Source organism: Phaethon aethereus, assembly GCF_964289735.1.
Source record: "Phaethon aethereus genome assembly, chromosome: 25".
Lineage (NCBI taxonomy): Eukaryota > Metazoa > Chordata > Aves > Phaethontiformes > Phaethontidae > Phaethon > Phaethon aethereus.
The window spans coordinates 2,542,721-3,503,620 of NC_138601.1; the positions used below are offsets into that span (position 1 = coordinate 2,542,721).

The 960,900-nt window shown below is 49.2% G+C and overlaps 15 protein-coding genes across 19 annotated transcripts in view; 10 read left to right on the forward strand and 5 right to left on the reverse strand.

Annotated features, from left to right (window-relative positions):
- Positions 1–10,628: 10,628 nt before the first annotated feature.
- Positions 10,629–21,697, reverse strand: LOC309413328 (vasoactive intestinal polypeptide receptor 1-like; the record flags this gene model as incomplete). The annotated part of the gene is given in 14 exon segments (XM_082010442.1): positions 10,629–10,721; positions 10,956–10,997; positions 11,301–11,430; positions 11,670–11,761; positions 11,871–11,937; positions 12,220–12,280; positions 12,967–13,120; positions 13,702–13,834; positions 14,338–14,435; positions 14,710–14,819; positions 15,763–15,870; positions 18,796–18,919; positions 21,627–21,658; positions 21,661–21,697. Coding segments are annotated over 14 exon segments (1,281 nt in total).
- A 7,112-nt stretch (positions 21,698–28,809) lies between these two features.
- On the forward strand, positions 28,810–32,893 carry PRR29 (proline rich 29; the record flags this gene model as incomplete). Its single annotated transcript, XM_082010529.1, has 6 exons — positions 28,810–28,887; positions 29,361–29,487; positions 31,286–31,401; positions 32,321–32,496; positions 32,637–32,707; positions 32,865–32,893. 6 exons carry the CDS (start codon positions 28,810–28,812, stop codon positions 32,891–32,893), a joined length of 597 nt encoding a protein of 198 aa, XP_081866655.1.
- A 2,917-nt stretch (positions 32,894–35,810) lies between these two features.
- On the forward strand, positions 35,811–40,663 carry LOC309413410 (1-acyl-sn-glycerol-3-phosphate acyltransferase alpha-like; the record flags this gene model as incomplete). Its single annotated transcript, XM_082010530.1, has 6 exons — positions 35,811–35,995; positions 39,097–39,230; positions 39,528–39,703; positions 39,840–39,935; positions 40,176–40,248; positions 40,422–40,663. The coding sequence occupies 6 exons, from the start codon at positions 35,811–35,813 to the stop codon at positions 40,661–40,663; spliced, it is 906 nt and encodes a 301-aa protein (XP_081866656.1).
- A 728-nt stretch (positions 40,664–41,391) lies between these two features.
- Positions 41,392–53,287, forward strand: LOC309413411 (alpha-2-macroglobulin-like protein 1; the record flags this gene model as incomplete). Its single annotated transcript, XM_082010531.1, has 23 exons — positions 41,392–41,432; positions 42,842–42,997; positions 43,474–43,663; positions 43,975–44,137; positions 44,240–44,292; positions 44,869–44,889; positions 45,430–45,583; positions 45,703–45,787; positions 45,889–46,003; positions 46,415–46,529; positions 47,341–47,450; positions 47,572–47,736; positions 48,393–48,626; positions 48,950–49,007; positions 49,091–49,236; positions 49,538–49,687; positions 50,219–50,437; positions 51,027–51,117; positions 51,233–51,332; positions 51,697–51,922; positions 51,999–52,125; positions 52,393–52,514; positions 53,087–53,287. 23 exons carry the CDS (start codon positions 41,392–41,394, stop codon positions 53,285–53,287), a joined length of 3,042 nt encoding a protein of 1,013 aa, XP_081866657.1.
- Positions 53,288–55,005: 1,718 nt separating this feature from the next.
- On the forward strand, positions 55,006–67,200 carry LOC309413341 (alpha-2-macroglobulin-like protein 1; the record flags this gene model as incomplete). Its single annotated transcript, XM_082010462.1, has 36 exons — positions 55,006–55,079; positions 55,525–55,714; positions 56,150–56,312; positions 56,621–56,673; positions 57,352–57,372; positions 57,525–57,678; positions 57,826–57,910; positions 58,009–58,141; positions 58,226–58,340; positions 59,055–59,164; positions 59,305–59,469; positions 59,636–59,863; positions 60,194–60,251; positions 60,335–60,480; positions 60,733–60,882; positions 61,075–61,272; positions 61,531–61,627; positions 61,875–62,028; positions 62,207–62,432; positions 62,509–62,635; positions 62,924–63,045; positions 63,223–63,274; positions 63,523–63,597; positions 63,736–63,912; positions 64,102–64,183; positions 64,304–64,460; positions 64,607–64,681; positions 64,868–65,024; positions 65,145–65,362; positions 65,461–65,676; positions 65,750–65,874; positions 65,968–66,058; positions 66,235–66,303; positions 66,401–66,503; positions 66,676–66,717; positions 67,169–67,200. 36 exons carry the CDS (start codon positions 55,006–55,008, stop codon positions 67,198–67,200), a joined length of 4,440 nt encoding a protein of 1,479 aa, XP_081866588.1.
- A 1,512-nt stretch (positions 67,201–68,712) lies between these two features.
- FTSJ3 (FtsJ RNA 2'-O-methyltransferase 3) lies at positions 68,713–74,702 on the reverse strand (the record flags this gene model as incomplete). Its single annotated transcript, XM_082010580.1, has 21 exons — positions 68,713–68,902; positions 69,201–69,295; positions 69,397–69,580; positions 69,715–69,817; positions 69,956–70,032; positions 70,142–70,289; positions 70,547–70,640; positions 70,729–70,849; positions 70,969–71,174; positions 71,280–71,415; positions 71,769–71,936; positions 72,026–72,106; positions 72,181–72,281; positions 72,460–72,564; positions 73,056–73,171; positions 73,251–73,445; positions 73,614–73,713; positions 73,930–74,009; positions 74,186–74,232; positions 74,431–74,536; positions 74,636–74,702. 21 exons carry the CDS (start codon positions 74,700–74,702, stop codon positions 68,713–68,715), a joined length of 2,520 nt encoding a protein of 839 aa, XP_081866706.1.
- A 783-nt stretch (positions 74,703–75,485) lies between these two features.
- Positions 75,486–79,517, forward strand: PSMC5 (proteasome 26S subunit, ATPase 5; the record flags this gene model as incomplete). Of its 2 annotated transcripts, XM_082010596.1 has the most annotated exons (12): positions 75,486–75,524; positions 76,017–76,088; positions 76,543–76,612; positions 76,788–76,885; positions 77,280–77,336; positions 77,451–77,681; positions 77,854–77,980; positions 78,153–78,343; positions 78,420–78,518; positions 78,665–78,775; positions 78,850–78,936; positions 79,273–79,517. In XM_082010596.1, the coding sequence occupies 12 exons, from the start codon at positions 75,486–75,488 to the stop codon at positions 79,324–79,326; spliced, it is 1,236 nt and encodes a 411-aa protein (XP_081866722.1). In that variant the 3' UTR covers positions 79,327–79,517. The 2 variants fall into 2 exon arrangements, with proteins under 2 accessions (XP_081866722.1, XP_081866723.1); XM_082010597.1 differs by lacking the exon at positions 75,486–75,524 and having other exon boundaries at positions 75,942–76,088; positions 77,854–78,009; positions 78,224–78,343.
- Positions 79,518–80,564: 1,047 nt separating this feature from the next.
- SMARCD2 (SWI/SNF related BAF chromatin remodeling complex subunit D2) lies at positions 80,565–94,813 on the reverse strand (the record flags this gene model as incomplete). Its single annotated transcript, XM_082010691.1, has 13 exons — positions 80,565–80,618; positions 80,718–80,819; positions 80,910–81,032; positions 81,167–81,302; positions 81,580–81,677; positions 81,933–82,094; positions 82,382–82,483; positions 83,476–83,571; positions 83,745–83,864; positions 83,971–84,093; positions 84,688–84,730; positions 86,943–87,127; positions 94,646–94,813. The coding sequence occupies 13 exons, from the start codon at positions 94,811–94,813 to the stop codon at positions 80,565–80,567; spliced, it is 1,512 nt and encodes a 503-aa protein (XP_081866817.1).
- Positions 94,814–172,773: 77,960 nt separating this feature from the next.
- LOC309413518 (acid-sensing ion channel 2) lies at positions 172,774–680,665 on the reverse strand. The gene is made up of 10 exons (XM_082010670.1): positions 680,087–680,665; positions 221,230–221,380; positions 194,343–194,470; positions 181,421–181,571; positions 180,952–181,008; positions 180,188–180,341; positions 179,359–179,450; positions 177,474–177,553; positions 174,340–174,408; positions 172,774–174,124 (listed from the first exon to the last, which is right to left on the reverse strand). The coding sequence occupies exons 1-10, from the start codon at positions 680,648–680,650 to the stop codon at positions 174,023–174,025; spliced, it is 1,548 nt and encodes a 515-aa protein (XP_081866796.1). The 5' UTR covers positions 680,651–680,665; the 3' UTR covers positions 172,774–174,022.
- A 54,288-nt stretch (positions 680,666–734,953) lies between these two features.
- Positions 734,954–762,415, forward strand: CRHR1 (corticotropin releasing hormone receptor 1; the record flags this gene model as incomplete). Its single annotated transcript, XM_082010767.1, has 13 exons — positions 734,954–735,915; positions 743,845–743,929; positions 752,877–752,996; positions 754,197–754,282; positions 755,346–755,452; positions 755,855–755,975; positions 756,245–756,398; positions 756,652–756,712; positions 757,597–757,669; positions 758,811–758,896; positions 760,702–760,837; positions 761,034–761,075; positions 762,275–762,415. Exons 1-13 carry the CDS (start codon positions 735,874–735,876, stop codon positions 762,413–762,415), a joined length of 1,254 nt encoding a protein of 417 aa, XP_081866893.1. The 5' UTR covers positions 734,954–735,873.
- A 66,092-nt stretch (positions 762,416–828,507) lies between these two features.
- LOC309413527 (reprimo-like protein) lies at positions 828,508–829,527 on the reverse strand (the record flags this gene model as incomplete). The annotated part of the gene is made up of 1 exon (XM_082010692.1): positions 828,508–829,527. The coding sequence occupies one exon, from the start codon at positions 829,525–829,527 to the stop codon at positions 829,192–829,194; it is 336 nt and encodes a 111-aa protein (XP_081866818.1). The 3' UTR covers positions 828,508–829,191.
- A 4,250-nt stretch (positions 829,528–833,777) lies between these two features.
- ITGB3 (integrin subunit beta 3) lies at positions 833,778–854,628 on the forward strand (the record flags this gene model as incomplete). Its single annotated transcript, XM_082010757.1, has 15 exons — positions 833,778–833,835; positions 839,137–839,219; positions 843,522–843,714; positions 845,952–846,204; positions 846,705–846,867; positions 847,473–847,634; positions 847,793–847,888; positions 848,100–848,189; positions 848,574–848,708; positions 849,137–849,566; positions 851,855–852,077; positions 852,303–852,403; positions 852,525–852,644; positions 853,725–853,891; positions 854,560–854,628. 15 exons carry the CDS (start codon positions 833,778–833,780, stop codon positions 854,626–854,628), a joined length of 2,343 nt encoding a protein of 780 aa, XP_081866883.1.
- Positions 854,629–869,228: 14,600 nt separating this feature from the next.
- Positions 869,229–881,394, forward strand: METTL2A (methyltransferase 2A, tRNA N3-cytidine; the record flags this gene model as incomplete). The annotated part of the gene is made up of 9 exons (XM_082010408.1): positions 869,229–869,317; positions 871,180–871,271; positions 875,282–875,643; positions 876,991–877,040; positions 877,361–877,421; positions 878,581–878,720; positions 879,519–879,625; positions 879,824–879,889; positions 881,243–881,394. 9 exons carry the CDS (start codon positions 869,229–869,231, stop codon positions 881,392–881,394), a joined length of 1,119 nt encoding a protein of 372 aa, XP_081866534.1.
- A 14,185-nt stretch (positions 881,395–895,579) lies between these two features.
- Positions 895,580–934,719, forward strand: TLK2 (tousled like kinase 2; the record flags this gene model as incomplete). Of its 4 annotated transcripts, XM_082010654.1 has the most annotated exons (22): positions 895,580–895,660; positions 897,496–897,561; positions 904,361–904,432; positions 906,909–906,978; positions 908,039–908,082; positions 909,201–909,296; positions 912,040–912,207; positions 912,786–912,881; positions 915,816–915,908; positions 917,326–917,436; positions 918,800–918,936; positions 920,321–920,473; positions 924,232–924,298; positions 926,197–926,294; positions 926,633–926,714; positions 928,446–928,537; positions 929,474–929,563; positions 930,056–930,225; positions 931,729–931,867; positions 932,976–933,087; positions 934,058–934,165; positions 934,546–934,719. In XM_082010654.1, 22 exons carry the CDS (start codon positions 895,580–895,582, stop codon positions 934,717–934,719), a joined length of 2,319 nt encoding a protein of 772 aa, XP_081866780.1. The 4 variants fall into 4 exon arrangements, with proteins under 4 accessions (XP_081866780.1, XP_081866781.1, XP_081866782.1 ...); XM_082010655.1 differs by lacking the exon at positions 897,496–897,561; XM_082010656.1 differs by lacking the exons at positions 897,496–897,561; positions 909,201–909,296.
- Positions 934,720–946,373: 11,654 nt separating this feature from the next.
- The window catches only part of MRC2 (mannose receptor C-type 2), a 29,164-nt gene continuing 14,637 nt past the window's right edge, over positions 946,374–960,900 (forward strand). The window contains exons 1-6 of the mRNA XM_082010729.1: positions 946,374–947,163; positions 958,090–958,488; positions 958,731–958,904; positions 959,123–959,287; positions 959,459–959,572; positions 960,327–960,471. Of these exons, the coding sequence (XP_081866855.1) occupies positions 947,073–947,163; positions 958,090–958,488; positions 958,731–958,904; positions 959,123–959,287; positions 959,459–959,572; positions 960,327–960,471 (1,088 nt within the window). The 5' untranslated portion in view covers positions 946,374–947,072. The remainder of the gene's footprint in view (positions 947,164–958,089; positions 958,489–958,730; positions 958,905–959,122; positions 959,288–959,458; positions 959,573–960,326; positions 960,472–960,900) is intronic.

The following is a 960,900-nucleotide window of genomic DNA, read 5'->3' on the forward strand; positions in this document are numbered from 1 at the left end:
CCCAGGAGGACCCCCGGGGCCGCGCCACGGGTCTCGCTCTCCCAACCCTGCTGCGTGCCCCACGAAGCCCCCCACGCGCGTGTTAAATAAGCTTTAAAAAACCCAAAGCCACGTGGGCTAGGAGACCTGCCGCCAGGAGAACGTGTATTTGGTTAAACCCAGCCCAAGGGCGCGGGCGCTCGCCGCGGTCAGGACAGCGTTTATATGTCCAGGGCGGTCAGGGAGCCTTATGGCGGTGATTAAATACCAGAGTCCTTATCCCCTCTGCACCTCCCACCTCTGTATACCCGACCGCTCAGCCGCGCTGGTGGGACCACGGGGGAAAGGAGAAGGAGTAGGACCAAATCCTGCCGCAGCACCTCGGCGGCGTGGAGGGACCCCAGATAGCCCCAAACCCCAGCGACGGGTGCAGGCTGCGATGCCGGAGGCAATGACAGCCCTGAGCCGCGGCGGCGGTGCCATCCGCCACGGCGCGTTTTGTTTGAGCGTCAGGATGTTGGCACTTGCCCGTGACGCTTGGGTGCAGGAGACGACACGGTGCTTTGTGGTAAAGCCTGACGGTTGTAAGAAAAAGCGTTCTGGCACGGTCCTAGGGATGTCACGGCTTGAAAAGGTCCTACGGGCTGTTTATTTCCCACTGTATATTCCCCAGGTTTTGAAAAAAAAAAAAGTTTTGGGAAAAAAAAAAGAAATGGAAAAAAACTAACGTGAAATGTTTTGGGTGTTTTTTTCCGCCCACAGATAGCGCAGGGGGTGGAGAGGCTGGCTTTAGGTCAGCACATGGGTGATTTAACGGCATGCTGAGCAGGGCCTGGAGCTGCATTAGCGTTTTCAGGATTGTATGAGTTTCTAGCAGCAACTAGGAAGAACGCCCTTCAGTTGCACCAAAATTAGCCATTTTATAAACAAATTTATGTCCCTTTCTGTAACATGGTAATGTACTATTTAGAAGTCTGGTGTTTACTATCCACAGACACATTGTCATCCCTTAATGCTTTGCTGTACCTACATTACCAAGACTATCTGGAAAGATACGTGAAGTCTCCAAAAATATTCTTCTGCAAACAAATGCCTCTTCCAAAGCTGCCGTGGGATGCTGTGTCTCCACCACTGTGGTAAACCACCATAAACTCACTCTGCTTTGAGGCTGCCCTTTTTAAATGGGAGCTGGTGCTAAGTTTTCAGGAAGAGAAAATAACACCAGTAAAAAAATTAAGTCAGCCCAATCCTTTTCCCACTCTATCTTCAAATAGTGGTGGGATTGGAAGACTTAGAGAGTGAGAAAATAATTAATTCTTTATTTTTTAGCTTTATCCTTTGAATTCCTGAGTTTTTTAAGCACTCAGCTGGGAAATCCGATGGGCTGTGTGGCTCAGACCCCAGCCTCTCCCCCACGAGCACCGCTGGCTGCCGTTAGTGACACGTCCCCCCGTGCCGACTCCTGTCACCACCGTGTTTTTTTCACAGAATCACAGCATCACTAAGGTTGGAAAAGACCTTCAAGATCATCAAGTCCAACCACCAACCCAGCACCACCATGCCCACTAAACCATGTCCCAAAGCGCCACGTCCACACGTTTTTTGAACGCTTCCAGAGATGGTGACTCCACCACCTCCCTGGGCAGCCTGTGCCAATGCTTGACCACCCTCTCGGTGAAGAAATTTTTCCTAATCTCCAATCTAAACCTCCCCTGGCGCAACCTGAGGCCATTTCCTCTCGTCCTGTCACTGGTTACTTGGGAGAAGAGACCAACCCCCACCTCACCACAACCCCCTTTCAGGGAGTTGCAGAGAGCGATGAGGGCTCCCCTCAGCCTCCTCTTCTCCAGACTGAACACCCCCAGTTCCCTCAGCCGCTCCTCACCAGACTTGTGCTCCAGACCCCTCCCCAGCTCTGTTGCCCTTCTCTGGACACGCTCCAGCACCTCAACGTCCTTCTTGTAGTGAGGGGCCCAGCACTGAACACAGGATTCGAGGTGCGGCCTCACCAGTGCCGGGTGCTCTGGGTGTACTTTGGTCCCTTGCCTGAAGCGTGGCCCAAGCCAGCTGCACCGGCAGGAATGCGGGATGCTTCCAAGCAGCATCCATCACCCCCGGGATCCGGGTGAAGCTATGCTGCCCGCAATTTGCCCGACGCCAAGCAAACGGGACGGTCTGTTGAAAGCGCTTGGAAAACAATGCCTGAGCAAGCCCAGTGCTGGGCGATGCCTTTCCCCAGCTGGACCAGGGGGACCGAGATGCTGCAGCAAGTTCATGTTCCGCAGGTGCCATCACGGTCCCCCAGGTTGGTCCAGCCGGTGTATCTGCATGGGCCGAACGTAAAAGCGTATTCTTGCATTTTAGCACCAGTTAAGGTCTTTGCTGAATGAGTTCACCGCCGTGGGAATGATGCTGCTCTGCTGCTTTCCGCCTGTTGGACGCTGCCTTTCTCGGGCAGACCAAGAGGAGGTCTCCAAATGCTCTCCAGCCCCTCTCCTGGCAGCAGCCAGCCCACCTCCTGCCTTGGGAGGCACTTTGGGACAAGGACACGCGCGAGCCGAGGGCTGTGCCAGCGCCCGGAGGGTTTACGCGGAGGAGGAGAAGGTCGTGATGCGCAATCCCGCGTTCCACAGCGCGTGGCAGCCGCCGTGGGTGCTCTGCACCCGCCAAGCAAGATGCTGCTGCTCTGCCCGGCTCCTTGCAAAGGTGCAGCCGAGCCTGTGCCGCCGCTGGCTTCCTGCGGGGAGCCGAGTCCGTAACGCCCAACGGGCACCAGCCTCCCCCCGGGACATAAAACCGCTGACCCCCCGCCCAAAATGCACCCCCCGCAGAGGTGCCGCCGCTCCTGCCACCCGCATCGTGAGCCGCGTGGAGATTAATTTCATCCAATTCACCGACCGTGGCTGTTGGGAACGGAGGCGAACGCTGGCACTGCCGCGCCGGCTCGCCCGCAGCCCCACCAGCGGTACCCGGGGTGTTGAGGGCGGGGGCGGCCGCACCGGCTGGAAGCTGTGAAGTCCTCGGATACTCTCCTGGGCCACAGATGGAAATAGGAGGTTGCAACACCCCGCAGCAACGCGCTAACCCCCTCCTGCCCGGGGCCGGGGGATGCAGCGGGGGCACCGCCCCGTCCCCACCTCCTTTCCGCCCCCCCCCCGGAGGGGACTGCTGGAAAGGGGACACCAGGGCGGGTGGCTGCTTGGGTTTATTTTAGGGGGTTTTGGCTGCGGTGGAGGCTCGGGCAGGCGGGGAAGGGTTAAAGCGGGGACCCTGCGCTTGCCCACTGCCCACTGCCTGCACTCGGGTGTCATCCAACGCTCTGCCTCTCCCTGCCAGCGGCTCTCATGTCAGGCTTGGAAAAGATCTGAGCTGTGCTCTGAAGGCAGCGAGGGGATGGCGTGGGGGAAGGGAGGATGGCATGGGGCCATAAGGACCTGCTACCCCCCACGGGATGCCCCGGTCTCGGGGGGCATGGGGGGCAGTGACGCAGCCTCCTCCGAGGGATGCCAGGAGAGATACAGCCCCTCCGGCTCCCATAGGGACCACCGGCGAGCAGCGCCGGGAGCAGGTCCCAGACCTGACGCTCCCTCGGGATTTGCGGTGTCGGGGGGGCTGCAGGATGCCCGTTCTCCCAGGCTCTGTACCCCAATACCCTGTACCAGACACCGTGCAAACCGGGACCGAGACGGGGCACCTGCAGCCGCCACAGCCCTCCCCACGCCCAGCCCCAGGTGCTGAGCCCCACTCCCCCACTCTTGCCTCCCAGCTCCTGAGGGATCTCACCCAGATCCACCTGGGTCTGGATCAGAGGGACTCGGAGATGAGATGTTCCCAAGGGCTGTATAAATAACCAGGGAGCGAGGCGCAGAGGCTGAGCACCCTTCCTGGCATCTCCGGAGCTATAGCTGGGATCTTTGCCCTCATAACTCCCCAAAAGATCCACCACCTTCTCCCCCTTCCTCCCTTCCATGTAAATGACCTCATTAGTCCAACCTGCTGAGCACAGGAACTGCTCGTCGTTACCTGCTGCCGCTCGCTCTCCTACCCCCAAATCCAGCAAGTTTCCCCGAGTGAAGATGGAGCTGCCCGAGCGGCTCCGTGGGACCCTTATGCACACACCAGCAAATAGAAAATGCTATTTAAATATTAGCACAACCAAGTCAAGGCAGGACTCTGTGTTCTTTAACCAATTCCCATAAATATGCCCTTTTACCCCCAAACCATTATAACGTCAGGCATTTTCCGAGCAAGGACTAGAGGAGGCAGCTCCGGTGCTCAACAGCATCAGCAACACGTGCAAGATCTCCCCGGTGTAACCGGACCAACTGGGGTGTCCCGCTGTCCCCAGGTTTTATGGAATTGCTGCCTGTCAGCAATATCGGCTGTTAAATCTTTTGCAGCGCGTTTTGCTCGCTGCGTGCCCAGGCTGGTCCCTCGCGTCTCTGTCGGCAGCGGCGTGGGCAGGGGGGGAAACGCTTGAGCCTTTCTGCAAACTTCATTCTGCGACTCAGCACTGACTCCGGGGAGCGAGAGAGCGGCGATGCAGGATCTGGCCGAGAGGGATGGTTGCTCTCGCAAGGGATAGGGGGACCAGGGTGGCTGATTGTCTCTGGATACACCCCAAAACAGCACTGGGGGTGCACAGCAGTCCCTGCACGGGCAGCGAGTGATGGGAGCTTTGTACAGCACCGTGCACCCGCCGCAGGCAGGGTCCCGCGGCCAGGTCAGAGCTGCGTGGGGGATTCAGCACCCAAAAAAAGACCTGACCCTCACCCTGGCGCTACCTGTGGGGAGATCTGAGCCCCACATTGGGCTCACCCTGACCCCTGGCACCCCAAAGCCCTCGGCTGCATGTGTGCACCCCGCAGCCCCCGCCTGCGGGTGGGGGACTGACGGCTTCCCACCACCGCGTCCCCCTGCCGCCGCCGTTTCGGCATGGCAGCGGGGTCCCACCCCCTCCCCCCTCCCCATGGGGGTCCCTCCCCATGGGGGTCCCTCCCCGCTCCCCCGCGGGGGCAGGGGCTCTGTGGGGACGGGCGCCTTCCCGAAAGGAGACACTGCGAAGCACCCCGCAGACCTTTCCTGCAACCTTGGCTTGGCCAAGCCGAGGTTTATATTTAGATCTCCGGGAGAAGCCAGGAGAAAGGCGACTTGTGACTTCTAAGCCCTGCCTGTAGCTCCCTTCCTCTGGGTGGGAAGGTGGCTCAGAAACCGGTTGCCCGTCACATCCCCCGCTGTCCCCTCTCATCCCGGCAGCAGGTCCGTGGCCACTGAGGGTCCGGTGGCTGCTGGCACCCACGTCCCTGTGCCCCGCCTGCGCCTTTGTGGGGACTTTCTCCCCCCGTCCTGAGCTGTTTTCCACGCAGGGGGGTCCGGCGGGTGCCTACAGCCCTACACACCACCCCAGCAGCCGCGGGGGCTGTCCTGACCCCATCCACCTCCGGCGCTTGGACGGCAAAACCCCCGTTGTTGCTTGCACCGCTCCGGGCACCACAAGAAAGAGAAACCCGGTGTCATCCCAGGTCCCATAGACCCTGCCTGGTGGCCTGGCGTCAGCCCAGGGCTGAACCCGGTACTTACTGTTGGGTGGGGAGAGCGAAATCCCAAGGAGAGACCTTTTAGAGCCAGAATTTCCTTCTCCTTCTACTCCTGGAGGCTTTGGCTCAGCGAGTGCCTGTTGGCAGAGCAGCTGCTGCTGCTGTCAGATGGTCATGAGTGAAACCTGAGGACATGCGGGGTCCTTCAGGTAGCCTCGGCCCGTCTCAGCTGTGGCATTTGTCCCCCACCGCGCCGGTCATGGGGCTGGCGGCGCCTGCAAACCCCGCGGCCGCATCGCCCAGCGCGCCGGGGTCCCGTGTGCCCGGACCCCCCCGCCCCGCGGCCACCCCGGCCATGCCCCGAGCCGGGGACGCAGCCACCCGGGGCAGTCGCGGTGGCGGAGCGGCGTGTCCCAGATGTTGAGGTGGCTTCGGGCTGGCTTTGGCACCAAATGGGACGTGGGCAGGTGGAGGGGAGGTGGGAAGGGACCCCGGCCAGCACCTCCCCATCTCTCTCTCCCAGAAGTGACAAGCAATTGGAAAGAGCAGTGGGACAACTGCGAGGACGGAGAGGTGAGTTGGTGCCAACCGCGCCGCCAACGTCGTCTCCAAGCCGGTGGCTCTTTGGGACCGTTATTCCCATCGTGCAGCACCCAGCGCCGGCCACGGCTCCTCCTCTTGCTTGCAAACGAGGGGCGTCCGTCATTCCTGCGTCGCTCCCCCCACGCCCGCCCTCCGCTGCCGCCTCGCTCTGCGCCAGCACCGCGCTGCTTTCACGCCAGGAGCATCCGGCGGCTGGGACGGCCAGCAGCCTTGCAGGGCCACCCCGCTGCGGTGGCACGGGACGGTGCAAGAGGGAGGCTTGCCCTGTGGTTGTCTCCCCTCTTGTCCTTCCTGACGGTGCCTTTGGGTGCCCTTCGCACGCCCAGGTCGTTGCACGGGGCTGTAGGGCGCGCAGAGGGCACCCAGGCTTGGGAGGAGGGTGCGGAGGGGTGCCCAGCTTGCAGGGTCACCCCGTCTGGGTGCACGGGGCTGCGCTGGGGGTGGCCTGACCACCCCAGCACCCAGCCTGGCCACAGGGGACTCGTCATCTCTCCAATGCCGCCAGCTCTGTGCAGCTCTTCCGCTGCTCGTCTGGTCCCAAAATACCCTGTAGCGACATTCCCATGCTGGTGTGGGCTTTACCGGAGCTGAAGCGCTTGCCCTCCCCGGGCTGACATCCCTGGCTGGCGCCTTCCCATGGCAATTCGCCTTTCCCTGCCTCCAGCCTCTCCCCCACGGGGCTCCTTGTGCTCGCCAGCATCCCGTGCAATCAACAAAAACAGGGCCAAGACTGCACACCTGAGCACCCAGGGAGCTGGGAAGTGAAGTTCCTTGTCTCGAGTCTGCTTTTTGCTCAATAATTTTGCTTTTCTGTTCAAGGCTGTGTAAATACGGCAGCGCAGGAAACCGGGTTTCGCCCTCGGGGGAGAAGTCGTGCAGCATGGGACAGAGGATTAGCTCCGCACGGGAGATGCCAAAGGTGACCTTTGGGAAGCATAACTTTGATTTCTTCAATTAAAAAACGGCCCCAGGGCTCTTTTTGCTGACCTGGAGCCCAGGCTGGGCTTAGAGCGGCTAAAGCCAAGGGAGGGAGGGAGTGAAGAGCCCACGCTGGCTCCCCGGGGGATTGCTACGACCCGCACGGGGCAGAGAGTGCCGGGAACCCCTCGGGAATCAACAGCAGAACAGGAGCACGGACCCGTGGGCAAAGAGCGTTCCCCGCGCGTCCGGCGGCCGGTGGTTTTGGCCGGTGAAGAGGACAGGGACGTCCTCCCGCTGTGGCCATGGGGACTTTCCACTTGCTCCGTTGGCCACAGCAGGAAGCTCAGGGGATGCTTGGTGGGTCCCATCAGCCGCCAGCTACCCCGAACCCAGCCTTGTCACCGCCAGGAATAGCCTGTGCACGCTGCACTGGTCTTTTTTTTGCTTTGCATATAGCCTAGAGCAAACCTGGGGTGAGGCACGCGAGGGTGGAAACCCCAGGATGTGGCTCCTGCCCTTCTGGAAGCCAGGAGCACCCTGGGGTGGCCAGCCGGGCACTGGACAGGCATGAGGGCACAGCTCTGCCTGCAAAACCAGCAAAATCCCAACCGGAATGGGAGCTTGGGGTACCCAGGGGTATTCGCAAGACTAATTTGGGTGCAAGAACCATGGCCTTGGGGTGACGGTGGGATAAGGGCAATGCTCAGCACAGCCTGTGGGACCCTGGGCTGTTTGAGGTGCCTTGGCTTGCACCTTCCCCTGAAGCTGCTGGTGCTGAGCGCATCCAGACCCTGTCTCGCTGCACGGCTGGCTGCATCCATGGGGCTTCCGTGGGGCCAGGCTCCGGCTGATCCCCGCGCAGGCAGGAGCTGGGCAGAGGCAGAGCTGCCTGCGCGGGGCAGGGCAGAACCAAGCTGCGGCAGCGAGCCGGAGCACCGGGAAGGGGCATTGGCAGAGCGAACTCCCCGAGCCGCAGAGCTGGGCACGTCCAGGGGCAGGGATGGAGGAGCGGGTGCAAGCACAGGCATCGGGGCACCCTCTGCACCCAAGCTGGCCCGGCAGCCCCCGGAGGAGCAGGGGATACAGGCAGGGAAAGAAGCAACAGGCAAAGGCACAGCTCTCCCAGCCCTCATCCTTTTTCCCATCCCCATCGCTGATTAACCCTCGCCGGGCCAGAGCTGCAGAGGGGGACCCTGAGGGGTCCCAGCTCTTGCTGAAGCCCTGGGACACGTGCGGGGCTGGGTGCACGCTCCCCCAAAGCGACGTAGCCCCTTACCTTAGTCCCTGGGTGCTCTCAGGGCCCTGGGCAGAGTCACTGGGTGCTGGCACCCAGGGCCAGTAGCCGGCAGCCCCCCGGGACGTGCCGGGGTCCCTCCGCGCCGGCCGAGCCTGTGTCCAGGGCGGTCCATGCGGGGACACTGTGCGCTCCAGGGCTGACACCCCGGATCCGATGTCAGTGCCCGGGGCGGCGTTGCGGGGCCGCAGTGCCACCCACCGGCTCCAGGCAAAACACCCCCCTTCTCCTGGACACCCCTCTGCCCTCGGGGAGGACACGGGACCCCTGGGGCGGGCGATGGGGGTGCCACGCTACTGCGGTACCCTGGGCCGTGCTGGAGGGGGAGATGGGGATGAGACCTCGTCCTGCCGAGCCTGGGCTCAGCTACCCCAAAAACGCGGCTGTCGGGCACGGTCCACGCTGGAGGTGGAGCAAACCCTTTTGAAAAGCTTTTCTGCAGACTGAAGGTGACGCAAAGCCCCCGTGGTGGTGGCACATCAGCCCTCCCGCGCCCTTTGCGGGCTCTGCCGCGCACCGTGGAGTACATGGCGTCGGTGCTCAGCAAATCCCAGTGGGTCATTTGGGGTGCAGGTTTAGCACCCAGGAAGACCCATTTGCAGCCGAAAATGCATTCAAAACCCGGTAATTATCAGAGCTTTATGGCAACTGTGACGTTCCCACCGAGCATCCCCAGCCCCGGACCAGTCTGCTGCTGCTGTCTGCATCACATCCTTGTCGAAAGAGCGTCTTCCTCACTAATGATGGAGAGAGTTGTTTATTCACCTGTGGTCTCTTCGTGGCTGCAGGCAGGCATTTATTTGAAGCTGCCATGCTCCTCTGGAGGTTTCCTGGCCGGCGATGCAGGATGTCGCCGGCCCGGGGGGGTTGTTTAACGAAGCATCTTCCACCTCCCCTCAAATCAAGTCTGGGGCTCTGTGTCCCTCTCAACACCTCTTTGTGAGACCAGACGGGATCTCTGGAGATCCTGCAGTCTGGAAAAGGGCCAACGAGTGGGTTTTATTTAAGGAAGAACATGCGACTACATGGAGCAATTACGACCCAGGCAGTGTGAGCAGCTCCGCTGGGATCGGGTGGCTGGGGTCTGGGGAACACGGGAGGGGACAGGAGGTTTGGGGAAAGGGCGTTCGAGGCTTTTCTCACTCCTGGAGACGACAGCGTTTGCCAAGGCAGGAGCTCAGCCCAGGGAGGGCGAAGGATGCTCGTGGGGTGAACGGGGCTGGGCTGCAGCGTGGGGGTGGCAGCTCCGTCCCGGAGGGGACACGGCACCCCAGCACCTCTGGGACAACCCGTGATGCACCCGCCTTGTGCTCTTCCTCACCTTCCTCCTCCACCTCCTCTCCATGGCCGTGCCCAGAGTGTGGCTGCTTCACCAGGCAGAGAAAAAGCAGGTATTTCTCCCCTGGGGAATATTTCCAGGCATTACAGACATTGGCAGGGTTTCCACCCTCTAGCAAGCCTGGTACCAAGTTACTTGGGTTTGTAAAGCAAACCAAACCTCCAAAAAAGCAACGCTGGATTTCACGACAAGATTTTATTTGCGAAAACCTCGCTGGTCCCAGGAAAACAAGTCCCCAGTGAAGACGGGTGAGCCCCACTGCTTGCAAACCGTCCCATCCCCCCGGTGCAAAGCCCCTGGGAGAGCTTCAGAGCCCCTCCGAGCTGGCATGGCAAGGGTGATGGACCCTCTTCCCTGGCAGCACGAGCAGCTGAAGCAAGAGGCATGGGAGAAAGGGAAGTGTTTTGGAAATCGGGGGAGGATCTGGGTCATGAGATTATCGGGAGTCTCACGTAGAGAGCTACTGGTTTTTGTCTGCCTCTGTCTTTGCTTCTCCCACCCCCGGAATGGCTCCTGGAGACTGTGTCTAGGCATCTTCCTGTATGGGAAATGGTTTTGTAAACCAAGGAAGGAGGGGGAAAAACCCTCAGCGCTGGGGCTGCTTCTGTCCTCATTCCAGTGCCAAATGAAAAATGCCAGAAGTCCCTCGTGAAATGGTATTTTTGTTTCCTACCCTGTCCCGGGGCAGAAAAGGTGGAGAAGCTCTCTTCCCTTTGCCTAAAACACCGACCAAACTGCAAAGAGAGCTTTGGGCGGGTGAGAAGCCATCACGGATCCATGAGAGCCACCAGCACCCGAGCAGGCCAAGCCTTTCCACGGCCCTTCACACCACCCTCTGAGGACGCCAGACCCAGAACCTCCAAAATCCTTCTTATTGTGTTTCCGGGACCGCAGCCATGGAGTCGCAACATCACCGCCATCCTCGAGGAGGTATTTCCCCCGAACGCCGACCTCGTCACGCCGTGAAGTCTTGGGTCGCCAGGTTGAAGACGTTGCTCTCCATGGACGACTGCCACTTGCCCCAGTTCCTCTTGATCTCAGCCTGGACCTGAACCAAGACGGCGGACCAGCGCTGGCACCCAGGGGCACCTGCCAGCACCCCGCGGAGGGGCGGGAGCTGCACCCCAGGCTCGGCAGGGGATGCGGGGTGCGAGAGCGTGGGGCCCCCCTCGCACGCCCGTGTGCCCACATGTGCCCACGGCCGTGGTTGTGTTCGTGCCGTGCTCCTCGGGGTGCCCGGGGGCTGTCTGCGTGCCCACGTGTGGCTGTGGGGCCCACTCACCTCCCCGTTCAGGAAGCAGTAGAGCAGAGACACCAGGAGACCCTGAAAAGGACAGAAAGAGCAAGTTTCTCCCAGGAAAAGGGGCTGGGCCCCTCCGTGCTCATCTGCTGCCTGCATTTAGCATCCTCCCACATCTCACACTCCACCCCACGGGCAGCAGAGGTTGCCCACTGGACCACAACCCTTGTGCTTCGTCCCTGGTGTTTGGGGGGTGCTTGGGACACAGTTCTCTCCCAAAAGAGTGCAAAGCCCCAGCAGCACATCCCAGGGGCTTCTGGTGTGATCTTGGGGTGGGACAGGACAGGTCCGTGGGGACGTTGCCTACCCATCTCCCCCAGTCTGTACCTGGTAAGAGCCGAGGACCAGCTCGAAGTACAGCCGGGCATCCACACCGATGTGCTCGGGGAAGAGCGCGAACACCACGTAGTGCACCCCGAAGAGAGGGATGAGGAGCAGCGTGGACTTCGTCAGCCTCCTGCGGAGAGTGGTGGCATGAGTGGGGGCCTGGGTCTACGCGATGGTTCTGCTGCCCCACAAGACAAGCCCCTCCCCAGAGCTTGGTCTTAACCCAAAGCAGGTTTTCCGTGAAAGGCGGGTCTTGGAGGCTGCAAGGATGGTCCTTCTCTGTGCTCCTCCAGGGAAGGGTTCCTGCTGCCCCAGGTCCCTTAGAAACTGGGGTGAGGGGAGCTCCCCCGTGCGCGAGCTAGCCCTTACATGTACTGCTGCTTGTAGTTTTTGCTGATGTCCGGAGATCGGATCTTCTGCGCTAACATCCTGGTGACATTGAGGAAGATGAGGAAGTTCACCTGCCATGAGAAGCCATGTCTCAGGCTCTGCACAGACTCCTGGTTGGGTTCCCCTTGTCCATATGGGACCCCTGGCTCTAGGGCTGGGATGCTCGGGGAACATACTCACAAATATGGCCAGGAGGATGGGAGCCTTGATCACCCACCAATACAGGCTGGCGTAGTCGTCCCAGCACCTATGGGAGAGAAGAAATGGCTCTGCCACCCACTTGCACTCTTTTAGCCCAGGTCTCCCCCCGCCACCCCCCACCCCAGCCCCCTGCCCCATTTGCACAGCACCTCTTGCAATGGGGCACCACCGTAGCATGGGACCCACCAGAAAATAGAAATGTAAAATAAAGTGCTGCCCTAGTTGTCCCTGCCGGAGACTCCCACGCAAGAGGTTTGTCCCTTGGGACTTGCACAGGGGACACGTGGCCAAGCTGGCCTGGAGAAAGAAGAAGGGTGGCTGCTCTTACCCGTGGTTGTCATACTGTAGCCGGGTGACCACCCACACGCAGACTGTCAGCATGGGGACGCCTGCAAGGACAGGACCCAGGCAGGGATGCAGAGTCACCCCGGGGCTCTGGGGAGCCCCCCTACCTCCTCACCATCCCTTGTCCCCCAAAACACGCGCCTGGGTCAGGTCTGGGGCTCTGGAGTTGGTGGGAAGGTGACAGCATTTTCCCCTTCTCCAGGTTTTAAAAGGGGATGGTGCCCACTGAAGGTGATGTGCGTGTCTGTGTGTCCCCTCCCGGCCCTCCCCTGCCCCCCTGTGTGCTCTTACATCCAACCTGGGCCCCCAGGATGGGCACTTCCAGCCCCAGGTGGATGTGGGCAGAAGGCAAGACCTGTCTCTACCCCATCCCGACCATGTTCAGGACGGGGCGGCAGCAGATGCTGCTGCAAAGGCTCTTTGGTCCGCGCTAGCAAACGTTTTCCCCGTTGCGTGATTTTGCACGCGAGGGCAAGGATCAGGCCCGGTCAGCGCCGGGGGCTGGCAGGAGCTGGTGAGGGCCCCACCGAGCACCAGGCCAGGCAGAGAGGTGCTGGGGCGCGGGGACATGCCGAGAGGAGCCATGGGGAGTATCGTGCCTGTGGACCCTTGGCCAGGCAGATTTCAGAGCAGCAAGTCCAGGCGATCCCCAAAAGCGGTGCCTACCCCTGGTCTGTGCCAAGGGGACCTCACCGGAGGGGGGTTGATGTGCTGGGGGCCCCGCACTCACCCCAGCCGATGAGGACGTACCACCAGATGTACCTCTTGTCGGAGGTGAAGGTGAGCAGCAGCAGGGTCTGCAGGTACATGCCCTCCACCAGCAGCCAGTAGAAGTTGGCCAGGACCGAGTACTGGAAGAAGGCGATGGCTGCTTTGCAGTTCACCTGTGAGGATGAGGAGGGGAACGGCTCAGGAGCAGCCTCACCGTCCCTCCGCTCCAGGAGACCTGGGATGGACTTTCAGCGCAGCCCCCGGGACGCTGCAGCGGTCCCGCACGTCACCCGCAGCACTTTCTGCTCTGCCTGTGCGCCACGGGCAGACACCCGCAGGCTGTCATTGTAGGACCTCTAGAGACCCGTGCCTGTTGTGTCCACAGTGGTGTACCTGGGCCGCGCGCAGGCGTTCCTCTTTCTACTGGCAAGCCCAAATCTGCGCAGCCGGAGGGGCAAGGCCTGTTTGCACGTACGTGGTGCTGCTGGGGTTGTGCAGAGCTTTAGCCCTGCTGGGAGGCTCTCTCTGAGACCAGGGAGAACTTTGAGGGCAGAACATGGCTGCTGCAGACGGGGCACACGCAGAGATGCTGTCGTGAACCTCCTGAAGTCCGCCCAAGCCAGCCTTTCCTCCCCAGGTTCACGGCCGCTCTCTCTCCGCTTTGCAGTGCTAAATCCACTGCGAAGGCAGCTAGACCCGTCCGGATCAGCACATGGTGCCCGCTCCTGCGCCGTCCTGCGGCTCAGCACCTTACCGTTGACATCGTGCAGTGGTCGACGGACTCGTCCGAGAAGAGGACGGCGTCCTTGATGAACACGGCAGCCCCGCGCAGTATGAAGGAGGTGAAGAAGTGGATGTGGATGGAGTTCCTGGTGCAATGAAGCTTCCTACGGGAGGAAGAGATGTGCTGTGCCCAGGGAGAAGCAGAGAGGGCAGATGGGCAGAGAAGTTTCTCCTTCAGGAGCCACTTCCCTGGCTGGACCCCCGCCCAAGGGACCACGTGTTAGCAGTGGTCAAGCACAAAGCCCTGAAGAAGGTTTTCCTGCTCTGAAATCACGAACAACAGGGTTGTGCTGTGCCCAAAGCCACCGCCCGGGGCCGAGGTGTGCTGGGGAACGTCCTCCGGCCACCTCTGGAGAGCATCCTTCTGCAGCACAGCGAGGTCTGCAGAAACAAAGCTCGAAAGGGCAACCTGAGGGTTTCAAGCCTGTGTGTCAGCCGGAAAGGACCACGCTGCAGTTCGTCTCATGCCTCCCTGGTTATCTGTGTTGGCAGGGCTGGAGCCTGGCTGCTCTGGGAGGGCAGAGGCTGAGAGCTGCCATTCCCTGCTCACGATTTCCCCCGCTTTCCTCCAGCTGCAGCCCACGGAGCAGCCAGCGCCGAGCCCTACCTGAAGCAGGAGAAGATGCCGATGGCCAAGAGCAGGGCTGCCAGGGACGTGGAGTAGCCACAGGTGTAAAGCACCTTCATGGTGACAAAATAGCCTTTCTGAAAGGGAAAGCACCAGTGGAGTGAGGCAGCGTGGGCTGGGAGGTGCTGGTCTGCGATGGGCAGGGAGGTGGCAGGGTGATGTCCCAGCCCTTGCCCAGGCTGGGCTTGTGCCCAGCCAAGCTCAGACCCCTCCAGGCAGCCCAGCCACAAGGGCAAAGCCAACGAGAGGTCCCCGAGAGCATCCTCACGTTTCATTGCCCAACGGCATGGGTCAACATGGGGTAGGGTGACGCTAGGGAGGGTGCCCCACAGCCCCCGGGGACCCACTTGCCTTGGCCTCTGTGTCGTTACTGCTGCCCATGGCCTCCAGCTCGCAGGCGTTGTGGTAGGGGGGGCTGGGGAAGCTCCATCCCGACGCGGTGCAGTTCCTCCAGATCAGCGCTGCAGCGACAAGAAGGGACCTCGCGAGAGCCACGGGCATCGCCTCTGCATCAGCACCCCCGAAACGTCCAGCCTGGGGACGGCACCGGGCTCTCCAGGACGGAGCCTAAACCCCAGCACCGGCACCCTGGCTGTGACAGCAGCATTACTGCGTGGCCCGGCTGCCCCGTCCCTCCCATCCGGACCACCCCTCTGCGCTCCGGTGCTGTGCCTGGAGGTGCCAGGACCTCGCAGGGCAGGATGTGAAAGCAAGCATGAATCCCCATGGTGGGAGGGAATTAAGGCTAAAAAGAGACTTTTTCATCCTGTGAGGGCCTCATCAAGCCTCTCCAGAGCTGCTTCTGCCCTAAAGCAAGCATTCACCCACCCTCCATCGCCCTTTCAATTCGACCCAGCTGAGGAAGCGCTCGCATGCCGTGGGGGCCGGTGGGGTGCTCTCCTTCACGCTCCGCTGCCTCCGCGATGGAGGGAGGCAGCGGCTTCTCCAGCAGCGGTGCCGATCCTGGGAGAGCACCCAGCCTTGAAATAACGGTGATCTTACACTGCATTTTTCATCTGTGTGGCTTGGAGTGGTACCATGGAGGTCAGCAGCATAAGGCTGGTGTGTGGACGGGGAAAGGAGGGCACCAAGCAGCTAAGGGACTGTCCTGGCATCACCCGTTGGAGGATGAGGTCCCCACGTGCTCTACCCACCAGGGACGACATCCTCCTCCTTGGTACTGGGTGAGGAAGGACCTTGGGGACTTTCCTGCTGTGGCAGCACCCTGCATCTCTGCTTTTGCCCCTTCCCTGCTTGGATTGCAATATATGCCAAGCTTTTGGGTGGGGCGGGAGCTGTGGGACCAGAGGGAAAGGGCAAGGGTCCCAGGCAGGCAGGGGTGAGTGCAGCTCGGCGCTCGGTCCCAGGGGATGAGAGGCACGGGCTGGATTCAGAGCACTGCACCTTTGGACTTCTTGAAGACGTGGAGGATGTCGGGGCAGGCGACGGCTCGGGACTGGCCGACGGGCACGGCCGACCAGCAGCTCACTCCATCCCACTCGGTCAGGCAGCCTGGGGGGGACGGGACAGTTAGTGCCGCCGGGACGGGACGTGCCGGGGGGACGCACAACAGCCCCCCGGCCCCCAGGCACAGCCCGCAGCAGGCATGGCTGCGTGGCTGTAACAGGAGAGCGGCCGGCCGTCACCCGATCTGCGGGGCCGTGCCGTACCCCCTCAGGAATTAGGAGCATCCCGGCTCCCGCTCTGGGAATGACCTCCCCTGGCGCTGAGATCTCCTTTTAGCCCCGCGGCGAGACGGGACCTGGTATTTCTTGGGGCTACATCAGACCGCTGCGGGGGAGCGGGGGGACGAGGGTGCGGGAAGGGCTGGGGCTTTCCTGGTGGCATCTAAAATAATGCAGGTTTATCTGCACCCAGCAGCTGCGGTGGCTCAGCTCAGGACATCTCTCCAGCCCGAAGGAGGACAGGAGAAAACACCGCAAGACTTGCTGGAGGGCAATTAGCTTAAACATGTTTTGCTTCTCTCTCTCGCACTAAGTTCGTCTTTAAATGACTTTGCAACGGCCTCGGAAACGAGCAGACGCGGGGCCTCGAAGAATTAGTGCTGCAGCACAGCGGGATGAGACACGGACATCACCCTCGCAGGGCGGCTCTCCTCCTTGCACATGTGCATGATTAACCTTGTAGAGATACATCATTAACCTGGAGCCACATCTATTCCCAGCCAGGGAATGTGGACGCAGAGAAGTCTCATTAGTTTTCTCTGATTTCAGCAAAGCGGTCTGTAGGTATCTGGCCGGGCTGGGAGGGCTTTGCAGGGCTGTCGTTACGTCGCCAAGGTACGTCTTAATTTTTGCTCTGGGGGACAGGTGAACTGAGCACAGCTTTTGGGACCGGTGCTGAGAGCAGTTGCTTCATTCTTGGAGTCTGAGCAAAGTAGCGGGGTGCGTCTGTATGGCAGAGCCAGCCCGCTGTGTAAACGCATCTCTTGCTGTATGGACGAGCCCTCCCGGCACGGTGAGTGCTGTGGGAGCACCCGGCCGGGGGCCAGAGGGGCAGCCTGTGGCACAGGGATTGGGCTGGGATTCACGCAGCTCTGCAGTGCATTCCCGGGGAATAAAGTCACCCCTCCATTTGGATGGGGAGAGAAGGTTTAAGTCTCCCTTCCCACTCTGTTTCCCTCTCCTGGGCCACTGCAGCATCTAAAAAACCCACATTTCTTAGAGCCGTGCAAAATCAGAACAACTCCCATGGAGAAGAGGTGATGGAGGGGGGGACAGGGCAAAAAACCGTGAGCAAAGGAACAGGCAACGTGTCTCATTGCCCACCTCGCAGGCAGGAGCTGTGCCTCCAGAGACCCCGCACTGTCAGTCCCCAGGGACCCCCACGCCCCCTCCCTGTCCCCCATCCCCGGGCTCCCAGCCAGCGGAGCCCGGCAGCCTGAGGTGTTCGCTTTGCATTGACCCAAAGTAACCTGCTTTATCCCGGTTTTCCCAGCGGAGGGTTGAAACATCCCCAAGACCAACATTTTGTCCTCGTGACGTTCTCCTTGATGGGGCTGCAAAGAGCATTTTTCCCATCAAAATGCGGTTTGACGGGAAGTTCCTGCTCAGCATTTCTACTGGTTAGTTGTACACAGCCCTGCCAGGGATGCCTCCCTGGTTCTTGCTGCTCTAACTGGTACCTGGAGACCCCCAAAAGAGATATCTGAGCCTCACCAGCAGGTTATTTCTTCCCAGCTATTTCAGAGCAGTAAATGCTGCCGGCACGGGAGCAGACTTTGACGTGAAAGCATTGCAATCGTGATTTCTAACCGGTTTTAGGGCCCCATGGTGGGTTCCCCAGCAGGATGCTGAAGCCTGAGGTCCCTGTCCATGCTCTATTGCCACCACGTCCGGGGCAGCTGAGCCTTCCCCTCCCTCGTCACTCCGTGCCACGCTCTCAGCAAGACCCTCCCCACGCTGGCACAAGCAAGCAAGGCGGAAGGGATAAATTCCGTTCGGGTGGGCAGCGGAGGTGGCAGGCAAGCAGGAAACCTGGGATTAAATACTGCTTTTAATTATGCATTCATGTTTCTTGGTTATTTTCCTACAATGAGATTCCTTCCCCCGGCTGGCATGATCGAGGCTGCAAAATGGACCTTTTCCAATCAACTTGGCTTTTCTCTGCTAAGCTGGATGGTACGTTATATCTCTGCACAGTTTCTTAAGCAATTATGCACCTTAACATGCATTTACTGTGATGCTTCATTTTTACATTTGTATTAGATGAAACCCGTTGAATGACGCATTTCTTGTTCACTAGGTCATAATTTTTACCCAGAATTTGAGCCAAGCTGCTTTTGGATGAAAATTGAAATGCAATTAAAAAAAAAAAGAAAAAGTACAAAAGCAGCACTTCAAAACTGTTTTTCAAGTAGTTAATTGGTTTAAAAGTCCTGGATATGTACGAATTAGGTTGCTCAAAACATGTTTAGCATTAAAACTAACTGAATTAGAAAGGCAAGAAGGCGTGACGCGGTGACACGCACGGTGCGACGCCCGTGCTGATGGCCGGGGCTCTGCATCGCCCGTGCCCGCAGCCCGGCTCGGCCCCGGAGCACCGGCGCAGGGGGGACGGGAGCGGGGTGCGAGGCTCTGCCTGGGGCACGGACCACGCCGTTGTTTCGGTGCCCTGTGCCATAAATCCGGAGGGGCTCAGCCCCTGCGGTTGTTTGCGTCTCTCAGCCCCCCCGCACCCCCCGGCTGAGATCTCAGCCCCGCTCTCTCCCTGCAGCAGCAATTTCGGGGCTCTCCAGGGATGCTGCTTAGCCTTCACTTCGGTGCTGCTCTCTGTTTTCCTGAAAATACCCGCTCTTCTGCGTCCATGTGCGCTCTGCAACCGCCCCCCCCGATCATCCACCCAAGACCCCCTTAGCAAGTCCTCCCCCTCCTCCCGAGGAGATGAGCCCCGTGCACGGCGGCAGCTCGCACTCGCCTTGCTGCCCGGCGGGCCCGGGGGGGGCTGGAGTTTGGCTTTCACTTCGGATAATCTCCAGACAGTCAGCTTCTTGCTCTTGGAAATAGAGGACGACGGAGCAGTCAGGCTGTGTCGCTCGCACCTTGGGAGGGGACAAAGGGCAGACAGCAGGATGCCAGGCATTAAAAGACCTGAGCAGGCAGGGAACCAGCCAATATTCACTATTTCTGCTGCAGCCAGCCCCAGGAGAGCCCATCTCCGTAACCGTGCTTTTGGGCCCTGACATTTCCTCAGCTTTCCAGTCTTTGCCTGGTAAACACCATAAAGAACGACCACAATTATTTCTAATTCCCTCCGAAAGCGTGTGACGCTTAAGGGCACCGCTCCGCCAAGACGCAAGCTCCACGCAGAGTTGCTGAGCTTAAAAACAGAGAGGCCGACCCCATCGGCAGGGCAGGGGCGAGCACGTTCAAAGCCTGAGCAAGGAAACCACGTAATTAGAGATTTAAAAAAACACCTATTCGGGCCTGTCTAATCCTTCCCTTGCTGACTGGGTTTTGCTCACGCAGGTTCTGCTCGCGCCCAGGGTGGTGTATTTTGATCGGAGGCATCGGCAACAACTGCCGGAGTTCACCCTTCTCCTGTTCCCCGGCTTCCTGGGGAGATGCTGCAAAACGGGCACGCTGGCCTCCTTAAAGCTTTTGGGTTTACTGGCAGAAATGCTGAGACGCCAAGGAGCACACCCCGACCCTGCAGCCCCCAAAAACTCAAGCGATGTGGTAGCTCGGTGCCCTGGGAGAGAATCTGCCCAGGAGACCCCACTTTTGGGGTTTGCCCCCTTGGCTTTCAGCTGGAGAACAGGGATATTGAGGCTGAACTGAGAACAGCCCATACATTTTTCATGCCCATTCCCAAGGATCCATGCCTGTTCCCATGCATCCGTGCCCATGGGATGCGGTGGGGACTGCAAGCGTCCGGAGATGGGGTGTGTCTGGGGCAGGGTTTTTGGGCCAGGATGGAATTGGGTTGCTGATGGTTTTAGATGTGTGGACAGAGACATAAAAGCTGGAGAAATTGAGGGGTGAGGGTGGGCAAGTGGACCCAAGGACTGGAGGAAAGTCTGGGGCGTTAAAGCATCGCTCGGCTGAGTCCTGTCCTTCCCTGCCCTGTCCTGGCCACCACCAGTCACTCCTCTGGGGTCCCTTCACCTCCCCCAGGAGGTTTCATTTCCTTTTCCTGCTGAACACAAGATTTATGAGGAAATTCTCAGCCCGCAAAATGCATTTTGGTGACGGCTACTGGGCACAGCACCGAGACAGCACGCTACTTCACCCTAGTGATGAAGGACCTGGACTGGGCGGAGGTGCCGCAGCCCCTTTTAGCTGCGAAGCTGCTGGTTTGTGTTATTTATGGCAACGCAGCCCGGCTGCTGGAGCACCCGAGCAGGTAGCGTGTGGTGCTCCCTTCGGAGCTTGCCTCAGGGCAAGAAACTCCTTGCTGTGCCTCAGTTTCTCCATCTGCATGGGGGAGGCTGGTGGTATTGCTCTCCTTATAAAGCCCCCAAAGCCTCTGGCACTCCCCTGGCCCCACTTGCTTTCCCTGCTTTTTCCTTTCCTCCCCTTTTTCCCTTTCCCCTTCTTCCCTTTCCCCTTTCCCCTTCTTCCCTTCCCCTTTCTTCCCTTTCCCCTTCCTTTCCTTTTCCTTTCCTTTCCTTTCCTTTCCTTTCCTTTCCTTTCCTTTCCTTTCCTTTCCTTTCCTTTCCTTTCCTTTCCTTTCCTTTCCTTTCCTTTCCTTTCCTTTCCTTTCCTTTCCTTTCCTTTCCTTTCCTTTCCTTTCCTTTCCTTTCCTTTCCTTTCCTTTCCTTTCCTTTCCTTTCCTTTCCTTTCTTTCCTTTCCTTCCTTCCTTTCCTTTCCTTTCCTTTCCTTCCTTTCCTTTTTTTCTTTTTTCCCTTCCTTTTTTTCCTCCTCCCTTTCTCTCATTTTCTTTTCCTCGCCATTATTCAAAGCCCCCATGTTAGCTAACGAGCTTGCAGATCAAAGCAGTGCCGGGAGAAATCCCGAAGGCTTTGCAGAGAAATGCCGAGCCGAAACCCACTCTTGCCGGAGCCTCCACCCCCAGCATTTGCTGCCGAAGCAATTTGACAAGTTCGGGATGGGTTTGCCGGCACGCCGCCAGACCCGCCGCGCGTTGCTCCGGCAGCACACCCGCGCCCTGTCCCCCCATTTCGGCGGGGCTGGATGCCAGCTGTCCCCGTGGGTCTGCCCAGGGATGGGGAGCACCCCACGCCTGGCCCTTGCCCCGTCCCAACCTCCACGCCTGTGGGTGCTCCCCCGGGCTCTTGGGGTTTGGGGCTCCGTCGAGGCGCGTAGGACAGGGCGAGCAAAGCCCCCACCGGCGCCCGCGTGAGGATGGAGGGGACCGTCCCCAGGGCAGAGCGGGGTCACCCTCCCTGGGGATGCCCTGGAGCAGCGCCGGGAGCTGAGCCCTGCCAGAGCTCGGCCGGCTGCCCCGGCTGCCCCCGAGCGCTGCCCCAGCCCCGGGGAGTGCGACGGGGTCCCGGCATCGCCCACCGCCCTCCCTGCCTGTCCCCGGGCTGCATTTCAGCAAATGCTCCCCCAGAAGCTGCTGCGAAAGCAGCTGAGTGGGTGCAGCGGTGCTGGCAGCTCGCCGGGCTGCGGCGTGGTGTCACCCCAGGGATGAGGGCAGGGACGGGGACGTGCGGGGGACACCTGACCCCGCCCAGGACCGCAGGCACGCTGCTCCCCAGGTGGCTGTCGCAGGCAGGAGACCGCCGCGCTCGCTGCCCACCTCTCCCCTCCGCGGTCCCGTCATCCCCAGGGACACTTACCCGAAGCATTGGGAGTGCAAGGAGCAGGACAGCAGCGTGCAGGTGCCGGGGGGCTGCCATGGGCCCCCCATAGCTGGAGCCAACCCTGTGCTGCCCTGTCCCAGCTCAGTCCCCGAGGGGCTGGGGACAGCCCAGCTCCTCCTGCGTGGCCCTGCGGGCGGGGGGCTGCATCAGGACCCCGGCCTCCAGGGCCAAGCCAGCACCCTGCTGCCCCTAACCCTCCTTTTGCTGCTCCTTCCCAGCCCTGTGCTGCTCCCAGCCCCCCTGCAGCGGGTGCTCAGGCCCACTCGGGTGGCCCTGACCCACTCCCCGTGCCCACCCGGCTCTGGCCGTCCCTGCCCAGTGCCGACGGGCTCTGCTTCTCTGTGAGACTGAATGCCACAGCTCCTGGATCTGGCAATATGGCAGGCTCCACCCTCCGCTCCCCCTCCCCACGCAGAGCGCTGGATGCGAGGAGCAGCACGGGGGGGACACCCCAGCCTGGCCCTGCCCAGCCTGGCCACCGCCGGGCTCCCGGCACCCCCTTACCTGCTCCTGTGGCGGACCTGGGACCCCCCAGCTGGGCCCGGGGGGATGCACAGGGTGGGCACAGAGCCCCCTCACCTGCTCCCTGGGTGCTGCTGAGCTGGCGAAACCAGTGGTCAAAGGCTGTGGGAAGTGGGGTGCAGCCGGCGTGGGGTGCAGGGGGCATGCCAAGGGTCACGCTGCTCCCCGGCTGGCTCCACACAGGACCTGGGACTAGAGGAAGGTAGGGAGCCCAAAGGAGATACCGGGATGCTGGGATAGTGCGCACACGCGTGTGCAGACACGTGCCCCGGCACATGTGTGCGTGCCTGGACACGCGCATGCGCGTGGGGTGGGGGCAGTGATGCTCCTTCAAGCCGTCCCCGGCTGCATCCTGCCTGCTCAGCTCCTGCCGCTCCCACCTGGGACACCCCAGACCCCCTTTCCAAAACACACCCCCTGCCCAGAAAGGCCCAGGATAGGCACTGGGTGTCTGGCAGGCAGCACCCAGCTCCGTAAAATAACCTTGACTCTGCCCCAACTGAGATTTTTGGTCTCGGCCAAGCTCGTGACTTTGGCAGTTTGCTGCTACCGGGGCGCTGGGTGCTGTAACCTCGGTACCAAACCAGAGCAGGGCAGAGTGGGTGCTGGTGGACCCCAGGAGCAACCCGTGATGGGCACACACCTCCCCAAGCACAAAACCCCCAGCACAGCCATGCCCAGGGATGGGCAGACCCCCAGGCACTCACCTGGGGTCTTCACCTTATATATACATAATATATATACACACACAGAGATATATAATTCTCCATGCTAGAAAGCCCCAGCCACTTTAGCAAGGGGAATTTTGACCCAAACTTCACCATTTTAATGCTCTGAGTGATGAAGCAGAGAGGGCAGGAGGGGCTGAAGGAAGGAGGAGAAAACTCAGGAGCTGCAGGGAAGGCGGCCGTGATAGTCTCTTGGGATTAAAGATCCAGCCTTGCACCCCTGGACCACCCCAAATCCTCCTCACTGAAACAACTCAGGTGTGGGTGACGGGGAAAAGAGGGACTGAAAACAGCCCCGAAGGCCCTTGCTGAAGGGTGGGGGGCTGGGGGGGCTGCACTGCCCTTTGTACTGGGGTGGGAGGAGGGTGAACCGTTTCTGTTGCTAATTTTAGTAATGCTACATCATTACCATTTCTTAATGAGGCAGCAGATCACATTAGCTGCTCCTTCCATAACTTCTCGTAATGAGACGAAGCCAATGAATGAACTGCTGCTGTTGCTCTGCCATTCAAAGACCTCCGTAAGAATTGCTATGTAAATAAACACCCCTAAAAAAAAAAAGCAAATAAATGAACTAGGTCCTTCATATTTAAAAGCACTTGTCTGACTTATTGGAAGTGACTGACGCTGCCCTCGGAGGCGCAGACCGGCAAAGGCTGAGCCCACGGTTATGTTGTCTGCCGAGACCCGGCCGGGCTCATTACCGTCTAATACACAAACGCTGAAATGCAAACACCCGATCTTAATCATTTACTTTTCCGACAGCGTATAAACGCGCAGCAGGAGGGTTCCTTACCAGCTGCCGCTGAAACAAAGAGCACAAAACCCGAAGCACGTAACCCTGTGCCCGAGCCGGCTGCGTCGCCCCACGGGCAGCTCCGGCTGCTGCTGGCCGAGCTGGGGGGCAGAGGAAGGGGGTGATGGGGGACACGGTCTGGTTTGGGGGTTCCGGTGGCCCCGAGCCACCCAGCGTGTCCCTGCAAGGCTGGTTTCTTTGGTGCCATCTGGTGGCAAACGGACTGGAGGGTCCCGTCCCCACCGGTCGCCGGAGTGGAGCAGCCCAGTTTCGGAGGTGGCCGGGTCTGGTCCCCGTGCCGGGAACGGCCGGGGGGGCCGGCAGAGCTTTGCATCGCCAGAGGACGCGCGTGGCTCTTCCCTGCCCCGGCACCCCGTCCGACCGGGGGTGCGATGGGGAGCGGTGGGGACACCGCAGGTGACGCCCGACCACCTCCCCCTTCCCGAGCTGGTCCTGGCCTTCCTCCACCGAGGAGGAGCTGGGACAGACGGCGGTGGCTTGACCTTCTGCCCGGTGCTGGCTGACCTGCCCAGCCCTGCCGGCGTTAGGGCTGTTGCCCTCTTTTGCAGCAGCAAGTGGAAAATCACAGAATCACAGAATCTTTGGGTGGGAAGGGACCCTTCCAGGCCATCTAGTCCAACCCCTGCAGCGAGCAGGGACACCTTCAGCTACAGCAGGGTGCTCAGGGCCCCGACCAGCCTGGCCGGGGATGTTCCCAGGGATCTCATCGGGGTCAAACCGACTGCATTGCAAATCCTGGCCAGCCCGGGACCCTCCAGCCCCCGCTGGGCTCCCCACCCGGACCAGCAGATGGGCGTGCACTGGTGAAAGGGATGGGGACAGTGGTGGCTGGCTGGAGGGGACAAAACGGGAGGATTTGCCTTGGGCATATCGCTTCAGTGCGGCAGCACAGGCACGCATGGCCGTGGGTGGTGGGGAATGGCGACCGTGGAGCTGCGTGTCTGTGCCGGAGCCCCGGGGAAGCTCCCCGGAGGCTGCCCTCCAGCCACGGGCGCTCCCGTTAATCCTACGCCCGCGCTGGGATCGCTGCTGCCGCGTGTCGGTAATTACAAGTGACTCAGCCGTTTCCAAAGCAAATGAAGTCACTCGCAGTAATCGTTTTGCAACTGGCAAATGCTCGTTTACCAAGTGCTGGAAATTACAAATTGCCTCCATTCCACCTTACAGCAAAGAAGTGGGGTGTCCCCAGCCCTTGAGAACAGCCTCTTCTTAATTTTAGGCTCTGTGGAAGGAAACAGTCTGCGAAGGGCGATTCAGAGTGCAAGGAGGCTGCGGCAGCTGGATGACGGCTCAGGGAAGATGGGGCTCAAAGCACCAGCAGCGTGAGACCTCCTGGGAGGGGCAAGTGTTGGGGTTTTTTTTGTAACCAGCTTTCAAAGTGAAACGCTTCCTCCCCTTCGTGCTGCCGGACCCACAGAGCATCCCCGAGAGGTGCGTGCCCGAGCGGCTGCGTGCAAGAGCACGAGGCAGAGCACAGGGGACGGCGGCAGAGCTGCCGCCCCGGATCCGGGGTTTGTCTTCACGTGCAGTGACAAACCGGGCTTTGGACTGGCTTTTTATACCCCGTAAGAGCCAGCAGTGATCAAGGGGAGATGTATTGCCGGAGTTGTGCTTACTTCATCTTCCACAAGTCTTGGGCAAGGCTGCTGCCTCCTGCCCGCGCTTCCTCATTTTGGGAAGCTCTCCAGCCCCAGTTTTTCTCCGGGGAAGGAGGATGGCACAAGGGATGTGCTGTCACCTCGCTGACCTCCCCCAGTTACCAGCGGGCAGCTCAGTGAGTCGTTGCTGCCGGGTCGTGTCAGAGCACTGCTCCTGCGGGCTTGATGCATCACCGTCCCGGCGTTCCTGGTCTGACGGCTGGTGGTCGCACCCCGGGGTGCCCCTGCTCTGCTCCTCGGCTAATGTCCCAAAGCTTGTTGATGCTAAGCTTTCTTTGCTTGCATTGCAAGCAGAGACCCGTGCAGAAAGAGTCTCATGTGCCTCCGAGGGGCTGGATCACGTTGTTGCTGCTGCAGGTGCCCAGCGCCACATCACCCCATGCTCCCCGCTTGTGCTGCGGCGTCTGCTTGCACCTACGTGGTGGATTCATGGCCAAGGTGGTGGCAGAGGGTGCCTGTCCCTCCTGGTCCCCAGAGGATTGACCCTGTTTCGGGACCACCACCTTAATCCTGACAGTGGTCCAAAGCAGAGCTGCTGGTGGAGCCCAGCCTCTGCCTGACCAGGGGGTGGGGACGAGTTCCTGGCCTTGGGCTTGAGGTAGGGTGAAGATTCAGGTGAGAGTTTCCAGAACAAGAAATCCCAGACTTACAGGAAGAGAGGGGCTCAAGAGCTTCTAAAGTGAGGGCTGCTAGTAAAATTATCTGCTGAGCATCCCCAGGATGTCTCTTGGCACACATCTTGGGCTGGGCCTTGGGTTCGGCAAAGTGACTCTTACTGGGGACAGTGGGGTCCATCCCCACCAGAACTTTATAATCCTCTGATTCCTCCTGAGCCCTGGTTCTCCATGATGCACATGTAGATGGCTTATGTGCCACCACCAAAGCACACCAAGACGGGGAGCATAAACTGATGCTGGGCTGTCGCTTCTCCCCAGTGTAGGTGAGTTGGCTGACGGGTCCTCACCCCACCTCCTTGGTGAGATGAGGTGGTATGTCATTTCTACCTGCGAAAGGTGTCTCTGGTCCTGGGGACAGCACAGCCTTTCTCTGTCCCCATCCCACGTGCCTCGACACCTGCATTTCTCTCTGCCCAGACCGCGTTTTCCCAGCCGGTGCTCACGATGCCGCTCCGCACCCACCCATCATCTGGCACTTGATCCTCACTCACATGGCCACGAGCGCTCCCGCACGAGGGGCCTGGGCAGGGATTGCCCCCACTTTGATATCTGCAGCCCGAATTCAATGCTGCTGTGCTTCAAAGAAGACCGAGAGCCGGGCTGGCATGCGCGGCGTGCTGCCCGCGTCTCCCACTCCCTCTCTCCCGCTGATGCTCAGACCTTCTGTCCGCACAACAGATGTGCTGAGGGACGCGGGAAGGGACACGCCACGGTGACAGGCTGCAGCCCAGCACAGCCCTGCCCCCAGCTGAGCCCCCAGCCCGCGCCCTGTCCTGCAACGCCGCAGAGATGCGTCGGGGCTGTGGGTCACGCTGGACCCACACTTGATGTGCGCTGGGTTTGGCTCAAGAAAACCTCCCTGGTTTTATGTGAACTCATGCTAAACACCCCCAAATTCCTTCCCTCTCCCTCTCCCTCTCCCCCTCCCTCTCCCTTTCCCTCTCCCTTTCCCTCTCCCTTTCCCTCTCCCTTTCCCTCTTCCTCTCCCTCTCCTCCTCCATGCTGGGGGGCAGATAACAGCACCCCAAAGGGGTCTCGGGCTGCCATGGAGGGCTTGAGGACGTTCCGAGCAGGTCCCCTGCCTCCCCTTGTTGTCCCACCACTGGCAGAAGGTTTCCTTACGCTGCTCAGCCCTTCGCCCCAGCGCCTAAATCCTTCCTACAGACGAGAACAATACCAGCACCAGCAAGACTGATACCCGGGCTCTGTTCAGAGCAAGGCGGGTTCTGTTCAGAGCAAGGCAGGCTCTGCCAGAAGCAGGGGGTAATCAGCACAGTAATTAAATGTGCAAATAATGGGAATTTGGGAGTTATAACAAAAGGCAGAGAAATAATCCGCAGGGGCTTGGAGAAATTAGGAACACTAATCTAATCAAGCAGAAAATAGCCCGGCTGGAGCCAACGGCTGGGGGCTAAGGCAGCCGGCCTTGGAGCCCTCCTCCCCTGGCATCTGGGGGTGTCTCTGGTGCTGTTCTGGGGCAGAATAAGAGTATTTGGAGAGATCTGTTCCTGCTTGGTAAGCAGGGCTGGCTGCTGGCTGGGTTCCTGGGAAAAGTTCCCAGATCTGTGCTGCTGGTGGATGGCAGATATTGGATGTAATATTGATGGAAATAATCCCCCAGAAGAGCAGCCTGGGGAAATGCAGCTGATGGAGGTGGAGGAAAGATACCTGAGGAAGTTGGGCTGTTTTGGGGGAGAAAGTAGTTTTTCATTGCAATGGGTTTTCTGGGGTTTAAATATCTTGCGCAGCCACACCGCTCCCAGCTGCAGCGTTTCCCCGAGACGAGCTCAGACACGCAGAGCTCTCTGGCCAGGGGCAGATAAACAGAAAAACGTGAGCTGGTTTTGGTCTGCGGGACACAAATTCCCTCGTGAGCATCCCGGGAGGGACTCGTGGCAGGGGAGAGCAGCAGGCTGGGGCCAGGCTCTGGTGCAAGTGATCCACGCTCAGGCTAAGCCTTGCCTGGGTTTCCCCGGGGGGATGCGGCGGCTGGTCACTGCATCCCTGGGGAAGTGGTCCATGGGGCTGGGAGCCAGACCCAGGGGACCCGGCGCTGCGCCGCGGATCATCCCGGGGACCACACCTGGGGTGGCACTGGCAGGGCTGAGCGAGCCCCGGCCACGGTGCCCTGGTCACGCACGGGGGGTGATGGGTCTGAGGACGGGCATGGGGACATCCCATGGGGTGGAAGGACCTTCTCCCTCTACCGACCGAGACCCCACACCTGTGGGGCGCAGGCAGGGATGCCTCCATCGGAGGGCAGGCACTTCAGAGCTTTCTAGATCCCATCCAAAGCTACCCCAGACTCTCCCCCAGACCCGTCTCCCACTGCTCCCTGCAAAAGCTCCTTGCCAGGTTTGCTCTCTGGTCCCCTCTTCTCCCCCGCTGCCGCACTAACAGGGCACTAAATTAACCACGAGTGGGAGATCCCTGGGGTTTTCCTTCCCCTCCTGCCTTTCAGATAGCAACTGGGACCAGTAGCGGGGCTCGGATAAAGCAGCCCCTTGCTCCCACATCGCTTCCCTGCGGGAAGCTTGTCCTGCAGGCTCAGAAATACCATCAGGGAGGCACAAGCCATCCCTGCTCCACAGCTTTTTGCAGTGGGGGGGTTATCCTGGCGATACATTGCAGGGAAAACCAGCCCAGGGATGCTCCTCCGCCGGCCAAACCTCCGCGGAGGGTTTGTTTAGCCACAGCAGCTATAGCAACGAGCCCTGCAGCTCTGCTCGCCCCGTCGCCCGCCTGCCTGCCCGAGCCATGGAGGTGGGGGCAGCGGGGGACCCCCATGGGCTCTGGGGGGCCACCCCAGCAGGGACCTACGTCATCCCGCGTGGGGTAAGCCCTGGAGGGCAGTTCTGCCTCTGGATTTATGGGATAGCCAGGGCTTACGAGGGCAGGGCGGGGAAAATGTGATGGGGTGGGAGGAGAGAGGGGCTGGGGTCGGGGTTTTGGGTGGGCACTGGGGTCTGAGGCAGCAAAGCTGCTCTTTTCAAAGTGCCTCCCTGCTCCCTGCAGACCCCGGGGTCCCGGGAAGGCCCCTACAGTACAGGGACACGTCCCCGGGGATGGGGACTTGCCGGCCGTGCAGTTCATTCAGGCTTGCAGGGCTGCCCCCCTGGAAAGACAGGGCTCAGTGCGGGGCACCCCGCTCCGAGGGTCTCCTCCCTGCTCCCCCCGGGGCCAGCATTGCTCTCCTCCCCGCCACCAGCTCCCGTCCCCTCTGCTCGCCGGCTGCCGCGCTAACGGGGCACTAAATTCAGCCACGAGTGGGAGATCCCTGGGGTTTTCCTTCCCCTCCTGCCTTTCAGCTCCGACCCGAGCGATCTCCCCACGGAGCCGTGCCGGTGTCCCACCAGCCGGTGATGATCCTCCAGCAGCTTCCCGGGACCGTGGCTGCGCTGGCCCCCGCCGCCGGACCCCCGCACGTCCGGGGAGGTGCGTGACGGTAGACGTCGTAGAGGTCAGCATTAAAACAAGCGTAACTTCATCCTCTTCTTTCTTCCTTGCCTTTTCAGCATGAGGGGCAGGCGGGGCTGTGCCCACCCTCCGCAGCCTCGCAGGGCTGGCCACACCGTGCTTTGGTGGCTGCTTTGCCCCACGGGATACAATTTTTGTTAACAACCTCGAAGTCTGGGCTGGCTTTGGCCACACCAGGATGCTCCCAGGAAATGGTTTTGGGCTGTTTCATGGAATCCACTTCTCTTCATTCCCCAAAACCCCAATTCACAGGGGCGTAGGGAGCATCACCAGGAAAAGCCAGGGTGATACGGGCTTCTTGGCCACGCTAGATGGGACCGGAGTGGGACACATGCCAACCCCAGAGCCCGTGGAACATGCAAGCAGGAGCAAAGACCAGCTGTCTGTAGGGGCTTCACCCAACCTTGTGCAACTCAGGATCCAGCAATCTGGACTGGGGGAGCAGGGCGCAGAGACAGAGGGGCTTGAGATCCCTGGGACATGCCATGGGCGAAGCCGTGCAGCATTGCGGGGAGAGGGGAAGGTTGAGCTGTCTTTAAAAATACGTGGACGAAAGGGCACACTGAAAATTCGCGTGGAAAGAAAACGGAGACCCCAGCCCGGCCCCTCGCAGCCCTGCGGCGGGGGCTGGCTGCCGTTCCAGAGGGACGGGTGGGATCCATTAAGAGCTGCCAGCCCTTCGCATGCTTTCTCCTCCCGGTTCAATGCCTGGCTGCCGGCCCGGTCCCTCCTCGCGGCTCCGGTCACCTCCCGGGTTGTGCTGCAATGCTCCTCGCTGGAGGGTCGGCTGCCTCATGGGTGCCCTTGGGAGCCCATCCCTGCAGCTGTGAAAGCCTTTCGGGATCTGGCGCATGGGGCACGGGGTAGTCCAAACCCTTTTTCACCCAGACTCCAGCTAACAGGGGCTCAGAGGTCTCGTGCAGGAAGCCAGCGTGATCTCAGAGGCAGCCCCTGAGGCAGGTTTACGGGCATTTTGCAGGGGAACTTCACGCTTGACGTGAATTGGGATGTTTTAACGGGGATGCAGAGCCAGATGCTGTGCGGAAGCCGTCCCACAGCTCGGGCATCCAGCCAAGGGGACCGGGACGCTAAGCTGTACGTGCACGGCCGCTCTGGGTCCCAGCTCCTCGTGCGGAGCCAGGCAGGGGCTGGGGAGGCACCGAGCATCCCCAGCCTGCTCCTCTCCTGGGCCCAGCTCCGCAGGTGCTTCCTCCCGGGAATGGAGATGGGGTCAGCCCCCGCGGTCCAGCCTCGGCTCCTGCCTCCTTCGGGAGTTTCTGAGCTCCCCGCTGCGTGACGTGGTGCAAAGCAGAGCCGACCCTGGCGTGCTCCCCAGGCGGTGCCACCCCGAGGACACCGGCTCTGCGCTGGTGCCAAGGTAGAGGCTTGCCAAGCCGCTGAGCGCTGCCAGGACCAGAGCAATTGTCCTCCAAATGGGTGGAAAGTCTGATGCCTCCAGCACCACTAATCACCTTTTGTGAGCAGCCTGCAGCGAGCCAGACCAGATGTTTAATCACATTTGCAAAGAAGAAAAGGCTGAAAAATGGCTATTTTAAAGCTTTATCCAAGCAAAATAATTTTTAAATGCCCCATGGGCCTTCCAAGTTGGGGTGGGGAGAGTCTGGCTTAGCTCCCACTGCTTGGGCACAGGGACAAGCCTTGGTGCCGCCCCAGCCCCGGCACTCATCCCACAGCCGCATTTGTCGTGCCCTTGCTCTGATCTCTCTCTGACGCGGAGCCCCTTACTCTCCGGCAGATTTAATCGAGTTGATGATGATTCAGAACTCCCAAATGCACCAGGTGGTGATGAACAGCTTGGCTGTATCGGCACTGACGTCCCTCGGGTTCGGGCCATCCCCAGCCACTGCCCAGGTAAGGATCAGGGATGCTGGCACCATAGGACCAGAGAGAACCGAAAACGACAAAAGAGGTGGGCAAAGGGACCTTTCCAGAGCTGCTCAGGAGGGTGGGATGCCCATGTCCTGCTTCGGCGCAGCGTGGGACCCCTCAGGGCGCAGAAGCTGGGTGGTCTCAAGCCATCTCACTCCAGGCTCCTCAGCCCCTTGGGGTTTTGAGGCCCTTTGTGCTGGTTTGACCCCCAGCTCTGCCAGCAGAGATCACACCCAGGCTGCTCGGAGGCGATTTCGCCCAGCTGGGAAGAGCCAGGACCCTCCCCGCGTGCTGCGGCGTGGGCAGGGCGCGGTGCGGGGCCGCAGCGGCTGAGCACTGTTCATCAGGCGGGATGGCTCTGCAAGGGCTGTCACTTAAAAATCCATCTCAAACCAAAAATCATATTTAATATTTCACCTCCGTGGGGGGGAAACAATTGCTGCTTTCTCGGCGGGGGCGAGAACTGGGCTGCGGGCAGCTGCCTTGCTCGCTGCCAGCTGGCACCTCTGGGCACGCACCCTCCCGCGCTGCCTGCCCAGCACCCACCAGTTCACCATGCTGGCCAAGACCGGATCCTGCCTGTCGCATCTCAGTGGCCGGATCAAGCGGGCTCTTCCCAGCATCATTCCGAGGTCCTGGCTGCGGGGCCGCCCCCTCCCCGCGTTCCCAGCAGCCGGGTTCCCACGCTGGCTGAGCGCGGGGCTTTGTGTGGGATCGGGCCCACCCAGCTGGACCCTGGGAGAGCTGTGCCGTGCTGTGCCGTGCCGTGCCGTGCCAGCGGCATCGCAGCCAAGCGTGGCTCCGTGGGAACCCTCTCACTGGTGCTTTGGGGAGCGGTACCCCAGGGAGACAGATGCCGAAAGGGGCCCGGCACAGCCTTGCCTTTTGTTCCTCCCTGCAGGCAATGCCGGTGCCTTTGCAGACCAGAGAGGAAGAGGAGGCTGTGATTTTCCACCATCACTACATCCCCTACCCTGGACCTGCTCCCATCCTGGCGTGGCCAGACCCAGCACGGGATGAGGGGCCGGCGGCCGTGCGGTACCTGGGCACAGGCTCATTAGCCGAGGACGGGGAGGTGTGAGTAACGAGGGTGCTGCTTTCTGCCACCCGGCGTGGGGCTGCATGCGTGTCCCTGGTGTAACACGACTTCCAGCCCAAGCTGGGACACGAGGGGCAACAGCAGGCCAGCGCTTACTCCTGTCCTTGCTCCCCTCCAGCAGCGCGGTGCCCCCCCCTCCACCCCCCAGCACCACGGGGACCGTGGGAGCCGACGTCCCACCAGCATCGGGTAAGGACACATTCTCCCTATGTCCCTCAACGAGGGGGCCTCATGCATCCATCAACTGGGCAGCCCTGGTCGAGGGCTGAGCCCCCCTTGTCGCTCTGTCCATTGGATCCCAGGAGTGGCCCTTGCAGACCCTCCAGCTCCCCTCTTCTCTCCGCAGAGTACTACGACGTGGTGAAGAGGCTGTGAGCTCCATGCTTCCCAAGGTGGCTTCTCCTGCATGTCCAAGCCCTCGACCCCAGAAGATCCTGCAGGTGCTAAGCAGGGGTGTTCCGTGGTACCCATAGTTTTGGGTTGGCTTCCTGCTGGCAAGCCACCCCAGGGCAGGGGGGTGTCACGAAGCCTGTCACCAAGCCCCACATGGCAGCGTGACCCCAAACAGGGACAGGCTTTATCTCCGTGCTCTGCAGAGGGCTCATCCCCAGCAGATTAGTGGTGACATCCCAGTCCCAGCTGGACAGCATGTCCGTGCCAAGCCGTGAGGACTCTGTGCTGTGCTGTGTCCCTGTGGTGGGGAGGGGTGGGTGATGCCAGCCCAGGTGGTTCTGTTCTTCATTAGTCCCTTCAGATCTCAATGCAGCATATTATCTGTAATTAATTTGCTTTGTTAAGAAAGCAGCCTGCTGTCACTAATTAAGCATCTGTAATTACCCAGACTGCTGGCTTGGTGCCTGAATGCAGGGCTCCCTCCAAGCTGTGGGGGTGAGGGGGGGTGTGAGCCTCCTGCACCCAGGGGTGGGGTATATCAGTGCCTGATGTGGGTGCTGGGGCAATACGGGGAGCTGCTGATGTTGGTGCTGGGAAGCAGAGCAGGATGGTCCTGGCCGAGCGCAGCACTGGGAGAGCTGGATCTGGCCTGCAGCTTGCTCCTGGTGGGGGTGCGGTTGGGGCAGCAGGCTGAGGAGGGGTCGTCATGGAGTTTCCCAGGATTCAGTCTCCCCTCTGCTCACCAAGAAGAAGGGGGAAGTGGGGGCTGATGCATTTTGGATGCTGGAAGCTGTCCCCTGCCTCTGCTATCTATCTCGTGGGTCACAGGCCAGTCGTCAGGAGGCTTTGCCTTAAGACCTGAGCTCCTAGCAGGAGACTTCAGGGCTGGTGGTCACCTGGAGCTCTGAGCATGCAGAAAGATGGTGCCCAGGCAGTTGCACCTTAAATTCCCTCCTCCTGCCCCCACTGAGCACGAGGACTCTCTTTCTCTTCTGGGGTGAAAGGAGGGTTTATCCTCCCTGAGCCCAGGACTGAGCTGTGCTCTGGCCCAGGCAGATCTTCCCCTGCAGCAAAACTCTGCCTGGCTCCTGCTGAAGCTGGAGTCATGTTGGGTTGCAGCATGAAGACATGTCTCCTACAGCTGGGAGCTCCCCGGCAGGCTGTGAGACTGGCTGGGCAGAGCAGCAAGAGCAGAAGGGAAGGAGACCATCCAAAAGCAAAGCTGAGTTTGATGGGAAACGAGGTTGTGCACAAAGGTTTCCACATCCATATAGACAGAAAGGGAAGAAAGAGGAGAGGAGTCACCTGGGGATGGGGTGGATAGGAAGGGTGGGCTCAAGATATGGCCCAATCTTAACTTGAATATGAGAATAATGAGAGGAATGGGAGGATGAAGCAATGGGGATTGCAACACCCATGGTGGAAGTAACCCCTGGAGCTCTCTCTGGGTCACACTGGTTGAACCAGGGCACTCTTCAGCTGGCAGCATGGAGAGCATCACACAGCCAGGAGCCCAAAGGTGTCTGCTTGCACCCACATCTGCAGGGACAGGGAGAAGGTGTGGGTGGCCAGAGCAGCCATGGGCACGGAGGGGAATGGAGCAGGGGGGATGCAGCGTGGTTTTGCTGAAGGTAGGTTGTGTTGGATGAGGGGCAGGGCTGCTGGGTTTGACCCAGGTGATGTGATGCCTCTCGCCAGTGTGGTATGATGGGACTATTTGCCCTACAGCCCTGGTGGGGTTGTTATGGGAAGGCATGAGTGGAGCTCTCTGCTCACAGGCTCCTGCCCCAAGGGTCAGAAACGAACTTATGGGTCTGGGCAGCAGCATGTGGGTGTCCTCGGCAGGGCTTGGGACATAGGCGTCATGGGAGATGGTTCATGGACATCATGGGACACGGGCTGGGAGATACTGCTGGTGGCTGAGACCAGGCCAGAGTTATCTCTGCAATGACAAGCACTTGCTTTTTAAAAGCAAGACCAGAGTTTCCGCAGGGCAACCCAGAGTTGGCCTGGATCCTGCATGCCCAGTATGAAAGCAACAGAGCAGGAGGAGAGGCTAATTACAGCCCTGTGCATGCTAATTGCACCTATGTAAACACCTAGCGCAATGCAGCCTCTGGCTGCCAACTGGGGCGAGGGCTGCCATCTCCTTCAGCCCAGGGTGGGAGCGGGCGGTGGCAGGGCTCAGACCCCCGTGGCGTCGCTTGGACCTTTGTGACAGATGCTTGGCCTTGGGAGGGGAAGGGCAGAGGGGCTCCTGCAGCCCAAACTGGAGGGGAGCAGAGAGATGGGGAGCACTGGCACCATGTGCCTGCTATAGACCCAGGCAGGGTCTGTATGGTCTGTATTTTCCAATCATCTGATATTCTGCAGGGTGAGGTCTGGGGATTAGCCATGATGCCAACATGGATCTGCAACAAGCCTTGCCAGCGTGATGGGCAGGGACCAGAACCAGCTCCCGCTGTCCCTACCAGCTGAGATCCCCCTTTCCCAGGGCTGGGGTCCCTGTGGCCAGGAGAGGAGCCCAGAGCAGGGACACTCCTGTGGACACCAGGTCTGATCGCATCAAGTTGGAGGCACTGCAATGGCTTTTAACAGCCCAGGAGGGAACCTAACAGCAGTGACACCTTGGGTGACCCAGGGTCCCCGGCATTGACTCACCACCACTCCCCACCCTTGGTGGGGTAGCCTGCTCCCGTCTGAGCCAGTCCACCCCCAGACCTCCGTACAGGGTGATACACACACAGCACCTTCCCCTGGACCAGCCCCAAACACCCACGCGCTGCTGTGCTGATAAATCTGATTCACCTGCCACGCTCCTCGGCATCCCTTGCTCCACTCGCCCTGCTCCCGGGGACGTGGGCTGAGCTCCCCAGCATCCTCCCGCAGGGGCAGCACGATGGAGGTGGTCCTGCTCCATGGGCTGCTGCTCCTCCTCCCCTTGGCAGCCCTGCTGCTTTACCGGTACAATGCCACCTTCCAGTACTTCTGCAAGATGGCCTTCTTCAACTGCTGGATCGTGGCCATGGCCACCCTCCTGTCCCCCTTTGCGGCTCTTCGGGGACGCTCTGTGGAGAACATGAAGTGAGTACAGCCTGGGGATGTGCTTCTGGTGTGGAGATGGCTGGGGCTTGGATGCGAAGGAGGAGCTTGTGTGGTCTTGTGGGCACATGCTCTCTCCTGCCCTGGGCGTACTCACAGCCTTGTTACAGCTGGTGGTTGAAGCCCTGAGGCCACAGTGAGGGCTGTGGTCATGTCCATGTGGCAATGAGGGGTGCATCTGCATCTTGCGGTGTGGTGAAGAGGTGCTGGCCGTGCCCAGGGCGCATTACGCCACGATGGAGGTTGCCAGCTGGGTGGGGACTAGTGGTCCCTGGAGGATGAAGTAGCACAAAAGGGGTTATTCTTGGTCATCGCAATGTTGGGATCGTCAGTCGGGTGGGTGATACAGGAGGTTTGGCAAAGGTTGGCAATCCAGCCATTAGCAGGGTGCAAATGCACACCCACTGCTGTCGCCCTGGCCGGGCAGCCAGGTCCTGCTCAGCAGGAGCCCTGGGGACCAACCACGCTTTGGCAGAGGGATTTTGGGATGTCTCGTGTCCCGGCGAGTCGTGTGCTGGTGCTGTCAGCTGTGCTCAGGGGTGGTGGCAGCCGAGACAACACTGCTGTGCGACACGAGAAGAAGGTCTCGTCGCTCTCAAGGGTGTTGTAATCCTGTTACTGGATTCCTGGGCATGAAAGCATACCAGAAGGGATATAATTATGTCAGAGTGAAAAATGTCTGAGCCTGTGGTATTTGCTGAGCTCGAGCCATCACGCATTTGTTCTGACGGATTTCGGGCCCTCGGCAGAAGTGTGGTCAGAGGTTTGATGTGATCAGGCTGCTGCGTGGCCCCTCTCCCTCGTCCTTCCCGTGCAGAAATGCTGTGCGCACACGCCCGGCGGTGCTCCGAGCCCTGGCGCAAGCGCTTCCGGCTTAGTGGAAATACCTGGCATGACGCAGCGGTGACTCACGCTGTCTTATCTTGTCCCACCGACACCTCGCAGCCATCCTCCGCCAGAGCAGCATGCCCAGCTCCGTCTCCTCCTCAGCCTCCAAATCCCAAAGCCTCCGGCTTGGAACACGTTCCTGTCATTAGTCCTGGCTTTGGGGCATTGCCACAAACGTTTTGCTTCTCTGCAGACACAGGGAACGCCGAGCCTGTGTCTCCCAACGGATGGGTGGTCTCCTGATACGACGGACCCTCTAAGCATCATGCCTCCTCGCTCTGTGCCTGCCTCTACTCTCTTCTCCCAAACTTCTCATCCCTGCCTGCTGCTGAGCTCTCGCTGACAGTCCCGTCCCCTGCCCTGTCCCCGGTGGGCTCCCTGGGACCAATCGCTGCCAGAAGTGTGGACCCTGGCGCGGGTGTTCTTCATGCTGTGGGTTGGAGAGTGACCCATTTCAACACCAAAAGCGTACCAGCTTTTTATCTCCACTGAGGGTGCTGCAATATCCATTGCTCCATCCTCCCTCCATTCCTTTCATTATTCTCATACTGAGTGTCATCCTTCATCAACAGTACCATCCTGATGTCACCCTTCCTGTCCAACCCTCCCCGGATGGTGACACCACTCTTCCTCGTTCCCCCTTCCATCTGCACAGATGGAACCTCCACCTCTTCCCAACACTGCGGGCCCAGCGAAGATATTCTTTGAGATTTCCTCTAAGGAATGACGCTGCTCTCATTCCTCTAATGAACGAGGCTTTCCCTTCGCTGCTCTCTTCCCCCTCCACCCGCAGCACAAACGTGGTGCCTGCAGCGCTGCCCTTTGGCTGCTCTGCAGGGACAGACCCCGGAGACACCCACATCCCGGTAGACCTGTCTGTCCCAAGACTGTTCTTCCGCGTGTCCGTCTCCAGTGCTCATCCACCTACAGCTCAGCACCTCTCGGCTGCGACGCAGCAGCTCCTCTGGCTTTAGGTTTCTGCAGGACAGGCTGCGAGTGGGGCGTCGGGGTTTCCAGCCCGCAGGTGCAGATCCAGCTGTGCGGGGGGGGGCACACGCGCAGATCCAGCTGTGCGGGGGGGGCACACGCGCAGATCCAGCTGTGCGCGGGGGGCGCAGGCATAGATCCAGCTGTGCACATGGGGGGGGCGTGCGCGCAGATCCAGCTGTGCGCAGGGGGGCCGCAGATCCAGCTGTGCATGGGGGGGCCGCAGGCGCAGATCCAGCTGTGCGGGGGGGGGCGCAGGCGCAGATCCAGCTGTGCGCGCGGGGGCAGACGCAGATCCAGCTGTGCGTGCAGGGCTGCAGGGGGAGGCACAGATCCAGCTGTGCACGGGGGGGCGCAGGCGCAGATCCAGCTGTGCGTGCAGGGGCGCGGGGGGGGCGCAGTTCCAGCTGTGCACGGGGGGGCCGCAGGCGCGGATCCAGCTGTGCACGGGGGGGCAGACGCGGATCCAGCTGTGCACGGAGGGGCTGCAGGCGCAGATCCAGCTGTGCGCGCAGGGGCAGACGCAGATCCAGCTGTGCGTGCAGGGGCGCGGGGGGGCGCAGATCCAGCTGTGTGCGTGGGGCAGGCGCAGATCCAGCTGTGCGCGCAGGGGCAGACGCAGATCCAGCTGTGCGCGCAGGGGCAGACGCAGATCCAGCTGTGCGTGCAGGGGCGCGGGGGGGCGCAGATCCAGCTGTGTGCGCGGGGCAGGCACGGATCCAGCTGTGCGCGGGGGGGCAGGCGCAGATCCAGCTGTGCGCGGGGGGCGCAGGGCGAGGCTCACCTGGCCCGAGGCCGTTCTCCTCAGTGGCAGGTGGTGGTTTGCGCCTTGGCCGCCGGCAGACACCCCATCCCTTCTCTCGCTTTCCTATCATCCCCAGACACCAAAAAGCCCATTTTTTTCCTCCCACCAGCTTGTGCTGGCCGCGATTCTTCACCAGCAGCTCCAGTCCAGAGTTCCTACTACCGAGGCAGCAGCTGGTCCCACCTGGGGGAGGGTTACAAGGTCAGCTCTGAGCTACGCAGGCTACGAACGCACAAAGCATCACTGAGACTGACACGCATCCACCTCGGCACACGCCACGTGCTCACGTAGACCAGATCTAGCCCGGCCCATCTTGCTCTCTGAGTGACTGTGAGGGGCTGGAGAAGATCACGCAGCCCTGCTGCGTGTCGATGTGCTCCCCACGTGTGTTCCTCTGCCCTAGGCTCCTGCGTGCTGCGATCCTGCCCCTCAAACACTTCTACGGCATCAAGATGCAGGTGTGGGGCTCTGAGCAACTGAACATCAAGGAGCCCTATGTGATCGTTTGCAACCACCAAGCTTCCCTTGACCTCATGGGTACGTGCAAGGGAGGTGTGGGGCTCATCGTGCGTGGGCAGCCTTTGGGGTGCGGCGGGGGTGGAGCAGGCTCGCCCTGGGGGGTCCCAGCGAGGCCAGCAGCAGGATTTGCACAGGGCAGTGTGGTAGGCAAAGGCCAGAAGAGCTGCTGGGGCAGGAGCTCAGGGCTGTGGGCGTGCTGCAGCGGGAGGGTTGGGACCATGGAAGAGGATGCCAGGTCACTACAGCCACAGGGCTGGGTGGTTCTGGGAGCCACCGGGCAGGGATGGATCCTTTCCTCTCCCATCCATCCTCCAGGCATGGTGGAGGTCATTCCTGACCGCTGCGTGCCCATCGCCAAGAAGGAGCTCATGTACATGGGCACCGTGGGGTGGGCCTGTTGGCTCAGTGGCATCATCTTCATCGACCGCCACAGAAGAGAAGATGCGATCAACGTCATCTCCCAGACGGCCAAGACCATGCGGCGTGAAAATGTGAGGGGGCCTGGCAGCAGGGGGGAGCTGGGGAGCAAACACCGATGGGGCAAGAGGGGTGCGGGGGGACTGACATAGCAGGTCCCTGGGTGCTCTGGTCGGGGTCCGTGCTCACATCTCTCCCTGGTCTGCACAGCTCCGAGTGTTGATTTTCCCTGAAGGCACCAGGAACCAGGACAAATCCATGCTGCCCTTCAAGCGTGGAGCTTTCCACTTGGCCGTGCAGGCTCAGGTAAGGCCGTCCTCCCCCTCCACTTGCCCTTGACGGAGTGGGGTGGGCATGCACCCTGGGGCAGCAGGATGGGGGACGTTAGGGTCTTTAGGGCTCCACAGTCCCCAGGCACCCTGCCGTGCAGGACCCAGCAAGGGGATGGGACGGGGACCTGCTGAAGCCTGGGAATGGCAGGAGGTGGAGTCCCACCTGGGGAGGGGTTCTGTATGGAGGACACCCCTGACCCTCCATCTCCTACAGGTTCCCATTTTCCCCGTTGTGATCTCCCCGTACTGGTACTTCTTCAGCTCCAAGGACAAGAAATTCACGTCTGGTAGGTGATGGACAAGCGGCCCCATTGCCGGAAGGCAGGGCCGGCGATGGGGATGAGGCACGTGGGGCTTGGAGGTGCGGGGAGGCAGCTGGTGGTGGAGGATGCCGGTGGGAAGACCCGGTTCCTGGTGTGTTTGCCTAACGGCACCCCTGGCCTTTCCCTTCCCTCTCCAGGCACGTGCACCATCCGAATCCTCCCCAAGGTAGAAACCCAGGGCCTGAGCCCAAAGGATGTCCCCGAACTGACAGAGACTGTCCGCCAGGCCATGGCTGACGCCCTCGCCGAGATGTCTGCAAATCACTGCGGGGACCGGCGTGCCGCGCAGCCTCCGCTCCTGCGCCGCGCCGGGGCCGGTGCCGGCAGGCGGACGGGCAGCCCGCGGTGCGAGGAGGACACAATCGGCACCAGCAATTAGGCAGAGGGACCGAGCCCTTCAGGGGCACGAGGGAGGTGGTGCAGCCGGCGGCCGTGCCGTGCCGTCCCCTCGTCCCCTGCCATGCGTCGGCCGGACCTGCGAGAGCAGGACAGAGCCCTGCTGCAAGGGCAAGCAGAGCGGTGCAGGGCGGGACCAGGCAGCACCCCAAAAACAGTGCAGGGTGCCCCCAGAAACCCCTTGCTATGACTCTGCACCCTCTCCTCAGGGCGTTGCCTGTCTCCCCCAAACCTGGCTGTGTCTGGCCCCGGGTAGCAAGCCCCGTCCGCCTGGATGGCTGCTGCTTGCGCCCGGGTGGCGGGGGGAGATGTGCCAGGCGGGGCTGGGGGTTCACTGCACCATTTTCCACCCCTGACGGGGTGACTCGCAGTGGGGTTCACCCGTGGGCTTGCTGTGGGGTGCTTCTTCCAGAGGCTCCTGCAAGCTGGCGATGCTGTTCAGATGCGGCCAGCTCTGGAGAGGGGTCCAGAACGCAGCGTGTGCTTGGCGGGGGGGACAGGAGGTCCAGAGGGTATTGCCACGTGGGAAGAGCATCCTTGATGCTGAACTATAGGATAAGGGTGCAAGATTAAACAGTCTATACCTGGTGGTGTGTGCGCACAGTGTCCTGCCCGTGCCTCGGGTGGGGAGGGGGATACGTGCCCTCACGGCCACGCAGGGTGCCTGCACCACTGCGCGCAGAGCATTCTTATGGACACCCCAGCTTCTCCATGGCGTGCAGCGCTGGACGGCATGAGGAGCATGTGGCAGGGTGAGAGTTCCACTGGGATGGACTAGGTCTGTCCCCGAGGTAGACCTCTCCCTGCCTTGGGGACAAGCAGTAAGTGCACAGGAAGAGCATCCATCAAAGCCCAAAACCCTCAGAGGGCAGAGGTGCCTGGATTACACCCACCTGGAGCAGGAGGGACCTCCCCATGGCCTCTGGACCATGGACAACCAGACCCATCCACCAGCTACCATCTCCCCTGGCCTCTTCCCTGCAGCCAGGCAGGGCTTTGGGCATCTGCTGGCTCTTTCCCGGCTGAGCAGCTCCTGTCCCAGCCACCCCTGGGCGACGGCAGGGCAGGGAGAAACGCCAGTGCGTGGCTGTCCCTAGTGCTGGGAGCAGGGTGGGCAGGCTTCACCGACCATCTTCGAATAAGGTGCGCAAACGGTGGCCAAGCAAGGGTGCAGCGCTCCGGTTTGGCACCGTTCCTGCTCTCGGCAGCCGCGGGCTTGTTGTGGAGGAAATTCTGCAAAACTGTAGCAATCACCTGCTGTCGTGGTTTAGCCCCAGCCGGCAACTAAGCACCACGCAGCCGCTCGCTCACTCCCCCTCCCGCAGTGGGACGGGGGAGAGAATTAGGAAAAACCTCGTGGGTTGAGATAAACACAGTTTAATAGGACAGAAAGAAAGAAGGGAACAATAATGATAATACCAACAAAGGAATGTACAAGAACAAGTGAGGCCCAATACAGCAAGTGCTCACCACCCCGTGATCGACAGCCCGTCCCCGAGCAGCGATTTCCGCCCCCCGGCCAACTCCAGTTTATGTACTGGGCATGACGTCGGATGGTAGGGAATATCTCTTTGGCCAGTCTGGGTCAGCTGTCCCGGCTGTGTCCCCTCCCAGCTCCCCGTGCACCCCCAGCCTGCTCGCTGGCAGGCCAGCACGAGAAGCTGGACTGTCCTTGACTGCTCAGCAGCAACCCAAAACATCAGCACATTATCAACAGTTCCTCATCCCAAATCCAAAACTCAGTCTCACACTGGCTTCTGTGAAGAAAACCAGCTCTATCCTGGCTGAAACCAGGACACCTGCCCAGACAGATGCCACTAGGCAAAAATATTAGCCACAGAAAAGAGGCTTCCCACAAGTAACAACTCACCGGATCAGAAACTGTCACGTGGAGACCGTCAAGGGCACGTGAAGGATCTCAGTTCCCAGAAAGCCCCTTTATTCCCTCCCTCCCTCCCTTCCTGCCAGGGCTCCCTGCATGCAGCTTAGTCTGTCAGCTCTGAGCTGGCTTGGCGGTCCCACCACGTGCCCACCACCATGGGTATAGTTTAGCTACCCAGAGCCTTGAACCCAGCGAAGCTTGGGTCTGGTGGTTAAACATTGTCCTAGTTGGATGGCTGGGTTCCAGCCAGAGACCTTGCTGACTTTTGCTTGCTGCCAGAGGGGAGGTGGAAGCTTCAGGAGAGGACGAAAGCTCAGCACAGGGGCTCTGGGACCACCTTGCTTCCGCTGGTCCTCCAAGCATGGGGTCTGCAGCCACCCTGCCCTGCCTGCTGCTTTGCATCCTATACCTCACAGCTGGAGCATCTGCAAAGCCGTAAGCCCGCTCCATGTCTGCTGGTCCATGCCTGGTGGGATGGTGGTTGGTCTCAGTGGTGTGACAATCCTCACTGCAGCTGTGGTTGCTGGTTGGGGTGGAAGTGCTTGGGGCGATGGGTTGTCCCCCACAGAGGACTCTGCACCTGAGGCTGGTGTCTCTGGGCTGTTTCGGTGTAGGTGCAACCTCACACAGAAGCCAGTGGGTGAGCAAAGCCTTTCCTCCGCCCGCAGACCGACCCCTCAGCGCCTTCCCGAGGTGTTTCGGCAAAGGGGGCTCTGCTCTGGTCCGTGCGCTGGCCGGCCTCCCTGGGTAGATGGAGGGAGGCAAGGCTGGGTGGCATAGCCCTGCAGAGAGCACCCGGGGCTGGAGAAAACCCAAGTGCCCTCTGCCTTGAGAGTCTGGAGTGGAGGGGAGCACCGGGATTTGGTGGGGGGTCCCTGCTCTCCTCCACTATCGAGGTGTCCCCTCCCCAGGCACTACATGGTGCTCTTCCCCTCCGTGCTCTACTACCCGTACCCGGGCAAAGTGCACATCCACCTCATGGACCTGGAGGAGCCCGTGCGGGTGACCCTCCACCTGGCGAGCAGCCAGCGTGTCCCCAACGCCACCCTGGAGGAGCAGGGCAGCGATATCCTCCAGCTGAACTGGCCCCGCTTCCCCAACGTGAGTCACGGCCCCGCGGCAGGGCTGAGGACCTGGGGAACGGGTATGACCCACTACCAGAGCTGGGCTGGGGGAACTGGGAGGGGATGTGGGGCCCATCCTGGATGGGCAACGAGTGAGGAGAAGAGTGGAGGGACACAGGGCATGTACAGAGACCTTGTGGGCTGTATCTGTGTCATCTTGCCATGCACACCAGTTCCCTGGTGCCCTCCTGGGGCAACGGGGCGGTGACGATGGGGGACAGGTATGATGAGTCACTGGTGTCCAACATAAAGGCTTTGCCACCATTTCTGCTGTTTCCCCGGGGGCAGATTTCTACCCCTCCTGCAAGGATCTACGAGGTTGCGCATCTTCACATCTCCATCCAGGGAGGTTCCCTGCAGGTCTCTGAGCAGAAGAAAGTACTGGTGAAAGCCCTGGAGCTGGGGACCTTGGTGCAGACAGACAAGGATGTCTACATGCCCGGACAAACTGGTGAGGAGCTGCTGGAAGAGCTCGCAGGCTCTTGGAATGGGATCCCCACGTCTGGGTCCCAGGCCCTGGCACTCACTCTGCTCCTGTCTTTGCTCTCTCCAGTGAAGTTTCGAATTGTCCGTTTGGATCAAAACTTCATTCCCAGCAACAGGGAGGTGAGACGGGGACGGGGCACAGGGTGGGTGCGGAGGCAATAGGATCCCCACGCGCCCAAGACAATCGGTCTTGGCCGCAGTGGCACAACCTTCAGTGTCACCAAGAGCATGGAGGAGATGGGTGCGGGGAGGGAATCCCCCGAACACCGAAGGGACGTGGGGCAGGGGGGACACACATAGCTCTTCCCAGCACTCCCAGCCCGAATGCCCAGGGTACAGTCCTTACTCCTGCACGCCGCAGGAGATGAGTTATTCCTTTTGCACCATCCCTTTGCCTGTCCTCTCTCACGTGTAGCTTTTACGCACCGTGATAACGCCCGCCGGTTTTAGACTAGTGTTAGAGGGCCTTTTGCACAACGCAGCCTCGCTGCTCGCTTCCTGCTGCTCGGAAAAGGCAGCGCGACGGCTGCGCACGTGGCAGCAGGAGTCGGGCGATGCAGCGGCTCTGAGTCCCCAGGCAGCGACCAGCTCTGTCGGGGCCAAGCCAGGTCCCACAGGCTCAGCCTCCGGCTCAGCTACAAACTCAGAGCTCTGTGCTTTGATCAGGCTAAACGCTTCCTCGCCCTTTCTTTGCAGATTCCCTTGGTGGCCATGCAGGTGAGTCGTCACCCTTGTGCCAGCCTGCCAGCTCCCTCAGGCGGGGCAAAGGGCCCCAGCATGTGGAGTGCTTGGGGACATGGAGTGGGGACAGGCACGTTCCCGCTGCGGGTGCTGAGCGAAGTTACAAGGAGGGGGGAGAAGGGCTTGGGTTCCTCGTCCACGTTTCCAGCCCCCAGGGGTCAGCTTGTTGCTGTCTGCCTGCAAGACGTGGGGTCCTCTGGGGGGATGCTCCTAAGGGACAGGTTACGTGGATGAAGACAGCAGTGGCTATTGCTGCAGAGGCTTTGACCCAAACTGGAGAACCTCCTAAGCTCCCAGTCCAGGCTGGAGCTCAGCTCCCCCCGGGGAGTAATTTTCCTTCCGGAGAGGTGATGCCCTCAGGGCTGCTCTGAGCATGGTGGCAGGGCAAAACCTCTGATCCTTGCTGGGATACGCAGGGTGACTTGAGTCCTTCAGGTTGTCAACCCACCACCACCACCATGCACCCCATCTTCAGCCCCGCGAGCGAGGGGTGACGTCGTGTGTCCCTGCATGCAGGACCCCAGCAGGAACCGCGTGGCGGAGTGGCGGGAGGTGAGCCCGCGGCAGGGCATTGTGGACCTGTCCTTCCCGCTGGCTGCAGAGCCGGCCCTGGGCACGTACCTCATCGAGGTGGAGGGGAAGAGCCACTCGTTCAGCGTGAAGGACTATGGTGCGTGGGGATGAAGGCTGGGCTCCATGTGGGGTGTTTGGGAGCCATCGCATGGGATGGCAAGAAACTCCCAAAGGAAGAAATGGGCACAATCCCATTCCTCATCGGTCTCCCCCCAGGACTGCCCCACTTCGAAGTGCTGATCCGGCTGCCCCGCATCGTGATGGTGAAGGATGAGAAGATTCTGCTGGACGTTTGCGGGTGGTGAGTCGGAGAGCAGCCCCAGCGGCAAGGCTGGCTGCTCCCGGGGTGATGCTCCCCCGGCAGTCTTGCCGTTCGCTCCCCTTCCTGCTCCCTCCTGACAGGTACCCATCCGGGAAGACTTTCCGGGGAAGGGCTGAGGCCAGCCTGTGCCGGTCCCACAAATACATTATTTACCCGGAGGGATCCACAAGGGTCTGTGCTGAGTTTAGGGGCCAGGTGAGGGCAGCAGGAGGAGAAGGTGGCACATGGGTGGTAGCCCTGGAAACGTTTCCCCATCTTGGGGTGCTTGGGTTGATGATGGCCGGGTGCATCATTCGGGCATCGCCAGGCGATCCAGCTCCCGTGTGAAAGTGCTGCAAACCCAGAGTCACCCTAAAGAGGGCAGAGGAGCTGAGCAGGGACTCTTGGGGTGGTCGCCGGGCCAGGACGGGCAGGAACGGGACAGCCAGCTGCACGGCAGAGCGCAGTGCCAGCCCCGGGGGGGACAAGTTTGCAGGATCCAAGGGTTGCAGGGCAGGATGGAGGGAGGCAGCAGCAGCGGGGTGCGGGAGCCCAGGGGTGACAGCAGATGACACTGGAGGACCTGGCCCCGGGGCTGCTGCTAACGCAGGTGACTCTCTGCTTCAGACGGGGAGCAATGGCTGCTTCTCTACCGAGGTGCCAGTGGCTTCCTTCAACCTGAGCGACTTCCACTACGAGAGTCGGCTCTATGCCCACGCATCGCTCCTGGAGGAGGGGACCGGTGAGCGCAGCCACGCCGACAGCCCGCGGTGATGTCCTGGGATAGTGTCGCCTGGAGGACGTTGGCACAACTGCTTTGCTGGGGTGTCCTCGGGGCTCTGTCCTTCCCATCCGCAAGCATCAGCCGCTCTGTGCCCTTACTTGCTTTGGTGTCATTTTTCCTCTACTTGCTGGAGCAATCCTTTACGTCCTGAAGGCTGATCAGGAGTTTCTTCCCCTTCCAACATTCCACCCCCAGATATCCCTCCATCATCCACCTCTTCTTCCCCACTCTCTGCCACTCTGAGACTAGTTAGTGTGCTTGATGGATGCCTGGAGAGCTGCCCGGGTGACTGTGTTTTTCTTATTGGGTCTTTCTGACTTTGAATCTAGTTATAAATAGTCACTATCTACCCGGAAGGCCTTGTTAGATGCATCCTTAAGGTCACGTAAAAAGCCCAATTTCAGCACAACGCAGCTGTGAGTGGCAGACCCTTGACCTCCCCTGCTGGCTTGCAGCCATTAAGAGGGTCATTTTGCAGTAAAGCTGGGTATTTCAGTAGCACATAGATCTTGGCTGAGCATGGTCCTGCTCACACTACAGCTCCTGTCACACCTGAGGACCATTTTTTGGTGTTTGTTGCCCAACAAGTGTGGTTTTGCGCTGTGGAAACTTGCCTCATTACCTCCAGACTGGGTCTATGCACCAGCATGGTCTGGTAGCACTGGGCAGGGAGGGGATGGGAGAGCCAGCACCGGAGCCAGCCGCCCTGGGGGGGCATCACCAGGACAAATTGCCGACTGCCTCTCTCATCTCCCCCTCCTCTCCGCAGGGATGTGGCGTACAGCCACCAGAAGCTGTATGCTTGTGTACAAAACGGCCATAATCACCTTTGAAAACACCGATAAATTCTACAAGCCTGGGATTCCCTACACTGGGATGGTAAGAGGGGGGTCCCTGCACCCCACAGGGGACCCCTCGCACCCTGCTGTGCTCAGTCCTGCTCCTGCTGACCTCCCGCCGCTGCCCAACCTGGGGCATCTCCCCTTCCCTCCCGCTGCAGATGCTGCTGAAGGGAACCGATGGCTCTGCCTTGAAGGAGAAGGAGGTCCTGCTTGTGGTTAATGCCGGAGGAGAAACGCAAAGAAAAACCCTGCTCACGGACAGATCGGGGAGAGCTGCCTTCGAGCTGGAGACCTCTGACTGGAGTGGCACGGTCTCCCTGCGTGTAAGTGACCCGTGTCCTACACCTCTCGGGCACCCTGGGTTTAGTAAAGGTCACGGAGGTTTTCTTACACAAAATCTTCCAGCCTCCCCTTGGCCCCATTTGGTCTTTTTGCACCCACAGCATCTTATGGTAAAGAGCTCCACGTGTTTATTAGCCCTTTCAGTACCTTGATTGCCTGTCAGACCCTACAGACCCCAGCACCCTTCCTGCTCCTCCTGCTCCGGGAAAAAGGGGCTACTCTCACTTTTGATGCATTCTGCAAGTTCCTCCTCTAATTCCATGTCTGCCTTACTGTCTTCATACTTCAATGCCGAATTTCAGGATCCTTTCTACCTTCACCATCTGGGCACAAGATCAGGCAGTTGTGGGATGCTTTTTCAGTACCAACTGCCCAACACGTGCTGCTTAGTCATGCCTGCCTCCTCTTGCCATCCGCTGCCTTCCCCTTTGAGTGTCCTTTGGACAAGCTCCGTGATGGCACGCAGCTCTATTTTTTGGGCGTTGAGTGTAGCTGGATTGCGTTTCTTGGCACGCTCCTGCAGCAACGTCACAGCAAAGCGCGTGGCGGTCGCGGCTGCGGAGTGGCTTTCCACTGCTGCTGTGCTCTGCTGCTGAGATGATCTTTGCCATTGAGTGCCTCGATTTCCACCCCTCAGGGTGAGCTCAAGGATGACTCTCCAGCCTCGGAGCATGAAGGCAAGGAGTATGTCAGCTACCAAAGTGTCTCTCGCTACCTGTATCCCTTGTCTTCGGATAGAAAAAGTTTCCTGAAGATCCGCAGGGTGGAAAAGAAGCTGCCCTGTGGCCAGCCCCAGAAGTTCTGGGTGCATTACTTCTTTGATGAGAAGGCCATGGAGATCAAGCTGCAGAGCCTGGACGTGGTCTTCCTGGTGAGCCTTCACTTGGGGAGAGATGGGAGACTCTGCATGAAGGGCAGAGCTCAGGGGAGGAGAATGAGGCTGTCCGGGGCATGGGATTAAGCCTTCCCCCCCAGCAGAAGCCATCTCCAGCCAGCCCAGGGCAGGTACTCTTGGGTTCAGGACTCAGGGATGGACCCTGGAGCTGGTCAGGTCTTGGGGCACCATTTCCATCCCTCCTGCAGGATGCAGCTGTAATAGTCTCTCCCTGGGCATCCTCCACAGCCTCTCCTCATCTGCTTGTGCTGGTTCCCCGCTCAGCATTGGTTTAGTTGTTCCCATCTCCTCCTCTGCAGGTCCTGGCCAAGGGGACCATTGCCACCGTCCTCAGGAAAGAGCTGCCTGCAGAGGCTGGTAGGTCCCGAGGCACGGATGGGCTGTGCAGGGCTCTGCTCTCCGTGCCTGGTCCTCACCTCCCTTCCTTTCCCACGGCCCAGGGCTGAGAGGCTTCTTCTCCCTGGAGCTGCCCATCGGCCCCGAGCTGGCACCCACGGCCAAGGTGCTGGGCTACGCAGTGCTGCCCGATGGCGAGATGGTGGCTGACAGCACTGAGCTCAGGGTGGCCAAGTGCTTCCCCAACAAGGTGAGCGGAGACTGCCGGGTCAGGGGAGCTGCTGCCAGGCTCGGTGGGGAGATGTGGGCTCTGAGCCTCACTCTTCAGCAGAGCCTTTCCTCACCCCCTGCTACTGATTGGTCCCAGATTCTCCTTCCAGGGACGGTTTTCCTTCTTCTCCCATTCCTGTTGCTTCTGCAAACCAGCTCCTGGCTTTGATTGCCATCCTCACTCTCCATCCTCCGCTGGCGTCTGGGGTCAGTCTGCAGCACGGAGGTCCCTCCTGGGACCAGCTCATCTCTCCCCTAACCCAAAGGCTTCCCCTCTCCAGGTGAATCTGTCCTTCTCGGAGCAGAGGGCTCTGGTGGGCTCACAGCTCCGCCTGAAGCTGCAGGCTGCCCCGGGGTCACTGTGCGCCATCCACGCCGTGGATCAACGCACGCGGTCCCCCGGTCGCAAGGGCAAGCTCAGCGCCAGCATGGTGAGTCCGGGGCAGCCTCGATGCCCATGTCCACGATGAGCCCTTCACAGGGGACTCGCTGCTGGGGCGTGGGGACAGCAGTTTCTTTCCACTGTCGCCCACTTCAGGGGAGGAAGGTAGGGACCCTGGGGGAGCGCCTCTGCAGGATGAATGCCGGGTGTCCGGCAGCCCCCCGTGAGCCCCTGCCACCCACAGACTTTGCGGCTTTGCCGGGGAGATCGTGCTTCGCTGACCGGGGGGGCTGAGCTGCAGAATTGCTCTGCCGTGCCTTCAGGGCTGGAAATCTTCAAAACAGGGTGCGGGCGGTGAGAAGCGTCCCCCGCTCTTGGGGAGAAGAGAGGTGCAGCGGCGATGGGTCCCAGCGGAGGAGCTGGGGCTGGCGGCAGGGCAGCATCTCTGCGGGGCCCGGGGAGGTGCAGAAGCTGTGGGGCGATGCCGAAGCTGCGGGGCGATGCCAGGGGCAAAAGGGGTTGGAGCCAGGCCAGGAGCGTTTCACGCCTTTCTCACCCAAAGTTCACCTCTTCGGTTTAGGTCTACAACTTACTCCCGACATTTTCTGAAGACAGCTATTCTTTTGAAGTCGAAGAACCTGATTTTCCTCGCTGTTGGGGAAACAGGTTCAGCCAGGCAATTCCACCCATTAACTGTTTCGATGTGCCATGGAGTAGCTGGAGACCTTGCCACCACATTCTGGGGCGCAGGGAGGTACCGGTGCCTGACATCCAGCCAGGCTCCTACAGCCTGGTTAAGGTATGAGCCCTCCAGCCCCACCTCATGCTCCTCTTGCTCCTAGGAAGGATTACTCGGGGTGCTGGGGGCACCCAGTCCCTCACCCAGCCCACGACTGTGCTCATGAACCATTCCCCAAATAACATGCCTTGCCCCTCGCTTCGCCAGCCCAGGACAGACATGTGAAATGCATCCTTCAGTCCAGGCACAGCGGCATTTCACAGGGACAGGGCTGAGCTCTGCTCTTCCCCTCTCAAATCTGGGCTGAGAGTAAACATCATAGATTGGCCTGGCGTTCCTCAGCTTTTTTGGGGTGCTGTCTCCCACTGGCAGCAAACCCAGGGGTCAGGGCTGTTGGGGAATGGAGTGGGCAGAGCAGATCCACCAGATCTTTCCCAACTGTCGCTGGTGCAGTAGCTTCCCCCGGCACAAGTATTCCTCTCCTGCACTCCCGGTGCGGCATGGCAGGGAGTCCTGATCTTCAGGAGCTCTGTTTGGGCACGGGGCTTTAAGTGCACGTCCATTCCTCGCTTCAGAGAGGGATGGAGAGGCGTTTTGGTATCTCTGGACTTCAGCGTGGTGCTATTCTCTCTCGTGTCTTATGTTTCAGGATGCAGGTTTGAAAACTGTCACCAATGCTAAGCTGGGCTGTGCAGCAAACACGCCGTTCCAAAGGCACAAAAGCCCAATATACCCCCAAGGTGAGCGGAGAGAGCCTGTAACAGCCTTCATGGCAGCTGCAGAAGGACGGGTGGGGACATCTTACCTCTTTCCATCCTTTCTGGCAGCACGTTCAAGCCGTGCCCCTCTTTGCAGGAGCAGGATGGGAGGAGGATGAGCAGGCGGGTGTCATGCAGGACACCTGGATGCAGATGGATTTCTTGGGGACATGGCTGTGGGAGCTGGTCCCTGTGGGGTGAGTTAGGAGCCCCAGCAGACCTCAAGCCAGGGGACTGCCCTTATTGCATCAGCTTCGCCTCTGGGTGCAGCGTCTGGACCTCAGTTTGGTGTCCATGTATCCAGGAGTGAGACCGAGACACCTCCAACCCCTTCCCTCAGCCCTCAGCACTGACCCCGGGAGGGACTGGGGCAGATGGAATCCTGCAGGAGATGCCATAAGAAATAAGAGCACTGATGGTACATCACAGGCCCATCCCCAAGCATGTGATGGCCACTGATGGTCCCCAGGACCTAGAGGAAGGGGGTTGGCACAATCCTTCTGGTAGCTCTGCCCATCAGACCCAGCCTGCAAGGTCTGTCCATCTTCTACTGCCCCGCAGGGAGGGGGGGTCCGCGGAGGTGACGGTGACAGTGCCCGATGCCATCACCACGTGGGAAGCTGGGATGTTCTGCACAGCACCGCAGGGCTTGGGGCTGGCCCCTGCCACCACCCTCACAGCCTTCAAGCCCTTCTTCGTGGAGCTGGCACTGCCCTACACCGTGGTTCGCCATGAAGCCTTCACCCTGGTGGCCACCGTCTTCAACCACCTGCAGCAGTGCCTGCGGGTGAGCGGGGCTGGGGAGGGGGCTCTGGGTCTGGGGTCCAGCGGGGGCTGATGGAGCCGTGGCCGTGGGCCGGCAGGTTCGGGTGATGCTGGCGGAGTCAGCGGAGCTGGAGGTGTCGGCGAGCGCGGATGAGGCGTACGGTGGCTGTATCTGTGCAGATGAAGCGAGGACCTTCCGGTGGGGCGTGCGAGCCACCAGCCTGGGTACAGAGGGGACAGCGAAGGGCTGGGGAGGGGGGAGACTCCTTGCAAAACTCCTCTTTGTCACGGCTTTTTTTATCCTTTCCTCCCCCTCCCAGCTCTCTCTCCCCTCTCCCCTTTCCCTCCTCCACTCTCCAGCCTCTTCCCCCCATTTTCCAGTCCCATTGCACCCGTCGCACCCTCCTCCTTCCCCGGCTCCCCGAGGCGGCTCTGAGCGGGAGCCAGCCCCCGAGGCTGCGGCACAGCGACATCCCCCATCTGCCCCCACAGGGGAGGCCAACGTCACCGTCATCGCCAAGGCCCTGCGCTCCGAGACGCTTTGTGGCACCGAGGTGCCCGTGGTGCCAGCCCGGGGGCACGTGGACACCGAGACGAAACTGCTGACAGTGCAGGTGAGCAGGGCGAGGTGGGGGCTGCACCGTCCTCTCGCCGGGAGCAGAGCTGCACCCACAGCCGTTCCCCGCGGCGCAGAGCAGAGCATCTCCCACCCCTCGGCCAGGCTGGAGGGTGCCTGTGGGTGTTGGAAGGTGCGGGAGAGCATCAGCACCCAGAGCAAGGGGAGAATGTGTCCGTGCTTAGGTACCATCGGTGGGACGGTGCGTTCCCTTTTGGGGTGAGATTGGTAGATTTTGAGGCTGCTGACCTCAAATACCATGTGATGTTCAGTTTGCTCCCCTCATCACGCCCCGCACGGGGCTGCTCTGAGGACAGTCTGGCTTGGCCCCGGTGGTCCTGCGCTCTCCTGGCCTCTCAGAGCCGATGGGCTGCTGGTGGGGACGGGGTCCAGGCGGGGCGTTTGTCGGAGCGGGGGGGCATTTCTGGGACAGAAAGGGCAGGCTGACTGTCATCCCGGTCTCATACGTGCTGTATTCCTGGTTTTAAAGCCTCCAAGACCGATGTGAAGGAAAATCGCAGCTGCCTGGCTGTCCCTCTGCTCCTGACCCCCTCGTACCCCACCAGACAGCCGCGGTCTCGAGGGCCGGCTGCCTCTGCCCGTCCCTGCCGCTTCGTCCCCTCCGTCTGGCCCGGCGGCAGCATGGATGAGACGAGGACTCCCAAACCCAGCACCGCTCCCCAGCAGCCCTGCCATCCGTCCCGCACGGGTCGGGGGCTGCCCGGGGAGCAGCCGCTGTGCTGCCCACCGCAGGGTCGTGGTTTCCCTTGAATGAATGCCGGTTTGATCCCTCGGAGAGGGGAGCAGGGCAGGCAAGCTGAGCCTGGGCTGACGAAAAACCTTTGGAGATCAGCGCAAGCCTGATGGCTGGGCATGGAGAGGATGCTCAGAGCTGTCCCGAGTGCAGCCCTGCCCCTGCGCCTGCTCAGCCAGGCTGAAAAATAAAGAAAAATGCAAGTGGGATAAGGGAAGTGGAAGTGGCAAAATGTTTTTCTTGCAGGAAAGCTTCCTTCCTTCAGGCTCCTTCCCACCACCCCTGGCCAAGGCCAGCCCTGTGTCCCAAAACAGACTTTGTGCTAGTGGCTCAGCATCCCCGTCCGCCCGGGCGATGTATCGGGCGGGCCGCACCTTCACTTCGCTCTGCTGGATGGAGAGCTGAGACCAAGCCAGAGAAAGCGTTCATTGCACAGGCAGCAAGGCAGCAGAAGAAACAGCACAACGTGGGGCCAGTGGTGCCCGGTCAGGAAGGGCTGGGCGACGACGCACTCCGGCTCCTGCTCCGCAGCTGCCGGCAGCACCTCAGGACAAATCCTCCGCGCGGTGTTTCCCCTTGGCGTCCCCGCAGGCACCGGCCGCAGAGGCAGAGGCCGCGCCTGCTCCCAAATCGATCTCCCCTTGGCCACGCTGCTCACGGCCCCCGCTGCATTCTGCCCCGTGCTCCGCAGGGCTCGGCGTGCGATGGCCCCGAGCTCTTTGTCACGGTGGATTGTCCCCGGGATGCCCGGTGGGGCAATGACCCATGTCCCATCCTGGGGCAGCAGGACGGGCGTGGGGCCACGCTCTCCCCTTGTGTCTGCAGGGGTGGCGGGGACCATCCTGTAGACACCAATACCATGTGGGGCAGGGAACGGGGAGCTGAGCAAAGGGCCACATCCAGCCACCCCCGAGTGGAGCAGGTGTGGGGACAGCAGCCATGGCCACCCGAGAGCTCCCCGGAGAGGGGTCATCCCCGTCCCCGGCTTCCCACAACGCCGCCTCCGCTCCCCCCTTGTCCCTGGAGGGAAGGGCCCTACAAAACCCCGGAGCAGAGGATGCATTCAGGATGCTGTGTCGCTGTCATGGAGCTGCCTCGTCTTTCCCAAATTCCCACCAGGACAGAAAGAGGCAGCTCAGCCCATGCCCTGGCTGGTGTCCGGCTCCCAGGCTTGGTGCGCAAAGACACGACAGCCCAACGCTGTCCTGCTTCTGTGCCTGTAACTGATTTGATGATATTGGAGGAAACGGGGCAAAAAGGCAGCCTGAGACCCGTAATCAGCCCAAATAGCTACTGTTTGACTAAATTCAAAATACCTGGAAACAAGCCCTTCCGAGAAACCGCCACCAACTCACAGGCTGTTCTCATGATGCGCTGCCTACTTTCATTTGGGAAACCCATTCCTGCTCCCTCCTGCCATCATTTCCCAGCAAAGAGTGTGTAGGTGGGTCCTGCCCCCTGATTTTGAACTTCCGTAGCCTATGAGAACCTTTCCTCAAATTGCAAAAATCCATCTGAGCCTTGAACCCAGGAGGCTGTGGGCAGATGGTAAACATTGCCTTGGCCGTATCTGCAGGTCCACACTGGACCCCTCTGCCCACCCCTGTTTGCTCGCTGGGTGGAAGGCAAAGATCTCACTCCGGGGCCTGGTGCAGAGCAGCCGCAGGCCTACAGCAATCCAGCACCTGGAGAAGGAAGCCGTGGCTGTCCCCGACGTCTACTTGCAGCTGGAGACATGAAGTCCCCAGCTGCCCTGCCCATCCCGCTGCTCCTCATCCTGCACCTCGCCGCTGGGGTGTCCGCAGCGCTGTAAGCCCTCTCTGTCTGTCTGTCCGTCCGTGCCTGGTGGGAGGGCATTTAGGTCTTGGCTCCTTGGCAGCATGTAGTGGGTGACAATCCTTCCCGTGCATGTGGCTCTTGGCCAGGGTGGAAATGCTCAATGCTCGGGGTGGTGGCTTGTCCCTGCCCACGAGCACTGAGGACTCGGTGCGCCCAGGGGCTGGGGGGTCTGGTGGCTCTGGGCTGGTTTATTGGAGGTGCTGCTTCACTTGCAGCCACGCGTGAGCAAAGCCTTCGCCCTGCTGAGCCGGGAAGTCAAGGGGAACCCAAAAGCAGGGTGGGCAGGCTGGGGGAGGCGGCCCTGCACCCCAGCACAGGATTCTGTGTGCCCAGGAGCTCTTCAGGCCCTCCGTGGGGACTGTCCCGGGATATGCCTCGTCCCCACGCCTCTCATCTCAGCACTTCTCCTTGCCAGGCACTACGTGGTCACATCCCCACCTGTGATCTACTACCCCCACACAGCGATGCTGTGGGTCCATCTCAGTGGCCTCCACGAGCCCGCGCAGGTGACCGTCCAGCTGCAGAGAGCAGACAGGACCCACAACATCACCCTGCTGGAGAGGAAGGTCCAGGAGCCTCATCTGTACCTGAACACCACCTTCCCCGTGAGTGTCACCCCATGCACAGCCGCAGGCGTGGAGGGGAATGCCCTGGGCATGCCGCTGCCTCCAGGCAGAGCAGTTTCCACCAGCTCCCCTGGGCATGGGGTGGTGGTCTCCACGCTGCTGCGCAGCCCTAAGCCTCTGCAGCCGGAGGAGGATGGGAACGGGCGTGACTTCCCCATCTTTTCGTAGGGTCTCATCCCCCACGCAGGCAAAATGACTCTAGGCTCAGCCCAGTTGTTCAGTGGCTGAAATAATCCCCTGGCAGCAGACCTGCGGGCTAGGACGGGATGTTGGGGGGACATTTCTTCCCAGATCCTGGCTTGGGGAAGATGTCCCTGTGGGCAGGGAGTGCTCTGGGTCACTTGGAGTGAGCAGAGCATCCTGGCCATAGCATGTCCCTTGTCCTCACCTGGTGCCTGGTGTTTCCCCTGGCAGGCGCCAGCCCCCTCCAAAGGGCAGGAGGAAATCGTAGACCTGCACATCTCAATCCAGGGAGATTCCCTGGATGTCTCCGATAAGAAGAAGGTGATGCTGAGAGCCCTGGAGCCTGGGATCTTCATACAGACAGATAAAGCTGTCTACAAGCCTGGACAGCAAGGTGAGGGGGGCAGGAGGGACCACTCTGCTCTGGGCTGAAGAACTTGGTGGGAGAGGGGTACAGGAGGCTCCGACTTGTTCCTACGCTGCCTGGAAATAGGAGGGCTCATCCTGAGATGCACTGGGACCCCCAGCGCTGGCCCAGGGCAATGCCAGGAAATGCTGGCAGTGCTGGAGGCTGTGTCGCTTGGGGGGCAGTGCCCCACTGCAGGGCTCGGCGTGGATTTCCATCCATCTTCCCCATGGGGAACCCCTCTCCCTGTGGATGAACCCACCACTCACTCTTGCATCCCCATTTTCTTTTTCCAGTGAAGTTTCGAATTGTCTCTTTGGATAAAGACTTCACTCCCAGCAATAAGAAGGTGAGAGCAGCACTGGGGGAGCTGGGGAGGCAACCGAGAGCTCCTCGGCACTGCTTTCGTCCAGTCTCGGCAAGCTGTGAGAGAACTCTGGGAGTCAGCCAGCACCTTTCCCCTCGGGAATTCTGCCCCAGCCAGCTCTGCCTGGGTGCCTGCGCTCCCCAGGGGCAGGGATGCCCTGTGCTGTTCACACAGGCTTCAGCAGGCTAAGGAAAGAGAAAACAGAATTGCAGGTGTGAGATGGGAACGAACCCGCTTAAACTTTTGGTTAGGGACATAGCAATGGTGAGTGGGAAGCGGGGAAAGTGCTTTGATATTGATAGCCATCAAGTCATCAGACTCCGGGATTACAGGCGAATTCAGTCTCTGGCACTCCTGAGCAATCACCTGGGTCTCTGGAAATGCAGGAGGTTCCCAGATGAAATGGTTGCTGGCCGCTTGTGAAGGCACTAGGAGATGCCACCTCTCCATGCCATGCTGGCAGTGCCCTTGGCTCATCCCAGCTAGAGCCACCCAGAGCCTCAAAATCTGAACAGAAGTGAACAGAAAGGTTGGAAGTTCACAGCATCCCACAAATAACTCACTCTACTCCATCCACGGCTCCAAAGATGTCCCCACCCTGGTAAGACCCCAAGGAAGGCTTTGAATTTCTCCTCTAACCATCTTCTCTTTGCCTTGCAGCTGCCCCTTGTGCTCCTGAAGGTCAGTCTGAGAGACGGAAGGAGGCTCTTGGGTGGTGTGGGCTTGGGAAGGCAGCGTGGCTGGGAGAGGAAAAGCACAACACAGCCATGGGCTGTTTTCTCGTGGGGTGCTGGGCTCCCCGGGGTGCTAACAGCGCGTGTCCCTATGTGCAGGATCCCAGCGGGAACCGCATCGCGCAGTGGCAGGAGGTGAGCCCACGGCAGGGCATCGTGGACCTGTCCCTCCCGCTGGCTGCAGAGCCGGCCCTGGGCACGTACCTCATCAAGGTGGAGGGGAAGAGCCACTCCTTCAGCGTTGAGGAATATGGTACGTGGGGACCGGGAGGTGCAGGCAGGTGGGAGCCCCACCTTGGCACGTCCCTGTGGGCAGCATGTTTTGGCCCCCCTGGCCACCCAGGCACCATTGTCCTTGTCCTAGGAGTGACAACCCTCTCTCCCTTTGCTTCTCCATCAGTGCTGCCCAAGTTTGAGATGACCATTCATCTCCCCGCTGTGGTGCTGGAGGAGGAAGAGAAGTTCCAGATGCAGATTTGTGGACGGTGAGCCAGAAACAGGCTGCGCTGGGAATAGGGAGGGGATGGGGGATCCGACATGCGGTGATCCGTCAGGCACACCCTCACCACCCTCCACCCAACAGCTACACCTACGGGAAGCCCATCCAGGGGAGGGTCCAGGCCAGCTTGTGCCGGCCCTTCAGGCACATGAGGATCCTGTATGGACTTCACGATGCCAACCAGAAAAAGATGAACTGCATCGAGGCTGGTGGGCAGGTGAGCACTGCCGGGGAGCGTGGGTGCCGCTGGGACAGCTCCTTCCTGGGACTGCTGCTAACGGGGTTGGCTCTGTCCCTCCAGACCGAGAAGAACGGCTGCTTTTCAACAGAGGTTTTGTTGGCTGCCTTCAACCTGACCAGCTCCATGTATCGGAAGCAAATCCAAGTCCGGGCATCACTGGTGGAGGATGGGACAGGTAGGGACAGCAGTGCTCTGCTTGGGCAGGGGCATTGCCGCTGGTGCACGGTTTTGCATTCGTCCCCGCATGCGCCCACGTGCACGTGGCACGGGGTATTGGTCTTCTCTGGGGAAGCCCAAAAGCAACGTTGTGATTTAGAGGGGCACATGTGCAGGGACTGGGTCCAGGCGGGGATGTGAGCTGGGTCAGCCAGGCAATACTTCGAATTCTCACCAGAGAAATGGTTGGGAGGCAAAAACGCCTTTCCAAGATCCAACAACTCTCCTGACGCTATGGCTAGCAATGAGTCGAGTCCTTGTGACGCGAAGCAGTGGTTTCGCCCGCTTCAGTGGCGTGGCTCCGTTCTTTGAGACAATCCACCTCCCCCACCACCTCAGTCCCGTCAGAAAGGGCTGTAAGCTTCAGAAAAGGAGAAGATCAGGGATTGTCCCAGGCCCACCAGCACCGAGGTGGCCCTGCCTCATGGTGCTCTGGTGAAGCACCTTTTGTGAAGTCTCTGCAGCAAGCTGTGCCTGGCTTTAGGTCTAAAACATGCTGTAGAGGTTTTGCTCTTCTTGTAGGAGGTGTGAACTGTGCTCGAAGCTGCTGGCTGCAGAGGGAAAGCCTAAAATGTCCAGGGACCTTTCCTGCAGCACGATGGGAGAGCTGGCAGCAGCTAAGCTGTGCCCTGTGTCCCCACAACACCCTCAGCTCCTCACTCCCTCTCCACAGGGCTGGAGCTGAAAGGCACTAAGAGCTGCAAGATTTTACCCGAAATCCTCACCGTCACCTTCGAAAACACCAATGATTTCTACAAGCCTGGCATCCCCTACACTGGGACGGTAACGGGGGGGGGGTCCCTGCTCCCCACAGGGCTCCCCTGCACCCTGCTGCACCCAATCCCAGTCCCACTGACCCCCAACCCTGCTCTCCCCATGCCTGAAGCCCAACCCGGGGCATCTCCCCTTCCCTCCCAATGCAGATGCTGCTGAAGGGAGCCGACGGCGCCGTGCTGCCGCAGAAGCAGCTCTTGCTTGTCGTTAGCCAGCAAGGAGAAGATACGAGACAGACCTTCCTGACAGACAGATCAGGGAGAGCCTCCTTCGAGCTGGAGACCTCTGGTTGGAGTGGCACGGTCTCCCTGCGTGTAAGTGACCCATCTCCCACCCCTCAGGGGTCCCTGTGCTGCTTTCTCCAGTAGTACAGGGCTGGGCACCTCTCCAAGCCTGCATCAGTGATGCCTGACACTGGGACCAGCACCTTGTGGGCTGTTGGATGGCTTCACCACCCTGATTTCTACCTCCATCGCTCAGGGTCAAGTCAACAAGACAGCTCACACCCAGAACGATGGCTCAACGCTCACTTACCAAAATGCCTATGCGTACCTCAGCCCTTTCTTTTCGGAGAGCAAAAGCTTCCTGTGGATCCGCAGGCTGGAGAGCGAGCTGCCCTGCGGCCAGCCCCAGCAGCTCTGGGTGGACTACATCTTCAGCAAGGAGGCCTTAGGGACTGAGCTGGAGAGCCTGGATGTGGTCTTCCTGGTGAGCCCCAGCTCAGGGAGGTTGGGCAGTGAATGTTAGGGCTTGTTGTGTGCGAAGGTCCACGTCTACCCACGTGTTTGTGGTTGTGTCCCTGAGGACAAGAAAATGAGCAATCTGTGCTGGCTAGACCAACAGACATACGCCTGTTAGTAGGGTGTCTGCTGGCACTGTTGGACCTGCATGCCGATGTGAGATGTTTTGAGGGGGGGCTGGAGAATGGTCAAGGTCAAAAACCATCCCGGCACTCTTGCCCCTGGGTCCATACTCTGTCAGGGCATTTCAGTTCCACACAAAACATGAGTTTAGTTGTTCCCATCTCCTCCTCTGCAGGTCCTGGCCAAGGGGACCATTGCCACCGTCCTCAGGAAAGAGCTGCCTGCAGAGGCTGGTAGGTCCCGCGGCATGGATGGGCTGTGCAGGGCTCTGCTCTCCATGCCTGGTCCTCACCTCCCCTCCTTTCCCACGGCCCAGGGCTGAGAGGCTTCTTCTCCCTGGAGCTGCCCATCGGCCCCGAGCTGGCACCCACGGCCAAGGTGCTGGGCTACGCAGTGCTGCCCGATGGCGAGATGGTGGCTGACAGCACTGAGCTCAGGGTGGCCAAGTGCTTCCCCAACAAGGTGAGAGGAGGCTGCTGGAGATGGGGGAATCATTCCATGGCTTGTCCACAGCTTCATGCCCTGAGGTCCATCCTGCTCCAAATGTATCGCGGCGTCACAGTCTCTTTAATCCATGCCCTGATCCCCAAACCCTCAAGCCTGATTTTATCCTTGTCTAGAAGAGACCTCCATGTCTGTGTCTTGGTCCTGCTCCTCCATGGGAGGTGGCTCCCCCTCCTGCCCTTGCCCCCTGATGCCTCTGTCCCTCCCCAGGTGAAGATGGCTTTTTCAGAGGACACGGCTCTGCCCGGCTCGGCACTGCGGCTGGAGCTGGAGGCTGCCCCAGGGTCCCTGTGTGCTATCCGTGCCGTGGACCGCAGCATGCTGCTCTTGAAGCCTGAGGCTGAGCTCAACACAGAGGCGGTGAGTGGTGGCACTGCCCGGGGCCACTTCTGCAGCCCCAGGGTCCAGCCAGGGATGGGAGGTGGAAGAGATGACATTGGCTTGGACCTCCCTTACAGGGACCTGGTGCCATGGTGGCTCCTGGGCAGTCCTAGTCCTGGGCAGGTGGTAGATGCCTGCCTGGCTTTGCACCTAGAACGTGTTCATTCCCAGGTCTACAAAGTACTCCCTGAATTCAACTACCCTGGAAGCATTCAAGACCCACCACCCTGTTCAGCATTTTCCTGGGATTATCCCCCTGACTTTGACATTCCCATCACCCCACTTGTACCAAAACAGCCACAGTTCTTTCACCATCCGTGGAGGCGGAGGAGGAGGAATTCCCAGATGTACACCTACAAGTTATTTCAGGTAAAGACCCTGCCTGCCTGTGCCTCCTGGTTCCTCTTCATCCAAGAGCCAGCTATGGTTTGCTCAGGGTGCTGGGAAGGCACAGCAACGTCCCGTGAAAGCCAAAGGGGCATGGAAAAGGTCTTCCCTTTTCCCTTGGACCCCAGGCTCCAGTCCTTCACTTGTCAACTTCTGCAGCTCTGTGACTGTTTACTGCTGGGATGGGGATATTCTTCCCGCTGGGTTTCAGAGATGGACAACCTCTTTTCTTTTTCACAGAATGCAGCACTGAAACTTTTCACCAATGCCAAGACCAGTGAAGTTTGCAAAAAGAGTTTCGGCTTGCCTGGGATGGCGGGTTCCCAACGTCTCAGAGGTCAGCACAGCCCTCAGCTTTCTTGCTCCGCTGAGCCTTCTCAGGAGAAAAGGGTGAAGAGCTGGTGCCTGGTCCTCGCTCCTGTGTCCTCAGGGGCACTCAGAGCCATCATCCTGGCAATACACTTGGCATTGAAGGGATTGAAGAGGACTGAAAAGGATTTTGGCCACCTTCAAGCTGCATGCAGGCAAGGTCCAGTGGAGATGCAGAGACCTGTGGATCCTAATTTCTGCTCTGCCTCTTCCAGGTGGCTTTGATTACCCTGTCACCTATTTACGGATATTAACTGATGTCCCAGAAGTAATGAACCATGGTACCCCAGTTGTTGCTGACCAGGAAGAGCCACCAGCACCCCGGACGTATTTCCCAGAGACATGGCTGTGGGACCTGGTCCCCATGGGGTGAGTGAGGACAGTTCCCATGGGGCTGGTTCTCTCCCTATATCCCCTCCTGCATGGACGGAGTTTGGGGACATCAGGACACTCCTTCTCCCCTAGGGAGAGAGCCAGCCCATCTGGGGATGACACCAGATGTGGGTGAACATGGTGGGATGGCCTCATGATGTTCTCCTTCCTGCAGGGAGGGGGGGTCCGTGGAGGTGACGGTGACAGTGCCTGATGCCATCACCACGTGGGAAGCCGGGATGTTCTGCACAGCACCGCAGGGCTTGGGGCTGGCCCCTGCCACCACCCTCACAGCCTTCAAGCCCTTCTTCGTGGAGCTGGCACTGCCCTATGCTGTGGTTCGCCACGAAGCCTTCACCCTTGTGGCCACCGTCTTCAACCACCTGCAGCAGTGCCTGCGGGTGAGCAGGGCTGGGGAGGGGGCTCTGGGTCTGGGGTCCAGCAGGGGCTGATGGAGCCATGGCCGTGGGCCGGCAGGTTCGGGTGATGCTGGCGGAGTCAGCGGAGCTGGAGGTGTCGGCGAGCGCAGATGAGGCGTACGGTGGCTGTATCTGTGCAGATGAAGCGAGGACCTTCCGGTGGGGCGTGCGAGCCACCAGCCTGGGTACAGAGTACTGGGGCTGCGGTGGGACCCCCTGCCCTGCTGCTTGGAGACCCCCTCAGAGGATGGGGTGGGCAAGGAGGATGCGAGCAGAGGCAGTGCCACTTGAGAAGTTCTCCTCTGCTCCACTCCCACCCTCCCCATTGCCTCCCAGGACTGCTCCTCAACCTGGTGACCCCCATTCCAATCCAGCCAGCCCCACACAAAGCCCTAAGGCTGGTGCAAGCCCGTGGGGCTGTGGTGTGAGCTGGGGGGCTCCGTGGTGACTAAGTGCCCTGCTTGCATCCCCAGGGAAGGTGAACATCACCATCAGCACTGAGGCCCTCAGCTCCAAGGAGCTCTGTGGCAACGAGATGCCTGTGGTGCCGGCCCAGGGGCGTGTGGACACCATTATAAAGCCCTTGTTGGTGCAGGTCAGATGGGTTATGGAGGAAGAAAGTCGGATGGATTTGGGGACAGGGTCCAAGCAGCCCTTGGGGTGCAGTGGGAGGACTGAGAGCAGGACAGCACTCAGCAGGCATAACCCTGAGGGACAGGGGGGACACAGCTGGTCCCTTCCCCTGACCGACTCTGATGCTGCTTCCTCACAGCCTGGGGGGATCCTGGTGGAGAAGGCACACAACTCCCTGCTCTGCCAGGAAGGTAGGACTGGCCGGGGGTGTCTGGCAGTGCCGTGGGGACACGGGGCAGGGATTCTTGGCCACTGGTCATGAGAGCCAGAGGAGCCGAGGAGCCAAGGACCAGGATCCGTAGAGGCTCCCAGCTGAGATGCCCCTACTCAGCCTTGAGCCCATGGAGGGTCAGAGCAGAAAGGGGATGGGTGAAGGTGCCATGGGGCCCGGCCAGGAGGAGCTGGGCAACCCCACTGTCATTGCCGTCCATCCCCACAGTCACTGAAGAAGTCTCCCTGGAGGTTCCTGCAAACATCTTGGAGGGCTCCCAGCGAGCCCACGTCACCGTGATGGGTAAGGGACAGGCAGGGGATGGAGGGTGCAGAGCTCCATGGCTCAAGCTCAGCAAGAGGTGGGACCACACGGAGCTGAGATGTGAGGGGATATGGGGGACACAGCTGATGATGGTACTTCTCATACCCCCTGGGACAGGTGACATCATGGGCAACGCTCTGCAGAACCTGGACCTCCTCCTGGCCATGCCCTACGGCTGCGGGGAGCAGAACATGGTCCGCTTCGCCCCCAACATCTACATCCAGCAGTACCTGGAGAAGAGCGGGCAGCTGCACCCCGACATCCGTGCCAAGGCGCAGGGCTTCCTGCAAAGTGGTGAGCGTCCCCGGTCCCCTCCTCTCCCTGTCCCACCCCGTCGGCTGCTGAGGGACACCACTGCCCTATGCCCCACTCCCCATTTTCTACCTGCATCCTGGGGTGGGTCTGGGCTCCAGGCTGCCTCTGGGGTCCCCCAGGGGTTTAAAGACCACCACGGAAAGACTTGCCTCCATCTCCTGCCCGCAGGGTACCAGCGAGAGCTGCTCTACAAACATGATGACGGATCTTACAGCGCCTTCGGGAAGAGCGATCCCAGGGGCAATACGTGGTGAGGCACTGCGCAGGGCTGGGGCAGGCTGTGCAGCTGCATCCCTCTGGGCACCGGCCATCCCGGGGCTCCTCCTCCAGCCCCGCTCACCCCTCCCTCCGCTGTCTCTCTGGCTTGTAGGCTGACAGCGTTTGTTCTCAAGTCCTTCGGGCAAGCCAGAACCTATGTGACCGTCGAGGAGCGGCACATTACGGACGCGCTGCGCTGGCTGCAGAAGCAGCAGCAGGAGACGGGCTGCTTCCGCAGCGTGGGGAAGCTCTTCAACAACGCCCTGCAGGTGGGTCGGTGGGGTGGGACATGGGGATGTGCATCCAGAGCTAGGTTGGCCCCAGCACATCCCCGGTGTGTGGTCTAGGCAGGGGGGGAGTCCCTGTGCCAGCAGCACAGCACAGCCGGACCCGACTCCCGCTGTCCCCTTTGCAGGGTGGTGTCTCAGATGAGCTCTCGCTGTCAGCTTATGTCACGGCTGCGATGCTGGAGCTGGGGCTGTCCCCCACGGTGAGGATGACCCCATTTTCCCTGGAGAGGCTGGTGGGCCGAGGACGGGTGCTGGGACAGGGGGTCTGTCTGTTCCAGGCCACCTCCTAGACAGACCTGGGTGTAACTGGTCTCACTGGGCAGAACTGGGGTCTGTGAGTGATGCCCACACCCATGGGCCGGTTCCTGACTCCAGTCCCATTCCAGGACCCGAAGGTCAGCTCAGCCCTGCAGTGCCTGGAGGCTTCGGCCACGGATGACCCCTACACACAGGCGCTGCTCGCCTACGTCTTCGGGCTGGCAGGGCGTGAGGAGCGGCAGCAAAGCCAGCTGCAGAGCCTGGCGCAGCACAGCGCCAGCGCAGGTACCCCCCAGCACGGGCAGGGGCACCTCCGGGCACTGCCAACCTCTGCCTGGGTCACCCCATCCAGCCCCCCGGGACCCTCGGAGCAGGGGACTGAGCTCCCACCCCCTTCTCTCCCAGAGGGGCAGCTCTACTGGCGGAGGAAGGGGAAGGCTCTGCCCCCCTCGCAGCCCTCTTGGGCTGCCGCCACGCCGGCGGAGGTGGAGATGACCGCCTACATCCTCCTGGCCTACCTCACCCAGCCACAAATGTCCTCTGCTGACCTGGGGATGGCTTCCCAAATCGTCCGCTGGCTCATCAAGCAGCAAAACCCCTATGGGGGCTTCGCCTCCACACAGGTACCAGCACTGGGGGCCATGGGACTGCTCCAAGCATCCCACCTCTGTACCCCCTGTAATTAGGGGTGACTCCAGCTTGGTGCTCTCTCCATGCCCAGGACACTGTGGTGGCCCTGCAAGCCCTGGCCAAGTATGCCACCCTGACGTACGGCAGCAACGGGGACTTCACGGTGACAGTGACGTCCCCAGCAGGCACCGTGCAGGACTTTGAGCTGCACAACAGCAACCGGCTGGTGCTGCAGCGGGCAGCTCTGCACGAGCTGCCAGGGACGTACAGGGTGCGAGCCCGTGGGCAGGGCTGTGCCCTGGTGCAGGTGGGTACGGCCTGGGGTCCCCGTCCCTGTGTGGTGCCCGCTCGGTGGCTCTAACCCTCCTGCATCACCCCAGGTGACCCTGCACTATAACATGCCACCCCCTCCAAGCGTGGGGACGTTTGACCTCCACGTGGAGACGGAGCCCAGGGAGTGCAGGGGGGACGCCAGCACCCGCTTCCGCCTCCTCCTCCGGGCACGGTAGGGGCTGGGGCTGCCCCCCTGGTTTGGGGGGACCACGAGCAGCCAAGGAGGGACAGCAGACCCCAACCCCACCCCGGGGTGCCCTTGCAGGTACACCGGGGAGCGTCCCACCACCAACATGGCTGTCATCGAGGCCAAGCTGCCGTCTGGCTACATCCCGGACAAGAGCTCCATGGTGGAGGTAAGAAGCCTCTGCTGCCTCCCGGAGCCCCTCTGCCCCACTGGGGCACCCACCTTCCCACTGAATCCCTGCCCCTTCGGGACAGTGGGACATGGAGGGGCACCCACTCGGGGTGCTGGCCCTGGCTGGGGCACCCACCAAGTAGCTGTTGCCCATCCTGAGCCGTGTCCCTCCAGCTGAAGAGGCAGAATCTGGTGAAGAAGGTGGAGGTGCAGCCCAACCAGCTGACGATTTATCTAGACCAGGTGAGATAGGGCACAGGGACAGGAGCAGAACCCCATGTCCTGGGGCATGGGGCTGCTTCCCCATCGTGGATGGTTGCATCTCATGCCATCTCCACAGCTGACAAAGGAGGAGGAGACCTTTGCCTTCACCGCCACGCAGGACTTCCCAGTGAGGAACCTCCAGCCAGCCACCGTGACGCTGTATGACTACTACGAGACGGGTAAGCCCCACCAGGGATGTGGCTCTGGGGTGCGTGGCCCTCCTGCCACCCCTTGCCACCCCAGTGGCTCAGAGGTGGTCTGTCTGAGCTGTCAGTTCATGTTGACGAGCTTTGGTTCATTAACGGGAGCAGCTCACCCTGAGCCCATTGGTCACCAACCTTCCCATTGCAGGTGACCGCACGGATGCTGCCTATAGCGCACCTTGCAGCTCAGGTAGGGGCCAAGCTCGACGGGACAGAGGGATCACCCCACCCTCAGCACCCTGATGGGGACCCACCAGCCAAGCTGGGCTGTGCTGAGCCCCTGGACCCAGGGGAAGGAGGGCAGTGAGTGGGGATGGAGGAGGTCAGCCAGGAGCCTGGAGCCCCTGCATTGATCAATGGGGACATGCTGGCCAGAGCTTGTAGGACTAGAGGTCAGGGAGGACCCAGATGTCCAGGTTGTGGGGTGCAGAGAGGAGCTGTGCCTCTTTGAGGGGGCTCAGACCCCCATCAGCCCTGGCCTTCCTCCTGTTCACCTTATGGAGCAACCCATCCATAGGTTTGGGGTCACAGAGGGGATGAGACACTAGGCTGCTGGGGATGGAGCCAGCCAGGGGCAGACAAGGGTAGCTGGGGGGCAGAGGGGCTCTCCTCTCACAGCACACCCGGATTTGATTTTGAAGAGGCTGATGGTCAGGAGCAGGAAAACTTCTAGCACAGCCTGAAGCCTGGCAGCTGGTCCCCTCTGCCCAGCCCAACTTCCTCAGCCATCAAGGCCTGCGACAGCCAATGGTCTCTGCTCCCACCCTGGCCACAGCCCTGACCCTCCATGGGGGCACAATGTGGCCCAGAGATGCTTACAGCAGCACCCGCACCCAGCACGGCATGGCTCGCTCTGGCCTCAGCCGCTTCTCCTTGTAGCACAGCTCCCACCCCACCAGCACCCAATGGAGCCACAGCCACACCCCATGGGCAGAGACGTCTTGCTGCTCTGCCAGCTCCTGCCATGGGTATTTGACTTTGGCTGAGCAGCCAAGCAGTGGCTTTACAGAGAGACCCCGGTGCATCTTCCCTCTACCACCCCCCGGGAGCTCCGGGGCACCCCACAGCACCTGAATGGGACCAAGACCTTCTCTCTCCTGTCAGACTGACTGTCCCTTCCCCAGCAGATCTTGACTGCCCCTCACCCAGTCTTGCTCTCCCTGTGTCATGGTGCTACTCCAGCCCCCACCCTGGCACTAACACGGTGCCACTGTCCTCACGAGGGACCTGGGAACACCTCTGCAATCCCACCAAAACAGATCTGGGCACTTGTTGACAGAAAAGCCGTGGTCCCCCCAGCCCCTGTCCCGGGTTTAAATAAATACATTTCCGCATTGCATCTTTTCTCTCAGTCTTTCTTTTCCTAAACTTGCACGGTCCCACACCTGGAAGGGGTACGGATGGAGGGGCAGTGGGGATGGGGTGGCTGCTGTGGACTGTGTTGGTTGGGTGGATGTCAAGCTGGCTGGCTGCCGGGCGGGGTAATCGCTGTTCAGCTTCTTTGCCAGTGATTAAATGAGGTGGGCCTGAGGCTGGTGGGCTCCCTGAGGCATTAGCAGAGATACACAGAACCCACCTACCTGACCGTCCTCTCTCTGCCTGCCAAACGGTGCATGAACGGACATGGCAGCTCGCAGCGTAAGCCCCTCACCTCGCCAAGGCGCAGGACACATCCCGGTGTGGTCTCAGACCAAGTTTTAATTCTGCTGTAACCGAGGAGCTGCTCTGTGCAGACCACCAACACCTGCCTGCCTCAGGGCTCAGCACCCATCGCCCCTCGGTGACAAATATGGCTCAGGGAGCCGCCCCCGTTAGGCGCAACCTCTCTGGGCACAGCGAGGGCCGGTGTGGATGCTCGTGTCATCTCTGCAAGGCGAGTGTCCCAGCACAGCCAGCACTGGTCAGAGACCTGGAGATGTGGCCACACAGCAAGCACAGGAAGGGGATCGATGCTACAGCACCAAGGCCAAATAAAACCCTCCCTGCCCCACCGGAGGACAGGAGGCAATGTCACATCAAGGCACGGACTAACAGCAACATGTGGCTAGGTCACAGCCCTGTCCCCACGACGGGGGAGAGGGGCAGGGTGAGCCAGCTGCTCCCGAGGCCACAGTGGGAGGACAGGAGCCAGCCCTGACCCATGCCCCAAGCTGAGTCTGTTGCTGAGGATGGAGCTGGTCCCACATCACTTACGGTGTTTTTTCTTCTGTTCTTTGCGCTTCTGAGCTCTCACATCCTTCTTCAGGCGGCTGTCGACGACCTTGAACTGGCCTTTGACACCAGGAGGACGGCGTACCCGGCGTCCTACACCTTTCTTAGCCACCAAATAGGTGACCTGCCGCTTCTCCTTGGCCAGTCCAGCCTTCTTGTAGATGCTGCAAGAGAACGGCAAAAGGTGAGAATGAGAACCCAGCACGGTGGCCCAGCTCCAGCAGTTTGGCTTTGGGACCAAAGACCAATATGGGCTCCCACCACGCCTCTGGGCCTGTGCGCCCCAAAATGGGGCTCCCTTGCTTGCTCTGCCATGCCTCAGCCTACACCCAGATCCAGCCCAGCCTTTGCCAGCCCAGCCACATTATGCAGGGCTGTCCCTGTGCTGTGGCTGCAGGGATAAGGCATGGCAAACCAGCCCAGCACAACACGAAGGATCTGGACCTCAGCTTTGCCACTCACCGCCGCAGCTGGGCCACTTTCTCCCGCTCCGAGATATCCACCGTGCTCACCACGGCCTCTGCTTTCTTCTTCATCTGCTCCATCTTCTTCAGCATCTGTGGGGACAGCGAGGGTGAGGGACAAAGGAGGTTGGAGGAGGGATGGAGCACCAGGGAGGGGGAACGAAGCACCCATTCAGGTCCACAGCCGCACTCACCCGTCGCTTCTTGCGGGCTTTGGCCTCTGCCACCTTCTTGATGGGACGGGCGTTGATTTCACGCCAGCGCTGCCGATACGCCTCAACCGTCTGCCGGTCCACAGGTATCTGCTTGCGCCGGTGCTGCTTCTCCTCCTCTGTGAACCACTCCGGCAGCTCTCCCTCATCCTCATTGAAGGAATACCTGGGCGGGGGGACTCAGGTGAGTTGTGAGCAGGACATGAGGTCCCCACACCAATACATCTGCCACCCCCATGGCCTGTCTCTTGTTGGGAGACCAAATGCTGCTCCCCCTCCAGCACCCACAGCTCTAAGTACCTGTTGAAGGAGTCATCAATCAGGTCCCGCCTGGCCTTTTTGGAGGTGGCGATGACGGAGCCGAGTGCCAGGCCCTCTGCGTCCAGGACACGGGCTTTTTTCACTGCAACATATGGACAGATTAAAGCTTGGCCTATCTGCAAGCAGCCTTGCCAGCCCAGATAAGCATAGTCTGACCCTAAAGAGGGACTCGCATGGTATCACTGGGCACACATGGGTCCAGACAGCACCCCCCACTCACCTGGGTTCTCAATGGGCACCACCTCGAAGCCACATGGCTCAACACGGCCCCGCTTTCTCCCCACCGGTGTCAGTGGCCTATGTAATGGAGAATGTTCAGGGCTAGGGTCCTCACCTCCCACCTCCCAGCCCTCCAGGACCGTGGAACTGTGGGAGAACATCCAGGGCACCGCCTCTCAGCCCTCACCTCTCTTCATCGCTGCTGCTGTCATCATCGCTGCTCTGCTCATCCTGCGCATTACCAGTGTCGGGTCCTGTGTCTGCGGCAGGTGAGGGCTCAGCTGGAGCTTCCTCCTGGGGTACCTTCTTCTTCTGCCCTTTCTTTGTCACTTTGTCTGCGGAACAGGAACAACTGAGTGAGAAAGGGTTGAGGCAGATCCCACTGCAGATCATTCCTCTGGAGTCTCAGCTCATTAACACTACACTAATGCCAGCTCGTTAACTGTGTAACGATCCAGGCTGGAAATAACCTCTGGAGTTCTCTGGTGCTGCTCAGAGCAGTATCCCCATCATGGTTTGATCCAGTGCCCCAGACTAGGCCATGGGGCTGTCTCTCTGTGCCCCCCAGAGTGATGCAGCCCTCCGCACTGACCTCTCTGAGACTCGTGCTGTCTCTCAGCCAACATCTGCGACTGCCCCAGCTCCAGGTCCTCATCTGCATCGTCCTCGATGCCAGCAAAGGCATCCTGGGGATGGGGAGCAGGGGGTCAGGGCAGATCTGAGGAGCTGCTGCGGCCAAGGCTGCTCTGTCATTTCTGGCCCAGTGGGACTCACCTTCCCAAACCACAGGCTGGTCTGTCGTTCCTCCAGCACCGACTTCTCCTCCAGAGGCACCAGCAGGGGATTCTCCACTTCCTCCCCTTCCTCCTCCTCTTCCTTCTGCTTAAACTTCACCCTGTGACAAACAGCAGCAGGATCAGTGCCTCCCAGCCAGGATGGGGTGTGCCCACTGCCGGATTCTGGAGCTGCTCCAAAGGAAGCCTCTGCTCCAGGGAGGTCTCTCTCAGCTCTCACCTCTTTGCACCCTGCTCTCGCCTTTCCCGCTCCAGCCGGCGCTGACGGGCCTCGATCTCAACAAGTTCTTCCGGGTCCAGATCGCTGGCCAGGGACACATCGTCCTCCTCTTCGTGATCCGAGACATAAATGTCATCGTCCCCAGGTCCTATCTCCAGGAGGGCATCTGCTGATGCCATGTCCCCCCGGGTCATCTCGTTCAGTAGCTGCAACACAAGTAAGATGAATCACAAGCTACAGTCCAGTCACGTGCCCACCACTGCCCTGGCCCTGATGGCTCTTGGAGCCTGGCCTCCCCCTGCCCCACGCACCGGGGTCCTGTGGATAGTTCGGAGAGAGAACATGCTGGTGTCACCATCATCAGCGATGGAGACACCAGGGAGGTCCATCTTCAGCTCCACACGCTCACGCTGCTTCCGCTGTTCCTTCAGGATCTTCTTCTTCTTTCTGGAGTAGGAGGCAAAGAAATGAGGCTACACCACCCCCATCCCCCCCCCCGCCCCGCCATCCCAGCGGCTCATCCACTGCCACATGGGTGCCAGATCTCCCTCAGCAGCACTGTCTGCCCTATGTAAGGGCTCCCCAACTCTGGCACAAAGGGGGCCCATGCCAGCTTGGAACAGCCGCTCCAGCTGCTTGGAAGAGCAGATGGTCCCGAGGACCCCAGACCCACAGACCCCACCCACTGTCAACAGAGAGACAGGCTCTGACACTACCACCCTCTGTCCCCATGACTGGAGCCCCTCTGTGCTCTGCTGGTGCAGTGCTCCTCCATCTCTCCTCATGTGAGAGCTTTTTACCTCTTTAACTCTGCCAGCTCCTTGGCCTTCATCTCTGCCAATGCCAGCTCTACTTCCTCCTCTTCCTCTTTCACCACCTCATCATCTGCGGCTTTTAGCAATGTTTTCTTCTCTTTCTTCTCCTTCTTCTCCTCCTCTTTACCTTCTTCCTCTTCACCGGAGCTCAGGCTGCCAAAAGGAAGAAGCTCAGACCGTCCTTCCTAATGGCAGGCCCATCCCGCCGCATAGGCGCTCTGGGGCAGCCCCATTGTTCCTACTTGATATCCAGCTCCTTTGCCTGCTCTTTCAGCTTTTTGGCCAAAAAGCGCCGCAACTTCGTCCTCCAGTTCAGCAGGGCTCTGTGCAGGGAGGCAGATTGTTAGAGACACCCACTGGGACCAGCATACTGCCCTGCCCCAGTCCCTCCCAGCACCTAAGCTCTTTGCGTCCCAGCACGCGGATGTCCTTGCAGCACTGACGCAGCTCCTCCGTGGTGGAACTGTGATTCTCCAGCTCACCGTCCCCGAGTGTGATCTGGACAGGACAGAGGGAAAGGGCTGTTAATGCCTGAGCTCCAGCTCCTGCGCTGCCTCCCCTCCACAAGAACAGGAACTGGACCATTGCTGGGGCACCTGGCTCCCTCTTTTCATCGCTCTGTGCTCCTGGGGATGTCTCAGGGGCCACCAAGGTCCCCCTCATCTCAGGCACTCACCTCGTTGGCCTTGGAGAGGAAGTCCACGGGGTTGGGAGCCTTGAGGAAGTCCATCAGGGTGAAGCGGTGGTAGAGGATCGTGTCACCATCTGCGTAGCCTTCTGCCTACAGGAGGAAGGAGCTGTATGAGCCGTAGTAGGGCACATGCAAGCAGCTTCAACCACCCCTAAAGAATGAATGATGTCACATAAGTCATGTGGACACTGCAGCAAGACACGAGTTAGGGACAAGGGCAAGTTACCAGCCCCAACCTGCCAGCTCCACGGCACCTCCCAGTCCCACCACAGACTCAGAGAGGTGACAGCGATAAAAGTTAGAGGCCACTTGACATGACCTTTAATGTCCTGTATCCTAAAGACATCTGACACAGACACAAACCCTGTGGCCAACTGTTGTAGAGTTTTACCAATCCATCAACTTGTATTAACATTTCCCCACCACTGCACCGCCTTCTAAGACTGTAAACATTCCCAAAACTGTCACTTCCACCACTTCGCATCCCCAGACCTTTCAATTTTCCTGAGCAACTTTCGTTATTACAATCTCTTTAGCCCCAATTCCCAGTCGCATTTGCGCGTGTTTGGCCTTGCTCATACCTTTGGCTTCTTTTTGCTGACCAGTTCGCTAACAGATTTAGTCTGAACCTCCACCTCCTTGAAAGCATATTTTGGGTCAAAGAACTTGCTGTCGATTTTGTCTGGAGCCTGATAACCTGGGATGGAAGAATCAGGGCCATCAGCAGGTTTTTCCCAGCCCCATTCCAGCAGCTGCAGGTCCTCCCAGCTGCTCACCCTGGCACACAACAAAGATCTCAGCAGACTCATTGCGAGAGGCTTGGGGCTTCGTGGCCTGGACCTTGTGGAAGAACTGCTGGAAGATCCAGAGGAGTGGCTGGTAGTCCCGGGAACGAAAAACCTTGGTGATGAACCAGCCGCCCTTGCAGAGGAATTCGCAGGCCAGTTTCAGGGCCATGAGGGTCAGGTTGGCTGGAGCAGAGGAGAAGAGCAGTTAGCAGTCATCACTGTCCCCTCTGCCCAGCTCCTTGTCCCACAGTACACATCGCTGCCTCCCTGCCCTGCTGGGGTATGAGATGTGCCTGCCCTCGTACCCCCCCGACCATGCCAGGCCACAGGCCAGCTCTGGGCAGGCCCCACCTTGAGAGTAGGCATCATGCACCCAGCTGGCTCCCACGTTGGGTGCTCCGTCATTCAGTACCACATCCACCTTCCACGTCTGTAGCTCCTTGCGCAGGGCCTGAGGGATGGGGACGCGTGTTTGTCTAACTCCTCTGCAAGAACTGACAAGCAGCACCCCCGATCTGTGTCAGCTCAGCTCAGCGCCTCCATCCTACCCCTGAGCGAACCCCAGCTGAGCAGGCAGGGTGATGCCCACTCCCATCACAGATGGACCTTCTCTGACCCAGACATCATCCCCCATGTGATGCTCAAGGCAGGGGAGACGGGTTCGTACCTGGCGGCATTTTTCAGTGGTGATGTCCTCCTGCAGTGTCACCACGTTGGGAATAGGCTTGATAGGGACCAAATCCACCCCTGTTAGAAGGAACAGATATGAATACCGCAATCCCTCAAAACTGGGCTCCAGCTCATCCCATGTGGCTTGCCCACCTGCCCTCTCCTCCTACCAGGATCCCCTTTCTTTGGCCACATCCAGGGACTGTGGTGGAGGTCCCTGCCCCTAGTCTGCTCCTGCTGGTCCCATCACTCACCAATGATCAAGCTGGAAACTGGCATGAATTTGGAAGCCACCTGCAGCCTGGAAAGAACAGAGAGAATCAAAGCTACAGCAGGATCCCAGCAGATCCCCCAGCCTTGAACTGTGCTGCCAAGGGTTTGGGATCAGCTTTGGCATCGAGGACAGAGACACAACAGAAAACACACAAGCTGCTTCATTACAATGTCCCAGGGTGGCTGGTGGCACTGGGCTGTGACTTGGGGCGCTGACAGCACTCACCATCCGCCGGGGGCTGCACACAGATCCAGCAGCGCCCGGGCTTTCTGCAGGAACTGGAACTTCCTATTGAGCTGGAGAAGCTTGAAGGAGGAGCGGGAGCGAAAGCCTGTGGGAGGGAGAGCCACAGGTTAGGGATTACTGAGGTTACGGGTTGCCGGGGCAGCAGCCCTCCCCCAGCCCTGCAGTGAGCAGGCAGGCCCCTCACCCGTCTCCTTGGCCAGATGGTAGAACTTGTCCCTCCGGCTCTTGCCCAATTTGCTTTTCTTGCCCATGGTGGCACCGGTTGGGGCCCTCCGTAGGGTCGGGCCCTGCTGTCAGCCGCCGGCACGGACCTGAGGGAAAACAGTCGGTGTGAGCTCGGGGCGGAGAGGACCGTGCCTCCCAGTGACCTCCCCAGGAGAACCCCAGTGTCCCCTCAGCGTTCCCCCGCTGCTGCCGGCCTACCCGGGCCTCGTGTCCACCCAAGGCCTACCCGCAGCCCGGTGCACCCCTTCCCCGTTCCAGGCGCTACCGCTGCCCCGGCACACACCCACACACAGAGACAGACACACACACCCACAGACAAACATACACACACGACCCCGATCCCGATGCCGCCGCGTGCCCGCACCGTGTTCCCGACGTGCCCCACGCCAACTGCTCAACTTCCGCTTCCTCTCGCCCTCGCCGCCATCTGCGGAGTGGCGCGTCCCCGCCGCTGCGGCCATGCGGGCTGCCGCGGACGGAAGAAAGGGAACCGATAACGCGTCACTTCGGAAGCGTGTCCGTGGTCTGCACTTGCACCTCTGGTACTTAATGATATGGAAAAATCACCTTTGACCGTACCAAGATGGCGACAAGGCCCCAACTGGGGAGAGCGTCCATCGCGCATGCGCACTCCATCCCGCCGGCGCTACAATGCGCATGCGTCTCCTTGGGACTGGGCGACGGTTTGGTCGGCGCGTGTCGCGGCGTCGAGAGGAAGTGACGCTATCACGTCCGGCGCGCAGGGGGCGAGGTGCGGAAGGAGGGCGGCGGCCATCTTTAGTGCCGGCAGGAGCGGTGCCGGGGTCCAGATGCCGGCGGAGAAGATGGCGGTGGACGGGCCTGAGCAGGTGCGGCTGGACCGGACCGAGCCGGAGCGGGGTGCGGCCGCCGGCCGGGGGGTGCTCGGGTCACGTCGTGCTGCCGCGGGGCTCTGCTGGGACCGGATCTGATCGGGGCCTGGCGGGCGCCGTGACTCGGCGGGTCTTGCCTCAGCCTCCCCGAGCGGGTGGGGGCCGACCGGGGCCAGGGGCAGGCCTTGGGGGATGCAGGACCAGGCTCCGGGAGAGGGTAGGAAGAAGGGGTGTGTGTGGGAATGGTGAGACTCGCAGGGGAACGGGAACTTGGGGACTGCTGTTGAACACCGGCCCGGGGAGACAGAAGGTGGGTGGGAGGGAAAGCGGGGACCCAGGACCTGACCCGGGGAGGTCGGAAGGGGAAATGAGGATTAGAGAGTCAACACAGAGACTGACCGAGAGTAGATATTGTTTTCGAGGCTCTGGGTGGGGAGTGGGAGGCCCTTGGGGCTAAGGCCGGTGTTGCTGAGCTCTGCTCTCTCACAGATGGAGATGGATGATGGGAAAGGCGGCACGGGTCTCCGGCAGTACTACCTGTCCAAGATCGAGGAGCTGCAGGTGAGCCAGTCCTGGCTGCACAGGAGATGGGCAGCTGGCCTGCCCCGGGAATGGCATCGCTGTGGTTCCAGCTGGAACTGCGTGGCCATGTCCCTACGCTTGTGCTTGCTTCGAAAGCACCCTCAGCCTTTTCTGTACTGTGGGTGCCCTGTTCTGGGGTGCGAGGAAGAAGCAGTGCCCCAATACCTACAAGCGGGACTCAACTTTTGAGTGGTGCAGATGTACAAGATGAGTCTCAGTTCTACAAACTGACAGCACTGCTTTGTGTGTGTGCGCACGTGAGGTGTTGTCTAGCCCTTGGCAGTGGGGATTGGCTGGCCATGTCCTGCTGGGAAGGGCTGTATCTCTCCCTGTGCCTGTCCTGAGACAGAGGCCATTGTGTGGGTGCCCATGCTCAGTTGATGTGAGCTTTGCATGGGGCATGGAGGACTCAGCAAAGCTTTTCTCCCAACAGCTCATTGTGAATGAGAAGAGCCAGAATCTGCGGCGCCTGCAAGCGCAGAGAAATGAGCTGAACGCTAAAGGTATGGCTTGGCTCCTCTCATCTTTCTCACTCAGGGCTCTGTGGCTGGCCCTACCTGCTGGGCTAGTAGCTCCTGGCCTGGCTGCTGGCCACCGTGGCGAGTGCTGCCCCTCTGTTGTGGGCGGGGGTCTGGGCTTGGGTGCCTGTGGCTGGTGCTGATGTCCCCCTTTACACAGTGCGTCTGCTGCGGGAGGAGCTGCAGCTGCTGCAGGAGCAGGGCTCCTATGTGGGAGAGGTGGTGAGAGCCATGGACAAGAAGAAAGTGCTTGTCAAGGTACGAGGCTGAACTGTCCCGAGGGTGACCACGCCTGGGGCAGAGCAGGGGTGAGGAAGCTGGGGTCAGACAGACCCTCGCTTTGACCCCACGGGGGTTAGGGCAAGTGTGAGCATGAGCTCTGGAGGGATGTAGCAACTGAAAGATGTGAAGCGAGAGCTTTTTCTCCAGAGAGGCATGTTGAGGCAGCTCTTCTGTGCCCAAACCTTCCCCAAGTAGGTGGGAGGCACCTGGCTTAGAGCTTCCTGGGGGCAGGAGGGGCTGCAGCGTGTTTGATGGTGGCTGAGCTCTCTGGCTCCTTCCTCCTGCTCCGAGCAGCTGGTGTGGATATCGGGCACACAACAGGGGACTTCTCAGAGAAATAACTCTCATGGTGGCAACTGCTGCCTTCCAGGTGCACCCAGAGGGGAAGTTTGTGGTGGACGTGGACAAGAACATCGACATTAATGATGTGAGTGTCCTGGGGCCAAGGGAGGGGACATGACTGCTCCCTCTGGGCAGCCTGGCGCTGCCTGACCCCTTTGCAGTCACGGGGATACTGAACTCCCCTCTGCTCTCGCTGCAGGTGACCCCGAACTGCCGTGTGGCCCTGCGCAATGACAGCTACACACTGCACAAGATCCTGCCAAACAAAGTGGACCCTCTTGTGTCCCTGATGATGGTGGAGAAGGTTCCGGATTCCACATATGAGATGATTGGAGGGTTGGACAAGCAGATAAAGGAGATCAAGGAAGTGATCGAGCTGCCGGTCAAGCATCCTGAGCTTTTTGAGGCGCTGGGGATTGCTCAGCCCAAGGCAAGTACTGGTGCTGTGGGCCTGCAGTGGGGGTCAGCTTTCTGGGGTGCTACAGTGCCATTGTGATGCTTCCTCTGTCACCCCTGAGGGGGGTCCCTGTGTCTCCTGTCGGGGTGTGTCTTCCTGTGCGGGTACGGACAGGGGTGCTGAGGTCTCCGTGTGACCGTTGCAGGGTGTGCTGCTCTATGGACCCCCCGGCACAGGCAAGACCTTGCTGGCCAGGGCTGTGGCCCACCACACTGACTGCACCTTCATCCGTGTCTCAGGCTCCGAGCTGGTGCAGAAGTTCATCGGTGAAGGTAAAAGGGTGCGAGGGAGGCAGCTGCTTGTGCCGGAGCCCCAGCGAGGGCTCTTGTGGTGCTGGGTGGCCTTGAGACAGGCCTCTCGTGTGGTGCCCTGGGCAGATGGAAGCGCTGTGGATGTGCTGAGCTGTGCACAGTGCCAGGGCTCAGCCCTCTCTGGTCTCCGCAGGTGCCCGCATGGTGCGGGAGCTGTTTGTGATGGCCCGGGAGCATGCTCCCTCCATCATCTTCATGGACGAGATTGACTCCATTGGCTCCTCCCGCCTGGAGGGGGGCTCTGGTGGGGACAGCGAGGTGCAGCGCACGATGCTGGAGCTCCTCAACCAGCTCGATGGCTTTGAGGCCACCAAGAACATCAAGGTAGAAGGGTGTCATCCCTGCCTGGGGACAGGGCAGTGTCCTGCCAGGAGTGGTGACAGTTGTTCTCCCCGTGCAGGTGATCATGGCCACAAACCGAATCGACATCCTGGACTCGGCTCTGCTGCGCCCTGGCCGCATTGACAGGAAGATTGAGTTCCCCCCTCCCAACGAGGAGGTAGGTGGGGTGCCCCATGGCAGGCCCTGGCTCTCCCTTGGTCACCTGCTGTCCTTGTCCTGGAGGGGGACAGCATGTTGTCCCCAGCCCTCTCTGGGAGCGATTGCTGTGGCTCCAACCCTCACTTTGCTGCTGTTTTCCTCCAGGCCCGTCTGGACATCCTCAAGATCCACTCCCGGAAAATGAACCTGACGCGGGGCATCAACCTGCGGAAGATCGCGGAGCTGATGCCAGGGGCGTCGGGCGCAGAAGTGAAGGTGATCCAGGGGCACTGCAGGGTCATGGGGGCTGGCAGAGGGAGAGCGGTGGGTGATGTCCCTGTCCCTTGCAGGGGGTGTGCACAGAAGCCGGCATGTATGCGCTGAGGGAGAGGCGAGTGCATGTCACACAAGAAGACTTTGAAATGGCTGTTGCCAAGGTAAGCTCCATGGGGCAGGCAAATTCTTCCACCACCAGCTCCTTCTTGTAGGGGCACAAACTGTCCTGGGCAGCATCTGCTGGCAGCTGCAGAGCTTGAGGGGTGTTGGCTATGGGGACAAGCCACAGCGTTAAGGGGGTTGTCCCTATGTGAGTGACATAGCAGAGGCTGAGGCGGTAATGGAGATCTTTCCTGGGGCTGTGGTGCACAGCCAGAGCCTGCAGTGCCTTCCCTGTCCAGGGCTGAAGCTTAGTATTGGGGTTGGGTTTTGGGGTTATTAGGACCCCCATGGGGGGCTGTGTGCTGGGAACCAACTGTCATCTCCTCCCTGCCCAGGTGATGCAGAAGGATAGTGAGAAGAACATGTCCATCAAGAAGCTGTGGAAGTAACGGTGAGGCTGCGTTGTCTCTAATAAAGTGCTGCTATGGCCATGCCCGTGCACTGAGTTGGGGGAAAGGGCTGCAGGACTCCAGCACGCACACACAGAGCTGCTGCTAACTGGTTTTATTAGAAAATATCCAAAATAGACAAAAAAAATGGTTACACAAGAGGCAGAGCAGGCACCCCTGAGCCATACACCCTGGGAATATGTAAACACCCCCCTCCCCTCTGCCTGCGACCACCCCGGGGAGGCAGAGCTGCTTGGCCAGGCAGGAGGAGCGTGCGGGCAAGGGGCCAGCAGGGTTAAGGCACTTCAGCGGGTCTAGCAGGTGGTGGCACTATCCCCTCAGCCCCAGAGCTGTGGTCCCCAGCTCCCCAGTATCTCCAGTTCTCTTGGTGCCCCCAGATTGGTGTTGTGCGCACAGAGCCCCAGTGACCCCGCTGCCCACAGGCTCCTGGGGACAGAGCTACCCCCTCTGCCTCCCTGAGACCTGGTATCGCTCACAAGATGAGTTGCTAATTATGTAAAATAGCATGGGTGGAGTAATCAACTGATTGTCAAAACTTACACTAAAAAACTTGGTTACGTATAAAAAGAACAGCTTGGGCCAAGCCAGCCCTCTGAGAATACCACGAACCACTGCATAGATTGAGGCAAATGAGTGCAGTAAGAGGAACTCTAATATATTAATCAAATACAAACCCACTGTACAAAACGCTTCCTTTTTTTTATAAAACCTGTTCACAAAAATAGTGCAAAACATTGGGCACCAGCTGGGGGCGGTGGGCTGGCATTTGGAATGACAAAACTTTGGTTGAAGAGGGGCAGGGCCACACCTGCCTCCATGGCAGCTGGGCTCAGGGAGGGCTGGCAGGGCAGGCAGTGCCTCCCTGTCAGCATGGGCAGCTTTTCCCTGCTGGGCAGCAACTCCAGGAGGGCTTTTGGCCAGAGGGGAGCGAGCAGGAGGGCTGCGGTCAGTGCTACGGGGAAGATGCAAACGGCACGATGCAAAAAGCAGGATGCATTAATGCAGCAGAAGGGCTGCAGTGGGACTTTGGGGGAACCCTCCACTACTCTCTGCCTGTGGCTAGAGCTTCCCGGCTGAGGGGAGCCCAGGGGTGCTAGTGGCTCCGAATCCCTCCAGGCACGTAGGGTTTGTGCAAGTGCTGTATTTGATTCCAGTAAGAAGTACCATCAGGCTCAGGCAGCAGGGAGAGAAGGAGCTCCCGAGCCCCCACCGGCCCCTTAAGTGAGGCGGATCCCGAGCACTTGTTCCAGTTCCTGCCGACGCTGCTGGACCTGGAGGAGACAAGGGCAGTCAGGCAGGGAGAGGGTGCTGCCCCAAGGACTCCCATCCCACTGGCATCCCAAGCTGCTGCAGCGCGGCACGGAGCCCACCTTGGCGAAGATGTGTCTGCCCACAGCCTCCTGCGCCCAGGGCTGCTGGTAGAACTCTGCTCGCCGCTCCTCCTCAGGGTTCCCAATCACATCCGTTATGATCTGAGCAAACCACAAGGTGGGGGGAACATGAGGTGAGTGCCACAGCTGGACCCCACCCCTCACTCACCCTGCCCAGCCCCGGGGTTGTACCTTGAGGTCCCTCCTCTGTGATTTGATCCATTCCTGGATGAAATCCTGCGGGTTGTTGCTGAAGCTCAGCATGAAATCGCGTTGCGTCTTCAGCTGGTTGATGGATTCGATGGTCTCATGAATCTAGGGAGATGACAAGGGGTGAGAGGCAGCTGCCTCCACCAGGATGGGACACAGCTGTCCCCAAGCTCCCCCCAGGTCTGCAGTGCAGCCTTGACCAGCCACCCTGGCTGAGCCCCTCGCAGGGGTCCCCGCACCTTGGCATCCAGGGAGGCAATCTCCTGCTGGTTGGTGGTGGAAGCCAGGAAGTTGCTCATCTGAGCTTTCAGGGGATCGTCCACCTCCACATCGATGTCATAGCAGGCCGTCTTCTTCTGGTCATTGGGGTCCACACTGCAAGGAAATGGTGTTGGGGGGACGTCCTCAGCCTCCATCCTGCTGCAGGAGTGGATTGGGTCCCCTGACAGCAACACAAGTACCCCACTGACTTCCCCAAGAAGCCCCCAAATTTGGCTGATTCTTCCCCTCTCGTGACTTGTGCTGACTGCTGCTTTGGGCTGGAGGCCTCATAGACCCTGCAGGTACTGCCCTTCCCTCCTGCACCGCGCTGGGGAGGTACCCTGCCCCTCCACCCCCCGGGACGCTGCCCAGCACCTTCTCTTCCCCCTACCTGATGGTGTGGTTGATGATGATGGGATCTGGGTGCTGCAGGAGCCCTGCCAACTTCATGGGGATCTCAGAGAAGCGCATGCGGACACAGTTAAAGATCTGGAGGGGCAAAGCAGAGCATTGGTGTCCATGGCAGGGCCTCCTTCCACCCGTCACAGAAAGGGCCAGGCAGGAGGGGGAGGAATATCACCCAGCCCTGGTTTCTGCATGGCAAGCTGACGGATGCAAGCCAGAGCCTGGGCAGTCTGAAGTGTCCACTTCAAGCTAGAAAAGCTGCTTTTTTCTGGCCTTACTGGAAGTGGGAAGTGTGCTTTCCTCCCAGCAGTGTGCTGGTGCCATGGGGGGAGGGCTGACCTGGCGGAAGTAGCGGTTGCAGTTGATGTACTCCTTCTCGTGACTGTCCTGCAGCTTGTTGTGCTTGATGTAGAGCCAGAGCGCCTGCATGATGCTGGCACGGGTCTGGGTGTGCACCCCGAGCAGGCGAGCCAGGCGAGGGTCCAGTTTGTACTGTGGTGGCTGCAGGGACAGGCAGGATTGAAGGGGTCCTGGCACTTGCGAGGGCCCCTCCTGTGGGCATGCTGCCCCACGCAGCCCTTGTGTCACACACTTGTGTTACCGCAGGGTCCACACCTGGAGCACTCTGTGCTCCCTTCTATCCCCACAGACCCTGCAGCAGCCTCATATTAAGGCTCTGTCCCAGCCCAGGCCTGTTTTCCCCCACCGGACCTCCCTGCACAGACGAGCCGGGCTGGAGGAAGGGCAGCAGGGCACAGCCAGCACCCGCGCAGCCCCAGGGCCTCTACCTGGTGATCCAGCATGAGCAGCAGCGTGCATTTCACATTGACGTCGCCGGGGCGCTTCACTTGGAAGCCATCAGTCTCCTGGGTCGTGGGCAGCCGGTGCCACTACGAGAGACCAAGGAGACACTGGTCAACTCCAGGACCATGACAAGCCACCCGCTAACATCTGCAGCCAGGAGCAGAGAAAGCCAGCGCGCGGGCTCTGCACACGGGCACGCAGCCTGCATCCCAGCCCTGGCAGATCTGGGAGTCTGACCCCATCAGACTTCAGCACAGAGCACATACGCTCCAACAGATACAGCTTGATGTGCTCCAGCCCAGAGGCAGATGGGAGTTTGGATGGGCTGGGGGAGTTACAGCCCTGAGCACTTGATGTCAAGGGCTCAAACAGCTCCTGCAGTCAACGCGGGATCGATCCCACCTCAGCCACCGCAGGGGATGTGCATCAGAGCTGCTCACAATCCACCCCGCACGTGAAGGGGATTTCACCCCCACCACAGAAATAAGCATTTCCTGGGGCGAAAAGCATGAGCTGGGTGCAGGGAAACCCTGCTCCAGGCAGGAGCACCCAAAAAAGGTCTGATCCCACTCAGGCATCAGGCTGGGAGGCAACAGGGGAGACATTTCTCCCCGCTTGGCGCTGGGACACACAGATGAGCCTTTGTGTGGCACCATCACCCATGCTGGGCCTCACTTCTGTAAATCTGTGGGGCCTGGGGCTGCCCAAGCTGCCTCTCAGAGCCACATCCTTGCTGCAGCCCCACACCTCTCAGCTCTAGCTGCATAATTGCAGGCAGGAGGGGGTTAAGAGCCGAGCGGGCAGCAGTTGCTGCTGGGAGCCATCAGGCTGGCCACCAGCCAGCACCAGGGCCAGGGAGGAAAACTCAGCGGAGCCTGGAAAGCACAGCAATGTGATCCCTGGGGAGGGCTCAGCACCCAAACACCACTCAGCACCTTGCTCAACCCCGCTCTCGCAGCAGGACAGGTGCTGGGCTGGGGAGCGGCAGTGCCATCACCCGCCGAGGACAGCGGCCCTCCCCACCCTGCTGGGGGTGCGGAGCCAGCCCTGCTGCGCGGCCGGGAGCCTCCCAGCTCACCTCCACCAGATGGTTGTCTGGCCCGTACAGCTCTTTGTCCAGCTCGATGACAAGGCTCTTGAAAAAGGAGGAGAACTTCCTCTTCTGCTTGCTCGGCTGCAAAACAGAGCGGGAGAGACTTGGCCTGACACCACCAGCCACGGAGGGCCCAGCCCAAACAACGCCTCCAGCACCCAGCAAGCAGAGGGACGTATCCTCCCCAGCCAAGCTCTTGCCACACAGCACCAGTTCTTCTCCCACAACCAGTTCATCTCTGCCCGTATCCTTACGTCCTCCAGCAGTTTGCCCTCCACGCGTAGCTCCCAGGAGGCCACACGCTCACCACCCTCCCCTTCTTCTTTGGCTGGGGTGAAAGTGTTGGAGATGTAAATCCTCAGTTTCCGCTTTTGCTGTGGAATAGGAAAATAGAGAGGGGGGATGCTTGGAATGAGAGGGTGGCTGGCAGCACCCACCCTGTAACCCCCAGCCCTGCAGCTAGCCAGGGCTGCCACGCACCGTCAGCGGTTTCTTAATGGCCTCCTGAATCTCCATTCTCTTCCGAGCAATGGTTTGGTCCAGCTTGCGCTCAAAGGCGAGGAGGTCCATGTAGGCCTGGGATTCTGGGACCAGTTCCCGGATCTGCCAAACAGAAGCAATCAGTCTCTTGCGTGCTGGGATGGGGCTGCGTCCCCCACACCAGCCCCAGCACTGCTACCAGTGCTGGGCTGACACTCCAAGGAGTCACAAGTGACTAGTCTGGCACGACAGCACCAATTTCTCATTTTAGATGAGGACTACAGTCCTGCAAAGCTCTCCCCAAATCACAGTGCTGTACTGCAGACCTCAGCTTGGAGCCTGTTACTGTGCCCAGCAGCCTGCCCAATGTCACAGGCAGGTAATGCAACCCTGGATCGTCAAGAGGGACCTCCGGGAGAGGGTCAGGGTCCTCCTAGGGTTTCTACTCCAAGCCACTGCTGCTCCTCGCTTGCCCAAAGTCCTGCCTGTCCAACTTGTGCACACCCCAAACCTCTCCCACCACCCCAGAGGATAAGACAGAAATCTTCCAGGGTGGTTTGGGACCAAGTAGAAGTGACCAGCAGGCAGGATGAGGCCCAGCGAGATCCTCCTCCCCACGGGGACCTCATCGCCTCAGCTGCCCTGGGAAGGCAGCATGGATGCATCACCCCCCTCCAGCAGCTCAGCTCCTTCCCCACGCACTGAAGCAGCACTCACCCTCTGTGGCAGGACCTTGTCAGCCATCTTCCTCCTTTTCACCCTGCAAAAAGCACAGAGGCAGGCAAAAAGAAAAAAATTACACTGCAGCTCTCACAGGACATCTTTCTGCCTGCCGAGTGGGAGGCTGCTGCATGCTCGGGCAGCAGCAGGTCTTGGGGGAAACTGCTGAACCCTGCTTGTATGCCGGGAGCTGGATGACTCTTTTGGCCCCATCCAGGCCACAACCGGGGCCAGGCTCCGGGGAGGGGAGTCACAGCGGCAGTGCCAGCCGCCTGCCACGTGGATGGCGCAGATCGAGCCAGGTCCCGCTGCTGCAAACCAGTCTGGGGAAGCAGCTCCCCTTTTGGGGCTTCTCTGTGTAACAGGGACTTTGGACTTACAGGAGGGGAACAAAGAAAGGCTGTAAGAGCATCTAGAGCACAAGACCTTGGATCAGTGCCGAAAAGCAAATGAGTAAGAGATTACAACCCTGCGGGCAAGCCAAGATGACTCCAGAGGAGGTGGTGTTAGACATCCACAGCATATCTCCAGGGAAGGAAATCCTGTCCCTGGGTTCAGTTTGTTTCGCTGCTGCTGCTTGATGAAGGTGCTGCAAGGCCAGAGCAAGGAGAAGGTGGTACAAGGCAAAGCTGTGGCTGCAGGCATGCTCCCATCTGCAGGACAGTGTTCCTGAGTTTCCTCTCTGGAAGCAGCTGTTGCATTCTCTTAGTGCTACAAACCAAAGCCCAGCTCCAGGCCCTCACTTAAAATCAGCTTAAACCAAATCAACCTTGCCACAGTGGGGCTGAAATCATTGTGGGTAGAGGATGCAGCAGGGCCTCTAGAGCCACAGCACGGCTGCAGCCTTGCTCAGAGCCATTTTAGCGCTCTCCAAGCTTGTAGTACCCTGCCAGGCCACAGGGCCCTGGGCTCTCCTCCCCTCCAGCATGCTGCAGGCTCCTGGCCCCCGCATCAGCCTGAGCCCCCCCCCATGCCCCGTTACATTCACGCTCAATGCCTGGATACACAGGAAATGCTCTCCTCCCATTCTGCTGCACACGTGAGTGATGGGGCAGAGTCCAGCAGGCAAAGGGGAGTCCCGGTCCCTTGGCAGCATGTGAAGCAGCAGGGCAGCAAACATGGGCATTCGTGCTGCCATCACGAGGTGTCCAAAGTATGCTGGCTGCCCCATGGCTGCTAGTGCAGGAGGACATGGCAGGAGGGCAGCCCTAGATAAGAGGAGGGTCAGAGCACTTCTCTGAGCTCTTCTTGCTGCATTAAATGCTTCCTGCCCTACAGGGTTTGGCTATCCCATTAACAGCTGGCAGTTCCTGAGCCTCTGATCAGCAGCCAGCCAGGAGCAAGGATGCTCGACCAGCTGGGCATGGCTGATCCCATGCAACCAGCACCTGGGAATGGAGCCATGGCCTTATCTGGCTGCTGACGTCCTTACTCAGTGGTGAGCTGCCCCTTGTCCTTAATCCCCAGCTTGCTCTGGAGCACCAAAGGGATGCGCAGCCACTGTGCAGAGGCTGTGACACCCTGCGGAGGGATCAGAGAGCCAACCGAGCTGTCGGCCACTGGCCCCGCCACACATCCAGGGCAGGGAGCAGGACCTGAGGATCCATCAGAACCAAGGGACCCTAAGAAACAGCCTCCAGTAACGAAGAAGCCCCCATGGAAAACAGAAACAGAGCAAAGAGATTAGCAGCATTATGAACAAGCTAGGAGCTGCTGGCAGAGTCCTGCCTGCAGCTTGCTGTGACCAGCCCTAACAAGCAGTCCTACTGAGACTGCAGCTCCGGGGAGCATCTCTGCAGCCTCCCACCCCCGACCCCCGTTTCCAGCCATGTCTGTGCCTGCCAGAGCCAGCAGAAACCCCCACGAGAAGGGGAAAGGCTCCGAGGAGCCGGTGCTGCAGCCTCAGGCAAGCACAAACACATGCAGCAAGGCTTTTCGGTGACTGGTGGGGAGATCAGAGGATGAGGAAGCTGTGAGCAGAGTGATCTCTGCCCTCATCCCCACCCCCCATCAGCGCAAAACGTCCCAGCCGCGAGCTCTGGCAGGCTTCCCACCGCCAGCGGTGCCAGCCAGGAGGGGTCCGCAGGCAAGCCGTGCTGGCTCCCACCCCGCTGCAGGCAGCTCCCTCCTCTGCGGCAGGGCAGGAAGCTGGTTTCTGCGGTGAAGTGCAACCGGGACCCGGTGGGTCAAACCGGCCCGCTCCAGCAGGCTGTGGGTGTCCGTCCCGGAGCAGGAGGGTGCCGGCCCCTTACCCTCTCCTCTGGGTGGCCAGCGGAGGCTGTGCCTGGGGGGTCAGCAGACGCTTCCTGAAGGGGTCCATCATTGACTGCGGCAGGCCGGGTCTCATCGGGGAGGCTGCTCCGTAGGGGGGAGCTCCCGGTGGTCCCACCTGCAGCCCCGCCATGGGCATCCGGCTGCCGGGCGGCATCCCAGGGCGCTGGCGGGGAAGAGAAGAGAGGACGAGTATGTTAAATTACCACCCTGTGAGGGGGCCTGACCTTTGCTGGGGACCAGCGGATACCATCCGCCCTCTCGCTTTTTCCCTGGGAGAGTTTTCCAAGGCCATACCCTGCTCCGAGGTGCGGACGAGGGACAGGGCAGGGAGAAAGGACAGACATCAGGAGCTGTGGCCTTCCTTGCTGCAGAAGAGTGACAGCAAAGCAGAACCAGGACGAACAGAAGCCACCGACCGCAGGGGAAGCCCAGCCTGCCAGCCGGCACGAAGCCGAAGCCGTGCATGGCCCCAGGCCACCACCACGCAGCAGGAGACATCGGACCTGGAGTGTCACGCGGCCCCGTCACGAGGGTCATTGCCTGCAAAGCCTTCACCCTGGGGACATCAGGGGCTGCAGCGTGGGTTGTGCTGAGGGTTCCTCTCTGGAAGGCGCCAGTGCTGGCAGCCGCAACGCTCGGGAGGGGAACGGGGCAATCCTACTTCCTAACGGCACTAGTCACAAGGCCGGCAGGCAAGAAGGAAGCAGAACTCCTGGGTGCAGGACCAGGGACCCAGAAAGGGCAGTTACGAGCCACGACCCAGTACCTAACCCCTCCTGCAAGGGGTCCTGACCCTGGGAAGCACTCACAGCTCCTCCGCATCCCCTGGAGCGGAATGGTTTGGCACGCAAGCACCCACATTGCTGGCTCACAGGTGCCACCAGGTCTAAACCCCACACATCCCACCGGGGCCCTCGACAATGGGTCACAGCACCCAGGACCCACCAGCCGTGCTGCAGCCTGCTTCATCGGCGGTCTGAGCCAACGGCCTCCCAGGACCCTTTGATCCTCAAGCTCCACGCTGCCAAGATGCGAGGCTGGGAGAGCCACCAAGCCAGCAGAGCAACATTTCTCCCCTGCCGCAGGCTCCTCGACGTGCCAGGACATCCCCCATGGCTCCTCTCCTGCTGCCCTGAGAAGGGAGCCGGGACATGTGGTCGTGCTGTGGAAGAGAGCTAACGAAGCTGCCTCGTTATCCCAAAGGACCCTGGCAAGGCAACCGTATGAGCTGACAAGCTTATCTGCACGCAGGCATTAATTTCAGTGCCAACCCCGGGCACAGAAGGGCTGGGGGTACAAGACCACCACCGGCAGCCTGCCTGTCCTATACAGCTTTTACAGGCAGGCTTGGAGCTGCAGCGGCGGAGCTGGTCTGACGGTGGCTGGAGCCAAAATCTTCTCACCTCCTACCTGAAAAGCTGGTAAATGCAAACCCAAGAGCTCAAGTTGCTCCTGCTTTGGAGCCCAAGGTCACAGGCATCTCTGCAAGCAGGAGATCCTGAACAAATACCAACCGCTGCATCAGGAAGCACACTGCAACTGGGAAATCAAGCAGCAGCAGGCCACAGGATTGGTGCCACACATGGAAGTTCAAAAACACACACAAAGAGTGGGCTGAGCCTGTTACACAACCAAATACTGCCTCCACCTTCGCTTAGCCTTCCTGTGAAGCAGCACCTCCAAAGCCTGGCTTGCTAACCTGCCCTTGCTACAAGGCAGGAGCCTGTTTCTTCCTCCTAACGGCCCCCAGATGTTTCTCTCCTTTTGATCAGCCACATTTGTGCAACTCTTCGTGACAAGCGCGACTGCGCCAGCATCGCCAAGAGCCGACCGCAGCCAGCAGCGCCTCCGCTTTTGCCAAAAATCACAAGGCAGGAACCCAGTTTCTCTGGGTTCATCAAGAAATCCTCTGTGGCAGGACCAAGAGGAGAGGCAGCACCACGATCCACACCCTTTGCAAAATTAAAACACACAGATACTGGGTAAATACTGTTTGCCAGTACAGCGTGGCTACAGGAGGACCATGCTCCCGTAACTCTGCTGATTCTCCTGCAAGGGCTTCTGGAGAACAAATAAGCCAAGCGAAGAGGCTGTGAAACTTTCATCTGAAATTTGAGAGCTCCAGGAAAAGCTGCATCGTGCTGAGGCTGCAAGCAGTCACCTACCTGCAGCTCCCTAGAGACATTAGGAGATGACTTCTGGGGAAACCCCTGCCCCCAGGCATTTCTCAAGCCCACACGGGAGACAGCGATCAATGCCACAGGGAAACTGGTCTGAAGGTCAGGGAGGTTCCCTACATGACAACGTATGACAACACAACGCCTTCCCTGCACGCGCCGACGGGGGAATGCTGTCAGCAGCTTGCTTGGACTGAGGCGATGTGGCCAGGACCAGCTCCCACCACCATGCTCCAGGGTCTCTCCTACCTCCCTCCCTCTGCCACCCCGTGGGTTGCATTTCTGATCTATCCCTGAAACGAGAGATTTGGAGGCTGGCTGAGTTTGTTGAGAAGGTCTCTGACAGCTCTACATGAGCGATGGCAATTTGTGCAAGGTCTCCTACGTGTCCATTGCTCTTTAGAGGGCCAGAGAGTGCTCGGTTACAAGAAGAGACGACACCTCTGTCAGCAGGGAGGGATTCAGCGCAAGGATGAATGGATCTGTCATACTTAAGACTTTAACAACACCTCCACAAACATCTGAGAACCATCAGCCACAGCTAAGCTGCCGGGGAAGTGAGTTCCAGCCCATCAGGGACCTGCCTTTGATCACTTGGACAAGCAAAAAAAAAAAAAGGGAAGGCAGAATCCTCCACATGGATGTTTTTTCCCCTTCAACATTTGCAAATTGCTGATGGAGAAGCCTCTTGGCAAAGCAGGGCCAGCCTCTCCGTGGTGTTCAACCAGCAACTGCATCCCTATCCAGGGCAGCCCCAGCCCTTTCGCCTCCTGCCCGAAGACTGCGTGGTCCTAAGACCCAACTCACGCAAGCATGGCGCAGCCTGAAATCTCCAGCTAAGCCACGAAGCAGCATTACAGCCCCGGCGGGGGTGAAGCCTGCCTCCATCCCCTTTCAGAAGCCCTGAAAATTAGCAGTATGCAAGAGGGCTTAAATTCAGGAAATTTTATTAGACCAGCTCAAACTAAGGAGATCTTCCTTAGCTCATTCCTGTCTAACACCCCTTGTCCCTCTGTGCACCCCTTTTCACCCAGGGCAGCACTGCTGCCCCATCCCCTCCGGGTACTGCCTCGTGCTCCCCTCCCTGCCCCACCGCCCCTGCTAGTGGGGTGGACAAAGGGCAAACCTTGCAAGCTCAGCTCCGAGGAACAAGCTGGACGTTGTCCAGCCTTCCCCACGGAGAGCGAGCGGAGCTGTTTGGAAACGGGACAGCAAACAGCTTGTTTCTGTTCCCTGCCAAAGCCAAAGGAACGAATGGGGCTGGCTGTGGTTTAGCGGTTCATCCCAGGTCAACGCACAGGCCGCTTGCGTTTGGGGAGCTCTGTTGAGAGTCAGCTTCAGCTGAATCCAACGGGAGGCTGGAAGGCTTCCAGATGGACGTTTGTTGGCATGACAGGAGCCTCCGCGCCTGCCAAAGGCCCCTTCTTGAGGAAGGGCAGGCCAGAAATCAGAGGCTGGTAGTGGAAAGGAGAAAGAAGTGGAGCAGTAAATCGCAGGATGGATCTGCAAGAAGAAGCTGGGCTGGAAACCGAGCTTGAAAAAAAGCAGCACTTCAGAAAACAGCCCGAGAGTCTCTTCATCTTCCTTCTGAGACCACAGCTCTTCCCTGCATCTCCCCAACGAGGGGGAAAGGCTCTTCCCGACACACATCCCGTTTTGCTCTGTCCAGAAAGGCGTGATCCAACTTTGTACATACTAACAGTCAGGGAGCGAGAGCCCACATGCATCCTCGCCCGGGGCTTTGGGAGCAGAGCCCTGGACAGATGCCAGGCAACGATAGCTCTTCCTGCAAGTTCCTCCCTGCATGCCCGGACAGCAGTGCTTCCCATTAGGACAGATGCAGAAGCAAACCCTGTACAGATGGGATTTTTGCTCCATGCCAGGCTGGTCTCAAAGAGAACTTGCCTGCCTAGAGCCACCGCTCAACCCGAGGCTTCACATGGATTGGGACCAGCCGAGTCACCCCCAGCACACCCCAAACAGTCCTTTTTCCCTCTTTGTTTCTTCTTATCTGTGAGCAAATCCCTCTTAGGAGCGCGCCAGGAAGAGCCTGGTTTGTGCTGGCAGAGATCTTCATCCAGGAGGTGGTGGTGTACGCTGCAAGCTCTCATGCAGCACCTTGCTCCCAGACTGCCCCAACGCAGGTCCACACGCTTGGAAGACCTGCTGTATTTTGATACAGGAGGAGCTCCAGCAGTCAGATCGCTTCTCAGCTAAAAACCGTAGACAAGGAAGTAGTAAATCAAACGGAGAAAGGCAAAGTAACAGGCAAAGACAGCGAGCAGATTTAGGACACGCGGTGGCAACGCTTCAAGCACCAGTGGAGATGTCTGGGTCCAGACAGACCTGCCCGTCTGCAGCCTCACATCTGAAACCGCAGATGTTAACGGTCAGAGAAAGGAAAGGTCACAGGGATTCAAATCATAACATAGGCATTAACGCAAGCAGGAACAAGGAACAAAGGTGTTGGGTCCCAGCTTGAAAGAGGAGCTCCAGCAGCCACTAACGCAGAGTGGAGGCACACGCAGGAAGAGCAGAGAGCTGCCTTTGGCGCTGCTGCAGTGGTAAGCTCCCCAGGGAGCGGCTCTGAGAGGTCCTGAGAAGGTCCTGTGGAGGAAGATGGAGTGAGGGCCTTCAACAGCACGATCTGGAGATGTTGTCCACCTACAACTTCACTGTCACATTTCCCCAGCAGAAACAAAGGGTCTCGTAGTCTCTGTTGTTGCCTTTCTCCTTCTTGCTCCAAGACGGCAGCGTTCATCTGCTTTGTATCATCACTTAAATTAATTCGAGGCTCAGTCTATGATGAAACCTGCCTTGGAAACCATCTCCCTTGGGAAGGGTGGGATCACCGAGCCCAAGCAGCATCATAGCTTTCTGTGCAGCTTCAGCCCTGGCTGTTATCCCCAGGTCTCCTTCAAGAATGCCAATCCCAATCACCCGCGGAGCAGGAACACTGGTCTCCCAAGACGACCAGGTGGATCTCTCCTGTGCTGCACTAAACCCTCTCCAACATGTCCAGGCCACCCCATCTTTCACTCAGCTCTATACCAGCAACCCACACTTCTCCAGCTCCTTCGTCCTGGTTGCCTGCACGGGTTTCTCCATGAAGCACAACTCCACTTTCCTTCACAGTGCCGCCTGCCCAGGGACGGGACCGCTGGGCCACCGCTGCTTGGACTGCAGCAGCCCTCCTGTCCCACAGAAACCGGGCTCTTTCTCGTCAGCAAGTGCCAGTGAAACCCATTTAATGGGGCACCTAACAAATGCTGCTTTTTGCCACCTCTGTGCACCCACAAAGCATCAGCACGGGGTAACTCTGAGGCCAGAACACCGTTTTGCACTGTGTGCACCACACAGAGCCAATCCTGCTCCCTGCCACAGCATCAAGCTGATAACTTGGGAAAAAAACTCTTCCTAAGCCTGAAACTGGCACCTGAATAAACAGAAGAAAGGCCCCTTCTCGCTAAATTTACACCAGCCAGAACAACCTGGATGCTGGGGGCTGGGACTCGGCATCTGTGCTGCTACTAGCAGAGACAGAGACTGGGACAGAGACTGGGACGGGGGGTCTGCCCGCAGGCCCACCACCAAGCAGCCTGAAAGCTCAGCTGATCATCCGCCTCCTGGGAGAAAATCTCTCCTTCCTGCTCCGGGCACAGCACCGGCTGCTCTGGACACATCAGCTCCCAAAAGGCTCCCAAAAGGAATTCCCAAAGGGAGTCATCCTCTTGAATTCCCTGCTTGAGCCACCAGTAAATAACCAGCAGGCATGCAGGGATGTGAAAAGGATGAGCATATGTTTAATAATCCAGTGATTAAGGAGCCCCTAAGCACTCGCTGGCGTGGATGAGGCCTGTTGTGTCTCTGAGTGCCCAAATAATGAGGTTCTTCATTAAGCCAGGGCATAACAGAGCAGAGAAGTCTTCCGGCTACGGCAGGGATGGCCACTGGGAGGGGAGAGGCTGCTTTCCCCAGCCTGGGAATTGCAAAACAAAGGGCAGACCCTCCGGATCACACCCGCTCTCCCCTCCCACGCGCAGGCAGCCCTGCCAGCAAGCTGCCGGCCAGCCGCGAGGCACGGCACTCGCCACCAGCCTGGGGGCTTGACCGGCCCCGCCGACCCAGCCTACTCCCACGCTATCTTGCTGCTGCCCGATACCGTGGTGCCGTACACTCAGTACACATCACCCTGCGCCGGCCGGGCGCTCCCAACACCTGCTGCCATCTCAGCCTTATGGCCACCAACGGAGGGAAAAGGCAAGCAAACTTTGCCTGTTTATCCGCAGCAGTGAGCGGCTCCCGGCTGCTCCCGTCAGGCTCCAGCTTCCCAGCTAGATTTTGCAACCTGCCACACGGAAGGTCAGGGCAAACGATCGAGCGCCCGCGCAGCCCGAAGTGCCTCTGAGTTGAGTTACCGTCGATCCACGCTCAGCCCAGCCTTGCTGCGCCATCTCAGTTTTCAGTGCCAGGCTTTCTGGCGTTTTTAAGGCTACAGGGGGAAGTTGTTTCCTCATCTTGCATTACTGAAGCTTACAAGCTGGAAATTCCCTCGGCTTGATTTATTTCTCAAGTTTTAATTCATGCAAACAAGGCAGCAGCTCTGGAGGAGGTGATCAGCGGCGGATGGGAACATGTTGCACAACCGGACTCCTCCATTTCAAGCCTGCCTGGAAGACTGTGCTTTACACCAGAAACCTAATGACCAAAATAATCACCCCGCACATAAGCGCAAACCGACAGGCTGCGTGTGCAAGAAGGCGGCGGAAACTTGAGTGTATGTCAGAATATACTTCTTCTAAGAAACGTTCAGGCTGGAAAATGAGTGATTTCTTCGGCTTTTTGAGGGCTGCTCCCTGTTCGGATTTACTTTCCCCCAATATTAGCGAGCGCCTGCTCCCCTCGTCCACCACTTAACCATCTCCTCAGCTGCTGCTTGAAGACACGCACCCACAGCGCCCAATGGTTACCTCCACCTTCGCCAAAGCTGCAGATAAACAGGTTTCAAGGCAGCTCCGTGCAATGGGAAATGGCTGCGGAGCCGGGTGCGCGGCCTCACACTTCCTCCGCTCCACTCCCCGGCGGGGTCCCACCGGATAACGGGCTCAGGCACCGGCCACGGTGGTCACCGACCATCGCTGTGGCGGCGGCGGGGTCGCGTTCGGCGACGCTGCCCGAACTTTTACCGGGGGTTTTTGAGGGGGCGGAAAGCGAGAGCACGGACGGAGCGCGTGGAGGCATCATAACCAAAAACGGCAGGAAAAAAACGTCACCCGGGATTTACGCCGGGGGTACCGGTGGAGGCTGGGCTCCTGCTGAGGGTCATCCCGGGGCGAGGTGGGGGTAGCGGAGGCCCGGCGGCCGCTGCCCCGGCCCGCCACGGGCCCCGAGACGCAGGGAAGGCCCCAACGGCGGGCGCAGCGCCCGGAGGTTCCCGGCCGGGCCCCGAGGGAGCCCCCACCCCCCTCTCCTCGCACCGCCCCCCCATCCCGAGGCCGCCTCACCTGGTACTGCGCGGCGGCCGGGCCCATGGGGCGGTAGCCCGGGGCGGCGGCGGTGGCGGCGGCGGGAGCCGGGCTAGGGCCCCGCAGAATGGCAGGGCCGGGCCCCGGGGGCGGCGGGGCGGCGGCGGGGGGCAGCGGGCTGAGCGGGAAGGCGCCGCGGCCGGCCATGGCGGGGGGCGGCCCCCGCCCGCGCTGTTTACTCGGAAGCAGCGGCGGCGGCGGCGCCCGGAGACGCGGTCAGCGCGCGGCGCCCGCTGGCCCCACCCCCGGAACGCCACGCCCCCTGCGCGCGGCCCCCGCCCCCCTGTAACGCTCCGCCCCACAAAGGCTCCGCCCCCGTCATGGCCCCGCCTCCGCGAGGCAGTGCCCACGTGTGCGTGTGTGTGCGCGCGCGCTTAGGCATGTGCAGGCAGGTGGATGTGCAAGCGCGTGCTTGCGTGGGCAACGGGCCCGCGGGTCGCGGAGGCGTGTGCGTACTGCGTGTGGGTGTGCGGACGTGGGCATGAGAAACCGCTTATGGAGGCGTGCGGGGATGCACGCGCATGGGTTAGAGTGTGCGTGCATTTGCACGCGGGGGCGTACAGGCACGAGGGTGGGACTGTCCGTGTGTCTGTGCAGGCGTTGCATGCACACAGGCCTGAAGGCACGTGTGCGTGGGTGTGCGGTGCGTGGGTGGGAAGGTGTGCTTGTGTGTGCAGACGTGTGTGTGAGGGCACGAGGGTTTACAGACATGGGTGTGCAAGCATGTGCGTGTGCACGTGTGCTGTGTGCATTTGCCGGCTCGGAGGCCTGCACGTTTGCACGAGCAGCACACGCGTGTGCAGGCGTGGGTGTGAAGGCACACATGTGCACAGGCACGCAGGTGTTAGGGCATGCACGTTCACACGTGAAGCTTGTGCATGTACACGCGTGTGCGAGCGGTGGGTGTGAGGGCCTGGGCGGGTCCGTGTTCGCGCAGGAAGGCGGAGGGGTGTGTAGGCGTGAGGGCCGCTGGCACACGCGTGTGCAGGCGAGCGCATGCGGGCGGTGGGTGGGAGGCAGGACCCGGGGGAACCCCACGGGGGCAGCGCCGGCTCCGCGGGCGGCCGCCAGGGGGCGCTACAGGGCCGGGCCCGACCGCTCGTCCGCCCGGCGCCGGCGGCGCTTCCCGGTGTGGCGGCGCCGGAGGGCCCGGCCTGGCCCGGTTCGGCCCGGCCCGCTCCGCTCCGGTTCCACCCACTCCGGTTCGGCCCGCTCCGCTCCACCGGGCCCGCCAGGTGTGGCAGCGGCGGGGGCGATCGGGGCCGGCGCGGGAGCGCAGAGCGGTGGGCCCGGGCCCCGCTCCGGCCCCGCCGTGATGCGCCGGGCTTGGGGCGGGGGGGCCCCGGCGGTGGTGCCGGGACTGCCTGGACCCAACCCGCCGCTCAGCCCGAGGCGGGGCCGGGCTGGAGCAGGACCCGGCATGAGGCATGGGAGGAGCAGGGTCCTGTGTGCGTCAGGGCCCCATGTGGGGCCTGGTGTGGGGCAGGGCCCAGCGTGGGGCAGGGTGGAGCAGCCCGCTGTGGGGTGTAGAGGTGTGAACCACAATCCCTTCTCTTGCAGGCACGGGGAGACTCGGAGTGAGGCCCCACAAGCCCTACAGTGCAATGAAGGATGGCTACACATCAGTCACCTCCCTGGGTACGGACCCCGCAGCCGCGGCACCGGCCGGGCTTTGGCCCTGCAGCCCTGCCCGTCCGGCTGGAGCTCCTTGAGCAAAGGGCCCTGTTGTGCCTCTGCACTTTTGGATCGTGGCAGTGACTGTCACACATCCCTTCTTGGGACTTTGGGCAGGGCTGGGGTGTAAAACCCTCTCCTTGTCACCGCGACCCCCAGTTCTGCAGGGCCAGATCAGCCCGGTGACCACAACCACGTCCCAGCTCCCTCCTACCAAGGAGAGCTGCCGGTGCCGGCCTCAGCATGTATCATTTGTCCCTTCGGCAGTGTCACAGGTGGGCGCCACCTCCAGGGATCCAAGGATGAGATGCTCAGAGGAATGTACCTGTAGCTGGGCATCACCTCGGGCTTTTGTGGGCACTGCTGGTGGCTCGAGGTGAGGGCTGGTCTTGCGCTGAAGCAGAAGAGGAGGCTCCCGTGGAGGTTTTACCTTTGGTATCCCATTTCCTTTCATGGAGGTATAGCTGGGGAGGAGAAACATTTTCTGTGCATGTTTCTATTCCCCACCCCGTTTTCTGCTGGCCTCAGATAGCTGCGCTGCCCACGTCCCCTGGGCACCAAAGCTTGGTGCATGGCGAGTTGGCCAGTAGAAGGGATGCGATGGCTGTTATTATCCCTGTTTTGTGCCTGTTCTCAGCCTCTGGTGGGCATTTCAGAGGACAGCACTGCCATTTTCACAGCTGAAAGCAGACCTAGGTGTCTTACAGGACCTCTGGCTCCCACACAGAGCTGGGGCAAGTTAATAAATCTCTGTCAGAACTCATCTCTGTTGTGCCCAGTAGAGACATGTTACACCATGCTCGGGGAATGACAACCTCTGGTCTGTCCTGAGCTTCCCCTGCAGCTCCTGGGGCTCATGGAGGGATGAGCAAGGAAAAATCTTTTACTGGTTGCTGTCACGTGGGGTCTTGTTCCCAATCCATGATCCTGTTGTCACTGGCATGCTCTCAGCCTGTTTCAGCAGTTTCAGAGCTGCTGGTATCTGGGGACAGGGAGGTGACAACGCCATTGAGGGGTGACCCACCTGGGGAGCAGCAGGAGCTCTGTGTTAGCATCCCTTTCCCAACATCATTGCTTCTGTTGCTTTGGAGATGCAGACCCAGAGCCGCCCCAGGGGAAGCTGGAGCTGCTGCAGGGTCAACCTCCTCATGCCTGGGGCCATCTCTGTGCGATTTCCAGAAGCAGCTGAAGGCCATCCTGCAAACTGTCGGCTGGAGCCAGGTGGAGAAGATGCTGTGGTAGCTGGTGAAGGAGCAGAAGCAGGAAGGGAGAGTCTGACGGTGCCGGGGGGCTGTGAAGGGCCCCAGAGGCAGAGGTAAGAGCTGGTGGAGCAGGAACGCCCTGGAGCAGCCGGCATGGGAGCGGGCTGCTGCAGGTTTCCTCTTGGCCCTCATTCCCCCTGAGCACTGTGTTTCTCTCTCTTCCAGTGGGAAGTAGGACTGGGATGGTGATGGAAGAGATGCCTCCTCGGGACAGCAGCACAGTGACAGCGGGTGCATGCGGCATCTTCTCAGGGGTGCCTGGGGGGAGCGTCCCTCAGAGCTCGGAGCAGGACCCAGCCTGGGCATGCCAGCAGGGACCTGATGGGGCACAGAGAGCCCCTCAACAGGACCCCCCCGTGCACTGGCTCGTGGGGAAGCTGTCGGGACAGCCAGAGATACCCCAGCCCCTCTGAAACTTAATTTGGAGGAACCAGGCAGAGGCCTCCAGTCTGGGTGCAAGGAGGGCTGCAGTGGGCAGGGCAGTGCCCCTCCAAAAGCCATCAGGGTCATGGAGGAGACACCCCACGGCTGCCCGGATGGTGAAGAGCTCTCTGCCTCACCACAGAGCCCCCCTGCTTGGCATGGAGGCTGCCAGATGCCTCCTGCCATGGGTAGAGCTGGCCCTCCAGCCCTGGCCTGCAGGGAGCTTGTGCGAGTGCCCAGCTTGCAGGAGGCGTGCAGGGCTGGCGTCCCCCATCCTGCCCCAGCTCAGACCCCCCTGTCAGTGCCCACCCTGCAGACACTGCGTCCACCTTGACATTGGCCTGGCCAGGCACCAGGGTGACCTGGTGAGCACCAAAGGTGCCCAGGGCTCCTTTGCAGTTTGTGGCTAGCATCGCAGCCACTGAGGTCGCCCAGCTGAAGTGCCAGTGAGCTGGGCAAGCAGCCCTGTGGCTGCATTTTCCCCTCCGTGGGACAGCAGCCGCTGGTGCTACCTGTGTGCCAAGAACAGCAAAGGCTTCACGCAGCGCTCGGCCCTGAGCAAGCACCAGCGCATCCACTTGGGCAAGCGGCCGCACCAGTGCGGGGACTGCGGCAAGTGGTTCCTGCAGTGCTCTGACCTCACCATCCACCGGCGCTGGCATGCGGGCGAGCGGCCCTACTGCTGCCCGCTCTGCGCCAAGGGCTTCGGCTGCCACTCACACCTCACCCACCACCGGCACACCCATGGACCTCGGCCCCCCCACCACCCCCCACCCTGACCAAGGGCATGGCGCGGAGCTGGGTGGCACAGCCCTGGATCTGTCGCAGTCCCTGTCCCTCCTGGCCCTTGCAGCCTTGAGTGCCACCACTCAGCCCCAGGGGCTTTCTCTGCTCCTACCTGGTCAGGTAGAGCCCACCGAGGGTGGGACAAGGTTTGCTGCCCCTCTGGGGCTCAGCTCGGCCCCTCTCTTTTCCCCCCAGCTCTGGCTCCGAGAGCCTCAGCTGCAGCTGATCTACTCCCTTTTCTTGGTCTTTGCATCCTTTTTCTCCTCTTTTTCCCTTCTCACTGATCCATCACCAGGATAGTGAGCCCCTAGCCACCGACCCTCCTGACCAGGCAGGCACGTCCCCCTTCCCACTTTGCCACCACCACTTTTTGACCAGGCGGGACACAAGCGCTCAGCCCCGTCCACCAGTGACCCGCCCCAGCCAGCCCTGGCGTGGCAGGATGCCTGCCTGCCTGTGCCCAGTTCAACCAGTCTGGCTGCCCATGCAGGGACCAGGACGAGAGCAGAGCTCTCCCAGCTTTCTCTCTCCTTTCTCCCAGCGAACTGCTTGCAGAAAATAGATGGTGCTGTGGGGTGCTTCTGTACCCGCAAAATGCGTTGGGTGCTGGACCGGAGCCAGACTGTGGAGCACCCCTGTATCTTGCTGTTTTGAGTTCATTTTTTGGGAGCAAGAAGCAGTGGAGGATGTGCTGTGGCGGGGAAGGTGATGCCCATGCCATCCCGCAGACGGGATGCAAAAGACATGTTTTCTGGCGTTTAATTGGGAGTAATAAAGTAGAAGTTTGTTTTGCAGATCTTCAGCTGAAGTCACAAGTAAAAATGGGCACCCCAAGGGGGACAGGGTCTTCTCACAGCTCCCAGCCCTGCTGCAATGTCGGGAACTCCATGGCTGATCACGAGGTGGGCTAAAAATGCCACAGCCCCTTTGTGGAGGGGGGCTGCATTCATGGACATCAGACCCAGTGAGCAGAGGCAGGGCTACCCAGGGTGTCCCTCAGCGTGGGGATGTGGGGGTGCTGTCTCTGAACTGGGGTGCTCGGGGCTCTCCAGAGGAGCCCGCTGCATCCCCAAAACACCCCGTGTCTTGCCAGCTTGCCCTCTGCGGCTGCTGATCCCCCGTGCTGGGGTTGCCGAGCTGGACTGGTGTGTCTGGGCTTATTTTTGCTTTATTCTTCATCCCGTGGGGCTGGGAGTGGGGTCATTCCTCCCCAGAGGCTGGGACAAGCCAAGTCTGCTCGTCACAGAGAGCAGGGCACCAGGGGAGAAGGTCTGTGGGACAGGTTCCCAAAAGGGCTCCCGGAACTACCACAAACACCCGTGTCCCCTTTGAGCCTTGCTCTGTGGGCACTAGATGGAGCAAAGCGCCAAAAAAAGTGAATTTTCCTGTTAAATTACATCTCCTGCATCCCTGTTGTTTGACTTAGACCCGGTAGTGGACCCCTGTGCCTGGATGAAATGGGGATGAAATGAGGTTTTGGGGCAGCTGGTGCTTGGGGCTGCTCCTCGCCTGGGTTTCCAAACGGTTCGTCTCTCCCTCCCTGCTTCCACGCTTCCACCGGAGCCTTAAGCCATCATTAAAGCATGTATCTTCCCTTCAGAAGCACTGACACTTCATTAAGCAGAACATGAAGCCCTGCTCTGGTGGCGATTACAGAGCTGCTAATAACCCTTAATGAAATCCCATGGAAGGCTGAAATACTGCTCCAGCATGGGAGTTTCTTGGTGGTGGCACAGGACAGTGAGTGATGCTCGGGGACCCGGCTCCGTGCCCAGGAGTTATTCACCTGATGAGTCCATCTCTGGGCTGGCATCATAACCTTGCTGCAGATTTAGTTGCTGTCTGCCATCCCAGCAAGTCTGCCAGTGGTTTTGGGGAGGTTTCTAGGATTTGGGGGAAAATCTGGGTACTGTGTAGTCCCTCTCTGTTCACTGAGGGCACCAGGATGGGCACTAAAAGTGAAGATGTCTTGCCCATCCAGCGGCTTCACCGGAGTGTTCCGGGCGCTTGGCACAGGCAAAACTCATCTGAAGGTGATGGTGAAGCCTCTTTGTGTCACAGTTGTCACTGACGACCTTCCTCCAAGCAGACATCCTATATAAAAATGGGTCAGAAGAGGCTTCTTTCCCTCTTACAGGGCTTGAGTCCTCCGTGAGACTTTGTCCCAGTCTCATTCCTTGTGGCTTCTCAGCTCAATGGGATGGCAGCGATGATGGGTGTTCGTTCCCATGGAGGAATCCAAATTCAAATTCAAAACACAGCACTATACCAGCTATCGGGAAGAAAATTAACTCTATTCCAGCCGAAACCAGGACAAGGTTGCAGAGCTGCTTTTCCTACTCATAGATAGGAAAGAAATCTAAAACAGAAAACCTCATCTCTTTTTTTTTTTTTTTCTTTTGCAGAAATGTAAGAGATGCTCCTAAACCCAAATAAATTTCTGGAAATAAGGTAGATAAACAAAAGGTTTAAGATGAAGAAATGCCAGCACAACGGCAATTTAATTTGCCTGCCTTTGTGCTCTGCAATGCAGTCAGTAGGTACAAGGCATCCTGCTGCGGTGCCACAGGCCCCTTGCAAAAGCGATGGGCTTTCGGGGAAAGAAGGCAAGGATTGTGAGGATTAGGGCTTTATTGCTTTTCCAGCTCTGTTTTTGTTCCTGTTGTCTTGCCGTGAGCGCACGGAAATCCCCAGGGCTTGGGGACAACCGTGGGCCAGCAGCCAGGACGCCGGGTCCTCCTCCTGCCCCTGGTTTGCTGAATGACCATCAGCAAGTTGCTGCTTTTCCCTTCTCCCCAGTTTCCCCACCCCTGTTGCAGTGGGAAGTGCTCCATCCCAACTGCCTGGTCCTGCTGCTGCTGGCAGGAAATTTCCCTGCATGGGGTAGGGGTGGCCAATAAATCCCGGCGCCGGTTTCCCAGCAGGAAAGCGGAGCCAGGCAGTGCGGGAACATCTCCCCGGGGGTTTCCAGTCCCTAGTGGGTGTATCTTTGCAATCGTTTTGTTGCCCGAGAGCTTTGGCAGCTTTAGCAGTACCTCTCTGTTTCAGGCTGTCTCTGGGGATCAGCAGGCGCTTGGGAAAAATCCTACTTTCCTTTTTCCCTTAATGCAGAAAGCCTGGAGCTCTCAGGAACGCTAGGCACCATAGCATCTTCTCCACTTACTTAGATGCTGTTTTTAATCTCCTCCTGTGACATTTTTAGAGGTGTGGAGACCCCAACGATTACTTTGCTGGACTTCCTCTTAAAATTTTGAACTTTTCCAGCATCCCTCCAGATGCCAGATCATTAGCACTGGGGTCAAAGCCCAGAGGATGCTGATTAAAGGACCTTCTCTTTGTCAGCTAGGAGCAAATGTGATTACTCTGGCTTCTTTTCCTATTATGTGGCACAGGCTGATGCCTAATTAGTGAAACCCTGTTCGTCAGCATCAGTGAGGCTCGGTGCCTCTCTGGAAAGGCTGCCTGTTCTCAGCTGCTTGCACAGACCAGGGGGAACTTCCTCTCTGGATGAAAAGTCAGGAGCATCCTTTGCATATTTTTCAATTAAACCTCCCTCTCTGGAGGTCAGCACAGTCCCTGGAGGCAGATACAATTAACATACAAATTGCAAATCCATGCTGGAGGCCAATTCCTTCTTTGGGGATGGAAGGGAGATATTTAGCTTATCACAGTAACACTCCTGGGAGATGGAAAAGTCTCCCAGATGGACAGTCACGGATGGCGGAGGAAGGCAGCAGGGACCAATATTGTTTGATGAGTAGCCTTGACCATGTCAAGGAAAGGCACAGAGCCCCTGGGCCAAGACAACTGCAGAGATCACCAAAAAAAGCTGTGCTCCTAAGAAAGGACTGAGAGGAACCATTAGAGAACCACAAACCAAAATCTGTATGTTGCAGATTCCACCATTGTTAGGTTTTATTTCTTGGGGAACTGAAGTAGTTGGTCTGGTGGAGGCCGTGGACATGCTTTCCATGTGTTAAAACTCCTTCCCAGGCACCAGTGCCTACCAAGAGCCCAGGAGAGTGTTAAAGCAACAAGTTATTGGAAATACTGGGGTGGAGATAGCTTTGATTCATGACTGATGCAGAAGCTTTGGTGATAGAGACATTTCACAGCAGAGAGCTCGATATATCAAGCTCACTACCACCACGTGTGGGACTGCACCACCACCAGATATGACCCCTCAGTGCTTCATCCCACCAACAGCCTCTGGCTGTGGCCATGTTGTGTCTTGCAGATGCATTGGATGTGAGCCCACCTTGCCTCTTGGCCATCCATCACCCTGTTGCTTCCAGGCTAGCGGTGGCCTCAGCCCACGAATCCATGGACAGGCCCTAGTTTTCCCTTGCTGGCAGGGTGCCGTCACTAGGGATGATTTCCCCTTCCACCTGTAGGACCACTGGTTTCATGGTGTCCCTCAACATCTCAGGGCTTCACAGCTTGAGCTGATTGCTGGTGGAAAGTCTCCCAGTGGTGTGGATGCTGGTCCTGGGGTGAGAAGATGCCGATCTCCGAGGACATCGCTCCCTTCACCTGAGCAGATGTGTTTCTTATTTTGGAAGGAAAGCCTCTGCTTTTCATGTCATCCTCAGGCTGGCTGCTGCTGCAAATTCTCCATCCAACCACAAGTCTCTGCAAGCCCACACCTACCCCAGTCTATCCCAGCTCCATCTGGGTCCAGCCTGTGGGGCAGCTCTGCCTGACACCTCACATAAGGCACATGATTAAGCTTTGAGTTATCAGCCAGATAACTCAGGTTTTAAATTATTTACCTGTGCAGGGAAGGTTTCCCTGTCAGGAGGAGTTAAAGCAATGCTGGGAAGACAGCTCCTGTTTAACCTTCTCCGAGCCATAATGAGATTGAGTTTGTCATCTCACCGTACCATTGTCGTTCGGCAGCTGTAAGCTTTCAGGCTGACTCTGGAGCCTGTCAACCTCCATCCACCGCTCAAAGGTTGTGTGATGGGCTCAGGATGGGTTGTGTTGCCTGGAGGCTGGGGATGGCCCCTCTTGTTCACCTTCGTGCCCATGGGTCAGGTGGCAAAGGCTGGGCTTGGAGGGCGGATGACTTGTGTGGCATTTGGTACCATGGGACAGAGCTGAGACAAATCCTGTGTTTTCCAGCTGCACCGAGATGCTTGAGGGGGAAGGGAGCAGCAGAAGAATCAGCTTAAGACAGCCTGCTAATGCCAAAAATCCTGGATAGACCGCGCCGGGAAGCTGCACCCACACTGGCAGGTGAGTGCTGGGTCTCCTGGCAGATCACCAGCATCATTTCCAGCCCCATCACTTCCTCCCACACCTCTCCGGCAGCGATGGGCTGCTCCGCTGTGCCACCTTCGCAGGGAGTCCCCCCGAGACCCCCCTGCCTTCCCAGCTATGGGCAATCTCCCTCACGATCCAAGGCACCTGGCATTTTAAAAGCATTAAGCTTAATTTTTATGTGGTTTTATCTCTTCATGGGTTTCAGGCGTTAGGTCAGGATCATGCTAAGGGGGTTGATCCCGGTGGAAGACCTTCTCCCCTCTTCCCCAAGCCGACGAGGAGACCCTTCGCAACAGCATCTCTCTGGGCTGAGCCCCTCCATAAACCCTCTGTGCTTGGGCACAAGAGGGCACTGAAACACCACCGCGATCGAGCCGTCGGGGAGCGCAGACGGAGCCGCTGGAGCCGCCAGGTCCCTTCTGCACCTTCCCCCGGCTTGGCGGGGCCGCGGCACACGGAGGGGCCGCGGCACAACCGGAGGCTGCTGCTGCGGGGCGCACGTCCACGCGCTGCCCTTGCCGCTGCAGGACATCGCCGCGAATGAGGGGGGCGAGGGCCCTGCGGAGCCAGTGTCGCCGCCTGCGTGAGCAGACCTGTTATTTCTGGGGTTGGGACCAGCAAAAGCAACAAAATCCCTTCAGGTTTTTGCTCGTTGGGGTCAAACACCCACTTTCTGCCTGCAGAAAAACCAGCCCCTCCGCCTGCTCGGGTTAGAGCCCGTGGAAATCACCGGTCGGCTGCGCTCTGCAAACCTGGGAGTGCTTAATTGATATTAATCTCATCAATGCAAATCATATTAGCTCTCCTAGAAACACTGGGCCTTTACCAATAGCAACACTGACTATTCCATATAAATCAAATTTACCAGCCTATAAACATTAGTACATCCCACAGACATATTCACCCTCATAAAAAACATCAATTGCTGCCTGACTATATTAGTGGAAATAAATTACAGAACTTTATCTCTCTGCCATGATTATGGGCAAAACCACATAAAAGAGACACTTGGAAGACGCTTTTGTGTCGATTGTTACAGAAGTTGCTGATGCTGTTCGGCTTCTTCAAACCGCTATGAATTGCATATAATTAAGGGATTTGAAAACCTTCAATGAATAAATGATAAAAAATGCCCCTTTTGCAAGCCCTGTAACACCTGTGTGAGCATTTTTTGTGCAGGTGAGGTGAACAAAATCAAGTTATTAAGCATTGCACTTTGGGAGGGGATGCAGGTCCTTTTACACTGTTTTTTTCACTGATGGGTGACCAGGAGAAAGTGTCTCATAGGGGGAAAAAAGAGTTTGTGCTATTATTCGGCTCTTCCAAAAGAAGACTGTGAGGTCGCTTTATTCCAGTGTGAGCATCTCTGGAGGTGCAAAACATCCAGTGGAATAAAGGGACCAGAGGGAAGCGATGGCTGCGAGGGAATTGGATGAGAAATGAGGCTTGTGCATCAAGTAGTCAGGGTGATTAACCATATGAGCAAACCTCTGAGGGCAGAGGTGGGTTTTCCTGCGGAGACTGGATGGTCTGAGAGATGCTTCATTCCCACATAAGTTATTGGGGAACTGGGGGAGATTAAGTGGCCTGTGGTGCCGAGAAGGTTGGTCTCGACTGAACGTTGGATGTGCCTGCGAATCTGTGGCAGGAGCAATGAGGACTGAGGTGGGGAGTAGGAGACTTCAAAGCCAGGGGATGTGTCTGAAGGTGTCTCCATGCCAGGGACAAGCCTTATCTTCCCCAGATGCTCCAGGGTACTCATGGGTCTCAAACCATCCTTCCCTCACCACACCGTTGCCTCATCCTTCTTCCCTGCCCTGGACATGGCACCCAGGCTAGTGTAATGTGCTCTGCAGTACATGAGCTTGGGGACATCATCTCCTTAAGTGTTGGCCAGCCTGTTGGCTTTCCTGCCCTTTTCCCACCCAGCCAAGTGTGTGCTGCAGGTGGTCCTGTATCCATCTGTCCATCCTGAAGCAGGCAGAAGCCTCCCAGCAGAGCTGATCTGCTTCTGCCATCTCATCTACTTTATCTCTTCTTGAGTGTCCTCGCTCATCAGCCTGGGTGATGGCACAGTGCCTGTTCCCAGCTGGCAAGGGTTAGAATAAATCTCCCCTTCTTCTGCACCTCTCTGCTCTTTTTATCAAGGCCTTCTCCTCCAGGTCTGCCTCAGGTACCTGGTACTCCTGTTACCATAGCAATGTGTCTCACCATCTCTCAGTCTTCAGTTCCTTGTAACATCCCTGTGCAGGAGAGGAACATAATCGTCCCCATGATACCTGTGGTGGAGGGAGGCACTAGGATGAAAAGCTCAAGTGAGGTGGGGACCAAAAAGCCCCTGTGAGACTCACAGGACAGGCTTGGTGTGGTCACCCAGGTGGTGGACAAGTGTCCAGGGTGGAGGTGACCATCGCTGGGTGCTCCTCTTCACCCTTGCTCAGCCCCATAGCAGGGTTTCTTGGCTGGCTCCACCACTGATGAGGCTTACAGCCTTGTCCCTTCTCTCTGCGCGTGGCGACAAGAAGTGATTAAGGGGTCTAATAATTTGGATTTATTCTTTGCTTCTGTCCAAGGCTACTCAAAGAACAATAAAGCGACTCCAGCGTGATTATGGCTTACAAGCGTCCAGTGATGCTTCCCTCGGCAGCGCGTCCGTCGGTGTGTTAATACCTGCAGTGACGCCTCCCCAGGGGCACCTCTTTAGGTACCCAGGACAGGCTCATCTTGGGCACGTGTAAAACCTTCACGGTGGTTTGCAGTGAATTTTGGATTTCCCTTCGGGCGAAGTCAAATGCAAGAGAGATGCATGTCCCTGACAGCTGGGCTGTGGAGCCCGTCGTCCCTCGCAGGTTGTTCATTGACGGGTTTTTGTTTAATGCATGAGCCTGGCTCCAGCTCTGCGCCCTCCTGTGATGTCTTACTGCCGTGGCTGCCTTCGGCAAGGAAAGCGTGAACGAAAAGCGTGGAAACCTGCGCTGCCGCAGAGCATATGAAGGGGCAGGGAGGCTGGGGGGGGCTGGGGTCAGCAGCCTTCCCTCTGAGGTGTTGGGGAGCTCAGATTTCCAGAAAAAATGAGACTCCAGCACTCATAACCAGGGGAAAAACCCCTCTGTGGCAATGGGATACAAAGGCAGCTGCGTGACACTGCAGAGGGGCCGAGATCACAGCTCGGGGACAGGTCTCGAAGGGGTGTGAGCACCGTGTTACGGTTCCACATAGCACCTTCCATCAGCCCCGATTTGCCTAGATCCGCACCCAAATGTGTTGTCAGCCTGCAAAAGCTGGCTTCTCTCTCAGCTAGACCTGGCTTTTTCCGGGATGAGATAAATCCTCCCCTGAAGTGTAGCTGGGGCAAACGCTGGTGTAGATGTCCTCTGGCAACGTGCCCTGGGCTCCTGCCTGCACGTGGTCCTCCAGATCTCCCCAGCCAAGACCCTCGCAGTAAGCTGGTGGAAATGGGATGCTGCTGGGTCCTTTATCCCTATGCCAGTGCTCCCTGGAGCACCCAGGGCCCCGCCACATGCTTTAGTCTAGCACTGACTCACTGCCGGGAGCAGCTGCCAGCTTGGGTAGCTGGACGCAACATAAACCCTTCTGTGGAATCTGGACTTTATGGATTGGAAAAAGCAGGAGGTAGCTACCATCGGGGGGTCTGACCTGCCTGTCAGCTTCCCTGTGTGGACGGGCACTGGTTTTAATATCGCATCAACTCTAATTGACTTATTGCTGGTTTTTGTAAATAGCCCTCTTAATGATAGTTACAACTACAGTGTGTGCAAATGACCCTGCTAATGACACTTACAGATGTACTAAATGCCTTTGCTTATTCGTATAGCCAGGCGGGGAACCATTTAAATCCGAAAGGTCAGGAGCGAGAGCGGGATGGGAGAGCGTCATCTCCTTGGCAGCTGCTTGGCTGGGCCCCTTCTCCGAGGGGATGTCCCCCACATCCCACCAGCTGCTGCTCCGTCCTGCTGCACCTCCTCGGGTGCAGGGGAGGGAGCAAAGCGTGGACTTTCCTCCCGGAGAGTCCTGGCACAAGGATGCTCCTCGGAGCAACGTGCGGAGGGGATGAGCCCATTTTCTGTGATGTGATAGTTGCAAAGCTGAAATAGAAACCAAGGAGAGGGAATTTCATCTCTACCGATTTAATATTTTTGCCAGGAAGGGGCAGTGGCACGGGAGGATGCTTTCTGGTTTCTGGTGGAGTCGAGACCCTTTGCATCTTCTCACAGCCCCGCCGCAGCAGCAGGCGCCCCACGCCACGTCCTGCCCACCAGGAACGCAGCGGCTGCGTGTGGAGCTCCTGGGCTGGGGGATGTAAATGCCTCAGGAAAGGCTAATGTGTGTTGAACTGTACCCCTCCACGTTACCTGCATGTTAGCGGCTGGTTTGGCTCGTGACCAGAAGCAAGGCCAACCGGGGCTCATCAAAGCTGCTCCAAGTGATGCTAGGTCTGAGTGAAAGCAGTTTTCTGGCTGCCTCTGGTGCTTTGATGACTTGGGTTTATCACCTACCAAAACGAATCACCTCTGAGAGCTGCAGTGGGTGATGCGATAAGCAAATAATAACTTGGCTACGGCAGCTTAAAAAAGCATCATCTTTGCTGGCACGCTAGCATTTTGGCAACCCTTGGGACATGGGGGCACAAGGACAGCAGCATCTTGTCTTCGTCCACAGAGTGGTCTGAGGGCTGATGGAGATCCTACAGCTTTCGTGGAGATGGCTGAATGGAGAAGAGGGACCCAAATTAATTAGTGCCTTGTCCAAGAGGAAGGTGGGCAGCACTTGGTCGTTAGACGGTGAGTTTGGAGGTAGCTCATTGGCAAGCCAGCAAGGTGGTGGTCTCCTCTTCCTCTGGAGGACATGGGGAGGAGCTGATATTACTGCGGGATGCACTTTTAAGGGACTGAGCACACTAATGCATGAGAAATCAGACTCTCTTATTTCCACTCTTCACAGAATATCTTTGTTCTCTTTTTTTCTTTGATATAACTCTGGATTTTATTATTATCTGCATAAAACGGTGATCCCTTTTTAAACGCTGCCAGATGATATATGATGGCAATGAGTTCCAGAGGCCAAGTGTGTCATGCCGTTATGAGTTTCTCTAGTGAATTTTATTTAGCCATTTCAATCCCTCACTCCCGCTATGGAGCTTCAGAAGAGCACGATCCTTCCTATGGTGTAGGAAGAAATGCAGTGATGGGGCTACCCAGCAGGAAGTCATGGTCAAGGTGGTCTGGAGCACTTCTTCATCCATTGACATGTCTTCAGCTACATTCAGCCTCAGCTTTAAAACATCCATAATTAATGCCTCTGCTAAAGACAAACAGTGTTTCAGGAAGATTTATCATTTCTTGTCTTGTAATTACCTGTCAAAATTAAAATAATGGCCTTTTAGAAGGAACAGAGGGTTTTTTTCTTTAATTAATTAAGTATGCAGCTTGTCATGCAAAATCAAGGTCATCAAGATTGAGATGAAGATGGCTGCCCCACTAGCACTGTTCTTCTCACATCCCAGCATGCACTCTTGGGGGGAGATATTTGAGGAGAGTGGAGAGGGTTTATTCAAGCATCTAGCTCCTAGTGGACCTTAATGAGCTGAAACTATACTTGATATATACATTATTCCCTGTGCCGGAGGCCCATCGGCCTGTGCCCCCTGGACAAGGATACTTAGAGGAATCTGTCACCGACTGGTCTGTGCAGACACAGACCAAGACAAGGTTTGCTACCACTGAAACGTGGCTGAGACCTGCTGGCCTTGGAGCTCCTCTGCTGCCAGTCTGCCAGAAGTGTTGTGAGACCTGGTGTCACCATCCACCAGGCAAGTTCTCCCTTATACGTGAGGAGCGTTGACCTTCTGCCAGGAAGGGGCAACCAGGTGGTGTTTTGCATTTCAGGTGTCCTAAGTGTCCCAGGAACCACCTGGCACTGTGTTCAACTGGTCTGGACACCCCTTGTCCCTGCTGCATGAGGCCTGGCTCCCCTTGGAGAAACAGGTAGCAAGCTCTGCATAAAACTGGGATGGATGTCACAGAGGTGTGAAACAACCTCCAAATGCAGATAGTCCCAGCTGAGCCCCATGGGGCACAAGGGAAGAGGCAGGATACTGTTAGCATGGGAAGGATGGGGATCTTGCCCCGTTTTCCTCCATCTCCATCCCTACACCCGGCGGGAGATGGACATTCCCGCTCCTCCTCCCAGTCCCTTTGTCTTTGCTTTTGGTTGTATCCCAAAAGCACGTCTCTATTTTCAGCAGCCTGTTGCTTTTCGATCAAGACCTCTGGATCCCTGTGCTTTAAGGTTGCTCTTCGGTGAGCTGGCGAGCTGGCTGTGCAGGCTTATTTCCCTCTGATAACAGACTCTATTAGCATGAAGTATTGCTTTCAGCGCTCCGGTGAAAAATGTTAGCTTTCTCCGTGAGAGGTATCTATTGGGTTAGGATTAGACTGCCCATAAATAACGGAGACAGGCTCAATTCCAGGCGCTTTCCCAGCCCATAATTGGAACACCATTATAAATTGTAAACATCTACTTTGTGCTATAAATGCACCTTTAAACGCATCAGAGTGGGGAATGGCATGAAGTGGCTGCCAGGAGAGCAGGGAGCGGAGAGTCCTCTGTCAGCGGCTCCAGGTGATGGGGAAGGGGGCTGTGGACCGGCTCTATGGGGGTTTTGGGGCAGATCATCAAAATGCGTGAATGTCGCTCTGTTCACGGGGAAGCTCACAGGGATGGATGTGCTTGGTTTTTCAGTGCAGAGGAGTAATCCTGCTCCTGCATCTTGTCCCTGAAGCCTGGCTCTGGGCTTGGTCCCTTGCTCAGCTGCAACCAGCCACCCACTGCCTCTAGGCTTGGTCTCAGCATCCCCTTCCCCATCCCAGGCTGGGCAAGTCCGAAGCCTCTAGCAAGCACCAGGCTGGACGTGGAGGGTGTCTGCAGAAAATGTGGACTTGGAAAACAAAAGAACGTCTGCAAAACCTACACTTTCTCCTGTAATTTGTTGTTACATTTTTTTTTGCTTTCTGTTTTCTACGTGCGCTTTCATCTTGCTGAAATGCCAACTTTCCATCAAAGAAAGTAATTTAATTTAAATTTTCATCCATCCCTGCCTTTCTTTTAAACTCTTCTCTGGAGATATTTAAAGGGTGTATAAGAGTCATGTAGAGGTGATGGGGGCAAACAGTTTGTTTCATCTCCCCTCACAATGTGCAGTGACCTAAGACTGACATTTATTTTAATGTATTATTGAGCTAATGATTTGTATAGACAAGAGCCTTTTAGCCATCAATGTGTTTGATTTCTCCAGAAATAAATCTCTAGAAGAGCCAGTGACCTTCTGCTGCCTGCTGCAGCTCCAAAGATGCTCAAGGAGACTTTTTTTGCATGGCAGCAGATGGAGGGACCCTGTATTACAGGCATGCAATGGTGCAGAAGACCCCGGAACCCAGGGTATGGGATCACGTCCCCATGTGGGATATGGGACAGAAAATAGACATACATCCATAGGAAACTAGCTTCCGTGGTGCACTTCCTAAAAGTGCTTGGAGCAAAGGATGTTTGGCATCTCAAAAACAAAAAAAGAGGATCTGAAAGTATTTCATTGCGGTGCTTAATTGTCTTCACAGGGGAGCAGGAGCATCGCAGGGTGCTGTAAACTAGCAGAGAGGAGAGCAGGGCAGGCAGTGCCGATGGTGCCAAGAAGAGGTGCTATCTCGGAGCAGGAGACGGGGAGGGCAAGGCTGTCAGACGCAACGGTGCGGTGGCTTGGGAAGTCCCCAAAGCACTGACAGCCGCAGCGTGACAGCCGGGGCCAGGAGGAGGGCTGCTGGGGCCATCTTCCCCCTCCTCCTCTTCCTGGGCAACATCTGCTGCCGTGGACCAAGGGGACACGGGGGTTTTAGTCCGAGGTGCAAAAGCAGCTCTGACGTCCTCGCGGTTTTCATCCCTTCTTGGCTTGAGGACCACGCGGGAGCCTCCCTGCCAGCACCCGCGCGGCTGTGCTGGGGAGCTGATGCCCGCTCCGGCAGAATTAATTAGCTAGCAAAGTGCGAGCGCTGGGCACTGCTCATTTGCTTCTACTTGTGTATTAGCACTGTTTATTAATTAGATAATATATACAAGTTTATATGAATCTCATTTCAAATCCCAGCAAATTTGCTGGGCAAATATTAATAGCTATAAACACCAAGAGGATAGCAGACCCGCGAGCAGCTCAGGTTTATTAAGAACAAATCATGCTAGACAACCTTAATTACATTTTTGATAGAATTGCTAAATTAGGGGATGAAGCGAAGGCGGTAGATGTTCATATTTCTTGATTTTTAGTAAAGTGTTCAACTTGGCCAAGCGCAAATTGCTGGAAAATGTCATGTAAACTGGCAGGGACTTGACTACTGTCATGGAAGGAGTGGGATCGTCGCAGGGCCATGCTGATGAAAGGGGATGGGAGCATCGCAGCCCTCTGGCAGCGGCCCGTTTGTCCTGGTGCTGAGAAGCCTCGGTGAGCTGGGCTGTCCCATGCAGTGGTGGCTTCTCCTTTGACCCACAAGTGGGTCACGAGCACCCACATGTGGTGTGCCAGTGGGTGCAGGGATGGTTGCATGGAGGAGGGGGTGCTGGGCATGGTGATGCTGGAGCGGGGCAGAGCTGGAGGACGGCAGAGCCATCCCAGCAGCTCCATCGTCTGCCACCCTAATTTACCCTAAAACTGCAGAGCCTGAACGTGGGTCCTGTCCCTAAGAGAGCCACAAGCTGACTAAAAACGCAAGGGCTGTATTGCAGCTTGGCGGAGTTTTGCACCGATGGCTGCGGTGCTTGGCACCTGCAGGACTTGCTGCAGCTCCCTGGAGTTTCTCTTCCTCAAGCACCATCAGTTGCAAGCAGGGGAAGATCCTGGTGGATGTTAATAAGGATGCAGTACCTCGTTGGCAGCAGACTTGTTTTTCTCCTCCCCCCCTGCATGGGCAGCTTGCTGCATTTGGAGATCAACATGTGGTCGAGCCCCACCATCAGCAAGAGAGATTTTCACTTAATACAGCCACTGGGACTGCTAATGCGGCTGTGGGGGATAATGCTGTAATGCTAATATCAGTGTAACTCCGTAAGAGCTCCACCAGCACGACTGTTACAAAGAGAATAAGAGATACCGCAATAAGCGCTCGCCCTTGTTAAGACCGTAATCCCAGCTCTGGGTTTTTTTTTTTTTCTTTCTCCCCAGTAATCAGTTTGAACGTTGACAGGAAAAATCATCAGCTTTTCCACTGTGCCAAGCTCATCTCAGGTCACTTATGTTGGAGCAAAGCAGAAAACAGGGCGCTGGGAGGGCTCATGGCAGCAAGGTTGCACGGGCAGGTTGGGATGAGGTTAGAGGTATACCAGTCTCAATTAGAAGGCATAATTTGGGCTCTCCCATCTCCTGTTCACCTCCCTCACCTCTTCCTTCCTACATTGAAGCATGCCTGCCCTTGCTTCCATGTTGTACGCCTGGGTGAGACCGCCAACAGAGCAGCAGACGGGGACAAACCACCAAACCTGCACCATGGGGGCAAGAGCAGCATCCTCCCACAGCACCATGCTTTTAGGGTATTTCCATGCCAGCAAAAGTCTTGTGAAAGATACCATCGCTTTGCATGGCCTGGATCAGATAATGATGGAAAAAGCTGTTTCCCTGTGGTCAGACCATGCTTTGGGAAGAAGAACGTTGCCACCAGCTTCACCAGGAGCATGGTGACAGCAACACCCCTTCCGTAGTTCAGCAGCTACCCCAAGATGCTGCAAGCTTGGGAACCAACCTTGGGGCTTGTTGAATGCTCCTTGACGTGCCCTCGCTGTTTTATTGTCGACACGTCAGCTTCATTAGAAAGCTGCCATCTGCGCTTGCCGGGGTGAGTGCGATTTGCTTTGCTGCCGGCCGGGAAGACCCATTTGATCACCTGAAGTGGCGGTTCCCTGGGTTCAACAGAGGCGTGTGCTTTGGCAGCACTTTTCTTAAAAAGGCAGATGGGTTTGCGAGGGAATGAAAGCTTTGCGTGCTGCGTGGGGAGGCTTTTCCTGGGATTTGTGTGTTTACATTCTATTACCGAGGCCATGAGCTAAGCGCCTTTGAAAAACTCTTTAATTCCCAGGAATGGAAATGCAGTCATTGATTTTTTTTTTCCCCCTCCTATGCTGAGAGAGGGGAATAGCGTCGGTGCTTGGGAACAAGTGTAGCCCCCATCCAGTGTGGGTCACAGGACCCGCTCCATCCCATCTCTCTCGGGGTTGCTCCACTCCCACGGTCCCTGACTCCACGGCCGCGCACAGATCGGGAGCTCAGACTCTCCGGATCGGGACACGTACTTGAAAAGCATGAGATTTTCAAAAGGGAATGTCAGGTCCCTTTTATTCCTTCATTAGATCTAAGCCTTTGAGTGCTATTTCAAGGTGGGGTTTTTTTCCTGACTCCGGGAAAACTGGGAACCTGCTTAAAGTAAAAACGAGTGCTGATGTTCCCATGAAATGATAAGATCTGGGAACTGGGGTTTCAAGAACCAGCCTTGTTCCCCGAGACTGGTGTCAAAGCAGTGAACCAGCAGCCCCGTGGGAGGGATGGGTTCAGCCCCAGTGCCAGGCCAGACGTTCGGTGGGGTTTCCTCTCCTTAGTGGCACAGTTAAATAGAATTACTACCATGGGACTTTCTGAAACAGGTCACTGCTTTCCTCCCATTATCACCAGGAACTCGAGAAAGTAGTGGGTGCCCTGGAAATGCGGCAAAATCACAAGCTTTTGGTGCAACCTCGTATAGGTTTTTCCCTCCTTTCCTTCTCCAGAATACCTTGGGTTTGTCCATCATTATGATGATTTTGCCCATCCTCAAACAAGGTCATGCCCGAACGTCTTTAACTCACCTCTGCTCTTGCCTTTTATGTCTTAGGATACATGAATTGGTTTATTTCTGATTTATTAGCCCTAACTGCCTCTGCTGTTCACAAGGTTGAACTCTGGGCCGTGGGACAGGTCAAACAGATAGAAAAGGCACAGGCTCTTCCCAGCTCAGCGTGCTCCAGCCAAAGCCACCAGCACCTCTTGTGCTGTCCTGGCAGAAGCGCTCTCACCTTGCATGGCTGGGTTTACACCAGCAACCAGTGCTGTACCAAAGAGAGAAGAACTCTTTGCAAAACAGGGGTTTAAGCCTTTAAACAGCCGCGAGCAGCTGCTTGCAGAATAAATGGGTATAAAGCAGGTGATGAGATACCTGCCCCTTTGAGGGGAGAAAAGCATTTATGGCGAGGGGCTTTGCGGTGTGGTGGCGGAGAGCTGGGTAGAGCTGTGCCACCTGCCCGTGCAGCGGTTGGATTTCACTCCGCTGCTCCTATTCTGTAGCTGAACGTAACCCAGGTAAAATTGATTCACTGCCTGGAGCTTTATAACGAAAATTAATGTCTTTGGTGCATAGCTGTTGTCTTCAGGGTGCGTGCAACCAACCAACCAAAAAAATGTAGCGTGGTGTAAAATCAGGGTTATATATGCTTTGAATGCTAATGTTTTTTAAATTGTCGTGATTTATGAAGTGTTTCTTTACTGAATTTCCCTGATATTCATCATGATTACTGCAACTTTGCTGGAAATCTGGAGGAAGCTAATCCAAAAAAATGAGACATGTAGCTGGACAGCTGGACATCGCTTTTACACACGCAGAGACATCGTGGATCCGCAGAGGTGGGATCGCAGAGGTGGGATCACAGCTCTGCCTTCTTATGGTTTCACACACAACCTTCAGGGATGGACATTTCTGCTACCAACAATATAAGAAGGAAATTTTATTACATTATCGAACAGCTTTTGGATCTACCATTTGATCAGGGGGGCATGTGAGGACCATAACCTCTGTATCTCAAGTAGCATCAGCCAGAGCAGCACATCTGGCCACAGCTGGAACCAACACATCACAGTTCAGATATTTCCATGGGGGAAACACCATCCACACAGCGGTGGCAGGAAGGAAAGCTGTAGGCACCGTCGGAGAAGCCTCTGTGCCTGCAGGAGCATCCTCTGGATGTCGGGTGCCTTCCGAGTAGCTCAGTAGGCCACCAATTCATCCTGTGTTGGGCCACCAACTAAAGAAAGGAGTTTGCAAAGTATTTTTGGACCATTTGGGCTCGAAAGGCATTATATAAATGAAAATGAATTGCTAATCCCTGGAAGGCCTCCAAAGGGCTCTCATAAGTACTGGTGGATTTGTATAGATCCAGCTAGAGAAGTTTAATCTCAGGAGTCAGTTTATGTAGCAAAACTGATTAATTTCTCAGCAAAACCAGTTAATTGCATGAAAACTCCCCAGTGACTGTTTGAGTTTCCATCCACAATAAACCCTCTTTTATAAAATGTATAATAATGAAACTAATCTGTGACCCGAGTCAGCTCTTCTGAGGAATTTGTGCCTCACATGAGGATGTGAAGATATTCACTGGGATCAGAAAACAAAAAATGAACCAACCCTTAGTACAGAGGGCTGGTAGGTAGGTCATAACAGAAAAGCAATAATTTATTTTGGAGGACAACAGAAAACAATTAAACTTTGGATTTACTAGAACACCAAGCTGTTCCTATTACGCCGGCGCTACATTGCTATAGGAGCAGGGTTTGTCCTCAAGCCACACACCTTCAGGACCATTGCTGCCCTTCAAAGGTTTCTCTGGGGAAATGGCCCCTGTCGCAGCAGATTAGGAGCCCGGGGCTGGTTTCCTCTTCCTTTTCCTCTCGCCTCTGTGCCGAGGTGCAACCCAGGCTAAAGCCTGTCCATGAGCACGGGCCGTCTCTGACGGGGACCAGACCCTGGCTGTTAGCTGGCTCTTCAAGAGGGGACACAACAAGTAATAACAGCCATGACTTTGATATTGCTCCGGGTTTCCCAAGAGCCGTGTTGATTGGGCTCTCCAGGGGTTCACCGCGGTGAATTTATCACGACAGGGCTGGAGAGGTGCCTAATTCCCCGCGGGGTAGCAAACAGCGTGCTGGGGGGGCTGCTTCTGCCCCCGCGTTCCCTGCCGACGCTGCTGCCGGCGCTGCCTCTGAAACACTTGCGGGGTAAGAGTGTTCGGGTGTTCTGGGGCTGGCTGGGGCAGCGGAGCAGGAGGAGAGCAGGAAAAGCTGGTCCTGCCCCCGGGACAGCCGGGCCGGGAGAATCCCATGGGGAGTACCAGGACTCAGCAGGCTTCACTCTAGAGGTAGTTATCATTAGCTCCAGCAATTATTTGTTAACTGGTAGGGGATTAAGGGGAGAAAGCCTATGAAACAGCCCTTCACCCACCCGTGCCGAATCAGGCACGTACCGGCTCAGCCTTCAAAGCCAGAAGGGAGCCAGTCCACAAGCTGGGGAGACTGGGTGGGGGGGTGTTCAAGCATCTATTTCTCTACGTTTATTATAATCAGTTGGGAAAACATTTCGCAGGCTCTCTCCTGTCCTTCACACTTGCTCAGCTAAGTCCCTTTAGAGCCAGCAAGCTCCTCGCCCCGGCAGCAAGGTGAAAATAGCAGGAGAGCTTGGGCACATCAATATTATCCCTCCATCCCTGCCCCGGAGGTCGGAATGGGAGCGACTGGGGTGGGTTTGTCAGTACGCGGGAACTCGCCTCTTCTTGCTCACGAGTGTCCTAACCTCAGCGGCGGGGACCAGCAGCCTGCAGGAAACGGCCGAAACCTCAGCCACAGCCTGCTGGGAGCAGGGCAGGACTGTGGGCTCTGCTGTCTCTGCTGCTGGACATAAAGAGGCAGCAGAGATCTGCCGCGAGCATCCTTACGGCAGGGAGGGAAGGCTGCGTCGATGGTGTGAGGGCGTCAGGCTGCTGAGAGGCTGCATGGCCGTGGTCAGCTGGGCTGCAATTTAGAGATGTTTGCACTGACTAAAGTGCTCCAGAGAAACATTCCTCCTTTATCACGTGCAAGCAGGCACGGGCACACGTTTTTCTCTACTTTCCCTACGTTGGCCAGCCCTGCACGCTGTAGGTCCGGTTCATCTTGGGATCCTGGGAACTACAGGCCTGTCAGCCTGACCTCGGCACCGGGGAAGATGATGGAGTGATTCGTCTTGAGAGTGCTCACAGGGCACCTGCAGGACAACCAAGGGATCAAGGCCCAGCCAGCATGGGTTCATGAAAGGCAGGTCCTGCTTGACCAACCTGATCTCCTTCTATGACCAGGTGACCCACCTAGTGGATGAGGGAAAGGCTGTGGGTGTTGTCTACCTGGACTTTAGTAAAGCCTTTGACAGCATCTCCCACAGCATTCTCCTGGAGAAACTGGCAGCTCGGGGCTTAGACAGGTTTACTCCTCGCTGGGTGAGGAACTGGCTGGATGGCCGAGCCCAGAGAGTTGTGGTGAACGGCGTTAAATCCGGCTGGCGGCCGGTCACAAGCGGTGTTCCCCAGGGCTCGGTTCTGGGGCCGGTCTTGTTCAATATCTTTATAGATGATCTGGATGAGGGGATCGAGTGCTCCCTCAGTAAGTTTGCAGAAGACACCAAGTTGGGTGGGAGTGTTGATCTGCTGGAGGGTAGGAGGGCTCTGCAGAGGGATCTGGACAGGCTGGATCGATGGGCAGAGGTCAACTGTATGAGGTTTAATAAGGCCAAGTGCTGGGTCCTGCACTTGGGTCACAACAACCCCATGCAACACTACAGGCTTGGGGAGGAGTGGCTGGAGAGCAGCCCGGCGGAAAGGGACCTGGGGGTGCTGGTTGACAGCCAGCTGAACATGAGCTGGCAGTGTGCCCAGGTGGCCAAGAAGGCCAACAGCGTCCTGGCCTGTATCAGCACTAGTGTGGCCAGCAGGAGCCGGGCAGGGATCGTGCCCCTGTACCCGGGGCTGGTGAGGCTGCACCTTGAATCCTGTGTTCAGTGTTGGGCCCCTCACTCCAAGAGGCATGTTGAGGTGCTGGAGCGTGTCCAGAGAAGGGCAACGGAGCTGGTGAGGGATCTGGAGCACAAGTCTGATGAGTAGCGGCTGAGGGAACTGGGGGTGTTCAGTCTGGAGAAGAGGAGGCTGAGAGGAGCCCTCATCGCTCTCTGCAACTGCCTGAAAGGGGGTTGTGGTGAGGTGGGGGTTGGTCTCTTCTCTCAAGTAACCAGCGACAGGACGAGAGGAAATGGCCTCAAGTTGCACCAGGGGAGGTTTATATTGGATATTAGGAAAAATTTCTTCACCGAGAGGGTGGTCAAGCATTGGCACAGGCTGCCCAGGGAGGTGGTGGAGTCACCATCTCTGGAAGTGTTCAAAAAACGTGTGGACGCGGTGCTTCAGGACATGGTTTAGGGAACAGGGTGGCGCTGGATTAATGGTTGGACTTGATGATCTTGAAGGTCCTTTCCAACCTAGTGATTCTGTGATTCTGTGATCTAACCTGTGTCGTGGTCCCGATGATTTGAGGGCTGAGCTCATGCCAAGTTAAGTTGGCCAAGCAAAACTTTAGGACCCTTGGTGGCCCCTTGGAGATGTGTCTGTGGCCAGACAGGCCGAGTGCCAGGACAGACTGAGTGTGGGGGCATGCAGAGACAGGGAACAAAGTATAGTCCAGCCTTTCTTTTCCTCGTTCTGCCTTTTGGAATCCCATCACACTGATCTATTAAGGCATCTCTGGCTGCCACCCATCTCCTCATTGCTTGGAAAGTTTTGGCTCCTGGCTGCTCTCACTTTACCACTGACATTATTAACTTTCCAATGATTTTTTCCCTGTTCCTGACCACAAAAGTGCTGTCACTCCTGCTGCTGAGGTATCACTTAAATTGCACTGGGAATAGTCTTTCACATTTCCCTTGGTTATGTGAATCTTGCAGATGATCCTTTTTAAATACAATAGAAGTTTTTTGGACACCCTTTTCTTGAGTTTTTGCAATTAAAAATAGTTTCAGGTGTCTGGGTGGTTGTTCTCAGAGGTTTGAGGGAGGTAGGCTGAGCAAAGGCAATGCCTCGTGGAGGCTCAGTGCAGTGGGAGAAGGACACAGCTTGCTCTGCCTGGACACTGCAGGGGCAGAAGGACCCCACAGAGCCCTTTGGATCCAAGCTGCCCTTTCCCCCTGCAATACCCAGCTGCTCGCTCAGCCCAGTTTGCTTCTTTTTAAAGACATTTCTTAAATAACTAAGAAACTTGTTGAGATGCCCCCGTGCAATTCATCAGCGCAGAGCCATGAGTGTGGCATTTTCTGCAGGAGGGCTTGAGGAAGCAGGAAGTTCCCTGCCAAGTTCCCATTTCCCTTCTCCCTGGGGAACCTGATGGGATGGATCCACCTACACTTACACTACGCATCCGAGTAACTGCTTGAAGATTTAATTATTACAGTGGTTTTAGGAGCGTGGGCTTTGCCAGTCCGTTAACATCTCTGTACCACCAAGTCCCATCTTCCCAGCTTGGTCACGCCTAGCCCTTTTGGATGAACTTTGTGAAGGTCCATCTACCAGTGAAGAAGATCACTGAGGCTTTCAGCTTACCATGTCAACAGCAAAATACAGCCAAAGAGATCTCTAGGAAATGTTGGTCCACCTCCCTGTGGACCATGCTGCCATGCAGCCCAGCTCTGGTAATTGCCACCTCTTTCAGGGAAGGATGGTGGTGGTCACCCCGGCTGGCTTGCAGTGTTCTTCTTGGTATCAGGCTGCATCTGTTGCCTCCTCCTGGCTCTGCCCTTCATGAATATGAAGCCATAGGTGGGATTATCCCAGGGCCCATCAGGGGCATCACTTCCTATTTAAGTTCCAGTATCTCTGCTGGGCCATTCCCAAAGCTTTTGGACAACTCCAGAAGTAAAGATGTCTTCTCTTTATTACATCCCTTAGGGTCTCCTGAGAACCATAAACTCTTACAAACAAGGGAATTAACTAAACTTTCAAGTCTTTTCACATGTTAACGGCTCTCTTAAAAAGGAGAGCCTTGAGATACAGACTTCCATAGCAGCATCCGACGCTGGTCTGTGTCAGCCCCATGGGCTGGCGGGACTCAGCTTCATGGGGAGCCGCTTGTGTTTTCCTATACTCCTTTCTTTCTATTAAGGTGCTGAATCATTAGCGCCACGCTAATGAAATCCATTCGCTTCGTCTGAACCGTCCCCTAGTTTCTTGATAAATCACTTGATAGAGGAGTGAACAAACCTGGCTGGCGATCAACTGATATCCAGCATCAGTGCAGGTGGTCAGCGGCACGTCTCTGCCCTGGGGTTACCGGCGGAGATGAACAGAGCTGCCTCCACTTCTGCTCGCTCCTAAAATCTCCCAAAAAGCAGGAAGCAAAGGAGCCGGTGAGGCTGAGCACCCTCCCGTGGGGCGAGGGTCTTGTGCTCAGCCTCAGGACGCGAGCGCGTGGTGCCTGCAGGGATATACGCGCTGCTTTCCACCCGGGAGCACGCTTTGAGAGCGAAACCGCCGGCTGGCAACGTGCAGAGCCGGCCCGGGAGGGGGACAGCCAGCTGCTGAGGGGGTCCGATGGGAGCTTTATGCACAGCAGAGTAGCAGGACCCTCCCCACCCCACGGGGAGGAAGGTATGAGTTGTTACTCTCAAAGAAGGGTCCAACAGTTTTGCTGTCGTAATGGAGCAACAAAGGGTTGGACAGACTTGAAAAATGCCTGAATCGAGCTTAACTATTACAGCCTGAGTCTGAAGCAGCCCCCGATATCTCTGCTGGAGCTTCCATCAGGTGACTTCCCCCTATTTAGCTGTGAAAGCCTTTGCCTTCTACTGTGCACTTGGCTTCCTGGTGATGGAGATCAGTATCGAGGTCGATGCTTTAGTAAAAACTGAACATAACTGAAAATAAGGCAGCACATTTTATACCCTTCCTCTAGCAATGGTGGCTTGCTCTGCCCCATGCTCTGTGCTCCTGTATCCAGCAGTGCTGATCCCCTGGGAAACCCAACCAATACAGTACCCTGTGCAGGGAGCTGCGCTACTTCTGCACTTCCCAGAGGACTTCAGAGCACACGTAAAGCACTGATAATTAAAAAGAAAACTGTAACAAACCCAATCCTTACCTTATTCTGGAGATTGCTTTAATACAGCATAATATATCTACATTGCTCCTCCAGTTTTTGGGGCCAAACAGCAATCCCTGTGTTGCCACATCAGTGCCAATGAGTCTCCATATCAATAATGGGATAAATCTGTGAATTGTTTTTATCCTGTTTGTCTGTTCTCCCTTTGTTCATCTCTCCAGGCTCTCAGGTACCTTGAAGTGTGTCTTGCACTCTGTTCACCCATCCATGCCCTGAAATGTGTTTGTGCATCCCAATCCTTGGCAGAGCTGACTTGTGTCATTGATAATGAAACCAAAATCTTGGACTTTCTAGTCCCTCAGACCTTCTAGTCCCTTGAAGGGAGAGCTGGTCTCCCTTTCTATTGCTCCTCAGTGGGCAAAGTCATGTTCTCCCAGAAGGTGCCCATCTCTCTCCTGTGAATTCAGAGAGGGTTTAAGCTTCTTGCGCACACCGAGGTGCCCAGCTCCTCTGCCTGCTGCCCGGGGATCACATCCCATCCAGCCGTGGCTCTGTGGTTGACAAGGCTAAATGGCTCCAGGAGGAAACCTGGCTTGGGGGTATGGCTAAAAGTGACATTTCACTTCTTTGTGTGGCCACAAACTCTTGTGTTCCCACTTCCCTTGCTCCTTGGTGTCCATGCCCATCCTCCTCCCACTTTTCCGCATGCTCTTCATCACTCCCTGGCAGTTTGTGCCCCTACTTGAGGCTCAGTGGTACCAGACAGACCACGTCTAAGCCATCAGGGAGCATTTTGGTTACACAATCTCTCCAGCTTCCATAAAGCCGTTCCTGAATTGAGAAACAGCTCTTTCACACCACCCAAAGAAACTTTCCTGCTCTTAATGTAAGCACTGTCGGCTTTTCCTCTTAATGCTTGGTGTTATGAGAGCTCCTGAATATTTGCCTGAAAGCTGGGCACCTGCTGACTTGATGCTGTCTGCTGCCATCCTGCAACACTTTTATTTCTGTCACCTCCCTTCCGCTGCTCCTTTAGCTCTGCTGTTCCCCCTTGCCGGCTCAGCAGGGCTGGAAGCCATAAACAATTACATTGTTCTGCAAGAACAATTGCTTTCCTAACTGAAATATCTGGGAAAAATCTCTGGTTGAATCCGAATAAGGATGCATTTGTTTATTTTTCCCTCGCTGAAAGGAATTAAGTATTTTGGGCAGAAGAGAAACTTTTCAGTTTCCATTTGGGAGTCAGGAGGTACAAGGTCCCGCAGAAGGTCCGAGCTCAACCACAGTCGTGGCACGGCCAGAGCAAAGGATTTGCATGAAGTTCTCCTGCTGCTTTTGGCTTATGTGGCCTCAGGTGGGGAGATGCTCTCAGGTTGCGTAAGGACCAGCCCTGATCAATCCCATGTGTCTCCAACGAGCCCAGTCCTTCTTGGTCACTCCCCAGAGCGTGTATCAGCCTCAGGCTGGCTGGTCTCTGCTTGGTGAGGTGGGTCTTTGGGCTTTTGCTGGGTGGAGGTTTTTTTTAAGTGTCTCTCCTTGGTTCAACGTGGTTAAGAGGGGTAAGAAAGCTCCTTGGGGAGTGAAGGCAAGGCTTGTTGTCTGTTCAAGTGACTGTGTAAACGCTTTTTACAAAGTGGAGCAGCAAGGGAGGAAAGGGAGCACATCTCCTGCCACCCCTGAAATACCCTCTCCAGAGAGGAGCCCCATGGGCTCAGGCCCAAGGAGGGTGTCCCACGCCACTGCGGGAGGTGGGTGCCTGGCTGATGAAGCTGGCGGGGGGGTGCCCCAAACTCTGCCCTGGGTTTCCTCTCTGGGGTACAGGCAGCTGCGACTGCCCAGTGCCTGAATTCACAGCTGGGCAGGGATGAACCCAAACTGATTCTTTTCAGCTCATAAACTATCCCTGGGTCTTTCTCTGAGGCTTTGATTTGTCTTTCTGGGATTTTTAGCCCTTGGCACATACATCTTACTTTTCCTGGCACCATAATCATCTCCCCAGGACACTGCTGGAAGGTTATGTGTTTGGGTTTTTTTTTTTTTGCTGTTGCCTCTCAAGGCGTTCTGGTCTTTAATAAAGAGTCTTGTAAAGTCTGTATTCACAGCTCTGGCTCTCTTAAATCTTTTACAAACTCCTTTTCTGTTTCTCCCTCGCTCTCTTCTCCTCCATCACGAGTAAAACTTACGGAACCATCCTCAAGTACTTCCATTATTTCTCCAGATCTCGCTTCCCCTCCCCAGAAGCTCTGGATGTACCCAGGGCACTTGCGCCTGCCCCAGCAGGAGAGCAGAGCAATCGCCGCGCCGTCCCGTTCCTGCGCCCCGGGGTCCCTCCGTCGCGGACTGCGGCGCAGACCCTTCCCCGGGGCCGCTGGGGGATTGCCCTGCGGCTGCACCCATTTCTCCCGTAGCCGTTTAACGTCACGGCTCCCAGTAAGTTCTCCCAGTTCTCCCGTGCTCCGTACCTCTGACTTCAGCAGCTCCGTTAAGCAAGATCGATGGCGGGAGAAGTCTGGTATTACGAGCTGAACCGGTGGGTGAAAGCAAGGTAAAGCGCTCCACGAGCTGCATCCCAGGAATGTCGCCTGCCCTTTGGTCCCTCCTTCTATCCTTCTGCACCAAAACCACCCGGTGGCCTCAGGCAGAGCGTGCCCTGAGGGGTCAGTAGGGAGCTGCCGAATTTCCTGGAATAATTTGCTGAGTAGCACGTGTCGGAGGCATAACTTTGGGTCCTGAAGCACTTCGACAGTCTGGGCATGGGTTGCATGGGAGGTGCAAATGTTGCTTGCACTGTGTTGTAGGATCTTGGAATGAAGCAGATGCTTTTTTCTTCTTTCTCATAAAAAAAAAAAAGACAAATTGGAGCAGATTGCTGAGAACAGCCCTGGTTGGTTTGAATTGCTCTGTTTGGGGACTCGTGCATCGCTCCAATCTCTGCACTTCGTGCTCAACCTATGATTTTCAAAGAAATATACCTACTTTTGTCATGTTAATCTTCCTTTTGTCTTGGACAAATTTATCCTGACTGAACCCAAGACAGGCTGCTGGCAGATTTTCTAGCTCTTGGGGTTAGCTTGATTAAAAAAAGTAGTGATACAAGTGCATAGAGTGAACGTCCTGGTTGGTAATAACAAATAATACAACTCAGCTATGTGTCTTTTCCTACCATGGATATAAAAAGAAGGAAAATAAAGGGATAGAGATATTATGAAAGGAGCCTTTTCTGAGTTCCTGGAGGTAAGTGAAAATTCATCAGGTGTTTCCAGTGCTTTCACCTAACGGTTGAAATAACCTTTGTGGAGGAGGCAGTAATGAAATGTGTGTTGGTATGGTATTACACATACAAGACTCCCAGTGAATCTTCAAAAGGAAGAATTTGCCTGGGCATGGGGTTTCAGCTGAAACTCGTGTTAACCGACTACCAGTTAAAGCAGGCAGAGCTTCCACTGAACATTTCTTAATGAAAAGCACCATTTTTCTGTTAAATATTCCCCCCGCTTCCTTTAGAAAGTATCTGTTTGAGATTTTGCTGGAATATTGAAAAGCCCCAGACTACTAAAACATCAGAAGCTGGTTTGTTTAGATGACTTGTCATAACTGGAAATGTAAATCCAGGTGCTTCGCTTTATATAGAGACTGAGGGGCAGTAAATCCACCTGGTATTGTGGATTCAGCTGTAGCACCTCAGTAAGTTTGGGTTTTTTTCAAGGTTTTCTGAATAATGTGGATGTTTCCAGCGAGGCCAGCTCACTGATGCGTTGTTTCCAGGCCTTTGAGGATAAACCTTGGACTTCAGGACATTCATTTGTTGCAGGATGCTGACTTTATGAAAATCTAATATTTATTTGTGCAGTAGATGATGAAAGATGGACCAGAAAATTCAGGGTTTTCTAGCACAAGGAGATGTTAAGACCTTCCTGACAAAGGTAGATGTTTTATGGAGCTATTGATTGGTCATGGCAATGATAGATTAGGCAAGATGATATGTCATCTGGCTCAGACTGGGTTTATTTGGCACTTGGAGCAGAGAAAACCAAGATGATATGTCATCTGGCTCAGACTGGGTTTATTTGGCACTTGGAGCAGAGAAAACCAAGATGATATGTCATCTGGCTCAGACTGGGTTTATTTGGCACTTAGAGCAGAGAAAACCAAAAGCTTGGGGTCAGGGCTGTGTGGAGCTCCTGATGATCTCTCTTCCTGGAAAAACTGGCTTTCTGCAGAAAATCTTTATTTCTTGAGGAAAAAAAAAAAAGTGTGTGTAGAACCTTCTACCTGAATTTTCCTGATTGTCTTTAAACTTACTGAAAAGGTGCAAAACATGACAGCATCCCAGGAATAGGCACCATCCAGGGCTGGTGGGCTTTCACGGGCAGAAACGCTCCCCGGGGGGTTTCGGTGCTGCTCCAAGCTCTTAGCAAGGAAATATTTAATGCCGATTTGTAGCTCAGACCACCGTGGCGGGGGACAGCGAGTCACGATGCTCTCCCAGAGCAACTCACGGGCTGGAGGAGGGTCTCTGAGCACCACTGCGGGGGACGTGGACCTCGGGGTACTCGCGGAGTGTCCTGCCGGTTCTTGCTTGCGTGGAGGTGCCTCTGTTCGCGCCTGCGAGCACAGAGCTCCGCGCGCTCAACCGGCCGGTTCCCGTCAGACGGCGGGTGGGGGAGTGACACAGAGCGACTGAAATACGTATATTTATCAATAAACAGATGAAGATTAATCCAGGGCGGGGGGTGCGTGCGCCGGGCTCTGCATCAGGGTACCAGCGTAGCTGCGGATGGGATGAGAGGCTTTATTTGTGTGGCCAAAAAGCAAAGAAAGGCCGCAGGGGACGGCGGTGAGACGCGGCACCGCTGCCTTGTGCTCGGGCTCCGCTGGGCTTAAGGGTTGGGCTGAAGCTCGCGAGCAGGAGGTGGAAAAGGCAATAAATCCATAAATCCAGGCGTGGGGCAGGTGAGGCTTGGGGAGAAGTGGGGTGTCCGGGGGGATTACGCAGGGACGGGGCGATGAGGTGACGGTCGCTGCTGGGGTGGAGGATGGAGGGGGCCTGGATGAAGGGGCCTGGGTTCCCAAAGGGGAACTGGACGTGCACTGGGGCAGCGCCGGCGGGAAGGGTGGGATTATTGATGGGGAAAGGATTTTTGGTGATGGGAGTAGGGAAGGAGCAGCTGCTTCTACCATTCACGCAAGCAAAGGAAGGTGGTCCCAGATAAGCCTTCGAGCCCCCGGAGAGCCGCTCCTCCGCAGCGGCAATTCTTTTTTTTTGTTTTTTCCCTCCCTTCCCTGGCAAAGAGCAGTTTTCCCCAGGGTACTGCATGCTGCTGGCCCAATTTTGGGGAACAAACACAATCCTGGTTGTAGCCTCCTGCTTGCAAAAGCTTGCCTGCCTCTGGAGTGTGCCCTGCCTGCCTTGCTTTGGCTGCTGCCGGCTTTTTTTTTTTTCAGTAGCTAGCCCCAAGTGGCACGTGGCATCTGTGCAGCAATTAGGGCTGTTTGCTAATGGCTCTCTGCAGGCAGCAGTACACCTGTAAGATCATTAGCAGAGATGTGGTGTGAGAAAGATGATCCCCCCTGAAGGATGAGGCTGAGCCAACCCGTAGTGGTGTAAGTGGCCTTAAAGGCAGAGAGAGGGAGCTCAAGCGAAGAGTTTTGGGGTCTTGGTCAGTCAGAAGTGGATTTGCCTGGTGCCTGTTGCAACCTGGGAACCAGGTCATGGCCACGGGGAGCAAAACTCCTTTTCAGCTGGATGTTTCTGGCAAGAAATGCTGGGCTTATGGCTCCTGGGACACAGGGTTTGTTTCCTGCCCATCCTCTGCTTGGTGCAACCCAGCCCTGCTCATGACCACCCACCCGTCAAACTGGAGTGTTTTTTCGAGTGAGTTTCTGATTAAACCTTCCCCTGATGGGACTCCAGCAGACGTGGGGTATAGGTCAGCTCCTGCAGAAATGCCTGCAGCTTCTGCTTGATTCTTATCAACCTGTTTCAGTGGAGAAAAGTTTTCCTTGAAGATGCTTCTCAAGCATTTTTACTGGCATCACATAAGCGAAGGTGAGAGAAATGTTTAACGTAGTAAAAAATAAGTGGGGAAAAAGGGTTGTTCGGCATATCGGAGCTGAAGATGAGGCTTCATTTAGGCAAGAACGCAGGTGGAATGAAATTTAAGCTGTTTTATAGGAAAAACAGTAGCAAATAAATTCTGCAGATCAGCTTATTTCATTTACTGCTTCCCCTGTAAATTGTGCTGACTGTCAGGCAGAAGTGGGAAACCTGCAGGGGTTTAACTTCAGCAGAACCTGTGGATTTTTAGTGGGTTTTACCCTGGGAAGAGCATCTCCTCTCCCCTTTGGGGCACGGGGAAAACCCTTGGTGTTCGCTAGCTCTTTGCAGCATAACCTCCTTTGGCTGGGAGTCCGTGGCAAAGACTTCCCAGGCTAGTAGAGAGGACTTGTTGTGGTTTAGCCCCAGCCGGCAACTAAGCACCACGCAGCCGCTCGCTCACTCTCCCTCCCGCAGTGGGACGGGGGAGAGAATTAGGAAAAACCTCGTGGGTTGAGATAAACACGGTTTAATAGGACAGAAAGAAAGAAGGGAACAACAATGATAATACCAACAAAGGAATGTACAAGAACAAGTGATGCCCAATACAGCAAGTGCTCACCACCCCGTGATCGACAGCCCGTCCCCGAGCAGCGATTTCCGCCCCCCGGCCAACTCCAGTTTATGTACTGGGCATGACGTCGGATGGTGGGGAATATCTCTTTGGCCAGTCTGGGTCAGCTGTCCCGGCTGTGTCCCCTCCCAGCTCCCCGTGCACCCCCAGCCTGCTCGCTGGCAGGCCAGCACGAGAAGCTGGACTGTCCTTGACGGCTCAGCAACAACCCAAAACATCAGCACATTATCAACATTTCCTCATCCCAAATCCAAGTCTCACACTGGCTTCTGTGAAGAAAACCAGCTCTATCCTGGCTGAAACCAGGACAGGACTTCATTAACATATTGAGCTAATTATATTTATAAACAAGAGCCATTGATTCCCTGTGGGAGCGCTGGTTTTTGAACCCGGCGCAACCCGTGGAGTCGGCGTGACGCAAGGGGACCCTGCGGAGGAAGGTGACGTGGCCGGGGGGCAGATGCCGCTCGCCCAACGCTTCCCGCCGCGTCGCCAGCGATGGAGGCGGGTTGCGTTTCAGGCGCGGCGTACGGTAGTGCTGCTGGCAGAGTTACACTGATCCATTAGCTCCTGCGCCTGCTTTGAGCTTCCTCTGTCGCATGTGGGTCGCAGCGAGCGCGTGCTGCCACGCGCTAATGCAACCTGACATCATCGCTAGGTGATGAAGTTTGTCCGTTATTGGCTTGTTCTGCGTTGGCAGCTTCGAACACGCAGTTATTTCGCAGCTCGCGTTGTTGGACCACTGGGGGACAGGAGATTCGTGTCTGTTTGTGTGGGGAAACAAAGCGCTCTGTCCTTAATCAGATGAAAACAGAAGCAAGTAGCGGCTTTTTCCATTATTTGAGAAGCGTGTGTATGGGGTCCCCCCCCATTATTTGTTTTTTTGGCTGTGTTTCAGAGTTGTATGTGGGATGGAGTACAGACCTGTAAAGTGCCGCTGGACCCGCTTGGATGTGACACGGCACAGAAATGTGAGATCGTTATAACAACTGATTGCTCGGAGGTAGAGGGGAATAAACAAACGTCCAACATGTTTCTCGGAGAAATGAGTTCAGTAAAAATTCTAGGTAATAAGTTAGGCTACGGAAAAAACAATCCAAACCTATACAACATTTAGAGCATCGTACTGCAGTCACTTGCAGAGAAGCGATGGCTCTGGTTTTTAATTGTGCTCAGTCATTAGTTTTGGGGGAGGAGGAGGTCCGCAGCTTCGTACGGGCTGCCGTGCGCATGGAGTGCGTTTCGCCCCAGGCTCGGCAGCCCCTCGCCGGCTTTTAACGAACGGGCCCGTCGGGACAGCCGTGCCCCGTCCGCGCTGGGTCCGTCGTGGACCGCAGCAGCCGTCTGTGCTCTCGAGCTGGTGTGGGCGTCCCCAGGCGTTTGGGGATGGGAGCTCGTGGGTCCACGTGGGCAGGCTCAGCACCCTGCTGTGGCCGTGCTTGGGCCAGATTCAGGTCTCGAGGGGCCGAGTTCAGGGGGTTTGGGTGCTTTTGTATCACGCTGCATGCAAGCCCTGGTCTGGGTTCTGGGAGCCGAGCAGCACAACGGGCTCCCTGACATCACCTGATGCAAACGTCAGTCGTCTTATTCCCTCTGCTTTTATTTTCTCTTCCTCCCCAGCTGCCCACACTGACCCTCCTTGGGATCACAACTGCGTCTGAGATGCCTTTTAGCAGAGCAGCCTCCTTTGAGCTGCTTGTCGTGACAGCCCCAATCCCCTCGGCGTTAGATCTCCTGTTCAAATGGCACTTCCGAATGTTGATATTCTTTTACTTTTAGCAAATTACTGTATAGCCACTGGTATGATAGGAAGCAGCATAAACATTTTATGGCCAGCAATAGTAATGGATAACAACTTCATATTTAAACTTCCCAGCCCATTAGACCTTCTTAAATAATTCATGTTATATCATCATTTAAGCCTGTGTGGCATGGCTTTGAGGTGATTATGGTCTGTAACAAACCTCCACGGGGAGTGGTAATGTTAACAGAAGTTACTGGTTTAATACAGGTGATTGCAAGTGCTGTGATGCTGCCTTGAGGCTAGGAGGGGGGATGTTTAAGACCCGCGGCTGGGCTCTACAGGAGTCTGATCAGGCCAAGACGCTGTGCTGGGATGGCCGAGGAGGTGACGTGGGGCTGGAGCCGGGCTTGGCAGAGCTGTGCCCGCGCTGTCAGTGCCACTGGTGCAGGGGCTGGGGGCGGAGATGCTCTTTGCTATTAGATGTTTGTGGAGGGACTTTTTCTTGCCCCGTTGCGGATCCGCGATGCGTGCAGCCAGCACAGATCAGCCTCCCTGGCCCCGGGAGCCGGGCTGGGATCCCAAACCGGCACCGCCTGGCAGAGGGGATGATGGCGGCGTACCCTCACGGTGCATCCGCTCTGGGGCCCGCGGGGCTCCTAAGCAAAGCTCAGGAGGGTTTCCTGGTCCCAGATGGTCCCACAAATCAACTCCACCAAGTGATGCGTGGTGCCTGCCTCTCCTCCCTGACGCTCTTGGTTGGCACCAGCGTTAGTTTTGCTTTGCAGCCCTCTCCCAATCCACCCTCATGTTTAATGGATGAAAGCCTCTCCCTCCCCCCCTGCTGCAGATGGCAAATGGAGAGCTCTTCTCCGACAGCAAATTCCTCCCAAGGCAGATGGAAATCTTGTTGGTGTCGTAAAGTTGTCTTGCTGGTGTCAAGCTGGCTGTAAAAAACCCTAAAATATTGATCTGTTCTTCCCCACAAAACTCGACTAATTAGCTACAGCGAGTTTGATGATAGAGGGTGGCTGACGTTTCCATGAGGCCTGATCTAGCTGCTGGAAAGGCATTTGCCTTGCTAGGGAGAATTTCTTTGGGTTGTCCCAGAGAAAGATAACAGAAGACAGTTTTTAGGAACCAGTAGCTAGCAAAGCTGCTCAGGGCTAGACGTCCCCATCTTGAGTCCTCAACTCATTCAGCTTGCAGCTGAGCCCTTGATAACATGATGTTTGTGCTCTTTGGAAACCCCATACTTGAGTGCCCTGTTTCAACATGGTTTTGCCCCCTTTTTCTAAATCTCTCATCTCTGTAGAGAGCTGCAGGACGGCTTTGCCCATGGCTTATGAGGTAGATGAAGTTGGGACTCAAGCCATGTGGAAATCTCCTTGCTTGTCCCTAACATATGCAGTAATAAAACCAGTGCCCCATGCTCAAGAGGGACCTTGGCTCTTTCTGTCCTGGGATTACCCGTGGGAGGAGTCCACAGCCACTCGTCCCCTCGCCAGGGAGGCACAGCAGGATTCAGAGCCCCATCTTGAGCCCGATCCTCCTCCACCAGCTGCAGCATTGCAGAAGAATACCCAAGACTGTCCACCCCTTCGCGCAGGCGGCGGGAGCCTTGCCTCCCCGGAGCAGTACGCGTTGGAGCAGGATACGCACAGTTTACACCCACACACCTCCGACAGCAGTTCAAGTGGGAGTTACAGCTCCATTTCATTCATCTCAGGTAGAGGCACCCACAGAAAGCTCCTGTGACAGTCCCCGTCTGCACTCAGATTTCCTTGGGAGCTGTTGATTTTGCTTCCCCTTCTGTAGTTTCCTGAGTTTGGTCAATGAACAGCAATGGGAAAAATAGCTGATTTTTAAATGAACTTTGGGATTTATTTTTTCTACTTTAAGTTTCAGGTAAAACAAGAAACTGCCGTGCCTGGAGTCAGGGAGCAGGTTCCCCAGACTGCTGCTGCTGTGGCCAAGCTGTTCCTCTGCCTGTGCTGCACCTCCCAGGGTACCATTAGCATCCATTACCCTGCGACAGATACAGCCTCATCTGACCCAAAGGAGGACTTCAGCTTGCACAAGACCTGCTGCCGACACTTCCTACACAAAGCTTTGTGCTGAGGGCTCACCACGTGGTTATATCTCTTACAGTTAAAATCAATACCTCCCACGGGGAGCAGAAGCCTCGGTGAGTGAAAGATGTCTCTGGATCAAAACACGTTTTTTTTTTTTTCTTCTGGGTAAAGTTTTCAGCAAGTGACTTTGGTTCGGAGTTTTTGTGAAATTTGGGCTGTGAAGCATTTCATTAGGGATTTCCCAAAGGGACCAGAGCTGATCTCAGCAAGCAGCTTTGCTGCACAGGGAGACCAAGCTCTTAGGTGCTTTAATCTGGGTGATTGGCTCCAGAGACCTTGGACGCATCTGGGTTGATGACAAGTCCCCCCATCTCCCAGGAATTTGGGCAAGTCACCCCAAACCCCTTCCAGTCCTTGGAGCAGCATGTGTGAGTGGCATCGCCAGTGTCCATAGGAAGGATGTTGAGCAAAGTTTTCAGGCAGCAGTCTGCTCCAGGGACTGAGCTCCTGAGTTGCCCTGAGAGCTTTGCAGTTCAGTTTTGCTTTGTTGCAGGGCTGGGAGCCCCTTACCCACAGAAAGGAGGGGAAGAGCTAAGCTTATTAAAAGATTTAGCAAGATGCTCTCTCCAGGACCAAACCTCTGTTATAGCAAACAAGGGTGTGTGGTCCATCCTCACCCTTCCTGAGCTTTCCTTTTCCCCTCTCCCTGACTCATCAGTGACCTGGAATATTAGTCCAAAGCTTGAGATGGGAAATTAGATTTAATTCTAGAGTTTCCCCTCAGCCATGAAGAGCTGTTTTGCTTTATACCATCCCTCGTGTTTTTGTGAGCTTTGACAAGGGTGGCTTTTGAGGTGCTCCACCCACCCCTTGCTTTATAATAAGCTGCATATCAACATTCAGTTCAGCGTTTGCCTTGAGCCCTGTGGCAGCGCCGAGTGGCTCTGTGCTGGGAGATGGATGCCTACAGAGATCCAGCTGGCGGCCGGTCACAAGCGGTGTTCCCCAGGGCTCGGTTCTGGGGCTGGTCTTGTTCAATATCGATGATCTGGATGAGGGGATCGAGTGCTCCCTCAGTAAGTTTGCAGATGACACCAAGTTGGGTGGGAGTGTTGATCTGCTGGAGGGTAGGAGGGCTCTGCAGAGGGATCTGGACAGGCTGGATCGATGGGCAGAGGTCAACTGTATGAGGTTTAATAAGGCCAAGTGCTGGGTCCTGCACTTGGGTCACAACAACCCCATGCAACGCTACAGGCTTGGGGAGGAGTGGCTGGAGAGCAGCCCGGCGGAAAGGGACCTGGGGGTGCTGGTCGACAGCCGGCTGGACATGAGCCAGCAGCGTGCCCAGGTGGCCAAGAAGGCCAAAGCGTCCTGGCCTGTATCAGCACTAGTGTGGCCAGCAGGAGCTGGGCAGGGATCGTGCCCCTGTACTCGGCGCTGGTGAGGCTGCACCTTGAATCCTGTGTTGAGTGTTGGGCCCCTCACTCCAAGAAGGACGTTGAGGTGCTGGAGCATGTCCAGAGAAGGGCAACAGAGCTGGTGAGGGGTCTGGAGCACAAGTCTGGTGAGGAGCGGCTGAGGGAACTGGGGGTGTTCAGTCTGGAGAAGAGGAGGCTGAGGGGAGCCCTCATCGCTCTCTACAACTGCCTGAAAGGGGGTTGTGGTGAGGTGGGGTTTGGTCTCTTCTCTCAAGTAACCAGCGACAGGACGAGAGGAAATGGCCTCAAGTTGCACCCAGGGAAGGTTTAGATTGGAGATTAGGAAAAATTTCTTCACCGAGAGGGTGGTCAAGCATTGGCACAGGCTGCCCAGGGAGGTGGTGGAGTCACCATCTCTGGAAGTGTTCAAAAAATGTGTGGACGTGGCACTTTGGGACATGGTTTAGTGGGCATGGTGGTGTTGGGTTGGTGGTTGGACTTGATGATCTTACAGGTCTTTTCCAACCTTAATGATTCTGTGAGATGGGGTGTAATGTGTTAAACCTGTTTATTTTTATTGCACAGGAGCGCTGCCTGAGGAAGCCTGGGTCTGCAGCTGGGCTTGTGTCTGATGAATAATGAAGGCAGAGTTTTGCCAAGACCAGGCTGGCAATTCTCAAAGGCCAATGTGTGACGGCAACAAGGTTTGTGCTGCTGACAACGGTTGCATCAGTGCTTTCCTCCCTGACCCCTCCCTCGGAAGCTTGTAGTGCAGATGGAGCAGCCTGGCTCTGGATGCTCAGGGCTGTTTGCAGAGGGAAGTGGTAGGATTTGGTTTTCCACCCAATCTCTAGCCCTGCTTGGGCTCCAGGAGGGGCATGGAGTTGTGGGCAGACAAACATTAAGTGTTGGCTGCAGCTTCTTGTCCTGGATGTCTTTGCTGTACAACTGAAGTTATTGAAAGGGAGGATTTAGGGTGAAGGTATGTATTTTGGTTTCCAGGTGAGGATGGCGCTGGGGACCAGTGCTCTGGGTCTGGAGGCTCAATCTGAAGACTGGGACCAAGAGCCCACAACCCCTCTCCAAGTACCCATCCACCATGTCGCTTCAGCTGGTCCCCACCAGCCAGGACACGCTCCTGTCCCATCACAGCCCTGGCTATCGGTTGCAAATATCTAGGGTACCTCTGCGGTCCTCCTCTTTTTTTTTTTAAAGAGCTTCATCTGGGGGTAGAAGTAAGGTGGTACATAAGCAATATCAGCACAGAGGAGCCCTCGTGGCACGCTTCTGCAGCATCCCCACCTCTTCACCCCATCTGCATTCGTCCCCTGTGCCCTGACTCCTTGGGCAGGGTGGGGATGTCAGATCTTTAATTTCAGCTTTGGGACGAGAATGTCTCTAACCCAAAGGAGGGGACTGTACATCCAGGGTTTAGTCACTAGAGGGAGGGATGCCCGCATGCACTGGTGGATTTCCAGGCAGAGCCGGCAGCATTTTGAGGGTACTTTTTCTTTTTGCTCACTAATAATATGCCTTACACCTTTTTGTAGCAAAGCTTAAACCCTTTTTTCCTCCCCCCCTCCCAAGTGACAGGTCGTATGTGTATGGTTGGTCTCTGGGAGAATAGTGGTGAAGCTGAAAACGCACAAATAGCTTCTTAATTTGGGTCTCAACAAGGTATCGCCGAGTGGGAAAGCAAAGGTGGCCAGCATTTCTTGCCTCATTGAAAAATAAAGGATTGGTGGCACTCCCATGCCAAAATTCCCACGAAACATTCTCCATCCCCAAACTAGACATGGACACGGGCTTGTCGGGGAGCAGATCTTTGTAATATTTAGGGGTTAAACAGTTGAATCTGTTGTGCTGGGTACCTACATAATAATGATTGTATCTTGGGTCTTGTAAGGATTTGAGTCCAGACCAGTTACAGGTTTTATGCTCCACCTTTGCCCAGCCTAACCAGTAAGACAGGGAAGAAAGCTGCACTTGGTGCCTCACACAAGCACTGTGACCTGCAAGAACAGGATTGCACAGAAACAGCCGATTTCTGTTTGCAAGGAGTTGTATTGAATCGGAAAACTTTGCAGCATGTTCTTGATCCCTCTCTGCTGCCGTTGTGTCAACCGACGACCTGTTCACGTCCCAGCGCTTACGCGCACCGCTGACACCGTCCAGCGAGGACAGGGAGAGGACTGAAAGCCTGAAGTGAAAAGTAACAAGCTCCCAGGCACCAAGAAGGTTTGCAAATCACAAAAACTTCTGATCTGGCAGATTTAGCAAAAGCACATAAGTTCTTCCAAATAATTCTGTTTTTATTCTCATGCAACTGGAAAACAGCAAGATGAAGGGGAAAGTAGCTTTGCTGCTTGGAAGATTCTGCTTCTCCGAGGCTTGGCTGTATTGGCAAGAAAAGATGTTGAGTTGAGGCAGAAAAAGAATAAGTGAAGATGAGAAACAGGAAAGCGCTTCAAGTTTTCTCTGAGGTTAAGTCCCAGGAGCTGTGAAATAGCCAGTGTAGCGCACAGTCCTTGCTATTACAGACAAATGGGGAGAATTTTCCCCCAATTTTCCTCTAGAAATGGAGCACAATTTTGGCAATTTGTCCAACTTTTCCCCAATTTTCCATTGACCTGGGATACTGCCTTGTGGTCCTCCATCAGCTCAATAGCAGTGTGTACCTCTGCAGTTAATGATCTCAAATTGCACGGTGAGAAGCAGCCGCCATCCATTTACTCGGCTAAAAATGCCTTCAGAAAGCAAACAGCCCTGTCCACGCCGTGATGCTGATGGCCAAGCCCGAGCGTGTCCAAACAAGCCGTGTGGCTCTTGACAGGTAAATCGCTCAGGATTACTCCAAATGTCATCGCTAACAGCTCCTGGGCCTGGGGTATTTATTTACTAATCAAACTAGGAGAAGAGAAAATGCACTTTTGGCTGGTTTTAAAAGCAAGCCAAACTTTTATTTAAAGCTGTAATGGTGTAATTTCTAATTGATGATGGGCGTGGAGGAGGGCTAGAAAAGCCAGACTTCTACCCACTGATAAAATGCGCTGCTCCACATTGGAGAAAATGGGGGTTCTTTTTTTCCCAAGATTTTATTTATTTTATACTTTTATCCCTAATGAGAGAAATAACGTGGGGATGTGGAGATTGTTGGCACCCTCAGGGTGAAATCTCACCTCTGGATGTGGGTGACTGGTCCGTGCTTACTCAGTTGACAGTGTCTCCTCATGCTTGATCCTTAAAAAAAGATTCTTACGAAAAGATCACTGGAAGAGGATTTGGACCCTTCTTTTCTAGCTGTGTGCTGTAACCACAGGGCTGGCAGTTCTCGGAGAGCCTTCTCTCCAGCTCTGACTTGCAGTTCAACATCAGCTCCCAGGGCTTTTTCCTGAACTGAGATTTCTGTGCTGCTGCAAAAAGTTTGATTTCAAGGAAGTGACCTTTTCTATAAAACTTTCAGCCAAAAAAGCCTTTCCCTTGAGGAAGTCTCTAGATGTTCAGCAGATGTTGCTGGGGGAACTGATGGGTGCCCAAAGCCAGGGGACCACAGGGCCATGCTATGCCCACCATGCTGCCTCCATCTCCTCCACCCAGCTGGGATAGCTACGTGATGCAGGGGCTCTGGGTGCCTCTGCCATGCGTGGGGACCTCAGTGCAGCCCCGTGGTCCACCAGAAGGACATCAGAAGGACTCAGTGTGAGTGAGTTGCTGGCATGAGGTTGCTGGCACCTTGGTGGCCCCCAGACAGAGCGGTCTGTTCTCAGCGCTGGGAGCGAGTCCCTGTGCCTCAGGGAGTCTATAGCTGGTCTTGGCATGGCAGAGATGGATTAATGTACTTGTCTGTCTTCAACTCCAGGGAAGCAGAGATATGTGCCGATTAAACCCTGGACTAAACGAAGGCGTGTAACGATGGTGGTTAACTGAGGAGCCAAGCTGCCCCGGGTCCCCTTGGATGGATGGAGGGAGGGATGCAGGCACTTCCCAAGGGCGAGACGGGTGCTTGCAGGGACTGTGCTGCGCTCTCTGGCTGGAGCAAATGCTGGCTGAGAAGTGAAGGAGTGTGTGGCTTGTCTGCTGATGGCTGTGAGTATTTTCAGGTTCTGGGAGAGCTGCAGCTTGGGGCGATGTGGTGCTGGAAGTGCAGACCTCCTGGTGCTACGGGTGCCTTGCATGAGCCAGTGCAAAGCTGTGATCGAGCAGCCGGGATGCTCCCGTCGCTTTAGCACAGCAGAGGCTTACTGCGGCACTTGCGCCGGCAAAGCTGGTCACCCAGGGACCAGGAGCCGCAAAGTGTGATGGTAAAGGGGGAAAAAAATCCTCCTCTAGCTAACGTGGAGAGCTGGGTGGTGGGTCGGCTTGCTTGGAAGTCATCGCTGCTGGGAGGAGAGGCAAAGGGCCGAGCTGGGCTTGCCACATGCTCTCTTTACAAGAAGGTTTCTTTTGCTGGTGCTGTTGGGTGCCCAGGAATCAATCCAAGAAGTTAATTAATTTTCTCTCAGCAGAAGCCACAGCGCCAGCAAACAGTCTGGAGGAGAGAGGAGAGCATTGCCATTTTGCAGCGGCAGCTCCCCCCCCCCGAAGTTATGGTGATAGTTACTTTGTCTTAGCAAAAATGAAATGTCAAGTGGTGACAGAGAAAAATATTCTTTTAATGCTGAGCAGTAACTGGGTTTCCAAAGTGCTGGGCTCTGGGGGTAATGGGGAAAGCTGGGGCTGAGGCAGCTGGGACCACACAAGATTAATTCGGACTCCAAATGAGGCTTCATACATGATGTGTTGCACCATACATCACTGTCATGTAGACAGCAGTGGATTCAGCTCAGAGCCCACTTGTCTGCTCCTCGACCTGCTTCAGCCCAGCACGTGCTGCCAGGCACAGCGGTGGGGTGTCACGGGTGCCTGCTGCCCACCCTCGCTGTATTTTGGGTAGGAAACTCGGCAGGTGAAGGATGCAAAGAGCAACATGCAGAGGTGAAGCAAAACCCCACCCAAAGGGACCCAGGACACCGTCCCGTAGTAGGAGATAACCCTGAGGGGGACCACAGCCACCGTGCGTTGCCCCATATTGCTCTGAGGCCATCGCATCGCGACACGCAAAGCCTGGTGCAGTAAATACTCGGCAAATACTCGTAGATAACCTGCTTCTTCCCAGAGACTGGGGCTGGGCTTGTGAGTCATTTTCAAATGACTCTGCTTCCTAGATGACTTATTTGCAAGGGATAATTCAGACAGCCATGGTCTTGCTGGTTTTTTTCCCTTTTGAATAGTCAGACTGGCATTGTAAGTACCATATTTTCATTAAAGTTTAATTTCCCTGAAGAGTGAAATATTAATGAGGATAGGCCTAATACTGTCAATAGGAAACAGATTCAAACAGATAATTTGCTAATATAATGACTTGGGATTTTATCTATTTCAGGCTTCACGATTGCTCTTCTGCTATGATCTGGTGCAGGTAATAACGATTGTTGCCTCTGTTCAATGAGCAAACTTAATGAGTTTAGAGCTAAATCACCATTTTGCACGTTCGCATCCCTGGTGTACCCATGGTAATTCCACAGCCCCTGCTCCCCTGCTCTTGGTGTGCTTCATATTGCACCCTTGGGTGGTGGTGGGACACCAGCCCTGCTCTTACTCAGGTTTGAGAGAAGCCGCAACAAAACTGGGGCTGAGATCCAGGACTTTGGGTCCACTTGAGCATCCACTCTCGTGACTTACCTGGGACCAGGATCCCTTGAGGCTCTGCACCCTGAAGATTCCCACCTTTGTGCTCATGGTTGTGTAGACCTCTGGGACCCCCAAATCTTCTCCTGTTCCCCAGCACCAAGGAGCATCTGCTCTATTATGCTCCATTGTTTGCTTTTAACCCAAATGCCACATTTAAAGAGCTGCTTCTCTTTAATCTCTGCTGGTTAAGGGAACAAAAGGCAAAGAATTGCGTGGAGTCGTTCCGTGGCAGATAGGATGTGCTGTTAACTGAGAGGTGCTGCAAAACAGGTACACGAGAAAGCAGATGGGGCGAGGGGCTGGGACGTGACCTAGCCACAGCCTGACCTGCTCAGTCCAAACAGACATCTGGACCAGCATGAGCATCTTCCTAGAGTTATTAGAGCAAGCTGTGATGCTCTCCCAACATGCTTTCTGAGCCCCACCAGGTTGTAGTGCGGGTGCTTTCTGGGAGAGACCTGTTTGCTTTACATTTGCTTTTTTAAAATGTTATTTTCTCGTTAATTTTTCCATCACTTTTGAAGTTACACATGTTGCAGCCAGGGGCACCACAGGCATGGTATGAGAACCACCTTGTCTGCAGCAAGGCTGGCTTTTGCTAGTTCCCTTGTTTGCCACATTTTTGCCTCGGAACAGACAGTGAACAGTTATTCTCTGTTCTCTTTGCTATGCTATTTGGGGTTTGATGTACTGTATCCCCTTTTTTGGTGGTAATTCTTTCATTTTGGACTGGCTTTGTCTACTTGACAGCTCCTTGCCTAGAAGTTGTGCCAAGCCTTTGCTCACCCCCATTCCCATGCGCTGAACCTTTTCCAGTCCTGCTGTACTCTGGGATGGGAGACCCAGGCCACACTTGGCATTCAAAATATGCACATGGATTTATACAGTGACTGGAGCTGTTTTGGAGACAGATTTTATTCCCATGGAGGTAAGTCCCTTCATTTCTCAGTGCAATCTTGCAGGAAGGGCATCGTGAATGGACTCTGTGCCCAAGAGCTGCCCATTTTCTCAAGCTCCATCAGCAGGTCTCATCGAGGATCTCTCCCTCCCTGAGAACCATGATGTCTCCATCTCTCCATTTCTCTTATCCGCTAAAAGGAAGACTGGTGCATCGGCTTCTGTTACTGATGTGTTTGCCAGCACCTGGCGCATCCAGCCACCCCAATAATAATACTAATAGTAGCATAACAGTAACCTCTGGACCACATTTCCCCTCGGAGGCCAGGACAAGTATTTACACCCATCTGCAACAGGTCCATGTGTTCAAAGCATTGAAATTTCCCTGTTACAGAGCTTTTTAGAGTAGCTTCACCCAGCTGGCCCTAGTAAATAAAACCCTGTGGTTTTGGTCTTTGGAAATGAATGCAGATCTAGCTGGTTTTGGAGCTGAGCATATGGGCTGTGTTTGAGTGCCGGGAATGTGTTTGCTTGTGATTTAATAAGACTGTGAGCCATGACTGTACCTTCCTCCCAATTACTACCCTTGTATCTCTGTGAGTGGATGTTCTGGAAACTGTTTTCGTTGTAAAATCAATTACGTTCCACCCTTTATTATCTGCCAGGTCTCATGCCGTCCCTGTTTGCCAAGGAAACCTCCACAACAGCTCCGGTGTGAACTGCGGCAGCGATGCTGCGGGCAGCCCAGCCGGGAGCTGGGTGCTTGGGCTGGGAGCTCCAGGGTCTTGCAAAGCTCTTTCCCTCCCCCGTGTTGCTCAGCTTTTATTTTGCTTGTATTTGCATCCAGACAGCTCCTGATTAAAATTAACATAGCCCTTTACTGCTGGTTTTGGAGGCCACAAGAGGTGTGGGGCTGTCAGCAAGCTGCCAGCTGGCTTCCCCCCAGCAATGGGGCCATAGTGGTGTATCTGCGTGGAGAACTTGGAAAACTGGAGGTTGTGTGTGAGAAAGGGCTCCTCTTGCTTTGGGAAAAACAACTGAGCGCAGGAAGCATAAAATTAAAGTTTTGAGACAGGGAAGTTTCATTTCTGAATCAAAAGTTTGATGCAAGAAATACAAAGCAAAATAGTTCAAAACCTTACTGCTATGGGATGGAGAAGGGCTGGAGAAAGGAGATAGCTGCTGTCATCAAACATCTCTGCAAATAGCCGTGACGGCTTTCTTGGAGGAACGTATTTTAAAAGACAAGAAAGTGGAGAAGAAACGGTTCCTTTTATTTCACTCCAAGCCCATCCCTTTGGTCTTGGGTTAGGAGAAAACGTATTTTTCTGTCCAGGAAGATGTGAGAAACATCTGTGGATGTGTATGTCAGCAGAAAATTCCTTCATCCCCTGCAGCAGGGAGGAAAAGGAAACTGGTACTGTGTTGAGCGTTGGGCCCCTCACTGCAAGAAGGACGTTGAGGTGCTGGAGCGTGTCCAGAGAAGGGCAGCGGAGCTGGGGAGGGGGCTGGAGCACAAGTCTGGTGAGGAGCGGCTGAGGGAACTGGGGGTGTTCAGTCTGGAGAAGAGGAGGCTGAGGGGAGCCCTCATCGCTCTCTGCAACTCCCTGAAAGGGGGTTGTGGTGTGGTGGGGGTTGGTCTCTTCTCCCAAGTAACCGGCGACAGGGCGAGAGGAAATGGCCTCAAGTTGCACCAGGGGAGGTTTAGATTGGAGATTAGGAAAAGTGTCTTTATGGAGAGAATGGTCAAGCATTGGCACAGGCTGCCCAGGGAGGTGGTGGAGTCACTGTCTCTGGAAGTGTTCAAAAAACGTGTGGACATGGCATTTCAGGACATGGTTTAGTGGGCATGGGGGTGTTGGGCTGGTGGTTGGCCTTGATGATCTGAAAGGTCCTTTCCAACCTTAGTGATTCTGTGATTCCGTGCTACTAAACTGGACCTTGAAGAGACAGAGGGAGATGTGGGCGAGGGCAGAACTGCCACTTTAGACTGAACCTTTCAGCAAAATGGAAGGGAAGGACATTTTCTACCCAGAGCAGCAGAATAGGAAATGGGAATGTTTTTCTCAAGGGTGATCAAAAGTGTCAGAGAAAAGCAGATGTTCTGGGCAGACATTTGCATGTAATCAAACCCTCCGTTTTTTGATTGAAAAAATTGGCAGTGGCAAATTTCCAGCCAACACCCTGTAATCAAAGACGACAAAAGCTTGTCAAAAAGGGAAGTGGATAAGAGAGAGATTGGGAGACACCTGGCTGTGTCTCCCTCTCCTGACTTCCATCAGGCTCGTTAGCCTGGGCCTTCCCAAGCTGGCCTTTCGGGGGCATTTGCACACCAGGCACGTCCCCTCCTCTGGACACCCCGTATTTGTGGTCGTGGTCCCTCGAGACTGCAGTGATGGCATTTCCCATCCCTCCAGCGGCTATTGGAGGTCGTGCTGCCCGTGGCAAGGCTCATGCAACGTGCCCTTAGGGCGTGAGAATGGGTGTGTAACCCATAACCACCCAGAAAATGTATTTTTAAAGATGCACTTAGCAGATTGCATCTGTTAAGTGCTGAGGAGAGCTGTCTCTGCCTGGCCGAGCTTTCACCCTGCTCGCTGTTGGGGACTGGCATCGCTCTGGGACTGGTGGGTCCCCAGAGAGACGGGTGCTGGGGCCGAGCTGGGGCAGAGGACATTTTGCACAGCTCCGCGTCTCTCTCGGGGAGCTCGCTTTGCACCACGGGGACGTTTTGCTCTGCAGCCCAGGGCTTGCGCTGCTTTCAGCTGACTTACGCTCTGCTTTATTGGACTTGCAGCAGCCTCTGAGCCAGAGATAAAACACGTCCTTCCTGGCTGTAAGAGGGTAAATTATTGACATACTTAATAAGCATAACTTATCATTAGCCATAATTCATGCTGGTGACAGAGACACAGCTGTTCCTGGAAAGCAGAGTGGCTCTGAATTTCAGATTTCCGCAGGCCAGGCTCCTGCTGCTGCTCCGGAGCAGCAGCACAGATGTGACCGCACGCCGTCCCTTGCCCTGGCGATCGTCCTCCCAGGGCTTTGCGCAACTCTCAAGCTCTGTATGTGCTGGGAGGAAGGGGAGTTTGGGCACTGCGTACCTCTCCCCAAGTCCAGGGGTTGGTAATGCAATTAAAGGAGTAGCTCTTGCAGAGCTGGCAGGGAACAGGATGTCCCCAGAGACATCCAGCTTGCAGCCACTGGGGCCAAAAAGCCCTGGTCGAGGACAAGGTCTCCTGCTTCTCCCTGCAGTGCCCAGCTGCAGCCCATGCTGCTCCTGCTGACAATGCCCAAATCCTGGCAGGGCAGCTGCAGCCAGTACAAATTTCTTCTCTTTTAACTTCTCTTCTATGTTCACCCTGGTCCCTAATGTGTTAGGAGTAAGGAGAGGGTGTTCTCATGCTATAGATTGCTTGCAAACGAAGAGCAGCTAATCATTTGTAGGGATGGAGAAAGTCCTGGGCCACTTCCCAGAAATGATCGGGGCACTCGTGGAGGAAGAGGAGAGACCGTGGAGCGTCCCACACTTGGGTCAGTCCACAGGGCCTGGGGCTTTTACAACTAGAGGGTGAAGTTTGATCACTAGAGGTGGGAAACCATGCAGGGTGTTGGGTCACTGATGGGGCAGGCATGCAGGATGGGATCTGGCGGTCTGGTGTTCACTGCTGTCTGGTTGATGGGTCCAAGCTGATCTCCCCTTCCCTGGCCAGACAGGGTGCTCCCAGCTGCCTTCCTGTCCCTGGCAGAAAGAAGGGAGGTTCCCCGCCCTTGTCTCCCAGGTGGCACCTAAGGAGGCCACTGAGGGTGGGTGCACACCAGGGAGGAGCAGGGGCTTATTTCCCACACTCATTCAACCCCTCTTCCAAGCTGCTTGCAAAAGTTTGAGCTCTGGTCTGGGCCCTAGAGATCGATGTACCCCCACGTGTTCACCCCTCATCAAACTGGTGCACCAGGACAAACGGGTGATGGAGATGTGCAAGGGTGGGCAGCAGGAGAGACTATGTGTGAACCTGGGTGCGCCATGGAGCGACAACACGGCCTCCCAATAACCAGCACATTCCCAAAGCTTCAAGGTGCCTTTCAATAAAAGTATCCTCTGCTCTCTGCACCCGTGAACTCAGCCCTGGGTGTCAGCCTGGCTTTTGGAAACCTCTCGTGGGCATCTTGGCACGTTGGAGTCTGCAGCGAAGCGCTTGTGAACGCCTGAGCATCAGCACCGGCTGATTCCAGACAATCAGTTGGGGAAATAGCAGGGTTTTTTTCCAGACAATTTGCAAGAAGTGAGGGCAGCGGAAATGCATCAAGCGATGCCTGCCACGTTGTACGTTCGGTTTGCTCGACGGCTTGAAGACTCAGCATGTTTTACAGTGACACTGATTTTCAAACCGTCCCTCTGGCCCGGCGGCTGCGGGAGCCGGTGAGGCAGACGCGGGGCTGTCCGAGCACGCCGAGCGTGCCTCGCAGCACGTATGTCCCCGCTGCTCCAGGGAGACACGGATTCACCCTCCCGTGACCAAGGGTGCTTGCTCAAGGCCCGCGGTGCTTTAACAGAGACAGCAGCCAGCACAGGGCATTGCTCCTTCTCCTCTCATCTCCCTTTCTCGCTGGTGCAAGCGGTGCTTGCTGTCGGCTCTCTCAGCGAGGAGGGACTCTTGCTGCATCTCAGAGGATCTTTGATATTTTAAACCATTTATAAAACAGCTTCTTCGCAAAGGACTTTGTCCTGCAGCAGCGGGGGGAGGCAGGTACCTACGGCTGCGGTCTTACAGAGGGACAGGGAGACGGGAGAAAGGGCTTGGGCAGCCCGTGCTCTGCCCGTGCAGGTCCTTGGCCAGGCAGGGACCCGTGTGCTTGAGCACAGCCTGGACCGTGTCCTGATGGGCGGGCAGGCCATGTGTGACTCTGCTTTTACAGACAGCTCCCCTGAGCAGAGGACGGGCTGGTAGCCCCTGTTCTCCATCATCCCCTGGTCCTGCCATACCGAAACCTGCCTCCAGGATGCTCTAAGGTGGCCACATCTGGATGGACTGCACGAGCCCCAGGGGCTCCTCCTGAGGGTTCCTGTGGAGGATGTCCTGCAGCAAGTTCGCACGTGCTCTGCAGCAACCAGCCCTCGAGCAGTCTTGTGCTTCCAGGGGGAAATGGAGATGGGCCAACACAAGCTGGAAAGCTCTGGAGGTGTTGAGCTGATTGCATGGGTGTGAGGGAGCAGGAAGGTGGGGGCCTGTCTTGGTCCATGGCTCGGGAGCAACACACCTCACCATTCTGGTCCATGCCTCACCAGCAACATGAGGCTGGGAGCATCTCCTCTCCATGTGCGTGACACATCACTTTGGGAGGAAAAAAATTAGAGAGCATCTCTAAAAAATGACAGCATCTCCAATCTGCATGGCTGGTGAAGTGCTGTCACTTGAGCTCAGCGAGGGGGTATTAGTCAAGCCTTATTGCCTTAAATCCTACAGTAGCAGAAGTGCCTTCCATTTGCTATTTTAAATAAGAATCAGCCTGATGGAGTGTTCCCAGCACAGTCTATTGGCTTCCCTGTTACCCAGCCAGCCTTTAAAGGATTAAGCTTTCATCTTGCCTCTTTCCCTGCGGTTTGTAAAGTGCAGCTCTGCCTCCCGTATCCCCGGGTTATAAAGTGCTGTTTGCACGAAGGATCCCCTGCAGAAAGGTGAACAGACGGGAGCAAGGCCAGGCTTCCCCCTCCCCGCGTCCCCTCTTCCTCCTGCACGTGCAAGGAAGGCTCTGAGGATGGTGCAGCCTTGGTGCTGTGCCTGGAGGTCTTGAGTCAGGGTTTGCTCTGCAGTCCCTCCTCCATCGTCTTGGTTGCGCGTGGGCTGGGTGATGCACAGGCAAGGGATGGGGCTGGTGGGAGGAAGATCTCTGACCCCTGGCTCGCGAAGGAAAGGAGGAAAAGAAAATAGGAAATGATGGCAGAGCAGGACGACCAGATACCGCCAGGAGGGTTTCAGCTGCCTCTTGTGCAGAAAATGCCTCTGGCCTCTGGGCCTGCCCCATCCTCTTAACTGGGAGTGGGATGTGGTGGCATCCAGTGCTGTGACCCCCGAGCATCTTCCCAGCTTGTAGGCTCCCCAGCACCAAGGAAACCTTCACTTTGGTCTTTCTGTGTTTTTCAGCCTTGTCTCAGCATTGAGGCTGGCGGGGCTTTTGCATGCTGAAATGCAGCGTGCTCATTCCTGTCTCCCTACTTAAATTATTGATGGAGATCTACAAGCTCCGTTCCAGCTTAACAACTCCTTTTTGCTGGGGTTTATTACCAGGATCAATCAAATCAAACCCCGATGGCTTAAAAATGTGCTTCCTTCTCCCTCTCATTGTTATTTGCTTGTTTATTATTAGGAAAGACAAGTTTTGGCTCCGGGAGATTTTGCTAGCAGTAAACAATGTCGTTAAAAACAAATCAGAAGTCCCCGCTTTGCGCAGAGCCGACCTCCATGGAGCACCCTGCGCTCGGGTCCCCGCCGGCCACCGATGGGGTGGCCAAGGCATGGGGAGGGGTTCATGGCCAGGCACAGCCCGTTGTTGTCTTAGTTTCTTCCCGGTGGGTTCACAGATCCATGTCTCTGACTCCTGTCCTTGCTGCTGTAGCAGAGGCTCCTCCACCCTGGGTGTGGGGTGCTGTGGGGTCAGGAGGTGGCTCATGATCTGGGGAGGTCGCTGCCACCCAGGTCTTGGGATGCCTTTGGACCTGTCCTTCTCCTGCTTGCAGAGGGACTCGGCTCTCTGCATTTTGGGGATCTGGGCTCTCACCTTGGGGTTCATTCCTCTTTTCCCGCAAGAAGCAGTAGCGGGGCTGACCTCGGGAGGTGGTGGGATGTCACTCACTCGTGTTTATAAGGGGTTTTCATGGTGATTTCAGGGCTAACGGGCCTGAGGGTGTGTGTGAAGTCCTGCACGTTTGGACAACACCATCTCTTCACCCCCAGGGTCCTTCCCAGACAGCCGGTCCACCCTGTGCCATGTGCTCCTCGTCCCACTGTCACCACGCTGCTCCCAGCCCTTTCCCCGGGCCCAGTCCCATGGGGGAGCAGAGCTGGCCATTTCCTCTGTGAGCATCATCTGCGGGAGCTTCGTCTCTAGATCAGTCTTGGGCTTTGCGGCGCTCTGGTTGCCTGAGCACGCATCCCCCCAGAAACCCACCAAAGCCCACGTGGAACGGGCAGGAGGAGGTCTGCCTGCCGGGGGGTGCGGCTGCCTGTTCCTGAACCTGGGCCACTGCTGTGGAAGGGGTTTTGCGTGGCCAAGGCGCTGGGAGAACTGTGGTGCTCCTCATAACTGCCAGCCCAGCTCACAATAAACAAATTGAAGAGTGATGGGCAAGATAAATAGCTTGTTGTTTTTTTAATGCATGCAGTGCAGGAATTTATTTTTAAATCCATCTGTGAGTGATGCCTAGTTTGATCTTCTAAATGAAACTGATTTATTCTATTTGCACTGGGGCTTGGGAGAAGAGGGACTGAGCTTAGTTTAGTCTGGAGAAGAGGCAGCTGAGGGGAGACCTTATCGCTCTCTACAACTACCTGAAAGGGGGTTGTGGCGACGAGGGTGTTGGTCTCTTCTCCCAAGTAACTAGTGATAGGACAAGAGGAAATGGCCTCAAGTTGCACCAGGGGAGGTTTAGATTGGATATTAGGAAAAACTTCTTCACCGAGAGGGTGGTCAGGCATTGGAACAGGCTGCCCAGGGAGGTGGTGGAGTCGCCATCTCTGGAAGTGTTCAAAAAACGTGTGGATGTGGCGCTTCAGGACATGGTTTAGGGGACATGGTGGCGCTGGATTAATGGTTGGACTTGATGATCTTGAAGGTCCTTTCCAACCTAGTGATTCTGTGATTCTGTGATTCTGAGCTGGATTTAATTTATGCATTTAACTTTGCCTTGGCAGGATCGTGACAGCAGCAGACAAATCGAAGCCGAGAAGCTCCCTCCGGTGATCCCAACGATGCAAATGATTTCCCTTGTCATACCAAACGACCTTGAGTTGCCGATCCCAGGTTGCCATTTGGGGCAGATGGGAATTGCGTGGCCCTTGGGGCAGCTAGCAGAACGAGGGCTGGGCCACCTCACGGAGGGCTTGAGGACTCCTGCGCATTTCCACATCTGACCTAGAAATCTGGTCTCTTCTTCACAGGCCTGATTTCCCAGCTGACTGGTCTTGCTTTCCCCACCTCTGCCTTGCAGAGTGTCCCTCTAGATGGGTCAGGATTGGACACAAGGACTGGGTCTACTGTTTCTTTGGGAATTCAATGCACAGAGGGATTTACAGCCTTATGAGCCTTTGCCATGTTCCTCTCCCCTGTGGACATTAGGGGGAACTTCTGAGCTCGGCCCTGGGGCAGATGAAAGGTGACAAATTACTTTTGCAGTCGATCAATGACCTTCATTCCTCTGTGGGCTTCTCAGCTCTTTGTGGGATCGTTAGGGAAGCCCTGCCAAGCAGAGCTGAGCCGGCATGAGGCTGGGGTAGAGCACTGCTGAATGGAGGCCGTAAAGGTCTGAATTACCCTCCTCAAAGTCTCCCTTAAAAAGGACAGGGGCATAAAAACAAGTCTTAAACCAGGCGAAATGATGAAGTCACTGGCGTGGAGGGAGACAATCATTCAACACCACTAAGCCATGCATCACTTGGGATAATTATCAATTATTATAAGCGGAGCGACTCCCCTCTGGAAGCTAATGAAATTTCACATGGAGCACGCTCTGGGAGATGGATTGTATCAGCCTGGACAAGATTCATCTTCTCTAATGTGCTGCTTATTCCTGTTTATGCATCTTAAATTTCCATGTGCAAAGCATCTTCCTGCAGGGAGGGATGAGGAGCCTGGGATGCTCTTGCCTGCAGGCAGCTGCACCGACCGCACCGCTCGGTTTCTGATGCATCAGACCCCCGGTGGGTATTGGTAGCACTGGGAAAAGGATTCCTTCTTCCTCATCCCTGCCTTTTGTAGCTCTCTGCATCTCCAGCCTTTGGGGATCCATTAGGCAGAGCTGATGGTGGGCTCTGGGCCATCTTCCATGGTTCCTGGTCCCCCTCCCTTTCCCCTCTGGGTCCCTGCAAACACCTTCCCCCTGCTGAGCACCGCCAGCCCTATAACCATTTTTCAGTCCCATTTTTCATGTGGGAATGCTCTACTACAAGCCGCACAGTTTAGCTACCAGGTGGGAGCCCATTCTGGGTTATTAATGTTTTTACCAGGTCCTGGCACAGCGTTTGCAAACCTGCATGTGAGGGGAGAGGCCAGGAACCCTATCCAAGCAAAAAGGCACTTACTTTGCTTCTAAATATTTCACCTGCAACCCATATGACAAACTGCTGCTTGTAAATACAACTATTATACCTTATTTTATCATACATAATTGAAACGCTGGATCCTGTACTCAGCAAACACACCCTTGTTGTTTACAAGGACGCTTTCCTCTAGATCCTTCCAGTCCCTGTAGCAGCTTCTCTCCCTCTCAGGGCTGGTGGTGGATAGCGGTGGGGACCCCTTTGGGGAAGACCTTTCCATCTCTGCAGCTGGAGAAGTCGCTGTTGGAGATGGCTGGAGATGTCCCCCAGGCTCTGCCCTTCTCCCAAGGTCCTGCTCCCACCCCTCCTGGTTTCTTCCTCCAGCACCTACTCACTAGGGCCTGGGGCTGCTCTTGTACTTTTATTTTTGCAAATGAGCACAACTGCACCGAGAATAGACCCGGTTTGCAGCTCTACCGCTGAGTTTGCAACCAAGGCAACCCCACTGCCATGGCACGTTGAGCATCCAGCTGCTGCCCCATCCCCTACCTGCTGCTTTACCATGGAAATGGGCTCCAGCGCTCCTCCCACCCAGTCTGAAAATGAGACCTTGGCACTCACCGAGGTCGGTGATCACCTTTGATCCCACTTTGCCTGCCGGCAGCATGGTGTCTTTTTTATTAATGAGCTGGAGGTGGGTGAGCAGGAAGGTGGCAAACTCCAGAGCTCCTATCACTTATTTAGATGAGTCATGGCCAAAAAAGGCTCCAGGGAGCTTAGGAAGCACCTTGCTAAGAGGGTGGATGGGAAAGGTGGTGGAAAGTGAAATTCATGCTTGTCAAGTGAAAATAATGTATGTATGTTGGAAGGAACACTTCAGATTATACGTATGGGTTATCAGGGTGTAAATTAAAAGTAGCTTCTCAGTAGCTTCCTGGGAAATATGGTTAGCTGAGGACATCCAACTATGACTGCAGTCCCACTGGCCTGGGGGACCTCAGAGGCAGGTCCTGGGGGGATACAGGCGTTTGGGAGAGGGTACCAAACATAGCTGTGCAGTTAGAGGAGAGCTTAAGAAAAGGGATCAGAGCAGGGTGCTGCAATCAAGTAAGTGGTCCTTTGGGGCAAACTGGGCACCTCTCCCTAGTCTGTCTTCTTGCCCAGGGACACCTGAGAGCATTACATCCCTGCTCCAACCTGTGAACGAGCAGAAGATGCTGTCATGGGGGTCACAGATCAGCTATAACCAAGTAGGATGAAAAAGAAATGTCCTATGCAGATAATTTCAATAGGGATTTTATTGCAACATTTTGTGAAGTTGCCAGCAGTGCACACTGCGGGAGGCACAGCAATAAGCTGAAAGGGCTACGGTGTCTCCCAGTGACCTGCGCTTAGCCAGGAACCCAGGGTGCATCATGCCTTTGCTCCATTCACTTTTGTCTGGAAAGTTGTGGAAACTTATGGGGCAACTCTGAGACTGGCTCAGGTCTCTGGGAGAATCAAAGTCCCTTGCGTGGACCACACCATCCCATCTCTCACTGCAGGCCAAATTGCTGTCGTCTTCCTCTGTAGCTGCTAGGACGAGAGGATGAGAGGAAATGGCCTCAAGTTGTGCCAGGGGAGGTTTAGGTGGATATTAGGAAAAATTTCTTCACCGAGAGAGTGGTCAAGTATTGGAACAGGCTGCCCAGGGAGGTGATGGAGTCACCATCTCTGGAAGCGTTCAAAAAATGTGTGGATGTGGTGCTTCGGGACATGGTTTAGTGGGCATGGGGGTGTTGGGTTGGTGGTTGGACTTGATGATCTTGAAGGTCCTTTCCAACCTTAGTGATTCTGTGATTCTGTGCTGCCCTGTCTTCCGGGCATGCCCATGACAACTCCCAAGCTATGACTGTACATGTGCTTGACGGGGGTATTCTTGCAGGACAGCAGACCCTGCTGATGGACACAGCCCAAGATGCTCCAGGGTCTGAGAGCAATGATTTAGGGTTGGGCAATGAAACTCCCAGCTGGGCGTTCAGGCATTGCAGTACTGCCATTCATAACCCTAATGAATAAAATCCACCCAGGGACCAACAAGGGAGACTCAACAAAACCCAGAGGAGCCTTTGGGTGACCAGTGTCCTCCGCAGACTGTGGCAGCACCAGGGCATCTGACAAGTCACAGCCCTGAAAATGGTCTAGAGACAGTGTCCGAGGAGAGCCAAAGGTGAGATCTCCCCAACTTGGTGCTTATCCAAACCTTCCTTGTGGCCAGCTCAGCTTTTCTCTGCTGCACAGCCCGTGTCTCATGAAGCCGTTTTGTTCTCGCAGCCCGGGCCCTGCCTCCACCCGTCTCTCAGGGTTGGCTTATTCGTTTGGTCAGCTCAGGTCTTGCAGCGAATCAATCCCTGGCACAATATGCTCCGTGTCCCTCGCGTTAATTGGCGTGGGTCGGCGCCTTGCATCGGGCTCTCTGCCGGCCGCCCCTTGTGAGCCCATCACCTCCGAGCACATCAAACCTCACGCTTGATAGATGGACTGACAGCTTCCAGCCAGGGAGGCTGCTGCAACAGTCTGACCGGCTCTGCCAAGGGCTGGGAACTGGGTCCCATGCTGTGGTGGGCTGCTGGGTGCGGGGGCTGCAAATGCCAGCTGGGGCTGGTAGACACCCACGTGCCTTTGCACACTTCTTTGTGTTCCACTTTGCTCTTCTCTTGCCATGTTTTTCTGGGGGAGCTAGGTAGGAAAAGGCAATTTCTGCTCTTGCAAACCTTTGCTTTGGCTGTGTTTTCCCTGCTCTTTGCTGAGGCCCTGGGGTGACCGTAGCCACCAGCACTGGGAGTCTCCGAGGAAGAACGTGGACCCTGGAGAGGAGCCAGTGGGCGTTGCAACCAGACTGAGAAAAAGAGAAGATACAGAACACAATGGAAAAAGACATGAGCTGCTGCACATCCGTCTCGGACATCTACCAAACTTCTTAACCCTCAGTGGAACCATCCCTGCCCTGCCCTTGGGGAAGCCACCACAATCGCACGCAGGAGCACAAGCTGAGCAGTCCTCATCAGTGTTTGCAGTGGGAAAATGGAGGAGCAGCCTAGACTGCACGAAAATGGGGGAGCAGCCTGTCCCCCTGGGCACGTGGCATGAGATGGCCATAGCTGGGTGTCCCTTTGCTAGGACATGTGGCATCGTCAGGGCTTGGGGAAGCCCCTGACCCAGCTGCCCTGGATGTATCGCAGAGAGCCCAGCAGGCACCAAGCAACTTCAGCACGTCAGGTGAAACAGTGTGAAGCCATCGCTGCTGAGGTCTCTGGAAGACCGGAAGGAGAGATGGAGAAAATTATTTAAGGTGACTGAAGTGGGAAAGTGGTTTTGCAGCAGGCAGGGAGTGAGCCTGGGGACCCGCTGCCCCGGGGAAGCCAAAACCAGGGCCTGGCTGCAGAAGAATTAAGAAAAATTAAGAAAACAAAAGTGCTTGGAGGGCTATAGAGGGCAAAACCACAACTTATGATGAGGATGTCTTCAAACCGGTGTCTTGAGAGAGGTCACCTTCCCTGTCCTATACCACCAACTGCAGGACCCACCACCACCTCTCACCCCAGAGCTCTGCGAAAGCAAAGACAGAGACATGGCTGAGGGCTTCAATGCTACGGTCCTTTAGGGGCTGCAGGTGGGGTTAGCCTGATCCTTTCTATGCCAAAACCACTCCGCAGTGTTTCCCAGATGAAATGCAGTGGTGCTGGCTTGTTCTGGTCCACAGCCAATGCGGCATGTGTGCTCCGAGCGTGCCAGTGGCAACTTGCTGCTTCTTGGCTTGGGGAAGAGCAGGAACCTTGCAGAGTGTCAATATTATTTTTTTAAGGAGGCTGAGGAATATTTCTATATCTGGAATAACAGTGCAGAGGCAGGGAAACACACTGAGGAGGCGAGGAAAAATAGCAGCTTCTGATAGTGTAAACCCCAAGTCAAACATGAAACACATTAATATTCATGCACTTAGGTACAGCCAAAAAACAACGACTGCAGCTCTCCAGAAATGGTCTGAGCTCTTGGACTGCCACCAACAACTGTGGGGTGGAGGAGGCAACGAAACCTTGAGAAACTACGAAGCTCTGGGAGAAGCATTGTAACAAGCAATTCCCATAGCGCTAGGATTAGGCTTTGGCTCTTCCTGTCCAACGTAACACATAACAAGGACAATATTTCTGCTAAAAACATCAGTCTAATTGCTTCTAATTGATCTCCTTTCTCGCAGTCTCTGCAGGGAGGCGCATGTTGAATGGACCATGGAAATGTACCTTACGGTTCGTGATTATCAGGAGTGATAAAGCATTGGTTCTCAGAGCATCTGGTGGGGTAGAGGAGCTTTGTGCATTCTGGAAATGAAGCTGGTACAGGGGAGAGGTGGGTTTCTCTCCACGCTGGTCTACGCGGTTGGGCGACCTTGAGCAAGTGGCCATGAAATGGAGGTGGCAGTGATCCTTCTCCCAGTAGGGATGCTGGCCTTGCACTAACATGTACAATACTGCTGGAAGATAGAAAGGGTCTCCAAGAATATTTGCTGGATATTTTTCTAGTCCTTGTGGAAACTGCTCAGGAGGCAAAACAGCTGCAATGGCTGGTCAGGGCTATGTTGGCTGAGCTATAAATAACAGGGGGTGTGCTATGGCCTAGAGACCAAGCGTCTCAATGCAAAGCTGAGCAGTCTTATTCTCCAAAAATGCAGCTGCAATTTAGAAGCTGTCTATTGGGGCTGGTTCTGCTCCTTCTTATTCTCCTTTGGCATTTCTAGTCTTCCCGTGGGATATTGCTCATTGTCCCAGGCCTGAGACCTTGCTGTGCAGCACAGATGGTCCAGTGCCCCGTGCCTTTGCCCTGTATAGCTACAAGGGGGCCTGTCCCCTTGGATGCCAGCTCTGGCTTTGCTTTATGAGCCTGTGTGTTGAGGTTGACTTTACCAAGCTCCTGCTAGGCCAACCCCCTTGTCAGTCCCACTGAACTTCAAATTTCCCCAGCTCTTGAATGGGAGTTGAGTCTCCCACGACGGCTTTTGACGCAAGGAGCCTGCCATTTTTGACAGCAAGATCTCAGGTGTGTCCGAAGCTGCTGGTTTGCAGAGCTGCTTGGCAGGGCATGGCTGGTGTCTCTCCACTTTGCTGTCCCCAGGGCATCTCGGATGTACCCTTGCAAACTAGAAAAAACCCAATAAAATTTGCAGATGCAAGCTTAGTGTTGAGTTTATGAGCAAAACCTGTCACCTTCTGAAAGCTTCTTTTTGAGTGGGAATCGGAGAAGCAGCTCCTCATGTGAAAAGCAGAGTATGGAGTCTGGGTAATTTATCAACAGCAGTGATAGACCTGGGACAGCCCTGGAGCGAAAGTGCTTGTTGCTATTTTTCCTCCTCTCCCACAACTTCTCCTGTCCCCTCAGCCATACAGTTTGGAGGGAAACCAAAAAGTCCTAATGCTGACTGACCTGATCTGTTGAAAAAGACCTTTGTCAGGGCTGGGCTGGGCTGTGCAAGCCTGTGCTGAAGGGGCTGCAGAAACCTGTGATCAATGCTGTGTTGAAAGATGAGAGTCCATGCTCCATCCTTTATTTTGATTGATGGACTCTCATTTCAGATGGAGTGGCTTGCTGCTCCTCACTGTGAGCATTGTCTTCATCACCAGCAATGTCCTCATCACCAGTGTCCCAGCCTTGAGGAGTCCCTCTTTCGTTGGGATGAAAACAGGCTCAGGGCCCGGAGAGGCAGCGACACTGGCCACCATGCAGATGTGGGGCTCACAGGATGGGGTTTTCAGCCCCTACTCACGCTGTCCCTAGCCCTGCTGGAGGCATCAGCCTTTGGGCCACCCCTCAACTTCCTTGGCCCCCAGTGATGGAGCTACCAGAGCTGAGGTCCCACCAGAGCTACTCCCAGCTCACCGTCAGAGGCCAGAAGAGGACACAGCAGTCAACCAGCAGTGTTTGGTTTCTAAGTCTGCTTTCATTTAGCATCAACAAACGCTTACAAACATCTTTGAAAATTCAAAGGGCACTGGACCATCTGAATGTGGTTGAGCAGGAACGCAACCTCGGCTTTGAGAGGGACCGTCCTTCTCCACCAAGACTGGTAGGGCACAGCCTTAGTCTCCTCCTGCAACACTATGCCATTATAGTCAGGCTCTGTTTGGCTCTCCACCACAGTCCATAAAGACCATTTCTGGAGCTTCAGCTTCAAACCTGCTGCACTGACAAAACAGCTTGTTTTACCAAAAGTTCACCTATGCAAAAAGTGTCTGAGCAGTTCTCCTGGCAGTGCCTCTGCACATTTCCCGCTGTCTTCTACTGCTGGAAGAGTGGAAACTCTGACCTGTCCTCTTCACTGAGGCCTCCCAGAGACCTGGATCCCTCTGCAATAGATCTAATCCAGGCATTACAACTTTACGATGAGCTCAGCTGGGGTGAGGATTAAAGGTCTCGTTGAAGAGGCGCATTTGCAACGCTCAGCACTGTTGCCACTTGGATGCAATGCTCACACACAACTCTCCTGCTGGTTTGACTGGCATCGCTGCATGTTGGCTCTGACGGGCACTCATGTTGGGGTGAACTGCCAGGACCTCTTCTTTGGCAAGACGGTTTCTCCTCAACATTGTTGCTACAGAAGGTGGAACACCTCTGTGTTTTGTGAGCTTTGGCAGAAATGGTTGCATCAGCCACAGCTGAGCCCCAAGCAGATGTGGAGCTGGCTAAATGCCACGTGCTGAGCTCTATGCAGGCCAGAGCAGGTCAGGTGTGAGATGGTGGATCTCCCTGTGGCGCTCTCTCTGTCTTCCATTTGGTTCTGGCTGTTGGCTCAGAAATAGAGTTAAAAATTTTTATCTTCAGGCCAAGACAAGAAATTTCCAGCAGTAATTATACCTGGTACAAGCCAATAATTTAATTTTCAGTTCAGGTCTTCCAGAGCTGCCATCCCATCTGGCTTGTGAAAGGAAGTGGTGGAGAATGCAGCACTTCCAGTAGTCAGTTGGCCAGGTAGCTAATTAAACGCCTTGTTAGAAAAATGTTAGAAAATATTATCACTCTGACTTTATCTGGCTACCGCTTGATCTTGTTTCACCTTTATTGGCTATAGACTATTGGCTACAATCTCTTCTTGTGTAATGTGCAGGTCTTCCTTGGACTCCCTCTGAAAAGTTCAGTACTGTCAATTGGTTACTCATTAGCTGTTAGCAACAATGATATGCATGTGGCCATGAAACGGGCCAATTTGAACCCAGCAAAGACTTAATATTCACAGAGATGTTTCTAGATCTTGTAAAAGATTAAAAACTTCCATGGTGAAATACTTCCCATTGCAGACAGGGCAGAGGATGAACTTTGTTTTAGAGGTGCCCTTCCTGCCTCTGGTGGGAAATGCCTCGATGACTGTCGGACTGGAGGCTACACTTCCAGACAACAGGAATTAGGTGCAGTGAAGGTCCCATCTCCGCTCAGAGTGCTGAGACCTTGGGTGAAAATCATCAGCTTCAGCCAGCTGCAACCACCACCCCCTCAAAGTGAAATGAGCCTAGGAAAGGCTTCGCTGGGATACCAGGAGATCTGAACACTGAGCGAACACGAGCATGCTCTTTTCACCTCTGTAATTAATTGCCTCCATGAGCCTGGGAGGCAAAGCTGTAAAGAGGAGAACTGTGATCGTTCAGGAATCAATTAGAGACTGTCCTCGGGGAAGAATGATACGGAAATTGATATGCGTTGATGGGACAAGTGGCCGTTTCTAATTCCCAGTATCCATCTATTTATTTAATATGTGAGTAAACACCGTGGTTATGGGGTATAGTGTGTGTTGGAGCTGCTGCCTGCAACATTAACATGCCGATAATGGTGCTTTACGGTAGGAACGTGGCTGCATGTCATGAGAAAATTAATCCCGGAGGGAGCTGGGTGGTGAAAACTGCTCATGTGCAGTGACGCATGTGCCAGCAAAGTGTCAGTAGCTGGCAGAACTTGGTCTGAACGTGGGTGAGGTGACCCGGACGGATCTGGGCACGTGCCACCCTCCTGCCTGCAACCTGCCATCTGTGCAGGCACCAACCACCAGACGTTGCTCTGAGCCCAGGCGCTGCCCGCCCCCGCTTCGCTGGCGTGACTTCACCACCAAATGGCGTCTGCGTGGGGTCCTCCCCACCGGACGCGCAGACCAACGCTGCCCAGGTGAGGATCTGCACCAGGAAACACGTATTTGCTGAGCAGGATGCTCGGGCATGGACCGGAGCTGTGCGTGCCCGCTCGGCTCGCAGCTGGTGCGTGCGTGGCCACGGCGGTGTGCGCAGACGTGCGTCGAATCGCAGAATGGTTTGGGTTGGAAGGGACCTTCAAAGGTCATTGTCATGCAACTAAGCCCCAAACAGCTGCTCGCTCACTCCCCCCTGGTGGGATGGGGGAGAGAATCGGAAGAGTGAAAGTGAGAAAACTCGTGGGTTGAGATAAAACCAGTTTAACAGGTAAAGCAAAAGCCGCTCGCGTGAGCAAAGCAAACCAAGGAATTCATTCACCACTCCCCATGGGCAGGCAGGGGCTCAGCCATCTCCGGGAAAGCCGGGCTCCATCACGCGTAATGGGTCTTTGGGAAGACGAAATGCCATCGCTCCGAACATTCCCTCCTTCCCCCAGGTTTATATGCCGAGCACGACATCATATGGTACGGAATATCCCTTTGGTCAGTCAGGGTCAGCTGTCCCGGCTGTGTCCCCTCCCAGCTTCTTGTCTCCCTCAGCCCCCTTGCCGGTGGGGTGGGGTGAGAAGTAGAAAAGGCCTTGACTTCGTGTAAGCACTGCTCAGCAATAACACAAACAACCCTACGTTATCAACACTGTTTTCATCACAAATCCAAAACACAGCCCCATGCTGGCTACTATGAAGAAAATTAACTCTATCCCAGCCAAAACCAGCACAGGCATCTAGTCCAAATCCCTGCAATGAGCAGGAACATCTTAACTAGATCAAGCTGCTCACAGCCCCATCCAACCTGACCTTGAAGGTTTGCAGGGATGGGGCATCGACCACCTCCCTGGGCAACTGGGCCAATGTTTCACTAAAGGGGCATCGTGCCCCTTTGCCTGTGCCTTTACTCATGAGCCTGTCCACATGCTGGAAAACCAGCTGGATCTCCATTCCTCTGGGCATTGGGGTTTAGATGCTGTGAGCACTCACATCAGCTCCTCTCCCTTGCTCAACCAGTTGCCCCACTGGTCTATTTGGCTCTCAAATATACAGAGGACACAATTTCAGAGTGCCACGTGCCTCAGGAAGCAAATACATCACATAAAAAACCCTTGCCAGGGAAAACATAAGATGCACTTTTAGCATCACGGGCTCCTGAGGAGATGGCAGTCGCCTGTCAGCCCCCACCCCGAGCAGCTTGCTTGCTGTGTTTGAAGTTAATACCTCCCGACGCAGAGACGAGGAGACGAGGAGACCTCTGAAAGAACAAATTAATAAAAATGACATGCCAAGAGGAAGCGTGAGCATGGCGGTGACAAGGAAGAGGCTCTTTGATGTTATCAGAGCAGGAGAGAAGGCAACAGAGGAGGATATTAAAAAGATGAGAGAAGAGCTGAATTTGACTGGATAGGTATGATCAAGATCAAAAGGAATTAAGATTTTTTACATGGAAAACCATACGAGAAATAAGTTTCAGCAACTAAAATTAACAGGAGGAAAACTTCAGCTTCCTGTAGACGAGCTGGCTGTATGATGTACACAGAGAATTTATGCCTCCTGGACAATCTCTAACAGTTTTGGCGGGTGTTTAAAAAGCAATGCTGACAGAGGGAAGAAATTGGAACATCCAGAAAGCTGGCTGTTGGCACGAGCTAGATAAAACTGTCTCCCAAGGTTTTGTTGTAGCTGCTGGAAAAAGCTTCTCTGATAAAAAGAAAACGCTGTTTGAAGGGGTTCCTCCTGAGAAAGGTTGGCTTAGAAACTGCAAAAAAAAAAAGAAGGGCAGGGGGGAGTTGGGGTGGCTGGTCTTACCAAACTGTAAGGGAAGTGTTTCATCTCAAAGAGGTATTTTATCTGGAGCTGAGGTTGTATTATTGGGTGTATAAAACAGGCTAAAATCAAACAGGATGGTTTAGTTTTCCTGAACTCTACTCTTCCAAATGGCCCCAACAGCAGATAGCAGGAGGGAAAAGCTGTGGTTTATGCTCCTTCCCTCCATTGCAGAATGACAAACACCACAAATTTTATGGCTTTGGGAAGGAGTCTCCAAGACTGAACCCGTTTTGCTTGGATGCACCCAGAAAATGCAGCAGAGCCTACTGGTGCTGCCGTGAGTCGGAGAAGGGAAACTCAGCCGGGAGTCACCAGCCTGAGCACGCCGTCAGCGTCGTCCTCCCGTCCTCGTACGTGTTTTGAGTCAGACGTGGCGTGATAGCAGCGCTGGCACTTAGCGCTGGCATTTGGGCATCCTGCAAAATGGTCCAGACCAAGGTGTCATCACTTTAACTATTTTGAGCTCTCGCTTGCACACAAACACCAGAGGGAAAGACGTGACAGACACATGTGTGCGCATGTGCTTTTTAATTTTTCAAGACTTGTCAGCTTGAAAGGCAAGGTTGGGAGATGTAACAGCTTTGTCATGTTCCCTTATCAAAGCCACAAGAGTGACCTTCTCCGCTTTTGTATCAATTACATCAGCCGAGCAGCACATCTCCATCATGTCCGGCATCCCAAGAGGGGCTTATTTTGCCTTAATGCTGCAGAGGGCACCGGGAAGGCTGAGTCAGCAGATGAGCTGGCTGGAGGAGGAGGGATGGTCCCCCGGGGAGAGGCACCGGCGATGAGAACAGGAGCCTGTCTACAAGAGACAGCGCAAAAGGCAGTGCTGGGGGAGGCAGGAAGATGGCAAAGCCGCGACTCGAAGCTGAGACCTGTCAGAGAAGCAGGACCGTGCCAGCGAAGCGCTTCAGAGACTTTCTGGTGGGTTACGAGTGCAGTGCAGGGATGTTGCATGTTTGGAGGAGTGTTAATGAAATCCAGAAGCCACGTGCAGTAATTAGGCCACTTGACAGCCATGCACAACCACCTTTGGCAGCCACAGGCTGCATTAAGTGCTTTCGGGAGAGTGGCACTGTTCTCTTGGGGTGGAGGGAAGTATCCCGGTGATATTTTATTCATGCTGCTTTGCAAGTCGGACGTGGCTCATCTCCAGCAGTCTTATCTCTTTCTCTGTTTGTTTATGTCTGAATTTGCAAGAGAATGCCTATGTGGCAGTGCCCAGCCTGCACCCTTGGTAGCCCAGGGAGTTGAACCCAACGCCAAGGCAAGAGAGTCCCATGGGCTAATACGCTACGGCGGTGCTGAACCCACCGATCTGCGCGTTCAAGATCGTGATGGATCCGGGCACGTTGTCTCAGCTGGGTATCTGTGCCCTGCCTTTGTGGCGGCAAATGGGCCATACGCTTCCCAAAATATTGGCTCTTTTATCCACCTCTTCCACAGGCTGGAGGGGAATCCATGCAGGGAAGGGATGTCAGGGAAGGGATGTCCAGGTTTTTCACAGGAGAGCTGCAGCACCGGGATTGAATCATCTTCTCCCACACTGATAAATGGGGATGGGAAACCTCCCCATGCCCCAGTATTTTCTGCATATTTGCTGATCTTGTCTGGGTGCCAAGGGGGGAAGGTGGCCATGAGCAGCCACTTCGCCACACCATTTCCCAGGTAATTTTCTGTCCTAATCTCTGTTTTTTCAGTATTTCTATATCTGCTATTCCCACTCCTCCCAGAACCACAGGGAGCTGCAGCAGCATCCCTGCTACCAGCAAACAGCAGGAATGCCAGCTCCCAAGGTGCTGCAGGCGTCAGAGGCGGGACACAGCATCATGGGGTGCAGGTCTTAGATAGGAGGATGGAGCATGTGGAGAGCTGCAGGTATTTCTCCTGATCCTAGCGGGAAAAGACAGATGTTGGGAGGCAGAGGTGGCCACATACTCAAAAGCTGCTGGAGACAACCTGGGTAGATGGCCAGGTGCTTCCAGACATCTCGAAGGACTCTCCCAGGCACGGTTTGGAGGCATCTTCATCTGCATAAGATTATATACATGTGGCTGAAAGGCAGAGAAGGGAGGAGGAAGCCTTCTGGCTGCAGGATGAACTGAATGGACAGCATTGGCCAAGAAAAGGGAAGCATTTGGTAAAGCACAAACAAAGGATTATAACTTATTCTGACATTTTCAGAGTCAGTAGTGTTTTTCCTTCAGTTTGCAGCTGGCTGATTTTAAAAAGAGGAGGGAGAGGGTTAAAAAACCCATCACGAAGAAAATGTGTTTTGGGCCACCTGAACTGAGCGTTTTTTTAAAGTTCTTTGCATTCATGCAGGAATTGTGCAAAAAGTAATAAATCCTCTGATATGAGGCAAATCACCCCCCGTCCCACACCTCCTGCCTTCCTCTAAAGCCCCGCGAAATGTTGTCAGAGCAATAGTTCAGGATTCATATTTTTTTATAACCGCTTTCCCCGGGAGCCCTTGTTGCAGCTCCAAAATTTCTTGTCGAGCCTCTCTGCTGGCTCAAGCCTTGTTTATTGCTGCCTGTGCTCTTCAAACCCCTTTTTATCTCCCCCAGGCCAACCCTGGTGGGCTGAGCTCTGCCCAACTCGCGGGCATGCGGGACCCCGGTGCCCCCGTGCCGCCTCCAGCACCAGCGCTCGTCAAACATTTATAACCCCGGCCAAGCCAGCCACAGGATGCGACCGAGTAGAAAGCTGTTTTTGCTTTTGAATTCATACCCACTGAGCGCTTCTTCCATCGATACCAGTCCCTGGGCATCTCTCACTAACGAACTCCTCCCAGCAAGCACGGGGGCCAGCCGCAGGCTCCACTTCATACCTTTGTTTCTGCCCTTGTAAACCAAGAAGAACAGTCTTGGTTTGCTTTGTGGAAACCAGCCCTCGTACGAGCAGCTGGACGAGCGAAGCTTGGCTCTTCTGGGCTGGGTCCTCCGGTGCCTGCGCAGGCTGTGAGCTCTGATTGCTCCAGTTGGGGCATTTGGGACATCTCTGTCTTATTTTGTGCTTTTTGACCTCTCTCTGCATCCTTTCTCTCAACGTGGGAATAATAAGGGTTTCTCATTCCTATGTTGTCCCTAATTTCATAATCCTGTGGCCAGGGCACCCATAAAGGATTGCACGTGGACCACGCTCACATCAACTCCCTTGGGACCCATGGACACGTACCAAACCCTCACCCATGGGGCTGTGACAAGTTTCCCAAAAGCCCTAAATTATCTTTTTACTGGTGAGCTCTGTCCAGAAGGTGCTGGACAAACACTTTTGGGGACCAGCTCCCTTTTCCCTGGCTCTGGACACCACCAGGAGTTAAACTCTCTCAGGCTTGGTAGGAAATGTGCCACTTCCAAGCATGTGCTGCTCTGAAAATCAAGCTGAGTATCCATAAGATGTAGACAGGGCTTGTCCGCACTGCAGAGAGAACTGGGACTGGGCTTTTGGCAGAAGTCTCTCCCTGCAGGAACAAAAAAACCTGCCAGAACATTTTTTTTTTTAAGTTTTATACCTACTGGGCTTTGCTTGCTCACTGAAAAAGCTGGAAAAACACCTCTCACCAAAATAATTTTTTCTTTAAAGTGTTGTTTATTTGTTTTTTTAACTCAGGCTGTGGAACTTCATTCTCCTTCAAACTTCATTCTCCTTCTCCTTTCATATCCAGAATTTTGGGCTGGAAAACAGTTTTGCTGTTTCCAGATTTCACAGCAAGAGTGTCCATTTTCGGCTGCTGAGAACAGCAAACCAGTACCTCTTTTCCTTTCATTTGCTTTCTCCCCAAAACACTTCCATTTTCAAGCAAAAGCCTTTGCAGAGGCTGAACCTGGAGCTGCAACAACCTTTTCCCCAAAGCCAAAGGGATTTGCCCTCAGCCCGTGGCCAGGCTGCTGCTCTCACGCCCTGGGCATTTCTGGCATCTGGGCTCCAGCTGGAACCAAGCAACTTCCAGCCACTTCTGTCTTGTAAATACAGGAGCCTTTGACTTCCTCGGCATTTACAGTGATTTATTGGTCAAATGACTCCAACCATGTGGGCTGGAGCGTCTATCCATCTTCCACGAGTTTGCCGACGGAGCCTCGTGAGCTTTTAATGCTTCTCTTGGCAAAGTGGCCTCTTCTCCTGCAGCTTCAGCTCCCGGACTTCTGGCCTGGCCACCCGCATCCCTCCCACGTGCTTTGACTGAAGTTCATTCATGATTTCTATTTTTAGCCATTCTCTTGTGTTCATGTCCTCTGACTGCTCAGACATTTCAGCCTTTGCATGTTTTACCCCACGGCAACTTCAGCCAGTGATATTTCATTTTGGTGGCCTCGGGAGTGTGCTATTTCTTAGTGTTGACTGTCTTGATCCGTGCATCAAAAATCCTGCTCTTTACCTGTCCTCCAAGAGACACCAGAAGATCCTTCTGAGCTGAAATCCACCTGAAGGGTGGTCAAACAAACACCAAACCAGCCGCATCTCATGCTGCAGGATCTGGTTGGCAGGACCAGACTTGGTCCAGAAGATGGAACCCATACAAAACTTTAAGGAGCAGCAGCCACAGCAACCAGCACCTCCCCCCACGGCAGAGACGGGAGCTTTGTGAGCTGTTGTAAGTCCCTCAGATGCCTTCAGGTGGCTTTCAGAGCATCTTTGGCAAGAGCTGCTGGAGCATCTTGAGAAATCTACACCCAAGCCTTCGAGGCCGTCTGAGCCCTCACTCAAAGCAATCCCGACTCCTCCTGCCTTGCCTGCTCACAGCCTCTGTGCCTGGATCTGCCCGTGGCTAAGAGCGAAGAGGGTGATGTCTCCAGAAGGGAGGCAAGAGACATCAAAGCCCAGCTTGCTCTTCAGCGGCTGCTGGCGGTGCAGCATGGGGCCTTCTCATCTTGTCAGCATCTAGCAGGCTGAGAGGATCCAGGCGGCTTGAGTTTGAACAACACACAGAACTCCATCTTCCTTTTGGCCTATTCTTTTTCTAACGCATAAGGAAAAAAACAAACCACCTTGCTGCATTGTAAAGCGGTCCCTTCAGAGGTTGGGTATGATCTAAATTTCCACATCCCTGTGTCCTCCAGAGATGTGGGACTGCCCAGCCTTCACCCAACTGCAGTCTTTGCTCTTCTACAAAACATCCAACAGATGAGATGCTTCAATAAAATACCGTGCTGATGGAATCAGCTCGGGAAGTAGTGGAGCCAGAAAATGCTTCTAAATCCTAATGTTCTTAAAACCAAAACCTTACTCAGGAAAAGTTTACTGGGTCCAGGCAGCAGGAGGCTGATGCCCACGGACTTTCCTGGTAGAGGCTTTCTATGCTGTAGCAAATATGAATAAATAATCAGGAAGGTTGTTTTTCAGGGAAAAGGGTGTGATTGCCAAAAGAGGCGCAGCCACCTGAGTTACAAACCTGCGGAAGGATCGTACGCCGGCAGCGCAGACCTGAATGACCTTTTCCAGCCAGGAAAAGGAGCCGCTGCAGTACGGGCACCACCTCGGGTCCCCTCCTTCAGGCGGCTCAGCAGACCGAATGCAAAGCTGTACAGATATATCACAACAATAAGTGGACAGAAATAGGGTGGCGTGAATGTACCGTGCCATGTCTTTTCCTTTCTCCTTTTGTTGAAATGTGCTTTAAGCCAGCATGGGGCTAATGTACAGCAAATAATTTATCAAGTGCTTAGAGCTGCCCTTTTTGCTTGGCAGCTCTTCTCGCACTTCAGCAGAGCTGTTTTCTCTGCTTGCTCAGCAGGTTGGGTTTCAGTGTTTCTTTTTTTTCCCTTCTGAAACCACCAATAATCCTCACTGCTTTTCTTGATCTTTAATCACCACCCTTTTTTTTCCTGAAAAAAGGACAACTAGTCCCAACAGGCCACGGGGTTTTGCATTGGCAGTGCCGTCTCCTTCCATCCCACTCCTTCTCCACTGGGGCTGCAGGTCCCTTTTCTAGGGACATCCTCAAACCCTCAGCTGGCTCATTGAGTTGGTTTCATGAAAGCTTTAAGGTCTCTCCCACTGCTGAAGAAGGGGCAGAGCTGCCACTTGGTCTCTGGACCCAGGACATACTTGTAGAGGGGAGGGCTTGATGCACTGGCATGGCACTTTATTTTCTCATTACTCTTTTGAGCCAGTTAAAGATGGTCAGTAAAGGAAAGGGTGTAATCTGCTGCCAGCGTAGCAATGCTCCAAAGCTCCCAGCCCCAGCTGTGTGGAGTTTCCCGGAGCTGCTCTCCCTGGCTGTTGAAATCTATGGCTTGGTGGGAAGTAATCGCTCCTTGAGCAGCGGCATGAAAGCAGCTGATTCCTCACGGCTTCATGCGCTTTAGCCCCCGCCCCAGTCCCCTTCACCTCCAGCAACGCCTGTGCGTCCCCCACCTCCCAGGACAAGGCTTCCAGGAGAAGGCAGCACATGCTGGGAGCAGCTCAGAGCCACGTGCATGGTCCGTCACAGAATCATTAAGGTTGGAAAAGACCTTTAAGATCATCAAGTCCAACCGTCAGCCTGACACCACCATGCCCCCTAAACCACGTCCCGACGTGCCACGTCTACATATTGTGTTTTTTTTACACAATCGCTGCTTGGGCTGTGCCTGTCTTCATCCCAGCGGAGCCACCAACTTGGTTTCCCCTCTTCCACTCCACTGGAAGTACTCATGTAACGTGCAGGACCCGAATTATTTCTGAGAACCCACTGCCAAATTTTCTTAGAACTGGCTTGTGGATTTGAAAGCTGCCGGGGGTGGTGAATGAGCCGACAAACGGGCTGACAACGAGCTCTCATCGGGTGTTTCCTCTGGCTCAAAGTAATGATTTTCTATTGCAACCTTGAAAAAGAAAAAGCACAGCTACAATTCCTGGCGTCTTCGTGACTCCATCCAGGTGCAGCACATCTGCGCCTGCCGAATCTGCTTGCAGACCTTGGGGAGGACAAGAGCTAGAGGAGAGCCAGGAGGCTGGTTATTAGGTTGAGGAGAATCCTCCAGCAAGCCGTGCCATGGACTTTTAAAATGGTGGGACCGTGCTGCCAACTCTTGTGAGCGTACCCTGAGTCTCACCAGCTCCTCGCCGTGCAGGTGGGTGGAAGCAGAGGATTTGCGTGAGAATCACAGTTTTCTTTGCACGTTTCCAGGCTTCCTGCTGAGCGTTCAAAACTGTGAAGCGAATGTCACCTTTCTCACTCGGGAGGTGGGAGGAACAAGAAGAGAAAACACCACCCAATTCTGATTTTTTTTTTTTGAGAAAATTCTCGTGATTGCTCAAGGCAATCTCGTGATTTTGGGGAGGTTTGCTGCTGGGTGTTGCTCTGGGGATACAGAGCAGGGGTGAGCATGGAAAAATGCCGAGCTGTGGAATAATTTCCAGAAGGTGTTGAAGAGCTCCTGTCTGACCACGGCACCAAAATGTCAAAGTCCTCGTGGGATGGTGCACCTTCTCATCAAGTTTCTCCCACCTCACTTGATTCAGAGCTCCAAGATCTGAATACTGGATCACCGGGATGCCAGAAGAGGGGATTGTGAGAGCATCGGGAGGCAGGTGAGAGGATCAGGATGCAGGTGTGAGGATCAGGAGGTAGGAAAGAGCATCAGGGTGAGGGTGAGAGCACCACGGTGCGGGTGAGAGCATCAGGAGGTGGGTGAGAATATCAGGAGAGGATCAGGAGATTGAAGGTGTGGGCTTTTTCGGTTGTTCCCCTCCCTCCCCCCCGCAACAGTGAAACAAAACACATTTCACAGCCTGCAGAATTGGAGCCTCACATTTTTTGACATCTTGAAGGGAGAAACACCATGAGGTTTCTGTGCAAGGGGGTTGTGTGACTATGGACGGCTGTAAAACGCGGCCCAGTGCTGAACGAGAGCAGAGGAGGACTGCAAAGAGCTTTTTAAGCCCGAGGATGCGACTCCTCTCCCAGACCTGGGCTCTGCAGCTCCCGTGATTGTGGTGGCACTGGGAGAGGTGATGGAAGATTTGTCACCCAGGGGCACAGGCAGGGAAGCAGCAGGACGTGAATCTCTGCTCCTGCTAAGGAAAAACCAGAGAAATGAACTGATCCTTCACTTCCCAGCACCCATGGGCGCATGGTGGACTGGTCATTCAAGCAGGAGAAAAGCAGGTAAAAATGGGAAAAACTGATCTGGACAGACAGGAGGAGGATGGGGAGAGCAAAGTGAGGGCACAGAGTATTTCCAGCATGACACCAGTGCTCAGGCTGAGATTTTAAGGCAGGTGGTTAAGATAATTTTTCCTTTGGCCAGCTCAGGAGTTTACACTTCAAGGGCCATACCTAAGCCCTGAGGGTCCTGTGTCACCATCTGAAGGCCGCTCTCCTTCTTCAGGCTTCATGGCGGCTTCAAACCCCGTTTTACAGCCGGGATGAGAGCCATGGGTTGATGTGTGTGGCTTATCCCACTGGTGCTCTTGCAGCAGCACCAGCCTTTGGGCTCAGCCCAGAATCGCCCCGTGATGCCCTCCTGCCTGCTGCCACTGAGATGCCCCTGAGCACAACAGCCCCTAAAAGCTGAGCTGTTTATTAGTGTAGAGAGCGGGCAGGCATGTCCTCGGCCACCCCAGGACATGGCATCATGTTCGCTTTCTTCCAGTACGAATTTGGCTTTGCAGCTGATAGATAAGACAGAGTCAACACAATGTGCTTCTCCTCTAATCAATTGACACGCTAGATCCTTGACAGAAAAACACTTTGTACCCAGTGGTAATTATTTGTTCCCTGCCAGTCTTGGGAGATCAAACTGCTTTCAGTGTGATAAATGATTAAAATACGGAGTTTTTTTATACCACCCCTCTGAGCCTGAAAGTCAAAGACGTCAAACAGCGAAATAGCAGGAGTGGAGGAGCGACTCCGGTGTGAAGACCTGTCCAAGCTCTTGTTGTGAATTCCTTGGGAAGAGAAAGGCTTGTGGATACCTAATGGTGGGAGAATTTGTGGCAAGTCCAGCTCGGTGAGTTCATCTGGGTGAACTCAGACATCAACAGGCTCCAATGCAGAGCGGGGGGACCTCCACTTCTAAAACCTCTACTACCATCTGCAAGGTCTTCTCCATAAGCCAGCCCAGAGAGCGCTGCAGGGGACCTGCTCTGGGGGCACATCTATTGGAAAAGGACGTCCCATCTTGATTTAAAGATTTCAGGGGCCACCCATGGTCCCAGGCAGGCTCTTTCATTTGAATGCATCTAGCTTCCCCATCATGACCCCCTCTTCCCGTTCTCCCTTTGTCTGCCAGATTAAAGAACCCTTTATTAGAAATCTCTCCGCAGAGGAATTTATAGTCTGATGGAGCCACCTCTTCACCTTCCCTTTGTTAAACTAAATGACTTGAACTTCTGCCTCACCGGCAGGCAGCTTGCCAAGCCTCGTGCCCGCCCTTGCAGCTCTCGGTTGAAGCCTTCGTGGCCCACCAGCATCCCTTCCCAAGAGCTGCCGCCCGCGCGGGGCTCCGCGTCGTGCGGGGAGGGGGTGGCAGCGGGACACCTGCAGTCCGCAGGGACGTGCCCTGTGCCGGCGCAGCTCGAGGCTGTTAAATGTGGGATATGTTTATCCACTGGCAGGACATGCCGTGTTTTTACCCCTCCAGCCCCACTTCCTCCACCACCCATCCCCTCTGCCCCCCAGGTACAGGCTCTCCAGGCAGGAGAGGGCAGGCACAGCTAAAGGGAAGAGGGCTCGTGAATCGGCAGCCATGCCGAGAGCCCACCTGAGAGCCGGGGTGGCCCCAGCCAGCATCCCCTCTCCGGGCTCAACGGGCACATCCGGAGCCTTGGAGCTGTGGGCTTGCAGAGAGCCGGGCAGCACGGGCCACCCGCACCGCTGCCGGAGAAACCTCAGGGGCAGACCCCGTGGTGGGAGGTGGGAACAGGGGTTGGCTTCTGGGCAAGCGTAAATCCCCCAGCGTGAGAGCCGCCAAACACGCTGTGAGGGCCCCAGCGTGACCCGCCTGACACGGAGGGATGGAAGACGTTCACCGTTTCCCCCCCTCGGCTGCCCTCCTGCTCCAACAGCCGGTGCTCTGCAGCTACAGCAGCCTCCTGAAGCATGGTGTGGGACGGCTCCGTCACAGCTCTTGATACGTATTGAGTTCACAGGGCAAAAGGACAGGAGGCTTTGCAAGCCTCCAGCGTGGCTGGTTTCTGGGCCAGCTTACTTTCAGCGTGGGGCAGTGTCTGTCCTTCAATCTACTCACTATGCTGCTGCATGTTGGTGTAATGCGGTTTGGTGGTGATGCCTCAGGTGCTCACGGGGCTTTTTTGGGGTTGAGATACATGCTCGGTATTCCAATACCTCTTTTAGGAAAGGGCTGCCCCAGGAATTTAGCACAGTAGCCCAGGAGCTGAGATTTCTAAATTTGCCCTGTCTGGTGGCATCTCTTCCAGGCTTAGATGCCAAATGGTACCAGCTTATCTGCTAGGGATGGGTGTTGTCGGCCATGTCTCACCGCTCACCCCCATCCCCTCTCAATACCCACATCCTGTCGGTGAATTGCTTTTGCATTTGAGGGGCTGGATCCTGTAAAGTCCCAAGTTCACCCTTGGACTCCAACACAAAGATGTAGACGCTCCCGTTCCTTCAAGCACAAAGAAATACAGTACAAAGGTCCACCGTGGATATAGGGACAACTCCCTTCGCAGCCATTAATGAGCATAAGGGATAGAAAGATCAGTTTGTACGAGGAGCCCAGACCAGGCTGAGCTTTGACAGCTGGCTCAGCCCAACAGACATGGCTAAGAGCCTGGAGATGTTGCAGTGCGTCACCTTGAGCCAGGCCTGGCATGAAGTCCCTCCACTGGTCCAGAAGGGACTACAGGGACCAGGCTGGCACAGGGGTTTGGCAACGGGAGACACAGCTTGGCAGCTCTGCAGCCTTGCGGCCAGGCTGTTGATGAGCACTTGCTACCAATGGCTGTTGGGCAACCCATGGATAATGAATGTCTGGACAGCGTCCAGGTCTCAAGAGATAATGAAAACTGGTAAAACAAAATGAGCTCTTCAGCAAGTCCCTTGGAGAGCGTGCTCTTCAGGAGCAATCAGAGATGCCATGCCTGTGCCAACCTCCCCATTCAAGTGGCTTTCCTCTATAAGTGGTATTAGCAAAACTCTTCACAGCACCTCTGGGCATCCCCATGGTGTCCCACCTCACCAAACTTCACCATAAGACTTCCAATGACTCTACCAAAATCTCTTAGTGGAGATTTAATAAATTGCCAAGTGGGGAAATATATGCATGGAAATGACTCTTGGAGTTACTGTCACCCTCAACCCGTCGGAGAACACACATCAGAGCACACGCCTGCTAAGCACTTCTCTGCCAGCCTGGAGAGGATCGTATTGAAACCCATCTGCTGCTCCTCAGTGTCTGAACGGACTCCGCCTGCCTCCTTGCTCACTGAAGGTTTTTTTGGGTGTGTTCAAGCCCACAAGACAGATATTTTGTTTGGAGCCTTACTGGTTTTATTTTTGTCTAAGGGAGAAAAACGTCGAGGGGCTGTAGACTACCTTCTGCTGTAGAGCAAGGCAAGGAGAATGAGATTGCAGCTAAATAGCCTGTCCTCCCTGTGTTTATGTGGCTCCTTGCTGCCACAGCTCCTGCTTACTTGAAGGAGGATCCTGGTGAGTGGGGAACAGCTTTGCAGCAGCCACTGAAGACCCCCAACCCAGCTGCTGGAGGAAAAGCCACGAAGAACCATGTCCTGCGGGCTTGGGGAGGCCATGAGCACTGCTTGGGAGGCCTCGCTTGGGATGGGCTCCAGCCTTCGGTGCTGGGACAGCTCTGCAGGGCTGTGTTACCCCACACTGCATTGCTGCTCATGGCTCGAGCTGCTGTGATGGCCGCACGGGCACTTCTGGATGGCTCATGCCACGTCTGTACAGGTGGGTCACCCTCCAAGCAGCTGCTCAGGCTCGGTGAGCAAGTGCAGAAGGGCAGAGAAGGGCTTCAGCCGGCCCTGGGCAGACAGGGAGCACGGCGGGAGGCTGGGCTGCAATCCTGCCCCTTGTTCCTGCCTCAGCAAGGCTCCCTGCCAACCAACGCCAAGCTGAAAGCACGAGAGGAGCCGGAACAGTTCCGACCAGGGCAGGACGCGTGGCAGCTCCAAGGCACAGGGCTTACTGCGCCGCAAGAGCCGCTGCTGTGGCTGCTTCGCAGAGGGTATTTTGGGCAGCGGCAGGCGTGGGAGCATTGCTCCAAGGCTCTGCTGCTGGCATGGTGGGGAGGGCAGTGGGGCTCAGGCTGGTGGCATGGGATGGGAGGGATGCGATTTGGGCTCTGCAGGGACAGGACTTGCCTCTCCCGAGTCACCACAGTGCACTGAGGTTGTCTCTGCATCTGCCCAGCTGGGACTTCTGTCCAAGCACAGAGAAGCTCTTGTTGACTTAGGTGGCCCAGGACAGACCCATCCTGAGCATCCTTGGCTGGTTGCTTGCTTGGCATTGCCCTTGGGGGATGAGCTAACGGTCTCATCCAGAACAAGCAACAGACTGGACACCCTTTGCACCATGCTCTGGCCAGCAGCAGGATTTGTCCCAAAGGAAAGCATTTCTGTGCATGAACATGGGCACTTGAGGATGGATTCGCACCTTCTCCACGGCAAAGGGATGTCCTCAATCCCTCAGCCAGCTGCAGACCCCAACACCTCCGGTCTGCAGCACTCCCCCCAGGTAAATCTGGGCTGACCTCCACTCCCTGTGGTTGGTTTAATGCCCTCCCAGGATCTGGGAGTCCATCAGCTCTCCCAAAACAACTTTTCAAAGTCCAGCTGTGATTCTCCCTGATGTAGCCACCATGCTGGTGAAGGTCACTGGCCATGCAGCAGCACCCAGCCATGAACTGGCAAAGGTGCAAACACACACACATCACATGCTCCTCCCATTCCTCCAGGCTACAAAACCAGCAGGGTTTGGAGCACCGGGAAACTCATCTCCTCTCTTGATTGGAGTAAAGCATCATCATTTTGACTCAGTCCTATTTAAACTCCTGGCTGCTAATAAATGAGACTCCAAGAGACAACCACAATCCACAAAATCAGAGCTGGCCCCACCATCACGGAGCAGATGGGCATGTAGCTGAGCACAACAGGCTGAGCATGGCCAGGACATCATGCCCACCTGGCCAGGAGGTGTGTCAGGAAGTGGTGGAAGAGGTAAAAGGGGGGCGAGGGGTGAGGAACAGCCCTGGGCAGCCCGTGGGATGGGCTCGTCCTGGTGCCTGCCCCTCATCCTGCCTGGAGGCTGCGCTGGGGGCTCCAGCTTGGGGTGGTGGCAAGGCAGAAATGACACAGCCCGGCCATTTCCACAAGACCAGCTTTAATATCAGTCATGAGAACGAGGAGAAAGCACAGAATCCATTAATGGGAAAAAAGAAAGAATTAAAAAATTAAAAAAAAAGAAAACAGAAAAGAATCCCACCGCCCCGTGCCCACCTGCCGCAGATGGACTATCCAGGCACTGCCGACGGAGGAGCCGGACACAGCAGCCGGGGGCGACGATCCGAGAGCCACCCGGAACGGCCCCTCTCCAGGAATGCTCACCTTGGGGTGACTGGTAGCGCTGAGGAGCCCCGGTGGTGGCCCGGCCTCGGGGGACCCGGCTTAGCTTAAGATTCATCACAGACTGACACGAAGGACAAGAACGTAAGAAGAATCCAAGAGCTGCGACTTTTTGTTTCTTTATTCTAATTCAGCCTACGACGTTAGTAATGGTGATTTCAGGGGATGGCTGGGCCCGCGAGTTCCTTCTTGTAGTGAAAATCAGAGACTGTAAAGAGGAACAGAGCTTATAAAGACAGATAGGAATATATTGCCATAAAAAGAACTGGCATGCAACTGCTTTATACATTTGGCAGCATGTGAAATGGCGGGGCTGCGGTTTTGTTTTTGGTGGTGGTGGTCTCTTTGTTTTGTACAGTTCAAAAATGAGCTGCTGCCTTCATATCTTGAAGACAACCCCCCCACAGGAAAGGACAACACAAGTCAAGTCCAAGGCGCCTCTCGCTTGGTTTTGGCAGAGTATATATATAATATATATATTTATTTTTTTAAATGCATAGCGATTTTCTTCCTTTTTTAAAATATTTTTAAATTTATTTATTTTTGCCCCCGTTGCAAACCTGAGCTCGGTCCCTGCTTTCCCGTGCAGTTTTCCTTCCTTAGGTGTTGGCACTGTGGAGCGGTCAGACGGCGTCAGCAGGCGATCTCCTCCAGCGTTCCCAGGGTGGCCTGCAGGGGCACGTTCACAGTGTGGCTGATGGTTTCCGAATGATTTGGCATGGGGTCGCAAGTGCTCTGCGGACGGAGAGCGGGGGACGGTTACCCCGGGGCCGCCGGATGCTCCCTGTCCCACCCAGCTGCCATCGCCTTTCTTTGGCCGAGCCACAGCATCAATCCTTTGGAAATAACTCAAGCCGGGGCCGAACGCTGCACCCGTATCGAGTGACTTCGCCTGCCTACAGAGCCGACCGCAGGGAAATCTCCTCCTCTCTCCCACTGGGGCTCCTTACCACATTTTCATCATGGCTCCCTTCCTCTTCCTCCTTTCCGAGTAGGTCTAATAACTTCTCCTTGATCAGCTGCAAAAGAGGGAGGCTGGGTTAAGGTGGGCAGGAACAGGCAAGACATCTGCCCTGCCCGCACGGGGCAGCCTCCCCCAACGGCGCTGGGTCCACAGCCCCAGGGGATGCGCGGGGCTTGGAGGACACCCTCCAAAGGATATGCAGGAGGACACAATCTTTCAGAGAAAACCACCCTGTATGTCAAAACTGAATTCTTCACATGGAAAAAAAACCCCAAACTCAAAATTTTAAAGTGTATTTGGGAGTTTATTGAAAAATGTCAGCTAGGTGAGCGCCGTTCCCCTTTGCTGCCACATTATTTCCTTGACAGCCGCTGCTGCTTGAAGAACGTATTTTCAAGGGAAATCCCAGAAAGGTTGAAAGTGAGAGTGTTTTTCTGAAAAACTTCCACTGGAGGAAAAGAAAAAAAACAGAAGCAAGCTAAAAACTTGAAAAATTGGGTCAGTTCCTAAGGAAGTGAGGTGGATGCTGGCTGGCAGGCAGTGACGTGTGGTGGGGATTCGGGACCCCGACGATCCCAGGAACGTAACTCTGCCCTGAGGCAGGACCAAGAGAAGGATTGCGCTGAGCAAATGATGCAGAAAAAACGTCTCTAGGGTCAATATTTCATCCCATTTTGGCTAAGCTGCCGGGAAAGAGTAGTTGTAGCTGTTTGCTGGCAATCTCAAGAGTTGACAAATGCTTTGGTTGAAAACGCAATTGAGTTTTAGGTGTGTTGAACCCCACCTCAATGAAACTCTGAGCAGACTGAATCAACCATGTCCATTAGGCACTAAGACATTTTGCTCCTTATCTCCTTGGTTGGTGTGGGTTAAGTATCTCTCATGGGTGACCAGGAAGATGACCCCTGCATGGGGCATGGCTGGGTGAACCTGCTCGTTCAGCCCCAGGTATGCATGGGGAGCCTCTCCAAGGAAATAAGCTGCTCTCTTAAAGCATGCTTGCCCAAAAAGAAGGAAAAAAAAAAACCCCAGCAAAAGGAAACTATTTGTCAAGTTTTATAAGCAGATATCAAAGAAAGTAGTAAACACAGAGAAGAAAACCTCAAACTTTCTGAGGTTTCTTAGTACCTTCTTATGAAAGAACCCCAAGAAAGCTGGAAACAGGTGATTTTAATGAAGTCTTGTGTGCATTCAACCTGAGATACAAACTGAGGTGCAGGTTTTGTTTGCACTCTGAAGCCATTATGAGCTTTATACTTGTGATTTTCAATATATTTTATTGCAGAATAATGCCACCAAGTGCTAACAGCTGCCCAGAAGGGACTGTGATGGGGAGTGATTATCTTAAAACATAAAGCCAGCATCCCAACTTTAATAACATTATGAGGGTTTTCAAGATGCCCCAGTGAGCTCGGAGGAGAGATCGTGGTTGCCCGACATCCCTGTGCACCCACCTGGCTTGGCACACATTAATGCAACAGCCTCTAACAACCCCTGCCTGCAATATCCCATGGGATTAAAAATCCCTGGTCCCATCATGATACGGGCTGCGACAGGGCTATGAAAGTGCTGGACTATGCAGGTCTGAGATGTTGCATATTTGGGTGCAGGGCACCCAAAGCCATTGCATCAAAACCACCAGGCAATGAGTAGATGAGCTGAATTAGCAGGAGGCACCTTCCCAGGGACAAGGGCAAAGGATCTTGGGCTGGGATGTGCCAAATTTGCTGGGAACTGCCTGTCTCCATAGGTGTGTGCATCCTCCTTGAAACTATCCCAAGCCATAAATTCATTCTTTCCTGCTATAAAACGGGACATGCGCTTGCATGTTCAGATCCCTGGGGTCATCTTGTTGCAAACTGGGTGTTCCTTAGCAGCTCGCATCCAGCTGCAGCCCCTCTCCCTGCCTCAATTTCCCTTTTTATAAACAAAAATCATGAGCTTGACTCCCACCATGAAGCCTTCTGCAATGTGGTGATGAAGACTGGGAAGAAAAATCAACAGCTGGCAGGGAGAATGCTCCAGGGAGGGTTGTTTTGGACTGTGGCCCATTTAGGTGAGAAAATGAAGTGGAATAGGTCCAAAAGGCAGCTGGAATCTGCCTCTGTGCTCGCAGGGGCAGCGACAGAGGATGCTGGCGGGATGATGCCTGCAGGCAGGCTGTGACAGCATGGGACCACCGAGGCTTGTGTCGGCACGGCGGCACAGAAAAGCCAAAATCCCCTGGGAGATGCTGAGCTGTGCTGCTGGGCTGAGACATCAGCCTTCACTGGGGGAACGCGCTTAGGCAAAAAGCGATTAAAAATATACTGGGGTTGTAACTCTGCTGCTGGAGGGCAGGAGGAGGGAGGGCTGCCAGAAAGCAACGTCCCCTCCGGACTGCTTATCGCAGTAATTCCCATTAAAGAGGGCTTGCACTTTTTTCTGGAGCAGCTGCTCTTGGCCACGGCAGAGCCACGGGACCACGCTCGAGCTCGTCTTGGTGGCTTCCTAGAGAGCTCCTTGCTCCAGGGCTGCTGGCAGAGCTGCAGAGAGCAGCTACCAGGGACTGAGGCTTTTCCACCCCCCGGCAGTGGTACAAGGTCTGGCCTTGCTGCTTCTCCTGCCTGATGGCTGGACTGGGACTTAGGCATTAATTAAAGGTGTGTTTAAGAGAAGATGGTAACGGAATGCTGCTGGGAGAAGCCCAGCTGGGGACAGGGCAAGGAGGGTGCCGCAGGAGGTCCCCAGCCAGCACCCTGGAGCCATGGCACCCTGAGCAGTGCGAGCTCCGGGGTGGGAAGCAGCACAGCCACATGAAGGTGGTGCTTAATTAGCCCGAGCGAGAAGCAAACCTCGTTAGCAGAGGCAGGGTGCCAAGTAAACCCGGCTATGCCATGCCATGGCTGCACGCCAGCCTCCCATGGAGAGCCCCTACTCATTTGGCACCGATGCAGGGACCCCCGACTATATAGCACTATCAAAGAGCATCAATTATCCAGTACCATTAATTATAACATTAATTATCCATGTGTGCACACTGGGCATGGAGGGTCCTGGTCCATGACCACCCCAGCCTGGCATCAAGGCTGGCAAACCCACACCCCACGAGAGGAATACGGTGAAGGGTGAGGGTCTTACCTCGTATATATAATCGAAGAGCTCCAGTATAGTGAGGATGCTAGCACCGATAAATAGCCCCATCTGGCCTCCAATGTCACCTAGGAGAGAGAACAACACATGGATGCTTTTTGCCCCTGGGGTAAATGCTCTTAGAGGCACCCGTGCAACCGTGGTGCAACTGCCCTGGGTGCTGCCGTCCCCAAAGAGCAAGGAAATGCAAGGGACGACCCCCAGAAACACCAACAGCTCTAATGGCATGAAAAGCATTCCAGGAAGGACGTTGCTGGCCACCAAAGCATTTCTCCTGCTAATGAGGCCATCAGCTGGAAGCCTAATGAGGATGCGATACCTCACGCTGGCATCCAAGGAAACCATCTGTCAGACAGCAAGCTTCATCCCAGGAATCCCAAAGCCCAATTCCCAAACTGGCTGGGGGAAGGAGAAAGATGCTGGAGAAGAACTGGGTAATGTCTCCTGGAGCTGAGAAAAAAACTCGAACCTTCCAAAGGGAGGAAAGGGAGAGGGAAGATGGCCCGATTTTTTTGGGGAGCATCTCAAGTCTGTCCTCTGCTCGAGTCCTACAATCCCCCAGGGCCGGGGAAGGGCTGCGGAGGAGGCACCATAGGGAGAGGAGACTTCCAGGGATCTGCCAGGAAGATGACTCCTGACGTGAGATGCTGTGCTGTACCAAACTGTGTACTTCAGGGAAGACAAACCTCATGGATTTTGCTGCAAAACACCAACGGTTCAACTGTGTTGCTCCCCAGAGCAAAGGTACCTGTGGGTGGAGGGGCCACCAGGACCTTTGCTGTGGGTGTCCATGAGAGACAGACAGGAAAGAGGAAAAAAGGTGCTTGGGGGCAAACTGCTGGTTCAAAAGGTCCTGAGTACTGGGGGAAGGTGAGACTTTTCCCAAAGCCCACAGTGCCCTGGGAATGAGGGTCATGCAAGGCTGTGCAAATAAGGAGGCTTATGTCAAAGTGGCTTCATCACCAGCCTCCTCTTCCTTCTTGTAGAACTCTTGGGGAACCCACAGGAGGTGCAGAAGGCTCATGGCATGTATGTTCTGCAGAGCTACCACTGCGGGGTGATGTGGGGACACCCAACGGGATGTGGGGTGCCCTGCTTCCTGCAGCATCCCCCATCCTGGGGCAGGCTTGCAGCGTCTGGCCCCGCGGGATGGCCCAGCTCCAGCTTTCAAACGACGGTGCTGATCGCTCCCTGCACCCCAGCTGGGATTTGGGCCTTGGGGTAGCACATGGGGGAGCTGAATGGCTGAGCGTGGGCACAGAGCGTGCTTGCTTCTCCTGACCAAACACCTCCACCCCCAAGGCCAGCAGGTCCCAAGCACCCAAATCTGTAGGTGGTACCCGCAAAGCCCGACCCAGGTTAAGACTGAGCAACCCAACAACTCTTCCACCTTCCCCATCAAGCTGTGGGGCACCACCCAAAGGCAAAGAGCTCAGGGTCCTGGCTGGAAAAGGGAATGGATTTGGAGCACGTAAGAGGTGATGGGTAGATGGTTTTAAGAGCTGTCCTCCACACGCTGCCCTTCCAGCATGGGGAGCACCACAGAGAGCATCCATCACCCACTCAGCCCTGGAATTTCCAAATAATAGGGCCCTGGTAGCAAGCAGAGCTGGAGCAGCTCACGTTAACCTTTCACAGGTGGCACGTGGACTACCTGTAGTCCCTGGGACATTCCTGAGACAGCTTGGTGTTGGCAGGAAAATAAGAGATGGGACTGAAAGCGTGCTGGCCAGGAATGTGTCTGGACCTTGCTGGGATTTTCAGGGCACATAAGCTGTGCATCCACTCGTAGCAGCTGCCCCATAAACATGCAAGGACTCCAGCACAGGCTCACACAGACTCCAAAACACTACCACCCCTGATCTCTCCTTACCAAGTAAGGCTGCCACTTCATAGGCTTTCTTCTGCTCAATTGTCTCATAGTTGAGTGCTTCAAAAAATATGTCCAGCACAAGAATATTCTCTCTGTAGAAAGAGGACAATAGCATCAGCCCATCAGCCAGCAGCAGCCTCATGTGCTTTGGGAGAAGAAAAGAAAATGGGACTTTGGGACTCTATTCCCCTCTCTATCCTGACTGTTCTCTTTCTGGGGTCCTCAGCAACCCACAGACACTTGGACCTCCTGGAGACCAAGGCCATAGGGCACTGTTTAGGACTTTGGCAGCCTTAGTAGAAGCTGGAAAATGTTTCCCCAAGATCTCTCAGAATCTGAGCTCTGGATCTCACTTTGATAACAGCAAGAGTCCGAAAGATGCTTAATATGGAGTAACTCTTGCTGCCTCCGCAAGGCAATAATGTGCCCAGGGCTGGGAAAGGTCAAAGACAGTGGCTGCCTGAGGTCCACAGCCCAGACGTAAGTAGAGAGCAGCCACATCTCAGACAGGGCCTGCAAGACTGGGCTTCCCTGTCAAAATAAGAAGAGAATTATTTTTTTGGTGGATACGGGGTATGCTCATGGAGACAAGGCCAGGGAAGGACTATACAGTTATCCTGAAACATGTCTACAGAGATGAAAGCAACCTACACCTCATCTCTTCAAGGTGGAGATAAAACCTCCCTGGAGGACATACCTCTGTTCAGTGATGGATGCACTGGCAAGGTCTGGTCTTAGCATGGGCTAAAGCATGGTCTAAATTACCAACAGGGTTTTACAGACACTTTCCCACAAAAGGCAAAGGAGATCTGTTTTCTGCAACACTCACGAGATATATTTTTCCGACTTGTTGAACTTCTTCTCCAGGTACTTGGCTGAAGTCTTGCTGGGGATTTTGACCATGGAGAGCTCTTTGTTGTACCTGGTCAGGTTACAGGGTGTCCTGCAGATGCAGTAATTGCTGTCCTTTTCAGCAAGCAAACCTGGAAAAGGTCACAGAGTTAGATCTCACGGAGTCAGGGACACACAGCAGATGTGGGAGAAAGGCCAAGCAGTCACATCTCAGAAGAGCTGCAGGAAACCCAGTCCTGGCCATTTCTCTCCTAATTCATTGCGTGGCCATCCCCACCGTCTTGGAAAGAGGCCCTTTGCTGGAGGCTACACTCTGTTACCAGCATCTGCTTTGGGGTACACGTGGTGCTCATCCCATGCTGGTAACACACCACCCCTTCCTCTCACGTGTCTGACCCTGCGAACAGCACTCAGCCCTGGGAGTCTCCTAAATCCAGACCCAAAATGGGTCCCTCCTTCCCAAACCCAGAGCTAGAGGTTCTCCCCTCCTACATATCCTGGGGCGCCCGTTATCCTGAGAGTTTCTGCACTGATGGAGCCCCATGCACCATGTAGAACCAGAAAAACATTATCCCAGGGTGCACCCAGCCCTTCCCAGCAAGTTGGGTCCCACCAAAACCCACTGCTGGGTTGCAGCTGCCCTCCGTCACCCCAGTCCTGCCAGCCAGGAGGACGTAGGCTGCTGGAACTCCCCACAGCTTGGGACACCCGTGGTACCCAGGGATACCTCTTGGTACTCACCGAGCGCAGGCTCTGCGCATTCTTTGTACTGCTCCGGGGTACAGAAGGGAGCATCCCCTGCAGGGAAAGGACACATCCATCAGTGGGGATCAGCCACCGTCCTGCAAGGGAGCTGGGGACCACGGGGCTCTCCACGGGGAGCACAAGGACCTCTCTTTAGCAAAGTGAACCACCATCTGCCCCACCTCTGCCTGCCCTGGGGGCCTCCTATTGCAAACTGAGGAGGGGGCTGCTGGAAATACCACTCAGGGCTATTAACTGGGGTTAAACAAGGGCAAATCAGACCCGTGTCCCTCTGCCCCTTCCTGCCCCTTGAAATAGGGCATTTTGCAAAGGCTATCAGCACCCTTCTCTCCTTAGGGAGAGGTACTCCCAGCCTCTTTACTCCCTGGTCCCTTTCCAGCTCATTAACCCCTAGTGGCCCAGGCTGGGTGGAGGGAGCAGGTCCCCGCGCCGCCGGCGCACTGACCTGGCATGTGAACCATTTTGCAGTTGCAGTTTTCCACAATATACCGGGTCTCGCAGTCGATCCTGCAAGCCGTGATGCTGTAAACGGGAAAGAAGTCTAAGCCCATATCCGACGAGCGACATTCACCCCACGGCGGAGGCAGGTACGTCAACTGCAAGAGAGGGAGGAGCGGGGTGTCAGGGGACGTGGGGGACCGGCAGCGAGGAGTGGGGTGCAGCATCGCCCTCCTCTTGCTACAGAGGACCCCCCAGAGCGCAATTTTAATGATGTTTCTAAGGAGGGGACTAAGCAGTCCTGTTGCAAGGGAAGGCCACAGCATGACTCTTGCCAAGTGAGGGCCTTTAGCAAGCTCTTCTGCTCCAGAGCTGCTCCCCGCCATCCCTCCAGCCCAGCCTCTCCAGGAGCAGAGCCACAGCAGGATGGTACGTTGCAGGTGTGCAGCACCAGAGGTTCTCCAATACCAGCTCCGTGGTCTTTCTTACACCGTTGGGAAAATCCTGCCCATGCAGGGGCTGAAGGGGAGGCTCCCACCTGCAAATCGTCTCTGACTTTGGCGAGAGCAAACGTGGGGTTCTTGGCACCGGTGTGTCGGCAGGTCCCGTCTCCGACTTACTCTAACCCCCGAGCTGCACCACTATGTGCCACTCACGGGGACAATGCAGACAGCGCTGGTCACGTCGAGGAGCAGAAAGCGGTGGCAGTGAGGTCCTGGCAATGGCTGTGATTGCTCCAGCGTGAGCAAAGCTGCCACGTTTGCACCATGCCTTTCTCCAGGCACTTTTCTTGTTTATAAAAAATGCAGCAGATCACAACCCTCAGAGAGGGCCAGGGACATTGGAAGCACATGGAAAGGACCAAGAACAGTTCAGCAACCAAAGACTGCTGCAGAAGGTGAAAAATGGCAAGGAAAGGGTGTATCAGTGCCATAAAGAGCCTCCAAACCTTCATGCTCCCCATGGAGGGGTGACTCTACTCAGAGCAGTGCTACCATGGGAGATGGTGCTGGGCTGCAGCCTTGGAGAAGGCAGGCAAGTCAAATCATGTCCTTTTCTGGACATCCAAGCTCAGGGAGAGCCCCGTGGAGCTAGACACATGTCATCCACTCTCCTGGCACGCCACGATGATGAGGAACCTGTCATCTTCGCCCCCGTTTGCACATCACCTTGCATGAGGCTCCTAAGTTGCTCTGCTCAGTGCTGGTGCAATGCAAACCCTTCTGCTGTTACTGCTTTATTTAATACAAATGCAAAGATAAAATAAGCAGGTCTCCACAGTCCAGCACAGAAACGTTAACTCAGAGCCCAGAACATGCTGGAGGACAAAACAGGCACTCTCTGGCCCTCATGGCCAAATCTACCTTGTTCCTCTTCTGTCTGCAGCTTGGCAGCCTTTCCTGTTTCTCTTATCTTTGCTAAATGCTCTGCACTACTCTTTGGTAGAGAGCAGAAAATAGCATTCCCCTAACCCCTCCTTCTTAGTGTTTTAAAGCAGAATCCAGTTTGCTGTGCTTTGCTCCAAACACAGAACGTTTTGTGCTGCAAAGCATGTTGGCTGAACAAAAACATTCCTTTAAAAACTGCAGTAATATTAATCACATCCTAAAATAAATATGTAAACATATGTTGATGGACTATGAGCCTCGGACCTAGTGGCAAGACTCTGCGGTGCTTGTTTTGGGTCTCTTCTGGAGATGTTTGGGAAAAGGAGAAGAAAAGAAGATGACCCACAAAGTGGATGCACATTGCAGATGCTGTTGGATGAAAAACCACCCCATGAATCCTTCAGGCATGGACCTGGGGTATCTACGACAAAAATTCCACAGCGTGAGGCGTTTGGAGCCCACACTCTGCTCTAGGTCTTCCCCAGGAGATCTCCTGCAAGAGCAGAGCTCCAGCTCTCCAGCGCATCCTGTAAGAAGATATCTTGTGCACCAGCTTGCAGTACTGGGATGTTGATAAATCTCCCCATGGCTTTGACTTACGAACCACTCAGTAGTTAAAAACCCATGAGCTTAAATTACAGCCAGGAAGAGAAAGGAGAGATGTTGGGATGAACATGTCTTGCGCTGAGGACAGCTGGGTATGGGAACAGCCTGCCTTGGAGGGGCATGAAACCTGGAAGCTGAAGGAGAGTTTGGGGAAGGTGCCAGGCTTCAGAGAGGGTGATCCTGCCCTCTGGGCTGGACACGCTCTCAACTCAGCCAAGCCAAAGTAATTCCTTCTCTAGGAACAATTTTGCCAGAAACAGTTGCCATCCAGGAATCCAGAGATGCTTTGGTTATTCCAGCACTTTGCTTGCTGCATTTATGGGCACTATACCGGTTCCCAGTAACTTCTGTCTCTAACAGGCTGGTGCAGATTTTATGGGACCAGCCGGACCCATGGACACGGCAGCCCTGTAGCACATCCATCTTCCAGATGAGCCACAGGTTCTCCCCACGATGAGGTTGTTGTTCAAGGTCTTCCCTTGCATGACCCCAAGGACAGACCCAAGAAAAGCTCAGATTCTGCCCGCACAAGCGTGAAGGGTGTCTCCACGTGATGGTGACGGTGAACCCCTCTTTGGCTCTGCCTCCCCCACCAGCCAGGGAAGGAGGGAATTGCCAACCCACTTCCCCTGCTCCTGTGAGCATCATCCCTGGTCTCAGGTGCCGATGAGATACAAAGCTTTGCAGCGACGTTCAGCTGCGCGGTCTGCTCCGCACCTCTGCATCCTGGCGCGCACGCGCCAAGGAACAGGATGCTACGCGTGCCGGAGCCGGCATCGCCCGCGGGTGCCCAGGCTGCTCGCGGTGGGACGGGAGCTCTGGCGTTCCCCGAATCTGCCTCAATCCACGCTGCTGCTCAGGCTGCTTCGAAAAGCAACAGCGGCGAGAGCTGTTCGGCGGCCCGGAGCGACACGCGCCCATCTCTGTGCTCCGCAGACATGACCTAAGAGCGGACAAGATCCACATCAGGTGTGAAGATGCAGCAGGTGACGGAGGGATCCCACCAGCTGAGGCGCTAAGGGAAAAACCCCGGTTCCCAGCAATCTCCGCATCCTCCAGGAAGGAGGCCCGGCTCTGAACGGGAGGGGTTTGGAAGTCAGCAAAGCAGCACCTTGGAATGAAAGTATCAAGAGCGTCTTTGTGACAATAGCGAAGTGCTGCTTGAAGGGGATCTTTTCTCATTTGCTTTACACTTGCACTATAATAGAGCACCAGATGCCATCATTTAGTCATCCGTGGTGGAGAAAGGGGCCCATATGTTGCACGTTGTACGATAAAAGAGAATAAATAATTGCGGCCTCAGATGGAATCGGCTCTCTTCCGAGCACAGCTACACGCAAATCTTTTAAGCCCTTTAAATTTTATTCGGAAAGTATGTGACAGGATCAGAAAATGATGGGAGTCATGATCAGATATTTAGCTTACACGCTTTTTTGCGCAGCCAGCGTTGGATTTGAGCCACGGTGCTCGTGAACCGGCACGGTACACGGGGAGATACATGGGCTGAATGGTTAACGAACCCCTGATCGACACACCTTCATTAACAGAGTCATGGCCTGTTCTGTAGCTGGGACCAGGAGCACCCACTACCCCTCCACCGCGAAGCCAACCCTGTGCACACTCACGCAGACAATTCACCTTTTTTTGGCTTCCTAAAAATGCAGGAAGAGCTGCAGCAAATCCCCGCTGCCGCACGCCCAGACTTTTGCTCTCCCCACCACCCTCCGAATTGCTGATACTTAAGAGCAGAAAAAGCCTCTCGGTGCGTTTAACACCAGTGGAAGTTTTTTTGCTCTGCAGCATTTCCCTGTTTTGGAGAAAAGCCCGTTGTGTCTGGGACCCACAGGAGACTCCAGGAAAGCTCCAGTTTTTCCTTTTTAAAGGAAATTTCCCCAGTGAAACCCCTGCCCACGGAGCAGAGCCCTGTGGGGGTGCGACACAGACACCTCGGTGCTGCCTTGTTTTATATTAATCCCTACCTCTTACGTCCTACAACACAGCGCAGGATTTCTCGCTGCTGGCCATGCCCCCGCGCAGAGCCCCGCGACGCGGCGGCTGTGACCAGAGCAGCCCCCGCAGCCCGGGCGCCGGCACCGGGAACCCCTGCGCCTTCCCCTCCATCGCCGGCCGGGCGGGAAGCAGCGCCGGAGCCAGGGTTCATCTGAAGTCCCACAGGCAAATCTGCGCTTCTTCCTTAGGGGCAAGGTTTTAGAGAGAAACCTCCTTGGGCTGGCAGGTTGGAGCCTCCCTCCCTCGAGCAAGTCGATGAGCTCTCCTCTCGCCAAGAGGCTCAGCAAGGGCTGTTACCTGGAGCCTCCATGGCAATTACAGCTCAAAAGACTCGTTGCTTCCCTCGCGCTCTGTAATTTGCAATCAGAAGCAAACTCTCAACTGATCAGCAGCCAGATACAGATGCGGGACCTCTCCGGAGGGAGAAGGCACGTTATTAGGGACCGGGCTCTGCAGAGAATAGGGGCCCCACATTTCCCAGATCCCACCTCAACATCCAAAGGGAATTTGGTCCCAGGAAAGCTCCCTTCACATTTCCCAGGTGGATTTGGTTAGCAGGCACCAATGTACCAAGTCTTTGGTGTAGTCAACTCTTGTCCGGACCTTTTATTTCCAATTATCTCTGAAGGCAGCTCTGTTACCATCTGTGTTTGGAGCCACAGCAGCATCGCTCGCGGGTACGAGGCGACCGCCAGGACCGCTGGGTCGCGTCCTCTGAAACGCTCCCCGTTATCCTTCAAAGAGGAGACTATCCAGCCCCAGAGCTGGGTGTGGTTTTACCCATCAAATAGTGCACCTTGCAGTGAAAGACTTAATCCAAGGGGACAAACTCTTTGCAGCCCACGGCAGGTTTCCTGCCCTGAAGCGCAATGGAGAAGGACCCCGAGGTTCTTCCCTCCAGCGCCCATGGCTTCATCCCCCACAGACCAGCCCCATCCCTGCTCCCACTGCCTCTCCCACCTCGGCACAGGAGTCCTGACACCCTGCAAGCCGTGGGGTTAACGCAACGGTGAATCCACCCTAAGAGCATCCTCCTTAACCCCCTCCTTGCCAAACCAGGTGCCTTCTTGGGGCAAAGCCTTTACATCCAAAGTGCTCAGGCCCAGAGAGCTGCCCAAACAACTCATTTTAGACATCTGACATTTGAATTCCCTGCCCAGGATGCTGACGAGGCCGCTGCATCGCCTGGAAGAGCGCATCAGGAAGCCAAGCCCGCCTCGCCAGCCAGCAAACAGGAGCGCGTGTGACAGAGCAATCCCGCAGACCGTGGCCATGTAAACAACGTAAATGGGAGAGACACTAATTGGATCAGATTCCTCTCCCCGGCAGCCACGCAGATGTCTCCCCCTCTTGAGAGAATCGCTTTCCCCTCTTCCAGACAATGCTAATTTGGGGTTGGTGGGAGGACTCCGGCGCTGGACCAGCGGAGGCTGCCCAAGGATGCTGAGCTGCTCCCCTCCAACCTGCTCTGCTACCACCAAAGATGAGCTACTTTGCTTTGAAGCTGAAGGGAAAAAAACCATAAAAGCGAAAGGAAAAGCAGGGGTAAAAGCAGCAGGGACAGTTTCTGCCCTTGGTTTCTGCAGGAGAGTAGCACTGAGCTCTGACTTTTCTCCGCTGCCATGGCAGTTTTCCAACGGCTGCTTGCACACACCCCTCCCCGGCACTGCGCGGTCTCACACTTACACAAATTCAGCTTCAGCCTCTAATTGAGGTTGACAAACTCGCATCCTGGCGCTCTTGCAATCGTTAATACCTAATTAATTAATGAAATGCTTTTTAAATTCTCGTGATCCCTGCTATTGGGGATTACGACAATCGGTTACGAACTGGCAGGCGCCGAAAAAGAAAGGAACAAATTGACCTGTCTCCTTAAAAGCAGGACGGACCTTGCTTGCCCGAAACGCAAGGAAAGGAAGGGTTGCTCTCGGGCAAGTGGGTCGCAGCGGCGGGGGCTGTTCAGCACAGCCTCCTCCCTGCCACAGCCCTTCTTCCTGGCCACGCCGCCGACCTTTGCGTGCTGCTCTTGGCACTGAGCCTCCCGTAACTGCAACATCTGCCTGCAGCTGGAGAGGTCTTTTGTTAAAATTTATTTTAAGTGGTATATCTGTTTTTAATGCGTGTTTAATTTTATGCACTAGGGAAGATGTGGAAATGCGGCGGCGATGTTTCCAGCACGAGGTTGGGGCAGTTTCAGCCCAGTTTGCAGCTGGGGTCCACGATGAACCCGGCTTTGGGGATGCATCATGCGTCGACTCAGCTCTGGGTTACAGCTCAGCCCCTCTCCTGCCTCCTCCGCACGTGGGTCCCCACCTGATGCCACCAAACTTCAGGCAGCGATCAGCAAGGAGGGATACAAACCTCTCCCTGAGCATCGCAAAATCTAGATGGGATGTGTTTGCATTTGCTCCAAATGAAATAATAACCAGAAACCTCTGTTCTTTAATGAGACATCAAATAGCATCAACTGAATAGAATTTCAATCCCAGGCAAGTTTAGCACTTGTAAAATGCTTAAAAAGCTCGGCGTGCACACAGCTCGCTGGCACCCAGCTAATGATGCTGGAAGTTGTCTATTTGCCATCTATCTTCACCGGGTGCGGTATGGTTGTTCCTTCTCATTTGCTCCCTTCACGCAAGCACCAAAAAAGTTGTCTTTAAGGACAAGAGCTTAACCCTTCCAGCAACTAAAAGGTTCCCCTGAGCAGAGCTTAGGGAAGGTATACAGCCCACGAGTCCCCAAGTGCTGGAGGCGAGTGGGCACCAGAAGAAAAACGTGATTTTGGAGTTCCAGGCTCCTCCAGGTCCCCATTTCCTTAGAAATAATTCTGCAAATCAGATGCAATACTGAAACCTGCTGTGGCTCCCCAAAAGGTTGAGGGCAGCCCCTTCTGAGCCTCATCCTGGGTTTGCTCCCAGGACCTGTTGGATGGCTGCTCCTGGCGTTTGCTGCGCTGACCATCTACAACTCGCTTCTAGCACCCCACTCATGGGCCAACTCCGTCTTAAATTGCAATAAACTCTACTCTCTCCGTCCTGGTCACCTCCTTGGCGTACCTATGGCCAGCAAAAGTATCCCCCCTCATTCTGTCCGATGCCATTGGCTTTATTTGTTGGACTACACTGGCCAAACTCTTCCATAGGTGCCCAAATTGCCTCAATGGTGGCAGCTGGACTCACTGAAGTTCTCCTGTCCTCAGCGAGCAGCTTTCCATCTTTTTTAAAAATTCCTCTTATCCATAGAATATGGTAGAAGGGTTAGCAGGAGCACCCAGACCATTACTTCATCTACATCCTTGATGTTTTCTTTTACTGACCTCTGCCCTAAGCGAGCCCTTTCCCATCTCTCCCCTTTCGGACACCCCACTCCCGGCCCTGACTCATTTCCACCACTTGCCTCCAAACCCATCCTTTTACAAACAGGCTGATTCACTCCTAATGCTGTTTTCCAAGCAAAACCATTCTGCTGCCCTACAAAAACAGCCATGCAATCTTTTTCTTACATCTCCTGCCCTGAACTGCTCCTGAGCAATGAAGTCTTCTACACGGCTGGCCACCACTGCCTGCCAGTTTGCTTCTCGTTGTTGAATTACTTCAGAGTCTGATGATACGCTGGAGGAGATCAATTGGGAGAGTGTGTGGGATTGAGGGAAACGGAAAGAAATCAGAGAGTGAATGTTTTCCAGGAGGAGGTGTAAGACTGTAGGTAGGAGAAGATGCTCTGAGCAAGGGTTAGGAAACATGGGAAACGCTATTTAATTGCTCCTCATTTTCAAATGTCGCTGCCTATGCCCGATTTGGAAGCAGGGGCTTCAGAGCAATCACTGCCAGACCCCAAGTCCCATTTTCCTGCCTCCGTAATTACACTTTTTGATACTGCAGTTGTTGGTAGCTGGTGCTCTCTGTCCCATGCAAGCGTTACAAGGGGATGAGTCTCCAAGGCACACTAGAGCCCTATTAAACAATACTGCTCCATCTTCAAACCTGTTGCTTAATTGAAGCCTCTTAAATTTTTATTGCCAAGTTGGCAGAAATTGCCATTTTTAGTGTGCTTTTCATCTTCTCTAATGTGCCGTGCCGATGGAGTAGCGGGGAGCCGCCAAGCTGGGGAAGTGACATTACCTGACCCCATCCGTTATGGGACAGGCTCGGGTGATGCTGCCCAGATGCGGCGACGACGCTCTGAAACCCAGCTGGAAAAAGGGGATTAAAAGGAGCAAAATCCAGGAGGAACTTGTCGTTCTTCAGGGCATCAGCCCTTCAAAATATAATTTCCAGTGTACCCACCCATGGCTTGGTGCCACGGTGGGGTGCAGGGGCATGGGGGATACTGCAGCCTCCCAAGGCCGTGCACAACGCGAGGTCTGGAGCGGCTTGTTATAGCACCAGGCTCACCCAAAACAACCAGGAAAAGGGAAAAATTGAGGTGGATCCCTCCAAAGGCAGGAGCAGCGGGACCTGAAGGGCACTGCCCTACTCGGGTGGTCCTGCCCTCCCTTGCGACCCGTCTGGAGGGTGACGGCACGGCGTGCCCCGAGCCAGCTCCTGCACAGCTCCGGGTTTGCCCATTCGTGAGAAAACAAACCTTATTCATTAGACTCAGCAATTGCCATGGAAACCACTCCCCTGCGAGGCTGGAGCATCCCTCGCTGCAAGGCACAACGGGGACCGCGACCAGCTCTCCCCGTGTAAAACAGTGCGAAAACCCCAGGAAACAGAAGCAACGGCCTCGCGCGCTCGTGTAAACCACTCCAGCCCCTTTCGCGTTGCACTCGGACACAGCCACCGCCGTGGCGTGCCGGAAGGGACCCGGAGAGGATGTTTTCCACCATTCCTCCATCAAGACTCTCTCGTTTTAATTGCCACCGTCCACCGCGCGTTGCCTTCTGCTGTGCCACCTCCTCAGTCGCTTTAGGGGGCTCAGTCTTGGCTCCCCTTAAACTTCAGGGGATCGACTCAGGCTGTGATTTGAGACAGAAAGCATCTCCCTTTAGGCACGAGACTGTAGCAAAGGCCCAGTTTGCCCTATATAACCCAACAACCACGTTTTATGGAAGAAACCTCCTGCTGGCATTGCCTTTGTAGGATTGCTTTTGCTGACTCAGCACACACAACCGCTACGCGTGCTAAGTCCCTCTTACGAGGCTACCAGTGCAAACCAGCATGACATCGTTACTGCTTTAACATTCCCAAACCGGTAAATATATCTTACAAGTGTCACTCTGCAGGAATCAGAGGGCTCAGCCACTGCAGAAGGAGCAGAAAAGCAGCTTGTATTCCTTTTTTTAAGACTGACAGCTAATTTTAAAGGGAGATTTAATGATATCACACGCCATCATGGAGCCAGAGTTTGCTTTTGACAAGGGGCTTTTGGAAAGTTCTCGGTAAAAAGATACAGGATTTATTGTCCCGGCACCAAGACGCAAGTCCCTGCTCACGCGAAGCGGCTCCGTTCCTGGAAAGGCAGGAGATCAGTAAGTAAAGCCCAGTTAACTACTCTTATTTCCAGAGTGGGATGGGGGGACGAAGGGATGGTTTTAAGTACGGCCATAGGGGGTAGTAATAGAGTCAGAAATAAAGCCACGAGCCTCTAACCCAGCCACAAATAAATCCCCTCCACCGCAAAGCCCATCTCAAAGATGATGCACGGCTCCCACTGTCGTGCCAAGGCAAGCCTGCCCAATTCCACACCTAGGTTTTTTATCGCTGGGAAAAATACTTATAACTTAACAGCTCTGAGCTGGGAGATGTTCTATTCCTCTCCAGCTGGAGGATCGTTTCATTTATGTTTCATGGTGTAAAACGCATGGTTTAGGACCCCAATAACTGTCTGGACTCAGTCCTCTGGGTGATGTTCATGGGCTTTTTCACCTTTTGCTGACTTACTGAAGGAGCAGCACGTGCCTGCCCCAGAGGTAGAGATTTAGTAGGGAAAAAAAAAAAAAAGACTCAATCTGTGGTCTGAATAAAAGGTGTTCATTCAGGGCTCGAGGAGGTGGGTGATGCCCATCCGGGGCAATTACAGGAGGCAATAGCACGTGTATGCTGTAATGGTTGTAATTAGGTTAAAAAATAACTTTACGGAGAAGAGGCATCAGGGTGGGCAGCATCGCCCGGGGAGCTGAATGCTGCTACGGGCAGGTGGCTTAAAGACTCTTCATGTCTCCTGGGTAAAGGCTTTCGCAGGCCACAGTATAATTTTAAACCAGTTATAGAACCTTTGGCCCCAAGCAGAAACGTGCCCTTCCCTCTCCCAGCACCAAAACTCTGGCAAAACCTGCAGAAGAGAGAGTGTGCTCGAGCTCAGAATCCCCCTCAGATCCGTTTTCCTTGTCATCTTCTACATCTTCCCTGCCTGGAAGGGATTTGGGGAGGGATGGGCTTTTTCCCTCTCTCTCAGCTTGGTGGTCTTCCTGATAGAAAATCTGTTTTTTTAATAGAAATAACGAAATAGTTAATGCTGGCAATGGGATGTGAAAGATTCACAGCACTGTCTTAAAAGTCTCCATCATTTACGCTACTTCTATCTTAAAACAAAGTCCTCGAGATCCTCACTGCAGGCTCCAGCTCCCAGCCACGCTCCCAAATGTCGCTGAAGCTGGGATGTTTGAGGAAGACAAATCTTTCCAATTACCGCTCGTGCTGCCAGGCGAGCTCGATTCGAGGCGGTGTTGCCAAACTCTTCCCGCATCAGGTGGCTGCTCCGCACAACACGATACCCTGCTGACGGGGCGTGCAAAGTGCCGTGCCGTGGTGCTGCCCTTCTCCGTCGGCAGCCTCGGCATCTCCGCAGTTAGCTTTTCCCCGGAGCTAACATGGTCTCACTGAGGGGGTGCCGATTCTGCTGGCGGAATTTTTCACAGCTGACAATTTGCTAAACGAAAATCCTGCTCTTTGCTGCTGAGAGAAGAGGGGAGGGCTTGACTCGAAGGCACGTGCGTGCTGGGGATGGAAACGCAAGGCCCTAAGACGGAACCCTCTGCTCTGACACAGAATCACGGAATCACAGAGTGGTTTGGGTGGGAAGGGACCTTTCAAGGCCATCTAGCCCAAGCCCCTGCAGTGAGCAGGGACATCTGCAACCAGAGCAGGTTGCTCAGAGCCCCGTCCAACCTGACCTTGAATGTTTCCAGGGATGGGGCATCTGTCACCTCTCTGGGCAACCTGGGCCAGGGTTTCACCACCCTCAATGTAAAAAATTTCTTCCGTATAGCTAATCTGACACGGCACCTTCTGCTCCGATACTGACTTCCTCCATGACCTTTGGCAAGTCACTTGTCCTCCCTGGGGTAACCCAGCATCTGTGAGCTGCCTGCCAGGTGCTGGCATGGGAAGGGCTCCCGTATGCAGCCGTTGTGGGGGATAACCAGCCACTAGCCTTAACCCCAGGGCCGCATCCAGACCCCACTGCTGTGTGCTGCATCTGCCACTGGCAGCTACGGCCATGGGGCTGAGCCCAGCGCCGCTGCCTCGGTGTGTGGAGATCCCCAGGCTGCTTCAGGAGATGCCCCCGGAAGAGAAGATAGAGAAGGCATTCAATACCCAGTAATTACTGCCAACAGTAATTAATCAGTTTTCCATCCTCCCAGATCCTTTATCTCGCAGCGTGCCCCATGTAAGCAGTGCCGAATGCTGCTGGGTCCCCTGGGACGGCGGAAAGCAGCTCTGGAGCAAGGTGAAGACACTGGGGACGCATGGAAGGGCTTGTGTCAAGGGAACAGGCATGAAAAATGCCCATTATGGGTTTCCAAGCCTGTGTCTACTTTCAACTTCAGCAGTTGCTGCCTCAGCCCCCGAAAAGCCCTTTGCCTTCGCTGTTAGTAAGGTGTCACGCTCCAAACGGGAGCCCTGCGTGTTGATAAAGCTGCTCATTTTCTCCAGCCCACCGGACTTCCCACGAGACACGAACCAACAGCAGCGAAACATTTCTCTGCTTTAATTGAGAAGTTTCCACCTGGCGCTCGCCCACCGGGAACCCACACCGTTCGTTATCTCCTGGATGATTACACACAAGCGCGTCGTAATGAAGAAGAAAAGATCTGCATCCAGGCTCGCTGAAATGCAGCATCTTCAGGTGTACTTTGGTACCTGGTGGTCATGGAGAGATGACTTAAGGATATATTTGGTGGCGAGTTCCTCTCATTGCTCTGAGCCGAAGTGTAACGACTGTAGCTCTGATCTCCACGGAGGTTTAATCAGAGCAAAGCCTCCAACAGCTCATGTTCGCTTTCCTCAACTTGATTTATGTCTCATTTGAGGGTGGATGCAAGAGCAGGGAGGAAAATGAGAGAGGCAATGAGGCAGGAGGGCTAGGAATGAAAGCACCGCGGCCAAACTGGCGGAAAAAATTAATCTGCTGACTGGCTTTCCTAACCAGGATTTGGGTCTAATGACACTTCGTCACATCGCATCCATCCACACTGTGATGATGTGTCACCATCGGGGCTCAGGGAGGGCGATGCATCCCGAGCCATGAGCATCCCACCACAGTTTATAATAGATAATGTGACTATTTCTGTGTTACCTGAAAGGATTCATGCTGATCTACATAATGAAACACTCTCGTCTCTTTTTATATCCTTGAAGTGTGAGAGCCTTTTGGCAAAAAGCATCCTTGCTCGGAGGGTTGGAAGGTACCCAACACATTGAGCGACTGCCACAGCGGAACCGTAACCACGGAAGAGCAAGGCAGGGCAATTTCCAGGGACGAAGTCCCTTCTGTGGCCAAAATTACAAGGATTGTGGGCAATGCATGGGAAGCAACGCTGAAAAACCTGCCCTCAACCCAATCAATTCGAAGCAAGGCATAAATATAGCTGTTAATGATGAAGATGCCTCTCAAAGGGCATCGGTACGTAGAAGCAACCTCTCATATGGACCCACTGGAGGGGTCTTGGTGTGTAAATGAAATTTAGGACTGACTTACCCTTTGCTCTTGGGTGGCCACAAAGGTCTGGAATCCAGGAGCCACCCCAAACCCCAGCTCCTGGACGAAAGGCGGCTCAGACTGGCTGTGGATCTGGACTTTGACTCCAGCCTCGAACGTTGTCTCCTCTGAAAGAAGGAGGGGGAAGGTTAGCGGGCTGTAGCGGGTGGGATGGTGTCCACTGGTGTGGGTTTGTTTGCCCCTCTGTGGAAAATTGTATCTGGTCAATCTCTGCTGCTCAAAAGCAGGAGCTGAGCAGTTGGGAGTGCTCCGCCTGGATAATCGGACTTCTGGGCATCAAGGAAGGAAACCCAGCAGCAGCGTTTGCGGTGAGCAGAGCACAGCTGGGACCCAGCCCAAATCACCACTGCTGTCCAGTGGGGCCAAGAGCATCTCCAGGCTCCCGGTCCTTACACTGCTACCCAGCCCAAGGGCTCACCCTCCCCGTAACGCAGAGATGCATGATTTCTCCAGCTTGGCCCCTACTTCCAAGCTATGGAAAACATCTACTTTCTAGCTGGTACTTAGTTACAGAATTTTAAATGCATTCCCTTATTACTAAAACAAATAAACACCTCCTTCCCCCAAACAGAGACGTTCCTACTATCCATAACGTCTCCAATGCCGAAAGCATCGTGCACCCCATGTCCGCTGCCCCATCTCTGACACAGCCTGAGGCCACTTGGGAGACAACACAGGTAATTAAATAGTGAAAAAAGTGTGTTAAATTCAAAGCAGCTCATGTTTTCGGCAGCTGAAGTTGCTCCAAGCCGGACAAAAGTATTTTTCAGTGCATGAGCTCAGACACATCACCGAGTTAAGGGTGATGCAAGGTTTCCACACCCCAAATCTGTGCTGAATACCAAGTAACTTGAGGTCAGTCCCTCTCTTCCACTAGAAGCTAAAACCAACTTGAAAAAGACTTTCTGAAGCAGATAATGGGATGCAAATCAGACATGAGCACTCTGGGCTCCGCTACCACACAGGCATCTCACGCAGCTGGGGCGCGTAACCTTCCTCTCTTTAGCGTTGCTGCTACAGTCTCACATCCCAACAAACCAGAGGGAGCATATGGGCCGAAGGGTTGGGGGGCTGATTTGCAAAGAAAGTTGCCAACTATGCATAACCTGGCCTAAAAACTGAGTTACCCACTAATATAAATCCATGCCCGTGGCCAGCAATGCCACCTCTGCATCTAGAGAGCTTCTGTTTAAAGATGAGCCACTCTCTATTTTCTTGCTTACCTATTCCTTGGTATTCTTCTACTATTTTACGATGCATTTTAATCTTTAATCCGAAGCATTGGAAACTCAGCCCCAAGGAATCACAGCCGCGGAGCTGTTAGGCCAGGGGCTGCACGGAGACTCGCAGCGGGTGACAACGGCAGGAGACACCAGACGATGGGGTGACGTGGGCAGAGAAGGACAAGGGAAGAATAAGGCAATACTGGATGACGTGAGGTTTACAGATCTCAGGAACCCGTCGCTTAAGAGGATGCAACCCCGCTGACTCCACCGGGCAGCGAAGGGCTCAGCCGTCCCCCCAGGAGGACCTTCCTGAACCCTGCCCACTCGGTAGCTCCCGAGGCAGACGAAGGCAGAGACTGCGCGGGTGGGAATGGGCTTACGCGTGGATTTGTCAGGCTAAACGAGAGCACCCGGAGTGCTCGGATCGACCTGCTAACCATCCTCCAGGGCTTCAACACTCAGTCACGGCCAGAGCGATGAAGTGATGGTCCAAGAAGGTTGGAGCAGAGACGTCCAGAAACCCCCGGCCAGACATGCTGCTGTCACCTTCATCCCCCGCTGAGCAAACAAGCCCTCGCCGCCAACCACAAACCAAACCACACGTTTCGTTCAGCTTTTGGGCATAAAGAACCTTTAAAAAGCCTCGCTCTGACAGCAAGGCTGCTTTACATGTCGGCTACGTGAAACTTCATGCTCCGCACCTGCAGCGACGCGTCCACCAGCAGCATCTCCACATCTCGAGCACTTCACCTCAGCAGCCTTTGCAGCCCGAGCAGCTGGCGCAGGCTGTTAATTTTTAACCTTTTAAAGCCCAGCTTTTCTATCTAAGGCACGGGAAAACAATTTGGAGATAAGCAGGATTTTTTAAAAGACCTACCTCCCCAGGCCTTGCACACTTCTGTGAAATTCGGGGCCGGGGGAGCTCTCTGCGCGCTTGGTCGGGGCTCAGCGCCAACCAGTCGGAGTTGGACTTTTTAACCAGTCGGAGCCGTATTGATCTGCAAGGCTCGCTGCCGAACAACCACCCCCATCGATGATGCCTCCGGTGCCCACGCTCATCTGCCTGCCTGGGCATCGGCTCTGTGACGCTTCACGCAAGCTAATGATGTGGTTTTGCCTCCTTGTGACAAAAGTGCTTCTGGTATCTAAATACTGTAATGAGTTAGGGCATGCAGCACTGCTAATTGCACGGGGTGGCACGTGGCTCATCTCCTCTGTGATCTGCATCTTCTCTACGGGACACGGGCATAGAAAGTGTGAGTTTATTTTGGCTTTTCCCCATGCTGAAGCCTCCTGGAGCCAGACTGGCATTGACCATCCTTGCTCTTGGCCTCCACTTCTGCTCAAGATCCAAGAACCGTGATGTCGATCACTCCCCACCACCTTCCCGTGATAGGGCCATCGTGAGGAACGCAACCCTATTATTGTGACCCACCATGACAAAAACCTGCCTTGCCTTTGCCCTGCTCGGCTGTAACTGGGCTCCTCTCCTTCCGAGAGATGTCAGATGGATGTCGACATGTCCAAGCTCTCTCGCTGTCTGCTCAAGCCCTGCACCTGCCCACCCACAGGGGTCCCACCTGAGGGTCTCCTCCCTGCCAACACCTCCCCAGCGCTCACCCTCCAAAACACCCCAGCGCTGAGGGTGAATCTGGCTTTTCCTACGACCTTTGGCAATGCAGAGTGTCCCCACCCAACCTCATCGCTGCTCAACCGCACCGCAGCAGCCCCGGGCCCCGCAGCTGATTCAGCACCCCAGTGCCCAAACCCCATGGGCGAACGCACCCCAGAACGGGTTCAAACCCTCTCCCGAGCAGCCACCAACTCCTCCAATTTCGATTCCGATCCTGTTATCCCCCTGTGACGCCCACTCCTACCGATCCCACCCGGCTCCATCGCTTTGCCTGGCGTTGATCCCCTTCCAACCCTTCGGAGGAGATACCATATGCTTCCTTCAGTAATTACCTGACAAGCTGGAGGAGAAAGCTTCTATTTAGTCTAACTTTTTGGGCAACGGGAACTGTTTTATCGAAACATTTTCCATCCGAAATTATTCTGCTTATTTCTGCACCTGCCCCGCGTCTGTTCAGCTCTGACTTAATTCCATGTATTTCCCACGACCGGGTGCTGTGCCCGGGTCCGTCTGTGGGTAAACCCCTGTACATCCGTACCAAGCAAACAAGATATAGCCTGCAAGTATCCATACGAGACTTAAAAGCAAGAGGGTTTGTAATTTTAAACAGAAAATCCTGGCATGTAGTCAGCTGTAACCACGGATGGGGAGGGGAAGGCCTTTTCCATGCCATAGAAGAAACTTTGGTTTTAAAACACACAGTTATTAATTTTCATCATCAATAATAACACGAGCAAAATAAACAGGATTTTATAGAAAAGCTGCCAAAAGGCAGGCAGCATTCATTGTTTTTCCTGCAAGAAACACACGCGAGGATGAAAGTATAAACATGAAACTGGCTTTGAAAAACTGTCACTTCTCCTAAAAATTCATTTTCTACAAAATAGCTGTTTTCCACTAAGAGAGAAAAATTAAAAGCCCAGCTACAAAACCCTCTGATGGAATATGCACGGACCAGTCCTCGTTAGCTGCATCTCCATGCTGGGGCTGGGAAGCATTAGCGCAGGTTAAATACTTGCTGCAAGCGTTAAGCAAAAGGAAGGTCTCCTAGAACCCAGACACTAAAGACCACCTGGTTTTGGGTGCATTTGCGTTTGCTAAAATGAACGTCCCTGGGCACAGCAAACCCAAAAAGGCTCTGCGGCAAACGCTGTCTGTCACCCCAAGACTGGAGAGGCGCAACCAGGGGCATGAGCATCCACGGAGACACGTCCCAGCCATGGTTTTGCCAGTTTTTGCATCATTTTGAATGGCTTCTTCTAGTGGTACCTCCTGGAGGCACAAGGCTGGGTGCCGTTCCAGGCTGTCGCTGCTATTTTTTAAAGCCCGTTTCTCATAATCACCCATCAATGGGGCAAAAAATAACCCTAAAAGCCCTTTGATCGGCTCAGATGCCAGAAAAACATTAAAAATAAATTCCAGTGAGTTGGGGTTTGGTTTGTACCTGACAGTTTTTAAACTGCTTTTGTGACGTTGGGAAGCCCAACCACAGACCTTCACTCAATCTCCAGTCCCACTCTTCAGAGGACAGTGCCTGTAATTCATGTTTTAATTCATTTCTTAGTGCATCCCGGGTTGGGAATAGAGCAAAAACTCCTTGATGACTGCACTTTTAAATACATTAATATACACTACTGTACGCAGGACAGTGTTTCCAAACAAATCCTGAGCTGCTCTTTTCACTGAAGGATTAGAGTAGCGTTAATTAAATTGGGGATTAATTCAGCATGTGCTTCAAACTGGCTGCAGAGTATTATATGTTGCAGACTGCACAGCTTTCTATTTCTGGTCTTGGCTTTCCGTGACTTCGCTGGGACTTTCTGCTTAGAGCATCACTCGAAAAATCTTAATAAAGCTCCAGCTGACTGTACGCTCGGGTGCGGACTACAAAGTTCATCCCTGTGAATACGCAAGAAGCGGCAATTAAAATAAGAAATGCTGCCAAAGGCACGGAGCTACCCTTCTCCCTCTGCCTTATTACGACCAAACTGATCCACTTCTCTCTGGCAATTAACATCTGAAGCTGTGCTCGGAACTAATTTATTGGGAATTGAAGATACAGCCCGAGTCACGGGTTGTTTCTCGCTGTAGCCGTCATCTGCCGGCTCTGCCAGCGGCACCAACAGCTCCATGGAAGATACTCCTGCTTGGAGGAAACCAAAGCAGATCCTACACGGCTCTGAGAAAAGCAGATGGTATTTTTCAGCTGGTTCACATTATGACTGTATTAGAAGGTGGCCTGAAGGTTTATTTTGGGTAATAAGCCTTCTCCTGTGCTGTGCAGAAGTAAGCACAGAGCTCGGAGGTTTGGGTTCTCCCCAGACTCTTGTTGTCCTTTGCCTCAGTCTCCCCAACTGTAAAATGGGAGCAATGTTGCTACTTAACTCCTCGGGTTGCAGAGTCACCAGCCTCTTCTATGCTCTGCAAAGCGCAATTCAACCCCGCAGGGGTTATTACTGAGGTGCAAAGGGAGGGACTATCTCATGGGGTCAGCATCCTCAAGGGGTAAGGGCAGCACCAGGCGCAACATCTGGGAGGAAGTACAGATGTTCACCCCTGTGCTGGCTGCACTGCATCCGTGGCTTCTTGTCTCCCTCGGGGAGGAAGGCTCCCCAGGAGCAGGGGGGCTGCTGCAGCAGCACAGACGTAGCCAGAAGATGCTGTGAGATGTCGAGGTTCATCTCCAGTTTTTACTGAGATGCTCAGTATCACCATGGAAACAACGCGCATCAGAGCAAGTGCTCCTCCACCTCCAGCGTCGGTCCCCAGGGCGGGCTGGCACCCCCAGCACCAGGGCCGCGCACCCCGAGTTGCTCTGGGTGTGCAAACAGTATGGCCATGTCCCCATTCCCACCAACCCAGTGACTCCCTAAATCACTCCTGCATCCCTCCCGCGCGCCTCCCATTTAGCTCAGCAGCACGTGGGACCTGGCTGCATGTCCTCAGATTACCCACCGGGGTCTGTGCCCACAGCTCAGCACCTCCTGAGCACGTTGGGCTCATCACACCAGTGGGGCAACTGGCACCCGCAGTGACCCAGAGGATGTGCCTTGTGGTCCCACACTGGGGGAAGTCAACTGCTGCTTCAGTCAGACTATATCTGTGCAGAAATCTTAAACAAATGCCTAACATTCATATTTTTCCTAGACGAGAATTTATACGTGCAAAAAACCCACCCAAATCACCATGGAAATGTAATACTAAGAAAGCAGGACCTGCAAGCCTACCATGAGAAAATGTGGACTTATAAAGAAACCAGTTTAACATCAGCAAAACCAGTTTTGCTCCCCTGTGCGTGCTCTCATTTCTGTGGAAGCCTCGTGTTTTGCTTCACTTAAAGTTGCTTGGTAACGGGAGTAAGTGATGCTGAAATAAGAGTATTCACAACAGGGCTTGGGGAGGTTTGATAGCATCCGTCTGACAGGCGACCGAGTCAACGCAACTTTCCCCACTGAAAACCAGTCGCTCGAAATTTATCCTGTGTATTTTGCTATCACGGGCTATGCTTTGGCTGCTGTTTTGGGAGCAATCAGGGACTACGAATTTCCCCACGGATGAAAATGAGATGTCTACTACCGGCTCTGGCAGCCGCTGGGAAAAATACCATGCGTCCTGCTCGGATGCGGCAGGAGCAAGAGTCCCAGCGGGGCTGTGCAGAGCGAGCGTGAACCCAGCCTGGCTGCTCACCTGCACTTAAGAGGGTTTAATCTAATTAAAATAAATGTACAGAAGCCACCGTGTGAGGGTGGCCAAGGGAGTGGGGAGCCCGTCGTGGTCTCGTCCATCTGGCCAAATTTCGGAGGGGTCCAGCTGCTCCTAGGTGCCAGCGCTGGCCCAAAGGAATGGGGATAAGTTGCTGCTGGAGAAGACAAAAATGTTGTAGGACGAGGGGTATATTGCATTTAGGGTGGGGGTGATAGGATGGAAAGTCCTATAATCTCCAGGTTATAGTCCTACATAGAGGACTGATGGAGACCACCCAGCCCTTTACTCTTAAGGACAGGGCCCTCAACCTTGTCCCCTTTATGCTGGGACATAAAAGGCAGGCCATCACCTCCAAGGCCATTCCCCTTTGCAACCTTTTGAGCGCACGAAAAACGCCATCTTTTCTCTCCAATGTGATCTCCTTGCCAGGGTCTACGCCGGGGTCTCATGGATGCTGCAGTGACACCCCTGGGGTCCCTGCTGCTGCTGGAGGACTCCCTGCTGCTGACAGCACCAATACAAGCTCCGGACGAGCCCTGTGCCCAGCTCTGGACACTTAAATCTATCTTCAGGCTTCTCCTGTCACCCAAGGAGTGAGGCAGAGTGATTCACCCCACCCCAGGGAGAGGTCTACAGCAGGAAGAGTCACCTCCAAGGTGTTGCGACTTCCCTCCACCGAGCCAAGGCAACTCCTTAATCTCCATAAGCAGCTACAAGAGGATCAGGTAAGCACAACCGAGCCCCAATGGGAAATTCAGGCGTCCCCTTTTCAGAGCTAAGGAAGTCAACAGAGGTAACCAGCTTCTCTCTCTACAAACTCTTCCCCGTAGCTATGAAATCAAACCTTGCTGCTTCAAAGCGCTGCTGACAACCTGCAACAGGGACTTCATGTTCCCCTGGTCCTCTGGAATAATCAGTGTCAGGATGAAATGGGGGGAAAAGGATCATGGTGGACCTGGTGGACCAACTCCTTCTCTCTCATGGAGGTGGGAAGTGATCTAAGACCCCCTTAAACATCACCCATAGGCGGACAACCCAGGTAGACGTGGCTCCAGCACATCAGTGATGATCTCAAGGCTGCTGGAGGCTTTGATGGTGACAGAGAGCAGATGAAGAACACCACGGAAGCACCGTGTGACAAGCTCCACTATACCAAGTCATTAAGTACGTCATGTACAAGGTTAAAGATTTATTCTGGGAAAACAAACCCAAAAGCCTTGCACCTGAAAGAGTTACGAGCATGAAAGGCCACCAGCTTTTGTTAAAGGCAAGCGAGGTCTACAGAGGTAAAGCAATTCTTCCTCTTTATCTCTTGGGATACAGTCAGAGTATTTCAGAGGGTTTTTTGGTTTTTTTACTCTTTTTCTTCTTTTTCAATGGAAGATTACTTTGAAAAACCTCATCCTGTATCTGAAAGGTGCTGACAACTCAGCTCTCAGGGCTGCGTCCCAGCCTCAGCTGCTCCGCCAAGGGGATGGGACCCTGTCACCCCGATGTCCCCACGAAATGACACCTCGTTTGTTGTTTCTCTGCAAGAAACAATGGCAGGAAGGGATTTGTACAAAAAGAAGAGAAGAAGAACAGAAGAGGAGAGAGGAGAACTTTCTGCCTGCAGAAGAGAGGCTGAAAAGGAGAGATTTGGGAAGGGCAGGAGATGGGCTGTGCACCCCTCTCTCTCCCCACAGCCCAAAGGCTGGAAAAGGAGCAACAAAGCCTCTGCCGTCTAATCCCAAGGGATGAGGGCACAGAGCTGACGCTTTCACCGGGCACCGCTGGGATTTAACCAGTGTGCGATTCCCACAGTGTAAGCTGGGATCATTGATACGGGATATAAACCCCGAAACACGAGCTAACGCTCCGGGATACACGGCAACAACTACACCTAGCTGGGACCCAAAGCCTTCCTACCAGCAATTCATTACTTAATCCCCCACTAAGCATTTATTTGGGTATCTTCTACTTAATTTCCCAGTCACGGTGCTGGAAGAGGCAGGAGATGGGCCACGATCGAGCTCCTTCACTGCAAAAGGCAAGCCCGGAGTAGAGGTTTTTCCCTGCTCGCTCCATTCCAAACTCTTTGTAAAGCGCAGCCGCAATTCATTACTCACCAAGTAACAGAAGGTGTTATAACAAACTACATTAAGCATATCTGCTATTTTTAGTTAAGCATATTGCATTTGCATACTAAATCTGAGAGGCCATATGTCTCAACGTATATTATTAAAAAGCTCCTTACATAATATACGGGGCAGGAGAAACCGGCAGGTCTCCAGCAAGCCGAGCCCAGAGCTGTTAAAGCGGTTTTGCTGGACGGCAAGGAGCCAGCAAATGAATAATTCAGTTCTTTGCTTCTCTCCTATTAAGCTTAAGCTTTAATCATTAAAGTGGGGAAACAAGTGTCTTGTAACCTGCTTTACTGGCGGGGTCATGCCAGGGCAGGGAGGGTCGCTCCTGCCAGGTTATGCTGCTTATACGATCACTTCTTGGTGAGGAAGGACAATAAATTCTCTTCCCACCTCGGCATCCTTTGGGAATCACGTGCAGCAGGGAAGGGCGGCTGCGGGAGGGAGGATAGCCAAAAAATCAGGGGGGTGGTTGGGGCCACCCTGACATCTCCTCCGTCCCTGGGAGCTGCTGCCAGAAATACGGAGTGAGGAAGAGAGAGATACTCCCTCCAGAGGGGAGAAATCTTCCCCCCACCCAGAGCCGGGGGTGCTGGCCCCCCGGGCCACCCGTCTGCCAGCTTTCACTCCGGCAAGCTGCTGCCACCGCAGGGACAAAAATGATTCAAAATAAATAAAAAAAACTAAGAAAGGATACGTTTTAAAGGTGTGGAAGCAGTTCTTGCCCATCCCTCCCCTCCTCCAGGAGCCTCACCGCTTCCCGCAAAACAACTTGAAATATTAAACGGTGGAAGAGCTGCTGCTAATCTTGGCTGGTAGCGGAGCCAGATGGAAGCAGATTTCCCAGTGCCAAGGCTGGGTCCTGGCTCTGCTGCTGCACCTCTCGGGGCGGAGGGATGGATGGATGGATGGATGGATGGACGGACGGAGGGGACCGGGACGCCTTGGAGGCTGAGCCCGGGACCCCATCCAGCTTTTGGTATTGACGAAAGGGAGATGTCATCTCCATGTACTTGGTAGAGGAGTCAGCAGGACGTAGTTTCTCACACTGGAGGTCCAAAGAGGTGCCAGGGAGATCTTCCAGCTCGGAGCACCGCGAGCCCCTAGGAAGCCCCTCTGCATCCCAGCACCCCTCCGGGAATGTGGGTCCCATAGGAAGGCACGACAGTCCCGAAGTGGGACAGAAAAAGATTGGGGTGGGTCACCACCCCAAGGTGGTGAGTCACCATCCCAAGGGATGAGCCCATCACCATCACCGCCCTGACTATGGTGAGAGCCTCCATGGGACTGCAAGGTCCACGGAGGTCATCAGACCAAGCTGTGCCAGGTCCAGCTCCTCCGCGGGATCTGTGCTTAATCGTCCAGCTTGGAGGATGCTGCGGAGCTCGCACCGGTCCAGCACCACCGGCAGATAACCAGGCTTCGCTCCCGCTGGGCCTTTATCCTGCAAGGACAAGACTCCTTTTTGCTTCTGCACCCTTTCGGAGAGAAGCAATTTCTCCCTGAAAGCAAAGCCGGGTTGGATAGCAAAACGTGGAGTTCGCGTGCAATTAAATAAAATAATTGTGGGTACAAGGACGTCTGAAGACGGGCGGCGGGCAGAGAGGTTTTCACCATTTTGAGAAACCTTGACTCCGTGCCCTGCCTGAATTGCACTGACAGCTGTGGTTATGTCTATTTAATTTGCATTGCCTATAAATGTCACTGTTTTGAGTGATGTAATTTCAAAGCGCTTTGGTGAACTCGGCAACTAAGTAAACACGTATTTTAATGGAAAAGGATGCGCCTCAGAAGCGGTTTATGATTACAAAATGCCAGGAAAGAGCTAATTATCAGAGTGGGGAAAAAACCCCAAGTATTTTAGTTACCTTGGTGAGAGAAATGCTTCTCCCACTCATGCATTTGAGATTGCAAAGCCTTGTCCAGTAAGGACTGAGACAGACCTGTAACCAACAGCTGACTTTTCTGGAGGTGGGGGAAAAAAAGGAAAAAAGGATAAAAAGAAACCCCAACCCCCTGCTATAACTCAGGGATACAAGGGTGTAAGTCTTGGTCTCGCATCCAAAGCGATGCTTCAGCAACTGGGATACAGGGTATTTTAGAGAGATTTAGGTTTCTTCCACCCGCTTCTACAAGAAGTTTCAGTTCCTCCATGTTTCTTTAAAAAAGTCCCCACCTAGTAATTTTTAACAGCCAAATGGATTTTAGACCTGAACGAAAGAAAAACTAAAGTCTGTGGGCCTGGGGAGTGGAGAATTTCACATTGCCTATTTCTTACCAATTTTTCAGGATTAGGGTTACCGAAGTGGGAAGAGCGGGTGGCTGCAGGAGGTGACGCTCCCCCAGGGTCCCTTCTGCTCCTCCAATCTCAGCTTCCCACCCACAGACCTTCTAAGGTGCCTTCACCGCTCCCGTCATCCGCACACCGAAACCGAACCCTTTTTGCACCAGGAAAGGATCTTCCCTCTCCCTACATGTTCCATCTCCAGCCCAAAGCATCGCTGCTTCCTCTCAGCATCCCCAGCTCCCTCCCTCTGCCCCCCGCAAAGCCCCTGGTGTTACCCCCACCCCAGCCCTCCCTCCTCCCGCCGTCCCCCAACGCCGCATATGGAGGACGCTATATATAAAATATTTGCATTGTGTTGTAGTGCGCTGCCCACGGTAAGGCCGGCGGGGCACAGACAGATCTCACATGGCAGCAGGCAGCCTAATATTTTCCTCTGATAAAAATAACCTGTGAAAATTACATCGCGCGCGGCCTGCAGTGCCGCAATGAATTTTGCTGGAGGGGGGGGAAAAGAAAAAAAAAATAAAAATCAATCAGCGCTGACCTGGAGATTTAAGTGGAAAACGGTGTTGCCGATACCGGAGGTTGCTTCTGAGATGTTGCAAGGCATGGGGAGAAAATGGCAGCACGAGAGAGCAGGCAGGAGGTGAAACACAGCGACGGGATGGAGCATGAGGCATAGCTGGACCCCGCTGCGATCCTGGGGAGATGAGGTGGATTTTGCAAGAGAGACAAAGCAAGGGAAAGGTTCGGCTCCTTGTGTTTTGGCCATCTCAAGAGTTGACCGTCAAGTCTCAGGTGGTCACTATGGTCCCTCCACAGCCCGTGGGCAGGGATGGGTGATTATCTACCTCATCCTTTCAGGGCTGCTTGACTGACTTAGATGAGAAATCTCTTTTTAGTGGGTCATGGAAGGTGGGATGGCTCCACTCCAGCTTTCAGAGCTCAGTCACCCTGTTCATCGCCCAAACCCACCCTCCTGGGTACCAACACACGCAAGCCTGGCGACTCCAAGAGGGTCTTGGTAGTGGAACCTCATCTGAAATATCGTCATCGGTTCTGGTCACCGGAGCCTGATCAATGGAGATGGGGAAAGGAGTGCATCAAAGCTGCTGGGATGAGAAGAGGAGCGGGGAACCCGGCATTTGGGAGGAGTCCAACACAGCTTGGGTTGTGTATCGTCTGGCGAGACGAAGGCTACGAATCTTCTCTATAAATACATCAAAGGCAAACACCAGACGGGAGCAGAGTGTTTCCACCGACAGGAAAATATTTGTTAAAAAAAAAAAAAAATCCAAACTAGGATAAGCTGATGGTGAATATATTTAATCTGGAAATCAAAAGGCCTGGAGCCAACAATACAAGGACTGGAGAAAGTGTATTGCTAGCATGGACAGCTTAAATACCACACTGTGGTCCTGGAGCCAGGGTAAGAACATCTGTTCTTCAAGGACGAGTGTTGCCCTTTCAAAGCCCAAAGGGATTTCGGCTGCAAAGGCCCACGGACAGCCCCACAGCTCACTTCCAGGCTGTACAGTTCATGGTGAAAGGCTGAGGTCCTCCACCGTCCTGGTGGGCACCGTGCTTGACTGCGCCTGCTCTGAACCCACTTTTGCCCCCAGAAAGTGAAACCACTGGGGAGCCGGGCAGGGGACCAGAGCATGGGGTTATGAAGATGCAAAGCTGCCTCCCACATCTCCCCACTCTCACCTGGCCCCAAGATGTCCATCGTTATGTTTTACAGACCCCCAACTCCAAACCCAAGGAAAGATTTTGCCTCTGGAAACTTCAACTCTTGTCCTGGCACGGCGAGAAGGTCCCTGTTCCCATGGGACCCACTCAGCATCCTTACAGCAACAGCCCTGGGCTTGCACAAAATGACCAAATCCAGCCCCCAAAGCTGTCGTCCACTCCTGTCCAAATCCCAGCCCTGCTCCCTTGGCCGCAGCGGCGTAGGATGGAGCCAGAGATGCAAGTGTTCTTGCTTTATGAGTTTGCAGCTTTCATGAGTTCAATACTACCTTGTATCACAGTAATAATGCTTAATTATTGCTTTTATAATTGAAATATTTATGGTAGCCCGTGCCACATTATACAAACAACCCCGTGAGGCCAATACTACCGTTATAGAAATAAATATCTGCACTGAAGGGCATTACGATGAGACACTAAAGATAAATTGTTCCTGGCTCCCAGGATGGAGTATAACGAACTGCTGTGTAACGTTAAAATATGTCGATTTTTCTCTTGGGAACACACTCGGATAAGAGCTTGGAGCGTGCGAAATGCATCTCAATCAGGACATCACTAAAACAGGATTTTTTGCCATTCCCCCCCAGAACCGGATCTGACATCCCTTGTGATGTGGCTACACCACAGAGCTGCTTCAGCCCTAGCCTGGAATGAGATGGGAGTCACATCTCCACGACCGCACGCCTTGGGCGAAGCCACCAGTGAAACAGCCTGGATCACGGAGCAAGCTGGGGGGCCCTTCTGCTCCCCCACTGGCACCAGCAGCCTGGACCAGATTCAGACTCTGTGGCAGGTACTGAAGTGTCACAAAATTAATTAGCTTGGGGAGGACACTGGATGGCTGAAACGCCGGCGTCGGGGGCACAGCGCCGTGGTGCTCAGAACCGCTGGAAAACGGGATTCCTGCCTGAAAGTAAGACTTCCAAAACAACGTCCCTGCGAGCTGAAGGTCTCTTCACACGGAGAAGCAGAGCTGGCTCAGAGCCCCTTTTCTCCAGGCCACTGCATGAATCCTTTGCTCGCTTTGGCTTTTCCCCATAAAGGGAAGGACTTCTGCCTCCAGCTGCCCGGCACATTTCGGGATGTATACAGGGCTCTTTAATAGCAGAAACCTCTTTCACATCCCCGTTTCCAAAGACACCTACTTTGCTTTTCTCAGGCTGACCTTCCACTGGAAGAAAAGAGATTTTTCCTTCTGTACATGTGTATTTGAGAGAAGGCAATGGCAATCACTTCCCTTCTCCGCTGTTCACACTCTACAAAATATCTGAGTAACGACATCATGCAGTATAATTTGTCACTTGGCCAAACTCCGCAGATGGCATTTCCCCCTCTTAATCTTTATAAGCTTCTCCTTAAATAGCAGTAGTGAAGGTAATAACCACAACAAAAATATTAAAATTGATAAACAAAACACAGGCGCCGTCCTCTTTCCTAAAGCTCCCCCGTTTCGCAGGGTGTTTGGTAGCGAAGCACAGATCAGTGGTGGCAACGTGCCAAAGCCAGCCCTCCATAGCCCCGACACGCTTGGGTTTCTTCCCGGGCAGCGGTGCCTCTGCGTACCACGCAGCTCTACAGCAGCTCGTTCTTTATTGCTACGTGGCTTTGCGATCTCACTCCGCTGCCACTGAGCAGGAAAGTCGTCCAGCCCCTTCAGCAGTCACGACCTGGCACGCCTCACTTTGCCAGAAAACGAGACGGCATTAGAAATCTGTCCCGAAGAAGCAGAAGAAAGATGCCAACGTGCCAGCAGCACAGGTGACCTGTAACATCACCCACACATCGCCCTGCAAGGCAGGCAGGGCCAGCTCCTGCCAGGGTCCCCACGGGCGCCACGTGACCTGTTTCAACAGCCGGGGCTGGAAGAGCCCTGGCGGGACCACCAGACCCAGCCTCCTGCCCCAGGGCTGCATCATGGCCACCCCAGCCTCCTCCAACAGACCGTCATCTAGCCTGTCCCTAACGCCTCCAGCGAAGAGCGGTTTCCCTCACTTCATTAGGGGCACGAGGGACAACAGGAGGAGAAGACATCTTTCCAGGGCTTCATGCAGTGTCCTCCTCACCACCCAAGTCCTTCATCTACCCACCACAGCTTGTCCCTCCCTTTCTCCTTAGTCTCTCCCATACCTGAAGACTTACCAGGGTTTCCCCTTCATCCTCTCTAAACCAGACAGTGTCGACTCCCTCCCCACTTCAACCATTCCAAGTGAAGGCCAGCGCTGCTGCAGGTAACGCTGTGCAGCAGAAGACCTCACGTGGTAGCAGGTGCCACCACCGTATCATTGCGATGGCTGAAGCTCTGGCAGCACAGACACAGCAGAGCTGACAAAGACCTTGCAACACTCAAGCTTTTTTCTCCCTTTTCATCTTTCTTCCACATATCTGACCATCATGGATCTAGTAATGACAGCAGCGGCAATGCACTGCTCACACGCTGATGAGAGAAGTGCTTTGACTCTCTCCTCCATAAAAGCCAAATAATTAATCACAACTCTTCTTTTTTTTCCCCTCTGCTCTTCTGTTCTGCTGAGATAGTCTTTACCTGCTCTCCAGCCATAGAAGCATGCTCTAGATGCTCTCTGCCATCTGTGATTCCTTCGAGTCCTTTGTATTACTGCAGCGCGACACAGTATGGCCAGAAACAGCGCGACACAGTACGACACAATCTCTGTGCTCTTCGACAGAGATGCTCAACATGGACCGTTGGCTATTTTGTCTTGTAAACAAGCAAGGAGAGAGATGTAACTGAAAGGACAATGAAAATTTGGTGATGCTGCCCGATGATGAAATGAGATGAGGTAAGGAGCAGCCACCAAGAGTTGCAGGAAACCCTCACGGAGCTGTCCTACACGGTGCGTGGGCACTGGGGCTCCTCAATTTCTTTCATGAAGTCCTGCATTATCTCAGGAAACACAGATTTTATTTGCTCCATATCTCAGGAAAGACAGATTATTTGCTCCTTCAGAGCTGGCCGAAGCAATGACATTTTTAAGAGAAGACTGTTGAGTTCTACTCATGTTGCTCAGCGCAAGTGAAATGCTTCCAGAGCATCCACAGGAGGGGAAAACCTGTCCGCTGTCATCCTCAGCACAGCTTTACACCACGCCAGCACTACAGCAATTTGCCTTAGGAAGCATCTGGGAGGTCTCAAACGTCAACTGCAGCCCGTGTCGCTACGCGCTGGACAAAATCGGAGCAGAACAATGATCCCTGCACCAAAGAGATTAATACAATTAGATTTAATTAGCAATTGCAAAAGACTTTTATCTTCAAAATGCTTTCTAGCCACAAAATCTCCTGGTACCTCCGTGAGATTGATTAGCATGCTCTGAGCTTTTCATCTTCCTGCAGGGAAATTAAGACATTCAAGGAAGGGTCAAGACCAGAGAGGAGGATAATGATCTGGATTATCCTCATGTAGAACCGGTGCATCCAGAGAGCATCCCAAAACCTCACCAGAGTCATCAATACCTCACTCCCAGTGCTCAGAAAAAATAGCAGTAAAAATGTCTGCAGGCATCTTTGCAGGTCCTGGGACAGCAAAGGCAGCAGCCCCCAAACCTTGTCACCTTGGTGCAAGCCACCCGGGCACAGGCTGATGGCCGCAACACAGGCCATGACAGGCTTCTTCTCGTGTCTCCTTACTACCTGACAAATTTGCGCTATTTTGAGCGCTTGTATTTCGTCTACAGACATTTAACTACACACCAGCCACAAAGACTCGACGGAAAGCTGCAGCGTGAAACGCATATTTAATTTTAATTCTGCATGGCATTGCTTTGTAACACGTATCTGTTGATTTTAGGTGCCTTATCTCTGCTTTACCAGATTTCCCAAAGCCAGCTTCTGGTTTTTATTCCTTTAGTTTTGCCTTAAATGAACATTTCCTGACTTTGGGGTTTTTTTTTTTTTGAAAGCTTTTGAAGCATCTACATCCCTTAAAGGATTTTCTCATTAAGTCATTGATACGTACTTAGAGCCTTCAGTTTAACAACAATATGTGACTGGGGACGTCTGACTGTGCTTGCTAATACCAGTCCTACAGAGGATAAAGCCTGGCTGTCGCAGTAGTTCACACACCTTCTCAAGCAGGAGCACAGGCACAGGAGCCGCCTTCCCAGCCACGTCTTAACTGCTCTGCACATACGTGCCTGTATAGGGGACTGGGTGCTGGGAAAGGAGGAGATGAGATACCTGCACCAGACAAGCACTGTGATTTTATTTTAGTTTTGTTTTTTTTTTTTAATTCTGGGTGTTAAACCAGCACAAACTGGACTTGGAGGACGTTGCATGATGTGCTGAATGCACTAGCATGGGTTGAAACGCACTCCTTAGGCGAGCTCATGGACCAGGACCATCAAAAGCTCCCTTGGGTGAGGGCTTGAGGGTGAAGGCTCTGAGACGAAAAGTGCTGGAGAAGGCAAGTTACTCTTACACCCAAGGACCATCAACCCTCCCAAAACCAGAGGGTTGATTGACAGAACAGGGATGCTACTGACCCACCTGCACTGTCTGCTGAGGAAATCCCTTGCAAAAAGCCCACAGGTTTCAGGCTTGTATTCACTTACCAGCTGCCAAAGCTCTTGAGATGTTCTTGATGGCTAAAAAAAGCACCTGTTTGGGGCTCAGAAATCTAAAAGCTTAAAGACTGGCTACAAATGAATGCTTCCCCCTATTTGTTAAGAAGAACCAACCATTTGAGTTTAATAACACATTGAAATCTCTCCCCTGCTCAAGTCTTTTTATCCCACAAGCCGTGTGGGATAGTCAACATCAATCCTTGGGGCAATCCGAGCCTGGATCAGCCCCTGACAATTTCCTGAGCACATGGAAACAACAGTCCCTGCTACGTCGCAAAAGGGAAAAAATAGATTTTTTTAACAACTGCATTGGCTCTCTCCAGCTCCACGATAACATCAAGAGACCCCAGAGAGCAATTCAGCATGAACGGGAGTATATCGGCTATATGACAAGCTTAATGACACAGCCCAGACACAAAAACCTGAGTAACCTTTGAGCTGCCTCTCTTCACTCCAGTGCTATTGATGAGTGTGCTCAGGCAAATATAATTAATTTTTAGTGGCAACCTAATTTTGTGGATGCTCTGGTTGTCAGGGATCTGGTGGAAGGTGGAAATAACATTGACCTTTTCTCCCCAGGAAACCTGGCTAATTGAATGAATTCTTGCTCTCATTAGGAAAAGGTCCAAGATGCAGCACATTTTACACCTCCCTTTAGATGACACCAACCAGCCTCCTAAAGGTCAAGCTGCCTTTGATGAGTTGATCCGAGATCAGAGTTTCCTACTGCAAAAAAGCAATGAGTTCTGGCCTGAACATCTCGGTGTTATTTATGCTCAAGGTCACTGCTGTTTTATAGGTACCGTTTACCTCTTTGGACGTTCAAGTCTTCGGAAGGATGAATCAACCCCGTGTCACTGGGGTTTGGGGTGTTTTTCTATTGCCTCAGCTAATTATTGCTGCCTGGTAATGCCAAGCCTTTGCATCAAGCAGCGTTCTCCCTTTGCAGCGCCAACTGCGGTTCAGCAGAAGTTGTTTCGTGGTAGCATTTAACAGCTTATATTTAAGCGAGAGGAGATTTATGCATGGGAAGCTCTCCTTCATTTTGCAGAAAGGGATATAAGCAGTGAGGATAATTTGACTCTCTAAGGATAAGTTTGATGTCACGCAACAAATTACCATCCTAGTTCAATCTTCTTCATTGCTTTTATGGGCTCTCACTGCAGACTGTAATCTAAAACATTTCTGGCACAGAGGTGTCTGTGCAGACCTCTGAAGACACCGATTACCACCAGGCAAGCTCGTGGTTTCATATACAGCTGATACGCGCGGCTTGCCCCTGCTGATGGGGGACATCAGGTTTACGGCTGTCTTGACTTACCCAGATTTGGATTTTGTGCCTTTCTGGGGCTTGCAAAAGTTGAAATGCAATGCCAGCCGAGATTCACTTCTCTGTTCTGGCTTGTTGGGAGACAAGGTGTTGGGTGCGAGAGGAGCCGGGGAGGGACGTCGACCACCGCTGCCGCAGCACGGCATCACCCCCTCTGTGCGTCGCCGGCAGGCGCTCGGGAGCCGCAGCTAGCGAAGCCCCAGGCACGACAGAGCAAGGCAGCGTGCTGCCACGTCCCCTAAAGACCACGAATAAAGCTGCAGTGAAGATGCCGGTGTGTCTTATCTGGCACTCCTTAATAAAAGATTAGCTGAAGCTAATTGGGAGGGAAAGTTGTTAATTCAGGATCCCGAGATGCTTCTTTTGCAGTAACAGAGGGCATTAACCCAAGCGCCCCGGTTAAACGCCAAGCAAAGCCGACCCCTCCCAGCTCCCCAAGTCCCCGCTGCAGTTTCCAGAGTTCAGTGTCATTTTCTCCATCTTGAGCCATCATGTACACTTATTGCGAATAATAAAAGCCTTTCTGGTCTTTCCTCCTTCCAGAGGGAGCAACATTTCATCTGCCCGTGCTGTTACACGTACACACACGGTTTGTTAATCAGCTGGCGGAAAGGCTCTGAGCCGAAAAGTGCTGGAGAAGGCAAGTTACTCTTACACCCACCTTCTCTTACACACACCTTGCCTTTTTCTTTTGTATTTTAATTGAGAAATGAAGTAGAGGACCAACCCTTCCAAGCCAAACAAGAGTTTCAGCTGCAAAAAAGCTGCCCGAAGGCAGCCGCGGCTGCACGCAGGAGGCAACTGCTCGTAGCATCCCTGTAATGGAAAAGAAACTGCAAAAGCTCTGCGAAGCCCTGGAGTCAGCACTAACACACGGACTCTCAGGAAGCCGTTTCCCGCTTTAGAACGTGCTCAGGGTTTTGCACGAACACGTGTACGGGATATTCCCGTGCAAGCCGTTACCAGTCCTTGCCGTAGCCCACCACCCCACCACGGCGCATACCCACCGCTACCCTTCTTCCATTCCCAAGTCATTTCCTACTGATTTTATATTACAGGTGAGTTTTATGTTCATTATAATTATTCCACTTCGAACTCCACGAGCTGTGAAGGAAGCAGATGCACAAACCAGTATCTTCTTCCTTTTTTTCCCCAAACCCTGCGGTTAAAACCAGCACCTCAAAGCCTGCAGACGATTCCCCGCGGTGTAAATCTGGCACAGCCCCTCAGACCGCACCGGGAGCCGGGCAGGTTTGCAGCCGTGAGCTGGGGGAGCCCAGGCCACCCCCACCATCACTTACATTCAGTTCTTTTGCAAGCAAAAGGCCTGGATTTATGAAGAACCGCCATGAATCATATTAATATGCAGAAGCAAATGACAGCGAGTGCTTTGTGCCTCTCCACAGCTGGCAAATCAAATGCTCCAGGGCTTGGGCTTATTAATGTGCCGTGCACAGAGGCTGCGCAGCTGGAGACCAAGTGCTGGGGCGGCTGTGGGGGAAGTGGAGTGACATCTGACCCCTGAGCTAAATCAACTGCCCCTCCTTGCTGTAAAAATCCTTGCCATAAGATGCTGTAGTACAGCAGGACCAACGCTCCACAGACCCGTCTCAGCAGCATGGAGATGCTGCTTAAATCTGTTTTGCCTGGCATGAAATCCTAGAGGGCAGGAGGAAAAAAAATAACATTAAAAAAAAAAAAAAATCAAAGAAACCATGGAAACGCTCTCAATTTGTGCCTGCATCAGTAAACTTTTGCGAGATGGAATTTTTGGGGTTGGCAGCACTGGTCTCCAGTCACCCACACCTGCCCGGGGTCACCCTCGGCCCCTCCAAGTCCTCTCTGCAGCGACTTGGCTGCAGCATCCCCAAAGTTATCAGGGCTTTTGTGAGCAATGAGGAGGAACAGCCCCGTCTCGAGCCAAAAGCATCGCTGCGGCGCTGGTTGCAGACAGTGAACGTGGACGAGTTGTGCTCCAGAGCCCTTTGAACTGATGCCTGGAGCATCCCAAACTTTGGGCAGGTCCTGGAGATGCCCCACTACAGATCGCAAAACCCAAAGCAGGCAGCAGATCCCTCAACACAGCCCCGATAATCTATTCCTCGCCAGAAAAAAGCCACCAGAGAGATACCTTCTGTAGAGTATGACCTACCCAAGCTGTGCACAAAGCAAGGCAGCGAGGCTCGAGCCGGTTTTGGCACGATGTCCCAAGGGCCCGTCTCTGCTCTGCAAGCATCCCACCGCGAGCTGGTTCCCAGGGAGGTGCAGCTGGAGGAAGGTCAGGGCTGGCTGGGAAATGCTGCTCCTCACAGCATGGATGGTGCCACCATCACTTTTCCCCCTTTAGAGACTCAAAGAGGACCCAAACAGCCCTTCCCAGAACAGCCAGCAGCCACAAACAAGTCCAAACTAACTTCTACAGCATCAGGGCTCGCGTGAAGACCCCAAAATTAAATTAAAAATTAAAGTCACGCTAATTCCATTTACCTAAATTCAATTTGGAAATGGAAAGAGACCAGTGGAATTAAGGTGGCTTTAATGAGGAACAAAAGCAGTGGCATGGAAATTTGATGCCACTGAAAGCACCTGCACCTCTGGCTAATTTGGATGAATGCTACAGACATGCCTCAGTTTCCCCCACAGCGATGCCCAGAGGAGGGCGAGCACCCAGCACCTCGGGCACAGCAGAGGTTGGTCCCCGAGCTCCCACCACACGCCACTGGCTTTTCCTCTTCCCAACCCGCAACCCCCTGGAGAGGGGCTTTCTCCGGCCACCGACAGATGTTTTTCCACTCCGTCCACCGTTTGATTGCAGGGGTTGGTACCCACCGCTCCGTAACAGCATGAAAACACCCCTGGGAAGCCAAAAATAAACCGCAATCCAGATGGGTTGAGTATGCAAGGGAACAGGCTTGAGATCTTCCTCAGCGTGACCTAGATCAAAAGTCTTGCTTGTAGCCCGTGCTTTTCATCAAGCTAAATAATAGCAGCCCATAATACTACGTGATAGTCTCTTAAGTGGATTGAAGCCTCAAGCTTTATAGATTTCATGCTTTTTCTTAGTCCAATTTTATAGCGTGTTTCGCAGCCCCTATTTTTTTATTCAGCATGTTACTTGACTAATTGCTATGAAGTGCTCATCTTTACCCAACAATTCCTGAAATACAAGCAGTGAACTCCCCGACTGTATTTCTTATTTACGGCCCTGTAGCCTGAGTGATTTCCAATTTACTGTGCTGCTATATTAGGCCAAATATAATACTTTGGGTCACTCCAGAAAGATTAACGAGAAGTGGATTCCCTTTCCAATCAAATAATCACCGCTATAAATTAGAGTTTCTTTTACCGTATTTGATTGCATTTCTGCCACTTTCCCTATCAAGTGCAATAAAACAAACACCATCCGCAGCCCCGCCGCTCCCCGGCGCCTAATCTTGTGAGACAAAGATGTGTGACCACAGAATTTGGGAGACTCCCTGCCATATGTACGACCGGCTGCAGCTTCTGCCTATGCTACGTCTGTGGTTTGCCGTTTCCCCCTCGGTTACTGGAAAGTTTTCCCTGGTATAAATTATTTCCATCTTGCATTTTACCCCCATGCAGGATTGCTAGGGGATTTTTTTTGTTTTGCATCACGATTCCTGGCTGGTGTATGTAAAGCTTTCTTTAAAGCACGTGGGTGATGTCAAGAATTGAGCTACAAATTATTTTCCTACTCTTTTCATGTCTAGTACCTTCATGGTTAAAGTAAAATGCTAGAAAGTATAAATTCTAGAAGTGCAAAATTCAAAAGACAGAGATTTCCATCTCTTTTTCTTTTTATCATCATTTTTTGACAAGCGCCTCATGATTTTGACAGTCCTGACACAATATTTTTGCACACCCTGAGACGGCAAGGCTGCCTGATGCCATGACATCCAGACACAGTCCAAATACCCTTTTCTTTGCACTTGAAAATCAAGACTGAAGCAGTCTGTGTACGCTCGCTATTCCAAAATTAGACTGCACATAAATTTAACATGTTCAAATAATGGGCTTGCATATGCAGACAGTCAAGCAAAAGGTATATTTTTCTATTACAAGCAACTTGTTAGACAAGATATTTCAGCTTCTCAAGATATTAATGGATACTCAGTAAAGGTCTTTTTAGAATGACAATACACTTCATTTTGTTTGCCGAGTCAGTAACAATTAAATCACTTTTTGTATTACAAAGCATATGCCAATGTGACACGGTGACGGCAGCTCCCGGAGCAGCCCTATCCCAAGCTATGAACCAATATTTTCCTTCTTTGCTTCTTATTTGAATTGCAAAGAACAGTTTAAAAAAGAAAGCAGAGATCCTGAGGCATGCAGCCAGCAGCAAAATGAGGATTTTTGAGTCCACGTGCCAACTATTTTCATGAGGGGTTCTGAAGGAGAACACGGTTTTATGGCATCTCCAAATTTGCAGCAAAAAGCAAAGCAGTTATGGGACTAAATACAGAATGAGATGCCACCGTTTGAACTCGGCATTGATAAAAATCATCCCTGCATACAACAGAACCACAACTGCTCGGTGCCAACGGGGGTCTGAGGGACCTGGGTTGCAGGAGGAAAGGTCCCACGGGGTGTCGCAGCCACGGTTGGGATGGAGAGGCAGTGAACTGAGGGCTGGAGGGCTCTCTGGGTGGCTGTTTTCCATGGGACAGATCCTTGCAGGAAGCACGAGCCAAGGCCACCACGATGGGCCACAAAAATGCATATTTTTCCACGTGAAGACCTCTCTGTGGTGATGAAGATTGGTCCACCTTCAGCATCTCTGAAGCCTTTCATGGGGTGTAACACCATGTCTGAGACAGCAGCTCCGTGGGGACAACTCCAGAGAGTTCTGGGAAAACTTGGATTACCATGGGACAACCAAATGGGAAAGGAAATGGTTTGAGCAGCCATGTCTGAGGGATGCTGTGGAAGTTGAAAACTGGAGAGAAAAAAGATCAAAAAACTCCACCACACAAAAAACATTGCCTAAGAGGCAACTAAAAGAGCAGCTGCTGGGCACAGGATGGCTACTGAGAAAATGGAAGAGGAAAACCAGCCTGTAGAAATATCTGAAGAGTTAAAGATAAGGAGTGAACAGAACAGTTCAGGCTATCATGGAGATATTCACTCACTGGGAATTAAAAACTCAACTCCTTCCATCCTGGAGGTATCCCCATGGCTGGGCCTCCCCATGCCTACACGCGGCTTTGGCACTGCAATGCCAGGATCTCACCCCATGGCCACCCCATCCCTCTCCACAGCAAGGGCTGAAGTTCACTGCTAAGAGCTGCGTGCCCTTGACAAAGCTTTTCATTGGAGAGCCACGACTGTGCAGTCCCAGTGGTAGCAGCTGAGGAGATTTAATTCCAAACACATTTACATTATTATGCAAATATTTGGAAATCATCAACTCCTTCACTTACCTACTAAAAGCTGAGTTAAGTGTTTCCATGGGAACAGCAACTATTAACCATAGTTAATATTTTTATTCTGGTAGTGTCCAGAGAGCTCAATAAAGATTGAAGGCAGCTTGTACAAGGCGCTGTACGAATGTGGAGGATAAAAAAGTCCCTTCTTGAAAGGCAAAGATGAATGTTTTATGAGCTTCAAAGTCAAGTAACCAGTTCTACCTGGACCTGTAAGAACGTGGCTTGCAACAACTCCAGGAGCTTCTCCTACACCATTTAACCAAATCAAGGGCCCTATTTACATAGTTTTGCCTTCGATGTTATAGCATTTCATGGTCAGGTAGAGACCTTTACAACTATCCCAGCTCAATCCAGCTCCATAACACCAATTCGGCTGTAGGGACATGAGAATCCCTCCATATGCCCCTAATCTTTAGCTGAGTACAAATTTAAGTTAAATACACATGAGATTGGCAGTGGTGAGGTCATGGCGGGGGGCAGGACATCATCAGGGGCATCTTGAAAATCAAAAAGGTACATTGCTCCTTTCCACATGTGGGCAAAAGTGAAGTCTGGACTCAAATGACCCTAAACGCCACCAGATTCTTGAAAAAAAAAAAGAATGCACTTGGGGTTGTTTTTCTTCCCCCTCAGGTTTCATGGCCATGGCCAGGTTTCAAGCACCTCTGCCACATGCAGGGCTTGAAAGTTGTGTCTGAAGAGAGCGACCAGAGCAGAAGCTGCTACCCCACCTAACCTCTGGCCGACAGCAATGCTCCCAGACACGGAGGTACCAGACTGGAAACCTCCTCCCCACCGCCACGGGCTCTCCTGTCTGGACTCCCTGCAAGATGGCAAGAGCAAGACCTGGCTGACCCTCCTCCCTCGTTTTTTGTCCTCCCAGCTTACTTCTCCACTTGCCTCTTTCTTTTTTTTTTTTTTTGTCTCCTGTGTAACGAGAGTCTGGTTTACGCAGCCGACCCTGATCCGCCTTTCCCGGCGTCACAGCGATAGAAAAGCACCGCTCTAAAGGAAGAGCATTTCTGGACGGGTCTCCAAAAGGCAGCTCCAAAAAGCAAGCCTAAAGCAAGGAGGGTGTGACACGAGGTCAGTCTCTCCATGGGGGGAACTTCAGATGGGTCCAAAACCCAATGAGGTTGAACACAGAGAGCTTGCCGTGTGGTGTCCAAGCCTGCTACATCCCCAAAATGTCAGTGTGGAGGTTTCCTGCCCCCACGGCTCCCTCAAGGGCAGCCTGTAAGCGATAAAGCATCAGAGGGGGAAAACGCACGTCATCTTCCCCCTCTGTGCTGTGAACCTGTTTTGGCTTTTAAAGGACAAGACTTTGAACAAATTCAACAAGTCAGAAATGATTATTTCAAATCACCATCTCCTCCCCCTCACCCAGGCCAGATCAGGCCGCCTTCGAGTACGAGCTAAAAACTATAGCGAGAGCCTTCCAAAAAGCCCGTGCAATTTTAAATGATTGACGGGACTGTGGGAATCTGTCTAAATCATAAGAATCAAACACCACACAAATAAATTTTAAGTTCTGAATGAATGCAACCAACTCTCCTCTTTGCTATTGAGCGGAAGTTTCAAAGGGGCTCAAAGGGGCTCATCTGTACAGGACGACGGAGCGACGGCGTCACGAAACTCTTTAAGTGATATTTGCTCCTCTCCCTTCCCTGTTAGCCAAAAATAAACACAGACAATCTTACGCTGAAAAACTCCCACCACAATGCTCTGCCTTGCAACTGCCAGAGAAACAGTGGCTGGCAACTCTTCCAACATTTTTTTGGATGTTTTGTTTAAAATGTCAACATGGGCTCATGAAAACTGCAGCTGCCACTGCTGAAGAACTGATATGGCTTGCTCTAAATGGGTGGCTTTGGTGGCACTTGTCACCATGCCGTGCCCTGCCCATGCCACCCCTCCTCCAGAGCCCAGCCTCCTACCCGCTCTTTTTGCAGCAGAGGTCATTAAAGAAATTGGCTCCGCTGTTGCCGGCAACTCCCGCCGTGGCAGCTCGGCGGGGCCGCCGGGAGCTGCCGAGCCACGCTTGCAGAAGGCAGCGTTTCCACGTCCCCTCCAGCCCGCGAGCCCCGCGAGGCAGCGCGCGGCCCCGGCGTTTCTGGCCAGCACCTGCCGCCCTGCTCTGTGCCAGGGCGAGAGGGCCGCAGTGCAGCACGTCAGCTCTTCAGAAGGTGCCCGACCCGGCTGGGTTTGTCAGGGGAGACACTACCCATCCCAAACACTCCGAGTGCAGCGAGCCCAGCCCTTGGGCCACCCAGCCAGCACTAGCCCATGCAAAGACAGAGATTAGGGCAATGAACGGCCCTGAATTTCAAGGAGAAGGAAAACACGGAGGTTCACCTCAAACGTAGCCTCCCAAAAATGCCTTTCTAGGGAAGAGGGACGTGCTGGAGCATCTGAAGGTGACACCACACCTCTTGTCACCCAGAAGTGCCCACTCCCACCCCAGGACAGGCGATGACACTCCTGTTTGGTGTCCCAACTGCTGGTGCCGAGACACCCAAGTCCAGCCCTCTCCGCACTACAGACATGCTGGTCCCAAGCGGCAGCCGCAGACACCGACAAGAAAAGCAACTCGTTTCCATACAGACTGGGCTCCTCTTGCTTTCAGGAGCTATTAGGTTTAGACATTGGCTGGGGAGGATGGGATGGGATGGGATGGGATGGGATGGGATGGGATGGGACGGGACGGGACGGGACGGGACGGGACGGGACGGTCTTTCAAAAAAACGACCATGTTTGCCAGAGGAAAAAGAAGGTCTTACCTGTCTCTCCCCATATTGGCAAGTACTCATCCTGCTGTATGTCTAGCATGATTTCCAGTCCGTTGCCTGTCCCACCCTTAACCGTGGTAAGAAGAGGCCGTCCTTCTTCTCCTGAGTTAAACATGTAGCATTTCCCATATTTTGTAAACACCTGCGAGGAGAGAAGAGAGAAATAATATAATATTTCCCATATGATAAACGCCTCTTCCCACCCAAAGGCGGGCAGAGGGATGAGAAACAGCCACGCGCTGCAGCTCGAAGGGAAATGTCTGCATATAAATCTAGTCTGGTTTAATCATTTAGCATATTGTGTTCTTCTTACAGAAAATAAAAGACGGAAAAGAGGAAGGGAAAGCCATTTTAGAGCAGCGAACAAATGTCTCCAGCAGTTTGCCCAAGTCACATCGTGTTAACTCTTCAAAAAACACACATACACACTGTGTTTCAGCTTGTACGAAAGCGTGATGCAATTCCCCAGTTTTGCGCGAGGTGCCTCAGCCCATCGCCACTGCGTGCTCATGGCTGCAGACCAAGAGGGGGGCTCGTCCCCGAAGGATGGAAATGCCAGCACTGAAGCCCACGCTTACTCCATGCTCAACCAGCTGCCAAATACCAAAGCCTGTAGGCACGGCTCCTGCCTCCTGATTTCCACCCAAAGGGAGCAATGTGAATGATGCCTGTGCTCCCCCGACACTAAAAAATTGCAATATCCCATTAATTCCTTGCTCTACCACTCCCCTGGCAAATACATGAGAGTAAAAACACTTGGGCAAATGAGGAAAGATTTCCTCCATCACTTTTGCTCTTCTTTAGACTCCTTTGGGCTGGGCTCTTGAAAGAAACTGTGGGCAAATCCCAGGTGGGGGCTGCCAGGCCACCGGCAGCTCTGCAAAGCAGCGTGGACATGGCTTTCCAAGTGGGGCAGACATGGCTTTCCAAGTGGGGTGGCTCTTGGTGGGGCAGCAGAGATGAGACATCTTTGACTGTGGTGGCACTGACGGTCTTGGGCGTCGACTGGTCCTGCGCTCAGCCTTCCCCCAAAGTGGGAGAACGTAAGGAAAACCAAAGTTTAAGACACAACAAGTCCCTCCTATGCCTTGCACTGACAGACCGGGGGACATGCAGATGGGCAGAACTTCTTCCTTCACTAGAAGAGGATAAAATGGCTCACAACCATTTAGAAATCCCTCAGCCATCGCGGGTGGTGACTTCTGACAAACACCAGCATGAAACGGGGAGCACGAGTCGTCTCTGAGTCGCTCTTCTGCTTCACAGCTCCAGAAAGTTGGGGTTTTACAATCAGTAAGTGACCGGCAAACACCGGCAATGAATATTCAGAGCGAAGGGAGCCCAACACCAAGCGGCATGCTGGCTGCAGTCCCATCAGAAATCACAAGTCGCTAACGCAGTTCCTGAGGTGATTCGACCCCAAGATGATTCATAAAACTAAACAGAAGCTGGAGTCATCAGCAATTTATTCCCCTCAAATATTGACATATGCCTTATAATCACAACATCAGGGAAGCAGGTTAAATAAGAGAAATACGAAATCATATTTGAGTTTAAAACCTCCAATCGGAGCAAAAAGGATGGAGAGAATATGAAGCATTTGCAGGGAAAAAAATATGCACTTTAAAAAAGACTTTATCTACACGTGAAAATCCCATTTTAATACTCAACTGACCTATTAAACCATTCAAGCTGGAAAGATAAGCTGAACAACCTGTGTTAGCAGCCAGTGCCCCGTAGATGGGTTTTCCCAGATAGGTTTTGAAGGCAGAACTCAGAAACTTCTAATTAGGATAGTTTAAAATATAGCAAGAAGAAAACCTGCATTAGTGAAAATCACAGGAACACAAGCAAGCTTAGATCAAGAGCAACAGCACAATGTAAACGCTGAATAAGGATTTAGATGCTGATGTTCCCGGTGCAGTTTTTAGCCAAATAAATCCAGGCAATGTTACGGGGTTTTTTATACGGCCCTTTGCAGCTGTAAAAATTTAAGTGTAAAACCTCCAGTTAGGGCATGTTTATCCAACAAACAAGATCTATAGTGCCAGGGGCCTGAGGCTCGCTTCAGCCGCATGGCTGGGACCCCAATCCCAGAAAGAAATCAAATGGTGACGTGAGGATGTTCCTCCATCCCCTCCACTCCACCCTCAGCAAGTGACAGTCATGGCCATGGCCAAGAGCTCATCTGCCATGGCCTTGGCAGATGTTTCTCTTGCACAGCAGGAGAAGACGGGAAACCTGCCCAGCCAGCCACACACAACCCGGGATGTGTTGACATGGGTGTGGAAGAAATGCAACTGCTTCCCAGCCTCACATCTGCTCCTGAGCAGCAGCAAGCCCTGGGGACCATCTGAGACACAGCTTAAACCCATCTGCTACATCGATCCCCTCGTCCAGATCATTGACAGGGCCACCAGCAAGCACAGATCCTCGTCAAGGCTCCTGGTGCGTATCCACCCTTTCATGTCTGCAAAGCCGGCAGAGATTTATGGCGTTGTACAGCCAAATACCACACCAGAGCCATGGCTGTGATACGATGGAGAACACGAACGCTTGTCCTAACGAGGAATCGGGCATCTTTACTGAAGCACCCAGAGCTAGCAACTAGCATGAAAACTTTGGGGTAGGGTCACCACCAGGCTCAGTGGTTAAGCAAAGAACCAGTGCTCAAGAGGAGACCAACAAGGGATCCATCGGCAAACAGCATGGACCTGGAGAAGACCTACAGAGCAAAAGAGCCGGGGAGGAGAACCAGCTAGACCTGACTCAGGGCTTTTTATTCTTTCGGACCAGCTTGACCCCAGTTTCATGACTGGGTGTCCGTAGGGGCTGGAGCACATCTTCCCACTAAGCTTCATCCACAAGGACTTGTGCCCAAGTGGTCCAAGACAGCTCCTCAATGCAAACTCAAGCACAGTAAGTGGGGACAGTTGGGAGATTCGCTCCCAAAGCACACTCCTGATCCAGCTAAACCCCATGTAGATGCCTCCACTCGGGGTTTGAGCCAGCTGCACGCTGCTCCCACTGCTCACCTGCAGCAGCCTTCACTGGCAGAGCACCACCAGGGCTACGAGGACCCAGGCCTGAAAGCACAGAGAACTGAAAATCCAAGAGAATAAACTGAGGAGGAAGAAATTAAAGCATTTCTCTGCAAGACAAGGTTGCTCGCAGGGACCCTATGGGAAAGGCAGCCGTGAGTCATGAGCGGTGTTAATGCTCAAGCAGTGGCCGGGGATGCCTTCAGGCAATCTTCTGCTATAGGCTTAGTCCTGCTCCCCAGCAGAAAGGAGTCACAAATACATCAAACAAACAAAGAAGGACAAAAAAAAATGGGAAAGGAAGAAGGAAAGGAAGGGAAGAAAGTCACCCTGCTCACTGCAGCTAGAGACCTCCCCAGAAGCCCCTGAAGAAGCTCCCTAGAAGACCTCGTAGTAGCTCCTGCACTGCAGCCCCAGCAGTCACCACCCTACTATGTGCAACGTGCCACACGTAACAGCCGCATCACCCCTACGCACCGCCTCTATCCCAGAGAACACATCCCATCCATCCTGCTCTCCACCGACGCTGCATGGAGCAAGCACCTTTCTGAGCACGGACGTGGTGTTTAAGCTCAGCTCGGTTTCGCAGCCATGAAGGCTTTGAGGCCAACAGCCGTGCTTAGGAGGGAACGGGGGAGAGCCAGTGGGCACTAACGAGAGCCCCACGGGGTTCATTCTTCCTCCATAGCACAGCTCCCGTGGGATGCCTGTGCCTTGCTGCTGGCTACCTTCTCCCTCAAACCCAGGGCGGGTTCCTTCCACCTCCTCTGCTGGGAGAAACCCTGCGCAGTACATGCCTATATGGACCAAACCATATATAAATGCCATATATATATGGCATCCCTGTACATAAAGCTTCCCTGCACATAGCTGAGCCGTGCACAGCGGGGCTTAGCCACAGTGGTCAATGCCCAACCGTGGCGGCAGAGCACAGGGCAACCACAGGTACCTCTCTTGAGGCCCTCAACCACAAGGTTTTCCATCTTTCCCTAAGAAGCTATAAAAGGCTCTTTATAACAGCATTTAAAAAGACATTGCCAAGTTCAAAAATCCGTATGCATTCATTTCAACTCACATCAAACAGGGCTGCGGTGTTCCTCACCTTCTCACCTTTGCTACGGATGATTATTTGGGAAGATGTAACTTTTTTTCAGGGGATTCTCTTGGTTTCAGGCTCTTTTGGGCTCCCTGATAACAGGGAAGGATTCAGAGCGTTTTCAGATCATCAGGATAAAAAGATCGAGCTATTTGGAACAGGCAACATCAGTATATACTAACTGCCGTGATACACCCAAGACAGTAAATACAAAGCAAAGCAGAATGATTTAACCTTAGTTTATTTGTCTTAGGGGAAAACAGCACTCCTTGCTGTTAGCAATGTTTTAACTTGCGATAAAAAGAAGGTCCAGCACAAGCCCGAAACAAAAATACAAACATATACCTTGAGAATAGTCTATAAAAATACCTTTTTTTTTTTCTTTCATGGATCACTTTTTGCTTTTGACAGCTCCTCTGAAAATCCCCATTTAAGTACGAAGGTAAACACGTTCAAAAATCTGTGAAACAGTATTTGAGTGACACAACGAGCCCTTCTTTAGCATGTAAAGGGAAAAATGTGTCTCCTGTGAAATTAAAAAGCAGAGCATGGATGTCTCAAACAGACTCCATGTACAAAACAGAAGTCACCACCGTCAAAAGCTCCGAGACACCAGTGTATATCCTGCTGTGTGTCAAACCAATAGGGCAAAAAAGACTGATATTCAAAATGCAAACAAGCCTGACCAGAGTAACAGAGAAAAAGGCATTTCACAGTTCATAACCAGCATACGCAAGACAAGCATATCTGCTGATAAATTATCCTTTCAATACGGCGCAAAATGATGGTAAAAGCAAGTAATTTGACGTCTGTAAATTACTTTTCTAAATCCAAAGACGCAGGCTAGGGCTCACTGACAAGGCAAGACATGAGTTGTCAGATTAAGGTACTAACCATCGAAAAGAGAGCAAATTGGCACCCTTCACGATCGTTTTCGCCACAATTGCGGTACACAGAGGTTCAGAGACACATATCCTACCAAGTCCAACGGCACCACAGACAACAGAGCAATGAGGGAAACGAAGGGACTTTCCAGACAGGTCCGGGAGAAGGGGACCATGAAGCTGAAAGGGCCTGGGGAGAACGGAGATGGGTTTGGGCAGGAACGCACATGAGATGATGGGAAAAAATCCCGTTTAGGAAGAAAGACGACCTTATTTCTGAGTTTTTGGCACAGTGATACATTCCCACAGCTACCAGCTCTCCCGCGGTACCTGCTGAGCTGACGGTGGCATCGAGCCATGTCATTATTTCACGAGGTCCGGCTGGCTCCATGCAAGCGCGTCACGATGGCCCATTTGTCGACACCCTGGCAGGAGGTAGCAGTACATTATTTAAAATGAAATGATGGCTGCGAAGAGCAAATCGCAACAGATGCCTACAATAAACCGGTCTCCGAGGCATCAAATCCCAAGGGGATCTCTTCCCAAAGGAGATCTCTTCCCGAAGGAGAACAAGCCTGCAATGACAGCTTGGTAAGGAGGGAACTCACACTAATGGGCAAAAAGGACATCACCCCCCGTCCAAACAGAAGAGCAGAGGAAGGAGGGAATTGCGTCCCTGTCCCACGCAGAGCGGGACGCAAGCCCAACCAGCCTTTAGGGCATCGTCTTCATCGGAGGGGATTATGTACCTTAGTCCTACAAAAACACTGGGGAAACACAAAACACTCACAGTCGCGCGTATTCAAAAGGCGATTTGGTCGGTCAGCCTCAAGAGACTGTAAGGCAAGGCACGGCTCTTTCAAACATTAACATAAACCGGGAGGGGAAACACATATAGATGACATAATTTGGTATCTTCTCCCCCTCACAGGGTAGCCATGGATTTCCCCTTAAATCCGTGTTTGTTTTGTGTTATCGGAAACCTGGCACAGAAGCACGTCAGACAAGCAAAATGTTATCCCTCCTTCACGGTGTCGGGTTTAATCTCGCAACAGAGAAGAGTAATAGGGATGGAGCTCCGGAAAGCAGAGCCATGACGGTTGTCAGAGACGTGTTTACGAGGAGAGGTTTTCCCTTTCGGCCTCTGAGGCCGAGGTATCCCAGCGGGGCTCGTGGAGCGACTCGAAGGAGGCGAAGCCTCCTCGGGACTAGTGCGACGGTTGCCCACACGCCCCCAGGCACTGCCATCGCACGGCTGGATGGGAACAGTGGGAATGGCAGCTCTGGTTTTACACAAGACTGCTGGTTTTAAATAAGAAGTTATCGAGGTCCCAGGTGCCGCCTGAGGCTAAGATAGTCTTGTGCTGGCATTCATGTCATTTCTTTTGCAAACTAGCAGTGGTCAACATCCCAAATGTAATAGTCTACTGCTGTGACAACCTGCTACATAACGCTTAATGCTCCTAGCACATCGACCTCCTCCTTAAAAACCAGTTTTTGCCACTGGACAGGACCAACTCTTTTTCTAATTTGGTTATTTGATAGGATGGCATTAAACATCGCCAAGCAGATCACAATTCATACCTCTACACCCTACCCTTCGAGAACAGTTGAACTCCAGCAGCACTAACACAGAGGCACGCCAGGCCAGTACATTTAATTCACCAAGAGATACTGCCCTTTTCTTCTTATTTGTGCCATCAGCCACTCCCCGTAATGGCATATTGGTGCAAGCATTTGTTTGAATGGTGAGTGCTTATGGAGGGTCCTTATAGCCGGCATAAATCATCTCCACAGCGATCACTGCAATTTAGCACTGGTTGAGTGGATATTTAAAAAGAAATATAGCACTAATATTCTGGCAGCAAATGAATAAACTATAATGGTGAAGCTCCAAATATTTGAGAATTATGTTGGTCCATATACTAGGAAAACTGCTACCCTCTCTCTGGTCCCCGTCAAGCCCTAATTACTTCCACACATAGCAAAGCGATGCGGAACGATGCGACAGGAGCTCTGTCCCACCGGACTGTAATTTGCTAGTCGTAGGAAACAGTACCTGCACGCTCCCACAAAGGTTCATCTCCCACACCAACACAAATTAACCCATGAACATCTTAATTTCCAAGACTCGGTTTGCAGAACACCATCCACCGGTCCTTCAGCAACCCGATGCAGAACACCATCCTCTGCTCTTTACTGGTTTTGTTTATTTTGGGGGGAGAGGGTGAGGTTTTTTATCAAAAAGTTTCTCATCTTATGAAAATCAACGCCTCAGACCAAGTATGAGGCCACTTTGCGTGTACGAACATGCACCGTAAGCAGGTGAAATGAGGGCAACGGCCCGAGACACGTCAGGCTGGGACCATGATATCATCAGACTCGGGTTGAACGAGGTCAGACAAGACAAAAACCTGGACAATGCCCTCAGGAAGCAGCAGATGGTGTGGAAAGAGGAAGAAGGCGGGTGACGCTGTATTGCATTCCTCCTTCGTGACCACCAAGGCTGTCCCTCCACCAGCAGCAACCCGTGGATGAGCTCTGCACGTCTCGGCAGCAGGAGCCCCGGAGCCTTTTAACAGGTGCCAGCATACGGCTTGAAGGCCAGGATTCATTTGGATAATAATTACAATCTGTCTTCCTAACCTCTCCCCACTGATCCACTTAATGAATTGTTCTTCATTACCCTTGCCGAACTCCCTACGCGTGGCAGCACAGCTCTGTCTCCAGCCCAGCGGCGGCTCTGGGACCGACAACGGCAATACCGCGGGATGGCCCTGCCAAGAGCACCTCGCGAGCGTGGTGCTATGGAGTCTTAGCAAAGCGGGTGAACAGAACATTTGGACTTGAAATGTCAGTGTCAAACCCAAATCCCTCCAGGGGGAAGGAAGGACAGGAAGGAAGGACAGCACATACCAAATGACTTCTCCAGAAAATGCTGACTGACCTCCTTCAGAACTCCGGTGCACCTTAAAAGCATCAAGCAGCACCTGAAAGCCAAAGGAGGGATGGGGAAATGCTCGTGAGCTGGTCTGTCCAGTCATCCAGGGTGAGACTGGCTGGAAACTCCTCAGCCCTGGCCTTCAGCCCCGCCACAACCCTCCCGAGATACTGAGAACCTGCACAACGGTTCCTCCCCAGCCAACACCAGAAGCGTTTGCTCCTCGCTGTCAAATTCTTCTCATGTCTGGAATGTTTTTAGCCCATTCCCTGACTAGAAAGCCTAGCTTTTCCATAGAGCCGGTGCAGGAGGGAGGCGTCAGCCTTACAACAAGGACAAACAGCTCCAAATACTCCCAGCGGGACAACTTCATCTCATGCCTCTTCCGAAGGAAAAGCAGCAACCGTTCTCTCGTCCTTACGCAGAGGAGACAAGTACTAAACGTCGTACAGAAAACAGCATTTCTCTGTAGTCAGCAAAGCTTAAAACCCTGGGAGGATTTTACTGCTGCCAGCCCTGAGTGTTACAACTCCTGCCTGAAGTGAAATATCTGGGGCACAAGAAAAAGCAAAGCCTGTCCCCACCCAGCACAGGACCAGCCTGGCCACCGTGGCCAGTGGGAACGGCCACGGCCATATGGTTGGGTGATGGTTTTATGCCTCTTGCACACCAAGGGATTTGCACTGCAGGTTTTTGCTGGCATATAATCAAGCCATAATTCAGAGCACCACCATTTAGGCTCTTAAATTCTCTCTACAGTCAACTGAGAAAGATATTTCCATAATGCACTCCCAGGCACTTCAGTTAAAGACGCACAAAAGTTAGCACGAAGTGCTCTTTTTGACTTTCTGGTGATGGCTACACGGTTCGGAAGAGCCAGCGCTGGGCTGGCTGTACGCATGATGTGTTTCTTCTTGCACCCGCTGGCTGCACACCGGCCTCCAGCAACGCCCCGCTGCTCCCCGCTGCAGAAGACCCCAGCAAGCAAAGCTGCTCCCCGCTGCTCGTGCACGCCAAGCAATTCCCCAGCACTCGTGCAGGCACAACCGTGCCCCGCCATTCACGCACGTGCCGTCAGCGTGGCCGCGAGTCTCATCTCGAGGTCTCCCTTTGGGCGTGTGGAGCAGGCAGGACAGGCAGCCCGCGTCTTTCTCACCTCCTGCGGGAAAACGCAGCCTGCGGGTAGGTAAAACAGGGGCATCGGCCATGTTTGACCGCACAGGAGTGTGTGAGGACACCCGCATTCACGCCTGCGAGGCGCTCGGAAATTACGGTAACATGAGGAGCGCAGACATCGTAGCCATACTCGTACCACCCCGCGCCGAACGCAGACAGCGGGGTTCGGCTCCAGATGGGAGGGGGCTGAATCAGGCCTGTAACCGGCTAAAGCGCTGTCGCTTTGGAGATGCCACCCACGCAACCGCTGCCTCGCAGAGCGAGATGATCTCCAAGCGTCGGCTCGCAGGAGGTGGCTGCTGCGCTCACGGGGCAAGCGGGGCCCGGAGCCACCGCTGCGCTCGCTGCTGGACTGAGCGCACCCGGCGCCGGCGCGCTTTGCCGCTGTGCCCCCCCCACGCAGACACGTTACGGCAACGCCGTATTTCGTCCTCCGGAGGGGCAGCGAACGAAGCAGCGTTACCTACAGCAAGATGCCGGCAGGTCTGTCCCCGGCTGGAGCTATATTATACTCGATGACAGCTGCAAAGCAAGTGGTCCCCCTCCTGCAGGGAAAATCTGAGAATAATAGCTAAAGCAGATTTTTATCCCACCGAAATCCAGGCCCCTACAGTAAAACGTGGACCCAAACCCTGCCACCAAGACTCCTGCAATCAGTGGAGAAGGGCAAAGCGGAGAAGAAGGTACCTATGGAGGTACATATATAGGTACAGATAGATGTGACCTGAGATAAAGTTTGTTTTAAGCTTAAGGCTGATGATGGGCAGGACTCATCACACCCAAGCATCTACTTCGCAGGGATGGATCCATCCACACAAGACGATGCAGGGGAGCAGAGCGTCACAGCTCTGCACAGCCACTTGCTTATAGCAAGGTATAAAAAAATCCCGTGCTTGAAATTTAGAGTGTAATATATTGCAAAAAGAGAATTAGTAACCATAGTGGCTTCTCACGCAGTTGACTATTTCTAGGAAGTGAAATCTTTTTGCTTTTTCCCCTCCTTTAGCTGGAGCCAGTGCCAGCCCTTTTTTCTGGCTTGTGTTTCAGCCACAAACACCCAGGGATGCGGCTGCAGTTTTGCATCATCATCACTGCTGAGCACACGACAAACTGAACTTTCTGATTACAGGGTAAATTGGTACCAGCAAGCAGGGGAAAAAAAAAAAATCATGCGTGTACCCAGGGCACACTGGATCTCAAAATAACCGAGTGGCAGTAAACCAGCCGTGGTATGTTGGTAATTTTACAGTCACTTTTGACTCACGGTGGAGGAGAACATGGGCTGTGGCATCGCAGCCCAGCGTGGGCTGCACCCCAGCATCGCGGTCCCCGCCAAAGGTCGTGTGCGGCGAGGTCTCCAGCCACGACAGCAGCGGGGCAAAGATGACGCTCTTGGCAAATCCACTTGACTCCCGCTGGGTTAATATAAATCATTCCTGATAACTTTCTATGTGGGATTGCATCAGATTTGGGCGACGGAGTATATGTACTGATATAATCAGGCAAATAGCAACGGCCAGGCTCTGCTCTTCACAGCAAACATACAGGTAGCACGTTTGATGCACAACAGCCTTTTGGAGACAATCCTATAAAGCCTGTATGAAAAGGACTGGAATATATTCCAGGGGAGATTAAAAGAAAAAAAAATGCAACAACTAAATTATTTCACATTCTGTATTCCCAAACCTCACACAAGTACCCGATCCACAGCCTCTGCAGCCAGACCAGCGCAGGCACTCTGTAAGCAATCCTTTGGCTAAAGGATTAACCTCAGTTGGCCTTTTAATTTAAATTACTGCTGAAGTAGTCGATTTGGCAAGAGATTTTAGAGCCACTATTTATTACCTGTGCAGCCACAGCACCAAACGGCCCCTCGCCGTTCTGGAAAGGCGGTGGGACCCCCAACCCCGCGGCGCAGGGCCGGTGCTTTGAGTTACACGGGGGGTTTTAGGAGCCATCTCCTAATGACTCCATGGAAGCCCCAGGACCAGATGCAGCCGGCGAAACCCCAGCTCCTGCCGTGAGCCGGGAGTGTTAAAGGCTCTGCCGCACACATCGGCATTTCCGCTCGGTATTTAGTACAAGCCATGAAGCTCCAGCCAGCCACGAGCATCCCCTCTGCAGTTACGTTCCTCCTCTGGGGCTGGGGCAATCCTGCTCCGTCACTGATGATGGATGAAAGCCCAATGAGTCCAAAGGCAAGATTTTTTTTTCAACCCTTAACTCTTTATTCGACTCAAAACCTTTCGGAGAGATCTTGGTAATTTCAGGTTAATTATAAACACACAAGGGAGCTGGGCAGCTCGTCTCCATCCCTCCTTAAAACCAACACTCAGATATTTTTGGTAGAGATCTCCAAAGAGCCTGTTTATGGTCTACTGCCGTCTAAAGTCTATTTACTTGCTACCAAAGGGCTCAGGTATCCGCCACCTCCTTTTTTACATTTTTACAGCATGTTTCACACTCGAGGGGGACTCAAGGCTCTTTACGGGCAAAGGTAGTTTCCCAGATTAGCCTAGATGTAGGTTTTATTCATTAAACAAATATATAGATATAGATATATTGCAACTCTCTCTCTCTCTCTCTCTATATTCCAGGTAGCTGCCTGCTCCTTGGTGCTGATGAGACACAGACCTGACAGCCTGAGCTGGAGACAGACCCCTCCAAGCTGTGGGAGGTAAGAAAAAGTGCAATTAAACTTCTGCTTGACACACACCACCCCTCAGCTCTCTGGAGCACCCTCAAGCCGGAGATCTGGTACCTGGAGCTGAGCACACGTGAAAACGGAGCCAACGTGGCCCATTTCAGTGCTTTTAGTTCCTTCTGGCTCGTAACAAGCTCAGAAGATATTCATAACCCAGGCAAGGAAATGAGTTTGTTCAGCGCACACAGCATGGTTTTAAAGTAGAAAAATATCCTTTTAATTAGCTTGCCAAGTATGTGTGTATGTATCTCTCTCTCTATCTCCGCCAGAACCTGCCAGCCCCTGAAACGTGCTGCCTCTTCCAGCTCCGAGGCCAAGATGAGGGTCTCGCCCACACTGCGAACACCCTTCCAGCACCAAATGCCAAATCCGTGGTCCAACTACACGTCCCCCGTCCGAACGACACGGTTTGGTATCCGAGCACCTATAGAGAGACTTCTTCTAATATAAGGGCAGAAGCACGTTGGCCCTGGCCAACCCTGTGCTGGGAGGGAACGGCATTTGTCGGACAAACCCCCCACCGGCTGTGGCTGCAGCGGCAGGAAACTGCAATAATGCAAGATGTTGAGAACCTGCACTCAAAACAAATCTGTACTTTTATTTTCAGGCGCGCCCTGGGATGCTGCTTGACAGCCCCGTTTTGGCCTCGCTCCCATTTACTGCAGCATTAAGTTCATAGTTCAGCCATCAAAGTTGCTCTGAAAGAAGCCCAGATGCCACCAGTGGCGGGAGCATCCTCTCATCCAAATGTAAACGACCCGAAAAGCACGGTGCATAGGCTTCCAAAAGCAACTACATAAAATGCCTTTAGACATGTTCTCTTTTTGCCTTTTATTTTAAATCTTATGCAAGCAGCATGCGTCGGTTCCTGCCCCCCTAACTAATAAAAGCACCAGAAAAAACTTTCTCAAGGAGAAAATACCCACTATCAAAAAACCCAGGACCAAAATCCCTGAGCCCTCAGCGTGTTCACTCCAGACAGGCCCTGAACTTACAGGTATCATGACTCCCTTAACAACTTTCCCCTGGTCTTATTTTACGATCCGCTTCGCAGGAGTAAGCCTACAATAATCATGAACAAAATTCAACTCTAAAAATGTAAAAACTAGCTGTTCAGAAATGTAAAGGCTTTATTTTGTAATTAATTTTACACTAGCTCCTAAAAGGCTCAGGTCTTTAGCACTCCGTTCGAGCGGCTCACTGAATAAAGATTTTCCGTCTCTCCATTTCAAGGAATTTGATGCAGTTTCTATTCCCGACGATATGCACATCCAGCACCTAAACGCACGCAGCTCTATTTGCTTCGCGGCACCAATAAGAAAGACTTACTTCATAAATTCCTTCAAGCGGACTTCAGCGAGATTTTGACACCAAACCTACCTATAAAAGGGGATTTTAGGTTGAGCCGTGCAATCCCTGTGCAGGAAAAGGACGAGCCGGTGCACGGCAGCATCCCGCAGGCAGCGCGCCGGGGCGAGGGGCCGGGAGCTGCCGGGGCTGCGCTGGGCAAACGCCGTGCAGGCTCGGCGACGCCACGGAGGGTCCGGATGCCGCGGGGATCGCGGTGGCCGGGGAGCCGGGGGTGCAAAGCTGCCGCAGCGAGGGACCTGCCTGCAGGAGCGGCGCGTGCCAACGGGGAGCGATGCTCGGCTGCAGCAGAAACTCTTTTTGCAGCCAAAATGGGCTGTGTTTGAAAGGAGGGCTCCAAGGGACGTGGCACGTGGAAGTGAAGAGCTGCTGCCTGACCCAAAAGCCAGAGTGATTCATTAAACAACATCGATGGAGAATTATCCCTGGGGAAACAATAGGAAACTATTAAAGTGCAACTTCAAGAGAAAAGCTTTTATGAACATCCCGCTATTGGCAAAGTAAATCCAAGTAAGTCTCTGGGGGCACGCAGTCTGTCGCGACAGGCCGGAGAAACAAGAGGAAATTAAAAAAATGAGCATCAGCGAAGCGGCTAAACCCAGGAGCCCCCGGCCCCAAAACCTCCCCTCGGGTGCTCTGGCAGAGGGGGATGGAGCATTCCTCACTGGAGCAGCTTCTACCACAAATGACTTTTCTTTTTTCCTTCCAAGACCATTCTTTGTTTTAACTCCACATATCCATAGTAATCTGCTGAGCCTTCTTACACCCCATCGAAGTTTTAGCCTCGCCAGGGAAGTACATGACAGCTTCATCAGGGCCCTGTGTTTTTCATACAGTCAGTTTTCCTTTTTTTCCCCCCAATTTGCTACCCTGCAGCTGCCCCGAGCAGTCCCTCGGCCATGGGCGAGCGGACACGGTCTCGCCACCGCCATCCTTCGCAATGAAGTCAGAAATACAGAAGAATTTCTGGAAGCTCTCTGCGCTTTCATGTCTCCCTGGTGACTTCTTAAAAGCATCGCCAGATCCTGGAAAGCCTCACACGCTCTGTCGAAGGCTTTTGCAGCTACTTGTTCCCAGCCAAGTCAGCTAGACAGAGTCAGCCTTGGAGGTAATATTGCTCTGAACTAACTGAGCCTGAGCTGGCACATTTTGGATTACGGCAACTTTCACAGCTGACCTGTCCGAGATGCCAAGTCAATATAGGAAGTAGTGAAGAGAGTCAGTGGATGAAAAAAATTAAGAGGGAAGAGCAAGAAGGATTTCATTGCACAGAGATGGTCCTGCATCGATGAAAAAGGCTCTTTCGCCTTTCTCAGCTTTGGCTGTCAAAAGGCAAAGTAGCAGCTCAACCTGGAAGACCATTTTGTGACATTTTCCCCATGATTGCTTGCCCTACTTGGTTTTGGCCTTCACCCTTATTGAGGCTTAGATCTACACCAGCAAGAAATAAAGGCTCAAATTGACTCTGCTATGAGATTGATGTGCCAACGTGAGCTAGATGCAAACTCCTGGGGCAGGGACCATCCCCATGCACCCACCGCTCCACCACCATGGTCCCAGGCTGGGCTTGGAGCCACGGTTTCATGAAGCAAAATCATCAAGTCTTGTAGCCCCAAGCCTGGCCACCACTGTGGTTTCCATCACGGACAAACCCCACGTCCCAGCATTTTGGGTTTCAACAAAAGGGGACATACCCAAGCATCCTCCGTGCTGCGTGACGCAGTACGGCATTGCAAACAGCCGAGTATCTCGGGGGAATACGTGCTTCTCACTCCCCTTGGTTTTTCTGGATCCCGACGTCTTAGTGGGTCTTGGCCAAACTGTCTCATACCCTCCGGGAAGGGGCTTAGTTCCTACACCAGTTAGGTGCCTTTAGGAGACAGGCTGCTCCACATCCAACAGAGGCGTACAGATATATACCTCAAACACAAGGCAGCTGTGGGAACTATTCACCAAGAAGGTCTGAAATAACGACGAGGAGGGAAAGGACCAGTTCCAGGGAGAGGAGAACAAGTGTTTCCTTCATCTACAGCAATATGAGCCAAAAGCAGCTGAACAGAGATGGATTATCAGAAACGAAACCAAAATGGGACCTGCCCTGACTATTCAATGAGTGAGGAAATGCCCCGTGTCCCTACCAACAGCCATCTTCAGGGACTAGCAATTATTAGTCAATTAAAAGCAAAGCAGTGTAAGGTTAGAGCAACCGTAGCTATCTCAAATGCTAAAAGCTTCTGTAAAGCAACGTAATAACTCAGGTCATCATTCTCTCCACACCTTTTAATTTTGTTAGTCATCGCATTGGGTTATTTCCCTTTGCTCCTGGGCTACTGGGCTGCCCTGCAACGATGTGTTATTCGCAACGTATTTTATTATCAGTAAAGCAGGAGCTGACAGCTTTAAAGTTTATTGTTGTTAATGGAATAACAGACTTGGCATAGAAGCAAATTACAAATTGCAGAGGCAACCGGCCGACCCCACTCAAGCAAATCTGAACTGGAAAATGAGCAGAACTAAACAAATCCCTCCAACCTTCTCCTCCTGACATGCGCTGGGATGAGCTGTGGCCAAATCCACAAAGAGCTGAAATTGCAACGGAAGCAGGGAAGTGAAGCATGGATTTCTATCCTGAACTTGTAGGCTTGATGTTGGGGTTACTCCATTATTATTTGCCGATCTGCAGGACGTGGCAGCGTGGAGATGGATTTTGTTACGGCCAAAGAGAGAAGTTAAGGCTGAGCCTAGAGACGGTCCTGACGTGAGGTGCAGTGGCCGGCTGTGCCATCGTGGGATGCTGTTGGGTTTTGTCCCAGAAAGCCAGACAAGAAAAGACAAGACGTTTGGGCACCTCAGGAGATAGGTGTGTTAAGGTGACCACCCAGGGAAGAAAAAAAATTGAGGACAGCGGGGACGTCTCAGATTTTACTAGAAACCATCGAGGAAGGAAGGCTCAAGAAGCAAATGCAACCCTGTTTTCAATTTCTACATCACCAAAACCAACGGGGTCAGCAATACCACCGTAGGCAAGTCCGTGCTTTAGGGACACAACACACATCAACTTCAAACCCATCTCAACTGAGCAGCTGAACTGACCCACGCCTGGAAATTACATATGCAATTTAATTTAACACGGGACACAACACAGACCTGGCTCAAACAACGTTTGCTTCGCCATAATTTCTTTTGCTTTTTTTTTAAAAATGAAACACCCGTTTTTGACTAAAAAAAGGGAAAATAAAATGAAGGAGAACTCCAGTCTACAGCATAGAGATCTTAGCTCCAAAGGATCCAGGCTGCCAGTTTCTGCCACAATGCAATAAAGTAAAAGCAAAGCACAAGCAGAGAACAACCGCCTAGGGTTGAACTTGGAGTGAATACATCAGACGACAACCATGAGCATTAGCGGAGCAGAAGGTGACGTCGGAAGGGACACCAGATGCCGGCCTCTGCGGTGCAGACACGGAGAGGGTGGCAGTTTGCAGAGCAGCGAGCTGTCACCATGAGACAGGACATGCAGAAAACTGCAATATGCCATAAAAGCAGTATGTTTTGTGAAGCCTTTTATTTCAGTAGCCTGGAGGATTATGTCTTTTGGTCCCCAGGAACGGTTCTGAGCTGTATTTGACACTCTGCCTTGTCAGCTGTGGGAGCGGGGATGGTTTAGGGGCTCTATAAAATGCTCTCGTCCTGTTGGCTGGACTTATTGCTGGACCATGAGGGTTCCCTGGTGGTCCATGACCATCTGCTTCGGAAGGAGATCCCAGGGTGAAGCGTGGCACTGGCTGAGATGCACCACGCAAGACCGGCATGTCCCTGCCCAGCCTCCCAGCGATGCCGGGGACAGAGCTCCTTTGCAAAGCTCCTTTGCCCAGGAACGTGGCAAGCCACAGACAACCCCCCAGCACAAATCCACTCCATACTTGGAGAATTTAAAAAAAGGTTATTACTTTAAGGGCTTTCTGTCCAGGAAGTTTCATTTAAGATTTCATTTTAGTAGCTCGAGCTCCCAAAGCCAGCCCGCGCTCGCTGCCCGAGGGCTGCGGCGGCGGCCCCTCCGCCTCCCCGACGGGATGCCTTCGCTGTGCCGCTCTTTTATGTCGCTATTACATTACCCATCACTTCATGACATTTATGAGCTCGGATGGATCCCATTAGCTAATCAGTGTTAACGGCTACCTGGTCTATCTTATCCAGGTCAATGGATTTTGAGGAAGGCAGATTGATGTTTAAAGACCTCCAGGTCTAATAAGTCTTTTAATAAACCTCAGATGCATGTAGTGGATATGCGTGTGCTGGATCAAACAGTTCATTTTGTTATGACCAAGCACTGCAACCAGCTGCCTTTGGGGTCCATCCAAAGTCTCTGTGTGGCCCCACGGCGTGCAGGTCCCTCATGGCCATCGCTCCTCCCTGCAGCTGGTGGCCGTATGAAATGACTCTTTATCCAGAACTGAGGACTCGAAGCAAGAAAAACATGGTAAGCCTCCGTGGGTAAGGTTTCTAGGTGCCTTATATATTCTGAAGAGTGATGGGGGTTAGATAGCAAGAACACAATTAATCTCACTTAATGTTACCTATCAGCAACGTGCCAGGTACAACAACAGATGCCGCAAGGCGCCCGTTCCCTTCCACGTGCAGGATAAGCTGAATTACGCCCGCGAGGGACTGACTCTTTCCGCTAACTACGAGGGAAACCTGTGGCTTAAATATCCTTTCCCTGCGCGCCGCTAACACCCTGGAGCATCGCTTTGCTTTTATCAGATTTTACACAATAAAAATAAAAAAAAAATCCCTTGCAGACATGAAAATCTTCCCCAAGGAAGCAGCAGGCATTTGGGGCTCCTGCTGTGATGACACCTTTGGGGCACAGCAATGCCCCACACCCCTCTCCACTGCCCTGCACCTAAATCAACCCCCAGCACGGCGGGTACAACGGAGCCAGATCCTCTGCCCATCTTTTCTCTGCCAGATGGTTTTCGGTGAGCGCCAGGAGTGAGGCACCTGCTTCGTAACTTCTTGCTCAAATTTCAACTCCTGCGCTAACCCCGACCACCCGCTGCCCACGCATGAAACACGACCAAGTTAATTCAGACAGATAATGGCCCCGGCTCCCCGGTCTCCCAGATGCATCGATCATTATTTACTTCCGAAGTGATTTTTGCAAATCATGACCACGCAAGGACCCCAGCAGCAATACCGAGACATGGAAAAAATGACCAGGTTGCTTTTGCTTCAGCGCCCAGGGAATTAATTTATCCTCCGTGCAAGGAAACGCTATAGCTGGGGTGCAACTGTGCTCCTAAAGGGGGTATCTGAGATGCAGAACAGCCTTGCTTGCACCCTAACAAACCACATATTATAGCTCATAAAAATATATATATGAAGCAGTATCTTAAACAGCAATGGCTTCTGTGCCGTACCCACCCCCTTGCGCCCCACAAGCTCCTGGTGGGGCGGCTCCATGCCCTGTGTCACATCACTGCTGCTCTGCCGGGAGCCGCAGGGTTCCCCAAAGGGCTCCGAGCCCGTTTCCCCGCAGATCTCGGGAGCGACTCCGAGTTAAAGCTCCCATATTCTCCATGGCAAGCTGCTGTCCTGCCGGTGAGCACACGAGCCCTCTCGCTCTGCGCTGCCGCTTAGCCGAGGGATAAATGGATCCTTCTGCTACAGCTGTGGTCAATGCCCAAGATGACCAGTTTTCTTGCTTTTCCCCATGTCTCATCTGAGATTTTTCTAACCAAGGAGACAGGCAACACTGCTGACTTTTAATACACCTGCTTGCTGTAGAACACTTCCAAAATGAAGTCTTAAACTCAGGAAGAGAGCAGTGTCCTTGCTGCCTCCACCATCCCCACACAAGCAGGCACTTTGCAAGGGCTCTCCAGTCCAAACCTTTGAAGGCAGGTCTGCTTGGGGATATTCCTTTGACAAATTTTGGGGCACTTGTTTAAGCACTTCAAAACCAGACTCCAGCCCTGTGTGTCTTTCCTACTAGGTAAAAAGAGACTTTTTGTTTCTTTTTCATGTTTTCCTCTCCTTCAACCAAATGAATGAGACAGCCCATTGCCAGCTTCCACTTGGGGCAGCGGCCAAGAAGAGTTTCAGCACATGAAAAGCTTGGAAGTTGAATGTGACTGACACAAAGTCCCTTTAAGCTGCCCTGATACATCAGAACATGAGCCTAAAAGCCATGAAACTGCCATCCATCTCCATGCTCTGCTACAGACTCACTGCAGGACCTCGGTCATGTCACTTGTCTTACACAGTCCCCACCACATCAGTGAACCCCCGAGAGCACCCACGTGCCAGCTGCTCTCACTGTCACTCAGCACATCCTATGCGCATCTGCTATCACCTGGACGCCTGCAGAACAAAGCTTTAATTCCAATTCCCTTTTCAATATATATCAACTATAAGCACTGAGCAAATCTGTTTCTACACATCAGTTACGTTTGCGGCGGCACGAGTGATGCGCTCTGCGGTAACAGCTGCTATTTAGCCCTTTGCATCGCACCCCACCAGAAGCTGGGGAGGTATGATTCCACAACAGCCAGGCAAGCTTCGTAGATAACAAATCCGTCCCTCTCCGCCTTGAGGGAAAGGGAGTGCGTGGCAGTGCGTGAAAAAAAAAATTGGATGGGACCAAAGGCAGCTTGCAAGGATGCAGGGTTCCGTGGCTGCGCTCCAGCAAGGTCCTTCTGCAGGTGTTTAGAAGGAAACAGGTCCTTGGCTCACGACTGGGGCTGGTAGGTGCTACAGGAACAATAGGGAAAAGCTCCAACTCCCTAGTGCCAAAATTGAGCTGGAATAACCGGAAACTTAGAAGTGACAGAGGTCATGACGTTACCTGGGGTCGGGGCAGTTCTCTTTAGAGAGACTGTAGGATGGACTCGGGCACAGGGTGGCTAAGCCCCCCCCAACCAACTTCTAATCCTGTCTCAGGATTAGCAGCCAGTGACAGCATCAGATCTGGGAAAAAACACTTTTTATGTTCGACCCCTTGCCAAAACCTACCAAAATCTGCATTAGCCACCCCAGCCCACGGCAGCGTTCAGAAGGAGCACCCTTGCTCGATCCCCAGACTCAGCACAGACTTGCCTGGGTGAGCGTGCTGCACCAGCCGGCGAAACGGCAAAGGGAATTCAAAGTGGATTGATAAAGTGCATTAACCTCAGAGTGAACCATCCCTTCCAGTCCTGCCATGGCCAGACTTAGCTTTGAATTTTAACTAAACAAGGTTAAAGCCTCTAATTCTGGAGAACCATCTCACAGACGGCTTTAATGTGCTCTAACGAGCTTCTCTGAATCCTAACATAATTTTCCACTTGTGGCATAAACTAAAACATTGAAATCATAATAAAGCATGAAATTGGCCTGTGGATGGGGAGAGAATATGGTGCAAAAAATGAAGCTTATTATTATTATTATCTTGAGCTGTCAACAGCCCCTGCAAAATACCCACTGCAAGCGGCCGACGCACGCGCCCAGCTCTGGGCATCCATCCAGCTCTCCTCCTCTAACCAGGTCAGCGCAACGTACGGGGTCTGTGACATCTCTGTATTCGATCTCCAGTTTAAAAACAGTAACAGGGAAAGCGCAGAGCAATGTAGTTATTCAGCCAAGAGACGCGAACCCGCGAAACGGCGGGGAGAAACGTCCTGGGCCAGCATCGCCCAGCCTCTCCGCGGAGCTGCTCCACCCTGCTTGGGGGACGGATGGGGAAAGCGCTGCTGGGGAAAGCAGATGCTCTAATAGCTTTTCCAGCAGGAAAACAAGCTGGCCAAGCATCCAGGGCTGTAAAGGCAGATGTCACGTTCAATCAAGCCAACCACTACATCGGTTTCAGTACGAGGCTTTCTACCCACCCTTCTTCACGCGCTGTTTGGACAGAGTCGCGTTGCAAGCCGACCCGCAGGTAAACCCAGCCAAATGGGATCCCATTTAAACCACAGCTCAAAAAGAGCTCGCACAAAGGAACTGCAGGCAGAGGGCTGTTCACGGGGGCAGCACGCTTTTCGTCACCCGCTCGCAGCAGGAAAGCCTGTAACCGGGGCTGGAAGGAGCCGTATTAAACGAGGAGGATGATGGTACGACAGGCACATGCGCTTCGCTCTTAGTCACCCCGAACCAAGGACATAGGCTATAAATTGGGTAACAAATTGGCTAACGGGACGGAGGTGGGAGGTCACCCTGAGCAGACACGGGTCAGCGAGGCCCCGTTAGCTGTTGGCTTTGCTTATTAATGACCAGGCAAAGTTTGTCGAGTGGAAATATTAATACAGCCGGTGCCACAGATTGTCTCTGAGATGATTGAAAGCCACACGGCGAGCAAGCGTGGGGAAAAAAAGGCGACAGATTTTTGTATGAGTTAAGTTAAGAAAGATGCATTTGAAGGCGGGGAGGGGAATAAAACCACCACCAAAACACACCAAGCAAGGAACAGCCTCCCCCGCGAGCGGGTAGAGAGTGGAGGAGAGGGGACTGGGAGCGCCTGGGGATACGTGATTTTTGTCCTTGGGACTGCAGCTGTAAAGTGAGCTGGAGAAGAAAACCACCAGACACACATCAGGTCACCTCTGGCTAAAGGAAAGGACTAGTTTTCCTCCTATTTTCTCATTCTACAAAAAACCATGGACCCTCTAGCCCTTACAGGACACAGGGGTTGCCCAGGTCCCTGTTTCAAGCTGTCTCTGGCTTGTGATTTTCCACGGTGCTTTGCCCTCCTCTGAGGCCAGCATGGAGGAACGAGGAGGCACCTTCAGAGTGGTCCCTGCTACCCATCACCGTAAGACATCCATCATCCCGCAGCAGCTGGCACCGCTGCTGGCATCGGGCCACGGAGGTCGCTCCTCGCTCAGTCGCCAGGATGCAAAGAGCTCCCGAATTCCTCCTTGAATGCAAACCCCCCTCCCAAGGCAAGGACAGGCCAAGGAACGCCCCATCAACCCAAAGCCTCCCGCTCCCATCCACGGATGGACACGAACCGCCTGCGCCCGGCTGGCGGAGGATGCGGCTTGATTTAAAGGACCAGCACCAGGGACGGCTCGTCGCTCCCGAATTCACACCGTTTCCGCCGACACTGATAAAATCAGCCAAGACTGACTACGGGCAGGCGCAGCATCACTCCAGCTGCAACGCGCTGTCTAGACCGAGCCTAGAGCAGTGGCCGTCCCCTTCTCATCACCAAAACAAGCACACACTGCACTTGACCTTGGCCTTGGACTCCAGCACCCTTTCCTAATTCTTTTGCAATTTAGTCTACTTTCTGGAAGCTTGCTTTTAAAGAGCAGTGCCAAGGAGATACCTAAAAACATTAATTTAGAGGCAGCACATTCCCAGTTGCTTTGAACAGGAGAACTAAAGCAAGCAGAAGCCAGGGAGAAGCTGGTCCCATCCAGAAGCAAAGATCTGGGGGCCTTGAAAGAAAAGCAACTCGAAGACTCCAATAAAGATTCTGCATGAGAAAAGAAAAAAAGAAAAAAAAAATATGTAGAAGACTTATTTTGCTTTGCTCCATGATTGTTATAAAGTGCTGAGAACCTTGCAACTTGCCACTGAAATAATGTTTTGTAAAGAGGCAAAGAAAACCCAAATGAAGGTGAACTTCTCCCTCGCCCGCCCTGGAGTTGTGTTTATTGGATCCACACTCCGGCTCCAACCCCGCACAAGCCTCAGGAGAGCCCTCCCGCCCGGCCACGCGCTTCGGCAACAACGGAAAAGAAGAAGGGAAACCATTTCTGACCTCGGTCTGCCCCTGCAGAACAGCATCTCCAGCTCCACAGCGGAGAGCGCATCGTACGCACAACCTGGGAGCGTCCTATGCATCCCCGAGTTGAAACTGAAGTCCCCAAATAGAGGTTTTCTCAAATGTCACACTTTTTTCCAGTTGTTTGGACAAAATTCAAAGAGGCGGTGACTCAAGAAGCAGGGAGCGAGTGTTTTTCACGGTGCCACTCCACGCAAGCGAGAACTCCCTCGGGCAACGGCACTGGCCTGGGTGAAAGCCCGACCAGACCAACTGGGTGGGCGAAGCGCTCGGCAAGCGCCGCTCGGGTGGGGACCGTCACCGCGCAGCGGGGCCGAGCACGGGCAAGCGCGACGCGCCGACTGGACGCAATGACGGGGGAGACCTTTGTTCTGCAGTGGTGTCGTGCAAGGTGGAGCAACCCCTGGGGGATAAGAGGCTGGAAACTGGGAGCACTGGGGGCAGAATGGCCACCCATCACGAATTATCTAGCCTCACAGCGAGAGACACCGGATGCTGAGCGCGTATTTCGGAGCAGCACATCCCGGGCTGCGCTGGATTCAGTCGGGGTGAGTGTAAACCCAGACGTCTCCAGGACCGACGCTCTCCAGGGGCAGCATTAAACCACCTGGAGGTGCTTTGGGGCTGCAGGAGGGTCTGAAACAGCTGGACTACAAAATTCGAGGCCAAAGAAAGAGCAAACCGTCATATCACGTTTGAAATTAAGACCGAGCCCCAACAGGGCTTGCACCTTGCCCCTGCACAGGCACGCGGCGCAGAGGCACCCACCTCTCCGAGGCTTTCTCTGCCTTTGTCACGACCCAGCAGCTTCTCAAATAATGAGGTGCAAATATGAAAATCTTGTTGGCATTACCACGTCTAAGGAGCTGCTGGGCCACACCGCTATGCAAACTGAGACCAGCAGAACAGATCCCCCCTCCGGGGCTTCCTGGCAGTGTAATTTGCCATCTGAAACAGCTTATTCAGTGTCTCTTTTAATGAATATACGCTGGTCCTTTGTGCTGGCAGGCTGTTCACATGGCTCTGCAAGGGTCTTTCTCATTTCAGAGACCGTATCTGCCTTGTACATCGCGCACTTTGTTCAAAATACATATATCCTGCCAGTGACATTTATGGATAAACTACAGCTCCCGTAACACGAGAGCACAGTAAAATCCTTGAGACCGATGCACTTCTCTCTGCCTTCCAAGCTAAGCTGGAAATCCTGGTACAGCTAAAGGTAAATAACACGCTTTGACAGGTTTTGTGGGCCAACAAACAAATCGTCTGATGAAACATCGCTTCTATTTCTGGCTCCGGTCCTGGGGAACCGTTTTGCTCCTTGTGGGCTCTGAGAGAGCATCCCCAGCGCCCTCAGCAATCAGCTTTTAATTGAAAGCAGACAAAAAAAAAAAACCCTCACACCTCACGAGGAGGTGAGGGAGCCTGGCAGAGATGATCCTGATGATCCCCCGGAACCAGGAAGGACGGATTTCATTTTGAGAAGTAACCAGAATGCCCCATCAGCTCAATATCATGGATATACTTGCTGCTGCCATCGGTGCAGTTAGGCGTGGATGCCCTCAGGGCTGGCATCGCACAGGAGTCGCCTTTACGGCATTAATCTCAGGCGCTGGCGGCCAGCCCCACTCACGGACGGCATCGTGCACGTCATGGAGCGACCGAAGGCAGCGCGCCAGGCAGCCAGCCATATATACATGCAATCTTTTCAGGCCACACAACAAAAGGCGTATAGAGAAAAAGTTTTCCTGCATGCCCCATACAGCCTTATATTTACTGCCTTGGGCTGAATATATACGTGCCAACATATAGCCCCTCTGAGTCCCTGGTGCTGCCAATGCCGCAGAGGACTTGTTTCACAGACCCTTTAGATACCTGCAAAGCCACTCCAGGCAGGCAGACGACTTCACGTGGGCTAGCTGCAAATGCTGGCGGTTTCAGAGGCAGCCAGGTCTGCCCCTATGCCATACAGGACAGCATCTCCTTACTGTGGAGCATTATGGTAATTTCTGCAGCAAAACCTCATATAACTCAACGCAAGCACAAGCAACACCTCTGCCCAAGCAGCTCAAATTCTTGCGTTTTCATTGTAATAACATCTGTGCTTTTGACAAGTCTCCCATACTCGAAGCAGAGTCCCTTTTTCTGCCACAAACCCCTTTTTTTTCCTGAAAAATGGGGGGTGTGGGGCGGAATCAAAGTAAGCTGCAGAAGAAGGACAAAGAGCAAAGCATGGACTTCCGCTTCCTTCCCAAAACTTGCTGCTGTAGACATTTAAAAACAGCCCAGACACACAGACATATACAGATGTATCATCAAAGTTAATTAATTAAAAAGCATAAAGAATTTTGGGTAAGAGTCCAAGCAGCAGCATGAAACACTTGTGCAGTCTTTGGGGTGTATCAGAGCCTGCATTTTCCAGGAAAGTGTAGGGGAAGGGGAGGGAAAGGGAAGAAAATTACAATTTGCACATCACTTGTCTTTAATAGCAGCATTTTTAATTAAAACATCCTCGGAGCCAGCAACATTGACTGTAGCGCTCAAAGTTTTAAATGCTATTACAAGCACAAAGCCCGCTAAGATGCTGACAGCTTTCAGCAAAATGCTTAATATTCTCAATTTCACCTCTGGTCCATGCGGATGCCGAGTATTTAATCTGATTGGTCTCACCATCAAATAAGAAAATAAAATAATAAAACCTGGCAGTGAGGAGAAGCTCCTTCTCTTTGGCTTGGAGAACAAAACCAAAATGTTCTGGCACCACGAGGGTGTTTTGGGGGGAAGGCTGGGATTCTTCTTTCTCTCTTCTCTTTCCCTTCACAAAAGAATTTTAAAAGACATCATCACGATGCCAATATCCTGATTCTCTGCTCCCAAAGTCATCCAGCTCAAGTGCCAAGAGCTGCCGCAGGCGGGAGGAAACGCACAGAACTCACCGTACAGCAGGAGCGGTTTCAGGGCAGGTATTTTAGCAGTGGCCCGTCCCCAGAAAAGAAGCAAACTGCAGCTTTCCAAAGGATAGCAAATCGTCCTGCAAGTTTAAGTCCAACATTCAGCAAGTGTAAAACACCAAGCCCTTACATTCAGCATCAGCCACTGGAATCAGTTCAAATGACAGCGTGCGGCTGTGAAGGGAGAGGAGACAGAGCCTGCGGCGCAGAACCGCGTCGGGGGGTCACCCAGAGACGTCCCCACACTGTTCAAAATATAACATCGCATAAAAACCTGAAAGTGCTCAAAAAAACAGCAACTCTTTAGAAAAGAGGTATTTATTTTAACTCCTGGTTGTGCATGCACAGCATCTCCCCTGGGCCGGGGAAGGAAGACGGTGCTTCCTTTCCTTCAATGAGAAAATACTTTGGTTAATCCCAAACCACTCAGTGACCCCAAAATGCAGCACTGCAGTTTGCCATGAGGGTTTGCACACTGAAGGAAGTTCTGCTTTTTGTTTTCGTTTAACCCAAATGCAAAGGATAAACAAACGTGAACAGCTCTTGCCGTGCAAACAGCTAATTTTGACGTCTGCAGCTCAGAACGCGAGCAGCCTTCTCCATCCCCAAATGGGTTGATTTTTAACTCAGAACAGGCACCCACTCCACACTGCTCTGAAAAACTCAATAAAAGGAGAATATCCTTTTTTTTTTAGCTCTGAGATGGGAAGAAAACACATCTCTCCTGAGCACTGCAGGTTTCCCATGCTGGTTGGGACCTCACGGAGATGTCCAGCAAAGGACGAGCCTCACGGTGCCGTTCCCAACACGCTTAAGCGTGTCTCACCTCCGAGTCAGTAGGTGACACCAGCTTAGGACACGTACAGAGAAAAGAGTCCCAGAGGTTCAAAACCTGACTCAGTGCGACAGCACCCAAGTGAGGCACGGACCCACGGCACCCTTCCCTCTCTCCTGAGCCACGAGCATCCCTGGATCTGAGCGACAGAAGGTACCAGTCACCTCCTCACCCAAGAGGAGTCCGGTGAAATGCATCAAGATCAGAGGCTGGACTAGATCTGTGCTGCAAATCAACTCTCCGTAAAAACTCACAACCCACCAAGTACCAAAAAACTAAGGTGTGAAGGTATCTTAACGCCAGCTCTTGCTCCGCACCGTAAAGCTGTCTTCTCTGGCAAAGCGTCCAGTATTTCTAAGGTGGAGCGATGCTAAATGACACGTACGAGGCAGAACGAAGGCTGGTGCCGGGATGGTTAACGAAGCTTTGGTTGGGATCTCCATCGCTGAAGGTGCTTCAGAGTCTTATTTGTGCTTAGGGAGCGCTTTAATGCTACATCTTCTGAACAGCACTTAGCAGCTTTAACTGTAACGTAATTATCATCGGTAGTAATACGAAACAGATATTATGAAGGCTAACAAGTCATATTAGTGTAGTTATTATGCGATCCAGCCCAATCATCTTATTCAAAAAGCCTCCACCTGGAAATTGCCTCTAAATATATATATTATTTAACGTAGGACGATGAAGAAAGCCTTGTTGGTAAACCACAGCTAGAGAGGCTGGATGGGAAACCTGTGATTAATCGAATCGCTTAGCCGTGTCCGTGCTTTTGTCTTCTCTTCTAAGTGCTCATGATTATATGATACACAAGGAAATGAAAATTAATAAGTATATCCTAACCCACACAAAAAGGATATGCTGGAGCACAGCCTGTCCACTGCGACAAAGTTCCTTAAATATAAAAGGCACAGCTGGTTTTGAGCTTTTTTTTTAACATTGATTAAGTAGGAAATTACACTCTCAAAGCAAACTCAGTTCAACGCATCGACGCTGGCACGCGGCGCTCGGGGTCCCCCGACCCAGCACCCCTCCGCTCCGAGCCGGCACCTGCTCCCATCAGCTCCGCTCCCGAAAAGCGGATCGGTTCGTTCGGGAGGTTACTGCAGCCGAGCACGGCTGGAGACCTGCGGCAGCCTGAAGCCCCGACCTGCGGGGAGGCCCCGGGGGATTCCCGAAATCACCCTGCGTTTCGGATAAGGCACCGACGGCACCGAGCCCAGCCCAGCAGGGAGCTTCGCCTTCCCTGCTCCGACGGAGACCGAGGTTTTACCATCCAGCGTCTGGGCTGTGTGAGGACAAGCCCATGACATCCACGTCACTACATCCCCAGCAGCACCTTGGCTCTGCTATCGAAATAAAAAGGCTCCTACATTCCCCTCTGCACCTGTAGCCCCAAAGTGATGGTGCTCCCTGCAGCACAACCCTCCCCAGAGCCCCAAATTTCCCATCCCCATGACCCACTGATGCCTTTAACACGATCTACAATGAAAATCTGCCTACGCTCATGCTGCAATTTTTTTCTGCTTCACCCTTTCCCCCAATTTTATACATTCCCCCCTGCCAAACGCACCCCCCCCCCTTCACACTGGGGATTTACACCCCTCTTCTCCTGGGCTTAATGCACCAGCCCAAAAGTCGAGCTCTCCGTCGCTCCAGTCGCGGGCACTGAGACCATTTTACATCCCTACAACAATACCCGAAAATGGAAATGACTTTCCAGAAGAGCCAGAAATGACGGGAATTAATTTGCCTCTAATCCTTCAGCATGCTTTTTATTTTGTACGGTGATGCCGATTTACAGTCTCCTCAGGCACCCACCCGGCGGGTTTAAATTAACTCGCTAAACAGGCGGAAAAGAAACGCAACGAAAAATGTTCAACCTTTCCAAAAGGCAGCTAAGACCTTCTGAACGGAAGCGCAACAGCAGGCGCAGGAGATGAAACCAGGACTCGCTCAACGAGGAGAAAAAACACCAAATAACGGGAGGAATTTCTTCCTTTATCGCTGCGGCTCCTCATTAAAAAGCAGGTTTGGGCCGTGGCTGCCGCAGCTTATTGGGGGTTTTTAGGCATCTGTGGGGACTGATAAAGCCTGCGGGGTTATCATGACTATTTTTACTTTAACAGCGGCCAAAGTAATTCCTTGGCACGACGCAAAGGTCTCTCAAGAGCTGGGGTGTCAGGGACCCCCTTCCGTCCACGCACACTTCACCCGAAGCGCCTCGCAAACCAAAGCTCGCCCAGGCACCGGCAGCGCCCAGACCCAGCCGCAGGCTTTCCTCTCCCCCCAAAATAGGGATTTTTTTCCTTTCTTAGCTATTTCTCTCTGGAATATTTCTCTATTTTATCACACAACAAATAGTAATTTTGGATCTTGTCTAGTCGCTGCCTTGGGCCCTCCCAGGCTGACTCCTCACCCCCTGCCCCGGCCTGCACTGAGCGTGAAAGTGCTCAGCTCCACGCTGCAGCCGTCAGGTGCTTAAAAACTACAAAACCCGCCATCAGAGTGACCTTCAGGGAACAACTGCCTCTGAGCCGTCCCCAGCTCGTGCCGGCAAATCCCGTTAGCGTGAGCTGGGCTTAACCAAGGAGAAGGGCCCCGACGGCTTCGTGCTGCAGCAGAGCTTGTATCGACCAGCGCGTCGTATTGATGAGAAGAAGAAATCTTCTGCCACACAGTGAGATTATTAATTACAGCCCCGGGGCTCAAATGGAGCCGCTCACCGTGAAATAACCCGCTGGAAGCTCTGTGCCCACTGCTACACACGGGCAGCGGCCAGATCTTATCTCAGACCTGCAGGGGCATTCGCAGCCCCGCGGGGTGGCATCGGACAGGGAGGACTTCCAGAGATCTTTCCAGCGGGGAGAAGTCAGGCTGAGATCTCAGGGTGGATCCTTTCCACCCCGAAGGCGAGGCAGCCGCGCTCTCAGCCCTCCCGGGCGAGCCGCGAGCTCCCTGCCCTGACGCTGCGTTTCCCTGCCGACTTCGCAGGGCTCCATGCTGGCGGCGCGGCGGAACGGCTGCCCGGGCAGCGCTGGCATTAAAGCCCGGTCATAAAGCAGCTGGTCAGGTTGGTATTTCCACGACTCAGAAACGCACTTGCTGCTGTGCTTTTTAATCAGCCAAATAAATTGCAGCGAGACCTTCAAGTACCCGGCAGTAGGAAATGAGAGATGCTGCTGCGGGCGTCGGGAGTGGCCGGCAGGCGACGCTTTGTTTGGCCCTTCCCGGCATCCTCGTGCCGCCCGATGGACCGGCCCCTTTCTGCCCATCACCCCAGAGCTGCGGCTGCCTTCGCCTCCCGGGCAGCGCCAGCAGAGCAGCTCGCAGAGAGGCAGGTCATTGCCAGAAATTCACAGGGAGCTGCACGAAAGCAAGGCCCCTCCGTCAGCGAGGGCAAGGCAAAGCTTTCCTTACGTGACTTCAGCAGCATTTCGACTCACCGCGTTACATCCAGGTACGACGCCCCAGCCTCCCTCCTCCTGCTGCACACACCGCAGCCCGACCTCGCCGAGGCGTAAAATAACTGCACAGGTGAGCTATTAGCAAACGCGTCAAAACCTTCCTTCCAAATCTACTACTCTGGTAACTCCTAAAAAAGCACCGTTACATCTGGGGCTTATCAGAAACACGCACCCAAAAAAATAGGTCGAGAGAAAACGTGCCTGAACGGCATAAACAGGGAGTGGAAGTTGGAAGGGCTGCAGCAAACCTCGGTCCGTTGTAGGTCGATGCCTTGCACCCTCGCTCTGCAAAAGCCTGAAATAATGCCACTATTTATAAACGGCCCTTTAAAAATAGAAATGTCACTCTGCCTTGCTAGGAAGTCACCTGTTTTTTTTTTCCCCCCTTGAATACAGGTGAGAGGCAAGGGAGAAAAAAAAGTTATGCATTATACACGGCAAGATTAATTTTTTTATCACAGAATCACAGAATCACAGAATCACTAGGTTGGAAGGGACCTTTAAGATCATCAAGTCCAACCATTAATCCAGAACCACCATGTCCCCTAAACCATGTCCTGAAGCGCCACATCCACACGTTTTTTGAACACTTCCAGGGATGGCGACTCCACCACCTCCCTGGGCAGCCTGTGCCAATGCCTGACCACCCTCTCAGTGAAGAAATTTTTCCTAATATCCAATCTAAACCTCCCCTGGCGCAACTTGAGGCCATTTCCTCTTGTCCTATCACTAGTTACTTGGGAGAAGAGACCAACACCCTCATCGCCACAACCCCCTTTCAGGTAGTTGTAGAGAGCGATAAGGTCTCCCCTCAGCCTCCTCTTCTCCAGACTAAACAACCCCAGTTCCCTCAGCCGCTCCTCATATGACATGTGCTCCAGACCCCTCACCAGCTTCGTTGCCCTTCTCTGGACACGCTCCAGCACCTCAACATCCTTCTTGTAGTGAGGGGCCCAAAACTGAACACAGTATTCAAGGTGCGGCCTCACCAGTGCCGAGTACAGGGGCACAATCACTTCCCTGCTCCTGCTGGCCACACTATTCCTGATACAGGCCAGGACGCTGTTGGCCTTCTTGGCCACCTGGGCACACTGCCGGCTCATATTCAGCCGGCTGTCAACCAGCACCCCCAGGTCCCTTTCCGCCGGGCTGCTCTCCAGCCACTCCTCCCCAAGCCTGTAGCATTGCATGGGGTTGTTGTGGCCAAAGTGCAGGACCCTGCACTTGGCCTTATTAAACCTCATACAGTTGGCCTCTGCCCATCGATCCAGCCTGTCCAGATCCCTCTGCAGAGCCCTCCTACCCTCCAGCAGATCAACACTCCCACCCAACTTGGTGTCATCTGCAAACTTACTGAGGGAGCACTCGATTCCCTCATCCAGATCATCTATAAAGATATTGAACAAGACTGGTCCCAGAACCGAGCCCTGGGGAACACCACTCGTGACCGGCCGCCAGCCGGATTTAACGCCATTCACCACAACTCTCTGGCCTCGGCCATCCAGCCAGTTCCTCACCCAGCGAAGAGTAAACCCGTCTAAGCCTCGAGCCGCCAGTTTCTCCAGGAGAATGCTGTGGGAGACGCTGTCAAAGGCTTTACTAAAGTCCAGGTAGACAACGTCCACAGCCTTTCCCTCATCCACTAGGCGGGTCACCTGGTCATAGAAGGAGATCAGGTTGGTCAAGCAGGACCTGCCTTTCATGAACCCATGCTGGCTGGGCCTGATCCTTTGGCTGTTCTGCAGATGCCCTGTGAGCACTCTCAAAACCAACCGCTCCATAATCTTCCCTGGAACAGAGGTCAGGCTGACAGGCCTGTAGTTCCCAGGATCCTCCTTCCGGCCTTTCTTGTAGACGGGCGTCACATTGGCAAGCCTCCAGTCTTCTGGGACCTCCCCTGTTAACCAGGATTGCTGATAAACGATGGAGAGTGGCTTGGCAAGCTCCTCCGCCAGCTCTCTCAGTACTCTCGGGTGGATCCCATCAGGCCCCATAGACTTGTGGATGTCCAGGTGGCTTAGCATGTCCTTGACTGCTTCCTCCTGGATTATGAGGAGTACATTGTGCTCTCCATCCCCGTCTTCCAGCTCAGGGGGCTGAATATCCTGTGGATACCTGGAGTGGCTATTAAAGACTGAGGCGAAGAAGGCATTAAGTACCTCAGCCTTGTCCTCGTCCTTGGAGACAATGTTCCCCACCATATCCAGTAGGGGATGGAGATTCTCCTTGCCTCTCTTCTTGTTGTTAATATATTTGTAAAAACATTTTTTATTATCCTTTACGACTGTGGCCAGACTGAGCTCTAGCTGGGCTTTTGCCTTTCTAATTTTGTCCCTGCTTGACCTAACGAGATCTTTGTACTCTTCATGAGTTGCCTGTCCCTTCTTCCAGAGGTGATAAACTCTCCTCTTTTCCCTGAGTCCCAGCAAAATCTCCCTGTTCAGCCAGGCCGGTCGCCTTCCCCGCCAGCTCTTCTTACGGCACATGGGGACCGCCTGCTCCTGCGCCTTTAAGATTTCCTTCTTGAAGACTGTCCAGCCTTCCTGGACCCCTTTGTCCTTCAGGACTGTCTCCCAAGGGACTCTCTCAACCAGTGACCTGAACAGGCCAAAGTCTGCCCTCCGGAAGTCCATGATAGCAGTTTTGCTGAGTCGTCTCTTTACTTCACTCACAATTGAGAATTCTATCATGTCGTGGTCGCTAAGCCCAAGACGGCCTCCGACCACCACATCTCTCACCAGTCCTTCTCTGTTTGTAAACAGCAGCTACATCGACTTCTTGCAGCTACATCAGCGCCGCATCATTGTGGAGTAACGAAGTAACGGCGCAACACCTCTCGGGCGAGCAGCCCCCTGCGCACCCCGCAGCGTGGGGTCCCTCCCGCAGCACAGCAGCCCCACGCGCACAAGATGGAGCCATCACCCCCAGCAGCAGCCGTGTCGCAGCCGCCGCACCGCTGTCACACTGGCGAACTGCACGTCACCAACTCGACGCGGGCGCTCGCTGCCAAGTTTCCACAACGTCTTTATGTCCTTACGCCCCCGGCCTCTGCCTGCGGCAGCGGGCTGGTTTAGAGCTGCCAGACCTGAAGCCGGGAGCGATCCACACCCAGCACAGCGTAAGCAGCCGAGCAGCCCGCGGCAGGACCGCCGCCGCCCTCCCCGCCGCTTCCAGGCCCGGGAGCGCAAACCCCGGCAGAGCTGCCTATAGCGCAGCGTAGCCCCCGCAGGGCGAGCGCTGCCGCTCCCACTCGCCGTTTGACCACGAAGGGGTTTACCGAAGGCCGTGCAAGAGGAGCCTCAAGGAGCTCATTAGAGGCTTCGGCACCCGACGTCAGCCATCGCCGATGCGTGAGATGACGCGCGTAGGAGTTTGTTGTGAAACGCAAAAAAAGTCGTGTCAGCTTTGGGTTAACAGGGAAATAGCGACCGACTTACGGTGACTGGAGAACAGATGGAAGAGGGGTGACGCGTTGTTTGACTGCTCCTGGACTAAACCCCCCGGCGCCCAGGCAGGAGGCGGCCGGAGGAGATGTCCGCCAGGCCAGGTTACAACATCCCGACAGAGCAGAAGAGCGAGTACGCGAACAGAGGGATAGCATAAGGGATTGAAGGAAGTGAACGTGTAGATGAATAAGCAGATAAAATTACAAATTTACCTGGAAGAGCCTGGAGCTGTTTTCCCAGAGAGGGTATTTTCCGCTCCCGGGTACAGAAGGGGCAGCAGCCAACGACCGGCTTCTGCCGCCAGCCTCCGCTTTCCTCGTAGCAGCCCAGAGAAACCACTTGCATCTCGTTTGGGGTAAACATACACATTCCCATACCAACACCACCTCTTCGGCTATAAATAGAGAAGCCGGCAACCTTGCTTTTCCTTAACAAACAGCTTTTTAGCCAAAAGGCCAGAAGTTTTCGTCAGCATCAGCCACTCGCCTCCCTCAGCAGCCCTTCTGCACGCGGGCACGCAGGCACGAACGCGCCCGCAGCATCGGCGCTCCGCAGCACACGGCGGCAGGCAAACTTGAACCCTCATTAACCCCCGGCTTCAGCTCACGAAGAGCAGAGCCCCCGGGGAAAACGCTTCCCTGGTCCAAACGCACAACTTTGGTTCTGTGTGTCACGAGCAAATCTCAGTGGGATGCTTTATTCCTTGCTAAATAAATGGGGTAAGTCCTCCTCCGCATGCAGACTGGGGTGTCAATACAAGCCTTCAGCTTCATTTAATGCTTATTAGCTTCCTATGGCCGACAGCCACGTGAGCCAGGAAAGAAAACAGCAGTTCCTTGCAGCCAGCGGCGATGACGCCAAAGGAGCCGGCCACGCATGTGCGTGGCATCCGCAACGCCTCGGCGAACTCTGCCAGTCCCCTCTGCGGAGCAGGAGGGCCACAGACATTAAGGTTAAATTAAGGCAGCTTGCAAAAATAAGCTTCATTTATTTCTTGATTTGTTCTTTCCTCAGGACATTCCTAAAAGCCAAATTCCACCCCCCTTCACTTGTGAGCCCTTCCAAGGATTAACCTGCTTGGAGCATGCGGGTCATTACAGTTTGGTGGTTTTTGGAAAGGAAGATGAATGAAACAGAGGGGGAGAGAGCGAAAAAGCACCAGTCCCACCTCCATTTTCTTCTTCTGTTTTCATAAAAGCGACCCTTTTTAGAAACGGTTCCCAGGGCAGAAGAGCTCAGCTTTGAAAGGTGCCGTTCGGTCCGGCAAGAGGTTATTAAAACCCAGATGCCCAACTTCGCTTGGGAAGAGACTGGACCTACTTTTGCCAAGTTGTGGGGGGTCGAACCTGGGATGACCTGCCGCGGAGGTGAGGGCTCCGGGCCCTGCGGCGCAGCCGCCCCGCCTCAGCGCGGGGCAGAGCTGAGCGACCCGGGCCCTAAAGCAGCCCCAGGGTGCGGACTCAGGTGCAGTGATCTCCCCCATCTCCTGCCACCCAGCCGCCCCAAAGCCAGGGGAGGACACACATGGGGCTTGCGGCCATCAGATCTGCTCTGCATGGGCTCGTTCTCCCCGGCCGGTCCCCAGACATGGGAGTATTTGTGCCGATAGTGTGGCCAGCAGGAGCAGGGCAGGGATCGTGCCCCTGGACTCGGCGCTGGTGAGGCCGCACCTTGAATCCTGTGTTCAGTGTTGGGCCCCTCGCGACAAGATGGATGTTGAGGTGCTGGAGCGTGTCCAGAGAAGGGCAACGGAGCTGGGGAGGGGTCTGGAGCACAAGTCTGGTGAGGAGCGGCTGAGGGAACTGGGGGTGTTCAGTCTGGAGAAGAGGAGGCTGAGGGGAGCCCTCATCGCTCTCTGCAACTCCCTGAAAGGGGGTTGTGGTGAGGTGGGGGTTGGTCTCTTCTCCCAAGTAACCAGTGACAGGACGAGAGGAAACGGCCTCAAGTTATGCCAGGGGAGGTTTAGATTGGAGATTAGGAAAAACGTCTTTATGGAGAGAGTGGTCAAGCATTGGCACAGGCTGCCCGGGGAGGTGGTGGAGTCACCATCTCTGGAAGTGTTCAAAAAACGTGTGGACATGGCACTTTGGGACATGGTTTAGTGGGCATGGTGGTGTTGGGTTGGTGGTTGGACTTTATGATCTTGAAGGTCTTTTCCAACCTTAATGATTCTGCGATTCTGCAATAGTGGGCTGGCCCTGCCCAGCACACGCAGAGGAGCGAATCCCACCAGAAGGGGTTGATAGGGCTATAAGCAACTTGCACAACGGCATCCGTTTTAACCCTTTCATAACCACAGACAGATATCCTTCAAGACATCTCCAAATGCCTGAGACCAAGGTTTGCCCAAGTCCCAGCCCCGCAGCTCAGGCTTATTAATCTGACGAGGAAAAATGGGGCAGGAACCCACAGCCCTGGGATGGCACCTGGGGCCACCACCCAACTGCGAGGAAAAGCTCAATCTCCCCTGTGCAATCCTTCAAAAATATGAATAAAAACACACAGGAAGTACTCTGAAAGTTTGAAAATCAGATGCACGAGCTCCAAGATCCTAGATCAGCCCTCCAACGTGTCTGCAACTTAGGGGCTTAGACCCTATCCCAGATTCATTTCCACTCAGTGAGTGGCAAAAATCCAGCCTGGGACAACTGGGACAAGGACCGTGCTGTGAAAATCTTTTATTTTCCCTAGAAAGCATCCTCACCTCTGCCAGCCCAAACAGGCACTTGAAGTCCCTGCACATCCCGTTCCCCTCAAAGATGTGCTGTGCCATCCGCGCTTCCTTGCAGACGTGGGTAGGGCTGGGTTAGAAAAAGATTTTAGAGAGACTTAAGTTCTTCAGTGAATTTCCCAGTCTGCCTATTAGGAGAGAAGAAAAAATTTCCAAGCTAGAAGTATTAAAAAAAAAAAAATCCCAATTTTTTATATATATATATTTTTATATATATAAAAATCCCAAAATTACATCTGTATATTATAATCCCAAACTCGGCTGAACTATCCACAAAAGGACAAGGAAACTGCCATGAAATTCAGCTGCTTGCACTGATGTGTCCTGCTCACCAGCCTTGAAAACGCTTCTATTCCAACCCCTCTGCACCCAGCTCCCGTTAAAAACCAACTTTCCAGACGCCGAGCTCATTGCGTTACCGCTCCACACCACGGCAGCCTGTTCCAATAGCAACTAATTGCTAACAAGCTCATTACAAGACGAAAGCAGCAGGAGTGTAATGCCGGAATTTTTTTTTTTTTTGCCTGTCTGCAAAGCGAACAGCTGGCCACCAAACCTAGAGGACTAATCTAATTAAACAGTAACAAAAATACCTACATCAATGACAAAAAACCCACCCTTTCACTCAGACATAAATGTTCCCTGCTCGAAGTTCATCAGAACTTTGTCAATTCTGAGACCATTTCTGTCCGTCGCATTCGCAGGGAGACTGAAGATTCATGATCTGAGCCCAGCTGGGTGCTGGGAGGCAAAAAAAAAAAAAACCCAAAAAATAATGTGAGGAGGCAAAGCAGATATGGGCAAGGTAACCTTGCTGTAAGAACAAGGAGTCACGGAGGGGTTGGTGCAAGGCTGCTGCTTCGGGGCCTCGTTGTCCAAGCAAGGCTCACTCCAGAGCTAAACCAATTTTACCAGAAAATTGAGATTTTGCGTGATCTGAGCTGCTGTTTGATACATAAGTATTTGTTTTTGCCAGTTCTCTTACTCAGTCACTGCTGTTTGTTCTGCTCTGTGACATGCTGCACTTCAGGGGTTCTACCTAGCCCAAACACCCTCTGCCATGGTCAAGAGCAGAGGAGCAGGAGGGACGTCAGGTAGCACCCATCCAAGCACCGCCTGGTCTACCGCTGTTGGGGGGAAGCGTGTCCGTGAGCGCAGGGTAAGGACATTAGAGCAGTTTTCCACCTGCTCTCCCTGCAGCTTGTCACTCTGCTGCAACACGGTCCCCAGGGAGTTTGACTTGGAGCCCATGCTCACGTGCAGGATGCACACTGAGTGCGGTGCAGCCCAAGACCAGCTCCTCCATCTCAAGGCATAACAGAAAATCAGGACAGAGATAAGAAAAAACCCCACAAGCAAATCTACAACCAATCATCCCAAACCAGGGCTGATGCCCTTGTGCCAATGCCTGCAACCCCACCGCCCGCTCCACCATGAGAGAGGCTCCGAAGCTCTCCCTGATGCATCATTAATGTTCACGAGAAGCTAAATATTCACCAGCTTTATCACATCATGAACACTTTGTTTTGCAAAGTTTAAGAGTCTTCCCTCAAAGACCTGGGTTTTACAGCATTTGTTTAACCAGCATTTTGCAGGCCTGCAACAGCACCAGTTTGCTGCATGGTTCGAGCTGGGTTTTGCTCAGCTTTTGGACAACGTCCTCCAACCATCAGTGCCTCAGCACCCTGCCAGCCCATGCAACAAGGGCACCAAACATCCTCCTTCAAGAGTTGCCACGCTGGGTGGTACAACACTAAATAAAGCAATTTTTAAAGCACTAAAGATGCACTAATTCCTGCCCTACGGACACCCAGAGCTTCCAAACAATGTACTGAAGAGGCAGACCACAAACTAACCTACGGTATATCCCAGCCCGCTGCTGACCTTCTTCCAGAGCAGCAGCACATCTTCATCACCATGAGCTTTAGCCAGCTTTTCTTCCCCCCATTATTTAGCTGCAGCTGCATTTTATGTTTAAAAGATAAGGAAGTATAAATTAGCAAATGAGCTCTGTGCATAATGCAATCAGCGGCTACAGGCAGGCTGCACCCCCCCGCTCCGGCTGGGATCCCCAAAGCAGCAGACAGGAGCCCGTTTTCTTCATGTCTACCATCAAAAGAGCCCTTCCGAACCCAGAGGAGAGCAAGATGAAAACTGAGCAAGTGTCAGAGTAATGCTGACAAGCACTGATGTCTCAGGAACGACTTCTAAAACAAACAGGTTGCCAGATATCAAGTATTTTGTCTGCGTTTTCCTTGCTCCTGTTCAGTCGCCGGGAAACCACCTCTTTTGAGGCACCCCAGACCCTTCTGCACTTTCTCCTTGTTCCCCGACTGAAGTCAACGCTCTCAGCGAGGGTCCGTCCAGCGCCAGCGGGGAGGCGGGGAGGGACTGTGACCCTTCAGGTGGGAAAATCCGAGGTGAAGACCGGACCATGGCATCCCAGCACCGGGCTTTTTAAGACCAGAAAGTCAGCAGTCCCACTAATAACCTGTCAACACAGCAGAAGGGCTCACGTAGTTGGCACCAATGGTTCAGCCTTCCCTTCACCTCCACCAGAGCTCATCTTTAATAAGACAGGTGGGAAACAGAGGCCAAAGAAGCAAAACTGCTTCAAAAAAGTGGAGGGGAACCAAACCAAAATGCAGTATTTTCCACGGGAAGCTGCTCGGGCTGCTGTGCCCGGCTGTACGGAAAGAGATCGCAGTGTCTTGGTGCTGCTCAGAGAAGGCTGAGGACAGCTATTTATGATTTTTTTTCCCATTTATTCATTTAACCCATCCGGTAGCTCCAGCCACACTCCTGGAGAGCATCCCCATCCACCCCTCGCTGCGGAGCATCCCTCACGGCAGTGCTGCAGCCAGGCTTGCTGCCCTTACAGAATCACAGAATCACTAGGTTGGAAAGGACCTTCAAGATCATCAAGTCCAACCATTAATCCAGCGCCACCATGTCCCCTAAACCATGTCCTGATCGCCACATCCACACATTTTTTGAACACTCCAGAGATGGCGACTCCACCACCTCCCTGGGCAGCCTGTGCCAATGCCTGACCACTCTCTCAGTGAAGAAATTTTTCCTAATATCCAATCTAAAACTCCCCTGGCGCAACTTGAGGCCATTTCCTCTCGTCCTATCACTAGTTACTTGGGAGAAAAGACCAACACCCTCGTTGCCACAACCCCTTTCAGGTAGTTGCAGAGAGCAATAAGGTCTCCTCTCAGCCTCCTCTTCAGACTAAACAACCCCAGTTCCCTCAGCCGCTCCTCATAAGACTTAATAACATATTTAAAAGAAAGAATAGCCATTCTAGCACTTCTATTTCACCTTCTTAAAATTCTCCTCTTAGAAATGAGGCATTTAAACGTTTTGGGTTAGTAGGCCACAAAAACCTCTGAGGATTGTGATGATCACGCAGATGAAAACCCTCTTGAGCTACTTTCCCCTTGCACGAGCTGCCCAGAGTCACTCAGGGGCACCCATACGTTTCAAAGTTGCTCCCATGCTTTATTTCTCTCCTCCTTCCCCTTATATATGCTTTTTCCTAAAACCATCCTCCTTTTACATCATCCTGGGAGAGACAGCTCGGGGCTGCGATCTCCATCAGCTGCAGGAGGAGAATGTGGACTGGACGAGGTGAACACGGGACTAGGTGATCATCGCAGGTCCCTTCCAGCTGAACTGTTCTATTCTAACATCTAAAAGCAGCCAACGGTGCCCTCAATTCTGACCGGCTCCCTGCCAAGCAGGATACTGAATCAAACACTTCCACGAACCCGATGCACCCGCCGGCTCCCCACCCAGCTCCAGAAGCCCACACCAATACCCACGTCCCCGCACGCTCCCGCTTGCGGCAGGAACCACTTACCTCAACCCGTAGATTTAAGCAATGAGCTGAAACAGGGAGGGGAAGGGAAAAAGAGACAAAAGGAGACAAGTGGGAAAGGATGGGGGCTCATGAGAGCTCAGCCAAAATGCAACTGCCATCGCAGAGAAGCAGGCAAGGAGAAGCCCCAGGCCCCTTTCGGAGGTTAGGGAGGACCCCCAGCTCCCTTTACCCCAGCACGTACTTTAGGATGAGATGATAAGACTTTCTGTAGGGTCCCCTCTTTGCTTTTTCCTTCTCACACAAAGTTTAATTTTCTCTTTGAAGCCAAGGGTTGTTTTCCATTTCCCTTACATTTATATTAACAGATATGGTTGTGTAGGATGCTGTAAAGGAAAATTCTCCCCCTTTTCCAAGCCTCCATCACTCGCTCCAGCAGCGTGCTCAGCAGCACGGGAACTCGGGCACATCCCACCAGCACCTTCCCTGAGAGGCAATCATCACCCCAGACAGGATGACAAGCCAACAAGGAAGATCCCCAAAACAGACGCCCACAAAGCTAATAAGAAGGTAGACCGATGACTCAGCCAGGCTAAGAAACGCAGCGAGGAGTGCATCATGCGCTATTTTTAATGTTTGGATAGCACAAATCCCACCACCCACCTACCACAAACTCAAAGCTCTTCCCCAGCACTTGGCATCTTTCTGCCCACCTTGTCTGACCATCTGCAAACCTCTCCAGATGTTACCAGCACCAGGAGAGGTGTCATAACAGATCAGCGCAGCTTATCAAACCCACGCCGCTTCTCTTTGTGTGAGGCAAAACCCAAAAGAAATCACCTTGGCAGATGCTACTGGGACGTTAAAAAGAATCAAATATTTCCTACTAACTCCCACATTTCATCTCCAGCCCTGGAGCCAGTAACTTTTTGTAGGTGACCATATCATTAACACCATGGGCTTTCGTTGCACCCAGCCAAAGCCCTGGACCATGTAATTCCACAGTACTTGATGTTTAAAGGCCAGTACTAAGGACACCCAGGAAAATCTCCATTTTGGGGTGAATATTTTATTATTCTAGAGTGCCTAATCCTTACGACTGTAAAGAAAAGCTTGGAAATCTCATCTCTAGCAATGATCAAGCCAGAAGGCAAAACACAAATACCTAAGAAAATCTTTACAATGCTATTTTTATTAACCTTCAAACAACTATCAGGATTTGTTCCTGCTAAACCATTCAGTGAATTTTCACATGTAACAACATCCTCTTCTGTGCTGATACACAGAAACTGCAACGGCATTGCTTCTACCCAGCGTACCAACCTCTGTAAAGCTACCAAACCTGCAATTTCTGTTGATGGATCTCATTCCCACGTACGTATTATCTTTCCCAAGAGGTGGCAGATCTCAAATCCAGGAGTCACTCTAAATATAACCTCCCCAACCTTGCGAAGGATGAGATGTGATAGGGAAAAGGGACCCGTAATTTCACCATATCACCAATGCTACAACCAATTACTTGATAATGATGGTTTAATTCAGTGGGAGTAGCAGGCACCGGATCAAATTCTGTTGAAAAGAGATACCCTCTCGTGCAAAGTCAAAGTTGAACGGTTTGCCTTTGTGAGCGAAAGGTCTTTCGAAAAGGAGGAGCTATATATGTCAATAAAAAACCCATACGGTTTACAAAACACTTGCACATCCCACAGCTATAAATCCCCAGCAGCCAACACAGAGAAAGACCAAGAGTTGAGATGAAGCTTGTCCAAGCAGCAAGTCACACCATCACAGGATGCTAATGAATTTATTGCACCTCCCTTCCCAGCCAAGAACATTATTTCTACCTGCCTCCAACGGCTTTCCTATGCAAGTAGCTTGGACACACTGGCACATGCAATTAATTTTGGACAATTAGTTTAGCGCAAGAAAAGTTAAACCAGGAGAATCGACACAAGCAGTAGAGTGATGGTGAATTGTCCATCGCTTGGGGGGAAAAAAAAATAAAAATCAAAGGCAGAGGACTTTCTAGAGCATGGCAGCACTCGGTCACAAGGTCTGTGTTCAGTATGATGCTGAAAATGCTGCTCAGCCGGCACAGCAAGGTGGGTCAGACTCAGGGAAGCAGCAGCACAGCCGGATGCTCATGAGTCAACCAGCAGCCAAAGACGGGATGGCAGTGGGACAGCGCGATGAGACATGCCACAAGAGCAGCGGGGAGGTGATGGAGAGGGATGACCAGGAGCCTTCCCCAAAGGCTGCGCTAACTCAGGGGCACCCATGGGGCTCGGGAGCTGCTGGACGCCTGCAAGCGGGAGGAAAACAGCTAAGACAGGAGCATCCATCTGCCCTGTCTCTCTCCTCGCTCTGCTTGCCTGGCAATAAAGCCACGACGAAGCCTCTGCCCTCCAGCATCATGAAAACATATGATCTTAGCCAGGAAGATCATACTTTTAATGCCTGAAAACTGCATTTTAATTATTTAATGAGAGAGCAGGGAGCAGAAACCGTGACCCTGAAATAGCTTCCTACAACCACAAACCCACCGCTGTAAAACAAGAGGCTATTATCTTGTCAAAAGCTTGGGGAGGTTGGTGTCCCCAACCACAGCACGGAGGGGGAAAGGGCCTCTGAAAGCAGAGGGGGCACAAAGGACTGAGGATTAATGCTTCCAACCACATTTGGAGACCGATAAACCTGGATGGAAGGAAAGGATGAGGGAAATCAGAGCAATGTTTAATGCTGGGACAGTGAAGAGGAGGCAAAGTCTGGGGTTTTTTTGCTTTTACAAAGCAAATGCACTTTTCAGAAGAAAACCATCAGCCAGCTTTGCATGCATCCTTGTCCAGCTGCTCAACTGAAATATGTCGGTGGACGCATGAGAATGAGTGTCGATAAGCGCTAATAAAATGCATGGCGCAGAATCCAGCCGCAGCCCCAGGTGCAGTAAGTCATCGAAGACTTGTGGGAGGTTTCTACAGAGAAACTATATGGATGCAGACATTATTAGAAATAGAATGACTGATGTGTTCGATATTATGGAGCGTGTTGATTTTACGATGGTGTAGGTAGGTGGGATTATGTGCATGCAACGTCTGGATTTGTCACCTTACGCAGTAAATATTTTAAGTATTGTTTCGCCGCAAATAACTCGAGGCAGGGCGATACCTTATGTTGAAAATAGACGCTCTGGAAGGAATGTATTTTTGCATTCAGCTGAGCATAAACTGGTTCAGAGACCAGGAGATGCCTAATTATCATCCAAGGCAGGGAATTAGCTGGGTATCTTAACTGGTACACTGCCAGCCGCTGCTCCAGCCGCAGCGAGGTCACCCCCAACCTCCGCGCTCCCACATCCCGCCGTGAGCAGCACGCATGTTCCCGGGTGTTACACCAGCAGGGGAAGAAAATAGTGAGTAAAGACCACTAATCCCTTCGAGAAGCCATTGCTATTGCGAAGTATTTGTTCTGAAGTTACATGCACCTGGGGGGAACTGCATGATACATATTAGTGTGTTTTAGGGAACCTCTCGGGCTGCTTTCCTGCTGTAGTACGGCAAAAAAATCGCCTCTTTTTCTACTACTTTTGGAGGCTTTTGGTAGTTTCTACTAGATTTAGCAAGGAAGGAAGGTCTGAGACACGAAGCCCGACGACACAAGCCCCGGGCAGCAGGCTGGTGATGTGGTAGTGAGTGTCCCTGCGCTCTCCCGTGGGGGTGTGCAGGGAGAAGCAGCCTCAAGGGCTTGTTCCCATTCCCCGTGGTGCCACGGAGGTGTGCGAGCGCATCCGCAGCTTGCCCTGGGCCCCCGCACCACCCTCAGCACCTCCATCCCTCCTCAGCTCCCCACGTGCAGAAAGGGGAAACCCTCTCCCCGAGCTCTTGAAGGTGACAGAGGGGCAATTCCCACGACAGGCACAGGGCAGGAGAGCAGGCAGGGAGGAGAAAGCAGCAAGGAGGGAAAGGCATGCCTTCCAACACTCAGCAAGGCCCCAGCTTCAAAAAAAAAAGAAAAAAATACAATACTCACATTGCTTTCTAGACTGCAAGGGGAAAGGACCATCAGACCTTCTCACCGGCCATCTCTGTAACACAGCCCATTAAATCTCTGCATTAGTGGTTACTTCCCTCCCAGCACCTTGGCAAAGGACTGGTGAGAAAAGTCCACTTAAATGTCACTTGCAGTGTTGCAAGCGATTTCAGACCCGTTTTCCTGGATATTTCGGTCACTGTGTTTGTCCTCGGGCAGAGCTGGAGATAACGACGTCTCCCCCCAGTGCCTGGTTAAAGACAGCATGGGAGGAGAGGGGTTTGCCTCTCACAAGCACAGGCAGAAGGACGTTTTCAAACATCCCATTCAAAAACAAGAGGCACAAACCCCCAGGATCTACACAATGTCTCTCTCATTGACATTGCCACCTGGATGGAGAAAAGCCAGAGACTCCTGGTTGGAATTACAAGGCTTTAAGGAGCACAAGCCCAGGTCAAGACCCAAAGGACCGCATGTACCAACTCCGTATGACTTTGGATGAACCCTGAAGCATCCCACTGCAAGAAACACATTCCAGGGTCCCCAGGCAGCACGTCTTCTCAGAGACCACAAAAATCAAACGCAGCCTTGAGCACACTGACAGCGCTGCCGACGGAGCTGCTTCCAGCAAGCCCTCAAGCCAGAGGGAGATGCTACTCAACGTCACCATTTCTCCACCTGCTTGCAAAAAATCCTACATCTCTGAAGTCTATGCTGCTTGTCAAGTGGTTTGTAGCTAAAGGAACCCAGCTCTAAGGTCAAGCTGCTGATGCTTTTGCTCCTGCCCACTGCTCAGACAGATTGGGGTCCTTCCGCAAGAGAGGGCTGGGAAGCACTGATGCATTAAGCCTAATAAAGCTACAGGATGAGGTTATTTATTTTTGTCAGGAACATATGCTGGGAGCCTATAAAGATTTACATGCGCACAATAAGACACTTTCAATCACTACATAAATTTATTACAAAACATGGAGTGAATTCCCTATTACAGGCTTTCCTGGGTTCCAGCTGTTAAAGTGTTTTTAAAAGGCAAAAAGGAGAGGAAAAAAATCCCTAAACCACAAAGGTTTCAGTCTTTTCCCATCGTATTATGCAACTTTTCCCCCATGCTAGCGACAGTAATTCCGGCTTGTGAATCACAGCTAATTGTATTACAATAGGCCATTCTTCTTGATTTAATATACCATATGAAAATCAGTATGTGAGCAAGTGTGGTCATAAGATTAGTAACAGCTCTAGTTCTTAATTTATGTTCATACTTTATTACTGAAAAATTTAAAGCTCAAGGGTGTTGAGGAGGATGTTTTCCTGGAGTTTGTTTTATTCCAGAAGTAAATTACAAAACTGGGGGAGAGGGGAGTGGAACGATCAAAAACAAATTACAAATACCTGCTCCCACTGCATGAAATTGCAGTGCTCGGGGTGAGGAAGGGAAAAAAAACCAAAAAAAACCAGAGGAAGAATTCCCAGAACTGCCCGAGAGCCCAATGAATCAGCTTGCATTATCACAGAGGTTTGCAACAACAACAACCTTCCCCATTTTCAGAAAGAGAGAAGGAACGGCTAAAGAGACCATCCTCCAAACCAGGTCAAGATCAAGGGTGACTTTTGGCTGGGTTAGAGAGTAGCAGAGAAAGAGGACTGGAAAAAGGAAAGGAAATTAGGGAAGGGTGAAAGAAGTGGTGAAAACTGCAAAGAAGGCGAGATAGAACAGAAACGCAGGGAAAAAAGAATTGAAATCAAGCAAGAAGGCAGAGGAAAGCAGAGGAAGAGGAAACAGCCCCACTGCTAAAGCCTGGCCAAGCCTGCCCACGTGCTTTGAAGCCTTTCGGGGCCAACATGTGTCTTTTGAGTTTGATGTTTATTTTTTAAGGCATGGGCACGCCGTCACAGGCAGGGTGTCCCCGGCCAGCCGCCGGCCCCTCGCGCGCACGCAGCGATCGCTGTCCCTGCACGAGGGAACGGGCGCGCTGCCCCATCCCGGCGCTGCCCGCCGCCAGGCGCCGACTCCGGGCTGGCCTCTGCCTGCACGGTCGGGGAGTGGAAAACGTGGCCTCGGACGGCATCAAGATGCAAAACTTGGGGACAAGCAACGGCCCCGCAATGCGGGCTTAGCCCTAAGCAGGGATCAATGCATTTGCTGTAACACCCCGCAATCCGACCCGAGCAGCCCTCCTCCATCCCGGCTCAGGAGGCAGCAAGCCCGCAGCCAGCATGGAAGCAGCAAGCCCAAAAGAAAAAGCTCATCCCAGCTCCAACTTCAGCCATCCCGCTGGGAAAAGCGACCGCTGTGGGAGCCAGCCCGGGATGCTGCAAAGCCCTTACGGCACCGTGTGACGCTCCGGCCGGGAGCAAGCGCCGGCAGCCCAGGGATTTCAGGATAACTGACATTACCCTGAACTACACCCAGAGTCAAGGGCAAACCCCAGCAGCCTCCAGGGGATAACAGGCTCCCCACAGCCATTTTCATTAAACAAACTCTGGCAGCATCTCCCAAGTGTGTGGGGGGAACAGGGAGCCCAAGCCTGACTTATTCCCATCCTCTGGAAGACCTGTATTTCCGCTGTGTTTATTCAACCTCCCCAGACCTGTGTCCTAAACCAGGACAGCTACCTGCATAACAATACAAGAATTACTCTTCTTTGCGTTTGGTATGTTTTAGTAGATGGTCGGTGGATCCTGAAGCAATTTGCAAATATTAATTAAGCCTTAGCAGAATCCCTGAGTGGTAGGTACCTGTAATTACGTCCCTAATTATATTAATTCTGCTGTAGGGCGGCAAGTAATTATTTGGAACCTACTATATAACTAAAACAAACCTATGTTGACAATTACATGTTTAACATGCAACTAACCACTATTTCGCTTCCTGACTGATGGCTTCAGCATAAAACTAAAAAAAAAAAAAAGCACGTAAAAAAAATGCACAGGAAAGTCCTTCTAAAAATCTCTCCTCCGCTGCTGCAGTCGGATTGCCCTCTCCCAAACAGACCCGTCCCTCCTCTTTGCAAAGAGCACGTCTGCACGTCCCTACGCAAGCAAAGGGGTTTGGTCCTGTGCTCCAACCCTGGGACAGAAGAGGACCAGAAACTGGGAGAAGCTCAGCAGTTTCATGGTGGTAGCAGGAAAACCTTAGCTGAACCATTTCCCCACTGGACAGATTTTTTTTTTTCTTTCCTGCCTGAAATAACAGTGCCCATAGTTTTCATCCCAAATACTTGCCCAGATTTTGTTAAAACCTATCAGTGCACAAAGTTTAAACACTTGCTTGGATCTGGACCCAGGTCAAGTGGGACGCAAAGGATTCAGGAGCACGTATCAGCACGAGCACAACCCAGCCCTGTTCCTCCCAAATTCGGTGGGCCAAGAGGTTGCCATCCTCTCTCCTCTTGCAGCCACACAATCCATAGCACGGCTGTTCTCCACCAGTCCAGCCAGGAGCCCTAATGCAAAGGTCTCCTCCTGCTGCAGACAAGTTTCTGGCCAAACCTAGAGGAAAAATGACCCAAGCGCAGCCCCCCACACCAGAAAAACATTTAGTCTTCAAAGATACCCTCTGCACCAAGCACTTGCAGTGCAGCGCTACCCAGAAATAAAGACCAAAAGGCTGTAAACTCATAAAAATATGGAGAACCTTCCATTTTTTTCCCTAAATTAGCACAGCGGAGCAGGTCTCCCTGATCACCCTCATCCTACTCAGCCTGAAGAGTTCCCAGCAAGAGCCCGGGCGGCACATCCCCATGTCAGCTTGAAAAATTTCACGGTGGCCTTCCCAGCACGGCGTATTGATGGAGCTCAGAGACATAGTGCTGACCCAGCAGCGAGGCACGTTCCTCAGATCAGTTTTATGCCAGCCTTTAAAACTCAATGTCATTTTTCAGATTAAAAAAAAAAGAAAAAGTAAAAAACGCCGAACCAGAGACAAAAGTCAAAGAAGCTTTACTGGACCAAATTGATTACCTGCAAGGCAGTAATGGATTGTTCCCCGCAGCCTGTTCTCGATAGCCTGTCTCCAGTAAAAGACCAATTAGGCAAGTTTCTATCCATCCTCACCCTTGAAACCTCTTGGTCCGTATTTCCCTGCTCCATCCCAAACACATCCTCATTAGAGGCCAGGTCCTCAAAGAGTCGCATCCAGCTCTCACAGCCACCCTTGGCCCAGACAACCTACTTTGGTCCTGCCTCATAAATCAATCCCCATTCACACCTCTTTTATTGCCGTTACCCTGCACACTCTCCTCCATTTGTCAGTTTTTTTTCAAGGAGATGCTCCAAAGAGGGTGAAAAAATACAGTTTTGTTGCAATTGCATATTATCTTCCTCACGACTGGAAGGATACTGGTTTGCATTGTTTTGAAAGGTACCAGTAATGCCTAAAAATTTAAAAATCTATCTAAAGTACGTTCAAGTAAGAACTGGCTAAAAATGTTCCAACAGAAGTGTTTTCAAAGCATCTCCATTTTTCAATGGAAAATTATCAAGGGGTTCTGCTTTGACTATACGGTCTACACTTATGGAGAAGATGAAAAGTCAAGAAGATGATATTACACAAAACATTTTCAGAGTGTTCTACATCATGAAAAGTTCTAATATCATACCTATTAAATAAAATACATTCAAACTAAGTCTGCCAGGAGATGCGGGGGGGACTCTGAATTTCAACCTAACCCACCTACTGAGAGCCAGAACTGGCAAGGAGGACCAGCGCTTTCTGAAACAAGACGGACACCTTTTCCATGCCGGCTGCCAAGAAGTACAAAGTGCTTTGGCAGACGGCCACGCTGATGAAGATGAGCACATCAAAGGGCTAATTCCAACTCCAAGGAACCATAAATAGCGACGGAAATGGCAACCCCTTCACACCAGTTCGTGTCACTGTCAAGCCAAGCTCCCCGGATCAATGGGTTGATCAATTTAATTCCCTCCCAGTGCCCAGGCTGTCCTTCTGCTCCCAGCACCATACCCACCTCCTCTCTTAGCTACCCCCTTGCCATCCCTCCACTCAAATGTCACGGCAAACTGCCCTTAGAAATTCAGCGCCTGCACCAAGGCGACATTGTCCGCTGCTGCTCTGCTGATGGCTCTGTCAATCCCATGAGACGAGACAAACTAGGCTATTCACAGCAAAAAAAAAAAAATAAAAAGGACTTAGGTACCCACATGCCAGCCGCATCCCATTTCAGACTCCTAAATCAAACAGATGCGATAATAAAAAGCTCTGCAGAGCTGCTGGCTACCTCCGAAGGAGCCGGCTCTCCACACGCATTAAGCTCCCAAACTAAATAAGGCGAGAGAAGAAGCCCATGACCCCAGATCAAGCACGCTGCCCAGCTTCTCTCGCTCCAGGGACACGTTCGGCATCTCCCACACCCTCCAGAGCAAGCCGCCCTGGAAGGGCGAGCGCAGCACCAGCCGGGCAATGCTCCTTGGTCCCTCGGTCCCCACCGCGCTCCTTCAGCGGCTCAACGCCCACCTCGCTCCCCGCCAGGACCCGGCGAGTAGCTGCCGGTCTCCAACCCAGATCATCTCAGTTTTTATTCCCCAGCCTCACTGCAGTCACAGTCACCTCACCAACCGACTGCAGGAAAACAAGAGTATCTAACTTCAGTGCAGGGACCAACTGACCCAAACACACATTAAATCACCCCAAAAAACCCTCTCCATCTTTCAGAGGGAGCTAGTGAAGTTTCTACAGTCCTAGTTTCTCCTTGGATTCTTTGATGCTAACTAACACAAAATTAGTAATATTACTTAATGCCACTGCAGTCTGGTGAGGAGAGCGTGGACTTGGCACTGCTGCTTCAACGAGCGAGGCTGAATCCAACTGGCTCTGCTCGTGGCTCCCTTAATGGCAGTCGTACAAATCGGGAGCATATTTAAAGCTTCAGCCCCACATCAGCATAATTAAACGCAACCCACATCCCATCCAAAAGCAACAGTAGCAGCAAGCCAGATTTAAGTTATGTTTGGAACTGGCACTAAAGAAAAAAAAAGATAATTAAAATAAAAATATAACAGAATAAGGGTCTGAAAAGGAAGCGGGTAAAACTGTTTGTTTGTAATAGAGTAAAATCCCCAAACAAACAAAGCCACACACGCATGCTGAAATTACTGTGCAATTAGTTACGGTGGTGCTAAATATGGTGCTTACAGCCACTCCGAGCCTCGGTCCAGCCAAGCTGGCCGCGCGGCACCTACCGGCCGCAGCCACAACGAAAGCCCATGCAAACCCAGTGCTGGAAATATCTCATTAATTTAGTTTGACAAGTGTCAGCTTCACATTGGACACGGCTTATTGTCTGATGGAGAAACAGCAAAATACACCCCCCATCCCCCCCCAGCCTTCAGGAATATTTTTTAAAATGCACTTTCCTGCAGCAAAGCAGCACCCAGGTCTCTACGCAACTGCTACCCCATAAAGTCCCTGTTCTGGGAATAATAAAAAAAAAAAAGTTTAAAAAAACTAAATGGTCAGCAAATAAAAACACTAACAGGTATTGACTGCAGAGCCTTCAAAGCAGCCCCATAAATCACAGCCTTCACCAGCCTTGTTTCACCAAGGTGCCATCAGGATGGGCATGGAAACCTGCCATCCCCCCCTGCAAAGCCCGTCTCTTCCCCTTGCAACGGGCAGGTCACGAGCCACAGTTTCACAGGCAGAGCCACAGGTGACAAGTTTTATTTGGGAAGTTATTAAATCAGGGTGAGGTAATTAGCCCATAAATCCCAACTCCTGGGATGTATTAATAACTTTCTCGCAAAGAAAAATAATAAAAAAAAAAAATAAAGAGAAATCAATAAGCACAGGACAGAACAACCAAGATAAATATTTTGGAAACAAAGAGAGCTCAGTGGAATAAATCGACACCTAAATTCAAGCGATGCAGAGCAAAGCAATCGTCCACTTCATCCTCACGCTAGTTACAGAATGATAGGGCCATTCCTGCAAGGGAAAGCAAATACTGCCTTTAATCATTAAACTGCCCGGTTCTGACAGGTTTATGTTAGAAAATGGACAAAGTTTCTGAAGGACATCAACTGCCGAACAGTCGCTTCCCTTGAAGTCTCAGAGTCGAGGCGAGAGTTGAGCACGTGCATAACCACTGCATCGTGCAACGGACGAGCTTTTAGGTCCAGCCTACGGCAACGAGTAAACCCAGGTGTACTGACTGCGGGGCACGAGGGTCGATCTCGCCCACACACGTCTGTCCTCACCCGGCTGGAAAATGCTGCACGCAGCTGACAAAACCTACCTCGCTCAGGCAAGAGAGGAATTCAAAACTGAGCGCTCGTAAATAAACTAAACATGTCCAGCTGAATCATTTTAGTCCTGCAGCACCGAGTTCCACAAATCAGTGCAACCCTCCCTGTACTGACATTTACCAGAGAATAAAAAAGCAATGTGTTGTGTTTCCTGTGCTTGTTCTCAAGCAGCCCTTTGCTTTTTCACGTTACAGAAGTGCAATTGCCACCGTATCCTAAAGGTATAAACAAAGCGAGGTTGAAAGGAGAGGCGGTCTCTTGTATGAGATACACTAACAGAGTTGGAAAGAATAAAAGGAGACCAGCTCTCTCATCCAGAGCCTTTTCTTCTGCTTCAGATCTAAGGAAGGACTTGTTTGCTCAAAAACAAGTCTGATTTGGTCTTTTGGGTTTTAGGGTTTTTTTACCCAATGAAAGATATAACCCTGCAAGCATTACCTCACTCCTGCCTTTTAAGACAGAAAATGCTCTTTAAGCATCCGAGCAGGTATAAAAACTGCAAAATACTCTTTACACTATCATTTATTCACTTTGCATTTGATCTTTTTCACCCGCTTTCCTTCATTTCTGTGCCCAGTTCACGATACGCAATTTTCTCTCCCCTCCTTGGTGTTATTTCCTCCCAGTTCAGAAGAAAAGCAGAAGCTTCAGGTAACCCAGACCCAAAGGGGTGCCAGGGGCTGCCCAACTCTCAACCCTCACAGCAGACCCCAAGCCCCGAGCCTGGCGCCTCGATCCCAGACCACAGGCCCCGGGGAGCGCAGTCCCCCCGCAGCGAGCCCTCCGGGCACACGCCAAACCCCCAAGAAGTTGTTTCCAGCATCTCCCCAAGAAACATCTCCCTTTACTAGGGATTCGGAGGTGGAAAAGCTCCTCAGCCGTTACTCAAGGACAACACAGAGGTCACTCTCTTTTGCTCAGAAACGGAGAGGAGGAAGGGCGTGCGGTGACGGAGGGAGTTGGCACTGACCCTTCACGCAGCAGCTCGGTGCAGGGAAGGCAGATCCGGCTGCTTGCCCTGGCGTGGAGGGCTCCCATCTCCCTCCACCCCAGCGTCCCCCCCCGAGCCACACACACTTTGGGATGGCAAGAACGGGGAAAATTCCTCTGTATTCTTCCTATTTCCCCAGCTGAGCGGTTCCACACAACGGCACAGCCTGACAGGAGAGATGGCGAGCACTGCCCTGCACCGCGGGCCGGGTCCCGGCGCGCTGTGAGCTCCCAGCACGACTCTCAGGGCTGATGCGCCCGACTCCTTCCCACCCACCCTCGAGAGGCAGCTTTTCAGATCTGTGCAGGATGGTTGGAGACGGCCACGTTCGTTGGCCCTCCTCAGTGGTATGAAACAGCTGCTGCACAGCACTAGTGACCAGTTACACCAGTCTGCCCTTAACTCCTGCACCACTCCCCCAAGCACCCTTTGCCCGTGCCGAGCCAAAACAGTGCTCCAGGCTTTATGTTTCTTGGGACAACGTGAATCACGTTGCCTTGCTTGCCACAACTTGGAAGAGTTCATTAAAACCTGCAGTCAGGCCCTACTGATGACTAGCAAACATCATCACATGTGTAAACTGGGTACAAGAGGCAGCTTTTCACAGCCCAGAGGCTGACTGCCTGTTTTTGCCTATTACTCCCAAGCTTCCCTATGCCACTGTACTGCTTTGCAGACTTGCCCTGCTAGAAAAGGCCAGGCTCAGTATGATTTTTTTTTTTTTTTGAAGTGTGCCATTTCTGCTCATCTTTACAGCAACATATGCTAACTCAACAGTCCTGGGCGGCTCGCTTCATCCCGCAGGGATTTTCTCTCCTCCCCTTTACAATTTAGCAGCCAGCTAGGCTGACGTGACAAGTCCAAGGAGACAATCTCTTTTTATTTTAGGTATGCCTCTCAGGCAGCACTTACAGAACCGGGAATTCAACTCCTCTCCCGCGTACGGAGCAGCAACAGCTCAAACTAGTTATCTCTCCCCACAGACACCGGCCCACTAACAGCAGCAAGAGTATTTAATCACAGCGTATACCTCTCTCTCCTGGATATCTGCAGAGATTGGAAGAGCAGAATATTCCAGCACAATAAACATCCATCTACTACCAACGAAGTACTAAAGGGTCATTCAAAAGCGTCCGGTTTCAGCTCTCCCTTAGAGCTATCACGATTTAGTACCTCCTCTTACCACACTGTAGCTTGCAAACAGTCCCACAGGAGTTCTTGCAAGCAGAGATACTCTTGGGGGGTTGCAAAGCAGCGCCCTAAGTTTAGGGGTTTGAGCCCAGCACGGAGCCCCCAGGCAAACTCCTGCCTGGTGCACCAGCCCTCCCAGAAAGGGGGCCGGGGCCCTTCCTGAAGGCAAAGGCGGCAGCTCCAGTTAGCAGAGCTCATCATTTGCCAATCACATCACGCTGCACACCACCACACAGCTGCACAGGGTGCAGCTCGACTCCCCCACGGGGAATTCACTGGGCAGCAAAAAGAGCAGGCAGCCGGGGGGCAGCTGCCAGCCCTCGGGAGCGGAGCCGGGTCTAAGCCAACGTCTGCAGCCAGAGTTCACCCGAGGAAACTTTGCTTCCCAGCTGGAGGTGGAAAAAGCCGAGAAGCAACTACGCTGGAAGCAACAGGAAAATGTGACAGAAGTAGCTGGGGTGACAGCAGGATTTTTTATTTCTTTTAATTAATAAAGGAGCGGCAAGGCCCCCGCTGCTGATAGCCAGTTAAGCCTAAACCAGAGAAGAACCGAGCATTCAGGGGAACCGCTCCACGGGCGGGGGCTGCCGGGCCCCTCGGCTGCGGCCGGGACCCGCAGCCGCCCCAGGGCGCCGCGACCGTGGGAAAAACACGCACCCAGCCCGGGGGAGGGGAGGGTCCGGGGGCTTCAGCGGGCGCACTCACCGCGGAGAAGTTGTGGGGGCCGCAGAGCTCGCCGCGGTACTTGCAGGAGAGCAGCATGTCCTCCAGCTGGTGGCCCAGGCGGTCCATGAAGTCGGCGCTGATGCCCTCGTAGTGGCGGGGGGGCAAAAAGAGACGAAAATCGGCCAGTTTGGCGAACCAGCGGAGCCGCGCCTCGTCGCCGCGCAGCAGCTCGGTGAGCAGCGGGCGGGCGGTGCGGTTGGGCAGCAGCAGCCCCAGCCAGTGCCCCGCGTAGTAAAGGTCCCCCTTGGAGAGGCGGGGGAAGCGGAGCGGGTTGTTGTTGCAGAGAGTGACGGCGGGGAAGGGCAGCTGGCGGCTCCACTCGGTGCGCACCTGGGTGTGCGAGGGGAAGGAGAGCCAGTGCAGCAGGCGGTTGGAGGACCAGGAGAGCAGCAAGCCCAGCGCGGTGCAGAAGGCCAGCACCCACAGCGCCCGCCGCGGCAGCGCCGCCCGCCGCGAGCACATGTGCCGCAGCCCGTGCAGCCGCGTGCGCAGCGGCGGCGCCCGGCGCCCCCGCGCCATGGGCGCTCCCCGCCGCCGCCCCGGGATCAGGGCGAGCAGCGCCGCGCCATGCCGGGCCCCGCCGCTACCCGCGCCGCGGCCGGCAGCGGCCCCGAGCGGCGGGGGGAGCCGCCGCGGGCAGCCCGCCGCGCCGGCACCGAGCTCTCCGCCGGGCAGCAGTTCCGGCAGCGCGGCATGCCGGGCCCCGCCGCCGCCGTCGCTGCCGCCGCCGCCTCCCCCCTCCCCGCGCCGCGGGGCGGCCGCACCCCGCGGGGGGCAGCGGGGCGGCCCTGCCCGCCAGCCGCCGGCCGAGCCTCCCGCCTGGCCGGCCGCGCCGCCCGCAGGCTGCGGCGCCGCTCACGCACCCCCCCCCCCCCGCCCCGCCGGCACCGGGCGCCGCCCGCGGGAGCAGCTCGGCGCGCCTCGGGCACCGCCGGGCTCCCCCGCGGGCCTCCCCCGCCCCGCTACCGCCGGGCTCGCTGCCGGACCGCCGGTGCTCCCCGACACCAACCGCCCTGCGGGACCCCCGGCGCCGCGGGACGCTCCCCCGCCGCCGGCCGGGATGCCGCTGCGCTCCGCTGCCCCGGGGACAGCCCTCCGCCGGGCGGCGAGGAGGAGGAAGAGCGGAGCGAAGCTTTCCCGCGGTGCAAGTCCCGGCTGCGGCGGCCCGGGGGGCGGAGGGAGGGATGCCCGGCCCCGATCGCGCCGCTGCTTCACAGGAGTAGCCCCCTCCTCCCCCCCATTTGCCCCCGGCAGAGCAGCGGTAACCGCCGGGCTTTGGGCAGCCCCCCCGCCCCCGCCGGAGTTTGTCCCCGGGGGAAGCGGGGATCGCAGGCACGAGCCAAGCCTCTAGCACACCGGCAAGGTTTGCAGCCTGCTGCGCGCGGCGGGTGTTTTCCGGGGAAACTGGTTGCTTGATTGTTGGTGGGTTTGTTGGTTTGGGTTTTTTTGGGGGAGGGGGGAGGTGTCGCTTTTTGCTTTCCGTAGCAAAGCTGCTCTGCCGTCCTCTGCTTCCACGCAAGGAGAATAGAAGCCCAGAGAAATGCATTCACTGAAGCGTCACCCCCGCCGACCCGCGCTGCCCGTTTGCCTGTGCCAGGCCGGAGCCCGGCGGGGGGCGGAGGGCTCACATCAAAAAGGCCCCTTTTCCTCAGACCCTTGACGAGACGGCAAAAACTTGTGATATATGTTGGCATGTCATCGGGTTTGCTTAGCTCTGATCTCTGAAAACCAGCTCGTTGTTGCCGTCATTTTGATGACAGAATCATACAACGGTTTGGGTGGGAAGGGACCTTCAAGGCCATCTAGTCCAACCCGCTGCCATGGGCAGGGACATCTTCAGCTAGAGCAGGTTGCTCAGAGCCCCGTCCTACCTGACCTTGGATGCTTCCAGGGATGGGGCATCAACCACCTCTCTGGCCAACCTGGGCCAGGGTTTCACCCTCATCATAGTGAAGAATTTCTTCTTTATATCTAATCTAAATTCACCCTCTTTCAGTTTAAAGCTATTGCCCCTCGTCCTATCGTTACAAGCCCTGGTAAAAAGTCCCTCTCCAGCATTCTCCTCAGCCCCTCTCAGCCCTGGCAGCTGTAGGAAGGTCTCCCCGGAGCCTTCTCTGCTCCAGGCTGGGCCCCCTCAGCTCTCCCAGCCTGTCCTCCCAGCAGAGGGGTTCCAGCCCTCAGAGCGTTGCTGGGGCCTCCTCTGGCCCCGCTCCAGCAGGTCCATGTCTGTGCTGAGGGTCCCAGAGCCAGACGCAGCACTGCAGGGGGTCTCCCCGGAGCAGGGCAGAGGGGCAGAACCCCCTCCCTCGCCCTGCTGGCCATGCGGCTTTGGGGGCAGCCCAGAACATGGTTGGCTTCTGGGCTGCGAGCGCACATGGCCGGCTCCTGTCCAGTGTTTCACCCCCCAGTACCCCAAATTCTTCTTGGCAGGGCTGCTCTTCATCCCTTCATTCCTCAGCCCGTACTGATACCGGGGTTGTCCTGGCCCAGGTGCAGGACCCTGCACTTGGCCTTGTTGAACCTCATGAGGTTCACATGGGCCAGTTCCTCCAGCTTGTCCAGGTCCCTCTGGATGGCATCCCGTCCCTCAGGCGTGTCGACCACACCACTCAGCTGGGTGTCCTCTGCAAACTTGCTGAGGGTGCACTTGATTTCTGCTAGTACCAAGAAGCATTCCTACAATTGTGCCCAATTAAGCTGTAAGTGGTGATAACTGCTTTGAATCCCCTCTGATATTTTTCCCTCTGAATTCATTTTCCATGTGCATTTTGATCCGTTGTGTATTTTCACCCAATAGATGGAGCCGTTACAGCTTCGTTATCTCCAGCCGCCCTCGGAGAGTTTCCTTTTTACTGTGGCAAAGCTGCAAATGTGCAGCAAACCCCGAAATCTTGCTCCTGGCCCTGGGGCCACGGGGAAAAATATGTTTGAGGGGCCCCCCGAGCCTGTGTCCCCATCACCTGTGCTGGAGTTGGTGGCAGCAGGGATTTGCACAAGCATGTCGATGTGGGCTCAACTTTACTCCCTCAAATAACTTCGATGATTTGCAGTGCCCCTGCTCACGGCATACTTGTGTCCACACTCTGCAGGAGATTTACCACTTTTTAGCACGGCTCATAAGTGTCAAATCCTTTTCAAACCCAGAAAGATGGCTGTGACCTTTCTTAAACTGAATGGGAGAAGGCCAGAAGTTACTACATTCGTTATAACGTGGTATCTAGTAGCTGCCGCTGAGCCTCTCAGCCTGGTTTCAAAGCAGATCTCGGCTTTTTTCCTGCCGCGTGTTGAAATCAGTGGGAGTTTTTCCCCTTGGCTCACTCAGAGGATAATAAACATCCGAACCGCTTCGCCACGAGGCAGTCTGAGATTGTTATACCCACGATATATTGATAGAAACCCGAGGAAATAGAAGTTGCCAGACTATAAACATCCTCAAATACTCCCTCCCCACAAACCTCATCGCTACCTTGCAGCAAAGACGGGCCTGGCCAGTGGCAGGTTCTCTGGGTTGTGCCTGGCTGGAGAAACACAGCGCAGCCCTGGACTTTGTCCACTTGCTTATTTTCAACCTCTTCCCCTTCCCGAAAGGGTTTTTCACTTTGCTTTTTTTTTTTTTTTTTTTGCATGGGGGTAGCTTGGCAAAAAGGGGACTGTAAAGGAAAGTTCACGTGGAAAGCTGCTTTTTTCCATTAAATGCACACACTCCAAATTACCTGCTCAAATCTCCAGCCTGATTTATCACAGGGAAGTAACTTTTCTTAATTTAAAAAAAGAATAGCTGATGGTAAATAGGAGTAAGACCAACTTCATCCTGAGCTGAAATTCAAAAGCTTCCCCATGAAAACTTTATGAAGACAAACCAGACAAAACCTGACCATAAAATTCAAAGCCTGCATCAGCTGGTGTGACATCTCACCTGGCCGGGCCACCCACCCTTTGGAAACCCGTTTCCATTTTTCAAGTTATTCGAGAAAGCAGCTCCCGTTACCGACTCACCCTGTGCACTTGCTCAGTCAGAGTCCTGGTTAATTCTTTGCACAGCCAGAGCAGCTTAAAAGCTTATTTAGCTTAATGCGTGGAAGGAATAATAGAGCTGGAATCAATAAATATTGTGTATTAGTCAACAAGTCACTTTTAAAATTATCCCTGGGGGTGGGTGGGTGAGTTTGCTACTTGTGTTGGAGACCAGAGTTTGGATGGAGAGAAAACTATACGGGAGAAATTCAGTGAATTATTTCGGGTGAATCCTGCCATTCCCCCTGCCCAAGACGTGACCTGCCTTCTCCCGAAAGGTATAGAAAAGACAAATGTTCTGAAGTTTTTCTAAACCAAAAGCATTGCCTTCTTTTGAAACTTCATTTTCACTTCAAACATTGACTCAGGTTAAGCCAAAAATAATTAGATAAAAGCTTTTAAACCCCTGGAAAGTATATCGTACTACTTTGTTCCAGCTGGACCTTATTATTATTATTATTTAATTCATCCCGTAAGGGAGCGAAAGGCGTGAAAGCTCAGCCCCCAACACTTTTCCCTCGGACTCTCGGTGTGACCGGCAAGCTGAAAGCCCCACACCCGCACCCCTGTTCACCAGAGCCCTGCAACCCCCAGGGCGAGCGAGATGCTGAGGTAAAAGCTCAGGTCCCTAAATGTGAATTTGGCGAAGAAGTTTCTGAGCTTTCGGGCTTGGCTGGCAGGAATGCGGCGTCACTCCGCCCCTGTCAACGGGAGTTAGTGCGTCCCAGGGGATCTACGGGATTTATTCCGTTGCTCAGTTCTGTGGAGCAATTCCTGGCGGGGGAGCCGGCAGCAGATTTAGCCCCGCTTCGGCGCCAGGACGAGTTACGGGTCGGTAGCGACACCGCGGGCGGACGCAGGACGCGGATCAGCTTCGCCAGCGCTGCGGTACTGCCTGGTTTATAGCGGTTCTGGTCCCTACGAGGAGGCGAGATTACAGGGACGGGACCAACGGGTGCAGGACTCTGACCAGCACCTTGCAGCGTTGGGCTTTGTGCTGTCAAAACCCCTGAAAAACAAAGAGCTTTATTTTAGCTCTCGGGAGCTCAAGCCAAGGAAGAATACTGATAAAATCAGACTGAAAGGCCGATTGTGCCCAGGCAGGAGGTTCAAGTCACCGTTGGTGGGGAAAGGGACCCCCTTTCCTGCACAGAAGCACCCCGGGCAGCCTGCAAAGCTGCCGGCGTCGCTGCGCTGAGGTTCGGGCACCGGAACACACGGAGCCGCCCCGGTGGGGCAGATCTCGTGTTGGCAGGTTGGTGTGTCGTGCAGAAAAAAATCAGCGTTCTCCTCCGTTGTGTTCTGCAAACACCAATCCTTCCGAAATAATTCTCTGCTTTGCCTAACTGCTGCAAAAACAATTCCCGCTGAAGCCACCATGTTATGAGAAAGTCATAAAACACTTGGAAATAGGGGTTTCCATGGAAGCTGCCATCTCAGCCTTCATTCTGTCACTGCTGCCTCAAATCCCACAGCGTGCGACAAACCCGCCCCAGTGCGATCCGAGACCAGCGCAGCTTTGGGAACCTGCAGGGTGCTGCCACCCCGCAAACACCACCTTTATTCCAAAGGGGCTTTGTTTTCTTTGGTTTTGTTTTATTTTCCTTGAAAGTAAATTATTGAGCTTCCAGCTGTGAAATTCTCTGAATTAATTGAGGGTCCTCGGAGCAGAACCCTCCTAGGTACAGCCCTGCATTACGTCTGTTACAGGGATTTTTCTGGGTCTGCAGTGTTTTGGGGCCGTGTGTTTTTAATGTAGGGAGGTGAAATACTTGATCCATAATAAAATATTGAAGGCACATAAATAATATCTCAGTAGCCCATTTCTTAATCTGCTGCATGCATTCTGGCATCAGTAAAGTAGTAAAATGGTTTGCATTTTACAACTCTCCTTTCAGATCTAGAAATAGGGAAACTTTTCTCATTTTCCCTGCTTCGCGTGTGTATAGAAAAAAAAACAAAAACAAATCTGAGAGAGAGCAAACAAATGCCCAAGTGAGTAAAGATGCTGCTGCCGTTTTGGGGATTATGCTGGGACTCTCAGTGTATGAAAAGCAAATAAAAGTGGGGTTTTCTAGGGCTATGCAGGAGGCTGCTAAGGATTAAGTAGAAAGACTTTAGGAAGAGCCACATCTCAGCTGTGACTCCCCGTAGAGGTGTCACATTTGCCTTTACAGCAGCCGGGATGCACATTCGGGGAGTCCCCCGTCCCCGCACATTTGAAAGGATTTACTCCTTCTTCATCCCAGTTTTTTGCAGGGGACACTGAGACACGTGGCTGGAAAGGGCTGGTCCGTGGGCTTGAAATACATCTGGAAACCAACGGGAGATTTGCAAAGGTCCTGTGCACTGTCACACATGACAGGGCTGTCCCATGTCCTCTGTTAGCAGAGTCTAGTTAAATTGGCATTTCCTGACACAACCATTATTCACCAACTTTCCTTAAAGGAGCAAAATCGTAATACATACACAAATATATATACCTCTGTGTATATATATATATATTTTTCTGCTGCAGGTAGAAAAGAGGAATGGTTTTAATCTATTTTAAACTTCTCAGCTGGCATCCTCCCAATTACGTCCCTTTCCATCCCCCCCCCCCTTGTTTTCTATTTTGCCACTGAAGAAAAGAAGAGAGGGAGTGAAACAAATGAAAATACCTCTGGATTTCTCAAGAACTAATTTTAGCATGAATTCTTTTGAGCAAATTAAACAGCAAAGCTCTCACAGCCTCTTAATATCAGTAAGCTCCTTTTCTGTTGCACTCAAGAAATCTGTCACGGAGAAAGGGGCATCTTGTACCTACCGGTACTGTGATCACAAGGGAAGATGAGGACAACTCACCTCCTGCTGCAGCGCTCCCCATGCATTTTGGTGGCCACGTGGCCACCATCCCGCTGGCCAGAGCTGTCAGGCCTGACCGAGAGCCTCCCCTCCGTCACTGGGTAGCCCCAGCTCTTGGCCGGCTGCAAAGATTTAGCGCAGCCGCGGTGAAACGTGGCGCGGCCGAAGCGGGCGGGCAGCACGCTGCGCGCGGGAGCGAACGGCTGCTGCTCTGCCTGGGGGTTGCTGCCCAGCGGAGAGAGGCGATCGGAAAGAGGGGCCGGCACCCAGCCCCCCGGGTGCTGCTCCCCGACGAGCCGGCCCTGCCGGAGGGACCCGGCATCCGTCCAGCCCACCACGAAGCACAGAGAGGAGAAAAGGGAAAGCAACGCCCCTAAAAAGGAGCCCTGCAAGACCGCGGGGAGCGGCAGGACACGGCCAGAGGCTGGGGAGATGATTCCATCTTCACGAGGACAAAAAAGAAAATTGAATATTAACTCCTTTTTGGAGAAAGAGCCTGCGTCTCTGAACTCCAGGGCCTTGGGGCGGCTCTTTACAGAGCGGTGCTGCAGCCGTTTTTTTGTGTTATCATTTTTTATTGGGTTTTTTTTCCCCTGTATATAAAGGGCTGAAGTTTGCTTGGAGTCACCTGGCATTTTGCTGGGTGAGCTCCTGCTATTTTAGCTCATGTCTTTATTCCTGATGGGCTATGCAGCACGGGAGCGGGAGCGATGTTGTCGCTGCTTCACTTGGGTGTTTAATCACGCTCCAAAGCTTTTTACCGCTTTGTGTACATCACCACAGGAGATGTTCTGGCTTAATTAAAAAAGAATCTAGGGAAAGAGAAAAAAAACCCTCTAAGCTCACTTTGCTATTCAAATCTGTGTTATTCGGTGCTTTGGTCCTGGCCTGCGTGGCCGTGAGCTGATCCATACGGGCATTAGACGTCACCTGCACTTTCATATGTGGCAGTGGGATGCAATAGTGGGAAGCGTGGGACGGAGATCCCGGCTCCCCTGTATTATCCTGGTAATTCTGGGTACTACATGGGCATAAACCTGGAGTGTGAAAGTGGGTCTGGGGGCTCTTCTGGACCTCACCCGGCCTCAAATGTCACGTCCCAGGGAGCAACGGCACCTGGAAAGCGGGAACCTGGAGCTTCCCGGTGAACATCTGGCGCTGAGCGTGGCACCAGCCCCTGCGGTCGTGCCAGGGTCGGGAGGGGTCCTGGTGAATATTTCGTGTCACCTCCTCATCTGGAGAGAAAATTTGCCTGCCGTCTTAATTCCACCCTTCCCGCCTCTGCCGAGCCCTTTTTTCTCAGGTTAGCACACTGGACCTAGCAAACACAGAGGAAAGCTGCTCTGTGTTTAGATAGTGAAGGGGACTGAAAATTATATCTCTCCCAGGGAGTTTTGCTTCTACATCAAGTTAAAAGAGCAATTTCTTAAGTTAATATTTATTCTTTGTCTTTCCTAGGTATTTGAAGAGTCTTCTGGGAGCCAGGTGGGAAATAGCCCTTTCTCCTCTGAAACCTGTTGCTATTATTTCAAGTACAAGCAAAGGCAAAGAGGCTGCGACAGCCCCGCTCTTTACAGCAGCAGGGAGGGAAGCAGGAAAAGTTATGCTTCAAATACTGAAACAGGAGCACGGCTTGGTTGGGCTAGAAGGGGATGGCCACCTCGTGCATGGGGCAACATCAGACTTTCATCCTGCAGCACTGGGCACACGTTTGGAGGCTGCTTTATTTGCTGCATGAGGGCTGTCTGATGGAAAGCAAATATTTAACTCTCTGGGCCACTTCGGGGTCCACAGAGGCTTTGGCTGGAGCTGTAAGGATTAAGCAGCCTTGGAACGGTCCCACAGCCAGGACCTGACCCAAAAGCTGCCAATGAAACATTCCCATCCCCACATCTATTTGCTGCTGGGGATGATTTGTGGCACAAAGAATTGCACCATAATTTGCTGCTGCAAAAATTCCAGTTTAGGGTTTTTTTTCTTTGTGAGCAATTGGCTCTGCGTGGGGAGCAGGCATCAGAGGTCCACGGCGTGAACGGGCACCTGGAGAGGGGTGTCTTGAGGACTGGGAGCGGCACGTGCACGGGTCGGTGTTTGGGAAGGGTACGTCTCACACGTGCGTGCACACCCTCATGCACACCCACGCGCTCTAGCTGAACACAGAGGTCACTTTGGAAGAAATCAATAACTGCAATTATTATAAAAATCGCCAGCGTACCTGCGGGGTGCGGCTGGAAGCACACGAGGGCAAGCCTCCCGCAGATCCCGCTTTGACCTGACTCTGCTCCTGGCGCGCTCACCCTGCGGCACGGCAGAGCGAAGGCGCGCGGCGACGGCCAAGGCGCCAGCGGCAGTTTGCAGAGAGCGGGGGATTTGCAGTGATATTTCCCAAGGGAGACAAGCCCTTTATGCACAAGGAAAAGACTGCCCGTCTCCATCAAAAAACCTGAATTCCCGTCAAAAACTATTTCAAAGGAAAAATTTTGACAGCCCCGAAGTTACACATTTGCTCCAATTCCTTTCACATTCAGTGGGAATATTGCTGGGTATTTCAGCACGAGTTCATTGCGGCAGTTCCCGTCCGTGGAAATCCCAGGTCACTGCAAACTCTCCAACGGCTGCTGCAGAAGGAGAGTTTGCAGGATTTTACCTTCTTTACGTGATTTGGCCAGGACTAGAGGACACTGGGTCAGTGCTAAAGGACTGTCCCCACTAATATTCCTCCTGTCCCTGGCACAGGAGAAGCGTATCCGCAGGGATGCCGGGCAGGACGCGAGCGGGGCGGGCTGGCAGGGCAGGTAAGTGCTACCTGCTGAGCTGCCAAACAGAAAGGATCCGTCTAACGTTTCTTTGGCAGGCTAATGGGTGACAGCAGTTGTGTGGGAAGACTAATGGAAAAAAGGTTTGATAAAATAGAAGCACCATCCCTAAGTTTTTCTGATGCTTTTTTGCAGTTACATAATTTAAAAATGACATTGATTTAAAATAAAAAAAAAACAACACTGGGAAACTTTGAACACTCGGGGCCGCATTCTGCTCTCGCCGCCAGCAGAGAAGTTTAGGTCCCTCCCCATGAACTTTGGAGAGGCTCAGTACATTTTCCCAGGAGGGGGAATGAGAAACAGGATTTGGCCCCACACCCTTAATAGCCTCCAAACGCCCCTGGGTGTCGCACAAGGAAGATAAAAGGGGCTGAGAGCTCGGGGGAGCGTCTGCAGTTTGCGTCCAGCCGATGTTCCCTGTGCACGCCGTTACTCCGCCGGCCGGCGGCGACGCGGGCCGGGACGCACGAGGGCTTGGCACCCCGCAGGGCTGCGGACGCTGCCCCAGCCTCGCGCGGACCCTTGCAGGCGCCTCTTGCAAAGCCACCTCCGAAGTTCCTGAGGAGCTTTGGAGGATGCTTGGGGGAATTTTAGCTCCCGTCCCGACTGGGTCTGGCCTCGGGGCTTGCTTGTGAGGAGCGTTGGTGGCAGAGGTTAGGAACGAGGAAGCAGCAGCCCAGGGAAGCGGTCGGGTGGCCAGCGAAGCTGGGAGCGGAGTGCGAGACCCTCATCCCTGGCTCACCGAGGCCCGGGCGGCAGCTGGGGGAGAGCGGGGAGAGCACCCCCAGACCCCCCGGGGCTCCCGGGGCTCTGCTGCAACCCTTCCTTGGGCCGCGAGCTGCCCCCGGGGCGCAGGGGAAGGGCACTGGGGGTGCCGAGCTGGCTCGGAGGTGTGAACCTGGACGCCTTGCTCTGTGCCTCAGTTTCCCGGGCCAGCTCTCCTGGCAGGTTTCCAGGCACAGGCTGGTACGGCACGAAGGACAATGGGACCTGGCTCAGATCAAGCCTGACCTCTCTCCTGGCCAGGATCCAGCTCCTGGCAAGCTCTCCCCTCTCCCATCCCAGCCAGTCGGGACTTTTTTATTCATGCTTCCCTGTAGGCTTCAGCATTTGGCTCATCTGATGGCTGACAACCTTTTTTTTTAATTAAAAATACCTGCTTTCTTCTTTAATATAATCCCACGGGAAGCCAAAATGAAGGGAGCTCTTAGATGGAAAAAGCACCAAAGGAATGAAACTGCCGCAGAGAGAAGCTTCCTCCGGGAGGGATGTATGGACTGACTCTGCTTTGGCACAAAGAAAGATGTCAGAACTTGCTGCCCTGAAGAAAGGTCCTCAGTGCTTTTTGGGAAGGTTTGACTTGATTCTCTTACCCCTCCAAGAGAAGTGGTTTTGCTCCAGGTATATTATAGGGCACAAAGGTGAAGTTTCCTGGTCTTTTTTATTTTCCTCTACAGCAGTCCCCATATACATTGCATACATCTATGTTCATAATTCCTCTCTCCCACTCCCTCCTGCTCTTAAAGCCGTTGGATGTGGCTGGGTGAGCACGAGGTGGGTGCACATGGTGCTTTGGTGCTTCTCTGAGCAATGCTAATGGACTGGATGATTCTCCGAGACGCCGTGTCAATGTTTTTTCTTGTCAAGGCTTTTTTGTCTCTGAACTGATATTTTCACAGAATCACAGAATCACAGAATCACTAAGGTTGGAAAGGACCTTCAAGATCATCAAGTCCAACCATTAATCCAGCACCACCATGTTCCCTAAACCATGTCCTGAAGGTGTAAAAATATTTTAAAACTTTAATATTTTAAAATATAAAATATTTTTAATATTAATATTTTAAAATATAAAATATTTCAAATTTAATATTTTAAAACAATATACCTGAAGGTGTAAAACCTCCATGGAGAACTGAGAAAGGTTGGCTGGAAATGCACCTACCAAACACTTTCTGATATCCTCTGCGCCCTCCTTTTGAGCAGTCCCCTCCGCTCTCTCCTTTGTATCTGCAAGAATGTGAGTTGTTTTAACAACCTCACAGGAGTTTTTTTTATTTTTGCCATTAATCTTGTAAACAAGATGCTCCATGGAAGCAATTGCTCCTTGCCAATGGACGTTGGCAATGTACCAGGCTTCAAAATCTGGGGAACGAACACATCGCCGTCTTCTTTCGCCGCTTCGCCAGGATCAATTCCTTGGTGCCACGAAAGGTAATGGCAGTCAGGAGTCTTCAAATAAGGGGAAATCAGCAGCTGGAAATCAGCCAGTTTGCAGATCGCACTCCAGAAAGCCTCCTCAAACCTCCCCCGAAATAAAGGAAAAGCAGGACTGTTTATTTTCCTTCCAGCTACTCCTAAATATTAGTGCCGCATCCTCCCACATTCCCCATTTAGCCCCTGGAGATAGTGACACATTAGGTTCATCACATCTCTGAGGTGGACAGAAAGGGACTGAGATGAGACACTTCCATGTGGACGCTAAAAAACCTTGAATATGTTTCACAGGGTGGGTGTTTTTCACGACAGTATTGGGGTTTTTTTCTTACATTCATGACATGATGTCAATGATGTTCATTGACATCACCTTATGCAGTAAGTCCCCAGGGAACTGTTCCCAGAATAATTGCACAGGACAAATAATCAGTATTTCTGATTTATTTTCTTCTGTTCTTCCGGATGAAGTAATGTGGCGCTTCTTTGTGATAATTGGAAACACCCGATACTGACCTTAGAAAAAGAAGGAAGAATTCAAAATATTGATCTTAGAGCCAACGTAAAGGGAAAACTGGCACCTTGTGCTTGGCAAGCTTAACCTGGGCCAGCTTGCACTGCTCTTCACAAGCTCTCACGCAGAGACCCAGCTTTTGGGCAGCAAATCGGTGCTGGGGTGCAATCCATTACTTGGCCAGCAGACCGGCCACCACCTTGGCTGCGAGTCCGGGGGTTACAAGCCCCCCTGCCAGTCCTGTTCCGTGAATCCCCCTTTTGCTTCTCTGGGGAAGTTTACTGTGATATTGTGTTACTGCTCCATGGTGCTCAGCAAAAGGGTGGTTTGGGTACCCGGTATCCAAGCACCGGCGGTCAGGGGAGGCATCGTCCTCTCTGGCCCACACAAAGGAACATCCCTCCTGAGAGCACCCAGGGTCTGAGGCGCACCCAGAAACGTCAAATAAAATTAGCAGACAGGGATCAAAACAAGCAGAATAGTGCACTGCTCCACGCCGCGCGTGGTGAAACATCGGCCGCGTGCGTTAACCGGAAGATCCGCCTGTGGCTTCCACAGACTGACCGCCGGCTGGTAGAGATTAGCGGAGTATTTTGAGGGAACAGTGTTACGCGCTGTCCTTATTCTTATCCTCTTCTCGAGGTATATGTTTTTACCGGAGACAGGATATTGGAGAAGACGGCCCCTCAAGCTGATTTAATGCAGCTACTCGCATAGCCTTATGTCACGCTCCTGACAATCTCCAGACTTGCAAAGCGGGACGTGCCTGAACCCAGCAGCTTCTCATTAGGTTGCTGGAAAGCAAACGGGTTTCAGCTCAACGACAACTCGGTAAAAACAAAATGAACCGGCGTTTCTCTGCACGGCAGACTACGTGCGCGGGCAGCTTCTCCGCACCTCTGAGAACGAGCGCCACGCGCGCGCCAGAGGCTGCGGCGTAGCTCGCAGCGGAGCGCGCGGAGGCTTGCGCGGCTCAGGCACCCCTCGGGAAGGAGCGGAGGGCGAGCACCGCTCCCGCCACGCCTGCGCCGCCGCTTGCGGCAGCAGCTGGCCCGCGTTTTACACTGACTGGAAAGGCGTTCCTGGACACAGGCACGAATCTAGAGTTTAGAATAACCCAGTATCAACCATCCTGTTTAAGCATTATAAAGATTTGTGTACTTTTCAACTGATATTGTATAAAGATATATAATAATGAATTTATTTATTTTAAATGCCAAGAATCAGCTGCTTGTTATCTGCTTATAACTCCGCCAGTACTCAGAGCAATCACCCACCACAGCCCAGCGAAAGCTTTCTGCTTTACTGGGTTTACTGGACTAAGGAGCGGGAGGGGCGATGCGGCTCTGAGCAGGGTGCAGCAGGCAGAGCGCGGAGCCTGGGCAGCACGGGGAACACCAGGGCCAGGAGTCAGAAATCGCTGTTCTGAGCAAAAGCGGCGCTCACCAAACTTCCCAGCGCGCTCGGTGGCCGGGGCAGACAGGACCGCGGCCGCAGCGCTGCCGGGGAGTCCGTGCTCAGAGCCCTCGGGGGTCTGCATCCACCCAGCCTCAGGACGCAGCAGCTCCTAAATGAAACCCGGGTGCTACACTCTGCCTAGTCTAAACGGTTCCAGCGCCTCACATCGGCCCCTTTAGACTTCTCTGGGAGAATAAAAGAGACTTCAAAGGTAATACATGCCTATGTGAAGTGGTGCAACCCACCGCCTTGGTGCGACCCAGCATCGTCTCATCTCCATGAGGTTTCTCTAGATGTGGACCGGATTCCCCTCTTGCTGGTGTAAACCTGACGCACCCACACGAGCTTGGTGGTGAAATTCAGATGAGCACATGGCTCGGAGCTACTATCATGAGTAACAGCTTCATGCATCTTAAGAGGGACTGAATCAGCTACCAGAATAACTCTGGGCTTCTATATCCAGGCAGCAGCATTTCCGCCCCAGATTCATCCACGCTTCCTGAGAGTTAAGTTTGTGTACACACGCTGTGCTTGCTTTTATAATTATAATCTCTCAGTTGTCTTACAAACAGTAGTCGCCTTAAGGGTGAGAGTCTGAGCAAATTCCCTTGTTTGTTAAGAAAACAATATGGGCCTGATTACGAGCCGAGATCTACCTATAGCTAAGCCGGATAAATGCGCTGAATTCGGGAGGGATATACGTATGCTCAACTGGTGGGGAGAGCACTCAGAAGAAAGGTTGGTCAGTGAAGATTTAGCTTTAAGCATAACCTTTCAAAAAGGAGATGTGGTTTCTGGAGAACTACTCATTGCTTCCCATTGCGCTGCGCTGGAGGGCTGGGGAAATCCATGCGGTGTTGCAAAAGCCTCGCCAGATGCAGATGAGCTGAGCAAAGCAGGGCAGAAACGGTGATTTCCCCACCTGCGGCAGGTACAACCTGGACCTGCTCTCCCGGAGAACCAAACCCCTGAAATAGGAAGGGATGACCCTGGTGAACTGCGGGCCAGGTGTTTAAATAATTCAAAATTAACCCTCCTCAGTTGCACAGTGCGGGAGGATCGCCAGATCCCTTGGAGGAGTGTTAGGAGTTACACCATGGCCGTGCTGAATCAACGGTGAAACTCCCTCTTGCTTTCCCGGTATCAGGGTTTCTCCCTGTTAAAAGGTAGACGCTAAACCACAGCTCAGCACAGCCCAAAGCGCCCCGAGACTATTTGGCTTCAGCAAGTAAGTTGGTGGCTCAGCCTTTCCGAAATCGGGAGTTACATCCTCGCATTGGGATGCTTTACAAGGAGCTCTGGCATCACCAAGGGTGGAGAAGAGCAGGCAGGGCTGGATGGGAAATCACTTCCCAGGCTGTGAATATAGCACCTATTTTAAAAATACGTCTTGTTTGGGATAAGTGTGTTTGCGTGGATGGACATCCTACGGATGGACACACGCGCTGCTTTTTGCTTTTGTGGAGCCCGGGTTTGGGAGACTTGCAGACCTTGGTGCGCTCGCATTCGTGTGTTTGTGTGCCACAGTAACTCAGGCTACGACTGTTGCCACCTCTCTAACCTACAACCGCTCCTGCTCCTGCCACGGGTGACCCTTCGCCGTGCGGACCCACTGCAACGCCCGGTCCCTGTCGCTGCAGGGGTTGCTGCAGCCCCTGCACGGGAAGGGCTCCCCATCACTGGCTTCTTGATTGCCCAGGAGAGCAGCTCTTAATTACACCTTGCACTGCTCAAGCACCCACACGTAGGGGTTTGGGGAAACCCGTTGTTCTTCCCAGCCCATCGCAGAGGAGAACTAACAGCTCTGGGGAGGGAGGTGGTGTGTGGGGCTGGCATTCAGGATCAGTCCTTTTGGAGGGCTCCCGGGAGCGGGGCATCTCCCCGAGCCACTTCTCACACTGGTAGATATCTGCCATCAGTGTAGTGGTTTTCAGGAGCAGTTTGCTGCTTAGCCCCAGGAGGCTGGAGGTGGAAATGAGATGGATCGAAATCAAAGATTTCCTTTGCTTTCAGACTCTTTGTCATTTTCTTGTTTACCTGATGTTGTCTCTGTGTTTGGTTAGAGCCCCTCAGCACTTGAAGAAGGTGTGACACATGGTCATAAATAATCATTAACTCTGCAAATACTTTCTAGTTTAAACATTTTAAATAAATAGATGTAAGTCTCCCGAAATGCAAACTTTCATATAACTGTATTACATTTGCATGCATGCTGCTTTCAACAAGAAACCCCTGCTGAGAAACAGGAATGGCATGGGCTAGATTGGTTTTTCTCAATCCACAATGGGAAGAGAGACTGCTCTGTCACCGGGAAATAAAATGGCAAGATCAAATACCAGCATGTTTTGTCTTGCTTGAAAGTGAGCCGCTTCACACCATGCACTGATTTTTCAGCTAATAAAACTGGCTGCAGACTCACAGAGTCACGTAACAGTCGACAAGGTGGTGCTGTCAAAGAAATAGGAACTGGTTTTGGCAGTAGGATTGAATGGGGAGGGGGGTGCCGAGATCAGACCCCTCTGAAATGCTCGTCGGGATGCCCTGCCCTGCCTGGGAGCATACAGAGCTCCCTGGAAAAGGGGGATGAGCCATAGAGGGTAAAAGTGTTAGTTAATTTTAAGTGTCAAACTGGGAGCTGGTTGTGATATTAGCAGCCAGCTCCACTGATCTAGACTGAATCCCTCGGCAATGCCCTGATTTGAGGCACGCGAGCTGATGGAGTTTTCTACAGGACTGACTTGCTGAGTCATTTCCACAGGCAGCATCATTTCTGTCCTCTGGCGAGGAGCATTTTTAACCCGCCTCCTAATCACGAGGAAGCGTATGTGCCATCGGCGGCACCAACATTTGCATTCATCGAGGTCGAAGGTTCGAGATGGGGACGCTGAAGAAAAGCCAGTGGTGAGAGATGGCTTTTGCTTTGGGCATGGCCCAAGCAGGACCAGCTGGCAGCTTTGCTGGTGTTGGAAGAGTGGGAGCTGAGTTGAAAATGTGGCTGGGACAGCTGAGTTTCCTGGCCCTGGTCCTGCTGTGACGGTGGGGACTGGCGGGGCCGGCGCGCGGAGCACGGCTGCCTTTGCGCCGAGGCAGGGAGCATGCTGCTGGCCCAGTTACGCCGGGGTGAGAAGCTCGGGGGTGCCGAGGCCAAAGCAAAGCGCCGCAGCTGCCTTCCCCTGCAGCACAGCCGAGCGGGAGCTCAGCGTTACGTCAGAGCAGACACAATTAGCCAAGAGAAGCTCGTGCAATTAGCGGGGCACTGCCGGGTCATTCTGCTTGAGTGTTTAACGCCACGGCAAAGCCCTCTGTCAAGACAGCAATGTCAAGCCCAGCAAAAAAGGGATGCTCACCTGGCACATAGGAAAAGTCACAACGAACCAGAAGATGCTGGCGAAGGGAGCTGGCTAGCAGTGATGCAATGAGCTGCGCCACATCAGCAGTGGGCAAAACCAGGGCTGTGGAAAGCAAGCAGAGGCCAGACTGTGCATGCTGGGCTCTCGGATGCCATCCATGTCCCCAGACCTCTTCTTTGCTATGGGCTTCTCCCAGGCACCAGCAAAGAGCAGGAGCCCGGCGGATGCAGGCAGAGCATCGGCCCTCTGCACGTGTGCCGTCACACATCCGGGGAGCTGGAGTGCCTGGGTCCAGCTGAGGGTAGTAGATCAGTGTCTCTTCCACTTGGTAAAGCATAACTAGGGAACCTTAGCGAGGAAAATAGCAGTTGCAATAAAAACATGAAGCTAAGAGCTGTCCTGCAGTGGTGTGCCCATAGCCGGCCTCCGCTCTGCATGGCAAAACCCGCTTTGGCTGGAAAGTGAGCCAGATGCCACTGAAATAAGTGAGAAGGAGGCTCAGAAAGAGGAGTTTCTCTATGAACCCCATGTTTTATCAGCATGACCAGAGCTTTTGGAGTAGCTCTGAGGAACAGCCACTATCACTGCAGGGCTTGATGGACTCCCAGAGCAAAGCACTGGAAATGGCACCAGTCAAGTCCGCATTGGCACAATAAAAACGTCGGTGGCCTGAAGAAAGACAGTGACAAAGCAATCTCTGCAGGAGATGGAGCTCGGTCTCTCAGCCACTTTGGGAAAGGCTTGTTTAATTTAGTGCACGGTGGTTGAATTAAATAATTCTTGGCCTTATTAAAATAAGGATTTACTCCCCATTCTATTATTCATGGGGCTGTACAATAAGTACCAGCCAGTCAGAGCATAATTAGCAAGGAATTATTTACAGAGATGAGAAACCGTTACTGAAAACACGCAAATAGTGTTTCCTGCTCTCCCAGAGTGGCCTGGCAGTGGGACGGCTTCACGACACGACCCATCGGGGCAGCACCTCTGCGAGCAACAGTAATGATGCCTTCAGAGGCAAGCATGGGAATAACTCATAGAAACAGCAAACATGCAAACTGTCAGCATGATTCACCGAGTAATTATAGAATAATACAGTGTAAACTATTAGGAGATAATAACAATAAGTCAGAATTGACTTGTCTCCTTTAAAACTTCAGGCTGCCTCCTAGTTATTGTTATCTCTCCAAGCCTGCTGCATGCATGAGAGGAGAGCTGAAGGGTGCTGCTGGGTGAGATTCAGCGCAGGCACCTTCTTTTGTAGGCTTTGACAGCAGCAAACTTCTGGAGGTGGAACCCATAAATCACCTGGGCTGATGTCTTTGCCAAAGGTAGATGTGTGCTGGAGGCAGCTGGAGAAATGGCTGTGGAACAGGCGGCACTGGGGCACAGCTGGTGGGACAGGGAGGGAGTGACAGGGGTGATCAGTTCTCGTGCTTCGGGCAGATGAAGCTGGGGCTCGGGGGGAGTTTCATCTGACCTTTTTTTACAAAGACACCTGTAATGTTCCCTGGGTGCTGGTATTTGCTAAGGCTTGCCCAAGCTGAAACATTTTTAATAAAACCGAACCCAGAAACCAGCTAAAGAGGCAGCTGAACTCAGCTCTTGTCAATCCCACCGCCGCATTTTGATAACATTGACGTGTTGGGTTTCAAGTTTGAAATTTAACCTTTTTTCCTTCCCAAATAGTCATTGGGTTCATTTAATTTTTTTTTTTTTTTAAAAAGCACCTCAGACTGCAACTTTCTACTCTGAAAATGGCAACTTGGGTATTGAAATAACTGCAGGCTCTGTTGCTGCCTCCTTTCTCTCTGCATCCAGTGTCTTTGCTGTGGGATAGTTGTCAGCTCCAGCCCTTCACTACAAGCCACTTCAGTTAGACAAATGACATTTTTTGTGACAAAACCTAATCCAAATAGCCTCGATTGGCAGGTCTTGGTATTGCGTTGCCTAATCTTGCTTACTGTGGAAAATCCTGTGTTTCAGAATCGTTTTTACAATGACCAATGTCTAAATAGCCTGTTGCCTTTAAAGTGTGGGTGCCATGTGAGGCTTCTGGGGAGCAGTCGCTCCTCTTGTAGGCAGGGTTGAAGATTAACAAGTGCCCCTGCACCCGGCACTGGTGAGGCCGCACCTTGAATCCTGTGTTCAGTGTTGGGCCCCTCACTCCAAGAAGCACGTTGAGGTGCTGGAGCGTGTCCAGAGAAGGGCAACGGAGCTGGGGAGGGGTCTGGAGCACAAGTCTGGTGAGGAGCGGCTGAGGGAACTGGGGGTGTTCAGTCTGGAGAAGAGGAGGCTGAGGGGAGCCCTCATCGCTCTCTGCAACTGCCTGAAAGGGGGTTGTGGTGAGGTGGGGGTTGGTCTCTTCTCTCAAGTAACCAGCAACAGGACGAGAGGAAACGGCCTCAAGTTGCTCCAGGGGAGGTTTAGATTGGAGATTAGGAAACATTTCTTCACAGAGAGGGTGGTCAAGCATTGGCACAGGCTGCCCAGGGAGGTGGTGGAGTCACCATCACTGGAAGTGTTCAAAAAACATGTGGATGTGGCACTTTGGGACATGGTTTAGGGGACATGGTGGTGTAGGGTTAACGGTTGGACTTGATGATCTTGAAGGTCCTTTCCAACCTCAGTGATTCTGTGATTCTGTGATTAGACACGTGCTTCTGCAGGGTGTAAGGCCAGGCATCCTGGGGGACTGCATGGTCCAGCAGCTCATTCTACCTGCCCAGCACCAGCAGAAATGCTCATGCATGGCATATGAGGAAAGGTCTCTGGAATGGGATGGCATAAGTTTAATTCTGTTGCAAGGAATGATCAAAATGTTACATTTTTTGGTAAACCAGGCCACAAAAAGCCACTCAGTGAGCAAACTCAGTTTGGGTTTACTGAGCAAAAAAATAGCAGACAGTTTAAGGAGATAGCCTGAAACATGTTTCCAAAGCCATGCCAGCAGGGCAAGACCAACGTCTTGTTGTCTAATAGTCATAGACAGTGCTTGGCGGGTGGTGCACGGACATTTTGGGTACCACACATTCCTTCTGGGAGAGGTTCAGCTGGCAAAAGACTTGGGCTGTCGCAGGAAGGCTCACCCCGGCTGGCAGAGCGGTACTGCTGTGCGGGAGAGCCCTGTGTCAACACCCAATCCATCCCTGGTGATTCTTCATTAGGGCAAGGGAGCAAGCGGCAGGTGTAGCCGCGCTTCGCTGCTGATCAGAAGGCGACACAGCAGGAACAACTGTCCATCACCTTGAAACTCAATTATGCAAGCCACAGCTCTCCTCTGTATAGGTGTAATCAGCTCCTTACACGTTCTATCACGCATTCACCCACTGGCTATCATCCTCTGTCGCGCACTTTCTAGACAGTTCATACACTAAGCAGACACCCTTCCCCTTGGTGGGACCTGCAGCGCTCCTCGTCGACGCCAACCCCTTTTCCTGCACTGAAGGGCATCCTGTGGATAGGGAAGCAGCTGGCAGTGCTGCTTGCAAAGACCTGGAAAGAAGGTGGCAGCATGGACCTAGGAGAAAACCTGCAGCCCTTGCAACCTGTGGTTATAAAAGCCTGTGGGGTCTAGTGATTGAGTCCTGGAGGCTCCGCTCTGCACTTAACAGTGGTTCTAAAACAGGGGAAATACTAGGCATGGCCCATTCGGGGTTTTTTCACCCCGTCATGATATTTCCAGGAATATGACTCCAGGCAAGTTTGCAGCTTGTATTCACAGTTGAATTCTTTGGTGGCAAGAGCAATGAGCAATGATTTTTGTTCTCTGGGCTTCAATACTCATAATATTTCCATTTTTATGGCATATGATTATGAATTAGACATTTAAGATGCATTTATAACATTAACCTCTCAAAAGAGGCCACTCCTAAACCAGCTCTGTTTGCCTAGTTAAAATGCGACTCTTGCTGTTGTCTGTACCTCAAGTGGTCTGAGTCGATGAATCAAAGACCTGAAATGCTAAAACAAAATATATATATTAAAAAAACCCACCCCACAGCGGGGAAAAGCCTTCTTTCCTAACAAATGACCTGTGCTGTAGCATCAGCCACTTACTCATTTGTCAAAGCGGCGCGGTTCTGCTCGGCTGCACCGCAAGTTGTAATTTGCAAATCTGAATCCAATTTGAAGCTTTGTCATCTCGTGACACCGCGGGGGGGAGAAGGTGACTCAGCACCGCCCGCACGTACAGCACGTACAGCTGCGCTGCCCTTCCCGCGCGTCCCATGGTCAGGATGGGGCCGTGCGGGGGTGATGCACCCAGCGCCCCAGGTTGTGGGGCTTTTTTGAGATCTGGCAAGGAGAGGAAAGCTCCGAGCAGGCTGTTCCACAAATGGGCGGTGTCACAAGAGGTGAAGGGGTTTGCTCAAGATCCAAGTGTGAGTCCAACTAAACACAGAGCCTGCAGCAGCACCGGAGTTTCCTCATCCCCACCCAGTGGATAAGCCGTTTGATGATGCTGACACTCCCCTACCCTCCAAGCTGGTTTGGACCTCAAGTAATTGCTCAGTCTCTGTAAATTATTGTTTTGTTTGTGCTGTAGAAGCAGCTCAAGATCCTGCCAGAGGACACAGACCTCTGGGTGCTGGGTGCTGCCCACACACCTGACCAGAAGAGACTTGTGACAGCGCAAGGGTCCCAGCAGAGCCCGCAGGAGTCAGATGGCTGTGCCAAACACAGAGTGAATATGCATCATGCGATATAACACAAAACTGTCCCAAAATCAAGAGTTAAGAATCTCAGATGGTACTGAAGTGCTCTGTCATCTCATTGAACTGTATTTCCTCATGTTTATGAAATGCTTGACGCAGCCACGGTGAGAACTGCAGAAAAAACTCAGGAGATAACAACTGTCTGTTTTATATTCCCCTGATAAGCACATAAGGCCAGAGAACCAACACTGAGCATAAGAGCGCCGAGACAATCCGCTCTCTTTAAATAAGCTCTGTCCCTCCTTGCCTGGTACAGGAGGAGTCTTCCTGAAAGCAGTGTGAAATCGTGAAAATCAAGACAGTATGATAACTCACATGAGAGGTGGCGAGGGGAAATGATGAAGAGCGCAGAGCACGTCTTCTATTCCCCATATCCAAAGCATTTCACTTTGCAGCTTTAATGAAAATTTTTTTTCCCCAGCTTTGTACTATGGATGCGTACCGTACGCAGGTTTGTATTTAACAGTACAAATAGTAACCAAGATCAGATGCACGAGCCGTACGACTCCAGCGGTGCTGCTAGAGGAGCTCCCAGGTTGTTCCTACCCCGCTGTTTGTGCTGTTACACACAGGTTGAAGGCAGTGCAGTTATCTCAATACACCTGTGTTATTTTGCTAGGCAGTGCGTGATCTTAATGTATGTACACTGTAATTACTTTTAGTTGTTCCCTTCTCTTTTATTGTAATTTTCTTGCTAATTATCATTACAGAATCTTAACTCAGCTGTTCCCATTAATCTTAAATTAATTATAAGGTAGTCCATACTAATTTAACACTAATTTAAAGTTTTTTTTTCTTTTAATCACATGTTTTTAGGCTTGTTGCTGATGTGCTAGAAACAGTCATGTTGGAAAAGCAGCTCTGTCCTGAAAAGTGAAGTTGCAGAAAAAACAACTGCAACCCGGGGGTGTCCTCTTCTGTTTGAAGGATTCGGGACTAAACAGGCTTCATCTGACAAAAGAAAAGAGCTGCCTTCCGTCTGCTCCCTGGGCCATGCAGAGACCACATTCATGTCTTTAATTTTCAGGTGCCGTAAGTGTTTTGACCCAAGACGACCGGCCTCAGGAGGTAAGGACCAAACCCTGCGAGAGTTGGGCTCCCACCTCCCAGAGGTTCCCTTGCAATTCTCCACTTAAGCATTGCATTGACGGTGCAGGAGCTTAAGAGGACTCATCAGCCTGCTGGCCTTGAGGCCCTAACGGGAGAAAAGAGCCACCCTCTGATGGATCTATACCCCAGGGGACAGAATATTTACTAAGCCTCCAGTGAGAAGCATTTCTGTTCCTGGTTAGCTGTTAGGGGACCAATATCTCTGGACGAAGTATTTATAGGAATGCCTGTTTTCGATGACGCTGAAGGTTTAAAGCTGTATCATTGCACCTATTATATCTCAGTTGGGTAACAAGTTCTGGCTGAGACTTTCTTTGGTAAAGATGGTGACACGGTGATACCAAGGTTTTTACTGAACTCATGTCAGTCAGTAGTTTTTCTCAAAAAAAAAAAAAAATCCTCAAACTCTTTCCTGAGTCAAGGCACTTTCCTCGAGGTATCGTCAGAGTAGGTGGCTCCACGTAACCCCACTGCTCTCATCTCCCAGCCAGACATCAATGGATCAGCAGGCTTTAGGGTAGGACAGGCATCCTCCCCCCACGGTGTGAGGTATGAGGTATGAGCGTCAGCCCGTACTCCAGGGGAGATTAGGAAGCCACGGTGAATTGCCCACATGCAATTGCGTACCCCAAATGACATGTCCAAATTTTTATGATGAAGTATTCTGGCCTTTTCAAAATGTTATCTAAAAGACATGCTCAAAACTGGGGGGAACTGTTTTCTTTAAGTCCAAACAGGATGCTACAGCCATCGCAAAATCATTTCCCTTAATTTTTTTTCAGAATTGCCTATGAGTTGAACAAAATACTCTCTTTTTCCAGAGCTTCAGCCCCACTTTGTGTCAGCCCCAGGTGTTTCAGTACTTTTGGAATAAAGCACTGCGTAAAGTTTGCTGAAAATACTGATGAAATCAGCATGGTCCTGCAAAACACTTCTATTCCAGAGCACCCACGTTTGCCTTTGCAATTCAATTGTGTTGGATAAATTCTGACAAATTCTGCTGTGCCTCATGCCATGGCTAGTTTTTATGCACCTGTACCCTGCCCCAAGCATTTGCTGGGTACTGCCGAAATGCTGAATAACAAATTGCACTGGAGTTGAGAGGCCACATGGGCTCATAGTCCAGCAGGAGCCGGGCAGGGATCGTGCCCCTGTACCCGGCGCTGGTGAGGCTGCACCTCGAATCCTGTGTTGAGTGTTGGGCCCCTCACTCCAAGAAGGACGTTGAGGTGCTGGAGCGTGTCCAGAGAAGGGCAACGGAGCTGGGGAGGGGTCTGGAGCACAAGTCTGGTGAGGAGCGGCTGAGGGAACTGGGGGTGTTCAGTCTGGAGAAGAGGAGGCTGAGGGGAGCCCTCATCGCTCTCTGCAACTCCCTGAAAGGGGGTTGTGGTGAGGTGGGGGTTGGTCTCTTCTCCCAAGTAACCAGCGACAGGATGAGAAGAAATGGCCTCAAGTTGCCCCAGGGGAGGTTCAGGTTGGAGATTAGGAAAAGTGTCTTCACCAAGAGGGTGGTCAGGCATTGGCACAGGCTGCCCAGGGCGGTGGTGGAGCCACCATCCCTGGAGGGATTTAAAAGACGTGTGGATGTGGTGCTGAGGGACATGGGTTAGTGGTGGACTTGGCAGTGCTGGGTTAACGGTTGGACTCAATGATCTTAAAGGTCTTTTCCAACCTAAATGATTCTGTGATTCTATGTCCTACAAGGACAGAGAAGCTGCAGCACTAGGTCAGACACCGCAGCTCAAGATGCTCTGTAAACACATAGAAGTGGGACAGTCCTCTGTCCAGCGGTCTACACTGACCATCAGACAGAAAACAACAGCTACCTATAGCCAGCTCAAGAGAGAGGCTAATAAAGGGTGAAGCAGCTCTAATCTATATGAAACCATGGGGTGCCTCAGGCTTAAATAATACTGACTTATTTATAGACTAAACAGGAATATGAAAGGATTGGGAGGAGGATGAGGCTTTGGCAATGGGATTAAATTATGTGTTTTCTAATGCCATTATGAATTTTGGTTTGTTTTGTTTTTTCTCCTCGTCTTGAAGAGCTGCAGCCCTTGTTTAGGGTAAGCGCAAGATCAGGACCGTGGTGTGCTGAGGAGTTCCGTGCCCCAGAAGCACTTCTTATCCGAGAGCCGACACTCACTTCGATTGCAGCCACATATTGCAGTTTTGTGTCTCATGGAAGAAAATCACTTTGGTTTTTGGAGGGCAGTGCCAAGGACTGCCTGCCTGGCAATGTCCCTGACCCCAAAAACCGGGCGCGTGGCACAGCAGGCATCGTTGGCGGCTCGCAGCGGCACAGAGGCAGGCAAGCGGCAGGGTGGTACTTGGAGCTCGCTTTGCTGGCAGCTGAGGAACTGAGCCGTGGCCACTTGATTGCAGCATATTATGAAGTCTGAGTACTTCCCTCTTTAAATCTCTTCTGTCTCCAGTGAAATGTTTTATTATGAAGGCGCCCCAGTAACAAATTCAGAGGGCAACTGCGTTTCTTCCGGAGATTTTCTGAGAGATATAAATATATCAGAGGAAACACCATATCATCTACAACATGTTTCTCCTTTTCCCTGAAGTCCTCAGTGTGCCTCTCTACCTTTGGGGCCATGGAGGACTTGCTCTTGCCAATAATTTCTCAGCATCCTCCTCTGAAGGTTGCAATGGGACATGAGAGAGTTAGACACAAAGCTCGGCTTTTAAAAATACTCATCGAGGCTCTGCTGGGCAATGGCCTTGCTCTGTGTAAACGTTTGGTTATAAACACAGGGATACTCGCCCCTCTCCTTAGCAGAGCCAGCTGGGATCTACCTCGCACTTCATTTAGAAGAAACGAGGGGGCAACGCGCGCACAGGACCGTGAGCCCCGGCGAAGGCAGACTGCAGCGGTGCTGGGGCTGGAGGGTTAATAAACGCTACGAGCAGCCCATAAAATCCCCCGTGCTTTCCCCGGCTGCCAATGCACAGAATGCAAATCAACCCACCTGTTAATGTCGCAGCATAAAGAGAGGCTGAAGGATATCTGTGCCGCTTGCCGCGTGCCGCGTGCCGCTTGCCGCTAGCTAAACTGTCCCTCAGGAAGCTCTCAATTAGCCTCCTGTCTCCCAGCCTTCACTCGATCCAGTCCTTGTTAAAAGATACTGTGAGAGCATTGTGGTTTTGAATGCTTAGAAAGAAATAAAGGGTAAATTAAAAGATAGGTCTGCCTGCTCAGCTGTGCGGGTGGAGGGCAGGAGAGAGGCTGAGCGGGCAGCGGAGAGGGCTGGGCTCCGGTTTGGCACGTGCTCCTCGCCCCACCAGCCCCAGGCGTTGCCACCTTTTTGTTTCTTCCCAGAATTTTTCCTCTGGGCTAAAAGTTCATTTCAGAGCTAAACAGTACAGCAGACGGCATGTCACCGGGGAGCTGTGTCCAAGGGAAGCCCATCCCCTGCCTGCTCGGGGGATGCCGGGTGAGGGTGGCACCAGGATGTTTCTTTGGCCAAGTCGGGGCTGGAGAAACCCCCCATGAAGAGCAGCATCTGGATGAGTGGATCCAGATGAGGCACGTCCAGTGCACGGATGAAAAAACAGACTTTGTCCCCCTTCTGTTTTCTCCATCGCTTTTCCAAGCACTTGCTCTCCTCAGCCTGCCTTGCTTGGGGTCCACATCAGGCACGAACAGAGGTCCCACAACCTTTGCATTCAAACCCAGGGTGAAGTTAGGTGGCAAATGAGCACAAGCTTTCAGGGTCATGGTTTTGAGCTCAGATTCTTACCATTCCCCAAAAAAACATTTCAAAGCCTGTTTTAGTACTTTCTCTTCAATTCTACTATTACCTTTGTTTAGTTTTTAGCCACTGAAAGTGCTCTGCATGTGTTTGTGCCCATCTCTCTGTTGTGCTGTGGTGTGCGGGGGTGTATTTGACTCAAGCGGTGTCTCTGGATACTATTCTAAAGGAAGCAATAATAAATAAGTCTACACCACGCTGTGCTAATTAGGGAGCACGGCTGACAGCATATTGGACGTCCTCATTCCAAGACAGCCTGAGATGAGGGCCTTCCACAGCTCATGTCTATAATGGGAATCCACCAGGCCATGAGTCTGGGCTAAAAATAGCCATCATAATTAAAAACAGAATTCAAGGCACAAGCAGAGGTATCACAGGCAGATGTATCTCCTTGTAAATACAATATTTAAATACCTAATAAGCATTCAGCATATCACCAGGAAAGAAGTTAGGAGAAGGTCAGTCCTCCTTCTATTAGTCACACAGAAACAGAATGTATTTGATTTGTTCAATGTATGTCAGATCTTTAACGGGAGTTTCATTTACCTGTAATATTTATCACAAACTGCTTTGCAAGAGAAAGGCTGGCTGGAGGGCCCTGGCAATATATCTGCAGCAGAAATATCTTCGTGCCTTCTTTACTCAGAGTTTCTCTTTGAGATGTTCCTTGGAGGAGCTCTGCCAGGAGAAGAGCAATGAGGTTTGAGGCCAATCGTGCCCCAAGCAAGAGAGGGGACTAAGGACTCTGTGTAAGTGCGTGATCATAAATGTGAATCCTTAAGCTAGCAGGGAAGAGTGTCACTATTTGCAAGTGTGTGCTGTCGAGTAGAGATGTACATCATGGCTCAGTCCTCCCCCAGCTGTGCTAAATCAGAAGTTGCTCTTACTGAACATTTCTCTGAGACTAGAAAGTTGCTGCACAAAGCTCTCCCCGTAGGGACACACCACGAGGCTTTTGGGGACAGAAACCACCTTTTTCTCCTGTTGATCTCTTGCCTTTGAGGAATTTGAGCTGCCTGGATCTATGGCAGTGCTTTTCTCACCCTCAGGTAAACAGACATTACAGAATTTGCCCCTGTGTGCAGTTAGCAATCCCGCACGGAGCTAAACCGCTCCCCTGTCATTGCCCGGACAGCACTAAGGACCATGGGCTACTCCCAACCCAGGGTGACAGATTTGGCACCACGCACTTGGAGGTTGCTTTGCACCATGTTGGACTTTCCAGCCGGTAAATTCATCCAGACAGGACCCTGCACTCTTTTGAGCAGCTTCTCTCTGTTCCAGCAGTCCATGAACCTGGGCTGCGGGCAGCAAAGCAGCGCTGCTGCCTTTATAGCCATGACCCCAGGAGAAACATTTGAGGTTCTCCTCTGAGCTCATCTGGGGCAGGACGCTCTGCTGAAAAGCCAACATGTTGGGTTTTTTCTTACCGAATCCTGGCTGTGTCAAGGTCACTCTCTACTACTTTAATTGGGGACTAGGAAAAAGTGAAGACTCCAGATCCAAAAGGTACATCCCACTCACTGCTGGCCCTGCAAGTATGAAGCCAGCTTCTTCGCAGGGTAGCCTGGTGCACAGTGATTAAACCACAGCACAAACGAGCCTGGAAATGATGAGTGTTGACTTGGGAGAAGTCCAGGAGCAGAGAGACTTCTAGTAAATATTACCCTGAACCTCAGGACTTGGCTTCATTTTCATGTCTTGTCCTTGGTGTACAAGCCTGGGGCAGCGTGCCTGGTGGATGCACTGGATCGATGTTATTCCCAGCCTGTAACTGTTTCATCGCTTGGAGGAGTGGGCTGCATGCAGAATTGGGGTACAACGCTGAAGGCAGGGAAAGGGAGTGCTTTGCTCTCCAGCTTACCCCTATTACTTTGCTGATGCCCCCAGGTTGCGCTCCCCAGCTCTGTTACTGCTCATTAACGATTTGCTCCAGGTGGATTTAGGACTCATTTAAAGCCCATGAGAAAGGGGAGATCCACTGAAGTTGGTGGAGTTACACCGCAAAGAGCACAGCAGAGATGCTGGTCCTGGCCCACTGTGCCCATGGTTACACGTCTTCATCAAAGTGACATTTCTCGCTGCTCGTGGAGGGAATGGCTATTATCTCGCTGTCTGCTGCTAATGAACTTCACCATAGTGAGCAAAGTCCTTTGGTGGGCATGACTGGTGCTGCTCGTTCCAATTAAAAATGCACAATTAACATCTTGCACCATCCTCTCCAGCAGAGCAACTGTCTGAAAATGTCCCTGATCCTTTCTGTCATGGGATGGCCCTTGTGCTGTCACTTATCCCTGTGCCTGGCATACTGTTAAATACCTGGGGCTAGCCCCGGGTGGCTCGGCCACCCCACCTCGCAGGCTGGGTGACGCACCCGTCACATGCCACTGAGCACAGGGAAGTCGGAGTCGGAGATGTTTCGGCTCAGAGTAGAGACGGCTTCCAAAAACCATCATGAGGAATTATTGGGAATCACTGCTGAGACGAACAGCAGCGGGTCAGAGGGACACCGTAAGTGCTCAGTAGATCCTGTAATCAGCATTGTCCAGAGATGGCTTCATCCTCAGAGGTTTTGTCCTTTTCTCTCTTTTTTGTTCCCCTCTGGAATTAAGAATTGATATTCCGTCATTTCGTCTGGATGTTTTCACATCCTGACAGGGGCCGGGAAGGCTCAGGAAAGAAATAACAATTGCTGTTTTTTCTCCAGCTGGGCTGAGCTCTGTCCCTGCTTCAGCGGGGGGAGTCTGCGTGCGTGTCCATGTGTGTATGCATGGATGTCTGCCCGTGGGGCAGACAGGGTGGGTCAGCTGCCCGAATGTGGTACCTGGCGATGCTCAGCATGCCCCAAGGCACCCCAGGCAGGCATGGCACTGCTGATCACACACAGGACCTACAGATGCCAGAGGCCAGGAGGGATCTGAAACAGACCCTGGACATCCACGATGGCATCAAACACCTATGTGAGTGCTACTGAATCCTGCCCAGCTGACTAAGGGGCACTAGAACTCCTAAGGATGATACAGGAGAAGGAAATCTCCACTAGACTTGCTGGAAGCATTGCTGCTTTCCCTCAAATCTCTCTCTCATCCCTAAAGAAATGCAACTACCAAAGCACCTTCAAAAAGCAAAGCGTGCCCTGGGAGGGGGAGAAGGAGGAAGGGAGCTGCTAACATGCTGTTGGCTTGTTACTGCTAACTCAGTAATAATTCTTGACTAAGAATTAAAGGACCTGTAAAGAATCAGACCCAGAATGGCAGATTAATTAATAACATACAGAGATAAAGAGGGAATGGGGTCTCTGGTGCAGAGGGAACACACACACATAACCCGCATACACAAGGAATAGGGAACAAAGGTTCAGAGTCCTTGAGAAATGTGGTTTTTCTGGAAAACCAGGCATGGGAGACTGCGACTGCTGTTTTACTCTCTATATAGCCTGAAATAAAATGTCTCCTTAAATAAAAATCAACTGTAGATTCATGTGTGTTTCTGTGTGTCCTGAGAGGCAGAACAAGAACATTATCCTCACCAGGGTGGGGAGAAGGCAGCAACCAATTTTCTGCAAATGTTCATTTATCTTTTCAAATTAATTTGCTTTGTCTGGGCAAGGGTCCATTTTCGATGTCCATTCACAAACTGCTCTAACAAAGGAAGTTTATCAGCCCCAAAACTGTCGCCACTGCTTTTACCCAGCAGCCAGGATCTCCATGGCTCATGTTGGAGCATTTCTAGCCTGGAGTTGAGGATAGAGTTGGTCAGATAAGAAGCCAATTTGCTGAGCCTGAAGTACTTAATTTAAATATCTTAGCTAAGAGTCCCTGTAATCATGTCTCATGTCCAAAACAAATGACTACCAATAGCATTTGACTCATACTGGGGCTCTGTGATTTCCAAAGACACATGGTTCCCACCACTTTTTTTCTGCAAGTCTGAGACGCTGTCATTTTAAAGCCCTACAAAACCATGGAAATGTTTGAAATTGGTGAAACACCCAAACTCAAGAGCAACTGCATCATGAGGGCTTACAAAGCACTAGATGTAGGAGCTAGACACAGCCCTTGAAGCTGGTGGAGATAAAGCTGGTGAGGATTTGGCTCTGATAATCATGATGCAGCCAGAGCAAGCCCTGACTCTGGATGAGGAGATCACCCTTTTATTTCCTGCTAGAAGCTTCAAGATGCAGCTGTAGATCAACTCTTCTCTGATGTCTGAAGGCAGACTTTTTAAGCTTAAAGGGAGAAAAAGAGGTAAAAGGAATATTTCCTTGGGAGTTACCGTCTATTATCATGTACCATTCTCTGAGGGCTGAAAACAGAAGGTACCACTTCATCAGCCAAAGATCTTCCCTGTGCTCCCTTTATTTCTTCACCCTTGGCCCCAGGAGTAAAGCACAGGGAGTGCCACAAGAAGGAGTTTCCTTCTCCATTGATTCACCCCTCACTTGCACAGGTATACACACACACACACGCCTACAGACACAGCTCTTCCTTCCATCTCTCATCCATAGTCCATGATTTATTCCTTCATAGATACTTATGTGGGATGTTTATGGGAAAGGTTGAGTTCAGTGCTTTGGCAGCTTTAGCAGAAAGGTGAATTTATTTAGGCAGATAAGCTGCAACTAAACATTCGCTCTGTGCTTTAGGTCCCTCGACACAACTTAATGTATTTAGGAAAATGGTGCTGAGGGAGCCCCTAAGAAGAGGTTGCTCCTCCTGAGTAAAGTTATTTGTCTCAGCATCAGGCAAACGTTGCACCAGCACATCAGGTACATGCTGTCCAGCCATTAGGGAAACAACTGAGCTCCTTACAACAACAGAACAGCCTCCAACCACCTCCAAGGGTGCAGGACCAGGGGCTTTTAGGGCGCAGTGGACATGTGACAGTGCACGCCAATGCTAGATCAGTACATGGCTCTGTGTACCCCACCGGAGACCTTCAGACACCAGTGTTATGGACCTCTCTACACCCAAGGACAGCAATGCCTTGAAATGCACTGCCAGATCTCATTGCTGCCACACTGCCGCCAACCCCGGGGGTGGAGGGAAACAGAGAATCACATTCCTAGGATGTCTCCAAATCACACCCTTATCTTTTCCGAGGGGACAGGATTCCCTTGCCGTTCTTTACTCTTACCAAGAGGTGGCAACAGGCAGTTCTGTATTGGCCTCAGCAAGGAAGAAACCCTGAATTTTCATTTCCACCAGTCAGTGACACAGGTAGTCTCTCCACTGGGTATAGCGTGAGCAAAGTTCCTGGGCTGGAAGGGGGACAGGGAGGGCTGCTGCAATAAAAGCAAAAAAGGACAGTTGCAAAGCAAAAAATGACATTGATTTTAAAGAACAAGAGCAAAACTGCCATTTGCAAAGGGCAAGGCATCTCCAGGGAAAACTGGAGAACATTATCGATAGATGGATAGTTTGGAAGAAGCACAAAATGGGAAGACTGTTTAATAATGAGGCAAGGAATGCTCAATTAGTGCGTGCTAAAAAAACCTCCCATAAGCAAATGCAGCTGATCCAGACATGGTCAAGCCAAACACAAGGGTTAGACGATCGTGAGTCAGCTCCCTTTTCCCCGGGTAGCGATACTGGCCAAACATTACAATGCTATTATCAGATGTCCATATATATGTGCAAACATTAATTTCTTTTTCATTTGGCTTCTGAACCTTAGAGGACGCGTGCAAGTCACATTTGCACAATACAGAGGGTCATAAAGTTAATACAGAAATAAAAGAAAAAACGAGAGGTCCTCTCCCACCATGTGGCTCCAGCAGGCAGGAATGGATACAGCTAACACTGGGCGAGAGATGCAGTGACATGGAGAGGGGTGAGCAGGGAGCACTGGAGATCTTGGGGTATGTTTCCATCGCTTGTCTACTTAGTCACTGCTCTTTCCAGCCAGCTGGGGCTGTTTCTGTTTTGTGTCACGGATATTATCAAATGTCTGTATTGCTGCGGTTCCTGGAGCAGCAGCACATCATCTCCTCCCTGCAGAAAGCCTGCGGGCAGTCTACGAGGGCAGTGGGTGACCCCTACTTGGGCACGTGGGTGCTGAGTGCTCCAGTGAAGATGCTGCAGCCCTGTCTCTGTCTTTGTGCTCACTGTCAGCCTAGGAGGTATCTCGGAGGAGAGTGATCTTGCCCTTTCCACTTACTGACCCTTGTCTCTGCAGCTTCATGTTATGAAAAAGACCCCCGTTCTCCAGGAGACAATGCTGACGTACCAGGCAGCTTTATGAGACCGGTAATGAATTCCCCATCCCTCTGCAGAAACAACTTTCACATTGTGGACTCTACTCGGCAATTACACTCCTGTGCTGACCTTTAAATCACATCTGCTTCCCCTGGAGAGCACTGAGCTGAGAGGTCGCAGCCGCACCACTTGTATGCACTGAGGTGCCTGACATTTTGGGAGGAAACATGAAGGCGATTTCAATCTTCTTGTAGCTCCAAGGTGCTTACTGAAATAATGCGACATGAAATAACAGCTCTTCAAGGCCCAGCTGCAGCTGCTTGGTAATGGAAGTATGGGAGAGAGATTGTTCCAAGGGATGGCCCAAGACCTTAGGTGAAAGGCTTGTTAAGTCCAATCTTAAGAAGTTTGTCCCTTTGGGCAGAGCCCTGTCTTGTCTGCAGACAGCAGAGACGTGGGATGGATGCAGGATGCTGCAGCTGGTGGCATGGGCTGTCTGCTCACCAGACAGGGCCGATATGTGAGCTCGGCATTGGAGAAGACAATCCAGGACAACCCTGGCCTCTGGCAAGGTCAAGACAGGGCGGATCTGTTCTGAGAAAGCTCCACTCAAAGCGATACCTGGGCAAAGTGCTGAATCTATTTTGGGTGGTTTTTTGGTACGGCCAGAGCCCATGGTTGGGGTTCAGCCACCAACGCTCGGCTGCAGGGCTCAGCAAGGCCAGCACGCTCCCTCTGCACAGACCAGCACCTCCAAGGAGTCACTCAACCCATCCAAAAGCAGCTGCATGGGAAGGGGGAGCTGAAACTCCCTTGGAGGGGGCTAATTCCTCAGTTTAGCTGCTTAGCGGCCATCAGGTACTGACATTTCAGGTGAATAAAGTTCTGGAGAGGGACCTTCCTTCCAGTTTGAGCTGTCCATGAAGCATACAGCACCCCAGCGGCAGATGTGGCTGGCTTTGGAGAAACCCACGTTTCCAAGCTCTGTTTGCAAAGGGGAAATAACAAGTATGAACCGTGTGCCTGAGCTGACTCAAAACCACCTTGGGGACATGGGGCTGTAAAGCAAAGCTTGTGTCAGTTGTGGGACTGCAGAGATCTTGGGCTGTTTGTTTAAACGAAAGGTGTTTTTTCTTCGTAGGATCCTGAATTTTCTCCTTTCTTACTTTTATTCACCATGCTGAAAACACCTAAAGCATTCATAAGGAGCTAAGCAAACACAAATGCAAATTAGAGGATTTGTTGGGCTTTGAGGCTACAGGTGCCCTCGGTGGGCAACTGCATGTTCTTCATTGCTTGTGGCTGGAGGTCATTTGAGAGAAACGGCTGTAGCGGTTCGTTATAGCCCATGAAACCTGCCGGTTCTGGACTCCCTTTGCAATCAGTGGAGATCTGCTCTGGACTAGCAATGGACCCGAGGTGTGATTCCCCATTCCCCTGAGGGAGCTGATGACCCTTCCTCAGATGAATGCCAGCTCCATAGCCGGGGGAGATACATCCACCCAAGGTGCCCTACCCAAGTAGGATCCTTTTTGTCTGTCAGTGCCTTAAGTATCTATGTAGACATCTAAGAGAGAATAAGGGCATATATATTTGTGTTCTGAACTGAAAAGATATAAAAAATTACTGCCCTAGGTTGCTTTTTACTACTCTCAGCTATGGGAAACCACAAGTGCTGCTGAACAAGATGTGTGCTTTTTCCTGATGTGCTTCAGTGCAGTGTCAAGCAGATTAATTAAACCTCTGCTGAAGGTGATCAAAACTGCTCTACCTTATTTTGCAATGACCTCTGTGACCTCCATAACCTTTGGCTCAGAAAGTCTTTGAGCTGCATGTGCCTAGGGAGGGAGATATTAGCATTTTTATACACCTAACCTGTACTTACACACTTCCCTTAAGCATCCTCTACAAGCCATTATCAAAGATGGGATCCAGAGTTTTGACACATGAAGCTTAATCTGAGTGGATCTGACTTACTACGCTTATTTGTATTTGAATGAAAAACTGAGGGCAGTTACAGGACCACAAGCAGGGGATGGTGACTTCCAGATGAGGCCTCGTTGTGACCAGCTGCAGCTTCTAGATTCTTCAGCTTCACATCAGACACCCTTTGCAGCAGGGTTTTGCATTCCCTGGCAGTAGCTAGTCAAGCAAATTGTTTATCGCACACTTTAGGTAGGTACATCCTGGTAGAACAGTATAAATAATTGATTTTTTCTTCACTGGCAATTTCAAACAAACAAATAAGCAACAGAAAATTGCTTTGGGTCAACTTGAAATTTAAATGCTTGAAATTTCTTTGGTCAATCAGAAAGTTGGAAAAAATAAACTTTGGCTTAAGTGCAACATTTTGTTTGTCCTAATATAACATGTTCCATTTTGAAGCCAAATATTTTCTTCAATCACAATGTAAATGTAACTTAAGGAGGTTTCTAACCAAAAGAATGTTTTATTCGTTACACTTTTACTTTGTCTGATGTTTTGTTTGTGTGTGTCATAGGCAATTCAGCAAGGCTGAAATTCATCCAGGGAACAGTTTGCTGCTGCCAAATCTCTAGTCTTTTTGAAAGAAAATGATTTGGCAAAATATTTCACCCAGGTGAAGCTGCAGCTCTTTAAGAACCTTTTCTCTTATGTTCTCAAATCACCTTTTACCCAGTAGACTTGGGACGCATTAAAATGCCTGTTTTACCTGTGAGCAAAGTAGGTGAGACCTTCCCTGGGCAGAAAGCCAGCACGGGAGCTACAAGCTGGCACAGAAGTAATGGGAAGCCTCACTTTCCTCTTGCAGGAAAGGCCTTAGAGTGCAATACGGAGATTTTGTGCAGTTTCAGCTTCACAAAAAGGACTCCTGAAGGACCTGAACTGAATGATTTACTTTGACGATGCTGTAAAACCAAAGATAATACCCAGATCCTTATGATCTGTCTGGTCCCTGTAATCTTGGTACCTCAGTTTTTGCAGCAGAAAGCATGCCTTGTGCAGTGATCATTCTGATCCTTCCACTCCTTCCCCAGCCTTATCATGCCGAGATAACATACTTGGGCTGGTCTTGTTGGAGGTCATGCAAAGCACCACTGGTGGAGTTGATAACTGAACCCAAAAGACCTGACTGGTTGCATGTTTCTTAGAAATACTGTTTATTGTGATATCTGAGTGCCGTTACACCAGCCCTTGTTTCTAGGCACTAGATACAAATCTTCCCCGCAGGGACAAACAGCCGAAATTAGAAGAAACAGAAAATTCAGATGTTAGAGAGCAGCTGACAGTTTAAAATTAACTAAATCCTCATTCTTTTCATGTTTGTATCATTCCAAACTGAGTCTCTGTAAGCCTGAAACGAGAAGATGCTATCAAAGCATTTGGAGATATCTCATCCAACACTACGTGAACAGCGAAGTCACCACCCAACAAAATCACTTTTGAACTCTGTGCGGCAGCAGCCCGACTAATTGCATTTCAGATTAATGAGTCTTTCACTAAAGTCCTAATTGCATAATGAGAACCTTATAGTTCACTTTTAACTACTGAACTGTTTCCAAATTAACCAGGCGATGCACACGCACCCAGTGCAACCTGTAGTTGGGCTGATTTGCATACGATAATTACAAGTGTTTCGCTTTATAAGTGGCTTTCTGCTTTCTCTTTACAGAGCATTTGTTTCTGCTCCAGCAAATTGTGCTCTTGGACATGCGTATTATGGTTGAATCGTGAGTGGCGAAAAGACTGTTAGTGTTGTTTTGAACTACCTTCAAGCTAGAGCACACAGCTATAACCGCGCTGTAATTGCTCCCTGCCAGCTGGCTGTGTGGGATGAGACCATGCGCTCTCCTGGCTTATTTAAAGGCAGCAAGTGCCATTCTCCAAGCTGGAAAAGCTTCTTCCTCGTCCCTCAGCACCATTAGGTTCCCCAAAGGTTTAGTGATTATGCCCTGTCCTGCTAGTCCAGGTCTTATTGAGGCTCTTGGGCTGATTTGGGGAGGAGGGCTGAGCGTGAGCTGGGATGGGTGAAACGCTGATGGGCAGGGGAAGGGATGTGGGATGGAGCCGTGGGGTTGGATGGGGAAACAGCTGGGGGGGTTATACATCCCATTGATCCTTTTTCCATGTGTGAGAGCATGGGAAAGAGCAACTGAGAGGATGACAAAGAGGATGCGGAACCTCTCTCCTCACCCTCATCTCGCCCCAGCCACCTCTCTTCCCAGTTCAGCAGGAAAAGCAGAGGCCATACGGTATTCATTTTCTGAGTACAGCAAAATGAACATTTCAGTTTGAGACTCTGTTTTTTTTTTCAAATCAGCTTGATTATGTTTGTTTTCAACAGTAAACGATGCATTGTTAAAATTCATATTATGACAACAGCATCTTCCCTAGAAGAAAACCTAGACTTTCAAGGCTGGAAAAGCCCTTTTTTCTCAAGATGAATTTTTCAAGACCTATAATAATGGTCTTTTACAGAGAACATTGCCCAGCTTCTTCATCCTCCCTAAACCACACTGCATCTTACAAACCCCAGATGCTGTCTGCCAGCCCTTCTGCAAAGCGGGCCGTGCACTGAGGTCCACCATGAGACCCTGAACACCTCTACCACAGCTGGTGGAGCGACTCATTTTTCTATACCACTGCACTTGTTCTTTCTTCGTTCACTAGAAAGGCCAGAGAGGTAAGAAACACGTAACCTTTTCCCAAAGGCCACTCAGGTATCTGTCATTGCATCTGCATTTCTTCCCCGGGTGTTACTTGGAAGTCAAGCAAAGCCAAACCATTGCAGTCCCTTTGCTTTCCCCAGACCTCAGCCCAGCTGGCAGCAGAGCAAATTTCTCTCGTCCTTCCATATCACAGGCCTTTTCCTCATGCCAGAATAATTATTTTGGCTTGTCTCAGCCGCTCCTCTCCATTGCCTGGTGCTATGGCTGATTGATTGCTGTTTTCCTCTTGGTCTGTCTTGTCAATACAGGGACGTCTTTTTATGTCATAGATAAAGAGCTAAGGTTGTTCCCCATACTGTTGTCCAGGCTGTAACGTGAAGGACTCCCTGCTTTAAAAAGAAACAAATGATTAATCTTTTTAGAGACGTTGGAACTGCAGATGTCCTTGCAGGTGACCACTCCAGCACCTGGTTGTGCAGCCTCAGCTCCTCCTTGTGCACCAGCATCTCATCCTGCTCCCTCGACAGTTTCTCATCTTTAACACCACATTCTTCTGCCTTCCTCCATATGCACTAAAGCTCAGTCTGAAAGGGGTCTCCTGAATCCTTTTCATTCCTTATCTCATTTTATTTCTCTTCTCCTTCTCAGCCCCATCGCCAGCCCAGTTTGCAGAGTGAATGACGTTGTGTCCTGGCTATATTAAACCAACCTAGAGCTGTCCTATGTCCCACCCGACAGCAGCTTTTACCCTGTGCTTGGCCAGCAAAGCCTTTCTCCTGCCCCTCTGCAAGGCCTCTGCTAGCGGCAGAATAAGCCTGATCGCCCCATCGCACCGAGCTCCTGCTTCACCACCCATTTAGCATCGCTTGGGAGAATGCACCCTCCTTAAGACCAGAAGGGCAACTTCTCTGTGCCACACCACCCCGCGGCCTGACTCGTGCGATGGGGAAGTGAGAGGTACAAACTGCCCCGTTCAGTCTCCTTTTGGAAAAGGCTACGCTTTTTTGAGGATACAACTTTTGTATCTCAGGATACAACCTGAGATACAAAGGGATACCTGCCAGCACAATAATGAATGGACCTTTCATAACATACTCGTAACAACAATAATACAAATAACAAGAATTATGTTTGAAAGCAAGGAACGATGGTAGAGAAAGGCAGATGTTATTACTGATAACTTTACAGCTGAAGAGTGACGTTCCTGGATAATAGTTTATTATAGCACAGTTTTTCCTGGCTGGGAAGCAGATTGTCTTCCACATCCATGTTGTAGAGCTGGGACAAAGGCTCTTGTTTCTATTCAGTACAAAGAAAATAGAATCTGTTTCCCGTGGCCAGACAGACATCTAATTGAGCTCGCTCACTGGTGTTTGGGATTGCAAGAACTCTTTGTTTCTCGTTAGTGTTAAGTGTTGCCTGCACAGCGTATGACACAAGCACACGCTCACAATCATCGGCACGCACATAGACTGTGCTGCTTCTGAGGTTAAAAAAATAAATCTCACAAACTCTGCAAATAAGAATCCCATTTCCAATGTTTGGGGTTTGTTTCGTATTCGGTAATGATGGGCTTTGCATTATGCGGGCCTCCTCTGTCCTCTTCTTTCCTTGACAAAACAATGGTAAATAATCTTACACCCAGTATGTGAAGCACATTTTTGCAAGGGAATGTAAGAATTACTTGATTAGACATAGGCATTTTTTCCTTCCTCTCACGGACAGGAGCCATATTCCTCCTCCACCATTAGGAATGAAGAGAGATCGTGAGGTGGCAAAGACAACGAAACTTAAATCAGTTTACCCTTTTTCCAAGTTAATACATACTTCCATATGTATTAAATTCGGATGTATGCGTTTGTACATGATCACCACTGTGGGTGCTCAGAGGATTCCCATTAGATTTTACAGCTCAGCCTAACTAAGATGAATCTCCCCTCACTGAGCAGGAGCCAGTGAAGAGGAAAAAGGGAAAAGCTACTCGGGTAACTCAGAGCTTTGAGGTGACCAAACATCTCAGGGGACTTATTGCTGCCTAAACATTGCAAAACAGTCCTCTCTCCACCCCTCAGGGGGCTGTCCCCTCCTTTGGAGATGTGGTGGATCCTGAGGGTGCTGTCTTCCTCCTGCCTGCTTTGATACAGCTGCTGCGGGTTTAAAGGAAGAGTCTGTTTTGCCATTGGGGTCAAATTGCTCAGTCTTTGCAGAGAGAGTTTGGCAGCAGGCATCCAAACACAGCTCTGCAAGTGTTTTTTGTTACTTCTCTAGCCCTCTGTCTCTCACTCTGTCCCAAAGGGGGGTTTCCTCTCCTCCTTAAGCAAGCTCCGGCAACATTATGAAGAATAAAACCTCCCATTTATTCTTTACAGACGCAGCTTGGCACTCATATCCCATGGGAGGCGTATTTGGCTTTGTATACCTCGAGACAAATTTCAAACACCTTTGGATTTCAGTCAGTTGAAAATGTGTATTTTGTTTGCTTTGTTAGAATAACTATCGGGATAAAATTCATCTCCATTCAAGAAGCAGTTTATAGCACTAAAGTCTTGCTAGCGAAGAATACGTTTACCCTGTAGGAAGCCTGCAAACCCCAGAGCCATCAGACACTCACAAGCTCACTTTTGCAGTTTGATGTAATAGCAAGCTTTCCCAGAAGGTTGGGGAAACTGAGTCGCGGCACCGCAGCGGGCTGCAGCCAAGCAGAAAGGATCGGCGTGCCGATCCCGGCGGAGGGACAGCAGCGGGAGCACGTGCTGTTCAGACAGAGCCCTTACAAGGCAGCGTGGCACCTGTTTGAAGGAATTATTTTACCCATCTGCAACATTTCAGGTTTGGCTATTTTGCCCCAAATCCTACATTTTTGCAATAATTTTCAAGAAAAAGTGCTGGGTTTTCCTAGTTTTAATGTCATGTTTTACCTTTTAAGCCTGAGCAGGCTTTGTTGCAGTTGACGGAAAACAGCTGCCAGGTGAAAGAATAAAACACCGATTTCTGCAAGAGCGAGCACAGCCTATCTGTCGCGCTAAAATGACAGCTGCCCCTTGGACAGAAAAATGGCTTTGGAAATGCAATACAAGAACGATCGCAAAATCTGAAGTAGGTTTCATAGCTGCCTACATTATGCAGCCTTGGATGATTTTCATAGGGACTTTGCTCTATTTCACTGACAATTCCTTTCTTCAAAACAGTTGCTTCTTCAGGCCTGATTAACTCAAACATCACACCCTGTCTTACATCTCCCACCTTGGGACGGCACCTGGCTTCTACGATTTTTATTCTCTTGCTCAGCACTACAACGCTTCCTTTCATTGCAGATCCTCCCCGACGTGTACAGCACTGATAAAAGTGGATCCCTGTCTCAGAAATGTCTTTGTCATGTTTTCAAATGCTTCTCAGGCATTTCTGAAACATTGCTGCATCCCGTTATCCTTTGTTTCTCAGTCTAGCCAGTTTGCTAGCGTAGTAAATTTTCCCCAAAATGAATTGCATTAATTTTTGTCCACAGTTTACAGTTAGAAGCCTTGAAAATACAAGAGTGTATGGTGCTTTGCTTGCTGTGCTTACTACTAGTACCTTCTGCATTTAAAGATATCTAAGTAGTTAATTGACTACACAAATGACTTTCTAACAAGAGTTGGAACTGTATGAGCTTTTGGGGAATCTCAGGACAACACTTAAACCAGCTCATGGGTGAATTTTCCTGCAAAAGTTGGAACACCCCTAGTTTGCTACACATGCGTATGAGTTATCTTTGCTTTACACGCACAAATCCCAGCACTTTACAGACCCTTTGTGAAGCTGTCCTGCACATGGGGGTGTGCACACACAGTCCATGTTTTTAGCTGTCATGAGGCAAGGCAAGGAATTTAGAAGAAAGTTTTGGGGAAAAAGTCTGGCTGTGTGTAGACCATAGCAACTTACTTCTAATAAGCGCAGCAATGAGGAAAAGAAACACTTTCATTAATAACAATAATTTTGCAATCAGCATGTCAGCACGTATCTAATGGTCTGTTCCCCTTAAACAGAAATGAATTGGTGGAATGTGGTTTAAGTATGGTGTAGGTTTTGCTTTGTAGATGCATGACTGCTGTAGAGCATACCGGAGGAGCACAGAATCAGCACATGGGATTGCTTAGTGTTGCATCCCGTGTCTGGAGTTGCATGAAAAGTTGTTGTGGACTTAGTGGAATTGAAAACAATAACATTTCTGTGGCTGTTTCCGGCCTGCTTGGCAGAAAACATGATGTAAGATTTTCCTTGCAGGAGGAGGATGCTTTATCAGCAGCTGTTGAAGTCAGAAGTATTGCTTCCAACACAATCAGTCTCATTCTTAATAGCCATAGGTGATGGGATTTTTATAGCATATTGGAGCCCAGTCATGGACCAAGATCTTAGTGTAAAAGCTACAATGCAAGCGCCAAGCAAAAGACAACCTTAGCTACAAGAAAGATGAAGTCCTGTAATTAATCCGTGCTCAAATCAAGCCATTATTCAGTGCTAAGTGATCAAGCACTCCTTTAAATGACTCTTGGGGGCTTGGGGTTCTTTTCTTTTCGTTGAATTTCAGAAGTCCTCAGATCAGAGGAGACAGGTCAGGGTAATGTCTCTAATCCACATATCGATTCGTCATTCAGTGGCGATGGAAGCAAAATGCAGTTCAGAGACGCCTTGTCCCCGCAGCAGCTCAGCCCGGGTGATCCGCCTGGGGTGGAGCCCACAGCCGCCCCGGGACGGCTGCCACGTGGGTCCTCGCTCTGCTTCAGCTTCGTCCCAAGCTGCTCTCTACATGAGCTGTTCTGGATGTTGGAAAACTGGTGTAAATCTAAGCTGGCTGCAAACTCCCCGGACAGATCGATGCTGGAATCAGATCTCTGAGCAGAACATAGCAGCACGAGCTGAAAAGCCTGAGCTACTTAATGCACATGTCCCTGGGGCAACAGGTAGCTTGGTGACCTACTGCTGAGCACAGCCTTGTGTCAGCAGAGGACATTTATCCCGAACATCATTGCTCAGAGCAGTTAAAACCCTCACCCAGGTCCAGCCTGGGGCCTGGCTGCTCCGTCAGTATGAAAAGTTGACATTTGCATTTCCCTTTCAGAAAGCAGTAACCTAAAAGAGACGTTTCCAAGCTGAGAAGCCATCCCTTCCTCCAGAAATGTGAAATGGGATGCTTTGGCTATTTGGAGACTTCTCGAGAAGCTTTATTTCCAGAGAGCCAAAAATTCAACACACTAAGTTTCTACAAAACAATACTTCCTAACCAGAAGACGTTTAGCTGGAGATTGCCCAGCTCTCTAGTGAATAAGAGACATGCTAACTGCATAGCAGGTCACTAACAACTTGCTGAATCCGATCGCCTAACATGTCCACATAGTCACACAACTCCAGGAAAAGTGGAAGAAAACCTGCTGTGATACAATCCAGGGGTAAGAAACAATGAAATCATGGGTAATATGGTGCATGTTTTACAGCTTCTGGACAGCTAAAGAGAACTGAAAACAATGATGTCACTCGTTTTCCCTACTCGCACACTTCGCCCATATGGTGCTTTCCCTCCTCCACGCTTCCTGCTCTCCGCTCGGCACCATCTGTCTTGCCCGTGCCTTCGCTGCCCTGGCCCCTGTGGCCCCCTTCGCCCGGCACCCTTCCTGGCATCGCCTTCACCCAGGTTTCCTCCGGCAGTAGATCCTTCCCGCGGCTCTGGTCAGGTTTTGCTCCTTCTCTGCTGGCACTTGTGTCGCTTGAGCTGGGGCTGAAGGGGGCCGTCACCTCCTTGTATAGCTGATCATCTCCTTGCTGCTTGGCGAGACACCGGGAAGGAAACAGGAGGCAAGAATCGCTGGATTTATTTTTATTTTCATGTGGGGCTTGATGTGGGGCTCCATCCGTAGCCAGCCTCAGCAAGCGTGCCGCGCGGAATGGGTTGATGTGCTGTGCACCCTGCAAGGTTCAGGATTTAGGCCGTTGCTGACAGCCTTGGTGGAGGCTGGGAAGGTCTCAGCAAAATGCACGGCAGCACCCTGCGGGTTCCTGCTGGCCCCGGGTCCTGGCCGACCTCCGACGGCAGAGCCTGGGGCGGGCTGGGGACAACCTCCCCACCTCCTCCAGCTCTTCAATGAGTCAACGCCTTGCAGTAATCTCGAGGGGGAAAAATGAGACTAAAATTCTTGTAATTTCCACCAGGTATTAGTGATGTTCCCTCCCTGACCCCTCTCCTCACCCAGCCTTCCCGGAGTGTCGGAAGCATGTTAATGCCCAAAGCAGCTTCCTGCTGCACTAGGCGGAAAAAGGAATCAAACCCCTACCATGGAAAAATGATTTCTTTATATTCACTCACTCTTTACCTTGACAGGAGCTTCAGCTTACAAAATCTGAAGAGAGTATGGAAATAGACATCTTCTTTAATGCGTTTTTTTAATGTAGCCCATGTCTTCTCCCTCTAAGAGAAAGGTCTGGAGATAAAATCCCTGGGGAGGCAAGCAGGACCTGGGGAGAGAGCCCAGGGGTGCTTGCTGGCCACACTGCCGCCTTCCTTCTTCATCAGGCACTTTCTTTTCTTTTTTTCCCCTCTTTACTAGTGAAACTCATTTCTCTCCTTCCTTTAATATAGCCATGGAGAGCACTCGAGAAGGCAAACAGTGCCGTAGCTCCGCAGGATCCTGACCCTGGTTCCCATCAGCAGCCAAGGGGTGCTCAGCACACGGGAACACTTGTCTGCGAGATCCTAATGGGAGGAGGCTCTGATTGCATTAATCATCGTTTTCTAAGAGGACACGTTTCCCCAGTACAGCACAGACTCTGCTATATTGGGAATATCGTTTATTCAGATGATAAACTTCCATCAGAATCAGCAGCATGAGCGGGTTTAAACAGCCAAGAGCTGAAAGAGCTTTGACAAAAGAAAAGGGTGAGAGCAAACTTGTGTAGCACCTTAACACCTGGACATCATGGGCTTTGGTTTACAGGGGAAAGGAACATACTAAGATTAGTAGCGTTACCTGTAATCCCTGAATTCAGACTGTTACTCCAAATGCAGCCATGCAGTGGGTTGAACCATGGTATTCCCAGCGCAAGCCCTAACCACAGAGACAATTTCTAGTTGGTGATTTTCTCTCGAAATTGCATGCAGGACCTGAGGATATTTTTTCGCAAAACAAACATATTCCCAGTTGAAAAGAAAAAGAAAGTCAAAGTTCTGCATTTGGTGAATCGGCGTTTCCTGATGAAGAAAATATTGTCCAAATTCCCTGTGGGCAGCGCCTGCCAGGGCACCAGTCCCCGGCGCCGGGACCGCAGACATGTGTTCAACGGCGCGGCTCGCTTGCTATCGGCAGGTAATGGAGTTTCTATGGTTTCATGTGAGGAATTAATTTATGGAAATACAGTTCACTGTCAAGCAATTCTCCCTGGCGTTCGATGTAGACGCGCCCTTTCTGAGCATTATTGCATTATCCCTAGTTGGAGCTCCTTGAATTAGCTTTCCTTTCCCTCCTCGCAGCATACGTACTTTGCATACTTATTAAAAAATTAATGTTGTAATTTAGGCATAACTGAACGTGTCCCTAAAGCATCACACTCCATTTTTCTGTTGGGTTTTTTTCAATTAATCAACACTTATTGTGGTTTCTAGGACTGCAAACACCAGGTTAGGTGGAGCCTTACTAATACTGCAAGGAGTATTACCACAGGGATCTTCTGGAGGTTAATTCTAATAATTTCTGTTGTCCTGGCTTGATATTCTGTAAACCTGAAAGACAAAGGATTGCCCAACCAGTTTGGTTTTATGCAGAGATGAGGTTATCATCTGCCACCCGTCACAGCCCGGCACTGTCAGCGCCAGCATCACTTCTCCTATAACCTCCTTTAAAATTTCCTCTCTTCCAAAAATAAACAGCTGAAACTGTCATTGTCCTACCATCATTTAAAAATAATATAAAATATAATCTGATGCCAATATATTCCTACTTAAAGAAAAGAGTTAGTAATTACTACGACTCTGAGCTTTTTAGGGCTGAAAATATGTCACATTTCAGAGCTGTTATCCATTCGAACCCTCAGAAATGCTGGAAACGCCCTGAGGGGAACCCAGTCTGTTGTGCACATACTATTCAAATATATTTTTATAAGAGCAGATTGTGGTTTTGTTTATTTAGAGCTTTTTCTCCCTGCATATGCTTTACTATTTTGGGTTAGTTGATGAAATATTACTGCCTCTAGACTTTGGCTACTGTATCGTTGTTACCTACACTAAATGTACGTGTTGCAGGAGCGTTATGAAATAGAAGCAAATCTAATTTAGTGGGAGAAGAGGTGGTAGTCACATTTTTCAGAGTTAAAGCCACAGAGGAACAGTGTACTGGGAGCGGCTAGCAGCATCCCCAGGCCTAATTTCTTCTGGTTTAGGCACGGGTGTGGCAGAGACTTAGCCTGGAAAGTCTATCAATCAGCCACAAACACTTTTGCTTTGCAGCAAACTTGAAACCTTTAGTGGAAGACCAAAAGCCAGACATAAAGTCCCACTGCAGGAGAGAGAAGAGTTCTGTTGCATTGGAAGCAAGCGGTTTACTAGTGGATGGGCTGCTAATTAGAAGAGGTTTTCCCAACCAGTTCAGGGCATTAATGGAATGGGATGGCTTGTATCCGAGTGGGTGACTGTCCGTTACGGGCGGTCACAGCTAGGAAAGGTTTCTGATTGACTGTGGGTGAATGCCATAGCGTGAGCCACGCAGGGCGCTACTTAAGGAGAGCTTTGTTAGAACGAGAAAGGTATTTTAGCTGAAGAAATGGTCTGGGACAGTCGCATCGGAGCTGGTTTCTGGGACAAGATTTGGAAAACTCATCTGTCAGGACCATGGAGGAAGAGCCATGGGGCAGGTCGGGATGGGAAGGTTTGGAAACCCTGTTCTTGTCAGGCATGGAAATATGTGGGTATTTCTGACCTTGGCTTAGGACACATATCCTTCTAAAAACAATTGCTCTGCTACCCAGGCAGCCTGCTCCTCCTCTCAATACTCATTCGGGGGCATTCAGGAATCTCTGCCTCCTGCATGCAGCTTTTCCTGCAAAGGAGCCTAATTCTGATCTGGCTTACTCGGATCAAGATAACTCCATGGAAGGAAATGAAGTGACTCAGGTACTAAACTGGTGATAAAAAGGTAGTCAGTCTCCAGGGTATCTCTAGAACAGATATTCCCAATAAAACAATTTTTTACAGAAGGATGGAAGACAATTAATTAAAGGAAGAAAACAAGTTTAAAAATAAATATAGGATGTTACTTGGCTCCAGAACTTTGCCAAAGTAAATCCTAATGAAATCCTAGTTAAATCAATTTTGTGGATATGCCTGTATTTAAAACAAAACTTTTTGTTATGCAGCTATCTATATAATGAATAGTTACAAAAGCCTTTGCTTGGGTAACACTTGAAAAGACTCCTTTGGAAATTGCGAACTGATTTAAAGCAAACAACCAAACCTGCCAAGCGACTCCAGCCCCAGCACGTAACAATAATCATCCCCACCCAGTAACAAAGCACTTGTCTCTGAACGATCAACACAAGCTGCTGCTGATAACTTGTCTAATTACCACTTTCAAAACTGATATATTATTTTTAATGAGAATGCATTTCTCTTTTGTCTCCTGCTTGTTTGCAAAAGGTCAGAAGACGCTTTCACGTTCAGGCTGCTTCAACCTAGAGGAGACGGTGCTGCCTTAAAAAATGCCAAAGTAGCGTCCTTAGAAATTGCTTCAGAGAGATTCATGGGACTTAGAAACAGCATTCTCAGAGTTAATCCTGAAGGTTTCTTAGATGTAGCTGTCATTGAGTTTCACAGAGAGGAATTATTAAAATCAACTTTTTTTTTTAGTAGTAAATTTGGATTTGGAGACTAATCCTCCTCCCTCAGTCCTGCTGCCTGTGGGTGTTGGCACGGGCACTGTACAGGAGCCCTGGCTGCCTTTCTTCCGCTGTGGGTGAGGGAGTCAAATCCTTTCCGGAGAGCTTTGCAGCTGGTATTAAAAACGTGCGGATTTTTAGCTGCAGATGTCTGCCTTGCCTCATGTTTTTAATCTCACGTTCAGAGTGGGTTTTAAAGTCTGTTCAGTCATTTCTCCATATGAAGAATTTTTTTCCCAGGGAAATATTTTTTCGAAAGGGAAACACCCACAAGTAGGTTCCTGCTTTTCTCCATGTCTGTTCTTTTTTATGACTTTATTTCTCCACCACAGATGGAGATCCATAGCCAAGAGGCACCTTCGCACTTCTCGTACTTAAAGCCAAAAGATGTGAAGGGCTACCTCAAGAGTTTGCAGTGATGTCCCTCATGACAGTGAACCCATTCCTGATCTTTTTCCCGGAACAAAATATACTCAGATAAGGAACCAGTACCCTGTCTTGCAGCTCAGAGTGCACAGAGGATGGTCTCTACCCACACGGAACGCGTGCCTTTGGGTGGGCTCGAGGGCGCAGGAGCTGGCGGAGCTCAGTGCCTGCTTGAGGGGCACTTGTGACTGAGGCAGAAACATGGGCACGTGGCATCAGCAAACACAGCTCCCAACATTAAAGCTTGGAAGAGAAGAGATTTGCTGCTAAGAGAGGATTAATTTTATGAGTCATCAAAATCTCAACTGAGATGCAGGGAAAAGGATTGAAGAGAGAACATTGCAGTGAATGAGATTATAAAACGAGGAAATCTATCACAAAGTCCCTCAAAGGTAGGGAGCGCATTCTTAATTCTTATTTAATGGCACCATTCCTTGTGTCAATACTTCAGTTACAGATTAACTAGAGGCCTTGTCCATCTGCATACTCAAAAAGAAGCTGGGGATGCTCTTTAGGGTAACTCACAGAGACAGCAATAAACAATTGCTTATTTAATTTCACCTGCAACAATTTTAGAAAAAGAAACCGTGTCCTACTTTTTGTCAAACTCCACAGGTAACTAATCCTTGCAAAATAATCCATCCTGACTTCTGGGAATGGGGAAGATCTTCTAAAGTAGAAGTTTTGCTTTCTCCAAAGCATGAAAAGCCTCAGACATACAGAAAAAAACCAGCCACCATGTCACACCAGGCTTGAATCACAATAAGTGCTCCCATTTTTCAAGTCAAATGCCCTTGGAAGTGTTAAATTTCCTGACAAATGAAGCTCAGGGTCTCTCAGCATGAACCTCAGAACTACGTGATTTAAGCTTTGCCAGAGCAGACTACTTGTGAAAGACACTTCATCACCGTGTCCTGAAGATGGCTTTCCAATATGCCTACACTGAAGTCTTCAGTGGGGCTTCTACATAAGTTTTACCATTTCCCTTCCCTCTCTGCCAGTTCCAATTATTCAAAGCCCTCCAGTACTGGACGGTTCTACTTTGAACCTGTGCCTGTCTAAAAGCTTAGGGACGTGGAAGGGAACCTAAGTAAGTAAAACACCCACCTATTCTGGAATCAGGTCACCTTAATGTCCTTCCTATGGTACCTTCTGAAGCCTTCATGCCACCTCTCAGTTGATACCATCAGGAAAGGATGCCGGAGCATCCCATCACATGGAAGCCGAAGAAATTTGTGGACACACCTGGCAGCAAGGAGCTTCAGCTCAGGGCTCTGACTCCCATGCATCTGTCCACTGTGGACAAACTTGGGTGCAAAGTTTTGCCAGATGGTAAAAACCTAAATGTTAGAGGTGAAAAAGACCTGAAAGACCAGCCTGCACTCCCCCATATATTAACAAGTCCAGGCAGTAGAGCCGAGGCCATCTCTGCGTGCCCAGGCTGGATGCAGTTATGCTCTGGAGGGTGAGATTGTGCAGCTGATACCCCTTCATGAGACAAAAACACTCCGTGTCAGATGATATTGGGGTGGAGATGTCACCTTCTTAGCGCTTGTGATAAATCCGTCCCCAGAACTAGCTAAATACTGGAACTAGGTAAGAAACACACAGGCTGAGTGTTTATATGTTGAGAACTGGATTTCACTGAAACGCTTTGGGGAAAGGTATCATTATATACTAAATGTTGAGGGTTTTTTAAGAGGGAAGGCAAAGCACTTTGATGATGTCGAAACATTATGACAATATCATAAAGGAATATTTCAATTTCTCATTTTGGAATACTCTTATTTTGCTATGCCATTTTGCAAATATATGCCAGTAAAAGAATATGATTAACAGTAAATATCGGCATCAGCAGGAAATTTTTAGGTTTTATAAAAATGAACTGTTCAGATGAATCCTGCTGTGAAACCATCTTCAAAACAGGTATTTTCTTAAAATTGTCTTTGTTTTGCAATTTCTCTAAATTTGGATATTTGTCTTTGTGGGTTTTTTGCATGTTTTTTCATGAAACGAAGCTGTCTCAGCCGTGTCCTGCTCTGAGTATTTCGACACACTCAGTGCCCCTGTTTTCTGACTCTAAAGTTTCAGATTCCCCATTCCCGCAGGTTCCTCGCGAGCGGTTCGGCTGTTCGCTCGGTTCGGACGCAGCGGCTGAGGGCACTGCTGCACGCATCCCTGACCAGCTGTGCCTCGTGTCGCCTCTCTGCCTTCAGACGGCTGAGTCCGAGTCTCACCAGGACTCATCAGCCTCTTCATTTGTCATCCACTGCCTGTCCAAGCCCTGGCAATATCAAGTCTCCACAGAATTCATTAACTGTTGGCCAGCAGCTGGAAATTAGCAGTAATTTTCTTAATATTGGCTATGTAGAAGACAATGAGAATGAACACTTTCACTGATTGCTGTGAATGCCCAGCTAAATTTGCCCATCCTTCTGGCCCTCCCATTCCTCAGCCCCTCGCCGCCTACAGAGCCACGGCTGGGGTCATGGCCACTGAGGCCAGCAGCGGTCTTTTAGCACAACGATTTGCAGAAGAGCGGCTATGAGCCAACAGCAGTTTTCTAGCAGTGTTTCTCACCTACATGTGAATGACTAGCAGGGCCATTAGAATAATTTTAGCTACATGACCGTGCCCTGTTCATTTGGAATGCAGAGATACCACTAGGAATGTAATTTTGGACACAAGATGCCTGGACACACCAAACTCAACAGTGTGAAGTTAGGGGGAAACTGCAGCTTTGGGATATATTTGGCTGTGGGAATGAGGCCAGGTCAAAGAGTTGCTGCCCGTTCCCATTCCCATTCCCATTCCCGCGCAAGCCACTCATTCAGCTACATACTCCAGGACACCAACCTCCTAACATGCTGGGATATCTGTTTTGTAGCCATGGTGTAAAACACATCAAACTGCTCCGTGCTAACTCAACCCTCCGTCAATGCATCGCATCAGTGTCTATCCATAGCACTCGCATGTCCTAACATAGTGAGAGTATTCGGCTCATCAAATGCAGAAGATGTACCCCCAAGATCCAGAAATTAGGAGCTACCTGCATGAAGTCAGCAGGGCAACTTAATTGTTGTTTCCTTGTGCATGTCCGTTATTGTACAACTGGATATTAATGGTTTTGCAAAAGACCCGTCTCAGCGCCCAAGGTGGAGCTCCGTTAGGAGCAATTGGGGCTGCACAGAGAACATAGGTTTTTGAAGCCCTGGAAGGAATGAGAAGGTCTTGCTCTGCTGGGACACCCCAGATACACACACAGGTGCAGCCCTCTATTTCTTTGCCATTAGATGAAGGACCTGTATAAAGCGGTGGTTTCTCCTCACACATTCCTCCTGAACCTTTCCTGCCTTCAGAGCAGTCCAGACTTTCTGCGAGAAGCCAGTTACGGGGCTGGTTTGTGCTGTGTCTTGTTTTTACACTCTGTCCTAGGGTCTTAATTTCTGAAATGATCTCATCACGAGCTCTTGATTAAAGGATATCTAAAATGCAAGTAACATTTCGATGAGCAGAGATCACTAGACTGCATGCAGACATTGAGGGCACTTCTTACCGTGGTAGAATCACTGAAGTGAACGTTTTAGATACTTGTACTTCTCACGTGCTGCTATTCTCAGAGATTTAATCTTGTGCTTGTCACAAGAATTGCTGGTTTGTCCCTCTGCAGCAGCGTCAGAGTCACTCATAGACCATGCTCTGTTCTCCACTTGATGGATGGGAAATATAAAACCAAAAACTTTCTTAATACAAGAGCTAAGCACTTGTGGATTTCCACCTAGGGATGAATTTAGAGATTTCAGTATTGGGTTTTGTCCCAAATGGTGGGAAGGGGAATTGAAATTGTAATGTTCTATTTTCCTTTGTGAAACTGAGTATCAAAACGATTTCAATTTGGAAATGTCAAATGTCACTTATCAAGTGAAATATTTTGTCACTTCTGAAGCCGAGGAGAAGGCATCTGGTTTCCAGCCACTATGGCTTGTATAATTTAACTGATGATACCCTCCTTGGGAAAGAGCGGCTGGTCTCTGGAGCGGGGTCCCGCATGAAGGACGCTGTGCGCAAACGCGCATCAGGGCGGTCAGGCTGCTGTGCGTGCTGGCCCCAGAAATCTTGTGCTGCTTCTGCACAGTAATGCCCACACTGCCCAGCGCAGTGGGGAAAGGCAGAGCCACGCTGCCGAGCCCTCTCAGGTGGAGGCAGGCAGCTCCGGGCAGGACGTGCCCTGGAGATGCTTTAGCTCAGGCCAGATGGAAGAGCTCCAGGTATCTGAGTGTGATTTCTGGCACATTGTGCCTCACAGAGAAGACCTCCAGGTGCTTCTAAGGTACTGACCTAAAGCAGCTTTCTCCTCTCTATTTTCATTCTGTTCATCAAAGTACCTAAGAGAGAAGACTAGAGAGAAGGATGCAATATCTTTTCCAGTTGCAGTTGCAACTGCAAAGTCTGCCATTGCTCTGCTCACAGAAGATCTTCTCTCCCTTCTCCCACTACACATTCCCAGGTGACGGCATGTCCACAGTGGGTTGGTCTGGTCTTGGGATCTTTGGGTAGCTCATGTAATGCCCAGTATAAAACTATCACAGCAATATATCTTCCCTGGCAGTGTCCTGTCCTTGGGAGCACGCTCTCCACTTGTGAGCTGGACACATGCTAATAGGCAAAGGAGATAATTCTGGGCTGGTGGGGGCCTGGATTTGCAGACTTTTCTGGTTATCTGATAAAATAACTCAGGCACATAGAGAAGGCTTTTAAGCAACAGGACTGCATGGGGACTGATAACACTTTCTTTTCTGTTCAGGAGCATCTGAATCCCACTTGTGTTATCTAGAAGGGAATTATAATGACAATGATTGTGTCTAACTGAGACCAGGGAAACACAAAATGATCTTAAAGCACTAAGCAGGACACTTAAAGGAAAATGTCAATAATTTTATTTCCCCTTTCTAATGTGTTTTTCACCAAAAGCTCTCATAGCTGGTTTTAGTCATTAGCTAAGCAAATCTCACAATCCTCCTGCAAGAAAGGCATTTAACTATTTTACTTTTTAAAATGTGAAAGAGGGTTCAATAAGAATGGGGGTTGGCAATGCTGAGCTTAAAAACAAGGTCACTGTGAAATGCCCATGGAACATGTGTAAAGAAATGTAGTTCTGCTGTTCTCCTCCATGAACACATCCAGTAATTTTTCACTGTATCTTAGACATATCCTTTCTCTGATGATGACTTGACTGGAGTTCAGCCTTTCTTATGTCAAAATTATCCCCGTGGAGGAACCTATTACTTGTCAGAGCCCTTGTGGTGGCTGTCTCAGCTGTGATGCTTACAGGTAATTCACAGGCTGAACATTTTTACCTGCCAGAAGTGTGTCCTGGGGGCCTCCCACAAAGGACATTCTGAGAGTGACAATGGCCATGGCCAGAACATCACAGCCACCGCCTACATGCCAGCATCGTGCTGAGATGTTCTTCAGCTGCTCATGACCTACAGTGGCTATGGCAGAGAGCAGTCCTGGAGCATCTGGCTGTGTATATCTGATCGTAGCTCACCTGCTGGGCAACTTCCAGCCTGTTCTTGGCTGCTTGAAGTTTCCCAGAGAGGAGAAGACCAAAAGATGGGTAGAGGAGGGCAAAAAGGGAAGATAAGGAGAGGTACTAAGTGAACAAGAAAAATCTTGCTGTCCCTCGCGTATTAATTCATTGCAGTGTGAGTCTCCGGTTTTCCACAGGTTTAGTCCTGACTGAGGTTGTTCCAACAAACCTAAAATTTGCCTTTGTAAACAACCCTGCTCTCATCTCAAGGGCTGAGATTCTCCGTGTGCCCACGCACATGCCCACTCCTATGGATGACCATCAACTCCAACCCCAACCTGAGTGTATTTGTACAAAAAAAGAGTGTAGAGGCAAAACCAAATTCTACAGAAAAATCCAACTTTGCAATTTTCTTCCCACCCTCATCAAGCTTAGTGATTTATGCCTTGTAATCGCCACAAATGGGCAAGAATCCCTGAATCTTAATAATTCTAAGTATGCCAGAATTAAATTTTAAAATCCTAAGCAAAAATTAAATGACCATAAAATGTGTGTTCGCCTCCCAAGAGACAGTTCTGTTTCAACATGACAGCTTAATTAAAAGCTCAGTAAATTGGTCACAACATTTTTTAATAAACAGTCTTTGTCATCAGCATGCTGGAGAGAGATGGTTCTTGTAATGCAGCAGAAGTAATTGAAGCAATCAGAGGTCCCCATTCCTTTGATGACCTCTGCAGTAGCTAAAATCAGCTTGAACCATGGCTAGGGGAAGGCCAAGGCAGGCGAAGAGCTGGAAATCACATTTATATTCCACAACATCCACTGAATGCAAATTAACATTGCCCAGATTTATCTGCATGGGAACACATTTAAAAGTTTTAAGGTGTGGTTGTGTCTTTGCAGCTTTGGTGCCGGGTGTGTGATCTATTCCAGATGTTCATGTGAGGCTCTGATTTGTCACGCTGGGAAACACTTGCAGTATGTCCCATTGGTTAGAGCACCTGGACGCTTGGAGACCAGCCTTCCTCACTCCCAGGTCAGCTCCCTCGTCCCTAATGAGGGTGTAACCACCAGTTAGTTGGGGCCTGGAGTCAGGAACGCCTTCGTAAGGGACTGCCACACATCCATAAGGCTCCTCGTTGTTCTCACTAACCTCGAGTCCCTTTTCAACTTCAGGATGCAGAAAAAAAAAATTGGTTTAAAAATCACCTTCTGTTTTATTTATTTTGAAACATAAAATACCCCTCAGCCACTCAAATGATATGTTTCATTTCAGGAGAAACGCAACACTTCATTCAACCTGAGATGACTTTTTCTTTCCCATCCAGAAGAGCCAGTGAACCAAAAAATTGGTTATCCCCTCACCTCTACTTGTTCCCCATCTCCTAATCCAGATGGCCCTTTTATAATTTCTTCTGAAAAAACACATCCCAGGTCCCTTTCTCATGCATTTAGTCCACACAGTTGTCTGCGCAATCAGCTCAGGCTCTGATCCCATCACAGAGCCACTTCGCATTCAATCTCTGCCACAGCTTTGAACCTTCTTTCAATTATTTATTTACCCGACATTGCCTTTCCCTTAGTTTAGGGTTGCAGGAGGCGGTCAGGGAGTTCAGAGCTGTGAAGAGAAAGAGCAAGAACTGCCTGTGGGATGCTCCTTCCCCATGGCACTACGGGACTCACAGCAACCCTGGAGGCCGAGTCCTTTGCCCGAGTCCTTTGTTCATCTCCAAACTCAAAACTACACGAGTGAAGGGCTGGGACAGTGCCCTGGGAAGCAGGGCTGTCCCCTCTCTCTCACACAGATGAGATATGATGGGAAACCCTGCTAAGATATTTGCCCTGAGCTGACTCCCACCCATTGCAGAGTCACTCGTCTTTGCTCTCTCTCTCCTCTACTTTTTTTTTTTTTCCCCCGAGAGCAACACTCAGTTCACAAGTCTTCAAAAAAAGAAAGACAAAACTTTTTCATCTATGAATGGTGTCACTCTTCCTAACACTAAGGAGCTGGTGGCTTCTAAACCTCCTGACCTTTTTTTTGCAGAAGTTATGGGAATTAATTTTTCCATCCAGGCCAATTTCATTGGGACTGAGATTTGTGAAGTTTTTGCATTTCCCAACTATTTTCACCTTAGTCTCAGGAAAACCTGTGTTAGCAGTCACACTGGCTATAAACCAACCCAGAACACTGTTCCATATCCAAAATTCATATCCACCTTTAACACTAATTCACAAAGACATCAAACAATCAGTAATGAGAAAAATTCAAATAGAACATCCCAAAAGTGGGTTTTTGGAAAACACTACACAATTAATTACGAAATCTTTGTGAATACCCTCCAAAACACTCCAGAACCAGTTTAAAGACATCTTGCTACCCCTTGCACTTACACCTGCTCTTACGATTGACACCCGATGGGTGAAAAGAATTCACCCATGACACTGTGTTTAACTAAAAGTCAGAGAATATTTTCTGAATATCCTACTGGGGACCAGTGCTGTGGACCAGCATATGTTTGTGGATTCACATATTGAAAGGCGAATACACTTAGCACTGCATCTTCAGTACAGCCTTCCATATAATTCAAGTTAGAGAATTTTTTTCTCTCTTGAGGAAAAATATTTACCAATCTGTAAATATGAAGATGAGGTTTCTTGCAAAAGCTGGCTATCTGGAAAGAAGCTATTCAGCTAAGATTTATGAATCATATACAGTGCTGTCAGGTTTGGCTTGCAAATGATTTACTAAACAAAAATGGGGCTGAGTTCATAATGGATGTTACTCAAAACAAGAAATTTGACTGGCGCTATATATTTCATCTATTGGACATAAAATGCATTTGCTGTAATAAAACGAAGATATAAATGTTAAATATATCTTTTTTTTCTTTTTCTGCACATGTGGATTTGCGCTTAAGAATTCTTCTCAGCTGCTGGAACTGTAATTGATAACAGCCTTGCTGACTGCTTCGCTAACACCAGTTCAGTGTTGGGCAAATTTGCTTTGGAGTATACTTGCCTCGAACAAATACACTTTGGAGTCTATTAAAACTGTTTGTGAATTTGGGTTTGAAGCCTTTGGCAATTTCAGCAGCTCCAGAGCTTTCGGGAAGATGGATTGTAGCATCTGCTGGTTCATAGCTCCTAAACCACTGATTGCCTGGAGCTGGGAGGGGATAACTGGGAAAAGGATTTTATCCTGCTCGTGGCCGCTGCTGCAGATGGGATGCTGAGTTTGAATAGCTGGTCCTAGAGCTCATTTCTTAGACTGACCAGCTTAGACTTTGCCTGTGCAGAATTCAAAGACATCCTATATAAAAATGATGATAGCAACTTGTCTTTCTCCCTTCCCCAGCATTAATATCCCAGAGGCACTGCATAAATTCAACCCCACCCTGAAATCCAGTTCTGACAAAACTAGTGAGATATTGCCATCAAATTTCTGCTGAAAGTCTTCATTCAGGCTGTCCCGCCCGCAGCCGCTGTGCCCTTTCAGGACACAACTTCACAACCAAGCTGACTCTCCAGAGGTGCCAGCTCTCACGTTTCTCTTGAATCCTTACGTCACACAGACACCCTCATGGTCATATCAGAAATCATCCCATTGTGTTGTAAATATTTTGTGGGAGAGATGATGGATTTTGTTGCAGTCGTCTCCAGATTTCCGACTGCCTCAGCCTCTTGCGGGGAGAACACGAAAAGGAATCCTGAGCCTTTGATGCTGCGGACACTGTTCAGACCTTGGTACAAACAGGCGTGTACCTGGAACGCTACCTGCTGCATAAATGGTGCCCGAAATGGCCATACACACAGACAGACCCGCTCCAGCTGCCTCGGAGGCTGTCTAGACAATCTCTTGCTGGGATATTTTGACTTACACATCCCAGAACTAGAATAGGTTGAGGGATAAAATTGCTATCCCGTGAGGGACAATCCTGCGCAGCCTGCAGGCCACAGCCCACCAGAAGGGACAGGACCTCCAAGCACCGCTCCACACCACCCCGAGTGACTCACGAAGTCCCTGCTTAGCCTCACAATGTGTTATTTTAAGGCAGCTTCCAGCCAGCCAGGGCTCTGCAATCCACCAGAGCTGAATCTGACCTCACGGGCTCAGACATACCCTACATCTATTTGAATCACAAACTACATCAGATTATACTTCTTCAAAGAAAATTCGTTAACCTTTCCCTTTTGTGGGATTCAGAAGGCTTCTCCTAAAATGCCTGTATTTCCAACAGGACAGGAATGATGAGTTTTGTCCAGCTGGTTGGAGAAAATAACTCCTCCGGCCCCCACATGCTGGAGGCACCCCCCCAAGCATGCCTCCCACGGGCGACGCGGGACTGCCTCGCACCCGAGGCGCTGCACGGCGCTCGCAGAGGCGGCTCGGAAATCCCCGATCCGACCAGCTTAAGTTCTGATGCTATTTCGCTAAAGCAAGCAGCGTTTTCAAAAACCATGCATGATATCACATCTCCAGGTTTGGCCCCAGACCTCTGGAATCAAAAAAGAGGCTGTGCTGCATGAGAATGAGATACTAATTAGCTAATAATCTCTAACAGCCAAAGGAAAATTAATATGACTAGCTGTCATTAAGATGGTTTTGAAGGCCTTTCTTTGGTGTATGAAGCACATTAAAAATGATTTCACGATCCATCATGCCGTATGGTTTCCACGGCATAAAAGAGGAATTATAAGCAATCATAAAGCATACAATGACCATCATTTAGCCTTGTCGTTAACTGCTGCAGTGAGTGAATCAAACCGTGGCTGCAAATAAAGAGCAACTTGCTTTTATTTGAAGTCCCTGGTGGTTTGCTTTGTCCGGCCTGCGGGACCGCATGTCACAGCAACCTCTTTCCACGGATGACAGCCAAAGGGGACTCCTCCCGTGATCTAAGGGCTGCCTTTTCAGTCCTTGCAGGGACCGCTGCAGAGTGGCCCCAGGCAGCTGTACTCAGGCTGGAGTCTGCTGCCCATCCTTACGAGAGGAGGGCTGCACCGCTAGAGCGGACCTCAATGTTCACGAGGCCCCTCTACCAAGCAACAGCCGGCTTCTTCCTTCCAAGGGAAGAAAGGGGTGTCCTTCGGTTTAGCCTCATTCTGTCTCCAGGCTCCCTCAGCGCTGTTCCTGCCAGACAGCTACAACACAGGGTACCCAACTCCAGTTTGCATCCAAGTTCGCAAAGGGATTGATAGCGTGCCAGGCTTTGGAGCCTACTGTCTCTGATAACTCGGCCAAGAGCCATCAATGAAAGTGTTTCATTTTGGACTGTGAATACCAAAAATGTCTCAATGGACAAGAGACAAAGGAAAAATAAGAAAGAAAAAAAAAAGAAAAAAAAGAAAGGTCAATGTTTCCTGCAAAAATCCTTCAGGTGACACTAGTCCCCACTGCTTTCCAGCACCAGCTGTAAACTGACATTCAGAAGGCTCCAAACAGCATGAGAAGATCCCTCTGCAAAGACTGGTCAGTTTAAATAAATCACAGCTTCCCCTCAGTTAGGGCAGCTGGAGGTGTAACCAGCCACAGAGAGCAGCCCTGCTCTCTGCCGATAGCAACGTACCCAAACACAAATGATTTGGTGGGCTCCGACAGCTGCTTTTGCAGCTGAAACAAGTTAGAAATACATCCTATTAATTCAAGGTTTTGGTCTAAAGAGACTTGTTATTCTTCCTACAGCGCAGGCAAAGGGATAACACCAATTGTTGGTGTAGCTGTTGGCTCTTTCAGATCGACAAATGATAAATACTGCTCAGGTCTCAATGCCAGCACAGCCACAGTGACTCTGGGAAGTAACTCCACCGGGGTTTTAGCAGCACGGCTTTGAGGAGCAACTTCCAAGAGGAGCGATGCAGCGCTCACCTCTTGCAACAGTGGCTCTAAATCATCTCTACAGCCCCATCCGTGGTGTTAGGCAGGCCAGGCTGAAGGCAGCTCTCCTGCCTGCTGCCCGCCCCCTCCAGCCAGTTTGTGCTGGGAGGGGAAGGCTGGTTCCCACAGCAGTGCTGGCTGCAGCCACAAAGCTACTTTAGTTATCCAGGGGTTTCCCTGGATAAGGGGCTCCCTAGGAATGCAGCTGGGATAGATAACAGACGCACTGCCCAAGTCCTTGCTCAAATTGTCACCTTCCAGAGTCTGAGTTAGTGCTAATTCTTGAAGTGAGAGATAAATCCTCATCAGCACGGAAAAACCCACAGGCTGGCCCAGCCAACCCTCTGCTAAACTTACACAGCTGACAGACTTAAGAAGAGTACTGCAAATATCTCAAGGTCAGAAATGCTTTTCCGCAACCTTATTTTCTTTTATTAGGTCTTTTAGCTCTATTAAAATGTACTAGAGAGGCTTTTATGCAGGCACTAGCAAAATCTTAAGTCCAGTCTTTTTCTATTACTGCAACTCTAATGACTTCTTTGGAGCTATCGCTAAGCAGAAAGCAGGTTAGTCTACTACTCCCTTACAAACAAAATAAACCCCAAAGCCATCATTATGCAAATCAAAGAGAAAAAGAGCAATTTAGCTATGTTAAAGAGAAGACAATCTTGCAGGCTAAGTCTTGGAAGAAGAGTCAGGAGCTTGAGAAAGAGAAGCTCACCTTGCCAGCAGCCACTGCTGCACTGCTTCGGGTGCCATTAAATCAGGAGGGACTGCGGCTGGGGCAATCGTGGGGAAGGTGGTTCAGGTGCTGACCCCGGCTCGCAGAGGAGGTGGCAGATACGTAACACCCAAGTTACAGCTCCGAGGAGGTACTGAGGCACCTGGAATGGGCAGGGCTTCATAACACACTGCTGTGAAAGAAACCTGTGGTTTGGCTCTTGGAGTTGCAAAATTGAAGTATTTTCACGGATCAGTTCAAAGGTCTGCATAAATGTTTCTCTGCATCACCTCCCTTCTCTTCAAGCCCCCAAACACAAAGAAATCCCCCAACCCAGCTGAAACACTCTTTCTCTGCATTAACAGTTTAGATAACAAATTTCTTCAGCACAGGGCACAACATTGCCCCGTACAGGGCTGCTCATGGTGGATTTTGGGACCTGGGAACATGCAGAGCCTGCGGGAAGACTTGAAATGAAACCCCTGCTGATGCACAACAGCTTGTGTTTCCAGCAGAATATTTCTCTGCTGGCAGCAGAGGACAACTGCCGCTGAATCAGGGCCCACGGGTGGAAGGGGCTGGAGTACCAGGCTGGAGAGGTGAGTACAAGCAGGAGGCAGAGGCTTGGAAAGGGGATTCACTTCCATGCTTGTGCCCAAGCCCATGTGTATGATGCTGCACAACCACTTCAGCTGCAATAAAGATCAAAGGAGTGAGATTTGCACCTGCTCTGGTGTCTGCTAGAGGTCTCCTTTTTCGCCTTTTGCATTCTTTCTGGAGGGTATATCTCCCTTCTTAAAGATCAGACTTTCAAAGATGTTCTGGCTCTGCAATGACTTTGAAGATCTGGCCCAAAGCCTTCAATCAGGGGCTACTGGAAGCAAGAAAGGAAAACATGTTCTTTCTGCAGGGGATGAAAAAAAAAAAAAAAAAAAATCACCTTGTGTTTGCTCCACTCTTCTGAGCAAATGAAGTGTTGTCTCTTGAAGCAGAAGTGCGGAAGGAGGCAGGGCTGGGCTGGGCACAGGAGTGGAAAGGGAGGAGCGGGATGTCAAGGGAAGGTTACAGATCTGATAGCGCTGGCAGCATGCCCCCAGCCCAGCTCTGACACATGAAAGAGGATTTTATCCAGCTTGAACACATTGCCTGCAGCCTCAGTGCAGATCACGCGGATTAATGGCTTGAAATTAAACCCCTGCTCATGCAAAAGAGCAGTGTGAGTTTCCAGCAGAACATTTCTCTCCTGGCAGGAGAAAGCAACTGCCGTGTGGCATTTGCAGAGGGGACTGCTGGTGGGCCGGCATCTACAGAAGAGCAAGTAAATCATTCCTTTCCCGGCTGCAGTGATATTTCTCCCCACTGCATGTTACAGCTGAGCTCTCTGACTCCCACTACAACGGCTGAAACTCAGTGAAGACAAATCAAGAAGTGCCTGCTCCGTGGTGTCACCCAGATGCCAGACCAGGTCTACCCAAACGAGGATTAGACAAGATGAATCTTCAAAGACCAGTTCTACATACCAAAATATTCAAGAGCTTCACCTTTCTGTTCTGCTAATGCTAATGCCCCCTCGAGCAGTAAGGCCACAGGAGAAAGAGTAATTGCTCTATACAACATACAATGATGATTGGTCTTGAGTTGGAGGAACGCAGCTGTGTCCTGCTTGTCTTCTTTTCCCTGGTATCCACAGAAAAAAAATGCCTACAGCTCTCTGGATGCATCAAAGGTTGGTAGGGTGATGGCTCAGGAACCGCTGCCTAAACAACTCAAAAGGGTGCTTGTCTACCACAGCTACACCTCCAGGAACAGTCTGTTTGCAGCAGTAACACCTATCTCTGTCATAACTCACCTCTGTCCTGGTCTGCTGTGCCCAGGACAGAGGAGAAACCAAGAGCCAGGGAGAAAGGGAGGGTGATATCTGTCTTTCCCAGCCCAGAGAGAGACAAAGGGAAGGATCTACCTGGAAATACAGTTTCATACTTACTGAACCCTGAAAGGGTCTCCAGGCACCAAAGACTGTAATACAAAGCTCTTCTCTGCTATTTTGTGGTTAAATTAGATGGTGAGGAGTAGCAGAGATAGGAGAAGGTGCAAACCCAACGTACTGAAGCGGTGACATGGACCTTTCCACTCACAAATGATCCCAGAGAGGCTGCCTCCAGCAAGAGAAGAACCTTACAGTGTTTCTTAGCTCATCTCAAGTAGCCCTAAAACCCAGCAATAAGCATCAACTGCCGTGCAGAGGCCTGAGCACTGTAAGCAGGAACCCCATTTCTCTTTCACTTAGGCTACGTTTCAGAACCACTCCCCAGAAGCCCATGGTGGGTGAGATGCAGACCTGTGCATCTCCTCAGCTGCTCCTGCTGCTGCCAGGCCACCAAATAAGCCTGACTGAGATATTTAAAAATAACTGCAGGGCATTTAAAAAAAACTTGCAGTTAATAAATTGAGAGGTGGAAGTGCCTGTGACCAGCATTTGTTGCAGAACAAGCAAGAAGCTCTTGCTGTTCTAAAGCTGAATCCTGAAGGCAAAAAGCAACTGCAGGCTCTACTTACCAGGAAGAAATGTCTTATCAGGAAGAATGGGCATGATCATTTGCATGCAGCTGAAAGTGTTTTCACAGCTTTCCCCAAAACATGATTTTTGCCCAAGGCTGACAGATTTCTTCTTCTTGTCAAGCACAGGAACAACAAAGTAGCCCACAAGAGGGGAGACTCCAACCCATAAACCTGCAGACATGACTCTCCTCTGGCTTATGCCAGCAAAAGCCAGGAGTAACTCTGCTTTTTCAGATCCAGTGATTACGCTTCTGAGTTACAGTAAAACTGCAAACATGTTTTTTTCTTTTTCATGGAAGGAGAATAAGCATACTTCTGCCTAACATCTTACATTTCTGTTAGCACATACCAACCCAGAAGAGAAGCACGCGGTCAGCACAGCTCTGTAAGCACCAGCACAGGGTTCTTCTCCACTCCCTCCTCCTCTCCATTGGCTGGGATGCAGTCAGACACATTTTTGTTATGATTACTTTAATTTTGCTTTCATCAGAAACAGATGAAAACCCTTCCCCAGAGGCTATTGGCAAGGATAGAAATGGGAAATGCAGACGAGTGGTATCTACTAATAATTACACTGCATTTCCCAGCTAGTGGTTCCCAGTTGCACCACGGAGCCGCAGAGCCAACAAGATTAGTTCTCAGGATGATGCCTGGGCTGGGCAGTTGCTGTTTAATGCCGGGCTGCCTCCTCTCAGCTTGCAGTGGTTTGTTTGGTTTTTTGATTATTCTTTGGTTTCCAACTCCAAGGATCATCTGAGGCATTTTTGTTTGTTCATTTGTTTGTGCTGGAGGAGTTGTTTGGGTTTTTTTCTTACAGATTTCATCTCTGGCATTTAGTGTTTTCCCCAAAGACAGGCCTCTTTTAGATCAAAAGAGATTTTTCCACTACTCTGAATTTATATACTCTGAATCTATTGACTCAATACAGCTGGACCTGTCATTTAGGTCGTCCTAAATATTTTTCACCTTTTCCTCTTGCAGAGGGAGAATGAAATAGCAATCAAATATTTATTTTAGATCCCAGCGATCTAACACAGATGCCTCAGGTTTACCCAGGGCTTTCAAAGCCCTTCTAAATAAACTCCCAGATATTTTTTTTTCCCCTTGTTTTATTTGGAAAAACACAGGCATATGCAGTCCTTTCACTGTGGCACTTCCCAAGCTGTTTCTAACTGTTTACTCTCCCCGTAAAGTTTCTTAGCAATGAGGGCATTATAAAACCTCCCTCCATCACCTCCCCCTCTTCCTTTCCTCCTCCCCTCATCCCACCTTCCCTTCACTTGCAGATGCCTCAGAACAAACCATATATCACGCGTTTAGCGGCTCTGGGCCATTAAAACCTAGATCTGGTATTAGTGCTGTGGAAATGGAGAGCTTTCAGCGCCACTCCGGAACGGTTTTTATGGGTAATTGATGGGAAGGCGCAGACGGCTGTTGACAGCGCAGAGAGATTAAGCAGTTTACTGCGCAGGGGAAGCCTGGCCAGTCCATCTGCCCTGCTTCAGTGGCCAATCTCTAAAGGAATAAATGATGCTCATAAACACATCATTTTTCTCCAAGTCATTATGCACTTCCTCGCTACAGTGCGGTCTTGCAGGCAGGGCCTGATCCAACACCCATGAAGCCCATGGGGGTCGTTCCTGCCAATGTGGCACGATGCACAAACCATTTAAAGTCAGAATTACTGAAGAGTGGAGGTGCCTAAGGAGGAGCTCGGTGAAATTTAGACCCTAAAATGTAATATTGCAATTAGAAAATGCCAGGTGTTCAGCTTACTCCTCAATGTGCTGGACCATGATGTTCCCTGGGTGTCTTAAGTTGTATCTCTGTGCTCCCAACCCTAGTTTCGAGCTCGCTTCAGCCCCTTCTAGGTACAGGTAGGAAAACAAAGCTGGAGGGACAGTTACCTTCTCTTTCCAGGGTACCCTATGGCTACGAACACCTGCAGAACCGAATCCAAGATCACCTACTGTTCGGTGAAATTGATACTGCATTTCCTACCAGAAATACAGAGGATGTTTTCCCACCTCCCCTTTTGCTAAAGTCCTGCTGTTGTGCAGAAAAGCTTTTAACATAGTCAGACCGGAGGAAGACGAATCAGAAGAAGAAGCAGGACTCCATTGCTGGGTAATTCGGGCATGCAGGAATGCAGTCCCGTTCTCCTCAGTTTTACTTTATTGACTTTACTGCTGCTGCTCATTTAAAGTCGTGTTAGAAAGCAAAATAATAATAATAAGAAAATAGCAGTTACAGATGAAGAGTCTCAAGTGCCAGAGCAGATTTGATGGGAAGATGGATCATAACAGCTCTGCAGCATTTGGTGCCTGACTTATCTGTGCAGGATGGGATTCACTGCGGAATTCTAGAAGTTAGGACCTGGTAGAGGATTAATGAACAAAGGAGACAAATTCAGTCTCTACAATCCTTTTTTGTCCTCTGATAAATATTGCCTTTGAATTTCATGTCCAGAAAAAAGCTAAAGATCCAAGATGTAAACATTTTATTTCCTGTCTCCAAAGCTGAACACAACTTTAACCCTTGCCCAGCAAGCACCAGCATCTGTCAAGAAAGCTTTTATGGACTTAAAGGGCAAGATCCTGGCCCTGCTGAAGTCAATGGAACTTTTGTCATTGGCTTGGGGTATTTTGGGAAAAAAGGAATGACAAAACCACCAAGAACAGAAACATAATTGTTGTTAGATACTCCCCCCACAGTAGATGCAGACTGGCTGCAGGCAGAGACCCTTCAAGTCAGGATGCTGGAGACATTCAACCTGCAGTTACATCGAGACACGGCATCCTAGCTGGAATAAGTAATTTATCAGGCATTTCGTCCCCCAAAAGTGGGCAATCTAAGAGGAAGCAAATGCTTTGGATGGAACTGGGAGGGTGTTTAGCGGAGAGATGCCCTGCCTGAGCAGGTCTTCTTTTAAGGTCAGCAGAAATCAACTCAAAGTCAGTACTGTTAACAGGGTCTGGTGCAATTCATCTCAGCCTAAAGTAAATGCCTTCAGCGGGCCAGATGATTCCCACCCTAAACTCCACTGTCTGTAAAGGCATCTGGGGGTGACTAGCTGAGCTAGCCTTATAGGTCTGTAATGGAGGGGCTTTGATGTGAGATGAATCTGATCCTTTGGTGGGGCGGGGGGGAATGAAACCTGAAGTTCAATAGAGAAATTATGACCACTTTAATTTGTCATTCCCTTTCTACTCTGTAACCACCTGTGGACCATCTATGGATGAAGGGGCTGTGCCAGTGATCATGCAACCAACCACTCTTCGGGCTTGGCCAGAAGCCACCCTGAATGCAGGATGATGCTGTTGCTTTCACCCTTTCCCAGGCTTTCGAGGATTTTCAGCACATTGGAGGTTTCAGCAGCTTGTGTGTGTAGACATTATGGCCATCTTCCCTCTGTCTGCTGTTCTATTCTCAGAGATGCCTGAGAGCACGAAGGATGAAAAATGAGCAGCCAAGCCATTTAATTCAGTCCCGATCATCATTAATAGAAGAAGGGGGTAAAAATGCCCTTGTATAATTTAAGCAACTGTTTGCTTAATGTTTTTGGTCATGACACAAAAACATATGGTTGATTATTCTTAGTAGGTGCAGGATTATCTTTGACCTGAAGGATTTCTTGCTTATTGTGCAACCTCTGTCTCAAACACTGAGTCCTTCTCTGCCTGTCTTATCCAGATTCCTTTAAGAGATGCAGCCCAAGTCAAGATTGAGCAGCAATTTGTTTTTGTTTACTTGGCCAATTAGGGTCAAGTTAATGAAGCATCGGGTGGAAAACAGCATCTCGTGTTATGTTGCCACAGCAGCAATTACAGTTCTCTTGAAAGAAGATTAAGGAATTAATTGCAGTGCTGCTTTAGATATAGAAAATAAGCAGAGGTTCTGTCAGCTGGTTTGAGGAACTCACTAACCTGTCTGGTTTTGTGGGCAACATTTACTGACAGCACAGTGGAATAAGTTGACTCTTTATTCAGATCTTGCTGGTGTTTGAGGGAGGGCATGTGTTGGAAAAGCAGGCAGCAGCAGGAGGACAAGTACTGGTAAAGTGATGGACATGCTTTCTGGAGCTGTTGGCCCTTGGCTGCCCAAATCTCAATAAGGCTGATGACCTGCTGAGTAAGAAATGTCTCAAGAACAGGCTGAACTATTTAGAGAGTAAACCCAGGATGATTGTGTCCTGGCCCTTCAGTGACAGTCAACTGACGCAGATCACAGAATCACAGGATCACAGCATCATTAAGGTTGGAAAGAACGTTCAAGATCATCAAGTCCAGCCGTTAACCCAATACCACCATGCCCACTAAACCATGTCCCGAAGCGCCACATCCAAACGTTTTTTGAACACTTCCAGAGATGGTGACTCCACCACCTCCCTGGGCAGCCTGTGCCAATGCTTGACCACCCTCTCCATAAAGAAATTTTTCCTAATCTCCAATCTAAACCTCCCCTGGCGCAACTTGAGGCCATTTCCTCTCGTCCTGTCACTGGTTACTTGGGAGAAGAGACCAACCCCCACCTCACCACAACCCCCTTTCAGGCAGTTGTAGAGAGCGATGAGGGCTCCCCTCAGCCTCCTCTTCTCCAGACTGAACACCCCCAATTCCCTCAGCTGCTCCTCATAAGACTTGTGCTCCAGACCCCTCCCCAGCTCTGTTGCCCTTCTCTGGACACACTCCAGCACCTCAACGTCCTTCTTGGAGTGAGGGCCCCATCACTGAACACAGGATTCGAGGTGCGGCCTCACCAGTGCCGAGTCCAGGGGCACGATCCCTGCCCTGCTTATGCTGGCCACACTAGTGCTGATACAGGCCAGGATGGTGTTGGCCTTCTTGGCCACCTGGGCACGCTGCTGGCTCATGTCCAGCCGACTGTCAACCAGCACCCCCAGGTCCCTTTCCGCCAGGCTGCTCTCTAGCCACTCCTCCCCAAGCCTGTAGCGTTGCATGGGGTTGTTGTGACCCAAGTGCAGGACCCTGCACTTGGCCTTATTAAACCTCATACAGTTGGCCTCTGCCCATCGATCCAGCCTGTCCAGATCCCTCTGCAGAGCCCTCCTGCCCTCCAGCAGATCAACACTCCCACCCAACTTGGTGTCTTCTGCAAACTTACTGAGGGAGCATTCGATCCCCTCATCCAGATCATCAATAAAGATATTGAACAAGACCGGCCCCAGAACCGAGCCCTGGGGAACACCTCTTGTGACCGGCCACCAGCCGGATTTAACGCCATTCACCACAACTCTCTGGGCTCGGCCATCCAGCCAGTTCTTTACCCAGCGAGGAGTAAACCTGTCTAAGCCCCGAGCCGCCAGTTTCTCCAGGAGAATGCTGTGGGAGATGCTGTCAAAGGCTTTACTAAAGTCCAGGTAGACAACGTCCACAGCCTTTCCCTCATCCACTAGATGGAGCAACTCAGACAGCTCTGCTCCATCCTCTCTCTAATCTCCTCTAGAAACCCGGGCTTGCTTCAGCAACACCACTGGAATGAAATCAGTGCAGTCTTTACCCTCCCCACTCTGGGTGCATTTTCACTCTGACGCGGGTGGCTGATGCAAGAAGTGTAACCCTGCCTGACCAACGACTGCTGCTCGGCTGCTCATGACAAGGCAGACTGCTCTTATTTTACTGCCTGAACAAAATGCTCAGTTAAACTGGAATTTGAGCTAAGAGTTCATGTTGGGGGCTTCCAGGTGAACCAATCTTATGGGATCATTTTAATTAGTGAAAAAGTGAGACATTTTGGAAACCCAAGAAATTAAAATGGAAAAGAAAGAGCATCATATGCAGAGGTAGAAGTAACTGAGGTGCCAGGCCAAGGGACAAGGGCAGGGGTCTGGCATGCTGGGTTGTCATGCCTTGAGGAAAGAGACCAGCTGTGTCACAGGAGATTCCCTAGAAGTTGTTGGAAGCACCAGAATTACGCAGTGCAAGTTTATCCTCTACCTGTAGAACTTATCCGCTCATCTGATGATTTGGCTCTTGGTGCCAGATTTGAAGGAGATGACATGGGAGAGGATGAGCTTCTCTAACCTGGCGAGTTTTTACAACCAGCAATGAAAACTCTTCAGGAGAATCCCCAAAATGCTGAGTGAGACAGTGAGACGATCAAACTATCTCATTTTAAACATTAAAAGTACATTGCCTAACCTGGAACATTTGCAAAACTCTTTGTAGAGATTGGCACCAGAAAATTTTACCCTGCAGGTAGCTTTAGAATAGATGAAAAAGCTACACTGTCAGCCCTAAATTGCATTTTTCTTCTTCCATCAGTGAAGTCACACCACAGCAGTCTTCCAGGATCACTTAAAGCATGCTGGGCATTTTTGTCACAGAGAAAATAAAAAAAAACCACCTGTCTTGGTTTGGTTTTGGATTTCTCTGCTCTGGATGATTCTGACTCAAGAATGATGGAAAGGCCTCTTCTGTTTAGAAAGCACTAAGGATTCACCACCTTAAAAGTAGGCCTTTTAAAGGTATTTTTAGGTAGATGCCCCAAACTGCTTAATTGCTAGGTACTTGCTAAAAAACCAGCATTGTTGCTAATGCTGAGCTTCAGTGCAAAGCCCTTGAACCTTCTGTCCTAGCCACCACGAGCTACAAAGATGAAATTATCCCTTTGCTCTTTGCAGCAGCCTTTTTAATATTTAAGGACTGTTAGAAAATCCCTCCTTGCTCTTCTCTTCCTGCAGCTAAACAGCCCTGCTTTGGGGAGGGTAAGAAAGGAAGGAGAGACCATTTGTATTTCATCACAAAATACTGCATTAAAGAAAACAGGCTCACAGAAGCCAACGAGCAAATGAGGTGCCATTGGGCCCAGTGACTTTGTCCGTGGCCCTTTGTACCCATTCCCAAAGGCATTCATTAATTACATCAGCATATGCTATTTTTTCCTCGTGGTCTCTGACTCAGTGCACAAGATGAACCTGCCCTGGGCAGTGATGGAGGCTGTTGCCTGCAGGATTCTCTTGCATTAGAAAAAAAAGAAACAACAAGAAAAGAAATAAAAAAGGCATGTTTGAAATGGAGGAGATATTTTTGAGCAACTGCAGACAATGTTCTCCCCTGCTTCCTCCTGCCACTCAATACATTATAAATGCGCTTTCTCTGCCGAATGAATGGGGAAAGCAGCCTAAGTCCTCCTGAAATTAATGGCCTGTGTGGTTGACTTTTATCTGGCAGGTTTTGTTTTTCAGAGATGGGTAGAAAGCAATTCAATTTTAAATTAAATGGATAAAAAGACATTTCTGACTTGGGATCAAAAGCTGTGAAAAAGAAGATTTGCACAGCATGGCCACAGGGATGACCTTCGTCATTTCTTATGTCCACTCCATTTGTTGCTTATCTGACTTCATAGTGTGTTAAACATCCCCGGGTATTCCTGCCGTGACCTTCATGGCCTATGCTGTACCAGTCATCTGCAACGGGGACTAATGTTTGCAAGCTACAGAGGTGAATCCTTGCTTTCAGCTTTCCTCCTCTCTCCCCAAGGAATAAATCTTCTGGGTAATTTTCATAATCATTATATTCTGCTGGAAAATGGTATGTAAATAAAATTTCAACATGCTTCACAAAACGTTTATTGATGTTGATGAATTTCCTGGGGAGTGTAAGACATCCTAAACCAAATATTCATTTTTCATTTCTGTTGTTCATTTTCATTCTGATACCAAAGGAGAACCTTCCTCAGAATGGAAACTCCAAGCTTAAGCCAGCTCCATGTGGAGACCCTGCTCCCCTCTCCGAATCTCCCCTTCTCCCATGAAAGCATCCCTTAACAACCAGCCTCCTCGTCTCCCGGGAGTCTAACTTCACTGGCTCCACCTGAATCCCTTCCAGACCATGGCCTCATCCCACAGCTGGTCCACTCACTCCTACTCTACATCCTCATTTTTGCTATAGAAAATCCCATTGCTCCAAATTGCCACCTGCCATTTGGCTCACGCCAGCACCACTGAGAGCTTCTTGGTCAGTTTAAACACGTTGGATGCCTCGTTCCAGAGCGCTCTGAGCAACTTTGAAATAAGATGTCTCTCGTACTGGATTTTATTTCTTTGTCAGAAATCGATCCTCTCTTTCCTGTCCTTCACTGTTCGGAACAGAGCTTGAAATCAATGCACTTCTCTGCCGTCTGTCAGCTCCCTCCTGCCCGCTCCACGCCGTGCCGGCTCTCGGCACCAGATCTCCTGGTTCCTCGGGTGCCCAGCACAGGGCTGTCCCTGCACTCTGGTTGTCTCAGCTCCTGGGGGACACCTCGTCCTGCCCAGGGGATGGAGATCCTACGACCTGGAGCTTCCAGACCAGCTGAGCTGTGTCCTGAGGAAACCTTCTTTGCCCTAAAAGTCCTTGAGGACACCAAGGCTGCTTCTGTGCCGACAAAAAGCATGGTGCTGGGTCTCTTTCATGGCCTCAGGGTGCTCTTTCTATCCAGAGGGAGATGGCTTTGGATGTTGCCAAAAAGAGTCACTCCTAAGAGCTCCCACTTTGGTGCACATGGTGCTCATGGTCTAGTGAAGGTACCGAGACAAGGATGCACCTCATCTCAGCCACTGAACCTGCCTGGGGAAATGCATCGGCCCCAATATTTTGCTGAGAATCCAGCCGAGCAGGGATCCCTGTGGCGGGATAAACTAGATGCAGAAGAGTAAAGGTCAGTCAGTGATAGAAGGAGAATATTTGAGTAAAACTCCCTGGGAGCTGCTGGAGCAGATCAGAATAATAACAAAAAATGCAATTTTCCCAACAGGAATGACTCCCCGTACAGTCCACAGGATCACTTGTGTGCCAAAATACACCCTGGTGCATAGTTTACTCTGCAATTGTCTCAGAGAGAAAGCACTAGCATCTGTCCAAGTCGCAGAGCTCGGGAACATACTAGCTGCCTTTGGCCTTCCCCAAAAATTATGTAATATGAGAGAAGAAAAACAATTTGCTTTCTCAGGACAGGGAGCATTTCACAGTGCCTTCCCTTCCTATAAGCCAGGTCTCCCCAGCTGGGCTGCAAGTCCATGATGTGGTCTGGCCACGCTCCCCGTTATTCTCTGCTGTGGGGCTGGCAATGGAGCAGGGCTGGTGGTTTGAATTCTCTTGTGGAAGAATGAAAAGCCATCTCAACCCAACAGTGCTCTTTACTGTTTTTAAAACCAAAATAAAACCAGGAATAAATTGGTTGGCAATATGAGGTCAAAATTTTCAAATTTCAGGGAAAAAAAATTCAATCTTTTGTTTTAAAGATACCTTGGAAATGGAAACATTTACCTGAAAACACAAAAAGAAGGCCAAAAGAGTGTTTTTCAATCATTTTTTTTTTCAACAGAACAAAGTAAAATACAACGAATTCTGGGATAGTCTCTGAAAATACTGGCTTTGCAGAGCTCATACACCAAATAGGACAAAAATGTTATTTAAAGAATAGGAAAACATGAACAATTTCCCTCTGAAATGCTTCACATTGCCTTGCCTAGACCAGAACATTGCTGGTTTGTTTCTTTTCACATCCTTTACTGTCTGGTTGGGTTGGTAACCTCCTTTGGGGGAAATCATCATCTGATAAGGTTGCACCCTTGGCTGAACAGGTGGGTGAGAGGTCCACGGTGTGTGGGGACAATGCAGGGTGCCCAGGCACTCTGGAGCTGCAATGTCACGGGAGATGGGGTTCACTGAATGGAAATAAGAAACAACCCAAACCCACCTCCTGTGCGACACGGCAGCACACTAAGCACGCTCAGATTAGTGAAGTTAAATGCTTCAGTTCAGGTTTTGGTGTCCTAGGACTCCCACAGCTTTCCGCAGCCCGAGGAGCCGGAGGCGTGCTGGCAGGGAGCAGCCTTCCCTTTGTCCTTCACTCTTGGAGGGTGTTTGGCTTGCTTGCCGTACTCCCGTGCCTCTTGCCCTGCCACTAGCAGGGACGCTTGTCACAGGCTTGTGAAGGAGAAGCTCCTTCCTACCTGTCCCTGTTTCCTTTTTCCCCTTCACAATCTATTTTCCTTTGCTAGGCTGCAGCCAAGGATTTAATGCACTGATATTTTTCTGTTTGTTTGAGTTTACTGTTCCAATCTGTTTACACTTCTCATTGAACATAATGGCTTGAGAGATTAGGAGAAGAGTTAATCAGACCTAGGTCCCCGAAAAATCTGCTGAAATGCTCCAGTGAGTTCGTTGAGTTTGAAGTATGGATTTGGAAGGACCACGCCAAGCTGTTTGCTTGAAATGTGTTTGTGATGCTGAGTTCACTTCAAAGCAAGCACGTCTGAAATTGCTGGATGCACTCAGCAGGGAACATGTGAAACCAGTGGGGAGCTGATGATTAACAGAACCTACCTCAGAAATATCTGTAGGCTAGACGGACAGGTTCAAACATCTTCATCAAAATACAGAACAGATTTAAGGGCGTAAAAGTGGGCATGGATGCAGCTGGGATCTGAGGAAAGCAGACAGGTTACAAATGTAACTGCATCATGTTGCCCAGGATGTGTAACAGACTGCATGGGATTAATTTGAAGGTTGTATGGAAAAGCAACAAAATCCTTAAAATTTCTCCCCTATACTCCCCAAGTTAGTCCATATCTGAAAAACACTGACTTTCACAATCTGCTCTAAGCGGCTTCTATTAGGAGGCAGAATCACAGAATCATTAAGGTTGGAAAGGACCTTCAAGATCATCAAGTCCAACTGTTAACCCAACACCACCATGCCCCCTAAACCATGTCCCGAAGTGCCACGTCCACACGTTTTTTGAACACTTCCAGAGATGGTGACTCCACCACCTCCCTGGGCAGCCTGTGCCAATGCCTGACCACCCTCTCTGTGAAGAAATGTTTCCTAATCTCCAATCTAAACCTCCCCTGGCGCAACTTGAGGCCGTTTCCTCTCGTCCTGTCGCTAGTTACTTGGGAGAAGAGACCAACCCCCACCTCACCACAACCCCCTTTCAGGGAGTTGCAGAGAGCGATGAGGGCTCCCCTCAGCCTCCTCTTCTCCAGACTGAACATCCCCAGTTCCCTCAGCTGCTCCTCACCAGACTTGTGCTCCAGACCCCTCCCCAGCTCCGTTGCCCTTCTCTGGACATGCTCCAGCACCTCAAAGTCCTTCTTGGAGTGAGGGGCCCAACACTCAACACAGGATTCGAGGTGCGGCCTCACCAGCGCCGAGTCCAGGGGCACGATCCCTGCCCGGCTCCTGCTGGCCACACTAGTGCTGATACAGGCCAGGATGGTGTTGGCCTTCTTGGCCACCTGGGCACACTGCTGGCTCATATTCAGCTGACAGACCGCCACTTGGACACTTACATCAAGCCATGCAAGTTCCCCTCCTTTGCTTTATCTAAAAAAGATTGTTTGTTTTAGATACTTTTTTATGCAGACTTTTTTCTTGGCTTCAAGAAGTGTGCTATAGCAGCAAGTTGAAAAGCAAGCATTCACAAACTCATCACGTCCTTGACCAGAAAGACACTAGCTGGAGATGGCCAAAAAGCAAATTTGTAAGAAATTCCATTTTTTTTTTTCCCTTGCGCTTGTTGATTTTGGTCCAAATTGAACTGAAACCCATACTATTTTTTTAAATTTATCACAGAGTAGAAACTCCCACAGTTTTGCAGCTGCTCCCATGAAACTACCATCCCCATCAGCTTCAGTGAGGCTAGAAATGGGAAAGGCTGTGAATGGCACTGAAATGCTGGTGGGGAAGAATCTGAACACCCTCAAAAACCCTTGCCCTGCCACAGACCTGCCTGGCCCGGAGGGCACCAGCCTCCCTGTACAGGAGTCCCTGTACTCCTGGCCCGTGAGCTAACTGGAAAGAAATTTCACAGAACCTGGACTTGGGCTTGGCCAAAAAAATCTGAAGCTCAGAAGTCTCAGATGAGGTAATTGGTGCTGCATGAAATGGTGTTTTTCATAAGGAGACTTGGTTTTGCTGGAGAGTTTCTGACTGGCTCTAACGCGAGCCCTGCCATTGCCAGCTGGGATGAGACTAAACTGGGCTTTTACAAGCAGCTCAAAGCACCTCATTATGAGAAAGATTGGCATGAGATCAGAAAAATGGGAAGGAAAAAATAATTAAAGTATTGGTGGGACTGAGTTAGGAGGGAAGATTAAAAGAGTGGAATACCTATAGTGTGGCTAAGCAGCAAGTAGTTTGGAAAGGTGAGAAGAGAGAAAACTGTGTGTTTGAAGGCTGCAAGAACGCAGAAGGGAAGATTGATTTGGCGGATGCTCCAGATCCTGAGGGTATCCGGGAGAAGGAAGGGCATCTAAAAGTGGGGGGGCAGGGAGTCAACTAATAAGCAGCTCTGGGAAGAAAGGACATCATTTCCATGCAGCACTTCTTCCTCTTTTTGCATCTTGGGAGATGCGGCACCGTCCATCCTTCTGTGCCAGGCTGGGGTGGGTGCCAGAGAAAGGACTTCTACCTCTTCTTCAGGGCTTCAAAACTAAAGATTTACATCTGCTTGAATACCTGGACTCGCAGTTCCCTGTGCTGCAGGGATTTTGCAACAGCATAATTCACCCGCTAGCTGCATTCTCTCTGCTGCAGGAAACCTCGTCCCCATCTATCTTTCCCAGGCCCACCTTAGGGCTCCACCACCTCCCACTTGTCCACAGTAATCTCCTGATGCCGCCTAGCTAAATGTCAAGCTTGACTTTCAATTTGACAGCTGGACGTTCCCTTTCAGGTCACTTGTACCTCACTTGAGTCACTCGTGGCCAGCACAAGCCTCCCTTTAGGGCAGGCGTGCTGGAGAAGCCACGGGCCCTGCTCATCCTCCCAACTGGGCTGCAACTCCTTCACTCATTAAACTGCAATAGATCCAAACACAAAGAGAGTGTGTGCATCATTAGAGCTAAATATGCCGTCGTCTTTGGTTTTGTTTCCTAAAGGATATGTTTGGGGACTTGTATAATGAGGAGCTCGCTGGCAGGGCAGTTAGAGAGCTAAAGGCAATGAGGCAAAACGATATAAAAAGAGAATGGATCAACAAGCTGCACAAGAGTGTGGTGATGTCCCCTCACACCTGTACACGTAATGACGACAGTCACAAGAGGTCACGGCAATCTGTCTTGCTTAACTGGCCCCATTGCTATGGTGCCTGAGCATCTCCTGGCCCTTCACATACTCACACGGTGTCCTGGGGAAGGGCAGTGCTGTGAACCTGAGCCAAAGGAGAAACTGAGCTTTGTCTCAGGAAGATCTCTGCAACAGCGAAACGTTTTTCTGTCTTAAGCTGTGGCAAAAATGGTTGTGAATGAAATAAACCCAAAGAATTCCTCTTCCTGTGGCGCGGGGGGCAGATTCAAGCAAGAATCAATCAAAATGCTGCGGTTTGTCTTTCGTTTCATCTTCTTAATTCCTTTTTCCTAGTCTAAATAAACTAAAGTTTTGACCAGAAAGCCCTTGATTCAATCTCCAGAGACTCTTTATTTAAAAATTGAATTATTTGGACTATGGCAGCATTTTTCTCAAGACAAATTTCAAGTCAAGCAAGGCTTCAAATCTGCCTCTCTTGAATGTCACAAACTGGCATTTTTTGATGTTGACAATAGCAACAAAGGAAAAGTCACTGAAAAATTACCAGTTGCCACAGCCTTCATTTCCAGTTGGTGACTACTGAACATACCACAGTCGTGCAGAAAGTGTGTTGCAGTCCAAATGCAGAAAACCTGGCCTTTAAATGATTAAAGAAATGCTAATTATAGATTTAAAAAAGTCCTAAACACTACCATATCTTCCTCTTTTCTCCCAATGTCCTGCTTCATGCCAAGGTGCTGCCAGACACCTTTGGTCATTTGTAACTAAAACTCATTTGTAGAAAGGTGGAAGCCGGAGCAACGTCAGCAGTTCCCACCAGCCGAAGTTTGTACCATGCGCAAGTGGAAGTCTGCAGAACAAGCAGTGGTAACGAAAAATTGGATTGAGGCATCACACTGTAAAACTTAATCTCCCATATAGAGACTTAGTCTACCATAAAAGAAACAGTGCTGGAGGATGTAAGAAAACATGGGACCCTAGGGATGATTTAATGTCCTAAAGACATAAAGACATAAGCCACAGCAATGCAAAAATGAGCTCAGTAACATAGAGGCTATTACATTTCAATTGGTTATGTGTACTCTACATAAAACATAATCAAAACACTTGTTTTTAAAGGATGTAAACGACTTTCTCAGGCTGAGCAGAAGCAATGTTACTGATCTAGAATCTTAAATATCATTTTAGGCTTTAAACTTGAGTGATGCTACCTCTATTCAGCCAAACTGCCCAGTGAATCTGGAGAGGACTGTGCAAACTTTGTTTCAGCAGCGTTAATGTGAGACCTGGCAGCTAAGTCAGGAAAACCAGGTTCATTCCCTATTATAGACTTTGTACATAGATTGAAAAAAAGCTATTAAATCCCTGGCTGCACATTTATAGGCTTTGCCGGCTGGGCTCTGAGTAACTCCTGGCTGTCCTGCCTGGAGGCAGGTCCTGCGTGGATTATCCCACCCGTCTGGAAGGTTTCTCCAGGCATTGAGATGACCAGCTCCTCTCATTCAGCAACTTTGAACCCCTCAGCCTGTGGCTTTTTCAGGGCAGGGTTTGCAAAATTTGCTCCTTTATTGTGTTTTTGTGCACCCCTTTAAACAGTGGTCCCTGGTCTTCTGTTTTTTAAGTGGGGAAGGTCTCCTGAAGAAAGACAGGTGATGGAGTCTCCATGGAGGGCCTCCCGGCAAGCAGTTCAGATTTAGAAGGTCTACAAGGTAGCTGCTGAAGTTAGGAAAGAGTACAGCCTCTCCCCTCTTCTCCTCCTTTCCTTGAGCTATATCTAAAATTATAAAAACAAACTTCCCATCCTAGGTGAACATTTCTGAGACCTCTTGCTGGGAGCCCTGAGTAGAACTGTACCTATTGCTACAACCTCGGAGGGATGTGTAATGAAGCAGTATTTCACGGGAAAAAAAAGACTTTTTCTGAAATGGGAAGATCTAAATGAGAATGAGTCACCCTTGGAAATAGAAATAATTTGTAGTCAAAATGGGGCACTTAATTTCCAGTTTCTTGTTTGATTTAACTCTGGTTTTACGCTATTGTTTTATTGTAACACAGTGAGGTGTAATAAGAATTTAAATAATATAGGCTGTGATACATATTTTATAGGTGTTTAATATTTATATAGTAGATTTGCTTTTTCAAATCATCCTGCTTCAGTATTACAGAACGAAGCATTTCAAGAAGGGGGTTCTGACGTTTCCAAAATGAAATTTCCGCTTGGTGAAATATTTCTGAATTTCACTTTTCATTCTGATGTGAAGGGAAAATGAATTTCAAAGTGTTGAACTTCCCCAAAGACAGGAGTACGATTTCATCTCTCATTTTGTAACTCTGCCCTTTTCCAGCAGGCTTTGAGAGAGGCCGTTCTCTGTACGGTCAAGGCTTCAAGAACACCTTTGGAGGGCTAAGCCAGAGCCATGAGAGATGTTTAGTTATTTAATTGCCATAGATTTCAGTGGCAGAGGGCTGCCTGAGCACCTCTGTGGCTACAGCAGTATGAAAGTACTGCTCTCTCCGTTTCTACCTTCTAGTGAGGCAGAAGGTAGGAACTGAGCTCCTCTACCTTCCTACGTGACCAGCCTCGCTCAAAGACCATGAATCCAGCAACATTTGCAGCCATGTTAGCACAGGGCAAGAAGGTCAGCACCGACTGCATTAGTCTCCAGACTGCAGGGTTTCTGCTCCTGCGGCTGCTGGGAAGCAGGATGGGTTTGCAACCTCTGGCTGCTCAGCACGGAGCTCTGCCACCCTCTGCCGGGGACCAACTGGGTCCCGGCCACCCCGGGGCCAGCAGCCCTTCGAGCAGAGCCGTGCGTCCTCCTCTCCAAACCAGCTGCAGATGAGCCAGTGTCATTCAGACCTGTGCCAGGCTAAATCCTCCCCACGACCCTTTGCTTACCCATCGCGGCGCTGCACGGGCAGGCTTGGTCTCGCCTTACCAGAGTGGCGTGAATTTTGGTTTCGGAGCTGTTCTGTGCCAGAGTTGCATGGAGGAAGGGCAATCCCGTGCCGTGAACAGCTGTGCCAAAAGCAGCTGAACTGCCACGGCTTTGGGGCTGATGGCTCAGGGAGACGGCAGTCATGCTCAGCGCAGGAGGTGCACCCTCGCACCCTTGAGCAGGTTGGCACACCACAGAGCACACACAATACCCTTAGCTCTGCCCACGGGAGTGCCGAACCCCTTGCACCTCCTCTGCTTTGCTGCCCCTTCCAAGCAGCCCCCCCACTTTCTTTCCCTGCACTTGCCATCCACAGCCACTGCTGCTACTAGTCAGTGAGACCTATTTATTTCATCTTCTGGAGCTGGCTGTGGTCAGAGGAGAATTGAAATAGACGGGCTTGGGGGGCTGAGCAGCACTGTGTGACCCTCAATTATTGCTCGGTCCCTAATTTTAACAGCCTCAGCCTCCACCTCTGCCTTCTGCTCCCAGATACATGGGAAAGACACAGAAAACATTGAGCAAAGAGGAAATCTGGAAGAAAAAGAATGATTAACCCCCACAGGCAGCTAGGGAGCCTATACCCCACAAATCCAAAGGGTCAGCAGAGACCCTGGGGAGCAGATGGGGCAGAAAGAGCAGGCAGCGAATCTGAGCCCTGGTCTTGGCAAACATTGTTCCCGAATAATGAAACAGACAGGAAACACCTTCAGAGTCGGAGGAATGACCCAAACCTTGTCATGACTGTCTGCCTTTTTTAACATAACCCCATCCCAAACTTGGCAACCCCTTCAGACGGAGCGTGCATCATTTCATCCAGCAGCAGCACTCCAGATGGGGACAGGAACCAGCTGCCAGCCCCGGCCACGCCATCGAAGCCCCGCACATGCGGAGCAGGCAGTGATTCTCTTCTGATGACTGCAGATTTCTGCCTGGGGAGAACTTCTCCCCTTCAGATTTTTGCCTTCTGGAGGATGCTGTTTTTGAATCAAAATGCAATAAGCTTATGCTGAAAGATTAGCCAGGCTCTGGCTCAAATGAGAAGGGATTGCTGACACTCGGGGAAGTTCCTGGAGGTTAAAATCACAGCAAACCTCCTGCTTCTGACTGCTCCAGGACCAGACTTTTGCTCCCGGTGTGTATCATCCACCACACATCTCGTTCTTCATGTTTTTTATTATTAGGACCTTCTGTACAAAAAACAGCTCCTGGATGCTTGTTCTGAAGACACCACAATCTCCAGGGAGGCCGAGCTCCTCTCCACCCATGGCCTCAGAGGATTCCCTCAGCCACTAGCCAAACTGGATTTATTTATGCAGAAAGAAGAAAAATTAACAGGAATTAGCTGCATCTGGGGTCCAGCGATGGAAGTGTCTGGGCTGTAACAGAGGTTGCTTGTAGATGCTTTACAATCCTACCTGAATAGATGGGTTATCTGAATTACAGGTTGTTTCCATGACTGAAATTACACATCTGTTCGCAGGAATTGTTCTGCAATACCCAGCTCATGATTTCTGGAAGGAAACACTTTTTGTAAATCGCTCCTTTATCCTGATTTACGTCAGGCAAATATTTGATTTCTTTCTTTTCAGAGGTAACAAAATGCATTAGCGCATGTGGGAGAAGATACAGGATGACTACAATGGAGCAGTAAATAGATGTGCAGCGCTCAGAGAATGGGAATGACAAAACTGCATTTAGGAGCTAATACAGATCCCAGTTGTGCTGCAAGAGAGCTCATTTGTGTTTATCTATTTTCTGGATGTTTTGTGGGATTTTGGAGAGGTTTATATTCATGGATTTTCCTTTGTATTCCAAAACTTGGCAAGCAAATGAGAAACATGAAGAAAGGGAGAATAAGAAGTCAACAATGAATTTGGGATTTCAGCTTTTCATACTCCCAAGAAAAGTGCAGAAAGCAGAAACCAATTGTTCTCTTTTCAAGCCTGAGGGCAGTCTCTGCTTGAGGATATTTTCTGTGGTTTCTCTTGATAGAAAAAGCAACATTTCATCATTTCTGAGCCTAAGAATCTGCTGATGCATATTGTCAGCTTGTGGCTGCCTGTCTGCCTACAACTAGCCACACTCTATACCGTGATTCTCTTAGAGCTGCAAGATCTTTTCATTCCTACGCTTTGACTTATTTTTGCCAGAGGAAAGCAACAAAAGGAATTTGTTATCTTGTTATTAATCATGTTTATTACAAGAATGCCTAAGGATCAACCAGGATTAAGTCCCTGTTGTGTTCAGTACTGTACAAGCACAGAGCTGTAGGAAAAGGTATTGCACAAAGAGCTCCTCTTCCTGGGTTTGCGTTGATGAAGCAATACATTATGCAGCCCCTGTGGCCCATCCTGTACAAATGAGCTTTGAGGGAGGACAAGGAGCAGTTGGCTTAATCTTTAACGAGGGAGATTTTGGTTAGACGTTGGGGAGAACTTTTTTTGTGATGAGGCCAATTAAATACTGAAATAAATTGCCTGGCAAACGTGTAGCAATGCTGTTACTGGAGTTGTACAGAATGGATTAGACATGCATCTCTCAGGAGGGAGCAACCTGGGTGCTCCTTTCTTTGGCGAGGCAAACACCACCTGAGGTCCCTCCCAACTAAGAATTTCTATGATTTCAATGACTGTTATGATCAACCAATGTTTATGCCCTTTATCCTTCATCCTATCCCTGACTTCCCAACATCGTGAAACTGTCCTAGCTGAGCTAGGCTTAGCAGAGCCATCTCCATCCTTCTCTGTGCATTTCCCCATGGAGCAACACACCACAAATCTCACATTTTTGCTCTGTCTATGCACTTTATCAAGCAGACCTTGGTCTGTACCCATGTCCTGCTTCCTTAGGCCCAGGCTCCAGGACCCATGGAAGAAAAAGCTTAGCCCCAACCCCTGTCCCTCTTCACTGGATATTTATAAGCTACCTGGCAGCGCAATACACATCTCCACATTCTTGTTAAAATAATCGGTTTTGGCACCTCTCATTTGTGTTCCTGTACAGGGATGCTCCATTATTTCCACCACAGACACAGGAAAGGTATTCATCTTCCCGAACTGCAATAAATATCAGGGTGGCTTTCAAATGCTGTTTCTGCTCTTGAGTAAAGAAATAAGGTTGTAGAAGAAATTACTGGGTCAGAATTTGTTGCAGTTAATGGGCTGATGAATTTGCAGGATTGCTGAACATCTGGATTCAGCAACTGCCTAATGGCAAGCAAGTAAAAATGATCCCCAAGGAACATGAACCTGCAGACCGCATGGCCATTTGAAGAGACTGACCTTGTTTTTTTAACAGCATAGAAGTGAGCAGTTTCTGTGTCAGCGTCTGTGCAAAAGAGGGATCCTATGTGTGAACACAACTGGTCACACTCCAAGCTAAGACTCTGGGCCAAGCCCGTTTGTCTTGCAGACATCCACAGGAGCCGTGCATGCCAGACAGGCTTGGCTGTTTGCAGCATTTTGTTCGAAGCAATAAGCAGGTGGAAAACGCATCCCTGCCAAAGCTGCTGTTCTGCTCCTGAGAGGCTGTTATTGAAATTCAGAAGACAAAATCTGTATTTCAGCCTGAGATGCAAAATGTTGAAAAGTAAGTAAGTGGCCTCCAGTGTCTGGGTTCTCAAAACTGCATCTCTGCTATCCTGACTACAGTAAATGTTGGTGGTTTGTTATTCCAAAGTCTGATGCCGTCTAAAGAGTTTAAGCTCACCCTCCTCTCTCTGTGCAGGAAACAAAGCACTAAAACACTTCGAGAGGCAGATCTGGAAAACCGGAAGGTGCAATCAAACAGAGCTTGGTCAAAGAAGGAAAAGCAATTACCTTGGGAAAGAGGTATCCAGCTTTGCACTGATTCAAAAGGCCCCTGATCTTGTATATATTAACGTATGGATCCCTCTCCATCCCAGCACTGTAGCATGACTGGTCTGGGCTTTGAGAACATGGAGAAACACTTTATCCAGAAGGCCAAAAAAGTGACTTTCAAAGTCACCTAATCAAAGCTAACCATCTATTTTAGGATGAGATGACTTGTGCCTTTGAAGTATGTAAATCATGCTGATAAACTAAGTGACAGCATTGGATCAAGGACAAAAAGTTATAGTAGAAATCAACTGGAGATGTGATGTGACCACAAGGTTTAAGTTTTTCTTTTAAATTAAAATAAAGGAAGAAAACAATGATAAGTAGAAACAGAGCATCCCCTCCCTCCATGTCTTACTGAGATATAGCTAATTAGCACTTTCTAGCTGCACTACAAGAAGCGTGTATTCAAACTCTGCTTTTACTTAGATCCTAACTGCACATCTGTATCAGTAGAGTTCAAACAATTTCACCTATCTAAAAGGTCCTCTGCAAGCTTGCCCGTGGCCTTTGGCACTCTCCCAAGGAATTCACGGGCACAGATCAGCAGACGGGACAGCCCGGTGAGGATGCTCACAGGGCAGTTTGCATTCAGCCTCCCTGGTATAAGGGCTGTAAAGTCTCCTGGCACACTGACCCCGTAACGACTCGTCTCAATGCTGGAGGCTACGACAGCACATCAAATGTACCGACACAGGCAGAGCCTGTCTGTGCCCAATGGAAAGCAAAGCCTTTAACCACCACGCTAGTTCAGATGTTTTCTTTTCGGACCCAGAAATGCCAGCCTGGCTATGAGGAGTAGATGCTTAAACTATGCAAATGAAGGAGGAAAAAAAAAAAGTGTTTTCAAAGAGTTAGCATTTTTGGATGGAAAAACTTTTCCTTCTTTCAAAAATGCCCAACTTATTCTCCCGTGCTTGTCAGCTGCTCCAAAGGGTGCCCTCCAGACAGCAAGATAAGATGTAGCTTTCAGAAAGATGTCCTGTTCTCGTGGAGCAATTTCTGAGAGCATTTTGCAGTTCAGGCTAAGCTTTTGAGCTGGCTGAGAGCAAGCGGACGCACAGTGTCTGCTGCAGATGTGTCTGCTCACCCCGGGTGAGCCTCGAGCATGATGTTCGCTGAGCACAGCTCTTGTATAAACAAAAATTCTTGTAGACTTGGGTTGGAATACTTGTGTAGACATGAAGATTTGTATCAGGAGAAAGGAGAAAACTGCTTTCTCTTTCACTGGGTGATGTTATTTTTTTCTCCTCCCCCCCAACTTAAAAATACACTGATTCTAGGTAGTTCGATTACTTTTCTTTCTAGCACCTCAGGTATGGAAATACATGTCCAAACCACTGCCGTTCATGGAAAAATCAGCTAACTAGTTATTGTCTTTTAATATTTCCCCTGCCTTGTCAATGTGGTGATACATCGCACCACTGAGACAGCGTTTTTGTACTAAACCTTTGTTGTCAGTTGCTTAAAACAGTCACACCAGAAATACCTTTATTGGTTTGACATTTCTTAGATGTTTTCTGCATTTCAGAAGGACTTAATCAGCTCTTCTTGAGTTATGTGATCATAAAAAATATCTAAAGCCCTTAAGTTTTTTTCACATCGTTTTTGTGATCAATTAGCTAAAAAACCCCTTTGTTTTGAATAGAGCTGCTTGTGAAATGTTCCCTCCTACCCCTTCTTTCACTGTAGAATTTTGCCTTTTTTTTTAAGAGTTATTTGGGTTTTGACTTCAGGGCTTTCTGATGAAAATTGAAGAACATAAGAGAAACAGGTGCTTTTCCCAGAAATATCCAGAAAAATCCAAACCCTGATTTTCCATTTCAAAAGTTTCAGGTTCAGTTGGGTTTTTTTTGGTCTGTCTTGGGTTTCAACTTAAACTGACTTTAAAGATAAGTATAATTTTAGAGTCTTAAGCTATAAATAATTTCTAAATGCCTGTTTCTTTCCCACAAACTGCCTCCCCAAATCAGAGTCTCCCCCCTTAGACAGCCTTTGCATGCATTTGAAACTAGACCTTTGTATGTGGTATGTTGTACAAATGGACTAATAGCCCCAAAATCAAGTAGACATTCTGTAAGGATGACCGTCTGGATCATCAGCTTCACCAGCTGAGCTGGAGTACATGTTCTTGTCCCACTAATGACGGTGCCAAACTACCAAAGACTTGTGACACTTAATTTTATAGGATGTCACCATGGTGCAGCTGCTGCACCAGCCAGGAACAGACCAAGTCTGCTTCTCACTCCAAAGAGCTCGTTACCAAATCGATGCTGCTAAATTCCCTCATGCAAACTGCCTGTTGCCAGCAAAGCTTGACTCATGCTGAATCTCAGCAGCGCCCAGGATTCAGGGAGGGTGCTGTGCCAGGGAGCATGCTAACGACATCGCTGTGAGGATGAGCACGTTTCGGTACCCAAAAAGGTTCCCTGGCACAGTGTTATTCACCAATACATATTTAGCCAAAGAAACCGTGTGGTGCCTATAAATTCCCCTAGTTTCTATGGCTACAAGGATGTTATAAGTACATTGGAGAGAGAGAGATTCAGTTGTCCCAGTAGAAAATCTACAAGCCAATCACCATGATTCTTGCTGGCTTTAAAATCAGTGAATCTGTTGTAGCAGGAGGTCTGCAAGGGCAGACCTCAGCAAGCTGCCCGGAGGCATGAGACCGAAGCGAATGGCTCCACATGCAACCCCAGCAGATGAGCTGCCTCCGGCGTGAAGGTTAGACTCTCCCACAGCAGCGCTGGCTCCACAGGTCTCCTTGGAGAAAGTAATACGTGAGCTGCTCTTGCTGTTGAAATCGAGGAGCTTTGATTCGGCTGCAGCCACCGGGGAGGAGAAGGGAAGGGACCGCGCTGGGGAGGACAGGGACTGAGCAGAGCAGCTGGCTGGTGGCCACTCCATAGTGAAGCCCTACTTCACCCGCAGCCTGTCACTAAATGTCAGTTGAGTACCATAGCAGTGAACATGAAAAATGGTTCTCTTTACAAAAGGAAAAAAGAGAAATAAAAAGCAAAGAAAGTGCTCAGGATCCCCTGCCAGGAGTTACAGAGCAGTCATATGCTGTTTGGAGACTTTTATGATCAAAGAGTCCTTCCCAGACTCTTTCTTCTGCCATCACAAAGTCAAGCCCTTTTACAAGACTAACAATATGCAGACATTAAAACTGTGATACAAAGGAAACAGCAAGGATTATGCATTTGATTCATCTTTACATTATAAGCCTAAAGGGTAGGATATGCTGTTTCTCCCTGCCTGGAAAGCCCTGGCTACTGTGGGCTCTGAAAACTATAGATTTTGTCCCCTAGTTAAATTTCCATTAATAAGAAAGGACAATAGACTCTGCAAACATTGCTGCTTTTTTATGCTCCCAATCTCCTTGTGTGATTGCTTCGAAATTCCCTGATCTTGGTAGTTCTGCTTAAGGGGTTGTCTGTACCAAATGGGAGACCAAGGTCAGACCAAGAAAGAGACTGCCAGGTTTCTGATGACCTTTTATTATCTTTAATACAAATATGCTGGTCATGTAAAACCAGCTTTCTGGCAAACAAGAACTGCATATAAAATAACCCTGGATCCAATTTCTCATCCAAGAGTCCTCAGCACAGAAGTCTGCCTGCATGACAGCTACAGATGATAAATGTACTGACTCAGACAAAGCTGAGCTGGACTGAAACAGTCCGGTCTCGTTCAGTCCTCTCCTGTTAGGACAAGTTAAATTCAAGCTTAAAACTAAACTGAAGAAAAGATCTTAGCAATCTAAACATGAACCACAGCGCTTGAATAACTGATCTCAAAGTCAGCAGAAACAGGCTCAGCTCTTTTGCTGATTTAGCAATAAAGTCCAGTTATATTTTAAGGGCTCTTTCAGGCTAGAGTTTGAAAAATGAGGCCCTGTCTACCTTGCCAGCACCTTGGGAAAGCTGTGTGGCCAGTTTATGTGAACAAGCAGAGTTTTATTTCCCCTGTTTTGTCCAAACTCCCATTTGGTCTCCCTCAAGCAATATTCGCAGGCATGCTAATCCCACCCAAGAAGCAGCTGCATCTCAGGTTCAGCAACTGAGCTTTGCAGAATTTCATAGTCAGGATCCTCATATCTGAGCCCATACAAATACCGAGCATTAAAACAACAGTCTTGATTTTTTCAAGCAACAGTCCTGAGCCTTCATCAGAAACCCCAGCGATTGCTGTGGAGGAGATCAGACTTGCACAAGGGTCTACCTCTGGAACTGGCAGCATCGCTGGTGATTTTACCATTAAACCAAGGCTCCACTCCGAGGTTAAGCCAGATCATCTGTCTATCTCCAAATAAGACAGGACTGCTCCTACCTTCCCTTATTCCCTTGCCTATTTTATTACTGGGTTATTTTGCTGCCCATTCAGTGAGCTGAGTCAAAGAACAGGCAAGGAATAAGAGCTTGTAGGAATAGGACCACTTCTTCGTGCAACAAGAAGATGGTAGATTTTTCAGCCTATCTCAGGGAATCTCACATTTTAATTTTTTCTACTGACTGGAGCTTGTCAAGTAATACTCAAGACCCAACCGGTATTTTCCCTTTTATGAGCTTAGCTGTATTGATCTATAGAAATAGTTTGTGGGGGACTGCAGAAAAAAATAATCACAGGATGTGCAATAAAATCTTTGCAAATAATGGTTCCTGTCTTTGTCTCATCTGTCAACTGCCTGTCCTGCAGTCCATTCATGATTCATATCTTAAACTTTTTAAGGAGGCAAGAAATAAAAAAGGCATTTCCAATTCTTCTCCAAATATAAAACCTACACACAACAAAAACTCAGCTGCATTTATTTATATCGATCGAGAAGGTATTTACTTCAAGCACTGAACAAATATCTCTGCAAACATCAATATTGGTATTAGACTCATAAATGTCGTCTATATTTCATAATGCGAGAAGCAATGACTTTTGGGAATGCTCAGGCCCTTCATTCATTCCATCTTCTTATTTATTTTTTTCCTCCCTTCTCTGGAAGGAGGCTGCAGGGCTGAGATATATTTAGTCCCATACTTCTGAGTTTGCTGCCATGGCTGCCAGTGAGTATAGATCTAGCCAGTTGGCTCAACCCTGAGCAGAGTCTGTTTCAGGAAATGGATGGTGATTTTAAAGGTTCACTTGGCGTTAGGTACATAATCCATGGAGGAAATGTAACAGGCACCATACTGGGTTCTTCCTACTTTCGGCTTTGGGACAATGTCTGGGTATCTTTGCTCCAGCATCCCCAGGGGCATACAAGAGCTCATGCCTTATTTCCAAAGGCAGGGAAATGGAGGCTCTAAAATTTAAGCAGCTACATTTGTGGTCAAGAAATTAAATAGGCACTAGCTCCAGCAGCCTCTATCTTTAGACCAGTTTCTCTCCAAGGTCCCATTACTTTTTCCCCCATTCCTTCCTAATTTACTAAATCAATCCTTGTCTTACAGCATCAGATCTGAAGAAATACTGACAGAGTTGAGGTGAGGCTTGGACAGAGAGCTTAAGCAGAAGGTACAAACACCTCAAAGCTGTCCTGGGGGGGCTTTGTCCATTGGGTGTACCCCAAGTTTTCCTGGCCCAGCTGGTCACAGACAGGCTCTCTGCCACCACTTTTCTTCAAACACTTCAAAAAAGCAGGGAGAGTACCATCCCTTTTATAGAAATAATTCCCAATCTGCTTTAAGAACTGGATAAATCTAGTCCTCCTAAATGCCCAGCTCTAAAGCTGCCACTGCCTTTGTCCTAGCCTTATTTTCAAGTTAAACTGCCTGAAGCAGCTTGGGGAAATGCTTGGGACCACAGCGCAAGAGCCCTGCCTCAGCCTTTGCTTTGGTGCCAGTCAGGCATCCGTTCTCAAAGTGCTGGAGCTGAAAGGAAGAGCTCCCCTGCACACTTCAGAAGCTGTCAGCCAGAAAAGGAGTAGTATATTATATTTTGGGGCACAAACCCATCTTCTAGGCCATGAAAGGAAACAAATATGTTAATTCCCCCCCCCAAAAAGGGGGGGGGTTTGGAAGATGGAGGACGACTCTGGTTTATTTCTTGCATTGCCTCAAGAGAGAAATGCCATCTTTCATCTTTCTCTCTTTCCTTGGTATTTCCGTGCCCTCCTTTCCTCTGAGTTTCTGAAGAATTAGGAACAGCCATGCACGTATCAGCCTGGCTGCGATGTGTCCCAGGGGAACAGGGATGACACGTGGCCATCCAGGCCTGAGTTACAAAGGCCATATCAGGCCACGAGCAGGGCTAATTTAGTCTGTGTCTATCTCAGAAGATACCTGAGATGACAACCAGGGCTGCCCTTATGCATCACCCAGGCATTGAGAGTCCATGCACTGATTCTCCAGGCTCATATGGGGCTCAGCTTATTAACGATAGTCAAAAAACATGGGCAAGATCCAGTTTCAATCTCTGAGAGGCAAGAGAGGGAGCCTAGCTTTTCCCCACTGGAAGGTCCTGCAGAGCTCATGATGCCATGGGATGTAGTTCAAGTCAGTCCATTGCGTCACCAGGGGAGAAAGCAAAAGCCTACCTCTGCTTAGCTCAGATTATCCTCTTGAGCAGTCATGCTCGCCAGCTGCAGAGCGGGCTGGTAAGGTGCGTTTGGTTTCTGCGAAGTGCTTTGAAATCCTCGGATGAAAGGAGCTTGGGAAGCACAAAGTATGATTTCCAGGAGGTGTTTAAGTAGCTAGCACCAAGCACGGAAATGGGATGGGCTGTGCTCCGACACCGCACACATGAACGCATCCAGCGCCGCAGCTCAGTCTGCTTGCTGACTGGCGCCCAAGGACTTTTGTACAGCGTCTGGGGAGTCTGGGGTGTCTGTGTCCATGGAAGAGAGGGGAAGGCCACGGAAAAACATGGGAAGTCATGTGCCTCAGTTTCCTTACTGTAAAATGAAAATGAAACCATCTTTCTTTATAACCTACTTTATACTCCAGCCAAGAATTTTTTAAGCCCTATCACTGCCCTCACCTCCTCTCATCTCTATCTCTTCAATTGTCCATATGAGCATATCAGGACACTGAGCTTATTATATATTCCTTATACTCAGAGTTGGAGAATGACAGCTTTCCAAGACTATGTTACAATCCTTATACTCTTTATACCCTTTACATTCCTTATAAAAGGAGTGCATTCAATGACCAACAAACAAAACTGAAATCTCAAAATTATTTAATAGGATTATCCCTGATATCCAGAGGAACCTAAAGCTGGGGGAAAAAAATAACATTTAAGAATTTAGGAGAAGGCTTCCTGACTTCATTCATGTAGTCAGAGATCACCTCTCCAAGTTTCATTGGGAGTTATGGAGTAGCTGTGGTTTTATTAAGGTTTCAAGACTCAAAGGCATGTGATGAGATTCAGCTTTCAGTTCAGTAACTTCCAGGGCTGCTGATAAAATCCAGCAACTTAAAAATAACACCTTCCCTCCAGCTTCAAATCTCACAAAGTAAGTTAAAAAATGCAAATCTGAAAAATTTTCCATTTAAAAAGTCACATGCTTCAGAAGACAACCTCCAGATTTTTTAGAAAGTGAGTTCTGAAGTTTTGGAGGTTGGAGTACATTGCAGGTGGTTCTCAGATGAGTGATTTCAGCCTCTGCTTCCCTGAGCAGAGGCCAGCACAGGGACAAAGTGCTGCCAGGAATCCAGGCTGCTGCAAAGTGATGCTCGTGGGAAATCGTTGTGTGATGTGGGCAGAGCTGAGCGAGGAGTTCTGGATGTTTGGACTTGATAATACTGAAGAAACATCAATATTATTACATCATTGCTTCCTTCAGCTTGGGGGTGCCTTCCCCCACTCCCTGATATTTCAACAGCTCTTCTACCCCCATGACTTAAGAATGGAGACAGTCAAACTCCTCAGAAGATCATAAGAACACCTAAGAAGATTTCAGGTCCAGCTCTGGATCTCCAATACATCAGAAAGCAGGGAAGGTTCCTGGAGGAAATAATAGCTCCTCCAGCTATGCACGATAGCTTGGAGAAAGGGACGTTCCAGTTTCTCAGAACCATGATAACACAAGCCTTCAACACCTCACTCGGAAGCATACGCTGTAGTAGCCCTCATAAACAACAGCCCATTGTGCTCATCCCTGCTGTGGGATATAGGAGTTTCCTGGTCAGGGAGGTTTGCCTGTCTGTGGGTTTGTACCTATCCTATGGGTTCTCCTTCTCATGCTCCCAACATGTTCAAGAGAAGTGCAGAATTATCTGCGTGTTGCCATTGTATGAGCAGATATTGGTATTGCAGCTTGTAGAGGACAAAGGGGCAAACCAGAACGACTCTCTCCTGAGACGGGAGCATGCTTTGTCCTGAGCAGAGATGAGAAATGCTCAGCACTTAGCTAATAAAATAAAATGGAATGGAAAACCCACAGCCCTGCACATCATTAGGCTGCAATTCAAAACCCAAACACAAATAAAACAATTTCCCTGTTAAGTGAAGCTTGCATTATGAGAGTCCTGGACAGGTTTGCTCATGCTGTGGCTTCAGATGAAAAAGAGAAGAAAAAACAAAACCTCCTTTTAAATGGGTGAAGTAATTTTTCTTTGTGATTTCTGTAATTTACAGAGCAACAGAATGCACAGCGAGGTCGGCATTGACTGCAGTACAAAAAGCAAGGTTGGTTACATCAGGGCATCTCATGGCCCAAAAGATGATTTTAAGCATTGCAAACCCCCCCAAGAGCCTGGTCTAGTCAGGCTGCGTCCCCTGTGTGGAGGGGACGGCAGGGAGAGCGCTCAGAGGGTGCTCGGGAGCTGCCCCCGGCGAGCGGCTGCGCGGTCCTGCCGGCGCTGCAGCCAAGAGGCTGCGCTGGGGCGAGACTGAGCGGGGATGAGGGCGAATCTCCAGCAAACACTGCTGGCATCAGGGGCTGGGAAAGGGTCCTGTCCCCACCACCCCAACCTTCAGAATTAATTAATCAGTCAGAGGAACTACAGATACACAGGTTTTTTGTGTAAAACGACCACAATATTTGGCCCTGTTTTATAAATGATGGCAATAATTATAATCTAATGATCACTTCTATAATTATGAATAACTGTAGATGTCCAAACTTTTATCAAAATAAAATAATAATAATATTAATATTAACATCTGATTGTTATAGCTAATTATGAATATATGTGCAATGCTATTTAACAAGCAATTAACACAATTTGTAGGTTATTAATGTCTCTTGTTTTCACTGATGTTATTATTGTCTGAAAAACATTTCAGGAACATTCCTTTTTCAGAGTTACCCTGGACCTCTTTTAGTGAACTAACTTCGTTTTAAGCCAAAAACAAACTAAAATTTCCATTTCCAATCCTGAAATTGGCTTTCGGACATGGGCAAAACCTTTAGAGTTTTTCAAGCTCTGACTTAGCACAGAGACAGCGTCTCAACTTTTGAGTGTAACCAGGGCAGCTCTGCATGATGCAGGAGAAAACAACTATTTGGCCTCTTGGTCTGCTAAAAAATCCATTTTGCTGGAAAGCAAAATATGGCAATCAATGCGATTTGGTGAAAGTGGTCAGGTCCTCCCTGACTGATTGTAGCAGCGAGGGAGGCTGGAAAATGCCAGCTGTGAGAGAAACATGCCCATGACACAGGGCTCGAGGAGGGCAGGGGAAGGGGAATGGCTGGGGCACGTTTTTCTCTGTCATTATCCGAAGGGGATGTCCTGAACCAGCTGCTCCATTAGCTCCGACCCAGAGCAGCCCTCTGCGCTGGGACGCTCGGGTCCTGGCAGCTGCTGGATGTGAGGATGAGGCTGAGCTCTGCTTCCTCCGTGCTTTAGCCGATGCTGCGGTGCCAGGGAGGCTCTGAACCTGGCTGCTCGGTGGCATGGCAGCCCGGCGAGCTCTCAAGGGACTGAATGAAAATGGCACCCCAAATTTGTCACATGGCTACGCTCACAGCCTGGTGACCCTTTCCAGATAAAGTATCCACAACCTCATTCCCATTCAAGGAAGAGGGCTGCTCTCCTTTTACTACCTGGCCATGCCCTTCTACCGAAAGATCTGTGAATGTGATTGTCATTGGAGAAAAAAGGATGTGGTACCTGCTCCAAATATTAATCCACCTTGTTTCTGATCATTTAACTTGTTCTTTCTCCCCCACTGGGAAAAAAAAAAGCTGATTATGCACAGTCTATCTGTGCAAACGTAAGACATCAACTGGAGTACATCAACTAGGCATGAAGGAGAAACAAATTCCTGCCCACTGGAAGGCTTTCAGTCAATGTAACTGAGGAGATGGAGGAGGAAGCTGCTAGATAAATTGTCAACAGCAAGTAGTTGGTGCCACTCTGCTCCTCTTTGCAGTACGTATTCTTCTCCATTTCCATTAACACTTGCAGCTTAAATATAGCAGAGTGTCTGTCCCTGGCAAAGAGGTGTCACCCTCAGGCGCTAGATTCACTCAGATAATGCAGCTTCTTCCTGTGGAAAAGGTCCTCTCGGTGTGTTTGGAAATGATGAGCTCTCCCAAGGAGTCTAACCAAACTTCTCCAGAGAGTCTCAGAACCCACTGCCTGGCCACAGAGGTCCCTCAGGAACACAAATTCTCCATCCTTGCTCAACTCCAGAGCACTTTTTTGCCCATGAAAGGCTCTACTCTCTACTATTATGCCTGCTTTCTTAGAGTGACGATGAAAGGGATGTAAATCTGTTCATAACATGGAAAATTCACCTGCAGATTCAGTGTTTGAACCCTTGCTCTGCTTTCTGTAGGGAGATGAAATGCCACCAGAATGCTGAGGCCATTCTAGGTGTTTGCAAGACTCCATCCTTGTCATTGGGACAAGCTTTCCTGTCCTGGGGGTCTGTGTGCTCCTTTCTGTCACTGTCCCACATGGCACTGCCCCACGAAAGAGTCTGGGCTGCTCTGGCCCTGAAGGCACCTTTCTGGCAGTGTCAGTGGCTGGGTTGGCAGTTCTGCAAGACAGGATGGCAGCAGGCTGGGAGGCAGAGAGCTCCTGCCAGATGCAATCACATTGTAAGGAAAAACGAAGCATGAAGCTAGCTGGGAGGGGTCTTGGCTTCTGGCACCCCTGTCCAGTGCCAGATCTGCCGGCAGAGGATGAGGAAGGTATAAAAGCACTTGAAGGTGTCACACAATGAGCAGCTCAGAACCCAGACTAAAGGAGAGCTTGGCTGGCTGTAAGAAGAAAATTAGACAGGGAGGATGAAAAAAAGACATCAGGTTTTGCTGCAGGTTAATCAACCTGGGAGGTCATCAGTACCTTGGCTGAGCTGTCTTCAACAGCTCATTAAGAGGTTTTTGACAAATTGATTCCTTTTTTTGTCCTCTTCTTCTTAGAAAGGGAGAAACCAGCTCCTGTCCAGAGTGTGAGATGTGCCCCAGAGGTCTGGCCAGCCCCTGGCCCTGCCCGGTGCTGCCCAGAAGGGCCCTGGAAGATGGCGGGGAGCTGTGTACAGCAAGCGTGCCTCAGCAGCAGCAATGGGAGGCAAGAACTCTGTTTAGACAAAACTGCATGGGCTCTTCATTAACAGCTCTAGCTCTTGATGAAGAGCTGAGGGAGGGACTCCTGTCAGTTAGATGCACATCTACTGCCCCATGTCTCTCCCAGCCTCTTCTTGCAACTTTTTCTCCATGCTCCAGCTCTCGAGGCAGCTGCACTAGGAGGAACTGGGTCTTAGGATCAGCCTGAGCTTGGCTCATCGCTCTCCTCACTTCAGGACTTGACTGTCCCCTCTCTTTTCTTTCTATCAACTGCTGAAGCTCAAGTTGATACCACGGTCTTCCTCATCAGAAGGGATCCTGACTGGCATTCCCTGTTCGTGTTTGCTGGTGCAGCCCTACTCAGATGGCTTCCCAGGCACTATGCCAGTTTGCTTATTTTATGTATCATTTGATGAGCGGCTATGAGTTTTTTTCCCTTTAATCTCTGTAATTAAAGCCCCCAGCTGCCACCGCTGTAGAAGCGATACAAGTAACAGCAATCTAATAATACTGCATAATTCATGTCCCGCCACCTTCTTCCTCCCTCCCTGCCTCCCTCTCTTTGTTGATGCTCTCTGGTGCGACATTCCATCCGGGTGGTGGGACTTGCAAAGGAAACAACAGACCTTTTGCTGGTCTAGCCCAATCCCAGATATGTCACTGATACAGCAGAGATACCCGCTGAGCACAGAGCGAGAAGATCTAAAGGCAGAGTCATTTCATATCTGTGGCTGATGACTTCATTTTGTGCCAGGATGTGTCATACCTCCAACAGTAAAAAACCCCTTCTTTTCCAAACCTCATCAACAGCCGCACATCAAGCAATATGGAAGAAAAGAAGTGATGAAAAACCAGAGATGAAATTATACTGACACAGGAGACAGCAGTTTAATAGAATTGGTTCATATGGAGTTGAGCCCTTCAAATTCTGCTGGTCCAAATGAGATCACTCACTCTCCTGTCCTTCTACTTTACTTCTTAATGAACTCAGTGTTAATCAATGGAATGATGTGAGTGGAGTATTACTTCTCCATGATTCAAGAAATACGGCAAGTTCATTCCGTTCAGAAGTTATCTGATGGCCAGATCTCTGGCTCAGAAAATATGAAGAAACCTAAACTCTTCACAGGAATGCAGCAGGACCAAAGGCACACAATAATTTAACTGTGATTTTATGATGAAGCTGTTCCCTTGTACTCTGTTGGCACGGAGGAACACAGCATTCATCTTCCAGGCAGAGGAACGCCAAGCAGAGACTGAATCCATGTCTCCCATGGCCCAGATACTGCTGGAATGGAGGGGGCCACAGGGAACAGCAGCGTGTGATGCTACGGCACGGTCCAGAGGAACAATAAGGGTATTAGACCGTCGCTCAGAGGTGTCAGCACTATCCTGCAGCAGGCACTGCTGCACTGCTGAGCCTGCCGGCTTCAGGCCGCTCCCAGGACAAGCGACACTTTGCAGAGCCGTACGATGTGGCTGCAGTCTGACAAAATCCTATTTCTTTCCCTCAACTTCAGTTCATAATCTCCCTGCCTTAATGCAGCCTGTGATTCTCTGAAGACTTCTTCCCTTTCCCTCTGCTGAGAGATCTGACATTTATCTCCTGTCTCTCTCCTACGGAGGATCAGAGACTCTCCCTAGCCGGAGCAGGAGTCCCGCAGCGGCTGGGCTATGCAATGGCCAGCAGCAGAGGAAAATCTGGGGCCTTTCCTTGGCTACTGTCCTACACTGTACTTCTTTTAAAAGTTTAAAGGATTATTTCTCCTCCAGTCCTCTTGCTGAAGAGCTGCGTACAGACTTGGGAATGCTGATAAGGATCCAGCTCTTCCCAGTGTTCCCTCGCAAGCGGCTCATGAGTGGTTTCTGCCCCTCAGAGGCGTTTCACACAGTTTGGATGGTTTTCTGTTCAGCCTCCGCATCTCAGTGGGCAGAAAGTACTTCGGTCTCGGAGGTCTGGCCAGCTGGATGAGTTTGAACATCTTTCTAAAATGCCTTGCTAACACGCACTGGGAGACAGGGCACAGCATCACCCTCAGCTGAGCTGCTCCTGCTGCTGCCATTAACCAACGGAGAGGACAAGGATGAACGTAGGTGCGTGTGACAGAGAAATATGTTTGGAGATAAGGCTTTAATAGGGTTTTATAGCACTATTAAAATGCCTGAACATTGCCTGTATTATAATCCTTCTTTCACTACCCAAAATAAGATCTCTCTAGAACTGAATTATAGGGGTTAAGTTTTACTAGAGCAGGTCTTTATGCCACAGAGAGAAATGGGTCCCAGGGTGAATGTATCGAGGAGGAGAGCTCCTCTCCCAGGAAAGCACTTTCTGAGCAGGGGATGATCTTCGGTCTTAGGTTAGAGTAGCAGCAGGAGCCCGGGAGCCCCCATCATCACCAAACAGCCCAAAGGCATCAACCTTTTTTTGTGATAAATACAGCCAAACCAACCCAAGTCATCTTCATTTTCAGACGCACTTTTTCTGTTTTCTATTTTAAAAAAATATAAGAAAAGCACACATTTTCAGCAAAGGAGAAAGTTGTTCTGGTAAACACCTAATTCAAATCTCCCCCAATTTGCCTTGAATCAGCCTTAAATCTCTTAAACATTCTGAATATTTCTTCCGCACGATCAGCTCCAAACCTTTCTGATACTGTCTACTTTGGTCTGAAACCACCAACGCTTAGAGAAGTTCTTCCTCTTGTGTCATTTATCATCTCTGCTTATTGTTTCTGCTTTCTTCCCATCTTTTTATTACACATATGGCTCTGCAGATTACACAGGGACATGCGAGGAAATGTGCCACAAGGGAGACAAACATTTTTGTTTCATCCAGGAGTAGCTCAGCTAGCAGAAAGTGGATGATAATATTGGCTGCTGGAAGAAACTTTAGTGGGTTTCATTCCTGGAGAGAGAGGCGTCATTGCAATTATCATTAGGTTTGATGTAAATACGTGATGTCACATGTGTGACCAGCTGAAGTCCTACAGCTTTATTTACAGAAATGATCTTATTTCAAATTTAGGGTTTCCTTTGAGGGAGGAAAGAAAAAAAGAAATGTTTCTAATTTTTAGCAACAACAACCACCAAGTAAATAAACAAATAAATAAATCGCAGAGTTTTCATTCCAACCTTCAAAAAAATCCAAAGGCATTTTCTGCTTCAAACCTCTTAAAGTACTTCTTGCCTCTGTACCGGCTTAAACTTCTAGTTCCTCTTCAGCACAATAATTTTGCATATCTAAATCCGATCATCTTCGTAAAGCCACATTCTGCTCTCTCTGGTAGTGCTTTTTTATTTAAGTAACATAATTTGAAACCAATTTAATTGAATGTGTAATGAGCAAAGTAATTGTGCCAAACTATGCATGCTAGTTATAAGCTATACATGTGTCATATGACATTTCCAAATATTTCTCAAGTTCTTTAAAAGCATCATCAGCCACCAGCATCGAAATACGCATGTTTGCTTTATTCAGCTTGGACCTGTCAAGACAAAACTAATGACTTTGGGGCAGTCATTGTATAAAGTCCATGGGCACGTTAACCACCTGGCCTTAATAGCCAAGCAGCCATCTGAAGAGATGAAGGTACCTCCTCTCTTCTCCTCAGCCTTAACATACATGATCTTTTTATCCATTGCCAGCTGGAAATTTGTCTTCCTCCACTCTTATTTCTCCACTGGTTTCCCCTTTCTCTCCACTCCGGTCATCCTTCCTGACCTACTCCTTCCAGCCCAAACTCCAGATCTCCTACAGGCACCTGCACCTACCCAAACAACAGAGAAGGAGTAATAGCAGTAATTTAGCCTCCATACAGGGCATAGAACCTCTCAAAAAGAGCCAGGATATGTGCAGAGAGCATCCAAGAAACCCAGCGCTCTCCCTCAATGGATCAAGGCTTCTAATTATTTTTCAATAAAGGTTTCTATGAGCTGCAAAGAGCTTTACATGCAAGAATGTCTTTACAACATCAAAAACTAGTTAAATGCTGGGAAGAAAAAAAAACCCCTCACCCAGACAAATTTGGTGCTGTCTTTATGCCTATAATCCTCACATATATACATATAACTTAATTTACTGACACTAAAAGCCTTTTAGGAAAAAGAAAAGTCGTTCCAGTCTCTTTGTCTATCTTGATAAGTGCATGAGTATATACATTGGCCAAATTACCAAAAAAGAGAGAAATATTTAAAAATTATTTTAATTAAAATGTGATTGTACAATTGTTTAAAGAGAGAAAAATAATTCTAATTCATTTTAATTAGTTTTCATTTTTGCATGCCTGGAGCATTTTCTCCTATGCTGGGGCCCTTGAATACTCCTCTAACTCCTCCTGCCTCTCCCACCCCCACAGCTGCTTCTTGCTGCCCCTTCGCAAGAGGCAAGAATGGGAATTTGGAGCATGGGCAATACAAGCAGCACAAAAAGAGAGGAGAATTTCTCTGCTATTGAGAATAAAACTGCTCAGTCTATTTGACACACTTATAACGGCAGAAAGATGGTTGCAGCTGAGTGTGCTGCAACAAAGAAAAGAAGAAAATGGGAGATCCACATCTGGACATGAAGGATTGTGTTGATGCTGCGACGGAGCAAAGGAGCTGAGCAAATCCAAAGGGTTTGTAGGACGGCACTTTGGGTTTTGACAAAATGGTTTTATTTGGAAAACAATGCTTTGTAGAAACTGCACCTTTACCCACAGCCTCGCTAAGGCAGGGCTCAGGATCTCTTTCTTTAGTGGGAATGGGATGTCTGGAAAGGAGAAGGGCCGTAGTCTCAGGGTGGAAGTGGGCATCAGAGGGGAGCAAACTGTGCAGCTCTTGTGGGGCTCAGAGAACCCCTCCATGACAAAGGCTGAAGGCTCCAGTCTGCCAGGATTTGAGGGTTGGGGGTGCGGGAGTTGACCCCCAGGCAGTCAAGGTCCAAGCATGTCGCATTCAAAGGCTTTGACCCACGTAGTTCCAAGGCAAAATCCACTGTTACAAACCATAGCCTTTTATTAAAGACACGGAAGAACAGAAACATGCACAAACATGAAAAAGCAGAGCATTAAAGCTTCATTATGAACAATAACCTTTAATGCCTCTCCCTTTCATGACAGGGTTTTTAAGATAAGACAGGGTTCAGGTTTGTCAGTCTGTTAGCTGAGATGAGCAATTACTGCTCTTTTTACTGGTCAAAACTAGAGAGCTGAGATGATAGCTGTCAGGTCTGCTGTCTGTTGTTACTACAATCTGCTCCTGCTTCACAGAAAACATATTAGGGAGAAGATAGAATTTGCCAAACTGGACAACACAGCCAGGCAGCAGGACAAGAGTAACTGGGAACATCTCAATAGTCTGTGTGCAGCGCTGCCACAATGAACTGGTGCAGGTACTGGAAAGGAAGACGCACAGACAGGTTGGACGGGGCTCTGAGCAACCTGCTCTAGCTGAAGATGTCCCTGCTCATGGCAGGAGGTTGGACGAGTTGACTTTTAAAGGTCCCTTCCAAACCAAGCTATTCTGTGATTCTACAGGCTGCTACATGGAGCCTGTCAATAGGACTGGTATGATATCTATGATGTTGGATTACTTTTTTCGTGACACATTCAAGGAGGGGACAAAAATGCAGCCCTCTCTGGCTGCCCAGGAGAGATGCTGCGGAGTCTGGAATTTGCCATCCTTCTGTCAGCGCCTTTCCCACCTCCTCAGACAGCTTTGCGCACTGGGCAAAGCTAACGGCACTGGGAGCTGCACGTACCTCAGACGATGTAGCAAGTTGCCAAGTGCGCTGTGCACTAGCCACGTGATGGGTCTGCTTCACAATGAACTTAGTGCCAGGAGGATACTGCTTTTGCTGGGACTGAAACCAGAGAGTAGGCACACTGCAGAGGATACAAAAAGCGATCCCCCAAAAGCACAACCCTCCTGCGGGTGTGACCTGGGGAGCCCAGGCTGGGACTTCAGTCTAAAAAATCCCCTAACCATTTTTAACTAGGAATTAAACACTTGCTTTCAGGTGGTGAGGTAAACAAGGACTCGTAGACTGTAAGGTGCCAATGCCAATAGCAAAAGCTATTGCAAACCAGGCCTCTTGTTCAAAGTTCCCATGTCTGAGCAATGCCTCCTGGGCTGGAAGGCTCCCTGGGGCCTCCACACCTGCCGGGAGAACGCCGGCAGCAGCGGCCACAGCATCACCGGAGTGGGACGGGCGAGCCAAGACCATCTTTCCCAACACACCACGTCAATGTTTAACTCAAATTGGACATAGAGATAATAATGTCCCTCCGTTCCTGGTTGTGACGGTTGGTTTTGTAGCTCATATATTCCCCTTTCCCAGTGGGTATGTCAGAAGCGTTGTAGGAGACAATGAAGCAATATTTTTTTCTCCAGGTGCTGTCCCCCTGTGGCATTCCCATTTCCGTCCTTCTCAGAGCACCGCTCCCCACGACCGACACAAAATACCAACAGGCTTTGCTAATACCAGGAAAATAGCAGTACTACAGACTCCCCCTCCCACTCCAATTTAATTTCTCAAATCATTCTCCCCATTGCAAATATTTTCTGGTTTGTAACAACTGAGGTTTGAAAACAATGCTATGTTCACAGATATAACGTCTTTCTCTTGTTTTCTTTTATGCCACTGGAAAAAATAGAACTGATTCATTTATTCATTGCATATAAATTAACCAACTGTTTGACTTTTTTTTTTTAATTATTGTGTCACAAAACAACCCACAGTTTGATTTTTACAGGTTTACTTATTACTCATACTTGTTAACCAGGATACGTAAGCACTAAGGTGCTATTCATTTATTTAGTAATCATTAATCTTCACTACAATTTCTCATCCATTTTTGTGGCAGTATTTCCACTTCTCAATTCAATGTCTCAAACTTTTCTTTATCAGAAAGGCAGATCATTAGTAGTAAATAATAAACAATTAAAGATAATTGTCCTTGTTTTCAAAAGTAACTTTGTTTTTTAGCCAGAGTCTTTACATAGCTTTTCTTTACATGAAGAACAGCCGCTCCCTTGATGTAGAGACATTCTCATTTTTATTCTCTGCTCAGGGCGGTGGGGTGACCCTCCCCACGTTACTCGAGATGACAGCCTTGGAGCACTGTCCCATCGGTAGCCATCCCACCCACCTCACACCAACATTTTCCATCAGATCCCTCCCATTCTCCTTTGCTTCAAAAGCTGCAAGCCCGTGCTCGCCGTAAATCACTCCCCATCGTGATCCCCGCAAAGCAATTCCCCCTGCAGCCCTGCCCACCCGCGGTGCCTTGGGCAGGGGGGCGGCGAGGCAGAGCTGCCTCCGGCACACAGAAACGCAGCTCTGCGGCGCCGCACAGGGAGAACCTCTGACCCAGCGCGGCGGGGAATGGCTGGGAAACAAGAATTGCTTTTTGCAAAGTATTGTGAGGATTTACACTTTCATTTTCACTCCCCACTGATGTGGAAACAGGACCCTTCAAAACTTCGATCAAAAAGCTCCAAAGAAAGAAGCTGTTCACTCGCCTGAGGAGAGCCCAGCGGTCAGATCGTTTCACCAGGACACAGAGAAGTCTTGATTCAGGTTCATATCCTGCCTCTACAGCAGCATGTCTTTCAACAAATACCCCTGGCGTCTGCTCACGCTGCCTCCTGACCATTGCAAACTAAGTCCATAGCTATCTACCCACAAGTTCAATCCAAATCCCAAAAGCTTCTCTGAGACTTATTTCTTTTTTTTTTTTTTTAAAATGGTCTCACTCACCCAAGCACCGTTTATTGCTGTTTAAAAAAAAAAGGGTTGGCTAAAAAGTTGCCAACAAGCTCTAAGAGGGATTGCTTAGAAAGTCTCCACCAGGATGGTCTGGCCGGGAATGCATTTTCTCAGGGATGCTCTCTAAACTGCAGCAGTCACTGACTCAACCAACGAGTGGGGAATAGTTTGCCTGGACCACGATGGAGCAGAGGGGTGATCAGCCAGGAGCTCTCATGGTAGAGCAGGGCACATCACCAGGGTTAGGTGCAAAAATAATCTCAGCCTTTGAGCCAAATGGGCTGGGACAGCAGCTGTTCCTATGGTGGGAAATCAGCGTAGCCCTGGGAAAGCAGCAGTGACTGTATTGGCCCCTGGTTGTGTAGTACAGAGTGTGTCCTCCTGGATAACTGCTCCAGCCAGAGCAAGAGATGAATTTCTGGAGGCAAATGAGGAGTACAAGTGTCTCTTCTGTTTTTCCATAGCCCTTGGGCATCCAAAGTGAGTGGGGCACCTCTTACGGGTTGCAGAGGCAACAGGGAGTCGGTGGAAGTGCTTTACCGATCAGACAGTACAGGATTTTGGGATATTTGCAAGTTGGTTGGTTAGATAAGCCAAAAGCAGAGATTCCTTTCACCTCCTGTCATGGACCCCATCACAATCCTTTTCTACTCATGCTTTGCAAGTCAGGGGTCAGCACAAGTCTCTTGTATGAAGTAACACTGTGAGTTCATCACTGAACAAGGAAAATAACCCTTGAGTTCTGCATCACTGCTCAGAGCTGCACCCCCAAACCCATCCTCATACGGGAGCTGTTGGCAGTCTCTTATTTTTCCTTTCTCATTCGAAGGTGCTAATATCCACACAGCAGCAAAGAAGTGCTTTTTCACCAAGAAACCTCATGTATTTTATGAGATGACAGTTCTCTCTTCCTCAGCAGTGAGGAGCATTCAGAAACACCCCAGGGTTGTAATTTCCTAGATGACCCCATGTTTAAGTGTCTCCATTGCTCACTGTCCTCAAGCACAATTATCGTCACCCATTCGCAGACACCCGAGGCACTTCTGGCTATGGGTTTTCATCATTGCATTGAAACCAGAGAGAGATCAGCACTGCTGTCACCCTCTGCACGGAAGTGATGAGAAGGGAGAGACATCTCCGGGTGCCTCCCTGCTGCGCTGGGATCATTAGTGAGCCCTTCCTTGCTAGCTAGATGATCAAGTTAACCTTCCTAGAAAGCACAAATGCATTACTGTCGTATATTCAGGAAAATAAGTGACTCACTGATGGCTATTACACTGATTATTCCAGAGCATTTTGAAGTTCCCATTTCTATGGGAACAATGGCTGTGACCAGCCTCACCTCCCACCGCATCCAGGAAACCCTAAAAATCTCCCAGGAGCGATGTACTAAGCACAAGGCAAGGAAAAGGGCTGTTAGTACTTTTTGTGTTGCAGTATGCAGATGTTGGTAGGAAGGGGAGCCAGTTCTGGCTCTTATCAGTGAGGCAGGGATTGGTGTTGGATTTGCACACGACGAGATTTTCATGCATGAGGGTTTTGCTGTCTGATTCCCACTGAGACAAGGGCTTTAGTGGGAGTCAGGAACTGGTTAGTGAAATTGGACCCAGGTCTGGGAGTCTTTGTATAACAGGAACTCACCCACTATGCTTGGTCTGGTGAGTCCCACCTTCAACCCCACAGACCATCAACCACGAAGGCAACCTTGCTGTCAAGGTACAGCCTAGATGTTCCCATTGCACACACAAGTGACATGAAAGCCTGCAGGGCAGAGATTCATCGAGGAGGAATTCAATAGATTATAACGCATCCAAGGATTGTAAGGCGAGCCAGAGAAAGCCTTGCAACAGCACATTTTCTGATTACATTAATGAGAGCATGTGAAGCAAGAACTAGTCTCACATCATGAAGCTAATGTTTGTTTTCACTATGTTTGCTATTGAAGGCGACATCTGAAAGACATGAAGGTCTCGTGTCCCATCACACTCCCTTCCCCACATCTGCCATGGAGACAGGGTTAGCTCATGTCTCTCCCAGACGCGTGAGCTTTGTGACTCCTCCCAGAACAGACCCAGACTCTTCCTCACAGCACTGGAGGGGCTCGTGCTGCTCATTTTCACAGATTCATCATCTCTGTTTCTTCGCCAGGCAGCCCACAGCCACTGGACCACAGCAAGGGGAAAATGCAACCTGCAGAGACCCCAATAGGCCAGGACAGGGCAATATGGTTCACTCGGAACTCAGATTGGCTTGGGGCAAGATGGGTGGGATGAAGATGAATGGCTTGGGGGAAAACATAAGGCAGAATTAAGTAATTTCTCTTTTTATTTTTGTTTCATTGCATCCCTTGGTGAATACTGCCTTTGCCCCCCACCTAAGAAAGGCAGCCACTGTGGGCCTGAAGAGTCTGGATCAGCACTGGCTAGAAATTTCAGTTGAAGAAAAAAGAAAAAGCAGAAAGGGAAATTAATTTTGCTGTTTCAGTTAACAAAACTCTCCAGGGTTTGTTTTGAAATGACCCAACATGAAACTCAAACATCCAAACAGAATATAAGTTATAATGCCTCTGTTCAAGGGACACTTTAATTCTGTGACTACCATAGTGCCTCCAAGGATTAACAAGTAATTTTATTAGCAAACAAGATTTTATTAGCAAATATCAAGCATCATGTGGAAAAGGAACTGAAAAGCCTTTATCAAAATTACCTAGCTTGTGCCATTAAATTTGTAAGGATGGGGCAGGACAACTGTTGAGAACTGGTGGAAGGAACCGGGGGGCGGACTTGGGCTACAAAGGCTGAGGGCTGGCTGGTCTCTGCCACCTGCACACACACACACACACACACACACATGTTCAATACAAAGCTGTGAACTACTCCCAGATATATGCTGGAAGAAATGAGAGAAAGAGCAGAAGATAAGAAGGGCAGAAGGACAGAGAGTTGGGAAAGTTCACTGCTTTTCCTGAGCTCCCATTGAGTTTGCAATGAAGTCCCAAGAAAACAATTTCTCAGGGAAATGTGTATCTTGTTCAAAGATACTTGAAAGGGGAAAAAATATTCAAAGCCAGATTTCCAGCCAGTTTTGTAACTGGATAATGAGACTGTCTCAATAACAGCATGTAAGGGCGGGATTTCTTTGGAATCTGTGTATCAGGAAGCCCTTTCCTTTCCTGCTTGTATTGAAAGAAATCTGTGTATCAGGGAAGGAGCAGCTCTTTCCCTCCCCTGTCCCCAGTGCAGGCTGTGTACGTGTACGCTGCACGCACACAGGATGGCTCTGCCTCGCTGGAAAATGCCAGCCCGCCACCAAATGGAAAAATTGATAGTGACAGGGAGAAAGGGGAGGAGGAGATGGGGCAGAGGATTTCTGCAAATATGATTAAATCACTGTGGGGCTGTGAAAATCTTTCCCAGTCTGTGCAGACTGCAGGGCTCCAGCGGATAAGAAGCCAACCCCGGTATCTTGTGTGTGTGTAGTGAATTCAGTCTGGAAGGTGTAGCACACAGGTAGTGTCCACCACTGCTCAGCTAATCATTTAGTAAGGGGTAAACTGAGGCACAGATTGAGTCAGAGGTGTACCCTGACTTACAGAGAGTCACAGCCAGTCCCTCATCCCAAACTCTCCAGGGACTATGGGAATACGATCAGGTGCTCCCAGCCCCATGCCCACCTTAAGCAATGCTATTAAACTGGGGGGGTTTAGCCCCATCCGTACCCTGGCCACCACCAGCGTGGAGGTGTGTGCCACCTTTTACAAGGGCCCCCACATCACCTCGGGCTCATTAGCGTGCACTGTTGACATCTCTTTTGGAAAGTTTCTTAGCAGGAAAGTAACACAGAAATGTCAGTCACCTCCCTTGTTGGAACACATATTGAAATGTTTTTCCAATCTGTCAAATTATTCAGTGCTTGTTAATTATACATATCAGAATCTGCTCTCCATCACATGCTCAGGCCACTGAGCTGAGAAGACCGGCCCTGCCAGGGTCTGGACTAATGAAGCCTTAAAAATCCTGTCTGCCTACATTTTTTGTCAGAAAATAATTCACCTTCAGATTTTGACTAATTACAGAAGTTCAGAATGGCTGGGCTGGCTCAGATCCAAGGCCTGCCTGCAAAGGAAACCCTCTCTCCAGCTCCAGGCAGTAACTGAGACTTTGGAGAAGAGATCCAACCCCGCTTTACATCAAGCTGCCTTGGGGTGAGACCCTCAGAAGGGACAGCTTTGGGGTTGATGCTGTGTCCCTGATACCAGGCAGATGGGGCACCTTCAAGGCTCAGGGTCCATCCACAAATAAATTAATCACATAAAACCTTAGGGAATGGGCTCAACCTCACCTAATTTCCAGGCTCTCCACATTCAACGTCTAGCTGAGAATGGGGCGGAACATAGCTTAGAAGCTCTCATTTCTCTCCCCAGTGAACTGTCGAGGGGTCCCAGCCACGCTGTGAGAGGCAGAGCCACGACACGCACCCCCACGGCGGGGAGATGGCACTTGCAGCTTTGAAGGGGGGAAACTGAAATCAGGACAAGGCTCTGTAAAATTTTTAAGTGCAACACATCAGCTGGTAACTTCACTGATCTGAGCAGCACTTCATATGTAAAATACTAGCACGTAGGTAGCCGGAGTCTCTTAGCAGGTAAATGTGCTGTCAGATTTATGATCTGACAGAAAATACACTCGCACACTAGCAATTTTCAACTAAAAAAGTGAAAATAAAGAACAGGCAGCTTGTAAATAAACATCTACCTTAAATTTAAAAATTACTTAGATAGAGAAAACCAAGACTTAAATAAAAATATTTTTTTCCTTGCTCAGTACTGGCCTGTTCAGCTTCACAGTCCATATACTTTTGTATAGGAGCATGCCAGTCACCAAGGAGAAACAGTATCATACCGACTTAAGAGATCAGTCACACTGCGCGAAGAGTGGAGAGATGAACAGGGAGAACTGAAAGCCTCAGGAAAGAAGCTGTGAGCAAATCTACAGCCTGAAACAAATTCCCACCAGCCACCCTTCAAAATAGAAGCTTATGAGCATGTCAGTGAAAAGGAGAAGTCATTTGCCATGATCAGAGAAAGTGGCAGAAAGGACTCAGTAAGTGCTTTGCTTCAGAGAGCTCACCTCACTCTAATAGAGAGAGAAAACAATGTACAGTGTCGCGCTCTGTCCTCAGCCTCCTGTTTCAGCAGGCAGGGGCAGTCTGGCTGGCCAGGGCAAAGCGGACTTCTGTCGTCCTACGTGCAAGACCCTCATACACGACCGAGCACTGATCCACACAGCCCTGGTTTGACCACAGTCTCTGACATCCACAACTACTTCAGACTGCTGCAACACCTCCCCAAGAGGTAGAGACAAATTCAAAACCACATCCCAACTCAGGGCTTCTGCTGCAGCACATACATATAAGGTTGCTCAATGAGTTACCGCTTTCATCTGAACTGCTGTGAGTGATTGCACTCGTTGAATGGCTTCACTGCAAAGGCAAGCGAAAACTTCAGCCAGCCTGAAGGGGTGCAAGCTGATGGCCTCCACTGGGCAAGCAAGTTGTGAATCTTTACTCCAGGAATCTGACTCTTCTGCAGTTGAGTCTTTTGAGATTTAGGCATCAAACTCAGCCATGAGTATTTTGATTTGTTAAATCATGCAGAAGGTTGAGCTGGGCATCGGGGAAATGAGCACCAGTCTCTCAAACCTCGCTCTTGCTACTACCTACCAGGTTGGCCCTTTTAGCTGCCAGTTCCGATCAACTGTTTCCCCCTTTAAGCACAAGAGGACCAGCAAGATGAGCTGCCCACCTCATGGATGCATGTTTGGTGAGTGCTGCAAGCCTGGCTTAGCATTCAAGAGAGGAAAAGAGCAACAAGTGCCTTTAAGCTGGCTGAACCACTTTTCTATTTCCCAGGCGATGGGTGTTGCAGGCCCAGGTACCCTTCTCACCTCTGGCTTCCCTGGGTAATTCAGGCTTTGATTGGCAGCGGTGGGGACATGGGGACCTCTGCTGTATGTGCCCAGAGAGCGCAGCCCCCTTAGTCTTGCAAGAGCCAGGCAGGAGGGAGGGAAGTGCTTTGTTTAGCAAAGAGCCGTGATAAATGACCCTGTCTCTGCAGCTTGATTATCCCAGTGACAATGATTTGTCACCGCAGGATCCGGGGTGGAATCTCCGCCCTGACAAATGAAAGCTTTCACGCCTCTGATGGGCTGGTGGGGCCAGATCTCGCCTCTCCCCTCCCCAGCCCAGCACTGGCTCTGCCGTTACCTAAGGATACGTATCTTAGTGGGTGGCAAGGAAATGCTGCCTTCTTTCAAGAAAAGCTAATTTTACAAGTGGAAAAAAAAGAGGGGAAGGAAAGCCTGCACAAAGCCTTTTCTTGTGATTGCTGTGGTGGTTCAAAGAAGAGGAAAGGCCTTCAGGGCCTCAGTTTCTCAACTTGAACGGCTGTGTCTTTGGGCTGGCGGAAGGCAGGAAGGCAGAAGCCTTCTGCTTCCAAACTCACAAGCGGGCATTCGTGGGACCCCAGCGAGGAGGCAGGGCAGCCTCACACCATCAGGGTAATGGTAGCAATTCTACCAGCCCCAGGTTCTCCATAAATCTGCTGGATTTCCAGCACATCAGTCCGTGCCTCAGTTTCCCCATCTGAAAACCAAGGCCCGGTGACATTCCGTTCCTCCCTGGTCCCCCGGAGAGGAGGGTGAGGTGCCATCTGAAGGGCTGGCCAGAGCTAAGCCTGTTAGGAAAAGCACATCCTGGTAAGGTGTGCCCCAAAGCAGAGCTGCTTTTCCTTGGTTGGGGGCTGAAAACCTTAGCTGAAGGAGCCAGTTCTGCTGGAAATCAGTGTGTGCGAACGATGCATCGCAAATTTTTGCAGGCAAATATTCACTCTGGAAATGGATAATGTGCACTCCCAGCCATGGATCAGAAATGATACCTCGGGCTTATCAGAGCAATCATCGCTCAGCAGCAGAGCTCAGGTTTTGAATACTACAGACTACAACATGATTCAAACACAAAGAAGGAATGAACTGGAAGAAATTGCAGTCCAGAGCAAATTTCAGCTACCAGAGAAATTACTGCTGTGAATTATGCACTATCTCTGGGCTGACAGATCTACAAAGCCCTGAGTGGTCTGTGCTGGCTGGGGAGAAAGTACCCAACCAGTATTTCTCTTCTCCATTTGGAACATTTGTCTTTCCCTTCCTGTTTTTGTCACCTGCCAACTGAAATATTGCAAGAAAAGGTTTTAATGTTTTAGATGAGGGCCACAGACCCCTGGAAATATGTGGAGCAGCAATGCAGAGGCAAACATCTGTACCCCCACAGCCCTGGAGCACACACAGCTGCAATCCCTCCTTGTCATTTTGGCAAATCCTCCCCTACCTTGCCCCTCAAGCCAGAGTTCAGCTGCCACTTGAATAAGAAACACGTTTTAGCATGACACAGGGAGAGCTTTTCAGCAGATTTGTTTTTTGGGGTTTTTTTATGGAATTAAAGAAAAACGAAATAAGTTACAACAGTGTGTGTTAGTCTTCCTCCAGACCAGTGGGAATTCCTTTCTGTTGGAAAATTGACTTCTCCACTCCCACAGCTCATCAAAATCATTCATTTTCAACCCAACACATACCTGTTTTGTTGTTGTTGATGTTTTGTTTTTGGAAAAGACCGAGTTTCAACAAAAATTTAGCTGCTAATGTCTACGGAAGTATTACCAAGGGGAGAGTGGGGAGGTGTTTTGGGGCTTGTTTTCCACAGGGGCAACAAAAAATTCCAGCCTTTTGCAATACTTTGGTGTGTTCCAATCTTCTCTGGCTCTCAAGCTGCTCCCCAAATACAATTCAAAGTGCTAGCATCCACTTCCGCGCCAACTATAGGGGTCTGGCCCCAATTCAGCAAGTTCTCAGACACATGTGCCATCATCGTATTGATTTTCCTGGCTTGACAGCATAGGTTAAATTTTCTGCTGAACAGAGGTCTCTACATTGCTCACTTACTTAGTCTCAGGCAAGTCCCTTCCTCTCACAGTCTCAAGATTCACACTCCAGTGGGAAATTTTACCCAAATAAAGACTTTAGATTTTGAGTCCATAGTCCCTTGGAGCATTCATTACCTCTGCAGGTCTCTAGAAAGGTCATTACTCCTCCCTGCACACCATTGAGCCTCTCTGCATTTCTTCTGAAGACAAGGAGCCTGGAAGAAACCCAGGGACGGTAACCAGCAGTGAGCGAGCTGAGCAGAGGCAGGAGCCATGGAGAATTTGCAGGCACCTGGCTTGAAAGGCACAGCAGGCGTTATCAAGAAGAGACAGGAGAGGAGGAAGGAGAGGTGGGATGGGCTGTAGGGCAATATTTTTGGGATGGCTGTTGAAGAGACAGGCAGCCACCAGGCAGAAGTTGCATTTTCTGCAGGCAATGGGCAGAGCAGTGGTAAAACATTTTGCAATAAGCTTTTTCTGGTGCCTCCCTCCACCACCTGAGGACTGTTCCCTTCCCGGCTCCTTCATCTTCTTCATGTTGTCATTACCTGCCTTGCACACCTCGTATGACTATTGCTTTCTGTGTGACACATCCATAATGTCTGCATACAGCCAGACTGAGTTTTCCTGAATTTCAGCAGCTCCTCAGCAAATTGTCAGCAGGACCAGCCATATTCTCTTATCTGCAAGCAATATATCTATGTGCATGTTTCCCTGTCTCTTTATCAATAGCTCCAAAATACATCATTAATGAGATCTGGAAGAATAAACGTGAAACATGTACAATAATTATCTTATTTTTCCAGCCATATATTGCCTCATCCCCTTTTTGCCTCCATAAGGGTGACATGCAAGACACTGCACATTGTGTCCTACTAGATGAAAGGCATGTCAGACTTAACCTAGTGCACTTTAAAAATTGTACTGAATTAATTTCCCATAGGTTGGCTCAGTGCAGTACGAGCCTGTCTGGAATGCAAAGCAGCCCTGAGTTTGCACAGAGAACTAAGAAATCTGGGCAGAAAGTGATGATCAATTGAATTTCCTCTTAAATCATATTGAAAAAATATTATGCACTGCACAGAGTGATCATTAGCTTGAGTGATCAGGGAGAGCAGTGCAAGGAGCCAATTTTCCATGCCCGAGCCACACTGTTTTGTTAAGCCTTCCCTGGGAAAGAAGTGGGTACAGCAAATATATCAAGTAGGGATTGATACTAAAGTCAAAGACCGTCGTTTGGCTCTTCTTCCAGAGCCCTATCTGCCTGCTTTCTAATCCCAGATGCTATATATGTTGCTATAGAAATAATACAAAGCTCTGCTTGAGCCTTGTCTTATATACCTCCCCCTGTGCTCAGACCTTTTGGGGTATGGTGCGATGAACTGGCATCTCACGGCAGCCTTGCAAGCCCCTGCCCTCCCCTCCGCTGGCACTGCCTGGCTGCTGGCAGCCCCCAGCAGCCTTCAGACAATTTTCCTCTGCTTTTCCTCAACTAAGCCACAAAAAATCCTGCCTTCCTCACCCCGGGAGGAAACCCTCCAGAAGCACTGGTCTGCAATATATGATCGGCATTATTCAGCCCTACTTAGCGACATATTTAATGTCCTATTATTGTTATTTATTATTGCATCTTGCAAACACTCCCCATGCGGAGCCAGTGCTTTATGGGCCTGGGACGGGGGGTGAGTACTCCTTTTCCAATGGTGCATGCCATCTATGTCCAAACCTTGCAGAATATGAGATATGGAACCTGAAAATTGCATTATAATGTGACTGCAACTTTAGATCACTTTTAATTCCCAGCATTTATCATTTCCAATTTTTTTTCTCCTCTCTAGACCCACAGAGTTGTACTTAGCTCTGGGAACACATGCTTAGCTTGCAGAAAGGAAAAAAATTGGTCCTATTAAAAAGAATAAGATCCAAACTCCCAACAATCCTAAAACGTTTGATCCATTTCCTACACCACTTCAGGAGAATATGTAATGTAAATAACTCATGAGCCAGGGAGAGTCTATTATCCCTGACCAGGAAATGATTTTTAGCAAGCATTACTATGGCCTTAGTTACTGCAAGGAAGAAGGGATCCCAAAATTAGGTGAATGAAGCGTCCCACATGACTTCACGCATGTGTGTGTGTCCTGTGAGCACATGTCTGCACCCTGAGGAACACGCACCACGGATCTGGTGGTGGACTGCATTGCCTTGGGAAGTTGTAGGAAGCCAGAGAGGGACTGATCTTTACATGAGCAGTGAGAATAACCAGGATTGTAATAGTTAACAATAAACAAGATATCAGAAGTCAGAATAACTCCACATTTCTAATCAGTTGTCGGTTATAAAGGATTAAGAAAGTGGAAAACAGATTATTTCCCACCCGTTTGTGATGATGAAGCGTAGCCTCTCTGAGATGCAGTAATGGTCTAGATGGATCTTAGGTTTAATCTAATTTGACAGTTCTTATGTTCTTAAGTGCAATCTCCAGAAAGTTTGGAAGAATATCCTCTTACACCTTGTGATTTTTTCCACTGTATCATTCTCTGGTTGGGGAAGGTTGCTGCTTCCCTTAGATCCTCGGCAGTTGCTTGGAGTCACAGCTAACAAATATTCAATATGACTTTACCATCCACTTTGACTCTCATTATATTATAATGGAAGTTCTTCATCTGTGCTTGGCCCTCAAGTAAGTGGGTGACTAAGCAGTTAAATAAGCTTCTCCAAAACTTAATTAATGGTTAACTTAGATGATCCTTTCTCTGCCTTTTTGTTTTCTCCCTTGCTGGAACCAGAAGAAACACTTGCTCACGTGATTTTTTAAAATACTTGCTCCTACTACAGCTTCACCTTCTTGTTTATAAAATGGTATTTCACACAGGCGGGAACACATGCATTATTAAAATGAACTTTCATTAGAACCACATTTAAAAGCTATGCATTAAACACATTAATTACGTGAGCATTTGATGTGAAAGAGTGAGACAGTGATCTCCATGGCCATGTGTCAGCTTGAGACTTCAATAAATCTATCTACCTGGAGTCCCTGCTCTAGCTGGAGGAATCCGGGTGCTTAGTGTCTCGTTTTCCCCATTTGTAATGCTAAATTTGCAAGAATATTAGCATTCCCTTAATCCTAAACTCACAAAAGTAGGTTTATAATTAGGACTTTTGCTAAATCCCATGAAAAGCAACTTGCAGTTGTTGAACTGTGGCTTGGAGCAGTATAAAGAACTGCAGTGTAACACAGTGATTTCTTTTGTTATGAAGAACAAAATCGATCTAGACTCAGAAAGAAGTGGTAGCTAAACACTGAATGATTGAGCAATAGGAAAGGAATACTGTGTGCAAAATGAGCACAATTACTGGACAGGAAACAGAATGTTGTTTATTAAAACACAATATTGTTACCAGTTCTGCACCTGAGAAGAGGGGACAAGAGGATTTGATGCTGGGATTTCAAAAAAGAATCGACAAAATTATTACTTCAAACTTCATTTTCTTCTGTTATGAATAAGTCAGTGGCTTAATGTGCAACTTAATTTCCCCAGAGAGAAAGGAAAAAAAGTCTTAGAAACAATTCTGTTCTTTTTAAGCTTTAAAATAAAAATCTGATCCTGTTCAAACTGCTCTTTGTTTTATGGTTTCCCACCATAGTCAAAAACATCTGTGCAGTCTCCAGCTATATCTCTTGCTCCTGCATCTAGTTAAACCCTGCCCTTCAGAAAACCAGCATCTATATTACATGTCTGTGTTTGCTGTAACTCTCCACTGCACAATTTAAAAACTGATTAACGGACTTTCTTCCAATGGGATCTATTGAATGCTCTAATTAAAAAAGAAATTGCTATCTCAGAAGCTCCCACTCAATCAATTGCCCTTGGTAATGTTGGTTACTATTGCTCTGACCAAAATTAAATGAAAAAGAGACCAACAGGAAAAAAAATCTAATTATTGTAAGATAAATACAGGCAGTTGGGAAATGCAAGAAGTTCAGCAGAACTTTTGAAAGAAGACATTAAAAGAGCTAGAAGTGTGTGATGTAGTGAGAACAATATCTTACGGCTGCCTGGTATGAGAACCACATATCTTCCTCCAAAACTTCTGTCTGCTCTTGGGGTGCCTCAGCTTCATGTGGGTCTGGGTCCACACGAAAGTGTAGATAAAACAACAGTCGCAACATTTATGTGCTGACTTAGCTCAGATCTTAGGTCCAGATGTGTGATTCCCCAAAATTATTCTCCACTGCCTCAAAAGGATGCCCAGCTCACATCTGGATGTCTGAATGCCTTCAGCTGGGACAGAATATCCTTGAGGCTACAGATTTCCTGTGTTGTGTGGATGTTCCAGGGAAGATTATGGAGCGGTTGGTTTTGAGAGTGCTCACAGGGCATCTGCAGAACAGCCAAAGGATCAGGCCCAGCCAGCATGGGTTCATGAAAGGCAGGTCCTGCTTGACCAACCTGATCTCCTTCTATGACCAGGTGACCCGCCTAGTGGATGAGGGAAAGGCTGTGGACGTTGTCTACCTGGACTTTAGTAAAGCCTTTGACAGCGTCTCCCACAGCATTCTCCTGGAGAAACTGGCGGCTCGAGGCTTAGACGGGTTTACTCTTCGCTGGGTGAGGAACTGGCTGGATGGCCGAGCCCAGAGAGTTGTGGTGAATGGCGTTAAATCCGGCTGGCGGCCGGTCACGAGTGGTGTTCCCCAGGGCTCGGTTCTGGGACCAGTCTTGTTCAATATCTTTATAGATGATCTGGATGAGGGAATCGAGTGCTCCCTCAGTAAGTTTGCAGATGACACCAAGCTGAGTGGGAGTGTTGATCTGCTGGAGGGTAGGAGGGCTCTGCAGAGGGATCTGGACAGGCTGGATCGATGGGCAGAGGCCAACTGTATGAGGTTTAACAAGGCCAAGTGCCGGGTCCTGCACTTTGGCCACAACAACCCCATGCAATGCTACAGGCTTGGGGAGGAGTGGCTGGAGAGCAGCCCGGCGGAAAGGGACCTGGGGGTGCTGGTTGACAGCCGGCTGAATATGAGCCGGCAGTGTGCCCAGGTGGCCAAGAAGGCCAACAGCGTCCTGGCCTGTATCAGGAATAGTGTGGCCAGCAGGAGCAGGGAAGTGATTGTGCCCCTGTACTCGGCACTGGTGAGGCCGCACCTTGAATACTGTGTTCAGTTTTGGGCCCCTCACTACAAGAAGGATGTTGAGGTGCTGGAGCGTGTCCAGAGAAGGGCAACGAAGCTGGTGAGGGGTCTGGAGCACATGTCTTATGAGGAGCGGCTGAGGGAACTGGGGTTGTTTAGTCTGGAGAAGAGGAGGCTGAGGGGAGACCTTATCGCGCTCTACAACTACCTGAAAGGGGGTTGTGGCGATGAGGGTGTTGGTCTCTTATCCCAAGTAACTAGTGATAGGACAAGAGGAAATGGCCTCAAGTTGCGCCAGGGGAGGTTTAGATTGGATATTAGGAAAAATTTCTTCACTGAGAGGGTGGTCAGGCATTGGAACAGGCTGCCCAGGGAGGTGGTGGAGTCGCCATCCCTGGAAGTGTTCAAAAAACGTGTGGATGTGGCGCTTCAGGACATGGTTTAGGGGACATGGTGGTTCTGGATTAATGGTTGGACTTGATGATCTTAAAGGTCCTTTCCAACCTAGTGATTCTGTGATTCTGTGATTCTGTGACTTATGGAAGGCTGGAGGCTACCGACTCAAATATGCCCAGAGTTTAGCTCTTAGCAGAGAGCAGATGCTGAGTGTGATGCCCAGCCAGGATGGACAGACAACAGAGCAGCCCAAAGGGACCTGGGCTTGGACTTAGTGGACTTATTTCCCTTCTGGGCCTGCACTAGATTTAATTACAGTGGCAGGATATGGTGACGTCCACTTTCACCCCGTCTATCAAGCCTCGCATTCCCACAATGGGAAAATGAGAGTAGGTCACTGGAGGACACAAGCAATAGCTCAGGGGAAGGAGGCCGTGCTGGCGCGGGGCTTAGGTGATGCACCGGAACCAGGCACTTCCTCGCTTATTAGAGTGAGTTTCTTTGAAGGGTATCACGCTTATCCTGCTATAATCCTTTGCAAATAACTTCTTTGCTTTGGGATTTTTGCTGAAATCTGTTAACCTAGGCTTCCGTGTACTTTCCTGTGGTCAGGGCTATTTGGAAATGCCAGGAAGGCAGAAGGTATTTTGTGAAAAGGGAGGCAGACTGAGTAACATTACTAGTTAGAAGCTACACCTGAGAGCCGCACGTGGATGGGGAGACAGCCTTTGTGCTCCTCTAAGAGGTGCAACTGCACAATCACTGAGACAAAGCCCCTTAGGAAATGGGGTCTCACAACTTTGATAACCTTGTAATACAACCCACCCAGCAGAGTTACTCCAGCCCAAGGTGGGCATAACTAAGAGGAGAACGTGTGCTTCACTGCTAGCTTCATCACCACCAGCAGAGGGTTTTTTTAAATTAGGACGTGACATATTATGTTCAGGACTTTGCAAGACAGCTTGTTGGATGAGACAGGCCACTGAATCCATGCTCTTTCTCTACAAGTGCAGTGTGTATGCAGTTTTTTATTTGAATCAAGCTGAGAGACTCACATGAAGATGCATAAGACATGGCATCATCCCCAGACCTCTGGCACTAAGGTCCTGATTCCTTTTCCCATGTAGTCTCAGTGACTTTAGTGCTGTCACTACTGACGTACACCATTGTGAACTGAAAAAGATTCCGGCTCAAGACTCAATAAATAGTCATGTCTCTGGAAAGTCTGGGGAACAATTAACTCTTGAAAGGAAAATCTGTTTTGGAAATGAACCTAGCAGCATCTAGCCTTGAGAGAAATAGTTTTTTGAAAGGATCTCTCTCTTAATTTTTGCTCAAGCATCCAGGGAATCAGACAGGGCTTCCAATAAAACACTCTCTGGAGTATTTGGCCCATCAATCGATTCAGTATTCACCATTCTAAGTGCTATTTAGACTTAATTAAATTGTGCTCATTTCTGAATAAGAGAGAATTGACTGTCCAATGTGCTTCCTTGATTCATTTATTTCTATAGTAATCAGGCAACAAATATATTGAGTGCTCATGTGTTCCTTCTTCATTAGCAGAGTTACTGGGAATCTCCCTGTATCCTCCTGGGTCTTTCAGCAGTGGTAGTTAAGAAGCTATAAGCAAATACAGAAGTTCCTACCCTGCTCAAGGATGGTTCTGGGAGCAGTCTGCATTCCTCATTAGCAAGCATTTGTCGAGCAAAACTTTTCCAGAGTGCTGTTTCTGAATAAATAATGCAGCTTACTGGGAATTGTGCAAACCAGGAGCATCTCTGCTCCCACTGAGATCTTCTTAGCTATAATCATGCAGTGCCTTGTGTCACTGAGAGGAGACACAGAGCATCAAATACAGTGGGGTTCTTACTGAAATCCTTTTTTGTTAAAAAGGAAACAAAGCTTCAATCCAGCCCAATAATAGAAAAAAGAATTTTGAAAGTCTTTGAGCACATCTGTAGGGACAGCTGAACAAGATGTCTTCTCAAGCTGTCTCCATCCTTAAGTGTGACTGGGAGGGCCTGGGGTAGCCACGCACCATTCACCAGTGCTCTCATACCTCCCTCTAGTCAGGCCAAAACCTGCAGAACACCCTCAAGGAAGCCCCATGTCCCCAACGTCACAAGATAGCCCCTTATCCCACACTCTGCTGCGATGCCTTTGGTGAAAAGACCAAAAGTCTTAAAAACTCCAGTATCCCAATGGGAGAGAAAAAGCCACACCAGTTGGTCACTAGAGTGCAGAGGACCTGGAAAGGTGGAAATGTCCTGGAGAAAGGTTTCTAAGCTGTCGACTGCATGGGGGAAATGAGAACAGCTCAGGAATCCAGGTCCAGCTCTACTGGTAAGGATCACTGTCTGCATACACACACTGCGTAATAAGATATTTTTTCTTTTTTCCCTTCAGCTGAACTAGAGGGTAAGCGAAGGCTGCATTCACACCTTCGCTTCTAACAAAAAGTTGTAGCCTGTAAACAGGACATAAGCCCTTTGGGTAAATTTCCTTATATCTTAAGCTGTTCTTGCCCTTGGAAACTGTATCTTTCTCAGGGCCATGTTGAGGTCAAAGCCAACTGCAACAGCTCTTTTTTTCTTTCTTTCTTTTTAATTGTAAGAGAGGGCCAAATTAATCCTAAAAAGGCTACATCCTTCATTGTGGGAAAACTTGTTTAATCGTGGAGTACAACCCTTCCAGAATCAGGCCAATGGCGCAGGATGGGGCAAGAATTTTCCACTGAATGATTTTGCTAGTGGAAAGTGCCCATTTTAGGCAATCAATGTTTTCCATGGGTATTTCTCAGAGGAGTTTTCAAGGACATGTTACTCTGGGGAAAGTTTCTGGAAAACAGGAGAAAATTGTTTCCAAACTGGAAGGAGAAAAAACAGACAAAAATCCAGCATTTCAAAGCGGCTTAATTTTTGATGATCTCCTTCCTCAAGGACACATTAATGAATTTTCTTCATGTGTTACAGAAACAGGCTGAGTAAAACTCACAGTCCAGTCCAGTTTCAAAGACAAAGTACGAGGAGACACAAAGACATGTAAAAGGTTTGATTTGAAAAAAAGGCACAAATTTAGCTGAACCTGCTTGGTTCCCACCATGAGACTGCAATGAAAAGAAGAAAAAAGTCCTAAGCCAGACAAGATGCATGTCCCTTGTCTGAAGCTTTGGCAGAAGCTCATCCCCCAGGAGTCTTGTCGCTCCACAGACGGAGAAGATGTATTAGCCCCTTCAGAAATCAATTCCTCCTCCTTCATATAGCCACTTCCAGCCAGACTCTGCCCTTTGACTATGAATCAGGTTTTAATCCCTGCACAAGGGCACTAGATACAATGCTGATAGTTCTTGTCATATAAAAAGGTTTTGTCATGTGGTATTTTGCTATTCTACTGAAGATTTTCCTTTTGCACCTCTTTCTTTGCTCATCCTTGCAAACTCAAAGAAAAGCCATTCAAACCAGAAGATTCTCCTGCCTTTCTGTGTGTCGGGAAATTCAGCACTAGCCACACACACAGAAAACAAAAAAACCCATAAGACTGACACTGGGCACGTGTTCTGTTGCAAAATGAGAAATGTGTTGATGGTATTTCTAGGCTGCAAATGGACATCAGCTGATGGAGTATTTTTAACTACACATTGAAACACTAAGGAAGCCAGTGCTGCGACTTGGAATCCAGTCACACAGCAAATTAGATCACGGATTAAATTTGAATCTTGCTTTGGAAGCAATAGCGATCTTAGCAGCATATTGCAGTTCTATCACATACTCATCGAAGGCTTGTTATGTAAAGAGTCAGGGCTTGTGAAAACAGACTGCCCAGAACCTCTGAAAGGAAAAGCTAAGAAACATATTTCTCCATTAAAAAAATAATTCAAAAACAACTTCAAAACTGAACCAAAAATGAAAAAAATTTCTGCTCGTTGGAAGTTTCCCACTGCTGAAAAAGTTGTGAAAAACAGAAATAAAGGTCCTTTGATGCACGCTGTCTGAGAACTCCCTTTTTCCCACATTCAAATTAACATGTGGTTCTTTGGAAGCCAAACAAAAAAGAATATTCTGAGTCGCAGGAAAAGTGGTATTTTGGACCAGTGGCTGTTGTCAGAGAAACATTCCCGATTCTGGGTTACTTTATCGGTACAGTTTGAACCCAAAAGTACATTGGTTGTTGGGGAACCGGCCACAGCAGGGATGTGGTGCATCCTGCTCTCCAAGGGCATGGGAAGGCTCACAGGTAACCTTTTAAATTCCTTCACCAGTACTGTGCAGATTACAAAGGGGAAACGTTCATAGTGTTTCAGCCTGTTGGGCTGAAAAGAAATCTTCCAAGAACAGGTATGGGGGCAAAAACACCCCTTCAGTTATTGAGACCATTGTTTTCACACATTCTCACTCCTCTCTCTGGCTGCAATTCCAGAGTTTTTTGTCTTCCACTTCTTAACTCTGCTCCCCAGAGGCGCTGCCACCATGGCTGATGGGCTCGGCCTTGGCCAGCGGTGGTGCCGGCCTGGGGCCGGCTGGCACGGGCTCTGTCGGACATGGGGGAAGCTTCTGGCAGCTTCTCACAGAAACCACCCCTGTAGCCTCCCCGCTACCAAAACCACGCCATGCAAACCCAACACAGCGTGTTGCCCTGAAATCACACAAGGAAGGTGTGATTTTCCTTATAAGATTTTAGGAGTAGAGACATGTCTTATGCTGCATTTCTAATGGGTCTGCTACAACGGGTACTGAGTTTGATTAGAGCTTCTTTAATAGAATTGATTATGATTATTAACCATATTTCATAGTGACATTTTCCCTACTATTATGTCACTTACGATATTTATTTGCTTTGCTTAGAGAAAATTAATGGCATATGAAATCTTGACAACAGAATAAGACCTACATATTTCAAACCCCTTCAAGGTACAGAATCATAGAATCATGGTCTTTTTGCGACTCATCTCCCCTCCCACCAATACAATTGCCTTGTTCTACAAAGAGAGGTCATATAATTTCCCTGAGACAGCTTCAGCAGTGACTTACAAAATCTAAATTAAACTCTTCTAGCTTCATTGAATAACTAAAAGTAATGAGAGCAGTACTATGTGCCCCGACGGAACCTTACAACAATTGCTGAAAATCTCTGTGTTCAATCTCAAGATGCTTTGATAGCGTGGGGAAGACAGTTTTAGACACATCCCACATATTTTTCCTGGTCCAGTGATGCTCTTTTGCTAAAGGTCAAGAGGTGAAGATGTTGTCTGGAGGAGTCTCCCATAATATGGCTATCAATGTTGCCACATCTCATGACACAGTCTTCAGGCTACCATTTATTGACATCTGTGACAGTATTTGTTTGCCAACACCCCACTACATGATTCACAAGAAGGATGAAATATCATTCCTGCCAGCGTCCAAAGGGCTAGAACAAGGAGTCTTTAACCCAGAGCCTGCGCTGGTGGGGGAAGATAGGGCTCAACATTATGCAAAAGCTGTACTAGTGAAATGTCCCACAGTGAGCACCGGCTCTTGCTTGATTCTCCCAGCACAAATCCTGCATCATCCCGCTGCGGCTGTGCTGTCATGCCACCCTTGTTACTGAGTCCAAGCACTCCCACACTGCTGCCTGCCACAACACAACTAACATCTGTCCACAAATGAACTGACATGTGGCCTTGAAGAGCTCTGCTTGGGTAAATACCGAATATCTCTGACTCTTGCCGGTTGGGAACGAAGGGAAAAAAAAGGAGTTGAGTTTAACATGGGGTCTAAGTTCTTTCAAACTGTGAAAATCTGATGAAGAGATGATCTGAATGTGACCAATGGGTTGGAGAGGAGTTTGCTGCATTCATGCTCTGGAAAGCATATCCTAAGGGGCTTCCACCTCCTGGGTGAAAGAGAGAACACCCTTGACTCATCCCAGCTCACACAGCACAGTGGGCCTGTAAGTAAAGCGGCTGCAGCAACATTTACTCAGCTGGAAATGATAAGGTTTCCCAGTGCTGTGCATCCCCCACCACCCCGGGGTCTTTGGGGAGCTCCGTAACTAGGACCTGTGGACGTGGCAGCAGGGAAGAGAGCGAGCAGCTAACTAGAGGCAGTAGGGAAATTAAGCCGGCACTGCCAGCCCTAATCGAACATTTTCTAACGCTTTTTTTTTTTTGTCAGAACATTGTGTTCATAATTAAATATTGGGTTTGGGGGGGCAGTTTCTCCAGAAAATAGAGTTTATTGTTTGTTGCAGAATGGTGCAATGCCAGCAATCAAAGCTATTTAGTGGGCACCAGAGCGGTTCAGTTTGGAAAGACCAGGTAGAAGTGTATAGAAGTTGCAGCCCGGCTTTCCCTTGACCCCAGTCTTTGCTGCAGGGAGGTTCCCAGGCCACACCATGTTTGCCATCATGCAGCAAGACAAGGAAATCCCATGATCCCCCTCCTTTTTCCAAGGCAGGAGGCGGTGGTGTATCATGGGAGATGCAAAATGCAAAGGCAAATGGATGAATGCAGCATTATAACTATAATTCTTGTGTGAACTGAGGAAATAATTTTAAGAGAAAAATCTTTCAGCAAATGTGCCTTGACCCTGCACGAAGACAGGAAAGAGGCCATTTCTGCATGCCAGGATAGACCTGGGCCCTTGATAACTCACTGCCCTTCAAGATCCAAATGGACCTTTGCTCTTTTTCTATATCGTTCAGACACGGGTCTGTCCTCCAGCAGATGCCAACACTGCCCTTTCCGACAAACAGTACAGCTCACACCAGCCAAACCAGCCGACTTTCCTTCAAATTGCCAGGCAAAAGCTTGAGAAGTGACCAATTACTGTAACAGAGGCCGTGATAATTAGCACAGAGGTGGAATAAGGTAGCAGGCTGCCTGCAGCAAAACGACAAAAAAGCCTATGCCCGCAAAGCGACTCGGTGATTGATACTGTGACTGACGATAGCACCGTCATGAAGGTGAAGACTGTGAAATGACTGATGCTGCTTCGTAATGTAAATCTCCCAGATATATTTTATCCAGAGCCAGGACTCCTTTTGCCAGCATAACCAGTAGCAACTTCCCTGACAGATAGCAAGGCCGTACAGTGAACATCTAAAATCCGTCTGACAAAGAGGCGAACACTAATTAATGGTACATCTCAAGAGCTCCGGTAGCCCAAGCCTGGAGGTAACCTTGTGCAAGGAGCACTTTCAGCCAGAGATGGGAGACAGGAGTCATCAGAGGCTGCAACACCAAGGAAGACATTGGGTTTTATTTGCATGCCCACGATGCAGAAACAACACCGTGGAGAGATCTTTAAGTAGAGAGTCAGCCTACTACAGGACATTTTAACAAATGTAATGAAAAGAGACTATTTTTGCAGAAGACAGTCTCTGGAAGGCTAATTAAAATATTGCTGGCCTCTGCCTAACTTGCTCAGCTTTCTTTTAAGAGCTAATGAAATGCAAAGTATTGCTCCCTGTTTTCATCTGTAAGAGAGTTCATTAATGTACCTTTCTGCACTGGATTAAGCCAAGTGCTCAGAAAGAGAGTAAATTGAATCTCAGTAAGTGAAGACCAACGTTTTTTGGCTGCAATCTAATATTGGAAATGAAACCCTAAAAAAATGGAAAAACATGTAAAAAGAAATGTTGTGGCTTTGTTCCATGAAGAAAAACTGAGCGGTTTTGGGCCAAGCAGACACTTCCCTCAAACTTTATCTAAACAACCTAAGAAAAGTTCCAAGAAAAAATGTTTGGCCAGTCCTTCAACAGGCACTTTGGTTAGAGAAATTCCCTGAGAAAAGATTTTCTTTGTTTCTTATTTTTCAGCTTTACTCCTATCACACACTGCAGGAGTGGATGCTTACGGAGCAGAACAGTTAATTCCTAAGCTAAAAATATAACCTATTAATATAAGCAGGTATATTTTTTTTTTTTTTGCTGTGCCAGTGGTTTCTATGAAGTTGCTATACTCTTCAAGCAAGCCTTGCACTGCAATTCGATTTGAAAGTGGGTCTTGCTTTGGACTAGAAAGCAAGTGTGCCTAGAACAGCAGAATAAAGCCTGGTTTTCAAAGCTGTTTCTTGTACGGACCCTTTGGTGTCTATGAGGAGGTGAGGTAAGGGTATTTTTTCTTCCACGACTGTGTAAACTAGCCCATCTTCTTGAATGTTGTTTCCACTAAACCATAATAGCTTTGAATCCTTAACCATGAGGTCAAATTTTACAGAAATCAGCCACTGCGTTGAGAAGTGAATGAGGAGGGCTAACAGACACACATGCACACACCCGTGTACCGCCGTTACGCAAACCATGTTCCTTTGGAAACCAGGCTACAGACAAAATGACCCTCCACTAAAATCCAGCTACTTTCAAACTGCGGATAAAATTCCTGAAACTGATAAAAGATTCCAAAAAAGCTCTTGATATTCAAGCTACCATCTGTAAAAGTCTAGGTCTCTCATGTTTGGTGAAAGTTGTATGTGTTAATATATGCACAGGCGGTATACATGTCCACGCCTCTGCTGTGCCACTTCTTGGCACAAAGAGACTTTGCTCTTATTAACAGCATCTTATATCACATTCTGAGCTTCTGTTGCAGTTTTATATGGGATTTTTTTCTTCATTATTTTCTCTATAAGGCCACAATCTGCAACTGATAGCACAGATTTTTGCAATGATTCCAATTAATGACAAATAAAACCAGCCAAACAGATCACAACCAGCTCTGGAGTCTGTGTATTAAGCTTTCTTCCCTGGAAATACGAGTCCATGAAAAAAAAAAAGGTAAATTTCTAAATTTGTTGCTCAAAACCAGCGTTGCTCAACAAGTATTTCCGTTTCAGTATAACTCGAACTGGGCACCATGAGTTCTTTATATTCATGAGACAGTATGTCTCCATAGTCATCTGCTGTTATTTTTCTCTCTTATTGTGTGGTCTCACCAGACTTCAAAATATATGGAAATATGAATGTGATTGCACTAAAGGAACAAATATGGAAAGTCTAGAGACAGTCAGACTTGCAAGGGCAGAAATAAGGTTGTAGGAGGTCTTAAATTTTATTTCCATACTCTCAGATTGTTAGCTTTCTTGTAAATCTAACCAAACCCTGAATTTCCTGGAGTATTATGTGTTAGCTCAATTCATTCCTGCTGCATTCTCCCAAAACATTTTTTGACCAGGTTATTGCATTTTGCATTCAACCTTACCTCCAATTCAATAATTTTATTCTCATTTTGGATGGGGATTTCAAAAGATTGTCAACATAATTTTATTTCCAGCTAAAATGAATCTCATCTTGTGATTAAATGAAGCTTGTCTCACAGGGCATAGGTCATACCCTGCAAAAACCACCAACCAGAAAAAAATATCCACTGCTGCAAAAGTGAATGAAAAGATCCTGCAAAGACAGCTAAGCAGAATATAGCCCAGGAGTCATCAAGGTATTTAGAAACAATTTTTCTCCTTGTGCTGGAAATGTTAACTTGGATAAATAAACATGCAGTGAGTCTGATGTTCAGATCCCTCCTGTAAGCTTAACTAATTACCCGCATAGCACCTGTCTGCATTCAGGTTTCCTTATCCACTTAATGAACTAGGAAACTGAGGCATGGCTGTCAGGAGAGTATAGTAGGTTGGAGCTGAAGAGCTGCTTGATCTTTAAAGAGCCTTTTAGAAAATAATTCCTAGTTAATGGTACTTATTAGTTTCTTTTTGACATGCAATAGGTTGGATGGCACTTCATAGTCTTAGGCGTGCTGTAAAACCCTTTCTGTTCCTTCTCCCCTTTGTGTGCATCGATAGCAAGCTCTCTGGACAGGAGAGGCAATGGCAGTTGCTGGCACGTTTTGACTTAGAGAGAAGGAGAAAACCGATTTTGTGCCAGGAGGTGTCGGGGAGCAAAGGATCCCTTTGCCTCTTCCTTCTGGAGGTGATGCTGCTGGATATTCACAGCCCTGTTCAGGCTGGAGGGTCAATAATAGGTTTTCTGATAAATCATATGTGACACTCCTAATTTTCTCTGGCATGCTTCAGTTTATGCACATCTCAACTTCCAAGTTAGGGCAAGTTCTGAAGCCAGATAATTTACATGCCCAAAAATACCAGTGGAATTTGAAATGGACTGGAAGTAGCTGCATATTTGTGCTTATTCCAGGAAAACATTATAGAAAACCAGTAAAAGGCAGGAAAGAGGAAAGCTTTGGGCTAGTAGGTGGGATGGAACTGGGAGAGACTCTTGTAGCCCTTGGTGGGCTGCCGTGCTCCTCCGGTGACTATGTGAAGACAAACACCATACAAGGGGACTCGGGCTGGGCACAGTCATTTTGCACACAGGGTCAGGATAAGGCAAGAGGAGAGGAGCAAGGAGCAATGCAGATGAAGCCTTGAAATTGGTAGGGCCCTACAGGGAAAAGCCTACATGGCACTGTCTCCGTGCTCGCCAGCTGAAAGCCTGTCATGTGCAAGATGCATCATCACTTCCTTGGAGACACAAGGAGCCCCCGTCAGCTATAAAACACCCCTCATCCTTCAGCAACAGCCTAACTCACTCAGCATTATGCAGAGCTGTGGTTTCAGTTCATGACTTATGTCTCCCCAGCCAAAGGGTGAAGATCCGTAATGGGGTCAAGACTAATTATCTCATCCTGCTGTTCTTCATGGAAGGCCACTGATGGGATTCAGTTGCCAGAGGAAGGGAGAGGACAGGCATATACAAAGACTAAATGGCCCTGGGAAGTGATTAACCCTTTGCAGCAGGGTGATGCAAGTAAGCAAATCTCCTAGCAAAGCCCTCTGCAAGGTCTTGGCCAAAGGATGTCCCTCAACTCGGTGCCTGGGGCTTAGCAAAGATGTTGCAAAAGGCCTAATGTGAATCTGTGAAGTGAATCTGATTCAGTGCTTGTGGGCAAGCGCTGTCATGTGCGAAACCAGTCAGCTTTTCACCAAAGCCTCTGCCACTCACTAGGATGGAAAACAGGTTGCAACAGCCTGTGGTGAGCTCCAGACATGACCCGTGCAGCTGGGGCTGGCTCACAGCACCCGCATCACCCCAGCTCTTCCTCCTCTCACAGTGAGTTGGCATGAACCGCTGAATTACAAACAAGGGCAGTCAGACAGGCTGCCATTTACTCTGCATCCCTGTTCTCTTGTATGCATATCTCTCTGCCAAGCACAGCCGGGCTCATGAAAGCAAATGAAAAGGAAGAGGAGACAAAGTTCCTCTGATGGATTCTTCTCCCTTTCTCTGAATCTTACTCGAGACATTTTTCAGCCATTGGAAGGGATCATGATGACCACATCTCCTTTAAATCACCAGTACTAATGATTCTAGCTTGAATTGTTGGCAAGGACAGATAGACGGCAAGGAACAAACTCTGCCAAGAATTGTCCCAGCACAGGTCTCTGAAATGTCTTGCTTTTGGTGGAGTGCAGTAGTCATCAAAGCTTTGCAATGTAACTTTGTAGTTCAACTTTCCTTGCCTGACTGAGCAGGAAACTACTAAGGATGTTAAGTGCTTTAGAGCCAGAAAGAAGGCTCCTGCCTACCTGCCTGCCTGCCTTTATGTTGGCATCCAGCATTCACAGAGAGTGAAAGAGGAGCTGTTTCAACGTCTGCCAGTGGTTTTCCACGTACGTGGGGAGCTTTAATGCTGGCAGAGGTCTGTTGTTCTCCTCGGGGTATTTTCTGAGGTCCAATTTATTCCTTCAGCCATATGGTGATCAAGTATCTCTCAGTGCCTGCAATGCTTTCAAGAGCTTGGCTTTGTTCTGTGACTGGTTCTGGCTAGCTTTACCTAAAAAGTTCTCCACAGCTGCTCAGCTGGATGCCTGCAGATGGTGTGACACTATCTGGCTAATGAAGCTGTGTTGCATAACCAGGTCCTGTGCCTGGGACAGGTACATGGCCCCGGTACTGGCCTCTCGGAGCCCATTCTGCTACCGCATTCACAGAACATGCTTCTTCCCTGGTGATTTTCTGCCACAGTGCTGTATTGGTACAGAAAGACACCGATTTGTAATGCTGAATACAACTTTGCTTCACCTTTCCTTGCCTCTAAGGTATTTCCGAGCTTTTATCCTCAGCTCTGATTATTTCTCTAGCAGTACCCATTTCCAAAGATGTTTACTCTTGCTCCTGCTCTTCAGCTCAGCTGTCATTGCTGTCAGCCCATCTCCAACCTACTTGCTTTTTCTTGTAGCAGAAACAACACTCTGGACTCACACAGCGAACAAGAACCTATTTTCCCCTGGGAGACCCATCCTCGCTGGCAGGAACTGCAGAACATCAGTCACGTGCCACCAAGCTGGAAGGAGGAGAGGGGAGGGCATCACCTGGTGCCACTGGCCGTTTTCCCCCTGTTTATTTTTGGTGAAGGGCTCAGGTCACCGAGGGATGGTGTGGGGCAGTGCCCAGGAGTTCAGAAGGCAGGGTCCTTGGTCTTATTTCCTTTGCATGCAATCTGCCTCTGATGAAGGGACTGCTGAAATGCAACCTGGCTGCCAAGCAATGCAGCATCCACTCATCAGGACTAAAAGAGACTGTAACTTCTCACCTGGCTGATCTCCTGTACGTCAGAGGCCCTTGTGCTCCTCTCCTCACCGTTTCCCCCTCATAGCTTTCCTGCCGTGCGACCTGGCATCCACATGCATGTCTATCCCACACCAGAGTGTGTCCTGTCGCTTGATGGGAGCTGTATGCAGTTTTGCTCATCACTTGTCTGTACGCCAGGTCAGAGGATGAGGCAGGGAGGAAGCTGAACAGACCTGGAAGGAAGATGAGCAAAAAAGGCTAATGGGTCAGGCACGATGTTCTGCTGATCCAAGGGTGGTTTGTAAGGTGCAGGTTGAGCACCCTTGCTCCAAATTATCTTTTGCTGCCCACTTTTGGAGACAGCACCCTAAATCAGCCAGCTCATTGCCCTGATCTCATGTTTCCTCTGGTCCACAACTGGGACAACGTACAGTGGAAATAGAGGGCTGCGCTGGGGCTTGCTGGCTCTCAGCCTGCTCCTGAAATCATTCTAGAGGACCGTTTATTTGTGTATGTGTATATATACACTTAAATGTGTTTTGGGGTGCGAATATGCGTGTATGGGATGGGAAACGAACAAGCGTATTGAATAATGCATGAGAGAAATGGCAGATTACAATGCTTTTTCTAAAATAACTAATAGCAGCAATAAAGCAAATGCCTGAAAGGCCTGTCATCCCATTTGTCAGGCTAGAGACAGATTTTTCAGTACCCAAATCTCCATCATTGCAGCCCCTGCCTCGCCTTGTCCCCCCTCCCCACTTCTGCCTGTGTGTGCTTTTCTGTCCTGCACCCTGTAGCTGTCTCTCCTGCTTCAGCCAGCTGGGTCCTGTGATTAAGAGTGGAATTTCTGTCCACATTTCCACTGTGAGAGGGGAGGTCGGGTACAACACAGATTTCTTATGCAGTGAGCTCGCTCTCCTGTGCTTGGTGCACCAAAAACCCACGCTCTGCTCAGAGACCTACTTACAAACATGGATCAGCAGCTAGATCTCATGCAAATGGCTGGGAGTGGTCAGAAAACCGAGGTGGTTAGTTAAAACACAGTTAGAAGAAAAAGAAAATAAATGTCTTTGATGTGCCAGAACACAGACATGGAGAGATTCTGTAACCAGCCAGTGTAAACAGGAGAGCTGGAAAGACAGGGACCAAACAGAGAGGCATAAAAGGTGGGTTCAAGAGATGATTCAGGCAACAGAGAAATCTCTCCAAATTTAGAAAATTCAACCGAATAAGTGGGCATGTAAACTCTTCTGCTGGCCTTACGTGTGTTACCCCCCTTCCCTGGCAGGCTGGGTTGCCTGGGGACCACACTCCAGCATGCCTGCACAGTTTGAAAGGCCCCCAAAGGCCTCCAGGCCAAACTGGGAAGACCCGGGGGCTCTCAAGCTGCAAAGATAATAGGGCAGACCAGTGGACGGAAGGATCAGAATTGGTCTGGTGTATAAATTAGGATTCTACTCATGCACATTTTATAAAAAATTAATTAGTGATTAATGGATAAAGCTGCAGCCACAGAAATTTAGAAGGAAATGTGTCAGTAATGCATTAGTGTCAACAGATGGAGCCTGCGAGAGCGAGAATAAAATGTGCTCTACTGTGCAGATGGCACTCCCGTGCACATCAGTGCCCCCAGGTCTCCACATCAGCCAGGGAGATGGATGGGGAGCACTGTACAATTAGGAGAATTTAGTGACCTATTGATAAGAGGTAGCAATTTAAATGGCATTAACCCAGTGTTCCTGCCCAGATTGATGGAGGATTCATAGCAGAGGCTGTGCTCCCGTACTCTTTGGTCACCTGCCCTATTATTCTGTCCAACAAATCAGCCACACGTTGTTGTTCCTAAAACTCCTGGTCAGACTTTCTCACTAGCAAAATGTCTCTTCCCCAGACAATGCCAGTTTGTTGAAGCCAAAAATATTTGTGAGAAAGGATCAAGCTGATGAATCTCCTGCTGGAGGAAGAAAAATGTTGAAAAACTGTTGAAAGCCTATTTTGTCATTTTCAAGAAAAACAGTATTTTTTGTTTGGAGTAACTTCTAGCTTAGAAATGTAACTTAGTTTACACTACAAATGTCTTTTAAAGGTCAAATGGAAATAAACAGCTTGAAGACCCAATGTTTTGACTGGTTCAAGTTTTTCCTTCCTCAGTTAGTGATAAAAAATATTGAGATATTTGATTCTTTCTTCCAGTTCAAAACAGGAAAATCATTTAAAGATTCTTTCAAGATGAAAAGATCGTTCCCATGCAGCACAAATTCCACCTGAATTTTGTTTTAGGGTAAAGCAAAGCACAACTTAGAAAGCATGACAATCATTCAGAGGTGGTCCAGTGAGAAACATGGTGTTGCAGGCTTCCTTTCAAGGGACCTGCCTAACAAGAAGGACCAAATCCTTCATTTCAAAATAACTGTGTCTCTGTAGAAAGAAGTTTCCCAGAAATTTCACTGTTACAGAAGAAGGAAAAGAAACAAAGCTAAACACATGCTCTCAACCAGTCTGCTAGAAGCTATGAGCCCACACAAATCGTCTGCACAAGTCCAGCCCATGCCTGTGCCACCCCGATCACCCATATTGTGTGGATCACCCACGTGGTGTGATCCCACAGCCCACATCCACAGAGGGGTGGAGCAGCTTCATCTCACAGTAGGTGCATACAGCACAGGGTCCATGTGAATGACTCCTTTGGGTAACACGTATGTGTACTCATATGAATGAGTACAAGTCTCACACAGTATGGCCTTGGGGACCATTAGCAATGAAAAAGGTTTTTCTTGCAAATATCTGTTTCTGTGTGAAAAGGAGGGAATGTCAGCAGAGGGATGAGAGCAACAGCATCTCTAGGGAAAGCACATGCCCTGGGAATTGTACTCTGCTTCCTCTAAGTCTTCATCTTACTATGCGCATGTACGTGTTTCATACATGTATGTATGTGTTTCACATGTATCTAATGTTCTTTTACTATCTTCAGGTCGGGATTTTCCTCCTCAATGTTTTCCACAAGCCACAGGAGATGCAAGAGTGAGCAGTGCATAGGGAAGACTCAGGGGAGTCAGCATCACAATGTTTTCTCAGTGCCCAGGGTCAGCACTGACATCTCTTTCTCATGCTCTGAATGTCTTTGTTCCAAGTAAGACACAGGCTTCTCCCCTCCAAAGAGCATTGCCTGGGAGACATCATTTTTACAAAGCATGGCTGCCTTTTCCATAGAGCATTGCTACGGAGACGCAGCCTTTCAGAGGAATATGTCAAGCAGCATTGTCTGGAGAACAGGAGGCCCTCTTATCTGTGGGGTGGGCAAGGGGCAGGTGGGACATTTCCCAAGCCCTCTTACATATGGCAGTTTCCTCTCTGCAACCCACGTGCATGTACGCACGTATCCTGAATAGGCAGCTGAAAGACTGGGGGAAAAACACCTACCATGACAGCATTTCCAAGGCTTCCAATTTTCTGCTCAGTTTACCATGGCACTAGGAACAAGACACACAGCCACAACCTGACCTTAGTCCCATGCCCATTTTGCCTCGAGCCTTCAGTGGTGGAGGCATTTTGCTTAACACAATGAGGTCTTCCTAAACAACATCTTTTGTCTCCTTTTATCCCTTTCAATCAGCCCATTCTTTTGCAGAACTGCCACACAGGCAATTATTTCTCCCCTCAAAGAAGGGAGAATTCAGCCTGATCTATGAGAGCAGAGTCCCTTTATGATGGCAAAAAGCCATATAGAGAAAAGAAGATACTACAAGAAAACAAGTGGAGATTCATTAAACAATGTCACTGTCCCAGCACAGCCTTGGCTACAAAGCTCTGCAATAATTAGCTGTCAGGAGACAGAAATACAGTTGTATTAGGATTCATCCTAATCACTTATAGACCACTTCCAGACATCTGCCAAGCTCAGCTTCCTAGAATTGGGGGATTTTTCCCACTTGTCCTGAAACACTCTTGGTGGGTGATGCTTCACCCCAAGCAGGTTGCTGAGCTCAGCGAGTCAGCGAGTTATTCACTCCTAGGACAGGCAGCTCTCGGGGCTCGGTTCCCTGACGTGACCCCTCCACCTTGGCCTCCCATGCCCACAGCTTAAGGACTGGCCATCCCACTGCTGCTACCGCATCCTCTTTCTACTTTTTTGGTTGCCTTTTTCCTAGTTTCTAACTTGCTAAAGGAAATACAGGAGGTTTGTGCAGATCTTCCAAGGGCAGCTGTGTTTGCTGCAAAGCCTCTAAGTCGCTCCTGTGTTCTCTAAAGTTACTCCTTGGTTTTAGCTAAAGGCTTTTATTACCCACAACCCTAAGTAGTAAATAACCCAGAGGAGTTTGCTTCCACTCTGTCTGGAACAGAAGAAGATGCTTTACTGGCTTGGTGTGTTGTTGCATTTTTTGGGAAAATTAAAGTTTTTACCTGACTCCTTATAAAAGCCAAAAAGGCAGTGGGAAGGAGCCTGTTCCCCTTGAAGGAGTTTGGCAACTTAATCCACACTGAGAAGGAACTCGTTGAATGGTCGATGAGAATTCACAGGGGTACCACCAAAGCCCATGTCCTTAAAATGTCATCTTACGTGATTTTCCTATTTAGGAATAGGGGGTTTTGACATTTCAGTGGACAGTAAAGTATTTTTTGACAACCAACAATGGCAAAAGTGCAGTGAAAGATCAAACCACAGAGGTTCGGTTTTAGTTGTTTGAAACCTACTCCTTTGTCTGGGTGAAAAAGGAAATTTTTTTGTCCCAGATTTCACTGGGAATAATTTCATCAGAAAACAGCTGCACCAACAATTCTGCTTTCTCTTGAAAGGTCTTCACTAGCAGAAAAAAATGAACTTCACTGGGATGAACGACAAGCCATAGGCATGTATGGGAGTCACAGACTGTGAGCTTTACAGCAGGAGGTTGGAGAGGGATCCCAGATCCTTAGAATCACAGAATAGTTTGGGTTGGAAGGGACCTTTCAAGGCCATCTAGTCCAACCTCCCTGCAGTGAGCCAGGGACATCTTCAACTAGAGCAGGTTGCTCAGAGACCTGTCCAACCTGACCTTGAATGTTTCCAGGGATGGGGCATCTACCACCTCTCTGGGCAACCTGTGCCAGTGCTTCACCACCCTCATTGTCAAAAATTTCTTCCTTATATTTAGTCTAAATCTACATTCTTTTAGTTTAAAACCATTACCCCTTGTCCTATCGCAACAGTCCCTGCTAAAAAGTATGTCTCCAACTTTCCTGTAAGCCCCCTTTAAGTCCTGAAAGGCTGCAATAAGGTGTCCCCAGAACCTTCTCTTCTCCAGGCTGAATACACTAGTATTACATTAGTAACTGTATTGGAGTAATTGGAGTATTACACTAGTATTGGATGGAAATTTCTCTTCCAGATCAGTGTAGACTTTAGCCTTGCATCAATCAGCAGAACAGGGAGCTGTGGCTGCTGTAACCATTTCAGTTCACTTTCTAGACAGTTGGTGGGAAGAAAGCACTGTGGTTCAGGGTTACTTTTCCTTCTGCTGGAGGAAGTGTTGGAGCTGAAAAAAATTGCTCCAAAGCATCCTGTCTGGGAGTCACTAACTACACACTTGCAGCCAGCTGCTGTGTTTGTGGGGAGCACCTGATGTGTGCTGGCATGTTAACCCTTCCCCAATGCTCACATGTGCAAAGAGATGGACTTGTTATATAGTTACACCAAGTGTTTTTCCTTCCTTCATATTTGCTGCCTTCTGCCCAAGTGTTGTGTCAGGATTGAATCACAACTTCACATGTGAGATGTTGGTTGATGTGGAGTGGCCATACCAGTGCTGGAGGAATGCATCTCCCTCCACACTCCTGTGCCTCAGTTTCCCAACTTGGGAAACGTCCAGAATCCAGTCTGGGAATGAGCCCATGGTGTGAAAACAGTGACTGGGAACCTTGGGTTTGAACATGACTTCAAGGTCTGGGCATGGTACAACAGCCATCCTAGTAAAATCTGTGTCACTCCTGTGACTAATGAACACAAGTTTCAGCAGCCTCAATGAAATGAATACAAATACAAAAATATTCCACTATTTCCAAAACCAATCAAGGACTTTTGTTTGTTAAATAAGCGCAAAAGATTCACAGTTTTGTTTGCTTGCTACAAAACAACAGAGAAAGATCTTTGCCCAGGTCTATTTGCTGCTGGGCTCCACTATTTTGATAAAGAATCTAATTCATTCATTTTCCTGGAGAGAAATTCAATAGAGAAGAGACTTGTGATCAATACCTGAGTCGATGTTGGACCAAGCACGCTGCAGACAGACTAGGCTCAAAAAGAATGAGGCCCAAAGCAGTGGGCTTCTGAGCTTCCAGAAAGCTGGGAAAAACAGCTTGTAGCTTGTAGTTGTAGTTACTATAGTTACTAGTTATTTATACGATCAAGGTCTGTGAGTCTACAACCCAATTGTGCCAGGTGCGGTACAAAACACAGAAGAAGGATGAAAAGATGGAAAGGCTTTGCACCAAGGCCAACAGCTTCCTACGGTGAGGGGAGAACAGCAAGAGCAAGGCAGCAGAGCTGTTCAGCATGGCAGTGATCGCTCTCTGCTGATTAGTAACTGCTGTCAAGTTATTTCACAGATGCCAGAAAAAGGATTTCAGGAAAGGACGGTTTTGGAAAGTCTCTGAAGGCTCTTGGGGTACTGAGCTTGTCTGTGTAGAGTTCCTATCGTGTATAAGGAGCAGCATGGGAGGCAGCACAAACACCCTTGGCTAAAAATCAAACATGGTGATAGGGCATTGTGGACAGGTCTCCGGAGGGCACTGAAGTTGTCTAAAGGGAATAAGAGATGATGGTAAAGATCCCAAGGTAGGTCTCATAGGCCTATAAAGCCAAGACAAGTAACTCATGCTTGACACGAGAGGGGAGGAGCCAGCACATACATGTGCAGAGTCTGGGGGGAAAAGCATCCAGAAGAGCGCAGCCCTGCAAAGCGAAGGCGAACGACCCATTGACTTCGCTGCAGGCCCTCATTATCCATGACAAGCATTGCCTCCCTGATTACATGAGAGGCCATCCTCAGTTACAACAAAGTTAATTGTTTCTTCCTTAGTCTAGCACAGATTAGACTGGGCTTTACATTTATGTACCCAGCTCTCAAATGTGTTTGCAATGACAAAGCAACCACAGACAGACGCAAGCGGTGGATTTAAAGCCAGCTGTCTCCGCTCTGAGCCTCGGACAAACAAACAGACCCCTTTGCCTGAAATTATACTGCTGCAGAACAGAGATCTAGCACCAAAAGAAGCTTGCAGGAAAGTCTGCTTGAAGAAAGGAGTTAAGGCATTATAACCTTGTTTAGAAGGGAATGAAGAAACCTGGAGACCAGTTTTACTAAAAGTCTGCAGAAAAACAAAAAAAAGGGCTAGAACAGAACGGGACACTCCATCTTCTTTCTATACCCACTCTCCCACTTGCCTTTCTTATGCTGCCTTTGTTTGTAGATGACTTTATTCAACTAGAGCTGTAAACCTATGGGGATGTCTGTCTTTCAGTACAAATTTATTAATACGTAAATATCTCTAGCATATTTCTTTTTAAAAATCTAAGAAAATGCTCGCTTTCTCCCTCCTTCCCAGAGCCTTAAAGTTCAGTACAGACAGAAAACAGAGCACAAGAGAAAATCTATACAGTCTTCAAAGAAATCACTTTGCTGCTACACAGAGCAGAAGGCAATAAATAAATAAATTCTAAGCATACATAAGCAGATTTCATAGAAATACTGGGAGCAAAACCTCAAGATTAACAAACAGCCTGGCAATACTTCTGAATGCATGGCAGTGCTGCTCTGAGTTGAGTACATGTCAGAAACTACCCTGGGGCAAGACAAGAGTTTGTGGGGTGTGTGAATGTATGGAAATACATATTTCTGTGAGAAAAGTAAGTTGCATTTATGGTGAAATTCTTCAGGTCCTAAGGTCAGTGCTTATACAGAACTGGAATGCAGCTATCTCATTTGTGGATATCTGAGGTCAGAAGGGACGAATCCCACTCTCGCCATCTGCGGTCTTGCCTGAAGGCCTCCTCCCTCCTGTCTTTCTGGCACCTCTATCAGGACACACCGGACTTGGGTGGTTCCCTACGTCCCCATACTTCTAGCAAGTCCTGGTGAGCTGGGCCATGGGAAGGCAGCACTGCCTGAGGCTTGGCCAAGAGCAGCCCCGTTACTGCGCCCAGGATGGAAGTGCACTGGTGTGTGCAAATCAGAAATGAGAACACACACACACATCTCTCACACACCTTAGGCCATAACGAGCAGTGACTGGGGGAAGCTGCCTGCTTTCTCCAAGGCTCTTGATTTGTTATCATTCCTTTGCTTTCTCTTGCTTCCAGGAGATTTCACTCACACTCTTCAGAAAGGGACGGAGGGAGATGACTTGCATTAAGTCGCATGGAAATTCTATCTGTGTTGCCTTTAATATTTATCTGAAACATCAGAATAGTTGGATCTATAAACTGCTTTCTGCAGCAATTTGCAATACACTTAAAAGACTTCACAGGGGACACAAACCTTTCCTGAGATGAGGAGAATAAGTAGAGTTTGTAGGCAAGGAGAAGAGGTGGCTCCACTCTCCCTAGTAGCTGTATATGCCCTTACTTCTTTGACTGCATTCAGTGCTGCTGTTCCATGAAAGGTGAGAGAAGCCCAACTGTACTGCCATCTCAACTGCTTCTATCATCTTTGAATTTCCCTCAGTTAAAGTGTAAAGCTAATTTCATTTATAATACTTTCAAAGCAAAATCTTGGGGATTTTAGAGTACATTAATAATTGATCTAAAGCACATGCCTCCTAAAGGAGTCTTTACAAAAACCAATAAACACACTCAAAAACAGTCTTCAGAAAATTCCCTTACTCTTACTCCATATGCACCTTCTCTACTGCTTTTGCTGCATTAGCAGACCTGATCTGAAATAAGCTTTCTGGACACAGCATTTTACAGCTCTGTGCTTCAGCTCCTGCATTTGTGTAACTGGGTATGAAACCACAGACACATCCACCTTCTAGCTTTCATTTCTTACTTTCCATAACACTAAGTACCAACCAAGATCCTGCAGAGAGCTTTGGGCAATACTGCACTGATAAATATTCACCTATTCCTTCTATTTTTCTTCCTCCTGATTGCTGTTCTTCTTGCTAGCCATATTTGCATGAAAATAAGGTCTTTATTGCATATGTCCCTGGTGTGCTATTGCATTGAGAAGCTATAAAGATTATAAAAATGGCAGGTGATGAATAAGCCACTGGAAGAGATGTCCGTAGTAATTAAAAATGTGGGAATATTTTCATCTCTTATAGTGCAATGGACAGCACTGTTTCTAAGCAGATCCTTTCCTGTGAGCTGCTCACAGAGATCATAGCCTCATAAGGCTGTAGTTTCTCATGGAAGTAAAACCTGGCTGGCTTTAAGGTGGCAGAGATGGATCCTCTAATTTCAGATCCCTCTGCCCCATGTCAGCTTCTCAGAAGCTTGGTAGTCACTTCTGAGTAAGCAGCTTCAGCACCGTGAGTGCTTTGCATGAAACTCTCTTTTTTTAAGCACCATGAACTTGGTCCAACTCCAGCTCCTACATTTTCCCTCCCTTGTTCTGCTCACCAGCAGCCTCCTACTTCATCTACCTATTCTCATGGCAAGAGCCTCCACTGCAGCTCCCTGTGCATGCTCTTTTCATGTTGGCTTATCATACCTTTTTGCCAAGCTTCAGGCTTAGGTGGCCTCAGCTGTTAATCCTAATGCCTAAAATCAAAGGGCTTGTGATCGTGCCTGTAAAACATGTACTTGGACTGTAAATTGTTTAGGAAGTAGCGTGTCTTTCTGCATATGAATACTGTGCCTAGGTAGTAGAAGAACGTGATTGACTGAGCCCTTAGGCAGAGCTGTAGTGTGATTAATGACACTCTCCTCGTTTCCTTTCTCTGCTAGTGACGAGCATATTGGAAATGCCTTGATCAATATAGATTACAGGGATCAAGTCTTCATCTCCTTTCAAATTTGGTCTATAATGTGTTTCCTCTACTTTTGTTGAGCCTTTAAATGCCTGCCTTTTTCCTTCTGCTTTAACTATTTATCTCACTAACATCGTTAGCTCCCAAGTATGTTTTGGAAGGCGTTTGTTTGTGTTGCAAGACACAGACTAAACTAGCATTGATTTTGAATGCTACTTCTTCACTTGGAAGTAACTGTAGACAAGTTATACAGTCTAAAAGATACAGAATTTGACTCTGATCTTCTCTACAGAGACACAGCTCTTCTGTTCTTCATTATCGGCGGGTTTGGTGGAAAGGGAATTGGCCCATGAAACTTGTGTCCCACTTCTCCACTTGAAGCCTTTTATATGCTCTACTTTTGAGACAAATCTGAGAGAGGCATTGGTACAGGACTTATTAGCACTAATTGCCTCCCAGGGTAAAATCAAACATCCTGATCACTAAAATGTCCTGCTCTGTTTTCATAATAGCCATTTAATTCAATGGGCAGAAGTGCAGGGAACTTTCCCAGGGAAAGGTAATACATGTAAATTGAAAATGTAATGGGATATTGGGACACATTATACCCAGCAGGTCTGCCAGATGTGATTAAACTCAGTTCCTTTACAAAAGGATAACAGTGCTCATTGTAGATTAGCAAAATAAAATCCTCAATTTTTATGTTAACATATCCTCAGTTTTTACGTTAACACGAAAACAACCCTGTATGATGGTACTGTCCAAATCAAAATTAACTTTGTATGTCTCTTTTTTCTAGTGTGGGAAGACCCGAGGCTGCTTATTTCAGACTTTGCAATAGTAAGTGATTGTTCATGGTTTACAATGGTTTACATGGTTTACAATGAGTTTGGTTTACAAACTTTGGTTTACATGGTTTACAAAGTCTTATTTTTATTTGTGGGGTGTTTTTTTTTATTCCTGATATCTGATAACCGTCCTCTGAAATTCGTTGCTTATCCTGGCTCTGCCCACTCAGAAACCACCTGGGAAAGTGCTGGATTGGTGCTACACTGGATATGGATCATCGTATCTTTAGAAAATGCTAATAAACTGTATGGAGAGAGAGAGGGGGTCATTTGTTTTATGGTTGTCCTCTGTGTCAACTTCTTCTGAAACACAGAGCAAAGTCCCACTATATCACAGTTTGATATCTTGCCCCAATGAACAATTTGGTGGCAATTTGCACAGGAGCAAAATTGAAACATATGTGCTACTTAAAATGGGGCATGGTAACCTGAAAGTTTCTTTCTCCTCAAGTGTGTCAATCTGGACCTTATCTTAGAGGTCCCTGCAAGAAGCTGCTTTGGGAAACAGATCACAGAGCCAGAAGACAGAGCAGGGATGGAGCCCAGAATATGGCAAACCCATGTTGCAGAGGAATTGCCTTCAGACAATGACGAAGGTTGGTCTGTCACAGCAGAAAGCTGCAGCCTGGGGTAGGAAACACCAACCAACATTGCAACTGGGGAGCCATATCAGGAATTGAGCAGTGGGGTGGGCAGAGAGAAGGAAGGAATAGCCAGGAAGCCAGGCTGAGCAGAGGCAAAATGCACACCAGGAAGCTGTTGCAGGGAAAGCCTGGAAGAGAAGTTTGTCAAAGGAGGTGTTCAAACACCAGCAGAAGCACAGCATTCATGTGGTAACAGAGCTGTTATAGTGTGTAGTGCCTCCTTGGGAGAGACCTTCACAGCACCCCAAGGGAGTGGGGAAGAAACTGATTAGCTTTTCCTACCATCTCTCCCTATTCCCTATTAGCTCAAGCTCAGCATTATCAAATGTTATATTATGGACATGTGTACTCAATGCTGCTGGATCCAGTCCTGCTGCTGAAACCGAAGTTTCCCACTTGGCTGCTTTTAAACCTTCCACTAAGCACAACACACAAATAATAAAACCAGGAACATCACTAGAAGAATCTCAGTGTCCCTGTGGGCCAGTTTCCTCCTGGTTGGTTTCCTTTGCACAGTCTGGTTAGAGCAATTGAACAACCTGGGCCCTGCAAATGGCCAAGCCTCACCTCTGCTACCAATGCTGCAAGCATAAAATACCATGTTCTCCTCAATCAGGCTAAAGCTCCTTGGTTTCTTGGCTTTATCTTCCACCTTCCAGGCTGGATTCAAAGCCAGTGGCAGGGACAGCAGAACATCAGTTTGAGATTCTGAACACTTAGTTTCAGAATCTCAGTCTTCACTATCTTTGCAGCTTTGGCTCTGTGTATTCACCCCAGACAAAAAGCACAGAGATAGAGACCTTGGGAAAGGTATCAGACCGCTTGTCCCATTAAGATGTTAAGGGAAACAGAAGAGGAAAGGACTATATTGGTAAGAAGACAAGAAATATTGGCATGGATTTACAGCAGAAAACTCAGCACAGGTATCCAGCTTTGTAGGTTCTGACTATTTTATAAGGAATGCAGCAACATTAGAGACTCAGTTCTTGAGCTCTGTGAAATTCTCAGGTAACATTAAACAAAGAAGAAGTCTAAATCTTGCAGCTTTAGAGGAAAGCTCTTAAATATAGCCTAAATGATCCATGAGGTTCCATAAAGCTGGGAACAAAAGACAAAAAAAACTCTAAAATATCACTAAAAACAAAAATTTCATTATTCTTTCAAGGCTTGATTCACATTTTTAAATTTGGGCCAGGACAACAGTAATTCTTTCCCTCTGGTGCTCTGGAGCAGGTTTGCAATATTTTGCAAAACTGTAGCTCCAAAGGATGCCTCATCCCTTTTCATATCCTGATTTATGTCTGAGAGAACATAACTGAAAGTCACCTCTCAAAGCAGATCTCTGATTCCCTGCACCAGCCTTCCCCGCTGCAGCGGCTTCTCTCTCCTCCAAGCACAAAGCAATTGGCATCGTTTCTGGCAGTGCTGTTTTGGGGTGTCTCTTTTCAGGCCTTAATGTAAAATACGTGCCATCTCTGCTGCTTTCCGAGTTGTGTTTCTCCCTATCCAAGGTTGCTATATGTTTCAGTACCATGGAAAAAACAAAGCTCTCATCCAAATAATTACCTTCCCTGCATGGTGGAAAATGCCACTGATCCACAGCCATCATTCAAGAGAGTTCTGAATTGGGCATGTATCACTCCTGTGGATATTTATGGGATGATACCTTCAACTGCAGACGTTTTGGGAGGGACCAGGAGAGAGTTGTTTTGCCCCCAGATATGGGGCAATTTCATAAAGGTAAGATTATTGCCTCCTATTTTACATCAAGAGACCTTTTTTGGTCACAGAATGGGTAAATTTTTCTATTAACAGGTCCTGAGAAAGTCAGTATCTCCAAACACTTTTCATGTGGATACCAAGCAGTGTTAAGCTGCATTTTGTGTTCAGTCCAGGGGAAGTGGCTGCTGAAGGGAACTTTTTGATGGAAGCATCTGTGCTGGCTCTGAAGGTGATAATCACATGTGAAATTCTGAGCCCTGCAAGGTGCCAGCCCATCAGATAGGTAACAACATATTGTAGGCTGGAGATGAGGGAGAGACAGAAAGAAAGTGCAGGAACCAAGTATTTCCAGGAATATTTGAACAGCAGCAAATTTAATTCCAGTCTCTCTCACTCCTCCAGGGGATCTGTTGTTTGGGGGTATTTTTTTTCTATTGCTGTCATTTTCTATGTGTGAATAGCAGCAATGAGGCCAGCAACTGCTTGTCCCCGGCTGCAGCAGTCATGTGCCTGTTTATCTCCACCACCTAGCTTGTTGCTCAGGTACTGAATCAGGCCTTTGTATGCAGAGATTATTCTGGTGACAAATGTGGTAATTTGGGGTTTTGCAAAAACTCACTTGCACTCAGGGTAGGCTGGTGCTGGTGTGTGTGGCAGGTGCAGCCTTGAATTCCCAGCTGCAGAAATAGCAAACATACCCATTTCCAGGTAAAACCAGAAAAGGTAACAAGGCTTTTCCCAGTCAGAATAGGACAGGCACTAAGACAAATTCCCTGGAAACAAATTCTTTCAGACAAATTCCCTGGAGACAAGTGGCCAGTCCGTTTGACTTGGTCAAAACCTGCCACCTACAAACCCCATCCAAGGATGGGTGAAGCTCCAAAGGCATGAAGCTTCAAGGATGAAGCTTCAAAGGCAAGGGATGCATTAGGCTTTTGTTGGTCCACAGTGAGCTTGACAGTACCCGTGGATGGGTCAGAGGGGCCTTTTTATGAAGAATACAATTCAAATAATTTCTAGTATGTAAAGAAAGGGTGTGATGAGAAAATCCATTGTAATTGTGTCTCATTATGGGTGATGGGGAACTAGTCAATGCATTCAAATGAAGGCCAAGATGCTATTTATCTCATCCTAAATTGTCTGTGTGATCTGAAATGCCTACCAGCCTGCGAATTCAAGAAACTGAGAAAACATGCCAAGAGAAGGGAACTGATCTGACCCTTTTTAAAGACCATTTTCCAGCTTCAGCCCAGATTTCCCAAACAGATTCCCAAAACACTATCATCTGAGGCAATGAATGAAGAATCATCATGACCAAGAGGTCAGCTCAACCCCCATACTTCAAGCAAGATGCAGTTGGTGGAGGTAATGTGATGGAAAGAGCTGGGGGAATTGCAGTGTTGGTAACATGGATATGGGTTTGAGAACTCTCAAATACGAGACTAATGCAGCTGAGCAGCTGTTGGAAGAAAAAGCCATAAGTGCATTTAAAGTTGAAGTGAAAACCAACGGCAGAGCAGGATGTTAGAGCCAGACCTCCTAATTCTCAGAAGGTTTCAACTGGAAGCTCAATCTGGACAACGCCTGAAAGAGATTAATCCTGAAGATGGTCTAAAAACCACTTTCAGCACATGCCTAAGAGAAGCACAAGCTGCTCTACAAAGACTATCCTTTCCTCATCACTGCAGGATCCCAGCATCTCTCAGCAGTGTATTAAACAGCGTGATTACCATTTATCATGTGACATTTTTCCTATAGCTGGAGGGAAAAGTAATATCTGGCAGAAAATGCCCTTTTGTTAAGTGGTATTTTTCTTCTCAATATATAGCAACATTGCTTGCACTTTGAACAGTAGATGGTCGAGCTTACAATGGTCCTTTGCTGCTTGAGGCCAAGGGTATATTGATATTGCTTATAAGGAGGGATATTGGGAGCAGCTGTGAGCACAGCATGTTCCCTGATGTGTCCGTCTCCTGTTCACACAACGGCCTGGCAGGCACCCTGCAGAGTGCTGGCACAACATCTGAGGACAACCTGGCCAGCAGTGTTTGGAAGCTGAACTCAACTGCAGAGTTTGCTGCTGGGGAGTGGGTGGACATCCTGAGTGCCACATGCTCCTGATAGTGTCCCTAGCTGTGTCTCTACCCATGCTTGCAGCTGTAACCTGAGCAGCCAGACAATCTGTGCTTGTTCCATGGGAAGCTCGGAAAAAAACACCTAAAATATATTGACTGAGACCATTTTTGAACTACATGCCGAGCCCATGTTTCTGAGCATCACGCCGAGGACTGGGGCTTCACAGGCCAAGCTTCCTAGTCCGGTGGAAACAGGGATTTTTTGGGGAAGCTTTTATTTGTTGCTCGCTAAAGGATGACAGCAGGCAACCAGGGAGAAGTGTATCTATGTCTGTGTTCAGTGTCCTAAAGCTACTACTTTGTTACTCCAGGCAGAGAAAAAGTTCTCAGAAGGGAATAGTTGACCAGAGGTTGAAGTTCACCTTCAGCCTATGTTGGTTTGTCGTTCTCTTTTCAAACAAAGGCTCCTGGGAGGAGCTAATATCCTTTAATAGACCAACAACCCTCTTTTCATCCAAACCTTTCCTTCGACATTGGGACTGATGCTGTGCCTCTGTAAAGCAGCCTCATGCAAACCAGACAAGAGGCTTCCCTGCTCTGCCTCTGACTTCTTTCTAACGTAGCTTCAAGAGCAGAAATGCCTGAACACAGAAGAAAAGCAGAAATAAGATAAACTGTATAATCCCACTTCAAAGGCTCTTTTAGCTGAGTTGCACTGGCTGGGAACAGCAGCCTGAACAGCTGTATTTTAACTGTTAGTGGGGTGTGTTGCACACTGTTTGTGTGCTATGGGCCAGGCAGCCAGGGTGGAGGGAGTAGAGCTGCAGTGTGTCCTTACTTCCAAAATCGCCCCGTGAAGCAGCCATGTTCATTGAATTCTTTCTTCTTTCCTTGACTGCGTGTTAACGATGATACAATCTTTAGTCCCCTGCCAAAAGCAGCATCCTCCCTCTGGCCTATAACCTGTAAGTTGATGTGGGTCTAGCCAAAAAACCATGTGTAACACCACAGCTGGCAGTTTCCTAGAGGATGACTGTCACACTCACAGGGAAGGTGTGAGATAGGGCAAGGCAGGGACCTGGGCCTGGAGATGACTCATGTCTACCATTGGCTTTAGTTTCATTTCCCCAGTTCTCAGTTTCTTTATCTATAAAATGGGAATAGTGTTACATTTCACTCTGGGAGATACAAGAGGAGAAAGCTATAGAGGGATTAACAGCTTTTCCAAATATGATGTTGCTAAAAGCTTTTGAAGAGACATACAAAAAGATTTATATTTCAGTGTCTGAGAAACATAAGAAAGGATGTGTCTGCTAGAACTGTGCTTCCTCCATGCTTTCATTTAAACTGTAAGAAAAATAAATGGTGCTTTCCGAAGAAAGAAAGTAGCCAAAGGACAAGGTTAGGCATTATGAGCTTGGATGTTCCCAATGACACTGGTCAAATATTATCCATCAAAATGATCTTTTTGCATACAAATGGGTCTTTTTATGCTAAAAAAAAGTTGGCAAAATGTGAGTTGTACCCAAGAAGAAGGTTTTTCTGAAAACGAAAAGCCATTTCTTGACTGAAAAATGGTGCTTTGGGGCCAAAAAGCTGTTGAATTTTTGATGATGAATCAATATTTTCAGTGAATAAACCATAACACAAAAACAACCAAAAAAGGCAGCAACAAAAAACTCCAAATCCCCATCAGACCAAAAACACACAAATATCCTCAAATTCTAGATAATTTCTTCTCACAAGGAACTAATTTACCAGAACACAGCAACATAAACCAATCTGGAAAAAAGGCAGGAATACAGCCTTCACTCTCCCCTCACCCACTCTCTTGGTGACTACAGTGATCTCTGCTTCTTTTGCAAAACTTGCAGACCATCTACATCAGAAGGCAATCTTCCTTTTTCACCATGTTCTCTTCAGAGGGACATAGATGCCAAGACAAATGGCATTCACCTTGCCTTGGCTAGGGCCAGAAGCCAGATCCTCACCTCCTTAGTTTAGCAGCAAAGATGAGCTCTGCAGTGGAGGCAGGGGTCTGGCATTGAGTGTTGTGTCATGGTGAGAGGGACTATCACCAGCAGCTATTTTGCATGCTCCTTCATTGCTATCTTAAACAAAGCTGTGCTGAGATATGGCTGATGTGTCACAGTTTTGCCTCTGTGATGCAAAGCCAAAATGGCCTAAAGTAAATTTTGCTGAGCGTGATGGAAACTAATTCTCCAGCGTAGCGGATCAGGACTGCACTGACAACAACCAGGAACCACAGTACAGAAGGTAAATTACTGACTAATAAATGGCAGCTAAATGGGTATCAGGAAGGCAGTCAAGGCTGTTTGCTATTATTTATCACTTGTGTTGCAGTACCACTTACATGTCCCTGACACAGAGCACAACTCTGTGGCATCAGGTCCTGAAGAACCACAAAATAATACAAAGGGTGTTTGGGGTGTGTTACAGTTCAAGGTTAAAACACTTAAATGCAAATGTGAGCTAGGGGTTTGGCTGAATTGCTGAACCTGAGCATCATGCCATTGGAAATGGCCTGTATCACTCTCAACTTCCAACATCCACGTAGGTCTCCTCTAGGTCTTAGGTCACGACTGAGAGCCTCGTGCAGATATCACGATCTCAAATAGCACTGTCTGAGCAACTCCGTCAAGTCCTGTGTTTTCTTTGGCTGTGGTGTTAGTTTAGGCACCAGATGTGCCACTTGACTCTTACATGTGCTTAACATGTATTTGGGTGTCCTCTTTGAGGACTGAACCCATCTGTTATGCCCCAACAAGTTTCTAAAAGGAAATGCAAAAGCAGATACATGAAGCTTCAATTCTTCTCCTCCAGATTTGGGGATGGGGATCATATGAATAAATGTCAGACAGCCACAGACACAAAGGAGTGCATTTCATATCTTTCTAAAAGTGGCACCTACATTCATACATGATTGTGTTCTGTCATCCATTGCCTGAATTCAGGGACCACCAGGGAACTCAGGACAACTTGTTTGTTGGGATCACCCTGCATGGCTCGACCTTAAGGAGAAGGAGCTGTGGCACTGAGAAGCTGGTAAACAGCTGGATATCTGCATAGCTCGGCCTTGAGGAGAAGGAGCTGTGGTAAACAACTAAGAAGAAGCGAGGAAAACAGGAACACCTGCAAGCAGCGAATCCTGACTGTGTGAGAGGCGCATGGACAGCGCGTGATATTTTGTATATAAGCCAATTGCAATAGTATGTGTAACAAGCTGTAACCAATCATGAGTGTGTGCGCAGTGACTAAGTGAAAATTATGATATATATTGGAGTCAGACAAGACAATAAATGGCTTCGGAATATAACTCTCATAGAGTTGTGAAGTCCATCCTTCTCCCGCACTTGTTCATTTGGTGGCATGGTGTAGGTATACTCAGTCCCTGAGATTAATCCCATCCCTTGCGAATTCAGAGAGAGGGATGAAAAGGATCAAAGCCACAATGGCATCATACTTGTCAGTTTAATATAAGCAGTCTTAGCCTTCCACATTTCTTTTCATTCAGATTTTCTAACTGCCTTGTGGAAGACAATTTTTTTTAGAAAGGAACTGGACAAATATATCAACCCAAAAGATCTGGATCGATCTGTTAAGAAGAAAAGAAAAAGAGTCAGTTCACTCAGTTCTCCATAAAGAAGGGGAGGAAACTTTGAAATTTAAGTATTAGCCCAATCATGATGTTTTAAGTCTTATGCTGGAGATGCTATTAATTGTAATTCAACTGCTCTAGCACTGGGTAGCAGCCAGTGCTGTAATGGATTTTAAAGACAAAGTAGCTGCTCTTTGTGTAAGTAAGTGGTGCTGGAGATGCAAATTGTCCTAATGGCATAGTGGTTAATCAGGATGCCGGAAACCTCAAAGAATGATTTTACCCTTACAAGGAGTTTTAACATTAAAGCAACTGTTTAGAAGGTAGCAGCACTGGAAAGAAGGTACCTCAACTGAGGCAGCTTTGAAAGGTCAACGGCAAAGCAAAGGTACTCATGAAAGAAGAAGGGAGAAGGACAGAGGAAGATTGTTTAACAGCATGAATATCAAGGTAGCGATGCCTCTAGGTACACAGAGAATTGTTTGGATGGAGTTCTTCCAGCTCATCAGTTTTCCCATTCAGGAAAAGAAGTAGCATTACCATCTTCCATGGTCAGTCTGCTTCTGCTGTGTCAAGAGAGGGCAGGGGAGCACTGGAAGCACTACCTCCTCTGACCAGCCCTTAGAATTCAGTTGGGGAATGGCTTGGAGGCATTGCACAGAGGGATGCATGCTCAGCCCCGTCTCCAGGTGTCCAAGGCTGGGAGAGGTCAAAGAACACCCTGAAAGTTGAACACAGTGAGAGATGTGCCAGCAGTAGGGAGGAGAAACCTGCAGCCAAGAGTATGGAGAAAGCATTTATCCTGTTCCACTCAAATGAAAACATATTTGGATGTGGATGAGGCATCTAGCATTGCTTCATAGCAACCATTCTTCCATTCTTTGGAAAAGAAAGCCCTTAAAGGGCAACGATGGAACAAACTGTGCTCCAAGTAATATTAAATATGAGCCAGATCATGGCTCAAACTAGAAGTCTCTACCCATGCCTGGGAAACATTCAGCTTTAGCTAATGAGTTGTTTGGAAGACACCAGAAACAAAGGCAAACAAATGTAAATAATGGCCTCAAGCTACAGCTTGTAGTAGACATTTTGCATCTGCACTCCCAGACTACGAAAGATAGATCTAAGGTTATAAGCAGATCACTATAAACTTAAAGCATTAGTCCCGAAGTTAAGTTTTCTCTTCTCTTCATACAGTCTGCCAGTTTAAAGCTTTTTTACAGCTTCTGCTCGATCTGTGCTTCAGCTATGCTCTCTCTGAGTTCTTTTCATTACTTGGGATTACTTATTGCATTCTTTGTGTGAGTAAAATTCCAACTGGAACGAAACTGTGATTCCCTGACTGCAGGGTATTGTGTGTGGTTATAAACTGTAAAAGGAGGCACATTGAATAAACGGTTGCGATTCTGAAATTCTAAGAGCTGGGCAAAGCAGACCTATGAGATGAGATGAGATGAGATGAGATGAGATGAGATGAGATGAGATGAGATGAGATGAGATGAGATGAGATGAGATGAGATGAGATGAGATGGCTTTTTCCTTAAGGTTTTTCCAATAGCTCCATGAATACAGCACTGGATTAGGACATGAAAACCCTAAAGCAAATTGCTGCCCTGTCCTGGGAAGAATAAGGACTTGAACTAAACTCTGTCATTGCAGGTGAAAGATAAAACCTTGAAAAGCAATCTCACTGATCTGAATCACTAGACAGGTCCTCCTCTAAACAAAAATCCATCTGGACCCATTAAATATGAGAATACAAGGCCACTGGTCTCAAAACTGGCATCATATACTCCCATATGGCCATTATGACTCAGGATGATTCCCAGAATTCCTACAACTGATTTTATTGCCAATTTAACCATGACCAAAGTACATTTTTTTTTATCTGAATGTATACTAGCCTATAGTGCTATTGCCTCCATATAGTCCAGAGGAGCTGATTTCCCCCCGATCTCTCTGGCACAAGGTAGATAGGATCTGATCTGGCCTGGTGAAGTCCTCTGTAGCTAATCGTTAACCACAGGAGCACAATAAGGTCAAAGGTGATTAGAACTGGCAGAAGAAGGGCGATACTTCTGCAAGGAGCAGTCTCTGGAGCCCAAACAGAGAGGACAGGGCAGATGCTACAATGGACAGACAGGTCACCTAAGTCCATGTGTGGTTGAGAAGTATCATAGGATTGGGCCACACCTCATCACCTCTGGTCTTCACAGTCCCTGGGCTTTGATTAGAAACTGTTATAAAGCAGATGGAAATAGGCTTGTAGGCATTGCCATTGGAGTCAATCTTCTTAAAACTGCCTAGGCTCTTCAAATGCCATCTATTTTCACAGAATTAGTCTAAATGTACAGCATGGAGGGAAACAGGATTTGCCCACTATCACTGGTACTTGGGCCTGTGTATATGGGATGTGATGGAAATCAATGATCCCCCTGGATGCCAAAAGCTCCAAACTAACTGAGCATCTCACCTCTACAAAGGGCATTCGCTGTACTCTGTAATGGTAGCTTTCCTCCCTCAGCCTAATGGATATGTGGCTGAAGTAAACAAGGTGTCCATATTCCTGTCACTAAGACACTAGTAGAATCAGCATGGGAGGCTCCCACGGGCTCTGAAATGACGAGGGAAATCTGATTTTCTTTGAAAGGATAGAAGAGGTAAATATCTATATATTAATATATGTAGATATAAATAACAAATGAAACATGCAAAAATAGGAATCTGTTAGTCATGAAGCAGAAAGGAATACACATTTCATGGAAACAGTTGCAATTTTGCTGCCTTCTGTTTTTTTTAAATTTTATTATCTCTGCTGATTAGCCTTTTCCGTGGGAGTCAGAGAATGACTGGGTTTGGAGGCTGAACTCCTGTTCATCTCAGCAGAAGCACTGCATCGACTCAGACTGGGCAAGAGGCAGGAAACTGGTCTTGTCCTTACTTGACCTATTTTGTAAGCAGAGGACATAAACCTGCAGATCTCTTCTTGGTATTCTTAATTACCCCAAAGGATTCCAGATTAGAAAGAGAGAGTTTTGTTTATTTTGCCCTGCTGAGAAATCCTCCTTCCTGTAGTACTTTTTAATCAGTTTTCTCCTAGAAGTGCTTTGGCCCAAAGCCAGGCACAGAAGACAAAGGTAGAGGAATAAGCTGCAAGCTTAGTGGTGGCCAAGACATCACTTGAGGGAGATCTTCACTGCAAACAGCTAAACTGAGAGATGTGAAATTCTTCCTCAACTTTTATGTTTGTAATCTAAAATTATGTTGCTGAAGAGAGTCTGATTTATGTGTCTAGAAGGGAACACGATTATTATTTTCCAGTGCTTTTCAGAAGCACCTGAGATGAAGCAAGAACCAAACAACACTGCTACATCAGAAGAATTAAATTGTCTCTTTATTTTAAAGTGTCACAGTAAAATTAGCGGGCTTTGAAATTTTACTGCGGCAGAGAGATTGGTTTCTTTCTTTAAATCTCACCAAAGATAATCTGGATAATACATTTTTTAGGGATACAAAGTCATCTAGTTTCATTTCCTACTCACTGGGGGAAAAATATGTTTTTAAATGGAAAATTATCCATTTTGAATGGAATTTGGATATAAAGGCCAGTTAAGCCCCTTCAGAAATAATCAAACCCATATTATTGTCAACTCCTTTGAAGAGACACATTTCTACAATAATTTCTGAGTGATTCTTTATCCCTTTCTTGTTGCAAAGCCTTTCTTTCTATTGCTAAAAAACATGAGTTTTGTGAGTTATGATGGTTCTTTGCTCAGTGTTTTATGAGATAAATGCATAGTCCTGTGCATGCTGCAAGATTTTAGTTGAATCATTTCTGTCCAGAAGGCACATTCAGCATTGTGTAATGTCTTTCAAACCAACCTCACACTGATGAAGCTGCCATAAATCATGGTTTGGGCTATTACTCAGGTTCCGATTATAAGGTAGTTCAACCACTCCACAAAACAGAGCCTACAAAATAACTGTAGCTCTTCCTCTCTGCTTTCCAAGGCACTCCCCTTCCATAGCGTACAACAGAAGTGGAGACAGCTTCTTGTGGATTTGGGGTGCTTGCGGAACAAGGCTAAAAGAAGGAGAGAAGGCCAATTTCCCTGCAAGGAGAGAATGAAAGCTGTGGCAGGTCAATTCCAATAACTTCCATTACAGGAAGGAACAGTCCTCCAAAAACCTCCTCAGCTTTCCTCATCTTCCTTAAAGCTCCCTCCTCTTATAATGCCAGCGAGGCTCGGCAGTCGTTCAGCGCTAAGGAGTGTGGAGGAAGTCCCAGTCATTAGATTCTGAGCTCTGAGTGAGCAGAATAGCAAAAAATTAGTCTCTACATGACAAAACAATTGATTCCAAGTGCCCTGAGTATCTCTTAAAGGCCTGGTTCCCTCACATCACCTTCTCCCACACAGAAATAACAACTGTCAATCAGCATTAACACAATACTGACTGTCAAGAAAAAACAGTCTAGTAAATGAATGAATTACCCATCCCTGAGGTGCTCTGAGCTGTCATACTGGAGGACAGGTCTTTGGTATGACTGCAGCACTATTATTGCTAGGACAAGCTAAACCAAACACTTCTGACTGGGACATGCCCTGGGAGTCGGTGGTTCAGCTGCTGTTATTGCAATCTTGTCGAGACTTCGTCAGGAGGAACGAGCTGTTTTGTTTTGGTCTCCTCAGCCCCCTTGTCAGAGTTGGAGGGAAGGTTCCCTTTTTCCCTGGAGGAACCATCTCATCTTACTGGGGCAGCTTGTCTTGCAAAATCCCTGCTGTTTGCAACCAATCTTTCCCATAAAAGGAATTCTCATCTGTATTTTTCTGAAGTGCAGGGTAACTCTCAGAACCCCAAATCTTCCTGACATATTTGTTTTCCCATAGCTGTCTCTTTATACATCTGCAGCCCTCTAGCATCAGTTTCCAGGGATTCTCATATCAGAGATTGTCAGATCTTCTTGTTTACAGGTTTCTGCTAAATAAAAAGCCATCAGGTAGCAACTAATGTGTCAGCAGTTATGTCCTCAAGTGTATTAATACAAAATCCTGATCAGAGTCTGATTAAATGCCTTTTGCTTTTGATAGGGAGCAGATGTTATGTTAAGAAGAGGTAAATATTTTTAAAGGTTGGACAGGTGATCCTTGAGGTCCCTTCCAACCTGGTATTCTACGATTCTATGAGTCTATGAAATTCACTTGGTCCACTCTTTATCTTGGACAAAATGAGGAGTCATCCACCTAAGGGTAGATGTCTACAGTGTAGGCATCTCCACAGGAACCTTCCTTGTTAAAAGCACCACATAGACATTGGAGATCAAGTCAATATTGTCAGCTGTACCTACAAAAGTGAAGTCAGATAACCCCATGCACTACGCTCTCTATGGGGAACTCAAGCCCCTAAAATTGCAAGGCTGAATCTTCAGCTTCATAGATTTGTGACTTTTGTTCCCCATTTCCCCCATCTTTTTTCACAGTCTGAGCCATGCATTTCATTCCACCTAGAGTGCAAAATTCCTCAGATTTCTTCACTGCAGTTTCTGTATTAATTCTCCTCCTTGAGACAGCAGACAGCCATTGCAAACAGAAAGTGCTTCAAAATGATCTGGTGTCAGAAAAAAGCTTCCTCCTACCATCTTGCTTCCCAAGAGAGCTCAAGTACAGCAAGTCTTTTGCAGGATGGGGAAAGGATCTCACCCTCCACATAGTCAATGCATAGGTGGTGGCTGAGGGAAGATAGACTGAATTAGCAAATCACACCAGCTCCTAGAACCATCAGCTGCAAATTGTGGTGGTGTATGCAAGGTAACAGCACCCTGCTATCCCCTTATGCCATACTCACCTTCTACCACTCCACCGAGTTACACTGACTGCCACTTAGCATGGGATTTGCTGGGTTAAGGTACGGGAAGAAATCAGGCAATTTTGCTCTGCTGCCTGAATTGACCCAATTACAGACTGATTTGGATGCCTTTATTCTGTATTAAATATGCCCTGAGGGACTGCTGAGATGAGAGTAATGCCTTCTACAGGGCATATACCACCTGAATGGGGAAAGAGCTGAGATGGTTTCTAATCAGTGACCATTACATTGGCTTGATTACCTACGGATAAACCCTCTTCAGTCCCTGGCCTCTGAACTGAAAGAAAAGGCAGAAAGGACCTTTCAAAGCTGCGCTGAGATTACAGTAATTGGGCAATAATATGAAACAGCAAATACGAGTCAAAATGATCCCTTTGACTTCAGTGAGAGGAGTAGCTAATGCATTTGGGAGTGTTCTCATTATTTCCACTCGGCATCAAGATTTTAACTACATCTGCTCAACACGTTAAGCTGTTAAGTGGATCACTCTTTGATACAAGGGAGTAACATCACCTGTGAACAAGAGTGAATCAGTGTGATTGAGGCAACCAGATGTCTGGAGTTCTGTGATTAGAGCTGCATAAATAACTGATGTTTCAGTTTGCTGACCAAAACTCCTGAAATGGGGGGAAAAAAATTTTTTTCTCCTTTCTTTTTTCCTGATATGACAAGCTCTTCAATAAACTTTCTTTCAGGTCAAATGAAATAATTTGTATTCTCTGCAATGAATTATTTAAATTATTTAATTTGGCTTTCAAACTGCAGCTTCATTGGTTGTTCTTTGTTTTGTCATGTATGAATGGGAGGTCCTTGGACACCATCCACTCAAAATATTGTTTAGAAAAGGATGAAATAGGAAGTTTCAACTGTTAATTTTCTCTTTCACTGAAATAGTCAAATGAATTTAACAAAAATGTGCAAATGCATTTAATCATTCCAATTCTTGAATTGTTACCAAACAAACACTTGAGCTATGTATTTCTCTTTGTTCTTTGCCTTCATTTTTGTCTGATGTCTGTTAAATTTCCAAATTATTTATTTTTCTAGATGAAGAGTTTCACCTCAGGACATATTGCCATGCTGAACATCCTGAAGGAGTGATGCAAACCCAGTAAACATCAGGTCCCCATCTCATGGTGCCTGGAATCCAGACCGCTTTGCTTAATCTAACAGCAACTGCCCTGTTATCAAGATCCTCCAACACTAACCCACCTACCCCTTGCCATTGGCGGGCATCTGGAACAGATCGACTACCAACTCTTAAAGCATTTCTTCAACTCCAAATCTTACTAGAGTCTCTTCCATGCAGAGACACAATGTCACCAGCAGTAACATTTTCAGGCCTGATCTCAGTGAGGCGCATTCGGGGTTGTGGCATGTATGTGTGCGCAGCATGAAATATTGTGTATGTTTGTTTGAAATATTGATAGGCTTCATGCATGCTTGATCCTATTTATTCTTCCCTTTGAAAGTAGATGGATCCTTCGTTTTGTTTCTTGTCCACCAAACCATTTAGAGGGAGAATTTTGAATGTGCGTGGCTTTTTAATGACAACGCAGTCATTACTGAGGCTATTCCTCTTGATCTCTTAAGGGCAATCCATATTCAAACAAGATTTGTGACCCTGTGTGTACAAATACATATTCTAATCATCATATACGTTTAGTCTCCAGTGAATGCATCTCTTGGGGTCTGAGCAGACAGGTAACTGAAACTGTTGCATAGTTTTGCCTTGTAGGACTGAAATTGTATTCTTCCAGTCAAGGACCACTGTGTTTTATTATCATAAAGGCTCCTGGTTCATTGGGTGACCTTAAACAAATCATTTAACTTCTTATGTGTTTGTGAACCCAGCTGGAAAACTTCATACAAAACCATCCAGCAGGCAACTTACAGCAAGCCACATGCTGTGCTTACATTTGAGCTTTCCTCAGGGAAATAAAGCACAAATGAAAATTGCAAACCATCATCAACCCATAATAAATGTTTAAAACACATGCTGGAGTCAAGAGAAAAGACTGAAATTTAAACATGAAGCAAGCCAGACTACCAGTTACTTAAAAAATTTTTTTTTCCTGTAATTTAACCCTGCTTAACTCTTTTGAATCTCAGTTTCTGCACACATGCTTGGTACTTTTTATATTATGACCATATGGGTTGGATGAACTAATTGATGAGCTGACAGCAAGCTGCACCGTGTTCCCCATCTTGATGATATTATCCTGGTATATCTGTCACCTTGAGGCTAACCAAAACAACCCTGTCCTTCTTTTACTGAAACAAGAGAGAAGTGCATACGTCTCAGCACACTCATTGACCTGCACCCAGTCCTGGTGCTGCTGTCTTGGCACAGCACTCACATGGACCCAGCAGGATGGGTAGAGAGTCAGGGTATATATATCAGCTTTGTTTGGCATCATGTTTTTGTTGGCTGCATGGATCATGTCAGCCTGGAATATAAGACATGGACGTGAGCATAAGATGGCAGATGTTCCCAAAGTACTACTACTTTGAAGAGACATCAGGATACCCAGTCCTGCCTGATTACACTTAATCTTTAGCATTTCATTATACAGCAGAACTAAAGACAAAACTAGAGTTGGCAGCAGAATCGATTTCACAAGGAGAGGCAAGACCAAAGGACCACACAAAGATGAGTAAGAATGATATGATAGTATTGAAATGCCAAAGAGCTGGAAGTTAGCCCAGTAGTGGACATCTGGCATTCCCCCTCAACTCCTTAAGTGGGGACTTGATGCATGTGTTAGTTGCATGCTGGTGTCTGACCCAGAAGATTAACAGTCAAGCTACAGCTTAGTGCAAGTTTGGGAGGAAAAACATAAAGAGGTGAAGAAAAAAAGCCTTTATGATCAGAGATGAAGTTAAATACCAGAAATAGTCTGAAAATACATGTCAAAGGATGTCAAGCTGGGGAAAGTGCTCTTAAGGTAATGAAAGAATGAGTACAAAATGCAAACTAATAATGATCCATTTTCCCCAGAACCTGCCCTGATGAAGAGCTGGTGGAGTTGTACTTTGTCTTCCAGGGATAAACCCAGAATTAGGTTTTGGGTTCAGGGCAGATCAAGAGGTAATGCAGAGAAGAATTCATCAGTGAGCTCAGCTCCCAGGGAGGTAGATTATCTGCTGAAGAGGCAATGGAAGAGAAATCAGAGAACAAAAGGTGAGGCAGCTTGCTAGAAATCAGGGACAAAATGATGAATAAGAAAACATTAGCAAAATACATGCTATTCTTATTATGTGCCAGGCAGCAGGGAAGCCAGTAACCTAGGAGTCACTTTTAATTTAGCACAAGATACCAAATTGTGCTAAAAAATGCATCAGAATTCTTTGATTTTTCACAGTAGATCCAGAAGCTTTGTGCAAAAAATAAGAAAGAAAGCCTAATATGAAGCAAATAGCTAATGGACAGTAAACGTTAGGCCTTATTAAAACAAAAATTCTTTTAGATGTGTCAGGAGTGCTTCAAATGCAAGTGGGGTTCTTCCCTCATTATTACTCATGGGAGTCAGTGGATTTGAACTGATAATTTGACGGAAAGGAACTGGAAATGTACCCAAAGCAGTGCTTGTCTCAGACATGAGACTCTAGAGAAACGCATCACCCAACCCTCATGAGTGCGGTAGCATGTGTGAAGGCTAACCTGACAGGTCTTGCTGAAGAGTTCAAACTGAACCTTTTTTTTTTTTAAATTGAAAACTGGATTTTTGGTGACTTATGTGTAAAATACCTCCTCTTCCTATAATAAAAACTTTCTACGTAAGTCATAAAATGGCACACCAGATAAGTGTGGGGTTTTTCTGAGGAATATTAACAACAATCATTGTGTGGTAGTTTGAACAGAACATTTGGGAATTCTTATGAAACATTTTGGAGGATTCAAGGATATGTCACTCTTTCTACAGGCAGTGCATCAGTTCCTGCTCAGTTCTGCAGTGCATATTCCCAAAATAAGCACTGCTGAAACACAGGCAGTGGGAAGGTTATTGTCTTCACTGGCAAGCTGACAAACGAAGAGGCGAGGTTGTGAAACTGTGCATGGATAAAACAGTATTTAAGGCAGCATGAAGACAGCGGTGAAATTGTTTCCTGCAAAGCAGCAACATGAAATAGAACAGGAGACCAGTATAAGAATTACCCAGGGATACACAGTGCAGAAATTGGGCTTCCCCTTTCTACAAAGCATTTGAAGAATGTGAATCAAGTTTCCAGCCCCAACCAGCAGCAGGAAATCTGACTAAACATGAATCAAACGGAAATATTGATTTGCAGCAAGCCAATCCTCACCAATAACTTTTCTGTGCTACACAGGCTATAAGCTAACAATCTCCATTTTTCTCCTAGGAGATAAGCATGCTATCACATCTCTCCCTACAACTAACATCCGCTCTACTGCATATATACCACCTACCTTTTCTTTCAGAGATGAACTAACTAACTGCTACATCTCTAATTAAACTCTGAGCAATCATCCTCAACTTGTATTTAGCTTTCAAATCTGATGCTTCTATTCCAGACCTGAATAACGGCAAGTGTGCCTGAAAGCTTCCCTGCTTTTTCCAACTATACTTGATCTAATAAAAGATAATACTTCTACGTAAAAGCCTGGTCTTCACTGTAGAAAATCAAAGCCTTCATAAAAAGTATTATAGTTGTCCCTGTGGCTTTAGTTAGCATGCTTGTAGCTATTAAAATCCATATGGCAATGGGATAGTAGCTGTGTAGCCACTGAAGACATAAATAGGGGGACCAACATTTCAAGCTCTGAGGTCTAAGGAGTTAACAGGCTTTGTGCCTCCAGGGGATTTCATCAAAGTCATCAGACCTCAAGGAGGACCTCAGATCAAAGATCAGCTCAGGTTAGACAAAGCTAATCTACTCTTGTGGCCACACACATACTCTGAGGTACTGCCACTTCCCACTGTCCAATGATGAACCAGATTCTGCTGTACTTGGCTCAGTAAATCCCAGAGACAGATGCCAGAAATCTGGTCAGAACTCCTTGGTTTTCTGACCTTGTCCAGGATGAATCAGTCTAGCAACTGCTCTAATCTGAAGCTGGCAGGAGTATTCAAGGGCCCCATATATCAGATGGCTAATTTAGAGGCTTCTGTGCATCAGTACACATCCCCCTCTGCCATACAACACCTGAGAAGGGGCATTTGTAAGCAGGTTAGAGCCAGCAGGGTGGCAGGTACTACCCACATGCCTGGTACTGTCTGAACTGCAGCCAAAGTGGTACAGATCTAAAATGGAGAACTGACCACAGAAACGGCAATAGGGGAAATAATCAACGTCAGGAAAGCCTTGGAGGAATGCTCTCAGCAAAGGGAGACAGAGGACTTCAAACAGCCCCACTGCCTATGCTTCCCAACCGTGGGGAAATGTCCTTGTGACAAAGGCAAACCCCAATCTTCGTGCTATGGAAGGGTGTAGAAGAGTGTAAGCAGGCTGGGAAGACCTGATTTAAGAAGCTCATGCCCCTGTTCTTTCCCTCATGGTGCATTTAAAGCTCTCAGTACACAGCAACCCCTTGGGGTCCAGAATCATTCTGGTGAACGGAGGCTGCTCCAAAGACGAGGACCCCCCAGAAGACCAGAAGTCTCCTTGCCTTGATGACATTATTATTAAGCCTGCCACATGGTGAACTAGTCCCTACTCACCCTGAGCACAGCCAGCATTCTACTGCACCCACCCTTGACACCCTGTCATAATTACAATGATGGATTCCATGGCTGGGCAATGCAACAACGGAATGCATTTTGTAAATTAACTCAATTAATGTGCTTCTGACGAGGGCTGCATTTCACTAGGCTGTTGGCCAAATGGGCTTTTTCTGCTGCCTCCTCTGCAGGAATGGCAGGAAAGACAGTCCTTGCATCAACTGCTGCAAGATTGTTTCATGAGGCTTGTTCTCCAGAGCTCCAAGTCCAATGTGGAGCAATACAGTTCCTGCATTTTCTCTGTTAGAATAACATGCGGTGTAATTGCTCTCCCAGTAAAGTTATTTTCCTTGCAATTACACTCTGCAAAGTTTCTCTTGTTAGTCTTTCTTGTCTCACTTCAATCAGTGACTCCTCCACCCCTCTGTACTCAGTATATCACCCTGTGAATATAAGGGATGCCCTGTGAAACATGATGAGACTGTTATTCCCACGCACTCCATAGCAGGGCTATCAGTTTCATCCAAACTCTATTAGCCACTTACAATTGCTCTCAGAAGATTTTCTGTAATGAATTCACCCACCTATTGAGACAGATTCTACAGAACTCAATTTCCTTCCGCATACCTTGCTGTCAGCCTATGAATTCCTCTCTCTGCCTGTTTCTGCATTGCCTCATTCATTTCTCCAGGAGGGCAACTGCGAACTCTGCAACCAAATTCCCGTTAAGCACATGGACTAAAGGATTCTCATCTTTTTCTGGGGCTCAGCTCACTAACAAAGGATTCCCATTGACTCCAGTGAGCCCTGGATCTCTGCTGCCGAATGCCTGTTCAGTAACACCCCAGGCACTCAGCACCTGGCACCCTGCACTTGCAGGCAATTGTTGGGAGAGCGCAGCTCCCAGCACAGCGTCGGTGGATGGTTGCTCCTCCAGTGCCAAGGTGTACGGGAGCTGGCAGGCATGGCAGAGGATTTTGCTCTGCAGGGTTAACCGTTCCTTGTTCTCTCTGCTGTGCCTCTTAACACGGCCTAGTGTGAGGACTGCTTCTCTGATTCAGCTCATCAGGAACTATGATAGGGCCACTGCTCTCTCCAGCTGGCTCCCCAGAGCCGGTATCAGATAGAAATAACTAACAGCTATTTATCGCAGCAAGTCACCTTCAAACCAGTGAGCCGAAGAAAAGCTCTCCCGTACCAATAACCTTGCCTTGAGCCTTCCAGGCTCTGCTGATTGTATTAATTTCCTTTAGAAATACAGTAATGTCACCTGACATCTCAGGGCAAACAGTGGGAAACAATTTGAAGTTTCACTCCTAATGAGAAGCAAATTGCTGTCTCCAGCCTGTGTTCTGGACTAATGATACAATCACATCAGGCACAATTCATAACTCGGGGGAGGAACAGACAGACAGCTAGAGAAAGAGCCACTAAGAAGCCAAGCGTGGTGAACTGTACATCACTGCACCCATTACGGGGTGAAACTGGAGTTAGTGAGTGTAAATCACAATGTCAGCTTTTCCTGACAGATGAAGAATGCAATTATCCCTTCACTAAACTGATACAATTTATTCAGCGTGGGTTTACCTCCTTTTTTTCAATTTAAAACTAATTTGTTTGAATGGATTTGATTACAGGCACAAAGATTATGGCAGAGCTGTAGAGAAGCAGCCGCTCCAGGTGAACACTTCCTTCCGTGCAAGAGGAGGAATTCGGATCTCATAATGCCAGGCCCCTCTACTGCTCCAAGGCCCAGCAATGATTGACAGGCTTCCCAAGAAGCAAATCCTAACCCCTTATAATCCCTTACTAATGAGCACTGGTTCTCGCCAGCCCGCATCTCCTGATGCTTTTTTCAAGACGAGTGGGTAGCACTGTCTCCTTTCATAAGAGTGGGACATTCAGGCATACGGCAGGGGAAAGACTTGCCTGTGGCCAGACAGGATCAGCGATGCACTAGGAACCGAAGCCAGGTCTCTTGAATTTAACTATTGGAAATTGCTTTTACTAACATTTCTGATTAATTGTATGTAAGAGGGAGAGGGGGTTCATTCCAGATGCCTGCAGCAGTTTCTGTATCAAAGCATAAGATTTGATTGCCTTTAGCTCAGCTACCAATTCTAATAATGATAAAATCCAAGGGCTATATTTAACTCTGCTTCTGTTGAAACTTGTCACGGGTGCTTCCTTTTTGCTGCGTTCCTTTGTTCTCCGTTCTTATGCTCAACAATATGCTTTGGATTTGGTCTCTTCATTTCCATGATGCCTCTGTTCTCTGCCTGCCCTCACCCTGCTCCTGTTCTATCTGCAACAGATATACTTCAGCTCTATCTTTGTTTGAAGGGCTTACCTTCGGGATCATATTGCCCTGGCCCAGCAAGTGACCATGAATCAGCACAGAGCTGCTACAGCGTACACTCAGCCTGCAGGATCTCAGGGTTATGTGAAGTTGAACTCCACCAACGATCACTCTGAAATAAATGTACGCTGTGAAAAATGGTGTGCTTGGAATGAGAGGATACCTAACTAATTAAAAAAAAAAAGCAGTTTGCTTAATGTATTGCAGGGAAAATTCAGAATCAACCTGAACTTTGGGAATATTCCAAGCAGATGTTTCATGAGAAATTTTGCAGGTTGAGGAACGGGAGGAAGTTTGAAAGAGTAGAAGCTGCTCTCTATGAGGTTAGGATCATCCTTATTTTACACAGCCATGCTCCCAAAGAGCAGCAGACCTGGTCCCTTAGAAGATGAAACCTCAAGAGAGAAAGGCATCTTGAGCCCATCTCGTTCCTCTTTATGAAGACAATAATTTTATGATTGCTTCCAGATGTTTCCTGCCATATCACCACTGCCAGCAATGAAGCTTTGGACTGATCCCGTGAGAAAACATTACATTCCTCTGATGCCACTTTACTCTTAGAGTACCTTACTAGAGACACATCCACCCCTACTCCAAACCAGTCTGGTAAGCGAAAATTGAAGGCACGGGCTGCCAAAGAGCATGCAGGCTGGCATGGAAGGAAAGGAAGACCAGCTCCACTGCCAACATCCACATCATTCATCCTGAAAGCACGCTGTCCTTGGAGCTGCTCTCTTGCTGTAAAGAGCAGCATCAGAAAAACACTGTTTTGGTGGCAGATACAAGTGAATCCCCGCCTAGAACAGAAAGTCTTGATCTTAGGGCCTGAGGGCACTGCAGAAATGAAAAAGAATTCCTTTAAAATTAGACCTCTGGCTGTTCTGAGATGCAGGGAATGGTTCCTCTCCAACAGCTCACAGTCTTCTCTCTATTCTTTACCCCAAATTATTTATTTTGCTTCAGCCACAGCCACTAAGTAAACCACTAAACCAACCAGAGCTGAACAACCAATTAAAAATGGTTGCTCCAGGCCACAAGCAGCTTTTCAGTTATTCATTTGTCTACAGGCCTCCCCCCCAACCCTCTGGTATTGCTTTATAATGTATAATTTGTTGAAAACAACCCCCTAGACTTCAAATCCTTAACAGCAAATCGACTGGAAAAGCAGAACTTCCCACAGCAGTTGGTGCATCTACGGCTGCTGTGAGCCCTGTGCTGGTGGACTGGATTTGGGGACTCTCTTGTAAAGCACAAGGAGCTGGGGGGCAGATGGGGGTCATTCCTTGAAGGAAATATTTGTTTTGTCTCTGTTCAATGAGTGTTGTTGCAACCAACATCCCTGCTTCATCTTCTGGGTGAACTGAGACCATTCACAGAGGATGTCTACCATATTATGTTGGTAGCCATAGAGCCTATGATGGGTACCCATCTAAAGGATGGTGCCCTCAGCATGCAGAATGTGGCTGACAGTCTGTCACAAGAAGGCAGCTTCTCCATTTCCACATTTTGACCAAGCCAATAATATTTGTTTTCAGTCTTATCTTATTGGTAAGGCAAAAACGTTAAGGGTCCACCTCTCAGTGGCAGGTATTAGACAAAATTTCAGCAGCTGCAGTCCAAGAAAATCTCAGAGCTCCACCAAGCCATGGTTTTAGGGAAGAGGTGGCTTACGGGCCACTTCAGAGATGCCACAAAGGCCCAGGCAAAGTGTGTTGGGATATCCGTGATGAGATATCCCAAATTATGGCAGCTCCTCAAAAATCAGACCAGAGAGCCAGAGCCAGGACTCAACAAGAGTTCAGAGGGAAACCACGTGTCAAACACCATGCACCTTCAGTTACACAGGGGAAATGCTTGTGTTCCCCAAGGCTGGGAATGGACCCAATTTTCAACCAAAGATACAACTGGACATCCGGTACGCTAAAGCACAGGGGGAGATAAAGCAAGTAGAGGAGGCATAAATGAGGAAAGAGCAGGAATATGTTGTTGCATGTTGTGACTGTGCAGCCATGGCTTTATAGACGTAGAAAGTCCAGGAAAGACAATGCACAGCTGCAAATTCACTGACTGCCCAGCACCCAGTGCGATCAGTCATTCAGGGAATTAGAGGAAGAAGATAAGTCTGAAATACAATTTAAATTACTACCAGCTTAAATGCTACCCTGTTGAGGGCTCACTGGCAGCACAATGTGATTGTGCATTCTGGGTACTACGATCAATTGGCCAATACTTCCATTTTTAAATCATTTGTCCTGTTAAGCTAATTTAGAGCCAACATTTTTATGAATCAGCGGTTGGCAGGGAAGCTCTCCTCTGAGCAAAGCTTGGACTCCAAACTTAGCTCTGTGACAGTTCACATGGTATGAAAGCTGCTTTTTTTTCTTTTTTCTTTTGACACTTTATGTGTGTGTTCAAATAAAAAGTTTGAACTGATGCTATCTCAAAAAATTGGGGGTTCATAGACTTAAGCTTCTTTTCATAATATCTCAAGATTCTTTACTGATTTGGAGTTGTAACAAGTTAATTATTGCCAGGGACATTTGGCAGGAATGTCCAGTTCAGATTTCAGGAGCTTTTGTGATTCCATTAGTGGCTTTCTTTTATGGGACATTAACTAATTTGGAACATAGTACAAGAAAAAAAAAAAGCAGCAGCATCATTTCAACTTCTGCATCATAAGCTAATTTGATCATTATTTTATTTTAAAGTTATAGCCCAAGCACTTTGGAAATTACTCATGAAATACAAATTCTCATTTCTATTTCTAGATTCTCTGATGATGTAACCCCATTGATTTCAAAGCATTTTACACTAACAGTGAATTTTGCCATGCAATGACTGAAGAAAAAAAAACCCATACCCTGATATGGACATTTTGCTCTATTATTTGACCCCTGAGGATCATGTCCCTTGCATATAGCCTACCTTTGATGCTCCAAAACTCTGAATGAGAAAGTCTTCCCAGAATGAATTTCTGAAATGCCTTCCCAGATGTCATAAGCAAGCTACAGAAAATGGTGTAGACACACCAAGGTAGAGGGGTGAAAACATGATTATACTCATACTTAAGATACAGTTTTCAATCACTAACCATCAAAATTAAAGGATGCATTGACAGTGTTTCCACATGGGTCTGTGCTGGGCACCATATTTAGTATTTGTCACATAACCAGAGGACAGCAGAGAAGAGGCTTATGAAACCAATAGCAAGTTGAGAAACAAAAGGACACAGTTCTTCATACAACAGATAACATGCCTCTGAAGTTTCTTGCCAAAGGTGTAGACACAAATCACAGCAGGCCCAGGAGATATTCAAGCAGCCAGAGACTGGGGAGGCACCTACGGAAATTTTCGCATGCACTTTTCCTGTTCTCACACTTCCCCAGTATGTGGCCACTGCTGGAGGGACCCTCAGTCAGAAGCAGAAGAGCATTTCTGATATTTTCAGGGGAATACAGGCACTCTAGAAGGATGTTTTTGAAAAACTGGAGAAAATAACTTTAAAAAATCAGGATGACATTCAATAACAAGTTGTCCTAGGTATTACTTATGCTTAGACTGGAACAACTGCATAAATATGTGCTAGATAAAACTTGTCAGGCAGCAGTTCTGCACAAAAGAGTCTGAATGGTTTAGTGCATCCCTAGGGGAACATAAATGAGCAATGTGATGCTGTTGTACCAAAGGCAAAAGCCCTTTCGGAGGCACCAACAGAAAAACAAGGCAAAGAGAAATCTGTCTGTCCTTCTGCTGCATCAGCACCAAATAGGTCTGAGCTACAGTCCTAGGTGTGGTACCAGGCTCCACCCTCATGAAAGCTGTGGACTGGCTGGAGGATCCAGAAGAGAATTGCATGAATTATACTAACCCTACAAACCAGCCTACAATTAAAAAATGGAATGAGATTCTTTAACATAATAAAAAGAGAAGGGCAGAGATAATAATAGTCTGCAAATATATAGGGAGCTGCTGCAGAGAGGACGGGAACAAGATGTACTATGTGGCCGGTGAACACAACAAAAAGTTGCAGCTAGAAATATTAGGGTAAGCGTTAGGAAAGCATTAAATAATTTTACCAGTAAGGTCTGGAGTACATTGCCTAGGGAGATGGTTAGAGTCTCCATCATCAGAGGCATAAGCACAGACCAGACAAACACATAATGATTCAGCACAGTCAATCCTGCCTTGAGTAGGAAAAAGAACTACGCAACCTGTATGGGTTCCCTGCAAACCTTTGAACGCTCACAATTTTCCAAAGCCTCATTCTGACCCTTTCTCTAAACACTCTCCAGGTACTACAACCCACCATTTTCATGGGTAGGTAACCTATAACCTGGAATTTTCATGGGTAGGCATCTCTGCATAAAAAACTTGATACAGTCAACTCACAATTAGTTCTGGTAATGAGGGGGTGGGTTAAAACACCCAAAGCAAAATACTTATGCTATGCAAAACATATGTAAATTAGGCTGCATCAACAGCTTGAGCACATTCACCTTTGAAAAACTTCTGAAGACATTAACATGGCAAGTGGGAACAGCTTCCAACACCAGTCAGCAGACCAAGAGCTGGAGTAAATTACATGTGCTCGACAATCACAGCTGCGTTGAAGCTAACCTGTAACCATGTGTGCTGGAGGAAAACAGGGCACAAAGAAACCACCACCTGGACACTACACCTAAGGATGAAGGACATTTTGATCTAGATGCATCCTGCAGAGTATTAGAACCTTAACTGAGGTGTTGAAATTAGGCGCAGATTTGGTGTCTGAGCTCTGTCCATAGGCAGTAGAGAGAGGGAAGTCCTTCCAGAACGACTCCAGAATGATTTCAGTCTAGGCAGAGCGAGCCACCCTCTGTCCCTGGGCTGTACAGTGATTTGTTGCTCCTTATTTTTACCAGGCTTTTCACTTAGGTGCTTCAGTTACAAGCATTAAGTTAGGTGGGATGTGTCCAGACCTTTGTGACTTCTTGGCTCAGAGCCTGGAATTTTCAAGACTATGGCATTATTCTAGCACAATAAAAAATAATAACTAAACCACCTGTTCTAGAGACCATCTGTCTCAGGGGAGTAGTACAAAATATGATTAATGTAGGACTGGAAGGGACATTCCAGCCGATTGCACCCTGAGAACCATTAACACCATTTTATGAGTCTACCAAAACTGATTTTTAAATTACATGTATTTCTTAATCTCTGCTGCTTTGGTGGGGTAGCTGTTGTTCCACAACCTCCTTCCCATTTTGTAGTCTATTTGGATTTTTTGTGCAAAGTCTGTGCTGTAACTATAGGAGTTCCTCTGCCACCCTGGAGCCTGCCCTGCAGTGTACTTATGGAGTTGATCTTATCATCCTCAGCTGGAAACAGCCGGACTCACTCTTGCCTCTTGTTGCTAAGTTTTAAGAGAGAAGCCAGATGCTGGAAAGGTTGTGGGTCTTTGTCTCTTGCTCTTAGCTGTGTCACCTTGCAGCTAAATAACGGTGAGATCTGGAGGTGACACTTTCATAGCACCCAATGTTCAGCAGCTAGTAGTCCTGCCTTGCCTGCTGCCGATCTCCACCCCAAAGCAGATACATCATGGGCTGGTCTGTGAGCGGCATCGGGCAACTGAACTGACATAAACAAAAACCAGACAAAACCCACGACAATTATTTACCAGTGGTCTGCGATGGCAAGGGCTGCATGTACAGCGTGGCACAGAGGGGTGAATGAGCACTGAACAGGTAAGAAGGCTGAGTGCTGGGGGCAAATATCTGAACTGGGATTGAGCTGAACTCTTCAGAGGGAAACCACAGTCTGAGATTTGTTAGTGGCTCCGTTACCCAGACACTACCATGGTTTGTGTATCTCAACCCACCCAGCAGGAGCCAAAGTGAGTGTAATACAAAGTAAATTATAGACAGACCAGCAAAGAGAATAAGATTAAAGATAACTATTGTGTATCGATCCAGTTAATGACTTGGAAACAGAAGTTGAGAGACAGATGAACAGTTTTCTGCACCAAAACAGTGTTGAATTTAATGGTTGAGCTCTGGAGATGACATGTGGTCCTTAGCAGGCAGACCTTTCTGCAGGGGAGCTTACTGCTGGCGACAGCAAGGAGTGTTCTGAGCCTGCCCTGGGTTTCACACGTGACACAGTCACTACACGATCATTATGTCTGTTCCCCAGTTTGCTCCCAAAGCTGATTCTGAGCCTGATCTAGACCTTATGCTGGGACTGAGGCCGTGCTCTGTCAGTGTCTCATAGTTTGGCTGTTCCTGCCTCTCTTGCGATCTTTCTGGAACAGGGAGCTGGCTCTGGTGGGGTGGGGATTGCCCTCAGTCCTGGGGTGAACTGTAAGTGCAGAGTGGAAGATAACTAAAGGAAGGAAACCACAGAGGTGAAGGCTCAAACTGACGTGCCTGTTCCCATACAAAGCTTTTCTGTGGTCATGTTATAGCAACACAGGAGGGAGAGCTGAGGTGCTCTGTCTTGGGTACCGAGCCAGTGGGGCTGTGCCAAGGCCCCTATGCCAAGTGACAGACAGTTCCAGGTAACCCCAGTAGCTGTCTCTTTGAGGCTGACTGAAATTCTCCCTGCTGTGAAGAAAATTCAAGCTAGTTCTGATCAAAGGGACTGGATTTGGGCTGAGCTGCCTCAGTCCCTTGAAGCAGGAGCAGAGCTCTGCGGTTGGCTGTAGGTTGGAGCTGACTGATTCGGCGTCAGCGCCTACACATGCTGTAACCTGCATCTGGGACTCTCTCCTAATGAGAAGAGCTGAAATCAGCTCCCTGGCTCCTTCTCGCAAGTTTAATGTCATGGGCTCTCCTCTGCTCTCTTGTGCTTCTGTCATCACAGGGTTAATTCACTAAATCCTAATTTCCAGCTGGTAGAAAAATTCACAGTTTCTGTCTGTTCACTAAGTTTGTCATTGTGTGGTATAAGCTTAATATTAAAAAACGGTCTCGGAGCTGGGTGGCACTGGTAAAGCAGCACAAGGCTCTGACTTACTGGTGGAGAGTGTTGGGCTCATCATGTTTGTGAAGTATTTTGCAGCACTGAATCTCCGTTACCCACATGATTTTGACTCTACCACAAGAGCCTCTGTGAAATGCAAAAGTCAGCCAGTGAAAGGCCACACCATACAGCAAAGGCTTTTTTTTCTGCTTGGTCTTTTTCTAACCTGCAGTTAATTGATAGCCAATTAACTTGCAAAGCTGGTTACTCCCTGCACATTAACAGCAGAATATAAATGAGTGCACTTTGCCCTACAGAGACACGAATGTTCCTTGCCTGGAACAAAAGTTAGGGGGAGGACTGCGCTCAAACTAACCTTTACAAATGTGTTATTAACCATCTTGAGTTAATTGGTTACAAATTAACTCAGGGTCAAAACCCAGTGCCTGAAGGCCTTAAGACAAAATTTTTGAACATTATTCTCATCCACTTGGGGGTGAAGAAAGAGGAAATACAATGTCACCAGCATGGCTACTCTGGCATTGGGATAAGCAAGGAAATGCGACTTCTTTGCAGCCAGCCACGGGATCCTACTCCCTGCTTCTCTCTTTGTACCCAAATGCCTGTGCCCTCTTTTGCCATGTCCCTCAATCATGTGTGTGGTTTACACATGCAATGGGCAGTTGCACACCCAGGGTACTGAGCAGACATCAAGGAAACACAAGAAAATCAGTGGACTCATCACCTTGCAGAATTGCCAGATAGAAAGAGCAGCTTCTTCAGGTGGGAGAGTGGGTGTGCTGCGAGTTTTTCTCTTCTCACAATGAAAATGGTGTGAAGAAATTATGTGGGCAAAGGTAGGTTGGCAATAATAGTGCTACTATGCCTGCAGGGCCTGCCTAGTTTTATAGCCACACAGGCACTCACACTTTGCAGTTTTGGCTTGTTTCTGAATCCTGGAGTACAGTAAACACCACTGGTCAGTTCTTAAACTTTTTAAGAAACCATGTGTTAGTAAGCATGCCATACATTTATTTCCATAGACAAACAAAATCTAAATTAGGAAGGCCTCTTCAAGATGTCTCTGGAAGGGTACCTTGCAATATTTCAAGCCATGTTGGCCCTGAACATGGTCTTGAGGACTGCTGGGCAACCCCTTTAGCATACCTTTGTTTGTGAAAAATTCAACATGGTTCTGCAAACCCCTTACAACAATTTCTCAAACTACTCATCAGAAGACTATGGCTTAGGAACCACTACTCTGGAGACATCTTCAGCCTCCCCTAACCCAGGATCACAGCACTACTGAGCAGTATTGGAAGAAGCAGAAGAATGAATGTCTTGCCACCTTCCCCTGAGAATTGACCAGATGTCCTCCTTGTACTTTCTATAAAATTATATCTGTTCCAAATAAGGTAAATAGTTCTGAAAGTGACCTTTCAGAGTTTTTTTAGGCAAAACTTTCTTCAGGCTATCCTCTAAATGATTCTGTTCATGTAGGACTCTCTATAACCGAAAAGGAGCTGTTCTCAAGTATGTGGGAGCCTGGTTTAGTGCTCAGTTTTCTCAGGACATTCCAGTCCTTGTCATCCTTAGGGAGGGGAACCAGCAGGTTTTTTAGAAGCCTGTATATTGGACCACTTGTACTTCACATACTGTGGAACTATTTATCCGTTCTTAAGATTGATTTGCCTGCATTGCCAAGTCGATAATAGCCAGTGAGACACAAGAGTTAAAAAAGTTTCCTTCCATCACCAACAACATCACAGGTGGAGGAATGAGAAAAGAACAGATTTGCGAGTAACGCATTTGGCAAGTAAATGATACATGCCTTGGCTGAGCTAAACAGTGGCTGTTATTTGACCACTTGTAGGGTTGAAAACAACTTTAACGTTACTGTGTTTGAACAAAAATGTCCAAATAGTTCCAATAATTCATCTAAGAGATAACAGAAATGCGGCCAAGTCTTCTCAGGAGAGACGACCGTGCTCTGCAGAAAACTAAATCGGATAAAATTAGCTGTGAACAGAATGGTAAACAAACTCTAGCTCAGCTTTCCTGTTGCTTAATACTGTTATAATTTCTGTCTAGGACCACTGCAGCTGGACCAGCATCCCACTGTACTAGGTGAACCACTTTCATCCCTAGCCAAAGAGTTTTGAATGAAAGACAACCAACCCCAAGAAAGCAGATAGCAATACCGCTCAGCATAGCACATGGCAACCCAGTCCCCAGGGGTTACAACTGCACACCTTTTAATTCTGTGCCACCAGAGAGATCCTGTTGCAGAGAGGCAGTTGCTCTCTGAGGTACGCATTGCCATGGGAATGAGCAGGTCCCCTCCACCTTATAGCTAACGGCTCCCCAGAGCTATAATGCACCTGCTGCTCACCCCCAGGTTGCGTCCTCCCGCTGCTATAATAAGACTTCTAGAGTGAGCAGAGGAAACTTCAGAACAATATGCTGCTCAATCATGATGCCTTGTATTTGCTGACAGCTTGCAGGTGATGCAAGGCTTCCAGTGGCAATGAGGAGGAGAGGGAAGAAAGGAGGCTCAGAAGAAGGAACGTGTATCTACACAACCCATAATTGTTTTGTTGATGGCTTCTTCAATGAGAAAGCTATTCTTGTAAAGAGATTGTTTCATTTGCAGATGCAACACATTTTGAAGAACCTATAGGGTCAAGTTTTTTTTAAACAAACAAAGCTAGATTAACACCTGCTTTTTTTCAGGTTGTTTTTTTTTTCCACGAGAAAATCAGGCATAAAATTGTTGGTCGTGGGCAGAGGGACACAAATTAAAATGGAAACTATTTTCAGAAGTTTCTGAGATATCCCAGGATAGAAAAGAAAAAAAAAACAACAGCATGAAAACACAAAAGAGAAGCATCCAACTTCACATGGTCTAAAATGAAATCTTTCATTTGGGGTTTCAGCTTTTCAATACTTTTTTCTTTCTTTACAAATTTATAGTCTATTTTGAACAAAAATAGAAAAATTGAAGCTTTCTTTTTTACAAATGTCAACAGAAAATATTGTAACTTCTTCAACCTTTTTTATTCCATTCTTGGGGATTTTTTTAACCAGATGATCCATTACTGACTTTTTAGCTGACAGTATTATTTAAATATAATACTCAACTGAAATTTGAGGCATTTTTCCAGGGGAAAAAAAGAAGTTAATCCAAAAATATCATCTACCTCTCAAAATAAAGTCAGGTCTCATTCTTTTCTAACATTTTTCAAAATGTGTTTCAGTCTCCTATGACCTGTCTGTGGGCACTGTCACACTCCAGGTCCATGTGAACACACAGCAGAGCCCACCCCTCCATTTCTGGGACACTGGGAATCCAACCTCCCTCCCTCTGTGTGAGAAGTGGTTGTGTTGGTGGGGTTCCAGTCACTTCACATTCAGTATTTACAGAGGACATGTCCCTGGTTGTCACTCTGAACTCCTCTCATGCCCAGGAGAAAGAAACAGGCAGGATTCATCTAAGTGAGTTTAGAGGTCTACTTAAGGAGGAACTAAACATGCCCTGGAAGTGCTTGGATCTCTCCACCAACCATGAAGGGTGTTGGCACAGGAGAGTCTTGTGTGTCCCGCGTCCCTTTGACCACTCATTGAGCTTGCCAAACACAAGCCGGCTCCCATACAGTAGTACTTTATATACATTATCACAGCAAGCTGATAAAGCCTAGTGCAGTATAGTTCTAGACCCTGAGCACTGCGCTGTGCTGGTACAGCCACAGGACTTTCACATCAGAGCATCCAGCATCTCAGATGAACAAGCTTATATCTGTCTGACCACACTGATGTGGCACAATGTGTTACATGGAGGAAAAGGTCCATATTGCATAAATAAATTAAATAAAAAATTTAGAAATCTTTAAGATTCCACCTCCCACCTCTTTCTCTTTCTCCTTCACATACTTGACGTAATGAATTGCCATTTCCAGAGGATGTGGAGTTAAAGATCTTGGAGAACACTGATTTTGGTATGTAGTGAATGTTAATGTATTCCTTTCCTAACACATCAGTGTCTGTGAATTTTAAATGAACTGTATTAACTATTGATTACCTATAGCTCTAACTGTGCCTGAAGGTGGATATATCCTGAGGTCATACATATCCTTGCTGTCACAAATGTGACAGCACATCTCTCAGACACCTCTTCCCCACACCCGTGGTGCCTTGTCTCCATCAGGTGCAGGGAGGAGAGCATGCTACAGCAGTGAGAGGGTCTCCGAGGGAATTCAAGGTGTCCTGGTTTCTAATCTATATTTGCCACCACCTTAAGCAGTTCAGCTCACTCATCTGTTCCACAAATGATTTCCATCTGTACAATGGGAATACAAATAAAGAATTAGACATAACTTCTGTTTGCACAATTGCTAGCCTCAACACCAAAGGGTAGTTAATATTATTCCAGGATATACCACATCACTGCGAGCAGAATAATTTTTCTAGAATAAAGTCCTGAACAGTCTATACATAGGCACAGCATGTATTGCAGGACATCCTCTGCCAGACCTGTGCTGGTGAAATGCTGATAAATGAGCAGTGTATGTGTTATCTCTGGAGCAGTTAGTCTCAAAGTGTATCTAATGTAATGAAACTGAAGGCAGGATGGGACGTTGCACTTTATTTATTGACTAATTCCAGCTTTTTTCTGTGATCATTGCCCAAACCGTTCCTTGCTTTAAATCAACTGAAACCGTGCTCTCATTACAAACTGGAACCAATGCAGTTCACTTTCTCTATCCATCTTGCTTTCAAGATTAAAAAAAAAAAAAGAAAGAAAACAATATAACGAGAAAAAAAGAAAATCTGGGAAATAACGGTAAGAGTTTTATTTGTGCATATATAGGAAATAAGCTACCCTTACCCCTGAGAGTCACCACGCTGTGTGCAGAGATGGCAGCTGTCTCTAGCTCATGCAACAGCTCACGCAAGCAGAGAGCATGCAAGCAGTGCGCTTCCAGAGCAGGGACTTTCCACAAGCCTGTGTGCAAAGTGGTTGGGAGAGCTGCTCTAGCTGGAAAGTCACTTCCACTTGTTCTTCCCTGCATGAAAGCTAAATGGAAAACTATGTCTGTTGAAGATGTTCTGTTGCTGAAAGGTTATTGTCACCTTCAAAGGGAGAAGGGAGGAACTGAAGAGTGTGACACTTCTCTGGCTCAGGCCATGAGTCTTTCTATTCTGACAATACAGCACAAGTTCTGGAAGTCTCATATCATTAGAGAAATTGAAAATGTCATTTGTTGGCTGGGAATGAAAGCAGTATTCTTCCTAAAGGCCTGTTCTCAGGACCTTCTACACTCCAGCTTAATGCAAAGCAAGCAACAGTACTTCCCTACCTACTGTCCATGTACAGAATTCACCTGGACCTGTGGTCCCCGTGAAAGGTTATGACCACTAGAGCTGGGACCAAGAAAATGAGTTTTTAATTTCCTTTTCTTCTGCAACAAGATGGGCCAGTTATGCTTGTTTCCCACTGCAGGTGTCTGCTAGGATTTTGGGATGTATGCAAGCCTCTGGTGAAACACCTAATTATTTTGCCCACTGCCACTTTGCATCACCTAAAGGTACACTTAGAAATTTTCAAATTTACTTGGCAGTTTCATGCTGCTCTTGAGTTTCTCCTTTCAGCAGGATTTCAAGTCCTGCTGAATTGCTCAGTCAGCTCCTAGGACAGGGCCCAAGATCACTGACTTAGGTTAGCATTGGTGTCTGATATTCATGGCAAGAGAAAGGAGCTGCCATAAAGCATACATATAGCTTTGTCAGGTAGCTTTTGCCAAATTTTCAGCAGCGTGCACTCTGCTTTCCTTGGGCACTCAGCACAGAGTGCCTCCCTTCAGAGAGCTTGTCATACATCAGTGCAGAAAACACCTTCATTGTAAAAGCAAGGGGAAAACATTTAAGCACATGGATATAGTGAAATGTAACAGAGTCTCCCAGCCCTTCTTCCAGGCACCAACACAAAATATTGTTAAGTGCAAATGCTCACAGGTATGCTTTATATTATCAGGCTTCACATCTGATGAGATATTGTCCATCCTTCTGCAGTCACTCTATAAAAGCCTAACAATGCACAGACCTGAGCTCCTCTGTACTTCAGCACATACAACCTGTAGCCGCAAGCAGAACACGCAATCCATTGCGCAGCTGGACAGCAGGAAAGCCTCTCCTCTAGCCCAGACCACGATGCTGTTTTTTTGACAAACTCACTATGCAGGTCTACATCCAACCCTTTCCAGTTTTCCTATCAATTATCTCAAATTCTCATACAGATTTGGGAAAAAACATTTTCATCCATTATTTTCTCACTTAGAACCACAGACAGAGGCAGAGTTGGAATTCTCAGAATCACAGAATCATTAAGCTTGGGAAGGACCTCTAAGATCATCAAGTCCAACTGTCAACCCAACACCACCACATCCACTCAAGCATCAAAGATGATGTTGGCTTCACATTCATTCAGTATGGCATAAATTATAAACAATTAATTTCTTCAATTTTCTTTAAAAAATAACCCTGTTAAAGTGGATGATTCTGAATTTTTATTTTAAAAACCTGATTTTAGGTTTTTTCTAAAGCAAATCATGTGCTTGTTCCTGGCAGACTGCCAGGACTAAATTAACTTGATACATTTAATGCAACTGGAAGCTAATAGGCAGTCTTGGTCTTGTGTTGAACCTGTGCAATCTTTTAAATGTTTAATCAAGAAGCAAAATTAGAACTTAAAAATCCATTGCTTCCAGCATTGTTTTTCTTCTAAGTAAGCAAGGAAAAATTTAAAAACCCCTCTGCCAGGGCAGCACTTTCCAAGACAGAGGGGCAAAACTATGCTGACTGCTGTGGGTGTGAAATTCTCCTTCCCAAGACAGCAGATCAGGGCTGATAAGAACAGGCAAGAATAGACCCAAGTTCCATCCTAGAGATGAAGGGTCCAGGAGAAGACGGCAGCAAGAACCTGTTATATATCTGTCTAAATATACATAAGCACATACACATACGTGCAGTTTTGTGCACCCTGCAGCCTCCTGATATGCTAGACTCAGTCTCCAGCCCAAACCTGCTACAACCCTCAGGAGTCAGGCCCTGGCATGCCCACATCCTGCCCTGATGACATTCGCTCCCAGCTGTTGAGTTCCCTCCTGCACTGTTAAAATGTTGGGCTTCCACAAAAATGCTGCAGTGATTATATACCTCCAACACTACAGCAGAATTAAAATGATAAGAAATCTCAGAGCCCACATGGATAGCCATGCCTTTACTCTCTGGACCTGGGTCTCGCTACAGTGCAACCAGAGCAGGGATTTCTCTTGGCTAAGAGGTATCATTACAGTATTTTGAAGAGTCTTGCCCCCTCCAGCAGCAATATAGCAAAGCAATATCATAGCTAATATTACACTCCCAATCCTCCTCTAACTCAGTTCAAATGTTTGCTGAAGCCCAAGGGAAGCTTTGTCTTTTTAGAAAACATATTAGCTACATGTGAGCCTTGGTAACATCCCATGTGGAACCCCAAAAGATTGGCATAAATGTTTCTCAGTCATCTTTCAAAGAGAAAACACAGTAGTATCTCCTAGTAAGACCAGAAACACAGGACAATATATTTTCAATAAACTGCATTTGGACTACTGTGGATAATGTTTGAGTAAGAGTTAGCAGGCAAGAAGTCTGCAGGGGTCTCTCAGGCTGTCCTCCCTGCTTTGTTGTTGCTACAGTCAGATCTCAAGCTTCAATGTAAAAGCTACACCACGAGGCTTTAGCGTACACCTACAAATAAATTTCTTCCTGCTCTTCATTCAGGAATGGGATGTCCATGTTTGCAGCATGCTGTGCAGACTTTCCTACCTGAAGTTCTCAGAGCATGAAAGGAAAAGCAGCATCTTCACCCTTTACAATGCTTTGGTAACTTGCCAGGAAACAGGCTGGGCTCTCACAGCCCGGAGGTAACTCAGTAATCCTGGGCTGCCACTGAAAAAGCACTCTCCAGTTTGAAGCCAGTGCTTTCAAGTTCACATGGCTATGGGCACAGCTGGTAAACACGGGATAAAAACCACCACTGAGCAGCAATGAAATGTGATGGCTTTTCACTGTGCTGGAGCCTCACTCTCTCCCGTCATCATGCCTCCTAAGCAGAGAGCTGCTGCATGGCTCTTTCTTTAACCTGGGGATCTTCCTTCCTCTTTAAATTGCAACAGCTCACAAGATCATGTCATGGGGAGACATGAGACTGTGGAAGAACACGTCCTTGTGAGGGATTCGCTAGAGCTTTATTGAGAATGAGTTCTGGGAGGCACTTACAGAGAAGGATGTTATCTCCTGAGATCTACTACAAACAGGATGCCAGCCAGACTTCAGAAGGCAGATGCTCTCTCTTCCCTTTTCACAATGTGTAAAAAATCCCCAAATCTTGCCTTGTCAAACCTAAAAGTTTCTTCTGGCGTGCTGCTAAATTAAAGTGGTATTACTTTTCTGGGAAAGTGCTGGAGATGGATTGTTCATGCTGCAGATCTGGATTTGACAAGCAATAGTAGTATATGGACTGGGTGCACAGCTGTCCCATGGACTGAGGTGGGAAAGATGCACAGAGATTCCCTCTCTATGACTAAGCACAAAGTTTTGCATTTGGGAAATACCTTGGGCCCTCACTTTGCAAAAAGTCAATTCTGAACAAGCAGTGGGAAGAAAACTCTGAAAATTACTAGAATTTCCTCTGATGAGTTTGTTCAAAAGGGACTGGATTCAGACCAATTAGGTAAAAAAAGTTATCCATTAAAAAATAAAATTATGGATTCCTTCACCTTTTCTTACCACTCAGGGAGCCTGGCGGGGGGGAGGATTTTGTGTCCAAAGCTGATTTGATAGGACCATCTGCCCTGGCTAATATGACACTGGCAAGGGGGATTCCTCATGGTTAATTTGGGGTTTTTCATCATGGCAACTGAAACGAAATGTGTCAATACAAACCTGCTATGTTTAGCAGGAATAATGTCATAAAGAGCACACACATTGACAATCTATGGAAAATCCTTTTTAGCCCAGGGCAGACTTGAGTATTATGTATCGTCCCAACAGCATCTGCAGAAGTTGTATTTGGCTATAATTTCAGAGAAAATACAACTAACAGTCAAAGGAATTGTTTCATCCCAGAAGGCAAATAGATTTTCTAAGTCTCCCAGCAAATCTCCATGGTTCTGAGTAGCTTGTGTTAAAAAACAACCTTAGTCATAAGCATAAGTCATAGAGGCCCTGTATGCCTTTGCTTTATTCAAGTTTTCTCTGATTTCACTTAGGCATTATTTCCAAGAGCTTCCTGAGCTAAATGCAATCCCTGCTTCACCACTGATGGTTTCCACTGACTGCAAGGAAATTTCTCCTTCTCAAAGTGGGAGAAAAGCTGATTCACTGGGTCTCAAAATGCTTTGTTTGACACTGGGGCAGATGGAGGATAGTACAGACAGGTCAGAATAGTGGAGCTCCAAACCCTTGAAGCCTCAAAGTTCCACCTTGAAGTAAAAAACTCTTCTGAAAGTCATGGCTCAGTCCATGCTTCCAAATAAACATCACACAAGACATGCAGGTTTTAAAGAATTTTCATGATAAATTGGGACAAGAGAGTTTATTCATGCCTTTTTGGAGATGACATGCAGAGACACAAAGGGTGGGATTCACCTCACTTAATGTTAGACACCTGATTGTTTAATGTCTCTGTCTGTGCAAGTCACCTGTCCTCTACCACACAAACATACTTTTAAGCCTGTACAGAGACATGGGAGCACCAGACCGCAGTTCATCTCCAGGTGTCTCACATGCCTCTCTTGCAATGGGCTGTACCACCCCGAGGCATGCTTGCCCCTCTTTACTAGAGAGGAGCTGAAATTATTGTCTTAGACATCCGCTCAGCATCTAGATCTAAGGTGATTCCAGCTTGGAGCAACTTGCTCATGGGCCTATTGCAGGCCAATGCAAGAGCCAAGTTTTGAACTATTTCTCCAGCATACCATGCCTTAAACACGACAGCATCCTTCCTCCACAAGCAGTGAGATCAACCCATTCACTGCTGGGTCGCTGTGACTCAGCAGCAGGGGATGTGCCAAAGCATCTTTAAAGGTCAATGAGTTCCTCTGCCAATGCTGAAAACAGCAGCTTGGCCCTTTCATCTGTCAGGTCCATTTTATCTCATGTGTCAATTGCTGGCATCCCATCCTAAAATAACGCACTTCACCACTGTTTCCAGCCTTGCAGCCCATCAGGCTGTTCCTACCCTGTCACCTCCTCTTCCCCTGTGTCACATCATGGGCTTAGTATGACATGACAGGCTGAGACACACTGAGCCAGGGAAGCTGTAATCATGGTTCAACAAAGAGAGGAAACGATAGGTCAGAAGTGCAATTAAACAGACCACATTTGATCAGCACTCTAAACCCACAATAGATGTGTTTCCTTTCAGCCTTGGGCAAAGTGTTTTACAGTACTTTATCCCTGAATCATGCTAGTTGCTTACAACTCCCAAAGGCATCTTGTTCTTCTCTTGCATTGATTGTCAAAAGTCAAAGAGAACAGATTCTCTTGCTTAGTCTGTGTAGACAGAGCTGCAAGGAACAGGATCCCTTTCAGCCCGCCAGAATGTTTGTATCACCAGAGACTTCAAGAGCGAATAAACAACTTTATTCTGTAAGGATTCTTTTGTGTCTGACTGGAATAACAGAGCAAATTGGACAGCCTCTTTAGCATCACAAGAAAAGACTTGTAACAGTGTAGGCCTGTCAGGGCATTGCCTTAACACATTCCCTAAAAAGCCAGCGGGGTAGGAGTACAAAGAGGGGATGAAACCCCTGAACAGATACACTCTGCTTTACTGCAGGCTGAAAGGGGCAGTTTACATGTCTTGGGCTGATCAAGAGACCTCATGTTTGTTGCTAAATAAGTGTGGATGGACCCCAAAGCTACAGATTCCTCTTTCCCTCTCTCCAGAGACACATCGTTAGCCTTCATTACAGGGTGTTATTAATAATTAGTAGCTATGGCAATATCATATGCATGTAGAAGTCCAATAGCTCATAAATTTTGTGAGGAACTTTAAACTGGTAGAAGAGGTTCTTGGATACACTTGTACAGTAACATCTACACTGATGCAGGGAGTTTGAAAGAGAAATGTCTATTACTCACTTTGTAGACATGTCACACAGGGATGGATTTATGTGATGCCCACAAGGCAGATACTCAGCTGATGCAAGGAGACAGCTACCCAAAAGCCAGGTGATCATCTGCCCTTCAAGGTCCAAAGGAAGAATGTATCATGCCCTTGGTTTGGAAATGCCAGTTGTAGAGGAGAAAGGAGCAGAAAAATCTGTGTGTATCTACAGTTTCTGTGAGGACAGATGGCTTTGCATGTTCCTGAAAGAATGATACTCTTCTTTATCTTCCCAGTCTTACTTTTTAAAATATCTCATCTTTGGCAACAGGTCAGACTCACTGGGCTAACAGAGGACGCATGGTGCTGCAGCATGGTGCTTCCTTCACAGGAAGGCCACTGGGAGAGGTAGGGAGCACTGACCCCCTGCACGGTACATGATATCCTCTTGTAGAGCATAGCCTTCCTTAGGTCATAGCCAGGATATAGGCACGCTGGCATGGGCAAGAAGTGACCCTCAGTTAAGGATGTCACCTTGATCTTCAGCTTCCTGCCCTGCAATACACTTCTCTTCTGGTGGAGCTCCCCATCACAAAGTGGCGCATTAGGGCCTTTCCCACCCCTCCTGTTTCAGCCACGGGCTCTGCTCTATGCCATGGTGCCTCTCTCCTTCTATTGAATTGTAAGTTGTACATTCAGCCACAGCAGGGAGAAAAGGTGTTTGAAGGTACGCAGGCACTTCATTTGCCTCCTATGATCTGGGAATGACAGCACCATTCAGCTTCACAGAGTTGGTGTGAGTATCAGCATTAAAGAGGTTAAATTGATGGAGGTCTTACACGGATTGAAGGTAGGCAGAGATGCTCTCCTTCAAGCCTGTTGCTACTGAAATAACTGGTCTAGTGCTATGCAAAGATGTCTCCCTTCTACGTGATTAGAGATTGCAACCAGGAGATGTCTCTGTCTCGTGTCATCTGCTCTGATAGGCTTTAGCAGGAAGAGAACATAAATCTGTTTCTTCAGGTTAAAGGCTTTGTATATTCTACCTTATCAGGTGTCTTCTGCCACCTTCTCCTTGAATGGATGATAGATTTCCAGCCAGTGCTCACATGTTAATGAGACCAGAGACTGAATGAAAGCCCCTGCATGCAGCCCCCTGCCGGCACTGTGCCCTATCATCCCATTTTTATTGAACCCTAGCTTAAAAGTTTCATTTCTAAATGAGCTCACTCTGGGCCAAGAGCCACACTCTACAGTCAGTCAGAGGTCACTTTGAGTCACTTTTGAAAGAACATTAATTTCAGAGCTCTGGCTGCCGATGAACCACAACAGTCCTCCACCAGGCCTTGCTGCTGAAAGGTGTCTTGCTAAAGGTGGCCGAGCTCTGCTGCCATAACCCTGATGGCAACAGACACAGCACTCAACAGCCAGGTGAGCTCATTAAATTAATAAGCTGTGCACAAATCAAACAGATGCAAGCCGTCACCTCAGGCCCAAGTCAGCCTCCCTACTTTTGCATGGGCTGAACACACTGAGAGAAAGCTGGAGTTATTCCAGTGTAAATCCAGCGCAGTTTGCAGGAGTCACTGGAGTTACACCAGCCTGCGAGAGCACAGTCCATGAAGACAGAGAGATCTCTCCAAATTGCTCTTTTAGTGTTTGTAGAGCCCTATACATGCAGGCTTCGTGTCTGAGGTCAAGTGCTCCTTACAAGCATGATTCCTTGCCCAGAGCTGCTCCTGGCTTACTCTGGATATGAGTAACGGTGTACATTAATTAACAGGCCTGTGGCCTGGATGAGAAGTACAGATGGTTGCTCAGAGCTGTGTCCAGCCAGCTTCTGAAGTGTCACCAAGAATGGGGACTCCACAACCTGTCTGGACAGCCTGGCCCAGCATTCAGCCACCCTCACAACAGAAAAGGTTTTTCTTATATTTACATGGAATTTCTTGTTTTTTTAATTTCTGCCCATTGCCTCTTCTCCTTTCACTGGGCACTGCTGAGAAGCATCAGGCTCTGTCGTCTTTAGTCCCTCCCATCAAGAATTTATACTCATTGATACATCCCCTAAGCCATCTCTTCTTCACACTGAACCATCCCAGTGCTCAGCCCCTCTTATATTTCGGATGCTCCAGTCCCTTAAACATCTTTGTGACCCTTTGCTGGACTCACTCCAGTATGCCCATGTCTCTCTTGTAGTAGGGAACCAGATCTGGATGCAGCACTGCAGATGTGTCTCACCGGTGCTGGAGAGAGGGGAAGGATTACCTCCTTTGACCTACTGGCAAGACTCTCTGTAATGCAGCCCAGGATGCTGCTGGCCTTCTTTGCTGCAAGGACAGATGCTGGTTCATGTTCAGCTTGTCCACCAGGACTGCAGCAGGCTTCTCACTGAGCACTTGGACAAATGCACCCATACTGATGTCTCAGAAATACTTTGATGTAACTTCCACATTTACACTTCAAAACCCACAAGCTCAGCACAGTACAAAAGGGTATAATTACCATTTTAGAAGAAAAAAATGTTAATTTGACGTTGTGCATTACGGCTCTGACAGCTCCCAGGCTTCTGTGAAATGAGTGTCAAAGAGACATTACAAACAAATACAGAAGTGTTTGTTTTTCCTCTTCCTATACTGAAGAGAAGGATAGGGGCCAAGCTGAAGCAATGAGTGGAAAAATCAACTGTTAAAGGAGGAGGCAAAGTCATTACAAAGCAGTTTGTGATTTTCAGAGCAGGCAAGTGTGAGAATAACTCTTGTTTTGCAGGTAAATGGGAGCTAAAGACCTTGCAAAGCAGAAGCGATCACACATACAAAGAGATGACTCCCACTGGCAGGAGCCAAGAGCCTCACTTGTTCATCAAAACCCTCTCATATGAACAACCAAAGTCTGCCCTCAGAAACAACTCTCCTCTCCTCCTTTCTCCCATCAGTTCGATGGGAGTGACAAGTGCTCAGTATCTGCAGAACAGCATTAGAAGAAAAATGTAAGAGCAATTCTTGGAGCATCCTATTCACAGGGTTACCCTTCGTGTCTATCTACAAGGGAAAACTTCTTGTTTAAGGCTATGCTAAATGTTTCCCTTTAAACTTTTCCTCTCAACCAGAATATTGTTTTTAGAAAAAAAATTAGGGTCTTTCTTTCTTTCCCCAAGAACTGCAAGCTTTCCATGAACACACAGTGCAAACCCTGCCACTGGAGAGTTTGGTGAAGGAGCTAGACAAGCACTGTCAGGAGTGGTGCACGTGGAGCTGTTTTCTCCTTAGGAGACAATGCGAGAGTCCTTCTAACCCTCAAATCTAAGATTTTTGTTTTTTCAGTTTTTGTCGTAAAAACTCCTTAAACTTTTTTTTTTCTCTTATCACTCAAGAACCCCTCTAAGAAAACAAAATAATTTAGAGATTGGGATTTTCAGCAAAATTATTAAAAATGTCCATAAGGGGAATCTTTGGGTTTTCCCAAGCTGATCTTCTTCCTAGGGAAGAAAGTGTGTGGCACAAAAAGGAAACACATTAGTTTTGCTGCTGAGAGTACATTGACTTGAACCTAAACATTTCAGACTGAATCAGTTCCAATGAGTCTAGTACTAGACAGGATGGAAAATTAGCCTTGCAACACAGAATAAGCAGAAGTAGTCAATAAATATTTCAGTTCTGTATTTGGAAAGAATTTGGATGATGTATTCATATCCTACAAGGATAATGAAATACTTCACTTTCCAATGGCCCTAAGCAATGTTCGATTGCACAGAAAGAACTCAATATAATTAAAGGGGATGTTAAACAACAGCTATTCAAGTCAAACATTTTAAAACCTGCAGCTCCAGATCATTTACATGTAGGAGTATTAAGAGAAGCATTTCAGGAACATTCCAGAACTTGTTACAATTTTTGAGAAATTATATGTGCGGGATACCTGATTCAGGCACAAGATGGCTTTAAACCTGGATTTTTAGTCTCCTAGGGGAACGTCCTAATCAGCAGATGCTTTGCTCTCCTAGCGTAATGCTGACTGTCTGTCTACCTGGTATCACTCTTTCTGTCTCACTCTTCTCTTCCACCACCCAAACAGATTTCTAAAGGGCTGGACTCTGTCTCAGACAGAAAAGACATCAGTTATCAAAACCTGACTCTCTTTTCTTCATTGACCAAGTCCTTGCACCAACCAGGCATCCTAGAGGGAAGAGCCAAGGACGCTGCAGATAGATGCAGCGAGAGTGGGAGAAAACCTGCGCAAGCAGGATGGGTGAGTAGCATCTTCCCAGCTCATACTGCAGTAGGCACTGGCTGGAAGGTCCAGTAGATATGCTGAGGGAGGCACGGCCAGATAGGGAAGCACTTGAAGCCTAGACCACGACCCCAGCACTGACTTTTCCATTCCTAGCAGGGAAGGCAGGGTCTCTTCCTCCAGTTCTGACAAGGCCTAACTCAGTGAATATCCAGAGACATTCACAAGGTGCTTACTCTTCCCTACTCAAGAGCTTGTCTCATGAGCTAGGCTGTCATTCTGCCCCTCTGTACCCTCTCCAGACACTCCTGCCCCATATCTGATCTCCAGAGTCCCCACCATTCGACACCCAGCTCCCTCATGTCCTCCTGACCACTCATTTCCTACTGCATAGAATTTTTTCTTGCTCAGATATCAGTCACCAGCATGTTTAAATAACCTCCTACCTTTGCTCAATTCAGCCTCTCAGTAAGTAATTTATTAAGCAACTGAGAGACAGTTCAGGTGACCTAGATGAACTTTATTAGCATAGTACAAATAATTCAAGATTTCTAACAAAAGAAGTAGTCCTTGGAAACACTCAGTTTGATTCATAACCAGCTTTGGTGTAGTTGCCACATGGGGTCACACAATGTCCTTGTTAGGGGAGTCATAGGCCAGGGCAGAGATGCCCCAGATTTCTTCTGAGACCAACCCTGAAAGGATAGAAACCCGACTGAGGAGGCCAGGATGGCTGTGGGGTCACTGCTCCTGAACTGCTTGTCCCTCAGCTGCTGAGCAGAGGCACAGCACAGGCAGTGGTAACTCACTATGAAACCCCGTCCTGTAAACTACACCTGCTCAGGACACAACTGACTAGCAGCTCAGGCATCTCAGCAGAGGAGAAAAGCAAGCAGAGGTCTTTGCCACCTCCTCAGGTCTAAAATAATAATCAGTGAGTCTCACATCCCACAGTTATTGGTTCCTGAAGGGGAGCTTTCCTTTTTCATCCTTAGTGCACAGACTGCCTGGATGGAGGACAGTCAAAAGATGTAACGTTTCTACATGGAGGGGAAAACTTCCCAGGCTCAACATAGTTAAGCAAGACTGAATGGGAAGTCAGACCCTTGTGTCCACATCAAGGCCAGCGCAGAGTGTTCAGGGAGTTTAGTCTTGAACTTTGATTTAAACATGCAGCTAATAAAGGAAAGCTTTACATAACGCAGGATTATCCCAGGTTGCATCCACTGAATGAATCCCTTGAGCGTTAGGAAATCTAATTAAGTGGGTAGAGAAATACTAGTAATTTTGTTGGGAGCTACTGCCTTACTCCGGGAGGGAAGAACGTTAGGTAGCTTGTCCTGCAGAGCAGCTGACAAGCCAGTGTCAGCTGCACAGCCCAGAGCTAAGGAACAAAGAAGGAGCCCGTGTATTACAGATGAGTGCTGTCACCGACAAGTGAGCCTGCGATGAGAGAGGGACAATGATTGTTCCAATGCACCAGCAGCCAATCAATAAGTAATTAGAATGATTCAGTGAATTACTACACAGAGCAATTGATAAAATGAATTTAAAAATGAATATATAAAGTCCATAGAGCAAGTTAACTCTTGTTGGCTCCCATACTCCAACTCCCACTGCTTGATTTTTTGCATGTATAGATTTTTAATGTCCTGATAGCATCTAGCAGGAACTTCTGTGGCATTCAGCCTCTGAACGCAGCAAGTAACTCCAGCACTGAGCCCGATACCATGAAGCCAAAGATTAAAGCATTTTTTCTAGTCCTTATTCAAAAAATTGTATAAGATGAGGCAGGTGTTCTTAAAATTAAGATTAAAAAAAAAATCCAGGGCAAAAAATCAAAATTAAAAAGAAAAATACTTCTTCAGAAAAGAAGGGAAAATGGAATAGTTCATAGATTAATAAGGGAAGCTAAAATATCTCTCCCAAATACACTAATATTACTCAGGCATAAATTAAATATTTTATACCAATGATTTTGAAGAGCTTAATTGCACTTTTGAACATTCTGTAAAGCTTTTGCCTAGCTATGTAACGTACATGCCTAAGCAAAAAGCTCTTTTGAATGGAAAACATGAACTTTGTTTTCAGAACCCTGTAGGGTTTTTTTTACTTTTCTCTGTCACAAGAGAGAAAAATGACCTTTTACTTTGAAAAGCGATAATTGTGATGCATTTTTATTTTCAGTGCACAAAGTTCTAATTGAGAAACGTCAGGGTACCCTAACTACATCTACCTTGTTAGTTTGTTCCAGCTGGGTTAATCAGCCTGACTTCTACACATGTGTGATTTAATTCTGTTAGGACTTTGTCTGGCTCTCAGTAACAGAGCTAATGAGAATATCACACTGCAAGCTGCACAAGAAAAAGGTTATCTTCTCTGACATATCAAATCCAGCACACGTAATAACACATTCTCTATTCCACTGATCTGGAGGTTCAGCACTGCAAAAGCCTGAAAAAACAATAATATTGAGTATGGCTAGGAGCAGTCGCTGGAAAAAGCATGACCTGGGTAGACCTGGGTGGAACAATAGGTGTTTTTAGCAATGACTATCAGGGCATCTTCTCTGATCTGGAATGGCAGTAAAAGGCTTCAAACGCTACACCTGAGCCTTGTTAGGTACATTATTACCTTCCAGGTCTAAGTCCCTTATAACAGCTTGTATCTTTTCCAAGCAGCTGTCCACTAGCAACATGTTTTGCCTGGCTTTCTGTGAAGCAGGAGGTTTGGTTTGGGTTTGTTTTTTTGAGGTTTGAGACAAACTTCAATGGTAATCTGAAAGGAGGATATTTGAACATTTATTTCAGAGACTATTCCTTTCCCTTTGCAAGTAAAAACCCTATTTTAATTCCATTTGCTGTGATGTTTTGTCTGTATTGCTTGAGGAGGATGCTGTTCATATTACTTGGTTTATTAAGGATTATATATCCTTTTAACATTTTGGAAAACTGACCTAAATTTCTAAAATTATACAGGTGACCATCTTCCCTGGCTCCAGGTCGATCTTTCTTTACTTCCTCAAGTCAGCTGCTACTCATAAATATTTGTGGAATTCAGAGCTATGGAAGCAGGTATCAACTATTACCTGTGATATTAATGATTTGCTAATCATTGTAGCTATCAGAATTCTTCAAGTATTTTTGATATACTTTAAAAATAGATCTTTTAGAGAAGCTATGGTGACAAAACTAAATTTTCCACAGATTTTTTTTCTGGGAGAAAGATTCTCAAGCACCATGTGGATTTCTTGGTTAAAATTAAAAAAAGACACAGCCTTGAACAGACAAAAAAAAAGTTCAGCCTGTTCACACCAGGGATGAGACTGTCCCTGACAGATGTGTGCTAGTCTGTTCTTAAAACTCTCCTGATCATTTGACGTTTATAGAAAGGAGTGAGTTACAGCTCTCCAGGATGGTGCAAGAATAGTTAATCCCCCCACCCGAGCAGGTCATCTGGGTAGCACATTCGGTGCCCTTTCTGCTTTTATGCTTTCAGCAACCTTGGGTCTCTCTCAACTCTGAGGAGCTCTTTGGCTAAAAGACTATCAACACTTGCAGTCTCCTGGGTTGAAGCTGTTCCTCAGTCCACTATTTAGAGCTGCAAGTTCAAGGTGTATGTGCCATTTTCATGCAAGTGCCCTAAATCATCAGATCAGGTGCCTTTGTTCTTACTGCACTTTGTATGAGGCATTAACTAGTCCTTGGGGTAGAACATGTAACTTTGTCAGGCTGTGAAAACCATTTCTCACCCAATTCCTGTGAAGTCTTTCTCCAGAGATCACACACCGCGACTCTTAAAGACAGTGTACAATAAGAAGCCTGAAGCTTAGGCTCAGACTAACCAGAAAGGTGAAGGTCTCCATCCTTTTCTGAAAGAATTCTGTCTCAGAAGCAGAGAATGCAGGGGCTCTTCATTGTCTTTAACTCCAAGCAAAAGTTAGGTATCTTGTAAACTATACTAATTAATTAATTAATTAATTCCACATTATATTTCCTTTTGCAGGAAGGCTGGAATATAATCAGAAATATGTTAATGTGCCATTTGCTAATTTCACTCTTATTCCATCTGGGGACAGTAAGATCTTCTCCTCTGATATGTTTTCAGTGTACTTGTCAGAATTATTATATCTTGAAGAAGAAATAAAGTTTCCTGCTTTTTGCAAGTATTTTTTCATTCTCATCCCTGAGTCCTCACATGAGGCAAATCAAGATAAACTGGTTTTTTTTCCCAATTAAGCCAAGACCATTTCAGCTGCTTCTAATACTCTATCTTCTCTAGATATCTGAAGTGAATTTTATTGTTATTTTTCTTTCAAAATATTTTCTTGATCATAATTAGATTCTAAAATTAGCCTGAGAGAAGGACAAATTCAATTTAGTGACTTTAAAGATTGGTCTTTGTAACCATAGGTTGCATTACTGCTGCTTATAGAAATAATGTCTATGCTTATAGACCATAAGAAGAAAGAAATTAAGGGGCAAAAGATACTGAATGTGACCATTCAGTCCCTTCTACTGCTCACATGCAGACAAAAAAATTCTAGCCTAGGACAAATTCAGGTCTTTCAGCCTGCCAAGTCTACAAAAGCACAAAGCTCCTACCCAGAAAACAATCACCTTGGCCTCCTGGAGAGCTGCTACTTATCCTCCCTGAAACCATGGCAGGGTGCTCACGCCATCTGCCACGGCTAATACAAGTGGTTAATTTTCCCTGATTCCTCCTACAGTCACTAATGAGAGACTGGCTCCCCCAGATGAAGATTCAGAGCCCCTGAATTAGGTTCCCACTCTAAACCATGTCCAGAGAGGCTGTCTCTCTCCACTGGCTACAGAGAGACAACTGAAGTCAGCTGGCAAAGCATCTACAGCCTCCCACACTTCTTCAATACCAGATAGTATTCAACTAATACTCACAATCTGAGATTGTCAAAGTTCCAAAATCCGGGCTGTATGTCTGTCACAATGTTTTCAGAGATTTATATATGCCTCTGGCTCCTGTCCTCCGGGCAACCATATTACTTTGATAAATTTGTATGTATTAATTCATAGCACGGACCATGTTTCCCTTTTCAAACAAGATGGAGTAGCTAATTAGATGCTCTTCTAAATCATTGGAGATCTCCCCGGCTGCAGAGAAGGAGACAATGGAGAGATGCTTCTGGTTGTAATTTTTCCCTTTCTCGCTGGTGATTAGATAAGCGGAGGCCTGCTCCCCACTCCCGACCTGCTTTGTTAAATTCTCCAGGAGTTTGTAAGTGACGTGTGTGCTACATACAGGCAGTATTGCCTAGGGACTGGAATAGTGAATGTGGATTCAACAGTCATCTCAGCCACTGACTTTCCACGTGACTTTGGGAAAGCCATGATGCTTTTCTGTTCCCCATCTCTAAAATAGGGATAATGCTATTGGTCTCCTTTCAAAGCGCCTGTCAGGTATGAAAGCAAGACTTTAGTGTTTTTCTATTTTAATATTTCAGCATTTATTTATTTTTCTATTTTTGTTCTGTTCACAATATATTTTTGAGCTTGCTATTAGTAGACATATACAATATAGGCTTTAATATTAGAGGGAATTGATACTGATGGGAGCCCTGTTACAATTTGTTAGGTTTTTATGTTCCATGTTAAAAAAAATTGATGTGCTCAGAATTGGTGAAGTTATTTTTCAAGGGTTTAGTGGAGCTTAAATTATGCTTTGGCCTTGTTCTTCTCAGGGGTGGATTTCACCTGGGGTGAAACAGAATGGCCTGGTTAGTGAGGATATAGATTTCAAATAGTAACTCCTACTGTTTAATGATCACTTAAACTTGTGCTATCATGACGCATAACAGCTATTTCCCTTGAAGGTTGCCAGCACAGAATTCAGGTTACCTATTACAGAATTGGGAGGGAGCATAGATGCTGAGAGTGCTTAAAGGTAGAAAGAAAAAAGAAGCTCATATGGCATATTACAACGTATGAACAACCCTCATACGCTCCCATCTTACACTCAGATATTAGCAGTTGCTTTGACTGTGAAATGATGTGGGGAGCATGTCCAGCTGCGCGTCACTATTGTGTTGATTTTTGCCTTGACAGAAGCAGTCATTAGAGCCACGGGCTCTGCTTTGTCCCATGCCATTCTTCTGCATAGACAAAAGAGATTTCTCCCACCATCTTACAGAATCAGAATCAGCTGGGAGGAAAAGACTGCTTTTTCAACAAGACACTTCGAAGGAGGTGAAATTTTGCCTCCCTTTTTCCTCCAAATCACAGGAACATCAATTCCAAACTTTATAATCAACTAAAATTTGATCACTTGTCCATCCATTAAACTCCCCATTCTTTTACATCATTATGTGATCCACCATATTTCTTAAGAGGAGGGAAGGAGGGGCATAAATAAATAAAGCAAGACAAAATAAAGTGAACCGTTTTGTTATTACAGAAACCAAATACAATTTTTCATTTTGACGACCCAATCAATAACCATGAGCAATGTGAAATCTCTTTAAAGAAACTTTTGCTGGCAGACAGTTCTTGCCCACCTCCCTTCCCACTGCTGCAGTGGGGGAAGGCAGCTTTCCTGAAAGGAAGGCTGACAGTCAAGCTGATTTGTGTTTGTCTTTCTATCCTTTCTGTTGCTTTCTTTGTCTCCATCAGATTTAATGGAGTTAACTCACTCGTGCAGCTCTCAATCTCCCGGAGTGACTGCAGAGAGTTGTCTTATCTGGCACACTGGGCTGCAGGGGCTCACAGTTTCCCATTGAGGAAGTGGAGTACATGGGACAGACCGTGTACACTCAAGTGAAAGGAATTTTTGGCTAAAAGTCTGGGGTTTTTTTAGTCTGTATGAGTCCAGTAAGCACATTTCACCACTAACTGATTGGTGACAACAGCCAGCTTCCTCTGCAGGAGATTTCAGCCAAGAGGTCTTTGCAAAAATGTGACCAAGGGACTTAGCATGGAAGAGGCTGGAAAACACCGATACAGAATTTTGGGGTGTTTGTACATGGTACATGAAGAAGAGCAGCCCTCAGAGCTGTTCATCTGGATTAGTGATTTCTGATTGCTTTAGATTCAAATAATGAAGGACATGTATTTCGGAACTAGGAAATTCTCTCTTTTGTTTTTATAAAGAAGTCTATTGTTTCCCAACTTATTTTTAAGCATGCCTGGAAATATTTTCTTGGAAGTGTTTAAAGAAAATCTTTACAAAATATGTCTGCTTCCCACATATATTTTTGATATTTTTCTTCCTCCTGCCCTTTGCTGCCAAAAAGCAATCCACAACACAAATATCCTATGAAAAAAAAATAATTAAAAAGTAAAATGGAATATTTCTACTGACAATGCATGATGTTGCCACAAGGAAGGTGTACCTTGGATGTGAGGTGCTGATTTTTTTTTTTTTTTTGACTGGAGACTCTGGCTAAATATGTGTCCTCTGATACTAGACCTGGCAACCTTTCTGTTGTATGTCTACCTTCCCACCCAGGTGAGGCAGCTGCTTATCAGAGCAAGCATTGGCCCAAGGCCCAGCTCATTTTTATTTTAAGTTTTCTTTGAAAACCAGCTCCTGTTGTCAAAGTACCTCCAGCTATTTGAATTGTGTAATCCAGCACTGCCTGCTCACAGCAGCCCACCCCACTGCACGGGTGACACCCCGAGCAGGACATCAGACCCACCAGTGGCTCAGTCCACGGTGAAGCCCTGCCCTGCAACAGTGCCTTGATTCTCAGCATCACTTTCTGCAGCATATTTGATGCTTTGAATTTGTTGGTAAAACTCCCATTCCAATCAATGCAAATGCATCTGAGGAGCCAAGCAGCCTGCTGAGACTCCAAGGTAATGCCATTGGGACAGGAGGAGAAGGACAATTTCTGCCTCGTGTGCATCTCTGCAAGATGTCCTGACGGCCATGGGAGAAGGACGAGGAAAAAGATACCGATGCCGCTTCCTTCTCCTCCAGCATTAAAAGGATCAATAAAAACCATTGAGGATTAAAGAATTAAAGAGGAGAGGGAAGCCAAGATGAAAAGCTGAGAGACTCATTTTGATTCTTTAACTGAATAAATGGCACACCTGGCTGCTGCTCCCACATGCTTCAAACAAAATGCTCCATGCCTCTTACTCTGCTTCCTCAGAATACAAGGAAGCCTTTGAATGAAACCACACTTATATTAAATCATCATTTGCTTTGACTTTCAGCCTCAAAAATGAGGGCAGACCATTGGCAAAGACATGAGCTCTGGGCTTGATGCTTCCAACTCAGCAGGTACTATCAGCAGGTGAGTCCACATCTCTCTTGCTCACTGGTAAAACCAAGACTCAGTGCGCTGCAAAGAGCATGAGCACTCTATGGTGCTGCTGGGAGAGCAAAGAAGAAGAACCAAGTCTCCCTTCTTCTGTTGACGATGCTGTAGATGAATAACTCTGGGCCAAGTGGCAGCACACCTAATGGTGCAACAGTTCAATGCTGAATTATTTGCTCCACAAATGTGAGGCAGAGCCCAGACGTAATGCTGAGAGCTGGACTTTGAGTAATTTACAGCACCACCCCCAGGAAAGGACTTCTTCCCACTCAGGATTATGAGGATGAGAACTCAGCAGCTGTTGTCAATATTTGTGTTTGCATGGCTATCATTTCTTTTAAAGGAAGTAACATTTCCTGAGACATTTTTTTCTGCTCAGTCTTGCTCCTTTCTCCTTCCTTCCAATGCTTGAGTTAAACTAAATGTCTAATTTTCAGCTATTTAAAGTCTTTCAAAATCACTGTGGAAAACTAAGTTTCTAGACAAAACACTTTCAACAGAAGAATTCAAAATGCTTCACTGCAGAAACAGAAAAATAAAATAATTTCAGCTTCTCAAAAAGAAATCCCACTCCCACTCCTGTACATATTTACAGTAGCCAGAAATATTTACCAAATTTGAGATTAATTCTTCACGGAGTCAAAACAAATGCACAGGCAGATTTGTTTGCTTCTAAATGGGAAATCTGGCAATTAAACTGTTTTGTCCAACCCTAGTTACAGGTCACTCAAGCCCTGCAAAGACTTCACAGCTGGTATGTGGCTGAGTGGACAGAGCCCTACCTGTGCTCAATCCCCAGCTGGATGGAGGGCTACGTGCTGTGCTGGTGCATACAGACCGAGCCATGGTTTACAGCCCTTAAGTCCACGGCTGCTCATTGCAATACTCCAGGAAGGAAGGCCACACACTCTGAAAAGTTTTATGTTAAGGAGGAAAAGACATAGGATATTTCCATCCCCACAAAAACTAAACCAAACTCGGGATCTTCAACACAAGGAGTTTAACCACCAGACAATAAAGCGGAAGAAGAGCAGTCACATGATTTGAATGCAAGAATTTGTGTAAAAAGTAAGAATCTACTGTCCACACTGCCCACAGTTATTCTCATATCTCAGCCCTTCAGCCTGATTTTGTCACATCCTGAAGCAAAAGGGTATTACAGCACTCCTGGCTGAAAGCACGCTCAGCTGGCAATGCTGTTTTCTCTGCCAGTGGGAACAGTTTAGTTCATTGCTTTTGCCTGTAACAGACAGATGCTCAGACACTATATCACTGGACTTTGTAACTGTAAATAAGATAACTAGGTAGGTAGGTAGGTAGGTAGATAAATGCAAAGTGATAAAATAAAACAAAATGTAGAGTCATATTCAACACAGAGAAGAGATAAAGGCAGGTTCTTCCAAAGCCAGCAACAGTGAGCCTCTGATACGGCGCTACCCAGATAAATCCATTGATAGATGAGCAAAGGAGGAAGATGAGATTTAAAAAACCAAGGCTTTTTCAAATTACCAGATCACGCTCTCAGAAGGAGTGTGGGTGACTCTGAAAATGTCACCTGCTAGTCCTGAGTTACACGCAGCCACGTGTCCAGGTGCTGGCAGGAGCACGTCACGCTGTCTTAGTCACCTTGTCTTTGCAGGAGGTTTCTGTGGCTGACCCATCACTGTAGCTGATAAAAGACTGTAGGAAGGCAGTGAGGCCTTTTACTTTTTGCTCTACTTACATATATTTTTTCCCCTATTAAAAAAATCCTACTTAGGTAATAGGTTCCAGAAAGGGGAAAAATGTCCCATTAATGAGGAACCAATAGAGACTTTTCAAAGCACCTGACAGGGCTAAAGCCATAAATTCTCTGAATTAACTACAGTGGAGTTATGAATGCAAGTAGGAACTCAGCCAAGAATGAACTAAAAGAATTCAGCCTCAAATTCATCAATGTCCCGGTTAATATTTTAGCCTCTCAGTGGTCCAGAAATGATGAGGGAGAGAACAGAATTGACAGTAATAACAAGGCTGTTGAACACTTTTTGTGAGTCTTATTGGCAAGGAGATTGGTGAGAGGTGTAATAGCTCACAAAGTGCCGTTACTCCCCCCGGGAGTCTGTGATCACTGCCTGCAAGCAAGCGTCTGTCCTCCAGCAAGTGCTGCTCTCTGTCATGCATTGGTCTTTGCTGGAAGAGAATAATCTTGGGGCCGTTTTGCTCAGAGCCCATGGGAGAAATACAAAAGCCAAAGAAAATGTGCATGTGTCAGACTGCCCAAAAGGCTGTTCTTCTAATGTTTGTTTTATCCACGGTGAGAACAGGAGGAGTCAGATGTAAAACAGCAACAAAGATGTTCCAAAATGGTCTGTTAAGAGAAAGGAAAAACTTTGCCGTGAAATTTGGAAGCTTTTTGTTTACAGCTCAAACAGGTCAATCATCCCAGCGCAGAATTGTTTGACTTCATTTGTGAAATAGTGCTTTGGGCAGGAGGACTGAAATGTTTCATTTCAATTTTTCATCATGATAAATGACCCTCCATCATTGTTCCTTACATCTAATTTAAATATGGGCCCATGGTTACACATCCAGGTTTCAAAAATATATCAACCCATCTGTGTTTAAAATGTATGATATATTTTATGTATTTATTCATATTACTCGGGAAAAAAAAGTCAAACCATTTATGAAAAAATCAAGATTAGGGAATTTTCTTACAAGCCAGTTCAAGTGGGAACCTTCACTCATTGGTGTGGTGGTCCAAAAATGTAAATGTTCCCTTCTGAACTAATTATCTGTAGTCTCTTGAAGACACAAGCAGCTCTAAAGCATGATTTACTTCATGTGTTTTGCTACTGGCCTCAAGAGAAGAAAGAAGACGTGCCTATTTCTTTCAGCTTTCAAATAAGTCCAGACAATTGGTGCAGACTGAACTCCTACACTACAGACATCTAAACTTAGATTCAATGACAACCCTCTCTTGAGACTGTTGTAAATCTTTACATGTCACAGGGCTCCAGGCACAGAAAAAAAGCAAACTCATTGCTTTTTATTCACACAAATATTCTCAGCTATGTCACCGGACAATTCAACCAGGTCTAATGAACACTTGCCTTTTTTTCTCAAAGAAAGCATGCTGGGATGTAATATGCAGCTCAGGAAATTCACTCAAAGCTTTTGAGAGAAAATAATTTGGGTTTTTTTCAAAGTTTTAATAACAGGTTCATCTACTCTGAAAGCATAACTGACATTAAACATAGCAGGAGTGGAGGTTGAGGCAAGGGAGATCAGCTACAACCCTTACTTTTTTATACAGAAGTAGCTGTCTTAATTAAACGAGTAGCTGCCCAGTGTCCTATCAACAATTCTGCTTGTGTCTTATTCATTCCCAGCCATAGTGGAGCAATCCGTCCATCACCTGCCATTGCTGTTCACTAACATGAGAAGTCAGAAGGCTCGAAGGAGTATCTGCATGCTTCCACAAGGCTTTACAGCCTGGGCTCAGTGCAGTTTCCAGGTTTTCATCTGCACTACAAACACCAACATTTGTCAGATGAATCTCAGTTTTCAAGAGGTTAAATAACTATTGAAAATTCCAATTTCCCTTCCAATTCTGCTTTTCACCCAGCATGCAGAACTGGAGCTATAGTAAATACATCCTGACTATCTTTAACAGACTTAGGTACCAAGAACAGCAGGATGGACTTCAGCCGTGCCTGAATGAGCCCAGATAGCACTGTGCAGAGAAGTTGTAGACAATGTTTGTCAAAGTCTGGGTTTATTTACTTTTTGGAGACTTTGTGTCACTTTACATCTCATTTCCATCACTGAAGAATTCTTGGTTCCTTGCCATGGATTTAAAACACACACACATGCACACTCCTGTCACTGGACATGGAGGCAGAGTAGCCAGCGTCTTGCAGGCATGGCTCACCTGACCAAACTGAGCTGTGTAGTTATGTCTGAGCAACCTGTGGCTCATCACCTTTGCTCTCTAGTGGTTGTGAAAGGAATCTAGACTTTGGCACGGACACTTACATTGCAGACAGCCGAAGTGTGTTGAGATGAATCGAACACTGCTGTCTCCCAGCTTCTTTGCTTACCAAAACAGTGCCTCCCTCTCCCATTACGCTGCCTGTCCTGTTCTCACGGAAAGCTGCCTGAGCTATTTTAGGTGGGTTTGAATGCCTTGGGCATCCTGAGGGATTACATTCACCCTTGTACGAGGAGAAGCCCAGGCTTGAGAAGGGGGATACATCCTTGCCTGTGAATTCAGCTTATTACCATGAGATCCAGGCTCTGGCATATGATGGGAACCACCCAGGTTTCCACAGCACAGAATTCTGCTTCTACTGTAGACATCATGCAAACATATCTGCACATAAATTTCACTCCGCCCATTCCCACAGGTCATTCTTCAGGCTGGTGGAGCAGTTTCTGTTTGGATATAATTTTCTTTGTTTTGTTTTGTCACCATTCTAATCCAGCCTTCAGATTTTGTACACAGGATCCTAGAACTGATGGCTCTGTGGTAGGTCTAACACCATAAAGATAAGGTAATGTTAATGTCACTAATGATGTATAATGTTGGCTCTTCTGCTCCAGGATCCAGCTTTATCTACCTGCTTCCTTGCTCCAAAGAATTATCTATCTAACATCCTCAAATGTGTTTTGTTTTGTGTCTGCTCTTGATAATGCTGACAATGACAGACAATGTAATTTCTTCTGCAGGCTTCAAATACAGACTTACCAAAGCTGGCACCAGGCATCTGCCCAAGCATATGACTTGTCAGAGCTTCACTGTGGGAGCAACAAATTGTTTCTCATTGATTTCAGCTCCTTCCCTAGCTGAGGATTTAAAATTGGAGGAGGATATAGCTAGAAAACATGTTCTTCAGACTCTAAAGGGCAATTACCACTTGGTGGCCAGATCCTGAGGACCAAATACACACTCAGATATTTCGGAGGTAAATAAGAGATAAGTACCTAGAGACATAGACTAGATTATGTTAGAAATAGTTGTTGTGGTTGGGTTTGTTATAAGAACCAGCAGTGTCAACATAAACAGAATCATATACCAGTTCCCTAGCCCCTGTCTGGCAGTCAGGATACTGCCTGAAAAATCATGAGGGCTTAAGGGATTTTTAACAATATGTTTTAGGCTCCATTCACTTGGAATCTGGTTTCTGGCCATTTGGAGGGTACTTATTTCATGTTGTCAATGTTTTCTTCACTAGCATTTAGAAATGTATGGAAAGGGAGCATCTGCCTGAATCCTGGAATTAAAAGACATGGACTTTAAAACAAACCAACCAACCATTCCATATTATGAGATTGATAACAAAAATAAAATTGTAACTGGCAACTGTGAAGAACTGATCTAAACTCTTTCAATTAAATTTAAGCTCAGTGAACTCTAATGAAAATTTAGTGTAATTAATACCTTTTCTCTGGAGAAAATAAATATTAAAAATGTGTCTGTTGATTTCTTCCCTAACAAACATGAATCAAGGACACTTTGAAAGTTTAAGTTGCTCCTTGCAAGTTTTGGGACTCTTGTTAGCTACTTTATCTGTCCTTAGTCAAAGCAACATCAAGGTGAGTTGGTGCTGCCACCAGTGAGGGCAATGTGACAACAGTGACACACGCAAGCCCTCATTATAAGGTACAACAATAACAAAAATTATTACCAAATTTCTATTAATTTTGGGAAGGAAGAAGAGAGAGAAGGGAGGAAGTTAGGGATCAAAATCCATATTTAAGTAGATATGTTATTAATTGCACAGATATAGATTTTAGTTATTTGATGTCAGTCTTCCAAGTCTGAAAATATGGCCCTGTAGCATTTTATTTTATGTTTACGCCAGCTCAATGGGAATTCATTTTCACATGCACAGAGGCACTGGCTTTCTCAGACAGAGATGGATTTTTCATTCCTTTCTTTTTTTCTTTCTTTTTTTTTTTAAGAGAACTACATCAGTGCCTCAGAGTTAAGGGAATGTCAAGGGCCATAAAAAAACTTTGTTTAAACTCCGCCTGCTTCTCCAGGGAATGTGTCTAATCCTGGCTCTGTGACCTCCCTATGCACGGTACCGAGAGAAACAGTGCCAGCTTACTCTTCTGAGTTTTCGTTTCATAATAAGCTTGCACAAAGGATCAAAGAGAGAGCACCCCAGATAGACAGAAAAGCCAACAGAGAAAAACTGATATAGTACAGTTCTCTGTCCTGCACTGAATCACTGAAAACAAAAAAATCCTCTTTATTAGATTTTTTTACCACGAAGCATCTTCTTGGTGATTGATGTTGCTGGCAGCCCTGGGGACAAGAGCTCCCTCTTCTCTTGCAGCAAAAACAAGGTGATGCATTTCACTGGGGTTTTTTTTGAGGTAAGGGTCTTCTGTGACAGAAGGTAAAACAATCACTCACTTTACTTGGGAATAAAGGACTCGGGCAGAGAGGAGTGGACAGCTCAGGCAAGCAGGCAGCTTTCCTTGAGCAAACTCCCTTCAGTTCTGAATTCTACGTCTTTAAAGACTTTGGCCCTGAAGGTGCCACCCTGTTGCATGGCTTCCTTGTTGCTTATAGCATGGCTAAAGAGACTAGGTCCTGAGGCTATAGGAGGGGGGCAATAATTGCCTTGAGATGTTTGGAAAATGCGGCTGAATCTAACAGCATTCCTTCCTCTGGATGACAAGGGATACCAAAATGCTTTGGGGATGCAGTAGTATCGTACACCGTGGCTGTGCCTTGTACACAGAATGGGGAAAACTGGAGACATTGTTCAAGCTTGAGGGGACTCTAAGCTTGCATTTCCATACTAGCAACAGCCAAATAGACCCTACTGCCTCTCTATCCTCCCTTTCCAACCCAAAACTTACATACATACATATACGTATATCTATACTTATGCCATACCAGGGCCACAGCCCAGCTCTGCAAGCAATGCACATTCTGTGCATCCTTGAGTCACAACACAAAGCCACATGTCGATGCTGAAGAGAAGAATCAAGTTCCCACCTGCCTGTCCCTTCCCACTGCCACAGCCCTTCCTCTGCCAGCACCACCAGATCGGTGGAGAGCCTACGGTGCAGTGATCTGGGAACTGATTCAGTTTAATCAATTGTTTCTTTTTTCACTGGGTTAGTTTCAACCTGGATCCATTCTCTGTGCATCCTCACTGGTGCTTGTTGGCACCAAGGAAAGGGCTGTGCCAGTGGCAAGAACCTCTGTTGTGGGAATAGGGGGTAAGAAGGAGCTTTTGGGGCTCGTGCAAATCTGCATCTATTTGTGGCAGAACTATACCTGTAAGAATGCCCTGAGTCTAACTAACAGATCCCAAGCACCACACAGCTCAGTTGGAGAGCTGTGCTTAAAATTTTGAATTGCTCATATCTATCATGGTACTAAGTATAGCTCCAGATTTAAATTACACTAGAAAGCCTTTCTTCATACACATACACTCTCACCTGGAATAAGATACATTGTCTGTTTGACATACACATACACACTAACACTTCTCGCACACACTCTTGTAGCCTCAGTCTTTCACGTTCCCTCCTTTCCTTACCTTTTTAGGTTAAGGCGCTAATTTTCTGTAACTAATATGGATGCTTACAGAGCAAAGAGACAGGCGCTCTCTCTCTTACAGATTATGAAGAAACTAATAGTATATGTTTGTGTATTTAGAGGTGTGGTGGGTTTGGAGATAAGGTTTTTTTACCACCTTGCTGGTTTGCTGCTGAAGTGTAAAATTTCTGTGTATGGCCATTTCACACGCTGTCACATATGCAGTGATCTCTTTTCACAGCCATTTACCTGTGCCATGCCTGTCCACCATGGAACTTCCTTCTTAATTTAAATGATGTCTCTCAGATTGCTTCCTAAACACAGAAACTTGAGCTTAGTTCTTTGGAACATGCTTTGGGAAGCTTGGCAAAGGGGAGGGGGAGCTGCAGAGATGACTTGATTTTCTCCTTTATCAGTCCTGTAGGAGAAGACTGCAGGATGCCCAGACCTCAGAAAAATTGCTGAGGCACAGGAAAGTCATGACAGTATATTCTTGAGTTCCGTTAACCTGGACACAGCTATCCTTCAGTCTGAATCATCCAGGTATCACAAAGCAGCTGAAATCACAACCTTGACCTTGGGAATTTTTAACGTCTCCTAAATTAATGGCCATGGTAACTCCTCCATGGCTCATCTGTGGATCCAACAGCAGGACTCTAGGAAACATTTCTTTAGACCATCTAACAAGTTCCAAAGGAAAAGCATGACAAATTTTGCCGGGGTGTCTAATTTCCATGAGCGAGAAGGCTTAGCCAGCTAAGAGATTTAGCCTGAAAGTAGCTTTTGTCCTCCAGACCTCATTGGAGACATGGTAGCCGAGCCAACATGGGGAAGTATCAGAAACTCAACACAGCTTTCTGTGAAAAGAAAGAGCTTCTCCAGTGAATGCTTGACATTTCTGGCCTTGAAGCTTTCTCTAATGACATAAAGAAAGGGAACTGATGGCCCCACATATCAGTCTGGCATACTGTGCCTGAAATTAGTGCTTAGTCAGGCACTGACTCTCCTCCTAGACCTCTCCTCACGGTTGTTGCAAGATACTATGAAAGAGTCCAAGTTCCCAAGGCAATTTCCTTTCTAAACTGCAAAAAGGTGCTTTGCAAGAGCCTCCAGAAGGACACCTTCAGGGGAGGATGAGGAGGGCTTGAGGGACTGACAGGCTCTTTCAGTGCAACTGAAATCTTTGTGCAAGGAGAGTTTCTGGTGAGATGTATGAGCATAGCGCTTTTTGCCTCCTGAAGGTCTTTTGTGAATGCCTGTCCCAGCATCCTTGCAGAGCCAAGGATCTGTGCAGGGTTCCTGGCAGAGGAGGAGGAGGAAGGGAAGATGGTGCCTCTGCTGTGTCTCAGGATACGTGGCCTTCCTCCCTACCAGAGCAGAGGCTATGAAGGTGATCACCACATTGGCTTTTGCCTGGTAAGTGGGACACAGTCTGCCTGCTAGCAGCAATGGGCTGGGGTATTTTCCAGCACAACAGCCAGCTAGGTGTCTGGCCAGGAGTCCAGAATGAGCTGTAGGCTATAGACCAGCTTAATCACCAGATGGCCAAGGCCTGTGGTAGATGTTGTAAATTACTGTCTTCACAAGCAATTTGCACTCATGATCAGGCACTGAATGTAGCACAGGAATGTACTGTGTATTTGACACAAGAGATGTGAAGCAGCATGTTACCTCTATCCTGGAGACTAGCACTGGGAATGTTTTCAATGGAAAAAAATGGAATTATCTCACTTCATATTTCCTTTTGCTCTTTTAGTATTTTACAATTAAACACTTCATTTTAAAGTCTCTCTCTTCTTCCTTTCTTCATTTTCTTTCCTTTGAACTGCCCCTGCCTCCACCTTGTATTTCCACTTTCTCCTCTTTTCTTAAGGGGAAAGAGAATGAGTGGGAGAAACTGTGACTGAGAGATAGTACCACACCTTTCCACTGCAAGTCAGAGGAAGTCTTTCCTTCTTCTCCTTCCTTAGATCAGATTTTTTTTATTTTTCTCTTTTCTGTATCTGTCCCCAGTGTGATTAGTTCAGAATAATTTTCTTCTCTCTCTTCTTTCAAGGAAACCTAGTGCGGGGGGGGGGGGGCAGCTTTTTGGGGAAAAAACCCAAACCAACCAACCAAAACACATACAAAAAACCAAACCCCAACCTGTTTATCATTTGTTCTTTGAAGATTTTGTTCAAGTTTGTCCTGCTAGATCTCTCTCAGGCCCAAGGGGTGGAGAGAGAACTGACGCTTCTCAGCCTCTAAATTTGGGACTTCAGAGAAAGAAGATCTTTTCTGAGTGACTTCTAGGGAAAGGAGCTCATCTGTTTTCCAGCTGTTTCTTTAGTTCTGACAACCTGTGACTAAAGACCTTGTGAAAAATGAGCACCCACTTTTCTCCAGAGGCCCAAAAGACAATTTCCCAAACCCACAGCAGCAATCTGGTACCCACCAAAGCACCAGGTGTTCCCGGTGTATTGATGCCTGCTAGCTTACAAGTGAAACTCAAATTCTGCCTTTTTTCCACAAACTACTTAATTAGCCAGCTGTGCAATTACCTACTCAACAGCTGCCTTCTAATGCGGCCTAGAGATGTAGTGTGTCCCCAGCAGCTGACAATTTTGCCAAGTATTCCCCTTCTCAGCCACAGTTATGGACCAAATGAGGAATCTTCTGTACTCCCTTCAACTGATCTGATGTGCTTTGGAGGTGAAATGCATATGAAAGAGGAAGGCATCCTTCTGTGAATGGCCCAGGCATTTCCACCGGGAGTTAAAATAAACTCCTTTTGTTCTTTATGTGAGGGATAGCAGGGCTCAGAGGCCTGGGCAAATGATGTTTCACAGTGCCAGCCAGATGTACAGGAGTCCTGGCTCCTAATGGAGTCAAAGGCATTTAACGTAAAGAGCAGATGACTGATTTTCCAAGGGACATAAAACTGTGGGTAAAACTCACATTTGCATGGAGATCACTGAAATCTGGGGCTGGGCATTCCTGGAGTCTATCCAACTCCCTCTATATTACAAAAGGTATACCCTCTGTATTACAACTTCGGTGAACACTGCAGGACCTATAAGTGTCTTGACTTCCATTGGGCCAACACATAGTCTTATTTCTGCCAACCTTAGCTCCTTTGCTAGTATTCAGACATTTCAGGGGTTTGGGGGTTGGTGGGGGTTTTCAGAGTGAATTTTCTTCCCAGTCCCTTCATACCATCTAGTGGGGGATTTGGGTAAAACACATCGGCAAAAGATGAATGCTTTGAAAATACTAGGCGGTGCTAGACCACCTGATATTAACATTTCCTCACCTCCAATTAAATGCAACGGTGATGAAGGTGATAAGTAAAAAGCCCTCAGGTCATACAAACCGATAATCACCTTGATTTGGAGATGGAAACTGAGGGGATACCCAAAATGCCTGGGGTTTATTCTCCTGATGTGCAGGAGGAAAAGCAGAAACATGTGAAACGTAACATGAAATAAAGATTGGCAACAAAACATGAGGGTGAAAAGTGATTTTTGGAAGTGAGTGGATGTACTTGATCTGGAAATCATGTGAAAAAACCCAGTCCCAAAGGGGTTTTTAGTCCTATATTGTGCTTAATTTTTACTCCCTGTGCAGTCTGGAATACTGTTGCTTCAGTTGTATAAATACACTGTGAGAGATGATCCGTATCTTCAGAAATCTTCACCATAGATGGAGAAGAACAAAATAGTCCTGACTTAAAGGCAGAGATAGAAGTTGAGCCACAAACAAAAATAACTAGTAAGCTTCAACTCATGCAGAAAACAATCCAAGGCCAGAGGATGGAACTTCCAGCTGCTACTTTTACCATCAAATTCCATTTTCCTTTTATTTTCTGGTCTTTGAGTGTCTTGCAAAGCAATCAAAACTGGAATTTGCATGGCTACATCCAAAAACCGTAGCTCTGTCCAGGACTGCCAGAGGAGCCTGACCCTTTCTGAAGGCTTTTGTGAGCTTGTGTTTTGGTGGTTTGAATGAAGCTTTCCATGGAGGGCTGCATAGCTATGAACAACCCAAGGAAAACAGGAGATCTGATGGAAATCTTCTGACAATTTTACTTGACAAAACACAGAGTATTGCCAAAATGGCTATTTCCTATAAGAAGACTCTAAACTAAAGCTTCTGAATCAACATTTTGAAATTTCAATCTGTCAAAAATGACATTTCTCTGAAACTAGGTATTTATTTTGCTCAAAACAGACAACGGTTTTCAGGTTGCTGTTTCCAAACCAACATTTTCCTGGATAAGTTTAATGCCACTAAATGTCAATATTTTGGCTTTTGATCCAGTTAGCAGACAAAAATGAATACCAAAATAATGGAACTCCTAGTTCGAGAAAATTTCTTTTTTTTGTTCTAGAGAGTGAAGGAGCTGCCAGTCTGAGGACAGACTTCACCTTGGGTGGTCAGAGCTCTGAGCTGGGCAGGTCTTACCAGCTGGTGGGCTGGAGAACTAAAACAAAATGAAATGTTGCGTTAAAGAAAATGATGCTGGAAATTGTGTTGTCTGAAAGTGGTGGAGAAAGGCTAGTTTTCTGCCTTTAGAGGAACGATTCAGTCCCTGGCTAATGCCAGTTTTACTTGAGATTAAAAGAATTCAAGGAAAAAGGCAAGGGAGAGGCTGGTGTATTGGAGGGAATGTACCTTCCATAGTTGCACCTCATGCTGTGAGAGGTGCTATGCTGTTTTCATCACAAATCCAAAACATAGTACCATACAAGATACTATGAAGAAAATTAACTCTATCGCAGCCAAAACCAGTACGGATGCTAACCTCTACTAAGACTTCGTGCTCCAGAAATGTCAAAGGCTAGAGACAGACGAAAACAGGCACTCAAATCCATCATTACATATCGTTCATTCACTAGTCTGAGAAGATAATTTGACAGTTCCTTTTTCTGTGCTTGGGGACCCAATGAAGATGTTGGGAGCTTACAGCATAGCCACTGTATTGGTAAATACATGAGTTGAAGCCAGAGACCTCCACAGAGAAATGTGTGCAGAGCAGATCATCTGTCACATTCTTAATTTCTGAAACCCCATTACTTTTTTTAGGTCCCTAAGAGCTTTATAAAAGCAACCATGAGTACCATTTCCCACTTGCACACCAGGAGCCATGTTCAGACCACCCAAAGCGAGCTGCCCAACTTGTCATCGCAACCACTCTCCATCCTCTGTACAAAAAGGCCACGGCTGGCAGCTTGGGCGAAGCAGCACTGTGGATCCTTTATTGATCTCATGACCTCAGATGTCATGAGTGCTCATGCCAGCAGGGTTTGGTTCCCAGAAAAAATGGTCAGAGTCTGATCTCAGGTGACTCTGTGCTCTGGCTGATAAGATCTGGCAGCCCCAGCTACAGTCGTTTAAGTCTCTTCTCTGCCATCCCACAGCAGACCTGACAGCAGGGAATACGTATGTGCACTACAGGCCTTGCTGTTCTCAACCCAATGTGTTAGCTTAAACTGATGAAGAAAGTGACTTTACGCAAATATTTCAGACAGAGCTAAAGCAATGTAATTTCTGCCAGATAAAGATAAAGATAAGGAGAGAGCAATAAGTTCTGACTCAGAGTTGGAACAGACAGTTCCAAAAAAGGAAAATCTTAAAAAATCTTAAAAAATCTTAAAAAATATCTTTCCAAAAGGAAAATCTTAAAAAATACCCCAGCTGATTGCTTCAGGGCACGTGAAAACCTGAAGATATTAAATGAGATTCTCAAAAGTCCAAGTCACCCTGAAAATGCATCTTGGACTCCTAAGTCACTGCTGGGGATTTTACACCACACCTCAAACATTTCAGCATGTTCCAAACTGACACAATTTATTCATGAATGTACTCTAGCCACATCATTGGAGCACGATGTCCTGTGGCCATTTTCACATCAGATACTATGAGACTAATCCAACATTAGTGGCAAGCATCAGTAAATATGTAAATAGGGACAAACCAGAGCCACTGAGCATTTTGTTGGCTGGTTTGGGGTCTAGAGTGGTGAAGCCATATGCTGACCCACTTCTTTGGTGACTGAGAAAGTTATCTGAAGATAAAATATAACTAATGGGTAAATGATTGTATATTATTGACCGCTTTCTAAGACAAACCAAAAATCAAAAGCAATCACAGTTTTATAAAACAGCTTTTAAGCAAGATCTCTAAAAAGTTCTTCTAAAATCTTAACTCACCTACCCCACATGGGCATGCTAGAGGCCTTGCTATGCTGGGAATAGCAGAAATTCTCCTTAGAGGAAAAAAATCTTTCTTCAAAAGTCTGACACTAAAATGTTCTCAGGGGCCCTTCTTCAGATCAGATAGAGGACCAGAAATTTTCCAGACAAAATCTTATTGTGTGTTGCCATAACAGGGTAATTTCAGCAGAATCAAAGATAATTTTGTTCTTTATGCCAAATTACCCCCTCAGAAACCCACAGCAATCCATTTAGTTCAGATCAACCCAAATTAAAATACTTTCTTTTGGGTGTCTGAACACCAGTTTGCCCAGTACTTCATGGACAATTCACTTGGTCATCTCTCAGCCACCCTTTGCACAACCTGGTTTTATGTTAAGGTAATTCCTTTCCAAGATATGATTTCAGATGCAAGGGAAGAAGCCAATCCACCTATGTTTCTCCAGCCCTTTCTAGACACGAGGGAGTTCAAATGGGATCTAGACAGGAACAGGCTATCTTGTTCCTCCATAGAGACAGCAACTCCTCCTGCACAAAACCCCCAGTCAAAAAGAAAATCAGCCCCCAGCAGTCCTCAACAGCATTTAGGGAATTGGGTGCCTAAATGATTTTAAAGGCACTTACCTGCTGAAATGTTAGGGCACAAGCAAGGAGAAATAACAGGGAGAGGTGAGAATAGGTAAGGCAAATGGCTAGAGCGTGCAGACGGAAGAAGGCTGGAGCTGTGTACAGGCAGACATGTAAACTGTGGCATAGATGTGTCTTTTCAGAAGAACAGCCAACTGGTACTTCAGTCTCATCTGTAAGCATGCTGTCCCAAAGGATTTCTAGTTAAAAGCAACATTCAGGTGAGCTGATCAAATCCAGACATGAGTATGTGGCTCCTTAAGGTTTCCAGGAGCATCCTTGGGATTTCATACGTGGAATCAGCTCTATAATGGTTTCTCAAATGCATCATGACTCATGTATGGTGTCCTGCAAATGAATGGGATTTATTCAGTGTCTTAAGTGTAACACTGGGGCTGCATTCTAATATGGCCTTCTATATGACAAGCACACAGCTCCTGAATCTGCATTCAGCTCTCATGCATTTCCAGGCTAGGAGAAAAGTGTGGTTTTCAACTTAATAAATGCAGGAGACTGTTCCAGCTCATAGCAGGAAAATACAGGGTACTGAGGCACGTGGTGTCACTGGGGAGGGCACAATCCGCTGCAATAGCAGAGATTATTAGATTATTATCTTTTATCTATAGGATACAGGAATAAGCATTTCTATAGCAGCAGATGACAGACACACACAAACTTGCTCTAAAACAGACAGCTTGGTTATACCATACACAACTATATTGGCTATCAGGATTTCTTTTGATCAGGCAGTGCCACAGAACAAAGCCAGTTAGAAAATTACCATGCAAACTGTTTTTCATTAGGAACCAGAGTTTTTAACTTAAGAAATCTTTTGGCCATAAGTTTCAACAATCCTTTTGAAACGATAAATAAAACAACTCCCCAGATGTCAGAAAGCAGAAAGAAATTTCATAACTACCTTAAATACTGATTCTAAGATGCAGCCAGGTTCCCTCATGGGAACTACAGCTGTCTCCATCACTTCTCCCTTTCCTTTTTCACAGTCTCAGCACAAATAAGTAGCCACAACGCACAGCAAATCTCAATGAAATGTTGGTTAGATGTGGCCCAGATGCGTATCAAAGCCAGAGTACAAGCCAACCACATTACTCCCTCTTTCCATTTTAACGTCAATCCCTGCCTGACCTGTTCATCGTCAGACCAGATTGGACCTCTGTATTACCTAACCTAAAATGCCATAATGCCATCTCTAGCCATGGTCAGGACCAGACACTTCAAAAAATACAAGAAATTTATTCTGAGAGAACCTTCACTTCAAATAAAAATCAAAACACATCATACCCAATTGTAATTTTTGTATCTGCTATTTCACTTATGTGTTTAAAGACTCCTATCTGATTAGAAGGACATGTTTTCCCTTGCAACTCTATTCCTACCATATCCTGTTTCCTTTATGTGATTCAAAAGTCAGTTTTAAGTAGAATTTCCAAGATTCACATACACACCTCTAAGTTTTGTTTTTAATTTCCTGAATTTAATCTTACTTTAATGAATAATTGCTTATTTGGGTAGCAGCTCAGGCACTTGAATCTTAAGATTCATCAGTATTATTGTTCACTGATCCAGTATCTGACAGAGTTAATGGAATTCTTTTCACTGGAGACGTAGTGACATATTCAAAGGTCTAGTTAGGATCTCTGTTTCTCTCTGTATCAAAAAAAATACAGCTGAGCTTTGATGTGACTACCTATATCTGCCCCAGTACCTGTACTTTTACTAGTGCCCTTTACCACAGGTTGCACGGGGGAGTTCTGGTTTTGTTTTGTTGTATTTCTTTACTAGAAAATTTTCAATTTATTGAAAAATCTAAAGCTTTTCTTCAGTGAGGTTCCTTGGATCCAAAGAGAATTTCTCGTCAACAGCAGGAAACAGAGAATGAATCAGTAGTTACAGGCTGCATTTCTGGTCAGATCATTTCCCTCTTGAGATTTCTTGGTTCCTGGTATTGTCACTGGTGACAGTATGTGATGGGAAATGAGTCTACCTGAGGAGTCAGCAGCACAGAAGTGTGGAATTGTTATACAGATGACAGGTTACATAAACTCAGTAATGTTTATGTAAAATTGATATGTGTATCAATTTTAAGGTGTGCTGAGTTCAAATTAAAAATACATATTTTTAAAATTCTATGGCAAACAGACATTCACAAATTTAACTAAAAATCTCCATTTTATGTCAAAAAGCATTTGAGGAGGGAGAATATTTACCCAGCTTTAGTATAATATAGGTGACATAGCATCATGAATGGTTCTTGGTATAGGCGCTGCTTGTATCTGCCTAAAGATTTGGCTCAGTGAGCCTCTGGGCACACCATTAGCCATTTCTCCAAGAAAATGCAGATACCCACTCAAGACATTTGCATCATGGCAAAACACCAAGGAAGGCATTATACAGAGATCGTTTTCCTAAGGCACAAACAAGGCAAACAAGGCACTACAGAGAAGCTGAATTCCCCATTTTCAGTTCTCTGCTGCAAGCAAAATAAAATGCAGAGTGGGAACTGGCCGGGCCTTGCTCAGGCACAGAGGACCAACTCCTCAGCTCTGCAGAGGCAAACGGAACTGAGCCCCACTGGCCCCTGGATGGTGCTAGTGTTTCACAGCTGGGTTTGCTGCCGAGAGAGCAGTTTAGACTTTGCACTCTCAGAGTTTTGTTGTGAAAAAAATGAAAAGAGCTGGAAAAGCATCAGAGGCGGCAAGGCTGTAAGATAGCAAGGCAACAATCTGTCTTGGTGCTGAGATTTATGGATCAGCCATCTCAGCACCTGAAATTTGTGATTTCTCACCTTGAGGATTTCATACCGCTAGAAATAGGAATTGCTGGGTCACTAGGTAGGATAAGCTAAGAGCTGAGAGTTGAAGAAGGGCCATATTTGTTGGGACTGCCACCCTTGCCTGTCAAAAAGTGGTTAGCCAAACTAGAGGCTCGGGGGACTGCAAGAAGGTCATTTCTCACTTTTATAAGCAAGTAAGAAGCAGCAAGTGGAGCTGGGCAGGAAATAGAGTTCTCACTCCAGTAAAAAAATGTAACAGATCAAAACAAAATCCTACCGGAAAACTCAATTACATGTCAGAGCAAACCAGAAACTTGGAGACATTTTCATGCAAAAGAAAAAAAAAAGCAAACAACAGAAAACAGGAGAAACCATCTCCCTGAGAGGTGACTACCCTACTTCAAATATGGCCTAATTCAGGAAAATAGGAAAATAAGCTTATGCACTATAAACTCATCCACAGGTAAATTCAATTATCACCTAATAGCTACCTCAGATAAACCATTTTCAGGCTTCCTTTTGAAACTGTTGTGCTTTGTAGACACCATCAAGTCAGAGGAAGACAAAATTATTGCATAAGTGATCAAGCCACTAGGATGGGCAGTGGAAACATGCTTTTATATACACAGTTTTAATATTTCTATAATTATATATATGTTATATATATTGGCACATTTCATTCTCCTTTCCAGGACATGAAGCCTCATCTGCACCCTGAATTCCTCTTTGTCTATATATCTCACAGGCAGGAGGCGGTGGAGAGAGATCTCTGGCACACAGGCTGGCTACAGCAGCCTCTAAGCCTGCAACAGCTTTGAAATTCAGCTAAGGCAGCTGCTTGGAAACACTCTTCAAAGAAACTTCTGTTCACCATTTTTGACCCCAAAAGGAAAGGGAAAGAGAGAGAGGAGAAGGATCATTTCAAATCCATCCCATTTCTTGGCTAATATGTGTCACTTCCACCTGGCCAAAGGTTTGTAGTGCCTTGTGGGATGGATGTTTTAATGCAAATTATGTAAGAAGATAATTTTCCATGCTGCAAATAACCTGCATTCAAATCTGTCTTTACAAAAAAGGGAAGAAACAGGTTATGGATAAAAGACTTCTGCTGATGAAAGGAATCTGGTATACACACACAGAAGCAGACAGAAGGGGAGCTTGCTCTCTGCCCTGCATCTTGCAATGCTGCTGTCTGCTCTGACGGCTGGTCTCTGCCAAGAGCTGAGTTAGGCTGTCTCCTCGACCGGAGTGCCCCTTCACCCTTCTCCTAAGTTTAACCAGTCTTGCAAAGCTCATGGAAAACTATGAAAAAGAAAAAAGAGACAAGCTAAACTCATTTCATGGAAGGTACTCAGCATATCCATTAAAGGTTGTCAAGCTCACATTTTGCTAGCTATGAACAGAGGGGTTTTATTGTCCAGTCTAGAGCACCAGCAGATGCCACCCCAGTTTCATGCCTCACATTACAGAACAGCAGAGTGGCTGCAACACAAGGCTTCTCCAAAAGGAAAGGTCTTTGCCTAGAGTCCTTTGAGGGTGATTATCTCCTGGGGTGACTCCCATTATGGGGCATGCACAGTGGACACAGTAACCTGGGCGGCTGATCAGGCATATGAGAGGTGAGGGTTTCCTGGGCCAAAAAGCCAGCATTTTAGACAGGATGCACAGCCAGAAATGATGTTCTTCATTGGTAGCTTGTCAAAACACAGGGCGATTTCTATTAGCAGAACCACAAAGCTTTTTTCTGCTTCTGCTCTGTATTAAAGGTCATGTACCTGCTACACAGAAATAGATAAATTACTGGACCCCCAAGGGCTGGTGGAAGAGTAAACACTGTTCAGAAAGCGTCATGCTGTACAGGTGCTGGGCAATGCTGCTTGTCAGGATTGATAGGTCATTTTGTGCAAAACAGATTGTTGGGCTCTACAGCTCCAGTGGGAGAAGCAGTCTTGGACTCAGGAGCCTCTGGGTTTATTTTGAGCTCAGAGACTGTGGCCTTCCCTGGCTCCTCATTACCAAAATTGAGAGAACAGTTTTTGCCAGGGCTATACACAATATAACAGAGACTGGGACAGTTTTTGACCAAGGGACTCTGATATCTCCAGGCAACAACTACAGATGGTCACCTATGGTTCATTTGCTTCTCCATGTTTCCTGTGGAAGATGCTGACTTTGAACTCCAAACCCACAGAACTGCTATTTTCCATTTTTCATCACAAAATACCAAGTTTACAAGCACAATGGCATTACTTCATTGTGTGAAATATTCAGCTTTCCATTGCAAAATATTTTGTTGGAAAACCGTCATGCAGCGCAGCCTGGTTTCCACTGCTATGTGGTCCTTTGAGTTTGGTATCGAACAGGAATGAGCTGTGATTGATGCTTTCTCTCCCCTGTTCACTGTACTGGATAAGGATTAGTCTCTGTGTTTTCTTAAAAGCACAGAACAGTTCTTCCCAAAACCGCAGCATGCACAAGGTCTCTGCCTCCTGCTCAAACACTTATTTCTACAGTTGCAGGAAGATAATAATCTTTATGCCCCTATTCTGCAGTCATACTGTCCTGGAACTGGCCAGTTTGCTGCAAAGGTGGCAGAGAAGAGGCAGCAGCAATAACAGTGTAAAAAAAGACAGACAAATATACTTAATATGCAACCCTGCCAGTACATCTCCTTCCTGCCATTGAACAGCTCAGAGGTTGTTGCACATGTGCTCTGGGGTCTCCAAAGCACTGACAGTCCAGCTCCTGGGTTGATCAATTATAATTGATCAATTACTGCAGCCCTCTTGTAATTAGTGCCTGCATGTTCAATGCTGGTCAGCCATCAGCAGTTATGCATAGCAGGAGAGAGAGAAAGATAGGCATGTGCTGTTGAGCTTATTAAACTCTTAGATCACAGCTGATTGAGTGTGAGGGTCTTCTTTCCAACACAGTGAATAATTTACACAAGATTGAAAGGAAACAATCAAGACCTGGACTGCAAATAATTTTTTCAAAGAACTAACTGTGGGGTTCTTTAATACATTACTGCTCCTGCGTGTTCAGCAGCTGACTAGAGCAAAAACACTTGAGTGTGTTTTCCATTCTTCTCCCTTTCTTCATCCATCCATCCATCCATCCATCCATCCATCCATCCATCCATCCATCCATCCATCCATCCATCCATCTATCCATCCATCTATCCATCCATCCATCCATCCATCCATCCATCCATCCATCCATCCATCCCAATCTTCCCAAGGAGGCTGGCAGCCCTGTTCTTGTAATGGAGGGGCAGCTGAAGGGACATCTCCAAGCTGGGGACATCTCCAAGCTGAGAACATCCTAGTGGATGCTTTAAGAGCTCTGCAAGAAACAGGCCACTGCTTTGCTTTTCTGTGGCATTTTGACAGGGAACTGTGTTAAGTGAGATCACATGGATTCAAAGTAATGATCCTCCCAGCACAGCCAAGGACAAACACGTCCTACTTAGCTGGCTCTATTCCCTTTTCCCAGCTGCCTCACAAGTTTTGGGTTTATTTTACTGGCCTTCTGGTCCATTGCCCCTCTGCATAGATTTGCCTGGAAATTCACGTCAGATGTTGCAGGAATTTGGCTCCACCTCCTGATCCAGCTCCCTTCTTGATTCTACTGGTTGTCTACCAATTCCATTTTGTTAAATTTAACAAAATGGTCTGCTACATTTAAGTGTCACAAGCCTTGAAAGCGAGAAGATAGTGGACTGGATTCATCTCACCTGACTTGATCTGAGAGAGATACAAGCACTGCAGGCATTTAGAGTCAGCCAACATCTAATCTCAGAGTCAATGGAGACAGACAGATAAATTGCTTAAGTCAGACATTTTGGTATGAAGCAAATCTTGCCATAAAAGTGCCTATTTCTGCTGCCCATGAAAAGGCTGAAAGGTTTCACCTCTCCGTTTCCTCTCCCATAGAAGAAACTTCTTTTTTTGTAGTTCAAACACTGAGACAGGAAGATCTGAATTCAGCCAGGACGGTGAACACCAGAAAATATCCTCTCATGCCCACACTGGGGCCTTCTCCATCACTTCAGGGATGCTAAAATGTTTCCTTGGTTGGAAATCCAATATATTACTGGTCAGGGCATGCACTACAAGGAGATGCAGATTTAAATCCTTGCTTTAAAAAATGTTTAGTCAGCTACATGTGCTATTGGAAAAGCAGGTATCAATCCCAGAGCAGAGCACAGTGCCCAGAAACCTGCAGGAGGCAATCACTGGACCATTTCTCCAAGGACATGGTGCAGCCCTGAGACAGCAACAGGGATCTAGGAGGTGCAGCTTCTTAGTTCCTACAAACAGTGACACAAAGGTCTGGGGCGGGGGGGGGGGAAGAAAGAAAAAGAAGCATGCAGGCTGAAGTGATCTGTCTCACTTGTGTTTGATCCATCTCCTATGGAGTTCAGCCCTGTGACCTCAGTGCACTTGGTGCCTTTGGCTCCCATTTCCCTCTGGCTCAAACTGGGGAAGGACGGGATGTATCTCAGCGAGGGCTGGTGTCTGCCAGCTCAGCTTAGATCAGTTCCCATCAACCTTGCCTGCAGATCGAAGCAGCCTGCCAGCATGACAAGGGATGCTCCAACTGGAGATTCTGCTGATGAAACAAAAAATCTCATTCAAACACAAACACCAGGAAGGACAAGTGTTCTCACCAAGCACCTTGCAGATTCATTCCCTGCCTCTTGCTCTAGTCATAAAGCAAAGAGCAATAATGCACACACAAGGGATAAGAGCCAAAACTGACTATGCTCTCAGCAGGAGATGCCCAGTTTTGTGTTACATGTCTGGCAGTACACGTGCAAGTAGAGAGCTTTGCTGATGTGGGTGCTTCAAAAGGAGTGCTGTGGATTAGAAAGCCTAAAGGGCAAAGGAGAAATTGCATAGGCAAGTAAGGGAATGCTGCACATGTATACCTAATTGGTTTAGTTATTGCAAAGATCAGGCATAGCCCTGTGACCAGTTAAACCTGATGCTGGTTCCCAGTTTGCCCTAGATTTCATCGCTACTTGGCCTTGAATCTCCAGATGCAAATGACTGCCTTAAAGTCCAATCCTCTAGTTTCCTGCATTTTTTTTTCAGGCAGGTTTCTTGCCATCTGTTTTCCTTTTGTCTCCTCCAAAACCAGTTGTAGAATATAGAGCTGCAGTTCTCTTTCTAACCCTAGATGGTGCAATTTAGTTAGAAACCCTGAAGAGAAGAAACCCTGATCATTAGAATTAGAAAGGTTTCTTTGCAAGTCAGGTAGGACATGTGAAGAGGTGATGGCAAGAACACACTGGAAGACCTGCACCAGAAGCAAGAAGTCATGGTATAGTCAGTCAGCAGATGGACCAGTATGTCCATTGCTTGACTGCAGACATATACCATGTCTGCTGTCCCTCCTGGGCTAGCTGGGATGTGGAAGCACAGCTCCACTTGTAGAACTGGTAGCAACTGTTGTTGCTGTACTGTTGGTACAGCAGCTGAGGATCTGACCCCCAACACTAGGGAACAATCTGTACAGCTCAGCTCTTTCCCTCTGACTTGCTATGGAATGGAAATCCCCATGCTAGCCAAGGTCAAAACTTAAGGACTGACTGGACCTCAAAGCTCCAAAAGATACTGCTCATTAAAAGTTTACGTTGTGCCAGTAGCAATTCCTAAATAAATAAATTAAAAAACCCCACCAGAGTAAATGCATACTTTAAGCATAAGAGAGAGACATAAGAACATGAGCATTATAGGAAGCCAAAATTACCTGCCCAAGAACCTCTTCATCCTCCTCAGTGGGTGTCTAAAGCTAGCTCTGGGACCTCTCTTATGTTTACTGTGCTTATTTTGTGACTACAAAACACAATGAAATGGAAACAAAACAAATACATTCCCCTTCCCAATGGAAACAGAGTTTGAAAGTACTCTAGCTAATTTTATTTGGATTCCTTGGGGGTTATGTTCAGAGCATGCCATCCAGGAACTAGTGCTAATGCCATCTGGGAACTGGTGCTAATGCCATCCACCCATCTGATAATGCAGACAACCATTGAGTCTTGATTTTAAGATCTTTTAAATGACTAAATATCAATTAATATCCTTAATTGTTGCTATAAATCTTTGCACGGGAGACATGCATGCTTACTTTTCACCTTTATCCACGCTCTCAAAAAAACCCATAATAAGAGAATAGGCAGTGAAGGGTTGTGGCTCTGGTGACTGCTACTCAGACCTTCCGAGCATTGTGCCAGCTACTAACAGGACTTGAATTCCTCAATCTCAAAGTGACAAGAGCACAGCTTTGTAAAGGTTTTGCAGCATCTCTGGTGCTCCCTTCCCAAGAGGCTGCAAAGGCTGTGAAGGTCTGGCATAAAGAGATTTAGATTCAACACTGCATCAAACTTTCAGTCCAATACTTAGTAAAGGACAGCACCAGCATACATTGCTTGGGGAGGCTGTGGAATCACTAGCACTGGAGTTTAATAATATAGACATACTTTGGGTAGAAATAATGCAAATTTAGAGCAAAATAGATTAGACTAAATAACCTCTAGAGACCTCTTCCAGGCTTACCTTCTTTCAAGTTTTAAATGAATGGCAGCACCCACCTTTCTATCTGAATGTAATCCATGGGTCTAAACCTGCTTTGGAGCTACCAGAGAAAGAATACGATGCAAGGTTTGGGAAATGTCATCGTTTTTACGTCTTACTAAAATAAGAATACCCCATCACCTCAGGGTTTCATGACAGACAACAACATGGCTAGGTGAGGATCTGTGACCACAATCAATAGATTTCACCCTAAACAAAGACAGCAGATGCTAGCAAGAAGCAAAGGAAGAATATGAACTGCCAGCACACAGAATGCACAGTCCTTCTTCTCCAATAGATTCTGTCTTAGCACAGCCACAGCATACAATGAAGAATACCCAACCGTAAGAATAGTGGGCAGGCTCTCCGATACAAAAGCATTTAATGCTTCTAATAATATACCACTGTAAATAATTTAATAATAATAAATAAACAGTTAATTACAAGAGCTGTTTAAAATCACTTTTCCCAAGACAAGATATGACATTTTATACAGACATGAATACATCATTTTAAATGCTTAGTAAAAACCTTTTTCAAGCTACTTGTAAAATGGAGAGCATAAGTTTTATGTACTTCTATAAACATTTTGCCTTTTTTAGTCACTCATACATTCAAATTGGTGTCGTATCCAAGTCACTAACATTAATATTAAAATAAAGCACAACTCTACATTATTATTAGCATAATTGCTCCACCATGCAAACAATAGACCCTCTCAGCCTGAATGGCTTTTTCAAAAATAGATGGAAACAAGTAATCAAAGTAGTCTCCAGTAGAGAGAGCAATGTATGTTTACAACTTCTGACAGCCTGCACTAAACTGAACTGGAAGCCAGCTGCCTGTTTCTGCAGAAAGGCATTAAGGGCAAAACCAATTTGCCATTTTAATAATGAGAAAATTAATCAAATAATCCATTTTAGTGCACCTCATAGCATTAGAAAGATTTCACTAGTGTCTAAGCTGAATATTGCTGCAATTTAATTTTGCTACAGGTGGTGCTATGGAGAGGAGATTTTTTCCATTGAAGACCACAAGAAGACTATAAAAACATAAAAGCATTTTTAGATAGTTAGGCCATGATATACAACAAGAATTACATGTAAGGAATGTAGAATAAGGAAGGTGATTTATGCAAGGAAGTGTTAGAAACTGAACTTTTGACACAGAACAGTTTGATCTCCATTAACTACAGGATACACAATTAGGTGGCTAGAAGGCAGTGAAACTGGTGCATGGGATGGTAGTGAAGTTGATATATTGCTTGTTAAACTGGCATTTCTGTAGCTGGACTCAGCAAATTACATTAGTCTCTGCCCAGAGACGTTGTTCCTCTGGCACACAGTTTCTCTTGATATCAGGGTCTACCCAGAGCTGTAGCAAGACTCTTGCATCCCTGTAATTTCAGCTGTAGTGCTCGGTTAAGATATAACCCCAGCAGTTGCCTTAACTGTTGTCATGGCCTAGAAATGCCAGGTGTTAACAGTCCTTTCTTTCCATTAGGTCTAGAGCTATTGGACCATGCCTATGCACAGTATCCCCACTGCAGTATTCATCATTTGCTGTATTCTTGTTTAAGATTTTTTTGCAAGGTCTTTTCAGCTTGCACCTCTGAAATGGTCAGTTCTGTTGGGGTTTCTTGAACTCCTCTCAATTTTGAAATGAACCTTTGGTGGTGTGGAGAACCCCTTTGGACCAGTTTTTCATATGACTGAAGGATAGTCGTACATCCACCCTGAGCTTTTCTTTACAATTATATCTGTTGTAAACTGAGCTGTTCCCCCTTCCTATCCCAAATCTATATTCCTAAATACGCATTTGTGCACCTGATGAGTGCTGGCTGTTTTGCTTAGCAGTAGTTGCTGTAAATTTGTATTCCAATGATCCCATTCCCCAGCATGCTATTTGTCAAGATCATACACACAGTGTTCCTCCCAGCCTTCTGAAAATGTAATAAATGCATCTGCTATCGCATGGTTCAGATAGTTAATGGAAGTACTGAGCAGAACTGGACACAGGACAATTCCTAATGAAACCTGACTCAATTAATTCTTCCAACCTCCTCTGGCCCACCCTACTGTAGTTTTATCTAGACTAGATATCTCTAACATGCTTATGAAAATGTCATATTTCTTGCACTTAAGTGCATTTCTTCCCATGACATCTGATTTTCTACTACCCAAAAGGCTTTTCTCTGTTTTAGGAGTAAATTCAATTTATTTGACAAGATTTATGCTTTTCTGATCCAGGTTGGCTGCAACTTATCCTCTTGCTATCTTTCATATGCTCAACAAACAGTTCAGTTTATTTATTCAGTATTTTCCAGATATTGAGGACAAGCTGAAACTTCTTCTGAAAAGAAAGCCTTTTAAGAAGGCATCCCAGGTTCAGCTAACTTCTCCTTCTATTAACTGCTCATTTTTGCCCCTCTTTCCCCATTGAATGTTGTCCTCTAGCTCTTTGTACCATACAGCTTGCCCTTGTAAGCTGGGTAAATGAAAAGGTTTTGGTTTTAATAAAAAACTGTCAGAATTTTAGTGCCAGCCAGTGTTATCAGGACAGTGCAACAAAGAAAGAATCTCAGTGTGGGAGTACAGATGCAGGGCCAGGTTGGAGGACTCTGAAACTGGCTTTGCCCATGCAGGAAAACTGGTGGCAGGCTGTATGGGTCCCTTGAAGTTCTCCAGCCTGTTTCACCCTGCAGAAGTTAATTCTCTCCTCCTCATCCCTTGATGTATTTCCTTAAGGAGCGACTGGTGTGACCTAGATGGCTTCTCCTCTGATCTCTCCTTGGTCTGGGCTTTGATGCAGTATGAGTTACATCAACCACTTCCTCACAGACAGCATTTTAGTGAGTGCCTCTTCAGCATTGTGGGCCTCACCTCTGAAAGGTTCTTCCATGGCCTCTCTAGTATTTATTGTATGATTTCATTTAATCTGGGATTTCTCTCACTTCCTGTGTCTTATTAGTGCTGCCTATTCTGATTGTGTTCCTCAAAATACTGCCTATTCTTAAAAGTCGAGCTTTTCTGATCTAACCTATTTTCCATTTTCTGCAAACACAGCAAGAAAAAAAGAAATCAATGGAAAGCTTATATATTGTCAAGCTGCCTTATATTGAACTTTCTATTCTTTCTCTAAATTGAGATGATTTCTCTTTATAGTTCTGCTATTGGATGAAGAATGCCTAGCCCTCTCCTTAGTTCCTTTCCCCCTGGATCTGCTTCGCATGAGATCTCATCTCCTGCTTCTGAGTTCATTGGAAGTTATTGCATCTTTATTCTATTGTTCTTCCTTCTCTCCCTTACAAGAATCACACTCACTCTCACCCCAGCTGTCCTCAATCTTCACCAGTTCCTTCTTGCAACAGTTTTCTGCTCTTTTCCTTTCCTAAAAGCTTATGTAGATAAAATCTCACAGCATCACTGAATCGTTAAGGTTGGAAAAGACCTTTAAGATCATCAAGTCCAACCGTCAACTCAATTTCAACTGTCAATCTCAATTCTATCCTCCTTACCCATCCTCTCCTTTCTATTAGGGGTAAAGAAGAGTAGGAGGGAAACCTGGAAGAATGAGGGCAATAATGGCCTCTGTAGCCCTTAGGGGTAGGGACATTAGTTGAACATTTCTGCACACCAGATTGAGGACTGGAGGTCGCTGCCACTCTGCATCACCAATGTACAATGCAGCCTGCTACAGTGCCACACTTTACTGTTATGGTTCACAGAAAGGTGAGTGCACATTCATTTTTTCAAGTAACCCAAATATTTCAAATAAATTTTCTATTCAGTACTTTTCTTCTTTGGTGTAGGTAAACACCACCAAAGAAGAAAAGTATCACCAGCAACAAGAAAGCCAGAAACCGGCTGATCAGACAAGACAAATACAACTGGATCAGACATAAGGGTCTGAAGGGTAGTGAAGGGAACACTGAACAATATTGCTCCTCAATGGCACGCAGGCTCTGTGTATGCTGCCCAGAAGGCTCTTGTGCAGCGTACAAACAACTGTAGTGAATTGGGCCAAGCTGGGGAAGCTGACAGAGCAGTCCTGGAGGCTTGTTTTCCATGTAAGCAGCCACGCTTAGTTTCCTCAGTCTGCAAACTGAAACTTTCCCTTGCACAGCCTTTGCCTTTTCCTTCCTGAGCATGTCTTATGGGACTGACAGGTAACTACGAGGAGTCTTGGGAAAGCATGCACTTATATGTCACACAGCAACATTTCTGGTCACAAACTGCCTTTAGATTTTTTTATGTGCAATGCCTCTTATCTTCCAGCCATGAGATTAAATATGCTATAGCAAAATGCTCTCCAATAAATCAAGGCAATCTATAATCTAATCTTTTAATTAAACTACCTAGGAAGAAGCTCTTAATGGGGCTGCTTCATCCCAGGCATCAGATTTATTCCCATTTTCAACTCTCACATCAGGATTAGTTAAAAATTTACCCAGTCCCAGCTGTATTCTGGAGCTTAAAACAAGCTCAAATTCAGAACTGAAATATATGCTTCTTGTTTTCTTATCTGAGGGAAAATTAAGATTTCTTTGGCATGGATAAGGAGGACATTGAAGTGCTTACATGTAAGAAAAGAACATTTATCAGCACTGAGGTGTTGAAGAAAAGCATGAATTACGACAACTTTTTAACTGGAAATTGAACTTTTTTCAGGTTATCAAGACAACCTTCTCAGTATGTCGGGTCAAACATTTCCTATCAGATTTTTTTCTTATTTTCAGAAGAAGCATAAAGACTTGAGTCCCCTGGATTACTTCATTTACATTCCTTGGGAAATTCTGACCTTTAGAAGAATTTAATTTCAAATAAAAAACAATCCAGATTTAAAAGTTCCACAGAATCAACTTCCCGAAACAGGCAAATATCAATATATGCCATGATAAAGCGAAGTGTTTTCATTTTGGTGAAAGAACATTGTTAAAACTGATAGCTTGAGTCCCCCAGACTGAAAACTTATGATCAAAACATGCCAAGTCTGTCATATCTGTATTTCCAGCCTCTGAAAAACACTGGGACACAGTTTGTTGTGTCATAAAATGTATTCAGTTTGTGATTTGCAAGGTCTTATAAAACCAATAAAATTTTTCATGTTATAGGATGGAGTCATAAAGCTATTTCAATTTACTTACTAAGCAGAAGATAAATCTAAATGGGGAAATACCCATATTGAAGGACATTTTTGTATTGATGTGAATCATTTCCAGGCAAATTAGCATTGTTTTACGTGCATTCTCACAGACAAGGAGAGGTCAAAGCAACCATGCAATAAGGCTTCTTTAAGTAGTAGAAAAGGAGGGAAGACTGTCCTACAGAAGCGCTTTGAGTATCTGTTTGCATGCAGCAGCATTTAGATAACCTCCAGGTATAACTGGAGTGGCCAACAGGCAAAAATGAGGCAGATAAAGAAGATGTTGCTCAAGAGGTAAAGTGCTGCTGAGTGAGTTCCTTCAACATTTCCACCCTTGAAAGGGGTGAGAGGAACTCTTGGTAAGGACCTGGGAGAGACTGCAGGTAGGTTATACCCAAAGTTTATACATCTTATGTTTCCTTTGCAATTTAATAATGAAGGATGTAACCCTGAATTTTACTAGAACAGACTTTTTGCTTAATTTTGTTTTCAGATAGAGTCCAAATCTGGTGTACTCACAGGTCTGCAGGAGTAAAATTGCTTTACTTGCAACTGCTAGCAAGCACTTGGGTTAGGATGTACATGGCACGAAGTTTCAAATCCCAACTCTTGGGAGGAAATTTCCCAGTAAATACCCGGTAGTGAGATAACCGATGGCTATAGCTAAGTGCATTTTTGTCAGAGAACCATTTGTTTTAAATATTAAACAAACACATACAAGCAGTCAAATTAGTGTAGTACAGTCTAAGAACTATTAAGAAATGGGATAGCCCTTTACACTTCTTACAGCAAGTAAAAACTCATGTTACTGCAAACGTTGCAAATTGTAACAATTTTTCTGTTCCTGACCAAAAACTTTTTATAAAATATATCCAGCGGGTTCCAGAAGGACAAAAAAACAAGAGCTAAGGCAGCCATTTGGGCTGAGCTGTGGTGCTCCAACAAACTGGCAACATGCACTTCTTTGGGAGGTTAGGATGAGAGTGAAGTCAAGCTTGGACATACCTGCATGGGCATACCCCAAAGGAACGGACATACCAGACCTCCAAAAGAGGCATTTGGCATTTGCAGCTCTACCTTTGGGGAAGGGATGTAAATGGTTTGGGGTAGATAAAACATCAATAAGCTGAAATTAAAGAGCTTTCATTATCAGTCCCCCATTTATATGCAACAGACTCCAATCCCAGAGGCTGCTGAAGTGAACCATCACACAAGCAATGAAATGCCAACTTTTCCACAAGAAGACAAATTAATCACTGGAACAAGTTAATGCAGTTTGGCTTGCAGTTGAAGTGAAATCTATGGAGTCATTTCCTCTGGTTCAGCTGATAAGCAAGAGTAATTTAATCATTTGCCACTGCATATCTGTACCCAGAGTCTGATTAAAAGCTCAAAACTTGTGGTTGAAACCAAAACACCTTCTGATAGGACTGTCCGCACAATCGACACTCATGTAGTGACAAGACTACAGCGAGCAAGGAACGAGCCTCACATTTACCTAGCACTTCTCATCCCAAAGACGCACAACGTACATTACGACGAGGACAGCACATACTGCAGCCTTAGTATACAGCTGCTCCTGGAGTGTGAATAAGCAGCCAGGGACGGCAGTGCATAGCCACAAAGAAGGTGCTTAGCTCTACACATGCAGAGATCCTGATACTTGGCACTCAGACAACTGGGTGTGTGGCTGGCCTGAACAGTTGCAGAGACCAATCCAGTCTTTGCTTCCTATGGTCTCTTTGGAAAAATGACTGATCCTTCTTAGCAAATAATTTGTCCAGTTTTGGAGGCTGAGATCCTTCCTCTCACACTAGCTTGAAGTAATGAAGTTACTACTCTGGGAACTGAACAGCACAGCCCTCTGCCCACGTGCTAAAGCAAGTACTTTGCCAGTAACAGTTCCATGAGCAGACACAACTGTGCCTAGCAGAGAGCATTCATACTACCCACGTTTCAATAGCATGCTCCCTGCTTGAGTAAACTCCTGTTTGCTGCTGTCCATACTGCCCTGCTGCTGAAGGACAGATGCTGATGTTGGAAGCAGGCAGAGCTTTGTAACTATTCCAATAGCCCAGACCTCCCCCATTTAGCATGGAAAGGGGTAGAGAGAAGGACAGTTACCCAACAGCTCAGAGAAATGCTCTTCCTTATCTCACCACATCCTTTGGGCAAAATGAGTAGCTATCTGCTGTCCTTCTTCCTCCTGGCATTGCCTAGCCTGGGAACAGGGCTGAGGCTCTCCTGCAATTCAATTTACCATGTGTCTTCCTCCTATATCTTCTCAAGGTCTACAGGTTTAAGAAGGACCTCATCTACACATTTATGAAGAAAATAACACTGATGTTGGAGTTAGAAGTTCAGTAAAGACAGGATTAATTTGGATGCTGGTGCTGCTTTCTCCCATTGCCTTCAGGTAGCTACAGTTAAAAGAGATGAATTCCACCCAAAGTAGCAGATATTTCTCCCAGTGAAAGCAAGATCATTCCAACAAAAGAGAAGAGGAATAGAGTTAAAAGATATATGATTGCAGTGGGGTAGGAGAGAAAGGAAGAGGAAAATGAGAGCTCAAATAGAAATAACCCCAAAACTCTTGGCTCTATGTTATTCAAACTTCTCTCAACTAAAACCTGAGCAGAGACAAAGCAAGCTTTGCAGTAAAGCCACTGAAATGAATAATTGCTCCGTGAGCTAAATCTCTCAAGAAAAACAGCCTCCTTTTTCTCACTGCAACTGCAGAAAGGGGGTTTTGCTGTATGCACCAGTACTCTGCCAAAGAGCTACTTCCCTGCACAGGCTGCAGCGGCTGGTTATTAAGCAGCATGAGGATATGGGCAGCTGTGTTAGTGGGCCCTAATTTCATTAAACCACCACACAAGGCCTGTTCAGGGCTGAACTCTTAAGCCTCTTTCAGGACAGCTGATCTGCACAGAGCAGGGTCTGGCAGTGTTTGTTTCTCAAGTATAACAGAGGATCATCAGGAAGCTCCTTGCTGAGCTCTCACTCCCTTTCACAGCCTCAGGTTCAGGCAGCAGGATTCCAGGCACTGTCCAGCCCTCCTGACTACAGCGTCTCAGTGGTGCCAGGGATAAAAAACCACCTTTGTCCTCATCAGGATCCTCGAGGCTTCAGTAAAGAATAAAGTCACTGTCACATGTCACTTCTATAAAGCCAGAGCATAGGCGCTCCCAAGCAAATGCTCTCACTATGAGACACCTCTTCCTGTCTGCTGAGGCTTAAATACTCTTTAAAGTAGAACAAGGCTGATGGGACTGGTCAGGAACATGGACAGCTGTCTAGGTCCTTTCCTTTCCTTTCTAGAAAGCACCAGTGTCCTGGCTTCTCTCACACGTTATCTCCTCTCCCCGTCTCAGGTATTTCTCTAGGCTTGCCGCCATCTCTCTCTTTCTCCTCCATGCTGAGCTTCTCCATGCAATTCTTTTAGCCCTGCCCATGGCAGGAGAGAAAAGCTACACAGCATCTTTTCTGGGTCTCTTGTGTGCACTGTGTCTCTCTACATCTCCTCTTGCTCCCTCACCTTGCTGCTTCTTGTCGTTTGCTGTAATTCAACAGCTGCAGAGACACCAGGGTGGAGTGCATGGACACGTGAGTTAAGGCTGTTCCCTAGATAAAGGAAGCTTCTGTGTTCATGGGGAAAATGAAGCGTATGAACAAGGGACATGTTTCCCTCTCCAGGAGGTGGCTGCTGATGTTTACCAAAAGGTGAAAGTTTTGAGTACTAAGAGCTTGTTCTGCTCCTGAGCAAATGAACACTATGCCGAGGTATATTTACTAGTCAGCCAATGCAAAATGGCCTCCTAATACACTTCAGAAACCTTACTCTGTTCTTCTAAGTCTCCCCTGATGAAGAACTGTCAACATCATATGTCTATTTCTTGACTTCTAAAAGCATCTTTCTTGTAGAGTTCACACGTAGGGCAAGTGTGTGGCCAGCCGTTCCAGAAACCTCCTCTTTCCCCAGCTGGAAATTTTATACAAGTGGATTCTGTGCGTGTTGTGCATTTGGCTGAGGTGGAATGGGTTGAAATGGCCCCTCAAAACCTAGTAATGTGTGTGTATTTTTCTGCACTGATCAGCATATTCCAGGGGTCATAACAAGAGTCAAGTGGACAATACAACAGCCAAGAGTGTTGTGATGATGGAGTATGCTTGATAAAGTCTGTGGGCCTGAGCCAACATAGAAGCACAGCATGATTCATGCCATGGCTCTTGCACTTAAAGTACCTCACCAGTCTTGCATGACATACAAACTAGCATAACACTATATATCAGTTCCTTATAACTACAGAAATGTGCACACTCCAGGATATATATGCAGTTTTACACTGCTTATACATTGGTCTTTAATATGCAATTAGGTCTACTCTGCTAATTACTTCCAAAGGTTTTCCCATTGCAGTTTGACCTGGGTTAGCTCAGCTTTGGCTGAACTACACACTGCTCGCATGCTACAGGCTGTGTGATGGCTATCCTTGAAAGAGTAAAACAGGAGATCTCCAGAACTGAAAACATGTGCAGCTTGCATAAAAAAAGCTTAAAACCCCATGTCTGCGGTTACTAACTGGTATCCCTGTGGGTTGGCTTCTAACATAGACACACTGGCGGGAGCTGCAAGCCCTGCCAAAAGCTGGTTACACAGACCTACTAGAAGTGACATGATGCTATTCTTAGGCACCATGAGCCTCTTGATAGGTTTTCTCATTGTGGGTTGCAGACACTTACCAAGTCTGGGAAATCCCCAGGAGTTCTACTTTGTTGGCGTCTTACATTTTACCCTTGAGCCCCTCAGAGAAATCCCTGATGCCTCTGCTCTGGTACAAACCTACAGAATAACAAGTCATTATCACAGCAGGTTTCTTCCCCTGCTTGGAGCCTCCGGGCACTCCAGCCCCTGGACAGCAAGTGCTCTGCTGCTCACCCACGTCGGCACTCCCAGCCAGTGTCACCAGCTCAGCTTAGGCAGGTCTACCAGCATATTGCATGCTGCCGGGGTGCATCAGAAGGTAGCCAGACAGTGGAAAGCACTGAGCATGCCTCTCCCGCAACCTGCACGCTGCCTCTGGGCTACTGTCTAGGTCGCTTGTGCAGAAGAAACAGCAAGGGCTCAAAGCAGAGAATCAGACATTCTAACAACATGAGAGTTAGAGAGAACTTGTCAGCGTGAGGACAGAGAGTAGAGAAACCCCAGGCTTACAGATCCTCCTTACAGGTCCCCTGTTCCTACCTTGCTCCACAGCCACCCTGCCCTCTTTGTGCTTTCTGTTCTCACTAAGGCTTTTCTCTGTTCAACCTGTCTAGCTCAGAAGACCTTTCCCTTCTGCACAGATGAAGAGGGCACATCAGAATGGAGCTATGTGAACAATAGCAATTTTAGTTCATATCAAAAATAGATAGATGGAAAGAGAAAGAAAAGAAAGCTGGGGGTTTTTTTCTGCTCAGCCTGAAAATAAACATTTAGGGGTTTTTTGTTTAATGCAAACTGAAAATAAAAAGAAATCCTTTTCAGGTTCAACAAAAACTTTGAATTCCCTTAAAAATGCTTTTTAGCCTATTATTTCCTAATTAAACTGCAATAATTTTTAGAGTGAAAAGCTCTTTTGAACTGAAATAATTAGAAACCCCAGTTCCTGAATACCTAAATGAAACTCATATTCAAAATTCTCATGTTTCAGAACTGCTCAGTCTCACTTTCATCCCACATTCCAGAGTTAACCTCTTAGTCACTGTCCCCTTCTCACAGAGTGGGACTGCAAGGACCTATAAAGATTTTCTGATGTTTGTATAATATACTAATGGATTTATCTCCAACAGTTTGCTTCTACTAAAATATCTCTGCTTTTGGGACAGGATCTGAGGCCAGAGGGGATTTGGTGGGTTTCAGTGCAGCTTGCATGTTCTTGGGAAGTTCCGCCTCTGTACAATCCTCTTTTACTCCACCAGTCCAGGCCAGGTTCCCTTGGACTACTGCCAAAAGAGCAGCTGGGTAGCGGTGGTACATGTCTCTACTCCCCCACCCTGACCCTTTATAAATTAGGTTTTGTTCTTAGTTTCCAACCTTTCAAGTAAAACAGATGGGAAACTATCTCCCCCCACCAATAAAATACAATTTCCTCCATTTCCCTCACCCTGTTTTCTTGCACCAATTAAAAATTCAAATAACATGCAGCTACAAACCCACAGCTCAATCCCCAGGAACACATTATAATAATTACCTCAAGCAGTATTTCTCTTTCTCTACATCATTCATTCATACTAAAAGACAGCCTGGGAGCATTTAAGCCAAACAGTATGAGCACACAGGTAGCAGTCTTGCCGAGCCACATGAGGTTTCTTTCCACAAAGGTAAATTCTGCAGTGCAGTCCAGCAAGCTAGGGAACTACAGTTCCTGGAAAGAGCCTGAAAATCATGACTGGAGTGCATATATGGGCATTTTTTTCCCTTCATCCATTCCAGCAGTAGCAAAGAGCTGCCTGAGATTAAGTGATTTGCCCTGTCACTGCTATTTCTACATATCAGCAATTGGTAGGGGGAAAAAAAAATGAAGGAAAGGGAAAAGAGGAAAAATCCACAAAGTGTTATCTCATTTCAGTAGTATCTAGATACTGCCCATTTAATAGGTGTTATTTATCCAAGCATTTAATCATGCTGTAAATATAGTGAGTCCTTCAAGCCACAACATACTTCAGCTAATGAGATTAAAGAAGGATTTACAATTCAGCTCTGCCTTTTCATTCTCTCCCCCAGGCTGTGCCCCAGGTTTTCAGAGTAAATTTTAACCTCTGTTTTGGGGGAAGCTCTGAAACCAGCATCCTATCCCCCAAAAGCACTATGACTGACTATAGGAGTAAAGATGTTTAGTACTTGCCATTTTGCATTGCAACTGTCCAGTCTGTCTTAGGGAGAGGCTGAGAAGAGGACAGGAAGAGGTGTTTAAGGCAAGCCAGTGCCTCAGAAGTAATGGAACAAACACCTTTTCCCAAAAAGCCAGGGAAGATCTTCAGATACTGCTGCAAGCAACTGATGGTAGTGCCCTGCCATCATGATGGGGAAGCTGCCACAAACCATTTGAAAATCACAAGGATGATACAGAAAATTACCAAATTCTGCTCCTGGTTGTTAGAAATCCATCTAGAATTGAGCTTAAAACCCTCAGAGCTTTTCCCTGCTTACCCCAACACCAATGAGTGAAGAAGTTTTGGCCACAGGGCTGCAAGGCTGGCACTTTATTCAGGACTTCTGCTTCCTATGGATGGAACTGCAGCCTAGCCTCCCACAGATCTAATCTGCATTTACACCAGTCTAGGAAGGGTGAACCCTGCACATATTGTGATCATATTGGCTGACATGTTGATCCATTTTTACCCCTGTCAGCACCATAAAGCAACACGGTTCTAGAGTCACAGTACCCTCTGCCTCAGGCACCCTCAGCACAACCTTGTCAGCAAGTTTCTAATCTTGGTGCATTTGTTGCTAGACATGGGGCAGGAGAAGCAGCACAGCTTGATTCATTAGTTAATGTTTGTTCAGTGCTCTGAAGGCTCTGAAGTGCTGTATAAGTTGCTATTATTATTTTTCTGATCTCAGGATGAGTTTTCCTTTCTGGTGGTTAGAAATATTTTACCATGTAAATTGAACTAATCTGACTGGGAATAGCAGAGGTGCTCAGAGGGATGCGCTGGCAAACATCCTCTGATGTGCATATACTCCCAATACTGCAGGCAGTTACAAAGCCTGCCTGCAAGCAGTTTATCCTTCCCCAAATCTGTGCTAAGCCAGGGACCCCTATCCTCTCTGCACATTCCTAGTGGCCTTTCCCCATCATGGTCCCATGTTGAAGTCTAAATCTAGGTGCCAACTTCTTAAGCAAATGCCTGGAGCAGAACTACATATCAGAGCACTCTCAAGGGACAAGTCAGTGTAGTCACAGCTTTGCCTCCCCAAGCTGTCAGTCATTTTGATACCTGATGGCTGAACTGACATGTTGTTGCTTTTCATCTTTTGTATCACACAGCCTGGTACAGGAAAATTGCAAAGGTTCTTCCCAGAGGACACGTTACCATGCAGATCCATACTGCTGATGGCAATACACCAATACCATGGTGACAGCACAGGTCTAAATGTGACCTCGTGTAAATGACATCCCAATGAGTAGGCACCAATACCACTGCTGTGGCAGAGTGGCATCGCTACGAGCTGCTGTGGTGGCTGTCTCCCAGGACAGACTGTGGCATCCTACCACGCAGCATGGAGTTGAAGAACAGGCTAGCAAGACAAAAGGATCTTTGCCCCCTAACTCACCAGCTCTGAAAGCTCGCAACTCCTTTGTCCAAAAGATTAAACGGAATTGAAAAACCTGGTGGGACATGGGCTTCCTTTAGGTTTCCTTTTCTTTTCTTCACACAAAGCACTCTTCTGAGGCCCAGAATGGGACTGTGAACCTCAGAGGCACCCACCAGCTTTTGCTGGCTAATGGTAAATCCAAAGACTTTATTTTTTGTTTTCCTAACTCCCTTGATGCTCCACCCTGCGGAATTATGATTCAGTGCTTGAATCTATATGAAATTAAAATGAGGAGAGCCAAACACACTTGTGTGCTAAAATGCTTCAAGTTAATTTGATCAGACTTTGGGGTATAGAGTCCCAATAGACCAGCACAGATTGACTGGAGCTCATTTATATTCCTGTACTTCAGATAGAAACAAACAGAAAAGTGTAGTTAGGTCCAGTCAAAAGTGCTTTTGAGATCTCTTTGCTGGAGCCAACAAAACTATTATATTTGAAATAGTTCCCATATCTCCGTAATAGCCTGCTTGATTGACTGTAACAGGACTCTGGGCTGCTGACAAGTTGGTTATAAGCTTGCTGCTGGTCTAGAAAGTTGTTTATACAAAGATGGGAGGTTGCAGTTCTCACATAGCTGTTAAGTCATTTACTTTCACCTGCCACAAACAAATTTTTGGCAGCTAAAGCTGAAAAATCTTTTGTGAACCTTGGCAGGAATTTTCCTTTGTTGGAAAAGGTACCATGAATCTTCTTCAGCTTTATTGTGCTCCATAGGGTCAACCAACAGGCAGAGTTTGTCCATTGTTTAATAGCTCCTCTTCTTGCTGTTTTATTCTGTTAGTGACAAGCCTGTTCTAGATTACACTCAATCTCTTCTTAAATTTATTTTTTTAAAAGGATCTGGCTTTAAACACCCAGCATTTGTATTACTGCTTTGCTTAGTGGCTAATTGCCAAGTGATGTTTTCTGGGGAGATATCAAGGGCCCCTAAAAAGGGCCCCACAAATGATAAAGCATTTGTTCCTTTGCAGGAAGCATATGGCTGGAAAGGAGTAGCCTGGCATTACATGTGATCACATCTTCTCTTGCATTCGCATTGTGCTGTCTTGGAGGTTTTCAAGATCCAGCTGGAGCCAGCCCTAAGCAAGCTGGTCTGAATTCAATGCTGAGCATGCCTTGGGCAGGAGGATGGACTAGAGGATTTCGTGTGGTCCCTACCACCTTTCCTTCCTACCTGTGCCACTCCACGGATTTCATAGTCCCAGGACATGCTAATAAGCCAGTGCAGAGTTTTTATCTAGATTTGCTTTCCAGTGATTTATGGAGAGCTACCCTGTCAAACTTTGCAGTAGCCCTTAATGCTTCTCAGATCTGAGACAGAGCTTGCCAGTTTGACAAGGAACATCTGAGCTGGCTGTCTTTGTGATGGTTGAAGTTTTAGTTCCACAAATAATCTTTTTCTTTTCCTCCCCACACTAGCAGTCCCTTAGCACAATGAAGGCAATCTCTCTGCAGAGATGTAACTTGCCCATCCTGCTTGCTGTGAGTCAGTGGTGATACTGGTCATTATTCTCATAGAAAATAATAACGAAAAGAAACTAACAAAAATAGTGTAATGTGTTTTGCCTTAAGTTACCATGAAAAGTAGTTGGGAGTTTTCTTGGCAGAATTTCCAGTGTTAAAAGACATATGTGAAATGTTTGATTTTCAGGAGTTCAAGTTTTCAATAGGAAAAAGAAAAGATTTTTTTTTTTGAAAAGCAGCCACTTTTTCTCAAAGGCATCTGCTCAGCCACAAATCCAGCACACTGTCAAAAAGCCATTTCAGTGAAGTAGTTTCAACTAGTCCTTCTTACTCACCTATTCCACTAATTGATTGTACACCTCTGCAAAGCAGCTTCTTTTCTCACTCTACAAGCATTTATATTTTTGCTGTCAGTGCCCACAACTCAGACACTATTTACATTTCTCTCTGGATCACTGCTCTGTTTCTTGAGTCTGTTTTTCCCTGCCTTTTCTGCCTGATGCATATCATCTATCATTTTTTATATTCTCAGGTTTGGGGCTGTTTATTTCTCTTCTCTTTGCAACAGTAGCTACTAACAGCACGACCAAGATACACCTTTCAATCTGTACCACTGATGTTCACCTGACACTGATGATTTTTGTGGGAGTTTGTATCTGGATCTCACTATCAATACATTGGTTAGGTCCAATAGCCCCCAGAGAGTACCTTCCCTATCTGGAGAGGAGACATACGTTAACTGATGGATTTCAGTGCCCAAAGAGAGACCTGTTTATGATGCCGGAACTACCACCTTTCTAAAAACCTAGTCTCAGTGATAAGTCTGCATACAGCCTAGCTACATACAGCTCTGTGATTTCCAGGTTGCTTGATGAGATGTAGCAAACATTGACTTCCCGCATATTATGTTTCTTTTTAATTTATTTTTTTCCTAAAGCATCTGAGATTTTACAGATTACTCTGTTCTCCTTCTCACAACACTTTCAGGCCATTTTCCAATTCAGCTGTCTCTAATCTGGCTCTGTCTTCCTATTTACCCTGGTCCTTGTATCCTACCATATCAGTTATATCTTCACTTGCTCTCTGCAAGTAACTCTGGGTGAGACCACTCTCACCTGATGTAGCACTTTTTAGTGAAAGAGACTGAAGCCCTCCCATTACAGTGTAGGTTTTCAATGTCACAAGAGCCCTCCTACAATCTCATCCCTCCTTCACATTAAGACAAAATCCCTTTCTAATGGGTCCAACTGCAAGTACACTAAGAATCAGTCAAACTGTCCATCCACCATCAACAAGCCCTGATATAGACAGTTCCAAGGAGGATTTTCTCCATGCACTGATATTATAACAGATGGGATTAAAAATGGCTTAACAATGTTGTACAACAGTCAGCGCTGCTCAGATCCAGCACAGCTCAGAAACAGGGAAGAAACAGCCCAAAACCCATCTATGTGCACAAGACTCTTCCCGTGATTATACTGTGAAAATTGGCTCTGCTTGGAGAAACAGGACTCCATTTTCCCCAGAAATGGACTTCACTGTTCCAAAATTTTCACTCTGTAACTTAGCAATGTTTTTCCTCAGACAAGGAGCTGTTCTTAAATGTATTCTGAAATGCAAAAGTCCTTGAATTTTGGGCAGGTTTATGTTCCCTTGCAAATAGAAATGCACAGCAGACAGGTGCATCACTGCTATAGCTGATTATGGCTTCCTCCTCCAAGATTCAAAAGGTGGCAATTACTTCCAAGCCATGTTGCTTTTTCCTATTTGCCACTGTTGCTTAATTGATGGTCTGTGCTTAATGAGGCCGAAAAATAGCAGAGGGAATAGCAAAGGCTTCATTCAATACAGGAGCATTTCACATTTAACCATGTCTCAGAAGATGATGAATTTGCCCTAGAGCTGAGATTGTGAAAGTTCTCAGACTGTACAGCACCTGAGGGGGACCCAGGCTCTCACTGGTAAATGTAAGCCAGGACTCCACATTAGTCTGAATGGACTATAACTCTAAACAGGGAAAACTTCTAGGAAATAAAAAAATCTTTAAAAAAAATCCCAAACAAAAAAAACCCCCACTTGTCACTTTTCACAAAGCATCTTCATCACAGGGTAACCAGAATAGCATGACTGTAGAAATATCCTCGGTTTTAGCCCACAGACATGATTCCTAGCTTCCCCCTCACTCATTATCTCCCTGGAAGTTGTGTCTTTTTTATGAAGCTGCTTCTCCCTGTTCTAGCCCACATACAGCCCTTTCTCTGTCAGTGAGAGGTGCCAGAGCAGAGGTGGGTGGTAGGCTTGGGTCTTGGGCTTCAGGTGCTGCTGGTGAGCACAACTCCGAGCGGAGTGCAGTGTGTTACACTGCGTGTAACAGGGAGTTACACAGCAACAAAAAGGCTGTGATACGGTCTTTCAGGGGATGGAGAGAACATGAAAAGGGAAGAAAACACCTGAGACTTGTCAAGTCTTGTAGCATAACAAAGAGGGTCCCACAAACAAATGGTACCACAAATTTCAGTTTTACAGGAATACCAAGGGCCTTGAGCTAATCCTGTTGAGAAGTTCCCATTGATCTCTACCTTCCCAAATGCCAGCACTTCAGTGTTGCTGAGAATCCCACGAACAACACTATGTCTAGACCAGTGGAAAAGCACAGTGTTCTGATTAGCTTACATTTAAAGAAGATAAAATTAATTCAAATAAATCATAAGAATTGTGATACCTGAGCTACTCCTAGGTCCAGTTGGCAATTCACAGGCTCTAGCTCAGCAGCTGCCATTGCCTCCATTAAATATGCAGGGATAGCAATCATCTGGTATTTAATTAAACCACAATTACTGTCTCATTAGCTCTAAACAAAATACTTATTCTGGAGCCTTCTTTTGATCACTGGCACATACTTCCGCAGGAGACTTTGTTTTATTTTGGATTGGGTGTAGGGGGGGATAGATGAATCGGAGGTTGTGCTGGTGGAAATGACTCAGATGCCAAGACCACACCAATGTTTGTGGCACCAATAAGAGAGATATTTTGAATACTTTCACAGATCATGGTTTTTGTGCAATCAGTAGAAACATCTAAAATATGCTTAGAGTCACCAGCCTTTTGTTTCTTGAGCAGTCGGGGGGGTGGAGTGTGTGTGTTTGGATGGGGATTTGTATTACTGCTGTTGTCATGTGGTTGTTCTAAATACTCTATCCCTAGAAAGACAAAGACAAGGGGATTTGTATTAAACCAAATACACTGATAAGGTTGTTTCTTTTACACACAAGATAACTAATTAGTGTCAGTCAACTGACAATTCTCTAGCCACTAGCTTTTTTTTTTTCTTTAAAGCTCTATAATATAAATTACTTTGTGTTTGTAATTTACCTTTTTTTCCTTTCTTTTTCCTCTACAGCAAAAATAATACCAACAGCCTTCATAAATCACACAAGAAGGTGAAAAATCCAACATTTGCTGTTGGGGAGAGGGAGGGAAAAAAAAGAAGAGGAAGGTTCAATTCACCTATAAAAGCATTTGGCTAGCTGATAATTCTCACTATAAAACTAGAGGAAACCCATGAGCCTACTGACTGGGGTACTGATTGCTGGCAGGAAAGAGCCATATGTAAATTCTACTGCTAACTGGAGTGGATTTATGTCAACAGGCAAGAAGTGGAAATCACTGTAAAGGAACCAGCGTAAGAGTTGTTAAAATACTATGTTCTTGGACGTTCACTTTCCACATCTCAGAGGAGCATCCTCTATTTTGGGCTCTTTTCACCATTAAGAGAAAAAGAAATTAAAAGACTCAGGTTCATCCCAACATAGAACAAGGTAACTTTCGAGCTCCCAAAATTCCTACTGGATGGGAAAGATATTTTCTTCTCTCTTATAGGGCCAGGGGACACTGGTGCATGATTACAGCAAGACTGAGCACAGGCATCTCGAGAACTTAGAAATGAATCATACTGTCATGGCTAGCATTAGTTTTGGGAAGCCCAGATGCACCCAAGACCATGCTGCTTCACCTACAAATTACACACAACATCTCTATCCCAGTGAGATATGTGGTCCCTTCTACAGCAGACTCCAAGCCAACTTGCCAACTCTCTCGTTCCCTCTCCAAGATGGATGGGAAACACATTCATACATAGGCAGAAACACTGTTAATTGTACTCTGATATTTCAGCCATATTTAAAGTTTTCCTATAGATTCTCTATTTTGCTCACTGAAACCTGCCCCAAAGATATTTCTGAAGTTCAACTGTGTGCTGATTTTGGCTGAGACAGAGTTAATTTTCTTTATAGTAGCTAGTATGGGGCTATGTTTTGGATAAACCACAACAAACAGTGTAAGTGTGGGCAAGTTTGGTCTCAACACCTTTATCTAAAATATAGCTTAGATGTAGTCAAATATTCTCCTTGACTTAAAGGTAACCACTTCTCCTGACTGACAATCTTTCACTAAAACTGGTATGCTCTGTGAAAAGTTCATTTTTTGACAACTCAAGATTTCACTGAAAAGTCCTAAACTTCTCTGGAGATGGGACCAGGAAAAAATTCCCTCTATTGAGAATTACAGTTTGTGTTTTTCTTAATACCCTGGCTCCTAAAGATAAGAAATTAAATGAAGTCTTCTGCATTTCACTTTAAAAGCTTGAATTTTATACTTAACAATTTTGAAAGAAACGCAACCCTTAACCAAATAGAAAGAAAGATTCCAACAGTTTATCTTTTAAAATACGCCTTGATTGTTCAACCCATGTCATGAATGGTAGGCGAGTATAGACTCATGATTTCTGAGTGACTGAGTCTGGTAAATCTCAAACGACACACAAAGAAACCATTCCCAAGACAATGCCAAAGCTGCAACTTGTTATTTCGGAAGCTGTTCTATAAAGAACAAAGGCCCCAATTCAGCACATTACATATGGTTATATCTGTCTTTAAAGATATGTGTAGTAAAGCCCTTTGAAATCACTGGAACTACTCATATGCTAACAATCAGGCACATGCTTAGGTATCTTGCTGAGCTGATGCCTAAGGATCATGATAAGTTTAATAAGCATTCATCCTAAACACTGTGAAAATATAAGCTGTGAAATTCTCATCAAAAATAAGAGGCCTCAAGACATCCAGAGATGAATCAAGAAAAACAAATTGGCAAGCCTCGTATTAAAGCAAGAGAAAACACAACATCATGCAATCAGAGCAATAAAAAAAATCTCCAGCTCCACATCAGCTGCAATAATCAAATCAAAGCAACATAAAAGAAATAATGGCAGACAATCAAAACCAAAGGAGCGCTGCACCTAATGACTCCTGCTTGGAATAGTGTGCATCTGCTTTGGAAACAAATTCTTCACCAACCTCTGCCACCAAAAAACCTAAAAACTGCTCAGTGTAATCCATGAATGACTATATCTGAAGGAGCTGCACATGCTGAAACCACGCTGGGCTCACTGGTGGCCCTCCCAAGAAGGGCAGGGCTCCATGCCCATCAGCAGCACATCTCTAGACTTTGATCTGGAATACGCACAAGCAAGAGGGTTGCATTTCTCTGAATTAGCCAAAGTATGCAGAATTTCCATGAGCGAAGTCAATTATGCATAGGTTTCTAGGTTGTCTCCTAGGCTGGAGTATTGATTGGGGGAGGTTGCATATTTCTAACGGAATTAAGACGATTTTAATAATACCCAAGAAATCTGTCAAGCTTCCCATTATGGGCTTTACTGACTAGTTCAAAGTAAGAAAACAGTTTTCCTTAGAAAAGGGTCTGTCTGCATGAAAACTGCTCATACTCCAGCTTTACTTGAGATGGGAGAGTTAAAACTCCAACATGAAACAAACAAAAAAAAAATCACAGGTCTGGAGAAGTGGCTGGTAATGCCATGGTGGACGATTAAAAAGTAGAGCGCCTTGGCTAAGATGGGTACATTGCAGCAGCAGCGCTTATTGAATGACAAGCGTTCTTCATGAAAGGGAATCTATCAGCTTAGCACTTCTTTGCAAGATCATGCAGTGAGGTTCAGTAGCTCCTATAATACAATTACCCTCTCCAAAAGACCAATTCAGAAAGCAATTACACACCATTAGCAATGTATTTCCAAAGGCCTCAAGCCACCCAAGAGAGCCAGCAACACAGCTTGACTAAGCTACTGTTCTGTGCCATTTATACCTGTTGTTCCTGAATCAGGAAGAGACTACTGAGAGCTCAGCTCCGATGATTTTACACAGAGAAGTTCGGGCAATTAGAAAATGCAATAAAATCAAGAGACACAAGGCTGGACAGAAAACCCCAGCAGTTTAAGTGTATCACTTAGAGACCCTTGCAAGACCATCTGTAAGGTTTGCCTACACCAGAGGCAAAATAAAGGGGAGAGGATTTTTAGGTGTTAGCTCTAACTTTCCTTATGGAGGAGCTCTGCTACTGCATTTTTCCACACTAGTTATGTTTACTAAGCATCACTTTAAACGGAACTAAAACGTTTTGAAAAGATATCTGAAATATGCGAGTTCACACATGGCTGGTCCAAAATAGCTGACCAAGAATGGCTTTACCTGTGGACAAGCCCTTTGCAGCTGAAACCATGAGTACAGTTAGCTGACCACAAATTAGCTTCTATCCAGACGCCTTGGCCAGTGTTGGCAATGAAGGCACGGCAGCATGGTTTTCATCATGGATTGCATAGTTTTGATTGGAAATACAAAGAATCCTGGTGCAAGCTTACGCTATCCACACCTAAGGCTACACTTGCTGCTTCATGCTCTGACTGTCCACCTCAGCATGTGAAAGCCAGCAAGTCTGTGTCCTTCCATAATACAACTGCTTCTCTTGCAGCCACTTAGTTCTACCCACAGAGGAGGCTCACACTTCCAACTCAGGTTCACTAGCAAATTTAACTGGGATAGTGGAACCCTGTACTGGCTGCAGCAATGTTCCCCTACCCATATACGAGATATTTCTGTCCCACGCAGAAGTGAGGCAGAGTTTATCCACCGCAGAGCTCCACAATTCGTAACTCGGTGCATTTGTGTAAATTCCCACGGATTCCTATTAAAAGTTTGTTACACGTACGATAAAAAGTACCTTTCGCCTCTTTTACCTTTTACCACGCATAATCATATTGACTGAATAACAATACATACATTTACATTTGATTCAGTTTTTCTTGATTGCTTTCAGGACTTTGAACTGTAAGAAAATGATAGGACTGTTAAACACCTGATCTTTAGTAGCTTCATTCATCAGAGTTATATGAAGATTACGAAAGTTACAATAAGAAATATTATACATTTCCATGGTTCAAAACATCAAAACACATAGCTTATACCCCTCGGTGATGTTCACAGTAGAAGTTTCTCAACCAAGCCATGCATTTAGCAGTTTCTATACTCACTAGTTTTCTCTCTGAAACAGTTTAAAGGACATGTCAAAGATCTCATCTTAGCAGAATGGTTTTCCTGTCTCTAACTAATCCCCGACCATGGGAATTTATATATGTATCAGTAAACTCTATCTACTGGTTAGGTATTTACAGTCTTTCTCATGTATCTTCGTCTATTGGTTACTATTACACTTGCATTATAATATCACTAGAGGAACTCACTGTAAAGATTAACTTAGCAAACATTTGGAAAACACGGCTTGACTTCATTAACATCTTACAAGGACACTCACTGGACACAAAACCATCTCTATCTCCTACATTACAAACATATCAGCCGCGTTCAGAAGTGTCTTGCCAAGTCAAGTGGTTTGTTAGTAAGAACCACTTGACCTCTGTTACAGCAAACTCTTACAGGTTTACTATACTTATTTATCCAAATGTCCAAATTCTTGTTTCCTTTGCAGAATTTATATAAGCTGTAAGGGAGGGTTCTCAGCGGGCTTTACTGTTTGTATCTTTCTAGGCCTATTACAGCAAAGCATAAAATATCTTGCTGTCTTTAGCGAAGTGCTGCCAAATGGCAGCATAATGAGGATATTTATCCTTTGGTTTAACTGTAGTTATGGATGGCTTCGTAGCAAACCACCTGAGAAAACCTCTCCTCAGAAGGTCTCGGCTAAAATCCAGCAGATTGATGGGACAAAAAGTTTGTAGAGGAGCTTTCTGTGGTTCAGCTAGTGAGAATCCAATTCAGAAAATGCTGAAGAGCAGGAAAAAAACACCACTTCCTTTAATAAAATCACCTAATAAGCAAGAAGTAAAAGAACAGCACTTGTCCAGAGCCTACGGACCTTTCTCCTGTTCTTAATGCTTTGTTCTGCCTTGTTCAGAGGTATGTGGCTTTTGGCAGCCAGGTTATTGACTCATAGGAAGTGAGCTGACAGCTGACACTATGAAATTTTTGTCTTAAAGAAGACATGCTGCTCCTCCTCAAAAAGATAATTAAGATAACATAACAGCAGGGAGGAGGTAGGAAGCCTATTTTCCAGAGCTACGTGCTCACGTGCCTTGTAATGACTCGAGGCCTAGATGGGGTGTACCTCTAAAACTGTTTCCCAGATCATCTTCCTCCACATCCTGCTCTCTACTGAACTCTGCCATTTGTGTTAACCCCTTCCTCACAGCTAAAGTTAGCCTTTGGGGGGGAGCAGGGCAGGGAAGAAGAGTTTACTCCTCCCCGTGTCTTCCCAGTCTTCACTTTCTCTCAAGTTTTCTGAGGTTCCCCTGAACCCTGTGGCAATGTAATCTCCCTTCGTGATATTCCCTTTAATTTTGAGAAGGTTTATTAAAAAATAATTAAGGAAACCTTTTGCTACCATGAAGACGAGACTCTTGAAGGCCCCTAACTTCCTGTCTGTCATGAAATCCATAAAGAAATAAAAAGCCCAAATGGTAGAGCATTAAGGATTTGACTATTTGAACCTTAGCAAGGTGCTCCCTGGTTTATGAGCCCACCCATACTATTATGTGTCAGAGAAATACTAAAATGCTTTGCTGATACACTTGCAGAAGTAACACATATCTGGTTTTGGTACAAAAATAAAACACAGCGGCGCAACCTTCTAAATAATTTGTGGTTCCCAGATGAGTTTTCTGCACCAAGAAGGCAGGAGATCATTCAAGGAGAAATGAAATTATAACCACAATCTCCTTCTGTTGAAGGGATGCTGATACTTCAATTATTTATGTGGGCTTTAAATATTTAGCTTGGCACTTATACCCTTAAGGAAACTATAGTTACCACTTCATCATTGCAAGGAGCCCATCATTTATTCATGGAATCAATAGGAACACAAAGCAGCAGCAATGCTTCGTTCCTACGTGTGCACCACAGGGGTCAGGGCATACAGAGTCTCTGTCCTTCTGGAGGGAGCAACCTGATTTTTGTGGTCAACACAGTTACCCATAAGACAGGTACATTATCTTTTTTGATACCAGACAGCTTCAAGACAAGTCCAAGAAACAGGCAGTGATCCAAACAGGAGGCCAAGTACCACACGGGTATCTCGGTGGGCTCAAGTGTGTGTGTGATGGTAGAATGGAGAAAAAGCCACATACCTGCACTGAGTGTAAGAATTGAAGTCACTGAAGATTTTTGGTGAACTACTGTGCTTTTACTGACACATGATGGTAGAGATGCTGACTGTGACCAGATTTCTAGCAGCAGGAACTGAACCTGGGACCTTGTAACCTGAAATCAGAAATATTTATGGCTTCCCTGAGAATCTTGTTTCTAGAAAAGCCTAAAGCAGGCCTATAGATTGGCATATAAAAATGATTTCGCTTTGCCCTGAGTAACCCCATTTCATGGTAGGGCAGGAAAGTCTAGTTTCCATTGGCATCCTTGGGGAAAATTACCAACAGGCAGATGCTGCTCAAGTCATTCCATTTAAATCAAAAATGAATAAAATTGGAGAAATAGTCGAGGAAAGCTGGCACATTAACTCATTTTTAACAACCAGAGTAGGAAGCAACCTTCCAAAGCATCGTAGTAAAATATAATGCTAATCTATTTTTATTTACCCTTAAAGCCCTTTATTGCCCCTTACGCCTCTTACATTTTCTTTATAAACAATGGATAAGGTTGGCATAGAATGAATTCAATGCAGTCAACCTTGTTTCAGGTTTAACTGGAGAACACCCGAGCAAACGTGTAGACTGAGCTTTTTATACTGTTCGTTACTGTGACTTAGAAGTCTTACAGGTGTCCCCTTTCTCTTCAGAAACCTATACCACCACCCTGTTAGCCTACAGACAGACTCACAAAAGAGCTTATACTGACAATGGTTCTTGAAAGAGCCAGGACATTGATTATCTCTTCCCTGACATGCAGATGGCTTTCCCCATTCCTGAGCTGCATTGACTGAAACCTCTCTAACTCCTCACCTCCCCTCACACTGCCTCCAGCACCTGCAGTATTTGCACCTCCTTGGTTCCTGGTCTTTTTGCCTTGAAGATCATTGACAATACACCTGTTGCAAATGTTTGCGCATCTTTGCTTTCTACCATCATTTACCACATCAGCTCCTTCTGGCAGCCATACAAAGATAATTTGACATGCTGTAACATCTACATTGCATTTAATTTGTATTATTTTATTTTTAAACATTATCTGCTCCAGGACTCAGATTGCTCTATGCCCCATTATAAACTAGACAGAAGTATAATGAAAATTAATCATACTTAGGATGGGTCCCAGCATATGCTAGGACACTAGCAATGGAGCTCTTATGGGGAAATAACAGTCTTATGACAAGGAACGGCACATGGATTAATAACTTGAATAATAATTGCATTAATACTCATCATTAAGAACTCCCTCGTTTCTGTAGTGCGAAGAGGGGTGGTGATTTTTGAAAGCCCACTACTTGTGAGCCACCTAAAGGCCTGTGGACTGGTACCCTGAATCTTAAAAAAAAAAAAAAAAAAGCATTTCCTGTTCAATACATGTGAAATATATCTATTTTCGCATGTATCTGGTATCTGGCATGTAGGTACCCAGTGAGTCTTCTATTGGATTTACTTTTAACAACCCCTTTGAAAAGGGAAGCAACTGACTGTAATAGATTTATTTATTTATTTGAGATACCAAGTTAACAAATTCAGTGTCACTGTAGCTGCACTCTCACTCCTGAAATGTAGATTCCTGGAGGCAATGCAAATCACCAAAGAAATCCCTGATGGAAGAATCGCAGTCCCACAGATCCTCTGGAAATAACAAACAACATGAAGAGACAGGAGAGCCTGCTGGAGCTGCGATTCCCTCACTCCTGCTCTTTCTGTAATTAGATCAGAGAGCTGTGCAGTGACGGATGTAGGGCTGCACCCAGACAGGTCACGGCTCAGACAGCCACATGCTGCACAAGCCAAATGCTTTAAAAAAGCTTAATGTTAAAGCCTGAAGGTCTGTGAGAGGCCAAAATCTTGAATGTTTCTGATTCCCCCTTGCATCCCACACTCCCTCGCCCCTTGGTTTTGTCACAAATTTTATATAGTTCTATCACTGACCAAGAGGAAAAATCTCAAATAATTGCTAATTTAACAACAAATACAGCAGTCTATGAAGTGGTAAATATTGATGAGGCCAAGGTTCCAATACAGGGCAACATGGAACACTTCATGAATGAAGACTAATTGAACTACATTCATTTTAAGCAAGAAAGAAAGGTCATATATCAAAGAATAAAGGCAGAAAAAATATAACTAATGCTTGCTGTGGTGACCAGAAACTGTTGTTCTTCAACTGGATTTTACAATCTGAGACTGAATTCTTAAGAAAAGAAAAAGCAATTGGGCTCACAAAGCATGTAAGCTTTGGTTCTCTGTGCAAATTCTGGATATACAAGCTGGACAGTTAGTGGCATAGGGAATGATTCCCACCTTTTCTTCTTTGCTTGTTACTGTATCTCATGTGTGGCAGAAAACATAAGTAAATTTGATGTTCAGACTTCCCAGTGTAAATGGAGAAAACCAAACACTTTCCATGAACATTTGCAAACAATCAAGGAAGTCCTCATTTCATTTTCTAGCAAAGAAGTTCTTACTGAAGAATTTTGCCTATGCCATCTCTTACTTATTCTCACATTTATAAAGAGAAATTTGCCTGTAAAGAGGCTCCAGAAAGATTAAGTATCAGTGACTAGAGCCTACTGACGATTATATTTATCCTGGTCCAGTCACCCTTTGGGCTAAGTAGCGGTGACTATCTCACTTTTCTCCCCCTGAAGCTCTCAGCAAAATCTCACTTGTTTTCTGTGACTGCAGTACCATCTCAGCATTGTTGTGTTTACTCCACTAGGAAGTGGGAAAGTTTGAACAAGCCAACATGAAATCAGCTGTAAACTGAGAATCAAAATTCCCTTCCTGTGGAAAGAACAGTGGTATTTTAACATGCTAAAACTCCTGGCGTGATGAGAAGCTCGAAATGAGAATTTCTGTTCAGGGATGCTGGTACATATTGGCTTTGATGTCTCTTCCTCTTCCCTTGCCAAACACAGCAGTAGAACTGCTTATAGTTTGTATTATTCATCACAATGTTTTCTCATGATTAAATCGCATCGTGGACATTTCATGACCACATTGTATGACAGAAGATTGCTTTTGGCAGAGGAGTTTTACCCAAAATGCAACTGGGGATGGGGAGGAATCAGAAGGCATACAATCAAAACCCCTACAATTCCCATGCATTACTGAGACAATTCAGGTCCAGACTGATGCCTAAATCAACACAATACAATTTGCTGGATTGTTTTCTGGCAGGAAAATCAAAGCTGGTTTAGTTTGTCAGCTTTGGTTGTATTGATATTTTCCCACATTAAAGTTTCATTTTGCAAGAACCAACTCTCCTGCACAGAAACACTGACTGAGCAGAGGAGCTACCTTCAGCCCACTGCTCAGCTGAATCCATACCCGGGTGTACAGAACCCCAATAACCCCCTTTGCCAAAGAGGTTGGAGGATGAACTAAGACAGAAGATGGAGGGAGGGGGAAATAGGCAGTCCCACTGATTTCCACTTCATTTTCTTCCTTTTGCTCAGAGGTGATCTAGTAATTAATTTCCTCAGATCCTAGTATTTAAAGTATATCCCTAAAAGTTTGATTCATTCCTTCAAATTTCTTTCTCAAATGTGAACCTCTCTGCCAGTGAAAGAAAAATCAAGGGAACATGACTGCCAGCAGGCAGAGGGTTTAAATAAAATGTACAAAAATAGCAGTGGCTATAGAGCTGGTTACATCCTTCCTTTCCTCTAAAGGAAATGTCTGCTTGTTGCATTACAATACTGTATTCTTGCAAGGGGTAATTACATCAATATTCCTTGGTAAGACAAGCCTCCTGTCACTAAGTTTGACACAGATTAATATTGAACTGGATTTAAGACGCTGTTTTTACATGATGGGCTTGTAATTACTTGGCTAATAGCAATGACTGTGATAGAGCAGTACTGTTAGTTACTCAAGGAAAATTAAAATCAAATCCCAATTCCACATTTACTGAGAGCTTATCTAGGAAATTCAGTTGCGTTCATGCAAAGGATCTGCTTTCTGTTGCCACTGAAAGCACTAACGGTTCTTGTCTTCAGCTATTGATCTGCAACACCAGCGTAGACAAGCCTGAATTACATGCACACAACCTTTTAGTGCTACAGAGCAGCTGAATGCTGACCCCAGGGCCAGACTGGGCCTTCTCCACAGCAGTAATGATGATGCATCGTCAGGAATAACAACCCATGATGAGCAGAAAGGGACAGAAGTAGCTACAGGAAAACTGTCTCAGTTAAGCTCTGCATCTTGTCCAAAAGGGAAACGGAGACAATGCCAGAAACAAGAGCAGTGCTTGGGGGAAGAAAGTCTAAATCTGACTTGTAAACCACCTGTGACAATTATGTTATTCCTGACTACAGTCAGAAATAAGAAAACAGGCTCAGATTGTTTCTCAGGTTTCTAAAAGTCACTGGTATCTTTTCAAATTTACAGCTTGTCTTAAAAAAGATAATATACAGACACATGCATAAAACAAATTTTCTCTGTATTGAGGCACAGTACCATCAACTCCTGCAAAAACAGCTTGCAATACTGTCACTACTGCTGTTTACTTCTTTAGCATGTCACTTGTAACTTTCTATACTCAACCATCAAATTATCCCTTCACATAAAGAGAAGAAAAGAGAATTACAGTCGTCAGCAGAGAACACTAATAGAAAGGAAGGTTGTAATTCAGAGAAAGCTTCCAAAGCTTCAAAGTTATTACTTGTCCTTTCTCAGAAACTCCAAGAAAAGTTCATCACCCTTTTGTTAGGGTGACAGCAAGGCCAGCTGGGGTAGCAGCTTAGATGCCGATTTCCCAGTGTGTCCTATCTTGGTCTGACTACTTGACTCATGTTCATTTTCTGGCAAGTAAATCCTCTCAGGGTCTTCACTCTCAACCTCCAGTGACACAACCCTGAGCTCAGTGTAGGTAATCTACCCACCTGCCCTCTCCACACAGCACACACACACCACAGGGAAGGGAGGTGGCACTTCAATCCTCCACAACAACCACAGCAAACCCCGAAACTCAGATTCTTCGGCTTTTCAACTTAGTAACAGTGGTCTTCTGGAACTGGGTGCATCCCTTGCTTTCCCCATCCCATCAGCTCAGCAATGCTAAACAGCTAGAACAAGACTATTAGAAAGCCTAGGTGAGAACTAATTGTTTTTAGAGCAAAAGAAAGCATGCAGTATTCGGTCCATGCTATATTGTTATTTGATTTAGGATTTGACTCTTAGTTAGGGAAGAGTATTTCTTTCTTAATTAATTTCTGCCAGCTTGGTAGATTACATCTCAAACTTTAAATGGTAAAAAAGAACTTGTATTTATTTTCTTTTTTTTTCCTTGCATTGTAGATATTCTTACTTCAGTTGAACCTTTGAAGTTAGATGCCCTGTATTTAACATCTCTGTTGCAATACCTATTACTGACATTACAGAGGGATCACTAAAAAACAAAACACAAACACAAGAGCCGAGTACTAGACCCCAGGCTGAGCCATAGCATTAATGACTCAGGGGAGCTGCAGTGGTTGAGATCAGTACAGAACTGACTCCATAGCAGACATGGGCATGCAATCTGAAACTCAGTCCAACTGTGTCCCTGAGCTTCCTCAGCGTAAAAAGTGTGTTGGAGATTTAGCAGGACACAATAGCAATATTCCACAGCAAAAGCCAGCAGTGATCTACACACAAGTGCCACATGACTCAGATCTCTGCGTCTTCCTCAACTAGTCACACACCAATCTGACAGACATTTCTAGCCCTGATTATAACCCACTAATCACATAACTCAGGATAGCTGCTAAATGTAGCGGTTCTGCCTTACCTCTGTGCCCCTAACACATCCATAAAGATTTTATATGTTCTTTGTTTCACTTCAGGCCATAGAAACTGCTGGATTTTTACTTTTACATATCAGATTTAGCAGGAACGTCAAATGCAAAGTTGGAAGGCCAGATTTAAGAACCATAACTTTCTCTGTCCAACAACCAGTAATATCCTGCTACTGACTGTATCATCAATCATTGGCCTACACAGATATCAATATGTATGCTGTGATAAGAGAGAAATTTTTATAAGACACAGATAAGCCAAAAGGCCAAACCCACTTTTATGTCAGGCCACTGTTTAACTGAAAAATGGAAGTTCATCAAGCTGCAGTGTCATGAGGTCACGGACAGAACTGTCTCTCCAATGTCCAATCATAAAAAAATAATGCAAGGCCAGTGGCCTTGTGTAGTATCAGAATATAGTAACAGAAATGGTTTCTGTAAAGCATTATACTTGGAAGAATCAGGTAGTTCCATTAGTGCACTTACTACTATAGTATTTAAAAAGACATACAGTCTTCAAGAGAATGAATTGACTTTTTCAGAAATATCAGGTATCAGCCACAACTGGTGGTAGCTATTAGATTAGCTAAGCAGGTCACCAGTTGAGAAAAGTGATCAGATCCTGCATTCTTGCACAAAATTGAAATGTAAGTACCTAGCTGGGGCCAGCCATCGGTACTGCACTTTTTCCAGAAATTATATTCATAATGGTTTGGATATTCAAACAAATAGTAATTGTGATTTAATGGCTTGCACCATAATTAGCCTCCAGGGAAAAGTACTTTCAATTAACCAATGTAAACATACCGTCTAGTTACACCATTACATGTTCTGCTAAATTTCCTGATTAAGAGCTGGAAGTCATATAGTACAGGGCTAGAACTCATGGCACAGAGGAAAAGCATGGCTGTTACTTGAAATCATCCCTTTTCTCCTCTGCATAGGACAGCCTGGTAGTCCCTCGCATCTATTGCTACTATGGCTAGGAAGGAAGTGGCACTGTTCATGAGTTTGTTGGTTGGCACTGAGCCACTAAATTCTCGCCTACGAAGACACAGTTCTCTGATAGATATAAGAACCTTGCTCTTATACCTAGATCCCAGCAAGCATGCAGCACAAAGTAGATCTGCATATGCTTATGCATGTGGTATGTGAGAGGACTACTAGGGCCACGAAGCACAGGAAGACTTCACTGCCTTATGTTCTTACTCTGTTTGTCCTCACCAGCTGACAGAGCAAAATAATTAGGATGGGTCTCTTTCCCCTGGTGCCAGATGAATGTACATGGAATCATTCATCCTAGAAGCAATTAAAAAGAAAAAAGAACAGGTCAGAGTCAACATACCACAGGTGTAAGCTGCTTCTGAAATTTAACCAAGGGTCAACAGAAATTGAATCAGCTACTGACTCCAGCAATCTCTGGATGTGGAAGCAGGAACCCCTGCGGTGTCCAAGAGCTGGTCTAAGACCGATCAGATTTCTACCAGGCTGCATTTATTATTTTGCCTCTCACCTGAGTTGTATCAGTTCAGCACTTTTGTAAACTGCTTTTCCAGTGCTTCACACTGGCAGTTCACAAAGGGAAGAAGACTGAGGACTGAGTTCATGTGGCGGAGGGGCGGTACACACCCCCAACGTGCCTGTAAGTGTTTTTATCTGGGAGAGGGGAGGCAAGATTTGCCCCTTAAGCAATGGGCAAGGCTTACTGCGGGATGTCACTTAATTCTGCCCTTGGTTTATTCCAAGCTATGCTTTTTTATAAAGCTTAGTTTAGGAGCCAAGGAAAGGGAGCAGAAGTCCAGCATACACTTCTCCTTGCACCTGCTTCCCTCCAAGACAGGTCTGTGTCTTCTGCTCAGGACAACCAGGACTGCAGAGTGGAAAGGCCAATTCTGTGACAAGGCAATTCCTTTCTAGTTCTGCACATAAGCTGAACAGCCAGACTCGACAGTTCCCTGGAGCTACAGGGAAGTACAAGGCATCTCACCTGGGATTCTAATATACTCTTCTCCAAGGTATTCAGCAACAGGTACAATTTACACACAGCAATAACAGCCCAAAGCCACTGAATAAATTGCTGATTTTGAAATAGCGAATGACATGTTAGCAGCAATGCACACTGAACAGTATACAAGAATAAAAGAACAGGTTTCAATACCTCCTTTTATCCTCTCATCATGTATATTTGTGGGGGAATTCTTGCTGCCAGAGAGCTAGCATTTCTAAAAGCATCTTGAAGAGTCTTTGACAAGCAGCTCCAGTTTATAAATAGAAAGTTTTGATGGCTTGCTTTTTCTTTTACCATTTCCACAAAATATGGACTTTACATTTTCTACATTTCTACACTTTATTTTCTACCCATCTTTGATTTCCTCCCTCTAGCAAAAGTAAAAGTCTAAACAAAAAGCAAAAGTAAAAGTCTTAAAAAAAAAAAAAAAAAAAGGAGTAAAAACTGAAAGACCAGGACTAAAAAATACCATATGTGCAGGGTCCTATCTGGTAACAAATTTCACAGAAACCATTTAAAAAAAAAAACAAAAAAACCCTAAACACACAAACGCAACAACAAAAACACCCACACAGACACACACACCTCACTGGGGAAAATCTGCCTGCAGAAAAAAAGGATTCATTTTCTGCACAGTGAAGTTTCTGAAAACGGTTGATACCCTCTGTAAAGGCCTCACTTTTCATCAAAATATTTAAGTGCTACTTTAATGAATTTTTTGTGGAAATCTGACCGCATTTCTCTACCCTAAGTTTTTATTAGCCCAGCATTGGTGATGGCAACTGGCACTCAACACAGCTGACACCCCACTGCAGCCTTCCTCACTCAGCTTGTACCAACTGCCCAGAAGACCAAGGTCCATGATGCACAACGCTGCCGTGCTGTTAGTGTTTGTTACCTGGCTGTACCAAGCAACAATTCTAAAGCAAGGAGATACAGCTGGCCAAGATCATCCTTCAGCAAAGCTTTCTTGCCAAATCTGAATGCCTCCAACGTCACCCTTCCTGAACGTTAGCTACTTCTGTGCAAAATTTGACATTTTAAATTGCTGATTAATCCATCTTGAAAGTGAAATTCTGGACTATGCATTGAAGATGTTGTGTGCAGGTGCATATTCCTTCCTGCCAATGATAGCACGAGAATGCTGCATCAGCCAAGGGACGGGACAAAGATCTAAAAGCAATACCACATACTTCTCAAAGACCAGACCTGGATTAGACTGTTCAAAAGCATTTAGGTGCCAAAATAAGCCTCTGCCAAAAAGGATTGTGGGCCTGTCTGTACCAGCAGCAAAACAAGTGACCTCTGGTTTTTGTTCACATTTTGTGCCACGTGTCAGATCATTTTTTTGAAGAGTCTCTGCCTTTCTCAAAGGAGGCTGACAAGCCCAGGGAAATTTCCAGCCTTTATGAGAAATGTCCAATAAACATTAACATGTTAAGAGACTAAAATACAGATTTTAAATTTTTTTTTAAATGGAGTAGTGCAATAATTCTTCTAAAGAGAGGAATCCTGCTGAAAATAGTGAACTCACATATACCCATTTGCTATGCAACTGCATTGCACTTCTACAAGATTTTATTTCACCTTGAATATGGACTATTTAATAACCAAAATGTTAAGGCCAGTTTTCCTTCTAAGAGACTCAAGATTGAGCCTCTTTCAAGAATGCTTTCTTGTGCCAACTAGAAAAAGTAAATTACAGAATAAAACTAGGGCCTGGAATAGATTTTTGTTCCAAGAGAAATGAAAAAAAAATTGAGGCCTTAAAAAACTTGTCAAAGGACAGTTCCCTCCACTGCCCTTGTATGCATGCCCTCACGTTTCATCTACTCCCTCTGGTCACCCATACTCCAGGAATTAGGGAATATACTTGCAAGACATGTATGGACCAGGATTTAATTGCAGGATCTCCTGCTGGACTTTTTTGCCCTGTCAGATAATTGCATTTTGTGAGCTTCATACTCCAAACTAGGGTGAAAAAAACCCACACATCTCCCATCAAGGGACCTCCAAACTTGTGTCTGTTCTGATGAGGGAGACAGAGCTGGACCTTGAACTTGCATCTCCCAGGCCCCCACAGGTCTTGTTGGGTGTCTACAGTCAGCCGGGCTGATTTTACCCCACTGACCCCAGGCCCTGCACACAAAGCTGCTGTGCATGGGCAGATCGCTGCTGGAAGTGGCAGTCTTGCACTTCATGACCTAGTTATAGATTTCTTGGATGCTCTTGTCCGACTGAACTTAAAACCAGAAATTTATCTCCAGACTTTAGAAACAGCCTCCCCCTCCTTGCAAAAAAAAAAAAAATCCCAAAGCCAACACTTTGTTTTTTCCCCTCATCTTTTAACCTCTGTTGTTTGTAATTCACTGAATACCAATTCTCCAATTTAAAGATTTTTAGCCAGAAAGAACTCTTTTCAACTCCAGTATTTACTAATCGTCTGACCTTCAGAATTAATTTTCAGGGATGGAAATCAGAATAAAGGATTTGGTTTTATGCATCTTGCTCCCCTGACACAAAGAAAACAACTGCAATCTCTGCCTTTGTTGTTTTTTTTTAAAAAACAAAAATTAAGATGACAACTTTATGTTCATTGTTGCATTACTCTCAATATGCCAACGCCAATTTAGGGTGAGGCATAAACTATCAGTACCAAGAGTTTAAAGGATTTAATTTCTCACTCTCTATACAACGTTGCAGGAGAGGATATTTACAATAAGAACTCAGTTACTGACTTACACCTGAGGTGAAATATTCAGTTCTACTTCTCATAGAAGCTTTGTAGCTTAAAATAGTCTGATCTACTGAGAGAACTATCCCCAAATAGTATATCCACTTCAAATATCAGATAACATAGACAAAGTGTAGGCAGCTAATGTGAAGATGATACTATCAAAGGAACTGCTTGACATGAAAAAGATAAAGGGCAAGTAACAGGGACACCAGTTAAAGAGCTTAAAGATCAAAGCCGGTTCTGATTTTCATTCAGAAAATCAACCTCATCATGTATGAAGTTTAAAAAGGCTTCACTGAAAATGTAATTTTCTGCAAGTGTGACATTTGCTTCTGAAGCCCACCCCACAATACACACTTCCCTATCCAAGACAGCCCCCTACCAAAATTGCAGGGCCATCTGCCATGCAGAAGCAGCCACAAACGTCTGAATAAATAAGTGCAGATTCTCCAGCTGTGATTTACATTCTTTTTGTGTGACACGGCTTCATTGCTTCAAGCCAGTCTCCTCTCAGCAGGTATTAGTTGGTCCTGTCTGACTATTCATTCATCTTCAAACCTAATACATGTTCCCAAAAGCTTTCGTTTGCTGGGTACACTTTGCAAGCATCAACATTCAAAGCAGCAACCCTAATGTCTTCGTTTCAACAGAAGCAAATGGCCCTGTTGGAGAAATCAGTCAATTCTAGTGAAGCATCCAACCACCTATTTTTCATTTCTTTGAAACATACTTACTTGACAGGTTGGTTTCAGTATCAGTGCAGTTCCACAAAAATATTTTATCCCAGTTACAGACAGTGGAAAATTCTTTGTCTCCCATTCTTGCCTGCTCCTACTGACCTGCTCCTTGAATCTGCCTCCCTACACAGAGGACAAGAAATTAATTTCCTAGACTTGTAATCTCTTTGAAGTGTGTGCAGTGGCAGATCTAGCCGTATCACTAATGGGCCATCTGGTAAGTGGCATTATTGAAGGAGTTAGTTTCCTAGTCATGTTCTGCTCTTGCTTGAATATAGAGACATGAATACAAAAGATAGACCCTTTCCTGTCCCCTTTCAGCATAAATATGAACCTAAACAATTTGCCCATTGAACTCCTTGTTTGAATTCCTAGAATGTGCTCTCTTCTCTTCCATTTATTATGTAGGAACCTATTCTGCTCAGGCGCTGCCTCCATTTCATTTCTCCTAGAGCCAAGTAAATTTTTGGCACTTAATAGTAAATATTTTCTGCTCATTTTGATGTTTTCATAGCATACACAAATCAATTGTCTGGCATCCACCAGCAGCAAAAATACCATGAGAAAATCCAAATTGACCTCAGGATTGAATTTGCCACACCAAGGAGGGATGAATGGACAACAATTTTTTTCAGTGTTTCATAAAACATGGCTTAAGTTCCTGCCCATCCACAAAATAAAAGTAGTCCTTCAGGAAGTAGAAGCTTCCTGAACAAGGCATCTGCTTTTGCTGCACATTTGTCTACAGAGTAATTCTAGCACCAGCTGAGCCGTTAGAAACCCAAATAGTTCAAAGTAAAAATAATTTGTGAAGAACATGGCAAGTGCTTCCTAGAATCTACACAGATGTAACTCATACATATGCTTTCAAGTGACCACGAATTTCATGACTTGTTTTTTTTTTGGTGCTTCCACTTGAGTAGAAGAGAAGCAACAAATGACTTCACCAACACAGCCCATCTAGAAGGAAGATGGTCATCCAGGTCGTATGGATACAAGGAACTAAAAAGACCTAGATATATAGCTTGTTCTTCCTTGTGAGGAAAAAGAAGATGATTGATACTGATACTGAAACCAACCTGTCAAATTAAGAATACACAGCATCCATACTAAGCTGTTGGAGCTGTATAACACATCTTTCCATTGGGAATGGAAGACACACTTTTCTGGGTGAGGCTTCCAGACGGTTTGCTCGCCTGCTGGATACAAATGAACCTGTTTATGAGCAACCCTTCTTCCGGCTTCATAGGATTGCTTATGCTTCATAACATATGGTCCTTGAGCTAACTTGCTTAAGTTCTAAGAGTCTTCAAATGAAGCTAGGTATGTTAAATTTATGACAAAGGATGATGATTTTCTTTCCCCTTTCTGTTTGCACATCGTTCAGCACAAAGAGGAGCCTAGTCTCTACAGAAAGACTCTTGGGCATCAAAGAGCAGGTAATGAGCTGTGCAGACCTATGTTAGCAGATCCAGTACAGGTTCAATGTCACAGTTTTACATCTCATCTTTCAGCAGTTCCACACTCTTTGCTGCTAACTCTGTCCTCACACACATTTCAAAACATCATTCTTCTTAACTATAACTCCCTGATGCCAAAGACAGTCAGCAGTTGGCGAAGACAGATGACAGACTAGAGCATGAGATAAAAACAAACTCTGCTGCCCAAGAATAAGGAAGAATTATGAAGCAAACTGCCAGTTCTTTCAATCATGACCAAAGAGTCCTTTGAGCCCATTTGCAAGACAGAATCATCAGTGCCCATAAATGCTTTGTATGCTGCCTCCCTTTGCACCTTTCAAACACAATCTCTCAGTCACCTAGGGCACCTCAGAAACCTATTTAAGACATCACCACTGTTTTGGCAGTATTTGTTATTGCAAAGAGAATATTTATTTTGTCTTCCCTGGGCAGACAACATAGTTAATACAGTGGAATGGTGTGAAGGAAGCAATACAAAAATGAGGGTAGGGGATTATCTACTCTCATAATTCTTTACTTCTCTCTTGAGGTATAGAAATACAGATGTCTTCCTTTTGTGAGATTACATTCACAACTGTTCCATTTAACTTGGTGTTCCTGTGATCATCTTAATTTCTTTACAAAGAACACACCCCTGGCAAGATTCTGGTCTTTAATAACTGCATTGTAATTCTGGTATCTACATCTATTACTCTTTATTTCCATTGCTCACATGTCTTCAAAGGCAGAAAGAACCAAGGTCCCAAATGATGAGATTTTCCACACATCATTCCTAATGATATCAGTGGAGTCACTCAGCAGTGAGCAGAATTAGAGCTATGGTTATAAATTGCTCCTGGGAACGGGAGAGAACATGCAAGATGTCAGGTAGTGATTGCTTGCTACCCTTGGGGCAGGGGTGAGCTCACTTAATTTTATGCATCCACAACAATCTTTAGTCAGTAGATGGAAACACTCTTGTAAGGTGCAGTTCAGCTTATGCTGCAGCAGGTCAGATGAGCTGCAAACTAACATACCTATTCCCTCCCTTGGCAACTAAGAGATTCTAAGATTGTAGAAAAGGAGATAGATGCCCAGATGACAATTCAGACATCTAAACTTGGGGGAATTTCTTTCCTATTTGTGTCCAGCGAAGAAGATGAAGACCTATGTAAATATGTCACTTCTCAGCCTTCTGAGCCAGCAAGTCCAGAACGGCAGAACTTATGGAAGCAAAGCACCATTACCTAGATTTGGTTTCCTAACCCTAACCATATTACAGTTTGATGTCTGTTAGAGATTTCATATTTAAGGGAAGCACCCATTCTGCACACAGAGACATAGGCCATCTTTACTCCCTGGGGGATGATGTGCCAATGATTCAGGTGTTTAGAGAAGAGTCAGATGCTAAGGTCTTACAGCACACAAGTACCAGTAGACAGCAGAAGGGGACAACTGGTACAAGGATGCTGAGCATTGTCATTGTTCTCAAAAGATAAGTCTATTCAGATTCTTTCCATATTGTGGGGAACTTCTTACCAAGCCCCCACTTGCTGGAAGATATATCCAGGAAAGTTTGCCCAGTTTGTACTATTCCAACAGAGTCTCAGTGGAAAAGAGAGAACAATCAATTGTCTACCTAATGGGTTTTAAAAGAGTGGAAACATGTTAGCATGAGGATGACATTGTTGGCAGCTTCCAACCAACTAAATCCACTATGATAGCAGGGTATCCGGTCAGCCAAGCAAACACACCACACAACACATGCAGAGAGCACAGTGGAAGCTGGCTATGGCATCTGTGGGTATGAAATAACCCAGCACTGGGCTGACAAGCCTGGAGGAGTGTCGTGCTCCTTTCCCCAGCTACCGACAACCACCACAAGCCTCTATGTCCTTGTGAAACTCTGAGGTTGGCTGTAGGACTAAGGCAGGACCTTCTTCATCCTGAACTTTGTAGGAGTCTTAATGGGGACAACAGGTCAAATTCCTGTCTCAAAGACAACTGTTAGGATCTAAGTCTAAGCTAGTTCACAGAGGTCCCCTCTGCAGTCAATGAAAAGAAACAAGTATTCCTGAGGTGTCTGGGGTAGATAAGACACAGTGCTCCCCAGAGAGGCTATTTCTCTTCATTGCTTATAGGAGGGGCATCAGTCTCAGACATTCAATAATTAGACCACCAAAATCAAGTGAAATACCAGGAGGAAGCCATGAGCTGATACAGGAAACCATTAGCATGATGGTTACCTTACATCACTGTTGCAGCTACATGCTTGTATGCCTCTCTAAGAGTCTCAAGCCCCCGTTCCAATTATTTCTATTTGCAGGGAAATGCCAGAAAGAACTAAAGAATCAATTTCATGTTAATAGCAAATATATGGTACTTATCTAAAGTTTTACATCACCTGAACAAACAGTGGGACATTCTCCTCTCTATAATGAGGATTATAGGCTCAGTAAATTACTTGTTCACTGTTGGACCAAAAGGTATTGCACAGTGAGGACCTGAGCCCAGCCTTTTGAACTACATTCACTTGATCTCTTCCTCTCCCACTGCTATAATCTGTTACATTCAAATTCCTGTATAAATGAAACAAAACTCTGGCACTTTAATTAAGGCCACCATTTACCCAAGGAATCTTCCCTCAGTCTCTACAGCTTTTGCAGATCCTCTGTATGAGAAGCACACGGAGTGCTGGAATTAAGAGGATGTAAAAATAATCCATACAGAACAGCACAGAAAGAAATATGCTGAGAATCTATCAGTCTGAAATGCATCTGGATACCCTCAGAATGGATGGCAAAGAAAGATGGAATTCAACAGAGCAATACTTAAAATTCAGTTTTCATCCAAAGAGCAAAGCACTTAACAAATTAATTGAGCTTAGCATCCATGTTGAGAGCTCAGCACTGTTATATCATCACAGGAGAAAGTCTGGCTGAAAGAAGCACAAGACCTGAACAGACTAATCACTACCACTTAGAGGCCAGTAAGATAGAAAACTGGCGGCCCTTGCAATTTTGGTACAATGTAACTCTGGCCTTTGGCTTTTCACCCAAACGTTGAACACAACAATGTCCAAGTCCCGTCCCCAAGAAGCAGCACATCTTCAGGTCAGGTATGTGTCACAATTTCTACTATTGCCTTATTTTTCCTGGTTACTTATCAAAATACAATACCCTGGGCAGCACAGGCCTTTTAAAAGGGTTTTCTTTTGTTTCTAGCCACACATCCTAATTGTCTGCCACAAGCTCTGAGAAGCTCAGTAGTTCTCCTCCCTCACATCTACCTCTTTTCTTTTTCCCCCCTCCTCTGTCAGATGCTGGTGGGAATGTGTGTGGTTAGATAGAAACCCAACACACACACCCCCCACCACATTGTTTGAATTAACACCGAGTAGATGGAACAATAGGGTTCTGTTCCAACGAACAAGATTTATTGTCTCTTTAAGGAGATACTGACTTTGCCTTTGCTCAGTCAATAACTGTTTGCAGTCACCCACAACTCCGCTTACAACCCGCAATCCACCACTTACCTTCCTACCTCCAGTCCCAGAGGAGGTAGTTGTTAATAATTTTTTCTGGATCAGAGAAAGAGTAAAATACCCTTCCCCAAAAAGAATCATCTCACAGAAGGGATAAGAGCACCAGGTTGTGAAAAACCCTAAAGTATACGGCCACTTAGTGATACTTGGGTAAGTTTTCCCACTTCGTTGTGTTAAGTATTATACTGTATGCATCTAGCCATAGGGTATTTTTGATGTGTTCTGCAAAGCATTCTGTATACAAGGATAATTCCATACTAAACAGTACATTAAAGAAACATTAATATTCCAAAACAGGATGCTGAAAATTGATAAATGCTAGCAGTAAGGTCATTGTGGCCGCACTTTCCTCTCCAGCTACCTAATGATACATTTTCTCCATGCCTCATTCTCAGAAATAACTGAAACTGTTCAAAATAGCTCAGATGGGAGCAGGCACATATGTAATTTTAACCCAAAAACATTTGGCAGAGTCATAACTGGAACTCCAGTAAGTGTAAATCAAGTGTCATCGTGTAGTACAAACTATCTCAAATATCCAATTCCATCTACAGTAAGTAATTACTGCAGGGGTCACTGACTCTCCATTTGTAAACTGAAGCGCCAAGCATTTCAGCAATTTTCCCACTGTGACACAGATGGCAAAGGGAAAGCACAGTAATCCCAAGTCTCAGTCCACAAACACACTGAGTCCACCTTCCTTCTACACAGGTATCGGAAAGGCAAGTTCTTAAAATCTGAAAGGGATTCTATGGAGCAACCAGAACAAGAAAGAAAAAAAAAATACCAGCTACTAGGAAAATTAGGTTCCATTTCCCAAAAGGAAAGAAAGATCTTACCTAGGGTCGCTAGTGTACTTTGAAGCCATAGCATTCAAAAGCTGCTTTCATAGCAAAGTGGAAGAACACAACAGCAAACAAAGAGTTAAGGGAGTCGTTCACATGAGGCCAAACTTTCAAGACCAAAGTGTTTTTCCTCTCTGCTTCCTCAACATCCTGCAACCAGTTGGGCCACAACACATCTTTTCTGTTTCACCCTGTATGCAGGATCTGAAGCTGTTTATTTTCCACATCACTGCTGAAAAAGCCAATTGCATGTAAGTGATAACAAGCAGTGTTTTCAGGATGCCTGGAGATACTTATAAACACCATGAAGTCCATTCTGGTTTGATAGAAGACAGCAGCTCATCGCTGAGCCAAGATTTCAGGCAGTTGCAGAAGATTCAGAAAGAGTTATTCAGCAAACATGTCATCTCCCATGATAAGAAACAGCAACTGTCTGGAACAGGATTTCTCTGTGTAAACTGAAATCAGGTCTGTGTAAAGCTGAATTAAACCCTTGTCACAAAACCGCAGACCTGCCAGTTGTATTCTTTGAGGTTAAGCTGGCAGCATCCTTTGAGAACACAGCCTTTGAACACTTTTACTGCAGTAGTTGCTTTCAGAATAACAGCAACAATAAGATGATCTATTCTTCAAAATCCTTAAACAATATTGATTTACAACACCAAATAATGAACTGCACCATGGTCTGCTTAGATAACTGTTTCACAAGCAATACTGATTTTCTACAACAAAGCCGCTTTATTTCCATAACTGTCCCTCTTGAGAAATTTTGTTAATTGTTCTTCCCCCTCTCCCTAGCTTTAATTCCAGCCTAAGGAAATAAAACCAAATGGTTTTCATCTAGAGTTTGGAAAGCTGGTCAGCTTTCATTATGGCCTCAGTCACTTTTAATCAGCTGTCCCCAAAAAAACAATTGAAAATAATTAACTGAGCTTCTCCTGGGCTTTCGAGTTCAATAGAAAGGTGATAACTGAAGATAGATAAAAAGACAACACTCCTATCAAAGCTTGGACACTTTTCAAGGTCTGAGACAAGGCTATAACACTAAGCTTCAAAATTTCTGTCCATAACAGTTAAGAATCCATGCAAAAAGTCTTGCAAGATTTGTATGTGATTTACAAGTGTAGTTCATGTTACTGGTTCCTCTGGCTTTGTCCTAGGTATTACTTCTCTAACAACATGGGGAAAGCCGGTCAAGTGCTCCTGCACAGAGACATAACCTAATTTTCCAATCTCCCCAGTGCACACTGCAGTAATTTACCTGTGCTGCAGGAAACTGATAGTCGAGGGCTGAGGTGCTTGAAATGAAACGTGAAGCCTATGGTGGCTATTCCACATGGAACAATGCACAGAAGAGATAAGAGAGAAGAACACCAGAAGCAGCAGAACAGTCACAGTTTCTAAGAGCAGCAGGGAAAAATACAGCATTGCAGTACTTAGCTTGAAGGTTTGAAAGTTTCAGCTTCACTAGATGGGATGAGCTGAATCTAACAGCAGCCTCTGTTTCCCCTTCTTCCTTGCTCCCAGACCTCTCATCTTGCCCTTACGTTGAACGAGCTCCAAGCCTGGAGCAGTCCATCCCTGAGCAGATTCATCTCACTAACTCAACAAGCAGACAGTTTTCGGCTAGCTGAATTGACCCATCAGATGGTTAATGAGCACCACCAGAAACTGGCACAAAGGAAGGATGAACATCCCATTCAACAGTAATGAGCTCGGCCCAGATGCTTCTGGAAGAAGCTCCTCCTGTGCAAGGTGCTGCAGAGACAGAAGGTGGTGATGGGTATCCAATGCACACTGAAAGGAAACCAAGACACAGATTACCTATGGAAGCTATGAAGCTACTGCCCAATATTATCAATGTTATTCCTCAAAATTTAGCTTTATGCTTATGGAGGACAGGACTTCATTGTCATCTCCATCTCTGCACTGCAGGTAAGAGATGGTTACAATAAGCCTTTTGTTATTCAGAAGTAATGTTCTCTGGCTGCAGATCTTTGTAGCTGTGGTGCGAGAAAGGCAAGGGCCTGCAGGACTGCCATCATCCCAGGAGGCTGATGTTGCTTGTAGCTAAAGGGTAGTGTTATTGTTCTTGCTAGCTGAGCATGTTCAGTTGTTGGGGGGAATACCCATAGAAAAATGAAGCAGCATCATGGCATGCTTGTACGATGTTATTATCTGAATGGAACTGTAATAGCAAACTCCTATAAAATGGTCTTCACAAATGGGGAAGCGTGGGCAAGGTAGGTCAGATCCCTCAGCGGAATTTGGATTAGGACTAAAGTCTACCAAGGCTTTTCCCATCACCCACCCATTACACATTGATCACCCAGTGTAAATTTACTCACTGAATTCCTTTGCAGCAGAAATGCGCACTTAAGAGAATCCTCATTCCCTTTTACGTTTCTGCCATCTTCACCATAAAATCCTTTATTACTGTGAAGAAAAATCACTCAGAAGCTTTTGGCTGATGCAGTGCAGGAACAAGAAGGTCCAGAGGCAAATGGGATACTGGGGGCATCTTCATTGCATTGTCAGCCAGAATTGCCTGCCCAGCACAAAGCACCACAATGGCTGGAGGGGAAAAGCTCTGTTCCAGCTGCGTTCCCTTGAAGCAGGTTAAATGCATATGCAGAAAAACCTATCCCCATAGACTGTGCGCCTGGCTTACCAGCAATTAAACTGCAGATCAAAAGAAACATAAATGTGGATGTTGCTTTGCTTATTAGTATCAGCTCTGTCTTTGATTGCCTGAAGGCCTTTCCAACAACGTTGACTTTAATTACTTTAATGACAGAGAAAATGATCTGAGGAGTGTCAGCTCAATGGGGCAAGGTCCTGATGAAAATGCTAGGTCTAGGATCATTAGTTTAGCAGTTAATAGTACATTATCTGATGTTAGTGGAGCTAAATGTAAACAGCTCCTGAAGCCCAACTGCTGTCAGGATCGAAGCTGGGGAAAGAAATTAGAAGCAGCTTTGAAATAAGGTTGTATTGGTTCTGCTACCCACTTTCAAGAGGGTCTGCTCTTTGTTGATCCACTGTATAAAAAAATGCTTGTAAAAAGAAAAAAAAAGCAAATTTAATACACTGTGGGCTTCTCTTAAACAAAACACTCATGACAATTATTTAAAATGAACTTTTTGAAGTGACTGAGTTTATCTAAAGCAAATTAAGATACAGCAAATTAAGGCCACTTCAATTCTTAAGGGAAGCCCAAGCTGCTAAGCAAGAGACCATGCATTTGCTCAGCAGTGTTACCAGTCCTGTGTGCCTCCTCTCAAGCCACGGGAAAGGCAAGATGGAGCAATTTAGCTTCATTTGCAATGAAAAAGGATTAAATTGCATTCTATGACCTGGTATCTGCTGCAGGTAAAAAAACCCTCACACCTACCACAACTCAGCTGACACAATTAATTTTCAGCAGGGGTAATGTGATTATGATTCTGAGCCACGAGTATTTGATACAAGGATATAATATGGTTAAATTAATCCCATTTAATTTTTTACTAGACTTGCTGTTCCTCCACTTGTAAATACAGCCATTCTTTGTGCTCCCCTTGTGGAGGATTAGAATTGCTAGTTGTTTCAGCTTGGAATTCAAATGGGAATTGCATGAAAATAGATGAAACTAAGACTTTTACTTCCCAAGGAAAAATCCCTTCCTGAACTTTCCTCTGATGGCATCGTCTTATGCACAGCAGACATCAAAGAGAACTGAAGTCATCCTTGGAGATCCCAGCTCATCAGATGCACAGATTCCTATTTCAGGCTTCATATTTACTGTCTTAGGAATAATTTTGTGTTTTTTAGACAAGTCCTTTGAACAACTTTACTGATTTGTGGCTTGTGGAAGCAAGCTGCATCTGTTAAATAAACCTGGAGTCCTCACCTGTTGCAAAAGCCCCCTTAGAGAGAGTAGCCCTCAAATATGTAAGTAATGTCTAAGAAGCACAGCCAAGTGGGTCATTACAGAGGATGCAGATTCTTTTGCAGGTAAATTAATTCATACAGCACTTTAGAGGCCAGGGCTATCATGATCTTTCCCAAAATAAGTAAGTTCAGTCATGAAAGACTGAGATGAAAAGCTAAGCTCTGGGCCTAGTATTCCTAGTTTTTCTTTAAACAGGATTGTAACAGCTATTTAGCATATAGTGGAAACTAAAACAAGTTGCCAAGGGGGAAGAAGTAACTTTCAGTTCTTGCTTTGAAAATGGCTGATAATTGGTTCTCTCACCTGTTCCAATCTCTGCTGCAGCTTCACAGGGGAAACAATAGCACTTCAGCTTAGCTGCCTCTTCCCTGCCTGTGAGAATGTGTCTCCATAGTTGCCTGCCCCTTAAGGTACAAGTCTTGTCCAGGTCTACCTCCTAATCCAGAGAGCATCTTTTCTACAGTTTCATGTGCTTTTATATTTACTAAAAGGAGTGACAGTATTTAATATTTGTTTGGCAGGTGTGAAGAGGAAGAGGAGCAGTCCCAGGTGTGGAAGATCTGACAGAAAGCATGTGAATCTGAATATATGACAGAGTATGAGAGAAGAGTGCTGGCTGCATTACCCCTGTGAGACAATTATAAATGAGATATACAGGCTGCCCCCATGGCTGTCATGCAGAAAGGTGTCTTGTCTTCCCCACACAGGCACCAGCAGAGACCAAAAAAGCTGCCACGCCTGGACTAATAAGGCCAGGCTTTAAAGCTCACGCAACAGAGACTAATTCTTCTAGCTCCAGACGGTGTAAAGTTTGTACTCCTGCTGCAGAGCTGCCCTGGAGCCCAGAGCTGCCCATGCCTTGCTTCCACATGGAGATGCTCTGCGTGGCAGGTACAGCACTCCAGAAAAGGGCATTTTGAAAATCTATTGGCTCTCTGAAATTACACTGTCAAGATTATTTTTGGTTTTTTGCCATTTCTATCCATCTATAAATCCAAGAGCCTGAATTATCACCAAGAAAACTACACCAGGTTTGCAAGGAGCTATAAAAACCTCTTCAAATGACGTAGCGCAACTTTGCTGATAGGAACATTGGCATGATTTTACAGCTGGATAGCTCAAAACGTTCCAGGAAAGGAAGCAAGTGGCCATGCACCTTATTAGGAAGCCAGTAATTGGCTCATTCCAGTGACCTTAAATACCTGTTACCACCTCCACATACCAGTGGGATATGAGTCTTCTGTCCCAGCTATGTTCTGCCTGTGTTGAGCTTCAGGATGGAGCCAGGACAACGAGGACTAGGCAGAAATGAGGGAAGGAAACTCTTCTGCAGAATGATCACTGAAATAAAATGGCTGTTGGAAGTCTCCGAGTGCTTTTGGAAGGGGGACAGTGCCAGAGGAGGTAGGTGAGCAGGCAAAGTGCTGGTGACCAAGTTAGAGCATACTAAACATAAACTCCCTGTCCAGACCCTGATGCTTTTCAAGGGCCTAATACTTTTAGCCATCATCAATCCTTGAGCACTTTCTTGCTACTGTAAGAGGAAAAGCCAAAGCTGAATGCCAGCTTTTACAGTCTTGAGAGGTTTATACTGCAGCTCTGAACTCGATCATGGGTCTATGTGAGTATGCATATGTAATTTGGGAAGTGCCTGCTTCCTGGTGCATGAAACATAAATGCTACTTTGACAAAGCACAGTTTGCTTCTCAAAAGTATGGTACCTACGTTAACTCTGACCCATTTGTATTGAGGCTCAGTTTTAAAGGCATAATACAAGAAATAAGACAATTTTTGTGGTGGAAAAGCTGTATCTTTTTGTGGTATTTTGCCCACTAGGTTGTCTCTCAAGGCTGGCTCTGGTCCTCTGATTTCTATAGGTACTCTGCCTGATACTAGCATGTATGTTATGTGAGAGCATCACAGGAAGCTCCATGTTGAGACTAATGGATGGAAAGGAATCGTATGTGCTTGCAGTGATGTTAATGAGGAAATAACACATGGTTTGTAGAAAGATACTCTGAGAAGGACACACAGGTATTTCTGGGGATTTCTGAGCTTAAGATAATGGGAGAGGAAAGGAGGAACAGACTGCAGAGCTGAGCCCAAAGGATGCTTCTTTGCAGAGCCAGGTTAGCAGTACTGCAGAGCAGAGCCTGACCTAGACTTTAACAGCACTGCACAGCAGAACCCGACCTATGTTTAACTGATTAACTGTGATATGGATAAGAACCACCAAAGGTTCTTCTTAGGGATGTTTTAGGATCCGTCTGTGCTGATTGTCACCAGTCTGCTCTGTGCCACCTAGTACTTTCCTCATCCAGGTGAAAGAAAGAAGACGCAGAACATGGCACTACCTCTCCCACACCTAGCACTGTGAGTAGAAGGAGGAAGAGTGGAGCTAGGAAGCACGCAGGCATAGCATGGCCTGTACTTTTTGGTACAAAAGCAATTTTATTTAACAAAGGAGGTCAGACACTTTCCAGCCTGTCCCTTTAAGACCATGTTTGCCAGGGGAAAGACAAACATACTGTTAAGAAGAAACAACAGAAACTGAAACCTTGTGATCTGAAACATGAGTCTGATTCAACAGCCAGGAAATCCTGGGAAAGCTCCAGAGACAATATAAAATCCCTTGCCTTGGGGTGAAGGAAAAGGAAACCACCAACATACTTATGCAGACTCAGAAAGGATCAGCCATTTACAGAAAACAAGCAGAGCATGTGCCATGACAGGAGTTAAGATCATAACTACTAGGGCACCCAATTTTTCTGCTTCAAGGCATAAGCTGATCAGCAGATGGCATCCAAAGGAGCTCTCCCATTCCGGTGGCATACACAGCATAATTAGCCAGGGTGTGGAAAGTCTCTGACACAGTCGCAATAGCCCTAGAGATAACAAGCAACATTTTCTGATGCTGAAACTCTGACTGCAAGAGAAAACTGTACAAATGCAACCATGCTTGAATGTGGAGCAGCAAGGGGTTGATGACCCAGCCATTTATTCCTGCCTGTGTGGACTGGAAAAAACAATCAAATGATGAATGTGTTGGACTGATCCACTTGAAAGTCATCTGCTTTAGCCATAGCAAAATGGGAGTTGATGAGTTTACAGCCCAAGGGAGAGCTGTACCAGGAATCTCAGATATGAGAAGTTGTGGGGCTTATTGGTGCAAGCAATACTATAGAGAAAAGTTAATCTTTGAGGGGCTGGAATCGGGCAGTGCTGCCCACTTCCAGTGGTGTTGATTTTTTTTTTTTCCCTTGGAAACCTCAGATAATAAAATTGAATGGGATAAGAAATGTGTGCATTTTTTTTCTTCTTTAATTCAAGTGCTTACATAGACCTGAATGCAAATGCTGCTGTGCTTACCACTGGAATTGCTGTAGATGCCAAGTAGCACTCTCTGTAGGATAGCACAAGAATTCCAAATGCCTGAAAGGTGCTTTACAGTATATGTCACTGCCTTTTTTCTTTTAGAACAGGGACAGAGACTAGCTCTTTCTAAAGTGTCCAGAGACTTGAAATGTTTTATATCCAAGAAGTGGTGAGCAGCCTCAGTTTGTTTTGACTTCTAATCAAGTTCTCTGGGACTCAGAGACAGCCCTAGACTTTCCCCTCTCAAGATACATCTTTAAACTCATCAGAAACCAAGTTTCAGTTTTGCAGGAAATGCCAGTCCTTTAAACCCTACTTTCATCTCAAACCCAAGGGAAAACTAGCATTTTCTAATGAAGAAAATAAATGGTTTGTTTTCTTCCATGTGGAGTCATCAAGCCACTTCATATGGATGGTGCTGGCACTTTCATGCATCTACTGCAGCACCAGTTTAAGCTGAATGCACTACACAGATATCTATACTATACATATCTTATCCATTTTGGTGGGATCAAACAAAATACAGGATTACTCAACCATGATTGCTATTCATGTGTTCTCCTGAACAGCTTTTATTGCAACAAAATGGCAGCTTCTGATGAAAAAAACTACTACTGCCAGCTTTCCTTCTGTTTCCTGTGTCATTATCTGTAGTTGTGCCAGCGCTACATTGGGATCAGCATTCGAGTGGTAAAAGGCTGTACCAATTTAATTTCTCTGCAGTCCCGGTATCTTGGTTCACTCTTACGTCCACCGTTATGGTTTCCCCTACCATTTATCAACTATGTTTAGCAGAGGCACGACTGGCATGCCAGGGCTGTACATGTGGTGTGCTTTAGGGCAAGCAGAACATCCTTGACAGAAGTTATTCCCTTGTACCTATGCCTTAGGCATTGTCTGGTTCCAGCAATAACTGCAGGTTCTGCCATTTTATTACTTAAGAACTTTTGCTGCGCTAAATTCAGGACATGAACCATGGAGATTTCTCATCTTAGGAGTTTAATTACCTCTTTGATTGAAGTAAATGTTGTATCAAGTGGATAGAGCGAGGTCATGGTTGGAATGATCTCCGGATATACAGATGAGAAGCACAGCCTCCTATATCTACCACTGGCTTCTACTGAGGAATTTCAGATTCACCAGCTTCAAAGTAATCTCAAAAATACAGATGAACGGTGTCGTCAGAGGAGATTCTACTTTTTTATTGCTCTGAATTTTGCCACCATGCCCCTTTTTTCTCTCCTTTTTTAGCTGTTTGAAATTGTCTGTATTCCTTGTGCTCCAGAAATTCTGCATCAGAGACTTTGGGAGCAGCAGCTGGATGATGAAAGTGATTAAACAAGCCAAAGGAGTTGGTTTCTCTCTGCCTGGGTTTGGACGAGGCAAACAAACTTGGCACATCTTCATAGAGGAAGAGTTATTAACAGCTCCACAAGGGAGGAGAAACATCTTGTTGACATTATTTATTTAGTGTCCCACCTTCCCAGCCCTGCCATGTTCCTCATAACACCAGATTCAGCCTTACCTGAGCAAAGAGTGAGTGGAGAGAAAATACACTAAGAAATGTTGCAACAAAATAAAAGGAAGAAATGCAGCTTCACAAGTTCATTGAATCTGAAAAGTTTCAGTGCAAATTTCTGGTAGTCTTGGTGCATCAGGCCAAGGGTTGGAGACTGAAAAACCAGGTCTTAGTCCACTAGCTGGTATGCCCAAAGCCAAAGTTTTAGAAGACGTAGCTTATCAGCCCTAGAAGGTAACTGTCTTGAGCTCCGAAGTAGGTGCAAATTCAAGCTGACCACTGTACCTGCTTACAAAGTTCACTTCAAGAACATACATCTTAAAAATCAGGGAGAAAGGTTGTTCAGCAACAAAACTTGCCCCTTGGTTCTCATCTTTAAGCTTCTTGAACCAGGTCCTTCAGAGCTATAAAACTTCTTGCAGAAAATTCAATCCCTGAGTGCCTCAGTCTGGGGATCTAATAACTGAAGGCACTTTAAAAGTGCCTAAAAGTAGGAATTTAATAACTGAGATCTGGTTTTGATCATAACTCTGCAGTGTGGGTACCTTCAAGATCAAATTGTTCAATAAGAGACATCCTGGAGGATGGCGTATTTCCTTTTCAAGAGTTTCCGCAAATATTTAATGAACCACAACCCCACTCCATAAATACACAAATTTCCTTCTGTTTCCATTCTGATGCATTGCAGCAGGCTTTCACTTGTGATGCATCACAGCTTCTCAAAAGTTAAAAGCTAATTCCACTGACCTTTTAGGAAGAATTCAGCTCTTCTAAGTGGATGTTTTGTCCTACATTCAGCCCCTCCCTTGTGATTGTCCTTCTCTTACCAGGCTAATTTTCTGAGCAGAAAAGCCAGCTGAACAAAGGCACTTCAACTCAACCTTCTAATGTCCTCCACAGAGAACATGGAGACTCCCATCAGCTTTAAAGCCACTACACATCTCCATGCCACTGAGTATGCCCTTTCCCTTCTCCATATTATTCTGTCAGTGTGGACAGGACCAGAGACATGCTGTCTGCCCAAGGCAAACAGAGAAAACATATCCTGCATGAAGACAAGTTATTGCAAAGCAAGTTGTGATGATGTCAGGGCTCCAACCCCAGCACAAAGCAGGCCTGAATTCTCCCAAATTGCGCTTTCTCCCCCATCAACCCGCACTCCCTCCAAACACAACTCCTCAGCAGTCTTCCTCAAGGAGGATGTCAGCTAGGGCCTAACACATCTCCTTACCTCCATTCCACATGTGCTTGAAATAGGACCAGTTTCCACTGGAGAAGTCAACAGATGTTAGACTCTGTGGGCTGTCATCATATATGCTGTTCTGGGTTCAGCTGAGGTAGGTTAAGAGCTTACCAACCTCTGACATCAGCTGGCACAACTGATCATATAGTTGCTGTCTAACCTGGTTCTGTCAAAATAGGTTTTAAAAATTCAACAAACAAAACCCTACTATTAGCAATGTTTTAAGCTAATCCAGATCATTTTGATAGAATTGGGCTACTGAACAATTTTAGCTGTCAGATCAGAAGTAGTGCTAACCTCTGGCAAGGGACACAGCAGGTGGAGAAGGGCAGAGATCTGTAACTTCTCACTCTGCAGCTCTGAAGAACACATAGAAGGACTAGGCTGCTCACACAGCCTGTTTCCAAACCCTGGGCTGCCCAATTTGCTGCAAAGCATATTCCGCAGACAGGTTCAAACGGAGACTGCATCTAAATTAAGTGTCGAACAGGACAGATGGATCTGATGGAATCAGTAGAGGCCATACACCTTGCTTTGTTCCTCAAGCCAGTGCCGAAGTGTCCTCAGCCAGCCAGGAATCATGGCCGTTACAAATACCTGTCCTGGCTGGTCCAGGAGCAAGCACAAAAGAATGCATGTGTGGTTGTGACAAGGTAATGAACCATGCCACAAACACTATTCTAACATAGGGTTTGTAAGATATTATCAGGGTGACAGCAGCATTCTGATTATGATTCACCCCTGGCCCATGGGGCTGAATAATTCAATATTTCGATGATACCATACAAGAGTTCAAGTAGATTGCCGCATACTGCCTAGGACTGAAACAGCAGACTCGCAGCTCCCCAGCCCTGCTGTGGGACCTGTCTCTAGGTGATGTTTCTTAAGAAGCCCAGCCTTTCCCACCACCATGAATAATAAATAATTTGACTATAATGAGAGGACATCCTTGATCCAGTTAACAATCTAGGTAAGAGAAAATGTGTAGGGAATATTTCCCTATTTGCAGATGGGGCACTGAAGCACAGAGACTTTAAGAAGCAGATTTCTAGCCATGCATTGCATTAATCAGAAGTGGGGACATATTTTTTTTAAGTGATGAGTTCCCAGCAGCTAAGCTTACATCAGCTGTGAAGAGATTTCCAGTTGGTTACCAACTGACATGTCAGTGCAGAACTCTATCCATATAACCTCAAGTGACTTCTAACTAACAGCAATCTCCATTCAGAGCAGCTGTCGAACAATCTCCAGTTAGCCATGTCTGATCATCAGTACACAGCAGTGACCTTGCTGTGATATTGCTAGGACTTGGATAAATTCCTTTTGGCTCTGACTTCAGAGTGGTTGTGCCAGTGCAGACACTAACCACAGACAGTCGTAGCCAAGCACAAGGAATATCTGTGCTCCACAAGATGACTCCTTCATCATTCTCCTTCAGTCTCTCCACTGACCCCATTTTAGTCTACTGCTACTCTCACTAAGAGTTACAGGCTAAGTGGATGGTTTGCTGTGAAGCTGAGCTCCATGGAGAGCAGATCTCTGCAGATGCCTGGAGATAGCAGATGTGTTCCCAAAGCTCTCTACCTTAATAGCTACTTCAGCATTTTCAAAGAGAGTGGACTGGGGGTCTTTACTCAACATCCTTCACAGATTTCTTACATGCAAACAGGCCTCCCCTGTTTTGTTTATACCTTGCAAACACAAACATGTCCAGCAAAAATTGGCCTTCTTGACTTAAGTAACTAATTTGATGTCATAGGCAACTGTCAGACACCATGGTACTGTCTGCCACATTCACATAACTATAATTTGCAAGACACTGTGCATCACATCCCTGTTTAAAATAATCCTTTGCTCTGAACAAAGACTGTCTTTAACATATGCATGGTACATCTAAAGGAAAGGAAGAATATGTAATGACTATTTACGATTATCCACAGCAATACATTATTCATGCTTGCCTCAGCTAGCAAAGTCTTTCCTTCCCTAATACTAAAGTGGTACATATTGAAGTAGAATGGCAGACCCTCTGGGATTCCAGATGACTTGGCACTGGTCTCGTTAGCATAGGCTCTCAGATTAATCAGTATATTCATTATATAGCAATTTCACTACAAGGACTTATTTGGGAACGTGTGCCATACTGTTTCACTGGGAGCAAGAGCATAGCACCAGTATCAGCCTTTACGGCAATCACAGAATGAACTGGCACGATATGCCACTGACTGAGGTAAGTAAGTTAGTGGCACACCCATTTCCAGGTAGGGTGCTGAGGGGCTTGGTACTTTAGAGAGTGTTGGTAGTTACTCAGATCAGGAACAGTTTCCGGAGGCAATGAGATGCTGGAAACGTTCTTTATATGAGATGCCATGCTGGCTCTGTCTGCTCAGGATTACTTAAAAGGAACTTAATTTACAGGAAGTTAAATCCTTGCCCTGCTGTCTTCGCAAAATCTCAGCTTCCTTCCTCAGTTCCTGATTCACGGCATACCATATTCTTCACTTTCTGTCCCAAAATGTTACTATGATGTACCTCTACCGTGTTTTGTTTTAGAGCTGTGTGACCATGGAGCAGGATTTGATTGTATGGACTCCTGCCCAAGTTGCCGTTTTGAGAAAAAAGAAAAGCATATTCCCTCAGGCATGCTGCAAACCCTCTGGAAACACACACGGCCTGTGAGCCTAGCTGTCAGTCAGGTATGCCAGAAGCCCAATTCATCTAAAATTATCCCAGGATGGATCTGGACAGTACCAGCTACTGGCTGCGGGATGGCAGGTGTGGCCGTGGAGTGTCTGGGTCACAACAGGGTTGTGTGAGTTGCTCCCACTAGCAAACCAGACCCCTGATTCTGATCTTGTGTTTGATTTGGAAACATTCTTGATACACAAAGGCCAAGATGACTTATCCAGAGCAAAGGGCAGCAGTCCTCAGCAAATGAGCCAGCTGCTGTCCTATATTCCATAAAGCCACCACAGCTTTAAGTGGAGAGAAACAGCCAAATGTAGCTTTGCCCAAACACATTGCTACTAACGTTGCTAAAATAACACATTGTTATTTTACTTGCTGGTGCACCAGAAATTGAGGTGTGTGTTGCAGAGCCATTTCAGGGATATTCACTGGTGGCTATGGAGTGGGACCTGGTACAGTGGAGTTAAGTGAGAGTCTGGATGTTGGCACCTCATGGATTTCTCATCTCCAGGGGGCTGCCCACTCTGCAATCAACACAGCACCACTCACTGATGGCTACAACCACAGTGGCTGCCATGCAATTTGGACTCATTGGCTCCTGTAGCTGATTAACTAATCCAGACTGTTGGTGCTCAAGCAGCCCAGAGATCCCTGCCTGTGATTATCTGAGCACAGCCCTGGGTTGCCCAGGCTGTCTTCTTTCTGATCTTGAAAAGCCAGCACTGCATTGGCAGTTTTGGGCCCCCTGGCTCAAACACCAATAAACAACATACTTCCAGCTGTATCCAAAGCCACTACTGAGCAGAAATGGGGTAGCTGTAGCAGGGTCAAGCGGTGCTCCCTGGTGCTTTCATTTTGGCCTTTCATCCATAGACATTAGGTGACAAAGGTACCATTTATTAGCATTGCAATAGTGAGCTCTCACAGCAATGTTGCATCTGTGATGATCTCAGGATATTAGAGACACAAGGTTTTCATGGAGAGGTAACACTTCTTATTTGAACAACTGATGGATTTGGGCGGGGGAATAAGACAAACTTTCAGGTACACAAACCTTCAAGGATTTGTTTGTTTTCTTCCAGCTACATCAGTAGAACTAATAAAAGATATTACCTCTCCCACAAGAAACAAGGGGCCGCATGCCTGAAAGTCTGTCAGTTGTCTTTGCTGTATCTATCAGTTACTGTCACTGCAAACCTCACCTCTTACAGCTTTGACTTGCACTTTCCCTCCAGACTTCTCAAAGACCATGGTGAAACATCATTATTCTCATTTAGCATGCAGGGAAACATATGCCCAGAGCCATAATGTGACTTACAGCAAGGGCAAGAATACACTGTGGACGTCAGGGCATGTCCTATCTGTTGCAATATGCCATTGCAGCCTGGACTTGGGGACTGAAATTGCTTCTTTGCTTGATGTTATGGCTGTGGGGTTGTTCCACAAGTGTGCATGTTCTGACCATCTCTCGGCACTGCCACAGTCCATCACAGGGCTGAAAGAGGGCTGCATTACTGTCCACAATACCCAGAGTGCAGCAGTTTCCCCTTCTTAGCCCTCATTTTGTAATTGCTGACATGTGTAACACTCAAGTAACTTCCAGCCTTGTGTCCCCACTTTATACCACTTCACAGTTTTGTGAGAGAGTTTCCAGTGATTTTAGTGCTTTCCATGTTTTTGACTCAACCCCTAAACATGCATTACTATAACATTTGAATTTAAAATCCTAAAGTAGCTTTTGAGTATCAGTGCGTGAGAATGTGTGAGTCTTCCCTCCAAGCTCACTATCTAGAACACAGTTCACAGCAAACACATTAGCTCTGATAGGAAACAGCAAATGTGTCTTAGCAGATAGGATTTACCTGCCTTACAGGAGCATCCAAACAGTAGAGAATGTTTATTTGTGAATAATTTTTTTAAAAGGGATGGAAAGGCTTTGTTCCAGGTCTTTTTTTCTCCTGTTACCCAAACAGCTCCTGAGCAATTCATTGGGAATTCTTGCCATTTCATGACCTCCTACTTTTCACATGTGCAGAGAGACAATGTAGAACAGACACAGGCAATACTGAGCTATTTAGAAAGGATTTTGTATCAGCTAATCCACTCATAAAAAATGCAGTCACCTCCAGGAAGTTCTCCTTTATTTCATTCTCCCTCCTTTCAGTTCCTCTGGGACCAGCATTTTTACAGAGAAGCTATTTTAAAATTGTTTTTGGTAACAATGTTTCTAAAAACATGACAAGGTCTTCATCTCTTTCAACTTATAAAAACCAGCCTTAAGCAAAAATGATAGTGAGGTGCGCAGAAGGGGGGAGTTCTTGGTGAACTAGCACGAGTCTCACAAGGGCGACTTCTATGTCGAGACTTTTACAAATTATCACCACGCTCCCCTCTGCATTTAGGTCCATATCTCACACTCACTCCAGTATCAAGGCTCCTCTCTTTTGTTCAAGGAGCACACATGCCAGACACAACTCGTACCACTGAGATATGATTCACCAACCCACTAGGTCAAAGCCTGAGGTCCCTGAGCAGTGAACAGCCATAGAACAGCACTCCACTAAGAGCAATGAGAAAGTGGCAGGCCAGGTGCAAGAAAGACAGATAAAAGCAGTCAGAGAGCTGGAAAGCAGATTCCGTAAGCCAAGCACTGTCTGTCAAGGCTGTTATATCTATGAACAAGAGATCAAACAGCAGTCACGTGAGATCATGTGCACAAAGACACAATACTGGGTCCGTAAGTCTTGTCTGGAAATGAAAGACCCACTGAATCAAGATGAAAGCCAGAAAAATTGTAAGGTGAAAGAAGACCCACATGTTAATGACAAACTGGAAAGAAGAAGTGATCAAGGGAAGCAGTGCATTCCAGGTTTTTGTGATGCCTTCAGCTAAGGAGGCGCAGGCTTCCCAGTTGAGACATTTTAGCCCAATACCCATTCCTTGAAGAGCCAGATGGATTTCTGTTTTCCATTTTGCAGGAACCAGAGTGGGAGGGGTGATGGAGGATGGCATGCTCCGTCAGAGCCTTCAAGCCTGTTCTAACTACCATGCTTCAGTGACTTCTCTATAAAATCTTAAATGGCTTCTTCATAAAACATAAGGTCAAGTATAATAACTGTGACCTTTCACAGCCAAACAAATTCCCCAGCCAAATGAAAATGAAAACTTCCAGCACCTCCTGCATTCTAGAAGCTTTCTAGGTTTACAGCCATATCCCTAGGAATAAGTCACAGTGCAATTTTTTTCTGCATGTGTATTCTTGCAAATAGCAAAGACAGTTCTTTGCAATATGACAAAAATCCACCATCTTTAACCAATTTCCAGAAAAGACAGTCTAGTAGGCAGTGTTCAGACAGAATGACCAAAGCTACAGTGACAAAGGCTGGTGCCTCTGGTTGCTAGAACTTTCAGATCACAAATCTAAATCCAGGAAAATCAGAAACTAAGGAAAGTGCAAATTGGTCTTATCCCTCCTGCCAAGCCTGGCTCAGCTGCTTCTAAGGCAAGTACAAAGGAAGAATCGCATAAGGTTTCAAAGCAATCTAGCACCTAGAAAAGGGATCTTCAGATGTGAATGGTCGAGGTGAAACAGAATTGCAGCCAGTTGGAAAACAGTGCCTACACCCCCCCGGCCACTTTCTGACTCCATTCTGTCACTGGAAAATTTCTGATCTTATAATGAAACTAAGAGAACTTGTAAATTTGTAAGCTTCTCTATATTAAAAAGCAAAACTGTAACTTTTCTGCTAAAATTACTCAGTTGTGAATTTCTGCCAAAAAATAATACAATACAAGGGGAGAGAGAGAAGGCACTGTGTTTTTAAACATTCAGCTTGCTTTAATCTAAGTCCCCTTAGACTGTTCTGAAAACCTCAATCCAGGTAGTTTCAAATTCCGCCTTGTAAACACACAATTTATTGAAGCTTTATTAAATTCAATCTAGTATTCCTGCTCAGATCTGCAAACCTTTTACAAGTTGCAAATGATCTTTTATTGATTTTTCTCTTTATGCAGTTATTACTTACTTTTTTTTCTTTCCAGGAAAGCCTTTACCCAGGAGCTAAAGCCCTGCTGGAGAGAAGGTTCATTTCACTGCAATTTGGATGAAAATAACTCCAGCAGTTAACTGCTTAATTGTTTTGAATTATTATTGTTAATTGGACTTGTGTCTTTGATTTGCTGAAAGGCAATGATCAACGATTTAACTTGCACCGCAGCTAATTAGTACCATTTATGATTACTGTGAGCTTCAAGTGGCACTAACTGTTTGCAAACAGATTCTCAAGTGATTATTTTGCCAAACATCATGGGAGGAGACAATGGCAAAACTGCCACCAGGGGAAAGCAGAAGGACATTCAATCGATGGAGAATGATAGTCAGAATGTGGCTGAGCTCTACAGACAGAAAAATCATCACAACCAGGAGTACATGAGTTGCTGATTACATAGGAAAGAAGGAAGAATTGTATGCTGTAGTGCAGGTATGGGGGGAAAGTTTAACCCTTTATATGCACCATGCCGCTATGTTTGGAAGTGGAGATGTTCTTCCTTGTAGCGTTCATGTTTAAATTTCTGTGCATTTGAACTGGAACATTCCCATAACCTGAGTGAAAGGGTTTGGCTCTATTTTGAGGAGATCTAGTATTGCTGGAAGTGGAGATGCGGTGTGTAGGAGGTTTGAAATCCAGACAGAAAGACGATGGATCAAGGCCAGCTCTACCCTGCAAAGAAATCAGCACAAGAACCACTAGGAAGAAAAAATACATATACCCTTTTTTTAAGATCCTGTATTTCCTCTCCATTAACAGCAGCTGCTGCCTCTGTGTGTGCTTTTAAAATACCTGATCAAGAATTCTCAATGCTTGCTCCTGTCATATACAGCATGAGTCAGCTGTGCATCCAGAGCCACGGCAGGGCCCTGGGGTTGTGCTCAGCACCGGAAAACTTGTACAATTCATGAGTGGTTGCACGGTGCTTCTATTAATGCTCCAGCTCCTGGGGTCACACAAAGTAAATGAGAATTGAGCTTTGAAAAATGGATGTAAAAATGACTAGAAGTAGGTGTCTCGGTTCCTCATCACTGACTTAAAGAATGCGTTTCAGATGTCTCACAGCTATTGCTTCAGGCTGGCTGCAGATTCAGGAAGAGAGCTCTGCATTGCTTCCAGTCAGGTGACAAACTGGGGTGGGAGAAGAGAGCAAACATTTGATCTGAAGATTTACTATCTTTTACAAATGTTTAATTAAGTTTTTGGAATTGAGACAGAAGATGACAAATCCCCATTCTGGCGAGTTAGCTGAGAAGGGAGGGGACATCTTTTCTTCTTTTGTACGGAAGGGGTTAGAGTTTCATCTCTGTGTGCTCCAGATTAGCCAAGAGTGGGGAGTTCTCCATGTGCTGAACTTTCCACAGCCAAGCCCTCTGGTTGCCCTCTGCAACCTGTGCTTCCCAAGTGCTGCACCAGGCCTGTGGGAAGGGGTAGCTTCCACCACAGGGCCCAGTTCACAAAAGGTGGCAAACCACAAGGGGCTCTGGATGGATTAATGTGCTGTAATTCTTTTTCACACCCTTGCTTTTGCCTCCAATACAGCAATCCAGAAGACTGTCTTTTATCACAACCAGGATTCAACATCGTTTAAAGCACTAAAACAAAAGGCAAAGAAAAAGCAGCATGGCAATACTAACTCCTAAATCATTACCAGGCAGGATGGGGAGTACAAAGCAGAGCCACTGTGCTCAGTCCTTTGTTGACATTTCAGTGCAAACTCTTGTTCAGGGAAGACAAGCTGCCTTTGGATCCCGATTTTTCGTCTATCGTGAGTACACTGGTTTTTTTCCATATGAGCTTCATTCTACCCTGAAGTTGATGGCCTTGATTGCCAATTAGAGATAGGAAACAATTTTTGGTGGGTAGGAGGGAGGAAAGGAGACCGAGGGAGCACTGGAAAGCTAAAACTAAAAAGAAGATACTGAAAGATGTTGCCAGGTTAAAAACGTCATCTTGGCAGGATGCTTGACCCTTTTTTCAGTAAATCCCAAAGATCTACAAGAAGCAGAGCTAAGGTAGTCCAAATGACTGAGGCATATTAAGCATACAAAATGGTTACTTTAGAGGGAGTTGTAAATTAGATGGTTAAAAAGGCAAGTCTGAGAAATAAATGCCCCCAAGATAAGATCTCCAACATTTCTCTATCCTCTTCTGCCAGGTTCAGGGTACAAGAAGGGTGAAGGGTCAGTCAGGCTTTGCTTTGTTACATTGCTTTCTTAAATCTAGTGAAAAAAGATAGTGACTTGGCCTTGTAACTTCTGCTTAATCAAAATTAGGATTGTGATAATTTGAATGTGATTCACTTTAAAAGACAAGAAGCTGCTTAGAAGCAAAGGCAAGCTCCATTAATTGGCCCTTGCCCATTTGCAGACCCATCTGACAATTCGCTCTTCACAAGTTTCCTATTTTCTGTGATTCCTTGAATCTGGTCAGTCAGTCAGTGCAGACATAGAAGGAATGAACAGCCAAAGCACTGGGTGTTACATGACGCACAGACGTACAATACACAGTTGTAATCAGGAGTGTACTGTAGGTGTGGGACTCAGGATTTCTTTATCTGATGCTACGCTGCAGCTCTGCAGCCTTTTCTGTAGGCTGCACTCAACTGAACAGTCAGAGAACCACAAATCTGTCCAATATTGTGCTCAAAGAGAGTAAGAGAACTATCTTCAGTGCATCAGTTCTAACTACAACTATGCAGAGACTTCAGTGAAGTGAGACATGACAAATCTCCTTGTACTGCAGTAACATCACCACTTCCCTAGCATGCTTCAGAGCAGCACTGTGCTAGGCACTGCACATACAGCTCCCCGTCCAGTCCCCCCCAGAAGACAAGCAGCCTAAATCGCACTGATTTTAAAACACCAGAAGGTAATCTCCTCTGCAATATATGTTGTTTTATAATTCACTACCGAGCACTGCTGTGTTTAAGTTGCATCTCAGAAGATTATAAAAGAAGGAAGTCACAGAGAAAAAAGCCAAATGTCTCACAGGGAATGTCCTCAGGGTCATATTATTTGGAACAGGGGTTGCCTGGCTCCTATCACTGAAGAATCTCTTATGTGAAAGAAAACATAATCACCACAGTATTGAATTTCACTGAAGGATTTATGATCTAATTTAAAGGTATAGGGATTTATTTGTTAATTGTAATAAACAGCAAGTTCATTACATTCCAGCTTCCAAAGAAATAGCACATTGTAGACAGGGGATAAAATATTAGTTCCATTTACTTGCAGGGCAGAAGTTAACCAGAGAGATGCCAAGAACTGAGAACAAAGACACCACTATCCCCCTGCCAGTAACCTGCCTTTCAATATGAACAAAACACACATGAAAAGAGGCTCTTTGAGTGAAAGAAATACCGGATTCCTAGAAGGCACTTTCATCTTGAAGCACCACACAATGGAGGTAGCTATTGTTCTGTCCTTGGTACAGAGAGACAGAAGGATAAACAAGGTGAATCAGGCTAAAATCAGGATCCTCTGAGACTTTGCACAGAGTTTGAGACACTAGACCTTAATGGTCTGGCTGGAAAGCTGAGCAGGGTGTCCATTCCGGAGAACAGCCTTTTACCCGGCCCACGTCACCTTCTATTATAGCATCATATCTCCCAAAGTCTCTGAACTTATCCACAGGATCAATCCTACATGCTGCCATTTTGCCAGTGTAGCAGGAGGGGTTTGTGATGGCTCTGTGTGATTGCTGTTAGTACCTCAAAACAGAAGAGCAGCCTGCAGCATAGACAGCACTGAGCCACATCTTTACCTGAACTCACCAAGGAGCTATTCAAGTTCCCAGTGGGGAAGGACTAGACCTAGGCTTGAGCATTCCAAGCGAATTTTTGTGGGTGGATAGGACCAATCTTTTGTAAGGAAACAATACATATTTCCCTACATGCTCTTTCTTTTGAAAAAAGTCATGTTTTTTTCAAAAGAAAACATGACTTTTTTTCAGAGGAATAGCACCCTGAGAAGCCTTCCCAGTTAACTGAGCCACTTCAGTCTTACAGCATACTATTGCCTTTCTCAGCACTCAAACTTTTTGGAATATACTTACGTATGTGAACTTCAGCTTTTCCTTGCAATGCAGGGTTAGCCTTGATGATTAAATACTTTTATTTACCTGCTTTTATTCATACATTTTTTGATGTTGTCTGTTACCAGCACAGTTTCCTCTGCCCATGAATATTCATTGGAAAATGGCATTGGCCTCTTACTTCAGCCTGAATGCAAAGATTGATGAGCTGGTTCATTCAAGAGCTCGCTTGCTTCAGCATCTGGATGCTTGGCAATGATTCATTATTAAAAGGACCTGCAATTTGTCATGGGCTTTTGTTGTTGACTTGTGCAATTTGTTGATTATGTCTGTAAATCGCAATTTAAAGTTTAATCTGATCAAGGGGATGGGCTCCATATGACACGCTCTGGTGAATATCAAGAAAGCCTTTGAAGTAATCAGTGAATTAAAAAAACCCCAAAGAAAAATAAAAAATATCAATCAGAAACTAAGAAAAATTAAACCTCTCTTAAAAGTTGAAATACTGCTCATCAGAATTAATTCAGTTCCCTTAGGAAACAGTAGAACATTGTGCCTGGAACATAGGTTGTCAAGAGTTACTTCTGGGTTGGTTTTCTGGTGGTCTTTACAGTTTTTGGCAGTCAAACACAGCACCAAATGGTAACAAGTGTTTCCTTAACTTGCTTTCAGGCCACCACACCACTTTTAGCTGCGTTTCCACTGGGCAAAACCTGGAGATACACCAGCAAGAGAGGACTGTACCTTTGACAGACTTGGATGCTTTTCAATTCTTCAGACAGACGTGGACTTGCCAGCAGCGCTCAGGGCCCCTTGTCTCCCCATTCTCTCTTTCTCCTGTTTCCCACTCTTACCACAGAACTGGCACCATTCCCAGAACCATGAACCATATCAGTTGCATGGCATGACAACAAGCAGTGGGATAAGTAGTGAGGGTAGAAAACTTTCCTTTCTCTGCAGCAAGGGAGGAGGATTCGTTTCTGTCTCCCTTCGTTAGTCACATTGAGTTTGCATCTGCCCCGAGCTAGAAAACCCTCAACAGTCATTGTAAGTGTTATTTCTCACACTTTTCACAACTCAATACCAGTCAGATTCTGGAGTTTGGGAAGCGAAAGTATTGTTCCTAAAAATGAAAGCAACATCCTACATCTCCTTCAAAAACAAGTTTACCCTAACTTCCCTAAGAAATTAAGATGAAAAATGTTTTCTTTCTTTGGGAAATAAAATTGCTGCTCTTCACAGTATTTTTAATTGATTCCAAAGTTTTGTAAAAATTCCAAATATTTTTATTCTATTTTCAGTAAAACTATTTTTTAATTAGCACAAATTCACTGTAAGAGAAACAGGCTCTCACTACTGAATATGGAGGGTGGATCCACCATCTGGACAACAGACCCAGTACCCACAGAAAAGAGCAAGCAAAATAAGCAAAATAATCTGGTATCATCATTCTTCAAAGTATCGTCATTTTTCTTTTGCAACTTTATAGCTTAGGGAGCTTTCTGACTAGACAGAGGGAGGTTTGATGTTGAAAATTCAGATACTGTTCAACTCTGCACAGGGTTTTTAACAGGCATCCATAGAGGGACCATGGACTGCACACTGAAGTGAGAACTTTGCTTTCAAAGACAGAGCTTGGTTTTGCAGAGATGCGCACAACAATGCTCAGGGCTCACTAAGCCCTTGCTTCTCTACAGGAAACTGCTTTGACTGTAGTGTGCTACACCTAGTTGTATCGCAAGTCCAAAGAAGTCATCACAGGCAATACTTGGAAAGCAGTTTAAATGCATTAAATGTCTGCCTCTGTAGGATTTGTTTTCCAGCACATTTTTTACCTTTACTCAAAGCATTTTCAGCTCTTTGAAACTATATTAAGTATGACCAAGTCAGGTGTAGCTGTGACTGGGAAAACCATTCTAGCTGCCACAGAATGTGCTTGCAAGATTGTGGAAATAGATACTGTTTTATCTGAATCAAAGCTGGATCAATGCTATGACATGGAGCTAGAAGGTGCTGTGCTATTACAGATGCTGTAGCTCAGACACGATGTAAGAGCAAGGTCTGCTTTGTTTTCATTTGCTATGGCCTGTGGCAGCACCTGTATGAACTCTGGTATTAAACGGGCCCAAACTCTGTCACAGCTAATCAGATTATGTTTATTAATCTGTCTATCACAACAGAGGAAAGACGGGATGTAACAATAATAAATATAAAGGTAGGAAGTTACAGAGGCTGCTGGACTGAGACTCATTCTGTGGTTCTGCCAGGTTTTCTAGGTGTCTGAGTATCACTGACATAAAGCACTCTTTCCTCAAATCCTCAGCCATATTAGATGGGGAAGAAGATACTGAATAAGATAATCATCAATATTTTCAATTAAAATGATGGCTAAGTGGAAGTGCCTGAGAAGGTACTTACACACTATAATCAAGTCACCTCTTTTAACACAAATCCCAGGTAAACAGTTCAGACTTGCTACTGAAAAGAGTTAAATCAGAAAAACTTCCATTAAAAAAGCCAAAATAAAAAAATATTGACAGAAAAAGGGGGGTTTCTGCTTTTGGGTCAAAAACATCTTAAATAAAGCTTGTGGAAAAAAATCTGTTTTAGTAAAGCAGAGATGAAGAGAAGAAAACTACATCCACCAAAAAAACAAATTAGAAAACTATCAATATTCCATAAAGCATTTCTCCAGGCTATAAAGTCAATCACAGTTGTGTTGGCAAACCCTGCTTCAAGCCATCTACTCACATGGCCCTTCTGTGACATTCTCTCTCTGATGCAGCAGTGCTGGTCACGTAAAGAAAATAACCTGAGACTGCCCAGAATTCATGGCAGGTGAGCAGCAGTCAGCCAAAGCACAATTACCTGTATAACTTTGCACAACTTTTAAAATATTAACTTGCTCCAGAGATCATTCCTGTGCATTGCTCTGTATCCATGATTGCTTCACCTGCAAATGGAGTTTGTGAAGAATTTGCTGAACAGGTTAAGAGGCCACTTCGTATTTCACTGTGCCTCTCACATGCAATGCTCGCTGTCCCTTACACAGAACAGCTGTTTCATAACCTTTAAGAGTTCACTACACCACAAGAATGCTTAAGTCGGCCTCGCTGTCTAGGAATCTACAGAAAGGTTAGTATAGAGTATGGAGACAATCTAATGAGGAGACTTCACAAGTACCTGAAGGTTGCGTACAAAGGGCAGGAAATGGTCCTCCAGGGCAGGGTATTTTCAGGTGGCTGAGGAGGATGAAACCACTCCTAATGTCAAAAGAAAAAGCTTAGAGGAACTCTACACCAGGACCATCCCTACCTCCAAGCTAAGAGGCAGAGGGAAGAGCGAGTCAAGAGGAGAATTCCCTCTAGAAAGGGTGTTGTGATAAAGAAAATCCTTAAGGAATCAAAGCTTGCATGCGGAAGAGGGAAAGGCGTTACATGCTGGAGAAGGTTTTTTCCCAGCACTAAGGTGGAGTATATAAAAATGACTGAGGACCTTAGGTGGTTTCTGGGACCTTTGTGCGTGTACATCTGGCACAAGTGGTATACTGTATTTCTACAGAAGGGTTAGCAAATCACAAAGCTACTTATGATTGATATGTTTCTTACTAGAGCTGATGGGGACTCTGCAACCGTGGCAGGTACTTTATTCCTGCTTCAGAGGGCCTACAGCTTAATTTGGGGGAAAAAAGACTAGCAGGGTGCAGGGAAGGAGAAAGGTGCAGCAGTCTTGCATCCTTTATGTATATGAATGCACTGCTTAAAAGAAGTAAGAGCATGGTGGTAGGTGACAGAGTGATTTGAAATGAAACGCTTCTCATTCCATTCAAAGGATATCCTAATTCCTGCCATATGTAGCAAGCCCTAGTTCTGTCTTCATTTTCCTCAGTGTAAGCCAGAAACATTTGTTGAAATGATGAAGGTGATAGAAGTATAAAACTAGTTCATACATTGAAGCATAGCACAGGGTTCATTGGGGCTGTTGGCATTACTGCCACACAAGGAAAAGATCTCTAACTGCTGCTAAACCCCCTCCCACCAGGTAGCACATGGGAAACGAGCACAGACATTTGTCAGATTTTTTTGTCTTTAAAATTTGTACCTGATTACAAACAGCCCAGAGAAGCTGTGGTTACAGCTGTCTAAAGCCAAATGTACTGCTCCAAGTGGCCAGGCCACCCTGCTTTGAAAACCACACCTGAACCTATAGGATGAGAGACTGTCTAAAACACAGATCAGAATTAGGCCCTAATTTGGGGAACAATTTCTCCTCTCCCACAGTGCAAGAAAAGCAACCATTCACTGGATACATACTGTCAGGTCATATAAATCTCTTCTAGATGCAGCAAGCCCAGCATTGCCCTCTGCTCTTGTAGGGGCAGAGGTGTTTGCTCATTCCTTTCCTCTCTTCCCAGACTTCAAGAAAGCCTCAGATCAAGTATATCTGGGTGGGTTTTCTTCCAAAACTGATCACTATCAGACTTCAGGTCAGAGCTGATGGATAGATACTTTCAAGACTTTCTTGGGAAACCAGGTGGAAAATGTCACTGAGCATAACATCATTTGTACTACAGATACAGGAGCTGACCTAGCAGAGGAGAAAGGAAGCTCAATGAAACATACCTGGAAGGAGAATGTAACTCAGATATTTCATTTGGCCACTGGGCAGAGGGGAGCCAAGGTCAGTAATTCCTCAGATCAGAATTTCATTATCAGACTGAAGTCCTCTGCTGTGATTATGAACTGATGTGAAAATCTGAATACAGGATAAAAGGCCTTAGTTTCCAGACAAGATTTTTTTGCCACTGAGTCAGAGAAAACAGGACACTTTCCTTGTTTAATTCTCGGCAATAAGATGGGCTATGCATTACTTTCTTTGAAATTGCTCATCCCCATCTGCTGCTTTATCTGTAAAGTATTTTTTGCCCGGTTTCCAGCCTTTCCCATTCTCTCAGCCCTTGCTTTGAGTACACAGCTCCTCAAGATTTCCAGCTGATGATGACAGCCCTAAAGACAGCAGTGGGCAAAGGTCAAGCCTGTCCTGAAAATCTACCAAGGAAAAGTTAATGCATAAAGAAACAATAAACCCCTTGTTTTCTATCCTCTGGTTTTCTTAGAAATAAGAGAATTATTAAAGCCAGAGGGACTTCAAGAGAGTCATTCAGCAAAAAAGTTCCACAAGAAATCACTGCTTTGGGACCATGCACTTTTTCTGTCATGAAAAACACCAAATAATACTTGAGAACATCCACAAATCATTTAGAATTTGGAAGTGGGCAGAACCAGTGGGTACAAAAACTTCAGAATGAGCCACATCCTTATAGTCAGGGTGAATATTTACCGATAAATAGAATTAATTTTCTTAAGCCATCCAAACAAAGGCACAATCCACGTGGATCCAAGAGCTGTCATTAGCTAGAAGCTTCAGATTAGATTTTTTGTTTTCAAAGAAAAATAGTAAAAAAAAAAGTTAACATATCCTCCCCTCCTTTCCCCACATACATCATTGTATTATACTCGTGGATTTTGTGCTGCAAGAATGGAAAACAACAGATCTCTGTGGAAAGTGAAGGACAGCAAAGTTCGTCTTTTTCAAAAAGAGGTGCTTTGATATGAGCACAAATTGGTTGCCTGTCTCTCTGGACCTTTGGTAAAGCTTGATAGCAGTTCTCTAGGTAATTACACCAAGCTTGGTCCATATGTTTAAGCGCACAGTCCAAACTGATGTGTTCAAGTGCTTATGGACCCTTCACTCCTCCTCCATCTGGACTGTTTAAGGTATCTCTCTTACCTCTTCCTTCTTGCCAGCTGTGTCTGCCCAGCACTCTACTCCTCACTTCTTTGCACTTGCAGCAACCCTTCATAGCCCATTTCTTTAATTTCAACTTTTTTTTTTTATTGAAAAAGACATACATAAAATCACCTATCATTCCAGAGCTTCACTGTTGGGGTTTTGGTTTGGGTTTTTTTTTAAAACAGGCAAACTGGTCAGTTTAGTTAAGTACACATCTGGAAATGTGCTTGCACTAAGTGACAGTGGGAGAATCTGGACAAGTGATCTCAGAAGCTGAAACAACCTAAGCGTAGATAGATGCTCTAGGATGATTACTGCCCTAAAACAGAAGGCCCCAACTTACAGCTCCTGAAACCCATTAGCACGTGTACCACAGTGAGTGTGTGCCTTATGGCAGCAAAGAACCCTTCGTCAGAGATGAAGGAGAACACAACAATCTCTTGGTACTCTTTCACCAGCAAGACTTCCAGTCAGCATCCCAATACTATAACCATCATTCTCAGCTCCAAGTGAGTTAAGTCTATATCCTGACCCAGCAATCTGTCCTGGTTTTGGCTTACAAGCCTCCCTTATCCCCTTTACACCTCCAGAGTCTTTTCAGAATCAAACCTCACTTCCACTGTGCCCTTTGCACTGGTTGCATTTTATATGTTCTCACTGAAATCAGTTCATCAGAGCCCTCACTGGTTTAAGCCAAATGGGGAGTGACAGCTCTGAGTCTGTTGTGGAAGCAGGGTTGTCATCTCTGAGCAGTTTAGCTTGCTGACAAAGCCATGGGCTAGAAGATGCTCCTGTCACTTTGAATTACCATCACCCATGCTCCACAGATGCAGAAGCTATTCACAAGAGATGACCCTTAAAGCCCTGCTATGGCAGGAGATGCTTCTCCAGTTGTTGAATGCATAAAGTCACTTTTGGGAAGCAACATGGCAAACTGCAAAACAGCTTCGCACATGCAGGCCCAGTCCCCCATAAACACCCTCCTGTGTCCTCAGACATGAAGAGGAATTGCAGCTACTCATGCTCTGACTGAACAGCCACCAGCCTCACTGCTTGCTGCTTCCACTTTAAAAATACGTATCCTTCCTCTGAAGGTTAGTTATAATTCACATTGTCTCCATCCTGGAGGAACTGCAAATGAGAAATACAAGCTATATCCATAGTTTAAATACCTGTTGTCTTTATAGGTTGACCCAATGCTCTTACATACAGCTTGACATTCATGCTTGTGGATGGAGATCTGTAGCATCGCATTGTGAAATCCATTCCTGAGTGTCCCTGTCCATAGGTGGGTAAGAACCAGTGTCTGTTTCCTGGGACCCCAGAGCCAGAATGGCAGAACTGGGGTTTTGAAAGTAAACCACCTGAAAAGGTGGGAGTCCTATTTTGAAGTTTAAAGCTTTCTACATTTACTTTAATCCCAGTGCAGGAGAGGTTCTGTGCAAATATTAGAAATAATGCTTGGCTTGCTTCCTCCTATACAGAGAATGCAGACACTATATGATAAAGCCCAAACATGTTCTCCTGATTTCCCAAAGATGTTGACGAATGTCAACATCATGTCATGAAACACAGACCTGGTGTTTCTCTTACAGAAAATTGCTCCAATGGACTATTTTTTGCATACCTCTATAAATACCTCTGGTTCTGCTAGGCAACCTGAGAAAAGTGAGGTTTGCTGCCTCTGGACTTGCAGCATCTCCCCCAAATGAGCAGTTCTGTTGAAACCAAGAGAATTGCTACTATGAGCAGAATCCCCTGAATGAGCAGGGCTAGGCTTTGTTGTTTTTCATGCAACAAAGAGGAATTAAGCTTTTTCTCATTAGTATCTGTAGAAGTCTGATAACTAAATCTTATCCTGCGCTTCGTATCTGAGTCTGTGCTTTGGAACGATGGACTATTTTTTGCTGAGATGTGCTAAAGATGGCACCAGGTACCCCTGCCCACAGCAGGGTGCTGGAAGTAAATGATCTTTTGAAGTCCCTTCCAACCCAAACAGTTCTATAATCTATGAAACTGGAAGCAAGGGGGTGTCTTAATTTAGAACCACCTGAACATTTATTACTTCAGAGGACTAAAACATTTAATAGGATGTACCAAGACCTGCAAATTTATATTTTAATTTTGTCACCTTCTCCTTAATTATGCATCCACAGAAGATTAGAAAAATTATTGGATTTGGAAGTACCTATTTCCACTAACTCTAAAAACAGCATCGTTCTGAGGTAGATGCCTTGCTGCTGGCATCTGAAGTGAGGCGAGTTGTCTCCCTTCCCCATATTTAAATTCCAGCATAAAACCATTTCACAAGCAAAGGAACAATTTAAGCCTGATTCCCTATGGATGGGCATCCTACAAATGGAGCCTTCTAGCAATCACAGAGCATTCCTTCATGCAACATTTTACCCCTTAAGAATCCTCTTATTACAAATGAATTCATGTCTGCCGTCTCCTCAGTGGAGAAACTTTTGAGATTCCTTGCCTTTATCTAGCTTCTGATTTTCACAAAATTCATAGGACCTTCATTATCTTTGAGACAAAATTCACTTGGACTCAACTGATGTGTTCAAAACACACTAATGGAAAGAAACAGACAGACATGTGCACAGGCAGCCCAAACACATCAGCCTCATTTTCTTAGAAAACTAGGCTAAACAGTCTGAAAAGAGTCTTACGAAGCTCAGAATACCTATTTCACCAGAAATTAACATTTGACAATTCATTTTCAAGATATAATACTTCATTAAACAGAAATTCTGTAAGATATCAGCTTTCTAAAAATATTCCCTAGTTTCAGAAAAGGAATTATGTTCCGGTTTATATTAGTTTTATTATTTCCCCATTATTTCATGAAACACTGCTCCACTGGCATAGATAATATGACATCATATTAGAATTAATGTAGTCTGTTTTTCAGATTTTTGTCACATCATTAAGTGCTGCTGCTATTCAGCACTGATTGAAATGTCTCATCTCTTTCTCAATGAAAATGTCTGCAGCTTGGTGTAATCAAACAGTTTGACACTTTACAATATAAACAGGAGATATTTGGATGTAGAAAAGATGAGATTTTCAATCAGTGCTAAGTAACAACTGCACTTATCTGAAGTATTCTACACTTTTTAAATAGTTGCATTGCATATTCATTAATAGCAGCATCTGTTAAGGTCTACTATTGACAATGAAATAAAAAATAATATAAACAGGAAAAATGCACAATATAAATGCTGGAAAAATGAAACAATGTCAGAATGTGCTTATATGAACATATCCATTTATTAAATATTTTCTTATAGGAATTTTTCATCCAAATCAAAATAGACTTTTACACGGGGGAAAAAGCATTCAGCTAGCTATAGATGCATGAAACACGGCATTGTGCCCTGAACTAGACACCTCTTCCAGAGAAACTGGTCAGCTACTTGACCTAATTTGTTCCTCACTTGGGGGAAACCTCTAAACATGTCTGGAGCTTGGGCTCCACTGACTACAGAGGAAGCTGACAGAAACAAAAGATCAAGGAGATAATTAAAGCAGACATCTAAAACAGGAATGTCCCCCAGAGACAGTAGCCATCAGCGTAACATGTCTAATTCAGTGCTAGTTCATTAGTCAATACCTGTTTCGCTATTAAAGAAACTACCCATATGTTAGGTTCGTTTGTGCTCAATGAATGTAAGGAGCCTTTGCAGGTTTCCTTGTAAGAATCCAAAGAAATATGAGCTGTGTAACTAAATACAGGTTCACCTAGGCAGACTTTTATGTTTCCTGAAGCTGTCACAGCAAGTACTGATGGAACAACCCTTCTGCTGGCAGAAGACTACTGCAGCACCAGACAACCAGCCATCCCTTTGAAACTATCCCTTTGCAGCTCTTCTTCATGTTTTCCTCAAACACCCATCACCTTCTGTATTTCAGGGATCTTAAAGTCAGCACTGTTTCCAGAGGTGATAATCATCAGCTCCCGTTGATTTATTCCCCCCCCACACCAAAGAAAGTCCTTTCCTAAAAACCACATCTCTGTCAACATGCTGTGTCCTGAACTCATAATATCCAGATCCCTAGAGTCACAAAACTCTGGTGAGGAACAGGGGCATTTTGTTCAGGGAGAGAGGTAGAGGCATTACAAAGAAACGTTAATCGCTTGCAGCATAGAGAGCAGTCAGTACAAAGGCAGCTCTAAGCCACTTGCAAAGGCAAGAGGAAGCATTGGAAGGCAACTGTTGGTCACCCCAAAGGGACAGGAGCATGGAGCATCTTGGCATACACAGTCATGGGAAGAACGACGTATGCATTATTGGAGGGTTGAGGAACATGTTGGCGAGGGTCCTGTATCACTCTGAAAGATGAGGCTGTGCATATGGGGGAGTTTCTGGGTCAAACATTTGGGGAAGAACAAGGTGCAGTTCTGGTGCTTGCTGAGAAAGGAGAGGCTTGTTCTGGAAAAATCGCAGCTGGCTGGGAAGAATCGGAATGATTGGGCAAACCTAACAAGAACCAACACAGCTGAGCAACCTGCAGTTCTCCTGCCTTTGTGCAGAGTCACTATGGAAACCAGCGGGCTAGGCTTGCTGAGGAGAAGGCGAATATTCAGGGTGCTAAATCCCTTCAGGCTTCCCCTGTGTGTCTAAGCACACCAGTCATATCCGCACATTGTCAAGCACACGTCACCTGGAAGCAGGGATATACAGGTGAAGGACAAGGCATGAAGTGTGCCTATGAATGCTCCACAGACTGCTCTTTCAGACAGGCAGAGCTTATAGATGGATCTTACTTATGTTGCCTCCTGTAGTCAGAGCAGCTTGTCCTGAGCCCTTCTTGCAAGGAAACCCAGCGTTGCAGGACTGTTCATTCGAATGTGACCAGCAATGAGCATGCTGCTATCAGGTCCTCTCTCCCTGTGGCACTACCATACAGGTCTTCTGCAAACACAGCCCTTCACACATCCCAAAGAAGAAAAAGCACCTTAACCTTTCAATGCTTCAACAGAGGATGCCAACTTAATTCAGTAAATTCAGAAAAGAAAAATTACTGGTAGTTTTTACAACAGAAAAACACTGCTCCCATGTGAAACAAAAGCAAAACTTTTCAGTACTTCAGAAATTTTTTTTTTTAAAAAAGGTCAAATTAAAAGTTTAAATTTTGTATGGTTTGTCCTTTTACAAACTTGCAAATTTTTCCTCCACTTTAGCATCTCTTTAAATAAGGATTTAGAAAGATTATCTCAAAACTTTTGGAATTAAAATGCAAGTTAAAATATCCAAACATTTGGACTAAAGATTTTACTGTTCCGTATTTCGGTTTACAAGTTCACATTCACTCCTCCCCTCCAAACATATTTCAAGTGAAAAGCAAAAAGCTGCCCCATAAAAGGGTAAGTTTACATTAATGAAAAGAGATTGCCATTTATCACTGTTAGCAAAATCAGCATCTTTGCCTGAAGTGATTCACATTCATGAGTTAGCAGTTTCTGGCTGAAGTTTCCAACCCACTTCATGCAGTTTGCAATATAGAGCTTTGCTGCAGCTGCAACTGTGCACAGAACCTGGGAACGCTGTGATGCAGTGAGTCTCTCTCTGAATTGCTTTTTAAAGGCTGAAGAGCAACATATACTCTGCCTGTGGAGTTAGGAGTAGTCTGTTTAAATGTATCTCAGTGAGAGAGCACATTATCCATGATGAATATGGAGTAGTCAGGCGCACTCACTAATAGAGAGGCTTCTTTGGGGATGCAAAATTCACCATGCATTTGCTTTGCCAAGAACACACCCACTGTGTATATAATTGGAGAGGGTTAATGTATTTTCTGACTGGTGTGTTAGACATTTCATAAAAGTAAGTGCAAGCCGAACTCCAACAATGGCAGGTTCAAGACGGCACAGGGCATTTAACAAAAAACATTCTTATTGTGGAACATGTGTTGAGACAGAGTGAAAACCTCATCGATGATGAGGTAATCTAGTCAGAAGAGCTGCTCCTGCTCCCCGACTCCCATAACAAGCCAAAGACTTAGGGACTCTACATGTAGAGTTTGTGGGAATACCTTTAGCTGAATTCAACAATATACAGATTGACATAATTCAAAACATCATCCTAAAAGCAAAGAGGCAGAGTTTATGGCTGAAAAAGCTGCCACAGGTGAGAGAAGAGTTCATCTAGAGCTAGAAAAAAATAAAATAAAAACTAGTCAGTCAAAAACTCAGACCCTGAAGATTTGTTTTAAACCCAGAACTGGGGTTATGACAGTGTTTTGTTGTGTATAATATATCTACAGACTGAAACAGACATTTCAAGCTTGTCTGCTTTAAGTGTCATGGTCTGAATGAGTCCAGCAGTAATTTCTATTATCTTCCTGAAAGAGTTATTGCTTATGGGAGACTGTTCAAAAGCAGGTGCCCCAATTGTTGTAGATTGGACATTTTCTTCTTGCTGGACTGAAGTCCCTAAATGCACACACTGCATGATAAACTCCAAAAGGGGCTTTCAAAAGAAAGCCCGTAGAAAAGTTTCCCTACATAACCAGCCGATCTCAATAGCAGAGAGATAACAATTCAAACTACAAATCTCATAGGTAACAGTTGGCAGGGAAACACATTTCAAGTTCTGTCAAAGCAAGTCATAGACTTCAGGGCAAAAAGGGATCACAAGGAACATGAGATCTGATTTTCTGCGTAATACAAGTCATTGGCTTTGCCCGAATTATTTTGTATTTCAACTGGAAAAAAGTGATTTCTTTTTTTTTTTTTTTTTTACTTAAAAATTGCTAGTGGTTGAGAATCCAACACTGCCCTTAGTGAATTGTTCCAAAGCTTGATTAACCTATGTTAAACATTTATGTTTTACTTGTAGTCTAAATCTAGTTTAGCTTCCACATGCTTGGTCTCCTTATAACTTTGCCTGGTAGGCTGAGTCATCCATCATCAAAGTGTTATACCTCATATAGTTAAATTTAAACAAACATTTGAAGTATCTGAGTCTTATAGGCCTGGCTTCTCTTCCTCCTTGGTTTGCATGAATGAGACCTGATTTTCAAGGCTTTTAACATTTCATTTCGCAAGGGGTGTTTTGTTTTGGTTGGTGGGGGTGCCCTAAATGTCCTTGGGAGACATTTAGAACAGTCCCTTTGTAACCGATGCTCCCTTTCCAAAGATCACATTTGTCTACTGCAAACATTCACCAGCTCCCAGAAGGAGACAAAGAAATGGTGAACATGAACTATTATATGCACTTTTTCTGCAAGTGGCAATGTAACAGACTCTTTGCTAACATCAGCTAGTCCTATTCCATGATGCTAAGCCAGGCATGACTGTAGTCCCCTGTGCCTGAGCTACTGAATACTCAAGCAAAATGCAGCACTCTACAAAGCAGAGTCCTCCATACCTAAATATATTCATTTGTTTAATTCTCCACAATTGGCCTGCTCTAGCTGGTGAACAGAGGGCTAGATCCAGCCTAGGCATACTGTCCATTTTGTGCTTGCATCACTTAACACCTCTTGAAGATTTTTTTCGCTTTGGTTTTAAGGTTCCCTTGCACCATGGTGGTACTCTCATGTCCTAAAGTTGTTCCTTCTGCATCTAAGCCGTTAAGGAGTACCTGCTCTCCTTCCTTATCCAGCTGGAAAGCAGTGGGACTACATCCACATGCAGCTGGTCTCAGGGAACACCTTAATTAGCTTGTGACACCCCTTGACAGCCTGACCAGTGCTGAGCAGTACCCTAGTGAGGACAATCTGGCTGTGTCAAACAAGGAAGTTCCCATATTCCCCCGATTCCACCTAAGGTTTTATCATTCTTTACCCAAGAACCCCACAATGACCATACAAACAACAGAAGCTGCAAACACCAGATAACTGAGCTTTGACTAAGATGCAGTTTTTAATAGTATTTACTAGAAAGGACTAAAGCTATCCAGAGAGATCAATAAATACAAATAATTCTTTTCTTGGGCAGGTGTTGAATCAGGAAGGCAGGTGGCACAAATGGGTTTGTTCTTAAGGTTACCAAGGTGTTGTGTCTTCCTGCAATGGGTGTAAAAGCCCAATTCCCCAATCTTTTTTGCACGAAAGACAAAATAAATACACACAGCAAATAATTCTGTATATCCAACTATGCCAGGAGCAATAAAGACAGTGCTCTAAAACCATGCTATCTCAGAGCATAGTTATTAATCTCTCTTCTTAATTAACAGGGCACAAGTGAAGCAAAATAACGAGCATACTTAGATGCATAAAGCTAAGTCTGATCTCAGAAAGCTGAAGTCACTATTGAGTAATGCCATCGAAAAGATTTTTTAGACTTCCATCAATTTTTACCAGCTCTGCATCACAAAGTAATTACAAACCAGTCAATCACTTTGGGAAAAAAATAAAATAACATCAGGTTATAGCACATTAGCATAAAAAAGAATAAAATAATCTGTGCTCTTATATATTATTTGAATGGTCTTATAAGACACCTAAGCACAGTTTAGGCTTATAAAGTTCTGCTCCAAAGGTCTGAGTAAGAGCACATCTAAACAGTACTAGTGCAAACTTCCCCAGGGCCATTTCTCTCCGATTGTATGCACTGACAATTTCTCAAAGGCTGCTCCAACACAAACCTGCATGCAGCTGTGTGACAAGTGTGCATACGTATGTATCTATATATACACAGTATATGTTTTTTTATGTGTCTATTTATACACACACACCAGGGACCATGGCCAAAGGCAGCACAGCCATATATAAATTGACTGAAAGAGTATCAGCATATCAGATGGGCCACCTGGAGAGTATTCCAGCACTGATAATTTAATGGTTTAACTGCATAAAGGTAGTTTCATTTCTTCCAGTTTGGACACCAGTGGAAGAAGAGCTGACTCTCCAGGGCATGACCACTGTATAGCTATATATCAGCTCATGTAACACAGATGGGAAGTTGAAATGTGGATTATTTTCATCTGCTGAAAAGTTGATAAAATACTGATTTGGTTCAGTCTAAATATTTAATTTTGATAATTTTAGGAATGTTGCATTTCATATTCAACTATTTTTCATTTAAAAATAATTAATTATATTCAAATACTGGCTTCAAAAAGGAAAAACCAGGCCTGGCTGATAAAAAAAATCCACATTTTAACAGCTTCAACCACACCCCTCCATCTTTTTTCCTGTGTTGAGAAAGATGTTAATTAGACTATTAGACTAATTAACTATTTAGTTAGACTGAAACCATATTGGTTTCAATGAATCCACTTTTATTAAAGTGGAAGTTGGCACACCAAAAAATTACCAGCCACATCCAGTAATGTTCTCTTTTTCTGCACTCTTCGAAATCCACATATAAAAATCTACCAGAAAGGCATGTTTAATGATCAAGAACAAGATTATCTCTTTTCAGCTACCCTTTGTCTCTTCTTTTTTTTTAATTATACCATAAAGTCAACATTTTAAATTTATTTCAGATCTTGGTCAAAATTCTCCAAAAGAACTCTAAAAATTAAAAACACAAAATAACGAGTTTTACCAAAAAAAAAAGGAAGAAAATAAGAGGAAAGAAACCACAGAGGAAGTTGAAACATTCCCTTTGAAAAGTAATAAATTTATAGTTCATAACACGTTAACATATCGGCCACCAGCTACTTCTGTGAACAATTAGATGTATTAAGTGATCTGTAGAAGGATAGTGCAGAAATTTCTTTTGCTGCACAGAAGCTCCATCCCTGGATCTCAGAAGGAAGCTTTGAAAATGCATCCTTCTAAATCTCAGTCTGCTTCTGATTTAACAAGAACCTAATTGCCTGATTATTGATTATCTCTTTGAAGTACAGTAATCATGATATTGCAGCAAATTTGCCATCTGCCTGTCTTGTTAACAACCCATCTATTTTCACCACAAGCTGTCTTACCAAATGAAAACACATATGGTTTCATTGCAGTGCGTATCCTTAAAAGGGTTGCAAGCACAGATGTCTTTGGAGAGGAACACAATGGGGTGACAGCTCGAGTTTGTCGCTCCTCTGGAACTGTTGTGATCATCTGCCTCATATCAGTGGGTCTCTGTCCTCTTCTTGTGGTGCCTGGGATGCCTATGGAGCTTGCTAAACTTTGAGGCCCTGCCACCAAGACTAGTGCTTCATGGCTTCAACACCAACAGCAGAGTTCAGGTCGTGTATGCTGTTTTGGGCCCACCACCAGTCTCCTCAAGATAATATTTTGGGAGAGGCAGGAGAGATTTAATCCCCACCTAAAACATTTCTCCTCCTATTAGCAAGAATTACCTTGTGACTCCATTTTCATTCTAGGTCCACTACAAAGCTTACTGAGGAGGTATCTGTTCAAGACACTGTTTTATCATTACTCTTGTGCTCCCTGCAGCTTTCCTCTTTTGGAAGAAGAAAGTCTTTGGAAGGATTAGTTCCACCACTGGCTTACTGTTCAGAGCTAGGTGGCTCTGAAATGTGTGTAAGAGATTAGCTTGTTCTGGGACTGAGCACTCTATGGGGAGATTCAAGTAGTTGCCCCTGACCTTATGTGATGCACAGGAATAAGCAAAAGATGCCAAAACAAGGATTTTGATCTTATTGCAGTTTTATCCAAATGTCAAATAAAACCTGGTAAACTTAACAGCTCTGAAATGCGAGCTGCCAGGAAAGACATATGTAAAAGCCGAAACTGGTGGTCAGTGAGGTAAGCAGGGCTTGTTACAGCCATTTGCAGAGCATGAGCTTAATGACTGTACATGAGAAATTTCTCTATAACCAGAGCATGACTTTAGGAAGAAAGATTACCTAAAGTTGAGAACCATGCCTATAATGGCAGTGTTTTCCAAAGTAGGCTTCAAACCTGTACGCAACCAGATGATGCAGCTGGGATGCTGTTTTCATGGAAGCCCTAAATATTCTCAGCTGAACATCAGGCTATCCCCTTTCTGGATAAAATTTCTACCTTCAGAGTACATTGTTCGTTAGGCTGATTAAATCAGCCCCACTACCACCTCAGTTCATTTATTCCTTATCTGCAAATTCAAAGAAAAATAGCACCCTTGAATGTTCCTTAGAAATCCCTGGTTTGATACTTGCTCTACCAGTAGCCGCAGGAATTTGGAGCTTATGACAATAACATATTGTTGTTGGCCACGTCAGAGAGATTGGAATCCTTCCCAGTATATGTACATTTTAGATCACATTTTAGAAACAACTGACTCTCTCCATTGCCCATATGGGAAGAGGTGATACACTATTTCAGCTCTTTGGGTATAACTAATGTGGTAGAGGCCTCAGGCACTTTGGATCCCAAGTCACATTATCAAAGGTCACACAAACTTTTCGCAGACACACACAGCAACCAAATCACTAAGCTCATCAGTGCTTCAATCTCAAGACACTGTTCTCCTTTCAACAAACCTCCTTCCTACCCCTTAGTTATCCAGCTTGCCCATCTGGTACTTTCTACCAGTACTTATGTTTATAGGGGAAAATGAAGTTGTCAGACCTCAAATGGACTTTCATTGTCTGAATGGATTTGCCAAAGCAGCTGTGCTGTTTGGAAAACTCTCATAAAGGTTTAACATAATTGCCTCTTTGAACAACAATTTCTCAAGCCCCAAACTGAATCTCTGATGTGATATAGCCTTGGCTTAAATTGGGAAAGCGCAATCCCCCAACGCCAGCACTTGCAAACTTATCACAGAGGAAAGGTTTACACCAGAAGAGCTCCATACACAGGACTGTTCCCTCACTCCCCGCTCCTCCACCTTTTCACTCACTCCACACACTGAACACTAACCAGTAATCCAGACGTCCTCCTCTGTCAGCTTCAAGCCCTTGCACGAATAGCCACTGGCTGGATGAATATACGTTACAGCCTGCAGCTTTAACTGGTCCTGAGGCACCTTCTGCAGCTGGTAGCCTTCAAAACTAAGTTTCCTCCTCTTCATGTGAAATGATGCACTCTGGATCAGATTTAAAACACCAGCATATTGCGCTGTTTAGCCTTCAGAGAGATGTGTCAAGTAACTGCTGCCCTCTTAAATCATTGCTGAGCACTTTAAATATACAGAAGATTAGCTTATGCATTTCAGACATGGGTTTTCAAAAATGTTGTGGAAAATGTCCATAATGCAGTCTGCCTTGTTAAACACAGTTCTTCAGGCAAGAGAATCCAAAGACCCAGATTTTTGGAAGAGACAGCACAGAGAATGCAGCCCCAGTGCTCCAAGTTACTCCAGCCCTGAGCCTGCAAACAGGTCCATGTGAGAGGAAGCCTGTTTTCCTGCAGACTGTGTACCCAGAGCACATCTCCAATGCAGACTGTAGTGCGGATACCCAAGCTAGTTTTCCATTTGTTTGCTGTAATTTTGTACCAGTTCTGGTATGTAAAGGCTTTTTCTGGGGTCTATGTGTTCACATTCAGTCTGGAAGCTGCACATTACCAGAGCTCCAGCCTGGGGTTTGCTCCTTCTCGCTATCGCTAGCCCGCTCCCATTCCTGGAGGCTTTTACATTAAAACTATCCCCCATACAGGAATGTGCAACACCAAGTTTTCAGCATGATTGCACAGCTCACTTGATACAGAGAAACCAATACATTTAGACCTTCACACACTCTGATCTAAACACATCTTATCTGAGGTTCCCTACCATTTCTGGCCACCATGCCATGAGTGATAAAATAAGCACATTAGAAAATAAGTCTGACCAAAGTTCATTACAACTTCTCATTAGCTCTGGAGGAGAGCTGTAGTGAAAGATGTGATGCCAGCACACTTCAAATACTGGCATGTCTATCCCACGTGGCCCCTTCATCTATTAGCCAGCTGCTTCTCTGCATAGCTGGCAGCAGAGTTGCAGATTTGTTTCTACTTGGAGGTCTCAGATACTTGCTGGAGGTTGTCAGCATTTAAGCAGATCAGGCAATCACAGTGAGTGAATAGTCTGTCCACTGTGAAGCAAGAAGGGGAAAGAATCAATTTTTCAGGAGAGATTGTTTGGCAGCAGGGAGATGATGCTGAGCAGAGGCAGACGTCCTTCCAGTTATGCCAATTAGCAGAAGAATGTTCTTTTAAGGGTGAGAGGAGCCTCTCAAAGGAGACAGGCAAAGCTGAGGGGAACTTTCCATCCACAGGTGTTTTACAATGGCTGAGAAAGCATTTGGTGGCTTTTGAGAGGCATTTTACAACTCTTAGGCCAGCCACAGCCTGGAGTTGCATTTTCATTCAACAACAACAAAGGCCCAGAGAGAAAAACCTAACAGAGGATTTCATGCGAGCAAACTTTACACATTCTCCGTGAGGGCAGCGACACCGACAACGCTGAGGGGACCCACGACCTGGCTCGTAGTTTCTCCAGCGCTGAGGCAGCAGGCGGGACCGGCCTCCACCCGCCGCGGGGGCCGCCGCCTGAGGCAGCGCTCTCCTCAGGGGCCACGCAGCCGACAGCTGGCGACACGCCGTTAGCAGGCCAGCGCGAGCGAGCGAGCGACCGTTGGCGGGGCGGTTCAAATAGAGGCGCGGCGGCGGGCGGGGTGGTTCAGGCGGGCGCGCGGTGGTGGGCGGGGCCTTTGTTCGCGGGCTTTCCGTGCAAACGGCCGCTGTGAGCTGCGCTCGCCTCAGGGCTGCTGCTGCGGAGCGATGCGCACACCAGCGCGTAGGGGGGTAGCTGTTGTCGCGGGGGGGGGGGCGGGCTGGCTGGCCTTCTGCTCGTGACTGCTTGGGGGTTGCCTTCTGTCACCTCCTTTTCTAGTTTGAGTGGGTGGCCGCATGCTGAGGGGAGCGGTTGGTGTGCTGAGGGCAGGCTGGTCAGAACCTTACCAAGTTCAAGAGCAGATGCAAGACCTTGTGTCAAGGGAGGAATAATTCCGTGCAGCTGTGTGGGCTGTGGACTTACTGACTCTCCAGAAAGCAGCTCCTCAGGAAAGGAGTGGGGGTCTTAATGAACAAAAAAAGTAGGAAAAAGCGACCTTAAACAACCTTAAGCTGTAAACATGACATCAGTATGAGAAGAACTGCTCATGGGAGAGGTGGTTCCTCCAGACTGTCTTTGCAAGGAGCTGGTGCGGTTGCTGCCAACGTTAGGTGGGACGTGCTGCCGCGCTCTGCACCAGTGGGAGCGCCAGGGAAACTGCAGGAACGCAGTAGCTCGTGCTCAAACCTTGGTTGTTACGCGTCCGTCCTATTCATTTGCATACAAGATTCCATGTGGTGAGAATGTAGTTGCATGCAAAAAGTGTAATTATGGAACTGCTGAATTGTTATTCCTGACCTTAACATGGCTGCAGAATGAAGTCAGTATCATCACAGGTTGCAGGTTAATTGTCAGCATCCCTGCACTAAGAGTCATTACCGAGAAGCTGCTGGGACATTTAATTGCCTAAGCAATTAATTACTGGACAAAAATGGAGAGATACACATTCCCATGGGTGACTCCCTGCAAAGCAATACAAGTTATGGCAACTAACTGCAAAATGAACCGTAAACGTGAGCAGTCACCATCAGTTACTACACACTGATACTGAGCAGGGAGTTTGCAGGAGAGTTTGGGGAGAGCTAGCAGGAATTGCAGTGTGGAGCACGTCTCTTGTAGGGCTTCCTCAAGGAGGAGGAACTAACGTTGGCTACTCTGCCTCCTGCAGCTTGGACAGGAGAGATGGAAGCTGATGGCACAAGTTCTGATATTCACAGGGAACACAAAGGAGACCTTTCCAATACCCTGCAAGCAGCGCTGGCTGCTACTGGGCAATGCTGCCTCCATGTATTCCCCAACACTAAGGTCAGCCAGAAACCAAAAATAGCCTGCGCCTTTTTCATTTAATCTTCAGTGGTTGCGGCTCCGGCGAGTCACTCCACAGCCTAGAAGTGCCAAGTTATGGTGCTGTGCACTCGTGCCCTCTGACATGCGTGTGCTGCTTTGGATAGACACCACTGCTGCAGATGGATTTGTAGAGGGTGAAATTTATAATAAGCTTGCTGCCTTGTGCTGCTCCAGCAACTGCAGAGGAAACCAGAAGCCAAATTCTCCATGGCCTCAGAGCATGCTGTGCTAAAGCTGGGTAATCCACTCATGAGGAACATGCTGCACAGCTGTAAATAATAGTAAATGCTGGAAGATCAGAACAGAAAATGGCTCGTGTACAACAGAGATCCTCTTTGGCATAACTACACCATCAGACTCTCCTCACGTAGACTCGGCGTATGGCCATTGCCAGCTTCATTATACAGTGCCCCTGAGTGCCATGAGCTAAGCTGACAAAAGTACTGTGTTGCCAGTATAGCACCATCCATGCTGGGAGTTTTGTTGGCATCAGCAGGTTGATTTTTTTTTTTTTGACATTTCTTAGCTAACGTAGTTAACACCAGCCAAATTCTGCTGCAAATATCAATTCCTTGAACTCAGAATCACATCTTAAGTATCTAATCCTCTCCTCCCTGCAAACACTGTACTCAGAGATTCATCCATACTTCATGCTCTTCCACTTACCAGCAACACCCCATCAGGGCACCAGGCATAAATGCCACAGAAGGGAACTGGCCATTTCAGAGGCACTAGGTTTCAGTTTCAGAAACAAAAATTAGTGGTGGTTATTCCTCATTTATTCCCAAATGCAGTGATCTACCATTCACAAGCTAATAAGCATTAAGAAGAGTGTGACCAGCAGGTCGAGAGAGGTTATCCTCCCCCTCTACTCTGCGCTGGTGAGTCCTCAAGTGATCTTCAGAGGTCCCTTCCAACCCCTACCATTCCATGATTCTGTAATATTAAACTAAACTAATATACTGGTGACAGTTATCCTAGCAGTCACCAGTAACATTAAGGAAATTTGGCTCTTAGTAAAAAATGGTACCATATATGCCTATCGTGAAGGAAGAGCTGAACGCTGAATCCAAGCACATCTGGGTCTGACCCAAGTGCTGTTCCCCCACCTCTCGGACTTGCTCAGAATTGATGTAAAGAGCTGCAAAGATGTCCTTTGTAGTGTGTGTGTGCGGAAGGATGTTTTCAGCTCTTTTAAAGCCTCAAGAACAGTTGTGTTCTTTAAATACAATTTTCTAGTACCTTAGCCATTAGCTATTTAAACAAAGAGAGGCAGAAAAACTCTTGTAACCTGGCTCAGCTCAATCAATTGGTTTGAGTTTCTTGGCAATCTGAAAATAAAGACTAAACAATACAGGTTTGGAAGTTTCTTTCTGGTCATCCAGAAGTGCTGTGCTGTGCAAAAAAAAAAAAAAAAAAAGGGGAAAAAATGAGAGCATGCAAGAGAAAGAACGCAGGTGTTGTATTTTACTTTGGTGAGAAGGGAAAAGGGGGGACAGCTTGTGAATGCAATTAAATCAGATGGCAAAAAGCTGAAAATCAGCATGTGTGAAAAGAATTTGAAACAGTGAGTGTGGTTCTATATTTAGTGGAAAGTTTCCTTTTCCCTTTGCAGCTTTTACATAAAGCCCAAAGGCATTAAGAGAATACATCTGTCTACAGTAATCTCTAGCCCCAAGTGTCAGAAGTCTATGGTAAATATGTAATGCCACTAAAGAAGACTTTTAAAGAGATGAATGCCCCAAAGCCTCTGAATTCAAAGAAATGAAATCTTTGTAGTGCACAGTACCACATCCATACAGCTCAGGGTAACATTGCCTAAAATAAATCTGTGTAAATGACTCACTAACTCCCTGCTACTTAACACTAACGGGTTACCGGTGCATACACTGCAGGAGCTCCATCGCCATCGATAATCAGATATTCCTGGAGCATACAGCATCAACTCGGATTCAGCAGCAGACACTTTCTTTAATCCTGGGTCATTTCTTTTGCTGATTGAGGACACAGCCCCAAGACCACTGTAACATTCTTAATAGATGGTTATTGTAAGAATTCTCTTACGTACAACTTCGTGTTAAATCGTTTTCTCAGGAAAATGCAGCATAAGATTCTCTTGTCTATTTTAGGGAATATATCAGATTGGCTTATTACCTGGTCAAACATAATTGGCCCACAGGTTAATGATATTTTTTGTAAACAGGAATTTATGAGAGAAACAGGAAATCAGATTACAAAACTTTTTCGGGCATTCTTACTAAAAGACTGTCAAACACAGGCCATGCTGTGCTTGTTTGATCAGGCAACAGCTACTCGAGGTCCGGGAGCTCATTGTTTTATGTGTCCTTTCAGCCTTGCAGCAGAGCAATGCTATTACCCCCACTTTGTGGGAAGATGGACAATCATAAGGAAACCTGCTAATTATGGTGGTAATGATCTTGCTTGATTTTGGCTATCTAAAAGTGACGAGTCTAGGTGAATCTAAGCTAGCCAGATACGTGATTTGAGAGAGAAAGATCCAGAGGGCATTTCATCACACCCAAAATGTCTAACATAAGTGAGATGTGAGAGGCTGGAAAAGAGGGAGAGGTTACATAGTGCTTTCCTGTGCCAGGATATTCTAAGCACTCTGAGCCTACGAGGAGCAAGGCCCATGGCCATATACACACTGTCCTTGGACAGCCAGACCTAAGGTCCCTTCCTGGATCCCCATCTGCTAGAGTCTGCTTTGAAATTTGCTGTAAGAGTGCCTGGGGACCAGTCACCTTGTGAGGTGCAATGTGGTGGCAATGCAGCACCCCATGAAAATGTATCATGGGGATTTATACACTAATCAGACCCAAATTCAAAGCCTACTCTGTGATTTACCTTCATCGCACCGCCAAACATGAAGGCAGTAGGGAAGGCAGCAAATTCAGTTTGTAGGTGTGGGTTTGCAGCTGCGGACACAAGGCAAATGCTTTTATGGTCATCTTTTCAGGAACTCTACCTGAGCTGTGTTTGAACCAGGGACCCTAAAGGGACTGGCCTGGTCACAATAATACTCCTGAAAACCATTTAGATCCCACCCTGTAAAAGGTCTTTAAGCATGTGTATCTCTGGGAACAGACTGGCATTCTTCCTCTCACTCCTCAGCGTTAAATGGCTCTGGCCTGCCCTGAAAGTTTGCTCAGTAGCCAGTCTCACACCTCTGATCTGGCAGGACTCAGGGAAGCTGTGAGCAGTGTCGGTGACTGCCAGACATTGCAGGGATTCATTTAAACTGCAATTAACAGGCTCTGCAGCTCTCCATAGAGGAGAGAGAAAAGGCTGCATTTAATTCTGCAGACCTGGTGAGCGAAGAATCACGGAATCGTTAAGGTTGGAAAAGACCTTTAAGATCATCAAGTCCAACTGTCAACCCAACACCACCATGACTTCTAAACCATGTCCCGAAGTGCCACGTCCACATGGTGACTCCACCACCTCCCTGGGCAGCCTGTGCCAATGCTTGACCACCCTCTCAGTAAAGAAAATTTTTCTGCTCTCTGGTCTAAACCTCCCCTGGTGCAACTTGAGGCCATCTCCTCCAGTTCTATCACCAATTACTTGGGAGAAGAGACCAACACCCGCCTCACCATGACTGCCTGTGAGTAAGAGAGAATGCCGATAGAAAAACTTCTTTCAACTAAACTTCCTCCAGTTGGAGGAAGAGGGAGAATAAGAAAACTTAATTTTATGAAATCCTATTCTTTCAATGAGACATTCATAAGTAAGCTTTCTTTGGATACAGTGGAATTGATCCTTCAAGCAGGAAGCAGAAAGCATTTCTGGAAAAGGAGAGCATGGAAAGATGGTAGGATCAGTGTGACAAGGCACAAGCCCCTCCTCTTCCAGAGCCAAAATAAAAAAGGCAAGGCTTTATTGCAAACTTACTGTTTGCTATTGGAAACCTTAGCTATTCCATTCATCAGATGTGTCCCATTACCTAGCTCTGTCAGACTTATCCTTCCTTTTGTTGGAGGAACAGGGAGAGGAAGCTAAAACAAGTGCATGCTAGAAACACTAGCCAGGCAAACTGCAGCATCAGTCTCCAACTGCTTCATCAGCTGCAGGGATGACATTAGCAATGGGTTCCATTCAATCCTTTTGCTGCATTATTACTTACTTACACGCAGCTCCCAGAACACCTCAGTTCAATAAGCACCATTAAAGAGAAGAAGATATGGAAAGAAAGCTCCTTCCCTGCCTCATATCAGCTCCCACTTCAGTCCCAGTTTTCTCTTTCTTTAATTCTTGAAATCAGACCCAAGTTTGTAGCATGGATAATATTTTCCTGGTCACAGTCCCAAATTATTACAGTGACAAAATAGAATTGATTGCATTGGGGACTTTCAAATGAGCTTCTAAGGAAGAGTTCATAGCACAGTTTTAACCAGCAGTTCTCATCCTCCTGAGACTATCTGAATTCTGTGTGCTTCTTCAAAAAGATAAAGGTCCCTTGTCTCCCCTATGCTTTTAGGAAGCGTGGCTGTCATTTGATCTGAAAGAGCCTCTGCACTGAGCAATGTGGGTACCAGCAGGCTGCTGCCACTTGGAAAAAAGCTTGAGAAACAATAGGAATTGAAAAAGAGGGGAAGAGGAAAGGGTACTTGAGCAGAGAAAATGGGATGGAGAAAGTAAAAAAAATCCAGAAGGGAAAGAGGAAAAGTGATGGATGACCTTGGCTTTTGGAGAAGTGCTGAAGGATCTGAATTCCAGCAACTTGTCCCAGGAAAGAGAGAGGCTGCTTCAAGTGACATAGCTCCCAGCTCCCAGAAGCTTTGGGTTGAATTCGCACAGCAGAAGTTGCTGGACAGTTTTGTAGAACGTCAGGGCTGTCACAGGGCAGCCTGGGCTGACAGATTCAGTAGCTACGTGAGCAGAGAGAGAGCCAAGTAGCCCAGGAAGTAGCTTAGGAAAACAAACAGGAACTAATCTTTCAGTTCTAACTCCCTTGCTGGAAGGGGAATGTGTTTGCTCATATCTGCCAGCAGAACTGCGCTGGTGCCGTCTCTGCCTGCCTGCAGAAAATGTGTATTGTCCTTTTGTACAAGCTGAAACACACCTTGATGCTACATCAGCCTGCATTCATGCAGGGTGAGTCTGGTACCTAGCTCGTCCTCCAAGCACTGATTTTGGGTTATCTGTCATTTCCAGACCAGCAGCGTAAATCATCTCTTCTTGCAGGAACCCTACTTACAAATCTAAGGGATTAAATATTACCAGTGAAAGAAAGAGAAATTTAGAGCTACACCTGCTGCATTTCTAGTGCTTGCCAGTGAGCAGGGCTGCCTAGCCAGAGCCTGCAACTGTACCCTCCCAAAAGCAAACAAGTTTCCCAAAGGCAACTTTGTCAGAAAGCTCCAGATTTTGGACTCATGTGACCATGGAAAACTCAAAAATGTGCTGTTAAAAGAAAAAATAACCATAAAATGATTTTGCTGCAAAATTAATCTAGAGTAATTGTATACAGGGTGAAAGTCAAATCAAAAACTATATGAATTGCATGAAATAATTTTACTCTGTTTAAACAGAACACTTTGATGCTGTAAAGTCAAAGATAAAAGTTGGAATAATTTGTACTGATTTTTCCTTTAACAAATGGTTATAAAAAAACTAATGTGTTCCCATGAAATGATTTGATTTAAATGAATCTGTATTTTCTAACAGAAAGACATTCCGGTGGTGTGTTTGCCAGACACCTCTGACAACAATAATTAATGCAGTGTTGAAAAGAGGCATCTTATGACTGAGCCGCACTGAGGGCTCATCTCTGGTGTACAGAATAAATGGTATAAAAGTATAGAATAAAGAGGTACAGTGTCTTTACATTGCTTCAGTTTTCATTGTGCTTCCAAACTCTCAAGAGAGTGTGCGACCAGGCTGTGACCACCACAAAATGATAGTCTCTGTTTTCTACTTCTGTGACTATTTCATTGCAGCCCATCCGCAGGGACAAGAAATAACAGTGGCAAATTCTCACCTGCTGCAGAATCACAGCAGTGACACTTCTGTTGCCACCCAAAACATTGCTTGAAAATCCAGGGCCAGATCTCCAGGCTCAACACCAAACCATTCAACCTGTAATCAAACCCTCAGTCATAGTGCTAAATCCTCACAGGAGCAAGTGACAATCCCCAAAAAGGCTGAACTATACATTTAAGAGTACTTTTTGCTAAAGCCCTGGTAACATTGGTAAAGTGATATAGACTGGAGCCCGTTTTCAAAGTGCTACAAGTTTTATGCATGATGAATGATGCAGATAAAATAAAATGTGACCATATATATAACTGTAATTATTGCCCAGACATATAAGAAGTCTTAGATATAACAATACTGATCATCTTAACTGAGGAATAGCGTGAACGGTTTGTTCACAGTCACAATATAAAACGTCACTTACTTTCTCTGCAAGGGAGATTTGTCAGGACCTCAACAGGAGTCTTGCAGCATAAACATGGTCCTTGTACAACTGCATAAAGCCAATGGAGATTTCTCTTCCTGCCTCTTGTAGATGTCTGTGCATCACAGCAGACCATCTCTTGATGTGCCTCCCTGTTCTCTTCACTATGATTCATACAATTTCTTCCAGCAAAGCTTTCCCGAATTTATACTTCAAATGCACTTGCATTTTCTTGCTAGGCATGAAGGAGCATGGCCAAGTCACCAGCTTGTGGCCCACAGGGTTCAAACATTAACGGATGTGGTTCTGCTCTGTTTTCATTCTTTTTTAAGTAAAAATCCTGGCCCCACAAGCCCTGCCCTCCAGAGACATCAAGTTTTGCCTTCTTATTACACCCTTGGGGAGGGAAAGATAGTGTCACTGAAACTCAGGGGGTTGGTATAAACACCACTGAGCTGAGGGGACTGGATTTTCAGTTACAAATTATCATTTTATTGGGCTCAAGGAAGAACACAAAACCACATTTGACTATTCCCTTCATCTATGAGTGAGAGAGAATTGTATTATCAGCAGTGCAGGGAACTGGGCTGTCGTTAAATCCTCTTGAAATGTTCTGAAATACAGGATCATGAGTGACTGGCTCAGGGAACGTGGGGCTGCTTTGTTGTGGGGAACAAAATGGGAATTCATGTTATTGCATAGAGCATGCCAATCTTTTCATTGAATTTAAACACACTGGACTGCTACATCTTTGCCTAGCCTTGACATCTGAATCCATTAGGAATTTGCAATTCTAATTTGAATCAGCCACACTAATTGTACTTTTTTTTTAATTGGCTGCACTATTGATTTTACAAGAGACGTGATGCTCTTCCACCTGTGTGCAAGGCTCCTGCGGGGAGCTGCTAATGCAAAAAGACACCTCAATTAGCAAGAATTCCCTCTGAAATCCTTGAAAATCCAATATTGCTGATTAGTTTGTTAAAAAATCTTATTAAGAAATGCTTGGTGACTTTCCTAATAATATCAAGAAGCAGATCCTCATGCTGGGCTCCCTAGAGGACTAATCTCTCCCTCTCCTTTTTCCTTCCCTGCCTCCAGCAACGTTCAGAATGTGCAGCATGCAGGAATTAATTTCCCAGCCCCTCCCTAGTGAACCATGGAGGAGGAGAGCTGTGCTTCCTTTTTTAGCCCCATGCGGGAAATGTAGCTGTGTAAAGAAATTAATGATGTTAATCCAGATTCAAGGAGAGTGGTGGAAAGTAACAAAGTCCCTTTCATCCCTCTAGTGCTTCATCAGGCAAATTAGCTGTATCCCTCGCTTATCCCTTTCTGACTTCAGTCTTGAATTCATACAAGCTTAGGCGAGTATCTTCTCCTGACAAATGGAAAAGATATATTCTTCCTGCCTCTCTTGCCCATCACCTCACTACAAGAGGTGGCAGAACCCAGAGATAACAAGGCAGTTTGTGTTTGGGACACAAGCTAGGGTTCGCTCAAAGCTTAATGATCTCCCTCCCACAGGAATAGGTTTGGCTTCCTTTGCTTTAACTTGTGCCCAAGATACCAGGTAACAAGCAAATTAATACAATCCAGAACTAAGGCAATATATGCATCTGCACACAGTTTAGGCTATTCCTTTATTTTCAGATAATCATTGCAACTTCTGTGAGCCAGCCAGACTTTTAACTTTCTTAGAAAAAAGAATTTTTCTCCGTTTGTATTTACTCCGTATCAGCATTAAAGAGACATACTCGGAAAAATTGAGGGATCACAAGTGGGGTCTTCCTCTTTGATGGCATATAACTGCAACCAGATGTCTGCAAGAGAGGTTTGGCTTCATGATGGTGCTTTCTACAGATCCCTAATGTGATTTGAACAAGTCTGTGTGGGTGGCCCTGTCAAGACAGTGGAGATAACAGCTCTATTTCCAGAAGCATTGCTAGGAGAAGGAGAACTCAAGCAAGCACAAACAATCCTTCACTTCTTCCCCATCTTAGTTAACATATCAACAGCTTACAGACGTTCCTGTCATGCTGAAGAAGACACATTCAAGTCCAAAGACATCTGAAGCAGTGCCTCATCAGAAAGGCTATGCAATGGTCTAAGTGCATTCCTCATTTCATTAGCTGAAAAGTTTGGCTGAAACAGTTCCACGACGTTTCTTAGAAAACTACATTTTGTACAAACAATAAGCCACCCAGAGTTTTGGGAAGGACTCCCTGACCAGCTCTAAAGTTTACAAAATACCGTGCCTGCTCCAGCTGTGTTGTTTTGTTCATTTTGTTTTAAACACAGTATAGGCGTGGTGAAAATGAAAATGGTAAGTCAACAGCTGGTTAGGAAGCAGTAAGACTGAACACAAAGGAGCCTTCCCTGCCTGCGGGTACCCAGGAGCTCTGGAAATGAGTGTGGGAAGCTTCATCTTTTCTTAACTTTAAAATGGGGAAGGAAGACATGCCACAAGGCAGTTGAGAGCCGGAGCCAACTTTTGGTCTTTCTCTTCTCATGTTACCCCCCTTGAAAAAGCTCCAGCTCTGGCAAAAATTGTCCATATGGTGGAGTAACTGCTCTGCAGAGGACAGGTAGGAGCAGCCACAGTGAGGAGACTATTTCCCTTCCTCAGACTTTCCTTTCCTTGCTCCTTCTGAGCCTCTGGACTGTAGTTAAGGCCATCCAACATTCTCATTCAGCAATGCTAATTTTGACATTTCCATAATGTCTGCTTGTCATCAACAACTCTTAATTTAACCTCACTGCAGAAATGCTTCCTGCATTTCAACCAGACAGGCTGGAGTTTAATTACAGAGTCAGGCAGCTGGACTGTGCAGCAGTATATCCAGCCAGTCTCTGGTTTCATGTGTATAATTGCTGAAATACTTCATTTTCCACCCTCCTCTCCCCAACCCCCCCAAGCTATGTTCTCAGTTTTAGCAACCACAGTCACTTGAAAATATTTTGCTAGCTGTACCGGGTTGGTGTGGCCAGGGTTCGGTAGCGGGGCGGGGGGGGTTACAGGGGCGGCTTCTGTGAGAAGCTGCCAGAAGCTTCCCCCATGTCCGACAGAGCCCATGCCAGCCAGCTCCGAGACGGACCCGCCGCTGGTCAAGGCCGAGCCTGTCAGCGATGGCGGCAGCACCTCTGGGGAACAGAGTTAAGAAGGGGAAAAAGCCTGCACAATGGCAACTGGAGAGAGGAGTGAGAAGGTGTGAGAGGAGCAGCCCCGCAGCCCCCAGCCCAGAGCAGGAGGGGCAGGACGGCTCCAGGCGCCGGAGCAGAGGGTCCCCGGCAGCCCCCGGGGAAGCCCCTGGGGAGGCCGGCTGTGCCCCTGTGGCCATGGAGCTCCATGGGGAGCAGATCTGCACCCGCACCCGGGGAGGGCCCCACGCCGGAGCAGGGGGATGCCCGAAGGAGGCCGTGACCCCGTGGGCAGCCCGCGCTGGGGCCGGCTCCTGGCAGGGCCTGTGGCCCCGTGGGGAGAGAGAGGAGCCCCGGCTGGAGCAGGTTTGCTGGCAGGACCTGGGACCCCGTGGGGGCCAGGCTGGAGCAGCCTGTTCCTGAAGGACGGCACCCGTGGGGGGACCCAGGCTGGAGCAGCCTGTTCCTGAAGGACGGCACCCGTGGGGGACCCAGGCTGGAGCAGCCTGTTCCTGAAGGACGGCACCCGTGGGGGGACCCAGGCTGGAGCAGCCTGTTCCTGAAGGACGGCACCCGTGGGGGACCCAGGCTGGAGCAGCCTGTTCCTGAAGGACGGCACCCGTGGGGGGACCCAGGCTGGAGCAGCCTGTTCCTGAAGGACAGCACCCGTGGGGGACCCAGGCTGGAGCAGCTCGTGAAGAACTGCAGCCCGTGGGAAGGACTCAGGTTGGAAAAGTCTGTGGAGGACTGTCTCCCGTGGGAGGGACCCCACACTGGAGCAGGGCAGAGAGCGAGGAGTCCTCCCGCTGAGGAGGAAGCAGCAGCAGAGACCACACGTGATGAACTGACCACAGCCCCCCATTCCCCGTCCCCCTGCGCCGCTCAGGAGGAGGAGGGAGAGAAAATGAGGAGTGAAATTAAGCCCGGGAAGAAGGGAGGGGTGGGGGGAAAGAGTCTTAAGCTTTAGTTTTTATTTCTCATTATCCTACTCTGATTTGATTGGTAATAAATTAATTTTCCCCAAGTCGAGTCTGTTTTGCCCATGACGGTAATTGGTGAGCGATCTCTCCCTGTCCTTACCTCCACCCATGACCCTTTCTTTGTATTTTCTCTCCCCGTCCAACTGAGGAGGGGGGTGACAGAGTGGCTTTGGGGAGCACCGGGCCTCCAGCCAGGGTCAGCCCACCACGCTAGCAAAACACACTGCTGCTGAGTTCACGCAGGGCTTTTTTTCCCCCTTGGATTTCTGTATCACCCTGTTGATATGGAGAAGATGCTGCAGGAGTCATTGAGTTAATGGGGCCCAGAATCCTGTTTTCCCTCAAACCCAGCTGACACCAGGGCTCAGCACTGAGCACTGTTAGTCTCTCACATCTCTCACTCCTTGCCACAGCACAGCATCATTCTGAATTCCTCCTTTTGAGACGAGTGGGCACTTGTGCTGCTATGGTCTTTTTTTAAATGCTGCAAAGACTCCCCTGCCTCTTGAGAGCTTCATCTGCCTTTGAATCTCTGGCTCAGGGTGCCCCAGAGACGCAACCAACAGATCTGGGCAGCCCCAGGAAGGCAGGCTGCTACACGGCCAGAGCCGCAGGTGAGAGTGAACCACACTGGTGCTGCCGGAGCTCAGGGTTACCCAAGGACTTCAGTCAAATCAAACCCTTCTGCGATGCATTTTCCTTTTGCCATATTGGGAAGTCCCAAAACCTCAGTGCTGTTCTAGGAAAAAAAATAATCTTAGTAGCTTTACCCAGTGACATTTTAGCAGAAAAACATCTAGCTCTTACTGAAAGGCAGTAGGAGTCTAGCTCCAGCCTTGAACCTCTGCAAACACCACCACCAGACGCCTGCTTACACCTGCTGGTGGACTAAATGTATTCATAATTCTGGCTCCCGCTTTACATCAGATCGGTCTTAACAGTCCAGAACATTAAAGAAAAATAACCCTGGTACTGAGCTGAATATTGTGGGATGGGGTTCAGTGCCTGTCTCGCAAGAGCAACTTCCCTCTCAATAAGGAGAAAATCTTGCAGGGAAGTGAAGGACTAAACTGACAGCAGGATCATCTTTCTATTAATTAATGCATCAAAACACAGGCTGAGGATCTGTTAAGTACTTAGCGAGGCTCTTAGGACCTGACTTTATCCATGTGCAGGAATTCTATCACTCACCTGTGAACCAAAGTCACTGCTGGCACAGGGCACAGAGGGGGCGGATCAGAAGGACACTTGAAAGTGATGGGCCAAGGAAATAGTGAAAGCTCCGGTATCCAAATGCAGAGCATCAACTGTGCGTGGAAGTAGCTAGTCAGGCTCACCTGAGATCCCAGATCCCCTGGGTGTGACTCAGGACAGCCAGCTGCAACCATCAGGAGACTCTAACATTATAAAGTGAAGACAAGCAGTAGGCCTATCTATTGTAAATAGGAGATTTCTGTATTATTATTCAAATCAGCCTCGATCAGCTACTGCCATTCCTTTGATCTACTCTGCTAAACAACAGCTAGCGGCGCTAAGGCACATTCAGACTCCTTGGGATCCACAGCTAAAAGTATTAACACCTCGGAGTGGCAGCTGGAATCGAACTGCTTAGGCAAAGAGGAGGAGGAAGAAAAGACAGTAAATGGAAAAATGCAATTTTCCAAGCAAGCTGTACCATTGAAATACCTGACTTTCCACTGCTCTGCCAGCAGCAGAGAGGAACTGAAAAGGGAATTAAGCTGTCTCCTGTCATAATCTTAACTTGTGCTTTTGCATATTAAGCTGGAGTGACTATGTCTCTACTTTAACATTTTACTATGTTTAATTCCCAAATTTCACTCATTCCCTCTCACTGCCAGGGATGAGAACACCCCTTAGTGATGCATTTGCTCAGGGCTTTACGAATTATAAAGATGTCCATATTTCCAGGAGGCTCCTGTGAACCTGCAACTACCTCCAAACAGAGTCTTGGAAATATTTTAAGGACAGCAAGACTTTTCTCAAATTGTATGGAAAGTCATACTGCTGTGTGGACCCATAGGCATTTTCCCATGGCAAAGGAATGTCAATTAATTTCAATTTAAATTTCAATTAATTCCTGTTTAAATTAGAGCACTGATTTTCAGAGCCAGTATCAGCCAGTTGCTCTTGGCCTTACAGCCTGGTACTGTATAAAGTCCTGAAATCAAGATTAAATGTCTTTCTAAAAGCTCTGTGGCCTAGAAGAAAAGAGCATTTGCCATTGGAATGGCATTCGCTGACCTGCGTTATTCAGCATTCCTCTAATGTTAATTTCTAGCTTTAAAATATGTAATTCTGTAAAACTGACTCACTCCACATTCCACAGTTAGGAAGTTCATAAAGAAAAGATGGCTTTGCCCGAAGCAGTCTGTGGCTTTATCTGCTGAGATGTCTGCTTTCACTTGTATGTTTCTAGGAGTGCTCAGTGAAATCTGTGAAGACCTCTGTGGAGGAAGCCTGTTCTAGAGAGAAATAATAGTGCTTGTAATTGTTCTGCAGAATCCTGGAAAACGTCTTGTTTCCATTTTCCTTTACTAGTATTAAATGTTAATGCAGGAGTGTCCATTGATATTCATTATTCATCTGCCCTTGAATTTTTAACCAACATGTGCTCGAGATTATTTCAGAAATTCTGTATTTATAGAGAGCTGGGAGTGAAGAGCTATTCCGCTGGGTGATAACTGCTGTCACACTTCAGTATCCATTTTCAGCAAAAATAGGTGGCTGATAACCATAATCGGAAAAATTGTTAAATTTCACATACGAAAGGATGCCAGGAGTCATATGCTCAGTAAGAGTATTCGTCTCTTCTGGGGATCTGTCTCAAGAGCTGTGTGATCTCCAACACCCCCAGTGTGAAGACTCTGTGATACGTAGGCCTTGTGTTGGCTCTCAGCATGATGATGAATTTCACTTTCTAAGAGCCAAGTTACATGATTTGTTACAGAGAATTTTTTTTTTTCTCAAATATAGCTTATTTCTTCATTATCTTCCCCAGGAGTACTCCAAGTGCAAACTGCACCTTTCTTTCAAAGCGTTTGGAATTCAGCTTTATTTTCTCTTTCCTTTTTTCACTTTATAAATAGTTTGCAAATCATTCATGTTTCAATTGTGTTGACTTGATGTCTTTAGCACTCTTCACTTTTTAAATAAGAATCATGATATTTAGAGTGTGGGGGTTTTTTCAGCCACAGCTCTTGGAATCTCTAATGTGTCAGAATCTCAGTTTGCACTTAGAAGGGTATTTGTAGCTTTGTATTGCAAAGGGAGTAGGAAAATATCACACAAATACACTGAGAAGGACTAACAACTGGAAAGCAAATGGAAGAACTTTATATTTATTCTCAAAAGAAAATTTACACAGCTTTCCTGCTTCCCGCAATTTTTTTCTCATTTACCTATAGTTTTGTGGGAGAAGGGAATAGAAAATACATCTCTCCTTCTGCAGGCACCTGAGAGATGAAAGACTCATTTTCTTCTGGAGCTGCCTTCCCCTGACTATGCAGAAAGGTCAGAGGATGGGATTCAACCCACACAGCCTTGGGGACCAGCCCAGGTGCAGAAGGCTCTCTATAGTCACTGCAGATCTAGCAAATGGGGTTTGGGTGTTCTGCATTTCACCAACTGTAGGTGTTGACTTTGGTGATACAAATCTGCTCCCCGCTGTAGTCAGCAGAGCATGAATGAACACAAAGTGGCCTGGGGGCATCTATGCTGGGACAGACTGGGAGATTGGGTTCCCTGCTTTAATTGACTGAGTGGATAAACCCAGAGCTTGCAGGTGACAATTTGATCTCCAGGAGAGCAGAGCCATGGTAGAGATTAGAAGGAAGCTGACAGGTAAGTTGAGTCTCCTTTCTTACCTCAGACAAAAACTCTGGATAAGGTGTTTTCTAATACTTCAATTTCTGATACTTCAGGACACTTTCCTGTCATATACCTACAGTTTAAGGAGTAGATTTTAGACTGGGGCACAAGCCATCAGTTACAAACAATGTTGCGTTCCTCGAGTCTATCTGGCTTTAGTTCTTGCTAGAGACCCTTCTGAGAGCTATGACCACTGTGAAAATGCAGGAAAGCAGAATGCCTTGCCCCAAACAAGGAACTGAGTGAATTCTCCACTTAGAGAGGTTTGCCACAGCAGTCTGGCACACTAAAATGTGTACAGAGAAAATGACAGAGAGGAATGGTGCACAGATGCAGATTCCGCCCAAAAAGCAACAGAATACAAAAAAATTGAATGAGCAATTTGAACAAATATCTGCAAAACTTTTATTTCAGAATTCATAGCATTATGGCAGTTTTCTTCTGAACATTCTGCCGCCTTCTCTTTGAGAAAACAATTTGGTTGCTGCTGTGGGTCAATGACAAAATAATAATACAATAATAAAATAAATAATAAAATAAAATATAATAATAAAGCTACAAAGATGTGGGCACTGGGATGCTCATCTGGTTAGTTTCAAGGATTCCTGGGAGCCATCTGGTGAATAAAAGCAGATAAAATGAATTACCTGAAACTTAGGTGCCAAAAGTCTGCTATGGATAGGATTTAGACAGTACTAAAGGCAATCTGAACCTCAGTCTCCATCTAAAAGAGACACCTTACTTCCAAGGGAAACGTGCTTGCCTGTGGAATAGATAGCAACATGGAAACTAGAGCTCTTCATAGACAAAACAGTGCAAGTGCATCTCTCCCGACACTGGTCTCATGCTGGTTATTCACCAAAAGAACTGTCCTTTCTCTGCCTGGCCAGTCTGAAACACTCGCTCCGCACGCAGAAGCTAGCATAGCTTGGACCCGGGGCGCTTTTAGCAAGGCACTGATTTGCAGAGGCCCTGAAAGCCAGGCTGTTTGCCAAAGTTTTTATGCATTGATCGGTCATTGTCAACACGTACAGCGTGCCAGGCTCAAGGATCAAAGCAAGCACTCTCCCCGAGTTAGAAATTCTCCACAGCAGTGAGGAGGGTTCTGCTCAGGGGTGCACACACGATCCATTTGTAGAGCTTGGTGGCTGGGCACCGTCCCCTGTGTGTTCAAGAAGAGGCAGGCCACCGCGTCTGCCCTACGAGCTTGATGGTTTCAGCCCTGACATGGCTGCAGTCAAGCAGGAGAGAAAGGAGGGGAGTAAACAGCATCAATAACCACCTCATAACAACTCCATTGCACTTCATTAACCCTCATCAGGCACTGGTCTCCTCTCCCCAAGTACACCCAATCTCCCTCCATCTCTGAGCGGGTTCTTGGCCAGGCCAGTGATTTCCACTCACAGCTGATGCCCTGCCACACCACCCTTTTATGACCCTTGAAGTGGTTTTGAGACAGCGTTGCTGCCAAAAAAGGCTGCCCAGACCTCTCCATCTGCCTGGGTGTTTGTTCCCAGCCTGTCTGTCCTGTGCTGGGGCACACATGGACACGGGACAGGCAGAGTCTGGGAACCAAGGGGACAGACGCCCATTTCCAGTGGTGGTACTGGACGCTGCGGAGCTGCGACCAGTGCTCACCGTACCTCTGGCTCCGCAGGGCAGTGACACACAAGCTCTGCAGATCTCCCCAGGCTGATTTTGGGGGTTACTACCAGAGCAGCCTGAGACCCCTCCTTACTCTAGCTCATTTTCTACCAGGCCATAGCACATAAGGCAGCAGGCTGGAGAAACGGGGTCCGTAACTATGATCCCAACTCTAATCACCAGGGCTTGTGGGCCAGACCCCCACCCTTGCAGGGGAAGCCCACTGCAGCCAGCAGACACCGGCCATCTTAATCACATCCCCATCACGGGAAAAACCTCAGTGTCGGGCTTGGGTTGTATAGCACCTTGCAGGTGGTCTTTCTCAGCATGGTGTAAAGCATTGTCACCCGCAGGATGTCCACTGCCACCCCCTCAGCCTCTCTCCTTCCAGATCCTCTTCTCCAGCTACTTCAGACTAATTCCAGCCCACACTGATTTCACCTTCCTGCTCTCCTGGACCTCCAGTCCCTTTTTGACCGCAGCAGCACTTACGGAGCTTAGGTACATGCAGTGAGCATGGGTGACCACAGCTGATAACATTCCTGGCCTTTTAATATATTGCTTCTCCCAAGAAATATCAGGCAGGATTCTGTTGTAATGAACTCAGAGATGACCTTTTCTCAAGGCCCAAATACTCAGGCGTAGATCCAAAATAAGAATTTTTCTAAGTCATACTAAAAATCAATGGCAATTATGCATTTAAATGCTTTGCAGAGTTGGTCTTCTGTGGTGACAGCTATTGAGAAGTATTTGTTTTTTAATGAAAATCTAAATTTTCCATAACCACGGCAATAAAAAGATGGATTGCAGTTAAAGTTTTCATTTTTCTTTTTTCATTATTATTATCTCCCTGAGGTCAGAAACAGAAACATAGTTCTGAGTAAGGAGAGCCTTTTCCAGAAAAAGTTACAGATATTTAAGCAGTGTGGAGAATGGAAGAGCCATTCACAAAGGATTGTGAGTATCTGGGAAGAAAGATGGGGACAGACCTTTTAGCAGGGACTGTTGCAATAGAACAAGGGGTAATGGTTTTAAACTAAAAGAGGGCAGATTTAGACTAGATATAAGGAAGACATTTTTGACAATGAGGGTGATGAAACCCTGGCCCAGGTTGCTCAGAGAGGTGGTGGATGCCCCATCCCTGGAAACATTCCGGGTCAGGTTGGACGGGGCTCTGAGCAACCTGGTCCGGTTGAAGATGTCCCTGCTCGTGGCAGGAAGTTGGACTACATGGCCTTGAAGGGTCCCTTTCAACCCAAAGATTCTATGATTCTGTGATTCTATGATTTCTGACCAGAATGAAATGACTATCAAAAATGTGATCTGAAAGAATGTTGAGTATACATGTTGCATATATTTATTAGCATAAGTGGTATATATTTTAGATCAACATTTCATTCTGAGAAATTTTTTTTATTCTTTTGTACGATAATACAAGGCACTTAGTTTGTACTGAATTTTAATCCACAGATGCCTGAGTGTTTCACAAGATAGATGTCATCCAGCAGAAGTTCATTTTGTGTTGGCCTTCGTAGAGCATTTTCTAACGTTGCCTACACACACTATTTTATGTTTCTTGATGGAAATATACTATACAGATCTTGCAGAAAGAAAAGAAAAAATGTGAGGTAGACATATAGCATGAAAAATCTTTGCTGAAATGTAGAATCAGACACATTCCCAAGCAGTTGAAGGCTGGGTACTATAACGAAGAGCATTAGGAAATACCAGTATCATTACCAGAAGAGCATGCAGGAGATAGAGAGCATCAGTTTACATGGAACAAATTTGTTCCAGAGACTGTTCCATGAGTTTAGTAACAATCAGTCTTATTCCTATGAGTCTCTTGAATTTACTAGTATAGATACAGCCTTATTTTCTCAGATAGTAGCTTTTATTGCCCCTTGAAACGTCACTCTAAAATGACTCCCTCTATTCACCTTGAAATAATAGTGGTTTGTAAATTAATTTGAAAAGCACAGCCATTCCCACTTCCCTGACTTTCAGACTTGCATGTTAAACAAGACAGATTGTTTTCCCAGGCCTTGGGGAAATGTGTTCAACAGCAACATGGGACCACAGTGATACAGGAGGACCAAAGGAAGAAGATAGCATTTTTCAGCAGCTCACAGCTACTTCAGACATGAAGTGGTTCTCCTTGGACCAGCAAAAATTACTTTCTTGATGCCTGAATTATGTTAGAAGTGACAACTATGCATCAAGATCCTTCTTCCTCTGTTGGAGATCTTCAAAGCCAGTCAGAAAAATGGACACTAGAAAGATTTATATCTTGGATTCCTGCTGGTCTTTGAAGAATTTTAACACCTCCACAGCTGATAACAAGCATTTACAGCTGGCCTTTAGGAAAAGTCTATGCTAAACCTGTAAAAAAATCTATTACTTATGCCTCTTATATGTACCCATGTGTAAGTGTACTCTTTTCCTAATGGTGTTGTTCTTTGAAACACTCCAAACAAACATCAACTCATCCTTAATACATTATTTTCTGAGCTTGGCTAAATAAGCAAAAGATAAATCTACTGGTAATGCAATTAAGTCATAATTATACAGAAATACATATGCAATTACTTTCCCATCCTCATTAAAGTTGAACGAATGCTTAGGGGTTTAACTACTTTTTAACTACAGAGCAAAAGAAAGTTAATTAGATAGTTGCAAAATTTTACATTTTAACTTTTCCTAGAAGAAGTGTGACAATAACTGCCTTCAAAAAAAGTTGCTCTAGTTCTTTGAGAGAAAAATACAGCTAAACATTTTGTGCAAAGAAATTAAGAATGCAAGCAAAGTGTATTAATAAAAATTCAATTATACACTTATTGCATGTGCAATTTTCAACAAATTGCATTGCGGCAAGATTTCTCTCTTGGACAGGCACTACATTTCCACCAGAAAAAACAGCTCGAGGTGATATCTAATGAAGCTTTGTTAAAAGAGTGCAACAAAGGAGATTAAGTCTTGTTAAGGGCATGCCAAATGAGGACCTCCTGAATGTCATGTAAGAAAGGCCCCTGAAGATCAGTAGTGTGTGTACGTGGAATTAAGTGCTTACTGAGTTATAGTCACCCATGCAGACACGGGGGGCTCACACTAGTGCCGCTAACATGGCTTTGACCAACTCACTTGTCCAGAAACAGGGAAGGGATCCAGCTGCCAGGCATGTGGGAACAAGGATAAATTCTAGTAACACCCCCAAATTACACCCTGCAGTTAGGATTTTCTCTTGATCCACAGTTCTAAGTTTTTAGATTTGGAGTGTTCATCCCCTGCATGAATTTTACAGAAATTAAATTAAATCCTCTTAAATCCCATGGTAGAACAGCAGGAGCTAAAGGACCTGCAACAGGGAAGTTGGGGCTTCTCAACTCATCGCTGTTCTTTGGGCAATCTGCTGAGCGAACACCAAGGAAAATTAGCTCCTGCAATTCCCCGTCCAAGGGCCCTTGATGATATGAAATGCTGGACTTGGGGCGAGAGACACCTCTCTCTTGGCAGGAGAGCCAATTAAATACCTGGTAAAGGCTGGCATGATGGACAGAGAGAGGAAGAAGAGAATTTGAAGCACCTGACATTCCCCAGAGGGAATGCTGTAATTAACATCTCTTAGGGACATGGTTTGTCATGGAATTGTCTTTCCCTCAGGCAGAAAATGCAGTACGTTATTATTCTTTCTCCTCTCCCCAGCTGGTTAGTTGGCTGATGAAATTACGTGATCAATATGTCACACACAGACTAATCAAAAGTCTGGCTAGACAAAATCAGTTAGCATGCAATTACCTTTGGTGTATTAGGGGTAACGCACTTCAGCAAGCCTTGCCTATGTTCTAAAAAAAGGCTAACAGTACAGTGTCACCTTCGCTTTCTTCCAGTTACCATCCTGGGCAGTGGAGAGGACCCAGCTCCCCTCTAAGCCCCGCCAAGATGCAGAGAGCAGGCATCCCCTGCTGCTCTCTCGCCTGCAAGCTGTTTTGCTCACTGGGTTTGCAGGCTCAGCAGTGCTAGAGCAGCAGCTTTCAGTCCACTTGATTTCTAAGAAATGTATTGCACATCCTTTGACACCTAAGGAACAACAAGAGATTTGTACTGGTGCAACTGGGATAAGTATCTGGCCCTTAGGTCCTGTTCTTTCTCTCCTCCACTGTCAAGTTCTCAGTCATCACCCCAGTCATCCACGGCGCAGGTTTGCAGCTGCCTGCACCGTCAGCGTGTTCGTTTTGCCATGTCCTTTACCAGGAGAAGATAACTTCCAAGTAAATCCAGACAGGCAAGAAAAAAACCACAGCTCTTTAGAGAGGCTATGCTGAAAGAAGCAGGGAGCAAATTGGGAGTTCCCTGTGTTAAATGTATACCCTCTGTGCCTCGATCTGGTGAGCACGTCTGCGCACAGGCGTGAGCAGCAAGCTGTCAAGCTGTTTTACTGCGAAGACAGATGAGTCAGCCAAGCAGAGATTCCCTTATGGCATCTGAAGTGTGAGTTTTTCCAGAGCAAAGCAGCCTGCTGTGCCTCTGCCACTATCCCTGGCTAAAAAGCATCAGGCAACCCGTCCCAGCAAGCCTGGCACCAGTAAACAGCCTGCTGAGCAATTCCAGGTTGGAGCAGGAGGTAGCTGTGATGGTGACGGAGGGCAGACAGGCTCACGAGGGTACAGCATCCTTATCTCCGGTCCTCCTCACCTCCAGTATCTTGGGATTATCCTCAGAGGAAAGAAGATCATTGGCCAAGAACACCAATCACTTTTGGTGACACGGAAAATAAGCCCAGAACTATCCATGTTGCTCTGTAGGGTCTAAGTCTTAATTTAAGACATAGAGAGGAAAAGCAGGGAAAGGCATTGAGTTGCCACAGGGGTAAGGACAGTCAGCAGCTTACTGGGAGCCCATCTGTTCTCATGGGGCCTCCAAGGCCACAATATGATCTATTCCTTGGTCACAGCTGCAGGAAAAGAGTAAAACGTTGGCTTTGGCAGCCGGGTACTGTCACAATTGGCATTCCTGGGAGAAAGAGCTTCATAGGTAAATAGCAGTAAGTCAGACAGACAGACTGTCGGCTAGGGGTGTCCAGCTAGACACACACGTACAGTCTCTCTCTCAGAGTCTGTCTCAATTCCATGACATTGCAGCCACGAAGTCATGACCAAAGCAAGTTTCCATCCCAGAGACAGCTGCCAAGCAGGAAGAAAGTTCAGTGCCATAATGCAGTCTAAGATTGGCCATGAGAAAAATGCACTTTATCAGCTGTTCATTCCCATTGCTGGGAATTTGTGGCTGAGAGATCATTCAGGGCAAAGCTTTCTGAAGGGCTTCAGGGAGGTGATGATCATGGTAAGGCCACAGCTTTGGTATCGTGGCTGTAATGGTAAGGACAAAAAAATGGGGTAGGTGTATGAGTCTATTAAGAGGGTGGACTAAGAAATACCTGGTGTGTATGAAGCTTTTGTATCACCAGACAGAGTGGGCTTTAAGTGGGAACACAAGAATGGGTATCCCTATAGAAGTACCAGGGCCTGCCTGTGTAGATCTGGATGATCTCAAGAGTCAGGCAGATACTCATCCTTTTTGTTCTGTTGGGTTTTCTCTACTTTTTTCGCCCTTAGCACCCTAAGCCTCAGAACAAAAGATAACTAAAAGGCACTTGCCTAGCACATTTTTGAATCTGCTAGTGATCCTTTGGGTGGAGTGCCTTCCTACTCCATCTGGCAGCACAGAGGAGAAATAGGAAAGGCCAATCTAACTTCTTTACACTGGCATTATTTCATGAACAACTTTATTTTGTTTTCTCCTGAAGCTCACAATTTCAGCCTTTCAGGCTTTTGTCATTTCTGCTGCCTGCCCTCAGCCAGAGTGACTTGACCTTGGATCAGAACAGCCTGGCAGAGTGAAATTAGTCTTTTGTTGGAGACAAAGAGCTAAATTGATTTGAGGAAAGGTAGATGATGGCAGCTAGTTCAGGAGACGCTTCTCTTGATTTTCTGTGGAAGTAGCTTAGATGTTATGATGGGTAGCAGTAAAAGTCCTCAATGACAGGTATTTTCACGTGCATCTTTCATTAGTCCCTTGTTTTACTGAAAGCCACAATATTGCTATACTTTTATTAAAGCAAGTGAAAGCAACCAGAAAGAATAAATACCTTAATCTAACTCTTATCCACTCTCTGATCTGCCAGGAAATGGTTATTGCCCTTCAGAAGGTTTTCGGAGGCCAGCTGCAGTCAGTTCAGAGGCTAAGAGCAAACCAGCTGCCGGGCCACAGATAGATCATAGTCACATGCAGTGTTAAACCATCGGCCTTGCTACAAACTGAATTTAATATATTGTCAAAAGCTACTTCCTACTTGCCCTCCTACTTCTCACATGCAAGTAGACATTTATCAGAGGTCACTGGTAGCTGTGAGCTTCAGTGGCCCATGCTAAAATGGCTCACACGGCTAAATGGCTTGGTGTATTCTAATAAAATTGCACTTTACTGGGCTGCTGCAAGGGTTTTGTCAACACCAGCCTGCTCCCAGCAGCTTGTATTCCTACCACCACTTACTGATGGCACTTAACTGGTACAACTACCTGGGCACATACAACTAGGCAGTTACAAGGGTGGTCCCCGTGCACATTCATTGAGGTCTCAAGGACAGAGAAGTTTATTCCTACATTATTCAGGTCCAGTAATATAACCCCCTTATAGGAAGTCCAGGGATTGGTGTACATCTCTTCACTCAAGCAATAACCACTCTGTGCCCACTCCCAAAAGTAGTGTTACTGGGTTATGGCTCAGAAAGACTGAGGACAAATAATTAATCTAACTACATATCTCCAATACAGGCATCTACAGCCCTGCTAAGAGTCACCTGAGACCGCTGTTACAGCCAGCATATAAGATGGCTTTCTCCAGTGAAGGGCCTGGAGGAATTTTTATGGAGGAATTTTTTCCTCTTCAATGGCCGTTAATGCTCTGCTTAAAAACAGAGGGACTTGTTTTCCAGACCTCTCAATCCTGTACTTAGAAATGGATGGGGATTGTGTGTCAAGATGGATTTGCATTCCAGGAGAAAAAGGGCTGAGAGAAAATGTGGCTTTGCTCCATTTTCAGTGCTTCAACATTTTTCCAGGGGAAATGCTGAATTTTTCTTTTTTTGGTTGGGGAAGTTGAAGCAAAACAATTTAGAGATGAGGCACTGGGGCTGATCCTGAGTCCATCAGATACCTCACATGAATTTCAGCACAGGTTCCATGTGCTTCTCTTTTCAGACGTAATGAACCATGGCAGTACAGGACTGATGCATCAGTCCAAAGAAGACCACGAGTTCAAGGCAAGAATGAGTGGGAATAAGGTGCAGAGTATCAATTCTAGAAGGAAACACTCACAAACAATTGAACTGACTAGTATGGAAAGTGTTCTATGCAGTAGTGTCGAAAAGGTCTTTTTAATGCAAGGCCTTTGACATTTTCCATTTTTATCCTTCACTCAAATACAAACAAGGGAGAAAATATTGGTGCTTCCTGTGGCAGGATAATTCCAATCTTCAATCAGCTGCTTCTGCTGCCTTTTACTAATGCTCTGAGAGGTGCCTGGGTTGCTGCTTTCCCTGGCAGATCGAACAAGGGATGAGATGCTTTGATCTTTCACATTCTAATGGATTAATTTCTTGCCTTCATCTGAACTGCAATGAATAATTTGAATTACAGTTAGCAAATCTCTGTGCAGGGTCAGCACCTGGCAAAGAACGATACTAGGAAAATAAAGGGCCTTCTAGGTGAGACAGGATGAAAATATAATAAAGAGAAGGAGCAGCTGGGCACTTGGCACGCTTCCCAAGGGATGCGATGAAGGCATCATCGCCACAAGAAGTTGTGACAGGCGAGCTAATGTGCTAGTGTGATTGCGAGCTATAAATCCTGTATCTCATAACTCATGACTGATACACATTTCTACTTAAGCCAGTCAGTCTGTCCATCTGCCTACTCATTTGGCGTATAGTCACTTCTAGGCATCTCTTAACATAAGCAATGCTATGAAACCTGTTCCTTTTCTGGGACAACTTGAGGTGGGTGACTAGGATTTCACAAGGCTGCCTGCTGTTGAACGTTGGTTAGTCTCCTGGTTTCTTGCTGCATAGCCCATGTAGCAGTTCTGGCAGCTGACTGTGAAACCAACTGTCATGTATTTCTCCCCCCAGCAGCCTGGAGCTGTGAGGAACAGAGTTAGCCCAGTGGGTGACCCTGGCCTTGGATGAACAGGCAGAAGGAATGACAGTCAGACATGCTTTTCAGCCAAGAGACCTCCCTTTCTTCCTCCTGCTGTTAATCCAAAGCCTTTCCTTGGGGATCCTCCCGGGGATCCTTGCTATGCAGTGACGTCTGCAGAAACATACCACGATCACTATCGGTTTGGATACCGTCACTAAGAAAGCTGAGCCAAGGCCATGGCCGGGCACAGACCTACTACCAGATGGGATGCTCCAAGAGCAGATTGGTACTTCAACTTGCTAGAAGACCATGGGGCCTGGAGGAGGAGGAGTTGTATTCCTCTTTAGGTGTTTATCATCTGTGTAGGTCAGGGGTATATAAAGAGGTCACAACTGAGGCAACTGCAGGATCTCCTTTCCTGGAAATGCTCTACTCCATAATACACTGTATCTAAATCAGATTTTAAAAGCTAAATTGCATTTAAAATAGTATTTTCAAAGAAGTGGATAATGAGTTAACAGTGACCATAATGTTCTTCTCCTGTGCCACTCCTCATACGAAACTGTGATATGATTCCCGAGAAAGCAACCTCCACAAGCACCCTACAAAAATCTCTCATTCAGAGCAGCTCTTGAACCTGTGAATGAACTCTGAAAGGACTACGCAACACCCCAAAGCAAACAGATTCTCCAGCACTGGATTGAATCAGAAACTCTTTTTTTTTTTTTTTTCTTAAAAAGGACTGGTTTCAGCCTTAAATTCTGGGTCTGTTGCACAACAAAGAAGTGGCTGAATCAGACAAATAAAATTAATTCTGTCATTATTTGGGAACAAAATTTCACACATTTTCATGCATAAGCATTCAAAAAAGGTTACCACAAGTGTTAAATTCAATTCAGTGTCCTGCAAGAGACGTGTATGTATGACTGCCTAATTATAATTAGAACCACAGAGTTAAAAAAAAAAATCTCTTCATTCTAAGAATGTAATTGCCTTTGTTAATTGCCATGAAGTTGCAGATCTTTCTCTTAGCTCTGGCCTCAATGCTCTCTTTGATTTTAAATAGAGGCATTGTACTCCAGAAGCTTTGTTTAAATGATGTGGGCTTTGTATAGCATTTTTAATACTTTTCACAGTGACTACACATGAAGAAAAATATAGACGTCAAGGTTATCAAGCATGCAAAATAATAGCAGTACTGAGAGTTTTCTGTACTGTGGTGCTGTGTCTGATGAGAGGTGTAGTTTGGAGGCCAAATTCCCTGTTTTTCTGTAGGCGTGGGGCACCACGGATTCCCCCTGAGAAGCAAACTTAACTGCAGTCTAGGACGCTAGAGAGGGATTCAACTCATGTGGCCTTTGGTCAAGGAACATGAGCACACGCATCTGAGTGCTGATGTCAAAGCAAAGCTATCACAGTTATATAGGCTATAGCATAAGGACCTCATCAGAACCCAAATAAGCTCTTATGCATCCTTAGAGGCTTTGTGAGATGCTTCAAATGTGAACCTAGGGATTCTAATAATCTAAATCCTATTTATTTAGCTTAGTACTTCAACATAAAATAGGACAGAAGACACCTAGAAATAAATTCAACCCAAATTGGAAAAAAAAAATTCTCTACCCAGAAAAGGAGACTAGACCTGGTATGTCCTGTCACTGCCATGCAGAAAACCTTCAATTTAAAGCAGCATTTAACACAAAACTATGCGAGAGGCAACCTGAAGATGTTCTGTCATATCTCATTTATGCTCTGATGCCACAATAAAAAGGGAGCATTCCCTGTCAGCACAACAGTCTTTCTCTTTCAAAGGCTACAAAAATCACCAAAGAATTGAAGTCATTGATGAAGGCTATATGTGAAATACCCTTCTTTCTGACCCTGTGGAAAATCACAGAACCACAGGGTCATTAAGGTTGGAAAAGACCTGATGCCTTTCTTCAGACAGCACAAAAATAATAACAGAAATTGTTGGGTTTTGCTACAGATGTTGGTGACTTTCATGCCACGGGAAATGGCTAGCTTGCTGATTTGCTTTCAGTTAAGTTGGGGGGTCTGCTGGTTCCTAAAGTACTGACAAATTAAGCTCAATATATGGTTGCGCCACCCCGCTGTATGCTTGCATCACTCTCGGGCATTGCTGGAGCGGCAGAGGCACTTCATATCTCATAATATTAAACCTATGATACAAGGGGAGACTGTCAACTACTGGAATTCAGCAACACTTTGAGAAGGAATCACCACCTGAGCCATTCTGCAAGGTCCAGCTGCCATTTCCCTCGCAAGTTCCACATATAACTATTTTCTTCTTACCATTGAGGGAAGGTGTGGTGTATTTGTCTCTAAATATTTCAGCAGGAAATACTGCTTAGCTTCTGTCCACTTAATTTCCATCAGACCAACAGCCAGGATTTAGTTGAAAAATTGAACATGGTCAATATAGGCCAATGCAAATGCTAAACTGAGCTAAACTCTGCTGTGTTTGAATAGTTGGGGCACCGGCCATGACTGTTAGATGGAACAATTATGTTAGTCTGCTAGAAAACATTTTGTTTTAAAAATATTCAAATGCTGTTGTGTTATCCATCAGGAACAAATCTCTGCCAACAGTGTAGATTTCTCCTACAACCCCAATCTTGCTGTTTGATGCATTGAGAAAACATGTGTACGTGCATTAAGCTGCCAAGAGTACTTGTAAATGAGCAAGCAAAGTTAGTGTTTCATCAGCGTGTTTGTTGGCTGTCAGGGGAAAAGTCCTCTGAAAGGCTTCAGGAACAAAGAACTGGAGAATCTGCTGACATTTTTAGGATGAGAGAGGGGAGATTATTGAAGACAAGGCCTAAATAAACAGTCTGGATTTATACTCAGATATATTTTTCTATGAAAACTCAACCATATCTGCTTGTCACTGCACTGATTAATTACCCTGCATTTTTTATGTCAAAACTGAGACTCTTTCAAAACAGTTTTGCTGATAATTTGGACCCTTCATTCCTTTGCAACAGTTAAGAACTGATGACAAGGATTATAAGAAATATCCCAAGGCGATCTCTTCTATGTTAGCTTCATGAGAAGAGACAGGAGGTTTTAAGGCAACAAAGGATGGTTTGGCTCATTCTACATAACCTATAAAATTTTCTGACACAGATAACGTCTCTTAGAATTTTTTGTTGGAAACGCTGATAGGGAAAATTCATCATGGCCCTGAATGCAAATTCAATAACTGTGAATTGGAATCTGGAAATTTGTCCCCTAAATTGTCTCCTCAGATGCTTGACTTCTGCCCGTGACCTCTTGCCTGTGAGCAAACCAAATGGGTTTGAGTAGTCTTCTCCTCTACGCTTAGTTGTACATGAATATTTCCAACACCCTCAGTTCCCTTCTCTATTCCTCACTTCTAATGGTGTCAAAATCAGGTTTGCATGATGTCATGGCTAAAAAGGACATCCAGAAATCCCACTAGACTGCAATCAAAACGTCCTGATTACAGTCAGATTTAGTCTGCATTAATTATAATATACAGCAAACTAACTTCCTACTCACTGCTTTAGTTCTTTTTAAAAAAAAATCATCGTAACATCCAGCAGCAACAATGCAACGATCATACAACAGTTCAAGGGTCATCTTGGGGTCTGCCTGGCAGGCAGAATGACCACCGTTGTTTTAATGTACACATTATATATCTGAAGAACAGATCTGAAAATCCGCTGAAATTAAAGGGGAAAAAGTCTTTTTCAATATGATCAAATGACCAAAATGTCTACAGCAGAATTGGAGCTAACAGTGTTAATAATGACTTGAAATCCCAGCACAACTGTCTAACCATAAACAGCCATTCTGCCTGCCACAGCTTTTAACAATTGTGTCACGACCACTGGCAAGTTATTGAAACAACATGCTAGGGAAAATAAAATAATTTGGGTTTGCTCTGTCTTGTGAGCCTGTCAGGCTGCAAACAGTGTACCCTGGCTCTCTAAGTGGCCCGTTACCTCACAGGGTCTTGGCTTGTGTTCCCTCCTTCTCCTCTGCTACCACCCTTGTTACTTATTTTTCCCCTTCTCACAGTGACAGTAAGATTGGCAGAGCAAGTGTGTACCAGCATCTTAGTCACTGCAGGGAAAATAAATCACCTGCATGAGCACAGGGCTCTACTCAAGCTGGTAGTCGCCCCAGCTGAGAGGTATGGGGAGGGTGTGAGAAGAGGAAGGGTGGAAACGATCGTTTGCACATGGAGAGGAGACCTCATTTGGAATTGGAAAACAGATGATTACTTTCCTAAAAATCTCAAACAAAGCACCGTTTTTTTCTTTTCTTCTTTTTTCTTTTCTTTTTTTTTTCATTTTTCTAAGTTCAAGAAGATCCATTTTCATCCTGGAAGTTTCTAAAAAGGAACTACCCTATTACTACAAAAGTGCTTGTCTTGCTCTTCTCCCTGTCAATAAATCCTCCCAGTGTGTTGTTCTCATGAGGTTTCCTAGAAGGGAATCTTGGAGAACTGCTCTAAAACCTGTTCTCTACCTTAGGAATCAGCTTCTTCCCCGTCACTCATACCTGACATGTTGGGAGAGCATCAGACTCTACCTGCAGACTTGATCACATTGATGAAGAGACCCCTCAAAGTTTCCCTGTCTTACATGACAAGATAAGCCCTTTGAGTCTTTCAGATCCTGTCTCCGCTCAATCACATCTGATGCCACCGGAGAGCCCATTCTGGGACACTTCTTTTGAACATTAAAGACGGATGTCAGTGTGACACAGGTAATGTATAATTTTAAAAAATTAAGACAATTTAAATATTTCAAGAGAAGCAGAAACACATTAAAATGTGTTTGCAAAGTACCTGTTTATGCCTGGCATACACACAATCAAAAATCGCATTAGCTGGTGAATTACTTGTGTTCCTTTTCTCCTACTACAGCTCCTCTCAGCAGTAAACTTGGGTCTATTGAAGTTGCCCTTTTCATTTGACGACTACTTCGATAGTCTGACTAATGTAATCAGATATATTCAGAGAACTACGGAATGTAAAGGCACTGCCATTACAGCCAAGCCTGTGGATGTATTTTTGCAAATTATATAGCAAACCCAAGCAGTAAATCAGTGTCTGATTAGCTTTGGGATTTGAGGAGGTTCTGATTTGAAAGCTGATGAGAAAATTCCCCTGTGGAATGATAAATGGGCTAACGTGTGAGGTCTTTGTTGGTTTTGGGGAGAGGAGACTGTATTAAGTGTCTTCCCACACCACAGCTGTCCCATGGCAGCGGTGTGGGGCCAGGAGATCTTGCCATTGTGTTTTAGTTCCCCGAGGACATCGGGGCTGCGTTGCACCACATCTAATACCGCAGGCATGGACTAGGTGAGGCAGGACCTGAAGCTTCCCCGACCGCTACCAGGTCAGTACCTAACCTGACACCGCTCCCAGCATCTGTGGGTGTGCCCTTGCCTGAGCTTCCACTTCGGTGCTGAATGCGTCAGGGCTCAGCAGTCTGGCATCTAAGATATGCTGGGTCTCAGCTCAGCCTTTCCAGCGCCTTCAGATCCTGCCTGGTACTCAGCAAACTCGCAGGACCTGGCACCTTCGTTGTTCTCTCTTTATCCAGCATCTAAACACACTGGGATGCTGCTCCAGTACTGTAACTCTGCTATTAATAATAATGAACAATGCAAATTACCCCTTGGATTTCCCTGCAGCCAAAACCCCCCTGCAGTCAGAGTTCACCTCACCTTTCACAACTAAGAGATGATTCACTGCTCTCCTTTAAAGATCACATGCCGGTTTAGTTTTCAGTCGCTGACACTTCACCCTATCGATATTTTCTGATGAGTCCTCCCTGTTTTGGTGTCCATGGCGACAACCACTTTTCTTCTGCAGCCAGAATCCCAGTGCCAGCGTGGGAGTGCTGATGAGATGCCTCCGACTTCGCGGTCGCTCACACTTACTAACAGGGGCTGATCTTTCCCCGTGCTCAGCACCTGGGGAGCCCTGCAAGATCAAGGGAAGCAAGGAGGAGGCACCCCCAGCTACCTGGGCTTATTTATTTAACAAGCCAAGCCCAGCATTAACACTTCAGAGCACATGCAACAGCCTCAAGCATGTTTTGGAAAAGCAGTGGAGATGAACAGTGTGTGTTCATTTTTACCTGCTGTCTCCTGTTAAATAGTTGATGGAAAGGAAGAGGGAGGAAGAAGAAATCAAATATGAGCATTTTATGGTGGCTGCTTTAGTTAATTGGACTGACAAAATTTCCACTTACACTGGACTTTAATTAACGACAGTGAGTGAGTTAATATAAGTTCGCAGCTGTCTTTTCTGTATTTTATGTAGTTATTTCAGTGCACCTCAGATGCTCACTGCTCAGAAAATAAGACACTTTGAAAACACCAGCACCTCCTGCAATGAAAAGAAGTAAGAAGGGTTGATCAGAGTTGATCAGCTCTGCAGGATCTCAGCCAGCCAGGCAGATGCTAAAGAAAAACGTCAGCGTAATTTCTAGCTGTGCAAGGCTCCATAACCAAAGTGTCTCAGTGTCTTGTCAGGAATACATTAATGTTCAGATGGGTAAACTGAGGCATCGAGAAATTGAAATGAATTATTCAGTGAAAAACAAGACCCCGGCGGTGTGGTTCCCAGTATCATGCTGTTTCATTAAACTGTTTTCCTGTTTAGCCAGACATTCTTAGAGGATTCTGAGATGTCAAGTGTAGAGTAGCCATCACATATTAACATAAAAGATTTAAAGCATGTCTACGGTAAAGACAGTGATTATAAAATGCTGTTCTGTACATGTGCTCTATGAGCTGGAGATAGGACTCCAGAAAACACGTGACCGTTTTACAAAGACTTGTTAGAATGTCAGTACACGTTCAATGGAAAAAACCTGATAGAGAGCACATGAGCCATCCCCAAGTCACTCCCAGCCCACCATTGAGCCATTGCTCATGGATTCCCCTACAGAAGGGGGAAGAAAGCAGGCAGTTCCATTTGTAAGGCAATAATACTTGTCCTGCTACCTGGAACTGCTAGCAATATTTAGAATGTCTGAAAAGACTTGCTGATAAGCATTCAAGGAGAACGAAAATATAAAGAGACATTTGTAAGAACAGAGACAAGGGGAGCAAATAGTTTCTTTCCTCTCTCTAATGTGCTCTTCAAATGAATTTTGGATTTGAGGAACAAGTTTACAGCTGCAACAGACAGCAGCCAGACGAGGGCAAAACTCAACTGCCAAGGTTGGTATCAGATGTAGCTACCCATCTCCAGTGCCTGAACAGGGGTACACGCAGCGTGGGAAAGGCACGGGAAGAATTGGGGGGGTTGGGGTCTGGAGTCGCCAAGAGGTGCTTGCACAATGGGAGGGCTGTAGTGGATGGTTACACCTCCCTTCATCCATCTGATAAATCTCCTAATCCTGGATGAAGCAACACCGACTTGCGAGAAACGAGAATGGTCCAAAGTCCGGGGAGGGGAAGGAAGAGCAAAGATGAGCCCTATGAAACCATCCAGGAAGGTGAATTCCACTGAAATCCTTTGTGAATCAGGGTTCCTGCCTCCTGTTCTTGCTCTTGACTTTGTGATACATGATGTCATTTTCCAGTTGATTTGATTTACCAGAGCATGTTCAGTAGTTCATAGACCTGCAAGTGCTTTAATTCCAGAGCAAATACGGTCAGAGCTATAATCGCTCATCTGACTAGGTAATTGGACTTACAGGAGATAAACCAGCAGGTTTTATATTCCTATGTCATGCCCAACACAAGCAAAGCCTTTCGTTCGCTTCCGAATCTTCATCAGTTACTGAACCAGGGGCTTCACGCAATTGTTTCAGTCTTTGAAGAGCTAAACGAGGCAATCAGTTAGCTCAATTCTGCCCGTGGCAGAGTCCTCATATGCCCTGAAATCAAGAGAGTGATGGTGCTCCCAGCAATCTGAGAAAGCAGCAAGTTGCCGGGGTTTGGGTAGCACCAGGTAATCGACACAGAATGAACAAATGGGAAACCAGGTGAAGAGCAGAATGAGAAAACATGGAAAGGTTTGTTATTTAAGGGAAGATAACAAGGATGGCCAGAAACAATAATATTTTCAGGGGTAATTGATATTTGTTGCAACTTGGAATGAACACAAGCTTCGAAAAGTCAATATTTCTTATTTCCTGGGGAACAGGCGTGAACTACATAAATATTTTTTCATTTCAAACTTTGTTTAAATGTGAAAGTTTTATGGCAATATTTACATATCACAATACATTATAAATGCTGACAGTGACTATGCAACATTCATCATCAACAGTAATACTCAGGTTTTAACACAGAATCACAGAATCACAAGGTTGGAAAGGACCTTCAAGATCATCAAGTCCAACCATTAATCCAGCGCCACCATGTCCCCTAAACCATGTCCTGAAGCGCCACATCCACACGTTTTTTGAACACTTCCAGAGATGGTGACTCCACCACCTCCCTGGGCAGCCTGTTCCAATGCCTGACCACTCTCTCAGTGAAGAAATTTTTCCTAATATCCAATATAAACCTCCCCTGGCACAACTTGAGGCCATTTCCTCTTGTCCTATCACTAGTTACTTGGGAGAAGAGACCAACACCCTCATCGCCACAACCCCCTTTCAGGTAGCTGTAGAGAGCAATAAGGTCTCCTCTCAGCCTCCTCTTCTCCAGACTAAACAACCCCAGTTCCCTCAGCTGCTCCTCATAAGACTTGTGCTCCAGACCCCTCGCCAGCTCCGTTGCCCTTCTCTGGTCACACTCCTGCACCTCAACGTCCTTCTTGTAGTGAGGGGCCCAAACTGAACACAGGATTCAAGGTGCAGCCTCACCAGTGCCAAGTACAGGGACGCAATCACTTCCCTACTCCTGCTGGCCACACTAGTGCTGATACAGGCCAGGACGCTGTTGGCCTTCTTGGCCACCTGGACACACTGCCAGTTCATGTTCAGCCGGCTGTCAACCAGCACCCCCAGGTCCCTTTCCGCCGAGCTGCTCTCCAGCCACTCCTCCCCAAGCCTGTAGCGTTGCATGGGGTTGTTGTGGCCAAAGTGCAGGACCCGGCACTTGGCCTTATTAAACCTCATACAGTTGACCTCTGCCCATCGATCCAGCCTGTCCAGATCCCTCTGCAGAGCCCTCCTACCCTCCAGCAGATCAACACTCCCACCCAGCTTGGTGTCATCTGCAAACTTACTGAGGGAGCACTCGATTCCCTCATCCAGATCATCTATAAAGATATTGAACAAGACCGGCCCCAGAACCGAGCCCTGGGGAACACCGCTTGTGACCGGCCGCCAGCCGGATTTAACGCCGTTCACCACAACTCTCTAGGCTCGGCCATCCAGCCAGTTCCTCACCCAGCGAAGAGTAAACCTGTCTAAGCCCCGAGCCGCCAGTTTCTCCAGGAGAATGCTGTGGGAGATGCTGTCAAAGGCTTTACTAAAGTCCAGGTAGACAATGTCCAGCCTTTCCCTCATCCACTAGGCGGGTCACCTGGTCATAGAAGGAGATCAGGTTGGTCAAGCAGGACCTGCCTTTCATGAACCCATGCTGGCTGGGCCTGATCCCTTGGTTGTCCTGCAGGTGCCCTGTGAGCACTCTCAAGACAAACCGCTCCGTGATCTTCCCCGGTACAGAGGTCAGGCTGACAGGCCTGTAGTTCCCAGGATCCTCCTTCCGGCCTTTCTTGTAGACGGGCGTCACATTGGCAAGCCTTCAGTCTTCTGGGACCTCCCCTGTTAACCAGCACTGCTGCTAAATGATGGAGAGTGGCTTGGCAAGCTCCTCCGCCAGCTCTCTCAGTACTCTCGGGTGGATCCCATCAGGCCCCATAGACTTGTAGACTTGTGCTACATGACGCATGTCGTTGTAGCAAAAGTCAAAATAAAGCCTTTTAGCTTGTCGCAGTGAACCAGCAGCAAGAGGAAACCAAAAGGTTAGACTGCACATTTCAGTATGCTGCAAACAGTCAAAGTCTAAACATCCCCACAAAATGTTAATTTATTTATAATTTAAATGGAAATAGGTTGAAGGGATTTGAAAGGGAAAAACAAACAAACAAAAAAACCAAACAACACAGAGTTTTCCATTAGTAATACCAGACGCCTGGTGAGCTGAAATTATCCCAAACCTTCCACTGCTTGTCTGAACCAGCGAACACAAAGCAGCTGAGAGCTGTCAGTCTTCTAGAGGGATAGAAGGGGCCCAGTGACATCTTAACTCTTATCTACATCCATTATTTTCCATAGCTGATGTATTTCAGGAAGTCAGACCCCACACTCATGCCAGGTCTTGCAAACCTCCGCTCTCCTCTGTGGGAGTCACTATTTAGGGCTTATAGCTCAGGTTTGAAATGCGGCACCTAAAGGTTCCTCCAAAGCCATGCTCTGTCCTCAGCAGCAGCAACACGAGGAAGCCGCAGAAAGCAATAAATAAGCATTGATGCCAGCCCATCACATTCTGCTATTACAACTAATTCAGTCCTTTGATGTTGATATTGTTGCTGAAATTAACTTAATGAGTGTTCACTTCACCCGAGGCGTAATCAAATACTAAGAGCTGAATGGGATGGAACTCCCTGCCAGGGCTCACCGTGGAGAAGGAAATGGGTCTGTAGCAAGAAGGATCAGAAGAACAGCAGCGGGTGGGCAGAGGTGGCTCACGGAGCCTGCGTGGCTGGTGGCAGCAGGAAAGCCTTACCCAGGGGAAGCTTTTCGCTGCATATCCCCGCGTGCTGCCTGCTGCCTTCGTGCCCTGTGTTGTTTTGAGGCAGTGGGGATGTTCCCCAAGCAGCCGGCTCGTGAAGTCCGAGGGACAGGAGGAAGATGCTGTGGTGTTTCTCCTCCGCTCCCTTGGCTGCCTGGTCAGTCTGGTGCTCCCGGCAGAGAGATGGCTGAGTGGAGACGGGCTGAAAAAGTCCTCATCCCTTTTCAGCGTAACACTGTGGTTGCCAAACCTGGCAGCCGCCTTCGCTTCTGTTTCGTACTTGTCTTGCTGATTTTCTGAAGCTCAGCTGCAAAGAAGTTGGGAACTTTTGCTTCATCTGGAGTAATTCCTTTTCATTATTTTTACCTTCTGGGATTAAAACATGATCTACTGAAGGCAACGTGGTTTAATACGAAAAAGAGAAAAACTAATTAAATAAACAAAGGTGCTTATCAACTTCTGCTGAAAGGACAGAGTGTGCAAAACAAACAGGACCATTTACTGGCTGTGCAGGTTGAACAGGCGTGCTTGCTCTTGCATTACAGAAATACGAACACTTTAAAAAAAGAAACTTTTATCTCTGTCTGAGCATCCCTTCCTCATCTGGGAATGAAATAACTACAGTGTACTGGCATCCTTCTCTTTCTTAGTAACCATGGAGCCAGGCCAATGCATTTAATTTCTGTTATGTCCACATGTTTCTACTCCTGCTAGGCAAAGACCACAGCTCTATTAGTAACTCAGACACACATGCAGCATTTCATTTCCACAAGGAAATGTGGAAATGTTTGGTCTTGCAACAATGACAAACATGGAAGAATGTCTGTGCTCCTGGAACAGTTTGTTAACTGGATGTGCACGTGAGCGTCTCCTAAAGCAGGATGGATCGGCAGAGAATGGAGACCCTTCCTTAATTAGAAAGCCACATCCAGCAGCCCTTCAGGAACAGGGTTGCGAAAACCATGAGGCTGCTGAAAATCAGAAACGGGCGTCAGAGCTGACATCCTTAAGCATCACAAGATGAAGGTTTATCCACCAGGAACCGCGCAGGCAGGACCTAACCAGCAGCAGCATGGGCTTGGTCAGAAGCAGGGTCTTTGCACTACCTCTCATTTATCCATGGAGAGGGTGTGAGAAGACAGGAGACTTACAGATCCAAAGTAAGCAAATCCCTGGTGAGGAACCCAGCTATCCCACTGAAAAGATTAACGACACACTCCAAGAATCCGGCATGGCTGGAAAAGATGAATTGTGAAACTATTTGAGGTTTGCACATTTGTTTTCATTTTGCATCAGAACAGTCAAAAGCTTTTGAAAAGTTTCAATTAAGAACAGAAAAAGACCAATCCATCCTAGAATGATGAACAGCCTCAGCGCCAGAGCACGCAGCCGGCCTACGGGAAACTCCACTGAGCTCTTGCTCTGGATGCATCAAGAAAACGCACTCCGCGGAGTGCCGCGTGGTTTGAACATGGTGCCATCCCCTCCCAGCTTCAAGCCCCCCTTGTGCAATATTAGTTATACCAATGTGTGAATCTTTCGTCACTTTGATCAAAGACTTCTTCCAAGGATAGTTTAGTGAAAAGAAATGATGTGAAGAAGTTTTTCATTTCAATTAACAGAGCTTTCTTTGTAGAACACACAAGATCCAGGCTTTTAGTTAATTTATCTCTTTTCAGCTTACATTTGCTTTTGTATCCATCCCCACACTGTCGTCTATTTGCTTGCTGCAAAGAAATCTCAATTTTATGATCCTTATGTAAATATGAGACCTGTACTGAACTGAGCTCCTTTTTTAAAAACAAAACAAGAACTCCACAATTTTTACAAAGGATTTTCATGTTGCAAGATCTTAATGATATCTGGATTTTAATCTGATTGCTCTCCTTTATACAAATGATGACAGATAATTTGGAGATAACCTTAACTGCATTGCAAAATCTAAATTACATGAGTGAATGAGACTTGCGTGTGCATTTTCCTACTGATTGTGGCCAAAAATGGAAAATTCAGTGAAGAGCATGAGAGGAGTAATTCAGAATTGAGCAATTCAGGCCAGACTTCATCCGTGCAAGTGAGATACCCCAGGCACTAGGATTCCCAAACACCCATTTTTAAGGCTAGGACTTGACCTGACCTTAGGCAAAGTAGGCAGCTGCCTGGAGTGGCAAAGTGGCCCCCCAGGACCCCATTCCTTGCTTTACTTATGCCCAAGGAAGTGATCGCCAGATCTCCATAGAGAATAACTGATTTATGTGTTTCATACCAGAAGAAGACACAGACCCCAGGTCTGTGTCCCAGGTGCAAGACATGGAGGTGCGATGTTCTTCCCAGCAGCTCTACTTCTGCTTCTCTGGGTTCAGAAAACCCAGCTCTCCACAGCTCATCCCACCTTGTTATCCTAGAAGAATTTTGTCTTCCTCTGTGCAAATTCAACATTCATTCTGCCTACAGAGCCAAAAATCCTTTCACCACCTTTCTGTGAACGCAGGCTTTGTGTTTCATGTGGTTATAAAATGCAGAAACAGGCCCCTGCATGTGCTTTCAGGCTTCCCGAGCCTTAAATTTATCATCAGATTGATAAGGCTCATTTAGATATCCTGACCTCTCCCCTCCCCTCCTAATAAAACCAGTAACTGATGAGTCTCCAAGGAGCCTTTGGGTATATGGAGAGGGGAAGGCATGGCTCTGCCAGCTAAACAGCATTCCAGTTAAAATGTGGCATACGATGCTGCCCTCCTTGCATGTAAATCTTCTTGATTCATAGAGATTAAAAGGCAAAACAAACTTTCTGTGAACAAATGAAATAGTTCAACTACTACAAAACACATCAGCTTCTTGGACCTGATGCTCTGGTGAGGGGAATGTCACACACCTCATCATTCTTGAATCACTGACGCAAAGAACTAAAGAAATCAAGGACCGAGGGGTGGCAACTGGCTGCTTTCCCTATTTTAAGAACTATTTCAGTCTTCTCACCTTTGCAAACTACAGAACAGGTAGAAGGTCAGAGAACAGCCTGACTGTCACCTCTGTTTCCTTTTCTCATATTATCCCAGAGCTTTTTATCCTGAGAAGCACTACAGTTGTTATCACCAGCAGCTCCAGAGCCAGGAATCTAGAGGCAGATGAAAGCATCCTGCAAGAAGCTCCGTCCATGACAGTTACTCAGCAGACGCAGCCAGTGTTAAATGCTTAATTAATGCAGGTCTTTCCTTCTGAGATGGTCATCCGGGGCTCTGTTGAGGGTTAGTGAAGAGAAATAAGTAGCTCAGCTTATTTTACAAGGGACTATAGAGACCTTGGGGAATTTGCCCAGGACTATGGAGGAAGCATGGATTGCTGGCCCAAATGGGAGGGTCACTGCTGGCCAAAGCCCAGGAAGAGCCGTAGTTCTGTACTAAAGAACAGGAAAGGCTCAGGGTAAGATAAGGCTGAAATAGGTGCTAGGTGACCAGGCTTCACTTGGTCTGCATGAAATGGCTTGTACCACAGGAAAAGTAGGTGGCAAGATAGCCATTCCCATGATACAATAGAAAATGAGGCACGAATAGTAAGATGGACATTATAATTTCTAACAAGTCAATTATTGGTGGCCTGTAGCAATAAGAGGTTGCAGCAGAACACACACACACACAAAAATAATCGCTATTGCAATTTATCTTCCTCCTATCAGTCAGAAAGAAGCCACAAGATAACTGCGCGTGAAGATAGGAGTCTCCCCCAGAGTGAAGGTCTCTGGTTCAGGTAGAAGAGCTTTTGCCAAGAACATGCCTATGGCAAGAGCTTTTGCCTGCGTGTAAACCCTACTTTGAGTCCCGCTTTCAGCAGGGGTTAGACTAGATGGATCTCCAAAGTGGCCTTCCAGCCTAAATCTTTGATTGATTTTAAGTTAATTGCAGGTAAAGACACAACAGATGGCACTCTAGAATATATCGTAAAGCTTCTGGGTTTTAGGACCGCTAAAGCAGGCAGCCCTGTACAGCTTTTTTCTATTGCTTCTTAACAAGACTTCAGCCAAACAAGGCCCTACAGACCGGCTATGAAACAAACTCAAGGCTGAGCCAAACTCTCCAGGGCATCAACCTCGAATTATTCAGCCACACCAGAACACACAATAAAATAACAATAATTACAAAAAATATTTAAAATAAATTATTAGGTGAAATGCAAGTGGAATTGTACCCTCCCCTTCCGTGGCTTTAATGAGTATTGAAATCTATGGATTAACAATGCTGTATAACAGCTTGATATTACTATATTACCAATACCTTAACCTACCTTGTCTCCTTTTAGAAAGAAATACTGACTCAATTCACTATGGAGTTAGAATAACATAAATTTGGTCTAAGCAGAAAATCAGGCCCATTTTCTTTCAAACACGGTATCTTGCATGTACTTTCATGTCACCTACTTCGCCAAAGTCTAAGCAGGTGAAACGAGACCATGTTGGCTTCACCCATTATGGTTACAAGTGATGTTCAGCCGCGGCTACGTGCTAGTCCCTTTCATAACAGCCTAGAATTATTCGGTTCTTTAAACCATTAAACATTCAAACATCTTTGCCAGGAGTCAGGCTGCCTGCTTCACATTCCTGCCACACGGAGACTGTTGCTAAGGTAACAGCCAACATCAGCTCCCTCGGTATCCTCGGTCCCCCCAGCAGCCTACTCGGAGGCTTATTTCTTTCTGAGTGAGCAATTTGCATGTTTAGAGATACAGATGCCTGATGTGAGCGATCTATTTGCTGCTAAACTGTTGTGGCAGGACATCAGAGTCAAAAGGGCGTTGGATTTTGGTCTTACTATTGCTAGAGTCTGGGGAAATTCAATCATCAAGTTCAGAAGGACCAAACTGGTGATATTTTTTCCCTAAACTATCAGTAGCAGAGCAGAGCCAGACGAGCTGCTGACAAATGATGATGTGTGACCATAGACTTGGGCTCAGCCATTGCTTTGCAACTGTGTGAGGCACTCAGTTAAATCCCACCCTGAGTCATCTGCAAAATATGTATTGACATCTCAGCTAGCCACATTGACTCCTTTTATAGCCAAAGGATAGATTAGTCATCCTCTCTTTCAAACATCTGAGGATGACTTGTCTCTGTTGAGGAAGAAAAAAGTCTAGATGCCTTGAGTCAGATGTTGACATCCACTCTCTGGACACCTAAAGTATGATGAGATGAATCTCACCCCTTAGACACTCTGGACTGATATTCTTTGTCCAAATGTGTATGTCCTCAGTGTTGACATCTCCATCTAAACAAGTGATCTGGACTCCCTTGACAGTTAATGGAGAAAAACAGGCACCCACAGGACACAGTTCATCACATTGGAAGGGAGGTGTGTAAAAATAGGTCAGACAAAGCAGGGGAAAAATGCCTAGTGTTGTATAGGAGATAAAAACAGGAGACTGGTAGGAGACAAAACCAGCTGCTGTTGGTGTTCTTCGCTTGTCACCCATTATAGTTCAGAGGGGAAATTTAGTAAATTGGAGGAAGGATTAGAGAAAGAGGGTTAGATTTCCAGTGAAACCTAGTTAGCAGTGGTATGAGCCACAGGCATGGAGACTAATGGTCAACCTGTAAGGGAAGAGACACATTCTCCTCTTACAGCAGCTCCTACACAGTTCAAGGACCCTTCCTACAACTTTGGGTGACTAATCATTGAAGATGATACAGAGAAATAGTAAAGGCCTCTACCAACTCACTTGTCATTCCCTCTTGGTTTGGTCTCCGTCTGGAGGAGGTGCTGGGTGAAGACACGGAATACACAACCAAAGTCCATTGGAGTTGGTTGTAATCAGTTTTTTCAGTGATATTCCTGCCAGCGTGTGTTTCCTTGGGCAGTGAAAGAAGATGTTTTGCACAAAGAAGAGATTCTTCCAAAGTTTTTAAAACTTGAGTGGGAAGCAATCAGAGGGTCTGCTGCCAGCAAAGGCTGCTGGAAATGGAAATGAAAAAGTCAGCATTATGTAGTGGCACTTGGCCAGAGCTGGACTGAATTAAGTCAGCCAGGATAACACTAAACACGATGTACTAATAGGCTCTCAGAGTATATTTCAGACAGATGAAAGCAATTGTCCCTTGACCTTATGCACCACAATTCACCTATGGCCCAATAATATGCATTTTGAAGGAAGATTATTGCTACTTTGGCAAAACTATTTCACTCTATCCAGAGCTCTTTATAAACCCCACAACACAATGGACTTCTCTTGATAAACCCCAGATGAAGCTCCTCTGTGCTGAAGGCATCACACCCCGTGTGGGCCATCTGAACATCATCCTGCTAAGTCGTTAGGCTCCTTCCACCGTCTATGGAGAAAAATGAGATGAATTCTGCACCTCTGTCTGCTCTGTCCCCTAAAGATTAACTGCTGCACACAACACAGAAGAAATATAACTGGAGGAGAGGAAAGTCTTTTGTTGTTTTTCTACTTGTGCAAATCTCTGACCGACCCTTCAAGACTTGCAGCCAGTAACATGTCTCAGCTGTGCAATATTTTATTGGCTGCTCACAGCTCAGTGCCGTTTCTCCATCATTCCCTAGGGAGCTATCAGTGATTTCCAGGTCTTCCCTGATGATGAAAGCCCTCTGCAGAATCACACAGAGGGATGCAAGACAGAACCTTTTTGAAGCACGCATGAACCCATGGCCTCCATTTATTTCCCTCCTCTTGTGACGGCTGTTACTTTGACATTATCTGTTGGAGCATGTTTATAGCTAACATTAACAGAGTGGGTTTGGAGTGGACTCAAAAGTGGTAACGGGCATGATATACTTTTACAGTGAAGACTTTAAGAAACTCAAAGTCGGTCTGCAAGAACTGTGTGTTTGGAAAAGACATGTTCTGCTCATTTATCCTAACAACGAAGCAGCCACCAGATGTACAGATTCACATTCAGTCTGCAGCTCAACGACAGAACTTTTCTCAGGAGACAGTCTGTGGGCTCGGGAATCACTCCGACCAGGCCAGAGGGTTGTGAGTCTTCCTCAGCACAGTCACTCCCTGGATTTTAACTCTCTACAGATTCATTAATATTTGGCAAACTTGACCAACATGGACTGAGGCCAGTGAGAAAAACAGCTGTGAAAGTCTATTACTGTGAGCATTTTCTGCAAGCCTGGAAGGTACCTATTTTGCAAACTCAGTGCTGGGACCATGCAGAAAGGTGGAGGCCCTCAGGTACTGCCCTGAGCTAACATGTAATTGCACTTCTGCTCTTCTGGCTCGTCATAGCAGCTCCTCGCCGGGGTCAGAATCAGAGCTACCAGCTCAATTAAATTGAGACAGACTTACTGCTGCCTTGTAGCCTCCAATGGCCAGCACAGCCCTGGGAGAGGGACCTCACTGGAAGTTCAGGGGTGTTGGAAGCAATGCCACAAGAGAGACTTGAAGTGTGAAAGACCGGTTAAACAAAAGCAGGATCGATGGGATACTGCTCTTGCACTGCCTAGTCTATAATCCTGTCAGAACTCCTGCATTTCCCACAAAGTCTCCTAAATCCATCATTGGTCTCTGTACCTTTTGGGGTTTTCCTTGAAAAATACTACAGCATGCTAGTCTCTGTGAGAAAATAAGCCCAGAGCCGTATAACAGCAGTTGGCATTTCTCATCGGCTCCTGCTGGCCTTGAAATGGATTTCATGACGGCAAAGTTAGGAATAAAAATAAGAACTCTAATAATCAGGTATTCTGTAAAACCCTTTGGTTGAATATTCAAGAAGCAGAAAATTGTGGAAGTCTTACAAAAACAGCCAGAGACAAACCTTGCCCAATTCAGGCATTACACAGGTCTGGCAAAGGGCTCAGGCATCATTTAATTTCTAGGTCCCAGAAAATAGAGGTTAGTATATCCAAACCTGCGTAAGAAAAAGCACATCAGAAATCTCGTGCCAATGTGTTCACGGCACAACTCATGCCAACAGGGCACCTTGAGATGTTTCTCCACCATGGGACAGGCTCAGCGTAATTTGCATGTTGTATATGGCTTTAGCATCTCCCTGTGCGTCCCAGACCCAACAGGCAACACGCACATGCCCTACTTCGAATATGCAGGAGATTTACCTTGTGCTAGATGGATCTCGGGCATTCTGCAAGGAAAACGTCTGCTGACATCCTTCAGAGTACAGATCAGCCAACAACGCAGTTCATAGATACTTGTTTTGCTAGGACAGCTTTTCTTGGTTGTGCTTTCAGATGGTTTGAATCCTGGGAGCAGGGAGCTAACAGACTCCCAACCTAATCTATGCCTGAACAAGGACAGCAATTCCCATGTAACACTTCTCATGGCTACACCTCCCAGAAGGATATAGAGGAACATAGCACTTGTCTCCATTTCACAGATGGAGCAATTGAGGCATCAGATCAAGCCGTTCAGCTTGGCACATGGCAGATTTAGGAACCGAAGCCGCCTGAGTGGCTGCTCGGCCTGTCTTACTTCATGCAGCAGCAGATGACAAACTCTCACAAAGCAATTACTCAGCCGAAGCAAAGCACAGAGAAAAACAATTTTCTGTGCAGATCTGGCAGGATGACCCAGACACGTATTGGCTCAGTCTTCGCGCACGACGCAGTACTCCATCACACGGCCATCACGCTGCGGCGGCCCATGGCTGCATTGACACTTGCAAAGCAGTCGTGTCCCAGACTGTCCTCTGGCACTGATGGCAGGTGATGTGGAACAGCCTAGGTCACTGCAACTTAACTCTTACTCTCCACAGCATGGTGGAAATTGTTCCTTGAACTGCACTAGGGATTTCTGTAAGAAAAACCCATTGAGACTGGTCCTAAACCAAGCTGGGGACCAGGTCTCAATCTACCATTGGGTGTACTTGAGTCCTTATGCCCAGGAGTGTTCCTTGACATTGTAACCCAGTAGTTCAGGTGTTGGAAGTGCCACAGAAAAGAGCAAGAAAGCCCTCGTGGGTAATCAGAGCAGGAGTCCTTCCTGCCAGCTTGCCCTTTTCACCAGCACCGGGCAGAAGATGAAGGAGGAATTTACAGCCTGGATTCATTTTGCATCCTCCTACCCAGGAGGAGTTTATTGCTCTGCTGGATTGACTTTTCCAGCCTCCCCCTTCTCCTGACTTCTGTCTCCTGGGTGCAGGCTCATCGCAGTTGGGATGTCTGCAGTTAATTAACGGGGTGGCTGTTTGTCTGCTTTCAAGAGGACAGGGAAGGCGAGAGGCTGGAGTTCACTGGCTTTGCAGTCGGTGCTGGCTGTGTCTGTTCTGCAGCTCCCACACTGAGGGCAGCTCAAAGCTAAAGCACCAAATAAATTCCACTTAATCCCTCTAATAATACTAAGAAAAAAATAATAAGTAGCTTCACCCTTGCGCCATGCAGAACGCTGGGGGGGTTAACCCCGTCCTTCGCGCTCCGCAGCCATCTCTCGCTTCAGCCTCCCGTCTCCCAGCTGCTGCGTAAGAGCCAGCACCACCTCTGCCCGCGGCGTTTGGCTGGACCAGCCCTCCCAATTAAGAAATGAAGATGCTGGAGCAACCACTCTGCCATGCTTATGGCTCAGGCTGAGCCCAGCTGCACGACGAGCCTCTCCTGCCCGGTGAGCAAGCCCTTCTGCCGACCGCTGCCAACAACAGAACATCTTTCCCTCTCCAGGAGAAGGAAAATAACACTGGGGCTCAGAATGGGTGGAAAAAAGAGACACAAGTCAGAACAAATGAGCTGAGAGCTGGCACTTGCGCCCCGGCCGTACGGCACCTGCTTCCACCCACAGCTGCAGACGTGTTACTGCACGTGCAGCATTTGAATTTCCATCGCAGTGTGGTCTTACACACAAGGATGCATTGAACAGGTGCAGGTGGACGCGGAAACAAGTGGAGAACGGCCAAAACCAAAGGCCAGTGTCTATGCAAAGACATATAATCCCCCGTGCATCCAAATACTTATACTTTATTTTAATAGTGCGTTGTTTTGATACATGGAATCGTTCTTAACCCTTCAAGATCCTCTCTACAGAGCTCAGACCATGAGATAAGATGTTGTCCCTCGTGTTAACTCCAGCAGAGGCTGAATCTGTCTGTGTAAATTGGCAGTGGATTTATGCAAGACCCATTATGCTCAGATTGAGCAAAACATGCTTTTTCTCGTACTGAAAAAATATTTGGGGAAAGATATTTTGTGCAGGACATTCTGGAAGTTTAATACGTGTGAACACCAACAGAACTTTCACTTAGGTATTATTTATATAGAAACATTTCACCAGCTGCCCCGTTAATAGAATCTAAAGCTGCTTTCCTGAAAAGAAATACAAGTTTTATACATGCAGAATGTTTTTCCCATACACATTTGAATTTCCATGAAACTGCCCTGTGTTTTGCCTGGTGCACACCAAAGGACATTAACCCACCCGCTGAGAGAAGCTGCACCAGCCCGAGTCCTCGCTGGCGAGTCCCCCCTCTCCTGCACGAAACTGCTGAAGCGTGTGAAAGCTTTGACCTTCCCCAGGAGCTCCGGCAAGTCAGGCCCGGGCACTTGGATCACTTGGAAAAAAACAGCCCTCGTTTTATCAAAGTGCTGCCTTTCCCCTGCGGAGAGTAGTAATCATATTTCTCATCTGAATTTCCCCTAAACAGGAGTTATTGCCCATACATTTGATTTGTGAGGCAATTAAGCAGGTTGGGATTCTCTCCTCATACTTTTCCCATTTTCAGGCTCGACTGCTGACTCCGGTAGACACAGCTTATTTGTTCTTGCAGATAATGTCATTTATACTGCTGAAAAAATAATTTCTGAGCACATGGATTCAATGGTCCATAAGCTCTGATTGTATTTTCACAGACGCATTTTTTTAAGGTCAGAAGGAAATATTATCATCACCATCTAGCCTGACCTCCAGCATAACATGGAACGTAGAAATTCGCCCCGTAATTTCTGTGCTGCGCGTTGTAATTTCTGCTTCAGCTAGAGACGTGAAGAAACATCCATCCTTCCCTTCTTTTTTTGCGGTAAGAATATACTGTGTCACTAAACAAGGTAATTGAACCACTTTGATATTGAAAGAATTTGATTGACATATGTGAGTGTATTTATGTCAGATATATTACCTCAAACTTTCTTTGACATATATGGTGCTTTTCTGTGATTGATGAAGAATCAGAGCAATATTTTTTTTCCTCCAGCAAATTTATTACATTGAAATTACTAAGAGCTGGTCAGAAAATAGTTGCATTTGTTTTCCAGGCATGATGGCTTGTTGTGCTGCTTGTAACTGAAAAAAGTCTTTGTTCATGAAATCAAGTTCAACATTTTTTATTTCTCCTGCTGGAACTTTCCAATCAATATGAAATGAGAAATTTTATGTAACAAGGATTTTTCTTCTGGTGTGACATTTTGATTTGCAATCGCCAACGTTTGAACGTGTTTATTCTCACCTTTAAGAAAGGGACCAGGAGGAAGTTTACACCAACAAGAGACGTTTCCCTCGCTCTCTGACCAAGACCCAGCAAGCCCAAGAGATGTGCTTAGCAGGGTCGGTGTTTCTGGCAAGAGAGGCTGTTGAACATTTTGCTTTAGGGTAAAAAGGTGTTGTGATTCAGAAGTCTGCAGATGGCAATGTGCTAATACACACAGGATTTAAGTTTGGTAGGATTATTTCCTTTTCCTACATAATATTTTAATAATGCTGTAGCTATAATTACTCGTGTTAAAATGGGATTTATAATACATTTAAAAGGTCTTTTCCTGCCTTCTCACATTCATTTAGACTTCTCAGGTGCCTGGAAAAAAAAGCAAAAATCGAGACAACTTAGTACGTGTGTAGATTTAATGAAGCCAGTGCAGTCCCACGAGCAGTGCTGCGGGGTCTGGATCCGTTGCATCTAACCTGCAGAGTGCCACGCAGTTAGAGAAGGGATTCAGAGGAGCCAGTTAAAACACTGCCATAAGAGGCATTTTATTGCTCTTACGTGGATTCCAATTCATCTCAGCCTGGAAAGCTCTTGAGTCTGTATCAGAGGTGAACAAGGGAGCGTTTTAAATTAAGAGCAGCTTAAAGACTGAAAGTCAATGAGAGAATATATGACATGCCAAGGCAGAAAAGACCACGGTCATAGTACTGTATCCAGCTAGCAGGCGCTGCGGAGGCACCATCGCGTCCTCAGCGTCCCGTGCTTACAGATGAATTGCATGGGGTTGTTGTCTCAGGTACGTTTCCACCTCTAGCTGCTGTGAGCTTCCAAACGTTTGATCTCTGATGTATTTATTTCAGCTCACCAGCTGTCTTACAGAAGTGTGAACACGCACCCAAGCATGCCAAGCCTTGAGTTCACCTCGCTTTTCGCACGGAGAGCTCCTGCAACCCTAAATATTTCCTCTCTGGTAGCACGTTGCCCAGCATTGCCTCTTAGAAGAGTCACTGTGCTGAGAACCGGAGGAGCCCAAGCATGCTCCAGCATCAGACGTGGCCAACATCCTGATACCACATGCCAGGCAGACGCCTGCACGTGGCGTGGTTGAGAGCCATGGGGTAACTGAAGAGGTGGATCTTTGAGAAGATGGTGGAGACCATCTGTCCCCGTGAAACATAGGCAAGCTGAAAGAGGAAAACTGGTACTATGGCCAAGTAATTGCTACAAAAGTCTTACAAGATTGGGTCCCAACCCTGGACTGGCTCAAGTCTATGTGAAATTCAAGTTCTTTAGAGCTCTTCAACTCAATTTCTCAATGTCCCTTTTGTGACCAAGGCTCCCAAATCACCTTCTGAGAAATCTGCCTTCAGTACCTCTTCGTGCGTCCGTTATCCAACTTCAAATAGGACTAATGCACTTTCCTTTGCACCCAAGGGTGGCATGAAAAGCCCTAAACTTTACAATAACAAGGTGCAGACAAAACTTTTGCCTCTGGTTTGAAAACCAAAAACTTTTCAGACAACAGGACAGTGCCTCTGACTGATTTGTGGAACTGTTTCGACAGTTTTTGGTCTTCATTGCTTTGGAGCAAATGGTGGAGATTTTAACTGCTGCTGTGATGGCATAACAATGATGTGTCACTTAGATTTACTGGTTAAAACCATGCTAGCTGACACTGGCAATTTCTTGTGTGAAAAATACTAAAAAAAACCAACTAAAACAAGCTTCTAATTATATACAGATCCTGCTTTGGTGTTGATTATAATTCCCAGTCCTGCAGAGCAGGGTGTAATTATTATTTTCTCATATGTTGACAGGGAAATAAAATATCAGAAATGTTGAATACATCCCTGTTTATCAGAAAGGAAAAATAGTGCAACTCTTCAGTGCCAAGAAAGTGGGCCCATGGCCATGGTTGCAGAATACTGAGGTTCAGAATGATGGACCTCATTTAAGATCATACTTCCAGGTGGCAAAAGCTGAGACAGCACAATTGCATGGATGGCCATGTGTAGTGAGACCTGAGACCCAGGAAATGGTCATTGTAAAGAAAGAGAAATGAAACTGATGTTTTGAGAAGTTCAGATGAACCCTGGAGAATCTGATTTACAGTTTAACAGAAAGACGGTAGAGAGGAATGGAAATAACAAAAGCGGCAAACTTGGTTTTCGTTAAAAATTTTTAGTTTCTTGCCAGAACTTTTTGATGTCTTGTTGAAAGAAGTCTGTGGCCTTGAGGATTTTTATTTGTCTGGAGAAAATAATACAATGAGGGAAGTCAGGCTCATTCCATGAACATCTCTGCCTCATTAAAACTCCTGGTTTTCTCTTGAGAAATGTCATTCTGCTTTGAGTAATGTCGATTTGAAGAACTTCTTAGATTCAGGTCTCCATCTAGTCAATCAACTTTGGGCAGCAGTTTTGGTCACCAGACCATCCAGAATATCAGCTGCATTAGTAGCACTAAATGGTGTTTCTGACAAGGTTTCCTGGCTTCCCTATAAAATAATCCTCAGTCTGAATTTTGAAACTGAAAAGCAGATCAGAAATGTCCAGCCCTGGCATAGCCCAACTGGAACGCTGTCGTCAGTGATGCATTTTAACTTTTTCAGAACCATGTTTGGCACAAAAGTGTGGATAGTCCTAACTGAAAAGAAAGCTTTTCTTATCTCTGTCTCTGAAAGTATCAAAGGATTTTCTCCCCCAGCCAAGGAAAATTACAAAATCCACAGATCTTTGCATTATTCAATGTTTTCCATCTTCAGACTGCAATCACTTCTGTCTGCTATTTTAACAAGTGTTAAAGAGCCCTTGTCCACTGGAGTGGAAAGCTGAAATACTAAGCTATGCCTGAAGATAATTTATTGACCTAAAATATCTAGCAAGGTTACCAGGTTTAGATTTCACTCATTTATTCTTTTGCTTGCTACTTCAAAGAGAAAATTGAATAATTTTACAAATTATTATTTGTAAAAACAGTAAACTAGGTCATTGCAAATGTCATAGAGGAAGCATTACAGCAAAATACCCACCATTAAACTGCCAGAAGGAATTATTTAAGATAACTTTAGACTTAAGTGGAGTGGAGTGTACTTTTAAACTGGAGCTCTGGGAATTCATTTGTACATTTTCAGCCCTTTCACTCAATGTCATGCGTAGGATTGGGTTTTTTTTTAGTTAATCATGTGGGTGGGGGCATTAATCTGTTCTGACTGAGCCAAACAAAAAATAATCTAGTTCTGAGTGGCCACCTTTGTAGTTAACAGAGAAAAAGAGGCAGCCCTGAAGGACAAGAGATGCCTCTCTTGGGAAGTGGGTGTAGGATAGGGAAGATGAATTGCCTTCCATGAGCATCTCACTCCTCAATTACTACAAAGCAAACCCAGAATGACTACTTCAGACTTACACTTCGGCAGCGCGATGAGGTGAATCGTGTACTCAAGAAAAGAAAGGCTGTGAGAGTCAGGGCAAGGCAGGATCAAAGCAGGAAGGCTGCAGCTCAACTGCATAGTGTGCTTCTAAAATACTAGTGCCTGCGAGCTGGTGCAGAGAAGAAAACGCTGGCAAAGGGGGTTCGCCGCGGTATTTTTGAGTAGCGCCCGCTGGCCTTGCTTCTTAGAAGTGTTTTTGGGTTGGGATAAGAGTGATGTTCTCACTCAGCAAACGGTGTACATCTTGACAAAACCTGAACACCTATCAGCTTTGAAGCTCCACAGGCATGAGCAAGCTTGTTTGGGGAGGAGACCTGCAAAATCCAGAGCAGCAAAAGAGCTCTAACAGGATTAACAGAGCATGGGCTCAGGAGGGACGGGGGGTTGTGGTGACTCTGACAGACAAAACAACACAATAACAAGGATTCCAGCTTGCAAGCGGTTTTGAAGTTGGTTATTTTTCTTACTATTAGGAACTATATATCTCTATAAGCACAAGAGATAAAGCCTGCCTTCCTACCCTTCCACCTCCTGGGCAGGAGACATTAATACGTACTATGACACCTTCCTGCCTTTTGGCCAACTGGCAAACAGAATGGATAACCATTGAATTTGTGCCAAAGCTTTTTTTTTTCCCCAGCAGAGAGAAGGCTGCTCCTAAAAACCTAGATGGGTAGCTACATAGGAAAGACAGATGTAAAGGGAATATTGCAAAAAACTTTGCAAAAAACCACACCCTAATCCAAGAAAACTCAAATAAAATTATTGAAACACCAATATTTTGAAGCCATTTTTCAGCAGTTCCAATGGCCTCCTTCACAGCCTGGCTGATTACAGCAGATCTAGCTTGGCTGGACCAGGGAGGGTCAAAACCAAAACTCATCATTGTGTAAAGGCACATGAAGATCAAGCTTGGTCTTCTCAGCCGAAAGATAACAAGGGATGGAGCTTGACCACACCATGGATGAAAAGACAGAGTCAGAATGAAATTGTTTTGGACACTGTAGAAATAGAAAAATAGATCTGCCCTTTGTGGATGGGTAGACTGAGGGACAGCAACTGAAATGGGCAGAGTTGACTTACACAGCAGAGAGCCTGCAGGACAGATCTTTAGCACTCATGATGTTTATTACTAACCACCATGGCAAGTGATGATGACACTAATTGAAAAAAGACCCAGCCGTAGTGGGGGAAGCTGTCACTGTCACACCCAAGGGCACCCTGTGTCAGGCTCACATTGAGTTGGTACAGAGTCAGTAGAGTCTTAAAGCAAGTGATCTACCACAGCACTTTATTGGCAGCACTGAAAGAGGGTGTCAAACCCGAAGTAGAACTTTTTGCAAGCAACAGCTTGAGAACACCCTTCCATTTCATTATGCCCCACCAACCTTGCTGCCCTCAGCTGTACTTCCCTCCAGTATAACTCCAGTACTTCTCCCTCCTTATGAGAGCTATTTTTTCCCTTAATATACAGAAGTTCGAGGAAGCTTTTCTGATAACCAAACCTCTCCAGTTGCAACTTTTATTCATGAAAATAGAGACTTAACCTTCAGGTGCCTGTGTTGTCTTGACAAAGTTCCAGTCATAAAAATCTCTCACGCAACTTGGGCGCTGATGGATTGGAAGCCATAAATCTTGCTGTTGTTAGAGCCACAGTTCTCCACACTCATTGCAACAAGTACTCACCAGCCATAAATCCTTGTCTCCTTTTCTAAAAGAGGCCATTTTGAATGCTTCGGTGAGATCGGGATTATTCTTTACCTATTTGGGTGCTTCTTAAAAAAGACATTAGAGGCAGTCTCAGAGAGAAAACGAGTCTCCTGGTGAAGCTTTCAAAGGAATCCCAACATTAACACAAACACCATTCCTGAAGCCACAAGGGAAGCAGGTGAAGAATTTTCTTCCTTAAAATATTTTCCTTGTTCTCTAAACAGCAATTGAGCAGAACTGGAAACCGGACACTTAGAGATTCGTTGCCTATTTTCAAACAAAGACACCCAGAAATAACAAACAAACTAACAAATAATTTTGACCAGATGCAGATTGATATTTAGATGTAGAGGTGAAAAGGTGAGATTGTCTTCAGATCAGGGTAGAAATATTATACTCCTGAAGTTATTTTCAAACCCCAAAGCATTCTGTGAAAAAAACCCCAAACTTTAAAGCAGCATTTCCTTATCTTTTGTAGACAGTACCAGAATGATAACCAATTGCTTCATAAAGCAGATAGGGGAAGTTATTTTTTCCAGTAGCAGTATCAGAAAAGAGTTAATTCAGTTTATGAATTGAGAAATGCATTGATCAGTTTTGAATTCTGGCTTATTGCACTGAATATAAAAAGCATTTTTAAAACTTCACAGAGCCTGAATGATGCTTGCTTCAAACTCCATGTCCCTGAAGAAATACAACACATCCCAGGGTGTTCCCAAGGCCAGAGCTCTGAAAAAAAGTGTGTGAATAAACCCTTCAAGACAGATGGCAGAGGTGGAAGGAATGAGCAGCAGTAGCACTGACATCAAGCCACATGTCCAGGTATCATCCTTAAAGATCTCAATCAGACCTTCAATGTATCACAGAATCATAGAATCTTTGGGTCGGAAGGGACCTTTAAAGATCATCTAGTCCAAGCCCCTGCAGTGAGCAGGAATGAAACCCAGGAGGACTCTGCCTAGATACGTGGTAGTGGAAGACCTCCATCTGCTGTGTGTATTCATACAGCTTTCAATGCATGAACGTTTATGAACACGCACCTACTCACACCTGTGCATTTCAGGGAGGTATATTCACACACGATATGCTCCAAAACATCAGAAAACTCAGTGCCAGAGATCTAGACTCAACCTCACCCAAATGAACCTTCTCATTTGAAAGGTGTTTCATTGGGACCAAAACCAGGGAAAGAAAACAGACTCAGTGTCATCTGCTTCCCAAGGGAAGTGTCCCTTGTATGGGAGAAGGAAGAATCCAGCCCTAAGTCGGGGCAAGCACTTCGATGACTCAGTTGACTAAAAGATGGTATTTTTTGTTGCACTGTCAACACATTGCTTTGTTAAATGGCAGCTGAGAACCTTTGCCAGTTCCTGGATGTGTTTGGGTCTTTGTCAAGTAATTCTAGGATGTGAGCGCCGGTGGACACATACCCATATTGCAGATACAAATATGATGATCTCTAACATCTTCAGTAAGAGGCTCACTGGAGACACCAAGGGCAAAGTCATGTTCTGTCCAAGCAGGTCAGGGCTGGTGCATGGCAATAAGGTCAGGAGAAGGACAGCAAGGAAGGAACCACCTTACCTCTGCCACAAGGACACAATTACAGGGAAGGAAACGACCTACCCAGAAAATTTCAAGTGTAATTTAGTTGGAAGCATTAATGTCTCTAAGCTTAAAGTTCTTTCAGACAAACAGATTCACACCCCCAAAATTGCCATTACAAGTATTTTCCTCCTACTCAGCAGGAAAAGGCACCAGGGATAATTTAGTGGCTTGAGACCTTAGTTGCATGTTGATGACAGGGGATGACGCCAAATCCTGCAGCTTGGCAAGGAGATGGAGATCCCATTATAGTTTCTATTACACTTGCAAGATCAGAGTGTGAAAGCTCCTTACTATAGCATTAAAAAAGGTTTCTTTTTCCCCAGTGAAAGCTCTTGCTGACCAAAATAACATCTTCAGCTAATGTATTCCTTTTTTTTTTTAGAGAGGGGAGAGCGATGTATATGCAATCTCCTGGTGCAAGTCACATAAGCAAACCCAACGACCCCCTTGCACTGAGCAACCAACAGCTCAGCCCCAGCCCTTTGCAGCAAGTGTGGTCAGCAGATTTCTTTCTTGTTCCCAAGGATAGGGCAAAGAGGCAATCAGGGCATGGCCCTACAGCAAGCAGCAGTCGTGTCCCCAGAACATAAGACTGTTGACTAAGTATTGGCTTCTCTTGTTTTCTGGTGCTTGAACTTTCAGGTCGTTCTTGGGTCTCAGTTCCAAGCTTCCCTTAGCAACCAAGTCAGTGGAAAGCTCACTGCTGGAACAAAAAGCAGCATTTCTCACTGGTTCACAAAAGCGTTCAGAAAATCACCAATTATCACAAGGCAATAAAACCATTAGAGCCAAGAAGGGAAGGATCGCTGTAGGACATTGCCTGGAACCCATCTCCGGGGACTATTTTCAATGACCATGATTTTGGCCCTGCATGAAAAGCAAGTCCCTCGCCTAAGCCGTATCAGATTGATAGCCAGGACTCAAATGAAGGCCTTATTCATTGATAAACACAGATTACCAAGCAGGTGGTATCTGAGGAAGAAAATTCTGTCTTGATAGCATATGTGGAACCGCCTGCGACCCCAGCTATACCGCGAAGGAAGCAGATTTTCTCTCCAGATGGCAAGCTTTACTTATTCTAATTACAGATATGTCCCCAAACACCTGAACACTCTCCATATACACACTGAAACATCACTTTACAGGCTGATGATTTGAAATAAAAGGTATTTAGTTATTTAGCAATTTTTAAAAATAAAAATTTCAGCGCTCTTTGCGGCCTGCTGTCTTTCTCCAAAGAGCCTTTTGCAGTCAGCGTGTTGTACAGGTCTCCTTGGCCGCAGCGTAGAGCATCTCTGGAATAAAAGCTTTCAGAAAAAGGGAAATAAGCTTAAAAATTAATCCTGGGATTAATTAGGAGGGAGATAGAAATAGAGTTCCAAACTGCCTTACCTCCTAATTAAAGACTGCTCACTTCACAGCCTCACGCTCCTGAAGCAGTAAAGGCAGGGCGGGGTATTTAGCAGTACAAGTCAATATATCCCTATTGACTTTGCAAAGTCAATTGATGCCTCTTCTACCCAACCTGACATAGTCGGAAATCAGTGATGAGACTTGCAATGACTTTCATGGTATTTTGAGTCAGGCCAATAAAAATGATCCATACTTATTAATTCTTACAGTGTTTGGCTGGTCATTAGGAGATTTTCCCCCTTGCCTCCCCTGCTTCCCTGTTCAAAGTCCACAGAGGCAAATTCTACTTTTTCTCAGCACTGGGCTGCTTAAAGGAACATGTTTCATTTTAATTCATCCCACTGTTTGTCCAATATAAAGCCTTATTTATCTGTCAAATAACTGCTTTACTCAATTCACAGGAAAAGTCCCAGGTTTGCTGAAAAAAAGAATTATCATCTCAGGTAGCATGATAATCTGATAGAGATGCACAGAGAAGAAGGAAATGTCTTCCCCGTTCAAAAGGATGCTTGAGATGTCACAGCAGATTTTTTTTTCCCCTTTTTACATTAAAAAAGTTGTGAATCCAGTCAACCCAAACATTTTCCAGGGCATGGTGCCTCAGGCCATGATTTTAAACTCTGTGAAATGTAAGTTTTGCATAAATTAGTGGCTGTGAGTTTAAACTGAGGTGATTTTTTTTTTTGATCAGGACAATGATGATTTCCTTACATCCCTAAAGGTGCTCTCTGTTGTGTTTGCCAGAGGTGGAGGGAAGCAGAATTCATCAGCCACAGCTCCCAACAACTCTGACAGCTCTGAAGATGATAGACACAAAAAGCCAATACCCAAACAGTATCCAAATTAGATAAAAATCAAGGATTTTTGTTATAAACCAATGCACGCAGATACCCCTCTGCATGTCTAATGCCAGGCATTACTTTGTGGTGACTTGAAATCCAGCAGCAGTTTTTATTGACTGAACATATGCCAGGAAATGATTTCACAAACGTCAATGGACTTCAAAGAGACGATGAAAAATTCATCTAGGGGAAGAGACAAATGAACTTAACTTGTATCTTCTCCCTGAGTTAACAAGTACTTAAAGGATTTTATTCGCCATTGCCAGTGTTAAATCTGTGCAATGTGCTGTAATGCAAAAGTACCTTCCTTGTAAAGCTGTTTTGCAATTATGGGACGTGTCTGGGAATTCAATGAAATACTTGGTCGGAAAGTGGTCAAGCGCAGAACTCAAAATTACTTTCATGCATGAAGCAGTTACGGTGAAAACAAAGTGGGGATGTGGAAATTGCTGAAATGGAATATTTGCAACATTCCTTTTAAATCGAAGTGTTTAATTTCAGACTTAAAAGGACTTTTCTGTGAAGCAATTTGGAAATTAAATATAATTGCAAACCCAGATCAAGGTGCTCTCAGTGTCAAGGCATGTGAACCAAAGCCTTCCATCCTCCTCTTCATTTCAAGTTGAAAGTGAAAACTTCACAGTGATTTAAGCAAAAAGTTTCATTGTGGATGAAAAGAAGTTTAATTTCATGAAGGATGTTGATTTTCATGTTATCATGTCTGCTCTGAATGGGGAAAGTATTTGATCTCTCTAGCAAAAACTGTTTCTACATCCAGCAAGGATCTTGGGTGCAAACCGTTTATGTTCTATAATCAGTCATGCAGGGCCAATGGGTTTTTCTTTTTTAGGGCCGTTCCACTTTATGTGTCTAGCCCTGACCTCCCAGACCAAAGGTAGCTTGACTATAATGAGTTTTGCAAAATATGTGCTTCACTAAGGCAGAAAACTGAATTATTAGGGTCAAGTACAGTGCAGTTCATTATCTATCCCTGCCCTGCTATAGCCTTCATGATGCTAAAGAGTGACAGCAAAAATGGATTTGCCTCGTGACAAATTTAAAGCGATAATGGTGTTGCTGATTTTAGGGCTGATGACATTTTCCACCTGAGCCTGGAAGGATTATCTGATCTGATTGGAAAGCAGTACTATTAGCTATGGCCCACAAACAGCAGAAGCATGAGATCATCTGATTCTAGAAGAAATACGATTTTTCCATACTGTCACCAGCTTTGTTTGTCTACAGGTGAGTTATTTACTATCTCTAAGCTTCAGCTGAAGAGTTTCTGCCAAATTGGGAATTATCTAACCTTGACAAATGCTGCTAGACCAATCCCTCACCTCTGATCCTGGCACATATTTGTTCTTCAGAAGGCTGAAAACACAGTAGTATGCACATCTGGGGTTTTTAGAAGATCTCTCTAATTTTCAGAACGTCGCCTTGTTCTTATGGTCTGACCAAGGCAGAGCAGAAGCTCCCGTTTCCCAAGGCTGCAGCACACATTTGCAGACCCATAAAGGAGTTATATTCACATTTAGCAACTCTATGGGGTCTTAAAAGTGTTGGTTAACTAATGGATATGAAAGGATTTGAGGCACCTGGGGTAGCGGTTTCTTATGTTTGAGCTCCGTGGAGCTAGTGAAGGTGCAAAGACTTATAAAAGCACAAGGATAGCCCGGGGTAACCTCATCTCTTAAACACAGGAGAAACGTTAAGATTGAGGCCTGGGGCTGGCTATCGGCGCAGGAAAGCGTGGAGGTGAGCTTCAGAAAAAAAAACTAAGGAGTAATGGGAGTGGAACGTGATAAAAGTCATGAGGTAGATATGACCAGGGCACCTGCTTCCCAAATGCAACATCGGAGGGGTCAGGGAATGGCCCCAGAGACCTTTCGAAGACAGTGTCAACCCTTTCATCCAGGACCTAAGCAAGCTGCAGCACTCATTGACACAGGATTTGAAGGGCCCAAAGTTGTCTCAGGAGGGGATTAGATCGGCCCAGAGGCTCGTGGATGGAATTGAGCAATAGTCCAGTGACAGCTCCAGAAAATCTGAGCTGGGCTACTGGGGGGATGACGGACCACCTACTCCTTGTGCTCTACCCCAGAAAGCTCACGGCTTGCAAGTGTACGAGTCCTGCCTGTACTGGTTACCTAACAAAAATAGGAAGGATCCATAACTACAAGTGAGAACAGCTGGAAAACAGAAGACGTGTGGGAGTGAAGGGGTGACAGCACGGAGGGCAGGACTAGCAGTTGCCATTGGCGACTGCTCTAGGTAGTGCCAACACCTGAAGCTGCACAGACATCCTTGTGTGCGCAGGGGCAAGTGAGGAGCAGTTCTCCTTGAGGATGGGGCAGATCTTCAGGAGCTAACGAGCCTGGAAACCTTCCTCTAAACCCAGCAGCTCTCGGGTGTTTCCTGGTCCTAGCCCGGCACCCAGGTCAGTGGATGGGCAGAGTTCACTACATGGACTGAGCTTGCTCCTGCCCCCGAAACAGCACATGGATGCCATGCAAGGCACAATATTGGATATTGCATCTTCCTCTGAGCATCTTGCATGGAGGAAGACCCTTCAATGCTCCCTTGCAGTCTGCTCTCTCCCTCCCAGTCCCGGCTCCCGCCCTCTCGGCCAGGTGAGCTCACAGCTCAGCTCACTCGCTACAGTTAAAACAGATTAAACTGATGCCAAAATATGCAGATGATCTGGGGATGAAGCTCTGTCTAACCCAGCCTGGGCTGCATGCTGGAGTCTCACGTGCGGATGGGCTGCATTTCACTAGGCAGGGCAGAGCGTTTGGGAGTTGTGTGCTTTTGGGAATGGAACTGGGCAATGGAAAGCAGCTAAAACTGTCAAAGAAAAATGCAGCAACTGGCATTGCATTACAACATTACAGCCAATGCAGCTGTAAAAGCGTTAAGAAGAGAAAAGCAACTTTCCCCCCCCCAGCTCAGTTGTGGGATGGTGTTTTGCATGACCTTCAGCATTTAACTTCTCGGCAGCTGTTTGGGCTGAATAAAAACCACCTTCCCCCATATGATTACAGGACCCTTTCCTGGGGTTTCTATGGAAACCCAGCTGCTTTTAAAAATATCTGCTCCTTCCACCAGTGGAAGAGACTCAAACAGCTAATTTCCTCCTGACCACTTCTGCCCTGTGGGTGGGCTGTTTGCTCATTGACCCCCCACATCAAGGGCTCTCCTTCGGGCTGGCTCGGCAGTTGCTTTGCTGCAGGTTAAATCATAGAATCATGGAATCACAGAGTAGTTTGGGTTGGAAGGGACCTTTAAAGGCCATATATTCCAACTCCCCTGCAGTGAGCAGGGACATCTTCAACCAGAGCAGGTTGCTCAGAGCCCCGTCCAACCTGGCCTGGAATGTTTGAGAGATGGGGATCGCCAGCTAAATTCAAAAAGCCATCACAGGACACAAGCACTGGAAACCTGGACCACAAACCTCCCAGGGGGAAAATGCCAGGAGCTACTTCCATAGTTCTCCAGTGCTTGGCAAGGCCATAGGCTGAAGACCCCCCATCCTCATCCTCATCCCGGCTGGTCTCGTACCCACATGGCAGCTCGGCTTCGTTCACCGTGTAGTCTGGTCACTGGGCAAAGTCTGAAGGACTTTGGGGTCTGGCCCAAGAGCATCTTTGCACCTCTTTTGCATCAAAGCCTGCCAGAAAATACCCTGATGTGTCCGCGCCTGGTGCCCCAGCATCGGACCCAGACTGGACCGGCAGCATCCCTGCCTCTTCCAGGCCACGCGCAGCTTCTGACCCTGCCGGGCTGGGCATCGGGAAGGAGACTGTCCCCAGGCCCGCTGGCTTTCCGATGCTCATTTCTCGTGACAGGCATGGCTGCCTGCCCGCGTTTGCCGTAACAACCCTTTCCAGGCAGCTGTGCGTCCTGGAAGCGCAAGTCCCGGCGCTTTAAATCAGTCTAAACAGTTTCACAGACAAAACATCTTGTCAGCTTCTACACAATCTCTCCTGATTGAACCAGTGATGGATGTGACACGTCAAAAACACAGTGCTTATACTTTTTCTCTGCTTGCTAAAGCTCCCTCGGAGGGGCCGGGGAAGCAGCGTAGGGAAGCGCAGGGCAGGAGACCCTTGCTTTGCCGGCACTCGGAGCGCTTTCAGAAGACATCCTGTGATGACTAGCTTGCGTTAAAGCACAAATTGTTACTTACCCTCCCATGCTCTCATGCAGCCCTCACAGTATCTCTAATCGCACCACAGATGATTGAGAGAGGGCTGCAGTGCTTGGCAGAGGTTGGGGGTAGTGGGTTTTGCAGGTGTTTGCATTCTATTTTGCCAAATATTTGCTCTGTCTGGCTCTCCAAATTTCTGGGACAGGGCGAAAAGAGAACCCTGGGACAAGAAGATCTCTAGGGATGAACATCAGGTTTTCATTGTTTAAGGTTGGGACATCTGGAGCCAGAAATGTTGCAACAAGGATTTTGCTCGGAGAACCGATCTCAGCGCTGCAGAGAGCTGCTTGCAAGGGAGCGGAGGGGTGGGCGGCTCTGAGTGGGGGCTTGAGGACCAGCAGAGGATCTGATGTGCTGTAAGGGTTTTGTGGGCAAGCGGCACGCTAGCCCTACCCCTCTCTCCTGCTAACAGCTCGATGTGCTCGGGCACTCGCAGGTGCGCGTGTACACACGTGTGTCTGCGTTTAGCTGGGTAGGCACTGAGCTCTCTGCCCCTCCAGAAGCCCTGCTCTAATCGAGCTAGCTAGTTATCCACAAAATAACGAGGTTATGCTTTAAAGTAAGAAGATTTAAATGAAAGAACATGAGTACCTTTCATTTACAGTCTGGCTTTTCGGCCTTTTCCGTCACACTTGCAACCTTTCCTCCGCTACTCAGAGCCCAGAGCTGCGCTTTGTAATGACATCGGTGTGCAAGTTCGCGTTTCATCAGAAGAGCTTGAAGCTTTGAGGAAAACATTACGTTTTGCAAGATTCATAATAAAATCACTAGAGCTGGCAAACATTTAATCTGAAGTGTACATTTCCAGCCCTTTTCCCTGGCAAAGACAGCTGTCAAGCTGATAGCTCACTGCCAAAGCTAAAGTTTGTCCAGATTATTTATCAGACACACACAAGTACTTCAGGAGAGAATCCACAAACAAGTCACTAATCCAAAAAAGCTGAATTCAAAAGGGTGACTGCAAGTTTGCTATTCCTGGCATGCTCAGAGCATAGAGAGACGAGTGATTCTGGCGGTGGGATTAAACACAATTTGTGCTTTCAATCATGTCATAGAAAGCATATTAGGTCTGAGAGAAAAGCAACACGACTGAGGTTTTTTTCCATTTTAATAGCATGGGATTTCCACCTAATGCTTTACCCTGACTCTTTCAGTATAGGGCAGCCTTCCCGCCAACCCCTTGTACCGCAGGAACATTGCATATACCCAAATGGGGGAGAAAAAGGCTATTTGCATAACAGGACAAGACGCTGTGGTAAATAACTTCTCATGAGCTGAATCACAGGGGAGGGCAGGGAGTGGGGCCGAAGCGTAGTACCTGTTGCATGGCCCGTGATATATTGCTTTAATATGTCATTAATATGCACGTCCCCAGGGCATTCCTGTATTTTCTCACGAAAGATTAAAGAGAAGGCAATGGCTATGAATCACACAATTTTTCCAGGTTGCTCTCTCACATCGTGCTGAAGGGGAAAGAGAGGACTGCCTCTTCCCTCTCCAGACATCCTGGGGAGGGGGTTTATTCCCGGTGAAATCGTCCCGCAGCAAGGCGTTCCCCTGAGGGACCAAGGCAGCGACCCAGCTGCCTGCGGACGGCAGACGTGTGCCGCCATGGTCTGCAGGCAGCCCCTCTGCTCCTGCCTGCTTGTCTAAACCTTCCCACTTCAGAGCCCCCCCCGGCAGCACATTTAGCATGAAAATCCTCCTTCAGCCTGTTCATACAGCACTGAGCCTTCCCGTCATAGCTCTCGGCTCTTGTTGAGGTTACTCAAGGCTTCTTATTGGGAGGAATGAAGGCAGCAAAACCGCTTTTTTGGCTATTAACCTCTTAAAAGCTGGTTCATGGGCAAGATCAAATAATACCTGAGGAGAGAGACCACAAGGACCGTGGGTGGGACCAGTTCTGGGTGCGAGCATCCTCGGGGCCGAGGGCACTTGCTGCGGAGGTGCTCTGGCTGCGAGCGCAGGGGTTTTGCCTGACCACGACAGCAGCTTGTTCGCTGACTCCTGTCAACCATCTTCCTGCCCCAACGGCGCAAAGCCAGGGGAGGGGAAGGATAATGGCCAGCACTCCCGGTGCCTCCGTCTCCTTCTCCTGCCAAGTGTCAATCAAACTCACAAGGAGTTACAAGGATGCGCTGAAGGGGAGTAAAATACAGTGCAATTCTTTTGATAACAAGGTTTTTCCCATTAAAAAAATGTCAAGTTATCAAAGCCAAGCTTTTTTACATTGTAAAGAGAGCATCTCGTGCACGAGGGAGGAGTTCTTTTAAATTGAAGCAAACATTTTTTTCAAGCTCTATAAACAAGAACCATATCCTTTTTTCCTTTTGAATCAGAGTAGCTTTTTATTTAGTCTAAGTGAATGATTACATCAGAGATGTAATGATTGCACCTGCAATCCTGATCCAGCCAACTCCAGGCCTCTCAAGTCCATACCCCAGGACCGGCTGTCCCTGCAACACCGTGCTCAGGACCAGGATGTATTTTCTGCTGCATTGCTTGGTAGACACAAACTCCCCAAGGAGTTTTTTGCACATGATTCCTCTTTCTGCACCAGGCTCTGAGCAGGAGGTGCTTCTGCTTCAGCCACGAAGCCTGCCTCGTTCTGCGCGCAGCCCAAGGGGGAAAGCCCTTATCTTCAGCGAGCACCATCCCCTAAGGATCCAGACAGAAAATCAATAGGAGTGCAGAGATTTGCTGGCTCTGAAGTGCTAAGGAGATAGGAGCCCATCATGCATGATTAGATGTGCTGATTATCTGCTGATTTTTAGCAGAGGGATTCCCTTAGCAGCTGCCTCTGGCTCCTCTGTCCCTCATCTGTCCTTCTCTGCCTCTGCTGTCACCTTTCTTGGGTCAGCACCAGGTGTGTTTCCCTGTTTTCACACATCCCTGAGCTCTGGGACCTTGTGCAAAGGTCTGCTTGTGTTTTTAGAGAGAGGGAGGGAGCACAGAGCAGGGGTGGGTGCTCCTGAAAAGGTCCCATTTTGTTTTCCCTCCTGGGATGCCACCTCTTACTGTAAATTTTGCACCCATGTCAAAATTCAGCAGTAAAGACAAACTGAACTAGTCCACTTTAAACTGTCTGGGATTCTTGCTCCTTGCTATTTCACAGAATCACAGAATCACTGAGGTTGGAAAGGACCTTCAAGATCATCAAGTCCAACCATTAATCCAGCGCCACCATGTCCCCTAAACCACGTCTTGAAGTGCCACATCCACATGTTTTTTGAACAATTCCAGAGATGGCGACTCCACCACCTCTCTGGGCAGCCTGTGCCAATGCCTGACCACCCTCTCAGTGAAGAAATTTTTCCTAATATCCAATCTAAACCTCCCCTGGCGCAACTTGAGGCCATTTCCTCTCGTCCTGTCGCTGGTTACTTGGGAGAAGAGACCAACCCCACCTCACCACAACCCCCTTTCAGGGAGTTGCAGAGAGCGATGAGGGCTCCCCTCAGCCTCCTCTTCTCCAGACTGAACACCCCCAGTTCCCTCAGCCGCTCCTCATCAGACTTGTGCTCCAGACCCCTCGCCAGCTCCGTTGCCTTTCTCTGGACACGCTCCAGCACCTCAACGTCCTTCTTGGAGTGAGGGGCCCAACACTGAACACAGGATTCAAGGTGCGGCCTCACCAGTGCCGAGTACAGGGGCACGATCACTTCCCTACTCCTGCTGGCCACGCTATATCTGATACAGGCAAGAACGCTGTTGGCCTTCTTGGCCACCTGGGCACACTGCCGGCTCATGTTCAGCCGACTGTCAACCAGCACCCCCAGGTCCCTTTCCACTGGGCAGTTCTCCAGCCACTCCTCCCCAAGCCTGTAGCGTTGCATGGGGTTGTTGTGACCAAAGTGCAGGACCCTGCACTTGGCCTTATTAAACCTCATACAGTTGACCTCAGCCCATTGATCCAGCCTGTCCAGATCCCTCTGCAGAGCCCTCCTACCCTCCAGCAGATCAACACTCCCACCCAACTTGGTGTCATCTGCAACCTCACTAAGGGAGCACTCAATCCCCTCATCCAGATCATCAATAAAGATATTGAACAAGACCGGCCCCAGAACCAAGCCCTGGGGAACACCGCTTGTGACCGGCCGCCAGCCGGATTTAACGCAGTTCACCACAACTCTCTGGCCTCGGCCATCCAGCCAGTTCCTCACCCAGCGAAGAATAAACCCATCCAAGCCCTGAGCCGCCAGTTTCTCCAGGAGAATGCTGTGGGAGATGCTGTCAAAGGCTTTACTAAAGTCCAGGTAGACAACGTCCACAGCCTTTCCCTCATCCACTAGGCGGGTCGCCTGGTCATAGAAGGAGATCAGGTTGGTCAAGCAGGACCTGCCTTTCACGAACCCATGCTGGCTGGGCCTGATCCCTTGGTTGTCCTGCAGATGCCCTGTGAGCACTCTCAAGACAAACCGCTCCATGATCTTCCCCGGTACAGAGGTCAGGCTGACAGGCCTGTAGTTCCCAGGATCCTCCTTCTGGCCTTTCTTGTAGACGGGCGTCACATTGGCAAGCCTCCAGTCTTCTGGGACCTCCCCTGTTAACCAGCACTGCTGCTAAATGATGGAGAGTGGCTTGGCAAGCTCCTCCGCCAGCTCTCTCAGTACTCTCAGGTGGATCCCATCAGACCCCATAGACTTGTGGGTGTCCGGGTGGTTTAACAGGTCCTTAACTGCTTCCTCCTGGATTATGGGTGGGTTATTGTCCTCTCCATCCCCATCTTCCAGCTCAGGGGGCTGAATACCCTGCGGATACCTGGACTGGCTATTAAAGACTGAGGCAAAGAAGGCATTAAATACCTCAGCCTTGTCCTCGTCCTTGGAGACAATGTTCCCCCCATATCCAGTAAGGGATGGAGATTCTCCTTGCCTCTCTTTTCATTGTTAATATATTTGTAGAAGCATTTTTTGTTATCTTTTACAACTGTGGCCAGACTGAGCTCTAGCTGGGCTTTTGCCTTTCTAATTTTGTCCCTGCTTGACCTAATGAGATCCTTGTACTCTTCATGAGTTGCCTGCCCCTTCTTCCAGAAGTGATAAACTCTTCTCTTTTCCCTGAGTCCCAGCAAAATCTCCCTGTTCAGCCAGGCCGGTCGCCTTCCCTGCCAGCTCTTCTTATGGCACATGGGGACCGCCTGCTCCTGCGCCTTTAAGATTTCCTTCTTGAAGACTGTCCAGCCTTCCTGGACCCCTTTGTCCTTCAAGACTGTCTCCCAAGGGACTCTCTCAACCAGTGACCTGAACAGGCCAAAGTCTGTCCTCCAGAAGTCCATGATAGCAGTTTTGCTGACCCCGCTCCTTACTTTGCTCACAACTGAGAATTCTATCATGTCGTGGTCGCTAAGCCCAAGATGGCCTCCAACCAGTCCTTCTCTGTTTGTAAACAGCAGGTCCAGTAAGGCATCTCCCCTGGTGGGCTCACTCACCAGCTGTGTCAGGAAGTTATCCTCCACACACTCCAGATTGTTTCCTCTCTGCCGTGTTATACTTCCAGCAGGTGTCCGGTAGGTTGAAGTCCCCCACAAGAACAAGGGCCAGCGAATGCGAGACTTCTGCCAGTCGCTTATAGAATGTCTCATCTGTGTCTTCATCCTGGTTGGGTGGTCTGTAACAGACTCCCAGCAAGATATCTGCCTCATTGGCCTTCCCCCTCATCCTTACCTGTAAGGGATATTATTTGGGATAGTGTTTGGATATTTGGGATGTTTTACCAAGTTTCACCATCATCCAGTTGCTTCTCAGACTTAGTATTTAGTATTTCCCTGATCAAGACTACAAGGTTGCCTCATGGGCTGCAAGTTATGGCCATGGTAGTTGATGCAAGTTGTCCTCTACTTCCTAAAGGGAAGTTATAAGCATATGTGCATGTTCATTTGCATATGTAAATACTCTCTCTACATGGGCTCTGCAATCAGTCGGATGCAGCTACTATGCAAAGTCAACAGGTTTTTGGTTTCTACAAGATGAGTAAGATGCCTGGAGCAGTATGATCCACACCCAGAAATACTGCAGTCAGATTTTCAGGAGCTTATCATGCTTCCAACCAGGCAAAGCTCCAAGGTCTTCCAGAGGAGCTGCAAAGGAGGAAAAGCATCTACTCGTTTAGAGTTGCTCGTTACCTTTCTAGCCTTTTTCTCACCCTGAGACAGTTCCTGATTGCATACAATTTTCAGGAAAGAGGAGTAGTAAATGCTCCGAATAGGAAAAGAGGGAATTATAAAAATTATGCACCTTAACAGCTAACAGCAACGTGATTTCTGTTGTCTTTAAGCTTAATAAATTCCCTCTCCTGACATGCTGGGGACATTGGAAAGAGTATGGCATCAAGTGATTAGCCAGAGCAATCCACTCAAGCCTTCCAGCTGGGCTCTCCTCTCGGCTGTACCATGGACTCGCAGCTTGTCTGAACTCCCCTTGTCTCCGTTCTCCTTCTGCAGCGTGTGGTTGGTAGCAGTTAATCGATCCCCATCTTTTTCTTGCTTCTCTACTTAGGCTGCAAGATGTTGGGCAAGAGGGTGCTGTGGTCCATATTGAGTACAGCTATGTTCTGTCCTTCAACAGGCCTCCCAAATGTTTTAATGCAAATATCAGGGAATCTACGATTAGAACTGCAATCATTCCTAATAGTGGCTCAGAAAGGCTATTTTGTGTTTCCATCACTTTTGTTGCAGTGCTTAGCATTGGACTAAAAGCAGTGGGTATGGTAGATAGCAAAGCGTTTCACTGCTAGTCAGAGGTGAGAAAGAAGAGGAAAACAGTGAATTCTGCTTTTATTTCTTCTGCAGTGCATCTACTCTTAAATATTAGTATGAGCAGGTACAATCTGAATACAGTACTACACGCTTTTGTCTTTATGATGCTTACAGCTGTAAACCAGCCAAGTATGACATGCAATTTCCCTAAAGAGCTTAAACACTTGCAAGCCTAGCCACATCCACACAAGCCGCAGCTCTTTTCAGAATAAGGTAATCGCACTGGAACATTTCTACCGAACCCCAAAACCATTGCCCAGGACTGACCACTGGAAGAAGCAGGAGACTCATTGCAGGAGGAATAGAAAGCACATGCCCTCAGCTGAGCTGTAAATCCTGGCTCTGTTTTTTAGGCTAAAGGAAATTTTTTTTTTTTTTTTTTGCATGCTGGAAAGGCAGGAGTGCTGTGTGGCTCTCAGCACTTACAAGATTAGACAGCAGAGGTCCCTACTTCAGTATCCATCTTCTTTACCACTGTTGTAGCCATTAAATAGAAGTAGGCACTGCCTAGCAGTTCAGGTGAAAAGGAAGCTCAGAAGGAATAGTTACAGGTACCTACAATGATTATCTTAAATAGAGATAGGTAGCACTAAAAAAATTGAAGTTCACCCTAAGGAAGAGCTTAGATATAAGCATCTACAGCTGGATTCATGGATATAAGAAAGAGCAGAGAAATCCGAGCCTGCAGCTGAAACCCTGAGCCCCGGGAGGAAAAGGGTCCTGCCAGCACCCTCCCTGCCAACCCTGAGCCCCCCAAACCCCATCAACTGCCTCAAGAGAATGAAACTTGCCCCTGTTCAAGTCTAACGTACCCCAGGAGTACGGGTGTCCCTCAATGGGAAAATATTGAAAGAAAAGTAGGAAGGACTGAGAGGTCTCCATAGCAGTTTAGTTGCATAAAGGCAGTCCCTAGGATCACTACAAGAACTTTTGTGTAGTGAACAGCTTTTCTTTTCAATTACAGGGGAAATATCTACCTGCTCAGGTAAGGTGTGTGCCAGTGGGATGCTCATTAACCTAGATGTATTTGTTTTGTTGGGCTTAGCTGATAATTAAAGTCTTTCCATTTGCTTCCCTCGGGAATGAAAGGGTCTTACTGTCTCTGCGTAGTGCAGTTATGAACAATCCTTGAGGCAACAGGCTTGTCTGGGAGAACGTATCTGTAACAGGCAAATTGCCTTTCTGCCGAGGAGCCTAAACTGGGACAGGCTTATCACTCCCTGGGCCAAAATCCCCAGCCTGGCTGAGCCTTCCCCATCCTACTGCAGCCTGGGACAAGGAGCTGAACCGTCCTGAGGGCTTCTCCCTTGCCAAACCCCCTTCCTGCCATCGAGGGGGTACTGCCAGTGCCCAGCTAGAGAAACCTGGGCTTCAGAAAGGAAAACCACCCCTACTCCTCCTCCGCCTTTCTCCAAATGGCTGGCATTCTCTCCTTTCTTTTTGCCTATTTCCTGGCGCTGGCAGGTCCAATGCTTATTTGTCCCGACAGTTATCAGCCAAACTCTTGAGGGTAAACCACCCTCCCAGGGCAGAGCGTGAAAGGCTGCCAAAGCAAGCAGCTGGTGTTCCAGCCCGGGAGCGCGCGTGGGCTCCCACGCTGTGGGGTAGGCAGCAAGGAGGGTGTTTGAGTGTTCCCCCCCTAAAGCTCAGACTGGGCAGAAATAAGTGATTCAGCGCAGTGCCTAGGAGAGGAAGGCTCCTGTTTTCCTCCAAAGCAAAAGGTCTTCACCTGCATTCAGACACCCTCATGCTGCATCGACACGGGGCTCACTGATGAGACAGCCCCATAAATTCGTAAGCCTTCAGGGCAGTGCCCGTGCAAATCAGCAGCCTCTCAGTGAAAAACTCCGGCTACGTTTGGGCCCCAGTGGGGCACGGCTCCCCATCCACAGCTGAGTCGCTTTTGCTTTTAACGCGGCGTCGATAGCTGCGGCCGGGCTTTGCTGCAGTAGCTCAGCACCTCCCTGCGAGCTGGGGGTGGCTGCGTTGCTCGTTCAATGATTAATGAAGCTTACGTGGACCCCCGCGGTGAAGCGGGGGTGTCAGCAGCTGCTGCCATGGGCAGGAGGTGCTAACGGGGTGAAAGCTATTAAAGGCTGCAAATGGCTCCAGCTTTGCTGTGGGTTGGTGGCCCGCACAGGAGCGGAGGTGACCTTGAGGATGGGGCCAGGGGCAGTCCATCCTGCATCCGATGTTCCCTGCATCCCCGGAGGCACCTGCCCGCGCTGGTTTTTTGGTAAGCATTTCAAAGACTGCATTCTCGAGTACTTCTTTACCTGGCAGACCCCTCATACCAGCATCCCGTAACCAGACTTTTCATTTTCTTGAACAGTCCTTCCTCTTTTAAGCTTTCCAAAGGCACCAACCCGGGGAGTTCGGTGCTGCCTCTGCCTGTTCTTGCTGCAGTGAGAAAGAGGGATCAGGCCCAGAGAGGTTTCCTGTGTGTTTGCTCAAAGCTGGCACTCCTGCCTGCACGCTGCTTTCCAGCTCAAGGACTAATGCTGAGAAAGGCACTTTGAGCACAAAGTTAGCTAGAGAGCTTTTGTGCCAAACTTGTGACTTATATGCGAGATTAATCCTTACCTCCCAAATCTTTTCATGTTAAGGAGGAAAAGAAATGTTCTGTCAATGTCCAATAAATGGTTCCAGAGCTGAGCCTTCCACTGGAGGGAAACACAAATAAAATACAGCAGCCCAGGATTTCAGCATCAAACATTTAACTCCTTCAGAGCTGGACTGCTCAACAGCCGTCAGAGGCACTGCTTGCTTGCACCCGGAGTCGCTCAGCACCTCCTGGTCACAGATGTCATCTGGGGGACAGCACAGACCCCTCGGCAGGGCAGAGCAGCTCCTGTTAACCTCCAGAGGTGGAAACATCTCCCTCATTTGATAAGCAAACAGGCTCAGGCTGATGAGCGCCTTCAGCCGGATGCTGAAGTTTGGCAGAGCCGGCTCTGAGCTCTGCGGGAAGGCTCGCTCGCGGGGAGACGCGTGTCGTCTCACGGACGTGCCCTTTGTAACGCCCCTGGGCGCGTGGCGGGGCTGGGTGCAGGATCCGGTGGTTTGTGTGTGGCTTGCTCTGGCTCAAATGGTGTAAAAGGTTGCTGGATGTTTTTGCACCGGTACCTATATGCTGCAGCCTCTGCGACGCAGTGGGTTAACCCTTCCTCTCCTCCTCTGCTTGCTCTCCAGGAGCAAGACGCCTTTCTGCTCTGCTTTTTAACCCATTCCTCAACCAAAAGGGAAAAGGCTGACGGGCATGCACACCCTCTCCCCCTGCTTGTCTGAGCTTTGCTCGAGCCCATGCCCTGGGCTGAACCAGGGGAGCCAGAGTTACCCGAAATGTGTAGGTGTAGCGAAAAACCCGTCTCTGCCCTCTCCTGTTGGGATTCAGCGCTGGTGAAACTCAGGCCAAAGTGATATTTTGCTCAGCTCCTTGTGAATGCCAGGGCAGGCGCTGCCGCTTGGCAAGGAGGCCAGCAAGCCCCAGGGGAGCAGGCTCTGGGGCTTTTTGGCCCCTCAGGGTGCAGGGATGGAAGCCCAGGCCCCTTGGGGCCCTGCCGGCACTGCAGACTGTGTGGGGTCCCGCTAGCATCCTCCTCAGCATCTCCCTCCCTCCCTCCCTGCCTGCCTGCCTGAGCTCCTCCGAGGGCATCTCTGAGCTGTCAGGTCACCCCCGGCTGCTCTGTATGCCCACGTCTCTGCTCATCCCACCTCCTGGGCCATGTTGTTTCTCAGACACCGGCTGTTTCTGGAGGGATTTAATGTCAAAATCCCCAGGAATTCAGAGGAACTCAGACTTCAAAGGCTTTGAAAAAGTAACCTCCAGGCGAGCATGAACTTGGAGCCAGAGGACGCGGCTACACGAGTTCCAAACTCTGCTCCGTGCCCAGACTGTGAGTACGTTTTGCACCCGCCTTGCTGAGGTCCCACATCTGCTGACTCGTTTTGCTTGGTTCCTCTCTCTTGCTCTTCTTCCCCTGACACAAAGCCTTCAGAGCCAGGGTGAGGGAGCATCTGCAGTTCCTCTGCGCTGCCATTTGTTTCTAAGCCTTCAAGGGGTTTTTGGTGAAAGAGTGGGAAGAGGCGTAGGAAGGGTGGGGTGAAACGTCGTCCCTGGCTGTTTCAAAGCACGACTTAGTGGAAGGCACTTACCGGGCGCCTGTTACCAAGTCCCTCAGCCTTTCATAGAAAAATGTGAAAGCAAAGGCTGTAGGATTCTGGAGGCCACCCAGGCAATCTCACACCCCGGCAGGCTCAGCTCTCCCCAAAACCACTTCAGATGTTTGTCTAACATACTGTTGAAAACCTGAAGCGATGGAGACTCCACTTCCCAGGCGACCTATCACAGGGTTTCGTTTTCCTTTCCATTAGGAAGCTTTTCTTAATGTCTAACCTAAGCCTTTCTTCCTACAACTTAAACCCATTATTTCTCATGTTATCCCCTACGGACAAGGAGAACTTATTGCTTTCCTCTTCGCCGTTCTCTCCCACTTGAAGGCTATATTTACCTTTACAACATCTCTGGAAAATAGAGCATTGCCATTATCTCTTATCTCTAGCAAACAGACGGGAGCAGAGGAGCTGAGGGTGGGGGTTCTTGCTTAACTTTATATATCCAGAAGTCAGAAGTCTAAACTAGTTGTGTGATGCTCTCTGTCCTATCTAGCACAGACTTGTCCAGCTGGGACCAGCCTGAAAGGGCCTCCCCGTGCCGCCCCCCAATCCCACCACTTTAGTGTTGTGATCTTTAGCTTCCCCATCACAAAAATGCTTGTTTCAGGATAGGACAAGGGGAATGCAGGGTCTGCTTTCCAAAACGCCTCAATTTCTGTAGCCCCAAAGCACTCATCACTACTATCGGGCGTGGAGAAGGGGGTCTGCTGAAGGGGTGGAAGCCCAGCGGTGTTGTGGCAGCGAGGGCCATGTGTGTTGCACAGACATCCTTGGGGGAAATAGCAATTTTGAGGCATGCCTCAGGAAAAAAATGTTATTTTCAAGTTTACTTATAATGCTGTCGTTCATGTGCAAAGCGACTGTCTCACTTCATCAGACGCAACGGCATATATTGGTTGCTCCTTCCTTTTAATTACTTTTTAACACTAAGTTTGTGTTATGTTTGAATTTTGGCAGGAGCATAAGACTGTAACAAGTAGGAGGTAAAGCTTGGTTAGCCTGGAGAAAGGGACATACAGTCATTTTTTCCAGTTAAAAAAATAAATTCGTTTCATACTAATATATGTTGTAAATTCAAGCTGTTAATTGGAAAAAAGAGAACATAAACATTTCAGTCTTTTTAGTGTTTGTGTCAGTCTGGCACTTTGAGGAAAAAACAAGCTTTGATTATTTTTAATTTGAAGTGATGTTTCATTTCAAAACTTCCTTCAATTGGACTGTTTATTAACTGAAAATCGCTCAAGAAATGCTAGAGTTGGAAGAGTTTAATTTCATAGAATTCAGTTCATTTCTGAGCCTTTTAAAAATTATTTTTTCAATTCATTAATACTTTGAATGCCAGGTTTTTTCCCCTCTTTTTCTAGAATCAGCAGCCTACCATCCAACTGCTTCTTTACTCAGCTCCGTGCAGGTGTGGGCTGAAAGGGAATTTCAGCCCCTGGCAAAGGGGGCAGCAGGAGGGCCGGGGAAGGGCTGACTCGCTGCCTGAGCTTGCAGAGAGCTGCTGCGTTTTGCCTTATAAAACCTTACCACCCCCTCTTTGAAAAATCCCAACACTTTACCAGTTGCTCTTTGCCAAGCTTGAACAAAGTAAAACCAAACCCAAATTTAAAAAAAAAAAAAGGGAGGGGGAAAGGGAGAGAGAGAATTCTTTGAGATGGAATATTTTGTTTTGAGATGGTTTATTCCGAGTAGGGTCTTTCTTAACATAAAAAGGAGGTTAAAAAAAAAAGGAAAAAGCTCACTTAGCCTCGCAGTAAACCAAATCCGTCAAGGTTTTGCTGTACCAATGGCAAATAGAATATTCCTACTCTTAAACTTATTTTCTAAAGAAGACTTTTCTCAAACACCACCACATTGCAGTTTAGCCCCAAATCCCAATCAAGCAGCCAAAAACTAATCAAGCTGGAAAACTCTGAGCCACCTCTGCTTGTGAACCAGAGGACCTTTGCCAGTGAAAGCTGTGCGGGATGACAGCTCCAGAGCCCAAATAGCTCGTATGGATTTCTCTATCGGCACATGATAGCCTCTGAGTCCCAGGAGCGCTAGCGTTGTCTGCAACATCAGTGTGGTCTCGTCTGAGAGCAGTGGCGTATCCCTTCCCCAGACCTTGCTAGGGCTGCCCTCCCCGTGTCGTCTCCGGCACGCCGCGCCGGGAGGAGCTGGGCATGCGTTTGTTGGTGCCGTAGGATGTTAACACTTGCCTCCATCTGCTAATGCGACCCTCTGCCTCCCTCCAAGCCTCCTGCATGTTGCACACAAAGCTTTGCAAGGCTTCAAGTACCAAACAAATCTGGTTTAGCAGGGCAGCTTGCAAACCCACCTGATGGGTCCTTGCTACCCAGCCAACCTGCTCCCCTGGGAAGTTTGCCAAGGAACCGGGATAAAGGCAGTGCATTTCGATGACGGAGTGACAGCTCAGCATCCCACCAAGCACAACAGTTGGTGGTGTTCGGTGCCTCCTGAGTGCCCTAGCCGTGAGTACTGTGGAACCAGGGCTTGGCAGCAAGAGTTTATGGCTCTTTTTGGCTCACTTCCCACATCCAGTCCAGCTAATGCAAAGACCACTGCCATGGCGGGACATCTTTTTTGGTACGGGTTCTATGTAGTTACTAAAATAATTGGGATGTAAAGCAGAACAGTATCTTTCTCTTCCAGAACCAGGCACAGAGTGCTAGGAGGATGCCTCCCTTTCTCTGGGAACATGAAATCTCTGCAGCACCTTCTAGCAAGGGTAGTCCTTGGCCTGGGTCCACGCAAAGATTGGCCTGGCTGGTTGGATCCGTATGAAGTAACTCTAGAAGGAAAACAGCCCCCTGAGATCTGTGTCTTCTGGGATGGACTGCGATGAGCTTGAGAGCCTGCATCATCTCCTCTAATCCCTCACTGACAAATAGCAGGGTTGGGAAATGTCTGTCCTCTGCAGCAGAATCCCTCCAGATGATCATGGGGTAAGAGAACCATGCTCCTGATTCAAACAGCTTCCTAAAATATAAGGTGGTAATGACAAAAATCCTCAGTTTTTTTCCCATCCTGGTATTAAAGGTCTGTCCTCCTTTGGTTCTGTGCCTGGCAGTTGGAGGGATGTTCCCTAAGACTTATGAAGGGCAGACTTCTGGATCTGCAGAGACACCATGCTCCCATTTCCAGCTGGTGCTGCAAATGACAACAGACTGTGGGAACCTATTCGCTGCTCACAGTGAAAAAGCAGCTTATGTGTGGTGGGGAGAAACACAAGCATCATCCAGGAGAGAGAATTTTTAGTGAAGTCCTCTGCAGTTATCATCAGTGTTCATTCACAGCAAGTATCATTTGCAAAAGACCTAAATAAATATTCTGTGTTTCCAGCCCATTCTGTATTGAAGCAGGGGAAACTAAATTGCTCTTTTTTAGCACATGCCACAGGTGTCTGAGCAGAAATGAAAGCAGATGGTACCCTAACATCTCTAAAGAGGAGTCTGAGCCACCTTCACTAGCTAATTCTGCAGGCTACATGCGCAACCCAGACAGGAACATGGTGCTATGGAGTAAGAGGACAGTCTGAACTGGAGAAACCTGAACAAGAACCAAATACACCTGCAACCATTGGTCAAATCTTGCAGCCACCAGTCAAATATCACCACTTAGAAGCAACACAGGAGATGTCTCATGGGAGACCAGTTTCTCCTATGCACACTGCACCTGAAGCACACGTGCTATGACAGCGTCAACCCAATGTACAATAATGAGGCAAGAGATCCCACTACAGCCATTGAAATGAGAAACAGAGGGATGCATTCAGGGATATTTCAGTGTCTGCAATTTGGAGGCCATGTGGGCCAGAAAAAATGATGCTGAGGAGCTGTGTTTGGGAAAAGTTTTCAAATGAAGATTTAAGCCTGTCTTGCAGCGACTAGGTCTTCTGGAAGCTGGTGGAGGAGGTCTTGCTTTTGACATTTTATTTTTTTAGGTATTTCTTAACCTAGAGATGACAACTGTTTCAGGGAATAGGGAAAGATGACATCCAAAGGCTGTTTGAAATCCAAAATTGGGTCTAATGTTCTCTCCTTAAAACATAAACTGTGAAATGATTCTTCACAAGACCATGAGGTATTCAGTGTTGAGGGTGCTCTCCTCCTCATGCAGTCACTCCTGAACCACTGTCCTCTTCTTATGGGCAATGACTGAGTAGGTGGCACCTCCTGGGCAATGCCTATGGTAGATACCCATAGTGACATCCCTCTTTGGGATGACTGGTCCAAGCTTGGGATGGTGACAAGTATCAGGTTCAATGCTTCTCCTTCTCCCTGCATGGCCACACCACATAGCTGTGGTGTTTGGTGATTCATGTTACTCCCATCCAGTGGCAGCTGTGGAGAAAGGAAACACATGACACTGACATAATCCTTGCTCCTCCCATGCCAACATCCCGTTCTGCCTGGCTTGGGGGGTATCCATAGTTAAAGGGTCATGATCTCCTTTCCCTTTGGCATAAAGAGCTTTAGCACTCTTCCCTTCCATCTCTTCCAGCTCACCGCCCCCTTTCCCTCCAGAACAACCAACATTCAAAAGATTCAAGCTGATCTTATTAGGGCTTTGACACTACCACAGCGTTCTGGTCTAACACATCAAGGACAGACTGCAACCGCGTCCCTGAGACGCGTCATCGAGAGAATGTCAAACACATCAAGACTTAACTCCTCCTAGGATATACGTTACCGCACGCACTCTGCCTTTCACCTCCTCAGTGGGCGTCAGGACCTCACTTATGGACCTCAAGCTGCAGAATAGCTGAACCTTCAGAAGGAAGTGGAGAGGTTGGCTGCCTACTGGCTCTAGCATTTGCTGAGGGGGTGTTTGGCTGTTCCTGCCAGAAGCAAAAGCTGCTCTGCATGGACCTGTTAAAAAAGAGTAAGTCTGGCTGTAAATAGGCATTTCACCATGATCGCGCTGCTTACAAATATAATTGAGGAGAGGTGACTTCTCACCAACACGCATGCAGAAGGAAGAGAACTAACCTGATGTAAACCCAAAAGGGATAAAACTTATTCCAAATGCATTTTTCGCCCAAAATGAACACAAGATAGTGGAGCTCTAACAGTGTGTACTATATCAAGAACAATCCAAAACAGTGTTACTTCAATGAGAAGGTCCTACCAACAAAGCTCAGACTAGAGCCTGCCAGCCATCTCTGAGGCAGCGGGGTATAGCCTCCACTGTTGCAGTTACTTCAACAAGGCTGTGAAAGACCTGCTGTGACACCCCTTGAAAGGTTCCCAGGTTCCCACTGCCTGTGCTTGTGGTCACTATGATATCAGAGAGGAGAACAGCAGTATGAACTCTTGGCTCATCAGCCATGATCACTGTTTGTGGCCAATTGAAACAAGGCTGAAAAGGTGTCCTCATTTTTCTATAGCTCATTAGCTTCAGAAGATGTGAAGCTGCCTTCCTGTTCTTCCTGGCAGGCTGCTGACATCATCCAGTTTGTTGTTATGTGGCAGAGGTCCCAAAGAGGGTGAAGGAGTCCCAAATGTGCCCAGAGCCCTGAGGCATCCTTCTCTGCTGGGGATCAAGTAATCCAGATGTGGATATGGCTGTGGATAGTGAGATGGAGGAGGTGGGAAGGCAGTCAAAATAGCAGTAGCTATCACTGCTGAGAGCAGAGTCTTGTCTCAAGAACATAATGGCCCATCCATCACCTCACCTGGAAACATGACATTGGTGGCAGGTCAGATGAGTCCCAAGCTAAAGAGTTGGAAGGGCGTGAACTGACCCAGCAGAATGGATTGGTCATGGAATAAGGCATAAAAGTTAGCTTGAGTGTGGCATGTTTGTCACCTTCCCTTCCCTTTAGTAATTACAATAGGTCTGAATCCCTTTGCCTTCCCCAACCAACCTTTCTTTGGGCAGGCTTGTCAGGTACTTACCCTAAACCAAAATCTGGTCATAGATAGTGACATGGGTGAGTGATTTTAATATCTTCTTGTGCCCATTCTACAGACAGCAGTCTCAAGAAGACACCAGAACTGACACAAGATGGCTAGGGACCACCCAGCTGCACCAGCTGTGGCCACCATGAAGCTCCCCAACCTGTGACACTACACGGACCCTGCCTCAGATTTTAACTGCAATTGAAACCATGCGGCACAGCTCCTCATGTCACTCAGGTGAATCAGAAGGGTTGGAGGTGGTAGCTAAAATGTTTCTTTCTCCATGGGGTGCAGGTGCCACGTGCCTAACATGTTCCCAACAGGAGCAGCTCTGAGGTTCAATTTGTCCTCTCTTGCATGCGATATTTGTAGGCACTGAGCCAACTCTGTTCTTCATTATGCTCCAAAGTAGTTGATGCTGCTCATTGCTTCTGTCATTGATGCCAATCGGTCATGTACAACTAACCAGATGACAGATTTTCCCATGCAACTTCGTAATGTCCCCACTCCCCAGACTCAGATTCTTCCTGCATGCCAACTGTGAAAGAAACGTTTCTATTTTTAGCTTTGAGGTGTTGGCAAGTAATGCAGTGTAAGGATCTGCATTACAAACAGTCAGGTAATAGCACAGTCCCTAATTGTGGGCCTTCGTTTCATTCTGCCTACGCCAAGCATTGCAAACCTTGGTGCTTCATCTAGTGCCCCGATCGCCTGTCAACCACGCTCCCAAATGCAAATAAGAGGGAGCAATAGGTAGGTTTTTTTCATGAGAAGGTGCGTGAAGGATTGAGAAAGCTTTATGTAGGCTGTGTTCAATAATGTCTGTGTTTAAAGTCTGGAGTGTTTATTCTCTCAGCTTTCTCCTTTCTCCAATTCTGAATTTTATTTTGAAACAGGGAAACTTCTTTTTCAAGGTCACAGAGAGGTTATGTTTTAAGACATTTGCAGTGCATAGCTTCAGGCTAGGTTAAATCCCCTTAATGATCGTAGCCTGTCTTGACTGGGATCCATTTCTTCTACTATCTTTATCTTATACCTCCCTGAATCGTGTTAGAGCTATGATGCTGCTAACATGGCATGACACCAAGGACAGAAGACACATTTCTCCCCTTTTTTTTTTATTAAACCTACAATAGTGCTTTGCTGCTTTTGTCCTCCTCCCGCTGCTTTCTTATGGCTTCTAGTTGACAGAAATGAGCTGCTTAGCTCTGTGGTCAGGATGCTGGCAAAATGCAGAAAATTCTCTTTATTCTAGAGGAAACTGGGTGTGTTGTTGGTGTATTAGAAAACCCATTCCTTTTTTTCCAGTACAATAGATTCCTACTATGTGCCACCTGTGTCATCTTCCAAGTTACAACCTCAAAATGGGGCAAAAGCACCACACCACCCCTTTTATGGGATTCAAACCCATAAACCCACTTGACTATATTCAGGAATTAAAGGCCTGTGGCATTGTGCTGTGGGAAAATTAACTGTAAATGGGGAGCAAACACATTGAACCTTCCTCCATGGTGCCTACGGCTCCAACCCAACCTTCATCTTCCCTCACAATATGATTTGATTACAGAGCCACAGTTTGTCTAGCTGGTGAAATGCCTTCGAAGAGGAGAAAGATGCAGTGCACTAATAAATAATGATGAGCGATGATCCTATCTGTGGGCTGGCAGGGTGGTGGGGCTGCAAATTCAATGAAAAGGTGCAATTTGCATCCCCACGGCCAAGTACATGAAACAGCCTGAAACTAAGTTAATTACTACTGAAAGGCCAGGGCCTCTCGTGGGACAACCGGGGGTACATTTTGGCTTCTCTCTAGATTTAAGGTCTTGACTTAAGAGACCTTGTCTCCACTCTCATGCTTTAACAGGGGCAGATGACCCTATATTTACAAGGACAGAATATAGCACAGATAAATTGCTCCTATATTAGGTAAGGCCTCGGAGCAAAATCACTGGATAATAAGCTGTCATGGCCATTCATTGCATGGTACAACTGGCCCGGCCCTGCCTGAGGTCCCTGCATTAGCCGCCATCGATCAGCTGAGCTCGCCCCAGCATGGAGCAGCCCCAGCCAGAAATGACTTGTGAGCGCTGCCGAGAGCTCCCCGCACAGGCTTTTGCTGCTCCCGCAGAAGCACCAAACGCTCCACCCGTCTTCCCCTCTGCCCACCTTAAGTTAATCCTCTGCTTGGTTTACTCTCTTCTTGGACTTTGGGTCCCTTCCAAACCATGGTGAGCATCAGGGGCATCTGTCCACCATGTTTCTTTAGTAGCTGTCCCAGCTTTCCTCCTGCTAGCTTTGTTGGGACACAGTTACACATTTGCAAGTGATTTAAATGCTTAAGGGCTCTCCAAACTTTCCTATTTAAGACTATGCTTCCCTCCTACCCCTTTTGGCTTTGGCCAGTTCATCCCAGCAGCGACCAGCTGTGAGCAGAGGAACTGCTGGGTCAATAGTTATCCATTCATGGGCAAACAAGACCTACCAGGAAAATGGTCGTTTTGCTCACTGGTCTTGCGTTGCCATCGCTAAAGGTTACTGCTACTGCCAGGGCAGTGTATTCGGGATGTTGCCAGAGAAACAGGCAACCTGAGGAAGGTCAAGGGAAATCCATCTATTCTATGATTCCTTGTTCATGTGACCAGAATTTTTCTGTGTACAAGTGCATTAGTATTCTTAGTTGAAATGGTTTGTCGTGGTCTGCCTTTGCCTTTATCCTGGTTCAATCACAAATGGTGTCCTACACTTGTCCCTAGGCCAAGGATAACCCCTGTTTCTTCCTCCTCTATTTTCTAACCGGTGTTCTCAACACATAGCAGAGATAACATAAACATAAGCACAGTCATACAATACAAACGAAGAGCATAATGCAATTTCTGAATTCAGTTTATATCAAGATTATATTGGTAATATTATGGTGTTCTATCTCAGTAGTTATGTAGCCACCATTACCTCTGGTGTTAAATGTTATCCCACTCAAATAGTACAGGACAGAATTTATACCTTGACCTGTGCTACCACATCAATTTACAGTGTGTGCACAACCTGCCCTTCAGTTACTTGCACTCTGCATCCTCTAGTAAATTCAGCAAGTGAATAAAAACCACGGGACAATCAAGGTACCTGATTCCCCTACATGATGCACCTATGCTGTGCTCCAAAATAAAAGCAGAAAGTAGCCATGTTAATCTTAACTTTTCTGGAACTCAATACAATGTCTCTATCTTTAACACTTTCACTCCCACAAGCGAAAAAACCCTCCTGTTAACAGACACCCTGTTCCTTGACATGCTCACAGTTCTATTATGCTCCTTGCACCCTGCTGAAACTAGAAGGAAAACTGCAACCAGCACATACTGGGTCAGTGACACCAGTACCACCAACAAGGCAGCGTGAAGACGATCGTGAAGAGCAGAGCAAGCATCAATACATTTTGAGATGGGCTGTTACGCAATGTCTGTAGGAGCTGGCAATTGTAATTTCCCAGGGCGAAGGAGAAGACTGTATCTGCACTGCAAAATAGCTGTGTTGTAATCTGTTAACTGCAGGACAGCACCCAAATTATGTCAAGACAATGATATTAGCTAGTTAAATGCCATTATTAGCAGCAGAGATTGCATGAGCCATGCAGGAAGGGCTAAACACACCAATAAATCCTGCTGAAACAGAGTTAACAACTACAAAGCCCTAAGGGCTGATGGGACCTGGGAATACTTTAAACAAAACAGTGTAGTGTGGCCAACACAGATCACCACTCAGAAGCTGACTGTGCCTAACTGTCCTCAATACAGTAAGAATTGTGTCTCAGATACCGGGGGTCATCTGCAGCAACCTCCTCTCCTGGACAGGCTGTGCTTTGGTGCAGAAACGGTTTCAAAGAGTGACAAGCCACAGCAGAAGTAAGTAGACTGGATTCTCCAGATTTCCCAGCTTTGAGGACAGTGAACTTACTTAAAGAGGACTGAGACACACAAACGTGCTCCCTGAACCTTCTCCATGGGACATGGTCACCATGGGTGCACACGACAGAAAATCCACGCTATATGGAGAAGGAAGAAACACCCTCATTTGTGGAAAAGTAAATTGGGAAACAATTACACAGTGCAGCGGAAAAAATTACAGTAGTAGCCAGTAAGGAAGACTTCTCTTAATCATCCCGTATTAGCTCAGTGAATCGGAAAATCGTGGCAAGTCTGCCAGAGAATATACTGCCCAAACCTCGTATCAACTGCCGAGCTACATAATATTTAGCTGCTTGGACAGGAAAATGCATTGCTTCCCATAAACCATGCCTCTCAGAGAATTACAATCTCTTATTTGTCATGCCAAAGTGGGTGTGTGGGGGGAGAGGATTAGAAATAAATGCTACAAATGCTCTCTGTTGAGAGTAGGGAGTTAGTTTATCTCTTCAGCCCAGAACATAAAACCCACAGCTGCAAGTGGAAACAAGGGTTATTTACAGTGCGTCTTTTTTGATGAAAGCCTCCTAGAAGGAAGGAGGAAGGTGTTTCTTCTTCATCACAAGTCCGACCCTTGCCTTGTGTGGATATGGGAGGAATAAAAAGTGTGAGATCCTTGAAAGGAGAGGAAAAATAGCGTTTTCCTATGAGATGTCTTCCCAGGGCCACGCTGACAAATTGGCAGTGCTTTTCTTTACGGTGCCAGGGAGTTCTTAATGAATGCACCCAGGAAAACGAGTTCTTCCACGACTCCAAAGCCACGGGGGTACCTGTGGTTGAGAAGCCACCGGCAGTTCAGGAGAGGAGCCTTCCAGGTGCTTGGACTGTGCTCTGATGCCTGCCTGCCCCCCTCATGTATGCCAGTATGTCCGTCTTAGCCCGGTGGTTACCTCTGCAGTGCAAGCCACAGTGGCTTCTTCGGCTGGACAACCCCATGGTAGCTCATGACCAGGGGCTTTTGCAGTGGTTAAACCATCAGGCTGGGAATCAGGGGACAGTTTGCTCTCTCACAGATGGGTGCAGAGCCAAAAGAAATCTCTCTTTCATACTTCCCCCACTGATTAAAAAAAAAAGCGAAATCAGTCCTCAGGGAGGAGGGAAGTTTATGGTCCACTGATTAAGAACTCACGTTCACATTAATCCTGTTTTAACAATGACAATAAAGATTCAGCGTTTCCCCTTCCCTTTGGGGAACCTCCACTTTAAGGTGAGGAGCTCAGAAATCAAGCACCTCCTTGAAGCAGTCTCAGACCTGCTGGCCCAAAATTGCTTCTCATCCTGGCTTGTCTGCTTTCACAAATGCTTGTCACTAGAGGAGCCAAGAGTGGAGCCTGGATGCATATGACACCTCATCGCATGTAACCACCAGATGAACCCAACTGTGAGGATTGGTCTGTGGGCAGGATGAATAGTGCTGGTGTACAAGAAAAAGGAAGCTTTTGGCAATTCTGACTTTGTGGGTGTTCTTGCTTGGGCTTTCTGCCTGGGCACCTTCAGGAGCACTCACGGTTCCTCCTTGCACCACGTGTGTACGTGATTGCAGAGAGAAGCGCTGCCCAACTGATTGAAGCATGAGAGGTCCCAGGCACTAAAAGGCTGCCCAGCCTTGCCACCTCTCCGTAGTGCCTTCCCTCCAGGAGCACACTCTCCCAGCCTGTATGCACGTGCAGCTGGGATCAGGATCTGTTCAGCTGAAAGCTCTGCACTCGGGGAAAAAAGAGCCCGTTTCCTGCAGAGGGATATGACCTGAAAGAGAATCAAGATCACACGCATCTGTTTTATGGGAAAGCAATTCACTGTGTCTTTGCATCTGTGAGCTGGGAAACATCATGCTATATCTCATGGCAAGTTACTCTTTAAAACTAGCTGAAGCATACTCAAAACAAGTTTTTTTCTTTTTTTTTCACTATGCAAGACTGTAAGAGAGAAGCTGTTTGATATTTAACTTTGCAAGAGCTAAAAGAATGTCTTTAGCTATGCTTAGATGGCTCCTCTCATGAGAGCATCTCAGCTCCTAAAAAAGGTCTAAAAATCTTTTCTAGAAAACACCTGTCTTTAAAGAACTTCAGAAATGCTATTCTTGAATGTAAAGATCTGAGCTTTGTGGATGGTAATGGACTTTCACACAGCTAGTGGAAGACTGAGATTTGGGGAATATGCACAAAGGTGTCGACACTCCATAGTCTTTGGGTGGAGCTGACTATTTTTGCAGATTTCCCCCGCCAGCCTGGTAATAAGCAGCAATAAGCTGTAGCAGGAGAACCTGGAGATCCCCAGTCATTTCAACACAAGACTTGAGCTTCTTTCTGCTCCCAGGCCGTGGCACAAAGGAGGGGAGGAGAAGAGGAAAGTTGTCCTCTGTGGAGCCAGCTCTCAGATTCTTTCTGTGCTAATTTACCTGCTCAGAGAAGAGTTTACGGGGTGGGTTCGATGTTAATGAGTGGCACCTGCTACTCTCCAGGAATCGTCTCTTTTCTGCAGCCCGCTGCTGGGTTTTCAGAACTGTTTAGGGCAAAATAAGAGGGGGAGAAAGCAAGATGTCCCCTCCTCCATGCAAGGGAGGGGATGAGAAGAGGTGATGCTGACCCACCACAGCTGCTGATGCTTTCAACTGCTTTTACAGCACAGATGCACCAGGGAGAGCGTGAGACTCGGACCCCACAGCTCTTGCTTCGCTCCCCCCTCACTCCTACCATCTCTCCTGTATAGGCTGTGAAACTTCGGGACCTCCGAGTCCCTGAGCCCAGAGCTTGGATGCTGGAGGAGAAAAGAGCCCCGGGCAGTGCCTGCTCCCCCAACAGGGCTTGGGAGAGCAGGGATCCGTGGGCAGGCACGAGTCCCCGCTGCAGCCCACATCCCTCTCTGATGAATCGGGCACAATTTCTAGCCCAGGAGGTGGGCACCGGGAGGAAACAAACTGGAGTGGTTTGTAGGACCTTTTCACTCTATCTGTTGAAGGACATGTTTGGAAGATCTGCTGGGCTGTCTGAGCCCAATCCTGTCATGATCTGGCTAGGAAAGTCTTCATGGCTCCTTAAACAACCCTCCTCTTCCTCCTGCTGGAAGCCATCGCAGCACGGAGAGGTGCCTTCTGCCTCTCAACACTTCACACACCTTGCTTTGTTGCTAATTTTCCCTCGGGCTTCCCTTGGGGCCATGTCTTGCCCGATGAACCTCAGCAGCCCTGCAGACACCGGGGACAGCAGAGCAGAGTGCGCAGGGGCTTCCACACAGCTCTCGCCTTCAGCTGGCAGAGGCAGCCCTCGCCGCTACGACGTTTGTGACCACATCTCAACCCAAAGCTGCTTCGGAGAGTTTTGCTATAGCTGAATCAGGCCAGATGAGCCTCGTGGAGGTTCTTCCAGGGAGGCAGAATAGCTGCCCGCCTCCCCAAGGTTCTCTCTGCTCCATTACGCTCCCTGAAGTTCAGCAAAATCCCTCAGCGCTTCTGAAATCAAACATCCAGAGACAAAGCTGAGCAAAATAAATTCCTCCTGTCCCAGGCTGTCACTCTGAGAGGTTTATACCAACAAGGAAGGCGTTAGTCACTAATACCACAGGGTTAATATGTATGTTCGTATATTTTATGGCATGTTTTTCCACTGTGTGTGCCTGTGGTGGCCGTGTATCAGGAGGCTCAGGTGGCTACCAGCTAATGGAGGGTCTTTTGGGACGTCTGTACTCACGGAGAGCCCTTCTCTACCTTCATGTGCACACACAAATACACACACATGCACACTCACACACCCCGCTGCTCTCAGCTGCTGCCTGGGGAATGCCAACAGCATGGAAAGCCCAAGAGATAAGACCACGCTAGAGGACTCAGAGGAATAATCCCAGCCCTGGCCATTTCTCCCAAGGTGCTGAACATTTTCCTCTGCAAACACTCAAAAACCTTGCTCTGGTGGCTCCCGCTTTCCCACAGCCTCCCAGAGCCCATGTGTCTCCAAGGCTGCTCGCTCCCAGGGTTGGGATGGGGCAGGCACCAAGCGGAGAAACGGTCAGAAAACGCTTGAGAGGAAAATGTGGTCTCATCTCGTTTCTAACACTTCACAGCAAAGTGTCAATTTGATTCAGTGAAATCCACTTCAGGACAAAAGTCTAAATGAATCATTTGGACTTTCGTGTTTAGTTTCAGAAATGCTGAAGTATTTTAATTTAGGTAGGTAAACCAGACAGTTCTAGCTTAGCACTTTTATCCCTTTTGTTTTTAACATGTTGCTGTACTATTGATGGCATTTTATGATAACAAAGACATGTAATTTATACTAAATATCCACTCAATATATGTGCAAAGAAGCCTATTTAATATCATATTTAACATAAACTCTTTATAATACATGAAGCCTAACACAATATAAAAACCTATCATGTTATAATATGGTTTCATATTTCATGGTAATAAAGAAGTAAAATGCAAACAAGCCCACATCAACATTACCTTCGTGTTGCTCTGATTTTTCTTTTGGTTCATTTTACTTGCATCATGGAGCAAAACAACATGAGTTGGTGCCAGCCCGTTTTGAAAAGCAGGTTTGACTGGGCTCCAGTCCGGCGGGACAGGAACCCATCACAAAGCAGCAGCATTTCCAAGGGAAGCCATCGAGTGGGGCTGTGAAACGAACCTAGCCCAGCTGGAAGATCTCGAGTCAGAAGCACCATTTCCGAGGTCTGTCTAGCCCGGAATACAGGGCTAATTGCTGCCTGGCTCAGCAGAGCTCCGCTGGCTCAAACCAAGCTGGTGGGGGCACGGGCAGCAAACCCTGCCGGGGGGGATGTGCTCTCTGGGGCGGTGGGTCCACGTCCCACGCACGGCTGGTCTGACAAATCCTGCTGGCTGCTCTCACCTGGGGAGATGAAGGGAATGCAGCTACGCCTCCATGTCCTACAGCCTCAGCTCAGGGGAGAAAAGAGGGATTGGGGCTTAAACTGTCTGTTAAGAGCATCTCCCTGAACAAGAAAACTTGCTCATCCAGCGGGGGATGGCATACAGCACCGAGCGCCATATATAATGCATAGATCCCTCACGTGGAGTTTGCTTCAGCCTTGTATTCCTCAGAGAGTCAGCAAATATTATTCTTCTATTCTCTTTTGTGTTTCTGTTGAATGGTGGGCGGCTCTGGGAGAAGGGAAAGTCGCTCAGAGGTGCTGTGCTGATCTGCTTTTACATCTTCCTCCTCCTCCTCTCCACTTCTCATCACTGCCTTCCCCAAAAGCCTGCGTACCGGAGCGCGGCCGGCGAGCGGTGTCAGATTGGCAGCGCTGCCAAGCTCCCCTGGGGGGTTGTAGTTCCAGCTGGGTTTGGGAAACAGATTGGCTTAATGTGTTAAACTAAACACAGGTTTTTAGAGCACATAGCAAACAGGACAAACTGCACCTCAGCCGTCATGGTGCCTGGGACTGCTGCCTCCCAGGAAAATGAAGCAGAAAGATTTGGCTGCTGGGGAACAACAGGAGGCAAAACGTGAATTTCTCTCCAGGCTAATGGAAATGCTTCCCTGAAAACAGATTTGAAACTCCATGGGACTGCTAACGGGGGGTCCAAAACTCACAGCTGCTGAGCAGGTGCCTGAAGTGATTCATTGGTATTGCCTTTCCGATTCCCAAAATGCTAACAAGCTGTTCGGAACCCTAAACTGCTAATTATGTATCTAAGAGCTAAAAGGAGTGTCCAGGATGCTTTCATGCTATTAAAATAGTCCAGACTGAACTGCTGACCGATTATTTTAAAAAATCTGGGATTACTTAATGAGATACTAAAGTCTGAGTGGATAAGTAGGTTTTGGGACCCCAAATCTGCTACAAAGGTGCTCAGGACCCTGCTTCTCCAAGTCCATTTTTTTGGAAGCAGCGCACGCATTTGAACCTCAACTCCCATGTTTCTCTTGCACTGGCCTCATCTCTGCTTGAGTTCATCCCTTCAGGTGGGATTTGTGACCCATGGGTTGTCCCAGCTGGATGCAGCATTTCTTCTGTGTTACAGCCACTGTCTGAACCACATGGACCACATGGAGAGGAGAGGAGAGGAGAGGAGAGGAGAGGAGAGGAGAGGAGAGGAGAGGAGAGGAGAGGAGAGGAGAGGAGAGGAGAGGAGAGGAGAGGAGAGGAGAGGAGAGGAGAGGAGAGGAGAGGAGAGGAGAGGAGAGGAGAGGAGAGGAGAGGAGAGGAGAGGAGAGGAGAGGAGAGGAGAGGAGAGGAGAGGAGAGGAGAGGAGAGGAGAGGAGAGGAGAGGAGAGGAGAGGAGAGGAGAGGAGAGGAGAGGAGAGGAGAGGAGAGGAGAGGAGAGGAGAGGAGAGGAGAGGAGAGGAGAGGAGAGGAGAGGAGAGGAGAGGAGAGGCACCGTCGAGATCCTTTTGCAGCCTCCGAGTACTTAAAGGGGCTGATAAGAAAGACGGGGACAGACTTTTTATCAGGGCCTGTTGCAATAGGACAAGGGGTAATGGTTTTAAACTAAAAGAGGATAGATTTTGACTAGATCTAAGGAAGAAATTTTTGACAATGAGGGTGGTGAGACACTGTCCCACGTTCCCAGAGAGGAGGTAGATGCCCTATCCCTGGAAACATCCCAGGTCAGGTTGGATGAGGCTCTGAGCACCCTGCTCTAGCTGAAGATGTCCCTGCTCACTGTAGGATGTTGGATTAGATGATCTTAAAAGGACCCTTCCAACCCAAAGATTCTGTGATTCTGTGATAAGTAAATGGAAAGCAACCCTATTAAAAGCCACTGTACAGAGTTGTGTCACACTGACATGTATTTCTTCTTCTACAGAGCATCCTGAGATGAATTCAGTTCTACAGAGTCTGACCTACTTTAAAGCCAGGCTGATTTTGCCCAGCATTTGAGGGCAAAGAGATAGAAGTAAAAGCCTCTGAAATACAAGCCCAATTTCCTGGTCACAGGCTTATGCCCCCAGCAAGACTCAGAGCTGCTCGACTTTGGCGTCCGCTCTTCTCTCTGCTCCTTGGCTTTCCTGACACATCCTTCCCAACCACGTGCTGTAGCTTTCACAGCAAAGAAGAAAGGAAAGCAGTCTCTGTTAGTCATTGCATCATTTGCATCACCACCAAATGGGAGAAGTAATTAACTCCAACATGTTTATCTACAGTAATTATGAGTTTGCATTGCTCTATCAACAAAGTGGATTGGGCTCCCAACACTCTCTGAAGTATTCACATAGCCCATGCCTTCCCTTTTTTGCATGAGCCCTGGATCTTTAGGAGAATCACGTTCAGTCCTGGCTCTCTCGATATCCTTTCTGTCTCTCAGTAATCTCCTGAAGACCTGGGGCTCCTGGGATGTTTCTCAAAGGCAACCAAGAGACCTTGGTTTGCTTCCATTCTCCATCTGGATGACGGGAATAGCAACCCAGATAACAAACCTTCCGGTACAGAAGAAGGAACAGAAAACGGTGAGGTGCTTCAGTCTGGCAGTGACTGAGACTATATTTGGATTTTAAGGGAATTTCAGCGGGGCCATGATTATCCCTGGGATTTTCCACTGCATTGGCAAGGAGTATTCAATGTGCGCGGCTGCTAGGACTTTCTTGCAAGACTTCCATTCACAGAGTCCCCCTTCGTCTCACGCTGCAGGCAGCATGCATCACATAATATATTCTTCATTTGTTTCCGAGCTTGATTCCTCGCCTTAGATTGTGTCGGAGGCTGCTAGAATGTGGACTGGCTCTGCACACCACACACACTCCCTGGAAAATGCTCCAGTGAACAAACATTCATTAAAAAACAGCAAATGTGAATTATAACTGACTGCGTAAAGGTGCTGGTGAATTGACAACATATGCACACAGTCAAAGCAAATGATCTGGAACACAACAGCGAGAGATGGAAAACTCTCTCACATCCCCATCTGATGTGTATCTCGGGGGTGATGCTGAGCTGCTGGCCAGGCAGATCCTTCATGCTTCTGTCCCACTGCATTTTCACCAGCGTGAACCTTCTACTGCTGACCAGGAGAGGTGATTTCAACCTCCAAGGGAGCTCCAGCAAAGCCACCCCCACCCATTCAAATAGCTTTATTGTACTTGGTACCAAACCAGCAGCACGGATTTTCTCTCTCTGCTTGCTGGCTGCATTGGTTAAGCAGAGCATCCCTGCTTTTGCAGCAGGACCAGCCGAGATCTAGCCAGCCTGATCTGTAGTTCTCCTTTATATCAGGGTAATCCCTCTGGAGATGGGTCGTGGGTGATCCTAGCGAAGCACCAAAGGGTATATATCAATAGTATTAGCTCTGATTGCAGCACAAAGTGGTGTCAGCAGGGTCATTGCTGCTCTCACTCTGAATGGAGCTTTTGAGCACAAAATTTAGGATTCAAAAGGGTGCAAAATGGACTCAGAGCAAAATCCCAGTGCTGGCACTAAAATCGAGAAGAAAAGAGATTGAACTGCACATTCAGCACAAAGCTGGGATGGCAGCCCCAGATTTGTCAACAGAAAGTGAGTTTTAATTAGTCCTCATCCAGACTTTGGTTTCTCCTAAACGCATTCCCACATCACTTGGTGCCGGATCTCTAGCTCGCTCGCGTGCTCGCTCCCTTCAGGCATCGCAGTGCATCTTTCACGGGAGTTGATTTGCAATTTAAGCCTGTAAACACAACCCTGCAAGGCACGTTTGACGTGGCTCCAGGTTTGCCCGTGAATGTTTCTGTACGGCTCTAATTAATAGCAACAACAATCACTTTTTAGCCAGGGGAGGGAAACCCCGGTGGGCAGAGCAAGTATTCCTCCAACTGCTACCACAGCCTCGTCTCTCTAGGAAACCTGAGGGCAAACTTCCAAATTTCTTTCCTCTTCTGCAGCAGATTCCAGTGCATGCGGAGCCCTGCGGGGGAGCCGTGCTTTGTAATGAAAACACAGTGCATTCGCTCTCACTTATTTATGGGATAATAGGCCAGGTGCTCTGTTTCATGAAACAATAATCAGAGTTCCCACGTGGATAAAATCAAGACCAACTAACTCATTTCTGCAGAGGGAGTGTATTATTGTCTTTTCAAATAAGGTTTGCATTTCTCTCTCTGTTGTATTAAGAGTACTGGAAAGCTATTGGCCAGAATCAATCTAGCTGGTGCTTTCCCCTGTTTTTCTCCCTTGCTGCTCAGAGACCCCTTAAAGCAGAGAGAACATCACATTGTTTTTAAGCATTATAGAGGACAGACCATCATTCTGATCCATTTCTGTACAACGTCTAATACAACAGCATTCCAGGGGCTCACAGATGCTATATCAACACAGATGATAAACAAAAATCCCACCACGTCTAGTGCCTTGATTTCAGTCAGATTGGCCATAAGCAAAACCGCCAGGACATTCTTACCACACCTTGAAGGTGAAAACATTGAATAACACTCAGGGATTTCCTCAACTTGACATTAACACATAAGTTTGAGAGATTGTCAGACCAGAGACTGTCTGCAGTTCAGGTGACTTGCACTCGTGTTTTGGGCAGATGCTCGTAGCAAGCAACATGAACACCCTCAACCACAGAAGCTGCTTCAGCCTCCACATGGAGTCTTCACACAGCACTGGACAGGGTTAAGCACCCAAAGGACTTGCACCCTGGTGGACTGAGTATTAATATCTCCATCCAGACATAGACAAGGTCTGAGTTAATCAAATTTCCAGATCTGGCAAGCTGTGTATTAAAATATTCCCATGATCAAGAAACACAGAATTCACACTATGTGTCTCCAAGAACTGAGGGGAAAGAGCTTTCCAGGGCACGACTATTTTTTCCCAGGTTTCCCAGGCACCCTACCACCTTGCTGAACCTAGATCTGATGTGCCTGACTCCCACAATCCAGGTGTACACTCAATCCATTCCTTCTGTAAAGGAGAATTTTGGTGTGCACCAAATTGCAGAAGTCCTTGAACACAGCCTCCTGTTACTGGCAACCACATCATATAATCCTGTCTGCAAGGGATGATCCTGTTTTAAAACCTGCTGGGCTTTTTATCCCCATTATTTCCACCAAGCAGTTTCTTCAGGATTTCATTCCTTCAAGCATTAAAAAAACCCCTTCTAACTTCCAGCATAAAGTTATCTATGACCAATTTATACCATTTTCTCCAAAGCCAGCATCATCATTTAGCTGAAATAGCTCTGTTTCCCTCTCAGTGCTTATCCCCTTGACTTATTTTCTACAGAGCAATCACAGCGCTTCACACAGCCTTTGCCTTGCTAGCTTAAACAAGCTAAATGCTCATAATCTTCCCTCCTAGAACAGGTGCCTCTTTTCCTTAATCCTCCTCGTAGTCTGTCTCTGTACCTGTTCCAGTTTGGGTTCAGCTGCTTTTGAACACATGAGACTAACCGTTTACTCTGCACTAGCATTTACCACTGCTTTCTCCAGTGGCATTAACACATCCTGATCTCCATAAGAAATAGCTTTGTAAAGATCCTTGGCAAGGTGCATAAAGTTAAAGCAGCCACTTAATTAAAAAAAAAATACTAGTCAGGACCTCTGCCTTATCATTCTGGTAGTTTACGTATCTGCACAAAAATTCTCGGGTACAGACTGCATGTATCAGCTGGGATCAGTGTGTGCAAAACAAATAGGCAAGGATGGAGGTCTAAGAAGGTCTTTACTCAGTGATGTTTGAGATCTGTGATCTTCAAAGTATTTTTCTTTAATGCCCCATGATGGTGCAATCTTTCCCTACGTTGCAGAGTCCACAGCCCCTTGCTGAAGCTTTATCCAGCCCACAGGGAGGACAAAGCTTTGGCAGGATCGATGAGGAGAAAAGCCACCAGTTGGCTTAACGGCAGACGATGGCTTCATGAAGGCAGGTCTGGCAATAGCAGCTGGCAATAGCGGCTCCCTGCTATCAGGTCCAAAACGCTGTCGTAGACGTAACTCCACAAACCAACAGAACAGCAGAAACCTCCTCCTTGGAGCTGAGCCTGAGCCACTCCTCATGGTTCATGCAGGGGAATTTGGTTTCTGAAGAGGAAATCTTTTACATTACACTCTGAGGTCTTAAATATTATTGTTCCCTGTTGAGTGTGGCTTAAGGGAGGAAAATACTGGTACTTTTCTCTTTGACTCTTGCAGCTCTCATAAAGGCATATAAAAACAATAATGAGCCACTCCACCACTTTAAGCAGTCAGGCAATGATGAATGAGACCCACTAAAACACTTCTGTCTTTGCCAAGGGCACTCTGGATTATGCTTGAACCTGTTTTAACCTTAGCACTTAACCTTCTTTTCCACAAAGTTGCCATCGCATGGCAACAACCACGATGGAGCTCAAAATAACAAGTCAAAGGAATGGCTCCCTGAGAGGAAAGGAGTATTTGCTTCACAGTCAGGGCTGGGTTTTTAAGAAGTGTAATTTATCTGCTTGCTAAACCTCAGAATTTTAAAGAAATAGGAAGATAATTCTGTGTTACTAGTAAAGGGAGGAAAGCTATGAAATTCAGAATGGAAGTTTTTTTATGACAGTCTGGCATGAAAAATATGGGGAAAGAATAGAGCTAAGAATTATTTCCAGCAATGGAGGCTCATGCAAATGTCCCTCACTCCCTTGAGTTCAAATGCTTTCTTGGAGTCAAGGTCACGCAGGCAGCAGAGCAAGCAATTGACCTCAGGGTTGGGAGAATATCAGCTGACACCATGAGACAGGCTTCTGCTTGTGCTTTTCCATGGGCATCTGCGCTGCACATGGTGATACAGTTTGCAGAGATCCCAAAATGGCATCGAAGAGCAGAGCCTGGGTTCCCAAAGGTGCATTCATGTGATGCTGCACTTGGGGGCCTATTCCTGCATCCCTGGAACTCAAGCAAAAGTGCATCAAGCAAAAGTGCATCAAGCAAAACATCAAGCAAAAGCTTGAGGTTGATCCTGCTACGCAGTGTCTTGCTTTTACTGTGTGGAGCAGAGGAACACACATTTCCTCTTCATCCTTGAACCCAGCCAAAGACCTGCACATTACTTCCACCAGCAGAAAGTCTGTCCAGCTCACAGCCACCAGCGTGTTCTTCACACCCAGCGCACAAAGGGACTTCGGTCCAAAGGACCAAAGGCATATCCGACAGCTCCCTGGCGCCTGCAAGAAATGAGCTGAACCTGCCAGCGTGGTCCCTAGGGAATATCCTCTGCCGCAGCCCTTTGCCTACCTACAGCAGAGACAGCAGCCTCGCCAATCCCCGCCAGCCCAAGCGCAGCTCCGAACAGAGGCTCCCCTTCCCCTGACCTTCCCTTCCTCTCCCAGCTTGCACTGGGTAGGTAGAAAAACCCAGTGTGGAGTTACTGGAAACTGTCTCTCAAGTAAGACAGAGTAAGGTGTAAGATGCAAAAACCTCCTCAGCGGACCTTCCGTATGGATCTCTCGGGAACATGAGTTTCCCCATGAGTAACAAGCATCGTATGCGTAAAACTGGGGTTTGGTGAAACAGTTTTATCAGTAGTAAGTGATAAACGAAATCATCATCTGCATCACTGAATCATCGCCATCCTTAACAATCCATTGAGATAGAAGCCAACATCTTAACTGAAAAACATCATATTGATGTGGCCTGAGGGGGACACCTGGTCACACACCCAAGAGCTGGAAATGTCGAGCCTGGATGCGTCTGGACAGAAAACAAAGAGAAACTATTCCAAGTGGGACCATGAAACACCGCAGGGAGATGGAGCTGCTTGGGCAGACCGAAGCAAAGCAGCTGAATGCTGTTTTCTGGTTTTATTGTGTTTAATGAAATTGTGTGTGTCTTTTGTGAAAGACAAGTGTGATTGCAAGAACATACCTGACTCGCACATTTATTTCTCCTCCTGATAGAAGCAAGCATGGAAGGAATACACAAGCGAAGAGGGCTGACAATAACAGTGTTAACAATTCACTTACACCTCTTCCCCAGCTTCCGAGATTACTTTGCAAATGGGGACTGCGCATGTACCTACCCGATTTGCAACAGAATAAATGCACAACACATTTCCCTATCCCTGGTGACTAAATTGTCCTTGCTTGATCTCTAGAAGTAGTTTGCCACATGAATTTACCTGTGGTAGCCACGCTTTACCTTAATCCCCTGCAAGGAGTATTATTACAGATTGCTTTGAAACATGGGAGGAAAATATTCTGCAATTAATCGTACCAACAAACAGCCAACGGTACATGAAATGGAGGAGTAATCTTAGGCTTAGAAATACCCTTCCATATTTAAGAGCATTCCGAAGTGAAAGGGAGGCAGATGTTTTACTTAGGGATGCAGTTTAGCCTGCAGGCGCTTGCAGAAGCTATCTGGGGTTTGCAGAGCTGGGAATAGCTATGGACGCCCAGGTACACTGTGTACCTGACTTGCAAATATAGTAAGCAAAGCTATAAAAATATTTTTTGAGTGAAGACATTGGTAGAAACATCTGTTTGCTTTTAATGCCTTCCAAACAGAAATGATGGATATTCTTGTCCCTGCACAAAATCACAACCCACGTCATTCTCTGAGGCAGGCTAAAAGAAATCCCCTCCCTTATTTAATTTTTAATCAGTTTTTAAAATAAATGTTTAATAATAAACATATACCAGGAAGACAGTCCTTGCCTCAAGGAGCTGACAATTCTATCGTCAATCCAAACGGAGGCGTGCGAATGCTGCGCCGATGCGGTATGACGGCGGCCCAGGGCTGGTGGGTGGCTCTTCCTAGCCGTGCCCCAAGGAGCGCAACGCGAAGCTGCGGTCAGCTCGTGCGTCCCGAGTCCGGCAGCGCAGGTTCACAGCAGCGCCGCGGGCCCGCTCCCACTGCCAGGGGTTAGGCAGACTTAGAGCTAGTTGATTGGACGGGGAAAGCCCGTGGAGTTAAGCTGGGAGTGGATCCTGGTGAGACAAAGCAGCGTTGCCCTGTATAGGTTTTGGGGTCTTCTCCTAGTTCCTCCTCAGTGTGGCCACATGTACATTGTCTTCGGCGATGAATATCATGGAGAGTGGTCCGGTCACTGGGAGGAGGCATGCGGGGCGGCTCCCACCCATGCTCTGTCCTGCGCGTGCCGTGGGGCAAGACGTGGCTGCCCCTGTTTTCAACTCGAGGAAATGAGCTGCTGGCTTGCTTCAGGTTGGAGACCAGAGCTGACCACTGTGGGTGTCACGGGACCACACGGGTAACCTGGCTGTTGAAGTGAAACGGCAGTACTTCTGCCAACCTGATCGAGTGGAAGATGTCCCTGCTCGTTGCAGGGGGGTTGGACCAGATGACCTTTAAAGGCCCCTTCCAGCCCAAACTATTCTATGATTCTCTGATTCTAAGTGCAAAAGAAGTCACACCCGGATGGTTGGGGACTATTCAGAAAGGCAGAGCCCAGCAAGAGAAAGTGTTAAAATGGTTTAAACTTGTACTTTTCCTGCCCTTTCCCAAGCTCAGGGGGGAAGAATCAGATTCATACCATTTGCATGGGACTTAGGTTAAAAATAAAAGGATGTCTCCACTCTCTCAGTCCCCCTTCCACATTCCCCCTTTCCTTCTGAGATGGGGTGTGAGCATTTACAGCATAAAACACCTAGTACCATGAGGCTGTGGTCCCCTCAAAATCCTCTCTGTCTGTGTAGCCCATAATGTATATGCAGCACTGTATTCCAAAGCCATGCCTCAATAATAAACCAGCATGAGCATCTCTGACTTTCTGGACGAGATGGTGGTTAAAATATCAGGATGCAGCACCAGTGCTCCCAGCAGGACCTGCAGTGACAGCCTAGCAGGTCAATTCATGCGTATATAGGTAGACACACGCGTGTGCATGTTCAATCACCCACACACGCAGCAGAAGAGAACCCCTTCAGCAAATGCAAGGGGGAAACGAACGCTTTACATAATCTGTGAAAAACCGAATCTATTATAAAACAAGTTGTTCTTCAAACAGAAGAATTAATGAAGCTTGCTTTCCTAAGGATGAGGATGTTTTGTCTTCTAACCTCTCCCTGCTCTGTCACAGATCCCTTAGGATTCCCACCAGGCAAAAGTAGAATAAGCCAGGAGCAGCTGACATCCATATCCATGTACCTACCTTCACATGCAGACAGATCTACTTCGAGGTTGTTTCTCCATGTCCCGTGGGTAGCACAGCCCCATGCGTACTGATTTTTCCTTCGTTGTGCTGCCTGTACCACCAGAAAAGTGTAACCTCGCTTGTTATTGCCAGGCTGCTTTTGGGGAAAGCGGGGCACATACATTTGCTGGAGAGCTGGTCACTGTCAGATAAAATGTATAATACTGGCATTGACCCTGCTTGTCCTCGGTGGGCTTGAGTTTGGGTCTCTCCCAGCTGCCAGTTTTCATGAAACTTGTAGAAACCAAATGTTTCTGAGACTTCTCCTGCTCTTTCAAATGCAGACAAAATTGCTGAAACCTTCTATTATCAGGAAATAAAGCTAAAACTGAACCATCCCCAGAAAGCTCAGAGGATGGTCTATCAGAAAGCATCTTGCTCTGAAAGCTGCCCTTTGAAAGAGAGGACTTGTTTGAAAGTCATACTTAATATGAAATCCCCCTATTCAGGGAAAGCCAGATATGAATATGTAACTTAGGGTTTACCCTTACTAACAATAGATGACACCGGGTTTTGCAACAAAACCCATGCAAAGGAGACCCTGGGGTGCACCTGGTCTACAAGTGCAAGACTGCACGTGGTGGAAAGTTCCCCAGCTCTGGGTGACTTGTTCCATTACTTAATTCAGAACTAGCTGAAAATCAGACATCCATTTAATGAGACATCCCAGAGTTTCAAGATTTTATTTTGCTCTGAAATTTATTTTTAATTAATTTAATGGAAAATAGAACTGCTTTAAGACCAAAAGCTTACATTATTCTTATGGGAAATCTCATCCCAGTCAGTACAACTTTAGGGAAGCAATTTTTTGCATTCAGAAAACATTTCCTGATGGAAAGTTTTCAGCAGAAATGTTCAGACCAGTTCCAGGCTCATCCATCTGTGTTTCAAAAAACTATGCTTGCTTCTGATCGGAATTTGTTTTTCTTTGAGCAAACCTCAGGGCTCTTCTTCCTCATGCCATAAACACAGTTTTCTCCCATTTCTGTCATCCATCTTCCTCTACTGCTGTCCCCTCATCCCTCTTCCCCCTCATTTAACCTTCACACCCTGCACAGCACCTCAGGATACACAACACAGATTGAGAACAAGGAGCCATGGCTCAACCTGGCACAAAGTGCCAACAGGAGCAGAGGTGTAACACAAGTCTCTGAACACTAACGTACCTGGCAGAGAAAGAGTTTTTAGAAACTTTAGAGTCCTATAGGCACTATAGGAACCCCTTGCACATTTTTCTAGTATCATGCATGAACATGATAGCAAAATCCTTTCCCTCTTGATCTATTTTTCCCTGGAGAGATGCAGATGCACAGAGACATCATCACAGGACTGACTTCTAAGGATCTTTTTGTACTACCAAGTGATAATGGAGAAGAGAATGATTTTTCCAGGGATGGATGCAGCTGTGGGGGCTAACAGCATGATCTCACTCTCATTAATGTCTTCAGGAGGCAAACTCCACTGCGGTTCAATAGAAATAGGATTGGTTTGCCAGCCTGGGACTTGCTTTTTCCCACAGCTCATCCTTAACAGCCATCTATACTACCGCATGTTTGCACTCATGGCACCCCTCCACTGTCATTTGTGTCCCTGTAATTACACGCACCCTACAAGGAACTTGTTGCAGTTGGTGTCGAGCAGCAAACGGCACTCGTTAATTCAACTGCAATCCCTTGTCATTGCCTTGACAGAAACAAATTCATTGGTTATCCATGTGGATGTCACATGTATTTCAGGAGATGCTCCATCATAATTTAGCATTAGTTAATGGCCACTTAGAGTGTGTTCCTGGAGCACCTGTAGAAGGGATGGTGGCTGTGGGATTCACTACCAGGGTGGAATAGAAAAAATGCAGTTCAATCAACAAGTATGAAGCTTAACGTCTGACACAGCAACTACTTCTTTTAATGAGGGAGTGATATCCACACCATCTGGTCATGCTACTCACGAAAACTGGTTCAATTTTTTACGTAAAGATTGGTTTAGATGGGAATATTCTTTGAGAATCTACCACAGCAGCAGTTTTCACAAAACCGTTCGGGAAAACACTTTGTTTCTTTTCATTGAAAAAAGGAAGAATCCCCAGACGTTAAATGCCTCAAAGAAAAAAATTAATACATCAGGACTGTGTGACTGCTGTAACCAGCCATCCCCTCCCTAGCAAGAGAGGAGACACCATGTTACATTCTGAGAGATATAATCCAACCAGTGTGTTCAGAGAAAAATGGGAGTATAATGAACTGAAACTGCAGTTCCCAGCAGACTTCACAGTAACACTTCTGGTTCATATTTTCAGTGAAAAAACAAGAAACTTGGTGGCAAAAATTCTGTTCTAATCCAAGGGCTCCCCCCCAATTATATCATTGCTGTCCAGGTGGCGAGTCCCTCCCGTCTCCCAAAACGTAATGCTGTCACACATTTGAGGTCAAGCTGAAGCCTCTCTGATATCCTTGTTCAGCTCTCACAGGTTTCTGCGTCGCTGGAAAACTGCTGATGAGTTAACAGCGCTCGTGACGCTGCCGTTTCATGCATGGTAGGCAAAGATGGATCACACGTGCTGCGCTTCCAAAGCATAGCAGGTGGTGGTGGAAGAAATACAGAGGCTCTAATGGATGTCTCTGTATATGCCATCCGTTTGAGTGCCAGGGAGCGGTGGAATGTGGTGTTGAAAGTTTAGCTAATTAAGGGTTAAGCTTATATAAATTTCTCCCACTGGTCATTAACTCTCCTCCGCAATTAATTCAGTCCTTTATCGTCCCGCCTATGGCATACTGTGATGATGTTTTCTTGCCTGCCGTTGAGCGATCCCACATGACAATCATACTCTCTGCTGTACCGGGGCTTCAGCTCATTGTTTTCTGCTTGAACTGGGGGAAGTCAGTCACCCGTCACAGTGGCGGAGATTTGAGGCCCTAAATTATCCTACTCACAGTACATGCAGTTAAGTCACCAGAGAGCATTTGCTTGGGTCTATTTATTCTCTTCTCCTAGCCTAAGATTAATTTCCCTCAAACGTTCAGGTGAACAAACAGTTTGAATCACTGTTAGGGGATTCAGACCCATAAAGTGAAGTCCTTGCATGACCGTCCTCCACCGCATGAGCGTGGGATTTCAGAAAGCTTGGAAAGAACAAGGATGAAACATGAAACAAGAAAATGTCTAAATGGGTTGTTTTGACTTTCTTCCTCCAATAATGTCAAAACCTTTAAAACGGCAAACACATTTTTAATCCTTTTAATTTCATGCCCATCTTTATATTACGTTCATTTATATATCAGTCTTCAACATTGTTCAAAGAGCATCATGAAGGTTCAGATTTTAAAGCAGTTCCTCTAAAACTTCTGGCTTTCAACCTGTCGGGTTTGCGGGGGTAGTTTTCAGATATGGAAGGATGACAGACTCAGAACTGTTGGTTTCCCTAAGGACAAACTCCATTTCCCAAGAAACTCACACTGGAAGTGAAATCTGAGCAACCTTCGGACAGACTGAAAGGGAAGCCCAAAGGCTTGGCATAAAGCTCCCACCACTTGGGCAGAGCCTGGAATCGCCTTATTGTGCAAGGTCAAACTGATCTGAAGAAGCATCTGGCGAGTAGATTGAATTTGGCTCAATCTTTCGAACTTCTGATTTTCTTTTCAAATTCCAGTCTCTGAGGAAATCACAGTGCAGAACTGGCTCATCTGACAGGAGCAGACAACTGAGCAACTTCTATTGCACATGAAAAAGCCCTGGTGGCCCAGGTCCCCCTGCAACGGGCTGCTCGCTGGAAATCTAACCAACTGCAGATTAAACCTCCTTTCATCTGTCTCACCCTGAGCAAATATATGTGCATTTTCCATTACTGCTCACTTCTTCACGCTCCCTGACTTAACACACAGGCTAAATCCTTTCTCCAACAGCAACAACAACAACAAATGATCAAAACAATTCAGCTTTTCTTTGAATAATGGAATGTGCTTCAGTTGTAAATATTCATGGCTGGATGGAAATTGGTTCTTGATGGGCCCTGGGCATACTGGTGTCAATCTGTTTAAATGACTCACAGTCTCTTTTACCTCCAAGGGGCAATTTTGTTTTTCTGGTCCCAGTCTCATAGATTAATCTGTGGCAGATGGGAGTCAGACATGTCCACCTCATCTAGCTCATTTTCCATCTCAGCTTGTTGAGCTTGTGATCCCTAAGAGGTTTCCTCACAGATATTTGCAGGCCTGGAAATCCCAGCAAGCTTTTAGAAGACCATTCAGGTTATGCTTAACCCTCAATAAAGGGAATACATTTAATGCTTGTTCTTAACATCTCAGCAGATGCAGGTGGCAAAATAACCGCTGACTTTTGCAACCTGCAAATACAGACACAGTTCATGTTTTCCTTCCTCTGGAAGACTTGAGTTCTCCCCCCACCCAGGTCTCTCATAGCTGTGTTCATCTTGTAGGCAAGAAAGCTTTTCATGGATCTGTTTTCCAAAGAGTTCTTCCTATGGAAACCTGCATGAAGGCTCACATCAGCCCAGTAGGCAAAATACTTTCTATACCTTTTGAGTACTATATACAGTGGGTATAGCTGTGGCAGCAGCACATCCACCTGGCACCCTGCTTGGGCCCACCTTATCATGGTATCTGGGCAATATATTGCCCTTTGTTGCCCACACCCTGACCACACATCCCCCCTGACAACCAATTAATAATTGCATAATTCTGCTGCACCGGCCAAGCTGCGTCTGGCTGGCACTGCAGGTATAAATTCCTTTAATGAAGGCACAGGAGGGACTCACAGACATCGGGCTCTGCCAAAGGAGATGGAGATGCCTCAGATGACCTCACTGTCCCTGCTGCTGTGCAGCCGGCTGCGCTTCTCAGGAGCTGCGAGGCACATTTTCTCAGTCAAGAGGAGCTGAATGATGGATTTGAGGGTTTTTTTAGGGAATCTCTGCTGTCTCCTTCTAAAGCAAATAGGGATGGTTCCAGGAGATGGAAAAGGCCAGGGGCTTGCTCAGAGAAACGAAGAGGCCACCCAGGCCACCACTGAAGTCAGACCTGTTTTCTCCTTTAATCAAATGAGAACTCCTCCTGTTTCACTTTATGACTGCTGGTTTTGATTTGTGCCTATTGCCTTCCATGGGGATCATGGACACTGAACCGTAGTGGTGAGGACCTTGCAAGGAGTGTTTAGAGTAAGCCACAAAGTGGTTTACAGCAGTCACATTATGGTTTTTTTCACATGACGTCACTGCACTTGGTCAGATAAGCACAAAGATTCTGCAAGGGGGAACACCTGGGAGATTATTTATTTTTTGTCAGGAAGTCTCCAGGGGTCACTTGCGTGAGGTGTATGGAAGGTCAGGACAAGCTATGTTGTTCCAATCTCTCCAGATGGAAACCATGTTGTTTTTTTCATAAGTTCCTGGTCTTTCCTGGCCTTCACTTACAGTTTTGAGCGTGACTAGATTTAAGTCTGGTTCATGTAGAAAGAGTACAAGTACGTTTGAATGCTCCCCATGGCTTCACCCTTCATCCACTGCAGACAGAAAGACGTACCCAGGAGACCTCTGTCCAAGACCAGTTGTCAGGGAGACCCTGTGAGATGAAATGTGTTAGTCGTGCAGAGCCATGGGCTGAGGAAACCAGGACATGGTGGCTGAAAGACCTTTATCATCCGTGTTCTCTGGTTTTTACAACCTTGCCTCTCCACAGCTTTCCAGCACTTTAGTTCTCAGTGCCTCTCTGCGAGAAAAGCTATTTCCCCCCATTTTGCAGGTAGGAGAACTGAGGTGCAAGAAGCCGGACCCAGAAGTATTTCCAATGCAAAGGAAAGCCTCGTGCAATTCCCCGGAAAATACTGATAAAGCCTTGCAGCCCTCAAACATCTCCTCTGTCCTTGCAACTCTAATGACATCCTTCTTGCTCAGTGTTTCTTCCTCACCTCAAGGGTGGTGTTTGCATTTTGCTTTATCTCCAGATACTTTTCTGAATGTAAATCCCTCAGCAGGTGTGGTACGGACTGGGGGACAGAGGAGCTCTCACTTGGCCTCCTGATGAATAACAGTGGTGAAAGGGAATCCCTTACAAGACAAGAGTGGTTCTTGCTCTCCCTCAAACGAAGCAGCCAGGTGCATGGCGTAGGCTGAGGCCACGGGCAAGGGAAGGCTGAGCCCACAGCTGGCTTTTACGCACAGAAGTCCTTTGTCTTCCCTTCTCCAGGGTCGCCCTGTGCCTTATCTCCCTTTGCACTGACAGCCCTCTGATCTCCCGTGGTCTCTGATACTTGGGCTGTGCTCATTTCTGAGATATCGCAAATCTTTAGATGATTTCCCATCTCAAACCCCTAACGAGAGAGGGGAGTGTGCCTGGTCAAGAAATAGCTCAAACCAGAACAAAACACAGACCTTTTAAAAGAAAATTAAGGAAGAGTTTATCACTGTGCAGCTCAGGTCTTGAGGCAGACCAGCGTCTCAAACATGGATCACCCATGTCCCAGGTAAATGACTACAGACACACTGCTGAATTTTCTGCCCTATGGGAGTTGTTTCTTTTCATCCATAGAATCATAGAATCATTTAGGTTGGAAAAGACCCTTAAGATCATTGAGTCCAACCAGTGTGAATACTTTCAGTACTGAAGGACTTAAAATTGGGTTTGCTGTTAAAATACTCCACTGAGGTTCTATAGCCTTGTCTTCGTTCGATTTTAACTCCAGTAATGATTCAAGACCCAGGAAGCTTTTTTCATGAACAGAGGTTCATCACAACTGGTATCCTCTCACGAAATATTCTGGTGAATTTTAAAGCATTACCCTACCATCTGTGATAAATAAAGGAAATACAAACCCCATCAGCTCCATGGGGAAGCACTACCACTCTCATTTTACAGCTAAAAATGCTTGAGGGACAAAAAAAACTTAGTCCAGGCAAACACTGGGTAGAATGAGGGTCTGCATTTCTCAAAGGCATGGTTTGGACATTAGCCAGATGATGGACCAGAAGCAATCGACCTCATTTTAGACACCCAGCTGAGACACCAACAACAGCAACACGATAACCCTGTATTCCCTCCTGTGCCTATGCCCATGCATCGAAATGTGAGAGCATGTGCAAACTCAGGACGTTATAATGCAGACTGGGAAGGCTGCACAAAGATTTGGTCTCCTAGTGCAAGAACTATCTATTTGTGTAAAAGGCATCACAGACTTGCAGATCTAGTTATGGCATCTCAGATTCTGGGGCAAACTTTGGAAAAAGTCATGATTTTCTGGAAAAATTGTTAAATGGAAAGAAGTAGTGTTTTTCTGAATCAAGCAACCACAATTCTTTTTTTTTTTTTTTTCTTGAGGAAAGTGGAAGTTGTATAATAGGAGATGAGAATGGACTAATCAGTCTAAACAGCAAAAGCTATTTAGTAAATAGTGGCCTCATGGCTGCACTAGAAAGAATGTGAGAAAAAATATGCATGGCGAAAGACAGATAGATTGACAGAAACTCGTGTCTCAAAATAGAAATATTCACATGAGATACTCTCCATTATGCGGACACTGTCTCTCAGTAAGAATGTGTATTGAAAATAAATGAGTTATATCCTTCAATTGTCATGGCCACTGAAAATAAATAGATATCCAGCAACGAAGGCAGAGCAGGCACAAGCTAAGTTATTGTGTTACCTCTGAAATGAATTGGATGTGCAAGGAAACACATGCTACACATTCCGTTTAGCAAATGACCCGACTGAAAAACATGCTCACACACCGGAATGCACACTGCCATTGCCTGAATATGTCTGGCAGGGCTTGGCTGCTGGGGCTAATTTTCTCAGCAAGGTGGACTGAGACAGCCCGTTGCCCCTGCTGCTCATGTTCCTGCTGTCTACGCCCAGGTCATCCCATCAGCCATTCTCCCTTTGCCCTGTGGGCCGAAAGAGTTTTCACAGACTTTTCTCCCCGCTGCCCCATGCATTTTCTGTGCCACATACAAAAACCTCCTGCAAGGCTCCCTTGCCACTGCCCAGTTCATCCCATGCTGGAACAGCAAAGGACCACGAGGCACACCAGCAGGCCCAGCGAGGAGGCTTCGCTCCAGGACGCCCGCAGAGATACCCAGAAGACACCCACCGAGACACCCAGTGGTGTGTCTAGGGCTGATGAGCCACAGCTTTACCACGCTCAGCAGCAGTAGGATGGGAGGACCTTGATGTCTTGTCGAGCAGCACGAGCACAGCTCCTCCAGAAAAGTGCCATCTGCGAGGTCGTTCAACCAAGACCTCCTGGGAGGAGCAACGCACAGAAAAAAGGAGGGGATTTCCTTGGCTGCTGCTGTTATCAGGCTTCCCTCCTCCAGATACTCTAAGGAATGGGTTTGCTAAAGCGTGTTGTACCGATTTTCTATTCTTCATTGCTTTGCCTACAGCAGAGGTCTGCATTATCTGTCTGCTCAGTGCATTGCAATGCCAGCTCAGGAATCAGCACGTATGCTGCTAAGACCTTGCTGTTCCCTTTGGGTGTATCTCTGCAGAAAAGCTTAAGGGACTCACTCCTCTGAGAAGACCTTAATACGGGGAAACGTCATCTCAAAGGCATCAGACATTATGCTGGGGAGAAGGAACAGAGAGCGTAAGGAAAGCAGAGCTCAAATCCTGTTCACAAAGCAGTGACAGAGAATCGAACCAGGGAAGTGGAGGAGGAAGGAGGGTAAAGTCACGTTTTCAAAGTGCTGGGACACTGCCATTCCAGCATCCGCTTCCCCACGCGGCAAAAGCAGGGTTGTGCTTCATTCACACTGCACACACCGCACACACATATGCATCAAAGGGCACGGCTGACCAGCCGGCAATACTGCACTAACTTCTGTAGCAGCACCTTATTGCAGAGTTAACTGCTTTGCTGCAGCCTCCTACTGCAAAACTCCTGCCTCTTCTGCTCCCCGATGCATGAATTTGGGGAGTGTAGAAAAAGAGCCAGAGTTCTTCACCATGATGACATATTACAAAACTGCTCTGGGATTTACACCCTCTGTTTCCTGACAGGAAAGAAGTCAGGCTTCAGTGATGATGCTTCTCCTCTTTTTCCAACTGGTAATGCAGCAGAATGGATGGGCTGTCACAGAGTCTATATGCAGTTGCAACAGGTCGTTGGTGATTAAATGCAAAATTCATCCAGGACATGAGGTTCTGATTTAGCCCGAAGGCGGTTCAAAGACCTTTGCAGCATGCTCCCTGTGGAAAGACCTACTCAGCTTTTAAGCAGACACTTTTTTGCTGCGTTTTATCTCTGAGAGGTAAAGTCTGGAAGGAAAACAGAGTTGTTGTGTCCCTTCTGAGTGCTGCTTCCTGGGTTTCCATTACCTGAGGGGTTACCTGGAGTCAGCAAGACCGAAACACCTGCCTCTGTTAGAAGGGCACAGCAGGCAATGCTGGGAAGATGTTGTCTTCTGGATTATCTAGGAGCTGCTTTGCAGAATGGACTGAAGCATTTCACTGCCCTGTTTGTGAAGCTCTACAGTACTTCAACAAGGACAAGCACTGTCAGTCCCTAATATCCTATCTGTTTCTAGCTGTTGGGATCTGTCCTCACTCCCCAGCTCTTCTGTCCTCTGGACTTTTGCATCTGTTTCTCCTTTCTATCCCATTCTCCAGACTTAGTCATACACGGCTTTTCCTTGGCAAGCTCTTCTCCTAGTGACTTTCTCGATACCTTCCTACGACTCGCATGGCCTAACCCCTGCCCAAGGAACAGAAGCAAAGGAGCAGTTTGTCTGGATATCCAGTTTGAAATGAGAAAAACATCAGGGTTATGCACAGGCAATAACTGAGGCATAAAATTATATGTTCCTGCTCAGACGTTTAAAGAGAGCACGGTCCAGGTGACGGCAATGACTTTGTAGCATGAGTCAGTTGGACTCATTTGCTGAGAGATCCAAAAGCAGCAGAGACAGAAAATATTCCCTGCTCCTAAAAACAGACTAAAATCCTGCTGACAAAACGAACCATCACAAAACCTGTTCTGGCACCCGCCTGTCTGCAGGACAGTGAGTAGAGAGCAGAACAAGCAGCATCGCTCTCAGAGAAACAACCAACTGGAAGCTGTAGCATTACTGACTCCAGGATCACCGACCACCCCCCCTCGACCAGCTTGGTGCGAAGGGACCGGCCAGCGTGGCCTGAGAGCGAAGTACAACTTAGCCCAGTCCCCAGCCCGCATGCCCACTTCTCTGCCAGGACAGGACTCAAACCGCCAGCCTGGGGGGAGCAGCCCCCTCTGCAGCCCCTTGCCCAGCCCGGCAGCCCCCGCCCCAGATGCACTACTTCCAGGTAACCTACTTTTTATTTCTATTTTAAGCTGATACTTTTTGCCAGCCAAGCCACCCAGGCCAGCCTGCACTGCCATCAGGGTGTCATCCAGAAGCTGTAAACTGAGCAGCGTCTGTTCCGTTCCCGGATCCTCAGGCTACCCAGCTCGCTCCACCTCCCGCCAGCCTACGAGCCGACTGGGCTCAGAGCAGAGCCCGATTTCTGTTCTTCTTCTTCTTTTTTTTACCCCCGTTCTCTCTACCACAGCGCCTGGAAGGGACCCAGCTGCTGCCCACACTGCGCAGCAAACTAGGGTTTATGAGCTGCTGTGACCACCAGGAACAAGCAGAAAAATTTCCCCTTCCAAGATTTCAGCAAGGCTACAAACACTCGGGGAGATACAACTAGCTGATGGACATCGCTCAGACCATCCTCGATCACCTGCCTTTCTTGCTGGCCTCTTTCCAGTCCTCTCTACTTTCTTCAACTGGCTAACATTCACTGGCCGTAGCAAGAGACCCCCAAGTCCCTGCTGATGCTCAGCAGGACCCATCTGACACCCTGGTCTGGCAGCAAGCAGCCGCCTGGGAGCCGCGGGCCTTATGCAGGATGGAGGCTGGACCTGCTGCGAGCCCCTTGTGGGGCTGGCCCCACGTAACCCCTCGTTAGGACTCCAGCAAACAAACTTCAACTCAACAGGCTACCTCCTCCTCCTCTGCCGTGCCAGAGCCCAGCAGACACCATTCAGTCATCGTACCATGCCCACACAGGTTGGCCAGTGACCTCCAATGCTGTCCTGGTCCTGCAACACCACCACCATCCACACGCCCCAAGAAGAGGAAAGCAGAGTGTCTGCTCATACTCACAGTTTTGAAGTCCTCATGGTTGCACTCTTGGCCTTTGAATTTGCAGTACAGCATCATATCCTTCAGATCGTGGCCAACCCGTGCCAGGAACTCCTGCATGTTGAAAACTTTTGGTTTATACTGTTTAAAGTTGGCTTTTTCTTGGAGGATGGCTAAGACAGTCGGGTCAGCCAGGTGAGGGTTGGGGATCTGCAGGTTGACATCAAGCAGAGCCAGGAGCTCCCCAGCATGGTACAGGTCGTTGGTGGTGAGCCGGGAAAAGCGAAACTCATTGAGGTTACAGATGGTGACAGCAGGGAAGACCAGGCTGTTTGCCACGACCTCGTCCACCTTGGTCACATGCTGGTACGAGAAGTAGAAAGCCACCCGGTCTGAACTCTCAACCAGGAGGAGACCCAGCGAGCCCACAAAGGCCAAGGTCCAGAGCAGGCGACGGATGGTCACTGGCCCGTAGACAAAGACGTGACGGATCCCATGGAGCGTGGAAGTGTTGGCAAAAATCTGGATGCTGGAAGGCTGCAGGCTTCCCATGCTGCCCTCGCTGGTGCTGTCCTTCAGATCCATCAGGGATAGTTAGTTAAATCCTGGCACTGTTTTTTTGGGTCAGTCCGTAGCTGGAACTGGGGTCCAGATCTCTCCCCCCCCCTCTCAAAAGTAATTAAACCCTTTTAGGGGTGGGAGAGAGAAGGAGAGTCTCAGGCCAGCTGCTGCAAGTTTATCCCACAAGCTCAGCCGTAGCTTCGTAAGGGTAAATATTTATATAAAATCCATTCAAACTCTCGCTCTTGATTTCCTCGGTGCGATAAGAAGGGCTGGTTTTATTTGGGGAGACACCAAGGTGATGTGGAAGAGCCGTGGGTGGGCAGCGAAAGCTGAGCCAATGGCGATGAAGTCCTCCCCCTCCACACGCACACAAGCACACACGCGCGCGCCGAGCGGGATGAGATTAAGCGAGCAAGCGAGCTTAAAACAAGTCGAGGCAGCTCACCGCCCGCCGACCAGCGCGTAAAGCCCCAGGATGCCGCTTCCCAGAGCTGACATCTTGCCGAGCAGTGGGGCTTTCAGACCGATCGGGAGACGCTCCCCGTGCTCTGGGGATGCGAGCTGCTGGATGCAGGCATCTCTCCTCCTCCCCACCCCTCCATTTTGGGCAGGGCTCCGAGAAATACCACCCCAAAAACCCACCCTGTGCTGCTGGTGTTGTTTCCGAGGGCTTCTCTCAGGGAAAGGTGGGCAGCTCATTCAGCAGGAGAAGCACGAGACAAGAAGGGGGAGGGAAAGATAAAAAGAAAAGAAAAGGGGGGGGAATTGCTGCTCAGCTCCGTGCACACACATACACGCACGCTGAGCCGGGGAGAAAGCGACAGCATGAAGCTTCTCCTCCGTCACGCAGCAGCTCGGAGCAAAAAATCAGACAGGGCAGAACTCGGTGGGGAGAGGCAGCGGGAGGAGAGGGACTGCAGCATCCCTCATCTCTCTCTCCTCTGCCTCAGAGCTCCCCTTCACCTCCGGACTCTTGACAGGGTGAAGCGCTGGGCGCCGTGAGTCACGCATCGATCCGGAGCCCCGCGGCAGAGCGAGAGCCCACGGGAGGGCGGGGAGAGGGGGCTGTGGTTGGAGTCCCCCGGCTCCTGCCTGGGGGATGGGTCCATAAGCGGCCGTGCCTCGGTGGGGCCCGGGGGGCTGTGCCAAGCAGCTCCTGTAGCCCCCAGGCTCAGCCCATGGAGGACTCGGAAGACTTTTGGCCAGCAGGATCTCCAGCCGTTTTGCTTGCTGCTGAAAGGCAGCCCTGATGGGTGCCCGTGGGGAAGATGCTCCCAGATGTGCATTCAGCCAGGAGGTTTGGAAGGAGGGGGGGAAGCAAACAGGGGAAGGTCTCCTACCCAAAAGATACTGCAAAATCCTGTCATGATGCCTCCATACATGAGAGCATCCTTAGCGCACACTGCAGGAGATGAGACTGAGCGGGGTTCAGCCCAGAGATGAAAGGTGCTGGGGTCTGAGCAGGGTCTGGGGTAACTCCCCTTCATATTGTCTTGGTGCATAGCAGTATTTTTGCCTGCTTTTGTTCAGATCCAGAATTCAAAAACAGTTTCTCTCTCTGTACGGCACCCAGCATTATAGTAGGTGAGGGTCCCAGGGACCATGGTAGCACCCAGGAGATGACTTTCCCAGCTTGGAATGACGTGGGAGCAGAGGGTCAAAGCATAGACAGAGCCTGTCAGTCTGCACTTGTGAAGTTACCTTAAGGACAAACCCAAAGATTATCTGGGACAAAATGAGCCCAATTTTTGAATTTATAACCCCAAATGTTGTTTTCATGAGAGCAGACCATGAAAACACCTTTGCACTTTGCACCATTTGACCCCTTCAGCACTTCAGGTGCTTCACCCCCACTGATGGACCCGAGTCTCTGCAGGGACACCAGCTGGCATGGCCATGAACCACCCTGTCCTCCTCCGACACTTTTCACCCTCAGATGAGGCAGTTTCAGCCTTTGCTACCTCCAAAGCCACATTTGGCCCTGGCAGCCAAAGGCAAGCCCAGCTGTGGCATCCTCCAGCATCGAGCATCCTATGGGAGCATCTCAGGCTGAGCTGCTCATCCCAGCACTGCTGTATGGCAGCACAACGCTGTTCTCTCCGTTTTACAGCAGGGAAACTGAGGCAAAGAGAGGCCAAAGGATTTAAGAGCAGCCACCCAGAAAGCTTGTAGCATAGCCATGAGCTGAATTTACCAGGCGGTCTGTCGATGTACCAGATTGCTGCCCCAATGCATGAACCCTTCTTGGCTGTGCCAAGACCACGGCTGGCCCTCATGGCCAGCTGGGGTGCAGAGGGAGCAGGAGCTGCCACCAGAGGCTGGTTTCCCTTTTGTACAAATCCACATCAGCCCTGAAATGCAAAAATGGTCCCTCCTCCTGCATCTCTGCTGATGAATGAAAGCCAGGCTCTCAATGCAAGCTCGTTTGTGGCTAGACAGAGCTGTGCCCCTTCTTTACTAAGCCAAGGTGAGGCCTTACAAACCTCCTGCATCTTGTCATGCCTTTTCCAGGAGGAGTGGAGAAGACAATGCTGAGCAGACCTAAGCAACATGTGAACTAGAATTAAAGCAGACGAGGACAGAGTGGCCACAGCACCCTTGTTCCTGGGCTCCAGACCTCAGTGCCTGTTGACCCTTGTGCTCACCATCTCCCCACAGCTGGGGACAACACCGTTCCCCCCCTAAAAATTTCCTGGCAGGAGTGGGCTTCCTTTCCCACCCATGACCAACCCAGCTGCAAGTCTCGCTCCTCTCCTCCCGTCTGCATTATTTGGCCTGGTGCGTTAATGCTTTCATTTGTTCGCCGTGTGCGCTGCCTTTACAATCCTGTTTTCTGTAATTCATGCCGTACACCATCTGCTGCCTTTTATTATTTAACTATGTAGAGTGCTTTGGCTGCAGTCTGGAGGAAAAAGCGCTGTGCCCAGCAGTGCTGCCTGGCACCGGCACCCGCTCACCAGGCTCTGTTCTACTGCTCGTGGGGTTGGGGACAAACCGGGGGGACAAATGCTCTCTGGTGGGTGCCTGTGGCTCAGATTGTGAGGTTGCCCAAGGGTTGGCATTGACCAGGGTGTCCTGCGAGCTGAGGAAAGCAGCTCTGGTCGTGCCTGGGGCTGCTCTAGGGGACGACACCAGCAAGGATGGGGGAGAAGGGTGGTAAGGGGTGGTAGGGGTGTTGGCACCTCTCACCGCCCGTGTAAACAGCCTCTTGGCAGGTGGATGTGCATGGCAAGGACAAAGCAGCCTGGCTGGTCCCATAAAAGCCCCTGAGATGGCAGAGCCCAGCTGAGGAGACCTGCACTGCTCTTCCTTGGGGACACCCGGGAATGGCAGTGCATCGCTGGCCGGGTGAAGTAGCTTCTTTGGGAGCTCATAGCCCAAGCTCAGCCCCTGAATATTCCTCGTAGACCTCGCTGCTTCAGATCTCCTTCAGAAAGAAGCACAGGGGAGCCAGGCAGGGCCGGAAGACATATCCCTCAGGAAAATACCTTTTCTGCCCCATACAGAGACGGCGGGATGCAGCAGAGCCAGGCGGCGGGGGACCCGGCGCAGAGCCGCAGCCCGCTCGCGTTTGCACAGCCTCTGCCTGCCCTCTTGTGTCTCCAGCCCGCGCTGCACGGCTGCGGGCGAGGGACCCCAGCCCTGAAACACGTGGGAAACGGGTTTATTCGGGGAGGGAAAAGAGATGGAGAAGGGTCCCCCCACCTGCGTGAGCCCCTCTGCTGCCGCAGCCTCACCTGAGCCCTGCCAGAAGCATGTCCCAGGCGAAGGGTTTGCACCGGGAGGGTCAGGGCTGGCCTTACAGGCAGAGCAATGGGTTGTTTTCAAAATAAAAGGAGATGCTTTGGTCCCCTGTGTGGTTCAGCACACGGTCCCCACTGCCCAGGGCCGGAGTCCTCTCCTTAACACTGCAGATTGCTGCGTTTTCTGCCAATTTGTTGTTTTTATCTTCCCCTCTGGGCTTGATTAGGAAAAGAAAAAAGCAGAAAAGAAAAAGCAAACGATGGTTACAGTCCAGGAGAGTCGTTCATCTTCCCTGGCCCAGCGGCAGATCATTTGTGTGGTTGCATTGAGCACCAGGAAAACGTCCCCATCAGTGTCCCACTGTGTTTTCAGTTTCACAGGACGCTGCTTTTGCCACATCTCCGTGGGCTTTGACAAAAAGGAGGACAGCAGACAGAGACATTTGGAGGGGAAGCCAGGGAGCGCTTGGCCTACAATGATGACACCTGGAAGAAGGAAGACTTTGCTCAAGATGATCATGGCCCTTTAAGTCTTTCTCCATTTCTCGGCCTTTTCCCAATTTTTGGCCCCTCTTGTCACCTAACTGCTTATTGCCAGTGTCTTCAAGCTGTTGGAGACCCAGAGCTCCACTTAGCAGAAAGAGCTCGGCTACTTAAATGAGTCTGCCTTTCCAAATGGGAACATAATGTTGAAGGCTGGTGTTTTGCCTGAAATGAAATCCGATCCCTTCCAAAGTAGCTTTGGCTCGGTTAGATGGCTTTTTAATATATATAGAAAATTGAAATTTTGATTGCATTTCCATGTATTTAATATTATGCTTGGATTTATAATGGGGTATAAAATGAAAGCAATGAAAGCAATTAAAGAGAAAAAAAGTCTTCTTGAAAGAAAACCAAAAATATCCAAATGGATGCATATTGGGACACCGGTCTAAAGGAAGGTGTTGAAAGACAATAAAATGCTCAATTTTGATACCCATGCCCCCCAAAGAAAGGTGCTGATAAAAACACCATATTGACAGAGAACTGAATCAGCATTTTCCCGTGGAAAAACTACTTTGGGGGGAAGATTTCTCTGCCCACTGTGCATCCCTCAGAAGCAGAGGGGATGCTCCAGGACACCTTCCTCCTCCTCCTCCTCATCCTCCTCTGCCTGCAGAAACATTATAGCACATTAATAGCTCAGTGGTGGCAGAGCTGACCCTCCAGCCTCCAAATCTGGCTGATGATGTGGGGAGAAGCTTCCCTGGGGCACAGAAAATACTCTCAGCCCAAATCAGCCCAGAGTCTGCAGACCAAGTTACATCTACAGATTTTATTACAGAAAGGGAATATTGGATTTGCAGTAGTGTTTTTCAGCAATCAGAGCCTGTCCCACTCGCTCTGACATTCCCAGCTTCTCTTCAATAACTTAGATTTATCATCGCTCTCTCCGGGGCCGCGTTTATCAGCCGGGGTTCGGAGATGTTCGCATTAGCGGTGACTCGCGTGGCACCTGCTTGGCGTGCAAAGCGAGCTGCCGGGACCTCCGGCTCCATCCTCGTGTGCTGTTGCTTTGCTGCACGACCCTGTGCAAGCCACAACGCTTTTTCATTCTCTGCAAAATTAAAGTAATGGCGCTTCTGTCCCGTGTCTTGGGCTTCGATTTTTGAGGATGAAAAATGCAATAGAAGAACGACAATTTCCTTTGGCGCCTCTCCTTTTAAACAGCCCTTGAAATCATACTTGTTCTCTGTTAAGGTTTACATGATTTTATTTTGACTTATATGCATTAGTTCTGCCTGATACTCTTGTTCCTCAGAAAGTCTATGAAAGTGCTTCGAATGACTCATGAATAATTCAAGTTTAGGACCCATTCCAGGCCCTTGTTTCTGGATAACGCCAGGCATTTGTTCTTGTCGGCACATGAAACAGGCCAGGAGAATTCACTGAAATATATACTTTTTCTTTTTTTTTCCCAAAGATGTCTTCATCAACTTTTCTTTCCTTTTAACATCTCCTTCAGTGCCCGTGCAGCTCCCCAAGTGAAATTCTCCACAGAAGGCAGTTTTCATGGGATTACAGTTCTCGGAATAATTAAGAGAAGGAATCCCACAAATTAAGAAATCATCCTTTCATTGCTATGGCAACCCTGATTGTCCTTCCTCAAGTGGTTGAACTGAGAAAATAAGAAAAATAACAATCTAAAAGATAATTGCTATCCTGCTGCCAAAGGAGCAAAGCTGGGAGGTGAGGTAGGACAGGTGATCCTTGGTGGTCCCCAAGGGGGACCTCTCTGTGCCATTTTCATTTGACCTCAGCATGGTCCACCTGGTCACCCTGGTGACTTGCACCACGGAGGCTGTGCTTCAGGATGAGCTGATTTGGGCTCCCCAGGTTGGGTTGACCCAATCCCCAGTGACTGCAGAGGAAGCAGAGGCACCCAGCACATGGAGACATCATCACATTTGGGGTGTCCTGATGAGGACATGCCCCATCAGGACAGCAGGACATCCCCCATGCTGATGGAGCGTTGGCTTAGGGAAGTGTTATCAATAGGAAACTCAAAACTTCTTTGGCACAGTTGAGCGGGTCGGGCAAAGAGGGATTTACCCCACCAACATGCTCCTGACAGAAGAGAAGATGCTGCCACCCTCATGGAAAAGCTTATCCTTAGGAGAATTCCAGCCTGATAGTGGGATAGTTTGAGCAGAGAGAGGGACTCAGCTCTGCTCCTGGCACCCCACAGTCCCAAGCAGCTTTCAAAGCCAACTCTAACCCCCGCCAAGAGCCGTGGGGACACAGCAGGGTTTCCCAGCCCCGATTGACTTTGCAAAGCCAGCAGGCAGAAAAATTTTGTTTGCATTTGTATCAAGAGCAAATTCCAGCTTGAATTAATTAGAGTACAATAATGAGGCTGCCCGGGGCTGTCATCGCAGAGGTGTGAACCTCACCGCTCCGTCACAGGACTGCACTCCCATCCGATTCCCGTCCCCAGTGCCGGCAGTCACCCCAGGCTGTGACGCTGGCAATGCCGGCAATGCGGCGGTGCTCAGTCCCAAACGATGCACTAACAGGAGCTGAGCCAACGTTATCGCATGAGTTGTGCTCGGCCTCTGCCCTTTCAGGTGTCTCTGGAGCTTGGATTAAGTTAGCAGGTGACACGCTGGAGGGCAAGCATGAACCCGAGGCCACGCCAGCCCTGCGGTATTTATTTTAAGCCTGTTTCAACTACACTTGACTAAAATTGTTTACTTCCATTTCCATAAATCTGCAGAGTTCTCCTCAATGGGATTTTGGAGGACTGCAGCTGATATGAAGTGACTTGACTTAATGAAGCCCTATAAAGCCTCCTAGAACCACTATATTTTGTGGAGACAGATTGATAGGCCAAGGCTGTGTCCCGTAACATCATTAGACCTTTCGTTACAGAAATCAGAGCAGTGGATAAGGAAGGGGTGAAGTTTGCTGGAGGCCAGCCGAGGTGCATGGTGGCTGGAAACATGTCATTTAATCTCTTTGTGCTCCCTGGTGTGCTGAATGGGCCTAATCCTTTCCCCTCCTCGGGGACGCTGGATGGGTGAGTTAATGTTCATTCAATGGTCTGAGAAGCAGCAGGGACAAGAACTCAACCAGATTATGGTATTTACTCTTCAGTAAGATTATATCCACACCAGAGAGGAACTGTTCCTGTACTGATAGAACAAGTCTCATCTTAAATCCTTGCCATTTCTGAGGGGAAGAATACATGAAATCTCTGTATTCCTTTTGGATATAATTTAAGTCAGTGCAAAGTGACACAGTAATAACTGAACAGAGTTTTTTCTTTGCAGAATTGAGCAGCACAGGCATTGTTGCTCTATGGAGCTGCCCAGGCTAAACAGATCCCTTCAAATTGCCTAAGATGTGACAGAAGAGGGTCTTACCACGAGCCCTTGGCTCCTGTGGCGAGACATCACAGGTTTCCTGAGATGGTACCTGAGGTATTGGGTGAGAAGAAAGGCCCAGAAAAGTTAAGGAGTGTTTTGCCTGCTTTCAGTGGGGACAAAATGCAGACTGTGCTCAATAGAAGTTTTTTCCAAGTTCATCTCTGTCTTTTCAAATACTGAGTGTCCAAGCTTACAAAAAAAGCCTTTACAAATTAAAACCCAAAGAGGAAGGACCCAAGACCTAAACTGAAATGCTCTGTTCCATCTGCCATTGACCCTTCCTACTCAATATTCAGACTTCCTAAAGAAGTGAAAACCAACTCTCTCTGGCGTCAGTTATTAATAACTCTGCGTGTGTATCTGGGCCTTGTGACCCAGCAGTAAAAGGCTTTGTGAGCTTACTCTTACATGACCAGACAGCAACGCTCACCCTCGCCGTGATGAGCCCATCGCTGACATGACGTCTTGACTATGTGCTGTGACGATCATTCTCGTACGCTCGTCCAGGCAGGATCCTCCCTCTCCGCCTCCCCAGATCCCAGGACCTGCAGGCACAACCCCCTGCTAAGCACAGGGGCAAGTAGGGCTGAAGAAGCTGATCTTCTGCCGGCACCTGAAGCTCCTGCCCTCCTCTCCCCACCTTATTTCAGTTTGCAAGAGGAAAGGCAGAGCCATAGGTGCGTGCACGCATGAAGACGTTCCCTGCAAGCGCATCCTTGCTCATTCCAGTCTGCAAATGCATCACCAGTTCTCTACCCTGGTGTCTTTGCCGGTCGCCTGTCTATGGAAGGACAGAAAGTTCATTCCAGAAGATGAAAGAGGGATCTGTTTTCCCTGGTTTGATGGCATCAGAAGGGGGAAAAAAAAACCTGCTGAGCACTCTGCCTGTGGGTGTGAGCTTTGCTGGCCTGGCTGGTGCAGCAGGCTGTTACCGGGTTTGTAGCGACATGAGTGACTCACTGCTCTCACTTGGCAGAGCATTTAAGATGAATTATCCGATCAGTGGAAAAGCATTTTCAGGTCAGCCAGAGATATTTGTAGTGAAGCTGGTGAGTGATATCTGGGCAAAGAAGGCTGCCAGAAGAATCAAATGAAAAAATATAAACCTTGTGTAATGACAACAAAAAGTCCAAACAAAAATAAAATATTGGTTTGATTGTTTTGGGGTTTTTTTTAAAACAAAGAATTAAAATTAGATCAGGCTAAACATAATGGAAGAAGACTAAGATCCCCCTTTCCACACCACCTTCCCTGTGGCCCTTCCAGCCACGTCTCAGCAAGAGCAACATTTCTGTGTTGGGATTTTATGGACAGAGAAAACTCACCTGAATGTGAGTTTGTACAATACAAATATCCACACTTAAGAGATCCATCGCTTGATCTACAGGTAAAGGAGACCCGGGCAGCACAGCAAGGCAAAGGCACAGCCCAGTTACCTGCCCACTGCCTTCTCTCTGCTGGTCTGAGCTCAGCAGAGCTGCCCCTTAGGAGGAGGGTCTCTGAGCCTCTTTCCTACAAGACCCTGTTACAGTGGCTTGTAACATTGTGAACTGCAAATTGGCAGGCTCAGGAAAATCAGGGTGCTTTACTGGCATTGCTGAGAGCGCTTGCGTCCTCCGTCAGAGACAAAAAAGGCCAATTCCCCGCTTTCATTTGCGAAAGTAACAGAGATGGCTCTGTAGGCAACCTGATTTAGAGTTTTAATAACAGCGAGTGAGGAACAGAGCCCCATCTTTGCTTTCTCCATTATTCATGGTTTAATACAGCAACAAATCAAATTTTAATGGAAAAACAAAGCAAGTGCTGCTAATTTCAACTGCCGTGGCTCAGTGTCTGGCCATGATTTTGGCCAGGCAGGCTGTGATGGAAGGTTTGCTGCTAGCCAGAAAGAAGCCAGGACTCAAATCCCATAAGCTGGTCAGGTAGTGAGGAAGCAGCTCCCCAGGGCGGATGGGAAACTTCAGAAGCAAACCCCCAACCAGCCAAAACTTGGCCATTGCTCATCTTCACTTGGAAGCCAGATGTGATAGCAGTTACTGCCAGAACGGCGGCTCATGCTTTTAAGACTGGAAGAGCATTTCAAGGCTTTTGTCTCTAACAAAGTGGCCAGGAAAGCTCTCACTCACCCCCTGCTTAGTGAAGGTCAGCATGAGCAGAGCAGAACGCAGCAAGCCGGCAGGATCACCACTGCAGCCACTGTAGCTGACCTGGAGAGAGCAGCTGAGATGGAGGCAGCACAAGGAGGCTGAAGCATCTCCTGAAAGCATCTCCCATGATGGCATCAGTCCAACCCTTCAGAGACCCACCCTTCCACTCATAATTTCTGCTGTGGCACCAACAGGGAACCCCCATCCCCAGGAGCCCGGCTGGGAAGGAACTTACAGTTCCTCCATACAAGAAAGACAAATTTGCAAGCAGCAAATGCCGTTAAACAGAAAACTGTGATTCGGTTGAGTGAACTTCACCAAAAAACTGCTTTGTTTCCTCCTCTCTGGGAAATTGTTGATAACCACGAGATAGATGCAGGGCTGACACCCATTAATCAAAAACAGGACAAGGCAATGCAACCATCCTCTTCCAGAGCTCGGCGTGTCGGAGTCAATCCACTCCCCGGGTACTCGTCATTTCCAGCAGTCAGGGACTGCCTGATATGGGGACAGCCCCAGGCGGTGGGTGAAGTCATCCTCAGCATGTCATGATTTCTGGCTGACTTTCCACGCGAGGGCTGCTCCATGGTGGTGTAACTCAGGTATTTAGGAAGCTGAAGCATTTCTATGTTCCATCCTCTGCCCAAGTTTTACAAAACCAGTCTAGTTCGAGCAGTGTGATCTGCTGCCTGGCTGAATCTGTCTGAATGGCACATTTCCATTTACCTTGTTTCAAACCAGTTTAAGAGGAATCGACACAAAAGCACTTGAAAGCAAAGTCAGAGTCCTTGAAAGCCCTCTGGTGATGATGATTCACATGGCCTCTGTTAAATCATTGTCTTCCTGCAGAGATGAGATGTAAAAATCCCTGATAGGAATTTCACCGGGATTCCCAAGGCACAAAATGGGCAGTTATGTCATTTTGTCACTCCTTCATTCAAGGATTGCTTTTTATTTGACAAATATCAAATTCAGAAATCAATGAAGATCAGCACACAGAGTGCACGTCTTTGCCAGGCAGCAGGGGATGCTCTTGGTATTCATTAGTCGGCAGACCCCGTTGCCTCAATGAGCTTGTTCATGTTACAGTGAGACCAAATTTAAAGTGCATAGTAATTGCAGAGTAACTCTCTGTGTGAGTACATTTATTCCAGAATATAAATGCTTTGCTCTGGGGAAGGTTAATTTTGTTTCAAAGGTTAAACCAGAATAAGACTCTTTGTTGTGGTTCAAGAGCATCCAAACAGAATTTTTCCAAGACCATTTACTTTTCACAAAGACGTATTTGGGGCTGTTTGGTAGTAAAGTCAATGGCAGCAAAATGATATAAGTCTTTGGTCTCTGATCAACACACCACCCTTTTGCAAACAGTGCTTTGGTCGTCTGCTGAATGGGAGGTTTAAAAAGAAAAGTCAAGTCCTTTCCGAGAGTCACATAGCTTTTTGCAGACTTGCTGAGTTCAGCTCAAAAGAAAATGGGTAGAAAGACTTTGGAAAAGTCAAGACTTTTCATCTTGACACTTGCAAAATGAAATGCCTTGATTTCTCATTGCAGTGCTTTCACCTCAAAGTCTGCCACGATGCCATATTGCGAAAACCAGACAAAAAAAGAATTTGAAGGCTGTTTAAAGTAAATGGAAACATTTATTTTCTGTTGAATGCAACTTTCTGTTTCACTTACCATTACTCCTAGTTTTAAGGTGGGTGATAGTTTTACTTACAATTTTTTTAGTTCAGCTTTTAGGACAAAATGATGCATTTCAAGCAAAAGCAAAGCAAAGCAAAGCAGTAATTCCTGATCCTAGATCACAAATAAATGAATATTTTAGTTTTTTCATGTTATTTTTTTCCAGTGCATGTTCAGGAGGAGGAGCCATTACTTTAGTTTCATTTGCAGGCAAAGGGTTAAAGTCCTCTAATTCAGTCCCTGCAAGAGATTTGAAGTCGCTCAAACCTTTCATGTTCACTTCCCTCTCGTGCCAGTTCTTCCCAAGTTTTGAGAATAGATGGCTTCTAATTAAATCCGGAAGAAACCAATATATTTTCACTGAAGCCATGGAAAGACAATGCATTTTTCATGAAATCAGCTCTAGCTGGAATAATGTCATTTTATTTCCACCGCTTGAAACTTCTGCTTGCCTGTGAGCAAGCGGCAGGGATGGAGGGCTGCCCCAGATGGCTCAGGACCAACGCTGCAAACAGGCTTGGAGCACTCTGCCCCATGGTTCACTCCCCCAAAGCATGTCAGCCCATCACTACCCCATGCCTAGCTTGTGACCATGAGCCAGCTGCCATGTGTTGGGGAGCACCAGGATACATACCACAGCCTTAGGTCATGTTTTACTGGGCAATTCTCCCCAAACTCCAGAGCTGGAGGCTTCTCTGTCTTCTGATTTGGGAAAATCATCTTTCATTTGAAACCAGCATTGGAGGAGTATCACAGAGCAAACAAAAATATAAGCCTACTTAATCTGTAGGTGAGTAATGGTCACATCGCTCCCTTTTCACCTAATTTTGGGGGAAGTGCCAGCAGTCTGGGAGGAAAAGCAGGTCCCCCAGCTTAGCCTGTAACCCTTGTAGGTATTAGATCTGAAGGTCTTTAGTTAAAGTCATGGCATGATCCACTGAAACGCTGACACACTTCTCAGGAGAGGAAAAGCTGTCCTGGCTCTCACAAATCTCTCCATCTGTAGCTTCCAGTCTCCCTTTCTATAGCCGATCCAGCAGTGGGACTCTGGGAGCAGGAGTCAGTGGTGGCTCAGCAGCAGACGTGTCCTGCACCACCATGCCAGTGCCGCATCATTTTGTAGCAATGCATATGAAAAATGAGCCAGATGATAGACAGACTGTAGAAATATGGAGAGCTTTTCAGAGTAGATGAGTAGGGTACCAAGCATCAAAGGAGAGGGCTTGTCCAGCTGGAAGGTTCTGACTCAGTGCACCTCTTACCAGTTCTCTTGAGAAATGTCCACACCCTTGACTTGCTTGGTGTGCAGTTCACACACAAGCCTCCCAAGAGGTGATGATTCTCCCTTTCCCTCACCCTTGCTCACGGCTATCCTGCCTGCCTAGGTCGCGCAGACAGGGACTGGGTCAGCTTCAAAATCCAGAAAATGCCCTTCCTTTGAGAGCAGCCAGTGTGGTCACTTTGCAAACTCCCTTTTAGAGACAATCAATCCAGCAGTGAGTGTTCCCAGCATCATGGCTGTAGAAATCATGCCCACTTTGAGAACTGTTTGCAATGGTTAAGAAGAATAACCAGCCCCATGCAGTGGCTCATTTATTAAGCGCCAATTATTCTACCAGCTCCAACGATCGATTGCAATTGCAAAATAAAATCCAAAGGGAAAACACGAAGTTCCAGTGTGCTGCACTAGATGGTGGTGCCCGCAAAGAAAAAATCCCTGAGTGGCTCTCACGAATGCTCAGCACTCGGCAGTACATCTGTGCATCTCCAGGTCACTGCCCCAAATTTAGGGTGAGGTATGCAACAGAGGCACATTCCCCCAGTGTGCAAGGGGACAGGATTTGGCCCTTTCTGGTCCTTTACTGCTATAGACAAATTTGCCGGCATCGTTCAGAAAGCAAACAGCACTATGCATCTAAGGAGAAGGCAAAAGAAACCTTCTAAAAAAAATCTTCACCATGCAAAGTAATGAAGAACCAGGAAATAAGCATCCCTAGCAGAAAGTATGCATCTTTCAGCAGTAAACCTCTTAGGTCTTGACAAAGCGCCACAGTAGCATGAGCTTCGTTGTATGAATAAGGAAAGAAGATGTAGCAGAGGTGGGGGGGATATCTCTCCCCAAATTACCTCCCTGGCAATGAAATGATGATCTCCTATGTCTGAGGAGACATGGATGATAACAAAGCTGCAGATGGAAAAATTCAGCTGGCTTTGGTTAGTGGCACTCTCTGGGTCGTGCTGGTGTTTTCTCCAGGTCCAATTACAGGAGACCCAGGTACATCTATCCATCCTTGGCTGAAGACGCAGGGGTATCGGCACTGTCACGCAGGCCAGCAGGAACCCTGCGAACTTCTGTCACCGGCCGTGGTTCACAACAGCAGCTGGACTTCGGCAGCACAGGCTGAGCTTTTGGAGATGGGAGTTAAGGAGAAAGGAGAAATTCTCTTGTAAACCGTGAGCTTGTTTGCTCTGGAGTCACTGTCTAACAGCAAATATTGCTGCCTTTCAGCCTAACCCCATCATCTGAGAGCTGTGGTATGGGACAGGGGAAGAAACAGGAGTTATTTCACTAATACCCAATTCCCAAGGAACATCCCTTCCTATTATTAATAACTCACCTGGTGAACAACATTTTACTGTCAGCTTTGCTATGCATTTCCCTACGAAGGGGTCCCAGTCACCTCACATTACCATCCTTTTTTCCTCTGAAGGCCAAAACTCAGTTAAAAAAGTTTCTACTTCTTAACTCTGTGTCATCACCTGTAGCCCTGGAGCCTCTGGTGAGGGCAGAAATGAAAGAAAAAATAACCAAACAGCCATTTTCTTTGCAAGCTGCTCGTTTAACCCTGACCCGCTGTGCCAGGGTGTGCTGCCCCACAGAGGTGGATAGAAGAAGTGGGTGAGGGCAATGGGGGGTTCCTGGCCCCCAGCGATTGACCTGGATGGACATCCTCACCCTGTTCCCAAAAACAGCCATCTGGGAAGGCCTGGAAAAGACCAGAGCTTGTATTGAGCAGCAGTTTTCATGAGCAATAAATGGGTATTAACATGCTTCAGGGGCTGGGCATCTTATAAATGACCCAGCTGATGCATTTAACCTGCTTGTTTCCCTTCTTTTTAAACAAATGACCCAAAAGGATTTGTTGGGATGCAGGGAAAATGCAAGCATTTGAAAGAGATGGGGGAAAGTGCTCATGTTTGCTTCTGAGCAGGCCAGCAAAGAGATCTACCAGAAATGCCTTTCTAACAAGGCATGGGCACTTCCCACGGTCACAACCAGAGCAGAGGGGTCTTCTGGTGTGAAAGTCTCAAATGTCCTCTTACTTTTCACCCTAAATTGAAATTACATTTCTGGAATTTTTAAATTCCTGGCATTTGCCTCAGAAATATCACACTGTTTTGTTTTAATAATGTCTAAAGGCTTGAGTAAAGAAAAAAACCCAAAACGTTCAGTGCTCTTAAACATCTGAGTATATTAAAAAACACTTCAGCACATCCTACAAAATGTATCAGAAATGCCAGCATCAATATAACAGTGTAAAAATGTAAGTGGAACAAGCAGGGCAAGGATTTTCGTTCTGTGGGAGTGAGTCAACACAATTTTTTTTAAACTTTTCCCCCCATGCTATGTTATCCAATCCAGTGTGTTACTATAAAACATTTCCAACAAATTTGCACTTGCAAATGGAGGCAACTTCAGTTAATTTTGCATCTACTGAGGACATGATACAAAATTTGGCGTTTGTAGATAATCAAATGGACAAAGTATGGGAAGCAAAGTCATATCTTTTCTTAGACTAGCTAGCATAGTTAGAATAAAAAAAAATTTGGGGAAGAGCAACACAACTGTCACCTAAGCAATGACATTGCTCTCTTGCTCAAATTTCTATGATTGAGCCAGTAAGTTCATTAAGTTCATCTTTTCTTCCTCTGCAAGAGTCTGTTTTTCGTATTCAACTCCTACTCAAGGCTAGTTTGTTGTGACTTATCTGCTGAAAGTTAAACAGGAGAATTGCTCAAAAAATGATTTATACTTTTTTTATGCCAGAAAAGTTCAACTGTGTGAAAACCAACCTGCTCATTTCTCCAAATCATGACAGTTTCTAGACCAACCCACAGCATTTTCAGGCCAGAGCCATTGAAAAAAAAAGAATTCTCCTCAGAGAAACTGCTTTGATATTCCCTCTTGGGGACTACATGGGGTGGAGAAGCATATTGGTCTTGGTGTTTCCCACCATAGTGACAGAAAACATGGCATTGCAACCCTCCTTTCCCACCAATTCTGATGTGAATTTTCAAGATCCAGGTAGAAACAATTCATGTGCTGCTCTATGAAATCAAGACTCAATGAGTTACAGAGCTTGGGAACAATTCTGCTTGGTTTCCCCCTGCCTGTTTGGGAGCCAAGGAGTTAGCAGCAGGTCTGTCCACTCAGTACCCCCAGTCCTGGGCAGCTCGTGTCCCATCACTGGCTCTGCCCAGAGCCAGCTGTGCTGGGTCAGGTCCCTTTCCCAGGTGAGGTCTTAAGTCCTTCACATGTGGGTAACCCAGTTCCATTCCTTCACCCAGAGGATGAAAGACTTGTTACCTGTGTTGTTCGATGGCGGTGGCTTGGCATTAATTTTTCTCCCTTGACTTTAATTCCAGCGAAGAGCATCCTTTACAACCTCGTAGCCAGGAACACAGTTGCTTGTGTGGCTGTAAAGAGCCATATAACATTTATAGACCTGAAGAAGAAGGGTGTGTGCCAAAAGCTTTTCCATTTTCTAACTATATCTGTGGGTCCAATAAAAGATATTATGCCTCTGAACGTACTCCACCTTTGTCATAACATTTATGGTCTCACCATGAAAGACTGCATATCATATAGCACCAGGCACGAGCGCTGCCCCAGCGACCGCCCTGCAGGGATGCAATTCTCAGCGACACAATGGCAATTTTACACAGCTCCTGCCTGGAAGCTAATATAAATTTGCACCCTCTTCAATGCTCCCTAGCCCGACAAGTAATATAAAGCTATCTTCTTGTCAACAGGAATCAGAGCTAGACATTAAGTAAACCCCTGACCATGAAATCGCCTCTGGGATTAGGGGTTTGTTGAGCCACACGAAACGAAACTCAGCAGCTTGCGAGTAGAGGGGCCGGGGCACTGGGAGGGATGCTGGGATGGTTTGAACTGTCACCAAGACGCAGATTTTCCCACCGTCAGAAGATCTGCCCCTTTTCTTCTATGCAGCATACATTTGCAAAGCCCTCAAGTGATTTTTCTCCACATTTTCTTTTTTTTTTGCTTCAGCTGGAGGTGAGTAGTCAAAAGTCCAAAATTTTTCACAAACTAAGAACCTGCAAGAAAATGCAGAAATTTGAGTGCTATCAAGTGCTGTGTTCTCTCATCATTTAATATTTTTAACTTCTGCTTTATATAGATTTCCAGACTGAAAGCAATTTTGAACCAAAATGCAAATTATTATTTTGATCCTATCGAAGTAAATAGCAGATAGTCTCAGATTTTCTTTTTTTCCCAGCTTTTATTATAAGTATGTTCTTTTCCCACAAGTAGCTGTGAATCCATAGAGGTGGCATTTGGGGAAAAGACTTTCAGCAATAAATTCCTCGCCTGATACTAGTCCAGATTTGGAAGCAACATCACACCATGTCTCCCAACTGCCCATTCAGCCCTGCTGTAAGAAATCACACTGTGCTGCGTGCCCCACTTCCTGCATTAATCCTGCAGCTTTTCCAATCTGTTGTAGTCCAGCATGAGTTACCGTAGCATTACATTTAACACCAGGCGATCGCACTAAGACTCAGACCTCGATAAGAAGAAGTATTGCCCAGGCCAAGACATGAATCCCTTATTTTATTTTTGCACACAGCAATCTCTGGCTTTTTTTTCTCCTTTTTCAGTAGCAAGGCTGCAGTTTCAACAGCAAAGGGCGGGGGGATTTATTACAAGCAGAACAAAAACTGAGTAGTGAAAGGAAGATTAACAGCAGCCTACTTGCTGAGTCCTACTATCGGGGACCTTATAACTCACTGGCTTCTCTCAACTTTATGCCTTTAGTGGGCTACACTGAAGCAGCTCAACAAAACTAGAGCGAGCGTAATAGATGACTTTGCTGCAAACAAGCATTGCAGAAATTGTGCCGTGGAGGTGGGAAGGTGCAGTGACCAGGCACGGGACAGCAATGCCCCATAGGGTCATTTTCAGGTGGTCCGTGATGTGTTCTTGAGTTTTTCCCTGAAGATCAGGCACGCCGCAGAGCAAATCACAAGTTCTCGTTACAGATTCTTTGGAACGCATCCTTGGCATGGATTTTGGTAAGGGCCAAGGGGGTGCTTTGGCCATCAGACAGCTCCACCATGGGTTCGCAGCACTGGAATAGGGAGCTGGGAGTGGAGTGGACTGGTGGGGCTGGCCCCGGCTGGGAAGGGTTTCTAAGTTGCAGAGGTGTTTGCCAGATGCAGACTCCTGGGATTTCCCTAGAGTGAAACCAAACTAAATTGACTCGATAAGCCAGGTTGTTCCCAGTCCCAGCTTTATCTTTATCTTTTATTCAGTAGGCTAAACATTCTTGCCAGTGGCATGTCTCATGTTGCAGCATTTGCTTGGACACTCTGTGCCTCATCAGCCCTAATGATAGAAAAAGAAAACCAGCCTTTCCCCCAGTCTCTGGGCAATTTGCTATTCTGATTCAGCAGTTTGTTTGGGTTTAATTGCAATTATGTTCTTGTGTGTTTAATTAACCCGGTGCTTTTGTTGCCGCTGCCAGGCTAACAGCAGCACTGAGACACTGCAGCACCAAATGTTTTCCTGGGGAGAAGCTCTGGCAGGTGGGAAAGGAGGGCAGACGAGTTTCTGCCCTGCTGTAGGCACAGTCTCACCATGCCCTCTTCCCACGGCAACTCCAACCTCCCTTGATTTCCAGCTGTCCTGTGCTGGACCTCCACAGCCATGCAAGAGCTACGCCTCCCTCCCACCTTCCTCCAGAGCAGCACAGGGACCAATGCAGGCAGCACAAATGGACAAGGTAGAGGAGCAAAGGGCAACAGGCTCCCAACAGCTCCCAGCCCCTTGGGCTCATTGTCACCCACAATGGTTTTATAGAGTTGTGCTCAGCCAAGTTCCCAACAGATCCACAAATGGGGCTTCCACACTTTTCTAGCAGTAACAAGTCCAGGGCCACGAGTACATGGGTACAGGGATAAGAGAGAAAGCACTATGGATGCAGAAGACAGTGGGGACAAGGAAAAGCTAGACAGCATCATCTTGGGATGGACCTGCAGGTGTGGGTATGTGGCACCCAGCACCCCCCATCACAGCTCTGCTCACCCAAAAGAATGATCGCTGTATTTTCTGATGCTCTCAAGCTAACACGTCCAGTAATACATCTTGTAATCTTCCAGCACTGAGGACAAGTTAAAATTTCTCACTAAACAAAGCCTCTGAAAAGTGTGACGGGTATTGACAAACGTTGAAATGCGTCACTTCACCGTGGTCAGCTGGGTCTGTTCCAGTTCTCCACCTGCATTTTACAAAAGTGGTAGGAAAGTCTTCAATTCCCACTTCAATCTCTTTCTTGACAAAATCAGTCCATTCAGGGACACATTCTAGCTTCTTTAAGTCCCTATTTTCAGCTGAAAAAGTGTGGACGACTTCTAGCCAATGGTGTAAATTAAGAAGAAACTCCTTTGGAAAGCAGAGGAAAGCTGCCTGTTGTATACTCAGCAAGTTCAGAACTGTCACACACAACAAAAATGTGCAGATTTCACAGTTCCCTACCTGGTTCACAGCACTGGTCATGCCTACCATTTGTGTATTTTGCCCTATTTTTCCCCAAAGACATTGATTTTCTGTTGTCCTTAACCCATCTTTTGGTCTGGCCAAGGGAGTGAAAACTTGCACTTTCTTCTTTTTTTTTTCCCCTCTCTTTTTTTTTCCCCCTCTCTTTTTTCCCTCTCTTTTTTTTTTTTTTTTTTTTGTCTGTAATTTTTGGTCTTCAATACTTTTATTTCCAGTGTTCTTACATGTGTTTAGCTTCTTGAGGCAGCTTTCCCAAGAAATTCATCATGTTGCAACAGTTCAACATGCATGTGGTGGTTCCATGCCTTTGTGTACCTGCTAATAGAAATGCAGTCGCCCAGAGCCAGTGCAGGCTTTAAATCAAATCAAAGAAATAAGTAACTAAAGACTATTAGTCTAATAATGATGCACAAAGTCCATAGAAATTAATCACAGGGAGCAAGAGTCCTCAAAGGTGGAGGCCCTTGATGGGAGGGTTGTCGGCATTTTCAAAAGCTTTTGTCAAACGCAAGGACATAAGAATCTGGCAGTGAACAAACACTCGCTTTAACCTTTTCTTCATGTCATTAGAAATGGTCAAGTTTCTGCTTCCCCATCCCTCCAGCTACTAAAAAAAAGAAAAAGCTTCATATTAATCACGCTCTGAGTTATTAATTTCTCCCATTTTTTTCTGGCTTGCAGTTTAATAAATTAAAGACTTTTAAAATATACCCTTGGCTGCTTCTACCTCTAGATAACATTTCTTGGTTTAAAGAGTATATTCAAGAGCAGAAATAACCAGCTGGTGAGAAGGGATTGGCTTTTTGGTTGAAGCTGAAGCAAAACTGTATCAGGAACTTTTTTGCATGGTCAATGGCCTACTGTGTTTGTTTCCCCACAGCTTAAAAAAGGCAATGGGAGGAAAAGGCTATTTCCTACCTCTGAGACAAATTGTGACCATTAATACATTGACATTTATGGGCAGGCAGATAAGAGAACAATTCACAATGTAGAAAAGTCTTTTAATTGTGTTTAATATTCAAATTGGGACTTAACATGGCTTTCTCTACCTGTACTTAGAATAATTGCTGTGAAAATAATGGATCTTTCTTTTCAGGGATCAAATAAAAAAGATGATGAAAGAATAAATAACCTTTGGGCAGGTCCAGTGCCAAATCCTTGTTCTGTCCACACCAAAAAAAAAAAAACCCAACCCAAAACATTTGGGTTGATTAAAGCATTGTTTTCAAGCTGATGTGAAAAGTTTTCTTGTTTTCAGGCTCACATTTTGTTTTAATTTATCCAGAGAAAGGATAAATTGATTTCTGAGGCAACATTTTGTTCAAAAAAAATAAAAAAGCTCCAACTGCTTCCATGCAGATCCAGAGGCTGCAGATACATGTGCACGCACGCCTCGTTTTTCTCCTTCGTTATTAACAAAAGTCATTTTGCTTCAAGGGTCACAGCTAAGACCGTAGGTGTGACTTTCTCATTCCTGACTGCAGTGTTTACCTACTGTATCTTCCTAATGAGCCGGTATCATCATTATTGCTTGTACTGATAACACAGATCCTTTATAGGAGGAACCGTGCAGGCACACAAGAAGAAAATTAATCTTCAACCTGTTCTGTCCTTCCCTTGTCTGCCTTTCCCATACATTTATTGCCATATTTTTCTCTCCTCCTTCTTTTGCAACACTCTTTGGCATAATCAGTAGCATTGAAATAGCTGTAAACACTTTTTATTTGGTTTCTTTTATCTTACCTCATTAAGTCAATGAGCTTATTGCACTCATAGATTGATTCTTCCTGGCTGCACATTCTCCTCTGCCGTGCACTTTTTGCACAAAACACAAGCTTGGGTCAAACAATGACCTTCAAGAAAGTGCATTAACTTCCACAAACTATTTTCTAATAGGGAAATAGTGGAAACCTTTTAAAGATGCCAGGGAACAAAAATCTTTCCTCCCCACCCCCAATTAAAAGATCATTTTCCAAGCGAAAATGACATTTTCTTTGGAACATTCTTTTTTTTATCAGAAACCAGTGGGGAAAAGACTAGAATACGTGCCAGAAGAATTGTCTGAACTGAGGTCCAAAAAACACTTGTTGAAGCCAAAGTAAAGTCTCATTAAACTCCAGATCAACAAGTATGTTTTAAGTAATCATTCTAGGCAAAATACAAACAAATTAAAGATGATGACAGTGGTGTCAGAACTGTCACTCAAGTGAGGCCACAGGTTTTGACCCAGCCCTATTTGTGCCCCAGTACCAGTACCCTTGTGCTATGTTTTCATCCATCTAAGTGATTTTCCTGCTCCGTAGCTCTTCCTGGCCCTGTCACCCACTGCTGGCTCTGCCATGCTTTGTAAAGCCCAACAAGGGATCCATTCTGCTATGGGTTCCCAGGAAACCCACTGAGATGAGGCCATCACTGCCCTGCAGGAAGACTCTGTGCCTAAAGCCTGTCTCTCCCAGCTCCATCGAGGCCTTTAATAAGAGCAACACCCTCATCCTGCTGCTGTTGTCTCGGCTGGACCCAACGCTTGACATTTTGATGACTAAATTTCATTGAGTGTAATTCCATTTCAGTGACTTAGACTGCAAGAGAGTCATGCACGTTTTAATGCATGAATAATTCCATACAAAATTCTTTAAAATCAGCCACTTTGCAAATCCCAGGCACTCAATGATTAGGGGATAGCAGACTTCACTGTTCATTAAATATTAATCTGCCCAGCTCATGCATATCCATTCTGATACAGCCTCTCATTATACCACTGCACTGCATTTTTTCCAGAGTCCCTGCCTGGAATTGCTATTCCCAAAGAACAGCCCTGAAAGACATCAGGTCTGCCGAGAAACTGCTCATGGTATTTCATTTTCATAAAAAATATATTGTAATGCCGCTTTCAATCTTGTCTCGACAATAACATGGCTTGTTGTACAGAAAATAAATCTTGTTGTGCCCTTAATAATAACAGCAATAAAAAAAAATAATCCTAGGATAGAGGAGAAAAAGCTGCAGCAGCGGTTTTGTCAAATAACTTGCGTATATAGAAAATGGTAGGGAATAAAAGAAATGCGGGTTTGCATCATCTGCTCCACAAAAAGCTTTTCTAAGTACATCTCCACAATGGAGGGAGCAGCCCCAGATGTGCCTTCTGCCTTTCTCCTCTACTACTCTCTGTTTTGATGACAGTAATTGAGAAAGGCTTCAGGTGGAAAGCAATCCTTGAGACTTTTAAGGTTCCTGGGTGATATGTGCAACACCAGCCTGTGTCTCATAAAAGTGCACTGCAGAAAGGCTTGGTATTTTGATCTATTTGCAGTTTGAAAACAAAAAGGGGGGAAAAAACCCTATAAAGTTTTAACTTCAGACACCTAAGTTCTCTGAAGGCCTTCTTGGATGTTGAGAACTGTGTTTGTTTTCCTCAAGTTTCCCATATAATCACATGGCTGTGGTTCATAAGCCCTGTCCTAGTTTTAGGTCTAATATCCAGCTACAACCATGATGCTGGAGCAGGTCATAAGAAATATTCCCAAGGCAGAACCAAAGACACCACCCTATTTCATGGTGACCATGATCTATTCAGTCTGTGTCTCAGCAAGGAGCTCAGGCCCTGGCCGTGCCCCAGCCTCTCCTGCAGGCACCATGCTCTTCAGCCTCAGTCGGATGATGGCGAGTCACGGGATAGAAAGCATTGTTGATATTTAGCACCTATAAAATGATTTAGCAATTGGCCATTCTGCAGAGAAGCAGCCACGTTCAGGTCCCCAGGACCGCTAGCAAGTATCCTGCAAGGCAGAAACCTGCCTGGAGAAGCATGAATAGCTCTCCTCCAAATTGCAGCGATGATCTGCATGGCCACAGCCCTTTTCCAAGATAATTCAAATACAGAGGGGCAAACCAAGCTAGCCTGGCAGCCAGAACAAAGCTGGCTAATTTGACATCCCCATCAGAAATGGCTCGGTCTTTTTCCAGGTAGATAAGAAAGAGTTAATTTGCCTCCACCGCGAAGGGCTGTGGGGAGCAAGAGACAAAACTTTCCAGTATCAGGCAGAGGAGCTGGTTTCAGGGAGCTCTCTCCCAAGAATTCAATTCACAGGTGCCAAACCGCTTCCTCCATAACCTCGGCCAGAGATAATTAGCGAGCGTTTAAAGCAGAGCCTCTGACTTCCCTGAGCTCACGTGGTGCTCTGACCCAGGACAGCAATTCTGCAATTTCCATAGGTAGATATTTGCTTGGAGGCTAACGAAGTCAAGGCAGCGTTATTGAAACCACAGGGCATTAGTTACAGGGCTAAGGAAACAAATCTCACAGCATAATCCTGAGGTGCCTTTCATGTTCTAATTAAACCTATATATAGAAGCTGCAGGCAGGAAAAATTACATGAAAAGTTTCTCATCTGCTGAGTATTTTTCCATCCTTTCCCCCCCTACACCTCCTCTAACCTGGAGAGGGGCTGAAAAAGATCCGTTGTGCTGATTTTGATGGAGAAAGAGAGAAATGCCAGGCAGATAGAGATCAGCAGCATTTCCATTCCCTGAGCCCTGTCTGAAAGACACAGCCCTGCCATCGCTCACCGATAAGACTGACTTCTGCCCTGGTAAGGCAAGGCCAGCCCCAGCCACTCACAAGGAGCTGAGCACACTGTTGTAGGCATCGGGGTTTTTTCTCATTCTAATTGCAAGGCGAGGCTGGAGATGGGACAATAATCCTGAGGAGCTGGGGAAATCACGAAGGCTGTCCAGGAGAATTAGTGTTCAGCAAAGGATGGGAGGGGGACAGGGCAAACCTCACTGCCTTTCAATTCAGAAGGGGTCATGGGAGACAATGAGGAAGAAGGGCAAAAGCCTGCTGTATCTTTTGCCACTTAGCAGAGCCATCAAAGTGATGGATGACAAGTTTGGAAGGTAGGAGACACTTTACACTGGCAGAGGCTATTTCATGGGGGTGAGAGCCGCTGGGGCAGCCACCCCAGTATCCCAGCGTCTGCAAGGGCTTGGCCTTGCTCAAGCTGTTAAACTTTTACACCTTGCACAAATGGTCCTTTTTTGTGTAATTTACCCTCCGTGTTTTGAGCTTTTCTCCACAATGCAGCATACACACAGGGTCTCATGGAAGGAGCATCGGGACATGTAGTGAGGTTGCGCTTCCAGGTTCATGTGATGTGGGGAGGCTGGAGTTAGTTTAAAGTGCAAATCCTGAAGAAAAGAATCACAGCGCTAACTGAAAGCTCTTCTAATCACGTCAAACATCGTCAAAAACCTTTTTTTTTTTGTCACTTGTAAGAAATCTATCTGCTTTAGCAGAGCTTTCACTAATAGTCACAACCCAGTTTGGGGTCTAGCTTCACACGGGAGCTCCCTGGGTTACCCATGCTGTGACAGACATGGCAGTGAGATCCTATTTTGTCACGCCAGGGCAGTCTGAGACCTCCCGGTCCTTTCTTTTATTTTCCTTCACAGGGAAGGGAACAGCCTTTGGAGCGAACAGCCAGGAGTTTCTTTATCCCTAAGGCAGGAGAACGAAGGGTTGAGCCTGCTGACAAGGAGGCGGACTGAGATGTTCATTACCACCCTCTCCATGCCAAAGGAGCCCTGCCCACAGCAGGAATTATTCTATAATTAGCTTAGAGAATAAAGCACTTTTAATTAAGGACTGAAATTCAGCAGGCCATCTGCCTGGTTTTATTTGCAAGCAATAGGCATCTTTGCTGGCAGCAACATTTTTCCTGGTTCCTCTCTCTAACCCTCCAAGCCTCTTTCTTGGGCTGAGACCAGGACTGAGCACATGGGCTGGAGCCAGGACATCACATCCACACTGCCCAAGACAGCATACTGCAATTTGTTGGTTATTACATTGCAAAGCCGCTCTCAGAGACAGGCATGGCAGCAGGGAGGGCGTCTTGCTCTCCTTACAGTCTTGCTGCCGCTACTTCTGAGCTCCGTGACAGCGCCTGCTGCAAGAACCCCCCAAAGAAAATCTCAGCAGATGATCTTGCCATTAGTTCCTGGATGAGCCCTTTACTCTACTCGGCAAATACTCAATGAGCTTCAGAAAAGCCAGAAGGACAATTCCTGAAACTCGCATGCCTTGCACAATTATGGGAGGTAAAGCGTGTTGGACATCTGCTGATTTGGAGGCCACTTTGACCAACCTGCAGAAAGATGCAGGAGCCAAAGGGGCTCCTACAATTACACAACACTTTTAACTCCTCATTGCATTTCCCCATATAGGGTTTCCAAATCCCATGGAATAAGCCATTACTCTTTTTTAGTGCCCTTTCTGTTAACTGCCATCTCGTACTTCTTATTCACTTGAGCAGAGGTGAAACAGCACTTCACGGTCTTGCAACAAACACAAAAGAGACATTTCCATTTTGACAATGCTGAGATCTTTCATGTCAATCAAAACCTGTTAAAATATTTTGACATTTCCAAAATTAGTACTTTTTTTTCAGTCCTTCAGAATTTCCCTTTATCGTGCTTCTAGAAATAAGTCATATTCAGCTTGGCTGTGCAGGAAAGAGGAGAGAGAGATGCTAGAATAAATCCTTGGTTTGAGGTCTGGCTCCCACAGGAATGCCCATGAGCACCTTATAGCTAGGAAAAATCTCAGTAACAGATGCTCTCCTGGTCCTGCCGCGTTCACCTTGACACACCTGCAGTCCCCAAAACACAGCAGCCAATACTGCAACATTTTGGGGCAGTAGAAAAGAAAATTGCAGACTATCTCCTCTCCCCATGCCATCGCTCTCCGCCTTTTGGTTCCTTCTCTAGGAGGAGAAGGGCTCAGAGTGGGGCAGGGGAATAGTCATTAACCAGCGTTGAATTAGGCTGCATTAGGATGTTACCAGCCATCACCTGAGCCATGAAGATGGGTTAAACGGACCTCCTGTATTTTTCACCTGGGCTGATTAAGGAGGTGCAAATGGTCGATTGCTGAGAAAAGCCGCTAATTTGATAAACTGAGACCCTGACTATTCCCAGAACGAAACCCAGCTCATTTTGTAGCAGACATCGCATCAAGTCCACACACAAGCTGTTAACCAGGGCATCCAAAACATCTCTGACATTCATTCATTCTATTCATGTGAATTTATCCAGATCCATTCAGCAGCTACAGTCACCTACACAAGGAGCAGTCCCTTGACAAGAAATCTGCACTGTGTCGTACTACCAAGCCCCACCACCCAGCCTCATCTCTCCTCTTTGCCCTGCTCCTCACATCTCATATCCAAGCTCTGTCATTCTGGAGGATATTTCTCCTGGGGATGAAGTGAAGCATCCCAGATCTGAACCATCTCTGAAAATCTTCATAATATCTGTCACCTGGACTTAGAGGCATCAAGCATCTTTTCAGTGCCAAAAGATAAAAACAAGAATCAGTCTGCCAGTGATGCCTGAACAGAAATTCAGGCATCTGAAATTGGTTGAATATATTTATGAACCTGTTTCAGATGGCTAACTAATGCTCAGGAAACACACTCTGCTTATTGTGTGAAGACAGAGGTACGGAGCAAATCCATCTGACAAATTATCTCCACAGACCACTCAGCTCACAAAAACAGCTGACTCACCAGGCAGGCTTTCAGGCAGATACTGGTATTTTGTGTGTTGTAGTAGCACAGCTGCTAATCGTTATTAATTTATTTACTTTCTTTACAAAGGAGAACAATTAATTTTTAACCAGCCCATTATTAGCTTTCAGCACCTAATCCTCAGATCGAAAACTGCTTCCAGAGTAATATGAAGGAGGAATTATGAAACACACAATAAGGAAAAAATCAGATAGTCAGTGACTTAGGCTTGAAACAGATGATCCCCCTCCTGCATTGAAGAACTGGTACCAAAAAGACAATGAGGGTATGAAAATAAAAATTAAACAAAAAATTAAAAGGCAGCTGAAAGCTTTCCCCATTGAGAGGAGTTGAGAGTGTTCTGCAGAGCACTTTCCACTGTCTGTCACAGTGACAGCTTCAAGAATCAATAGGAGAAAGGAGAAAATAACATGTCAAGATATTTTTGGAGACTGGTGAGGCTTACAGGGAAATACCTTTGCAGGCGAAGAACAAATATTTATTGCCCTTGCTTTATTTCTTCTGCCCATTCCAAGACACAAAGGGCAGATCTCAATAAACAAGAGCTGACATACATCCTCTGATCTTTTGCCCAGGTTTAGATTGGTGCTGAAAGTCACCATGAGCATAAAGATTTTTTTTTTAATTTGGGGAGCATTAGTGGAAAATACCAGCATTAGAATCAAGGGGGAAAATGTAATTGGGATTGGATTTTGTTGCAAAGTTTGCTGAGATTCCCAGCCAGGGACACTGAATGCCCAAGATGCAAATGCTGGTCTATGCTGTACTAAATGTCCAGCCTGAGAATCTGCTCCAAGCCAAGACATGGGGAGATGCTGTGCAGATCTAGTCCAATCTGAATGTTGCTGTACAGGTGTAAGAAATCAGGAAAAGGGGGCAAGAGACTATCATAGCTGAGTGGAGACCTGACGGGCAAAGTAAAGGACAAGGCGGCAGTGCAGAGGCAGTGCAAGCAGAGACAAAAATGACAGCAGCATGGAACCTCTGCTGTGAGGACAGGCTGAGAGAGCTGAGGTTGTTCAGCCTGGAGCAGAGAAGGCTCTGGGGAGACCTTGTTGCAGCCTGCCAGGACTTAAAGGGGGCTTAGAAGAAAGATGGGGACAGACTTTTAGCAGGGCCTGTAGCAATAGAACAAGGGATAATGGTTTTAAACTAAAAGAAGGCAGATTTCAACTAGATATAAGGAAGAAATTTTTCACGATGAGGGTGGTGAAACCCTGGCCCAGGTTGCCCAGAGAGGTGGTTGATGCCCCACCCCTGGAAACATTCAAGGTCAGGTTCAACGGGACTCTGAGCAACCTGCTCTAGTTGAAGATGTCCCTGCTCACTGCAGGGAGGTTGGACTAGATGGCCTTGAAAGGTCCCTTCCAACCCAAACTATTCTGTGATTCTGGCAACCCAGAAATTTGTTCTCCCCTTACAGTGGAAAACTCAGCAAAGTTTAGTGGCCAAATTGAGTTTTACTTGTATTTAAGTCCACAGGCATAGTGTGAAACTGGAGACCCATACGAGCTGACATGAAAGGGAGATCTCTTTTGTGTTCTTATGGCCCTTCAAAGCACATAAGATGAGTTGGTCTCACACTGGAAGACCATGGATCACTCTGTCCCTAACCACAGCCGCCCAGCTCACTCCCATGAGTGCCAGGCACACAACCAGACCCAACAGCCAATCCATCAACTGGGTTTCTCTGTCAGGTAGCAAAGAGCAAGTGTAACCTTCTTCTGGCATCAGCTGATAACAGCAGCTCAGTGCAAGATAGAGAGAGAGATATAATATAAATGTAACCTGCATCTTTCCTCTATGTACATTAAGGCTGTCCCTCAGATATAGTACCAAGCTAGTTATCTTCTGTCATTTTTCTGCTCAATAATCTATATATCAAATGCACAAGCAGTAAGGCTTACACTGAATTAATGCTAATCCTCCTTAAAAGCTACATTTAGACATTTCCCACATCCTTCTCCACACAATAGCACAGGGTCTTTCAGAGACCTGTGTTTTTCCTTTGACAGTCTACAGTCGTGGTGTTTGCTAATCTAGTATCTAATTGATTATTACTCACTCTCAGCGCCCTTGTTATTCCAGTTGCACAGCTACAGCAGCATATTTCAGACCATTGCACAGCTTTGCCAAAAGGAGCCAGGGTATTTGTTCCAGTCACAGGAACTGGAAGAAAGTCCATGACGTTGCTGGAGAAGGATGAAGACACCTCTGAAGACCTCAAGGATGTAGCACCAGGAGCAGAGAGACAACCCAGAGGGCAACCCACTGAGCTGTCCTCCAGAGAGCTTTGGGGAAGGGATCATGCTTGTTCACCCCTGGATGAACTGGTGTCTCACACCATGGTTCACTTGGTGTTTGAGGCTCTGGTCTGCAGAGAATTAAAGAGAAGGAAACTCCTGGAAACCAGAAGAAGCTTTTTCTCCCCGCAATCCATAGGTGCTGAGTTCCTGCCCATTCAGGTGAGATTTGTAGGCAGATGCAAATCCTGAGTACCACCTAGGCACATACTTGTAATTTGGCTGCTCTGTACAGGCAAGTCAGTCCATGCTTGAGAAGTTCATGGTTTCCTCCTTTTGCTTCTGGCCAGCATGACCCCAATTCCTGACTGCTCCTCACAACTGTGGCTGAGAAGCTTTTGCTTCCTTCTTCCTCCCAGGTCCCCTCAACACTCCTTGTTTTTGTTTGCAGCCACATTCGTTTTCCAGGGACACCTGCGGGCACTGTAAAGCACAAATTTCTTTTTCATGTTGTTGATTTCCCAGGAGGAGGGAAATCTCTGGAGCATGAAGCAAGGGTTGGAGAGGTTACAGCTCAGTGGGTTCCTTTCACAAATGTAGAGGTGCAACGAGAGAACGGCTTGCCAAATGCATTGAACAAGTCCTCCCATTTGCTGAGCCCCTCCTTCTCCTCATGAGAGTCAGGAAAACAGTTACCTCTTCCCACCCTTTACCTAATTTGGAGTATGGTCACTTTTATCAGCTTCCTATACCTGCTTTGACCTCTCATCATGGCCACAGCATGACATCTCTCATGGGGAGGCGATGATGTCGGGAAAGAAAAGCATTTCTGTATTGGGACTGCAGCCTTGTGTTGTGTGGAGTGGGGCTTTGATTTAGGAGAGTGAGTAGGTTTGATGAGAAGACGTCTTAGTTTGCTAAGCAAAGCAGGATGTCTTTTTGGCTTCTTTCACCTGAAGCTGACTGATTTAGGGGAGAAGATGCAGCAACAGGGGTTTTCTTGCAGTGGGGAGTAGCATTGTCAAATATTTGGAGCTCATCAGGTGAAGAGCTCTCTCCATTCTCCAAGCAGAGAGTACCTCAGCCCTTGGCTCCAGACCTCAATTTCAGGTGCAGTTCTACCAGAACAACACTTTTCTCATTTGCACCTTGCTCATTTGCTTGATTTCTGACACCTCCCCCAGCTGCCAGTCCACCGCCACAGCTCAAACAATGCATCAGTGAGGGAAAGTACCCCCCGTCCCAATTAGGCTGTGACAGCCCTGCCTGATGAGAAACTGCTATTGAAATACAATTTATTCCACTGCGAAACCCACCCTCCCTTTCATGGCTCTTTCAGCAGCTCTGCGGCGTTCGGAGTTGCCTCCACGTACTGCACTAGGTAGGAGAGGTGCACTCAGGAGCAGGACCTGCCTCCCATCGTGTTTTGCTGCATTTGCTCATGTCACAAATCCAGGCCCTTAAAAGCTGGCAGGGCTGAGTCATCCTCCTCGTCTTGGCTGCCAAACACAGGTCGAGGGGTTTTGTCCGTTTGTTTCTCCTATAAACTCATGGTGATTTTTTTCCTCTTGCAGCCGAGGGCGCGTCCGTCGCAGGTTCCGTGCTGGTAGCTGGCACGAGGTGCCTGCACGTATCTCAGTGCAGGGGGTTGGTGTCTAAGCGTGCCAGGTCTGCGTGGCCAGGGTTTGGTACCGGGGGCTGCAGGGGCGGCTTCTGTGAGAAGCTGCCAGAAGCTTCCCCCATGTCCGACAGAGCCCGTGCCAGCCAGCTCCGAGACAGACCCACCACTGGCCACAGCCGAGCCTGTCAGCGATGGCGGCAGCACCTCTGGGGAACAGAGTTAAGAAGGGGAAAAAGCCTGCACAATGGCAACTGGAGAGAGGAGTGAGAAGGTGTGAGAGGAGCAGCCCCGCAGCCCCCAGCCCAGAGCAGGAGGGGCAGGACGGCTCCAGGCGCCGGAGCAGAGGGTCCCCGGCAGCCCCTGGGGAAGCCCCCGGGGAGGCCGGCTGTGCCCCTGCGGCCATGGAGCTCCACGGGGGAGCAGATCTGCACCCGCACCCGGGGAGGGCCCCACGCCGGAGCAGGGGGATGCCCGAAGGAGGCCGTGACCCCGTGGGCAGTCCGCGCTGGGGCCGGCTCCTGGCAGGGCCTGTGGGCCCGTGGGGAGAGAGAGGAGCCCCGGCTGGAGCAGGTTTGCTGGCAGGACCTGGGACCCCGCGGGGGCCAGGCTGGAGCAGCCTGTTCCTGAAGGATGGCACCCGTGGGGGGACCCAGGCTGGAGCAGCCTGTTCCTGAAGGACGGCACCCGTGGGGGGCCCAGGCTGGAGCAGCCTGTTCCTGAAGGACGGCACCCGTGGGGGACCCAGGCTGGAGCAGCTCGTGAAGAACTGCAGCCCGTGGGAAGGACTCAGGTTGGAAAAGTCCGTGGAGGACTGTCTCCCGTGGGAGGGACCCCACACTGGAGCAGGGCAGAGAGTGAGGAGTCCTCCCGCTGAGGAGGAAGCAGCAGCAGAGACCACACGTGATGAACTGACCACAGCCCCCCATTCCCCGTCCCCCTGCGCCGCTCAGGAGGAGGAGGGAGAGAAAATGAGGAGTGAAATTAAGCCCGGGAAGAAGGGAGGGGTGGGGGGAAAGAGTCTTAAGCTTTAGTTTTTATTTCTCATTATCCTACTCTGATTTGATTGGTAATAAATTAATTTTCCCCAAGTCGAGTCTGTTTTGCCCATGACGGTAATTGGTGAGCGATCTCTCCCTGTCCTTACCTCCACCCATGACCCTTTCTTTATATTTTCTCTCCCCGTCCAGCTGAGGAGGGGGGTGACAGAGTGGCTTTGGGGAGCACCGGGCCTCCAGCCAGGGTCAGCCCACCACACTAAGCTTCAGCTGCAGAAAGGCATGAATGGAGCAAGAGGAGTGAGGCTTGTCTAGGTGGAGGTCTCTAGCCCCTTGTTAGATGCGACAAGGTAGTCAGGCTTCTCTTTCAAAGGGTGTAGTATTTCCACTGGTCCTATACTATATTTTCCAGCCCCAGGGACCTCGCGGATAGCTTGCAGCACCTCAGAAGCAATAGCCACCCATGTTTGGGCAACTGAACTTGATGTGGCTATTTTAGGCAACTTCTATTGCAGCCGCGTGGCACCAAGAAAGCATTCCTGACCCAAAACTATTGGAGGCTGTGCTGAAACAAAAAAATACCATTTTCTGCCAGATACTCTAATTCTTCAATTGGCACCCTCCCAATCTCAAAATACGGCATGGGAAAACACCCTGTTGCCCTGGCTCCAGGCGTGTGTCCCCACTTTCCAGCAATCCTCTGGCCTTGTGTTCAGCTGTGCTTCGGATGAGGCCACAGGAGGAAGGTGATGGCAGAAAGGATGGTTGCCTTTTTGGTTTGTTCTCCATGGCTTCTGCGCTGCCAAACTTCGTGGTTGTCATGCGAGGAACATCATCGTGCTCAGTGGCTGGTGGGCGGCTGTCTGGAAGCGGAGTGGAAGTTGTTTGTGGAATATGTAATGAGAATTATGTACGTATGCAGTTCACCCGGAGCTTGGTGGAGCTTGGCATCTTGTGAAGACGCAACCTCCTTCTTGTCTCATTTTGGTTTTCTTAAACGCAGGAGGACCCTTCCCCCACCAAATTGAGAAATCGGGATTCATCCTTCCCCTCTCCACCCCTCACCAGTGAGGTGACCGATTCAAGTCACAATATTTTAGGAATTATAATCGACTCTGGGTGTCTTTTCAAGTTGCTTCTTGATTTTCTGAGTTGGGAAAAGTAAAGATTTAAAATCAAACTGCAAGCACAAATTATAACCCCGCCCTGCTCCAAACTGTACTGGATTTCTAGCACCATGCCCAATTGTTTTTTGATGGGACCATTGAGATTTGTGAAAGGAAGCAACACAGATTTCATTTTATTGTCTGTTCTCAGCGCTGCGGTCTGACATGACAGAGCAGCCTTACAAGAAAGACAACGATGGCAGAGAGACACATGAGGTTTGGGGCTCCCAACTCACAGCTAGCAGGGTTAAGCCACGCCTGCGCCCATCATCCAATGTTCCTAAGAGCATTTTTCTTCCCGTGACTACATTTGCAGGTAGTTGACAGGAAGAGGAAAGTAATTTTTTCCTCAAATCTGGAAATCAGCCTGAATTTGCAGAGCTGGACTGGGACACCTGAGCTCTCCTGCCCCTAAATTTCACAATGCAGTTTTGGGGCAAAAATCGATTTTATTTTGGAGCTGGTTTATTCCTATGTTTGTGTGTGTGTTTGTTATTAGGAAGGCACACGGTATTTGCCCCACTCCCTCCCTTCCAGCCCAGATGGCACTCCGTACTTGACGTACCTGAACCCATGCTCTGTGCAAGCACTCCTGCTCCCCGCTGTCTCCCATCCCACTTCACAAATCCTTCATCCTTCCTTCTTTGATCTGGACTTCTAGGCAAGTGCTTGCTACAGAAATGTTGGCTCAGGATGGAGGGGTGGGGAGGGTGAGGAGGGTGAGCCTTTGCTGGGAAGGCCCTGGGGATTGGATGTCAGCAAGAGGGTGGAGGGGAGAGAAAGGCAGCAGAAAGGCAAGGTAGGAAGGATGTATCTGTACTTTCTCCTGCAAGTTTCCGTTTTGTTGTCCATGAAGACCTGGTCAGTAGAAAGACAAGAGAATAAGTTTTTTCCAGTAAATCAGTTGCATGTCCACTACGACTCAGGAGTCCAAGTTTCCATTCACACCACTCTGCTGACCCTCAGCAAAGCACCAAGACACATCGAGATGTCCAGGGGCACCAGAAGTGTAGCTGCACTCACACCCTTAGCCCTTAAATCTGACTCTAATCAGCAGCTGAGGCAGGGAGGAAACCTCTGAGGTGACTGTGGAAACTCAGATTCATATTTCAAACAACTTTTCTGGCTGAAAGGTGTTTGAGAGATGAAGCAAGTCTCACTATCCAGGGCACAGGAATTATTTTGGCAACTTTGGCCATGAGGAATGCTCACCCCTTCCACCACTTCAGCTGCTTGCTGGGGAGGGAGGATGAGAAGTGCAATGTCCCCCAACAGAAATGAGTGAATAGTGGGATAGTTACTCCATCACTTCTGTTTCCTTCTTCCTTTTCATTTAGCTTTTCCTGGAGGCTTTGGTTTCTCACATCGTGTGCTATAAATGATCACTTAGGGCTTTAATGTGCTCTGTGTAATTGTATTATTTCCAGAACAAGAGTCAGACGTTGCCTTTGGTTTTTCTTTCAAAGTCTTTTAAGAAATAGCTTCCTCTCTTACAAAAACACTGGTCATTTTTTTTCCCTTAAGAACATTAACTGGGTTATTTCCAGACTCATCCATTGATGAGGTTTCATTCCTCTGTACATCTCCGAGGAACAGATACTGGCAGTCTTGAAAAGATCTCCAATAATATTTATTTTTTACATTTGCGAAGGAGCAGAAACACATGCATGTATGACATGAGAGAAACAAAATACTTCTCAGTCCATTAGTAACTAAGGAGGTTGTTAAGCAACACCTGATAGGAATAAAACTATAGTTACAGAATTTCAAATTGATAATCCAAGATAATTTTAATTCAGGAGTCTTCAAAAAGCTGCTCAAGGAGTTCTCCAGCACACTGATATTAAATGCTAATGATGAGAAACCCTTCTTGTGCGGGAACTCGCAGAAGTTGATGGAGCATTGTGCAGAGAAGACAAGCAGGATGTCCCAAATCCACAACATATTTGCTAAACAGGTGTCAGTCAAGGGCAAAATAATGGGAAAGTTATCACGGGATTCAGTTAATTGGGAGCTAAAGGCTGGGAATGTCTTGCCATGGATTGACTGAGGCTGTCTCTGGTCGAGGACATCTCCAGTCTCACACTTATGGTTGATAAGAGTACCTGCTCTGATACAGTAGATTTTGATTTAATGGCTTAGTACTGATTAAACGATTAGCACTAAGCTTGAAGATGACTTTGTCTGCCCAACTGGACTGAGAAAAGATATCACCTTTCCTGACAAAGCCTGCCTTGCCAGTGCTAATGAAGCAGATGAATAAAGAGCTGCCAGGAGGAAATCGCCTTTGGGTGGGATGTTTCTGCTGGAGTGCTGCAGAGCCGCGATCAGATGCTTCCCTCCCGTTTCATCACCATCTTTGGAGCTGATAGAAAATCACATGCAATAAAGTCATGTGCAAAGCTTGATAAATTGGTGAATAGCAGAGAAGAGAAGACAGGCCAGTGATTACAAGTGTACCACACAATGAGCCTGTTCTAATCCATCTGTTTATACATCTTCCTTCTCTTCATTTCTCCCCAGAAACAAAGTTCTGCATCAAAGGACAAGCCAGGCTTACCTGTGGCGGTCTGTATCCCGGAATTTAAAAGCTCAGAAAGTGAACCAGGCTACATAAGCACCGAGCACCAGCCTGGCTGAAAGGGCTGGAGGCAATACGTATCTGCATTAGAGCCAGAAATGGCCAACTAATAAATACGTGCTTCCCTGGCTCTGCCTACACGGGCAGCTCAGGTGTTGCGAGCATCTGTGGTCTGTAAGGAAGGTGAAAAATCAGAAGGGACTGCAAGTCCCAGGCATGATTTGAGACCTAGAGAAAATGCCATACCGTGGGAGATTGAAAGAGCTCAATCTGGTTAGCTGATCAAAAAGAAGGAAAAAAAAGAAAAAGAAAAAAAAAAAGAAGCCAGATTGAGAGGTGATTTGATCACGGTGAATAAGTGCCTCCCTGCAGAGAAAATACATGGTAGTCAAGTGCTCTTGAATGTAGAGAGGAAGGAATCAGTGGTGAGGTTCTGAACCCAGGCAGCTTTGCATTGGAAATGAGGCATAAGTTTTTTCTGCCACAAGCATGACTAATCCATGCAACAAGGCACTAGCCATCCTTCTGTGGTTTCCAGAGCAAAGTCGGATGCCTTTCTAGCAAACAGGCTGTGTCCAGCAGAAATGATCAGTCTCAAGAGCTTAGTGATGTGAAAACTGAATAGTGACTTTGCAATCCCATCTGCGTGTAACAGGCTCTGCAGCAGCGGTGGAGCTGGAAATCATGGGCTCGGATATGAGAACGAGCCTGTGGCTGGAGCAGCCTCGAGCTGGAGTTTGTCCAGTAGAAAGGCAGGGTCCTCAATACACGCTTTTTATCCAAACTTGGGCATTCTGCAGAAAATGAAAAAAACCCCCAACTTTAAACACAGAAGGGATGTGGGTTTTTTCCTTCAGGTGAGCAGGAGTGTCATGTTAGACACTGTGCTGCAATGGTCCAAGTACGGGGAACTGGACGTAGATGTATGCACCTACTGCAAAAACTCTGCAGCGAGCAGCAGCCCCGCTCCTGCCTTTAGCTTCCTCGGGTCAGGAACATGGAGTTATTCCCAGATTTATACTCAAATCATACACAAGCCAGGTTAACTCCTGCCGAGCGAATGCCATCCTGGTGGGGAATACACCACAGCGGGGCGGCTGTGACTGACTCAGCCTGAGTGGGAGAATGTGCTGAGTAAATGGCGTTGGGGGGGATGACTCACAGCGCAGGCACGGGGGGTGTCTGCAGGTCCGAGGGCAGCAAAGGAATACGCCGTGCCCGGCGCCAGTGGATGACGTGACTCAGGCACAACTTTACCTTTTTCATCCATTAATGAAAAGTAAAAGTGGGCCAGGTTTGAAATACCTGGAAATTGAAGCCCTCCTTGAGCAGGGCTGACTCAAACACCGATTTAGCTCATTGCATCTACTGCCGCTGTGTTGCCTGCTGCTCCCGAGGGTACTTCCCTCCACCTCTTTGGAAGTGGCATCTGAGACGAGGGAGAAATTCCTGCAGCCTCTCCCCAGGACAGCTGCCAGACAGCAGCATCCTCCTGCCATTTCGAGGGAAAACATTGCTCGTCTCTGCGCATCGCTTCCCCAGCACTGCCCGCTGCACACCGGGGACTGCCCGGCAGCCTCTCCTGCTCCTGAGGACTCTTAACACGGTTAAAAAAGGATGCGTGCCTCTCCTGCAGTGAAAGCAAGTTCATCAGATGTATGCTAGAAACAGCATAAAACTTCACAAAGGAGCTAATATACCCCCTTCCGGAGTGCTGTGCAGTTTAAATGAAATCTTGCCGACTAATTAAAATCCCTTCATCCATCTCATAAACATCCTGGAATCATTTTTCTCCCTGACTGAATTATTTAAGAATCCATTCTCTCAGGATTCAAAATGATTGTTTTAGTGTTGCATTACTGCAAGTTCAGTGCAGTGAAAACCTTTTGGCCTCTAAGGAACTTTGTATAATAAACCAATAAAGAGATGCTGTTGCTCTGCATTCAGACAACTTCCTTCAGTGAAACCTGGTTCTGGAAACTAATAAGGCAGAGCCTTTAGGGACATCTCTCCTGCACTTGTGCACGCAGAAGTACATGAAAGAAAAGGAGAGAAAATGAGAGAATGGGGGCAATGCAAAGCCTTAGTTGGTTCCCCCATCCACTTGACTTAAGCAGACCCATAAATTGCACCTCCAGCACAATCAAGAGCCTCATGTGGGACTGGGAGTGAGGAACAGGGTGAGGAGGAGGCAGGAGCTGCTTAATTAGGCACTGCCACCATGGAAAATAGCCCTGGCATCATGACCAAATGGGTCACCAGAGACAGCTCAGGGGACTTGCAGGATGTAACTGCACAGCCGAACAGAGGAGCCTCTGCTCAGCTGCCCCAGTGGACTGCCAGGTCGATCTCTTCTGTACCTCCAGTTGCACTTCAGCCATTTAGAAGGTGGCAGCTGGTCATGGTAGGACACTGAGGACTGTCAGGGCTGGCTGAAGCCCTCAGTGAGACTGTCTTGCGGGTCTGGAGTCCAATCATACCTGCCAGTATGTGATGGTGTTGGTACCAGACTGCTCATGGGCTGCCCCCCTCTCCTGGAAAGAGCCATCACAGAGCATCACATCACATCTCCTGGAGCAGACCCATCCACAGGGAAAGAAACTTCTACACTTATGGCTTAAGCTGTGTCTTTACTTATGGCTAAACTTCTTGCTAGCCCAGTCTTTCAAAATCCTCCCCTATTCCTTTTTGTGACCCTTTTGGTAGGTCTTGACCACCAGCAGACAGAATGAGGCTTTCAAGTCAGGCAAAGCTCCACATCCACAGCAAGAGATGGGCTTACTTCATAGAAAAGACTGAAACACTTCCCATTCGCTTTGCTTTTTGGCCCATGAATGATGTCTTCAGAGCACACATTTCCTGGGTCAGGCGAGTCTGTGCCAATGGCAAGGAATGGTGCTTCCAAAAGACTTCAATAATGCAGAGAAGTAATGGAACAAGGCATTTCACAAGAGCACTATCACTTTGCCTGTCTCACATTCACTCTGGAATTGCTAATCATGGTACATCAAATGCAATTAAATTTCAATTACAATCTCTCTGATAAAGCTTATGCCTTCTTTCCCCATCCCCCTTCGCACACTTTCATGCACTCCTGCTCTCACACACACAACACAGCACAGAGCACTTTCAAAAAGGAGAAGGTCCAATATATTTCTGTTGCATTAACAAAGGTTTTTTGCTGGCATTATCTCCCCTCCGTGCATATATGGCATACTGAGAAAGTAGGCACCTTATTAACTGAACTTTGCTCATAACATTGGGAGTTAATAGATTCCCATGGGAAGGAGACACAGTTCTGACTTCAGTCTGACACTTGGAAGGAATCAGAAGGAAGAACATTCCTTTGTTTGACTGGCACTCAGCTTGGAAAGCTGCAGAAGATTGTATTGATTTCACTGAGACTGTAGAATCATTACAAAGGCTCCGGCTAGACCATATAATGGGTGTTTATCTATTCTGCAAGTGACACCTGCAAGCCTTCGTACGCTCAACAGAAGCTGGGAGAGTCAAGGAAAGAAAGGAGTGACATCTGCACAGCTCTATGGCAGCCCAGAGCTGGAAGCCCAGGGAGCTGGAAGCCGGAGGGAGGTACACGGGGAGCAAGAGCAGGCAAAGCATGGAGAACTGAGGGGAACAACCGAGCCTGGGAACTACCCTCAAAACTGTGAGCATTGGCGAAAACCTAGAAAAGACCAAAGGGGACAAGGCCATGGCCAATGGCAACAAGATGTCATTTTCTTATGGGTTCCTTCCAACTGGAGATATTCTATGATTCTATGATTTTTTTCTTGGCTTTGGTGTACACAGCTTACTTCTTTTAATGGCCAAACGTCCAGACGATGGATCTCCCTCTGCAAGCCTCTTCTCCTCTATCCTAGACCCAACACATGTAGACACATATATGTGTGAATTTTATAATTAATTCCTACATTTAGCCCAGTAGGGCTTTGACTCTAACACTTTCATTTTTCCTTTTTCTTTTTTTTTCAATTTTGCAGCTGCTCCTGTCTGCTCTAGAAACCTAATTCGCTTTAGAAAAGAACATGAAATGTGGAGAAGAAAAAAGCAGCAGTTAGCCACACGGCACTGCACACAGTCATTAGACCATGAGAGATCAGAGCCTCCCCCAAAAAACAAATTATGGTTGGTGGCTTCATAGGGGCAGAGACTCAGGCAGCTTCCAAGGCATGTCACATTTAAGGTTATTTTCATTTCCATTCCTTTTCAGTTTATTGCAATTGACCCTGCTTTGGAAGATGCTGTTTAAAAGAATAATAAATGGGAAGCCCTACGTTTGCAGTCAATGCCAGGGAAATGGTAAAAACTAAGTCTACAGGGCTGGAGGCAAGCTCAGATATCTCAGGACTGTGTGCTTATGGGCTACCTGAACCCAACAGGTTGAACAGGCAGACCACCACCAAGAAGAGCCTTCACTCTTCTCCACTGCACAGGGGCAGGGGCGTGTGGGCTGCACCCTGGCTGGATCCACCCCAGTGTGAAAGGATGGGCTCTTGAAGAAACTACTGGCTATTTTATTGCATGCCAGCAGAGCACTAGAGCCTTGAGACTCTCCAAAACCACCCTAGGCTCTCCAGAGGTGATGGCTAGGAGGAAAACCTTACAGTTTGTCTCTCTTCCCTCGTGTAAATGAGAGAAATTTGCATTTCTCTTGGAAGAGATTGAAGGGAAGGGAGGGATTGCAGCACACTGCTTTCTCTCTCACTCACATTATCTGTCTCTTTTTCATCCTTCTTGTTAATTTTCTCTCTATTCCCTTCCCAACACACCTTTTTCCTTCTTCCTTCCCCTCCCCTACACATTCTCCCCAGTTTTCAGGACTTGTCCCTAACAGGTTGCAGCCCTTTGGCACTTCTTCCTGAAATAAGCCTTTCTTATTTCATATGCAAATACTTTTCAAATTGGAGCAACACTAGGCATCTGCCTCCAATTGAAAGAGCTTTTCAGAAATGTGTCTTAAGCTGAAGTGTGAGCCTCACCAGAGCTCAGTACCTTCGCAAGTGAAAATGGAAGTTGTCAGGAGGCAATGAGATTAAATCTTCATGAAGTGTGAATAGCAAATGACCAGGCTGCTATGAAAAAGAGAGGGATGAAAATACAAAACGCTTCTAAATACCATTTCTATAGATTTTGAAGATGAGCTATAATTTAAAAAAGAAAAAGAGAAAGAGAAAAAGAGAAAGAGAAAATCAAGGGTGGTAGGAGAAGCATTGACTCTTTGGATGGAGAAGACAGCCTGGTTGTCTCCAGGCAGTTGCAGGCAGGGTGGCTCTTTCATAGGGGACATTGGGATCACCCTCCTTGCAGGTCCCCAGTGACACGACGTGCACAGAGCTGGTGAACGCAAACCCACCTGTGTCTGGGCTGAGAAGGAGATGGAATGGGTGTCCCCAGACACTATGTTGGTGCAGAGACGTGAGCTCTCCTAGGGATATCCTTTGGCCTGTCTCAAGATCCAGCCCTAGGACAAGATGAAACATGACCCAGAAGTCCCTAGACATCCCTAGACTTAAATTACTCTGCGATTCCCCTAACTTCATGTATTCAGCTAAACTCTTACAGCAGTGACTTTCTTATTCAGCAGATGAGTGTTTTACCAGCTCACCCGTGTCCAGCAGTGAATGGACTGGTGCTGGAAGAGGACTTGAGTAGGAATAAATTCTGACCTGTGGGTTTGTGGGTGCTTGCTGTGTATGAAACCAAAGCTTTCCACTCCTCCTGTAATGAGAGGTGGGTTATGAGCAAACAGCGCCTTAAATCAGGGCAGTGATGCTTGAACAACCCGTGGGGTGGTGGTGCCAGCGGAGTGCAGTGAACAGGACCCCACTCCTCTATCAACATGCTAGAATGAATTGGTTAGTTCTGTCACCAAGCTAACCCACACTTCTTTTTCAAGAAGCTAAAGGAGAACATTAGAAAAAGAGCATGTGGGAACTGACTGTTCATGCGTATATGAACATCAGAAATTACTTGGCTGGAAACACTGCCCACAGAAGGGTCTGGGGCAGCCTCAGCAGCCAGGGCAAGAGCGATGGCACTTGCTTAGCCTACTCCTGGGGCTGTCTCATGTCCTCCGGCATGGCTTGCTTTTGTCAAGGCAATTAGGTACAGAAATGCTCCACTTTCTAATCCAGCAAAGGTCCCCCCAGGCAGTTCCCTGTGGAGCAGAGCAGTTATCACAGCTGGTCCCACACCGCAGACAAGCAGGGCTCTCCTCTGCCGACCTGCCTCCCCCAGGTGCTGTCGCTGGACCCGGGCACTCTGCCTGCCCGTCTGACACTGCTCAGTGTTTTCCATCTGATCCTTTAGATTTGCTCTTTGCCTCCGGCAATTCCCTCTGCAGCGGCTGCTGTGCTGTCAGCCTGGCTGAGATGAACAGGTCTCCGCGCTGTTTTCAAGGCAGCCGCAGCTGCGTGGAAAAGTCCCTCCATCCCAGTCCCTCTTGGGGGACAGCCCTGTGTGGTGAAGCTCAGCCTGATGCTGTCCCATCACCATGGGGGAATGTTTGGTGCCCAGTGATGTGTGCTGGTTTGCAGCGAGAGCATGCAACACCCACTGCATGCAGGGGGAAAGTGGGGTCCGGTTCTTGGAAATGCCAGCTGGGGCTTCAGATGCATTGGGCACCTGTCCTGTCCTCTGCCGCTCCACCAGCAACACTGCTGGGGGCGTAGAAGGGGACAAACTCAGCCTTGTCCATCTCTGCTTTCAAGAGGTGGGTTGGACTCTGCCTTGCGGTTAATCTCTGTCATGAGCAGAGCTGCATTCAGTCATTCCTTTGGCCCTCTGAGTCATTCCCCATGTCTTCATTTCATTTGAATCCAGCCACTGCAGGCGGACGAAGGATGTCCCCTCCTTGGTCTGTTGGCTCCAATGACCTGCTGGTTGTGAGGCATCTTCCTTGTGAACACACCATGGTTCTTCAAACCCTCACAAACACTAAGAGCAAACCTCTGCAAACCATAGTGGAATGGAAGCCTGCATTTTTCCAGCTCACATACCACGCTGTGCAATGTGAGAGCCTTTTTTCTCCTGCTGGTACCACCTCTTACATCCCCAGGGAAAAGCCATTATTGAAGTAGTGGAGCTGGGGAAATAATAAGTTCATACATATCAAGATACATACAGGGAGACAGGCATCTAATTACTTTTTTAGGACCAGCTATTTTGCTGGTAGGATCTTTTGCTGACTAAGATTTCTTGGCTTCCAGTTTATACCGAAGAGCCCAACAATATGCTGCAGCTCACCAGCATCCCCTAGAGCAGGGTTTGATCCTGCCTGGCTGCTCTCCTTCACCTCCAATATTCATGAAGCATCAAAGCTGGAAACTCACCACCCACACCCCAGTTTCAGACCAAATGATGATCCAAAGTATTTACTGACACAGTCAGGGGTCAGTGCCAGTGACTCTAGTTGTGGTTTTTGCCTTCTCTGAGGTGTCTCAGTGTCACGGCTGAGCACAGGGAACCTCTCTCTACCTCTCAGTCATTCACGCTCTCTTTGTGCTGCTGCACTTAAGCGGAGACCTAATGCATTGCAGCAGGGAGCTTGTCACAACATATTATCAGGGTATCTCTGGATAATTCCCTTCCATCAGCTCAACTACATCTCATTTTCCAGGAAGATTTTAGGAGATTTTTGCATGTGTTATACAAGGCTCAGCAAGTAGCTCTGACTTGCTTTGCAGCGCTTTCACACAGGCTGGCTGGTCCTTCACTTGATGCTTTTGATGCATTCCTTGAGCTAATTTTTTTCCCCTGTATCTGATGACTTTCTTCCCTCTTCTAGCTTTGACTTGCTGAGGGCTTGACTCATCTGACCTAACACAGATATTTGCGATGGGAAGAAGGGATCTTAAGGTGACTGGCCCCAGTGTGGAGACTTCCACAGTGACAGATGATGACCTTCCCCCACCAAGCAATATAAAAGTTAAAACAAAATGAACTGAAAGAACAAAGGTGAAAGATGTCATTTTGCTTTACAAAATATTTCACTGCCTTAAAAAAACTCTCCCGAGCTCCATACCAGGATGCCCTTAGGCCTTTTCCCCAATGAACCCATCGTGATCGCCGTTTCCCACTGAACAGTGTTTCCCAGCCCCTGAATCATGTTGTGTTAAATAATCCCAGTCACTGTTACAGGGCTGGTTAAATGGCAGGCAAATATCCACAGATCAGTCTGTCTCATCGTTAGAGCATGGTGATTACATGGAAGATGTATTGACTGGGTAGTATCCACAGAGCAGCCATTAAGCTGACTGGGGGCTGATCAAGGTCCTTTAGCTGGAATAACGAGGTTAATCACACAAACTCGTTTCACGACTATTACTTTTGTGGCTCAAGCTCCCCATGCATCTTCATCACAGCAGCAAAAGCACAGTAGAGAAGCCACTGGGCATGGCATGGAGGAGATCCAGGCGCTGGTCTCGTCCCTCTATTAGGAAACAGGGGATGATTTCAGCTTCCAGACACTGGATTTAGGATGGAAATCTGGTTGAGCCATTGGCATAGTCCTAGCATCCCATGGCCAAACCCTAGTCTGCATCAGCAGAGTTTCCCTTCCTGACCGCCGATGAGAGTTGCAGCCCTATAAAGCTCATGTTAGAGTAAAACCTACAGAGCTCTTACAGAGATTCACATGAAATAAAAGCAGCTTGAAGGGACCAGAGCAACCCCAGGATCTGATGGGATCACAGGAACAAGAGCTGATCTCAAACAAGATGCACAGGCTCCTTCTTCCCCCAAGCTAAGCTAAGTGCTTCTGGTCTCCGGCTAACTGAGCATGCTAAATGATGATAATAGAGTGAGAATAGGGAAAAAACCCACATTGAAGACTGGAAGAAAAATCACAGCTCATAAAGATATCTCTGGTTCAGGCAATGCTTACAACCCAGGTAGAGTTTGACAATATTAACATTTTTCTGGACACCCGAGGACCCTGGCAGAGATCAAACCACAGCTTTTTGGTTTGCAGTGGTGGACCTCTGCTCTGAGAACAAACCTCCACTCTCTGGTGTCTGTCACCGAGAAGCAATTTGCCTCTGCAACCCCTTGAGCTGACAAAGGTCCTGGATTGCCTCAGGTTAGACAGGATTGTATCAACGATGCTCTTTCATTGCAGCATAAACATAATGGCTGTGCACGTTAGTTATATCCCTGCACATTTTTCTTCTTCCCTTGCTAAAAATTTATGTGTGCAGAGACCAGAGCCATGACTCAGCAGCTGAGGGGCTTTCTACTCATCTGTCTCTCTTGTAATCCTTCACCCCCTGAATGTGGCAGGACATCCCCATCACGGCAGCCTGTGCCATTCCTGCCAACCACGATAAAACCTGCTCAGTGGCAGATATAGCCTGAAATACAGAAAATTCATCAAAAGACTCATGGACCAGCAACAAGCTCTTGTCGGCCAACTGAGCACCCGTGTGAAAACTGGTGGTTGTTTCTGGGCCCCCTATTTTGGTCCTTCTGGGATCTAATTTGCAAATGAGAAGGCACTGGAGTGAGGTCTTGCACGTGTCCCCTGGGTGGCATCTACAGACTGTGCAGTGACTGTCCCCACACTGTCCCCAGCGGGGTGGCCACCCTGGGACAGAGCCCCACACCAGCAGCAGCACGGTGCCTCCCGAACCCCCCCGGCCAGGCACAAAGAGCATTTCCTCAGGGTTACCCTTTTTCTTAAACTCAGCATGACTGGGCTTGAAGCCGGCTGCTCCTGTTTGTGAAGTTCCTGCACACACATCGCATTGGGAACCTGCTCTGTAACTCACCCTGTTAAAAGCATCGATACACTCTGCTTTGCCTCTATAACATCTTTTACAAACTGGGCTTTAAGCTTAGTTTGCAATGTGGGAAATGGAAGCACAGAGGAGCCCCTGGTTTGCCCAAGCAGATTGTTCATAGGGCAGAAAAACCGTGGAAAAGGACCTGATTTCCCAAACTGCTGCTGCTCTCCAGCTGATGCAGGCAGAGGGAGTTGCACAGGGTGATGCTGGTCCAGGTCTCTCTCGTGACGGAGGGATTGGCCTTTGGGACTCCAGTTTGTTTCAACCCAATTTGCAAAAGGTTCCCATCTGCCTGCAGTCTGCTCTTCCAGCCTTGTTGGTCTGCTGCTGTCACTGCTTCCCTCCTTCCCAGCACCATCCGTTGTTTCGTCAGCCCTCCTCCTCCTCCATCTCCCCACGCTCCCTGTGTGCCTCCTCGGAGCCAGTCTCCATCATCCAGCACCTCCGGGGGACACCCACATGCTCCCAGCCAGGCTGGTGGCAGCTGCCCCTGTTTGCTCTGCCCAAACTGGGAAGGGGAAACCAGAACCGCTGGGAGATCCCAGCCCATGAAGGCAGAAACTGAGGAAATGCCAGACAAGTGTAGACCCCTGCAAGCAAAACACCAGATGGATTAAACACACCAATGTCAGATTGCAGGATCCTAGAAGTAATCTTGGAGTTAGTCCTCTTCCTCACTGGAGGAGATCAAAGGGACGGAAGTGCCTCAGGGAAGCAGCTCCCTGACCTACATCACCTCACTGGAGGAGTGGGATGTTGTCTCGAACGTGCTGCCTGTAGAGCAGAAGTGTGAATTTGCTGGGGAGGCAGTTCACCACCCTGGGAAGGGAGCGGGTGCAGCAGGCTCCAGCGCTGGCTCAGCAGGGTGGCAGTGTGACAGAAATCACCGCTGCTCTCCCTGCCCATGCTGCTTCGTCTGCTGAGAGCGCAGGACGCTCTCATTAACTCCACCACCAGCACACCTACAGGTGCTCCACGTGGGATAATAAATGTCTGCTCTCTGCCCGGAGGCAGTGACAGATTGGCAATTCATTTCATTCTGACCGGCTTGCACATGGCACCGCTCAGGAGCTGGAGGTTCAGCCATGGTGGAAGCCATTCACACATAACTCAGCCAAGGACAAGGACACACCCCTCCTCTTTCACAGAATTTTACCTTGCTAAGGCATTTCTTGGTTCCTTGTTACTAGGCATCTAAGGACACCAAGACCTTAGAGCATCCCTCTGAGGCTGGACCAGGCTCCCATCCTCTTGCAGAACCTCAGCAGCAAATGCGTGCTCATCTAAAACTCAGCGTGCTCAGCTCAGCGTGCTCAGCTCAGCATGCTCATCTAAAACCCCAGCAGCCCAGAGAGCTGGTCCCTGCACATGTGGATCAGTCCATAGGAGCGGAATGGATCTGTGGACGACATCCTAACCTCAGCTGCTTGTACCTGGGGAGGAAAAAAGACCTCTTGGCAAACCCACCACTTACTAAATTACTGAACCTGCACAAGCCAAGCTTAAGGAGACAGGGCAGGTGATGCTAAGAGAGCTTGTGTGCTTCTGGGCTGGGATTAGCTGTCAGAAAGATTAACCAGCACTAGAAATCCCAAGAACGGAGGAGAACCACAAATGATGTTACTGGAGACCTGGGTGACCCGCCCGAGCAGCCGCTGGACTCACGGTCTGACCTGCTTCCCCCTGCCCGCTCCCCTGCCTGCTGCTCCACATCTAATTTTAGGTTAAAGGCCTTTTTTCAGCTGCCAAGCCTCCAGCACACTCCAGGCACTCTGTAAAAGCCAAGTCTCCTCCCCATGGCTTTCCGAAGGGAAATACTCACTAGGTTTTGAGGCCAGCAGAAGTGACAGCTTCCCACAAAGCAGCCGTAGCTCCTGTGATGTGCCCTTGGCAGTACCCGGGAAAAATACCTCCTGGACCAGAACTTCTCAAAGGGCATTTCTGTGCCATGCTCGACCTGTTTTGGCACCTTCAGCTTCAGGGGAGCTTCTTTCCTGATGCTGAATGAGTCACCCCCACTGACTGGAAGGCCCCAGCTATTAAAATACCTAATTTTCCATGTGGTTTATGAAAATGTTTGAATGGAAGGGAACCATTCCTGCAGATTCAAGACCTTGAGCCTAAACACAGACCAGTATTTTGTGATTCACAGTAAACCAGACCAGCACAAACTACTCTCTGCCTAGAAAACACACAGAACCAGTCCCTTCCCGTGGGGGAGGAATTCATGGACATGGCAATGACTTTCTTAGCGGCAAAGCTTTCAAACTGCAGAGTGCTTTCAAAGGCAGCAGCTCACTCAGCCTTAAATAGGGCAAATTTTGCACTGGGCATCTTGCTGAGCACACCTTCCAGCTGGAGGTAGCTTTGAGCAGACCAGTGCTCAAAGTGCACTGAAGTGCCACGCTGGAGCCAAATCTTGCAAAATCAGTTAATTTAGATGCTTATGCTCAAGTTAATGGGAATGTGGAGGCTTTAGCTCTGTTGAGTCATCCTGTGTAGCAACAAAACCCCAAGTAGATAAAGACCCATGGGACCACATCCTTGCTCCAGAGTGGATGTGATTGCCTTTCTGTAAAGCTCATGAGCTGGGACGACAAACTGTGCCTGGCAGAGCTTGAGTGTGGGTCTCATCTGCTCGCAGGTAAGAGCACTGCCAACGCACCTTCTGCTGGCACATGAACAAAGAGGCAGCTCCAGCTGCTGCCCATTTCCTTCCTGTGCTTAAGATATAAACCTGCAATTACCTGTGCGGCTGTTTTCTGAGCCGTTTCCCGGGATGATTGGCAAAACACAAGCAGCAAGAATGACTGTAGAATTGAATTAGATGCTGAGGCTGCTAGCTGCCAGCCCTGCTCTGGGGTCCCAGCACCCTGGAGGCTGTCATCTCTGCAGCAGGCAGGAAAAAGCAGGGGAGATGGATGGGGAGAGAGGAACGAACTATAGCAGACATCTGTCAGTGCATCCGTGAGGGCTCTGCTGCTGGATTCAGTCCCACTGAATTGCAGTGCTGAGAGGTTCAGGGATGGTGTGCTGTTTTGTGGTTCAGCACACCCAGTGCTGAGCGGCTGGGGTATGGCAAGGGACGACTGCTCTTCCCCAGTGCACATCTGAACCATGGCATGGCCTGGTGACCTCGCACAGTCTGGGGCTCACCATGGTGAATTGGGAAATTAGGCTTTTCTGCAGCACAGCATCAGCTGGAGCCTGACCCAGGCTGCTTTTTCACTAGTGAGCATCATTCCTGCCAGAGGACATTCTCTGGTAGCCTGAGGTCAAAACCTCCCCATGCAGAAGCCTGGATGTGAAAGGTGCCTCTAGCTTCATACCTGGCTCCATCCCAGAGAGCCTGGGACATGCACAGGGGAGGCTGCAAGGAAGAGAGATCTTCTGCAAGTGGGCTATGCTGCTCTGCAGAGAGGTGGGGAAGGAGGAAAAGCAGAGGTTTTCTCTTCTCTTCTCTTCTCTTCTCTTCTCTTCTCTTCTCTTCTCTTCTCTTCTCTTCTCTTCTCTTCTCTTCTCTTCTCTTCTCTTCTCTTCTCTTCTCTTCTCTTCTCTTCTCTTCTCTTCTCTTCTCTTCTCTCTTCTCTTCTCTTCTCTTCTCTTCTCTTTCTCTTCTCTTCTCTCTTCTCTCTTCTCTCTTCTCTCTTCTCTCTTCTCTCCTCTTCTCTTCTCTTCTCTTCTCTTCTCTTCTCTTCTCTTCTCTTCTCTTCTCTTCTCTTCTCTTCTCTTCTCTTCTCTTCTCTTCTCTTCTCTTCTCTTCTCTTCTCTTCTCTTCTCTTCTCTTCTTTTCTCTTCTCTTCTCTTCTCTTCTCTTCTCTTTTCTCTTCTCTTCTCTTCTCTTCTCTCCTCTTTTCTCTTCTCTTCTCTTCTCTCCTCTTCTCTTCTCTTCTCTTTCCTCTCCTCTCCTCTCCTCTCCTCTCCTCTCCTCTCCTCTCCTCTCCTCTCCTCTCCTCTCCTCTCCTCTCCTCTCCTCTCCTCTCCTCTCCTCTCCTCTCCTCTCCTCTCCTCTCCTCTCCTCTTCCTGGAGAAACAGGGAAGGTGGAAAGTTTTTGGACTCACCAAATATCAGGTTGTCTGTAAGATTATTGTAAAGAAAAGATGTGCCAACATCCCCAAACACACAGAGAAAATGGGCTGAGATGATACAAAACTGGACAACACTTTGCCAGACTTCTTTTGGCTGCACGTGCAAACCATTTTGTACCAGCACCATCCACAGTAGCCAGGAATGTTTTCCAAGAGCCATGTTCTTGGGCTTAGAAAGATGGAGGAGCATGACTTTGGAGGACATGCTCATGCAGAACACCTCAAACAATGGCTGGGTCCATTTTCAGGTTGCATTTCTCTGAAAGCAGATGGAGACGGAGCCTTGTATCAGCCTTGAGCTTAGAAGGGGGACATAGAAGCATAGAATCACAGAGCAATTTGGGTTGGAAGGGACCTTTAAAGGTCAATTAGTCCAAACCCCCTGCAATGAGCAGGGACATCTTCAGCTTGATCAAGTTGCTCAGAGACCCCTCCCACCTGACCTTGAATGTTTCCAGGAATATCCCCATATCAAAGCTCTTTCCCCGTGAGACTGACAGTCGCCGTCATGCCAAACGGTGCGGTTGCTATGAGTAACAGCCAGCACCACCTCCAACATATCCACCGTCTGGCTTCCTCCCATCTCCCAGTGCAATGGCCCAAGCTGGCTGGTGTCTTGGCATAAACCCACCCTCTAATTAAGGCATAAGAGAAGGAAGGGGAAACCTTCAAAGAAATCCCACCAACAGCCCTTACAGGAAAGCTTAAGACCTGGCCAAGTAATTGCCTGATCTGAGTCCTCTTCATACACTTCCCAGCATGGTCTTGCTCGGCCATCTAAGCCCATCTGCCCCAAGGGCACCAGGTCACTTCGTCTCTGCCCTTCATGCCACCACAGAGATGTTTTTTCTAAAATTTTATATTATGTTTGGATTTTTATTTTATTTTTATTTGTCTGCTTTTTGCTCTCCGCATTGAGGCGCTGTGCATCATTCTTTCTGAGTTTTATTTGATTGCCTTTTGGAGATGAGGAGATTAATATTTCATCACATGTACAGGGAATAAATAACCAGATTTGAAAGACATCCAGAATCTCTCATGCCTTGACTGGCATTTACAGACCTGATGAGCGGGGACGTATTTTTGCCACAAATAATTTTTGAGGAAGTCACAATCCTTGCTGTGATCTCTGCAGGACATTTCCATTGCTCTTGACATGTCCGTGCCCATGATGTTGTGTGCTCATGCCCAAAGGAAGGGTGTATCGATTGCAGTATGTGCAACACCATGGATGTGACCATACCACTGGCAGATCCCCAGAGGCACAGGCATGTCCTTGTATCAGCAGAGCTGCACTGGTCACCATCCATGCAACAGCATCGTGTACACCCATGCAACAGCATCACATACACCCATGCAACTCGTGTACATCCATGCAACAGCATCACGTACACCCATGCAACTCATGTACATCCATGCAACAGCATCATGTACAATGCAACAGCACCTTGCGAGGGAAGATGGGTCCCCATGCTGCTAATGCAGACACAGCCACGAACAGGATGGCTCGATGCTGACAGGGTTGTGCATCTCTGTCACAGGGTGCATGAAAGGAGAGCAGTTTTGGCTGGTGGCTTGATGGGATCAGTTTCCAGAGTAAAACCGTGGAGTTGTTCCCAACCACAAACTCTGGCGTTTTGTTTGATCAGAAATGCCAATCTGCTGATTGGCAAATTTTGGTTGACTTAGCTAAAAGCATTTTGATTGAGGAAAATAATAATTATGACTATTATTATGATTAGTTTAGAATTCTGCCTTGAGGTTTAATTAGCTGTAAAACAAAAGCTTTTGTGTTTCTGTTCTATTCAAAATTGACACTTCCTCCCAAAAGAAATTTGAAAAATATGACAAGCTATTTTAAGAAACTCAGAAATCAAACGAGACATGCAGTTAGATCCCAGATCTTTGTGGGTTTCCCATCTTCCTTGAGTTTCCTTGTTTTAATTTGCAGTTTCGGTGTTTTTGTTAACATGGTACCTCCTGTTGACGCACGCAATCTGAGGAGGGGAGAAGAAAGGGCAGGAGGGAATTACCCATGTACTGAAGGAATCAGTCATTTGCTACATGGAGCAATGAGTCAGAGCAAAATCCAGCCCAAGGTGTATTTTATTTGCGTTTTCCTTCTCCCAGGAGGATACTGGTTTCAATCCCTGCATGACTGCATGGACAACTTCTCCATCTCCAGCAGAGTTTGATGGGATGAACAGGGGTCTGAAGCGCCCAGAAGCCGCCCAAGCCTTTCGCAAGGTCTTCAGGACCAAGAAACCCTTCTGCCAGCCCAGTTCTAAGGTAATAACAGTTAAAGGAGGTTGTTGATTGAGTAACAAGCCTTTGGCTTCCCTTCCTGCAACGTATTCAGCAGCTCTGTGGTTTAAGATTTCCTGCTGTTCCTTTCAGAGCAGCCGTAAGGCTTGCAGGACAAGGCAGGCTATATGGAGCGGTCAAATACAACAGGGCTACCCAAATTTGGGGCATGATTGTATGATGTGGTGACCTGGAATGAGGGAAACCTGGTCCCAGCAACCACTTTCTTTTGTCAGGCAGAATTTGAGAGCATGTTCTTCCCCTCACTGCAGGTCTAGGAGGAGGGAAAAGAGTCAGACACAGGACAGAAAGCCTGAAACTGGATTTTAAAAGCACGGCAACAAGCAAGTCTCCTAGGAGAAACTTGATGTTTTATGATGGCGGGTTTTTTTCAGCCTGTAGTTGCTAATGCAGCTCCACGTGCGGACAGTCTGCACGGAAAAGCGTCCTCATCTTCACTCTATGCAGGAAAGAAACAGTCCCAACACACCGGTAAGGAAACTGAGGCACATGGCTGAGCTCAGCTGTGTTTTCAGCTGAGAAGCCAAACTCTGCTCTTCCATCAACCTGATCTATACGTCCATGACACCAACAATGACTTTTTTTCCTGCAAATGTCCTACTTGGAGGCAAAGTCCCGTGGCCCACACTGATACCGATTCCCCATGCGGGAAACGGGGACTCGTGCCACATTCCCCCGGTGCAGGGACGCAGCCTCGTCCCCATTGTGCAGGATGGCTGCGTGGACTTGCATGTTTTTCCGAAGCAAGGGGAGGGGATGGCTGCAGGGGACTGGGAGCACTGCAGTGGCGTACGTCACCCAAACAGCCCCGAAGAGCAGCCATCGTGGAGCTGCTCAGAAACAGGAGTGTCAAACCACATGCAGTTACATAAAATAATATTAATACATGAAAAGCAGATAAAGTCAGGCTAAATCGCTCCTCTCCCTCCTTCCTGGAGATCCGATATTTCTCTTCATTCTCCCCATCCCTAATACCCATCTCCCATGTTTGTCTCTACGCCACACCGAGGAGTTTGAGATTAACCTTGACAAATGGACTGATTTCTTTGTCTCAAGGACTGTTTTATTTTTTCTTTGCCACATCTGACAAGTTGCATTTTACTATAAATCCCCTCAATTAGGCCTTTCAAACAGCACTGCAGCCATTTCCCTGATATATGGGGAAGGAATTATCTTCATGTCCCTGGCAACCAATTCCTTAACTAAAAATAGTTGATGTTCACTTTTGCTTTCTTCCCATCACCTCGCACTTTGGGCACCTGAGAAGAGTGTGGCCATTGCACATGTCCCACTTGGTGGCCATGGGCAGGCTTAGTCCCCGGAGCTCTCCACTGCAAAGTACCTCCTGTGCTTTGGGGTGCACAAAGCCCTGAGCAGCCCCCCAAAACCAGAGCATGGAGCTGTGCCCTAGACGCACGATGCACTCAGTGAACGGGCTGAATCCAGGCTGCTCGAGGGTGTGGGAGTTTTCTCAAGCCTTTTTTAGAAAATTTTGCATTTTCAGTTGGGCTTATTGAAGTGAAAGGTAACGCAAAGGAGGCTCTGGAGTATGTCTCATCCCATCACTTGTCAGGGATAGGGATATTAGGAGACCTAAGATACAAAGAGTTTCCTGAATTTACCAGAGCTTTACATATTTTCAAACTTCTTTGCCAAAGCAATGACACAGTTGATTAAATCCAGCTAATGCCGGAAGATTTACGCCTGTGTTGTTTATTCCCTTTAATTACTGGGCCAGGAGCATTTACCCTTTGGGGCCTGGGATGGGTCATTTGTTGCACGCACATGCTGGGGTGCAGCCCTGGCCGGCCACTCGTGCCTCAGTCCAGCAGATGCAGGAAGGACCTTGATCACCTCCTGCCCTCTCCTATGCTTCAGAGACAGAAAGTGGCTCAGCAAAGACAGATGGAGGCTTCGGCCGTGAATCCATCAAGGGATGCTGCCTTCCTATCAATCCATCTGCAATACGCCATGGTCTGCAGCCGTTCCCAGAGGCAGAGGCTGTGTTTGGGACAGAGAGGGGAGCGTGGTCCAGCACCCCATGAGAGGCTGTTGGTGGGTGCACCAGCATCAGGTAGGGGAAACATCTGTGATCCCGCCAGGATGGCACCCCAATAGCAATGTCCTCCATCATCCCCTTCCCAGCACCACACCTCGGCTCTCCTTATTTCCTCAAGGAAAGAAGAAACTCTAACTTGCTGCCTGGCTTTCTGCTGCCAGGTCACCACAGGCAGGTGGAGCCTGGCTCACTCCCCAGGGTGGATGCAGCAGCCACAGCTGGGTCAACCCCCACCAAACGCCAGGCGGGTGCAGAAGGGATGCCCTGAAACTGCCCTGGCACAGAGGAGCAGGTTTCACCCAGCCAGTGATTCACCCAGCTCAGAGATGGACCCAAGCCTGGCCACCACATCCCCAAAAGACAGGGCATGTGGGGGAGATGTGGGGGACCCCTCCCCAGGAGCCCAGGGTGGAGGCTGCCAGGGGACAGAAGGAGGTGAGACAGAGAGGCATGACAGAGACCCCTTAAAGTCGGGGGGGGGGGGGGGCTTTAGCAAGGACCCCAGGAGCATCGCCCTGGCTCCCCACCCTCCCCAGGACACATGTCCCCCAAAGCAGTGCTCCCCTCCTCTGTCAGTTCAAGGCCCCCTGCTCCTGCCCCATAGCTTCTGCCCCTTCCACCACCATCCTGCCTTCCAGCAGCACCCCACCTCCTCCGTGACTCAGTTTCCCCCGTTACGACCAAGTGCCCCCAGCACAGCCGCACGTCGTGGAAGAGCCCACACCCAACCTTCCTCACGTCCCCGCCTTGACTCAGGAGCATCTCCCTCACAGGGAAGGTCTGAAACCCGTTCCACCCCATCCCTATGGGAAGGGGGGGTCCCATCTCCCTTCGCGGTCACCAGCCACTTTGCAAAGGGGAACAGCGGAGCCGGCACGGCGGCAGGAGGGGAAGCCTCCCCTTCCCCCAGCCCCTCTGCCAGAGCCCCGGAGCCAAAGCTCCGAATAGATAAACCCACCCGCAAACTGCAGCCCCGACCCCTTTGCACCCACACGCGGGTGCCCGCAGCCGAGCCGCAAAATGGGAGTGCGGGGGACAGCGAGGGGAGAGCCGGGGCCAGGGGGAGCCGGGGAGGGCGCGACCAGGCGGGGGTCCCTGGGCCGGTGGCAAGTTTCTGCTGCTAAAGGTGCTGAGGAAGGGAAGGAGAAAGGAAAAAAAAAATAGAGTTGGAAGGCAGTAGGGAGGTGGAGGAAGGAAAAGGGGAGGAGGAAGAGGAGGAGGGAGAGCAGGGGGGAGTGGGAGGCTGGCGGGGAGGGATGCAGCCCAGCGCCAGGCGAGCTGGAAGGTGGGAAGCCGGCGGACCGGCGCCGGGGGAGGGTAGAGCGGCGGGAGCGGGGCGCTGAGCCCCCGGGCAGCCCCGCCGCGGCCGCCCCGCGCTCCTTTCCGCGAAGCCCGGCGGATTCCGCCCCCGACGGCAGAAGGAGCCCAGCAGGAGTGGGGAGCGCGGCCAACCATGCCCCGGCGAGCTGGGCGCAGTGGGAGCTAAGGATGGTGCCCAGCCTGAGTCCTGCCCTCCTCCTCCTGCTGCAGGTAAGATGCTTTTAAACCCTCTTCTCCCAGAAGGGCCCTTCTGCCTTCCTCCCCACCGCCTCTTCGCACCCTGCACCCCGCGCTTTCTCCGCAATGACTTTTCCGTTTCTTTGAAGGAAGGGAAAAGTAACAGAAACCGCTACACAAAGAGCCCTCGGGAGAATTCCTCCACGGGGAATTTGCCAGGCACGGGGGCCTGACAAAAGCTCGCAAATGCCCAAAAACTAGCGGGGAGGCGGCTGGAGTCAGTGAAAGGATCATTAAGGTGGGGGACTTGCAGCCAGGTCCTGCTGAGAGCAGCCCAGCTCTCCCAGCAGCTCCCCACCTCACACGTCCCAGTGAAACCAGCTACCACCAGTTTCCCTTAGGCTGCTGGGAGGGGGCGGCCTCTCTGGGGGTGGTGATGGATGAGGACAACACAAATGCAATGCCTAATTGTAGTCCCCTTACTTGATTTCCTAAAGAAACCTCTTCTTTTCCCCCCACCCACAAAGCAAAAGACTTTCCTCTCTAAATCACTCGCTGTGGAACTGTAGCCACTGCTAATTTTGCAGCTCTGCACAAAATGCAAATATTTTGTCAGAAGCAATATTCCTCCTCCCCGAGGGCTCATCAAGAAAGGAAATGTTCCCAGCCCAAAGCATGTTTAAATCCCAAACCCTGGGGAAATGAGTAGATGAAAAGGTTTCCAGTGCAATCTTGAACATTATTTGAACAAACCTATGTAGGCAGTTAAACAAAATGATCAGATTTTTGATTAAATCTCTGTGTCAAAGAGGGTTAAAAGAAAAAAAATTGCCTGGCTCTCTGCAAATTGCTGTCTCAGTGGCCCAGTTGTGACTGCAGAGCTAAAACGGCAGAAAAAGCGGAGGGTCAGCCCTCCCCGGTAGTACCGCTGCGGTTCATATCCCGCGGGCCGGCTTCCCACTGAGCATCGCTGGTGGTAAGAACAGGGAGCAGCATTTAGCTGCACCTTTGGGATAGGAAAGTTCTCACCTAAGCCATGAGAAGAACCGATACGCACCAGGAGACCTCCTTGCCAAGTTGGTGCTGCTTTTAAAAGCTCCTCTTCTGAGCAGCTGCCTCCTCCTACAACTGCACACCCCTAATCCTGTTTTACGGGAGCTCTTCCGCAGTTATATTCCCCGCTTCAGGTTTTGTTTGGTTCTGATGTAAGAAATGAAGGTGAGACAGGGCAGGATATTTCTCCCCCAGCCCAGGTCCTCCTTGACCAAATGTGGGGACACTGTTGGCAAAGCCACAGACCCGGTGCAATAGGGGATGGGGACAGCCAAGCAAGCATGACAGCGCCCGACGATAGCTACTGTGTGAGCAAAAAGTGGTCAGAAAAAAATGCCAAAGGTGCTGAGACACAGCCCCCATCCTCCACTAAACCCCTTTGGGCTCTGGGGTTTCCCTAGCCACCCCTAGGTGTTCCCCAAGGATGGTCTCCATGTGAAGACAGGGGTACAAATCCTCAAAAAGCTTCCAGAGTTTGAGAGCAAATCCACTCCTGCACTGCAAAACTTGCTGCAACAAGCTCTCTGGCACCCTGCAAATCATTTAAACAAACTAAACAAGTGGCTGAAAAGAAGCAGTTCACCTGCAGCTTTGTCAGGAACCGATGGCATTTCTGGGCTGACAAAACTATTTTGCAAAAACATTTTATGAAAAAAGAGTTTGATACTGGGGGCGGGGTGGTCTCCCCTCTCCCTTGATCAGCTCCAGCAGCAACAAGCCCAAAAACCAGCCTCCTCCACTTCGTTGCTCAAATCCTTGCGCAAGACGTGGAGCTGCAGTAGCAGGACACGCTGACCTGGGGATCTCTTGAGTCCTTGCTTTCCTTAAAAGCCAGAGTTGATTCAGTGTGTATGAAATCATCCCCGTGGTTTCGCATCTCCAGCAAAGAAGTGAATGGAAATGGCACAGCCTGCTCCCAGAATAGCTGCTCTTTCGCCATAGGATGAATATATAGAAATACGATAATAGCCTGCACAGCCGGCTCAACCCTGCCCTGCAATACAGCTCTGCTCACCAAAAATCCTGCACAGGGCTGGCCCAGAAGTTTGTCACGAGCTGAGGTCCGAGTCTGCAGCATTTAGAGAGGCACCATCTGTGATTTTATCTTGGAGAACAGTATTTGGACCCAAAGAAAAGCACAAACCAGCAGCATGGGGTTCCCTCAACAAACAGAGCCCAGGAGCTGTTGTCCAATGTTTGAGAGCTGTCAGTCACGAACGGGTGGCTCTTTCTGAAGATGGTATAACATACCCAGAGGCCCATCTGTTGTGGGGTTTTTTTTTCTCCTTTTTTCCCTAACTGTATTTTGAGCTAATAGAAGAGAACCTCCTTCTCTGCATGGTGTCCTGCTTTATCAATGAGTCACCCAGCCAGAAGCAATCGCCTCCATTCGGGCGGCAGAGGGCAAAGGGTGTTGGTCTTTTGCAGATCGTAGTTCCTTTTCCACCCTGAAATCCTGTATTATTAGCCCTGGAAAGGCAATGGCAGATGCAGCTTTGGTGTGGCCAAACTTCCCTCAGCTGTGAATGCAGATAAACTGGAGGAAAGTTATAGGTGAATTAAATGGTGGATGTTCAGCCCTAAAAAGGTGATGGGTGAAGGACAGGGCTTGGGGAAGCCGAGGTGTGGGGCTTGGGAGGCAGCTGGGGAAAACAAATCTCCAACCCAAAATGAAAATATCTGTGAATGCACACAGGTCCCACATGTACAATCTGCAGGAGCGTTTAATACAACCGCCTCAGAGAAACAGCCGTCCCCAGTGCTTGTGTCCATCACTCCAACTCTTCTGCAGCAGCCTTTGCTCTGGCAAATCCGGATGCTGTAGGAGCCGCTCTGATTCACCCAGTGTCCCCTTCCCCAGCTTCTTTGTGCCTTTAGCTTCCAATATCCAAATGCCATTATTCTTTTTTTCACCTGTCCCCAAAAATCCATGCCCCTTTTTGTAGATAAATGAAGTAAGAATTATTTATGGCGAGAAAGACCAGAGCTTAATCCAGGAAAACCTTTAATTGCTCATAAATCAGATTTTACTGGGCATTCATTTAGCCCTGATTGATATTCTTTTGTTAGGATCTGCATCCACCACACTCAGAGAGAGACTCCAAACAGAATAAATTCTCACACCAAAGCCTCTGTCTACACACAACAGGGGCTGGCACTCTAATATGGCTAAGTTCATAAATTCACAGATTTTAATGCCAGATGGAAGTGTTCTCACTGCCTGCTCTTCCACCCAAGTAACATCAGCCACAGAAAATCCCCCCGTGGTTCTTGCTTTGAGCCTCATTCTGTTGCCTGCGCTTTGCCTTGATGCCTTGACGCTTGCAGGGCTTCTGATGTGGCTTTGCACAAAAGCAAGTGAAGGAGCGACGGGGCGCTTGTCCGTAAAGCAGGGGTCTCGGAGCAGCCTTAAGCTCAGGGGCTGGCAAAGCAGGTCACTTGTCAGGCTAAGGCAGGGGGCTGTGGAGGGGGTCCTTCATGGGCCAGATGCTCCCTGGGGGTTTCATTCGTAGCTTGAACTGGGGATGGGGCATATCCAAGCGAGAGCCCTCAAGGTGGAGGTGGTAAGAAGCTCACCAGCTGCAGAAGACAGTGCCTGGAAGTCAGGGACAAGGGCAAAGGGATCCCCCCAGCAGAGTGAAGGCAGGGACAGGGAGGGCTGGGCAGCAGAGGCCGGAGGCACCCTGGCCACCTCCAAGCACGGTTGAGGGGGCAGCTCTTTGGGTCAGGCTTTTCAAGGCCACCTCCAGCCTATGGCTGCGGTGTTGGCAAGACGTGCCCTCCCTTCCCGCGCCGCTGATGTTGCTCTGCCATCCGAGGTTGGCATCCAGCTCTTTTAACATGCACTGTATTTAACACCCAAAGTCTGGCACCTTTTTCTGCAGGCTTGATCCCAGCCTAACACCCTGGGGAACCTCAGCGAAGGTCCAGGACAGAGACTGTGCTCAGCCCTTCCCCTGCCCCTGTGGCCCAAGAGGTCTTTCTTCTTCCACACCACATGTCGCAGGAGGCAGCAAGCCCAGCCGAGCTGGGGAGCAGCCCTGATGAGTGAGAAAGATCCCTACAGCAAGGACGACCCCAGGGTGGGTGGTGTTGAACCCCCTCCCGGGGAGGTCTCAGTGGCCATCACCATCCATCGGTCCCACTGACCTCTCCAGCTTTGTGCAAAGCCACTGGCTCGCAACGCTTCATCCTGCTCATCGCTCCGCGCTCCAGTTACAGGCTGGCCGGCAGTGGAAAACCCAAGCCCCGTCTTAGCTTGCTAACTAGGCTACGAGCCATCCATCTCGCTGCTCAGAGCTGTCAGCCCTTCCTGCCACGCAGATCCCATCTTGTTTGAGGCAGTAAGATACCAAGGGGGGACAAGCCTGTCTCTGGGGAGCACGGTGCGGGGGGTTGATGTTTGACTCGGGTGTGAATATACTAATTAATATCTGTGGATCGCTTTGGAGAGGGAAAGCACTGCCGGGGGACGTTAATTCCTAATTGTCATTAATTGAATTTTGCTGCTAGGTCAGTGGCAGGTCACAGAGACTGATGCTGTGCATGTGTGTGTGATTTTGCTGCTCACACCCGTGCCAGCAGCGAGACCCCCAGCCTCCTCGTGCTGAAGAGCCGACACTGTCTCAGCCCCCTGTGCCGCATCTCCTGACCCGGGGGCCTGGCACCCTGTGCCCCTCACGGGCACAGGGAATGGCTCCGAAAAACCTGGTGGCATTGCATCAGGACACGGCTAGTGGGTCCAGACAGGAGCAACCTGCCCCACACGGCGCAGCACAGCCTGAGCGACCTCAGGCGAGTGGTCCTCAGTGCCTCAGTTTCCCTTCTGGGACAGCCTTGACTTGGCGCGTGGTGGGACACCGACCGCAGCTGATGGTTGCTGTGCGTGGGATGCAGAAAACACTGGAGCAGCGTCAGGTTTTGGTGTCTGAGCCGCGCAGCGAGGGCTGGTGGGAGCCGGCTGACCCTGCTGCAGGGAACTTGAGGGCGAAAGGAAGGAGCTTGCTGCTCCGCCAGGTCCAAGGTTAACCCAGCGCCATCGGCGCCTGCTGTGATGCCTCCCTGTGTGTAAAGCAGAGACGTTAGCAGAGCCTGGAAGGGAGCTGGGCAGATGCTGAGGCAATGGCAATGGAGCCATTGGTGGCTCCTGATGGAGGAGAAGTTGCTGCCAGTGTGGGGACTCATGGGGCCCGTGCAGCTCCCGGCAGAACCATCGCTCCTGTGGGAGCAACTCCCCGGCTGACCTGCACCTCTGTGCAACTCGGCTGCTTCTAGAAAAGCAGATTGCTTTTCTTTCCCGTGCAGCTGAATGCTCAGCTGAAGCTCTCCGGGATTTTGGCAGTCTGAGAGAGGTCGCAGAGGTGTTCTGCACTGCAGAGCATGGTTTCTTGTGCCTGTGTCAAAGCAGGGCCGGGAGGGCAGAAGGACACGGCCCTTCTCTGGCCCGAGCACGACCCACCGCCGTTTCGGGGCTGTTGAGGAGAGCTGGGCTCTAGCCCGGCCAGGCTGGGACCCGCTGGGCGCCATGTGGCATCTGACGGCAGCGATGCTCTGGCAGGCGAAGCTCTTCAAGGACGGAGCTTTGACCTGTTCTCCTGCAAAGCCTGGGGAGGGGTTTAAGTAGCCCACAAAGGGCAAAACAGGTGAGAGCCCAACCATCAGGGTACTGGATCAGGATGCTTTTGGCTTGTGCAAATCCACCTTCAGCTGCCACCTTCCCCAGCTTATCCCCCTTGAGCTGGGGCTGATGGGAGTGGGACAAAACCTCTGCTTCTGTCAAGAGCATTGGTCACATTGCAGTGACACCAGACTCAGAGCCTAGTAAAAAAACTGCTAGGGTTTATTGTGCTTTGGGGAACCTTTTTTTCCTTCCTTTCTTCCTTCTGTAGCTGTTTCAGCTCATTTACAAAGCCTGCAAAGAGCCAGAGACTGCACTCCATCCATACCTCCTCTAGCTGTAGCTTGGTCCATGTTGCTGCTCAGTGCCAAGACCTCTCCCGGTGCCTGGAAGGAGAATGGGCACTGCCAGGCTGTGATTAGGAGAAACACATCCAATTAACACTTGAGAGCCTGTTCAGGTAGGCAAACCGTCCCTGCCTCTTTTGAGAGCAACCCTTTTGTCCCAGCTACCCGTGCGAAGAGCCACCGGGTCCAGCAGGCACCGGCTGCAGGCATCAACGCAGAGGGGACCCGACCCCGCTGCACCTCACTCACCCCGTGTCTGGAGTTTTGGGTGGTCTCAGCTTTCAACAAAGAGACCCAGGAGGTGCCTGGCTCCTGCAGGACCAGCACAATAGGAGCTCCATGCAGCGCCTGCGCGCGGGGCAGGGTTTTGCTGCCGGATCCCCTGTGCCATCTGGAGCAGTCATAACAAGGAAGTTATTCTCAGCTCCATTTATACGTCTGCCTGACATCCCTCTTGCTGTCAAAACCAGCTTCCCAAGGCAGTAAATAGTTGTTTGGAAAAGAGCAAGAGGGTGCTGAGCTTGTCTCCGTGTCTGAATAAATCCTGCTAATGCTTTGGTAAGGTGCAGGGGATTGCTGGGTGTGCCAGCAAGAGCAGCCAGTGTTTATATGGCTCAAGGGCAAGATGAGGACCATCTTCTCCCTACGCAGAGCAGTTCTGAAGGTAAATGGCACTCGGGAAGGGAGATCAGACACTAGGTGGGTGGGGAAGGTGGAGGTGGTTGTTCATCGCATTGGCTCAGCACAGGACGGCATCCGAGCCCACTGCCGCGGGGAGCGGGGAGCTTGCCTGCAAGTGGAGGGGGCTGCAGCCTCTCCTGCCTCCAGGCTCAGGTGCGAGTTTCCCAAGGGATCTGTACGTGCTTGTATTTCAGGGCACGGCTCTGCCGTTCAATCTGTCAGCAGTGAGCTTTCCTCCAAGGGGGTTGGTTAGTCCTCGCAGGGCGGGCTTGGGGTGACCGAAGTGGAGCTCAGCCTCATCCACCATTGGCATTTGTCCCCTGAGCAGAGGGGATCAGTCCATGTCACCGTGTCACCCGGCTCTGAGCCGGAGGAGAAAGTGGGCAGCTGCTCTGGTAGAAATCTATGTGTTTTGCAAAACAGCAGGGCCCCTCCTTCCCCCATCTGCCTCCCCGGTGAGCCTTGGGTCTCACAGCACCATCCCTCTGCTATCTTCCGCTTGCAATTGCCTTCCTCGGTTTTAGTTTCCCCAAACTCCCGAAAAGGCACAATAATTCAGTAGTAGCTTTTCCAAAATAGCTCCCCATTCAGACGGAGTCAATGGTTTTCACTCGCTGCAGAGCTGCCCGGGAGCTGCTCTGGAGAAGGGATGGGATAGATGCTGCTCTGTGCTTCCCCGTGCAAGGGGAATGTCAGTGTTTGCAGACAAGCCTTTCTCCTGACAAAAGGCTTTAGCCAGACCCGTTGACTGTGGATCGGATCTCCTTAAGGACGTGTATTAACATCTTCCCACTGACAGCTTACAAGGCTGTGATTTTAATAAGGTATTGAAAATCTGAGTGTGGTGTCAGGCTCATCGTGTTTCCCCTGTCTGCTCTCAGGATGCAAAGATGCTAAAACTAAAAGTGTTGATTAAATTGCTAAATAGCAGAAGCTCCGCGACCCGGCAGGGGCTGTATGGGCCTGCAGTATGGTTTGCTGAGGGGGATATTTGGGGCAGGAGAGGATCGGTGGGTGGGAAACAGAGCAGAGAGCATCAGTCCCACAGCCACAGGCTGGATACGCCCAGCTCCTCTGGGCTGGGAAACCTATTCTGCAGACGGGTACGTGTCCATCGTGCAGCTTTGGGGGGTGGCATCCACCAAGGCATGGACGAGCTCAGATCTGACCCACTGGCTGCTGTGTCCAAGGAGGGACTGGGGGCTGGGGAAGCAGCATATTGCACATATAACCCTGCCTGTGGTCTGCTCTCTCCCCGTGCAGACGTGCCTCCTCTGGGGTAGTCCCGTTGCAGCCTCCATCCAGGAGCAGTACTGCGAGAACCTGCCGCCTGTCACCAACCACACGGGTGAGTGTCCTGCGTCCCAGCCCACCCTAGCCATGCCCAGGGGACCCCAGTGGCAGGGCTGGCTGGAAGCGGGGGGGGGTGTCTCTGGGCTGATCTGCAGCTGCCTGGCTCCTTTTTGGGGGCAGGTGGGATGTGCTGAGGCTGCGTTGCAGCCCCATGCTGGCTGCGCAGCGCTCTCTTTGCAGGCTGACTGTTGAGGCAGGTAGAAGATGCAGAGCTCAGGAGAGCTAAAAAAAAGAAAATAGATGTCTGTTGGGCTGGGCTTGAGGGGCAGGTGGGCAAAGAGACATCTGCCCGGCCCCTGCTCCCGCACTGCCCATTCTCTGCCATGCCCAGGGACACCAGGACCTTTGTCCCCTATGTCCACTCTCCTCTGCCATTCCCCTGCCCAGGGGTGACAACTGGAGGTTGTGACTTTCTGCAGAGACCACGTCAGCAGTGCAGTGTGGCCACCATGCGCTCAGGGCTTGGCCACCCTCTGCCCACCAGCGCTCCTAGATGTGTGCCATTGAGTGCTTTGGGAGGCCACCAGCCACAAGAAGCCTCCAGGCACATGGCCAGGGCTGGCTCATGGTGACACCAGCAAGGTCATGGGCAGCTCACTCCTACTCAACACCCATACATAGGTTTGCATCCAACCTCTTCAGGTCCAAGATGTGTTTGTGCCAAAACTGGCTTTTAGCCTATATTCAAGACGTGCCTTGGATGTCAGCTCAGCAGTGACAGGTCTGGTTCAGCATCAGGTTTTGGGGGAGGTAAGGTGGCTGAGGGAGAGGAGACGGAGCGCACAGGGATAAGGAGAAAAGGGATGCTGCAGAGTTCATTTTCCCATGACTAAGTGAAGACCAGAGCAGGCATGAAGCAATTGCCTGGCTTGCCCCAGTCCCTGCTGCTCAGAGCAGCTCTCTCCATCAGGGTGACGGATGGCCATGGAGGGCCGGCGCTGATGGATGGCTGCTCGCCACCCGGCTCCCATTAACAGCAGCATTAAAAACTCCTTTTTAAAAAATTACAGCTTGGCACTGGCTGATTCAGTGCCTGGCCAAGCCCAGGCCACCACAACCCTGCAAGGAGCATCCCCAGAGCATCCCCGGCCCAAGAAATGGAGGCAGAAAGCCAAGGGAGAGCAAGGCTGCCAGTGGAAATGGAAATGCCTGTGTGTGTCTGGCCTGGGCACGGTGCAGACAAGGAACCTGGTCATCATTCATGTGCTTTGCTCCCAGAAGGTTTCATCACTCTGCTCGGCAAGGTGATTGTCCTTGGCCATGTTAGGCTGTGATAAATGGGATTTGTTTTCTTCTTACTCACTTCCCCTGGTACAACATACGTCCAGCCCCAGGGGCTCTGACCCACAGAAGCACCCCAAGCACCACGGGCCCTCTTGCGATGCAGGGACCAGCTGGTGGCACAACCCAGGGCATCAGGCAGGTCCCAGAGCCTCCTCATGCCCAGCCCGTGGCTTTGCCACCCACTGCTGGAACCCCCTGAGCCCAGGGGAGAGGGCTGAGAGCGGGCAGAACTTCTTGCCATGGTTTTGCCGGTGGATATGCCCTGCAACCGCCACCACTCCCAAGCAGTGGGTGCTGCTTTCGGCAAGGATTGGGCTTTGCTCAGTTCGGATTTATTGGCATGAGTCCAAGCAGGACTTAGTGCACCTCAGTGCCCACCACCTGGGGCAGGGGAGCACAACACGTCAGGCTTCAGATTTGCCAAATCTCCAGTGCCTCCACGCATCCGACCTGTCATCCTTGAGGAACTCATTAATTTGGGATGGGGCTGGCGCATGTGGGAGATGCTTCCAGCTCGAGGAGGGGGCTTAGAAAAAGAGGTGGAGATGAAACTAATTGTCTTACATCTGCTGCTTGGTAAGTGGAGCTCAGCGCCAGCCCTTATCCTTGGGGTCCATTTAAGCCCTGCCTGATTCAGGCAGCGGTTCCTAGGGAGGGTTATTTACAAAACTGGAAACTTTGTTTTGAGGCTATTTAACATGGAGAGTTGTTAGGATGACGCTAATGAGAATTGCAGCGAGGCCGTGAGACTAAATTTGTTAATGTCTGCATAACCCTTGGGAAATGGCACATGCCGATGACACGAGCGCAGCGGTCCTCCAGCGCGCGGCTCGGCAGGGCGTCAGCTGGATGCGCGGAGGAGCCCTGCCTCGTGCCCGTGTGCAGCATCCCTCCTCCGAAAAATAGCCCAGCGTGGGCTCTCCTCCTCTCTCAGGTCACCAGTCCCTTCATTATTTAATATCACCCTTTTTAATGAGGATGCATGGCCAGACAGGGATATCACCAGGGTGCCAGCGCTCTCCAAGGTTCATGCACTGAGCTGGAAAGGTCCACAGCAGTGTGGTGGAGACAGAGCCAGGGTGACGCTCAGCAGGCTCATGGGGTGCAGCCTTTGCAAGCAAACCCTCATCCCGGGAAGCGGAGCAGCCGAGCCCCACAGAGCTCCCTTGTCCTGCCCTCTTACCAGCATTGATTTACCCGTCTTCCTCTAAGCACGCTGTCCCCAGCGCAGGGCGATGTCCCTTGGCGAATGCACAGGCGTGGTGGTCCAAGCTGATATTTTAGGTGTGCATCAAAAATCCCTCTTGGTGAGCCCCTGACTCTGGGCAGCACTGGGACACGCGGACATCCACGCACAATTGGCCATTCCATCAGAAAGGCTGCTTTCCTCAGTAGCACTGAATATTTTCTCCTCCAGGCAGAAACCGTATCAGGCTGGACTTGAGGTCAACATGGTGCATTAGGAAAGTTGGGTCAGCTGCACCCCCAAGCATCTGGAAGCCAAGAAATTCGCAGAGTAGGCTTGAGAAGGAACGCAGCGAGGATCAGCATCCCTTGTCCAGGGGGATAGGTGCCCGTCCCAGGGGTTCCCAGCCTACAGATTGCCTCAGACCGCAAATTTGTCCTCCTGATGATTTCAGCTCCCCGGGGTCTGTGCGCAGCTGCTTCTCGCCTCGCCCTGCCACGGAGCCGGGAGAGAGGGACAAGGTCACTTCACCCATCGGGGCAAAGCATCTCCCTGCAGCTGCAGGACCGCTTCCCATCGTGGCCCTTCCCTGGGGCAGCAAGGGGGAACCTGAGAGATGGGAAAGCCTCTTCCTAATTAATAGATGAGGCTTTTCTAAAGCAGCCCAGCAGAAAGCACTCAAGCGGAGCGAGCTCAGAGTGCGCAGGAGGTTGTTTTGCTGTTCATAGCGTTCAAGCTTGGATCAGCCCAAGGACTTGGCACCCAACTGCTAATAGCCCGGACTGGTCCTGGCTGCACGATTCACTCTCTTTAAGCTGTTTAAATTGTTATCCTCAACCCCGTGTGTGTGCCCAGGAGAGAGAGGGGAGCACAGCTGATTCCTTCCCAGGAAAGAAATGTTTCCCGCCACTGCAGTTCACCTAAAGCAAGGGAAAATGACACCAAAGCTAGGCAGAACTGAATAGAAACGTCTCTTTTTTTTTTAACTGGTGATTTTTTCAAGGAGGGCAAGGAAGCGTAGCTTTGCATTTAGATAAAGCAAAGCAAGTTGGTCCAGATATAGCAAAAGCCTGTGGCTGAGAAGTGCAGGAGAGCAGCGAGCAATGAAAGCATTTCCTTTGTGGGCACTTTATCAGACAGGTTTGGAAACACGTTTCACAGCAGGTGACAATTTGACCAAGAGACTTTCCTCCCGCTCCAGCTCAGCTCCCCAAACCGCTGACGCTGCTCCAGCAGTGCCTTCTCGTGCCGCTGCTGTTTCATTCACTCACTGAACTCCCCTGGGGAGAGCCTGGAATTTAAATTCATAAAGGTCAAATTAACAACATCAGCGCCTCTTTTCCCTTCAGCCTCCTTGGCATCTCTCCCACCAAGGCAGAAATACTCATAAAGGAGCTGAGCAGGGGCTAAAGAGGCATCAGTGAGTCCTGGCAAGGACTTAGCACCGAGGCAGAGCAGTGACACTGGGGCAGGTTTGGGAAACAAAAAACGTGAACTCACCTACATGGGAAATCATAGTGTTTTAAGTGTATACTGGTATTGATAAAGCCAATCTGCTCCACCATCTAGCAAATAGGGATGTCAATAGGAACTTGCTTATATTCATAGATTTTATTGTAGTGGAGGAGGGAAGAAGGTGATGAGGTTTTCTGGTAGGAAACAGTGTCCTGACACATCTCGGCGTGAGTGGCAGCTACAGCAGTTAAACTGTGCTTTGGAATGGATGCAGTAAAATCGTTGCCAGCTACTCTGTTCAGTTGTAGCCAAACTAGAAGTCTTTGCTAGGAAACCTCTGCCAGCAAGGGATTAGGCTGCTTTGCTCACCCACCAGCAAAGCCCAGCCAATACCAGGGGATAAACCACTTGCTGCTACCCTTGGTAAGAACACAACTCCAAGTACTCTACAGATCATATCAGGAGAACAAGACATGCCCCAAACCCAACCCACGACACTATATATTCAATAAATATATATGCTCCGCAGAAAATGTACATGGATCAGTCTTCAGTGACGACATTGAGCAGATGCATCAAATACCAATGGCAGCAGCTAGGTTTGATGCCTATTTATTCTTCTCCAGAATAGCAGCAAAGACCCAAGGGGACAGTGAATGATGGTGAATAGCAACAAGCCAAAAATTCATTACAAAGACACTTTGCTATCATAACGCTTAATTAGCCTGTGTAATTATTTTACATTGACGATCATGGAACTTGAATGCTTGGGAGGATTGCTGGGGATTTTTTAAGGACTGGACTCTTACAAAGATAAATAGAAACACCTAATGCCACCGAAAGCAGTGCTGGAGGTAGGGTGTGAGTAAAGATCTAAGTATTTTGAGACAACCACAGTTGCTGCCAGCCGTATTGAGTACCCAACCCTGACTCAGAGGGAAGGCAAGCACCTCCACCACCCCAGTTTCAACGGTGTGTTAACATAAATTGTCCCGCAGTGCCATTTGCCTCAATGTCTCAAGGTGTTACTCAAGCATTTAGCACCTGAGTGGCTCTACAACTGGGATCGAGCCATCCTTCCTTTGGACATCAGCTCCTTGAAATAAGAGCATCCTCCCAGAGGCCCTTGCTTTGGGGCAATAAATTATGAAATGGCTCCTGTGTGATGGAGCTGCCTGGGAGGGATGGACGACCTTTTGCGCGCTGGCTGCAGTGAGCATATTTTGATTAGATGTGGAGATGAAACCCTGATTACCAAATGCAAATGCTCCAGCAGGGGCACCCTTAAGGAGCCAGAGGCTTCAGCCCGCTGAAGAGGTGGAAGCAGCAATGCAGTCACCAAGGACATCAGGGAAGGACAGAGATAACTGCGGTTGAGTAGGAGCTCAGGACGGGTAGAGAGATGAGCTAACAAACACCTTTAAGCTGTTTCTCAGCCTCCTGAGACACCTTAAACAAATAACCCCATCACTCCCAACCACTGGAACGAGCCTGTGATTCACATTTCCATCGTCTCTCCTGGCCCCTTTGCATGGCATAAGCGGAGAGAGGCTTCACCCTTCCAGCAGCCGTAGCGTCGCCGGGGGCACAGCAGCGAGCCAGGATGAAGCTCTGGTGCATCGCTTTGCCCAGTGCGAGTTGAGGACATGTTTACCAGCACAGTTACATGGGCACAACCTTTGCTTTAGACCTCTTCACACCATCCTAGCAATGGCTTGATGGTACAATAACATTTCAGACCTCCTGGCATCAGCTCAAGAGCGCTGTGGCCACACATCTGGTGGTGCTGGCCCAGGATAAACATGCGCCATCCTCTTTGCTCAAAATCATTTGGCAGATTAGCTGGGACTGGAGAGTTTTACCCTGCCAGGCTTCACGTGGCTGTACGGCTTTAGCTTGGAGCCACCTCGGGGGCCTCTGTGAGTGGTGGAAGCAGGCTGAAGAAGGATCTTTTATATAAACAGGAGGGATATTGCTGTAGTTATCCTGAGACTGTTATTGTGATATAGTTGTCTCAATGTAAGTCCCTGGATAGGCACTTTTTTTCTTCAGAATAAAGAAAATGCTTTCTATTGCTTCAAAGCAGCACAACCCAAAGGAAATAGGGTGAGAAGGGATTTGAGTGACTTCCCCCGTGCCACATTCCCCGTCTCAAAGCAGAACCAGCTCCTTCCTACCCCAAATGCCGTGCTTCTGCGTGGGAGGGAGCCAAATCAGGGGGATTGGGTGCAGGTAGGAAATTAATTGACCTTTCTTGCTGTAAAGCTGCAAAGACCAAAACAGCCTGTGCAGCCAATGGTGCTGAGAAAGCTGGAGCAGATGTCTGCAGAACCTGGCAGAATAATCCCCCTGCAAATATGGATGGGCTGCAAAGCAGATATGAAAGCATTTAGCGCTGATACATGTAATTTCCATGCTAAACAGTGCTCTAAATGCTGAGAGCTGCATGCCACTGGGGAGCAGCTGGAGCAGACGGTCGTGCTGGGCAAACGGGACGTCGCAGCCCTCACGGCACTCTTTGCCTTCGCTGTTTTACTTAACCCTTCCCCAGCAGGAGATTTTTTTTTTCTTCCCTATATGCTGGGGAGAGCAGAAAGAGCTGCATCTGCTTTCTGCAGCTTTTCTTCACCAAGCATTTCTCAGTGTGAGCCCAGGAGAAATATCGTGGCCACCCACTAGATTAAGAACTGGTGGGACAGACCTCAGAAAGCTGCCTGCAGTGGTGTGGGAGTGAAGTCCCAGGAGCCTCCTACAGCCTGGCTGAGCCTGACCTCTGCTCTCCTGACTGCAGCCCCCAAGTCCGAATGTCACCCCACCCCAGAACCCCGACCCACGGGATGAGGAGGGGGCTGAGCTCCTGGTGATGCTGCTCCTCCTTCACCCCGCATCCCTGCCGTGGAGGGAGCGCACGACCCATCCACTCGGTTTGTCGTCTGGTAGGTGCCCATAGCGCTTTAATGGGAGTGCCAAGTAACATTAAATCAAGTCCCTTGGAGAAATGTGGAGATCTTAAATCCAGACTTGAGCAGATGCACAACAGAACGATGCCGCCTTTGTTTCACCTCATCATTTCCATGAGTCTGTCTTGGTTTTTGTTATTAATGGCATTGCCGTGGTTGTGTTTTACTGACGGAGAGTGCCGCTCTCTGGCTCTGCTGACTTTTAATTACTTAATCTTCCTGTTTGTCCCCCGTGAGCAGCCTCCATCTGCGCCCCAGCACAGTCCCTGGGATGCAGGAGAGAAACTGAGGCATGAGGGGATGGGGAGAAGATGGAGTTTGTGCTCAGCCCCACCGGTCACGGGGAGGGTTTTCGACAACTGCATGAGCTGCTCTGGGCATTAGCGCTGTGCAAGCCCCGTTTTTCTGTGCTGGGTTACTCCAAGTGAAGCTTTTCCTATTCCAGATATTCAAGCAGCTTCTCACCTGGGTGGAGTCCCAGGTGGCTAACAGGGAGAGCACTTGCAATTTAACTTTGTTCTTAGTTGAAGCAATTGCCAGTTGTCTTTTCTCTACCTGGTTGAATATTATCATAAAATTTTAAACAGGGACTTCATTTTCTGTGACCTTCTATTTCTCTGTCAAATTTGGGTCAAAACAGCTAAGGAGCTCAACAAATGCTAATAGATGCAGATAAGCACAGATACACACACTACACGTGATTAAATGCACCTTGTTTCCTAAGAAATACAGGCTTAAAACAGTTAACTTAAAGTGAAGGTTGCCGCAGTAACCATACGCATTAGCAAAGCTAAAAGCAAAGGTCATCGTTAAAATTAATTTCTCACTACAAGCTATGGAAGGCAGCAGGTAATGCTCACCACACCCTGATGCTTCCCCAGCTCACATGCTTGGAAGTTGTTTTCCCTTGCAAAGATGTTTGAAGAAGTCCTTCCTTTTCTTTGCACTGAAAAATGTGCTCTGAGAACGTCCCAAGAAACCAAGGAGCCATTTTTTCAGATAATCAATGAAAACAAATATTCCCCAAGGAAAACCTTCATCATATTAATAACACAGTATTTTGCTTTTTTTGTTCAGTCTGTTGCCAGCTCTAGCCACAGGCCGTTTCGGGAAAGGCATTCAAACAACAACCGCCGAGTCCAGGTGGAGAGGAAACGCTGTGTTCTCGTATGGGGGTGTTTTGTCCTAGGAAATGGCAAAGCCTGGCTCTGCGCCGGCAGCACACACACATCTCTGGTACCCAGGAGTGGTTTGCACTGAACTCTGCCCCTTCCAGGGTCTGCTGCCCATCCGTCTGCTGCCTGTCAAGGGTTGTATTATATGGATGCTATAGCCATTGTGCTTCCTACCGCACTTTGAGACGTAGCTAGGACATATTTAGCTACAGTACATGTTGTTCTAAATATACACAAATTATACATAAAAAAGCCTGCAATCTGGCCTACCTAATGCCTACGTTAGCACACTTGTGTAGCTGGGAAAAGCACACAAGTCCTGCTTGAAATCTGAAATAGCAGCAGCAGAGTTGGAGTTTTCTTCCCAGGAAAGGCTGGAAGAGACCAACGGGAATGGGGAGGAAGGAGATTGTGCAGCCAGGAGGTGGGAGAAGGTTGGAGGCGCTCTGAGGAGCGTCCCACCAGCACCAGGCTGGAGTCACCTCTGGCAAAGAGAAAATCTGGCTTATTGCTGGCTGCCAAAGTCATGACTGAAGGAAGGAGGAGGGCTGGAAGACCAGAGCCAGGGAACCCCAAGCTGACTTGGGAAGCCAGGTCAGAAAACCAGACTTCTGCCAGAACTGGGCTTAACCCAGGTGCTCAGACAGGATCAGAACAATAGTTACGGCCAGGACGGATCAACCAGCCCCTGGGGAGTCTTGGCACAGACACCATTTGGTGTCTGCCATGAGGCTTTTCTGGGGGCTGAGCTTGCAGCAACCCATCACCTCAGCCAGGACTGCAGCCCCAGCTCTCTGGGCAAACCTCGACCCTTCAACAGCCTGGAGGTGGCCCACGGTAGCCCACAGACCTCCACTAACCCTCTACCCTTTTTCCCCACAGGTCTCCAGTGCAACGCCTCGGTCGACCTGATCGGCACGTGTTGGCCCCGCAGTGCTGTGGGACAGCTGGTAGCTCGTCCCTGCCCCGAATATTTCTACGGCGTGCGGTACAACACCACGAGTAAGATGAGTAGCACTGGTGGGCACATGGTGGATGAGGGATGGGGCAGCCCAGAGAGCCATGTGCATCAGGGGCTGCGGGGGCACGAGTGGCAACATAGCTCGTTGTGGGGGGCTCTGTGGGATCCGTCAAACAAAACAGCAAAAAGCCCTCGTATCCCAAATTTCAGGGAGGATAGTTTCACGGCAGCAGCTTTATAAGCAGGTCCTCCGGGACGTGTCCCCGTGAAGGAGGAGAAGGCTGTTGTCCCCATCTTGGGGACAGGGGAAGAGGAGTGAGCCTGCCCTGCTGTTGGAGGTGGCACAGAGGTCTGCAACCCCCAGCTGAGCCAGGACGGGGGGACCCTGTGGCTCATCCCCTCCCGGCACGAGTGACTGCGTTGTCACTGCCAGCGATGTGCTGGGAGCAGGGGATGAAGCAAAGGCATGTGAAAAGTGCCGAAAGCCATTCCTAGCACATGGTTGAATTTCTGACCACCCAGGTGCTGCTTCTGATGAAAGAAACATCTTGCTTCCCGCAGAAAACATCAATTTTTCCACCCCACACGTTTTTGCAGCAGTGGAAGATCACATGCATACGGCTCCTGCTTTGTGGTGCCTCTCATGCTGTCGTGGGAGTCTCTTTGCATTGATCCATACTCATGCCGGCCCAAGAGCCCTTTCCGCCCCGTCCCATCCCATCGTGCTGAGGATGCTCGCAGTCTCTCCTGTTAAGAGGAGAGCCCAGCATGGCCCCAGTGCTAGCGTCGCCCCGCTGCTGACACGAATCAGGGACTGCTCCGGGGCTGTTTAGCCTTGCTGCTCGCCAGCCTTGCTGGGAGGTGACAAAAGCTCCTAACGCAGGGAGAGAAGGGAAAGCTTCACGCTGCCGTTGCGGGAGGATGGCACGTGATTGCTCGAGCAAACGGTGCGGAGGAGCGGAAAAGGAGACTCGAACTCGTGCTGCTCCCGCCGCATCTCAGTGGTGCGGGGCCCGTGCTGAGGGGCAGAGCTGGTGCAGACCCGAAGCCCTTGAGCAGGTCTGAAATATTCCAAGGATTTTGGTTCTGCAATTACAACCACGGCAGCATCTGAGCTGGCTTCAACGCAAAAGGCGCCACTGGCTTGATGCCAGTGACCCCTTGCATTGGTGTCATCAGGTCACGTCTTCGTGCCTGTCCCCACGCAGCGTTAACCCTTCAACGTGCACCCTCTCTTTCAGATAATGGTTACAGGGAGTGCCTCACTAACGGGAGCTGGGCGGCGCGGGTCAACTATTCCCAGTGCCAGGAGATCCTCAGCGAAGAGGTAGGACCTGCGGCCAGGCTCCTGGCAGGAGGGTGAGGGATGGACAATGGAGTTTGGAAGGGCAACAGCACCCAGGTCAGGAACGGCCTGAGGGAGCTGTGGGCTGGCCATGCAGCAGCAGCCCAGCGATAAGCTTGCATGCGGCACATATGACCCCCTTCTTGATTTCCATTTTCCGTCCCTGCCAAAAACAAAGCCACACCTGTTTCCTTCCCTGTTAAAAATCCAAGAGGATTTGCAGCCTGAGGTCTCCCGGCCCCAGGGTGCAGATCAGGATGCCCTCCAGCCCCATTGCCCTCCTCCAGCTCTCTCCTGACACAAGCACGCAGTCAAATCCCATTCCTCCCCACAGGCAATGAAGTAAAGGAGGTGTTTAGGAAGATCAAAGGGATAAAAAAAAAATGGGGACCAAGAATTACAAGCCCCTGAGTAGGTCAAGCCACCCCTCAGAGCAGAGAAGAGGAGATATAGGCTGTTCATTTGCAGTTGATACCACCTCTGGTATTTAAGATGCTGGTATCTCTTGCCAGGAATGGTTTTCTCACTCAGTTAATTGCTAATTCACAGGTTGGATGAGTGCCTAACAGCAGGAGCAATCAATTAATTTATCACTCACACCTTCCTGAGATCCCCTGCTCCCTCTGCCCAAATTCATCCCAGCTTCTCAGCTGCCCCCAGGGCAACAGGGAATGAACCGAGACATCACATGTCATGTCGCCAGCGATCTTGGCTGAATTACAGCAGGATTTCCCCAGACGAGGGGCTGGGGATGTCCCAGTGCTGAGCGGGGGGATGAGAAACGTGAGTTGTCCTGGCACGGGTAGGATGTGGAACGCTCAAGCCCTTTGCAGAGCCAGGCTGGTGCCTCTCCTGTCCACGTCAGCCCCATCCACGTCCCCCTCCAGCCCCATCTCCACTGTCCTGCACCAGGTGGGCGCTGGTTGCTTTCTGAAAAAGGGCCCAAAATTTGCGGTGCGGCTCTCGGAGGTGACGTGGTGGAGGAGGCAGGTTTGTGGTGGTACCCAGGGCTGCTGCTGACTCCCTCCCCATCTCCCCCCGCCAGAAGAAGAGCAAGCTGCACTACCATGTCGCCGTCATCATCAACTACTTGGGGCACTGTGTCTCGCTGGGGGCGCTCCTCGTGGCCTTCGTCCTCTTCATGCGCTTGCGGTGAGTGACCCAAACTGCTGCCCTGTTCCTCCTGGGGGCATGAGCCCAGAGAGGTCACCCCACGGCCCTCAGGCTGGGGACGGACCCAGCCCCTGTGTTTTGCCATATCCTCCCCCATGGCCATTGCTCTCCAGTCTAGAGGGATCATGCCTATCTCAGGGTTATTTTCCTCCTGCTTCTTTTTTAAAGCACTCGGTTATTGAGGTAGAGGGTTCTCCTTGGTGCCTTCCACCTCCTGGCCTTGGTCCTGCCCACCTCACCCTGGGCATGGCCCCAGCAGCTCACCCTTGGGGTCCCAACAAAGACATTCAGCTCCACAAGCAGCCCTGTCCCCCAGCCCACACGTGGCTGGCCCCCAGCCACCCACCACGCTCTGATGGTCCCTTGTCTCCACCTCTCCAGGAGCATCCGATGCCTGAGGAACATCATCCACTGGAACCTGATCACAGCCTTCATCCTCCGCAACGCCACGTGGTTTGTGGTGCAGCTCACAATGAACCCAGAGGTGCATGAGAGCAACGTGGTAGGTGCAGCTCTGCTGGGCAGCCAGTCTAAGTCTGGCCCTGAGCGCAGGGGGTGTGTGGGGAGCTTGAGGATCCTAAAGATGAGGCTACGAAAGCAGCTTGAGGGGCTAATTAGGGCTGCTTGGTGCTTGGAGGACAACCCAGGCTTATGAGAAACATGGGTTGCATTGCTCTGCTGGGGTCTGTGTTGCCCTGTGCACCAGTTTCACCACTGTAACACAGAGCTCTGCTCTTCACCCTCCATGTCTCCTCCTAACCCCCTTGGCAGCTCTGGTGCCGCTTGGTCACTGCCGCCTACAATTACTTCCACGTCACCAACTTTTTCTGGATGTTCGGTGAGGGCTGCTACCTGCACACGGCCATCGTGCTCACCTACTCCACGGACAAGCTCCGCAAGTGGATGTTCATCTGCATCGGCTGGTGTAAGTACCAGGTTTCCCCTTCACCCACCGGGTTACCTAGGGTTTTAGTAATGGGTGATGCCCACCTCCGTCCTCTGCTCCAGCTCTTCTTGCACCCAGATAGCTGCAAAAAGGCTGTCAGGAGCAGGAGGATGGGGTTTGCATGGCCGTATCCTCTCACCCAGTGGTTTGCCCTGTGTAAGAAAATCCCTGTTACAGCATAATTTTGTGGCAACCTTGCACCCCTGAGACTCATCTGTGTGTTCATCTGCAGGTATCCCCTTCCCCATCATCGTCGCCTGGGCCATCGGGAAGCTGTACTACGACAACGAGAAGTGAGCCTGATTGCTCTCATTCCCCCTTCTCCTTTCTGTCCTCATTCCCTGGAGATCAGTTGTGCCGGGGGCTGTGGCAGGCATGGATCCTGTCTGGAAGGGCTGACGTGAGGCAGGATACATGTAAATGGTGGGAGGAAAAAAAAATAATATTCTTCCATTCTTTCTTTTATCCCACCTTTAGGGTCTCTGCCGCACAAGCCCTGCCTGCAGCCGCCTGCCGCTGCATTTTTCTCTTCAAAGAGCAAATGAGAGTTTTAAGGGGGGAAAAGGCGAGATTAAGCCAGAGCTCCTACAATGTGTTTGCTAAATGGAGCTGGGATTTAATCTACCAGCAGAGGTATAAACTACCACCACCTGAGCCATTTTCACGGAGGCTTGCTAATGGAGGACTTAGCAGGCACCTGAGAGTTCATCGTGCAGACGGTGAAGTTCAAAGGAGTCCGTTTAGAAGAATGGCAGCTTGTCTTGTTTTTCGGTGCTAGTTTTGCCCCCTGACTTCAGCAGCCCCGTGCTATACGTGCAGACACAGCACTGGCTTAACAAAACCCAACAAGGTTCTCCCAGGACAGGGATATACCTGCATGAGCTCCTGCAGGGTCTGCTGGGGGGAGAGCCAAGCTGGACTTGTAAGGTTGTCTCTGCTTGTCCTACGATATCCAGTTCCCACATCCATACCGGGCCCATAAACACCCCCACAAGCCCCCGTGCCCCTCCATATACCGGGTTCTTGGGGAAGCTATTCCATAGTGGCTACAGCAGCTTAAGCTGTGCTGCTTTCATCCTATGGACAGTGACTTACAGAGATTGTGCAAGGACCAGAGTAAATCCAGGTCACTCTCACTGCAGGCTTGTCCCTGACGCTGCTTGTCCTTGCCTTGCAGGTGCTGGTTTGGGAAGCGAGCGGGAGTTTATACCGACTATATTTACCAGGGCCCCATGATCCTGGTGCTTCTGGTAAGAGCAAAGCGACCTTGCTTGCTAAATATAGGGTCCTTCCTGTCTGCGTGCGGGATAAGGCTGGTCCTGAACAGGGTCTCACCCCCTCCTCCAGCATCTCCCCGCAATGCTGGCCCGCAGCAGCGGTGCCGCTCGCCCTGCAAGCCCGGCTCCCCTCACCCAAACTGCACCTTGAGAAACGCAGGCACCTAACCCACAGTGAGAAATAGCGTGTGTGGATCCTGCTGACTTGGGCTGGGCTAGAAAGGGAGCCTGGAGACCTCGCTCTGATAGGGATGCTGCCATTGGCAGACTCCCACATGCATCAGTAAGTCCCTCCATCCCTGTCCTGGCACTATTTGGGTGCGGGTGGGGGCTTTGCCAAGCATTTGCAGCAGCCTGGGGACCTCAGCTCCGTTCCCTGATCCACATCGCTTTGCTCCTGGCCCTTGGCTGCAGCGATGCTTGACCCAGGGGTCATATGGAGCATGATTTGCTGAGGTTTTGCCCTTTGGAAAGGGACAAAGAAGAGCCTGCTGGCAAGTCACAAGCAGCAGTGCCGGGGGCCCAGCCTGTGTTTGACGGGGGGATGCCACGCACAAGGTCCCACAGCTTTTCCTCCCTCCTTTGCTCAACACTGGGAAAACCCAAGGGAGTATTAATCACTGGCACCAACCAGCCTCGCTGAATAATTGAGCCTGCTTCTCATTTCCCAGCCCATCAGGTAGCCAGGCCACTTCTAATTTGTGTCAATTGTACTCAGCTCCCAGGGCCACCTTCCTGTGCCCTTGTTAGCGGCTCAGCCAAGCAGCTCCTTGCTGTGATGGCAGCCACTCTCCCAAAATCCCTTTGGCCGCCTTATATTCCTCCTTCCCCTCCAACTTTTTCACCTTCAGCTCTTTCTCTAACACTTGCCCTTCCTCGCTCATGTCCTGGTGTCCCCTGCTGCCCCACTCCCGTGAAAAAACTCGTAAATCTTATTGCTGAAGTGCTTTAAGAACGATCAATGCAGGCGTCCAGTTCCAGTGCATGGAAGGCAATAGATCAGGTTCAAGAGGAAACATTCCCATTTCCCCTGGCACGGCCCGTTGCATCTGCTGAGGAAATGGGAGGAAACGTTGTGGGAGCAGACACTAACCAGGTGCCCTCTTCCTTCCAGATCAACTTCATCTTTCTGTTCAACATCGTCCGAATCCTCATGACAAAGCTCCGAGCTTCCACCACGTCGGAGACGATCCAGTACAGGTAAGAGAGTGAGCGACCCTGCAGAAAGCAGACCTAGAAACTGCGTTAGCATGGTTAGGGAGGAACAGCCCCATCAGCTAAGTATCAAGGGGATGGGAGCATGGAGAGATATCTAGGAACACCTCAAATGCTTTTTTGGAGACGTGTGGCTATTGCACCTGGGGTTGTTCAAAAATCATGGCCAGGAAGAACTTTGTGTTGGAGAATGTGGACAGCTGGACCTGCCTTTGTCAGGAGCCGTTGGGAGCTGAGTTTCTTTGCAAAAGCCTTTTCTGGCAGGACCTGGTCAGCCCGCTGGGCTCAGAGCTGCAAATCCTGGCATGGAGGTGAGAATTAAATCGCCGCTTGACAGCAAAGCAAAGGGCGAGGAAGGAGTAACGAATCGATGCCGCCCCAGACACCTCCTCATGAAGCTGCAAGGAGAAGGCAGCTTTCAGCAGCACATGGCAGGCAGATTTAACCCTTCCCTGCTGCGGAATATTTTGCAGACAACTTGGGAGGTGCACGGTCAGAGCAGTTCTACGAAGCACCTAGAACAGGAGAAGACATTTTTGTCTTCATCGGTGCTTCTTTCTGGATCATTTTCTGGGTGGAAATCAGGGAGTCTCACTGTGTGCTGGGTCAAGAGAAGCAGGTTTGAGGTGGAGAGTGGCTTTTTCAGTTGAGAATGGAAAAACTCAGATGTTATCAGTGGCAAACGCCAGCTTTCCTCATCACAGAGTATTGAGCTGGGATGAATGATTCAGCTTGAGGTGAGCAAAGATGAAGGTTATCGAAATAGGCTGGTTGGCCTCAGTCAGCAATTTTGGGAGACTTTTGCTTTTCCAGTATTTTCCTAATTTTGACAGGAAAGGTTTTTTACTTTTGGGCAGAAAAGCATTTTCATTTCCCAGAAACATTTTGTGGGACAGGAAAACTTGGAGAGTTTGGTGGGTTATAAACTGTGCAGTCCTCCTTAAACCAGGGAAGGGACAGCCCTGGAGGGCTCCTGCTCCCCTTAGACAATGGCTTTTGGTAAAAAGCTGGTGGATCCCCCGCTACCATGGCTGCTCCCTGGGGAAGCTACACCGGTGCCTGTGCTGTGCCATGGTTTGCCAGCCTGTGGATGCTCGTGTCCTCAGTTATTTCCAGCTCCTCTGTGCCATCTGCCAGTTTGTCAGTGGCTGTGGCTCTCCCGCAGGTCAGCGATGCAGCCCAGGTCCCATCCGTGCCCAGCCCAGACCTGCCAGGGCTGACTTTTCCTGTGTTCAGCTAATGTTGGAATCTGTCCATTAACAGGATCTTTTAGCAAAAAGTGTTGACTTGGCATTGTTCTTGTCCCCTTATCCAAACGAATGAGATGCCAAGCCCTGGTCTTTCCTGCACTCTGCTGGATCAGCACTATTACTTTTCACAAACCACACTTGTAATCTCATTAAGGAAAGATATCAAATTAATTAGCTGAGATAAGTTTTTCATAAACCCATGTCGAAGGGTGTGAATTACTTCACCCTCCTTAATTCCTTTTTAATCAAGCCCTAGATCAGCCAAGCAATCATTTCACGCCAGCTCAAGGTTAGGCCTCCACCATCCACTGCCCTTTTCTGGATGGAGAAACCACAGACGGTGCCCGGTGCTCAAACCAGCCCTGCCACTCGGGGATCGCGTTGGAAAACAGCCCAACTCTGCTCCATCCTGCCCCGGTCACTGGCTTGTCCAGACCCAGCCAGACCAGTCCCTGCCACTCTGGTGCTGGGAGTGAGCTGGGGAGTCTCCCCATGCCCAAGGCTGCACTGCAGCAGCTCAGGTCCATGTTTTCTCCCCAGAAAAGCAGTCAAGGCCACGCTGGTGCTGCTGCCCTTGCTGGGAATCACCTACATGCTGTTCTTTGTCAACCCAGGGGAGGATGAGATCTCCAGGATCGTCTTCATCTACTTCAACTCATTTCTGGAGTCCTTCCAGGTATAGTCCTCGGCACTACCTTCCATCCCAATCCCGGTCCAAGGGATGGGGAGGAGCCCGTCCTGTGGCTGATGCCTTGCCCCACTCCTGCCCCCTCCTGAAAACAGATGTGCCCCAAATCCCAGGGTTGCTCCTGAGCCTGGGAATGGCTGCTGGCCGTAGCTCCATGGTAACTCTGCTGCTTGTCTCCTTCCAGGGCTTCTTTGTCTCCGTCTTCTACTGTTTCTTGAACAGTGAGGTGAGCACTGTGGAGTAGGGCTACTTGTTGGGGGTCTACACCCATCCTTGCAAGCAGACGCAGGCTCAGCCCAAGGCTCTGCCTCTGCACGGGGCTCTGAGGGTGCAGCACCCAGTGCCATGCCAGTGAGCGCGTTACCTCCAGCTCCAGGCAGATCTGCAGCCACAGGCTGTGCCCGGGTGGGAATGGCTGTGGTTGGTCTCCTCCTTTGGAGGAGGAAAATCCACCCCCGAGAACAGATGCTCTGGAGGTGCATGGGTATGATCTGGTGCAGCAGAAGGGCGCAGGGTCCCCCCACCCCTGGGAAATGCTTCCCCAGGGTGATCCCGGTACACTCGTGGGTACCCAGCACGGGGTACCACCGGGGGGCACCTCCGAGGCGCTGACCCAAAACACAGACACAGAAAACAAAGGAGGTGAGAGTAAAGGCTGATCCTGGGACCAATTATTTGGGCTGCTCTTTCCTCTGTCTCCTCCCAAATGCTCTTGCGCCTTTGCTGGCTCAGAAGAGTTTGCCCCAGACAAGCTTGCTTCATTACCAAATTGTAAATAATTGATGGAGGAGGAAAAGGGAGAGAGCAGGGCCAGCTGGTGAACCAGGAGCATAACACACCCTGCAGTTCGTGGTCCTTCATCTCTCGATCCCAGCCACCCACACCATCTCCGTCGCCTGCGTCCGGTGCCCATCTCTCACGCCATCCCACGCCGCAGTCCATGAAAAGGCATTTCTTCACTATTTACCTGCCACACAAAGCACTTGGGCTGTTGTAGGGCAGAATTAATGTCAAAGAAATGCCACTAGCATGAACCAGACATGCCATAAAATCTCCTCGACTGTTGCTCGTCCCCCTCCCAGCCCCTTGCAGCGTCCGAAGCAGCGTGTGAGGTGCCGGCTCTCCTGCGGGGCCCCCGCTCACATTTATTTCTCCCTCTTGTTCCTGTTTTGCGCTCAGAGGCATCACGAGCTGGGTTCATCTCTTCTCACAGCTGCAAGAGCTGCATTTCACCAGCATTGCACCAAACAAGACTGGGTGCCCTGGGAGGTGACAGGGGCTCCCAGGACCCTCTCTGCCCCCAGGGAGCCGAGCAGGGTTCCATTAAGCATTTTGGTTGAAATACTGAGGATGGCTGGTGCCTCTGAACAACTTTGGACAGCTGCGTGGTGGCTAAATGTCCCCTTCTCTGTCTCACACCCCCAGGTCCGATCCGCTGTACGGAAGCGGTGGCACCGGTGGCAGGACAAGCACTCCATCCGCGCCCGCGTGGCTCGGGCCATGTCCATCCCCACCTCCCCGACCCGCGTCAGCTTCCACAGCATCAAGCAATCCACGGCCGTCTGAGCCAGGAGTGAGCTGCTGTACGGGACAGAGGAGCCAGGGTCCCCACCGCGTGGGACCCTTGACGTGGCACAGCACAGGAGCAGAGTCCTGCCTGCACCCACCAGTCTCACAGAGGACACACAAACTCGCTACAGCAATGGGAAACCCTACAGAAGCTCCTGTCCTGCTTGCTGGAGCAGACCTGTAGGACAGGACAGCTGAGATGCTGCTTTGTCGTCTCCCTGGCAGTGGTGTGACCTGCTGGGGTAGTAGAAGGAGCCTGGAGAGGTTGCAGCAGCTCCCTGCGTGCCTCCATCCTGGGCACAGTGCCCCATGTCCCACCGCTGCCGCTCTCAAGTTTGTCACTGCTCTGAGGTGACAGGACACCGGGACATTGTTGGGACAGCTTATGGGGCTACTCCCTTGGGAAGCTGGGTCAGCCTTCCGGCGGGCGCGTGCTGGGATGCTGCTTGGGGGGCCCAAAGGCCGCCGGGCTGAGGGGGTGGGTGGAGAGCCCTGGGCTGATTGCAGCCATTGCTTTATGTGGCTGTGTTTTTGTAGCACCGGGGTTATTTGAGCGCTGCCCCTCGTGAGGTCCCTGGAGGTCCCGTAAATGCTGCTTGGTCCGACCTGGTCATTTCTTATCTCGACACTGAGGATGTGAGGCAGAGCAATGGGGTGGGAGAGGGGGAGGAACCATGGAGGGGACGGGGATGGGTCCCCAGGTCTGAACAGCCACACCGAGGGGACCTGGTCTGCAGGCAGGCATGAAGTTTAGCTAATCCTGTGGTCCATCCCATCCTAGGTGGGTCTACAGGTCTTTGTAAAGCCCCTGGACCTTGGGTTGGCTCCATGCCCCGGCTTGGGGGTGAAAAGGCGAGGAAGAGCTGCAGCGAAGCGGTGGCTCAGCTCCCCAGGGGCAGCTACCCCGGGGCCGTGCCGTGGCTTTGCTCCCCTCCTCCCTGCCCTGCTGATACCCGCGTAGGCAGGCTCAGTGCCAAAGCTGCTCCTTGCTCTTAGGCAGGGGATGGGGCCAAATCATGCCCACGATGGGCTAAGTGCCTTGGAGGAGTGGCAGCCTCCCTCCCCCTGGAGACCATGGGCTCCACAAGACCATCTCCCTTGCAGCTCCCAGATCCCGCCACGTCCCTGATCCACCCCCGCTGCTGCCCAGCTTCGTGTGGTCATCGAATGCAGCCGAGCAGAGAGGTCCATGCAAGGTGAAAGGTTCTGCCTTGCCCTCAGAGCCACGCTTTCCCCACCCTGTACGAGGTCTGGGGATGCGTGGGCAGGATGCCAGAGGGGTTACCGGCCGAGTCTGCGCTCTGCATCCCAGGGCTTTTGTCATTGGGGCCCTGCTGGGTCTGCTATGAGTCCCTTCACAATTCTGTGCCTCAGTTTCCCCACTACAAAGAACAGGCATAAGTATTTCCCACCCTGGGGAGGTTTAATCATCTTTGAAAGTGTGGTAGTCTCTGATTTCCTCAGGATACAACACCAGAAAGGAATAAAATCTTGTCATTTTTTTCTTTAAAGCGAGGTATGCCTCGCTGAAACCTCCAGGTTTGTTCTTTAAACGTTCAAGAGTTTGAAGCAAATTCCTCCTGTTTCCTGCCCATTGAGATTTCCTACCTGCGTGTCTACTGTGCAGCCAAAACCAGAAAGACCCCATTGCCTCCAATAACATGCTGGGAGCAGCGACAGCTCCCAGTATGACAGCGTCACGACAATGAGGACCATGCCCTGCTCATGGGGCAGGTTTTGGTCCTTGTACAAGCTTGTCCATCACCAACAGTCCCAAAAACTGCCTCTTATCCAATATATGGATGAGAAAAAGACCCCCAGAGTTATGCAATAGGAAAACTGGCAGCTCCCAGCTTTACAGATGCTTTTGGAAGGGGCCAATGCCCTACAAGGAGTAGACTTGTGTGTCCCCACCATGGGTCAGTTTGATTTCTCTGCCAGATGCTTTGGCAGGAGCTAATAAAGATCAGCTGGCTATGGAGAAGGGGAAGTGCCCCAGAGAGCTTTTTTCATTGTACATAAAAGTGATGTTACCAAAAAGTGATGTGCTACATGTTCAATTTGGATTTTTCTAAAGCAAGGTCATTTTTAGTGGAAAAGAAGATAGAAATTGAAAAACCAAAGAAAGAAACCCAAACAGAAGCATCTGTGTTTACATCACTGTTTCTCCTTCTTGGGGGTCTGCTCCGACTGACATGACTTTGCTTTCCGTAGCTGGGGAGGTGTGTGTATTCTCGACCTTGTTTGATTAAAATTACTTCAATTGCTCTCACAAGGACTTTTGGGGCACATTTATCTTTTGGAAAAGACAACACCAGCATGGCCCATCCCCGCTTTCCCCAGGAGCATCCTCAGGTTGCTGTGGGCTCAGCATCCACTCCATGACCACACAAGTACCATCCGGACTAGAGAAACTCCTCCAAGTTTTCCGTGATGCTCCCTCTTGCCAGCTGAGCCAAGACAGAATAAAAACATAATGTGCTTCACAGCAGGAGGGAGGGCCAATTAAATCCAAGTTTCATTTCATACATCAATGTTTATGAGTGAAATTCAGACACAAATATCTCTTTCTGGTCAAGCTCTTCTGTTGCAGAATTAATTTGCTCATCACACAGAGCCTTGGAGAGCGCTGTAATTTGGTAAGCACCACACACATAAATAATAATTATAGGTTCCTGCTGATTACGTGATTGTATTTAAAGTTATCAAGTAATTCCAAGATTAATGACCTGCCAATTCTGTGCTCTTGACGAGGCTGTAGCCTCTTGAGATAATCTTGCATTAACCCTTTATGTTAGCCTGGCATGTCTCAGGGCTGGGAGAGGCAAAGTGGGACCCTGAGGATGGGATGTGCTGTGGGACATCCCAGACTGGGAGCAAGGCAGACTCACAGGAGCCTCCAGCACACAGAGATGGAATTTAATTTAGCTTCTTCATTTGATTAACACATGAAACCTACCATGGCAGTCGCCTCCAGCCCTGGAGTCGTTTCCCAGCCTCAGCCTCACCACCCAGGGTCAAAGCTCGGGGGTCCTGACTGCCCTGCACTATGTCACTGGCACGTTGAGAGCTGGCAAAGGAGAAAACCTGCTGTCTGGAGCCTGAACCAAGGGAGGGAGAGGAAAGCTCACGATCCTGACCCTCCATGGGGGACCTGAGCTAATATCCCCATTGCCAGAGCCAGGACTTCCCAATTCGTGCTCCCCATGAGCATGATACACTGTCCATCCATCGGAAGGTTTATAGCTTGTATTTAAAGATAAGCTGGGACTTTCATTCCCCTTCCTCTGTCCTGGCTCAGACACCACATTTCTGTCTGGTTGTCCACAGCTTTGGGCCTTCCCTGGATGTTTCACCCTCTCTGTACCTTCCCAGGCTGGCGACAATCCTGGAAGGGGTGGGAGGTGAGGAGGGAGAGGACATCTCTTGGGGGTTTATAGCCCGATGGGCTCATTTGTGGCTTTCAGCGCTGTCCGCCCCAAGATGCCTCTCACCTGTGATGTGTCGTTCTTCCAGCACTGCCAAACTCCCAAATAAATATTTCACCCTTTAATTCCGGTGCCCTCTCGCTCGCTGCTCTCCCCCCATCGCGAGCCTCCCACTGACATTTGTCACTGCAGGCCCTTTTAAATGGCTTTCAAAAGCACGTGGCAGCGAGAGACAGGCAGCTCTCTGCCATCCTCATGAAATTTTCAAAGGGCTGTATTTTTCCAGTTTGAAGAAAATCTAAGGATCAGAGACGCAAACATGGCTCCTCCTGATCCCATCAGAAAGCCTGTCTCTTTAGCCCTGGAGAAAAGGCTTTTCTGGCCGTTCCTCGAGCAGCCCCAGGGCCGAGCCGAAGGCAGCAGAGGTGTGTGCATCACACAACGTTCTGGAGGTGGGCATCATGCAAGGAGCAGTGATGGGTCGGTCCCATGACCAAGAGTCACTCATGCTCGTGGCTCTGGATCTACCCGTGGTAGTCACCCACACCCAAGTCCATGCTCCCAGCTTGAGCCCACAGAAATGCTCCCAGGGGGATGTGCACCAAGGATTGTCCAGGTTTGTCTGGAAATAGCTTGGTCCCTTGCAGCCCCCAACAGTCTGCTCCCATCACAGCAGCAGCAGAGCCCCTCCAAGCACCATGGCCGGGGTCTCCTGCCCTGCCCTCCTCCTTGCCGGCCAAAAGTTCCCACGCGAAACTATTGCTTTTAGGTTGCTCAAATCTGCTGCTGAGCCTTCTGCTAGTAGGGGAAACTGAGGCATGGTTTGCACCGCGTTGCATAAGGAGATGCTGGGCTCTGCCTGCTGAGCACCATCCTGCCAGACTCCTCTGCTGCGGAGCAGCCCCAGTCATCCAGGTCTGAGACCTGCTCCAGGAGACATCAGTGCGATGGGGGCATCGGGATCCTCCTCGGCGGCTCACAGCCTCCTTCTGCCCTGGAGGAAATGGCCCCCGCGGGACATACCCCACCCTGAGCCGACCAGCAATCCCTCCAGCACGGCTGCTTTCTGCTCCGACAGCGGCACCCGTTTCCAGCCAGCTTGCTGATCTATCGCGCTGCCCTTCCTGGCTCTCACAGCAGGAGACCTTAATTTTGGGTGCAGCAGGGGAAGGGTCACAACTTCCCTCGCTCAGCGCTGTGCCCACGGGGGCTAATGCCATCTGGGGTCCCGCAGCAGTGCTGGTGGCGAGTGCTTGAGATCCAGAGGCCCATCTCCTCTCGCGATCCCTGCCTGCTTCATTTGCTGCCTCCCCATTTTTGCATCGAGGCAAGTCACGGGTGGCTGGTCCTCACCCGCCCTTTGCAGCACATGGTGCCGGTGACACGGCCGTCCCGGCTCAGCCGGCACAAAGGCTTCGGGGTTTGTCTGCAGAGCGTGGCTGAGCCCCGATCAGAAGGTGTCAGGGCGCGTGGCTCAGTCCCAAAGGGTTGCCTCCGTCTGCCAGAGACTGTTGGCATCTCTCTGCTTCCAGGAGGGCTTCAGCTTTGCTTGGGATGAAACCAGCCTTCGGGAGAGCAGATGATCCAGCCACGCTGCAACTAGGAGGGGCTCCTGTGCTGCCTTTGCAGCTCCGGGGGTGCTGGGTGAGGTCTTGGACGCCAGAGGAGGTCCTTCTTGCAGGGGCATGACTTCAACAGGGTGGCTGGGGTGTCCCGAGGAGCTGGTGGCTCTGGAGAAGCCTGTGGGTGTATGAAATACACCACAAAAAGGGGAGCCCTGGCTTAAGCAGCTCCAGCGCTCCCGATTGCAGAGGGGTTGTCAGCACAGCAGGAGCCGGAGACCTGGAAGAACACGAACAGGAAAACCGCAGCCCGAGAAGCATGTGTAAATGAAATAAATACATTGCAAACACAGAAGTAGAATCTCAGTACAAGCCAGGAAAAAGCAGCGTGACTCTGCCTGCGGGTTTGAAAGGAAAATAAGATGAGTTATTCAGGAAAAACCTTGGATTATAGGCTAGAACGATTACATCCTTATTGAAGTTTGACCGGTGCTGCATCACTAACCCAAAGCCACAGCAATAGAAATGCTTATGATTCTGATGGAAGTTATTTGGGTGGCTAATGGGAGTTATGTTTTAATGCATTAATACATTTAAGATGTGCTTAGAGATTACAGATTGACTGAACAGATAAAATAGCCCCTTTTTTTGCTCAACGGGGAACAACTCATTCCATAGAGCTTTCCACACAGGGATCTTTCTAGCTGCTGCCTTTGTGCCAGGCGATTCTAAGGGAAAGTCATCCAATTACTAGCGACAAAAAAACCTGCAAGCTGAAACAAAGCAAGCTGACACACGGTGACGGGGAGACGAGCTGAGCTACTGCAGCTTGTCACCTCCACACCCTGGAGACTGCCCAGCCTGGTCAAGAGCAGCCCACGACCCACGACTTCAGGGCAGCCTCCAACCCACGTTGATGTGTCCTGTGCAGGTCCAGCCTTGAATTATCGGCTACCTCACCTCCCTGCTGCACGGGTGCTGCTGGGGCTGCTGGTCCCTCACTGGGACAGCTGGGAGATGCCACCATGTGCTTTTTCCCATTCACCTTCAGCATCCCCAGGGATGGCCAGGATCCCCACACAGATCCCAGCATTTCTGGCCCATCTCCCCAGGCCAGCTAAGACCTGACACATGCATTATAAACTGGATCTAAGTGCATCTCACCACCTCCTGGAGCAGCCCAGATGCTTCCACCCAGCATCAGGCGCTCCCAACACGATCGAGTCCACCTGGGTGCTTGTCCCCAGCTTGTTACAGAAACTCTCATTAGCTGCTGTGTTTCAGTGGCAGGGAGGTATTTAACCCTTTCCCTCCTTTGTGGTAGCCTTTGCACACAAACCCACCCTGAAGGTGGGTCAAACTCACACATTTTAATTCAGATCAGCCTACAAATGCTTCATCGATCTCCTTTAACTCCCAGGGGAATTTTTTTTTGCTTAAACACTAAATTCTGGTTGGTTGATTGTTCTTTTTTTAAAGCAGGTGTGTTTCCTGCCCCTAAAATTCCCCATCTGTGTGTAATTCCCATGCTTTTCTATCTCTTTTTCTGAAAACAGTATCCCAATACACTGTGTGATAGCAAGGAACAAAGGCTAGCCCAGTCCCCAGAGGTCTTCTCCTAGAAAAGCTGCATCTCAGGCACGCTACACCTAAATTGTGTGGAGAGATTTGAAGGTCCCAACACAACCCAAAGCATCGCAAATCCCTGCCTGGCAAAACAAGACTTGAGTCAAGCACTGCTGGAGAGGAGGAAGTGTGGAGCCAACGCCATGGCAATCGAGGAAAATCGATGCAAAATGGGTAGCAATTAAATGAGAATTTACTGGGTTGAAAGAGGAGAAAATTATTTCTTTCAAACCCTCTTGATTATAGAGCTGAAATGGCCCAGAGCTCCCATGGCTTATCACTGGCGTGAACAGAAGAAGAGGAGGCTGTTAATCAAGATTGTCAGCAGCTTTCCCAAAGCCAAACATCTGCGCTGGAGCGAGGGCTCGGCAGGGTCCTTCGCTTTGCCGCAGCTTCGTCTGCTCAGCTATTAGCCACCGAAGCGCTGGCCGGAGACGGCGGATGGCACGCGAGGTGGGATGGAAAGGGACCCTCCGCAGCCCGTCCCCATCCCGCGCAGCCCTTCTCCTTCCCTGACATCCCGAAAAGCCGACGCTGTCTGCCGTCGCTGCCGTGGTGCAGTCGGCGAGCGGGGCGTTTTGTCAGACAGTCTCAGCCGAGCCTTGACGTTGGCTGGTAACCTGCCAAGACGGGCTGGGGGCCAGGGGATGGCTGGGGGTGGGCAGATGTGTGATTCCTCCTCCCTGTCCCACCCTCACCCCGGCACAGCGACCAGATGGATGCTCACCTCTGACATCTGCACGGCTTTGGGAGAGGACCTGAATCCAGCCAAGGTCAGATCTGGTTCTCTGATCCCTAAAAGCACAGAGCCCAGCTCCCGCCGTCCCGCGGCTCCGGGAGGCCGCTGGGACACCGCTCATCAGCTCCCCGTAACAGCTCTGGGGGTTTGAAGCAAGGACAGAGGGTGGAAAATTGCTTTGCATTGCGGCTGAAGCAAGCAGGGAGCACGTGTGGGTGCACAACCAGGGATTCACAGAAAAACCAGCCTGTCCTGCACTTGGAGAGGTGAGCACCAGCTGTCCCTCCTGACCGTGCTCAGACAAACCCCAAAATAGGTGCCGCTCAGCAGCTGAGCTGCAGCTGCCTTCAGTGCCAATTACATACTTATGCTAATGTCACAGTGCTAATTGCATTAATAGAAGACTAATCGCACACCTAACGGAGGTAAACGGGAGCTAATTGTCCAACAGCTACATCATGCTCCGTGCAGAGCTGTCTGGGCAAAGCGCGGTGGTTCCCGGAGCATCCCATCGGCAGCCCCGGGTGAGCGGCAGTGAACCACAGCGCGGCTCTTGGGACACATCTGCAGCTAACCCACAGCGGGAATAGCTCCCTCAAGCCTCATCTGATCCTTCTGGGGCAAATTAAGCTGGTTGCATTGGCTAGGAGGTGTATTTAGGTGGAGAGCCCTTGTAGGTAGAGGTCTTGAACCACGTATCCAGATCACTCGTGATGAAGGCTGCTGCCAGTGTCCATCGGATTCTTGCCCTTGTCCCAGGCCACCAGCACCCTGGGTATGACCAGGGGCAGCAGGTCCACTCTGGGGACAGTCGGTATGCCTGGCACGAGGGTAGGAAATGGGTAATTCCTGCCTAGAAGGAGCAAGCAGGAGCTGGGGAAGGTGCTGACCCCGCTCAGGGGCTGCTCAGGTACTGCGAGGCCAGGTTTTGCGCCGCGTTCCCGTTCCTGATGTCCAGCGCGGCGCTGCCAATGCTTCGCAGCCACTCGCTAATACCCGTCGCTCGGGCTCCTCCAGCTCCCGGCCTCCGGCACATGAAAACTGAGCCGGAAACTTTGCACACCCCCAAGCACGGCTCCTCGTCCCAGGGAGCATCACAGCTCACTGCTAAGCAGGCAGCAGGCGGGACGGTCATGCAGGCTCTTTTTCCGTGGGCTCCGTGCCCTTCTCCCCTTTGCTGGAGGATCATTAGTGCCTCTTGGCCCGGCGGTGTGATAAACGAGCAGCAGTAGCGGCTCTTTGCAGCGGCACAGCAAGGGCAGCGGAGGTGGGGCGCGAAGCAGCCGGTGTCAGGGTGCCTGGCTTTGAAATCCAGCCTCAAGCGATCGAGTCACCCTCTTGGGGCTCTGGGGGAGTTAAGCACATTTAGCCAGGCACTGTACTATGCTAGCGAAGGGCAGGTCACTCAGGGGATGTTCGTCACTTATTCAAACACTGTTATCAGCCCGTCAAAGCAGTGCGGTCCTCGAGATACCCTTAACCCCGCCCCTGCGGTGCTGTGCAGGAACCAAAGTGTTGGAGAAAGTAAAACATGTTTGGGAAGCTGGGAAAAACTGCATTTAGAGGTAACATTGTCAGACAACTGGAGAGCCTGTTTAGCAGGTGGGCTAAAATCTACTGGCGCTGTTGGGCCAAGGCAAAGGTGCGTCGAGGAAAGGACTGAACAAGGCTCTTCCCAGCGCACGCGGCATAATTGAGGTTGGGATGTACCCTAGCAAACCATGAGCAGGAGGAGCATAATCACCCCTGTTACAAACAGGAGAGGCGGTTTCTCCATCAAACATATATTGTTCTTTGCAATCTTCCCACCGCCGAGCCCGAGTAGGCAGCTCTGCGCCGCTGCAAGCCGATCGCGCCAGCGCCACTCGCCACAAGCGCGCTCGTGCTGCAAAGCAATTGCGGTGAGAACCCCGCTGGGCTCTCACCACGTTCGGAGACGGCGATTGCACGGCATGAGAGGAATCCTAATGGGATGCCGGGCGGCTGCGGCAGCGTTTGTCATCTCAGCGGTCCCTCCCAGGCAGCACAGGGCTGCGCTGGCACTGCAGGCATTCGGGGCACTGCAGGAAGGGGCGCAGGCAGCGCTCTCAGGGCACGGGTGGCACAGACAGTCGGCATCTTTTTTTCTCATTGCAATGCTCAGTGCACGAACAGCATCATGGGCTCCTTAAAACGAGCAGAGAAGACGCTGGGTTCACGGGTTTTGCTGCAAGAGGATAGTCCAATGCCGCACCCCGCGTTGCTCTGGCCAACTTGGCCACCCAAGCCACACTCTGGAGCTGCACGCTTGCACAAGTTAAGAACCTCTAAATCTCAGAAAATTGAGAATTCTGAAACTGAATTCCTATTTCCAGCCTCAAGCAGACATTTTCCAGTGGGTACAAACCTGGGCAGACCAGCTGCATTTTCCTCTCAGAGGAAAATTATTTCTTTTCCCACCCAGTTAAACCTTTGCGGCTACACCGCGCTGCTGACCTCTCTCTAAAGAAAGGGCTGCATTTCATTAGCCGGGGGAAAGCATGCAGCTTGCAAAAGAAAATCAATACCTGTCATCTGTATCTATGTATGAGCTTTTATTAATATGGACTTTGGAGTTCGGCTGATGTTCTCTGCATCTGTCCCTAATACCTAGGCTCTGCCTGCTCCAGTCAATAGCCATTCCTGTTTCCAAAGAGCTGCATCTGCACTGCTTACTTTACCCAAAGGACTGGGTTTTTTTCAGCAGTTCAATAATATTCATATACAATATAAATGAATACAATACCTTTTGATGCCCTGGCCAGGTCGATGGTGTTTCTCTCTTTTCTCCATCATCTCTTTCCTACAGTAAAGGGAAAAAAATTAGTCAGGGGTCACCAAATGCTCTCAGTCAAAAATGTTTTTGTTTCTTGAGAAGCATTTGGGGATTGATTACTGTTTTCTCCCTTAATAAAGTACCTATTTCTTTCTTGTTTTTCTTTCCCACTGGAAGGTCAAAACCCCAAGCGTTGTTTTATTGGCAAAGCTTTCAGCTTTTAGTCGCTGAAAATCTAAGATGTTTTGGCCTGGAACCGAAATCACGAAAGCCTTTCCAAGGAACATTTTAAAACCTCAAAACTCTTCTTAGTTTTGTAGGTTTTCAGTTAAGATTTATTTTTAACAAGTCCTGGAACAGATGTAGTCTGGGAGGGGGTTGTGCATTCATCACCTCCATCTACAGGTTGTGTCTTCCACCACACTCACGGCTACGGCAGGACCGAGCTGAGGATGCTCCAGCGTGTCTCTCCTCATGCCCATTCCTCCTGCTCAGTCACTTCTAGGTTAATTCGGAGCTCAGAGCTGGTTTCACCTCCCCTAATCCCAAGCAGGGATCCCAGAATGGGACATATTGGCAAGGCATCCGTTTTGGGTAGCAGCAATACACTAGCAGAGGCAGCTTTCTAACTTGGCATTTCTCCACAGCAGAAGCAAAACATAATCCAAAAAAATGAAAAGGCGAGAGAGAAATCCATAGACTTGAGTGCCTTCTGCCTGTGGCTCAGCCGGACCTGCCTTTCCCCTGCAGCTCCTGAGGATGCTTTGACGTCCTGGACCCTCCCTGCCACATCCGGATCCTCTTTCTCTCTTTCTTCACCTCATTCACTGCCCAAGAGTGGATTTAACCTGTGGAGTTGCTGGTTTCCCTTTGAAGAATTATTCGATTTAAGCACTCTTGTCCCCAGATCCTCCCCATCCCTCCAATCCTCCTTCTGCAAAAAGAAAGCGATAGCTGGAAATCACACGGGCGGCACCGCTGGCACCGGCCTTGGCATGCACGGTGCAGCACGGAGCAACGGGCCACGGCACTGCGGGGAAGCTTAATTGCCTTCAAATTGAAAACTAATGACTGAACATCGGTGTCTCGGTGCTGGAGAGGTTTCCTCCTCATTTACTTAAAAACAAAAAGGAGAGGCAAGGCGAGCTTTGCTCGCACGGGTCCTTGGTGAACCCGGAGAACAAGGCGCTTCACTGTGTCGTGCTCCATAAAAGGGGTTTCTTCAGCAAATATTGAGTGCTGGAAAGGTGGTGTGGCTGTGACCCCAAGCCCCTTTTTTCTCTTAAATTGCTTTCACCTCCCAGTGCAATTCTTACAAAATTAGTTCTTCTTAACTCACCTGGAGTACTCCCTTCTGCTCTTTTCACCTGAAGGGAAATTGCAAAGCCTCACAGCCGTGGAGGAGAGGCTGGGGGCAGACCCAAGGCACCCCGTGGGCGCCTCGCGGGTGCCTGCGTGCCGCGCATCTCCTCCTCTCGTTGCGAAGAGCGTTTCCTGCGCTGCTGGAGCAGCTCTCCGCCGCCGAGACCCCCGCTGCTCTGCGCAGCTCCTGCCGCGCGCCGGGGAGGATCCTGCAGCTCCCGGCTGCTCCTCGGAAGTCAAAGCTCCCGTTGAAACGGCAGCAGCCAGAGCAACACGTGGGTGATGTGTACGGGCACAGGCAACAGCCTGAGGATCCGGGACAGGAATAAATAGGATACAACACCTTCCTGGTGCAAGCCGCACAACCTAGGTTGAAGCGTCCACGCTGCCAGGCTCTCCTGGCCGTGACAGCTCCAGGGAGATGGATACACAGAAAAACAACAGCACTGTGACGCTTTTATCCCCAGGGCAGAGCCTCCGACGCCCGCTGGGACCCCCCGGCCTGGGGACCGGCTGCCTCCAAGAGCCACAGAACTGGTGGCTGGCTCAAAATGGGGAACGAGCGGCCGGGCAGGCTGCTGGCCCGCAGCAGCTAAACACCAGCAGCCGGGGCTGCAGCGAGCAATCCTGCTCGGTTTTTAAAGCACGGGAGAGACGGACACATCTCAGTGAGCTCAGGCAGCTCGGGCAGTTCCTCTCCGTGTTTCGTGGAGAGAGGAGCAGAGGTAAAGTGGGATCCCGGCGCTGGAGCCTTTAGTCCCATCACCTGGGCGGGACGAGCGTCGATCGGGCCGAGGCGGACGCCCGGCGTATTTATGCTGTCAGAGCCACGTACTCTGCGCGGAGCGTTTTTCCTCCCGACGCAGCGCTCAGCAACGCCTGGCTGGTTAACAGCGTGAGCGGCCTGGAGCTGGGGTCTAAGCTTAGAAGGGGCGGCAGCAAAGCCGAGAAGCAGTTACAGATGACAGAAGCTGCACAGGAAAAGGAGCCGAAAAGGAGACTTGTGGAGAGCTGGAGGTGGCATCGGATGGAAATTCCCCCTAGGGCTGCAACCAGCCCTGACTTTATCCAGCTCCTGCTGCCTCCCCGGGTAACCCATTAACTCTGTGGAATAATCAGGTTTTATCGTTTCATTACCATGCAGAGGTGATCTCCATGAACCCACTCCTGCTCTGCAGCGAGCTCCTGGGGGAGCCATGCTTGCACACCTGCGAAATTAAAGGCATCACATTAATTCAGCACCCCAAACGCCGGGGAGGGCATGCGGCCGCGTGCGCCCGCATCCAGCCTGACGCGCTGTAAGAGCCTCCGCATCGCACGGCAGCGTCGCTGCAGCTTGGCTTGCTCTGAGGATGGTGCCTCCGAGGACGCCCAGCGTGATCCCGATGGGATGGGGTGGGGAGTGCAGCCGGAGCCGTGCCACCCCAGCCGTGTGGCATGGCTGTCACCAGCAAAGGTGTCAAGGTTATTTCAGAGCATCTCCACCCGCAAGGAAAGGAGGGCTTTGGCAGGTGGGTGTCTTGGTACTTCCAGGCTGAAGCTGCCGCAACAAATCTCCAAGCTGTAGGAAGAAGCCTGCGACACTTCCTCCCGGCTCGGAGCAGCCACGGGAGCTGTGTTCAAACCTCCGAGGGTGAGCTCGCGTCAAACCAGACCAGCTGGCTGCCAAATGCCGCCGCGTCAAACATGCGGCCACGCACAGAGCCGTCCTCATCCCCCCTGCATTCCCGGGATGCTGGGGATGCCCTGGGATGCAGGGCTGCGAGCAGGGAGATGGAGAGAGAAATTACCTTGTTGCCGTGCCAGCGAGGGCTTCGGCAGGGGAATCCGCGGCAACTTCGACAGCTGAGAAAAATTGTTGCTGCAGCCAGTCATCCTGTTGTTTGCACAGGGACAACGAAGTGTTTATTGTTTATTGGTTTTTTGTTGGCTTCTCCCCTTCCTTCAGGCAGGAGAATGCCGGCGATGCAAAGATGCTGCAGGGTCATTAAGAGCAGGTGAAATATAACAAATTGTAGGGATCTTCACATCAAGCCATGCCATTGCTCAGAACCAAAACCTGTGAAAATCCATTTGGGAGTTTATGTTATATGGGTGGAGAATTTCTTGGTCTGCACAGAGATATGAGTGAGTGTGACAGCATTAAAACACGGGCAATAAGTAGGAGCTGGAGCAGAAAGCCTGACTCAGCACATGTAGTGTGATCCTAAGGACATTTTACTGCTACCTTGAGCTTCCTCTAGTAATTACGGAGTTTATTAACTTATTACTCCTCCTCATTTTCAATTCCCCATTCTCAATTTCTTACAGATGAAGTTTATCTCTGAAACATCCTAAACCGGACCATTCAAGCAGATGTTAATGCAGAAAGGAGAAGGAGCAGGAACACTGGCCATCGCAGTGTGGCCAGAGGAACACTCTTCCCGAGGCTGCTCCCCTTTTCCTGCTGGGGATGCAAATGATTTAGAGCCAAGCATGAACTTTTTTCTGACTTACACTCTTCCATGGGATCTTTTTTCCCCTTTGGTTCTTTGTTCACAGTTATAAACACAGGGAAAATACTTCATCTGCTGTGCCCCCCAAAATGTGTTGAACGCAGTGCCTTTGTCAGCAGGTGATCAGCAGCAGTAGGTTGCAGAGATTTCATTTGCTTTTACCTACCTCTCTGTTATGAGTGTGCTTCACTGGGTGTACTTTATGTGTTAATTACAACCTCTCCTACCTAATTTTTGCCCTATTATCTATTTTTCACCAGGGCTACACAGAGCCCACCAGCTGCTAACAAATTAGATTAAACTAGAATTGATTCCACAAATGTCATCAGAAATATGAGAAACTCCCAAAGGTCTATCAAGAAATCCCACAGCAGTAAATACCCAGTAGTTCACAGTACGTGGGTACACATCCGTGCTGATGCTCAGTAAGACCTGTGATGCTTCTTAGCTTAAGGTGTCCAGTACTGTCCCACTTAAATCACCATTTTTCCATGGCTAGAGGAAGCTGCAGCTTGAAGATAGCGCTCCAGTTGTGCTACCAAATGGGGTTGCTGCTCTTCTGTGCCCATACTGGGTATGGTAACTTCAGAAAAAAATGCTTTTAAAACCCATATGGCAGCTGTGGTGGGAAGGAGGCAGGGCCGCCTTTCCCACCAGGAGAGCACTTGGGGTGTTGAACCCTTGTGTGACGGCACAGAGCCATCCCCTGGTCCATGGGATGAGGCAGCAGAGCCCAGCCCAGAACGGATGGGGGCTGAGCTTGCAGAGGCTGTTTTAAACAATTACTGCAAAATACCTTCCTACAGACAAGCTACATTGAAAGAGTCGCATGTGTAGGTGTTTGACTCCAAACAGCTGCCTTGGCTTATTTCCCAATATTCTGGGAATTTCAGTGGGAACTGCTTTCAAAGCTGTGGGATTTGCCTCCGAGAAGAGCTCCAGTTGCCAGCACCTAGCTCCAAAATCAACTGAATGCTTCTGAAAACCTCCTGCCTTCCCCCATTCAGTAAGGATTTGCCAGTTTGAGGTTGGATCACCTGCCCATCCTGGCAGTCACCTTCTTACCTGTCCCCCTGGGGCTTTCTAGCCCCCCGTTCCTCTGCACCGGTAACCACTAGTCCACCCTGCTTAAGGCTTAGTCCGTGGGCTCAACTCTCCTTTACCCAAGACAACATTAGCAGCGGGAAGCAGCATTGAAGGGAGAGCTGTCTTGGCTCAAAAACCACTCAAAACTGCCAGGCAGCTCCAAAAACCAGAGTCAGCCCTGGCCGGGCTCCGCCAGCCGCTGCTCCCACTCCGTGCTGGCTGCCTCCCGGCAATCACCACCACAGGGAATGTGCTGCGGGTCTGAATGAAGTATTTTGTTAACACAGCTAATCTTGGCTAAATCCCTGCCTAGCCTGGCTCCTACCTGGTCTTATTGCCTTACGGGCTAATCGACAGGAGCCTGTCGCTGTCTGCTTTAGCAAATGGATCCCGCTCAGCTGCCGCCAAGGGATGGGCACAGAGGGCAGCCAGGAGGGACCGGGGTTTGGCTCATTGCCTCTGATGGAAAACCAGCTTTCCCAATTAGGAACACTGGTGCCCCTGGGGCCAAATTCAAGGCTTGCACAGAGGTTAAGCCCAGTCTTATCTAATAAAAGCTGTGTTACAGCTTGTGCAGACTGTCGCTGTGGGGGAGGTCAGGAAGGTGCTTGGGGTCCCCAAGAGCTTATGGCAAGGAGATCCAGCTACATCTCTAGGAGCATAAGGGGGACCAGACAACCGTGTGGAAGGGAAATTCAGAGAGTTACTACACGGAGAAACCACCTCTGTCTCACAAACTCCCTAAGCCACGAATAGCTGGAGGCTAGGAACTTGCCTTTGTGCGCTTCTCCTGCTCTTTCCCTAGCACTGCTTTTGTCCACTGACGATGTGCTGTGTGGTGAGGAGCTCTGCTGCGACCCATGAGGCTGCTCTTACACTGGGCAGGAGCACGACTGCGACGTGGGGACCTGAGCTCGTGGCTCAGCCATCCGCTCGGTCCCGGGGCCAGGCTCGAGCCACCTGTGTGGCTGCGGGAGCCGCCAGAGCCTGCGTCTGCTGGAGGAGGGCGATGCAGGAGCATCTCTGACGGCAACGTAGAGACACTCAGATGACAGCAGCATCCCCCTCCTGGTGTTAAGAGGCCTTCAGGTATCAGGGTAATAACTCAGACAGACAGGCTCAATCTTTCTTCTCTTGCTGGAAATGGTGAGGAGCAGGAACAGAAAGATCCTCAGCCTGCATTTGACATCAATCAAATGTGCACGGAAATATTTTGGTGGCGGTAACAAAGCAGCGGTGGGGAGGAGAGCAGGGAGGTGCTCAGGAATCGCAAGCCAAGCTCGAGAAGGGGGTGGTCGGCTGTGCAGCTGAAAGCAGCAGCCTGAGACCCGCTCCCCGCTCAGCCCTAGAGCCCAGCCTGGCGCTGGACCCCACACATCCTGCCCAGCGTTGCTCAGCCAGCCTAAACCCGAGTGCTGTGCAAGCAGGGTGAGAAGCCCGGAGGTAGACAATGTGTTAATGGGCAGGAATGAGCACCTTCTCCCGGCTGCCTCACGGGCTGTGCCGGAGCTACGAGGGAACCATGTCAGACGCACCAAGGAAGAGCGCGGACGCTGTGGGTGAAGTGAGCAAAAGCACCTGATTTAATCCTGGAACTCTCTGGGCGGGCTCTGAACGAAGAGAGCTTGGCAGCACCACCCTCACCCTCGAGCTCTGCAGGGCCACCTTGCACAGGTGACTCCAGGAGCGGCCCCAGCATGACAGCGGGAACTGAGGCAGAAAAACAGTGGGTCACCGAAACCAGCCCGGCACGGACAAGTGTCCCTCCAGCCTCTCCCACTCTGGCCCTATCGACCTCCAGCCATGCATAACCTCCCTGCTCTCCCTGGCTTCTCGCACGGTGGTTTCACACCATAGCTTCTCCCTCCAGCTCTGCCAGCGCTTTGCACATGGGTTGCGGCATCGCTGCGTGTCCGTGTGCTTTCTGCTCTCTGCCTGCTCCCACGTGCAGCTGCAGAGGACCTGCAGAACTGGGAGCTGGTGGAGAAGTCTTCACAAGAGCATGAACTGGTGACAACTCCTTAATAAACCAAGTGGTTAACAGAGATTCGAAATAAAGAGCTTCTGTTGGTGGGAAGTGATTCTGGGTCCCTCCATCAGGCTGCTCCCCAGCAAAACTGGCACCCACAGCCCTGAACTGGCTCCACTCCAGTTCATCTGCAGTCCTGCTGCTGGCACTCGACTCAAAATGAACATTTTCCTTCTGATTAGCAAGAGAAAAAGCTCCAAAGGTTCACTGAAATCTTGTGGTTGCAAAATCTTCAATCTCCATCGAACAGTCATTGAGATGTAAACACCCTCCTGTGGATCCAGAGCTGCTTACAACAGACAGTTGATGGGGATTGGGCTCTTTATGGCATAAAGCTGTGTTTTATTTACCTGCCTTGGCAATAAAGTCTGGATGTTGTTCAGTTCAGCAGCAGTTTCTCGTTAAAACTGCCATACTCACCTTTAATTTTTTTTTTTCTTTCGTGTGCGTGCTTTGCTCCCCACACTCCTGCAAAGCCACCAGGTTGGAGGCAATAAATCAGTGTTCCCCAGGTGATGTCAGTGGTGCAAGGCTGACTCACAGCAGCTGCGGATCTGTCCTGCCCCATGCATCTGGCTTCCTGGCACAAAACAACAAGACTTAAAACTTCTGAGGAAGCAGTTAGCAAATGAGGGCAGAATTTGCTATGAAACAAGGGGATTTTTGTCATGCACGTGAAGAATGACCTCTCTAACTTCCTCAGTGCAAGGACACTGCCAAGGTCACCAAATCAAACCCACATCAGGGACCTCTCCTCTTTGCGTTTGGTGTTGCAAAGGTGTCTGCAGCCATGTGCAGGAAGGGAGCGCGCATCTAACAGGAACATCTCAGTTCATCGCCTTCCATCAAGAAAAACCACACGCAGAGCTGAAGTACCTCTTCAGTGGCAAATCTGCTGATGCAATCAAGCCCTCCTAGGTAATGCTGTGGTCATAAACCTTCATCTAGATGCCACCACTCCCGCGCCACCAGACAACAATTAGGATGAATGGCCAAACACCCACCAGCGCAAAGAGCACAAAGAACTACCGTTTGTGGCTTGATGCTCTCAAGCGTCCGACGCTTACGCACCGCACCTGCAAACCAGCGCACGTTAGAAACGCTGCAGCGAAAAGGAGAAGTTTGACATGACCTCGTGCAGCCAAGGTAAAGAGAGAGAGAGATGGAGAATTGCCCCCGACCACCAGCTCCGCTCCCCAAGGAGGGATCCGGAACACAAAAACCGCCACGGCTGGGGAACCTCCTTACACGTGTAGGCAGAGGATGGATCACTCACGTGTGTGACGATGGATCTCTGTGTCCTCCAGTCCTCCGTTTCTCTCCTTTGGTGTTTGAGGGTATATTTTGCTCTCACTGGTGTTTTGTTGAACCATTTTCAGCTGCCATGGAGCAGGTCTGAGCATACAGCACCTGACACGGGGCGCAGCCTGGTACCCCCGGACAGTCCCTGCTGGCCATCACCCCGCGCTGGGCAAGGCTGAATGCTGCGGTGGCTCTTTGCGTACTGCCCAGGAGCTTATTTAAAAGGGGACTGAGCTCCAACAAACTCATTTCGTGCAGGTTAGAAGGCATTTGCAGGTGGCAATAACTTTCTGCCACTCTTGGTCTAGACGAGGTTGAATCTGGACTCCCACCCCATTCCTCATGCCACAGCTTGGGCTTGGAGACAGAAATTGCCACCTATTAGAAGGCCAAAGAACCCATGTCCCCGCTTGAGGTGGCTCAGAGACTTGCAGTGAGCAGACACTGGTCCCAGCCATCCATCCTTGTAATTCCCCATATCCTCGTCTTTCATCCACCTCCAAAAGAGATTTTAAGGCAGACCCTGCTCCTGCTTTATATTACAGAATTGGTGGTCTCTTGGATTCGGTGATTTGTGCAACAGTGGAGTGTGAACGCACATCTCTCCTCCCCACCACCGCTGGCATCACCCAGGATGCAGTCAGGTTTTCAATAGCACAAGCAGGCTGCCTGAGGATAGCCTTTCCCTCCCTCCCGAACTGAAGACTATTCAATTATTTACAGGAAGAGGTTACAAAAATGTACCGAAAATGACTTGAGATTAGGTAAGGCTGTCTTCTTTTTCTGCCTCTATTGATTCTGCAGTAAAAAAATAAACACAAAGTTTACAGAAAGTTTTCAGCTGGGTTTTTTTTTTCTCAAGCTGCTGAAAGCTCCAGCTGCAGGGAGGCAAGAAATGTGAGCCACAGCTTGAAAAGCAAGCGGGGCTGGTAGGTGTGAGTACGGGCCTCGGCAAAGCTGCCCGGCAGTCCCACATGGAAACTCTTTGCCATTCCAGCGGCTGCTCAGCCGCAACCTCCCAGCGACGCGGGCAGTCACGCTGCCCTGACTGCCCTTGGCAAGCGACAACTGCTTTGCTGGGCTAAAGCGGGACAGTGACCGGGGCCAGCCCGTATGGGGCGGTGCTATATAGCTCATCTCACCGACAACAGGCATGAGAAGGAAGATCTTAGAGGGTTTTTTTTTCCTATACTGACTCCTGGCATTGGAGACCAGCTGGTTATCGGACCGGGAGCCCAGCAGAGCACCCGGGAGTCCTGCTGCTCCGCCACCAGAGATTGCATCTTGGGGATGCGATTTTCAGTGCAAACTTTCAGCTGAAGTTTATTTAAACTTTATTTTAGCAAACAAATCCTCCAAGGAGGGGATTTTTTTTCTGCTACTGTTGTCAAAGGAGAAAACATCCCTGGGGGAGCTTGCCTCCCCATCCCACTGGAAGTTGGCTCAGCTGCTGGTTTTGCCATCCTCTGGGAGTCTACAAGCTAAAAATACCCTGTGTACAACCAACCTGCCACCCGTTAGCCCCCGGCGGTGGGACTGACAGGTGCTCAAGAGCTGCAGCAATTTAAATGAGAGCTCCACAACCAAAACCGAGTGAGGTCTTGGGGGTATCGCTGTGCTGCACTGTGGAACACCTCCACGGGGCACAGTGAGGGGCTTTCAAAGCACCTGGGGAGTTAATGCCAAGCGAACAAAAGTCACGCAGAGTGGGGAGCGATGGCAGATGGCTGGTGCTGGGCTCTTCTCCAGTGCAGGACTTGGGTTTATTTGTGCCGCTCGACCCTGAGGGCTAGCTCTGCTCTGTGCACAGGAGCCCATGGACGATCACGGCGACCACAGCTTTTTGCGTGTAACTTTTTTTTACCAAAATGAGGGTGATTCAGGGAGATACCATGTCCCTGATCCTCAAAGTTATCAGCACCGAGAGCAATTGCAGGGTCCCCACATCCTGAGGATCCCCTTACAACAGGTCAATAGCACTTCTCTGCTTCTCTGACCTATTTCAGGTGGCTTTTGGGATGGAGGTAAAATCTCGGGGGACTGAGACTTCTGCATTAACTCAACCTGCTCTGACAGCAGAGGGGTTTGGGGACACCAGGATGTCTGTGGCTGCCAGCACGGGTCAGATGAATCCCATCCCACCCAGAGTACCAGCAGTCACCAACTAGATTTTTTTCTTTTCCAGGGGAAAATAAAAGGAGTCTTTTAAATCCATGCTGCCGAAGAGAGCTGGCTGCGGCCGCCACTATTCACTGCGTAATGGCCTGGCACCAGTTTCCGTGTCACAGTCACTCCTGTTGTCACCCACTTAAAACAGTAACAACTACTGACAACAAGAGATGCCCACAGTTCACAAAATACTGTATTTTGCCTGGCTTTTACTTTATTAGCAGACAAGTGTCTTACAAACCACCCAAAATAGCTGCAAACACCTGAGGGTCCATCTGCCCCAACTCTTGCCAGCTCTGCCTGGGCTGACAAACCTCCCACACCCCAGTGAGGAGGCAGCCAAGGAAGATCATCAAACCAGGGCTGTGGAACAAGCTACAGATGAGCCCCAGCACATCACGAATCTGTTGTCACACAACTGTCTCTGTGAGAGCTCGTCAGGTATGGGAGAGCAATGGGTCCATAAGTGGTGTTGTGAACAGAAGTGCTTTGGTTCCAGGCATTGTGATTTAGACAATTTAGTTGTCACAGAAGATAGAGAGGTGACTTGCATACCGTGGATGAGCATCTTCAAACGTGAAAATACCAGATGCAGAAAAGCTTTTTCATCCAGTAGAGAAAAGGCATAGCAAGATCTGAGATGACTGGAAGGTGGGCAGACACACTGACATTAGAAACCAGGCATGAGTTTGAAGAGGTTACATCAGGGGCTTTGCCAGGCCCGGCAGTGCCCTGTAAAGAGACCTGCTGCCCTCTGGAGAACCCCAGGGGCTTGGCTGGGGTCTGCAGGGGCCCGATCGGGGCCCCGCTACCCCCCAGGCACTCGTTGACTGGAGCAGTGCTAGACTCATTGCTGTCGCCAGACGGACGCCAGCAGTGGTCCTGGCAGCGATGGTTCCATGCAACACACCACGGGCTTGCATCAGGGGACAAGCTGACGTTCCCTGCTCCGTGTTCACCACCAAGTCAGTTAAAAGAACTGATGCTCCCTTTTAAGGTGTGACATGTAGGAGTACCTCTGTGGGGTTGAACAGCTTTGGACGTGGTCATCTGAAAACTCTTGCCAAAAATTGGAAGATAACCTCTGCCAGAGAGAAGTTGCAACAGAAGCAACGTGCCAGGCATCTGCTGTGAGCTCAGTGGCTTCCAAACGTCACAACGGAGCATGTAAGAAAAGCCCCAAGGTCCAGACTGCCACCGTCACCTGCTTGTCCAGTTCTCAGCCCACCCCTTGAGATGGACATCATCGTCGCTGAGACGAGCAGGGAGAGGCTGGAAACCAAAACACTCTGGACGGGCTATCTCGGCTTGTTCTTCCTCTCTGCTTTGGTTTGACTCACTGAACAATCCCATCTGGCTTTTCTGAACAGCAGAGTTACTCACCTTGTGCGTTAAGCTTTCCTGGGGATCAGTAATAAAGATCCCTTCAGTCGATAAGGAAATAGCAAAGAAAATTAACAGCACTTCTGCCACGAGCTCAGAGACAGTAAATCCCAGAGAAATGCCGTGGCACTCACACAGGGCTCAGACACCTGCTGGGACTGATCCCCACGTCTCCCTTCTTCATCTTTATCCCTTTACCTGTAGCTATTCTTCCTGTGATGCTGAAGGATGTCCCCGTTGTAATATTGGAGCCACAGCAAAGTCCTTCTCAAGTGGCCCAGCAGCAGCACTTTGTGTCCCCAGCCCTCCCTGCCAGGATGGACGGGATGCATTTCAGGCCAGTGGCTCCACAGGAAATCTATTATTTCCTGTTCTTTTTCTGAGTGATGTTTCTCCCTCTAAATTGAAGCTTTTCACAGGAGTGGATGACTCCTCCATGTATTTCTCACCTCAAGGAGACATTTGGCAAAGCTGTAAAATCATCCAAGTATTTGGTTTCAGCTGTTTTGCAGTGAAAAGCTGGTTTTCTGGTTCAAAAGATGTTTCGGCACTAATGGCCAACAATGGCAAAATAAAATAATATTTAGATGCAAATGGTCCAAGGCAAAATGAGACATCATCTGAACTGTTTGGCCTGATTTGATTCTCTTTTTTTTGCATTTTTCTTCCCAGTTTGAGAAAAGTTCTGCCTTCTCATCCTGATTTGGAGCATTAAAACACTTTGAACATCCAAACTGGTCAACCGTTTTCCATCCAGCCTTGGAATTACTCCATTGCTGTAATGCGCCGTGGTTTCTACTATGGCTACAATGTCTTGCTCAACCGTTAAGTAGAGGAGGGACAAGTGTTAGGTGATATAACTCCTCCATCCTGGGGGCAACGAACAGACACCAACAGCGCTGCTGCAGGACCGCGAGAGTTTTAGTCTCAGTTACTGACACGGTGGAGGGAGCTTAAAGCTTAAAACTGAGAGCAGGGAAAATCTCCAGGAGGGAGCTGCGGCGAGCCGCGGTGAGGCAGATCCAGCTGGCTTTGTGATGACTCAGCTTCAGGCAGATAATTGCAATCTCCAAATATCGAGGGATGTTGCTGCCAAGGAAGGAAAGGAAATATTTATGGTGGAAGAAAGTTCAAAGGCAGCATGGCTGAGCTGCTTGTGTGAAAACAAAGGTGTGATGATCCAGGCCGAGCAGTAAGGCAAAGTATGAGCCTGTGAAATTAGCCTCCTGAGTGTGGAAGAGTTAGAAACTCCATCATTTGGGATGCTCAAAATTGCACCAAACATGATCTGAGTGAGTTCCCTCCAGGGAGTAATCATGCACCAGCTGAGACAGATCTCTCCAGCCTCTCCTCCTCTGCATTTCACTACATTTTCTCATATATTTAGGAAATTATTAGATCCATGTCCCCAGCAGTCCCGTGATGGCTTCCCTTAATCTACAAGTTGCTGCACCCTGTTCCTACCAGCTGTGAGATGGCCCTACCGGGCAGGAGGGGTTCGTTTCCCCGGGGCTGTTTGACCTCTGTAAGAAGGGAAATGGGAAGCAGAGCCTCTGCAATCCCTCGCCAGGCTCACAGCATGCAGGCTGCCCCACGTCATGTCCCTGGGGCACAGTTACCACGACTCTGCTGCTGACTGCACCCAGCTCCAACACCAACCGTTTGAGGACAAGTGGAGCGGTTCGGCACCACCCCTGGCCCCGGCACCACTGGCCTCTGCACTGTGTTACTGGGGGAATGGACAAAAAAGAGCAGGAAAGGAAAAGGAGAGCCAGTGGTTCCCAGAGGAGCTTGGCAAGATTCCTGTCAGGAGCCAGAAAATAAATCCAAAGGCTTTCCCTGAATAGCTCAAGGATTAAAGCATCTGTCCTGGGGCAGGCAGCATGAAGGCTGGCAAAGGTTGGGCACCGACGGATGTGAAAAATCTTTGTAGAGGAAAAGCCTCACCATCCAAAGTGAGGGAAATAAGAGCCTCAGCTCTTGACTGATGTGTCTGCAGTGAGCAGCAGAGGAGAAGGTGCCCTTTGCTTTCGCTGCCAGCTTTCCTCCAGAAAAAGCAACAGAAGGAAGAAAGCTTCACTGCAACACTGCTGAGACGGACAGAGGTCAGACTGCTCCCAGATCTACCCAGCAGCTCCCTCCTACCCCTCCGATAAAAGCCTGCTGCCACCTCTGCCTTGATGTCCCTGGGCTGCACCGCGTCCTCTGCACCTCCTGGGTGTTCTCCTGCGGCTGGGGCAGCGGCATCGCCTCCCTGCTGTAGTACCCAAAACCCAGTGTTTTGGGTGCTGCCTGGTGAGTGGTAATGTGGGAGGACCTCGACACCTTCTGTCAAGAGAACCGGTCGCATCAATGCCGCAGCCATCCGCACCCGTCTGGGCCAAAGGCTTCCTCTCTCCAGGCTCCCTAGGGATTGCTACACGGCGTACGGGCACCGAGGCCACTGTTTGGTACAGGACTTTGGCAGAAGGTGGGGTCCTTTTGCCCACCTTATGGAGGGAGGAACTGGGATACAGAAAAGTGACTTGGCTGAATTCATCCAGCTCATCTCAAGCAGAGCAGAGGTGGAAAACCATGCTTTCCAAGCTCTGAGCAAATAACCCAGTCCACAGATCCAACATCCCAGCCTCTTTGCCAACCACTATATTTCTGTTTGCTCTTGCTTTCAGAGAGAGGCTAAATTACCCCTAATTACAATCCATACTAGAGGAACTATGGCTTCTTCAGCCGTCAGCATGGGGAAAACCAGCTGGAAAGGAAAAGGTGCCATCAGCTGTCAGGGATTCAGATTGATTTTTCTCCCCACGTTCCAGCATATTTTGACATCAGAGTAAGACCTGAGAGGAGACTTCTCAGAGTGAGGAGAAGTTTTCATCCCAGAAGAGCAATTGTTTGCTTTAAAAAGGTATAAAGCTGCTGGAAAAGAGACTTAAATTTGAAGTGACCATTTAGCCATAACTGAAGCTTTGCCAGCAATTTGCTATAATGTGGAATGACTCAGAAATACAAAACTAAGGGGAAAATCTCTTCCTTTGTTCAAGGGGAAAGAGAGATCTATCCTTCTTTAAAACAGAACTGAAAGCTCTGCAACATTAGGTTGAATTCAGAGCAAAAATGGCAGAGAACATACCCCTGAGTACCTGGTCCCAGTCCTATCACTGTTTCCCTCTAACTGTTAATACTGGTTTCTATTATTCACAACAGAGGGGTGTAAAATGTGGTGTGTAAATCAGTAAAAAGCCAGATAAATCAACTCTGAAAATCACCTGCACATTGTTATTTTCCTGCATCAAGTGATGTTTCAAGCTGCCGCTTTTCCAGTTGGGCAGAAAGCGCTGTATCCCGTGGCCAGGGGAGTGTTTGGCTGGTGGGTTCCTGTGCAAGGAGGGCAGGATGGTAAGTCTTGAGCCTAAATGGGGAATATGGACCCTAAAATGCATCTTTCAGTTGCTCTCCGGTTTGTGACTTCTCTCCTGCTCCACGTGCCTGACATGCCGGAGCCCCCATGGCTATGGGCCAAAATTTAAGCAGAGCCTCGTAGTCATGCAAGCAGCATGTAAGAAGTTTCCTCCCAAATGATCCTCTACCGGCTGTATCCCATTTACTGTGTTAAAGACTCGTCAGAGCAAGAAGCCATGGGGATCTCATTAAGTGCCACCTATAACACTGAAGATACTGCTCTTGTATCTCTGCAAGAGCCTCTTTGGCAGATGACACGAGCCTGAAAACTGACTTCACCAAACTAAATATGTTTCAATGAGAAAGTTCCACGCCTTTATACTTGGCAGAGTCGTCTAAAGTCGTCATAAAAAATAACTCAGCGGGGAGTTAAAAGATTTTCTGTGAAGAGCAGAGAACAGCCTTAACTCTGCCCTGGGATACCCCAGGTGCCACCACACCAGGACCTGCAGAGGTTCCCCCCCCAGCACCCAGGGCTCGGTGCCATCCTCCACCACCTAAAAATCGTAACTCCCTCCGCAGCCAGAGCCCAGGAACAGCCTGGCACACACAGCCCTGCTCGGCCAGCTCTCTCATGAAGATGAATGATCCTATTTGATGTGATGACATGAGCCAGTAGCTGGGGCCATCTCCCAACCGCTTTAAGGGCAAAGCAAAGCATTGAGTCTGACATGGTTCATCTGCATCTGCAGGGAAGGAGGCAGACAGATCACCCAATAATTAGCCCTGGGGTGCTAATGACACTTAGAGCATTTACAACCATCCCCCTGCCCCGTCCCCTCCACTACATGGGGAAGCCACAGCATGCAACGGGCAGCAGGACACCTTGACGTGCCAGAAGTGGAGTCTCAGCAGGACCAGCTGTGCTGGTTTGTGGTGGCAAGATTGCGAGCGGGGTTTAGGCACAGCGGATGGCTTTAGGTCCTCCAATATGAGTGCAAAGTACTGTTGTGCTTTTGATTTGCACTTGGCTGGCTGCATCTGTAAGCATGAAGGAAACCTGCTTCCCCTCTGAAGCAGCGAAACCAGATGTGGCCTCTGGAGGGTTCCCAGGGAAGGGTACGGGGCATCTCCATCCTTGCAATCCACTGGCACACCACCACAGCAGAGCGGGGCAAAGCTCAGACCTTAAAAGTTAGGAAGAACCTGCTGAAATAGCAACTGAGATGCAATGTTACTACCGTTCCTGGGAAATGAAATCCCCACACAGATCATTTGGTCAAAACCTTCCACTCTGATTATAATCAAAGCATCATATTCTGCCTCGCCTTCTCCCTGGCGGTGATGGGGTCACTGGGGCTATCTCAGCAGGAAATTTCTAAAGGAAATGTCTTTCAGAACAAGCCTTGGCAGTAAGAACATATCTGTTTTATCAAAATGCCTTGTCCCCTGTTTTATTTTTAAACAAAATCTGCCCCGATGTGCGCTGTGATCTGTACCAGGCTGCATCACCCAGCCACGCCTGTGGCTCACACCAGCCCTGCAAGGCCAGGAGAGGAATTCAGGCATTTGCTACCCTCTGCTGTCCTCCTCCTGCTATTTCACCTCCGTCTAGCAGAGGCCACTGCTATTTCCCTCTCTCCTTTATCTCCCTGTGTCGCCTGCCGTAGAAGCATCACCACCCTTCACATCAGAAGACACCGAGCCTTTGCAGGTGCCTTTGGGCTGAGCCTGCTGCCCCCCTCAACCATCTGCTCCCCCAGACCACTCAGACTCATCTCCCAAATATCATCATCTCCACACGCAGAGTAGCTGTGCTTCCCTCCACCCCCCAGCCTGCTTTTTGACACTGTCCTTCCTGCTCCCCGGATGGTCCCCTTGCCCCTGCCCCTACCTGCGTGCCGCTCCTCCCTCGGCATCGCTCACAAATACGAAACGGCTCACGGGAGAGCTGGACTCTGACCTGCTGAGCACTGAAAAGCCCTTCTGCAGGTCTCGGAGAACAGCCTGCTGTCACCAGAGTTAATTCTGAGGAGCCATCAGTGCAGCTCCTGCCTTTATTAACAACCCTTGACCCTTCACAGAGGAAAACGAGCCGAGAGATACATGCCAGCCTTGTCGCTTCGGTGCCTACGTTGAATATTTATCACCACAAACATTATTTATCACAGGAAGAGAGATCAAGGCATAATTCCTTCCTAATGAGCCATGTTCAACTAGCTCCTGATAGGATCTGAGGTGCGGAGTCCCTTTCTCTGAAATCGGCTGTTTACCGCAGCCGCCGAGCTGCGCCGTTGCCCCCCGGGAAGCCGCACGCCGCTGCCTGCCCCGAGGGCCGGGGCTTTCACGGGGAGATAAACGTGGCCCTGCGCTGCTAACACAACTTGTTGGTTGCTTACGGTAACCGGTGCTGCTGTCTTTCACAGAGAGAGCTCCTGGAGCAGAATATAGTCATCGGTCCCGGTCTGAAGCCAAGAGACCCAGCAGCTATGGTGGCATTTCCAGGTGGTGGTGCTCCTTGGATCCCATCTACGTGTTGCTCCAGAACAGTGGGAGCCCAAAGGATCTCTTTAGGAGGCATCACGACCTCGAGAGATCCAGCTCTGGCTTCCGTGGGCCCTCAAGGGCTGCAGAAAGGGGGATGTTCCCCTCGTGCCAAGCAGCACAGAGGGATCAGGACCCCGTGGTTAGGAGCCAGCCATGCTCATAAAGCACTTGCTCCTCTTGTAGCCTGGCAGTGTTTTCCTGCATGCCCTTGGGGAGTCCCCAAGGGACCGGGGCACCTTCTCATTCAGTGCTGGTGACTGTTTTGCCTGACAAGTTGAATATCCCCCAGAGATCAAACTTGGGCACCTCTGTCTCCTTGTGAATCTGGGCTTAGATGTACCCCAGCCTTAGCTGGGTTTAACTTAATTTCTGGCAATCCAGGTCTCCCCAGTCAGACAAAGCCAATTTGAGGGGACCGACGTGGGGACATCAGACTGTGAAATCCTGTGGGATCTGCCAGCAGGGGACAGGGAGGGGCAGCAAGTGGGTCTGTGTTTGTACAGCACAATAGGATGCTCCTCCATCCCTGGGCACTGCTGCAGTTCATATAAGCCAAGGGAAAATGAAACCTCCTTGATGCAAAATGCCCACAAACCCAGTGTCCCTCCCTTCCAGCCACGTAGGGATGCAGAAATTACTGAGACGCTCCTGTATCAATTCTTACTTATAAATGGAGTTTGCATCTGAGTGTAACTTGCGTCGCTCTTGTGGAGGGAGGAAGGTTAATTCCTAGTCAGAACAATACAGGGAATGATCTTTCTATGTACTTACTGAATCAGTAGTTGTGCTCTCGGCAAGATAAACAAATGAATAACAAATTCTATAAGATGGTAAGAAAGTGAATCTGTATTCTTGGCATTTTACTATGGATGACCCAAGTTCAGCTTCATACGTGAGCCTGAATTTTGCATTTCAAGCAGGGATCCAAGCTCTTTGCTGTGTAAGAAGGGTATCCTTTCTCCTGACACCGCAGCACATGTTCAGTGACTGCTAAACACATTTTCTGAGAACTCACAAACAAATCCCTTAATGAGCTGATGAGTTCAAATGAACACAAAAATAGGAAATTTCAGAAATGTCACACCTGCCTCGGTTCATATATATTTTTAGCCTGGATCCCTCAGGAAATGAGATCCATGGAGTCACTCAGAGCCTAGCCTGGCTGGCTGCCCTCTTCATAATAACTTTGAACACGAGTTTCACTCAAATTTGAGAGAGTGGAGATCTCAAAGATACTACCAAGCTCCTACTCGTTTAGTAAAAAGAGGTGATCAGGGAGAAAAGCCACAGCTGCGCTGTGGCTCAGCCCGCACCAGGCAGGAGGCAACGTGCAGCCCCATACCATAAATCGAAAGGAAACCTTCATTCGTTCTGCTGCTTGCACAAGCCTATGTTTTTATCCCAAGCGATTTCAGGCCAGACTTGGTTTATTTATGCTAAAACTGTCAGAGAAATTTGAGACCTGTGGTGTAGGGGGATTTTTTTTTTCTTTTTAAAGGAACACTAAGGATTCATTCATCCCATTATTCACCAGGGCAAAGCTTTCTCCATAGGCACAGCCTGAAAACAAACAGCCTCCGGAGATGGTTGCTCAGCCCTGCCCTTTCCTTCGGCTCTCGCCAAGACGGAGGGGTGAGGCTGCCCTCGCTGGATCTGGCCCCCACCCTCCCGGCCATGGGGCTGGGAAGTGTAAGGTTTTTCACTGATTTTTTCATGATTTCATCATTCTGGGAGGACAGGGAGGGAGAGCTGCCTTCACTTGTCATGATTTTCCCCAAGAATAATTGCTGTTGCTTTCTACTATCTCTAAGTTGTTGCGTGCTCTGTATTCCTGTTGTATCTTAAACGAAGTGGTGGGTGTTTTCTGATTCCTCTTGTTTTTTTTTTTAACTTGTGCTGTGTTCTCATGTACACATTTTTTTCACAAGCCAGTAGGATAATTTGAACACATTTAGCCTAAAATCCCTTCTCACTCCCCTACACTTAACCTCCAGAAACCCTGGTACAAGTGAGAAGGATTTTTTCGCTTTACTCTTCCCAAGTTTCTGGATGTTCGTATATTTAAACTGCTCAGGTTTAGTTTTCAATGGACAATCATAGGAACCTAAATCTCATTTCCAGGACAAACAGGAACACTAAGAAAACACACCCATTTTAAGAGATTGCCTGAAGTGTCCCAGGCTTGAATCCAAACTTCCTGCTGGAAGCTGTGGGCTGAGCTCTTGCTTAGGCTGCACCCAAGCTGGCAGGAGGTCAGTCCCCTCTGGTACATGGCCACATCTTTCTCTCCTTTGCTCAGCAGCTTCTGTCCTGTCTCCCTCTGAGACTCTTCGTGTGTGTAATTTCTCCTCAAAACCACAATTTCCTATTTTTTTCAGCATGTTCTTATTTTTTCAAATATCCTCCACAGCCAGTTCTTGGTACCCTCCAAAGCTTGAGACACTGGAGTCTCCCTCTTGGGTTATGGGGCAAACTCACGCTCAGTCTAGGCTTTCTGGGTTTTCCCTGCCTCTTGGTCTGCTAGGATTTCCACCAAAAAATCCTTGCATAGGACTTTCACCATCTATCACCTCCTCCGTCCCCCTGATCATCTCTCCTACCATGTCCCTTCTACCAGGATGTCCCCAGCTGCATTTCCTCTAGTGCATCCTGCCCAGATGGTCCCCAGAAGAAGAGCCACGTTTCCCACAAAGCCCAGACCTGGTAAGTGTGACCAAGGAGAACAGGAGACATGATGCTGCCAGCCTGTGAGCCATCACTAAGGTGACAGGGAGAAGCAGCAGATTCTTCATTGCCATGGTAACAAGATGTTCCACACTGCGCAGCTGGGCAGGATGCTCTGTGCTCCACACGTCTGGCCAGACCTTGAGGGACCCAGGGTGTTGGGGACCGTGGGGATCCTGGCTTTGGTGCTTTGTAGCTGCTCAGGTAACAGATCAGTGTGGAGGTGGATATATTCTGCTCTGATTCCTTGGAGGGCCGACGGGAGCCTTGGAGAGGAGACCAGAGTGAGGTGAGCACCTTCCAAGCTGAGCCTGAGCGCTTGCCCTTCTTTTTTCCACCTAGGACAGCCAGCGTCCCTGCCTTGGGACCTGCCAGCCGTCTCCAGCTGGGAACACCAAGGGGGTGAGATCTGCAAAGCTCTCCTGCTGGACCTCCCTGACCCAAGCGTTCCTCTTTCCTGGGTGAAGCAGTCTTCCCGTCCAGCCTGTGTCCAGGTGTTGGTGAGAGGACGCTCGCTGCCCACTCTGCCAATGACCTGGGCAGAGGATGTGGCTTCCCAGTCACAGCCAACGTGAGCAGAGGTGGCCCAGCCTGACTCTGTGGTCTCCAACAGCTCTGCTCACCACAGCCTCACTTTGTGCCACTCATTCCCACAGCTCCTGGCATTTTCTTTCCTCTAAGCACATAAACAACCTCAAGTCTCCTTGTAGGATGGTCCCCAGCGGGGCCAGGTCCATCCACATGCCACACAGGTTCCCAGCCTGCTCAAGTGGCTTCCCAACCCTTCCCTCTCTCCTTGGCTGCAGACCTGTTTTTCCAATGCCCTGAAATTCCTCAAATGTGTCCCCAGCTTTTGTCTCTTTCTCTGGCCTAGACCTTGTCTTCATCCACACGGAGAGCAGCCTGTATTCACTGCCCTGCAGCCCTATTGCGATGGAGGTGGCTGATCCCACCTACCACTGGGTGCAGGACAGGGCAGGTAAGGTCCCAGCTCCTCTCAGCTGCACAGTCAGGAGCACGCAGCTGTGATGGGCTCTGCTACCATGAGGCAAGAGAGGGGTAGGAGGGCAAACAGCCACCCAAGGAAGGAGCAGGTCTGTGGAGCAGGTGAGGGGCACATGAAGACTGGGATCTCGTGAGATTGCATGTGTTGGAGGGTGCTGAACTGCAAAAAGGATATGAGGTTATGGGGTAATACTTGTCCCTTTTTGTGTCCTAATAAGGTCTGGGAGGGTTTGTTAAAAAAATTTTCAGGCATTTGGATCGTTCATTTGCAGAGAGCAACATTTCTGGCAGAGGAGAGGGCACTGGGTTTCTTAATTTCTTCTTCCCTCTCCCTAAATAACTGATCAGAGGAGGAAGGGGAAATGCAGCTTTGGGAGTCCTCGTAGAGTCTCAGCAGTGGTTTAAGAAGACTAAATCTGGGGCAGTCCAGGAGAGCATGACACAGCCACCCAAGAACTGGGCTAGCTCAGCACAGGACAGTCAGCTCCTGGTGATCACTGTCAACCCGTCTGTCTCCTACACTAGCCCCCAGGTTGTTCTCAGTCACCAGAGAGGGACATCTCCTCTTCCAACACTTTCAAGCAGGTGACAGTGGGAAGTACTCCTGCACCATCTCCTACAGGAAGCATGGGGTCCCTGTGTCCCAAACGTTTCACTACAGCATCTTTGGTGAGTCCAGCACCATGCTACAAGCAGGGGCGCCAACCCAACAAGGGCAGGAAGGGTGGAGACACCATGGGGTGAGAGGAGGGGTGGGACCATACTCATCTCTCTTGACGAGGGAGCTCTCTCTTGGCAAGGGGGAAGAACCAGGCACCTTTCAGGGTTTTCTCCCACAGGCTACCATGTGCTCGGAGGCCTGGACACTGTGCTGCTCTTCCACAGCAAGTTCTGTGAGGATGAATGGACCAAAAGGTTCCTGTGGGGTCTACAGGATAAGCTGAGGCAGCTGGAGATGGAGCAGCACTGCAAGCTCCAGCTCACTGCCACTTTCTGCTTCCCCTCACTCAACAACCCTTCGGAAGAGTTCATCATCCAAGTACAGCTGGAAGGTAGAGACCCAGGCAGAGGCACCACAGCAGAGTCCCCAGGGGACAACGGAGGCAGTGGGGTGGAGTGAGAGGAGTTCAGGCATGGCAATTCGTGCTTGGAGGGGGAAGAGAGGGGCAACAGAGGGCTGAAGAGGGTATAGTGAAATTAGGGGCTCTTGGAAGACAGTGGTGTCTAATGGCTAGATTTGTTCAGGGCTTTGCCCATCTCCTGCTGGAGCTGGGGCTGTCTGAGCTGCACCAGTGACTCTCCGTACTCTAGTGTCCCTCTTTGGGCCCCACTGGGACGAGCACTGCAACTCCCAGGACATGGAGATGGTCACGGATTGCTACCGCAAAACAGTCCGGCACAACCTCAGGCAGGTAAGCCCTGGGGCCAGCGTACTGGCAAAGGAGGAAGCATGGCACGGGGTGGGGTGTGGAACCGGGACACTCTCTCCAGTCCCAGGTATCTTCAGCAATGCTGGAATGAAAAGGAGCACCCCTGAGGGTTTGCTTCAGTCTCCCTGGGGCCCAGCTACAGCTCCCACTCAGGCAGTGCCTGTCCCCCTTGGCTCACACACCGCAGCTCCTGCACTGTGGCCCTGGGAGGACATTTTCTGTGCAACAAGGTCTCAGCTTCCCTTTTGGACCCCAACATTGCCCTGCTGAACCTGCTCTACCCTCCCCAGGTCCAGCTCGCCCTTGCCAAGTTCTTCAAGAAGCACAAGTCCTTCCATGTCATGGGGGCTGATATCCCCAGCATCAACTTCACCAATGAGTTCGTCGGCTTCTTGAAGACCGAGCAGTGCAGCGGGGGCTATGGGCAGACCAAGCAGCTGCAAAGATGTCTCGACTGTTGCAGTGAGCCAAGAGTCCACAGCCCTTTGGCCCCCTCTCTTCTCTCCCCCTGCTTTTCTCTTTCCCTCCCCATGCCCAGCTCCGTGTTTCTGGGTCCTTGCTGCTCTCCCCACGCATACCCAGCCCAGGGAATGTAGTGGACAGGTAATTCGGAGCCCTTAAGCGTCAGGGCTCTGTTTCCCCAACTCTTTGTTGGATACAACTTTATTAAGCAGCCAGTGCCATTGCTCAGAAAGGCCTTTCTGCATGTTCTCTCCTCAGTTGTATGCCCACCAGGGATGTTCAGCCCTCCTAAGAACAGCCAGTGCTCCCCATGCCCTGTTGGGACCTACAGCCTGACCTATGGGGTGGCATTTTGCACTCCTTGCAAGGACGGCATGATCACCAGGGTGCCGGGCACCAGCTCCATGACAGACTGTGTCAAGAAGGAAAGGACCAAGCAGGGTACACACATCTTCTGCTACTGAAGCAGGGCAGGGAGGGGACTGGGATACTCTGAACAGGTACTACTACTCTGGGGTACTCTGGCAGGTACTACAAGAGGGACCCCAGAGCAGCTGCCCCAAATATGTTGGCCATGGCAACTTCTACAGCCCTTGGGAGTCTCTTTGGAGACAGGTAGCTCTTGCTTCTTCCATCACCATCCCTGAAGAGATCACAGCTCCCTCGCTGCTCCGCATACCAGGCCAATGCTGAACAATCTGATTTCCCTCTCTCCACCTTGGTGTGCCCAACTTGCCTTGAGCTCTGACAACCTCACTGCTAGGAGTAATGTAGGTCACAACATCCTTCCCTGTTTCTGGGACTGTGGAAAATTAGCATCAGGATTATTTCCAGGGCCTTTAGCAGTGTGGCTTCTCCCTTTGAGTCAGTCCCACCCATTTCTCTCCCCTCAGCCGCCTCCTTCGTGCACAGGATCCCAGTTCTGCTTCTTATCATCTTGCCAGCATTACTAGCCATCAATTTTCTCTTCATCCTGTAAGTCTGAGCTCCTTCTCCCAGCATGGGACATTTTGGGGGTAGATTATTGGTGTTGAGTTCCCCAGCTCTACATTCCTCCTTGGAACAGGAGATGAAGGAAAACTTGAGCCCATCACTCTGACACTGGCAGAAGGTGGCATGCCAGAATAAGGGTGCAGGACACCAACAGCTGGGATAATCCTTGGCAATAGTTTACACAGCCGTATAGGGAGTGGGTGGGTATGGCCCTGGGGAATCCTGGCCCTGAGGGCTGGTGCTGGGTGGCTGCAGGGCTCTGGTGCTGGTTCCTGGTGCTAAGTTCCCATTTTTCACTATGGGTTTCTGTTTCTCTATAGCAGCTCTTGTTACTGGTTCTATCAAGAGTACCAGGTGTCATCTCCAAGGGCTTCCAAGATGACAGGAAGCATGACGAGGATGGAGATGGTGACCAGTTTCTTCAGAATCCCCACGCAGGGCCCCCAGGCTGGCCCTGATGCTGGACCTGACAGTGACACCAGTCATCGGGACACCAGCACATCTCAGGGGGGTGAAGAGGAGCACACACATGGAGCACCATCTCCTGCCATGACCTCAAATCTTGCTACTGTGACTGATGAAACAACTCCTGTGCTGACACTGGAGGACAGAAAAGACACTTTTTGAGATTCCCTCCATGTGCAAAACAACATTGAGGGACAGCATCCCTCCAGCCACCACTGTCCGTTTTGTTTGTGTCCCCAACCATCTCACACTGGCTGAAACATCCAGCAATGGAGAAGAGGGATTCTCTTCTTCTTCTTCTGAATTCCCTTCTCCTCTCTGAATTTCTTTTCCCAAATCCCTCTGACTACAACTGCTCCTTTTGATAATAAAATTGGCTTCTATTTGTATCTCTCTGCAACACTGGATGCTCCAGACACAGCAGGACTCGGGAGTTACAAGGAGGGGACCTATCATATAGGTTGAACAAAGCTTTTGCCTTTAGTCATGGGAGGCATCATTCCCAGGTGGTCTTACACTAAGGAATGACTTGGTTTCCTTCCTATACCACTTTTTTATACAAGCCTGAAAAAGCAGCCCGGGGGAATAGGTTAAACCAGAGCATTTGCTGGGGTCAAGGTTATATCCAACAGGGCAGGAGAAAGCTCAGCCTCAAACCTCTTCATTTTCAGAGCCAGGCCTTCCCATGCGAGAGACACAGGGCTTTGGGAAAGATTCCCATCTTCGTGGCCTCAAGGAAGAGATGAGCGTCTGCAGCTGCAACTTTCCCGAGCCCAGCGGCTGTTGGAGAGTCCAGGAGAGGGCAGCAATGCAGTGCGGGAGGCACCGCTCCGGCACCCAGCAGGCTGGGCAGGCAGCGGGTGAGGTTTAGCAGAAATAGGCTTAGGTTCTGGACTAAAATGCAAGCAAGAGAAGGGGCTTGCTCTGCTTCTTGGCGTAGAAGATGCAAACTTCGAGCAGGGGCATGGGTCCAGCTCCAGGTCTTGTGTTCAGTATGGTAGTTTCAAGGGCACTAAGCTGTTGCAAGAAACTTAGCAGACTGTGTAGGCTGGCAACCGTTTGCTGAGGCCCGGTGGAGGAAGAAACGGTGCGATTCACCCGTTGCCTGCAGATCAGTCAACCCAACAACGGCCAGGCCCCAGGCAGGAATGCCAGCAACTGCCTTGGAGGTGAGAGGAGGGCGAGGGGGAGAAGAGGCAGAGTAGGGGCCAGGTGCATGCGATGTCTGAGGGGAGGGGGCTGTGAGTCTTCAGGTGGGAGGTGCAGGCAGGAGATGACAGGAGGTGTGCTGGCTTGCTATAAAGCTCCAAGGTTCTCCTGCTCTTTGTAGGTCTTCTCTAGCTTGTAAGGTTTTTCTGTGGGGCTGTGGCAGGTGATTAAACACAGCTCTGGTGTCAGCAAGCTGCAGGCAGGGAAAAAGCCAGCGGTGGGAGTGCTGACTTCCAGGGTCCGTGAAGCAGGGGGTGTGGAGACCTGGAGTAAAACCAGAGGAAAGGCAATGGTGGGAACAGGCAGGTCAGCTCTGGGTCTATCACCTTGAGGTTGCTGGAGGGGAGATCCCTGGGGGAAGATTGTGCATAGCTTCCTGAGACACAGGGACTGAGTACGGGGACTGGGGAGCACTGGGGCTCTTCTCTGCTGTGGAGTCTGGATGTGCTTGGCCTTCTCAGTTGCTCTCAGCTTCTCCCCAGTTTTACAGATTTCTCTGCAAAATCCTAAAGGGGGTTGCAAGCCCCCTTTTGAATGAACCTGCGTGCCAGCAGGGCTGCAGCCCAAACCAGAGTCATGCTAATGAGACAAAGCCAATGCCCCCCCACGGCCTTGAGGAGGTTGTGTGCACGCCAGTGAGACCCAGCCGCGCGTAATGGGGCTGCTGGCTCGGCACAGGCTGGGGTGAGGAGGCGGTGGCAGCTGCTGCCTAGCTGAGCTCCGCAGCCCAGCTTGGAGGGGCCAGGTTCCTTCTGACAAATCTTGAGACAAGTGTAATTAGCAGGTCTGAGGTGGAGGGGGGGTGGGAGTCATGGTTGTCCCCTGTCCCTGGCTGCAGGGGCTCTACGGTGAGTTGCGGGGGGAGACTGGCTCTCGGTACAGGCTGTTTTGCCCCTGCAATCAAGGGCTGAGCAAAAAGCCTGGTGAGGAAATGCCCCATACCCGAGTCGGTCTCCTCCAGGAGGGCTCGAAGAACTGACCCGTGGAAGGGGTTTGGGCAGAGCAGGGCTGGTAGCCGGGAGCCAGGCAGACGATTCTGCGCTGATGGCACGGCTGCAAACAGGCACGGCTCTAGCGCGCGCAGCCCTCAACGCTCTCACAGCGTTGGTCAAAAGCCTCTTTCGGTTCGTTATGTTTTGGAGGTTCCTGGTCTTTTTCTACAGCATGTAAGAGTTTAATACCCCACAGCATTCCTGGTGCCGCTGTTCCACACGAATGTGGGGAAAAAAAAAAAAGGCTGCTCCCATTCTGGGTTTAATTCAAAAGTCTGTTAAGCGCCCAGGTTATTTTTGGCATCTGGGGATGTTGGTGTCAGCATGTGTTTAGGTGCTTCCCTGGGCTGGGATCTAAGAGAAAGACCAAGGTCATTTGGTTTCTGGGAAACCAAAGGGATTTTTGGTGTGTGTGGTGATAAAGCAGTAAGTGGCAACAACGCAATCGTTTGTAATTATCTGCCCACACTGCTATTTAACCAGACTGAGATAACTAATTGATGCTTATGTTTGCAAGCAATCATCTTGAATATTTTCTTATTTATGTCAGACTTCGGTCTTGCTGGATCCAAAAAGTTCTGTTAAATCAGAGAAATTCTGTGCATGTGTGTGTATGTGACAGAACCTTTTCAGAAGTAACTCAGGAAGCAAAACTTCATCTTTACAAGGTCCCTTAGTAATTGTCATTTAAAAAAAAAAATATTCTGGTCCAGAATTTATTTTACACTTAAAATCCGACTAGAACACTCTGATCAACTTGGGGTGGGGAGGAACAATGGGAAATTTTGATTGGCCAGAATGAAAAACAAAAAAAGTACTGGATAAATAGAAACACTAATTTCAAATGGGAAATCTTCTGAAACATTTCAGCATGAAATAATCAGACACCTCAGTTTTATATTGGGAGATGCTTTCTTCTGAAAATGAAAACATGGTGAAACTTGCCTGCATTTATAAAACTTCTGGAGGTCACAAAGTCAGTCCTACACAGCCCGGGGGGAAACGCTGAGTAAAGCTGCTGCCCAGTTCTCTGCAGGGGCCGGAATCCAGCCCAGAAGAGGTTGAATCACCCCAGTAAATTTAGGGTTAGGGACGTCTTCCCCAAGCTGCCGAACACCTTTCCTTGCACGTATGTCTTCCCTCATATTCCTTTCCACCTTTGGGCAGCAACTGGCTAGCCCAAAATACAAGTTGCCTTTGTGCATTTTGGAATACCTGTGCTGGTTTGAGAGGCTGGGGGCTGTGCACTCAAACCGTTGTCCCAGTTTTGCCCTCATGTTTGAATCTGGACACGTCCCAGTGACATGGGAGCTGGGAGGTACAGCTGGGTGAATAAGTTAGGAACCAAAGCCACATTCATAGCAGAGTTTAACTTCCACTTGCCTTTGCTGCCGTGGTAGGAGGTGGGGCCTCCTCAAACCCTACCTGATGGGGCAAGGGAGGACAGGAGGAGCAAAGCAGTGCCGAATTGGACCCTCGATTGCCTGTTGGTATCCATGACAACCCTTCATTTCTACTCGCTCACAGTAACTGCTGAAACTCTCCTCCTGCACCAGAGCACCCCTTGCTGGGGGCCTGAAGGAGCCAGAGGACGCGGGGCATAGTGAATAGACGTGAGGAGTTGGGGATGGCACAGAGGAGCGATGCTCACAAGGACAAGAAGCTTTCCATGTCGTGCCGAGGTTGTGAGCATCGCTGCCCTCAACGATGATGGACAGACCCTCCGGAGGGTGAGTCCCTCCACCCCTGTCTCCACCTTGGGCTGCAGAGACACCCCCAGTGCCCCTGAACTGCAAGTGCCGAGCAGCCAGCAGGCACGGACGTGACCGCTCCCAGGTGAGCTTGCCCTCCGCAAGCGGCCACGTCCCCCACACGCTAAAATCATCAGCTCATGGCTGCCCGTGCAAGCACAGCACAACTCCGCAGCGCAGCAGGAGCCACCCTGGCGCGGAACAGCACCCATCGCCCCAGTGAACCCCTCTCGGGGGGCCACCCTGCGCTGCAGTGCTGTCTTCCAGCGCCGAGGCCTGCAGACTCGCAGGCCCACTGGTTTTAGTGACACAGGGAAATTTCCTCCACACAAAGGAAGCAGGTGGGATCCTTCAAAGCCCAGCTCGCTTCCCCGGTCAACACCAGCACGACCACGGGGCTCACATGGTGTCTCGTTAGGCGGCTCGCCTGGGCACAGGATGTGTCCTGGGGAGGCTGCACGGCCGCGCCACTAACAAGGTAAATTACAACCCAAACCCCCTTGCGGCGGCCACTCGTGCCGGTGGGACCAAGCTTGCTGAGAAACATTAAAGACCCCCCATCTGGCTCGCAGCCCTCCTCCCTGGGATGGAGTCAACCTGCAGGCAGAAGGTGAAGGTCTGGCTTTTGGGCAGCGTGCGGCGCTGCCTGGGAAAGCGAAGGCGCGGTGGGTGTAGGAGTGAAGGGAAGCGCGTGGCGTGTCAGTAGCTGCTGGTGAACGGTGTTCTCGAGCTGCACAGAGGACCCCGAGGGAGGAATGGGTCTTTTGCAGGACTGCAAGCAGAGTTGTTCTCAGCCTTTCTTGCAGGCTGCCAGGCTTGAGCGAGGGGTTGTCACCAAACACTAGAACTAGGCCAGGAGCCACCTGAGGGCTTCTCAGTGCTGCAAGCAATGCCCAATTTTGCCATCCTGTGAAGGATGACTGCAGCCAGATTCGTGTGATCTTCCGTGTGAGGAATTTGCTGTTCTTCCTGCTGGGGGTAGAGGAGATGGTAGTGCTGGGGCTGCTGTTGCCAGCCCCTTGCTGCCCATATCCACACACCAGTGCTGCTGGCAGCAATCGGCTGAGCTATCCTGAGCCCGGCACTGGCAAGGCAAGGGATACCAACACTTCTGAAGGGCTGTCTCCATCCAGACATCCTCCTCCTGGCCCCTGGTCCTCCCTGCGCTGGAGGATGGCCTCCTGCATGGCCTGCAGCACCAGTTCAGAAGAGCAGTCTCCAAGTGTGGCCTCACTGAGGCCATCTGCATCTGAGCAAGCCCACAGGTCTCCAGTGGGTTGCACTCCACCTGTCCTCCTCCAGACACGTCTCGGGGAAAACGCGAACCCCTCCAAGCTCCTGGGGCGGAAGGCTCGTGCCATGAGGTTGTCCCCTTCTCCTGCGAGGCTCTCTGGGCCGCAGGGCTCCATCTTCCTTTGCAAGGATGGAGGTAGAAGCAGGAGGAGGAATTTCTCCTGCTAAGGAGGAGCTTTGCCTCTTTTTGTGCTTATTTTCTCTCCTCCTCTTCCTCAGGCTTTGCTGTTGCTTTGTTCCTGGTGCCCCCTGAAGCTGGGGCGTCCCAGCAGCAGGGAAAGCCAGGCGAACGTGGTCCGGCCGGTCTGGCAGGTGCTGTAGGCGACAGAGTACAGCTTCTCCTACAGCTTCTCCACGGGGGTTCGGGGATTGCTGAATAAAACCACTCCTGAAACATATCTGATCACCAACTACTTCATACAAAATTGGAGCTTTTTTTAATGGAAAAAAAAATAATTATGAGCAAGTACCATGACTGCTGCTGTTTGTGACACTTTATAATATACTTCCTATCTCAAGGTAACTGCAAGTTCAGTTTACAGTTTGCAGTTCCAGTGCCTGCTTGTGCAACCTCAGCCTTAAGCAAGACCTGCTTTAAATTTGAGCGTTGGGGATTGCTTGTTTCTTGTTAAAGCTGCCTAATCCCATGGAGGTATAAATATCTTGATGACAGCCTTGTATTAATTCACTGCAGCTCCGGGATTGTCTTGGATCCTGACTATCCACTGCACAGCAGTACCCTTGCACATGTGGCGAACAGCCTAGAGACGGGGATCTAGCAGGGAAAATCAAGTTGTTTCTTCTGCTTATGTGGTGTGAGATGGACTTCATCACAACCCTCCAGGGAGCTGGGGCTAGGAAAAAGCACGTCCCCATGCCTCACCACATGCATCTTCCACCCCAAACCATGAAAACAGTCCGCCCAGACCATTGCGTCTTACCCAGTACCTACAGGGAGATGCAGATTGGTTAGCGTGGGTGCAGAGGGAGAAGGTGGGAGCCCCCAGGGAGCGGCATCGGGGGCTGGCTCATGCTGTTGTCTCAGAGAGGAACTCCAAAGGTGGCAATAGCTCCTGGATCAGTGCTGGCAGCAGGACCCTTCTGTCAGGTCTGTCTTTGACAGCCTATGGTCTCTTGCTTGGTTTCCCAGTCCAGCTGCAGCTGAGGATGGCTCCTGCCTGGCCACAAACCAGCTGTGACTTCCAGGAAAAAGGGCTGTCTAGCTGGCAATACCGAGGAGAGCATTGTGGTAGCACCTGCCGCTGTGAGCAAGCCAGCTTTGGGCTGAAGGTCCTTGGTGATGCAAGCGAAGAACAGGCTCTCCATCACAGCCAGCTCCTGCCAAGGTACCAGGGAAGTGAGAAGCCCAGTCATGAACCCTGCCCAGAGGAGAAGGTCTCCCTGACAGTGCTTTGATCCCTGAGCTGGAGACTGCACTCTCTGAAGAAATGAGATGTAGAGATTTTTTTTTTTTCTCTGCAGACAGTAAATCATGGAAGTGATTCACTTTGATCTTACCCAAAATATGAATAAATACAGAGCTGCTCCACCATCTCAGGTGGAGTACACAGTTAACTAATTGTCTGATGCTGATGGGCAAAGGGCTGTCTTGCCAGCTGCTGTCAGTGTGCAGCAACTAAAGTGTTCCTATGTAATTTTGTATATCTTTTCTTCCAAGCCCAAAAAGACCACTATCCACTCCGTTTGTTCTTTCTCCTCCAAAGATACATACTTACTATCATATGCAAGGTGCAGGAGATAGATAATTAGTGTACTTTGCTGACTGCTGATGAGTTCTCAGCTGGAGACTGTCCACTTTTAAACATGATGCCTTAAAAGATGACAAATTAGAGAGGGCAGATGACATCTGGAAGGCCTGAACCACCCCGTCTGCAGAACTAAGAGTTCAAGTTTATTCAGTTCAGATCAGAGAAGGCTAAGGGGGCAGGAGCAGGCTACCGGTCCCTGAAGTGCTGTGGAGAAGTGGCTGTCCACATATGCAGAAAGGCAAGCAAGCAAACCAGCGTAATTTGCAGTCCAAAGGCTTTAGGTTGGGTATTAGGCTGTTGTGCAATGACAATTAAGTTATTGCGAGAGGTACAGTTGCCCTCCCTAGCAACCAAGCAGCTGTGTACTACCCCCAGACCCTCTTCCATTGCATCAGCTGGGGGAGAAGGTGTCCAGGGGACAGCGCAGGCCAGAGTCCACTACTGGGGAGAGGCCCTGGTACGGCAGGGGTATGTCCTCCTCTGAACCACAGAGGGGCTCTGGACCCTACCCGAGGCCACAACGCTCATCCCCAAAGCCCAATGGCCGCTTGTATGTCATGTCCTGCAGACTCCAACCAGTGCCATGGGAGCCACGAACACCCACTTGCAGCTGCAGAAGCCCATTTTGCAGAAGACACTTCACCTCCTGAGTGCCTGAGGCACCCACTCTCCCCTTCATAAGTGCCATTCAAGTGTTTTCACCCAGTCCTGGTGTTTCCAATTTTCCTTGAGTACCTTCACTCCCTTCAAGGAAACAGTCTCTCTCCCATTATGCTGCAGCAGAGGCTCTCTCAGACCTACAGCAGGTTGTCTGAGCAGCCAATTTTAAGGGGAAACCACCTGGAGCTCAGGTGGCTGACCCCACCAGCAAGTGCCAAAGTGGGTCTGTGGTTGGGAGCGTGTTCTGAGGCAGCTTTGCTGAGACCTATAGTTGACCCAGGCAAGAAGGTTCTTGGTTTCTTTGCACAGCCATTTAGGGGCTGTAATTATTTTGGCACAGCCTGGTTTGTTTTGCATTGCACAAAGCTTCAGGGGGGTCAACCAAAAAGGGGGTCTGATGGGGCATGTGAGCTGGCTGGAGGAAGGAAAGGCCAAAGTCATCAACAGCCTTCCCCCTTCACTGTTCTTTTGTGATTTCTCCAATTAGTGCTGAGCGGGAAAAGCAGTCACAAAATAACACCTATTCAAGATGAAATTATAATTACTGTGGGTTGTTTATGCAAATTTGGCAAAGCACATAGGAGCTGAACAGCCACCTTGAATCTCCTGGTCTAAAGGCTGTTCTCAACTATAGTTATGGCTCAATGCAATACAATGTTCACCTTTCTGTTTTTCTTCTTTTTTTTAGCACCTCTTTTCTGCTTTTCCTTGTTTTCAGGAAGAGTTGTATTCTGCTAAGCGTATTGGGAACTCTTTTATGGTGGTTGCTCTTTAGGTGTTGAGAAAAACATTTCCAACTGGTCAAGAGTGGCAGAGGGCACATAGCTGGACCTCCCTTGGCTTTAGTCGCTGGGCTATGCTGGTTTTTGTTCTGTGCAGCTAGCAGGACACGGCCTGGTATGACCACAACTGGAAGGTGGTGCCAGCAGCAGGCGCTTTCTGAAGCACTTTTCAACCAGCTTTTGAGTTTCCTCTGACACATTGGAGCCATTAGATCTGATTCTTCTGAAAACAAAACCCCAGAAAGCAACATCTCCCTTAACACAGTGGGGGGAAATGGATGCTCTTGTGTCAGGAGGATGTTCTTGTGTGCTAGGATCCTCAAGCCTGTCCCCATGCTACTGTCTAACCCCATCTTTTTTTCATGCTCTTGCCCTGAACAGGTTGACCATTTGATCGCTGCACTTGTTTCTGCATTTGAAGCAGATGTTTCCGTGGTCACACGAGGCAAAGAGGCAGCATGGCTGGAGGACACTGCTACAAGCTAGAAAGCATCAACATCACATCAGTTGCTCATTTGCTTATTCTCACTTGACCTGATCGCTTGCTTAGCAACTGCTTAGCAACACCTTCCTTATTGCGAGGAGTGTGCGGGTCCCCCAGGCTTGGTGGTCACGGTTGTGTGATTGAGAGACTTGTTTTGCTTGAACAGAGATTTTCCAGCCTGTGAGAAATGGGGAGCTTGACTGATGGGACCGAGTCATCCCAGCCTTGCTCTGCAGGTCAGTGGAAGCAGGGTGGAGCAGTGGGAGAGGCTGTGGTGAGGGTTACTCTTTGCTTTGAACTCTGAGGCATCCCCAACTAGACGAGGCTGCGCATCCTCGCTGCCCCTTCCATCTGCACTGAGAGATTCCGAGCTGATGGGGAGGCAGGCGAGGAGACGTTTACACTGTGAAAGCTGAAGGCCAGTTTGACATCCCTTCCCAGAAAGCCGTGGCTCCCATCTGGTGAGCGGGAATGTTTGCTCTGTAGGGTAAGAAGGTGCAGATATGGGTCTTACAGCAGAAGGTGCAGTCCCAGTCTCCTGAGAGCAGTCAGGGCGGTAGGGAATGTCTCTCCCTGGCTGATGGAGGCATGGCAGAGGCTCCCGAAGTATTCAGTTGGGAACCACTTTTAGTCTGTTAGTGTGGTTTGGCCCCCTGGGAAGCATCAAGTTGAAATGCAGAGCTATAATTAACAACTGACAGCTTAAATAATGGAAGGGAGGCTGGAAACACATCCTCTCTCCCAGCGGAGGCTGTGGGGGTGGGCAGGCAAGGCAAACGTTGCCAGAAGGAATTAGTCCCTCAGACGGGGGCATGTCAAATAGCTTTTGGCATGGCTCCTGGTCTGAGGCAGATGACTGTAGGGAGGAACATGGTCAGTTTGGCACAGAGGTATTGTTACTGGTGTTTTCCCATTCCATGGAACAGTGTGTACTGGGATGAGGCGAGACTTTTCTCCTCCTCTTTTGGGAAGGTAGAAAGGACTCCTGATGGATGCAGCTGAGCTGTGATGAGTTTCCTCTTCACTGACCGGTGACATAAGGTTTGACTTGACTTCCCCAGTGACAGGAAACCAACCAGCTAGGGTTGAGCTGCAGCCGGGCCACAGCAGTTCCACCAGGAGCAAATAAGGTTTGTGCTGGCCGGAGTCCTCTTGCTCTTCTCTGTCCCTTCACACCTGGGAGATAACTGGTAATGGGCAGGCCAGCTATCGTGGCCAGGGACTTGGACTGTGAGGAAGAATTGGTTTAACCTCCAGGTGTTTTCATCACAGCTGATAGGCTTTTCCATGTGTGTCATGGTCAGGTTCATGTCCACAGCAATGTCTTTCATTGTTCCTCCTTCCCTTCACCACTTCCATGACCACCAGCAGATGCATCTCTGTTTCCTTCAGCCAATCCCATGAGGAAGGACAGAAAGCTGTGGCTGAGCCAAATGGTTGTATTTCAATTGGAAATAAGCAGATGGAACAGACAGATGGGAGAACAAAGATATATAGATTTATTCATTTATTTATTTATTGCACAGATATTTAATAACCAATAAAATGGGTCTGGGACCACAAAAATCTCTGGCATGGTTGCCATGGCAATATGCACACAATTCCAGTGAGATGCAGGAATGAAATTTTTTGTGATGTTAGGGAGCTTTCTAAAATAAAAATAAATGAGATTTAAATGAGTGATTACGGTTGCCTCAAGGAGCACCTGCCAAAAACTCTGAGCCAGACCATTTACCAGAGTATGGTGTAGGTTTTTTTAAAAATTGCAAGAGTGGCAGAGTGTCCTTTGGAGCCAAAGCTGAGGGGCAACAGGAGGAATTATTACGCTTTGGGAAATTTTACATATGAGGGTAGTGGGCCTGTGGAAGTCCTTGTGGCAGAAGTTTATATGAAATAAAAAGTAAAAAAAGTTAAAAAAAAACCCCAAACCTAGGCAAATTCATGGAAGGAAAATCCACAGAGAATTACTCAATGAAACCACAGCCAGCTCAGGAAGTCTGAAAATAATTGGGAGAAGGGAGGCGAGGAAAGTGTTCTTGGTTACACAAGCATTTGCCTGCAGTGTATGAAAGACAATACTCAGGCCAAGAGAGGGTTAAAATGACAGGGATTAAATGACAAAAAAATAACAGATTTATAGGGATACAAACCATAGTTTGCCCTGCCGTCAGCCTGACATTGAGCTGATGGCTGCAAGCAGGTGAAATGCTGAATTTGGTTCTCTATGAATTTTTCAGAAATGAAGTCCTGAGAGGAGTCAGCGTGTTGGATGTTTCCATTTGTGCGGCTTGAACATGGGGCTCACTGGAGTTGCCATGTATTGCCAACTACCCCTGCGAGAGATCAAAATGGGGTAGAAGTATTGACTGTCTCACCAGCTGAGTCTGTTCTGGTGGTGGTAATACCACAGCGTCATCTTCTGTAGCTGGGCTCTCCACGTCTGCATTCCCCAAACGGCCAGTGCTCTTCTTTACTCTGGATTTTCACATCTGATGTTATCAGGCCCCACAGAAGCAGTCCTTCATCTTTTCCCTGAAAAACTTCTTCTGCATATTTCGCAGTCAAAGCACTGTTACCAAGCCTTTGCTTACTTGAAGTGTGTCCTTTCAGAGTAGGATGGTGTTGCGTGCTCTGGATCAGCACGTTTCCTTCGCTAATGAGCACTCGTGCAAGCAGGTGAGATTCTGAACTTGCTCTTAGCTTATGGCCGCGGTTTCTTCGGAGATGGCTCAGGAGAGCGGTGGTTCGCTGAGTCTCTCGCCCTTGTGCTGTGTTGCAGCGCTGACAGGGAGCTTTCAGGAAAATCACTTGCTTCTGCTGTAGGAAGGACTGGCTCAAACTCCACACAACCAAGGGCGTTTGGGCACTGCCAGCCCTCGTTGCATCAAGGAGCCGGAAAGGAGTTGGGACCCTTCTCCAGGGAGCCACAAACCTTCTGCTGTCCTCAAAACAGGCATTCGCCCACGGCCCGGCAGCAGAATGATTCTGAGGGGTGGGCTGGCATCTGCCCGGGACCAGATCGCCAGGTTGGCCCTGAGCACCGAACCCTCCGCAGTCAGCCCTGGGGCCGTCTGCCCCCGCTTGCCTTGGCTGGAGGCAGAAACCGAGGAGCGAAGGCCCTGGTGCAGCTTTTCTCCCTGCCCCTTCTGCCTGCCCTTGGTGGGAAGCAGGACGCAGCCGCCCGGGAGCAGCATGGCGTGGCTTGGGCCTGCCACAGCCTCCCGTGGGTGTGGGGGGAAGCACCCCTCAGGGCAGGGCCCGGCCGCAGTGCAGCCGGGCCGTGGGGAGGCAGCCGGGGAAGCAGCGTTTCTTCAGAGCCAGGAAGCAAGGTGCTGGGGGAGCTCTGCGTGGGAAGGGAGCTGCGCAGCGTGACGCTTCGGGGGGAGCTCTCGGCAGGCTTTCCTAGAATAGACCAGGTGGAGGGGAAGGGAAGCGAATGCCGTGGAGATGCATCGGCCCTCCCCTCCAGGCCGCGCTGCCGGGGGTCAGGGTGCGCGTGACGCACGCCAGTGCCTGGGTCTGGTCTCTTCCAGCGGGCTTCTTCCCCCGCTGGCATGCCTCGCTGGTCCCTCTTCATCGCCCCTTTAGTTTGCAGCCGCTTGCATTCACGCACGAGGCCACGGCCAGCGCTTCAGTGAGCCAGGGGTTGCCTGAGCTACAGCGAACATGGCTGCTGGGGAGTTTTGTGCTATACTGATCTGTTCTGTGACTGCTCCCATGAGGAAGAGGAGGGACTCTTTGCCTTTGTAAGCGTGTGGGGATGGCTGCTGGATGAGACCCCACCCGAATTCTTCAGTGCAAGCCACTCATTGAGCCGTTCCTTTCACTTTTTCAAGGCTGCAGAACACCTTCATCAGCGGATGAAAGAGGGTTTGTGTTACTGCACACAGGGCTCCTGAGTGCAGGGGACAGGAAAAGAGAGAAACCTCTGTCAGATAAAACACCAGACCTTTTTTGCAAGGAATTCTCTGCCTGGGCATCCCAGCACTCTGAAGGAAGTGCCAGGTAGGGCTAGAGAAAGCAGGCTCCTTTTACCCTGGAACGTAGGCTGGGAGCCTCCTAAAGCTGGCCAAAAATTGGTGAGCGGACCACAGGAATCCTACAGCATCATGCAGAGCTGTGGGCCTCACACCATGGCTTTTCTCAGTCCTTAACCAGACTTCTTCCCTGCACACAGAAAGGCATCGATACCGGGCTCTCCAGGACATCTCTGGGTCTGGGACTCGCGTGCTGGCAGGCTACAGTGCCTTTTCACAAAATCTCATGTTACAGACTCATTAGGAAATCCGAAAGAATTGTTCTGAGAAAATGCTTTAAAGGTTGACATGCCCAAATGCGTATCAGCTAGCAACAGTTTGAATCCCAGTGTTCCTTCATGCTCTTTGTTTCCCAGACCGCGTGGGCCAGTGTTTAATGCACAATCTGGATTTATCACTGGTTTATCTTAATGCAGGAAATTGTCAAAAAAAAAAGAGAGAGGGAGGAATGGGGGGGAGGGCTCATGACTGTTGGCAGCAAATTTTAATTTGGGTTTGGCAGATGAGGGGAGCTATTCATGGAAATCTTGTCCCGAAATAACACTGCGCCTGCCCTGCGTCAGCCAAGGCAAGCAGGCACGTGTGGAATTTGCCTCTTCTCCCCAGCCATGGGACCGAGCAGCACGCAGCGGGTGAGAACAGGCACGCTGGGTCAGACCGGAGGGCATGTGGCTTGGTGGCTGCCTGCAGGCAGTGCTGTTTCTTGAAGCACATGAGTAATAGGGCAGAGATAGACAGCCTGGCCCTGCTTGTATGTGTTCCCTCACCAAGAGCAGACTTGGGATTGCTTTATGGCCTAAAGTCGTGGTGAGGCGATTTCAGCCAGTGCATCTCGCCCCACACTGAGCCTGTCAGTGGCTTTGGCCCCTGAGAACAAATGAGAATCCTGCAGTGTGCAAAAGCACTGTCATATATTTCTATTGCACCTACTGATTTTTCATTTCTTTTGAGTTCTGCCTTTCTGGTTCTTGAAGAGCGAAGAACAAGCAGTAGTTCCTCCCCAGTCACTGTCTAAAGATCTTACAAACCTCAGCTGTTTCTTTCCTGTCACTGAACTCTCCTCCAGGCTGAAGATTTCTCGGTTAGTCCATCCCTGTAGAGGAGCTGTTCCACACTTGTGATCTTTGATTTCTTTCAGTTCTGTTAGAAGCTCCGACACAGACACCACAACAGTCCCCTGTCCCTTCTTGCACTGCCCTGGGAGAGAAAGGCTGAAACCGTAACATTCCTCTGCCAGCAAAGCCAGAGCATCTTCTGCAGACCATGGGTCCAATCCATACTACAGGAAGGAGGAGGCAGCAGTAATCTTAAACAGGTATTACAACTGTGCTACTTCTAGGACGATTCACCCACGAGACAGTGGCTGCTTGTGCCTGACAAGACCTGCGATAGCCCAGAAGCATCAGATCTCCTGTGGGCAGAGATCAATATCCATCATATGCTCATGTTTTCCCACGGGAAGTCCCAATACATAGGGACCATCTTATGCCCTTCCTGCCTGCACTCTGTTGCAAGGATTCCTACATTAGTGGAGCTGCTGGCTGGCGAGCGGTGGCTCATTCACAGTATCTGACCCCCAAACGCAGTTTGACAGACCTCTGGTACAAGTCTAACTTCTCGGGAGCCTTTCGCAGGGAAACAGGCAGCCCCTTCTTTGCCATAGGAGATGGCAGTGTGTCTTGCTGCTACAAAAGATCCTGGTTTTTTGTTTCCTTGTAATGGTACAAACAGGAAAGAAGTCTGATAAGGTCCAGAGACTGATGAAGGGAATGGAGTAACAGCCAGGATCAGACCCAGGTTTATAGCCCAGCAAACTGCTTACGGCAGTACTTCTACAGAAGCTGAGCATCACTGACATTACAGGTGGGGAAACTAAGGCACACTGCCTGACTGAAACAGCCTCTTTATCCAGGAGCCCAGAGCCAGGTGGAAATGATCCTGAGCGCTTTCCACTCTGGATTGCCATATTGCTTAGCCAGGACTGGGCTCCAGCAGCCCCAGGAAAACATGAAAGAACCTTGCAATGATGAACTGCATTGCTTCAAAACGTGACTTCCTTTTTACACCGTCTTTGCTCTGGTGTAACAAACTGGCATTGTTTCATTCAAAACTGGCTCTGTTTCACTCAAGGTGCTGCAGAATCAGGCCCTGAGATGCTGACCTTGGCCAAGTGATTGGCGGTGCCCTTCCTGCGGAGGCTTGCGCTCTTCATGCGGTCAGCTCTGTGGCGCGAGCTGTGCTGCAGCACGGGAGCTGTGTAGGCAGCAGCTCTTTCAGAAAGGCCAGGGAGATCTTGAAAATAGGCAAGTGCCTGGCTGGTCTTATTTGAGCCTCACTCCTGCCAGCCTGTTGCATCTGAATAAATGTGGGTACCATGCAGGAGGGAAGGGGAGCATCGAGCAGGTCTGGCTTTCCTGAGGTAACCAGGCAGCCACCCACTGGGAACCCTCCCAGCCAGCTCTGCTGAAACAGGAGGCAGCTATGTGAAAGCTTGTTGCCCTGCCATCATCTGAGCCCAGGCGTGCTCCATCTGGCCAGCCCCCCCAGCTATCGTGCTGAGCACACCACTGCCTACCTAGGCTGGGACCTCCAGCCATCTGGCCTGAGACAGCCCAATTAGAGAGCGACCCACAGGTCTCCAGGCTGGGAACCAGGCTAGCGTTGGTACGAGCCATTTGGTTCGTTGTGAATGCTTGGGAGCACATAGGGAAGGGAAGAGTAAGAGTGGGGCGATGGCTGGGCTGTGACTTGTAGGAAACCAAATACCTGGCTGAAAAAACTCTTACTTCCCAGGTCTGTAGCTTCACCTCTTCTATTTTTCTTTTTTTCCAAAAGGATTTGTATGAGGCTGCTCTCATGATTTGCCCAGAAAGGAGCTTCCTTCCTTGTCGTGCCTCCAGCCCTCTTCCTAGTGGGAAAGAGCGGAGAGGGAGGGACCTGGGGTAGTTGGAGAGGCTTTCTGCTTAATTGACTTCACGGTTGCTTTGCTGCCAGCCTCAGCCCTATCCCAGGGAGCAGTTAACTTTCATCATGCAGTCTGCAGAGTGCCACATCAAAGACCTGTGCTGTGGAAGTACTACTCTGAGTAAACGTGATAAAGGCAAAGAATGGGAAATATCAAGGACCTCTGCAGCTCAGAGCTTAATCCCACCATCCCACAGGCCACCAGAGTCACAGACCAGCCCTCACAGACTTCCTCTGTGTCTCTACAGACCCATTTCCAGGGCTGGGACAGTTGTCCTTGGTCTGTGGCAGTGTGGAGAGGGATGAAGACCTGGGTGCTGTCCTGAAGCTCTGTGTCCTCACAGCCGTGCTCACAAAGGAGCCCGCATCTGCTCTCTGCTGAGGACTAGGGGCACATCCCTCTGACAGGCCTGACCTTGACATTGCTCCGCACAGCAGGAAAGCATGGACCCTGGAAATGGAGCTCCAGGGGCCCACTGAGAGGTGGGAGGTCTCCACAGAATCACAGAATCACTAAGGTTGGAAAGGACCTTCAAGATCAAGTCCAACCATTAATCCAGCGCCACCGTGTCCCCTAATCCATGTCCCGAAGCGCCACATCCACACGTTTTTTGAACACTTCCAGAGATAGTGACTCCAGCACCTCCCTGGGCAGCCTGTGTCAATGCTTGAGCACCCTCTCGGTGAAGAAATGTTTCTTAATACCCAATCTAAACCTCCCCTGGTGCAACTTGAGGCCATATCCTCTCATCCCATCACTAGTTAGTTGAGAGAAGAGACCAACACCCACCTCACCACAACCCCCTTTCAGGGAGTTGCAGAGAGCGATGAGGGCTCCCCTCAGCTTCCTCTTCTCCAGACTGAACACCCCCAGTTCCCTCAGCTGCTCCTCATCAGACTTGTGCTCCACAGCCAGGAGCTGCTGCTCAGCAGCTCAGAGGGAGGGTGCTCCAGGCAGAGCTCAGCTCTTGCTCTCTGGCACCTGTCAGCAGATGCTGGCCCAGAGGAACTGGACTCATGCCTAGCTCTTACAGCCCTGAGGAATTCCCCTGGGGCCAGGCGGGTGCAGCCATGGCAGTGAGCAGCACGGGCTCAAGTTTCTTTTCTGCTGCCAATGCTACCTCTATGGGTAAATAAAGCTGGGTCATGGGCTGGCATTGCTTTTACACACTCCCACACGTGCAGAATAATGACCAGGGCCTTCTAGGAGGTCTGAAATACTTCCTGGCCTGTTCTACCACTTGGAGGAAACCGTGTCTCTGCCCAGCCCCTGCATTCCTCACCTTGCCTTATTCCTAAGGCCCTGGCTGCCTACGGAGTGGCAGAGGGAGATGGCGAGGGCAGAATGTGTTTAATCACGAGCATGCTGCTCCTCTTTGCCGTTACGGTTTTCGTACTGTCCAGAGAGGATGAGGGAGCTGAGCCCGCTGCCCACGGCATTCTTAAGCCTCACAGCATCCCTATTCCCCACACACACACGTCTGTGGCACAGAGTACCAGCAGCCTTCCTGCTCCTCTGACAGAGCCAGGGCAGGGAGGGCTCCAGCCTGGCTCCTCAGGGGAGCAGGAAGGATGTTGGCACTGTAAATAGCAAGTAATTTCCATTTCAATGCTTCTGCTGCGGGGAGGGGCTGGGCCTGGGTGTGTGGGTGCAGACCAGCTCTGTCTTTGCCTCTCCCTACCTTGTGCTGCTGCCGCAGAATTTTCCCGTCATCGTATCTGGTCTGCTCCATCACCTTCATATCTGCCAGTCACCATCTCTTCCGCTTTATTCTCCTGAACCATCTTTAGGTGGGGCTCGAGTTATCCCCGCCAGGGCTCTGAGGTGGCAGCGAGCCAGGGAGCCCAGCGCAACGCTAGCCCAAAGCAGAGTTGCAGCCAGCTGCTCATCCTTCACTTACGGTCTCCTGGCCCTCAGCGCCGCGAGGCTGGAAGCTGTTGTGCGGAGCCCTTTGGAGCTCCCCAGGCCCACGAGCACTCCTAGGTCACAACTGAAATGAGTTTGGTTCATAGCTTTGTCTCCGAATGTGACATTGATTTTTCACCAGCCTCTCTAAAACCAGTTCCCTATCTTAGGAAAAGAGGCTCCGGCTGCCGCAGACACCAGTGATCCCCACTGCTCAATGCTGGACCATTGAATTCAGGGAAACTTTTCCTCCATCGCAGAGAGGGAGAGACAGCAGAGCCATTGCTGAGCTGTTCTGAGCCCATATATCTGTCCACCCCTTCTCGTCTGTCTACCCACTGCCAAGGCAGAGGAGTGCGAGATCTCCTAGTGGAAAAACAGAGGGAGAAGGGGGAGAATTGCCAAGTGCAACAAGGCAGGAGCAGGAGGCAGATAGACGCTGTGCCAAACAGAGATGTCAGTCACTCCTTCCGCACCAGGCAGGCTGCAAAAGGGGCTGGCGCCCTGGCAGCCGAGCAGTGCGGCAGAAGCAGCTCTCTCCTGCCATAGAAACAGCCCGCGGCGTGGAGCCGCAGCCACCTGCGTGGGCTGGCACGGTTCATGCCTCTGTCCCTGCGCAGGGCCATTCCTGCTTCCTCCAAGGTATAACCTGAGGGACAGCAGTTTACAGTCACCGGCTTCTCTGTCTTCCCCTCCTCTTGCTGAAGTGTGCTTCCCTCCCTACTGAATTTCTACTGTATGTCAGGGATCTAGGGCTCCACCTCTCACCAGCCCAGCCCTCCTTGAACATCACCATGATGCTCATGCCTCAGGAGGGGAGGCCAGTGGTCCCTTGCCCAGAGTACTGGGTGACAAGCACGAAGACAGAGGAGAGGCAGTAGCACATCAAGGAGATTCAGAAATGGGCTTTTATCAAAGCTTTGGCTTGCCCAGAGTCCTCTATGTGCAGTCAGCGTTGGGTCTGTAAGAAGAGCCAGTACTGGACACTAGCTGGCAGAAGGGGACCCTGGCCCAGCTCTCCTGGCCTGTCTGGCTCCTCAGGGCAAAAGAAAACAGAACCGGGCCAGCAGTCAGCGCAGGCAGGTTGTGCGGGGCTGCTCAGTGGCTCTGCAAAAACAAACACCCCACCTCAAGTGCCGGTGCCCTTCCAAGCCCCATCTTTGGCACAAATTCCTGTAGGAGTAGGTCACAAAGCACGAGAGAGCCGGGGGAGAAATGTGCACGAGGTGGCCAGCACCATGCTCCCAGCTTCTGCTGTCTGCTCAGCTCTGGTGCCAGCTGCGTGCTGGCAGCACCACCATCTCCCAACACCTCCTCCAGCGCAGGAGACAGCAGAGGAGGAAACACGGAGGTGACATAAAAAACAGCATTTGCTTTCTTGGCCATCTGTCACAGTGTCGCAGTCGCCTTCCCAAACACATCCCAGCTCAGCTCTGGCTGGGAAAAACAGGGAGTTATTTTGGTTCATCAGCATCCAGCAGGAGCAGGACGATAGATCCCACGTAGCATGCAGGCAGGCAGCTTTCAGCGTCGGGACTGGCTTCATCGCTGGTGTAGGACACAGCACCCTGCGCACCCCGAGCCCCCCGCGGGGTTCAGGCGCTGCAGGCTCGTTCACCAGCATCTTTGCCGCTCTGTGCTAAGTGTCTCCAGCCGAGGGCTTCTCCTTCTGCCTCACCGACCTCCGCAATGGAGAGCTGATTCGTCTGAAGATTCGGCACGATCTTGAGGCTGCGGCAGGGAGACGCAGGTCACTGCCAGATGAAGGATCCCATGTTCCCGCTTGTCTTCCCTGTGATGGCACTGGCAGCAAATGGATCTTCACTGTGAGTCAGGTCAGGGAGCTGCTCCTGAGAACTGAGGACAAAAAAAACCCGCTATTCAACCAGATCAGCTCCCAAATCCGCCTCACCGATAGGCACAGGAGAGGGGATGGGAGGAGGAATCCCCCTTCTCTGGTGGCTCCCTGCGATCCTGAAGCTGCAATTTCAGCCAGTGTAAGCGTGCAGGCAGTGCAGGACTTGATTTAGCTAAGTGGAGCTTTGCAGGAGGGACTGTGCACAAGAGCCTGTTCTCAGCAGCTCAGCGGGTTTCTGGCTGCCTGCAGACAAAGCAGTGAGGTGCTCAGGGCCAGTTTCAACCCCAGCACAGCACAATGGGCTCCCTGTGTTCAGCGTGAATGTAGCAGCCATGCCAGAGCTCTCTGGCCTTCAGGAGATGTTTTCCTCAAGCCCTGCTCTGGGCACAATTCCCCCACTGTCTTCTCATTTCCCTAGTCACGAGGCAGAGTCCCCAGAGTAGACACAGTGAAGGCTGGCAGAGTTTTGACACATTTTATAAGGAGCATTAATAGCGCAAAACTGGAGGCTGCTCTGTTGGAGGGCTCCAGCTCCTTCCATATTAATTTCTCAGGCAATTCATTACCCAGCTGAAATTATTTCTTGATTAAAAAGACAGGTAGTTCTCCTACACTGAGCTTGGGATTTCAGGAGGAAATAACTTGCAGGACACCCACACAAAGCAAACCGTGACAAGAATGGTTTAGAATTGGTTGGCCTAGGACATTTTTAAGTGGAAGCATTTCCTTGGAGTAGCCTGGATTCACAGGGAGGTTGTCCCAGGCTGGGAAAAGGGAGCAATATAAAGGAAAATGAGGAGAAAAAAAATGGGAGGGGGGCAAGAAGAGGTTAGCCATTTTGACACAGGCAAAGTCGCAAGGGCCAGTTTTGTAATAAAAAGTTATTTTCTTGTCACATTGCAGTAAATGGAGGCTAAAAGAAGGGAGAAAAAGCCTGAGAAATGGAAATTATGTGTGGCAGCTGGACTGAGGCAAAGCAAGCCAAGTTTTATCACGAGATTTTAATGTTTTGTCTCTTTCTGTTTATTTCCCAAGCTCCAGAATTACCCATCAGCAGGAAATCAATGCCACATACTCCCACCATCTCTGCATCATGATCCAAATTCAAAGCAGGAGTAAAACTTCCCAGCTCCACTGCAGTGAACTGATCTACACTGAAGACTTGACGCTGAGTAAGGGAGCACCAGGTCCCAGGTAAGTGGCTTTGGGCAAGGCATGTATTACTGTTGCAGATGGGAGATTCGGTGGCATGCTACCTGCGTTTCCCAAAAATGCCTCATCACACCCAGAAAAGCAAAGCAAAGGAGAAACTACCGGAAAACAAGGGGCTTCTGCACAAGAACTGTCTGGTGGCTTTAACAAAGGAGACCAGGATGTGTAATGCGCTTGCAGATGCCCCGCGCTGGAAGGAGTGGTGCGAGTAATGCGAGGCAAGATGGGAGTTTGACCAGTGAAACAGAGAAATGGAGCTGGAATAGCCCCTGTGGTGGGGTTCACCAGGAACAACGGCAGAGTCCTGCAGCCTGCATTGATCATCAGCTACACAAATTGCCGGTGGGGGACAATGAGCCAGGCAGCAGCTGTACAGGAATGGTCCTGGGGCTTTAGTGGATCCAAAGCTGAGGGAGAACCCTTCTAAAGCTGGTTTTTGGGGGAGCTTGAGAAATGCCTTTCCCAGCATGACAGCCTTTCCCTCCTCTTTCCTGCAGGACAGCGTTCCTGATAGTTGTGCCAGCAGTGTTGCCTGGGGGCTGCGCGGTGAACCGGAGAATGAACTGACCAACTTGGAAACCTATGTTTATTGTTAGTTGAATAAGGTTTTTTTTCAGGTTGCCTGTTCTGGTTCACAGCATGACTGCCCTGTGTGTGAAGCGGGGAGGCATGAAGAGACAGCAAGGCTGCAGGGACCTGGGGATGCTCTAAGCTGTAGCTGCCACAAGCTTTAGCGCATGAAAGCACAGTCCTAAGCAATCCCCTCCTCCAGAAACAGCCGTAACTGCAAGGCTCAGCTGGGCACTTCCACCATAACAAAGAGAGGAGTGCTAATGCTGAGCTTTGGCATCGCTGTTCTTCGATTTCTTCATCCCCCAAGCCCCTGCACATGAGGAGGGAGCTATAAAAAGGGGCTTTGGCCCAGTGCATCCAAATGGCCAGCTGTGTTTCTTTGTGTTTTGTTGCCAGGTGTTGTTCCCTCCTGTCTGCTAAAGGCTAAACTGGTATATACCTTGCAGAGAATAATAGAGCTATTAGTCATCCTAAAGCCCTGAAATAAGACACCTGCAGGCAGCGGGCCTGAGCCATTTAAAGTAAATGTGCATGTGGCAAATTCCTAAGCAGCCAAGGTTCTTGTTAACTTCTCTCTCCCGTCAGCCTTTGCTGCTCCACCTACAGCCAAGGAGAAGGAGCTGGGTTTGTTGTGGCTCATCCAGCAGCGCGGGAGACTTAATCTCTAGTGCAAAGTGCTTTGAAATTAGCACCTCAAACAACAAGAGGCTGGGAGCGGGCAGAGCTATTCGTACCACTGTGAAATGTGGTCAGTGCAGAGGAGTACTTTGGAATTGCTTTGCAGCCCAAGGGAAAAAGATGTCAGGTCTTGACTCGAAACTGGAACATCCAGAGCACCCAGCCACCGCAGAGCTGCCTTCTTTCTTTTTTCTTCCCCTTCATTTGGGAAGCACATAAAACTGGAAATGGTTTTAACCCCAAAACAAAAGAAATATCCCCAGTGATACAGCCCAGGCAGATGGAAGCGTGAAAAAAGCCGCAAACTACAGGAATGGTGTAAATGTGATTAGTACCTCCCTTCTGCACCCCCTGCCCACCCAGTGATTATTACATTTCTGTGCAATGAGATGACGAACAGTCAGTGCTGAGTGAAATGTGTGTGAAATTTTTCATCCCCCCCCATGCCTTGTTTCCCCAGGCACTTTATAAACCGTAATGAAATGCAGCCACCTGGCACACAGCACGCTGCCTAGCAGTCAGAGAGAAGGCAAACTTGAGCCAAGGATGCAAAATAAGTCCAGCATTTTTTGAGGCATGATCCTTCAAGCACTGTGATGAAAGGAACACCACGCTTGTTCCTACCTGTGCAACCTCTCTGAACCATCCCTGGCCTCTGGAAAACTGCCATCTCTACCAAATACCAAGTCTTTGCTCCATGAAACAGGAATATGGAGTCTCAAAATGGACTTGCAAGAAAAATTGTGTGCACCTGGGCAAAGCAACCTCTTTCCTGAAGCTCCTCAGCCAGAATGATTGCTTCACTTTGCCTTGTCACATTCATGGTGGAGACGTTCCATTTCGTCCAGGTAGAAGGGAGCTCCAGTACAGCCAGAGGCTACAAAGTCTATGTTTTTCTACCAGAAAGCATTGCCAAGGCAGATCTAGAAGTGTCACTGCCAACTCCAACTTGTACCCTACAGGTTTCCATCAGCCCAGGGCAGCCCTGATCATGAAACAGAGCTGCTGGAAACCCAGCAGCTGAGAGAGACTGAGAAGCAGAGACAGGAGAAGGGGCAACTAGCAGACCTGATTCACCACTGACCATATGCAGCCAGCCTTTGAGGCCAGACAACTGCTTGCACGCTGTAATCATCATGATGGAGGCAAGCGGAGATTAATCGTATTGTCCTTTCCAGCTGTAATCGTCTGGCATGCTGCAAATGGCCCCGGGTAGGTCCCGTCACACTAGGAGTGCTGGCACGCTCCTGCCTGCGTGCGTGAGGTTTAGTGGCCCACCGGCTCCCTGGTTTATGAAGTGCGGGATGAAGAACAACGAGCCTTGCTGTGTACATGGGTCACTAAACCACCCTTACTGCAGCCTGGGGGAGTTTAGGGGTTTTAACATCTCTCTGGAGGTGAGGAACTGGGCCCTGCAGAGTACGGCAGGTCGGTGGGTAGTAGTGAACGCTACTAGTGAACTCTGCCAGTGCCCAGGCTGGTCCTTGTGCAGTGGTGTGGCAGCTGGCATAGCACACACCAACCTGGATGGCTGTCTGTACTGGGAATTCATTGCAACCTATTAGTCTGATTTTCAATTATCTGAGAGAATGAACTTAGCTAATTAAAGCCTAATTACATTTTGACTGCTTCTTCAGCTGTCTTGTCCTAATAAACCTGCATTTTGGGACTCAGTGAGGCAAGAGAGGAGTACTCACAGCTGCACAGAAACCTGTAAGATGTGAACACTTGTGGGGCCTGTCAGAAAGGATGGCTCTGGATTTAACCCCACACGCGTGAAAGCTTGAGCCATCTCAGAGACCCAGCATCCAGCACCAGCCAGGCAGCTGCCACAGAACGGGAACAGTGCGCTGAGCTTGCTTTCATGCACACCTTATTTTCCTGGAAGAAAATAGTGTTCTGCACAAGCACCTGCATCCATCCTCACACCCACACCTGTGTACCAAGCTCAAACACCAACAGAGACAGTAAGGTAACAAAAACGGCTCTTTAATGACGAAGTAAAGCTGTGCAGCTCTGCAGCTCCAGTCTCTTTTCCAGAAAGGTCACTCTAGTTTCCTGCTGCCACAGAGCAGATGTTTCTCCTGCCTTTTGTTGATTATTGCTTTGATCATCTCCACTTCCAGTGTCACATCTACAGTCAGAATGAGGTGATAACTCATGTTCTCGCAGTCCTCCCTTTCGGAAGAACTGGAGCATCACAGGAAGGATGGGTCTTGTCTCCTTTCCCCCTAGAATCACTCAGAGCTAAACCAAAATGGTGTTGCTCACCGAAGGCACATATCAGCAAGGCACACCGGGTGCTGCATAAATTGTAAAAAGCCAGTGAGCCCACATGGAAAGAAAGGGCAGAGCTGACAAAGGATGCTGGTGCTGTGTCCTCTAATCTCACAGCTCCTTGCTAGAAGAGTAAAACCAGCTGCAGTGGTGGTGTCTTCAAAGCTTGTCACTGGGGCAGGGGAACCCCATTCAACTGAGAAGCAATGCTCAGACAGGTCTTATTAGCTCAAAAAGAAGAAACTTGTTTGATTTAATGGCTGCTCCCTGACTGCACCTCAACAGAGAGCACTTTGCCATGGCGAGGAATCATGATCCTGAGCAGCTGAATACCATAGGTTGCCAGAGTGGCAAAAACACTGCTTTCACGTTGAAGTCATCTGTGACCTGTAGCAAGATTGCCACGCAGACCCACCTCTCAGCTTCTTGCACTACGGTGCTAAAATCTCGGTCATTAAAAAGGCATTTTTGCTTTGTGGTTGATTAACCTGCCTTAAATTAACAATGTGAAAATGTTATCCACACTAATGAGCTTCTGGTAAAGATGAGAGCTGCAAAGGCATCTCAGAAGCTAGACTTCTACTATACTTACAACCTGAAATACATGTAGATGAGCAGTGTTTTTGAGATCAGAGGCAGTCACTCTGCATATGTGTTCATGTCTTTAAGCACTGCCTGTGCCCCCACCACTTGCCAGCACATTGACAGTGGTATCTTCGGGGATGTGCCAAACCATACTGATTGTTGGCAACGTTCTGATTTTCTCCAAACTGAATTTTCCATAATCATGTGCTCATGGAACAAACAGGTCCAAGAAATTGCCTGTTTCTAAAATCAGAGGAGCACAAACTTGAGCAGACTGCTGGGGAATTGTTTGGCTAAGTCATCTTAATGGAAGAACAAGTGCGAACCCAAAGATGTATTCCAACACCAGGGAACAGGCAGTTATCAAGGATGTTGAGGATGTTTCATGCTTCCCTATGTTCACTGTTTTTCCAAAGATGTATTCTCCAGGACTAAAACTGGGGGTTTCCGATCTCTCATTCATACTTGAGAAAACCGAGTTGGATTCAGAAAGCCAAACAAGTGCTTTAAAGGCATCTATACTGGCATGTAAATCCATCAAATTTAATGAGGTACTCACCCTGCACAGGCAGCACAGTCCAAAGCACTGTCCTTGAATGCACTGTGGTCTTTTAACTCTGTCATTTTGCCACTGCCCAGGGACTGTTCAGGTCAGGTTGTTGGCACAGGTGTGAACAACACTGGGAACCATCTCACAAGTTAACAGCATCATCAGTCAAGTTCCAGTGCTCAGGAACGTTCCCGGCGCTGTTCATTTTCCTAGCACAGATGGAGCTGTAAGATCCGTGTTTTATACCGAGGACTCTCCACGCTTGCACAATCCCATAACAGCTCTGATTTGGCAAAGAACAAGAGGGACAGCCCACATTTATGTGGAAGTGAGGAGCTTTCTGTGCCACGGGTGTTGCGGTGGGTGCCAGGTGCCCTGCGCCAGGCTAGCAACTCCAGGCAGGCTTGAGTTTGGCCAGAGCAGGAGGGGGTCTGAGGAACTCCAGGCCAAAACGCCATCAGCAGCCACAGCAGCAAAGCAGCTGGGAAGACACAGAAACTGCAAAAGGTTTCTCTTTCAAACAGGGAAACTGGTAGGCAAAGTCTCCAAAGCTGCAAGGCAACGCTGGCTCTTGAATTCTGTCATCGTTTGGCCTCAGCTCTCCCTGGAGTACATGACCCTCATGGCATCAACTTGACCCTCTCTGGCAGAGCTAATGGACTGCAGAGGCTTTATCTGGAGGCTAGTGGCTCTCACAGCCGATACAAGAGAACCACGCTGAGCTGCAGTGGGGATTTATGGAGTGATGTTCCTGAGTAATTGCACTGCGTATTTCGAGCCGTCTCCCTGCTAAGCAAACCTCTACATGCACTGCCTCAGCTTCCTTAATAGAAAATGGGCTCACAAAGCTGCTGATTTAACCAGCACTAAATTAAAATTCAATATGAGGATCAGCTGGACAAACCTGACACACTTGCTGGAGGGGTTGGCTTGGGAGGGGAGATGGAAGTGGCTTTTTGTCCATTGATTGGAGGGCAGGAGGTGGACACAGGAGATTTCCATCCTGGCTTGATGGGTGCCCCTTTGGCAGCCTGGAGACCTTGCCAGAGCTCAGAGAACCTGTGTTTTCTTCTTAGGTCTGTCATATGGCTTTAGGAAAAGTGGTCAGCTACCTCCTTTCCAGCACTCAAACTGCCTGCCTCATCTTGGAGACCAAGTTTGGGACCTTCATCACTTGGGATGCAGGTAACCGTAGGCAGGCTGTGAACTGGGATCACCGTATCCATGTGGGCTCGGCTGGGGTGAGGGCTTGTCCGTGGCCGCTCTCTTGTGCGCGTACCTTGAAAAGATGTATGTGTCCATCCTGCTAGCCAGCTGGGGACACCCCTGAAGCCAGGCTAGAGGCTGGCGGCGAAACTGGGTGGTGACAGAGCATCCCAGAACCACCCGTGACAGGGGTCCAGCCCCTCACCCTCATCAGCACTTGGTTTCAGACCTGCAGGGACCCAGTCCAGCCATTCCTCAGGCTTTCCGGGGCAGTGTGTCTGGAACAACCTGGTTCCCTCCACCTACCTGCTGAACAAGCCCAGAACTGCCAGACGAGAGACAGGAAACTGTGAGTTATCTAATTTTATTTTATTTTACTTCTTTTTTATTTTTGGGGCTCTCAGAAATGTGTTCAGTCTGGATTGAGGTTACAACCTAGGTAATGCCTCCCTGCCTAAAAAAAAAAAGCTGTTACCATAACAACCTGACTCTGCGCTTCATTACCATGGCAATTCTCAGGAATTATTAAATACTGTGTATGTTTGGTGCACGCGCTCCAGTACATCTGGTGCCAGGCTCAGGTTGGGATCCTCACTCCCCCCTAATCTGGTTGTCTGTCTCATCTTGTTTAACTCTTTCATAGTCCTCAGCCAAGACTGCCAGGGCAGGGAGAAGGAGGTAGGTATCATCTGGGACTTGGTTTGGGTTTTTCCCCACTGCAGGCAGGACTGCATGACCAGGGTTGCTGGGTTTTCTCAGATGGGTCAAGCCACCTCTCCATTTCTCCAACTGTAAAATCAGTGATTACAGAGGTAGAGGATTTCTCTTTGCAGGCAGGCTGCTCAGCAGGGGAAATGCTCACACTTGCCTTTCTCTGCTGTTTCCCTGCTGCCTGTCTAGAAATAAGACATTCCAGCTGGAACAGAGCCGCGACAAGTGGGGACCAGCCCAGAGATAGGGAGCTGTTTCCTGAAGGAGAATCATGAAGGTGCAGTGCAGATTGCTCTTGGTGGGGGTAAAGAAGCGGTTCTCCATTAATAGGATCACTTGAGTGATCTATTAGTAGTGCCAAAAATCATGATTGTTTTCAGAGAAGGGATGCAGACTAGGTGGATCAGTGGCTCAGACCAGTATGGCCACTCCCACGGGTCAGTGCCACAACCTGTGGATTGCGTTGGTATCTTGTGTTCCACTGCTAGGAGATGATTTTAAGTGAGTCTCAATGTCCAGTCCTCACTCTGCCACTGATGATGACCCTCCTAAGCATGTCCCTTCTCTCCCTGTTGCTCTGCTGTACTTTATAGCTAGCGGTGTCTCTCAGTCATACTTGTACAGCTCCTGGCACCCCAGTGACGTTCTGGAAGCTAACGTGCTGCAAGTAACAATTAAAAAAAAAATCAAAATAACATTAAACCAGCCTTGTTCAAAAAAAAACCCTGCTTAAAAATTTCTTGGGAGCCATTACCCACTTGCGAGCTTAAGCTAAATGAGTAGGCGTGAGATTGAAAAAACACAGCTATTTGTGGGGAAAGGCAGCAGAAAGAGCCATTATGGTCTGCTTTCTTTATGCAAGCCCTGGAGTAACCGCCTCATCCTTTGGCTGCAAGACTCGTACCCCTGGGGCAGGGCAGCAGGGTTTTCAGGGTCTGAAATGGCAGCTCTTCCCCTGAGCTCCAGAGAGTGTCATGGTGCCCTCGGCACCTTCCCTTCCTTCCAGGCATGAGCTGCACTGGCACTTTCTCTGTGGGAAAAGGATGGGGCAGGAATCAGGGCAGTTCAAAGAGCAGCCAGGACTTCACCTCAAGAGGGTCTTTGGACCCCAGATCTCTAACTCAATGGGTTCCCTTACCATTCCAGCCCTCTGCTGCCTTTCTTCTTGTCTCCCCTTGCCATCTCAGTGCTGGCATTAATCCTGCAGAGATCTCCTTTTCCCCAAATGATTCCTCCTCTCAATGGGGTAATCAGCCTTTTGGTGGGAATCTTACAGGATGGGGATTGTGTGCAAGTGCCTTAAACCACTGCAAGCAAGACAGAAGCCCAGTAACCCCATGGGGACACATGATCATGATGTGATTTGGCAAATGTAGAAAACTGCTTCACTCTGACGACCCTCTTAGAATCACAGAATCAGAGAATGGTTTGGGTTGGGAGGGACCTTTAAAGGTCCTGCAATGAGCGGGGACATCTTCAACTAGACCAGGCTGCTCAGAACCCCGTCCAAACTGACCTTGAATGTTTCCAGGGATGGGGCGTCTACCAGCTCTCTGGACAGCCTGGGCCAGTGTTTCACCACCAGTTTTTCACTCTTCTGTCGGTCCACATGACCTGGTAATGTAGACATAACCCTTATGGTCAGGGACGAGACACAGCACAACTAGAGGTTGAATAAGCCAATGTAAAGTTGGGCTCTTGCCCCAAGGGGCCATTTGGAAAATCTTCCCTCTCCTGACTGACTCCTGAGCAAGCTTCATCTGTCTCAGCAGGTGCCCAGCTCTGCTTTCTAGGGCACTACATTGCTCCTCCATCTCATGTATATGTGACCCTACTGTGGTTGACTTTTCTCCTTTCCTCTGGAAGACTCCACAGCACAAAAGGGAAGAAGACCCCCACACCCCACTCCTGCATTGTGTCCTCTATGGACACCTGGTGACTTGGTGGCTATGTGGGATTGCAGAGCCATGTTCCCCCACTGGGCAGCAGGACACCTCCAACACACACGCCAGCTCTCACAGCCCCTGGCAGAGCAAAGCAAGTAGGGACAGCTGAGATAATTTGACCAGCTCCTTCACTGAGAGCATTGCTGCAGGTCAGAATCAAGGCGATTTTGATACTTTTTTTAGCAACTTTTCCTGTGCCTTGCTTGCATTGCTAACACTGGAAAATTTCTTCCGTCATCTCTGAATGCTCCCTCATGCTGGGGCCAAGGCTGGTGGATGGATTGGCAAGAGGGTCCAAACGCCAGCTGAAAGCAGAAGCTGGATGACGGGTTACTGGGTACCTCTGGGCTGTCCTCTGATAACACAGCAATCTGAAGGTGCAGTTATACATTTAAGTTATACATGCAAGTACACTCTTAAGTGTTTGCAGAGCAGGGGTCATTGTATGCATTGGCGTTATTTGCATCTCGCCCTGATGGCGTGACCAGGCTGTGCTCCCACAGTGGAGCAGTTTGCACTCATATGCAAAGAGATCAATGGCCGTAACACCCCCTTCAGCAGCAGGAACCAAAATCCCCTTCCATGGTGCTCTGTGAAGCCACTTTTACATCTGGCGGCGGAGCAGCAAGCCCTCCGTGCTGAGAACACTGCTCAGGTATGCAGAGCTACAAGATGCTCATAAAAATCAGAGCCTTGCCTGTCCAGCCATTTCACTGGCACCAATGGCATGTTTCAGAGCTTTGAATCCCAAATTCTGGTCCTGCTGCCACGTTGTCTTTGTGCTTTTAAGGCATTACAGACAACAGGTTAGTGAGAGCAACTAGTGACAGTGCTGCACTAGTCCTGCTCTGCATTGGGTTTAGTCCACCAATACCCTGTGGGAACCTTGGGGAAGGTGCTCAGCAAATATTGATTAATTACAAAACATAGTCTAATCTTGTTCCTCCTTCTGGGAAAGGCAGAGAGCTGCTCTTCTGGATTTACATCCAAGTAGATCAGATCATCACCTCCTCCAGTATCCAGCATTGTTTTCCCAACACAGAAGTGGACTCCACAGGAATACTGTTGGCGCAACAAAAGTCAAATTATTTCCATCTCACACCCACAGACAGAGCTGTAATTCCATCAGAGAACAAAGGTCAGGAGTCCTCCTCCTCTCATATAATTTAGTTTTGACAGCTCATCAGGATCAGAGGAGCTGGAGATTTTAACTTGGAGGCTGAAATCTTGCTTTGCAAGAGGTGCTCAGTGCATCTTTATGAATCTCTGCTTCAGTACTGTGCAGGTATTTAACACAAGCTCAAAATACGTAGTTCCTGATGAATTTATTTGCTAGTGGTAACTGATATTTGCCCGTGAAAAATATATGGTAGTTTCTGCTTTAAATAAATACCTCTAAATAGAGTTCAGTTGGAAGGTGAGATGATTACACCTGGAACTATGATTGAAATACCTGAACTCCGCACTTGTAGAGAAAGAAAATGAAGACAACAACAAATTCTTTTGAAACAGGTTATTTTTTTCCTGAATTTTCACCAGTTTACAAAAAACTACAAAAACCTCAAGGACTGTAACAATATAGCACTTGAAAAAAAGGCTGTTGTGTACAAAAACAAGCATGCTTTTGTTTTGGGGTTGGAGTGGGTTTTTGTATTTACCTGGGTTCTTTCCTTCCTTCAGCATAGTGTGAAAGAAGAAAGTACCAGTTTATTTAACAGGATAGCTCAGAAAAATACAGAAGAACATGCTTTCCCCATTACAAAACTCTACCAGAAAATGCATGCTTGAGGTCCGAAATACAAACAGACTGACACATTTTGCAGCATGCAGACTTTGTTGTACGACCCACACGGCACTTCCCTTCCCCTGCCCCATGCTCAAAGATGTGGTCCGTGCCATGCATTTTGCTTTCCCTTTAGTTGGGGGGGGTCTTTTCTTTTTGTAATGAGTTATTTGCCTTTTTTTTTTGCCTTTTTTTTTTTTTTAGCCCTAAATCCCAGGTAGTGGTATCCAAGGTAACAACAGAGAAGAGTCCAGATCTGCACATTATCACTGTTTCTGCAAGTTTCATGCAAAAGTTAAGCCATTTCTGCATGCAACATGATGCTGGTCATTCATTGTGCTTCATACAACTCTGGGGAGACTTCCCCATTCACCACGACAGAGTTTGATGACTGGGAAGCACAGGTTTGCTCTCCCATGGACACAGACACATTAGAAGAATCCTCCCCCCCCCTTTCCAGTCCCACCCCAGCTGCCCCAAACACATGGGAATGTGCATCTTGGCACCTGGTCCAGACAGTTCACTTGCCTACAAAAGCCCGGTGGCTTCAGTAAAGTCCCATGATTGCTGCTCCCACATCCTTGGAAGGTCTTCGGTCCTTCACCAGAAAGTTAATCATGCTCTCCGACTTGATGAGCAAGTTGCAGCCCAAAAAGAAGATGCCAAACATCACTGTCAAGGAGAGGACACAGAGGACGGCGATCTGCACCACCCGCGTGATGTAGAGGCTCCTCTCGTCAGGTGCCAGGACCGAGGAGCCACCGTCGGTCGCCAGCACCGAGCCGGTGCCATTGCAGCAGGCCATGAGGATCCCCAAGCCCTGGGTCCTGTTGGGGTAAGCTCCCTGCTCTAGGAGAGTCTGGTTGAAAAACGATCCATTCATGGTCTCTGTGTGGTCCCAAATCTCCGGGGAAGGCAAGAGGAAATCTTGCTGTTACCCTGCCCACCCCTCACACGCCAGGGCTTGGCGCCGCGGGCCGGCGGGCTCCCAGCCACCTCCTGCCTTTCTCCTCACAACGCCTGGGATGGCGGGACACTTCCTCGAGGCTGCGAGCAGGTGGGAAGCCAATCTGTGCAGCCGAGGGATGGCTCGCTCCGGATCCCTCCTGGCACAGGCGGCGTTAGCACAAGCCCCCAGGCAAGCAAAAAGAGAGAGAGGGTAAAGGCGAAGGGGGCATGGGGGCGAGGGAGGCAGCCGAAGATGGCCCCATGCCTCCTGCCCTCGCCACCGCCCTGAAGCGCAGGGCAGCGCAGCCCGTCCCCCCGGGGGCTCTCCCAAGGGAGGGAGAGCCGGTTCCTGCCGCCTGGGAGCTCCACAAATGCAAGTTCCAAGCTAAAGTCTTCACCGTGCTCAAAGAAAAAAAAGCAACTCCACCCCCTTCCAACCTCCCCCCAGGACCGCCTTCCTCCCCCTCCACGCTCACCCAGGCTGCCCACCCCTTCCCCACGCGTGTGCACCCCCCTCTGCCCTGCCACGGGTGCCCGCACCCACCCCCGTGCCACCCCCAGGTGGGTGCTGACCCCTAAGGCCCTGCGGAGCGGCACCTAACTCATCCTTCCCCCCAGCCCCCCCCCGCTCCCCAGACCAGCCCGCAACGGTGGGTGCTCGTCCCGGCCCGCTGGCAGGTCCCCGTCCCGCCACGCAGGCTCCCGTGCGCCTCGGGTCAGTGCTGCTCTCCACGATCCCCGGCTGCTGCTCCCCGCCACCCACTCCTCCTCCGCGCCGCGCTGGCCCAATCCGGCGCGGTCCACCCCCAGCTCTGCTCAGTGATGCCCGTCCTGAGCCTCCAGATGAGAGCTGGATCCATCCCCCTCTCCGCATCCTTCCCTTCCTCTGGCTGGGGGTTTCCACCCCGGGCACCTTTGTCTCTCCTCCCCCTCCTGCTCCTGTAGCCCCTTCGAAGGGGAGTGTGGCGATGCTGCACCCTGATCCCTGCCCGACACCCCTTCCCTGCCCTGGTTCCAGCTCTGGGTCCTACAGCAGCACCGCTGCTGCGCCCGGGGCTAGAGCATCGCAGACCCTCTCCCTCGGGCCCCTCAGGCCCACCAAGGGAACCCCAGGGGAAGTTCATCGTCGCTCCCCACCCCTTGACTGCGGAAGCTCTGTCGGGGCGTCCAGCCGTGTCTGGCTCAGTCCCAACGCTGCCCGTCCCAGGGCTGTGCCCGTGGAACCGCCGCGTCCCAGCTTTGCCCCTCGGTGTTTGCCTGGAAACGTGTCTGGATGGCACAGAAGAGCAGATCAGCCCTGAGTGATGATGTGGGGACCTTGTCCCGATTTATCTGTGTACATCTTGGCTCGCTTTCTTTGCCCAGCCCCCGAAGGGGATTTTAATAAACCTAAAATGAGAATTGATAAATTGCAGCTAAGGCAGGAGTGTGAGGCGGGCTGGCGGCTTGGTAGGGAGAGTGTCAATTGATTTTCCTTTTAGGTGGCTGGGATCTGTGTCTGTGTCCTGCTGCTGTGACTTTAGGTGCTCAAAAACTGGCTTGGGCTTTATTTGGTGCTTTTTCCTTCTTGTTTTGCACATGGCGTTTCTCCCCCTGAAGGGCTGCCTGGTCTGCGAGGCCAGTTTGCAGCAGAAGCACTTACGGGAGGGAGGTGGAAAGCCCTGATCGAACAAGAGCATCTGCTCATATTTAACCTGAGGGCCAGGAAAAAAATCCCCACGGGAAACCAGAGCACCCCAGGTGCCCCAGCCCGAGTGAGAGCTCCTCTCCCCAGCTCACTCCCAGACTGAAGGAGTTTCTGCTCCCTCTGGTGGCTCCAGCTCCAGCCTCTCCTCTCTCCTCACACCCGAGCACCAATTTCGGCGGCTGCACCCATCGCTCCTGGGTCACAGCCGGCAGTGATGGGGCAGCCAGGACCATGGGGCCACTCAGCTTCCAAAGAGTCCTCTGCCTGCTCCTTGCCTTCATCCAAACAGGGACTTCAAAACCCAGAGCATTCCATTATCTATTTCGGGGTGCCCGGAGTTAACATCACAGTGATGTGTTCAGGACAAGCAGCACCTTGTTGCAGTTGGCGGGGAAATTCAGTCCAAACGTGCTGCAATAAGTTCAGGCCATCCTTGTCCTCAGGCAGGACGAGAGCTCAGGCAGGCGCAGGCGCAGGCAGGTCAAATACTTCTTTTTGTGAGTTCTTCTTTCTTTTTCAACATTTTTGCACCATGCTTGAAGCAAGGGCTGCAGTATCCCAGCTCATGCTGGGCAGGGAGTTTCAGGACACACAAGGCTGTGTCCCTTTGCAGCCTGCAGCACTTTCTAGTTTTGGGCAACCCGCTGCTCGACAGGACAAGTCCCCTGGCGAAGAGGGCCTGCGAGATCGATGGCAGGTCCGATCTGTGGCGTGTGCAGAGCAGAGTGGGGCTCCCACAGTTCCCTCTAGAAATTTAGACAAATTCATCATCCCTTGCACGAAGCACCAGAGGTGCTCGCAGGGTGATGCAGCGCAGCGCATGGGGACAGGCTGCCGTGTGGCCAGAAAGCCCCACGTGCTGGGGACAGGCCACGTAGGCAGCATTTCCAGGCAGGACACGTGCAGGAAAAGCAGGAATTTGGATGCCCTGAAACTGGCTAATGGTGTCTGCAGTGAGAGATGGCTCCGGGGTCTGGAGCAGGGCGAGACCGGGAGTCCCCCAGAAAGCGGGTTTGGGGTTTGTTTTGATATCCCCGCCAAGGATATCAAGCGTGATGTGATATTTTGACGCTGCGTGAGAGTCGATGGACTTCTCTTGGGCTCCTTTACCAAATCCTCACGGACAAGGCTTGCGGAGGGAGTTGGATCCCAGGAGGAAAACGATCCCCTGGGAGCGGAGCCCAGGCAGCCGCAGGAGGGCAGCAGCACCCCGCGGGGCCGCTGGGGCTGAGTGGGGAAGCAGGGGGGCATCAGGACTCCTTTTACAGCCAAGTCCCCAGCTCCCGAGGCAGAGTCTCCATCACCTCACCCTCGCAAACACCACCACCTCTCGTTGAGAGCCGCACAGCTCTGGTGCAGGTGCCGTTCTCCCCGTCTCTCCTGGGGCGGTGGGTCTTGTACAGCGCCTTGCACATCGCCCCGCAGCTTCCAGCACTGCCAGGCTGCGGCTGCAGCTCTCGGCATCCCCACAAGCTGCCTAGCGTCTCTGTGTGTCGGGTCGTCCTGACGCAGGGTTGTGTCATTACTGTCCCCAAGCCCTGTCACCTGGCAGGAGGGAGCAGCCCAGGGCTCCAGGGAAATGGCTCTTCTCCCTCTTTTGCTCCCCAGCCTTTATCTTTATTGCCTCTGTTTCCCCATCTCTGAGTAGGACCTTGGTATCACAGGGGAACGAGAGATTCATAAAACCCCTTCAGGAGGCACCCACAAGCAGCTTGGGCATTTTAGGGGGACCGTTCCTGTGCAGATCTGACTCCCTGCTCTTGCTTAGCACGGGAGCAATTCATGAGGACACGCAGCGGGGAACAATACAAGTGAGAAGAATATCAGGTTCAAATTATCAGACCCAAAGCTGAGCTTCCCTCCGTTTGCGATGTACAGGTTTATACCCAAACTGCTAGTTTCACTGGGTCCAGTTCTTGGCTGGGTCTCACCCTGCTCCCAGCTCCATTTCGGCAGAGATGTTCCCATTTGCACCAGTGCTCTGGGGAGGGGAGCTGAGAACCCACACTTTGGTATCTGTATGTTTTTGCTCTTTTTCCCCTTAAATCCTTGAACTCTGAGGCCGCTCAGACGGGGTTTAAAAGGCTGCCTTTCATGCAAGAGTTAATAAAAGGAGGGAGTGAGCAAGATTTTGCAAGGAATTAAATCCAGGCGAAAGAGCCTATGAGAAAGAGCCTGCTACCAGCCCCAGGGCTGTAGGTCACCAGTGCAGTGGACTTGCTGCCAGGGTTTATTAGGTCCTTGTCTGAGCTGAGAGTGCAAAAAAAAGCATGAGGAGCTGCAGGCAGAGCGGGCGGGGGCACTCCCTGACTCAAAACTGAGTGACGAGCCAGCGCAGTTTCCTCCGGCCGGCCCCGCTCGCCATGTGTGTCATACACCCAGACTCATGATTCATCTCCTGGACTGCTCAAAACCTCCGGCTGCCCCAGAGCTGCTCTCCATCGCTCACGGCGGGGCTGGTCCAAGCAACCCCCCACGCTTGGGGCTCGGAGGAGAAGATGGGAAAACTCTGTGTGGCTCTCGGGATCCTCGTGCTCTGTGCTGCTGGTGGCTGGGGTAGGTTTACAGCCTGTAGCGTTGTTGCTTGCTTAAAGCCTGTTATTTCCCAAAATCCCAGGACTTTCTGCATTCCCAGGGTCTGCGTTTTCTCGGGAAAATCGCTTGGAGGGGGAGCTGGCAGGCTGAAATCTCAGAGCGGCTCCCAAATACGAAGAACCACTCAAGCCGGTTGGGCTTCGGCTGGGTTGGGGCCAGGAGGGTTTCTCAAAGATATTATAGGGTCAAGACATGGGTGCGTGGTTCTCGCACTGGGTGCGGCAAGTTTATATCCTCTACCTACGCTGTGTTTGGCTCCGGGTACTGGTTTGTAATGGAAGGACTGGGGTGTGACTTGAGCTCCATCCGTCTTAAACAGAAAATACACTGGGGGAGTTTGCAGGGCAGGTAGTCACTGTATCCATGTCATTTTAAGGGCATGGGGTGTATTTAAGTCAGTGTTGCTGTCCTGTGTTATTTTTTCTCTTGCTATTTTAGCACTTTAAAAACTCTGGTTTGTGTCATCAGGTGATTTCAGGATTTTAGTTTGTATTTAAAGAAATATTTTCCAATGTCTGTAGCATGGAGAAGCAGCCGAGAAATGTGTTATGTCCCCCCCCTCCCGGTGTGTTTCCGGGGCTCAAAGCAAACCTTGCAACTGCAAAATGGTGCGGTGTTTTCAGCTCCTGATTTATAAATCAGTCCCATTGTGCTCAAGGCCCCTCTCAAGGAAGTTTTGGCAGCATTGTTCTGTCTTCCAGCCTGAATTCCAGACTTTGGTGAATTCCCAGGAACAGCCCGAGGCTCCGATCTGCTGCCGGAGGGAGCTGCCTGTCATCCGGACAGGACATAGGATAACCCCTGAAAGAGTCTGAGTTTATAGAGCTGCAGTTTGGGGCTCTGCAGGTGATTTCTCTGGTCCTGTGTGCCTGTAATCAGCTGAGCTCAGATCGGGGCACCCCCTCTCCGGGAAGGTGCTGGCAGACAGGGAGAGGTTCAGAGGAAAGACGTGGCCCCAGGATGGCGTAGGCAGGAGATCAGCCAGAAAAGCCCAAATCCTTATCACTGAGTCAAGCAGAAAGGCCAGAGAGGATGTAAGTATGGTTTGCATCTTTATCGAGTTCTCAAAAACATCCTTATCAAGTTTTCTGTGTGCACATTCTTGCTTAAATTGGCAGAGGGGGGGAAAACAAAGCGGGCGGCTGGCTCACGCGGCACGGAGAGGAGGATGCTTGGAGCGCAGATTGGGGACTGAGTAATTTTCTCCAGCCAGGGAAGGGTGATGCTCAGCCACAGACATCTGGGGTATTTTAAGTGCATCATTTCACCTCACTCGGGCCGCAACGCTGCCCAGCCCCAGGCGAGTGATTCCCATGCTGCCCAGTTTATCTCCTGTTTCCCTGTATTACGTGTGCTAGGATCTCTTTTTTTGTTGTTTTAAAATGAGTCTTTAGGATCAGATCGTTATATGAGACCAGCTCCTTTCGCAGTAAAAAAATGAAGCTTTTGTACTTTGGTTTATTAGTTTTTAGGGCTGGAGAAACAAGCCCCCAAAATTAAAAAAAAAAAAAAAAACAAAAAACAAAAAAAAACCCCCAAAGTAAAAACCACAGAATTTATCAGTTTAGGCTGTGCTGGGATCCTGTTAACCTGCTCACAGCCAGGCAGCGTCCGGAGCCTGGGAAGCGCTGCTGGGCACTCACAGGGCCACAACCTGATGGGGCTCAAGCGGCACCATCCTCCGCTCTCCTCCACCTCTGCTTTCGCTCCTCCATCACCCCAGGGTCCCACTCGCCACCTCCCCGCTGCAGAGCCCTCCCGACACCGCACCCTGCGTCCAGCCGCGCAAGCAGCGCTGGAAACGCCAAAGTAGAGACGTTTCCCCACGGTGAGGAGGGCGAGGCGCCTGCTCGCGGCAGGACGAGCCGCGTGTTTGGATGGTGATAACTTCGCTCCATTAATCACCACTGGCGCCTGGGGGATTTTGGCCCCTTCGCAGGGGGAAGGGATGGCCCTGCTCCATCCAGCCCCGGGTTAAGTGCAGCCAAGAATGGCTCCGTACGGCGCTGGGGGTTGGGGAAGGGTCCTCCATCCCCGAGCACGTGTCTCGGCCGTGGAGCGATGGAGACCATGGGCACCGCAGTGAGTCTGGGGCAGACACCCCCAGGCTGGGGCTTCGGGCAACCTGAGGGGGCCGGTACCGACCTGCAGGGGACCCCCCGGGCAAAGCCACCGCTGCCAGCAATGGCATGGCGGCACGATGTGATGGCAGACCCCAGGGCAGGCTCGGGCATGGCAGCATCCCTCCCACAGGGACCCTCCGTGCTGCAAGCCCGTCAAACCCCATGTGCTGCTCCCCAGCCATGGGGCTGCTGCCCTGCCCGGGCGGGACAGCCTGACTTGTGGCCTTCGTTCCAAAATCAACCAGAAAATTGGGTTTTCATCTCCAGCGTGGAGGGGGGACACCAGATCAAGGGCCCGCGGGCTGTGGGGTGGCAGCAGAAGGGGAGGAAAGGAAACCACCAGGGCCCAGAGGCTGCACACGGGCAGGAGGTAATTTGCACCAGGCGCCGGGGAGCAGATGAGCTCTCCAGCCCGAAGGGACAGTCCTGGGGCTCATTAGCCCCAGAGCTCAGGTTTCGCTGCATGAGGAGGCGAAGCGGAGGCAGCCAGGGGCTCGGCCGGCAGACACGAGCTTGGAAATCCTCCACAAGGTGTTTCAGTGCAGCCGGGTCTTGCTGAGACCAGGACTAACACTGCACAGGGGAAACTGAGGCAGGGAGCAGCTGAGGGACTTGGCTCAAGTCACAAGGGAAACCTGTCCGACATAGGATTTGGACCAGTGCGTCTCACATCCCAGATGCTGGTGTGAGCCCTGGGTCGCATCCCCTGGCTGGGAGCGTGGCTGGAGCACCCATGGGTGGCAGGGGCCCTCATCAGCTCTGCACTTCCCCAGCAAGCTGGGTGCTGGGGCAGAGCTGGGTGACTAAACCATCCTACGGCAAACTAAAACCCACCCTTGAGGGAACAAACCCGCACTGGCATTGGGCCAGGAGCGCTGCTGGTGGTACTGGGTGCTATGCGCCCGCCCCAGCCAGGGCTGCAGCCACCGTGGCCGTGAGTCAGCAGCCGGACATGGCCGTGGTGGGGAGGGACGTGAGAGTGCAAAGCAATGAGACTCCTGGCACGGGGCAGGCGGCTACCTGGCATCTCTCCCCCCATCCCTGAGCGAGGGGCCATGGTGCTGGTCCAGGTATCAAAGCATCAGGGCTCCCCGGGGACCTGCAGTTTCAGAAACTGTTCCCACATTCAGGCACGTGGCCCCGGAGCTGGCAGCCCTGAGAGTTTAACCCTGAGCACTTTGAGCTGCCAGGGCCGTCCCCGTCCCCGCGGGCTGCCAGGGCAATGCCTCCCCTGCCGTCCCCGCAGGGCTGAGCCACTGCCAGCCGGGCTGGAACCGGCTCCCGGCTGCTCGGCACAGCGCAAATCCAAGGCACGTGCCCCGGCGCTGAGCTGCAGCCGCCAGCGCTTGGCACGGCGAGAGGGGTTTCGCACGGACGCGGCAGCAGCAGGCGTGAGAAGCGGGAGCCGGCGCTGTTGGTGTCACTGCTGCTGCCTGGGAGCCCTTCGCCCCGCCAAGCCCCGGCTATCCAGACCTGTCCCCCCAAGGGTGCGATATTGCTGCTAACATTGCCAAGTGTCCTTGGTGCAGAAAGCACCAGAGATCAACCCGTCGCTCTCTTGGGCAAGGCTAAATTTAAAATCTTTCCCATCCTTGCACATTGCAGCTGGGTATTTTGGTGTATGGAGAGAGCTCTGGGGGTGGGTGCCACCCCAAAGGTGGTGCTGAGCCAGGCAGTTGGGGTTTAGCCTTTAGCTTAGTCCCCCTGCGTGGGACAAGCGGGGAGCATGGGTGGCACAGGTCCAATGGGGCACACCGGCCCCAGTGCCCTGGGGCATGTCCCCAAGCAGCCGCTGGCCTTCGGGACAGGCACAGCGTGTCCAGCTCAGCCCGTGACATCACCCTCGTGCAGACACGCGCTGCCGCGACACGCTGCACACACAGCCGCCGTGCGCACACACACATACACACGCCGTGCACACGCGCGCTCCCAGGCTGCGTGCCGGTGGGCATGAGCGTGCAGTGCCGTCGACGTCGTTCTGTCCAAAGACCTGACGACATCGTTTCACCGTTTCCTCTTTCTGCTTTGCGTTGCATTTCCTGCGGCTGCAGAAAACGCCGCTTTTTCTGCCTGAGGCTGCTGGGGAGAGCCCTGGGCAGACCGGGGGGACATGGGGCAAAGGGGAGACCCCAGCACCCGCTGCTCCATGCCGGCATCCCCCGGGCTCCCCAGGCTGCAGCCTTCCTCCAACCAAGCAGGCACATGGCTGCAGTCTGCTCTGCTCGGGGAATCCCAAAACTCTGCCGAGATGCTTGTGTCCCAGGAGGGAGGAAGAGCGGAGGGTGACACCAACCACAGCCGTGCGCCCAGCCGCTCGCCGCGTTGGCCGTTGGCAGCAGGAACCGCAGAGCCGGAGGAGCTCCTCCTGCCCCGGCAGGTGCTGGCGCTGGCCTGGGGCCCCTGCAGGCATTTTGGGGCCCTTTAATCCTCCACACAGACCCACTGGCCTCTGACCTTCACGACTGGTGCCAGCGTGCATCTCCCAAAGTCCCCACTGCCAGTTCCACTGACAGAGCCCAACCTTTGCCCGGGGACAGAAACAGCCACCAGCACATTTCTGGACTGATGCCCTTTCCCTCCCCTCCTCTCCCTCGGTTTGAGCCTGAGCCAAGACCAGCCACTGAGTTTAGCGTCTGCACAAGAAGCCACTGACCACCCTGGGTCAGGGACGGTGGGAAGAGGCGGCAGGTCCCGGGCGGCTGGCAGGGCTGCGGGTACCACGCTGTGCCCCTGGGAATTCACCCCTTCCCCCTCCCTGCTGCCCCAAATGTCTGCAGGGAGGCATGGGGGGAGATGTCCCCGTCCCCATCCCGCCTCCCCCAGCGGCGGGGGCTTCACTCCAACACGTGTGCGACGTTGCAGAGATGGGGGGACCCTTTAAGGAGCTGGCAGGTGGGAAATGATGCTCAGTCCTGGGCAGGATGAAGCCAAGCTGGTACTGGGCTGGGAGATGGTTATAAAAGGGGCAAGGAGGCAGCAGTACCTGGGGTTTGGGGCTGGGAAAGGGGTTAGAGCAGAGTCCTGGTGGGGTGGGGATGTGTCTACTCAATGAAGCTGCTGTCTGAGCACTGAGACTTCAGCACACCTGTGGATTTTGGGCTCTGCAGGTTGTAACAGCTCTCTGTTTTGCTCTTTCAAGGGGGTAACATCTGCACCACCCGTGGGGTGAACTCCTGCAAGCAGTGCCTGGCCGTGAGCCCCCTCTGCGCCTGGTGCTCAGAGGTAAGAGCTTGGGGGGAGGCTGAGCAGGGCTGAAGCACGTCCCTGAGCAGGACAGGGGATGTGTAGGAGGGGGAGAGCCTGTGGGATGGGTGCTGGTCCCTGTGTTACATACAGCCACAGGCTTGGTCTCCCTTTTCCCACCGTGACTAAACACATTTCTCAGTGGCATCGGGCTCCGACCACAGCTCGAGATGCACATCCCGCGGGGCTCGGGCTGCCTCTTCCTGCTTTGCTCTGAAAATCTGCCCCTTATCTGGGCATGTTGGCCGGAGCTACATCGGGCTGGCTGGGAAATGCTGATGTTTCTGCTGGGAAATTCACTTTGTCTTTCAAAAAATGTACATTTGAAAAGTTATTTTACTTTTGGATTGCTTCTTGAAAACCCATTGTAAAGCGCTGGCTAAAGGAGCTTAATTGCTGGAAGGGCTGGAAAGGGAAAGAGGCTCGGAGGGAGGAAGAAAAACTACTGATTAGAAGTTAGGGTTTGTGTTTAAAAGCCCGTGTTTTCCATTGGCAAGAGGGTGGAAGGAAGACAAGGTGCCTGGTTCTGGTTACTGAGCCAAAGAGGATGTGAGAGCTGAGCGGTGGCTCTCAAATCGCCCTGTTTGGGTGGGCGAGAGCCCAGAAGCCGCCACGCTCCCCTCCAAAAATGCTGCCCTGGGGGTGGGTCCAGCGGGAGGCAAGAGTTGGGAGTTTCCCAACAGATGGGAGAGCAGCCCCAGGGCAGAGACAAGGGGAGGTGAGGCTGGGGCGGCCAGAGGTGATGAAACTTCCTCCAGGGCTGGGCGGCGGTTCCCCCTCTGGGCAAGGCTTCTCTTGCTTTCTGCTCCTCCGTCCGTGACACCCGGCTTGCTGTGGCTGTGGTGCCCACCAGGGCTGGGAAAAGACCTGGGGAAAAAGCGACCTGAGCTGCAGAACGCTGTGGGATCATGCCTGCGTGGCCGGATGCTTTGGGTGTATCTGGAGGGGGTGCCTCTGCTCGCTGTGCCCATCAGATACGGCCGGGATCTTGGGGTGCAGCGTGAATAAAGGCGCTCGTGCGGATTAGCCCGGTTTTACCCCCCAAGGGGCGGCTGAGCTCTGCAGCCTGACACAGGCTCCGCGGCGGGGAGCGGCCGGCCGGGCTCGCTCCTTCCCAGCCACGGTCCTGGGCCGGGCTGGTGTCTTGACACTGCAGCGGGGGCTGTGATGGGTTTGGGGTTTTTTTCCTCCAGATCAGCAAAGGTTTCCAAAAAAGGAAATATTTCCAGCGCTGCTCAGGGCTATGCTCATGGACAGACGTGACAAGCAGCGAGGGAGCCGTCCCGCTGCCAGCAACCGGCCCCCGGAGGGCCAGGCTGTGCAAGCTCTGCTCAGCAACTCTGCCTCCAACATCTGGACCACATTGTCTTAATTTAGCAAATGAGGGTTTTTTCTGTGGGTTTGTTTAATTTCCCTGGGGTGGGGGAGGTCTCTGATGCTGCCCCCTCTTTTTTTTAAAGGGACAATGTCCTTATTTGAGCTCCTTCTGCTCCCACTGCCCTTTCCCACCCACACTGCTTCCCAAGGAGCCAGGGGCTATCAGTTACTCCTGCTCCATCCCGGCTTTGGACAAGAGAAGGATTTCATTGCAGTTTCATGTGTTCACTGACCCCCACCGAGCACTGAAGCAGAGGAGAATTGAGTTTCATTTGTCAGAAAACTTGACTGCTCTTACCAACAAATAGACATGCCCATCCATAAGTCAGCCAAGCCTTAACACTAAGACCTGGCTCTAAAATCACTTTGGAGATTATCATGGCAGACCTTCTGGGGTCTCACCCACCCACAATGTCACCCACTCTGGTTCCCTTGGAGGAAAGGTGGAGGCAAGGCTGACCAGGGTTTGATCTGGAGAAGCTGCTGGAAAATTTTAGCTTAATCCGCAGAGGTGTCTGTGCTTTGGGTCTTCCCGGGAGCTCTCCTGCAGAGAAGCTGATGCTGTATGTGGTCGCTTGCAAAATGAAAACGGAGATGCCCCGGGGATGCGTAACTTCCCGCAGCCTCCCTGCCCAGCAGTGAAGGAAGGAGCTCGCGGATGGAGCTGGCTCTGCCAGCACCCTGCCTGACCCTGCCCTCGCTTGCAGGGTTTGGAGGCAGCGATCAGGACACAAACTCATCAGGTTTTCCCATCCTGGAGGGAGATGGAGCAGATGTTGAGTTGAAACCTCCTTCCCTGCAGCAGGACAGAGGTGGTCAAAGGGCAGGTGGAGCTGGGGAGCCCCTCAGCCACGGGCTGCGGGATGGTGTGTGATGGTGGGAACACATACCCCCCCCAGCATCTCTTAACGGGGAGCCAATGCTGCCTGGGCGGTGCTGACGGGGGAGCGGGGTTTGCAGGGCGGCTGTCAGCGGATGAAGTCCCTGTGCTGCGAGTTTCTCACTGGAGCTGTGTCCAGGCTGCTGAGTTTGCAAATCTACGGAGATTGAGGGGGGGAAAAAAATAGCGGCTGGAGGCAGGAACCAAATGCCCCACTGATGGCTTGGTAACTTTTTCCTTGGCCTTTTGCAGTTTTGTTGCTTTGGAGGTTCTTGTGCATCCTGCGTCAATCATGATCTTCAGGGCTCCAGGGAAAGGGGAATGATGGGGCCCTGGAGTTAAATAGCTTCTCCATGGGAATCTTGCAGTAGGAATGATGCTGATAATCCCATAAATTCTTACACGGCCTTTGAGGTCCTGGGAGCTCCCCAGAATCTCCAGGTATCACCCGAGAGCCCAGCATCCCAGTTAAAAACCTGTCTGCCCAGCCTGCCTTTCACCCGCATATCTTTCCCATGACTTCCCTGCCTTGGACAGGAATGTGCAGGATGATTGATGGGATCTGAAGTAAACCAGGCACATCTTCCCCTCGCCCCATGGGGCGAGCCCGTGGGGTGGGTGGGTGCAAAGGAGCTAATTTAGAGGGATGACTTGTCATCTTCACCAACAGCACGCTGCCCAGGCAGCGAGGGTGGGAGTGGGAGGCCACGGGGGAGGAACACTCCTGCTGATGTATTTTCTGGCTATTGCTTGGCCACCGTTTCCAGAGGGCTGCAGGCCAGCCAGGGCCTCCTGACACCCTTTGCGTTTTTCCTACTTGTTTGCGGAAAACACACAAATTCGTTCCTGGCTTCAGCCAGCCTGGACCTGGAGGAGATGATATCCCGGACGGGGAACTCTCCAGTGCCGGGAGGCTGCAGCGTGCGGATCCAGCTTCCCAGGAGGAGGGAGGGAGCTGAACCAGCCCCACTAGGACTTGTGCCACCCCCCTTTGCTGCAGGGAAAGGCTGTGCTGGTCATCTGCTGTAGGACTTTGCATGTAGAAAGATTTGGGCTGTGGGAGGGAGAGGGAGAAACCTTTTGGAGGGGAGGGTGGCTGCTGCCCGGCCGGGAACATGCCGCAGCAGATCCTGGCAGCATTGGGCTGGGAAAGAAATTCTTCCCATATTTGTCTTCATGAGAAACCAAAGTGACGGAAGCCCTTCTGAATGTGCCATGATAAGGCCGAGGAGCCAGGAGCTTTCTAGGAAAGGAGGGATGGGGCTGGAGCCCCACCGTGACTCCACACTTTGGGCTTCCTGCCCCTGGCAGGCACTTGACGGCTTCTCCTGCAGCCCCGTTGCCTTTTTGCTCTTTCACTCCTTTTTTGGTTCTCCTTTCTTCCGGCCGCTCTGTCCAGCAGGAAGCTGAGAGCTGGAGATAAGCCCGAACCGTTCTCGGACAGGAACCGAGCGCCGCTCCATGCGCTAGGCTCACCCGCAGCAGGGCTGGTCCTTGCTCGCAGCGGAATTCCTAAGGGCACGTGTTGAGAAAATGGGGGGAAAAGGTGGCTTTTTTTGGCCTTTTGCCAAAGTTCAGAAAACAATACAAAAAAGTCTCGGGATCCGCCACTCACCCCCAGCCTGCCACATTCGCATCCCACCTCGCCGCCTTCTAGCCATCCCACGCGGACAGGCTTTCCTTTTAGCCTTGCCAGAAACCAAACCTGCGGCTCCAGCTGCTGGGAGCCAGGAGGGGGCTGGCAGGCGTACGCCATCCGTCGCCCCTTCTGGGCGGGGGTTGCTGAGCTCCCCCATGGAGCACAGCAGACCAAAACCCGCTCTGAGCCCCGGCAGGACTTGCTGATCCTGGGTCCCATGTTTGCCACCTCCTTCGAGCAGAGACCGTGTGCCCCAAAAAGCCTCTTATCCCGGTCTTGCATTAGGGGTGATAGAGCTGTGGCTCTCCATGGAAAAGGGGCCCTCTCTCCTCCTCCCCAGGGATTCCCGGGGGAGCTGACTCCCGACCGTGTCCCTCTCCCACAGGTCTTGGTGCAATCGTTGCCCCGCTGCGACCTGCGCACCAACCTCCTGCAAAACGGCTGCAGGCAGGATTACATTGAGTTCCCCACCAGCACCGTAACCACCCTGGAGGACCGACCCCTCAGCAACAAGGGCTCAGGGAGCTCCACCACCACCCAGATGAGCCCCCAGAAAATACAGCTGAACCTGCGGCCGGGTAAGAGACCCCAGACTGCTGAGGGGGAGGGCAGATGTGGTGGGAATACCCCAAAGGGCTCAAGCGTTGGGTGAGCTGTTGCCCTGTCGCACTGGCCACGGCTGTCTCATGTCCACCGGGTCAAGGCCAGGCTGGGGGCTGCACCGAACCCACCGGGAATGTCCCCAGTGGGCAGCAGATGTCCCCGATCAGTCTGAGAGCTGATTTCTGCTGTTCAGCCTCTTGGCTCAATCCTACAGGTACCCCGAGGGGCAGGAGGGGATGCGACTTCAACAACACACTCTTACAAAACCATTTAGACCTTAGCCAGTGCCATAGTGCTGACACTGAGCTTTCTCACAAGGGTTCGTTATAAGGGGCTTTGCGAAAACTTATATACATGTTCACATTTTACTCCCCCATTTTGTAAAACTAGGGAGAACTGAGGCCCCTGGAGCAGAGCAGCTTGCTCAGCATCCAGATCACCAGGGCTGTGAGTCCTCAGACTGAGGGAGCTGATCCTGGACAGGAGACTCAGGCTCTGAGCACTTTGGTGAAAGTCGGCTCATGTCTAAGGAGCCGTAGAGCAAGCTGGTAGGGTTGGACTACCAACAGGTCCCTGTAATTTCCCAGGCTCTTTCCAGCCAGGCAGGCTGGAGACAATTAACTCTTATGGTCATTTGCCAGCATCCGAGGAGTTTCAAGCAATGCCAGGCAGAAGACAAAACTAGTGGGTGTCACTTGCCCAAGGTCACAAAACCGGTTTGGGGAACGTGGAGTGAATGGTGCCATCGCCGTGGCTGTGCTCTGCCCCGTGGGCCATCCACTCACCATGACTCTTCCAGTCTCGGCAAGAGCAAATTTTGCTTCCTCGTGCTCATTAAAGTCCTAGGGCCAGACATCGGTGGCTGATAGCACATGGCACGCTGTGCACATCCCTGGGCCTGGCCAAGGGGAGTCCTGACGTGCCTGAACGGCAGCAGTCTGAAGCGTTCCTGCACAGTGGGGACACGTAGCTGCTAAGTGGCCCTTGCTCTATTTAGGTCTAAAGGTATTTGGCAGGAGGCAGGTACGTGTGCCGCTCTGGAGAGGAACGGAGGCAGCGTGCAGGGCCGTAAGTCCCTGCTCCTTGGAAGCAGTAGAAGGAAACCCCAGCTCAATATCATCTCTGCCCAGCCAAGAAAACTTGGCACGAGTCATCTTCCTTGACTCATGAATCAAGACCAAATGCTGAAGCAGGACAGGTCACAGCCCATGTCCCACAAGTTCAGAGTCCTCATTTTAATTCAACAAGGGGAAACAGATGCTCTCTGAGCATGAAGTTGGGACCCCTGATGACATGGCGGTACTCCAGCGATGCAGCTGGAGCGGGGATGGAGCTCTTTGAGCTCTCAGAGATTTTGAAGATACTTTCCCCATCCTGAAAGTCAGAATCTGACATGCAGATTTAGCAGGAAATATGAAAACAATAACAATTTAAGCTCAATTAAAGCTTTTTTTCCTCGACATTTGAGGTGTTCTGAGAAGGCCACAGCTGTGCCCCAGCTTACATTTCAAAGAAGCCATTTCAAAGAACAACAGGAAAGAACCTCTGTTGCTTTTAAAAAGCAGAAAGAAAAGGTCAACTCTAAGTGTTTTCAGCACTTTTTTTTTTTCCCAAAGTGCAAAAGTCATCGAAACTGGCCTGTTCCCCAGAAGGTTCTATCTAAGGAGGTTTTTGTTTCAATGGAAAACATTTCACCAAAAATTTCCCCAAAGGGGCTGGGAGAAGCCAAGAGGAGAGGGAAGGAAACAGGGATGGGGGAGGCCCCAGGAGATGCTCAGAGTCCTTGGGAGCTCAGAGAAGCCCGAAGCAGCCATGCAGCCCCCAGTAATCCCCATAAGACCTGCTGCCCACACGCTGAGTGTTTCACTCACTCCATCCAGCACGTGTTGGTCACGCTGTTCATGCAGGACAGCTTGGGGTGTCAGCTCTGAGCAGGAGGATCTGCTCACGTCCTGGTAATGAGAGGTTTGGAGAACAGGAGCCATAAGCCACACTTGCCATACCCAAGGGGTGCACAGCGTATCTCCCGTGTGAGCACACTTGCCCCTTTTTGTCTCTTTAACTGTGATGAACTCTTCCCAGCAGCTTTAACCGTCTCCTTGGGCTCCTGCTGACCTTGTAGGTTGACTTTCTCCTCAGTCCAGTGACAAGCCCCCTTTGGTCCTCCCAGGAGAGGATCTCTCTCTCACTCTGCTGCCCTGTCACATTACAGATGACTCCCAGATCTTTCGTGTCCAAGTGCGCCAAGTGGAAGACTACCCCGTGGACATCTACTACCTGATGGACTTGTCCAACTCCATGAAGGACGACCTGAGGAACATCCAGAACCTGGGCACCAAGCTGGCCAGCGAGATGCGCAAGCTCACCAGCAACCTACGCATCGGCTTTGGGGCCTTTGTGGACAAGCCCATTTCTCCCTACATGTATATCTCTCCCCCGCAAGCCATCACGAACCCTTGCTATGAGTAAGTCAGTCCCAGGCTGAGGGAGTCCTGTAAGGGCCAGAAGTTAATGGAACATAACTGGAATGTGGTTAGAAATCCATGGCAATGGATTTCAGCAGAGTTGAGGGTCTGATTTTTGGGCAGGGTTTTGCTGCACTGCACGTTCTGCTGGCACAGGGAGGAAACTTTGAAGTATCATTATCACTGAAAAGCTCTTAAGGGAATGAACAATTTTACACCATTTTTTTCAGAAGCGATGTTGAAGCTCAAAGAAAGTGACTCCTCAAAATCCAAGTAGGACAGAGGCTGAGAGCTGACCTGAGCCCAGCGTCACTAGAACATGTGATTGATTTTTTAAAAGGTCCTTCACTAGCTTCTGGCTGTGTCCTCAGGGTCTTGGTGTGGCTGGGTCCCTCCGGCACATCCCAGACAGGACCACGGGACGTGGGATGGTTGCGGGGTGGGGATGGGAGGTGGAAGAGCCCTATGAGCCTTGTACCCTGACTGCCGTCCTCCTGCAGGATTGGGGAAACCTGCCTGCCCATGTTTGGCTACAAACACGTCCTGTCGCTCACGGATGAGGTGACCCGCTTCAACGAGGAGGTGCGGAAGCAGAGTGTCTCTCGGAATCGTGATGCACCTGAGGGCGGCTTCGATGCCATCATCCAGGCCACCGTGTGCGACGTAAGGGGCAAGAAGGCCTGGCTGGGGCTGGGAGAGGGTCATCACACTGGGCCTGGTGGGTTGGCAGGGACCACCCAACCTCACCAGGACAAAGCTGTAAGCTCTGTGGAGCTGCTGCAGGCCTGAGACCTGGTGAATGTTCAACAGGGACATTTCTAGGCCAGTAGCCAAGGCAAGGGAAGAGCAGGACCCTTGCATGGTCCTGGGAGGAGCAGAGCAGGTGCTTGGGGACTGATGATGATCCCATGTCAGCCCTGCAGTAACCGGCCCAGAAGGGACATCTCCTGTGCCTGCACCTTGATTTTGCTGGAGGTGGGAGGGGTTGCATCCCTCAATCATTAACCACCTTGATTAACACTCTAGCAAATTAAAACTCTTTCACCTGTATGAGCAGCCCATACACACCTGCCAGGCTCCACAGCCCACGCAGCCCCCACAGCACTTCCCTGGGAGAGCAATTGCCCTTGGTTCCCTCTGCGGTGGCAGGCTGGTCCCTACGGCCAAGCCATGACCCAGGGTGGCAGCAAGGGCAGTAGCAGGTGCCGGCACGTAGGGCTGCCCTTGGCACACGCTGCTGCACAACTGGGAGCTGCCTTTTGCTGCAGGAGAAAATCGGCTGGAGGAATGACGCTTCCCACCTACTTGTGTTCACCACGGATGCCAAGACCCACATCGCACTGGACGGCAGGCTGGCTGGCATCGTGCAGCCCAATGATGCCCAGTGCCACATTGACAAGGATAATTTCTACTCTGCCTCCACTACGCTGGTAAATCCCAACCAATGTGTGGGATTGTGGAGCCCAGAGCTCCTCTTGAGGGTCCCCATGGGATCGGAAAGGTGGTTCTGCTGTGGTTGGAGAGCATGATGGGGACCAGCGTGGTTGGGGGTATGTGTTGCTAGGGTATAGCCTCTACTTTTCCCCAGGACTATCCCTCTCTGGGCCTGATGACTGAGAAACTCTCACAGAAAAACATTAACTTGATCTTTGCTGTGACGGATACGGTTGTTGGTCTCTACCAGGTAAGAGCTGCTGTGCAAAGCCACCTTCCTGGGGGGCTGGTGGGTCCCAAGGAGCACCCTTTGCAGCTGGCCATGGGTGGCTGGACATAGCTTGGTGGGCTCCTGTCCTACCAAAGCTCCTTGGGAAGCTCCTGCATGGCTGAACAGGGTTTGTCCCAGCCATGGCACATTCATCCATCACGAGCAGACCATGCTTATGATATTTCTCCAGAACTACAGTGAGTTGATCCCGGGCACAACCGTGGGCACCTTGTCCAGAGACTCCAGTAATGTCCTACAGCTCATAGTGGACTCCTACGGGGTGAGTGTGCAGTGCGATGGCCCCACAACAGCTTTCTCCCTCACGAAATAGCCACTGCTTCACACTGCAAACAGCCTACACAGATTTGGCAGCTCCCCAAGCCTTGAGCATCCTCCCTGGACCAGCTGTGAGCATCTGCCTCCACCCATGCGTGTGGGGACACCGGGGAAGGGAGATCACTGCGTTCACCACCCACCCCTTCCCATCCTCGAAGGCATTTCGCCGTGGGGAAAGATGTAGCAGAGTCCTGAGAGAGACTTGGGGCACTTGGCTCCTTCCCCATGCGCAGGGGAGCATTGCCGTGGTGCTCGGGGGGACCCCTCCTGGGACTGAGCCGTGCCCAGCCCGTGCCGTCGTCTTCATCGCTCCTCTCTCCTCCCCTAGAAAATCCGCTCCAAGGTGGAGCTGGAGGTGCGCGACCTCCCCGAAGAGCTGTCCCTGGCCTTCAACGCCACGTGCCTCAACGACGAGGTCATCCCTGGGCTCAAGTCTTGCATGGGGCTCAAAATCGGGGACACGGTGAGGATCCTGTTCAGGGGCTCGGGTTTTTTCCCCCCCTCTATGTAGCAGCGCTGCCGGCTCATCTGGTGCTCTCCACCAGCACTGTGCGCTTGCCCCACCAGCTCCTGGGTGACACCGACCCTGTGAACTTTGCAGTGGAGAGAGGGGTCCAGCTGGGTGGGTGCAAGGAGGAAAATGCTTTTTTTGAGTCCGCTGGATGCAAACTCTGCGGTCCGCTAGCTCAGCCCGGGCTGCTGGCTGCAGTGCTTTGGGTTTAGCCTGGTTACTGTGGCAGGCCGGTGGCCCGGACCAAACCGTGCTGGGACAGCTTTGAAAAGCCCAAAGAGACCCGGTGGGTCCCATTTCTGGGCTCCTTAAGCCCGGGCACGGACTGCAGCGCGTTCCCCAGTGCCGCGCCGGTGGTACCGACACCCTCCGCCCTCCAGGTCAGCTTCAGCATCGAGGCCAAGGTGCGGGGGTGCCCGCGGGAGCGGCAAAAATCCTTCACCATCAAACCCGTGGGCTTCAAGGACAGCCTGACGGTGGTGGTGAACTTCGACTGCGACTGTTCCTGCGAGAGCCGGGCCGAGGCCAACAGCTCGTCCTGCAGCCAGGGCAACGGCACGCTGGAGTGCGGCGTGTGCCGCTGCAACCCCGGGCGCCTGGGCTCGCACTGCGAGTGCTCGGAGGAGGAGTACAACCCCTCGCAGCAGGACAACTGCAGCCCCCGGCCAGGCCAGCCCCTCTGCAGCCAGCGCGGCGAGTGCATCTGCGGGCAGTGCGTGTGCCACAGCAGCGACTTTGGGAAGGTGACGGGCAAGTACTGCGAGTGCGACGACTTCTCCTGCGTCCGCTTCAAGGGCCAGATGTGCTCGGGTGAGTGCCGGGCTCGGAGGGGAGGCGGCTCAGGGCGTTTACGCTGCCCGAGCTCAGGGACAAGCGCAACACCAGCTATTCTGGGGCTTGTCCCATGCAGCGTCCCCACCTCTGGCTTGCTCCGCCATGGCTCGCCCTGGACCAGCCCTGGGTCTGAAGCGACGCCAGGGGAATTAGTCCCTTTTTGGCAGCTGGTCTCGCCTCCTGCGCCCGAGAGCTGTGGCAGGGTGATGGGCCAGAGGGTTAAACAGCAGACCTTGGTCCCTGCTTAGACTCAGGAGTCCCATCAGGGGGGCTGGTGGGCACCCAGGGGTGCGCAGGGCAGGGCCCCCGCTCGAATCGCGGCCCCCAACACATCAGCGGTATTGCTCTGTGGGAGTAAATCACAGCGTGGAGGGAGAGGGGTGGGGAGGGGCAATTTTTATCCTCCATCCAGTTCTTGAAGACTCCCCATGGGCAAAAGCATTGGGGAAGCAAATCCTCCCCCCTCGCTGGCCTTACAGCATCTCCCCTCCTGACTATTCATCTCTTCCATGTGCTACCGGCCTCCCCAGCTCCAGCCCCGGCTGCGGCTGCTCTGAGTGCTGGGGCGAGAGGACCAGGTCCGGGGTACTCCTCCCAGGCCAGGGACCGGCGAAGGAGCCCCTCGCAGCAAAACACCCGTCCCAGCAGCAGTTCCACATGTCCCGATGTGCCAGGGCCTCCTCCCCATGAGGAATTCCCCCTCTAGGGTTTCTCCCACCCACCTCTCCAGTAAGCACTGGGGGTCTGAGTGAACGCCGGCGCTCTGCCCCATCTCCTGTTTTTTCAGGGGATGCGAGAGAGAGGGGTGGCAGTGCCCAAGACGGGGGCATGAAGCTGTGGCATGGCCCCCCTAGGAGCAGAACACCCCAAAACTCATTCAAGGGGGAAACCAGAGCGGGGCAGCCATACCCTTTCCTATCCCCAGCCTCTCTGTGATCCCAGGCCAGGAGGCTCCTCACCACAGCGCCAAAAAAGACATCGCTTTCCTGCTGCAAGCCCAAAAATCCCCAGGAAAGCATCAGTGGCCAAGGCTGACCCCACTCTGCTGAAGCCCAGCGTGGGTGAGATGAAACCTGGTGGCCAGGTGACCTTCAGTTCCTGCTCCCCAACATCCCCAAATCGAGTTTTTTGGGACCCCACCTGCCCCTCAGCCCGACTTCACGGCTCACAGCTGCCTCTGTGCTGCTGGGATTGATCCTTTATCTTAACAGCTGGTAGCGGAGGTGGAAACGCTGGGGTTTTCCCCCCACCCTGAACAGCCGGTGCCCTCGGGGAGCCGGGCGCCTGTCCCTGCTCCCGCTGCCTGTTTGCACAAGGGCTGCCGGGTCCGGCGGGACAGGCGAAGGACGATGATGAAGCGCTGCCCCCAGCCTGGGCGAGCTGTTCGTTAACCTGACCTGTCTGACCCTGTTGGCGTCGATCCCGTCCCATCAAGCCACTTCTCCCCAGCCTCCCCATCTGTTTCCATGCCTTTGTCGCCCAGCGTGGCACTATTTTCCTGTGACTCAGCCCTAGTTCCTCATTAACAGGGTTACACATTTATTTCTCATGCTGGTGCCCCCGAGGCCGTGGCGGGGATGGTGCCTGGCCGATCCCCCGCCGGGAGCAGCGTTCCCGACGTGCCCCAGTGCACTCGGGGCTCGGGACGGCGCGGCGCGTGCCAACGCCACGGCATTTCCACCGCTCACCAGGTCTTGTCTTTGAGCCGAAATCAAACCGCAATCCAAATAGCTCCAGGCTTTGGCAGGGTTTGAGCACGTCTGTCTGTCTGTCTGATTAAACCAGTCTTGGCGAGCTTGCAGAGCTCGTTGGGCTTTTCCCAGCAGTCAGTTTCCCCTGCCTGGTTCGGGGCTGGGAAACGAGTGGGAACTGGGGGGTTTGACCAGATGTCCTGACTCAATCTGAAATTAAAAGCCAAAGCCAGAGCTTGACTAGCTCAGAGACGGATCTGATTGAGCATCTCCAGCTGCTGCTGCCAACCTGCCAGAGCTGGGGCAGCTCAGCCTGAAGTTTAGCAGTTTTTTCTTGTTTGGGTGGAATAAGAAGAGTGTTGGGGACACGGCAGAGGTTGAGATTTGATGTGAGGTGCTGCGTGTCCCACCCCAAGGACAGTGGAAAGGGGTTGCCCTGGGTGGCTGGTCTGCCTTGCCATGCCCACGGAAGTGGAGCTGCTGCTCTGGGTGCGTGGGCATCCCATATGGGTGATTGCTAAGGGGATCTATGGGGACACCTGAGGGTCCTGATGCACTCTGGGTTGTCCCCAGGCCATGGGCAGTGCAGCTGCGGGGATTGTCTGTGCGACTCGGACTGGACCGGCGACTACTGCAACTGCACCACCCGCACCGACACGTGCATGTCCAGCAACGGGCTGGTGTGCAGCGGCCACGGCTCCTGCGTCTGCGGCAAGTGCGACTGCACCCAGCCCGGCTCCTACGGCGACACGTGCGAGAAGTGTCCCACGTGCCCGGACGCCTGCACCATCAAAAAGTGAGAGCGGGCAGAGAGCTGGGAGAGGTCGCACCCCATCGGGGAGCTGGCAGGGAGCTGGGGTGGGTCATATCTCATCAGGGAGCCGGCAGCAGGAGCTCTCACCAGCTGCAGCCTGGTTGGGTTGGGATTGCAGCGACTGCCGCAGCCTGAAGAGACTGAAAGGTGTGACGGTCCCCTGGGGAGGCACGGGGGAGCTCACGGTACCTCTCTCCTCTTCCTCAGGGACTGTGTGGAGTGCAAGAAGTTTGAGCGAGGACCGCTGGTGGAGCAGCAGTCCTGCAGCCGCATGTGCCGTGACGAGATCGAGACGGTGCAGGAACTGGGTAAGAGAAGAGACCCAAACCCCGGTCCTAAAGCATGGAAATCCGTGGGGATTTACCATCCGCTTTCCCTCCACGTGTGCATCCCCCTGGCACGGGGGTCCTGAGCCTCTTGCTCTGGCAGGTGACAGGGGCAAGGACGCCGTGAACTGCACCTACAAGGATGAGGACGACTGCGTGGTGCGGTTCCAGTACTATGAGGACTCCAGCGGCAAGTCCATCCTCTACGTTATCGAGGAGCCAGGTAAGACCCGGCCGCCGCAGTTGGGCTGGGCGGGTGCAGAGCATGCCGTGCTGGGTTTCTGTGCTAAACTGGGGGGATTTTGCATCCCTTTTGTAACTCCCACTGCCGCCATGCTCGCGGAGCACCGTTGGTCAGGGGCTGAGAGGGGTTAAAGAGCCGCTTTGTTCCCTGCTCTGTGCCACTGGGCTGTGATTTCCTGCCTGTCTCACATTTCCCCGCCATGCTCCTTGGTTATCTCACCCCTCCACTGAGGCCAAGGATGGGGGTTCACCCCTCCCACCACCCTGATCCTGTTTCTGACTCCATGGGTGTGATTTTTCTCGAGAAGCAGATAAGAACTGGCTCCTGTTAGCCAGGCAGGAGCAATGCCAGGCTGGACCCCAGGGCTGGGTATGGCAGCCCCCCGCCACGCAGAGCAGCCCCAGGGTCTCCAGAGACCTGGAGGTCTGATTTCCAGCTGAGCCGAGGACTGCGTGGCCCCAGATCCTTTCAAAGCAGGGCCACGACGGCAGCTGTCTGCCATCGGCAGGGCTGCAGCCCACCCTCCCCAGCCCCTGTGCCCGCAGGGCAGAGGCAGGCGAGGGCTGGGGTGGCTGCACAGCCCCGGGCAGCGTGCGGGGGGAGCAGGGTGGGTGCTGGGGTGCACACCAGATATCGCCACCATGGTTTGCCGGCTCAGTGTTGATGCACAGCCGTAGAATGGAGGCGGTGCGGGATGCCAGCCGGGCTGGTGGTTTGGGGATGAACTTCCACCAGCCCAAGGACTTGGTCTCCAGTGTCATCCCCCATCATGGGTGGGACCTGTGATGCCCCTGGCCTGGATGGCTCCAGGCTTGGGTGCAGACTCCCACCCTATAGACAGGAGCTTGAGGATCTCGGCACGTGCACCCCATGGATGGGATCCTCCTTTATAGAGCCTGCTGTGCTCAAGCATGGAGGCCCCTGCTGCCTAACAGGGGAGGATGAAGGCCTCCTGAGACCAGAGGAGCTCCATGTACCCAGGCTAGGCAGCCCCAGAGCTGTTTTTAACTGCTCTGGGGGTGCTGAGCCCCTCTAACCCTGCCCTCTTCTCTCTGCCAGACTGCCCGAAGGGGCCGGACATCCTGGTGGTCCTGCTCTCGGTGACAGGCGCCATCCTGCTCATCGGCCTCGCCGCCCTGCTCATCTGGAAGCTCCTCATCACCATCCATGACCGACGGGAGTTTGCCCGCTTCGAGGAGGAGAAGGCCAGGGCCAAGTGGGACACGGTGAGGGCTGGCAGGTTGGGTGTGCCGGGCAGGAGTCCCTGAATCCCACAGCCTCTGGGGTGACATGGCACAGTGTCACAGGCAGGACTCAAGGTGACACTGCCAGCCTGGACTCCCCTTCCCCGAGCCTGTGGTGGTCCCGGGGGCTGTGCACACAGGCAATAGCAGATGTCCCAGATGCTTTTCCCATCTCCAGCATATCCCAAGCACTTGCCACCAGCATGACCCTCTTACTCACTGCTCACACCAGTGTTTCCATCCCGTGAGCGAGGCGGAAGGTCCCTCCTGCCACGGGATGCTGGAAGGGCTGAGGCACCCAGAGCACAGGGGAGGGGGCTGGGACAGGGTGGGTGCCTGTCCCCTACCTCTCCTCTAGCTCCCACCTCCTTAGACAGAAGGGATGGGGTGGGATGGTGGTGGCCCTTTCAGGGGGACTCTCTGCTCCTGAGCTTCTGCCGCCTTTCCTCTCCTCCACAGCAGCTTTTCCCTGCTCTCCCCCATGAAACCTTATGGGGAGCCGTTAAACTGCACAGCTGAAGCCTTGAGCGAAGACATGGATCCAACACTCAATGCTGAAATGGTGCCTCAGTTCCCCCAATTGTAAAGTAGAACAAATGCCGATGCCAAGCACAAAGTGATGATGGTCTTTTTCCTTTTTCTTCTTCCAGGGCCACAACCCTTTATATAAAGAGGCTACATCTACCTTCACCAACATCACATACCGCGGGAACATGTAAGGATGTCGCATCCAGCACTGGCCATAGAATCAGCCAAGTATCTGTGGGATCTTCTGGAGTCCAGTTTACAGAAGAGCTTGTGTGTGTCTGCGTGTATGAGTGCCTGTGTGTAATTTAAGAATCCCTCAACTGCCCTGAAGCCCTGTTGTCTGTCACCCCACTGGAACTGCAGGGACATGCTTTCCACAGCAAACCTCTCGTCCTTACCTCGGCGGGTCGCCTCGCGGGAGCCGGCGGCCCCTCCATACACTGAACGCAGAGAAATGGGACTTTCTCTGCCTGGCAAGTCTGTGAAGTGTTAGGTGCTCATCATGCCAAGCGGACTTTGGGAGAGGCTGCTTGAACTGAAGGCTGTGCCATGCTCTCCTCCATGGCCCATGCCCGCTCGGAGAGTCCCCTCACCCCCTGGACAGATGCGGTCCCACTGCGTACAGGAGCCCTCTCCTTGGGGCCAGGGCAGCTCCACTCGTTGCCAGCAAGCAGGAGCCATTGCATGGAGACCACGCGAGCAACCTGGCACACCCTGCTTCTCGCAGCCCCTTATTTCTGGCGCTGCTGTGGCGCAGGACAATGAAAAGCAAACGCCCCGGCATCGCAGTGCCCTTCCTCCTTCCTCCCCGTGCACTCACTTTGCACCACTGGCCAACTCTATGTAGCACCAGCTGTGCTGGACTCAGCTGCAGCCTGGCTCAGCCCCGGCGATGGTGCTGAGCTCCCCGCGTCCCCCTCCACCGTCCCCATGCCACAAAGCAATGGATGTGCAGGCAGCAGCCTGGGGAGGGTCATGATACCCGTTATCCCTCTCTCTCTTTTCTGTGCTTTCTGGGCTGCGTAACTGCACCACGCTTGGTTATCTGTGTAGCTCAGGGTTCCAGAAGAGCAGGCAGGGTTCAGACTGTGTCCTGCTGCCTGGGGCTGTGTGTCGTCCATGGTTTGTCCTGAAGGGAAAAACAGAAATGTCCCGGTAGCAGAGTTTGGCTGTAACAGTGCTGCTGCCTGGTCCCTGCCCCAGCCAGAGCGTGGTGGCTCTATTCCCCTCAGTTGCACCAAAAAGCAACAGAGCCCTCATGCCCAGGATGCTGGTGGCTGTGTGTCCCTGGTCCCTGGCTGGCCTGTCCCCCGCAGCGTGGGAGCGAGGGCTGGCTGCGGGCCGGCAGCAGTCGCTGATGCTGGAGGGGGAGCTGGGGCTGAGCCCCAGAGCAGGGGCTCGGATGCACCAGAGCGGCAGCGATTCACAGCACAAAAAGAACAATAAATAAAATTTAAAAACCTCAAATTACTAGCAGTGTCAGTGTCCATGCCGGTGATCTGTGTCCAGGCTTCCTGCCCTGTGGGCAGCCCCTGGAGCCCCAGCATGACTCAGGGAGCTGGGGTGGGGGACGTGGTGCAAGCAGGGCTGTGGGCCCCGCATGGTGGTCTCTGCTCTGGTACTGGTGCCCTCCTGGGGGTGGGTAACACACTGGGGACACAGAGTGGGCCAGAGCCTGCTGCAGACTGTGGTACTCCTGGCAGCTACCTCGCTTCATCGCAAGTGGGGTGAATGCCAGCAGCCCCCCGTCCTGCCCCCCACGGCCCTGTGAGCCCTCCAGTCTGCTGCAGAAGCTGTGGAGGAGGGGAGCTGGGCTGGGACTGCTGCCAGCCCATCCCAGTGGGGACGAGGCTGAGGCAAAGGTGTTAAACCTGGCAGCAGGGTCCTGTCTGTGCCCCCTGCACCCACTCGGCACCACATCGCACAGGTCTGCCAGTAGCCACTCAGTGACTACCCAGCAGCCACCCTTCAAAGCAGTATTTTGGGACCACAGAAGGTGCTAGAAAACCTGTTTGCCCGGCTCTCCGACACCCCACACACCCCCTGGGCCATGGGGTGCCCCCAGCCCGCGCAGTGGGTCCAGACACCTGGGGCAGCACCCAGTGCCCCCAGCTGCACCGGGCGGGGGCTCGGGCTGGTGTTAACAGCACCTAAGAGGGCTCTGGGTTTGGGTTGGGTTGGGCTCAGCTTGGCTTGACCCCAGAAGGAGCATTTCAGCTGCAGGGCTGGCTGAGGGGAAGGCAAAGGGGTGCCCAAGGCAGAGCCTGGCTGCAACATGGAGGAGAAGGAGACCCCCAGGCTGGCTGGGGAGGGAGTCTGGGGCACAGGGGTTTCGGCTGAGCCCTCTGTGCTTGCCCTGAAGCAGCCCATGGTTCAGGCACCCACTCGGAGATGCTGCAGAGCTCGCGGTGCCACAGGGGTGCGGTGCCAGCCCCGGGGTTGAGGGCAGCCACGCCCTCCCCGGGTGATCCAGCCTGGGAACCTGCCCCGCTCTCCCCGCTGAGCCCGGCCAGCGAGGGTTCCTCCCATGGGACGCGTTCAGCCGGCACAGGGGCTGATCCTGCCCAGGGCTACAGGCATGGCGCAGGGCCCAGCAAGCAGCAGGTGGAGGGATGGAGACACAGTTGTCCTCAGGCCCTGGGTGTTGTCCCCATCCTGTGCCACCGTGTGCCTTAGAGACCCCACTGGACCCCGTCCCAACTCAATGCTTGCACTGAGCCCGGGGATGCCACCAGTGCCACCAGGTGCTCTGTGATATCAGGCAGAACCGGGACAGAGAGGTGGTGGATGCCCCATCCCTGGACACATCCCAGGTCAGGTTGGACGGGGCTCTGAGCACCCTGATCGAGTTGAAGATGTCCCTGCGCACTGCAGGGGCTTGGACTAGACGACCTTGAAAGGCCCCTTTCAACCCAAAGATTCTGTGATTCCATGATTCTATGACACCAGGCAGTGAGCTGGGAACGGCCCTGTGCTGCCTGGGTGCTCCCAAGGCCACTGGGGCAGTCGCCCAGTCTTGGGGTCACCCAGACCCAGCTGGGGGTCCCTGGAGCAGGGTGGGGGAATGTGGGGTGCTGCGGGGGGGCCCTGCTCTGCAGCACCCTCTTGCTAGGCAGCCTCTGGCACTGAAGTCACCTCCTGCCCCACCACGGACACAGAGCCCTGGGTCACATCCTTCCCGGCTGTGCCCTCGGCCACGGCCCCGCCGGGTGTGAGACCTCCGGGTGTCCGCAGGGCCCCACGGGTGCCCCTATTCACAGCAGGGCCGGGACGAGGAAGGGATGGAGCCCTGCAAGCCGCTGAAACCCTGTGGCCCTGCAGCCACCGAGGCTCAGCAGCAGCCACCACGATGTGGCTCGGCAGAGAGTCAGGACACATCTGCCTGGTCCCGAGCCCCACCAGCCCCCAGGAGGGTGTCCTCACGCAGCAGGACCTCCACATCCAGCAGGAGTGCCAAGTCCAGCAAGAAGTCCACATCCAGCAAGACCTCCAAGTGAGTGAGGGGGTGCCTCCTTGGACGGGAGGAGCCCACATTTGCCCACACTTCGGGGCTCCTCATGTTCCCTGCTTGTCCTCAAGGCAGAAAAGCTGCGGCATGGGAAGGGGAGGGTTATGGAGGACGGTGCCAACTTTGCAGGGAGGCTGACCCATGGTGCATGATACTGATGGCCGAGACGTATCCACCCAGGCAGGTGGTGTGCCGGAAGGACGTGCCAAAGGCAGACAAAGCAACGCAGGTGAGGGTGGGCAGCACCGGCCCCTGCACACATTCACACGAGTTCTTTGGGAAGTGTGCCCGCACCCCAAAACTCATACCCATCACCCACACACAACCCTCAACCCCCGGGGATGCAGCGGGGTCATGCCAGGGGCTGGATGTCCGTATGTTCTCCCATGAAGCACCAGCAAAGATTTGGCCTGGAGATGGATTTGGCCGCTGCTGAGCACCCTGGTGTGGCCCAGCCTGTGGTAGACTCCTGCACAGGAGCTGGGAACCTTCCAGAGATGGAGGACTGGACCCTCCCAGAGCCCCCTAGATGGGGGCTGCCAGGTCCCTCCCGTTCCCCTCCAAGCGCAGCCTGTACTCAGACAATGTTTGATGGCGTGGGTGCTCCCGGCCCCAGGCCCCCTCTTCCTTCGAGGTGTTACTGAAGAAATGGCAGCCACGGGGCAAGAAGAAGAAAAGCAAGTACATGAGCCATGGCCAGAATCAGCCACAGCAGCAAGCCTCGAGGGCCAGCAGTGCCATGGAGAGCTGCTCCCAAGCACCGCAGCACGGAGCCGCCAGCCCCACCAAGGTGGCTGTCACACCCCAGGACAGGTAACACAGAGACCGCCTGAGGTTGAGCCAGCCCCACCCCTGGGTGTCCCTCCAGGGTGATCTGGGTCCCCACGGCAGAGGGATGGGTGCTGGGCAGGGTTGTCTCACACGTGTCCATCTGCTCCCTTGGTAGGAAAAGCATGTCCAGCCTGTGCATGAATCCATACGAGGAGGGAGAAGAGCAGAATGAGGCTGTGCTGGAGCTGGAAGGTAACCCTGCTCCTCCCCATCCAGTTCAGCTGTGTTTGCTCCATCGTGCTCCTCTGAAATCTTCTGTCCCACCTTGATAACTCCAGCACACTGGAGAAACCAGAGCGCTGCCAATTGCACAATTTGGGCAGATCTCCATTTCCCATTGAGCTGTGGGATGAGACAAGACCCCTGTCTAGTTAAGTTCCCTGCCCCTTGATGCCAGTGGGCACGGCTGCTTGCAGGATCAGGCCCATGACCATGAGGACTAGCTGCTGGGAATCTGGAGTGGCTTTTGTCCCCAAAAAATCAGGGCCATGTTGCTGTGTTGGCCAGCGCACAGGACTGTGAGCAGCCAGAGACACCTCTGGGGGCAGAAGACAGAGGTGGCAGCTGCTCACAGCTCCCTGGGAGAAGCCATTTGTGAGCGGTAATAACTCCAACTCTGCTGAACCTGCGCATCTGGGGCCGCGGTGAGGCTGTTGGTGTTAGGGACCACTAGATGGTGATGTCTGTACGTGCTGGGTCAGATGCTTTCCACCTTTCTGTGGTGCTTTCTGGTCATCTCCCACTGCGGACAGGGATCTCCAGGGAAATTTCCCCCATGGAGGTGTCCAGAGAGCAGAGGACACTCTGCAACCCATCCCACAGACACAGCTCCTGCAGCAACACCTCGGGCTGGGATGCTTTTTAATGCTATTTTTAATCCTGAAAGCGCTGAAGTGCTCCCTCTTCTTGAAGACCATTAATACATCAACTCCTTTTGTAAGCTGATGTCTGTTAATAAATCCAAGAATGGCCAAAGTGCCTCCTAATGCAGCTACGAGATGATTTAAGGTGCATCCTGCCCCATTCACAACCCAGAACTGTGTTTTACAGGTCTCTAGGAAACTTTCTGAAATTAAACACATCTCCCCATTGATTCTAGGGAAGCGGGTTGATGTTGGAGAGCTGAAGTCTCACCTAGCCCCAGTGAAAACTCACTTACCAGACCAGAATCACCAGAAGGCACTGGAGGGTGTGGCTATGGATGGTGAGTACATTGGCACTTTGGGATTGTTCAGGATCTGGAGCATCTGCTGGGCAAAAAGCTTAAAGAATTGTGGAGGAAGAAGAGAAAGAGCTGGAATTAAAAAAAAACCAAAACCAAAAACAAAGTGCTGAGATTTCCCGGGGCACAAAATCACAGAATAATCCAGGTTGGAAGGGACCTCAGGAGGTCTCTAGTCCAACCTCTTGCTCAAAGCTGGGTCAGCTGAGAGATCAGACTGGGTTGCTCTGGGATTTATCCACTATAGAATCTCCAGGCCAGTAAAGGTGTCAGGGTTAGCCTGGGATGAGAGAGTGCCATGCTCTGGGGAGAGCTTGGACCTCCAGCCTACATCTGGCCAAAAAGGCCCTGGTTTGGGAAGCAGTTTTGGGGTGACATTCTCTACAATTACCAAATCCTTTGCAGATATGAGAGTTCTCAGTGTTGTAAACCACCTTTTTGGTGAAACATTTAAAGCTGCAGCCAAGAGTCTCTTGTCCGTATTTTGGGCTCTCCTTCCTCAAACATATTTCCCCGTTGACTAGGCTCCAGCTTCTCCCATACTGCAGGGGACACGGTTGACATCCAGGACACAGACTCCAACGCAAAGGTCCCCTTAGCCAGTGAGGAAGCCCTAGGACACATCAGAGGTGGGGAGCAGTATTTCCCTCCTTGCTCTCTCCTCCTACATGGCCCCTCCAGCCAGCAGCCCAGTGACAGGAGCGCAGGGAGGCCGCTGGGTCTCTCCAGCTCGTGCTTGGCCCACGGCTGGTGTGGGATACGCCGCGCATTCAGCAGAGGTTAAATTCTCTCCATTTCTCCCTTCCCTTTGATCTTGTGTTGAATTTTTGCTCTGCATTACTCAGCACAGGTGGCATGGTGTGAACTCAGTGTGCCTCAGCAAGATATAAATGCCACCCCTCAGCGTATCAAAGGAGAAGGGGGCTGTGTCTAGAGCGTTACACATGGTGCAGCGTGTGGAGGGAGGCGATGGGTGATGAATGGCCGTGGAAAGGCCAGTGGAAAGGGAATTTAATCTTTCTTGGCCTCAGCATCCCACCCTGCCTGAGGGGGAGGGAGTTTCATCGCATTATTGTGGCTACAGTGCTTTAGATCCTGAGATGGAAAGGGTAGGTGAAAGGCAAAGGAGTCTCTATTATTATTATTATTAATAACCTTTTTTTGCCAAGTCTCTCTGTGCTGACTGCCAGCGTGCTGAGGAGGTTTCCAACACTTTCTTTTTACAGAGGACAGAGCCTCTGTGGATAATCTGGGCTCTGACCTGGCCACGGTGGAGATCCAGTTGACCCTGGAGCCACAGGAGGTGCCAAGTCTTGCTGCTGTGGATGGCGTCGCTCTGGCTGCTCTTTCGCTGTCATTGCCAAGGCCTGAAACCTCCTCGGCGAGCCAGTCCCTGCCGCTGGCGAGACGCCTTGCTCCCTTCGAATACTGCCCAGGCCCTATCCTAGGGTACGAAGGCAACACCCAGGACCTCGACTCCATCCTGGGCTCCACGGCCAGCGCGGTCCACCTGACCAGCAAGGAGAAGCTGGAAGCCTTAGGACACATGGAAGGTATCTGAGGTCTGTTGCCTTGGAGGAAGCCTAGAAATCTCTGGAAACCATGAAATTAGTTTAAAGCTTGCATGCCTGTACTGGTGCTTGTCAGACAATGAGGGCATGATGTTAACACAGAAGCTACATGAGGTAACTGATCCCCTTAAAAGAATGCTGTGGGTTCCCACTCACGTGGGGTAATCGTAGAGGAAAGGCTCTGGTGGTGAGGGACTTGACTGCTCCTCCAGTAGTAAAATCCTTCTCCCCGGTCTCAGCAGGGTCCAGTACATTAGTTTTCGTACCCCCAATTGCCACAGAGGCCTCATGCTCTGAGGGGGGTTTGTGCCCAGCAAAGTCAGTCTGGATTCCCGACAGTGTAGAGAGGCAAGCCCCAGCACTTTTGCTTTCCATCTTCCCTTTTTTCAATGCCTGACCCTGCCCAGGGACTCCATCCTGCCTTCACCTGGAAGGAGAAAAGCTCTATCCATCATCCTGGGGAAGCCCCCAGCTTGTACAGTAGCTGCCGCCGGGCCCCACACCAGCACCTTGTCCCCTCCGTGCTCTGGTGTCGGTTACTGGCACTGAGGCTGAGCGCAGCTCTCGCCCTGCTGCTGACGGCAAGGTGATTCCTCGGGAATCCATGGAGGCAGCGAGGCCGGCTCAGTAGCCACCCCTGGGGGAAGGTGAGCAAGACCTCCGTAACCCACGTTGCTGCTGGATGGCAGCAAATGGGACGAGACAAGAGTCCTTCAGAAGAGAAGTCCAGGGTCATCTATCTTAACAAACTGCAAATCTGCTGGTACTGAAGCTCTGCAGGGAGAGCCAGAGACACACCAGCACTGCAGTAGTTTCCAAAACTTCACTGCAGGGCTCATACAGCCATGTGCAGACTCACCGAAGCCAGACAGGCAACACAAATTCCCATATTCACTAGCCTTCCTCAACACATCCGATTACACATGGCACTCACAGCGCTTGGGTTGTGCAGCCAAGCTCCTGAGTACAGGACGCCAAGAGAAACAGTCTTAAACTCCAACTTCTCATTGAGGATTCAAACACGGCGTCCCCAGTCCAACTTTCCAGCTGAACATATTTCCCACCAGAACCCCTAATATTGCTCAGGGCCATCAGAGATTAACACATCAAACCTGAAGCTGCTGGAAAAATCAAAGCACAATGCTGCTCTCGGCATGCTCCTTGCTCCGTGTCGTAACTCCTGAGCCACGAGGGTGGGAAATCACAGATGTAGGATGGGCTGCTTGAGACTGACAAAGATTTACTTGACACCCTCTGGTTTCTGTTTCTCTTCTTGTTTCAAGACACAATTTGTCTGCAAGCCACCTCATCTTGCTCTGCTTCCCCCTCGTCGCAGTGATGGCAGGGCTTTTCCCCTCCCTGCGTGCAGGAAAGATTAATTTCACTAATGGGCTGAAAAGATTTTAAATCCTCTGGAGGACGGAGCTGGAGAAAGAGAAAAGATGTTACTAACGCCGCTCTTATTTTTATATAAGCAATCTCCCTCCATGTCCTGGCTGTGCATAGAAGGTGTCAGCACCTTGCTGAAGTGTTTAGGATGGTACTTAAAACACACAGATTTAGAAGTAAAACAATGCTCAGAGGGGTTTTTTAATCTTCACAGGGGACAAAGTTGATGTCAGTGGTGAAGGCTCTGTCCGGGCTACCCCATGGATCCATTCAAACCCAGAGGAGCTGAAAGAGGGAAAAGTGAATGGTGAATGAATCTTAGAAATACTGGAGGGAGAGAGCCTCTGGAGGCCTCCAGACCAGCCTTCCACATGGAGCCAATTCTTGCTAGCACTAGATCAGGTTGGTCAAGGTTTTGTCTAGCCAAGCCTCAGGCATCTCCTTTGGGACTTGGAAGTCTGGGCATGGCCCAAAGTGCCTTGCCCAGTGTCTCACAGATTTTCTAGGGTGACAGCAGGAATTGAGCCCGGGTCTTTAGCCACCCATGCCGTGGGACCTTCATGCTGCTGGGGTGATAGACTGGACGTGCTGCGATTGCAATTGTGTGGCCTCACATCCACCAGCCAAACCAGGTTCTGGATTAGCAGATGGAGAACAGTATCTGCAAGAGACAGCTTGGTGTGATGTTAATTCCCCCCTGTGACTAGACAGGCTTTGGCTACTGTGAGGCACCATGTTCAAGGGGTAGAGAACATAAAACCAGCTTGTCCATGAAGTGTCACTTCTGTGGGTGGCAGTTTGCCTCAGAGCTACCTGCTGTCCCAGGCACTGGCTACCCTGGAGGGAAGGGCAGAGGAAGGGGAATAAACTGCCCTCCACATGCGCTGCAGGCGGGATAGGCAGTCAGAGGCTTAGTGGCAAGAAGAGGAGCCTTGAATTAGCCATAGGGAAGATGCTGTAGCAGAGGACAGGGGATGCTGGGGGGGCACAGGATTTCCACTGCTGGGTAGCCTGCTGCCCATGAACAGGATGAGACAGTGAGTTAATGCTGCGGTAGCACGAAACAGGGACAGGTGCCATCGCAGGGTCCTTCCAGCCGTCCTGCTGGTGATGGCTACAGCTGTGAGTCCTGCCTGGAGGGAAGCTCACGAGACTCTCAGCTTATTTGTCTTTCCACATGCAGAAAAAGTTGTTCCTTCTCCTGGCTGTGCTCCCAAAACCAGCGTGACAACAAAGTCTCTGCCAAAGAAGAGAGTGATAAAACCCCTCCCAAGGGAGACAACCAGGTGAGCGTGAAGGTGGAAACTGGGTGTGTGGAAATGCTGCTGTCCCTGTTACGTGACCACGTGCAGGGGTCCTGCCTTCACACCTATCCCTGTATACAGCGCTGTGTGTGTTGGCATTACCAATCTAGAGAAGAAATGCTGAGGCACGGGTGGTGGTTTGGGCCAGGCTTCTGAGCACCAGCCCCAACAAGGGCTGTGGGTCACAGAGCTTGGTCCATCCAATGTTGCAGTGTGGCCAAGGGAGGTTCAGGGGAGGCTTCCAGTCCTCCTGGCTGATGTTTCTGCTCCCCTGCACACACCAGTGTGGCCACAGTTGCCCTCTGTCAAAGCTGGCCTGAGCTAGGGAAGACAGCAGAGATCTCATTATCATTTCTGTGCAGCCTTGAGCAGTTAACGTGAGCTGCCACACAGTGTTTCACTCCCATCGCTGCAAGCATGGAGCTGGGTGGTGAGCACTCCTTCCAGCACTGCCCCATAGGGCTGGGAGAAGGACTGGTGCCTGCATTGCTTGCTCCAGCTCCATCAGCAGAAGCTGCGTATCGGTTGGTCTCTTGTCAGGGCATGCCTCTTGGCTGTCAGTCTGTCTATCTCTCTTTACGCCTCTGTGTGCGTGGCAGGGACCTCCCACACATCCCTCAGCAGAGAACGGAGTGCAAAGCAGCAAAGAACATGACACAGAAACAACGGAAAGGTAATATCACCTTGTTATGGGCTTCCCCCCTGGACGGCATGTTGCCAGCATGGCCAGGAGTGGTTTGACCTTTAGCTTGGTCCTGCGGCATTGCATGATCCTCCTGAGACAATAACCAGGAATACACAAAGGAAGGGACAATCCCCTGTCCCAAGGATTTGGGGACTCAGTGATTGAAGGAAGCACCGATACCCTTTTTGACAGACGGATAACTGAAGCTCATGAGCGCAGAGCTAGAACTAAACCAACCACCTCACCCCTCACATTAAATACAGGCTCACCCTTCCCCTGCCCAGATTCCCTGACTCCCCTGCACCCTCGGTAGCTGTTTAGAGGTAGATGCTTTGCCACTGGCAGCAAGGAACAACCCGCCCAAATCCCAGTTTCAAATCCCCGTTTTTTCCAAACGAATGTAATTTAGGTAGTGCCTCCCTCCAGCCTGTTTAACCCACTGTCCTCTCCCTGCCTGCAGCATTCTCCGATGCTTTCAACTTACTCCCCAAAGACCCGGACGGCAATATTAATCTTCACAGTCTGGAGGTGGTCGCTAAGCAGCTGGGGATTAACTTAACCGGTCAAGAGGCGTACGATGAGCTGGCATGTGCAGACACCGACGGTGAGTACACTAGACCACGCGTTACTCCCCTGGGGGTTGTTCCGAGCCAACTTCTGGGTGTGCAAAGCAATCCTCCTCCATGTGCCTTCCCAGCCCAGGCAATACTGTACCAAAACGTTTCCTGAGCCAGAGGCTGTACTTGGGCTGCTGTGGTTTAGCTCTTAAACAGGGACTATCCTTCATGAATACATCATGCTTTTTGGACCTCTTTATGCATGCTGAAGCACCAAGTTCCACAGCCCAGATACATGTGAAAGCTTTAACAGCTTTTCTCCTACCTTTAGATTTCAGTAGCAAATCTTTCTACAGCACCAGCTCTGAGCTGCTCACCCCAGTGTTTCATTACAGCAAGAAATTGCCTTGCTGACAGAGATGCCACTTGCCTGCAAGGCGACAGGGCAGTGGATTTCTCTGACTTTCTGGACATCATTATTGACAAGAAGTGTTTTGCCCAGACAATATGTAAGTCAGAGACATTCTACTCCAGCAAGAGCCTCACTTATCCAGAGATACCTGAATTTACCTGATTCTCAGACTAATTCATACTGAGCAATAAATCGGCATCTGGGACCCAAAAAAACAAAGGCTGCCCTACTTGGACAAGACAGCAATAGCTCAATGTGCCATGACAGCCCAGCTCAGGGTTAGCTCTGCCGCCAGGCCAAGAGGCGGAGAAAAGCAGTGGGGAAGGACCATCGTTCTGCTTGCCAGTCTCAGGGGCAGGAATTCAGCATTTGGTCCAGATGTTCCTGGCTACAAGAGCAGAGGCCAAACTCTTCTCTTACAAGATGGGACAGAAAGAGTAGAAAACCTTACCTCCTTTGGCTAATGATAAGCTGCAGGGAATTGTCCTCCCTGATAGATACTTAACCAGCACTCTGCAGAAAATGGGGATGGATCCCCATGGCATAACTTGTCCAGATCCTCTGTGAAGGTAAGACAAGGCTCAGCCACAGCTCTGACCACTCTCCTCCTCTCCAGTCCCTGGGAAAAATGACTCGGGCAGCTTTGATTCTGTTGATGCCAGAGGAATCCTGCTCTTCAAAGTCTTCTTGAAGCTGGTGGAGTTGGCAGCTCTGCCCCGGAGAACTCTGTTTCAGATTATCAGGTGAGCTGCCTTAGCTCTGAGAGACAGGGAAGGGAGGTCCATGTTTTACTGGGACATTTATGCCTTATATAACAAAAAACAGAACATGGGGCCCCAAGGTTTCCAGAAATGTTTCATATCTAGTTGGACATCAAAAACACCTACATAGCTTGGGCACCTGCTCTACAAAGACACTGTTGTAAATGCCACCATGTGCCTATCACACACCTTTGCAGTTTAAATATCCGCGTGTACCTGGTCTTTCCAGATATGCCAGCGCACAGCAGCCAGTGCCGAGTGGGGCCCTGGGCTGTGTTTCACGGGACAACGACGCCCTCTTTTGTCTCCTAGTTACTACCAGCAGAAGCTTAGGGACTGTGCTGGCCAAAAAGTCTGGATGGATGGTGACTTCCTCAAGTGTCACAGAAAGAAGCCCCATAAAATTCAGAAAAAGGCAGTTTACCCTATCCCTTCCTTTGTAAGCGCTGCCCAGGTCTCAGCCATGAACAAAAGGGAGGCAGCAGCTTACGTGGAGCGCCTCAAAGGTAAGGCTTGCACACCGTCACTCCCACTCTGCCCGAAAGGGAAGTCACTGGAGCTACGAGGGTGACAACCCGACTGGGACATTTTGCCACAGCTTCTTCTGTTCCCTCCTGGCACATGGCCTTCCCTGAAGGTGGAGGATCGGTGCTTCTGTTACTGAGTTCAGCAAGGCTCAGGGTCAGCCCCGTGTTCCCACACCCTTCCCAAGGTAATTCCCAAGAGGATCACAGAAAATGGAGCTGGAGCTGACTTCAGGAGTCCATCTAGCCCAAAATCCTCTCAGGGCAAGAATCTAAATCAAACAGTTGTAGTGGGTTCTGCTCCAGGGGCTCTTAAGGGGCAAAGGAATTGCTCTCCAGAGGTGTCTGTGCAAGGTGGCTGCCATAAGCACCCCACGACAAAGTTTCTTGTGGTGGGTGAGCTCTGGGTTACCCCAACACCTCCAGGCCCCTCTTGCCATGGATTGCTGCAGACTAAGCTCTCAACACTGTAGCCAAGGCACTGGTGTCTTTGTGGATCTATGCCTGCTAACATTGGGCATGCTGGATGGCAGCTCCCATGCCTCATGGTTGAGAGGAGTGAGAAATTCAGGATTTACCAAGTCCTTCCCCAGCAAGAGGAGACAAACCAAGAGGCAGGAGGCAGCTGGCTGTTGGTCACACAGTCAGTGACTCTGGTTCCTATTTCCCTTTGCCCCGTTCAGGCAGCCCTTACGCCCAGGTACCCATCTTCCCGCCGATTCCTAAACAAGATGCAACAACACTGAAGCCAAAAAAAGGCTTGCAGAAGGCAGCAAAGCAGAGGAATGAGCCAACCGCTTCATCTGAGAGACACTTCTTCCGTGAAAGAAACCGGGGGCAGGAGGTGAGAGAGACAAGCGATGTTGCAGCTATGTAGCAGTATCAAAGGAGGTATGGGGACAAGCCGGAAAACCTGTGCTTTGTTTAATCAGGCAGTTGCTCTCAAGCCTCCCGCTCACCGCAGAAAGCAGAGCCGCTCCCCTGATGTTAACACCGAGTGTCTGAACACACCACGTCATCCGACAACTGACAGCCTGGGCAAGACACAAGCACAAGTGAGTGCGAAACATAGAGGGTAGATGTTACACTCTGTCGTACAGGGACTGCAATTAGAGCAGAACTAAGTGTGACTGGTCATTCATATAAACTATACATTAACTGTCTGGTGAATGCTTTAACTAGACACAGGTATTAAAGAGCAATTTTGTCTTAAGTGTAAGGAAAAATTAAACCAGAGGTATAATAATAGCTTACTTGTTTATTACTGTTAATTGTCAGCATGAATTGGTTATAACCTGCCAGCACCGCGTTGTAACGCATCACCGAGGTGCTTTTTGTCTTGTACCTATGCACGTTGCATGGGCTCACACCTGGGCAAAGCTGTGTGATTTTCCCCACCACGGTTCTCTGCGTCCTTTTTCAACTTTCCTTCCTCCCAGAAGGCGCAGGCAGCCAAGCGGTGCAGGCACAGCCCAGCCCTCCACCAGCGCCGCAGCCTGTTGAAGCTGTGGCAGAAGATCAGCGGGAGCCGGATCGGCCTGCAGACGGGCAGCGAACACTTCTACCACACCTTCTGCACCTACTCCTGGTCGTGGAACGCCTGCCGGGAGCTGGTGACGGCCGCTGACCTCCGCAGGCTGGACCGCCAGCTCTGCCGCAGGCGGCGGCCCACGAGGCAGGGAACAGCGACGGACGCCAGGCAAAGGCTGTGCCTGGACACCACAGGAGGTCAGTCAGTGCTGGACAGTGGCGGCTTGGGCCGGGCCTGCTCTCACCCCGGTGTATGAAATGCGAAATAAAAGCCAGGAAAAGCGTTTTTTTATCGTCGTAGTGACCGTTTCCCGCCTCCCTGTTACCGCCATTCCTCTGCGGTAGCGGCCGCCCCTTCCCCACCCCGCGCCGCGCGCTTCCCGCCAGCGCGCCCACGTGACAACGGCGTCCCTCACATGACCGCCGCCACCCGCCTAGTCCTCTTTCGGGTCCGACCGCAGGGCGGTGCTTCCGGTTCCTGTGGTTCTCGGCACATCATGGCGGCGCCCAGGGCGGCGCCGGAGCGGCGGCTCTTCGGGAGGCGCTTCCTCACCGACCCCGCCCGCCTCTTCCAGCACAACGCCTGGTGAGGGCGGCTGCCGCCTCCTCGCCCCGCCGGTGCCCTCTCCAGATCCCCAGTCCTTTGCTGCTCATGGCGGAGAGGCCCGGGGAGCCGGCCGAGGCGCTCCGGGGCGCTGCTGCCCTGTGGTGCTTCTCCGCGCCCGGCCGCGGGGGTTGGGTGGTCGGATGTGGGCTCGTCCTTGCCGCCTTAGCCTGTCGGTAGCCCCGGGCGGGGCGCTGTGTAACGAGGGTCTCGGCGGCTGAGGCGGGTGAGCCCTGAGCTGCCTCGCTCCGCTTCACGGGGACTCGCCGCGGACATTGTTCGCGCTTCTCTCCCAGCGCGCTGGCCCGGTGCCCGAGCTCGCCTCTGAAGTGCCCGCCGGGGCGCGGAGCAGGCCGGGGGAGCTGTGGATGTCGGGCTGGCGGCCGGGTAGCGAGGGAGGCCTGGGGCGGGGAGCTGGCACCCCCTGGCTGGGGCGATGCTGCGAGAGCTTGGAGGTGCGGGAAGGACCGTGCCCCGCTCGGCCGGTGTGAAGGGTGCTAATCCCCGCTGGGTCCTGAGCCTTCCTCGGCTCCTCCTGATGCAGTTGGGATTCCTCAGACCCCCTTGATCTTTCAGGAGAATGTGTGTTTTGCTTTGTAGCAATTGTTTCATTGCTATAGTTAATAAAAAATTATCCACTCTCAGAAATCTATAACTCTGCTCCACCTGTATACATTAATGATTAGTGTATAAATTGAACAAAGATCATTTCACCCATCTGCTGCCTCGCAATGCTGTAAGAGTGTGAGATCGTGCTAGGTGTTGGCTTGGAATAGGAGGTCTTTGGCTGGAGAAAGCTGTTTTTTCAAGAGATGTTAAGCACCCAAATTCTCAAGTTTGCTGGGAACTGAAGGTATTTTGCATTTTTGAAGTAAATATGTCCACTTTTGGTCTCGGGCTGCTAAGCCCTATTGAGAATTGGTATGTTTAATTTGTAATAAAGTAATATGTGCATGTATCAGCTTGTCATTCATTTTGGGACTATACTATACCAAAGGTATGTTACAAAAGCATATCCTCAATAGTATTTCCCTGCAGAAACTCCTAGTAATCTAGTTCTTTCACACATTTGACATGTAAGTCTTTGTTTTGTGAGGTTAATATCAAAAGAGTAATTCTTCCTGAGGCCAGAACAGTGCTTCTTGATCCTTGTATTCTGCTTTTCATTTACTTGTTTTAATGAAAAAAGGTCAAGTGAATCACTTTAATGACTACACAATTGTTTATGCACATTTACGTTATTAATAGGTTCTTAATGCTTTAAAGCTTCCTGCATATTTTTCTCATAATTGGATTCAATATTAATATAACACTTTATTTTCCAAATAACCCTGCTGCCTTTTTTTGTTTTAACATGTGAAGGAAAACTATGTTTTCTTTCTCAAGGCACATAAATCTAATGGCTCTTGTTGATGAACTGCTTGAGTGAAAGCACGCAAACGCCTGCCTGTCTGTCACCTGTGTAGGAACAAGTCCTTTCCACCATGTGAGAATGGCAGTTCCCCTCCAAGGAGGCCTGTTTTTGCTGAATGTCCTCATGGTTTTATAGCAAGATTTTTCCTCTGAACTTGGCTGAGCATCAAATAGGAAAAAGGATTAGCGGACAGATTTGCTATCTCTTGCGCTCCCTTCCAGTTACATCTTTTGTAATGCTACGAGTGCGGTTCATTCAGAAGCAGGAACTGTATGTGCTGATAGCTGTTGTACTGCTGCTGAGCTAGAATTAGAGATCATGGAAAAGCTCCACAGCTGTCAGTTTGGAGAGCTGTCTAGACCTTTCTCTTTTCTCTCTGTCTTTGCCCTGCTATTCTCAGCTGAGTTGTTCATCTTATTTTTTACAACAGGGATAATGTGGAGTGGTCAGAAGAGCAGGAAGCCAGTGCCAGGAGTAAAGTTCAAGAGAACAGCTCACAGCTATTGCCACAAGATAAACAAGGTACTTTTGGATGCTATTGTAATGCTGAGTTTTAACTTGTTCACACAAGAGTGGAACAGTTTGGCCAGAGCTGCATATGCATTATCATTTATTCCTCCCTTCCCCCCATCTCCTGAATCATTCAAAATACATTACCTAGCGGTTTTTCATTATCAACCACTAGGTTGATAAGCAAAAATGGAGGAGGAATCTTTCTGTTCTTAATTTACCTCTCTGTGACTTTTTCCACCTTCTCCAGAGACTCATCCTACTAGAACAGAAATGCTCTTGTCTGGGAGGAGTCATCTTGGGTTGAGCTTCTTTGTTGATGTTGTGTATGTTTAAATACTTGTTAGTGTTTCTTGTCAACAAACTTCTTTCAGCATAGAGCAACAGCCTCATTTAGTCTTGTTTTCTCCGCTTGCTTTCGCTTTCTAAAGCTTAACTTCTAACAGGCAGTCTTTTGTTTGCTTGCATGCTGTGGAGCTATCCCTAATGCAAACTTGTTTTTTCTCTTAAGAGGGTCTAATAAAGTGGTGTCCATATTCATCTCTACCAGGTTAACAAATGATTAAATCAAAAGAGAAGAAAAATTATTTTATCTGGATTGAAGTATTTATTATCAGAGAGGCAGAAAAAGGACTCAAGTTTTTTTTTCTCAAACTTGACTTAAAGGATATTTATACATCCAAAATGCAAAGCTTACCTGAATCTGAATCAAGCTAAAGGTGCACAGCTCTATAGGCAAGTAATATGGTTGAAGCTGTTCCAAGCTGGTTAATAATGCATCTTTCCTCCACATTTTTTAGATACCATCCAGTCCCTTAAATGATGGTGAAATGGCTTCCTGTTCTTTGATATGATAAGAGACTCTTTTGATGATGATCTTGTTACACCTTGCCGAGTTCTAGGATGGATCTGCTCCTTTTGTTCAAATTAAATTGAGTGTTTCATCTGAAAGGCAATGCTGAACACTATTGGAGCTATTGAGACACTTCCCATATAGCTTCCAGTTGTGTTCACAATAGCAAATTTAATTATACCAAAGAGCAACCCTCCTAATTTCTTGGATTCCCAGAAGTATCCAGCAGTTTCTATTGTGATACCCATTGTGTTGAGTTCATTTTAAAATCTGGTTAATATTAAAGGATGCTGTCTGTCATGCTTTGAGAACCTATATACAACTATGAAAATGTGGAGCAATTTACTGTTAGAGCAACTTGTCAGGTCTTCATGATGTATTTCCCAGACTGAACAATGGAGGCCAGTCAAATTTTGATGGCTGCTATTCAGTGGGAAGCGTGTGGAGACAATGGGATGGCTGAAACATAGGGAAGCCAGCCCAGCCAAATGTGCCTGAAGGGTCTAGTATTTTGAGAATCAGTAATGTCCAAGCAGGAGAACAAAGGCAGGCTATTGGTCATTATGGCTGTATTATTCTGTGGACTTCTTGGGGCTGTCAGAATTTGTTCCGAAGAAGGAGGGAAGTTCCATGGGCTATGTTGAAGATGTGTCTCCTGACTGGGAACAAAGAAAGAAGTGGAAGAGTTTCTTGGTTTCTTTTTGAGGCTCCATAATTAGCCCCCATGCAATTCAGGGGATCCCTGGTTCTCTTCCTGTATTTTGTGAACAGTTATTTTTGTTTGCACTTCTTCTGCAATCTGAAAGGGTAAGTATGGGCTTGGCTTTGTGGGTGTCCTTACAAAGATGAGCAGAAAGGTCAGGAGTCCTTACCAAGAAAGTCTGAAGGAATCTGCCTCGCACGCCAGTGTCGCCATGAGCTAATGCTACAAAAAGGATCTTGAAGCAAGTAGTATGTCAATTTTTCTGGCATAAAGGAAAGTTGTGCAGGAAGTCAGACTGAAGAATTAATATGGTCATTTTTTGCTTTAAAACTGTTTATTGCATGATTTTTGTCAGCTGGCCCTTGATTTTTTGCATTTATATTGTTACTGATCCTTTATTCCAGTGCTTTGAAAACACTAGGCTATGAGGTAAATGAGCTTTAAATAAAGTGTCCACACACGTGGGTTGGAGCATACCAGCTGTTCAATAGCATCCAACAGAATTTCACAGTAAGTGAACACAGGAAGAGCACAATGTCTTGTTCAGCGTTATACCATGGCAAAAATGTGGGTAATGCAAAATGGCTGGGTAGGAATATTGCCACAGCACCTCAGGTAAGCATCCCATTACAGTCAGGCTGTGATGGGATTGCTAGGGACCATCAGGAATCAGGACTGTGTATTTTTGTTAGCTGAAAGAGCATTTCCAGCCCCAGCAGCCTTGCATGTCCCTACTAGGGCATGGACCAAGTGACAATTCAGGAAGGTGTGCACCAGGGACTGAATGAATTACACTTCGTCCTCTGACATTAGCAGTCATTGAGTTCTCCAATGCAAATAATGAACTGCCTTGACCCTGCTTGCTTTGAGCTATGGTGAGATCATGGCACAAACTTACTGCTCTAGTCTAATATCAGACATGAAAATTTCTTGGGGTTTAAGGACAAAACTTCCTAAAAGGAGAAAATCCTTGTAGTTGAAGTAAAGAGATTATTTTTATAGATAGCTCTTTGTGCTTCAGGGATAGATCATACTAAAAATACATATATGACTGACTTCTTGTTCTTTGTTAAAGCCATTTTTGTCTATATTTGGCTGAGGCTACATATTTTTCTGGGTGTTCTTGGTTCATTTTACTGTCTCCCTTCAGATATCTTCTAAACACTTGTATGCTTTTCAGAAAGACTAATAAATAAACTGCAGTTCAGATAGTAATACTAATCTCCAATTTTACGATGCCTGCTTTTTCTCTTAACCCTACTCTTAGTAGATGTTGGAGAGAGGTTATGCCATTCTCACATACAGTCGTTGTCTTTAATTGTGGGAGAATCATTTGCATTCAGTAATGTACTTGTTGCTGTGCAAAGATGGCTAAGGAGTTGCATGTTATTGAAATGCAGTTGGGATCTCTGGCTGTGGATGTTAATGCCTCCAGGTGATTGCAAGCATAGGATGTTATAATTAGCTCTTATTTCCCAGGACAGAGAACTCATCACATTGATGAGAATTCGGGAAGCCAGTTGGAGTTGTAACTTCCCATGGAAAAAATAGATCCCCCAGAACTGTACTTGATCTGAAATCTGTGAAGGTGTGTGGAAATAATTCTGTGGGTGACTTGAATTTCATTAGATCATGGCTTTGTAAGAGTTCTTCTAGCTTTCTGTAATACTTATCTTGCTGCTGAAATGTATTCAGTTGGTGTGAAAATTATAATGCTTGCTGCTAAAGTTAATTTATATAAATCTTTAATCTATCCACCTTAGCTCTCCACTGTTATCTCAATGGCAATGGTCACTTCTGTTGATTCCCCTTTTTTGTTTTAATTTCATAAGTGTGTGATGTTCTAACATGCACAGAACTACGGAAAACAAAGTGCTGTAGACTGGACTCTAGCAAAACTTGTGTAAAACATGCTGTCCTGTAATCTTGGAGTATTGTGCAAGTGCTAATTGAACTTTCTGACAGGCCTAACTATAGTTAACTAATGTTTCTGTTTCTCCATCTGAAAAAAAGGGGTAGCATGTTGGACAGGAGCTCTTCAGCTCCAGGCAGCTGTCATAGAATTCCTTAGAAGTTGTAAGTGCTTGACAGTGTCATGAGGCTCCAAATTAATTGTTCCAGTGAACTTAACAAGTTAGTGTTAGAGACAGAAGTAAAACCTGGATTTCTTCATTCCAGCCTCCTTCAAAGAGGTCTTTTCTTTTGCCAGCTTCCTTTAAATCCTACCAGGAGACAGACAGTTTCCTTTTCTATCTCTTTTCCCTGTTTTAGTCCTAATAAAGTAACTGTGAGGAGGCAGGCTGAGTGTTCATGTGGGATGACACAATTTAAATAAAGGTGATTTTCAATGAATAACCTTACTTATTAAAGCAAATTGCTGAATAGATGTCTGCAGTGATCCCTGACTGATTAAACTCTGAGACCTTCTGATTTGACTGCTGGTGATGTTTTTGTTTGTGTTTACAGAGGAATACGAGGTGAATGCTAAGAGGTACTGGGATGACTTTTACAAAATCCATGAAAATGGCTTCTTCAAGGACAGGCACTGGCTGTTCACTGAATTTCCTGAGCTGGCACCTAACAGGAACCCAAATCAAAATGGGGATTCTGTGCATGAATTTAGTAACAAAGAAGAATCCGAAAATGAAGGGCTGGCAAGCTGTGAAAATGGACATTGTGCATTGGAAACCAGGGCAGCGAACCAGTTAAACCTGATAAAAAACACACCTAAGATCTGCACAGAGGAGTTGGCTACACAGAAGTATAGTGAGCTGAATCAAAGTGATGGAGATTACCCAGGATCATCTGCATCTTACCGTATATTAGAGGTAATAGCTGTAAACCAGAGTGTCACACGTCAAACAATCCCTGGTGTCACTGTTAGTGTGACTGGGACATAAAAATATGTATCACTGGCAAACAGCGAGTGGGATGATTGCCTTAGGTCAGTAAAATGCAAAAAACAGAGGGTAGCTTATAATTTAATTAAATCTGTTGGGTTTCTTTTGGTTCAGAGTGTGAATTGGCAGAGCACAAAGACCGTAAGGAGTTTCTGAGTTTAAAAGACAAACTATTACTATCAGCTGTTGAAACAATCATTTAAAAGTCATCTTCTGAAGAAGCTGATTCTTTTACTTGCCTGTGTAAAGCTTTCCCTTGTCATTTGTTTTGCATGTTTTTGCTGACTCTTGTTTGCCTTGGGAGATGCGAAACAAAACAACGAAACCAAGAATGTAAAGATGCTGTTTGGTTTGTTCCTTATGGCCCATGTAATAACAGAGAATCTCAGACTGATACAGAGTTTGTGCCAGAGAAGTCTATAGGACTGACAGCCAATAATGACCTTTTGCTCTGCCACCTGTAGTTTGTAGATATCACTGTTGTTGTTGGATTCTTCATGTTCTTGGAAGTTCCACCCTTCCAGGGAGAGTCAATATGAGCTGTCCTTCCAATTTTTTAATTTAATCTGAGGTCTTGAGACTTCCTCAGACTTTGATGTTCTTGGGTCCTTGTGGCTTTCCTGTCTGTCTCACTTGAGTACTTTCAGTAATATCTGTCACTACAAGCCATCAGTGGTGTTTTCTGCTCAGTCTATTTCAATTTTACTGATTCCTTAAATATTCAGAGGCAAATTCCCCAAACCCAGTTGTGTGCGCCATCTTCTCTTCAGATGGGAACAAGTGAGAGGAATAAGGCAGAATCTTTTTAGGCCTAGTTGTAACTTGAGGAAGAGCCATCTAGTGAAGGAAACTCTGAAACAGCAGGATGTAATTACAATAAAGCAAACTCCTTTCTCCATTGCCCTGATTTTCTGTGGAAGTGAATGCAACTAATCCGTGGCCTTTGCCAATGCTTCAGTGACTCATATTGGTTGTTATGCTTGGGATTACAGCAATAACAGTTTCCAAAAGAGTAAAAATATATAGCATGTTAGTAAGATTTCTACGAGAACTGGCTTAGTGGTTTCCCACAAATGCTTGTATGTAAGCCTGCTCCTCAGAGCTGAACATACTCGGATCCTGCAGTGAGATTTGCAAATGGTCGCTGCTATGCTCAGTTGTTACTCATGAGTTTCTCTTTGTTCCATGGCTGTAAAGAGATGATTTGAAATTAGCTGCATGAGGCAAGCTGAAGAAATTATTTTCACTATGTGTACACCTACTTTGTTTGTGCAGGTTGGCTGTGGTGCTGGAAATACAGTCTTCCCAATTTTACAAACCAACAAGTAAGTAGTTCTCAATAGGTTTTTACCTGCATGATAGCCACTGAAGAACAACTGGAAAAATATTGCATGTGTTCTTAGTTTAGACAATCTCAGAGGAAGGCCAGATGCAAATGGCACATTTGCCATGTGCGACTTCAAATGATTGTGTTTTGAGCTTAGGAATCTTTGGTTTTAGAATGCACAAGGTATTACTGACAGAGATAGACTAAAGCCCAGGATTTCTGGCTCCCAATTCTGTGCTCTGTGCATGTGAAACACTTCTGTAATTCCTGTGGAGCACCTTTATGTAAATGATGATGGTTTCTTTTTATTTATTTCAGTGACCCAGGCCTTTTTGTTTATTGCTGTGATTTTTCTACAACAGCTGTGGATCTTGTCCAGGTAAAGTCAGTGGTGACTTATGAAGGTAGGAGGTACATGGTGACAATTGCACACTAACACAAATACATCACAGCTGCCACCAGCTGTCTAGCTGTGTTGGCAGCTTTCTGTTTTTAGATATCTCTGATGCTGACCCTTATACTGGTAAATCAGGAAAATGAGCCATCAAAGATTGTAGAAATGAGGGAAGTTGAAGTTCTCAAAATGTCACATTGGCAGCAGACAAGTCAGCCAGATTTTCTTTCCCCTGTAGTTGGCAGTACTTTTCTAAATCCAGTGCTGTTTTAGCTGAGTAGCTGCTGAACCTTGAAAACATTCAGGCTATTTTTTAACAGGAACTGAAGCTGGTTTTGGTTTGTGTGTGCGTTACTGTCACTGCAGTTCTGGGAACGTGGTCTGATTGCTTCTGCACAGACAGCTGAGGAGAGATACTGCAGTCTGTGGAGCAGGAGGCTGGAATTTACTCAAAGGACAAATACTGCTAACAAATTTCAGTTCAGAACACAACTGAGAATATATGAAGTATCAAATGTAATCAGTCACTTCATGAGATGAGATGAGGAGCAGAACAGCAGAGGCAGCATGCCATTTCATCCTCTTAAGCTGACACAAGCACTGTTTATAGAGGCTACTGCAATCCATAGCAGCAGCTTAGAAAAATATGCAACTACTTTTAGAAGTCTAAATGTGATTTTTAAGAGTGTAACTTTAGGCAGCCAGGTTTGATGTTTGGCATATACAGAGTCATCTGCTTGTAGCTGAATATTGATTTCAGTGATGCAGAGAGGGGCCCTGACACTCTCACTTTTGCAAATATTTCCAGCTTAACAGTGTAAATCCCTCACTTCTTACCACTGTTAGTGGAAAATCTGACCTTAAAACTGCAATAATCCCTCAGTCCAGCTTTGGGTTTTTAGCAGTGCTAATTGTCTGAATGTCCAAAGCTCTTTATAAATCTCACCTGTGTACTTATTTTTCATATTTCACCCCTGTTCTGACCAGGGAACCTATCTGACCGCATCTGCCTTAGTCCAGTGAGGCTGAAACAGATCTCTGGACACACCACTATATTACTATGTGAAAGTTAAAATGCATGTCTAGATAGTATTGAGATCAGGGTCTGCTGCTAATGCTCCAATTTCTCTCCCCTTAAATACAGAACAACACAGAATATGATTCTTCTCGCTGCTTTGCATTTGTCCATGACCTGTGCAATGACCAAAGTCCTTTCCCAATGCCAGACAAGAGTCTTGACGTTGTTATTCTTATCTTTGTCCTCTCAGCGATTCTCCCAGAGAAGTAAGTTTTAATAATTCCTTCTGGTTGCAGAAGATAATGCATATAGAACTGGAGTTTTTTGATAGTAGGTCCCCCATATCAAGGAAGATTAAAGTTTGTTCTCTGTCTGGTCCAGTTTTCCATTAAGCCTCTGAAAATGAAATTTGCAGGTACTTTCTGTTGTAACAAATTCTGGCACAGGATAGGTGTGATTTTGAAGTGCTAAGTGGCTATCCCTGATGCCTTGCTGTGGTCACAGTTGCTCACTTTTTCTGAATCCAGCCACAATGAGCACTCAGCACCCAGTTGTGGAAAGTATGCTGTTAGATTTTAAGGCTCAAAGACTAGGTGAATTTCTCATATGGGAGGTGGCAAGAAGGGAGGGGAGAGGTTCAGAAAACAGTTAAGAAAATTGCTTTGATCTCAGTGTGACATTGTGTTACAACCTACACTAGTTTGTCTGTTTTGTTCCCTTTGGTTTTATTTCACAGCATTTTTCTTCAAGTTCACTGATCACTTGTTTTACAGAAACCAATGGAGGTCCTTTTGTAATTAGCAGCTAATCCCTGCTGTGGCAGGCTAAATTATCATTGTAGAAAAAAACAAACCAGAATTGGGGTGTGTCAGAAATAAGGTGGCCAAATAAAATCAACCCACCTAAGTCTGAGAGAGTTCAGAAAGTGCTAGCTTTTGGTGAAACTGAAGTTATATGAAGTTGAAACATATGTAAAACTTTATACCTTCTTTTCAGAAAGTAAGCTAAGCAAACAAGCATCACTTTGCAGAATGTTGGACACTTGTGTTTTGTTCCTTCCTCAGGATGCAGTGCATCGTTAACAGACTGAGTCGCCTTCTGAAACCAGGAGGAGTGATTTTGTTACGAGATTATGGCCGTTATGATCTGGCCCAGCTTCGATTTAAGAAAGGTATTTTCTTTTCCCCTGTGGAGTCTTGCCAGAAAACTAAGAGATGATGCTTCTCTGGAGTAGTGTCTACCCTGTTTAAGAGGCAGCTCATTAATTCCCCTTAAGCAGAGCATGTGCTGGGAGGAGTCCTTTTGTTGGATGGCAGTTGTTGATTTTTAAATGATAGCTGGTAACTGTTTAAATCCCTCTTGCCCTTAGGTCAATGTCTGTCTGATAACTTCTATGTGAGAGGTGATGGCACCAGAGTCTACTTCTTTACACAAGGTAGGAGGCTAGAAAAGATCTCTCTGACTCTCCTCACCTCTTTTGTCCCTGTGCCCTCAAGTTTTGCCACTAGCTCCTTCTAGCCTGTCTTGGAGCAGTGTGAAATGTTAAGCGTCTCCCCATTGCAGAGGGACCTGGGCTTGTCTCTTGCTGATGCAAATATGGCATGGTGAATTCCTTAGTGGAAAATCCTCTTAGGGAAAGACTAGTGTTTGGTACACTGGGAGGGGTGGGATTGGAGAAGCAGTCCTTGAATCCTGCTGCCTGCGGAGGATGGAGTGAGATGAACACCTCTTGAAGGAACTTCTCTTCACTGTTCTCCTATGAGGAAATAAGAAGGGCGTGGTTCAGCATGGAGCTGAGGCAGCCTCTCCACTTCTGCTGAGTGTTCAGCAGGGGTTGTATTCTCCCTGCTGATCACCAATTGCACCTCCAGCCCCTTCCTCCGTGGGCCCTTCTGCATGGTCAGTTTTAGCGCACTGCCACAACTGCAACAAACGATTCCCTTCCCCACTGCACAAGTCTTGTTTGTCACAACAAAATTAATGTTTAATGCGTGTTTGGCAAATGCTTCACGATGGCAAGCATCTGATAAAGAGCACAAGCTGGGACCTGTTAGCCCTTTTCTACAGAAACTCCATACAAATCACGTGCTCCCAGGCTGCAGTTGAACAAGCTCTCTGCTGCTCAGCAGGACTCGGTCTGGCTTTGCCCAGGGCCCAGTGTGCTGGGGCACTACGATTCTGATTTGCTTGGTCAGGAATACCTGCCAGTCTAAGTGTTGCAGCCTCGAGGGCTCTTAGTGCTTTGACTGGGCCCCAGTAGGGTGTGGTTTTTGAAGGACTTTTTTCTTCCCAAACTTAACCTTAATGAATCCCATTCCCCTCCAGCCTGTACAGCACAGGTCCTATTGCCGCCATTTAAAAGCGTAGGTCTGATCCCATTCTTTGCTCTTACAGACTCTGAAATTCCTCTGGAGAGAGCGGGGAGGGGGGAGGAATGGATCTGTCCCTACTTGCCAGAAGATGCTCCCTTAATCAGTTACTAGAGGCAATACCCATGTCTGAAACTGCTGCTGTTTTCTTTTTGTCAAGTCTTCGTAATTCTAGTTGTCCTCCACATAATTCTTTCCTTCCTTGGTAGAAGGTAAACGCAAGGGAAACTAGAGAAACTGTGATCTTAATCCTCCCATAATACAGGAGTTAGGTCCTGTCTGGTCTTCACGTTTCCCTGCCAGAGCAAGACTGTGACTTTCTTCTGGCCCATCTTTCAACACAATTTAAACCTCAGTGTGTGCATGTATCAGTTAAATGAAACCTATGGCATCCTCAATCTCCTCCTCTCTGCTTCCAGATGAATTGGATGATCTCTTCACAACAGCTGGGCTGGAGAAAATCCAGAATCTGGTTGATCGACGATTGCAAGTGAACCGTGGGAAACAAATGACCATGTATCGAGTATGGATCCAGTGCAAATACCGCAAGCCTGCTGCCCCTCAACTGTGAGGAAAACGAGGGATGCTTTTTAGATTGGAGCCTCTTCATGGCCATATGCAGTGTGTCCTCCTGGTGAGATGCGGTTTTACAGAGTTCAGCGCACACAGGACCTCAGTGCCTTTTACAGTCCCTAGCATCACTTCAAGTGAGTTCTGCTAAGGACAAATGCTCTAAGAGAAGAACAAGCAGTATTTTAGATGTCTTGCTCCTAGTCTGAGGGGTTTTTTTTAATTATTTACGGTTTTAACAACTTAAGAAATGGTCAAACTGTCTTACAGCAGCTGAGCAAGTTGAGTAGCGAGTCACTCTTACTCTGGATTTCCACATGAAACAGAAGGAGAGCTTCAACCTTACCTCTGTGTTGTGTACTCTTGAGAACAAAAATCATACGAAGGGTAAATCTGCTCTTCTTTGCAGCTGGTCAGTATGCCTAATATGAATCCCTTAGCCAACTTATCTCATGCAGCTCTTTTCCAGTCATTCAGATTTGTGCAAATCCACAAGTTAAAATACACTGATTGAGGGCAGGAACTGAGAGCATGCCAGTTTCTCTGTGCCAGCTTCCCCATGGATGCCTCATGGTGTGCAGATAACCTGTGGAGACAGCAGATTATGCTGCCTTGCTCTCACTGTCCGTGAGGATATTCATCTAGGGAGCTAGTATGCTATAGCTCAGGTGCTATAAATTCATATCAGGCAAGGTTTGGGCTTTCAAAGATTTGGGGCTGATGCCAGTTTTAGGGCACCTCCAGAGTGTGGAGTATCAGAAGCAGCTCTCAGGACCAGGGTTTACGCAGAACTACCTACTTTTTCTGCTTGAACAGTGAGAAGCTGTTCTTGCTGGCTGCAGCCCCCAGGTCGTGAACTGCACTGCCCTGTCATGGTGGTGTGCTAATCTCAAGTAGACAAGACACCTGTCATTGATAAGAAATCTGAAGAATGTCTACCACTCTTGTTTCATTTCTTAGAGGAAGCCAACATTGTGGCTTTCTGAAGGTATTTCCCCACCTTTGACAGCAAATATCTTTTATCTCGGCTTGTTTTCTTTTCTTATTTTTAGGGTGTGGTACAACAGGTATTAGAATAAATTTTGTGGTAATGCTTTTCAGTACTGGTTTGATTAATATAAATCAGGCTTCCACAGAAACTCACACGCTTCTGCGTGCCTGATCTAAAGGATTTGGGCCACCATTAGGTAACTACAGGTTTTTTCCTCTTCCGTTACCATGAATCTCACTAGTACCTCGTCTCTCAAGAAGGGAAAGCCTTGCCTGATATCTCCTACTTTGTTGTAGTTCATGAAGCAACAAGATCTATTGTGTGTGCACTGCTAGCTGAAGAGCAGTTCATGCTACACAATGCATGCATATTTTTTTAGCTAGACACTTGTATTTGTAGCTTTCAGTTGCCTAAGAATAACTGTCAACTATAGAGACACATAGGTTATGAAATAACTGCTATCTTGAAACAGGGGAGAAAGGGTAAAAAGATGAGGAAATGCCATTGCTGTCTTTTGGAGAGTCTGCAAGAGTCCTGGAGAATCAAACCAGGAGCACCCTGATTTGTAAAGCATTGGAAAGGGCTATAGCAATACTCTTTGCTGGGCATGTGGCAGCATGATCAGTTCCTAAGTTCCACATCACTGTGTCACCCTGCAGGTATTGGTATGTCTGCTGCCCGAAGGCTTCTGGGTCAGGACATTTCAGCCCTTCCTGTGGAAAGGTTACCCAGCAAATCCATTCACACCACAAAGGCAGGCTGCAGTGCTGGGGTGGGGATGGAAATGCACCACTGCTTTTTTTATATATCTAGCTCTTTTAAATAATGTTGAAAGAGAATCAAATAACTGGGAAGAGAATTCTTGTTCAATTTGTTGTACTGTATTTCCTAAAGGGCTAAGAAACTTCCCAGCATTTGCAAATGACATAGGAGGAGGTAAGGCTTGAAGCAGCAGTTTTGGAAAGAAGAAAAATGAATGGGAGATCGTTTTGCTTCACAGCTACTGTGTGGCCTTTTCTGCTTCTCCATCTCCTGTCCTTTTTTGTAAAGGCAGTTCAAAAATAATACCTTGCTACTGACCTGCCCTTGATACAGCTTCACTAGGGTGCAGGGGGCAAAGCATGGGGGGAGCCCATGTTCCTTGGCTCTCCAGTTCCTGCTGGTCAGCATGTGGGCTTGAAAAGCTGAAGAGCGCCATACTGCTGAAGGCAGGGAAAGCAGGAGAAAATGTCAACGGGGGTCTTAAATTCTCATTCTGTCCCTCCCGCTTGCCCCTAACACATTTGGCTTCTGCCAGATGCAAGCCTGACTCAGACCAGAAACTGTGCAGCCACTGCTATGGTTTTGTGCTAGACTGACAAAGTCTGGTCCCCTGGCGAGGTTGGTACCTCAGGCAAGGTCTAGGCAAAACACAGCTCCAGGTCTCTGGGAGCTGAGCAAGCTCATGTCTCCTCATCTTATCCAGGCAAAGAGTCAGGCTTAGTGAAAGAAGCCCTGTGAGTGTTCAACCTGACGTGACTCATGTAACCAGCTGTGTTGCTTTCAGTGAAAGACCTCCCATATGTTAGTGGTGCCTTAGGCAGTTCCCTAGGGTCCTTTTCCTCTTGGTCCCTGGAGGGAGACCTCCTCCTGGGATAGCTTTATCTCCCTGGAATAAAAATTATTGACTGGGGTAAACAAGCAGCATAATTAGTGTGAATTAAAGTAATTTGAAAAATGCCTTATTAATCATCCAAAGGCTTGTAAGCAGCACAGGAAAATACGTTTTTAATTATAAACATGATTTATTTAAAGTTGATGGACTCCCCTTTAAGTTTAAACGCCTGAATGGGAGAAAATGAAGGCTAGTTAATTTATTTGTTTCTACTTTCAAGGCTACATCCCAGTTGCCTGCCTGGTTTTGACTTGGGTTTCATGCAAAAACTTGCAGCCTTGTGAGCCTGCAGCCATTGAAGTGGCTCTTTGCCTTTCTTAATGCTCTTCATTCTGCTGGAGTATTTAAGCAATCGCTCAACATGAACCATGCTGGGCAGACATGCTTTTGTTTCCAGTCCTATTGGTGGTGTTCAGAAAGCAACAAGTTAATGGCCTTGGATTGAGCCAGGCCTCCTACAGACAGACACTGTCTGAGCTTCCTTCATTAATCTCCTCCAGCTCCCGTTCTCTCTGAAGCTGCTGCTCTCCTGCGACTCCAGGCCTTACCTCCCACACAGCTCTGCTCAGGTACCTTGGTCCTGACTTGCAGTAGCTTCTGCCATTCCCGCCTTGGGCCTGCTGAGCAGGCTGGGTTGCACAACGGCTTTCTAGCGTGTTCAAAGGAAATCTCCAAATTGACTTTTACTGTATAGAAAAGCCAGGTTAAGTGCCTTTTTTTTTTTTTTTTCCTTCTCTCTCTTCCTTTTTAGCAGTGTAACATTAGCTTTAAAGCCATTCTGAACATATCTGCTCTGGTTTTGTTCCCAGCATTCCAGTCTTGTGGTCTGTGGCTTACAGGCAATGCCAACGTAACTTGTCGAACCTCCCAAGCAGAAGAGATGATTTCATAGCTCTTCAGAGGCGCTGCCCCTGCGATTCTGGAGCCAGACATTGTTACACTTCGGAAAGTCTGGTCCTGGCTCTTGCCAGAGGATGGTGGATTTCCTTGGAGGTTCGTAGATTGTTTTGGCTGGAAGGGAACTTTATCAACACCTATTCTGACCCTTTGCATCACCCTTTCATGTAGGGATTATGGCATCAAGCCTGTGACTTGGCCTGAGCCAGAACTAGTCCTTCAGAAAGGCTTTCAGGCCAGCCATGATGCTGAGGGCTCCAGTGAATGGCAAAGAACCCTTTGCCTCCCCAGGTATGTTGTTCTTCTTGCAGCATCCTGATTTCACAGATCAGCTAGAAACTGGGAGTCAGGAAGGGAACAGGGAAGGTAAAGAGAACAAGCGGCTGGGGAGTATTTCTGATACCGTCACTTCAAAAATAAATACATTGTAAATTCCACTGAAAATTGGAGCTTTCTCAGGATCTTCCTGACAGCACAGGAAAGTGGGAAGCAGTAGTCATCCTTAGTGACTTTTATTGTTACAGCAGTAATCATCAAACGCTTCTGACGAGAAGCATGTGAGACCAGATGCAATTGTCTTCTCTCCCAAATACTTCAGCTCCACCTTCCCAGGATATGTCACTACCATTTCTAATTCTGTAGTTAGTTGTAGAGCTCCAGGATAAGTGACATCTGATTATTTTCACTAAAACAGAGGTGTGAGCAGAAGGAACCTCCATGTATGCACGCCAGGCTTTTGGCATTGCATCGTAACTAGAGGTTCCTTTTGTCATTGGCATTGGGGTGAGCCCCGGCTGGTCCCCAGTTGGATTCCCTACAGGAATCACAGACCCAAACTGAACTTAGCTGTTTTTCCTGAGCACAAATGAAAGATGCACAGGTTTCAGTGCCTAGAAGTGAGGGCACGGACTAGGCTGCAGGGGTCAAGTTATTAAGGGATTTGGGGAGCATCCATCCATCTCTGTAAAGGCAGATGGAGGGAAACTGAGTCATGCAGTCGTCTTTGTTCTTATCAGTCAACTGGATCTGATTTGTCAATCAGAGCACTGCTGCCGCTTTTGGTTTGGAGCCGTATTGGGGGAAATTAGTCCAGAAGAGAAGCTGCACGCTCAGGATCGCTTTTGCTATTGTAGCTATTCATCTGCCTTGACAGGGGTGTGTGCTTGGCACACATCTTTTTGTAGAGTGTCCATAGGATTCTGATTCGAACAGTGTTGTCATATATGTTTTCCGGGCAAGATAGAAATTACTAGAAAAGCAAGGAGGAGGAAAGAATTTTTTTGAGGACTCTCCTGCGAAGAGAGGTGCTCTAGAGGGACAGGAATTGTTAGCTCTGCTTAATCAGCAAAGCTCTGGAGTTTGTGCTTAGATCTTGCTGAAGGCAGTAAGTTCCTGCACGTAAGTGCCTTGCTGAATGGGAGCTTGTATTGCCGAGAAAGTGGGACATGGTGGAGGAAATTACCTATGTAGGCAACAGCGAGTGCTAATCTGAACTAAATAGCATACAGCTACCTTTGTGATGGAGAGCACAAGCCAGACCTGGAAACACAGGCAGAGAGAAGCAAGAGAATCTTAGCCATGTGTGCCTCTGGTTTTACCTCCTGCCCAAAGGCTGTGTGGTATGACAGGAGGTGTCATGCCAGTGAAGGCTTTTACTCTTGAAAATATGGTCTTTGACTCAGAGTTGGATGAGTGGGAACTGGCTGTGGTTGGAAAGCATTGGTGGCAAAGGTCATTAGCAAGTCTAACGTGTAGGCATCTGCCTGGAGCTCCCAGCCTGTTGGTCCATGGCTGTTTCCAGGAAGGAAGAACATCCTGGTGAGGTTTGGACCCTGCTGCTCTAAACTGTGCTCCCTGCTATTGAATAACCCCAAAGAGTCTTCACTGTAAGCACCAACGCAGCGTGCGAACAGCGACTTTTTTTGGGGGTGGAGTGTGAGCGTGACTGCTGTATTCAGGTTTTGTTAATGTTTTGTAGTCCAAAGGACCACTGTAGCTCTTGCATTTTCATGTTATTTGGGAGTTGGGGAGTTCTGGGGGATCACAGCCAATCCTTTGGCCTATGAAACTTTCTTTCAACTCATGTGAAGTGGGAAGTTGGTGTTTGCAGTCCCAGGTCGCAGAGGCCGGCTCAAGCTTCTGTGGTGTGCGTGGGGAACACCAGGGGATCTGCTCTACAGCTACTTACGTGAGGAGGTACCCTCCCACCCTTCTCCAGGGGCACTGGATGTGGCTTTCCTCATTTAGTGAGAAAATTGGCTGGTCTCCCCCTCAGACTACTTCTTCATCTACGGGACCAAGCACGAGGCGTGGTGCTGGGTCCCTCTCATCTGGGGAGCACCACCTAGGCAGGTACACTACACTACAGTCTTTAATTACACAGCCACACATTTTTTTTCCACATTCAGTGCCAAGGGTGGATGTGAAGAGGTTGATCAAGGTTGCATGGAAAACTAAATCTGGCTTTTCTTCAACTTCAAGTGACTTCTTCCCTACTGAGACGAGCCTTGTTGTGAAGGTTGGTATGTATTTACAGACGTTCACACAGAGGCTGAATATACTTACAGAAATATGCATGCAGTAACTCTAGCTTTACAATAGGATGTTGATTTAATTTTCCTCTTACACACATCTCCGAGCAGTTTGTTTAATTGAGACTTTCAAAAGCCCTGTAAGGTAGGGTGTTATTATGCCCGTTTTATGCAGGAGGAAGAGAAGCGGGGAACGAATCCTGCCGAGAATAATACCTTCTTGTATTCTAGGAAGCTGGTAGTGAGCAAGGACGGGGAAGGATTTTCTGGCACATAGAGGAGAATCACATTGTTTGAGGTGCATGCAGAAGAATGAACAGTGGGGTTTGGTTCCCCTCAGCAGGGCGGTAGCCGTTGTGCAGGTCCCGGTGCCCGTGCGTGGCCGGCTGCCTCCCCTGGCAGGCTGGACACCCGCTCCCTTGGATCAGGGCACTGCTCTGGGGTTGCGCTTGGCTTGCTACGTGTGTGGAGGTTGAGCGACCTGGATGCTTTCCTACTGGGTTCGGGTATCAAAGCTTCCCTAATGGGATACCTGAAGGTGTAGACAGAGGGAGGGGCAGGAACAACCTCCGAGATAAACTCCATTGTGTGGGAGGGTGGAGGCTCTCTGAATGGCCTCAGGAAGGAGTTATCTTTGAGTAGCTGAGATACCAGCTTTCTCCCAGTGTAATGAAAACGAGGAGAGACCCCCTTTTAATGTTCTTAGTGAGGGAAAGGCTGTGCCAGGAGCCCTACCGTTACTAGATGCTCAATCCACACAAGGGTGAGATATTTTGAATGCTCCTTCACTTGCGACTCCTCCCTCCTTATGTACAAGAGAATCTGCTCTGCAGCCCAGGGTTGGCCCCTTCTGGATGTGATGACTAAAGTGAGATCATCCCCCAGTGCTGAAACCTTAAGAAACCTATTGAGTGCTGAACACTTTTGGGGCTTTTGTTTGTTGGGGTTTTTTCTTCTCGATGGCTGTAAAATTTTTGGACTTGAGATCACTGATGCCAGCTTTTACATTTTAAAGGGTCAGGCTACTTAATGTTTTTCTCAAGTCCCCAGCTGCTGGAGTCCTGCTACCACTGAAGAATCTCGGCTGTCTTTTTCTGTGTATGTGTGACATTATGTCAGTACATTTCTAGACCTTATGGCAGTACAGAAATGCTAGGAAAGATGTAGTTAGAGTATTTCACAAGCCTGGAAAGCAGAGGCAAAGGAGAGTCACCAAAAACACATTAAAAGGATTAGGAGCTTCACTTCTGCTATTTCATCTTTTCAAAAATCAAGACAAAAAGAACTTGTTACATGCTATGTTAAAATACCCATAAAATCTTACCTAATTTTGGTCAAACCTAACATGGCTTAACAGTGAAGCTGTGATGCGAAGGCAGGGGTTTGCCCTTTATTTTCCTAAGCACGCTGTGCTGGCTGGAGGGGAGCTCTCAGAGACTGCTCAAGTCGAATTCAGTGACAAAGAAAATGGCTGCGGCAGCTGAGTAGTTCTTCAAAACACGATACAACTGTAACGTGCCAAGGATATTGCTGACATCCAAGGAGACCAATGCAAGAAGATGAAAACTGCCACAGGGGATGTAATAGGAAGCATTAAGACTGGCTGATGGCAGACCTGGAGAGCAGGATGCTGTACGGGAGGAATCTGGCAGAGATGTTGGTGTAGGAGGGCTGGCTTGCCCCCATGAATGAGATAATATTTGGTCAGCCATGAATGTACTGCGTTGCTCATAACCATCCCATCGCCAGCTCTCAAACCAGCTCCTCTAAAAGGACCAGAGTTTAGGGGCTCTTATGAAGTTAATGAAAAAGGCGGAAAACAGAATAGTTTTTGTGTGTCACTCACATGTGGGCTGGAAGGAGGAGTTTTCCTGCATGAAAATTCTTGGAGATCCAAATATTCTCTTCTCTTGCTGGGCCAGAAAATGGGACATCCTGAAACTGTTCACAAACTGAAATACTATGGGGAAAATCCAGTTGAGATTGACAGAGTTTTGGTTTCCTAACCTTAAGCATATTTTAATTTTGATGCTTTATAGGCTTTTAGAAGTAGTATTTTAAAAGTTGACATTAGGAAAAAAACTTTCCCTATGAAAACAGAAAGGCACAAACTGACCTTTTCTTGACAGAAGCACATTCTAATAACTTGGCTTTTCTTGTTTAGAAAACAGAATTAAAAAAAACTAAGTCTGCCACTTCTCTGCTGGGTCCGAACCTGGGGGGATTAGCTTCCGCGGGAGATAACACCATAACAAAGAGTCCAAGTGTGCTGTGTCTTATCACCGATAAATGTATTTATACCTTAGAGACCATTGCTGTTCCAGGTAACGCGGTCTCAGATGCTCTGGCGCAGCATGGTAAGAAGTGAAGTACCAGGCTGGGATGGGCGGTGCATCCCTGCTCCAGGCTGCATCCTGATGGAGTGTAGGAGGGAAGCCTCTGAGTTCGCTCACTTAGGGGCTCTGTCTGCACTGGGAAATCTATCCGGTAACTTTCTTCCTTCTGGGGCTATCGGATGAACTTGTCTAAAATCCTCTTGTACCTACCTGGCACTCAGCAGATGGTAAGCATTAAGGGCTACTCCAGAATTTCTCTCTATGGCCAGAAATACGGTTGTAAGTTGTTGATTCCTTCCCCTTCTGCGCCACCGAAAGGAGAGCTGTCATGTCCTGTGTATGCTGCTATTTTGGCATCTTGGAAAGGAAACTGCAGCTGAAAGTGTTGCTCTGAGCTGCTCTTTGGAGGATGAAGGCGGAGAGGATGGTAGTTGAGTTTGCCGCAGATGAGTACGGAAGGATTGTATTTCCAAGGCTGAGAGGAAAGGGTTTGTAAGTACTAGCAGCTTGCTGAAAATCCAGGAGCAGAGCTGAGCTGGCAGGGTCCTTGGACCCCAAGCCACAAGGGCTGTCTTCCCAAAGCTCTCCCAAAACATACTGAAGGGGATGGGGTCCATCACTGAAATCACAAGCGACAAGAGAAACCCCAGCCATTTTGCTGAGCGCAGAGGAACACAGGGCAGGAAGAGGAGCAGGTCACAAGAGGAGAATGGTGCAACTTCAGCTTATTGGGTTCATTATCAGAAGTCACCACCCGCTGCTCCAGCCTGACCCCAGCAGAGCCCAGGACTGCAGCCACAGGTCCTCTGTCAAGCCTGTAACTCGGTGGTGCGTGGAAGTTCTCTTCTAGAAAATATTCCTTCTGCAATAAATTCTCCAGGCAGCTGTTACCTCCCTGGGCATCTGGTCCTGCCAGAGAAAGGGGGAGCAGGGTTATTGATCTGTCTTGACTTCAGTGAAAACGATAGCGAGCAAAACGCTGTTAGGATATTATAACCCTGTAGTCTTTTCTGGTATCCTATGTGAAAAGATTGATGGCAATGCAATCCCCAGCAACGTAGAAGAGAGGAGGAAGAGCCTCAGCAAGCTCCTTCGAAAAAAAGCAGGAGAAAAATCAGATCAAAGTGACCCCCATCACCTGTAAAACACAAAGATGGGGACAGTGCCATAAATTTGGTGTTACGGCATCCAGATTCCTGTCCAGCAGTCTGAAAGGATAAACTGCTCCCTTCAAAGTTGGAGGCATTTCTAGGGGTGGTGGCCGGGGTCCAGAAGAGCCGAGGGGTACAGGAAGTTGGTCACTTTACTGGGTGTGACAGCTCCCAGATCTTCTCCTCCCTGCACTCAAAATCAAACCGAAACACACAAATTTATACCTCCCTGAACAATGTTAACTGCAAATGATACTAATTAGCACTCCCTTAAATGGCTGTGATTAGTTTACCAGCTGATGGAATATTTACTCTAGAATTTTTTCTTTAAAAAAAAAAAAACCCAAACACAAAAAACCACAACACACACGAAAAGCTATTTATTTATTTATTTATTTAACAAATTCCTGCCGCTGGTCGTGCTGAAAATGTGACTCGTGCAGCGGGAGCTGAAACTGGAGTGGCTCTTCTACCGAAAAAACAGATTAAAGCACAGGAAACACAGCTTGCAAGAACAGGCAGGCACTTCGAAAGCCATTTGCAACACCAAGTTAACAAGTAACGCCGAAGTATGATAAATTAACAATTTTAAAATAATACGACTTCCCCCCGTTGCCTTTTGAGAGCGGTTTTTCCGTGATGCTCCGACAGCTCTTCTCCACATCACTGCTTTTGCCAAACTGGTAGGTTCCCGTTCGGTCGTAAATTGCTCGATGTCGGACGCGCAGTGAAACGGAGGTGACGGACGTCCCTCGGCTTTCCCTGCCCCGGCGTTCTGGAAGGCGAATCCTTTATAGAGCTCCCATCGCTAATCCGCGCCTGCCTCCCCTTGGACAGGCCTGGCCATTTCCTTTCCCAACAAACCTCTTTTTTTTCCCCCTCTCCCCTGCTTGTTTGCTTTTCAGAAAGCTGATTCAGCCTTTGAGCCGAGTGGGTTGCGACGCCCGGCAGCGGCGTTTCGCATTCTGCCCCTGCCGCCTGGGAGAAAGGCGAATAAACTGTGATGTAATCACTTGTTTGCAACCAGGATGAACCCTTATTTTTATTATTTTAAATTTTTGGGGGTTTTTTTCGTGAATCTCTTGGCAGCCCAGCCTTAGAAAGCCAAGGGTGGACAATGGTTAACGGGAAGCTGCTCGGGCACCCGGGGCTGTGTTTCACATGCGATATCCATATTTGATCAGTCCCAAAGGAGGGGGTGAGGGGGCCGGGTCCCCTTCTGGAGGGGTTTGCAGGGTCCCCAGGGTGAGGAGGTGGGCAGGGATGGTGTGTTGGGGGGTGCTGGGGTGCCCTTGCACCCTCCCAGGGGGGATGAGGGTGATTTTGGGAGGGAGGTCGCTCCCAGATGTAGAAGGTGGAGACTGGAGAGGGGGTGAAGAACTGGGGCGTGAATGGACACCCTGCCTGCACCCCCTCTCTGGGGACACTCGAGGAGGGGCAGGTCAACCTCTGCTCCCCTGAGGGGGAAATGTACCTTGTGCTTGCAGCTCCCGCCCCCCCGCCAATGCCTGCCCTGACCCACGGACCTGTACACCCCCTAGGGCTGGATCTGACCCCACCTTGTGCCTGCTGCCCCCCCCCCAGCCTCCATAAGCATCCTGGCCCAATGGTCCATCTTGACACTCTGCCCCCCGCCCCGGCCGGCCCTGACCCCCAGGGCCTACTGACCCCCCCACCTTGTACCTGCTGCGCCCCCCCCAGTCCCGACCCCTCCCTCCGCCCCTCAGCGCAGGCCCCGCCCCTCCAGAGGCCCCGCCCCCCGCTGACCTGCCCCCCCTTCCCCCCCGCTGACCTGCCCTCCCCGCCCCTCCCCCGCCCTCTCGCCGCCGTGCAAATCTCGCGAGACGCCGCGTGCTTTCACTAGTGTGTGTGTGTGCACTAATCGATCCGGGCCGGGCCCGGCCCAGCGCCGCGGGGAGGGGGCGAGCACCGGCCCCGGCACCTGCCCGCGCCCCGCCGCCCCCCCCGAGGAAGCGAAGGGTGCCCCGCGGTCCCGTGCCCCGCGCCCTCCCCACCTGCCCGGGCGCCCCCGCCCGCCGAGCCCTCCCTCGGGCCTTTGTCCTGCCGCGAGGCCTTGCGGCTGCCGCCGGCCTGCGCGTACCCCGGCCGGGCGAGGTTTCTTACGCGAGGCCGGGGATCCGCGGCCTATCCATCCCTTCTCGCTCCCCCACACCCGCCCCGTCTCCTTCCCCGCCCCAGAGCCAACGAGGGGCGAGCCCCCCACCTTCTCCCTCCCCCCCCCCGCTGCCGCCACCCCCACCCCTCCGCCCTTCTCCCCCGCGTGGAGTCCGGGTGCCCGCAGCGGCGGCGGCGCCTGGCTCACGGGAGGCCGCGGAGCCGCCCCTGGCCTCCCCCTCCCGCCCGTGCTGCCGCCGCCGCAGCAGGTTCCCTCCCTCCCTCCTCCTCCTCCTCCTCCTCCAGCTCCTGCCCCCGGCGGCGGCGGGATCCGAGCGGTGCCCGGGGAGCGCTCGGCCCGGGCAGGAGGGGAGAGGAGCGGCGGGGCGGCGGCAGGAGCAGCAGCGGCGGCAGCGCCAGGTGAGAGAGCCCGGGGGCGGCGGGGGAAGTGCGGGGCCCCCCCCTCGCCTCCCTCCCCAGCGCCGGGCCCAAGGCCGCCCTGGGGGCGACGAGGCCGGGGGTGGTGGCGGGGGGAGCCGGGCAGTGGCGGAGGCGGTGGGGGGCGGAGGCTGGTAACCGCTCCCCAGCGCCGGCTGCGGCGGGGCCGGGCCGGGGTCACGGCAGAAGGGCCCGAGGCCTGTGCCCCCAGGCGGCGGGAGCGAGGCCTGGGCCGCGGGGGCCCGCCTCGCCGGGGCACGGCGGCAGCGCAGGCCCCGCGGGCTCGCAGCGCAGCCCGGCCCGGCAGGCGGGAGGTAAGAGCGGGGCGGGGGTGGGGGGGTGTCGGCCCCAGCCCGGCCCGGGGGAGCGCGGAGGCCCCGGTTTGGCGGCGGAGGTGAAGGGGTGGGCACGGCCTGTGAATCCCCGGCCTGGGAGTTGAGGCGGTGCCTGGGGTGCCGGGAGGAGGAAGGCAGGCCGAGGCGGTGCAGCAGCTGGCACCGAGGCAAGGCTGCTCACTCACCGGCTTATTTTCAAACGCGTGCCCCTCTTTCGCGAGTGGGGAGGGAGGATGGGAGAGAAGTGCTGAAAATCACCCCGCAAAGGAGTCGTGGAGGGCGGGGTGCGAGTGCCATCCCCCGCTGGGAGGGATGGAGGGGGGTCTGGGGCAATCCTCAGGCCCCAGGAGAGAGCTCGGCCCTGCGGTAGGGCTGAGGAGGGGACGAGAGGCTCGGGAACTTGTGGCAGTCCCTTCCCCAGGCCAGCATGCGGGCATGGGGATGCGATTCCCTCCTGGATGGTCACCCTGTGCTCCGTCATGGGGGGGGAGACCTGGGGAGTACTTCAACATCTTTGCATTCATGGCTTGTCTGTCATTTTCCTCGGTGCACAGATTTCCTGTTTTGAAAACTAGGCTGATATCTTTGTTGGGGTTTTAAAGCCAATAGTAGAAATAGGGTTCTCTAATAACCGCATTTAGTATCCCATTAGTTTTTGAGGCTTGTTACATATTTGAGAGAGTAGTTGTGCATGCCCTCGGATAGATTCGCTTTGCCCCCTGTAACTTAGATCTGCAGCGTTTGGAGGAAATGGCAGGGACAAAATGGACAGTTAATAAAAGGAACAATTGTATACTGCCTATTCTAGAGGGCACTTGCTGCCCTTCAAGAACTTTCCTCATCGCATATGCTCTTTATACAGCAAATCTTTATCTTCTCTCTCTCTTTTTTTTTTTTCCTACTTTAGTCCAGAAAATGAAACTGGAACAGACATTTCTGGAAATGAACTTGATTGGTGCAGTTGGGAAGATGTGATTCACAGTTATAATGAATGTTGAAATTTGTCCCATTTTTTTTTGCAGTTCAGTATTTGAATAGTATATTTCCTGACTTTTAACCTGTTTACACCCGCAACTATGTTGGGTTTTCTTTTAATCCTTCAAATAATGGCATCCGTTGGCTTGCCAAGAGGTACCCCAGGTACATACAGTATATGACGGCAAGTGTTATGCTAGAGGTGTCTGATGCTTTACTCTATAAAATAAAAGGTTTTAACAAGCATTATTTTCTTCTTATAATGGCCTTCTGTGCTTGGAGGAATGAAAACTGTTGTCAGTGAAATCTGGAATTTGGGGAGATCTAGTATTTCCAGGATTGGCCAAAAATAAATTATGGGGTAAAGAATGTTACTTTTTTTTCTCCTAGTCATGCAGCACAGATGAAAAGCTCTGAAGCTTTTAGTCGTAACACTCTGGTCCCATGTTTTCCTTTTAATAAAGCATCTAGTGGGAGAATGTGACATAATTGGTTTCTTGGGTTTAGAGATCTTGAAATGGCTGGTACCACAGATAGAAGAGGAAACTGTCCAGCAGGGTTATGGTTTAAATGCAGTACTATGGTGGCAAAGTCATGTTGTTATTGCTTGGTAATCTTGCATTTCTCTTGCAAGAAAATTCTTTCTACATGGTTGTGCTGCAGAACAGGCACTTTTTGAGTCTTGTCAGTGGCACAGAATATTAAATCTCTCTCCTTTCCTTGCATTGCATAATCTGACTGTTGTTCTCCCATAGCAGCAGAAATGATGGAAGAATTGCATAGCCTGGACCCACGAAGGCAGGAACTACTGGAGGCCAGGTTCACTGGAGTCGGGGTTGCTAAGGTGTGTATAAGTACCTTTGGTAACAGGCATGCCTGCTTACCCATCCTGCGCTGAACTTTGTTTTTTTAATTTCTACATGGATAATTTTGCTTTGCTAGCAGAATGTTTTGTACCGATAGTTGTGTTTTGACTGCTGATTTGCTTGAAGCATATTTAAGAGGAATGAAAATGGGATATCTATGAGCAGATGTTTTGCTGTACAGAAGGTTTTGGGTTCTAATTAAGTTCTTAGGAGTTGCGCCATCTTAAGGCAGCTTGTACACCCCAAAAAAACCTGTGACAACTTTGTCTTTGGAAGTGGGAATCTCATCTGTCTCCTCTCCAAGAATGCATTTGAGAACTGAATTTGGCCACTTGTTAGATACAGTTTCAAGTTTACTGTGTTTGATACAACATGTAACCAGGCTTAACATATTCAGGAGTTTGTTTAGGTCTTTGTGGGTGCAGTGTGCTAAAACTGTGTACTCGGTCGCATAGAACACACACACAAAAACTATTTGAAGGTAAGCTCTCCTGTATCTGTGATCCACAGCCTGCTAGTAAAATCCCATCTTTGTCCTCGTGTACAACTTCATAACTGTTCAGTAGCTGCCTTTCCTGAGTAAGGCACTTAAATAATAACATTGTGTGGTTGCTTGATATACTAGCATTAAGCTGTTAGTTCTCCAGATGTTGTTGGTAGTGTTAATTGATAGTCTCTCTGAGTAATGAAATGGTGGCAGAACTCAACTTAAACTAGGTCAGTGATAAAGAGTTTGCTTTTGAAGAAGACACTGAGTTTTGGACAACATCAAGGTAGATGGTAAAACAACATTATCATTGGTAGATAATTTTCAGAAACCTCTTAGAATTACTTAGGGAAGAAGCTTTGTAGATGCTGTGTTTCTTAGAAAAACTCAAAGCAAATCAGAACTTGAAAAAGGGTTTTGTTTGAGTTCACGCTTTTCTTTCTGATCTGTATTTCAGTCAGGATTCAAACGAGGTTAAGTCTTGGAAGGGATTGTAAGTAAAATGTTCAGCTGTAAGGTAGCGTAGTAAGGAAGATTAACACTAGAAGTTGTTACGGGGTAACAGGTTCAGTTACTGAAGTAAGTGTGTGGGGTTTTTTTGATCTTTTCCCCACTCTTAAGACTTTTTGTCTTAAGGCTTTTACTAGCATAAAAGTTTATGGTACATAATGCATTTACAATCTTGAAAGACTTGATATATACAATATTACAACATTTTATGTACGTTTTCATCTGTTTCTTGCCTCTTCCCTCCATGTATGTCACATTAGCATCTGTAGCTGTAATCAGTATAGATAAAGCCAGCAACTTTCTAGAATAGCGACAACTTAGAAGCATAGATGCTGTCGTTGCTTTAAAATAGCGCTAACATACTCAGTGCTCACAAAGAATGTTAGAAACTATTCCTTTTAAAGGAATAACCTTTAAAAGATGCAGGAAAGCAAGTCTTAAGTATGTTTTCAATATTTTTGGACAAGAAAGTACATGCCCTTTCTCTGTAGGGTGAATATTGAAAACTCATTTTTGTTTCTAAAGCATATCCAAGTAAAAAAGCCTAATTTCTTGGAAGCTTTGCTTTGAGCAAAGCTATTCTGTTACTGAGTTTTATTTTTACCTGTTGTTATGCAGTATAGTTTTTTTTACTTTGTGTAGTCAGTAAACTGTTAAAGTGCATTACACTTATTTCAAATAATATATATTTATTTACTTGCATACTTGCTAATTTGCAATAGATCAGCCAACCATTGATATGAATTAGCATGACTCTACTATGTTGCAGCAAATCTTGGTTGCAATATTAATCTCAGATACTACATTCCCTCCCAGGTTGGTGCTTCAAATTCCCTCCCTACCCCCCCAAGTCTCCGTCCGTCATGCTCCGCACTGGCATTGGTAGGTCATTGTCTTAAAGGGAATATATTGGGAAAGCTGTGATACAATTTGTATGATTCAACTAAGATTTTTAGCGCTCTCCAATTAAATGTTTAAGGAAAGCTGCATAGAGTAAGTTAGTGCCATCTAGTGGGACGGGGACTGGCACATCCTCCTGGGATAGAAGGTGTTCTGTTGCTGTTTATTGCATAAAAGGAAGAAATGTCATCTTAGATGCTCCCCTATTGGGTGAAGGCAGCAGGCAGTTGTAACTGAGCTTCCTGCCTTCCACTGACTGGGTGTATCACTTAGTGCGTTTGGTTAGGTTTCTTTAATGTTTAAAAATACAGGGTATATTTTGGACCTGTGTAAAACTAAGGTACTACTTTACATCCTTGATACAACTGCAGCTTTAAAGCCCACTTTCCCTCCATGTTTGCAAGTAAAGAACTATACGTCATGTTTCTGAGAAATGAGTAAGACCAAGCTGATCTAGAATAAATTTTTTAGGCTGGAAACTAGAAAAATGCTTCTAGCCATCAGACTCATGGGGTTCTGGAAGAGCTTTCCAGTAACAGTAGTAGAGGACAGAAATCCTAAACTGTTTTAGAAACAGCTGTGTGCTGTCACCTCCTGTGGTAACTGAAGGCACAACCCAATGACTGAGGTCATTCACAGTCCCAAACACCTCAAAATTCTGTGGCAAATCTGTGATGAATTATCTCACTTAGTAGCTGAAGAATATATTTCTCTAGAAGCTGGGAGTTAATACATGGAATCAAATCTATGAGCAAGGAATGTTTCTAGGCAACTGTTATACTCATGTGGTTCATCCAGGTCACTAGACAGCTTCAAAAAGCCAGTGATGCTTTAGATGTCTATTCTTGCCATATGGTAAAGTGCCATTCTTCCCCAAATTCGCAAAGCAAGTCCTTGAATTAACACATGACTACCTGACACCTACCAGTATTCCTAATTATTTAGCTCCCATTTATGTCTACTTGCTAGGGGAAGTCTAAGCGCATTCACTTAATGGAGGCATTATTCTGACCAGTCATCACAGACATCTTCCTTGGGTCAGTAGGTACAGAAGACAAAATGTAGTTTGCTTTTCTAGATAACATTGTTTAATTTTGTCTGTTCTCATCTTCTCTCTCCCTTCCCCCTGTCTGGGTGCTGCCTTTAAGCTATCAGGTGGGTTAACACCAAAGGATTTGTGTCATTTCCACAGACTTTTCCCAGGCAAGAATTGGAATAGGTAACTGTGGTGGGTGAATATGTATTTGCACATGGCTTGTCTCAGGCTTAACCAGGGTGGATCATCACAGCAGTACGTGTATGTTCTATGAGTTTGGTCTTTAAAAGAGCTTCAAACGGAGCTGTGTGTGCCACTTTATTATAGCTAAACTGAAAAGGCTGAAGTATTTCTGGAGACAGCAACCTTCTCTGGCGTGCTGTAGGAATTTTGTAGATCCAGATGACTGCTAGAATTGAAGAAGTATTAGTCTTGGTGGTAGCTACTGCTCCCTTTCCTCCCTCTTTAAGGTATCATAAAGAGGGAAATGAAAATAACCTGAAGAATGTCGCTTATGCTGCAGAACATCTGCCTCCAAAAAGAGAATTGCTCATAAAAAAGAACAGCATTTACTTGTATCGTTTTGGTTTTTACCCTTTCTCTGTCACTCTAGCAATCTTGATCAGTTCAGTAACTACCAGTTGCGTGGTCTACTTAGCAACATTTTTAGCAGTGAAGTTACCAAGTTGAGAATTTGTATTTGAGAATAATGTCTTCCTTGGAGGGAAGTGGTGCTGCATAGTGGTGGTCCTTAACAGGTCTCGCATGCCACCAGAAAATCCGGCTAATAAGACTTTTGAAACTTAGACATGAATTTATCAGCTATCACAGAATGTGCCAGGACTTTATGCCAGATACTTGAAAATTGTTTGGATGCTTCTGTGTGCAACATTACTTATTTCAAATGTGTTGTCTGGCTATTAGAGCCCAGAAATAGTTGTCAGATCTCAGTTCTATTTCTGCCCCTGAACTGAGGGTTAGGGTGAATTGTGTGAACCTTCTGACCACTTTGCCGTCAGTAAAATAAAAATACTATTTTTTCAGTTGGAGAGAACTCTTGAGGCGTAATGGAAGCCAAGCAAATCCTGTTGCAAATCTTCTTACCCATCTGATGTAGTGGCGGTTACCTGTGAACATCTGATAGTAGATTAACTTCTCATGGCAAAAAGACCTAGGTGATTTGGAGATTTCATTATTGGCTATAATACTGTGCTTTTCTAAAAGCCTAATTAAGAAGCAAGCTGTAATTCTCATACTTATGTGGTGCTTGAAATAAGATAAGAATATGTTAATTAAACCTGTCTTAGACCAGAGTAACTGGAAAACCATCCAACCATTTCACTTTAGTGTAAGCCTGTGTGGAGACAGCACTAACTTTTAGTGGAACTAAGGATTGACGATACTTTTTCCCTTTGAAATCTCTTGATTTCCTACAGAATTCAGAAAAACCCGAGTACCTTGGTTTGAGGTAATGAAGCATGTCTCTGCCATTGAGTTGGCAAGATAATTTTGCAGTGCATGTTGCTGTAAGTCCACGTTGGAGACTCTGGCTAGGCAGCCTGAATTCCTAGAGTTCTCTTTCAATATCAGGAATTGGAGGACGCAAAACGGAGACTGCCCAATGTAGGAGTTGCAGGCAGGCCTGAGGGATCATTTTTGGCAGCTTAGAGAGGCTGAGGAAATGCAGAAGTCATGCGAGGCAGTAGATAGTCTTGAAGGTAAGGCCATCTGAATCAGGCTATCTTTGTTATGGAAGATCCGATGGGAGCTATTATCAGGCTACGTTGTTTCTATTGAAACTTCAGCCATTGTGCCTCATTTGTGGCCTTTCCAGGGCTCTTGCAAAAGGAGAAATGACTAATCAGCTCATGTGAGTGGACAGATTTTAAATTCTTGTCTTCGAGTAGGAGTCTTGAAAGAGCCTGCTACTGTTGCATCCACTTCTTAACATGGAGGTTTTGTTGTGCATAGGTAGGTCACAGACTTAGAAGCAGCAGTTGATAGGTGAATCACAAGGGAAAAGAGCATGCCAGCTTATCTCAGAAAGAAATTCCTTGTGGAGGAGGAAGTGTGTGCTGTTCTTGTGCTTGTCATTTGGGTAAACACTATAGAAACTATTAGCTTACTTCAGATGACCCACGTATTTTGAATTTTTGCTGAGCCCCATCACCGATTCTCTTGACAGGGTACAGTGGATGAGTGGGCTGTAAGTGATATCAGAGAAGTGCAGTATTATCCCAAAGTAGTCCATGCTAGAAAAGCCAGATGCCAGTGCAGATGACTTCTTCAGGAACAAAATTTATAAGCCCTTCCTCTGTAAATGATTGCATGCTTGTTATTCCCTACTGCTACTTCCCCAGTGATATTCTGATGCTAGTATTCTTTGGCATTGCTTACTTGTTTTTTTCCAAAATTCAGGTTTGTTCCTTTAATTCCTTTTGTGTCATGACCACTTACAATGGTATGCTAAATTAAGTACTGAACATTTATCCAATGTCAGTTGCTGAGTTAAATATAAACAGTCAGGAATGATAAAACATATATTTGAAGGAGTTTTTTATACACACACGTACTGACTGCTAGTTGAGGGGGAGATGCTCAGAAATATAGTTTCTCATACCCATTGTCTAAACCTGTTGCTATAAGCAGTTGATAACATGAGGTTATGTGTGAAACTAGATATCTAGCTGGATGATCAGGAAAACTTGCTTTTTCTTTCTCTTGCGTAAGTACGTGAGAAGAGGTGCAGCTGAGGACTAGGCCATGTTCCTTAAACATCCTAGGTATTGCATCTCTTTTTGCTTCAAGTACAGCACGTTCTAATGAACAATTTGTGTTTCCATAGCCGGAATACCTCAAAACAAGACTTTTGCCAACTTTGACATGCACAAGATGCTTAAGCTCCTTGCTTGTAAGATAGGTCTAATACTTTACTGTAAGAGAAGTGTCAGTGGAAGGCCTTCTAGAAGGTAATCCAGGGAAAGGAAAGCTCATGCAGTGGAAATGGATAGAAACGTGTCTACAAAGAATTAATTCTGCATTTTTTCACAGTATCAATACATGTGACAGTTGAACTTGCTGGATACTTATAGACAACTGACAAGCTGTTTTTTTTTTCTGGTTCCATAACCAAGTTGTTAGTTCCTTTTCACCCTTTCCACTACTGCACTGAGTTCAGTTTTACAATTTTCTCAGTGTAGTTTCTAGAGGAAGTTTTAAAGGGAAAATGGGGGGGTTTTGCTCTTCAAGAATCTGTGATCAGAAGTGAACTGCTCTTTTGTTGATGCAAAAAATGTGTTTGATTCCAACTGCTAGAGCTGTAAGTTTCCCACGCAGAATAGTAGATACAGGTAGTTGTACTGGAAGTAAGAAAAAATTGTGGGTTTTGTACTAGGCATTTTTTTCCAGCTGCTTGCACTCCGGAACTTTACATTCAGATGCAAACTGAGCAGATTTTTTTGTACTGGAGAGGATAAACATGTATTTATGAAAAAAATCTTAGGATCATTGCTAACTGTAGCTGGCCTCATCAGTTTATTTCTCTGGGTGACCCTAGAATACAAGTGCATTGCTGAAACATTGGCTCTTCGTAAGCCAGTGCCATACCATTTCAACCACAGTGTTCTGAAAAGCTCAAGCAAGGCATTTTGGGAGAGGCTGTTCCTGTCATTTGCTATCCATGTACAAAATGGAGGCAGCAAAATTTAAGCAAATGTGGAAACAACTTTCATCTTTGTCATGTCAGAACCCCAGCCTGTACATCTGAGACCAGCAAATGTTAATTTGCTGAGATGTTCCTGCACCTAATAAAGTTTTCACGCTTGCACAGAGGGTTGATGTCTCGGATGTGCTGCTGGGGTTTGAGTTCATGAGAGGAAGTGAAAGATTTCAGAGGACAGCATTTGTGCAGTTTATAAACAAGCTTTTTGCATGGGTGGAAAGATTAACTTTCTGTTGCCACTTGCCAGAGGATATTACTTTTTTTTTTTTAATCAGTCCTTCATGTGGATGTAGCTAAGGTTAGTGTTGGCACTTTTGTTACATGCTATTGGCCAAGGAATAAATCCCTCACATAATTGGCAGTTGTACCTATAAGATTTGTGAGTTGTCATGTTGGGTGGTGGGCAGCTTGCTTCTTTGTTTAAAAAGCAACTATTGCTGAAGAGGTGAGGTAAAATATGTTTCTGGTCTTGAGCTATTTGTGTGATGAGTTGAAGGGGTAATGGTATGGCTTAAAGAGTATAAATCTGCAATTTTTCTTAAAATAAATTGCTTTTAAAAGGGTATCCTAAATGTGTAGCTGTTTGAGCTGTTCAAGTGTTGGGGAGGGGGGTGTGTGTTTGGTTTTTGTTGAAGCAACTAAGCATGTCCTTTGAGGAGAAACAAATTTGGTAGTTAACATTCACAGTGTAATACAGAAGGTAAACAGAACTTTTACTTTCTGTGGGTGCCTGCTTGGAAATTGGGGTTAGTAATAGCTAGGTTGTGTCACAAGTTTAATTTGATGGTTGTGTTTGCCTCATAAATGGGGAAGGGAGAACTGCTACCCTCAAAAATAATTACGGTGGGATTTCTCTGGTGTTAAGTATTCTCCCCTACCCCTCTCATAAGTCTCAAGTATATAATGAGAAGTGGCTTTGCCTTGAGGAAAGATTGATTGGTGGGAAACGGTTACTGCAAAAATAAGAATGCTAAAATAGAATGAATCTTTGGGAAAAGATGCTCACAAGTTATTAATGGAGAGGTGACTTGATCATGTCATTCTTCCTGTTAATACATTCCGTCAGTAATTGTGAATCTTGTTTTTATATCTTTGTCATATTTGTCTAGATTTCTTAAGTTAGATCTGTGGGAAGATACTTTTGTGTCACAGCACTAGGCTAAAACATGGTGACTTTGCATGATTCACTTTTCTTTCCTTTTAAAGCCAGTTTTGATACAGATTTTAGAAAATAATTTTCAAAAATGCTTGGATACAGAAAAATGCAGATGAGTATCCAACAGAGCCTGCAAATATGCAGGCAGACTCTTGTCGGTACCTGGATACCACTTTGGTAAATCTATTCCAACCTCTTGAATTTGTGCTGTAGCTTGGTAGGAGCAAGTGCTCTGTTGGCAGGTCAGCCACAGGTCCATAAAATAGCCTAGTGAGAGATTGTCTTATGGGTGCCAGTTGTACTGCTGTTAACACAACTTTCACTTGTTCACTTTCTTACCATTAAAAAAGCATGAAAAATACACATTTAAAGAAAAATTAGTGGTACTGCCAGCATCTGATAATACTAATAGCTGCCTTGCCAGATGGAAGATGCCTCTAAATTCTTAGCCCAGGGTCAAGTAGCTGCTTGCCTGAAGAGCTGAGCTTGGAACTACTGCTACTCAACAAATCAGAAGTTTTGTTTCTCAGGCCAATTGTCTTCGACTTTTATGAATACTGCCTTGGCTGGTTTGTGGATGTGGTTAAATAGGGCAGTTAGGATATAGATTGATAGAGAAATATCATTGCAAAGGCTGGATCGATATACTGAGAAAAGACGGTCTAACTGGCAGTCCAACTTCCATCTTGCTCCAAAACACTTCTAAAGTTTTTTAGTGACCTGTCATGTGTCTAGGTATTTGACCTGTGTTGCTGCTGTATTCACGTGACTTAGAGCAGTGTAGTTAGCCCAGAGATGCAATGTTTGATAGGACTTATCTGCCTTGTATGGAAGTTGTTTCTAACAGTCTTTGCTTGTTTTTCACTAGGGTCCATTAAATAGTGAGTCTTCCAACCAGAGCTTGTGCAGCGTGGGTTCTCTGAGTGATAAAGAATTGGAGGTAAGCAGGCACAAATGCCCATGGTAATTGGGTTTAAGGGGGACATGATTGAATGCAAAACATAGAAAGAATTGAGAGTGAGTGACAGTGTTTTTTGGGGTGTGAAGGGGGCTAGTGGAAGTATCTAGTCTGGATCTTAACCTTACAGTCCTTGGACCATGCTGTGAAACAGTCCTTGAAGCTTCCCACTGTAGCAGGCGGGTTTTACCCAACCCCAAAAATACAGCATTCGTAAAGCTCAGCTTATGAAAACATTTTCAACTGCATTGTGATTTGTGTGCTGGTTTTGGATACAGTTTTGGCCAAATAAAAAGCCAGAGAACATTAATGGAAAAGTTTGCCTTACCTATCAAATATGTGAATTCGCAGAAGTCTGTACAAAGCTGAGCATTTTTATGAATCACTCTGTGGAAGTGTGGGGAGGTGAAAATTTGTGCTTTGTCCCTATTTAATATCACTGCTTTAGGATTAACTATTTCAAAACACTTGCTACAGCAGCAAAATGAATTGCAGAGTTACATTTTTACTTTAAAATTCCATGTTAATAAAGCAAAATCTCAAATTTAAATGCTTTTTCTTATGCGTTTAAAGAACTATCCACACAGTTATCAGGTAAGTTTTGGATCATATTTCCCTCTATTATATGGCAGTACTGATATGAGGTGCCTGGTGAAGTTAAGTCTTTTGAGAATGCAGTATCTTAACGTCCATACAAGTAAGTATAGCTAATAGTGGTAAACTGAGTATTCATCCTTATTTTACTTGGGTTTTTTTATGAAATTCTGTGGAGTGATTTAAATTGACCAAGCTGACATAATCAAATCTACCATTCCTTGCTTTTTCAGTCTATAACAAAAATTACACACAACATTATCTGTTATGTAAGTATTTGAATGGAAAAACAGCTTAAACTGAATCTCATTAATATGCTTACAGTTCCACGGGGGCTGTAATGGAGCCTGTGGTGTTACAGTCATGCCAACACTGTTCATGAGTTGCTCTTTGCTACGCAGTGAGGAGGCTATGTCATTGACTTTTACACATACAGGAGCTGGTACATGGAGTTTTCAGTCCCCCCATTCTAAAAAGTACTTTGCAGACACAGTAGCCACCTTTGTCTTAACATCCCTTCCATCCTTTTGCCAAAATAATAACATGTTGGTGACTGCCCAGCTAGTAGCATGGGACTGTAGATGTCCAGCATCCACTGGGGACACAGCCAGGTTTAGATTCTGGCTGTGTCAGCTTTATCCTTTTTATCCTATTGAAGGAGGTAGATTGATTTCTGTGCTTACTGTGTGCAAGTCTTTTGGCAGAGATCTTTAAACAGGGTACTTTGGACTTTGGTTTCCAAAGAGCATGAAACTTAGGTTTACCACAAACTTTCTGGCCATGGCTTTCCCTCCCCCAGAGTTGTGTTTTGCACTCTGTGGTTTTCTTCCTGCCCCCAGGCTATAGTTTAGTGGTGGCTGCAGCGATTGTAAAGCATATAGCTTGGAAATTATTTGGGACCCTCTGGGATAAGAGATGTTTTTTAAATGACGTTGGTGATGTAAATGACAAGATATCTTTCTTTCCAGCAACCTCAGTAAGCTGTTTCTAACGCAGTGCTTCCTAATGTTTTCAGAAGGTTTGGCCACATAAGTGATCCTGGTGATGGGGGAAGCACCATGCCAGGGTCTCCTCCACACTCACATGTCTAGGCTCACTAGCCTTGTGCAGACAGATAGGCATGACACCGTTGGAGCCTTTAAGCCTCCCACTGGTGCGCTTTGTTGTGCCTGTGCATAGATATATCGCTGTCCAGTGATGAGCTGCCCCTCAGGTCTCTGGTTGCTCACAGAAATGGCAGATGCAACTGACCCTTGACTTTAATGAGAGCGAAGTCCAGGTGAATTGCTGCATCAGTGGCAGCTTTCTCCTGGCTGCCATCTTGGGGAGCTCTGCTGTGTTTTGTGTAAGATTGCAGCTGTGCACCAGCAGACAGGATAGCTGTAGCCGTCTGCAAAGAGCTTTGGGAAGAAGCATTAGCTGCAGGCAAGATGAATTGTTCTGGTAGACTGTGAGTAGCCACTGGACTGCAAATTTGGATGCCTGTACTCAAATGTCTTGTTATTACTCCTCTTGTACCAGTAGTGTGATCACTGTGAAATGGTTTACACAGGTTTTTATAAGTATTTGAACTTGTTCTGCTAACCATGTGAGGTAACTGGGCAGTAGAGGCTGGCTTGCTGCAACTGAAATAGAAAAAAATTTAACCTTATTCCTAACCGTGTTCTCTCCCTTCTGCAGCACATACATCAGAAGGTAGCAGCTATTTGAGAGCAGTTGTTTCTTTAAGTACCAGCAGTAGAAACAAATGCACCAGAAAAGTGAAATGGCCACTGGGGATATGGAGCAGATTATTGTGTTTTGGCATTTTCTTTAAATCTTGGAATAACTGCAGAAATGTTAATTTTGAAGTATTGTTTAACAGACTCCTGAGAAAAAACAGAATGACCAGCGGAATAGAAAAAGGAAAGCAGAAGCATATGAGACCAGTCAAGGTAATTCATTCTCCTGACACTGCTGCAGGATTTCTGTAGGGTTGGTAATTTGTGCACGTTTTGCAGAGTCAGTGTCCTAGGAAACTAATGGCTCTTCTCAAGGGTGTGTCAGGCAGCTTGTTATAAACTACTCCACGATGGTATAGTTCTCTTCTGGGAGCCCTGTTATCCTCATTGGCAGGAAAATACTCGTCTTCAGCTTATTCGCACAAACTATTGCATTTTTATGGGACAGACTGCCCAAAGGCTTAATATGGCTTCTCTGAAGTGCTGTTTTGGTCCCACATCACTACATATACAGCACCCAGCCTTCAAAATACAGGCTGTACTGTCTTCCTTGCTTTTTGAGGCGTATGCCTGCCTTGTTAGAGTAAATTCTCACCACAACAAATAGAGAACGAACTGTACTCAAGTATAAAGCAGGCAGTGCTGTCTTAGAGTACTAAGAAAAACCCACCACATTCAAGTCCAAGTTCAGATTTCCTAGCAAATGGGCATAGGGGCAGATTTCTATTTCTTTTATTCTTGAACAAGAAAGTAACGAGGATTGTGTTGACAGAACTGCTTTGATAGTATAATAGGAGAAAAGGACTAAGTTTTAATGAGCTGGTATTAAGCCACCACTAATTATCTCTATAACTCTTATAAGAATGCTTGTGAGAGATCTAATATGCAGTAATTTACCTGAAGTTGGAGGAGTAAAAGTACTCTTTGCTCCATCCTTATCTTGAAGGAAGTTTTGGAGAACCTATGCAACAATCAGTGATGTTTAGTGTTTTCTAAGTACTTTAGCAAGTGTGAATGCTTGTTTGATTGGATTTGATGTGTTTGGAATTAAGAGTGAATTGAATTGTCAACTGTAAACCCTCCCAGCAACAGCACGAGAGCTGTAACCCTGGCGCAGTCTTTTGTCGTGCAGAAGCTTTTGTTGTGATGGGTGGTGCACCTTTCTACTGGGAAAGGAGGGTCAAAATACAGAAGTAGTTTTTTAGAATGGTATCATAACTTCTGTTCTTAAAAATATCAACTCTTATTTTCATCCTTTGTTTTCCTTTTATAGGTAAAGGCACTCCTAGGGGACATAAAATTAGTGATTATTTTGAGGTAAGCATTTTTACATTGTCTGAGAAATCTGCTTGAGTTAACAATATGCAGAATCTGTAGGTGGAAGTCTGTAATGTGACTTCTGTTACTGGTTGGAGTCATTGAGTGACAATGTTAACTTGACATGCTCAAATCTGATTAGGGAGAGGATATGAGATTTTTGGAAGTTGGTTTTTAAATCAACATTTCTAAGAACAGTTGATTAAGCAATTTTTTAAAAGAGCAGCCACGTAAGTATAGGTTCGAGGTTGATTTCCACTGGAACCTGGATCTCAGATGAGGATATCTCTGGGTACACAAACCTATTTTGATATAGGTCCAGTGCTGCAAAAGAACCTACCTGTAAAGTCCCACTGATGTTTGAGTGGGAAGTTGTTTACAGCGTTCCCTCTTTAGAAAAGCTTGCCATGGCAGGCTGCTACCACATGGGAGATGGAGACCCCTCCCCAAACCAGTGATGGGCATTCTAAAAATCAATATTCTTGTTTTATTGCATGGTTTCTGAAGTTTTTCTGCAGAATCCAGAGCTCTAGCTTTTCTCTTAAGTTTCTTCTTTATTTTACTGAGTAACTTGGAGTCAGAAATTAAGTGCTTTTTAGTGCTTACTTCTTTCATGGCAAAGTTTTTTTTATAAGTGTGGTACACTGTGTGGTGCAGGAGCATACAAATTTCTGTACGAACTAGACCAGTTGTCCAGCTGCTTACATACCCTGTTTTTGATAGTGACAGCACAGATGCTTCAGTGGAGGTGTACATTTCTTACGCTTCTGTGGAGCACGGTTAGACACATCTCCTCACAGGGAGTGGGCTTCCTAATTCTATAGAGTAAATAATTGATCTGTAGCCAAGTGTGTACATTTATATCTTTTTGTGTTGAAAAGAGCAATGTGGTCGATGCAAATGTGAATGTTTGTCTGGAGTACTTACCTTTACTGTTATTTTTGAAAACAGTGCATGAGGGTTTTCTTCTTAGCTTATATTCAGTTTGCTTAAATGAGTCCCTAGAGCCTATAAGGCTTCATTTTTAAGATTAATGTGTTTCTTCTGTCTCTGTGAAATTTGCCTAAATATAGTATCTCTGTGGAATTACTGATGATCAAATCTGTTGCTTTGGCCAGTTTGCTGGGGGAAGTGGCCCAGGAACCAGTCCTGGTAGAAGTGTGCCGCCTGTCGCCAGATCATCACCACAGCATTCCTTATCCAACCCCTTGCCGGTAAGTGTTCTTCCTGGGGTCAGAGCTGGTGGCATGGCACTTATTAGGTCGGTGACTGTGCTTCAGACAGGTAATAAAAGGTTCTGAACAGAAAAGAAGTGTCTCTTGGTGAGTGATTTGGCTTACTCTGTATTCAGTTCAGGTGTTTGTTTTTTTTAAAATCTGAAACTGGGTTCTGGCAGCAAAGCCAGATGTTTAGGACCCTGTCACAGTGGCTAGTCCAGTTGTAACTGATACAAATGTCTGAGCTTAAAGCATGCAAGATCAATGTTTTTAGCGTGCTGTGTGGTTTACAGATAGATCGCTGTCCTTAATAAAAGGTGGAACTGACATATTAGTTATCTTATATTCCATTGTAGCTCATGAACTTCTCTATCAAGCTGGAAGTATGTTGTATATCTATATAGCACTAGTACAATGATACTCCGATCTTGATTGGGCCCTTTGGGGATACTGAAAAAACGTGCATACCATAATTATATTGGGAAGCTCTTTTACTTCTGTTTACGTGCGTGTGACTTGTAAGGTCCATTAGCAAAATCTTGCAAAGAAATGTGTATACGTGCACATCTGTTGCTATTTTTTTTGGTTACATTAATTCCATTTTGCTGTCGCAGCATTTCTGCAAGATCTGAATGTGAAGAAATAACGTGGTATTTTTTAAGCCATTTTAGCACGGAGCAGCTAAAGAAATTTCTTTCAACTAGCAAAGCAATATTCAGAGGCTCTGGTGCCTGATCTCTAGTTTTGAACATCGCCTGGGTCCCTCTTTAAAAATTTTCAGCATTTGTTGAGTGTCATAAAAGTATGGAGCGTTATGGGAAAGGTTAGTATTCCGAAAATCAAATGCAAAGTCTTTACTGATTACATTATTCTGCAGAGACCTTTGCACAGTTCATGAATGTGTACCGAACTAAATCCCAACCCTGAGTGCTCTGCTCAGAATTCAATACATGTTGCTAGATTTTTGACGCTTTTAGTGCTGCTTTAAGGGAGAATGTCAGATAGGCTTCTAGATATTTTTGATGTTTACAAAAATTAAAATATATCTGGTTAATTGAAGAGCCCTTCCTCCTGTCATATTAATTCACTAAAACACCTCTTTAAAGAGAAGATAATGAAAGAAATACCATCTCTGAATGTTGCAGATGTGTGAGGTATTAGGGACAGTTCTTTATTCTAGCAGATGAGATGCCCTACAAGTGTTTATAATGGGACAAGTTGATTCTTCCTTTAGTTTTCTTCTTCTACGCTTGTGGGTAAAAGCTTGAACAGAGTATTTCTCATGTGATGAACACTGATGTTACAGTTAGTTTCACTAGGCCGGTTTGTTTCTCTCCTTACTCAGGTGCCCTTTGTCTGTCTTATCTTCTGTTCTTTACTCTTGCAGCTAAACCTGTAATGTTTACTTCTTCATAACAAACTATTATGTGCATTTGCAAGATCTGTCCTCTTACACACTGAATATCAATGATGGTTTGAGCTAAGCCCCCAAAAATGGGGGGATGAGTGAAAATTGGAGAAGATTGAGTATCTTACCCATTACAGATGTCAGTATGGTCTAGTAAGAGAGCAGAGTGTTAAAATGTCTTTCACAATGAGACAAACCTCCTCCAAACCTGTGAGATAATCTATACTGTACTGGAAATTTTCTGCAATCAGACCTTGCGGAGGAATTGTAATGGCTTCAGGATGTTACTTCTTGTCTTTGAATCTCTTGACTGCTTTGAATTGCCTTGCTTCTCCTTTGATCAGAAGAATGATCTGCAGGTCTTCAGGCTCTTGCAAGGTCGCTCTTATATACAAGCATTCTTTCGGAGAAGAAAGCACACTCTTGACATTTGTAATGTTAGCCAGAAAATATGCTTCAGGTTGCAATTTAGGTTTTAAAAAAACTGAAGCCTGACCTGGCTGTTTACTTTCTATGTGGCATATGCCTGGCCCAGAGTTACAGTTTGGAAGGACTTAGATGATTATTACCCAGACTGCCAAGTTTTAGCAGTGATGGGCTGGCTTCTAAAGTGAGAGCAATGATATTCTGGGTGCTGTAATCAATGTGGCTCAGATGATTCTTGTTCTTATTGAACCCAATTCCTGTATCACAGTTGAAAAACGAGTCTACTGCAGGAGAAAGGAGCTGGCCTTTAAAAGACGCAATGCATGTCAAATCAAAAAGATTTTTCAGGAATGCGTTAGTACTTTGCTTGTCTTGCAGGAGGTTGGTCCCAGCTATAATGACAGAAATTAGGTTATCGTGACGTCTGGGTCCTAGTGATAGTTAGGTTGCTGACATTTAGCAGTTCTGAGTCAGTTTACTTCACCAGAATAACAAATGTATCATGGCATTGGCTGTTCTAAAATGAGTCGTTAAAAAACATCAAGTAGTATAATTTTGAATGCATTGACAAAGTCACAATGCACTAAGATTTTTGCATCTACAACCTGTTTTCCCTCAGTGACTCTGAAATACATGTATTTGCAAAGGAAAGGGGTATATTAACTGACAGGGAAATCTGTCCTGTGTATTCATTTGTTACTTTTCTTTTTAATTGTTAACTTCATCTACTTTTTGATGTCTGCCATTGGAACAGTCACTCCAGGAGTCCTGTTTGAATTATCAGATCCTCGCCATGCTGCCTGCTCATTCCTGAGCTGCTGCTTCACTGACAACAGTTTTGGCAGAGTCAGAGAATCGCTTTAAAAAAAAAAAAAGTTCATTGTATTTTTTTTGACTGTGTTACAGCGGCGAGTGGAGCAGCCGCTGTATGGGGTAGACGGCAGCACAGCAAAGGAACCACAGGAGGAACACTCTGCTCTGCCAACGCTGATGTCGGTGATGCTGGCGAAACAGCGGCTAGAGAATGAGCAGCTGGCACAGAGGGGAGGTGGCCTCTGTTTTACTTTTGTCTCGGTGAGCAGCTCTGAAAAGATTTGAATCCTGAGGGTTGTTTCTAGTTAAGGGATGGGGAATTCGAAGCTTTTCTGCTCAAAGACAGTGGTTCAAGTGCAGCCTGGTTTATTGATGACCAAGTCTACCATCTTCTGGTAAGTTCATCTTCCTTGTGAAGAGTTCTAGGTCCCAGGCTTTGCTTGTTTAATAAAATGACCTGAGTTTATGTTAACGGCTCAAAATCTTATGCAGATGAAAATAATAGCATCTGAGAGGCTAATCTGATAGATGCAAAAAAGCAAAAGGTGAAGTATAGTCTTACTGTGAGAAGTGGTTTTTTTGGCCTTGCTTAACCTCAGCTGGCATGAATTATATTAGGCTTTTAAAAGCTTTATCCTTTAGCAGGTTGGGCCAGACTTCTTGAAAGAAACTGACTCTCTTGTTTTAATGAACAAAATCTCTAGAGCATTCTTAAACCTTAACATGAAAGTGTGATACCCAGGCCAGGCTGCACCTCCTGTGTAAAGATAAGGATATCTGCATGGGCACTAGTGGTCATGCTGAGGAGCATATAACAATGCACTAACTTTCTTTTGCAGGCCCAGCAAGGCAGCCCATCTTCTACCGGATCAGGGAACACTGAGCATTCCTGCACTTCCCAAAAACAGATTTCCATCCAGCACAAACAGTCACAGGTATAGCTCACTAGATGATACGTCTCTTGGATATGAGATTGAAGCTTTATGCAGCTTGTCTTCCACACCAGAGGATGCCACTTGTAGTAGATATAATTTTACCAGTGAAAAGAGCCAGTAGTCCCAACTCAGTCTGTACCTACTGATTGAAGTGAATCACTCTGAACTTTGTTCCTTATCCTGTAAAGGATGCCTTTCAGTTGCTGCTAATCTGTTTCAGTTTGCCTAACCTGTTACTGAGGCTTTTCTGTGTCAATACTGTGGGCAGTTCTTCAGCTGTGTGCAGATTTGCTCAGGAGAGGAAGACCTTGGCTCTGTCCATTTGAGTTCTGTTGTATCCTGAATGTTCTTCCTCTCTTTGTAAGTGAAGACGTGAAGGAAACCTGAATGATAATTATGAATGCCTCTCTTCAAGCGCTGGGTCGTGGGTGCGTCCACACTACTTACAGTACAAATATCCACAGTCTGTCTGGAAGTTCTTTGGCCTCTGCAGATTATACCTGTGGCATAGTTTGTCCTGTCAAGGTGGAATGTGATGTGTTCCTGACAGTGCTTCTCAGCAACTTCACTGACCTGGGGTCAAGAAGAGGAGTAGCTCTTTTGACTGTGCAGCTGTCTTTTCTGGTGCCTTTTAAATTGTTAAGATTGTTCTTGTGGATTTATGGCAAGATTTACTTTTAGCTGTGTCATCTTCCTCTGTTGCTTATAAGGATGTTCAGCTTTATCTGCAATGCACCTTGCTTATTTCTTCTCCAAGCCTGCTTTTAATCTTTTGAGTTTCATCCCTGATTTGTCTGTGACTGACCCTTCCCTTGAGTGATTTTTAAACAATCAGTTTTGTGTCAATCATTTTCTCACATCTGCCTGTGTCAGAGATTATTTTATTGCTGGGGGAAGCTCATTCTCCATTTCCCCAGCAGGTGGTACAAGTTCTTTGTGCATGAAGAACTGCAGTCTACCTGGGGGGATACTTAACTAGCTTAAGTCTCTGAGCCTTTTTTGTCACCAGGGTCACATATGTTGTCTGTATTGTTAAAATGCTGGTCTGTGAAGATCCTTGTTTCTTGCTCTTGCATGGAGAATTATGCAAGAATAATGCCATAACTCAAGAACCTGCCAGAGATAACTTTCGGATTTCAATCTTTGTTGTCCCAACACCAATGCGTAAATTAGTCGTCCCCCCTGGAGTGAGCAAGGTGGTTTTTATTCTCTCCTGTGTTTAGCATGCCCACAGGGTCCATTTTCCTTGAAAAGGGTGACGCATTATCTGAGCGTGCTTTCTGCCAATGCTCAGCTTCATGGTATTCTCTGGAGGTCTAGATGTAGCATATGCTGAAGGCAAAGAATCTAGGAAGATGCTTGGCTGCATGATGAGGACACGTATACATTCTTGTTTTTCCCTTCCAAACCTGTTTGGAGTTGATAGGGTTAAAAAAAAAGATCTTCAGTGATTTCCAGTTTGAATCACTACTGGCAATGCCAAAAGCAAATCAGCACGAGCATGATTTTTCTTAGTGTTTTCAGTCAGTGCTAGGGCCCTCCAAATGCGGTGAGGCAAGGTGAGTTGTGATGAAGTCACATGTAAGAGCATGCATCCTGAAGCATGACTTCATCTGACACAGTGCAAGCATGTCTGCATTTGCCAAAGTGACATAAAAGTAATTTACTACAGAAACTTCTTGCTATTTGAGTGAGTGCAGCCTAGGTTTTCAACAGCCAGCCTTCTCATTGCCTTCAGTGGCAAAAGCTTTTGTCACATGTGCTTCCTGCAGGCTGTCAGGAAGCATAGGCAGAATTGAGGTGACCTGCCCAGGCCTCCTCTTGTCTTTTGGGATTTAGGCTCATCTTGCTTGATACTTAATGCTGGCAGGTGTTCTTTTTGAGCTTTCCCATACTGGGTGTATGTAGAGAAGCAACAGTCAGCCAAGTTTGTCTCTTACTTCATGGTGTTAGCTTCTAGGCAAGCCTGAAATTTGGAGAACAGTTATATAAAAGCTCCACGGATGAGTCTTTGCTCACTCTTCTCAGAACCAGGATAGTTGATTGCTAGCCGTAAATGTGAAATCTGTGTATGCAGTCATGGAGTGAGATTCCCTTGTCTTGGTTGGGGTTTTTTTGGATGTTGTGTTCATACTGATTTCTTTCCCTTTTCTTCCCCACCCATTCATCAGAGTGCTGAGTTTGAGATACTATTATTGCTAGAGAATATAGCATGTCTTTTGTCTTCTGTTCCTTGCTATAACTCTCACTTCTTTGAGATGTGCTGCACCCCAGAGAACTTTCCAAATAGGTTTCACTCAAGAATTGTAAAGCTCCTCTCCCTAGTGGACACTAGTACATCAGTTTGTCAGAAGGACCTATGCCTAATATTCCTGCTGTCAATCTGTTACAATATTTTAAAATGAAGACCTGTGTTACCTGTCAAGACCATCTTAGAACCCACAGGTATTGTCTTTTGTCTAGCAGGCGGTTGTTTGTGCCTGTGAAAGATCTCATAAATTTGATATTCCAGATGAGAGGTTGGGATTTGGTGTTTTTTTTCTTAAGCCTTTTTCCTGGACAAGCTATGTTGCACTGCAGGAAAGGACAGTGAATGTCAGACACCACCAAGGAGCGGGCAGAACTCAACTATAAAACCAAAATTTGCAGGTCATGGAGGATGTTGTAGCCTGTTAAGTGTTACCAGTTTGCGTGCTTCAGAGCAGCTTTGTGCTAGCTGACTGGACTGCCTATGCTGGAGGAGCCCACCATGTAATAAGAAATTGAAGAATGGAGAAAGTTCTTCTCCAGACTGCTAGGATGGCGGGGGATTGGTTCCTCCTTCTTAGACACCTAACTTCAGATCAGAGAAGGTTATGCTGTGATGTTACATGCTGACTATCTGAAATCTCATCTTTTTTCTTAAATGTGGTTTATGGTAATTTTTCCCTACAGTCTGACCTCACAATGGAAAAAATATCTGCACTAGAAAACAGTAAGAACTCTGACTTGGAGAAGAAGGAGGGGAGGATAGATGACTTACTAAGAGTAAGTATTTAAAGTGGGACAACTGTTCAAAAAGCTGCTATTTAAAGATACCTGGAATGCATGTGCCAGCTAGGCTGCAGAGCAGGATTTCATATACCATTTGTAGAATCAACACTCGCAAGGTAAAACAAATCCAGTCATCTCTTACTTGCAAGATAATTGTTTGGCTTGTAGATATTCTGTTTGGGCCTGCTTGAATCCACAAGCAGTGTAGCAGTGACTGTGGCTATGCAGTGCAGAGTTGTTGTAGCTCAGGTGTTTGTGTCCTCAGCAGTGGTGTTGGCCTTTCTTTGTTCTGTTGCACATTTGTGTGTTTTGCTAGCTAACTTACCATGTTTCTCTGCAGAATTATTCCCCTCTTCTAAGTACTGAGGAGCTGACTCTGCTTTTGTTCAGCACATGTTCAGTAGCCTCTCGTAGACTAGGAAGTTGTATTCTGAAATGTTCATTTGTGAGAGTCAGTGACATGTATAGAGATGAGGAGAACATCTTTTGATCAAACCAAAAGAAAAAAGCTTCTCTTAACCTGTTAGTATTCTTCAGTAAAAGATAAATACCTTTAAATCAAGGATCTTGTCTTAATGAGGGAATTCTAATTGATTTAGCTTTCATCAGCTGGAGGGGCATCTCTTGTGAAGTGTTGAAAAGGATCAGCAAACACACTAAAGGGAGAAGAGGGAAGGCTTTTGGTGTTTGTGTCGGATCTCAGCACCTAAAAGAGCTAAGACAAGCTCATAGAGACATACACGAAGGCACATGTGGGTTTGTGGAAGATCATCGATGAAGCAGGAAATAGATTATTCTTTTTTTTACCATCTGTGCTTTAATCGGAAACCAGACTATTGGTTGGAAGCGGGATGGTTAAATTTAACTTTTTATCAATTAAAATGGTTGCACATAAAATCCCGCTGTACACTGTGGTTGTGTTAAAAACATCAGCTGTTGCTGGGAACCGTCTATATAGCAGGGCTGATGGATAGTAACTTGAATGAGAATTTAATTGAAAGTGCAAAGGGAGTTACCCCATCCTTTTCCTCTGCCACTATTGTGGCTAAAGGGGGAGGATAGTCCAGGGATGACTAAGCTATTTTGAGACTTGGTAGCTGTGGCAAGGTCTTAAGTGTTTTTTAAAAAAAAAAAAAAAATTCCTTGTGCTTGTGTTTATTCTCTTGTACGTGACCCAAGATCATAGTAATTCCCTGTTCTAGAGGGACATTAAGAACTGAGTGGGTTAAAAACTGAAGAGCTTTGCTTGGATGTTTTGATAAAGAGGAACCTAGTCTTTTTTTCTTATCCTGTTGATTTGCTTTCTTTAATCTGATGCCTAGAGCTAGCTGGAGAAACTCTTCCTAGGTGATGCTTAGTTTGGCTCTGAGTGATTTAAAGTCAAAGGCTTTTCTTCTCTTTTCACTTTTAGGCCAACTGTGATTTGAGACGGCAGATAGATGAACAGCAAAAGATGCTGGAGAAGTACAAGGAGCGGTTGAATAGATGTGTAACGATGAGCAAGAAGCTTCTTATAGAAAAGGTGAGCAGGGGACTTGCCACATCTCTGCAGTTACAGTTCACATCTTCGAAAACTTCACTATCTTCTTTTGAGCAGTGAAAGCCTGCTGCTATTGCTATAGTGGTAAAAGACAACTGGATTTCTGTCTTGAATTATTTCTCTGCAAATAGGAGTGTAATGCTAAGACTGAAATGGTTCAGAATGTTTTGGTTTGGTTACTTTTCACAGTCTCAAAGACTGATCTCCCTTGCTTAAGTGAAATAGTCTGAGCTCTAAATGCAGCAGGCATTCCTTGATTTGGAAACTCATCCACCTGAAAAGCAACATGGTCCAGCGCTGGCAATAAAAGAGCAGTATCCCATTGTGCAGTGAAATTGCCAGATACGCTCTGTGACATGGGCAAGTGATTTAGACCTTTCCTTCTTTCAGATGGCAAAGTTGGAGATCATTGCTTTGTATAATACTCTAGCCAGGCTGCTGTTTACTAGTGTCCAGCCTCCTTCAGTGTTGAAAGATTTCCAGATTTCCTGATCATTAAACAATGTGGGGGTTTGATTGCTCTTTCACCTGTTGGCCAATTACATCTATTGTTTGTGGGCACTGGATGGGCAAAAGCACCAGGGTGCTGGCCAGTACATGCAGTCTGTTCGAGTTGATTTTGTCACGAAGCTGATTGTTCTTGGCTGAATGAGACTCCCCTTTCTGGGAGGATTTGTAACTCTGGGCTAGATGTTACGGAGACCTGACATTCAGATAAGTGGTGTATAGCTCCAGTGAGGGCACCCTTAACCCTAAGTGACTGAAGCTTTGCTGCTCCCATCTCAGGCCTTGGAATTTTCCTCTCACTTAGTGGAAACACTCTGTGACAGACACCACCACTAGTTTTTATGCATATTGGTGACCTAATTGAGATTGTGGCACTTCTGGGAGTGGTGCAAGGCTAGGAGTGAGCTGGCTGATCACTGTAGCTTAGTCTTAATGGTGATTCAAGGTGCGTTTCCTTCCTTCATCTCCTCTTTGAGTGAATAAGGGCCTGATCACAGCCATGTCTGGAGTCTAGGTAAGCTACTGATACAAAGGGGTAGTTTTAATCCTACTGCTAGACTGATTTCAGCTGATGATAGAATGGTTGTGAGCTGCCCAAGCAGTAATGGGGAAGGAAAGATGAGGCTGAAATGTCAGAAAGGAGGCAGTCAAACAAATGCCCCTCAGACCAGTGTGAGGCACCAGCAGTAACTTGATCAGTGATTTTCATCTGGGTTTCAGATAAGCAGTACTGAAACAATGAGAAGTGGTAAGAATTGGTAGTGATTTAAAACACAGCACAGGTCTTGGCCGATAATTTATGGCTTATATTTTAACATGTGTTTTGTTTTGTTTTCAGTCAAAACAGGAGAAGATGGCCTGCAGGGATAAGAGCATGCAGGATCGATTGAGGCTAGGTCACTTCACTACGGTGCGGCATGGGGCGTCTTTCACTGAGCAGTGGACAGATGGCTATGCCTTCCAGAACCTCATCAAGTGAGGACAGAGTTGTCTTTAACTTCAGAGACAGAAAAACTAAGCAGTTGTGTGTGATGTCTTGCATGTCAAAATGTGAGAATGATGTGACTGATGCATGAAAGGATCAGATAGGAACGCAGCTACTGACAATGGGGAACGTTTTCACATTGAAGTGAGAAATATGTTTCCACTTAAAGCTCCACAGACTTGAAACCGGAATCAAATTGTTTGAGTTGGCCTCTGGGTTGGAAAGCAGTAGGCTTCGTTGTTGGGTACTCTCAGTGCACCTACCTCTCTGTGCAGTGCTTAGGGTGGAGGGGTGGACCAAATTCTCACATGTATCTTGAGTCAATCAATTTGATTTGCATACTTGCATATGTCAGTCAAGACAGGCTAACTAGCTCCTTTTTTTTAAGTTGAAAGTAGAGAATCTTTAAAAGAAAAAATCCATACTGTTTAACTTTTTTTTGCCTGCTGGTAACAGTGATCAAAGGGGCTGCAGAAACCTGGAAATGAAGATCAGAGACCCTTTTATGCAGGATGTTGATGGAAATACCCAGTAAATTCCCACCTGACCTAGACCTTTAAGTAGGACTTGGCAGATTAATTGTGTTAGAGCGAGCTATGTGTGATCCTTTAAAATCATATCACTTCTCTCTAGTCTGACAGGGAAGTGCAACTCTTGTTAGGCGCAGATTAAGGACTTTATATTTCCTCCTTAGTTTGTGCTGTAAGACAAGGAAGAAACACTTCTGGAGTATTTACCTGCATTCTCAGTCTCTTTTAAAAAGTGAATTAAGGATGTAAATGCTCAAGTCATTTAGACTTGAAATTTCAAGACTGCCTTTATAACTGTAAAATGTTTCAATATAGTCTTTTTATCTTGGAGGAGAGACTTTTTTAGAGAAATTGGGAATGGTGTTGGTTATATTTCAGAGAGCTAAGGATAGTTTAACTATACCCTTGAAGTATAAGGATACTTTCTCAGACAGTGCGAGACTTCAGGAGTAGTTTTAAAAAGAAAATCTGAGATTTAGAACAGAGCCTTCTAGGAAAAAGTATGTGGAAAGCTAGTGACTTACCATGGATCCCTGGGTTTTCCGTGAGGTTAGCAACTCCTTGGTTTTGGATATACTGTGCATGAATAAGCCCTTTCACTTACTGAAAGATTTCTGTGGGCCACGAAAAGAATCCCCTTTTATGTAAGAATACCTTTAAAAAAATCTGAGTCATAATTTTTGGCACATCCCGCTTTTCTGTACAAAAATATTTTGTTACTAATCTTACAAGTACAACTGATTCGAAATTCATTGCTCCAGTCTGTTAAGAGCAGATGCTGAAGACAACTGAGTACATACCATTAGTTATCTGCTTCATGTCTTTTCTACTCTCTTCTTTGCAGACAACAGGAAAGGATAAATTCCCAGCGGGAAGAAATAGAAAGACAACGAAAAATGTTAGCGAAACGGAAGCCACCTGCAATGGGACAGACCCCTCCAGCAAGCAATGAGCAGAAGCAGCGCAAGAACAAGACCAATGGAGCAGAAAATGAAACGTAGGTTACGCAGCCGCCTTGGTGCATTGCAAAGCTGCATGCTTTGATTAGAGCACAAAGTATCTACTGGGAAATGGAATCTTGCCCTTGCCTCTAGGCTTCAGTCCATGCACAAATGAATACTGTGGCATTAGCCTGGCATTCAGCAACATCTGGCTGCAGTTCTAAATAGTTTTCATTGGAGTAAAACAAGGATCATTGCTGAGTCCAGACTTTGTATGAGCTTAGCTGTTTTTGAATGCAGTAACTTTTTTGGTATTCCTGTTGTGTCAAGTTTGAAAAGTGGTGTCCTTTTCTTAAGTGTTGTAACTTCAGAATTGATTTTGATATTGCTTTGTGATATGTGGTGCTTTTTTTTTTGGAAAAAAGAAAAAAGTACACGTTTAGAAGCCTTTACTTCCATGTACTCTCTGATAAGGCTTTTCAAACAATTAATTTGGTATACTGAAGAAAAAAGATATTCTCTGTTAAAGGCAGTGCATTAAGCATTGACCTGTATCTCCAAAGCAGTCCTTTGCAGATACCCGAGTCAGGGAAATGGAAAGGTAGTTGAAGTGCTACTCTTTCTTCTTATAGAAGATTGCCCCCCACCTTTGGAAGTTATTGGTGCTCTAAGAGTCCTGATGTTCTTAGAGAGGAAAACTGTGTCTCACAAGAAAAATATTTTTTGGGAAGTTTTTGTGAGTTGATATTAAGTCAGAGACTTTCTCCTACCTTCTACCAGTTTCTTTTACGGTTTTCATTTTATTGGTGTTGGCTAATACCATAACTCTAAGTGACACTTTTCTTTTTGCACTATTAAATCTTCTGAGCATGACTCGACCTCAAAGTTCCTGGAGCCCTTTGAAGTCTTGGTCTTTAAAAGCACGTGTGAAGTAAAAGCTCCCACTCCCTTTTGCAGTCACAGCAGAGATGGCATATGACTGGGTGAATCGTGATATACAGGGTGCTCTCAGCAACCAGGGCGGTGCCCCCAAATAGGATGCTGGTGCCTGCAGATCAGGTGTATTGTACTGGAGGGCACTGTGTGCTTTCTGCAAATACGTAGCTTTAACAGAGGCATTTACCCCTTGTTTTGGCCAAGTGATCTTAAAATCAACTAAATAAAGTTTTAAAGTTGTCCTTTTGTATTGCAACGTTTGAGTTTAGAGAAGTAAATTGATGGTCTATGCATAGATATTTTGAAGCGTTGCTGTTCGCTGTGGTAAACTTTCATATCTAAGGGACAGGATGAGGCTTTCCACATTTCTGTAGGGATGTTTTTCCCCAGCAGACTGATGCAGCTGTAGTGTGGCTTATTCTGCAGACGTGGCAGTACAGGTCTTGATGTGGCTGGAAATTATGATAATGCCTGTGATACCTAGTGAGCCTCTGTCTATGTCATTAGCCCGCTTTGACATATTCTCCTAGCTTTACCTGAGTTTGCCAGTAAGTTTTTTTGTGCTACCAGGTCTTCTTCTCTGTGTTTCTTGCTAGCTTATCATTCTTCACTGATAAAACATTGAAATTCAAGGTTTTATCTTTGTGGTTTAGAAGAGCTGCTTGTGGCGTTCTTGATAAAAACTGCTTGCCAGTGTATGGATGTGGATCATTTGGAGTGTTTTAGCTTATGAAAATTTTGTTTTTGCAAGTCAGCTGAAGCAACTGTACTGACTGACTACTTGCTTAATCATTAGTTATCCTGTAAATGCATTTGTTGGACCAAGGTATAAAATTTTCTGATTTTTGGAGGGAGGTTTTTTTTCTTGTGGGATTCTTAAAGAGGCTGTCTTTTAGGCAAGTTGAATATAAAAGTTTCTGAAAGTTTAATGAGATGTGGACAGCCAAATTCCTTCATTTGCTTTTTTGGTTCCTCTTTGGTTCATGGTTGTTGCTGTGTCTTAAAAAGGAGGGGAAGGTGCCATGATGCAAATTTAAACATGTGCTCTCCTGAAACTAGTTTCTAGTCTGTGAATGAGAAAAAGGTTTTCACTCAGGAAGATTAATCTGCCGCGGTTTTTTGAGGTTTGTTAGGGCAGCTTGGGCAACCGTAGAGTCTTCGGTTGCACTAGAAGTAGTGTGTTACAAGCATGTTGCCGTGAAACAGGGCAGTGTTTGTCTTAGAGCCCCCCTTGATTTTTGTTATGCTTGCTGCTAACAGGCAGCTATTTTGGGCAATGTTAGCCTGGTGGTACTCATTACGTTTCTTGCTTAATGAGTAGACTCTTGGTGTTTAGCCGTGTATTTCATTTGTGCACAAGAATATGGTTGCTGGTTTATTCAATTGTCTTTTTATTCCTTATACAGCAACACCAACCAGAGACCTAAACTTTTGAGACTGTCTTTTAGATTAGCTGAATGTGATTAAAATTCAGGCTGTTGGGGGAGGAGATGGGGGATGTGAATTAGCATGCTTTTATATGAAATGAGACAACATGTAAACGTTTATGGTACTGGGTATGTTTTGTGTGTGTCTTTAATTTTCAATAAGTAGTTCCTTATGGTCAAGATTCTTTCAAAGGAAACTTGGCTTGTGAGTTTTGCATTAAATATATCAGCTAACAACTGCTTTAGCAGTTATTTCAACTATGCAGACCTTCTGCATTTATCAACAGTGGAGCATTTAATCAGCTGAATACTACCTCCTCTCAATTTATTGCAGTGAGCCAAGGTCCCACAGCCCTGCACAGACATGGGACTCGGTGCCCTCTTGAAACTGCTTGTGGTATTGATGCTGTGGAGTCCTCATACACTAAACTTTGTACTAAGTACTATGCAAAGCATAACTGCTGCAATAGGAATCCTCCTGGGATAAGCTTTGAACTCAATGTAGGTTCAAAAAAGATATTTATATGCTCTCAGTGTGTATCTTGTTTACTAAGTAAACAGATGCAGTTGATATGGGCTTCATAACTTTACATTCACATGTGTGATGCTTTCACCAAACTCTGGTAATAGTAAGAAAATGAATGCAACGATTAATTTTTCTGACCTTAAAGATCTCAGCACATCATTGCATTTCAGTAGTGATCTGATCTGTCATTATTTTAGTGTAAGGCTGTGCTTTGCCTCTGTCCTACATGGCACACTGGCTATAAAAGACAGCAAAAACATTATGAAACTTCTTTTGACCATCCACCATGGATGGAAACTTTGCACATCACTTACCATAGATATAATGGGGATTATTCCCCTTATCCTATTGCTTCTTCTAATTACACATGAGGCCAAAGATATGGTAAGTTGAAGTAAATTTGCCAGGGTTTCCCTGGAAGGTGCTTTGCAGAGCCTGAAACAGGAAAAAGTTCTGAATCCCAGGTTATTGCTCTGTTTGCAGTGGCTCTGTGGCCAGGTGTACTGCTAGTCCCGGAGTAAATAACTGGGTTGAATTATCCAGCTTCTGTTACAAAGAAAAAAATTGAAAACAAGTCATTAAAGCAAACTTCAAATGGAAAAATAAGATGTAGAATACTTGTGCTTCAGTGTTCCATATTTAGATTATGGTTTAGTTTTCCATGTTAAAAGTCAGTCACTAGCCTAAATAGGTGTTATTAGGGACATGGATTTGAAATTAATCTGTGCTTTATCAAGATTTGAGCTTTTGGTCTCCTTTAGATTGATTAAAAAAACAAAAGACTGTAGAGTTTACCTAAAAAATTTCCTGCTGGCTGTTGACATACTCTATAGTTGTCACTTCCACTGGCGATGGGTGTTCTGCAGACTGTTCACTTTGTCACATACACTGAAACTAATGCATCGGATCTGTCTCTTCTATGCAGGTTAACGTTAGCAGAGTACCATGAACAGGAAGAAATCTTCAAACTCCGACTAGGTCATCTTAAAAAGGTAAGAACTAACTGCAGAAAAGGCTTTCGGGTAGGTTTTTGATTCAGTATTCTATGAACAATAGCATTTCTCTGTAGAGGTCACTACTGTCTGTTTGATAATTGAGAGGGTTTTGTTGCTTGAAAGGGCCAGCAAGGATTTTGTAATACTTTTTTCCAAGGCAGTGGTATTCAGGAATGATGTTCTTTGCTTCAATAAAGAGATTTCTGTCTCCTTACAGTCATGATTTCATGCAGGGAGTTCCACTGTTTTGATGCATCCTATTCTGTCGCTATGACCTGCCTCGTGCTGGGGTCTGTACATGTCTAATATGGGGGAACCTGAAGGAATGGACCAAGGAAAGAAAATTATAAGAACACAACGAAAACTACAACCATCATTGACTTTCCCATTTCTTTGCAATATCAAGTAACCAACATTATCAGTAACAGTCCAATAAAATCTCTTGGGCTTTTGGAAACTATTATTGTTTAGGTAGTTGTAATGCACATTTGGTTTCAAATACATTGGCTTCAGTAGGAGCTGTACCTGCAAGTGAGGCTATAATTAGATAAGCTCTTTGGTACCTTTAAAGTGATCGCAATAACCTGTAAATAAGTTTTCTGGGACACTTCAACAGATGAAGTACTGAAAAAAAAAAAAAATAGGTGTCTTCTGCCATTTCCTGGTTAGCTGTGATTTCTGCTACGGCCAAAGAGTTTTCTTTCCCATATGAAATGAAGAGGAAGCATGCAAATGCATTGCTGGAGCCCCCCTTCTTTTCTTAGTTTGTGCCTGAGCTGTACATGTAGTTTTTCCTGTAACCTTGACACACAAGTTAAATGCAAGGCCTCATTAATGCTACTGTACTCCTTGTTATTTTCAGTCGCAAGGGAAAGTTAATGCACACATGGAATCCACTGGCACTTTGCCCACTGTGTTTTATTGACCTGTGAGCAAAGATAAGTGATACGGGCAGGAGTATACTGAAGGCATGCTTGCTCCACAGCTTCCGCATTGCTAGAGTGGATTAATTGCAGGTCCATCTATGCTGGCATGTAGTGTGCCACCCTTGAACGGAGGAATCCATTTGGAAATGGACCTTAATGGAAAATGAAGTCATGTTCTGGGATCGTGGCATTGTCTGAAGCTGTGCTTATCCTTCTCCACTTTTGGAAACTGGCTCATTCTTTATACCTAAAAATAGAACAAGTTGAGAAGGGAAGGAACAGAGTCACAAGACAAATGGGTAACTATGTCCCTTGAGTCATATATACCAAATAATACTGCTCAAGGCACACGTTTTAATTGAGGTTTGCAACCCTGTCCAGAGTGATGTGAATTCTAGTGTCGTGTTTGAGGGCGCTAGAACTTCCAACTGTACCAACAGTATATCAAAACTGCCACAGGGCACTGAGTTACACTCTGACCTGTTCTATTGCTTACTGCTAATAGGACCCAGTGTTGTTCTTTCACTTTTTCCGTCCTTTCTGGATGCTGCCCTGTCCCCATGTGGCATCGTGACATCCCTGTTCCTTACTTCTGAGGGCTCTCCCTTCTCCTGTCCCAGCAGAGGCTGAATTCCTACAAAAACAGCTGCAGAGCACTTAGTCAGGGAAGGAACAGGACCAGAGCAACAATGCTTCTTAATTGCAGAAAACATTAAAAACAAGGAGGCATAAAATGTGTCTGCTGCTGTCTATGTGTAGGTGTAAACAAAACTGCCCAGTCAGTTTTCATTTCTGTCACCTTCCACCTGACTCTTGACTATGACCATCTCTCTAATCTCCCAAACAAGTTATTTACCAATAACTTCTTCACAAGTGGAATTACATTCATGTTTCCATAAACCAGGCAGAAATCCTAACTGCACTATCTCACACAGTGTTGTGTTTTTGTTCTGTTTTTATCTTGTGCAGGAAGAAGCAGAGATCCAGGCAGAGTTGGAACGGCTAGAGAGGGTTAGAAATCTACATATCAGGGAATTGAAAAGGATACACAATGAAGATAATTCACAGTAAGCACGTGGGATTCAGGGACAAGAACGTATAACAATTTTCTATCTGTCCCCTTCATAATGGGAAACATTTACCTTTTTTTATATTGGTGTTACAACTTAATACGTCACTTGATTGTGGGGCAGCACAGTGATATAACATCAAGGTACCCTTATATAGTCTTTCATCTGTGCAAAGTGATCAAATAGTATCAAATCTGTCAGTCGTTAACAGAGTTTTAATATTTTTCTGTCTTAATATAAAAATGTTGTTTCTAAGCTGTGTAGTAGCTGTAATTTATTGTGCAGTAGATTGCATTATTTCTGTCAGTGTTCTTAAACCTTGTCTTTCTTGCCAGATTTAAAGACCATCCAACGCTAAATGATAGATATTTGTTGCTACATCTTCTGGGTAGAGGTGGCTTCAGTGAAGTATATAAGGTAAATTTGAAGTGGCAATCTGGTGTAATCTGAATCTGCAATGAAATGTTGCAGTAAGCAGAATTTTTTACACTTGTTTTCTCAATGGTGTGTGTGGTTGTGGAGGGAAGAAGGGAGGACAAAGCACATGTTGCATCTGGCTTGCATTAGACAGCAGGCTTGAGATTTTTAGGTTCTGCCCTATCCTCAGAGGTCGGATTTCCTGCAAACGTCTGTTTCAAGAAAATGTTGCACCAAGTCTGCAGTTTTGTGAGGACAGAGAAGAAAAGCACTTGTTTCCTCAAGTGCTATGCACAAATACCTTAAGTAGTGCAGTTTTATTGAGTATGGCATAGTGAGTCGGAACGTCACTGTAAATAGGATAAAATAGCTCCCATAATAAAAGCAAAGCCTTCATTTCCTGGGGGTAGAGAGCTTTTTTCTTGTGTCTTCATTTTACGCTCTGAAGTAGCAGACTGGGTGTGTGTATATTTGTGTAGTCTTGGGATTTCCTTGGAATGGAAGATTACTTGTGTGTCAGCACTCTTGCATGGCCAAGACCTGTGATACTTCGGTGCTTGCTATTTGACTATTATGCTTAGAGCCTTTTCGGTTCTAAATATCCACCATCTGTACCCAGTAGTTCTTAATTCATGTTGAATTTGGATAGAATGAAAATAATTATGCCGATGCAAATATTGGAAACTTCACAGTGATTTATTATTTTGATGCAGTACAGTAATAGCTATCTAACCAGGGGGGCTAGACTGCCCAGGTAGTGAAGAAAAGTGTGATCTGCATGGAAGTACTCTGAATTGCTCTCTGGAGGCTTTGCTGACTAAATAGAAAGCCTTGGCTCCACAGATGAAAGCAAGAGGGTATGAATGCTTCATACCTGACCACGCGTAAGAGCTGTAACTATGTTATTAAAACAAAGAAATGCTTAGTCCTCCTTCTCCCAGGTCTTGGCCAATCTATTACAGTTTAGGAGTTAAGTATACAGCTTTTGAGATGGACACAGTTTATCCTTGTCTGTTTACAATAAGATTTTCTGGGTGCTATAAATTATTAGCTGTTGCTGCTCTCAGACAAGAGATTGCTTAAGTAAGTAAGGCTGTAAAAGATTGCTGCATTTCTCCAAGAGAAATAAATGGTGGTGGGTTTTTTTATTTCCAGTGGTCCGTTCTATAAGACTGCCTAAGTAGCAAAAAACTGGGGGAAAGAAACACAGCACAAGATTTACACAGTTCTGCCATTGAATTCTGCAGCTTCTAAGTAAGCTGAAACATTTTACTCCAAGATGGAGAGCTGAGCTACCAGTGTGAAACAAAGTATTAAAAATCCTCTGTGTGTTTTGTTGGGTTTTTTTTTTTAACTGAGTGTAGAAAATTAGTTAGGTGGCTTGGGGGAATAATAGGCAGGGTCTTTACCAATGTGATTAACTGGCTGTATTTTGGTAATTTGGCCTTTCTGATCCCATTGTAGCTCTCTTGGTAAAATGTCAGAATAAATGCAGCATTAGTTAGATCCCATAGGGGATGCCAGATCAAAGCACAGAATATTCAATTGTTTTCAGAGTTGCTTGGTTTCATTAGTGAAACTAATTACATCAAAATGTGGGTTTGCTCTTCACTCAGTATGTCGTAATGCTAATTTCCTGGGTGGGGATATTGGTTTGTTAGAGCTTGTCTGTTTTTGCAGTATTAACTTGAAGTTGTAACTCCTACTGATTTTCAGCTCTTCTCTCTGCAGGCATTTGATTTAACAGAACAGAGATACGTAGCTGTGAAAATACACCAGTTAAATAAAAACTGGAGAGATGAGAAGAAAGAAAACTATCACAAGTAAGTAAGGCTGTAAAGCAGACAGCCAGGTTTCCAAATTCCCCCTGTATTTGGTTATCCAGTGTCTGCGAACAGACTACTATTTTTTTTCCTGCGCTTTGCTGCTTTTCAAAAGCCAATCACTGTCCCAGTAGCTATTTGCAAAAATTAGGGTCAGATTAGAAATATCTTAATCATGGTCACACACACACACACACAGTTTTGTATAAGCACAAGGTTTTAAAGCACAAGGAGTGCTCTACTGAAGAAAGCATAAAGTGGCTTCTCCTCTGTGAAATGTCTTGTGGGAAACAATTGTTCATGCCCGTCTTCCAGGTACACACCTGCATTGTGCTCCCTGAAAGCCTTCCCCTTCCCTTTATTTCCTAGAATACTTAATGCTTTCACAGATGATTAGGACTATACCTATGTCATGGCCTGGAAAAGAGTTGCAGGAAGCCTTTTGGTGTTGGTAACACTTGCTCCCTAATGCTGTGCATTAGATGAGCTCTGCAGAATGGCAGCCAAGACTTCTTGATAGAACTTCTAAGATAAAACTGTGATGTTAATTCCCCAACAAATCACTGAGCTGGATATGAAGCCTGGAAGTTGGGCTGTTGAGCATCATGGAATTTTTCTAGAACTTGCTGATTTTTGTATTCAGCTATCTTGGATCCCTTAACGATTTATTATGAGGTTATTCTATTTTGGCAAGCAGTACCATTAATCAAGATCAGTTGTTTTGTAGTATTGCCAGCATTTGAGATGCACTCAAATTCTGTGGTTCTCAAGAACCGTTCTGTGCAGTTCCTCATTTGCTTTCTTTTTCTTAAATTGTCTGAATAATGTTGCATGGGTTTGAAGTTGGACTGCTGTGTGGTATGTCTGGGTTCGCTATCTGCAGAACTTAGAATTAAGTCACTTGTATGACTAATGCTCAGACTTTCCTATTTTCAGACATGCGTGTAGAGAGTACAGAATTCACAAAGAACTGGATCATCCTCGAATAGTTAAGCTATATGACTACTTTTCACTGGATACTGACTCGTAAGTTATGTTGCTGCATCCTTTGACTTTTTTTTGGGTCACATTCACTGCAGACAAAGTAGCTGGTCTCTTAAAACTTCCCAGGAGAGTCCAGAGATTGTCCACACCAATGTTACAGACTGTACTGCAGATATGTGAGGCAGTTTCAACACACATTGGTTTTCCAGAGACACTAGCTCACAAACCAGTACGCCGTATTATGTCAGATGTGGTGCTTTACTAGTAAACCTACTCTTTGTTGGCCTGGGCAAATGCCCCAGCTGATACAGCCTTCTGCTTCTGGATCTAACACTTAATGGGGGATCTCTGACCCTTGTACTACTGAGCAATGAGGACTGTGGTCCTGGTAGTTTTATTTTTAGCAAGGGATTAATAAGCCGGAGGACTCTTTAATATGTTGACCAAATAGGTGAGTCTTACAGACAAGCAACAACAAAGTGTTCTGGTTTCTATCAGGTGCCTTAATTACAATAACTACTGTTTTTTCTTCAGGTTTTGTACAGTGTTAGAATACTGTGAGGGAAATGATCTGGACTTCTACCTGAAACAGCACAAGTTAATGTCGGAGAAAGAGGCGCGATCCATTATCATGCAGATTGTGAATGCTTTAAAATACTTAAATGAAATCAAACCTCCCATCATACACTATGACCTTAAACCAGGTATGCTGTGCTGCTAGCTGACATGCTTAAGGATGCTAACTAAAGATAATAGGGTTATAAGCAACATGGGGACGTTTTACTTTAGTCAGACAGCAAAAAGGAGACAGGGCTGTCTGGGGAAACTAACTTGCAACAAGAGAAAAACTAAAATGCATAGAACATGCTGTAAAAAGGGTATTGTCTCCCAGAATTGCAACATAAAACAGGGAAGAAACGTTCCAGAAAAAGTAGCCTCCTTGTTCAGAATGAGCCCTTGAACCACCCTCTGTGTTTGGTTTCCAAATGTCCTGCTTGTATTCTGCTGTTGAGAGGTTCTGTTACTACTTCGTGAAGGTTCCAGATATTACTATTGTGTTTCATGTTCCGACTCTTCTGGCTTACTCTTTCTGTAATCATCTGCCTGAAAATTTGGTGGCAGAAGCCAACTTGGAGGCGTTCAGTTTTTCATATCGTGTGGCAGCTCACAAAGCTGAGGACATACTGTCAAACTGTTTGCTCAGGTCTGCCTTTGAAGTCAGTAGCACCTGCCATGTAGAAGGTCTTCTCCAAATGTTGTTGCAGATTTCCCTTTATCATTGTGCAGAGTCATGAAGGGAAAAATGGGAGTGCTCTCTTTTGGGGTCATGCATATTGGCTACATAGCTTTTTTTTTTTTCCCAGTCGAGTGAAATTCAGCCATCTCTTTGAGCAGTTATCCCTGCCTTGTCTCCCAATACTGGTGGCACTTCATCAGCATTGTGTAATTGGTGTGTGATGTGGTTTATTGCATCAGCATGAGGAATCTGTACAGGAGGTGGTGCTGTTGCACTAGTTCTAGTGACGCGGTTTCTTGCCCCAACTGCCGACACTGTTCTCGTGTTGTCTGAGCATGCTGCACAGCTCTGCCTACAGTTGTCTAAAACTGTGATTCATCCACTGCCATCATGCGCGATTCTGCTGCTTTATTGTAGGCTTTGAGAAAAAGTGATGATCTGACTTCTTGATCCTTAATGGATTTGTAAAAGACTCTTGCCTAAGCAGTAATTGTCCTTTTTGAGCTTAAAAAGCCACTGGGGAGCACTGCCAGGAAGGAGAGAGTTTCTGGCTTGTTGAGAGGCCAGGGCAAGCCAGGACTTCTGGGCAGAATGAGTCATAACTGTGTATGTGTACTTCTTAATCCTCCTTTTTGACCTGCCCTTCCAACAGGACCTTCGGGAGGGGTCAAAACAGCATAGGCATCAAGCTCATTTGGCTAATAGGGCTCAGAATCTGGAGGCTCCAAGTAGTGTCAGGCCACTGGGTGATTCAGGGGTGGGCAGATCAGTTCTAGCACTTGGTGAGAACTGAATTGTCTCTGGAGCTCAGGGTATTGAGTGTTGAAAAACAGCTACACCAGGCTGCTGCTGCTCGCTGTGTAGGTTCTGTGTCCTCTTGTGCAGAGTGCTAGAGTTCAGTGTAATTTTATTCTTGGTTTTTATCCTGCTAGATGTACATCCTAAGGGGCTGTTTCCTTCCTCTGTCTAGGTAACATTCTTCTAGTCAATGGTACTGCATGTGGAGAGATAAAAATCACAGATTTTGGGCTTTCCAAAATCATGGATGATGACAGCTACAACTCTGTTGATGGCATGGAACTGACATCGCAGGGGGCTGGCACTTACTGGTAAGCGTCACCTGGGGCACTTGCAAGTTACAGATCAAGAACAGTTTATAAACAGCTTTGGATCTATGTCAGCTCTGTATGTGCTGCCATTGTCTGTGACAGCTTGAGACGCTGGAGGTTTGAGACCCTGGAAACTGCTCTTGTTGTCACACGGCTCCTTTTGAGGTTGGCAGCTCTTTACTTTTCAGTGAGTTATACATTTGAAAACCGTCTCTTATCCAAAGGCCCTGGTGAAAAACTGCATATGCTGCTGAGATAGCAAGCTCTGGAGTGGAGCTTGGCTGCTATTTCACAGTCCATAATGGCACTGTCTAACAGTTTAAGCAAGGAGGAGGAGAACACCATGCCTATTTGGAAATTGAGGTACATCAGGGAGATGAAAGGAGTATTCCACCAAAATGAGGAGGTGAAAATCCATAGTTAGCTGTTACAAAAGACGTAAATCTTGCAGTGCTTCCCTTTCAAGTGTCATGTGAAAGATGTTTTCAGCAATACTTTATCCTCAGTGCCAAGTGTTGTCGCTGCATCACCCATGGCTGAGAGCAAGACCTACGGTGAGTGGCAGTGAACGCAATTCTTAGATACCACCCAAGCTGCAGACTGTCACTATGGGCAACAATTGTACAGGAACATTTGTTAAGGTGTTCTGTATTGTGCAGGTTTGTTCCATTCCTAAAAATGAAACTAGCTGTAGTTTAAGCAAGGCTGAGTGTCTCTAACTAGAATGTGGCATCTGGGGTTGTATTTCTAGAAATATGTATTTTGGCTGTGTTTTTTTCTATTGTGGGATTGTTGGCCAAGCCCTTCTAACAACAAATACCAGTTCTGAAGATAAAAAGAAAATGGGATTGGTTTATGTGCTGTGGTGAAAAGAAACTGACTGTGCTGACCAGCTCAGACCATGAGTGTCTGGAGAGTCCTTGGGATCACTGGTACCAGAACGGGTATGCATTGGTGATCTTGGCCCAAAGATGCACAGGAATGAAACTGGGTCCCTCCAGTCCCAAGAAAATATCTGATCACAGAAGCTTGTTCCTTCCTTTCTAAAGAGAATGATTGAAAGTATTTGGAGTTGCTGCTCATAACCTGTTGTCATCCTTCTAACCAGGTATTTGCCACCAGAATGTTTTGTGGTTGGGAAAGAACCTCCAAAGATTTCAAATAAAGTTGATGTCTGGTCAGTGGGAGTCATCTTCTATCAGTGTCTCTATGGCAGAAAGGTAAGAAGGCTTCATTCTTAGTGATGATTCCCAAACCTTTTGGGAGGCAGCCCTGGCTTCTGCTTCCTTCTCCTCCTCAGGCTTAGAAGGTGCTTCTACCTTGTCCCCTTGCCATCAGTTCCAAGGCAGAGTTCATGTTAATGAAGTGGGGAGAATTTACTAGGCTGTGTTTTGCTCTACATGGCACTTCCTTCAGAAGCAATGTTCTGCAGAACATCTATTTCCACTGGGCCTGTTCCCACAGAGGCCATTATGGGCAGGACGAGTGTATTGTTCAGGGCCAGACACCTGACGTTCTTGGTCTGGCATTGTTTTGTGATTCTTTCAATGCACTAAGTCTTTGTCAAGCCTGATACTGCTTGACAGCAGCAAGTGTTTTAGAAAAAAAGACCCACTGTAGGATTTTTAGGATGGCTTTTGGAAGGGAAGAGTCTGGGTCAGGAAAAAGTGATTTGTCCTGAGAAGTAATTTGTTCTATGACAACAGAAGAAAAAGGTTGGAGCAGGAAAAGGATTCCATCCACTCTTGTTTTTATGAGTGCTTGGTAACCAAGTGTTGTGAAAGCCTGGGCTGACAAATGCACAGTGTTGCTTAGTGTTGTCAGTCAGACAAACAGTGGAACCAGCCCAGCAAAGATTGAAGTGTGTGAATCTCCTTAGAGATAGCTTAGGTAGACGAAGGCCCTCTTGCACGTGCTGAAGCTGCCTTACAAGGTCTGGAAGCAGGTGAACATCCCTCCTGTCTGACCTGGAAACACCCCAGACACGTTCCGGCTTGGTCACTTCTGTTCAGTTTAAGCATGGGAGCAATGTGTCCTACTCATCTGGTTGGAATCTGCAGCACCTTCACAGCATTCGTGGGCTTCTTGCCTGGAAAAATGCTGATGTCAGGTGGTGATAGACAGTAGCGTTATAGGTTGTTTAAGGCTTGTCATCAACCTTTAACAACTGTTTTCCATTTTTTTTGGTAGCCCTTTGGTCACAACCAGTCACAGCAAGATATTCTGCAGGAGAACACAATTCTGAAAGCTACCGAGGTGCAGTTCCCTCCAAAGCCAGTAGTCACGCCAGAAGCAAAGGTAAATCTTGCAGCGAGTTTGGTCGCACTGTGTATGTCAGTCAGCGATTGGCACTGACAATTACTTCCTCTTGGTTTCCCTAAAACCAGCAAGGAGTTGTGCATTTAATGCTTGCCTCTGCAGAGGGGACAGTGGCTTTGCATTGTTGTAGTTGTCAGGCTGAGGATTGAACGGAATGCAGGGTGTGCCGCTGCCTGTGCTATCTCCTGATAAAAGATGAGCTTCTGGTATAGGAGCTGGGCTGTCTCTAGTCACTGGGGAAGGAATTTCAGTGCTGAGGTTGTCAGATTGGCCCTGCTCCCAAAGAGTTAATCTGTGAAAGAAAGCTTCCTGTTTCTGTCCATCTACTAATTCTTGTTTTGCTTTTGGGGTATCTGCAGGCATTTATCAGACGTTGTTTGGCCTACCGAAAGGAGGATCGGATAGATGTCCAGCAGCTGGCCTGTGACCCATACTTGCTGCCTCACATCCGCAAATCTGTATCCACAAGCAGCCCAGCTGGAGCTGCGATTGCATCAACCTCTGGATCATCCAATAACAGCTCTTCAAACTGAGACAGACTAATAGGCCAAAAACTGCTTGAGAAACCGGCAAAAAGACTTTCAGAAACAGCTTTGGAATAGAGGAATCCGCAAGGGTCTCAAGAAACCTGTACCAGGTGCTTTTTTTCTCTTGCTTTTTTCCATCCATAGAGCATGACAACATCAACTCTCATCAAGAAAACCTTCAGCATCTAGGCCAAGCCATGTGGATAGGAGATGGCTTGAGGTTTATCCAGTAAGTGACCACAAAAAGGTGGCTGCTCTGAGCAAGGAGGGGAAACTCAAGAAAATACAAAAAGACATGGTTCCATGTACTGTGAACTTCTGAACATGCAGCCTTGGGGAATCCAGGACGCCGTGTGTGCTTCATATGAAGAATGTGGACTTTGGAAAAAGACTGGGCTAGTCCAGTGTTGATATTTAAACATTGTTCTTTTTCTTTTAATAAAGTTTAGGTAACATCTCCTGAAAAGCTCGAAGCACCAAGGTTCAGCTGGGGATGGTGTATGACTCTTTGCCCTTTGGAGGGGAAAAAAGTTGATCCTGCCTGTTCATGGCACTAGAGTTAGTGTTTTACCCCTAATTAATTTCAGTTTTTTAAAAATAACAATTTTTTTTGAAGAAAACAGTTTTCTGGTCTCAAAGTGAAACCCGTATTAGCAGGTTCATGGCAGTGTCCATTCTGCAGATGGTGCAGCTTTCTGCTCCCTTGGGGTGGCCTCTTATGAACAATTCACGTTCTCAGGAGGGTGGTGAAGCCCCTAGGAGAACAGGTCTGTGTAGAACTCCTGTGATCAGAGTGGATCACAGCTCAGACTGCCACAAGGTTTTCAGCTGCTGCTTCATAGCTCTCACAACGGTTGCACCTTTTTAATTTATTTGAAGTGCTGTTCTTTTTGAAAACACACCCTGACATGTTCACAACGTGCTCTCTGCTCTCATGAGTGTGATATCCCTTGACTGTTGAAAAGGCAGGCGGTGAACGGGAAAGAATCGGAGCACAGCTCAGTTGATCACAGCTGTAGTCTGTGCTCATGCAGTACTGTACATATCTTGTTCATGTTATAAAAATCCAAAGCTGAAGACTTGTCTGCTCTTCTCAGTTAGGTGACTTGGCAGCAAAGCTTTCTCTCCCCCTTAACACTTTCCTTTTAAAACTTGCTGACTTTCCTAACTTGCTGCCATCGCTGCATCCAATTTCAAATGAGAGGGAATGAGATAATGCTCTAGAAGGGAGCAAACACCCTAATTATTATTTTTGTCTCACTTCTGTAATCTGCCTGGAGGGGTCTTAGACCTTCAGCTAGAGTCTGCCTGCTGTGAAACGCAAGCCTCTTGTCCCCACTCTGCACCCTTTTCCCCCACATTGAAGGAAAACTGAAAACACACACAAAAAGCACAGCACTTGAACATGTGGCAGCCAGGTTGGAGTGCTCCTAACATGTGGCAGGAGTTCATAGCCAGAAATATTTAAAGATGCAGTGTTCAAGAGCAAGGTTGGTCTTGGGAGGGAGCTGAGCAGTGCATTACTGCAATTCAGGGTGGTGTTTAAAAAACAGATTACCCTGTGCACACTTCCTAACCCGTGGTGTGGACTGTCCTCTGTGCGGCACTTCCAGGTTTGTTACCTGCAGCTCCGGCAGCACGTGGGCTCTTTGGGGCGCCCAGTACCCAAATGGCATTCTCGTGGCAAGTGATGTTCTCTGTCACGCACTTTCAGAGAGAGCTATCACTTGTCTGCCTTACTGTAAGCTGTTGTCTGTCATTATTGTGTTTAAACCTGATCAGGAACTTTTAGTTAACTAAAAAATGGAAGTCTGAAATTAAGCAATGGACCTGGGAAGTGGAGAACTCTGCTGCTTTGATTTTTATTACTATTTTTGTAGTGACTCTTGGACTTTTAATTGGATGTATTTACCTGCAGCTGCATTAAGGTGGTCTCTAAACTGTAGTGTTTTAAACAAAGAAAAGAAATACTGCATCTTTAAATCCTCAGCCATAATTTCTTAGCCCTTTCCATCCCTGCTGCTGTACTCCAGAAGTTAACTGTTGAGCAAGCAGTGCTTTGACATGTCTAGTCAGCCTCTGTCAGGTGAAATCAGGGTTGATGCTTCATCCCCTTTGCTGAAACTGATGATTTGATGTCTGTCCACATTGGGGAGAATTCTAAAAGGATTTTTTCTACCCTGGCCCCATTGTTTCTTGGACATACAGTGTGTGCTATCTCTGTGGGTGTGATTAGTTTTGTGTCAGATGCATTTACTCCTGCTGTGCAACACCCATCCAGGGGCCTGGGGACAACGTTGGCCTTTCCTGGGGCTGACAGCAGTGAAGAACCCTGGTAGAATTCTGGCTGCGACACCTCCTTGTTAATATGGGTTTCACTTCCAATAACAGACCCTATTGCCACACTGTTCATTTACTTAAAGAAAAGTGTATGAAGAATTTGTAACTTAAACCAGGCCAGACTGTTTTGGCTCTACCCAACAGATAAAACATGGATATTAAAATAAGTTTTAAGAAACTGATTTGCTTGGCTCTTACTGTTTTGCTCTTCATAGCATCGGCACAAGCTCTCTTACAGTGGCTGCGCAGAGGTGACATGGGACCAGCTGAGGAAGGATGGAGGAAGGTTGCATGCAACAGCTCAGAGCAGTGAGATCTCCGCATCGGAGCGGGGAATCGCTCCCTGGACAGACTAATGCTGAAAATTATTGAGTCTCGTGTAATTACTGGCGTTGATCTTGTGCTGGAATATTGAGACAGACATCTGAGGTAGGTTCGACCCTTATTTCCAATAAAGTAGCAGCTGCCTTAAGAAGCTGTATATGTTCAGGACACAAAAAACGCCTTTTTTTGTGACCATTGATGAAAATTTGTGTTTAACTTCCCTGCCTGGGCTGGTTGTGCCGCTGCCTGCTGGCCGCTCCCCAGCCCACGGGCACCCAAGGCTCTGGTTTCAGTCACCCAGAATAACTGTGTTGAGCAGTAATGAGAAACTCAGCTCCTTTAACTTCTTACAGCCAAGTCTTGCCAGCTTTAAAAAAAATACACAATAGAAAATGAAAAAGGACCTTGGCAGCTGAAGAGATGTCAAGAGTGCTTATATCCAGACTAATAACCGGGGAGCGCCAGTTCACACGCCCAGCTCCTCTGCAGGTGTGTCGCAACCTCTGTGCAGGGCATCCCCACCATGAAGCAGGCGGTACTTGCCCACCAGAGCCTGGTTCCTCTGGAGGAAGAGTGGCTGGCGATCAGGATTTTGCTGCCAGCCTGACATCACCCTTGCTGCACTTGAAGTTAAAGCCTGCTTTCGGCTGAGCGTGAGTGAAACCGAACACCGAGCACAGCTCGGCTCCCTCCCCGCTGCTGCAATTGATTATTTTTCACCCCCCTGTGCCAGTTTTGATGATGCGACACAGATTTCGGCAGGGGGAGGCGGCGGCGGCGTTTCAGCAGCGAATGCGCAAGCGGTGGCGGCAGCAGTCAGGCCACCGGGCCAGGTACCCACCACGTGTGCGTGGCGTGCCCGGGAGCGGGGACGTACGCGGGATTACACGCTCAGCTTGATGCCAGCGGGAATGAGACTTACTGAGGGGCTGCCTCGCTGGATGCTTCGCCTCCTACGTTAGTGGTTAGGAGTCACGCTATGCAATGAGCTTCCTTCTGCCAAATGGGCCAGTCCCAGTTTATTTTGTGACCTGGCAAACGCTCGACATGAGGTTTGCTACCGCTGCCAGTGTCTCCCTGGGGTTTGCTGCCAGAGGATGTTATTTTCTGGGTGCTATGTGAGCCTGGCTCAAGCAGCCTTGACTTAAACCTTCCCACTCCCAGCATGGAGGGGGAGAGGAGACTTGCAGCACATGGAAGCAGGACCTGGCACAGCCTTGACTCCCACCCAGCCCCGAGGTGCCTTTTCTATGAAACGCTGATGAAGCTTTGCACCGAGACCCTGAATTTCCGCTGCTGCCCGTGGCCCCCGTGCTGCCTGCGGAGCCTGCGGGGGCAGCCGGGTGCCCTGTGGCCAGCACCCTGGGTGGGGGTGAGAGGCCAAGCAAACGTGGAGCCTCTCAGCTTCCCCTCGCCACGTTCACGCCTAGGAACAGGCGTCCTGGCCACAAGGATGCTATTGTCTGTGCCGGCACCAGGGCTGAGACACGCTCTCATTTCATGCATTAACTGCGTGGGGGTGCGAAGGATGGGAAAAGCCGCTGGCGCGTGCTGTCTGGTGAGCAGCCGCGCGCTGCTGCCAGCGCCGCCGCGCCTCCGTGCTCCTCTTCGCTCCCAGCCCTGCAAACTCTGATCCAGTTTTCGATTCTTGGAGAAGTAAGGAGGGGGGTCAGAGGAACCGCCTCCTCGGGCTGCCGGAGGGCAGACGTTGGCCTGTTTAGGAGCCTGGTTGACAGAGTCCCTGGGGGGACGCTCCCGAAGGGCAAAGGAGTCCGGGAAAGCTGGACATCCTCCCAGAAGGAAATCTTCAAGGCGCAGGAGCAGGCCGTCCCCGTGTGCTGAAAGATGAGCTGGCGGGGAAGAAAATGGGCCTGGCTGAACAGAGAGCTTTGGCTGGACCTCAGGAAAAAAAGGAGAGTTTATGACCTTTGGAAGAAGGGGCAGGCAACTCCGGAGGACTACAAGGATGTCGTGAGGTTATGCAGGGAGAAAATTCAAAGGGCCAAAGCCCAACTAGAACTTCATCTGTCTACTGCCGTAAAAGACGATAAAAAATGTTTCTATAAACACATTAGCAACAAAAGGAGGTCTAAGGAGAATCTCCAGCCTTTACTGGATGCGGGGGGAAACAGTGACAACAGATGAGGAAAAGCCTGAGGTACTTAATGCTGCCTTTGCCTCAGTCTTTAATAGTAAGGCCAGTTGTCCTCTGGGTTCCCAGCCCCCTGAGCTGGGAGACAGGGATGGGAGCAGAATGAAGCCCCCATAATCCGAGGGGAAATGGTTCGCGACCTGCTACACCACTTAGACACATGCAGGTCTATGGGGTTGGATGGGATCCACCCAAGGGTACTGAGGGAGCTGGTGGAAGTGCTCACCAAGCCGCTTTCCATCATTTCTCAGCAGTCCTGGCTCCCTGGGGAGGTCCTGGTTGACTGGAGGTTAGAAAATGTGATGCCCATCTACAGGAAGGGCCAGAAGGAGAATCTGGGGGACTACAGGCCTGTCAGCCTGACCTCGGTGCCGGAGAAGGTTATGGAGCAGATCATCTCGAGTGCCATTATGTGGCATGTACAGGACAACCAAGCGATCAGACCTATTCAGCATGGGTTTATTAAAGTCAAGTCCTGCTTGACCAACCTGATCTCTTTCTATGACCAGGTGACCCACCTAGTGGATGAGGGAAAGGCTGTGGGTGTTGTCTACCTGGACTTTAGTAAAACCTTTGACAGCATCTCCCACAGCATTGCATTCTCCTGGAGAAACTGGCTGCTCATGGCTTGGATGGGTTTACTCTTCACTGGGTGAGGAACTGGCTGGATGGCCAAGCCCAGAGAGTCATGGTGAACCGCTTTAAATGTGGCTGGCGACTGGTCACAAGCGGTGTTCCCCAGGGCTTGGTTCTGGGGGCAGTTCTGTTTAATATCTTTATCAATGGTCTGGGCAAGCGGATCGAGTGCTCCCTCAGTACTTCTGCTTCCCTTTGCAGAAGGCACCAAGCTGGGTGGGAGTGTTGATCTGCTGGAGGGCTCTGCAGAGGGGTCTGGACAGGCTGGATCGATGGGCCAAGGTCAATTGTATGAGCTTTAACAAGGGGCCGGGTCCTGCACTTGGGTCACAACAACCCCATGCAACGCTACAGGCTTGGGGAGGAGTGGCTGGAGAGCTGCCCGGCGGAAAGGGACCTGGGGGTGCTGGTTGGCAGCCGGCTGAACATGAGCCAGTGTGTGCCCAGGTGGCCAAGAAGGCCAACAGTGTCCTGGCCTGTATCAGCACTAGTGTGGCCAGCAGGAGCTGGGCAGGGATCGTGCCCCTGGACTCGGCGCTGGTGAGGCCGCACCTCGAATCCTGTGTTCAGTGTTGGGCCCGTCACGACAAGAAGGACGTTGCGGTGCTGGAGTGTGTCCAGAGAAGGGCAACGGAGCTGGGGAGGGGTCTGGAGCACAAGTCTGGTGAGGAGCGGCTGAGGGAACTGGGGGTGTTCAGTCTGGAGAAGAGGAGGCTGAGGGGAGCCCTCATCGCTCTCTACAACTACCTGAAAGGGGGTTGTGGTGAGGTGGGTGTCAGTCTCTTCTCCCAAATAACCAGCGATAGGACAAGAGGAAATGGCCTCAAGTTGTGCCAGGGGAGGTTTAGATCGGAGATTATGAAAAATTTCTTCACCGAGAGGGTGGTCAGGCATTGGAACAGGCTGCCCAGGGTGGTGGTGGAGTCAACATCCCTGGAGGGATTTAAAAGACGTGTGGATGTGATGCTGAGGGACATGGGTTAGTGGTGGACTTGGCAGTGCTGGGTTAACGGTTGGACTTCATGATCTTAAAGGTCTTTTCCAAACTAAACGATTCTGTGATTCTTGCCATGGATTGGGTTGCTGCAGCCTTTCTTCCCCCTCCACCCTTCAGCTTGCAGCTTGGTGTTTCTATTGCTCTGTTGCTCCTCAGGAGAGTCCACACTTCGCTGGCTGAGTGAAGCCTAAAAACGGAGGTTAGCCACCGTCCACCCCACCAGTGTGGGATGAGCCTCACCAGCCTGCAGGCAGCCCTGGCCCGGCGCTGCTCGCCCATGTGCTGTTACTTGGGCTGCAGGGACAGGGCAGAGGGGTGCAATGGTCCAGCTGGACCTAAAAAGTAATGGGATGGAGCTAAAAATGTAGGGATGCTGTGAGGAGCAGCAGGGTGAAGGCAGGGAGACGGCCTCGCATGCAGGCCACATCTCCCATCCCTGCTCGAGCAGCCGTGGGGAACGCAGGCAGCGGGTTTATAAGGTGTTTGGCTCTGATTTGCATTCATGGGAAGAAAAAACCCAGTGCTCTGCTCAGCCCTATCCTCTCTTGACCGAAGCTGCTGGCTGTGCGGGTGCCACGAGCCCGCACTGGCCGAGATCCGCGGGACACAGGCTGCCGCATCAGCAACCTCCTCGCTCTTGGCGTGGCTCAGCTCTGCATCGAGATCAGGGCTCAAAACCTGCTTTGTTCAGCATTGGCTCATCCCAGCTCTGGCTAATCCTGAAAATCCACCCCCTCGCACCCAAACCCAGGAGGCCGGTTGGGATTGATGCCAAAACTCCTCCAGGCTAAAGGGACCGGTGAGGGTTGGAAGCAGAAGGGGACATGCCTATGGCTACAAGGTAAGGCAGTGGCAGAGGTGGAAACGAGGCATCTGGGGCTGACTGCATGGCCACTGGACCACGCTGCTCCGGCTGGAAAGGACTGTGGGACAGGGTGGGAGCTCTGCTCCCCAGTCCCATCCCTGCTTCCGGCGGGAGGAAGATGCTGTTCGGGATGTGCTGTCCTCCACCGCTCTCCGGCTGCCTGCCCTCCCCACTCTGCAACCCGGCTCTGCTAATTTACTCGAGTCATGCAGAGAAAGTGTTTTTCTAAAAGGCGAATTTCTTGCAAATGGCTGGAATTCCTCTCTGCGCCTTTCCAAGAGCCCTGGGGAGGCCGGGGAGGAAGGAGAGGCAGTGGGCTCAGAGGGCAGCGCTGCTCCCCGGGCAGCCCCTGGCCTCGTCTCGCCCCCGCGGCGGAAGGGCAGGGATCTCAGCGCTGGCCCTCCCAGGGCTGGAGCGCCCTGAAATTCCTCGTCGCAGCTTTGAGCGAGCACATCTGGTTTTAATAAATTATTTGCAGCTTGAACTTGCCTGACTTTCAAAGGCTGCAGAAGAGAGAGCAGCAAAGAGCTCAGAGATCCGCAGCACAGGGCACCCACAAAGAGACGGGGTCGAGGGGGGGGTCTGGGGCTGACCAAGCCCCTGGAGGGACCCCAGCAGCTGCCAAAGCCCCGTCTGCTCCTTGCAAGAGCCGAGGGGACGGTCAGTTTGGAGGCAGGGAAACAGCCCTTCTTTTTGGCCGGGATCCTCCTACCCACAGCTGGGTGTCGAGCAAAGCCAGGGCTGATCTTAAATATTGTGTTTCTGTGCTCAGGCGAGGAGCACGGGGAGCAAACTGCAGTGCAGGCGCGGGTGCCTCCCTGACACCCCCACGCCCAGCCGAGCCCCAGCCCCCGCCACGGAGATCCCTCTCCCAGCCCTGAACCCGCTGGCGCTTGGGAAAGCCAAAGCCCCGGGAGCGCCAGCATCACCCGGGCACCCGATGGCCACCAACACACCTGCGGCCATGGGGGCACTGAGCCCCCGCGCCGTGTCCCCGGGCTCACCCTCGGAGGGGAGGGTGCAAATGCGCTTTGGGGATGAGTCCCCTGCCCCCGTGCAGGGTCCCCACCGTGCTGGGGGACACGTCGAGGCCCACGTCCCAGTGAGGGGGCTGCAGACCACCCCCGCTGCCTGTTGCGCAGAGCCCGGCAGCGGGCTTCGGGGGGAAGCCCTCGCCAGGGCTGGGGCTGGGCTGCCCCTGCCGTCCCCTGCCCGGCTCCGAGGGGCGAAGAGCAACGTGGCCTTCCCCTGCTGCCGCTGCCGGCGCGGGCCAGAGAGGAGCCAGCAGATGCCGAGACGGCCTCTTCCCTGAGCAGTGACCTCAGCGCGGCGGCGCCTGCCAGGTGGGTGTTGATCTTGGCCTGGCTGGTCCCGTTCGGGGGCCAGGACGAGGCCGAGGCGGCGCGGCCGGAGGGCTGAGCTCGCAGCGGAGCCCGGCAGGTGCTGCGGGTCCCTGGCGTGCGGGCGGTCCCCGGCTGCGATCGCCGCAGCGAAGCGAAGTCCGTGGCACCGGCAGCCCCTCAACAGCCGCTGCCTGCAGGCAGGGCTTTGCTCTCCAGCGCTGCTCTCCTGGAGCCCCTCAGCCCTGCAGAGAGCCACGGGAAGGGGGGGACGCCCTTGGAAGAGCACGATCGAGCAGGACATGCGGCCTCCCTGGTGGGATCCAGTACCCCCGTGTCCTCCCCAGGCTCTAAAATAGACCCTTTGGACCCGCTGGTCCTCAGGGGTGGCCGGGGGGTTGACGCAGATCGTCCTGCAGAGCAGCTGCCCTCAGGCCTGGTGCTACAGACGCAGCTCTCGTGGCCCCCAGAGCCTGTCCTCCAGTGCCTCTGGCACGAGCAAACACCAAACATGCCCCATATCATCCCCAAGCTCAAGAACTCACAGGGCGCCTTGCTACCATCGCGCACCCCAGCTTCAAATCTGGGTTTTTCTTTCCCATCCCGAACGGCTAGGTGCCACAGCTCGTTAGCAACATTTCTTTTCCAACCTGTGGGAAGCTGAACATCCCCGATGGACCCTTTTTCTCCCAGTGCTCCCCATCACAGCAGACCTGCAGCCAAAGGTGGGCGAGTGGCATGGACCCATCTCTGGAAATGTTTTCTAAATCCTTCTGCAGGGTAACTTTCACTCGTGTTGATGCAGTTTCGCCCTCTCCACTGTGACCATCGCATACAGTTTTGGGCTTCAGCCAAAAAATAGCATTTATTTTTCCAACTAGAGGACAGACACAGATGCTCCGGCTGCAGGAATCAGCCGCAGACACTGAATGTCCCAAGCGCTCCATAAGCCCAGGACAAGCCCGTCACTCCCACCCCTCGCCCGGTGCACGGAGCTCTCCCGAGAGCGTGGCCGGCAGCGCAGTCGGTCGTCCCCTGCACGCGGCCGCATCCCCTCGTCTGGCAGCAACTTGTTGGGGCCAGAGAGGTCAGACGAATTGGAAGCCTCCCAGGGGAAGGGAATAACACATTTCCTCCCGACCCACTCTGGCGAGTAGTAACTCAACTGGTACTAAACTGGATTAGGAGGAGAGTAGGTGAGGAGCTGTTGGCCCATGTTGGAGGAATTAATTATTAGGAAGTGCTAATTTTCTGCTAATTGCACGCAGCACAGGGGCTGCCAAGACAACCAACCAGGCCAGGCGGTGGCGACGCTCCGCGGGATCCGAAGCCTTTCGGCTCTGCCGCGTCACCTCCTCTGGAGGGGATTCGCCTCCCGGGAAAGAGATGTCAGGTTTGTCCGGGATGGACGGAGAGTCCCACTCGCGGGACCTCACGGCCCCCCCATGTCCAGCTGCTAGTGCCTCGATGGGTGGCATCCCCCAGGAATGGTCTCCAAGTTTAGGGATGGGAGCGAGGATCTGGGCAACTCCCTCCGCTCCTCCAGGCTGTCGTGCTTGCTCCCTGCAGGCAGCCCCGGTGCGTGTCCAGCCGTGGAGGGCGAGCGAGGCTGTTCTCCCACCTCTGCCTCAATTAGAAAATAATCCCTGGCTTAAAAAAACCCAACAGCCCAGATGCTGATGTGCTTAATTGGGCCCCCCACGAGGGTTTGTATCCCCAAAGCCTGTCCTGGCACCGGCCTGCAGGTCCTTCCTGCCTTGCTGGGAAACAACGGCTTCATTTATTTTCACAAGAACGGCCAAAGAACACATGGCTGGCTTACACACGTCCCCCCGCGTCGTGCCGTCTCGGGGCCAGATCCTGCTCCCCGCTCAAGGGAGCGCCGCCGTCATCTTGGCCTGATTAAAAGCATCGTCTCGCCTGAACTTTGCAGGGCAGAGTCTGTGTGTCAAGGTCCGATGAGCTGCCCAAATCCCTGGAGAGCTCGAGGGGGAGGTGAGGCTGCTGCATCCTTGAGGACGCTCCCATGAGATGGGCACCGTGGCCATCACCCTTTCCACACCGCTGCAACCCAACCTTTGGATCACGCCGCGTCGCCACGCCGTGGGCAACGCCAAAACAGAAATTGGACCCTTTCAGCCATCCGGGAAAGGATGAGTTTGCCGCTTTTCAGGTGGGTCCGAGTGCCAGCCCTGAACGTGGGGGCACAGCGCAAGCGCCAGCCTGCGCCAGTCCCCTGGGGCTTCCCAACAAAATCCTGAGAAAACAGCTCAACGTACCCAACCTGGGTCCCACCACACTTCCAGATGTTCCCACCTCACCTCTCTGGTTCTCCAGTGGCCGGGCAGGGCGATGCTCAGGTGAGCCTGAGCGGTGCCTGGCTGCCCAATGGGGTTTGTTTTTTTTTTTCCTCCCAGGTTTCAGGGATTTGGGGCTTTTATTTGATTCAAGCAAATCGCCATGCCGACTCCCCTCCAGCTGCCTGCCTGACCTGTTACCTCCGGCCGGACCTGCAGGAGGAGGCAAGCAGCTGTGCTGGTTTGATGCCAATGGTTCATAAGGTGCAGATGGATTTTAGCACCCAAGAAACTCCCCGATTGGGAACCCGCAGTGTCCGTGCAGTTCCTGCTGCAGTGGGCCTCCTCGCATGGAAACGTGCCACCCGACAGCCGTACGAAGCTGGAGAAATGCCGATTTCCAGCATTTTCCATGTCCGCTGCCCTCTTTGCATGGCTTTCGGAGGGCTGGGCAGCTCTGCCTAGAGAGGTGGTGTAAAAAAAAGTTAAATATTTAGAAGTTTTTTAAAGCCTTTTATATTCGGCTCTTAGACATGGGATATATCCACGTCGGGTACTGTGTGATGCTCTTCACGCCATGCTCCTCGGCAGAGTACCGGGAACCTGGAGCGCTGCACCACCCCCGCGGATGGGGGGCGAGGCTGCTCTCTGGGCAGGGCGGGTGGAAGGCGCAATGAGCTGTGTCCGGCCTCAGCATCCTCTCGTTCACAGGTGAGGCGGGAGCTGCCCCGCTCTGTGCCGCGGGGATGGGTGGAGGGGGTTGAGCTGGGCTGGCTCGGCAGGACTGTGCTGGGGCTGAAATACGCCCCCGCACACCCAAACCCCGCGACAGCAGCTCGCGGCGGCCGTGGACTCCCACGCTGCGGTCCCGGGCAGGGGAAGGCGATCACTCGTGACACAGCGAGACGCGACGTGCGGCTGGCAGCGCCGTGGGCATCTCCCACGCACCCTCGGCCTCGCTGCGGGGGCGCCGGGGGATGCTGCGTGGCCCTGGGGGGGTGGCAGGGATGCACTGGCCGGGCTGTGCCCCCCCCGTCACCCCCAGGCCCCCCCGCGCCCCAGCAGCGCCGCCGGGCAGCAGGACGGGCCCCTCGGGCCGGGGCGCGGCCGCCCCCTCGGCGGAGCCCCCGCCCCCCCCGCCGCTGTTTTGGGCCGGACCCCGGCGCGGGCCGCGCGGCTCCCGCTGACGCAGTGTCTGAGGCCGGCGCACACGCTTCGTTTTTTTTTTTTTTTTAAATTTAATTTTTTTAACTTTTTTTTTCTTTCTTTCTCCCCTCCCTCTCTCCTTGCGGCGTCCCTCCTCCCCCTCCTCCGTCTCCCTCCCTCCCTGCCCGCCCCTCCGCCGTCCCCCGGCCCCGGCGAGGGCGCAGCGAGGCGCGGAGCGGAGCGGAGCGGGGCAGCGCCGGGCATGGGGCGCGGCTCGGCGGCACCGCGGCCCCTCCGCGCCCCCCTCTGCTGCCTCCTCAGCCTCCAGCTGGTGCTCGGCGCTGCGCACCCAGGTGGGACCCCCCTTTCCTCCCGCCCCCCCGCTTTCCGTGGGTTAATTAGGGGGGGCCGAGGGATGAATCTGGCGGGGGTGAGGTGGTGGCCGCTGCCTGGGGAGGGGAGGGGAGGGCAGGGCCGCTTCGCTCCGGCGCGGTTCACATCGCTCCCGGGATTATTTCCTCCCGGGATGTTTTCTCTGCTTTTATCGCGGTTTGTTTTACTTCATCCTCCTGCGGTCGCGCCTTGTTCCGCCGCGTTTTGTTTTCTCCGCTTTTCGCCGCGCTTCCATTCCCATTTATTTATTTATTTATTTTTAGTTTAACTCCCCGCGCCGTGCGGCCACGCAGCGTCTGGCGGACCCGGCGGAAACGCTTCCGCGGCCGCGGGGGGGTGCGGGGAGGCTCCGGGGAGGGCCGGGGGGGCCGGGGTCGGCCTCTGGCCCGCAGCGCCCCGCAGCCCCGCTCCAGCCTTTTGTCTCCCCGGGGAGGGCAGCTCGCGGAGGCCGGGAAGGGGCCGAAGTGTTTTGTTGGAGGTTTCCTCCCTCTCCCATCCGGACACCACCCCCCCCCCGCGCGTTAATCCTATAGAAAAGTGCCCCGCGGGATCGGGGCTCGAGTGGGTATTTGCAGACTTCCCCCCCCCCCGCCGCCCTTCTCCCTATAAAGTCAACGGTTTGTAATTTTTTTTTTTTTTAAAACCTCCTGAAGACACCATGTGCCTGGGGCTCGGCGGGATGCCCCGGGAGTTGCCATTTGAGCCACTTTTTACCCCCGGACAGTCTAGCACAGAAGCGAGGAATGGCTTTTTTTGCTTCCTTGGATTCATTTGGCCCTATTGAGAAAATTAAAAAAAAAAAGAGCAAAATTGGCTACTTTTGCCTGAACAATAACAACCGTAAACCCTTGGCCTATTTTATTAGGCTACATTTGACAAATCCAAAGCAGATTTGGAAATGGCAGCACCGTTCCCCTCCTGCCCCCTCGCCCCCCAATTTCCCCTCTGCCCCCCAGCCCTGCTGCCACCCGGGGCTGAGCATTGCCGGGGGCAAACCCAGGGTTGCCGTCCCTTTGTGGTGCGACGCTGCTGGGCGACGGTCCTGTGCCAGGCGAGGGGTCCAGCCCGGGAGCGGAGGCGCACGGCCGGGCAAAACTGCTTGCCTAAGAGGAAGGAGGTGGTGATGGGGAAGAAGACCCCCCCGCAGGAGAGCGGTGCCAAGGTTTGCTGCTTGTTGGAGACATCTCAGCTGAACCCCCAGCTTTCCACAGCTGAATTCCTGTAAAACCTCCTCGTAGTTTCCTTGAGGACGTGAATTCCTCCTTTTGTGGGTTTTAAGGGGGTGGCTTGATTTCAGCAGGGCTTAGCTACCTGTAAGGACCGATTCTGGCTGTTCCTCCCTGAAAAATGTCGGTGGGATCCAGGTCTGACGAGTCCCCCTCGCCCGGGTGAGCCCGAGGACAGAGGCACCTCTGTCCCAGCGGTTCGTGGCGGCGAGGCAGGAGTGCGGTGGCAGCCGACCCCGTGCCGGGACGGGGCGAGGAACAAGGCGGCTTTGAGCTACCTCCAGCCCGCGGTGCTGTGCTGCTCCCGCTGAGCGTCCCGCTGGCGAGTGGGTGCCAACACCCTCAATTTTTCCCACCCCATCCCTAATTTTCCGCTGCTTTCCCCAGCGTCGACCCTGGCTCAGACCCGGCACGCGAAGCGGGCAGGGGATGGCACCGAAGGAGGTGCCACATCTGAGGTCCCCCAGCTCCAGGCTGGCTTTGCAGCTCGGAAAGGATCCTCGCTGGAGTTTCGGGATTGGGGTGGGTTAGTCCCAGGCGTCCCTTGAGCGAGTGCTCTCTGCAAGGACGCTCTCGGCAGGGGCTGGCCCGCCAGCCAACATTGCTTTCCCCAGGGAGCCATCGCTTCCTTGAGGGGTTCGTGCCAAATCCTTGTCTCCAGACAGCCGGGAAGCTGGAGCGAGGCTTTTGGCAGGAGGTCTGTGGCTCCCGAGTGGGATATTGCCACCAGCTGCGCCATGGCTCTGGCACCCGTGCGCTTGCCTTGGGGAAACTGAGGCAGCAGCTCCCATCCCGCCGCGGCTGTGGGCAGGATGAGATCCCTCTGTTGACGCGGGGATGAGCTTCTCCACCCGTCCGGTGCCCCGTGCGGGGCCAGGCGCCTGCGGCCGTGGGCGAGAGCCGCCGCGTCGGCTTTGCGGCGATGGGAGGGGGCGAAAGGGACCCGGGGAAGAATTTACAGCCTGCAAAACAAACAGAGCGGCCTGTGCGCGAAGCTCCCTCCCCGATTTCCTCTTCGCAATGGAAATAGCTTGTTGCACGGCAAATACAGCTCCAAGAAATTGTAACGCGGTCTTCTTTGGATTATTCGGGAGCAGGAAGGGGAGTGGAGGTGTCGGCTTTGCTGCTAAAAGCACAGCAGCTCCGTGCCTGGCAGGGCGCAGGGGACAGCCGGGGACCTCGCCGCCCCGGCACGCTTGCGGCCTCAGCAGCCAGCCGGGCGGGACGAGGGATGGCTGCTTGCGCAAGAATTGCAAGAATGAAAAGCAGAAGAGATTTAGCCTTCGGTGCAAAACCGTCCCCTTCCCCCAGAGCCATCCAGAGCGGTTTGGTGGCCCCAGCTTTCCCACGTGAAGGTGCTGCCTTGCTGGCACGTGTCGGCGTTTTCAGGCCTGAGGTCTCGGTGATGGCTGAAGCCACATTGCAGGTTCCTCTCTTCAGCTTTATTTCTGGCTGGATTTTGCACCTTCCTCTGCAGGGCAGAGGCACAATCATGCCTTCCCGCTTCCTTAAATATTTTCCAGGGAAACTTTGTGCCCTGAAATCAAAACAAATGGCTGCTGAGGGGGTGTAATTGCTGTCTGCTAAATCATCTTTCCCAGCTGATCAGTCCGTAGTGGGAGACTCTGGCCCCTCTGGTACCTCGGCGGGTGCTCGGAGAAGGGCAGCGAAGGGCTGTTGCCCATGTCGGCAGCTCTGCCGGAGGTCCCGGCGTGGCTCGCCAGTGCGTCGCACCCTGCTCGGCTCCGTCGCGCGCGGCCGATTCTCGGGTGGGAGCGGGAGCGCGCGCGGCAGCCGCCCTCGCAGCCCGCCCTCGCCCGTCCCGACCCAGCCATTTCCTCGAAGGGTCCTTTAAGCAATTGGTGAAATTTTGTTCTTCACAGACCAGGATTTTAATTAATAAGAACTGTGCCGAGACTGCGGAGCATCGGCATTTTTCTCATTCTTAAGATTGCTCAGAGCCCAAAAGAGACCCACACAGATGCTCTTTTTCTTAAAGGACCCATCTTTAATTAATTAAGGATTAGAAAATGATTAGTGGGTTGACTTGCAAATTCTTGGGAGTATTCTTTAGCCCGGGAGCAAAGGTTTGGGTGTTTGCAGGGGGCACGGGGTGTTTCTCAAGCATGATGCTCCCCGTGTCCCCGTCCCGGTGAGAGCTCAGTCCTGCGCTGCACCTCGTGCTGTCGCAACAGGGACGTAAATGGGATTTTCTGTGTAAAACGGCACGTTGGCAGGATGGTGCTGAGACCAGGAACGGGGAGATTGAGCCCTTTCCTCTGCCTGAATCCAGACACGGCGACTTTGGGCTCTGCAGGAAACAGCCCCGTTTACCCCAGTCTTGCCCTCGAGGGCCAGGCATGAGGCAAGCAACGTGCACACGGTGAGGAAAGCCTTGTGTTAAACGTCATTTTAATTAAAAAAAAAAGAAAAGATGTGGGACACTGGGAGCTGATCCTTGCTGCAGATGTGCTTGGTCTTGGTGAAAAAGGGGTATCCCCTTGTCCTGAGCCACTGATGGTGCTACTCAGGGTGCTGGAGAAAAAAGGGAGGAAAAATCTGTGGCTCCTTTTTTTTTTTACTTTTTTGGGTGGGAGTTTCTTTAGTAGTGTTGAAAAATTTGGTAGTTTTCAGCCAACTGTGCTGGCACCACGTCTATGGGGACACGACTTGGGGCTGGCCCCCATGTCATATCACGCCCCTGGATGTGGCCACAACTTTGCTGGTGGGCGATGATTTGGGGCGAGTAAATCGGGGGCAAACCAGTGCCAAGATTTTGTGGCTGGGTGAGAAGACGTCTACGGGACGGGACATTGGTGGCGAGCCTGGCCAGCACGTCCTGGGAGGGATCGCCTGGCCGGGGGCAGCCGGGGGAGCCCCAACCGTCGCTGCTCCCCGCTGCGCTCTCGGGGGGTCCGTCGCACTCCTCCATCCCCGGCTGGAGCCTGCCAGAGGGGTGGCACTGCCTTCCTCTCCCTGCACTCCCGGGGAGTCGGCAAACCTGGGATTGCCACCTCGGGGTGCGCGCAGCCACTGCGGGGCTGGCGCCTGGAGTGGGCCTGGGGGAAATTTGGGGAAAATTTACATCCTTCCACCCCTTGCTGGTTACTGGAGGGTGGATGCTGGGGCTCCTGGCTCCCTTGTCCCCTGCCGTGGCTGTGGGCGAGTCACTTGAGCTGCCCACGGGGAAGTATCCCCCGTGGAAAGCGTTTATTTCTCTGCGTCCCGGGCAGGGTGCAGGGAGAAGGGACTTCTTAATGCCTGCAGAGAGGCTGAAATGCGGTATGTGGACCCCATCCAAAATCTTTGCGAGGCAACCGAGAGTAAGCAGGGTGGTAGGTAGCCTTCATGGTCGCAGCCAAGTCAGGAGCTCATCTCATACAGCTCCCACCGTATAAACAGTGGCTTCTCGCCGTGCCGCTGGGCGAGCCAAGAGGAGTTTCTTGGCTCCAAGTGCAGGTCCTGGTGCTTCACGCCCCCAACCAGGCCATCAGGAGCTTCGCTTTCTTTCCTCTAACACAGATCTGCTCCGTGTTCCCTGAGCTTCTGGCTCAGGAGGTTTATTTTAACAAACAAAACAACAAACCCCCTCTTCTGGTGCTTGGCTTGGAGCACCCGGAGCTGCTGCTGGTCCCAGCGGGGCCCGGGGGATGTGCTGGGCTGGGGTGAGCTTGCGGGACGTCGGGCAGCACTGCTGTTTCGGTGCAAACCTCTAATTTTGGAGCACGGGAGGTGGGGGGGTTTGGTGTTTGCCACCAGCTCTCGAGCAGGCGGCAGCGGTGCCCGTGCCCCCTCCTGAGCCAGAAGCTCACGGCATGCCCTGAGGCTGCCGATACCATCTGCGTTTCCTTCCCTTTTATTTATTTATTTTTTTAACCTGAAGTTCCTCTTTGGGGGGTTGCACAGAATTTATCGATGCCCAAAAGCAGCTCAGAGGGGAGGGAGCGCAGCGAGGGGCTGTGCTCGTACCCCGGGGCCGATGGCAGCAGGGATGCGCCAGCTCTGCTGTCGGGAGCTCCCACGGGTAGAGCTGCTGCTTTTCTCGCCACCGCCTCCCTCCCCAGGCCTCGGAGGGAGGCACAAGCTCCTTCCTTGGGCCAAAAATTGCTGCTCTTTACGGCAATGGCTATGATTTTGCTCTTTTCCATGCTGAGACCTTGGCGATGGCATCAACCGCGCCTGGACTTACTGCTGGGGGTGCGGATGCCAGCGGTGGTAACGCCGGGCTTTGCTGGGAACTTCTCTCCAGGAGGGGGGTTTTCCTCCAGAGGAATATTCCATCCAATAATACGGAATTTAAGATGGAGCTGGGGGCTTTCCTGCGCCCCTGCCGCACCCATCGTCAGAGCTGGCTGGGCACGGCGCTGGGGTGCAGCCCTGGGGTCCTGCACTCCCAAATGTCACCGGAGGCTGAATTTTCGGGCCGGGTCTCTCCCCATCCCGGCAGTTGCCTCCCCTCCCGCAGGGCAAAACCCTCCTGTATTCGATGAGCAGCACTTTTTGGTTCTTTTTGTGTTGTTTTCTATTCCAGGGGGTTTTGCTTCCCTGTTGCTGATCTTCCCCCCAAGCTGGGTGCATCCCCACCGCGCTTACTGCGAACGAGCCGCCTCTTCCCGCAGCTTTCCTTCCGTCGGTGCGCGCGGCTGTCGGAGCCGCTGCTCACCCTATAACGGGCCGAAAAGCCAGCGGTTTGGAGCAGGTGGCTTGGGGCTGCTGCGCCGTTTTCTAGTGGGTGAGAGCACGTGAAACCGGGGAGGTCAGCCCGAAAGGAGGTTTCTTTATGCACCACGCGAGTGAAGGTGGGCTTCTTGCTGCAGGATGTTACGGGTAAAAGTTTTGCCTGGGTTCCCAAATCCAAACGAAGGCGTTCGTTAGCAGGCTTGCTTTCCTGGCACGGGAGTCAGCAGCCCCCGAGGAGCTCCTGGGTCTTGGAGCCCCGAGGGAGCCCGGTTTGCTGCTGCGGCTGGGGCATCGCGCCGTGCTTTGAGGATTTGCTGCCTTTGCCCGGTGGTTTGGAGCAAACCACATCCATGGCCGCGTCTGCAGCACAGAAACCTTCGAGGAGGGGATCGGCCCCGTTGCTCTGTGCGTGCTCAGCGTCCCGCACAAGTGGGCTTGGAGCTGGGTTTTTTGAGACGCCCCAAATAAAAGGCAGTCCCGGGCGAGAGCGCCGGGCAGGGAGCACCTTCACCAAGGCGGCCGCAGGATGGGGCTGAGCCCCAGTGCAGCCCCAGAGGTGCTGTGAAGGGCTCTGCCATCCAGTGGGTGCCACGGTGAGCCTCGCAGAGGAGCCAAGGGGTGGCAGAGGGGTGGGCACAGAGCCGCAGCGGCACTGCTGTGCCGGGGCCAGCGTTCGCTTTCGGCTGCAGTCGGATGAAATTGCAGCTGGAGCCCTGGAGCTGCTCCAGCCCGGGATAACCGGGACCGGGGTCCAGCCGTAGCTTCAGTCTTCTCTTAAATTTGCTCCCTGCATTTGTTGCTCGGTGATGGGAGGGTGACAAATGCAGCGGAGCGGGGGTGCTCTGGGTGTCGTGGTGCGGGTGGCCAGGCTGGGACGTGCTCGGGGCAGGGTGGTGCCGAGGACACCCGTCATGCCATGCCACAGTGCTTTCTACGTGTACCACCACCGACAGCCACCTCTGTCCCCTGGGGCCTCCCCGTCCCCGGTGCCTCTCTCATCCAGTGCTGCCCACGTTCCCCAAAATTGTAGGTTGCGAAGCCTCCCTTATTTGCTGTGGGGTGGCAAAGCTGTTGTGGAAGGGTTGAGCTGAGTTGCCTTCCGTTCAGACTTTCTGCTGGCAAAAAAACCCTTGCTTTTTTAATTAAAAAAAGAGAACCTGGAGCCAGGTACGAGGTGTAAAAGTTCCCTTGAGGGCTGCCCCAAAGGATCGCAGCTTCTCCACCTCTGCAGCATTCAGCCGCCGGTGCCGAGGCCGATTTCTCACAGTGTGCCGGAGCGTGAGCATCCCGGTATGTCGCGTGTGGGAGAGGAGGGAGTTCCTGTGGGCAGAGCCGGTGTCTCGCTTGCAGCCCCAGCTCCCCTCCATCCCCACCATCACGCTGCCTCGTAGCACCGGCTGGTTTCCGTGCTCGTACCAGTAAGCTGGAGGCGGCATCCGGGTGCCTGCGTGGCTGGGACAGGACAACATCCTTGCTGAAAGCCTGGGTTTTTGCTTTGCTTTCCCGGTTCCTCCGTGGAGGAGGAGGAGCGGGACGTGATGGAGCAGAGCTGCTCTGAGCTGGCCCTGCTCAAAGGGAAGTCGGATGCAGGAGGGAGAGGCACGGGGGTGCAGGCAGCTCCTCTTCAGGGCGGGGAGGAGGATCTGCCAGGGTTTGCCGTGGTTGGGTTTCCGTAGCCGGAGGGCGGTTGGGAAGCTCTGCCAGTGGGGTTTCGAGTCCGCAGGTGGGTGCAGAGACCCGAGGAGCATTTCTGAAAGGAGTCGTCCATAGCTGTGCCACGGCTGCAGAGGGCGGTGCAGGAGAGGGGGCTCTGGAAGGGACGGGGACATTCCCGGTCCCGCTGGGATGCTCCTCCGGAGCTGCGTCCTGTAAGGGTGGGGTTTGCTCCGGGGGATACCAGCTTGGGAGAAACGCTTCATCGATACAAACTGGCCCCATCCCACCCAACTCCGCATCCTTCCCGTTCCTCGGCATCTGGGTGGGAGCAGGGAGAGTTCACTCGGGCGCTTGGTTTCGGTGCTGAGCATCGTCGGTGGAGCTGGAGCTGGCCGCAGCCGGGCTGGCGCTCGGCGGCACAGCGCCTGCAGCTGCCTGTCAGAGGTTTCCCCGCAAGCATCAGCTGGGAGATGGTCGGGAAGAGCCCGGATTTGGCAGAAGCAAGTGGCACCGCGCAAAAAAAGACCCTCAGGCCCCTGGGGAGCGGTTTCCTCCGCAGGCGTCGAAGCCCGTTGGGCTGGGCCGTGCCAGGGACTGGGGCCAGGGAGGCTGGAGGCTCCTCTGGGTGCATCAGGGGCTGGAGCAAGCGCCGCTGCCAGCGTCGTGGACAGCAGTGGGGGTCAAGTCAGCCCCAAATTCCCTGTAAATAAGTGAAAGAACGCGTATTTTTGGTGAAGCGCAGCACTTGCTTTTGCTGGCGTGTGGTGAGCTGGTGGTGGTCGTGCCCACCGGCTCCGGCCTCGCCGGGAGCAGCTCCCCGCCGTTGGCGCACCGCTGCTTTTGCAAGGGGAGAAGACGGAAGCGGGGGGGAGATGCGAGGGCTGAGCTGCTGCTAGAGCTTTCCCGCTCCTCCGGGGCTCAGCAGGGACCCGGGGGGGCACGACTCGTGCTCTCTTCTGCCTGCTTTGAGCAAAAGGGCCGTGGGCTGAGCTGCCCGCGGGGTGTGGGAGCAGCCCAAAACCCTTAGCCTATAATTTCCTACCTCCAGCTCGTCTCTTTTTAGAGTAAAATGATATTTTGTGCTTTTCCGGCCCCGGGGCTGCCCCCTCCAGTCTGGACGGCTTCCTCTGCGCACCGTGCCCCTGCGCGGCCGCTGTCGCGCACGGTGCCACGCGGCCCGCTGCGGCGCCCGGCGCCCCGCCGCCGGCTCCGGCCTTCTCCAACGTGCTCTTAATTTTGCCTCGCAAGGCCGGGCGAGCAGATAAGCGGAGAAGGGTGTCCCGTTGCTGACCCCTGCTGCTAACGGCCGCGGCGGTGCTCGCCGTAGAGCGGCTTTTTCTGCTCCGAGGACCAAAGGGCTGGTGTTTGGCTCCTTGCAAAGCGCCGCGGCATCAGCCCGTGACCCGGGGAGGCCTCACTCTGCCGGGTGAGGGTCCGGCGGGTCGCGGCACCGATGCTGCGTCACCCCAGAAGCGCTTAAAGACCCGGCCGCGTGCCCGGTGCCGGCGGCGGGTCGCAGCAGCCCTCGCTGTATGAGGGGAGGGGAGAGCGATGGGCTGGGCGATGCCGCGGGTGGTGCTGGCACGGCGAGACCGGTGTTTGGTGGGGGGAGACGAGCTGGGCTCCTGACGTCCAGGTCGGGATCAGGCCAGCTCCAGCTGGGAAACACCGGCAGCGGTGCCGGGGACCTGAGCTTCAGCCAGCCGAAATCGGCCCCGTCTGAATTTTTGCCATGATTTTCTCACTTGCCATGATTTCAAAAATATTTTCCAGGAAATTAAATGTTTCTTCTTCCAGTCGTTGCCTTTTTCTGTTGCACGTGCACAGCCTCTGCTCCCCAGAGATCGCCATGCAAATGGGCTTCACTTTTGTTTATTTGAGGTCATCACTGATGTCATCTCGGCTGGGGAATGGGCCTTTTACATCATTTCTTTCCTGGAGCCGGGTCGATGCTGAAGCCCTGCAATGAAATGCGGGTGTCTGTCTTCCTCCATTTCTTTTTTCCTTTCAGAGACAAGTCAGGAAAGTTCACTGAGCCGAGATGTTTGTTGCTCGAATGTGCTGGAGCCGCCTGTAACATCATAGCTGGGGCAGGGTGAGGTTGTGGGGGAATAGGAAATGAAAACCTTTGCAGCCCAAAAAATTCGTACAATGGCAAAAAACCAAAGCAAACCAAAGCTAAATATAGCGGGGCCCGTGAGTTCGCTTTGACTTCTGGTGAATGCTTGCGGTGGAAAAAAATGGCTCGCTTTTAAAACAAAAAAAAACACTGACAAAAGTCGTCTTGTTGATGTGCTGCTTTGGGCAGCGTTTTGCTGGGGCGTTGGGGCAAGAAGCGGCTGCGCAGAGCCCCAGGGGCGGCTTTTTAGCTTCGAAACGTGCATTTGAAGAAATCAAGTATCTTTTAAAAATGACACATCAGCTGGAGCAAGGCGTCCCAGTGTAACGTCCAGGGTGTACTGGTTTGTACAGGTTCTGAGCTGGATGCACGTGCTGGGGGGCCCTCGGTGATGCTGGGAGTTGCCGTGGTGTGCGGGGCCGTGGGACACGCGTCGAGCCGGGGTTGAGATCAGCCTTTCTCCCCTCCGCAGCTGCGCTAGCGCTTTATCTGCTGGCAGCGATTCCCCTCGCTCTGCTCCCGCCTCCCAGCACCCGGGCTGGGATTTCGGAGGGTCCCGACGCGACGTTTCGTATTTGCTGGGGCCGGGGCCGTGCCCGCGGGAGCCGCGGCTGCGTGCAGGCATTTTCCATCACGCCCTGTTCATGCGCTGGGACACCTTCCCCCAAAGCTCTTGTTTGCTCCGCCGTTTTTTTAACAGGTCCCCAAATACACATAAAAATGATGGATGCGCTCTCTCTTTCCCTGCTCTATTTTTCTCCGCCCGGAGCAGATGGCCGGTGCCGAAGCCATTGGCGTGGGCTCCTCCGGCGCCGGGCTCGTTGCGATGCCTCGGAATGCCGCGGCCGGGTTCCGCCGATGGGAACGTGACGGCCCCCATCCGACGTGGCGCTTATGGCAGGCGAGCTCTTTGCACCGTCTCCGACGCCCAAAAGCCGCTTGCTGGTGCCTTGCGGGGATGCCGCGCTTGGTGCAGACACCCATCCGTGTCGCCCTGCCCGGAGCCCATCACCCCGAGGCCGGGCGCCGGGCGAGCCTGGGGTTATTTCTGCGGGGAAGCGGTGGTCCCCGGCACAGGGATGCGCCCTGAAACGTGCTGTGCCTGGAAGGGCAGCCAGGACGCTCCGGCAGGGCTGGGGGCGATTCCTACCCTGACGGTGAATCCCCAGCCGTGCTTTAACCCTTTCCCTCTACTTTTTCCCCAGACTCCAAAGTCTTCCTCATCTACAACGCAGGCGCGCAGGGCTGCCTGGAGACGAAGGACTCGCTGGTGAGACTCGCCAAGGGCTGCAACGCCAGCGCCCCGGCCCAGCAGTGGAAATGGGTCTCGCGAAATCGCCTCTTCAACGTGGGGGCCATGCAGTGCCTGGGGGTGTCGTGGCATGGGGCCAACGCCACGGCGGGGCTGCACCCCTTGGCCACCTACGAGTGCGACCGCGAGTCTGTCAACATGCGCTGGAGCTGCCGCGGCCTCGGGGAGCAGCTTTCCCAGCATCTCGGCGCCCGCCCGGGCAATTCCTCCCTGGACAGGGGGGACCAGGCGCGTGGCTCGCAGTGGAGGATGTACGGCACCGAGGAGGATCTGTGCTCCGTGCCCTACTCTGGTAATGCCTCGCTGGGCGTTAGTATGATCCCGTAACCCGAACCAGCCCCAAAACGTGAGCTGAGGCTGCAGTGCTGCAGCAGTCGGGTCCTGCCCACGCAGCTCAGGCAGGGTTGGGTCAATGGGGGTTGGCCCCAGGGAGCCGGTGGCACCCGCCCCGAGCCAACCTGCACCCCTCACCCCAAACCTTCCTCCAGCCCCCCGTAGACACAGCCTCAAGCAAGGGCTCCTCTTTCCCCGCAGAGATTTACACCATCCAGGGCAACTCGCACGGGAAGCCGTGCACCATCCCCTTCAAGTACGACAACCAGTGGTTTCACGAGTGCACCAGCACGGGGCGGGAGGACGGCCACCTCTGGTGTGCGACCACCCAGGACTACGGCAAGGACGAGCGGTGGGGCTTCTGCCCCATAAAGAGTAAGTGAGGGGGGCAACGTGGCCCATGGGGAAAAGCAGAAACGCCACGTTCGTCCCTGCCGGGGGCTTTCCTGCCTCTCCCCTTCCCTCTGGCTCATCCCTCCTCCCACGAGCAGCCTGCTCGCTGGCTTCTCGCTGTCTGGCTTCTGGGGGCTAGCAGGGGTTTTTGGAGCCGCAGATGGGGCTGCATTGGGTGCTCACCGTGCTCATCGCCGCAGGCAACGACTGCGAGACCTTTTGGGACAAGGACCACCTCACCAACAGCTGCTACCAGTTCAACTTCCAGTCGACGCTGTCGTGGCGGGAGGCCTGGAATAGCTGCGAGCAGCAAGGGGCCAACCTGCTCAGCATCACGGAGATCCACGAGCAGACCTATATCAACGGTGAGATGATGGCTGCGCGCCCATCCTCCTCCCCCGGGGCAGAACCGGTGGCACCGTGGCCATCGCCCATGGCAGGTTGCTCTGCCTGCCCCGGGTGGTTGGTTTGGGGATGGGACAGTTGAGCTGGGGCTGGGGGAACTGATCCTGCCCGTCTGGCTGCGTTGGCCCCAGGGCTGCTGACGGGGTACAGCTCCACGCTCTGGATTGGGCTCAACGACCTGGACATCAATGGTGGCTGGCAGTGGTCGGACAACTCGCCCCTCAAGTACCTCAACTGGGAGAGCGGTGAGCCGGGGGGTTACGGTGGCGATGGGGGGGCTGGGGGACAGTCTGACTGCTGGAGGTGGCAGGGGAGGTGGCCCTGGCTGCCATGGGGTGGCCCCTCACTGCCTGGGGCCAGAGAGCCCGGTGGGGCTGCGGAGCAGCCTGGGACATCAGTGGAGCTGGAGGGGGGACACAGGGTGCTGGAGGGGGAATTGTCCTTGCGCAAACCCTCAGGAGCCCTGTGGATAACCTGGGCTGAGCATCCTTATTCGGAGGGTCGTTGCATCCCAGCTCGGTGCTGGGGTGTGGCTGAGGAGCGGTCCCCAGCTGCAGACACCCATCTCTAACCCTGGGGTGCTCGGGGGGCAGAAGGACCTGTTGCGAGGGCTGCTCTGGTTGTGCCTGCTGCTGTCACCCAGAGGCACTCGTGGGGACAGTGATACCCCAGGAGGAGGTTTGGGGCCAGGTGGGAACAGTTCAGCTCTGGTACCGCGTTCCCCCCAACCGCCAGCCGACATTTGTAGGTAGAATAGCGATGCTCCAGGTCCTTGTGCGCTGAGGCACAATAAATAATCCCGGGCACGCGAGGTCACGTCTTCATTGTCCAAAATAACAGAATAAGTGGGTCTTTACTGGTGTTGGAGCAGGGAGAGCTGCACCCTGCTGGCGCCGGCCCTCGCGCGGTGCCCTGCCTGCGTGGGCAGCGTTGGCGGCTCTGCCCCGGCCCTGCCAGCTCCTCAGCAGCCTGTCCCACTCCCCTCACCCCGCTTCCCAGACCAGCCAGACAACCCCAGCGAGGAGAACTGCGGGGTGATCCGCACCGAGTCGTCTGGGGGGTGGCAGAACCGCGACTGTGGCATCGCCCTCCCTTACGTCTGCAAGAAGAAGCCCAACGCCACCGCCGACCCCCTTCCTGACGGGTGAGTAGCGTCGGGAGGGGGTAGCCCCATTTCCCGCTCAGGTGTGCCCTGTCCCGGCACGGGCAGGGGCTGCTGTCCGAGTGCCGGAGCAGCCCGCGGAGATGCTCGTGGTGTCCCCAGCTTGCTGGCGCGCTGGGTGTCCTCCCCAAGGAGCAGCCCCCAAGAAGCGCTCGGTGCAATTACAGGTTGGGCGGGAGGGGAGGAATCAAGAGGAGAGGGAGGTCCCCAGGGGATGGGGTGCTCTCCGCTCTGCTCTGCCGTCGCTCCTCGGCAAACAAAAGGGATTTTGTTTTGTCCCCGGAGCTCTAAAGCCACCGCTGCCCGCACCTTGCCATCGCGTGTTACATTTTGGCCGTAGCTTTCCCACCATTGCTTTGCTTGGTCTCCTGAGCGCCCTGTGGGACTGTGGTCCCTGCCCGTGATCCTCTC

What these genes read in the sequence shown, in the direction of transcription:
- LOC309413518 (XM_082010670.1), bottom strand. Translation starts at nt 680,650, where the DNA reads ATGGATCTGAAGGACAGCACCAGCGAGGGCAGCATGGGAAGCCTGCAG. An exon ending in TGGCCACCCAAGAGCAAAGG is followed by an intron (nt 181,572 to 194,342) that starts GTAAGTCAGTCC and finishes CCTCTCTTGCAG; the next exon opens with TTGACGTACCTGCCTCCGCC. An exon ending in CAAAATGGTTCACATGCCAG is followed by an intron (nt 181,009 to 181,420) that starts GTCAGTGCGCCG and finishes CTTTCCCTGCAG; the next exon opens with GGGATGCTCCCTTCTGTACC.